We start from the raw sequence: 1,099,929 nt of genomic DNA, 5'->3' as shown, positions 1-1,099,929 counted from the left end.
TTTCTACCTTTCTATAAAGTTAGGTTTGAATTAATAGGGCTGAGAGCCAGGGATTGTTACTATTGCGTAGGAAATACAACAGGCTTACCTTGAAAACTACCTTCTAGGGTCCCCTGATTGAAAGAACATATCAAAGTATACATGTTTTACACATAATTTGAAATTTTCATTGCACTGCAATCTTCTCAACCAGTGGAGAACATTCTAGTCGTCTGCTTACTTTGGGTTGCAAATTCACTCTTGATAGACTATATAGACCATAAAGAGTGAATTGGCAACACTGCTTCCCACTAAACAAAGTCAGTCACATCTGAATCCATTTAAATGTCACGAATATCATTTGTTCTAAAAGGATCATGAAAACTTTAATAAGTCTATAAATCAAATGTAAAATAATGTACAATTGATGAGAAATAATAAATTAAGATAGCCTTTAATTAAACAATATATTTCTATGGGAATTAGACAGTAAATTTTAAGTGATTTATAGAATTCACACCTACTTTACCAAGTACCCGACTTGCTATATTAATAACATAAGTCTCAACAGTTGTTTTCTGTACGCTTTTAGATAAAAAAACTTGTAATTTAATTTAACTAGGCTTTTAAGTTGAACTTTGACTTTACCAATATTTGAAAAATTGTATAACAATAAACAATTGAATTGAATTGTTCTTTTCAAAAGGTAAGATTTACCCAACGAATAAGACTATCAGAAATCTTTTTCAAAAATAGGTTATGTAGGAGCTTAGAAAACGATTAATTGAAATCAAAGTACAGTAGATGAACTTGTCCTTTCACTCAGTAAGCTGGTATTGAAAAAAAAACATGAAATATACACACATAAAACAACTACTACCGAACACTGGTAGACACCGAATGGTGGGGTTTTTATGACACGCTTGCCTTCACAGGCAAGTGTTCAATTTCATCATCAAATTACCAAATTCAATAAAAAAAAACACTCCGAAGCGCCCAAGGTGTTTAAAAAACTTGTGAAAGCCGCTTTTTAGCGTCACAAACATTTTTTTTCATAAAGTAGCAGTGATGTATATGCTGGTAGTTGAGCATATGATTGGGGGAGACCACACCAATTAAAAAGGATGACTGAATCCGTCGCCAGGAAGTGGGAATCATTGGTGGAATGAATGGATATATGTAAATTTTCAAATTGTATGTTTGAATGAGGATCTATTGTGGGGTATTGTATGACAACATTTTAGCAAAAATGTAAAAAAGTTGGCTTTTCTTTTTTCATACTTTGTAGAATGTTCCGGCAATAAAAATCTGATTTGATTCAACTTTCTTAGGCAATTTATTAGTTTGAGGAACTCTCTTGGTAATTTATACAGAAAGTTTGAAGGAAGGTCCTGCTGCACAGAGTGTAGATGGCGGAACTTGTTTTCTCGTCTTGCAATTATATCGAATAATTCCCCAAAATTTATGGCCTAAAGGAGTTGTGATTAAATTTGACATAGTTACTAGAAAACATGGGTCACGCGCAATTGTGGCACATCAGTTGTGTTGGAGGCGCATCGACAACGGTTACTCAATACTAATTACTTTTTTCTCTTATACTTAATTTCTATGATATCAACTAATTAGTATTACAATAGTGCCTTTTTTAGTGTACTAATATGTTCATTGTAGCTTTATAAAATCAATTATAATAAGAAGTAATTGTTTAATTTACATTGTTATAGGAAATCACTTAAGAATAATGTGATAAATCTTCATACTACTGTAATGGGGGTTTGAGGGCAGATGAAAATGGCTTGTTCCATTAACATCGCAATTCTCTAACTTCGCATCTGCCTTGTAACACTCTACCATATATTCTAGTAACCCCAAAGGAAGGTTAACTCCTATGCTTTATACAGAGTGTTCCGTAAGTTCAACCATTACTATTTCAAAGTGTGATAGGGCAGCTGGATGACTATGCCAAATAACAAAAAATGACTTAGTAAAAGTTACTTAGTTTACCGACATACCAATGCTTTTTTATAAATCATAATTACTACTTTAGATTTTTTATGTATTAATGCAGCCTACTGCTACAAAACTGGATGTTTTGTTAGTTTTTTTCTTTGAAATAAAGTCACAATAACGGGAAATCTGTGCAAATTAAATAATATAAAGAAGAAGAAAAATAGGAAAGTCCCATGCCTATATCAGAGCTGGTGGACGACAGTTTAAATTTCTTTTTTAAGTTTCAGGTAAAACCTTTCAGTTTTGAAAATCTTACACCTTTTTCCTCAGATTAACATTTTCTAAATCAATTTTGTAATAAATAGAATGAGTCTTATTTCTAAAGTGGACAATCTTGTATTATTCAATTTTAAAAATTCCCCTCACAAAATGTACTTTTTTCAAATCAAAATGACACTTTACCAATGTATTTTTCTTTAAAGTATGAATTTTTTTTATCACAATAACTATTTACATCAAATAAATATTTTAAAATTATCTCCCCTTGAAATTTACTATTATTGGCTCTATGGTAAGGACCCTGTGTATCAATAATGGTAAGAGATTGGTATACCTAAAGAAAAATTTATGATTTCTTCAGGGACTCCACTACTGAAAAGTTTCTGATTGGACTTTTGGAACTCCCGAAGATGAGGGACCACTTATCAAGATGATCATTTCATTGAAGTGGATGAATGAAATCACTCAGGATATGAAGTGGGCCTACTCCCAGCTCGCTTTCGCCAAGTAAGACTGCTGACTATGATCCTCTGCAGGTGAAGTGATAATAATACAATCACTACATACATACAGTTCTCTGTAGAAGGGTCATTCTATATCAAATCACCAACAAAAATAGGATTTGTCACCCATTCACTTAAAAAATCAAATCTAAAAACCATTTGATGTTATTCTAAAGAAAAAAATTTTTATAAGTAGATAATCATTTATCTGTTTATTTTTTTCTTCTATGAGATGAGTTTTATTTCTTTTGAACATTTTATCTAGATAAAAGATCTGAAAGGCAGTTTACTCCTGTTTGGTTATCTCTATTATCCATACTTGATAATGTATGTGGATAAATAAAGGTCATCAGGTCTCGTTTACTATGAAACAGTTTGGGAATTGTCCCAATCCATCACAACCACAATTTTTTTTGCGGCTAGCCTAGACTTACATCATGTTCACACTTTTGGTACTATTTTTCAAGTATACAAGTACTGTGTTAGGCTTCACTGTGACTTGGTATACTTTTTGTGATTGTTGGTGTCTACTTGATTCAACTATAATTGGGTTTGCCAATATCTTGGAAATCAAAAAAAATAAAACTGGGTAAAGACATTTTGCATTATCGCCTAAGTTTCTGAGTCTAAAATCTTACACTGTCATCGATAAAACCATCTTTAAAACTCATATGAAATTAAGTTCCAAAACACACACAACTGAAAGCAATATCTCATGATGAAATTGTTGTCCAGTTGTCAACTGAAACATGAAAACCATCTGCAATAAGATTATAAACAGTTGTCATTACCTAATGAAATGAGTGGTTCTGGGACATGAGCGTTGGTGCAGGTGTGGGAGACCCCAGACTACATCTGGCACAGTCCCTGTCGCAAGCTGTCCGTGGCATGTCCTGGCCGTCTGCAACCCCTTGCTACAGAACGGTTTGGGTGATGACGTCCGACCCCCTGGTCACACCTCCAGACCTACCTCAACGCAGCAACGTCACTCTCAGCTGAACTCTTCCCCACTGGTCTCGTACCTTTTGTAATTACCATTAGGAGATTAATTATTAAGCACATGTTGAACGTGTAATGAAACTTTATTAAATAATTTTTAATAAAATAAAAACGTTTGTTATTTAATTAATGGACAGTGTATTCTTTAATAACACAGGTAGCTTTTTCAGCGTGGTGATAATTAGTTAAGACATATATGGCATTTTTTTACATATGATGATATATTTGTCCATGTTTCAAAGCTGTCAACTACCATCCATAAAAACTGGAGAGGAATTTTTTTAAACTATTAGTTTCTCTAAAGTATTCATGTCAGAAGAAGACAGAGGATTCATTATAGTTGTTGTATTGAGCTGTACAGATAACATTGGAAAACATCTATCAGAAACTTTAAATTGTACCCTTTGTAAATTTAATAAACAATCTTATATGTAGTTATACATTATGTATAAAGTGTTATATATCATTTTCTTGTTAAGAATCAGAGAATAAGGCTAAATAATTTTGAAGTAAATCGTTTAAAAAAATATATATTTTGTATTTATTATTTCACATGTGAAAGAATAATTACATTAAGTATCCACATTATAATAAAACAACAATGTTACTAAAAAATTCAATGTAGCCAAATTGGTAGGAAATTTAGTTGCGAAACTCATAAGATATATAGTGTTATTGGGGTTCAGAAATAAAAATGGTAATAATTTTTATATTTGCAGAGATAAGCACTAAATGGCAAATTTTTTACCTATGTTCAGTTAAGCAACTCAATGAAATAAGGAAATAATAAAATTTTTTTACTCTTGCAACTTTTAATGTGTTTTTTTCTAACCTTTCTATTTAAGTTAGGTTTGAATTAATAGGGCTGCTGAGAGCCAGGGATTGCTTACTATTGCGTAGGAAATTCAACAGACTTACCTTGAAAACTACCTTCTAGGGTTCCCCTGATTGAAAAGGAACATATCAAAGTATACATGTTTTACACATAATGTTGAAATTTTCACATTGCACTGCAATCTTCTCAACCAGTGGAGAAACATTCTAGTCGTCTGCTTACTTTGTTAGGGTTGCAAATTCACTCTTGATAGACTATATAGACCATAAAGAGTGAATTGGCAACACTGCTTCCCACTAAACAAAGTCAGTCACATCTGAATCCATTTATAATGGTCACGCAATATCATTTGTTCTAAAAGGATCATGAAAACTTTAATAAGTCTATAAATCAAATGGTAAAATAATGTACAATTGATGAGAAATAATAAATTAAGATAGCCTTTAATTAAACAGTATATTTCTATGGAAATAGTAGACAGTAAATTTTAATCAGTGATTTTATAGAATTCACACCTACTTTACCAAGTACCCGACTTGCTTATATTGAATAGCGTAAGTCTCAACAGTTCGTTTTTCTGTACGCTTTTAGATAAAAAACTTGTAATTTAATTTAACATAGGCTTTTAAGTAGTTGAACTTTGAACTTTGCCAATATTTGAAAAATTGTATAACAATAAACAATTGAATTGAATTGTTCTTTTCAAAAGGTAAGATTTACCCAACGAATAAGACTATCAGAAATCTTTTTCAAAAATAGGTTATGTAGGAGCTTAGAAAACGATTAATTGAAATCAAAGTACAGTAGATGAACTTGTCCTTTCACTCTGTAACAATACCAGCTTCTGCTGGTATTGAAAAAAAAACATGAAATATACACACATAAAACACTTTCTGCGTGGATAATAAACACATGAATACTATAAACCTCACAGGTTCAGCGTATTTTTATGTTTCTCTTAATGGCAGACTTGACAGTGTTAATTGATTTTAGAGTTCTCAATTTTATCTCTCGTCTGCCTTTTAACAAAAAATTGATATACATAAATAAAATAATCTAAAATTTAGAACAAAGCAGTCACATCATTTATTACAGTCATCAATAACGTTAGTTGGAACCAAGGGAGAATGTTCCTGAAATTGGTTAACATATATGAGAATTTTCAGAAGTTCGTTAGTTTAACCTTTTGGTTCTTCTTTAACTATACCTAGAATGCTTTGTAGTTATCCATAACTGTAGACTGGTCATGTTTTATGATCAGAATGGTTCTGCACAATGTGATCTAGTTAGTATATTATCCCTCATAGTTGCAAAAATCACCAAGTTAAAAGCATTGGCTGCATTATAAGGGAATGGAGCATATCAATCGAGCTAATAATCATCAGATGGATAGTGCTATTCCAATACAGGAGAATATTTTAGCTAACACCTTGAACGTAGATCTCCAGAGAAGGATGACTCCGTCTTTCCTAACCAGTGCAACAGCACTAGGGACAGAAGTGACTGGATCGTAGTAATGAAGATGAGGTTCGGAACATTTCGACTTGGGTGAAATTCAGACAGGTTCATAATTCTACAAATATTAAAAGATAAAACATTGCAGCATTGGAATATAAAAACTACATCCAGTAGATTCAAAATTTCTTTATTGCTTTTTAATGTTTTTACATGCATAGCGTTGTCAGGTATATAAATTTCTTATTGATTTTACATACAGGGTGTACATAAAGTCCTGCACGGGTATAATATTTTCTGAACGATAACAGATAAAGAAACAAGATTTGGTACATCAATACTACACCTAAAAAATCTACTTTTTGAAGAAACTATCAGTTTTCTGTAATATCATGGGGACGTCCCGCAAGGAGTCAGAAGGAAATCTTAAATAGGAGCATAGGTCAATATGGACATCATTTTAAAGGGCTTATCTAGCAGAGTTTAATGCCGCAAACCGCACTCAAAAAGATTGATCCAGTACAAAATGGCGGCTGTTCAAAGATTTTACTTGGTTACATTTTAATAGTAGCCATAACCCCAGTAAAGCAAAACTGCAACCAAACGAATACTGCAGCTAACTACTACATTATGCTTGTCAGTTGTACAGAAGTGAATTATGACATTAGTTATCCTCAAGGGTTACAAATTTGGTCCTAATATATTGATAACGGGGAAAACCTGATAACAGTAACAATTAGATATCTCTTATCTTTGGGTCGCAGTTAGGACTTTCCTATTAGCCAGTCTATTCATAGTAGGCTATTCTAGTTTTCTTGTTTTAGTAGTGCTGTCCATCCATTTTATCAGTGCGCTTTAGTACAAAAGAGTTTGTCGTATTGCTTGTAGTTCTTCAACTACACTATGTCGCTTGACGAACGTGAACGTATAACACTTCTTATGATGGTTGGGGAAATAACAGACGATCACACGAGGAAGCATGCTATTTATTTAATGACTACTTTCACGAGAGGCAGCCAATTTCTAGAACAAATGTAGGGAGAACTGTTCAACACTTTATTAAAACAGGAAGTGTTTCCGATCGTCATAGTTCGCTGAGATTTCTAACTGTTACTGTTATCAGGTTTTCCCCGTTATCAATATATTAGGACCAAATTTGTAACCCTTGAGGATAACTAATGTCATAATTCACTTCTGTACAACTGACAAGCATAATGTAGTAGTTAGCTGCAGTATTCGTTTGGTTGCAGTTTTGCTTTACTGGGGTTATGGCTACTAATAAAATGTAACCAAGTAAAATCTTTGAACAGCCGCCATTTTGTACTGGATCAATCTTTTTGAGTGCGGTTTGCGGCATTAAACTCTGCTAGATAAGCCCTTTAAAATGATGTCCATATTGACCTATGCTCCTATTTAAGATTTCCTTCTGACTCCTTGCGGGACGTCCCCATGATATTACAGAAAACTGATAGTTTCTTCAAAAAGTTGATTTTTTAGGTGTAGTATTGATGTACCAAATCTTGTTTCTTTATCTGTTATCGTTCAGAAAATATTATACCCGTGCAGGACTTTATGTAGTATAAAAAAATATATCTACACATACAGACAAACAGCCAAATATCTTTTGTCTTATTTATAACAATAAAGTTTTAATATAGTACAAACAAAAACTTAAGTACTGATCAAAATTTTTACTACACGGTAGGCACAAAAAAGGGGAGATTGAACAGTTGGATATAAAATAAATGAAGATGCTAACTCTATTAAAAACATTTGGATGTCCGATGAAGTCCACTTCCACTTAATGGATGTGAACGAGCTAGTCCTTTCTCTTTCTAGATGCAGACGGTTCCACTCTAACCGTAATGTTATCATTAAGTTGACGTGCTGGTGACATTTTTGGATTAAAGGCTCCTGTTATTCCAAATATTGATATTTAGTACACCTGGTTTCAACACGATGGCACTACCTCATACTAAGTTCAACAGTGAGAAGATTGGGGGTTAATTTCAAGGAATGTTAATATCGCTTGGCTACTCCAGATGGAGATATTTCAAGAGTGTTGTGTACCAGAGTAGGCTAGCAAACCTTGCCGAGCTCAAGACACAAATTGAACAACACCAATATCCTGGAGAATACATTGTGCCGCACAATGGTAAAAAATTTATAAGAATAAACGAATGAGTAAGGTGCAAGAAACAGCACTTAACTGACAATTTTTTAAAGTTGAATTGTGATTTCTGGTGAAACATTCACTTTTTTATAATCATTTTTGCAGCACTAATTTCAATTTTTACTTTACGTTTCTTTTTTATAATTATCTCAAATTGTCCCGTTTTTTCGGTGCCACATTATATTAACTGTAAAGTTGAACACTTTCAAAATTTGTTTAAATCGCTAGATTTAATTTAAAAATCATTTATCAGAGATATTTTTATAATTATTTTTACTCTTTATTACATACACACACTTAATTGCATACATGGTTTAACAATAAATTGTTTAAAAAAAACAACTTATACACAGTATAGTCACCTATCTTCTCAACTACAATAATCTTTTACTAAATTAGCTATAAATTAAATACTTGTTCCCCCAAATTTACATATGTAGATAAATTAAATAACAGCAAGTTGGGCCTAGATTTATAAATTAGTTAAACACCATCCATACTACAACTAAGCATTTATTTATAAACTATGAAGACAATTTTGTATTAACATTAGACAAATTTATTTTTTTAATAGAAGTTAAGTAGCACTCATCTCGTTCATAACCCATAGCACATCAGTCATCCATCATCAAGATATTACATTTTGTAGAACCTCTTTTCCCCATCAATGTTTCAAATTAAATGTTAAGGACAGAGGTCTATAGACATACGAGGTATGGCTATTAAATAACGGGACTGAAAAAAATTTATTTTCATTTTAAACATAATTACTTATTATCGCCTTCAATATACACCCCTTCTCTATCCCTGCAACGCTCCATGCGAATTTTCCATTGTTGGAAACAATGCTGAAAGTCATCTTCTGTCAACTCTTTCAGGAGTCTTGCCGCTTTTTCTTGAACAGCTTCTACGGATTCAAATCTCGTACCTTTCAATGCAGATTTCACCTTAGGGAAAAGATAAAAGTCGCATGGTGCTAGGTCTGGCGAGTAAGGTGGATGTTCTAACACTGGGATGCTGTACTTGGTCAGGAACCGCTTGACAGATAACGCGGAATGAGCTGGCGCATTGTCTTGGTGCAAAATCCATGATTTGTCCTTCCACATTTCGGGTCGTTTTTTTCTTACTCTTTCACGTAGATTATTAAGTACCTCAAGATAGTAATGTTGATTAATTGTTTGACCTTCAGGAACCCAGTGAAGGTACACAATCCCACGAATGTCGAAAAAAACAATCATCATTGCTTTAAATTTTGACAAGCTCATTCTTGCTTTTTTGGCTCTTGGTGAAGTTGAGGTCTTCCAATGCATGGATTGGCACTTCGTTTCCGGATCATAAGTAAAAAACCACGATTCATTACATGTTATTATTCTTTCCAATAAATTTGGGTAATTTTCAATGGCATTCAAAGTGTCAGTACAAACATTTTTACGAGCTGCTTGTTGATCAATTGTAAGAATTTTTGGTACCATTTTTGCACACACTTTTCGCATGTTCAAATTGTCATGTAAAATTTTCTGTACACATTCTTTATCAATGCCTACAGATTCAGCAACTGCACGAATGCTTAATCGTCGGTCAGACCGAATCAAATTAGCAACTTTTTCGACATTGTCTTCCGTTTTTGATGTTGAAGGACGACCTGGCCGCGAATCATCTTCCACGTCTAGTCGACTATCTTGAAAACGCTTAAACCATTCAAAAACACGAGTCCGCGATAAACATTCACTGACATACACTTCTTTTAGTAAATTATAGGTTTCGGTAGCGGTTTTTCCTAGTTTAACGTGAAATTTAATAACAATTCGTTGGTCTATTATTACGCTAACCATTTTTCCGGCAAAACAAAATAACAACACTTACATAAATGAAGGTTATGACACAACGATGTTGTTTACAGAAACGAGACTAACTGCATTCTGAAGAGGAAGTCTCAAACTACACAGCTGTTGGTCATTGTTGGTTGGCGCATGCGCACTTGTTCCACTGCAGCGTCAGTCCCGTTATTTAATAGCCATACCTCGTATGTTTGGGGAGAGTGAAAAATCTGATTCTAGGGATATGGAATACCCTAGGCAGTACAACAGGGAGTCTGATATACCCCCGGAAAATTCTTTTAGCTGCAAACATCTGTGACTGCTCTAAACTGAAGTGTAGCAATCCAGGAATATTTGCCAATACTAGAGCATGTTACATTGCTGTTTGCCGGAGGCCAGAGATACACAAAAAGCTATTTTCATCCTGTGATGGGGGCCTGCCACCCACCAATGCGATAGTAGCTGACAACTTGCTGAACTGGCACAATCTCTTTATCTGTCTCCTCTCTCATTCCACACTTGACAGTGATGCCTGTGACTATTGTTATACTGTAGGCGCAAAAGTTATATACCTTGAGTTTTAATGACGTTTTCAGCCAAACTTATGGTTTATTCAATTCTAGTCATGTTACTATTTACGAGGGGTATTAGAAAAATAAGGTTCCCTATGCCGCCGAGACAGAATGCAATATGTTGGAAGAAATCTGGCAACACGGTCTTACTCATCAGCTATCCCTCTCCCTATCCATACCACTCGCGCCTGGCTACGTCCAACAGTACCGGCCTAGCTGCCTTCGAAGATGAAGCTCCCTATCGTTGTTACCGCCAGATGCGAAATTCGTGCTGTGATACGTTTTTTAAATGCAAAACAGATTTAACCTATTGAAATTAATCGTCAGTTAATCGAAGTTTATGGGGAAAACATGGGCGTTTCACTTTACCCCCGAAACCAAGCAGCAATCACGTGATTGGCGTCACTCAACTTCGCCTAAAACCGAAGAAGTTCAAGCAAACAAATTGTGCTGGGAAAGTCATGACAACCATCTTTTGGGACAGGAAGGGCCTGCTTCTGATCGACTTTTTTCCTCATGGAACAACAGTAAACTCCGACAGATATTGCAACACATTAAGAAAACCGAGACGCGCGATCCAGAACCGCCGTAGAGGAAGATTGTCCAGTGGTGTGAGGCTTCTCCATGGCAAGGCTCGACCTCATGTCTCACATCAAACTCAAGAACTGCTGACAAATTTTGGCTGGACTATTGTGCCCCATCCCCCCTACAGCCCAGACCTAGCCCTAAGTGATTATCACTTATTCCCAAAATTAAAGGAACACTAGGATGGCCAACGCTTCAGTACCGATGATGAAGTCAAGGAAGAGGTTACTCAATTCCTCAAAGGATTGGCGGCAGAATTCTACAACATGGGGTAAAAAAGTTGGAGCATCGTCTACAAAAGTGTTTGGACAGAAACGGTGATTATGTGGAAAAATAGCTTAACTTTTGAGGTTTAAATTGATGTATAACACTAAGTAGAAATATAGAGCTGTCTATTTTAAAAAATCATGGGAACCTTATTTTTCTAATACCCCTCGTATCTTGTCTAAGTTTATTTTACTTTACATAAGTTTAAATTTTTTTAATTTTCTTCTCCAGTTTTAATTGCAACTGGAATAGAAAAGGTACAGCTATTTTAGTTATTAGTGTGCATCAACTTTAAACTTTTATCCTCTAAAATTCGCAATCAGATCATACTCCAATTTTAATATAAGATTAACTTTGGAGTTTAGAAATTGTTGAGTTTAATCTCTTCAAGAATCACAATTATTTTAAATTTTTTAATAGAACATTTTCTTGGTTTTGTGTAATTTTAAAATGCTTCTTTTCTCATTGTTGTAATCATGGTGTAATTTTAAGTTACTTATCATCATTATAAACATTATTTATGAATTCAGTATTGTAATATATATATATATATATATATATATATATATATATTTAAATTTGAAAATGTATAACTAGGATAACATTAGTAAATGTTGAAAAGTTATATATAAAAAAAAAAAATAGAACAAGAGGTGTAACCTAATACCACCTCGTTGCTCGCATACGACTTTGAAGACATCAGGTTGATTTTGACTAGGAACTCCACTAGTTTAAAAACAAAAACCAGAATCTGCTTAAGGCTAATAGATCCGAATAACCTTCACAGTCACACTGAAATCCTTTCATAACAATGCCAATTTAAATACAAAACAAATCATATTCACATGAAATAGACCATCGTAGGCAGTGTCAATATCTGTTCCTTCCTTTCCTTGTTACCTGTGTTCTATTACAACTTAACATCAACAATATAGGGTATTATTCATTGCCATGATTATCATATATAAAAATATGCATTAACTTTTAATTAAGTGTATTTAGTTTACATTTTCTTCTTTTCATTGTAGGATGTTAAAATTTCACAAAAGTTGCTGATTTAATCATGTTTAATCACCTGAAGAATTGATCAATTGCAAAACAAATCTGAGGTCAATGCTTTAGCTAATGTTATTAATCTTATTTGACAAATGTTAAATTATTGGAGGCACTTAATGGTAACTGAGTTAAATGGCAATAAAACTATAAAATTAGTATATGCCAGTACTTACTGAAGTTACTTCTGGAATGTAACTTGAAAAATATCAATAGAATCAATATATAATCTGTTCAAATAACCAATCATATTAAATAATAATTATATATATATATATATATATATATATATATATATATATATATATATTATGCTTATAATCTATTACAACTAATAATATCTATTTTGAGCTATTGGTTAAATGAAGGCTGTCTGTAAGGTAACCTTTTTTTGTTTTAATATTTGAAGTGGTGAGGGTTACAAACAATGGCCCCTTTGTAGCTGTCTCAATACTAATACGAATCAAGAATGTCATTTGACTGATTCAGCAATATTACTTATTAAAATGATCACAGTTGTTGAAAACTTTTTATTTTTTTCTGATCGTAAACAATTGAAAGTTTATGACATTTATTGTTATATTTAAGTACAAAAATATTATAAACACGACAATTTTGTCCATTACTATGTTTATACATGTTAGTGATGATACTGTTGAAAAGGTGAAAAGATACAAGCAAGTTACTGGAGCAATATAATATTTTTCAAAAATATTGTGAACAGTTTTGCAAGTTATCGTAACTGGACGTCTTGGTTATTGAAAAATTTTGATTACTACGAGTTCCAAAAGTCTTACTAAACGGCTTTAAAGCAAGGAATTGGGATCAATTATAGAGCTTTATACTAAATCTTTTGTATTTTTTATAATTAGGTTACTTTCCAGATAACCCTCATTTATACAAGGTGTGGCTAGAAACCAGTTTAAAGATGAAAAATTTGAATTTATTACTATCTACAAATTTTATACTATTCCCTCCAAAATATCCTTCTCATCTTAATCCCAACCCCACTCCATGTGAGTTTTCCTTTGTGCAATACAGTGTTACAATTCACTTTTTGTTAAGGACGTTCATAAATCCAACTGTTTACACTAATGCTTCTGCTCAAACTGACTCAATTCATATATTTATCAGAGCTGACTTGACTTAAACAAAAAAGTCACAGGAAGATGAGTTGGGTGACCCAAGACAAGAATATATTGGTAATTAATCATATACCAAACAAAATGGATGTATTGACAGACTCAACACTGTAAACCAACCAAAGCATTGTCCCAGTAAAGATCATGAATGTTGTTAAAAACTGTGCTGTTTTCCAATATCCACTTATGTACAGTTGTTAAAATGCCACTGTGATTTTCACTGATTTTTAGTGATTTTGTTTCACTGTTTATATACACACACTGTTTTGATGATCAAAAGGCAATCTTCCTCCATGATTCTAACACATTGCATGCAACAGAAAATTACACTGATCTTCACAAAGTTCGGAAAATTATTCTATGCTGAAAGAACATTCCTTATGGTCAAATACAGGAAGGAGGGTCAAAGTTGTTTTTGGTTTTATTTTTTGGAGGAACAGTGATGTAACAGGATTCCATCCTAATGGAGCCACCGACATATCATACTATCCCATATATACAGTTAAAACCGGTTATTTGGAGTCCCCCACTGCTGATTTTGTACTGTTGGAAGCCCAAAATTAGAATGAAATATTTCAAGTTTTTCTTTTAAGTCACAAATCTTGGTCAGCATATAGTGATCTAATTTAGTTCTAAACGTTGTATATACACCCCACCCTTGTTTGAGTTTTTAATTTGTTATAAATATTTTTTTAATACACTGACACTTCACTTACACCACTCACAAAAAAGAAGATTTGAATGGGCTCCAATTGGAGTCAGGCCATACTATGGAAACACAGACCAGAATGAACACAATGTTATAATGTGGTTACAACAAAAATGTGACACAAGTTCATCCATCTACTGTATGAACAGATCCGCCAGCCCCAATTAGGGCTACCACACCCAATATTTTAATTACTTTTCTAAACTATTTTCTTTGTAGTTGGTCTATAATAGCATACAACATGATACTAAAGGGTAAGATAGCCCACATCACCAAGACCTTGAGGATCTATTGTGGCAGAACACTGCAATCTAGGCAAATAAGGTTATCTTGAGGGAAACTATTGATACCTCAAGAGTCCCCAGGAAATAATACTACCTCAGCAAGGTTTTAGGAATGTCTCTGTAATAACATAGGTCATCGTCAATTTTTTTCAAGATAACTTTTAAACCATCAAATACTTTAATACCTCCACTGCCACACAAGTAATGTACCAACTTTAGGAGAGGTGGATATGCATCCACCGCTATCAATGTGTTAAACCAGCACTAATAACAGGCTGATTGAACTGGGAATAAAAAACTCAATTAAAACATAAGGAAAACAGAATCATCCCATTCTCACCCTTATTGTATTTGGTCACCCACTGCGACATGGAAATCTGGTTAATTTAGAGCCACACCTTGTATCACCCCTGTACAGATTCTAGTTGCCTCACTGTTAATTATTCTACATCATTAATTTCTTTTTGCTCATTTACATCCAGTCCAGTTACTCGAAAATTATTGTCATCCACTATGTGAAATATGGCATCTCTATAGTTTTTCAAGTTGGTTTCTCGAAAACCAGCAGTTACATCATAGATTTTGTACACAACTGGTGGAAACTGTTCAAATTTGGCAATGTTGGCCAATCCTTCCATGTAAGATCTCATTCCAATCTTCATTTCGTGGTATTTCCTGAGAGGAATTCCTTTTTTTTGCTTGGTAACCATTTCTTGTTCCAACTCCGCAAACATGTCTTCCTGTGTTGGCAGTTCCACTTCTCCGGTCAGTGTTTTCAAATAATACCGGACCTTTAACATTATAGTGGTTATGACATTTTACAACTATCTTAAGAGTATAACTACTTTAGAAACCACAATGTAAACAAACAAAATAAAATGACAATATTTAGTAATCCCTGTTCTATACAAATGTTATATTTGTTCTTTTACAAATTTACATGTTCTTGGATGCAAAAACTTCTTGTTCATAACAGATGAATAATAGGAAAGTCAGAATCTGTGTTAATGTTACCATTAAAATCTTGCTCAATTTAAAAGAACATTATTTAATAGACTGTAAATACGATGTGTGTTTCTTAAGTAAATAGTTTTGAAATTCCACCATTGCAAAGCTGCGGTCTGTGTTCCACACTTATGCATTCTCTACCTTCTTCTGTGAACAGGCCAGACACAATTACGGCAAAATGAATGTTTTTACATCTGTTAATGCATGTTTAGAAGTCAATTGAAAGTCTCGCTGACTGTGACGTACATGCTGTTATTTGTATTTTTGGCTCTAAAGGCATGAAAGCAGTTGAAATTCACCATCAGAATTGTGAAGTGTATGGACAAAAGATATGTTAAGAAATGGCATTCAAATGGGTAAGAGCTTTAAAAGGTGGTCAAAAGAATGTTCGTGATAAGAAACAGAGTGGACGACCTTGTATAATCAATTACCAATGATTTCAATATCACAGGAGTTTTTCCATATAACTCTTATTGAATGTTTAAACTATCGAGAAACATGTTTTGCTGTATGGCAATGTTTGTCTATATGCGGCAAAATGAACTCAAGATCTTATCACAGCATTTTGCTAGGAACAATTTGATAAATCTCCCAAACAGCCCCATTTTAGTGGCCAGTGACTACTATTTTTTTGTTATCTATAGAAACATCTTGAAGGTCAGAATCACAATGACTACAACAGTGTCAAAATTACTGTGTTGCAGTCGCTGTTAAATCAAATGGCAATCTTCTTTGACGACAGTATACAAAAGGTTGTTTTTTAGATATAAGTGCTTTAATATTAATGGCAATTATGTAGATCAAAGTGTATGTTATATATACAAATAAAATTGTTACAAACAGTTTACATAATTTTTTTATATATCAAAACGGTATTTACTTAAAAAAAATGTGTCAAATGTTTTCCTAAGCACTCACATATGCACCCACAGTTCTAAAAGTTGGTCTGCCCTTTTAATCATTGACTTTGTTCCCAATACGTTGAATCAATTTTATTCAATCTTATTAAATGTTACAGTATTACATATGTGCCTACAATTCTTGAGAGGCCATAGTTTTTCAGACAGACTATAAGCTATATGAGAAATTATAGAATGTAACAAACACAACAGTGTAACATTTAGTTACTTTTTACTATTTTGATGGATAAATGTGTCTGACATAAATAACATGTGTACACCACCATTGTACTTGCAGCCAATATTCAAATACCATAGAAATGATTTGACTTTGTTTGAATAAATTTCGAACAATATTGTTATCTAATACATTAAAAAAGCCGGCAATATTTAATTGTAAATAACTATAATTAGAATGTTTTTGTGTTAGATTGTTGATGTATTTCAAACCAATAATTTGATATCCTGATTTGATTGTGATGGTGGCCGCTTACTATACTGCATATGAAACTTAAACATAGAAACTTATCTCAACTGAAATAATAAAATTTATATTACCTGGTAATCAAACAAAGGAAGCACCAATGCTCTGAAGGGGATTCCAATGAAACCCATTGTAGGATAATTTATATTTACAATGTGCTTGTACAAAGGCTGAATAACCTTTCCCTCTGCAATTTTAATTCCACATTCCGGTGCCAGAAACGGTAATGCATACTTGTATCCTTAAACAAACCATTATACAATTGTAGATATAAATAATAAATACTACAGTATTATTTCAGAGGTTGAAGATAAAATAATATGTTTAGATTATCTGTTGGTTGAGAAGTTTCCTGATCAAACGGTACTTATTGTTACGGATTGGTTACCAGGCTGTTCCTTAAAATTTAAGGAAGCACTGTGTCATTTCTTTGACCATTATAATCTACCTCGATATTGCATCTTTGTTGTTCTCTGTTGTACAAATCTGAATTTTGATCGTCAAGAAAGTAACCAGGAAAAAATTTGGGGGGGGGGGTCCAAAAAATTGATATTTTTGGGAGTGTCTGGACTCCTTTGCTAGCCACGTCCTTGTTTATCGTTAATAGCTCTGCAATTGCAAAACAAAATTAGAGCAGATGATGTAAGATTTCAGTTTGCAAGAGTAAAAGGAACAGAATGTGACTACAATACTGGAAAACATAATTAGAGCAGATAGTGATGTTTTCAATCCGCAAGAGTAGAGGGAAGAGAGTGTGACTAAAATACTGGAAAACATAATTAGAGCAGATAGTGATGTTTTCAGTCTGCAAGAGTAGAGGGAAGAGAGTGTGACTACAATACTGGAAAACATAATTAGAGCAGATAGTGATGTTTTCAGTCTGCAAGAGTAGAGGGAAGAGAGTGTGACTACAATACTGGAAATCATAATTAGAGCAGATAGTGATGTTTTCAATCCGCAAGAGTAGAGGGAAGAGAGTGTGACTACAATACTGGAAAACATAATTAGAGCAGATAGTGATGTTTTCAATCCGCAAGAGTAGAGGGAAGAGAGTGTGACTACAATACTGGAAAACATAATTAGAGCAGATAGTGATGTTTTCAGTCTGCAAGAGTAGAGGGAAGAGAGTGTGACTACAATACTGGAAAACATAATTAGAGCAGATAGTGATGTTTTCAGTTTGCAAGAGTAGAGGGAAGAGAGTGTGACTACAATACTGGAAAACATAATTAGAGCAGATAGTGATGTTTTCAGTCTGCAAGAGTAGAGGGGAGTGTGACTACAATACTGGAAATCATAATTAGAGCAGATAATGATGTTCTCAATTTGCAAGAGTAGAGGGAAGAGAGTGTGACTACAATACTGGAAAACATAATTAGAGCAGATAGTGATGTTTTCAGTCTGCAAGTGTAGAGGGAAGAGAGTGTGACTAGAATACTGTAAAACATAATTAATTAGAGTAGATAGTGATGTTTTCAGTCTGCAAGAGGAGAGGAAAGAGAGTGTGACTACAGTACTGGAAAACATAATTAGAGCAGATAGTGATGTTTTCAATCTGCAAGAGTAGAGGGAAGAGAAGTGAGTACAATACTTACAGCCTCATAGAACAAATGCAATGCCACTTTTGGATGCTTTATCTATCAATAATCAAAAGTTTTACTAAAACTTATCACTTTATTTAATTCCTTAAACAAACCTGTACACATTAGGATGACATCAATATATCCAGACTTTGTTCCATCCTCAAAGATCACATGATCCTCTTTAACGGCTTTAACTACTGGTACTTGCTCCACATTTTTTGGAAATTCATTCCGTTTCACTTGAGGGATCCTGTGACTGAAGTAAACCTGAAACATGCTGCTTATAGGTGAGAAAATATTTTAGTAATTAATCGTAAATTGTTAACAACATTTTGAAGTACTACTGTTGGGAATAGAATCAAAATGTATTGACATTCAAGTATCTTAATATAACAGTTTGATATGCACTGGTTCAATTAATCATTGAACATATTTTGATGTTTCAAAAACCACAATGTACTAGGATTGTATAAAGAGGAATTTTGATTTGACATCACATTCAAGTATGTTAAGTACGTTTGATAATTCTCTTAGTACTGCATCACAACGTAAATGCTTCATATGATCTGACATACCTTTTTTCTAGATTTCTGTGGTAACGGATTTTCACTAACATGTAATGCTTCTTGTATTTATCTGGAAAAGTGAATTCAAAATTACTGTAACTATCTATGCCACTTATAAGTGTAAAACAAAAAAGACAAAGAACACATTATATGACTATTCTACTTTTATAACACAAGGCAGTTACAAACCTTTGAGGCGCAGTTGGCCAAGTCATAGGTGATATCTATGCCGGACGGTCCCGCCCCACATATTAACACAGTTTTGTTCGAGAATTTTTCTGGAGTTCTGTACGAATGACTGTGCATAACTTCACCTTTAAAGTCGGCTACACCTGGGAAATTTCCCATGTAAGGTTCATTGTGGTGACTGTAAATATAAATAAATAGTTACAATTAATTTACCAATGCTAAATTTTAGAAGAACTATTGATCTTAAATCTGTTCAAAAACTAATTTTATCAATGAAAGAAGATGCTTATTTAAAATGTTGTATAGTAAAAATGTTATTTATATAATTTAATTGGGTGATATCATTGGAACAAATTCCCCAACATTAACTCTAAATTACACAACCAATTACATCATGTCATTTGTTTGTTAAAAAATTCAAGAAATATCATACTGTACAATGTGTGGTCTTATCTTGGTTAATTTTTGCAATTAATTGTATGTGGCTGAAAATTTGTATAATGGCTCAAAGTGCCACATTCAATTTTGGCACAGTCAATACAGTTAGGCTATTAATGTCTGTTTATGAAAAATTTGCAGGAAGACATCACTTCCAGTTTCAAAAATGGAATTAAAAATTGTATAAAAACAGACAATACATCAGCTAATAAATGCCAATAAATACAAAAAGTTCAATAAAAGGCAAACAGATTAAAATATTTTTTGTAGAATTAGTTGTAAATCAATGAGGAATGTAGTTTTAGTGTCCTTGTTAAATTAAATAAACTGTAATAATACTATGTTTATATACATAGCTCAAACTCATTTTCTCAGTTATTTATATCCGACCTTAAAAATTAGGTAACCATCCATTTATTATAAGGTTGTTTTTATGTTTCTTAGATTTTATTTATATCCTTCTGTAATGTTTTTATATATCAATTAATAGACTTTAGTATCACTAACAACGTTGAGTTAGGTTGACATAACCTGATCAGCTGTTAAGATATATTGCGAGATCCAACAAGTGGGATATTTGGACTGCAGAACAGATGAATAAATTGTTGTTTGAAATTATATATTACACACATACAAACGGATCAACAGATGGAAAATTAATCAAGATATAAACATACATTATATAACTATTCATTAAAACAAGTGTCAGAATTCTAAATCAGCCACACCTAAAAAAATACAATTTTTTTAAGAGATTTCCAAAAGAAACTTTAAATACATATCAGTAATAAAGTTCATACTGGCTTTCTGTTGTGATGACTCCTTGTATTGTAATTGTAGTAATTTAAGTGTTAATTACATGTGTTCAGTCTAGTTGAAACTTTTATCAATAATTAAATATTAGATATAGTTTTGATTGTTATTGATTCTCATGAGACTACTGTTATTAGATTAACAAAACGTAATTTGCTGTCTTATTTGGTAAGTAATATTATCTATTGCATTATAATGCTTAGTGATAATAATAAGATGTTAAATCTTAAATCTTGAAGACATGATAAAAACTAACGATTATGGAAAATAAGACAATGATTCAACATCTTATCTGCCTGTGTTGTTGCAAGCAAGCCCAGCATCTTAATATGCTATTAAATAAAGATTTATGTGAAGAGATAAGACTTTAACTTCCTTAGTTTTGTGTTGTAATAGCTCAGTTAGTATACTGGTAACATTTTATTACTTATCAAGTACTACAGGGTCTCCATGAATTACTCTCACACACTCCACCATGTCATTTATTAGGTCAAAATAAGTCAGAAATGTTACATAATGCCTAGTCCTATGTTGCTTACTCTACTGTCTGTCTGTGTTTGTGTTTTTAGGAAAGAATTATATCTTTAAATTGAATAAAGGTTATAAAAATTCGTTCCTTGCAAAATGCTAAGTCAAATGAAAACTAGTTTTTTTTTAAGTTTTAGAAAAATATCATACCTAGTTTTAAAATGGTGGCCGTACTTAATCTTCAAACTACAATAACTAAAAATCGGGTGAATTTATGAAAAAATGTGTGGAAATGTAGGTCCTTTTTAGATGAAGATTTTGATACCATGTTATTACAATAAATAATCGAGTAGGAAGGGTTTTACAGAATACCATCCCCATTTAACCCTTTAGATACCAACGTCTAAGGCTGTCGCCTGACCCGACACCCCCAGCGCCCGAACCAACTGTACTAGCCAAAACTGCCAACCTTGTTTTGATGTTTTTGCAACAAATTAAGCTTTGCTCTGTATTATCCTTAGTTTTTATGTAAACTGAATGTTTTTTTTTTATTTTATAGCAGATTATATGCGCTATTGAATGGTGTTAATATGAATAGCACTTTGTATAGAACAATTTTGTTTATGACATGATAATGCCTAACCAAAACATTTGTTTGCACAACAAGTATACTTCTGGCCAACATAGAGGTAGAAAAATATTATTTTATTCAATACAGATATTATATCTAAAACTTTAATTTGAAAAATAGTTTCACAACAAATATTTTTAGTTAGTGTTGAAAAAAATGTAATGTTACTAGAATTACTTTTACAGTAGGAAATAAGTTTTGGAAATACTTACATAGTATTAAAATGAAAGCATTTTCTCACTAACATAAGTCTATATTATAGTTTCCTCCATAACGTAAGAAAAATCTTGTGTTAAAAAAATATAAAAAATGATTTACAAATGTGTGTTGTTTTGTTTACGTCAGTTATAATGTGTGTTTAGGAAGACAATGGGTGGACACATTTATTGGAATTTTATTAAAATATCTTGTTTTTCTGTTATTTTGTCTACTTCTCAAAGCACATGTTCAAAATTTTTTAGCAAAAATAGACAAACACTATAGAGTAACACTATTGGATAGCAACCGAAAAACAAACAGCTGTGTCAAGGTCATTAGTACTACCAACTTTACAGTTGACTACAGATAGTCTTATTTACTTCAAAAAACAGTAAAAAAAAAATTTTTCAAGTTCACAGATAACTTTTACAGATTTCTTCCCGAACGGTTGATCAATTGGACATTGGCGTGTTTTGACTAAACTTCAACGGTCCGTTCAATCGGACGTTGGGGTACAAATGGTTTAAATAGATGAATCAAGTTAATAATGTGATTTAACTGCTAATTAATGAGCTGACTCTTGCACTTCATAGATGACATTACAAGCTCATTGTTGTCATTTTGTACACAAAATTTGTTTGGAGTGCAGTACCTGTTATCCTCTTCCTGGCAATTGTTATTCTTCAACAGCATTATTCCTACAACTCTGTCTACTTACAATTTTCCAAATTTAAAAAGGTGCATTTATATAATATTACTGCAGTTTCATAAATTAAAAACCAAAGTCATATTTGCACAATTATTCATGTTATCTCAAAGAAATGATTGGGCCCTCTTGTTCCTACTGGCCTTAAATGTTAGACCTTCAATGATTCAGAAGAGATTTCAGGCATTGTAATATCTTTCAATAACAGCCCCTTAGCTCAGAAATGCTTGGGATGGTGTACTGCAGAGAAATGCTTGCATTGCTCCGATCGTCACCATGGTACCTCAAAATATATTGTTCTCAAATAAAATATTAATGTTAATATTAATGGCTACTTACCCATTGCATATAATGACAGCATCAAATTCTTCTGTACTTTCCTTGTTTTCAGGAAGATTTATTGAAGTTATCTGCCACTTATCATCTTTAGGAAGTACGTGAGTGACATGATGGAGGAACTAAAGCAAATATTGGAAAAAGTTTTTAGCATTCCTTAATAAATCATCACAAATAAAACAATGGAATAGTATTTTACTGCAAAACTAATTTTTACTTCATGAGCCACATTTAAGTATTTTATAAATTAGTTAAACCCTTTAGCTGGCAACTGTATACGAGGGTCAGTCAAATATAAACAGGACTTTTATTACTATACCCAACGTCCAGGTTGTAGCAGGTAGCCATGTTGCAGTAGTGGTAGGGGGCAGCCTGGGGGAGGGGGAAAGCTGCAACAATGCACTCTCAGTGCTGTTTTGTTTGTAATTGTAGCTATGTCTGAACAAGAGGTTGTACCTGCAGTTGCGCAACGAATTATTAAGTTCTTGACAAACGAAGGTGTTAAACCAAGTGACATTTTTGTTAGACTGACAACTCAGTTTGGGGATAAGACTTTATCACGTTCTCAAGTGTACGATTGGGTTAAAAAGTTCAAAGGCGGACGTGAAACAGTTGAAAATGAAAGTCACAATAGGCGTCCAAGGACCAGTTTAACTAATGAGAACATTTGTGCTGTTCGTGAACTTCTTGAAAATGATCGACGCTTAACGATAGATGAAATTGCCAGTGAAGTGGAAATTAGTCATGGTAGTGTGCATTCCATCGTCACAGAGCATCTGGGTTTTCGGAAAATTTGTGCAAGATGGGTCCCTCGGCTTCTGACTCTCGATCAAAAACAAACCCGGAGAGACATTTGCCAAAGGCTTTTGAATCGGCTTGAGAGAGAGGGGAATGGTTTTTTAAATCGCATAATAACCTGTGATGAAACGTGGGTCCATCACTACACTCCTGAATCCAAAATGGCGTCAATGGAGTGGCGAAGGAAAGACGAAACTCGCCCTGTGAAAGCCAAAACACGGTTGTCTGCTGGGAAAAGTTCTTGCCACCATCTTTTTTGACTGCAAAGGCGTTTTGCTTATTGACTTTTTACACGAACGTCGTACTGTGAACGCTGCTTATTATTGACTTTTTACACGAACGTCGTACTGTGAACGCTGCTTATTACTGTCAACTCTGCAAAAGCAGCCTTTCGGAACAAAAGGCGTAATCAGAGATGTCATTTTGCTTCATGACAATGCTAGGCCTCACACAGCTGCCTTGACCCAAGAGAAATTACGCCAAATTCATTGGGAAACATTGGAACATCCTCCCTACAGCCCAGATTTGTCTCCATGTGACTTTCACCTCTTTGGTCCTCTCAAAGAAGCACTTGGTGGAAACCGTTTTGAAAGTGATGAGGAAGTACAGGAATTTGTGTGCAATTGGTTCAAGACACAACCTCAAATCTTTTATGAAGAAGGGATCCATAAGCTATCTTCACGCTGGGAAAAGTGTGTGAGAGTTGAGGGAGACTATGTAGAAAAGCAGTAACATGTAATCATTGTATTGTTTAGCTTTAATAAACGTATAAGTTAAAAGTCTTGTTTATATTTGACTGACCCTCGTACAACAGTTAGGCCACTCACGTATACTGGCACTACCGAATATGTTTTGGTTTAAAACCAAATATCAATCGATGGCAGAATAATATCAATTGAGGTATGTTATTACTCAATAAATCAAACTTTACTCCTCTTTGTATGGTTAGGTGAAAGTCTGGTAGGTACAAGCAACTGTTTAACTGTGACCAGCTGACCGGGCCGACTGGTTTATAAGTTACATCTGCTGTTGTTGTGTTTTGTTGTAGGTCTAATTGATTTATTTTTAATTTATGTTTTGTCTTAGTTATTAGTAATAAGGCTGATGAAGTCAAAATTAATTTTAGGAACGAATCAAGTGATTTGAGAGGACTATTAGCTGAATTGGTACCAGCAGGCTTATCCAAGGTTAAATTTTTTGTGAATAAAAAACTATAGCAACAATAATAAGCAAGTATTATTATTCCTTTAGTTTTCCTGGAAACAATTTTATATATATATAAAGTCATATATAGGTTAAATTTCACTGTTGTAAAGCAATTGTACAAGAATGCTGAAAATACAATGTTAGTGGATTTTGCGCTAACATTCAAAAGTTGTTAAAAAAGTAAACTTTTTTAAAATAAAAGCACTAAAACTATATATATTTTTAGTAAGTATAAAACTGTGTTTCTTTCATATGATTTGGAATTTATATAAACCTTCCACACATATATGATAAGATGTGCAAAATTATAAAAAAATGAAAAAACTCTTATCAAGAATATTCAAATAATGACATTCTTTTAACCCTAGAACTGGCAATGGTGTCACTCTGTACTGGCGGCTCTATTTTAACAGCCTCGCAGACGTTTCTTGTAATGTATCACATTTCATAACTGTTAGTCCAAATATAAACTATTATATGTCAATGTATTCACAACTATATGGAGAGCATTATAATAACAATATCTTATTGTTTCCGTGGAAACATATTTTTGTTTTTTTTACAAAATGTAAGAAAAATGTTTTTTGGACATTATTTTTGTAAATATTCTGTTGTGTAACTGCTTAGCAACAAGCTTTACATAAAAACTGTAAATGTATAACTTATTCCAAATTTTGCCCTGATTCCAAAAATATATAATTATTGTAACTTTTACCTCAAAACGTATGTGTTACAGGGCTTTGTATAAAAAAGCACGCGTATTTATTTATTTTCAAAAATGCGTAGTTTTCTAAATAAATATTATTGTTTGTGGGTAAACATAATCTCATGACTGCATTTATACTTATACAAGTATGACAGATAAAACAAAAATAAAATAAAATAATAAATTTTAATCTTACCTTATTTACATATGTACAAAATATACAAAGTTTCATTTTTCACTCAGCGTCACTAGATCTCTAAAGTTTGCACCCATACTGAACAACTAAAACTATAACCTAAGTAAGCTAAAAAAACAATAATAACAACACTAAAACACTATAAAATACAATTTCCACAAATACTATTGGATTCGTAACCTCAAAAACACAAAACGCGGCATTTGTTTACAGTTTCACAACAATGTGGTTGACCCTCTACGTTCACGTCAGCTGTCCATTAGAGAACGATGTTTTACGGTAAACAAAGAAGACAATAATCGAAGTAAGAACAGTAAATCGGTACTATAGTTAATGCTCTTCCAGAATATATCAAATAAAAATCATTTATATGACCTTAATTGCCTAAAATTTCAATAACTGTACATGTCTACTTTGGCGACGAAAATTCGTTTCATACCAGCTGGAGGGTTAAAGTAAGAAAATGTTAATGAAGATAATTTATTATTATTATTATTATTATTTGGAATATTCTGATATCAATGATATCTAATAAGCCATATATAGGTTGAGTTTCCAGTGTTGTAAAGCAATTGTACAAGAATGCTGAAAATACAATGTTAGTGGATTTTGCGCTTAAGTTTAAATATTGCTAAAAGACAAATTTTGTAGTAAAAGCACTAAAACTATATATATTTTTAATAAGTATAAAATTATATTTCTTTTTTATGATTTGGAATTTATATAAACCTTTCACATATATATGATGATAGTGCTAAGTTATAAATTTTTGTAAATATTCTTATCAAAAATTCTTTTGTAAAAGTTCTTATCAAGAATATTTAAACATCGAAATCTTTTTTGAAAATAAGAAAATATTAATGAATATAATTTATTATTATTTGGAATATTCTGAAAATAATTATATATAATAAGTTGTATATATGAAGAATTTTGAGAGGTATATAACAGTTTAAATGTAATTCTTTCAAACTGCTAAAAATAGGGTTCCAGTACACCACCAGTTTGAGGGCTAAAATTATAAAAGGTCTTGAAAATTGCTTTAAAACTTAGTCCAGATCTGAAATACTCTGTTCCAGTGTAATCCAAACTTGCTCCAGTTCTATTTCCAGGACAAATACAATGAGTTGAAATCTAATCTATAAACTAAAGATTATTTTACTATAATAGTCTATAACTGTAGTACTTTAACTTTACACAATTGTTTTACTATATACATAACAGGCCTATAATTATTTCAAGGAAAAGATTTAATATCTTCTAAATTATACTGTCATTGAACAAGGTTCTATACAAAACAGTGAATATTTGCCACTTGAAATTAAAACTGAGGTGAATACAAATAATTTAAATCCAAATTACGATCACTTTCAATAGAAAATCCTCTTTATTTATTTGATGAATATTTTTTAACCTATCAAAGTCTTTGTTTTAAAACTGATAGTTAAATAGTCTTTATTTTAATTAGTATTAATATGATTCTTACTAAGTCATGACAATATTAATTAGTATATAGGGTTGTTTGCAAATACTGCTTTATAGATATTTTGGGAAAATTTATTAATTGTATGCTAAACTTTGATAATTTGGAAAAAATAATTCTGTTTCATTAAATACCTTGATATTTTTCTTCAAATTATAATTGTTGGCAAAGTCTTCAAGATACTGCCGAACTTCAGCAGCTGTTACAAACGACTTGGAATTCACGAAAGGAAACCCAGGGAATTCCATATTTTCTTTTCCCAAATTGGTTCTGAAAATGAAATACAACAATTTTATTTTTAATTCCTTGACATGTTTAATATTTCAAGTACACTGATTTGAAATTTGATTATAAAAAATAATTCTTGTCATTATACACCAACAATTATTTTTTAATATTTCTTTACATGTGTTTTATCATCATACCCCCATCATCATACCCTATTATTTATTAACAGTAAAATAATTTAACAAAAAAATTGAAAACTCTAAAATATTGCTACTTCCAGACTCAACACTACCTCTCTTTTGTAGGGCAATTTGCAACCCAATGCTTCCTCATCTACAAATTGAAATATTGTAAAATAACACAAAATTAGTTTGAGAACCTAATCTGCATACTTGATTTATATTCATGAATGGATATAAACTATTTATGTTAGATTATATTTTGTAAGTATATTTTGGTACTTTGTTATTATCCGTAGACCACTACTTTTGAAAAGGTTTTCTTACCGGGGACCTAAAAAAAAACTACATTATTAGAAAGAACAGATTTTATTTGACTTGTTGTAAAAATTACTTGTCATAATGACGATCGGTTCTTGTTTTCTGCTTCCCGAAAGGAAGCGATGTCGGCAAGGACGCCACTCTGTCCATATCTACTATATGTTATTAGGCTGTATAAGTTGATAAATACATAAACATGTATTATAAATATAAAAAGTTAACGGAATGCTCACACGATCTGAGCTTGAATTTAGGTACTATATTGAGGAATGTTTTTTTGTTTTAGCCAGAAGTGCGGGTTGGTGCTGAAGCCCACACTGATGGCGAGGGACATTTCCAATCGGTACTTTCCCAACCTCAGATCATATCATATAGAAGTTATGGAATGCCCTTCCAGAGGACCTGAAGAAGACCAGCATGCTGCAGTTTGGACAACTCCTGAAGTGCTGGCTACAAGAACATTCCTTTCTACCAACTTGATGAATTTTATCAATGGACTGACAATGCCTAACCACTGAATTTTAACACGTATTTTTATGACCCTTGTTCTTATCTAGCTATGATAATGTACAAAAGAATGTCAATAAACAATAAAATAAACAATATCCCAGAGCATCCAACTTTTCTGACATCAGATTCAAAATTTTGTTAGTTACACTTTATTTAATTTTTCAAACAAAAGTTGATAAAAATTTGGGTATTTTTGTATTATCCAGAGGCCACTATTCTGGACGACTTTTCCTTACCGGAGACAAAAATAAATTATAGTATTAAAAAAAGAACATACTTTATTTAACCTATTGTGAAATTTACAAGTTATTACAATCATTACAACGAACAGTTATCGTACTCTACCTCCCAAAAGAAAGTCATGTCAGCGAAAATTGAGTTGAATGCATCACCACCTGTCGTTCCTACTCATGTATTCTGCCAATAAATAACTTTCCTCTTCAGTACAAGGTAAATTCCAGAGAGGAAGATAATTATTCATGATGAAATTATAAATTAATCAAGCACACGACAATCAATAAAATAAAAACAAAAACTAAAAGAAAACAAATAATTATTTGGAAGTGACAGGTGATTTGTGCGTCTAGGCCTACTAAAAGCGTCGCTTGTCTAGGCCTATTGGGAGGTGACTTGACGACAAGAAGTATGACTCATCAGGTATTTTTCGATTCATTATGAATCAAGGAAAGTACTTGTAACATATTATGAACTTTATTTTGGTCCCCGATAAAGAAAACTCGTCAGGCACTCTAGAGGCTAAGGCGCGTTAATCCCAGTTCATAACAGCCCTGTTCCATATTGCCACTGCCAGCCTCTCTTGACACTGCTTGTCTGCCTCGGAAGGCAGTGACTAGACGTCAGTCATTTAGTGTCGTCCTTCTATCACAAATCTGTGCTGAGCACATTAACTGTAAAGTTGACCTTCTTCTTCTTCTATGGGGCGGCCTACTGCCATGCACTTAAGCCTCAAGGGCCTTTTACACACACCATGAGGCCTACCAGTCTATGATTTCAGCAGTTCCACAAATGCCGAAAACAACCTATCAAGCCCTCCTGGGAAAATTCACCACCCTTGTCCAAACTACCAAAGATGGCATACCGCTCCCTTGTTATTGTAGGATAATCAAAGAGCCATTACTAGATTCAATTGAACTGATACGAAAAGTGCAACTGATTACACAAGCTGACAGCTGATGGCTATGGTTAGTCATGGGACTTGAGTCTAATCTAATAACCTGAAGTCGGCCAAATATGAGGCCTAACCTCCTCTCCACACCCGCCTAAACGCTGTGCCTGAACAAACGAAAAAAAGACACATTGTTGTGATTTAAATGATTGATGTTTTGCGTTGTGCAGGAAAATCTTACTTTTTTCAAAAGGACTTGCCGAATGAGCAAGCGTCTAGAACTATAGGATGCCGGATAAATGGAATTTTACTGTACCCGACTTTTCTAGTAATACTCATGTTATTTGGAAAAGGCACACACACACACACACACACACATAAAACATGACAATGGTAGAGTAATCAAACCTTGTCACCTAAAAATTCACAAATATACTTGTTATAGAACTAGGGTAGTACAAGGATTATAGATACTAAGTACTATACAAAAACTGACTTTACACTTACCGGAGGTTTTTTATACATAGAAGAACAGATAGGTAACCCGTACTCATCTTTTCCTGTATTCTCTGTATAAACCCATGTACCACCAACTGAGTTTGTCTGCTCAAAGACAACACATGTAAAACCACTGTTGTCTGCAGATAGGTATCTTGCTGCGCAGAGCCCAGCTGCCCCTGCCCCTATCACTGCTACGTGCATATTCCTAAACATAAACACAATACACTATATAAGTTTTGCAATTGTAAATAAAAAGAAAGGCACAAGCAACTAACTCCCTGGTGTGTAATTTGATTAAGAAGATATATTTGACAGTTGAAATAACAACCTTTTACCAGAGTTACTTAAAATAATTTACGACGATTGCATTATAGTAAGTGGCCACCACCATAATAGAATCTGAAACTGAGATCGGGATCGATTAGAAATACCTTAAAACTATTGAATATAAAAAACATTCTAGTTATAGTTGCTACTACAAATTACTTATTGCGGGCTCTTTTTAATGTAATATTAATATTGCCTAGTCAAATTAATTCAAACAAAGCAAAATTATGTGTTTGGTATTTGAGTAATGGCTGCAGGTACAATGGTAACACATGTTATTTGTGTCAAAAACTGTCAGACATGTTTATCTTTCAAAATAGTAAAAAGTAACTAAATGTTACACTGTTTCTATTTGTTACATTTTATAAAATACACATAGCTGAGAAAGCTTTTTATTCACCATCACTATTACTCTTTCACATATAAAATGAGCTGAACTATACTTGGGGGTGGGGGGGGGGGTGGGGGGGGGGGGGGGTGGGGGGGGGGGGGGGTGGGGGGGGGGGGGGGTGGGGGGGGGGGGGGGTGGGGGGGGGGGGGGGTGAAATCAATTTATTCTGCTATTTTCTTGTTCTCATTACGGTTATCCGTAAAATCAGTGTAAAAATATTCGCTAACTCTCAGCCAAATCTCATTTAGTGACATACACCATAATCAAAATCAGTCTTGCTTATATATAAATAAATATTCACGCAAAGTTACAAGTCTGTACGTGATTTCGCTTAAACCTCAGACAATTAATGCCCATTTCAAAACGATACTATATGGTAAAATAGCTGGTCTCGTTTAAAGACCAACTTAATTATTTTAATTATACAGTTATTTTTATGTTTTACATAGATAAAAACAAATGTTTATAGTATTTTCATTTTAATTTTGTTTCAATTAGAGAATTTGTTGATTGGCATAATCCTACAAATGTTTGTATGTTTAAGGTTATATTGTAAATTAATTCTCCACAAGTATATTCATTCGAATATTCTGAATGAGTTCGAAAATCGGGAAAAAAACTACTAAACAGTTATTTCCGAGTACGAATTTTTGCAATATATCTCATTTGGGTTTGTTTTATAGCTCTAATGATTTATCGAGTACAGTATTTGAGTCTAAATGACGAAGTAATCGCCAATCATCACTTCAGAGCAAGCTCTAAGCAGACTTTATTAGAAACGGTCGCCTAGTCGTTATTCCCAATTGATCCCAATTGGTGTAAATTGCAATTCTCACTTTAACAGAGAAATTATTTCATTTTAATTTATAACCTTAATTTTCGTTTGTTACCTTTGTGGAAATACATTTTCATTTTCACAGCGAGTCATCGCTTGAGACCATTTTAAGCACCTATGTAAACAATAACATTAATTTACGAAAACTTAACTTGTTAGAACATATTTTTGGTTAATATACATTTTTTTAATTTGAAAATATTTGTGTTGTTTATCAATATTTTGCCATTATGTTCCATGCTATAACTTTTTAAGTATCACATGCTTGTGCTTCGGGGTTGTTTTGGAAGGTTGTGTTCAAAAGCATGCTTCTGCGATTTCATTAGTCAGTGATGGGGTCGGTGGGGCTGGGGTATTTTGATTAGAGCGAATGATGTAAAGACATCCTATACGGTATAAAATACCAAAGTGCATTTAGAGTAAAAGACACAGACCTCCTAAACGTAATAATCAACTCAGAAAAAATTAGAACGGGGATATACTGTCTAATATCTAGTAGTGAGGGTGCACAAGAACGAGCATACATCAACCTGTTCAATATTGTAAAGTGGTAATATAAAAATTATTTATATTATATACTCTTACAGACAGTTAAAACTGCACACTTCTCTTGTGGTTCAAAAACACTATTTTTTAACCTACCCAAATTTGAGAAATCCGTGAGCGAATCATCTCTCTCCTCCCCCATTTGGATGAAGCACTGATCGAGAAAACACTTTTTACCCCAACCAATGAAGGAATTCTCCTCTAATGAATGTCCGATATTGAAAAACACTGAAAGTTAATTGTTCAATTTATTCTAAACTGCACGAATTGCGTCATTATCTTGTCAAACTTCACAGGTTAATCTTGCACAGAAGTGATTTCTCTGTTGACTGTCAAACAAAACAACAAAATAATCATAAAGTTCAAATCTATTTTAAACTGTTACAGATTTATGGAAAACTTACATTTTAGGAATGCTGAGCTTGGGTGGACTGCAAGAGAACACATTGCATTGATTGTGCCGCAGGATAGAGATACGTGTAAACATTGATCTATACATATTTTAAACTATTATAAATACAAAATTACAATAAATAAGTGGCTGACAATACATCAATTATATCTTCCTGCGGATTTACTTGTTATGTATTTAAAATTTGGCGGATTCCTCCCTGTCTTTGGCTATACTTTAGAAAAACAAATCAATTGTTGGGAGATAATTTCGAGTTTATTATCTAAAATATTATACAGTCACGTTATTGATCACGTAGTTTTTGCAATAATTAGGAGCAAAAATACCAATTTTTTGTACAATAAATAAATCCGTAGCCCCATAAAGTGTAGTTAAATCTAGACAGGTTTCCCTACAAAGCTACAAGAATTTAGACTTTACGTATCCAAATGAATTTTCCAGCCAAAAGGTACATTATTTGAAAACTTAATTTGGCACTTTGGCATTATCCAGAAGCCACTATTTTTAACAGTTTTTTTTTACCGGGGACCTAACAAAATTACAACAATAGAAAGAAACAGACTTTATTTGACTTACCTTATAAAATGAAATGACATGATGATCGGTTCTTGTGTCCTGCCTCCCAAAAGGAAGCAATGGCGAGAAGTAGGTCATGATGTCCCTATCTAATACGTATTATTACACGATATCAGGAGGAAACAAGATTTTCCGGAAATTTGCCATCATGCAGTGATATAAAAATCAGTAACACTACGGTTTTAGATTTGCAATCTGATCTCTTCTTCAGGTAAATAACTATCCCAATAATACATAATTAATTACAAACTATGGAAAAATAAACCAATCATACCAGAACGTTGTGACACGCGTAAGTCAGGAATCACAACCACCACGACTGTGGTAAAAATGCAGACGTATTGTGACCTGTTTTCTGTAGTTCAGTTTTAATAATTAGTGTTGTTTTGTATTAAGTAGCTAGCGATGTTTAAGAATTCGTGAAGTTGATACAACGTGGTGGTTGTGATTCTTGTCTTATGCGTGTCATAACGCTCTGGTATGATTTTTTTTATTTTAACCTAGTTTTGTAATTATGTGTTAAGTTAGTTATTTGCCTGAAGAAGAGGTCAGGTTGCAGATCTCGAAACGTAGTGTTACTGGTTTTTTGAATCACTCAACGATGGCAAATGTCCGGAAATCTTGTTTCTTTCACAATCCTGCCATCGTCAAAAATAAACTTCAAACAATGGATATGAGGGAGGTTAAGATCAGGTTATCGTAAATATGTTACTAGTGGTACCAAAGTTTAAGATAACTTTTATTGGAGCTTACGTAATCTAAGTCTCAATTCGGGTACTATCTTGAGGGATGTGTTTTATTTTTGCCAGAAGTGCAGGGTGTCGCCCGAGGCGCCACTGAAGCCCGCGCTATTGGCCAGGGACATTTCCGATCGGTGCATTCCCGACCTTAGATCACGTCCCAGATTATCCAACCTTTCCGACGACAGATCACGTTGGACGATCTGGAACGTGTGCTAAGGTCGGGAAAGTACCGATCGGCAATGCCCCTGGCCATCAGTGCGGGCTTCGATCGTCTTTTCGGTAAGCAGAAACCAGAACCGATCGTCATAATGACATGCAAATTTCTCAGTAAGTCAAATACAGTCTGTTCTTTCTAATAATGTAGTTTGTGCAGATCCTTTGTAACAAAAAACTGTTAAAACAATAGTGGCCACTGGATAATACCAAAGTACCCTTAATTTCACCTTGAGCTTTTGCTAGTCCAGACGAGAACTGACCAAGCCCTCAGTCACGCCTCTTAGCGGGTTTAGCCGGAGATAGAGATTACTCTGTCAATGCCTGCTGGACTCAAACGGAGCGTGACATTTAATCCGATTTGTGCATATCGATATATCGTTTTTACGAATAGAGTTGTCATCTTATCCGCGTGGCGTTTATCAGAAACCGGTCCACAGTTTGGAGAAATTTCAAGGCTAATTGGTCTGTATCTGAAAGCTTCCATACTGGGTTTATTAACACAGGCGAGGCGTGCGTCTGGAATATTAACTCAGCTGATTTACTGTGTTGCTTTCAGCCCGAGTTTGGGCGCGAAATTGCCTAATGTCTGCTAACTGTTCTGGAGCGTTAATTTACACTAAATTAGTAATCACATTGTATGTTTGGCTCGTTCTACATTTTGGGCTAAAATAAGTTCGAACCGTGTAATTAAAAGCACGTTTTATTTTGTTCATTAAAAGGATTTGAGTTTTAAATGTGATTTATAACGTTATTATTATTTACGTATCTCGTACTTTGAGGTAGTTAACAGGTAATTCTTATAGCTAGTAAAAATCAGATCCGAGTGATAGAATTAATGTTTAGTTAACCGATTACATATAAGTGTTTTAAATCTGCAAATTATAATGTCAATGAGTTGAAATAACGGCAACATAATAGATATTTCCATTTATTGATAGGAAAATTTTATTAAATAACACTGGCATATTGGTGTGTTTAGTGAATTAATCTAGACTGCTACCTTAATTCTATTCTTCATTTTCTATTTGCACAATTTATTTAAATGTATTATAGATAACACAGCCAAACTATATGTTGTCTGTGATGGACGAGACTCAGTCAATAATCTATAGATTATTAGGGATCAGTTATCCTGTCCTACGAAACCGTTCACGACATCAGTGGATGATAGTCAAATAAAATGAATACTACGAAGATTTCATTCAAGCATTCAACTATATTATTAGTATTCAAATATTTGTAATTAACTAATTAGCTAACATGATATACGAGAATATGAAAAGCTTTTTGTAAGGAAATATAATAATTAACCTAACTTAAAGTCATAGGCTATACGCATTGAATAATCTTTTCAAACAAAAACATATTTATAGTGGTGAAAAACCAATTAGTATCACTCTTACTTTTGAAATAGTATGCAGTAATGCAAATGGGTATGCAGTAATGTTATGGAATATAAGTAGCTTGACCCTGGAAGAATTGGTACCATGGAGATCGTGGTCAAATTGTTTCTCCTTCTTAAAGAATAACTGTAATCATTACTATGTAAGAAAAAAGAATTCTATAATATGAAATGATCTAATAGTAGTGACAGCATGCTGTCTGGGTGCAGCTAAATAAACCTGGATCTATTATAGGTGACAGTCCTATCCTTACTTTTGGTTATTTGGAAACGGAAAACGAATTGGATTTTGATATTTCCGTGGTCTTGTGGAAGAACTTACATTATAAAAGGTGAGCAGTACTAAGCTCAGTATATACTTACTCAGTAGTAAGCAGTAAGAAGACTATCAAAGTACAGTAAGCTAAGAAGAAAAATGACATTCTAGCTTTATAGTTATAAATGTATAACATTGCCGATCAATTTTAGACCGAAACTTCGGTTGAGGTCCACCATCAACTTCAAATACGCAATTTGAGGTAAATCATCGAACTCAGTCTCAGCATCTACTACATCTATTAGCGTGGCATGTGTTAAATGTGGATGCAACAGTTAATCTGTTCAATCTGTTTAGTTGTAAGACAGCTATCACACGCTTTTATATTACCTAAAAAGTGCAAAAAAGAACTTTGTAAAAATACTTCAGTTTCAAATTCATCGAAAGACATTAAGGTTGGGGACACCTCTAAAATGTGAGATATAAAGAAAGTAGAAATGTAATATGAACTAAGATCAACCCTAGAGGAACTCCACATTAAACAAATACTTCCTTTCCTCAGAGTCGAGGAACATCATTCACATCATATTTATGGTTAAGACTTGTAGCGAAATACCGGATAAGAAATATAAAAGTACGGCATGAATGATAAATCTCCAGAGAATAAAAAATGATGAAGTCAGAGCTATTTAAATGTCAGTCAAACCTGGCAAGGCTAAACGCCTGGGCGCAGTGAGTTGGACTGTGTGGTCTGACACGGCGTCTATCATCGCCCATATCCATTCCAGTCTCCATGTATTATTCATAAAGAACAATTCGCGGAATGGAAATTAACATAAACAAAGCCGCAATAATGTACATACTTGCATTAGTAACTTTTCGTAAACTGATCTGCGGTAAAATCTTTGATTTTTTCAAATCTTTTATTGCTCGTAACAATTGCACATTGTATGGCAAACGTCATAATTTATTCGAAACTGCAAGCACTCACACCACATTACTACCACATCTAAACGTACAATATTGTTCTTACATTCAAGTCTCGTTCATCCTTCGCCAACTTCAACCCACTTCTTGCGTTGGAGTCAGTCATCGAATTGGGCGGTCTCCCGGTTGAAACACCAGAAACTCGTCAACGCTGTAGAATGCATTTGACACCAGAAAGCGTTTCAAACGAGTTTTTGACGCTTTGGGTATTTTTCATAGAATTGGTCAATCTGTTGTCGCATCTGCCTGCGAAGGCAACTGCTCATAAACCACTGTTCTGTGGCTTCACTGGAACACACGCCGTCTTCACCGTACAAACGGTAGTTATTTCTGTCTGGAGTCTCATACCCATGTATGTCGCATCTCCTGGTTAGGGCACATTTAGACACGCAGAACAAAGTTGTATGTAGAGCCTGGGCAAAGTCAACAGTTGCACATTTTTTAATGCTGTCCTTGCGTGACTCTCTGAAATTCCACTTTACACGATTCGCTTGTTTTGCAATTTGGACACGCTCAAGAAATGATTGCTTGCACATGCTCCCCACAACACCACTCCACAGGAAAGGTGGGTGTGAATTAGCCCATAATATGCCTTAATCAGTACCTGACTAGAGTAACATCGGGTCAAGGACCTCAAACCATATATTCTGAGGACAGTTTGGCGCACATATGGTGAATGTGATTATTCCATGTCAACCCCAATGTCGAGGAGTATTCCAAAGAATTTTGAGGAGTAGATTTCCTCCAATATGGAATCTGCCAACATGACAGTAGACCCACATTGAGAGTCCACTGGGCGCAGTGCAAAATTCAGCATGTTGGATTTCAAAGAGTTTGTTTGAAGCTTGAGGCTGTTTAAGTATTGAACACAATTGAGATCGACAAATGCCTGTTGCTCCAAACTTTCTTGTGAGTTATCTCTGACACAGGGAGTCGTGTTATCAGCATCACGGACGATTGTACGTTGTTGACGTATAACAGGAAAAAGATTGGACTGAGTACTGAGCTCTGAGGAGCTTAATTTTAAACAAATAACAAATAAAACCATCCGAAGTAATCACCGCAACGCATACAATATTTCTTCATTTTGATTTGCAAACCCAATGTTTGCACCTTTCTAACCCTTCCCAATCCAGCCCTCTTTGTCGGGAATCTGGAATTTCTGTCTCGAACTGCTAGACCAGTTATTTATGTTTTACCTTCTCAAACGTATGTGAGCAGGTTCAAATGTAGGAAATTCAGCAGCCAAGATACAGCCTGATCACGTCCACAATATCAGCATTCTCAAATGAGACCGCCCATGAGCTGTTCGCTCTGATTGGACTATTTAATTGATCCTGTAACTGGTAAATAAATGCCTTGGTATCCGCCAACTGCTTACCATTTCCTGTTTATTTTGACCGCCGTCATAACTAATATCTATTGGTCGGTCAATTTACGACAATTTTGGCCCAGGATTCATCTCGGCATTTGTAACTCGAGGTCTTGCTAAACGTGTTCACTACGTGATTAGGGTTCAATCTGGAGTTGGCACCGCGTTAAGTCTTTGCAGTTGTTTGAAGAATTGCACAAGACCACTTCAGTGAGAGTGACCTATTGAACCTTGTTATTATAACGTCCTTTAAAATTTATTATGTAACCGTTATTTCATTGTATTACATATTCCGTCAAACTTTTAAAATTCTGTTTAAACCTACAGCTAAAGTTTATAAGAATGCACATGTAGATTGGCATGGAATCAATGCTGCCAAATTGGATAATTTTATGTTACTTCTAACTTCAACGCGATTAGTATCAATTAACTCATAAATACCAAATCGCTCTCGTAAGGCGTGAGATCACACAAAATGCAGCAGTTGGAGACAGAAAATCTAGCCCCCAACAAAGAGGGGCTTGATTAGGGGGGGGGGGGTTCAAAAGTGTAAAATTGGGTTTGAAAAGCTAAGTGAAGGAATACTGTATGAGTTGTGGTGATTACTTCGGATGGTAGTAATTGATATTTGTTTAAAGTTAGTTATTGGCGATGAAAGGTTTGAAATGATAATAGGATTTTGGACATTTGTATAACAAAGTGTAAAACACACAATGTTATAAGTAGTTTTGATTTGATTTTAGGCCTACGCGAAAAAGGAGATAAGAGATTACTTCTATTCCATGATCCCCTCTAACACTACAAAAATAAAACCTAACACAGACCTCTAGTTCAGGGCAACAATCTTCTCCCAGATGGGTAGCAAGAGAAAAAAGCCGGCTCCTTCAAGGTCTTCTGGACGAAATGCTATGCAAAGATACTATGAGGTGGACAATCATTATATAGCCTACATGGATGGTATATTATGGTGTAATTTTACATCAGGGATATCTCGATCCAAACTGTGGTCTTTTGAAGGAAACAGGATTTTTCCGGACATTTGCCATCGTTAAGTGAAACAAGAAAACAGTAACACTACGTTTCGAGATCTGCAATCTGATCTCTTCTTCAGGTAAAGAACTAACCTAATACATAATTACAAACTAGGTTAAAATAAACAAATCTTACTAAAGCGTTGTGGCACGCCTGAGTCAGGAATCACAACCTACATGTTGTATGTCAACTTCACTAACACTAAAGACATGCACTTAATAAAAAAAAAAAAAAAAAAAAAAAAAACTATACAAAACACCAATCATTAAACTAAACTACGGAATACAGGTCACAATATGTCTTCACTCGTCTACTAACCATTTACGACTGCGGTCTGTGGTCTTTATTAGAGGTTAGGGCTATCAAGCACTATACAGATCGTTGGACAAAAATACAGTTGTTACAAATGTTCTTTGATGACAAGCAATGAATAACTGTGGATTAATGGTGAATTTAAATAGTACTATTTCATGGCACAGTATTTAGTATTCACTGATTGGATATACTTTTTTAGATAGTTATCAAAGGCCAATGTATGATTATCTAATGAAAGTTTTAAGTTAGATTGTAATTTTTAGAAAGGAACTGTGATAACATTCATCGTGAGACGTGTTAAAATTCAAACAAAAATAAAGAAACTAATATCTGCATTACAATGGCAGTAAACTAGAGAGGATGTGACTGTGGGTGTTGGTTCTCATTCACAAATGACAACACACGACGACTATAGAAAAGTCAGTAAACAACAGGACTAGTTAGAACATGCAGTTTATCACAATGCCAGTGAAACACTGTCGTAGAATAATAGGACAGCTGTTTCTATTATTTCGAGCGGCTCCGTCTGGACTGCATATAACTCACTCCTTAACTGTCCTAGTTGACCGGGTGTGAACTAGATTCGCCTAGATGTTGGCAAAATAAGCTTAGCTTCAATGTGAAAATGTTCTTTCTCGCTAAAAATTGCGTTTTCAGAGAGCCATTGTATCTCTTTTATAAAATAATTGTTGTAAGTAGTTTACACAAAGTGGAATAATAACAAATGACTCCCAGGGGTTCATTGTAGTGATCTTCTAAAATAAGCCTTTTCCTGTGAACGTGTGTCTGAAAATGCTTGGTTTCGGAATTACATGGCATTAAAAGTTATTAGCTTATTACAAAAATATACTTTTTTACTGCAACCAAACATTCCATTTAATTTAGTTTCATTTTATTTCCAACGGTATACCATTTTACAATGAGAGAAAAAAGGAAGAAAAAGTTCTTACAAGATAGCTACTAATAGTTTTAAAGTTCATGCAGTCTTCACATTAACAGCGTGAATGTCTTACAAATTAGAAAAAAAACACCATAATTTTATCCAAACTATAGAATAGAAATATATAACTATAACATGTGTATGTGTAATATACAGGCACAAAAAAGGTAAAAACGAGCAAAAAGAATCGAATTATATCTGAGAGGAGGATTGATGGTACAGGTTGCACCAGAAACAAAAACATCGGAGAAATAGAGTCAAGACAACACAAACACGTACGTTTGGTTATGTTTACGTTTGCATCAGTAGGAAAAATCTTTTTTCAGTGATCCAGATTAGCTGCTAGGTATTGCTGGGTGATCTTAATTAATCACAAATCAAAGATTTGGCGTTTACTTGTCAAATAATGTAAAAATGTCACATTCTTATCTTCAACTCCTCTAAATTTGCTTCAAATGTCTACCAATCTTTCTTTGTGGAATAGTAAAAATGTTCCATCTTTTGTCTTTAGGAAAAGCGTCTTTTAAAAGGCTATGATCAAACTTTTGCTTAAAAATTAACAAACTGTTCCAACCAAAAATTGGTTGCAGCAAAAAGTGATTGTCAAATGATGGAGGTGGGAAGTAGTGATATAAACGCAGAACGTAGCAGCTTCCGTAAGATAACATTGTGAAAGTATTTTATCGCGGCGACTGAGTAACGCTCCCATTCGAGTTCGCCGAATACCAAATTTGACTGTATCTCTTTATTTTATTTCTTTTTTACTTAAGCAGCCGTTGTCCTGATTTTTAAAGCTTGCCCGTTCAAACCATCAGTATTTCGGTATCTGTGGAGATCCATCAGTCAACTGTTAGGTCAATACTGACAGGATCAGTAATACAGTTCCGCAGGTAAGGGAATGGGTGGAGCTATATCGTGATTGGCCGAGGCTTAACCAATCACCGATCAGTCTGATCAAGGAGCTATCAATATGTCACAGCTTCTTTATCACAGCTGCCAGGTTTGCGATACCTGACGCTACCTTTATTGTTGAAGTTTGTCAACGCTAAATTGCCCTTCATACTCAATATCCTAGTATGGCAGTACATTTGTTGAAATATTACATTGCCAGCAAAGCCACTCTCACATCCTTCGAGTCCAGTATTTCATCATATCTTATAGTATCTTCGTGGAAGGTCTTTAATTACAAATTTGATTCCTTAAAGAACGGCTTGTAATAGGAATTCACATCAAATTTAATTATTTCGTTTACTTTCACCATGAGTCTGAGAATGAGAAAATAACATTTCTCTTACTGTAGTAGAAGTTTTTCCTTTAATCAAAACCACCACGGAAGAGAAATCACAGATTTATATTGTCAACATTTGTTTTTTTACATTAAAATACCCTCAGTTATATATTTTGTAATTCCAATATGATATAGTGCAATATTTTTATGCATAAAGACAACGATGTTGTGTAATAAATAATTTACACGTGCAATAATATTGAGGGTTGTTAACTTTATATGAATAAAGCTATTAAAAATAGATTTGCAAACTCATACTATTACACAGTCAATAAATGAATTCCACAATAATTCAATATAGAAGAGACAAAAACACATGATGAATGTGGACATTTTGTGTTCGTAAAATTCTGTATTTCAATTTTCATTGTATAATGAATTTTACCAAGACCTCTTTGACTGTACGAGAGACTTTTTTTAAGGCAGTTTAACACAAATTTTATTTTAATGGTCCTTGCGGTTATAAAACTGACTATAAGCTTTTATTGTGTTTGTTACACTAGAGATAACTCATCCAATGCTAAAAGAAAAGGCACAGCTAAAGTTAGCGCTTGTTGCACTCTTTGGAGTGAGCAACTCAGGAAGCTTGTTGTAAATATTTGAACGGCAACAATCAAAGTCACGTGCTGCAGCCCTAGCGTCGAACTTCGGAACTAACCCCTCGTCCTTATGAATTACGTAAATAACACAATAAAGCCATAAGGGCTAAAATGCTTATCTTATTTTAATTCTTTAGATTTTTTAGAATTATTCCAACTTTAAAAAATACGGTAAAAATACGTTTTTAACCTTATACATTACAAAATACATCGTAAAAGCCTATTTCATATATTATCGGCACTAGTTGTTATAAACTAGTACTGTAGTAAAATGTTCCAAATTGTGCAAGTATAACTTTATACGCGTAATATAAAAGTACATTTATTTATCTTACACAACACACGCCCGCGTGTGCATGGGTTCTGTCTTCGTTTTATTTATTCTTACATATTATATTTCTTTCAATATTGTTTTTTGTATTTAGTTCTGTAATAAGATAGTTGGCCTATAAAAAGATGAAATTAAATATAGAAAAACACTTGTTTTACGTTGGACGATGTGCTTAGTTTTGATTTCATAAGTTAAGCCGTAACCAAAATAACACTAAATGGCTTATATAATGAATTTTAAATATAAATCGTTCTCCCCGTCTTAAATTAGTATCACTAGTATGTACCATCTAATTAAGAAACTGACTAATTTACTTCCATGTCATATTCAAAGATGGTAAGTAAATTTTATAATTAACTGATAATTTGACTACGGAGCATAGGTTAAACTGTTTCAAACCTAATTCAATGTGAAAATATGGTAAAAATAGTAAAAAATAAGTGTAAAAAACACTTTGCTAAACATGTGTTCAAATGTTATTCACAATCTTCAAAATGTATAATATCTTATTTTGAGAGGTCCAACGTCCACCAAAATATTCGAACAAAGTTATGAATAACAATAAATTCACGTGGGCAGTTGTGGTTAACCAGTTTAGAGTACCATGAATTACCACAACATGACACTTTGAGTGTCTGACCGCAGTCTGGAGATATATCACTTCCACCCACACAACAAACTCACTTCCACTCCGCGACCGCAAACTGTCCACAGACAATCCGATCCTCTAACTAACATCGTCTCGTGGTTACCAGAATTATTAACTTTGCATTCATTAAAATTGATTTTTTTTTTAAATACGATAAGACTATTCGTGACTTCTAAGAGGTGGGAGCACAATAAATAATATAACATATGCCCGGCAGTTTAGTGCCAAAATAAATTAATTAATATTATCTGCTTCTTGTATACATATACAATTACTAGCATATACCCGTGGCTTCGCCCGCAACTTCTAAGCAACATTCCAAAGTTCATAGCTTTCTTAGTAAAAGCACTTGTGATGTAATATGATAGAGTCCTATGACATAAAAAAATGAAATTAGTCATATATAATGAAACAGGTACCCATTTCATTGCCCATAATTAAGAGGACCAGAGGTTAAGTAAAATATTACGAGTAATTCTTATGTCAGGTTTTGCACTTCTAGTTCAAATTAATTATATTTCCAATGAAAAATTAGAGTTTGCTATTTGGCACTGAGTAACTATATAAATAGGCCTTCATATAATTTTGTAAATGGGTTGGATTCAAAACATTACAGTTTACTAAATTGTATAGATATAGATATTGATATTGAAAATGAGCAACTAGAAATAACATCAATAATACTAACACATTTCAATACTTACATTATGACAGTTGTAATCCATATATACAGACGATACATGATACAGTAAAGTACATGTTTTTGCTTCCCCATTCATGTTCGAAATATCATACTATTTCCTGGGTACAGTCTAGGAATTATAACAGTATTTATTATATACCTAATAAGTATCGTATATCTCATCAGTAAGAAATGGTGTGATGATCCCTTGACAATTTTCTGTCATAAATATTGCAATAGTGTTTCGTGTATTGCTTTGTGACTTCACTTGCTATAATCACAGGCTCAATGCACTCGCTTGTTTTCTCAATTGCAACGTTTTCCTACTTTCCTCAAACGGTTACTATGTTTTTTTGTAGTCGACTTCACTAAATTAAAGCTGTTCTCGAACTAGATTTATACGCATGATCTGAAGTTTGAACCCAGAACCGAACTTTACTTTATTTCCGATAAGGCTGAGATGCATATTTGTTACCATATGAAAATAATGTGCCCAAAATAGGATTCTAACCCAGACCTTTGGGGTGATAAGCTGTGACCGACCTTTAAAATCCAGAATTAACGTCCTGTTAATCAGGTATTTCACGATTTCGCTCGCTGTTTATCGTTTGCTCGATGTCGTTGCAACGAGTAAACGATTCTTGGTCACGTAATGAGAAATTTCAAACATTAATCGAGACATATCAGCAATTAGAAACCCATGGACTACCTGAACAGACGAACTCGAGTATGGTTTTACCATAACACATACACAATACTCGCTAACGGCGCAGTGTAGCGAGTACAGTGTAACCGAGCCAAGCATCTTCGAGCGTAGCTGTTCCTTGGATGGGTGACCGCTGAGCGATCCTGTCTCTCCAAGCAACCTGCCTGTCCGGCTTTTTGTGGTTCAGCATTAGTCCCTAGGTTAGTGTCAGGGAAGGCTTGTTAGCCCTGGCTTAGCCTGATGAAATAAGACATCCTTTACCTCTTACCTTTACATATCATTCACATTAAAAAAATAAATTAATCCATAAATTCGGTCAAACAAAACGTCAGTCACCATATAAAACAAATAAATAAAAAAACTAGAGTAGTATTATAAACATACAACACGATTCCTAAGGAATAGGAATTTCATTGGGCCTGTGGGTCTTGCTGTAAACTAAGTTAAATATGGATGAGATACCTTTAAATAAACTGCTATAGTTATTATTTTATACTGTTTAGTTTATTTAACCATAATTACTATAGGTTTCAAAATGAATCTGGTGAATTACTGTACCTACTTGTATCTAGTTGTTTGTTGTTATTACAAATAATGTTGTGGAAAATAAAACATCAATGGTAACAAAAAAGTTTTTAACAGGAAAACAGTACAGAGGTATATTAAGTCTATAACCGAAATAAATATTAAAGTTTAAGAATTCACAATCAGCGACTAATACATTAAGAATATTGGGCGCGACGTCAATAATTTTTACTTCAGTCAAATTTACAGTATTAAATTAGACATAAAATAACCATAAAAGTTATGACCCTGAATTATTTAGTATCAACTCTGACTCACTTGCAAGACAGTTTTGCATATGTAATGCGAGAGTCAAGGTGCTCCGATTCAAGTGAGTGAGTCACGGCCTGAAGTGGCGGTGAAGTATGTGACACTCTAGCTGATTGTCTGTCATCGTCAGTTAGTTGTATAAGATTGATATCTTCCAGATTGGCTGGATTTGTTTCTAGTTCGGCGTTGGTTACAAAAGCCGCAAGTGTTATAATCAAATTACTCCACTCACGTAGAGTATATGAGTGTTAGTGATTTCAACACTCACTTGACACGTGATTTTGTACACGTAATGGATGATAACATTACATCTTTACAAATTAATACTCAGCCGTACTAGTAACGTAACCAAAGACCACGAACCATCCCCTCCTGCTGAGGTACTGTCTGCGGATAAACAAATTAACCAAAGGTTTAGCAATCAAACATAACCTAACCTAAACAGTGGCCAGTCAGCTGATTTGTACTTGGCACGATTCATAATCGTGATTCTCTGTGATACTCCTGTTGTTATTTCAATGTTATTTATTCTGTTAATTAAAATATATTTCTTACTATGTTATGATATTTATTAATTGACTAATGTAGTTCTGGTCAATATCGGTCATAATGTGTAACGTATTATACATTGTCGCATTGTAGGCATACCCGTACATATTCTGCATACCCGTGGGACTATTTTTTTATCTAATTACTCCACAATTGTCACACAATCTGAGACTGTCGTTTTATTAATTTTATTGCAATTCTTCTTATTAATATTATCTTCCTTTTAGGTATTATACGTTGCATATTTTCGTAGATATTGAAAAAGTTCTAGTACACTATTTGTATTGTGCATGTATGGTTTGATGTATACTACAATATATGCATGAAAATTTCGTTCAGCCCACGAACTTAGGTTAGGTTGTGCTGGGTAGGATAAAATTCACGTGCTCATCTACTCATTATGTACAACTATGGTGAAAAATACATTTGATGTTATTACTATTTGTGCTTGTGAATGAACTCCTGGTAACACGCCTCTTTGAAAATGCTGGCTACGGCCCTGTGTTCTACGGGAGGCCCCTAGATAACCTAAGGTCGAGGGAGGCGAGGGGTGGCCACATTGCAAAGCATCCGTGTTTTCCATATAGAACGAGTATTTAAACAGCGAATGTTGCTAAAAGATTATTCGACCCCATGTGTCCTAATGGATTGTCTGATCTTCAAAACCGCCTTCCATTGCAGAGTGTACGCTTTCCAGTTACAGCGGAGAAGCTGAAAACACTAAATTGTGAGGTTTTCTAATAACCCCACTTATTACTATTGCAAATCAAGGACAGGCACGCTTTTTCGATTTATAAATTTGAAATCAAATTTTGTTCAAAATTTTTGCAACTGCGTTCGGTAATTCATAAAGAAATACTAATAGGAGAATTTTTTATGTATGGTTTGGTATTTACTAGTTGTTAACTGGGACGTAGTAGACTTTGTATGGACTAGGCCCTCAGTAACATACATTTCCGATTTACATGATTACGGGTGTATTTAAAAAAGAAATTGAAGTACTTGTTTTTCCCTCATACTTTTTTTTTAACTTTTGTTCAGCCTCCGTCTGAAATGCTAAGTAATGAAGTGAAAATAATATTTTAGATTTTGTACGACGACGGAGCTTCTGCCTAAAATAACCCACTTGTTCTCGGTTTCTTCTGCGTTATAGACTGTACAAGACTAAATTATTAACAAAAATATAGATTTTGCGATCTCGAATGTATGTAACCTCTAGCTACTCTTTGCTGGCGGTTTATCCAAATTAACTTTTTTAACGTTTCTTGATTATTACAACATCCTTACAAATATTACTTTTACCCAATTTTTATGTAAAAAATGTGTAAATTAGATACGATTTTGGTGGAACTGTATTACATTCCAAGTAAAAATCAATAAATAAATTATTTAATAACATGATCTACTTTTAGTTTTTCGACAAATGTGAACAAAATTGACGCGGTCGGCGTTCAGTTTAGTGAGATTTGAACCGGTTTCGTTAAAACGTGCCCGATTTTGATTGGGCCTGATCAAAGATTTCGTTAGGTTTTTGGTTATGATCATTCCAAAACACCTAAGTGAAACAATTAAATAGCTTCAAATTTACATTAGTAATTTACAAACAAGTGTAGTGTGAGGAATTTATGGAACGAGTCATCTAATTCTTATTTATTACTATACCAGGTTTGTTGGCCCAAAATGTCATTACATTTTGTTGAATTATGTTTGGTATCTTGCAGTACCGGTTTTCGCTGTTAATCTATAATTTTTTATCAGTTTGTGCTTTAGCGTACACCTGCACATAATTAATTGCTAACCAATTAAAAAGTCAGAGACAGGTTATGGTCCCGCCTGTAGCAATCTTTTGGAGAAGACTAACGACCAACAGGCCGAGGCTGACCCGAGTACTGCACAACGGCGTCATAGTTGGCGGCAAACTTGTTATTCCGTCCCGAGTGTAATGCGTTTCGCGGTCATATAAATCCATCTGTAGCAGGGCCCCGGGTCGACCGGTCCAGTTCCTCCGTTCCCGTGCCGCTCGCACTGGTAATTGTCCGTTTGTTCCGTTAATAGGCCAGCTGATCGGTATCGCGTATCGTATTGCTCGCAGCTGACCAGGCCCACTCACAAACCACAGTGCGCCTAATCGTTACCAGCTACAACGACCAAGCACATGTCTCTCTTGTTCTAGTAAATTATACTTATACATTTTAATGGGTACTGGTTTAGTTCTACACCATTCTATTAGCTCTTGGGGCTTGTCTGTCTAGCCCTCCCACAGTCCCACAGCAGCAACCCAGGTTATACACAGGCCAGCTATTCTAGAAAGGGTCTTCTAATAGGATGATTGAGGTTATTTTTAGTAAAACGTTCGGTTGAACGAACATTTCGGCTTTTACGGTTAAACTATGTTGTGGTAAGCAAAAACACCAATGTAGTACACATTTTGCAGTTTTGTTTTCTGGATTGACATTCCATGTATTGATTGATTGCCATCTACAAGGGACTTCCTGTGTGGGTAACGAATTTCCAGTTAGTCATATCAGAGAGACTTTTTAGGACTTTATTGAATGGACAATGAAATTATCGTACACAAATCCAAATAGAATAGTTCAGACATTTATTGGTTTGATTAAAAGAAAGTGATATGAGTAGTCCAACCCGAAAAAAAAACAGAGTTACAATACGATGGTTTGGCTATTGCTTATTCATATGAATGCTATTATACTGGATTCACCTAGTGTTGAGGGTAACACGCAACACCCCAGCCGTGGGCATTCTGGTTCACTTGCGGTCAACAGCAGCACCAACTCAATTGCGTGTGCCCTTATATTGTTATAAAATGTTTCATCACTATTTCCACTCTATAAAGAAGAAAATGTTTGATACCTAATCAAATGATAATTATATTTAAGCCTTTTTTGTGAGATCTAGGTTACCCAAAATGCATAACCGACAATATTGTATTTATTTATTTCAATGGCCAACACCAATTTCCACAGATAATGTATAAAACACATTCCAAAAATTATACATAAATCTATTTGGAGGTAATTAAAAACTAATGTTTTTAGATGCAAGTTGTCTCTTTTACTTCCAAAAACAGTTTTATAAATACACCGTTGCTCAGCCCATTTTCTTCATGTGAAAACATATTTGTACTGTTTTTACAGATTTTGTTTACTTATATCCATTACTGATCCATTTGATCCATTATTAGTCTTACAAAAGACATTTAGCAAATACATAGGGAAAATAAGCTGAACCACGGTTTATTATTTATGGTTTGAAAATGAATAAAAACAAAACTACGTTTGAATCTAAAAATTATTTTCTTAAAGCTTTAAAATTATGTGCAACATACCATAGCTATTTTATAACATTATTTGCACAAAAATACGAATTTTTCAAACAGTTTAAATAGGTATATGTTAGACATTTTGTTGGAACATTTTATTTCACTCTAAATTATTAATGTCCATTGGTTTTTTTTACTCTTTGTGAAAAAAGAAAGAGTATTTTTTAGCTTTAACCTTTAAATCACATATCTGAAAAATTACATTTAATGTATACTTTTATCTTTGCCAATAGGCTATGTAACGTAACAAGCTTTATAAGGGTGAAGTAGAATATTGCTATGTTTACATTTGAAGTTTTATAAATTTATGGTGAATCCGGTATTGCAGATATTTTTACTGCATTTATGCACATAGGCGTATCTAGGATGACCTAATGGGGGAGAGGAGGTTACCAATACTGGGAAATCTTGGAAGTCAGCTACCTCCCAGTTAATTAAGCTGTGGCCCCAGGGTACTCCTCTGGAATATGTTTTAAGTGCTATAATATTCAAAATTGCAACTTCACCAGCTTTCAAAGAGCATATTACTATTATTTTGTGTCCCACATAATGGTTATAACTTAAGTAAAAATAGTTGAAAATAGACATAGATAAGATATAAAAATAAAAAAAGGAAGTTAGTTTAAGGGGATTTACAGAGGGTCTTGAAAGTTGCTGTATCCTAAAGAACTACAAGTCACATCCTCTTTTTAACCATGTGTTTATAGACTATATTGGACTTCCTGAATATATGTAATTTACATGAGAATGGGGTTGTATTTTTACTATTTAAATAATATGTACTGTACTACAATGTATTACAATTTCAAACCATGCCATCCATGATAAAAAAGGATTGGCATTTAAGCCAATATAAATAGCCTGATTTACCATTTAATGTTATTTTTTGTTAGGTGTAATACGTGTTTTATATTGATATCTTATCTTGTTATCTGGTTTAAAAAAATTAATATTAATATTTAATTTATATTTATATTATTATAATTACTATATATACATATATATATATATATATATATATATATATATATATATTATATATTTAAAATTAATATTTAATTTTAGCGTTTTTGACCATTACAGTAAATTTATTGTATATAAGGTATATTATTGTAATTGGACCTTTGTCGTAATGTAACATGTCAACAGCAATAAAAGATAAATAACTTATTGATTGATAGATATATTTTATAACACATAAAATAGGTAATCGTGTTTTTTTTTTAATAACCGAGCGGTTGACGTCCAAGTAAAGACGCGTCAAACCCGCAACGCGGGCGGTGATGATCGAACATAGGCATGAAATATACAAACTTCTATTTAAATATTTACAAAGCACGATATTTTTTACTTTGGTTATTTAATTTCAGGACTTTCATACACAAAATACGGCACAAACACATGCCAGTGATCGGAAAATAAATTTTGTTACAATGAACGAATTCAGGGTACACAAATATAAATGTACAAAAATCAATCTATTTTGTTTGGAGATTTTCATGTTTTATTACTTCTCACAACAAAGAATCTAATACCATATTAGACCAACTATTACAGGCATCAAACTGAGATCTGGCAGAGGAGGCACGTTATTGATATAATTTTTGAAAACATCTTTCATATAATAAATTTTTTAACTCTCCAATCTCACATGTCGGACCATGAATCCTTTTTATATAGCGGTTTCTGAGTAGCAAGTATGCTGAACCTAAATTGTTTTTATTAAGAAAACCAAATAAAGATTTCGGAAAATATTGGAACAAGAATACTGGAAAAGTGTTTTCAATAAAAGAGGCGTTGAAAAAACATTTCAACAGAGTAGGGCCTATTCCCTTTAATTTACAAAAACATATTAGTTTATAACAAGAAAAATTTGTTAAATTATACAATTTCAAATAATAGACAAAAATTTAAATATTTTACAGACAAATCGCCCACGATAATTGAAGAATAATCATAAATTAAAGAAGTTTGAACATAAAAACTTGTTGCCAGAATAAAATCCGAACATGCCACGGATTCGATTGTTGCCAATCACAAAACTTTGAGGATAACCTAGAAAATTATCAAAAGTTAAAAATTACCATCTTTGTCATCTAAACATGAATTGAACCAATGGGATATCATACACAATCTGTAAATGTGGATTCATTTCTCTAAAACATAGTATTACGACTAATTCTTTACTTGTCTTCTTTACTCGTCGAAGAATATGATTTGACTTTCTTGTTTAACTCCTCTATAACTCAAGAATGTTTTCACAACAGAGTTTAAGATTATTAAAGCTATCCCCATTCTAAAAACATATACATTTTAATCCTGATAGCTTCAGTATAATATCGAGTACTTAAACTTTTTTAAAAAGATTTCATAAACTGGCATATTCTTGCATAACGTATAATATAATGTGCATTATTACGTTACAGTATTCTATTTTAGTTCATTATTGAACTACACTTTTTTCTCGTACCCGATCATATAACAAGCCCATCTCAATTTGGTTTTCATCATCTCCCCACAACTTACGATGTTTCTTTATTTATCGAAAAGCTGTGGCATCCGTCAAATGAGTCAAAAAAGTTTAAATGAGCAAAATTTGAGTTTCTTTTTTTAAGGAAATAAAGCTTTTAATGTTGTTGACCACGGCCTTACAGGATTTATTAAGATGGCACATCATATTTGAGTGAAGACTGAGATATGGTATTTGTTTTCCTCGGAATTTCAAAAGAACGTTTGTTGTCCATGGTCTTTCGGAGAGTTTGGGTTCTTGGACAACGAAAGAGTTGTAGAGGATTGTTTTCGGCCAGATAGTGTATTAATACTCCGAATCACAGTTAGATCATTTTGGTAGAAATATATCGAGAAGTGTGACAGTAACAGCGAATGAAATACGATTTTTAAATAATACAATCCCAAAACTAGAGGAGTACTTTTATTTTCCCGTTACTACCAACATTGTCGGCACTAGTTATTAACAAAAGTCACTAATGCACTACTACCGTCAACAACAACAACAGAAATAAGCATGATGTTAGGGACCCGGAACGCCTATCTTCGTAATGTTAATATAAGGAACATTTTCTCAAAAACTGTATGTAGTACAGACTTGAATTTTTTATCACTGATTAAGTAACTCTTGATACATATGTTGAGTTTTTTGTAGGTGTGTATGTGCTAGCATAACTGAGAAAAAATTATTTCATAATATCGCTTTTGAAAATTACTTTTTTTGTATTATATTTTTTGAAATACACAAATATTAACTATATCCAGTGAAAAAAACTCAGTATATGTATCATAGCAACCTACACATTGTGTAAAAATTTTAAATTAATATCTGCAATAGTTTATGAGATAATGTTCCTTTTATGTAAAAAAATTAAATTTTCGGAAAACGGCAATAAACTGAAAATACGTATTTTATTCATTACCTTAATACATTCCAGTCATATAAGCTGGTGTTTCTTCTTCATCTTGTCCAAGTTTTCTTTTATTTAGCTTGTTCTTCCTTCTAGCTTGCCTAACAAAGTCTGACACTGCTTTTTCAGCACTTCGGATACGTTCAGAGTCCAATAATTTCAACGCGGTTATTGTGCGAATACCTGGTTGAAGACCCATTTCATGTAGGACTCTGCATTTTGTAATGGTCCATCATTGTAACTGGAAACTGCTTCATACACTCCAAATTCAAGAGTTTTTAGAGTAAAAACATTATTTTTTTGAATCCTAGCCCATATGACACTATTGACACTCTCGTTGACATTTTGCGTCTTACCATGTAAACATTTTTTTAGTAGGTTTTGGTCTACGAGTGCCCTGAAGGTTAGCTTTATTGCAGCCATTGTAGCCTCTGGTATAGCAGTATGCCATTAATGTTTATTATTAAGCATTATTAATAGTGTACACAGGCAATAATTTGAAGCGCACCCTTATATTTGAGCAAAACGTCTTGTGCAAACATATTTTAACTAATTATTGTGAGGTAAATATGTTATTATAATTAGAAGTATTATATATCAATGAACTCAGAATGAGCCATATTTTAATAAAAAAATATAAAATAACAATTGAAAAAAAAAATCATTTTTTTGGGTTTCCGGGTCCCCTTATTTCAAATTAGCCGCTCAAAGCGAAGATCGTAGGCGTTCATTACCATTACTCGCCGTTTCTCCCGCTCAAAGCGCGTGAAGTGTGCGAATGGGGCTCTTCTATTGTATTTCTCAACTCCTACTACCTGCAAATGGACTGATTATTCCGAAAAAATCCTAGGTGCAAGTTTTGTGTTGCACTACCTGTCAGTTGTTATAGATAAAACAACAAAACAAACAAAAACGAAACTGAACTATTAGCATGGTTCGACTACGAGTATACTTTCAGATTAACACAAGTTAAAATGAACCTCGAATATTTTAATCAATGGCCCCCCTCCATTAATAAAAATACAACCCCGAAGCACCCCCTGCATACTCCTATGTTTACGCATGATTGGGGAAAGTATAGGCTAAATGTATAAAATCGTTTCCCCTCAAACTACTCGTATCGTGCCCACAATCAATTTGAGATACCTCATGTGAAAACCAGGTGACCTATGACCTCACCCACATCTGGCACACCCACTGCGGGGGTACGTCACGCACAGAATCCATTTACAATGCATGAGACACGCCGAGACTTGCCCTGGACCCGGTAATGTTATGCGCGGTGCGATGCACTGTTGGGCTGCATGCATGATTACTGTGCTGTGCTGTGTAGATCAGATATCGCCTTGGATACTGTCACTGCCTCTGGTATTTCGGCCAAAAACTCGGATCGGAATGCTGTAGGTCATTGGGTGTCACATGAATGTCTATGGCGAGTTAAGTGCTTGCTATTTCAAACGTCTTAACTGGCAGCTCATCGTAGACTTGAGCATCAGTTTACCACAGTGGAATGCCAAGATGGGTGGTTCGTACTCGTATCATTAATAACTGGAGGACACCCCTGTTCAATTCGTGGGTCAGTCCCGGTTCAAGAACACAACAAACAATTTGAATGTATCATGTGCACAATTGAGGAAATGAGAATACCTCTTCACCTAGATTACATTATATTTTGTAATTTAGGTGCCCCTGACGTCGAAACAACGTAAATAGTTTATTTTATCTTCGTCGTAGACATTTTTTTGGATCTCTTCAGATCTCTAGATTTCAGGAGTCGTCTGTGACAGCGTCAGATTCCAGATGCTACACTAAGAAGAAGGTGAGCTGGAGCTAAACTCAATATTCTCATAGAATCAACATTCCCACCATAGCTTGTGTAGATAACAAGAAACTTGCAAGGTACATGATCGGTTAACTCACGTACAGAGACCGTGTCAAAGGATTTTCCTTCTTGTAGTTTTAGAGGGGCTAGTTCGGTTACTCCACATCCACAACTACTGTTTCTGTTGCATCTTTTTTTCTTCATGAGCATCTGAACTTTTAAGTCGTCACTCCATTTTCGTTTGACTTTGGTTAAATACTACCAGCCTTAGAGTTCGTGGTCTTTGCATTGACATTTAACGTGTACTTTCCTACTTGTCTATTGTTTTGTTTACGCTATGATAAGTAGTGTAAGTTACATGCAAAGTCTTCAAAAGACAACACTAGAAGTCTGCACATACCATGGCCAACCTGAGAAAAAGATCAGTTTGTAGGTCTCAAGTGTTTGTCCACTTTGTTATTGATGTACTGTACATAAAATGGCAAAAGTTCACAAAGTTCTATGTTGTCCCCATTGTCACTATACAATAATCTTTGAATAGCCTTTGAGACTCAGTCGGAAGAAGTAGGGAGATTTTGTGACAACTGAAATATTATACATTTATTCCCATGGGATTTTACATGTAATTAATATCTCAAAACCGTCAGATATACAATAAAAGTTTTTTTTTAAGTTTAGGAAATGTTATCATTCCAAAACAGTTTTTGTTTTTTCTCTGTTTATAAATAACGGACTTGTGAATTTTGATAGAGTTTTAACGGCCGCCAAATTGAAACGAAATTACGTATCAAGCTGACCAACGAATATTTAATTGTTGAGAACTGATTGATCTTATAATATTTAATTATAAGATCAATTTTTGTGAAAAGTTTGAGCCTTTTTTAGGGACAGTCATCGATTATATATAAACTTTCTATATATAAATTGTATTAACAAAATACCACCTTGACCTGATAAAAATACAACATATTAAAATAAAGCACTTGGAGCAAGCTCATCAAATTATGTTGAAGACAAAAAGTCCTGTTGAACTAAATTTAAGATAATATTGTAAATAGTTTTTATAGATCCAAAATTTTTCAAAAATTACTAGTATCATTCCATCCTTTACAAAAATCTATTCCACCAAGATTTATTAGAAACAAACAAAATAACATTAGCTGGACTTTATCAAATGTTATGCACTGTGTTTACGTTTGTGTTTTCTTGATTCTTGTTTACTTTTTATTATTTTGTTCTAACGTGTTAATTTATTTTTTAACTCCTTATGACGGGGTTCTTAAATCCCCCGAAATATAGAAGTGAAACATTTTCTATTCTTCTATTACAAACAGTGATTACTATGTACATAAACTTTTGTACGATGGGGTGGTTTTGGACTACGGGGATCATGCTCGGTAAAGTTACGCAGACATTTTCGAGAAGTGCTATCATAAGAATAATATTGTAATAGGATGATTTTGTATACATCTGCCTAAAAAGAAGAACCCATTTGATGTTTTTTTTGTCCTGCATTCAATAACTCGTTTATTCAACTAAAGTAACACATTTACATGCATTCGTCATGTCAGATAACTACTAACAACAGATTACAATTTTCAATAAAATAACTAAAACAACTTGAATTCTTAAGATATTAAAAACTACCAGATTGTCCAATTAGCCGCCAGTCAGAAATTTACGGACGCTGTAAAATTATTTTTTCAAGGAAAAATAACTTAAGCCTTTTTCTAAATTTTAAGTGGTTTGACTCTGTTTTGAGGTGCATAGGGAGTTTGTTAAAAACTTATTAAATACTAATTGCATTGTAACGGAGATTTTTTATGGAAGAAAGCTGTGTGATGTGCAGGGACTTGAAGGTTGTTAGAAATTCTTAAATTATACTGATGGTTACGAGGAATTTTGAAATGTTCAATGTATTGAGTTAGAAAAGATAAAGTTTCGTACATATAAAGACATGGAAAAGTAAAAGTATTGAAAGACTTAAAAATCGGTTTTCAAGATTGACGTCTGTTAATTGAAAAAATTACTCTGATTGCTCTTTTTTGTAGGCGGAACAGAAACAGTGTTCTTTTGTTCTCACACCACCATATGGGCAGAGCATAGATGAGATGCGGGTAAATGAGTTCGTAATATGCAGAAAGAAGAACATCAGAGTTAGATGATTTTGCTAAGGTGCGAATGGTAAATATTCCTGAGCTCACTTTGTTGGATACATTTTCAATATTTGAATCGTTATATATTTTTACATGTACGGTTTTTGTGATTACTAATGACTACAAATTGTGTGCTTTCTCATGGTCCCTGTCAATCAGCTCACTGGACTATTTCAGACTATGGCAAGTGTGGGGAGCGGGGTAACCCTGAACACGGAAGGATGAGGGTGATTCTGCAGCGACCTGCCGGTATTATGGCGGGGTACACCTGCGAGCCAGACTACCTCCGTGTGGGCAGTGTTTACAGCTTCTGTATACAAGGCACTTGGACAACCCCTCTGCCCAAGTGCGTCAAGAGACCCACAGGTAAGGGTAGAGGGGCTGTAACACTGTATTACATTATATTAAAGTATCATGGAAACAAGGCAGAATTAGAATGTTACTCACTCGTAAGTTCAGCTCCAGTTCACCTTCCTCTTATTGCAGCGCCTTAAGTCTAACGCAGTGACAGATTTGACTCCTGGAGCCTGAAATCAACATCCATCTGAAGAAAACCAATACAGTCGACGACGAAGAAGCTCAAAACGAACTCTCTACATCGTTTCGACATCAGAGACATCTGGACTACAAATAAATGTAATCAAGATGAAGTGGTGTTCTCGTTGTCTCATCAGGTAGACTACACAATTGAGCGCACTACGATGTTGACTGAGACAATCCAAAACACGGTGGAACAACCGAATCTTTTACAGTTCCTTTCGAGCTTCTCCGTCGCCGACTGTATTGGTTTTCTTCAGATGGATGTTAATTTCCGAATCCAGGAGTCAAATCTGTCACAGCGTTAGACTTTCAGTCGCTGCACCAAGTGGAAGGTGAACTGGAGCTAAACTTAACATTCATTGAATCAACGTAAAAAAAACACAAGGAAAAAACATTGAGTTGCCAACTGCATGTATATTTTGTTTAATGTATTGCATTATATTGTAATAATAAGTCACACGTGCTTCCAAGCACCTGACTCTGTAAATTTATGTAAATTTTTGAAATAAAGGTTTTTGTAAACTCTCTGTTGTAAACCTTTCCCACAATTGCTCTACGTTATGTGAAGGCTGAATTTCCATAAAAGTTTAATCCTGAAAGTACCTTACTGTTCAAAAATACACCTATATAACATTTTAACTCTAAGATCAAGAACCTCAAATTGTCTAGTATTAGGCTTTGTTACTCTTGCCAATCTGAAGGGTTTAGTATAATTAATTGCTTGTTATATATTAATGCAGATAAGGATTTAAAACGTTTGGCACGTTTGGACAGGTGCCGGTGCACGAGAGGTAAATGATGAGGCAGATCAGAACCCAGGCGTGCTGGTCAGGTAAGTTCGTTATCACAACCGCTGTGGCTCATTTTATGTAATCAATTCCTTACAGTCGTAAATTTTACTAGATTATTTTTTATTACTTATAAACCCATAGAAATACACACTAATACTATGGAAATTATTTATTATGGGTTGGAATTGACAATTCTGTAGGCGAGTCACGAGATGACGCCTGGCATAGTGCACGGTTCAGCTGTGCATTGTGGTGGTATCACCTTATTTTGCAGGCACTTAAGTCAGTAATTACGCCTGCAACATTAGTGCACACGATTATGGTTAGAATCTCAAGAGAGGTAATTAGCGCTTTGAATTTTCCGGTATGCAGAGACCGTGGATCGTCTCGGGACTCGCCTACAGTAGGCTAATATTCGTAACAAATAAAAAAAATGTTATACGATAGTTCGCTTGTAGTTAGTTTATAAAATATCTTTATTAACAACAACATGAAATTATTTAAATGCGTTACTAATCACGAAACTTTATGATTCTTGTCATTTAGTCTTGAAGAATTGCCCTCAACACAACGAAGTGAAATAGTTGAAAGGACTATTAAAAACAAGCAAGTGAGAAAGAAGAAAAAGCGAAAGAGGAAAAGGAAATAAAAAGAGGAAGAACTCATTAACTGGTGCAAGTAAGTTGCATGATTATTTTTTTAAATTCAAATCCCCTGCAAGCAGGAAAATAAAACATTACTACTGTGCTTTAAAAATGTCTTCTGTTCTTGAACGATTTTTTTCGGAATACGATCTTGTTTTTTAACATATTCGTGATGCATTCAACAGTCTTATTTGAATTAGTGGAATGTATTTATGAAAAATTCAAATATATAAGAAGTTGGTTTATATTTTAGTAATAACTTTGAAAAACTGTACTGTTCTTTATTGTATAATAAATAATGGGTAACGCAACGACTAACGAATTATATGTAACGAAAATAATCACATTTGAGATACGGTATGCATTTATGATATAAACATCACATAACAATCAGTATAATGAAACGTCCTCTTAAGATTATGGTTATCTGATACTTATCAGCATGATGTACCTATACTTTCAGTGGCGTATTCAAGGTGGGAGATCCCACACCCCAAAACCTCACGAAAAAAAATAAAAAAAATCTCAAACACTGATGTGCTTTTACTAATAGCTTTAGCATTAAACAAATTGGCGCATTTAATATTTTTTTTAGCTTTAAGAACTAAAATTAAACTAATATTTATTTATGAGTGATGAATTTGCAATAGGTACAATGTACACAGCCTTAAAATCAGAACTAAATTCCGATTGGTTTAGAGTCGTGGTACGGCGGGGGATGGGGGGCACCTCAAATAGGTAAAATTATAGAAGTTAAAGGTCTTCAGGGTATCCGCTGTTACGAATATCGTAGAAATAAAACTTACACAGGCATTATTTTACTTGCTTGCTTAATCTGTACACACGTTAAAGTTAAGAAATTTACAGGCCTGCAGCTCGAACAATTCCGGAACTGTTCCTATCGAAAACCGACACGTCTTGTATAAAACGAGTATGTTAGTGCGGTACCAAAGAGCCAGTTTAGGCTCTAAAACACACAACCTAATTTTTATACAAATAAGCAGAGAAATTTGATTTACCGATATTATGGGAGGTTATCAAAAAGGTTAAACAATATGAAAAAGTAATTAAGTATAAAGTTTCTATTTGTGTACTAAAATCCATGTATCAGTTTCTTCCAAACTTGCATCTGCATTCCATTGAATAGAACAATAGTTATTACGAATCATTAATACAATTTATATTTCAGCTTGCTATTATACAATCTTATATGTAAATAAAACTTCAAAAAGAGAAATTTGATGGGAGAATATTTTGATAGATATTTATACCCAATATATAACCTCCAATGTTAACAAATAATTTGGTCCTCTGTCAACAGGAAGTGTTGCAACAGTCAGCCAAAATTGGGATATGTCCTGTTTACTCAACTCTTCTACAGAGGACCCGAAGTATGTTAGACCTCCTCAAGTTCCAAACTCTATGGGACCAAAGTTTGTAAGGTGAGACTCTAAACGAAGTTTCAAGGTTTTTAGTCTTATAACTACTATAATTTTGGAAGTGGTCTCAAGAAACTTTGGAGCTTGGTATTGGGAGAGAAGGATATAACCCTTCCTTGATGTAATAGTTTGAAAAGTAAATAACCTCTAGGCTCCAGCGGTTAGTCCGTTTACTGTGACCCAATTTTTGAAATTTTGCAGGTGTGTTCCTATGCTCAATAGTAAATATTAAATTCTTTTTTATCTCCTGTCCTCCTACTTTGAGAGGTATCATGACCCTCCTTTTTATAAAAAATCAACCACCCAATTTACTTCAGGAGGGTCTGACAAAGTTTTGGTGAGTGTTCTGGAAAGTAGACATTGAAACACACGCCTTAGAAACAAATTACGTATATAAGAGAAGTTGCCTCCCCTAACCAAAAGAGGGAGTGTGGGGGGGGGGGGTTATATATATTAGGCATAAAAACACACCTATACAATTAAAAAAAAAGAATCTGGTAAATGGACTAACCGCCAGAGGCTATTGGTTACTGCTGATAATTTTTAACATGTCTACATAAGTTTTTTAATTAAATTTTACAATGTTACTATTCTAACTATTCAACCTTTTCAAAACTGTTGTTTCGTTCAATAGTCTGTATAATCCGCAGTAGGCCTTGTAACGACTTTTCGCAACCGTAACCGTAACTGACCCAGAAAGTCTCAGTCGTGAAATGGGGTAAAGCTCGTATTCCAGGGGTCGGGAGAAGGTAGTTAGAATGGGGAACCCAAAGGCTCAGATTGAGAGCAGACTCAACCTAAGTGGACTCAATACGAACGCTTGGTAGCCAAGGCTCCAAGTATGGTGTGAGGAGGAGTATGGACAGTAGTAATTTGGAAACAAAAGCGTTGGGAAAGAGTCTAGCAAAAGAACTAAGGTTCCGCTCGGATTTCTCTAGTGGGGACAGAGAAAGAGGCGCTTGGATTTCTCTAGCGCAGGGCGAAAGGTTCCGCTTGGATTGCTCTAGCGGGCGAGGGGATAGAGGCGCTCGGATTTCTCTAGGGCAGGACGAAAGGTTCTGTTTGGATTGCTCTAGCGGGGAAAGACGAAGAGGCGCTTGGATTGCACTAGCGCAGGGCGATTTTCTTACCTGAGAGTTGCGAAGCGTGGTCTGTCTGTCAGCAGAGTATCTCAAATGGCTGCACTACCTGGGGTGGTCTCCCAGGAACGAAAGAGCGCTGTATCCGTGGTGAACTCCTAGGAACGAATGAGAGCTGTACTTGTGATGGTCTCCCTTATATAGCAGCCAGGTTGGCGCATGCGCTGAACCCCCAATATTGTCAGTCTGCTCTTAGCTGTGGTGCCAGCAATATCTCTCCGTAGCGTTATATGGTCTGCTTGTTCCAACCTGTTTGAAATGGCGACGCTGCTGTTTCTGAATACTCTACCGTATTCTTTATTGCAGGGATGGGGTCGTTAGGGGTCCGTCGGCATAAGGAAAAATGTGCCGACTTGTGTAAAGAGGCCCTGCAGGACGTATGGGGTGTAGGAATTAGGTGGGCGTGTAGGAGTGTTTAGGACAGGGTAAGGTTTATGGGGAAATTCGCGGAAGGCGATAAGGTAACGGGAAGTTTCATCGGCGGCGCAGGGTAGGGTCAAGTGACGGAGGAGCCGGACCCGGACGTGGGAAATTAGGACAGGGCTTATTGTAACGTCGGAAAGCGAAGGACATAGGAATTGTAAGAGGAAGTGTGTATAGGACGACGCCGACTGCCTGAAGGTGACGCCCAAAACGGATTAGTAGGACACAAGGACGGGAAATGTATAATGGTAAGTGGAAACATGGCTAACCGCTAGGGCGCTAGGAACGTGAAACTAGGACACGACGCAGGGGAAATTAGGACGACGCTGGTTGTTTACGGATAGGAGGGGAGTATAGGAGATGTTTTAGGTGTAGCGGAAATAAGGATTTATTGACGGAAAGAAAACGAAGGGTGTAGGTCTAGACGTAGGGCCGTGGGAGGAGACGCTAAGATAAGATAAGTTAGGATCAACAGGAAGTCGGTAATAGCGGAAGGCGGAAAATAAAAAGGTCAAGGGCAATAAGGAAATCTGCACTCTGGTAAACAGGGTTTCTATTAGAAAGGGTGAGGATTAAGGACGGGGACTAATAAGGGTCGTTACAGCCTTCGACTACACAAATTTGATTACATTACATATCATTTTGTAGTTGAAGAACTGCTAATTACATATAAAAATTAAGATTTTAATATTTATCTGATATAATTCAATCTATTCCATGCAGTTACGTTTCCATAAACTGTCTTACCAAAATAATGCTATAGGTCTCTGAGGGTCAGATTTTGGAGCACTAGTAATATATTGTACTCCTTATTAGCTTTGTTCCTTGTTCATACCTGCTAATAAAAGTATCAAAATAATCTGTATTTTTAAATGTTAGTGTTTAGATAAAACGTTTGTCTATACACCTTGTTTCAATATTATAACAGAATGTTACATTTTTTAAAGTATACAAAGAAACTCTTTCTCTGAAAACATCTCTGGAAATGTGATTACAAATAGGCCCCATTGGGACTTTGAATAATGCCTAACTGACCTTGACTCATCAACAAATGGAATATTCAAGGCAACTCTAAAACATAGGGAACTTTTATATATCCATCTAAAGAAAACCCAGTTACTTATTTCAATTTTAATGCAGAAATTTCAATTCTTCATTTTCATTATTTTTGATATTTTCTCTATTTTTTCGTTCCTCTAGAGTTTGTCACCCTAGGATGTTCAGTTTTCTTAATGAATGACCTCAAAATAAAATATTCTACATTTTCATCTAAAAAACCTACAAACAGATGAGCTAAAGTATAAATCGCAGCAATCTTAAAAATTCTCAAAAGTTAAAAATAATAGTAAGAAGAATACACTTTTCACAAACAAGGGACCACAGTATACATAAATTAAATTTGTAAAACCTTTAAAATAATAGAGTTTTTCCACAAAAATTCATTTTACACTGTATACTCACAAGAGAAGTATTTTAACATTTAAGGTGCACAAAAACCTATTCATGTTTATATTGTAAAGTAAATATTGCAGCCTCATCAATAAGTCCTAGAAGATTTTAATTTCAATTAATTATTTTTTATTATTTTAAATTAATTTAAAATCAGCAACCTTCACATGCTAAACTATATAAGGAGGTTTTTAATGTTGTAATTGGTTGGAATTTGGAGCAGGAATGTTATTCACACAATAACACTGAGGGAAAAATGATATAAACACTAAATGCAAATAGTTGTATAACCAAAGGTATAAAAAATAACAATATTGTAGAGATTGATATTGTATTATACTCATAACTGCAACACTTTTCAACAATAGTGTAGCAGGAAAAAACAGAGATAGTTTTATCAAGAATTTATTTGCTGGAAAATTGATCACAGATAATGGATCTAGGCTGCTGAAGTTCATGTTCCCTTAGCTGTACTTTGTATTACTGAATTTTTGTTGTACTAGAATCCACTAATAAAGGTTTATCAACATTATAATATAATAATATATAATGGGATCAAATGAGAAACTTATAAAATTAATTTTGCTACAGTTTTACAGAAGAGCTATAACTAGTAGATGTGAATGTCAAGTTAGCTCCAGTTCACCTTTCTATTGGTGCAGCTTCTGGAATCTGACACTGCCCCAGACTTGACTTCTGGAATGTTCGTCTGAAGAGATCCAAAAAATGTTGGTCACAAAAAAGCTCAAAATAAACTTTTTACATTGTTTCAACATCAGGCCGGACTCCCAGACTAAAACATCTTAGTGCACTGAATTATCCACCTGGTGAGACAATGGGAATATATTTTTACCTAGACTTTGTAGTCTTTGTGTCTCTGATGTCTAAATGATGTAAAGTGTTTATTTTGAGCTTCTTCGTCATCAACATAGTTTTGATATTTTCAGACAAACAAAACTCCAGATTCCAGGAGTTACGTCTGTTATAGCGTCAGATTCCAAGAGTCAAAAGTCTGTGACAGCATCAGATTCTGGAAGCTGCACAAAGAAGAATGTGAACTGGAGCTAATAACACCTTTCTACAATAGCTATGTTATAAACCAGTAGGCGTTAGACTGAAAATTCTGAAAATGTACATAAGAGATAATAGTAGATAGCATTTTAATGACAAAAAACTATGCATTGTGAAACATTGATCATAAAATAAACTCAGTTTTAAATTGACTTAGAACTTGACCAATTTTTATATCTAGTATATGAACTGGAGTGTTTCATTTATCTAATTATACTGCAACCTAATTATAGTGAATTGTTGTAGAACTTGTTCATACTGTCTATTAATATTTTATAACGAATATGTTCTATTTTACAGGTAAGAAAGGTGTGTATTTATTGAAATTACAACTTTTATACTTATAAAATATAACTATCTGAGTAAGTTGGATGAAAATGAAGATTGTTTTTACTGATAAGTAAGTAAAATTTATATACAGTTAAATTATGTAAATATATATTGATACAATAAGGTGATATACTTAAAATACCTTTGTAAATGTTGCTTTAAGTACTATAATTTCAGCAATACTTCATCAAATATAAAAATGCATTTCTTTAACGCAATACTGTAAATGTCACCACATTGTCATAACTCTAAGTAGCGTTTCTAAGTACTGTGTTATGTTATGATTAACCTGTGATAAGGTTCATATAATTTTAATCCAAAAATTCCTAATAAACTTGTATAACTAATTTTGTAAAATATTTATTGAAATCCGAGGAAGGTTTTAAGAAGAGGCTGATTGGAATAGTTTCCTGGAATATTTTAGAATTGAGTGGGGAATCAATCACTCCCTCACCAAAAATTGTATTTTTTCTTATGTGTTCTTTTGTTGTAGTTGTCAAATACAACTAAAACAATTAAAATTTCTAGAAATATACAGTATATTACTATTATATGGCTCATTCAATAGAAAGCAACCAAGAATAAAATAATAATATTATTATTATTTATTATAAAGTATAATCTAATACATAATTTCACAACATATTTTTATGTTTATGAATTTAAATAAAAGGTTATGACCTTTTTTATATAAAGTAAACTATAGACTATTAAATATTTGTATTAAGTACATTGCATGGTATTAAAAATTATCCTTTTTAGGAGAAAAACAGAAAAGCAGAAGTATCTTATAGCAATTTACCGTTGCATACCTGGGTACAAGTTGCATAGTCCTCGTAGTCGAACATTGGGGTGCCAGAATGAAAAATGGGTAGGTAGGCTACCCATCTGCTTACCCAGAAAAAGTAAGTAATTACATTCCAAATTGGTATTAATTTCTATTGAGCGCATTTCAGTTCTGCATGACTGTCAGTGCAGCTTTTGAAAAGAATTGATTTTAAGTAGACTGTCCTCAACTAACATTTATCTTTTTTAGTTTTAGTCTTTCCCTTACGGTGTGCGTTTTTGATCTATCATAATAAAAAAGACCATAACTTACTAATATTCCTATTTTTATTTTTAGAAAAATATGGTTGCATTAATGCTGGGTGTGAACATGACTGCAGAGAAGTGAATGGTAAACCTCAATGTTTTTGCTTCAAAGGATTCAATCAGAATGGAAAATCATGTATAGGTAATGTATTTAAAAGTTTTACTTATCAGAAAGTCTGCTAGATGTTATATTCATGTTAATTTTAACTGTCTCAATTTTTTAATTATAATAATTAGGTGTTCATTACATTTTACATTTATTTGAATATGAAAATCAAAAGAAAAACAAACTGGAAAGTTGGATTATATTACTAATATGCACTTTTCTTATTGAAATTAAAAAAATTAAGTGACTTTATTATGACTTATTTATTAATTATTTTGTTGTATGAAGAAAGCAAGTCTTATTGATACAATTGCTAGAGCAGCCCACACCAAAACAGTTAGTTGACATTTGAGACGGAGTTGCCATATCATTAACACCAGCTGATTCCACTGTGACATGGCTATTATAGCCATATAGTGACTGCTGGATTAAGTTGTCTGCAAAACATGGGTTAGTAATTTTCCATACACGTAAAACTGGTAACAGTGTTGGGCACGGGATGTAGAGGGGAGAAGATTCAGATGCACCAGCAAATCAGCACGAATATGAAAATGTACTTACAAACCTGTAATACAGTCAGATGTGTTGAAAGCCATTTGCCATATCGGCAGTAATGCTCAAGGGTCTGATGGCATAAAAATCTTGATTAATAAAAAACATTCTTTTTTAAACTCTCCCAATAATTACATATATTTTCAACATGCCACTGAGACAAAGTATTTTATCTTCACTTTGGAAGTATGCTAAAGTCCACCTCAGTTCCAACATCTTGCCAAGACTTCAGACCAATTAGTTAGTATTCTGTGTGCTCTGTCTAAAGAATTGTTACTGATTATTTAACTCGCAATAATGTTCTAAATAATTAAAAAGCAGGAATTCGAACAGGGACTGAAACTGCTTTACTGAGTCACTGACAATATACAATTCACAATGGACCAAAAACTAAGCACAATACTGAAAATTTTTGATTTTTCAAAGGCTTTTCACTGTGTAAACTACAGATTACTATTGGAAAAATTGGGAAACATTGGTTTTTCAGAAAATGTCCTGCAATGGCTGAGGTCTTATCTGTCTGGTAAAAGGCAGTGTGTACGGGTAGGTGGCATAACATCCAAATGGTTGAGTGTGGTGTTTCTCAGGGTTCTATATTTAGTCCTCTGTTCTTTATGTTATACGTTAATGACAAGCACAATACTTGTACACTGCAAGTCCCACATTTATGTTGATGATTTCCAGATATATATATCCACGTTAATACACCTGATCGATGATGGCATTACCATGATCAGCACTGTCATTAACAGTGTGCTGGACTAGACAAAAGTAACCATGGACTTAAACTAATTCACGAAAAAGCTAAACCGATTGTGATATCTCATTACCACTCTCTATCTTTGATCGATTTTACATCTATATGTAAGGTTTACTGTACGTGGAACTGTGCTACCATAATATAATAAAGTTAAAATCTTCGGACAGACAATATACTGTATTCTCAGCTAGACTGATGCAGTAACAGACTTTTTAGAAAGTCTTTATACCTTTTTATCATTATAAGATTTTTAGCTTATATTCTCCAGTAAAGTTATATTTTTAGTACTTTTAGTTGTTAATATTTTTAAAATGTCTACAGTAAAATATTTATAGTTTTATTATTATTTTAAAATAAGAATGTTTTGTTTTAGTCTCTATATGAGATGAAATGTAAGAAAGGGCTGTGAGATCCTAGTTTCATCTCAAGCAATGAAATATTTAATTTGACCAGCCACAATTGGACTATTTCCATGCAGAATATTTCCATTGCTATGGTTGATAATTTTTATGCATTTGTTTGTATCAATAATATAAAAAAATAGAGGCCAATAATTCACAAGTGTATCAGTTAGGAGATTCCAGCGTCTGTCTGGTCCTTTTTACCAGGTATGCTTTTTGCTTTCAAGTCATTCTCATGTTCACAAAGAGTGTCAGACACCTAATCTTTCGCAGGTCCTCATGCTTGTTATGTAGATGCAACCGCTCTTCAACTTGTTCACATTCTCATTCCCACACTACATTTCAGTCTGTGATCCCATTTATGGTACTAAAGTAGAATTAGAGCGCATGCCACTGGAAGTGGAAAACGTTGAAATTCTGTCAAAAAATGACACAAATTGCACAAAGTCAATGTACCAGGAATTATCCATGGGCACAGAATAATAAAAAACTTTTAAGAATAATAATTTTAATTATCTTTCTTTCTTCAGTTACTATAAGTTTACTAATAGCTATTTTACACTTTGTTGACAATTTCAGCTTTGCTTCTCAGGAAGAACAATATTCAGGATTTGTTTCTGCGTAAAAATATTATGAGGTTTTGACAACTCTGCAAAATATAACTCCTGGGTACCTTCAAAAATTGTTTCTGCAACCTTTGAATTCTCATAGTTCCACCGTATGTCATAAACTCCAAGAAGAAATGTATTCAATATACACTTGACATAAATAATCAATGTCATAATTACTATGTGTACCTTTGTAACTAAAACGTATTTAATATTTTTAGACAAAAATGAATGCAGTAAGAACAACGGAGGATGTCAAAATACATGTCACAATACCCCTGGCTCATTCTACTGCAGTTGTGAGACAGGGTACAGACTGGCAGATGACCGCACCACATGTGTAGGTAATATTTTAGGCCTACTTGTATTTTACCTTGATGTTACATCAACAACAGATTTCTCATTCATTTTCTTTGTACAACTTTACTGTTGCTGTCATGTAGTTAAAACATCTTAATAGCTCATTTGGGATTTAAAAAAATTATCTTTTTTTTATGGAACCTTTGTTAATTCTTTTTTACTGCTAACGCTGTTTGGGATGATGTGAATAAAACGAAGTAGTCTCCTATTTGGGTATTTATTATTTCTATTGCTTTCAAATGAATAAGACAGCTAACAATTTCTTGGCTCAAGATTTCCGCTACTGAAGAAACTGCTTATAAAATGAAGTAAATAATGTTGTTGCTTTACATTTTGAGCAATCACTCAGTAAAAAATAAGTAAGTCTGGGAGTCACATTTAAATCTATCTGTTATTTTTCAGATTTTAAGTGAATTGGATTTTTTAGGGTCAGTTGATGAATATTTTGGAAGAAAAACTATTGTACAGATATAATTATCTTTTCCTAAAAACTCTTAAAGCGTACACACACAGTGACAATGACATGAGCAAATTCACAAAAAAAAACAAGTAATATCTAAGAGAAGCAGTCGATCAATACATTTTCACATCTTATGCCAACCATTGAACTGTTGTATCATTAGTCAGGCATTTTTTTATTCACCGTAAATAAAAAGTTTATAAGAGTATTTTCATACACACAGGATCTAATGTTTCATATAAGTAACTTATATTGGCACTTTATTGTTTACCCAGATATTTTATCTTTATAATTACAGTAAATATTGTTATAAGCTTAAATCATTTTATTTTTTGTATATTGAATATCAAATAGTACTAAGCAACTCAAAATTTGAGTTGGAATTATTTTTAATTTTAATTCTATTTGGTAGTAAGGTGTAAGGTTACATTTTACAATAATTGATAACTTCTAACAAAGTATTAAGTCAGACTGGTCTGCATAAAAAGTACGGAATAATTTTATCTAGACAATGGTATGAAGGGAGTTTTACTAGAAGATATATTTAGTGAGAAAAGTCTGAGAGATGTGTTACAGAAAAATCAATAGGTCAGTAATTTAACAGTAAAATAAGTCTTTTAAGATATAAAAAGGGGCATTCTTCCCAACATGCAGAATTATAAAATATGTATTGTAATAAAATAATAAAGAAAGATGAAAAACTCCAATGTATTACTTAATGTAGTTTGGTGGTTTTCATCATGCATGTTTTTTTATTCTTAAAAACAAAAATTAAATTTTATTTTCCACATTATTTGTATGTCATGACAATTACTTCACAGCAACTTCATAACAACCTCTTACGAAGTAAAAATGTCTATAGCATAATGAAATTTATTATTTTTTCTAAATTTATACTTCACTGTCTTCAATAGCATTTTATTTTTTTGCTCACTCAGTTGAAGGATCTACAGGATCTCTTTGTGTACAGATATAAATGAGTGCTTGTTACGGAACGGACATGGACCGTGCCAGGGACAGTGTGACAATGTGGAGGGTGGCTACCAATGCTCCTGTGAGGGCGTACCTGGCACTCGGCTAGCTGAGGACAACACCAGCTGTGAGGACATAGATGAGTGCAGTGATCAAGGCCACCTCCTAGGCTGCTCACATTCATGCATCAACACGCTTGGCTCTGCCTTCTGTCTCTGTCCGACGGGATACCAGCTGGACTCTGACTGGAAGACTTGTAAAGGTAAATTTCTAGCTTCTTCATTGACGTAAGGAAGGTTTTACACAGGATGAATTGCAATAGCCTTTTGTAATAGCCGGCTATAGTGAAACGATCTAAAATTTTATCCTGTAAGAATAATTTAACATCTTATTTTTGGTTGAAGAGTTATGGGTGATTACTCAATTTATAGATATCATAAATATTTATTATGATAAATATGATATTTAAGTAATAGACAAAGTTATAGAAATCAATCATGATATCAAAAACTAAAAATTGCTTAGATTAGAATGAATGATATTTTTAAAATAATGCACCACCATTAGTTCCATGCAAAAAAATATTGTTAATTTTATCATTGTTCCTAAGAGGTTAAAATCAATATGACTTCAGCACATTCAGCTCTTATTTGAAGAAATAAAGATTTTCAAGGTTGTGAAAATGGACATTTTGGCTATTTCTAGTGGAATTATTTGAAACCCAAAATATATTTTTCTGAGTGAGTATTTAATGCTTTATATTACTTAACAAAACTTTAAATTATTTTTTTCTTCTTTTTATCACAAGAAAATATGACGATCAGTTTATTCTTGCTAGAACATTCAACAGTTCGGCAGGTGTGAAAACTTTCCTAGTCAAAAGGAGAGTTATTATTTATTATATAGTTTGAATTTTCTTAAATACTACAGTATGGCGTGTTGCAACAATGTTAATTAATTTGTTGGTTGAACAGACATAAACGAATGTGAGGAACAAAATCATCTGTGTGAAACAAATTGCATCAATACTCCAGGATCTTTTCATTGTGGACAAGGCTGTGGTGATGGGTACCATAGTGTACAAGGAACATGTGAGGGTAAGTTTGATCACATTGTTTTTCTGTCCAAAATAAAAGGACGATTGATGATTTTGCTAGTATACTCCTACTGGATGTCAGAAATCCTACTATCCTTTCAAACCAATTATTGTCAATAACAAACATTAAATAAAGAAGGGCCATTAAGGTGATTTTTCCCAAAAGGCAATGGGAACAAATTCTGAATTTGTGGCCTCTATTTGTCTAACTGTTTTAAATAGTTAAATAAAATGATAAAACTGTTTACAGAAGAATAAAGAGTAGTTGAGGTATTATAATTTAAAACCAATTAATCTGTTCATGTTTTAGATATGAGGAGCAAATTAATAATTTGTTACAGAAATCAAGGACAATTATTTGGACAAATTTAACTAAACAATCAAAATTTAACTGAAATTAAACAGCTGTTGACTCTTTCAGTTGAAGCTTGACAAATTTAAAGAAACATTTGTTTTTAATTTTAGAACTGTGCTTGATTGGTAGTATAATGCAGATAGCAAATCTAAAGTTATATCTAACTTTCACTCCAGATTGCACCAGTGACGAATTAAAAACATCTAATGTATTGTAAATGTTATTTAAACACTGTTATTGCCCAGCCTTAATGAGCAAAGCTGTGAATGTTTTTACATATTTTACTTTAAACTTGTGGGCTTTTTGGTATTTTAGGTGGGGAGATATGGCATTTTCACTATGGCTTAAGGAAAAGCAAAGAAATGAACACTATCATGCCTCAACGATTTGTTCTTTCCCAGACACAGTCTAAAAAATTGTTGATTGGTTGAACAATTATAAATCTTCAGCCTTGGATATTTTGCTCCCTTATTGACTTTACAGGCATTCAGTCTTTGGTTTCATGCAAGTTTTGTGCTGATTATTTTTAAATGCCTTAACTTAAAACAATTATAAAACTCAATCATGAAAAACTATTCAAATTAAAAAAAAACTTCAATGGCATTTGGATTTGTAGGTATACAAAATGCTCTTATAAGATTGGACATTGTTCTTATAGGGTAAAACTCAAGAAGGATTATACAGGGTGATTCATGAAGTTCTCCCCCCACTTCTACAGCACATTGTACTAGTAAAAATAATGAAAAAATGTTATATAAACATAGGTCCGCTTCGTTAGCGAGTTACAGCTAGCGAAAGATTTCGCTTTTTGAATTCCTGGGTAAAGAGTAAAATAAAGCCATACTGAACTTTTGGAAAGGTTAATTAAGTAAGAAATATCGTGGATTCTTATGTATTTTTACCTGAATAAAGCTAATAAAATAGGTTTCAGAACTGTACTGTAGTAGTTTTTGAGGGATTCAGGGTTAAATGCAAAAAATTGGGGGCACGAAACAATGTTTTTTTAAGTTTGATGTACAATAACTTTGTTAAATTGGTTAATAAATACATAAAATCAACGAACATTAATTGTAGAGAATTTAATTCTGAGAAAATTTATATAATCAAAGTCTAAAATAAAACAGAAATATAAGTACCAAAAAATCGATTTTATTCAGTATAATACATTACTAGCTGTAAAGAAATACCGTACGGTATTTAGTTAAAATAAAATAAAAACAAAATTTTTGTTCCTTAATGATGAGATAAATTGAGAAAAACAAGAATTAACTGTTAAATAAATTTGTTTGTAAATAAAAATATCATGTTCTATTACGTTGTATTTTTTTTTTAAATAAAAATTTACATCAAATGTTCGAAAATAAATTAAGCAAACATTTTCCCATTATTGTTTACTAATCATCAAAACGCAGTTTTTTGTTTTATTAATTTCTAAGTTGGTAACGCACGAATAACAGCTGATCAACAATGGTATTCTGTACTGTTACGTTAGAACTGTGTGTTAGTGGTGTTTTGCAAGCTACAGCAGGAGATCGGGTTCTGTGAATCGTGTTATTAAATGCAATTTTTCTGTGAGTTATAATTCGATTGTTTATTCAGCGAAAAAATGCCTTACTTATTTACATCAGAGGAATATGCTGATATGGTTTTTATTTTGGGTTACTGTAATGGTAATGCTAGAGCTGCTGTAGAAGAATATGAACTACGTTACCCTAATAGGAGGATTCCAGATACCAAAACAATTTCAGGAACTTTTCGTACTCTTCGGGAAACAGGATCACTACCAAGTACTAGAACCAATTATGAACGATCTGTCCAACTTGATGATGATATTGTTATTTAATGCTGTTCATCGCAGTCCAGGTGTAAGTACACGACGTATTTCTAGGCGGATAGGAGTTTCGCAGTCAACGGTGTGGAGGGTCACTTAATCGAAACAAATTTTTAATCCGTTTCATAAACAAAAGGTTCAACATCTACAGCTAGGGATGGTCCACTTCGCTTGGAGTTTTGCAACTTTTTGCATATTAATAATCAACTATACAAGCGTATTTTGTTTACGGATGAGGCACAATTCACTCGGGATGGTGTCAATAACTTGCACAATGAACACTCATGGGCAGAAGAAAATCCACATGAGGTAGTGGAACAGAACTTTCAACACCGATTAGCGTCAATGTCTGGTGTGGCCTTTTGCACAATCGGCTGATTGGACCTTTCATATTACCTGAACGCCTAAATGCTGAGTTCTATTTGCATTTCCTTCAAGAAGAGTTTGCCGCAGCTGTTAGAGAATGTTCCTTTACATCTCAGACAAAATTTGTACTTCCACATGACGGAGCAACCTCCCCACTTTTCACGCGCCGTTTCTGCTTACTTAAATCATCAATTTCCTGGACACTGGATTGGTCGTGGAGGGTCTCACCCTTGGCCACCAAGATCACCAGATCTATCTCCATTGGATTATTGCATCTGGGGATGGATGAAAGACATTGTATACAAGACAAAAGTGAATTCTCGTGATGAATTAATTGCCCGTATTATGGATTCGGCTGTGCAGATACAGGGAAGTCCCGAAAAATTAAGAAACACAACAAAAGCAATACACAAACGTGCTGCAAAATGTATTGATAATGATGGCCCTCATTTTCGAACATCTATTATAAAAAGGTGCGTACGGTTGGCCCAACCTGATTAATTTTGCTTAAAACTAGTAATGTAATATACTGAATAAAATCGATTTTTTGGTACTTATTTCTGTTTTATTTTAAACTTTGATTATATCAATTTTCTCAGAATTAAATTCTCTACAATTAATGTTCGTTGATTTTATGTATTTATTACCAATTTAACAAAGTTATTGTACATCAAACTTAAAAAATCATTGTTTCGTGCCCCAATTTTTTGCATTTAACCCCTGAATCCCTCAAAAACTACTACAGGTACAGTTCTGAAACAATAGGTTTTATTAGCTTTATCAGGTAAAAATACATAAGAATCCACGATATTTCTTACTTTAATTAACCTTTCCAAAAGTTCAGTATGGCTTTATTTTACTCTTTACCCAGGAATTCAGGCGAAATCTTTCGCTAGCTGTAACTCTCGCTAACGAAGCGTTTTTCGGACCTATGTTTATATAACATTTTTTCATTATTTTTACTAGTACAATGTGCTGTAGAAGTGGGGGGAGAACTTCATGAATCACCCTGTATATAGCCAGCTCTTGAATTATTTTTGTTCTAAATTTTAAAACAAGAGATAATGAAGGAAATGTCCAATCTTATAGACATTGTTCTTAAAGAGTAAACCCAAGGACGATTAACTAGAGCCAGCTGTTGTACTATTTTTGTTCTAAAGTTTAGAAACAGACTTTCCTTGAATAAGAACTCATTTTTTAATTTGTTATTTTTTAGCTAATAATTTTCTTTCCAAAAATGCTTTTATTTATTTTATATGTTTGATTATTTAAAAGATTTTTATATAAAATCTATTAAATTCTAAAAAAATAATTAGAATTGGACAATTTTGAAATCAATGCATGTATTGTATAAGCTAGGCACATTCATTTTTGTTTTTATTTATTCCTACATTTCTCGGAAGTATGATGAGTTTATTCTGTGTATATAAATACAGCAATAAAAATATTGTTATATTTGTAAGCAAAAAGTTGCTAAACTAAATTGTTTATTCAGTTTTGTGCAAATTTGAGAGTAACATATTTGTCTTTTTTCTAGATGTTGATGAATGTGCTACTAACGCGACTCAATGCTCCCATGGATGTACAAATACACTAGGGTCCTACACATGCTCCTGTCTACCAGGTTTCATGCTGGACAGTGATGACAGAACATGCATAGACATAGATGAGTGCTTGGAATATGCGGACAGTTACTTGTGTTCCCATGTTTGCGAAAACACAATCGGCAGTTACAAATGTGTCTGCCCAGGAGATCATGAACTCTCCAATGATCACAGGACATGCCATCCTAAAGAGGATGAGTGCCAAAAAAAGAGTTGCTCTCAAGATTGCATATTTGAAAACGGAGAAGCCATTTGTACTTGTGATGAAGGATACGTCTTGGAAAATGGAACAACATGTGTGGACATTGATGAATGTGAACAAGGGATTTCAGGATGCTCTCACAATTGCATAAATGAAGAGGGATCATACATATGCTCTTGCCCTTCAGGATTATCTTTACTGTCTGACAGAAAAACATGTGTTGAAAAAAATAAGCACGCTTGCCCAAAAGGTTATGAGATGATAGATTCCAACTGTGAAGATGTAAATGAGTGTACAAAGAATCCTTGCTCTCAAATATGTGAAAATAATATTGGTAGTTATGAATGTCACTGTAATACAGGATTTTATATTAGTGAAGATCAGACAACATGTGTAGATATTGATGAATGTGACCAAGAAAATGACTGCGCTGTTGGCCTATGTATCAACAATGAAGGAAGCTACTCATGTAAGTGTTCCCCAGGATATAATACAAATAACGTTACCGGAAAATGTGAAGATATCGATGAATGCAGCTTTACTGTTGATGAGGAGTCAACTATTTGTTCTCACTCTTGTGTTAATTCATTGGGTAGTTTTCACTGTGAATGTCCAATAGGATTTGTACTTGGGGGAGATTCAAGAACTTGTGAAGATATTGATGAATGCCTGGAAAACAATGAGATCAATTCAAGATGCTCCCATGATTGCATTAATGATATTGGGAGTTATCACTGTGGATGCCCCCCAGGCCATATCTTGAAGGAGGACAATCATTTATGCTTTGAAGTTCAAATGTGTGACCTTAATAATGGAGGATGTTCTCATATTTGTATTCAAGATGGTGGATATTCCTTTTGTGAATGTCCAGAGCATTTTACTCTATCCAGTGATAATGTAACGTGTTTGGCATTGCACTGTTCAGAGAACAATGGCGGTTGTTCACAGGTCTGTAATCAAACCACTGGTCTTTGTTCTTGTCACAGGGGATTTACTTTGGAGTCAAATTCAAAACAATGTATCGATACAAATGAATGTTTGTACGATAATGGCCATTGTTCCCAACAATGTGTGAATACTGAAGGTTCCTATCATTGTGTCTGTGATCCTGGATATGAAATGGACATTGTATCTCAGAATTGCAATGATATAAATGAATGCACAAAAAATACCTCAGTTTGTGATCAATTGTGTGTAAATTCAGAAGGTTCTTTTAGTTGTGGGTGTTTTAAAGGTTATGTGTTGGCCGATGATAAAATTAGCTGCTCAGATGTCAATGAATGTTTGGAAGAGTCTAAGTGCAGCCAACTTTGCATGAATACAGAAGGAAGCTTCAAGTGTGGATGCAAGCAAGGATTCAGTCTATCTTCTGACATGAAATCTTGTGAAGATATTGATGAATGTTTCCTGAATATGTCTGACTGCAATCAAATTTGTAAGAACTCTGAAGGAGGATATTCTTGTGAGTGCAGAAAAGGGTTTAAGCTGATCAATGAATCATATTGCATTGAAGACTTAAAGGACACAATCAAACAAGAGGGATGTGAACACGGATATAAAGTTTTGGGGGACAGCAACAACACGTGTTGTTGCAAGAGTGGATTTGTTCTCTTTAATGAATTCCAATGTGTGAGAGTCGAAGATTGTATAACAACCGATGGATGCAGTGTAAGTACACTTGGATTGCACCTTTGCCACTCTTCAGAACAGACATCTTATGAGACAAAAAATGTCAGTAAGTATTTGCTATACTGATAGTTTTGTTTAGGAATATAATTTTGCTATTTGGTATAAGGCACCCCTAGAAATATCGTTGGTAATATGTAGTATCTTATTGAGCCTCAGGAGATTTAACTTCTGGTTGGTTCATGCCTGTCAGTAGAACCTGTACGGAGTACAGGGAAACCCAATGTGTCACTTAAATCTGGGCAAGCCTATAGATGTCCAGTAGCAATACATCACTAACTGTAAATGTCCAGATATTGGGGTAAAAAAGGCTGGTTGAAAGGTCTAGTTTACTACATAGGATGAATGTTAGAATGACAGGAGCTCCCTTAATGAGAAAGATTTTTCCAAACTTATCCATGAGCGAATATTGTCTCCCCTGAAACAGAGCTGGCCTCCCCTTCTGCAGAAATTTGTGTGGAAATAAACAGTTCTGCACAGTGATTTTTAGACAGTGCAACCATGCTAAAACTCTTAAGAGTTGCAATCTATTAGAATTTTCTAGTACCTAATTACCTCGTTCTAATGAATTATATTGGATATTTTATGTTGTAGTCAGATTGTTTACTCATAATATTTTTTAATATTTGTTTAATATTTTTCTATAGTGTACTAATAAACAATCATTCTTTCTGTTGTATGCTACTATATAATGTGCAACTATTTTAAGTGGCAGATTTTAGTACCGAATGATCTTCTCATACATTGTTATATCTTCAATGGCTGCATAATGGATAGCAAGATTTTTGTAAGGAATGTGTCCTTGGTGATTTGGAAATTTACTGGTGATTTTTGCAGCATCACGAGGATGTAAGCCATTTTCTCAGAACGAAAGAACACTGAAGACTGATTGCGAGTCTACAACTGAACTGTACCCTGAGGGCACAAGATGCCACATCAGCTGTAGAGCTGGCTATGTGCTTGTGGGGTCCAACACCAGAGTCTGCCTAGACAACGGTTCGTGGTCAGGTCAAACTACTCATTGTCAAGGTATGATTGATTAAATATCACAAATAATTTTGAAAGAACACTATGCCTTTCAACAGGCCCTCTAGGAGTTATTAGCCTATAGTAGCTTCCAATGTCTAGCAATAGCAAGCCTCTGAGAGTTCTCTGATTCTATAAATTTCTAGCAAATAGGAACTCTGTGTTCCAGTTCAATATATTTCAGCATCTGGACACTTTCAAGTTGCAGGAGCTCCTAGTCCTGGAAGCCTTTAGCTATCAGACACTTTCAGCTTGTATAATCCTTGTGAAAGTTCAGGGCTGTTCCTGGCCTATGGAAGCTAATGACTTCTAATAGCTCTCAGCCTCTAGTTTCTTCACAACCTCTGGAAGATATTATCTGGGACCTCCTGACCTCTAGAAACTTCTTTTCTCTAGAGGCTATTGACCTATGCAGCTCTCGTATTTTTGGAAGGTCTGAGCCACTGAAAGATCTCTGAAATTGTTGAGATCTCTGGAATTTTTGGTATATGAGAGCCCAAGAAGAAGAAATATAGTATAGTAGGCTAACCTTAGTAAACAAAAAAAATCCCTTTCAACAGCTATAAACATATATTTTAGGATGAGACAGGATTTAAAATTTTCATGATTTTATAAATTCATAAAGTTTGTCCACGACTATTTCTACAAAGTTATAAGGTTACAGAATTTTTTAATATTTAAATAAGCGTTAATACTCTATGTTTATGAATTTTATACATATGTAATTTTTTACAGCTCAAATTCGACCATACATAAATTGCCCTACTCCTCTTAGAGTAAACCTGCCTCTTGGTCAAAATAGTACATTCGTAAAAATAATCAAGCCAAGATCCAACATGGATTGGGACAAGTAAGTAGCCTATGATACGTTTTATATAACTAGAACTTCAACTTATAAATCGCTAGAGATTTGAATTCGGAGTAGGTAATAATTACATCTTGTGCCTGTAAAGTATTTTGTGTTGAAATCTGTTTTGATGCAATTTTATTGTAATGCAATATTTATTACTATGAGAAAGATTAACTGGAGACAGCAAGATACAATCAAAACTATAAAACACAGCATTAATCTTTTCTAAAAGTTGTTTATGTTCTATAAAAATAGTCACTTGGATATTTTCGTCAGACACAAGAACTAAATTATACCTACATTCTTGACAACTTTATCAGACAAAATAATGTACTATCATCAGTTTGACAGTGATTGTATCGCAGAATTGCACTGAAAGTACATAATAAAATTCCTGAAAATGGCATAACAGAAGTTTGGAGTTGTTTTTGCCTATAGTTACTTTCCTTGAATCTCCCAATTATTAATTTAATTGTATCTTTCAACTCCAATTGATATGAAAATGACACATTATATTTAGAAATAGCTTTATTTGAACATTTTGGAAAATTTAAAACTGCCATTTTGAGCCAGAACAAGTCTTCAGTTGAGACCACATCTTAAATTAGTATCTAATTAACAAGTTTTACTAAACACTGTAAAATTGTATAAAACCCTTGATGATCAATGAAGGGTCTAAATGTTGATTTAAAGGCAGATACTAAATAGTGAAATAGAACTAAAATGGTGACAGTATAATCGTTGTATATTATATTGTATTTAATAATTTTGCAAAGTTATATATTGTTCACAAGCTGTGTAAATAGTGACTCAATAATAGTTGGTATTTTAATACTGTTAAATAATATAATTCAACATTTATTTTTAGGCACATAAGTTCTGTTCCTGGCTGGGGGAAACAGCTACAAGCCTTGCTTCAGTTTGGAACTACCACAGTTCAGTTCACAGCCAGCAGTCCTACATCCCCTTATATTGCTAGGTGCAATGTCTCCGTTTATGTCAGAGGTATTTACCAACAATCAATTTATAAAATGAATAGAGAATTAAATCAAAATTGTCAGTAGCCTATTTAGTTACTATGTGGTATAGTTCTAATCAGGGTTCAACATTGGAAAAATACTATTTTATCAAATATTTTCGCCCCAAAACTGAAACTTCAGTATACTTATACAATCTACCCATAGTACTTCAACTACAGTAACAGTAAAAAATAAATCCAAGGTGTTTTTTTCCAGATGCAGAGAAGCCCCAAATCAAGTACTGCCCTGATGACATTGAGGTAATACAATTGCCTCATCAAAAGAAAACTCCAGTGACATGGGTAGAACCTTTAATAACAGACAACGTTCATGTGGCACATGTTTTTCAATCAGAGGTATAATATTTACTTATTATGACTACTTCAATACCACTTATAGATTGTGAATTTCTTTATTAGCTATTGCAATGAAATAATTAAAATTGATTCTAATGTAAAGTTGACTTATATTTTTCTTTATTAATTATTTAAATCTTAAATGTAATGAGGCATTTGTAATACACGATTTTATTATTTACACTTACCGATCTTGTCGCAAACTATTTGAAAATTCAATTAAATTATACTAATCTGTTACTCACTTAGTCAGAGAGATTGTTAGTAGCATTTCTTGCCACTAATATTCAGCCATATTGGTATATAACATGAGAGGATAAGAAGAGGCTTGCCTATATCAAATTGGAAGGTTATTACCGTTTTCTTCAGATAGAGATATTGAGTTGAACACAACAATCAGCTAGCCACAATATCACCTCAGTCCATAACTCTTTCGGTTGAGGAAATAATTAGTCTTACCAGTGGGTAACCTATGAGAGGCACGTAACCTAATCATAATTTCCTTTTTATCTGTGCAACAGTATGTTTTTTTAGATTTTATTTTTTATTTCAGAAAGCAATAAACATATGTTTATGTACTTAAACCTAATACCAGTTATTAAACATTTTTCAGATATTTGATATTAAACTAGCTAGTACAGTTAATCCTTTAAGTTGAGTTTTTAACAATATTGTTATCTGCTACTGCCGGGTTTACTTGCCACGCTCAGAGCTGTTCCACAGTCAGCACACATGTAGCGCATTTCTTGTTCACCGTGATAAACTTTAGTGATATCTTCCATTCACAAAACTACCATCAGAATTTCCTGATTCGTCATGTAACATCAGGTTGTGGTTGATAAATTGGAAACAATTTGTCAAAACTAGGTAACAATGACGTTCTGTTTTTAATGTTCAGTTAAAATTTCACCAAGTTTTTTTGTTATAGTTGACTGTCAAGAATGTAGTAGCAGTTAAACAGCACTGCTGTGGTGTTGTATGAGTTAAAATAAACACTACTAGAGGCCAATGTGAATTATCTTATGTGCCAGGTGTCGTGTAATGAAGCAGCTGTTTGAAACGTGTTAACAAGAACGTGGCAGTCAAAGAAATGTAATAATCAGCTGAAAATATAAGTATTCAATATTTCCAGATCACTACAACTACAATCTCATGGTGATATTAATACTTTGTTTTATTTCAGAAACCTGGAGTTTTTCTGAGAAAAGGGTCACATGTTATAAACTACATAGCTGCTGATTCTTCTGGCAACATTGCTTCCTGTCAGTTTACAATTACGGTGACAGGTAAAATTAAAGATTAACTAAAAACTTTTAATATTCTACATCTGAATGATATATTTGACCTTCCAGAGAACAGACCTTGTATCCAGATGGCGATTGTGTGGCAGAAATTGTTTTCAGTGAAGACAATTCTGTTCTTTAAAGTATAGATAGCGCTACTTTACTAAATCTTTTGTTCAGAGTTTTAACACCTTTAGTAATTATCTCATTTTTATGAATTAAATTTAAAACGTTGAAGTTGATACATAATCAAAGATAATATGTAAGGAAGCAGAGCATAACAGAAACATCTGGCCAGTCAAGATATATCACATAACATAAATAGGAATATAAACTTTATTTTAAATTCATGTTCTCATTTCTCTGACTTATTTATATCAAATGACATAACTATTTTGCTTGAAAAAGAAAATAATAAATATTTCATTTTTGTTTATAGGTATTTGATGTACAGTTAAACTATGTTTGATATAATCCGATATATTTCAATAACGATTTTCATGTCTAATTGCAAGGTGTATTCCTAAAGTAAGGGCTTATAACAAAGTAGTTATTTAGATTCAGTAGTTTGGCAGCTGGTGACCGCAGTCCATGACAATAATATCTTCTACTTGTTGTGAAGTACATTTGTGTGCACAATGATCTTCAGCAGCTGAAATCCATTAGGAATAGTACGAAGTGTAGAATTCAAACGCAGTTAAAGTTCACTCAAACCAAAAATGTTCAAGTAATCACAGTAATAAAAAAACTGATGCCTTATTTTGGTATGTATTTGTTACTGTTACTGCAAATACTTTCCAAACATCTTTCCTGGGATAATGAAAAAGCGGGTAACTGTCAACAAGTCTTATCCTCTTTCACGAGAATATATGTCATAACATTAACTTTGACTTCCTCTTCTTGCATTTGAAAAAGTGGCTTTGTGAAAAATGTTTTGGAAACAACAAGGATGTCAACTGCCATCGACTACCTAATTCACAGACCACAACTTCTTTGCAGGTATTGAAGAAGTGTTAAGGTGAAGTGTTTAGTATTAAATGCAGACTAGATGGAAAAGCGAGATATTAGTAAATTAATACTTATTAATAACTAGTTCATATTTTTAACATAACCAATTAACCTTTAGTTTACGAATATACCTTCAAATAATAAGGTCATGTTGCGATCAAAATTTACTTCCTAATTATTTTTTTCCAGGTGCGAATGAAATAGAAAATGAACCATGAAAACAATTCGAGTCTGCTAAAAACTGATCTTCAAATATAACACTGCCTTCTTCATGTAATGAATGAGCAAATGTTTACTAATTAAAATTATTTAATTTTTACGTCTTCTTTCTTTCCTCCATGAAAATCTTAATCCTTTCAGGAGTACTTGCATCTGCTACTAAACAGTATTGTTGTTTCAGAACGATATTTCCTCATTTACATAGAAATAAGAGTGACATTCTTGAACGTTGGATTTTTTTAAAGAATAAATTAGGAGAGAATATCGCCAAGATATGAAATGTTCTCCCATCCCCCCCACCACACAAGACATTTCCATTAAGCAGTGGCTTAATAAGGGCCCTTTTTCTTTCTATTGTTGACGAATTATCTCAAATTTTTTTTGTTTGCTTAAACAACAATGGCTACCAATTTGAACATTTAATTTGAAGTTCACAAAAGATTTACAACAATATTCAGTGAGTAATTTTATTGTTATTAATGTATATTATACTCTTCCAAGTAGTTCATTAATTTTCGAGTTCCCAGGAACCTTCATCAGAAACATACTGATTTAATGTAACAAACAAACAGAAACCAGACCAAAAATTTAAAACATAACTAAAAAATAAAAATCATGATATATATATATATACATTAATTAAATTTGTATAAATGGCAATAGCCGAATTTTTTTCAATAAACATTGAATCACAAAAAGTACTTGCTCTGCCGGAACTCGAACCTGGATCTCTCACTTGCCGAGTGAATGTGCTACCATTACACCACAGAGCCCTTAATTTTTACGATTCAATTTTTTGTATTTGGCCGAATCTGTCACATATGCTTTTAAATAACCAAACTAACATTTGATATATATTTGGCCTACGATATTGTACATAAGTTTTCATGTCTGAATTAATTGTAATTATGTGTTTGTCTCATTTTACAAGGGCTATTCGGAAAGTTGATTACGTTTTGCGCTGTGGCCGCTAGGGGCGGGACTAGCGTGGTGTCAGGACGTCCCACCCCTCAGTGGCTATCCAGCCGTGCTAGCGGGAAGTTTGTGTTGTAACTCATCTAGTCACAGTGCCTGTTTGAAATGTCTGCCGCAATTGAAAATCCCGCCAACTGTGAGGTGCACGCAGTAATTAGGTTTTTGACTGCCAAAAACTGTAATCCTATAGAAATTTATCGGCAGTTGTGTGAAGTTTATGGGAACAACATTATCACTGAAGGTGGAGTGCGACAATGGGTCAATAAGTTTAAAAATGGCCGAACAAAAGTTCATGAAGAAGAGCGAAGTGGAAGACCCAGCATAGTGACTGACGAACTTGTTGAGAAAGTTGACGCAAATGTCCGAGGAAATCGATGGTTAACCATAACGGAACTTTAGCTTAGTTTCCCTCAAATTTCACGAACTTTGTTATACGAAATCGTCACTGATAAACTTGGCTTCAACAAGTTTTGTGCAAGATGGGTACCGAAAATCCTGACCGACGTCCACAAAAACCAGCGCATGGCTGCAGCGTTAACAATTGTGGATGCTTACGACAAAGAGGGTGAATCACTACTCGATCGCATCGTAACTGGCGATGAAACATGTTAACTGCGAGACCAAATTGCAGTCAATGGAGTGGGGACACACAAGTTCCCCTCACAAACCAAGAAAATGTTTGCAAACGATGTCGGCAAGAAAGGTTATGGTGACCGTTTTTTGGGACAAGAAAGGTGTAATTCTTGTTGATTTCCTGGAACGAGGCACTACAATCAACTCAGAAAGGTATTGCCAAACGTTAAACAACCTCAGAAGAGCGATCCAAAACAAGCGTAGGGGAAAGTTGAGCTCGAAAATTCTATTAATTCACGATAACGCTCGACCTCACACGACAAATCGCACGCGTGAAGTTCTCGAATCATTCCAGTGGGAGTTGTTTCCTCATCCACCAGACAGCCCGGATCTTGCACCAAGTGACTACCACTTGTTCCCAACAATGAAGAAGTGGCTGGCAACGCAGCGCTTTGACGACGACGCAGAGCTGCAGCAAGAATTGACAAACTGGTTGAAGACACAGGCAGCAGAATTTTATGAGGAAGGCATTGTCAAGCTCATCCATCGATATGATAAGTGCCTAAATTTGAATGGCGACTCTGTTGAAAAGTAGTATTTAAGTGTGGCTTTCAAATGTATATAATAAAAATGTTTTCCTATACTTTGTTAATTTTTAATTCCAAAACGTAATCTACTTTCCGAATAGCCCTCGTAAATAGCTATTAAATGTTTTTGTTGATGTAAATTATATTTTAGTATTAGTATTTTAATCTAAAATCACACTATTACAAGCGTTATTTATTGATCAAATTTTATAATATATTTTAATTAGGCCATTCTTATTTGTTAATCTCATTGTCTTGTTAATTTATGATTATATTGTCTGTTGAACAATATATAATTGTCATTGTTCAGTAAATATTAAAAAAATTATTATAAGCCTTTGACTTTGTGAATTACACTGTTGGTGTTTAAAGACAATAAAAACTTGATTCTACCTTCAGGCATACAAATATGCTATTTGGTACCTTCTATATAAAGACTTGATCAGACCTTTTGTAAAGAAGGGCTCTAAAATAAACAAAGGGGTAAATGAAAAACTATAACTAGGTAATCTTTCACATTTCAAAAGTAAAATGTTACTTAATAAGTACAATTTTATTTGTTAAAGGTAACACACTAAAAATAGGCACTAAGATTGTTGCAGCACAGCAAAGTATAGAAATATTGTCAAATATGTTAGTATCAAATATTAAATGGAACAGTAAAAGCTTGAATATAATTGAAAGGATGAGGCACAAAAGTAAACAAAAGTTTGTTTTATAATGTAATTACCACGATACTTTATGTACAGTTATCACAGTGTACTTAACGGAAAATAAACAACATAAATAATTGTACAACACAGAGGCTGGTATTGTGATTGGAAGTCAGCAAAAATATGTCCACTACTGGATTGTATAAAAATGACACAAATAAAATACTTTTAAGTTATTGACAATTCAATTTTACTAACGTGATGATTATTACAACAAACGTCATAATAACTGACATATATTTGACTAACATTCAAAATGCTTTGTCTGTGTTTACTTCTTCCAGTCGTTCTTCTCGTAGTCCCAGTGAGATGAAATGCCCTCCACAGGGTTCACAGAGATGTCGATCATCCTCTGCAACTGGGCTTGTTGTCGCTCCTCTGAGAATGTGGGTGGGAGCTCCTTGGGGTACACTGTGCAGAAGACATTATTGTCAGTAAATTTCACTTTTTGCAAGATAGAGACCCTGAATTTCATGCACTTCAACGTATGATGAATGGGTGGAACTTGGTTTAATGAGTGGTAAATGAACATTACACGAATGTAACTATGCAACACACTACATTTGAAACAAACTTTGTAACAAATTACAAACATAACATTATATTATCATATATGTAACATCATCAAACTCGATCTTGGCTATGTATGTATAGAAACTAAGTTTCATATCAAATTTAGACTATAGTTCAATTTGTTCTTAAGACAAATAACTAGTGGTGATAGGAGCACAACCAAGTACGAGGGCTATCTAGAAAGTAACAGACATTTTTGAATGGTGTGGCAGTGGGCGGGGCTACAGCCCCTCACTAGATTAAACTAAATTAACTACACTAGACTAGACTAGACTTAGTAACTGAAGATTTGATGTTGAAAATCAATGAAAAAGTTTGTGAAAATCGCTGTTTCACAATGACCGAACTTTTGCAACATTTCCCACAAATTTCACAAAGTTTATTTCATGAAATTGTTGTAGGAAAGCTTGGATACGACAAATTTTGTGCCAGGTGGGTTCCAAAAATCCTTACGGAAGATCACGAAAAACAAAGACTTGCTCATCGTTAACTTTCCTTGATGAATACGAAAAACATTGTAACGAACTTCTCGATCATATCATTACTGGCGATGAAACATGGGTGAAGCATGTCAATTGTGAAACAAAAATATAGTCTATGGAATGGGGGCACACACATTCTCCAAAAAGCAATAAAATGTTTCCAAACTCTGTTAGCAAGAAAGATAATGGTAACTGTTTATTTTTGGATGCTAAGGGTGTGACTCTGGTTGATTTCCTTAAACGAGGATCAACAATCAATGAAGGGAGGTACTGTGAAACATTGCAGAAGCTACAGCGAGCAATACAAAGAAGTGTAGGGGAAAATTTAGCTCAAAATTTTTTTCACCAGAATGCATGCCTCCATACAGCTTATACACGACAAGTCTTGGACGATTTTGATGAGTTTGATCATCCGCTTTATGGCCCAGATTTGTTACCAAGCACTACCACCTCTTTCCAGTGATGAAGACCTGACTCGCAACACAGCGCTTCGACAGTGACGTTGAACTTCACACTGGTGTTAATCGGTGGTTAAAATCTCAGGCAGAAGATTTCTACAAAGCTGGAATCGAAAAACTTGTGTCATGTTATGATTAATGTCTCAATTTGAACGGGGATTACGTAAAAAATTAGCCTAAGAGCGTAGCTTTTAAATGTATATAATAAATTGCTCTTATTTCAGTTGGTTAATTTTTTATTTAAAAATGTCTGTTACTTTCTGGATAGCTTTCTTATAAATGGACTGATACGTTTTCAATTTTTTTTTTTTTGATACAGTGATAGCTCCAATCTTTATAATTTCATATCAACTGTATGTCAAAATAGTAATAGAAGCTTGTATATAAATATTTGCTTAACCAAATACAAATAAACTGATAGATGTTTGAAAAGGCGTGGTTTTAGGATTTAAAATTCATAATTGATACAAACAATTAAAAACCCCAAAGATAAAAAGACATTGTCGAGAAATGGTGACATCTAAATTAAACTGTATTTCAGTTGGCAGAGCTTCTGATGAAACTCAGCTAAAAAACGTACAGTTAAATTGGAATTGGAAAAAAAATTGTAGGACTATTGTGTTGAACTTACCAAACAACTTCATTCCCATGAAAACCCATAACGCTAACGACATAAAGAAGAGGGTGCATCCAGTTATTGTTTTCCACTCTCCGGTGGGAGCATCCATCTCAGCAAATGTCTGGCAGAAGCTGGCACGATACAATTGTTTCTTCTCTTCCAGAGTCAGTTTCTTCCAGTCACCCTTCTCCTTTTCACGCAGAGCCTACAAGCACACAAATTCTTGTAAAGTATGCAATATAACAAAATGATACAAAATTAATTCAACTATGTTAACTAAATTAAAAGTCTATATAATCCTTTCCATTAAAATGATAAACATGGGTGATTATTTTTATTCTAATGCAACAATCAATGCCTTTTTTGTTAGGACAACAACATTTCAAAATAAATAGCAATTGATTACAAGTGTAATAGTAAGTTACCGAGCTTAGAAAACTTTTACAATCTACTGTAGTTATCCTATGAATGAATGTACATAGAAGTTACATCGATTTATATAGAACTAATAGGATATTCGACTAAACAATAGAACAAAACTAAAGTGACACAAATTGGTGTTAGTTTTAGGTTTGCCAAGATGAATTTAGGTAACGCTGTGACGCTAATGAATACTATTGTAGAAATTTTATTTTTCTAACACTAATGAATACTGTACATAACTGGATCAGTACAGACAATATCCTGTATTAACAACATCATTAAGATATGTTACAGTGACATACAGTTGGTGGAGTTAATTGTAAAGTAACCACGTTGTATGGTGTAGCTAAGGTCATCATTCCATGAGAGAACTTGTCCAGCGTGTAGAAAGCTTGTCTCATAGCCAACACAAAAAAAAACTAATGAGTTGAAATACAAACACCGAGGAAAGATGTTTGGCATTATCAGATAGTAATGGGAACATGTACTTCTCAGATATTCAAGATGGTGTATCAGGCTACTGGAAAGGACCTCAGCATGACATTTAGAACAAATCCTTTGAAAAGGAATCTTTGACAAAAACAACTGAAAAGACAAAATGTTGTCAGCGTGTCAATGATTTATAGTAACACTGATTTATATTATTGGTAAGCAGTGGGCAATTAAAGTGGACTGGTTGGAAGCTGAGCCTCAACTAGGAACAGTGCAAACAAGAAATTGCTTCTTAAGCATTTATGAAGTGACCCTATATGATCAGCCATATTATAGGCTTTATCAACCCTAAGATTAATTGTACCATATTTCATTCTAGAAAATATTATATATATATACACACCACACACTGTTTCATAACAATCTTCGCTGAAGTTTAATACAAAATGTCAATAAAAAGTTTATTTCATGCTTGACAGAAAAGGAATTTTAACATCTCTACTGGGATACAAAAGAGAAATTGTGCAAGCCAACTGAATGGTAAATTTCGATGATGCTCAGCAAAATCCCATAGAATGATATTCATCACAATCAAATTCAATGTAGAGAAATGAAGCTTTAAACAAACTTTCAAGTCTATAGGTCAGTTCGTTCTTGAAATAAATTGGGAACAAACAGACAGATGTGAAACCTTTCTAACCCCTCAAGTAATAGGCTTTGCTAATGCTCAGGATACATGATTGAGTAGTCAGCCAGTGATTATCATTATAATATATTGTTTGCATATAATTTTTATTTCATTTCTGAATATTATTTCAGTTTTGTAACATTTTTTATAACAATTTTCTGATTTTAACTGTATTAACACGGACCACAATCGGCAAACTGAAGAGAAAAATTTAAAACTAAAACCTTTAAAATTCACAAATACTTTGGCTGTATGATTTTACTTTTTTATTTTGAATTGGAGTACACTTTGAACAAATTAAAGATGTTATTTGGTTAGAAATGCATTTTGGAGTTTGAATACAAAAGACTCTTCAATGGGTTTAGTTATAATCTTTAAGATTAGTTTTAATAACTGATATGTACAAAAACTGTAGATGTTTTATTCTGTACAGAAACATTTGAAGCCCAGGTCATTCAATGTAACTAAGAAATAGATTTGTCTTTTACTTTGGAATTCCTCCTGTTTTGCTCGGTAATGGAACACAGTATGTAACACTTTAACACATTTTCAATATTATTGAGTCCTAGCAGTTGTGTTTACTAGTTCAACACATTTTTGAATGTAGTACATTTTGTTACTCTTTGACCAGCACAAACATTTGAATGACAAAACCGTTGAACATAACAAAGTTTAAAACATAAGAAGTAGACACAATTGGGCCAAAGAAATAACGACTGTCTTAAAAGACAACTATAATGGGTTTTAAACAGTCTTTAAATTTATAGTAAAAGTTACATAGTGGTTTTGTCTTTTAAATCTGCATTACAGTACTGACCAAGCACTGAATATTTAACATATGTTAAAATGTACAGTTAATAGTATATTTGAACTAAAACTTGTAATTTTCTCGTCTGAATATTTTCTTATTCTGCTCAACAGTGGTTGCAGTAAAGGTTGAAATAAGAAGCATTGTTACTATCAAGCTTACTCTATACTTTCACACTATAACTTTAACCCTTTGCGCTCGAAAGGCCAGCAGCACTGGTCACACCAAGGTTGCAGACAGCTTGCGTTAGTTTTTCCGTAGTTTGTCCTCGCAACTCGTATAGCCAGTATCGATGGCCGCGCTACTTTCATGACAGCTCGGCGGCCATATTTGTTGTCTGCCTCCCCAGATTGGAATTATTTTTCAAATTCCTCCGCGTTATTTGCATAGTAATTTAAAATGTTTAAAGAAGAAATTAAAAATAATTTAAATTTTACTTATAATGAATATTTTTAATACAAAGATAACCATACATTTGGGAAATTTAACTCTTATACTTATATTGTTAAAAAGATATGTAGTAAAATGTGATAATGTAGGCTTTTACATGTTAAGTTATACTCTAAGACATGAACTATTTTACATTTTTCTCAGTTTATATTTTTTTACGGAATAAAGCTTTAAAAAAATACATACCTATGAGTAGTCAAGAATAGTTAGCACACATCTTCTAGTAAAATTTTTCAAGTTTCTATCCCTTCTTTCACTTCAGTGTTACTCCCCCACTACATGTCATTTGTCTTATTTGCACAGTCAATGTTTAGAGAAGAATTATAGATAGGCTAATTTAAAATTTACTGCTTTACTATAAATTACTTCAAAATAAAGCTGCTCGATGAAACCCATTCATCACACCATTCGTAATAAAACAAAGAGAATATTGAGAAATAACTGCTATGTTTAGTGGCTAGTGGTGCTGGCCTTACGAGCTGAGATAACAATACGGCAAAAATTAATCTGTGCTTCCGACAAAATGGCAGCGGCCAGTAGAGCTGGCCATACAAGTTCCAAGGACAAATTATAAATACTGCCTTTGAGTGCATAGGGTTAAACAAATTGAAAACAGTGGTTAATTTAATTACACATGTGGTTGTGCTATCATAAAACAATGCTTAGACAGAACACTTAATTAAATTTAACAGGCTCTTCAATCAATAACATTTTATTGTTGTAATGCTATAGACCAGTGGAGCGTAGCTCGGAGAAATTTTCCAAATAATAATATGCCTATATGTTAACCAGGGACCCTAAGAATATCCATGTAAAATTTCTGTAAAGTTGGTTGAATAGTTTACTGGTGAAAGTGTAACAAACTCACTTTGGCATTTATGATAGTGATTGGATTTGTGTTTTCAGTTATTTGTACACAAAAATTCTTAATTGTGAAACAAGTTAATAAATCTGACATGAACTGTACATTCAAAAATGTAAGCATACTAAACAGGTAGTAAATGATTGTTGTTTTTTACTTTTTGAATAGGGAAAATAGACTTTTCAAGTTATAATTTAAAAATATATTAAAATTTAATACATTTTACCATCATTCATGTTTAATTTAATATGTTACTTCATATAATACAATACCAGTGGCATGTATTGATAACATTAAAAATACACAAGCCACTATGTGGTTTATCTGTTATCACTGCCTAGCTGAATCACCTGACCACTGAACACACCTTAGTGCATGACAACAGAATTACAACTATCCACAATCCATGTATAGAGCTGGAAAATAAAATGATTCAAATATATTTTGTTCTTCATTACAATTGATGTCCTAGCAGCCTCTTCTCAACCACGTTGGGACTGGACATAATACAGACAATCTAAGAGTTAAACTGAAAATGTAAAAAATCACAATTTTCAAGTGTTATTAAATCCTAAAATAATTTCAGTACCTTATTCTTTATATACCCTTGAGAAAACTATCTGTGTTTTTTACTACAGATTTTAATTTCAATTATTGTTTGTTTATCTCCAGTATATTTTTACTATTGCACTTAAATGTATTTGTAATGTAAATGAATTTTTAAATATAGTCAACTTTACAATTAATTAAAAAGATCTCTATAATTAGGTTTAGTAATTATTTTTATTTTTTCCTTTGTAAAATATGCTGTACGTTACATCTAAACCTGTCTGTCACGAATAACTGTGGATCTTTTATTTTAATTTATTTGAATATTATACAAGGAGAAAATAATAAGTAGCCTATGTTCTAAAAAGAAATGTTCAATTAAATTCTTATAGTAGTATGCATGAATTTGGCAGTTAATTTATTTAAGAATTATTTTGTAGCAGTGACATATTTGGGAATGTGGCTGAAACAAATATTCTGGATAAATTCTTGGTCTTAAGCATTCACATCAGATCTCTAACCCCGATTGTTATTTCATCAAAAAGTATGTTCATACCAGTTTTATGCTATCTGGACAATACTTTGCTTACAATAAAGTCTATATGAGTTAATTAATTAATCTTAAACTTTGCGTTTTTGGTCTCTTTCGTTAAACTTTACTATGTAAACCTTATACACAGATTTCTTGGAAATAACTGAACATGTTATAAAATTGGTTGATATTATGGTGGAACATAAACAGCTAGCTATATAATGGGTAGTAGAATATGCTACAGTGATAGAGTGAAAGCTCATCAGTTTGAGAGTTACATTTTATAACACAGTTTATAACAGAATTTACTGTACTAATTTATGGTGCTAGAGATAATGAGAGAAACATACTAATAAAGCTAATGGAATTCAAACATTGCCTTACCACTTGTGTGAAGTAGGAAGAAAGGAGTGAGGAGAGGAATTAAATGGACTTAAGTGTACCACATCTCAAAACCTGTAAGTAAAGTTATTCTTTACATCACAGTGTTGTGTAACAGTTGTAAAATAGGTTAGACTATGATGTAAATAAATGACAAATAATGATAACTTTTGATCAACAATTAAGTCCACTCTCTGTAGGCTATAACTTATGTTTGTTTTCTTAAACAGGTTTTCATGTTCTTTTTTGTTTATGATATTGCATAGTGCATAGTGTAGAACGGCAGCCCCAAAAAGTTAGCTGTCCCCAGTACACACAGCAGGGTACCCTAGAGATAATGTCATTTCCTCTATTGCATAGAGTTGAAGAGTTATGTCTTGTATTGAGTGTTATCCAGTCAACCAGTAGAAATTAAAACATTTATTAGTTTTTTATTTTTGGTTCAATGAATGTTATGAAATATTTTCTTGCAGTCAATGTGTTAAGAGGAGGTTTTATCTCACCATCTAAGTTGATAACAAGACATATGGGAAATTATATAATAATTACAGCTCAATCAAATCTTAACTTTTGAGAACTGGGCTGAAAACTTAATTTTGTTTGTGCCAAAACATAACACTGGATAATTTACTTTTGCATGTGTTTGGAAAACACCTGTGAGTTGTTAAAAAATATTTTGTTGAATGTTTTTAACCCTTTGAGTGCCACGGGTATTTTCCGAAGACATATGCATAAAGTGCCAATGCTGTTTTTAGCATATTTGTAAGCTTTTGGGAAAAAAGCTGTTGTAAAATAACTACCAAACAGATTTCCATCATTTTGTTGTTGTTTTTTTTTCTTATTAAATGCAGAAAATGATACATATCGTTAAAAATAAAATTTGATTTATAAAAGTATACAAAATTTCAGTATTTATAAAAATTTTTTTTTACTTTTTTATAAAAAGTTGTTTCGACCTAATTTGAGTGTATACAGTATTTTTAAGATTTTTTTTCTTTATACCATGATGAAGGCCATATAATTCTAAATGAAACCCATATATAATATCTTATGCTATAATTTTAAAAAGATGGCATGATATGTATTAACAAAATGCTGCCCGGTACCGGCATTTTATAAACTGTACTTAATTTGACAGAGTTTAGAAACGACTTAGTAATGATGTAGTCTTCCCAATAAATCTAATAAAACATCAATATAACACAAATAAATATGATTAGGAAATGTAGAAACAAATACTTGGTAACATATTTACAAAAAAGTTTACATTTACTAAATAATAACCTTAATAATATTTACACTGAAAATTCACGTTTTTCGCTTGGACACAACTCAAATCACTACATCATTTTTGTAAAGAAATACAGTAAAATACTGTATAAGTTAATATTTTATTTTGTATTTACTCAAATGCTTGGTTATCGGCACATAAACAACAAGAAAGGTCGTTATGCAACGTGGTACACGTCCGCTATGTCGTGTGACTGGAGACAGAATCATCGCACAGGTACTTCGGTATTATCACAGCCCACTATTTTTAGACGAGTTTTCCTTATCAGAGATAAAAATAAACTTCATTATGCGTTCCTTCTTCCATAATGAATCGAAAAATACTCATGAGTCATACTTCCTATCTCCAAATAGACACACGAATGACCTGACATTTTCAAATATTTAATGAAATGTTGTTCTTATAGTTTTGATTTTATTGATTGTCGTAATAACGTGTAAATTCCAAAATACGTAGGCAAATCAAATATAAACGGCAATTTTCAAAATTATATTTATTGAACAATATTATACAGAAACTATACCTTCAACATTTTTCAATGTAGTCTCCTGCATTATCTACACACTTCTGCCACCGATTTGGAAGCTTGAATATTCCCTGTTCATAAAAAGATTGAGGGTGAGTTGTTAACCAATTGCGCATGTGCTTTTCGAAGTCTTCATTGTTTTCAAATCGTTTTCCTCCAAGTGATTCTTTCAGGGGCGCAAACAAAAAATAGTAACAAGGGGACAGGTCTGGACTGTAAGGATGGTGTTCGAGAGTTTCCCAGCCCATTTCTTCTAATTTATCCCTTGTCAACAATGCAGTGTGAGGCCTTGCGTTGTCATGGAGAAGGATGACATCTCTAATGGGCACACCTCGTCTTTTGTTCCGGTAACTGGTTTTTGCTGACTGTAGCACCTGGCAGTAGTAAGCTGCATTCACTGTTCGTTGATCGTGAATAAAATCAATGAGTAGAACTCCCCCTTGAGTCAACAAAAATTGTTGCAAGAACTTTTTCCGGCTGAGAGACGAGTTTTGGCTTTCACTGGGCAGCCTTCATCCTTCCTTCGCCACTCCTTACTTGCCATTTTCGATTCGGGAGTGTAATAGTGGACCCACGTCTCATAACATGTGACGATGCGCCTCAAAAAATCCTCACCTTCTTCTTGAAATCGTTGCAGAAGTCTCCCAGCAATCTCTGACCTGACCTGTTTTTGATTTCCGGTCAACAACCTCGGAACCCAGCGAGCACTAATTTTTCTGAAGCCAAGGTGGTCTGAGATTGCAGATTGAACACTCCCGTAGCTAATACCAATTTCCGACGAGATTTCTTGAACAGTTAACCGGCGATCACCTTCAATAAGCTGTCGAACCGCACTAATGTTGTCATCTGTAAGACTTGACCTTGGGCGTCGACCGTGACTTTTGTTTTCAACACGTTCTCGGCCATCCCTAAATTCTCTGGCCCACGTATACACTCGATTTTGAGACAGAGTAGTGTCCCCAAACTGTGCCTGCAAACGAGTAAAAATTTCCGAAGGCTTAACACCTTCATTTGTTCAAAATTTTATGACGATGCGTTGCGCAACAGATGGATGTACCTCTCGCTCGGTCATGGCTGTACTGAAGGCAGAACACAACGCTAGTGTGAAGCAAGCAGTTCCCCCCACTCCTATTAAGCAAAACGACAATTGCCCACAGCCGCATCACGTCCGAACGTGTTTGGTACAGTCAACAGTAAAATTACCGTTTATATTTGATTTGCCCTCGTAGGTTAAATAAATTCAGTTTTTTTAAAATATGTACTGTAATTCATTTTGTCCCAATAAGGAAAACTCGTCCAAAAATAGTGGCTTCTTGATAAGTACCCAAACAACGAAAGTTTCACAGATAAAATAGTAGAGAAACTACATAAAACTCGTATTTATTGCTAGTTTGGAACCTATTGAATACAGCTGTCTGGTTATTTGGCCAAAATAATCTTGTACTATATAAAATATTATCGAAATACAAAACGTCAAAATTAGCGACGCTGTGGCACTCAAAGGGTTAATACACTGTATGTATTAGGAATAAATACTTCGATTCACAAATGAAAATACTAAAAATAATAAAAAAATGAGGCTATTTATTGACTATGTAAATTATACATTAAAACTGAACTAACTAAAATATAAAAGATAGGATTTAAAATATGTTTGGAAAAGATTTTGGAAACACAAGCTAAAGTAATATAACTTTCTTTACAAACTATTCTTTTCGTACAAAATAAGTATGTGACAATTATTTTAATATACAACTTCCATACAAAAATCATTAAAATGTGAGAGACAAAGGACCAGATAATTGGTTGATTTGAGAGGAAAATGACTAAAGAATCATTTTAGAATATATCAAAACCGAAGAAATTAAAACATGACATTTAAATAATTATTAAATATTTAGAGAATACTAGTACATTTACATACCTGGATGTCTGGAGTAACAGTCTTGAATCTGATTGCTGGCAAAGGGAAGTCAGCTCTGTCTACGTAGTTGGCTGCACCATTAAAACCGAATCCAACCACCTCCCTGTTGCCTATAGGTGACGGCTCTTTATGTGCCGGTGCATGAGAAGCATATGAGGCTGCAGGGTTTAATGCTGACACTCTCTGTAGAACTCTCGATGATCGAAGTAAGAGACTCATGGCTGATCTGATAAAAATGAGTTTTAGTGCCTAACTAGTTCTGTAGTATTAGTAAAGACAAGTTTAGTTCTGAAATACTTCAAGGTGGGTGAAACAGTTTTTAAAAGTACAATACTGAACTATTATGCTAACATTATAGCCTGGTTCTGTAAGATTTAAAAAAAATAAGACTGATTATTTAACCTGACGAAAAATAAAATTTAAGGAAAACTAGGAAAATAAATTAAGCCGATATTCACATGAGGTGTTATGAGCTTTAGGATTGTTGAACGTAGTAATACATTTTTTATTAGTTTTTTCACTATTTTTGGTAAATTAATAAAGCACTCCCTGACAAAAACCACAATATCAATGCAAGAAGTTAAACATTTTTTTCAAGGTATAGCCTAGTGTCAAATATTTAAAAAACAAGTGCTTAGCATAGGTGCTGAAATTGTGGGGATGAGACCATGAAGAGAGCTAGTGATCCCTTATCCAACAGTTTTTCAGGCGGAGGTCGCAGCCATTATAGAATATGCTCATGAGAATCTTGTCTGCAATATAGTAGGACAGGATACGCAAAAGACCCTTGAGGCTTAAGTGCATGGCAATAGGCCGCCCCATAGAAGAAGAAGAAGACGATCAATATTTTCACAGATAGTCAGGCAGCACTGATGGCTCTGGACTCTAGTGTGTTCAAATCCAAACTTGTCTGGGATTGCTATCAAGTAATTTTTTCTCTTGTCAGAATCAACATGTGATTGTTTGTTGGGTTCCTGGTCAAGAGGGGATCACTGGGGGGTAGGGTACGATAAGCGGACCCGGTTTTTTATATCGAAATTGGCAAACGATATTACTTAATCATAACCATCAATATAATCAATCGATACTGATTAATTATTTTGAACAATTAACAAATAATCTATATCAACAACTATAAACACTTTCAAATAATACACGTAGGGTAATTTTTCAATTTTACATAAGTAACATTTGATTATTAAAAATGGCAGTCAATTTAAAAAAACTACACGGCATTGCTTTGAAAGATTATAGGCCTAAGACATGTTTTTCATGGCTTCAACATGTTGGACTCGTAACGAAAAATCCAGTATGTGAATATTATGGGAAAGAAACAACTGTAACTGTGAGAGGAGCAAATATGGTTGTCTTCAGTTTTCCTAATTTTAGTTATAATAATTTGTTTGATCACTGTAAATATTAAATTCATATTTTAATTTTAAACATATGATTATTATTGAGGACAATAGATACTTTTAAGTCGATTTATAGTCTAGGATTTTATATGTGAATATTAGGTATCGATGGTTAAATTCTTCGATATAAAAAACCGGGTCCGCTTATCGTACCCTACCCTCACTGGGAATAAAAGTCTATGCCCTGGCCAACCGGGGCTCATTATGACAAGTCCTCAACCATTCTGCAGTATTCCATGTACTGCATTCCATGGTGTGAATCCTTTGGGGCTGTCTCGAAATGGATTCATGCTGAACATGACAGAAAGTAGAGGTTGCATCTGGGTATAAGAATGAGCAGAATGTTACTACAGTCTCCTTCCTCTAGGGTGGCGTCTAACCTCTCTAACTAAGTAGATCAATGTCTTCTCGGGTTATTGGTCTCATCACAGGACATTGTCACCTGAGGAAGCATTTTCACAGAGTCGGAATCCTTCGGGAGGATCCATTCTGAAGAATGTGTGTGTTAGAATTTAATGCCAATCCCAAAGGGTTAATAATTTGTTTAACCCTTTGCACTCCGACGTCCGAAATATCGGACATCGTTATTTAGGCCAAAACCTCGGACGTCCGAAATGTTGGACGTTTGGTAAATCCTTTATACTGGCTTTATAAATTATCCAAATGCGGTTAATTTGCGATATACGCAAGCTGGATAGTTGTTGGATGTAAAAACGTAGTAAACCTTTATACACTATGGCGGTGATTTTGCAGTTTTACATTGTGTTGTAGAGGTTTGTCAACTTCACCATTTTTGTCAGCTGATTTGATCCCAACTTCAACAGCTGATATCTTCATTGTTTTGTTTAGTCTGATAAGTTATTTCAGTCAATAAGGTTATGTTGACAATCTGAGTGATATTTTTGTCAGTAACATATCAGATTTGGAATCATCTGACGATGCCAAAAGTGAAAGTAAGGGAGGTATTACGGTATTTTGGTATTATACCGACCACACGCAGACATGAATCGTTATTTGACACTTCGCTTCTACTGATTACTAGATTAGCGTAGAACAATATTTCGTCAATATAAAACAGGAATTGTCTTATCGCAAACCCCTCCCCATCCTCAGACAGAGGTCAAAGTCGAGCGGTCTAGTAGATAACGTGATTGCAGAGTCTCGCCGCCCGTTCAGCTGGTGCTTCGCTTTGTTGTACTTCCGTGTTTTACCGCTACATTTCTCCAAACACAAAAATTCAACAAAAACAAACATTACCAAACAAAAACTAAGCTCTTTATGGAAAAAAAACACACAAAACTTGTTTTTATTCTTGATCACACTCCGCCACCCAAAATGCGAGTGTACTGCCGAAGCCCGCGCTGATGTCAACGAAAGAAAAACACCCGTCAAGATAATACCTATCAGTAAAATATCAAATTCTAGAGGGGCTGATCAGAAATATAAATTGAATTGTAATGGAAAGGCAATTATGTACTGTGCAAAAAACTTAAATAATCATGTGATGCCGCGCGGCCTGCCGTAATCGGGATTCTCGAGAAAGATAACAGCGACAACAATACCGATCACAGTACCTGGAAATGCTTGTTGATTGATGGAATGTTAGTTCTGTTACTCAACTACATCGTTTTATAACGTTCTAAGTTCATTGAAAAAGGTTTAAGCGTTGGGGGCATATAACGGAATCTGACCCCATTGATAATCGTTGTAAGTTTGTAATTTTGTAATTAAAGATATTTTTTCGTTCTATCATGTTTGTTTCTTCATACTGGTGTGGTCGGTATAATCCCAAAGTACCGGTATTACGGTCATAAAAAGGTATAAAAAGTAAATATTCAATCATTTGACAAATAACTCACTATTTGGGAAAATTGTCGGAAATTACAAAACTGCCTACAACATTTTTGTTTATAGAGGTACGTTTATGAAATTTTATGTGCATATTTACAATTATGTAAGGAACCTAGAAATAATAATAGTTTATATAATGCCAATGCAATTTTTTTAACAGCTAAAAGTTAACTTTTGTAAAAGTTTTTGCAAAATTTTTATTTTTTATAAGTGAAAAAAGGTATTAAAAATAAGGTAATTACAAATATATACTTTTTAACAATGTAGAATTTTATGACAAATAAAACAAAACCAAAATTATAACTATCTGCTAAAATAAAAAATTTACAACTTTTTAACAAAACTTTTACAAAATTGATAAAAAGGGCTCCGAGGTTTTCGCCAGTGCTTGTTCAATAGAGGCCCGAGTTTTTGGTAGTGACCAAAAATTTTACTCTTGAGTGCAAAGGATTAAGAGTTTTTTCGGTACTTTGGGATTATACCGACCACACCAGTATGAAGAACAAAAAAATATAAATTTATAGAAACAAACATGATAGAACGAAAAAACAACTCTTTAATTACAAAATTACAAGCATTTCCAGGTATTGTGATCGGTATTGTTGTCGCTGTTATCTTATCTTTCTCGAGAATCCCGATTACGGCAGGCCGCGCGGCATCACATGATTTGCACGGTACATAATTGCCTTTCCATTACAATTCAATTTATATTTCTGATCAGCCCCTCTAGAATTTGATATTTTACTGATAGGTACTATCTCGAGGGATGTTTTTCTTTCGTTGACATCAGCGCGGGGCAGCACCGAAGGACCTACTAGACTGCTCGACTGAGGATCGGGAGGGGTTTGCGATAAGACAATTCCTGTTTTATATTGATGAAATATTGTTCTACGCTAATCTAGTAATCAGTAGAAGCAAAATTTCAAATAACGATTCATGTCTGGGTGTGGTCGGTATAATCCCATAGTACCGTTTTTTCTTTATTTTGTTCATCTATATTTAAAAAACTCCTCCATCCAACAAGCAAGAACCAATAGAACCAATTTATTCATTTGAAATAATTTCCTGATGCAACGCTTTGTTCACTTATGGAGAATATAACAGTTTATTTGTATTCTGAGAAATTTAAAAATAGATTTTGACAAATAGAATGGCAATGATCAAAACCTTTAATGTACCCAAAAGGAAAATAAAATCCGTATCTCTTCTTCTGCTATCTAGAGACAACATTAAAGTAACAGGAACTTCAAAAGTTGAATCCCAGCAAAATTGCTAATAACGTGATACAGATGTGTCTATTTATTTATTCACATTACACACAACACCCAGTAGTATTTATATGTTTACAATGTGTTATTATACAACAGATAATAATGTACAAGGTGGCAATACATAATGAAATCTTATAAAATTTAAGAAAAAAGTATATTGTTCCCTCTTAAGAATATCAGAATGCTTTTGATAACGGAATCAAATAACAGATGCATAGGCCTAAGCCTACTCAGGAGGTATTGGCACAAGTGACAAGAATAAAAAATATGTTTAGTGCATCAAAAGACAGCCTATCTAAAGATATTCTTATGATAAATCCCAAGATTGTTTTGTTGGAGATGTACAGTATCTGTAACACATTTCACCCTTATAGGATGTCCTAATACATAGACTAGCTTTGACCGCTTGAGTAGGCAATACCTCTTTAGGACAAGCTAGGAGGTATTAAACTCAGTGCTTTAAATTACAATATTTAAAGGAATCTTTTATCAAAATTTTAATCTTCAACAGCATACTTTTACATCATAATCAGCGAACTATTTGGTTCTTTGACAAGTACAAAATTTACATAATTAGCTCTAATTTAGTTAACTAAAAGCTGCTAAATCATTTTGCCATGCTCAATATTAGATCACCATGGTTGTAAAAATACTTAAAATTTGTTCTTTTATGACAGTAATAATCCCAGGCCTAGGCCTATTTCAATGAAGGTGAACTAGGTCTACATTGAGAGACTTGATTCTATACAAGTGGGTTTGAAAGTACGTGTGCAAAACTTTTCGAAAACGGGAGTAAAAACACCAATGGCACCTATTCATGGTTTAACCTTAATATAATGTTCACTTGAAATTTTAAGTTAGGTAACCCTAGTCATATTTGGAATAAATGTTTCGATTAACAAGTGAAAATACGAAAAAAAAGCGAGGCTATGTATTGACTATTTAAATTACACAGTAAAAATGAATTAACTAAAAAATAAAAGATATGATCTAATATATTATAAAACTATTATAACTCTCTCCTTACCTTTACCTAATCTTTCCCAAATCGGTACAATGGCAGACACCAGACGAAGGGTTGCGATCAAAGGAAGAATCAAAGTCAAAGTCAAAAACAAGTTTAATAGTTTAGATTTGCTTTTAAAATAACACAACTCAGACGTAAATTTAGGTTTAGCACTGATTTCAGTAAAATTTGTACAATTGTGATATGAAATACTTTGAAATATACAATAAACGTATTATTAATTTACTTTATTGTGAAATGTGAGTTAGCTTGATGATAGTAGTAGAGTTTTTTTTGCAGTACCAAGTACCAATTTCATAGATGATCTTTTTTCAGTTGAAATCGGCTGTCGTAGTGAATAATACGATTCGTATAATATACAAATATATGATATTAGCTTTTATCCGCGGCTTCGCTCGCATTTAAGCTATTAAATATGTATCGGAGATCATTACTATATACTCGAATTAATATGATGACTATATATTATTGCTTAGCTAGGATGATCTCCACGGGGAGTTCGATCAGCATGAATGACAGCTTTGTAATATTATCTGAAGGCCAGTAAAGTTGTCTCTTGCACTTTTAAAGATCTTCAACAAAACATTGTGACTGTGTGTAACATTCGTTGAATTTTCAATACTGTTTCTCTTCTACTCATTCGATATACTATTCGATATTCTACTCATTCATGGCAACGACGGTTTACAGAACAATCCTTAGGCATAAAATTTCGACGGCACGTGGTCTACATTTCTGCATTGTGAATTCTTCTCTAGCTTGTCTTTCTGGACGAATTTGTGTCTGAAGAGGCGTCTTGGCTACTCTCAAAACACTTTGTCGCTGTGCTTGTTGTCTTCTCAGCTCTGCGTGAACCGCAGATTCTTGATTCCGTGCAAATTTTGCTCCACAGGCCCTCGAGGAATTTTTAGATAGACCAGATTTGCTCTTCCGAGGTATTTTGGAAGAGGAATGGAATAAAAATTGGAGTCAGTGAATGAGATTTAAAATAATGAAATGGCATCCAACCATAAAAATGACACTTAACCTAAAAAATTCAAATAGTTTTACACTACATGTAGTAATGACAGAAGAAAATAACATTAAATATAGAAGAATTCCAAACAGCTGAAATGATAATCAATTGGATGGATGGATTGAATTTGATTATATGTTAACGTGACCATCGATAATACAGTGTGACGATATTACGGTACTCAGGGTTGGAACTTCATTACTGGAATTCTAGATGGCGTTGAAGTAGCTAGATTTTGAGATTATTTGACATTATTTTTATTTTTCGTGAAAAATATTGTTTATTAATAAAAAGTATCATAATTATGTTACTTTTAATACCTCCAAGAATATGTGTACACAGTTTCATGATGATCGGTTTAATAGTTTTCACGTGAACGCGTAACAAACAAACTTACATTCGCATTTATAATATTAGTAGGCATAATCAAGGACAATACCCTTGGCTATGTATGGCTAATGCATTATATTTAAAAAAAAATGTACAAATAGTCTGGTTGATTTACTTCGTTTCTTAATTGGCTATCAAATATTCTATTAATAAAATATTATCATTTTCAGGAAAGAAAAACCAATAATTAAAGTCCTATGAACGTGGTTCTAATGAGAACATAGGTACCGGTACTGTATATGTACATGCTAAAAGCAGCCCTGGTCTCATATCACAGTACTACATTTGACTGTCATATAAAAAGGTGCTACTATTTCTTGGCAGCGAATTTGTAGTCACGAATTCAAGACAGTAAAACAACCTGATTTCTGCCTCCTCCAATTCAAATTTTATTTCAATAGAGCCGGTAAGGATGCATTGCTGTCATCAGATATGAGAATACTCTACTGACTAGAAGGATCGTGCATGCACTAAAATGAATGCCAGTTTTACTGATATCTACCAATCTCTTAAAGATAAACTAAAAGATTGTAGTAAATATAATTTCTTTAATTTTCATGATAAAAATATCTCCAAAATATGCTTGAAGTATCTATTCTTTTCTTGTAAAAAGGTCTGCTCGAAATTACTCTCCCATAAATACCATGTTCTTATTGCACATCTTTGAGTTTCAATACCACCACTCTACGTATTATCAAGTTTTAAATTACTACTAAAGACATAAAAAGGTTTTTAAAGAACTTATTATTATTAACAGCAATGTTTACATTGGTGCTGTTCAGGGCCTTACGCTTCTTTCCATAAGGAAGGGAGGTGATCGGATTTGTGTTAATCTTTTGTATTACATGAGAATGCTACTAGATTTCATTACATTACATCGTTAAGTAGCTACCAAAGACGGCTTGGTTGTTATATCAAACATGTAATTTTACCATTAGAGAAAAATCAAAAGAAAAAAAAAAGAAATTGAAAATGGTAAAAGTTACAGTAAATATTTTATTATAAGTACACGACCGGTATCACAACTATCTTTACACAACGTTTCGATACTATTCCAGATGTTCTGTATTAAATAAGAGATGTATAACTGAAACTAGAGGTATGAGAGATGCGCACCTGTTTATAAAGATGAACAGATACCTGTGCGTAAGGGTGGGGAGGAGCAATTCGGTGTCTTCACCTCAACCAATGTGCGTTCACTATGACTCTTAGGTCGTGTTAGTTTGTGATGATATATTCTAATACTATATTTATTATTGAACTTGTATTATTTCGTTATTATTTCCAGAGGGGCTCTTATTATTCATAAATAATAATAAGGAATTTCAGTCAATACTTTCGTTTTCTTGAATTATATTGCATGTTTGGTTTCTTATCTGTATTCTGCTATGGCAGATTTTCTCGTATCCTGATACTTCTGTGTGCTTAATAATGTAGAAATGAAATGTGTAAGATATTAACAGTTTTGTTTCCTTTATCTAGACTGAACCATGGCTTTAATTATGTATCAATATAAGAAAAGATATCTAATGCTAAAACATTCTAATAACTTTTGTTTACTATTTACAACTATTCAATAAAATATCAACAATAATTAGATATGATAACTAAACAAACAATCGTTGATTAGCGTCCAAAGAGCTTATCCTACATGAACAATTTTAAAGCGAACACTTAAATCAAGGAGGGCATTTAGAAATACAAAATCCTTTGTTAGTCGTTCACGATCTCTAATATGCTAGGGGATTTAATAGCTTCTTTTTGGTTGTCAGACCATTAGTCCAATGTCTCTGGCCTATATTATTATCATCATCATCTTGTCTTGGTGGTTAACTCACACGTGGTGATCGGGTCCATGACTTATATCTTCTTCTCCGTTTATGGGTACTATTATTACACCGAGAGGAGCTCTAGCCATAGGTACCTAGTTTCTGATTGGCTGAGAGTTTATACTGCAGCATTAATAATTAATATAAATATATCAGCTGGCATTATACATTCATGTGGTTATTCATTATTTACGTTCTTTACAATTCTTGCGTTTGAATTACACCGGTTAGCATGGTTTATCCACATTACCATTTATTCATGATTAATTTAATTGACTTAAAACTGTGTTTGTGATATTCTCAGACTCAGAATTCTTAATTCTTGTAACTTATTTTTTATATTGTATTGCAATTAATGTATACTTTAGATATTTACAATGTATTACATTCTAAAATAATCCAGCAATTTGAGCAAAATATTTCCAAACTAAAGTCGACAAATTACCAGTTTTTGGTAGTATCAATATCGTAGTAATAAATTTGAAATTGCCACTATGTGTAGAGTACTGAAAACTAGGGTCTCCAGTTTCCTTTGATCTAGGGCGCGTACTACAACACGAGAGTGTGTTGAAATTTAATATTTGAAACGCTTAACTTTTCACTCTGTTATTTTTCTGTTTTATTTTATGGTTTATAGGTCTAGCTGACTTTTAAAACCTCCTTACCAACTGCAGCGATTAAAGCCAATATATGTATGATCAAAAAAACTATTTGGGAGTGCCGATGGCAAGTGGTCTAAGACATCGAATTTTGCATCTAAGTTAGAGATAGCGTAGATTCAAATCATGTGACTGTTGCATTTTTATCAGTACTATCGATCTTGTATCACCCCCTTATTCTGTATAATAGGATCTTCCCACAGACCAGTGGTACATGAGGACGGGCAGAACGAGGCGTAAAAAAGGACTGGCCTCTCCTTATAAAACATATATTTACAACCTAAATGGTATGATTTATTAATAATCTTAATTAAATTATATGAAAGTCCAAATTGACATCAAGTTACAGGGCACTAACAAACCTACTGGGACACTAACAACCTAATGCAGAGATTTATGAGTATATATCAGGATGCTCAGAAAAAATAGTGTTTTAATGTTTATGAATCATTCAATTTAAAAGTGGACGAATTTTGTAATGTGTTGTTTTGATATCTGCTAATTATGTTATTTTTTCTTAAACACATTAAAAAGCGTATACTTTTAACTATTCCAACTAGAATTATTGTTTTTTTTTTTACTTCAAGTAGTAATTAAAAATGATGTTTTAAAATATTTTACAGCTTAAATTTAGGTTTAAACTCCTTTATAACTTTGGCTCCAAAACTTTTCATACCATTTCCTATGTAACTTTAACTTGAGATAGTGTTATCACATAGCAGATAAAAATTGTACTGGGTCTATTAACGGATGCCCAGAGTCATGTAACCATAATTTTCTGAAAAAGAATTCCTAAAACAGACATCGAAATCTAACCAAATTTTAAAACTTTTAAAGAGCATTATAAAATGTATATACAAATCTTCATTCCATCTTCATTCTGACAACATATTTTATTACTTTACGACACTGTAATCAACATTCTTAATGTTTTATGTATAAAAATCTTTCTTGGAAGGATTGCTCAAGTCCGAACTCTAAGATCGTGTTTCAGGGCACAAATAAATAAAAATTTAATATCTTTTTATTTTATCAGATATTCCCTTGGATGGTAGGTTCTATATTTTTGTTTGGATCTAATTGTTGTATATTCCTATACCCAACTTTCATAATTTTTAAAGGCTTTCATTGATGTGTGTTGTTATATGTATAATCTTAATGCATACTTCTGTAATGTCTTGTATGGTGTAGTGTCTGTGTCTTACACTGTTATCCTTTCTTAGATGATTAGATTACAACATAAATAATTAAAAGTTTTCAATACTCAACTGGATAATGCTAGGATTGAGGCGGTTTGTTGTAGGCTATGTTGGTTTCCTGTATACAGCATGTTCTCTGCTCTTGTCCATATTTTCATATCATCGCATCTAAAAATTATAAATGCCTAATGCTTCGAACTTCAACGTAAATTTGATATTTAGATGCATACCATTTATATGACGTATAATTTATTTATCTAAACTGTCTTTGAAGGGATGAAATGATTGGACATAAATTTGTTAAAGATCAGTTAATATGAGTTTTGAGTGTGAAGTACGAGATTTATCAAAACGATTTACTTGCGATTAAATCGATTCACGAAAATTGAATAAAATTAATTTAGTTATGGATATATTACATTTTGCGTAAAATGTTCAAATAAAGATTTATTTTTCAACTCATGAATCACTTTTCTGATATGCATTCTTAGAAAAATTCAAAGAACAAAGTGATTGGGAACCTTCACTTTTAGTACCTGATAATCCCATTGAACACTGTATTGTTACCTACTATCTTAAATCTGTCAAGAGTACTGTAGTGGAAGAGAATATTAAAACGATAAAATAAAAATTATAACTAAAAGAGTTAATTCTAGTTTTGGTTGAACTTAATTTAAGGTTGGTTTTTATTATAATATTAGTATTTTATCATTGCAACAGTCTCTTTTACAATGTTTGTAAATCTGTCAAACGTTTTTACAATAAAGATATTTTATCTTTATCATTACGCTCATCCTTCCAAGGCTCTTTAAAAACTAAACATAATTTAAGGGAAACATTAATCGCTAAACACACAAAAAAAAAAAAAAAAAAAAAAAAAAAAAAAAAAAAAACATAATATATGTCCTCCTCCGTAGACTAATGGTTATAGTCTCGGCTCTCTAACCGAGAGATCACGGGTTCAAATCCCGGGGAGGTCCAATCATGTGCTTTGTACTTTAATAAAAAAATACCAGTGCACTTCGAAGCCGGCATAGCTGGCGCTGAGGCTTAAATGAGATAAAAAACATAATTACTAAATTAGTATGCAGTCCATTTATTGAAACAAAATAAAGTTAAGAACTAATGTACATGGTTAGTTGAGAGCTACGTAATTGCATTGCTCAGAAGGTATTTGTAAAATATACTGTATTGCTGGAAACAATATAACACTTGGTACTAAGAACTGAAACATGACACGGCTATTTAATGATACATAGTAAAACAACAGACTTTAGAAAAATGGTGAAAAAGTCACAGAACACGTTAAACACTTGTAATAGTAAACAATAATCAGCTCAGGTGTCAGCCTGGGCCGTGCGTTTTCGTGATCTAATCTGCTGAATGGCATCTATCTTGTTGTCAATCAAATCTATTTTGTAGTTTACTTCGGTGATGTTGTCTTCTAAGACTCGAATACGAGCCATGAGCGTTTCTCCTAACCTATAACATGGAATGTTGACATTAGTAAATATACATTACTAGTATAAATAAATCGGGAACATTTGTATGGCAATTCTTAACCAGGTAATATGACCCAAACGTTTAATCACAATCACAAGAGATTTTTAAAAGTAACCTTTGTGTTTTTGGACAAAAGCACAATTGCTTAGACAAGAACCATAATTTATTGGGTTTGAGAAACCATGAAAATATTTGGAAATTAACAGTGTTTTTGTAGATATTTACAACCTAGACTTCCATGTTGAACATAATAAAAATCAGAGTCATGCTTTAGTTTTAACAGTTTACAAAATAATTCAAATGAAATATTTTATAACTTTTAAATGGAAATGTTTAGAGGTTCCTAGATTGAGGAATCATGATAAGAGTCAAATGGGAAATAAAATGCATACAAGCAGGGTCGTATTCAGCTTTGGTGGGCCCCGGAAAAGATATTCAGTCATGTCCCTCAGCCTCTTCAGTTAGGGGCAGACTAGGTAGATGGACCCTTGACATTGGCAGAAGAACGCATGAGTATTTTTTTAATAGAGGGTTTGAAAAGTATAATGTCTCCCCCTCTGTACAGAGCCACTAGAGACTGGTTTCCACCACTTGGTTTCAGTGACTAGTGTTACCAGGCTGAAGCAGCAAATGAACCAACCAATTGCACATCTTTTTTGGAGACGCACTCAATTTTCGTCTTTCCTTTGCTAGAGAAGAGCAGAGCTGTTGTCCAACTGATGAATGCAAGCACGAATAATCTCCACGATGAATTGATCTGGATGAAAATTGCAGGCAGGCAATCAAATTCACCACTACCATTTTTTTGGAAGACATTATCCACAGTAGAGCAATACTCATTTAGAACAACCAATAAAAATAAATTCTCTCCAATTATAATGACATTTTAATAGGAATTGCTTTTGTTGAATGCTCTCCCTACAATAGTGCAGTCTGCATCTTCTGTAACTCTGTTTGTAATCTCTGGTTTTTTAATTTAAAACAAAGGAAGTTGGTCAGGCATCACTTCACTGCTTGGTATCGTTAGATAATTTGTCCTTAGACACCTTGACCAATGTGACTGTTCAAATATTGTGTCACAACATGACACTGCATACCGACATAAGCACTGTGTAGTTTTTGTGTTGCTTGCAACCCCGTCCCAGGTGGCCATCAAGCACAACTGCTCAATCATCAAGTCTTTGTATAGGCCTGACCACAATTATTTGTCTGTAGGTGCATCACAACCACCTTTCAGTTGTTATGTTAAGAGCTGTTATGAGGTAATATAAATAAAATCTTTAGATGTTCAAAAATGTAAAATTTATTATATAATAATAAAAACTAATATAAAATAAAGTTGACATAGTTAAACCTTTTTACAATTGCTAACCTATGTATGCAAATCATCGTGCTTTATTAAAAAACAATTATTTCTTAAAAGCCTTCTTTTTTAAAATAACAACATAACTATTAGGTCTACAGACCATTTTGTGTGTAAGTTAAGGTAAATAACTACATTACAACTTTATTCCTATGATGTTTCTCGAAAAACGAGTATTTTAGTCAATATCTTACCGTAAAGATGAAAAATAGCCAATTTTTGAAATCACTGTATTTTGAACTCATTCTACAATACTGTAGCTGAAATTTATAAAACTTTTAAAATCTACTTTAATAATGAAAAAGTAGATTTTTCTGTAGATGCAGCTTTTAGGAGTGACAAGCTAAAAATTGAACAAAGTCAAATAATTGTGAAGTTTTTGATCACCATGCAGAGAGAAAAAGTCTTTCAAAGCTGCAAACTTGGTTATATACTATGGTATGAATCGTACCAACAAGACCAAAATTTAAACAAGTGATTTTATGCAAACCTGGATGATGGAGTAGCTGTCTTGATACTGTACCATGATTAATTTTACTTGTATTGAATATGCTGCAAGTTACCCCTGAACATTCCTTCAAACATAATGTAGAATAATAAAATGTAACAATTTATTGTAATATGTTATCTGAGCTTGTTTTAAATTAACTTGAGCCAAAGCTCTGAGTTACTTTAGAAGTACTTACTCGTCTCTTTCTTGACCTTCAGGAACAGCTTGTGGTTTTCCTGCTAAATAATAAAATGGTTGATAATAATAATATATATGTCCACTAATTATTTTATCACTAAATAAAAATATTTTATCACCGCGAGGGTTAAAAATACATTCCTTACGGTAAGTCAAACTACAGTACAGTAATTTGTTATGAAATTTCTCCTTTGAATAATTTTAGATATTCAATTTATGTTATTAATAATATATTAATACATTATATATTAATAATTTTTTGTTACATGGTACATGTTTTTTGTTACATTTTGATATTCATAGCAAAATACATAACTTTTCAATATTTAAGTAAAGTCTATATAAAATGATAAAAAATTATGAGTAGTTTTATTTGAATCAAACAATATATTCAAGAATTTGTTATATGCACCAAAGTAAGAGAAATGTTTTGTACTCTGAAAATCAATTGATTGTGCACAATTAGTTAGGTAACAGATTATTATGAACAGAATTAAAGGTTCAAAAAATGTAAATGTTTCAAAAAGTTTATATGACACATCTCTTCACTAACCTGCATCTGATTGTAAATTGGTCAGAAGTTTGTTCCGCATTTCCTCTTGTGTTATTGCTTTGTCTCGAGGAATGTCAAATTTTGCAAAAAAGAGATCAATTTCCATTTCAGTAAAGCCACATCTGTAGGTTAAACAAAGAAAATAGAATCCCATTTATCTGTAATATTTAGCCTACCTACCTACCTATTATATAAATAAATCTTTACAAGCGAATTTTTAAATCTTTGACACTTTACCACTCTTGTGCACTTCCTCTAAGTGTGCAATTTTTGTAAGATGTAACAGTGACAGATTTTACGTCATGAATCATGAGCATTCCCATTTTACTAGAAACTCTTCTCTGCTACAACACCTTATTCACAAAACTAGTTTTAAAGAAAATCTTTCCTTATTGTGCAATAAAGATGACTTATGACTTAGTGGCTGCTACAGGTAAACAATGATAGTTTAGGTGTTATAATCAATAGCAAATAGAATAAACGGAGTAGAAAAATGAGATGCTAGTTGAAAGATTGTTTAATAAATAAACAATATTAAATATGATTCCTTGTTTCAGATTTACTCTTTAACACCAAAAACAATGTAATTTCTAACTTTTGTATTAATTTGATTGATTTTGTATGTTGAAAGTAAACATTAGTCTATGAATGGTTTTAAAAAAACAGACAAAAGTGTTCAGAGAAAGAGCAAAGTCTTATTTTAGAACACTCTCCTTTGAAAATATTACAATATTACCCCATAAACTCCTGTAAAGTTCTCATAGGTTTAAAAATACACTGTAAGAGGAAAATAACCTGCGTAAGAAGTTCTGAAGGTCCTCAGTGGGAGATGGACCTGTGCCAGTGGTAGGAGGCTCATCGTACTTGGCTATAAGTCTGCCACAACCACAGTTCTGTAACAAGGTTCTAAACCATCTCCCAAGTATATCTCCGGTGTGCAGCTCCTTCGTCTGATCTCTGATACTAGTCCGCACTTCCGAGTATGTGTCAATTATGATCGCCAAGAACATATTCTGAACAAAGCAATTCTTGATCAATACACATTTTTCTAATTATAGTTGTTTTGTAAAACAAAGTCTATTATTCATGGTTCAAAAAAAAGTAACTGAATTGCCAGCCAGAGATTATTATAAGTAAGCCTTAGAGAAAGAGATTACAATAGAACAGACAATATAAGTAGATCTAAAAAATTACTATATTAAACAATTCAAATTTGAAACACTGTTAAATGATTGCTGCAAATGTTTCCTTAGTAATCATTTTGAAGACATTACAAATCCGATGATTTTCAGCTCAATGTTATTAATTTTATTGAAGAAAATTCAAAATACACTTACAACGAGTATGAAGTAAATGAAGAATATATACGCAAAGAAGTATACTGGTCCAAGGAAGTGATTGACATTTTCAATTTTATGATAGTCGAAGTCTCCTACAGCTGTTCGTAGAAGAGCAAACACTGATGTCACAAACGATCTAAAGTCTTGAACCTAAAACAGTAAAAAAATTGTATACTAAGGAAAATAAATGAATGCGATTATATTTTTACTATTTAAGAAATAATTGGTTTTATTACTAAATAAAGTACTTTTGTTTTTGAATTTGATGTCTTTGAGAGTCAAAGAAAGTCTCAATAAAATACAGTATGTTACACATATTCAACAGACCAACAACTTACTTACTCATTGTTGTTAGCTTTGTCTCCAGAAAAGATATTCAGCGAGACCCGTCATGTCCCCCCACCGCCCAATTTAATTTGTGCTGTTTTGTTAAGAGGAACTACTAGTTAGCAACCATCCGCACATCTGAGGCTCCACTTTTAAATTGTGTTTTAGTGTTTAAATTGTGTTATACTTGTAATTATGAACTCGTCTAAGTCTATAAAAGTTTCACTTTAGAAAATTAGATGGTAATATCTTAATGCTAATGAATAGTTAAAGACATGATTATTTGTCATGAATAATTGTTTATAATTTATATTCAATATACATTTCCCCATAATAAACTCTATTTTGAATATAAATGATCAAACCTGGCTTCCAAACAGTAAATGTCCAAGCTGAGCAAAGGTTATGAACACAATGAAGAAGATTACAGAGAAACAGGCAATGTCCTTGGTTGCCTAAAACACAATGAGACATTGTATATTACAAGACATTAAAAGTCAAAATACATTAAAGGTATCAGTTAAAACATTCTAGAACATCAATTAGAATACTAACTGAGTGAGAAATCCTATGTCATTCCACTCTCCATTTTATTATTTTTTTTTTTATGTTCTAATATTACACATAATATTAAAAGTATTTTGATTTGCAACAATAATTTAGACCTTTTGATCAATATGATGATTTCATTATGATGAAACCTCTCACATTGTCCTCCAAACAGAGTTTAAATTATTTAAGAGAAATTTTCAGAAAAAAAGTTATGAAACTGTATACAAATTTCTGAGAGACAGGCTGGTTCATGCTGTTATAACTGACTCACACTCAACTACACAACTACTGACTAACTACTGAGTATTTGTCAATACTCATAAGTATTGGTTGTTCACTACACTATTATGCTCGCAGTTTGTTCTGAGCATGTTTTGACACTGGTTCTAAATTCATTACTCACAGTTGCTGTTGTATTTTTAAATTTTTGACTTACTGAAAAATATCTCTCAAATAAATAAATCTTTTAACTAAAGCGTTTAGATTTAGTGTGACAATTTTAAATACTATATATACAGTTTTAATTATTGAATTTTGTATAAATTTCCTTACTACGTAGTTTTTAAAATATATTCTGAAAAAAGTGAAAACATCTTTGACTTAGCAGCAAGCTATCTAGGCCATCCCTACAGTTGTTGGTCCCCTGTACAAGCGTAGCTTTGGTGTCCCCCTTCCCACCAACATAAATATAAAAATTAAATATACATAATTATCTGTGGTTTAGAATATAATTTTCACAAGTATTTTTGTATAATTCCATATTATAATACAAGTAAGCGTATACTGGCTTTGTTACTGTCATGCTTCCTGCCTCACCCTGAACTGTGGCATATCAAACGTGACAAATGAAATAAAACTTTTGCAGTTTCCATACATTATTTTTAAAATTCTTTAAATTATGTGTGCTTTTTAATAACCATCACACAAAATCATTGTATAAGAGATACCTTTGGGGATCATATGTAAATGCTTCTTCAGTCTTCAGCAAAAACTCTTCTTATCGTGTTTGAATCCAACCGATAAGATCAGTGACTAGCTTCATTCTGCTACATGAGAAGGAAAATGACATTCAGAACAATTTGTTGACCAAGAGATACCTTTGGGGATCATATGTAAATGCTTCTTCAGTCTTCAGCAAAAACTCTTCTTATCGTGTTTGAATCCAACCGATAAGATCAGTGACTAGCTTCATTCTGCTACATGAGAAGGAAAATGACATTCAGAACAATTTGTTGACCTTCGGCCTCTGCTCATCCAGGGTGACCAGTGACATTGTGCAACGCAGGATGATAACATTTGTGTGTCAATTTTTAAGTTATTGTAATTACAAGTCAACAACATCCTTGACACATATCTACAGGTTTTTTTTAATAAAGATATTGGTGATTCAGTGAGATATCTGGCTTTGGAAGTGTTGATAACCTTGAGACTACACCACCAATTAATTACGTCTTGTGATAAACATACAAAAGAATATGCCATTTCTCCCTGAGTATTGCAACTGTTCTCTCATTGTAAATCAGTATTTTTTAAATTCTTCAGACTCGTGCATTTTTATTAATGAATCATCTAATTTGTTTATTGTAAACATTACAATAAAATGTTTTTATTCAAAACAGTTATTTGTACCATCACCTATAGTATGAGGCATATCATTGTAAGTCGAGGTTTTGGAAAATAAATTGTTGTTTAAGGCACTTAGGTCTGAAATATATTCTTTAAACTTGTATCAATATACGGTACAAGATTAGTTTCTTTCGATAATACAGCATTAGAATTCTTAATTGAGATCTCTTACTAATACTAATATATTTCAACTGCTTGGAATTAAATGTACAATTTGATGGAATACATATCACATTAAAGAACTTGAGGATTTTAGAGTGTCATTAATATTTTTGTGTAGAGGGACCTCTATAAGTTTTATGGTATATATAAAGCCATACACACACTGCACAATATTTTCTTTTTATTAAAATTACCAAACATTGTCAAAAAAGAAGGTAATATAAATATTTGAAAAAATAAACTAAATAGATATCTTATTAAAGTTATCCTTTTTATAGGACTGATGAATTTTTATGTGCACAGTTAAATTGAGGTGTGCGCTTAGTCATGTTTCAATATCTAGCTAAAAATAGTAATATCTTACTATCTAATATATTTATCTAATATAGTTATAGTTATACTTAATATAGTTATAACTATATATCTAATATAGTTATAGCTTATTGTTTTGATGTAATAATTGGCTTATATTGACGCTATTCCTGTAAAAATGTATAAAAATCGGAATGTATAAAGATATATGGAATTGAATACATTGGTGGAAATGCTATTGTAAACAAATTCACACCCATTATAATAACAAGTACCGTCTACTTACTCTGGAAAGAGTGGTCTGCATTTGGTGCATTGAATGGTTAAAGTTCATGTACTTTAGCACTTTGATGGCAGCGAAAAAGAACAAAATCGCAAGATATGTAACGTACGAGTTTAGTGCATTGTTCACATTGTCAAAACAAGCATGATTATCAGTAATCTTGATCAGTTTAGGAATTTCATCTTCAATCACCATAAATGAGTATATAAAATAGCCCAGGGTTATATAGCTCAACTGAAAATGAAACATATTCATTAAACCACATATATTATAATATTTGTTATACCACTCAAGAGTTCAAGTATTAAAACTTAAGCATGACCAAATTTTTGTTTAATTCTATAACATTATACTATAGGCAATGAGTGCTGTACAAGCTTATAGTCATAGTCAACTTGTGGATATAGAAAGTAAAGCTCTTGATAGACCTAGTGAAGAGCCAACCTCTTGATGGAATACGTTGGTTATTTAGTTATTATCAATTGGCTATTTAATTTTAGTAATTCTGATCATAATAACTAAAACTAAAACCTTAAGAGATGGCTGTAGTGGAGACCATCTTGATTTTAACCTCATTAAAACAAAGAATGAACGAATTATTTTATTTCCATCAGATTTACAAACAATACTTACAAGAACAGAAAAGATACAGTAATAATTATTATTAATCAGAAGGAACAAATAAAATTAATTAAACAGGTTTCTTATAATAAATTGTTGTCTTATCTGCCTGAGGAAAGTTTGCTCTAAGGAAACCTCAAACGTTGAGGAACTGGCAAACCTTGTGCGCTTTGATGACCTAGATGTCTCATGTTAATGATTTAATTCACATCCAAATGTTTTTTTACATTAAAAAAATTTTCATTAGTTATTTATACTTTATATTTTAAATACTAAAAAGTATACAATTTATACAAAAAATTATATGATTGAAGTAATAATAATAATCTTTAACAAGAGTACAATCATCTCCCATATCACTACAATGAAAAGTACGGATGTGAAAGTGCACGAGGTTTAACACTGTTCTTATGGTAGAAAACTCAGGTCTTTTCACTACAGCTGGTTCTTAATCAACTGGCACTCAGAGAGTTAACTCCAGAAGTAAACATGTAGCATCAATGGCCTCATCTCAGATTCAAGAGTTAATACATTTTTAACTCCTGAACTGTAAACCCTAGTATACAGGGGTGAATCCTTTTTGTATATTATGACTGCCATGCTCGTGTCAATACATTTCCTACAGTAGCTACTGATTATGTATTGCCTGAGTTCTGTAAACAGATAAACTAGAGACCCTAATAATATTTGTACTATTTGATTGCTACTGCACTCTAACAGATAACTATGAAACTATTACCAAAATCATATGGTGAGTGTAGAATGCAACTATTAAGCTATTTTGAATGAGATTATTTTAATGGTGTGATGTAAATAAGATATAGAAGATCCTATAGCTAACCAAGCTTGTAATATGAATCATCTTATTCTACATACTTCTATTGAGTATGCGATAAAAAATGTTAATTTTATTAAAACATTTTCAATTAGAAAAATATAGCTACATAATGTGATGGCCTAATTTATGCAATACACTAATTATGCCAAAATCAAAATAAAATAAAATGTCTTACGTTATTAGATTAAATACTTGTAAATTATATAATCGAAAAATAACTTACGATCAATGTTAGCATCTGGCCCTTACTCTTAGTTGTTGAAATTTTAGTGTTTTATACAATATGTACTATTGTATGTAAAATACTTACTTATTTTTTTGTATAATACTTATATACAGAGTGATTTTTACGAACATTACTTACTATTAAAATCACAAGATCCAGAAAGTTCCAAAAAGAACTCAGATAATACCATTTGAAGTAAAGAAATTCAAAGACCTCTTCCACTGTATACATGATCACGAATAACACAAACAGCCCTGTAAACCCAAGTAAGACGAAGTCCCACATGTCTCTTCTCAAAAATTTTCCAACATGTATTTTATAATAGGGCAAAACCCCTCCAGTTGGGGGCAACTCCAACAGCAATCTAAAAATACATAGATTCCTTTAGCATGATTTATTTGCTTATATTCACTATTGTAATTGAAAACAGTTACACATGTGTGACATCTATAATACATCTTCTAAACCACTCTATTCTGTATCAAGACTATACAACGGTTTGCCAAAACAAATAAAAGACGATCAAAACTATAAAAGCTTAAACAGTTTTAAAGAACCACTTTATAGACCAGATATACTGTTCTGTTAGTGAGTACTTCAAGTAAAATTCAGTAACAGTACCTGTTTATTTTTATGATGTTTTATATTAGAACAAAATAGTGTCCGTACATTGTATTTTTATTACTTGTCTACGGCCCGTACTGAAAGGAGATTTATCAATGACAAACCAAACGTCTACTTCAACGCTACTGTAAATCGTTGTAAACCAATTCGATAATAAACAAATTTTATTTTGAACCTGAAGAAACTAAAACAATGCTGTTGTTTATTTCAATAGATATTGTATTTCTCTCACAAAACTGAATAGAATTATTAATTTTCGTTTAAGTAAATATGTCACAATATTTGGAAGGAATCCGTACCAAAATTTACAAATATTGGGTAATTAAATGTAATTTTTTTCAGATTAGATCACAATTATTATTTTTCTAAATTGTTGAATGGCATTACAAGTGTAATTGCTAGAACTTAAGGATGAACTAAATTTTAAATCCATGCCATACACGGAGAAATTTTATTTCAAAGGCTATATTTGAATTGAACATTAATAACACTTGACTCTGAAGAACAGTTCTCCCTAATAAATTAGATTGTAATCAATAATAATCTAATTGAACTTATAAGAAAATAAAACAAACATGTTACATATTTATAAGAAGACCATAAGTTGGAAGTGCCAGTTACTACATATAGGCTTTGGGTTACTTTGAAACCAAACTAATGACTAATATTCATCTCTGTCGATTAAAAAGTATAACTCTTGTATGCTATTCTACAGTAACCGCCAGCTGTCATTGGGTGTAATTCAGCATGTGGTCTTTGACATTTTCATTCACCCTCTGAAGATTAGTATACTGTTTTAGTTAGACTGTAACTCAGCACATTAAATCAACAATTGTCTTATAAACAGGGCTTGATATGACGCATAATGCCTGAAGCAGTGTTCTGCTATGTCTTTCTTAAAAGATAAGCACTTTTGGTTTGCATTGGAAACTTTCTATTAATTGTTAAAAATTAATAACATTGTAATGACACTGTTTTGAAATCTCGTATTATCAAAATTTTCAGTTATAAATGTTCAAAGATGCAGTTTGGTTAAAAAGTGCCTTACGTACCTTTTTTAGTCATTTTCAACACAAAAACTGGAAGTTATTATTTGCTTTATATTTCTGAAGATAGAAGTAAGCTACATTTTAATGTGATTTCCGTTATTGTAGCTCTACTGGTTAGTTGTATTACTGTACGATTGTACCCAACATGTAGATTACTAAATATAGAACAGTTAAAACATTAATATCACAAATGATATAATTTGTAAATATATCTTTTACTAATTTGTAAATGTAACAAGGAAGCTACTTACTGCAAAGTGAAGAAGATATTCTCATTGGTGTTGTATGTGGTGAACTGTAAGATCAAAGCTCTTGATCCCCTGTCCAACCAAAGATTTTGGAACAATTCCCTGATTGTGTTATTGGTAGTCTCCAAGGTATCAGAAAAGTCCAAAGAAAATCCACCGCCACCATATGTTGATATTTCTCCAGTTATAGGAAGTGACTTTAGTTTACTTGCACTTTCGAATGACCATCTACAAAACCCAAAGGAATAAATGAACAAAAATACAACACTAGACCAGTTTCTATATTTCACAGAATATACTTTATTCTACATGGAGTATAATTTATTTTAGGGTTGGAAAATATTTTAAAGTAAACTCTTAGTTTTTTAAGATCTTTCATGAATGCAGAAAAAGTAGAAAAATGTTTGACTACTCTATGTGAAATTACACACATTTAAAGCAGGTAATTTAGGCAACTTTGTAATCGTTCTCAAATAAAAACGGCTGAAGATAAAGATGTGTATTTGTTACAGTACGTATATAAGTGATAGCTTTAGAGAGTGACACTGAGGGAGTCCCACCCTTTTCAGCCTCCATTCTCCACCCTTTTAGTTTGGGTTATATTTGGGTGGAGTTAACAAAAAAAAAAGAAAAGCAGAGCCCAATTGGGGTACTTTTATTAATACTGTTCATAGTGTTTTAAAATTTACTAAGTTTTTATAGTGTTCAGAATAAAGCAGGTATAATTTTTTTTCAGTCTGTGCTAGACAATTTTATATAGTCATGTTTTAAAATTACATAAGCATTTGTGCCGTGTTATTTGTGACATAAGAAAGATAATATACAGCAATCTTCAGATTTAATTCTGTATGATTTAAACATGATAAAGAAACTAAATTACACTTTTACTGTTTTATCATATATGTAGAAAATACAATTACTTATTTAAAGAGTAGGAATAACAAAACACTCCTTGGTACTTATACTCAACATTTAAAGTTTCAGTTAGCTATGTGTTGTGTCAGTAAGACCATATAATGGTGTTTGTGTGAATTTTGCGTGGTTTAACACTTGTGCTTATTTGGTGTGTCCACGTGTGAAATGTGTAATATACTATTACTATACACTTTAAATAAATGGTTAAACTTAATTTGTATTCTGATGGTTATAGCTAGAAATAATAAATAACTCAGTATGATACAAATGTGAACTTTAATGATGATAAATTAATTGACATATAGGTTTGAATTTTGAAACAAGATGGAGGATACAATAATGGTAAATCTTTTAAAATACAGTTCTTAAATTTTAGGGCAGGGTGGTCGTGCTGGCTTAATGAAATAGAAATATTAGGTATTGTTTTTAATGAAAGATATTGTAATTTGAAAAATAATTTTGATAAATTTTAATTATATTAATTTTGAATTGTTAGCCAAATCAAATGTTCCTGGGTTTTATGTTCTTCCAATGGATCACTGTTAAATTTAAAAGGAATTTTCTCACCCAATGTCTGTCTTCTGCTTCTCTGTACTTCAGTGATAATATGAATTTAATAAATTAACCTTTCTTTTTAACCAAATACTGCTGAATAAAATGTAACCAGTTTCTTTATTTAAAATAATAATCTTGCTTCACTTCTTCTATATCCCTCTCTCCTCTCAACTTTTAAACCTCTGCTCTCTTCTCTCAACAATCATCCCTGCACACTGTATCACTGACTTTAGTTTACTTTATAACTTTTGAGTTTTATATGTAATAAGGTGAATTTTTATATGTTTAATTTAGTATTTATTATTGTTTGTATTAAAACTTGAGACAATTTATAATTAATTATTCCTTAATTATTTAATTATTATTACTAATAAATTTCTAAATTAAATTAAATACCGTATTGAAATGAATGTGATATGGATGTATGAAATGAGTCATTACAAATGGAACCTTTGGAAGGTGAGATCCTAGTCATTCTATATTACATGAATGCATGTATATTAACTTGCAATCACTGTCTAGCTATAATAAGTGTAGTCAACACTTAGCTGCAGGTCTTCACTAAGTGACCCTATTTATACTTACAGAACAGCATGGACTATTCACTTGCAATAAACTCTAAGAATATTGTTAACGGATTAGTGTAGCCAGAACAAAATTTTGGGGGATACAAAGCGGACAGAAAGTAAGGCCCCATTTTGTTCCTTAAAAAGTTCTTGACTCGTATATATGTTCTTGATCAGAACTATTTTTCAACAGTACATGTCAGTAATACTAAATTATTTAAATAATTATAATCGTTTACTATAAAAGTAATTGAAACCATTGAAAAGTGGGGGGGTCCAGACCCTTGGAAGTCATGTCAACTTCAAAAAATTCTTTAAAAAACTATCAGAATAATTGCAAAACTGCAACTTAGAGAGTCATATAGACCAGCATTAAAAATATGAAACAGTTGACATTACACTGCCTCTATATTTTAGAGACGTCTCTTTTATTAAGACAAAGTGCAATCCTATAAGAGGTAGTGACATACACTCTTACGAAACTAGAGGCAGGGATAGCTACCAAACTGGGAGACACAAAAATGTAGCTTTTGAACATTTTTGAATATTTCTCAGATGAATGTATTACATTAAACTTTAATTGCAATAAATGTATATTCTGTTTAAAAAAAGTTAAAGCAAATAAGGGGTTGACTATTATAGCAACTAGATTGGGAGCAATTTTGAATTAATCTTGCTCACAACAATACTTTAACCATAAATACGATGAACAATTCTTGTATAACAGTATATAGTTGAAGTATAGTGTTTTTCTTGTGGCGGCTATATAGTCTGAAAGCCGTGTCATAGGATAGACCACTGAAATCTGTGATCAACACTTACTTGAGGAGATTCAGACACAGAGTACTAGCGTAAGACCAATTTTGTATCTTCTTACAGGTATTTTATTCAGAGTAATTCATTTTGTAGTATTACATTTACAAGTTGAACCATACTGCATTAGTGGAATATGTCTTCTTTGCCATGCATAACCTTGAATAACTGATCTGGCACAAGAAAAACACTGTATTTCAAATAACACTGGTATGTCCCAGAGAATTGAGATCATGTTCAAACACCTTAGTGCACTTAATTGTGCACCTGATTAGACAATGTCAACACCACAACATCTAGTACACACTAGATGGCTGTCTAGCTCTACTAGACAGATCTCTCTTGTAGACCGGGTGTCTCAGATGTTGAAACAATGCAATACATTTGAATGAATAGGGAATTCTAATAAAGTCCAAACTGTTCAGCCAACAGATGTTAAACTGAAACAACCAATAATAAGCAGTCATCTGTACAAGTGAGCAGAGCTTATCATGACTGGCTGAAGCTTAACCAATCACTAACCAGTTATGATAAATATAGCTTCTGTATCACTGGATGTCAGCTTTTGGACAATTGCACACTATCTTCTTTGTTGATGCTATTTTTGTTCTTGATTATTTCTAAAGTTTCCCTTATTATTTTCGGATAATATTAATGAATTTGCACAAGTACTTTTGTTTTGTTGCATTATATTGCATGTTTGGTTTTAAAACTGTGTTCTGTTATGGCTGAATTTTTTTCCATATCTTGGCCTTTTTTGTGTCTATGTCAAGGAAACTCATTCATGAAGATATTAAATATTCTATATACCAAATGTAAAATTTTTAATATGAGTGATACTATAACTCCTGCACCTAACCCTAGCAGTAGTTTAAACCACATTTTAGTAAGCAAGCCCTCAGGTTCTTCTGAACAAACTAGAAATACTTCTGACTTGAATGTGTGTGTTATGCAGTTGAATATTCAGTCAATAAGAAACAAATTAAATGAATTAGCTGTAGTTTTAGATGAAGCCAACTGTAACATTGTTCTTATTAGTGAGCATTGGTTGCATCAAATGGAAGCCTCTTTGTATGTTCCAATAGGTTTTAAATTAGCTGCATCTTTCTGCAGAGAGAGAATGGTTATGGGCGTGCTTCTATTCTTGTAAATAATCATATTCCTTTTGAGGTTATTGATATATCTCATTTGACCCATTTAGGCTCCCTTGAAGCTGTTTGTATATTTGTAAATATTTATAATGTAATTTTTATATCTGTATATAGGACACCCAGCTCTATTTGCACAACATTTCTTACATACCTTGACGATTTACTAAGCTATCTACAAAAGAAAAAAACCTACTTGTAAAATTATACTAGGAGGAGACTTTAACATTGACATTTTAAACAGTACTGATAATGATACAATAATGTTCATTAATAATCTAAAATCATTCAATCTGTACTGTGTAAACAAACTACCAACTAGAAATAAAAATGTATATACAACATAGCTACTGATTTAAATAAGCATTTGTACAGCAGTTGCATATGGAAGGTGAGAATTTCAGATCACTCTATAATTCACCTTAAATTTACTGTTGTGGGTACTAGTCCTCAATTTAAAAATATTTCATACAGAAAATTAAGTGATGAAACTTTGAATAGGTTCGTAGACACAAGCACTTCATTGAATTGGCATTTGTTGTATGATATGGAGGATATAAATAGTGCATACAAATATTTTGTAAACAGGCTGTCAATTGTATTAAATCATAGCTGCCCAAGGAAAACTAAAAACGTTCAACAAAGAAAACAAAACAAGCATAATTCTCTCTGGTTTGATGATAGCTTAAGAAAGTTGAGGAATACATTAATTCTGCTACAAGATCTGTTAAGAATACCAAACTATAAAAATAACATGTTTCTAAAAAAACTGCTACATAGCTAAAAGAAAATCGTATCGATACAAAATTAAAGAAGCAAAGGTCAAGTACAATGAAAGCATAATACAGAATTAAAAAAATAAATGTTCGGCTGCAAGCATGTAATTAAATCAGAGGCCTATAACTACTATAAACGAGAAAATCCGATTCCACCCATTACAGCTGAAGAACTTAATAACCATTATATAAGTATTGGGGAAAAGGTAGTCCGTAGTGCAAGAACATTAAATAATACCAATTTAAGTTATATGTCCTACTTGAGGAAAGTTGAAAGGCCTTCAGAAACTTTTCACTTGAAGTGTGTTAGTGAGTTTGAGGTTCTTAATATTATGAGATCCTTAAAGTCTTCCAGGAGTGAGGATGTTTTTGGTTTTAGTAACACCGTGATTAAACACATTGCTAATTGTATTGTTAGGCCCTTAACATTTTTAATTAATCTTTCTTTTCGCTGTTCTACTTTCCCAAACTGCTTAAAAAATTCCAAGAGTATACAACTTTTTAAAAAAGGTAATAGAGCCAATATAGATAATTATCGAACAAATTGTAGAGTTTGAGTGTTTTCCAAAATAATGGAGACATGTGTTAAAAACCAAGTTTTAAAATTTTTGGATAAACATAATATTTTAAGTAATAGTCAGTTTGGATTCCGCCCTAGTCGATGCACAACAGAAGCTTTGAATGAAGTTGTAAATAGTATTTTAAGTGGTTTTGAGAAATGTGAGTATGCTAATATGACTCTTGTGGACCTAAGCAAGGCCTTTGATAGTATTTCCCATCACACTCTTCTCAGTAAGCTGAAATTTTATGGTATTATCGATGAACCATTGCACTTTTTTGAAACTTATCTTTGTGGCAGAATGCACAGTCTCGGTTGCTGGTACAGAGTCCACATTTCGAGAGGTCCTTGCTGGGGTTCCACAGGGATCTGGGTTCGCTTTTGTTTATTATATACATTAACGATCTGCTTTTCAATGTTCCATGTAAGACTACTCTTTATGCCGATGACACTTCATTTATAGTTACTGGTGAATTACTTAATGAGGTAAAAACTCATAGTGATGGAGTAATGGAGGTTGCTTATTCTTGGTTTACTAGTAATAATCTAGAAGTCAATACTGATAAAACAGAATCAATTTGCTTCACATTGAAAACGTAAAAAAAGAACGTAAAAGAAAATAGTTCTAAACCAGTTAAGTTTCTTGGAGTGGTTTTTGACCAGAAGCTTTCTTGGGAGGCCTACACCAACACAGTAATTTCAAAACTGTCTAGATCCTGTTTTCTACTTAGAAAATTAAAATCTTGTATTGGTGGAGATATGATGCTTATCTCCTACTTTAGTGAATTTCACTCTCACTTGCTATATGCAATGCTGTGGGGAAATAGTAAGGGTGCTAGCCAGGTTTTCACATGGCAAAGAAAGGCAGTGAGAATGTTGGCCAATTTAGCTTATCAGGATGATTGTAAGCAATGTTTTATTGATTTTAATATAATGACAGTTCCTTCCATTTTTATATTTCAAAATTTAATACATGTCAAGAAAAACCAAAACGAATTTGTTTGTTTTAATGAGGTCCATGACTATTATACTCGAAGGGCACAGGATATTATTATACCTTCTTCCAGGCTACAGAAGACTATAGCTAGTCATAGACATTTGCAAATTAAGTGTTTTAACAAACTACCAAAAGAGTTCAGAAGTTTAGTACTTCAACCATATTCATGTAAATTGTCACGTTGGCTTATAAGTAAGGCCTTTTATTCACTTGAGGAATTTTTTACAACAAATATTACTTTACCTTAGAATAGGTGGATGTGTGGCAGTTTCTCTCTGAAGATGGCTTTTTCTGTTTGCACTGACCTGAATCTATTATAGTATTCTTTCTGTGTTTTGTATAAGCACTTAAATGTGTCTGGATGGTGCCTTTGGGCAGTGTGGACTTTACTTTAGTCTCATGATCATGTTTAGACTAATTATATTATTATGTATTTTAAATTAACATAACGTATAGTATAATATATATAGTTTTGTATAGTATAATGTATTATACATTTTATTTCTTGACATTGTCTATAGCAATCTAAAATTGACAAATGACCATAAATAAAAATGAAAAAGTAAATTGAGCCACAGCTATATCAAATTTTGTAGAATCCCAGTGTACACAGTGGAATCTTGACTCACTGGTCTGGAAACATTTCTTCAACTTTTGAGCTGGCTTGAATACAATTTTGACATTGTAACTCTAATATCCTCCCTATCTTATCGGTTATCAACTGAATGCAAGAAAGATAAGCAAGATCAAAACATTCTTCATTTTGACTTTGATCTAACTGTGGCACATTTTTAAGAGTAACTTTCATAGTTTCTTTTTACTGCTCTCCTCAGTGAGACGAATATTTTAAGAAGTCAACTGTGGAAGCAGTGTTTGATGCAGTGTGAAACAACACACTGAAGTTAAATTGTTATAAGATTAAAATGGATTTTAACACTCATTTACTTACTTTCGTTATTTGCAATAAACTAGACCTTCAAGGGACATAACGTTCCAAGACAACGGATTAGCGTCCATTAGTGAATTCCATCAGCAGTAGATTCATGAAAATCTACTTTAACAGCTTGAAATCAAAGTCAGCTTTACCTTTCAAGACTAAGTGTAATAAAACATAGCTTTAGCTGTTTATTATAAAAGAATCATTTGTAATAATATAAGGTACTCCTCGTACCTGTACAAACAGCCTAACATTTAGTAATATAAATAAATCAAACAATAATTAAGCCAAAGCCCTAGTTCCCACCTCACTACTGCTCTTGTTTTGAACACTGACAAAGATAAAGTTTGATAAAGCATTCCAAGATCTTAAGGAACTTGGAGAGCTAGTGAAGACCTCTGATCTAGAGAGAATACTCAGAGATGCAAGATCTTAAGATCTAGTAAGAGATAATGTGTTTTTATTCTTTTCTTTACCTCTGCACTTTCTACCAGTGCCGTACTCTACTTACTCTAAAATGCTCCTTCTTATCTTCTTACCACTCAATAATTCTCTGCAGAAACCGATGAAGTTTGGGGTTTGGTTAGAGTAAGAGATGAATACAGTTATTTTGTTAAAACTACCAATTTAAAAAGTAATTTTTTCAGAGTGATTTTTCATCAGTTAATAGGCAATATTCAAAACTCACACTGATCTGTTTGCTGGGCCGTATGTGTCTGTACTCTCTGAACTACTCGAGTACTCAGCATAGCAGTTGGCAAACATGAGTTTGAAGTCTTCTGGCACTGTGCAGGAGTCATTTCTCACTCTCAACTGAAAGCAAATTCACTTTACAGTTGATCTTCATAGAAGAGCAAATTATAATGCAAACAAAATTAAAGAAATAAGTATTATATAAGAAAAAGATATAAGAATTTTGGGAGTGATTTTACAGCAATATTTCACATTCAAAATAACGTTTTCTTGTAACCCTTTCTGACTACCCAGCAGGGATCACTTCTGGCTGGTTTATACCTTCCAGTTGAACCACCACTGGGCACAGTAAAAACCAATGTTTTACTCATATCTGGGCAACCTTATGTATGTCCAAGAGCGGCACATCACTAATCGCATATGTCGAGATTCTGGGGTTCAAGGGCAATTCGATAGGTCTAGTCTACTGCGGGAGATGACTGTTGGAGTTGATGGGTTTTTTTCCTTAACCTCAGAGTGTCTTGCTAGCCTCAACAAGGGTGTGCCAACCCCTGCCTACTTTGACTGGAGAGGCTGGTTCAGAGCTGGCCTCCCCTTCTTCCAGGGAGACATGACTTTGAGTTTCTTGATTAAATTAGAGCAAATAAACCTCTTTGAAAAATTTATTAAAGTATTTCCTTGCCTGATGTTAATATCCAGCCAGTTTTATGCAATCAAATTCTGATAAAAAAAGTATAATATTTGATTAAATATGGGGATTTCAGATCAAAATTGACAAAATGTAACAAAATTCTCAAACTTGATTAGCCATAATTGAATAACTACCTATATCTCATTAATTTTTTTATATTCATGAATGAACTAAATTTTATCAAACTACGTAATATACCACTTCATAACACTCTTCATAACACCAATCAAAATACAAAAAAAATGAGTATAATAATTATGTAATTGTGATTTCAATTTATATTTAACCAACTACATTCTTTTGGACAAATCTTGTTTCCTATTTGTTTCGACTACAGCACAAGTATCATTGCAAGCCTGGCAGTTTTAACATTATTATTAATTAATATTGTAAGAGATCTCAATCATGTTAATGCTAGTTTTATCTATGCTGATGTAAAGTTACAAAATATTTATTAAACAAGAGTTTATTTGCCACAACCCGGGCTTACAATGATTATATCTCGCACTATAGTATGAAACACTATGCTGTCTATGATAAATACTGGGGAATATACCTGTCTCAGCCTTGGCCTTACTATGAGTTATTTGCCACAACCCAGCCTTGCGATGATATGTCTCACACTAAAGTATGAAACACTATGATGTCTATGATAAATACTGGGGAATATACCTGTCTCAGCCTTGGCCTTCACATGAGTTATTTGCCACAACCCAGGCTTGCGATGATATGTCTCACACTAAAGTATGAAACACTATGATGTCTATGATAAATACTGGAGAACATACCTGTTTCAGCCTTGGCCTTCCCATGAGTTATTTGCCACAACCCAGGCTTGCGATGATATGTCTCACACTAAAGTATGAAACACTATGATGTCTATGATAAATACTGGAGAACATACCTGTCTCATGAAACACTATACTGTATATGATAAATACTGGAGATTTTACCTGTCTCAGCCTTGGCCTTCCCATGAGTTTATTTTCATAAAATATTCCTCTATCTTCGTCATAAACTGGGAAAAATCTGTCTGTATAACTGTACCAGTAATCCCAGTAGGTATTGGTCAAATAGTAGTTAAAATACTGAAACATACAGATATAACGATGTAATAGGTGAATACATTACTGTGTATAATTTAACTAACATTGTCAGTAACTTGAAACAAAGTAGATGTAGATGGTGAAGAAAATTAATTATAGGATGGGTACTAATACTAAGGTCCTGCTGTGGAGATATAGATCTAACTCAAATAAACGTAGGCCCTAATTCAAATGGCCTAACTCTGCTCTAACCCTGTATCAGACCTAATCGTGAAAAAAAGGTTTTGATGATTTATATGTCCTATGGAGTGCTTGATTTAATGAAGACACACTGGAACTACGTTTAGGAATCTCTCTAAAAAAGCAGTTTGGTATGTGCGGGAAACCTTTCTCTGCACCTAAGATATACCTCTTTCTTCTGTATGTATTTTATACTCGCAACTCTAGTTGAAGTGTAGTGCTGGTCTTTTGTATGTATTATACAATATTTTTTAATTTATTATTTTTGAGCAACTCATAGTAAGTAATTTAAATTCATATTTGTTCCATTTTATTTAATAGAAGCAATTTCATTTTTCAAAAATATTTGGAATATCCCAATAATTTATTTTTAGTGATGCGTAAGATCATTTTCAAAGTTGTGAATTGCTATAAACAAAGAAAAAACAAGAAAAGTTTTATTTCAATGGATAAGAGTTTGAGTTAACAATATACCCCTGCTGGGGACTGGTGCCCTTAGACATCAGTGACATAACAAGGATTTCCAAAATTGAGTTTTTACTAGCTGTTTTTACAAACAGAGAAAGAACACACAAAGCAAAACCCCACGATTGTGTGAGTATGAAGTAAGTTGGTTGGAAATTGTCCAACCATAGTATGGATTATTTTTCCCAGTGCTTTTTCTCCCTAATATCATTTGAGGCCCACATGGGACACCTCATATGGGAAATGTAATCCCCATAACCCTGTGGTTACACCACTGGTGCTAGGCAATGATTGTGTATTGCAGAGATTGTTACCTCCCAAGTCTGCTCTAAGGTATTAATGTCATTGTAGCTTATTATCTCCGATGTTGACAGTGTTTTGAACTTGGTCTCCACAAACAGTTTTGTCATCACCCTCGACAAGTAATACTCGCTCTTGCTGCGATGTCCCGCCGCCACTGTAATATTGCATAGTTTTATATTGTGTACCAAAAGGAATGTTTCAACACAACATTTATATATTAATTACGTTTAGTTAGGTAGTTTGTGATTTAAACTATTAAAACACATCAGATGTTGATTAAAAGACTATGTAATAAATTGAATGTAAATGCAGTTCAATGAGTTCAGATTCGTTTAATAAATCAAGATAGATAACAAAATCCATAATCTTTTAAAACTTTTGATTAGATTAAAAATAAAACTGATTTGAAAAATATCTGCATAGAAAATGTTTGAAACTGAAAGAAGCATCAGTTTGTGCTTCTATTCAGTTTGTGGTAACTATGAATACCATTTACAGACCATTCATTGTAAAAGCTGAATCATTCCCTAGGTTACTAAAATGTAAAATTACTTGACTTTATCGATTATATTAAATCAGTAAATATGTCTGGTGTTTGTTAAAAAGGATGTTCAGCATATAATAACAATTTATGTTGTTTTAAATTACAGTTTCAACTGATATCATGTAATTTAACAATATAATGTTGCAATGATAACAGTGAAGCCTCTGAAAATTTTACTAAGAGACACTGAAGCACATTATTATTATTTGTTATTACAAATTTTTGACGTGACAACGTCTTAAATTAGGTTGCGGCTCGGAGTCACTCATGAAAAAGTGTAACGCCCGGTAACGTTACGATGCCCGTCCAGTGGGTCCGCCGCACGGGATCCGCACGGGATAAAGCAGATAACTGTGGGTCCGCCGCACGGGATAAAGCAGATAACATGTTTATTCGTGAAAATGTGGAGTGCTTAGATTCGTCATTTACAACAACTACAACAATAAAGGTAAATAATTGTACACTGATATTTCATTATCGTAAACTATGATTGATTGATTAATTGTTAGATTGACACAAAAGTTGAGAAACTGAGTTTATAGGTTATGTCATACTATTGACAAATGTTGATAGTGTTAAGTAAATTATTAGTTTAAATCACTCTGCAATCAATCGTAATTCAGTCGATTGAGAAGAAACAGCGCGTATTGCTAGTCAAACATTTAAAATAACAAATTATAACCTCTAACCTGTCATAACAGTGCGACCAAACAAACGAACTAAACCGACCAATCACCACGCACGGAGTTAGAATTTAACTGTGTTTAGCAAGAATTTCAAATTTCAATTTTAGTAATGTTTTATTCAACTTTACCATTTACAATAACAAATTTTAATTAATTTCAAATTATGTACAATGTTTTAGTAAACAAAATATATTTCTATAGTTAAAATTTGTGCAATTCTTATTTTCATTCAATTCCTTGTTCCTATTGTGCAATTTAATAATATTCATATCAATAAATATTCTACCGAGAAAAAGACGTTGTCACGTAAAATCTTCGCCCGTAAAACCGACTTTACAGGCAACCATAATGTTTTTATTTTATTATTTTTATTGAGCAATGTGATAACAGTTGTACAATACCTAGTATTAAGGGAAGTCTTACAACTGATAAGATGTTGAGTTTAACATATGTTTAACAAATATTTGTTCAAAGATAACAACTAGTTCAATACATGTATTTTTATCACATTAATATTAGAAAAGAAGATAAGAAGAAATGACTGAAAACAGTAAAAATGAGATGAAAAATGGAATAATTATGGGAATCAAAACAAAAAACTAAATTGAAACAACTAGGTTGTAGTCTAACTGTGAATGAAATAATCAATGGTAAATGTAAACAGAAAAAATGTGGTCACATAAGATTTCACTTCAGGTAGTTGATCTCTGATTTTAAACCAAACACAGTCATCCTATACTATAGCATCGATAATGACATTACAGTAAGGTAGGGAGTAATATTAATAAATACAGAATAGTACTATAATAATAGTAACTATGGAATAAAACATAGTGTGCCAGCACACAATACATACATTTTAGCTACACTGTTAAAATGCTCAACTAAACTACTTCTTTATGTACTAGCAGACATTTTCAAAATTAAAAGAATTAAAATAATGGGTTACAGTCCGTTTTTGAAAATCTGTAAAAATCATAACACAATAAAATAGAACTATGTATAAAAGACAATCATTTACAAAGTTGGATTGCACACTGGTATTGTGATTACATAATTATGTCCAATTAACAAAAAAAATAATTTTGATATTCTAAAATTTAAAATCGTGTGGAAATCAATCAGTGTTTTAAATATATAGAGAAAACGCTCATTAGAATAGTACCAAAACAGGAGAGTAGAATATGACTGAAAATACAAATAGAAACCAAGACAAGAAAAACAATAAGCTTTTTTGTAATCAACAGAATACTTGGTAAAAAAAATGGTTGTTGTGTTCAACTTAAGCAAGTATCCCAAAAAAACTTATTTCAGGAATAAACAAAATAGTACGACTTTCTTCAGTATACTTACACAAAGCCACAACGAATATAAATATGAAATATATCAACATTTCTCTTATACAGAGAACAAGGTACTCCTCCCTTGGTAAATACCGCTTTCCAATTTCCCTTGTGGTAAAGATTTCTGCAAAGGGACATTAAACACATAAATTAGAAAAATATTTTTGAATACGATCATTAAAAATAAAATAATAATACAGTATAGAGATTGTAACTGAGAATCGGATACTAACATAGCTTATTACATTGTCCCTTATCTTATTGTAATAGTGTTCCAGAAATAAAGCTTTCTGCATTAGTACCCTAGAAGCATTGCTTTATTGCAACAGTGTTCTAGAAATATATAGCTTATTGCAATAAGGTCTCAGAAACGGGTTGAAAAAGTGTATTTCATTAGTGTAACAGAGACATAGCTTATTGCATCAGTATCGCATAAAAATAATTTGTTGCCAAAATGTTTTATATATAATTTATTTCAACAGTGTACCAAAGACATATCTTGTTGCATAAGTAAAATAATCTGTTGCTACAAACGTTCTTATTAGAACACAACTTATTAGAAAAAATCACCCTGAAAATTTAGTTGCTGCTACAATGTTCCACAAACATAATTTAATGTAACAGTGACCTAGTTTCCATCTTGGCTAAAGAGGACTTTAGGCATACGTCAGTCTCAGTGCAATTTGTTACATTACTACCAAACATTAACCTGTTTCTATTACTGAAAATATAAAGGGTATATTTAAGTGTCTTCAGTTTCCAACAAAATCCAATGGCCTTAAGAAAAAAAATCAACCAATATAGAAATGCTAAGTTTTTAATATCAAACATTATTCACATATCGAGTGTTTGAAAACTCTACGGAAATAATTAGGAATTTTCGATTACCACAATGTACCCAGCAAAAGACACTGTTGACATTGATGCCATGGTATTATTGTGAGGTTCATTTTCAAACAGTAGTCCGACATACATTCATATAAATTGTGTCTTACATTACAACCAGGGTCTATGCTGGCTCAGTTAATGCGTAATAAGTCCGCCTCTCTTACATGTTAAAGTCGGGTAGGTTGAACAGAGAAGTATTATTGGCAAAAGACCCCTTTTATTTCCTTTCTTATTTATATTAATCCATATTTGCATTTATGTTGTGGAAAATGTTACAAAAATATATGGCATGAAAAATAAAACAAGGGCAACAGTTGAAAGTGGCTAGAATGTCATTATGTTATCACTCCTTGATTGCAGACCCATATGGATAAAACTGACTTCAGTATTGTCCAAGAATCTGCATACAACTGCATTTACCAGCAGTATGTAAAACTTTCTGGCAGGATTTTGTATAGCAGGAATCAAATTATTTAAAAGATGGACAATTAATTTTAAACCACTTTTGAGTTGAATATAGCAACCAAGGTGTTAATAGTGTGAACATTTTAAATTATGGTTATATCTCTTTTTCTTCAGTAACATCGTTTGAGCTTGTTTGGACTTGCTTTGGGACCATCTGCGCTATCAGTGTGTTCTTGCTGCCCATAATATTAATTAACTTGACTAACTTGGTTTTCATATAACTGACTGGTGGAGGGAAAAAAATCGGCGATTCTTTCCCAACCAAGGAGAAGACTGTTCTGGTATACGTGTAACACAATTGTTTTCCTGCGTTTATAAGTTTATCTGTTTGTATAAAAATTTGGCCTTTTATTTGGATCACAAGTTTTCGAGTTAAGAAATTTCAAGGTTGCAATTTAGTTAAAAAACGCAAGAAACAGTAATTTTTCGTTTTTATCGACTGAAAATCGTTATTTGTAAATGGTTTATATGTCTAAACACAGAAATAAACAAACTACATTTTAATATAATCCCGTTATTTCAGCTCTACTAGTTAGTTTGAGGTTAACTTTGAAACTCGGATATCTGTACTTTTTATTCCGAGAGTAGACTTTATCCCGCGCCTCTCCATCATGGGCAGTGTTGTTTGAAGCTCCCTCTTCCAAACACCAAACAAGAGAAGATCGTGATAAAATGCTGAAGAGCGGGCCGTTTGCTTTTAATCTCAAAGCCTTCATAATCGGGCACGGCTCTTAAGAGACCATCAACAAGGAAAACAAAATCATCCTATCTTACATATGGTAGTAGGGACCTGTCCCTTGCCTCTTCAAATACTGCTCATAGAATTTTGTCACGTACTCTAAAAAGCCTATTTGATACTGCTAAACCAGTAAAAACTGTGATAGTGGCAATGTGGCTCACACTGTGCAAAGTCTCCGTGGTGTAAAAACGTCTGTAGGTAATCTCTTTGCAAAACAAGCCTTTTTTAACTATGAACAATTTGTTAACATTGAATAAAAATTGGGCGTATTTAATTTTTAACCAAATTGTTGCCTCACCCTTTATATCCACATATTTTATTTGCAGTATCTGTATGAAAAACTCATACATTCTGTGAAATACGACGTACAATTAACATACAGTTTCTCAATCTCATCTGATCACGAAACTTATACAATTTCGTTTTCGCTTCCGAAAAGACAATATTCAAGACTTAGGCGTTCTCAACAAAGCTAACCTCAAAGCAGTGTTGATGCAATTAGTCGCCATTCTGATATTATTTATTGTTATGTTAATACACTGTAATGCATTCCTGACATTTCGATATCACTTGACCAATATACATTGTATCGTAATATAGTAATATTTATTCACAACCATTTAAAACATTTACGGACTTAAAGTTTCGTACAGACTTTTTCTTTGATGCAATTCAAGAATTAATTTAACAAAATCTATTTTCATCGAATTGTTGAGTTGTATCCAGGGCATAACGATTAATGAATAATTAATAAAACGATAGTTAAAGAAATTAATATTAATATTTTAGAAATTTATATAAATGTAGAATTACATCTTAAAAACAAGTCCACCGTATTCATTTAAAGTGTATTCCGGTGTATATGCATTTATAAACCTGAGAAAATATTTAACTATATTAAAAATGATTCAATGACAGTGTTATTATCACTTACAAAGAATTTCTAATTTGTACAGAGAGTATAAGGAGACAAAGAGTATTGTGGTGTGATTCAGGTTTAAGAGGTGGCTGTAGTGACCGCTATATTAATTTTAACACCATAAGAACAATACTAAACTTCATTACTCAAGAACTTATTTTTAGTCATAGATTTATGGAACATGTCTAATTTTAAAGATAAAATGAATACGTATCCAAACGCCTTTTTAGTTAAAAACAAATTGTTTATTATTATTTCTGAAACTTTTTTTGTTCATCATTGACATATGAAGAAAGTATAAACCTTACGAGAAAAACTAAAAAGATTTTTGATGCGTGTTAATCACTCCTCCAAAATGAGACATCTCCCACAAGGCTTCGGTCGAAAATAAAAGCGTTTAAGTGTATGAGGTTTAACATTAGTGTTATGGTAGATATGGCTCTTAAGAGTCTGCTATTCGTACGTTAAGAGTATTTTTAGCTATTAAATTGAATGAAATAATTTAAGTCAATAAAAAAACATCACAGCAAAAATGGTTTTAAATAAAGTAGTTACAAAAATACGAATTGCATTCATGTGCCTAGGGGTAATGCACTAACTACCATGCCTAGGCGCAATCGAGAGAGACAGATTGAATCAAATGTTTTTATTGAGGAAAACAGACTGGTCATCAGTTCATTTACCTGAAGAAGATATCAGATTGCATGTCTCGAAACGTAGTGTTACTGATTGTATTGTATCACTGAACGATGGCAAATGTCCGGAACAATCCTGTTTCATTCACAATCCTTCCATCGTCAAAAACAAACTTCAAACAAAGAAGTAGTCAATAAAAAAAGCTAGAAGTACACTACAATAATTTTCTGCAACTTAATTTCTATCAGGTGAACTCTTTGCTAGAATTTAGTCCGTTTACAGTATAACCGTCTTTACGTATCTTTACCCTAGTGGCCAACAACTCGTTGTACCCTTAGTGGCCCTGAGAACAGGGCCGTACAGACGGAAAACCCAAGTTACAGTATATAAGCGGACAGAACCTTGCCACAGGCTTGCAGATGCCAGGACAAAACACACCTCTAAGGAATGGGTTGCTACGATAGAGAAAATTAAACTCGGAGCAGCGTACTCGACTTGTATCATGTAACAGTCTATGAGAAGATATTTCATCTAATGTTAAAACCTGTTTCGCCCTGAAACTCTTTGATTTTTCTCTCTTAGGACTAGGAATTTAGTAATTGTACATAGTCATATAAGGCGCTGTGTCCGGAGTGGCAGGATATTATGAATGGGTAAGGTTTAGGATAGGCGCCAACTCCTGTCGAGATCCACGAGGAAGAATTTAGGGCACTAGTTTCAAGTCATGTCCCCTCGGAAGAAGGGAGAGCCAGCTCTGATCCAGCCTCTCCAATCAAAGCAGGCAGGGGGTGGCGCGCCCTTACTATGTCTAGACTAGTAGCCTAAGAACCATTAACTCTTAGTGAACGAACCCCACCAACTCCAAAAGTCATCTTCCGCAGTAGACTAGACCTATCGAATTACCCTTGCACCCCAGATTATCGACATATGCGGTTAGTGATGTGCCGCTCCTGGATACCGGCTGTGCCGAGTATGGGTTCAACTTGAAGGTATAACCAGCCGGAAATGAAACGTTTGAAATGAACTTGAGGGTAGAAACGTTGTGTCTGCAAGCTGTCTAGCGGCAAACAAAAGCTTTGAATTTTCAGAGAATTTGCCTTGCACCCATGTAGGAATTGTGTGGCAGACATTTTGTTCTTTAAAGCATAGATAGTGATACTAGACTATACCTACTAAATCTTATGTTCAAAGCTTTATCTCATGTAATCTTATAGTAATTACCTCATTTTTATGAAGAACATTCAAAATGTAGAGTTTTTTATTGTTATCAAAATGTATTCGGTATAAAATGTGTTTAATAGTTTCCTGTAATATATTTATAATCACTGTTTTCTTCGTTTGCCGCTAGATGGCACAATTCTACAAGGTTTCAACTATAACAAATTTTAGCATTAGGTCCAATATCTTCTCATATAGACTGCTACATAATGAAAGACAAAAGGAATAGTTATTAAAATGCAATACATAAAAACTATTAAGAACATAAGAAAATGTTAAACCCCCAGCACTTTTAAGACCACATTTTTTATGGAAGGTGTCTTATTTTAATGAATAAGCATCAAAATTCTTTTTAGATTTTAAATATTTTTATTGGAATATTTTTCATAAAGGTGAACTCAACATGTTTTTCTTCATAGTTTGAAAATTCAAAAAGCATAAACTACAGAAAAGATACAAATGTTTGAATGGGTATTGATATTTTTAAATGAGTCGTTTTCCAACATTATTCTACAGCTGATAATTAAGGGTGTAAAAGTGATTTGAGGTTAAAAATTGCTCACGTCGTGCAAGGAATCTTATACTTTAATTTCTGACTTTGCCCTGCCTCTAGATATTTGAAGTGATCATTTACTGCAGATCAAAGTACATTTTTGTCCTTGGGGGGAGGGGGAGGAGGGACATATACATGAGAAAAGAGACAGGGACAACTATCGAGCCCAACATCACAGACTGATGCTGTCGCAGCATCTACCACAAGTTGGTGTTAGATTGATCAATAAGCTCCTGGAAAGTATAAAGAACTCCAGCAATCAAAACCAATTCAAAACTCGTATAAAACACCTATTGGTGTCTATATAGTGCGTTCTACTCTGTCGATGAGTTTCATGGTGAGCCGCTGGGATTTATGAGATGCATAGGATCTGGGGCCAGTGAGAGTGTGCTTGAGTGAATGTGTGGAAGAGGAAGTTTGGGTGCGTGTGTGAATGAATAACTATTTAAAAATAATGATTACACTTTTGCGATGCAATGTAAAATTGTAAAAACACAAAAAAATATGATTTTATTTTATTTGCTCTGATGGAATAAATCCCAGAGCAATTTTACCAGATCCTGTTCTTAAGTTAACTCTGGTATTTAAAAAATATCTAAAATTTTAATTTTAATTACTAAAACTGAGATAATTACTAGACGAATCAAATGGATTACAGTTTTAAACAAAGATTTAGCACGAATTTATCTACTCATACGAATATCTGACTTAAATGATCTATTCTAAGCCAGGTTTTGTTCGTATAGTTATGTGCCAACGTGCGTGAACACTAACCAATGCGGGATTCGAACCCGGATCCTTAGGGGAGAGGATGAGACATTAACCACTCAGTTAAAAATGTCCCGTAAAAATCAAACAAATAAAAAGCATTATACATACAAAATTATCAGTAGATGTTCCTATCGGAAACCAAATCGTCACTTCGAAATAACTAATCTTACAAGTAAAACTTACTTGGGGCTTTTTTTGGTTCCGTTGGTTTGTTTTCCTCAGGTACTTCGTCCTTATCGATCATCTCGAAGTCCTCATTTTTATCCCCCTTCTTCCGCTTCCTCACAGAGGCCTCTCCAGAAGTTCCAGGTCCATCTGAATCTGGACCCTTCTTTACCTTTGCCATATTTATGAACCAGTTTTAGTGCTCACTCGTAAATAAGAATTGTCGTCCTGAAAAATTGTAATAAATTACAATATGTTAACAAAAACTATATCCTCCAGACATGTTTATTCCCCTTATTAAACGCCGTGGTTTTCAACAATAGTCAAATACAAATGGGTTATTGAATGAGATGATTGTAAAAGATACATCTCAAGGGATGTGTTTCTTTTATCACCATAAGTTTGGCGCCACCGAAACTATCACTGGTATCCAGGGGCATTTCCAATCTGTACTTCCCCGACCTCAGATCACATCCCAGATCTTACAACTGTTCCGACGTCAGATCTCGTTGGACAATCTGGCACTTGATCTCAGGTCGGGAAAGATCCGATCGGAAATGCCCCTGGCCATCAGTGCGGGCTTCGGTTGTGCCTTTGGCGCCACTCCGCACTTCTGGTAAAAAAGAAAAGCAATCTCTGGAGATAGTACCCAATTCAAGCTCGGTTCACGTGAGTGCTCGTAAAGGTTAACATTAACTTAAAGGTACAACTAGTAACATATTTATGATAACCTAATCTAAACCTACTTAGGCTATATCGCGTAATAACAAGTAGATAGAGACATGGTGGCCTATGGATAATATCAAAGTAACAAATGAAGAATGATTCAAAAGCCTTTTCACTAATTATTCAAGCAAAGCAGTTAAATATTGATTTGATAATAGTGAAAACTATCGGTGGGAGAGCCTGCTTTAGCAGCTCTCCATCACAAGTTAACCAACAATAACGCAAAAAAGTAAAGATTAACCATTAAAACACAAGTTCCTAATTTCTTAACAGTTGATATTTCTATTTGACTCAGAATGTCTAAAACAGAGCTACGTAATAATTGTAATAATGACTCACCCACGAACAGATAAAGTTGAAGAATAAACCGAGTTTACGTAGCAGTATAAGGTCGTATCAGTGTGTCACTGCTAACACAGATGTTAAGAAACAGAAGTAACAATGGCAATATGTTTTAACGTCAAAAAGTAATAAATTATTAATACTACCAGAAGTCATAGAAATATGCAGTAAAACAAAACAGGTGTAGTTAGAAGCTTTATTGGTGATGGTTGAACTCACGTACTACTCTATGGCTCATGAAAAACATTACGATGCAAAACGCACGGTGGTTAATTGAAAATTCAGACGACATTAATGAATTACTTATAACATTGTAAATGAATAGTATTTTGTTAAAACTACTTTGTATTTGTGAGTGTTAAGTTGAGCTCCTGTTCATCTTCCTCTAAGGGCAGAGTCTGTAATGACTGTCACAGATTCGACTCCTGTATATGGAGTCATCTACGATTGAATAGATTCAAAAAATGACTATGAAATTACCTCTTCACCTAGATTACACTATGTCAAAAGTGCCGCAAAGAATTTATTTGAGCTTCATCGATGTTTTCGGATATCTTCAGACGAACATGACTCCGTATTCTAGGAGTCAAGTCTGCCCTTAGATGAAGTTGAATACTTATGCACCTTCACTTAGTTCATTACCATGCCATAAAGCCTTCCACATTCAGCCAAGCTGCTCACGAGACCTATTACCTTGTTAGAGTTGAGTAACAAGACACTTTCAAAATCAAAAGCTCTTCTGCCATCCTCCTACTGAAGACCCCACCCATTGGGTGTCTGCAACTCAATCAAGACAATAAAACATAGACTACTTTACATATCGTTCTCAAATGGTTTAAGAATTATGTACGTTCTGATTAAAATGGTAATGTAAATTCAAAAGCTGTTAAATGTGAACTGAACCTAAGAAAGCGTTGTCTACCCGACGGTCAGGTTAAAACACTGCAGTCGCTTGGCGGATAGGCATTGTTTTTACTCGCACACGCGTTCCGTTGATAATTGCTTGTGGTGAGTTCTTATTATTATCTTCTTACAAGCCTCACAATTACATTTTCTTATACGGGTAATTGGTGTATTGAGAGCAACGAACTGATGTATTATTCAGGAATTTTGTTGGGATAACTCATGATCATTGGTCATATCAGGTACAACTTTATAAATATCGAAGTAGCGTTTTGGTTCACCAGATAATATGTTCAAAATGGGTTCATTTATTGCAAGACAGCCCTAATTTCTAAGTAAGTTTTTATCACAACTAGATGTGGGACTGAAATTGGCCACTTCAAGAATCTGTTTAGCTGGTTAGCTGATGCTGATTCTACATTTATTTGAGTGTCTGACATTCAAAGTAAGAAAATATGAACGGAGGAAAAATGATCATTTAATATTTTCCGACCTCCACCAAGCATAACGGGGCTGACAGTAGATTTCATAGCGAACATTTCCATACCAATTTCAATAAACCAGGTTGTGTACTTAAACAATGCAACTTGGTTCTCGTCTCCTGTACTATAATTATTAAAACTGCTAACACAGTAAGCTGGTATTCATTCCTAGAATATTAAAGCAACTGTTAAGCTTATCATCACGATTATTTACATTTGAATGTTTATACATTTTTTATAAATTAAAATCGGATATAATTATTAATAAGATAATTTTAACTGTACTTTGCAATTGGGTAAACGAGTTTAAACGTGGTCGTTCATATACAAATAATGAATATCGATTGGGACGTCCAGGGGAAATGAGTCTACTCCCGAAATGCGTGAAAAACGCCCAAGAAATGATTTTGAATGATCAACAAACTAAGGTGATTGAGAGTTGAGGCTACAGGTATATCACAAGGTGCAGTCACTTCAATTTTGCATGAAAGATTGTTAGTCAAAAGCATTTTCGCGAGATGGGTGCCGCGTTTGTTAACCGAGAACAATAAGAACAATCGTGTGGTCGACGGCCAAAATAGCAGAATAAATTGAAGTTCGAAACGTTGCGTCATCACCGTATTCGCTAAATTTGGGTCCCAATGACCTTTTCCTGTGTCAGGATTTGAAAAAGAGGCTTGTCGGACGGCGCTTCAATTCAAACGAGGAGATTATTGATCAAACAAAAGCTTATTTTGAAGAACTTCCAAAATCGTATTTTTGGCTTAAAAATTTTGAAAAAAAGATTGGAAAAATGTGTAGAGCTAAAAGAAGATTGTGTTGATAAACGAAAAAATTGCAGAAAAATAGTTTTTCTATCTTTTTCTAAGAACTTATTCAACGACCCTCGTATGTAAGTCGTTGATAGTTCTGTTAACTATTTTCTATACGTAGTGTTGTAATACCGATACGATAAGCAAGGGAAATGTTAAGTTTTACTACATTTTCTAGTATATGCGAATTGTAACTAAGAGTATGCACGTCGGGTGGCGTCGCAGTTTGGTGTCGATATCTTTTCGTTGACACTCCATAAAACAGGGAACACCTAATGCAAATATAAGAATATTAATATTGTTACTATGGGGAATGGTGAAGTATGTGGAACATCAGAAACGAACCTAAACTCAGCCATTAACCCTACACGGAGTTATTCAACTTCTCTACGTCTCCAGCCATCTATTCTTAAAAGTACGGAAACCAAGAAATGTTTCCCACCATGTTTGAATGCACAAACTTGCACTACGCCAGAAGGTACATACGAGACGCTGAGTATGAACCCAGATGGAAAAGACCTACAAAATTCGACTGTTAAATAAAACCAGACGTCAGGTGTTAAGCCCACTGAATTACGCCACTCGCAATGAGTAAAACGTCCAGTGATTAAAATGGGCTTGTAAAAACGGTAAATTATTTTATGGAAACGAAGTGTCAATCGTGGAAGCATTGTTATAATTAAATCTATTATTATTCTATAGAAATGAATGCTATGATTGGTTGGGTTAATCATATGATTGTTAAAGCCAACGTGTTAGTAAACATTGAACAAAGAATAATATTACAGATTTGCATTATATTTCTTGCATTATTTAATAAGGTATGCATTATATTTCTTTATTTAATAGTAAATAATTATTGTGAATTGTCACAACAGTAGTATTTTAAAATAGTAGTAATTAAAAATTGTTTTAGGAGAAAAAAATTAAATATATAAAAAAGGTAGTTTTAATGATAAATTAGAAACCACATTAATGAACATTTGAGAAGGAATTATTCTTGTTCAATGTAATACATAACATTTTCGGACCCGTATATTGTATTCTATCAAATAAAATCAGTCAGTATTTCTATGTATGTGTCTATCAGTAATGTTTTGTATATAGAACGCGTAACGATTTAGGGTGTTTATAATTAAATAATTGATAACAGTACACAAAGTAAGCAAGGCCCTAGACATACTCGATTCTAACTGTTCCTTTATACTGCTCTTGGACGTGTTTGCATATCCCCCTGCCTGCCACTGGGTCACGCAAGATATTTACTGGCCAATTAACGGCATACATCGTCCCATTCCGCCAAGAATGGGCTGGCTGCAGAACCACTTAAGTGCATAACTGAACAGAGCGCTAGACCTACTCGACTCTTAACAGTCCCTTGTCCTTATATTGCACTTATACTGGGTTTGCATATCCACCTGCCAGCCATTGGGTCACGCAAGATATTTACTGGCCAATTAACGGCATACATCGTCCCATTCCACCAAGAATGGGCTGGCTGCAGAACCACTTAAGTTCATAACTGAAACAGAGCGCTAGACCTACTCGACTCTTAACAGTCCCTTGTCCTTATATTGCACTTAGACTGGGTTTGCATATCCACCTGTCAGCCACTGGGTCACGCAAGATATTACTGGCCAATTAGCGGCATACATCGTCCCATTCCGCCAAGAATGGGCTGGCTCCAGAACCACTTAAGTGCATAACTGAACAGAGCGCTAGACCTACTCGACTGTTAACAGTCCCCTTGTCTCCTTATATTGCACTTAGACTGGGTTTGCATATCCACCTGTCAGCCACTGGGTCACGCAAGATATTTACTGGCCAATTAGCGGCATACATCGTCCCATTCCGCCAAGAATGGGCTGGCTGCAGAACCACTTAAGTGCATAACTGAACAGAGTGCTAGACCTACTCGACTCTTAACAGTCCCCTTGTCCTTATATTGCACTTAGACTGGGTTTGCATATCCACCTGTCAGCCACTGGGTCACGCAAGATATTTACTGGCCAATTAGCGGCATACATCGTTCCCATTCCGCCAAGAATGGGCTGGCTCCAGAACCACTTAAGTGCATAACTGAACAGAGCGCTAGACCTACTCGACTCTTAACAGTCCCTTGTCCTTATATTGCACTTAGACTGGGTTTGCATATCCACCTGTCAGCCACTGGGTCACGCAAGATATTTACTGACTGGCCAATTAGCGGCATACATCGTCCCATTCCGCCAAGAATGGGGCTGGCTCCCAGAACCACTTAAGTGCATAACTGAACAGAGCGCTAGACCTACTCGACTCTTAACAGTCCCTTGTCCTTATATTGCACTTAGACTGGTTTGCATATCCACCTGTCAGCCACTGGGTCACGCACGCAAGATATTTACTGGCCAATTTAGCGGCATACATCGTCCCATTCCGCCAAGAATGGGCTGGCTCCAGAACCACTTAAGTGCATAACTGAACAGAGCGCTAGACCTACTCGACTCTTAACAGTCCCTTGTCCTTATATTGCACTTAGACTGGGTTTGCATATCCACCTGTCTGCCACTGGGTCACGCAAGATATTTACTGGCCAATTAGCGGCATACATCGTCCCATTCCGCCAAGAATGGGCTGCATGCAGAACCACTTAAGTGCAATAACTGAACAGAGCGCTAGACCTACTCGACTCTTAACAGTCCCTTGTCCTTATATTGCACTTAGACCAGGTTTGCATATCCACCTGTCTGCCACTGGGTCACGCAAGATATTTACTGGCCAATTAGCGGCATACATCGTCCCATTCCGCCAAGAATGGGCTGCATGCAGAACCACTTAAGTGCATAACTGAACAGAGCGCGCTAGACCTACTCGACTCTAACAGTCACTTGTCCTTATATTGCACTTAGACCAGTTTGCATATCCACCTGTCTGCCATTGGGTCACGCAAGATATTTACTGGCCAATTAACGGCATACATCGTCCCATTCCGCCAAGAATGGCTGGCTGCAGAACCACTTAAGTGCATAACTGAACAGAGCGCTAGACCTACTCGACTCTAACAGTCCACCTTGTCCTTATGTTGCACTTAGACTGGGTTTGCATATCCACCTGTCTGCCACTGGGTCACGCAAGATATTTACTGGCCAATTAGCGGCATACATCGTCCCATTCCGCCAAGAATGGGCTGCATGCAGAACCACTTAAGTTCATAACTGAACAGAGCGCTAGACCTACTCGACTCTTAACAGTCCCTTGTCCTTATATTGCACTTAGACCAGGTTTGCATATCCACCTGTCTGCCACTGGGTCACGCAAGATATTTACTGGCCAATTAGCGGCATACATCGTCCCCATTCCGCCAAGAATGGGCTGCATGCAGAACCACTTAAGTGCATAACTGAACAGAGCGCTAGACCTACTCGACTCTAACAGTCACTTGTCCTTATATTGCACTTAGACCAGGTTTGCATATCCACCTGTCTGCCATTGGGTCACGCAAGATATTTACTGGCCAATTAACGGCATACATCGTCCCATTCCGCCAAGAATGGGCTGCTGCTGCAGAACCACTTAAGTGCATAACTGAACAGAGCGCTAGACCTACTCGACTCTAACAGTCCCCTTGTCCTTATGTTGCACTTAGACTGGGTTTTGCATATCCACCTGTCAGCCACTGGTCTCACGCAAGATATTTACTGGCCAATTAGCGGCATACATCGTCCCATTCCGCCAAGAATGGGCTGCATGCAGAACCACTTAAGTGCATAACTGAACAGAGCGCTAGACCTACTCGACTCTAACAGTCCCTTGTCCTTATATTGCACTTAGACCAGGTTTGCATATCCGCCTGTCAGCCACTGGGTCATCCAAGAGATTTACTGGTCAATTGACGGCATACATCGTCCCATTCCACCAAGAATGAGCTGGCTGCAGAACCACTTAAGTGCATAACTGATCAGAGCGCTAGACCTACTTGATTCTTATTGTCTCATCAAATACACAATTGACTGGCTTCTTCGTCACCGATTGTTTTGGATTTTTTCAGATGAATGTTGATTCCAGATTCCAGGAGTCAAATCTGTCACAGCGCTATACTTCAGACGTTACACTAAGTGGAAGGTGAACTGGAGGTGAAGTAACATTCTTATTGATTCAACCCTTTCCATCATTGTTCTGCGTTTTTGCTCACCCTGTTCTTGTCTACCAAATAAGTTCCGCGTTCTCTCTAATAACATTGCTCCCCATGTTCTTATCTTCCATATTATGTTCCAAGTTCCATCTAGTAATATTGCTCCATATTTTCTTATCTTCCATATTGTGTTAACAGTGCTCCCTGTGTCCTTATCTACCATATTATATTCCACGTTCCCTCCAGTAACATTGCTCCCTATTTACTTATCTTCCATATTGTGTAAACATTGCTCCCTGTGTCCCTTATCTACCATATTATATTCCACGTTCCCTCCAGTAACATTGCTCAATATTTTCTTATCTTCCATATTGTGTAAACATTGCTCCCCATGTTCTTATCTACCAAATTAAGTTCCGCGTTCTATCTAGTAACATTGCTCCCTATGTTCTTATCTTTCATATTATGTTGCATGTTCTCTGTAGCAACTGCGTTCTGTACAACGTTCCCACTAAATATATTATGTTCTACGTTCCCTCTAGCAACAATGTTCTGTCCCATATTCTCTTCATCCACATTGGGTTACACTTTTCCTACCAGCAACACGGCGTACCATTTTCCTATTATTAAATATTGCATTCCCTATGTTGTGTTCCATGTTCCCACTGGAAACGTATGTCCCCATCAGTTGTACCGAGCTTCATATTCCACCACCAACAATGCTTCCCATCGTTCCCATAGCAACATTGCAACTAATTTTTTATTGCCTTCGTTGTGTTGAATATTTACGCAAACTATATTCCATTTTATGTTCCTATAAGTTGCGATAAGAGTATGTAAATAGTTGTAATTAGTAGCTGAATAGGAGTTTGAATATTAGATATAAATTAATAGGCTAATTGATTTGATTGATTTTCTGCAATGATAATTTCTTTGGAAAATGAAACATTACTATTTAAAATTGTGGCATATTAATTCAGATTTGTTAAGCTTTAAGCCCAAAGAAACACATTTAATTTGTCTGTACCCTTGACTACTAGATAAACTAATATAAAACAGATATCAGATATATTTGTTTGTCAACGGGTCCCTTTTTCATAATGTAACCTTACAGATAAATAAAAGTCCAAAGCGGATAAAATAAAAAATGTAATGTTCTATTTTATTTCAGTAAAGTTTGGTTGATTATAAATGTAATAATTTGTATTCTGGCTTGAAAATTAATTATACTGTATAAGAAGGGGTAGCCTTTAATAAAAATTAATTTCAACGTAACCTTATTTTTTTGTATAGTGATAATTAACAGAAATATACGATTTATCTGTAGTTGGTTTTTATATTTAAATCTTAGTAGTTTAGATTTGCATAGGTTTTATACGTTTTATAAGGAAAATATAATGTTTTACCTTCTTTACTGATTTTAGTTCTTGTGTCACGTTAATGGAATGTGGTTATTTTCTGTTTTTAGTGTTCTATTTTAACATAAAAATTACTTCCATGTTCAGTTCAAATAGTTGTGGTTTGAAAGAGTTTACTGTTAAACAACAACAAAAATAGTTTTGTAAACAGGATATTTTGTGTACCGCGACGGATTTGTTTTTTGTTCTTTCATTTGACGTGTCACAACATAGGTGTTGTCTAATGAGAAGATGTTTTTGTCTCCTTCCTCTACACCATTATCCGGATAAAATATTGTTTAATCAACTTAAAAATACCTGATGAACATTACACAAAATGTATTAATTATTGTTTAGTTTTTGGAAAGGTTGTGTGAGATGTATCTTATTTCCTTTAGAATCCAAAACATCTTCCAATAATTCCAATAATACACCTAGCATTACATTAGGGAAGTTTGTTGCTCTTATAAAATTTAAAGTCACCAGCCTTTTCAGGAAGGTGTAAAATATACTGTTCTCACTATTGTGATCTCCTCTACTGGAGTGACTCCAGTCTTGTAAAAAACTCCCGTCTCATTTATGGCGCGCATCTGCGTGACAATAACGGCTTCAAAAGAATATAAAACATATCCTGGAAGTGGGCTTTATAACTCAATAAAAACTTCTCCTTTTCTCGACTGGAAGGGTATTTTATTTCACAGCTCTATAAATACGCTTTAGTGTCACTGCTGGTCCACGGTAACCTCCTAATTCCTCGAGTCGGCCAGGGAGTAATAAAATCAGTTGCGATAACGGGAAGTTTTACTACCCGAGCGGATCTGTCTGGCGACTGGTGGCCCGGTGACTGTGACCCATTGACCCGCGCGCTCGGCGGACTTGGGCTCGGGATCAATAAAACAAGAGTCGAGCTGAGCGACTGGACTGGACCTACTACTGCACTCCTAGGATGGTCAATATGCCCCGACCCTCCTTCCTCCTCCGGGTTGCTAATTGCGATCCGGAAGCCCCTCTTGTATGTTCGGTCCACTTCTGGGCTTACCGTTCCAAGAGCCACTCCTCCCGACGACGCTGTTACTGGCCAGGATATCCTTTCCGACTGCCATCGAAGTTTACTCCAGAGTGGGGTAGAAGGACTAAGTAAGTATTCCCTAGACTTCAATATGACGTCACGGAATTACTCAATAATCTCATAATTAATGGTTAATTGTTGAATAGTAATAAATATAATGTCTCTGATTTATACTCAGGCGATACTTTTTACATTGTCAGCAACACACTAAAAGAGGAAGAATTGATATGGATAACATGAAAAGGATTAAAGAAAGGAGACATAACGTAGCACATATCATTATATAATAATTTATTCCATCAATCATATATAAAGTATAATTCACAGTAACTTCTTTGGCATTTACTGACCACTATCACCAGTAGTGTGGCCAGTGATACAATTTAATAATAATAAAATTAAGATACTTAATCTAGAGTCCAGAAACTTAAATAATTATATAAAATTGAGCCTCCATATTGTGGTGCTTTCTTTTTTTTTAATTTAAATATTATTAACGTAAACCAGAACTAATAGGTTTGTATGAATATCCAAATATTGTTGAATAACGCCGGCTAACAGTGTTTTTATTTTCATTGGTTGCCCAACCTGTTCAGAGAGCAAAGTTCAGTTTTGCCTTTGGTCAGCGGTTCGTCCAAACTGTGCCGGACTCAGTCGTGCATTAGCCGGTATAATTCAGGATACACAGAAAGACAATTCATCAGAAATAATTATTAAACTAACCATTTACAATTTGCTATCCTATCCACATTGTTTTCCTATATTTTGTTGAAACTGCCACAAGTGGCTGTGTTGAGAAAACTATTAATTGTCATAGTGTTGTGGAAAATAATACAAGTCATGTAACTATTGTGTTGTGTGTTAACAATAACTAACCTCTAACTGGTTAAGCTAATCCATATATAACTTTTCCTTCCTTCTTGTTGCTGAGTGCACTAACTTATTTTACTGTTGATCATGTACAATATATATGTCGGTATTCATTATAATAATAACTCTTCCTAGAACACCATCCCCTACTCTCACTCAATCGGGTAGAACCACAATCACCGAATCATAACAACACACTCTTAAATAAACTTGGATGATACGTGTACATTGAGGGAGAAGAACCTGACTTCATCACTCGGCCATTAACATCATTATAAATTATGATCTGTGAAAGGTTGTCAATGTAGACTTTTTACATCGGTGTAGTTTGTCGCCTTCGTTATCAATTCCCAAACAAATTCAGTACACTCATTATGCAAGTTCAGAATTTCAAACACATCTAGGAGAGAGCTATGCTAAGTGTCTGAGTCCATTATCAGCCCACCGCTAAAACGTGGGACTGGCAGTCTATCTTTTCTTCTACCGGTTCTTTGTTCAACCATATGGTTCAGCTTTGCCCATACCTTGAATCTGGATTGGTATGACCAATACAAAAATTCTACCCCAATTTTAATCAAATTATAATTACTGAAGAAGCGGACCATCCTGCTTTGAACTTTTTGAGCATTGCATTTGAACATTTAGTGATATTGGTCTAAAAGGCAAAATTATTTTAAAAGGTCTTCGTGAAACAAAACCAAAGACACCGTGGAAATTTTAATAATCTACTCAAAATGGATACTGCTAGAAAAAATAAAATTTTAACTTGATAGGATATTCAATATAGTGAACGTACGAGAAATCTTTGACAATTCTTCTTTCATCGACCTTCACAAAGCGGCTTCACAATCAGTTTCGAACGATTTTCGATTTGAATGAAATCCAATTTGTCAAAATAGAAATACCCATTCTATCGACACCCAACCTATCATGATTGTGAATAATTCGATTAAATTGCCTCGCATTTTTACTTCAGCCACCCATGACTAGTACCTGCTATTGAATATTATATAGAAGATACTAGCTGTTACCCGCGGATTCGCACGCAAGTTTTAGAACCGAAGTCCTTATAAAAAGCAATTAGGATGTAATATGATGGGAGTCCTACAAACATTTTAAAACGTAAGTAGGCATACAACAGGTAGATATTATTAAGTTCATGGTAAATAGTATCAGAGTTTAACTTAATTATTATATCATGTTTGGCACGTGAAGGAGCATTAAATTTCTGGTTCTAATTAATTATATACATAACGTCACAGCTGAATCTGCCTTGTAATCCCGATCAAGGAAACACAAATCTCGGATCACACAGGTTTCGGAAACTTACTTTGGTCAAAAAGCGTGTATTTTCAGTCCTTGTCATATATTTCAGGTCTAAGATATTTTCAGTACCATAGTAGAGTTTGCCTTGTTGTTCTGACGAAGAAAAAATATATATACTTACATAGCACCGAGATGCCTACTTCGGTTAAAAAGTGCCTACTTAAGACCGTTTAAATTCACTTACTTACTATGTCACAGGTTACACAGGTTAGCTTGCCATATTGCCTTAATTAAAATACTATATACGTTCGATTATATAGTTCTCGGAAATCTATTTTGGTCAAAATCGTGTTGGCATAGTTGAGTTTGCTAGGACTGAAAAGCCTATTACGACCTAGGGAGAAGTCCTACCTACTTCTTATGTACTTCCGGTATAAGGGGGAAATCCTTATTAAGGTTATGCAACATTCTAAAATAATCGTTATTAAAGTTTAGCGTTACACTTGTTTTTTGGACAGTAGCCAGGGAAAGAATGAATCGTTAAGGTATGTTAGTATTCATTTCTCTGTTTTTTCCGTAAGCCATTGTTAAAATGTAATATCATAATGTCAAGGAAGCCCATCAGTTTAAAGTAACTTATGTGAAAACATTTATAACTTTGTTCATTAAGGTTAGTTTTATAACAATATTTAATGCATTAGATGATTTTAATTCGTCATTGGCGCAATCTGGAGTAAAAGTTATATATTAGTGTTTTATTTACTATCTGCATTACACTACCGACCAAGTACTGTTTACTTATTATTGATACAATTTAAATGTAAACAGATGTTTCAGAAAGTTTGTCGAATTATAGCTGTCAACAGCTGTTTAGTGCCAGTTTAATTTGAATTATGAAACGTTATTACGTTTCGTTCTTATCATAACATTCGAATGTAAACAAACTAATTTTTCAATTTGAATTCGACTTTATTTGGTGAAATGAATGTGTTATGGGTGGTAAAAAGCACTCTAAATGTTAATTCGACCAAAAGCTATACCTGTTCCAAATTTCAGCACAATCCGTATAGCAGTTCCAGCGTGATTCGAGGACAAACCTCCAAACATCTAAACATACAAACATCCAAACATTCAAACTTTCGCATTTATAACATTAGTGGGATTTCAATCCTTGCAAAAAAGACACATGACTATATATGATTTTTTTGACAGTTATAATCTCTATTCTAGAACCCGCAGTTTGCAACGCTTGCCAATGGTTTGTAATATAAAAAGAATAATTACATACATTGCTCATCAAAATTTTCAACAATTCTCCTCAAGGCACGATTCTGCAAATTTCAATTTAACCCCTCCTACCTTCTATTTCGACCTCCGCCATCTAAAAAAGATTTATAAATCAACTTATTCAAGAAAGATTCCCAACATCTTACTTAAGCCGAGATATGATATTTTATAATTATATCGACTCTTCCAATCCTCCACCTCAGGTCGTTTTTAACAAACTCGATTTGCTTCCAAACAAAAACCTGTCAAAATTTGTTAGAAATTATAAAAATGATATTATTAGAAAATGCATAAACATTTAAAAATGCATAAACATTTAAAACTACGAAAACTTAAAATATTGGTAGATTATGCCTGAAAAATCTACAATTTTAACTTTTTATGACCAACAAAGGTATCATACAGTATTATACAGTAATCACGTTTAGACACACCTCCATGTCTGGAGACCAGCAGAGGAGAGGGAAGATAAGGAGGCCGTGAGGTTGTAAAAGAGCAGCTTGTCACCGGTACGTGCCGTCCAGTCACTGCACTCTACAGTATTATACAGTAATCATGTTTAGACACACCTCCATGTCTGGAGACCAGCAGAGGAGAGGGAAGATAAGGAGGCCGTGAGGTTGTAAAAGAGCAGCTTGTCACCGGTACGTGCCGTCCAGTCACTGCACTCTACAGTATTATACAGTAATCATGTTTAGACACACCTCCATGTCTGGAGACCAGCAGAGGAGAGGGAAGATAAGGAGGCCGTGAGGTCGTAAAAGAGCAGATTGTCACCGGTACGTGCCGTCCAGTCACTGCACTCTACAGTATTATACAGTAATCATGTTTAGACACACCTCCATGTCTGGAGACCAGCAGAGGAGAGGGAAGATAAGGAGGCCGTGAGGTTGTAAAAGAGCAGCTTGTCACCGGTACGTGCCGTCCAGTCACTGCACTCTACAGTATTATGCAGTAATCATGTTTAGACACACCTCCATGTCTGGAGACCAGCAGAGGAGAGGGAAGATAAGGAGGCCGTGAGGTTGTAAAAGAGCAGCTTGTCACCGGTACGTGCCGTCCAGTCACTGCACTCTACAGTATTATGCATTAATCATGTTTAGACACATCTCCATGTCTGGAGACCAGCAGAGGAGAGGGAAGATAAGGAGGCCGTGAGGTTGTAACAGAGTAGCTTGTAACCGGTACGTGCCGTCCAGTCACTGCACTCTACAGTATTATACAGTAATCATGTTTAGACACATCTCCATGTCTGGAGACCAGCAGAGGAGAGGGAAGATAAGGAGGCCGTGAGGTTGTAACAGAGTAGCTTGTCACCGGTACGTGCCGTCCAGTCACTGCACTCTACAGTATTATGCAGTAATCATGTTTAGACACACCTCCATGTCTGGAGACCAGCAGAGGAGAGGGAAGATAAGGAGGCCGTGAGGTTGTAACAGAGTAGCTTGTCACCGGTACGTGCCGTCCAGTCACTGCACTCTACAGTATTATACAGTAATCATGTTTAGACACACCTCCATGTCTGGAGACCAGCAGAGGAGAGGGAAGATAAGGAGGCCGTGAGGTTGTAACAGAGTAGCTTGTCACCGGTACGTGCCGTCCAGTCACTGCACTCTACAGTATTATGCAGTAATCATGTTTAGACACACCTCCATGTCTGGAGACCAGCAGAGGAGAGGGAAGATAAGGAGGCCGTGAGGTTGTAAAAGAGCAGATTGTCACCGGTACGTGCCGTCCAGTCACTGCACTCTACAGTATTATACAGTAATCATGTTTAGACACACCTCCATGTCTGGAGACCAGCAGAGGAGAGGGAAGATAAGGAGGCCGTGAGGTTGTAACAGAGTAGCTTGTCACCGGTACGTGCCGTCCAGTCACTGCACTCTACAGTATTATACAGTAATCATGTTTAGACACACCTCCATGTCTGGAGACCAGCAGAGGAGAGGGAAGATAAGGAGGCCGTGAGGTTGTAACAGAGTAGCTTGTCACCGGTACGTGCCGTCCAGTCACATTCCACGTTGTCGAGCGGTACCATACACGTAGCGACTTATGCCGTGCGCATAGCACATACGTGCGGGATGACATGGCTATTACTGCCATCACCTGTTTTTCTCTGTTCGTGATATCTACTTTAGAACTCGGCACCTTTGGTGTGTACATTCGTATTAATTGCTTGCATTTTCCAATTTGGAAGTAATTTTCAAATTCTGATTAGCAGGTAAGGGGCAATTTGTACTTTATACGATTACAACTGGGGTTTCTTTATTGGGTAAAGGGGCCTTTAAAATGAAAACACTTTAAAGGACTTTTCTAAATAGGTGGGTATCAAAAGGGTTAAACATATGAAATGATAATGTTTCATTTTCATTTTTCAAAACTTAAAAACTCATCTCCAGACATATCAATAATAGTTATATCTTCTTCAGACAACTAGGTAATGTGACTGAAATTAGCTTTATATAGTTAGCTGTTGTTGATTTACATTTATTTACATGTGTGAATGCTTGTTTTAAGTATATCGTGCTAACAAAATTATGATTTGAGAAATATGCACTCATCGCTTCACATTTTTAACAATTTTGATACATTATAATTTCGACTTCTAATAAAACTAGCGCGGGTCAAATTCTTTCTTAGAGATAAATTCTTTATCAATCTCAAGAAAAATTAAGTAAAGCGGCTATGGTGGGAAGGGCTGTTCGACGTGAATGATGAATTTAGCTCCAGTTAACCTTCCTCTTACGTGCAGCATTTGAAATGTGATGCTGTTGCAGTCTTGACTCCTGAAATCTGGAGTCATGTTCGTCTGAAGGGATCCAACAATAGTCAGTTACGAACAAGAAAGACAATCATAACGGACACCCAGACTACAACAAGCCCCACCTTAGCTACGTCATGTGTACAAAGATCAGTTGTTCTTAGACATCGTGTCTAAAACACGTAGTGAACTCAATTGGACACTTGATATGACAATGAGAATACCTATTCACCTAAGTTAAACTATATTTTGTATTCTAGGTGTATCTGATGTCGAAACGATGTAAATGACGCTGTTCATTTAGAACTTCTTCGACGCCAACAGTTTTTGAATCTCTTCAGACGAACATGACTCCAGACTCTGCACCAAGAGGAAGGTGAACAGGAGCTAAACTCAACATTCACATTAAATCAACCCTTCCCACCTAGCTACGTTAATGTGCTCACTTTTGTGGTCATGATCGTAACGAAATAGGCACAACTTCAAATCGTAGTGCGGAAAAAATCCAATGTTCCAGGCCGAAGAGAAAGGGGTCAAGATAGGAGAGGTGTGTGACTCTCCCAACACAGTTTAACCAGGATATACTACACTACACAGATCTCGGTGATGTATTCCAGGCGTGCAGCGGCATGGCGCGTGAAACCAAATCCTGGCTGGCACCGGCGAGCTCGGCCAGATTTATGCGCGAGTGTTCGGAATACCTGCAGAACACTCCCGAGCGGCAGCGACCTTCTCCAACTGCTATTCACTGTGTCAACTTTGCATGCTACGAGTAATCACCGGAGAACAAGATTAATTGTTGGGGGCTTGGGAAACTATTTGATCTTGTTGCAGATTTACATAATTACGGGACTAGAAGATCCAAATATGATGTGATACCTGCAGAACACTCCCGTACGGCAGCGACCTTCTCCAACTGCTATTCACTGTGTCAACTTTGCATGCTACGAGTAATCACCGGAGAACAAGACTAATTGTTGGGGGCTTGGGAAACTATTTGATCTTGTTGCAGATTTACATAATTACGGGACTAGAAGATCCAAATATGATGTGATACCTGCAGAACACTCCCGTACGGCAGCGACCTTCTCCAACTGCTATTCACTGTGTCAACTTTGCATGCTACGAGTAATCACCGGAGAACAAGACTAATTGTTGGGGGCTTGGGAAACTATTTGATCTTGTTGCAGATTTACATAATTACGGGACTAGAAGATCCAAATATGATGTGATACCTGCAGAACACTCCCGTACGGCAGCGACCTTCTCCAACTGCTATTCACTGTGTCAACTTTGCATGCTACGAGTAATCACCGGAGAACAAGACTAATTGTTGGGGGCTTGGGAAACTATTTGATCTTGTTGCAGATTTACATAATTACGGGACTAGAAGATCCAAATATGATGTGATACCTGCAGAACACTCCCGTACGGCAGCGACCTTTTCCAACTGCTATTCACTGTGTCAACTTTGCATGCTACGAGTAATCACCGCGAACAAGATTAATTGTTGAGGGCTTGGGAAACTATTTGATCTTGTTGCAGATTTACATAATTACGGGACTAGAAGATCCAAATATGATATAATACCTGCAGAACACTCCCGAGCGGCAGCGACCTTCTCCAACTGCTATTCACTGTGTCAACTTTGCATGCTACGAGTAATCTCCGCGAACAAGATTAATTGCTGAGGGCTTGGGAAACTATTTGATCTTGTTGCAGATTTATATAATTAAGGGGACTAGAAGATCCAAATATGATATAATACCTGCAGAACACTCCCGAGCGGCAGCGACCTTCTCCAACTGCTATTCACTGTGTCAACTTTGCATGCTACGAGTAATCACCGCGAACAAGATTAATTGCTGAGGGCTTGGGAAACTATTTGATCTTGTAGCAGATTTACATAATTACGGGACTAGAAGATCCAAATATGATATAATATCTGCAGAACACTCCCGAGCGGCAGCGACCTTCTCCAACTGCTATTCACTGTGTCAACTTTGCATGCTACGAGTAATCACCGCGAACAAGATTTGCTGAGGGCTTGGGAAACTATTTGCTCGTGTTGGAGATTTACATAATTACGGGAATAGGTAACCCAGATATGATATAAAATTTAAAATTTGGTTGTTTCCATTCTTCAGCCAACTTCTTACACGTTTTCAATTTGCAAAATGAAAGAGACTCTACGGCTGGTACTCTAGTTAGCTTTATCCTCTTTGCCGTACAACGTATTTAAATTGTAACGAACGTGCTGCTTAATTTCACCAGTGAAAAGTGAACAGTATTTCAAACTTAAGCAGTGTACTGAGAGGCGTGCAGAAATAGTTTAAAATGACTGAAGGTATTAATGTTACCCACCTATACACTATTTGAAAACTTTTTAATATGGGCCTATCTCTTTCTTAAGAGATATACTGGTGTCACCTTCAAATATCTCAGGACACTCTGGCTGTAGGTCGCCTACATGAAGCGTTTGTTTAATGAAATAAAAAAGGAAAGTTAAAATTCAAAGACATATGTTGACGAATGAATATCGAATACTACTATAACCTTTTTCATAATAAAAACGATGAGATATATTTCCTGACTTAAAATATGCTGCTCAATAGTTTCAAATTTGTTAGTAATCGGTTACAGTACTAAAAATGTTATCCAACAGTGAGTGAGTTAGGCCACAATAAAATAATTCAATCACGTATAATTGTTCCTGATTGCCAATCCACCAGTTGTGGACTACAGTACCGAAAATTTTCGTTCATCTAACAATGAGTGAGCCAGGTCACATTAAAACAATTCAATCACGTATAATTGTTCCTGATTGCCAAACCATCAGTTGTGAACTTCAGTACCGAAAATTTTCGTTCATCTAACAATGAGTGAGCCAGGTTACATTAAAACAATTCAATCACGTATAATTGTTCCTGATTGCCAAACCATCAGTTGTGAACTTCAGTACCGAAAATTTTCGTTCATCTAACAATGAGTGAGCCAGGTTACATTAAAACAATTCAATCACGTATAATTGTTCCTGATTGCCAAACCATCAGTTGTGAACTTCAGTACCGAAAATTTTCGTTCATCTAACAATGAGTGAGCCAGGTTACATTAAAATAATTCAATCACGTATAATTGTTCCTGATTGCCAAACCATCAGTTGTGGACTACAGTACCGAAAATTTTCGTTCATCTAACAATGAGTGAGCCAGGTCACATTAAAACAATTCAATCACGTATAATTGTTCCTGATTGCCAAACCACCAGTTGTGAACTTCAGTACCGAAAATTTTCGTTCATCTAACAATGAGTGAGCCAGGTCACATTAAAACAATTCAATCACGTACAATTGTTCCTGATTGCCAAACCATCAGTTGTGAACTTCAGTACCGAAAATTTTCGTTCATCTAACAATGAGTGAGCCAGGTCACATTAAAACAATTCAATCACGTACAATTGTTCCTGATTGCCAAACCATCAGTTGCCGACTGCAGTACCGACAATTGCGACCCTGATCTATCGACTGCGAGTCCGGTCAGACCCGACTGACCGTGCCATAAATTACTCGCTAATCAAGAGAGTAGCCGCCTCATCTGGCCCACATTTCGCTCCTGTCTCGCATGCTAATTGGATTTCTCCTTCCAGCCTATATATTTTTATTGGACAAGAGTGAAAGCCTTTGTAACAGCCGCGCAAACTCGGTGTTCTAGCCGGAGGGGAGGTTGTGTGCCAACCATATTCTTGAAAATACATGTACAGATTGATGAAACACGACTTAATGGCCAATTACCACACGAAAAATATCTTAATTCAACGTAGAAAATAACTTAAATCTACATATGGCAGCCAAATAAATATTATAACATCTGAGGAGGATCAAAATACCACTAGAAAATACCCAATCTCATCGTAGAAATCGACCAGCTTATGCCAAAATTATGAAAGAATTTGCATGAATGGGCTAAGCGAGAAGAAAAATGTTAAATCTTGAATAATTAAGGTAATTAATTTGTATTTTGTATAATTTGATAAGGCAAAAATACTGAGTTATTTATTAATATCATCTTGATCCTTATGTTTGTTTATCTAATTTTTCATTATATCAGCTAACCTTTCCTTTGATCACAAATACAGTATCATCGTTTCTCCTATGTAAACAAGTTTCCACCATAATATTGTTCTTGGTTTCTTGCTTCTCTTTGTTCGTATTGCCAGGTAAGTAAATTAGACATAACCTAGCTAGTTGTATATAGATATTTAAGTATACAGTTGCAAAAGTATAATTAGTAGCTATAATGAAACATTTCTTTCATTAGTATTGAAAAAGTTCTCAAATTGATTTGATCTTCATAAAAGTAATGGTAATAATGCCATTTTCAATGAAAACCATTACTTAGATTTTCTTTTAATAGTCAATGTTCTTGTCTTTCCAAGCACATAAAAATTTAGAATCACAACTTTGCAGTCTGAACATATGTGTTTCGAATACAACACATGGTTGAAAATTTAAACAATCAATACTTGGTAAGGGCATCTCCAAAGGAAAAATTATCACTCACAATAGAATAGTTCTAAGGTTTACTTTTTCCCCTGGGTCGGTTTACTCCTGGTTGATTTATGTCATAGACTTGACTATAAGCAGCCAACAGATAGAATGTATGTTGGTTGTTTGGAAATCCGGTTTTGTTACTTATACCTGGGAAATCCAGTGGATTTCCAGGACCAATACCTCACTAACCGCAAATGTCAAGGTATTGGAGTAAGGGGTAACGTTCAAAACGTTTAGTTCGCAGCGTAGGATGACTGTTAGAATCGATGGACATGCGAGCGCACGTATGTGTGTGCGTGTGTTCGGAGTTTTGTAAAATGCATAATATTATTGTGTACCTAACATTTCCCGCCCAACGACGTGCAATTTACTTGCGTATCGATTTTTATATAAAATACTAACTTAAATAATATTTCATTAAGATTCAAAATGTATTTTGGTTTTTTGCCTTTCAACTTTTCCAATCAACACTAAAATTCTAACAACGTTAATTTTTTTTAGAGCCACCTGATTAGAAGAGATGTAGTAATTTAAGTTTACATTCATAAAATTGATTTTGATATATCTATGAGAATTGACCTTATATAGAGCGTTCTGTTGTGCGAAAACTCCAATTCGATGGAAAATGATGTAACCCTTTAAAAATCAAAGCTCTGTGAATATTTTGGCTGTAAAATGTCCCTCTTCTTCCTTTCTTAGGAGAAACTGCCTTATCGATTTAAAGAAAACCTGGTTGTGCGCCTATAGAATACAAGTTGGCTCTCACCCCCTGGAGTAAAACCGTAACATAAAACTAGTTAGCTAGCTAGTCGTAAAATAGCGTGTTTTGATGACTAGCTACAAAGGTTTCTTTGTGTACGACAGCTGTCTAGCCACCGCAAGTTGGAGTTTCACCTCCTAGAAGATCTGAGCTGTAATTGCAGAATCCTGCAGGCGATAGCGACCACTAGTTACTGTAAAATTCATCATTATGTCGACTCGTGAAAGTAAAAACTCAGTTACAAAATACCATTTCACAGGCGTTTTGCTTTCTACCACTTAGAATAGACCGGATAGAATCGAGCGAGCGTATGCCGGGTCAGGCCGAGGAGAGGTCTGCACAATCAAGGTCAGTAGGAAAGCGACAACAATAGGGCCTCCGGCTTCGTACCGAGCCGGCAGATTCAATTTGCATAACCCTCCTTGTTCCGCTGCCAGCCGCACAGTTTCGCCCGCTAACAGATTCGACCGGCCCGTATTTAGCCCGTGTTTAATGTGATTTCCACCGCCGTAAACGATCGTTTTCTCTAGTCCGCTCGTAGACGAGAGAGTCCTTTTTGCAGCGTACCGCACCGTAAACTTCTTGCGCGCCAGTTGATTTCACAGTCATCAACTTGAAGTTCATCACTATACTTGTATCACTATAACCTGTCACGTATGCTTTAAATGGCAAAAAAATCCATTTCTGTGAGCTTGCAAAAAAGAAAAAAAAGGCCTCATCTTGTTTTGTTACAAATTCAAGAGAGACATTTTGTTTATTTCGATATCTATCAGATATAAAACAAAGCATGGAACATTTTGAGTTTGGAAACTTTCTTTGTTTACGTATACGTTTTGTAGCTATAAGATGGTTTTGAATCTCATTATATGTTTTAATTCATATAATGAAAAACAAAGTGCGCAATTTGGTTGGGAGGGAATTTTCGAACCCGCGTGATAAAACCGCGTTTGAATTAGTTTCGACCATACAAGTGCTCCCTAGGCTTCAGTTTACTAATCTACTAGTTGACAACCCGTAAATTAAATTACGGAGAAATCTCAATCAATAAACTACATACATTTTCGCAGGTTTTGCTTTTCTTCTAACTAGAACACGGCTTTGTCCAATGACATATGAAGCGTTGTTGCCACATTCGCTGCTGATCACCTACTGTTTTCGCTATGGCGTGGCTATGTTCACATACTGTACGTCTCCTTGATTTACATGCAGTATCCAAGAAATTAAATACATGTATATCTGTTTGTGGGGACAGATCATGCTGTTTTTGTATAGCAACAAATTTTGAGATGGAACAGTAAACTTCCGTAGACGTAAAATTGGCAACAGTGTTGACGCGCATGTAGAGGCGGGATTTAGACGCACCAGCCACCGTCGGAATATTTTCGTGCAGGCTACTGTAGTGAACTGGTCATGCTAATAAGGCAATATATTTGATTGACTTATTCTTATTCATAACCCCATGTAGTACATCGTACTCCGAGGATAAATGTTATAGAAGTGCGCAGTTGTCTGTTTTAGAATATACTTTTCTTATGCAGAAAAGAGAACAGACGAAATCTTTTCTTATGCACCAGTAATATTTTTCATTTATCTGCGCCTATTTACTGTAAGGTCAGCATTCTTTTTACGAGCAGAGATATCTGTCGTTTTATTGATAGATACTATTTATGGTTTTCCGTGGGCAATACTTTTGAACAATGTTTGTACAGATTTGAGTGTTTAAAACCTTTTCGTACTTTTTGTAATTTAAAAAAGCATTGAATATGTTGAGATGTTTTGCTAGTTGAAATGAACTTCAGTTAATCTTGAAATTAGAACTTTGACCAAACTAAGGTTTCTTCTAGGAGAGCAAATATACACGTGATGGGAAAGGTTATCATTGAATGCATTAAACGTGTATTTCAGCTTGCTTTATGAACTTGTTTGAAGAAAATTCCAAAATGTATATATCATTTAAATTTTGAGATTGCATATTTCTTCTCGTTGTGGCTAGAAGAGGCTCCTTCCGTCAGCAAGCCCTGAGTTTTCAACTATAAATAAGCTCCATGTCAAGGGAAGTGAAAGAAGGGTGCACCAGCCAGCTACCCATTCTTGGCTGTCCAAAAACTGAGCAATGCTCTCTATATTTTGATGGTAGAAAAGTGCAGAGGTTTCTATGCAAAACACTGCTCAATTCCCTCGGTCTTCTTCGGCGGAGATGTGAGGTCTATCCAAAGCACAAACTCCATGTGAATCCATCCAGTGAACCTTCCAATACCAAGAAACAGTCGTTGACGGTAGAGTGTCTAGGTACATTCCAGAAGCTGTGAAAACAGTTAAGTCATTAAATGTCTACCGTATTCTCAGTCGCGGTGAAGTGCTCATATAGCTGGAAGGCATGCCGGAAACGCAGCAAGATAAATTAGAGCAGCTAGAATTAGAGGGCAGTAAATAAATTAATGTATCCAAATATGGGAATAAAGTTAATGGACCGAGGTCATTAAAATGTGTATGATCACACTTGGAATTTAAGTACAAGAATTGCAAAAATGAAGTTTTATACTGCAATAAAGTTACAATAAATTTTACATTAACTATTTAATGTTTCATAAGTCTGATCTGACCGTATAATTTAATAGACGCAATTTTAATGTCATTATAATCGGGCGTCTGTGAAAATGAACGATGATTTGTCAAATATAAAATTTAATGAAGCGTCTCGCAACTCATAAACACTGGTGTCGTTGGACAGAATGCAATAATAATACTATGATGGTTTGAAGTTTTTACTTCTCCTGAATGTGCGATTAATAAAATATCTAATGGCCTCTAACCACCAGAGTCGGAGACCACAGGAGGTTAATTTTTTAAGAGGTCCTTACTGCAGGTTTTTGTTGACCTGCCCGGGAATCGAACCCGTGATCACTCGGGTAGATAGACAGATTTATACCTTGCCCGTGGTGGAGATCAAGGTCTTAATAAACACAGCTTTGATGTAGCATCAATAAATGTGACGTCGTGTATTTGAATAATTTGTGGTGTTTCAGTTGTTGTAGCAAATGTAACTTTTAATGAGCTCTTTAAGTACATAATTTTCATTACGAAACTCTTAATTTCAGCATAAATTTGTTATTGTGCAGAAATTTTATTCTAAACTGTACATTTAAGCGACAAAGTGTTGAATGTCGTGGTTATTTTAGCATTTTTATAATCTTTTCATTAAAGCAATTATGTATTTTTGAGTTTAAATATAAAACATTTCGATAGTCATTTAAAGTTGAAGAGCATTTAAGGAATCAAGCAATGCTTTTATCCCAACCCAAATGTTAAAGGAACAGTAATTAAAACTATTCTTATCGCGTTGGAATCACAAAAAAGTTTTCAAACCAAAAACTAAGTCCGGCAAGCTGATAAGAATTATAATTCGTGCTGAAATACATTGAAGTTGCTGCAATCAATGAATATTTTTATTACACATGTTAAGTGCTTAATATTTAATGGTTCTTAGTTATAATGTATACATTCTTACTATTGGAAATACTTGATATACTTACCTAGAATGCATTTGTACAGGTTTGTTGCTATAGTCAGAATGGTTTGAATTACTATTATTATATTTTTGGCGTTTAACTTTTTTATATATCACCCATAAGATGTGTTATATTGTTGGCATGTATTGTCGTAGGTTTTGTTTATTAAAATCGAAATCCTCATCAGAAATATACGTTTTACAACAAAGTAAGCTAAAATCACATCAACTACGTGTGCGTTAAGTAACCAAAAACCACTAGAATGGGAAAGGCTTCGTTGGGTTTATATAATTTTTAGAATACTTTACACTCATTTATCAGAATTGCTGAACACAACATACATTTTCTGCATCATATCTTTTCCCGGGTTATTGCAGGTGTGAAGTAAATAAAATATTGCGAAATTTCCTTCATCCAATTTACGAGTATTTTTACTTTGAGGGATTTACAATTTTGTCGAGTAATAACAGCTTGAGTTTAGTCGAATATATTGAGGCCGTAGGAAGGCTTTCAACATTTATATGTGATTTGTGGAGTTCTTCATTCTTTATTGATATACCGGATGTTTCGTTAACGGTTGGCAACACTTCACAAAAAACAAGCAAAAATGTTCTTATGAACATATGTTCTCTCGCCTCGTTTAATATGTGTACTTTACACAAAAAAACACAACTCGAAAACAGGTAATGCGCAAAATTCGAAACTTGGCAGCTATGCTAAGCGAATAAAGAGATATTAATAAAAATAAATATAAGATATTATTTCCCGTATCAAAATGATGCATTTAAAGGTGTTCAATTAAAATTGTTTTTTAATTGTTTGTCTCGCAACATTTTTGTAAAAATAGTGTACTTTATATGCAATGAAATATCTAACGACAACGTATTCAAATTCTTTGCAAAATAAAAGTTACGGCTTCTTTACTGGTTGGGTGACTATTATTTATTAAGGATAGAAAGTGTACTCTTGGATTCAACTAACGGTTTTAGCATTATTAACAGCTGTTTTAGTTAAAATTTAAAATAAAATTATGTCTATCAACACTAAAATACTTTTTTTTAAGCAACAACTAGAATAGCCGTTACGTTTTTGGTTTTAGACATTTAAACTGTTAAGAATAGTAATAACAACAAACTATTATTCATGCAAAATTGTTGCAACGCTAACGGTTTTCAAGATAATTAATTTTGAAAATTTTTTCGTTCTACCATTTGGAATGGAAAGTGATGTTATGTATTTAATTTTGCTCTAATGTCTCTTTATTTAGTTTAATATCACTTCCAAGTTTTTAGATGTTCGCATTAACCATTTTTGATATGTGTATTGGTAGATAAAAATCACATATGGACAGACAGACACTAAAAGAAGCGACATATGTTTTGCTTGTTTTTATGTTTATTACCATTGAAAAATTGATTGATTGAAATTGTGCCAATTTGTTGTGACACACCCTGTATAACAATTTGATGGTAAGTCAAATACTAGAAAAGGTAACAACCAAAACTGTATTGTGACGTCTGCCTTCACAGATGTTCTTCTCGTTTGAAGTATCTATATCTGAGACGATAAAAAAGAGAGAAGAAAGTATGACTGATGCATTGCCTGACAGCGGTGTTTGGTGTCCAAATTGATACCGGTTATATTTGGTCACCCACGAGCACACCGCAAACAATCAATCGGATGAACCATAAACAATCAAGATATCGACATTGTGACAATGTGATGTGAACAGTCAGAGCGGCACGCACGGAACACCCATCACCGGGACCTTGGACCGTGCATGAAGCGACATGCAGGCAGAGATTTATTGTGAATCCCACAAATGGGAATAAGATCAGTGTGCCGAGTGTAGCACCACCCACTAACGGGGCGCATTCCGACCGCATTGTGTTTGTGTGCTGCGGTCCACTTTCTAGACGTTCACTGCGCCGCCGCCACTACCGCACATCAGTTGGCGCAGGCGCAGTTACAACGCATGCGCAGTGGACAAACTCCTCTCTCGGCCCTCGGACTGTGGCGTGTTGTTTATGTGATAGTTGAGAGGCAAAGAGGGAGCAGTACTCTTCCAAGATATTAGGTTTAGCTCTTTGTACTAAATGTTAATTTCTAACGGTCGTCCTGACCATATTTTTTTATCAGATACTTATAATGTTTATATTATTGTAATCGTCAAAGAGTTAAAAAATGAATAAGAGATCACCTTTCCAAAACAATTAGCAGATAAATATTTAGTGTAGCTTTTGTGGGGTCCAAAAGATGTCGGCAACGACGAAGACGTTCAAAACGAATTCTCTGCATCCATAAAAGAGATATGTCTGGTTTAACCAGCAGATATACAATGCAATCTAGATGAAGGTGGATAATTGAGTGCACTAAATGTTTTAGACGCGATCACAAAGCACGGTGAAACAATCTACATTTTTTACATATAACATCAGTTGTCCTACTCCAGATTCCAGGAACCAAGTCTGTTACAGTGTCAGATTTCAGACACTAAACTAAGCGAAAAGTGAAATAAAATGGAGCTAAACTCAGCATTTGCAAATACGTTTTAATGTATCACGTGCAAGATATTTTGATGAAAAGTATTTCATCTGTAGACTTTTGCATGAAAATTCATTTCTACGTAAACAAGATTGAGTTCTTGGTCCATGACCAATCATGAAATTAGGCTGAACGTCATTGAAGGCTGATTATTATTTTGCCTGCCGGGGAGATGTAAAAGTTTCTTTCTGTAAGATCGTCTGTATGCCTGTCAGTCCTCAGGACATCTCGAGAATAAAATTAGCTATAGATTTGAAATTTGAAGCCTGTTACGCACACGTGGTTGTAGCATAGGCCTACTCCTACTTTGTTGTTAGGTTAGTTATCCACCTGAAGATCAGATTCCAGATCTTGCAATGTTAGTATTCTTAAACAGAACTCTTGAAGTCTTTATTGATTCCTGTTAACACTGAACGATGAGAAATGTCCGGAAAATCCTGTTTCCTCAACATTATGTTGATTCGAGATACTTCTTCAGCGCCCTTTGAGCCGAGATGGTGGAGTTTTAGAGCCTACCCAACGTATAAATGCACTGATTTGATAAAAATAGGTAGAACGTTGTATATAAGAAAATTTAACCGAAAACAGTTCGTGAGGTCCTTCAGCGCCTAAACCATATCCTACACAAATCCTGCGAGTTCTAAAAATCAAACCATAAACAAAAGTAGCATGGACATTTCGCATAGAAGCATGTTTTAAGGATCTGTCCATAAATAAATTTAAGCCTAGCGTCAATGAGGATATTTTATAAAAGTGGTATTGTCAAAGGATTCTGCGTATCACTAATGATGGTGTCCAGACTGGAGATTAAAGCAAGTAGCTACAAACGTGTCCCTGTAGCTGAGAATAATAAAACAGTTAATAATCCGGAGATTTGGTCGGGTGGAATTTTTTAGGGTGTTTCTGTAATAACCATAAATTTGAGGCTTTTGGTAGTAGAATCGGATTAAATATGGTTTTTAGTCATAAGCTAAAGTAACCATGGTCTATTGACCATAAACGATGTGATATGTTTATCCTTGATATATTTGATAGATACTAGCACAAGTAGTGTTACTCTTCCGAAAAATGACCCAGTCTCCTTCAATATAAGTAAACAGCTCATCTCTTATTTAGACCAACAAGTTATTTTGATTTAGCTACTTCCCAAACTTTCCTACGATATACTACTAAGGGTTATACAAAGTTACTAATACTATAATTCAGCTAATACTAAAATATACGAGTAAGACAACCTTAATAACATAGATATTGTTATAAAAAATTTAGAAAAACGTAATTTGGAAAACAAAAAATAAATTATTTTAAAAATGTAACAAGTCATGAAATTAATTAGCTTGATCTCAACAAAAAAATCACTAGTATTATGTTTTAATCTAAAAAGCTGACAACAGTTTACACTGCAATCATCATTAACATTGAATATAATGAAAAATTGAAAGTTTTCTCGTAGAAATTGAGTTTAAGAAACTAATACAAAATCTTACACAAGAATATGCCAAAATTACCATTTCAGCAATATGTTAGTTGGACTAAAATACTATTCTGTAGAAATGAAGCAAATATTTTAAATAAATTTATAATTTGATTTTTAACAATACTGAAAAATAATAGTTTCAAAGTAAATAATATTTAATTGAATAAACAATTAATGGGCTTTTATAAAAGGGTTTTGATGTAAGTCATTTACACTTTGATGTTTTGCTTTGGTACTAGATCACTGTTCATGACAGTGCACATCATGTTGAACACAACTACACACGAGTGGACAAAGCACTCACTGTTGAGGAGCGTACACTAATAACATTGGCCCAAATATCTAGTGACTATGACAGAATTCCATCACTGTAGGTGTATACAATGAATTTAATTAATTATACAGTTCGGTTATTGTAGTTGATTCTGAGCTTGATGATGGGTAATATCACTTCATGAGATTTGGCTGAGCGTTAACGATATTTGCATTGGTCATATCGTAATCAGCCACGATGGCAAAGAGAGTTTAAGAAACTAATACAAAATCATACACAAGAATATGCAAAGATTACCATTTCAGCAATATCTAAATGTAAATTAATAGCAAAAAATGACCAATGCCTGTTAAAAGTTATGAACCTCCAAACCCAGTTTACGAGGACAAGCAAAAACGCACAAAAACAATATCCCAGTTGGACTAATAATTGATTATTAAAATTCGCCCAGCTACAAAATTACAACAAAATAAAACATAACATTGTATTAAAAAGATTAGGAATATATTTGATTAAATTGAACAAATTAGAAGTCAAAATTATTCATGAAGTCAACGCTTTTATAAACAAGATAATAAAACGTTCGATAAGATAAGATACGTTGATGATGATATACGCTCATTCAACAACCTATCGTGAAGCCAATCAGGTTCTAGATTACTTGAACTGTCTTTTTTATAGAAGCAAATTTACAGTAGAAATTAAAAATGAAAAAAATAAATTTTTGATATCTAATTATTTCAAAAGAAAACGGAAAGTACACATTCAAAATTCATAGAGAGTCTATTCAAACTGATCCATCACCAAATTTCAAATCGTGGCAACAAAAATTTGCTGCATTTCATTCAACAACATAAAGGCTAATTAATGTTTCTATGAAAGACGAAACTTCAATGAAGAAAAACAAATAATAAAACACTTGGTAACATAAAAGGATACAATTCTCAAATAATTAACTCATTCATAAAAAGAGAAATCAAAGCGAAAGTAACAAATAATTATAATTAGGACAAGGAAATCAAGGAGTAATTTGTATCCCATTCAACACAACACCATACAAACCAATCCAAAAAACATTCAATATATCAACAATTAAAATTGAGCCAAAAAACTAAAAACAACAGTTCAAAATTAATTAAAAAATTTACAAAATATCAAAATTTAAAACAGTAATTGAACAAATAAAAAACAGGTTTCTACAAATATAAGTGTGGTGTGTGATAAATATTACATAGATAAAACCGGTTGAAATACTAAATAGAAATTTAGAGAGCATATTCAAGATCTAAAAATCAAACAATCACACTAGTATGAAATCAAATTTTACTGAACATTTAGTAACATCAAACCATACTTATTAAGAACTAGAAAAAACTTTCAAAAACGGTTAAAACAGAAGAGATACACATTTTAATTAACTATGAAAGAACCTCAAAATTAAAAAAATACAGTGCATCAATACTAAAAACCATATGTTAGAAAATCATGTATTTAAACAAAGCCCACATAAAATTCTCTTTACCGAATTCCTTTGTTTCATCTAAAATATCTTTATTATTATTATTTTGTTTATTATATACAGGCTTTTTTAGGTTATTACTACTGTGATCATGTGCTCATTCTCAAAACTAGGCAGTAATAAAATATAAAATGTATAAATGATACTGCAGTTTATTAAATGTAATTTATAATACATACATTTTCGGATTATGGTGATCTTGGGTTCTGGGGGCCATGATTCTGGAAAAATACATAAACCGCCCGAAATTTCGTGATACGTTAAATTACTGCAATAGGTAGATTTCATAGATGTATACAAACTAAAATCGTATCTGCAATCTGCTTTATACGGCTTTTCCATGATTTTTTATAATGCGACTTAAAAAAAAATACTGGCCACGTATAGTTCCAATCCTCGTAACACCAAAATGAAATCGTCGGGAAATTTATAAAATGTAATACAACGGTTCTTATATATATCGACAGGTTTAGTAATTCCGAAATGATTATTGAACAAACAAAAACACAGAAACGTGTCAAATGGAGAAAAAAGTCAGTTAAACGCGAATAATTCAGTACCAACTAATAACGGGGGTCTTTTCCGTTTAAGGGCCAGCACAAAAGACCCTAGCTTGCCTATTCAAAACTCAGATCACGCGATGCTTGCCCGCTGCGCAGCGCTTTGCGCTGCTTGCTCTTTTAGAAAAAAAAATTAACTCGAGCTTGCAAAGTCCAAGCCCAGATCAACTCACCACGCTTTACACACAAAACTCAGACAAAACTAACGCAGGTTGCATTACAGGCAAAAGATAAGCGGCGCGCGTTATCACTGATAAGATAAGACGAGTTTATACTAGAAGTAGTACCTGGAATACTGCCCTACGAACTAATAACACCAAAAAAAAAAAAAAAAAAACGATTAAATGCACTGTCAGTCAGGTATAGTATGTTTGTAAGGTGCTGGCCCTTAAACGAAAAAGACCCAATAACGGTTCTTGTTAATTTATGACCCATAGAGCTTTTTGTAGTATCCAAGTATCTGTCGCCTGAGCACCTTGAGTAACATTTCAATTAAGGACATTGAGATTAAACTGGCAAAACACGAGATTAGACGATTAAAACCAGTGGCAAGAGACAAATCTCAATCACAGAGAAAGGTTTAACGACGTCTCCATACCCAATTACATTAGGCAGCAGAACGAAAGATAATGGCAGACCATCCGGAGCACGCAGTCGCAGCGCAGGTGCGCATTATCTTTGTGGGGCAGAAGCACACTTGACTACCGTACAGTACCTGCGCAGTGCACTGCTGTCATACTCTAGTCTGCCGTCAATTACCGAGTCTCGTCTGTTTTTGCCCACTCTCCACAGTACACTAAAAGTCGAGCTCTTGCTGTCTTGAATATAGGCATTTTCTACTAAGCACTATTTCCCTTGGTTAGGTTGGTACTAATTGTTTTCATAGGTAACTCTTACTTACATTTTTAGGTTAGTTATTCACTATTTTGACTTTTTTACTAGTGCAAATATTTGATAACATTGTAGCCTATTCCGTTCCTATTTATAGAAAATTTCCTCCTTCTTTAACTAATTTTGCAGTTAATAATTGCTTGATTTATTTAGTAATCAATATAATCTGTAAAATTATATTACAAAAGGGGTATATTAATGCATCATTAAGAGAACAATTTGCTTGGGAGATATTTCTACTCGATAATAGTTTATTGCATTTTCACCAATGTATTAACATTGTTTTGTCAGGTTTTAAACGTTCTAATCTAATAGCTCCATCCCTTCATACTTACGCATACTGGCACAGTCAAGTAATTACTCACCGAAACCTTGTTGATCTCAAGGCAATAGCAATCAGTTGTCCCAGTCACATTCGCTTCACAACGCTTCAATGAAGCTAGAAGGTGATTTGGGATTTGCGTTTATTTGATGAACTCAGCAGTGCAGTAGTTAGCTAAACATCAACTTGAGATCGTAAACGTGCAAAAGCTGCCCAGCTGCTTGTGTCACACTGGTGGATGTCTCAGCTTTGAACGAAAGTACACTTGACCAGCAATACAAATCTACTTCAACAGCACATAATGACAAGATAAAGTTAGCTGCTTTAGTTCTCTAAACGCGTTCATACAGGACTCTTTTAAATGTAGTTTGAGTATTACTAGAGTTGCCTTATAGTAAACAACGTAGACTTAATCAAAACATAGAGAGCGGGCCCTGGCTCTCCCGATCATCCATTCGGACTACTCCTCCCCCGGATTGATTAGAACCAGATCCCATCCATTATCTAGTCTTTGTAGAATCTGCGTGAACGAACTGCTGTGCTTGATGACGGGTTTGGTCGGTGAAATGAGTATACGGATGAGATGAAGTAAAGATTCACATTCAGGAAGTTCTTAAACGGTTAACTCTGGGGGTGTTGCTTTTAATGGTGATTTAGAAGACGATTGAAAGACAGGAAGATGTTCATTTTTAACCGGCACCTTATTGAGATCATCCCTGGGCGGACTCTTGATCCGATCAAGGATGTCCGACCTACTGGTTGTTACTGAGCATTAGCTGAGATAGCAAAGCTGGACTGTGGTTGTTGGTATAGTGGATGACGCACCTTCTTCTCTATTTTCTATACAACGTAGCTATGGTGGGAGGGGTTGATTCTATGTGGATATTGAGTTTAGGTCCGGTTCACCTTCCTCTTAGTGCGACGTCTGGAATCTGATCTGACTCTGTTAGAGAATTGACTACTGCATCTGTATTTTTTTGGATCTCATTAGAAAAACATGACTCCAAATTCCGGAAGTCAAGTCTGTGACAGTGTCATATTCCAGATTCTACACTAATAGGAAGGTGGACTGGAGATAAAACCAATATTCTCTCTTGTTTATACGATGATCTTTTTATTTTGATCTTGGGATTTAACAGCCATCAGGTGGACGTCATCTCCATCAGTGTCACTTAAATGCAGATGCATGTATAAGGATTGCTATTGGTTGTTTGTTACCGACAGTACAGGTATCCAATAAAACATGAATGGCACGCCAAAGGTGTTACTATTCCCTTGCTAACCTTTCAAGTAAAAATATTGAGGCTATTGAATTATGCATGAATCGAGGTTAAGGAAATAAATAAAAATAAAAATATAGGGGCATTGTTGTAAGGAAAATACTGTTTAATTTTTTCAGAAAAATTTTTCTTTAACTGTGGCTCCTTAAGGATGGGTTTGCGGCTCACTTTTGTCCAGACATCGAATAGCGTCACAGACGGTCTTTTAGGAGCCACGAAGGAGTGGATTATGCTTACTGTATCATAGGATTAGATGATTGTGCTGAGGTTCTGGCTATTGAGATCCCTTTCTTGTCCGCTCCTGGATTTTATAGAGTAGCTCTAGGCTGAGGAATGCAGTTCCATCATATTACTTTGCCTCGCTCGTGACTTTGAGATTTGCCTTGAAAACCGTTTATCTAGTAGAGTAACCTTCATTACCATAAATCCTCTGTTAACCCATTCGACTTTTAATTCACCATCATTACCTATTTGTTTGGTGACTGCATGTGACTTTGGAGATGAACTGTTTGGTAGCAGATGATCAATTTGACATGTACCAATGTTGGTTTACGTTGGTTATCTTGTTTGCTGAGTCACAGATTGATTCTGAGACAGTTCTAATCGGCGTTGGCGGCCAAGTTGGTTAAATTGTTTTTGTCTCGTCTCGTCAGGAAGTTAAAAAGACAAGTAGTTACAGGCAACATTCACTTTGGGAGAAGTAAATTTAATCTTTAGATGTTTGCTTCTGGAAATGGTTTTATCTCATTGTGGACTTCAAAGTCGAAACGTGACAAAAAACATGAGAAGAAGATATTCACTCTATAGAATAAAGAAGGCTCTTTTAAAAACCCATACTATTACAACAGAATTATTGTTGAATTTATACCCAACTCCCAGCCTACGTAGAGTTCTCCGATGCAGCTACGTGAACGAAAAATATAGATGAAATTTAGGGACCACCAGAACTACAGGGAACTACAGGCAACCCGTCTGACATGTGGGATTTGAATGAGCTAAATATGAGTCAATGTACATACCAAAGCTGATCTAATCATTCATTTTCTAATTATATCTTGTATCCCTCATTTTTATTTATAATATTAGCACTGGAAAGAACATAAATACACGTAGATTTCGTGATTTTTTAAATCTTGCATACAAGAAGAAGTAGCTCCACAAATGATTTGTCTATTCCAAACTCAAGACAACATGACAGAACATTTTGATGGACAATCATCAAAACAAAACAAATAGTTTGTAAAGCCCACGAGCTATATGACATTTTTACTTTAACGTATGTATGTTAAATATTTTTGGGCTTTAAAGATACGGTTATTTTTAATAGACTGAAAATTATATGTAGTGTAATATAGAAATTAAATGAGAAAAACTTTACCTCCCCTTAAGCCTTATTCTGCCCGTCCTCATGGGTCACTAAGCTGTGCGAGGATCTCGATACAGTATCAGATAGACAGAATCTGATAAAAAGTGCTACAGTCAGATACAGACTTTGAACCTATCCATCTCTAACTCAGATGTGAAAACCGATCAACGTGACCGCTCGACTGTCGCCTCTTCCGTTTTGCTCGTCATTATTTAAATTTAAGATTTAATATGCAATTGTTACTCTCAAATGTCTAACAAAAAAAGTTTCCGTCGATTGATACCAAAACCAAGAAAACGGTTCGGCCATTTACTTTATTTTCTGATCAGACACTGGCTAATATACGATTGACAATGTTGAAGGCCACAGGAAATCTGTTTGTACTTCAATATAGTTCATAAATTTTTAAACAGTCGGGTATGTTTGATTTCCTTTTATATAAACGAGCCAATAAAAGGTGTTAATGCTAAAAATATACTTTTTCCTTCAGTTTTAACACGTTATCTTTTGTCGGCGTGTCTTATAGGAAACCTATTACTCATGTAGCTAGAAAAATATCATTCCTGTCTGTTTCTTGGCTGTGCACACAATATCTCAAAAAAGGGCTGACCTACAGACTTGAAAGTTTGCATGAACCTTTATTTTTATACATATAGGCAACGATGAGTTTGATGAAAGTACTTGTAACCCAATGGGATTTGGTTTATCGTTTGGTTTTCTTTGTGTTATGGGTAAACATGATGGCAACAAGAAAATAACAGAATGAATACATTTGTAATCAAACTGACTGCAGTCGTATGACATATTCAAAGCAAAGTTCGTATGTAAAGTTGGTGACTTGAATTCAGCACACAGTTATAGTTCTGTACATTCTCTAGCTCACTGGAACTTTCATTATGTGAACACTATTGAACCTAACTCGATGAACCAAATTTGAATAAATCATGTGGAAAGATACCCTGAGAAAGCCTTAATCAGATGAATTTAAATTTTGTATGAAACTTTTCCTCATACAATAGAATGACTTGTATGGTATTGTATGTCCAACTATGTAATTTGGCTGAGCGTCATTGACGCCTATCACTCGGTAGGCAGAAACCGTTTCTCTTTAGTTTTCCGGGAATGCAAACTTTTCTTTTCTGTATGATTGTCTGACTGTCTATCTGCCCGTAGAACATCTCGGGAATGAAATAAGCTTTAGATTTGAACTTTTTCAAGCCACCTCAGCGAGGTCTGTTACGCGACACTGTGGAATATGAATAGGAATTATGAATTCAGTGAGGCAGTTGTATAAATTGATGAGAAGAATAGAAATCTATAAGACGTTCTCCCTGTAAGAACATCTACAGGGAACTCATATTAAGTCATGAGTCATATTAAGTCACTTAAGTGTTAAGTTTTATCATATTACGTGGCGTAAGTCGGTTATTGATAGCCAATACTGTAAGAACAGTATTGGCTATGATCTCGGACGAGCCGAGTGACCTGGTCCCGGCGTTCAAGTCTCTGCAGACTGCAGACTGCAACTGCTGCAGCCCAACCGTCCAGTCTCGACATTAAACCGAGCTTTGTGGCGGGAGCAGAAAGAGGTCGTGCGGCCCAGGACACAATGAGACGTTTCTGTGATAAAGAAAACATTGCCAAATGTGAGAAGCGGGTCACGATCACTAATTGCACTTCAATGTTGCTCCCGCATTTTCTCCGCTTTCTATGCGTGTGGAGATGCAGGCGGGAGCCGGCTACTGCCGACTCATGCTTTCCCACTTTCCTGATCCCACATGGCCCCAGCAACGGGTCCAGCCGCTCGGCCAGACCTTGTCACTTTCTCACACGATCGGTTATTGATAATCGCAAATCGATTCTATTGGTGAAAGTCATCATGCATCCATGTCACGGACAGAGATATACGTCATACTGTCACGTAAAATTTATTGTTTGAGTGTTTTCATTGGGGAAACATTCAAATAAAAAAATTTATTTTGATATCCTTAGCGAACATAACCAATACAAATCTTGTGTTTTGAGATCCTTTAACATTGTCTTTGTTCAATGAATTTTGATAACTTAACAATATTGTTAACAATTTTTGCAAGCAGTACTCGTATTTAGGAACAGACAATCCAGATAGTTTAATCTATTTAGATCTGTCTTAAATATTTATTTTATGTTTTTAAGTATAAACAGAAAATGAGATGATAAAACGGAGAATGGAGCACACTGGAATGGTAAAGGGAACTGCCACGCACAATATTGGGCGTTTTTGAATTGACTCAACTCGTACGTGTACTGTTCCCCTTACTCTGTGGATAGGGAAGAGTAAGAAGTGTAATAAAGTGCAAAACCTGCAGCTCTGCTGGTAATATCGTTCCGTCTATTAACAGTCGTATAGTTGCGCTAGACGTTAATCTCCCAATTAGCTAAAATGCATTAACGCGCTCAGATGCGGTCAGATCTCACACTGCATGTTTATAAATTGGGAGCAAACAATGTAAGATGTACTTTAACATTGAGACAGGTGTAAATAACTGGTCGCTGAATGGTGGAAAAGAAAAATTATGTTAGTAAACATGATAGTAGCTTTTAATGATTTATATTGTAAGTATGCTAATTATATTACAAAGTATAGTAAAGTGTTTTCTATACTAAAATCTTCAATAAAATATCGGTTTTATTTTAAAGTATAGATTAATGGTTTGTGCCCGCACATGATGGATATATATATATATATATATATATATATATATATATATATATATATATCCTCAAGTAATAATTGTTTGCCTTTAGAGACTAAAAAGTGCTTAAAAACAAATTTCGACAGGACATACAAACATATTTTTTAAGGAGTGCCGACCTCCTTGAAACTCTTGCTCTGCCACTCCTTTTGACCCACTGTACTGTGCGATGATCTTATCAAAGAGAATAAGGGCGAAAGTCAATAAACTGCAAGGTTAGTGGTTCTGATAAAAAGCTCTATAGTCATAGACAGGAATTGAACGTAGACTATCATTCTGTAGTTTAGATCCAAAGTCCGACGTCTTAGACCGCTCGGCATCAGCATTACAGATGTAGGCTAATTAATTATTAAGATTACGGCACACTACGGAAAATTATCTTTACTCTCAAGATTATCCACCAAATCCTCTGAAAAACATGGAAAGATGCGAATGGCTTAAAAAAGCCATTTTAGGTCTCGTATTAATGAGTAGACCTTAATAAGAAACTTAATAGACCTTAATTAGTTCTTAATAAAGAAACTGAAAAAATGACTGAACAAAATTATTAATCCACCCCTTAGATTTATAGGCGCTTTAGATTGTAAACACGAATTTAACAAATCAAGAAGTATTAACAACGTATCAAATACAATACATAATTTATTAAATACATTTGGTTTGATACACACAGTTTTATCAGAGTAATTTACAACCAAAACTGTTATAAAAACTGATCAATGGTTACAAAACTGAACAATGGTAAATATAAAGTATTTTAATGATAGCAAACAAGGCTAATTGTTAAATAGCAAGTGCATTATATACGGCATATTGGCGCAACAGTAAATCAAGTTACGTCTACATCAATCATTCAAGAATATTTAAAACCCCGACTGTTTATAAAGTCTAATGAGCTATAGTGCATGTCTGGAGTACCGGTGAAACGCTTTAAATTATGGCTCCTGCGCACAATTTAGTACAATATTTGTATAATTGTATAAAATAAGAGCAGTGTTTGGGTTTTGCTTTATTTAATGGTTGGTTGACGACCCGCAGATACTGTTACTGGCTAACGTGTATCGCGTTATTTACGAGATAGGAGTGCGCCACACCACTTGTCGTTATACACCACAGTCTTCTATAGCTCACTTCATTGTTGACTTATGGCTCCTGCGCACAATTTAGTACAATATTTGTATAATTGTATAAAATAAGAGCAGTGTTTGGGTCTTGCTTTATTTAATGGTTGGTTGACGACCCGCAGGTACTGTTACTGGCTAACGTGTATCGCGTTATTTACGAGATAGGAGTGCGCCACACCACTTGTCGTTATACACCACAGTCTTCTATAGCTCACTTCATTGTTGACTTATGGCTCCTACACACAATTTAGTACAATATTTGTATAATTGTATAAAATAAGAGCAGTGTTTGGGTTTTGCTTTATTTAATGGTTGGTTGACGACCCGCAGGTACTGTTACTGGCTAACGTGTATCGCGTTATTTACGAGATAGGAGTGCGCCACACCACTTGTCGTTATACACCACAGTCTTCTATAGCTCACTTCATTGTTGACTTATGGCTCCTACACACAATTTAGTACAATATTTGTATAATTGTATAAAATAAGAGCAGTGTTTGGGTTTTGCTTTATTTAATGGTTGGTTGACGACCCGCAGGTACTGTTACTGGCTAACGTGTATCGCGTTATTTACGAGATAGGAGTGCGCCACACACCACTTGTCGTTATACACCACAGTCTTCTATAGCTCACTTCATTGTTGACTTATGGCTCCTACACACAATTTAGTACAATATTTGTATAATTGTATAAAATAAGAGCAGTGTTTGGGTTTTGCTTTATTTAATGGTTGGTTGACGACCCGCAGGTACTGTTACTGGCTAACGTTATCGCGTTTACGAGGAGTGCGCACCCGCACCACAGTCTTCTATAGCTCACTTCATTGTTGACTTATGGCTCCTACACACAATTTAGTACAATATTTGTATAATTGTATAAAATAAGAGCAGTGTTTGGGTTTTGCTTTATTTAATGGTTGGTTGACGACCCGCAGGTACTGTTACTGGCTAACGTGTATCGCGTTATTTACGAGATAGGAGTGCGCCACACCACTTGTCGTTATACACCACAGTCTTCTATAGCTCACTTCATTGTTGACTTATGGCTCCTACACACAATTTAGTACAATATTTGTATAATTGTATAAAATAAGAGCAGTGTTTGGGTTTTGCTTTATTTAATGGTTGGTTGACGACCCGCAGGTACTGTTACTGGCTAACGTGTATCGCGTTATTTACGAGATAGGAGTGCGCCACACCACTTGTCGTTATACACCACAGTCTTCTATAGCTCACTTCATTGTTGACTTATGGCTCCTACACACAATTTAGTACAATATTTGTATAATTGTATAAAATAAGAGCAGTGTTTGGGTTTTGCTTTATTTAATGGTTGGTTGACGACCCGCAGGTACTGTTACTGGCTAACGTGTATCGCGTTATTTACGAGATAGGAGTGCGCCACACCACTTGTCGTTATACACCACAGTCTTCTATAGCTCACTTCATTGTTGACTTATGGCTCCTACACACAATTTAGTACAATATTTGTATAATTGTATAAAATAAGAGCAGTGTTTGGGTTTTGCTTTATTTAATGGTTGGTTGACGACCCGCAGGTACTGTTACTGGCTAACGTGTATCGCGTTATTTACGAGATAGGAGTGCGCCACACCACTTGTCGTTATACACCACAGTCTTCTATAGCTCACTTCATTGTTGACTTATGGCTCCTACACACAATTTAGTACAATATTTGTATAATTGTATAAAATAAGAGCAGTGTTTGGGTTTTGCTTTATTTAATGGTTGGTTGACGACCCGCAGGTACTGTTACTGGCTAACGTGTATCGCGTTATTTACGAGATAGGAGTGCGCCACACCACTTGTCGTTATACACCACAGTCTTCTATAGCTCACTTCATTGTTGACTTACAGAACGATACACAATCATGCGTTAAACATGTTTTACATCCTGGGCAAACTAAAGGGAAATTGTGTCAGCCTATTGAACGATGCTTAGCCAAGTCCTATGGTTGGAAATACATCATAGAACACATAATTTTAAGCTTACACATGAAATATTTATCGAGATATCTTGGCTCATTTTACATTTACATTTATATTTATTAAATTGGGTTTCATGTCAGTGTTTAAATAATAACAATTCCGGTGAGACAGGGAGGGTACAACAGCACAAGATTATGCTGAAATTAAATCATGTTACCATTAAATTATGTTGGACTTGGTGTGGTAGTTAGGTTACATGTTTAATACTATGTCACATGTATATATCTTTTATTAATGTATTGTGTTTAATAATTTTTTAACACATAATAATTTTTAATGGTTTAATAATTTACCATTGTTACCCATAGAGCAATACATTTTCGCTAACGCTCAGCCAGATCATATGGAGTGGACATGCACTATAATCGAACTCAGTATGCCTCGTATAGAAGTGAAGCGTCGTACACAATTTCCAGCCTATAGATTTTCGAGATATCATGCGGACAGACCGACAGAAATAGAAATTTTCTCAGAAATTGTACATTAATAAATGAAGTGTGAATTTTGTAAAGGCCGTCATATTAGATCAAACAGTGTACTAAGCTGGCCAATGACTATAGCCAAAATATTTATAGGTCAATATTCTTACCTAATTTGAACTAGTTTAAGAATTTCTTTCTCCAGGCCTTGGCGATATGTAATCGATATCCATTAGAGATACAAGCAAATTTGTAATAACATGGAGTATAGGAAATGTCTTATTCTTATATTTATAATATCAATGTTTGTACCAAGTTTCAACTCCTGTTGGCTTTTTTGGGAGCAGTTATCGTTTTTACAAGCCGCGTTATTTAGAATATTTATACAATTTGGAACGGGTAGTAGTTTTCTGCTCTGGGAGTCATGTTCGATGAAGCTAAGTGGACATTTTGTGCCACCATGAGGACAATTCGGCTGTTGCAATAGGCAAAACAAAAGGTTTTTAATGGTTGGCTCACTGGATTTGGAAGCATTACTGGACCTTAATATACAACTGTGAGTTACGTCGACCTTTTCTGGAAGGCGAGGACTTACACTGCCGGGACCTATAGGCAGCAGGGCAGTCGGCTTTGAAGAACCAAAACTACATCTCTCTGTCCACTGGATAACCAAAGGACGTCTTTATTCGGCGCTGGTTACAAGACGAAGCTAAAACCTCTTACAGAATAAACTTGGCAAAGCAACACGTAAAGAGTAGTCCAGTAGTCCAAACAGCTGCAACTAGCAAAGAGGTTAGCAATCGCAGACATGCTTAGCTGTGGCCGAGAATAGAAAAAAGTCCCGATTACCGGCCAACAAAAATAAAAGTCGCAGACGCCACATCCTCCCGCTCTACCCCGGGGAGTGAAAGAAAAAAAATACTCTCTCAACAGGTTAAGGCATAAGGAAAGGAAGGAGAGAATGTAAACGACAAAAAACGTATCGCTGGTTCAAAACACCGTCGTCAAAAAAAGCTAGAAGTCATAACAGTATGGATCTCCTGCACGGCTGCGAATAGCTCAAGAAGCGTAACGGCTAGCATCCGTTCCGACTGACCACTCCAATCAAGAAGATAAAAATCTATTTAAAGAGGAGGAAGGAGAAACCTAGTGGTGGTAAGTTAAACGAACAGGAGTTTTGTACTCTGTGTGATAGCTACCATTATTTAATAAGGTCTAAAGTGTTGAAAATAGGATGGGTTTATTCCTTCTCACAAGTACCCAATACGATTGGTGGTCAAGGCCTAAATAGAAGGTGTTCAGTAAGGTTGGGAAGAATAATAAGTGCGCACACCCACTGGCATTTCCTAAGTCACTACCAATCGAGTATTTTCACTCGGAACCCAAGGGCCACTTAGGCACCAAAATGGAACCCTGAATTGTTGAGTGGAACGCCTTAAATCAACCAGGAGACTAATATTACGAATATATATTCTTTCTTTTTTTTTAGATAGGATGAATAGTAAGGATAAAAAAAACCATCCCTAAGCGAAATTCTAAAACCGAACACTTGACATCCATCATAATATAAAAAAGGCCTAATCTTGAATTAAAAAGAGAACAAAGGTAAAACCTTTGTACTGGCAAAAATAGCAACAAATTACCACTACTCTGCTCCCCTGCCTTCCACTGAGAAAAAATTTGTGGCTAGTGGGATAAGTGTACATAACGTTTAAATCTTAACTTTCTCTATTGATCCATACTAAATTAAACTTAAACTTAAGAAAATTAATTGTTGGTTTGAGATCTCAAAAGACATTAATAAAGCGCAAAATATTGTATAAAATTAGCAGAGAAAGGAAATTATTTGGCCGTTGAATGATACAAAGGAACACTAGAATGGTTAACACTTTCCTAAACAAATTTGGCCAGGTTCAGCTAAAAACCTGAAGCCGGTAGAAACCTTAGAGGACCAAAGTTAAAACAGAAGAGAACTAGGAAAATAACAACAATTACGCTTCTAACGAGACAAAAAAGATAACCTATTCAAGAGCAAAACACAACAATAAATATCTAAAATAATGAAGAATACAATAAGAACAAAATATAAGAGCCGAAAAAACTTACAGCTTACGAGACAGTATTCAGTCTTCAAGACGCAATGAGATAACAAAAAAAAACTGACTATAGAAATATAGTCAGGAAGCCAACCTACATAAATCATTCAACAACTAAAGCTAAACATAGATCCCAACGAAAGCTTAAAACTTGCTATTAATCCACGTACTGCCTTCAGACTGACCTAATTGTAAAAGAAAAAAGGGAAAAGGAAAAAAAGACAAACTTGTGTTGTAAGGTGTATTGGGTAGAGCAGACCAAAGAAAGTAGGCCGTGCAGCTGCTTTTGGGAATGCTAAAAAAAATAAAAAAAATAAAGTCCACTCCCAAGTGGACATTTATGTCTTACACAATGTATCAATGTTCCGCTCGTCCAATGTACTGGAGACAGTCTATTATGGCCTAGTACATCCACATTTGGCCTACGGTTTGGGACTATGGAGCAGCTGTTCCAAATACAAATTTGATAGAGTATTTATAACTCATAAGAAAGTTGTTATATTAATTTCGAAATTAAAACCCATAGTAGTGTAAAATTGCCTTCGGGGAGCTCGGATTGTTGGTTGGCCTTACCCAGGCTCTATATTCTCGATGTCACCCTGTCTGTACTGCTGATTCAAATAGTCAGGGCAGGGGCGTCCACCAGTACGAGACCAGAGGCAGAAATAACCAGAAATGATCAGCATAGAATGGCTATATTTGAAGAACACTTGCCGCAGTCATGATACCAATAAGCTCCCCGAAGATCTCAAATGAATCAATGAACCCAAACAATTCAAGTCTCAATTAAGACACTTTTTGTTGCCAAAGGCATTTAACTGTGTTGATGAGTTTACGATGGGCCAGTGGGATAAAAATTAGCAATTTATTATTATTTTATTTCTCCTTTTCTGGTACTTATGTGAAACGTGCAAAGTACTAATATATTGTTAGGTTCACACATTAATATGCGGCATTGACTGTGTCAGTGATAACTTAAGATAGGATTAGTTTAGTTAATCAATATTATAAAATGACGTTTGTAGTACAATTTTGTAAATTTTTTAATGTAATAAAAATTATTATTATACATGCATAGTTCTAGTTACTATGGAGCTCAGCAACATATGAAGGTCTTTCTCTATTGAACTACTTGGAAACAATGGCACAGTTACAATTAACTTCAACTGCAAAAAAAAAAAAAAACTGCAATAGCGAGGAAGCCCGATCCACACAAATTGACCAACTACAAAAAATTGCATGCGTTTGTTCTTCTGAATCCGTTTTTACAATTACAAACCAATTTGCGGACGTACTGGGAGTGCAATAGGGGCATCGAACGTGCCTGGATGGAAAGGTAAGCGACCAAAGCGACCAACCAGTGAGCACTTTTTTCCCGTCTCCTAGTTAAGCGGTGGCGGCGAGTAGAGCGGTGTGTCAGTCTCTCGCGCGCCGGGCACAGAGATGCATGCTCCCGCTCATCCTATCAGTGTCGTTGTGGTGGTCCTCCTCGGCGTCCTAGCGACCTCCATCTTCTTCGATGGTCAGTAATATTTAGGAAATAATGTCACCTTACAGGTAGCCAATCAAATAAATATTCTTCGTGAAATAATTTTCCACAAAAGTATTTTTAATCCATGATATTTGCAAAACATTCTTTAAATAAATACTAAATACATTCATAACAATTTAAGATTGAATTCGTTTTTGATCAAATGAAGAGTTGAGAAAGATTAATAATAATAATAAGTATTTTATTGCGTAAACAATGTACAAAATTGTACTGCTATTGTCAGTGTTATGTGTCAACTAAAATTTACCATTCATTCACGACAATTGGACTCATTCATACATACATTAGTTTCCATTTTTAATCTCGTTCATTTGAATTTGTTCACTATAGCCGCAGTGTCAGTCAGCCAATTCAGCGGTCTCCCAATCGTGTGTTAAAAATTCGTCTGTATTATAAAATGCTGCTCGGATTAAGGCTGATTTCAGACGAGCTTTAAATGCCTTGGGCATATTTGAACTTTTAATGGAATTTGGCAATCTGTTGAGAAATTGAGCGCCTGCCTGTGAAGGCGTTCATGAACTACCACCCTGTGTCTCGTAGTGCGGTAATTGTCCCTGTCTCTGGTTTCACAAGAGTGTAAATTACTACTTCTTAAATGTTCGCATTTGTACTTAAAAAAGAGACAAACTTCCAAAAAGTAGAGGCAGGGAAGTGTCAACAGCTGCACATTTTTAAATACTAGCCTACACGACTCTCTCCATTGCAATCTTGCAATTATTCTGCTTTTTTTAATGGAAAACAATCTGGAAAAGTTCGTGTTTGTGCAACCTCCCCACAAAACTAATCCATAGAAAAGGTATGGGTAGAATACTGATAACCTCAAGCAATTAGGCGCATCTTCAAAGTTGCTCGAAAAGCGTTTTTAGATGAAGATGAATCGAGGCGGGACGCTCCAACACCAAAGACATTTCGCAAGACATTCCCAAAGGATCAATGTCAAAAGTTACAGTGACATCATTAGCATAAGCCGATCTCGCGTCTAGATAATTATGAAGAGTGGGTTTATTTGATTTTTCCGCTTCGACTACAAATTTAAATACGCGTCCAAAAGAATTGAATAAGCTCACGTTATATTGCAATTCTACAAAATGTCCGAGAAGAAAAGTTCGTTGGAAACTGGAGAGGGAAACGTGACTATAAATCCTTAGAAATGTAGAAGGCAAAATTTGTAAAATCTTTGTTAAGGTTATTGTGTCAGCTTTGATATTTTCCAACTCAAGAAGTCATATCTTATTTTTCATAGTACCTTTTAAAAGAACAAGAATTTAAATTTTAAGCTTACTACAGTATTCCAAAATATCAATTTTATGTAGACTATTTAAAATAGTTTGCGTTTTGGCAATTGATTGATTTTTATAAAACGTAAAAATACAAGAGGAATTTGCGTAAGAATTTATTGTGCATCGAAAAATAAATTATTTTGCACTTTTTCCATTTATGAGTAACGATTTGTCTCTTATTGAAAATACTTGAATTAGAGTTATCGATGTAAACACTCTTGTATGCTTACAGTATTTGTTGGCACACACTCCAAGGTTGAAAACGTCAATTTTTGTCTGTATATCCGCAAGATACTCGAAAACGACGTGATCTTTACACTTTAAATTATGCACTATGCGTTAGCGAACATTTTTACATTTGTCTTATGAACGCGAAAATCACAGAATATATTTTAACATGTGATATTATTGGTGGATTAGTTAGGAAGACTTTCGTTACACCTTGTCAGGTCCGTCGATATTCTGTTGAATCAGTTTACTTCTATTCAATTGAATAATTTTTTTATTGTCATTAATTTAACAATTTTTTAGGTTGTATGACATACGTCATTAACCTTATTTTTCTGCCAATAAGCTTCGTCATGTATAAAGCATTTCAAGTTACACAAAAATAGGTAAAAAACTAAAAGATAAAAGTACAAAAATATGAAATGTATTCAATAAATTTTAACAATGATACACACATATTTTAAAATCTTTCACATCCACACAACGTCGCACACCGTTCACCTCCCCACATCTTTTGCCTTTGACAATGTCGGTTGATATGTTCCAGGATCTTACCCACGTAATAAAATGCGTTTGTCATTAAATATTCTTCCAACCTACTTTTTAATTTTGAATGATTTGTGTTGGATTTAATTTTTTGTAAATAGACAAGATAAGAGTTTAGTGACAATGCATGTCCATCTATGGGGTTTGATTGAGATAACATAACTCAGGGTCGGTATTTCTAAAATGAATTGATGTATAAATTTCAAAATTTCAATTTTTTTTTTTTAACCATCACTGAAGGTTCTGGAAAAATTACTCTTCTGTCTTTTCTGTCAGTCTACCTGTGTTCCTGCTGATCTATGAAGTTGAAATTTAGCAAATTCAGCGAAGCATGTTACGTGACATGTGGTACTAAGTACCTTGTAATATTTGCACTATTTATTTTATTCAACCTCACACGGTAGTGCTGTATATAGAGTATTAAAATAACAAGTTCAGTGTTTATCACATATACATGGTATTTATTAGGTTTTGGTATACCATTTTGGCATTTTACCTGATCATGATTCCCTCTATCTAAAACTACTACGATCCGGATATATATTTGTATTTATGTATAGGCCTATACAGTGTGTTTGAAAAGTCCCGGAACAGTTTAGTAACTTTTAGCCATTTCTTGTAAAGCAATGAGGATTTGGTATATCAATATTACCTATAAAAATCCAACTTGTATGCGATTGTCAGGTCTGTATCTCATCAGGGGGAGAATCCGCAAGGTGTCAGAAGAGAAACTTAAACTAGAGCATAGGTCGAGATGAACATCAAATTGTCGCTCTAGTTGAAGATTTTCTTCTGACTCCTTGCGGGCCGTCCCTATATGAGATAAAAACCTGGAAATTGTATAACAAATTAGATTTTAATGGGTAATATTGATATACTGTCTCATTGCTTTACGATAAACGGTTAAACAATTAATTATTAACCGTCCCGGGACTTTTAAAGCACACTGTATATATTGGCTGATGCAATATAACGCAAATATGTAAAAACGATAACTGCCGTAATTTTTAAAATACCCCAATTAAACTTAGCAAAAGGTGGTTAATTGCAATAGCTCGGGTGAGTTCATTAGTCAGTCTTAATCGATAAAAAACTTGAAGATGGCGGTCATTCGCGTTAGAGCAAAAATTGTAACTCAACTAATTCCCAAGATCGACAAAAATACATACAAATTAGGTGATTATAAATAATGTCTATTCTTTAACTTTTGTTGATACCTCCTAAAGCTTTAATATAGCGGTCATTCAAAGTTTGGTAAAGAAATTGTTGTATAAGTTATTATGCATAATAGCGCGCAACATATGAGTGTTTAGAATTCTCAAGTCATTTACAATCGTGTCTGTCCTTACTTGTCTTTAGATAACCCGTTAGATTTCCAGGTAGAAGACGCACAGTGTGTTAATTAGTATGCAAACATTGCGGTAATAATTAATTGAGAACACGATGATCACCGTAGTTCTTAATAGATTAATACTAGACGGTACAGAGACAGTATTTATATATAGCGTGATTGGGTTCGTTATCCAGCCTTAACCAATAGAATGGTTGAATATGGCGGCCAATATCATTTACGCAACATTTTTATCCTGGGCGTTTCATATCATAGGTCAAAATATGGCATTTTAATCAAAATTTATTCCCATTTATTTTATTTTTCTTTTTTTTTGAAAACTCCTTAAGGTTTCCATATGATAGCCTTTTAAAGTTATAGAAATATTCATTTGAACCGTTATAAAGTTAAGTTTGCAAACATAATTTCAGATTAGTTGTAACTAAATCAATTCCCCGTTTTTACAAAGAAATGTGTATAGTTAAAACAATTTTGGTCTTGTAAGGTTTCAAGATTATGGAGTTTCTAAATGTTGGAAAGTGTTAAGATTATATTAACAAGTCAACATTGAGAGCTATTGTCCCATCAGTGTTGTGCAAATTAAACATCTAAATTATTAATGTTTCTTCAGTGCCGACATTTAGACATGGCGGCCACACGTGAAATTTACCCTTCTTCCTACTGAGACGGGTGGGACATGTTTATTCATTACGAGTATCTGATAGGTACTACTCAAGGGATGTTGCCCATTCGTAGGGTTGACCACAGTGCGCGGTAACGCCAAAGCTAATGTCGCAGCTCTGAAAGCTAATGCCGCAGCAACACCGAAGCTAATGTTGCAGCTCTGAAAGCTAATGCCGTAGCAACACCGAAGCTACTGTTGCGGCTCGCACTGATGTCGATGGCATTCGTACAGATCCTCTACAGTTTTTATAAGTTACCTTCTCGTAATTTTAATTAGTACCACGCAAAAATTCGTGGTGATATTGAGATCTATACCGTTAAGAATATTCGTTTGTAAAAATGGTCTTTGATCACTGTCGATTCACCCTTATTCCCCTTGTTCGTTATAATCAGGTGGGCATTTTGTTCAATTCAGATTTCATTCCTAATATTTTGGGATTCATAATAATTTCCGGGCTAGAGTACGTGGTGCTAATCGCTATTTACAATATTTACCAGGAATATTTTGGAGGTCGATTTAGAGTGTTATCGGAGGTCACACAAAACCCAATATTTTCACCCTTTTTTAATATTGTTTCAATAATATAATAATGGTTTAAAAATATATTGCAGTGAACTGCAAGCTCGTTTTCTCTAAGAATGGTAATTTACTCACCAACATTGTATGATACCATTGTTCTAATCCATCAGCGTCCTCACGCTCAGTAAAGCTAGCGAATTCTTAAACGTCAAATAAAAAGTTGCTAAAAGTTTATTATTTCATACTAAGGCGTACTAGCCGATGCACTTGATGCTGTATCCTTGTGGTATACGAGGGAAACAGTATTTCAGTATTTATCGTATCGATTTCTACTGATAACTATGGATACTATGGATAAGTCAATCCGGTTCATTAATTTTGGCTGTTATTAGTGCGTTGTGAGAGATTCAAATTCACATGTATATGATGGATATGGAGAAACCAACGAATTATACTGTACATTCGTTGGGTGAAACATTTATTATTTATTTACGGTATACACCATTTTACAAACAAATGTTTAATACATGCTAAGCTATGACTATCACAGTACAAGAAAGAAACTTAGTATGTTTAATTTTACCAAAGAAGCCAAAAATTACTAATATTAGCAACATGTATATATATATAAAAATTAAATTATGTTAGACAAAAAAATAATAACAAAAATAACGAGCAAAAATAGTATATATCACTCAAACAAAGTATTATTATAGCAATCAGCGAACAATTTAAAAAGTGATAATATAAACTATTAAAAAACAAATTAGTCATCACGACAAAATGTTAGTGCCAAATTCGGTTTAAATTAGAGAATCTAGAGGCAATTAAATTTTGACAGGAAGATCTCGTGGTCATTACAGCAGTGTTTTGTTGTTTTTTTTGTATGTGTTTTTTTTCTGAATTCGTTTTCGTTTCAAGGCGGGTGCAGACTGGCATTTCCGGATGTGTCTCACATACGCTCTAGTTCGATGGACGAATCTTGTAAATGTTGTTGTATTCAATCAATTTCTTCTCTACTTACAAATATGAATAATGGAATGTTGAATTTATTTTTTACATACCCAGAAAATACATAGAAGTGGACATATAGGCCCATACACAACATAACGTAAATAAACGTATTGCTACTCTTTGAACCTAAGCTTATAAGTTGTCCAGGTTTTTTCATTTAAGCAGTGTGATTTCTTTAATGATTTTTATGATTCCTTTCAAGATTATTAAGAACGTTTCCATCGAGAATGTGGTAACCCTCAGGTATGGGACGTTCAACTTCACACCGTACCAATACCGGTAAAACCGGTTGTCCCATAAATCCCATTAGCGCATCAGAGATAATTTTAATAATTAATTAATATAATTAATACCACCGTGTGGTTGGTCTTGATGAATTTCAAACTAATTTTCATCCTAAAATGTGGTGTGGAGCTCAACTAAAATGTTTTAAAATTAGTACAAATTGAGTAAAACTTCAAATTAAATGTCTTCAACGACACTAAGAAATACATTAACTTCTGCCTAATGTATCCGCAAAGAAGAATGAGATTGAAGACATGTAAAATTCCAACTACAATCGGACGCTGAATTGGGTGGAATCAACGTATAGAAGATATTTATTTCTACCAATCTTCGTTTATTGAAAAATTGATTTAATTTAAGAGAGATTTAAAACAGAAACCACAATAGAATTACTGCGAAAAGTTCGTCACTTCCCTCAAAAAAGTAGAATGTTGTAGGTGTGTTGTAGTATTGTAATGTTATAGATATATAACACGTATTTTTATTTCATACTTATTATAAATAAATTATTTATAAAATTGTCGATTCACTGAGTTAAATTTGAGTCTACAAAAATTTCTTTCGCAATTCGAATATGGCTTTCATTTTTAGAAATTCGATACATTTGTGAGCGGCAAAATATAAAAGAGTTGTTCTATTGAATCTTAATGTGGAAGTTTACAGAAGTTTCAGCTACTAAATTAGAATTATCATTAGGAATTTTCAACCTATTTATAAAGTGATTAAAGCTTAGTCTCAGACATTGAAATATAGGGTTTTCTTTAGTGAAACGTAAATATTGTCGTACTGGATTGTGTGCTCACCATGTTGGCTGCACATATGATATTTTACACTCTGAATAATTAGAGGTGTAAAAGGTGGCGTCTTGTCTGACAGTAAATTAAGGGTTGGCTTACGTCATCAAGCCTCGTAAAGATGTCCAGTTCTCATTTCGGTGGTGAAGCGGTGTAGATTGGCAATGGAAACTGCACTCTGGCAATTTAACAATTGACAATATTTTTGTGATTTGAATCAGTGTAACACTTGTAGGACTCCTCTAGTTGTCATCAATGGTAATTGGCCTATAAATTGTTACCATTGGCTTATAAAGCCGTCGTTGAACTTATCTTATGGTATAGGTCCACATTGTCACCCGATACAATCGCCCTCCCTGTAAATTCACTTCTGGAAATTTTTGCCTTAAATTGAAAATGTTTCCTTATAAATTTATTAAAGTGAAGATATAAATAAGAAGGGCCTAAACATGGAGATTATTTCAACATACATAGCCTGTTTTCATTCACAATAAAACGTTATGTAGACAAGCTTTGAAATGTGCAAATAAACTAGACTATTTGCAACTAACATGGAAATATATCGTTATTTGCCAATGCATACTGTTACATAAAATAGTTTCTTAGCATTGTTGTTTGTTTGTGCTATTTTACAGTAATTAACAATGTAATGTTAAATTGTAAATAATCATGAGGTACAGAATTTCACCTAATTAGACCATCTCTAATGTAGGGAACTGTTTACAGCAACCGGATAGAAAATGTAATCCCACTATAAAATGAATAGAGGGTGGTGTCACTACTTCAAGTAAATGGAAGTACTAAAAGAGGAAAGGTGGATAGTTCAGGGAACTAACAGGCTATAAACGGACGCCATCCGCATCAGTAGCCATGGTTGCAAAAAGATTTCACCAACAGCAATCAATGAGTTCTTTTTCAATGCCGTGTCGCTCTCCACATCCGGTCTGGGTGGTCAGAGGAATGCCTCGCTTTCCTCTTTGGGAAGCCAAGAGCATTCGAAAGCATGATGCCAAATAGCTAGCCTGGTTGCCAAAACCTTACCTACCATTTATAGCGATCTATCCTCTTGTTATAAAGTACGAGTCATCTGGTTATGTTTATAAAGATAATAAAGCAATCCTTATAGAGTGTGTCAAAACATGAAATTAAAATTCCAGAACGAAGGATAATAAAGAATACTGTGCCTAGCTTTGAATATTATATTAAAACGTCCCAGCACTGGTTTAATAATATCGTCCCACTGGAATTATTTATATTGATTCTTACAAATGTTTAAATTCATCTAAATAACCTAAGGAAATTATTTATATTGATTCTTACAAATGTTTAAATTTATCTAAATAACCTAAGGAAATTATTTATATTGATTCTTACAAATGTTTAAATTCATCTAAATAACCAAACCTAACTTAACCTGACCTAGTCTAGCCTAGCCTAACCTAACCTTACATAACGTAACATAACCTAACCTAACCTAACCTAACCTAATCTAACCTAACCTAACCTAACCTACGAAATTGTAATGTTTTACGTCTGAGAATACCCATTCCACCTTAGTATAAAACGTAAATATTTGCGTCTTAATGTTTTTCCGTCTTACCTAGAGCATATAAAAATGTATTTTAAGTTCCAAAATGTCTTATATATCAGGAGGTGTGGTGTTTCAGAATTTCCAAGGCCAGTACAAATAATTGCCAAGAAATGATGATATAATTTGTCAACTTAGAGTGGAAGTAAGTACTGCTAAGTGTGAATGTTACGTCAGTATTATAGTTACATAAATGTAATATTACTTAATACTATTAGTGTCTTTTAATTGAAGTTTGTTTTTGACGATGAAAGGATTGGGAAGAAAGCAGGATTTTCCGAACATTGGCCATTGTTCAGTGATACAACACAATCAGTAACACTACATTTCGAGATCTGCTATCTGAACTCTTCTTCAGGTAAATGGCTAAACTAATGCATGATTAAAATCTAGGATAAAGTAAACAAAACGTACCAGAGCGTTACGATCCGCATAAGCCAGGACAACAACGGTCATGTTGTATGTCTATTCCATGCACACTAACTCTAAAACATGCACTTAATAAAAACTAAACTGTACTTATTAAAACTGAAATAAAGAGTACAGGTCACAACAGGTCTGCACTCATCGGCTAACCAAATAGACACACAACATGACTGCTGTAAACTTAATAAAAACTAAACTGTACTTATTAAAACTTAAATAAAGACTACAGGTCACAACAGGTCTGCAATCATCGGCTAACCAAATAGACACACAACATGACTACTGTTGTTCCTGACTTATGCGTGTCACAACGCTCTGGTACGTTTTATTTACTTTAACATAGATTTTAGTCATATATTAGTTTACCCATTTATATGAAGAGCAGTAGAGACATTGTTGGCGAGGTCAAAAATCATCTGGGTTTCGAGTGGCCACAGGAGTAAGTAAGTATTTATATGAAGAAGAGATCGGATTTCAGATCTCGAAACAGTGTTGCTGATTATATTATATCACTGAACGATGGCAAATGTCCGGAAAACCCCCTGTTTCCTTCACTATTAGTGTATTGTTCAATAAGCATATATTAAAGGGGACTTGTTTTACCAAAACGCAACTAATAACATCTAAACATTTGTATAGTTGTAAAAATAACGGATTTATTTTCGTGGAATGCACCAGGTGCAATGTACAAATCCACGTTCTATTTTGACAGTAATAAACGAACACTGAATCATAATAACTCTGTCAATTAAAAAAGAGTTACCTCACTTCAGTTGGCTCTAAATTAATTTTCAACTTAACTTATTTTACAAATAGCGTAGTTTATTCCTCAGTCGACCCAAAGAAGTTTTATTTTCTTAATAGTACATTTTTGCATCACAAGATTATTTGAATACATTATATTGAAATCAGAAATACTTACTGCACTTAACAAGTCTCATAAATAATTAAATTTTAACAATTAATTAGAAACTTTTTAAACTTTTTATGTTTTGCTGTAGTGTGCGATGCTTCATAGGAATTTCTATAACTAACGTAGATTACACTCACGGTCGACTCAGAAATTCTTGTAGTAATAAAATTGTAATCAGTGTAAATATAGTTTTATTTGTACCAGTTCATTAATGGTTTCATAAAGGCTGCGTTTTATTTTTCATAAAACCTAGAAACGTATTAAACACAGACAAAAAATACTTGCTTGGCAAGGAGAATTACATGCAATATTAATTAATACGAGCCAATTCGAACATGAATTATGTGGCACTACGATGCGGGAATTGTGTACTTTTACTTTGGACCATTGCCCTACGAAATACTATACTCTCGTAAAATCTACCATAAAACCTGAGGGTAATATAGGTTTGATGGCATGTAATAAACTGCGAGATAGTGATTTATGTTGAGCTAAGAACAGGCAACTCGGTTTAACACTTAATTCGAGCCATTCAGATATCTGATCATATGAGTTGTATTGGAACGGTAGATTGCACAAGCGCAGTAGAGCTAATGGCTAATGGCTCACTCACTCTAATGCGATCGAGAGCACGATATGTTCAATCTCCCATTGTGCACTAACGCGAAGTCCCTACCTTTCGGCCAGGAAGCATCACTTGCTTGTGAACATGAACATGGGAAGTGTAGTTTCACTTATCACATTATATTCAACAAAAAAGTAAAAGCTATTAGTATTTATCTAATGGTTTTCATAACTGTTACTATGGTAAATGTACTAGTTAGTTATCATATTATATAATAAATGTTATATTTCGCAGTAGTAGTTATTCTTACGCAAGTGGACATTTTCTAAAGAAAAACGTAGTATCTCGTACGAAATAAAATGTATGAACAATTTGTTCTAGGAATGTGCAATGTTATTGACCCAAATTGCTGAAGGCTCTACTAAAGATGCTGTTTAGATGTTTCTCAACATGTTTAAATTAGTGTTTAAACTAAAGCCCATACGTACCATCAGTCAACAGTAACATCCGCCAACTATAGTTTCTAGGTTTGGCCGTAAGCAAGAACGTAGCCAGAAAAATGTTGTGGGGTCCAGACGCCGTATTTTCCCGTAGTGGACATAGGTAAATCCCCATTTTGTTCCTTACAAAGTTCTTGACTCGTTTTGTTGTTGTTGTTTTTGTTTCAGAAGTACATGTCAGTAATACTGAATTAATTAAACAATAATAATCGTTTACTAAAAAAATAATTGAAAAAATTTTAAAATTTTGGGGGTGGTCTGCACCCCTTGGACCCCCTCGTTGGCTACGTCCTTGGCTGTAAGGTGGTACTGTGAAGAGTGTGAGATTTCTGTGATGTACCTATTCTGTAGTTTAAATGTTTCTTTCAATGATCGTCACTTCCCGAAACGAAGTTCGAATCACTTATTGTTGGAATATTAATGAAACATTCCCAAGACACATTGTCGCTATCGGTTTGGATGACGCCTATCGTTATCAGTGGCCGATCTATGCAAATTGCGCCTAATGGTTGCCAGATTCCCACGTGTCTATGGGGAAGTGGGCCAATAGAATCGCTCGCGGCGTGGCTTCAGTTCACACACACAGTCAGCCTGCACTTTCTACCCAACCGACCGCTTAGCGGCGCAGCTCAGTCACCGGCTTCCTTCATTAGAGCGCGCTTCTGCGGTTAGTTAGCCTCTTTACTGACAGTCCGCAGATGTGTCCGGCGACTACACGGTGGTCTCTTGGGGTCAAAGTCCATTTTTAGTATCCGCGACTGTACCGGACACGTGCTTACATCAACTCTAGCCTTTCTGTAAGGTTGTTAACACCTTGGCTGCTACAACAGAATCAAGACGTACAGTTATGTAGGAAGCAATGCCATAAGTATATAAACGATATACCGGTGATATGCAAGTACTGATCACCCCGAGTTGACTAGTATCTCGCCAGTAGCTTCTGTCAGGGATGGAGAAGGTGCAGCCAGTGGTCATGATCGCCCACCAATGTGATTATGAAGGCGATGCACCTTGCAACTTCCAACGCACTCCTTCTCGGGGAAACCAGGGCATCTTGTATGATGACATGAGACTCTCGTTGCATCTGGTTTATCAAGGGAGTCTAGGGTAAGGTTATGGCTCTCCAAACGAGAGGTCGTAGGTTCGATTCCCCGGAAGGTAAAGATACATATCGGGCCGTTCTACCTTAAAAAAAATTTTCGTAGATTCAATTAAAAATTGTATAAATAGCAGAACAATATCCTAATCATGTCTATTAAAGGTTTAAGTACAATTTGAAAGTTTAGCATTATTAATATTGTTCCTAAGTTTAAAGTTTTTGGCCTTCTTAAGAATAAGTAAAATTTCATTAAAACCAAAGTAAAAGTAAAATGCCTTCAATATAAATAAACCATAACCTGTTAAACATAAATCGTCTAGTATTATGTGTTTACAATATAACTATAAATAAAGAAAAACATTATAAACTTTATAAACCTTATTTATGAATCACCTCAAAATGAATTACTTTGAAATTGTAATGTATATAATCACTAAAAAGATTTTGTCATTGTTTAATATGATTGTTATAAGAAACAAGGTAAGTTTAGTATGTTTTAAAAGATTTAGCTACTAGGAGGATATTCTTTACCTACTTTTAGTTCTATATTAGTTTTTTTTATTGTACACACACATTTTAAAACGTCGGAACTATAGAAAACATTGTATTTATGTTTATTATTTGTTTTTGTGTCACAATGTGATAAGTATTTAACCCAACTTGCAAAACTATGACTGAAATAGTTTTAGAGTTATTATTTTTAAATGAAAACACAAACACTCGTAATACGATTTGAGGTAACAGATCATAGGAACGTTTTAGTTTATTTCAACACACTTTGTCATATATTTAGGCCTTTTAGTATATTTTTCCAATATCCTTAATATTCAAAAACTCAAATAATAAAGATGCTTGATTATTTGGAAGATTTTAAAGTGATTGGTTATCTCAAAAATTCTCACTTTATCCACTTTGTTATTCGTTGTCAATGATCATAGACAGTGCCATAGAAATCTTCGCCTTGGTTGAAAAGAACACGTCAATCGGATCAACATTATAGTCGAGAGTCGAAATTGTCAATAATTCGGAACAATCGGATCAATTTCTTTGTGGTTTGAAATAAATATTTTATTGCAGATCCGTTGGTGCTCCGAGTATACTAGAGGTATGTAGAGTCTACGACATCTATCCACGAGTAGTTTGTGGCTACCAACAAACAGTGACGTACATAGGAAATAATTTTGAGGGGTTGACACACTGGGTTGTTCAGGAGGGGGCTTTTTAGCCCCCCCCCCCTTATATACGCCAATACAAACAAATTATGACGAGAGCGATTGATGAATCTCTCTGGTACTTGCCAGTGCAAGAGATGATGGTCACTCTGTCCGGGCAACAACATAACCTTGACGTTGCCGGAAACTCTCGCCCATCGGGTTGCCAGAGCGTACTTCCTTCACACTCCTTCGTCATGCGTGGGCGTGTAGTCCACGTTCTTCCCACGCAATGTTCCTTCGAACAATTAACAAAAATTATACCTTTCCATTTCATCCAACTCCAACCAAAGCGCTACTACTCCATCTCTACATTCCATATACTCGCGTGTACCTAATACGCGTACGTTACTCGAAAGAGTAATGGAATCACGGAAAAGAGCATAAATTAGAGCGATATAATTTATGAATCGAATCTGATTCTTTTCGGTGATAGCTGGCATAGAGTCGATGGTTGCGCGATAGTAAAAAAGAAAGACTAAATCGAACGCAGGCAGGTTTGAAATGGCGGTGTACAAAATTGATACCCAGAATAATTACATGAGATCGATTGTGCTGTCCAATTAAGGCTCATTTACAAAATCGTCGATCGCCACCCGTGGCTATGAAAGTTCTGTTTACTTTGAGAAGGAGCCGCTGCCGCCGGCAACTCGCCTCGCGCCGAGGATAATGAAGTGGCGAGGGAAGTCATATCCTCATCCGACATCCGTGTCAATCGGAAGCAAGGCTACTCGTCGTACCCGTCCTTACCCGTAGAGAAGGTAAAGGGGACACCGTCTCGCGGATGTTAACTGTACCTCACATAAAACCGGCCATTAACTAGCGATCTAATCTCGACACAATGCGCGGCCTCTCCGCCCGGTCCCGGTCTTGTGTGTGGTCGCGGTCCAGTCAGTGTTACGTCACGGTCACGGTCACGGTCCGGCTCCCGGTCACGACACTGGACATAGGCTAAACGAGCGTTTGATGCGCACCTCCAAAAAACGAATAGTTCCTGTGTGATATGGGTGACCTTTCGGTTGGCCCGATTGGACGGTTGTGAACGACTTCAGGTGCTAAGGCAAACAAAGCTATAAAGGAAGAGAAAACCATGAAGTGCGAACGATAAGGAAATAAACGACTGGGACTTTATGGTACAAATAACCACGTATCTTGATCAACCCACTCCAGATCGGTAACTGGATCTTAGTAGGTGTAAGCTCTATCGTTTAGGCGTACTATTCTACAAAATCCCGTGATAGATGATCATATATTATACATATTGGACTATTTTGTACAAGAATAGTACAATTAGTACTATGCTATGAGATTTTATTTTTAATAAGTTTCAATATGATGACAGGCATTTATTGTTCAGTTTGAAGTTGTAACTTTTACTATGAGGTTAGTGAATCAACGGAATATGCGCAGGAAAGGTGAGGTAATTTGGGAAGGAGGCGGGTTACAACATTCTGCCAAAGACAACATAAATATTAAAATAAAAGGAACTCTCTTTAAATAAGCCTAACATGCGTGAGTTTCAATGAACATTTTAAATGATAATTAACTGGATTGGTCGTTCCTATAGTGACACTTATTATTTTCTTGTCTGCATCCCTTTACTGCTTGAAGGAACTGAAAAAAGACTTGTTAGGGCGGCCAACGCTCAGATGAATTAACTGCTGAGTGTGGCGGACTATTTATTGTTTTGACCGCGCCTGCACTTGTTCTTTTTTGTGCAATTTTATCTAACCAGTTTCTTTACTCACCTCACCTCACAGGCAGTACAGTCTGACTAGAGAGCCAATTAGCATTGCACACGCACACAATCTGGTTGTTCTTGAAGTCGATAGAGAACTATTTATTGCGCAAGTACAAATGGCAAGTAGAATGGCGCTCGAAATGGGAGGACATGAAAAGGGTTAATTAAAATTGTAAACTATATTTTTCTAGCTACATAAATAAATAATAGTAATATCACCGTGAGTCAAGATAAACTGTATTTGATTCACCTTTCAGAGCATGTATTTGATTAGTTGATTAGCTTTAACATTTTTAAATGTGCCAGACGATTGGTTTTAGATGGTGTAATTAGTCTAATTACACTGGCTGGTATCAATGTATCTAAATCGGTTAAGGTGATCTTTTGTTTTTTACTTATATAATAAAACTTTTTATGGTACAACTTAATTCAAATTAAAGAACAAGGATGCCTCTTTTACATCGATTTCTCTCTTAGAGTAAATTTCTCTATCGATTTAAAGGAAAACAGGTTGTGCGCTTATACAATTTTAATTGGCTCGGATCCCCGACTAGTAGAGTTAAGAATGTATGATGCAACATCATCCCAATCCTCATATGCTAACAGTTTTGTCAATATAACGAACAGTTTTAGTACTACTATAAATAAGCTCATACCAGACACTAATTAAAACCGGTTGTTATCAATGTATCTAAATCGGTTAAGGTGATCTTTTGTTTTTTACTTATATAATAAAACTTTTTATGGTACAACTTAATTCAAATTAAAGAACAAGGATACCTCTTTTACATGCCTATTAAAGAACATCTGCCATCACCTTCTAATTTATTTAAGATATGTGTACTTATCTAAATAGTTTTGATTTGTCCGTAGAAAGCTGACAAACAAAAGACACCTCTGTGATTGACCTTTACTTTGAAGATGCATGTAATCGCAAGCCTATTTTTGGATGCAAAAGTGAAGGCCTGTGAAAGAAACAACTGCAGAGAAAGTACAGGTCGGGAAGGTGTCATTGCAGAACAAGACAGTTATAGAAGGATGTTACTAGAGAGTAAAGTGTTCCTACAGGGATATCGGAGGTCGGAGGTTAATTTCACCAATTGTTCTGGAGAAAGAAAGTTGACTTTTGTCTTTCTGATTGCTTTCTAACACTTCACCACTCCGTAATTGTTCGGTAATTACTATTGCTAACATTTGGAATCTCTTAGCTGCCATTTTGATAATTGCTATAGTTTTCCTTGAAAGTGAATATTATCATCAGACTCAGAATAGATGATCTCTATGGTCACTGGGTTTACATTAATTGACCTTATTAATTTTGACTGATTTGACCTGATTGGCTTGATTAGTTCTGTCATTGAGATGTTGATAAGACAACACCAGGTGGAAATACTCATCTCACATTTCAGCGTCTTATGAAACGTATACATATCTCCCCCAGGGTTGCAGCTTACACTCGATTCACCCCGGCGAGGTCTAAGAGGATTTCCGCCGCTGAAATCTTAGAATGCCGCGCGCGCCACAAGTATCTCTCTTGACCGAGGTGTACTTACAAGGTCTCCCGGGTCGGCTTGGCGGGTCACTAATCCATATCGATGTGGTAACATCTGTGTCCACGTTACAGTTATGTGCGCCGCCTAGCGGGAGTGTTGCGAGTTGGCGGGAACCACAACCGCTGACAGAAGGAATGTGGGAGACAATGGCAGCGATGTCAGTCCGGGATTTACTGTAACTAATTGTCTCGGTTGCGAAGTGAACCGGTTAAATGCAGGCACAGAACCGCTCTCGGTTGGCGCAAGTCCAAGATCGCGGGGCCAGGCTCGGCAGGGGTCGCCTTGTTATACAGTCCGATCTGTTACGTGCCACTTCGACTTGCAAACGTACAACGTGATTTCTGTGAATAATTCCCAGAATACCACCATGCATGCCTTGCCGTTATTTATGGCTTGTCTTATTTTAACGGCGAGCAAATATTTTCACCGTTCCCAAGAAACGCAAGGTGTGAATTTTCAGTATTGCAGGTGGCGTTCTTCACCATCTCAATCAAAATTCTGTAACAGTTTGAGAGGTACGGTTTCAGGAATGGTAAAGTGACGTAACCTTTGCACACCCGAAGGCCTCATCGTCTATGATTTATGACTTTAGATTGTAGGAAACAGGATTTTCCGGACATTTGCCATCGTTCAGTGAAACAAAAAATCAGTAACTTTACGTTTCGAGATCTGCAATCTGATCTCTTCTTCAGGAAAATAAATAAAGTAACACATAATTACAAATTAGGTTAAAATAAATAAATCATACCAGAGTGCTGTGACACGCCTAAGTCAGGATCCAAACATATACTGTGACACGCTCTGAGTCTAACTTAGGTTTGTTTAGTTATTTTCCTGAAGAAGAGATTAGATTGCAGATCTCGAAACGCAAAGGTACTGTGTTTCGTTTCACTGAACGATGGCAAATGTCCGGAAAGATCCTGTTTCCTTCACAATCCTTCCATCATCAAAAATAAACTTCAAACAAAGAATTTAGATTTCAGTTAGAGATTTTGATCAAATTCTGTTTGTAACCTTTAAATAATTTTATTAATACTTACAGTGCAGTGGTCCACGAGGAGGGACCACCTAAACCCCTAAAACCTAAAAAGGTGATTAGTCTCGAGTAGCACTGTTTTCCTAAACAGTCCCCACCGTAACGTTTTGGAGAAACGTGTAAAATAGTATTTTCGTAAACAGCATTAGGGCTAAACTCCAGGGCAACTGTTTTCTCACTTGACTCGGCCCCACTTAATGCACACGCACATGGCTATGTAAACAAGGTTGACAGGAGCGGCCCGAAGCCCTATTTGGAGACGCGTGAATGTGGATAAAAACTGAGAGGTTGACAAGCCTCGAATAAACTACAACACACGTGTCACACCATTCGTTAACGCGATCTCCCCCGCCAATGACTTTGACTCTTGTGGAATGTGGATACTTGGTACTCAGTTTATGAAAGAATTATCTGAAGACAGCCTACTTTTCCCTCAAGTCTGATATTGATATTTGTAGTCTTGTCATGGTACATGTTGAGATAACGTGATCTCCCCCGCCAATGACTTTGACTCGTGTGGATTGTGGATACTTAGTACTCAGTTTATGAAAGAATTATCTGGAGACAGCCTACTTTCCCCTCAGGTCTGATATTGATATTTGTAGTCTTGTCATGGTACATGTTGAGATAACGTGATCTCCCCCGCCAATGACTTTGACTTGTGTGGAATGTGGATACTTGGTACTCAGTTTATGAAAGAATTATCTGAAGACAGCCTACTTTTCCCTCAAGTCTGATATTGATATTTGGAGTCTTGTCATAGTACATGTTGGGATAACGTGATCTCCCCCGCCAATGACTTTGACTCGTGTGGATTGTGGATACTTAGTACTCAGTTTATGAAAGAATTATCTGGAGACAGCCTACTTTTCCCTCAGGTCTGATATTGATATTTGTAGTCTTGTCATGGTACATGTTGAGATAACGTGATCTCCCCCGCCAATGACTTTGACTTGTGTGGAATGTGGATACTTGGTACTCAGTTTATGAAAGAATTATCTGAAGACAGCCTACTTTTCCCTCAGGTCTGATATTGATATTTGTAGTCTTGTCATGGTACATGTTGAGATAACGTGATCTCCCCCGCCAATGACTTTGACTTGTGTGGAATGTAGATGCTTGATACTCAGTTTATGAAAGAATTATCTGAAGACAGCCTACTTTTCCCTTGATATTTGTAGTCTTGTCATGGTACAGGTTGAGATAACGTGATCTCCCCCGCCAATGACTTTGACTTGTGTGGAATGTGGATACTTGGTACTCAGTTTATGAAAGAATTATCTGAAGACAGCCTACTTTTCCCTCAAGTCTGATATTGATATTTGGAGTCTTGTCATAGTACATGTTGGGATAACGTGATCTCCCCCGCCAATGACTTTGACTCGTGTGGATTGTGGATACTTAGTACTCAGTTTATGAAAGAATTATCTGGAGAAAGCCAACTTTTCCCTCAAGTCTGATATTGATATTTGGAGTCTTGTCATAGTACATGTTGGGATAACGTGATCTCCCCCGCCAATGACTTTGACTCGTGTGGATTGTGGATACTTGGTACTCAGTTTATGAAATAATTATCTGGAAACAGCCTAATTTTCCCTCAGGTCTGATATTGTTATTTGTAATCTTGTTATAGTGCATGTTGGAATAACGTGATCTCCGCCGCCAATGACCGACTCTTGTGGAATGTGGATGATTGATACTCGGTTTATGAAAGAATTATCTGAAGACAGCCTACTTTCCCCTCAGGTCTGATATTGATATTTGTAGTCTTGTCATAGTACATGTTGGGATAACTGATCGACACCTCATTTAGATTGTCAGACAGGGCGTTAGATAAGATGACGTTACAGGATGTTTGACAGTGATATCGTCCTGTAAGAGATAGAGTTGGATTGACTTGACATATTGACCTTATAGTTTGTGTTCTCGTGTGATCCAAGATTGACTCTAGTAGTAGTTTCGAATAGTAACTCTTTAACTTTCCACGGAGTTCATTTTTCCTGCAGTATTGGTCCCCTTTGGGGAACCTGTAGTCATGATATTCTCATAGATCACAGTGCGAGTTTGATAGGGAGAACGTTCCAAGTAGTTCTTAGGGTAACTAGGAAGGCACAGATTTTACGATCCTCGTGAGGTGGTGAGACTATTATGAGGTCGTACCTAGAGTCGAAGGCAAAGGTTAAGAGGGGATTCGCGCTGGGAAATTTGAGTGAACGGAGAGAATTTAGCATAGTTAAGGCGAGGCGATGGTGAGCGATCCGACAGCTTTCACGAGCACTGTGACCTGCATACGACACGGCATGGTGAGAAAATTGACATTTAATGAGGGAATAACTCGACTTCCGGCTCTATTATGGTCCCATTAACCACCGAGGTTCACGCCGGGCCGGCCGAGGCCGCAGTCTGAGGAGTTAGGACTAATTGGTGTGTCCGACCTTCCTACACTCTCTCTTCTCTCACCATCGCTCATTTTTTAATTTCTCTTTCTCTGCCCTAGTAAAGAACTCGTTTCAATAGCCACGAGCTTTGGTGAATTTACAGTTCTAATTAAGAGAAAATCCCCGGAGCATTTGTCATCGAAGGCGTGGATTCGATTATGCCTATCAAGTTCTGCTAGCTCCTGTTCCAGTTCTGGTCTGGCTTACATTTGTCTAATAAATTGGCACTGCAAAAAGCTGCTATAAAAAGCGGAGTAAAAGGTTTAAAAAGTTCACATAAAGGTTTAGAAAAATAAATAACGTATTTGGTGGACTTTGATTTGTTATTCTTTCAGAAGTTTACGAGAGAAATACGTGTGCAGGACATTTAATATCCCCTCAAATATTTACCAAGGCGATGTTAAAAAAATGCTTAATTTTGCATATAACTCGCTTCTCTACAAAACATAGTTTTCTGTAAGTAGAATCATTCAAAATGCAAAGACTTCAGTTATAAAATGAAAGTAAAGTAAAGTAGTCTTATTTTACCAGGCGAAGTTAAGGCTAAGAAGCCCTCTCTAACACTTAACCTGAGGACCAACGGTTTAAAGGTGACTTCCGAACCACCACCAATGAATGGCCGGGCAGGCGGGCTGCTTGCAAGGATCGCTCAGCGGTCACCCATCCAAACAGCAGCAACGCTCGACGTTGCTTGATCCGGTTATCTTGCTATAACCGTTGTTCCAGCTACACTACGCCTTTGGTAATAATATTATATAATATTTAATTATTTTTTACTTTTTTGTTATAATATTGGTTTAGAGTCTATTAGTTGTTATCAAACCCCAACTAATAATTTCATTACACAGCTAAATTGGTTACTTTTTGTTTAAATATATTTATATATTAAATGTATTTTATTAGGAGTACGTTAAACTGCTATCGGATCGTTCTGAATTCTAAATCTTTAGAATATGAATTGAAATATTTTCAATGCAAAACTTAAATTTTTGTTATATCTACAGTAAAAATGTATACACAAACATCTTTGAATAGCCCAGAATTTAGTTCAAGCCCTGCTAAAACTGTAGAGAGTAAGTATACATAGAGGCTACTGCCCGCCAAATCGACATTGTGATGAACCTCACGTGGCGGTCGACCTTGCACCCAGCTCTAGCAGTTCACCTTGCCCCACCACGCCCTCCCCGCCGGCCTGTAATTTTAGCCGATCTGTAGTAGAGAGTATCATCACATGTGATGAATTTGTGATTACGTCTTACACAATCAAAACATAATCAATCTGCAATTCAGGCAGTTTTAGCCGATCTGTAGTATAGAGTGTCATCACATTTGATGAATTTGTGATTACGTCTTACACAATCAAAACACAATCAATCTGCAATTCAGGCAGTTTTAGCAGATCTGTAGTAGAGAGTGTCATCACATGTGATGCATTTGTGATTACGTCTTACACAATCAAAACATAATCAATCTGCAATTCAGCAGTTTTAGCCGATCTGTAGTATAGAGTGTCATCACATGTGATGCATTTGTGATTACGTCTTACACAATCAAAACATAATTAATTTGCAACTCAGGCAGTTTTAGCCGATCTGTAGTATAGAGCGCCATCACATTTGATGAATTTGTGAATACGTCTTATACAATCAAAACATAATCAATTTACAACTCAGTTAGTTTTTGGAATTTCAAACATTAATTAATGCATACAGAGACAAAAATATACAATAACACCTGTTTAATTAAAATGAACTGAAACATTGAAATTTGGATCTTCAGTATTATATAGTAAATCAGCTAATCAGGAGATTTATTGGTCATGCAAACTGGTACTAGCGAGACCGTCGAAGAAAAATACAACAAGTAGTATTGCATTTGCAAATACGAATAGTTTTTAATTTTCATCAGTACAAAATCCGAACTCGTGTCCCAATATCTTTCATGGACCAAGAGGACCGTATACCAAGTTTCAAGTCTCTAGGACCAGTGAGATCAAGATTACTTAGATATCAGGAGTATCAAATAGGCGGACAGACAGACGGCACGAATCTTTGAAGGACCTGTCGGGTCCTTTATATTTACGACAAACACGTTAAAATGTTTACATCATTTTGTGCATTAATTTCAATTTGCACAAGATAAACTCTCGGGCCCTATACTTTTTACATCATAATTTTGATAATTTGGCAAACTACACAATTTACTCTACTCACTATGTAAGGTACAAATTTTACTAGGCCTTGTGCTTACTATTTAAGGTAGAGTTTTACTAGTCCTGGTGCTCACTACGTAAGGTACAAATTTACTACTCCTGGTGCTCACTATGTAAGGTACAAATTTACTACTCCTGGTGCTCACTATGTAAGGTACAAATTTACTACTCCTGGTGCTCACTATGTAAGGTACGAATTTACTACTCCTGATGCTCACTATGTAAGGTACAAATTGTACTAGGCCTTGTGCTTACTATTTAAGGTAGAGTTTTACTAGTCCTGGTGCTCACTACGTAAGGTACAAATTTACTACTCCTGGTGCTCACTATGTAAGGTACAAATTTTACTAGGCCTTGTGCTCACTATGTAAGGTACGAATTTTACTAGTCCTTGTGCTCACTACGTAAGATACACATATATCAGTTTAGTTACTATCGTACATTACGGCAGGATTTGTTGGCCGGTTCCAGCATTCTTCGATGTATCCTTTACAATATCCTTCAATAGTGACGATCTACTGAACTCGACTGGTTAACTACCACAAGATGACTTGCAGGACTTCTCACACGTTGCCACAATAATGCGCTTCTCGCAGGACGTGGCGAGGAAGGGAGCTAATAACACGTCTGTGGTGTCAACAATGCATTCATTTTTACTCCTGTATCATTTTGTTAGATATTACCAGTACGATGCACAGTTATCGTGTAATAGTGATAAATATAATGTGACTGGAAAAGTGAATATAAAAAGGAGGCATTAAGTATATGTCAAATCATGTGAACCAAATTCAGTGTTCTAGCTAGTCTAATGTGACTGGTAAAGTAAATATGAAAGGAGTAATTTGGTATAAATCGTAATGTGAACCAAGATAAGTGTTCTAGCTAGTCTAATGTGACTGATAAAGTGAATATGGAAGGAGGCATTTGGTATACATCAAGTCATATGAACCAAGATCAGTGTTCTAGCTAGTCTGATGTGACTGGTAAAGTAAATATGGAAGGAAGCATTTGGTGGACGTCAAATCATGTGATCCAAGATCAATGTTCTAGCTAGTCTAATGTGACTGACAAAGTGAATATGGAAGGAGGCATTTGATGAAAGTCTAATCATGTGATCCAAGATCAATGTTCTAGCTAGTCTAATGTGACTGACAAAGTGAATATTGAAAGGAGGCATCTGATGGAAGTCTAATTATGTGATCCAAGATCAATGTTCTAGCTGGTCTAATGTGATTGACAAAGTGAATATGGAAGGAGGCATTTGATAAAAGTCTAATCATGTGATCCAAGATCAATGTTCTAGCTAGTCTAATGTGACTGACAAAGTGAATATGGAAGGAGGCATTTGATGAAAGTCAAATCATGTGATCCAAGATCAATGTTCTAGCTAGTCTAATGTGACTGACAAAGTGAATATGGAAGGAGGCATTTGATGAAAGTCTAATCATGTGATCCAAGATCAATGTTCTAGCTAGTCTAATGTGACTGACAAAGTGAATATGGAAGGAGGCATTTGATGAAAGTCTAATCATGTGATCCAAGATCAATGTTCTAGCTAGTCTAATGTGACTGACAAAGTGAATATGGAAGGAGGCATTTGATGAAAGTCTAATCATGTGATCCAAGATCAATGTTCTAGCTAGTCTAATGTGACTGACAAAGTGAATATGGAAGGAGGCATTTGATGAAAGTCTAATCATGTGATCCAAGATCAATGTTCTAGCTAGTCTAATGTGACTGACAAAGTGAATATGGAAGGAGGCATTTGATGAAAGTCTAATCATGTGATCCAAGATCAATGTTTTAGCTAGTCTAATGTGACTGACAAAGTGAATATTGAAGGAGGCATTTGATGAAAGTCAAATCATGTGATCCAAGATCAATGTTTTAGCTAGTCTAATGTGACTGACAAAGTGAATATTGAAGGAGGCATTTGGTGGATGTCAAATCATGTGATCCAAGATCAATGTTTTAGCTAGTCTAATGTGACTGACAAAGTGAATATTGAAGGAGGCATTTGGTGGATGTCAAATCATGTGATCCAAGATCAATGTTTTAGCTAGTCTAATGTGACTGACAAAGTGAATATTGAAGGAGGCATTTGGTGGATGTCAAATCATGTGATCCAAGATCAATGTTTTAGCTAGTCTAATGTGACTGACAAAGTGAATATTGAAGGAGACATTTGGTGGACGGTCAAGTCATGTGAACAAAATTCAATGTTCTAGCTGGTGTAATGTGACTGACAAAGTGATATAGAAGGAGGCATTTGGTGGAGGTCAAATCATGTGATCCAAGATCAATGTTCAAGCTTGTCTAATATGACCGACAAAGTGAATATAGAAGGAGGCATTTGGTGGAGGTCAAATCATGTGATCCAAGATCAATGTTCTAGCTAGTCTGAATGTGACTGACAAAGAGTATATCGAAGGAGGCATTTGGTGGAGGTCAAATCATGTGATCCAAGATCAATGTTCTAGCTGGTGTAATGTGACTGACAGAGTATATCGAAGGAGGCATTTGGTGGAGTTCAAATCATGTGATCCAAGATCAATGTAGATTGATTCTGGTTACTCGAATACTCCTTGGCTCTCGTTACGTAGCCAAGGTCACTCTTAGAGATACCGAGGCTATCGTTTAGAATTATTCTTTGCATTTACAAACCTGCAATTATCAAAATAAAGGTCGGAATTTAGGTCGTGACGTTTACTTGAGAGCTAAATGGAACATGGTACAAAAAAAAAAAAAAATGTGGTGAACCGGCTAAGACATGTCATCCTCAATTAATTCCTATCCGACAACTTGTTTATTATGTACTGTTTGCTGCTCGTCTATCGGATTATTGCAGTTTGCATTTGCAATGCAGATCTGCCCACACCTGTCACCATCAATGCATGTATAATTTCCTGGCCGCGCAGCATATATCGTATAATGGAACAGTCCTACTTGGAAGTATTAATGGGCTGTTGCACTCGGACTGGGATCATATTTATTCCAATAGTAATAAATCTTTAGAGGACGAAACGCGAATGACTCATTCTGATTTAACATATTGGCAATAATACGGAATGTATCGATACAAGTGCAGGATACATTTTGTTTGACAACGCCACCAGGCAAATCGCAGAACCACATGAAGGGTGTTGATATAGAAACCAGTAGGAATCAGTATCTGAAGTGTACTTCCTACTTGGTACATTCTAAAGTACATCAAGAATTGTCAGCATTGCCATACAATTAATAAATATATAACAAAAGTCAACGTATATAATATAACATGATATATTAACATATATACTGAAACGTGCACACAGTACCATATCAAAATTAAACAATGTTGACTTAAAATTAACAATGTTAAATATAAAATTTATCAATACTAATCTTATAAATAAAAATGAATGGCTAAATGTGTTGGTAAGCGCTAATCTCGATATCGGCTGGACAAATTTGGATAATTCTTTTTGTAAAAATGTCCATTGGAAATCTGAAGAAGGTTTTTATGAAGAAAAAGTTAAGAAAAGTTACCTGAAATATTTTGTTAATTCAGAAAAAAAATTGTAGTTTTTTACGTTTCCTCTTCAAATTGTAACTCTCAAATTAACACTAAACAGCTGTTGACAGCTATAGTTCGACAAACTTTCTGAAACATCTTTTTACATTTAAATTTTATCAAATAATAAGTAAACAGTAAAATGCTTGATCGGTAGTGTAATGCGATAGTAAATAAAACATTAATATATAAGTTTGCTCCAGATTGCGCCAGTGATGAAATTAAAATCATCTAATGCATTAAATACTGTATAAAACTAACCTTATTGAACAAAATTATGAATGTTTTCACATAAGTTTACCTTAAACTGGTGGGCTTCCTTGACATTATGATATTACATTTTAACAATGGCTTACGGAAAAACAGAGAAATAAATACTAAACATGCATCAACGATTCATTCTTTTCCTGGCTACAGTCCAAAAAAAAACAAGTGTTAACGCAAAACTTTAATAACGGTTATTTTGGAATGTTGCAAAACCTTAATAAAGAATTTCTCCTTTATACCGAAAGTAACATAGTAAGTAGGTAGGACTTCCCCCTAGGCTTTTCAGTCCTACTTTTGGGAGTATTTTCTTCATCAGGTTCAAGGCAAACTGAACTTTGTCAACACGATTTTGACCAAAATAGATTTACGAGAACTAGATAATCGACGCATATAGTATTTTGATATGGCAAGCTATACTGTGACATAGTAAGGTAAGTGAATTTAAACGGTCTAAAGTAGGCACTTTTTAACCGAAGTAGACATCTTGGTCCTACGTAAGTATAAATATTTTTTCTTCGTCAGAACAACAAGGCAAACTCTACTATGGTACTGGAACTATCTTAGACCTGAAATATATGACAAGAAACTGGAAATATATGCTTTTTGATCGAAGTAAGTTCCCGAGACCTGTGTGATCGGAGATTTGTGTTGTCTTGATCGGGATGACAAGGTAAATTCATCTGTGACGTTATGTATATAATTAATTAGAAAAAAAAATGCTACTACAAGTGGCAAACATGATATAAGGATTAAGTTAAACTCTGTTACTATTTACCATGACCTTAAATAATATATACCTGAATGAATCCCTACTTACGTTTTAAAAATTTTTATAGGACTCCCATCATATTATATCATAATTGCTTTTACTAAGTAATATAAGGACTTGGGTTCTAAAGATTGCGTGCGAAGCCGCAGGTAACAGCTAGTTGATATATACAATCCAAACTTCTTTATTTGCCTAATTAGGTACTGTATTCTAGACGACATTGAGTTGGTTCACCTACATCATTCTGAAATATCTGTTTTATTTCTTCTGATTAATGATTCTTAACATTGAAATAGCAAATGTACTTCTAAAATTATATTTATAATTTTAAAAGTTATACAAAAAAGCAATCGTACAGATTTTGTGGTTTGCTATAAAATATTTGCTAGTGCTATTTACAGGTTCTAAACAAAATAATATATTTTTATTTTAAAAATCAAACTTACAGAAATCAAAGACAAATGCGCTGAAATGATTATTATTAATAAGTGTGAGGAAGATCACGTTTCCCTAACTTGGAACGTGAGCAAAAAATTGTTACGTTAAGTCTACTACGGGGATCTCAGCAAATTTCTGTACGATAATTATGTTCGAAAAAACACATGCAATATAATTAAATAAAACAAAAGTACAAACATGTATTACTATTATTAAAGACAGTGACAAAGTTTTGTAAAGCTACAACCTCTGTTTCAGAAGTTATAAAGATGATTTACTGTTAAATTGTTCAAGCTGCTATTGTCCAAACTGGTTGATCATTGGTTTAGTTTCAGCCAATCACGATGAAGCTCTGCCTCTATACAGATGGATGCGTATTATCGGTAGTTTCTGTTGACTAAAAGTAATTCTGCAGAGTGACCATGAAAATAAATATTACAAGGATTTAATTGTAATAAGAATAATCAATGTTTCGATGCACTGTTAACAGGAAAGACTAGAAATATTCAGTCTATCCCGTTATCTCCAGTTAGGCTGGTATTATTATAGTAACTGTACAAAAGTTTCATTCCTTAACTTGCAACTTGAAACCCAAATGCTTACGTTAAAAGCCGCCTGTAGTAAGATAATATTTTTATTGCTTACTTCAAAAAGTGTCTCAAAATAAGGGCGTACAAGTGCATTTTATTTATGACGTTATTCTTAGGGAAAAACTCAAGGTCATTTTACAACAGACGGCCCTTACACCTCGACTACCTCTGAGGCCCTCAGCAAATATCTGCACTACAAAAACAATGTGAACAGTAATTGTATATAATAAAAAATTAATACTGATTCGTTTGTTCACTGACTCACTTCATCGACTAAACGTATGAGACAGCTGCGATGAAATAAAACACTCATTTTTAAATTTTAACTTATCACACTGAAGTATACATTTAACTTAGGGTAGCAATTAAGATTGACATCTGAAATTTGTTTCTTAAAAAAAAAATCAGTTCTAGTTTTACAACAATATGGCATTAGTGTAAATGTTGAGTTTTCTTCTTTGCTTGAAGTTTATTTTTGACGATGGAAGGATTGTGAAGGAAACAGGATTTTCCGGGCATTTGCCATCGTTCAGTGAAACAAAAAATCAGTAACACTACGTTTCGAGATCTGCAATCTGATCTCTTCTTCAGGTAAATAACTAACCTAACACTTAATTACAAATTAGGTTATAATAAACAAATCGTACCAGAGCGTTATGACACGTCTGTCAGAATCACAACCACCATGTTGTGTGTCAACTTCACTTACTCTAGAACATGCACTTTAAAGACTAGTTTAACTGTTTAGTGTTTAAGTGTTTAGTTTTTTTATCAAGTGCGTGTTTTACAGTTAGTGAGGTTGACACACAACATGGTGGTTGTGATTCTGACAGGCGTGTCACAACGCTCTGGTACGATTTGTTTATTTTAACCTAGTTTGTAATTATGTGTAAGGTTTGTTATTTACCTGAAGAAGAGATCAGATTCCAGATTTCGAGTTTATTCACAATCCTCTTAGTTTCCTAGTCCTAGTTTCGACTTCCTGCGTCTACAATCCGATGCTGTCACAGACTCCTGGACTCTGGAGGTATGTTTTCGTCTAAATACACCACAAAACAGTTGGTGACAAAGAATCTTTACATCGTTTCGACATCAGAGACTTAGATACAGTTTTTAAAATATGCGTCGAATGTCCACTCTCGATTAGAGATATCTTGAATACGCCATAACTCACAAGTTCCAGAGATGGATGGATTTGATGGAGAACAGCCATGCTCGACTGCTTGACACATGGACACAGCTGCTCGGTCGGCTCTGGGCAACCATTAGCCATTAGCAGCAGCCAGCTGTGCCTTGCCGGCCGCGCCACTCCTCTACGTAAATGATCGTCTTCCTCGCCTATAAACCGTACCCGTTTAATTATTATTGCTTGTTCAAACCAGTTGTTTTAACCCCATCAAAGAAATCTAACTGAAACCTATAAAACCCAGACTTTATGTGCGTTTGACGGCTAAGAACAATAATTTATTTTACGGTCATGCAGATTGGTGTCGAATTTAAAAGAAATGCACTTTTATATTACGATCCTTTTAAAAGAACAATGGTTTGTGGAGTCAAGTAAAAGAAAGTCGAGGATTCGCTTTAATTTATTTTTTTCTTCCAGTCGGTAAATTTAATTTCAGAACATCAATTTTGTTTTTAGAATATTGTTTAGAACCATACTCCCTACTCTACACTGTGAACCGAGCTTTAGTTTGCTTGTTAATTGAGTTAAGAAATAATCATTTTATCAATTCACCAGCAGTTACCAACGGCTCCGCAAGAATTTCCCAATCAGTGTAGCCGAGTCAATAACTTTTGAGACGGTATTTGAAGAAGTTAAGTAAACAATATTTGAAAATATTTCCATCTCCGGGATAACCTCCAAATCATTGAAAATATGGCCAATAAATCTTAAGATCGCTGGGCTGGAGGTCAAGTTGGAGAAGTCAGAAGGTATAGCTATTTCATAGTAAGCACGCATGAATATTTACACAAAAATTCATGTTATTTGTTTAAAGTTGATAATGGATTTCAGAAAAGGTTGTTGAAATTTTCAAAGCCAGTGAGTTAGAGAGAAAAGGTGTTCTTTACTAAGTGCGCGCGAGTATATCTATAAAAATGTCACTAGATCTGTTTGATTAATTCCTGAAATTCCTAGTTTAAGTGGGTGAAAACTCATCTTGCGTGGAAAAACAAATTTGTTGTGGTAGGTACTCATACTGATAGTGCATACCAAATTAAAAGATTCTGTAAGGTTTCCGGTGCATTGTTGACTCCAAAAGTTAAAAGTGCTTAGTTGTATCTATGTTCTAAAAACTTGATGTCAGCTTCAAAGCCTGCGTTAACAGAGGCAAAACGTGAATTCCCCATCCTTTCTCAGCAGACCTCGTATTCAACGATTCGGAAATTATTCCAAATTCGGAAAACCTTCAAATGACTGTTCGTTAAAAAGGTTTATTTCGGGAAATTTAAAACGTCACATTCAACTGTACAAGAACTTCCACCACGACCAGACACTACTACTGCCTTGTGAAAGATTCTTTTCCCTGTCAGAGGTGTAGTCTTTTACGCTACTAAGATATGAAATGTTTGAATAAACAAATATCTTAGATGATCCTCTTTTGAAGACGTAAACACTGTTTATATATCCGGAACATCGATGAAAACTGTAATTTACGTGACACTGTCGTCCACTTTTCGAATTCAGGCTAGAAAAGGTTGAAGAATGAGTTACTTGGAATGTTGGAGAGAAAAAACGCGCGGAGTTGAAAGGTGAGCCCAGAAGTAACCCAGATGCTGTGACACGCAGTCCATCAGTAGCTCAGGCCGAAGCGGGTGGAAGGTGGAAGGGAAAGTCTGTCTGTCTGTCTGCGTCCTTGTTCCCGACACCGTTACTCACGAGTCTGCACACTTGCACACCTGCCCTCGCCCTCAGTGCTCTCTTCTCCTCATCTCATTAGAGCCACTGCCGCGTCGCTCGCACCGAACCTCCAAATTAGTATTGGTTCACCTGGAAAAGCACAGGAGAGTACGCCCCGTCGCGTACCTCGACCCACAATCAGTCCCAGACCTCCTTGCCATAACGAGATGATATGATTACAGCCAGTGTTTCATTTCTGGCATAACTACATGATTCGGCAGTATCGGCGAGATCACGATCATCTCCTCGCCGCGGCGTTTCGTCCTCGTAGAAGCCACTGTATTCTTACAGCATTGCAGATTATTGAGATTGTATAGACTACACACACACAGTTTTGGGCATTGAAACCCAATCATGTGTCTCTTGATTAAAAAAATATCAGTAAAAAGAAAAATGAGGTCACTAAGTTGTTTCTAACCAACATGTTCAAGGTGTTCAAATCAAAATTAGAAAGGTAGTTTTCTAAAAAAATGCTACCAATATTGGGGGAGCAGGCAAGAATCGTTTTCTATGTGTCGTTAGTTTTGTCTCATCAAGACTTTTATGCAGTAACGCTCGATGGGCCATGCCAATGCCACCATTTTGGATGAAAGAGAGGTAATTTTGAAATCTATCTCAAACGTCCTAAGGTGACGTTATTGCATTTATCTAGAGGGGATATGAAAATCCTCAACCATTCAAAAGTTAAGGCGAGGGTAAGCGTTTTGGGATAGCCTGTATTTTTGGGCACTGAAATTAGTGTGCAAAACGTTCTTTGCTTAACGTAACTGTTAAAAAAATTCCTGCTTAAATTTTTGTCTTTGACTATCCATAATTCTGTTATTAGCACTGAAAACTTCAGTGGTTTATTCAATGCTCAATTGGAAAAATAGAAAAGTATGAATCTGTGCTCCTTCAATAATATATTACATACATTATGTATAATCTTCGAATATTTAAATTCTTCAGATGATTTCCTATCAAATACATAGATAAAATGTATGTTGTTAACTTAACAAGGCTATCAACAATACAGAACAAGGATTAAAATACATAAATTGCTTCCCATACTGGACTGTCCAAGAAGTCTGAAGGTCTGGCAGTCAGCAGCAGGAAAGGTCACTGACACCGCAGCTGCAGGACCGAGTCATTACTGGTAATGTATAAACAAATCGCCAGGAAAGGTCAAACGTGTCCTTCATTCATAACGAAGCGGGGCCGGGGCCGGTTTGTTCTCATTGTACGTCGAAGCCGCTCCTTCGACTTACTAGTAAGAATTTCGTCTCTCAGTCACATGTTCAGGCAGTTCTATTCTTAGACATCGCGTGCGCTGCGTTCCTGTCCTTCGTGTAATTGTGAACGGCACCCTGCTGCTTCTGAACCTGCTTCTATATTCTGCAATTAGGCTCGCTACAGTCACCTTACATCCTTGCGTTTGTTGACCTTTCTAGTAAAGTCTTGTAAAGAGAAAAGAGGGCACGAAACGTAAATACAGTACTGTAATTTTTTAATCCATTTTATAAAAGGCTCCGTATATTATCTGACGTCACATTGCATTGTAGACGGGTAACAAATTGACAATACGAGAAGTCACAATATTAATTTGATCTATTGATACAATTTATAACAATAATGTCATAAAACTCATTCTAGTGATTATCGACAAATTTCGTTTGTACCTTTAATGTCAAAAGTCTATTAAACAGCAGTGCACAAATCTATTTGTTATTTAGAAAAAAAATATTTGTATTTGAAAATCAATGTGTTTTTAAAACATACGAATATCCTTCGATATCAGAGGCATTTTGTTTACTCGACCAATAAACAAGGGAATAAACGTGATAGAAGTACTTTATTTTACATCAGTATTTAGAGCACAACATACAATATTACTTTCTGCTTCCGATACTACATACATGATTTTGAGTACCACACAACAAAGAACGTGCTTTATATCATAATGAAATGCTTAACGAGGTGTATCATTCAGATGATATAAAATTAAATTAAAATAAAAGATTTTGTTGTTTTTAAATTGTTTAGAACTTAATTTTGGAGATAAGCCTGCACTGTTTCTGTACCTTACTGCCCGTTTTTAAAGGTTACTAAACGTTGATTTAATAGCAATAATTCCTCATGTTTATCTCTTTCTTAAGCTAATTTAAAATCACGCATTTTAGAAAGAACAACTAACATTATGCTCATAACGAACATACCAAATGTATAACGAGTCTAAAAAAAAAACACAAACCTAAAAAGCTTTCCCCCAAAACTATATTTAAATTTTTGTCAGTCAAATACAGAAATAAATATATTTATTTCAACGGGCAACAGACAAAAACAATAATGTCGGCATGACTTAACAACACTACATCAGTTTAGCCATGTTATAAACTCTAAGGGCACATTCACGGAAAGAAAAGGACAACAGAAGATTCTCCGCACATATTTTGTTATATATTCAGAAATCATGAAACCCAAAAGTAAAATAAAGCACACGGTTTATATATATATATATATATATATATATATATATATATATATATATATATATATACAATTAGAAATAAACGACCCGCGCTGAATAACCAGATCCAGCACTCCTCAGACCCTGTCTGGGCACACCGCCCAGTCGATCATTCACCTTACCAGCGCCATGAAAACTTTAGCAACCACCAGGCCATGATGATTGGCCAAAAACATTGGATATATATATATATATATTATATATACATCCCTTTATAACTCTTAAAAATGACTAAGCAAATCCACCACTCCTTAGATCCTGTCTGGGCACACCGCCCATTGACCCTACCACCACCATGGAAACTTTAGCAACCACCAGGTCATGATGATTGGCCAAATTCATATACGAGATCCCCTTATAACTCTTAGCAATGACTAATCAGATCGAGCACTCCTCAGACCCTGTCTGGGCACACCGCCCAGTAGACCGTTGACCCTACCAGCACCATGTTAAAACTTTATGCATCCACCAGGCCATGATCCCCCTATAACCCTTAGCAATGACTAAGCAGATCCACCACTCCTCAGACCCTGTCTGGGCGCACCGCTCAGCAGACAGCTGACCTAGCCAGAGAGCCGTTAACACACTTCACGCCTGGATCTCACTTCACTTCACGCTCCTTCCCTCATTCCCACGTAATTGCTAGACACCGACATTTTTGGCAGTTCAATTTTACAATCCTGGTATTTATGCTCTCTTGCTTTGCTTTCATTTCTTTTAGGGCAAAGATAAATTAAAATATAGCATGGTTTAAATGCAAAATTAATCGTACTTTTTTATTGAGCGAAGGCTGCTATTAACTGGGTTTTCTAATGCTGGTCTGTTTTCATTTTTTAAATTAGCGAATTTTCCCTTAAAACTTAATAGGGGTAAATTAATCTTCAATTATTCAGCGACCTGTTTTTGAGGGATGCTGTTTGTTCTTTAAGACTATCTTGTTATAGATTCCTCAACTATACTATCCAATTGCAGATTTTTACAATATTAGGACATACCATCATCATATTGTTTGTGTGACAATTTCCCCCTCAATTTACCCTAACTTTAGTATGTACCATTCTTCGCAAAATTATTGTTCTAATCGGTACATAAGATCATGAACCGAGCATCTCAATAATTGGGGTTGTTTCATAATTCGTTATTTATTATCAAGGATTTTGCTTTTGACTTCTTATTTACAATGAATAAAAAAATTGTGAATTTACAATTTATCGATAAAATGGAGATACATTGCATCCATGATTCAGATTGTTTTGTTTCTAGTACTTTTGAGATACGACAGGAATAGTTAAAGCCAAGTTCCCAACGACCAGGATTACGATGACGATGGTGCAACGTGGATAACTACGTGATGCAACAGAATGAGTTCAGGCTGTCATATAATTATGGCTATCAAACAAAATGAAATGAAGACTAACAAGAGTAGCTAAAGACAAAGCTCCACACGCGCTACTCACGTTCCGTCGATAATAATGGCTGGAAACTAGTTCGTTCACCATCAGCTTCTCTCACATTTTAATAAGCGGCACTGCAGTATTAGCTGACTGTATAAGCGTGAGCAGGATTTCAATAGTGTGGTGCCTAGAATGGGTTTTGGATAATTTGGAGGGTGTCTAATTCCAAGAGGGGTTTCCGAGAATTTTAAACAATTATTTAAACAAGTTGGTAGTCTCCTGTTAGGCTCTTTAACGGAGCCAAGTATCTAATGTAAGTCATAAAACAATCCTGGGGCTTATCATCATAAATTACTCACGTTATTAATTTCACGCGAAACGAAGTTCCATGTGTACAACTGACGTTCTCGCCCTTGCCCCGATGTTTATTCAATCTCGATACGGATTATCTTTTATGCCTCTAAACGCCACTGCAAATTTTCTTATTGCTCCTATTTCCCAAGCCTTTTTATCAGTGATTCCTCGAAAGTCCATACATGCAAGTTACAAAAAAATAAACAAATCATACCAGAGCGTTGGAAAAATGATCTCCATGTTGTGTGTCAACTTCATTAACTCTAAAACATGTACTTAATAATAAACTAAACACAACAATAATTATCAAAACCGAACTACAGAATACAGGTCACAATAAGTCTGTATTCGTCAACCAACCACCCACGACTGACCAGAGGCCAATAGCAAATGGCGATCATCACGGCAGAACCAAGATAGCGGCAAAAAAGTTTCCAACGCTCTGGTATGATTTTTTTAACCTAGTTTGTAATTATGTCTTAGGTTAGTTATTTACCTGAAGTAGAGATCAGATTGCAGATTTTGAAACGTAGTGTTTCCGTTTTTTGTATCACTGAACAATGGCAAATGTCCGGAAACCTGTTTCCTTCACTATCCTTCCATCAACAAAAACAAACTTCAAACAAAGATTGTAAGTTACATTCTCCTCCTTGCCTCCGACTGAAAAGTAGCTTGACCTTTAACACCTGATCCTTCGCTGTTGTTATTTACACTTAATTCAGAGTGTGACTGGTTCCACTCCCCAGGCTCCGGTTTACTTATCGCCTGCTCTACCCGGGACTTGTCCATACATGCAATGCACGTTCTCGTCCTTGCCCTCCTGATTATCCAGACTGGAAACTGGTTTGTCTCTTAACAGCTAGTCCTCCGCCTCAAGCCACTAGCTTGTGTTGAATGCCTCTACTTCCGGAACTCTCGTACCGATGTCGTTGGCTGTCAACTGTTTTGCTACACTTCATGGCCATTGCAGCGTTATTTATATAAATCTCTTGCCGAGAATGTAAGAGAAAACGACTTCTGGCAGAAACCGGATGACTTCTAAGCAGGTTAAGTGCCGAGAGGTTTCTACAAGGAACTCAATGAAAATAGCATGAGGACGATCTATATACAACGTATTTCTTATTAGCCATTAAATTTGAAAAGAGGTTTAGTATAAATGTGATATTCCGGTTTAAGCTGAGGAGTGCCGGTTCAGACAACATTTTCAAGGTAGACTGCAATTTATATTTATATCTTTAACTATCAAACAAGGATAACGAAATAAATATTAATAGTTCTAAATAATCAATTTTTCACGTCACATTATTTTTTAGATTGATGTAATAATAAACAATGGTTATATGAGTGTTGGTCAACGAGATAGAGAACGTGCAAATTAGTTTTAAGTCACCAATTTTATAGATCAAGTCCTCTTATACAAAATAAGTTGGCTTTCGTCTTCCGGATTTAACTATAACTACACTTTACTGTTGTACGATGTGCACTATTTCTGCACGCACCTACTCGTATATGGCGGGAAGGGTTAATTCAAACCGAATGTTCAGTTCGTTTCCATTTCACCTGCCGCACGGCGGAGCAAACGAGTTTTCTACACACCGTAGGCTACCCGCTGTGCTCTGGGATCACATCTAAAACATCAAAATGTATTAAATTGTGCACCTGATGAGAAAATGAGAATACCTATTCATCTAAATTGTACTCGATTTTGTAGTCTAGATGTCTCTGATGTCGACACGATGCAATGAGTTCGTTTTGAGATTCTTTGACACCAACATTTTTGGATCCCTTCAGACGGACGTTGGCTCTATATTCCAGGAGTCAAATTTGTAACGTCAGGTTTCAGACGCTGCGATAAGCGGAAGATGTAATGGAGCTGAAGTCAACATCTGCATGCACTATTTAACAACGCTCTTTTTTCTGCTTGCAGTTAATATTTTGAAACTTGATCTATTGATTATCAGATTATTAATAGATTTTTCTTTTATTATTTTAGTTTATTTATTCTCAAAAAATGTTTTGTTCTATATAGACATTTTGGTCAAAGTGTGGTAGATAAAATGTTCACAATAGTGAACAATGTCTTTTAAATTATTTAAATTTGTGGTTGATCTATTATGACAATTACCTAGCCCGGTATAACTTGTCAGTCCGCAACTGGCAAGTTCAGTAATTTAAAAAACTTCATATATAAAAGATTCAAAGTGCTGGATGGTAGATCTCGAATGCGCCAAGCCAGGAGTCAACAACCTATCGTGTAAGGCTCAGAGAATGCTATAAAATGTCTTCTCCCTCGAGAAGAGTATAAAAACTACGAGATAAATGGGTGGAATGAGGGTAAACTAGAATGTGAGAACAGGTAGACAACGTTGTAGACTGCCTAGACGTGACCCAGACACTGGAAGATTGTTTGTAGGGCTGCCTCCAATCACTTTGTTATGTAATCATCTCTTGTTTATAAATAAACTCATCCGGACTTGTTTACTTTCTAGATACTGATCTATGATACCGCAGTGAGTCGCGATATCTACGGAAATAGATTTGTTTTGTTGTGTTTACTTCTTATCATTACAACTCGGTTTTCAAACGTTTTTTTAGGACGAAGCCAAATTAAAAATGACTGTGTAATATGTATTTTTCTGCCTATCTACTCTTTCTTCTCTGTTTAACCAATGTATACAACTCATTCCCATTTATGAAGGGTTAACGTTTTGTTGCTTAGTTACAATACCAACGTACATAAGCCCATCCTTCCCTTCCAAAGATAATAATATTCCATGGATATTTCATCGTTGAATAAAAACCCAAACTTAGTAGAAGCCATTGCGCTCCTCGCAGAGGGCACATCTGAAAGAAGACTATATTTGTATAAAAATCTTCATATTTTCATCTGCATTGTATCAACTTGTCTTAAAATTGTGAATTCTTTACCAACGCCAATTTAAGAAGTTGAAAGTGGTGGGTAGATATAACGTAGCTAAGAATATGTTTCATAAAATAGTTGCTTTATTAAAACACCCAAATGAATTATTCGAATGAGGACTAAAAATCGATAAACATCTTTTCATGATACTTCATAAATGACAGCTGTTTTAATACATAAACCTTACAGTACGACTTTTTGAGTTTGTAAGACACAAGAAAATAAAATGTTTAGGCCTAGGTTTTAATTTTGTTTTCCATGTGATAAAAAAGTGGTTTATTACTCGGAACAAACGTGTCTAATAAAGGGGACGAAGTACTGCTAGTGATAGGCCCCATCGAATTGCCCTCTAGTCATCACACAGAGTCTAGAGTTTTGGTGGTTAGGCCCTAATTGTATTTTCATTTTCTGCTCCGCCCCGCCTGTAAAACATGACTACGCACCAAAAACATCCAGTTCTACTGATTAACTCCTGTTATCTGTGATAAATATTATCATAATTTACAACTGTTAAATCTCTGTTTTACTTTTATCATCATATTTGTTGCTTTGGAGCAGTGAAACGGGTAAAACAGTGAAAGAAAGGTCACATCTTAATACATTCGTATAACCAATAATTCCCTACAGTTATATGTATTTTTTTAGTTTTTCATCGAGATCAGAAATGCTGAAAATCACTGACAGGTACAAAAAATTCTAATCTACCTAAAAAGTGGAAGGAAGATGACATCTTAATACATTCATATAACCAATAATTCACCACAATTCTTTGTATTTTTTAGTTTGTCATCGAGATCAGAAATGTTTAAATTTACTGACAGAGCTACTGTGAAACATTCTATGTGTACGCTCTACCCAGCTCAAGCGGTTACCGATATATCGTGCTGCAGACATGATTTTTTACTGCTACCTGAAAGAGTGGACGAGCGTGAGCGAAACAATAAAAAAATGTTAATATTAGGCCTTTCAAAACCTTTACCTGACATAGGTACGAAAACAGCTGGAAATCCTTAATTAGATCCGACCGTCAAGGGAAAATATAAATCAAGGGACTTGATCTAAAATTTAAATTAATGAGGATACTCGTGTTTGTGTAGTAATTTAAAGCGGGCGAAGCCGATTAAAGTGCAAATTAAAGATCAGAATTTGTGAGGTAACCCGGCAGGAGCGAGGCGTCCCGTCATATTACTCTTTTCTACAGTCTTTTCTTTTGTTTTTATAATCCGGTCTCTTTTCTAAACCTGTTTCCTTCCTTCTCTGTCTGACTTGGCACAACCAGACAGCCCTCCACGTTATCTCCTTAGAGACGTTTTATATATTATCATTGACGTCTACGGATCTGTGTCTTCGTCAGACAGGACTTGGAATGCGATGGATTCTTCAAGAGAGGAAACGGAATGGAACTTTGCGGAATAAGGTCCGTCCAACAGCTAATGTTCAATCACTGTACCGCTACAGTGGCATCCTCTAGTTATTGTCATCACTAATACTGCTATCCATCGTGTTCAAATTGTGTTATTAAATCACAGACCTGACATGTTATTGTCCAAGCACGGTGACGCTACAGTGACATCCTCTAGCAATTTCTATCACTAACACTACTATCCGCTCTGTTCCACTTGCGTTATTGAATCAGAGTCCTGAGATTGTATTGTCCAAGCACGGTGCCGCTATAGTGACACCCTCTAGCTATTGCTATCACCAATACTGTTACCTGTCCTGTTCCAATTGTATTTTTTAAGCAGAGTCTTGATATTTTAAATGATTAATTCACGGAATGACTTTTTGTGATCACAAACTCACTATTACACTTTTACTTCGATCAGCAAAGCTGTTGTTTAGAAGTAAAATCAGTGAAATACCTACTGTATGTCTGAACGCGACCGAGAACAGTTACGTTTTTGATTAAGGGAAACTGAAGGTAATGATGAAAGAGCTTTGGGGGTTGAAGATCTGGACGAAATTGAAAACGATAAAATACAGACATTCTTCAAAAAGAAGAGTGATACGAAATCAATGTTTTTTGGAAGAAGAAATGTATTAGTTATCTTCAGTAACCACACTTCAGGAACCTTCTGTTCCTTTACCTCCAGGTTGTCCGGTAGGTCGGAAGTTTGTGAATCTAGAATTCTACATAGAGTATTCAAAGAGAAATTTAAGAAGATGGCCAATAACAATCTTTTTCCATCGTCTGAACGTGGAGTAGTCAATGCAATTGAAATTTACAGAGCCAATTACAGCAACGACATTATCCGAAGCGATAATTTAACGACATAAGTGGCTATAGGTTTGACTAGACGCAGGTGTAGCGTACCCCAGCAGGTCTAGGGTATTGAGCAGCGCATCTATATGACCACAATTCCAAAAGAAGTAAGATTAGAGAAAAGCTGATGTTCAAACAGAATAAAGAAGTTGAACATCAGCCAAGAGGATAAAAGGACCGATGTTTCATCTGCCTAATAACGAGGGACAAAACAAAACGTACTCGTATATCGTGTGAAATTGCAATAACTGGGTTTGCCTCGACCACCAGAAACTGATTGTAATAAATTATAATGAATGTTTCACTCTAACTTCAGTTTTAAATTAATCTGTATACCAGATACTCTGTTAAATTCATTTAATTATTTTACAAACTGAAATTGATGTGAAAATCTAAGTTAATTGTGTAAATTAAATTTTAGATTGACTAAATCGTGTCAGATCCTTTATTGTTTTCAGTAGCATAGGTGAAAAATAATAAACTAAATTCCCCCACGCAATTACTAACGAAAAAATGTAAGCGCTACCACTGGACTGTTAAAAAAACTGCACAGCATCTACGATAAGTTATATAAAAGGAAGTTAATATCTTATGATATGTAGGAATGCTCTTTGTGTCATTGACATATACCTCTGTGTCTTGGTCGAACAGGACTTGATTACGATCAGAAGGGGTAGTAGAGTAGCCAGAGACAACAAATAGAGCTTGTATCTACACCGTGACAGAGGCACTAACTGAGACAGCCCATCCGTCTTCCGCGTCTACCGCTCGTCGAGTCTCTACCGCTGTCCTTATCTTTGCACCACGCAACACCATGTCTACAGTCTAGACTGCATAAATAATGGCCTTCCACTTCTACTGTGCTCATATTTATGTTTTATTATCTCCATCACGATTACTTCTCTAGACGTATGGTTTGAGCTTTCAAAGTCACTATATTAACCGTCTGCTTACCAAAGCCGCATGGTAGAGTCCAATTGGACCAGAAGAGATTTTGGCTTGAACGAGCGCAAGAGAGTGTTGGTGAAGCAGATCAGCTCAGTTCAGAGAGGTCACTGAGAGGTCAATCATTGGCGGATACAGGTTAGGACAAGTGCTCAATTAGCTCTGATTAGTGTATGTCCCCTCTTAGTTGATGATGTACACCCGTCTCCCACTCACGGTGTAGCGGATATCTATCCAGTTCCAACAAGAAAAATATAACAGTACAAGCGAAAAATAGTTGATTGCTGCAGTGTAAAAACGAGATACCAGCAAGTCACTGCTGATAAAAAGGTGGATTGAAGTACCATTTTAAAGTAAAGAGAGAACATCTCTAGTCGTTTTGCAGGTCAACTGTTGAGTGATTGCTTTGGCACCTTGAGGTAACAATGAACGTATAATACAAGAGCTGAGAAGGAATTTGCGCTTCATAAGCACACAACTTGGTTTTCTTGAAATCGGTAGAGGGATTTTTCCTAAGGAAGAAGTCAATCGTAAGCCACACTAGTTTTGGTGGTGGCCGGAATGGGAAAATATCGAAAAGGTTAAAAATATGATACGGTAACATTTTCTCTACATGATATTTTTCTTAGATTGAGACGCTTAAAACCGACCGTCTGCCACGTAAATAATAAGTATATTACCATAAAATGACTTGATAAAGACGTGATAATAGCATTTCGGTCGTTTGCCATCATTGTACGAGTATGTTAGAAAATGTATATAACAATACGTTTCGAGGATTGAAACCTACCTTCTTCTTCCTCAAGTGTAGGTTGAATTTCCACACCTTGAGGAAGAGGTTAAATGTCAATCCTTATATTCAATTTACTTATGTGATGTTTTATGTGTAACAGGCTAAAAATATATGATCTAAGAAAACAAAATTATTTAATATTTTTGATACTCTCTCATTTCTACTTCCAACAAAATTAGCGCGGCTTGCGATTAACCTCTTTTTACAGGGAATATTATTTTTTTATCTATTTTAAGGAATTGTATCTCATACAATGCAAACTGTTCCAAACGGTTCCTGGACCAGTAAAAGTGTGCATGAAAGCAAGTTTTGTAGTTATTAACTAAATTTATTTCACGTATTCTTGAATTAGCCCTTAATATGTTTTATGTATTAAAGGATGTACATCCTGATAAATCAGGATACACACCGAAATGATTAATGTAACCATTAGACACGCCTGTGAGGATTCAGACGGCAAGGAACCTACCTTTTAGAGATACTTCACGTTGGCATGAATAAAGTATTGCTACATAAACCCTAAGATTCTGTTCAGAGTTTCTAGTTTAAGCTATGGAACTTGGCAGCTACCGGGCTAGCCAGTCTGGAACACGGCATCTACAAAAGTGTTGTATATAATGAAAAGCCCGTATAAGTTCATGGGGTAGAGAAAAACTCCTCCCCCCCTCCCCTCGCGTAACCTCAACTGTCATTCAAAAATGTGTTCGTATCTTAAGTGGTAGATATAATCTGTAGATAACAATTCAATTATTCAACAAATACGTTAAAACCAGTTTACCACCGACATTACGCCTACCTTCCATCCCTTCGCTTTTGAAAACAACATATTCGACCATTGTTGTTGAATGTCCTATATATGTCAGCGCCTCACAATCCTTTCACAATGTAGGCGTTTAAAGTAATATCTAAGGGGCCTTATATTAATACCCAAAGGCAGTTGGTTGCATACATAAGGCAAAGATAATGATGACTATTTTTCAGTGTGGTATTAAAGGTCACCTCCTAAAATCTGACTTGTTTTTAAAATCATGGAATCTCCTTAATTAATATTTTATTAAAAACGTGTAATTTTGCATGTTATTTCATTACAATAATGTTATTCTCTTAAGCCTCGTCAATAATATGGCACTCTCTGAAGCCATACCTCATGAACATACTGTAAAAATAAATTTGTATCTTCATACTCTCTTTGGGACGCCCGATTATAAAAAATTCCCAAAAGTTCTACTTTAAATGCCCGTGTTCGTAGCGGAGCAAACAAATTATTAAATACGATTTTTTAGGAAAGCTTTAAAAGCTTGTGGTTTTGAAATTTTAAACACGTCGCCCATCCAAAATTCGATTGAATGAATTCGTTTGATTTAATTGATTATTTTTATTGAATATTAATATTTTTAAACGCTCAGGAGAGTCTTCAGGCGACCACCTTTTTACCTATACCTCTTATCTACATATTCTCACCCTAGGATGTTTAGATCCTTCACTGAAATACAGTAATCATGTGCAGTTTTGATGTTGCATCTTAAGAGGAAAACCAAGAGCTCGTGACAGCTGTTTCTATTGCTGGTGACATCGGTTTCTCTCGAGGTGGTGAAGGAGCAATGCTGTAAAATCGCACATGTTTTATGAATATTGGATTTAGAAAGCTGTCCAGTCATTGCAGCTATGTATGGATTCTCATATTCAGAACCTGTCACTACTCTTCACATTATAATGAGCTTGATATAATGAGGAGAGATAGAGAGAATGATACAGCACTCCTGCTCCTTATGCATAACCAGTTTGAAGAATACTTTTAGCAGTATCAACAGAGCAGTAGTCTTGTCATGTTGACTTTGCTGCTGATTAATTATTCTAACTGGAAAAATATTTGATTTCTTAAATGGTAGAGGGTTCAAAAGGGAAAGTTGAGGGGATTCTTGCCCTAGGGCAAAATAAACTTGTACAATTTTAACTCTTTGGTGTTTTTTGAACAAAAAAAGTTAAGTATATTGATTGCTATGTTACTCTATCAAAAACTTACATTGGGTAGATTCTAACCTCTTTTTATCTGGTACATCTTGCCGTTTAGTGCAGGACTGGTATCGGCAACACTGTAAAGCGATAGCAACGCTCTACTATCTTATCGCGGGTTCGTAGATGCACGTCCTACATTCTTTCACAAACTTTATTTTTCTTCCTCCTACGACAGTTTTTAATGTTTTATTATCACCGCAAGAGTCACCTCAACTCTTGCCCTAGGGCAAAAGAAACTTGTACAAATCTGATGAGTTTTGAACAATACAAGTGATATATACTGCTATGTTAATCTATAACAGACTTACATTAGGTAGATTCTAACCTGTTTTATCTGGCACATCTGCCGTTTAGTGCGGAACTGGTATCGGCAACACTACAGCGGTAGGAGCGCTCTTCTGTCTCATCGCGGGTTCATAGTTGCACGTCCTACATTCTTTCAAAGTCACAAACTTTATTTTTCTTCCTCCTACGACAGTTGTTTTTAATGTTTATTATCACGGCAAGAGTCACCTCAACTCTTGCCCTAGGGCAAAAGAAACTTGTACAACTCTCTCATGTGTTTTGAACAATACAAGTGATATATACTGCTATGTTAATCTATAAAAGACACATTAGGTACATTCTAACCTCTTTTTATCTGGTACATCTGCCGTTTATTGCAGGACTGGTATCGGCAACACTGTAAAGCGATAGAAGCGCTCTTCTGTCTTGTCGCGGGTTCGCAGGTGCACGTCCTACATTCTTTCAAAGCCACAAACTTTATTTTTCTTCCCCCTACAACAGGTTTAATGTTTATTATCACGACGTTATTAATAACCTTGTTTGAATTATAACAAATATGTAAAAATAATTCATATCAGACAAAAGTATTATTTTTACTTTTAACTGTTACTATTTTTCAAGACCATTTCTTGTTCGATTAAAAATATTTTTAGTTATTCATACTCATGTAAAATACTCTTTAATATGAGCATTTTTATTAAGTTATAATTACGATTTGTAAACAGTGTACTTTTTGGAAAAATCCTAGTTATGAGTCATCGACAGACACGTGTGGAAAGCAGGACAAGATAGCGAGCCCCCTGCGTTGTCAAACTGTGCAAACCCCAAGTGAAAAGTGAAAATGCACAGATTTCTCCTTTAGAGCAAGACCGAGAAAGGATTTCTGAGCCTTCCGCTGGGAGTTTCACATTTTTTGGAACGGGTTTCCTTTTAGGGGTTTCATAGCTTAAAATGCCTTAACAATCCTAAAGGCACATGACCTGCCGCTGCTGAATCTTGATCTTCACTCTTGTTTGAAACAAATGGCCATCCAGGACTGGAGTGAATTACAGTGTGGAGTCGCCATATTTATGAACACCACCCACGTGTGTGGCAGGTACAGCACACGCACACGCACTCGTGTGTCGTGTGACGTGAGAGGACATTAGCTGGATATAACAAGCGCCAGCCGCTAGCAAACCGGCACAGCGTGGTAACAATGCACTTCCTGCTCGGGATTTATTCACGACCGGGGCCGCTTAACTGAACCAGGTCACTAGGCACACGACTGGGTCTGGGTCTGCAGACGGTCTGTGACCCTTCACCCTGGCATTGCGGAGAGCGAACCCGACATGTATGGGCTAGCTATTCACGTGCTATTCAAGTAGTTCTCTAACACTAAGAAGACGAATAGTGATTACCAGGGATTACCAGGAGTGTGTGCAGTGACGTATCTACGGGGGGGGGGGGAGTAACCCCCTCAAGAGTCCTAAAAATAAATAAAATATTCCTATAACAACATTCCAACTTGTGTGAAATACAGCGGTTAAACCTTTTACTTTCAATTAGGCCTATTAAATTTATTAGATGTCTTTTAAAAAAATTTGAAAATCGATGAACTAATCTTCAATCATTGAGTGCTCAATACTAGGCCTAGCTGATGGTGGTAACAACAACAGTTCAAGGAAACATTTTTTTAGGAAATGTAGTAATGTCTTTAACATAATATAAAGGAGTGTCATCCCCCTGCAAATGCCCCTAGCTCAGGACTTACGCTAAAATGCGCAATCAGCAATTAATAAACTCTGTGACGAGCTGAAACCGAATATTCTTCTGGCCGAACATGGTTTTGGTGACAGAAATATCGTTCTGTTTGAAATAGAAAACTACAAACTTGCCAATAGGTTTAATGTATGCAGACGACAAATTCGACGAGATAGACCACTGTCTATCTGTGGAGGTCAGAGTTTGAAGAACGACGCACAAAGATAATATCCGCTCTTTTGAAAAAATATTACATTTTAGTGGACAATTTAGTGATCTTCAATAACTTTCTCGGAAGAACAGAATTTTAACCCACTTACCCATGTGTAATATTGTTATATTCGATAACACCATAACTGTAAACATTTTAATTTTAGGAAAAAGCACAATAAACTACCTAAATGAGCTCTTCACGATTCTATTTTGAATAATTGATGCTTAAAATTCAATTCTCTGTTCATAATTAATTATTGTAGAGAGACAAGTCAATATTTCATCTTCATCTACCGTATCGCGTAGTTTCGAAAATTTTGCTTTACTAATTAACATCGATCTACTTTTACTAATAATATGACCAATATAAGTTTTGATGTATGTATGACATGACACATCTTATGACCACGGATAACCATAATACGAATAAGGACCTCTGTTCTCAAGGAAAGATATTTATTTGCGCCAGGTATGGACAGGTGGACTGTGTATATCCATAGTTGTCACAACACAACGTTCTATTGTTTGTGGGACAATGTGTAGAAGTTTGCACCAGTCAATTTCATCACGCACGAATGTTCCAGGTGTGGAAGGGGCCCGAGACTCGTCATGTCCGAGGATATGCCCTCAGGGAGGAGGCGGCGAGCCTGTCTGCGGTTCGGATGGCATCATCTACCGAAATCTTTGCGAGCTCAAGAAGAAAACCTGCGGCAGAGGTATAATAGTGAATAATTTACTTCGTAGATTTGGGTAGTCATTTAAAGTAATTACCGTCTTTGTCATGATCCATAGATGGGACTAACCTTAAAAGATTTTGTAAATTACACCCTGTCTTAATTTATGGCAAATTCCAAAACCAAATAACCACAAATTGAATTGGTTTTGATGAGTATGACGTGTATTATGGTCTCCCTGTTGAAAATTAAAGTCCAATATGCCTAGTTAAACATAGGAATGCCTGATTTCTAATATGATAGCACACTTTTTACCAATATTTTAAGTGTTATAAAGGATCGCGATACCACTCCCAGCTTCTACACACTCCTGGATACAATACTGACATTCGACCACCATCAAGGACGTACCAGCGAGGGGTCCAAGGGTCCGGACCCTAAAATTTTAATTTTTTCTTTATACTTTTTTAGCAAACAATTATTAATATGTAAATAATTCAGTATTACTGACATGTACTGCTGAAAGATCGTTCTCAACATTTAAACGGGTCAAGAACTTTTTAAGGAACAAAATGGTGAATGAGCGGTTGAATGCACTTGCCTTATTTTCTGTTAACTACCGGAAAATATAAGTTTTTCCAGAGCAAATATCTAGATACGATGGCTCAGAGTAAAGAAATTTTACTTTTATGAAACTCTTTCACATATCATTTCTCAATGTGGATTTTTATACTATGTACTGTGTTTTGCAGAAAATAAATTGCACCTTTCTTGTAATTACATTTACTACATAAATCTAATCAATTTCAGTTATTAATCCTCCACATCCTAATAAAAAGCAGTGCAATTATAAATATGAAGCGTCAATACAACTTGTTCAAAGGCGTAAATATCTTGTGCAAAATTTAATATTTTGCTTCTTAAATTTGAGAGTTTAAAAAATTTGAAATTGGAAGCCCCCCCAATTTCGTCTTAACCCTCCAAATTTCTTTCCTGACTACGGCCCTGACGAGACTATACCAGTACAATAACTAGTAAGGTAGTGCTAACTAGTGATAAACCACAATCGTCTCTTTTAATCTTTATGCTTAGCTTAAAACTAACAAGTTAGGCTAAATCATAAAACAATGCAACAAATGTAATGTGCAAAATAATAGCATAAGACTAATAAAAAATATGAGTAGTTTAGTAACAGATACCGTACTTGTTAATACAAATTTTATTGTTCATATAATAATGTTGATTCCTTATATAATGTTGATTCCTTATATAATGTTGAACACAACAAAACTTCATTTTGTAAACTGTGAAGGTTAATGACAATTAATTATTGGTTGATATATTTTTGCAGAATGTATTGGGGGAAAAACTCATTCCTTATAATAATGTTAGGTTTTTTTTATTTAAAAGTGTGTGATTTATCATGAAGTCTTCACATATTCACCACATTTACATCTAGTAAGACATTGTTATTACAACTATAAATTCTTACTTAGACGATATTTTATAATTTCTGGTACACAGCTTCATCACAGGTTTTAAATTATACACATTCAATAGCAAGTTTCAAACTCTACAGAGTAATACACATTAATGTGACTGATCCGTTACACATCAGTAGAGGTAAAAGAATAAAATAAAATACACATTTCCTTGTTCCGTGAATTTATTTTCTGACTATTTTTTTATTTCCTGTATGTACAGCCAAAAAGGTGTAGGATGGTGTAAAAATAATCTTTTTGTTGTTTAGTTTTTTAAGGATTTACTGTAATAAAAACTACTCTGATTTATCTAGTGACTGTAATGTAACTACAGTTGTTTGGAGGTGGTATTTTCTATTTTGCAGGCGCTCCCATCACAATGACATGTTTACAATTTATAGAAGGCACGTAGTTGATCGCGTCACCTGATCAGACCACAGTTGTACAGTCATGCGTAAAAACATCTGTCTGTGTATAATCACAAACAAGCGGGGAAGATATGCGGGGCAGTACCTGGACTATGTTTACAGAACTCACGCATTTTCCGGCCTGCCATACTTATTAAGTGTAAAACTTTATTATGAAATGAAATGAAAAATGACTTTATTAGAGGCGAAGTTAGGACTATAAAGTAGTCTCTACCACTTAACCTATTATGGAGATATCCTACAGCTTTATGTTCTCATTTTATGAATCTAACTGTTACCTAATTGAAGAAATACTTTAAAATCTTTCAAAATTATAAATTGAATACAAATTTAATACTAATAATTCAATATTTTATTATAAAATAAATATTACAGAAGTGCACAAAGCAATAACAGTTGCCTTATCATATACTACTTTAAATTAAATAACACAAATAAGAGCAGTAATAAAATAGGAATTACACAAGTGTTTTATTAAAATATATTATGCATTAATGCAAACATCATAAGCAATAAATATTTTATCACAAATAAATTTTAAAAATATATATCCCAGAAAGTGACAATGCTTTGATAAATCTATTAATATTATACGCCCTTCTATTTGTCATACAAACATGGCAGATTTCTCATTTGAAAGATACCATTAATACCCATCCAAATGTATTATTTATTTTTCATTAATCTTTAATGTTTTTCAGAAAAAATTTCAAACTTGCATGTACTTTATAATTTAAATACAAGAATAATATGAGTTTTACATGAAAAACTGTCAAACACATTCAGCTGCATATTAATAATATTTTTATAAATATCAACACTCATCATTCATATCCCTTCTCTGCTAATGTACTATAATACCTAGTAGACTGCTACAATCACACACAGCAGGATATCACTCTCAGCTTGAGATCCTGCTAAGTTTGATTATAATAGTGGACTATTATCAGACTTGGCAGTAAAAGGGTTTCATGTTAACACCACACTGTTAAAGTACCATATCCTTTCACTGATAGTATCCAATGTAAAATCCTGTGACCTAGGATCAAAGTTGAAGACTTGGTGATGAATGGTTAAATGAATGAATGAGTGAATGAAGGAATTCTTTATTTTCCAGACAAAGTTAATTATTTGTCAAAAATTGTCATTATATTTCATTAATTTAAGTTAATTTTTAATTTAAACATAAATTATATAATACAATAGTAGTTTTCTAATCTAATATATAGACTAATACAAAAAATGAAGTACTGTACTTAAATTAAATAATATAAAATGAAAGAAAAAAAAGGTCTCTACTCCCATTAAAACATTCACTCTACCTGCATTTAACCAAGCCTAGCAGCCCTAGGCACTATAGCCAAGAGCAGTAACAGATGAAGCAATCTGATCCTGATTCCCGGCTGACCAAACATTTTAAGGACACTGGGAGGGAATTCCGCGTATCAATGGCCAGCAAACTACAAATGATTTGCTAAAAAACAGTTGTTCTGTCATGAGGAATTCGTAGCATTAATGAATCAGTACAAGTGAACACCCACCCTTGCTCCCACTTTGTCAGAAATAAATTTAAAATTGTAAAAAAATATCTTTGAAATCAAGGTGTAGAATGGTAAAAGCAAAGTGAAGATTTAAAAGCTCTTAGATCTTCAATCTTTATGTTCATATCACCTTAAATTGTACAAAACAAATGTAAACAATAATTCTGAACTTGTTGCAATATATTTTTCAGGTTAATGTCACCACAGCATGTAAGGAAAGTGTATATTAATCCATTATTAATTAAATTCATTTCTCCCTTCCATTTATAAAGACAGTATAGGGTTTTTTCCTCCTTTGAAAAACCATATACTGTCACTATCGATAGAAGGGAGAAATAAATTAAAAAGGAGGCCTACCCTACAAAAGGAATTCTGAAGTTTTACAGTTTACACAGATGGTTCACACCTTGACTCTAGGGCGGGATACAGAATATACTGACCAGAAGTTAACATAGCAGTGCCTCTGGGGAAACATGTCACGGTCTTCCAAGCGGAAGTCATGGCATTAGAATCATGCTCCAGAAGATTCATACATATGAGGACAAAGGAGCAAAATACTTGATACTATCTGATAGCCAGGATGTACTAAAGGCACATGATACCTGTTCGTTTGACTCGAAAGCAGTCTGAGAATTTAAGAATGCTCTAGCTGAGCTGGCTACAAATAACAGAGTAACAGAGTAACACTCAGTTGGGTACCAGGCCATGAGGGCATTCATGGAAATGAAAAAGCAGATATCCTCGCCAAGAAGGGAGAGGAGTCCATAATGGTGGGGCCTGGAGGGTGCGGGATAGCTTTCTCGAACAGCAAAGGTCTTGTAAAAAATAGGGAAAAGAGCATAAGAAACATTACTTGGAGAAGAGGCTCAGGATTAAGACTATCCAAAATGTTTATCTCTCCTTACGCTAAAGGGTGGGCAGCTCTCCTTGATCAGAGTAAGTAGGATATAAGACTAATATTAGGGATGTTGACAGAACATGGCCCCCTAAGGAAACATCTTATAAGGGTGGGTCTTAGTCAGATTGACAAATGTAGACTCTGCGGAGAAGAGAAGGAATCAGCAGAGCATATTTGGTTAAATTGTCCTGCCATTTAAAAAATTTGGAAAGGATTCCTGGGAGCACATCTCCTCAGCCCCAAGGATATCAGAGAACAGGAGCCCTCAAATCTGATAGGTTTCTGTAAAAGCCTCAGATTCTGAGGACACAAGTATAAGTTTGGGAGGTGCAAAGGTCCTTTTTAGGACTAAGCGCGGGGGCAAACCGTCCTTTTCCCTCAGGATAAAAAAAGGAAAGTGTGGAGAAACAAGTGATTTAACTGGTAATAGCTTTATGTGGAGGGAAGAATCGTTGCATTCTCTTTAGAGATTAGTCAGTCTAATCTATGTGTCTGTAGTAGTTAGTCCTAAACACTTCACGTTACTACAGTATGGTACAACTGACCTGTCTACATTTTGTTGGAGATTATTATATTAAAGTCAACTGTGTTCAACAATCAAAAATTCCAAATTCTAATAGGTTTTTGATTTGTCTGGATTAAGTTTTAGTCCGTGCTTTTCAGTCCAATGTGATATCTGTTGGATGTCCATGTTAATGTTTTTTATAGTTTGGTTTATATTATTAACATTACAGTGAGCACATATCTGAAGATGATCCTCATAAGAATGAACTTTGTTCTGTCACTGCAGTTGGTATACAGTTGATGTAAAATGAAAATAGTAAAGGGTCAAGAATGGATCCCTGGGGAATCCCACAGGTTTCCAGTCAGATCTAGTGTTATGAATGCTGTTCTCCACTTAGGTAAGATCCCATCCAAATAAGCACTTGAAGAGAAAATCTTACTTACTTTAAATTTGCAATTATCAAAGTGTGATTGACAGTCAAGAGCTTTTGAAAAGTTAAATTGTACTAGCTCAGTGCATTACCTTTGATCCATGGCAAACTAGATATTGTCCGTTATTCTCAGTAAGGTAGTTTCAGTTCTGTGACACTGTTGAAATCCAAACTGATAGATATTAAGAATATTTTCTGTAAAAAGTAAGTATTCAGGCAATGCACTATTCCCTTGAAAACTTTAACAGTGAGGGGGATACATTACAAATCTATTACTAATTATAATTTAATTAATAAAGTAATTTAGGCTTTAAATTTTAAATTACAAGTTTATTAATGATAACATTATGGGATACTGTATAATAAGGTTGATTTCATTTATATGGTTTTTGGATTTCAACACTAAAAAGCTGGAGCCTGTGTGAGATACAGATGGCAGGGCTTACCTCAACCGCTGTATTTTGCAGATATAACAGTTACCAGCAATGGCTGTCAAAGACCTCAGGGAGCAAAGTGTGAACATCGCTGCGGTAAAGAACTGGAGCCTGTGTGTGGAACAGATGGCAGGACTTACCTCAACCGCTGTATGTTGCAGGTATAACAGTTACCAGCAATGGCTGTCAAAGGGCTCAGGGAGCAAAGTGTGAACATCACTGCGGTAAAAGAACTGGAGCCTGTGTGTGGAACAGATGGCAGGGCTTACCTCAACCGCTGTATGTTGCAGATATAACAGTTACCAGCAATGGCTGTCAAAGGGCTCAGGGAGCAAAGTGTGAACATCGCTGCGGTAAAGAACTGGAGCCTGTGTGTGGAACAGATGGCAGCACTTACCTCAACCGCTGTATGTTGCAGGTATAACAGTTACCAGCAATGGCTGTCAAAGGGCTCAGGGAGCAAAGTGTAAACATCGCTTCGGTAAAGAACTAGAGCCTGTGTGTGGAATAGATGGCAGGGCTTAACTCAACCGCTGTATGTTGCAGGCATAACAGTTACCAGCAATGGCTGTCAAAGGGCTCAGGGAGCAAAGTGTGAACATCGCTGTGGTAAAGAACTAGAGCCTGTGTGTGGAACAGACGGCAGGACCTACCTCAACCGCTGTATGTTGCAGGTAGAAATCTGTAGGTAAGCCATTATTACAGAAGATGATATAGTGACTTTTAAGTCACTAGTTAATGTGATAAATGGGTTTATAATATAATTACTAATGGTACATATCTACGATTTTTAATATATATGCAACAAACAATACTACCAGACAAACAAGGTAAAATTAAAGTTATAATATCAAAACATATAAAATTTTAATTGTTAAAACTTATAAACCATATAAACTTATGGTCAGTTTAGCAATATACCAATACCCAGGTATATTTATTTCTCTAATATGCCCATGATGGAATGATAATATGTTGGATGGCACAAAAAGAGACTCACCACAGACAGGTCTACTCAGACATGTATAATGATATTTGATATGGCTTCAAAAACTGTGTGATAAGCATTGAATAACATCTGTTTCCACTAATAAAAATGATTTTTCACCTTTTATTTCCTTTATTTTACTACTGTAATTTTCACAGGTTTATAAAGTTGGTTTATTTTTATTTTTAAAATTGTACTGTACTAAATCAATAGAGGAATTTCTCAAGTTGTGATCTTGTCAGTTGTGAAAATTTTGATGGGTGTAGAAATGTGAGGGTATGAAAAGGGTTAAAGTAATTATAATTTTTTTCTAATATTTTAATTCTTTTAACTTGACACATTTAAAACTAACAATTACACATTTAAAACAAACATTTCAAGTAATAGTTTTACCATGGGGAGCAAACATGATATAGTTGTCATTTTCGTTCATTGTCTGAAAGTTTCCTAATATAAGAAAATAACTGTTTGACATTTTTAATTCTTTCGATACTCCCTCTGTCTCTCTCTTAATTACAAAAACTATAGATTCAAATTCTCTATAGATTTCACAAAAAACAATGTTTTGTGTTTGTATAATACAAATTGGCTTTCAGCATTTGCACAAAAATGTTATGAGGATTTAAGATATGTTTCATCTGATTATAAATATAATCCCACAATTAATGATGTTCTCCCTGTAGATAATTAGACAACAATAACTAAACATTATTACAATCTTGCATTTTTTCTCCTGAGGTTCAACTTATAATAATGTTGTATTCTAAACAAGAAGTGCTTACAGGCATTCCAAAACTCAGATAGTTAACAATAAAACTTTTTCAGGATAGGAATTGGCCTGTCTCACTTGGGCTCTTGCAACAACATCTCAGCTCACAGAGAGAACTGTCCTGTGGCTTGTGATCAAGCTCCTATGGATGGACCTATCTGCGGCTCGGATGGCAACGTCTACCCCAACACTTGCCAGATGAAGCTGCTAACTTGTGGGTCGGTAACACAATACTAACCATTCTGATATTGCTCAAGTCATGAATGAACTGTTTCCATCCATTTTACTATTTGTCATCAGGCAAGGTGTGGTGAGGACTTCTAAGAAGCACTGCCAGACAACTCGTCACTGTCGAGAGTCCTGTTGGAGGGTCTCCAAGCCCACCTGCGGCTCCGATGGGAACATCTATTCCAACTCCTGTAGGATGAAGGCCAAAAACTGCGGGTAATGGTACAAGTCAGTAAGGCTTGTTGAGGGAATCAATTTTACTTGCACATAAGAACAGTTTCAGGTATCGTTAAAACCAGTAATACAGTGTTACGTATTTCATGTTTTCTTTTGAAAAGTGTCCATATAACATGGACACCTATGCTATGCTATGTTAAGGACGGCAACATCTAACATAAACATTTCATTATAGACTTATTTAAAATTTTCAACAGCTATTGTGGTCTAAGAGAAACAAGTCATATTAAAATCTAAAATCATCCTACGTTTCTCATAGCTCATCTCTGAATACTTATATGACAATCCATACTTCCTACAATACTACATTTAAAAGTTCTATAAGATTTGGTGATATAAAAACAAATCTTAATCTCATGTTTCGTTGTTTCATTAAAAATATTGAATTTGTTTAATAGGTTTTCAAAAGATGTAGATACGTTTTATTTTTTTATTTGAGTTGCACAATTAATTTTAAATAATTACACAACTTCGTGAGGGAAACTTGAAACTAAACACATATGGAACTCCTAATAAGGACAACTCTACAAAATACTTTTGAAATGTTGTAAAACCCTGATAAGTTAGATACACTTTGAGTAAACATATAAATAAACAACAATCCCTACATTTTCTTCTTGCAAAAACATTGGAATATTGGTGTAGCTGATGGTTAGTGCAGAGAATACATGATTACAATACCGTAGGTAACTGGAAGAGAAGGTGTAATGATGTCATGTTATTATGTAATATTACATAGAAACAATTCCAATATATCATCTCTGAAGGCCAAACTACTCTCAAGGCTAGGAAGTCTGCCTCATCTTTGTTTTGCAATCTATAATTTGCAAAAAGGTGAATTTATTGTTGTTAAGTTGTAGGGCCCTGTTGTTAATACCCTTTCATCAGTACAAGCAAGGCCTTGGTAAATTATGATTTACAGTTCATTTCCTTTAATTTGACTATTTCTTTCAGTGTTCTAGTTTTTTAAAGCTAATATCTCCATATAATTGTTACCAGTGACTAATTGAGAAGGTTTGTAAAGACAACGAGCAATGAAACTTAACCTAGATTTTTTATCATGTCTAGTCATTACTGCCTTGAGTCAGAGAGCTTGGCTATATTCCAAAGACTTTTTCAAGATCTTCAATCAATTACAAATAGTATCCTCAATTTCCACCATGAAATAAAGCACCTATGTAGTAAGCGTAATGGAAGATGTTATAGGGACTTGCACCCCTCACCGTTTATTGTATTGTATTTTTTATTATGTTCACTTCTCAATTGTAACAATATACACAACATCAATCTGAAACATATTTTGATTGTAAGGCTACATTATGTGACTGCTGCCACATATTGCAGATCTTGTACATTAGACTCTTGTTCCATTTTGAGCACTAGCAGATTGTTGCAGGAAGCATGTATTCGAGGTGCCAATGGCTTTCTGCATGAGCCAGGAGCGTCACCAAGGAGCTGCTGCGGCCTGTCCGACGTCCTGTCAGAATGAGCGGGAACGCCTTACCTGTGGCTCAGACGGCAACATCTACCGCAGTGAATGTGAGCTGAAGATGCTCAACTGTGGGTGAGTTTAAGATTATAATACTGTAGTCCATAACACTTTATAAGCTATAAATTAGAATCACCTTTAGAAATAAGGAAGTAATTTTGGAAGATATTGCTCTGATATCCGTTAGCTAATTTATCATGGATTTCAATGTTTGAGTTGCCCATAAATGTTTGAAAGTCCTGAAATGTATCTTTAAATTTTGATGAAGTAAATTTGGTGGAAAGTTATAATAAGTTGTGCTGTCTTTCACAATCTTGAAACATTTGATGACAGATAAATAAAATTTAAAAATATATAGTCCTCCTAATGATGCAGTAACAACAGTAAAATATGATTCAAGTACACTTGAAGTAAGTCGATACACTTGCAGTTCAAAGTACATTGTGAACGGTATATGTAACTTCATAGTTGGAAGTTCTACTCTTCCAAAGTATTCTATCAGTAACCTGTCACTCACTAAGATCTCCAAAGAAACATGATGAAATCTCAACAAAAGGTTTCCATGAGTCAGTTGAAAAAAAATGTTAACTCACACTAATTATTTTAAACCATGAATTAAAGTTCCTAAACAGCATATTGTTGTTTTTGTAATTAACTGTACTGTGCAGTAGATGCTGGAACAGTAAATAGGCTAATAATTCTATCTGCATGATGAAAAATATCGTTAGTTAATAATCCTTTCTAATGACTTTGGCATCAGGAACATTAGACTATAAATTCCAATTTTTCTTTAGATTTTCCTGGTCATTTAGATAGCTAAATCCGTGAATGTTAAGTATAGATTTTAACAATCAGTAAGAAGTTATAGTAACTAAGAGAGGTTTAAGCCAATCGATTAACCAGAAAAATGTTGGTTAAAGACTTAGCCATCTACGTGATTGAAGAGAAGTATTCATAGCTACAAGCTACATAATCCAATAGAGTATACAGAAGAAATAGAGTAATGATTGATGAGATATTTCAGCCATTAGTCTGTTGTGGAAGTGTTACCATTGAATGTACAAAGCCATTCACCACAAACCATTATATTATAGGATTTAGCCATTACGGAGGATTTAGCAGTTAATTAGCAGAGAATTATTTTTATATAGAAGGGAATTGGAAGCACATTCTCTGTTGGCTGTTCTTCATCTTTCTTTTGTATAAAACAACATAAATAATATTGAACTAAATTGTTATTATCTATGAAAAATTGTAATGTTTGTTTTATGTTTATAGATTAATATCCAAACGTGCTGTGAAGAAAGTAGACATTGAAAAATGTCGTAACAAGCTCATAAAATGCAGCAAACACTCGTGTCCCGACAATCCTGTGGATCCTGTCTGTGGCAGTGATGCAAAAACCTACAATAGCATGTGCCATCTTCAAGCTGCTACTTGCATGTGAGTGTGATTTTTGCTTTACAACTTTTACAGCAGTCGATTAAAGCAAATTCAGTGTTTCAAGACATGAATCCATGTATGGGAAAGTTTGAAATGATTCAGGTTATAATATTGAGGTTATTATTGTTTTAGAATAAATAAAACAAAATTACCAAAACATATGAGGTTTTGCAAGTTCATGTTCAAATGTTACTGTTATTAGGAAGGGTATCCAGCTGGCTCACATGGGCAAGTGCGTTCCTCTACTAGCACCTGACAACTGCCCTGAGGAATGTGATGCTGACGAAGTCTCGCCCACTTGTGGATCGGATGGAAATGTTTACAGGTATGTGTAGAACTAAATTGACTTAATGCATCAATGCTGTTTACACGTGCATTATTCACATGTAATATTCAAGGGACAAGAGCCAATGTGCACGGTTTAAAAACAAAATCTAGTCTATTGTGAAAAAGATTGAGCAATTTGGCTACAGTATAGTGAGCGGCCACAACCACAATCAAATCAGGGTACCATTTGTTGATTAGCAATACTTGAATTATCGAATAAAACAATGTTGTAATTATAGTTATTTACAATTAATTATTGCCAGCTCTTTTTAATGCACTGAATAACAATATTGTTCCATCAAATTGATTCAAATAAAGTAAAATCATTTGTATGGTATTTTAGTAATGGCCACACATACATTGACAATGTACAATGTGTCACAAGCTGTCAGACACACTTATTCATCAAAATAGTAAAATGAAACTTAATATTACACTGTTTTGTTTGCTACATTTTATAATTACATGTAGCCTACTTAGTTTTTTATTCATTATACAATTATGATATATGTATATTTATGTACATATACATATATAAGTAATAATTTACTAATTATTTATTATTAAATCATTACTATTAAAGGTGTGATCATATATATGAAAATAGCTATACTACTGTAACTTAAAATACCTATATTTTATTATTCAATTTTATATCATTTCATATCATGCGATAAAATAACTATTAGACTGAAGTGTCATATAATCTTAATTAATGTCATTAGTGAATAATTAAGTACATTTTCTGTATGTATGAGGATATTTTGATTAACAAAACATTTTAAGGAGAAAAAATAGTGCCAGATCATGACAGATAAGACATATAGCAAACTTTTAATCAACATTTATAACAATTGAAAATCAAAATGTAAATAGTTTTTGATTTCTGTAAATCTAATTTTGTGATCTCAGCTGTACAAAACACCATATTGCAGAATGACATTTCTTGTCACATCCAGTAGGATGCATTATAAATATACATCTTTCAATTAATTCTATAACTTTGTTTAATTTCCTAAAGACAGTTTGAACCGAAATATAGAAATCGTTTGTTAATATTTTCTTATTTATTATTTTGAAGTTCAATATATATATATATATATATATACTTAAAAATTATGATTACATTTTTTGTTATAACCCATAATAACAAAAATATATTATGGGTTATAACAAAAAATGTAATCATAATTTTTAAGTTTTAAATCTACCGAATAACCTATTTCATACATCTCTCTGGTTATTGCAAACTTTAAGAAGATACTGAAATACCTCTGGCTGCAGGTCATTGTGTGAGCTGAAGAAAGCTACTTGTGGTCAGAGAGTGGTGGATGTTCCTCTACATCACTGTGCCACAACGGCTGCCTGTAACCAGGTGTGTGGTACGGAGCGTAACTTCGTGTGTGGGTCCGACAACAAGTTTTACAGGAACGAGTGTGAAATGAAACGTGACAATTGTGGGTGAGTACAAATTAGCCAATTATTTGTTTGCGACTATTATAAGCAACAAATTTATGGAGGAAATGTTCTTGTTAGACTTGGAAAACCTTAGCTGAGGAAAGCTGAGTCTTGTACAATTGAACTGCAAAATTTCAATCACCACACAAAAAATGGTAGAGGGGGTGGTGTTTTCTTTTCAAATTTTTGTCTTTTATTCTTTTTAACTGTAATTTGGCACTAATACACTTATGTGAACAATAAAACCTCCAACATTCTTAGGTTTAAGTTCAGTTTTTTTCTACAATTTATTTTAGATATCGTAGATAAAGGGACTTTGATGTATTAATTTAATTAGGGTATGTTTGGAGACTGTATACTGGGTGTCCCAAAATTACAGGACCAAACTTCACCAAATTGTTCAGGAGGTCAAACTGAACGAAAAATGTTATATAATGTATAGTCCTATCTTGCTTCGTTTACCTTAGATCGGCCATTTTGTTTTTTTTACATATAATTAATTTTATTTTTAATACGGGTTTACCGATTTTTGTTGAAACTTGGCATACATATTATAAACATGAACATAAGTTGTAAAAAAAATATTTTTTTTTAAAATCTTGTGTTTATTTTCAAAATGGCGGCCATTAAAAAACGGTTGGTTTTCAAGTTATTTAGGTTTTAATCTTTTAAATGGCCGCCATAATATGAATAATATATACCTAGTGTTTTATATAATTTGGTAATCTTTCTAACAATAACCAAAGCCATCCACATTTCATTTAATGTGGGCCCTCCTATAATATTGGTGACCCTTAAACCATAACATTGTTTCTTTTGTTTCAGAAAACACGTATTTGTGGTGCCCATGAAAAGATGTTTACAAGGGTTCCAGTTCAAGGGTTGCAACCGGATCTGTCCTACCATTTACGATCCTATTTGCGGAACGGATAACAAGACCTACTCCAACGACTGTTTTCTGCAAATGGAAAACTGCAGATCTAGATCATTGGTCGGGAAACAACACCATGGTATCTGTGGAGAGCCAGTTGAAGAACCCAAAAACTACCTTTATTGACACCCCATTAAATAATAATAAATCTCATATTTTGCCATTTGCAATAAATAAAGCAACATCTTTTGATAGTAAATGGAAGTTTGCTTGGATTTAGAAAATGTTGGGGGTTGTTGACTGACAGTGTTACAAGGTCAGCCACTCTGTATTGAAAGTAAGTTTTGCAATATTCAGTTTTAATGTCATTGTTATTTATATTGTGTTCAAACTATATACTGATTTTGATATTACATTTCACATTTGCAAACTTTTATTGTAATTTCTTTCAATAGAGATGTATTTACTTTTTCTATGCCATCCTAAATAATAATCCTGCTTTATTATTAGAAGTCTGGTTTGTGTAAAAGGTATCAATGATTTTCTTAAATCATTCAGATTATTCCTTTACTCTGTTCTCAAATGGTAAATTATAAAAGCTGGACTCAGTTGTAACCAGTTTGTCATGTAAGAGTTCCAAAACAACTTTAAAATATAAATACTTATAGTTCAACCAAACAACTAAGTATATTATTTATACTAAGTTTATTTATTGTAATATTAATAAAAATGTGTGAGTCAAAGTATGAATGTTTTAGTGTATAATATAGTGTTAATAATAATATGTAAGTACTTTGAAATTAGATTTATGATATAATTTAACTCCTTGAGTGTGCCAATAATTACGTGTGATTGTGTCCTGTGAAATCTTTTCAAAATACTATAATTATAAATGTTATTATCAATTATAGAGGCATTTTCTGAAAAATTTTGAGAAATTCAGAAAATCTCTGGTTTTGTTGAATTTTTTCAAACGATTTTTAAAGTTTCTAAAACAAACATAAGACTGAAACCTGTTGTCTATTTTTGTCATGAACGTAATATGATATAAGAATAATCTTAAGAAATATTATTGAAATAAAATAATTTAGAAATATTCATGTTCTTGAATACAATCACATAAATTTCCTACATTCTCAGTAAATTTTAGATATTCATGCTGATTTTGCATGATTTGTAAGTTCAGATTGAATTGTGTTCATAATTATTAATTAATATTTATTTCATATTTAATTTAGGATTTTAGATTTAGTTAGGATTATTTCCAGTCATGTAGATTAAGCTCTTTTTATATTCACAATACAATTTAATGTCTTTTTACAACCTAGGTAATGTTTTATGACGATGAAGCAAAGCAGTTCATTTTCAAGTGATACAGCCTAATTTGCCTGTGGTAACCCACTATATTTTATGCAATAAAACATGTTTTAATACAAAATTTCCATTTTTATATTGCCTGTTTGATTTTTAACCACTACCCACTGTCTGTAGATGTACAAAACTAAAATCAGTCTGTTTTTGAACCACAGTGTCTCAAACAAAGACAGCTATTGGCTTATAAATACTAAGATTGATTTGTTTTCATCTAGATATCTTAATCATTAATAAAAAATAAACAATTAAATAAAAGGTCCCAAAACATGTGATTTTATAAAAGTTTTTTCCGATTAAATTCTATAGATAACTGAACTGATTTTGTATACAACATTTATGTTTGATCATTATTGGCATTCACAGGTCTTCTAGTGGAAGTAAAGAATTTTTTTCACATTCCTTGAATGTTTGACTGACAGACTTGACAAATATTTAATAAAAAAATTGTCATAGTGGATGCATTATGAAAAATTTGTTTTTTTAAAGTCACTACTTTAATATTAACGGTTTGAACAAAACCCACCTACACACAAAATGTCTGGAGGATTTTTTAAGGTCATTTGTCCTTCAGTTGCTTGTTAAATTCCCTACAACATTGATAGGCACAACCCAAATGATCACTGATGATATAAATTCGAATATTTCTAACATAACAGTCTCTGCTATCAATACAGCAATTTCTGACCACTATAGCCAAGAGGTTATAATTAGTGGAACTCAGATTCAAAGGCAGCCCCCCCCACAAAAAAAAAAAAAAAAAAAAAATCTATAAGAGACACAAGGTCAGAAAACACTGCTCTCCTCAACCTATACTTTTCAATAAAAAAGTGAAATTTTCTAAATTTTAATTTCTACAAATACTGCCCTCAAAGTTTGGCACAAAGTAACAAAAAACAAATGGCTCACAAAAGAAATTCTGATACTGAGAGACACTAAAGTTTTACTTAGAAATTAACAAAAAAAAAAAAAAAAAAAAAAAACTACAAATTACCTATTAAAAATTTGTTTCTGAAATTAAAAGAAAACTTATAGAAAAGGAATCCAAGCTGCAAATACTCTGATGTCTCTAAATCTATTTTATCCTCTAAAAATCTTTCACAAACCAATAAAAGTCAAAACTGATAATAGACTGTGGCCAATGCAGCAGTGGTTAACTAATGAGTTTAATAGATTCTTTGCATCTGTTGCTTGTGAGCAAGGCCCACAACGCAGTCCTCAGTTTGATTTAAAATGATTCAAATGAAGATTGATTCCAGTAGTCTCTGCAACTGGTGGTAGAGGAAGAACTCAAACAAATTATTCAGCAGCTTTCAGCCAAAAAAATTGAACAACCTCAATTTATATGGCTTATCAAAAAATGTTCAAAGCATATTGTGAGTCCTTTAACAAAATGTCTTTTCATACAGGAGTTTTTCCCTTTCTCCTAAAAGTTTACAAAATAACACCAATTAAAAAAATGACAATTTTTGCCCTATTTCTATCTTGCCAATCTTAAACAAGATATTTGAAAATTTTTTGAAAAGAATGCTTCGATTTCTAAATAAAAACTACTACCTCTGATTCAGAATGGGTAAATCTACTGTGGACTAAGTGTTGAGTCAGATAGATATGATTGTAGAGATATTAGAATGTCGGAATCCCACGTTGTGTGTTTCTCAAGTTATCGAAAGCATTCAAGTGTGTGTGTGATCATCGTATGCTGTTATACAAATTGGAATTCTCATGGCATTCGAGGAGTTCGCTCACAAGTGGCAGAGATCATTTTTTTTTTTAAACGCAAAAAGTTCAATTTTTAAACCAATTGTCATATTCAATTAAATCTGAGTCATGGAGTCGCTGACAAGGTATCTATTCTCAACCCAGTTCACTTTTTGATTTATGTCAATTTCATACAATCATTATATATTCAGTAGAGATGAAATTTGTATAGTATGCTGACTAAAACAAAACTCTGGTGATTCAGTATAAAGACAGAAGTCAAATTTGAACTTCAAATACTTAACAATCTAAAAATTGTGCCAAAAATTTTCAACAAATCAATCTTGTAAAAAAATTAAAAAAAATCTGTTGTAAATTTTATCCTTTGTCCCTTTAGACTCACCTATGAGTAGCACCACTATAATCGTAAGAAAAACACTTTTTTGGAAGAAGTCTATACAAACCAAATTCCTTGGAATACACTTAGATAAGGGAATGATTACACTGATTTTGCATGTGGCCTTAATCTCGGGCATGTTATATCTTGAGGTCTTTAGCAAAAATAGATACTGCCCGGACTAAGGTCCTGATGATGGGATATTTTGGCTTAATTAACCCCACATGTCTCCTACGGAAATTCATGTCTTTAAGAGAGCATATGAAACAAATACAGACCACAAGGGGCCTTTCAGACTCCAGAAGAAAACTGTTAGGAAATCATTGCAATATTGGAAATCCAGAGGAGTCATGTTATTAGTAAAGAGGCTTTCAAAACACTTGCAAACTGTTGACGCTCCCCAGTCTATATACTTGGGAAACAACAATGTTCTTTATGTCTAATGTGCCTTAACAAGAGGCCTAAGACCACATGCACAGGTTCGATATAGGGGCAGCATAAAGTACGAACTGTGAGGACAGAATGGTGGTTTATGAAACACTTTCCCTCACAGGCGGGGTATTCCACTTTTCAAGAGATGTCCAGGCCTCATTCAAGAGATGCAATAATGGTACCCTTTTGATTTTGGATAACCTAGACTTTTACAACATGGTGTAAATCTAGGTGAAGAGGTATTCTCATTATCTTATTGTGGTGCACAATTGAGTGCTACTGGAGCTAAACCCAACATTAACATTGTTTTATTACTGTTGTTTTGATGCTGTCTTTGTAAAATTGTCAGGCATTTGTACAGATACAGAGTTACAGATACAGATAGTACTTTATATTCATGATCATTAAGAACAGAATATGTGTGTCAAATCAAATGTACAGAGAATTAAATAAAACATATAAAATACAAGTCCAAGCATCGGTATTTTGTCTTCTTGCAGCTTTCAAAGTACTCCTGAGGTTGTAGAAAGGATTTCGTTCAAGCCACTGTTGAAGCTGGTGTTTCAGGGTCCTTCCTCTAAGACTTCGAATAGTCTTGGTAGGGAGTTTGAATAGTTGACGTCCAATGTAAGATGGTTTTTTATTGTATAGAGTGTGGTGGTTGCGGTGGGTTGGCAGATAGTAGTTTCTTGCTTGTCGAGTACTGTAGCTATGGATGGCATTCAACATACTAGGTAGATCAAAGGTTGTCAACATGAAGAGTAAAACAGCCTTCAATGTATAATGCCACCCACCTGTCCGTCATTGTTGAGAGCTTTAAATGCTTCACGGGCAGCTCTCTCACTTGGTGTAGATTAGCCAGGATTTCACGTTATGGCTCTTTTTTGTAATACTAAAACCTCCTTTTGAGGTTTCCTTCAGTCGATGTGCCCTCCCCATAGGACGTAGACCATATCGGAATGTGGGCTTGCAACTAGTGCATAGTAGGGCTGTTCTAGCGATGTTCAGGCCTGCCCAACATTTGCATACGGTTCTGACTAGTATATCCCTGTCCCAATCTGGCTACAACAAAGTTTGTTGATGTGACTTGTCCCAAGCTAGATCAGAGTCTATTGTCATTCCTAATAGTCGTGCCTTCCTGTTCCAATTTTATGTTGGGTACATGTGGTACAGGTTCTGTCCTACGGCTAAAAATTTAATTGTATGGACTTTTTTAGGATTTATTTTTAGGTAATTTTGTCAGCATATTCAATTGCTTGTTTTAAGGGTTATGTTTATGTCCATCAGAAAGGTTTGAGATAGTTTATTTTTTCACTATTACAGTAGTTATCGTCAGGCATACATGGACACATTTGTTTTCTCAGTGCTGTCATTGTATGAATTTAGGAAAGTCATTAGTTTTTAACAGGAGGATTGATATGACAGACTGGGACCAAGGAATTGATCCTTGAGGTACACCCTTTTGGATCTGGCAGTGGCTTTGATGTAACTGAGCTTTTTATGTTGTTTTGAAATGTGCTGTTACTTCCACTCTTTGAGTCCGGCCTATTAAATAGGTTCTTAAACCAATCCAATTCTCTGTGTGCACTCCAAGAGATTCCGAGCTTCTGTGAGTATTAAACTCATGTCCAAGGCAGTCAAATGCTTTCGAATAGTCGAGGAGAATTGCTGTGATACATAATTTGAGTCTTCTAGTCTGGTCAATAATATATTCAGTTATATCTGTGTTAAGGCAGTGAGTGATTGTAGACCTACACCTCAAGGAAACCGTTGCTGATTGTTGGTTAATGAGACTGTGGTTTTTAAGATGAGACATCAGCTGAGAAAGTACTATTTTTTCAAATATTTTTGCAAAAAAGTTGAGATGTTTGATATTGGTCTGAAGGTGGCAAATATCTGTCTTGGATCCTGGATTTATGCTTTGGAAAGATTCTTGAATTGTTTTAGGGATGAAGGGAAATTTTCCCTGTACTAAAGATTTAATTTATTAGTAGTGTCAGCGGCACAACAAGTTCAGGCACAGTGTTTACAAATTTAGCTGGAATTTTCATCTATTCCAAGGATAGTGATGGTTTCAAGGGTAATGTATTACATCTATAACTGTTTGTAGGTGTGATTTCGGTAAAATGAAACTTCAAAGTATGTTGACTGAGGAGGAGTTTTTTAGGTGATATGAGGTTTTCGAGCTTTGAGGTTTTTTTTTTGTAGATCCTATTAAACATTTTAAAAACATTACCAATATTTATCATATTTGTAGAACACTAAAAAGGTGAGGATTAAATAATAACCATATAGAAAGCTTGTACTTGTCAACTATTACTTTTTGCACTGTCTTCAGTTTATTTATTGTTCTTCACACAACACCACAAGCATTCACAACACTTCTTCATCCTTACACTTCACTAGAGCATGTTCACTCCACAGTCTCACTGATACTGTACCAGTGTGACATGGTCTACTTTTGACATATACTTCTTTCAGGGGAACTGGCGTTCAACACGAGTATCACAACAGGTTCAGTGTGGTGGGCTGCTTTAATTTTAGCCTAGGAGCCGGGGAAAAACTAATTTGAATTGTGTAAGTACAACAGCCTCATGTTTCTTAGAATTAATTATTATTTTTTTCTAGGGAAAAAAATTAATCACCCTTCCATCACATTTTGATGGAGTGAAGTGGGAGGGTATCAAAATGGCTAAGAATATTGAACAAATAATTTTGTCTTGATATTATAAAATTACTATTAGAGACATAATAAATAATTGTTGTTAGGGAATCAGATAAAGAGACTAAAATTCCACCACACTTTACGGATCTGTACATGATTAGGTAGTTATGCTGATTCCATCCATTTATTATTTAAGTGTCTGAAAGTTGCTTTCTATATTTGTTATGCTAAGTAAATATGATCTGAGAAGAAACGATTTTGTATTTTTTAACCCTTTTTTGATTGATACGCTCTAATTCACCTTCCTCTTATTACAGTGACTGGTATCTGACGCTGTCACAGACTTGACTCCTGAAATCTGATTACATGTTCGTCTGAAGAGATCCATATGAAAATTCGGTTGCTTCACTGTGCTTAGAGATCGTGTCTATTCACATAGTGTACACTCAATTGTGTACCTGATGAGACAATGAGATTTGTGGCACCTATTTACCTATATCATCACTATCTATTTGTGATCTAGGAGTCTTGATGTTAAAATGATTGCAATGAGTTCATGTTGAGCTAATTCTTCACCGACTCTTTTTGGATCTCTTGGAACATGACTCGACATATTTCAAAAGTCAAGTATATAACAGTGTCAGATCCCAAATGCTCGACAATAAGAGGATAAGGTGAATTAGCAGACTTAACTCAACCCATATTATAAGAGAGATCTGGTAGGGAATATCTCATTGTATGGTACATTAATTTTAACCATTATAGTATTTGCTTTCACTGTACATTTACTGGGGGTGTGAAATAATGCATTTTATGGTTAGTTCCAAATATAGGTGGGCCGCCATTTAACTCAAAATTTAAAAGCCCAATTAACATCTCATGTTTTAAACATTTGATCTTACCATACCCTCTCATCACCAATATGGAAAATGGCAAAAGAGATTATTTTGACAGCCACCAAAAAATCACTTAAAAATAACTCATCAAATTTAATTACAACAATGAATAAAGCAAACTCTTTTAATACCTAAGTTAGTACTCTATAAAATGGTATCTCAGCAACAAGTAGAAAAAGACAAGGATACAGTTTGTAATATATCATACGTAAACATATTTGAATTAAACAAATGTTTACATGAAAGCTTATAAAATTTAACCTCTGGGATAAACAAAACACATTTATGATTCTTAATGCATAATTCACTAAAAGTTAAACGTTTTTCAAAAGGTTAAGGGAAGAATGAAAAATCCCTTATTATACCTGATGGTTTTATTAGTATTTACTTCATTATATTCTAAAACCTATTTAAATTTAAATGAGTGTATATTTTTGGTAAAACTTGATTGGAGTAAGTTTTTCATTATGATAAACGCTCCCAAATCAAGAATGACAAGTGCACAGAGAACTGGGTCGGGGGATTCGGAAGGGTTCACTTTGATCTGCCTACTTCTTGTTATAAATTATTATCTTGTATTGTATCTTTAAAAATATTTTACAGTATTATTTTCATAATCTCAATTATTAAAGAATGTTTATGTATTTGGACTTTCATGGATAATGTACTCAACCATAGTTTTCCTGCATTATTGAACCATAATCCAGGATATTACTGATATAATTTCAGGAGGAGCATTTTTTCCTCAGTTTTAAGACAGAACAACATCACATATCCATCGATTTCATGAATGGATGAAAGGAACTACTAATGAAATAAGTTTTATTATTAATTACATTTTTGGAGCACCACTGAAGTTCTTCACTGAATGGTACTGTATGAATAAGCACAAATTCAATTGGAGAAATGGTAAGACTGGCAAAAACAATTCCAACAATCCATGGGTTAGAAACTATCACTTAAAAATTTATGCCATTGGCCCACGAAATTGGTGGATATGTGGTGTAGTCCAATTTGTCCAAGTGCTGAAGTTCAGGAATTTACTTCCTCAGTGAGATGAATAAACAGGAGGATAGATTCTAAAGAAGCACCACACATAATTTATAGTTTTATTTTGTATTTTACATGATTCTCAAATGATATATTTGTTTCGGGAGGGGTTAGAACAGGAGGGGGCTCAATGCACACAGTTTATTGACATAAGGTTTGGTATCATATATACACATAACCAATATTAGTTCCTACACACCAATTTCACATTTTGTAGCTTTTGTTTTAAAACCTCCTACAATGTTAAAAAGCAGCAATACATAACAGCAAAATTAAACTTCAAAATACAACACGCTTTCAACATTTTAAACTATGTTTAAAAAAAACACATTTTCTCTTTAGTAGGCCATTTTGATTATTTCTAGAGTAAGACATTAGCTAATCTTACTCACTGTATTTATCATACATACAGGTTCATAGGAGCACAGTAGTATCCTACCATGCCAGTTGACTTCAGCAAAATTCAGATCTAATCGCAAAAGTAGAGATAAACGAAATACTCAAAACGTGTATAGAATTAAAATTCTCTCTTTCCATGATGATTTTCTCAAAATTTAAGTACAAGTTTCAAATAATTTTCTATGGGTTACACATTTTTAAATTGTGGCTGACTACATTTTTCGTAACAAAAGTGTATAAAAGCCACAAAATATTTTTGTTCTGATAATAAATGTTTATTATCATCTATATTTTATATTTATTTACCCTGATTACTCACAACAATTCAGTTACTCATATTTAATTGAAAATAACAATATCCCGCTGTTACATCGCCCATTATGAAATGAACAAGACTAGTAGGTCAAAATTATAAAGAACTAATTTTGAAAAAAACTAGCACATTAATTTGTTCAAAATTGAATTGGCGTTACATTTAGTGTCTGTCGCCATGATTAATAATTGTGAAGTGATTACTTTGATAGAACAATAAATATGATATATTCCATTAATTACGATACAATTTCCTTATTTCTGGAAGCAATTTTTTAAAAATATAAAAGTATTCACAATGAAAAATAGTCAAATAATATCTATCAATTTATCGAACTGTTATCTTTTTACCACATAGTTATATGATAGTATTGTTATAAAATATACTAGATATTATAAAAGATTACCATTATTATTAAATGAAACATCGAATGTGTATTGTAGTAAAAAGTAATCAAACTTTTTAATGTAGAAAAATTCGAGAACTCAAAGACAGTTATAGGCACAGGAGTGAAGTTTATTGATATATCATATTGGAAGTCTCCACAAATATTAGAATAAGACTTACAATGTTAATTACGAGGAAAAGAGATGTTTTGTAGTATTACATACTATTATTAAACAAATTAAACACCAAGTTTTTCCACCTAAAGCTCAAGGGTTACGTTTGGAATCTAAAACGTTTCTTTTTAAACTGTCAGGTGTGAAATAATATTCCGATGAGATCCCCTCTCAGTCTACACTGTCTGTGATATGTCTATCTATAATATTATTATCAATATCTGAACAAAATCCAGTGTTTCGTAATCTTTTAAATTTAAAGTTATTCTTAAAACGAACAAGAACTAAACAATGAATGTGTTAAATCTAGTTGTATAACATTCGCTAGTTAATATAAACTCGTAATTTCACGTAGTTGTGTACAGTTTGAATAGTATGATGTTAGCACACTAATACTCAAACACTTCCTCAAATTAAAAATGTGTAAAAAATAAATTAATATTCTAGACTAAGAACTTAAAAATACTGCTGTTGTTACAATATTCGAATTAATTTTAGTAAATATTAAATAAGTTACCATGTTCAATCCCTGTCTTAGATATGGTGTTTTGTGTACAATATGGAAATAAAATTCTTTTATAATGAAATGATAATAATAAAAGAATAGGAGCTAAATATCTTTTAATGTAAAATTACCAAATTCCACACTCTTTAATTATATTTCAAACCATACAACCAAGGGTCTATTACTATTTCAATCTCTGAGAGCATATAAACCAATAACACATGTAACAGTGTGACATTAATCCTTCACGGCCGAATGAGTTCTTTTTAAGTAGACTTGGAAGAACCAGAAAAAGTGGCCCTCACCATTCTGTTTGTCAGCTTGCCAATACTGGTAGCTTCACAATACTACATATCTGAGAGAACACTTTTTACATATAAAGAAGACAAGCTACAGGGAGAAGGGAACATTGCTGGAATAGTTGCTGGAGTGAAATTTACCAGCTGGTGGTTCATGGTCTCAATTATCCAAAATTGGACTATTGATTTTACACAAGACGGTCACAAATATTTCCCCCAACATTGAAAATAATGATTAACTGAATCAAGCTGTGTGATGATCTAATGGGAATTACTTTTTTTAAATTACTTTTTGAGTAAAATGTAATATAACAAATGTCTGAAATATCTTACTGACTTTTATCATTATCTGTATTATAATGTTTAGCAGTATGGTCATAGGTATTTCTTTCTCTCTATCACATTTAAAATCTTTGCCTGCACAGGTATAAATATGCTTTATAGATATGATTATTAAATGATTCAACACAAATTATTCTTGAATGTGAGTGAAAAAAATATATCTGAAGGGAAACAAAGATGACAGGTCTTATTTCAGAATGTTAACAACTTATTAGGACAAACTCTTGATTTCCCATTTCCCAACCAAAGGGTATACTACAACGCATGTTCTTCCACCCTCCCTCATTTTAGTTAGCTCCAAAGTTGATTCTTTTAATCGACCCATCATAGAGACAATAGTAATCATCTTTGTCTTTATCTTAGACATCTAGAGTTGATATCTTCTATCTCACTCGCTCGTTCTTCAAATGATCTTCATATTATGTTCACTAAAACAGTTCTGTTAGTAACTCAGTCTCCATAGGATAAAGCTAGTGTTCAATTTGTATCTTGCTGGATATCATTAAAGTACTCTCTTAATACAAATTCCTTTTTCTCTTGCGTAACCTTCACTTATAGCTCAGTTAGCAAACTATTATTGGCTAACGATATTGTAACGAAGTAGTCTCTTGGTAGTGTAGTAATCTCTGCATTGACAAATGAACTATCTCAAGACAAAAATAGCTGACTTCCCATTACTTATGGTGTGACCTTTAAGAACAAAAAAGTAAAAATATTGTTTCAAACTGGGTATAGAACCAGAACCATGGGTCACATAGAACCATGGATTCAACCATTTGATAATTTATTAAGCTTAATAAAATTGATATTTTACTTTTATTTTTTTTGCAAATTAAGGGGATCACAAATCTTTATTGATTTCATTTCAGGACAATTTCTTAAAAAGAAGAAACAGAGAGAGAATGATCTAAAAAGAGCCTAGTGAATGTTCATTTCCTAAGTAAACAATGAAATACAGGACATTTTTATTACAAAAGTAATTTATGCATCTTTGGAACTTTTCTATGTTGAAAAGTTTCCAGTTGGGAGATCTAAATTTTCTCTATTTTCTTTACAGTCAGGTCATCCTTTTTCTGGACATTCCTTCTTGGACTGTTTTACTTCCACTAGAAGAACTAGATGAAATGTATTTAAGATGAAGGGACACCTTATGCTTGGCAGAAGTATGTTATATGGTCTAGGGGGGTGGTTATGAGTTGACCTTTGAGGTCCCATATGGAGTCTCCAAAATATACTAAAAAAAGTATTGAAAAAATTGTTACGTTGATCAAAATTTTGCCAACTTTTGCTGATTTACATTAGGCATTTCTCACAACTATGTATAAGACAACTGGTAAACACCAAGTTTAATATTTGAATGTTGTCAACTGAGTAAATGGTGGGTGACCAAGGGCTGAAAATAATTATAAATAAATGGAACCATGGTTCTTCTGCATTGTTGATACATGATGTTGAATTTCTGGATTAAACTTGTTACAACATGTATGTCTCCTATTATGATTTAAATTTAACTTGGCATTGTATCATTCTCCTTTTTTCCAGATTTACCATTCTGAGAATATAATATTTTCCTTCAACTGAAGAAATTGCTGGGGAAAATGGTTATAATTTTTAGTGTTCATTAGACAATTTTGTTAACTTGGTTCAGTTTACAATACTTCAGCTAATTTGGATATTCTTGCTTCCATGTTCAGTCATATTAGAGGTTAGAAAATACCAATCATCACTCTGCAATCTTCAAACTCCAAAAAAATAGAATACCGTATTGAACTGCTCGTATTAAGAAAGTGATGACAAATTGAACTAAAAAAGTAATATTAGGTTAATTCAGGGTATTTGCACACCATTAAACATTTTGTAACTATCATCATTACTGATTCCTTCAAATGATCTTATTGTGCTGTTAGCAGGAAACACTGGAGGTAAATTTATCTTTTGGATTAGTTCACACATATAAGTGATTAGGTACTGAAACTAACGTTTTTGTTGTAAGAACTTTTGAGTTGTTAATGAAAAAAACCAGTCTGTATAGTGTAATATTAGATTTTTAGTGAAAAGAGATTGAAATTCCAAACTCTGCATTTGTTTTAAAATAAAAAATGGACTCTTCATTTGTATGTGTGCTCTCACAATCACAAAATAACAACAAATATGATTATAAAAGCACATAACTAATAACACATCCACTGTAGTAGACAAAGCCATTGAGTTTCTAATAAATAACTATCAACAAAAATGTTAGATAACAAATCAATACATTTGTAGCAAACATAACACTAACAAAATAGTCAGAAATTTGTACTTATATTAATTACTAAACATTTACAACAAAACTAAAAGCAAAAAGCAAGTCGGATTCCAATGCCACCAGTACACATGGAATAAACTATTTTTGTAATTTCATTTTGAAAACGTATTTTTTCTAGCTTGAAATGAATACTAACAAATTAAAGCTTCAGACACAATATGTGATACAAAATTGATTTTGAAAATAATACTTGATCAAATACTGGATTTTGAAAATCCAATTTAGCAAGTAGATTATAAATTTAAACTAAGAAACAAAGTCAAATCAAGTACTAATATAGTTATTTAAATTTGTAAAAGATACAGCTCCTACAATGATATGCAATAAACAAACCAATCATAGATGAAGTAGGAGGTACAATAATTGTTCGAATACAAGGTCTTTGTTAAGAAAAGCATTTAAGCCATTTTAAACTATTCTTGAGAGTCATGGAAAATTTGGAAATTCAGTATATCAAAGAGTTAAAACTGCATACATTCCAAGCTAGATATAAAATTTATTTCCAAAACACCACAGTTTAATTGAACATGCTTCATCTTCCTCTCACAATACTTACTGTAAATAGAATATATTCTACAACTAAACAAAACATTATGAAAATTAAATATTTATTTTTATTTAAAACATTTTATATATATTTATATAATGAATAAACATCAGTACGGCCAGCGTCCTGTCTAAATCCATCAAATAATAATAACGAACTAGATATTTCAGTCCCAACTTCAAAACCGAACTTTTTCATGCTACAAAGCTCTAGTATACATTTAGGAAAATACTTACTAATTCAAGTATCATCTCGGCTGGACAACCCAAATGAATTCTACACACAACATCAGAACACGAGATCTAAGAGTAACTCACACAATGATTAACTTAATGTAAAATCAATTAAGCTTCATACGAATACTTCTGCACAATCTTTTCTCAAATTCAATACACAATTCTGATGCAAGAAATTTTAAGTGTTTAAATAAAACATTAGCACTAAACAGATAGTTTCGAAACATTCTTAACCCTACAGTACTTTTATAAATTTACAAACCTAACTTTAACTTAACCCTATCGAAACGTTTTAATTAGGAAACTTACTGTATGTAAACTTGTATGCACTTAAACTATTATGACAGAACCAGCTATCATTTCATTGCAAAGTGTTACATACACTTTTAGGTGCAACTAAATCACATTATATTCTATACAGTATAACAACCACAGACATACACTATTATTTTAACTGTAGCATGAAAAGGTCAGATTTTTCTTTTCTCCGTTTTTACATTCTTAAGCTAAATGTATTTATATATTGCTACAAATGACTTATCCACTTTTAATGAAAAATAAATCATAAAAACGATGGAAGGCCTTACATAATAAGACTTCTGTCGATATTAAAAAATAAAAGCAAGCTATAATAACTCAAGCACACGATCATGTTTTTGTTGACCAAGCTTGTAGATTTCGTCAAGACCGATAGCGATACAGGCATGTTTACTGCCTTCCGTTGAAACTTATAAATTCTGTCCCCACTTGAATGTAATCTAAATTAATTATTTCAGATATAAAATTTTGAAGTTCAACTCAAAAACGTAAACCGTCTTTGGATTTAAATCAGCACCATTGACGTGAACTTGCAGACAAGATGAGCTACTGTTTATACATACATATGTACATGTTTTGTAAAATAATACAACGTAAATCATGTACTTTCCTTTAAAATTATCGATATAAATACATAAATGTCAATTTATTTTACATTGCTTAATTTATGGTTATTAAAAATATAACTTACTACTGGTTTGGTAGCAGGTACAGTCTGTGAAGATGTTAAAAATTGACTTTAACTAATTATTATTCAACCCTCCAAACTGAAAAAACATAACATCTTAGAAGATTATCCAACGACCGATTAGCACGAGATAGGTTACTGTAGTCTTACTGGGTAGCTTGGGCGAAAGTGTATGTTGTGCCAGTTCCTGTATATAAGTGTACACACAGTTTGATGAAGTGTGAAATGTAGTGGCTTTTAAAATATTTTTTTAAATAAATCACAAAATATAAGTGCATCTAACTCTAAAAACTGGATGGACTACTCCGACAACAAGTTTTTTTTAAACGCAAGTATCAAATTGCCGCTTAATTATATCAACAAAAATATTGGTGTTAAAAAAGGTGTTTGGTTTTCTTCTATCTAGGCACTGATAAAAATAACTATAAATCAGCTAGCGAATTAATCTTCTTACTCTTACTGAAGATGCTACACCCTCACAACAGTTAGTTTTCACAAAAATTTAAACTATTTGTTATAAAACTTATTTGATTTAAACATTAAACGCTTCTTAATCAATGTACCAAAATAGTTTGAAACTTGATGTTAGTTTAAATATATATGTTTGATTCCAAAATTATTACATTACTATATAAATACCACTGCTTAATACTTCAAATGTGAAAACTTTTAACGAATATTTGTATCACATTGTATCTTGATCACACTAAATAGATGTCCGCAAAGAAAAAAAATATTTTTGTAAGCAAAACAGTGTGTTTTGTAAATTTTTTTCTCTCTACCTCATCTTAAGAGTGAGTGGTATTAAACCCTGAAGTTTTGATGGATTTCAAATGATCCCACCGGCCACCTCTCCCAAAATAGAAACAACCCAAAATTAAAGTCTTGAATGATCTATTGAGTTACCATTTGAGGTTTTCATTATAAACAATTTATGATGCTGGTAAACCATATTCTCAATTATTCTATATCTCAAAGCAGTTTTGTTCTTTAGTTAAAGAGAGGAGTGCATTGAAACCCTATTAGTATTCATTATTGTGTACACCTTAAATTTGACTTGATAAAAAAAGACCAACAAAATCTAAAATCACCTTTTACAATTATTCTATCATATTTATAGTGTAATTATTCATACCAATACTGAAAATATTTTAATACTTTAAAATAGTTACTTAGATAAGATTCTTAGTAATCAGGTTTTTTGATTGGTGTAATTGGTTTTTCCTCATCAAGACTTTTCAATAACTGAAGTACGTGTGATGATTAATTTTATTACATAACATATCTTTAGATTCTCCATATCCCTTAACCCTTATCCCTTCAGAGAATAAATCTATTACATTTTTTGATGGAATAACGGGAAATTTGTTTTAGTATAATATAATAAAAAATATATATTATTTTGTAAAATTAATTTTTGAAACCCTGTTTCAAGTGTTTGATTTGTTCCACTCTCAAAACCAATTTCATTTTGAAGTCCATCAAAATCAACTCAGGTATTGTTATGTATCCATAGAGGAAAATGTATAAATGGTCAAAATATTATAATTTGAGAAAGGAAGGGATACTAAAACCAAGTGGTAAGAACAATGTTCACATTCCACTACTCAAAACATTAAATAAGTTTTTAAAAAGTTAGATTTCAGGGAAATATTTTCAAATTTACCAAACAAAGCAATATATTTTACTTTTAAATATTTTATATGTTATGTTTAATTTTACTCAAAATTTTATTGTAAGTCACACTCACAGTTTTGTTTTTCTGTTTGGCCTGATTAGTTTTTAAAAGATAAAACAACTCTTACAAACCCAACGATCTGAGAGAACGAATACTATTGAGTTAGTTATAACTCATTAATACGTACCAGGTTTACAGAAGCATATCAAGTGTCCCAATCAAAAACTATATTCTATTAAGGGACAGAAACTGCAAACTCTTCTGCAACGCTTCTAAGAAAATCTGTGTCCATAAAACATTTTGGTAGATAACAAATTTATGAAGTATCCTGAAATGAGTACTTATAGTTTCTTGTTTAATACCACATAATATTCACAATTGCTATTATTTTACAATTTTAAAAAAATCTGAAGCTCTTTTAAGTCATAAAGTTTTTAAATGTGATTAGTTTATAAATATTTATGATGTTATTCAAAACGTAAATGAAATAATATCAAGTTATGTTTTAGAGTAAACTCAATCCACACAAAGATAATAATTATACTGCCAACACTTAAAATGTGTTTATGTAATGCAATTAGCATTCTGAAGATGTAATTAACGTAGACTCATCATTTATTGGTGTAAGAAAACTAAGTAAGAAACCATCAATTCCGATTACTCCTTCAGAACATAAATTAAAAAATATGTATAACACCAAATTATGGCAATTAATTATTTTAATGAAATTACAAAAATTATCAGATTAGTTTTCAAGTCATTTTAATTCCACTTTGATATAGTTAACAGAATGTAATAAATCTTTACAGTAATAAAAAATCTATATAATTCACAAGCGACTAAGAAATTACTTTCTGCAAAACCAAATACGCAAAAATTTCCAGTTGCAGTTTCTTTGCAAAGTTATATTGCCGTTGAAAACGTAAATCTACAAACAATAAGATGGTAACGAAGCTGGCAACAAAGAACATGACTTGGCAGCTGAGCACTACAGTAAGCTATCTTAGGCTGCTCCTCGCGTGTACATGTACCCTGATGAACTTCAACTGTGCAAGTCCGCGCCGCTCGACCACCACAGCGTCATCTTCTCGGTGAGTTTCTTACAGAGTCCCACCAGTTTCCGTCACATCCCTCCTGCTGACTCCGTCTCCTCACCTTCCCCTTCCTCTAATGTCACTTGGAAACGTATCTGCCCTCCCCCCGCATCCCCCTCACCACCTTCTTGGCTGGCCTCAGCCTCCTGCGACTCAGATGGTGGTGGACTGGGTGGAATCATACCTGTCATCACGAAGGCGTATTATTTCACAATACCTCCCATCAGTGTATACAGTGCCTTTTTTAATGCAGATTTTGTAATGATTTTTTTTGTATTACCCAATATCAATGTGTCCTGTTGCATAGACATATGAGTGGATGGACTTTAATCCTTCAAAACTCAAATCCTGGGTACACCATTGTGATAGATGACAGGATCGTTAACAATATTCAGCATTAATAAAAAAAATATTATATTGATATTTTGAAAAGTGTAATCTGGTCCTTTTTCAGAGAGACAACATTTAATGTTACCAGATTTAAGAAATACAGCTGTGTATCAGAATCATCATATTAAACCAAAACAGACATTAGAGAGAAAATTAAGTTATTAGAAATAACTGACAGATTCCTACATGGCGGATCAGGAAGAACAGAGAATTAAGAGAAATATACCAAGATCCCAATGTTATGTTATGCACTGATCAGGAGTAAAAGAATGAGATGGATGGGCCATGTTGCCCGTAGGGGAGAAGATAAAATGATAAAGAAGGTGTGGCGAGGGGAACCAGAGGGAGTGAGGCCATTGGGCAGACCTAGGATGCGATGGAGAGATCAGGTGGAGAAGGATTTAAGAACGATTGGCGCTACACTGGAAGTGGCTCAAGATAGAGGAAGTTGGAGAGACATTGTTGGCGAGGTCAAAAATCATCTGGGTTTCGAGTGGCCACAGGAGTAAGAGTAAGTAGAGTAAGTAAGAAATAACTGACAAATACAAATAAAAAAACTACTACATTCTTATACAGTGAGCATATAATTAAGAGTCAGTGAGGCTACTCACAGAAGTCTTTATATAAATAAACAAGGTGAGACTAAGAAGGTTTTGAATATAAGTTGGATGGTACTACTGACAATTTATGTATTTTTTGTTGACCTCAAGGATTTTTTATGTGTCCACTGCTAATAAATTGAGATTTGTGTTTTACTTTAAAAATCAAACTCCGAGGGAATCTCAAGAAAAGCTCAAGAAATGTGAGAAAAGTTTAACGCACAATATACTAGCCAAAGTCAGTCATTAATTCTACGTTCAACTTATAGCCCATTGTATGTTAATGGATTATTTTACACTTTGAGATGACTTTTCTGACAATTATTCTATAAGAGAATTAAAACAAATCTTGGCTTCACAGATTTAATGTGCTCCTTTTAAAATTACTGTGAAATACATACATTCTTTTAAATATTTGGACACTGAATTAATTCACAATGAGGAGTATTTGTATTGTACATGTTTACAACAAGATTAACATTCTGACTGGTTATTATGCTCTTTTATTTCTGCCAGGGCGTCAACAACACTCAGTGAGTGATTTACAGATGAGTGAAAAATGAACTTACTTTGGTACCAGTCTCTGTTTTCTTCCAGCATGTCCAGAATATCCTGGGCATCTGGGTGCACCAGGTCTGCCCATGTCTCCCAGAGAGGGTGAACGATGTAGTCGATAAATCCAACCTACATACATGGACAACACAAGCTTGAGTTAGTCATGTTGTAACATTATGATTATTAATCACAACAGAATACATCTTGTGTGAGACTGCAAGAAGTATAATACATGGCAAAAAGTTGAAAAAAATTTAAATATGGACCAGAAAAGTTACTCAGAATGTGCGTATGGTTTTGATATTTGTTCAATCTCTAAGCACTATTCATTATTTTAATTTACTTATATTAAATCAATGTAAATGTAATAGTCTTTTTTTAAAAACTATGGCCTTATATTCAGTGTGTCATTGAAATTTCATAAGCATAAAGAGTGCCTGGTTATTTAAGTAGAAACTTACTTGTTGCCAATATGACACAAGGAACAGGCAATAATTTCAGGTACTGATATGGTTTCAGTAGTAGAATTGGTTACCAGGAAACAAGCAACAGATTTCCCATGCACATCTAAAGTTTGGTTGAATTTGTAAATATGCACTTCCTTTTTTGGTTTATCTAAATACAAAGTATGTTGAAAAAGTAACCCGTATATCCATAAACCCATTTTTGTCACATGTTCTGGCACATTTTAGTAATTCAGCAACTTTCTTGACTTCATTTATGAACTACCTACTTAAGAACTTGCTGGATTTCATTTGGGAACAAATTTTGATGCAACACGTTTCATACCCAAAACATTTGAAAACATTTCTTGGCATGAGCTAATTGATATGCCAACATCATCAGCAATTTCTCTGATTGTAATAAAGTCATCGTTCATAACCATTTCTTCTACTTTTTCACGTTTTTATCAGTTGTAGATTTGCTGGAGCGTCCAGAGTATTTGTCATTTTCAATGTCTTCACGGCCATTTTTGAACCATTTACATCACTCATAAAACCTTGTTTTGCTCATATCAGATTCATTTCTCACTCAAAACAACACAAATTCTTTGATCCTTTTTTCAACAGTAAAAAAATTGCTGAGTTTATAAAACAAATGTAACCTTAGCAGCTGCCTCCGAAAAAGTAAACAATGAATACAACTGAAAATTTTATTATACTTAAGGAGTATGAGTACTAATATAATACAAAAAATCTTCACAATCTGACTCTCTAAAACACGTGAAACTTAAAAATTCCCGTTACATTTTGAATACACCTTGTACAACCAGAGAGAACTGCTATGTCTCCGTACTGGTTGTGTCATACTACTCCTTATGGGAAAAGGTTGAAATGAATGAGTAACCGTTTACTTATTCAGCAACCAAACAATAGCTTACTACCACAGTGCAGCACGAGTAACCTGTTACTCATGAAAAGATACCCATTTTTATCAATCTTTTATAAACATTAGCTTTGTAGGAATACAACTTTTATTTCAGTGAAACAAGAAATTAAAGAAATATAAGTAAAGATAATGATTTTGTAAACTTTGCATATTATTTAAATACGACAAAACAAAGCAGTTACTCGTGACGCACTAACATTTTCACATGCATTTCTGCTCAGTTCTCAATAAATAAAACTTCAAGGTAATATAGTACCATAATGTGTAAATGTACCACTTGGCTTTTAAAGAATTCATTTAAATAAATAATCAGTTGAAGTTTGTTCAACCTTGAGATTGGTCCAAAGAAAGTTTGCAATATCCTTTATTTTGTCTTGTAAATGTAAACATAAAATAAAAAACTGTAAAATAGTACTTTTCTGATAAAGTTTGAAACTGATTTGTTGCCTATACAAATTGAATGTGGATTGAGAACACTATGGATGAAATATGTAGTGCTGTGTTGTGTTTTGTGGTTAAGATAATATTACAAAGCATTTGGGATTAGCGATTCTTTCTCCACATATAAAGACCATCATGTATTAGTATCGGTATTTAGATTTACCTAAAGATTTCAAAAGGAATTAAAATTTATCTTATCTTGATTCAAGTTATGGGGAGCTAAACACACATGTAAGCAGAATATTTTGGTACAAATCAGATTTTTTTTTTCTTAGGACAAGAAGCTTATAAATTGCACTTAGTCCTGTTAGAACCTTTGCGCTGCTTCCGGAGTGACAGGATATTCAGGATGGGTAAGGTTAGGGAGTAGGTGCCGCCTCCTATCGAGATCCATGAGGAAGAATTAGGGCACTACATCTCAAAGTCGTCCCGGAAGAAGGGGAGGCCAGCTCTGAACCAGCCTCTCCAGTCAAAGTAGGGAGGGGGGTGGCACACTCTTGTTGAGGTTAACAAGAACCTCTGAGGTAAGGGAACAAACCCCACCAACTCCAACAGTCATCTTCCACAGTAGACTAAACCTATCGAATTGCCCATGAACCCCAGAATCTCAACATTTGCGGTTAGTGATGTGCCGCTACTGGACATCCATAAGGTTGCCCAGATTGAAGTGGCACATCGGTTTTTGCTGTGCCCAGTGGTGGGTTCAACTGGTAGGTATAAACCAGCCAGAAGTGATCCCTGCTGGGTAATCAGTTGATATTAGAGCATGTTAATTTCAATGATTGGCAAAGTTGAATAATTCCGTACCTGAGATTTCTCAATAGTGGCATTGTGTCGATCACACATGGGGCTGATATCCATATTAGCTTCTCTCTCCTTGTCTCCTTGCTGGAAGAACTCCTCCATGAGTAAAGCTACCCATTTCTTGTACTGCCAAAGTGGCTTTGTGGGATTGCTGAGGTCCGCGCAGTGCACCAGGTTCTCCAGTACCTTTGCACAAAATCATTAGTAATCAGTAATAAAGTACAAGACCATCCAACAAATTCACTGTATTCTTACAAGGTGAATATACAAAATAACAAATAAAATCTGGAGAAGATAAGACAACTCACAATTATAAAAGATTTTCAGTAAGAAAAGAAATATTTTTATTTTTATACGACAAGATGATACAACTGGTTTTTGGTTAGGTTATTTTTTAATCTCATGGAAACAACCCTCAAAACACTTCAAATATATTTATGGTCTTATATTATATTATGGAAGATATGTCTCATTTTAAAGATAAGATTAATATGTATCTAAATGCTTCTTAGTCTTTTAAAAAGTGTTTTTTTTTAATATTTAAACATTGAAATAGAAAAAATTTAGATTTTTCTTCTGAACCACATATAAAAAAGAATTTGGACGTGTATGAATTATTTAAGCATCTTTAAACTCTAAAATTATTTTATGACTAAAAGTAAAGTTATAAAAGTTTTTAAAGTTTATCATTAATTTTATGGAGCTAAACTAAAGGTAGATGCCAGTATCGTTGACTTTAAGATAACTTTTAAAAAGGCATTTAAAGCGTTTATAGTTGGAATTTTGGGCAATTTTGTAACTATGTAAAGGTTTACTTTGTTTACATGAAGTATGAAATATATAAAGGAATGATATTTACTTGAATAACATAATAATTAAGTAAATACAAATTTTTATATGTATTAAAAATCATTACCTTCAATTATTATTCATGTAAATACTGTAAAAAATTATATCCTTATATTCAGCCATTTTCTTTGAACACTTCACAATACCTCTAATTAATATTTTAGATGCATACATATTTAGGATTGATACAGTATGTTCTAGTTTTTCCTGATTTCAGGAAAGTATTTTAAGACTATGACTATATTTGTTTAATTCAACAAAATGACCTCAATAAACATTGATAGCATAAAGAAAAGAAATGAATACATGATTTTTAATTTTAGTTATATTGTAGCTAGCTGATATTTAATCTCCTGGAACACAACTCACCTGAATCCTGTCTGTGTAGTTATCGAGCAGAAGGACTCCTGATCCTGCCACCTTCTTTGTTTCCACCATGGTCTTTAGATCGGCCAATAGACTCATGTGTTTTGACATGTCAGTTGATAATACCTAAAAGTACAAATGCAGAAATTTAAAAGTGTAGTAATAATACCCTTTCTTTTGTAGCCTAAATTCTTAGACTCACATGATCATGACTTAAATTATGAACAGGTATTGACTAATTGTGTGTGATCATATAACTGGACAGTAATAAATATGTAGTTTAGTTGGCACCCATTGTAAAATATTGTCTGCAGATTAATTGAATTTACTGTTTATCATAATTTATTTAATCATAACATTTTTTATACATAAATATTACTTGTTATTGAAATAAGTACTCTGGTTTGAAAATAGATCAGAACAATTGAATCAAATAGAAATTGTATTACTTAAAAACAAAGTTGTTGAGGTTTTTTAATGTATATAAATTGGCAACTCTAGGTGCACCATTCAATAAATTATAAATAAATGTATTTGGAGAATCGTATTTTTAAGATTCTGTTTAAAATAAGTGAGAGGCATTTTAAGTACAATAACAGTAGAATTTTCGATATTTAAAGAAGAAGTACTTAAAATATGTAATAATATGAACATATATATAACCTAAGTCAATTTTACTGTTGCCCAATTTAATTTACAATATAGAAATATAATCCGTAAGGTAGCTTCATAAAAGAATTGAACATGCAATTTTGGAGAATGTCTGGATGGATAAACATGGTATGATTGTTTTAACAAGAGAAGAGTTGGAGATATGTAATGTGTATTATTGTTGCACCAATTAAAACCAATCCTAAGAGAAAAGTGTCCATGAATGGCAATGGAATATTATGAGCGGCATATGGGGATCAACCTTCCCTAAAATTCTGTTTTACCTTATACCTGTAAGAGTTTTTCAGTCCTAAATAGAATTAAACCATTCCAAATTCAAACATATTCCATTCTTGTACATATTAACACGTGCGTTTTCACATATTCTTAATATTTTGTACTTTCTTTTATTCTTAACAGAGTATGCTCTTAGCTCCTAAATTATCCACCTCTAAAATAAATTACGGAGTATGCTTCTGACATCTGGCTCACAAAAATTCTCTTACCTATCACATAAACACCATTTACCGTTTTGCAGCTTGTTCCTTTTAAGTATGTCGCAAAATTAAGGAAAGTGAGTTTGTTCATATATAAATCCATGTTTTAATAACCACAGAACTGTAATTATAGATAAATATATGATACTTTACCTTGTCAACACCTCCAAAAATAGTTTTTATAGAATTATTACTGTATTTTTTGGTACGAAATTCCCATCGTCAGTTGTATAAAAACGCAGAAGATAAAAGCATGTAAAAATAGCACATAACAGAACACACAGATTCAATAAATAAGATATATATAAGATAATTATTTGAGTGTCTGCGCTACCAGCTGGCATTTTCAGAGCCGGAGTTGAATGTGTGTGATAGGCCTACTATCTAAGCTTACCATACACTATTTATAATGTATATGTCTTATTTATTGAATCTGCGTTTATTATGTGTTTTTTATATGCATGATAATGAGACTTTCATCCTGAAACATGTAGTATAATAATTCTACAAAAACGAATTTTGGAACTGTTGAAAAGGTAAACTATCATATTAATTTGTCAATTCAGTTTTCATCATATATTTTCCACTACTCCCTGGATTTTGGTTTCTCAATTGTTTATCTTCCAATATAAAAATTGCTGGTGAGAGTAGCAACTGTCAAAGCATTTTAAAGGTTCCTAGTGTATCCTATCCTTGGTGTTCTCCCAGAAAAAAAAAAGGAATGTGTTCATATTACTCTTCAACTGTATGATGTTAATATATGGACTAAAATCTATTAGATACCTGTAACGTCACCATACTGTTGTACAACTTACCATGTCTATAACCATTTTTCTAAGTGTTTGTCTTTGTTTTTTGCTAAGATTCACAAAAATATCACATCCGTCATTTTGTAAAAGTTTAAAAGCAACGGCTAAATGGTGATTCTCAAGGACCGACTCATCATTGTACATCAATGCTAATTCGGAACCTGAAACAAACAATAATTTTTTAAACATGTTTTCATAACTTTTAAAATAAAGAAAGTTTATTTGTAACTGTATTTGTTATATGAAAGTTATTCAGAAATCAAGACCCTATTTCTTTTAAAAACTAAATTATAAAATTTTTCAATAAACTTGTTTATTTATGTTTTTACTCCTTTCTGTATTTTTATACAGTTTCTATTTCTAAATCATATACTTCATTCCATATTTAGTGATTTTATATTCACTAATAACAGTCATATATTTAATGACAACAAATTGAATTGTATCTATGATGTCTATTGATAATAAGTGAATTGACAACCAAACAGAATACAACAATGCTCCACTCTAATTCTGACTGCAACAAAAAATTACCATTATTCTCAGAACAGTTATTCTATGCTATTTAAATACGATTAAACTACAACATAATGGATCAGTATCTCTGGACTACATACATATATCCTGAAGTAATAAAATGGCAAATTCAATGTTTAATAAAGAATGTAGATGCCGTTAGATTCTAAAACATAGAAATCCTTACTTGAATTTACAAGGAACTGGTTTGTTAATCCTGGGTGATCAACGTCGTGAACCGTAGCTGCAAATAATGCTGCCATAATTTCTAAAGGAGTGAACACAGACTGCAACAGAACACAAATACATCCTTTCTTATGGGAATTATATCTAGATTTGACTCTTTGACACTTGATAATGCAATAAACAACGGATACTAAGAACATTACTAAGAAGAATATACTACTAGTAAAGAATGCATAATGAACACATATTGCTTTAACCCTTTGCAAAATAGGCCTTTAAATGCACATTAATCACTAATTAACTGTTGCACAATAAAACGTTATTTCACTAGTATCATAGGTTACATGCAGAATAGTTCAGGTAAAAGGCCACTAGCTTTTCTACCACTCTTACTGCCACATGTGATCAGCCCAGAATCGTTTGTTCTTCAACTTTAGGATTTATTTGACAGAAATGGAAGAACAGCGATTTGATGTATTGTGGTGTTCTTGGCTCTATGAGTGAGAGTTTGATAATTTTTCTCATCTGAACAGAAGAGAAGTGTGAGGTACATTGTTAATCCTGCATTAGACACACTTGGTTTGAGACATCATTGAAACATCTACAGAGAGCAAAATATAACAAATAATAATTTGTGCACATAAAAAATATTACAAGAAATTAACCCTTTGAGTGCCAATATTCAATTTTACCGCATGTCAAAAGTTGGCCGAAAAGTGCCAACGTCCGATTTAACGGACGTCTGGAAAAAATCATTAACAATAAAAATGTATATTTTTAAACTAATAGGTATATTAAATTGTTCATGAAAACTGTTCTTTTCAAAATAAATTGTTATAGTACTTCTGATCAATTGACTTTAACGAAAATCAATCTAGAACTCACATATAAGAATTTTTGGTTGACATGGCTACCAGAAACAATGTGACATTAGTTTCTTAAAAGTTGTACAACTCACTCATTATTGAAGATAATGATACACATTTTTCAAGATTTATAGATAATTCAATACCCTTTCAAGTGATATGGACAAAGAAAAGGATATGATTTTTCGGTAATGATAAGTTGGTTAAAAAAAAAATTGAAATAAATTCTGCAATTTGTGGTATTGCTAAATTTTATTGAATGGTAACTTTGTTATTTTATGTGAATTAGGCAGAGTTTTCAGAGAAAAATAAAATAATTGTGTTGATACCAAACAAACCATATCAAACTGTGAATTTTTTACTGAAACCTTGCAAAATGCATTCAAAAGGACTGAAAATTTTAGGTACACCCACTAGAAAAATACCTGGCACTTTTCAGTACATCCACTCAATAAATACTTGGCACTCAAAGGGTTAACTACAAAATGTGTCAAATTTATCAATATGAAAGAAACAATATTTTTATAGATCTTAAAATATTGTATAATGGTTATAAATTTGAGTCATAAACAAACTTACAAAACAGCCAAACACACTCACTGCTGGTCTGTACTGAATAAGACCTAACAGACATCTTAGTCTCTGCGCTACAAGCACGTTTTGCGTGCTGCAGTCAAATACTGACAAACTAAAACAATACTTCCCAATAGCTAAAGTAAACATTGCTTAAAATCTTAGTTCTTAGGCCTTTGCGGTTTATGTCATAATTAACATCTCAAGTGTTCTTGTTCACACAACGTTCAAACATTTCTTACGCATTTCAATTCTTCACTTTCAGTTTGACTAACATTTGGCTTCTACAGCAAGGTCAAAATATTTCCAGACTTGAGTTGTGTAAGCAATGTTTTCTGTTGTGAACCTGTTAGATGTTGACTGCTTAAAATGTTCAATATTAAAAAAATAAAGATAACAGTAGGACCCCATTATAACAGGGATTAGGGTTCTGTAAGCCAGCTAGACAAAATGATAGAACAGACTGACCTCTCTTAAAACACTTGTATCAACATTTCACAACATTTAGAGTTGTAAAAAAATGTGCAGGTGTAAAGTTATAGAATGCACAAGTTACAAGGAGTTAATGAGTTTAAATTACTAAATATTGATCTGTTTGTCTTTTAAAATGAGATTTTGATAAATTTAATTAAGACAATTTTGTAAGGGTTGGTGGAATGATTTATAAAAGTCTTCTAGGTAGTAATTAAGATACTCTTTAATCATACAACATTTTACGTTAATACAATAGTGGTATTTATTATTTATGAAATAGGTAGTAAATGGTATTACAGTCACCTTCCTCCAAGGTGGCTTCGGACCTTCTCTCATTAAACAGATCAATGTCTTCTAAAGTCATTGGTCTCATTACGGTTTGATGGCATTACGGCATGGTCACCTGAGGAAGCATCTTCACAGAGTTGGCATCCTTCAGGAGGATCCGCTCTGTGGAAGGTGTAATGAGCAGGAGGAGACTGCTGAGCACCTGCTCTTTGATTGCCCTGCAATAGCAAGAGAGCGGTATGCCATCTTTGGTATTTTGGACAGGGGTGGTGAATTTTCTCAGGAGGACTTGATAGGTTGTTTTCGGCAGTTTGTTGAACTGCTGAAGTTGTAGACTGGTGGGCCTCATGGTGTGTTTCCGGGGTGCGCAAAAAGCCCTTGAGGCTTAAGTGCATGGCATTAGGCCGCCCCAAGGGGGAAAAAAACATACATCTCATTTGAGTGTGTAAATTTGTTGAGTAATCCTAGCTCATCTCATAGTTTTGCTGAATGAGTATTGTAAAGGTAACAAACAACATTGCACAGGGATGTTCTCTACTGACCTCTAATGCGGGGGAGTTGAGCAGAACGTTGGTGGACTGAGTGACGTCAGCTGCATGTGTGCTGTTGTGGAACGGATTGTCCTTAACATAGTGGTCTTCTAGGGTCATCATGAATTGGATGAAAGTTCTTGCAGGAATCATAAATGTTTTTAATAACTCCCGATTCTGTAAGCAAAAATATATTAAAATTATTGTTAGCGAGATACAAGTTGCACATAAGTAAAGAAATCATACTGCAGCTAATAATATTTTATGCCATTGTTATATTTTATGAAAATAGAACAATGCATTTCAAGGATTGAAATATACTATTTTCGTAACTGTGAAACTCCTAATACAAAACTCTAAACGTAGGTGTAAGAGATTTTTGACTCCTGAGGAAGAGGGTATATTCCAATATTTAAAACATAATGTTCTATTTTTGTTATATATAATTATGACAAATGTCCAAAATCTTACAATCCTTTAAAAACATCCATTATTACTAACAAACTTAAAAAAAAAATTGTTTTAAGGATATTAGCAGTACCAAATATAAACCACAAATTATCGTGTGATTTCAACACTGTTTTTAATACAAAAAATAATCATCTAGCACTTTTGATTATGCACGAGATGACTGTGATATCAAATGAACTACTACCATAAAAAATCCAAAATCATAAAGTCAACTTAATTGTCAATTAAAATATGTTTTTAACTGAAATTACTCATTTACAAAATAAGTAAATGAGAATATAGAGAATATACTCAATTTGGTATATAGAGAATGTTTCTGCTCAGCAGAGTGATGTCGAGAAGAACATTAGTTTAAATTGAGTGCTTTAGACATAGTATTAAAATATTTGCTGTGTACCTAAATTTCAATTCAGCAAATTGGTGCAATCTTTTGAACAACACAATAAAAACTCCTCATTTTACTTTGTAGGTGGCAGTGGTATAACTAGGATATGGTTTTGGAAGAAAGAGGTGAATATGAATGAAAAGCACATATACCAAACATGAGGTTATGGAATAAATCTAAATTTAAATAAATTAGAAAAGTATAATTCAAATTTAAACATTTAACTGAAGAAAACAGGCTTTTATCCAGACATTTGCCATTGTTTAAAAATTCAGTAACACTATTTTCGAGATCAACATTCTGATCTCTTCCTCGGGTGAATAACTAACCAAACACATAATTACAATCAAGGCTAAAATAAGCAAATTATACCAGAGCCTTGTGACACGGGTAAGTGAGGAATCTGAACAAACATGTTGTATGTCATCTCCGTGAACACTAACTCTAAAACATGCACTTAACTAAAATAAAACATTAATTATTAAAACTGAACTAAAGAATACAGGTAACAAAAGGTCTGCATTCACCAACCAATCACAGAGAACTGACTAGAGGCCAATAGTAAATGGCAGAAAAAAGATGGTGGCAAAAAGGAGGAAATTCTCTGTGGTCGGCCAGTGAGTTCAGACCTATTGTGATTTATATTCTTTAGTTTACTTGTTTATTTATCAACGGCAGTAGCCAATTTACACATAATAAAATATATGGTAAAAAGAATACATGCAGTTCACAAAGCAAGGTACAGATTAACAAAGAACGAGCAATAGTGAATAAAAACTCATAAGAAAAAAGTACCTAAAGCTAAAGGGATTGAATCACAATCAAATATAAAGAATAAACAATTCCTTAATCCAAAAACGGTAAATCCACCACTTATTAACTTATTAAGAACATTATTAATAAATTAATTTAATACATTTAGAACTTTAATATAATATTAAATAATAATTTAAGAACAATTACCACTTGTCCTGAAAGCAAACATGCATTTTACATAGGCTAATAAGTTACAAAATAAACAGTAGGTACACAATACATGTTAGGGTATAGTACATTAATAATAAATAATTAGAGTAAAAATAATTATCAATAAATAATACGAATAACAGTGAAACGGTGAGTAATAAATAGTAGAGCATATTACAACAAACAATAATAAATAATATGACTATCAACAGGATAAACAAAATAAATAATAAGAATTACAGAAAAAAGTATAAAATAAATAGTAAAAGATAACAATAAACAATCAGTAATAGATAATACTTAATTCAAAGCAATATATCCAACAATCCTAGTCTGAAAAGACTTCAAAGGCTCGTCTTCTGATTTGGCGGAGGCTGTCGCAGAAGAAATCACAATGTGCAATGTGGGGCAAGCTGATTTTCCAGATAGACAAATCTCGCTAAGGGACTATTAAGTCAAAGTTTGTGGAGTGATGCTTACGACATAGTAGATCACAAGATATGATGTTTATTGGTACTCTGAAGTCTAATTTAGTCAGGAGATACGAGCATTGAATGAGCCCATTTATAATCTTCCAAAGAAAGAGTACATCAGCCACATCGAGTCTTAAGGCAAGAGATGGAAGATTTAGTTCTTCTGAAAGGATTTCCAGAGCAACCTCCATTAATCTGTAGCCAAGTCTGACTGCAACTAAACGGATGAAGCGCTGCTGCAGGACCTATAATCTCAACTTCACACCAATTGCACATTTGGACCATACTGGGCTGGCATACCACACAATCTGTCTCACCAGGGGGCAGTAGAGATCATGTACATCAATATAATTGTTGATACCTCTAGAAAATCTCATTATAAAGCCAAGCATTGTGTTAGCATGTTTACAAATGTCTTCTACATGCCCAGAAATCCCATATCCTTGCCGAAACGAACTCCCAAATCGTTTATGCTATGGAGTCTTAGAATCTGAGAGTTGGAGATGAAGTAAGATTTTAGGTTTGACAATCTGATTTTATGAAAAGTGATTGTAGAGTATTTGCTGGGGTTCACCGAAATATTGTTTCTCTTACACCATTCCTCTACTACAAATAAGCTATCCTGAAGCTTTTGAGAGTTTTCAGGTGTAAAGAGTTGTACAAGTTATAAATTGTAAAGAGTTGACACTAACTACCTCCAGGAGATAATTCACAAAGATATTAAAGAGATATGAACCCAATAAAGAGCCCTGAGGTACTCTTAAAGACGGTGCAGACAGAAGAGTCAATTTTAACATATAGAGATCAATCAAAGAGATAGCTGGATATCCAAGACAACAGGGGCGGTTTCAGGGAAGGGGCCATGGGGGCCATGGCCCCCCCCGAAATACTAGGAAAGCTTAGTGTAATATTTTCTATAATCTATAAGTTCTAACAAAATTCATCTTTCAACTTCTGTAAATATTGCTTGTATCCGAAATACAGTAGGGATAATGAAATCAGTAGTGTCGTTTTTCAATGTGTCGGCCAAGAGAAATCAAGTTTTATAAAATTAACACTAGGGCGTCAGTTAAGTAGTTTGTGTGAAACTAGATGGGTAGAGCGACATGAAGGAGTAATTCAGTTCAGATCTGGGATTCGTCAGATAGTTGAAGCACTCACATCTATTCTCGTCATGGCAAGATCGCACAACTTCGTCAGTTTGCAGTGACTTTGCTCAACTCTTTATGCACGGCTGAGTTTTTTAATATCAATGATGTCATTGATTGACGTTCTAAAAGTCTCATTGCCGCTCAGTCGACTTCTACAAACACCATCACTTGACACTAAACCGGGCATCTACCGCAGTCACCAACACCATGGCAACATTAAAAGAAAGAAGGATTAAATGTGATGATATATTCAAACAAATATTTTTTGAAACCAAAGCGCTAGCAGAGGAGCTGGATGTTGAATTGAAGTTACCAAGACGTACGGGCAGTCAAACTAAGAGATCAAATCACCCAGGAGACGTAGAAGAGTACTACAGACGATCTATTTATATACCTCTTCTTGATAATGTTTGTGCTGACTTAACATCCAGGTTAAGTTATAGCTCACACTGGAATGTTTTGGCCTACGAGGAATAATTCCCACCAATATAGTTGAGGATGCCAGAGAAAAAAATGATCTCATTGTCAATTTAAAAAAAAGGTTTCGAACAGTTTGCACCTATTATCGGTGATGGAGATACCCTAAGTAATGAAATTCAGTTTGAAGGTGAAGTGGACCTGTGGAAAAATCACTGGAAGATGAAGAAGGAGAAAAGAGCAAAATGTAAAACTCCCTGAAGATATATTGAAAGTGTTAGACTCCTGTGACCCAAATATATTTCCAATTTATCCATGATGTTCTCAAAATCTTGGCCACACTTCCAGGTACGTAAATTAATAAATAAAATTAGTCATATAGGTATGGGCTGGCTGGGTGACTTTACATACTTTAGATATGTGGGTTTAAATGGAAAAAAGCACACAGAATGGGTACTGTATTACCTGAAGAGTATACTATAAGAACTAACCTAAGAATAAAATTGTTTTCCAAGTTTAACTTAAATAAATATAAATGTAACACACAAGCAAGTAATAGTAATTTTTTCATTCATGAAACACAACATAAGTAAATTCATTAAAATTAATATGTAGTCTATATATTTTATAATAACTATTTCAGTTCCATGAGTGATTTTATTATTTTATTTTCCAGTCAGTGTGGGCTTCGGCAGAAAAGGACTTTCTCCACTTTAAGAAGAGTAAAGACTTGGCTGAGATCAAGAATGGGAGAAACACGTCTCACGGGCCTTTGCATGCTTCACGTTCACAGGCATCTTCAAGTGGACACAGATAAAATAATAGAACGATTTGCAAAGAAAGGTGCAAGAAGGCTTGAGTTTGTGTTATAAGTTTTGTATTTTGAACCAGAATTTGTTTTAAAAGCCATCTTGTACACAATAAACTTGTTGTCAGTAAACAGTAGCAGTTTCTCTGTAACCATCCAATTTACGTTAGAATATTAAATCTCTTTGACTTTAAATTGCTTAAAATTACTATTTTAAAATGTTAGAATTAAACATTTTTCAAGTTTTTTCTTGATTTACAAGGACTTTTGACATAGCGAAAATTTCTCTGTGAATTAAAATTGTGGTTACAGCAATACAGCATAAAAGAGGACTTTTCAATGACCAATGAGCTACATAAAAACAAGATAGCCCCCCCTGAAAATCAGCCCTGGAACCGCCCCTGCAAGACAATAAGGGATTGGTTACCCTGTAGCCTTTTAATTTGGACAAGAGGATGGAGTGGCTCACTTTGTCTAAGGCCTTTACCATGTCTATGTAAATCTGGTCCACTTTGTTGAAGGCCTGTGCCATGTCTATGTAAATGCATCAACTTGCTTGTTTTTCCGAAAGGCAGCCAACACGTACTCTAGGAATATCAGGAGATTAGATACAGTGGATTTTTCACAAAACAAAGCCATGTTGAGAAAGATGAGTTATGACTTAATATCTTCAGTTTAAACAGGTAGTATTTTGCTTTTTTTTAAAATATATTTTTAGAATTAGTGTGGCTGGAGCTGGTACACAACATAAGTCCTGACTTATGTCAGTGTGTCACAACACATAATTATGATTTGTTTATTTCCTAGATTGTAGTTATGTGATACATCAGTTATCTACCTGATGAAGAGATCAGCATGCAGATCTTGAACTGTAGTGCATAGTGGTACTGACTTCTTGCACCACTGAACAATGGCAAACACTTTAACTTACAAACTAAAGCAACTTACTTGAAATGCTGTGTATGCAACCGCTGTTAGAGGTCGGTTATTTGACAGTTCTGCTATCCTAAAGATGTCTATTCCCCATTTTTCTATTTCACCTAAGGTCTGAAAAATTAAGAAAAGTTATAAACATATAAATATAAATAAAGTTTAACAAGACAAACCAACGCTGCTACATTTTTTTTATTTATAAAAATAAACATTACTGCTTAGGTATCATGCAGTTTATAAAATAAAAGTAGAATGTTAAATTACCAATTGGATTATTTTTTCGTTGAATTATTTTAAGTGTGTGTGGTATGATATATTAAACAATTATTTTCTGTTTGATAGTTATATAAGCTAAACAAATTATCTTCTCAACCAAACCAACAATCCAAACAGTGTTCAATATGTAATTATGTAACCCTATCTTTTTAATATTGAGAAATAATGATATATTTCCATCAAAGCTTAAAGATTCTTTTAGAAAAAAAAAAATTACCTAGTTAAAGATTAATGCTAAAATAAAAGGTAAGTTATAATGTTATGCCAAAACTTAAAAATTTCCTAGGTAGAAGATCCTTGATCTTCAGACATTGAATCCTTTTTAAAAACATTGAAAATGTTTTTAAAACAAACGTATACCAAAATAAACACAACTAGGTAATTGAGAAAAGCAGTATTTGAAAATGTCACAGCAGGACTAAAGTGGCACAGGGAGTCAAGCGGAGACATAAAAGCTTAGAAGAGTGGACTACATCAGTAAGTGGTCCGGAGTGTTTTTATATATTTTCTATATTGAGAACTGGAGAACAAGGGAATTCATTTACACTGAGTGTTGCTCAGCATGGAGTGGTTTGGTTTAGTGAACCAATACCAATACTCATAATACTCGTATAAAGGTCACGTGGATCATGTGGCACTAGTGCAGCCAATATTGTTTGACCTTTGAGTGCGAGTATTTTATTACAATTAAATTGGATTATACCCAATTTTGTGTTATACTAAACTTTGTTTAATGTTCAATTTGAACAGTCCGTTTTTGATCCCTGAAAGCTTAAGAGATTCTTTTCTATTACCGTATTCTCTTTCATTGTAATTGCAGATATTAATGATTCTGTTTGTAAAATTAGGGTATTGTTTGTAATTAAATTTTCATGGTTATTATTGTAATCAGCGAGTTTTCATCAATACAAGATGAATCTGATAAAAAGAGGAAACTTATTCACAGTAGTTTTTATGGAAATGTTGAGAGTGCATTACAAGAGTTTTTTTAAATATTCTCCAAAGAATATCCGTTGTTTAAAAATAAAACATCAAAAGAATGTACACAACAAGAAATTTCTTTTATTACTCTCAGGCGTTGTATTAAAGAAAATAATTCTTTAGCAACTCCTAGAATTATAACTTTCCCAAATGAGATTCAGCTCATGCAATATTATTTTATATCTTGTAGCAATGTTAAAATATAAAGGGATATATTACCTTTCCTAATTCTTCTTCATAAGGTGTTTCTACTCCATATTTGGGTGCTTTTTCACCCGTAAAACTATTAGTGTGAGTAAGTGGCCTCTTGACTCCGGATATGTGTGACATGGGTGTCACTCTGCCAGCCCGATCCTTCTTTTTGGTCGTGGTCCCTCGAGCAGCCGCGATAGCGTCCACCCCTGAGCCTTCCTCCACCCTCAGTGAGGGTAGGTCCAACTCCTGCTGCTTGTCTGGAGAAAACAAAATTACATGAAAATACCACATTGATCTTTGACTGTAAAACAGGCATATTTTGAAAAGTGTTAATGAGAATTACAATTTTATCATCATGTTTATTTACAATATATATTTGACATGATTTGAGATTAGTGCCATAAACTTTTCCTCATGCATCTCGGCAGGAGGTGGCCCCTACTCTCATCCAAAATATCCTGTCATTCCGGAAGTAGTGCAAAGGTCCTTATAGGACTAAATGCAACTTTCTAAGCTTCTTGTCCTAAGGGGAAAAAATATGTTAACATATTGGTATCTTATTTAGACCTGGACATGTTTAAAGGATTGTTTGATCCATAGAGTGAGAGCTGATAGATGACCAAGTGGGTTAGGATGTCAGTCATACATGCCCGTGGCCAATAAGGACAGGAAGAGCAAGGCTAAAAAGGGGATTGTCCTATATTTACTAAAAAAGGTAAGTGAACTATTACTATAGTTTATAAAAAACAACTGAAAGTAAGTAATTTATTCCACTGCACATGTTTAAAACTGATAAAAACCCTCAGGAATACGTACTGTAATATCGTCTTTAAATAAACAATAAATGAAATGAAATGTTTGAGTTAATGTTAGTTGTGTTTGCAAAACACAAAAGCACAATAAATATGCAATACAAAGAGTTTTAGATGTGCTTATTTATGGAAGATATTTCTATAAACGAATTTATTTTCTTGTGTATTCAAACATGAAGTTGGAAAATCAGTTAGAACTTTAAATGTGAAGTTGATGAAAAGAGCTTTTGAAGTTTCACATCCACTTTGACACCTATTGAAAAGCTTATGAGTTCATTTATTGTCAACAAAAACCTCAGAAGATTATTCTCTGCAAAGAGCTATAGAAAATAGAAGCCTGAATATTGAATGTGAACCTGCATTGAATGCAAAAATCAATGGAAGGTCAAGGATAGCTCCTGTTCACAGGCTTGAAAAGCTCTTTGAAGCAATATCCAGTGCTTTTACCAGAATCCACATACACTTTACAGTCTACATTTGGATTTGGTTGATGTTTTGTGTTTAAATTTACTTGTTTGACAGGTTTAAATTATTTACTTAATGATGATTATTGTTGATGAAAACTTTTAATTTTATGATTTATGAATTCCACAAAACATACTTTATAGTATAGAATAAAAAAAACGTGTAGAATACGAATAAGTTTTGACTTCACTCACTAATTACAACAATTTACTGGGGAATTAATAAAACTATTTTTACTCAGCTTTGATTGAAAAATGTTTTACTGAAAATTTGTAGATGTAGCTAAAAATAAACTTATATTGCACTTGAGATAACATACCAAGGAAGGTGGAACAGATGTACTCTGATATTTGATTGCCCGATTTACTAGACTCAGAGAAGTGGCTCAGCTCTTTATTCAGCATCCTCTTGAACTGAAAGCAGAAGAAGAATGTTATCTCAGTTTAAAAAGAAATATTATAACACATAATCTCTTGAAAGAAAACTGTTCCTAATTTCAAACATGGTTAAAAAATAAGTCTAAATAAACTATCTGATATTGGATCTAATCCTTTACAAGAACTTACACAAACCTGATATAAGACAAGAAGGAATATGAAGATGACATCAATACCCAGGCTGAGGAAAGAGAAGCCACCCCACCAGATGACATCGTCACTCAAGAAATTCTCCATGGCACAAAATTTGAAAAATTTAAAATATTTCTTATATTTAACACTAGAATTGTTTAAATTGTTACACTGTATAATAATAAATTGTAAAAAAAGTTTAAATGGATTAAAAAGTAATTTAGAATTTTGATCACTAGTCTACGAAGTTGATGATTATAAAAGTCAGTGACAACAGAAGTCCACCATGGCCACCTCCCAGTGGCGGACCAGTCTCCTGGAGGCGGACGTCGGGTCGAAACGGGTTATGGTGGTCGATTCTCTGTGTTCCTTCAGAGTCGTCGTACCTCGCCACTCAAGCCTCTGGCGGTTCTGGGACCGCCACTTATCTCCGGGCTTCAGTCTCAAGTGAGCCGTTTTTGTTTTCGTTTTTTACCCACAGCAAGAAATTATCGTCCCTTTTTCGTTATTAATTACTGTGGTTCACTAACTGTTGTACACATCCAGAATAAGGTTTGCAAAGCAAACTCCTAAAATAAACTTTAAATTAGCTTCTTTCAAATTTGTCTGAGTTGAAGAGACTCATTTGAATAAGATGAATGACTGGTGCCTATGTGTTGTCCAATGCTGTTTTCCTAACCAAAGCCTCTTTTGTTAAATCATAAAAACCTACATTAAATAGTACATTTTAGAAATTTAAATTTTTCTTAATCTTTACAGACACAATCTTACACTGTAAAAATACAAGCAATCGTGTTTCATTTAGCCCTATAAATTAAGTTTGATATAAAATTGCAAGTGAAGATGATAACAAGATTTTTGTGGTTTAATAACACACAAATTTTGTAAAAAATTAATTTTTCATTTTTCTTTAATCATCCAAATGCATAATAGAAAAAGTCGTAAGTAACCATTATAATACCATACACATGTATTCTTACACAAATGTATGCAATTACAAATATGTAAATGTACTGTATGATGGTTTAAAGAAATGGTACTAGTTAACCCTGATATATACATATCCATTTTTATTTTATGTTTAAGAAATTATAAATATGAATCTAATAATAAATAAATTTTAGATATAAAAGAATTTTGAGCAGTAACAATGAAATCACTTATTACTGGAGCAGAAGCAACACTGAACAACAAAACTCAAGCTCGGATGAACTACTACTGGTTCTAGCGTTTACTTGTTTTTGCAGTTTTCAATTGACCCCAATTATACACCACTTAAATCGTCCGACCCCTCAATTAGAAATAATGGTGTATTGTCGTGCCTACAGAATATTTGCCTAAATAGATGTTTGTATGTGCCTTGTTAATAATAACAAATTTGTTGTCCCGAATTCTTTCATCAACCTTTAATCTAAATAAATTACAAGACGAATTCAAGTTTTCTACAGTTATTTCAGAAATACTTATTTTTATAGAACTCAATGATGCCTTGAAAATAATATTCTCAACAAAATAATGCCCAGTTTAATGATAATTTTGATTCTTGGACTGGGAGTTTTTTGCTAGTTCTTTTACAGTCAAATTCAGAGTAAATTACTATTACATTAAAAAATACTCAATATTTGAATGGCTTTAATCAGTAAGAGACGTTAAGATCCTTTCAGAAAAAATATGTCATCTTACACTGTCTTGTTAAGTATTCTACCACTAAGGAAAAGTAAAAAAATGTACAAAATAAAATTTTGTTAAGACTTCACCCCCAAACCTGATATTTTTTACCCTAACAAAATTAATAATAATAAAATAAGGTGTTATATCCTGATCCAAATTTAACTAGGTTTAGGTTTAACTTTATCAACATTTTTCTAGGACACAGAATGATTAAAAAGTTTATCTAATTTCTTATCACATCCTTAGTTAAAGTTTCATGGGAATACTATTTGTAAAGATATGGTGGTGTACAAAACACAAGGATGTTTTGATATAAGGATATTACAGCACAACTTACAAACAGAGGGTACAAACAGACTTGGTACTAAGGGAAGAACAAACCTTTGAATGTAAAACTGTTATTTTAAAGTCAACAATATTGGCATTATCTTGTCAGTGATGTTAGTAAGGATTTGTGTCTGATGTTAAGATATTAAAGGATGGTGTATAGCCCATCTGTAGCATATATAAGGGTTATTAGAGACAAATCTTTATTAACATCACTGAAAACATAAAATCAATATTGCTAACTGTAAAGATACAATTCAACAACCAAAGGTCGGTTCTTTGCTTATTTACGCTCAAACTTGTACCTGTAAGCAAGGTTTTCAGTGTGGTTGATATGGATGTAAAACCCCATTTTAGAAGAAATAGATGGATAGTTCATGAATAAAATAAAAGTATAAAAATGGGTTCATTATTATTAAAATACTAAGTTTTGTATGGATAGACTTGGAGGTTAAAACTTTACATATATCACTACGTATCTCAAATTCCATCTGCTAATTCAACATTACATCAATATCAGTTCTGATATTGATGATGTAAAGGCAATCAGATCAATGAGATATCTTAACCTGAATTTCAAAGGACATCTGACAAGCTGAGCAGGTAGTTATACAAGCATATAGATCAACTTCATGTGCTTCAGGACCCACACGTATACCAGGTACATCCATTTATGTAAATTAACAATCATGAGACACTGTTTACTGATAAAATTATGCATTTTGAAATCAATTGCTATCAGAATTACAAACAAATGTTACATACATTATTTTTATAGGTGTAATTAACTCATAATCTTCATTGTTATGCACTATGTAATGTAATCAATGCCTTTCTTTGGCATGAGAATCATATGATCATTGACAAAATCAAATATTACAGTTGAGAAGCAAGTCAAACATTAAATACTGAATCAAACCATTATAAGAATATAATTCAAACAACAAATATTACGCATATCTTCCCTCAACACGCTTCATGATTAATCTTAAGGGAATATGTCACTTTTCTTAAAAATGCGTTGTAAACTATACTTATGATAGATGAATTTGTAAAGGCCAGTTATGACACTGTTTTCTTTTTTTTAAATAATTAATATATACCTTATATATATATATATATATATATATATAAAAATAAAAATAATTAATTACTTAATGTAGTGTAAGAACCAAGAACCAATTGCATTGTATAACACACAATACAACCTGTTTTTTTAATTGACAGAAGAATGTTTTTTTTTATGAAAAAATCTGTTGTCAGTAATGCTAGGTTTGGATGTTAAAACAATTTTTTTTGTGAAATAATACTTTATTTATATTTTTGCTTTATTAAAGCTGAAGAGTCACACAATGTGGGTTCCATTTTGTAAATCTGCAGTCCCTCAATTTGGGAAAACACAATGTACACAAACACAAATTTAAAGAACTCAAATAATTGCAAATTCTATAATAAGACTAGTAATATAGGTTGATAATGCATTAATGGACTAACGGGTTTAATTAAATATAAGTTTGAACAAATTCCTACACATTTTTAAAGGAATACATATATGACCTTGAACAAAAAAAAAGAAGTAAACTGCAATCCATTTGTAAAAGGATATAATTAAAATAATTATTAACTTACATCTACTTGTAGCATTGCTTTATTTGTTTAAAACATTGTAGCAGTTACATTTTAAAATAAATCTATGAAATAAATTGAAAGTGCCATGTATACTTACTGCATAAGTGTTTAAATAATAAATTTCTAGTAACAAAAGCTATAAATGACTATATGTATATTTATTGCTTTATAAAGTGTCTGATTTCCCTGTAAATCAATGGGGATGAAAAATACATTTTGAGAATCTCTGAAGAACAATAAACCAGTAAATTGTTTGAATTATTATATAACTTCTGAAACAAACAATTTCCTAAAAGTTGTAGATAATGTTTATGAAAAAAAACTTCATTTAGAAAACAAATTTTGGACTCTAGAAGAACTGTTATGGTAATAGAATAAATCCAAAACAAGAATTAAACAACTTTTTTGGATTGTTTTTGGTTATAACCCAGATATAACACCTAAATTGTTTAACTGAAGTAAAATATATAGACATAAAAGATTGTTGAATATGGTGCATAAAAACAGATAATGGACTTACTCATATAATTAACACCTTCACACGAGTGGGTACACGCGATCTTTCACAACTGTCGTTGTGCAATTCTTAATTGTATTTCCTTATTGCAATTTAATAGCTTGCATGTATTGGTGGTTTGTAAAATATAATCCTGCGCTTAAATACCTCAGACTATCGTGTACCCCATCATCGGGCTCACAATTGATTAATTTTTAAGGTAAATTCATTTTTTTTGGGTACCCAAGGGTACATTGAGAAAAATTAAAAAAACATGTTGAAATAATGTTTTCGTGCAAAATTGTGAAGCCTACATACTTTCCTTGTTATACTTAGATGTTAAAAAAAATTATGGTTTTTGCCATAATCATTGAAAAATTCAACGGCAAATAAAAGTCAGGAAAAAAGCCATTGTCGTGAACGTGTTGATACAAATTTAAGTTTGTAATGAATACTCATTTTAACGGTAATACATTTAATACTTACAGAATCATTAGTTAATGAAAATGAAAATAACAGCGATTTCCCCATTTTTACCACTCAGTTTTTATAAATCGTGAATTAAGAGTTCAAAGAAGTCATTTAGAACCATATAGAGAAAACAGCAGAGTTTGCTTAACAGGCAGCTTGATCTGATATGCGTTATTAATAAAGCGAAGCACAGGATATCTACATCATCAGGATAAACAAGCAGGATACTCTCCCTCCCCTCTATTCCCCCCTTAATACCATGAAGAGTACTTCACCTTCTAGAGGTGGGTGGCGCAATGATATTTTCAACGTATTTTGTAAAAATTAAAAACTGCTAAACCTACGTGACCTTGATGGCCTCATAGGATTAAAATATACAGTTAAACTGCAATTCCATTAATACAGCCTAGATTTTAAAATGAGACAAGACATCATTTTATTATTTTATAGTGCTTTAATATGTTATGATAAATTATACTTATAATCCATCATAAATACGCATATATTAAAAGTTGGTTAGTGGATTGAGAATAACTGACAGTGTGTTTTTAGTAATCAGCTGTTTTAACTAACCAAAAATACTCTTACAAGATTAACATTGGAAGCTCGAGGGACAATGCCCCTCTAGAGTATAAGAGCTTTCAAATGATACCAAATACGAGTTCATACCCGTACATATAAAAAATTATAATTTTATATACCTAAAATCGCCGTTCAAAAGTCAATAAATTCTTTTAATAATATAGATATTTATTTGTTAAAACTGTGGTACATAAATAAATTCTTTTAATAATGTACCACATACTTGGTATACTTGGTAGTGTACATAAAACAAAACTTTATATTCTGCTTTTGTTAGTTAGGATTATTTACATGGGTAGTAGCTTTATTATTTTGCTTTATTATTTCAAAACAATGTGAGAAGACAACTTTACTACAATATTAATCATCAGAGCGTGAAAATACTATACCGGTTTTTACATCTGCCCTATGGTACATTTAGAGTTTTTGTACCATTTTCTGCTCCATTTCCTTGTCTTAAATTTTTTCCTGTTCCAAATTTTTAAATTTTCCACTGAAACTTTTTATTCTGCCCTACTCTTCAGATTAAGTCTATGTTCAATTAAAAGAATACCCAGATTGTAAGAATGTATGCTAATCTTTGGACTGCAAAAACTTGCATCAATGATTTAATATTTTTTATCATACATAAGCCCATGGGCATTTTAAGGATACATCATTTTATTATTGACTGAAAGTTAGTGAAGTCTGTTAACCGAGGGGCTGGAGAAATTTCATTCTGTCTATCTGCACTATATTTCAAGAACAAACTGACTTGTAACGAACTTAAATTTTCCATGAAGCGTCATTTCTATATACTCCTGCCTTGTTTATTAACCAGTTATGGTTATAAAAATGAAAATCGTATTTATATTTGTGACTAGAGGCACTAAATTTTGACCTTTAAGCAACTTGTATCCTACAAGACCAAAAAATAGTTTTTTTTTAATTTTTAAGGAAGATTTTTTTATATTATCTATTACACATTTATGTCAACTCAAATGACAAAACAAGATTGTGTAGTATATAAATTGGTTTCAATTGCCTCAAGCCTTACAATTTCTTAAGTTTAGTTGTGTACGGTCTGTAACATTTTTATAATATTTGGATGACTTACTCTGGCCATAATTTTATTACATTGTTATGTTTAGGTAAATAAAAATGTTATTGGCATTATTAGTAGAAGAATAGTAAATTTTCCTAACACATCAAATTACATGATTTACATCCCATGTAATAACTTGTTACCATGTATTGGGAGGAATGGTGCAACAAGATTATGAAAGTATTCAGCCTTCTACATTGATTAACTGTATTCAATTTAGCTTGTTAATTTTAAGTGGGTTTTGAATGCGTCAATTGAACTACAATTTTTAAAGTTTATTAATAAAATTTAAGTAATTTACTTACGTTATGTAGTGCACTGATGGGGTTGATTGTCAAGTTTTTGTATGTGTTGCCATGGTGAATAAAATAACAATAATTTCAGAATGTACATAAACACAGACTTTCAAATAAATCTGTTTTAATACCAGCTGAATGTTAGGTAGCACAATGTATATAAAGTACAATCCAAATTCTTCTACCAAGAAATTTGGAATAATTTTATTCTATAAAAAATCCAAATGCATATTTTTATAAGATCAAATACTAGCTGACTGCAATAAAGAATAACTTATAAGATACTAGCTGTATCCCGCGGCTTCGCACGCTATACGTAAGCCTTGGCCATGTATTTGCACTTCTGGTTCAAGTGCATTATATTTCTAACACCAATGTAGAGTTTGCCTTGTTGTCACGATCAAGAAAATCTGTGTATGCTTATTATATAGCCATTATACACGTACATGTATTTTATTATAAAGCGGTCTAACAGTCAAGGTTTAAGTTCAACCATATATTTATCATAAAGACAAACATATATTCTAACTTAGTGCCTTCAAATAGTCTTTGGCAAATTAATATACGTAACTGTCTCGTAATTGCAGTTTATAATGTGCAGACGCTTTGAAAACTTTTATATTTTGCAGCGACCTCGTGGTGAGTTTTATAAATGAGTATAGCATATAAACCTTCTCCGTCGAAAAGTACATATACATTAAAATTTTCATAATGATCGGTCAAATAGTGTACGATTCCATAAAGGACAAACACACAAACATTCATTTATATATATATACTAGCGGGCCCGGCGCGCGCTTTGCTGCGCATTTCAATAATTTTTTGCAAAAGTTGCCCGCGGCTTCGCACGCAATTTCCCGTTGAAAACAGTACACTATATTCACTTATTCTTTTTCTATCACATTCTAAACATTGCTGAGATAAATTGATCGTTCCATCGTGAGCCTCTTGGGCGTATTATGAAGGTATGTACCATATTCCTGCCTCTATCTAGCTGTTACCCACGGCTTCGCACGCAAATCTTAAGAACCGAAGTCCTTATATTACTTAGTAAATTTTTTTTTTTACTATAATAAATTTTAGATTAAATTAGTTATATCTCCGATGCCACGATTGAGCTTGCTTTGTTGTCTCGATCGAGAGAATATGTACACACGGAGTTTTGAGAACCATACTTCTGTCAAAAAAAACAACTAAGGTTGATTTTATAACATTCTTTATATTTGTAGCCAACGTAAGATAGTAATTATGATATCTGCATTACTCTTCTGATCAAGCATGAGCATGGTTTATATTAAATAAATATTGCAGTTAAAGGTGAATTTTTACGTCAAATTTGAATTGTATTATCTGGATAGTAAAGTCTATGTTTAACAGTGATTGCAAAAACAGTTTTAAACAAAATTTGTCGTTTCTCTTAAGCTTACTCTATGCTTTAAAACTATAAGTGTAATATATGTTTACAAAGAACAGCTGATTAAAAATTTGAAAAGACGTTAACATATGTTTGCTGCAATGCATTTCTTATGGGTATTTCTGTAACCAGTGGGGCGGAATCCTGAATCGGGAAAGGGATGGGCATAGCTTATAAACCTTCTCCGTGGAAAAATACATATACATACAAATTTTCGTAATGATCGTTCAAATAGTTCATGATTCCATAAAGGACAAACATACAAACATTCATTTTTATATATATAGATAACTCAGAATGAGTTTGTAGACTACTCCAAACATACAGTGACTTTTAAATTGTATGATGTTAAGTTTGATTTTTAGCAATAATAATACTAAATTTTTGCCACTTGGAAGCTGAGAAATTCAACAACCAAACTGCTTTCACCAATATTGTTCAAGTGAGGGTTTTCAGTGACATCTCTATTGGAGTCCATAAGTATCTGAGTTTAATGAGTTCAACAACCAAACTGCTTTCACCAATATTGTTCAAGTCAGGGTTTTCAGTAACATCTCTATTGGAGTCCATAAGTATCTGAGTTTAATGAGTTCAACAACCAAACTGCTTTCACCAATATTGTTCAAGTGAGGGTTTTCAGTGACATATCTCTATTGGAGTCCATAAGTATCTGAGTTTAATGAGTTCAACAACCAAACTGCTTTCACCAATATTGTTCAAGTGAGGGTTTTCAGTGACATCTCTATTGGAGTCCATAAGTATCTGAGTGTAATGCAGATAGATCAGATAGAGTGTGCAAGGGAATTTCATCCAATGACTCTCTAAATTGGAGATGCCTGGGAATACCTCTTTGCACAGGTAATGCTGGCCCAACAGTTCATGTCCCTGTTGGAGTCCACAAACTATTTGGGCCTATTGAAGACTGATGGGATGGGGTGTGCAAGGGAATTTCATCCAATGACTCTCTAAATTTAAAATGCCTGGGAATACCTCTTTGCACAGGTAATGCTGGCCCAACAGTTCATGTCCATGTTGGAGTCCACAAACTATCTGGGCCTATTGAAGAAAGATGGGATGGAAGATGCCAGGGAATTTCATCCAACGATTCTCTAAATTGGAGATGTCTGGGAATACCTTTTTGCACAAGTAATGCTGGCTCAGCAATTGATGTCCCACTTGCCATGGGTTTGACAGGTGCAAAGATTGGGGCCACATGGGTAATATTATAAATATGTTAAGGAATAACTCTTTCTCCGTGTGAAGATGCCCAATGTTACCACTTGTTTGTAATCACCTCATAATGAGGTGGGAGGTAGTGTAAAAATGGAAATTTCTCTTGAAGCCCATCACTGATGAGAAGTAAATAAATAGTAAAGTCTACACTCCAAATCACTATAGAATGATATTGTACATGTTGGGATAGTTCAGGTGCGAGTGTTTATATGTCACATTTAAACAACCAAGTGAGGTGACTGCTGAGATGCAGCAGGCAGATACACTAATCAGTTTTGGAATTTAGACAAACATTCTTTGGGATTGAACATGCCATTTTTATGGAATAAATACTACTTTGAATTGAAAAACAGCAAAATCTCAATCAATGCTACTTTGATAAATAAGAAAATTTAAAATCTAGACTATTAGAACATGAAAAAAATGTTGAAAGTTGCCACAAATGGTCTTTAAACAGCCCTGATTTTATATTTATTTATGTGTCCGACGGTCAGTTTAAAGCGGTTCAAGCTAAGAGAATATGATCTTTTCATATTTTATAACCTTTTTTGTACCTGCCAAATTAAACATATAAAAATCAGCATAACAGATAATAAATTTCTTTCTTAGACACATTCATCTATAGATTTTAAGAAAGAAACAAGGATGTGCACTTATAAAATGCAAATTGACTCTCAACTGCTAGGCTGTCATTTAAATCCATCACTGTAGACTTGACCTATTGGTTTGAGTGCGACATCACAAACACAAGAGACCCCGTGATCAGCTGATCGTCCTGTGACAGTGATGGAGTCTGTCCGGCTGACTAACAATTGACAGTGAGACAGTTCATCTGTCACAGTGTGGCAGTGCTATGGCCGCTGGGGGAGTCCGCAGTACTCTACCATACCAACCAGGTTTCTAGCAGTTACCGTGATAATATTCTACACATGTTATCTCCAATCAGTATTCTACACACAGTTGAATTAAAATGGACAAGAGTATTAAGATAATATATCCAAACATATTAATTTTCACTCCGATGTCATATTAATAAACTTACAAATGAATGTGATTAAGAAAGTATTAATCTCCATGAAAAAAATAAAAGCCATAAAAAATAATTTTTACAAAAACGTACTAGGCCTAATAGTAACTAATAAATAGCTAGGTATTTTATTATTACAAATAAATATTCAAGTAATGGAGTTTTAAGTGAAAGAACCTGAAGTAATGTTAAAAGGACATAAATATTTAAATACAAAAATATTGTAAAAGGAAAAAGTAATCCGCAAGGGAAATAAAGGGCGAGAGAGATCGCCAAAGGATATTTTACCTTGCCCTTGTCAAGTAGTGTTATTATTGCTGGAGCTGGAGCAATAAGCGTCTTCTTTCTTTCTATTCAATATTATACGCAATACAATAGCGCAAAATATTTCTTCCAATTTTATACAGAAATTATAAAAAAATTTAGTTGCTAGACTAAGAAAAAAAATGCTTCAATCTAATTAGTTAGTAAATAATAAGTGGGATAATTATATGTTTAAAAACAAGGAACGTAAATAAAAAATTGTGTAGTTTATATATAAAAAGTTATGTCTATTAAAAAACAATTTAGAAAATTTTAATTATATTCCTATTCTGCCTGATACCTCAAAATATAAAAATACCCTGATATCTCAAATTATTGACAAACTAAAATCACAATCTTCTAATTACATAGTAGAAGTACGTCACACCACGTTTTGTAACAGGCTTCGCTGAGATTTCACACAAAATTCCAAATCTACAGTTTATTTCATTCTAGAGATGCCCTGCCAACAGATAGACAGACAAACAATCATACAAAAAAAGAAGTTGAAAAAAAATAATGCATCATAGAACGCATTCTTGTAGAAGTTGTGTTTCATGTAAAATTTGAAGGCTAAAAATGAAATCTTTCTCGACATATCTTAAATAGCAAAGTCTACACTCCAAGTCACTATAAAATTATGTGTGTGTTGGTATGGTTAGGGCGCAAGTGTTTGTATGTCACATGTTTCAATCTCTTATGAGTGTATGGAGTTTGTCTACAAATTTATTTACTCACTATTTTTTGATACCATCATGGTTACCCAAAAGACTAATGTTAAAATATTTGCTAAGTCAAATCCTATGGAGTAACATGCACCGCCATTGAACTCAGCAATGTTCCTCACATAGGAATGAAGCTTCATGTTAAATTTCAAGTCTATAGGTCAGATCGATTTCGAGATATTATACGGGTCAGAAATCAAATTTTTCCAATTCCATGAGTGATGAATTTTACTAAAGTTCAACCAATTAATAGGATTAAGAATAATAGTTTTTTGATAAAAATTAGTAAAATTTTAATGATAAAATAAACTAAAACATTAAATTTGAGCTTTTTAATATTGTTGTAATTATAATTAAAAAATACTAGCCTTATTTATTTACTAATAACAAGCATATTTGCAATTCGTATTAGATTAATTGTTTTGCAACATATATTAATTGTAAGTATATATTATTAAAGCCATTCATAATTTAGTAATGTGATAGCTGGTTTATATCTGAAGCAATATTCAGGTCTATTGGATGAAATAGCTTTTTAATAAATAATTAGAATAATATTTAAAGGACACCTATTATATGTATGCCTATTAGGCTATATGGAAAGATTTTCACTTATTGAAGAAATGTATTATAATATTCAACTGATTTAAAATCCCAGCATACTTAACAATAATTGTTTAGAAGAGTTATAAAACTTGAATAAATAGCAAGGAACTCTATAAATGTAATATTACAATTAATTATAAGTGGTGAAAAATAAAATAAACAAAACAAAAACACAGGAAAAGCTCTCTCTTAAAATATTGAATTTATACAGATAAAACATTCTATGTTTAACTACATAATTTATATTTTAAACTTTGAAAACACGTAGAAACAATTATATTCTGTTAGTAAAAAGAATAATCTAAAAAAAACAAATAAATGAAGAATGTTTTAAACTTTGTATCAGATTAACCAATTATAAAAGTCTTATTAAAAAAACTGATTTGATTGTTACTTGAAATCAACAGAAAACTCTATATGTATAAACACTGAAAATATATAAAGCAATTTAAGAAGACCTTATGTAAAAAAGGCAATATTACTAAATTATTCACATTTAAGGGATTTCACATACACAATAATGGCGCCTGTATAACTTTCTCTACAATATGTGCAAAACAGCTCAGTATTCATATTGCGTTCTGTAAATGAAGGCGTGAGACATTTGTTACGTGTTGGCTACACAATTTTAGTATTCCGTAACAATATTAAAATTAACCAATACAACTCAACTCAAAATCTTACATATTTAGAAAGTGATACAGTAAACAAATCCCAATCAACCACCAACTACCACTGACCACCACCCACCAACCCACCAACTGATAGACTGAGGTGGGATATTTTATGGCATAATGAAATCAAATCGAAAAATTGATTAAGAACCGATCTAAGTTTTAATATTCAAACCTAATTAATACTATTCATAATTTATTATTTAAATACCAATGTAGATTGAATAAATTTACTAACTTATAGAGTAATGATTATATTCAGGCATGTCTCGGTAACTGACAAATGTTTGCTCCAACATTTAAATTTCAAGTTTATTTTCAATTGTATCTGTTCTTATTGTGACAGATTTGGTTATACCATTTTATATAATGTATAATAAGCATGTTTTGTAGAAAACGATGTTTCATGTGCTTTGGTTTCTAATACTGTTTAATATTTTAGTTTAGAAAATCTAATAAGTCGATTTTGTAAAAACGTTCTACGACAGTTTATACAGTACATAAACACAATGGTGTTTTAATATGTAAATCAAGATTTTGTATTGTGTTTACAAATTTTAACAAGGGTAACGTCTAGTGATTTTATAATTTCTGAGAATTATAATATTTTTAATACAAATAGTTTCATATTTGAGCCAAATGGTTGTTATATCGCTACAAATATAGTACAATACATTCAGAACTATAAATACTAGTAATGTTCAGCCTACAGTGATGTTATTCTTTTCATATACATTCACTGTGAATACATACTCCTATTTTTAATATAGTCTATGTAATACCTAATATGTAATTTAATTTCGTTTATTCAACTTCTTCTTTTGTTGACACAAATTTACAGGTTGAAAAAAGTCTTTCTGGTTGACCGTTAACGAAGCCTATCACTTAGGGAGCTGGCAAAATTTAAATTTTTGCTGCCTATTTGTCCAAACGAATTGAGTTATATAGGTACCTGAAATTTTGCTTGAAGCTTCATTTTTATATGGAAAACATCTAGTTTGACGTTGGCGTATGTCCCTCCGTGGGATTTGGCTGAGCGTTAGCGAAGCCTAACTGTTTGCAGGACATTTTGAGAACGAAATGAGTTGCAGACGAAATGTTGCATGGAACTTTAGCGAAGCCTATATGCGGCACGTGATTGACGTATTGTATAGTGAATTCCGAATTATATTTCTAAGTTATTTATTTTTAGCCCATTATTTTTAGGTGACGCTCTCTACACCGATTCTCTTGTTGGCCATTAGTCCCCAACCAGCAGACCTCTCGAAAAAATCAAAATTCCGAAACAGCCCTTAGACTTTTCGCTGAGTGAAAAAATAAAACAGTTACATCTCATATGGAGATTACACGTTCTTTAGAAACTTGACATAACTAAAAAAATCGAAACATATAAAGTAATAAAATGGTTTGTAGTTTATAAATTTAATTACAGGATCACATACTTGAAATGAGTAAAATATAATTTATAAAAAAAGGAACATCTGAGACTTATCATTGTTCTCGGGAAACCAATAATCCTTGGACCACTAAATTTTAGAATTTATAGATAAAACTAGAAACAACAGGTGTAATAGATAATAGTTAAAGTACCTTGAGGGAGGCCATGTCCGAGACAGAGCGGTGGGTCTGGATAGTTTCCAGCTGGTCTAGACACCAGTCCAACTCCTCCATCGTCTCGACCGACAGTTTCATGTAAGCGTCATCTGCAAACACACATGCATTCATTGCTTTGCTTACAAATCTGTTATACATTCTATCCTACATTTTATGCAGAGTAAACAGGAACCTTCTGAAAGTTTTTCACTTATTTTGTAATTTATCTGTCCAAGAAGAATATATCTTTTATAATTTGACAAATTGCTATGTAAAATATGTAAGTGATTCAAAATATCATTTTGTTAAACATACACAGTACAGTCCAATCTTGATAATCCGACATTTGCCAGTCCGACACGCTCGAAAAAGGCTATCGGCAGTCGGCGCTGGCCGCTCAGGCCACTGTAGTACTGTACAAGTGTACAGAATCTTGAAGAAAGAAGAAGCAAAAAACTGTTTTTGATTTTTGTATTTGATAGTGTAAAGATGGTATTTTAAGAGTTTTCACTTATGTATTATGTATGCACAGTTTGTTCATTATACTATACGTACAATACACACGTACAATTAGGTACGTACAATAAAAAAGTGTGTTCTTACAGTAGTCTATAGTGTTTGCTCATTTTCACGTTTCTCACTGATTATAGGTTATTTATCCATTGTGAAAATGGCACCCTTGGTAATCCGGACTCCTTGGTAATCCGACAGTGTGCTGGTCCCATAACTGTCGGATTATAAAGATTGAACTGTATTGTTTTTAGGAAAGTTTGCACTTTTGTATTTTTTCAGTTAAAATTTGGAATGAAGTATATCGGTGGCTAGCCGGTGGTAGAAAACCTGTGCGGCTTTATTCACTCACCGGATCGTTGTACATCCGTGCTGTCTTTGTCAGCAAGTGTATTTCCAGGCACTTGGTAGAACCACCAATTAATTTTTCAAATCATTGCACACTAAAAGTGTTCAGATGTTTAATTACGAAGTATAAATCTCTTCGATTACGGCTCGGCCACAACCACACAACAACACTGAGCTGAATAACCAGGGAACTGTTTTACTGTAAAATCAGCCTGAGGTTCATTTTCATTTCTACTAATTGAAATCGATTTATTGATTTAGCATATAGTACAAACAATATTGGAAACAGGATTTTCCGGACATTCACCAGTGTTCAGTGATACAAAAAATCAGTAACACTACGTTCGAGATTGCAATCTGATCTCTTCTTCAGGTATATAACTAACCTAAGACATAATTACAATCTAGGTTAAAACAAACAAATCATACTAGAGTGTTGTGACCCTCAAAAGTCAAGAATCACAACCACCATGTTGTGTTTCAACTTCACTAACTCTAAAACATGCACTTACTAAAAACAAAACGCAATACTAATTATCAAAACTGAAATACATAGTTCAGGTCAAAATAGGTCTGCATTCGCAGACCAACCACCTACGACTGATATATCTTCATACAATAAGTTTTAGATCAGTAATATAAACAAATTAATATATTACATACTACACTAAATGAGCAAGTGGCTAGTTAATAATGTCTTCTGCAGTAAACTGGGATTCCACTTATTACGTTCAATACTTCAGAGCCAAGTCGCAAGTTATTGGGAACCACCAGAAGACTAGCCGATCAGTCCTTTTGGGTGGCTGATCAGTTCACGAGACTGGCTGATAAGTTCATAAGACTAACAGATCAGTCCTTGGTCCAGATCAGTTCACGAGACTGGCTGACTAGTCCTCAAGACTGGCGGATCAGTTCATGGGAGTAGCTGATCACTCCTCGAGGTTGGCTGATCAGGGTACGAGATTAACTGATCAATTACGAGAGTGGTTGACCAGTACACAAGCCTAACTGTGAGCTCATGAGACTAGCTTAGCAGTACTTAAGGATGGCTTATCACTTCTTGAGACTGGTCTTTGTGGTTTAATGATCAGTCCTTAAGGATAGCTGATAAATCCTTGAGGTGGTGCAATTGGGTGTTGGTTGAAATATTTTAATATTGTTTAAAGAAAAGTTTGGTCAGCCCTTAAGATACATTTTTGAAGATAGGCAAAATGGAACTCCTTTACGATTAATTCACGTGGAGTGTAAGGACTTGAAGCAGAATTTCAGATCAACTCATAATCAGGCATAAGGAAATATGGTTGTAGATAACTTGTGTATCACTTTTTTATATCATATATATTAAATATGGCTGAAGGGAATCATGTATTTTTTATTGATTAAAAAAACAATTTCCTTAAGAAAACTTCTATTAAAAACCATACAAAATTATTTGATTATAATTAACGAAAACATACGATTTCTTTAAGTAGTAATTAATTAAAAACGATGTACTATCTAAAGCTATAACTCATCTATGTCTAGTAAACATTTCGCATTTTTATCTTCAGCATTTTTTATTTGGACCTGTTAAAAGTCCAAATTACTAAACAGACAAAACACACCACCACAAAATTAATTGTATTAACTATCATTATTACGTATGTCATAATTTGTTAATTCAACCTTCTTTCTTTCTCTTATTAGAAAGAAGGTTGATTTATTTAATAATCTACCTTTAATGAATTCTTAATTTACTTTATCACTCATATTTATGCATACTGAATAATCAATATCAAATTAAAATTTAATTGAATTTTATTCTTAACTTTGTCTCTTACAATGATAAATTAAGTTATTGTTAAGTTATCTTGTGTACTTCCTACTTTATGCCTGTAATTCCAATTGGTGATACAAACTTGTTCTTCTGTCTATCTTCAGAAAGGTTATCTTATAGGTCTCTGAATGTTAAATAAAAGAATTGACCCAACAAAAATTCAATTACATCACCTTAAAGTTTGGCTGACCCGTCCATAAGGGCGTGCATGTTTTACTACAATGCAGTGGGTGTGAATCTTGTGAAGCAGATATGGTTGAGAGTGTAAACGGTAGAGGAAAAGTTTTAAACAACAATCTCCCTTGCTATTTAAATAATACATACAAGTATAATTTTCCGATTTTATTCTATAGATAATAATATAGGTATTCTATAGTAATATATTTAGAACAGAAAGCGAGATCTACCCACGTACAACTACTCTCACATCCAACGTTTTCAACATTTTTTATGTTTATTTTTTTAAAATTTCACTTTAAAAGAATAGTTACAAAAAAGTAGAAACCGGCTTTTTCAAGATCGGCCATCGATTAGTAGGAAAGCCTTTGGATGAGGCCTGGAGCCTGAGTAATGTCCCCTTTCGAGTAAGATAAGCCATTAGCTCAGTAATCTGGGATAGTAAGTGAAAGTAGAATAGCGTTAATGATGCAATCAATCCTGGAAAGCAGTTGAAGGACTTTTTCTCTTAACCTTTTCACTTTACCAAGAGGTTGCCATCGGCTAATTGAAGTTAGCCAGGATTCCGCTAAATAACTTCACTGAAGTTTGACTACAGTATTTTAATATGCAGACTGTAAAATGAAGCAAACCATAAAGGAACTGATTCACTCTTGAAATTACCGCACTAAAGAGACCTCTACTGAGTCAAAACAAATATAAAAACTTACCAATTACTTCTGGTGGTGTGCCAAACGTATACTTATGATTCTTGTAAAATGTTACCACTGGGACTAAGTGATATATAAACTTTGTAAAATAATACACTCCAAAGTAATTTAATAAAATTATTCTTCAACACAGCCTGTGTTTGTGTTTTTATACACAAACGCACTTTCTTCTTGTCAAAAATAGTGTTTTCATTTTTTTTGGCTGAAAAATTGCGATCTTTCAGAAATTATGGTGACTCATTAAAGCCTGGCTTGATAATATACTTTCAAAAATGTAAACGCTCAATCACCTAGAAATCCTACCAAACTTTCATAATTATAAGCATAGTAGTGGTTTCTAAAAATGTTGAATTTTAAAACTTTTGTCATATACGGGCTCATAGCACAGATAAAATTGTTGTATGAAAGCTAAAGTTTACTGTTTCTGGTACCTTAAATCACTGGTTACCATCGTGAACTAGCTGAGCAGAAACTTTCCGCGAATTAATATTTTATACAATATTTTGAAATTTTTAACTGAATATTGAGATTATAACAACCACAAGAGACCATCATATTGAGATGATTGGTACAATTATGGCAAGTTTGGTTTCAATCAATCATAAATGTGTATTCACTTGAATTACATCGGTGTTATTGTATATTTATTTAAACGTGTTAGGACCAGCGTTTGGAAACCTTAAAGAATTATAAAAAACAACATTTTTAAATTATAAAGGAATGTCCACGCCCTTTGCCGTCTTTGCTTAAGGAAGCCTTATAACTCAGATAAAACTGTACAGAAATAATAAGTAAACATGACAGTTATTTGGAATTGCTATAAGTTTCTAGAAAAAGAATGAATTTTGGACTATGGTTGTGAAATAGTAGAAACAAACAGTTTGCAGAAAGGTAAACTTTCGCTATTATATGAGCAAATTTTTATTGGATGAGATTGGGTAAGAAAGAGTAACCAAAGCGGGTGTAAGTACTATTTCCATACTAAGATTAGTTAAAATTATTTAGAAGTTATAATAGTTATTGTGTTTGAAAGCTCGCGTTATATTAGATAAGCCTATAAATAGATACATTTTCCAACGAACGGTGACAATAGGTAGATTTCTATACCAATTAAATACCTTGTTTAAATGTGTAGGCTATAATTGGTATTACAGTTAAGAACGGATATAGAGCAATGTTTAGAAGTGATCATTTTGTAAGATATTAATCTTAAATCTTGTACATACTTTCTCTAGCTACAATCCGAAAGTAGTTTAAAAAATTTTAAAAAAATAGGCAAATATAAAGTGGACGGTAAAAGAGTAATAGAACAACTAAATTGAAATAAAGTAAGAACATGAACTGAAAAAAATACAAACTTGACACAATATTACAATTCTTTGCTATAGAGTGTTAATTTAATTACATTTATATGTTCGAATGGAAAAAATAATTGTTGTTTGTTGCTGATGTAAATTTTTCAAAGTTCGATTCATTGTAGGTTTTAAATTTGCAGTTCAGATAGAATAAATTTTATAGTGCAGAATATTCATTTGTGTTGCCAGAACATTTCCAGGTTTTCAAGGAATTCCAGAAATGTTAGACACTGAAGCGCAAGTGGCATATGGCAGACTTTTGTAATATTCACCCTCCCCTCCTCCACCCAAGTGGCTACTTTCCCTTTCAACTGCGGGACTCATCAACACCCTCGTTCCTGAAAAGAGCCGTTAATGATTAGCGAGTAGTGGAAACCTCTCGAGATTCCGCTCAAGGATGTCCTTTTCTAGGAAGCGTTATTCTACTTCTCAGTAAGTATATGTTCTACTAGTTTGTTTGTATAATTATTATGGAAACAAATATGGCGTCCGAATTTATTTTGTTGAAAACCAGAATGATGGATAGAACTCAGTGACATATATTTTGTTTGTTATTCTTCGTATTCAGTTATGATGATGGCGGTTATATCTACGATCCTTGGTCCATAACTAGAATTGGCTGGTGCCCTTAAATTAGGTGCTTTACTAATTCATGTTTCACTTCTATTCTAAACATAAAAAGAACTTGGATGCAATTTTACTTTTTTAATACCTTTGATCAATGGCAAAAGCCGTGATTTATAATTTCTGTCCTATTAATATAAATATAAATATATATATATATATATATATATATATATATATATATATATATTGACAGAAACAGGTTATTCTCTTCTTAATAAATAAACCACGGTATATTGGTTTGAAAACGTTTATAAATTTTCGTGTATCTAGGTACACTTCTTCAGATAAATATACATGTATAAATATTTACATAAACTGTGGCAAAAAATTAGGTAAGAACTCAAACAAGAAAAAGAAACATTATCATTATGTTTGTTTTTCTTGTTTGAGTTCTTACCTAATTTTTTCCCATACACATACACAATACACATATATATATGTATGTATGTAATGTATGTATAAACTTTGTAGAAAAGAGAGGGAATTAAAAAAACCAAATAAAATTATATCATATTTCAAAAGTACCTTTGGTTCGTCTCTTTTAAATTTCTGTAAACTCAGAGAGTAAGCAGAATCAAAAGGTATGTAATATGTAAGTCTTTTTGGGTACCTAAAATTAACAAAACCGCTAAGACTAGAATTATAAAAATTTGGTTATGCAGTCTTGCCCAGTGTTATCATTTTTGGAATAATATTGGCTCGAAAATTCTCCATAATTTTTAAAAGCAGCAAGAAAATCACGAAGGATCAGAATACATCTATAAAACATGTTGCATCTTTAAGCTTGGGTGGAGTTTATATATTTAAATAAAAATATAGTGGTAGTTGAATTATACGATATAATCGTATAGTCAAATAAGTTGAAATTAATTAACCACAGCAGATAAACCGAAAAGATCTTTAGAAATAATTACTTAATAAAGGCGCACGTTAGAATTTACAAGTTGTGACGTAAAAGTTGGGACGGAACTTGTCACGACAAGTTTAGGAAGCCCTGTCGGCATCCTCAGGAAAGTTGACAAGAATGGTCAGGTCCGTTGGCAGGTGTCTGAGATGATTAGGTTGGATTTATATCTGTGAAGGCTTAATTTGTCAGAGTATATATCAACGATTTATAAATTTCAACAATAATATGCTTCGGTATCAATCATAAAGCTTTAAATTTCCTTTTTATAATAATGTCCCTAGTGTTACAATGGCTCTAATCATCGATACCTCTCTGTTAGACAAGATTAGCAACAATGTCCAAACTATAATGGCTGCCTACAATAGTTATAATGGCTCTAATCATCGATAAATCTCTTAGACAAATTTAGCAACAATGTCCCTACTGTTATAATGGCTCTAATCATCGATAAATCTCTCAGACAAATTTAGCAACAATGACCCTATTTATAATGGCTCTAATCATCGATACCTCTCTTTTAGACAAATTTAGCAGCAGTGTTCTTACCGTTATAATGACTCTAATCATCGATAACTCTCTTTTAGACAAGAGTAGCAACAATGTCCCTACTGATATAATGGCTCTAATAATCGATAACTCTCTTTAAGATAAGAGTAGCAACAATGTCCCTACTATTATAATGGCTCTAATCATCGATAACTCTCTTTTAGACAAGATTTAGCAACAATGTCCCTACTGATATAATGGCTCTAATAATCGATAACTCTCTTTAAGATAAGAGTAGCAACAATGTCCCTACTGTTATAATGGCTCTAATCATCGATAAGTCTCTCAGACAAATTTAGCAACAATGTCCCTACTGATATAATGGCTCTAATAATCGATAACTCTCTTTAAGACAAGAGTAGCAACAATGTCCCTACTGTTATAATGGATCTAATCATCGATAAGTCTCTCAGACAAATTTAGCAACAATGTCCCTACTGATATAATGGCTCTAATAATCGATAACTCTCTTTAAGACAAGAGTAGCAACAATGTCCCTACTGATATAATGGCTCTAATAATCGATAACTCTCTTTAAGACAAGAGTAGCAACAATGTCCCTACTGTTATAATGGCTCTAATGATCGATAACTCTCTCAGACAAGATGAGCTACGATGCCCCTACTGTTATAATGGCTCTAATCATCGATACCTCTCTCAGGCGAGATTAGCAACAACAGATATATTTAGGACAAACGATTGGTTAGCGTAGGATCGCGGTTCACAAATACGTAGCTGGTCAACGACTGAAGGAAAGCCTCCCGAAATAGTAACAACAAAAGGTCTGCGAAATGTCAGTGAAATAAACTTCTGCGTAGTTGTGGCGTCCGCCTACTGCCTTTGTTCAACTTTTCTGTACTTGGTTGAATGACAAAGTTCGTTTTGAATTTTTCATCCGGCTTGATTAATGACATCTTCCACTCTCCGCTTTCAGGCCCGTTGTCGGTAAACTGAAAAACCGCAGCTGTATATTTAACAAGTTGTTTGTGACGCAGTCTCTAAAGTGGCGCTTTCCTAGCTCATTTAAAAATGCCGACATAATCTGTTTAGACGTATCTGCTCTTTGTAATGAAATGGAAATGTTAGATTGTGTCGTCAGGAATAAAGATCTATTTTCTTCCGGCGAATCTAGGTAATCATTATGATTTATATCTACGTAATATTGGGTGTGGTGTTATTCACGACTAGTTAAACAGAAATTGCATTAGTAGTATATATGTACAGGGTGACTTAGAAGTCAAGACATGGTTAAATATAGTTTTAATTGTTTAGACTGGAAAAATGTAACTCTGTACATAAGGGAAAATCCAATAACACTTCGTATGTTCGATTGTTTACCATCTTAGAGGTTCGATTTGTGTAGAATCGGGAGATCGGCAAGGTCAAAATGTGTATAATTTAAAATTAATTATGAATACATAGTAATCTTGTTTAGGAACTGACAGACCCTTCCTAAAATCGTGACATTGTCCGTCTGTATGCACGAGAACTCGGATTAGAAAGTCCCTAAAGACTTGAAACTCTATTAAAAAGTCATAAAACAAAAGTTACATGAGATAGGTTACTATCACGGGGTAAAAAAGTATCAGTCAGATCGGTAAAGACTTTAGTTACTATCCGCCACTTCGAACTCCATTGTTTCTTTGTTATTGAGATCTCTTATTAATGAATTGCACTCAACAACGTAATCACTGACTATCCAATCATTAATTGGTTACGTTTCACTCAGCCAATTATTAGTTGGTAATCCTTAGTGTTAATCCTTTACCTATTTTTAAGTACCGTGATGTTAGAAAAAAACGCCAATCGTGCACTTTTACAAGAAGAATATAGTTATATACACTTATGGTTGGAAAAGTTATAAACATATAAAAAATGGGTTAAAAACATAGCACAACAGATAGGTGGAAATAAATCGAAAATAGATAACTACAACTTACACGTTTTATCTAATTTGTATTATATAGTACTCAACATAGTAACTCAACTCTCAAGTTTACTATAGAAAACAACTATGTTTTTTTACATATACCTCTATTAAATTGATACATTAGCAAAGTTTGGGGTTATCACACTAAAAAAGTTGAATTATATGCCAGCTAATTTTTTAAGGTAACGAAAAATTCATTTTTTGGACCAACTCTAGTACATAATACAACTGTTCGTGCAGTATGATAAAAAAGAGCATTTCCATGTATGTTTTAAAATATGTTGTAAAAATCGTGTTATTTTTTAATGAAATCCCGAGAAACTACTTAGCATATTTAAGTTTTATAAGAACATATAAGCAGTCTTGAAGAAATCTTTAATATAACTAAGACGCTTTTGCACTGTTAGAAGGAAATTACAAGTACTTACTGTCAGTACTAAAAATAGTAGAGTTGTTTCTAATGAAAAAGTACGTAATACAATTCTGACATGGCAATACTGAGCATTGAGCGAACTAATTAATTGGATGAGACATGTTTGTGAAGTGCGATTGTTTGAGAACTAAGTTTCCTGTTTTGATTATTTCCAATAGTGAATAGATTGTTACCAATTTCAAATGTAGATAGTTCATTTTGGGTTATTTGGCTTACATTAAGAAACCGGCGTATTATATCTAGCAAATATATTTGTTTCATGTTCATTAAAACACCTTTGAAAACACAGTGAATGAACCGGTTTGGTGTAGTTTGGGAATTATCTCTCAAGTTGTACTCAATAACATATATTTTGGAGCTTAGCAGATAAGCTTATGTATAAGTTATATTTCCGTTATTGTAAAACCTTTCGTGAAAAAACGGCCGATAAGTGCTTAATGTCCTAAAACATAAATGTTGAAGCGCAAACCGTAATAGATTTGCGTTTCATTTTTATACAACAATTCTAATAATAAGAAAAAAGGATTGCCTGATATTTAGATAGGCTTACACTACGGGGTCGTTGTATTAAAGTAGATTCCGAACCATACACCAATAGGGTTGATTGACAGTACTGATCAGATCAACTAATTAGTGGTGCAAGTATTGGCTGGAAAAGCCGTGCAGTTTTATGGCCAAATAATTTCAATTTGGGCTTAAATATATAAAAAAACGAAAATATTAGTCCCGAGTGAGAACTAAGGGAAAACCGAAATGAAAAATAGGTCATTCAAAAACCATATTAGGTAACAAGAGGTGTTTATGTGTTTTTAAATGTACGTTATAAAAGTCGTGCTGTTGTTTATTTAGAAATTTAAAAATTCATTTAAAACATTTGCTTTTTATTACGCGTTTGAATACTTGATTTTTGTTGTTAAAACGATTATAATTGAATCCTAGATTTATAGAGCAAATTAGTACATGTCATAAACCATTTCACAACTATGCTATTTAATGGCATCATCACGAAATTACTCATTAAAAAAAACATAGGGCAATGATAACAGATGAATATTTATTCAAATTCAATAGATAATGATAATTTATTCACTAAAGAACACTGAATATTAATAATTAAGCATGATAAACACTTGTTCGTGCATTTTACATCGTTATATGCCACAGTCGGCTACAGTAACTTGTGACATAAACTGTTACAGTCGTAGTACGGTACTACAACTATATTATAGTTTCCAGTAGTAATGTTGTTTGCAGCAAGAAACTACAACAACATTTCCGTTGCTGATGTAACAAAAGAAAATGTTTCAAAACTTAGTTGGGAATGGCAGACAAGTTAGGAATTTGGAGAACAGATGTCGAAGAAGCTTGTAGTCTGTTAGTTAACTTTTTGTTGAGCAACATTTACTTGCTAAGTCTGAGTGAAATAAAAGCAGGATGGATGTACTCTCAAATGTACACTTTTGTCTGTTGGAGTGTTTCGATATCAATGCTAGGTCCAGTGATATGCAATACTCATTTGACAGCAGTATTCGCACGTCAGTTATAAGTGTTTAATAATAGTACCAGAACAGCAATTTTTATGTTCCTGTTTTTCTATTGTTTGCTGTAAAATATCGATAATAATAATAATAATAATAATAACAAATTCTTTATTGCATTTGTTACAATTTTACAATTGTGTTGCAAGCGTCATATTCTTCCTAGCCATTCATACACATTGAAGCTCACTCAAACATACATACATCTCTCAACAATCATGCAAACAATCACACTCTCAACACCAGAATATCGGGTAGGGGGGTTACTAATTGTCCCAGCGGTATTGAAAAAACTCCTCAATCGTGTAAAAGGCACTAGACACCAAAAGATGCTTTAAACGAGTCTTGAAAAGATTCAGGTTTTGATTTTTGATGCATTCAGAAAGGCAATTGATTACTTTGACACCAACTTGAGATGGCAGCCGTTCAAAGGCTGTACTTCTGTGTGGTTGAATTCTGTAGTTGTCCCTACCTCTAGTATCATATGATTGAACATCCCTGCCTTGAGTCAAAGTGCACCTTGACCTGCAGTACAGAGCGACCTCCAAGATATAGAGGGAGGGTAAAGTCAATAATCTAAGCTCCCTAAATGCTTCTCTACACGACTCTCTTGTTTTCAATTTCAAGATGGTTCTGACAGCTCTTTTCTGAAGTCTAAATACCCTTTCCAGCTTGTATTTAGAGCAGCTACCCCAAAGTCTGATTCCGTACTCGAAGTGAGTATGGACCAAGCCAAAATAGGCTGTTCTTAAGAGTTCAAGGGAGCAGAATTGTGCTAGGTTACGCAAAGCATAAATGCCTGAATTAACTCTAGAGCAAACGCTGTCAATGTGACCGTTCCAAGTCAACTCCTTGTCAAGATGTATTCCAAGGAACTTTGTGGAAGATGTTTCTTCAATGAGTTCATCATCCACCATCACAGTGATTTTGTTTTGTTCATTGCGCTGCTAAAAAACAAAATTTGATGAAATTTGACTTTGAATTGTTTGTTTGCAAGTTCATTTCATTGAAATGTTGAATGCAAAGATTTAGATCAAGAAATGATTTGAGTTCTAATTCAGCAGCTGATTTTGCCTTTACACAAATAGTCGTGTCATCAGCGTACTGAATCACTTTACCATGCTGGATAGATGATTTCAGTCCGTTGACATAGAGATTAAAAAGAACTGGGCCAAGAATTGATCCCTGGGGAACACCTTGGGTTACTTGTGTTTTGTCTGACAGGACATTCTCGATCTGTACACACTGGACCCTGTCACTGAGATAAGACATGACCCATTTGTGCGGCAAACCTCGAATGCCGCATTCCTCTAACTGGTGCAGCAGTGTCGCATGGTGCACGCAGTCAAAGGCTTTGGAGAGGTCAAGAAATATGCTGAGCACATGTTCTCTTCTCTCCAACCCATCGACAACGAGTTCAACAAGGTTTGTGACTGCATCGACTGTTGATCTGTTTTTTCTGAATCCATATTGTTCTGGATCGAGAATTTCAAATCTTGAGAGGAAAGTTTCCAGTCGTGCCAAAAATATTTTTTCAAAGACTTTACTGATGGCAGGCAACACAGAAATTGGACTATACTATCGATACTAGCGGCCATCTTGATGTTGGCCCTATCACAAATAAATACTTTACACCTTTATTTTTATTAGTCGTAAATAACGAGATATGTCCATTTTAAAGATTAATTACGCATACAACAGATTTCGACATATTTTTTCCTTATTCAGGAAAACATGTCTAAACATTTTCCTGTTACATAGTTGGAATATTAAATACATCTACAATTTGCAAGAGAAATTGAAAAGCGATGAATGCCTATTAATTATGTATTGAAAATAAAACTTTCCATATGATTATATATATATATATATATATATATATATATATATATATATATATATATATATATATATATATGACCAAAAATTAGGGTCGTGAAGTATTTGAAGTTTAAACCTGTTACTATGAGGACAAAACTCAAGATTTTTTACTACAACCAACTCTTAAGGTTATTTGGAAAGGAAGAGTGGGGAGTTTTAGTTCTGATAATGATATATATGGAACGTACAGTCATGAAAGCTACAATAAATGTAAAAGAGCTCTTCACAATATGGATCTTTTGATGTGGTAATGGAAGAAATTGTTGCATTTTGATGGTTCGTGGCCGCTGCACTCTTTGTGATCCCATTCCAAAATGTGACGTAGCCATAAAAACTAAGCTGAACATGTGCTGTCCCTAGTAACCGGATGGTTACCGTCTCGGTTTATCACCACAGAGACCCGGGTTCGAGTCTCAGTTTGGGCACAACATTTTCTCGACAACAAAGAAATAATCATCTTACTAATCTAAAGAAATTTGATGAACAGTCCTGGAATAGTGCTTCAGATCGTAAAAACGGCTGAGCACAAGGATTGTGTGCTAAAATATACTTCATAAAAAAAACTATGTATGCAACAATTTATTACAAAATACCTGTCAGTGTTACAACTTTTACGTTTCGTTACCCAACTATATTGTGACACCAACGAAGCTAAGTGCGTATTTAAGGTGATCGTTAAAAAAGAATGACTGTACGGGGATTGTATTGTTAAAGATTCAACTGTTCCTTCTTTACATTCTGTCACTGTGTTTGTCAATGCCGTAACAGCTATTAGAAATGTCCTTGAAACTAGACACGTAATACACAAATACCACATCAAGGGTTTGTTGTTTGTTCTTGTGCTGTTCCTCTTGATTCAAGGAAGAACTCTATTGATTTATGGATCAACAGTTTAAAATTAAAGGTAAAAATAAAATACGTTTTTTTGTATTAGTATTACGATGATGACGATAAGAAAGTCGCAGAATAAACAAATTTGTATCGAAACAGAGTAGAATCGTATGACAATGACAGTGAATTACATGAAGGTGAGATGGAGTTACTTTGTTGGAGTGGTCGTTAAACCTCGCGTGTTGTTCTATCGGGTCCTTGAATAATCCATTGTATCGCTCTATTATTAGACAAGATACACCACTCTGTAATGAGTGGTTTAATTGTAAACAGCTCAAACAGAAATGGCAATCTAAGATTTAACATGGGGTCGGAACCAGGTTTCTTATCTCGGCTACATGCAGGCGTCACTACTTTAACTTTACATCACTAAAAGGCAAAAGAAACAAGAATGTTGTTTAAGCATGTTCCTGATTATCTTTTCTTGCATGTTGCTAGTTATATATTGTTACTTTTGCATTTGTCAAATTTTTTATCACTAAGTTGTTATTTAGTTCTTTATCGTACACCACACATTTATTACTGTTGCTAGTTTTTATATTTAACTATTTATTATTGTCTTTATTTTTTACCTTTTTGTTGATTATTTGTTAACTTACTTATATTTATTACTAATTCGCTGTTTTTTGATTATTTATTTTAACACTGTTTGTTATTTAATTATATATATATATATATATATATATATATATATATATATATATATATATATATATATATATATAATATACATTATGCTATTAATCATTTATACTCTTTTTAACTTATTACGTGTACTACTGGTGTAATTCCGTTGGAAGAATAAATAAATGAAGAATCACTAACACTAAGTTTGAGATCTGAAATCCTGGGTTAAAATAAATCACACTACCATTGGGACAGGCATACGTCAGGAATCTCTAAAATCATTTATCAAACAATAAAAATTTCTAATAAACCAATGCGAGGTCACAGTATGATTTTAAAGTTCATCCAGAATGAACTAATAATAAAAAGCTCAATCTTGTTTATGATTTGCCGCCATCTTGTTTCTGCCATGCGATCGCGATTTACTATTGGCCTCTTGACAGTTTTCTGTGGTTGGTTAGTACAGATCTATTGTAATATATATTCTGGTTTAGTTCCAATAATTAGTGCTTTATTTTTATAAGTGATAGCGTGTAAGGAGTTGACCCGGAACATGTTTGTTGTATATAGTTATGCGTGTCACAAGCTCTGGTATGATTTGTTTATTTTATCCTAGATTGTAGTTGTGTGTCAAGTTAATCATCCACCTGAGGAAGATATCAGGTTGCAGATCTCGAAACGTAGTGGTGCTGATTTTTTTTACCGCCGAACAATGGCAAATGTCCGGAAAAAATCCTCTATCCAACACAATTCTTCAATCGCCAAAACAGATTTTAAACAAATAACACAATACCTTATAAACAGGTATAGAAACTTACATTTCATTCTACAACGACGAAATATCTCATCTTTCCATTACTGAAACTAGTATTTGATTTCGTTTTAGTTGGATGTAAAATTATCCAAACAAGGGAACCCATCAAACTGATGAGATCCTTCGCAGAACTGAGGAGGACAGGTAACTCCAAAAGACTTTTATCTTTTGTATGTATTCTGCAGTTACTATGGCATTAATAATATGCGTTCCTCGTGAAAGTGAGCGTCGATCGTTGCCCAGGTCGTATGTAATCTGCACAAGTGGGCTTTACTACTTTTTATCTTAGTTGCACCCTCTCCAAGATGGCTACTTTCCTTTCAGTTCAGCTCACGTCCCCTACACTCTGATAAAGCACAGTTAATGATCCCAAGAGTGGGAAAATCCTCTGGAAAACTGCCCTCTAACCCCTTTCACTCTTACGTACTTCTTCCTCTGTCACGGAGGGAATATAATACATATATGGAATCAAAAGTTTATATAAAGAAAACACACACACAAACACACACACACACATCCCAAAATATTTAAGATATTAAAGCAAGGAGATTAACTGTTAAGAAATTTGTTCGGGAACGCCATAACACTGTATAAAGAAGCCAAATACTGTATAAATTGTTATCTTTACAGTGTCTTTGGAGAAAATATTTTAATAATACATATCCTTATCCATTTAAATGGTGTGGCTGTTTATAAATGTTGAATGGAAATGTCTTAATACATTTAGTTCTTACTTTTGCCTATTTTAATAAATTTAGGTTACCAATTGCAAAGCCAACGGTATCCAGTTAAAAAGAAGCGAATGAAAAACAACTAAAATAACGTAAATTTAGTGTAGATGATGTCGTATTCTGATGGTCTATGCAAAATATTTAATTATCCATAAACTAAATATCTGCTTAAATATTAAATGTAGTAGAAAAGCTTCAACTAAAAATAGTTATTAAAAAAAAACACATAAGTTAAACTTTTTGGATGTCAAACATGCATGTACCCCCCCCCCCTACAACATCTTGGGGTTAATTGTGTACTATTGTTTTGTCTTGGTTTCTTTGAAATTTACATCAAAGTGGTTTTGTTTTGTTGTACGTGATGTGTTTGATTAAATTTCAAGTAATATTTGGTATGTTATAAGACGTTATGCATTGCTCTCCAAGCACCAACTTCTTTCACTCTGATAAATAAACAAATGAAAGAGCTTAGTTTTATTTTGATCACTTTTAACAGTGAGTTACTTAAACATCAAAGCAGATGTTCACAATTTGCGACCCGAGCAGCCGTCTCCAACTTTTACTTTAATTAAATGCCGCATTTGGGAAACTTGGAGATTAACTCTTATTTGGTTTGAAAGTAGCTCTGTCTTTTAAAAAAATGTTTATTTCGCCTTCAAAGGGCTTCCTTGATTTGTCTGATGGAATTTTCCACTTGAGTTTTTATTTCCCGACGTAGAGTGTTATAGGTTTTATGAATATGAATGTTAATGGTCAGCGGTAACAGACGATATTAAAGTTCACGCGATGCGAAAGCTTAGTCAGAAACATTAGCTAAGTGTTCGGTCGTTAAAAACCGTTTAGTGGCCTTACAAGGGAAGTGTGGAGCAGTTATATCTGGGTACTTGTTACTAACACTCGAAACTGTTATTTTATTCAGCCCACCTTTGCTCACATAGTGTAAAACAGTGTTTCTACATTCTTTACACAATAAACGAACAATAATTGAGAAAGAAATAGAAATAGAAATGTAAAGGATTGGATGGGATTGTATTGGTAGTCAAAATATCGAGTCATTTAAAATAAACTGACCCCGAACAGTTCCTGAAGCTCTGATGTTAATTGTATTAATTTTTAAAAGTTTATATGGCTGCTTAGGAAAATATAAATAATATTCCTATAAATAGCTGAGAAGTCAGGCCACAATAATGATATCACTCTACTAGCCATAGATTCAATGGAATACCGAAGGTACAGTGTCATTTATTCAAGGAATTCTTCTGGAAACGGCCAGAATAAGAATGCAAACAATCAAAATTTCTTTAATTTAATCGACAAATGTTATACACAAAAGAAGATCTTCAAGTTTTGAGAGAAACTGAACCAGAGCCAAGAGATCGTGCATGACGATATGAGAACATTATCTCAATCCACTTTTAGACAGAAACAAACTTGATAACCAATTATTTCGAGCTTCACTCAATGTAGTTACTTGCTACAGGCATCTACTTATTTAAACAGAGCATATTTCACAGACTGTATATTTGAATCTATTATTTCCCGAAAGATTGGTCAATTTAAGTACATTCATCGTCAGACTGTACCGTTAGAAGTTGCAATTCGTCCAGTTTAATTAAACTGAAACGATACCGTGTTTCTCTAAAACATTACGACGAGCTGAGTATGTACAACACTGGTAAGTATGTACAACACTGGTAAGTATGTACAACACTGGTAAGTATGTACAACACTGGTAAGTATGTACAACACTGGTAAGTAGATGTCCATAATTTCAACTTATGCCTACTATATTACAGTACTTTAATAGACTTGCACGTGCTTAACAAATTCTGTGCTGATTTTTACTCACGAATGGGGACTGATTGAAATAATTTGTCAACTTGTTGCACTGTCAGTTCATAGATCTAGTGTTGATTTCTAAAAAAAACCCTATGTTTGTGTTTTGAGAAGCACAAACCTTCTACCCTGTGTTTTCTATGTTTTGTGTAGTCATATAACAAAACAATAAATTAACAAAATACATTACTGTAAGTTGTTTACGGACGAAGACATGAATTATTAATTGATAACGATATATATGGGGTATATATGAGTTGAAAGGTTTAATAATGAATACGTGCAGAGAGACAATGGTGACTGATACGGAAGCGGTGGCTTCACGGTCCAAGGCGTCGGACTAGAGCCTGAAAAACGGAGAGCGCAGGTTCAATTCCTGAATGAGGCTATAGAACTTTTTATAAGTATTGTCCACCTTGTACAATACAACTCCCCCTCATCCTTTTGATAAGATCCCCGAACAGTCCTAGGGTCTAAGAGACCGAACAGAATAGAGCATTATAAAGATTAGCCTGTACTAAACAAAAAGGATGTGACATCCGTTTGAAAATGTTCTATAACTTTAAAATTATCTTGACACCTAAAGTTACGTTTATTGCAATTTTATCATTATTTGTTTTTATTTAATAAGATTAAATTAAGTATACTAAAAGAATTAAAATTAAAGATTCATATTTAGTTGGATTAACAACTGTGTCCAATCAAATATATACTCTGGTCGTTTAGATGATGATTCAGCAATAATATCAATATTGTGAAGTCTGCTTTATCTCCGATTTGTATAACACATTAAAGAAAACTTTGCAAACGGGCTTTACAGTGGCTTAGGTGGAGAAAAGCGAACGCCGAATAACATAGTTCCATTAAGATGTCGTATGTTGTTACGGAACTTGCTTACTTTTATCACGTAATTACAAGGGTTTTGCCATACAATAAGTGAGTTATTAAATTAATCTCTGCGATCTCAATAACGGATAATCTCACTCTCTATATAAAATTCAAATCTCATATTAAAGGGTAATAACCTATAATATGCACACGTTTTTTCAACAAATACTACCGAAATAAAGCTTTCACAGCTAAATCTGGCTTTCCTTAAAGATAGTCATCTTCAAACCGTTGGTTCCCAGGTTAAGTGTTAGAGAGAGCTTCTTAGCCCTTACTTCGCCTGCTAAAATAAGACATCTTTACTTCACTTTTACTGTTAGCTTTGTAGCAAGGAATGCCGACGAAATTTTATTCTTACAACCAACGAGTTAGGAAGTTAAGAAAGTTACGTTGCAAAAAGGAAAAGTTGGGAATTTGGTAAACAAATGTCTCAAGACACTTTTCATTATTACTCAGAATATTTACTTTTTTGTGTCTAGTAATATTTTATTATTAATTAAATCTTGTTTTATATTAAAACAATTACTTTGGAAAGAGTGAAACATGACTATTTATCAGTAGTTTTCTAAATAAAACGAAGTGTTTGGCGATCAGTATACTTTGATGTGGAGTTTTACGAACTCCACAGATTTTATCGTAAGTTTAAGAATTGCAAGAACTCCTGAGCTGTAATAAAAATAACTTATTACAACATTCGACTGAATAAATTATAACAGGAACAAACTACGACACATATCACACATTCTACATGTTCGCAAGCTGTTTTAAAATATTACGACAATAGTCTGCTAGTATCTTTTACATCATAAATGAAAAAGTCGTAAAGTATAATTTAATGAAAATAGGGGAACGATTCAAAATATGAAATTCGTAGAATAAGTTTGATATTTAAAAGACAGATAATGTGTAGTGACGTTACATTTGCCAACGACGAATTCCAAGAAAATTAACACAGACAGAGGTGACCCTATATCAGTCGGGACCACTGATCGTTGGCATCTGGCAAACAACCAAACGTCTGGGGATATGGGGCGGGATTTATGTCCAACTTGAAGTGAAGAATGAACTTCCAAGCGTACATGGGGCTGTGGGCAATAACCTCTGATATCAGAAATAACAAATAAATTCAAGTGTTTACTGACTTAACCAAGAACCTCAGTTTTCAAACCACACGTTTCTCTTAAATGACATTTCATTTTACATTCACATAAGTCTAGCTATTTTACTGTAAAATACGTGTTTCATAATTGTATAATCCAATTAAAAATATTGTTCGGATAAGGTAAGGACAATCTTTAAAAGTTATATTTCACGTGCCGATTTGACCCGGTACAGTCCTAAACTAAGTGAAAGTGGGTGAGCAACGCAGAGAGGGCAAATTTATCGCAGAAAAACAAAGTTGTTTGTCTCGGAAAGGCAATAAATTTCGTAAATATCCTTCAACGTTTATGCCGTCTCAAACGTGTCTTCATAGACATTTATAGTAGGGAAATATAGCTTGGTAACTTTTGAGTGAAAATTGGAACTAAAGTAGTTAGATTAGTAAACAGAACGACTAAAGAAAATAGCCTAATTACAACTACCAAGATTGAAAGTAAAACAATTTTAATTTGATGTGATAAAAACATAATAATAATATTATTGGTGGCATCACTCCTTAAAATGTGGATATTGCTGTTGTGGATTTCTCAACTGTCTCTTCCGGCACAAAAAGTAACATTTTACATGTGGCCGTCATATTGAAATTTATGTGAAAATGTATTAATTTTTATTCTGAATGCAATTTTGTATACGTCAACTCCGTGACGATTGTTAATGTTCCACTTCTGAAATTCTGGAAGCTCCGCCATTTTGCAACTTCACACGAAATAAATACTTATAACTACAAGAAATGTTTCCAAAAACGTAGACAAAAGTATTATTTCCTTCATACGCCATGTGTTTATGTGAACATTTTATAAAAGTACGTTGATTAATCTTAAGGAAAATTGTAATTTATTAAAACACGATTGTCATGCATTTGATAGAATAAAAATGTTTAAGAGCTTAAAACACATATTTTTAATACTTGCAAGTATCTACGCACTCAAAACAATACCTGATAAAAAGTTGTTTACATAATTTAACTTTCAGAAAACTTCTGCCCATTATTAGGGTCTTAGCATTTTTTAAGCAGTATTAAAACATCCCAAACATTTGCTTTATTTTACTACAGGCGGAACATCAATTAATAAACATAAAGAATACAGTATTGCCATTACTTACGGAATTAAAACGTAAAGGAATGTTTAAGAAAACTCCATGATATATGGAATTTTCACATTTTATATTGCACATTTTCCTCGTATGTGTACTCGCTAATTTTATATACACAATTTTGAAGCGAAGGGGCTTTGGGGGATATTTTATACTTTCTAAACCACCCGTGAATCAGCTCCTCGACAAATTTGTTACATACGCGCCTTACGCATGTCGATAAACAAATACTGTCCACACTTAAAAACGTCTAATGCTATAATACGTTATAATATACGCTAATAAGGAAATCAAAATTCTATAAATAGAGTAATACATAAAAAGAAGTTTTTCAATCCTATCAAAAAAATTGATAAACATCGCAAACCCAGCTCGTAATATAGTCACGTATGATGGCTCCTGGGCCATAAAAACGCTGTAAATCCAAAGTTTCATCAGCGCGGAGCCCGTCATTCTTCATAAATTCCTCTCTGTTTCCAGTTTTATTTTACAAACAAAGCAGCTCAGATCACCAACCAAACTCTTTTTAAAGTTGGAATAGGTTAATTCTTCTTTCAATATCTATATAACTAATACGTGTATTCCCTGTTTGTAATAAAATTGCTGTTGGCTTCAGAAATTACAGACCTGCTTATATTTAATTACAATGACGTGATTGTGAAAATGTATTTCGTCAACCAAATCAATGACATTATAACAAAACTTGACATGATATAAGTAGAAAGAAAAAGTTTTGAAAAATGTAAGCGATCTATAGATAAATTTCACTCGAAATCATACCACTATATAAAATGTGTGATTTTTATGTATGAATTTTCACGTAAAGCACTGCCGAAAATTAAAAAGTTAGTAGGCAATTTGAGCACACGCGATGATGGTGCATGTAGTGACTGAATTGTCCAGCACTGAATGGGTTAAAAACTGTCATAGAGAATAGAAACACCAAACCGTGCGCGCGCGTGTGTGATCACTTTAATAAGTGCTGTTCCTATTTTAAAACATAATTAATGTCACATTCCCAAATCAGTAGTTCATGACATTTTAAACACCCATACAAGCCTCCACATTTATAATATTAATAGGATTGAATATCTCTATAGTTATTTTTTTTGTTTAAATTAACCAATGACAACCCCTTTTTGAATAATTCATATACACACAGTGAAACAGTACAATTTTACCTAAAAAAATGACTAGACTAAAAAAATGCAAAAATACAAGAGATTTCTCACATTCATGAACCATAGATAAAGAATTTGTAAAGAGCCTACCAAAGAAAAAAATAAAATAAATTATGGATAGATAACAAAAGTCCAATGTTTATTTATGACGGTTATAACCAAATGTTTAAAATAAACAGAAAATTTGCGATTTTCCAATGATGAAAACTTGAGTGAAGAGTTACTAGTTACTATTACTAGTTCATAACGTATTATTTATATGTATATTTACTATGTATTGTGTATACATAAAGTAAATATTGTGATAACGTTTAAAATCTTTAGAACTATTGAACGTATCAGTATTTTAATTAACATTAACACCCAGGTACATTGAATGTTCTGAGTATACATTAATTATGTATATTTACAACTTCACATAACACAGTTGTATAATATCAATAATGAGAAAATGAGATAAAACTCAATAAAGTTGATGTGGACAGATTGCAAAGACACGGGGAGACAGGTGACTGGGAAGACAGTGACTTATTTAGGTACCACTTGGGGTAAAGTTAGCCTACAAGCACATGGCGCGGGTGGCGAGGGTGGGAGGGGGTTCTGGCAGGGGTCCAAGGGGTCGGCGCCCCACACCCCAGCCCAACTAGGCCATGTCAATACCGCTACCCCTTATAATCCAGGTTTTAGACCAGGTGTACACGGACTGATCACTCTACTAACTACTCATTTTTCAGAATACACAATTAAGATAATTTACTAATTTTGCTTCGTCGTACAATAATGATCGATGATATTTTATTACCATATATACTTAGAAAAATACATTAAACTCCAGTTATATTGCAAAATAAAAACATCTTAATTCACTCAGTTGTGTACGTAATGAGACAATAAGAATACTTCTTCATCAACATGGATCCAGATTCCATGAGTCAAGTCTGTGATAGTGTCAGAGTTCAGACGCTACATTAAGAGGAAGGTGAACTGGAGCTAAACTTAACATTCATATTAGACCTATCGATCAACCACTTACCCAATATCTGGACGAATTTGCGGTTAAAGATGTGCCACAGACAAGCACGGAGTTTGCTCTACTCTGTGTAAGTTCTACAGGCAATTACATACCATATATATATATATATATATATATATATATATATATATATATATATATATATATATTTATATATTTGTGTGTGTATGTGTACATGAATGTTTGTCTGTATATCCTTTATAAAATCGTTAACTATTTGACCAGTTATTATGAAAATCTGAATATATATTTATTTTTTCACGAAGAAAGTTTATATGCTATGCCCATTGAGACCATTCGCCACCAGGCGGCGTTGCAGAAGATGAAAGTTTCAAAAACGCCTACAAATTAGAAACTGCAATTAAGAAAAAGTTACGTATTTTTAATTGCCAAACACTATTTGAAGGCGCTAAGTTATGATGTATATTTGTTTTTTAAATAAGTTTCTGATTGAACTCAAAGCTTGAGAGTTAGACCACTTTATAATAAAGTACATTTACGTGTACAATGGTTATAAAGATACACTTTTCTTGCTCGTGGCAACAAGACAAACTCTATAAGGATATTGGAAATATAGTTTACTCGAACCAGAAGTGCTCATATACGGGCAAAGCTTACGGAAAGCGTGCGAAGCCGAGGGAAACAGCTATTATGATAAAAAAATGTGATTATGTTTTAATAATCCAACATTTTCTTTCCATTATAGATATTTTAGTATGAAATTAAGTTAATTTATAGATATGTTAGTTCAGTTTAATTCAGAGCCTCATATGAGAGTACATTGTATGTCCAACATGCAGTGTCCAAACAGATAAACCAATTTCTATTGGCACATTCCGAAATGCGATTTAAAGCGTCATTTTCAAACATTTAAGCTGTTTTAATGTTTCCAATTACCATATCCGGAAGGGGCGACACACACGGGGTGGTTCTATTATGAGTACATAGGTGGACCGCTTTGAGATGAAAGACATTTGAAATTTACATGTGAGGGTCCAATTCCGCGCGGTAACTCGATGTGATTTGCAGCCCGACAGATTGAGCGGATTGCGGCACAAACCACGTTACCCGGGGGCTACAATCGGTTCTAATTGGCCGAAGTGGACAATTGGTTCACCTAAAGTAGGTATGGTGTCGACTGCAATGAACTCGATGTGACTATTGTTATATCGGTTCTAACTGGCCGAAGTGGACAATTGTTCACCTAATAGGTATCTATGTTTATATTCAGTGTCGATATAAAACTGCAATTCCGCGCGGTAACTCGATGTGATTTGCAGCCCGACAGATTGAGCGGATTGCGGCACAAACCACGTTACCCGGGGGCTACAAATCGGTTCTAACTGGCCGAAGTGACGCCGAAGTGGACAATTGGTTCACCTAAGGTGTCGGTCGAGGTATCTATGTTTATATTCAGTGTCGATATAAAACTGCAATTCCGCGCGGTAACTCGATGTGATTTGCAGCCCGACAGATTGAGCGGATTGCGGCACAAACCACGTTTACCCGGGGGCTACAATCGGTTCTAACTGGCCGAAGTGGACAATTGGTTCACCTAAGGTGTCGGTCGAGGTATCTATGTTTATATTCAGTGTCGATATAAAACTGCAATTCCGCGCGGTAACTCGATGTGATTTGCAGCCCGACAGATTGAGCGGATTGCGGCACAAACCACGTTACCCGGGGCTACAATCGGTTCTAACTGGCCGAAGTGGACAATTGGTTCACCTAAGGTGTCGGTCGAGGTATCTATGTTTATATTCAGTGTCGATATAAAACTGCAATTCCGCGCGGTAACTCGATGTGATTTGCAGCCCGACAGATTGAGCGGATTGCGGCACAAACCACGTTACCCGGGGCTACAATCGGTTCTAACTGGCCGAAGTGGACAATTGGTTCACCTAAAGTGTCGGTCGAGGTATCTATGTTTATATTCAGTGTCGATATAAAACTGCAATTCCGCGCGGTAACTCGATGTGATTTGCAGCCCGACAGATTGAGCGGATTGCGGCACAAACCACGTTACCCGGGGGCTACAATCGGTTCTAACTGGCCGAAGTGGACAATTGGTTCACCTAAAGTGTCGGTCGAGGTATCTATGTTTATATTCAGTGTCGATATAAAACTGCTATTCTGTGTTGGTACTCGTGAACACAATTAATTAGACAGAAGAGGGAATAATTATGCAAAGAGAGATTTACATACTGAGCAATAGCGGCTTTCCATTGCAAATATGTATTTACAATACTTATTATCCCTGGTTCACATATTACTCTAACATACTTTACCAGATGATTTATCGAGTTGAAAACATAGGAAATGTTAGTTTATAAGAAAACAAAATATAGTTCTAGATTGCTTATTTTACGGTTTGTCTGTCTGTAACCCATCATTTTAAAGATTAAATCTACTACTGACGTTTCAGAAAGGGACCTTTTTGCTTTATACTTTTTATGGTAAATTTAACAAAAACCGATGTGATAACAATGACCAAATGACTTTAAAACTATCTTATAAGAAAAACCGTTTCATACTTGATTGTTTTGTGACAGAATAATGCAACACAAGCAACTGTACTGTTGGACTAGGGGTAAATTAAGTTAAATTTTTGTCAAAATGTTAGCACAAAGTAAATATTGCGTTTTATTACGTAATACCTTAGAAAAATCGCAAAAGAAATTCATTGAAGCAATGCCGTGTTAAAGCTTTAACGAAATTTTGCAAACCCCGGTATTAGAAAAAAATAAAATTGACAAAGACTTTAAAAACTTATTCACAACAATACAAAACTAAAACTTAAACTAATTTATTATTAATATCTGTAAAGTTGGAAAGCCAATGTCAAGAGTATGGTGATGTATATTCATGCTGTCATTGAGGGGTTGGTGGGGGTAGAGGTGGACGTATCTCAGCAGTGCGGCGTCTCAGACAAAATATCTCTCGTTTTTTGTCTACATTGTGGTATACATTACGTTGGTGCACCATATAGTCTCTCACATAGTTTTGAGATGTAGAATGATGAACACTGCCAAGTTCATTGTTAGAATATCTGTAAAGTTGGAAAGCTAATGTCAAGAGTATGGTGATGTGTATTCATGTTGTCAGTGAGGAGTTGTGGGGGGAAGAATAGGGGCGGATGTATCTGGGCAGCGCGGCGTCTCAGACAAAATATCTCTCGTGTTTTTTTCTTTACGTTATACCATATTAGTCTCTCACATAGTTTTGGGATAGAATGATGAACACTGCCAAGTTCATTGTTAGAATATCTGTAAAGTTGGAAAGCTAATGTCAAGGAGTATGGTGATGTGTATTCATGTTGTCAGTGAGGGGTTGTGGGGGGAGGAATAGGGGCGGATGAATCTGGGCAGCGCGGCGTCTCAGACAAAATATCTCTCGTTTTTTTCTTTACATTGTGGTATAAATTACATTCGGTGTACCATATAGTCTCTCAATTACTTACTTTTGGGACGTAGAATGATGAACACTGCCAAGTTCATTGTTAGAATATCTGTAAAGTTGGAAAGCTAATGTCAAGAGTATGGTGATATATATTCATGTTGTCTGTGAGGGGTTGGGGGGGGGGGTAGAGGCGGATGTATCTGGGCAGCGCGGCGTCTTTAATAATATAAGATTTATCGTTTTTTGTCTACATTTTAGTAGCCTATACGATAAGTTGGTGTACCATATATGGAAAAACACGGTAGTACCTGTTATAACAGCGAAGCATCTTCAAGTCACTGTTGCAGCACTTTACAGTGCTAGTTTTGACCTAGGATTGGTGGGAGAAAGAGGGTTTTGAAGATGTGATGATATTTATGATCATGATATTTTCGAATACAGATTTATCTAGACTACTCTAAATACCCCAAAATAGAGCTCTAGATCGCCCAAAATATCACATGGCATTTACTGTCAGGGCGTGGTCAAAATAACAACATAATGCCAAATAATTTTTACAGGTAAATTTCTGGGAGATTTTTTTTTATTTATTTATTAATATAGATCTTCATAGCAATAATATATCAAATTATAATTAATTAGTAACAAAAATAACATTATGTAACCATTAAATAACCAATACAATGATGAAAAGTAAGACAAGCTCTGGAATAATTATGAAAACATTAAATTGTAACTCTTTCGTATCCCTGACCAGATTTACGCTTTTCTGCATCAGAATAAGCCGATCTTAAGTAAGGCTATACATGGCTGTCACACTCATTCTATCAGTTGATGACCCTTATAAATATCATAGACTGCTATTAGTAAAAAGAACGTTGTGCTAAGAATTTCGTGTTACCTAATTTCAACTCTAATAATAATTGGTATTTAGAAAACATATACCATGGTGATAAGTATATTGGTATTGTAAAAAAAATCAAAATTTTGAAATATACTTATATTGCAATTTTCTTTATATTTATTAAACAATTGCCTAAATACATTGGAAGACGAAAGAGAATCAAATGATTGAAGAATAAAAATAGAGTAGAGAGAATGTTTAACAACTATTGAACTACATTGGAAGTATATGCTAAAAACAAGAAAGCCTCAGTGCGATCATTAAATACGTTTTTAATGAATTGCTAAAAACAAGAACGCCTCAGTGCGATCATTAAATACGTTTTTAATGAATTGCTAAAAACAAGAACACCTCAGTGCGATCATTAAATACGTTTTTAATAATAATAATAATAATAATAATATTCTTTATTGCGTGAAACAATTAAAATATTGCATGGCATGCGTCAACGTAACTATATAAAGTAGATAAGTACATCAGATAAATGATATTGGTCAAGGTAAATACATACAATGCAATACGATTCTTGTATGTATCAGAACAGGGGATTTCGTGGTTGTTAATTTCAAAAAATTTTCATCCCAGCGGCCCATCATGAACTCATCAGTTGAGTAAAATTGCCTTTGACATAAGAAAATGTTTTAGTCGAGTTTTGAATTTTTTTGTTTCATTGAGTTGTTTGATGCCTTCAGGGAGCCTATTGATTTAGTCCGACTCCAACTTGAGATGGTAAGTTTTCGAAAGCTGTTCGTAAACAAGAACACCTCAGTGCGATCATTAAATACGTTTTTAATGAATTGTTAAAAACAAGAACACCTCAGTGCGATCATTAAATACGTTTTTAATGAATTGTTAAAAACAAGAACACCTCAGTGCGATGGTTAAATACGTTTTTAATGAATTGCTAAAAGCAAGAACACCTCAGTGCGATCATTAAATACGTTTTTAATGAATTCCTAAAATCAAGAACACCTCATTGCGATCATTAAATAAGTTTTTAATGAATGTATAAAAGCAAGAACACTTCAGTGCGATCATTAAATACGTTTTTAATGAAATGCTAAAAACAAGAACACCTCAGTGCGATCATTAAATACGTTTTTAATGAATTGTTAAAAACAAGAACACCTCAGTGCGATGGTTAAATACGTTTTTAATGAATTGCTAAAAGCAAGAACACCTCAGTGCGATCATTAAATACGTTTTTAATGAATTCCTAAAATCAAGAACACCTCATTGCGATCATTAAATAAGTTTTTTAATGAATGTATAAAAGCAAGAACACTTCAGTGCGATCATTAAATACGTTTTTAATGAAATGCTAAACAAGAACACCTCAGTGCGATCATTAAATACGTTTTTAATGAATTGTTAAAAACAAGAACACCTCAGTGCGATCATTAAATACGTTTTTAATGAATTGTTAAAAACAAGAACACCTCAGTGCGATCATTAAATACGTTTTTAATGAATTGCTAAACAAGAACACCTCAGTGCGATCATTAAATAAGTTTTTAATGAATTGCTAAAATCAAGAACACCTCAGTGCGATCATTAAATACGTTTTTAATGAATGTATAAAAGCAAGAACACTTCAGTGCGATCATTAAATACGTTTTTAATGAAATGCTAAACAAGAACACCTCAGTGCGATCATTAAAATACGTTTTTAATGAATTGCTAAAAACAAGAACACCTCAGTACGATCATTAAATACGTTTTTAATGAATTGCTAAAAACAAGAACACCTCCGTGTGATCACTAAATACGTTTTTAATGAAATGCTAGAAACAAGAACGCCTCAGTGCGATCATTAAATACGTTTTAATGAAATGGAACAACTCCTAGCTTAAGAGAGGGCTCGGCCATACGCATACCTCTTATTTGAACGTTCATAATTTAATGTACAGTACTTTAGCAACGTCATTGAGAAGGAAAGTATTTTCGTTTAATTAATTTCTCTGAGACAGAAATGAATTGGAATGGAATTTCTTAAAAGCCTAACCAATCTATTTTCCATTAAGCTCCAACGGCATTATCTGCAGAACCGTGCCGTACCTTACTAAGCACGACCGAGTCATAAATCTACCACATATGTATGTAAATTGAACTTACAAAACTTTAAATTGAAAAAGTATTATCTTGTCTAACTTATAACATATTGTTGGATTTGGTTCAGTATATAATATGTATAATATTTGATATATTTGCCAGATCATTTCAAGTTTCGGTTTAAATGTAGTCCCTAACTAAACATACATGAAAAACACAAATATATGTGAAATTCTAACCCAATTAATATGCAAAGAAGCTATTTAATTATTCCATAAACAAGGATCAAAGATGTACTTAACTTTCTGAGAGGTAAAGCAACTATTTTTATTCATACGACGTAAAACGAAATAGTTGTTTTACTATTAAAACCATAGGCAAATTGCTAGCAATAACAAATACATAAGCTATGAGTTTTGTGGAATAAATTAGTCTAATTTACAACGGATACCTGCTCGAGATGAAATGTAAAATTTGCAGTTATTTATTAAAATTGTAGAGTGCAATTTATTTGACGCACAAATTATTATTTGAAGCCGTATATGTTGGAGTTATGACGTTATATATTCTAACCCATTGTCTAATCATATTACAACTTGCAAATGACATAGAGTTAGACTCCGGACTACAGCATAGGATAGTACTGTGGGAAGGGATAATTTATTCAATGTGCATGTCGAGTTTAGCTCCATTTCACTTCCGCTCGTGAAGCGCCTGTAAAGGAGGTGAAAAGGAGTTAAACTCAACATTCGCACACTCCGGACTACACATAGGATAGGCACTGTGGGAAGGGATAATTCAATGTGCATGTCGAGTTTAGCTCCATTTCACTTCCGCTCGTGAAGCGTCTGTAAAGGAGGTGAAAAGGAGTTAAACTCAACATTCGCACACTCCGGACTACACATAGGATAGGCACTGTGGGAAGGGATAATTCAATGTGCATGTCGAGTTTAGCTCCATTTCACTTCCGCTCGTGAAGCGCCTGTAAAGGAGGTGAAAAGGAGTTAAACCCAACATTCGCACACTCCGGACTACACATAGGATAGACATTGTGTGAAGGGATAATTCAATGTGCATGTTGAGTTTAGCTCCATTTCACTTCCGCTCGTGAAGCGCCTGTAAAGGAGGTGAAAAGGAGTTAAACTCAACATTCGCACACTCCGGACTACACATAGGATAGGCACTGTGGGAAGGGATAATTCAATGTGCATGTCGAGTTTAGCTCCATTTCACTTCCGCTCGTGAAGCGTCTGTAAAGGAGGTGAAAAGGAGTTAAACTCAACATTCGCACACTCCGGACTACACATAGGATAGGCACTGTGGGAAGGGATAATTCAATGTGCATGTCGAGTTTAGCTCCATTTGACTTCCGCTCGTGAAGCGCCTGTAAAGGAGGTGAAAAGAAGTTAAACTCAGTATTCGCATACTCCGGAATAAGCACCGTGGAGCATGTGCAGCTTTACCATGGATGCCAAATCAATGGATTTTTAGTGTACTGACCAAAATGTTATACAGGCACGGTAGCTTTCCTTAGTCATGCATACAATCTGTAGTTTAAGTTAGTTTCAACAGAATTAATCTATTTATAAAAACATTAAAAGTAGTTGAACTTGAGGCATTTAGTGCAGTAATTTTGATACATTGAAACTGGGTATTTTCGAATTAACATCACTGTAATGGTTTAACTGACAATGAGAAAAATACTGTAATGATGTATAGAGTATTGATATGAAATCGCAGCATTAAAATGGATTTAAACCCCTCTACATTCACTAGGCTCCTAAGAAACCCCCGACAGTTGACAGGCTCCTACAAAACCCCCGACAATCGCTAGGCTCCAACATAACCCCCGACAGTCACTAGGCTCTTTCTAAAGTCCAGACAATCACTAGGCTAAACACCCAACAGTCGCTAGACTCCTGCTAAACTCCCGACAGTCGCTAGACTCCTGCTAAACTCCTAACAGTCGCTAGACTCCTGCTAAACTCCCGAGAGTCGCTAGACTCCTGCTAAACTCCTAACAGTCGCTAGACTCCTGCTAAACTCCCGACAGTCGCTAGACTCCTGCTAAACTCCTAACAGTCGCTAGACTCCTGCTAAACTCCCGAGAGTCGCTAGACTCCTGCTAAACTCCCGACTGTCGCTAGTCTTGTAATTGACTCCCGGCAGTCACTAGGATCCCACTAAACCCTCAACAGTCACTAAACTCCTTCCTACTATAAATCCGGCAGTCGCTGGGCTCCTACTTAACCCCCGACAGTGGCTAGGTTCCTACAAACCCGTCAACAGTCGCTAGGTTCCTATTATAACTCCAAACCGCCGAAAGTCACTAGGCGCCTAAATGCTCGACAGTGGCTAGGCTTCTATTAAACCAAACTCTACTTTTCGATTCTGTACGAAAAACCCGAATCGAACTGACTTCTGCCGCGCCGCCTTTCGGCCAACTAGTGAATCAGACTTAAGGTTTACTCTAGAAGGATAATGCTGAACCTATTGGACCTTTTGACAACTTTTACGTTCTTTTCTAGTCGTAAACATATATGAGAAGTCATCTAAAAACCACCCAAATGCTTTAGACGTGTTATTGTAATAGTGTACATTTTAAGAGTTTAATTTTTTTATTGCCAATAACAATATCGGAAACAATTAAACAATGTTTGGATACCAAACATCATTTATTTAAAACGAGACATTGTCCATAAATGGTCGAGGACAACTTTGCTTAATTGGGATAAAATCACGTTGGCCGTCAGTAATGGAAGGTGTTAAACCAAACTCGGTGAAAGATTATAAGACATTTTACTCTTACAGTTACATAATAAAAGACAACATCTAAAAAGTACTTCAAACTACACTGGAACCAAATCAGATATCTACTACAAGAAAATGGCAGAGAATTGTGTACGATAGGAAGTGTAAACAAAAGCGCCCTCCCTCCTCAAGACCACGGCTTGAGAGTGTGTTGGAGAGCCCTTCTGTCCTACCTCCACCGTACACAGGGAGTCTATCTTCTCTTTCATGTGCAACAGCACGTCTATAGTCTGTACGCGTAACTGTCACACCACCATACCTCGACAGAGTCTAGTTCAAAATCCAAAACCTAAAAAAATGTGTAATAACCAGTGTAATAAAAGCGGAAAAGTTTCCAAACTAATTTAGACTATTTTGAAAACGTTGTTTTCCTCAGCACAAATAGAAAAATTTTAAAATTCCGGTTTAAAATGTCTTTAGTAGTTATGAGCAAGAATCTCATTAAAATGAAATAGAACAAAAACTAAACTAATCTGGATAAGAAAAAGAGTAATCAATTTTGTAAGGTGGTATTTATGTGATTATGACGTTCAATGCCCAGGTTATCCTTGGTTTATATAACGTACAATTAATTAACTTTTCAATATATTCAAATAATAACCATTGACAAGAATACGGAATGATAAACTCCACACAAGTTTTACTTTGGGAAGTATTATTTTAATTTTTCAGTTCCTAAAACTAAATATATGCCGCAATTTAAGAATAGATTTAACTAATTAATTGTGTTTAAGTAAAAGGTAAGTCCATTATTTGCTTTAACCATCGCTAGCTTCCAAAATAGAATAGAATTTATGTCTGTTTTGCAGAAAGTTTTTTTAAAATGTAAATAACATAATTTATTTTTGACAGATAAGTAATACCTCTATTATATGTATGCATATAACATAAAAGGCCTTTTATAACATAAAGGATAACGGAACATATAAACCAATACCTGTTAAATTAAAATTACCGCACAAAATAAAATGTCAGAGGAAGATAGATGTATGTGTAAGGTCAATCAGACCAATTTGTCATTTATAAAACTCTCATGCGTTTGGAAATATATACAGTACATGGGCGGCCACCAGGGAAAATATTACATTGGACAGGTGCAATACATATTCATAAATCTCTTGAATTCCTCCATTACTTTATATTGGGATTAGTATTCATGCATTTTAAAATAAACTAATTCGTTCGATTCGTGACAGGAAAATAATCGTATTTGTAGGACAATTTGATGCATAAAAAGGACGTGATAACAGAAAAGTTTTATGGGCGTCAAATTATATATTGCTAAGCATGACTTTGGTGTAGACATCACAATATTTTGTTAATTGTAGATTTCTTTGCACACTTATTCGAACGTCATAGTTTGTATTGTTTTTTTTTACCCATAGGGGTTTACTTCTGGCTGGTTTATTCTTTCCAGTTGAACCCACACTGGGTACAGCAAAAACCGATGTGTCACTTAAATGTGGGCAACCTTATGGATGTCCAGTAGTGGCATATCACTAACCGCAAGATTCTGGGGTGTAAGGGTAGTTCGATAGGTCTAGTGTGGGAGATGACGGTTGGAGTTGGTGGGGTTCGTTTCCTAATAAGACTTTCCCTAAGGTTCTTGATAGCCTAGACATATGGGTGTGCCACTTCCTGCCTACTTTACTGGAGAGGCTAGTTTAGAGCTCGCTGCCCCTACCCCCTACCTTGTCCATCCAGAATATCCTGTCATTCCGGAAACAGCGCATACGACTAGGTTAATTTTTTAAGCTTCTTACCTTAAGAGAACAAAAAACCGAATGTCTTAGGCTCTGAAGAAGAGAGCAGATATGTTATCAAAATTTCGTGTACAGTTTTTTTAATTCATAAAGGTGATTAATTTTCTGCTATAATTTCCATGATCACTTATGAGCTTAAGACAGGGATCAAATTAGTCGATGAAGTCCATTCTCAATTATTTCTACCCAATTTGTTCTTGTTTCCTGGAGAATAAAACAGTAACAAATTTCTATGACGGTCATGTAAAACTTATTCAAGCTAAAAAGTCTCTAAACATTGATATGAAGTGTAGATTTAAGGTAAAGTAAAAACTTTACTCCCTATTCTAAAAGAGATCTTCCAATTCTCTTTGCAAAACTATAAACGTATGTGTGGTGAAATAATTGTTGGATGTTGGAAAGCTCAATCAGTACGTCTGTACAAACAGCTCAAAGGCAGGGATGTTGAAAGAATCGCAGCCCTGATCAATAGTGAGCTGATTACAGGAGCAGAGCCGGATGTCGACCGGTAACTGGGCATTACCGAGGAAAGTATTTTACTGCTGTTGACTATTTATCTTGAAGGCAACCAAGTCATCTTGAAAAATGGACAACATTTTATTTTTATAATGCTGCAATCGTTTTATAAATGATGTTACATTTTAAGTAAAGTTTATAAATACACAAAAATCGTGGGTGCGGTTCTGTCAGTTGCTGGTTAAGCTTGTTTTTGGTCTTCTAAGGAGCGACCTGAGGTCGCTATGAAAGGAAGTACTTTACAGTTTCAACAGTCCTTAAGGACGATGAAATCAACAGATCATGTCTTTCTGAGGGATTGCCATCCAAAGGTGCAAAATTCTTAATTGGCAAAACGGTTGCCTGATATCACAGGACAGTCAAAGGAAACCCTGCACAATGAATTATTAGATATACCCAATACGTGAAGTTGTTTTAGACATTCATATGTACGCATGTGAAAGTCCTACTAAGATTTTATATAAAATAGGCGTTAAGCAAAAAAATAAACTAAAATGAGACGTGGTTTCCTAACAATTGAAAAGATTAATTATTTTTCAGTCGTTCACACAAAATGTTGTTCACCTATAAAATAAGGATTTGTTACACATTTGCTTTTAACAATACAATTATAATTACTTTGTTAATAAATAAGGATACGTAAATAATTGAATCAGAATTAGCGAAGGAATTAATGAAAACTCGTATCTTTCTATTTGTATGAATGTCTAACTGCAAAATATCTGTTGGAGTTAGGGCAGTTTTAGAATTTTAACTAAGATTTTAGCGTGCATAATTTTTGTTTTATACAAAAACTCAGGCCCATTACGTCGTACTTAAGTTGGTGTAACTGATTTGTTTTGCTAAAAATATATAGTTATGTTAATTTTATAGCTCTTTAAGGTAACTTCCTAGAATAGGAAAAAAACAAAAGTTTCTTTGGTCACTTAAATTAAAGTTACAGGGATTTAAAGTATGAAGTGTATGCATTTTACGATCAAGACCACGGCTGAAGATAAAAATAAACTTTTTCAGAATGAAGAAATGTTTAGCATTTTTATTTTCAGCAAGTGTTATTTAGGCCTAAAAATTGTATAAAATCTAGAACATTTATTTCACATGGAATGATCACAAATTACGTTTATATCTTTTCTGTATTCAGAAAAGTTATTTAAGAAGCTATAAACTTAAATATTTTCCAAGCCCAAAATCGATAACATTGATTTGGGTCTATAAGTTGTCATTGAAAGAACTAAACCTAATATGACGATCTACAGCCTCCGATAAAATACACGATTGTGAAAGATAACCTTCCACGATTCCTTTGCAGCTGCATCAATATTAGATGCGGCAACAGAGGAGATAAGAACGTAATCAAACGCTTACACAAGTGCAGGGCAGATAAGATGTTGATCGGTTAAAGAAGTAATGCCGTGGTGGAACGCTTTGTGAACGGGTCGCTGCAAGGGAACTTCATTAATCGATTCTGATAAGCACATATAGTTTTTTATCTTGTTGCTTGGGGATGAACCTATGCGATGTCGCGGTTGCCACAGAAACTACAACTCAAGTGATGAATGTTAAAGGTATGACGAAACAACAAAATCCAACACAAATTAAATTTAAACTACCCTAGCAAAAATTATAGCTATTCCATTTTCACGTCAATTTAAGTTGTACTGTTCTGACTAATTTAAAAATATTTTTTGTCCGCCATCTTATGATAATACAAACTGATATGAAACACACGGTAAAATCGTTATCTAAATATCTCGGATTGTAAACATAAATACTGTTTTGTTGCGATTTGGAAAATGCGCTGGGAAGACCTTAAGATTTGTTATTTATTTTATTTTACTGTATATGTTAATTATTTTAAGGGTATGAAGCCACAAGGTTTGCTCTTTTATCAGAAGTCCACTCTCCGAATGAGGTTTAAAACCGCATTTAGTTAATCGTTTTACTATACTAATTAATTTCATAATTTTCGTTTATGTAAATTGTTTTTGGTTTCAAGATAGCGCCTATACAAACTTGCATTAAACATATAAAACATTCATCCAATACTGACAGTATATAATAAATGATTCGAAATATATGTTTATAAATCAGCCTTATTGGCGTATTGTATTGCCAATGGCGTAGCGTAGCGGGTACAATGGTTATAGCAAGATAACCGGATCAAGCAAAGTCGAGCGTGGCTGCTGCTTGGATGGGTGACCGCTGAGCTATCCTGTCCTTGCAAGCAGCCCGCTTGCCCGGCCGTTGGTGGTGGTTCGGAAGTCACCTTTAAGCCGTTGGTCCCCAGGTTAAGTGCTAGATAGTGATTCTTAGCCTTAACTTCACCTGGTAAAATAAGAAATCTTTACTTTACTTCTCTTTTATTTAATCAAAGTTTTTCATATAGTAGCTGTTTTCTTTCTTCATTTTGTTTTGATTCGTGATACATCATAGGGCTATTTAGATTCGTGTTTATTTTTGCCTCGTTCTTTAAGTCCTCAAGAGCAAAACGAGTCCTGTGTTGGGACCAACACGTGCTGGAGTGGAGTGGAGTGGGAGAGTTTCAGTGCGAGTACGAGAGGTCGACAGTATTAATGCAAGAACTACGGTCACAGACGGGGTTCGAACTCGGATCAACAATCGCACGTTCACGTGGCTACACAGAAAAGAACAGTGCAAAAAGAAGTTAAATGTTTATATTGGTATCCCAAAAATTTAGTCCGCCAGGACAACATCTATGAATTTAAACTTTTGAAACTCTAAAAACAGTTATTGTATATAAAAAAATAAGATAGTAGCTATATCCAATCTATTTCTCATCCAATCATGCCAAAAGTATTTCTCGAGGTCGACTATAAGGAAAGTTTAACTGAGATAGTAGTGGCCTTACACAACCCAGAAGAGCCATCACTAACCCGCCTGGACGTTTCTTTGTAGCCGACATTCAGGTGTGCACAATTGGCTCCTCCCTTTGAGCTACCGACAATAGAATGGAAATTGAGCCACGTGCTCTCGTTACTGAGATTTCGTTATTGTTTTTTGTTGTAGTTGTATAACAAGTTTTAAAAATAGTTGTGTTCGTGTTCAAATTTGTTTTCAGTGTATAATCCAAGTTGAATGTTAATGTAAGGTCAAATTTTGAAATAACTATGTAATTGTAACACGGGTTTCGCTAACAATATTTAAATTGTCTCTTCATTTTTACAAGTTCGACATTAGATCATAAAGTCTAGTGTTTTGAATACTCCATACATTGAAGCAGCCATCTTGTCGAATCCTCTGGCCTCTGAATAAACAAACCCTGGAAGTTTGGGAAAAGTGGGAGTTTCACGCTGTGTATCTAACTTTTACAGCCTTAAAAATAAATAGAGTTGTACGTAAAGATATTGGTTTAAGTTAAACTCTCTTGTATTTATAATTTACATTACAGTTTAAGGCGTGTGCTTTTAGAGGAGTGTCATGTACAAGACTTTGTACACAGAAAACATAGATACTTCACAGGCAGGAGGGAAAAAAAACCATAATTTTTAACAAAAATAATATAAAACACATTTTTTGAATGTATATACTTATTTATAATAAGCTATAAATAAATATACTTCCATTAATTATTAATCATAATATTTATTTCGAACAGTGCAAATGGTAGGAATAAAATTAGCGATATCAACGTAGAGACAGTCTGTTCCCTCGTCGAGATACAGCTTATTCAGTAGCTCCAGGCTTGGTACAACAATACTCTGTGAGAAGCGGGTATGGAAATTTTGTTCAAATACCTCAGAGCTGCTCCAGGACATCTCATCTTTCAGGTAAGGATGATGCAATAATAAAGACTACAATGCTTTGATGCAAAGATGAACGTAGGAGTATCAAGTAGAAATACCTCCAAATATCAACTAATTATACCAGGAAAGGATATTTCATTATCCAAATAAGGATTCCTGATAATTCTACGTTACTGATATCAGGAATACTTTCGACGTCTTTTTGGATAAGAATCACTGATGGTGCTCCTATAATGATCTCAGGACGGCTTAGGACGACTATTTTGATAAGAATTACCGATGTGCTCTGTTACTAATCTCAGGACTGCAGGCTTAGGACGCCTTTTTGGATAAGGATTACTAATGGTGCTCCGTTGCTAATCTTAGGAATACTTAGGACTACTTTTTGGATAAGGATTACTAATAGTGCTCCGTTAATAATCTTAGGATTGCTTAGGCCTACTTTTTGGATAAGGATTACTGATGGTGCTCAGTTACTAATCTTAGGAATATTTAGGACCACTTTTTGATAAGGATTACTAATGGTGCTCCGTTGCTAATCTTAGGAATACTTAGGACTACTTTTTGGATAAGGATTACTAATAGTGCTCCGTTACTAATCTTAGGAATGCTTGGGACTCCTTTTTGGATAAGGACTACTAATGGTGTTCCGTTACTAATCTTAGGAATGCTTAGGACTACTTTTTGGATAAGGATTACTGATGTTGCTCAGTTACTGATCCCAGGACTACTTAGAATGCCTATTTGGATAAGAATTCTTGAGAAGAAGAATTCCTAGGACATCACGGGGATGCCTAGAACATATAATTTGCTGAATTAAGATTCCTGATAGTTCTCTATTTGGAGAAAACTGATCTGGGATCTATGCCGATAAGGTGGAATATTTTGTGGAGATACGGATTTACCATATTTTCCATCATTGATCAGAAGAGTACTTGGAGGAAAAACCGCCTTCTGGATAAAGTTTCCCGGTGATATCCTCATTGCTGGCCACAATGCGTAATAAAAAAGGACCAAATTTAGGCCTACTAACATTCAATGTATAATCAATGATATAACACCATGTAGAGATGTTTAGTGCTAGGTATAGATTATATACATCGCAAAGTAGGTTCAACGAAGAAGAAATAGTTTCAGGTCATACCTGTTGGAATGAAACCTTAAACTTGGTCACTTTATGTAAAGGGCTCGTAACTACCAAAAAAACCCAAGACATTGCTGGTGATTTGCATTTTTCATTATTGTATTATGTAACTGATAAAAGTTGTTTGAATTCGCGGCTCTCCATCTTTGGGCCCGGTTAAGTTAAACAAAAACTGAAATTTCATATTTATAAGAGATCAGTTAGTGCTAAATTGACAAAAATCGAAAACACTACGATCTCTGAAATGATTAAATACAACGATTTTGATATTTTGTGCCGAGTGGTCGAAGACGTTCGACGTTCGACTTTAGATCTGAGATAGACATAACGCAGGTTAAAACCCTGACTGTGACCGTTGCACTTTTTATGAGTACCATCAACTGTATCGACTCTGATAACATACTTGCACAGACTAATGGCCCATAAAATGGGAAAATAAGACTTAAAAGGGCCTCTCATTAAAAAATAATACGCCAAACAACAGGTAACAACTGGTAGAACAATGTTTCACAGAAAATAACAGTAATACCGACATTGTTTATAAATTATACAGCTCCAAACGAGTAACTGTTTTTGGCAATAGTTGAAAGCGTGGTAATGAATACACAGCAGTATTCCATGGATCGAGTATGCCCTTTTACAGTCGTAATCCAACGTTTACAACAAACAATCTACGCTATAAAAGACTGGGGCTAAAACAAATGGTAAACAATAAAAACAAACGTGAATTCCGTTTATTGGATTACACCACAACAGAGCTGCTCCAGCGTTTGTGGCCCTCACTGTTGTGATAGGTGTCCATTTGAAGTACGGCATGATTTGTGATACATATTTGTCAAGTTTATAATATGTTACTGAACGTAAAATATAAATATTTGAGATTAACTAAATTGTGTGCTTGTAAAGAGTTTTATTTAGTTCTAAGCACATACTTTTGTGAGGCAGCACATACTTCTTCCTATGAAGTCATCCCAGGTAGATTTTTAAAGATTGAATACTTTTTTAAAGATTGTATTTTTTAACTAGCAATTTTAGAAAGTATTAGGCTGTGTTATAAATATTAGGATATTGCAACTAAAGGAGAGCTGATCTTACACGCTACTTCAATGGTCTAAATTTTGATGCATTAAAACCAGTTCTTTAGTCTTTTTACAGCTTGAAAAATAAAAACTCACTAGGAACAATTGTAAGAGAAGAATTCAAGGCAATATTTGAAATAACCTTGAAGTGTCCTGCTTTCTCCTTGCAGTGTGATAGTTTTACCAAGAAGGAAAATACCAATAAATCGAAAACTACCACACGTTCCTAAAAATCTTAGTTTTTAATAATAATAAAAAAAAACAGAACAGACAAATATGTCTATATGACATTAAAACAAACAACTAATAAACCATCTCGTTCTAGATAAACTTTGTGTAACTCAGCACAAATTAAAAAAAGAGATGGATTTTAAAACCACCCAGTATAACTGTATGCAAATTTAAAATTTACTTTAAACTCACTAACGCTTTTAAAAGGTCTTAGAATAAAAATAGAATCACGCTATAGCATTTTTTAACTACAATACATTTAACTCTCAGTTCAGATAGTCAGCTAAAACTATGTGTTGTGATTATTATTTATGGTTAATAGGTTGAGGTTTTGAGAACGCAAAGGAATTTTAATTCAGTTTCATTAATTGAATTATTAAGTAATTCTAAACAAGGACTTTCTTTGCTGATTGAATTTTAAATGAAATACAAGAACGAGTCCCCGGCAAACTCCTGTTATTACTGATTCCCTCAAAGTATTTAAGCAGATTCAAATATTTGATTTGTTATAATTTCCAATTCAATTTTAATATTGTTATTTAAAGATGACCTTTGGTTTGTTCCAGATTTAACGTAGTTAGAACATGTATATTTTATTTTTACATGAGTAACACAATTATACTTCATGAAGCTATTGGAATAGTTCGTAATAAAAATATTTGAAACTCTGTAATAACAATATTATTGTTTGACTAGTTGGAATATAAGAGAGGTTAGTTATTTACCTGAAGAAGAGATCAGATTGCAGATCTCGAAACGTAGATCTGATTTTTTGTTTCACTGAACGATTGCACATGTCCGGAAAAATCCCGTTGCCTTCATAATCCTTCCATTGTCAAAAATAAACTTCAAACAAAGAATAGTATATGAGATCATGATAATTTTTATCCACGTGTCTTACAGTAAATTACTCTTTTATCTGTTAAGAGGAGAACTAATAAACATTCACAGTTGTTGACAGTACTTATTTGTATAAGAGTCGGGTTTATGTAAATAATAACTGTAAGCACTTCTACAAGTAGATCCTTATTAACTAATTTTAACAGGAAAAAGCTCTCTTGTAATTCACACACTAACAAACAATATAATGAATTAAAATTAGGTTAAAAAAAAACAAATTCAAAGCTTTTACATTGTTACATAGAACGTGCAAACCAAATAAACCTTTGCTGTGGGTAAATTCCATTTAAGCCTTTTCCTGTATAACGGACGACAAAGAGTTGTGACATTGTGAACATGACATATTCGATTTCCTGACCAGGAGTAAAATGAATATTTACCGTGAAATTGTTAGTTTATGCTCTCACATTAAAACCATTTTAAAACAATACATTTCTTGAACTATCTATGCATCTTATTTCAACAATGCAATGAGTATGTAACATTATTTAAAATGAGAACAAGAATAAAAAGCTCATACGATTTGACTAGTTTTTAATATAGTCTTAACTTTCAAGTATTCACGGTACACTATATGAACTTAGAAACTTGTTTAATTTTGATTAGTGAGCTTTAACTTGGTACGGACAGTTATTTTTTAAGTTGGAGTAGGATTAAAAATTTAAACATTATTTAGTCACAGCCTTATATATATATATATATATATATATATATATATATATATATATATATATATATTACCAGGACAGGACAATCAAACAAATATCGTAGTTATTCGTAGTTATCGTAGTTATGAGAAATTGTAGTTATTCCATAGACAGGCCCGGAGAAAATGGATTTGTATTATTTTTGAGTACAGCATGAACTTAAATTATAACTGGGTAGAATGACTAATATTTATCTATTGAGAATTTAAATTTCCTTAACTTTTATTTGAAATGAAACATGTAATTTCTTTTTAAATTCAATGAATTCAAAACTGAATTATGTAAATAATAAATCATTATACAACATGAAACACCATGAAGGTATAACTTATGGGCATCTCCGAAAGTTCAAATATTTATCTTTAACAGTTTTATTTTTATTAAGACCTGAGTCCAAAATTTACCAAATTATACTACTTGGAATGCTTGTCATACCTGGTTGAGTGATCAAAAAAACTTTTATTTTCTCTTAAACTACTGAGTTTTTTAAGCCAAAATATTCTAAAAAATCAATGGCACCACGTCAATGCCAAACTGCATCAACTTTCAGCTTATCTTAATTTAATCAGTAGCTAGTGGATTCATTAAGAACAGACATCACAGATTCAAACGGAACATTCATCGTTTGGAACGCCATCGAAATCGAAAAGCCTGGGGATTTAACTGATTTAAAACGAGCGCTGCCTCAGCGATCCAGGCCTGATTGCACGGGGACGGTAAACAAACTGCGCTTTGAGAGTACAAGGTCAATTAACGCGATGTGGACTCGTGGAAACTCATACAAGGGCGTCGAAGCGTACGCGTTATTGGCTCGACATTACACAACCGTACAGTAAAGTACGAGTACAAAGTAAATTAACGTGATGTGGACTCGTGCAAACTCATACAAGGGCGTCGAAGCGTAGGCGTTATTGGCTCGACATTACACAACCGTACAGTCAAGTACAAGTACAAAGTAAATTAACGTGATGTTGACTCGTGCAAACTCATACAAGGGCGTCGAAGCGTACGCGTTATTTGGCTCGACATTACACAACCGTACAGTAAAGTACGAGTACAAAGTAAATTAACGTGGTATGGACTCGTGCAAACTCATACAAGGGCGTCGAAGCGTACGCGTTATTGGCTCGACATTACACAACCGTACAGTAAAGTACGAGTACAAAGTAAATTAACGTGATATGGACTCGTGCAAACTCATAAAAGGGCGTCGAGGCGTACGCGTTATTGAATCCACATTACACAATTGTACAGTCAAGTACGAGTACAAAGTAAATTAACGTGATATGGACTCGTGCAAACTCATAAAAGGGCGTCGAAGCGTACGCGTTATTGAATCCACATTACACAACCGTAGAGTCAATTACGAGTACAAAGTAAATTAACGTGATATGGACTCGTGCAAACTCATAAAAGGGTGTCGAAGCGTACGCGTTATTGAATCCACATTACACAACCGTACAGTCAATTACGAGTACAAAGTAAATTAACGTGATATGGACTCGTGCAAACTCATAAAAGGGCGTCGAAGCGTACGCGTTATTGGCTCCACATCGCACAACCGTACAGTAAAGTACGAGTACAAAGTAAATTAACGTGATATGGACTCGTGCAAACTCATAAAAGGGCGTCGAAGCGTACACGTTATTGGCTCCACATCGCACAACCGTACAGTAAAGTACGAGTACAAAGTAAATTAACGTGATATGGACTCGTGCAAACTCATAAAAGGGCGTCGAAGCGTACGCGTTATTGGCTCCACATCGCACAACCGTACAGCCAACTACGAATACAAGGTAAATTAACGTGATATGGACTCGTGGAAACTCATAAAAGGGCGTCGAAGCGTACACGTTATTGGCTCCACATCGCACAACCGTACAGTTAAGTACGAGTACAACGATGAGGTTACGTGAAATTGTGTACATGAATAGAGTAAGCGAATATTAGTCGTTACTACACTTACCCCCAGGCGTCAGGACTCGGGTCTGTGGTGTGACACCTCCCGCCGCGCCGGAGGATCTGCGGGATCTGGAAACAAATATTAGGGTTGACAACAACAATATTAGGAAGAACGTCTTAAAGACTCAATAAAAATCATGTTCTAAAAGCTGTAAAAATATTTCTTAGACTATAACACTGCTACAACTTAAATAAAAATTGTATATCATAATGACCTAACGTATCGACCGTTTTAAAAAGTATTTAATACAGTTTGACGATATTATGATTAGCACAACATGGAAATTATCTACTTACATAATGCGACAATTATAAACTATTGAGAGATTCTGAACTGTTAAACCTCTTCCAATGCTTTCAAATGGCTTTTTGTCGGATTTTCGAAAAATACGGTTTATTACAAATAACATTTAGTTTAGGTAATGTTTTGCACTTACAACTTTTCACTCTGATACTTGAGACAGTTACTGTTATTATAGCTCTGTCTAAGCCTAGGAATAATAATGAACAGGTCTCAGAATCCAAGGAGCACCTACAGTGAAACTATCTTGCACCATATTTTTCTAGGAGATTTTATAGTGAATAATCTCTTTTATTTATTACATAAAATAAGATTGAGCTCTTCCAAAAAATGAATTAAAAATAGTTCTTCGTTCAACCTGTAACTTGATTTGTAAGGCAAATACCTAGTACTACTCACAACCGGTGTCCTAGGGGCCAACGACAGGATTAGCATTTAACTGTACAAATATAACATGATTTGTAGAGCATACAGCTAGTATTAGACACAACTAGCCTCTTAAAGGCTAACGACTGGATTAGCATTTAACTGTACAAATATAACATGATTTGTAGAGCATACAGCTAGTATTAGACACAACTAGCCTCTTAAAGGCCAACGACTGGATTCGCATTTAACTGTACAAATATAACATGATTTGTAGAGCGTACAGCTAGTATTAGACACAACTAGCCTCTTAAAGGCGAACGACTGGATTCGCATTTAACTGTACAAATATAACATGATTTGTAGAGCATACAGCTAATATTAGACACAACTAGCCTCTTAAGGCCAACGACTGGATTCGCATTTAACTGTACAAATATAACATGATTTGTAGAGCACAAAGCTAGTATTAGACACAACTAGCCTCTTAAAGGCCAACGACTGGATTAGCATTTAACTGTACAAATATAACATGATTTGTAGAGCATACAGCTAGTATTAGACACAACTAGCCTCTTAAAGGCCAACGACTGGATTAGCATTTAACTGTACAAATATAACATGATTTGTAGAGCATACAGCTAGTATTAGACACAACTAGCCTCTTAAAGGCCAACGACTGGATTAGCATTTAACTGTACAAATATAACATGATTTGTAGAGCATACAGCTAGTATTAGACACAACTAGCCTCTTAAAGGCCAACGACTGGATTCGCATTTAACTGTACAAATATAACATGATTTGTAGAGCATACAGCTAGTATTAGACACAACTAGCCTCTTAAGGCCAACGACTGGATTCGCATTTAACTGTACAAATATAACATGATTTGTAGAGCATACAGCTAGTATTAGACACAACTAGCCTCTTAAAGGCCAACGACTGGATTCGCATTTAACTGTACAAATATAACATGATTTGTAGAGCATACAGCTAGTATTAGACACAACTAGCCTCTTAAAGGCCAACGACTGGATTAGCATTTAACTGTACAAATATAACATGATTTGTAGAGCATACAGCTAATATTAGACACAACTAGCCTCTTAAAGGCCAACGACTGGATTAGCATTTAACTGTACACATATAACATGATTTGTAGAGCATAAAGCTAATATTAGACACAACTAGCCTCTTAAAGGCCAACGACTGGATTCGCATTTAACTGTACAAATATAACATGATTTGTAGAGCATACAGCTAGTATTAGACACAACTAGCCTCTTAAAGGCCAACGACTCGATTAGCATTTAACTGTACACATATAACATGATTTGTAGAGCATACAGCTAGTATTAGACACAACTAGCCTCTTAAAGGCCAACGACTGGATTAGCACTGAACTGTACAAATATAACATGATTTGTAGAGCATACAGCTAGTATTAGACACAACTAGCCTCTTAAAGGCCAACGACTGGATTAGCATTTAACTGTACATATATAACATGATTTGTAGAGCATACAGCTAGTATTAGACACAACTAGTCTCTTAAAGGCCAACGACTGGTTTCGCATTTAACTGTACAAATATAACATGATTTGTAGAGCATACAGCTAGTATTAGACACAACTAGCCTCTTAAAGGCCAACGACTGGATTCGCATTTAACTGTACAAATATAACATGATTTGTAGAGCATACAGCTAGTATTAGACACAACTAGCCTCTTAAAGGCCAACGACTGGATTAGCATTTAACTGTACAAATATAACATGATTTGTAGAGCATACAGCTAATATTAGACACAACTAGCCTCTTAAGGCCAACGACTGGATTAGCATTTAACTGTACAAATATAACATGATTTGTAGAGCATACAGCTAATATTAGACACAACTAGCCTCTTAAGGCCAACGACTGGATTAGCATTTAACTGTACAAATATAACATGATTTGTAGAGCATACAGCTAGTATTAGACACAACTAGCCTCTTAAAGGCCAACGACTGGATTAGCATTTAACTGTACAAATATAACATGATTTGTAGAGCATACAGCTAATATTAGACACAACTAGCCTCTTAAAGGCCAACGACTGGATTCGCATTTAACTGTACAAATATAACATGATTTGTAGAGCATACAGCTAATATTAGACACAACTAGCCTCTTAAAGGCCAACGACTGGATTCGCATTTAACTGTACAAATATAACATGATTTGTAGAGCACAAAGCTAGTATTAGACACAACTAGCCTCTTAAAGGCCAACGACTGGATTAGCATTTAACTGTACAAATATAACATGATTTGTAGAGCATACAGCTAATATTAGACACAACTAGCCTCTTAAAGGCCAACGACTGGATTAGCATTTAACTGTACAAATATAACATGATTTGTAGAGCATACAGCTAATATTAGACACAACTAGCCTCTTAAGGCCAACGACTGGATTAGCATTTAACTGTACAAATATAACATGATTTGTAGAGCACAAAGCTATTATTAGACACAACTAGCCTCTTAAGACCAACGACTGGATTAGCATTTAACTGTAGAAATGTAACATGATTAGTAGAGCATACAGCTAATATTAGACACAACTAGCCTCTTAAGGCCAACGACTGGATTAGCATTTAACTGTAGAAATATAACATGATTTGTAGAGCATACAGCTAGTATTAGACACAACTAGCCTCTTAAAGGCCAACGACTGGATTAGCATTTAACTGTACAAATATAACATGATTTGTAGAGCATACAGCTAATATTAGACACAACTAGCCTCTTAAAGGCCAACGACTGGATTCGCATTTAACTGTACAAATATAACATGATTTGTAGAGCGTACAGCTAGTATTAGACACAACTAGCCTCTTAAAGGCGAACGACTGGATTCGCATTTAACTGTACAAATATAACATGATTTGTAGAGCATACAGCTAATATTAGACACAACTAGCCTCTTAAGGCCAACGACTGGATTAGCATTTAACTGTACAAATATAACATGATTTGTAGAGAGTAAAGCTAGTATTAGACACAACTAGCCTCTTAAGACCAACGACTGGATTAGCATTTAACTGTAGAAATATAACATGATTTGTAGAGCATACAGCTAATATTAGACACAACTAGCCTCTTAAGGCCAACGACTGGATTAGCATTTAACTGTACAAATATAACATGATTTGTAGAGCATACAGCTAATATTAGACACAACTAGCCTTTTAAAGGCTAACGACTGGATTAGCATTTAACTGTACACATATAACATGATTTGTAGTGCACAAAGGTAGTATTAGACACAACTAGCCTCTTAAGGCCAACGACTGGATTAGCATTTAACTGTACAAATATAACATAATTTGTAGAGCATAAAGCTAATATTAGACCCAACTAGCGTTTTAAAGGCTAACGACTGGATTAGCATTTAACTGTACCAATATAACGTTATCTACAAACAATAAATTTTATGTTATATAACTAAAAATGTTTGAATTTGTAATATTACAAGACATTGTGCCACTTGTAACGCCAGTATGTAAATTTGAATAGTACAGAAAGTAATAGATAGTCTTATAACTTTGAGGTTAGGTTTTGACCGATCTAGACCGAGAGTATCAAAGTAGATCAATGAAAAGGACTGAATTACGTCTAAATTGTTATTTTACTTCGTTTATACTTTCCTTTTCAAGTTACTTTTGGCTTTTATACGACCCTTAACTTGACTCACAAAGAAGAGGTGGCTTTTACGAACCCTCTGACTACTTTATGTGCTCACCTGCTTTGTACATGCTTTCTTTAAAAAATGTGTATCTGAGATCAAACGCCTCATAAAAATAAAATAGAAAATATTGAAGACGACTCAGTAGATAAGACGATACTCAATCATTTTCCGTATGCAAAGTGAACGTCATGTGAACTATGTAAGAAGCAAACAATATAGGTGAAATGTTTTCTACAGAATTCCTACCATTAAAATTTAGTTCCATACGAATAAACCAATAACCACGAGAAAAACACGTAAATTAGGAGAAATTCTGATACTGCTACAGACTTTTAACTGATGTACTGTTGGGTCATGGATAAAAATTAAGGAGCCATCTAAATATTCAATATTTCACGATATTATACATGTACTCGTTTTTCAAGCTAGCATTTCAAAACCTTTCGATTTATTCTAACTGGAGAATAAACTGCACATAACGTAGCTATGGTGGAAAAGGTTGATCCCAAAGTGAAGCAACAGAGCTACGAGGAGATGACTCAGTTAGGTGCACTATTTGTGTGAGACATCGTAGTGTACCCGATGAGACAATGAGAATACCTATTAATCTAGATTATACTACATTTTGTACTCTAGGTGTCTGTTATGTCTAAACGATGTAGGGCTTTTTTGAACTTTTTCGTCGCCGACCTTTTTTCATCTCTTCAGATGGTCGTTAACTCCAGATTCCAGGCGCCAAGTTTGTGATATCAGATTTCAGACGCTGCACTAAGTGGAAAGTGAAAAGGAACGGAACTCAACATACGCATATTTAAACTATTGAAATAGTTTAAACTAGTTTGTTTGTTTTATGATAATCCACATCGGTTTACTCTGAAGTGTAGGCATAATGTGAGATCCATTTGCCTATCAGACGTCTAAGTCTATGTATACATAACGTGATATCCATCTGCCTATCAGACGTCTATTCTGGAGTCTATGTATACATAACGTGATATCCATCTGCCTATCAGACGTCTATTCTGAAGTTTATTTATACATAACGTGATATCCATCTGCATATCAGACGTCTATTCTGAAGTCTCTGTATACATAATGTGATATCCATCTGCATATCAGACGTCTATTCTGTAGATTATGTATACATAACGTGATATCCATCTGTCCTATCAGACGTCTATTCTGGAGTCTATGTATACATAACGTGATATCCATCTGTCTATCAGACGTCTATTCTGAAGTCTCTGTAGACATAATGTGAGATCCATCTGCATATCAGACGTCTATTCTGTAGATTATGTATACATAACGTGATATCCATCTGTCTATCAGACTTCTATTCTGGAGTCTATGTATACATAACGTGATATCCATCTGCCTATCAGACGTCTATTCTGAAGTTTATTTATACATAACGTGATATCCATCTGCATATCAGACGTCTATTCTGAAGTCTATTTATACATAACGTGATATCCATCTGCCTATCAGACGTCTATTCTGGAGTCTATGTATACATAACGTGATATCCATCTGATCAGACGTCTATTCTGAAGTCTCTGTAGACATAATGTGAGATCCATCTGCATATCAGACGTCTATTCTGTAGATGATGTATACATAACGTGATATCCATATGTCTATCAGACGTCTATTCTGGAAGTCTATGTATACATAATGTGAGATCCATCTGCACCTATCAGACGTCTATTCTGAAGTCTCTGTATACATAACGTGATATCCATATGTCTATCAGACGTGTATTCTGGAGTCTATGTATACATAACGTGATATCCATCTGCATATCAGACGTCTATTCTGAAGTCTCTGTAGACATAATGTGAGATCCATCTGCCTATCAGACGTCTATTCTGAAGACTCTGTAGACATAATGTGAGATCCATCTGCCTATCAGACATCCTTTGTAACGATCTCTCAATGGCTGTAGCGAGACGTCATGCCACTCAACTTAGTGTGCTCTCCAGTTTTACGCTTTGCAGTCCCTGTTGATGTCTATGACCACTCAACAACTTGAACTCCGAACTGAGACTTTTGTATTCCCTCACCGAGGAGTTCTCAAAGTTTCTACTGGGACCGAGAATGTTCAAAGTTTAACTAACCCATTTCTAAACTCTTCATAACCATGTATGAGTACGCCATACTAAGTATCGCATAACATGTTTCGCTGACGTTGCATGCAAATTGCAAATCTATAGCCCATTTAATTCTCGAGAGGTCCTGCAGATGGATAAAAAGTGGATGTGATTTTATATATACTATGAATACTTTAAATCGTACTCATTCTTTGTTCAATAACCAAATTTTGTTTGGTTGAAGTTTATTACGGCTCAAGTGTGCACTGAAATCGAACCTCGTCACCAACTTTTTAATATTGACTTTATTAATTTTTCTATTTTCAGAGCGAATAATCTGCATGCGTTAATATGTTACATGTTAAAACCTCATATGATTGAACTGAACCTGTTTATAAATATATCGTCGCCATCATTGTTACCCATAATAGCGATGTAAATGTTTTTGATAATATCCAGCCAAATAATATGGAGTGACATGCACCATCATTGAACTCTGTGTTGATAAAATAGAAATGAAGCTTCGTACAGAATTTCAAGTCTATAGGTCAGTTAGTTTTTGAGATATCGTTTGAGCAGACAGACAGATAGATAGACAGACGGACAGACAGACAGACAGGAATTAAGTTTTTCCAGTCCCTCGAATGATAGACTTCACCGATGTTCAGGCAAACCAAATAAAACCCTCTATATGGTTCCTCTGAGGAGAAGCAGGTAAATCATTAGCGTTCACATGGGTAGAGTAATTCTTTTCGTAAAATTTTAAATATTTTATACATGGCCTCATTTAAACAAATTATACGTAGATGTCAGTAAGTTAATTAGGGAATCAAAACTAGTGAAACAATAAATGTGATTATCATTTTGGGTGATAATTTCTGAGGGGGAATTAAATAGTTGTGGTCGAGTCATATTCTCTACATTTGTCATGCAACTGGCTGCGCTACCACTGCAATCTCCAGAGATGAATATATTTACATATTACATTTTCTCTATATATTCATACAACTCAACCCAATTTCACAATTAAAACTTTCGAGTGCTTATACGTTTTCGGACCCTTGGTTTTCTACATACCACATAATAAAATAATTTCCTTATGTAATTAATCACCAAACTTTCAAAATTACAGGGTATAAAAACAAATTTATACGCCATCAGTGTCTTTCCATGTTCTCAGGGGAAGGCCACTATGAAGATTACATAATCATACATTTAATGCAATCAATTTGCATATTAAAGGTTTGTAAATAACATCAAGACCATAACGTGAAGAACAAGAATGTTAATGAGATTCAACAAACAGCAGGCATAAGATTTTGCATAATGTATGCAGAATAATTTCTATAATGTTGTAGTACTTAAGGTTGCCAAATAACTGACTATTAGCATTACTGCAGAATGAATAATCTCATAAATGGCTTTTTAATACTGAAATCCAAAAGTTGAAATGATACTTTTAAAATTTGTTATAAATGGCCCAAAACACAGCTCAGGTTTAATGAACACTTTATGCGCCTCTAATCAGGTGTCCCTTACAACTTATGTTTACAAAGTTTTAAAAACCCAAAAGGTAATAAAGTATTTCCAAACAAAGAAATGTGATGTATTTTAAATGCTATAAGCAAGCCATTCCGTTTAGTGAATCTAAACAAAGACTATGGTGTGTGTTAAATTTTATAAACAAACCTGCCTCTACAGTTTGTCCAAACAAAGGATATGGCTTATATTAAATTCTACAAGCAAGCTAGTCTGTTTAGTGTATCCAAACAAAGAATATGGCGTGTGTTTAATTATAGAAGCAAGCCAACCTTAAAAGTGTGTCCAAACAAAGGATATGGCTTATGATAAATTCTACAAGCAAGCTAGTCCGTTTAGTGTATCCAAACAAAGAATATGGGGTGTGTTAAATTATAGAAGCAAGCCAACCTTAAAAGTGTGTCCAAACAAAGGATATGGTTTATGTTAAATTCTACAAGCAAGCTACTCCGTTTAGTGTATCCAAACAAAGAATATGGCGTGTGTTAAATTATAGAAGCAAGCCAACCTTAACAGAATAAATAAATTTGTAAGCAGACTGAATAGTCACAAGAAATTTTAACATGTGACATCACAAGTAGCCCAACCATCACAATTAAATGAGCTACATATTTGAAATTTTGTGGAAATTCAACGAAAACTTTTAAGAAACAAGGGGTGTAGCAAACTCCTATATTGCTGTGTAAATAGTAAAAAGTTAAGATATTGTAGGGAGTAGAGTGTTAAAGATTGGATCAAGAGGGTTGGTGGGGCCTAACTTTTTAATTTACACAGCGGTTGTGTAGTAACTAATTTCGACTTTAAAATGTTTTGGGAAATAAGATTTAGTATTAGAAACGTAGTTGCCAAGTTGTAGTTAGTTAGTGTTGTTGTAGTTGGGTGACTCGATCACTTCAAAATGTTCACGTGATATTTTATCGAAACAATATCCATGCACACTAACTACGACAATATTGGAATATAACAATAAGAACGAGAGTGACTGTTTCATCTGAGAATGGTGAACGAAGCATTATTCAGTTCTCCAGGTTATATTAAAATCTGACTGGGGATCGATCTGTCTTGTTGTGAGTGCCCAGCTGCACCTCGCCGACACTGGAATATTGGCCGTTCTGAGCCCAGGGATTTCGCACTAGGCACTCAGACTAATTTATATCTGATCAATAGTGGCTTGATAAATTGCTCGTGGCTCTGAGTTAATATCGAGTGACAGATTTGATAAGTGTAAGACCTTTCAACAATATCTGTTTCTGGCAGCTGTATAATAAATATAACTATTGATTTCTATTTGATTTTATATCGTAAGATATTCATCAGAAGCTTGCTGCAAAGCTTGTGTACTTTTTAAATTTGTTGTCCATCTGAATAATGGAATTATGCAAGGAAAAAAGGTAAAAATGTTATATAGAAATGAAATAATAGAATTTGCCGAACGTCATAATTTATATAAATCCAAAATCTAATCAAACTTATCCACATGAAAAGTAGAAGGATCAAGTAGAAGCTGCAGCTCAAGTAATTATATTATTATAAAGTATTGTATTATATTAGTTTACTTGGCTGACTTCGAGAACCAAAACCAAGATTAGCTAAAGAAGCTTTAAGAGACGTTCTTGACGAAAGGACCGTACAGGTATTTCTGGTTTTAATATGATATGTTTATCTGAAAATCTGTACAGTTTAATAGCGCCCTATTACTCAAAACAAAATTTAATTTGTGTCAGTTGAAAGCTCTCTAGTTCATAACTTTCATGAATTTAATCCTTTTTTTTAGCAAACTGGCCTATCAATCTATAAATTGGTAACACATACATAACCTATACAGCGAATATGAATAAAGTATCGTAGTAGATGTATGAGCTGTTGCTTTATGTTTTAACTAGGATAAAGTCTGTTTTTGCGTGCGATAGCAATTAATGTCATATAACCGAGAGAGTTAATGATGGATCATGGACTGCTGGTTTCCGAGTGGTCTAAGACATCGGACTTTGGATCTTAGTTTGAAATACCGTAGCTCAAGTCCTGTTTATGACCGTAGCACTTTTCTTCAGTTCCATCGACCTTGTACTGTGATATCTATTTGATAAAATCCTCGTAGAGAACAGTGGGACACGGGGACGGGTGGATAAAAGGATTGATAAGAGATAGGCCTCTCCTTTACTAGTAAATTTCATGCTTTCACGTGGATTCCGAACCATGAACATCCTCAACAATACTGAAAGGGGAAAAAATTCACCTTCCTACGCCTTCATCCTGTAACACTTTAAGAATGATCAGCGTATAGGAAAATTAAACTCAAATTTCGAAGTTCTCTATGTCGTCGCCTCTAATAGTTTAATAATGATCAGTGTACAGGATTCTTAACGTATCAGTGTGGGCATTATGTGACTCTAGAAACACGACTTGAAAATAACCTAAACTCAAATTTCGAAGTTCTCTATGTAGTCCCCAAAATCCGATCTCTAAGTAACAATCTAGGTTCAAATAACCAGTAACAGTTTGAACAGTTTCAACATTTTTTATCGGGAAACAAGTTTAAATTTCTCCACGATATAAAATGGTCATTATACTATATAATGTGTACTAATACTAAATGTACCTTCTGAATCAGTTATCTGCCTTTTGATTAAAAACTGTATATGGACCTCTGGGAAATGTGAAAGGATCGTGGATTGATCTCTATTCCCCAAATTCAATTCCTCCCTCATAACAGTGGGACTACGGTACTAAACCCTGAGTAGAAATAACACTGTAGGGCGACCCTTACTGTATTGCTATGCCGCCTCATGTTTATTTTATAGATTCTTACGTTCGAGTGTTTTGTATAAAAAAGTATTGTGATAAATCTACAGGTGTTCTGGTAGTTTAATAAGTATTCAGAAATACGTGGTATGTTGTATTTAGTTTCACAGTGGAAACATAAACAGTCCACGTTCACTTAGATAAATATAAATATATAATTTAGTTCTTAAATACCTCTTAAAAAGTATTAAAATCCGACAGCCAATTTGCATTGTATAAGCACACAACCTGATTATTCTTGAAATCGGTAAAATAATTTTCCGTTAGAAAGGGATCGAACGTCAGCTGCGGTAGTTTTGGTGAACGTCAAAATGGGACGGCATCAACAGGTTTACAAATGTTAAACAATTATTCTTTCGATTATATTTTTCTTAGCATGTCACACGTCAGACCAAAAGTCAGACACGTAATTAAATGTAAAAACCGCATTAGCTAACTATATACAGACCATTAGGCCAATGGCGCAGTGTAGCGGGTAAATAACCGAAATAAGCAACGCCGGGCGAGGCTGCTGCTTGGATGACCGCTAAGCGATCCTGTCCTTGCAAGCAGCCCGCCTGCCCGGCCATTGGTGGTGGTTCGGAAGGCTTCTTAGTCCTAACATCACCTGGTAAAATAAGACATATTTTTTTTACTTTGTTACTTAACCATTAAAATGTTGGCTTTCAGTATCTTAATCTTTGAAGATGAAATAACTATTATTTATGTCTCTGACAGTCGGTTTTAAACGTATCAAACCAGTGAAAAATCATCCTGAGAACAAATTACCCTCCTGTTTTGATCTTCGCAAAATAACCGCGGCTGGCGATCTATATTTTACTTAGGGAAGATTTTTTGATCGGTTATAAGAAAAACAAAGTTATGTACTGGCTCTCGGCTCCTACAATATTATTATAATATAAGTTCCAACATTATATTACAAGATCTCATCCACATTACAACATACCTGTTGAAGACTGTCAATGTTTTGCTTGTAAAGCAAACATCAAACTCAGATTCAGAGACTTTGCTGTTTACTTTCCAAGCAGAAGGTTGACTGAGACGAATCAGGATGAAACTTTGACATCTAACGCACAAAGTGGCATCTGAAACCCTACTGCAGATTGTTTCCACATTGCCACTCCTTAGCTATTGTATTCAGATTCTGGGTGCTTCTAAACGTCATACATTATTACATTTCCCAATAACAGTATAGAAAAAAACAATCGAAGCGACTGTGAAGCTACAAAATATCACTGATTCTGTTAGATGCCGATAAACACAGAATAATGGAAAACGAACCTCACTTTGTGTGACAAAACGCCGGTGTTGGAGAAACCCCGACTTTCGCGGGAAATTGATGACGCTTCTAAGAAGCCGGAGGGGATTCAATAGGGGCTCACGTTGTGGGGCAATCATACAAGTTACATGCCCTACTTGGGAATTCAAAAGGAATACACGTGAAGCCGCGATAGACGCGCTGTAGTGTATTGATCGACATTGAAGACATTTAGTGTCACTCTAGGTTTACAACAGACGTACTTCGCAACACTCTGAGCAACATTGACTTCTCAGACGTAACATTAAGGCCTATTAGGCTGGCTTTATGGTATTACATATTTTTATTCTATACTCAAGGTGAAGCTATAAACATCCAAATATAAATTAAACATGCAACTCAAATTATAATACGTGCCAAATAAGGCGAAATATTATTATTCTGTATTAGAACGATCGACAAAGTATCACAACTATGTAGGCGCTAGCGATTTATTTTAATACGGCATGTTTTATTCTAAACTCATAGCCTTTATAATAAGTTCCCTGACGTAGTACACCTGTTTGACCAATCCACGAGGAGTTTAGGCATTTCAATTAGAAAATTTTAGTAATTTTGCAATCAAGCCCAAATAAAAACGAATGAAGATTAAAATTGAGTTTTTTACAATATTTAAGTGAGATACAGCTTTTTATATACCTGTGGCTTAAGGAATTATATTATTTAATTAAATATAATTTAAGACAAATTCAAGTTTTTTTTATCATATTTGTTTTATAAACAAGAAACATATCTCTCCCGTCAGTTCTCGTTTGTGTAGATTTTGTAAAAACTGCATATCTTTACCTTAACCGCCTTTTGGGGCTGATTATATGGTGGCCTTAGATTCTATTTCAAATGAACATCTTTCCTCGTTGAATAATGCATTGTTTATATTTATCCTGTATTCAGAAACAGTATATTAAAGAGCCGCGACCTATCAAAAACGAATTCTACAAAAAAAACCAATTCCACCATTTAAGATTCAAGACACTTTAAGGCTTTCGTATTATATTCAGGGCGAAACAAATAAATAGAATAGTTTACTCTTTAGATTAACTTAAACTGTAATCATTCAATACACTTTCGTACATAAGAAACTTTGGATTGTACTGAATTACTAAGGGTAAGCAAGCCTTTCCTAGATTTATGAGCTTTATCTGGATGTTTATCCACGTGTATATAATAATGGCCGAAGAGATTGGACTTCAACGTTTGCAAATTTGGTTAACAACGATGCCTCTATTTGCACAAGGAAATCACCAATCACAATTTAGATTTTTTCTAATACACTTGCTTGCTAAGGCAATATTTACGGTAGCGACACCACTTATTTCTATATACTTCACTATTAGTATTCAGATTTAATTGAAGTAAAAGGTTTTAAATTTTAATGGTACGAATGTTTTACTTCTACAGAATGACTTTTCGTCACTTCCTAACCTTAATTTATGTAACGATCGTTGCGCATGTATAAACACTATCATTATGTGGCACTCAAGAATGTTGTAAGTAACTTGAGGTCCAATATTTTAGGGATAATTTTAAAATCCTTGATAGAGAGATGGTCGGATAATGTGAGATATAACACTTTTTTTTACAATAAAACTTCTAAATGTTGCATCGCTTTAGAGAATTGGTCAGGTGTACGAATTAAGACATCCTACGGAAGTTGTATTTATAAGGTAGTAATGCTAAATAACGATTAAATGTTTCTAAATGGTGCATTGAGTTGAGCTTAAAAGTTCTCTTGTGGCTCCTACATTTTTTGCAGAAAACATCAACAAAAACCCAGTCAATTTAGATGTTAAATTTCGACATGCATTATAAATCATGCAGGGAAATTATATGTTAATTTATAGGAAGAAGAAAACCCGATTATCTACTCGAAAATACCCCAATTAAGTGTGATTCATTTAATTAAATTTGTTGGGTTAAGATGCTTATATTGTATTCAATAGCAATGATCTTCTAAATGACATGATTTAAATAAACACCCATCATTTATTGTATCCATTTAAAACAGAGCGCAATTATAAATGTACTTAATATTTATAAATAACGATCTAAAAAAAAAAAATAACCAAACCTTTTACATGTTGATTTATAACGTTACAAGCGAATTTAAAATTAAGTCTCAAAATTGGTAAACTAATTTGATTCACAACAAATAATTTGCAATAGAAGTTTTGGAATTTATTATTTAGCACTTAAACAAGTACTCATACTAAACAATATTACTCGTACAAAAAAAAAAAACACCTAAGATCTCTTGTCCAAAATATCTGTAAGCCATAAGAAAGGTAATCTCAAAATGTATTTTAGTTAGAAAAACTTTTCTGGCTTTAACAAAACATTATTTTAAAAGTATTTTTTAAAGTAGTTCTGAGCGTTTAACAGCTATACGATATGGTGAAGTCCATCTACCTAGGTACATGTTGCTTGGGCCGTATATAATGGAGTAGGGTGGATCCCACGCCTTCTGTCAACTCGTGACTGGACTCTCAAGTGGAAGACAGAAATATTCTTGCACAGTCTTTACATCTGTCTAGGTACATGTGGCTTGAGCTGTATATAATGGGGAATAGTGGATCCCACGCCTTCTGTCAACTCGTGACTGGACTCTCAGGTGGAAGACAGAAATATTCTTGCATAGTTTTTACATCTGCCTAGGTACATGTGGCTTGAGCTGTATATAATGGGGAAGGGTGGATCCCACGCCTTCTGTCAACTCGTGACTGGACTCTCAAGTGGAAGACAGAAATATTCTTGCACAGTCTTTAAATCTGCCTAGGTACATGTGGCTTGAGCTGTATATAATGGGGAAGGGTGGATCCCACGCCTTCTGTCAACTCGTGACTGGACTCTCAAGTGGAAGACAGAAATATTCTTGCACAGTTTTTACATCTGTCTAGGTACATGTGGCTTGAGCTGTATATAATGGGGAATAGTGGATCCCACGCCTTCTGTCAACTCGTGACTGGACTCTCAAGTGGAAGACAGAAATATTCTTGCATAGTTTTTTACATCTGTCTAGGTACATGTGGCTTGAGCTGTATATAATGGGGAAGGGTGGATCCCACGCCTTCTGTCAACTCGTGACTGGACTCTCAAGTGGAAGACAGAAATATTCTTGCACAGTCTTTAAATCTGCCTAGGTACATGTGGCTTGAGCTGTATATAATGGGGAAGGGTGGATCCCACGCCTTCTGTCTACTCGTGACTGGACTCTCAAGTGGAAGACAGAAATATTCTTGCACAGTCTTTAAATCTGCCTAGGTACATGTTGCTTGAGCTGTATATAATGGGGTAGGGTGGATCCCACTCCTTCTGTCAACTCGTGACTGGACTCTCAAGTGGAAGACAGAAATATTCTTGCACAGTCTTTACATCTGCCTAGGTACATGTGGCTTGAGCTGTATATAATGGGGAATAGTGGATCCCACGCCTTCTGTCAACTCGTGACTGGACTCTCAAGTGGAAGACAGAAATATTCTTGCACAGTTTTTATATCTGTCTAGGTACATGTGGCTTGAGCCATATATTAATTGGGGTAGGGTGGATCCCACGCCTTCTGTCAACTCGTGACTGGACTCTCAAGTGGAGGACAGAAATATTCTTGCACAGTTTTTATATCTGCGCCACCTCTACTTGGAAGCCCCCTCACGTCTGTCGTGTGCCGGTGTACGGCACTGCGAGTCTTTCGGACTCGCTTGTATTTGATATCGGACTTTAAACTAGATAGTATATCAACTGTTTAAAATACATAATACAGTATATTAAGTTTTAAATATGGAGTGATACAAGACTGCTTGTTTAAATATTCTAGGTTTATATGTAATAACCCTGGCTCGATCGGAAGAAGCAGGTAGTTGTGACGACTAAATTAATAATTTATTCCCATGAGATTGACATTTAATCAATATCTCGAAAATAGTTCGAGATACAAAAATTATCTATATAACAAGAAGTTTAGGAAATATTATAAGCATTTAAGAATACTTATTCTTTTTATAGACCTATCTATATTTTTAGATATTTTAGATTATCTGTGTCAGATTTCAAACATTACACTAAGCGCAAGGCATCGTAATTTAAATTGACACATAAAATTACACTTTTTAACAATAAGAATCGACTGCAAGTAGCTTTTAGGTATGTTTGAATCACTTCTTTCCCTTTTTTCTTCTTTCTGTTATTTGTTTTTGTATGTATTAATACCTCCCCCACCTGACGAAGAGGATAGATTCCAATCGTCGAAACATTGTGTTATACCTTTTGTAACATATAACGGTGGCAAATGTCCGAAATCTAGTTGTCCGTTCAAACCTTCCATCGCCAATAAGAAACTTTAAACAAAGAATCGATATTAGGAACTAACGGACACGGGAGCGAGGCCAGTGTCAACAACGTGATTGGCTTTGTAGGCCAGGAGCTGGCTTCATGATTTATGCATGCCCGACTCATAATGAAATGTCACTCCTGTATTAGACTTCGGTTCTGACCTTTGCTGCTCTAACATGACCGCCATTTAATTGCTTTTCAACCAAACCGCGACCGGTTTTAGTTTTTACTTTCAGAGGCTACTTATACCACAGCTGAAAAGGAGTGCATTTTTGTTTTTGCATAGTCCGTATTACAAAATGATAAGAAATGATAAACATGAATTATTTTTGATAATAAAAATTTGTTCTACTAAATATTAAAATAACTACAATTGTTAACAATACTAACAATGATACCAATTTTAATGCACCAACTTTGAAAATTTAAAACTATACCCAACACTCCTGTATTTACTTGTATGGTATTTTGTAATCTTTTTTAATAATATAACAAATAATTTTTCATCCGTAAAATTTATTATTACGATTCAACATTTTATTCCAGTGTGATTTTTCTTCTAGTCATTTTGTACGTGCTCGCGTGGTAAGTTTCAAAAAAGTTACAAACTTTTTTTGTAACTTTTATAGGAGAGTGAAAACAGAACGATTTCAAATTTAATTTTTAGTTAGTAAATGCGGTTTAAATATCTTAGTTTCATTTCGTATTTATAAATACTGTAAGTTTCAAATGCAAAACACCAAATACCTATAGTACCTGATTATGACTGTTACTGTATAGATGCCAATATTCAATATTGAGTAACAGATAATTTAACAATTTTACCTTTGAATGAAAGGGATTGTTGAAAGTGAGATAATTAGCATAATAGGTGATTTGGATGTATACAGTGTGAAAGTGACACCCAACACAAGGTAACCCGAGGCACGTGAAAACACAAAGTGAGCTAAAGTCAGCTGTTCTCTTATAACATAGTCGTCGGCACAGCTGCGGTTGTCTTTGGATTCACGTTGCCAGAAGGTTATACAAGTACTACAGGCGTCACAAATACACGCTTTGTTCTCACACCTACCCAGTTTATATTCTTCGCGGAGAGCCTTTGATAAAGGGAACAGTTATTGTGACAGTTCACGCAGTCGCTCAAACACTTTTCTGCGAAAACACCTCTCGACAAAGGGAATATCTTTTATTAAATCTTCCCTGAATACGACGTAATTCGCGAGTCGTATTCCAATCTGGTCTGCACCATATTTAATCTCCTATACTTATTTATATATATTCCTAATTATAAACACATTGTATCTCCAATATTTTTAAAAGAAGTTTGCGGTTCCCATATGAATGAAAAAATATGATTGATCCTACATTTTAACTTTTTTTGTCAGTGATATAGGTACAAAAATGCCGTAATTTTCAATACATCAGCTGTCGTACTTTTATTTATATTGAATATTTGTTGATCGTATTATGGTTTCAAGAACGCGTTATAAACTTTTGGAATGATTACTTTTAATCTGTGTATGGTCTGTAAGTGGAGTTGAAAAAGGAAGGGGAGTACGGGTGGTTTGGAAAGTTCCACAACATTGTATACGAAGGAGTAGCGGAGTAACTGAAGGAGTACAGTATACGAATGTTAAAAACCTGATAGTTGTTTAATGCCGTTGTCTACCCGCCCCTATGTGTGATAACTTTTTATATAAGAGTCCTAAGGGCTTGAAGATTGGTACATAGGTTATTTATAGTCTAAGAAAAAAAACAAAGGGCAGTCCATCTGTATGTCTGCCTGTCTGTGCGATAACCTTTGATATAATTGTCGTAGGGACTTGAAAATTGGTACTTAGGTTATTTATAGTCTAAGAAAAAAACAAAGGCCAGTCCATCTGTAATTAATGTCTGCCTGTCTGTGCGATAACCTTTGATATAAAGGTCCTAGGGACTTGAAAATTGGTACTTAGGTTATTCATAGTCTAAGAAAAAAAAAAAACAAAGGGCAGTCCATCTGTATGTCTGCCTGTCTGTGCGATAACCTTTGATATAAATGTCGTAGGGACTTGAAAATTGGTACTTAGGTTATTCATAGTCTAAGAAAAAAAGGGCAGCCAATCTGTATGTCTGCCTGTCTGTGCGATAACCTTTGATATAAATGTCGTAGGGACTTGAAAATTGGTACTTAGGTTATTCATAGTCTAAGAAAAAAAAGGGCAGCCAATCTGTATGTCTGCCTGTCTGTGCGATAACCTTTGATATAAATGTCGTAGGGACTTGAAAATTGGTACTTAGGTTATTCATAGTCTAAGAAAAAAAAGGGCAGCCAATCTGTATGTCTGCCTGTCTGTGCGATAACCTTTGACATTAAGGTCCTAGGGACTTGAAAATTGGTACTTAGGTTATTCATAGTGTAAGAAAAAAAAACAAAGGGCAGTCCATCTGTATGTCTGCCTGTCTGTGCGATAACCTTTGATATAAATGTCGTAGGGACTTGAAAATTGGTACTTAGATTATTCATAGTCTAAGAAAAAAAAGGGCAGCCAATCTGTATGTCTGCCTGTCTGTGCGATAACCTTTAATATTAAGGTCCAAGGGACTTGAAAATTGGTACTTAGGTTATTCATAGTATAAGAAAAAAAAACAAAGGGCAGTCCATCTGTATGTCTGCCTGTCTGTGCGATAACCTTTGATATAAATGTCGTAGGGACTTGAAAATTGGTACTTAGGTTATTCATAGTCTAAGAAAAAAAAAACAAAGGGCAGCCAATCTGTATGTCTGCCTGCCTGTGCGATAACCTTTGATACAAATGTCGTAGCGACTTGAAAATTGGTTCTTAGATTATTCATAGTCTAAGAAAAAAACACAAAGGGCAGTCAATCTGTATGTCTGCCTGTCTGTGCGATAACTAGATAAAAAGACCCTAGAGCCATAAAAATTTGTACACACGTTCCTTTACATCACAAAGAAATTATTTTTGTTGCAATATATGTTATAGTCAGTTCGATATATAGTTCACGAGTTAAGCCCTTCGATGGCCTGTTGTATCTGTTTATTTATAAAGTAAGCACTACATCCCAGCTAGGCTTGAATACACGAAGAGAGATTCATACACGTGTCGAATTCCATAGTTCATTTTGGATTTTTCATAGCTAGTGTTTTGTTTGAACGAATAAACGACAACTCATGAACTAATCATAGCTACATATCGTTAAATTATATCGTGATCGTAAATGTACATTTTATATTGGCAATAGAATAGAACTTAAGATTACTCAATAGCACACCACCTTGTGGAAAGATTGGAAGATTGCAATTGCAATAATGTAAGAATAAAGCTCTTTACATAACGTAGCAATGGTGAGAAGGGTTGATTCAATGTGAATGTTGAGTTTAGCTCCAGTTCACTTCCTCTTAGTGTAGCCTCTTCACTCATGTAATCTGCACTAAGAGGAAGGTGAACTGGAGCTAAACTCAACATTCACATTGAATCAACCCTTCTCACCATTGCTACGTTATGTAAAGAAAACGCGGTGGCTCCACATTGCTTAGAGTTTTGCATCCTAAATTTCAGCATGCCTATAGTTAATAACAATTTAAATAAACTTTTGTTTGTTAATTGTTAAACTTTATTGTTTCGCTTCGAAAACGGTATATATTATTAGTTCCCTTCTCCACAATAGACTGTGTAATTTAAGACATAAATAATTTTGTAGAAATATGAATACAGCAACATAAGGATATTGATCCCTATGTTGCTGTATTGTGTTATTGTTGGTTGTTGTGTAAGTATAGTAATTTTATTGTACTACACTTTCACTGTCTTCAAGTAAAAGTATTTAAACATATTTGAAACGAGTGATAATAAGTACAAGTTTAGTGAATTTGGTGTCGAGATGAACAAAAAACTATGTATAGTTTCTATTTTATTCCCTGACACATTAATTATATTATTTTATATAATTTGTTTTTGCCGATGGAAATATTGTAAAGGAAATAGAATTTCTTTCCTAACATTTACCCTCGTTCAGTGACTTCAGAAATCAGTAACACTACGTTTCGGGATCTGATATCTGATCTCTTCCTCAGGTGACAAATTAAACTAACACATAACTACTTTATAGTTTAAAATAAACAAATCATGCCAGATCGTGTCACAATAGAAGTTATGTGTAAGGTTAATTATCCACCTGAGGAAGAGTTATGATTGCGGATCTCGAAACGTAGTTTTACTAATTTCTTGTATCACTGAACGGAAAAAATCGTTGTTTCCTTAATTAATTATATGTTTGCAAAACTGTAAAAAGTGAAGTTGTTTTGTGTAATTTAAGACATAAATAATTTGTACAAATCTAAATACTGCAATATAAGGATCGATTACTATACTATCATTATCTTCTAGTTAAAGTATTGAAATATATTTGAAACGAGAGATAAGTACAAGTTTAGTAAATTTGGCGATGAGATAAACAAAAGTACGTAGATATTTTCTATTTTCTCTCCTGAAAACATTAATTATATTATTTTATAAAATTTGATTTTGATTGTGAAGGAAATATAATTTTTTTCTAAATATTTGCCCTCGTTCAGTGACTTCAGAAATCAGTAAACACTACGTTTCGAGATCTGCTATCTGATCTCTTCCTCAGGAGGAAAATTAAACTAACACATAACTACTTTATAGCTTCAAATAAACAAATCATGCCAGATCGTGTTACAACACAAGTTATGTGTTAGTTTAGTTATCCACCTGAGTTATCATTAACGAAAAAAATCCTTGTTTCCTTAATTAATTATATGTTTGCAAAACTGTAAAAAGTGAAGTTTTTCTTTCTTTTTTTTATATTTGGAAACTGAAAATTGCGGGAAATATAGCTGTTGTGGGAGTATGTAATTAGTAAGAAGTAATAAATAGGTTTAACTGCGTACAATAGCGTTGATTTGTATTCAACTGTTAATTAATACCTCATACGGCAATGAATAATTGACCGGGCAATGCGGAATATACGTGTTTGGCCCGACGTTATGAAAATCTGTTGACAGGTGATTATAGAGTGGGAATTGGAATTGAACTCTCGTGTAACGGTGGAAACCAATCACGCTCCGCGGTTGTGCAGGATGTGGGTTCCCATTCTTTATTTCGTTGTCAACCGGTCTATTTCGGATCATAGTTGCACTTGTTCGATTTAGTTAACAAACCAGAAATAGATTTTAGAATTTCTAATTTAATTAATATATACAGTAGTGTCAGTGCAGACACTGAAATATGACACAAAACAAGCATAATTGAGAACCTACAAGTTGTCATTAACTCTGTTTGCTTAAAAAAATATAGAAATAGAGACAAAATTATTTTTAAATATTGAACTTGCACATGTTACATCTTCTGCACAATTATTAGTATTAAAATATTTGGAGGTATTTATATGTGGTCGGTGAGTTTTCATTTATTAAAGGTACAATTCATAAAGAGCTCTACTCGTGATCTGTCATTAGATGAAGGCGTAGAGTGTGGACACTATATAAAGAGTAAGGTCGATGGGCGTATGCCTACAAGGATTATTAACTCACATTATCATACTCGTACCCAGGGCCGTACTCAGCTTTGGCGGGCCCCCGTCATGCCCCATCCACCAACCATCCATTGACAACATCTTATTGTTTTATTAATGATATTAAGATTAAAGATACGTTGCTAAAATAAGTACGGAAATACTTATTACTTGGACCATTTTAAGCATGGTTTTTAATTTATTTAGTGAACTCTAAACATGTATACATAATAAGTCTATTAGTTGTCCGATTGAAATTAGTTTTTAGATATTAATGTTTTTAAAAATATCTTTAAAAGGCGTTAATTGTAATTTTATTTAACTTTAAGATAATTGCAGCTCTCATAGTCTTCTCCTATGTAACCAAACAAATCTTTAGTCTCTTTTTCATAAATTACTAAAAACATAAACAATTAATAATTTTCGTTTTAGAATATTTATACATTTATTTTTCAAGCAATTCTATTTCTTTTTTATTGTAACTAAGCTACAATAAAATATTAAATAACAGTGCGGTATATTACAGGAAACTCATTCCAACATACACATTTTTACTTATTTTGGGAATTAATTTCCAAGTATTATTTTATAAAGTTTTACAGCCAACCTATTGTTATACCTGTTGTTACATAGCAGTTTATTGTAGTATATTGTATTACATCTAAGGAAACGTATATGAACTAGATGTACATGCTTTTTGTTAGAAGTAATGAATACTTTTTGACTTTGTCTTGACTAATTCGTCTTTTGTATCGACATTCCAGTTATGATTCATCGGGTCAGACCGAACGTAAGTGTTGAGGTATTGGTTATTTCATCGGAGGAACTATTATTGACTTTTCCGCTTGAATGCAAAATGTAAATAAACACGATCGAGATTGTTAAATCATAAGTAAGACTGTTACTTTAAAAGGAATAATTATAGTTTCTTCGATATAGTATGAACGATATTTAAAATTGAGCCTTTAATAGCGTTACCGTTATTATGTTGAGCGATCTCGTCCGTTGACACTGTCCCTTAAAATAGATGTGTGGCGGAGCCCTTGAGAGCTCGGGTCCTGATAACATTATAAAAAGAAACCGGTTTGAGTACGGGCTTGCTGGTACCTATGTAGAACACATGTTTTCTGCATTTTAATAATACTCATAATGCATAATGAGTTGATCAAGACCGTAATGCGACTGTAGATGAGGTACTGACAAAAGAATTACTATGAATTAATCTAATTTATTAAAATACCTCAAATTGACTCCTAACAAAGTTCAAAAACTAAATACATTCAATAAGAGAATATCATAAAAATATTATTTTTAAATATAAAACGATACAGATAGCTAATGCTGGTAACAATTTCTTTAAAACGTTGGAGTTCAACCAGCTTATCTCACTGGAAAGCACACATTTTTTAAAACGTTGGATTTCAACCCGCTTATCTCACTGGAAAGTAAAAATGTTTTTAAAACGTTGCAGTTCAACCCGCTTATCGCACTGTAAAGCAAAAATTTGTTAAGACGTTGGAGTTCAACCCGCTTATCTCACTGTAAAGCAAAAATTTGTTAAGACGATGGAGTTCAACCCGCTTATCTCACTGGAAAGTAAATATGTTTTTAAAACGCTGCAGTTCAACCCGCTTATCGCACTGTAAAGAAAAAATTTGTTAAGACGTTGGAGTTCAACCAGCTTATCTCACTGTAAAGCAACAATTTGTTAAGACGATGGAGTTCAACCCGCTTATCTCACTGGAAAGTAAAAATGTTTTTAAAACGTTGCAGTTCGACCCGCTTATCGCACTGTAAAGCAAAAATTTGTTAAGACGTTGGAGTTCAACCCGCTTATCTCACTGGAAAGTAAGAATGTGTTTAAAACGTTGCAGTTCAACCCGCTTATCGCACTGTAAAGCAAAAATTTGCTAAGACGTTGGAGTTTAACCCGCTTATCTCACTAGAAAGTAATTTTTTTTTAAAACGTTGGAGTTCAACCCGCTTATCTCACTGGAAAGTACAAAATGTTTAAAAACGTTTGAGTTCAACCCGCTTATCTCACTGTAAAGCAGAAATTTGTTAAAAACGTTGGCGTTCAACGCGCTTATCTCACTGGAAAATTGCAAGCCAGCGTAAAATGACGGCGATGGCAGCCAACCAACCACAAGTCACAGTCTGCTAGAGCTCTGATTATTAATTCCATGAAATTCGCATAAAGCCGAGTACACAATACAGAATATCAGTGCTAAATGTTTGAAAACTTTTCAAAACTATTCATCACATTTACATTATTTTCCTATAAGTCTTTGGCTATCGCGTGATGTAGTTATTGATTTACCATATTTTGGCTTCAGAAAGGAAAAATACTTTAATTAATTATTTATATTTATTTTTCACCTACACGTGGAATAGGCTATCTCTGTTGTAGTTGGATCTCAACTTGCTGAAAAAAGGCCTCTCTGACAAACTGGTAAAGTTCAGAAATTCCAAGTAGTTAACAAGGGTCTGGGGATTCTCAGGCTCGCGTTTATCGTATAACTAACGTCGTTAACGATCTTACTTTGAGCGCGTCTCAGGCTGCGCTATGCGATGAGGCTTATGAGCAGTGATAATGAAGTCTTGTTAACTACACTGAAATATTCATTTTCCACATTTATAAACAGGTAATATTTTAAATATACAACCATACATCTTTCAAAGCTGGTAATAATGTAAACAGTGTACACTTTACACACACATTAAACACACATAATAGTGTTAGTATTATATTCTTATTTTCATTTTTATATTGAAAAAAACACACGTGCACAAAACGGAAACTATTCATGGTTACAATAATAATAATTATTATTATCTAATTATTAAATGATCTATTTGATAATTACAAAATGTGAAATAATTAATTAATTTACCTAATACCGAGCAATGTGATTTTAACCGGTCTTAAGTAAAATGGACTATGGGGATCCATAAATAGGCCGAAATAAACATGAATCAAATATTTTGTACACTACTTAAGCGACCAACTGCTCAAATAAAAATGAAGGGACAAAGGAGGAAGTGAAAGCCTTTCAAGTAGATAATATATAGATAAAACCATAAACGTTCTGGTTCCACTTCAGTGATTAAAAGGTATTTATATATAGAGTGTGTAAATTAAGTCCTGATACACCTGGATATAATCGAAACGGATTGAGATTTCGATCTTCATGATATTTATTAAAATATATTTTTTGACTTTTTGAAGGATATAAATATCCCTCCTCTTTTTCAAAAGGGATAGCGTGGGCCGCTTTAAATTTTCAAACCGCAACCCATATCTTGTGGCATTTCATGTGAAAGGTAAATTTAAAAGAAACACAATTACGTGAATAAAACATCTCTATGAAAATTCTAGCAAAAGTTATGGGCAAACAACCCCTTACATCTAAGTGTGAAAATAAGTTCTGATACGCCTGTGTATATTCCAAACGGATTGAGATATGAATTTATGTACAACCTTTACTATATTTTTTACTTAATTTGGATTTACTTACTGAATGATTTTTTGGATTTTTTGATGGTACAAAAATTATCCCTTCTTTTGAGAGGGGTAGGGGAGGGTAAAAGGGAGTAACTTTAAATTTTGAAATTGCAACCCCTATTTTGTGATATGTCATATTAAAGGTCTTCATCTAATGAATTCATCTTTAATATGACATGTACCAAGCAAGATATGGGTTGCAATTTGAATATTTAAAGTGACCCCCCTCTATTCCCTTGGAAAAAGGTAGAATATATATACCGTTGTAATAGGCGTAATGTATATACACGATCAAACTTTGAATGGTCTTTTCGTATTCCATGGTTTCTTTGGTAACTTAATATTTCATCACCGTCAATCCTTTTATATAAATAATTCAGAGCAATAGATTTGAAACAAAGGCTATCAAGTAAATGTGATTATGGAGTGTTTTATGATGGGCGGGTCTTTGTAACACCCTCCTGATGTGTCATGGCATCTCACTTTACTACTTAACTTATGAGACAGGGTGATAATGTTACTTTCTAAAGGTTAGTCAACAATCCCCAGCTGGACAGTGACAGGCTTATATCATCTTCCGCTTTAAGCTTTAAAATACTTTGAATGATCTCCGCCCAATTGCCTAAATGCACACTGAAAATAAGTTAATTGAAAAGTAACTAATCTGAAATAGTCAATGATGACAAATAAATAATACTGGATTGTCAAAATGTACTAGAGAAAGTGTACAGTCAACAGAATTAAATTGAAATACGTACAGCACGTACCAAAAGAGGATTATAGTACGAGAATATGCAATATTAGGATATGAATGTAGAATTGAGAATTTACTACTGTTCATAAAACATTACACATTTAGGATTCTTTCACTAGTTAATGTGGCTTTATCTTATCTACAAACTATGAAACATGCAGCATTAGCTGATGGAGACATTGATGATATTTTGTTAATGTATATCGGTAATGTTACAAGGTGTTTAAACATATTTATACAAACTTTGGTAACAGGCTGCTGACATGTAGAGAATAAAAATGCATACACACATAATATGTTTAAAAATCCTTCGTTTTCGAGATATCAGGAAAGGGATTTTAAAATGTTTTCAAGCACTATCCAAAAACTTATCTTCTTTAGCACCAATACTTAGCGCAGTGCAGTGCTTCTGTATGGCGCAGTGTAGCTGCTACAACGTTTATCGCAAGATAACCTGATAAAGCAACGTCGAGCGTGGCTGCTGCTTTGATGGGTGACCGCTGAGCGATCCTGACCTTGCAAGCAGTCCGCCTGCCTGGCCATTTGTGGTGGTTCGGAAGTCACCTTTAAGCCGTTGGTTCCCAGGTAAAGTGTTACAGAGGGCTTCATAGCCCTTCGCCTGGTAAAATAAGACCTTTTACTTAATTTTTCTTTTGATTAGAAGGCTTCGAATCATTGAAGTAGATTGCCGTATTGTAGGTTAGGCAGCCTCTGGCTTACAAGAAGATGTGCCCTTTACAAATAAGAAGAAATGGTTAATGATGGAGATCCAGAAAAATTTAGTTTCCTTGTTCGAGATACTCAGTAATGACCGATGGATTGATAGAGGACGGCGTTTTTTCTGGCCTGAACGTATCTTTAGGCCTCAATACAGGATTTTGATCTCTGGTGCCACCATTCATTAGACAAGCAGAATCGTTAAACTTCATCCAGATGTTATGGGAAACTATTTTAAACCATTATGGGTATATGAAAGGGTGCAAAAGCCAAGTTCACGCTTGTTTAGAAGCAAGAAGAGAACATATCCAGTATTTTATATGCATTGATACCGTGATGAACTCTAACAATTTAACTGCAAACTTTGATTAGTTACTCGAAAATAAAAGATCGTCGGATATACATCTCTGTAACGTTTTTTAAAAGTAAGAAACCTGTTACAACAATTTGTAAAAGTAATTTTGAAACACCCTGTATACAATTTTAGCAAGCTTGAGATAAATATTTATGATAAGAATGATTTCTTACAAAACACTGATGAGCACCTGCATGATGACGTTTATTCCAGAAGTACTCCCACCTAATTGATCGCTTAGGGAGAATACATTACCTAATTATTGCCATCAATCAAATACTGCTTTAACAGGGGTACTCGCGATAATTACTCTGACTCCTACACACACGTTTGAATCTGTCCTCTGCATACATGAATGGTTACACATTTTTCGGGCCAGATGAAACGTTTTCATAGAACAGTAATGATTGGAGATCCTAGGAAGTTTCACAGGCCTCTCGCCGTACTTAATTTCCCCAGCGACCGCGTCATATGTTGTTACCCTGGATATTAACACAGTAACTAGAATCACATCCCAACGTATGTATGTGTTACATAAGCTGATTGTATCGTTCTAAATCTGAAATTGAAATCTATTCCTACTACTGAAGTGAAATATTGCCTACACAATTCTTATCCGCTGAGGACTAAAATCATTGAATGACGTGATTCATCCTACGATTCCAATGGTAAATTTATACGGCAGTCTGTAAGATAACAAAATAATTAGTTATAACAAGGGAGCAATCATTGTATTAGAGGGTGGTGAAGCCTAGTAGTACAAAAGCCGAAAAGCTTGCACTGTACAAGCACATAAGCTAGTTGTTCGTGAAATTAATAGATTAATTTTCCCAAGAAACAAATCCATCGCCACCCACATTAATTCGGGGAAGGGGTTCGAAAAGGGAAGGTATTAAAAGGATTAGAAGTATAAAATACAAATATTTCTTCATGTAGTATTTTTCTATTTAGCTAGAAACATTTGAAACTAAGAAATCAAAAGTTAAATCATATTCAGCCATCCCTATGAATACATACTTTTTGGTTGAAAGTGGTGGGTTTTAGCATTTTTTTTAGTGGTCTGATACTCATGTAGCTATTATTTATACGCCTGAAGGCTAATTTCCTGTTTATCAAGATAAAAAAATGTGATCTAATGATTTTTTGAAATGTTGAACCTCTTTGATACCCTCCTATTTCAACCCCCGTCAAAATTAACGCAGCAATTGTTTTGTTTCTCATGAGAAATGTGTCCATCGATTTCAGGAAAATCATGATGTGTGCTTATACGATGCAAGTTGGCTCTGGGCTGCTGGACTATAAATAATACCATATCCACTTTCAGCGTAACGGGCTTAGGAACTGACCTACCTCATTATAGTGAGCCGATTTGTTAAAAAGTTTTAATTTATAATATTTATCTTCCATTTGTGGGAAGACTACGCGCACTCCTAGTAAGACAACGTCCATATGGATGAGACAAAAGAAAAGATAAAGTACAGGAGAAATTGGAAGTGACTTCAAACGACTAGTTCCTGAATCAGGAAGCCATAATCAATCCATCACCAGCATCATACCCAGGTGCGGCATCTTATTAAGCCGCTAACAAGGTGCGCGTCACACATCAGCCGCTCAAGGTCAGGCGTGGGAGGGTGTCAGGTGTGGTTTCATCTCTCCGGTGCGGCGTTTCGTCACCTACCCACCCACGTTAGTACCTCACTTACCTATCTTGTTACCACTAACAGACGTGCTTTTTGGCAATATGGGTTACCAGACCCCTCTGCCTTCAGTAGTCATTTGCCTTTAAGGTCAAGGTCTATCTAATACCAATCTAATACCAAGAATCACGTCAGAGTCAGAGTAGATTTGGAGTTTACAGTAACAGCAATCATTGATGTTCAACTTTTTTTAGTTGAATTTATAATCGTGAGAACGAGTATATTACGAGGTATGATATAAGTTAAAAGACGTGGAACTGAATTTTAAATATCTTAATTACGGTGAATATCAAATTCGAATTTATTTATTTATACTTCCAACAGAATTACATCAGTTAGCCAAATTAAATAAGTCAAAAAAAGAGTATGGATTACGATTAATTACACTAATAATATTTAATTACATAATTAAGTAATAAATAATCAACAAAACAATAAATAAGTAAGAAATATAAGTTAGTTAACAAAAAATCAAGAAAAAGATAAAAAAGGTAAAGATAATAATAGATAGTTAAATATAAAAATGAGCAAGTGTAAAACTTTGTGATGTGTGATAAGAAACAAATAACAACAATGTAATACAAAAATGCAAAAATAGAATATATATATCATACTAGAACTCTATCATTAACAGTTAAGAAGATTTAAATACGTGTATATAAATATAAGTATTTATATTGATTATAATTACATATATATAAATATTAATTTATATAATATCAAATATTTATATATATATCAATATTATATATATATAATATATATATATATATATATATATATATATATATATATATATAATATTAAATCTTCTTAACTGTTAATGAGAGAGTTTTTAACATTGGGCATTCAAAATAAAAGATTAGAGAAATAATATTTAAAAAATGCTTTATGTGTATGGGTGATATTTATAAAATTGGTTGATTTTATATACTTAAGTAGCATTATTAGATTAGTCTCCCAAGAGGCTGGAAAAACTTTTTTTGTACGTCTGTCTACCTATATCTATGCCCGTACGTGTGATAATAGTTTTGTGTCAAACTTCATTTCTATTTAGTAACATCGAGTTAAACTTAGTTCAATCGTTTAACATTTTAACATATTGCATAGTAGTAAATGTAGCCAAAGTATCAGAAAGAAAATAGCTATAAGAATACTTTTCTTGTTGGTGAAAATCAAACAAGGAGTTAAAAGTAAAGGATTGAATGATAAATGTGAGACGCTGGAATGGAATACTTGAATCTGCAGAAAGTAATCGGTTTCGGAGAAACCAGTGATGAGATTCACGTGGCAAAAGTATCTGTATTATAGTATCAGAAATGTACGAGACTAAAAGTAAACCTCGATGTATTCTAAGAAAAATGTCTTTAAATGGATTCTAATTTGATCTATCGTATTGGTATAAATGTTGACTTTAACTCCAGTTCACCCTCCTCTTACTGCAGCGTCTACGATCTGACGCTGTCACAGACTCGACTCCCGGAATCTGGAGTCATGTTCATCTAAAGAGGTAAAACGGAGGATACGAGCTGAAATGCTTTACATCATTTCGATATCAGAGAACACGGAGAACAAAATATTGTAATATAGGTGAGAATGTATTCTCTTTGCCTCATCAGATGTATAATTGAGTGTACTGCGTTGTTTAAGACACGATCTCTACCCACGGTGGAGCAACAGAGTTTTCTACACATAACGTAGCTATGGTGGGAAAGTTTGATTCATTGTGAATGTTTAGTTTAGCTCCAGTCCACCTTCCTCTTAGTGCAGCGTCTAGAATGTAACGCTGTTCCAGACTTGACTCCTGGAGTCATGTCATCGGAAGATATCATGATGAGATAATAAGAATAACACTCTTCACCTATATTTTCTACTCTGTCTCTGATGTCGAAAAAGTAAATAGTTTATTTTAAGCATCTTCGTCGCTGACTTTTTTAATCCCTATTTATTGATTTAAAAACTACTTTGATTAAAACACCGCTTATTACCAGCTACTATGGTCTACTTTAGGACTATTACATTTCTAGCGCTATGGACGAGTTTGTCTCATTGTCCAGACGAAGGAAATACATTTACCTACATAAGGCTGAGAAACCTACTTCGGTCAAAAAGCGTTAACTTCCGGTTTAAGACATTTCCAGTGCCATATTAGAACTCCTCACGTTATCTTGATATATAGAGTATACATAAACAAGTATAACCGAGAAGCCTACTTCAGCCAAAAACCGAAATGCGTCTTCTTCAGGCTTTTAACGGTCAATTTAGTTTAAATTTACCGACCAAGAAAATATTTAAATATCTCGATCTCAGGAAACTACTTCTGCAATATTCGTTTGTTCAGATATTGCCATAGTTGTTGATTTTGCCTTGTTGTCACGATGAATAAAATATAAATATATCTTAGGACTAAGAACAGGAGTTTAGCACCTGTTAAAGTTTGATTATGAAATATAAATACTACAATTAAAATAGTGATTAAATTAAATAAAAATATTGTCGTGCCATCATAATAAAATGTTTACACAGAACAGTTAATTACATTTGACAGGATCATTCAATACATATTCATAATTTGGACACCAAGATGGGATTTTTCGCTACTTCAAAAACCAGTGGGGCGTAGCCCGTAGGGAATTTTGAAATAATAATAGGCCTATATTCATCCCATGAATCGTAAGAACACTCTTGTAAAAATTTAGTACTATCGGTTGAGTAGTTTACGCGTGAGAAAAAAAAACCAAGGCACTTTCGCATTTATAATAATATTAGGATTAAATATCGCTGAACACACATGATTAAATTAATTTTCTTTAAAAAAATTAACAAAAACTAATCGCATTCCTCATATTCGCCGTTTTTTAAAAGTAATATTTAGATTCCGGTCATAAACAATGACGAGATAAAACTACTTTTAAGAGTAAAATGTACTTTATTCTCTGGAGGATAGTATGTGTAGCCGCTGGGAGGAATAATTTCATTTACTAATTCTGCTATTTGGTAAGCTTTGCATGAAAAACGTACTCGTAATGTTGTGTATGAGAGCATGGAAACTTGATATAACTTATTTATTATGACAGGCTTCGCTGAGGTTGCATGTCATATTTCAAGTTCACAGCATTAGTTCATTAGTTACTTGATTTACTACGAGCGATTATATAATGACATTTTATTTCACTAATTTTGTGTAAATATATTTTTATTCTTTGATTTTCTCGTCTAACAGAATGACATACAGACAGAAATAAAAATATCCACCCCCAAAAGTGATAGGCTTCACAAATGCTTCACAAATTTTATCCTCATACACACGTTTACATATTATTAAACTGTCTGTATTTTTTATGTTTTGCTCCCTCATTTGGAAACCAATAATGAGTATGTTAGCAAAGAATGTCTAGAGAGAACTAGCATAAGAATTTTACTACATAAATGCACCGTAAAAACATGGAATTTATGGTTATGGCAGTTATCGAGATAAAAACTTATTAAGTTACAAGACACGAAGTATGAACATAATTCTCAAGCGAGCTCTGTAAGGGTTCTCTACAACAACCTCTTGGCTCTCCTTTCATCGTCACTCCATTGCCTGCTTTTCCTTTATTGTACCTCAACTTGTCTTCCATTCACAATCAACTTCTTATAAATAAAGAGCACCTCAATTTACATTAGAAGACTCTGCTATATTTGTAGTAAATATGACTAAGAGGAAACGTCTAGTTTTTATAATCGACTGAGCTGGGTAGGCCAATTTGCAAGAAAAAGTTATGCTATACTTAATAAATGAACCTGGGACATTTCGTCGACATTTCGATCGTGGTGTTTGGCGATCGGTTGAACTGGGCAATTAATTGCCTCTTTTCAATAGGATACTATACTATATATGTAATAAATAGAAATGGGAGACGGGGTTTTCATTAAGTTTGACATCTGGAAGAACTGGACAATTAATTGCCAATTTGCACTAGGAGGCTATGCTATATCTGTAATAAATAGAAATAGGAGATGAGGATTTCATGGGATTTGACAACTGGAAGAACTGGACAATTAATTGCCAATTTGCACTAGGAGGCTATGCTATATCCGTAATAAATAGAAATAGGAGATGAGGATTTCATGGGATTTGACAACTGGCAGAACTGGACAATTAATTGCCAATTTGCACTAGGAGGCTATGCTATATCTGTAATAAATAGAACTAGGAGACAAGGTCTTCATGGTGTTTGATAATCGACCTATTGGGAAACTGCCAATTAATTTGCACTATGAGGCTATGCTATATCTGTAATAAATAGAACTGGGAGACAAGGTCTTCATGGTGTTTGATAATCGACCTACTGGGCAATTGCCAATTTGCACTATGAGGCTATGCTATATCTGCAATAAATAGAACTGGGAGACAATGTCTTAATGGTGTTTGATAATCGACCTACTGGGCAATTACCAATTGCCAATTCACTATGAGGCTATGCTATATCTGCAATAAATAGAACTGGGAGACAAGGTCTTCATGGTGTTTGTTAATCGACCTACTGGGCAATTACCAATTTTCACTAGGAGGCTATGCTATATCTGTAATAAATAGAACTGGAGACAAGGTCTTCATGGTGTTTGATAATCGACCTACTGGGCAATTGCCAATTTGCACTATGAGGCTATGCTATATCTGTATTAAATAGAACTAGGAGACAAGGTCTTCATGGTGTTTGTTAATCGACCTACTGGGCAATTACCAATTTTCACTATGAGGCTATGCTATATCTGTATTACATAGAACTAGGAGACAAGGTCTTCATGGTGTTTGATAATCGACCTACTGGGCAATTGCCAATTTGCACTATGAGGCTATGCTATGCTATATCTGTATTACATAGAACTAGGGAGACAAGGTCTTCATGGTGTTTGTTAATCGACCTACTGGGCAATTACCAATTTTCACTAGGAGGCTATGCTATATCTGTATTACATAAATAGAACTAGGAGACAAGGTCTTCATGGTGTTTGTTAATCGACCTACTGGGCAATTACCAATTTTCACTATGAGGCTATGCTATATCTGTATTACATAGAACTAGGAGACAAGGTCTTCATGGTGTTTGATTAATCGACCTACTGGGCAATTACCAATTTTCACTAGAGGCTATGCTATATCTGTAATAAATAGAACTAGGAGACAAGGTCTTCATGGTGTTTGATAATCGACCTACTGGGCAATTGCCAATTTGCACTATGAGGCTATGCTATATCTGTATTAAATAGAACTAGGAGACAAGGTCTTCATGGTGTTTGATAATCGACCTACTAGGTAATTGCCAATTTGCACTAAGAGGCTATGCTATATCTGTCATAAATAGAACTGGGAGACAAGGTCTTCATGGTGTTTGATAATCGACCTACTGGGCAATTGCCAATTTGCCACTGTGGTGCAGCGCGTCGGCCGATTACTGTGTATCATTAGGCAATTACTATAATCGATCAGTGAGTATCGCATGGCCTCATTGGCACTAGCGGTGTAATAACTACACTCCTCTCCAACAACCCGCTGTTACAAATTTTACTTTCACCAAACCCTACCTAATCACTGGAGTGCTGGAGATCACCATGTTCACTTAGAGGGATAATGTCCAGTGTGGGACGTTGGCTCATAATCGGTATCAGATACTGCGTACAGTATGACTAGTTAAACTCGTAGCGCCACATGAATGATTATTTTGAAACAAAAATATTAACTGTTGTTAAACATTAAAAACATCATTCAGAAAATTAAAAACTATTAGATTATTAACAGTAAAAAATAAATACGCGCCTAGATACTAAATATCCAGTTTTACAGTTCACCTTCAACCTCGGCCGTCCATGCACTAGTTGTTTAAATTCCTGTGGTGCCATTACATTACTGATGGGAATGCTGATTTTTAAGATAAGCTGCTTCCGATAATTTTAAGATCTAGGATCCCACTGGCTACCAGAGGCCGTCAGGTCACAGTTGCCTTGTATTTCCAGAGCGCCTTCTTAGACGAGAAATTAAATTAGGTCACTAGGCGTAGAAGACTTTCAGAGGTCGAGGCCCACCACATTTGGTCTATCAGAGACCAGATAATAAAGATAACCGATAGCTCCTAGAGCAGTCGTAAGATAAAGTGGTTCCAGTAAGCAGGAACTAGTATAGGCCTGGAATATTTACATGCTAAGTATTCCTAAAAACTAGAATCTTTTGCCACTCCCAGAGATTCTCTAAGGCTAGATTAACCCACATCTCCAGACACTTGAGGTGATACAAGATAGAACCTTCGATTTGGCAGCCCAACTTTAAACGCAGGTTCTTTGAATATTCTTATCTATGAAGTATATTGCATTCACCTTAATTATTTGAGACTATCCTTTTTGGGTTATTATTTATATTTGTTTTAGCAGAATGATAATACAATTTTCATATGAAAAGTAGAATAAAATAATATTATTTAAAACGAAAAAAATATAAACAAGTGAATAAGTGCATGGGTAGAATAGTCAAAACATGCAGTTAATATATTATTTTAATTATTCATTTTGTCTATATACGATGCCACACTAATACCACAAGTTATTTACCATCTGATTATCCAAATTCAAGAGTTGGACGCCATACATATAACTATAAATATTAACTTAATGTCGTTTTATTTCTTCGTTCGTTTGTGTTAAGTGTTTCAATTTTCGGTTTTATAAAGAGTTGTTAAGATGTTGGTAAAACATATTGTCAGAGGACTAATAGTTCATAGGGAGTCACCTGTTAGAGACTCAATCCCTAATAATAGATCAAAGAATTAATCGAGGCTAAAAAAGCCCTTAAATAAGTGCGTAATTAATAATTAACTTTTAAGAGTTATAGAGTAAAAATATACTCTTGAACTTCACCTGATAATACAAGGTGGAGGGGTTGGTGTCCATAAAAGCAGTTTTTGTGAATTTGAATATCCTCAAAAAGGCACAAAAACGTTTGAATTTTTTTGATTTAGTGTTTGCAGTCAGCTAAAACTGCAACAGCACAAATTCGTTTACATATTTTACTGACGGCAAGCCAGGAGGTGAACTCGTTTTAAAAAATAAATTCTTGTAAACTTTCCGCAACTTTAATTATGCTTGTCTGAGTTGTTCATGATCAAAGTGGAGGTACCCCTGCAATGCGGGAGATACCTTACACAATACATCCGTAACGGAGCTGGCCTATCTTCTCCTGTCTCGCCGACAGTAGGATGTAGAGTAGATTCAAACGGTGTAACTTATGACGGCATGTGTTAAACAAATCTGCTCTAGTTATAACAATCTTCCCACACAAAGTTTCTAGGACCGTGTGCAGTGTACATGTACAGTAATGAACTACGTCGCTGGTGAAGGCAACAAGGAGATATTACAGCCATAATCTGTTATCGTGCTCATCCCGACACGCGGTATCGCGGCAGAAGATGGATCACCGACCGAAGATAGCAGCCGCGACCGCAGCTCCGGGCCACGACAATCCCGTGTAATCCAGAAATTATCCACGGTTATAACGTTATAGCAGCTTGCCAGAATACACATGTTATTACAAACAGGAAAAAATTGAAATTTTTTGAGTCATATAACAGTTTTTGGAAATACATTAAATAATATTTACGTTCCAATTAATTATATTCGATATCGTCTATGCTACTTTAACCGATAACACTCACGTCGTCAATAATAATAAGAAAAGTCATCTTTTAATCTAGGATTTAAGTTTCTTTCCCAAATACCATTGTCTTTCCCTGGGCGGTAAATATTTACAAATTAGTATCCATTTATTGTAATTACATGTGTCTTATTCGTGGGCTGCCAGTTCTCATCCATCCATTTTTACCTAGATAACGAGTGTTTAATGAATATTGTATGACTTTATCAAAGTATTAAGGAAATGATGAAGTAATACCAAATTAAATTCTAAAAATTCCCTTAGGGGATCGACCATTGTCTCAAAAAAATTCAACTAAATTTGGTAAGATAAGCCAGAATAAAAATTATAAAAAGTACCCGATTCCGGGAGAAAAACTATTTACGTTAATTTGATGTATTATGCATTTGTATAACAGTGTACAGGTATAATATAATATAAGTATGTACAGGTATAACCTTGTATACTCTCTTTCACAAAAATATTGATATGGTTTGCTCAGAAAACTCAATATTCTTTCTCAAAATATTAACCTTGTTAGAAAATGTTCCCGAAACATCAATTATGCAGTGAATAATGCAACGCCAAAACCAAGGCAACTAGCGAGCTGCATAGTCAGTATTAAAATAATTTATTAGTTTATATCTCAAATATATCTGATATTAATAGTATTTTGCTATGTTATTTTGTCTTAATAGTATATATATAAAATATTTAAGAAACATGTTTCATTCAATATTAAAAAATAATTATAGGCCGACTGTTTATTTTTTTATGTGTAATAAAAAATGTACAGAAGGACATTATAAACAAGCACAAGTACGAAGTATTAATATAATAATTTATTAATTTCTGAGTAAACACTAAATCTTTTGATAAGTATAGAAATAATAACGATATAAATAATTATATAAATAGTAAATAAATATACTTTTGCAACATAAATACGTAGAAATATAATAAATTAAAACTTTTACAATGCGTTAAGAAATTAAAAACGTAATACTGGGTCTCATGCATCATCCTTTACATGTATGCTTATGTAGATGTAACTACCCATTTAAATGATTAAAATGTTTACTACTAAAAAAATATCGTATTATTTTGTTGAAGTTAGCAAAGAAAACTAAAATGATTCTATGAATTAAAAAACAAAGTTTATAATTCAGTTTAATTACTTTAAACAAGTGTCACGAATTGGGTTCATTTATTAAGCACCAAACTGTATCAGCAATGCGTGGGAGGTACTCTTGTATTTGAACTTGAGTCTACATCTTCGATTGATAAGTTCAGTGGGGTCATTCCGAAAATATCGTAAGAACACGATTTCAAGAGTACGATTGGAATTTCTTGGCACATTATTCAAACAATTCCAAAAATAGAGAGTTGGCAGAACAACAGTCATGTATACGGCCAGGAATAACCAATACAGAGCAACGTCAGTTTTAGTGATGGCGTTGGTGAAAGTTCCTCATCATTATAAACAACGGAACCAATTTAATCCAAACGTTAAATCGTGATTGACAAATAGAACCCGCACTGCAGGCAGAGAACGCCTCTCAGTTTCGAAGCGCTTCCATCGCAGAATGTTTAACATTTTGAACGAAAACAGTTTGCTCTTGATTGTAACAATAAACTTTGTTTTTATCTCATTCTTTCCTTCAAGACTTTCCGAAAGCCCCGGTGGAAAGTTAACGACGTGTATTTTAGTTTAATGGCAAGTACTAACGTAAAGCCGACTCTAACTCAAACAACCCACGGGAGTTCTAAGTGGCCATTATCATGCTATCACGACCCCTACCATCAATTTCTTGTTTGTTCTCTCTAGATAAGCGACTTAAACAACAAAATATAGGTAAATGTGGGTGGATCTATAGGGAAAGACCTACAAATATTATGTTTTTCATACAACATGTTATAAAGCTGATATTTAAAATGAATCTAAGAAAGTTCTTAAGTTTAGGGTCTTAAGTTCTGATGTCTAAGTTCGACTGCCAATTCACCTCGATTGCCAATCCATACATGAAGTGTCTCACAAACAATCGCCTGGAAACTTTCCAAACCTAATGTTACAGACCATTCACACAATTGGCAATAATAAATAAATAATGTGGATTGAACAATGTTAGTGTTGTAAGTTAACTGGGCGTTTCTGATAAATGAATCCACATCCAAATTAAATCTTGTCTGTAGTAAAATTGATTTGAGTTTTTATAATTACTAGATTTAATAAGAGAGTAAATATCCACTACATAATCACTAAATACGGTGAATCAACTCTTTCAAATAATATGGAAATGGGTAAACGTAATAGGAAATAAATAATATTTATGAAACGTTCAACGTGGACTATAAATGGATTAACTAGGGTTTTATTAAGAATGTTACAGTATATTCATGCTTGCTGTTAGTGTGGATTTTAGATTGTAAAATTTGTATTTATACTTCCATGGGCTCACTTCTACATGAGTAAACTTGTAATTTTACATCGATTCAACATTGGAGTATATTCACACAACTTGTTTTGCACACATGAAATAAATAGATACGATATAAGCTTTGTAAACTCATTAAGCTTTTTGTTGAGAGTATGTTTACTAAGCCCATTACGAGTGAACGAACGCATTCAGATTTAAACTGTTTATGTGATAAAATATGTAATGTAAATAATAACAAAAGTAGTTCAGATCTACCCGGAAATATTGGAAACCTGAAATGAAACTAGAACTAATTAGCATTATATCTACCATAAACAGGTCACAGATAAATGTTCAAGATAAATATTTAATAATGCAGGTGATTTCAGAGATTTTTTATTCAAAAAGGGTTCTTTTTGCAACAGATCTCAGAGTTTAAAACCAAAAGCAAATAAATCTGCACTTAAGAAACATAAGAGGAAAGTGGGAGCGTTATCCACTCAAATATTTCTTTCAACCTTCAAAGATCACGTGGTCGTGATAAATTGTATTCCGTAAGTGGGGGAATCACAACAAGGCCAAGTTAAGGGAACCTATATTAGAAAGAAAACAACTCTATAACAAGTCTATTTATAACGTATCAATCTAAAGAATGTATTCTACATTTAATGACAACTCAGAATGATTTACATGTAAATCTAGCATATTATCAAAGATTTTTATTATAATGAATATTATTTATACTAGTATAAGGATTTACCTATGGACTAATTCCTGCTTATTTCCCAAGATTCAGCAATGCAAAGTTCATTCATCTTTCACCTTTATTTGTTCTCTTAGGGCAATAAGCTTATAAATTGCACTTAGTCCTATAAGAACCTTAGCGCTGCTTCCGGAGTGACAATATACTCAAAATGGGTAAGGTTAGGGGTTTGGGGCCGCTTCCTATCGAGATCCATGAGGGACAATTAGGACACTAATCTCAAAGTCATTTCTCCCCGGAAGAAGGGGAGGCCATCTCTGAACCAGCCTCTGCAGTTAAAACAGGCAGGGGGTGCACACCCTTGTTGAGGCTAGCAAGAACCTCTGATACTTAAGGAACGAATCCCACCAACTCCAACAGTCATCTCCCGCAGTACCTATTGAATTATCCTTGCATCCCAGAATCTCGACATTTGCGGTTACTGATGTGCCGCTCCTGGACATAAGATTGGCCAAATTTAAGTGACACATCGGTTTTTGCTGTGCCCACTGGTAGGTTCAACTGGAAGGTGTAAACTAGCCAGAAGTGATCCCTGCTGGGTATCTTTTAACTTGCATTGATAAAGAACAATATTACAATATCTGATATTTAATGAATTGCAGATAGGTAACAAGTAGACTAAAGTAAAACCTTCGTAAATTGGCTCATGACTAATTTTTAACTCAGAGAATGTATGCTTCTCTCAACTACAATTGGGTCTATCCTCCTTATTGTTTCACTAAAATATGAGCGCAAAACGTCAAACCAACGGGTGATTATGATATCAGTACATTTCTGGAGTGATACAAAGGTAACGTCTACTCAAGAGATTTGTTGAAAAGAGATCTGGCTGATAATAATATACCTCAAGACAGGGCTAAAGGTCAAGTCCAATTTGTGAGGATAGGTGTGGCTGCGTTATCGGTGTATAGTTGGACAGTTCCAAAGATAAGGTTAACCTAGGATATCTGGTCTGGTTAAGATAACAGTATACAATGGGAAAAATCCAAAGATAATATATAACTGAAGAAATCAGGTGTTGCTAGCATATCAGTGTATCGCTGAAAAGTTGAAAATCTTGAGATACGTCTAACCTAACCCTCAAGACCAGCCATGCCCAGGAGAGTAGTATCCTAATGACACGTCTAATGCAAGAATGCTAGAATAGTGAACTACCCTCTCCAGACGTTTCCTGAGTGAACTAATCAATCAAATACTTACTATATTTTATTAGGCCATAGACTAAAATACATGAATGTGTATTGGTGCACTTACTTCTGCTGGGGCACGTTGGTGAGGCTGAGGAAATTGTTACGGACTGAACGTAGACTGGCCAGGATCTGGGCGAAGGGCGTGACGATGAGATCCTCGCCATGGCTGTAACAAACACAACAAACGTTAAAATCACACACAACAGAACATACCATACTGTATAGTAATACAATTCAAAGAGGAGACTACAACAACATATTCAGTAACAGAAGAGGTTCAAAATCGTTGAGGGTTCGGATACCACACGGTTCGTGGAGTGGTCAGCATCTTGGTCAATCATTTACTCAGTTCATTGTGCTTCATTAAATGAAATGTGTTTAATATTTCATTCTGTTCATTGGTACGTTATTAAGCCGCCAGTAACACTCATTCCTGGAACTGTATATTTTATCTCAGAAGTTAGAAAATATAAGGAGTAAACTTAAAAAAATTAAAAGTAACTGTCTCTTGAAATAACAGTTAATAAGTAAGGTAGCATGTGTTTTTATTCTTATACATGATATTGTGTTTATTTAATAACAGTAAAACAGGAAAACAACATTTATTAGTTGAATATTCTGATATATTACGTTTGCAGAACTTCATACAATTTTTTTTATATAGTTCTGAAATTAGCGCTAAACCGTTATTCAAACTCTGGTTATAAGAAAAGTTGTTTCAATAAAATAATCGTATTATATACAGTTCAAGCTACCATGAAAAGCTTTGAATTAATTCTCGGCTTTCCAAGAATGAAATTGATGTTGATTTATGTTTTTGTTTTCGTCTTTCCCATACTTAATGAATAAATGTAATACGTATGGAAGCTAATTTTTATTAGGTGTACTTTGGTAAATTAATTTGCAAATTAATTAATTATGCTTTGTTTTGTCAACAGTTTTCAACATTACGAAGGCAAAGGATGTTAGCAAAATATAAATAGGAAGGGAATCAATTATAGAATAGGAATTAATTCGGCTTTCCAAGAATGAAATTGATGTTGATTTCTGTTTTTGTTTTCGTCTTTCCCATACTTAATGAATAAATGTACGTGTGGAAGCTAATTTTTATTAGGTGTACTTTGGTAAATTAATTTGCAAATTAATTAATTATGCTTTGTTTTGTCAACAGTTTTCAACATTACGAAGGAAAAGGATGTTAGCAAAATATAAATAGGAAGGGAATCAATTATAGAATAGCCGGTGAATTCACTTTCACAAGGGTAATATTTATCACTGATTAATTCACCCTACTTATACATGCCAAGGACCTCTACGGAGAAACTGACTTTTTCAGACTCTGTAGCAGAAGTGTTGGTCATCTTACTGGGAGTGCCGATGACCGAGCGAACTAAGCCGATTTTAGATCTGAGAGATAGCGCAGGTTCAAATCCTGTCTGCGTCCGTAACACTTTTCATCTATACCATCGACCTTGTACTGTATCGACTCTCCCTCTTATCCTGTCTGATAAGATCCTCGCACAGCCCAGTGGCCCATGAGGATGATCAAAATAACCTTAAAAGGATCGTCTCTCCTTCAAAAAAGAAAATACATGTAATAATAAATAAATAAATAAATGTATTCTGATTGCCTTTAATAACATTTATCATTATTTCCTTAAGTTAGAACTGGACTTAGGAAGAATTCCGGCCTCTGAGGCAATCAAATTAAGGGACCATGCACGTCGTCAAACCGATGCTATTAGCATAAATATTATTCCTTAGAGATAAAGCCAGTCTCAAAAAGTTGTTATCTCAACACCCTCGTTGGGTACGTACCACTTAACACTAGACCACAGCGTTAACAACATTCTTGTCACTACTACTGTACTCGGCCGCATACTTATGTACTATAGTCCAACCAGAATTAAGTACACCCGAAGTTGCCGTATCGTAACAGCATCATGACGTCTCGTCCGACTATTCGTGTCTTTTCACAACGGTTCAAAAATTATAATTCCAGATGAATTAGTGAATGGAATGTGGAAAGGTCAGCTGGTTGTATAATGCGTCATCCACCTTGAACTATTCGACAATCGAAAACATCTTGAGCCGATTTCGTCATTGCCGCTTTGGTATGTGTGGCATCTCCACGAATATGCTTTACTCCAAAAATACCATTGGAAGGTTTCAGTCTTGACGTAAAAGAAATAATATTTTTGTATAGTATTCATTTAGCCTTTTGTACTGACGTCACTGCAAGTCAGTACCTACTTACTAAAATTAAGTAAGGTCTGCAAAAGGTTAATATAAAAAGTCGATTACTGTTTTTTCCACATTATAGTATCTGAATTATTAGAGGTATTAATATTTGGGTCTTTTTCGTTTAAGGGCCAGCACCTTACAAACATACTATACTTGACTGACAGTGCATTTAATCATTTTTTTGGTGTTATTAGTTCGTAGGGAAGTAGTCCAGGTACTACTTCTAGTATAAACTCGTCTTATCTTATCAGTGATAAACGCGCGCCGCTTATCTTTTGACTGTAATGAAACCTGCGTTAGTTCTGTCTGAGTTTTGTGTGAGTTGATCTGGGCTTGGACTTTGCAAGCTCGAGTTAATTTTTTTTCTAAAAGAGCAAGCAGCGCAAAGCGCTGCGCAGCGGGCAAGCAGCGCGTGATCTGAGTTTTGAATAGGCAAGCTAGGGTCTTTTGTGCTGGCTCTTAAACGAAAAAGACTCGAAAAAGACCCTAATATTTTTTTTTAGTATCATATTTTTAGTTTTACTGAAAGAATCGTTTTACCTTCGAAAGGCGGATTAAAGTGCTTAAATTGCCAATAAAATGTTACAACTTCACTTAAAATTTAAAAATTTTTCCGTGTTATTCGAGGTTGCCTTATGTGACAAGTAATGCTAAAGTTCAAAGAGTCACAAAAGATTTTGGTGAATACTTTTGTGTTATTTTGGAAAAAAATAAATTTTCACCTCTAATAGTGGCAGTAGTGGTTCTTTGGAAAAGATTTGAAATGAATTAAAGTCGCTATTTACTAAACATTGTAATACGAGTGTATTGAAAAAACTGCATTAGAATTACCTTGAAGATTACTCTAGTTGTGTACCCAACGGAAAAATAAAGAAACGCTGTTGAATCTTCGACTTTCTCCGGATAATTTGAGTATGAACAAGGGTAGAATTCACTTGTGTTACTTGACGGAAACTGCCAGGTGAACTAAGATATAGAAATTACGAAATTACGTTTATGTAGAACTTATATTTCGAAAATATCGTATTTGAGAGGTTTTAAGTGCTACACGACCGAAATTTTTGGTATTTGCGATGCTCTTTTATAAGAAAACTTGTACAATAAAACAGTGCAGTTTATATGAATTTGAGTACTAATCAAATATCTATTGAGACGTGTTGAGAATTTGATAAGATTTCGATGGTTAAAACAGCTGACGAAGAGAGAGAATGTCGCTTCAGAAACGAAGTCAACAATATTTAAATTAATCGTAAAACGAAAGAGCAGTGTAAGACGTTTGACTTTGAGTCTGAGTTAGAGATAGCGCAGGTTCTGATACTGTCTGTGACCATCGACCGTGTCCTGTATCTAATCTCCCCCTTATTCTGTTTGATAAGATCCTCGCACAGGCCAGTGGTCTATGAGCGTAGTTATTCTAGGCTTAAAAAGGGATGGCCTCTCTTTAAAAAATCTTCATTAATAATAAAATTTAATGATTTATTAGCTGCCTATACAAAGAACCATGCCATAAATATGGCACCATAATATAAATATCAATTGCATTTTTCACCTTGTTTCCATACATTTTATTTCAAACATTACATATTTTATGAGAAAGAGGGATGAGCAATCAAAAGTTGAAGTCGGACGTTACTCATTAAACGCGGGGGATTGGAAAAGTTCGAATGGAATTGTGACCTGGCTCACACAACTGTCAGTTTCCCAAATCTAGTTATGTAGACGAAAGGGATATCCACATCAAACTTCCATCTCCAATAATGCATTCTAGGTTATAATAGAAGAAAAGTTTGATCTAATTAATCATTCTGTCTGCCTATGCATATTATTAGAAAAGACTATATTGTCAAGAACAGTTTTTCATTACATAGTGTTTTACAATAACTGTGATCCCTAAAACTTAATAATAACAAATTATTTTAACAATTAGAAATTTTTCACACGACAAACTGTTTTATAGCTTTTGATCTCAGTAATAAAGTATTAATCCGTTCAACTCTATTTACTTTTACTTATTTTAGTAACAATATACCTGTGAAATAATATTATTTAACCAAAATTAAACAGGTTGTTAATATTTTATTGTTTTATGTAATAAAATTTAATATAACAACTACAAATATGCTTTAACATAACCGCATGTATGTAATTTTTACTTTATATATATATATATATATATATATATATATATATATATATCTTATATATATAAAAATCTTGAGTCACGATGTATGTTGCCAATAAACTCCAAAACGACTGAACCAATTTCAATCAAATTTCACATGTATCCGTAATTTAGTCTAACTTAGAAGATAGGATAGTTATTATCTGAATTATTCGCTTATGTCGTGAATATAAACGAATAAAATGAAGAAAAGTTTTCAAAGCGCCTGCACATTATAACCTGCAATTACGAGATAGATACGTATATTAAACAGTGAAACACTATTTGAAGGCGCTAAGTTATGATGTATAATTGTCTAAACTAAATTTTTGGTTGAACTTAAAGGTTGAGTGGTAGACCACTTTGTAATAAAATACATTATGCATGTACAATACATTTTTGACATATTTTCTTGATCGTGACATCAAGGTAAAATCTACATCGGGGTTGGAAATATAATTTACTTCAACCAGAAATGCTCATACGCGGGCAAAACTTACGAAAAGCGTGCGAAGCCGCGGGGAAACAGCTAGTATATATATATATATATATATATATATATATATTTATATATATATATATATATATATATATATATATATATATATACTATTTATCCTGTCTTTTCTATCTACTTCTGCTCATTTTAGAGGGAGTAAAAGTGTAAGATAACAAATATTATTCGAGCAACATTTACACAGTTTGTTAATGTTCAGTTATTACATATTTATATAGGTACAACAATGACAAACATTATTCGGCAGATTAAGTCGTACTAATGGTAAGGCAAATGTATCTTTAAATAGCTCTGTTAAGAACAAGAAAATGCATAATTCACTTTAGCTAGAAGTTACAAGGTTTACGATATCAGCGCGGCGGTGATAGAAATTGTGTTAAAATCTATAACTTACAATAGGCTTTTACTGCTTAAAATTCTCTTCGGGTAGATCGTTTAGCAAAACACTGACCACTTTTAGTGCGGGTCTTGTCATATTTACCTGCCTGAAAGACTGAGTTGACCACTTTTAGTGCGAGCAGTGTCATATTTACTTTCCTGAAAGACTGAGTTGACCACTTTTAGTGCGAGCAGTGTCATATTTACTTTCCTGAAAGACTGAGTTGACCACTTTTAGTGCGAGCCGTGTCATATTTACTTTCCTGAAAGACTGAGTTGACCACTTTTAGTGCGAGCCGTGTCATATTTACTTTCCTGAAAGACTGAGTTGACCACTTTTAGTGCGAGCAGTGTCATATTTACTTTCCTGAAAGACTGAGTTGGCCACTTTTAGTGCGAGCCGTGTCATATTTACTTTCCTGAAAGACTGAGTTGGCCACTTTTAGTGCGAGCCGTGTCATATTTACTTTCCTGAAAGACTGAGTTGGCCACTTTTAGTGCGAGCCGTGTCATATTTACTTTCCTGAAAGACTGAGTTGGCCACTTTTAGTGCGGGCCGTGTCATATTTACATCCCTGAAAGACGGCTAGGAGTCAACCCCTGCGGATCCGCTCATGAGAAAAGATCATTAAATAAAGTGGCGCGGCCGAGACTGGTAGAGCAAGGAGAGATACCGGCGAGACACTCAACAAGCTAGGAGATCGAGTAAACAAGCAGCTGTTTATTTGATATCGACTCGAAAGTATTTGCTCTCATCTCTCCGGCGTGACGTCACCAGATGATTGCTGATCGGATCAAGAAGCAGCGCGATGTGACGTCATCAGAGCGTCTATTATTCGGTGCGGCAAAAAGTCTAGAAAAATTCGCTTTCTTCAAGTCAAGTTCATTTCCTCTTTCAATATTAATTCGTAATTTAATTTCCAAACAACAATTAAAAATAACTCAGCTGTGAGTCCATTATTCCATTATCTACCATTCCAAATGTAAGACATGTTCTTGAATTACGTAACACCCAGAAAGGAACAACATCAAGTTCTGTATTTCTTGGAAGATTACTACATATTACGGCTGTGTGCAGGGAGCCAATGTCAACACTTCCTTCAATGGCTGCTCGATCATCAACAAGCCATGATGCTATCAATAATTTATTGCCTCGGTTCGAATCGATAACCTCTCACTTTCTGAAGCCAACCGTTGGCTCTTATTTCTCCAACGTTACGATTACATTTTAACGTATAATTAGTGTAATATGATAATCTTCTTACCACACTTTCTTTTACAGTTTGTACGATAATAATAAGAATAAAAAGTAACTAATGAATTGAGGCGATAGAGACTATATGAAAGATGAGTAATAAAAATGACACAATGAAATTCGTAAAGTGAGTTACGCATTCACTTTCAAATCCGTGTTCGTATGTTTATTTTTGAAATGTCCATTTTATATAAACAATAAAAAGCTTATCAACATGTTGAAAATTAACAATAACCAATATTTAAAACTTTTTACTGTGTAAGGTCTTAGATGTACAAAAAGCGAGGTACAAAAATAAATACAAAAAGTAAATGTTCTATCAATATATCTCTGATACTTCTACCTATCTCTTATACTTCACCCAGCTACTGATCATCAAAGACTTACAGAGAAATGTTCATAGCTGTTTTTACAGTAATACCTTCTAGTACAAGAGAAACTATTCCAAAGCTGAACGTTACAAAGAGTATTCCAAACACGGTTCGGTTACAAAGCAGTAACTCAATCCAAGCCCTTACCGCTTATATGCTGATTATAATTGGTATTTGTTATTCGAAAGACTTAAACAAACCTCTATGCAGATGCTATGCAGATAAAATGGTCATTCGCAATTGTATTCTATCGGTGATTGTCTTTTGAATGATTTCAATGAATATTATTCAGAAAGTCGAGTCACGTTAACTACAGCGTTTTTTTTAACATATATCTTTATCTCCTGGCTCTGTAACACGAAGAAGACGATTATACCTAGATAGAGACAGAGTAAGACAGAATGGAAGTGGCCATTGTGATATAATTGGACTTGTCATCACCATGTACCGCGCTGTGGATGACATGCAAGACAGGATGAGAGCAAACTACAGAGTTTTCTAATAAATCTCTTTACCTCCTGACTCTGTAACCCGGAGAAGACGATTATACCTAGATAGAGACAGAGTAAGACGCAATGGAAGTGGCCATTGTGATATAATTGGACTTTTCATCAACATGTACCGCGCTGTGTATGACTTGCAAAACAGAATGAAAGCAAACTACAGAGTTTTCTAATATATCTCTTTACCTCCTGGCTCTGTAACCCGGAGAAGATGATTATACCTAGATAGAGACAGAGTAAGACACAATGGAAGTGGCCATTGTGATATAATTGGACTTGTCATCAACATGTACCGCGCTGTGGATGACATGCAAGTCAGGATGAGAGCAAACTACAGAGTTTTCTAATAAATCTCTTTACCTCCTGGCTCTGTAACACGGAGAAGATGATTATACCTAGATAGAGACAGAGTAAGACACAATGGAAGTGGCCATTGTGATATAATTGGACTTGTCATCAACATGTACCGCGCTGTGGATGACTTGCAAAACAGAATGAAAGCAAACTACAGAGTTTTCTAATATATCTCTTTACCTCCTGGCTCTGTAACCCGGAGAAGACGATTATACCTAGATAGAGACAGAGTAAGACTCAATGGAAGTGGCCATTGTGATATAATTGGACTTTTCATCAACATGTACCGCGCTGTGGATGACATGCAAGACAGGATGAGAGCAAACTACAGAGTTTTCTAATAAATCTCTTTACCTCCTGACTCTGTAACCCGGAGAAGACGATTATACCTAGATAGAGACAGAGTAAGACACAATGGAAGTGGCCATTGTGATATAATTGGACTTTTCATCACCATGTACCGCGCTGTGGATGACATGCAAGACAGGATGAGAGCAAACTACAGAGTTTTCTAATAAATCTCTTTACCTCCTGACTCTGTAACCCGGAGAAGACGATTATACCTAGATAGAGACAGAGTAAGACACAATGGAAGTGGCCATTGTGATATAATTGGACTTGTCATCACCATGTACCGCGCTGTGGATGACATGCAAGACAGGATGAGAGCAAACTACAGAGTTGATTAACTCAGTAACAGTGACTATGTACACTGACAACATACTTTTCACGTTTTACAAATCACCGTGAATTGCTGATGATATTCGGCATAATTTTGTTTTCTTTTTGTGTTTTTGGCATTTTCCTATTATCCATTTGCAGAAAACATTCGGTTATGACATTTAATTTTCCATTAGTTAGGAATTTATTAGTAACTTAATTTTTAATTATTACATAAATTTAGACCTGACATTGAGTATGTGTAGGTCTACTTAGTTTACATCACGTGACCTCGTCTAAGCAGTGATAGTGCTTCTGATATGAGTTGGCTCTTTCTGATTAGAAAGCATACATAAGGTTATGTAGATAAATAACTAGATAGGGCAAAGTTTCAATACATTATTTGTTATACTCTATATAAGTTGTTTTAATATTTGAGCAATAAAATATTTTAAACGCTTCTTAATGTGATTGAATTGTAAATTAACAAGTTATATATGGTTGTTAAGGGAAACCACTTGATTTGTATAAATGTATAATTTTACAATATACCTACACTTATTGCCAAATTAATTTTTACCAAATTCAAAAATAGAATTCTGCAATTTTATCTAAACCATTTACATAGTCTTTTGATTTTTTCACAACCTGCAGTGTCACTTGACACCCAAACATAGTTTTAACGCAAGCAATAAAGTTTACGCTGTTTTTATAAGGAGCGGTAAACTGAATAAAACCAATAAAGCTAACGACCCTAATTCAAAAATATTGCGTGTACTATAAACTAAAGCAATATAAACCAATATGCGTACTTAGTCTAGCAAGTCGGAGACTTGAAGTCTGAGGTCGAATGAGGTAATTAACCTCGATTTCTGTTCTATATACCTTGCATTTCGTTTGCTAGCCATGGAATTGCACTAGCTGAAATATTAAATTCGTTGCTCACGCTATATCAGAAACGTAAATATATTGTATTACAAATTATGTTTATTGAAACTAGCCTTTTATACATTTAATCGTCAAAAGTTACATGTTTCGGAACTCACCTTATGATTACATGAGACTGTAAATACTACTGTAACCATGAACGTTAGCCCCAATACATTAAATTAATAAAAAAAAACATGCCAAGATTAGTGTTAGAAAAATGTAACAATTTGCTGATAAACTGCTAAGTCAACTTTATAGTGGCTGCCAATACCTGGAAGAGTTTTAGCATTCAAAGAAAACCTGGCTACTAAAATTAGAAAAAAACAATGTTTTTCAGATCAAGACCTAACTCTCAAGGATGAAATTGTCTGCCCTTTTATTACAACTGACAAAACACTTTTGTTTCAGGTGACGTGCTGCATTACCGCAGGAAGTACCCATATTGATTTATCTCCGGTCTATCACCTTCTCTGGCACAGGGTATATGTATCCTGACCACTCTGGTATATCAGGCATGACATGTAACGTAATCTGTTGTTAACTTAGACTTTGACGAGTTCATCGCATTCATTGATAGACAAGTTTTTAATTTTTGGTGCATCGTTAATTGAATACAGAAGGGGTCTTATAACACCTAAAGAAGAAGATAGATTGCAGTCTTCGAAATTAGTGTTTTCCAATATATATTTGGTAAATGTCCGAAAATTTGTAACCCTTCCAAATCAGCTAATGGCAATAATAAACTTCAAGCAAGGGAGGCTATTGAGTTTTTATAAATATAATTTATAATAGTTTTTTGTTTAGTAAAGTTACGAAAATTTTATAAGTACATATTTTTTTGATGTTTCATATACTGTATGTACGAAAACAGTTTTGCAATTATAAAACTCACTTGATAGGTATTCTAGAGCATCAGATTTCACCTTTCAGGGCATCCAACAAAATAACAGAATAATATTTAATAAAATACGATATTTAATATCTGATATAAGACCTCACCGACAAGGTTTTTCACGTCTACAGTTTATAACTATTTATAACGAATTGAATTCCTTCAAGAGAAAAACCCATCGATAAATCTAGTATATTTCATGACCTATACGGACGAGTGGGAAGTAATAAATCAGTATTTGATACGCTTAAAACTATCGGTCTCGCTCAATAATATCAAGTGAGTGCCAATACCTCTAGGTTTCGTGCTTCAACCTGGCCACAAAGGATTGTGTCTAAGCTTCTTTTCTATCAAAAATAACCTTTCTCTACAATCCTTATAGGTGAGCTTAGGTACTCAACACCGGCTTGATCCTTGTCTGCAATAACTGCTGAAGTAACGCTTCATGTCGTTCTTATATCTTTAGTACCATAAATATTTATACCTCTACAATATCAATTTAATGTTTTTTAATGGATGCAAATGTACAATTTACCTAAATATGGACAAAAATAATCATAGGGTTGTGAAAATAACGTTGAAAATTGACCATAAGCTGCATTATAGGACAACAAAGAACTTGATAACCAGACAAACATTAGAGATAGGCTGACAGCAGGTCGTGTACAGAGCGGAGCTCCGCAAATGTCAGAGGTTACGTTACCCTAACCGTTGCCACGACGACGTGCACGGCCTAGCCATTCAGGAGGGCTTATCACTCACCTGTTATCACACAACTTCATTCATCCGCATATTTGATTAACCGCCTGCGGACCTCATTCCATTCACACCGTATACTGCATTGAGCCTTGTTTCACTCTTCCATTCAGACCCCGCGAACACAAATAATGGTGTACAATTTTGTAGCCCGTTTTGTTTTTAAAGGTTAGGAAAGGCTATGTAAAACATTAGTAATACACAAACAAATACAGAAACACAAATAGAATATATCTCGGAGTCTAGTGACAAACATTATTGATAAGCTAACTTACAGAGCTTTGTAAAAAATACAGTATATAGGAATGATACTTAGTTCTCGTTAGCATAAAACCTTTACGTGTTTTAACAGTGTAAATGTACAACATTTGAAGTATATGTAGGTTGGCTTCAAAGTTAACTTTTATATTGAATGAGGTAATGGCTTTAATATGTTACTGTGGGAAGAACTAATTTAACAGTAAGTCCGGTAGAATGTGTTAGAAATTAGACTGCATAGATGCTGTGCGTACATAACAGCACATATTCACGTTGGAACCACATCGCTTTCATACCCGCTTACATCGTGTACAATGAATGCTTTGGAGCACTGTATTCTAAAATCTTAATTTTTTAATAGATTTGTGCAGAAGGTTATAAAAATATCTTGTTACCATTGTAGCTTCAGCGGATATATTCATAAAGTTATGTCTCTTATTAACAAAAATAAATGTGTTAAATATGACGGTGTGGGTTTCCAAAGGTTTAGATGATAAAATTTACCTGTACATAAAATTGTTTCGGTAAAATTACAGAATTAAATAAGATTTTTTAATGATAGACTCTAATGACAGCGTCATGTACTGTATTAGTTGTAACAGACATGAACTATAACTTATATTAATATAATATATATATATATATATATATATATATATATATATATTAATATAATATATATATATATATATATATATATATATATATATATATATATATATATATAGCCTGCGAGTTAATAATGTTTCATGGACCTAGCTGTCATTATAAATCTTCATACTTTTCACAACTGTTGGCAGACCGATTCGACAAAGTTGTTGCAACTTTTACAGTCCTTACACTTGTCTGAAATAAATAAACTGTTACGTTTTCTAGTCTATTTCACATAAAAATGATGAAATACCTGCCGTTCTATAACAGCTTGTAAAGATTCTATTATAATCACGATTAATACTACTGCACCTAGTTCTGATAATACAGAAGTCCGACTCTGATCTCCGGATCAGTCCAAAGAGACCAGTGTACGGAAGGGTACAAGCTCATCAGACAAATGCGTTTTGGTGTGTGGAGATTCAGACAGAGATTTATGACTGGTCCCTGACGGAGACAAATCGGTGCAGTCCCTGTACCACCTCCGTCAGCGCTTTAAATAAATGAATAACCTACATCTGCAGTTATAAAACTGCATTTGGATAAACCATATTATTTTTTATATATCAACACTTGATATTGTTTCGAATGTTGTAACTCCATAGTAATCATTTCTGAAACGAAAGAGAACTACTGAAACAAGGTGCTTGCAATATAAAAAATAGTTCCGTAATCAGTGCTTAGTTTGGATCATTATCTTTATTTTACGTTGAGAAGAGATAAAAAGATCCTACTTACAAAACGAAACAATATTTTAGGTAGTATACCACCTAAATAATAACATTAAAGAGCATGGATCCATGCTGATATCACGATGTTCTTGACTGAAGAGACCTTCTTTAATAATAAGCTCAAATTGAGATACGGTTCACCTATTTCCAAGTCAGGGAACATTGAAGAAGTAACTAACTACAGACCAATATCTATCCATACTAAGTATTTTTTAGACTGATTCATATTTTAGTGAACAGTTTAATAACCCCAGAACGACCTGGTTTAAGGGTTAAATATATATGGTTAAACAAATTTACTAATATTATCAAGTAGATTATATTTTCTGGAACTCTTCAAATGCTTTGATCGAGTGAATCGCTCCTTTATTGCTCCTGTCAAAACGATAGGGTCCTCCAAAATCGTTGTAAGAGAACCTATTCATACTACCATTCATGAGGTTAAGTGGTAGAGAGGACTTTATAGTCCTAACTTCGCCTCTAATAAAGTCATTTTTCATTTCATTTCATTTCATATTTTTCGTCGTATATTCATATGTTATTTTTTGAATTCACTAGTTGCTACTATTTTTATAATTTAGTTATGAAAATCCTTGATTATTTTTGAGTAAAGTAATTCGTTCTATGTTAAAATTTATACAAAAGATATTCATTTAGCTAATAATATAATAATTTTAAATTTACCTGATTTACTTAAATTGATATTGTTATATTTAACTATTTTACTGTATTTGATTACTGCAACTTGACTACTTCATTGCTATTAATTAATTCCAGATCGTTAAATGTTAATATTTGAGTCTACTCGTTATTTGTAGGTTATTAGTTTAGTTATTTAGATATTCATAAAATTGTTTCTTAATCTATGTTCTAGTTACAGGTTATAGAAGTTCCTTTGTTGTGATCTACTAACAAAGTTATACAAACTTACACATTCTTATTAATTAAGGGTCATACTGTTAGAATTGAGACACATAATTGTAATTAAGTGTCAGATTTGGAAATCGGTGAGCAAATAAATAATTATTACAAATATAGTTTGAAGACCTGGGGAACAGTTTAGGCTAATAATTATGCAAATCCTGTGGTACAGCCTATATTACGCTCTAATCGTGGTGAGGGGCAGACACAATTTAGTGTAACTAATAAACTGAACGCGAATAAAATTCTGAGAAACTCTTTAGATACAAAATTTACTTAGGGAAATAACGGTGTTTACCGAGAATAATTTAGCACAATTAGTTTGCTGCGGTGGCGAGATTGGGTGAATAGCCGCCAATCTGTGATCAGCAACCCCGTCCACCCTTCTCTCCGCCCAGAGCCGACCCACATTAACCGATCATTATTGTCCAATATGTGACAGCTAGTTGTCACTGTTGGTTGCCGGAGATAGCGTAGGCCATGACCACCATGTCTATTAGACCTGAGCACAGCGCAGTTTATACCACACCATGCAAACAGCTCAGGGCTTCAGGATACATTAAGGACAAATGATGATTTGTTTTATTTCCACCTCCTATATCCTTACAGTATTATCCGATTACGGGTGGATATATTTAGTCGAGGGAACCTTGCCTGAATGTTGGCCCAATTCCAAACCCAGTACGCTAACACAGTTTTCGAATAAAACTATTGTTACCTCTTTCATTAGAAATCTTATGGATATAAAGAGACTCCGAGATGAAAATCATATTAATTGAATAATTATATCGACTTGACAGGTACTTATTAAAATAGTTTACTTTGCGTAAATGTGTAGTAATTTATGATAAAAAGGTCCTAGACACTGAAACAGTATATACGTTTTCTTTTGGTCTAAGGAAGAACCCTATTGTTTTTGGTGTCAAAAGTCAAAGACAGTCCAAATAGCCGATCGTCCATATGTCCATGTGAGCATAATTCTTCACTGAAAGGTTCTAGACACTGAAACAGTAAATAGGTTTCTGTTAGACTAAGGAACCCTATTGATTTTGGTGTCAAATGTCAAAGACAGTCCCAATAGCCGATCGTCTATATGTCCATGTATGCATAATTATTCATTAAAAGGTCCTAGACACGGAAACTGTAAATAGGTTTCTGTTAGACTAAGGAACCCTATTGATTTTGGTGTCATAGACAGTCCCAATAGCCGATCGTCTATATGTCCATGTATGCATAATTATTCATTAAAAGGTCCTAGACACTGAAACTGTAAATAGGTTTCTGTTAGACTAAGGAAGAACCCTATTGATTTTGGTGTCAAATGTCAAAGACAGTCCCAATAGCCGATCGTCCATATGTCCATGTATGCATAATTATTCATTAAAAGGTCCTAGACACTGACATAGTAAATAGGTTTCTGTTGATGTAAGGAAGAACCCTATTGATTTTGGTGTCAAATGTCAAAGACAGTCCAAATAGCCGATCGTCCTCTGTTAATGTATGCATAATTATTCATTAAAAGGTCCTAGACACTGACATAGTAAATAGGTTTCTGTTGATGTAAGGAAGAACCCTATTGATTTTGGTGTCAAAAGGTCAAAGGCAGTCCGTCCGTATATGTAGGCCCTCTTCATTGAAAGATCCCATAGAATAGAAACATAACATATGTTCTATTGGTCTAAGGAAGAATTCTAATGACTTTGGTATTTAATATTTAAAGGGCATCCCGTCCGTCTGATTGTCGATTACTCTTTTGTTACGTTCCATCGGATCCTTGAGTACTCCGTTGTTTTAGTTTATTAGTTTATACAGTAAAACAAACACTAAAAATAGTTCTAAAAATACCTTGCAGTTATACTAAAATAATTTCTCATGAAAGTTCAAGAGCACTCACACTGCTTCACTACAGATCTACAGTTTTTGACAAATCTTCCATAGTGATTACCCGTAATTAGTGGTATTTCCTTGCTGTCACCACTATATCCATTAGAAGCCGTCAACGGTTTGTGGCTAGACTCAAGTTGTATATTATGGAATGGATGGACACTGTTCGTACTGGACTGTAATACTGATCTGTTCATGTATTAATGATTGTATAAGGTGTTATATTTTCGGAGGTAATACCTTTTATTACAAAAAAGCCGTGATATGAAATGTTATACCTATTGTCACATCAATCTATATATTTTAAACTACAAAATATTATTAAAGAACTTAATAACCTATGAAATTACAACATTGGTTACATATAAATAAGCAGGACTCTTCTTATTAAACGTTATTTATTACATAGAATTTTTCCGTTTGCGAAATTTGAAATTAGAATATTTTAGATATATTTGTATTATAAAAATTCTACAGATAATTAAATTTTAAAATTTTTAATTTTTTTCTCGATTTTAAAATGCTGTTTAGAAGGTATATTGAAATATTGAGCGATTTCCTAAGAATTTTCATGTATAAAGTACACAGTGGCAAAGACACATCGAGAAAAAAGTATGGACACCCTCAAATAATCAAGTGGCGTCCTTTGTTTATTCTTTTTATTATAAAAAGAGAGGCCAACCCACTTTTAAGCCTTATTCTGCCAGTCCCTTATAGGCCACGGGCCTGTGCGAGGATCTTATAAAACAGAAGACGTGGCAGAGTCGATACAGTACAAAATTAATAGTAATGATAAAAAGCTCACAATTTTCACTGAAACATTTTTACAAAATATAAAAAAGCGGACCATATACTAGATGGAATGAAGAATGTAGCAATACCCGCTCGTTTTTTAATACTATACAGCGAGGACTAATTTTTTTTATAATTTTGACAATCAATTTGCAAAAAAGAGGCCATCAGAGTGTTTCTATTTGTAGCTGTAAAGGTGTGACCAAAGCCCAGTTGTGTCAAATCACTGTTTTAGTGATCTATATGTAAAATCCAATCAACAGATTAGTCTCTATACCACAACGGGCCGGAAATAGACCTGGCCGTGACGTAGTACTTAATCACCATGCACTAGGTTACCGCTGACTTCGTTCTGGGCAATTGGGTCAGTAATCGCTCTGCCTGACTGTGGTCGAGAAAACACTTGCCGGTAGGTATAATTGGAATTGGGGGGGGGGGAGGGAGTACCCAGTTCTTTAATTAATGTTTACGTCCTTGCAAGTATTAATGAGTAAAAGGTCTTTTGATCCAGATTACAATAAAAGGTATTCGTATCGTCGTAAGTGAAGACTGGATATGTTTTACGTAATGTATACACACCTGTAGATTTTGACCTGACAGTTAATCATGTAATTAAATTTAAATTATTGGTTTAAATTTAAGACAACCTTTGTGTCTCTTCCACAAATAACTTTCCTCAAATCAAAGTATGTTCAAAGATGCATTGCAACGGCAGGAAGTTAAATTTGTTTAAATGAACGTAAGTTAAATAAACAAAGTATTTTGCAAATATTGGATCTTTCAAAAGGTTTGGGTGATGTATACGTAGTGATCAGTATCAATCATTTATGTACTATTGAAATACATCAATAACATCAATAGTGTAATTTTAATTAGAGGTTAAACAAATTTATACATCAATAGATCGATTATTGCTAGCTATAGACACTGCGTATGACTAACTATTTAATGGTTAAATCTAAGAATACACTATGGAAATAATTCCAATAAATGAAACGAAGCAAAGGTTTGAATGTTTCAAAATACGACACATCTCAAGGTCAAACAAGTCATACTTACCTACTAATTCATTTCATTTGGCACTGGTTCTATAATGTTTAGGGACATTAAATGTCGTTGCCATATTATATCCATAACGTATGATTTGTTGAATGGCCACCGTAATAATGGATTCCACAATGCGGCTACAGAAAATAATCTAAGGTCGATAGAATAGAACGTGTGAATTGTTACGATTATCTCAGGTACTCAGTTATATGGAGTTGTACTTAAATGTATGGTAATAATAAAATGATGATGTTTTAGATTTAAAACATTAAATGCTTATAGTAGCTATTCCCCCAAACATACCCAATAATTTTTTCGAGTTGACGCTAATTAGGAATAGCCGACCAAGTAGATAAATTCACTTTAAGGATTTTTGATACGACGATTTTCATAGTAATTATGTCTTAAAAAGAAATTAATTGTATTTGGCAACCGTGTAAAATAGTAGGCTCTAAAACAGCTCAGAGAGAAACGAAATGCGACAAAATGAATATTCTCCGAGTATTCTATATAAATTTTACGACACATTTAGTCTGTGACTGTATCAGATTTCAGTCGCTGCATTAAGAGGAAGATCAACTTGAGCTAAACTCTACGTTCGCATTGTTTCAACCCTTCCCACCATACCCTTTTTAAGGAGAGGCCTATCGTCAATTCTTATCGTTAATTCTTTAGAGCCTTATTTTGACCAACATCTTGAGTCACTGGCCTGTGCGAGGATCTCATGAAACAGTAACAGGGGGAGAGTCAGGTTTAATGTTTATACTTATGGTTTGATGAGCTTTTGAAAGATAAATTTTCCTTGCAGTTGGATGAAATCATACATTTCTGTTATAACTAGTGTGATATAATTGGGCAGCAGGAAACCGTGTTTCACTATCCTAATATAGTAATGAAACGAGCAGTTTTTAGATTAGCGAACATTATATTGAATTGGCAAACCTGCAACGGTTCTAATAAAAAATCGGCAACGGAAATGCTCTATATGGTTTTGTTGTAATGTTAGGTAAAACCAGCAACAAACTAAATTTCATTGATTTGTTTTAAAGACTAATGTTGTATATCGTAATAAAAATACAATATATTGGAAAGAACATTGTAAGGCACTTTTGATATCATCACCGGCTGCAGTTGTACTCAAATAAAATGTCCCTTGTGAATCATGGGGAACGAGTGAACGCAATGCAAACTCTATCTAGTGTGAAATGTCAGGGCGACAGATATATCGGAAACTATAATGCAACGATATCTAGCGCGTTTTGTCAAGTGCACACTTCATGGGCCATTGGTTCCGTCTGCCGACAGTTTTCAGTTGTGACGGAGACAAAAGTGAACACATTTCCACTCGAAAACTCTTTATTCGCGCTCTCGTGATTACACATTATTGGTTACAACTTGCAATAAGTGATACATTAAAGGTGCATGGCGGGGATACATTAAAAGTGCAAAAATATGTTATAACACAAACATACTGTCACGAATTGGAATGTAATAAAAATTGGGTGATGTTTACAGAATACATTTGTAGAGGTATTAAATTTAACGACCGTTTCCTCAAACAATCGTATAGGAGTGGAATGATATATTTCGAATTCTAATGTGAATTTTATTGTTTAATGAACAATTTTATACTGCTCGGATGCCAAGCAGTTCTCGAGTATTTCAATTCCTTCTCTTTTTCTTCATTTGTTATACATTTTATTAGTGGCAGTTCATTCTCGCACGTTCTAACTTCTATGTGCTAACTGTCTCCTCACCTGACGAAGAGTTCTGATTTCAATTTTCGAAACGTTGTGGTATATATTTCGTAATATATAAAGATGGCAAATTTCCGAAATAGTATTATCCTCTTAAACCTTCCATCGTCAATAACAATCTTTAAACAAAGAATTTTACTGTTTAATTATAATGCAATAAACAATTCAAATCAAGTTAAAATACAAATTCCACAAATGGGCTGGATTACGACTGAATAATATTCTCAATGAATAATTCAGTGATATATATTGTATTCAATCAATATTCTATCCTTGTATGAATATGAAGTGTGGCATGGTATTTCTTGAACTGATTTCGAATACAATTTCTGCATCTAGATTAGTATTTGTGTTCTTAAAACTTAAAGGCATTTGCGGCCATTTTTAAAACTTTAAATATCAGATTAAAAGGAAACTTCATAATTAGAGTTTCAGTAGTACTTAAAGAGTATGTAGTTTAAATGAAAAATTCTACACTGTACAGATTTTACAGTTTTTTTTTCAATAAAACGATCAATAATTATTACATTTCAACTAGTTTTGTAAAATTATGTGAATTATACGCCATCTCAGAATTAAGTAATTACAATAATAGAAAAAAATTGTAAAAAATTGATCAGAAAATGTTCGAACAGCAGAATAAATGTAATAATGTATACATGTTGAATAATTGAATAATGAATTAATGATAATACAATTCACTAGAGTCTATTACTACTCAATGTTTCAATCAATAACAATAACCTCCACAATCAACAGTCAATATAATTTAGTTTTCAGCTGATGGTATTTTACATACATTATGTTATAACGTTTGACCTCTGAAATGTCCAGAGGTGTTTATCCACTATACGTATCTTTACTGATTCTAAATCCGTACATTTCAGTTTAATTCAATTTTGACCTTATAATTTGGACAGTTAAAATGTTGAACATAATGAGTAAGAAAAGCGTTAGCAAATCTAAGTAAAAAATTATATTGAAATGTTCAAGTGGTTGTTATTAAGGTGTGTCATGATTTGGAAGAACAGACTGCCGAGCGGTCAAAGGCCTCGGACTCAGACCTCGGAGTCAGAGCGCCGGTTCAAATCTTGTCTGCGACAGTTGCAGTTTTTTTCAGTACCATTGACCTTTGTACTGTACCAACTCTCTCCCTTATTCTGTTTGACGAGATACTCGCCAGGCCAGAGGCCAATGAGGACGGCAGAATAACGTTCATAAGGAGATTTATCTCTCCTTCTTTAAAATCTCTGGTCTTTGTAGAAATGACTGCGTTTTAGGTAACAATGATTATCTCATCCAAACATGGTACATACTTTAGAAGTAGGCTATGTTTCGATTTATTCTTCTAAAACATATATGTCATTTGTATGTATTACCAGTTGGAGCACATCATCTTCCTACAAAAAATTGGTTCAATGTTTTTGAAAGGTCTTGGACTAGATAGTTCTGACAACGATTTCTTGAGATGTAGTTCTGTGTTCCAGGTAGACCATGTGTGTCTGAGTAGTTTAGAAGATTGGTCAAACGTTGAGCCAAACGGGGTTATATTGAGCCCACAAAAGGATTTCGGTCCACCAAAACCGTGGGTGCAACTCCTAGGACAGGTGAGTTGGATGAAATGATCTGGCAACAGGACTAGCATGTAATATGGAGTACCACAAAGGATCTTAGAAATGTTATGGACCTCTAATTTGAACGATTATATCATTTTAACATTTCTGTTTTACTTGTAAATAGTTAATTCGTTTCAGAAGATACTGATCTCAATATTTTACCTTATCAGTCCATACTCGTGAAACACAGTCCTTTGCGAGGACTTCATAAAAACAAGGAGAGTCCATACATGATGAGGTGGAGATTATTGATAAAAATACTGTGATATAGGAAATATTTGATTGTACCTTTCCTTGAACACATAATATTTATGTAAATTCTGACACCTCAGACTGTGTAGTCACCAGATCTCCTAAATTGTATACCCATGGGAAAAAAGGAATTTAATCTTAATAGTTTTTAATGATTTTCAGATTTCTATGCATTTAAAGATATAGCTGAATTAGTTTTTGTTAACGTTCAAACTCAGTTTTAGATAATATATCATTAACTAAAATAGAATAATGTTCAGTTAGACGTTAGAAGCATTATCTTGGCATGCCAAGGTCTTACACGTTATATAACATTAGTATAAATATTTCCATCGCAATGCTCATGACAGACGTAGGAATGACAGACACGTGTGCTCATCTTGGCTCAAGTTATTCACGTGGGATATTGCCGAGGGAGCTCCCACGGCGGCGGCACCTTCTCTTGCGACATAGACCTCTTACAACGTTCTGTACATACATGTGCTCTTTCATAAACATATGGCAGTGGGACCACTGTTGCCAACTTATGCTGAAAACTAAGATTTGGTTCGCAAAGAAAACTATTGATTGTGGCTAATTGTTCAGCTTCGCCAACAGATATACAGAGGATGTCCCAGAATTCTCCACTAACCTTTTAAGGTATTGTACCTGAACTGAAGACAAACCAAAATATTAAATTAAAACTTTTGAAACCTAATAATTACCCGAACAGCCACAATCTTGTTTTCTAAGTTATCTATTTTTGAATTTGAGGACGGCTTGTTGTAATGAAACCAAGGTCCAAACTAAAAGCCTAAATACTGAAAAAATTATTTTCAAAATGGCGGCTTATTAAAAACTGAGCGTACATTAATATCTTAAAATCAACACATGATGAAGCAGTTATAGCTATTACATTACCTAAACAATTTAATTACAAATTTAACTCTACCAAGTTTAAGATAATCTAAAATTTATTACAATCCGTTTTCAGGTTGAAAATAGATAAGTAAAAAATGGCGGCTGCTCGGAATTTTATTAAAAATTTGAAAGTTTGAATATGCTATTTAGGTTTATCTGTGGTCCAGGAATACTACCTGAATGGTTGGTAGATATTTCTGGGACACCCTTTAGTTTTGAAATAAATAATGATTACAAGAAATCAATTGCAATAGTTGAGCTCTATCTTCAGCATTAGATGTAGTTTGTTGAGGCCTATGTCAGACCCTAATTATAGTGATCTCCTAATAACAATTGCAAAGTTACCATTGAAATTAAAGCGGTTGTTTAAAATCTATTGTTGTACTTACAAGTATCAGGTGATTATTTTATTGAGGATTGTTTATTAGAACAAACTAGCGAACCGAAATTACTTTCTTACTGTAATTATAAATAGTATTTGAGTGGTTGTACACATCAGACTTTTGCTTAATTGAGACGTTTTACTGAAAGAGTGAATATAAATACGGTAGTTAAAAATGTAACAAATTGATTGCTGTTTGAAGCGCAAGTAAATATTAATCTCTTTAGAAGTTGTAAAGCATGAAAACAGAATGGAGCTTTGGGCAAAAAAGTTACGGATCTTTATGATATAAATACGTTCTACAAACAGGAAAAAGTTTGAAATTAAGTTGCAGTTATTTAAACCAATAGCACAGGTCGATCACTTTGGATAATCTTAATGAAACGAATGGAATTGAATCTGCAGTTTTCAGTGTACGTAACGAAAATACTAAATTTAAAGCGAATGATTCTGGGAAAAAAGAGAAGAATCCAGTATTACACAGTAGGCTGCTTTACACTTTCGGGACAAACAAACCGAGAAAGAGAAAAAGCCTTTTACGACTCAATGTCCATAACTAATTCTAAAAGTGTGCTTTTGAACCCTGGAGGAGAGTTCATTGATAACGGTAAACGACGAAAAGGTAGTTAGTTAAAAGTAACTTGTGTTTACTGATTCGGCAGTGCTGATGTTGGTCAGTTTACCTGTACGTAAGCAGACAACGTGTGAACAAATACGTATTTATTATTGACTGCAGGAGTTGAGTGCCAATTTTTACTGAATAACCACACAACACAGTTTTAGTGAAATTAGGAGAGGAATTTATTTTATAAATAAATCGATATCGGTCTCGGTTTATTAGTTGTGGGGAGTTTGACATGGGAAATCAGAAATCAGAAATTATTTATTGTCAGACAGAATAACACTGCAAAATAGCGTCAACAATAATATGTAATAGTTAATTACATTAAGTGATTTTCAGAGTAGCCTTATTAAATTAAATATAAAAAACGTCAGATCAATTAAAATAGCACTATAGGTTTTGTTAATGCTAAAATAAAATAAACTAAAGCTTACATAGGTGGCTAGTCTTAACATAAAGCTCAATATAAGCTAGTCTGACCAGAGCACTCGACAAAGTCCCTGACACTGTAATAAGCCCGCTGTATCAAATGCCGTTTGACCTCTCTCTCAAAAAAAGGACTTGTTTTTGTTTTCATCGAGTTTGTGAGAGCATTAGAAGGAAGGAAGCGAACTGTTGATCGTATAATCACATTTTAATACATTAATTTTAGTTCCACGCACTTCTAACTAACCATTAGACATTAAGTAATTATATTAGTGGAAAGTTAAACATATAATCTGTGGAAATTGTATCTCTTTGTATTTTTAACCCTTTCAGTACCCTCCTATATCAACCCCCACCAAAACAGGTTGTGTGCTTATATACTGCAACATGACCCTCGCTTCACGGAGTTCGTTGTTCATTTTATTTTGATATTTGATAGAAATCATAAACTATGTAATATTATTAGATTTGGTAAACATCTTGACTAAAAGCAGCACTTACACAGGTGTTCTTTGTTTAATTTATGTTATAGACAATAAATGGTTTAGCAGTAAAATAGGATTTCGGATATTATCCATAGTTATAAAGCTACAAAAATAGAACACAAAGTTTCAAGGATTGAAATCTACTCCCTTCCTCAAGTGTTAAGAAATCCTAGTACATAGGGCTAAAAAGAAAGGGCATAAGAAACTTATAAGTGTGATAATGAATTTGCCATATATACAAAATAAATAAATTAGCACTTTTTAGTTGTTATCATGTTTAGCCTTAGGTATCAGGGTTTATTGGCACCTGAAGTGGGTAAATTGCAATGTTCGTAACGTAATGGTCTATTTCTGTAACACGTGATGATGGCAAATTGGTGCATTGGCTATTAACCAAAATACTTAAACATGTCTGCTGATCCGTTGAAGACTATCAGATCTACGGATCCGGATACCTAGCGCTGATACAGGCTTACGGAACGTCAGCAATGTTCTCCAACATCCTACATTTACTTACTTAAAGTTCAACATCCAGCGAAAGTATTACCTATAATGTCAGATGAGATACGTGTACTTTATTTCAATTCAGACGCAAAAACAAACCTCAGTGAATCACGACTGAAGATAGTTTAGTGACTCAGAGGGCAAAGTAAACAAAAGAGTGCTAGGTATAAAGACTTGATATATGTGACACGTTGTTGTGAGCACGTCCAAACACATAAATTTTACTTACTTTAATTGACATCACGTAGTGGACTGTATGACCTACAGTGAAGGCCCGCGTGGGCGTCGCTACGTGAATCTACTACGTCTGTTCTTAAGTGATTCATTTTGTTTCCTTGTTCGTTGAGTCTTCAGAATTTATTACCGGGCAGTTGTGTGCATTTAATTATCAGATGATGTAATACAATACAACGATAAGAATTTTGAATTTTCAACACTTCTACACATTTTTGAGATAAAATGATTGTTTACAGAGATTTATTTGTAGCAAAAATCTTTGTAACTGAGTTATATTTTTTAATTAAGAACGGAATTTTTTTACTGTAACTGGTAATTTATACGTTACACAGGCAACTTATAAAGTCCAATTAATGAATAAAAATAAAAACAATATTTAAAATAAAATAAAAAAAACATTTTTTATTACACCGTTATTTAACTAATTAATATTAATTAAACTATTTAGAATACTTATTGATTTAACTAACATCATTCTTGATACGTCTAAGATCTGTTCATATTTTATTCGTAATTAAAAGAGTGCTATATTAAAATTAAATATAACTCCTTAGCTTCCAACATAACATACGAAAAGTACAATTTCGCAAAAAAATATAATAGAAATTTCAAAATGATTTTTAATGGATTTCCTGCTGGAATGAAACAAATAAAAATAAAAAACAAAAAAGAGATACCAAACATTTGTAATAAATATTGAAACCCTGAAAAAATCAAACAAGAATTATAACGTTATAATTTTTTATCCATTAATACATTTATAAAGTATATAATGACTCAAATGAGGTCGTATTTTTTTTTGAAGAACCCAAATGTATACCAAAGCCTTATTGTTTTTATTAAAGACACTGTATTTTATTAAGCATGTTTTAGTGCTCGTTATTTGCTTGAAATATTTATGAATAATACTGTTCGCTGAAGTAACACCTCAGGTTTGAATCCGGGTTTGGGCATCTATTTTCACACGATAACAAAGAACCGTTTGTTCCCAGCTTCATTTATATAAATCGCTTGCTTGAATTCATGACAAAACTGTATTTAATGAATAAGGAAAAATAAACAGTACAACTTCATCATTTTTGGAAAAACTAAATTTTATAAAAACCTTAAATAATTATAATTGAAGCTATTATTTTCTTACAAACAGTTTCTATATTCGTGAGGTAACAAATTCGCGAAGTTAAAAACAATTTCAAAGGAGATGAATAATTTAAAACTGCGCTACTTAATAGCATAATAGCTTTTGAATTAAAGGGAATTAATTGTTTTATATTGTACAAATTGAAATGTATAAGAAGATTAGTGTAATGAACACGTCCCTAATCTGATTATATTGGAATGGCTTCACTACCATAACATACGGAAAATGGACGGTTAACAGAAAATAGAGGACACACCTGCTCGCTTAACAAGCCAGCCCAACCTGGTAGTTGAAAATTGGCCTTATTAATTTACCCGCCTTTTAATGTGGCAACGCGAGGAAAATGTGTGTTTAAATTGCCATACTAACTAATCTTAGCACCAGGATTTCTTCAGTCTAACATTTACAGTGAATTCACGAATATTTATTTAGAGTTGTACGATTAGTAGGTTCCTAGCGCAATTTTAAAACATAGATAAATGTTTGGCGGTGAAATTGTTTTATTTTTTAAAAAATTTTATGAAATAAACGATTAAATTGATGTTGAAACACTTTAGGGGTAAAAAGAACCTACGGTATGCATCAATGTACATTTTATGGTTATTGATTTCCTAAAAATTGAATTTTCATTTCATTACATGTATTGTTTATGTAGAAATATATTCTTTTTATAGTACCAATTTTTAAATCTTATTTCTCCATGGATTCGAACCCGTGTCATTCTGGTAGAGAGCCACACCCTTACTTAGGTGAAGGCTGGCCTGATTGTAAAGTTGTTATTATAAGCGTTATACATTTGTCAAATCTAATGTAGTGTTGACAATTTTACACTAGATTAGTAATATAACCATAGTAATAAATTAATAAAAATTGAATATCCATTTTATAATTGTTTGTACAAAATTAAATAAAATCTTCCAGTTAAAAATATAATTTGAAAAATCATGATATAATCAGAATAACCACCTTGAAAAACAAATAAAAATCCAAAAAAACGAATTAAAAATTTAAATAATACTATGATTACAAAAAGAGTTTCAAATTATAATTTTAAGCTTTGCAAGCAAGTTATAAAAAGTACGTTAGTTTCTTGACTCATTTACGGTACATACAATCTTGTGAAGCCAGTCATTTATTTGCTTAATCAAAATTTGACCTCTATACGGATTAATTAATGTTATTATTACGTTATTCCCTGATCCTTTTGACAAAACAGTATAAACACTAAGAATTTTGGTCTGAGGATATAAATGTAATGATAATTGATATTTGTTACCTATTACCCACGATATGACAGGTGCTTTTATGGCAGCGATATTGCAAACAGAAACGAGAAAGTATTTTCCAATTTGTACATTTATAAACGTGGTAAACAGTTTTATTTATACAAGATAAAACATTTTAGGATGTAAAAGTAGTATTAGTTTCAGTATAAAATGGTAATATTTAACTAAAAACTAATTCCTGAATCCAAAGAATGCTTTTAACAATTGAAAGACACGGCGCGGCGGCGAGAACTTCGTGTTACCGTTGTACTTCAGGTGAAAGAATGGTAAAGAGAAATCTCGAATCCTGTGAGGCGTGCATATCCTGTTCACTGTCTCTAGCGATTACATCTCTTGCGATTATATCTCTTGCGATTATATCTCTCGCGTTTCACGTGAAAACAATTATAATCCATTCCGGTGCAGAGTACGGTCCAGTTCAAACTGAATATTTTACACAGACCGCTTTTCACAGCGAAATCCTATTTGCACGAATGCCGATTTCACTATTTTACTTTGCAGCATCGTTTTATCAAACCACAACGTGTAACCCACGTAATGCGATTTTAATTGGGAAATTCTGTTTGCACGAATTCCGATTGCACTATTTTACTTTGCAGCAACACTTTATCAAACCACAACGTGTAACCCACGTAATGCGATTTTCACAGGGCAATTCCGTTTGCACGAATTCCGATTGCACTAATTTACTTTGCAGCAACACTTTATCAAACCACAACGTGTAACCCACGTAATGTGATTTTCACAGGGCAATTCTGTTTGCACGAATTCCGATTGCACTAATTTACTTTGCAGCAACACTTTATCAAACCACAACGTGTAACCCACGTAATGCGATTTTCACAGGGCAATTCTGTTTGCACGAATTCCGATTGCACTAATTTTACTTTGCAGCAACACTTTATCAAACCACAACGTGTAACCCACGTAATGCGATTTTCACAGGGCAATTCTGTTTGCACGAATTCTGATTGCACTATTTTACTTTGCAGCAACACTTTATCAAACCACAACGTGTAACCCACGTAATGCGATTTTCACAGGGCAATTCCGTTTGCACGAATTCCGATTGCACTAATTTACTTTGCAGCAACACTTTATCAAACCACAACGTGTAACCCACGTAATGCGATTTTCAAAGGAAAATCCTGTTTGCACGAACGCCGATAACACTATTTTACTTTGCAGCGATACTTTATCAAACCACAACGTACGAGTATAATCCTCGTAGTGTGATTTAATAATGAAAAGAGTGTCCCATAAACTCATACTGAGGTTAAACGAATGAGTATTGGTGTTGACACGCCATTCCGCTGAATGTATTGGAGCCCACATCTAACCAATTCCGAGACCAATTTAACGCGATGGAATTTATTGATTCTACAGATTAAATTGTTTTAATTGCCAGTATGGTTTGGTTTTAATACACTGAAACTGTGGCGATCCATTAGGAAAATTAATAGTAAAATCAGTTTTAGAAATTACTTATTTAATACCATTCTGTTTATCTTTTGTGGCAAAGAAAAACAAGTTTTTGGAATAACAGGATTGCAAACTATGACAGTATTAACTGATATTATATTTACTGACAGTGTAAAGTTTTCAATAAAAATGTCTGTTGTTCAATTCCAGTAATGAAATTTCAATTTTGAATTCATCAAGTGCGAGAACTGTAATAGCTAAAGAATACGAATTCGTCATGGATGTACGTTATTAGTCACGGGGATACCTCAACTGATGTGCAGCTTATTCGTACGTAAGGAATGATCCACAAAGAACTTAATATAAGCATAAGTAAACGTAAATAATTAATTTGGCAGTTCAAAACATTTTAAACATCAAGCATCATAAAAATAACCCCTACTTGAAAGTTGAACATAATTATTCTTCTGCCTACTAAGTGCCACGTTATACTGAACTTTGGAAGTACAAGGTTTTTGTTGTAATGAAAATATTTATATAATTTCGTATTGATTATAGATAATAACTTACACGGTCATTATCATATAAAAATATTTAAAATAAAGAATGAAATGAATTTTAATACAGATATTAATGAGACGCAAGTTATAACAATAACATTTTTATTAGTTACAGAAATATTGCAGTAATGGGTTTTTATTTCTGCACAAATCTAAAAAAAAAACTTTAAGATATGTAAGTTTAAATATAAAACTATTTAGATATATTGACAAGCAATAAAATTACTAAATTATTCATATACTAAACTAAGATTTTCAATACGATTCAGTCACCTTTATATCCTACTGAGTTGTAATCATCTAAAACATGTAATTCAATATCAGACTGACTTTTACTATAGAGGTTTGCTATGGAACTCCAGTTGCATAAGAAAAAACCAGATACGAGTAAAAAGTCCAGTCCATTACGGGAAGAATGAGTGCATAAATATTGTGTAAATATATTTCACAGAAACGCATAAAGAATTATTTATGGGTTACAATAATTGAAATACACGTTACCGTTAAACAAGGAGGAAATGTTGAATGCAAACACATGCTACGATAAGTGAACCAGACACTGAGCGCTCCCATGTGTACCATAAACTCGGAGATATGTCTTATGTTGTTCCAGTCCCAGCGCTCGCTGTGTCTAGTCTGTTATTGGTAATAAAGGTTGTATACTCTGTAAATACGTTCCACAGAAACACATAGAGGATACTTTGAATGATTTATTATTTACAATAGTTGAGATCCACGTTACTGTTAAACAAGGAGGGAATGTTGGCCGTAAACACATGCTACAAGTGAACCAGACACTGAGCGCTCCCATGTGTACCATAAACTCGGAGATATGTCTTATGTTGTTCCAGTCCCAGCGCTCGCTGTGTCTAGTCTGTTATTGGTAATAAAGGTTGTATACTCTGTAAATACGTTCCACAGAAACACATAGAGGATACTTTGAATTATTTATTATTTACAATAGTTGAGATCCACGTTACTGTTAAACAAGGAGGGAATGTTGGCCGTAAACACATGCTACAAGTGAACCAGACACTGAGCGCTCCCATGTGTACCATAAACTCGGAGATATGTCTTATGTTGTTCCAGTCCCAGCGCTCGCTGTGTCTAGTTTGTTATTGGTAATAAAGGCTTAATAGTCTGTAAATACGTTCCACAGAAACACATAGAGGATACTTTGAATTATTTATTATTTACAATAGTTGAGATCCACGTTACTGTTAAACAAGGAGGGAATGTTGGCCGTAAACACATGCTACAAGTGAACCAGACACTGAGCGCTCCCATGTGTACCATAAACTCGGAGATATGTCTTATGTTGTTCCAGTCCCAGCGCTCGCTGTGTCTAGTTTGTTATTGGTAATAAAGGCTTAATAGTCTGTAAATACGTTCCACAGAAACACATAGAGGATACTTTGAATTATTTATTATTTACAATAGTTGAGATCCACGTTACTGTTAAACAAGGAGGGAATGTTGGCCGTAAACACATGCTACAAGTGAACCAGACACTGAGCGCTCCCATGTGTACCATAAACTCGGAGATATGTCTTATGTTGTTCCAGTCCCAGCGCTCGCTGTGTCTAGTTTGTTATTGGTAATAAAGGCTTAATAGTCTGTAAATACGTTCCACAGAAACACATAGAGGATACTTTGAATTATTTATTATTTACAATAGTTGAGATCCACGTTACTGTTAAACAAGGAGGGAATGTTGGCCGTAAACACATGCTACAAGTGAACCAGACACTGAGCGCTCCCATGTGTACCATAAACTCGGAGATATGTCTTATGTTGTTCCAGTCCCAGCGCTCGCTGTGTCTAGTCTGTTATTGGTAATAAAGGCTTAATAGTCTGTAAATACGTTCCACAGAAACACATAGAGGATACTTTGAATTATTTATTATTTACAATAGTTGAGATCCACGTTACTGTTAAACAAGGAGGGAATGTTGGCCGTAAACACATGCTACAAGTGAACCAGACACTGAGCGCTCCCATGTGTACCATAAACTCGGAGATATGTCTTATGTTGTTTCAGTCCCAGCGCTCGCTGTGTCTAGTCTGTTATTGGTAATAAAGGTTGTATACTCTGTAAATACGTTCCACAGAAACACATAGAGGATACTTTGAATTATTTATTATTTACAATAGTTGAGATCCACGTTACTGTTAAACAAGGAGGGAATGTTGGCCGTAAACACATGCTACAAGTGAACCAGACACTGAGCGCTCCCATGTGTACCATAAACTCGGAGATATGTCTTATGTTGTTTCAGTCCCAGCGCTCGCTGTGTCTAGTCTGTTATTGGTAATAAAGGCTTAATAGTCTGTAAATACGTTCCACAGAAACACATAGAGGATACTTTGAATTATTTATTATTTACAATAGTTGAGATCCACGTTACTGTTAAACAAGGAGGGAATGTTGGCCGTAAACACATGCTACAAGTGAACCAGACACTGAGCGCTCCCATGTGTACCATAAACTCGGAGATATGTCTTATGTTGTTCCAGTCCCAGCGCTCGCTGTGTCTAGTCTGTTATTGGTAATAAAGGTTGTATACTCTGTAAATACGTTTTACATAAACACATAAAGGATTCTTTAGATTATTAACGAGTTACAATCATTGAGATACATATTACCGTTAAAAAAGAGGAAATGTTGGCCATATACACTTGATACGAGAAGTGAACCAAACGTTTATTAAAATAAAATGTACTTGATTATAGTGAAATTACATTCTACTCGACTCATCATAGAGGTCTGTACTGAACTGTAATTTATTTGACTGTCTGTATTCTATCTTATAGCCAAATTACTATTTTATCGACAGAAAATGCTCTATGTATAAGCATAAAAAGCCGTTTTGCTTGAAATCAATAGAACAGTTATTCGCAAAAAAGAAACCATGTTAGATTTGGTGGCAGTATAAATAGGATTGTACCAAAAGGGTTAAAAATATGAAAAAATACATTTTTATCTAGGATCATACTTACAAGATGATTTGTTACTATTTAGCTATCGACGTTTTATAGTTATTTACGTATTTACATGCGGTAATGTTTCAAGTAGGAGAAACATGACCTGAAAGAAATGGTCGTTTCATATTTTTACTCGTTTTGATATCCTCCCGTATATACCTTAACCAAAACTAGCGCAGCTGATAATCAGTTTCTATCTTAGGCAAATTCTTCTATTCGCTATCGGGGAATTTGTTATGTTGATCTGGTCCGAACACAAATTAGCGCTTCGCCACATCATAAGGTCAATGTCTCAATAAGGGTGGTTTGTTGTTGTGATTGTATGAAATCAAATTAAGGTTGTTATTTTGGTGTGGGTGGATGATTTATCCGACCAAGCTTCATCACTTATTATTACATTTTACGTATGGGACTGTGTAAATGTCTGTAATGAAGCAAAGTGTGTATAATGACAAAATCCGAATGACAGTACATGTAAATTAGTTTAAAAACGTGCTAATCAATAACCGTGTCAATTACTAACGGAGAATATTGAGATACCTATAAATGAAATACTCAGATTGCACAATAATTTCACAACAGGCAACCCAAAAAAATATTCTGTGTTGTGACAATTACTTCAGATACAAACGGATAAATTTTATACTTACATCATCGAAGGTAAAAGAACAGATGATAGGGTTTTCATCGTAGAACAAAAATTTTAATAAATTAAGTGAAATTTCTACCCATTTATATTTTGTGCCGATTATGATACCCAAGTGTGAAACTTTTCGTTTAAACTTCTCTTTTGTGCACAAAGAGGATTGCAGTTTAGTTTTACAACGGAAATTCTCGTAACAGTCCATGTAAAAAGGTTCAATTAAAGTTTAATCAATAAAGGTAATTACGCTTGAGGACATTGTAGGGGGATGGGTGATAGTGGTGGGAGGGAGGGGATAGCGTATCGTTAGGTCTCGCAGGCTGTGATATAGAACCCTATCTCCTTGTTTCGTTTAATCTTCATTTGATCTTCATCAAATAGTGGCCTAAAGGCTAAAATTTTCATCTCAATTTTGATTCAATAAAACATAAACAAGGTACAACTTTGTAGAAAAGTCACACTTTATATACTATATTGTTAACACAGTGCTTTAGAAAATATTTTTTAAATACAATTACATTACTCGTACAACCATTGGTGTAGATCCAGCTAAAGGTTACTGCCTCGAAAAACATAATTTTTCTTGATCCTTGTGAACCAATAGCTACGTATATTTCTGTTAGTCTGTATTTTAGAACACGTACTAGTAAATATCAATATTATGACTTTGATTCTTTTGTAATGCAATAATGTGTTCTATAATTACGATTTTTATTTTGTAATACAGTTCCATATTTATAACATTTCATGTATTCCATTAATCTTGCTTTACACATGCACTGATGATACAAAGTCGTCTAACAAAATAAAAACAGTAACCTAATTGTTATTCATAATTTCAGCTTTTGATGGTGAACATATATTTTGATAGTCCAATAAAATATAAAAATGATTTCTAAAGATAACGTTAAAAACTATATAAAGTTTGGACACATTTTATATGAAGTTACCTACTCCACTATTGAAGAATGGTAATCATATCTAAGACGTGATTACTCTGAAAAGGTTTGTGATGGACTTCTATCCCATCGTTTTTGGTACAGCTGATTAAAGCAGGCTAAATAAATACATGACTATTAAAGAGATAGTAGTAAAATGATTAGTATTAAAAATGAAAAATGTTAATAAATAATTGATCTTGGCTGCCTCACGAAACGTAGAAAACGTTTTTGTAGTAGCAATGATTTTCTTCCCACATTCTTTTTTTTATCGTTAAATTCAATCAATATCACCAATAATACTTATATAATGTCAATAAAAAAGTGATTCTGACCTTTAATTGTTTATCTAATTGATATGTTTTACAGACAAGGTAGTCTACAGTGTATGTTCATTAACCCAAGAAGTGGTGAGGGGAAGTCGAGTTTTTTCCTGTCTTTCCTGTTCCTTCATGTGTTAACACTACTCTTGTCCTTTACACGTTTCTTCATCTATTTTGGTACATTATATTGCGGTTTCCTTTATCAGGAAAATTACGATAAAAATACTTGAAAAAAAAAAACACTTGAAAAAATGTGATTGAATTGGGGAGGGCGGAAAAGGAAAAACATGGAAATTACAGAAGGTTTGAAAATAACTGACGTAAACTAAAAATGAGTAGAATAAAAAAAAAATACGAGAGGAAAATGTTTAGTTAAATACGTTAAATTAACACTGATTCTTGAAAACTGAAACAAACGAAATGAATATTACATGCAGTGATGTAGCTATGCGAATGAAAAATACTTAAGATGATTAGATTAAATTCATGCGTACTTACACAAAGGAATATTTACATGAATGAGTTCTATTTATATCATTTACAGAGACATTTCTCCAAGAAAACGGATCAATTTAGGCATTACGCCTGGAACAATCTTGTCTGCCAGTTATAGAGGACTGGTAAGTAGCTTACCCACAGCCCTCAGTCTGCAGTATTGTTAGGGAGAATATCTGAGGGGTCCAAGATAGATCTTGAACTCTCCAGTAAGTTTACAGTTTTGTCAAATACAGGCATTTTCAAAGTCGTAACCGCTATAAATTCATATAATTACATTTAACAGTTAGAGTTTTAAAATAATTCAGCCTTTCCGAGATCCGTCATCTTCAGTAAAAAGATGTTAAACCGAAACTGTCATAGTCAGTAACATATGGCGCGGGCAAAGAGTGTCGAGATTGAAGGTAACACAATGTCAACAATATCTGACACTATCCTCTTTATTGTCAAATAGACAAAAAGCTGACAGCCCGTGATAAAAGCCCATATATGTTTCTGTTTTGTGTTGCTGATTGGTTTACAATGTTTTATACCGTCATGGGCAAACAAAGTACATACATTGGTCCTGGATTCACATACTGGCTGAGTTTTAACTGAACGAAATTTAAGTTGTGGAAAACTCGTACTGAAACCTCAGCACAGTGATATCCGAAACACGATGTGAAAGATTTCACCACCATTATATAACAAAGGAATAATCCAAGAAAGTGCGTGAGTGTGTGCAATTCCAAATCCGGCTGGCCAGTTCCAAGGATATCAGATTGCAAGGATATCTTCGAACCTTTGGGTTCGCATTATTCTCCGTAAGTTTTTGGAATACTCCGTAAGGTTTGCGTTGAGTGGAGATACCCAGTGGATTCACAACTCGAGAATGGTTGGCTGCAACTCTAATAGAAGCTTTTGACAGCCCAACGGGGGATTTTGAAGGCGGCATATAACTAGAGCTTTTACTGTGATAGGCAGTCCTTCGAATTATCCGGTTGATATGGAAAGTTCAAGGGCACTGGGAGAGAACCCTCATTGCTGGTGGTGAGGACCTTTTGGAAGCATGGCTGATGAGAGCATCATTCGGTGATAGTTCACCTGTCCTTTCGCCGTAGCCCCAATTTGTAGCAACAGTCATTACTTATTTACAAATTGAGGATTGGAGTTCCATTTTGTGACTGAACAAGGGTAGATATTGGAAAAGGCATTTGATCTTATATACCGATCCTTTTATTGATCTACAATCGAACATTGGTGATGAAACTGTGGTAAAATAAATAGCTATTAGTGCTAACGACAAACATACAAAAACCTTTTTGTCTATTTTGTAAGTTTAAATAATATCAGGATATTCAGAGGCAAACCCTTAAACTTTGTAGGAAAGTAGTTGTGGTGACAAATGGTGTCATAAGCGTAACCAGACTATGTCATATATCCGGGTAATGAGCTCATCTGCGTGTGAGGGAAGCCCGCGCTCCACCCATCAGTCAACCGCTTCTATCACCTCGTTTTGATTTACAAGGCAATAGCCTGTAACAATCTACGTGAAGTGGAGACGGTATATCATTCACACCTTTGCTTAGATATGTTAGTCTAGGAGCCGACTACCAATTTTCTCTGTATAAGCATAAAACCTGGTTCATATTGAAATCGGTAGAGAAACATTTCCTAGAAAAGAAATTGATCTTCAGCCGCGTTAATTTTGGCGGAAGTAGAAATGGGAGTGCGCTGTTAGAGTCAAAGATAAAGAAATGTTTCTCATATTATATATTTCGTAGTTTGGTACAATTAAAAGCATACAAATAAAAGTTATATCACAGTTATCTGATTACATGAAGAGACTGGAAGTAGTCACTTTATGCTTATTTACAGTACTATTCTTTGTTTGAAGTTTGTTTTTGACGATGAAAGGAATGCGGAGAAAACATTATTTTCCGGACGTTTACCATCGTTCAGTGATAAAAAAAAAAACAGTTGCACTACGTTTTATGATCTGGAATCTGATCGTTTCCTCAGGTAAATAACTAACCTAACACGTAACTACAATCTAGGTTGAAATAAAAAAATCATATTAGAGCGTTTTGACATTATACATATAATCCACGGAATCACAACAACCATTATTATATGTGTCAAGATCATGCACACTTACTCTAAAAGATGAAATTAATAAAAACAAAGCAATAACTAATTATAAAATCTGAACCACTGTTCTCTGTGGTTGGTCGGTGAGTGCAGACCTATAGTGACCTCTATTGTCTAGTTTAGTTACATGGAGTTGACCCAAAACATGTATTTGTGATTCCTGACTTACGCGTGTCATAACGCTATGGAAAATAAATGTTTTATTTACTAAGCCTAGGTTATAGTTATGTATTAGGTTAATTATCCACCTGGAAAAAGGTCTGATTGCAGATCTTGAAACGAAGTGTTAATGAGTTTTCGGATCACTAACCCGTGGCTTAATGAAAACTCTCGTTTTCTTCATGTAATTAATTTATATACTCAACAACAACAAACGTATATCCGTTTGCATTAGCTTGCATCAGGCTGATAACCGGTTGTACACAGTATAGGCGCAGCCGTACAGGCGTAGTTACAATTGTCCTGGCAGCCTACACGGGTCATCATCTGCTTGTCATTGTGACGTAAACTGGCAGATAATAACAATCGACCGATCATCCGTTTGTTGTTGTTGACAGTTTGTGTTAGGCTGATGACCGGTTGTACACAGTATATGCGCAGCCGTACAAGTGTAGTTACAATTGTCCTGGCAGCCTACACGGGTCATCATCTGCTTGTCATTATGACGTAAACTGGCAGATAATAACAATCGACCGATCATCCGTTTGTTGTTGTTGACAGTTTGTGTCAGGCTGATAACCGGTTGTACACAGTAATGCGAGCCGTTCAGGGCGTAGGTTGCCTCATTGGTTTCCTGGCAGCCTACACGGGTCATATATAAACATCAACATAAGTATTCATGGAACTGGAAAGAAATGCATCTGCGCTGGAAATCATGGATTTCTAGACGATTATAATTGCCTAGTGACATGTTTAATGGACTTCAACAATTGGTTCATCTTTATATCTGAATTTGCATGTCGCTTTAAATAAACCAGTAGAGTAAAAAAAATTGCACCAAAACATGTTACGTGGATTACTCGCGGTATTTTAACTTCCAGGAAAATAAAAAAAAATAAAAAAAGAAAAAAAAAAAAATATGAAATAAAAAAAAGAGATAAATATAAAAAAAAAAAGAAAAAGGAAAAAAAAAAAAAAAAAAAAAAAATAAAACATAAAGGAAAAGATATAAAAGAAATAAAAATAAAAAAAAGAAAAAAAAAAAAAAAAAAAAAATAAAGAAAAAAAAATAAAAAAAAAAAAAAAACAAAACGAAGAAAAATATAAAAAAAAAAAAGATAAGAAAAAAAAGAATAATAAAAAAAAAGAAAAAAAATAAAAAAAAAATATAGAAAAAATAAATAAAAAAAAAAAAGACAAAAATAAAAAAAAAAAAAAAAAACAAAAAAGATAAAAATTTTTATCATTCAATTTTTATAACAACAAAAAAATGAGGGGAATTTAAAATCTTTTTTAGAAATTATAAAAGAATTTACCTAATAATAAGTATTAAGAGCAGGACTTAATAGCCTATCGAAAATAGATAAAAATTTAAGGATACATGTGACAATTTTTCACAAAAACGGATATTGGAAAATATTAACTGAAATCCGCCATACTAAAGGTCCACAATAAAAGTTTAAATGTACACGGAAATTGTTAATGAAGATAAAAATCTTTACACAGCGAACATATAGACGAATGAGTTTAGTTGCCTATTTCTCTTCGGTGTCTTCTTGCTTCGTTTATGTGGGAGGTCCGGGCCGGCTGCCGGTAAGGGTCAGGAAATCCGGAACCGCTGGAATCCATGGTCGTTCTGACCCTGTTGACGAGTCTAGTTGAACGGTGATCCGGCAAGCAATTTCATTCAGAGGGGGGGGGGGATGATTGATAATCAAAAAATGTCGACGACATAAAATGGTGTCTCAGCGTGTGGTTGGCTCATGTTATGCTTTCAGCATATATGACACCACAAAACCAATATTATATTAAATTTTCTTTCTCATTCTAGCTCTTTCCCTCATTTTTAAAGACTGCTAAATTAACAACGATCTTTAAGTAGGGTTGATTCACATGGCTAATGAGCAACATTCCGGCCGATTTCAATCACTGCCGGTATTCAGTATAAGTTTTTGATGGCCTGCCTTAAATGATTCGGCTAAATGCTTTTTCTAGAGAGTTTTGAGATTTTGAGTCCAAATCAGTTTTAGGATTCAGAAAAACAAATCCACCATATCGATGCAATTTCGAAACATTCTGGATAATGTTTTCGGATCGGGTGGAGAGGCGACGAACATGTGATCAGCATATTTCTAGACTTTCCAAAGCGTCTTGACTGCGTGAATAATGTGACACTCGATGAACCCAGTTAGTGCTTTGTGGCATTTCGGGGTCTCCCTCAATAAATGGATCTCGTTTCTGTTCATCAGGGACGTTACCCAGTGTGGGCAGATCTCGGGGTGTCATGTCGGAGGAGTATTACAATGTTCATGGAGTCCAACAGGGATATATTCTTGCGGCCGGTTTTTTTCGTCTATATGTAAAATCGAATAATGGAATTAATCCAAAATGGAAAGATAATTCAATATGCCGATGATACAGACTCTCTGCATAAAAATCATCTTCGAAAGATAATCATTGAAATTGAATCCTTCCATTGCTAGTCTTTTTGCTGCATTCAAAATTTTTCTGAGATCAACTTAAGAAACACAAACTGTACAATAATCTTATGTCATTCAACTTTTGTCTCCGACAAAATGAAGGATGTATGCAACCCGGCAGTTTTGTAGAGACATGTGCTATTGGAGGAATACTAACTACTACAAACGTTCACTTGGGGTTGTACCGGTCTCTCGACATAAGGTTCTATCACTGGAACAATCAATGTGAGAATATATCTGTGCTCGAGTTACTTAAGGTATCTACGCCTGCTCGTTACCTTGCATATCTTTATTGTTCACAAAAAAGTCCTAAGAATGCTTATTTTGGACTGATTTTTACATTACCTGACTATATGGTTTAAGGGACTTTGGGGCAGACTGTGCCAAATACTATTAGTAAGAGTATTCAGACTACATAAAAATGAGCTTGTTCAGAATATTTTTACCTTATTTATAAATCAGAGTGTAGTGCAGGGATTGCTTTCAGGGAGATCGATTGACTGACTCTTGCCCTGCCTCTATTATATTGGAGGTTGCCACTGTATTGTCAGAGCGAAAATGTGTTCTTATTCGGTGGTAGTGAACATTCACTCTTACGAAACTAGAGGCAGGTGAGTTTACCGTGCAGTAACAGGCATAGGACACGATGGCTTTCGAACGCTTGAGGTCACAGGCTGGAGTCGCAAAATTCTCAATCGGCCTCCATGACGGGTTCTGATTTCAATCGGATATTTAAAACCAGTTTCAAAGCCTCACTTCTGAAGCGCCTACTGGTGTCGAATTGCGTTTTATTCTGTCTCGAAGAGTTCATTGGCTGGCTGCTGGGAGAATTAGAATCAAAGATTTTACATGAATCAAAATTTATCATATAATTAATTAGTAGGAGCCCCACGATTCTCTTGTTGAATGAATGTTGGCGTGAAAAGGACAAGAGTTGTATGTTTGAATGAGTTTTGTAAGTATGAATGTGTTTAGTAGGGATTTTTTAACAAATACTTAAACTGCACTTTGTGTATGCAATGTATTATTGCACAAATGCAATAAAAAGATTTATTATTTTTATTATTATATTATTATTATTATTATCATTTGATTGTCATTAGGACGTAAAATGGCAGATAATAACATCGAACGATCTATCAACGTTTGTTCGTTGTTGACAGTTTGTGTGTAGGCTGATGACCCGGTTGTACAACCAGTATATTGCACAGCCGTACAAGTGTAGTTACTATTGTCCTGGCAGCCTACACGGGTCATCATCTGCTTGTCATTATGACGTAAACTGGCAGATAATAACAATCGACCGATCATCCGTTTGTTGTTGTTGACAGTTTGTGTTAGGCTGATGACCGGTTGTACACAGTATATGCGTAGCCGTACAGGCGTAGTTACAATTGTCCTGGCAGCCTACACGGGTCATCATCTGCTTGTCATTATGACGTAAACTGGCAGATAATAACAATCGACCGATCATCCGTTTGTTGTTGTTGACAGTTTGTGTTAGGCTGATAACCGGTTGTACACAGTATATGCGCAGCCGTACAGGCGTAGTTACAATTGTCCCGGCAGCCTACACGGGTCATCATCTGCTTGTCATTATGACGTAAATTGGCAGATAATAACAATCGACCGATCATCCGTTTGTTGTTGTTGACAGTTTGTGTTAGGCTGATGACCGGTTGTACACAGTATATGCGCAGCCGTACAGGCGTAGTTACAATTGTCCCGGCGGCCTACACGGGTCATCATCTGCTTGTCATTATGACGTAAACTGGCAGATAATAACAATCGACCGATCATCCGTTTGTTGTTGTTGACAGTTTGTGTTAGGCTGATGACCGGTTGTACACAGTATATGCGCAGCCGTACAGGCGTAGTTACAATTGTCCTGGCAGCCTACACGGGTCATCATCTGCTTGTCATTATGACGTAAACTGGCAGATAATAACAATCGACCGATCATCCGTTTGTTGTTGTTGACAGTTTGTGTCAGGCTGATGACCGGTTGTACACAGTATATGCGCAGCCGTACAGGCGTAGTTACAATTGTCCTGGCAGCCTACACGGGTCATCATCTGCTTGTCATTGTGACGTAAACTGGCAGATAATAACAATCGACCGATCATCCGTTTGTTGTTGTTGACAGTTTGTGTTAGGCTGATGACCGGTTGTACACAGTATATGCGTAGCCGTACAGGCGTAGTTACAATTGTCCTGGCAGCCTACACGGGTCATCATCTGCTTGTCATTGTGACGTAAACTGGCAGATAATAACAATCGACCGATCATCCTTTTGTTGTTGTTGACAGTTTGTGTTAGGCTGATGACCGGTTGTACACAGTATATGCGCAGCCGTACAGGCGTAGTTACAATTGTCCTGGCAGCCTACACGGGTCATCATCTGCTTGTCATTGTGACGTAAACTGGCAGATAATAACAATCGACCGATCATCCGTTTGTTGTTGTTGACAGTTTGTGTTAGGCTGATGAACCGGTTGTACACAGTATATGCGCAGCCGTACAGGCGTAGTTACAATTGTCCTGGCAGCCTACACGGGTCATCATCTGCTTGTCATTGTGACGTAAACTGGCAGATAATAACAATCGACCGATCATCCGTTTGTTGTTGTTGACAGTTTGTGTTAGGCTGATGAACCGGTTGTACACAGTATATGCGCAGCCGTACAGGCGTAGTTACAATTGTCCTGGCAGCCTACACGGGTCATCATCTGCTTGTCATTGTGACGTAAACTGGCAGATAATAACAATCGACCGATCATCCGTTTGTTGTTGTTGACAGTTTGTGTTAGGCTGATGAACCGGTTGTACACAGTATATGCGCAGCCGTACAGGCGTAGTTACAATTGTCCTGGCAGCCTACACGGGTCATCATCTGCTTGTCATTGTGACGTAAACTGGCAGATAATAACAATCGACCGATCATCCGTTTGTTGTTGTTGACAGTTTGTGTTAGGCTGATGAACCGGTTGTACACAGTATAGGCGCAGCCGTACAGGCGTAGTTACAATTGTCCTGGCAGCCTACACGGGTCATCATCTGCTTGTCATTGTGACGTAAACTGGCAGATAATAACAATCGACCGATCATCCGTTTGTTGTTGTTGACAGTTTGTGTCAGGCTGATGACCGGTTGTACACAGTATATGCGCAGCCGTACAGGCGTAGTTACAATTGTCCTGGCAGCCTACACGGGTCATCATCTGCTTGTCATTGTGACGTAAACTGGCAGATAATAACAATCGACCGATCATCCGTTTGTTGTTGTTGACAGTTTGTGTCAGGCTGATAACCGGTTGTACACAGTATATGCGCAGCCGTACAGGCGTAGTTACAATTGTCCTGGCAGCCTACACGGGTCATCATCTGCTTGTCATTGTGACGTAAACTGGCAGATAATAACAATCGACCGATCATCCGTTTGTTGTTGTTGACAGTTTGTGTCAGGCTGATGAACCGTTGCATAGATAAGAGCTGCCTACAATAGGCAGTCAGTATTTGAAATGCCAAATCACAGAACACTCAAACGGAGATTGCCATCAGCATTTTACGATCTACATTTGGTGTTATCTCCTTTTCGTAATATGTTATGTTATGTCAAGTTCAACAAAGAAAATTAAAAAAAAATGAGAACGGTGAAAACTATTTTAATTGCTTTCAACAATTGGATTGTAACTTCCACTCAATCCCTCTTGTAACTGCTATCTGAGCAAGACATACTTTTGATGTTTTTTATTTTGACAGAACAGTTGGAGTTGGGGAATTAATTCCCTGGAATCCTTCTTAACTGTGTAGAACGGTAAGTAGATTATTCACGGCTCAGAGTATCACGGTGAACAGAAGTTAGTATCTAAGGATAAATAACGGTACAGTGGTCAAACGGGCACCGAGAGACGGCTTGCCCTGTCCTACACAAGGGGAGGGAGTGTAAGATGATTATCTAGAAGGAGATTGGCTACTGAATAGCTGGTTCTATCTATAATGTGGTTATATAATGTCTCTGACTACTATCCCCAAGCGGCTAAATACCATAGCAGAAAACTCAAGCCAAATAATCTAAATTACTCTGCTTAAATTGTGTTTCTATTATGAAGGTTAAAAGGGTTTTTTTTAGGCAATTGTTATCTTTCAATGATAAAAAAATCATAGTAACTACTACATTTCGCGATCTATATCTGATCTCTTTTTCAAATTAACTACGATACCTGACAACTATAACTAAACTCTTGGTTAAAATTTAAAAAAAAACTTGATGTACATAAAGGTCCAAATCTAGAAACACAAAAAACTTATTGTGTGGTAACTCAATGCAATAGTATTATGTCTAGAAAAAACACAAGAACTAATCTTTATTAGTTCAAATAATAAATACTGATAAATATCGTCTATTCGTGATAACCAACCACTGACAACTACCGACCAGTTGCCAATAGTAGATGGCAATCGTCACGGCGTAACAAGATGGCGACACATTAGAGAAAGCGGGTGGCCCTTTATTCTGATTCATTCTGGATAAAATTCCTAAAACTAAACCGAAACTCCATATTGATTTATTTGAAATCAGTTTTCCGTTCGATTCTTTATGTTTCCTTTTTCGTCCGCTCACTTAATGCATGAAGCCTCGATTAATACCTTTAAAAGAAATGAGATTTCCGATGTATTATACCTGTTAGCCTACATCTAGTCCATACGACGATATTCAGACTAACAATGATAAGTAAATATTGAATTTTCTTTTAGCTGTTTTCTCGTATTTTCTTTGTTCGAAAACTGTACAATGCATAAACTGAACAAAGTACATGTTCAATGTTCGTAGTAGACCGAATAATACATGATAGACTAAACCAGTACCAGTAATTATTAAAACTGCTAGAATTATGCAATGAATGTAATTATTTTCATTAAACAATCAGATGGAGAGGTTTAACAGCCAACAAAAACAATAGAAACCCATCCATCTTTCAGTCACGCCGAATGAATACTCTAAAAATACTTTTCCTTCTCTTTACACTCTGCGTTGGTAGACATTGAAATGAATCCATTCATCACTTGTTAAGAGTTATAAAAATAGATACTTAACTTAAATTTCAACGATATTTTATAGTTTCAATGATTATTTAGTAAAACCTAAGTAATAAATCATAGAGTTTTCAGTCATTAATGAATGTAAATTGTGAATATTTTGTGAAAGTCGCTAAGGTTACAAGAAACATTACCTTGTAAATTTATACTCGTATACATTTAATTTAGGTGAAAATCATGAGTTATTGTTTCAAAGCACCTTAAAAATGATAATATATAAAAATTCTAATTATTTATATATGTAGAAATAGAATACTTATAAAAATGATGTATATATATATATATATATATGTATGTATAATCTTTTCTATTAATTTAATACAGTATATTAAGAATCAATCTGTAAACTGCCGAATAGTAATTTCTACACAAACGCATTTTGTGAATCTATATCTGTAGGGAGTAAAGCTTTAACAAACACTGGTAGAGCAACATTCTAGAATATTTTGTTTCTTTCATCATAAGCGAAGTTTCTTTGCTAAGAAGTACTTTGTCTATACTTAGAACCGTCCTTGTGCAGACAAACTGTATACGTAATCATACAGACGGCCATGCCTCGTGCGATTCAAGAACCAGTGTGGCCATTGAAAAACAAAATTTATTTTTTATTTACATTAAATTAATACTTATATTACGTATCAAAGATATAATAAATTCGGGAAACATTTTTAATGGACGATTATAACGTTATGTTCAATATTCTTTATTTGCTAGTAATGATTTTGGAGTTACTGAACGTTTTCTTGGCAAATTAATATAAAAGTTTCAAATAATCAGAATTAAAGGTACAATGAGAATCATGCATACATCACCTAAACACTTGCATTGTTTATGCGTACAATATAACTTTTTAAACTGCTCAACAATGTTAAACTACAGACGAAAATTAATTAAAGCATACATTAGTGAAGAGCTATGATAAATATTCCTACAAATAAGAACTAAACTAAGAAATTTTGTCCTTTGATGTGGGTAACATTAGGGTAACAGTGGGGGTAACATTATTGATCACTTATATGCAAATGTTATCCTGTAAATATTCTGTATAAGAGATTCCACATTCAAGTTTCGACCACCCATACGAATTTTTTTGGTAGATTAAACCAATTTAATTGATATAAAAATAAATAAATGAATTTGAAATGTATGATAATTCATAATTAATTATTATATTTTGAAAAAACTGACAATAATAAACAGAGAAAACATTGTATGAGACGTTTTACTCAGAGATTATAATCTCATGATGTCTGACTTGTATGTTCTGTAAAGCAGGTAGTTGGCTGTCGATGTGCAACACTAAAGTAGTCTTGCCAGATGTTTGTGACCTAATTAGATTCGCCTACTAATGGTCTAATTGGCAACACCATGTCGACAAAACCGTTAGCTTTATTAACATTGCAACGGAATATGCAACGAAGTTATGCATTAATTGGTTGAAATTGTTAATTTATACTATATATACATATATTTTTCCAATCCTGATAATCGTTGATGGTTACCAATATTTTGTTCCGATGTTGTAAATAAATTCTTTGGGGAATAATAATTTAATTCGCATGCATACTAATATAATCCTATTCAACTTCGTAGACTTCAACCTGCCTACTGGGAAGGACATCGCCTTTTCCTTAAGTAAAATTAATATTTTTAGTATCATGAATTAGTTCTTTCATGCAAAACGTCTATTTTAAATGTATTATAAAGCAAATATGTAAATAGTGAAGTAAATGACCAGTGATGGCCTTTTATTTGCCAGATTCGAATGGATAAAATGTGATGTCCTTCTGGCGAGACCACGTTGCCGTGATTTTAAGTTGTCTCGATAAATGGCCAATCCCGTCGCGATTTTGTTTTAGGCGAGTTCAAGTCCGACTCTATTCACTTTGATTCAGTTCGACTTCGGTTCTTGTTTCTTCTCTCTTCGATTCTTTTGGGACTACGAACTGTTCAGCCAAGTCTGCCGACTTCGTAGTTTGTCAATCAACGTCTTCCTTTAAGGAAAGTCAGATCTAAGTTTCGTAGGCAGTATTGTAAATAACACTGGACCCATTAGGCTCATACCCAGATAACATTTGAGTATATTTGTGGTCTATTTTGGGAGCAAGATGGCAAATTTATAGTTTTTATTAAAGAACTAGAAGAGGTGAGAGTAAGTTTCTTACCACAACTTTGCATGTAAACTTTGAAATTTCTTGTATTTATTACTGCGACCTCAGATATCTCCACCCCACGTGTTTTATCCAGTCGGTACAAAATATAAAACTCCTTATGGAAGATGAATATGAGAAATAAAGACAACCAGAGGAGGTTCCCGTGTTTCATAAAAACGTATGGAATGTTCCTTACAAAGACATGAAGAATGGTCATGTTATACAATTATTTTGGTAAAGGATGTACCAATTAAAATTACATTAAAATTCACAATTTCAATCACAAAACATATGAATCTTACATGTTTCGGTTATTGTAAATGAAAAAAAATATGGGTTAATTTGTAATTTTAGCTGCAGAGCCAGACTCTTTATTTACATGTAAAACAGTTAAATTTAATCAGAGTAGAGTCTGCAGTGTCAGAGACAAACAGTGTTCAGGCCACAATGCATGTCGAGATCTGTGCATAGAGAACTATTGTCCACGAGAGCTCTCAAATATCAAACTAGTTGATTGGCATCAGATAGAGGGAAGGCGGGTTTAGTTCGATTTGGATAGTATTATGAGGAACATTTAGCGAACTGAATCATAGAATCACGAGTGAATTTGTGATTATAGAAAAGGATGACAGATAGTGGTGTGTCTGCAAACGCAAATTTGTCGTGGAAACTTCTGTAAAAAGTTAACAAATTTTAAATATTCTCCTCCAGTGTGCGACTTTCGTGAAGTATTTCTGAAAATCTCAGTCGAAGGCTTCTCTAAGGTGGCATGTAAAATGATGCAGTATAGAATGGTTAAGTATCCCCTTCACTCTCTAAGAACTAAAAACCGATAATATATAAAAAAAAAAACTTTTGTTAGATCGGATGACCACGGCTGCCGAGACGGGCGAAACGACTGACTGAGTGAATGGGTTTTAAAAAATATTTTAGTTTGTTATGTAATACAAGTCATTATGCAAAGTAATATTTAGTTTTAGTTTTTATTTAAATGTTTAATGATTTTAAAACAGTAGGAAGATTTAAGTTTATTATTTGAATACTAACTTTTTGATTGGTAGCTCTAATTTCCCATTTGTACTAATGTAAAAATAAAGAAATTATTAATTCTGTCATGTACATTTACAACCAAAAACATTGAAATTCTTCGGAAAGAGCTCCATTGATTGCGTTACTTCAACTATAAAAGAATAAAGTGTTAAATTTTTCATTGTACTAACAGATGACTATAACAATAAACATTGACGGGTAAACGAGCAAATTTTAATCTGCGTAACACATTTGACGTAGAACGAAGAGCGGGATGTTTTAACGACAATTCACAGCTGCTTCTATCTGAGATTCGCAATCCGTAATGTTAGTCCCCATTTTACAACACAAGAATTAGCGATTCAGATTCCTTACATCACATCGTGGAGTTGAGAGCTTAATTATTCTGATTTAATTATTCCCCCAGTAATTTCGAGAGTTAACGAAGTTATAAACTTGGCCGAAGTGATCCGTAGTAGAACTGTATAAATTGGTTCAGTTTGTCGTCTAAGTGAAATAATAGTGGTCCTTAAATTAAATAACACTGAAAGAAATATTTCCAGATAATATTCTAAAATAAAACAGTCACAGTGGTTCCTTTTGCGTCTTATGAAATATTATCATTGTATGATATAAATACAGAAAGAAATAATTCCTGATGCTTCTCTAAAATAGTTCATTGAATATTAGACTGCATAAAAATTGCAACTAAATAATAATCTAAAACAATTCAGTCAAAACGTAGGGTAATAAAGTTTAACCCCAAAGTTATAATAATTCAACAATCGGACTATCAATATGTATTAGAGATAGAGAGCGAAATTCAGATCGTATCTGTGACCGTGTAGCACTTTCGATCAGTACCATCAACCTGATCGACTCTCCCTCTTATCTGTTTGATAAGATCCTGGCAGAGGCGCCAGTGGCCCATGAGAACTGGCAAAATAAGACTTAAAAGGATATCGGCCTGTCCTTCACAAATACTTTCAAATATACTCACATGAGTACTTAATAGTGTTGTGGAATAATTATAAAATATAAATATAGATTAATTGTTTTATCAGCAACTAAACTAAGCTCTCACAATGAACTGAACTGCTGCTCCTTGTTTATTGATATTTACTGTATCTTAAAATACGTTAACTCGATAAGAATTGGCTTGTGACGTCTAAAGGTTAAAACGAACTTTGTTATTTTCCTCTCAAGGATGAAAACGAAAACTGGCGAGACAGTAATTAGGCTATTGCTTTGTCTTGTCTCATATTCCTCACTGTATCGTTCTTGGGTTTCAAAATATCGGGGAAATAAACAAGAAAAACAGAGAAAATGTAAATGGTGATGGTAAACTTTTGTAATTAAAAGATTATTACCTCCTATCGCAATAAAATATAAATGTTGTCAAAAATTTACGTTAATTCTTTAAATAGAACCTTTTTATACAGACCTTACCACTGAAATTTACAAATAATTTGTGCATTGATTAAATGACAACATACAGATAGACATAAATATGTTCAAGTAATTCCTGAGTTACCAGGGAGCACATGTATGTTGTCAACTGATTTTTTACAAATAATGGCCAATAGTAGATTTTCTATTTTTATACTGCAACTTCTGAAAGAGGATTTTACGAAATACCTTTCACATTTCACACTACGGTGTCATCTTTCAAGCTTCTTGTGTAACCTTGCAAAAATATTGAAAAGAAGGTACATCTCTTACTTGACAGTATTGTATAATGTAAGACCAAGCTACTATTGCTATAGTGCTATACTAGATGCAGGCCATTAAGCTATTATCTCAATTTTGTTGCTTAAAATAAATCTTACAAGCATCAACACTGTATGTAAATAAGCAATAAAAACGAAAATAAATCACCTGTTATTGCAACATTTAATGGATTTTGAAATTACTAGTTTAACGTAAGATGTACATCAAGTCCAAAGCTCAACCTAAAAATAAGAACTTTCTATTATAATAAACAACCTCTTTATAATGGTGCACATCTGGAACAATGCTGAAATGTTTTGCCAAACACTTTGCAGACCATCCTTAACTGTATGTGAAGAATCACAAATTACCTTAAAACAAAAAAAACCTAAAATTACCTTATTTAAGTCCAGAATTCATTTACTGAGTTTAACTTTAACAACTGGAGCCAAGACAAGAATTATATATTATTAAATCATATAGAACAGGATCTACGTCGTCAAAGTTTAAAACAGCGTAATTTTTTAAAGAGTGAATCTTTTGAATCTGGATTTGCGGCATTTTACTCTAGTAAAAATTTTTAATTTGATGTCTACTCGACCTATGCTCTTATTTAAAATTTCCTTAAAGCCATCCCCCTGACATGACAAACAATGTTTGTTACTTCAAAAAGTAGATTTATAGGTGCAGTAATGATGTACCAAGTTTTATTGGTTTACCTGTAATCGTTCGGAAGTTACCAAGCCCGAAGGGCTTTTTTTAACACCCGGTATATTTCGTTACTATAATGATTTTTACCTGAATGAGCAAGAGCGGAATATAGTAAGCCTAAATAGTCAGCAGCGTAGTCCCTGATGTGCAACTTGAACTAAGCGTTTCCGCTTAGAGAGCCTGAGGTCAACAAAGCCAGGCCTGTGCTGAGCTATTCTTGGCCGGATCTCTCTTATCGAGCATCACTGTTAATGGCCTAACAGTCTTGAAGTGGCGGCTATAAAGTGAATAACAACAGCACTCAAAACTGAAACAGTTCCTGCACGTGTTGTAATTATACGAGCGTTTGCAATAAAGTTCAAACATTTGTTGGAATATTAAAATGAACTATACTCGTAAGCTTGACGAGATCTAACTCCAAAACGAGATACTGCATGTTTATAGGTTGCAGATATAGCCTGTTATTAATTTTCCTTATTAAATATTGTGTTTTGTGAAAAACTTTTCAAGTTTGGGATAACGTTTTGCATGCCAACTTGTCGATTACCAAAATACAATTTTCGGTGTAGTCGAAGTCAAGATTTATTTAAGATGATGCAATCGAATTACTTGCTTTTGAATATTTAAAAACATTCATAGCTCTTAGAGGTACCTTTCTCGAGAACGGACTTCGAAAGGTAACAAAAAATTGATTCAATCGTTTTTGATCCACGGTTAACAGATAAATGAAATCATTGGTGCCCTTTCTAATAAAATTCAGCGTGCATGTACTGTACTTATTGTATTCGGTCCATCTTCAGCTTGCGGCGTGATGATCAAGTATCTCCTTATTTTGAGCAATTATACTATTTATACCTGTTAAAATCCAAAGAACAATAATAATTTTCACAGTGGCTGTCCAAGTGGGAGTCCCGATGGCCGAGCGATCTAAGATGTCGGATTGAGAAGAAACAGAAGATTGCGCAGGTTCAAATCCTGTCTGTAACCTTAGCAATTTTTATCAGTAATATCGATCTTGTACTGAATCTACTCTCCTCCCCCTTATTCTGTTTTATAAAACACTCGCACAGGCCAGTGGCCCATGAGAAAGAGTAGAATAAGGCTTAGTTATTTGACTGTTCAAAGTCAGGGTCACCGCAGACTCGGAGGGTGCAACGGTCAGTGGTTCTTGTGGTCGCACTTGGGATAACTGCGTGTAAGTTGAGTGAATGGAGAATGGAAAGCTGATAAGGATTGAAATTAGTTAACTATTTTTACTAAGAAAGAATACTGAGTTTAATGGATATACACAATTTAATAGATTATTTCAATGTAACCCTATTTGACGCACAAAGACATTTATTTTTAGATGTAATTTTAGTTCTACATGCCTGATTAATTTTGTACAAGAAATAATTATATTTTCTTTTTTATGTTTGTGTTTAGTGGATGAGACAGTGGCAGAGAAGTCTTTTGAACAATACCCTCACCTCTATAATAGAGCGTTTTTCATTTCATTAAAACTGAGATACAAATATTTTCATTTCTAAACATTAACGGCTGCAATATTAAAGCCATAAGAGGCATCGAAAAATGAGCAAGAAACTGATTAATATTTCCAAAATAAGGACATCCGCAAGTTAGATGTAGAAGCGAAATTATAAATATATTGATGAAAAATTATTATTTAAAAGTTCTATATTATGAAATTGTAGTAAACACAATACATAAAGCATCCATCGCATTGAAAAACTTAGTAACCAATCCACCCACATGTGTAGGATTAATTTAAAAATAGAACAGTCTGTAAATTTACTTTGTTGTTGTAAAGTACTTTACCAACCAAAGATATTTAATAAAAAATATCATTAATTAACTGCCTATTCCATATACAGCAAAACTAGTTGAAGTAAAATAAGTTTAACAAGATTGAAACTTTTAGTAGAATTGTATTAGGTTGTTGGAAGGTAGAGTAAAACGCTCAAAGCTCGACAAGAAAAAGAATTTGCGGAGGGGAGGGGTGGTTTGGAGGAGGGGAGGTAGCTTCCCGGGCGAGTCAGCTGAACCAGGGCTCATCATTCAACAGTTGCTGATCGTTCATTAGTGCGTATGGTATTTCACTGTTTACTGTAGTGGTAATAAGCTTCTATTCATAAAATCTGCCTATACTATGAAACGCTGCATTCTAAGATCAATATCATTATACTGACACACACTTCAAAATCATTTCTATTAAGCATTGTTTGAAAATTAAACTATCTAGTCTATTCATTATTTTTAGTATCGATATGTATAGATGTGTGAGTTGTAAGCTCAATTGATCAATGTGATGGAATTTATTATTTTGTTCTAGTTCACTTTTCTCTTTGTCCAGCGTCTTAAATCTGGCGCTGTCACAGACTTCACTCCTTGAATCTGGAGTCATGTTCGTTTGACAAGATTCAAAAAAGTAGGCAACGAAGAAGCTCAAAATGAACTTTTTACCTCGTTTCAACACCAAAGACATCGAGACTATAAAATATAGTGTAATCTACATGAGTTGGAGCTAAACCTAACATTTACATAGAACCAATCCTTCCCTCATTACCCACGTTATGTGTGTGGGAAGCTCCATTTATTCATATCGGAGTAATATATGGATTTGACCACTCGATAAGATGTAACGTCCAAGCTAATTGGCCGAGATACGGAATTAGATCTGGTAATGAAGCCAAGAGTGCTGGCCAGGTAGGAAGTGCTACTGTGTGGGCAGCTCAGTCGACATCATAGTGATCGTCAGATACTTATCAGAGCACCAGATTTGCCATACATTTGGCAAAACACCAATATTCCTTATCATAGAGCAAGTAATGTTGAATTTTATGGATGAACTATTTTTCTTATTACTGCCAACTTAGAAATCTTGGCTCTTCTCAAAACGAATCCAGGAAAAGGTCTCCTAAACGGAAAAGTTACAGCTTTTGCTGCATCATACCTTTTATAACAGGTTTATATCCGCTGGCCAGGTAGGAAGTGCTACCGTGCGGGCAGCTCAGTCGACATCATAGTGATAGTCAGATAAGTCATCAGAGCACCAGATTTTCCATACATTTGGCAAAACACCAATATTCCTTATCATAGAGCAAGTAATGTTGAATTTTATGGATGAACTATTTTTCTTATTACTGCCAACTTAGAAATCTTGGCTCTTCTCAAAACGATTCCAGGAAAAGTTCTCCTAAACGGAAAAGTTACAGCTTTTGTTCCATCATACCCCTTGTAACAGGTTTATATCCTTGTTATAACAACCTCGTTTAAAGATCCAATTAATCGTTCAAGTTAAAGATTATTACTCCCACACTGTCTCGGTGCTCTAGCCACGCGACTAATTAAAATCGGATTACGGTTCGAATACTCACCACCAAGACAATTAAGCCAGTTAAAAGACAACCTATTTCAATTTATCCTGGAAAACTAGTTCCACACTAATATTATTTTGTAACTGGTACAAAAAGAAACATTTTAGGTTATTTTATATATGATAGAACATTTGATTAATAACAATATCGAGATAGTTTGAGCTGGTTTGCTGTAACTTTTAATTGAATAACTAGGTATTTACTATATTAATGAGGTAAGTTATTCAAATACTGTTCGCATTTAGAAGTTTTTTTGCATAACTGAACACAATCTACAAGCTAGGCCTTTTACTCGATAATATTAAATTAAACTGTAAAAGCGGACTGTATTACTGATATTGTAAAGTAAAGATACAATAAACCTCTTCGTATGTTAATACCTGGCTGAGATATTAACTAATTAATGATAATACCAGATTGTGTTTTACAACATTCGGTTCCTCATAAATATTCTCTGGATTAACGGGTGAAAGATGTGATATCAATTTACAGTAAAGTTCTTTTATATTAATAAACGAAAATGTCTCGAACATTTCAATTTTCACAGATTTGCTGAAGTTATTATCTCATGTTTTAATTTAAACAACGTGTATTGTGTACGACATAGGTTAAAGACATTTGCATAATTCTCGTCATTGTTTCTAGAAAATATCTTGACAAATTTAGCCTCATGCACACTACAGCCACAAGCTGTAAATTGGGTCTCAGTTTTTTTATAAGCTTTGCCAGAGGAGACCGAACAATTATGGTTTAATTAATTATTTTTTTTACTACTACACTGTTGTATATACAGTATACTATAGTAACTCTACCAAACGAAGAACGACAAGGCAGATTTTAATATAGCATTCGACCATGTAAGTAATCTAAAATAATCGTGTCTGTGTGAAAGTTTCTACTACTTTTATTATATTTTTATTATACTTTATTAATAGTTTAGCGTAATGCTTCCACGTAAAGGAGCTCAGAAAAAAGTGTTTAAGATTGTATGACAGATGAGGCAGATTTAAATCTCATAGGATTCCCAATATATACTGATTTGGGTATACACTTTACGTACAAACTTATGATAAAAACATTTTACTGATCCACTATTTGTAACCAATAATAAAAATCATATAATAAATATAGTTATATATTACATTTCATTGTAGTAGTAACTAATGGAGGCTTGTCCAACAAAATTTTGAAATATACTAAAATACTAGCACCGTCCTACTTTATTTTGAAACACGAATATAAATTATATTTGTCTTGAGGTACACCGAGATATTGATCAAGTCCCATGGCCTCCTCGTTATCAACATTTGACCACTGATTGAAACACTAATTACTACCCCGGGACAGGGACGGAATCAATTGAACACCCACAGCTCCCTGACTTTGTACCAGGAGTCGGATGACGTCACCTTCAGCAATTCTCGTCGCTGACATTGATTACTCACCTTACTGTCGTCAACAACTAACTTACTATGTACGAATCATCTGTAGAAAACAATTATTTTACATCAAAGTTACTGACAGGCTAAGCTACTATTGAGAAGTGTTTCAGGATGTTACAAATCTATTTATTCGAACGAGTGTTTTGCTATCCATGAGCGATATTACAGTCAAATTTGGATAGTTCTAAGACGTCTAATTCTATATTTTGAATAATTTTAAGATTTCTCCGAGTCCTTTAACATTCTTACTTACTAAAAAAGCAGAGAAGCTTTTAGGGAGCTGGGGTTACTGACTTTGCCCTTTCTCTATATTCTCGAGGTGATCCTTTACTCCAGATCAAAGTGCGCTTTGGTTCGAAGCGGAGATGTTCATCATCATGAGACTAGAGGCAGGGACAACCTTCGAGTTCAACAACACAGAACAAAGGCTTTCAGAAAGTTGCCTTCTTAAGTTGGTGTCAGACTAATCAACAGTCTCCCTGAGGGGTTTAAGCAACAAAATGAAAAAAAAAAAAAAATTAAAAGCTCAGTTGAAAATCATTTTGGTGTCAAAGGCATTTTATTTTGTTGAAGAGTTTATGATGAATCGCTGGGACAATTAAGAGCACAAAGATTCACAACATCGTATTGCCGGACATGTAAACTGTAAGAGAGAAGTTTGAATGAGGTCGTGTATGTTTGAGTGGGTCATTGTCAGCAAGAATGGTTAGGTTAGATTTAGGACGGTTATGATACAATGTTTATATCGTCTTTTCACAATAAACGATATTATTATTATTATAAAGTCTGCAAACTTCGTAATTTTGGATTGATCGAACACTTTGTATCTCTTCAGTTTAGAATGACCTAAGTTCTACTATATGCTTGTTACTAATATTTTATTATAAACAATACAATTATTCTCAGGAGTAATAAAACCTCTGTTACTCCAGTATTATGAAGACTAATCGCCAACATTTTACTAAGTCAAAGGAGTCGAATAAATTTCAGACGGATATTCACATGTTCAGACTAGCCAAGAGCTCCGCGATTTGAAACGACTCCGGAGTCGTCAAGCGTAGCGGGAAGATGACGTTGATCAGCTGAGACAGAGACTACCTCAATGTCAGGTTATATTCATTTAAAGTCTCTTTCACAGTATGAAAATCTTTTACCAAGGAACTCTGAGTGTCAAAGACATGGGTCGCCACCTCTTTTGCAGACTATATCAGGCTTGCAGTGACTTTTCTTTTAAGGGGGTTCTTAAAACACCAAACTTTTGTAAGGAAAGACGGTCCTAACTAATTTGAAAATTTAAATTGACCTCCTCGGGAATCGAACCCGTGACTTCTTAGTTAGAGAGCCACAGCTTTACCCCTACGCTGCGGTGAAGGTCATTTGACATACTTCTGTGTCTACTCCTGTGCCACCTCCCAACCAACGTAACACGAAGCCAAAGGCACATAGTCGCTTACCGAGTCGTGACGTACGTGACACTCCTGCGACATTCTCTGGCACAAGGCAATCGGCTTAGCATGACGCTGGTCATCCGACGGCCTTCGTACTCGTTATTATCGTTTGTATACAGTTCATTTGAAAGTTGACGAACAGAAGACAACACTTTCAAAGGTCCCGAGATTAGCTGAGTTTATATACATATATATATATATATATATATATATATATATATCTTATATGAATCTGTAGTAACAATCGGCTTCAATACACTTCTAAGTACTTTAAAGTTTGCACAAAAACAGAATAATCAGTGCTCATGTTTAATTTTCGAATTCACAGAACCCTTCATCAGAACCACACTGAATTAAAAACATACAAACAGAACTCAAACCAAGAACAAAAGACATAACCAAAATAAAATTTTAACAAATAAATACCATAAACAACAAGATTACAATCAGCTGTGTGTAGAATGTTTGTAAATGTTGACATATAACTAAAAATTTTGTTATAAGAAGGAAAAGAGAATCATCTTAGGTTCAACCCATCTGGTTGCCATGATTTTAAAATCAACTGATGTGCGATTTCAACATTTCTTAAATTTATCAGATTAGTATTTTGATTGGGAATTTGGCTCTAAATGGTAAATTCCTTTTAGGCTGAAGCAATTTTCTAATTTATTTTTATTGTGTTAAATCGCATGAGCAGATAAATGGTCTCTCATAATTTTGATGAACAACATCAAATCGATGATTGGTCATACTCACTCTTAATGGAGTGATGGTTTTTCCAATATAGTCTTTGGGACAGAATTTACAGGTTAGTTGGTAAATTATGTTTTTTGTAGTGCAATCAATGTTACCTTTATTAGGATATTCTTTTTCAGTGTGTACTTTTAAACGATTTAGAATTTATTAACATCTTACAAATGCCGCATCTTGGCTTGTTACAAGGATTGCACACATTACATTTGATGGATTTCATGGTATCTGGAAATAAGGCTCTCAGAGAAATTTTAAGATTTATCTCTGGATATAGACACATATACACAATCAGGGCAATCGTAATATTTCGTGTCTCACAAATATTCGCTGATAACATACTGGTATTTGCTACACTGCTTAGTGCACTTCCTATTGGGGTGCTTCAGATACGAGATAAATTAAGAAAAATAATAAAAAGTAAAATTTGTTGATGTTTTTACTCAAATTAGAGTTAGGCCTACCCATACCATTGAACACAAGTTTCCTTATTTAGTAAATTTATTTGTTAAGCATTAGCGATATCACTTAGGGGTCTGAAAAATATCTCACCTGTCTGTTTGCTGGATATTTCGAGAACGAGCTATGTCACAAATTTGAAATTTTGCATGAATCCTTCTTTAGACTTAGATAAGAGTGAGTTCACTTATAGTGCATGATTCTCAATGGGATATCTCTCATCTGGTCAGTTTGTCATCAAGAGTATCCAGGGAAGTAACAATCCTCTGGAACGATTAAAGGACCACATTTAGTACTTTTGTCATTACAATTGTGTTGAAAGCTTTCTTACAATGCAATGAACCCACGAGGATACCGTCTAAACACCCACTGGCCTCAAAACTGAACTTATCGAAATCTGTTGTTACGCGACACGTACTCCAGTATATTCCTACCCTGTAGATACTTGTTATACTGGAAACCTGAAATTCACGCACTTACTGGATGTGAAAATTTGAAGGAAAAAACCAGTGAGATTGCCAAGTTAATAAATTGTGATATGACTAAGTATATTTAAAATTAGCTATAGCCAGTGTTGGAAGCTTCAGTTAATGACACGATGCTCTTAATTTATAACTGATTTTAGTGTAAAATATCGGTTATGTCAGTAAGAACATTTAGAAGGTGAGGCACCACGTAATGTACTTAAGTCAGTATGACTTCAAACGGTTGATTCCATTAAAGGGTCGACCCCACAGAGCTGGCCTTAGATTGAGGTTAAGAGATTAAGTGAACAGTACTCGTATAATCAAACTTACTCAACTGCTCTTTTGACTGGCCAATTACCTTTAGCTAATAACTAGCCTTTATGTGAGGATTTGGGTACGGCCAAGTTAAATCATATCTCACTGGGTTGGTACGTTTCAATGATTTCGTGACGCTTTCAGACGAACAGCCTTAATTCTTGTTTTAGTTTACTGTTTTGGAGGGACGTGGTGGGCGGTCTTCATATTCCAGTTCGTACATGTTCCTTTTAGTACAGACTGATTCTACATAACTGAGCGGAAAATGTCCTCAACCAATTTTAAATCTATAATTAGACGTCAGAAAAATCAACATTATTAATTTTTTTTTTTTTTTATAAGTTTTAAATCACAAATTAGCTGATAATTGCTTTAAAAAAACCTAATGTGATAAATTATTAACTGCTAAATTAAACTATTTTAGGATTATATATAGCAAAAATAATGCTTAAATAGTAAAATAAAACGGGTCTTAAGGTCGTAATTGTTAATAAAATACCTATACCGATCGTAATTGAGTCACATACAATAATTGTTCTACAGTTGACCATGGTAAAGGTGTAGCCCAAAAATTGAATACCAAAAATATGTTTACTACAGCTAAAAAATAATTCTCCCATTCTTTTGCTACTAATTGAAAGGAATTTTCACACCAATAATTGATATTTCCTAATACTGAATAACTTTTGCAGCATTACTGAGATCTAGAGGATTTCACTTGAGCTAATTCCACACACCTTACTTCCAAAAGGTAAAAAATATCTGATGAATATCTCGATATTGTTCTACAACATAGCCACTGTGTGGTATGTATATAATAGGCGAAGATTACAAAGTTTTACAAAGCAAGCTGACAAGTGTGTCACAAGACAATGTGTTACAAGACACACAAGACAGTGTGTTACAAGGGAAACACACCCGTTAGACGCAGACTTCACACAAATACATCCTTTATCAACAAACCAGGAACTGTGGAGCTGTTGACTTCTGGACTGACTTAACGCATTATCACGGCATAAATTACTCGTTGAAGGTGTATAAACACTGCTGCGTACAACTTGATTATGTACGCCATCATGGTACTAAATTATCAGCGGTGCTTTCTGACCCTTATTGATAAGGGAACACCATGTAAATAGGTTACCTCACACAAGCGAACTGTAACTATTTTACTATGTTTTGGTAAAATGGTCAGAGATCATCCCAGTTCTTACACTATTTAAGATATCTAATAAAAGGAGAAGAAATCATTATAGTACCACTGTATAAGTGGTATACACGGTTTGGATGTTTTTTTAATCCCACTTGTAAACAAGTAGTTGTAACTGGTTACAGTCACATTCCTCAAAGTTCAAATCTGTTACGCAACACCTTATCAGGTTATCATACACGCTGTTTGTGGCCATTCGATGTGTAAATAATTTCCATAAAAGGCGAGACAGTGTGTGACTCATGTCGAACTGTTAACAGTTAAGACCATAGGTATTTTAATATTTTGGCAATTTCTTCAGCTAACCTAATGGCCGACGTAATGACGCTGGCGTATGAAATGGTTTGTGCAGAAGCTACTGATAAGGCCATAACATAGTGTAAAAAAGTACTGGACCTAAAATATATCCCTAGCGGACTCCACATACAATGGGTACCGTAAGTTATTTACTATGTTAAACATACCAATTTATAACTGGAGTTACCACATTTAATCTACATTTACATTTCAGCCCAACTTAATAATGTGCGAGATTTAAGATGTGTTACAACCATGTTGACTCTTGGTATCTTTTAGAATAGAAATAAAAAAATATGGAAAATTAAAAAATTTTTCTCTTTCATAACGAAAGCTTATACATTCTTGAAAACGAATCCAGTTTGTCTCTATTCCTCATGCTATTCCTCAAGCTATTCCTGAACAGTCAGAGCTTTTTGATTATAGTGACATATATTTTCAAATAGAAGCTTTGAAATTAATATTTCAAAGTAAAATACCAAATCATGTTCATTGTTAAAAATTTAACAAAACGGCTTGTTAAAAATTCAACAATACTTATGTTTCTGCCTATCGAGTATTTAAATTGGCTTCTTTGTCGTATGGGGGACGAATATTTATAAAACTTGAGTATAACTTAAGATTTCTAGGTAATTGTACCTAGTTTTACACAGCGGCTCTTTAGTAGGAAACAAACGTCAACATGTTAAACAAAAATGTAGACATTTTTGCGATTGCAGATGCCAACCACCTCATCAAATAAATTAGATGTTTAAAATCACGATTTGAGATGAAATATCAGGCCCAGACAGAGCGTCAATACTTGTTCACTGTTGTACAAAGGTGACTTTGCTGGTGTTCTGGGTTTGATCTGGGATTGGTTAAAGGTTTAAACAACCTTTGAATGTTCATTGCGGGTTTCTTGACTTTACACCTTTCCACACTAGATCTTAATTTATCTAAATATGAGAACAAATATTATATTTTAAAATTCCATATTTATGTGTATCAAAAATTATTTGTTAGGCCTACAACTCTTGGACCGTGAACAATGGTCAAAGGACTACTGATATTGGTATATTAAATATAATTTTTAATATTATAAGGTACTGTATATAAAATTAAAAATAATGTCATTTTTGGAGGCATCAGATTTGAGTTGAATACTTAAATGAAAACATTATAAAAGTTTCAAAGTGCTGTTTTTATGTGGTTTTACGACCACACAGTACCTTTCGTCACTATCACCAGAAACGTATTAGTTGAATAGGTGGAAAGATCTAGCTGAGGTTCATCACTTGTAATCAAATGGTTGTAAAACTTTATGAAAGTGTGAAAATGCACAATACTCTCAAAAGATCCCATATTTTACTCAGGCTTAATAAATGTTAAAAGTAAAACTTATGTAAATCGTAATTCAAATTCTTCGTTGCTGTAAAAGTTTTGTTTGCTTTCATTTGTGTTTAGAAAAATTGGGGAAGATGCCGAAAGCTTCCGTCCTCTGATTTTCTTCCTAAACAGTGATTCCACCCGTATGCCATAAAGTACTAATTATGTTTGTTCCTAAATCACTTTGGTAATGAGGCTATAGCCTGTGCTACTGTTTTTTAAAAGCATTTAACAATATTGGGTTAGTAGTATTGGGTTAGCGAAATGTGTAGTAGTCTATACACTTCGCTGCCCTGTCTCATATAAGTGTTGATAGTTTAAGTTTTCTGAGGCTAACTTCTATTCCGCAAAATAAAATCGTTTTATTGTATTACGTCAAATTATCATTTGCATAAACACATCACGGAATAATTTCCATAATATATATCTCACTTAATAAATTCCTAACGTGCCATTTTAAATAGTTTTCATAGAGAATTGTTCTTTATTATTTATTAATAAACTCAGCCTTCTATCAAAATACGTACTGAACGATCGTGTTAGGAGCTACTGATAATGTAGAAAGAGTAGAAAAGTACTGAACATAAATAGGGTCCCTGTAGGACCACTGATTTGAATGAAAAAATTACCTAAAACTATTCCCGGAACTGAACTTGATTAAGCAGGTACGATTTTGAAACAAGTAGCGGTTTCTGTGTACTAAATAAATCTTGATATCAGAATTTGGTGGTCTAAGCTGTGAAGACCTATGGAAAGTCTAAAATTCACGATTATTGGTTTTCCCCTGCTTAATGATGAAAATCATAACAACTCAGAATGTATCACCAAAGTGATTTATAAAGGTTATAGACTCAATAAACGGTAAATAGTATTATGAAATGCCTTCTTCATTTAAAGGAATTAATAAAACAAATGTATCTGTTATAGTCACTGTTGTGTATAATATATTTTTAATCAAGGGAAGCATTTATATTTTACACTTCCACTGAAGGCGGTTTTATTGCCTGATGATATATATATATATATATATATATATATATATATATATATATATATATATATATATATATATATATTATTGAAAAACAAGCACAAAGTTCAAGCTTAATTACTGCTTGTATATAATTTATATTTAAATATTCAGGATGCAAAACAGTTCATATGGCCGTCTGGGCAAAGAAGAGTAAAGTCTAATTGGGTCACTTCAATTGAACTGAAGCGTGGGAACCGTCGCGCTGCAACTTAACAGACAAATATTGTATTCATTAGGTCTAATTAACTAATAAGGCTAGTGCCTAATTAGAGACTCCAAAGAGTTTTACGTATACTGTGAATTATTTTTATAGTATAATATAGTATAGTTTTAGAAGATTACTAGATTTTTAGATTGACAGGAAAGTACAGAATAATTGTGGGATTCTGCAATATACATCTATATAAACGTAGTACTGTTATAGAACAGTTTTGCAACTATTGTATTAGCTGAATGAGAGGTAATTTTAGATGGAAAGTAATTATAATTATACACTGTAACATACGTTTAACTGTTATAAGGCATTACCGTTAAATGTACTAATATGATTCATATTTCTTAAACTTTTATACACTCTAGAATTAGAATTAGAATTAATAGGCATTTTGCAAATTATTCATAACAGTTCTTTTTAATGAAGAGGTAAAATTTTTAAGTATATAACAAGAATTGCCAATATTAAACACAGTTGTACATTTTCGTACATAAGAAGTTTGCATAAGTGATTTTTTATTTAAAGGAGGCCAATTCCCTTTTGAGTCTTATTCTGCCCGTCCTCATGAGCCACTGGCCTGTGCGAGGATCTTATCAGACAGAATAACGAGGAGAGCCGATACAGTACAAGGTCGATCGATGGTGCTGATAAAAAGTGCAACAGTCACAGATAGAATTTGAACCAGCGCTATCACTAACTCAGATCCAAAGTCCAACGTCTTAGACCGCCATCGACACTTATAAACAGTATTATCTACTGATAAAAAATTCAGCGGATGGAATTAAAACATGCTTATTTACATAGATGACAATTTTTAAAGAAGTAACTTTTATATTTAACATATTTTTTTATACTTACTATTACTCTGGGACTAATTTAATTTAAGTAGAAAATGCTGACAATTGAAGTTAATTATTATACACCAAGAACATCGTGATCTGAGCTCCAAGACTAATTGAAGTTGTGAGCTCTCCGCCGGGCCAGAGTGGGCGGAACACGATCGCAAGATTAAATGGGTACACGTTTAATCGTAGCCTTTCTTGACTTGCAAGTTCTACACCAGTGGTAACAGGAGTCACGTCTTTGCCTTTTCGTACTTATTTGTTCTGGATTTTGCGACTTTACTTAACAGAATCGATTTTACAGAGTCGTGTTTTCTTTCGTATGGTACGTGTTACGAGTGTCACTTCGTATATCACGACATTCTTCTTGGTCACGGTTGTGCAGACAAACCTGAGCACGGCAATTCATAAAGATAAGATCCTAATAGGAATATAAGTATGAAAGTTATAAACGAAAAATGCAAAGTTAAACATAACAGCACGACATTTCAAACAGATTTCATATATTAATGGGATTTATTGGTAGTTGTTGTTTTGAATCGATAAATTTGGGCAAAAAATGAAGTGTTTTCACATTTCAAAATAAATTTATAACGTATTCATAAGTAGATTAGTCGCCTTACTTTAATGATTACTTCCCGGTATTACTCATTCTGTGAAGTCCCCTATCCCACCACTTCTTTGGTATATACTTTTCAGATAGGCGTTCTTCATGATCATGATGATCATGACTAAAGTGAATGTCTTCACCGAATTGTTGTATCTCAAAGTGACCTTGAAGATCACTCTAAGGTAATGTCATTTTTCAGAAGCAGAAACTTAGCATATAATCACAATCTTCCCCAAAATGAATTTGTAAATGTGAACAGCTCTGATCTCCGGCTATTTGCCAGACAGGTCCAATGATAAAATACTGCAATTAACCAGTTGAAGAGAAAAAGCTGCACTGACGCTACTTGTTCTTTTCAGAATTGTCTGATCATCCCACTTGACTTGAAAACAAAGTACGATCCTAAGTTAATGCAAAATAATTGACCGTATGGCTCTCAATTTAAACAAATTCCCAGAAAATAACTCATAAATTAGCAATAGTGCGGAAATAACAACATCGAAAACGATTTATCGATAATTGCCGAGAAGTGTCCTAAATGATAAAATCTCGACCTCTAACCTGCCTCTTCATACAATGTATCTCTTTATAATAATAAAATATGTAACCACTCAGTCCTTTAAAGCAAAACGAGTGTTTTTTCAATTCAATCTGTTCAATAGTTGTTGGGAGTGCCGATGGCTGATCCGGTCTAAGACCTTGAACTTGGGTCTATGTTAGAGATAGCGCAGGTTCAAACAAGTTTAACTTTTTATCAGTATTATCGACCTTGTACTGTATCGCATCTCCCCCTTATTCTGTTTGATAAGATCCTCGTACAGGCCATTGGCCTATGAGGACGGACAGGATAAGATATAAAAGGGGATCTGCTTCTCCTTAAAAAAAATTAATAATTATAAATACGGTCTTGTGTGGCTTAGGGTATGTTTGGGAACTTGCTCTCAACTCGTCAGCAATACTGAGAGACTGATGTGGAGTAGAGAATTGAATCATCGAGGGAGCGCTTCTATAAATATTTTGAACACCTGCCTTGGTTTAAAGTTTCGAGAAAAACACGGAGCGTTTCAACAGTGGAACCTGATCTTTTATAAATAAACATACACCTATAAATAACAGTTGGCCACATAAACAAGTCTTGTGTTAACCAAACAGTTACACTTCAGGCTCTAAAACAAATTATTCACAGTTACGGTGTCTGTCAAATAAATGGACAAAAAATGTTATATGGAGTAACAAATAGTCAGATACAATTTACAATATAATGTAATATCTGACCGAATATTCTTTATGTTAAAGAAAGTTGTTAAAATAGAATGGTTCACTGTGGAAGTAGTGAACCACAACAACACTATTGCTTAGATGTGATGTCATGACAACACTGTAACAACTCACAAGACACAATTTCTTTACGAGTCTATCTAAACTGTTATAAAATACCAATAGATACACGCCTGAGACGCCAAGAATTAAGGTGTGAGCCTTCGTGTCTTTGTTCTCAACACACGGGTATTCGTTTCATACGCCGGAAATATTTTGTATTAATCACATTTTAATAGATTCATCTAAGTCTAAGTTTGAGTTTAAATACTTAGAAATACTTGACACATGTTTATTTGAAATATATAAATAGAACGAACTATTGAAGTTTCAAAATTTATATATTAGATGATATTTGACTATTTTCCTAACACATTTTTATATTCCTACAATAATTCCAAGTAAAGGACACAACGTAATCTGTATCGATGGTCAAGAGTTTTACTTTGGATCTGAGTTACAGATAGCTCAGGTGCAGATCCTGTCTGTGACCTTAGCACTTTTTATCAGTAACATGGAATTTGTACTGTATCGACCATTCTCCTTACTCTGATCCTCGGTCAGGCCAGTGTCCCATGAGGAAGGACAGAGTAAGGCTAAAAAGGGGATCGGCCTCTCCTCACAAAGATGCATATATGTTGATTTTGGAACCTGAATACTGACACTTTCGCGGATATGAACTGTTCGGGGGTCATTGTGGAGACAGAGATAAAAGTAATCAAACAAGATTTTGTTCAATCAACCTGCATAAGAGGCAGAAGCAAGAAACAAAGACATAAAACTTTATTCGAGATCTTGGAGATCTAAAGGTGTCTTTCAAAATTGATTAATTGCCATATATTAATTTTACGATCTTTTCAGTCTTAATCTTTTTAAGAAGAGTTAAGTTAAGGAGTTAAAGAGTCAAGCGTAGCAGGAATCACCGTTTCAGTTAATTCTTTCTCTTGGCTCTTCCAAGTTCTTCAGATCACGAGGCATCTTGTTGAAGTATTTTGCTCCAGCATAAGATGAATTATTCTAAACGGAGCCATAGGATGATGAGGGAAGTTGAACTATAAAGAGCAGTCCTTGTGCTGCAATTGTGGAGATCTTTATCACGAGGGAAAGTCCTAGATTATACTAGAATATTTACTTACTGAATATGCATGCTACCTACTGCGAGAGTCTTTCCTTCCGATGAAATTGCTCGCCATAACAAAAACTACTCGTGCGGAGTTTTACTACAGAATCAATATTTGCTCCAGGTAGGTGTAAGCCGTAGAACACTAGATAACAATACCATACCAGAGATTGGCTCTCAAAGAGAGCGTGGTTGGTAACCAGAGTAGACTGTCGAGTACTGGTGGCTTATACTCTGTACAACCAAACACGGAGCTGCAGAGTCCAAGATTAAAGATACCAATACCAAGATGATTGCCCAGCAATTTAGGTACATGTGACACATGATTGTTCCTCTCTAGAATCGTCTGTTCCGTCTTGGACACATTGAAGATAATTTCAACAGTACCAAGAGCTACATATAACTGGACTTTCTGAACTTCGACTAAACTGCTTGCGTTTCGTGGACTGCATCATCTGAATGTAGGACTGTGATAGTGAGGTTAAAGAAAATCAGGTAAATAATTATAAATAAGATGAGAAGAATCGAACCTAGAACCAAACCATACGGTACTGCTCTGTTCATTGAACGAATACGAGATCTTAAGTTCATCTCAATCCGTTTACTCTGTCCTAGTTCTACCAACTGTTAACTCTACAACAGCTACCTGTATGCTGTTTCGTACATTCAAAGATAAAGAAAGCTTCTCTACACTTATGTCATGGCCATATTATTACTGTAAAACGCCTTGATCAAATCCAGAAAGATATGTTTGAGATGTTACGAACGCAATTCTCGGTATTCCCCAATAATGCTGTCGACGTTAATCGCTTGCTCAAAAACGCGTACTGGCGTTCAAATAGAAGATTTTGTAGAAATATATAGCAAACTCTCTTAAGAATAAACTATATAGCTTCTAAATAGCTAACTAAATAGCTTCTTCAGTATTTTTTAGAAATGATAAATTTTAAGGAAATCGGCCTCAATTTTTGAGCACCACTCTTTCGCCCTTCATTATGTAAGGTGAAGACAGTAGAAATATTTAAACTACCTTAGAAAATCGCTAATTTGCGAGTGCTTCAGAATATTGGATGAAATTTCCTCCAGTCCAGCTGAGGGTTTTACATTCAATTTGTCAGCAATAACTTTTAGTTCTAGTACATATGGAGGATACCCTGAACCCTTTTTAATTTCAAGTAGAAAACAGATCGAGTTACAATAAAAGTATGCTAAAGCAACAAAAATGGTTAAAGATTAGAAAAAGGATGTTTATAAAAGACAGAAAATCATCCGAACCTATAATATGTCCTGCGCACAGAAGCGGCTAGTGTCACACTACATTCAGTAAACGGTAGCGTCTATATTTGGCAGTAGAATCGCACAGCGAACCATGCCAAAGTGTTCTTACTGGTTAGCCGTGTACCATCTACTATTTACTGGAAAGTATTTTTGTTCCTTTTGAGAGAGAATTAATCAGTAATATAAACGACGGTCGCTAACGGAAATAATTGCTTGAGTAAAGTTCGAAGAAGTTTGAAGTGGCTATTGGGTTACTTCAGACACGAAACTTTAGATATTCGGGTTCGGCACGGTCTAGTAATTGCTGTCTGTTAATAAATAAGGTGATTAATAGTTGTGGGAAAGTTTGAGGGAACTATAAAGTTATTTATTTTACAAAAAGTGTTAAAACAATCGCTTATATTTCCATAACAATCACTTGATTCGAATAAACTAGACCTACAAAGCTTTACAGCTGATGAACGAAGAAGTCGTGCGTTTATTATAGCTCTGCAAAGTTTTTATTGGGATGTTTTTAATGTATTCACTTTGAAAGCAAACGTAACAGTTTTCAATATTTAAAAGGATATAACAACTGAAGCATTTTAGTAAAACTGAACAAACGTCTTATTGATCTTATTGGCTATCGTTAACAGCTTGAAGTACCGTCAAACGAGGTCGTAGGCGGCCAAGTTATTGTTTGTGAGATGGAAGAGGGTGGGTGTGTCAGTGCAAGTGAGAGAGAATATAGTATTGTCAATTGACGAGAATGTAAAAGCGAGAAATTTAGCGAGTCGGTTCGTGTTCCTTCAATTGCCACATAATTAGTGGACGGCAACTACCGTAGTACGCAGTAACAGACCCTCGTCTGTTTGTTCTTGTTTAGGTGAACTGTTGGAACCGGTTCGACTTGTTGAGACACAATAGCTTTGTTACTCTGTAACAAACCAAAAGCTCGTTAAGGGTAGCTTTAATTATACGCAGTCACACTTTCAAAAACACTCTGAACAGTTTTATGATGCTTTAATGAGCATTTCTTTTCCGTTCTGTAAAACGTAACGGATAAATTGGAAATGGAATATAAAGTGGTAGTTAATATCAATATACCTTTATAATTCTAAATTTACGTAGTTTAGTTAGAGTTTTTTAATTGTATCATTACAAAAATAGTTGAATACAATTTCAAGTCACACATTTATAAAAATTACATCTCATAAAAAAAGAAAAATGCCATTATTCCAAAATAAGTTATTTGGAATCATCTTTAAAAATGTATCAGAATTCTGAAGTGGAATTTGGGAATGAAAAAAATCTTTTAAGGTTGAATTTTTAGGGTTTTCAAGGGATTTAAAGGCTTTTTTCAAAGAGTTACCTTCAGAAAATGGTTAATATAGTTAACATCTAAATAATATGTTTTAAGATCCTACCTATATAGGATCATGTTACATTAGTGATAAATATTACACTATTTTTACACGGCCAGACCATGTTAATTTATAGTGCTTTTTTGTAAAATCATTTCTACTTCTTTTCTTAATTTTTACTGATATAATGTGTATGTTAGTAAGTCATGCATAAGTTTAATCCGAACGTAAATACCGGAAAGTTGATTTTAAAGTTTTTCTAAACCAAATTTTACGTAATTTAAGATCAATTTATGTTAGTGATGAAATTTTGGACCATTATTTTCGTAAGCTTGTACAAAAAGTTTTTTCGAAATATAATATTTATGTTTCTTAACCTTAACAAAACATGAATAAAATAGTCGACTTTATGATATAATAATAGTAGGTTGGTGGTTTGTTGGATAACAATCGTTCTGTTACTTGAATGCAATAGTAGTTTGAATTGCAATTAAAGTTATTCGTAATTTGGTAGAAGAATAACAACCTGTAGTAAAGTGATCCGACGACGATGCAGACACTAAGGCTTGTTTACACGAAGCCGTCGTCACGGATAGTTTGTTTACTGTATTGATCCTTGTTCGGCTTCTCAGGGGGTATTCGTGTCTGGGTGTATCCTATCTGCCAGAACACGTGTTGGTTTACAATACCAACCCTTTATACATTCCCTACTTTATGCAAATGATACCTTTTATTCTTTCATATAAAAAAGGACAAATCATCTATAATTCTAATTGCTAATTGTTCTTTTTAGTTTCGCTTAGTGCAACGTTACTTTTGGCGTAGTTCTTTGCACTAATATTTGTTATATACTTCTGTATTTTGATACGCCCTCGTTACAGTAATAAATAAAACACAGATACTATGGAATATCCAAATACCCAACAGACTATAACGAAAGTATTACCAATGTATCCAACAGAATATCTTTGTCACATGTTAAGATAATATGATTGTGCTAGATTTGTTTTTAAATTTGCATATTCTCTAATGTTTTCGTTGTTATCTTGGTCACTCTCCTGTGGAAAAATGTTTGACAAAAGGTGCAGACGCTAAGGCGTGTAAACAAACAAAGCCTTCGTCACGGATATTTTGTTTACCGTATTGATCCTTGTTCGGCTTCTCAGGGGATCTTCGTGACTGGGTGTATCCTATCCTGCCGGAACACGTGTTGGTTTACACTACCAACAATCATTCCCTAATTTATATCTCATAATTTTTAATTATTCGTATACAAAAGAATAAACCATCAATAGTATGATGGCATGTTTAACATTTCTTTCCTTTAGTGCCAATCAGACAACGCCAAATTTAGCGCAGCACTTAGAACTAATTTTTTAATTATTTATTTGGCTTTATTCAAAGTAGAAACTCGACAGTACGTAACGAAGGTCTTACCAACAGAGAAACGTCATCACATATGTTACTATTTTACATGTTAAAATGCTATATATGAAATTCTACTTGATTTATTTACAAAGTTAACTGCATGTGTAAAAATATTAAATTTTATTTTTACCTTTCATCTTGGTGCTTTTATCCTAAAAAGTAATAAACTTCCTTGAACCTAGATGAATTTAAGCAACGAGTTTCAAGGCTCTTGCAGTATTACACAAGGGCGGACAGAGAGACGGACATTGGTACTGCCGGGACTGAGGAATTAAAAATATTGGTACTCAAGCTCACTGTAATTATTCAGTTAAATGTGTACATTTTGTTAAGAATAGGAAATGGATTTGAAATAAAAGACTGACCAATGATGAAAATTATATGTAACGTATTTATGTGAAATCCTGAGTGCTGCAACATTTCTCTCAAAGGTTCAGGTCAACGATCAGACTGAATCGCTTTCTGAATTTTGTCGACTTTTATCCTGTTAAATGACGTCGCGTCGCATCAGAGAGAAAAGCCGCTCAAAAAGTTGGCCCTTCACTCCCCCTATAAAGACATTGATCAACTCGGTTGAAGCCGGATTTTCAGTTATACAGCTGACACATATTTATATATACGTGCAATCAATTCCTGTCACCCCTGTTTAAAGTTTCAGTTAAAAACGTGCAATGTTTGATAACGAATGGGGCATATCAATTGGTTAATCACAGCATAACATATAATGCTTGATAACAAATGGGGTATATCATTAGGTTAATCACAGCATAACGTGTAATGCTTGATAAAGAATGGGGTATATCAAATGGTTAATCACAGCGTAACGTGTAATGCTTGATAACGAATGGGGTAAACCAAAAGTAAATCACAGCATAACGTGTAATGCTTGATAAAGAATGGGGCATATCAATGGATTTATCAGAGCATAACGTGTAATGCTTGATAAAGAATGAGAAATATCAATTGATTAATCACAGCATTGCACTGCACAGCAAAACTTGTTAATCAAAGTTAAGTGTTTATTTTGGCAATGAAATAGGAAAAACCAACAATTAATTTACTGTCACTATGAAAATAAATAATTTATGTTAACCTGTAAATAAAGCTTTACAGTTTGTAAAACACGAATTATCTATTTAGTTTTGTATAATTAACTGATTTAAATGTTAAAGAAATGTTTCTCGTGCAATCACATTCATTACGGAATTTCCGTAAAGTTTTTCTAATGACGGCTCCATGAAAACGAAACCATCATAATCCGAATATTTGTATGTATGTATATACATATATATACAGCACAACGAAAAGAAATTATCCGATAATTGGTAAAATGACTTGTGAATCCAGCAATGTAATTTACCAATTGTCATGTAAAGACTGTCCGAAGGACTACATTGGCCAGACCATAACTCCATTGCACATTAGAATGAACAAAAATCGCAGCGATACAAATCTTGAAATTAAATCAAATCCTATTTCGGCCCATGCAATGGAGCATAACAAAAAATTCGATGAATGCTTTTCTCTAAAAAGTATTAACAAAATTCAGAACCCCCATAAACTTAAAATAAATTATTTAGAAATAGCTCATCAGAGGGTGCTACAAACTAAACATCCGGATGGTCTAAATTTAAGATACGGATAGCAGTATGTATAAATTACACGTTACAATTTTAATCTATAACATTACACATTTAACTACAATTTTAATTTATAACTTTATATTCCTTGTAATAAGCAAAATTATTTACTCTTTGTACGTAATTCAAAATTAGTTTTATTAACATATGATGTTTCTTTTGTTTATTATTTTTTGTTGATATATTTACTTACTTACCTACTGTATATCTCTTGAAAATGTCTTAAGACGAAATATAGAGAATTTTTATGTTCTTTTCTTCTATTCTTATTGAAGATATATATATATATATATATATATATATATATATACATGTATATATTGTATACATATAAACATACTTGAGATTATGAAATGCAACGTGAGTTTAGAACGTGGAAGGAACGGAATGAATCTTCAGAAAAGCTTAAAAATATCCAGCAATCTGTATAAAAAAATAGATCTTAAAGTTCCAAAATTGTAGCTGTTTTTTTAATTTTTATCATTACACGTCGACAAGATAACTTCGATCATATTGTAATCAACTATATCTCAATTAATTGTATGTTACTTACATATGATTTGGAGTTCCTTAGTCAATATCAATATGTAGAAATATGAATGATGGAGGCCTTTTAAAACTTTAATTAATATCAAAAAGGATTAAACACAATACATTCTTTAAATTTGAATAGCTTTTAACTAAATTTTATATTAGTTTGTACTTGTCTTGCAGTATCAACTAATAAAAATGTTCAATATGGTGGTCATATGCTTTTGTAAAAATTTGACCATAGACCATAAATAAAAACATAGACAAAAAAGTAAGCAGTTTTAAAAAATACGAACTTTAACCTACTATTTCCACTGGATATTATTTTTATTTTAAGGTTTCAAAATTTTGTAAGGAATAGTGATATCTCAGTATTACACACTGTTAAAAATACATTACTGTGTGAATTTAACCTAAGCACAGAATGAGTTTTTAAGTTTTGCAATTCGAGCTCCTAATCTACAACGCTTATTAAAGTGGTAGGGACGTCATAAGCTCTCCGGGGAAGGAGAAGAGTGGGCGGGACACGAAGCAACATTAAATGGGAACACGTTTAATTGTAGTCTTTCTCGAGTTGCAAATTCTGTATAAGTAGTAACAGGAGTCACGTCTGTTTGCCGCCTCGTCGTTATTGGTTCTCGTATTTTGCGAAACGTCTTTTATATTGGCGTCTTTTATAACGTCGTTCGTTGGTGCTTCTCAGTTTGAGGGTCTTGGCTGTCCAAGGTTTACACTGAAACTGGTGCAAAGGTTTACCTGAAACTTACTAACGTATTTTATTTTAGTTTTAATTAAGTGTTTGTTTATAAACATTTTACGTTGTCTGAAATACCGTTTCTGATTCACCAATTACAGTTTTTCTAGTAACTAATATTCACAATAAAATACATAATTAAGTTTTCCAAAAATATAACAAGCGTCTGATGCACTAAAAGTTCAAACTACTAATTAGTTCAAGTCAAAATCTATCCGACCGTATCAACTTAGCGGTTCAACAGTTAGTTAACTTTGAAAATAAACGACAAGAAACTTCCGAGAAACAAACTTGACAAACGCTATCACCTTATTTTTCTTCTAAAGGTCACTTTACGGATGGATAATCAATATTCTGATTGGCTATCGTTAACAGTTTACAAACGAGTGGCAGGCGACAAAGTTATTGTTTGTGAGACGGATGAGGGTGGGCGTGTCAGTAGAAGAGAGAGAGAGTGAGAGAGAGAATATAGTATTGCCAATTGACGAGAATGTAAAAGCGAGAAATTTAGCGAGTCGGCTCGTGTTCCTTTACTTGCCACATCGTTAGTGGATGGCAATAATTACGCAGTGCCAGACCGTTGTCGGTTAGTTTTGGTAAACAGTTGGAACTAGTTTCGTCTTGACAAAAGAACTTTGGCGCCGTAACTTATCCATGCAGAGTAATATATTGTTAGAGGGCTACCTTTAGTATCGTACTCTCTTCTCAAAATATCTTGACACTAAGAAAAAGTAATATTATATTGTTTAATGATAGTTTATATTCTATATCACTGAATGAAATAAAACAACAAAGAAATATTGGAGCAGGCATAATTATTAATATCATTTTAATAGTTTTGCGATTGTAAGTAGAATATGATGTTGGGAAATACAGCCTACGGAGTGATTCTTAAATTGGGTCTCAAACTTCGGGAAATACTTAAACACATTAAAATAAATAAGAATGTTTCTATAAATAAATAAACCACAATTAGTTATTGACGTACTTGCTACCCTTAAAACTAAATGCGAAGAAGTAAGTATGTTGAAATATACTATTCTACAGAAACGTATAACTGAAAAAAAGAAAATTGTTTTTTTTATTCACAAAGTTTCACGATGGATCATAAAGTTTATTTTTTTACTATAATCTCTTCTTTTTTTAAAACTTCACATTATACAAATATTGAGAATAAAAATCTTCATTTCAATCAGATCTAATGGTGGTTATAAGGCTGAACTTGCAATTAAAATATGCTTTTAATTCAAAATAAAACTTTTGAAATGTAACGTCATTGTTAATAGATTGTCTGAAGCACCGGGTCTAATTGATTTCCTTTATACTTAGTTGACGTATAAATGTAAATTTAAAAAATATAAAAAAGTTGAAAAATTAATTTAATTTTGACACTATTCGTACGACTAAAATGAATTTACAATATCCCAAACAGATTTATTAATTTATTCCTTTATGATGTTTAGAATTTATTTGAAAACAATTTTCATGTATAGTCATAGTTAATTATTTAAACAAACTAAAAATAAGTTTTGCACCTATTTTACCATTACTTTAAAATTTTTAACGTTGTTGTTACAGGTAATTTGTGAATCCCGATATTACTGCATAAGAGAGATAGTAAAACAAACTAGTTTGTAATTTGCATTATAGAAAAACAATTAATTTTTTTCTGTAAAATTGTACACATTGGAACGTATTTTCGTTTTATAACTAATTAGATCAAGCTTTAGCTAAAAGTAAAATTGCAGTTTTCGTATCATTTTGGATTCTTGTGGCGTATGGCTTTAAACTGTCATAAAAATACTTCTGTCGTGAATATTGCTCGAAATTATTCCTTAATATGAAACACAAAGTAAAGTTATATTAAAATCTGTCTATACACGATATAAGAATAAAGTTTATAATAAAAAACAAAATTCTCATTGTTCTGTAACAAAACAAGAAATAAGAGACATGGCGTGTTAAGCCATTCGGTTTTCAAAGTCTACATTTCCAAAAAAATATCAAGTTAAACTTACATTGAGCAAGGTATAACGTGTGTTACATTGAGCAAGGGATAACGTGTGTTACATTGAGCAAGGGATAACGTGTGTTACGTGAAACACTGGCCACTGTAACACTCCCATGAAAGTTTCAGGTCAACAGTCACTTTGAATCGTTTTTGTCGACTTCTATCCTGTTAACCCGGCGTCGCCTCGGATCAAGAGTGAAAGCTGCTCAAAAAGTTCGTCCCTTCTTTCACCACAGAATACTTTTAGTGGTCAGCTCGACTCAGATCAGGCTGGCAAGACCTGCGAATGTCGTGGAATTTCCACTCGTTTTAAATTCGCTCGACTCAGATCAGACTGGCAAGACCTGCGAATGTCGTAGAATTTCCACTCGTTTTGAATTCGTCGGTGACTTAGCATTACAGGGCAAAGTCAGTTCGTTGTACAGATATTTGTATCACAGATATCCGCCGAGAAAGGAATTATTACAGGTAAATCCAGTTGGAGGTAAATACAAATGGAAGTCAGCGGAAAGAGAGTTTTAAAGTTTACAACAAACAGATGGTAGCTTCTCGCGCAAACATTGAACGATGACTTCATAAACAATTTATTATTTTGCAGAGTTGCCAGGAAACATCCTCCATTTCTGCCTTCCATACTTTACGTAAGCCGGGAAGTTGAATGTGTTTGTGTATTGAACCGACTACAATGGCATTTAGCGCGGATGTTCATGTTCGTTATAATACAAAAGTGCCAGAATGGAAGTGCCAAACTAAAAGTGCCTAAGACAGCAAGTGCCACAAACCTTAAATGCCACTTAATAAAAATTCAAATAATAAAATATGCCAAAAACATACAATGACATTATTTTTTATTTGATATAACTTTTTACGCACAAAAATGTTGTAATTTGCTACCATATTAAAAATCAACTTGAAACCCTTCAGCTTGTACGCTCCGGAGGACGCACGACTTTTCATGCTCGTTAGTAACAGAAGAGCTTGAAATTTCTCTGGACTTGGAGCATGATTGTTGTATGATGAATGTTTGATATAATCCATCAAACGCATATATATATATATATATATATATATATATATATATATATATATATATCCATTTTAACGCAAATATGAAGTTTATCCTGTAATTATAAGTTGCGCCATAATATAAAAATTTAAGTAAAACCAGATCGAAATTTGTATACAACAAATAATTATTTAAGGTTTTAATGGTAACATTTTGTACGACCGGTACTTCATAATTTTGGCAGTTATTGAAATTATTAGTTATTAGAAATTATTAGGCAGAACAGATTATTAGTTTTGGCATTTTTGTGATTGGCACTTTTGTACCCTAATCAACATGAACGATTGTTCAAAGATACATACACATATGGCTATAAGATTTCCTACTATTGACTTTTGAAAAATCTAATACACTAATAACACTATGAGCTCCCACAAGATCAATGATTTTATAACTTTATTAAACAATTATAAAAAGTTCAAGGGTAGAACAGATTTGGTGATTAGATAAGTAATGATGGGGAAAGAGTTCAGTCGTTGACCTCTCAGACCTCTGCATGTTGCATCACGCCGGGAGGATGTTATCATTTCATATCGCTGCTACAGGACTCGAGGCCAATGAGGAAGTGGCGAGTTTATACATGAGAATACCAAGTAGCTGACCTTTTTGCTTCTACGCAATCAGAGTTAAAATAAATGCTAATATTAGGAAAAAATTTAAAAATTTATCGTTTCGTCTAATACGTACAAATAAATAAATATTTTGAGCCAATCAGTTGATTTACCATGTAACTAATATAAATGAGAAAGTATTGCATTATTTTCCAAGCTAACTGTACAAAATAATTAGTTAAATCTGGAGGTATATCAATTGAGATCTCAATATGAAGACAGATTCCTAGCAATGGAAATGCACATTTCCTTCGTTGGATTGATCCTTAAAAAATGTTTCTTGAATTCAGTGTCAGTTAAACTAATAATAAATCCATCATGTCTAGGTTGGCCGAGATAGAAATAAAGCATAAATAACATGCGAATTATGTGATACTATTGATGAATGTTATTGGCTGACCGTAAGCGAAGCCTATAGCTTGAGGAGATGAAAACCCCATTTCTGTCTGTCTGCACAATACATCTAAAACGAATATAGACTTAAAATGTTTGCACGAAGCTTCATTTCTGTACAGGAAACACTCAGTTTGGTGCATGACACACTCTATGGGATTCGGCTAAGCGTTAGCAAATATTTTTACATTTGTGTAATCATGGTGGAAACGAGAGCATAATGGATTCAATAAATTTGTAAAAGGCCGAGTCCAATCATGTGAGATTTATTTAACTGTGTCGACTTTTATTCAAATTGTAGAAATAAAATATAATAGAGTGTAAAGTCGAAGTAAAAATTTGATGACAAAACAATATTTGATTGCAGCGTAGTCTTACGTTTTAGTAGCTTTACTGGCTCACCTGAACGTTTATTATCTAAACACTGCTATGAAATATAACTTAAGATGTGAATGTAGATATCTGGAGAAAGATTTCGTCTGCAGATTTTAAATTGTGCATGAAACTTCATTTCTACAACAAGAATGATGATGCATGCCCAGCTATTGAATCCGGTTGAGCAACATTGAAGGTCGAGATAAAAATACTTGAAATTTTGCTGGAAACTTCCGCGAAACTTGTTACGCGACACGCGATGTTGGCGTACTTCTACACTGCAGCCTACGCACAACTGTGAGTAGATACGCTGAAACCAACAAAGTACATAACAAAACAATGCTCAACTAATAAAAGGTACAGTTAGTTTCCAGTTCTAGTTGTCAAATCAGAGTTGCCTGAATATGCTGTAATTGGAGTTTATGATAATAATTCTAGCCTTGGTACTTTGCGGAATGGAATGGAAGATGGCGGATTCGCTGCCGGGCTGAAAGGAATAATGACTGTGGACAGACAGACAGACAGTTCTGGTATAATTGTACCCTGTTAGCGCGAGTAAGGCACAATACTGGTGACAACTGGGGGGGGGGGGGAGAGGGTAGGCGGGGAGATCCGATGTGAATACAGGTTGTATTCATCCCGGCAAGAACTTCACAAAACCTATGTTTGACGTGTAGTGCACATTGTAGAGTGTCAAGATGGAAAATGTGTGCTTCAGTTGAAAAAAGAGACTGTCTCAGTTTAAAACTAACAAATTTTTGTGGAAATCTGACTAAACTAGTTCCAGCAATAGTGTAACAATAATGCAGACGATGTATCCCAACATAAACGTTGTTAAGAATATGATGTTATTGAAATAACTTTTGTACAAAAACCAATTATTGCTAACTAATATATAGCTTTATTTTCCAAAAAGAGGAAGTGAGGTGTTCGATTGACCACTTAAAAATTATTGCAGACAGATAAAGTGAATCTTTTCTTCTGTTATCACGCAGTTAGTCAAAAATAAGTATTTGATCTCGTATTTTAAGACTGGATAATACTTTACTGGATAATACCGGATAATTTTTATCCGTTCTGTCTTAAAACGGATTTTCAAACATATAGTGCTCTGAATACAGTGTTTCTTCCAATTTGTTGACTCTAGAACACGATATAATTAATTAAAATAAACTTTTAGTACATAATTTTAATTTTGATGATAAATTGGTTTCAAAACTAATTTTCATACAACGATATGCCTGGTTGCAAAATCCTCCAACTTAATTCGCAAAGAAGGTTAAAAAAATCTATTCAAAACTTTGTAGTACATTCACTCATACAAACTCACATAATGAACCGAGTTTTTGAAAATCCACTAATGGATTGAAGGAACTTGATTCCAAGCCTACTATCGGAGCACACCCTCATGGCTAACACACTAACTTGATATCGATACGAATGCTTAGAGCAGCGTCTGGAATCTGGTATATATCACAAACTTGAGTTCTGGAATCTTGAGTCCATGGCCGTCTGAGGAGATAAACCAAGGCGCAAAAAAGTTTAAAAGTTTCTCTGCTTCAATTCGTCATTAGAGATACCTACAACACTATGTGCCTAGACAGATAAATATTTTCTAAATCAACCCTTCTTACCTAGCTACGTTATGTGTAGCTTCACATAATTAAGGAAATTGCCAAATAAACAGCTACTGGATAAAATTTCGGCATAACCAAGCTAGACTGTCACTGTCAATACAGCACGTCGTCTCATCGGCACGAAGATTGATGCAATCTCCACTCCCTAGGGCCTAGCTAGGTAACTGAGCTCCATCACCCCAGCCACCGCTTGTCGCTCATACACACCACACATGATACATCTTTAATACTTGTATAATATATGTTATCCTTTTTGAAGATATATCTGCATTAATTATGTCATCACAAAGATTACGATGGGAATGAGATCAGCTTAAATATTTCATCGGATAGATCTTTTATAGTTCATCATAGAAAGGTGGCAAAAACATCCACACAACGATTGGTTATTTAGACGTTCCTAAGCTGTTTCAGAAATTTATTTTTACTATAAATTAACTATATATAATTTAGACACTGGCTGTAATAAAAGGGTACATTGTTTATGTAGGGCTTCTGGACTTGGAAATGTAAAATTGAAGTCACGTATCAGAATTGGAAATGGGCAAGTCCTTCAAAGGAACTTTACACATATATTTCATGGCCACAAAACCAAATATTTTGACACTGTAAGACAAAATCAATGGGTTTCATAAAAAAAGATTTGGTTATGTAATGGTATAGTAACATCGTCGTTAATAACTTCGGAGATCCTACGACGTTGCTGCGTTTCGTTTTTTTCCTGTGAAGTGAGTATCAATCCGATTGATTCTCAATGGCTCGGAAAATTAATTAATGATACACAAATACGTATATACGCACATACACACCTCACCCCCCCCCCCTTCGCAAGCACACCCCCCACACACACATAAATCGTTGCTATGATTATTGCCATATTTTCTAATTGTTAATATAGTTGGTGTTATTTATTTATTGCTTGTTATCTTTAAATATATTATTGCTTGTTATACTGTATTATAAGATAATTTATTTCTTGTTGAATCGGTTTTAAAATTTGTTGTAAAATGGTATATGCCGTAGGCCTATATAAATAAAAAATAAAAAATAAAAATCGAGAAACACTTGTGTTGTTCAGCCAAAACGCAGAAAAAAATCAAAGTAAATCCCCTTATCAAAGCAAACTTTAATTCCCTGCACATACTTTACAGAATGATTAATACTGATATTGGAGATAACACAAAATGGCCATCCACTATAAATAACCATGGTTTTACTCGAATAAAAACGAACAGAAATAAGCGCAACGCAGTTTTACCAACTTTAACCACGACAGTCCAGGAACTAAACAATGTAACTAATGAAGCCAATGAACAAAGGTCACAGTTGATAAGCTCAGGGCTACAATGGATCAGAGAAGCAGTTTAAAGTTACGAGAAACAAAATGGGCTCCTCAGTGACTCTATACTCCTCTGTTCATTAGTTTTTGAAATTCTCAGTTACTATACACATTGCAGGAATAGATATTCGTCAGTAACATTTTTGGAGATAAATACATACGTACGATGGTTTTCATACTTCATAGCATATAAATATAACCTATATTCGGGGGGTATATTTTAGTCTGCAGAGTGCCGAGGGAACTACAATTGATCAATCAATGTCGGGACCTGTAGTTGTCAATCAACCCGATGACATTGTTCATAAATCATGTTTGAACTTCAAAGTATAAAGAGAAGAGGGAATTTCAAACTTGTATTTTCCTGCATAATACATGACCTTAGATCAAGGAATGCAGGTAGTGCGGTGCTTCTTCCTTCGTAAGATTCAAATCTGATAATATGCAATCAGGTGCTATCGGGAATATTTTTATATTATTTATGATTGCGAAGAATTAATATTCTTTAACTGTACTGTAACACCAGCAAAATGGATTTCAGAATCCAGACATTGGATTTTTGTCATTATTAATTCTTCATAATTAAAAGTCGATCTGAGCAACTGCTTTCACCAGGAAAACTCTTGTATTCATTAATAACTTAGTGTTATCCACGTCCTCGCACGCAATTTTGTTGGCTTTGCACTCGTATGAGCACTTCTGAATCGAGTGAATTATATTTCCAACGCCAATGGTGAATTTGCCTTGTTGCTACGATCAAGAAAACATGTCGAAATGTGTATATTATAATTTACTCCGGTCTTAATATTGTTTGTGTCAAAGTCGATTTTGCCTTATTTCTCGAATCAAAAACAATTATTGCAGAGGTCTCAGAAGGCTACTGTTGTGAAAAAACCATTAAGATGAATTTAATATAAGTTTTAAAGTTTCTAGTAAAAGTTAGGTAGTATATCTGTCTTTGATATCTGCATTACAGAACTGACCAAGCGCTGTATCCTTAATATTTGTTAAAATGTACAGTTAAAAGGATATTTTTACTAAAACTTTTAATTGTAGTATCTGGAAAATGTTTTTTCAACAGCGGTTGCAGAAAAGGTTAAAATAATAAGTGATGGACCTATTATTTTATGCTTTAAAGACTATAAATGTAAACAAATTGAAAATAGTTGTTAAATAAATTAAACCTACGTTTGTGCTGTCATAAAACAATACTTACTCAGAATAATTGTTTACATTTAACAGGCTCCTTCAATTAATATAATTTGCTGTAATGCAACTTTAGAGACCATTGGGGCGTAGCAGGAGGGGTGTTCGAAAATTGTATTCCTACATGTTAACCAGGAACCCCAAAAATGTTCATTCACATTTTCAGTACATTAGTTTGTTGTATAATAATAAAGATTAAATATAAAATTGTCAAACTATCAATAATAATTGTCATTTCTATTAGCTTATTGTTGAATATAAGAATATCTTATTGTTTTTTCCATGTACTAATGGTGTTACCGTAAATAAATAAATAAATAATAAATAAATAAACTGTTGTACTACTTGGTTTAGTAAAAATCTGATTTGCCTGTAATATTATATTCAGAATTTGGTCTTAGGCAATCTATAGATTTTATTTAGCCTTTAGAATAAGAGTTTTGGGTTCAAAATATTAAAATGGTTAAATGCTTTAAATTGCAGGAATATTCTTGTTACATAAAAAACTATGTTATGAAAAAAAGTTATTGCCGTATTCGTTTGTCAGAGAAAACTCTTATTTACTGAGCATACGTAGGTTAACATTGTACCTTATACTTAAATACCAAATAGGGATTAACATATTTTTATTAAAAATAATTGTCCTTAAATTCCTTATTTTAATATTATTTAGGCATATTTGAATATTTCAACTGCAAATGCCAGCCATCAATGACAGAATTTTAAGAATTCATGTTTTTTAAAGTGTCACTCCTTGCACATTACTTTTGCAGGAGCATATAATTCGCTCTGACACACGTTCTTCAGAATTTGACATTTTGTTATGACAGGCGCCACAACTGTACTTCTCCACTATATGACAATAAATGTCATTGTTTCCTTTCATATACATTCAATCAATATAAAGATGATAATATTATATTTAATTATTGATATTCTTAGTTGGGAAAACTTTATAGTAGAAGGAAGATAAGCAAGAAATTATATTTTTGTTTCGAGAATAATTATGGCTGTTCCGTGGCTACAAACACGTTTGCACAGACACTACCAAATGATTCAAAGTAAGTTTCAATAGTTACGGCTGTGCCGGGGCAAGAAACTGGACTGCACGGACATTGACGATGATTTAATGTCACCTTCAAGAGTTGTTACGGCTATTCCGGGGCAAGAAACTGGACTGCGCGGACATTGGCGATGATTTATTGTCAGGTTCAAGAGTTTTTATGTCTCTTCCGGGGCAAGAAACTCGTCTGTACGGACATTGTCGATGATTTAATGTCACCTACAAGTGTTGTTATGTCTGCTCCGGGGCAAGAAACTGGACTGCACGGATATTGGCGATGATTTAATGTCACCTTCAAGAGTTTTTATGTCTCTTCCGGGGCAAGAAACTCGTCTGTACGGACGTAGTCGATGATTCAAAGTCAACTACAAGAGTTGTTACGACTGTTCCGGGGCAAGAAACTGGACTGCGCGGACATTGGCGATGATTTATTGTCAGGTTCAAGAGCTTATTATAATGATACGATCATGTAAGAATAAAGTGAAACCTTAAATATATTTACGAGTTTAATTTTAATTGTAGAATTGTGGGATTTATTGAAGTTTTAAAATATTAATAATTTACACACAACTGCTTTTGAATTATGTTAATCCAAAGTGTATTATTTAAACGTCGAGGAAAGATTAAAATATTTGTATAAATAACCAATGCTTACATCGAATGACTGAAAAGGGTTCGGATAGGTATTTATCACATGATTAAAATTAGGCGCGTTCCATGATTTTGACCAAAAGTAAAAACGTTAAGTTAAGATTTAACAATGTCATTAAGGTGTTGAATTAGGAGAACAAACCCGTACAACCAGCTCTTAATTCGTAGCTCTCCAGAATGTGTTAGCTTGTACTAACTCACAAGTTTGCATGGAAACGGACTACCTTTTTAACTTCCGGAATAGTATTTCCTAATATGTCGGTCACATTTATAGCTGAATTGAATCAGCATACTTCATTAAAAGCTTACTTAACAATTCACTATACCCTCATATTTATATTTATCCTTTCAAATTCTTTCGATTTCGATTCGTGCGTACAAAAATATTAACATAACCTCAAAATCAAAATAAACAATTGCATATCACATGTGAACAAAAGTGTTTGTTGATAAATCGGTGTTTTTGATTGGAAGGAAACTGTAAATAGACCGCAGAGCCATGATCGAATATTTATTTACAAAATTAATGCTGTGATTAAACTTTTATCAGTGGTGGCCGATAAGAAGGTCTGCGTCATTGCTGCGCTTAGATAACGACTGTGACCGTGCTACTTCCCAATCCTAAGAAACAGTTAGTTACAGCTGCATGCAACACAGCGATTGGGAATTTTCAAATCCCCTTGTGGATTTGTAATAGATGTGGGAGAAACCTAAAACATTCTAATTGGTAATATATAATTGGATAAATCTATGAGGCCTTGAGAAGACATAACTAACGCCACCAAGAAAGCCAATATCTGACCCCTTCATCCAAGGTCTTCACAAAGGACGGTTTGAACAAAGGCACAAATTCTACCTTTAATTGGACGCTGTGTGGAATGGAGGCAACGTAGAGAGATCTATAATTGTCACTATTATATTTTTGGATCTTTAATTGACGTGTTTACTGTTAAAAAATACCCCTCTTCAATAAGTGGGGATAGGTAAGGGTAAGTAGGAGATTCTTAACAGTAAACCCATCGTATGAAACCTCTTCACACGATGCAGGTAAACTATTCTCTTTTAAACGTATCAATAAAAGAAGAAAAATGTGAGAACTAGAGGTTAAACTTCTTAGTCTCCAATTGAAGATAAATGTACTATTGGTACAATTTTACCTGTTTTGCAAAAAGTGGCGAGTTATTGATTTTCTGTGTCATTAATTTCGTGCCATTAAGACCTTTAATTTGAGATATTTCTGAACGAATCTTTGCATCAACATTTTTTAGTTACCCCAAGCCCCATTACAAAAACGAAATTTCTAAAAAGGTTGTGATAATTTAATTTTTAAATCCATCATAGACGTCCCAAATTGACGTTACTAAATATTCCTAAGACATTCGCAAAATCTCAACTATTTAAAAGATTAAGTGACGGAGTAGGACTTTTTTGGTAGTCACCGATTTAGGTAAATAAAGCAGTCTACCAAGTTTTCAAGTCATTTAAACTAGGGATCTGCCCGAAGCTCCGGTTCTACACATTGTTGTATATAAATACTATTTTAAGTTACACATTAATATAAATAAGGTGCGTAATAAATGTGTCTCTCAGTGTTTGTTTAACTGTAAATGCGGTAAAACGCGACGTGACAGGATTTAGTCTCTGAAATACGGCTGTTGTACTGTATCATACTGCACGTCGTTAACATCAACTCGTAACGTCGTATACCGCTTACTCTTAATGCTAGTTTAACTTTGAATGTGGCAGAACGCGACGTGACAGGATCTTATCTCTGAAATACGGCTGCTGTACTGTATCATGCTGCACGTCGTTAACATCAACTCGTAACGTCGTATAACGCTTACTCCTAATGCTAGTTTAACTTTGAATGTGGCAAAACGCGACGTGACAGGATCTCATCTCTAAAATACGGCTGTTGTACTGTATCATGCTGCAATCGTTAGCATTAACTCGTAACGTCGTATACGGCTTACACTTAATGCTAGTTCAACTTTGAATGTGGCAGAACGCGACGTGACAGGATCTCATCTCTAAAATACGGCTGTTGTACTGTATCATGCTGCAATCGTTAGCATTAACTCGTAACGTCGTATACCGCTTACTCTTAATGCTAGTTCAACTTTGAATGTGGCAGAACGCGACGTGACAGGATCTCATCTCTAAAATACGGCTGTTGTACTGTATCATGCTGCAATCGTTAGAATTAACTCGTAACGTCGTATACCGCTTACTCTTAATGCTAGTTTAACTTTGAATGTGGCAGAACGCGACGTGACAGGATCTAGTCTCTGAAAATACGGCTGTTGTACTGTATCATACTGCACGTCGTTAACATCAACTCGTAACGTCGTATACCGCTTACTCTAAATGCTGGTTTAACTATGAATGTGGCTGAACGCGACTTGACAGGATCTCATCTCTAAAATACGGCTGTTGTACTGTATCATGCTGCAATAGTTAGCATTAACTCGTAACGTCGTATACTGCTTACTCTTAATGCTAGTTTAACTTTGAATGTGGCAGAACGCGACGTGACAGGATCTAGTCTCTGAAATACGGCTGTTGTACTGTATCATACAGCACGTCGTTAACATCAACTCGTAACGTCGTATACCGCTTACTCCTAATGCTAGTTTAACTTTGAATGAGGCAGAACGCGACGTGACAGGATCTAGTCTCTGAAATCTAGTCTCTGCTGTACTGTATAATGCTGCACGTCGTTAACATCAACTCGTAACGTCGTATAACGCTTACTCTTAATGCTAGTTTAACTTTGAATGAGGCAGAACGCGACGTGACAGGATCTAGTGTCTGAAATACAGCTTTTGTACTATGTCATACAGCACGTCGTTAACATCAACTCGTAACGTCGTATACCGCTTACTCTTAATGCTAGTTTTACTGTGAATGTGGCAGAAAGCGACGAGACAGGATATCGTCTCTGAAATACGGCTGTTGTACTGTATCATGCTGCAATCGTTAGCATTAACTCGTAACGTCGTATACCGCTTACTCTTAATGCTAGTTCAACTTTGAATGTGGCAGAACGCGACGTGACAGGATCTCATCTCTAAAATACGGCTGTTGTACTGTATCATGCTGCAATCGTTAGCATTAACTCGTAACGTCGTATACCGCTTACTCTTAATGCTAGTTTAACTTTGAATGTGGCAGAACGCGACGTGACAGGATCTAGTCTCTGAAATACGGCTGTTGTACTGTATCATACTGCACGTCGTTAACATCAACTCGTAACGTCGTATACCGCTTACTCTAAATGCTGGTTTAACTATGAATGTGGCTGAACGCGACTTGACAGGATCTCATCTCTAAAATACGGCTGTTGTACTGTATCATGCTGCAATCGTTAGCATTAACTCGTAACGTCGTATACCGCTTACTCTTAATGCTAGTTTAACTTTGAATGTGGCAGAACGCGACGTGACAGGATCTTATCTCTGAAATACGGCTGCTGTACTGTATCATGCTGCACGTCGTTAACATCAACTCGTAACGTCGTATACCGCTTACTCTTAATGCTAGTTTAACTTTGAATGTGGCAGAACGCGACGTGACAGGATCTTATCTCTGAAATACGGCTGCTGTACTGTATCATGCTGCACGTCGTTAACATCAACTCGTAACGTCGTATAACGCTTACTCTTAATGCTAGTTTAACTTTGAATGTGGCAGAATGCGACGTGACAGCATCTCGTGTCTGAAATACGGCTGCTGTACTGTATCATGCTGCAATAGTTAGCATTAACTCGTAACGTCGTATACTGCTTACTCTTAATGCTAGTTTAACTTTGAATGTGGCAGAACGCGACGTGACAGGATCTCGTCTCTGAAATACGGCTGTTGTACTGTATCATACAGCACGTCGTTAACATCAACTCGTAACGTCGTATACCGCTTACTCCTAATGCTAGTTTAACTTTGAATGAGGCATAACGCGACGTGACAGGATCTAGTGTCTGAAATACGGCTGTTGTACTGTATCATACAGCACGTCGTTAACATCAACTCGTAACGTCGTATACCGCTTACTCCTAATGCTAGTTTAACTTTGAATGAGGCAGAACACGACGTGACAGGATCTAGTGTCTGAAATACGGCTGTTGTACTGTATCATGCTGCAAGTCGTTAACATCAACTCGTAACGTCGTATACCGCTTACTCCTAATGCTAGTTTAACTTTGAATGAGGCTGAACGCGACTTGACAGGATCTCATCTCTGAAATACGGCTGCTGTACTGTATCATGCTGCACGTCGTTAACATCAACTCGTAACGTCGTATACCGCTTACTCTTAATGCTAGTTTAACTTTGAATGTGGCAGAACGCGACGTGACAGGATCTTATCTCTGAAATACGGCTGTTGTACTGTATCATACTGCACGTCGTTAACATCAACTCGTAACGTCGTATACCGCTTACTCTAAATGCTAGTTTAACTTTGAATGTGGCAGAACGCGACGTGACAGGATCTCGTCTCTGAAATACGGCTGCTGTACTGTATCATGCTGCAATAGTTAGCATTAACTCGTAACGTCGTATACCGCTTACTCTTAATGCTAGTTTAACTTTGAATGAGGCAGAACGCGACGTGACAGGATCTAGTGTCTGAAATACAGCTTTTGTACTGTATCATACAGCACGTCGTTAACATCAACTCGTAACGTCGTATACCGCTTACTCTTAATGCTAGTTTAACTGTGAATGTGGCAGAAAGCGACGTGACAGGATATCGTCTCTGAAATACGGCTGTTGTACTGTATCATGCTGCAATAGTTAGCATTAACTCGTAACGTCGTATACCGCTTACTCATAATGCTAGTTTAACTTTGAATGTAGCAGAACGCGACGTGACAGGATCTCATCTCTGAAATACGGCTGCTGTACTGTATCATGCTGCAATCGTTAGCATTAAATCGTAACGTCGTATACGGCTTACTCTTAATGCTAGTTTAACTTTGAATGTGGCAGACCGCGACGTGACAGGATCTAGTCTCTGAAATACGGCTGTTGTACTGTATCATACTGCACGTCGTTAACATCAACTCGTAACGTCGTATACCGCTTACTCTAAATGCTGGTTTAACTATGAATGTGGCTGAACGCGACTTGACAGGATCTCATCTCTAAAATACGGCTGTTGTACTGTATCATGCTGCAATCGTTAGCATTAAATCGTAACGTCGTATACGGCTTACTCTTAATGCTAGTTTAACTTTGAATGTGGCAGAACATGACGTGACAGGATCTCATCTCTGAAATACGGTTGTTGTACTGTAGCATACTGCACGTCGTTAACATCAACTCGTAACGTCGTATACCGCTTACTCTAAATGCTGGTTTAACTATGAATGTGGCTGAACGCGACTTGACAGGATCTCATCTCTGAAATACGGCTGCTGTACTGTATCATGCTGCACGTCGTTAACATCAACTCGTAACGTCGTATAACGCTTACTCCTAATGCTAGTTTAACTTTGAATGTGGCAGAATGCGACGTGACAGCATCTCGTGTCTGAAATACGGCTGCTGTACTGTATCATGCTGCAATAGTTACCATCAACTCGTAACGTCGTATACCGCTTACTCTTAATGCTAGTTTAACTTTGAATGTGGCAGAACACGACGTGACAGGATCTCATCTCTGAAATACGGCTGTTGTACTGTATCATGCTGCACGTCGTTAACATCAACTCGTAACGTCGTATACCGCTTACTCTTAATGCTAGTTTAACTTTGAATGTGGCAGAACACGACGTGACAGGATCTCATCTCTGAAATACGGCTGTTGTACTGTATCATACAGCACGTCGTTAACATCAACTCGTAACGTCGTATACCGCTTACTCCTAATGCTAGTTTAACTTTGAATGAGGCAGAACGCGACGTGACAGGATCTAGTGTCTGAAATACGGCTGTTGTACTGTATCATGCTGCAAGTCGTTAACATCAACTCGTAACGTCGTATACCGCTTACTCCTAATGCTAGTTTAACTTTGAATGAGGCTGAACGCGACTTGACAGGATCTCATCTCTGAAATACGGCTGTTGTACTGTATCATGCTGCAAGTCCTTAACATCAACTCGTAACGTCGTATACAGCTTACTCTTAATGCTAGTTTAACTTTGAATGAGGCACAACGCGACGTGACAGGATCTAGTGTCTGAAATACAGCTTTTGTACTATGTCATACTGCACGTCGTTAACATCAACTCGTAACGTCGTATACCGCTTACTCTTAATGCTAGTTTTACTGTGAATGTGGCAGAACGCGACGAGACAGGATATCGTCTCTGAAATACCGCCTTTGTACTATGTCATGCTGCATGCCGTTAAAGTCAACTCGTAATTTTGTGTTCGCTTACACTTAAAGCTAGTTAAACTTTGAATGCGGCAAAACGCGACGTGGCAGGATCTCGGCTCTGAAATGCCGCTGTTGTACTGTGTCATGCTGCATTGCCTGCAGAGTTGCCGGTCGTAAAACACGTCGTTAACGGAGTCATCAACTCATAATGTCGTGTACCGCTTTCTCTAAGACGAGACTCTCCACTTAAAGTCACTTTATAACAAACTGTCTCTTGTGCGTTTAATAGAGACTGCTACAGGCGTAAAAACTGTGACTACTTCATCACTGAATGTAGAAGTTGAATTTCGTGTAGATAAGTACGGTGCTTTTAATATGTCAATCTATAACTAAATTTATTTTATTATTATAAGTATATTTTGTACATCCTACATCACTAAAACATCACGTGGATGGATAAAGAAAGAGTAAGTGATTAGGTATTATCAAAAAGGATACAAAGATACCCGTATCATTCATCCAAACTCACAACATAAATCCCCCTCCTGTAGTACCTGAAGTTCTGACAGTTGTTTCCTTTTCTTATCTATCAGAAAAAAGCGTAAAGCCTAAGAACTATCAAAGATAGTTGTGTCGACAATCAACAAATTAATGGTTTAATTATATTAGTGTGAATGTTAAGTATAGCTCCAGTTCACATTCCTCTTAGTGCCGCATCTGGAATCTGACCATGTCACAAACTTGAATCCTGTAATCTGGAGTCATGTTCATCTTAGGTGAGCCAAAAAAGTCGTTGCGAAAAGACGTTAAAAATGAACTCTTTGCATAGTCGCTACATCAGAGACACCTGAGGTGCACCTGACTAGAAAATAAGAATACCTCTTCACCTAGAGTTTGCTTTATTGCGTAGTCTGGGTATCTCTGATCTCGAAACTATGCAAAGAGTTCATTTTGAGCTTCTTCGTCGCCGCCTTTTTTGGATTTTGACTGCGTCAGGTTCCAGATATTGCACTGAGAGGAAGTGGAGCTAAACTCATTCGCATTGAATCAACCCTTCCCACCATAGTTATACTCTTACGTTATTGCCTTCCTCTCTAATCTCATGTATATACTAGTCTAGTTCACTTACAAAATGACCTTGAAGTGCATGTCGTGCTGAACTAAACGTATGTGAGAAGGACTCATGGACAATAGCGCGTTATTAGCTGTCGCTTCTGTTATTCAAATCTTAACAGTATACCTACTGAATTATAATGACGGTTTTGATCAATTATGGCATATTTGTGTTGGTCAAGAAGTACGTGAAATAGTAGTCTACTTATTAGACGTTAAAGGTGCATGCAGATGTGGGGGAAACATTTAGTTACTATTTGAGTACATGAACGTCGAACTACAAAATTAAAACACAATAATACTCACTAATCTCTGCGTGAGCGATCCTGCCAGAACTTATCCCAGAAGGAGGTGCGATGTTTGATCCTTAGAACACTGGTGCTGAGTGTGCGGGGGAGTTTGACCCCAGGGGCGGCCGAGGTAGGGGACCCAGACCCTTGCCCCCCCTCAGACATGCCGGACACTGAGGCCGAACTGGAGATACTGAGGAGGCCGTAGGGATGGCTGAGGAACCCCCGGCCCCCGCCCCCCTCTCCTTCGTCTCCTGAAGACTCGGCCATCACCCCGCCATCACTATCACTGTCACTATCACTGAATCACTATCACTACCACTAATTTAGTCGTGATTCTTGAAATCCGTTTCACAGCATAGCGTCGTAAATCTGTGACCTGCAATCGGCGCGCGACTTTATCATTAAATTGCGTTGTTCAAAGATTTTGATGTTACAATCTTTTTATAAATAATACAATTGAAAATCCAAACTACTCTACTTTAATGGGTACTTACATAATGCCTGTTTAACATAGTCAAACATAAATTTAAAATATCTACAGTGTAGGTTTGTTTATTGTAAGAACGACAATACTTGTTGAACATACTTCATCTATATATTTTCTACTGGTGCTATCGAACCACCCTTGCTTGTTGGTATTCAGACCACTAGTGAAATAGAAAGAAATGAAGGTTTTGGTAAGCTAATGACCTTCCATAGTCGACCATAGAAAGAAATGAAAGTTAATAACAAAAAGGTTAATCTACTTCTCATATACTACAACGTAAACATGACAGTGAGTCATACATACCAAGTCACAAAAGTAGACATTTCATGAATACGTCACGACGCAAACGTGCTTCATCTATTTAAGATAAAATAACCCAGACACTGATAACATACCGAAACTAAAGGAGTGAAAAATAAAAGCCGCGTACTTAAAATATGGAATGGAAAGTTTTGTGAGGTAAACTAGGTACGGTATAAATTCAATGAGACAATGTTATCAGCGTGTACACACTAGTCAGAGGAGGCTAAATTATTCGTTCATTTGTTTAAGTCGCACGTTACTACGTCTGTAAATTTGATCATCTCGGTATCTCTGTGGTAGTGATGTAATCCTACTACGAGAGCGTGGGATTTTGGAAGGATTGTATTCTACGTCACTAGAAACAGCAAATATATAGTCACTCCGATCAATGCATGGTAGCGTATTTATAACAATGCGTACTTTATAACAATTTTCATATATTTCTCTTTGACTTTTGGCATGGAATATTTGTACAAGTAATCGCTGGCAAGTTTACGTAGTAAATACAGTTTTAAATAAAATTCCTACAGTTAAAGGATAACATGTTGAATTATCCCGATTGTTCACTTGTCCCTTTTCCAGGTATTTCAATATCCGAGATAAAACCCTCGAGGCTACAGCATCTAATGGAGCTTAATAACTGTAAACTGACACGAAGTTATTCAGCGTGAAAGCTTCATTTTCAATTGAAATTAGAGTCCAGTCAGACCATTCTTTATACAGCGGTGTTTTATCGTTTAAAAGAAAAACACTCCCAGATGTAACACTGCATTTAAGAGTTTACTTAAGAGTTATGTCTCGTATAAGTAAAGGACATTTGCTTACTTTATAGACTTTCAATTATTAAATCCTAAGCCAGTCTTTGGCTGTCAAATAAATGTACAGCAGTAATTCTAATATTTTTTTTCAAGTACTCACTTACTTAATAAGACTTTTGCATTAACAATAACTGTAAAAAAGCACTTCTTTGTTCCCACAGTGTATATGTAATATATTGAAAATCCTAATAATTACCAAATTTACAGTTAATATTTAGCACGTGTTTTACAAATTAATGTACATCTACTATGTGTACAGTTTTGGGTTTTTGCACACGGTGAAATAATTGTGAAGAAAAGATTATTTTTTTACAAACATACAGGGTGATTCATGAAGTTCTCCCCCCACTTCTACAGCACATTGTACTAGTAAAAATAATGAAAAAATGTTATATAAACATAGGTCCGAAAACGCTTCGTTAGCGAGTTACAGCTAGCGAAAGATTTCGCCTGAATTCCTGGGTAAAGAGTAAAATAAAGCCATACTGAACTTTTGGAAAGGTTAATTAAGTAAGAAATATCGTGGATTCTTATGTATTTTTACCTGATAAAGCTAATAAAATAGGTTTCAGAACTTTACCTGTAGTAGTTTTTGAGGGATTCAGGGTTAAATGCAAAAAATTGGGGCACGAAACAATGTGTTTTTAAGTTTTGATGTACAATAACTTTGTTAAATTGGTAATAAATACATAAAATCAACAAACATTAATTGTAGAGAATTGAATTCTGAGAAAATTGATATAATCAAAGTCTAAAATAAAACAGAAATAAGTACCAAAAAATCGACTTTATTCAGTATAATACATTACTAGTTTTAAGCAAAATTAATCAGGTTGGGCCAACCGTAACGCACCTTTTTATAATAGATGTTCGAAAATGAGGCCATCATTATCAATACATTTTGCAGCACGTTTTGTGTATTGCTTTTGTTGCGTTTCTTAATTTTTCAGGACTTCCCTGTATCTGCACAGCCGAATCCATAATACGGGCAAATTAAATTCATCACGAGAATTCACTTTGTCTTGTATACAATGTTTTTCATCCATCCCCAGATGCAATAATCCAATGGAGATAGATCTGGTGATCTTGGTGGCCAAGGGTGAGGCCCTCCACGACCAATCCAGTGTCCCAGGAAATTGAATGATTTAAGTAAGCAGAAACGGCACGTGAAAAGTGGGGAGGTGCTCCGTCATGCTGGAAGTACAAATTTTGTCTGAGATGTAAAGGAACATTCTCTAACAGCTGCGGCAACTCGTCTTGAAGGAAATGCAAATAGAACTCAGCATTTAGGCGTTCTCCAGGTAATATGAAAGGTCCAATCAGCCGATTGTGCAAAAGGCCACACCAGACATTGACGCTAAATCGGTGTTGAAAGTTCTGTTCCACTACCTCATGTGGATTTTCTTCTGCCCATGAGTGTTCATTGTGCAAGTTATTGACACCATCCCGAGTGAATTGTGCCTCATCCGTAAACAAAATACGCTTGTAGAGTTGATTATTAATATTCAAAAAGTTGCAAAACTCCCAGCGAAGCGGACCATCCCCTAGCTGTAGATGTTGAACCTTTTGTTTATGAAACGGATAAAATTTGTTTTCGATTAAGTGACCTCCACACCGTTGACTGCGAAACTCCTATCCGCCTAGAAATACGTCGTGTTACTTATACCTGGACTGCGATGAACAGCATTAATAACAATATCATCATCAAGTTGGACAGCTCGTTCATAATTGGTTCTAGTACTTGGTAGTGATCCTGTTGTTTCCCGAAGAGTACGAAAAGTTCCTGAAATTGTTTTGGTATCTGGAATCCTCCTATTAGGGTAACGTAGTTCATATTCTTCTACAGCAGCTCTAGCATTACCATTACAGTAACCCAAAATAAAAAAAACCATATCAGCGTATTCCTCTGATGTAAATAAGTAAGGCATTTTTTTTCGCTGAATAAACAATCGAATTATAACTCACAGAAAAATTGCATTTAATAACACGATTCACAGAACCCGATTCTCCTGCTGTAGCTTGCAAAACACCACTAATACACAGTTCTAACGTAACAGTACAGAATACCATTGTTGATCAGCTGTTATTCGTGCGTTACCAACTTAGAAATTAATAAAAAACAAAAAACTGCATTTCGATGATTAGTAAACAATAATGGGAAAATGTTTGCTTCATTTATTTTCGAACACATTTGATATAAATTTTTATTTAAAAAAAATACAACGTAATAAAACATGATATTTTTTATTTACAAACAAATTTATTTAACAGTTAATCTTGTTTTCTCAATTTATCTCATCATTAAGGAACAAACATTTTGTTTTTGTTTTATTTTAACTAAATACCGTACGGTATTTTCTTTACAGCTAGTAATGTATTATACTGAATAAAGTCGATTTTTTGGTACTTATTTCTATTTTATTTTAGACTTTGATTATATCAATTTTCTCAGAATTCAATTCTCTACAATTAATGTTTGTTGATTTTATGTATTTATTACCAATTTAACAAAGTTATTGTACATCAAACTTAAAAAAACATTGTTTCGTGCCCCAATTTTTTTGCATTTAAACCCTGAATCCCTCAAAAACTACTACAGGTAAAGTCCTGAAACCTATTTTATTAGCTTTTATCAGGTAAAAATACATAAGAATCCACGATATTTCTTACTTAATTAACCTTTCCAAAAGTTCAGTATGGCTTTATTTTACTCTTTACCCAGGAATTCAGGCGAAATCTTTCGCTAGCTGTAACTTGCTAACGAAGCGTTTTCGGACCTATGTTTATATAACATTTTTTCATTATTTTTTACTAGTACATATGTGCTGTAGAAGTGGGGGAGAACTTCATGAATCACCCTGTATGCCATCTTCCAGTGATAAAAAATCAGTAACAACGTTTCGAGATCTGCAAACTGATCTCTTTCTCAGGTAAATAACCACTCTAACACACAACTACAATCTAGGTTAAAATAGACCAACTATACCATAGGGTTGTGACACGCATAAGTTTGGAATCACAACAAACTTGATTGATGACACATTTGTGTAACCTTGCTATATAAAGGTGTATACGTGTCTCCTACGTCACCGGACCAATCTTGGATGTCACAGACCTTTTTAAATACGTCCACCTCAGTTTTGGGTGGTGAAGGGATGATTTTGGACTATAAAAATTGATTTTACAATACCAAAAAGTTAGTATGGCTTGAAATGCCTATATCGTTTTTAACTCATCGATAGAAGGGATTATTCCATCAATTAAAATCACTGTCTTTGTACTATCGTAGCATACAATAGCGTCAAACATAACTGTAAAAGAATTACATTATAACAATTTATATTATTATAATATATTTATAACAATTTTATAAAATTAATTAAAAATTGAAGAAAAATAGTAGTTAAGATTGCAGCGTAGATATTGATCAAGAATAATTCATCTGGTAATTGGACTACTAATTAAAGACAAAGGAGACAATCGATCTTGGCCACTAACAAGGCAGCATCACACCCGCCCTTATACATTCCTATTTGCCTTCCAGTGCGTAACTGAGATTGTAAAGGTCACAAGTCAATCTGTGGCAATTTGCAATATGTAGCTGTGGTAATGAAGTAAAAATAAATATGGAGATTAAAAAAATAAAAGGATTATTTTATAAATGATTTCAGACTTTTAGTTGTAAATGATTGTAAAAAGCCAATTCCATAGAAGAAAAAAGATTTTGTAACAGGTATAATTACAAATTTCAGTGTTACTAAATTTTATGCGTACTTTTCGAGCCTTCTATAACTACATACGGTTAACTGTCACAAAAACGTGATGAAACCACGTACTAATGAATATTCTAGTTTAAATTACAATTAATTGTGGGTAAAATAATTGTATAACACATCGTATCCATAGTAATGTATGAGTGGTTCTGTTTAAATATTTAATGCGAAATAAGTGTTAAAAGTAAAATTCGTAGGAATGTTCTGCCATAACCAGTTCACAATTTGTCAGATCGTCGGAATCTGTTTATCTAACACAGTGCGGTTCATTTTTTTCGTATTGCTGTTTTTTAATATTGTAGTGAACAACCACTTGAAGACAGGTTTAGTAGAAAACGTCATTGATCACCCCATAAAGAAATTTACGACTTTTAAGTAATAATTTTCTAAAGTTTCAATCTGGCCGACACAAAAACGGCTGGAGGCACTACTGTGAATTGTGTATAGTTTGTATGTAAATTATGGTTAAAAGCAATTATCTGGATTTTTATGAATTAGGATTTTAAAATTATATTTATATAAAATAAAAAAAATATTAAGAAAACTTCAAGTATCAATTAAATACTGTTTAAGTAAGCTATAATTGTATTACGCCTTTTGCATCATCTGAAAAGGCTCGCAAGCCTTGGAGGTCTACCTAAAACTTATGTACGTAAGTTTTTTTACCCGTCACCATGCGTCACCGAATATTATCACCGGTATTGTGTATGACGTTGGAACGTGTATACTCAGATGAAAAAATCAGGAGTTTCTATCGTTTTCGAAATAAATGTAAAGAATATATCGTACAAGGAGAGCAGTTGCTCTAAAACTTTCTGGTACTCCGTCAATTCTGGTGGATTATCAAATGAATGTTAGGATTAACCTGCACTAATTGGGAAACCATAGGGCTAGTGAAAAAGTACGTAACCTTAAAGTTTTGTATTATTTTCCCGACTAAGTGGAAAGAAAACAGTTCACTTCTCTGAGGACGGAGGCCAGAAATATCCGCGGGATACACTCAGTAGTACATGTGACGTAGACAGGCTTTACGCGAAATGACACATACGTGTGGACATGCATGTAGTCGACACGTAGCGGCCCAGCCCACATGTCACATGAAGACTATAATTATGACTGCCCATGTGATCGCGGCTCTACGTCACAGACCGCACAGTCCCGTCTGGTTAGAGGTTTTAATGGACTTCCCGGAACCGTCCACATCAGGCCGTTTAAAATTAGCGCGACAAGGAGACAACTTTGTTCAGGCACGCGGCTGTGTTCCGGCAAAAACATCGGGTTTGCCAAGTACATAGAAAATTAGTCCGAGAACTCTTTGTCAAATTTCCAACCATTGGGAAGTCCAAGAATTGTTGAAGTTGCCAAATGATGAAACGAGAGATTAGAATTACAAAGACACATACGCAATAGTTTAGTCATAGTTACATATACACCTTTAGAACTGCACAGTTAATACAATTTGTTAAGCCGGGAGTCGTGGGTCAAGTTTCACTATAAAAGCACACAGCCTAGTTTGTCTTTAATTCGATAGAGGGATATTCCCTACTCAAAGATAGAGCAACGTCCCTTAAAGATAGAGTAATGTCCCTTAAAAAAGAGTAATGGTCCATAAAATAGAGAAAAGTCCCTTAAGATAAAGAATGTCCCATAAGATAGAGAAAAGTCCCTTAAGATAAGCAATGTCCCATAAGATAGAGGAATATCTTATAAGATAGAGGAATGGCCCATAAGATAAGGAATGTCCCCTATCATAGAGGAATGTCATCTAAGATAAAGGAAGGTCCCCTAAGATAGAATGTGCCTGTAAATCATAGGGAACAATCGTAAGAGTTTGTTTTGAATTATCTCGGTACCCTCTTATTTTAACCTCTACAGTGCCTTAAAATCAACTTCATTTTAGAGGCAATTTCTCTATCAATATCACGAAAACCTAGGTAGTTTAGTTACTTAGACAGGGCAAACTAGTTCTCTACTATCGCACTACAAAATAATAAAGTGATACCCCTTAACATTGTTTAGTACACCTTGTGATGATAAACTCTAATAAGCTAATAATAAAACTAATGCGTTGAATAAATTTGCTATTTTATTTTCATCAACATTTGTAATGTTTAGTATATTGCATGAAAATCTATAAATTTTTTTAGTATAAAAAAAGTCGTTGGTGAATGTAATGCCTTGTGTAGTCTTGTTACGATATAAGATGGGCCTAAAGTTAGAAAGGCATGTTAGTAAATAATCAAAGTAAATAATCAATTACCAAACCATTAAATAAACACAAGAAATAACTTATCAATAAATTCGTTGTACAACCATCAGTAAATATTAGGTTACCACTGCTTACGTAAATGCAATCATTAAGTTATCATGTTTAAAATCTTTAAATTATTTAATTAGAGGGCATAGTCCGGTACCAGAATGCTACGGACACACCCTAGTCAAGCATTAAAAATTACTAGACTGTGAAATATCGTGCGTAATTAAAAACTGTACGTTATTTAACAAGAAAAGATAGTTTATTCCGGTGGAAACGGCTTTGATCCCAGAGTTATCCCAGATCCATTTATTGATCTGTAACGTTCAATATTTTTCTCAGTGTCTCCAATGACTCCAAACTGCTATAAAACACTTAAAACTTTATTTAAATTGTTATTTTTTTGTCTGACGGGGGAGGATTTTTAAACGTCAACGGCAATTTCATATTGACCAGCGTTTTAAGGGAAAACATTGCAAACTCTGACAAATTCTTGATGCCCTACAGAAATTTAACCCAAGACCTCTTGTTTATATTTTAATTATATTTATTTATTAGTAATGGTAAATCCATTACAATTACATTTTTAATTTATAAAACACAAATAAAATAAAAAATTATTATTTTGTAGATTAGAGTTTTGGGTATAATCATAGTCAATTTAGCATAAACATTAAAATTTCACAAATCAACCAAGTAACCATCTCATGAATATTAACATTTGTTATTTTAAAGAAGTAACGAATAAAGTATTGTCGTTGTTTTTGATTATTAAAATAAACGACTTAATGACTTTTCGGATTCCATACTTAACAAAATAATGAAAGAGATTCTAGAAAAAGTTTACAGATAAGTAACAAAAGAATTGGAATGGAACTAACGTCGATGGGTTTCAACCCTTAATCTGTTTTTAAGATAAGGTTCCTTCTCAACTCGTGTTCCGCTGGGATCGCAGCAGAGACATTGCTCTGACACTTCAAGGTACTTCGTCGCCTCGACAAATGTTGGCAAGGTGTTAAAGATAGTAAAGTTGAGGAAGATGTATCGAGTTTGAAGACCCATTCTTTCTTTTTAGAAATGCTTCGGCTCCAGCTTCCGACTCTTGACTTTTAAACAGACACCTCTATCTACAGGACGCTGTCGCAACTTTGGAATCTGGTACAGAGAATTAGGTCATAATTCATCCTTATACGTAGAGACTTTATAACTGATAAGATGGTGTGAAATAATAAGTGTTGACACATATAAGGTCTACATATACATATTTACATTATTAAACAGTAAATCTACTTTTACTGAAAAATGCGATAGAACACTCAGAATGTCGAAATTAAGTAGTAAAAATTTCATACCAATTATATTCTGCAATAATTATTGACAGAGCTTGAGCGAAACTTCCCACATAGACCAAGAGAAAAAAAAGCACCTGCATATTACGTTTTTTCATAAATTCACACGATTATGGCCTAAAAGATTAAGCTACAATTTATAATTTTGAAAGATTAATGGCCGAGCTTTTAAGAATCTGACCTTTCGTGGGGCTGGAAAATAAGTATTTCTTTTTTATGTCTGCCTGGCCACACAATATCTCAAAAATTTACTGCACTATAGACTTGAAATTGTGTATGAGGTTTCATTTCTATATGAGGAACACTGAGTTAGATGATGGTGCATGTCACTCAATGCAATGCAGCTAAGCGTTAATGAATATTTTATATTGTTCTTATAGGCAGAAATAGCAGAATAAATAAATTTGTAAACAAAATCAATACGCTCATAAGAGCTTCAAACGTGTGACTTATTAACACATGTGGCCTAACTACTTTAACATATTTTATAGTTACTTGTTGTATAGATTCTTACTATTTGAACATATGTACTCTCATACGATGTAATAATGAACAAGAATATTAGTGTATCATGTAGCAATACATGTAGAGGGAGATTTCACATACATCATATAAATTTTGAATGAAACTTCAATTTTATAAAAATGAGGTCTATGATGTGTCATTTAGTGTCAACTTTTTTTGTATGATTGTGTGGCTGTCTGGCCGCAGGAAATATAGAAAGACTGTTTCTACTCCTACCTTGTCTCTATTGACAAAAGGAACATTACAATTGATTTTTGTGGTTGCAGCCTCAAAAGGACCTTATTTGACCAAAGCCAATCTGGAACAGTGAATGTGAAAAATAGAAAAGTCGAAATGTGTAAAAACTATTATCGGAATTTACAGTATGGAAATATCACTACTTGTTTCTATTTTTGTAATTATGATCGTTGGTGTTGAGCACACATTTGATCAAAATAATAGTAAATAATAACTTTTAATATAAGTAAACAAATATGTTGTGCGGCATATAACGAAAGTGAAAAATTAGTACGATGTACTTCCTAAAAGGATAATGCCAGCCTTAGTAAATGTTTACTACTTATATTACCAACAACAAGGGTTGGAATACGAATTTAGAAATGTATACAAAATCTAAAATTGTCATTATTTTTGTGAATGTGATACCACACGCTGAGCGTAGAGCTAAGTTAAGTCCGAATTATGAATGTCTTTAAATTTTGTTTAATGCATTTAAAATGCAAGGAAATTTGTGTTTTTATAGAACCCTTCTATTAATGGTGCAGAAATGTTATAAGTAGGTGGTTTGTTTTCCAACGTTGTGAAGGTTACAATTTATCCGTTACACAATTTATTGTACACTTCAATGTTACGTCACGTAAATCCTGAAAATGTCTCACCTAAACAGTGCGATAGAGAACTAATAAATGCGTAAAATATATTTTAATATAACGTTATTCATAAGAATTCATCTTATGTTTCGCGTAATTTAAATATGGAAATTTAACAGTAGGTGCCAGAAAATAGGTTCTGAATTCTTAACCGACGTCAAATAATTCAGAAAGTTATATTAAAGATAAACTAACGGGTATTAAACTATTAAATTAGAAGCTACAGTCTATGCGAACGTACAGGGATGCGTGGCAAAAAATAAGTCGCCGGTGAATACATTCCTGACTCTTTCTGGACAAGCCACAACATAATTTATGAATAGAAGGGTCGTAAAGGGTTTGAGTAAGTTTCTGACTGAGAATAAACAAACCGCGAAGCTGGGATTTACTTCACTCAAGTCTTACTTTAAATTTACGTCGTAATTTATTTATATTTTGAACAAAAAATTTAAAAATATCAATATACGTAGTATAAATTAAATTCGCTCTTAGTGTTGGTCTGTTTGGGCATCGGTATTTTCAAAACTCCTAAACGGATTTTGATGCGGTTTTCACTGTCGGCTTCGACACGAACTAGGGCAAGTTCTGACGTATGATACATCAATATTTTAATCACAGAAATTAGAGAAAAGATGCATAATGCGAAAATTCATATTTTTGAGAATCGGGAGAATAATTATATTTACAAAATGTAATTTAAAATTAATTAACACAAACAACAATTTTGCACTTTTAGCTGAGGTTCACCAAATAGGAAATAACATTTATTTACATTTAAATTTTAGAATATATTAAATATACAGTGCTTGATCATTACTGTAACGCTTATTCCAACGAAAAAGTTATTATTTAATTTTTAATACATATCGAACCAGTGATTAATTTAAACCATCTAATTCATTGGAATTACTACTTAAATACTGTTATAAAACCCACATTAATGAACAAAGCTGTGAATGTTTGCACATGCACATATGGTACTTGAAACTGGTTGGCTTTCTTGACATTGTGGATGACGTTTTTGCTGTAGCTTAAAGAAAACACAATCAACGGAAGTAGGGGTCTATATGCTTTCGAACTTTTTAAGCTTATGTATGCATACACCTTCTTTACCGACGATATATGTTATAAGTTATGTACTTATATTGTTACAATATCATAGGCCTCCATCACATTACATCATGACTGCTTTCACTAAATAATCTAAGTACTTCGATTTTGAAAATTACGCCTAAAGCCATGGGTAACTGCTAGGTTTTATTAGAGATTTAGTAAAAGCTAAATGTATTTTTCGGACATCTGTTAACATGTTAAATAATTGAACTATCTATACATTTTTATAGCACGTTGTCTCTTTAAGATAAACGTTATTTCTGGCAACGAAACAAATTTGCTTCGATAAATTCTGGGCGAGTTGATTTAAACGCGAACGCGCTGACTCAAGTGTTTGAATAACACGAAATGTCAATTGAAATTCAAACAACACGTTGCAGAGATATTTATTCAGACTAAATTTATTCTTTTCATTTTTAACGCTTCATGCTCGAATATAAATACCATTAAACCTGTGTGAATGAATAAAAGTACTACCAAATTATGTATATTGTATTACATTTTTATCAATTAAAAAAGTAACTATAATAAATCTTCATCAATTACAAATTTAAATAAAATAGCTTCCTGACTTCTTAAGTAATATTTTGCGAGTTCTTCAATACATTACTTGTCCTGTTCATTCGGTATCGACAACATCCTAAATTATTGTTTACGTATTCAATGAATAACAACATTAACGATTGAGAATCGTGCATAGCAGAATGACTGCTGAGACAAACTAAGATTCAATACATTTTAGTATCATATTAGATCAATTTAATTAGATAAACGAAAAACAATGAATAAATAAATACATTAGAGTAATCTAATTCGTACTTATTCCCCACTGAGAAATTTTGTATTGTCAAAAAACATGCATTAATTATATTTTAGTTTCATATTGCTGCACATGATAGTGAATCTTGTTGCAAGTCAAAAACAGACAAGTAAAATATGTAATTCAATTACGACAGATCAAATAATCGTATGTACTGACGCGTGGTCGTGACAATCACTCGACTATATTCTGATTCAAAGAACGTTTTAATAGATGTAGTATTTCACGTTTATGTTTTATTAGTTTAATAACAAAAACATAAGGGATAACATTTGCTTCTATCAAATATGTTGGAATTGTTAATCCACGAGCTACAAGTAGAAACAGAGAAGAGACAATATTCTACCCAAACAAAATATACTAATGTAAATGTTCTATGTACGATCTTAGTTTTTCATTTTACATTAATTGGCAGTTGCAACGCAATTTAATGTCGAATAGGCTTACTTGTGAAAAGAGAAATAATTTAAGTAATGTCACATTTTATTAGCGAAACAGCCAAACACAGCACAAGAGGAGCAACTCACTCGCGCGTCCGCGGTCATATGTACACAGCGACTGAGGGTTTTATGGGATTTGGGCGCGAAACCATGTGATTGGAGGGGGCGAGTTGCGCAGACCCCACGCGCAGGTCCATCCATGCATTCATCTCCTCTCGCGTGTCCCGGCCGCCGCGATCAGACCCTGTCCTTGCACAATCGTTTGTCCTCACCAGCTCTCATCAATGAAATAGAACTTCCTCCCTCAGGGGAGACAGAACAGCCGAGTGGCGCATCTGTTTACGAGTTTAATTAAAACTCTGCTGTAGTGCTGGTGGGTCGAGCGTCACTAGTGCTCGACAATTAATTACCCTGGATGAGCTTTAAGTGATTGTCCAGTCATGAAAACATATATCCGTCCTTTAAAAGGCTTCTAGGAATTGTGTTGGGCATAAATTAAATTGTTTACAGACCGGGGTATATTAAGAAAACATGAATTAAGCAGCTTTTAGAATAGGATCGATATAAAAAAAACTTACAATAACTACCATAAAGTAATCACAATAGACTAACAATAAAATTATCATTTGCCCTACGAACTTAAGACCCATATACGAATGAAAGTCGAACAAAATTGGATGGACAAAGTTATACTATGATAAAGTTTAGAATCTTATAAAAAGACTCAGTTAAACGAATTTTTGAAATAGTTATTTAATTAGTTTAAAAGGCTAAAAATCATTGCTAATTTGTTGTCCAGTATAATTCTCAGCAGACAAGTGGTATTCAGGGTTCGAATTCCAGCGGAGTACGTGAATTGATCATTATTCAAATTAATATGTTCAGACAGAATCTGTTCAATTAATACGAAGTGTGGAGAGAACAGTAAATATTGTATATTATAATACACACCTGCCATTGAAATAGTATTATATCAAAGTGTTAACAAATCAAGTTGTTTTCCTTATCGAAAAAAATGCAAAATATTTTTGTTTGATTCTAGCAACAAATTTTAATTTAAACATTCCTTGTGTCGGTCGGAAGAAAGATGGATTTCATTTGTTGCTGTTATTTTAAAATATAAAATTGAAGATAAAGTAATAATTCTGGGCCTAATTTATACAAAAATGTTGAAATGGCAACTCTTTAATGGCTGTTTTGTTCATTTATTGCCTTCTGGTACATTCTATGCGGTGAAATAATCGAGAAATCTGTATTGATATAAGCGGCCGACATTATGAAACGTTTAATTGATTTAATAGTAGTTACAAACCTGTTCATGGGGTATTAAATACAATTGTTCTAGGTTCGGGAGCAATCAGTTCGAGATGATGGTAATAATTTATTATATTTGTTGCTGTTTTTTATTGTATTTCAGTTTTAGTTTTACAATAATTTTAAAACCATTTACTTTTTCTTTTCAATACTTAATTGCAGATATATAACTAACTAATCATTTTTAAATAGGTCCAGTAGAAATGAAGAAATTTTGATTTATAACTAAAAAAATACATTCAATTAAAGACAAAATATGTAAAAAGGAGCAAAAGTAAAATTTGTTTCATATATTTTATAACTGAAAGAATGGCTTTGGTTCAAAAGGTAGGAAGACGCTACGCTCATGTTGCGTAGCAAGCTTTGCTGACATTGCGTACAAAATGTCAAGTCTATAACTCATTTCATTCGCAAGATGTCCTTGTGGACAGACAGGCAATCAGGAAAAGGACATTTTTCTGTAGCCACAGGCAGGCAGAAAAGAAAATCTGGCAGCCCACTGAATGTAAGATTTCAGTGAGCCGTTGTCAAATTCCATGGATAGACATGGACCTTCATCAAACCTATTCTTGTCTATGTATAAATGAAGTTTAACGCAAAATTATAAATTGTAAATCTACAAATAAAATGGTTATGGCTCGGCCAAATGCCATACAGGAATACGTCCATCATAAAATAAACTAAATTTCAGATTCACGGCTTAAATTAGTTTCGAGAGATACTCCGAGTTATAAACAGGCTATGCTAACGCCTAGCCAAGTACCGGTGCTGCACTATCATCGAACTTTACCTTCTTTATATACTTTATATATAATTTGATACAACAGAATATCGAAGGCTCTGATAGAGTGTAAAACGAAAGTCTTATAAGCCAATTGAACAAATATCGCAAAAACGTGCCTTGAAATCTTTTTACAAGTTTGTTTATTCTATGATTCTCTAGTTCCGACCATGGTTACAAATAAGAGTACTATTAAAATGTTCACTAACCCTCAGCTAAATCCCTCGGAGTGACGTGCACCATAATCGAACTCACTGTTCCCATATAGAAATGAAGCTTCATGCATAATTTCAAGTATATAGGTCAGCTCGATTTGGAAATATCATGCGGGACAGACAGACTTAACATTTTTTCTCCCCCAGAATGATAGGCTTCGCTAACGCTCAGCCAAGAATGATCGAGTTTAACGTAGTGGATGGATGCGAATGGCTGTCACCTTAAAGATTTTTATTGTATGAAACAATCCAACAAATTTCAACAAAGCGTCTATATAGTAATCGTTAAAAAATTCATAAATATAGTGAAGAAATGTAAACATACGTGTGTGTTGAAACCAGAACACCAGATTGAACTTATTAAGGAATTGAACAACATGACAACATGAATATAATATTGTTTTACAACAAAAAATAAAATCATAGAGCAAACAATTCTAAATTATAAGAGAAAATAAAACTATAAAAATTCTGGTGTTAATCTAATAAGATGTGCGAACTTCAAATTCAGTCATATGATATACCTGAAGAACTGACTGGTAATTAGTTTAATAAACGGAATAAATATCCCTATCCTGACCTACATTGTGAAAAAGAAAAAGTTTTATACATTACCAGGCATGGGCGTATATAATGGTGTGGGGGGGGGGGTGGTCGGGTGGCTGAAACCTTCTCCGAAATTTTGAAAGAAATACATTAAAATTGACGACTAGTGTTTTTTTTAAGCTGGAACACATTTCTGAGGTCTTAAAGCTTAAAAATCTCTAATGGAAATATTTCTGAGCCTCTATTTTTGGAGGATATTTTATACTTCAGCCACCCTGTGAATCACCCCCTCTGAAATAATTTCCTAACTACGCTACTGTTAACAATGAAATAAAATCGTGATAGATAAACCATCGGAAAGTGTTAATAGAAAGGACATTTAATAACAAACATACAAGCGATAATCTGTTAAATAAACAATTATATTGCTAGTTCCTATCGTCCATGCTGATACGACAACAGGGTGGTGGGGGGGGGGGGGGGTTACACAACCTGCCGTCACCTGTTACTGCCTCGTTACATTGATACCTATGCGTCACGTAAAGTTTAATCCTACAGAAAACTGTGTGTTTTATTTTAAGTACAACAATTTCCAAACTTTATTCAGTCCAAACTTGTTACACACACTACACTTTGACATGTTCGCCAGCTATATTAATTCGATAAGAAATTTTATGGCAGCCTTTCGCATTTGTAGAAACCTTTTATCTCAAAATCTGATCTTTGTTATCGAGTATAAATCTCAATTTTATAAATACTAAGCTATTTTAAAAACTGTTATTATTCCTTATCTTTCGGTTTTTATTAGGGTAACCGTTAAAATATTTAAAAGGTGATAGTTGTATCTCATTCATTCAAAAAATTCAAATAAACAAAATTCTAAGGTTATGGTGTTCAATATCTTGTGAGGTTTTAAGAAAGCAGCCGTACAGAGTTTTAAAAACACTAATAAAATAACATTCCAGCTACACTACCGAATGAACTACCGTAAGTTTAATTAACTTAATCTAAACTTGGAGCAAAATTACTACTTATAGTAGCCTTGGAGAACAATACTGGACTCTTCCATGTAGTAAAAAGTTTTAAGATGGCGAATCTCGGTATATATGGAAAACTTTAACCTTAGCTATTACACAGTATAATAAAAGTGAAATAATAATAATAAAAACATTCAAGTTGCGTGCCAAAGATTTCCAACTAGATAACAAGCTATTAGAGTAGGCATTTTAAACGAATAATGCTATAAAAATGATTTATGCATTTCGTGACCACCATAAATCGGAACAATGGAAATGAACATAAGGGAAACATAAAAACTGTGCAATATTTGTTTTATTCTACTATAAACGCCCCTAATTAGAATGCAAATTGTTAAGAGAATACATGAATAAACATGATTGATTCCAATCCCCCGAAAAAAACTACAATATTAAATTTTACCAAGAAACTAAGAAGCGCCTTGAAAGTAATTTCCCGAGCTATAACTAATGAATATTAAATTAAGCTAAATGTCATATTCTCGTTTTTGACGACTTAATGCAAATACCGTGTTAACGTTGAAGGCCAAACAATTTATCTTTTAAAAAATCTATTCCAAGAAAGTACATTGATTACGATAACCTTTCAGAGACAATATACCTTGAAATTGTATTCAGCTGATATTAACATAGTGGAAACAATTTATCCTGCTATGATAAATAGACTAATTTGTATAGTACATGTAATTCCTATGTTATTTGTAACATCTTCAATTATTTTCCATCCTTAAAAGATGTTTCCTCCGAAAGTAAAAGAGTTTGAAAGTAATAAAAAATTATGAGTCTTTAACTTATAATAAAATGTTTACTTACCCATGTCCTTGTATCCTTTAAACAATACATTTGCAATTTAAATTTTATAATGTAATGGCGTACATGAAATTAAGTATAAAATCTTAATCATTAGATAGAAGTATGAGATTTATGTCCAAGTATGGCAAAGGAACGTTGGAAATAGTGGGGTCCGTACCTTAAATACATCTAATATAAAGAGCTTTCAGTGAAACATAATGATTTAAAAATCAGACTTTTAAACATTGTAACTGCTATTTTATATAACTAAATAGGTTTCCGTAAAAAGAGTAATACAAATAATTAAAATAAGCTTTTTTAGCAAAGAGACAATTAAACATAGCATTGCATGCGTCGACAGAATAAAATTAGGCACAATTTAAATAATATAAAATTTAAAATATAATATATATAAACATAACAATTTATATATATATATATATATATATATATATATATATATATATATATAAACGAACAATTCTTGCCATATATAAGAATCGGTGGTTTCATTGTTGCTCAATGTTCCCAAACATTTTAAGAATTTTCATACCAGTGGCTCATTATGAATTCATCACCAGAATAAAACGCCTGTGACACTTCCTTGACTTTGATCTTCAATTTTTTTTTATCGTTGAGTTGTTTGATACCATCAGGAAGCCTATTGATTAGTCTGACACCAACTTGAGACTCAAGCGTTCAAAAGCTGTCGTTCTGTATATCTCGGTTCGAAAATTGTTCTTGCCTCTTGTTCTGGGCTGAGGACATCTCTGTCCTGAACCACCTCACATTTGTGTTTCCGGAATTTTATAAACATTCTTAAGATAACAAGGAATTATACAGTTTGTTTTGATCTAATTCAAAATCGAAAAATGTCCTTCCATAGAAACTTTAATTCCGTCTCTACATCTAGTAGAAGAACAAATACGTTTCAATTTCTTTTTAATCGTAACAAAAAACTTTTAATATCTGAAGTGTATTCTCTAGAAATGCGACACGAATCACAAAGTAATCACATTTACTCGTTGAATGCGCAAAGGTATTCCATAAAAATCGCAACATCTTCTACAGTAATCTTGAAAGGAAGGTTCAGTTTCATTACAAGTGCTTCGTTTTTCAAACATTTTTAACACCATATATATATATATATATATACATACATACATACATATATATATATATATATATATATATATATATATATATATATATATATATATATATATATATTGTGGCTCCATTTGTTCAAGCTATTCGAAGATTGACTGCCGAGCAAGCAAGTTTTCCGCCACGCACTCGTTTCAAAGAAAACTAAATCACTAATAATATAAAGGAGGTAACTGTACTCAAAACCACTGAAGTGAGTACCATGCTTCTCTGAGGGTACATGTAAAATATCATATTTAGCTCATTTCATTCTTGACATATCCTCCACACAGAAAGACAGACAGACAAGAATAAAAAAGTACATTTTCATTCCATAGACAGCCAAAATAAAATTACGCTCAGCTAAATGCTCTTGATGGACATACACTACGTAGAATGTTATGTTCATGCAAAATTTAAAATCTAAAGATGAAATCTCTCTCTACATATCTTGCGGTTAGCTTGTGGTTAGACTGCATGAGTTATGTCACATCTTAAAATGTCGTATGATGTTACTCCGTTTGTTTACAAATGTATTTATTTGTGCTATGTTTTTCATTGCCATAACGGTTACCCATACGACCAATCTAAAAATGTTCGGTATATGTACCCTTATATGTTCGTAACTCTTGATTTTCCCGTCTTAATAATGTGTTACTACAACTTTTGAATTTTTTCTACCGAGCGAAGTACAGTATACTTGATTCGCCATAACGAATACCCAGTCAACGCGAATAGGTGAGCAATATACACTAAGTAATTAGATAATATAATATACTTTCCAAATTTTATTACTATTTTAAAACTATTAATTCCTTTAACAAATAAGTCTGTTTTACAAAACTACGTTGTTTACAGGCGTTTTAGTTCAAATTCCGTTAAAAACCAAAGGTGCTGCCACGGCCTGCTAATGAAAAACATTCCTCCAGAACTATTATTTTATTAAACAACAAAATATAATTCAAGATAGGCTGATCATAAGTACTAAGAGCGCTATCAAATATAAACTCTTAGTATTTCAAAGAAACTGGTTCAAAGCCCGGCTGACCGATTACAAGTCCGTTATCTTTATAGCGATAAGACGTTATAGTTTCAGTGATAACGGCCTAAGACTGGTTCTTAGTAATCCTTAACCAATGTAGAATAATACATGACATTGTTTTACGTCGTTATTTGTCTACAGAAAACTGAAAAAGGGATATAGCGGCTCTTCCATATAAATTATCTGGCCAAATTGAAGGCACCTGCAACCTGCTCTTGTCGATGCTTCAATATAACAAGGATATGAGAGGATGTTTATATATATGACATTGATAGACTCGAAAACTATGATCGAGTCTATATTTGATCGATCATTATGAAACTTGGTATGTTTATGTATTTCTTCCCCAGAGAAGGTTTATATGCTATGCCCACTGACGTAACGTCACTAGGCAGCTGCAAAAGATTTCAAAGCACCTGCAAATTATAAACTGCAATTACGAAACAGTTACGTATATTAAATAGCCAAACCCTATTCTGAGGCGCAAAATTATGTTTATTTGTCGTTAAAATAAATTTCTGGTTGAACTTTAAAGCTAAAGTGTTACATTGCTTTATAATAAAATGCATGCACGTGTACAATAGCTATAAACATAGCTTTTTACAGATTTCTTGTTCGTGGGAACAAGGCAAACTCTACATCGGGGTTAGAAATATAATTCACTCGAACCACAAGTGCTCATTCACGGGTAAAGCCGACGAAAGGTGTGTGAAACCGCGGGAAACAGCTAGTAATATATATATAATTATTCGCTAAACAATATATACGTTTAATTTAAATTGTCAAGAAAATAGTTGTTCTCCTAAATTTAATCAAAAATAATTTAAACTAAGTTATATATGATACAAAAAAGTAACCTTATGTAGTTACGGATTTTACACCCACTCGTTCGTTCTTGTTGTTAAATGTTTTGCAATTTCACTAACGAAAAACTGCAAATTCGTTTAGAGCTCTTTGTCAATACTAATACCAATGTCATTCTCAGTTATCAGTTTACATGATTGTGCACCAGTTCTACATCACGAAGTCCTCTTCACAGATATAGTGATCGCATTTGTAACCAACGCCGCGCCGCGCTGTAGAACACGCTAGTTATCGTGTCAAGAGAAGTGTGAATTTTACAACATTGCTTCTCGTTTCACATAATATTAAAGCATCGCGAATTACGAGTACATTTCAGAATGTACTCAATTCAGTTGTCATGTACTCATTCCAGCAGACAGTCAGTTGTCTGCTATTTACCATCGGCTGCCTACAGGTATAACGTTCCTACAACAGACGCTAAATTAACTTTATAACAATAAAGCGAAACTAGTAAAGTTAGGTGATAACAATATAAAAAGTATAAAATCACTTGATTAAGAACTTTATTAATTAAAATGTATTCATAACCATCCGGTTGAAATGTATTTTACATATAAAGGCAGCATACGCTATGATTACTGAAAAAGCTGAATCGTATGCCAGTCTCCTTAATGTAGCTGCGGAAAATCATTATAATTAAAGAATCGAACCTGAAAATAGGAAGCATTGTACACTTTTTCAGTTAACTGTCATAAATTCCGAAAATATCGATCATCTGCGCCAGTTTCTATATCTAGTGTCTATTTTTCATATCTTTTTTGAAATTACACCTGATATATTTTAAACGATAGCCCTTTTTATAATAAATTATTTCACAATAGTGTATTGAAAAGAAACCGATTTGGAGCTAAGCATATTGCAGGAAAACATAAAAGCAGAGAGAGACAAAAGAAATCATCGCCAGAGACTCACGTTCAGGCCGTCGAACTTCCGAGTTTTAGTTACGTCGGTGTAGTTTCATATCACGTCGACGCAATAAAAAAACGATGTTTTTACTTTGTAATTTTATTTAAAAAATCTTATTAAATTATATTAATAGTTTTATAGCTAATACTTTTTGACAATTTGGAGGTTACAGAAAAAAAATCTCCAATCTTTATATACAAGGGTATATAAAGAATCGTTTAACGGCCGGAATTTCCGGCTGGGTTGTCCGTTTGAAATAAGTTTGCAGCATTGTTCTCTACTAATATCAATCTTTTATTTTATGTGCATATACATTTGCTTTATGCTTACATTTAAAAATGTCTTCTGTCTTTTTGTGGGTCGTGCTCCTAAGTAAGACGTATTGGGTCACTGGGTATGTGTTACATTAGGTTTTTAGTACAGCAAGTCTGAACCAAGTTTTGCAGCTCTATTTTGAATCGTTTCAGAAATATTTAGTCATCCCGGGACTATTTGGACACATTATATAATTAATTCACTGAAGAGGAAAAAATAATAATTGATTTATTCTTAGAAACGTCACACTACTATTGTAACGGTCGGTTATAAACTATCACACCATTTGTTTCATTGATAAGAAATATTCTAGAGTAGTATATTTAATATCAGACGTTATTTATAAGCAACAAGAGAGATGAATAAGTTATCGTTTTACGTTTATTGAATACGTGATATTCAATATCCAAGTTGCTCTCCAGCCTTCCACCCACGAAATGGTTTTCTTCACGTGACTTTAAATATGAGCGACATCTGTACTTAGAAGATATGTGACAAAAATTCGTTTTTGTAATGTCAAATTAAATTAAATGGTTTTAAAACTATAGTAAACTTTCAAGTTTTGTCGTATATGTAATGTAAAATGGAATTTTAAAGACGAATAATAAAAATTAATATAACTATATTGTACCATGAAGGTGCCATTCATCCTGAGTATGTATAATTGTAGTTCATAGTATTAAGAGAGCTTCTTTCTATATGTGAGGTTTAAATAGTATAACAAATAACACCGCCGTAATGTAGAAACAAGTTATTCCACTATCGATATAAAAATTATAATATTGACAAGAAATACACACTTTTAATTTATGTCCAAAACTATCTATAGAGACGTAAGGGAAACGGAGTTGAAAGTTTCTTGACTCATTACAAGACGAGAGTAGGGATTCTGCAAGTGTAAAATTGCATTAAGGCCAATTTGCGCTCAGTATTACACTGTTGTGGAAATAAGCAGATCTTGCAGATCTTACAGCCACGAGGAACGCTGTGCACCAGTAAATCAGCTTACAGCAATCCAATAGTAGTTGAGTTATTTTACAGCTCACATCATACTTTCTATTCGTTTGCTCTTACAGTGACGTGATGAAGGTTCACAATCTTTGTGCACGACGTTTTTTGGGCTTTCCGATTGAAAAAGTCTTTAAAGTCATGAATGGTTTTGTATATTTAAGGTTAAGGACGGCAGGATAAGTGTTTAATTTTTATTTCTATTCGTACAAAAATAATTAAGTTATAAATTAGGTGCTGTGACATTTTAACATCTTCATATAATTGTCCTAAAAGAGCATTTATTATTTTGTAATGTGAAGTCAGAGCTTTGAAGCTCTCTCTAACACTTAATTTTGAACCTCACTGCATATTGGTGAGTTGTCAAAAAAAAAAAAAAAAAAAAAAAAAAAAAAAAATGAACTGCTTAATGTAGATCTTGGAGCAGATTACTTAATCGTCTTAATTATACTCTCTGTGGCAATAAACCAGGTAGTTGCCAGGAAAGCAGAAACATGTTTTAATATATTTAAAAAGTTGTTATTGCATTTATATATTAATTAATATTATATTTGATGCACATAAAAATAAGCGTGACATAAAAATAATTGGTTTAACGTCACAGAGTTATTACAAAATAACGATCAATTTTTGTAATATTTAATGTGTTATACTACGTTCAAATTTCTATAGCTCCTAACCGATCCTGTTCACTAATAAAACTACGGCAAATATGGTTAGAAAAAACGGATAGTTTCCTTTTAATTTCAAAACTATACAATATGATATATGCAAATATATGGATATTTTAGTGTTTTGGGGCTTTAACATTGTGATAACTTATTATGAACAAAGCAAGCAAATAACTTCAACTTGTATCTCGTTAAAATATGTTTTAAAACGTTAGAATGTTTTCAAAAACACATTTGCGTTTTAGTAATTCAAAATCGCATTATAAATTTTCTTAGAATTTAGTTTCTAGTAAGAACATAACTGCGTTAAGGCTAAACTAATAATTTGGTCCTATACTCGAGTAAATTTAAACAATGTTTTATACCATGAAACATATATATATATATATATATATATATATATATATATATATATATATATATATATATATTCACTTCGAGTGTATAAAAGCAGAATTGCTCTGTTATATCAATTATTAAACTTCTTGATACAAAGTTCCTTTAATATTTCGGCTTTTTTGCCGTTTTCAAAAAAGGTATAATACAAAATAACATACAGCAACAAAATTTACAAAAGTAAATAAATAAAAACTGACATAAATAAATAAACAAGAATTTTTGAACATGTGGTAACACCAAAGAGAAATAAATAATATCATGAACAGAGAATGAATTTAGAAAAATAATCTAGAAAAAATAATATATAATAAAAACAATTGATCATTTCATCTTTTATTCAGACCAAAGGGTACTTTTGATTTTAATATTAACTGATGTGCCTGTTCTAAATTTTCTAAGTCAATTTTGTTTCTATCTTCGGGTACTTTGCAAATACCTGTCAGTGCATAACATTGTTCAAAATTTTGTTGGTGGCCTAATGCGTGTTGTGAAACCAATTTTTCATCCTGTTTTTTAGACGAACAACGATGATTATTCATTCTTATGTGCAATGGATTTGTTGTCAATCCAACATAATCCATTGCACAATTTTTACATGTTAATTGGTAAATTACATTTTTACTTTTGCAATTAATTTCTCCTCTAATAGGGTAAGTTTTCTTTGTATTACTACTGGTGAAAAAATTGGACGATTTTATAATTTTGCAAGTATTACATCGTTTGTCTTTACAGGGTTGACACTTAAAAATTTTTCTTCTTTTCTGAATTTTGAATGTCAGTAGGTGGCAATTTGGGCCGTACCAGAAGATTTTTTAGGTTAGTATTTCTACGAAACACTAGCCTGGGTGGTTTTGAAAATAAGTTTTTTAGTAATTGGTGAAGATTCCAGAATTTTGTGTGCCGTTCTTAGAATATTGTTTGTTTTATATAAACCAGGAAAATATTTTGTTATAAATTTTACGTCATCATTCTTTTGGGTTTTATTAACATTAGAGTGTTTAATTTGATTATTTATAAATTTTGAAGGATATTTTCTTTTTACAAATGCATTTCCAAGTTTTTCTAGATAATTTTGAAAATCTGCACTATCAGTACATAATTTTTTGGCCCTAACTGACAAACCCTTTGGTACTGATTTTTTGACATGTACAGGATGGCAGCTGTTGAAATGTAGATAATCCATTGTGTTACTGTCTTTAATATGAATTTTTGTTTTGAGAAATCCAGATTTAATAAAAACATCTACATCCAAGAATGTTATGATTTCTTTAGAAAATTTCCAGGTAAATTTCAAAATCGAGAATTTGTTTAGATTTTCCAAAAATTCTTTTAAATTTTCAAAGCTATTATTCCAAATCATAAAAATATCGTCAATGAATCTCAACCATACAAGAGGTTTGTAGGATTGAGAATTCAAAAAATCTTCTTCTAATTTTGCCATAAATAGATTAGCATACGCAGGTGCCATCCTGGTGCCCATAGCTGTTCCATTAATTTGGAGGTAATTTTTATCTTGAAATTTAAAGTTGTTCATAGTTAAAATAAAATTAAGTAATGTCATTATAAATTTTGTGCTGGGACTGGCTTGCTTAGGTCTAGTGGTTAAAAAACTATGTATTGCTTCTTCGCCCAAACTGTGAGGAATGTTTGTGTATAGAGACTGTGTGCTTGGTATATATATATATTTATATACAAGTATGTAAATATATATATATACATACTTGAATCAGGATTCTAATTATAGGATCAAATGCCAGAATAAATATGCGTGATCTGCAGAGAGGAAATACAAAATCTCCGAGGGGTTTCATGGTATAAAACATTTTATTCAATTTAATCGATTGTTTAATTGATTAATATAGGGAATATTCTTGTATTTGTAGGTCTTGGCAACTACATACATACATTACGAAATGTAACATTTTATATGACCGTTTATACATTGGATTCATAATATGTTTAATTGTATGTTTTCAAATTAAACAAAAAATTAAACTTACTGTACATACTATATGTAACAATGGGAGAAAGTCATGGTACTATTAGGATAACTATTTCATAATTATTATCTTGGATTGGCAAATACAGACACAATACAATTACATCTTATTAAAAGTATATACATTTTCTCAGATTGCAAACCGTAAAATATTCTCAACAATCACGATTTATTCTTACACAATAAGACACCCGGAAAAGTCTAGCAGTTGGTTAACCAACAATTTTGTCCAGTTAACCAACATTTTCCCAAAACATGCAGCTGTATCTAAAATTTTACGTATTCCAGAGAGACAGGAAATAGACGTAATACATTGTACTTTTACACGTATTTGTACACCAATGTTATATAACTCAATTTTGACGGGAATAAACTTAATTTCCAATTTACATTCCAGAACGTTGGTTTCATTTCAAAAATCAATAACAAATCAACAATTACCACTTTACCAAACCATGTAACAAAACGTTAATATTTATCACCCTTGCTAATGATAATATTCAAGTTTTCCGAATGAGCGAGTACATCGTTAGCGAGCCGCAACGACTGGAAACAGATTAGATACGTCAACAAAATGCAGTGTTTTGCGCAACCCTCATTCTGCACCGTGAGTTTGTGCTAATAATAATACTCAAGTTTTACAATTGAGCGAGTACATCATTAGCGAGCCGCAACTACTGCACACAGACTAGCAACGTCAACAACACGTCGTTTTAACCCTCATATCTGCACCGTGAGCTGTTGCTAATAATGATACTCAAGTTTTACGAATGAGCGAGTACATCATTAGCGAGCCGCAACGACTGCACACAGACTAGCAACGTCAACAACACGTCGTTTTAACCCTCATATCTGCACCGTGAGCTGTTGCTAATAATAATACTCAAGTTTTACGAATGAGCGAGTACATCATTAGCGAGCCGCAACGACTGCAAACAGACTAGCAACGTCTACAACAAATATACATACATATATATATATATATATATATATATATATATATATATATATATATTGTAACTTTTTATAATTTTGAATGTACAGCAATAACAAACATAGAGCTTACAACTACTCAAAAAATAGAAAATTTACTGAAGATTAAAATACATTTTAGTGATTCATGCAGGTGTCCATAAATCGTGTGTCCATTCATGCTAAAAACCATGTAAAAACTTAATCCAATTCTTTAATTTAAGCAACTACTACATACCTTTGCCTAAAATTGTATAGCATACAATTTTATTCTGTACGGTTTACGCAGGCTGGGTACATATTCGAGTATCCAAAGTTACATATTTTCCTACTGCATCTATACGTGTCATTCTAAGAAGTCGTGGAAGTCAGTGCATATGTTAGATGTAATTAAATAAAAAAAATTCATGAATGAAGTGAAAATGGAACTGCAACAAAAGAGGTTTCTTGTAACTAATGTACCTAACAAACAAACGACTGTTATTCAACATAATTCAAATTTGTCTTAGAAATTTGTAGATGTTACACGGGTGACACATGGTGTCACTACTAAACACGTCCCACCCTGCAAATAGAAAGATGAGTAAGGTACTCACTATGGAAAAATACATGTGTTACGCGAGTAACAATTAGACAAACAGCTAAACAAGACAACATTAAGACAATAAGGTGCAGAACGACAGAGACTAGCTTATACAGTGGGGTATAGTACGTCATGCACAGTGTTAGGGAGTATAGTACAGACACAAGCATCTAGAGAACGCCTAGGTACATACGGTCGTTCTATGACTGGCTCCGCCTCCTTTAATCTGAAATACAACGGACAGAGTAGTAAGAATTGCCACATCCATAGCACATTGACTACACCATACTATAGTACTGTATATACATGGAGCTGTACAGTCCAGGACTGGAGAAACTCTGCAAAGCGCAAAACAATTCTTGTATGATTCTACGTAGATATAGTACAATTTAAACTCAACAAACATCCATTTCAGTAGAATATGAAAACCTCTTTTGGAATTATAGAGTCCAGAGTTCAAGAAAGGTCGATGGTAAATCTTAAGCACAGGTCAAATAGCATAATATGGTACCTAAAAGGTGATAAGGAAAAAATATTAGATATGAAAATGAAGTTTTTTAAATGCATAAAAATACTGCTCATTAAAGAAACATAGTTTGAATTCAAATCTGTAATATTATTTTGTTAGAAAGATTGACGAAAATCTAAAGATTTGCAAAGCGTAAAACAATTATTTTATGATTCTACGTAGATAAAGTACAATTTAAACTCAACATACATCCATTTCAGTAGAATCTGCAAACCTCTTTTGGAGTTATGAAGTTCAGGGTTCAAGAAAGGTCGATGATAAATCTTAAACACAGGTCAACTTCCATATGCTACCTAAAAGGTGATTAAGGGAAAACATCAGATATGAAAATGAAGTTTTTGTAAATGCATAGAAATATTGTTTATTAAAGAAACATAGTTTGAATTCAAATGTGTAATATTATTTTACTACTGAGATTGATAAAAATAGCTGGAAGTTAATTACCACAGTAAGATCTAAATACAGATCAAGTGCGGTTTCGAAGAATTATTTCCTCTCGTTTAGCTTTGTTTCTTGATAATTAAACCTCTTTAATGAAATAATAATTGGTTGTTAAGAAATAAGGAATTGAAATTTAAGAGGTAAAATATCTGAGGATTTTGCAAAAACCTATTACAGATGTATTAATTGTTTATTGCTTGAAAACTAGTCAATTGATGAATTTAAGAGAACTTAGTTCAGCAAAAAATCTGAAGGTTCTGAGCATTTTTAGTTTGTCAGGTTTATTCACGAATCTTCTTCAGTATTTAATTGGGATTGTTGAAACACAACTAATTGTAATTGAGTAATTTGTATTAAGTAAATAGTTGCAATAAAATGTAAACGCAATGTTAACAATAGTTATAACAATAATATTATATGTATAGGATGTAATTATAAAAATACTTAAAAATGAAATCACTCTCCAAATTCATCCATTTAAAACAGCATAAAAAAATAAATTGGAGTAAAATACTATTTATAACCTTTTTTTGAAATAAAAAGGAATAAAACCAATCATAGAGAAGAATACGACTTCTGCGAAGCTATAAGTTCACCAATTATGTAATGTATGCTACAGACGGGCCAAGAGATCTAGGCACGCGGACTGACCGGCCGCCTGATGGGTGGGCGGGGGAGAGGGGCGTCTTTTCAAAGAACATTGGGCTTTCCCTTAGAGCCCATCCTTCAATATTCTCGTAACCCAAGGGGCAAGAACTGGGATATTATTTACTGATTTATTCAGCCATCTCGTGGTTATATTAAAATAAATTATGTTCTGATAGTTCAGTTCTTTTAAACCAATCACAGAAAGACAGCGATTTGGTGAGGTCAATGTTTCGTGGATGGTTAGTAGAGCCTCTGTCGCGCGCTCAGATCCCTTGGCCTATTACGCAATAAGCACTGCTCTCATTTGCTACGTATATCTACAGGATATATACAATTAGATAACGAGAGCATTAGAATCCAACACGTGATGTGATCATTTAATCGATATTTGTGTTGAAGAAATATATATTTTAATTAAGGTCTACTTCTGGATGGAAATTAATAATAGTGACATTGTAAGAATGTAAAAATTCACCCTCTGCGGTTATACCTCGAATCAAATTTTGTACTGTACCAGTCTCAGTGTGAGGTCTTCAATGTATTCAAAACGTATTGTCGGTGTTCTGTGCCGAGTATGAAGTCTTAGCGACAGAGGCCATTATGTAGAACTGCTTGCTTGTGTGAAATAAATGTGTCATTTATACTATTGAGAGATTTACACATTTAACATGAAGTACTCAAGCACATTTGATGTAATGTCAAGTGTATCTTGTTATTGCTATCAGTACACGGTTGAACTTTTTCGGATCAAAGTATCACTTAAAATTAAGTAAAATATTGGACTTTTACAAGATTCAAACAAGTGTTTTTCCAGATCAACTAATGGTGAAAATGAATTTTGGGTTTTACTTAACTGATACTAAACGAGAGAGTTTATGTAAACGACCTGATATGTGTTAGTATGTGTAGACGATGGTAACTTCTTAGCACATGTGCTTCTTAAGGAGCCCTGATACCCAAAGCAAACACCCCGAACTTCTGGAGTAGTGTATATAGGGGTGGGGTGTGGGGATTGCGATAAAAAAATAATATTTCTAGCTACAGGAATATCTGAGACATACTGCTATATCATTTAGGTTGAGATCGTTTTTGAGGCCAAAAACTTCCAGATAATGCTTAGAATGAAACGTGAGGACCTTAATATCATAAATAGCTGCAGAGATACTCCAAAACATGATCTCCTGATTACAGATGCCTTAATATGACGCCCCTGTTGGAAGCAAGAATTGGTACCCCCAGTTCTGTTGAATGAGATAAAATTTATGTAGATAGGGGTTTGACCTTACAACCCTAAATTTAAAAAGATTCGAAAACGTAAACTGATGCTTCTTTGTACACAGGAAAAGATGAAACTAATATCATACACAGAATTGCTTCTTTTGACAAGGAACTTATTGCCTTCAAGATCCTTTCATTAAAGTTTGGTGGTTTTGTAATATTGTACTACTTTCATTTCCTAATTTTTGGTTGTGTAGTATTAAACAATAATAATATAATAATAATAATAATAATATTAGAAAAATAATTGCAATAATTAAAATACATCGTGTTAAATGCAGAATTGTTTTTAGCATTCTTAAAATTTAAACAATTTGAACCTTTTGTAAACATAGTATAGCCTTAAACAAGTAAAGACAAATAATAATTATTTACTTAATTTTAACAATTAAAGGTCGAAATTCCATTTCTCTTATATATCGAAATTGGGAAGATAAATTCCTATTTATATTAAATGTAAGTGGGAATCTTTTGAATATTCATTAATATATTTATTTGTATGTAAGTTCTAAATTTTGTTCTTAACTTCTAAATAAATAACACTGTCAACATAAGCAATTGTTCTACTCAATCCTTTCATAAAGAAAATCAAATTGAATTTGTGTAATTTATATGTTAATTGGTTTAGCACTAAGTACGATAGAATATACCTTTCTCGTAAGAACTTTATTATCATCAAACGAAAATTGCAGAAAGATTAAATAAGTACTCTAAAAATATTAATCAAATAATTACAGAAAAGGCATTGGAAAACATAAATGAACTAAAACAGTATCCATAATCACTGTACTGCTATACAAATTACATTGTGTAAATTTATCTATATTAAAAAATACAGTAAAAGTTAAATAAAAAATCTAAAGAGAAATGCGATATTGTAGAACAAATCTAAGGAATGAATTGTATTTGCGTTGCTGTATTTCTTACTCGGAGGTCGCCAAGTTGGGAGGATTCCTTACGGATGGAATATTGGAAGATAGAGTTGGTCCGTGATCCTGCAGCCAGATCCAAGCTGATAACTCCAATATACAAGATTTGTATCTTGACATCTTATCTTATCTCTGTATAGATCTTCTTTTACAAGTTTTGTTTCATTTAGAGATAGAGGAGGTCTGGCCACGTTCTTTAGTTCATCATTTCTACACACATATTTTGTAAATAATATATTTTTAGAAGTATTGATATGATTTGAAGTTTTTATCACAAACAGCGTAAAATCACTAAGTTGGCAGTATAGCTTTAACAGTACCATGTGTATATTATGAGATGTTAATTTCTTGTTAAAAGGATAAAAAGGCGATAATTTTGCACTTATTCTTTTTTTTCACTGTATACACACGCGAACCAGTGATCTGTTCGAAATCTTTGTCAAGGAGTAAACAAAATATCTTTGAACAGTACTGAGTAGGAACGTGAATATAGAATACTGTACCTTAATACCTTGACTTTTAATCACATATTGAAAACATTTCATGAAGCTGAAGTAATTTAAACCAACCCCATTTTAATTTATTGTACCTTAAAAAGCAACCTTTGTTAGTATGGTTCCAAAATGTTTATAGTGTATAGCAAAACAAAAATTGCAAAAGGAATTGAATAAAAAATTAATTTTAATTTTATTATTGGAAAAACCAACATGTGGCGTTCACCAGTTATTTAATTTAGGATTGGAACCACGGAGAACGCGCATAAATCACATTTCCGCTAGGTGTGTCGTCAGGTGTGTTGAGGGGGTGGGTGGGGAGGGGATAAAAGCTCTTCACAAAGTTTGGATCCACCTGAAAGTTGGGGCTAATGTATTTTACATGTGAATTTGATAACGGTAAAATAGTTTCTTCCTTTAATATCTCTACTTATTTATGTAAAAGGTTTGCTTAATCCGTGTTGTTTTTTGTTCATTTTAGTAACACTTCTAAAAATTCTAAAAAGTAAAGTTTCAACATAATTAATCTTTTTCTGCGAGTGTATATTAATTATAAGAATAAAAACCACTTTGTTACCACTTTCGATACGTGCTAATTTCGACTGATCGGTTGGTTCGATTCTAAACACTGTTTTTACTGGATAAGATGTAGTTTTACAGTGAACAGGCCTACACATGAAAAGATCATTTAAACTTTAGTATAAACGAGCACAAAGGAAGCACAAGAAATGGGCGAACAGTACAAACTTGCAAAGTATGGTTGGCCCGTAAGAACTGAGATGAAGCCAACCAATATAATATACCGGAAACATATTTTCTTTAAAATAAAAATAAATCATGGCCTAATACATTAAATTAGTGGACCAACCAATCAGTCAACCAACGGTTAAAACTAGCCCGTTTTATAATTTAGCGTATAACTTTAGTAGTAATGAATACAAGACCAATGATCAATACATCTTTGTTTGGAAACACATACGATTACGCCGGTGCTAAATACTATAACCAATTGCAAATGAGTAAAAAAAATTGCACCAGTTGTAGAATTTTTTAAATAAAGTTTTGATTATTTTCCTTGGAAGATATTGATTTTTTTAATAGCTTTCTCAGTTAAAATGTGTATATGTGTGTACACAACGTATTGCGCTTTTATTATACTATTTTTCGGTTTTAATCTTTAATTTTACCTTTATACTTATTTAAAAAAATGTTATTGCACATATAGTTTGGTTCAAGTTTTCAAATCCAGGTTCAAAAATTAATATTTATTTTCTATTTATATCCTGATATTTAAGAAAGAGACTAGCAAAATTTTATCTCCTCAATTGAGTTTTTTGCGTATTGAGTTAGTTCCTTATTAAGTTTATTTCCTTATATTAAGATATCATGACTATTTATTACATTTTTAATTGGAATGTAAACACAGATGGCACAGTTCAGCAGACAGTTATCTATGTAAAACTGTAGGCTAGACTCAATTTTCTTTTTTGTTATAGTTACAAGTAAGTTTAGTTACACTGCCACAGTAATGGAAATAGGGGCAGGTTTTAATTTCTAATACGATGTGTTTCATTATATTTCTATATTTCCTGAATGTAAAACATTGATTATTCATTATCTCCATGATTTGATAATGAGCTTGTTTCCATCATGGTGAAAGAAGAAAAAGGTGTAATGCATACTTCTAGCAGATGAATGTGTGAAAATACATCATTCCTATTGTTTATCGAGTTACTGGTTAAGTAACTAAGTCTAAGTCCTGGCCGAGTATTCCTTAGACAACGTCAGTTAGGATTGTCGGATTTGATATTTGAAACCGACAACGCAGATAGACCTTATTCTTAAGTAACATAGAAGCTTAGAGCTTTGTAATTTACTAATAACTTAAGAGACATAATACCAATTTAAAACACCATAAAGCTACTGTTTGCATAAGTAATCCATTGGCTAGTTGTTATCTTGGAAGCTGCCAAGGCATACATGAAACTCATTATTGGCAGCCAGGCAGGTCAATTGGCAAACCTAGCCGGTGGCGTAACATTCATTGTTAGTCCATTGGCACACTGACTTACTACAATCACAATTGTTTACTTGTCCAAGACTTCAACTTTTGTGCATCATATCCGGAGTTTGAGCAATGGTCCACAAGGAAGATGGAATTAACAAATTTCTGGCCTCCTAACCCATTAATCTAACATCTATTTCATGTTTTTGTTAAGTCAATATGCTTTATTCCTGATTAACAACAGACTACAGATTACAGAAGACAACAGATTATGAATGAATTGTCATGCAGCTGCTTGGACATGACCAAGTTGCTTAGGGCAGGGTTAGATTTCGCAGCAAAGGAAGTCGCAACAATGTGTGGCAATGCGGGTTTCGAGGGTGGATGCTGCTATGATTGAAATGGAGCGATAGGAATACAGTTTTAGATGGAAATTAGATGAGATCATTAAGGGATTTCCGTTGCAGATAGTTGCCCGTTCTCAATTTTTTGTACTTTTTGAGTGCCATTTGGGTGCATTTGTTTAACAACGAGGAAACGACTAGGGAAGATAGCAATCAAACGTTCAGTTCCGTGCCGAAGAGGTCACTAAGTATTGAAGACGAAATCTTGTGAACATAAAATAATAAGTTGCCACATATTATGTTCAGATTAGTGCTCATGTTACACTAGGATGAATTGTGCAATGTGGATGCACACGGCTTCCTCACTGCAGGCTACAACGTGGAGCGTGTCAGTGCATTAGGCAGCGGACCAGCGTGACCGGCCCGGATTAGACTGGACCGGACCACTCCGGCCTTTCTACAACCACTGTGACCGGCCCAGACCAAACTGGCTCTGACCACTCCGGCCTCATGTTCGCTTTACAAATGCAGCGGTTAGCTACCAAGTATACCATATCGGCTGAATATAGTCCACAGGAATACGGTGGCATCAGTGGCAACGTACTGATAGTTACCACCTCTCTTGGTCACTCTTTATAAACAGTGTTATGGCACAATTTAGAACAAACACGCTGGCAACGCTGTCTCAGTTACAGGTGTTACAGGTGCACACCACTGCATCGGTCCATCCAAGTGTCTTGTTTTATAATTAGTCCTAGAATTTCACCCTTTCAACGTATGGTAAGGGTTTTCAGTCTACAGTTATTTTCGGTGTATTTTGTAGGTCAATGGAGTTTGCAAGTCGTTGATGACAGAAAATCAATATTTGGGTTTTGTTCTGGATAAGATTAAGTCCATTTTTAAAGCCCGTTGAACAAGTTGTTGTATGTCTTCATTCGTCCACTTCACAGTTTGGTCTATGTTGATAATGTTAAGGTGTAAGTAGTAAATCATGACATGTTTGTAAATCATCAGCAAAAGAGTGAAATTTGCAATGTCGCAGTACAGCGTTAATGTAATTTATGTACACATTGAAAAGTAATGGGCCAAGAATTGATCCTTGCGGAACTCCGCAGGTTACAGTTTTGAATTCAGACTTTGAGTTGTCACTGCACACACACTGTTGTCTTTTCCTTGGTTAGCGTTCTGTAGCGTTACGACAGAATTCAGAATAAACACACTGGAAACCTTGTCTCACTGACCTCATGTTAGCAGTACAAATACAGCGTTTAGCCACCGAGATTATCTCTGTATTGTATTATACACAGGAATACAGTGACTTCAGTAACGTCATGAAAAAACCAGTCCTTTTGGGCTCTCTACGTAAATAGCGTTAAGACAAAATTTAGAATAAACACACTGGCGACCTTGTCTCACTGACCTCATGTTAGCAGTACAAATACAGCGGTTAGCCACCAAGATTATCTCGACAGTGTATAATCCACAGGAATACAGTGGCTTCAGTATAAACGTCATGAAAAACCCAGTTCTCTTGGGCTCTCTACGTAAATAGCGTTAAGAAAAAAATAAGAATAAACACACTGGCAACCTTGTCTCACTGACCTCATGTTAGCAGTACAAATACAGCGGATATCCAACAAGATTATCTCTGCATTGTATTATCCACAGGAATACAGTGGCTTCAGTAGAAACGTCATGAAAAACCCAGTTCTCTTGGGCTCTCTACGTAAATAGCGTTAAGACAAAATTTAGAATAAACACACTGGCGACCTTGTCTCACTGACCTCATGTTAGCAGTACAAATACAGCGGTTATCCAACAAGATTATCTCTGCATTGTATTATACACAGGAATACAGTGGCTTCAGTATAAACGTCATGAAAAAACCCAGTCCTCTTGGGTTCTCTACGTAAATAGCGTTAAGACAAAATTTAGAATAAACACACTGGCGACCTTGTCTCACTGACCTTATGTTAGCAGTACAAATACAGCGGTTATTCAACAAGATTATCTCTGAATTGTATTATCCACAGGAATACAGTGGTTTAATTGGAACGCCTTATTATGTACTCCGATAGGTAACAGAACAAAAGGCGGTTCTGACAGCCTCTCCGGGGTTTCTTTTATCTACCAGCCGTTTGGAAGTATATAACTTTTTGTTATTACATCCTCATAAATGGAATGATAGCATAGCTAACTAAATTTTTCTGTTTGGATTTAAACATTTGGCAAATTTAATGATTTATTACAGGTATTTTATATGGATGAGAATATATTTATGATTATTTAACCACATATATTATTAATATAATATTGTATAATATATTGTTTTGTAAAATTGTATGACAATTAAAAACAATCTCAGACAACTTCTGACATTAGTGGGATATTGCATTCATTCCGACGCACACATGCCGAATGACGAATGAAAAAGGTGCTAATTATTGGAATAGAGAGTTTTTATTTCCTGGAATCAGTTAGCATTTTTTGTGTAGTATTCAGATATAACGGGCATATACCATATTTCACACGGATGGATCCTAAAAATAACCTTATTGGAAGTTTTATTGGATTGTAACACAAAATTTAAAAGTTTCGTTTATTTATAGACTTAAAGCTGAACATTTTATCAAAGTTGTTAAATTAATTTTAAATTGATACAATGTCCTCAATAAAAAAATAAAACGTAAATGAAGGATAACCCGTATAAACTTTGGAGATGTTTGGGGAAGAACATAATACCTAATGAAATTAACTTAGGGTATCACTAATGAAACACTTCGCAATGTTCTATCAATGACAATAAATGACAATGTAGTAAATTGGGTCTTTTTCGTTTAAGGGCCAGCACAAAAGACCCTAGCTTACCTATTCAAAACTCAGATCACGCGATGCTTGCCCGCTGCGCAGCGCTTCGCGCTGCTTGCTCTTTTAGAAATAAATTAACTCGAGCTTGCAAAGTCCAAGCCCAGATCAACTCACCACGCTTTATTGAACAAGAAAAACTAAGTATAAATCACAGAACTAACGCAGGTTTCATTACAGGCAAAAGATAAGCGGCGCGCGTTTATCACTGATAAGATAAGACGAGTTTATACTAGAAGTAGTACCTGGACTACTGCCCTACGAACTAATAACACAAAAAAAAGATTAAATGCACTGTCAGTCAGGTATAGTATGTTTGTAAGGTGCTGGCCCTTAAACGAAAAAGACCCAATAAATTTAATAGAGGTTTAGCTTTGCTGAAATATATTATTTAATTGCAATATTATATTTCTGTTTTATTGTCAATAACTACAGTACGTTAGTTACTGTTATTGGTGAGCTACTATCGCAGGAACTGGCTCATGCTGAGCGTACGCTATGTTATGGACAAAATTAACTGCAATTCAAATTTATTTTAATTTGTTAATGGCCATCATGTCACCATGTTTAGTATTATAATATTGTTTTTTTAAATACAAAAAGTACGACGTGAGTAGATGTGTACAGTTATGATTTGTGCACAACATTTAGTCAATACAAGTAAATGTTGCGTACTTAGAGAAATAAAAGTTTAGTGAGAATACTACCTTTTACAAACTATCTTGCTATTGCATGAATAGAATGAACACGACGGGCTATTCTTTTAGAAAATCGTGCATGTAATTTATGTAAAAACAAATTTTGGTTGACAAGTAATGATGGTTATGCGTTTTACAATACAATGCTATATAACTCAATCATATTGTTATTATTACCAACTCAATAACATTTTTGATGTGTCAACGAGGGAGTAAAAACATGTTCAGTTTGATAGTACAATAGTTGATTGTACACTCTTAAAATACTTATTGACCGCCTCAACACTAACTTTACTCAATATCAGTGGATCAATGAGCGCGATTCCCGACACCTGCACAATCTGGTGGCAAACACCAGCAACTACAAGGCGCTACGTTCTCTGTATAGGATGATAAGATTTAATCCTTTTTTGAGATTAATCCTGAGTCCAATTATTTTTAAAATAATTATTCATGATTTATTATGCCATTATTCCCCTTGTTACTAGCTGAATATTCTCTATAGATTTCAATATTTCGTTGTAATTTTATCAGATATTCTACACGGTCTGCTATAGTACTGATATAGTCCGTACTTGAATGTTTCTTCCAGATAAAACTTTAAGAGAGGAGGAAGGTCCAGAACTGTAGTAAGAAGTTTTCGAAAAATGTTGGGTACTGTTTTCTTGTTTAGAAACGCTTCTAAGTATTGTACTTTGTATTCTATGAAATTAGCCCTACAAAAATATGGTTCGAAGTAACCCATTAAGTATATGGATATAGTGGTTCTTTTACTTATAATATAATGTATTAGTCATCCTTGCTAGGTTATGTAAAAGATCTTCAAGTTCTACAGATATCAACCAAAAAAGAAAAATGGTGTAAATCTAAAAACTAATTTCGCATTTTTTTCGCACAAAAAAAAATTAAGTGAGCATTTTCTTCAGGATGGATACGACAGTAACTTCAATTGCAATAGTACAAACTCCTCTACAAAATTTTATAAACTGCCTAAGACAAAACTATAATAGCATTTTCGAAATGGCTAAGCAACACAAAGAAAAGGCCTACCTTTCGCTGGCGATGGAGGAATTCCTGGACATGGACTTTGGCGACATCTCGAAGTCTGAGTCCGAACGATAGAGGAAGGACTCGCGCCGCTGGGGCAGGTTCTGCAGCACGAGTCCTGCTGAGGGCGAGGCCCCGCCGTCCAGGGGCGACCTGCCGGGCGACGCGCCATTCTCCACATCGAAACTGAAACACAACACACAAGGTTAGTGCTGGTTAACTGTCAAAACTTGGAGTGATATGGAAGATGAAGCAGCTCTCTTCAGATTGTCCTTGTACATTTAATATTCAGTTCAGTAAAATCAAAAGAAAGTAAATCCATGTACGGCTGCTGTTGGAAAATTATTGGTGAACATGACTAACATACCAAATTGAAATTGATTAATCCAATATGCATCAAAATGTTCATATAATATCACAGGTATTATTGTATTATCTACGAGTATGCTCATTCTTCCTGTATAAGATATACAGGGTGTTCATTTGAAAACTTCATACTCGTATTAAAAGACATAGCCCAATTCTTTGTTTAAAGTTTATTTTTGACGATGGAAGGATTGCGAAGGAAACAGGATTTTTCCGGACATTTGCCATCGTACAGTGAAACAAAATATCAGTAACACCACGTTCTACATTAGGTAGGTGGTTCATTGACGCATGCAGACGTACTGTGACCTGTATTCTGTAGTTCATTTTTAATAATTTAGTGATAATTAGTGTTTAGTTTTTTTTATTAAGTGCATGTTTTAGCGTTAGTGAAGTTGACACACAACATGGTGGTTGTGATACCTGGCTTAGGTGAGTCACAACGCTCTGGTATGATTTGTTTACTTTAACCTAGTTTGTAATTATGTTTTAGGTTAGTTATTTACCTGAAGAAGAGATCAGATTGCAGATCTCGAAACTTAGTGTTATTTTTGTTGCACTGAACGATGGCGAATGTCTGGAAAAATCCTGTTTCCTTATAGCCCAAGTATCAGAATTCTGTAAACGGGAGTGTATAGTACTAACTGGGGGAACAAACAAATATATTTTCAAAACAGGGGTGCTCGCCCCCATTCCCCCCAAAATTTTGAAATGGCAACTAATACCTTGTGACAACTCAAATTGAAGCTCATAAAAAAGCTTTATTTTGGTAAAAACAAATTGAAATCGGCCAATCCGTTTGGTGTCAGCAGCCAATAATGTAATTTCTTACACAATAATTATCAGTCTGCAAACTACTGTACTACTGCTAATAACAACAAAACTACTATACTATTTGAATTGGTAGCAGTTGTTGTTAAAGCAAAAAATAACCTATTCTCAAATTCTTGCCTAAACTTTCTAAAAGTTTCTCTGGTTAAGCGTCTGCACTCAGCAGTGATCCTGTTTTTCAAGTCTTGGACACCAGTGGGATGTGTTTTAAAAACCATTATAATCTGTGTAACTATGTTAATATGGAGCTTTTATAGCTCCAATGGAACTACAACAGCTGACTAAGAACAGACAGGTGATTGCAGACGTTATCTGACCTAGTACCTTGTCTCTGATTGGTCGGAGATACGCTATGTTTTGGACGGGAAATGTCCCGGTCCGTCTACAAAAATAGGTTGGTACTGCGGCTGGTAGCATCCCCTACTGCCGACCGGTTGGTACTGCTGCTGGTAGCATCCCCTACTGCCGACAGGTTGGTACTGCGGCTGGTAGCATCCCCTACTGCCGACAGGTTGGTACTGCGGCTGGTAGCATCCCCTACTGCCGACCGGTTGGTACTGCGGCTGGTAGCATCCCCTACTGCCGACCGGTTGGTACTGCGGCTGGTAGCATCCCCTACTGCCGACCGGTTGGTACTGCGGCTGGTAGCATCCCCTACTGCCGACAGGTTGGTACTGCGGCTGGTAGCATCCCCTACTGCCGACCGGTTGGTACTGCGGCTGGTAGCATCCCCTACTGCCGACCGGTTGGTACTGCGGCTGGTAGCATCCCCTACTGCCGACCGGTTGGTACTGCGGCTGGTAGCATCCCCTACTGCCGACCGGTTGGTACTGCGGCTGGTAGCATCCCCTACTGCCGACCGGTTTTTCCCTTGAGCTTCTCTCTCGTGCTGATAGTCTGACCTCTTTATCGTTGTATGTACTTTGGTTTACCCCATTTTTAATTGTGTTTACTCGTTTGGTGAAAGGAAGCCTCGTTTAGTTGCGTTGTAATAGGGGGGGATTCTCGTTTCAACCCACCCTTGTGTACTTTTTGCTGTTTACCCTGTTGGACTGGTATAGTAGCAAGACCTATAATTGTTCCGAGGCAGTTCCGGACGAAACAGTGTTGTGTTGTATTACCGGAGGCCAAAGCCGTCATTACCGCCAATCACACAGTATGTATTCGTCTTATTTTCACTATCCACAAACCCAATTTCATAATCATCCAATCCAGCCCTCTTTGTTCAATATTTACAAAGTTTTAATCAACGTATATTTGCTCCTAAGGAGGGTCTTTATACTGCCTTGTAATGCTTGTATATTGTTTGCACGTACATCTGAGCCTAAAATCATTTATTAATTTACCTATACGATAATAACTTCCTGTAAAAGGCTTCGTTGTGATAAATAATTCGTTGTGACGATTTCTACGCAGGCCTGCGGAGTTGTCACAACCCGAAAGACATGTGTGGCTGATTCATCAGAATAGGATCTTACGCCTTGGAAATGTAGCTGCCCCTCATTTGGACTTTTTGCAGCAAATCTCAACGCATTATATAAAAACATAAAATTGTTTTCATTTGTAACCACGTGAGGGTAGTTCTGTATAATCTTACAAAATATACAATGACAGAGCATAAAATGATATACTTAAGAATATTTAAAATCAAATTGAATTCAAGGCAATCTTGAGTTTGGGTTTTTAAAACCTGTGTCAAAAGTAAACACTTCTTCCTCTTTATTTGCCGTAGATTTCTTGGAGATATACAATTTTAAAGATTGATTAGCACACATTTAATCGCCTTTTATTTCCTTAGTTCTTATTTTTAATGCCACTGTTTAGTAGTTTTATTCATTTATTGGTTAACTATTAAAACGATATTCAAACCCTATTTCAAGAATAATTGACAAATGGTTTAATGTGTGTCAATCATGTATTTGCAATGAATAATCTATCATGAAGACTGACAATGTTTTGTATTCTGACAACGTTCTTGTAGGGTAAACATAAGGTTGTGTCAAGAAACACCAGGCAGCAGCACTGTTAGTCACTGCGCGTGTTTTTACCAAGTGAGAGGAGCTGCGCGCACAACCTGGCGGGAGAACACCGAACTTGTTGTACCTAAGCTTGAACAGATCTCTACTAGAGCGCACACCTAGCAGTGCGATCAATACAGGAAATGTAACAGCTGAGCTGCTGTAGTACTACACAGTAGAAAAACGTAACCCCATAGTATCAGGCGGAGTTTTATTTCTAGCCAGCAACTTTTTTATTAATAATATTATTTTATAAAATACGAATTTATATATAAAGTTTCTAAAAATTTTATACACATTTACAACACTTTTTGTGTACACTGTTTTTATTTTACAATAAGGAATTTAGATGCAATATTCTTCCTTTTACAGTATAAGCTTGTTATATGTATAATAACGCTGTAAATTAATTGTATTAATTGGATGATAAATATACCTTTAGAAATCGGTCAAATGTCACCTCTAAGACAAGGTATAGTGTTAGGCAAGATAAATGTATTGGGTGCGGTTCAATCATGCATGAATTAGCATTAGTTCAGTAAATTCAGTCATCCATGTTAATTGACCATTACTTTAAATTGTACTTACATTTTCGAAACCAGTAAGTTACTAACAATATTATTTTTCCACGCTTGCTACTACACCATTCACAAAACCTCTGTATCGATAGCACAAATAATAAGAATTATTTACAATTTTTTACTTTTAAAACTGAAATATTTCTTTTAAATACCCCTGTCACAGTTACTTTCTGCGGTATTTATCTGAGGATATTATAAAGTCTATATCACCACAGCAACATTTTCATTATCTGTAGAGGTTTTTCTTTGCTCATATCGCTTCATGTTCATATTCTTCAGTGCTAAGTACACTTCAAACTCACCTTACATTTATGAAATTTCTACTTTGTCGGTGGTTATGTTCAAAATTTTGATTGCCAACATGTTTTTTACTAAGAATTTTAATATTCTCCCTGTAACACTTGAAAACCAAATTACATCGACCCAAAGACAACTAAATTGAGCTAAGCCATCCATCCAAATTAAATTACGGAAATGGTAACGATTAGTTTATGAGTTACCGTAAGAAAAAGGTTTTAAATTATTATTAAAGCAGGCTTTAAAACTGCTTATAAAAATTTCAAATTTGTATATTAGTTCAAGTTTATTGGACACTTTTATTACAAAACATTACTACCCTTCTTTCAGTAATTACTAACCATAAGCAGTTACTACCGTAAATAAATTATTTAAATGAGTAATTTCGTTAAGCGTAAAGTGATGAAGTAATATACAATAAACAAAGTGGTACTGTTTATATTTATATCGTGAATTAGTTTTAATTTATATCGATTGCTGGTTGTTGAATGTAACAAATTCTACCCATTTCTGCTAAACCCACTGCCCCGTATGCAGTTGGTGGAGAGGTGGCTGTAAAGCAAGTAATTGCAACACAGGTTAAGTAAGGGTCAATAAAACTACCAGACTTCCACCGCAAGCCACCGTGTATTGATGCACAGTAGTTGCATCAAATCAGTAATCATTGACTACTTCGGTTAATGGATGTCGGCATGGTTTAACGAACCGAACCAATGGATCGTAACCAATGGAACGTAAAAACTAATGGAATACGTTGACATACGGCTGACATAATATTACAGAAAATGGTCTTGCTTCACCAGTTCTGGTACTAACAATAAGCCGTTTTAACGGAACCCAGGTGAAAAATGCTTGTCGAGAGTTGCATGATCTACAATGATAGTCACCAGATATAAACTGGGGTAATGGGATGAAAAGACACCATTGACTTGTCTAAGGATAACAATTGATATTCTAGTACAGTGAGTTCCTTCTAGTAGATGTTTAGTTTCATTACAGTAAACAAAGCACAATTGTCACAATAGATTGACAGTATAAATATAAATTTATTACTACTTCCGGGTCTTTTATAAAAACTTAAACTCAATAATGTAAAACATAAAAAGTGCGTAATAGCAATTCTGAAAAGATTTTAGTGTAATGCAAATTTTACATTACTAACGTTTTTATTGACCGTACTATATTTAGTCAGTAAATAAAACACATTTATATTTGACTATCTACACCAATTTAATTCTTTTAATCACAACATGTTCTTTACTACGTTTTGTCTCATACCTGAGTTATACGTCTGTATAAGCAAAGATTTAAAAATCTCCAGTGGTACAGGAAAAAAGTTCAACAGTTGGAGTTTCCCAGAGTGTTTACCTTGGACCTTTGTTGTTACGAGGTATTTATAACATGTCTGATCTGGAGAACGTTTTGTTTCCTCCATGGATGTGACTATGATTACTATTTGATACTGTTATCCATGTTTAGAAGCAGACTGCAAACATCAGTCATGCTTTGTCAAATGAATAGAGGAAGTTAGATAAAGATGTACTTAAAGAAAGTATGCTTAAATATACTGATTTAAATCTGAGAGTTCCCAGTATAGACATATAACTGGGCGATTATCTTACTTTCCAAAGCGTTCCTCCTTTGTCTCTCAGTTAAGTGGTTGGAATTTCATGTGTTGAAATAGATTACGAGAATTTTCCATTAATAGAAATTGTTTACCATCAGGTACTTTGTAGATGAAAAGTGTTCAAACTCTTAATTTGTATTTACCAGACAAGACAAGGTCGGATATTATTGAAGTTTTAATTCTTGTGATATGTTACAGTCTTCCTGCTTTTAGAAATACTCCAACCAAAAACAGAACACTTTTAGTGAAGTTACAGAATAAATCTGTTGGATGTCTGTAGAGTTGATTCATATGTCCCTTTTAATATGACAAACCTTTATGAACAGGAGAATTCAGTCTGTCACATTTGTCCATTATGTACTTTAACCAGAAATGCTTGGTCGGATCCATACAGTGTCGTATGAGAACAGGATGCAGATTATTAAATCTTAGAACACTTAAAACACAGTTCAAGACATAATAATAGACTATTTAGATAAGCTGACAACCACAAATACTTGTAGTCAACAGCTATTTTGCAGCATATGTTCGTTTTATGGACACAAGTTATTTTGTAAAACAGAAATGTTGTAACTCATTCAAAACTAAAACCATTGGTAATTTATTTAGCCTAATGCACCTACTTCACGTTAATAAAACCTTATACGACGTGAATGTGACGTCATACGTGAGTCATAACGTATCACATGAATGGATTATGCAGTATGAAGAGTACATTTTAGAGATGATAAGATAAAGGAGTAATATGTCACATGAAAAAAACTAGAGAAAACTCTGAAAATATCAAGAGTTATGTTATAACAGAAAATACTTAAAGACTAAGATATAAAGTCAGTGTGAGCAAACAGATGAGGCAGAGGCACCATGATGATGAAAACAATGTGATGTAATCTAACTCTCCTTTACCATCAACTACATATTTCAACAAATAAACGTATTAAAATATGATGAACTGACAGAAATGGTAAGATCATTTCAATGTTATCTTTGCTGCTGTACTTAACTTATGAGCTATTACCGTAGAAGATAATAGTCCTCGCTTGTATCATATGTGTGTCTGTTCGTCTGTCCGCACGGTATGTTGTGACCAATACTGTATACATTCTGTCTTTATCGTAGGACGGTCTTTGGTTACTGCTCTTTAATATACCTTTAATTTACCTGAAGGTATAACAAATATACTTGATCACACATGGGCATTGCTCAGTATACGGATCGCAATCTAAGTATTACCTTATCGCAGTGATAACTCTAAGTGGGGGAAGGGTTAGGGAGCTTAAGCCCTTTTCGGGTGTAAACATTATAGACTACTTGACTGAAACGTTAAATAACCGCACTTAAAAGAAACAGTTGTGTCGAGTTTTAATGCGTTCTTCTTCAGTTTTAGAGTGTTCAGTAGCGTTTATGGATGCTATTGTAAATAAGTATGATTTAAAATTCCAAGATTAGTCTTAGATGTTTGATATTGTGGATTACAAAATATATTTGTTCAATTGAAGCATGAACGTGTTGTAATGAAGGTGCTTATATACAAATATTTCATCAGACATACTACACGTTGAAAATGTTGTCATACCCCAGTTTTCGACTGACGGATAATTTAAAAAAATGCAGTATATAGAAAAAATTCTAAATTAATCAATTGAAATTTAATTGTAAGAAAACAAATGTTTATTGAGTTTATTTACATCAATTTTCTCATCATTAAATTATTTACAATTTATGTTCATGGATTTTATGCACTTGATGTCCATTTAATGAAATTTTAGCGCATCAAACGTATTTTACATTAAAGTTTTTTGTCGTTTTAAGCAACCTATTTCACAAACGTTATAATGGTTTTAGTCCAGTTTCATTTAATCCTCGGATTGGAAATGTAGGCGAAATATTTCGCTAGCCTTATCTCGTTAATGAAGCATTTCCAGACATATGTTTATAAGAACTTTTTGTCATGTTTTTAAGCCTAAAATCACCTGATAAAATGTTTTCCTTCCACCTAGACCACCCTGTATATTGTTAAATCAGCTAAATTAGATTGATAAAAAAAAATAAAACGATAAATTGAAAGTTTCGCGTTTGTTATTTGATTGAGTTTAGTAAATTCTTTACTAAGTCAGTAATAAAACCCGGAGAGGATAATGGAATGCTCGCAGTCTCTCTGAAATAGCTCAACGACAATAGATTTATCCTTCAAGCATCTTCTATTGGAAAAGGTCAGCCATGAAAAGATTCTGAACTCAGTTTGAGAAGTGTTAAAATATTCAAGGAGTTTTATAATTTGCAGTAATTTTATTAATCTAATTATAGATTCGTTGTCCGGAGTGCTGACTGTAGCTCCACCTTTAGAATAACCGTTAACCAATTTTTGTATAGCATTTGCAGTTTATCTTTCATTGAATAGAACCATTATTTGAAAATATTATTCCATTCATAAACATGAAAAGTGAAGAAGCTACTATGAAATTTAGATCACAGATATTATAAAACATACAAAGTCTTGCTAGAAATGTATTAGTAAATTATCCATGGGGCTATTTCTACTTTTGAGTTTTAAATATGTGTCGAAAAAATTATCCCTTACATAGCCTTGTGTTGCAAAAACTAAATAAGATGTTAGGATTCATTGTAAGCCTATCTTTAATCATGCAGTAATGAGCAATAATTCCTCTATGGTTTTAATATAGTGAATCCCACCAACAGGGAATTAGACGTCATTGATCATACACGTGGCATCTTAAGATACAATACTAAGAATACATCGGGAATTCCCATCTTCGAATAAGTGAAAGACGTAACATACTATTAAACTCTTGAATACTACATTGTTCAATATAATTCCTTGTAAAGCCTGAACCCAGAGCCTGCGTCATTCAAATCAATTCCCCTGAAACTAATATTGGCCATTCAATTACATTCAACTCTGTACTGTATAATATTCTGTATTCAACTGTACTCGTATAACATTCCTGCAGCATGACTGTAGGTTATTTGAACCCAATTGGGTTCTGGTACTTATTAAATTGTAATCTTATGTATGTACTTCGAAATAACACTCCTTTTCTAATTGTAAATTTGATTTCATATTTCCATAAGGTATATCACTATTAGGTTCACAATCTTATTTATTTATTAAAAAAGTAATGAGTAGGTCTACGAGTAGTTTCAGTTTGGCTCTGCTATTACTTACTAAATTGCGATTACAGAGCAGAAGTAAAATATTCTCCTGATAGTTCAGAAAGAGTTTTGATTATCTTTTAGGATAATGAATTTATAGGCCAGGTGTAATCCTTTATCATAGGAAGAGTTCAATTATTAAGTGAGAAGATAAAATAAATATTATAAATTATTAACATCAGCACTTATTTGTAACCATGCTGGGAATGAGGAAAGCACGGAAGAATCAAGCAAGCAAAGAAACAGGCTGGTTTATAATCTTATGTTGTGATTATTTAACAGTGAGCTCAGTGCTAATGGCGTAGTGTAGCGGGTATGGCGGTTATCGCAAGATAACCGAATCAAGCAACGTCGACCGTGGCTACTGCTTGGATGGATGACCGCTGAGCGACCCTGTCCTTGCAAGCGGTTCCTGCCCTGCCCGGCCATTGGTTACACCACCATTAGGTAGCCAAGTCACCTCCTAATGTCACTTCTTATCCCTAACTTCGCTTGGTAAAATAAGACAATCTTTGAATTTTTTAAGTACCAAACATTTGCACTGGATTGGTTAATATGGCTGGGAACTCGGATTACGATTAACAGTATTACAGCAACAGCAGCGCATCGGTGATCTAAACTCCCATTAGAATACTGAGTGCAGGTTATCTTCGCAAACACGTCCGTTTTTCACGTCCGAATCAACTGACCTTCTTCAAAAGTACGCCAAACGTCATGGGAACAATCTGTCACATGAGAAAACAAAGCCAGGATTGTTTCAAGTTCACTAAATGGAAACACAGAAGGTTCACTGGAACAACTGTTAGAAGCAATCCAAGGTCCAGTCCTAGTACTACAATTATTGGCATAAAGTATCACCAGGAGCTCTTATTGACTGGTTCTGAATGTCTCTAACTGTCTGTAATAGTCATGGGCATGAGTTTGTTGTAAGTCACCCAAAAATTAAGATATTCTAGGAATAGTACCGGTTCCTCTAATGACGAATTGAATTATGTCCGATGAAATAAGGAATTGCTCTCTGAACTCGAAGGTTGTGATGGTGTACTAAAGAAGCAGTATTTACGTAATTGACTTTCAAATTGTAAACATGACAACTTTCTGTTAAAAAAATACCGGTAAGAGTTGTGCGAATATTGCAAAGAATAAAATCATACAGAATTACTAAACAATTTAAAATTGTTTCACATTTTGTAGTATTGTCATATTAAAAGTAGCAATATGTGTTAACAATTCTTAACATTTCGTGATTTATCTCATACAAATAAATATAATATTCCAATCAAACGTAACGTATCATAGCTAAAAACAAATAATATAATACCAAATTACAATAAAGTAAAATAAGTAAAACAAAATAAAACCAATAATTAGTTTCAAGAACATGTTTTTATAGATTAATAGAATATTTGAAAAATGAAGAAGAAATTAAATTATCGGAGAAAAATTAAATGTTGGCCATGGGTGTTGTAAGACAGTTTATACTATTTACACTTCTAAATTATTTTATTAATTTATTGTATTGTTATTGGCTGAGTGATCTAGCCACTCAATGGGCTGGAAACTTTTCATTTCTGTCTGCATGAATATTCGAACGGTATTTAAAGCACGATATTTGATGTACATGTTGAGCTCATCTCCCAGTTCACCTTTTCTTAGTGCAGCGTTTGGAATCAAACCTTCCCACTTTAGCTACGTTATGCGTAGAACATTATCCTTAGTATTCACATATTATAATGACAGCAATAATATTTGCTTGAAATTCTATACTTTACATGATTTATCTATCACATGCAGATAAATATAATTTTCCAAATAAAGTAATATTAGCCATAGGATAAAACATGTAAAGTAAATAATAAAAATATTATAAAATTTTAAAATAAAAATATATAGGCAGGAAAATTATGAAAGAGGAAAAGTGTGAAAAACTCCATACAGTAAAATAATTTTGAATCAAAAATGTTTTTATTAATAACAGGAATATTTTAAAAAACGAAGGAGAACCTAAATTATTAAGTAAACCGCGTATAATTAAAATTAACATGAATGTTGTAAGAAAGTTTATAGTAGGCATTACAAATATAAATTTTGATATTTATTGTGATATTAGAGGCCGAGCGTTGGCCGAATCTTATCAATCGAAAGACTGGACAAATTTTATTTCGGTCTGTCTTCCTAATTATATCGAGAATATACTGATCCATAGACTTGAAGTTTTGCACAAGCCTTCTGATCTATGTAAGTAAAATAAAGTTTTATTACGGTGCGCGTCTCTCCATGGGATTCGGCTGAGCGTCAGCGAACGTTTTTTTACATTGATCTTATTGGTAACCGTGATTGCAACTAGAAACTCACACAATATCTAAATTTGTAAATAAACTGAGTACAATAATAACATTTTATCAAATGATGTAGCATAATGAAATAATCAGTAATTTAAAGTTTTGCATGCAACCTTAGTGAAGCCTTTTACGCAACACATGGTGTGGCCTACTCCTACTTATTTATTCAGGCAAATTAACCTGTTTCTTTATTATAGTATCGAGACCTCGGCTCTGTGATTTCCATGTCATGAATATGGGCAGAGAACGGAAATAATACGTTGCTACGTGCATTACTAGGGCCTGAAGGATGTTGCGCAATGAATAGATTATAAGCAGTGTATCAACTGAACCTTTTAACAATACCTTATCAAACGTAATATTTTAAAGGCTAACATTAATTAAATAAGGAAGTTCGTGAACCGTTGGGTGTACAAATATGAAAGCTATTAAATCAAACTTGGTTGGAATGGTGGTGGTGGGGGGGGGCTCTAATTAATTACCGGGTGAATATTGAGTGCCACAGAGGAATGTTGTGAAGTGGTCACAAACGACTGTGGCCCCTCTGTCTCCGCGACACGACACGGGGGTGGAGCGACTGTTTATAGCCGTTTGCTAGATTACCCAGCACCGCACCTCGGCTCTAATGAAACGTTTTTGTTCATAAACCCCAGTAATTGTGTGCAATACCTCCCCCACCTCGCCATTCCTACCCGTTACTACATTATACTCATTCTTCTTACTTCCGTTCTGCAATTTTGTCTGTTGAATTTGTTATTGTTCTACGCTCGGCAAAGGGTAAGAGAATTCGACACTGCTTAAGTTCGACACGTCCTAATTACGTAATTAGCGTTCTAGCTGTCATAACGTGTAACGAGTGGCCACCAACATCATTGTACAATTATCGTTAGCATTAACAGATAACGTCATGGGGTCACGTAAATTAGCTCGCGTTTCTGTCTAACTTTTGGTAATTTACCTATCTTCTGAACGATGTATTTGATCACACATACTGACCGTACTCTAGCATCGGTATATTATGTTCCAAACATATTCAAGGTAATTGGCCGAAAAGGATTAAATAAAAAAAATAATTCTTTAACAATCTGAACGCTGTAAAATAATTTTAATGTTAAGTAATTGGAACCTCCAAACTGGCCAAGTGCCATGGAGGCCCTAAATGTTCTTTTCTACTATATACAAACTCAGTATATTTACAAGTTTTTATAATAGTTAAATATGTAAGGGGACTGAAAGAAGTTGCATTAAGTAACTTTTTAAGTTACATTATGTTATTATTTAAATCTAAATACAAGTCTTCATTTAGTTCTTTTAGTCAGCCTTGGGAAGTGTAATATTACATTGTTTGTGATTCTTAATTTGATGTTTGTTTTGTAGCAGCATGAGAAAATAAATACATCTACACATTTTATATCTTTGGCGAAGTAAGAGAAATGCAGTTCAAGAACTTTTTATGAGACTTGCATACTTTTTATAAGATCACCCGAAACATACAAGTGATGTATAGTTCCCCATTAATAAAGTAAGGGGTAATTACCTCACACATGTGATATGAATTTTTTCTATTACTTATTAACAAAATAATTCTATACATCCATTCCTCAGTGCATATTCTAAGCTGCCACAGTAACAGATCAAAATCTCTATTAACTTATACAATTAAAAAAAGTTTATTCTGAAACATTTACAATGCGTTTTATAGAATTCCGAGCGTTGAGAAATGGACTTCGATGAGTATAATCCAATGTAAAACGCAACATTTAATACACGCTGTTGAAGGTCATGTTACACTTTTAACTACGGATATTTTAAATTATGAAAGATATTCAGCAATTTTAATTTTGTAAAATATTCTTTAAAATCCAAGGAAGATTTATATAAAAGGCCTAAAAAGTAACCAGGAATCAGGAAAAATTGAAATATTTACGTTTCATAATCCAAATTTACTGACAGTTATCAAAGTTATCAAAAAAGCTTGATCGGTTGTGATGCGGAATGCAAATATTATAGTTAGAATCTAACTTTCACTCCATAATACAACAGTCTAATGCGTTGTAAATTCTATTCAAACACTGATATAAAACCGATGTTAATAGCAAAGCTGTGTGTGTGTGTGTGTGTGTGTGTGTGTGTGTGTGTGTGTGTGTGTGTGTGTGTGTGTGTGTGTGTGTTTTCACTTAAGTTACTCGAAACTAGTGGGCTTCCTTTTACTTTCTGATGTTATTTTAACAGTGGATCAAGGGAAAAAAGAGAAATGAACACTAACATACCTCAACGATACATTCTTTCATAGACTACAGTCCGAAAATCAAGACTTATATAACGCAAAACTTTATAAACGATGATTTTGAAACGTTACATGAACTATAGTAAAGAGGAATAATTAGATAAGGGTTTCCCATAGACCGTAATATGCTTACTAGTTCTTCGCATGTATGTATGTTGTGTTCATCGGGACATCAAGGCAAACTCAACTATCGCACCTGAAATATAGCTCGAAAGTAAAACTAGAACAGGAAGTAGATGCTTTTGGCAGAAGTATATTTCAGAGAACTACATACGTATACAGTTTTTGATCGGGACAATAAGGTAAACTGTAATTTAATGTAAACAAGAAAAACTCAACTATCGCATCGGAAATCTCTTAGACCCGAGTACATGACTAGGATTAGAAGTAAACCGAAATAGGCTCTCGAAACCTATGTATTTTGCCTTGATCGTGAAATAAGGACAACTCAGATATGTCGTTGAAAGTATTGTGTAATTAATAGGAATCATAAATACTTTTATATGTGCAAAGCATATATTAGAGTCAGATTAAACTAAGGTTCTCTTAAGCATGAATAAGTTGTATATGGACTTGAAAGCCGTGGGTAACCGCTGGTTAAATAATAAATATGTTATGTCAGAATAGTAAATAAATATGATAGCTCATTATTATTTTTATATACACCAGTAGCTTACTTCAAAAATATACCTTATACAAAGCCATATTTCAATGGCGTAGTTTGGTTTTATTGATTAAACAAATCATCATGCAAAGAGTATCACAAAAACTAACTCACAAAGTTTTCACTTGGACCATTTATTAGGGAATTAATATTTTAAAAAGTAAACCAAAGAAACCAATAAACAATTATTCCGAAGCCGTGATTGCTGAAACTCCATTATTGTGTACTTCACAGCTTCCGTAGGCTATTCACTGGTATATTTAATTGTCTCTTTTATTGTAGTTATAAATATTTAGTAACGAGGTGCATTTATGATAAAAACGTAATTTATATGGTTAATCATTGTTGGATGAAATTATTCCAAAATTCGAGTACCCAAAAATAATAAGCTTGGTAAACTGTGATACTCATGTAAACCCAACATTGACCGTATGGGTGGCATCCCACTAAGGTAAAACTATAATCATATGATTGTACTTAGCTATTTATAAGAGTTTAATTTAGTACAATATGACGTAGCTATGGTGATGATGGATGACGTCAATGTGAATGTTGAATTTCGTTCCAGTCCACCTTCTACTTAGTGCAGTGTATGGAATCTAACGCTGCCACAGACTTCACTCCTGGAATCTGGAGTCATGTTCGTTTGAGGAGATCCAAAAAAGTCGGTGACGAAGAAGCTCAAAATGAACTTCTTATATCGTTTCTACATCAGAGACACCTAAACTAAATTTTTTTAATTATCAGGTGCACATTTGATGATACAGCGAGAAAACTTCTTCAGCTAGATTTTACTATATTTTGTAGTTATTACTTTACTTGAAAATGATTTATTATAAATTTATTTTATTAAATAGTACTAGGTATATACACGGGGAATCTGATAATTCTGATACGCTCTGATAGTTTCACAGAATCCAAGTCACAAGTTAATGTAAGAGCTGTCCTAGGCTATATCTCAATTTTAATCTATTATCTTTGTCTTTTATTATTACATTTATTTGTTTTTGTTATAATATATCTAAAACCCGGTTACATTTCTGTTACTAACAATAAAATATGCAATTATAAACGTAGTTATGTAATGGAAATAGACAGATATTTCATTTCAAATTTCCGAGTCAAACGTCACGTCGTATTGTTGCAAAGACAATGTACTTGCACCTGGCCAGCCGAGCTTAGAACAATGCTATTACAGGTACGTAAAACTACGAGTACGCCATATGTTCATAAGTATGAAATATATGAAAAACTTAATGATGGAAAAATATACCAGACAAGAATTTGTACGTGTTCATAGAATAAAAAGCTAATGTTAGTTTGGATACATTCGAATTTTGGTGGTCATATTGAAACTACCATTATGGATTTGGTTTCATTTGGTTGGCAGAGTCAACTATCATATAATTTTTAGTCGTGTCTAAGTGTATTGGTTCAAACAATTTTTGAATATTTAAACCCATTAAGTTTATGTTCAGAAGGATAAAATTTTTATATGTGGTTCTTAATATCCAGAGTTGAACTGCTTCTGTAATTGACGTAATTTGTCTATGGAACAACTGGTTACGCAATTCAGCCAATAAAAACTAAGCAATTACTGTAAACTCACAAAACACATCCGTAAAATCTTAAACCAAAGTCCGGGTTAGTAGATTGAAAATTGCTGCTTAAATTCAAAAGACCTTAAACTAAAATAATTTGTTAATTTATAAGTACATATTATAAACTAACGGCCAATATTATCATAGTTGCACTTTTTCATATATTCCACATAAGGAGGCACTGTAGTATCATGCCATTAATATGACTTCAAGCGTATTACTGTACATTTCAGTACTTAAATTGTTACTTCTTACTTTAAACTAATATGCATTTTTGTGTAAATCACACGTTAGCTTCAAATATTAAATTACAGCACAAGGAGGGTATTTATATTCGAAGACATTGATTGAATACGTAAACTTTGACCATCGTATTATTCACTCAGAAAGGAAAAAGGGGGTTCAAACCCTACCGGATTGGTTGTAAAATCTGTAGATACACTGTACAAATACTATTATCAAGGATAAAATTCAGACTGTTCCCTCAAACCCGAGCATCCTTCAACAGAAACCCGCGAAAATTACCGAATATAATAGGTTTATCACTTGTAGGCGGCCATTCAAAACAAACGGAGCCAATTAAAATAATTAGGAGGAACAAAGGATGAAAGGACGGTTGATCATTAAAAGAGGACTGTAATTACTCAGGCTCAAGCGGTGTCCGAGGATGAAAGGATGAATGACTCCGCTCTCTGTGAGCACAGCACACTTGTGTCCTCGCGATAACCAACGCTAGTTATCTCTCTTCACACATAACTGAGATGTACCCATTAGTGTGCTGTACGGTATTGTACGTAGTCATAATGTGACAACCACGTCTCGTTAAGTCAACTTCACAGTTATCCATACATTTCTATAAAAACGATATTTCTGTTTACTTTGAATAAGAGGTATCTCCAGCTCAACTGCAGTGAAAACCGTATGATGTTGAATGATAAGTGTGCTTCTACAGGGTAAATAAAAAGTCTGGACCCTCTCCCTCTATTTTTTCTAAAGTTTATATAAGGAGATATCCTTTGTATGTTGGTGCAATGTGGAAAGAAAGTTAAATTTTATGATTTTTTAACATTTTTTGCATCCCCCCAAAACGCGGGATTTAAAAAAAAATTTCAAATGTAAACCCCTCTCAAGTGACCCCTCATTTCGAAGAGTATAAACAAACTTAAAGAATAATGAAAATCAGAGATCGCTATCTCTTTCCCATCCAAAACAATAGGTCGTCAAACATTTTAAGAAGTCTTTATACATACATTCTTTTGTAGTGAACCATAGTTCGAACCGGAATAAACCCAATCACTAACTGCAAATACACTTTTTATGAGTGTACTATATAATCCATTGGGTTCTTCGTCCATTACATGCCTAATTGATTCAGAGCATAAGACCAATAAATCGGTTTCCACGCAGACATCAACTTTATACAAGAAAATTAATGTAAGTGTAGAGACTTCATTAACCTATTATTTTGGATGGGAGAGAGATAGCGATCTGTAATTTTCATTATTTTTTAAGTTTCTTCATTCTGTTCAAAATGAGGGGTGACTTGAGGGTTTAAATTCGAAATTTCTAGTTACCTCCAAAATCCCGCATTTTTTGGAGGACACAAAATATGTTTAATATCACCAAATGAAACTTAATTTCCACATTGCAGCACTACCCAAAGAATATCTCCTAATAAAAACTTAGAGAAAAAAATACAGGGGGAGATCCTGACTTTTGATTTAAACTTTAGAATTTTTAGTTAGTAAGTTGAGAACCACTTTGTGTAAGAACACACAGCTGTGTTTCTCCTCAACTATATAGAGTTTTTCTCTAAAATAAAGTTGACCCTTATCTGCACAAGTTTTGCTGATGGTTAAAACTTCAGGGATGGAAATGGTCCAAAACAGCAAATAATAATTTCGTCCAGTGGTCAGATCTTTACCTTGGAAAACTTTAAACCCAACCGTTGGACTTAAAAATAGTTAAGTCAGCGTTAGTTAACATGATAAATAATCTGAAAATTATTTAATCAGCCAACTTTAATAATCTATAATTTATTCGCTGGCGGTGTTATGAGTGTTATTACTTATTTGATTAATTCTTAAAGCGTGGGAAACAAAGAAGTTTATCCTCAGCAAAAGTTTATTATTTGGAATTTTTAACCCTTTCGCTACCATCCAATTCGAGCTACAAAGAAACTAGCACGACTGATGATCAACTATCTCGAGGGAAATTTCTCTTTCAATTTGACGTAAAACGTTAGTGAAATATAGCAATAAGAATTAATAGTTGCAGCCCTCGACCCACGAACTGCGATGTATTGCAGCACACACATTATTCATACCTTAATATGACTGTTACTGCTGCTGAGTTGAAAGGTACTTTGTTTGCAGGAGTAAAAGCAGATTCAGCTCTTTCTTAATACTGATACTTAGTATCATGCGATCTGTTTCATTGTAGCTGCGAGACTACCATCACCGTGAGATTAGTGCGATTACTATTGCTACGAGACTATTATTAATTTGAGATTACAATTACTGTGCAGTAACAGCCTAGTATTATAAGGAAAAAATAACATTACAACAGTTTTTTTTAGTTATTCGTTTTCTCATTATAATTGATACTGTAGTTATAACATAAATTAATGAATGACGAATCTAAACAAAAACCACTGAACTTTTGTACCCACGACTGAATGGAAAGGAACTGCTAAGAGTTATAAACATTACGATGAGATATACCTTAGAGTATGGGACAGCAAATTTTGAAAGTCAAAAGTTTAACATTTTCTATTGAGCTCGAGAGCCACATAGTCAGGAAATGAACAATTAAATCATTCTTTAAGAAAATTAAAAAATATTAATTTAATAGAACAGAATTACAAATTCAAATATTAAACACAGTATTATTGGGACTAATATGTTCTACACTATGAATTAAAGTTGTTCTTTCCTTAACAAATAATCAATACACTGAGTTAAAATTGTAGTTGTATGAGGTTAAATCGATAAAAACCATTTCGGTAATTTGAAAATGATTATTTTGGAGCATTACTACAATTTTTCGTCAAGTGGAGGCTGCAAAAAACCTTCCTTACTTTGACAACCTCTGCCTTAGGGCGTATTGTCTGAAATGAGTAATGTTTACTAATCAATTACTACTCCTAACGCAGACAAAATTAAACATAAAAAATTTCACACAGGTACATCTGTTTTAGCAAAATATTCGCAGTACAAGTACAACTGTACTTTATTGCGTAAAACATTGTTAACTACAAATGTATGATAAGTACATATATAGTGTCACTTGAAACAGGGGTTTATCTAATCGTTTCTGAAGAGGCATAAAAGAGGCTCCCTGTCTGTTATCATCTGTAGTTCGTAGTTTAAATATCAAGCATTATATATAAAGCTTTGGACAGGATTGTCTAAATGAAAACTATAATATTCATACCTGACTCGGAATGAATTAGTTCAGTTTTGACTGTTTTGGTTTTATTTACTAAACGAATCAATGTCATCATAGTACAGAGTAAAATATTAATTTCGATTACCTTTTAAATGAGAGTCATAATTAAACTGTAAAATTTTTTGACAAAGATAAGACTCTTTTAAAGTTTAGGCTATAAGTCTTGTTATATTGTTGACATTATTTAAAAACCTGTTTATCTTAAAAATGTAAATAGGTACTATAAAGATTCAAAATCTTGGCGAACGTTGCTCATTAAGTGGCATAAAAACCTGATATCCGTAACGTAGCGACATAATTGTTCCAGACCCACACACATCACGAGAACCTGGCCCTGGAACCTTTCGTTCTCACTTGTGTTGATACGGTAGTTACCTTAGAAACTTGATAGTATTGAGTCTGATTATTGAACATATTAAATTGGTTGTTTCTAAACAAGTACAACACTTCTTACTTACTTGAACAGTAGCCTACGCTTTGAATTCAAAAAAATGTTGTTGTAGTATTCATAATTCTTAAATAGCGAGCGCTCGGATCCATGTATAATAATCGTCTCATTACATAAGGCTTACCCTTCTTATTACAATCCGGCATTTATTTCAATGAACTATCATTAATGGTTCCTAACCTTGGTGCTGACATACCAGGACTCATTCCACTGCAGTCCCATTACATGAAGTCTAATCCTAGTACCGATATACCGGGACTCAATCCCCTGCAGTCTTATCCATGGAGTCTAATCCTAGTACTGACATACTGTGACCCATTCCCCTGCAGTCTCATTCCATGGAACCTAATCCTAGTACTGACATACCAGGACTCATTCCACTGCAGTCCCATTACATGAAGTCTAATCCTAGTACCGATATACCGGGACTCAATCCCCTGCAGTCTTATCCATGGAGTCTAATCCTAGTACTGACATACTGTGACCCATTCCCCTGCAGTCTCATTCCATGGAACCTAATCCTAGTACTGACATACCAGGACTCATTACACTGCAGGCTCATTACATGAAGTCTAATCCTAGCACTGTCATACCAGAACTCATTACACTGCAGTCTCATTACATGAAGTCTAATCCTAGCACTGTCATACCAGGACTCATTACACTGCAGTCTCATTCCATGAAACCTAATCCTAGTACTGTCATACCAGGACTCATTACACTGCAGTCTCATTCCATGGAACCTAATCCTAGTACTGACATACCAGGACTCATTACACTGCAGTCTCATTCCATGGAACCTAATCCTAGTACTGTCATACCAGGACTCATTACACTGCAGTCTCATACCATGGAATCTAATCCTAGTACTGACATACCAGGACTCATTACACTGCAGTATCATTCCATGGAACATAATCCTAGTACTGTCATACCAGGACTCATTACACTGCAGTCTCATTCCATGGAACCTAATCCTAGTACTGACATACCAGGACTCATTACACTGCAGTCTCATTCCATGGAACCTAATCCTAGTACTGTCATACCAGGACTCATTACACTGCAGTCTCATTCCATGGAACCTAATACTAGTACTGACATACCAGGACTCATTACACTGCAGTCTAATTACATGAAGTCTAATCCCAGCACTGTCATACCAGAACTCATTACACTGCAGTCTCATTACATGAAGTCTAATCCTAGCACTGTCATACCAGAACTCATTACACTGCAGGCTCATTACATGAAGTCTAATCCCAGTACTGACATACTCATTCCCATGAAGTCTCATTCCATAGAGCCTAGTCCTAGTACTCATAACATACCGAAACTCATTAGCTTCCCGCTGAATATTTGGCTAACAACGACTCAGAAAAAGACCTGTTATTCCTTACCGAGAGAGCTACATACATTCATCACACGCGGTAAAAAAAACTTGATTGACAAAAGCAGTAATTGCACCTGTCGCAATAAACAAAGGGCACGTATTAATGCTGTTTCAAACCCCGCTTTGTGTGGCATATGAGTTCACAGTGAATCGGTGAGCCTTAGGTTTCCAAATCAAAGTTGGAGATAACAAATCGACACGAGAGGGGAAGGCATGTACAATGAGTATCGACTTCTACTTTACATCTTGTTTACCGTTTTGGTCGGTAGGGTCCAAATGTTTGCGTATTCATAACAAAAAACGCATTCAGATTCAAGGACGGAATATCTTCAATTTTTTCTTCCCATTATGTTTATGTAAGTTTCGTAATTTTGTAATAGGACATAGTTTAAGAATTATTTTAAATGTATACAAGGAAATATTGTATTTTTAAGAGTTTTTACTCTTTACCACCGTTTTTAATTTAACCATTCGAAACTCAATAGACTGTGTTTTTGTACATTTTTAAATTTTGTGTTAATATGTTTTCATGTTCGTTTACCTAAGGGGAGTAATACAAACATTTTTACCATCGAACTATCCCCTAAATGAATCCATTATAATGTTGGTATTTCATATTTTCATATACTAGTTTGTTACTGTGATAATTTATTCTAAGATTTTAAGTAATTTCATTTGTCACCTTTTAAAATAATAAGACTTACTGAAAGTTACTGAGTTTTGAACATTTTGCCTGTACCATATAAAGAAATAGACGGTGATATGGTACGAAGTTTAGTACTTAAAAACTTTGCAATCATTGAAATTAAACCAAAACATATTAGAAGACAATGCTCCCTAAGTTCCTGATTAATTAATATAGAAAGATGTCGGTAGACCAGCGTCAGGTAACTGAACCAAAGTTCAGTTCCATTGTATGTAGTTTAGTGTTGCAGTTAATGGGGCAGGATACGAGTGAGGACATAAACAGTAACCCTCCGGATAGAACGCCCGATTATTTTGCTGTTTACTCGTGGATAAGAGTACTAGATTGCGAATGTAGAGTTCAGTTCTAATTAACCTTCCGCTTAGTGCAGATTCTGACATTCAACATTGGCATAGAAACAACCATTCCCACCATAAGCACGATACGTGTAGTACTAGGTTGCTCCACATGTTTGCACTATGACTTAAGCAGGCGTTCTTTATAATCAAGAAACTAGTACGAGCGATTTGTGTATCACTGAACGCATCAAATTCACTAAATAGTATTGTCAAGGTACTCTACTCTTTTGTTCTTGCTGAATTTATTCAGAAGGATGTGAACTCCGGATTCAATGAGTCAAGTCTGAGAGATTGCAGATTACAGATGCTGTACTAAGGGAAGAGTGAAATGGAGCTAAACTCAAAATTCACACATACAAAATACATGTGCGCCTCCGTAAGACAAGCCCTTACAAGGGCGGACTATGCAATGTCTGAGGGAACATTACAGAGCGCTGTTACAAATTAAAACACGACGCAACGAGTCTTAATTTTGTTCATCAGTCTTTTCTAATGACCACCTGTACCCAGCTCTAAGTAGAACACGTTTTATTAATGGTTTTCCTGAGGAAAATAATAATTAAAGGTTTTGAAGAAGGCTCTAAGTGTTTTTAACTCAAACTTGATTGTTAAATATGTATCTGTATTTTATAACAGTAAAAAAACCAAAAGTTACTTTTGGATTATGATTATTGTAAATAATATTTATTTGATTTCTTCATAATCATCTTAGAGTTCTAAATGAGTTGATTTATTACATTATAGACATTTTCATTAATATATTTAATTTTCTATGTAATATATTCACATTTAAACACTAAACAATGCAGCTAGCTTGTACTGTTTAACTTGCCTGCAAGCAATTATCTTAATCAAATTTACAATGTAACATAGTTAATTCACATTTTACACAGGTAATTGTAAAATACTCACAACAGTACGCACAGTGTTACTGACACCATCCTCTCGCAAAGTCACCATTCGACTTTGTATTTTAACAAATGCAATTTTAACGTGTAACAAAATGTTTAATTTGCCATGGAACTACATTTATTCGCGTACAGTTTTAAATAATGCCTGATTCTGAGAACCAGCTACTCTATACAAAGCTAAAGTGGTTATTTGGGTGAGTACAATACTTTATCAGCGGTCCTACCAGACTGAGATAAGATGATAAGATACTCCAAGGTCTTATCTTATACCTTATCATATTCGATGAGGATTAAGCATGTTTTATCGCTAAGAAAAATACTCTTAATAAATACATCTAAATACGTCTCCAGTGCCGTAACCAAGGAAAAGTTTAGGGGGGTTACTACCACTCTCCCTCCGACGTGTCCAATATAGGTTTCCCGACTTAAGGGATAGAATTATCAGACAAGAGTGGCTTATAGAAGTGAAAAGGTAACTCATCAGTTAAATTGGGTTTGATTATATTAGTATATAATACCAGTTTAACCCACAATTTCCTACTAATATAAAGGTATGACAAATAGGCCTGCTTCCTTACTTGCCTTTAATCCTCGTACTAGCAATGCTCAAGAGGTAAATATGATAACCCCATTGGTACCTATTATCCCAGCAAGCGAATGGTTTGACTAATGGGGTTAGTATTTAAAACTGATACAATATTCTACATCCTTTATTCTTACATTTCTGTTAGTTGTCCTTATCGTTATTAAGATATAAGATCTCTTAAATAGGTAATTATCTAAAATAAACTTCTTGATACACACCTTTTACGATATTTCTTTGTCCATCCCCCATATCTTTATTCCACAGCACATTTGTCAAACAGAAAATTCTTAAAAATAAAATTAACTTCAACTTAAAGACAGGCTACGTTAGAAAGTATAACGCATAAATAAGAAACATCTATAACAGATTGGTGTGTATAAATGCGATATCTCCAAACAGTAAATTGAACTTGGACTTTCTGTGGGGGAAGGTGAGGCGTACCGACTCAGCTATCGGGTTCAATCAGACTGGTATTTAAATTTTTGACTTAGCACATGAACAACGTGTTTTACAAAACATGCTGAACTGTAAAATGTTTTATGTTGTGCAAAATATTGTAGCTCGTGGCGCAAAATACACTGCTAGAGGCGTTATCTATTGTATAACAGATAATATATTATCAGGCAAACACAATCCGGACACTCTGCACAAGTGACGTGCGCGACTCGCTTTACGGCCTCTTTCGTTATCAGGACTGATAAGCCTGAACTTTCGTCTCATAAATAAGGACGTAAGTGTGGAGCGTGTAGCAGTACGAATATACTTACTTAAATTGCATGTTATACAACATCTTGTGTTTACACTAAGTAGAAGGTAGGTGCACGCCAACAAGGAAGGTGTTGTATAACAGGTTTCGTTGATGTTGTTCGCAACATTTCAAACCTAAAATTTCATTGTTGAGATGTCCAACGGAGAGATACAGAGCAGACAATCATATACAAAATGAAATTTTACATCCTTCCTGGTAGATAAAAGAGAAATTATGTCAGCCTTCTGAGTGAGTATGTAAACTTTCAATAAGGCTTAGCCAAATTCCATGGTTAAATATGCACCATCATAGAATTCATTATGTCTATGTAGAATAAAGTTTCATACAAACTCTAAAGCCTTCGGATGAAATTTTCTCCGAATCTTGAGACGTGATACTTTAAAATTACTGTCCATTAAGTTATATTTCTTAGCAATATTCAAATAAAAAGTTCTGTTTAGCTAGAGAAGGTGCTAAAACCACAATATTTTCAATGGCTTTTAACATTGATTTTCCACTCTATTATTTTTCTTTACAATAATGTCTATGAAAAAATGTCACTTGGTAAAATGTCATTTTACTGTACTCAGCGTTTTTACATGAATTTGTTCTGCTTTTTTTAAGACATGATGGTTACCCATAAGACCAATGCAACAAGAACCCACACCACCTGTTTACGTTATCCCAGACAATATAACTGGTAACTCAAATCATTAAGTTTCGATATTTGCTAACTGTCCGTCAAATACATGCTCCAACCATTATCGAATTCAGTGTTGCCGGTACAAAACTCTTTAGTCTATACTCCAGTTCGTTTTCGTTGAAATATCCGGAAATGAACATTTTCAGCCTCTCCAGTGACAAGCGACACTAACGTTCAGAAATAGATTCAGTGAGTCATAGACGACAAATCCGTGCCATGACGGATACAGCCAGAGGTGAATGCCTGCAGGTCAAACACTGACGGACGCACGAATGACGTTGTGCCGGGCATGTAAACACAGAAGTCATGTTAGTAAATCACCGCTAATAACGTTCGTTACAGAGTGCGAAGCAACGCCACCGACTTCAGGAACTCGTGAGTGCGGAGTCGTCAACTAAAAATAACTCCTACATTAACTGTCCTTAGTTTCTAACCGAGTCATGGTGACGCAATTTTCTTTGTATTTTATCATGCCGTGATAAATATGAAATGAATAAAATATTGTTGGTTTATGTGTTCTAGAAATATTTCGAAGATAAACTTGTGAACTAACTGTGTTGAAAAATCTAGATAACATTCATTCTTAACCCTAACATTGCAAACTGAAATGTTTGAGCACACAGGGATATGAAATTATCGACCATTAGCGTTTAGGTAAATTGACAAATTTGACTGTTTCAGTATAACAGTTTCTTCAAAACAAAATCAACAGATCAAAAATCGATATTGGCAATTCAAGATTCACTACTTTATTTCAAGCCACGGTTACTTACAATGAGTTATTCCAAAAACGGATGGCTTTCAACTATATCATACAAGCAAATTGTTACAAATTTAAGCTGTTTGAGTATAAAAGTCTGTATAAACTATCGATCAATCTTGATAACATTGACAATTCGAGATTATTACGTTGTTTGAACACAGATGGAGTAGTTGTTCAGTTTACAATAACAAGCTTGTGTTCGATATCAATTATACCTAATTTTAAACTATTGGCAGTTTGAGTATAAAATTCATGAAAAAAATGTTGAAACCCATCTTGAACATTGGGAATTCAAGACTATTATTGTATATGCCATCAATATTTTTCATAGGATGGAGTAAAGAAAGAAATATAAAACTTTCGACCAATATCGTATGTGGTAATATTTTAAAAATTCGTTGTTTGAGTGGAATGCTCTTGAAAATAAACCGACCAATAGTCATAATACCTGTAAATCGTCACAACTACGTTTGACACCAAAGTTACTCACAAGATGGAGTAGTTGTTCCAGAAGTAAGAGACCTCGGCTCCGGCTGACACGGGGAGTGGGGAGTCGCACTCTGACCGGTGCCGTAGACGGATGGCCATTGGACCGGAGTTCCGCTTCTTGAGACGTCGACTCAGCAGCGAGGAGTTCATTGTTGTGTATTAACGGCACTAGACACTTCACCACACTATCGCTGATAACACAATACACTGAGATATCTTCTCAGTCTTCCCGCACTTTATACGTGGTTATTCAAATTTTAGTTGTGCATTCCGATTATATCATACACGAGTTCCAAGTTATTTACCAACTTTGTAATGAAGACAGCTTATAGGAAATGTTTCACATGTTTTATTCATGATCTGAGATACATCAGATTAGTTTCTCACACTGAAATCTGAAATGAGTTTGGGTTCTAATTGAAATTATGATAAGTTTAATATTATGTACCGAAGTTTCCTTAGCTAAACACACTGTGTCACAGAAACTTTCAAAGATTTAGAATTTGACCAAAAATGAAATAAAACTTGTGAATATAACGACTAGTTTTCTTCTATAAGCGCTCATGTTTCAAATATCTCTGAATCGCCCAAATGGTTGCGTTGAACACAAAACACTTTCGCACCTACACTTTGGAATCGATTCATTTTAAAATAAATATACAACAGTATGTTGAACGTTTAAATTCAGAACCTGAAATCCAGACCAACCAGGCATAACACGATGTTTGAACGAAGCAGTGGTTAACCAAACAACCAACAATGGTGCATTCAATATGGTGGTCAACTGGAATGGAGAACGGAACATATAAACTCCCAATGCCTTGCGGCAGAGCAAATAAAGGCTACAGGTTTTTGAAAAGGCCACAAATCGGCAGAAAACTCTGAAAGTTTTATTATAGATATTACGTTTTGCTAGAGTTGCACTCAAAATGCTCATGCATGTTTGTAAAACGTTACAATATAAACTTAATTTACTGTACAATGTGATTTAGAATAAAACAATTGTTTCCTTATAATAAAATTTAACCATCCTGTGACGCCCTTTTCAGGATTTCCGTTGTTTCAGACAAGGAATAGTGGAATTTATATAGCAAGCCGTCTTAAGTTATCTAACCTGAATTTTAAAGACTACACTAATTGTTAGATATACATTTGCAACACAACTATATAAATTTGTGTTTTAGTTCCCAAACAATACATCTCGATATTTAACGTGTATATTAAATCCTGAAGAAAGGGACATGGACCAGTTAACAAAATGTAGTGTTTAGTTTTATTTAACTCTTAACTCTGGAAAGTGGCCGAGATTTTTTGAATCCCGCGAGAATAAAACATACATTACAAAAATATGTTGATTCACAAGGAAAGCTGACTCAGCACTATTTGAAATTCTGCTCCAAATGATCGTCTATAATAAAATGTTGCGCGGACAAGCTAACAGAGGCTTAATCTAGTGGAAATCTATAAAATCAAGACATGAATAATACTGTCTTGGCACATATAATCTTATGAGTTTCAATTTCAGGCAAGCAAATCGTAAAGTTATACAAAATACGCCATGTTCAACGGCGAGCACAGAAATAACGTTATTTCTGACTTTTTTCCGAATGTTTCTAGTATAGAATATTTTAATATGAAGTAATTGCCTTAAATATTTTGATATTGATGTCCATTTAACGGAAGCACAGTGTAAGGTATTCGAATCTTACTATGGCTGACAACGTTTATGCCCTTAAAAGGTAATGATGTGCACTTTTAGGTAGATTGAATAAAAATCTGCCTATTTAATTTCAAAATTAAGAAGCAACAACAATAAAAAAATATGGTGAACTAACTTTTTAAACTTTGCAGGGTAATAAATATTGAATCCTGGTCTTAGATAAGTTGAAGAGAAAAATGAACAAAAGAAAGAACATCTTTTTAAGTTAATAAACGGTTTGCACTGAATTTTAGGTGAACGAATGCATAAAGATTCTGACTGATTGCGTAACAAATTGTCTTGTTGAGGGCCATATTAAAAATGTTTACTGTAGGATATATTTTAACAATCGTAGTAAAGTAATTTATTTTAAAAAGGGGTTACCAACTACAGTTGTGAATGTATTGATCATGTGAGAGTAAAACCCCAAACGACATCTCCCGGCGGCGGCTGGGGACTGATTGGCCAATTGTCGTGATTGCCGTCAGTAGGCGGTCTGATGTATGCTCGCTTAGAACGTGTTGCGTGACGCTAATACTAAGCGTTTGTAACGCAATCGTTTACTTTAGTCGGGAAGTTACCGCTATCTTGCTTTATTACTAGACCTCAAGGACCATCGTCGACTCTGACCAAATTCACATGATCGCCTACGAAGGGACGTGAGAATAAAACCCCAAACAACTCCCGTTGGCTGGGCAATGATTGGCCAATTGTCATGATTGCTGTTAGTAGGTTACCTACTGTATGCTCGTGTAGAATTTTATATTGAAATAAATGTTGTGCCTGAAGCTTCTTTCATATACATACACTTTGGCTGTTATAAAACTATTTTTTCATGTTAAGAGCTGGCTGTAGTAAAACGAACGAGTTTTTCATAATAAAAACAACTTTAAACCTTATACGTCCATACTATTTTTTGAGGTGTCACTTTAAAGATATATTAATTCTTTGTAAAGCGTACTTTCTTTGAATATATAGAAGTGAAAACAAGTTTGATATTTTCTATTATTGATATCCAATAATTTTATTTTTTCACACGATGCCTTTCAAATTGAATCAAATTCCTGATTCACACTTGACGGATGGCATCTTTGTATGGCATGTCGAAAGGCCTCGTGTGAAATGATTGGATAATTGTGAGTATTCTTTTATCAAATAATAGAAAATAGTTTTTCCAATAATAAGTGCTCCTCCTTCAATGAAGTTGTGCTAGTTATATTTTATAAATAACTAGTAAAATATGTATAAATTAAACAGCGTTTGGATGCGTATTAATTACGTCTTTCATATAGCACATCCTCGCTATCTACTGCTAACATTAAGACCGTAAAAGAGCGCAGACTTTAACATGGTTCTTAAGATGGTTCTTCATGGGCACTATCAAGATGGCTGCCACTATAGCAGGCTCTCAAGCGGACTTAGTAACACTCTTTACTAAAGGTTTAATGTGTACTATACACGAGTAAATTGGTTTAGGTGTATACTTTATGTGCACTAGACTTTTAAGATCGTAACCAACGAAGGAGATGACATTACCTGAGTGACAAGAGGTACCCAAACATCACTGAAGTGAATGATCTTCATAAAGAACCCATGGATCCCAACTCTTGCATTACAGGAAGCCCTCCTCAGAAGAAGCTAAAGAATCTCCAATCGCGATCGAAATCAATGCTTTTAAGATACCAGTGGGGGGGCTTTATCAGAAATTCTTATCTAAATAATGAAAAGCATTAAAATGCCACCGCAATCAGTAATGGTTACTAGGGAAATTTTCTATCACTAATTATTGTTTGTTTCATCGAATCGAGGTCGAATGACGGTGATCCCAGCAGGATCTCCCCATTCTTGCTTGTTAACTGTGCTGGAGCGACACATTTACCAAGCGATCTATCTCTACCTGTTCACATTTCTATTTAAACAGCATTTAAGGGGAGCACTTCGCCCTATCTTCGTAATGTTAACATAGGTACACTTATCTCAAGAACTACTTGAGGTATCTTCATAATTCTTTTTTTCATTTAAAGAGGGATTCTAGGGGAACACGTGGAACCAAAAAAAAAATTTTTTTTGGCATATACCCTAAAAGTTATATATTTTTGTTTTAACGCTTGGTCAAAAACCTATATAAATATGTGTATATGTATGTATATAAATATTGAACTCAGTGAAATGTGATGTTTTTTAGTGGTTCCACATATGTAAAAACAGTGCTACAAACATACAAAAAAAATTTCATATTCCTACCATTTGTAGTTTTTGAGAAAAATGTACTTTTGTATTGAAAAACCGCAACTTTCGGAAAAACACAAAAAACGGAAAAAAAATACTGCTTTATTACCTTTTTCAGTACATTCCAGGTGCATAGGCTGGCTGATCTCCTTCCTGCTCCTCATATTCATCCTCCAGACTTCTTTTTAGTAAGTTTTTCTTCTGTCTAATTTTTTTCTCTATATCTTCTTGAGAGCTTTCTCTGCCTTCCAAATTCGCCGCCGGTCAAGCTTTTTCATTGCTGTAATAAAATGCTGCCCTGGTGACACTCCTATTTCTTGAAATACTTTGCATTTGCCAATGTAGCCATCATTAAAAGCTGTAACAGCTTCATATATGCCAAATTTCAAAGTTTTAATCTCCACAAATGTTCTTTTAGGTATGTAGGTCCAAATGACATTGTTGAGGGACTCATTGGGATTTTGAGTTTTTCCCTTAGTAACATTTGCCCAGTAGAGTTGGATTGGCTAGATCTTGAAAAATAGGTTTAATAAATGTCATTAGGTTTTCAGGCAAGTGAAAATGGCTGCCATGATCATAGTTTTCATTGGATTTTACGGCTTTTGCGGTACTTACACCAGGTTTCTTCATCATCTGGACATAAATCCATGTTGAGGCCTTTCATTAGAAGACATCACATGGAAAAAACTCTGCCCAAATGGCTTTTTTCATGTCTTCAACAGAGTTTGTGTTGCGTCTAATTGCCAATCCGTAGTATTTTTGGAGCTGAATAATGGCACAGAATCTGTTAGCTTGTTCTTGCCGCCAAGTCGTGAGCCGTCAGGGAGTGTTTTTAGTCTTAGCTTTTAGATTTTTTAATCTCGATCCCATCCGTTTCTGGACATGGCCTATGCATTCTATCTTTGTTATGGCAGTATCACCATAGGGCTTGGCTTCGCATACACTGGAGTACGCCTTGCTGTCTCCATCACCAAGGTATTCAAGGTAACGAGCCTCATACAATGCCTGCGAGCGCTGAAAAATTGCGACTGCTCCAGCAACTTCCATGGCTCCACTAGAACCTTCAAAGTTTGCGATACAGCCATCACCATGCGTGTTGTTTAGTCTATTAGTGCATCTGCAATATTTAGATAAAATCTCGATGTCTAGGACCTTACCGGTTGATAAAGATGTCACTGATACCACTCATTTAGTGAAAGGTTGACCCCGCTTTCTGCCATGAGCCATCAGCAGCTATAGCGAGGTCTCTGCAACCATCATTATATCCGATACAGCTTCTTGCACAGCACTTTTGCATTGACTTCTTACACACTAACTCAGCAATTGAACCCAAGTAATGCTCATGTTCATGATATCTCAAAGGCGGAGGTGTAAGATTCATAAAAGCGCAAATTTTCTCCGCAGCCACTCTACCTTTGCCTATGTTACGCATAGCATAAACCAAACGAAGATTTAGGTCATAAAATGTGTTAGGCCTATCAGACTTTGCTTCATTCTGATTAGTGTTAGGCCTGACTAATTCAGAGTTTGTCACAGTAATAGTGTTTTCACAATCAGAACAGCTGACTATAATTTTTGATGCTAGGCCTACAATGTGTTTTACTTTGTAAACAAGTTGGCCATGGCAATTTTTACACACTGAAACGTTACTAAAGAGCCTCATTCAACAATCCTATATTAACTATACAGTTTTCAGACTCATCATTTTCATTCAATTGGTACTGTTTCAAAAAAGGACTGACCTTCTTAGAAGATGCACTATTGAGGTCTTGGCCTATCCACATTTGGAGTATTGGTACCTCGATTGTTACTTGATCCTGAGAAACTAGGCCTAGGGACTAGTTGGAGGGTTATGTTGATTTCCTTTGAAAACGCGTTTCTTGAAAGCAGGCTTTGAACGTGGCATTATAAAATTCACTACACTTATAACAAAAAAATACTCAGAAACTCTCCACTAAACTCACAAAAAACCATAATCATTTTACGTAATTTTCACTCTCTCTAAAACAGAAATGTCAGTAACCAAAACATGTATGCTACCTAGGTTATAAGCAATGGTTATATAAAACAGATGTTTTGTTGGTTAGTGTAAGTTGTTGACATAACAAACTGTCACTGCCAACCAAATCAATGAACATGACTGCAACGAGTTAGTACTATAACAGCACCATTCAAAGTGTGACTGCTACAGGCCCGAAACTGCCTGCAGGGCCTATTTAAAAAAAAAATATTTCGGACACTTCTAGTCATCATAAAAAAAATTTAATACCACCATTGTTATCGGGAAATTCCAAACTTTAATAAAAAAAAAAAAAAAATTTGTAATTTTTTGAGATTTTTTACGAAGTGCTCCCCTTAAAAAGTTTCATGACTTAATGAGGTGTTAAGAGAATCATGCAAAATTATACAATTCCATCATTATACAATTGCTACTATTGTAATTCCATCCACTATTATTATTATTATTATTAATAGTTTCGAAGATCTCTGCAGGAATTTATTTAATGTGCATGATAGATTGATATAAATTGAGCTGTAATTAAGTACCTCCACGTATATACTACGATATAAGCTTTGGTTGTTATATAAGGTTGATTCCTATTATTTACATTTAGGTGCTTTCGATATTTATTTCCATGTAAATTGTAACTATTTTTATATATTTATTACGACGTAAGGTTTGGTTATTATGTAATTCTGTTTTCCTATTATTTATAATTTTAGTGATTTTTATATTTATTTGGATGTTTTATTAATTATTATGCATCGTTGCTTTCTTATTTATTAAGTATTATATCAATGAAATAATCTAGTTATTTTATTCTTAGTTCTTAATAGCTGGCACACCATCTGTTACTTAGATATATACGAAATGGATTACCGTTGATCCAATAATTAAATAAATAAATACCACCAATCATCTGTTTAATGTGGGATCACGGTGCTTCCTAGTGTTGATCATCGTGTACGTCAAGTGACATGTAATGCACAAGACGGTCCAACGTATGAATAGTAAACGGCATCGTGTACAATATCCAAATAAAAATTTAACCATCGAGATGCTTCCAAACAAAATTATACGATCCGATCACAATTTAACATGACACTCTATGATTAATTAAACTACACTCATTGCCTAAGCACGGTAATACAATACTAGCTACTCCTTCAGCCAAGTGCTCATGTTTTGAATGAAGGTAAGCATACGTGGAGTAAAATTTGATAGATGTTCGAGGTAAAAGACCGTTTCTTGGAACAGTTACATCAAGCACCGTAAAACATGCATGATAATATCTTTCAGTAGATTTTCGTTACATTCTGTAATGGTTCTGCTGATTTCAATACTTCTCCTGATCACATCTTTAGTCTTGAATACTAACGAGACGCACCATAAATAACAGTTTGTGAACTCTTACTCAGAGATGAAATAAAATATTTAACTAACAAAAGACTCAGCTTTGAAGAATTATTTAGAGACACACTTCCTGATGTAGGATAATCAAAACCTTTCAAACAAGTCTAGTTTTTATTCACTTCACTAAATGGAAATAGATCAGATACTGTTTAAAAATACCACGCAGTTGAATCCTTTTATTTTCTAGCTTTAAACTAAGTCTAACTCTCACAGAAGTTCGATTACTTAATGAAATTCATAAAAACCTTTTTTAGGAAGAATTCACTGGAACAAAGATTTGTTTAGAGCATTTATTGGATTCAAAATAAAAACCTGTTATAATTTAATTTGTCTTCCAACTTTTATTTTACTATTTTTGTAGTCCAAGTTGTATACAAAAATGTTTAATTATTTGTTCGTTGTTTTTAAAAATTATTTAAAATGATTAAGAAAATATTCATAATAAACATTTATAAAGATGTCTTACACTTTTACACTTTACACAAATACTTATATTTATACATATACATACATTTATACTTATTCGGAAGAATGCATTTAACACTTCATATATTAGAAATACAAACGCAAAAGGTCTGATTATGAAGCTTTAAAAATAGTAAATACCCACCTATTATTTATTAATTTTAAATTATAATTCAACTTTCAATTAATATTAATGTATATTACGTAATTTAAAATATTAGAATGAAAAAGTTATATGAAGGTAGGCCTCATTAAATTTTGTTTGCTACAAACATTACATTTATTACATCTTTCTGAAGAACATCGTACATTCCCGAAGTATATACTTCTTAGAACCTCTCAAAACAAAATAAACATATGAAGATCTACAGGAATGGAACAAATGATAAGGAAGTATATTGATTTTATTATTCCCCTGACACACTTTGACGCCTAAGGTTTATAACTATTAAACAACAAACTGAATTACAAAAATCAATAACTTCAAACTTACTAAACTCATCATTTTATGAATCCGGTTTGAGAATATGAGACAGAGGGAGAAAAAAGTAAATAGCGCAGTTAATATTTAATATCTAGCTTCATTTTATACGACGAGTTACAACGCTGGCCTTCTAGAGACTGACATCTTAGGAGCTTAAAATCCCGAAAGGATATCGCTCCGAAAGCTTCCCATAAACCAAACTTCAAATAATACCTTCATTAAAAGTAAGATTGTTCACATAATTACATTAATTATTAATATACATTTCCAAAATCCAATAATTGGCAATGAATTTCGTACTTATATAGTGTTGAAATTTAGCCCAAGAGCAGAATTCATTACCTTGAAATAATAACGATAAATTTTGTATACAAAAAATTGTTTTCATGTACATTAACGCATATAATTTTGTTTAATAAACACACATTCAGAAATTATGACTTGATTCATTGTTAAATACATTATTAAGGATATATAGACAGATATGGTCTAAGCAGGTATATGTATGGGGTGATTAAAAAAGTGATACTAATTATTTACTCTCCTCAGAAAGAAAATAACACAGAATATTTGAAAAATATGTGACAATTTAATATTTCTTGTGAGTATTAAGGGATATGAAAGTGCAATTAAATAATACTTAATTCTTACACCTTTTGATATACCTCTGGAAGTATAAATGTATGTCAATTCGTTTTACAAGTTGTCCAAACTAATTTGATTAAACTTAAAAGTAACTAATAAAAACAACTTAACTATGCTGGGAAGGGCTGATTCAATGTAAATGTTGAGTTTAGCTCCAGTTCACCTTCATATTAGTGCAACGTCTGGAATCTGACCTAGGTGTCAAAACGGCGTAAATGATTCGTTTTGATCTTTGTTGCCAATTTGTTTTGGATCTCTTCAGACGAGCTTGACTCCAAATTTCAGAAGTGATGTCTTTGACTTTTTCAGATTTCAGGCGCTACACCAAGAGGAAGGTAAAACTGGAGCTACATTCAACATTCACAAATAACTGATGTTTGTGCATTTAAATATTTGATACCTAGTTTTATATTAATGTATGATTTGACATATTGGGAAAATAAAAAACAACAATAACGCAAATGCACATACCAAATACTGGGAGTGACCAGTTGGCTCTGATCTGATCTTGGCAAACAGTTTGGCAAAACATGGCACAGGGCAGAGATCCACTAGCCGTTACACTGGCTACACAAACAATATAATAGCTCCTCAGTTACTGCTAAACGGCCTGTACACCGATAAATCTGCCTCTATTACTCTAAATGCTGTTTGGCCAGTTGACAGGGATTCCCGATGTCTTTTTATTTATGTTTCTTAAGGTTCAAGCGCAGATAATTAGAGCAAAGTAAAGCAAAAGGAGATTGGCGCCTCCCTTTCTTTATAGAAAAACAAGAGTTTGGGCCACTAAAATTTGGATTTTATTTCTATATGGATTAGTTTCTTACCGTCCAAGGGTGATAAGGAAGAAATCAAAAAGTAAAAAGTCACCGAGGGTTCAGTGAAGACGTCATGTGTCACAGAAAACCGCCACCAACATATCTAACTCATGTCATTCTCAAAATACGAACTCAGACTTTTATGTTTAACTAGAACAACAAACAGTCTACCGTATATTGAAATATATGATACAATCATAGTTCAAGGACACTTCGCTATGACAGTCTGTGCTGTTTTATGCCACGTGGTGAAGTGTAGGAAAGTTTTATTTCACGTTTATATTTCAAACAATCACAGCCAAGGTCGACGAGATGCTATCAGACAACTTCATGTCTGAGCAACCGTGATGAAACGCTCTCATGATTACTTTGACAACACACGCGGAAGTTTACTACTTGCTCGGTAAACCTTACCATTTTACAATAACAAATGCACGAAGAGCATTTATTAAAATGGTTAGGTAAAATACTGTTTATAATTTGTTAAAATTGTTGCCAGTATAATCTTGATGTCTGTCTACATTAAAAAAGTACAATGGTAACTCTTAACTTTCCAACTTCGCTAACACTCAGCCATGACTCGAGGGACTGTAAACGTTAATTTGTCATTGGTATTACACCATGATCGTAACGAAAAAATCACAGAATAAACAAATTTATAAAAAAATAAGGATAACGATATACCACTTAGCCATCATAAAATGAAAAAATTATATTTCAAATGTTACAATTTCAGCGACGCTTTTACGCCTCACGCGGTGTCATTTAGAAACTAAATGAAACTGAATCAAATATTTCATAAGTACTAATTTTATTGTTTATCTCATGAACTCTTCGTTAAAGTGAAATTATCGCCTGCCTTTGTTGTGGCCGACTCTCTGCCAGCTGACACTTTTACATATTCAAACGGCAGCAAGAGGAAACACGGTACCAGCGCAAAGCCTTGCTAATGAAGAAATATGCATGCCTAATTATCATAGTTATGAGATACAGGTCCAACTCTCCACATCGACCGACTTGTTGCATAAACAAAGGTAGCGGAAATTGGATTGAGGCACTGTATAATTTTCGAATTACGATTTCTTCTATGAATACCACCTTGAGTGAAACAAAATCAGAAGTGCTGTAGCTCTATTCTGATAATGTCATCATAACGTTACTAAACAATGTATGTTTCAAGATCTAAAATGAAAAATAGTTAGAATTTCGGCTAAAAAATTGAAAAATGAAAATAATGCAAAACAAAAATGAAAAAAAGTAAAATGCAAAATTTTGAATGACGAATAATTGGAACGCTGTATTTGTGACGAAGAGGTATCAATAAACCGAAAGCTAACTAATCCAGATTCAACAGGTAAAAACCAAATTCTGAATTGTTCTGAATATATTGTAACAGCCAGGACCATTTTAGTAGCATTACTAAAATGATAACGTTATAAATTACTTAACATAAAGTAGCTTTAATTTCAACTCGCTTACCTCACAAGTCTTTACAACTCTACCAACAAAACAATATGAAAAGCAGAATACACATAAATAATCAAAATTTCTCTCTATAGCTTTTAATTTTTGAAGTCAACTGCACTCTTCAATTAGTTGTCAAACCGTATTTAAAATATCAGTTAGTGCATGTAATTTTGCAGCATTCCTTTCAAGTTCATAAATATTTTTAAAGTGATATGTGGGTCATCCATATTATATGCTGGTGACAACTGACACAAAAAGTGATGAAACGTTTCTGGTCGGCCAAGTCATACATCAAACAAGTTGACCGCCTGGGCCAGAACAGTTCACCTTTGTACCGCGGCCGGTCACTGCCAACCATACGTTAACTATGGCGCTGTGCGTGATTTATGGATTACCTACAGCCCACGTAACAAGCGCCAACGCTGCCGCGTTGGAATTTTGGCTATCATTGTTAGCACTAGTTGGAACGCTACTGGAAATACTTCGTGTTTCTTATTCGTGGGATATCATTTGTAAAGGAAATAGGATTTTTCCATTTTGGCTATAATTGTTAGCACTAGTTGGAACGCTACTGGAAATACTTCGTGTTTCTTATTCGTGGGATATCATTTGTAAAGGAAATAGGATTTTTCCGTACATTTGCTATTTTTGAGTGGTACAAAAAATCAGTCAACCATCAGCCGAGATAATGACGATTTTTAAAAATAAACTAAAAATATAACCAAAAGTATCAAACAAATTAGGTAATAAACCAATGTGGAGCCACAGTATGGTTTTAAGAAGTTCATCTAGAATGAAGAAATAATTAAAACCCGTTCCCTCATTTTAAGTTACCCTTGTTTCTGCCGTGACAATTGCCATTTACTATTTATTGGCCTCTGGTCAGTTGTAGGTACTTGGTCGACGGAGTCATACCTATTGTAACCTATATTCTGCAGTTCAGTTTTAGTAATTAATGTTGTGTTTGTTTTTATTAAGTGCCTGATTAGAGTTATTGAAGTTGACACTCAACATTGTGGTTGTATTCCTGACTGCGTGTCACAACGCTCTGGTATGATTTGTTATTGTAAACTAGATTGTAATTATGTTTTAGGTTAGTTACTTAATTGAAGAAGAGATTAAATTTTAGATTTCGAAATAAAGCATTACTGATTTTCTATATCATTGAACGATGGGAAATGTCAGGAAAGATCCTGTTTCCTTTACAATAAATCAATTGTTATAAACAAATTAATATATATATATATATATATATATATATATATATATATATATATATATATATATATATATATTAGAGAACTGTGAGACGCATTTTATAGAATTTAGTAAAAACTCAGAGTTGGGTCATGCTCTGACATTGAGTTTTCATTCGTCATGCCATGAAGCAGGAGGATGTTTCAAAAACGAATTAACCTAAGATTAGGTTGACGTTTCTATACAGCAAAAATGTAAAATGATTATAGAACATATTATTCTTTATTTGATCTTGGTCGCCAAGGATACGTCTTTAGACTCCAACTAGCTCGGGAGGGGTTGAGGGAGGCAGCTGTCTCCTTGGAATGATTACAGGGCTACTTTTAGTATATTTGGTGGTGACTTTTCGTTGATGTAATTTACTACATTCTACTGTGATGACGTCAAAAACTTGAAACTTAATAAACCCTGTTACGATGTCCTGCCATATTCCTGCCTTGTTATCTCGATACTCATGAAGGACATCGTAATTCGAAGAGGCAGACTATGTTAACTGAGTGGCTTGCACACTGACAGATATGTTACGTACGGAGAACATCATTACCATTCCTGTTACAGTACGGTGTCTCAGTCATACAAATTGTGTCCTAGATAAATCTCAATTTTCTTGAAGACGTCCCTGACGCAGTGCAGACTATATTAGGTGAAATATGAGGGCCATCACATCCTCTCCTGGCTGAAATATGACGTAATTTTGTATGAATACTGCTACTTTATTTCTTCCGATCCAATACCATTATACTTTCCCCTCGAGTCCCTTTACAATGCAATAATGTTGTGTTGTTAGCAACGGAAGAACAGAGGAACTATTTAGTACGTACTACACACGATAACAAACAGCTACGTGGGCTAATGAGAGCGTTAAGTGAAATATAGTAAATCAATAGCAACATGGCCGGCCAAGTTAACGGCGTTGTGACAAATAACGTAAGTTCTTTATGGTCCCACTATGTAAACAAGCGGATTATGTCCCCGCTCTCGGAATGTGCTTTTCTCCACAATTACCATACCTAATAGGAATGGATATGGAAGGATTATAGTAATTCAGAAATTTGCAATCTTTGTGTTACAAAACGTATTATACAACGTTTTGAGGATTGAAATCCGTTCTCTTCGTCAAGGGAGAAGATAATTTAAACGTAAAAACTAGAATGTATAGCAATGGACTACCAGTAAAAGAAGAAAAGAAAGACAGAGAAAATATTAAACGTACCCGAGCACTCCTTGGATTCCAAACAAAAGAATATAAACACAGACGTTGTCACTGCACAGAATACAAGTTACAAGCACGTTTTCAGGTATGTTAATTTTTTTCTTTTATTTTCCTTTCTATTTTATAGGCTGTCCATAACTTCTAGTTCTAATTTGTATGTACTAATTATCTTGTCACCTGATGAAGAGGATAGATTTCAATCCTCGAAACATTGTGTTATACATTTTTTTAACATATACCGAAGGCAAAATTCCAAAATCCTGTTGTCCTTTCAAACCTTTCATCGCCAATAACAAGCCTTAAACGAAGAAGGTTATCACTGTTAGTGTGACAAACTGCTGTGTATGAGTGCAAAATTAAAACATCTGAAAATGAGTAACAAAACTAATAATTTTAAAACAGAAAATAGTAGCTACAGTAAAATTAAATTTGTATATAACTCTTAACTTTAGATATCCTACCTTATAAAGTTGCAATAAAGAATGGTGCATCACAAAAAATTTTAACACAATTTATATCTCGTCTAACACTTAAGGTGTATAATTATATTTAAATCCCCCCAGATCGCCTGTAATAATGGTCCAGGAGACAATATTCAATGTATAAAAACGCACCTAGTTCTTCTTGGAATTGATAGAGATATTTACTCGAAGAAATAAATCGATAGTCTCCGGGGAGTAAAAATGGGTGGTTCAAAAGAGATCACATTTGTCTTATAACCCATATAATTAACCGTAAAGCAAACAAATAAGTCTTAAATACCAGCTAACTACAACATACTTTTTTGAACCTCCTCGAGTGTACAAAGAAATGACAATAATCAAGAGTTTTAATTGAAGGAGCCAAATTTGACTTATTAAAAAACATAAAGATGTGTTGGGAAATACGCACCTAAACAGGGTTGACTTTGTATGTGGCTTTGATGAATTTAAACCTTTCTCATCCATGATTACAAAAGTTGCAATTACCTTATTAGGGTATTACAATTTCACTTCAGTTATCTTCAAAAGTTGCTTAGCGAGCCAAATATTTTTAACTGGAAGCGGTAGAAATGTTCTGTCTGTCTGTGTATTTATCTGTATTTCCGTACAATTAAATCATATTCTACTATTTATATTTTTTTAGTTGTCAATATATTTATCTACAAGTCAATAGGAATTTAAATAGGAATCGAGTTTGATTATGGTGCACGTCACTCTATAGAATTTGGCAATATTTTTTACATTGTTCTTATGGTTCACGAAAAGTTTTAGTGGTAAAACTATGACTAATAAAATTACAGGAGCAGGAAGAGATTAAATAATTTGTCCAATATTCTCACACGTGGAGTTAATGTGAATAAATAATACGGGTGTGATAACTTTCCTACTTTTATATGGTGTTTCTGTACTTTTCTGTTTATGACATAGTCCGCTTACCTTGCTGGCAACATGAAACAGGAAATAATTCAGAAAAGACTTAAAGTGCATCTATAAGCAGCATGAAGAAGGCAACAACTTTCCAACAGAAACACATTAAGGAATCGGGGTTATAAATTCAATAACTGTAAAATAAATGGCAATACGCTTACATAAGCCTGAAAGTACAGGATTAAAGTATGCTCGTTTTTAGAAACTTATGACATGATCCTTGGAGATTGAATTCTGCTCAAGAAAAGTGCAAAGTTAAGCTAATGGCTGTGGGTAAACGTGGTTAACTTACTTGGTAAAAGGGCTTGAAACCTACTTACATAACTTAGACTTGATATCTTATTCCATGTCTTGAGCCTGATGTATTCCAAAATCATTATGACAATGGAAATTATGTGGTACAATAATAAATACAATATTGATAAATACGCGTACATAAGTGAGGAAATACGACCGAAGTATAACACAAGAGCAACCACTTACATAGTGTTTTTATCAACTGTACAAATAACTGTTTTTGATACATTAAGTAAGTCCACGAAGTGAATGTTTCGTGTAACCTCGTAATAAGTATCTGAAACAATCATCTTGCGCACAATTCAATTTTTTCACTACACTAATTTTGTTTTTGCACTAGTAGATATAATTGAACAAAACGTATAATAGTTTTGAAACGTAAAATGGACAGTATAATAAAAATTAACTGAAACGTGAATAAGTTTTAAATTTTGTTTCCGGTATGTTGGTACACGTTGTTCATCATACGCAATATAAAAGTGTTCCGGCGCGTTGTCGTATTCTGAGATCGGCTTCGCCTCGCTCGAAAAGTAGGCCTACGTTTGTGCAATGAAAACACTAATTTTGTTTCTAGTAATGAAAACCACGATTTTATGGCTGGAATGACTTTCAGTAGATATTTAATTCGTGTGATTATAACTTTTGTATCACCACGACGGATTTCTACGGAGAACCTGTCTATAGAGAAAAGGAAAATATGTAACACCACATAATATTAACCAAAATCATAAAATGAAATCATCAACAGAAAAAAATCATTGGGTAAAACAGTTGCTTATTCATATGTCGTTCTATTCTAACGACCGTATTTTTAGGGCGAGAGATGAATAAAATTCCCATAGATATACCCACATGAAACATTAACCAACATGATTATAAAGTTTTCACTACAGAACGTTTGCTATTTATAGTGTCCTATTTTCAGTTAGCGGACTGTAGGATGCTGACAGCTGTGCAATAATCGGCTCTAGTGGGTGTTAGTTGCTGGGAATTAGCCGGACAAAGTACAAGTGGAACGGCCATGTTGGGTACGAACCATTACACTACGCTGTTTTGCAGATTTATGCTCTAATGTTCTAATAATATTAAATAACGCTATACAGACTTCCAGCGTTTTATTGTGTTTCGAGTAGCCAAAGTAACAATACAAGAGGCAAAATGTAATATAAAGTATCATAAAAATGTAACAAAGCCAATTAAAAAAAATTCAAATAATATAATAAAGTTATTAAAATATAGCACTGAAGCTCCATGCAGTTAAATATTTTTAATGTTTAATTATTTGTACTCTGTTTAAATGCTACAGAGATTAGGTTTTGAAACACAAGTGGGCAATTTTCATCAGTGAATGATGTGAAACGAAACCAGAAATAAACCCATTCACAGCTTTATGCTGACCGAACGTAACAAGCTTGTTTTGCTTAAGAGTTGTTAGAGTAAAAAGCTAACGTGTGTCTGTTTTTCTGTTCGTTTATTCCACGACTCATAGAAGTTTCAAAACACGGACCACTAATCGTATCCATTACATTTCCAAAAATTATTGACAGTAAATTGTTAAAATAAGATAGGTGTATGTGTTTTAAATAATATTTTGAAGTTTACTTGCATTAAAACAATTATAAAACAACTTTTATAAAATGTGTGTTAAATTACTGGGTATGAAAACCATTATGTAAATTAAAAAACTGAAGTGGAAAGTCGATGTTAAAAATTGATTTTGACTCCCACACACGTTTTTATTTTGACTACCTTATATTAAAAAACCACGATAGTCCTTGATTCCGGAACCAAATACGAGGTATTTCTAAAACCTCTATTTATTTATTATTTCGAACTAGAAATTTATATTTCGATTTTAGAACTTAGTACCCTCATTTATGCTAATTGTAACATTTATTGATATGTTAAATTTATTTTATGCTAAATAAGTAAATTGTTAAAATGAATATATAATACTATGTAAAACGTAGTTATAAAATTCATGAAATTATTATGACAATCGAATAACCATCAAATTTAAAGGCAGTGAACTATTGGTTGGATCAAAATAGTTTTTAGTAATTTTATTGAAAATGTATTAAAAAAGATTTTTGGTTACTTTTTATTTAATTTTTGAATAAAATATGCACTTCGACATTTGGAATTAAAAAAAAAACAAACATTTAATATACATTTTAAATATCAATAAGTAAAACTGACAACAGGGATAAGTATATGGAAAAATAGTATAATCGAAATTGTAATTAAAAACCAATTATAACGTTACTAACTTACAATTAATGCTATATATTTAACTGAAAGGCACGATTTATATTAATATACTTTGTATGTCTGGACAAAAACTACGACGAGCAAACTTGCATACATGACCTCCTAGATAAATACAACGGCTCCTCCGTGAACTGAATTGGAAGAGAGATCCTTCTATTGTAGATGCAACTTCTATTAGGGTCTCTATTCTTGGAAAGTAAGTGTGATATTTTCCAGGAAAGGTCGGTAAAATGTATCTAGATCATATAAAATATGATCTAGATTTACTAGAAACAAAATAGTCTGCTGGTGGTTGTTGCGTTTAAATCCTCCCTCTGCACCCCGCACTGAACACTGTTTCCAGTTTTACATGTATAAAAAAACTGATCCGTCTGAAAATTAGGGAACAGTTGGTGGTGAGCAGCGATATGGCAACCCCGCCTCAAATGTTATCAGGCTCTTTTAGTACCGGCTTCTCTAGCTGACGATCCGCAAGCGTAATGAAGGCCACCGTCTAGCTCATACAGATTAAAAATAAATCTCTACGCTTCCTTGCTTATTTTAGAAATAATAAAATATTTTCTTCATTGACTGTAATGGATAACCCATCTTTGATCTAAAACTACACATAAGCTCACATAAAAAACTCCAATAGTATTCATAATTTCCGACTTTCTGAATACATAATAAATGTATAAAATACAAACACGTTTTAATGTAACGTATACGATTATTTGCTTAAAAAAAGCTTTCTATAGCTTTCAAAGGGCACTTGTAAGGGGAGGGGGAGTGCAAAAGCCCGAATGCATCTATAGATTGTATTAACCAACATATTATGTTGCATCACTGATGGATTTGATATATATATGTTTTATATATATATATATAATAACATTTATGATGTATTTATGATTGATTTATGAGTATACTGTATATATTGTAAGATAGATGGGATGATTTATACCACACATATATGAATTTTAAATTCCAACTGTACAAAAGCATTTCTGAAGAACTATAAGATATATCCCAACATACTACCCAGTAGGTGTAGAACTATTTGAAACGGATTAAAACCCCGTTTTAGGAATGCAACATAAATATACTACTACAGCTGAATTGCAAGTTTATTATAAATATTTGATGTAGAATGAATGTGCTGTTCTGCAAACGTTTGTTGTGATCAACTGATTTGAAAGATAAGACCCATCAGAGATGTTGGATAAATACCGATATGATATCCTGGCCGTGCACTGGAATGATTGAAGCATTTTATGTTCGGTATTTCAATTGTGAATATGCCACTAATTGTTTACGTAACTTTTATTAATTCCAATATTCTTTTTGTAAAAATATAACTTCGGAAATGTTTTATATAATTCGTTGGATCCCATATAAAAACCTTGTAACCAAATAAATACTTAGCTTTGGAAAACATAGATCACATCTGTAAAGTCAACAACTAAAAAAAAAAACTCAAAGAAAAACCATCTGGAAATTGTGAGAATATTTTGGTAATGATCCCCAGGCAGTTGGTTCTTCATTTAAAGAACTAACTTTGGCATAAATGGGACACTTTTGTCTACTGGAAGAACAGCGAGTTCCAAATGAGGTCAATACGATAGTTTGAGATTTAATATTAACTATGAACCGTAGTATAGTTATTAACTCTGTATTATTAACTCTTTCTTCTAGTATTATAAGTTGGAAATGGAATAAAATTAATACTTTTCCATTATCCCGGTACACGATAAATTCAATTAAATATCGTTGCATGTTTGTAAAGTAACCTATTTAAACAGTAAATCATTTCAGACAGATCAGTCATAGTAAGATTAGTCCTGTAAATTGAACAATTTCATATTACGAGGTCGAATACACCAAATATTGTAGTTGATATTTAGTTTTATTTCATTAAACGTATTCATTATTTAACACTGATTTATAAAGAGCCTAGCCTGTAATTTATAAGATATAACGGTATTAATTACGTCTTCTATTTACAACACCATAGCTTCTACGTATTCTTACAAAAGGAAAACGACTGGAAAACAAATAGCGAAAACAAGGTTTTTTATTACTAATCCTCTTTATCTATTCGTTTAGTTCCATACCCTACTCACATTTCCACCTAAGAGAAATATTTCAACCCTCAAATTCGGCTCATTTCATAAGATGGCCATGGTTCTATTTTAATGATATAATTATTACTTATTTATTGTTTAGCATCAATGGAACCTTCAAAGGTGTTTTCGTTTTTTAGAATATGGTACGCTTAACTTAGCGTCGAGTGGCTTTGGTGTGAAAGATTGGTCGAAATGATACGGATTGGAAAACTTAATACGATACGATTCGTAAAACATTTTTCCTGTACCTGGCTATATTAATAATACTACATATTTATTGATTTTTATTATGTATTATGAATGTATTGTTCGTATACAGGCCAGTGTAGAAAAATTCAGGAAGAGCAACACGATTTTAATTTCAACACAATACTTAACTCCTATTAATGATGCACACAAAATGATAATTTAAATATATCCTTAGTGATTTATTTTAATAATCTGGAATAAATTGTATACAACGCTTAATGTATATATATACTAAAATGATGGCTATGGACACTTAGATAAAATTCAATTTATTTTGAGATTCGATATCTAACACGTGAGTTAGGGTATATGGCTTTTGAAATAGAACACTCATAATGTTTTATGGACTTGGATATATAACCTCTGTTTACTACTCTGCTGTTTACAAATTCTTGGCCATCTGTGTTATTTGGGTTGGTAATTCGGTTATCTAGCGTCCTGAATTCGTAAATAACATTGTCACTATATGGCAAGAATAACAATTACAACGAAATCACTCTTGTTAGTGAACCAGGGATAATGAGGAGTTGTTGTTAACCTTACGGTAACATCCAATTACGGAAGGGTGAATTATAAACAGATCACAAACACATTACATATGCTGTCTGTTAATACTAGTACTTTGAATACTATAGTCTGGGGAGACTGTGTATTTGTATAGAACCTTTACATATTATAATATTCGAAAATAACTTTGAAAGCGTCCTTGATCATTAATTATCTTTAATGTTATAAATGACCGACAACATATAATTAAAAACAGTTACTCTGGAATTCCTAACCAGTTTCTTAATTATAATTTTTGTTCAATATATTATTTCATAACGCAATATAGAAATTATTAACATAGAAACCTGTTTTAAATTTATTACAGATATTTCAAGCAATATTTCTCAATTACCACTGATTTGAGTTTTTAATTTGACAGAATTGACATAAACGTTTCAATTAAACGTAAATATATCGTTTAAACGTTTGAGATGTACATTAATTCACAAACTGTTTTTGAAACTGTACAAAGTATTCCTAAGAAATTCAGTCTTATTATTGAGTTTATAGTCAATTGGTATAACAATAACAAAGGTTTGGTCAATGAAAATTGTTTGGCGTTAATCAGAGAAAAATATTTAGGTTTGGAAACTAGAGTTATAAGAATTTGCGATTAGAAATCTCTTAAATTACTCTTGCAAATGTGAAACAAACTTTGCACACAATTTTTATTATATGTTAAAGGCTCACTAATTATATTCTAAGGGCTCCTAACCTAGCATATCACATGCTACGTTCACTCAAGTCAAATGCGCACTTCGAAAGTGGTTTTGGCCATTGTGAAGATATCTAAAGGCGCAGTCGTATTTCTGAAATACTTTAGTAACCATTCAGAAACGTATTACCAGCGACGTAAGATTGTTGTACTGTGGAGCGTGTAATGCCGAGAGTAACAACTAGTCGAGTAATTTATGTATTTGAGGATTAACGTCAATAATAGGAGAGCTCTAATATGAGAGAATAACTTATTAATACCCTATAAAACATTCTATTACTTTGTAAGTCTTATTTCGTTCCACGAGTATTCAACGGACCACTTCACTTATCCTCCTAAAGGAATTCACTAAGAGAAAGAATAGTGGTCACAAAGGTGAACCCTGAATGAGCCCAAGAAAGCCAAAAGCACTCTGCCCATCGTTTACGGAGCAATGTGTTCCTGTACATAGACGGGGAATGGAGGTGTAACACGCCATGACCTTTCTATGTCCATATTGTTCAGCTAAATAATAAAAAAATATGCTAATATAGTTTTTTACCACAATTTAAAGTAACAGATCATACACTGCAATGCTTATATTAGTCACAAAACGTTATTGAGCTAATTTAAGTTGCTACATGTTTTGACTTCAAACATAAATTTCCTATATTTCTTTATACTGTGTTTCTTACACCAAAATAAAGATCTGCGTGGTTAGTTGTACAATGCCCTTGGACTTTTAATAAATATTGTATTATTGATTTAGATGATAATTGGTATTAAACTATTAAATACGGCTGAAGTATAATACGCCGCCACTAACACAACTGGACCATCGGCATCAATGATTACATAAACTAACGAAACCAAAAACGAACACAGCGTTCATAACTAGAATTCTTCTAGAAAAATTGTGCAAAGGTTATGTCGTTTCTTTCGAAATCTAAACATCACGCATAACTGTGAAGCTGAAACAACCCCGCCCTCACTCCAACATCGATATAGATATTTACGCTAAAAATACTATTACTTCTTCAGATGGAGGGACGTTTTAAACATTTAGTTTCAGATTATGTATAGTCTTGTAACAATTGTAAACTGAAGCATGGGTGAAACGTTCAATCAAGTCAAATGCGCACTTCCAAACGTGTCTGCTGCAAGTCTTTTATCAGTCTGTATTTTCATACATCATTTGAAATTATACATGTTCAGTGTTATAATACCATTTCTATGAGTTATAATCTAAATGACATTCAAATGTTTGGTATACACACTGGATAAAATAATCACTCAGTGCCGTTTATCGAGTTTTTAGTGGTTTTATGCAATGATAAAAGAATTATAATTGAAGTGCTAAGCAATATCGTAAGAATCCGACAGAGGTATTGACGGAGTAATTATTTAATGAGTGTCTGTTATACATATAATATAATCTAACTCTAACTATAATATATAATATGCAGTGTGACATAGTCATCTCTACAACCAAAGAATATATGTTTAATACGCTTAAAAGTAAAGTCACATTTCAATGAAAAGTATAGTAATTAATTATTTACGGTTTTATAGTATTGATATGCAACGTATTTCTTTATTTGTATGCATTTATGAGACATTGGTATAAAATATACGTACTAGATAAAGATTTGATTACATAAAGAGAAAACTATTGGCATCTAAAGTAATTTGCAGAGTAAGTTTTCCTAGATAGATAACAATTGTTTTGAAAACAGAAACGTTTGAGCGTAACTAATGGTATTGAGCTTATAAATACAAACTTTTTAAATAACCATTCTCTGCAAACTTTATAACGGCAAGAAGTTCAACATAACCTTTCAATTAGTAAACATTACATAGGGCACAATAACAATGCCGGGGTATAGAGGACTAATTTAACTTGATCTGGATCTTGGAGACATGCATTTAATTTGGTTTGAACCAGGCGCTGTTATAACCTCTTCCTGATATAACCAAGACCAATGTATTCAAACTTAGCATACACCTAGTTATGGGTCATTGCGAAGTATGAACAGTACAGTTGGATTATACATTATAAAATAATTTTCTATTTAAAACAAGTAAAATTCGTTTTGTACTCTAGGCTACATATTAAAAATGTTGTATAAACAATAAAAGGTATAAACGAACCAACCGGCGTGTAGAACGTAAATAAACTATTTTCTGCAATTTAATTTGAACATATACGAATATGATTCTGCATGTTAAAATATTCAAAATATTTTAAAGTTTTGCTGAAACAAGTTAGTTACTGTATTATACTTTCAGGGTTGAATTCTGTTATATACTCTCCGATTTAAAACAAGTTTATACAGTACATTATACTACATTAGCGACTACTAATGCTCGGAACCCACTGTGCGACCGGCCCAGCCCGGCCCGGTGTATCCTTAGTCGACTGTGCCGATACCCCGTGGGCCGGGCCTGTCGTAACGGGCGAAGTGTCCACTTAATCACATGCATTTTGGCAGTGTATAGAAGGCCAGGCCGGACCGGTCGCAGTGGGCGCATGTCCGTTTAATTGCATATATTTCGACCACGAAAAGGCCGGGCCGGTCGCAATGGGCGCGTGTCCGCTTGATTACGTATATTTCGACCACAAAAAAGCCGGGCCGGTCACAATGGGCGCGTGACCGTTTGATTACGTATATTTCGACCACAAAAAGCCGGGCCGGTCACAATGGGCGCGTGTCCGCTTGTTTACGTATATTTCGACCACAAAAAAGCCGGGCCGGTCATAATGGGCGCGTGTCCGCTTGATTACGTATATTTCGACCACAAAAAGGCCGCGACGGTCCGGGCTGGGCTGGACTGGAGCAGTCGTAGTTGGCACCGTGCTTAACATGGTGTTTCATGGCGTTATTAGTGAAAATATTCGACACACTTCTTATCGCTATAAAGATAAAGGACTTACGACTGTTCGCCAAGGCTTGGAACTTCAATTATTTCGAATAGAACAAATCTATTCAAATGAGTTTTTGACAACTGGTAAACAGGCTAGGAACTTCAAATCTTTCGTATAGAATAGATCTATGCAAATGAGTACTTGATAGCTCTCAGGAATTTTTAATCAGACCGTCTAGAATTTCATTTTGTGACGTTATAGGCACTGCTCGAGCTATGTTTGTCATTCTTGCCATCCAATGTCAGATTGTTCGGAAACCAGAAATACTTTCTTATCTTCTGTCAAACTATTATAAGTACTTGGATTTTATTTGAATTTATATTTCACTCAGGTTTAGAGTAGTTAGGTTTTTTTTATATATTTGATTATAAAAGCACAATAGTTTATGAAATATCAGTTCTTTCCTTTTTAATTTCGTGTCACAGCCTTATCTTGAAAAGGGAAACATGTAGTTTTTTCATTATTATTAAAGTAGTAAATTGACCATCTTTAAAAAATTGACGTTGAAGATTAAGTATAAAGGACAAAAGGAAAGAACATGCAATTTAAGGATAAAACCACGAAATAACATAAATTAAAAAATCATAGTTTCCTGAAGGTATACATGAATAAGTATGTATTTACTTTAATTTCCTTAAAGCCGTATGTCCTAACACCTGGCTACACAAGTAGGACCTAACATGACTCCAAATAATTACTCGAGGAAAGAAATGAAACCTTTTCTTTATTTCTGTTTATTGTCAAAAGATATCTTACAAAGCTTTGACAGTTAAATTTAAAATATTAACCTAACCAAAGTATGGTCACGCTATTTCTTTCTAGCAACGGATAAAATCTGCAATAATTTACTTCTTGCTGACCTTTCACGTTTCATATAATGTTGGATATACTTCTTTGTTTAAAGGTTATTTTTGACGATGGAAGGATTGTGAAGGAAACAGGATTTTTCCGGACATTTGCCATCGTTCAGTGAAACAAGAAAACAGTAACACTACGTTTCGAGATCTGCAATCTGATCTCTTCTTCAGGTAAAGAACTAACCTAATACATAATTACAAACTAAGTTAAAATAAACAAATCTTACTAAATGATTAGTGTTTTGTATAGTTTTGTATTAAGTGCATGTCTTTAGTGTTAGTGAAGTTGACAACAACATGTAGGTTGTGATTCCTGACTTAGGCGTGCCACAACGCTTTAGTAAGATTTGTTTATTTTAACTTAGTTTGTAATTATGTATTAGGTTAGTTCTTTACCTGAAGAAGAGATCAGATTGCAGATCTCGAAACGTAGTGTTACTGTTTTCTTGTTTCACTGAACGATGGCAAATGTCCGGAAAAATCCTGTTTCCTTCATGTTGGATATACTTAGGTCTACTTCTTCAGACCATGGTTGTTCGTGAACAATTATTCGCATTGTTTACATTAACGATAAATAATCGTATAAGTAAAATGGAAAAAATAAACTGTATGGGAGCTTCTGTAGAGATATTGTTAGTTAGCTAAAGTTAAGAAATGCTAAATAACGAGCCGCATATGATACTTAGTGAGATTTTAAATGTTTTGCAGATGTTTATAACATTAAAAATATCACTAAAATATAAATAGTCTTGTGAGTATCTCTTAAAAGGTTCAATGTGATAAATGTAAAATTTTTAAGTTTATGCAATGAATCTTTGTTGGAATATTTTCAAAAATTTCTGATAAATTCTTTTAAAGATAATTTTCTTGTGGGCAGAACTATAAAAACATGAGGATTTAGAGACGTTTTGAAGTACTTAGGCAAGGAAAAACTGCTGAAGATAAGGATGTAATGTTCGTACATTATGAATACGAGTTATACAAAAAATCAGTAACACTACGTTTCGAGATCTGCACTCTGATCTCTTCCCCAGGTTAATAACTACCTAACAAATAATTATATAGTTATTCACTTGAGGAAAAGATTAGACTGCAGATCTCGAAACGTAGTGTTACAAATGTTTTATATCACTGAACGATGGACAATGTGCGAAAAACTCCTGTTTCCTTCACATTCCTTCCGTCATTAAAAACTAATTTAAAACGTAGTATACAAGTTGGTGTTTCAGAGTGATTTTGCTTTAAAGTTTATTAAAAGAGAATACACTTTTAATGTAATGTAAGTTTTTGATTTTTAATAAAACACACCTTAAGGAATTAAATACTTTATGCGTAAAAAGGATGTCACTCCATTTGTGCCACATATTGTAACAATTTAATATTCTTATCTTAAGCCATATTTCTGTGAGCCTGATTACACGAAGCTCCAATCTCTCGTCTTTGGGAAAGGATTTCAGAGACTATGATATTTTTAAAATGTAAAAAGAAATTGATTGAACCGAACACCGATTGCACCACACCTGATTGTACATATGGATTCCGCAAACAACAAAAATCATGTATTTATGTAGTAAAATTCAAATAAGTACTTTAAAAGGCATTCTAAAACAGTTAATCAACCTGTGTGGGAAATTATATTTAAAATTCTAGATTGGAAGCAAAATAACATTTGAATAGGACAAAATATACGTCTAAACTATAGATATTTTATGTAGTTAGGTATAATCCATGCTACATTAGGCCTTATTGATTCAGCACTGTTAAGTAGTAACTGAGATAAACTCTGAATGATTATAAATGTATTGTACATAACCATAGCGTTTCAATTTATAGCTACAGTTAAGAATAATAATGCAAATATCCATGACTACGTTACTCTTGGCCAAGTTTAAGCTTACTAATTCACAAATAACATATTTCAAGTCTGAAATAAATTTGTTACATAAAAAGATAAAGTTGTACTTCCCCGGATATTTGTAAAGCGATTAACGCTGTATTCTTTATGACTTTTTAACTTGAATCCAGCCTTTACCAGATGATACTCAAAGAAATCCTGCCTTAATGATCTTCTTCTGTTGCCAACACCTTACTTCACTTCTGACGTTTACTCGCCATAAAATTGTTCCGCTCTTGGTTAAAGGCCAGGTAAGTAAAACATCGCAGAATTGAAACAAAGTCCAACGAAATCCTTTTTAAATATATTATTTATATTTAATTTAAAATATAAATAAATTATCATTAAATTTTCTACAGTAAACAAAATGTTGTGTTTTCATCTACGACAGGAGTTGTTTTAATTATACTTTTGCAAAGAATTGTATTGCGACATAATTGTTAACATATAAGTTCTTTCTAATGCATGTTCTCTTTCGATCAATAGAGCAAATAACATTTTACCTAGAAAATACCTAGGAATGATTGTTAATATGTATGTTTTGACTCTGTATTGAAATGATTAAGCAGAAACACATGTAGTGGTCATGTGACATTATTTGAATTTAATTGGACACCGCACTCTAACAACTCTCATCACCTCACCTCTGGACTAATTTTACCCTTTCCGTGAAAATACCCTGCTTACGTTGTACAAGTTTATGAATGATCATATTTTACAACAGCCCTGAATAAAACCAGCACAAGCGTAGATAGTACAAAAAGTGAGAGATTCGTTTTTTACGCAACCAAATGAAATATCGATTGTGTCGCCAACTAAGTAACATCGGAAACATTGCTACAATATGGAATAAAACTCAGTTATAGTTATCTTTAATGGTGGTTATAAAAGTGTAAGTTTCAAGTAATGGAAACATTTCTTAATCGTTGTTACCTTACAGTAAGTTAGATCTTAGTCCAATATTGTTTTCACCATTGAGAAAAACAGTAAACACTTCTATTTGACTAAAGATTAAAGAAATATTCAAATTGAAATGAATTACTACTACAACCGATTAGACTACTATCTCAAGTAATAATTTTGGGGTTTGCCATTATTTCCGGATTTATAGCAGGCAAGTTAAGTATTACAGTTATTAACAAGTAAGAATCAATATGGGAACGTCTACATGGTTCTTAGACTTATTAAGTACACTTTGAAATCCGCTGTGACACAGATAATTGGCAAAGCTATTTAAATTGAGCTGGTAACGAGCTGAATCATTTTTAATTAATTTTAAACATTTGCTAAAGTGCTTACAGAATAGTTTATTCTAACACGATCTTACGTCCTGTGAAAGTGAACGATCACACAACGAGTGCACGACACTGAGATATCTCAACACGATAACCCGTTATCACTGTTATCACTCCCCCACTCGTGGCACACTTGACCCCGGGTGATGTCACACGTCTCCCGCCGCGAGTCACACTGCTGACTGACTCGGCACTCCGCACTCCACACTCCACACTCCGCACTCCGGTCGCCCGCTGAAGCGACGCCCGCGCCCTCTCTCCACATTCATTGTCTCTGCGTGCTAACACCTGTTTGTTTGTTTGCCGTCTTGTTATCAGGCGCCTCTTGACTTGAGACCGACGGAGGGGGAACTGGAATTGCCTTAGGTACCTCCTTCCACCGGTGGAAGAAACAACCTGACAGTCAGTTATAACGTTGTTAAAATGTTATGGCATCTAATCGCTATATGACTATTAATATTTGTTTTATTTAACACTGCGAATAGTTGTGTCAAAACTGCAATATGAAGCAAATCGAATTATTTTATATTATAAAAGAAATCTTTTATAAAAGAAAACTCACAATTATCCAATAATTTAATTTTTCATACGAGGCATTTTGACACCAAAGATGCCATCGTGAGGTGTGAATCAACAATTTGATTCCGATAAGTTTTCCAAAAAGAAGAGCTCATCCTTCAATAAATAATCGAATTATGTTTTCATTCAGTTATGCAATACTAACAAATAAAACTGCTAACATTCAATAAAAAATGCAGTAGAACATATGACAGGCTACACATTTGGTAATTTTACTCTACTGGTTTTCTTTTAAGTAAATCCGACATTACACTTAATGAACTTACCCCTCGTATTTATCTCATTTTAACAGTAATATGGAATAAATATGAAATCAAAGAGATAAGGATTGATTTTAGATAGCATAATGTATAAAGAAGATGGATAGTTATTTTATTTAAAGTAATGAATAAATTAAATTTGTCATCTTAAAAAACCTGATTAAATGGAATAGTCAAAATTGAATAAACTAAGCTTCAAGCCAGTATTTACGGGACAGAACATTTACTAATAAACGTTATCTTGAAAGTAATTCTTAGTGTAATGGAACTAAGGACTTGTCACTGAGCAACGGTTGGTACCAACAACACATAAAGTGTATTTACACTGTACATGCAGACAATGGTTTAGCAAATGTAACAATGTAAAATGCAAAAGTACGCAATCTATTTCGTTTACGAGCTTTGAAATAGTCCAGTAGTAAATTGCAAAATTTCACAAATGACTGACCTTCACGTTATTGGTGACGTTGCATCTTCGACTTGGAAAATAACACATTAATTTGTAGTAGATATTAGTTTTTTTCTTTCAGTTGTTGGCTCAGTGTTACCAAAGTATATCATTCGAGGACTGGAAAATACCATTCCAGTCTGTCTGTCTGTCCGCACGATATATTAAAAACGAACAGACCTCTGACTGAATGTATTGCACGAAACTCCATTTCTATGCAGGGACTGTCGAGTTCGATGATATTCCATGGGAGTAGGTTGAGTTTTAGCGAACACAATGGTTATTACGGTTAACCGTGGTGGGAATGAGAATATCATAGAATAAACAAATTTATAAACAGACTGAGCTCATTCATATGAGTTTTTAACGCGTAATATTTTCGGGACTAGTTGATAAATCTTTCGTTACATTCCATCAAGCCCTTCGAAACTCCAATGTAGCGGGCTTTTTATACAGACAAGAAAGAGTGCGATGATTGTTTAAGTCCCTGCATGGGATTTGGCTGAGTGGCAGCGAAGTGAGCTTCTGTGAGCTTTCCCCTTATGTAAGTAAGTAACGGGCTTCTGTGAGCTTCAGCCTTCTGTAAGTAACGGGCTTCTGTAAGCTCCTAGCTTCTGTGAGCTTCCGCATTCTGTAAGTAACGGGCTTCTGTAAGCTCCTAGCTTCTGTGAGCTTCCGCCTTCTGTAAGTAACGGGCTTCTGTAAGCTCCTAGCTTCTGTGAGCTTCCACCTTCTGTAAGTAACGGGCTTCTGTAAGCTCCTAGCTTCTGTGAGCTTCCGCATTCTGTAAGTAACGGGCTTCTGTAAGCTCCTAGCTTCTGTGAGCTTCCGCCTTCTGTAAGTAACTTCTGTGAGCTTCCGCCTTCTGTAAGTAACAGGTCTTCTGTAAGCTCCTAGCTTCTGTGAGCTTCCGCATTCTGTAAGTAAAGGGGCTTCTGTAAGCTCCAGCGTCTGTGAGCTTCCAGCTTCTGAAAGCTTCCAGCTTCTGTAAGTTCCCGGTGGTTTCTGTAAACGCTCGTCATTCTGTAAGCTTCTGGCTTCTGTAAGCTTTCGGCTTCTGCAAGTTTCAAACTTCTGAAAACTTTCGTCTTCTATGAACTCTTCCATCTACTATTTTAGCATCGATGTAACTTCCGAAAGAGGATATCATAAAGCTTTAATTTTCAATCAACAGTGTAAAATAATTGTGTTAACTTATTTACAGACAAGAAAATAGCAAAAAAATCTTTTGGAACACAAATAAAATTCTGGTGCTCCAAAAATAAACAATTACTTATAAGCTACCACAAACATGACGTTTAAATCCTATACTCAATTATTGTGTTCAATCAAGCGGAGATGTTACAAAAGACAATATTGAACTGGATTAATATTTTTAAAACAAAGGAACATTGTCTACCTTTATATCAAAGCAGCATTTTAATTCAATTGTATCCTTTGAATGGCCGTTCGCTGGACGCTGAAATAGCTTTATATATTGTTTCAGCTGAATGGCCATCATATTGTTGTTACATTATAAGTAACTGTAAATACGTGAGGAAATACATGGCCTTAATTTGGAATTCTTTTTGAAAACTAAGCTAAAAAGAAGAAACATTGTTGATAATCTTTAAGTACAAGCTAGAGAGCTCCTCTAAAGTACAGGAAACATCATAAGCATTACGGCAGTACAAATGGCAAGGAGCAGACAATGTGCTTAGGAATTCATAGTCTCTGGGACTAAAAGGGATGTCCCAGGAGAGTACCATTGCCTGTGGCCTCAAGAATATAACATGTTTGTCAACAGGATACGGTTATTTTCCTTGGGTATTTTAAACTTCAGTGAGTGTTCATTAAGTGTGCCTTTTTGATACTTGGACAGAATATAAAGTCCCGAAAATGTTTGATTACAGCTTTACCCGAAATTAATTCTATTGTGAAGACCATAGATTTAACCCTATTCTGAATACCATAGATTTAACCTCCGGCAGTGAAATACGAGCTAGAAGACATGCCTTGTACACAAAAACTGCACCGTTCAAGAAATAAGACAAATCCGCTTTGCTGGCAAGTTTCTCACGTAATCTGTCTCTTTGGAAGTTTTGTCATACAAAGGAAACTTTGCTGTCTCATGTATTCGTAGATGTTATACTCCAACTACACCCATGACGTTTATTATAGTGATTGCCACATGTAAATATGTATTCATATGTCCATGTTTTAGAAATACAAATAAATACGTTCAGTACAGGAGAAAATACCCACTTTGCATTGTATAAGTACTGATCTTGGTTTTCTTAATCAATATAAAAATTGCTGCTAAGCATGAAACCAAAAATTAGCCACGGTAATTACGGTGGAGGTCGAAATGGTGAGTATTAGAAGGTTTAAACATATGAAATGAAATTCTTTCTCAGATCATACTTTTTTAGTATGACACACTGAAAACCATTCGTCAGGCACATAAATAATGTTATGCGATTTTATGACTCCTTATCTTGTTCTCTGCGGTGATATAACTACTATTTATACGTCTGCTGCTGAGTTCTTAGTGAAGATCGATTCATTTCTTATGACCACTGTCGAGAAAAATAGGTTGTGTGCTTATAAAGTTCAGATTGAATCTCAGCTCCTCAACTATTAGTTTCTTTATTGTCATCAGTGTGGCCTGGAGATGTTGTAACAGTTCCATCCGCTAGAGAATAAGAATCATTTGACATCAGCATAAAGCTAAACCAACTAATTTGATATATCAGCAACTCTTCACTTATTCCAGGAAAGGATCCATGAAGAGCTTGTAGTCAGTCCTGTCGCATTAGGTCAAGATATTTTTCATTTTATGACACGGTCAGTCCTGAAAAATGACGGTTATTTACAGTTCTTGCATAATGAACTAAATGGTTAGAAAAGTAACTTACCGGTGTTGAAACAGTAACTTATTGGTGTTGGAACAGTAACTTACTGTTGTTAGAGCGGTAACGCATTGTTGTTAGAACGGTAAGTTACTGTTGTTAGAACGGTAACTTACTGTTGTTAGAAAGGTAACTTACTGTTGTTAGAACGGTAACTTTATGGTATTAGAAAAGTAACTTACTGGTGTTAGAACGGTAAGTTACTGTTCTTAGAACGGTAACTTACTGTTGTTAGAACGGTAACTTACTGTTGTTAGAAAGGTAACTTACTGTTGTTAGAACGGTAACTTTTTGGTATTAGAAAAGTAACTTACTGTTGTTAGAACAGTAAATTACTGGTGTTAGAACGGTAACTTACTGTTGTTAGAACGGTAACTTACTGTTGTTAGAACGGTAAGTTACTGTTCTTAGAACGGTAACTTACTGTTGTTAGAACGGTAACTTACTGTTGTTAGAAAGGTAACTTACTGTTGTTAGAACGGTAACTTTATGGTATTATAAAAGTAACTTACTGGTGTTAGAACAGTAAATTACTGGTGTTAGAACAATTGTATGGTTAACTGAGCATTAACATCAATATCCAATGTATCACACTGATAAAAGAGTAACAGATGAAATGCTGAACATTTTAGAAACAAAAACCTTAGCGTGGAAAACCATTAGTTTATATTAAAAATCCAAGAACGAAACCATAAATGCTAAAGCTGCCATGATGTTTTATCGAATCATCTATTGGATCATCCGGTTGTATTGTAAAATTCCAAATATGTATAAGTGTGTGTGTTTGTGTGTAGGAAATAATATATTAGCACAATCAAATAAACTTAGCTTAAGTTTAGAACTTACTAATGTGTAGATTAACTTAGTTCAGATCATTCCGCCAAATGGAACTCACCTGCAACAAAAAAGCATGTTATGATAGAGTCATAAAAATGTGATATAGCTACTACGTAGTTAAAATGATATCTTTCTGTTTTCTTCTGTAACCACTCCACATTCCGTATATCTAAAACAGTTGGTGTGGATACTATATTTTATATCCATGTATGTCTTTTCCGATGAACAAATTCAAAGAATGACAAGTTTTTGGATAATTTAATACCAGAAACTTGTGCTTATAAAATTAAATGTCTTTGTAAGCAAAACCACTTTTAGTGTAAGAAAAATAACATTTTCATTATCTAGAGAATAATGAAAGTCACTCAGAGTTGTCGAGTATAAGGTTACAAGTTATACGACCAGCTAACGTTTGCCACCTGGGAGAGCAGTAATTCTTTCCAAGCAGCAAGGATTTGCCGTTCCGGACGTTCAACAAAAGATGAGAAGGATTAGAGATACTAGCAGATGTGAGGACTTCTATTATACGGGATTTCATCAAATGACACGAAACGCAGTCGCTGAGACTTTACATAAAAAGAGTCCTTAGTATTTAATACCTAGAGAAGAACATTCCCTGTTAGCTTAAAACTATATATTCCTTAAATATATTTAATTCCGATTTCATTTTAAAATAATGATTTCATAACGCTTATATCTTTTATAAACTAATATCTTGAAAGTTAATTATGTAAATTTTATAAGCTGAACAAAAAATAATCACTGCACCATAGAAAGGAATTCTAACAACTAGCACTACTGAAACGCATAATTCAAATTCAAATTCAAATTCAAATTCAAATGACTTTATTTGTATTATATATACAAAAGGGCGAGGGCGAATTTAGGGCCATAAGGCCCTGTCTTACAATTAACCCTAATATAATAATATAGAACTTAAGTCAAATAAAACTACTACTGTACATTTAAAATAAAACAAAATTATATAATAAAGGTATCTTTAAGAAACCTGAATAAATAAATAATCAACCTGAAGCGGCGCTGATTTTAATAAAGTTCATAGCATTCAAAATTGAGCGTCTTTACAATTTAGATTATCCAACCCTGCTGTCTCGATTGAGGAGTAATGCCTTTATTTAGTTTAGATAAAGCCTTGATTTTACATAAGTAAAATAATAGTTATGTTTTCAATTTAGGGTATGTGTGTGCTAAAGCGACTGGAAAGGTTATACTGTTATTATATGCAGGAATAATTTGGTGACTATTGATCTTTATTCTTGAAGTTTAATGGATTCACTCACATAAATACATTCCACTGCAAGCAATCAGAAGATGGGTTATTAAATAAATATTTGTGGAATGAAAATATAGAAACCAGCTGAGTTTGGCCTTGAGCTTGAACCCATAAGACTAATTTTAGACACTACTTTAGACACACGTTACTATCTACTATATTGTCGTATAATTATGAGAATTGTCTCGTTTTGTTATTTTTTTAATGTAAACTTTAAAAACTGTTAAGAAAAATTTATATGTTACAAAGTTTTAAATACAAAAAGTAAAAAATCGAAAAATCTACATAACAATCATTTGTTGCTTATTAATAAATAATTATATCTTTAGAGTGAGACAAATATACAACCAAAAATAAGACGTACAAGTGTTTAAGTTTAGCCTCGTTTTTAAGGGACTAAAATCAAGGTGATAATTAGTAGAGCCGAATCTTCTGGTGGAAATTTGCAGAAAACACTGGTGGCTAATTACAAAATTAATAAAAATTCTTTCTTCCAACTTGTTAGTTTAACTTGAGTAGTTAAAAATAGTAAAATAATAAATGTATTGACTGAAAGGAATGATACGATTTATAAAAAAATATATTCTATATAATAAGAATCATGCAAGTTATATTGTGTTATTTGCATGTAATTACAATTTTAACTTCTCTTAACAGGTTCCCTTATACATGACAAACTCTATGACGTAGATGTGTGGGAGAATAATGCAGTGTGCTATCACCAGTGAAAAGGGTGCGAAGTGGCTCAGAGGTTTACACTAAAGGCACTCTAGTTAAACGAAAACACGTGGGAGCCACAAACCGTGTTATCTTCCAATAAGGGAATCAATTTGTTGAATATTGATCGCAGAACAAAATTAACTTTGGGGTATTATTTCAGTTGTCGTGGAGCATTCATAAAAAAGCTTTTGTCAACTATTTTTGATAATTTTGGAAATGATTTCAATCGCTTATACCAGACAGTTCCAAAGAACAATACAATTTTATGTCATACTAGAAGAAGAATTATTTTTCGGGTGTTTGAATAAAAGTGACTAAAATGGTTCAATCAGTCCTCCGTTAAAAATTCTTAAATATAATATATTCGGTTACCTTGAGCTGGCCACGTAAGAATAATGTTAAACCTGATGAACTTTTACATTTTTCGCAGTGCTATGGGAAATAACTTATTTTAAATATATAACTGAAACACACACATCATTTTTTGTAAAATGAATACACTCTTTAAATATGTAAATGATGACTTATAAACAAGTTGGAGATTTTTCCTATGTAAACAATAAAAATGCAAAAACTAGAAAAAGTAAAAATGATACATTTAAAAATAACAAATATCTAAGACTAGCAAATAGGTTGTAAAAGTGTAAGAGGTTTAACATTGTTGTTATGGGGTTACAACAAAAATAGCTGCCAGTAAAGCCTGTTCTTAAGATTGAAACGTATTGTGAGTAAGAAAACAGTGTTCAAGGAAGTAACTGTCACCACAGATGATCGAGCAACAAAACAGGAAATGTCATCATTTTATTCAATATGCCTAGCAACAGAAGCCTCAACAAATACAGCAGTTATTCAAATGGCATGGAGTATTATTGCGTAGCCACTAATGTTACATAATAGAGTTTACCAAGTGTTCTCTTCGATTTTAGGATTCCACCGCTATGTTGTTTAATTTCGCTCGAATGATATCTATTTCTGAGTAGTAATACGAAGTATTTTTAAAATTTGCTTAATCTTAAGATTTCGCTAGCCTCGTTAGTGAAAGGGTCATATGCAGTAAAGGTTGGTAGCAGGTGATGTGTTATTTCTCCAGACAAATTATTAGATTAGAAGTCTTCTCAAACACATCTCTAATGGGGGCCAACAGCTTATTAAAGGTGACTTCCGAACCACCACCAATAGCCGGGCAGGCGGACTGCTTGCAAGAGACAGGATCGCTCAGCGGTCACCCATCCAAGCAGCAGTCACGCTCTTCGTTGCTTGACTCTGTTATCTTGCGATAACTACCATACTCGCTACACTGTTAAGGTTACATGGTAAAATTCAGTTTTCAGTTTAAGTCCGGTGAAAATTGTAAAGACAAAGCTGAAAAATAAGCCGTTACTATTTAAGTTCATATAGACCTATTTAGTCCAAAATCCATTTACTGATATTTGGCGCTACTTTTTCTCTTTTTCGCTGTGAAGATCTTAAACAGACTGCACAAACGAGCATACAATTCCAGCATTTAGACATGATTAATGTGGTGGAAACCTTGAGTTCTGTATATAGACGAGGCAATATTGTTCCACTTACAACATGGGATAAGTGTTGAAGAAGTAGGAGAGGCCAGCGCCGGCTGACTTGGGCGAGTCACCGTCACTCCGTTGCCGGATCCTCACCGCCATTGTGCCCGAGTTGCGCTTCTGCAGGCGGCGGTTCAGGAGGGAAGGAAGGCTGGAAGAGGACATGTTGTCTTCTGTTGGTCACTGTTTTCTCGCTCTGTTCACTGCTCTCACCATACACTTCATCTCTTGCTTCAACCGGGTTATGGTAAAATTGTATTCTCACTGTCGTTAGTGTCAATAAGACAAAGAGTGTTCATCACCACAGAAAACGAGTCTATCCTTCTAGAGCAAAGGTCGCTTTGAGGAGCTATTAAAATTAATTAGAAATAATAAGTATAAGTAATATGACCCAATTATTGTGTGTATGATACCCAAACCTTTGGTCCGCTGCATAAATGGCTGGACAGGATATCGATCATTTGTACAGCAATGGCGGCCATTATAATATCATTGTATCACGCAATACAGCCCTCCTTCCGATAATAACCTACACAATTTATTCAGTGAAATTTCATTTAATACTTGGTAAAGGTGATATAATAAAACATAAAAAAATCCTTACAGAATAAAAGGTGTGGAGGTAGTGGGTGAAAAACGTATGAAGAAAAGACACTGGTGCAATTTCAATGAGAAAAGTTTGATGATTAAAGATTTATTTATAACAAATTTCTCCAGTCTAAAAAAGACATTGCATCTAGTTTAAATAAAAAATTAAAGTTGTAATAAATAATAGGCCCTACCTTGATTACAACATCTAGCTTTTTCAAAGAATTCAATGTTTCATTCAGAATTTATAAATATTTTATTAGAAAGTGCATTGTACATGTAATTCAGAAAAATATTTATGAAATAAGTTATCAATATAATGCTTTATACTCGTATGTCACATAAATGTTAAAATATAGCAATACTAAATTACTGAGAATGTACGGTGGCTAAGAAAATATAATAGTTGATGGTTAATTAGCGTGACAGAAACTAGATAAGACTTCACATTATTCAGGGACCTTAACAAAAACAGAAATTATTGATCACATATTACGAATATTGTAAATAAAAGTATTCCTGCTATTGAGTAGTGGCCATGGGTTGGTAAAAACGTGTTCAGGATTCTTTTGTGGAATAGTTACAAATGTTCTAATTGGAGAATATTTTGATAACTGAAATTTGTGATCCAGTTTATTACCTCTATAAGGAACTAATAGTTATAATAATCTCTAAGCTAACTTTGGCTTCATCTCTAAAAATACATTTAGAATATTATACTAATTACTTAAAATTTTAACATACTGAAATAGTTAATAAGTGCATACAGCTTGCAGACATATTAAATACGTATAACTTTTGATTCCACGTGAAATGCGATAATACGTCACAATAATGTTGGCCAAACCGAGAACAAAGTTGTTACGTATTGGAGTTTGTCGAGTTGGGAATTCCCTAGGAACCATAGTTTCTCACATCAAAGCCAACACGAACATTATATTTGGAAACTGGTTCCACTTTTAGTTGTGATTACAAAGTTTGACCATTATTAATCTACAATCTTTTTGTAATTAAAACGAAATTACTTTATAATAATCAAGTTTACTTGCTCAGATAAAGATATTTATGCACGAAAACTCATAATAGAATATAACCATGATTAAACCGTCTAGATCGATGGTTAATAACATGAATAATAACAAAGTTTAGTCTTAAGTATGATTTTTAATATTGAAATAGATATAATTTAATATTCTAACTAGATAACTTCTATTTATTTAAAATTATAATATTTTACTTATGCTTGATATATATTGTATATAACAGAGTAGGAGTAGGAGTATGCCACACAACGCCTTACGTAACATGAACTGCTGAGATTGCGTCCAAAATTTCAACTTTATAGATCATTTCATTAGATGTGTTAGTATACCATATGTTACAATGTCTTATGATTGTAATCAGTCTGTTTACAAGTTAATTTATTCTGCATTTTCTCGTTGCCATCGTGGTTACCCATAAGACCAATGTAAATATTTTTGCTAACGATCAGCCACATTCTATTGAGTGACATGCTCCATCATCGAATACATTGCTGCATATACGAGTAAATGAGGCTTAATACAAAATTTCAAGTTTATAGGTAAATTAGTTTTCGATATATCGTGCGAATAGCTAGGCAGCCCCTTCATTAACGCTCTAACAATGAGCTATCACATCTAAGGTAATGGTTCTATTCATGGAGTTAGAAAGTGAAAGATGATCCCATTATGCACAAAAAATAACATTAAATATTAAAGGAACTTGCAAAAGCAAAATATTTTTAAAATAGAAAGGTAAAATTTATTCAACTCTGACGCTTGCTTCAGTAAACCTGTCTAAGTTGTCTTAAGTATTAGGATTTACGTCAGGATTTCTTATTTCAGATCTATCTGTCCCTTTAAATATCTTGTCTCACAAGATATAATGCTCTGCCTCTTCGCAGCGTTATGGAAACTCGAGTTTAATGTTGCTTAACGATATCGATTTAGCTGCGACATTAGGCTAATATCTTATCTGTCTTTCGTAAATACAAAATATTGTAATTTAACTCGTAACTGTATAAAATGGATATTATCTTTTATATTTGCAATAAGACATAATGAGAAATAAACACGATTAGTTTTGGTTGTAAAATTATCAGTATAATCAGCACTTATAGCACAACTAAATACATTTAGTTTTCTTGGAAATTAAATTAAATGTTAGAGATAACCAAATATGTTCATTATTTTAATTTTTATTTGATTATTAAATTTTATTGGTTCAGCTATTAGTAGCTTATTATCGTTTGTTGAATTTAGTAAAAAGATGTACTGCCTTGTACGAAAAGTGTACTAATTCTGTTATAACTAGTATATGGTTAAAACAAATAAGGAAATAACACATAATTCATTAATTGATTTGAAAAAATAACGTCTTCATCCAATCCCATTTTATAACAAGTGTACCAACTGTCTGGAATGTGCAGGTAATTCGGGCCATTAGTTGCAACAATAAGCTGATTGTTATTATTCGCCAGTTAAACACAATTAATGACTCGATTAATGTATGTTAAATAGGTAGTAACACTAAGTAAACGTTTAATATTCCGTTTTTATTTGTCTTAACTTGTGTAAAAAACACTTTTGTAGTTAAAAAAACAGAGATATATTTTCCTAAAACTTTTTAAGGTCTTAATTAGACTAAAAATTTTACAAAGTGTGAACTTTATACCTTTATTTAGTTTATATACATAATTTTTCTACGAAACACAAACATACGGTAAACTACGCAAGATAATGTCTAATTTTTATGCGACACTTCTTACTTATTTTGACCTGATAAATCAAATGGTGAAGTTTGATAGAGTGATTTGTGGACATCCTGTATAATGGTACAGATTGAATGAATACTGTCTCTATAGTAAATAATTTAAAGCTTAGTAAACTGTCCGAATTACTCTATAACGTAAATATAATAATGCCTCCACCAACAATAATACTACTCAGAATAGGTTTTTAATAAACGTACCTTATTACGTACCAACATATCACCTGTAAACGGATTAGCTCTTTCGCAAGGAGTGTGTAAAAGTGTATAGATGGTTTCTAACGGATTTTTCATATAGTTTTGTTGTGAGAAATACATGTTTTACTCATAAACGCTTACTACTGCAGAAAATACACGAATCGAATATCACAGTCTTGGTAACGTAAGCTACTTTATACTGTATATGCACACATCCTGGTTTTAAGCGAAATCGTTAGATGAATTTTTCCTAAGGAAGAGATCTGTCGTCAACCACGGAGGTCGAAATGGGACGGTGTCGAAATGGTTAACATATGAAACGATAATTTTCTCACAGTTCATATTTTTTGCTAGATTGATACACTTTGGCGCCATACACATGAATAATAATTACATCCCCATTAAAAAACTAAATAATAGGGGGTTGAAAGCTAAAAATGTGATTTGAGAAAAAATTATAGTTTCATGTTTTTAACCCTTAAGGTACCCTCCCATTTTGACTTCGCAGAAACGAGTGCGGCTGACGATCAGTTCTTTGTGTAAATATGTCTATCGATTTCAAGAGAACAGATCAGGTATGCATTTGTGTGCTTATACGATGTAAATTAGTTCTTGGTTCTCGGCTCCACGAATATTGGTAATGTTTGTGTTCTCGGAAAAACACTTTTCTATAACGACTTTCAAGTCCTTATCAAAATATCAATGCTAATACATGTCCGATTTCGTAATGCTTTATGAGTATGTAAATTCAGCAAATTATTAACTTTCCATCTAATAAACTTTGTAACAATATATTTGCTAAAACAGCTAAAACGCATTTTACTAAGTAAGCTTACTCGAGAAATATAAACTTGTACAAAGTAAGGTACGCCGCATAACGGGATAGTTGTGTACCGTATATAACAATCGTTGTGTTTATACGTCTTTATAAACCTAATTTATTTTTTCAATGACGTTACAGTTTAAAAAGTTTTGAATGAAACAATAATTTAAGGCAGATGGTGGTGTGTCTTTGTTACTTAGAGCAGATTTAAAGACCATATTACAAGGTCATGTTATTCTCAGAAAAGCAAGAGTTAGTTCACGCATAATGTTCTATTTGCAGTTATTACAACCATACGTTATAGTTGCATAATATCTGAACATTACAACTTGAAGCGCATATTCCTCAAGAAATGCATATGACAGACATGCAATATTATAGCCATCTCCCAAGGCCATAATCTGTATGACATTAATGTCACCTTTTACAAGTATGGCCCATAAGATATTGAATTTATTTACTTGCTTTGTTTAACAAGATTATAATTTTGTTTAAATAGATATTACAATCTTAAACGTAGGTCCATACATCGTAATTTAATATAATTTCGAATCCTCAAATTTCATTAAAAACCCGTACAGTGCTTAAAGAAAAAGGTTTAATACATTTGGGAGTACATATTAATAACATTAGAAATACTAAAACTATAATTTTTATATACTGTATATAATTTAATCACCATGATTTTATGTGCCACTGTAATTGTAAACCCAATTAGACTAAACTAAGTACTATTGAAATAATGTTTAATTTAAATGGAAAACACAATTCATGCTCCTCAAGTTTTACTACCCGCCAATTTGCAGCAATGAACAATAAAACAACATTCCCATTAAAAGTAAATTGAATAGGATAGGGTAGAATGTATATCCATCGAGAGAGTTAATTAGATTGAGTAATTAAAGTGGTCTGTAACAATCCATTTATGACAATTTATTGGTTAGCTGTTAGTAAAGTCATCCTAAGGGATCAACACATTACGTCAAAATGCTTACATGGCATTCCGGTACCTATATTACCGACATAATTGTCTTTACCATATTGAAATTATTAATGTTTGAAACAGATTTGCGTCTTTTGGCAGTAGTATCCATTCAGAACCTCGTATAACGCTCAGTTTTGACGTGACAACGTCTTAAATTAGGTTGCGGCTCGGAGTCACTCATGAAAAAGTGTAACGCCCGGTAACGTTACGATGCCCGTCCAGTGGGTCCGCCGCACGCGATCCGCACGGGATAAAGCAGATAACTGTGGGTCCGCCGCACGGGATAAAGCAGATAACTATGTTTATTCGTGAAAATGTGGAGTGCTTAGATTCGTCATTTACAACAACTACAACAATAAAGGTAAATAATTGTACACTGATATTTCATTATCGTAAACTATGATTGATTGATTAATTGTTAGATTGACACAAAAGTTGAGAAACTGAGTTTATAGGTTATGTCATACTATTGACAAATGTTGATAGTGTTAAGTAAATTATTAGTTTAAATCACTCTGCAATCAATCGTAATTCAGTCGATTGAGAAGAAACAGCGCGTATTGCTAGTCAAACATTTAAAATAACAAATTATAACCTCTAACCTGTCATAACAGTGCGACCAAACAAACGAACTAAACCGACCAATCACCACGCGCGGAGTTAGAATTTAACTGTGTTTAGCAAGAATTTCAAATTCCAATTTTAGTAAATGTTTTATTCAACTTTACCATTTACAATAACAAATTTTAATTAATTTCAAATTATGTACAATGTTTTAGTAAACAAAATATATTTCTATAGTTAAAATTTGTGCAATTCTTATTTTCATTCAATTTCTTGTTCCTATTGTGCAATTTAATAATATTCATATCAATAAATATTCTACCGAGAAAAAGACGTTGTCACGTAAAATCTTCGCCCGTAAAACCGACTTTACAGGCAACCATAATTTTTTTACGTTAAGTATGGACGTATTCTTGGTCTAATTCAATGTGTTGCAAATGATACATCTGATAATACTGTGAATGAAAGTATAATTCTAGAAATCGTATGGATTACAAGATTTTGAAACTTTTATTACGTCTCCAAGCAAAAGAGACGATGGTCGATGATTTTGGGAGTGCTGATGGCGAGAGGTCTAAGACGCCTGACTTTGAACATGTGCTATATATAGTGCAAGTTCAAATCCTGTATGAGAGCGTAGCACTTCTTATTAGTACCATCGGTCTTGTAATATATCGAATCTCCCCCTTATTATGTTCGATAAGATCCTCTCATAAACAAATGACCCATGAGGACGAGCAGAATTAGGAATGGAAAATGCCTTTCCTTAAAACAGAACAACAACGTATTGAAAATGCTTAGGTAAAACTAGAAAAATATGGAATCTTTATGAATTTTATAAACATGCTGTTTTTATTTTAATTACAAGGTTTCAAATTTGTGTACATTAGATGTTAAAGTTTATTTCAATGAATCATATTTTAAATCTGCTATCAGTGGTCGAGGAACCTTCACCATGAATTATTAGTATGAGTTTGTATTAAAGAAAGCAATCGTGTAAAAGTAAAAAACGTTCATGTGCTGACATGGAATATAATATTTTACATATTTCAAAATAAAAAAAATACTTGTGATTATTAATTTTAATTCTTTACTACAATACTTCTCGATAATTTATGGTTTTTTCAGACATCCACATATTCGTTTCTTTCCCGGTGTCTCTCCTTTTATACAGGTTATAGCAGAGAGAAAGAAAAGGGAATCAATTTTATTCTTTAGATAAACGCCAAATCTTCATTAGGTCTGAGTTTCTATTATGGTTTACCACATATTTCGAATCAGTATGGATAGTAATATTTACTCAGGCTGTTCTGTAATATGTTACTAGAAATCCCCAACCACACTATTGCTGTACAAATGTCCGAGGGATTAAGTTAATCGAGAAATACGAGTAGCGTCTACTTTTAACCGCGAGTAAACTACCCTCCACCAATCAATTACGATACCCAACCCCCTTCCTTCGTTAACACTGCCTCTGTAATTAAAAAGATAAAGATTGTCTCATACCTAAAGTAATTTAACGGATTTGGCCAGATGTGGCCTCTTCCACGAATACAGCCTTCATATTCCAGGAAGCTATATGATTATTTTATTTTAATATAATGAAATAAAATATGTATTATATGTAAAAAAATCAAGCTGTATTAATAAATAATTTTTAAAGGGTGCATTAACGTGAACAAAATATTTTGTTAATGTAAAAATACTCAATCTACAGAGTATTATCGTCTTATCAATCGTTATGTATATTTTAACCATTAATGTATACATCGTTCTGTACACACATGAATATTTTAATGTTTTTTCCTCTATCAACTTCCTTTATACACTACAGAACGCATAGCTTTGCTCTTTCTCAATAAAGATAATCACATATAGCACTGTCACATGTAACTCGTCTCCACGTCATATGCACACTCTCTCTATACGCGACGAAACCGTATACAACCGATCGCGATCCACAGCACACAAATGATTCACTCAGCAACACGATCACAGAGACACGCGAGTCACTCCCCGTCCACGCGAGTCAAGGCGTTGCGCCACACTGAATATACGAAGTGCCGCTTGCCGTACCGACAGTAACGCCCTCTGCGTCTTTAAACACCTCATTCTTAGCCAGCACATCCTCCTGTCTGTCTTAAGTGAATAAATTATATTGAACTTTAAACTTCAATTAAAGTTGTAGTTTGTGTTTGCCAATCTGGAGTCAAATATATTTTAAGCGCTTCTAGGCGACATCTTGCCATTAATCAATTATAATATTATGTTACCATTATTCTCTCGAGCCCTATACAATATTATAATAAATTTAACGGTATTAAGGTAGTCTCATAAAATAGTATTAATATTATAAAATATATAAAATGTATTAAAAATAATATATTAAAGTTATAAAAAAAATATTATTTCGGTGTTTTATTTATTAGGGTTTATTAATCCCTAATAGAGGACAGATTCCAATTTACGAAACGGAGTGCTATACTTTATGTAACATAACGATGGCTTATGCCCCAATTCCTGTTATCCTTCAAGTCATCATCCATCGTAATATCAAACTTTAATTAAAGAAGTATGAATACATATAAAAAATTGTGAAGTAAATGTATTCAGTAGTTTTTACTTTGATAGATCTGCATGTAGTTAATCTTCAAAGCCCTAGTAGTAAAACTACTGTGAACAGCAACAGAAGTGAGAGATATATTTACGTGCTTAACATCAGCATTAATTTAAAACTTACTTCTTCAATTTCGATATTACGATTATGCTAATAATAAGAATATTCGGCCATTCATTGTAACACAGAATACCAAAACGTGTTCATAGTATTCCCATAAAAATAGTGTAATACCCATAAACAGTTCATGTGACGCAAAAAAGAGATGAAACGTAGACAGATAGTATGTTCTGTGCCCCAAAATCTGAACCAAAGATCTCTTGACACAATACACAAACACTCCAAGTAAGATCTCAAGTAATCTAGATAATCAAGTAAGACTCTCGCTAACTATATTGCTGGTCAGCAAGAAATTGCTTGTCGAGACTTGTGAAGATGCCCCAAACTATGAACCTGAGATCTCTTGTCACAGTATACAAACATCCTCAGGTAAATTCAATTGAGACTCCCGCTGACTATAATTGCTAGTCAGCAAGAAATGGCCAGACTAGACTTGTGGAGATGTCCCCAAGCTTTGAACCTGAGATCTCTTGTCACAGTATACAAACATCCTCAGGTAAATTCAATTGAGACTCCCGCTGACTATAATTGCTAGTCAGCAAGAAATGGCCAGAGATTTCTTATCACAGTATACAAACATCCTCAGGTAAATTCAATTGAGACTCCCGCTGACTACAACTGCTAATCAGCAAGAAATTGCTAGTCTGACTTGTGGAGATGCCTCCAAACTATAAACCTGAGATCTCTTCTCACAGAACACAAACACCCCAGCTAAATTCAATTGATACTCCCGCTGACTACAACTGCTAATCAGCAAGAAATTGCTAGTCTAGACTTGTGGAGATGCCCCAAACTATAAACCTGAGATCTCTTCTCACAGAACACAAACACACCAGCTAAATTCAATTGAAACTCCCACTGACTACAGCGATAAGGTTGAAAGAACCTTATAAGTAGCTTAACAGAGCTGAGGTTCTCAGATTGAATGTTGTAACGGTAGGTCGCTACAGCGCTAGCGCTACAGGGGTACCCTGCAATCGTTACGGATTACGACTAAATCAGAGCTGGAAATAAACCCAATCTGTGGATGTATCAGTAACTAGACATTGTCTGCATTTATTTTAAGACAACTATACTTTAACGGAAATATACATGTATTGTTCTAATTAGTCTAAACTAACAGAGTGTTAGAAGACTTTATATTTGAATCTATATAACAGGATCGACGTTTACAATTGTTTAAATGAGGCTTATTCAGCTTTTTTCTTTTTGTAAAATGTTTGTTACTACATGGTATTTAAAATAACTAGGATTTTACTGTTAATACAGTACAATCTAAAATAGGATTTCGAAAATATTCCATGGTTATTTCTTACAAAATGTTTTCTAGATTATGTAACATATAACGGATATTAAATGTCAGAAATCCTATTAAATTATAAAAATATACATCTTATAATTAAAAAATGGATCTTAAAGTAAATTGTTATTCGCTAATATAAAAAACGGCTAGACCGATTCGTCCGATTCTTTTTTATAACTATTCTTGAAACCAAGGAAAGTATATAAGGAGAAAAAGATAAACAAATTTACCTGGAATATTTTGGAATTATGAAAAAATGGTAGTATTTATGTTTTATAATCCAAATTTAACTGACATTAAACTACACTGGTAAAAATAGATTCCAGATTACGTTTAAATTTTATACAACATTAATTGTACAGTGCTTGATTAGTAATGTAATGCAGAAAGCGAATACAAAGCTAATATTTAACTATCACTCCAAAATGTACCAATAATGAATTTAAATCATTCAATGCAGTGAAAATATTATTTAAAAACTAATATACACTTAATAACAAAAATGTGAAGGTTTCAACGTACGGTACTCCAAACCGGTGGGCTTCCTTGAGATTGTGATATTGGATTTAACAGTGGCTTAAGGAAAAACAGAGAAATGAGTACTAACATGCCTCAACTATCTATTTTTTTCCAGTCCGAAAAACAAAAACGACTTCACTAAGTAAAAAATTTGTTGAACAGATTATTTTAGGACAGTAACATTAACTTAACAAGAATATTTTCTCCTTGTGCCACAATAGGGCTTTTCAGTCGTACATATGTATGTAATTTTAAACCTTTTTCATCGGTAGAAAAAAGGCAAACTCAACTATGGCATTCGAAATACCATAATTAGCCTACATTGACAGTAGATTAGAAGAGCCATAAGTAGTTACTTTTGATCTAAGAAGATTTCCGACACCTATGTATCTGTATTCTTAATCGGAGCAACAAAGCAGGCTCTGCTGTGGAGTTTGAAATATAATTAACTCGAACCAGAAATGCTCCTTTGTACACGTGCAAAACATGATATAAGAGTCAGGATCAACACTGATACTCTTAACTCTTAAGCATAAACACTGAAATAATACCTTCCTGGTGTATGCCTACTTACGTTTAACAGTAATTTTATAGGACTCCATCATATTACATCATAAGTGTCTTTACTAAGAATTATAAAATCTTTGATTTTGAAAACTTGGTGTGAAACCGCGGGTAACAGCTAGTCGATTATAAATATTTGAAAAGTGCGTGCCAAAAAGATTCATGTTCATTGAAAATTCAAACATAATTATGGGACAAAAATTTAATATCGAGCGTAAAAGGAAAACACATTTCTAATGAACGCTGCTCTCACTTAAAGAACAACAAATTTTCCTCAAAATTAATAAAAGCATCAAAGGAAGAGCTTAGAAATAAGATTATATACCTGGACCAGCTTCTCAGTGCTGTTCTATCCAAACAAGGAAAATATCTGTCCTTTGGTACACTCTTTAAAAGGAGATATAACAAGGCTCTCTAGTTTATTTACAAAATGAACAAATTAATGTGTTAACAATTTACTATACTATTCAATGAATTACAAATAGAATTTAATTTTCTAAACCTAATTTTTAACTGTAGGGATATAAAAAGCGGAAGGTCGTGTGAATAGCGGAAAAAACAAAAGATTTACCATCCCTACAACACATGCACATACGTACACACACGCGTGCGCGCCCGCGCACACATGTTTTATACATTTGCTGTTTCTTGTATGTAATTTTGTTATTGTTTGTAATTTAAAGTACATTATATTTCATAATTGTTTATTGTAACAACTATATAGTTTCAAATGTGTTATTTTTTGTCGTTAATATATTCTATTTCTTGTTGTTTTAATTCAGCTATTTTGTTGTTGTTATTTTTAGTAATTTGCTTGTTGTTACCTTTGTGGAAATGTGTTGTTGTTAGGTTCAGCTGTTGGTAATCGTGAAATTGTTGACAACGTGTGTTCAGTTAAATGCGTGCTCAGACCACTATCCAGCTCTATTAGCTGTTGGAATTTATTGAATTTTAAGTAATTTTGATGGTTATTTATATTTATACTTATTTATTCGTCTATTCGTATATTTAAATATCCTATTAGCTAGTGACTATTATCGTATATAATATTTTATTTTCATATTGAATAATATTGTTGTTTATATTAGCCGGTTTCTTTGTTATTTTATGCTATTTGTTATTACGTACTTGTTACAATTCTGTAAACAGAAATTTAAGAACATCTGTAAATTGTACTAGCTTTAGAGAACAATAGTTGCATAGCATAAATCCCATGCCAACAGATTATTCCACAAACTGTAATTATAACGAATATTCCGCGTGGAATATGTCTTATTTTATTTATTTCTAGAAAATAAACGTGTTTGAACTTGTACACACGCTCCCCCCCTTATACCGGGCACTTCAACCTTTAATTAAACAGTTGTATTATTTGTTACATGTTTGTCACAGCGATCACGTGGGCGACTGGATTCCAGCCTTTTCATCAAATCCTGTCTATTGTCCGAAGTAATATTGTCATATTTTTAGAGACAAACAAATTCATTAATTGAATATATTCTGGAGAAATATTGTATATAAGGTTTGATTGTATGTTTCATTATCTGTATTGATACGAATATTTTCAATTTAGTTTAATTGATTCAGGAAGTACGGCGAAGCACGCTCATGTTTTCATGTAATTGAATCTGGGACTTCTTGTTGAAAGTCTTAGTTTAGAGTCCCTTTTCAGGTAACTTTTCTCCAATCCTGTATCTTAAATGATGGGCACTACTATTTTAATATAGCGTTTGGTCACATATCATTGCGATTGTGGGGTATATTAAAAGCCATGATACAACTGTCATCTGACTGAAAATATGTATATTAACAAATACTGATTTAATATTGCTCATTGTTACCTATTATTCTTGTAGTTTAACATGTCACGAAGATGAGTCTATAATTAGTGTGACAAGTTTCTTTATCAAATCTTCTCAAACATATACAATTTGTAATTCCATTCCCTTATTTAACAGTAGATAGTGTTAACCCTAGAAATGGCATGCAATCCAGTTGAATCGAACAGCGGGTATCTTATGTGAGCTATCTGCACGTTCAAGACATCTAGTCAGTATAGCTGTGCGGTCTAAGACGCTACTCTCTGTCTATACTAAGGTCTATAATGTTTTTTTTTTTATTTATTTTTTTGCTCTCTTAGGACAAGAAGCTTATAAATTGCACTTAGTCCTGTAAGGACCTTTGCGCTGCTTCCGGAGTGATAGGATATTCAGGATTGGTAAGGTTAGGGAGTAGGGGCCGCCTCCTATCGAGATCCATGAGGAAGAATTAGGGCACTACATCTCAAAGTCATCCCGGAAGAAGGGAGGCCAGCTGTGAACCAGCCTCTTCAATCAAAGTAGGCAGGGGGTGCCTCACCCTTGTTGAGGTTAACAAGAGCCTCTGAGGTAAGGGAACAAACCCCACCAACTCCAACAGCCATCCTCCACAGTAGGCTAGACCTATCGAATTGCCCATGAATCCCAGAATCTCAACATTTGCGGTTAGTGATGTGCCGCTACTGGACATCCATAAGGTTGCATAAGTTGCACATCGGTTTTTGCTGTGCCCAGTAGTGGGTAAACTGGTAGGTATAAACCAGCCAGAAGTGATCCCTGCTGGGTGTCCTCTATAATGTTTAGTGTACACTTATGAGAATCACTGGCCTGTGTTAAAGGTTGGCAGGAGGGCTCATCTTAAATTAACGGTGGTTCGTTTGGATGGAATTTGACGGGATCAGTATTCCCTTTTATAAGTGTATACCTGCTTTGCATTTTTGTCTTCACTATTAAAAAATGTATTATGTTTATTTTATGTTCTAAGAGCCATTATTATCGAATCATGACCATAATATTACCTTTCAAGAGCCATTTACACTACAATAACACCCAAATGTACAGCATGAGTCGTAAATAACGTCTTTACCAGCTCTGGGGTTAAAAACTGATGTCACTTTTATATAGATCATTTCTCGAAACCCTCAAAGTATTAAATTACAATAAATTCATTAACTTATTTTATGCTATTTTAAATTATGTTTACAATGTGGTTGTGTCACTAATGCCAGGAGGCTATTGGTAATCTCAGATTCAAGGGTTTGCAAGGAAATCATTCTAAACTAACAATTGTAGGGTAAATAAAGCTAACTAAAATTAGATGCAGTTTCTTATAAGAGTATACTTCGCAACCCATTTAGTTCATATCACGAAATATGTGAGATCACAAAATTGATAACGGTCCTATGACAACAATCTATCTTTGAAATTGAATACTTCATATCAATTGGTTCTTGGAAGTAGATCAAGCAAACAAGGATTTAATCGGCTTAGCTGAAATTAATAGAAAGCTCTGCTAGAAAAGTAGAACAGGCGTAAATCCTCAGCGAGTTTTAATCCAAAGTTTATCCTAATCCTTCCAGTCTTCCAGCCATGCCACTTAAAGAAAAAAGATACACATAATCATATGAAACACCACGAAGAATTGAATGTATGAATATATACAACATGATTTGGATTAATAAGATATTTGTGATAGGAATCTAAACAAAGTCATCAATAGAATTTATACATAGTTTATTCCCTATAATTAGGCGGGGTGAAATTCAACTGAGTTAATCGAATCTTTGCCATTCTATAAGAGGAATAAAAGGTCTAAAAGTAACCATTCATTTCAAAAATAAAAGAATTTTGTATTAAAAAAATGTATTTGAAACTGTATTTAATATGATCCAATGTGAATATAGGCACAATACAGTGTAGAAGGCCCACAGTACTTTGCTTGAAACTTCTCAATCCCCAAGTCTCCTTTACCTGTAAATTTTGTTTTCAGTCACTCACTACCTTTTAGACTATCCTCTCTCCTCTCACTCAATTAAAATTCCTGCTGTGGATCCGTCGATCTCTGATCACCCTCATGCAGTCTTTAGGATTCCATCAAGATCCTCCCCTATTTGGATATCTTCTTGGTCTACATAGCTTATTTTGAGCCAAATTGTTTTTGTACGTACAAAACCTGAGTTTTCATGAAAACTATAGAGAAATTTCATTTATGAGTGAAGTGAACCACCAGCCACGCTAGTTTACGCAGGTGTCGCATATATACATTTGTTAAATACATACTATAAGAGTAATCAAATTTTTATGTTGTCCTTTTAAGGTGACCATAATGGAAAAAGAAAAAATACAATATAATAAAATGGTAAACATATAAAATGTTGTGAAAGTTAATCTTATGGCATGTTTTAATAAGTTTCATACACATTTGATTGACGAACAACTTTCTTAGATGAGTTGGTTTTATATAAACGGTGGTGCCCATTTAATTTAACCTGCAATGTCGTCATCATTTTTATCAACCCGGTTATCTATTATGTTAAATCTTAAACTTTTTTAACCGATTTTAAACTTCGCGAAAAAACTGGATATTTGACTTTTAGCACAGAAGAATCGTAACAGGAAGACAAAACAAAAATGTTCTACATAGTTTGCGTATAAACAGCATATATAATAGTATTCTTTTTTATTAATTTATCACAATCAATCTTATATAATAGTGTAAATAAGCTTCGCACACAAACTCTAGGGAAGGATATCGTTTCTTCGGTGAAATGAAGAAAAAATCCAATGCAACCATTGATCTATCTCTTTCCGTTCACCTACAGTCTGTCTGTCTGTGTTTTTATTTAAAAAATCATATTTTAAAAAGTAATCAACCAACTTTAAACAAAATCTTATGATAACAGGATTCATCAATAAAACAATTTTGTTGAATTTACAAATAAATTAATTTTTAGGAGTTTTTTTTTTTTAAATGGCGTTCATTTAAAATATTTAAACTGAAATATCTTAAAAGTACTAATTTTACAACTAAGTGATAAACACCACTTTTTGTAAAAAAGTTATAAAACTATCCATTGACACTTTGAATGTTGACATTGGAAAATAAATAATTAACTTATTGCATGTTTAGTCTAACCATGCAGGTGTAATATCAAATTTACTTTATATGAATAAAGTGGATCAACAGTAGACAGTAGAACAGATAAAATATTATTCTTAATGTTTTAGTATCGTTACACTGTTTCATTGTAGCGAATCAATTACTGAAATGTTAGGTTGTGTTTTAGTGTAGACGTAAATGCAAAACTGAATCCTTTAACACCTTGCTTCCTGGAACTTGTATAAAGCGATACCGTGTAAAAAGCCAAGGTTGATTGTTAGGAAGCAGGAATAAGATGGATGGAGGTCCAAGATTGATGAAGTGTTTGACTTTGTGTAGGGGACGCTGTCAACTTCTGTAATTTGCTGCTGGTTAGGAATTATTTACCGTGTTAAGCTGTAATGTCCAGGTTCACAAAGTTAATCAGCAAGTAGTGTCTAATGCATTGTTCCATTAAACTTTGGAGCATTTACTGTCAGCTCCGGCACTAGCCTAACTGACCAGGTGGATATGGAAACAAGAAATCTTAACACGCCAAGGTTAGTCATTTATGTATTGAATGTACAAAGTAAGTGTTTAATTTTAATGTTCAGAAAATATAATAACATACACATCTTATTTATTATATTTTATTTTTTCATCTAATAAAATTAAATTTATCAAAAAATCTATAAACTCCGGGTACATTTTACATATTTATATAAACAAAATTCTTATAATTTGAGATTATTGCATATTTTGTTGTTTTTTTATGTTGTTCACACAGTTCAAAAATCCCTTATTTCCCATAAATTGACAAAAAAGTACATGTGTGTTGTTCTTACCTTGTTATTAATACCAGCTGTTTAAAGTTATACTTTAATGGTGCTTTAGTCTTTTGATTTTCTTTAATAATAAATAACCTTATTGTTGTTAGAGCTGCTTTATAGGGTAAGTTTATGTCTAATTGTGCCATGATGCCTTTTGGAAATTTGGTATTATTGCGTGTGTTACAGAAATGATGGCGATCTTTGGTATAAAAAAACGATAGACAAAACATAGTGGGATGAGCGTTACCGAAGCCTGTCACTCGGGGCTGGAAAATTAGATCATCAATGGCTGCATAGAAATTAGATCAATATAATTTGTAGAACGAAATATAATCCGGACAACCAAAACAAAAACCAAAATAATAGAAACATTTTCCGGGTAATGCAGTATACTTGTTTTAAAATTTATTAAAAAACTTAGTGAGAAAATGATTTTCCTAAATATAAGCTACAAAGATGTATGAATAGACGACGTTGGATTTGATAAAAAAATTTAAATGTATTAGTAAAAGTTCTGATTCTACTGATTAGTTTACAACAAAAACTAATTGTGTTTATATTTCATTCTTTTTATGATAAATGTAAAGGATATCAGGCATTTATTTAGTTAAGAGTTAAATTACAATACTAACTCCTAAACAAGGAAATGGAACAAAGGAGCAATTTATTGTTATTACGATAGGAAGAGATGATATTAGTGTAATATCACAGCTAAATCGATATTGTTATGCAACATTAAACTCGAGTTTCCATAACGCTGTGAAAAAGCAGAGTATTATATCTTGTTTGACAAGATATTTCAAAGGACAGATAGATTTGAAAGAAGAAATCCTGATATGAATTCTAAATACTTAAGACGACTTAGACAGGTTTACTGCAGCAGGCGACTGGGTTGAATAAATTTCACCCTTATATTCTAGAAAATGTCTGGGTAACTAACTTTGTTTATTGGATCTTGCAGGAACATTTAATATAAACGTTTGTTCTTATTCCAAATGGGATCATATTGAAATACTTAAATTTTATAACCCCATGATTACAACAATTAACTTAGATGTGATAACTCATTGGCCGAGCATTAGTGAAGGGGCTGGAAAATTTTCATTTCTGTCTGTCTGTCCACAGGGTATCTCAAAAACGAAATGAGCTATAGGGTTTAAATTTTACAAGGACCTTTATATCCATATAGGATGATCGTTAGCGAATATTGCTACATTGCTCTTACGGAGTGTTAGTTACAATACAGCGAGAAACAGCGAAAATAATATTTTTAAGCATACTAAGTACAGTAATATAAGATTTTAAAATTTAAATAATGTCACATGTAGCACAAGTACCCAAAGACACACAGTAGAACATGATATTTTGGTTGCTTGGTGTGTATGATTTACACAATGCCATGAAGCCTAACGTAATGACCCAAAATGTGAATGTATCAAGTATCAAGAGAAAGATTACACATGTAGATTTTAAATTTAGTCTGAATCTTTATTTAAATGGACAAGAAGGAGTGCAATGTAATGGTGAATTTCCAACCGCAATGCAATAAGATTCAGTAGGCTAGAACTTTGTCGCAAGAAAAGTGTAAAAATCTCTCTCTCTTTCTCTCTCTGTCCCTCCACCTCTCTATCTCCCTCTCTCTCCCCCCTCCCCCTCTCCCTCCGTCTCTTTCTCCCTCTCACTCCCACCCTCCCTCCTCTGACTCTCTCTTCCTCCCTGTGGCTGGATTTCCTTAATTGAATTTGGAATTTTAGAAGTTTATTATTTGTTATCAATATTGATATTTGTTGTTTGTCATTATTTTGTATTAAATTATTTCTAAATCTTAGTTACTATCTGTTATATATTTGGATGTTTATTAGTAGTTATTGTTGATCAGGTTGTTGTTATTTATTTCTTACTCAATTATTCCTCATCTACGTGCACTCTCATAGGAGAGCCTACATGGTCTGGAAGTATCTTTTAGTACAAAGTTGTTGTTGCATAGTTGTACAGTATACAGTATTTTTTAGATTTAAATTGCTATTGTTATTATTAATGGTTCTAAACATTAATTTAATTGTAGAGTGGGTTTGCTTCAGGCATAACGGAGGAGGAATATTAGATTGTTTAGTGGCCATATGAAAATAATTAAAAAATTGTATTAGTAATGCAAGTATTTTTAATCTCGCACGTGACATTGGAGACTCATGGGATCATGTATATAATTACAAATTGTTGATAAATAATCCTATATGAACTTTGAGCTGTGTTTCAATCATATGAGTTTAAACTGATTTAAATCTGTCCAATAAATGACACAGGATTTTTCAAGTGTGCAAAGCCAGTGAAACCTGGACGATAGCATTATTGGATTCATAGGAATTTATGAGAGATATTCAATTCGTGTTCGTGAAACAAAAGGATTAGGTAAAATGTTGAAGTGAAGACGAAACTGCAGTTATTAAAGATCTGCTGGTAAGACAAACCATATTATACTTGGGGATGAGTTTTGTAATTGGAACTGGAAGCTCCTTAATTTAGAAGTTCCAAAATGTTCTTTAAGTAAACTCTACAAACTGAGGCAGACCTGTGTTCTCAACACAGGTGGAATAGTCCAAGTTCCAGCGTTAATCTTAACTTGACGTTTCAGTGTTTCTTGAGTTTAGGTTAAAACTTTTAGGGAAAGTTTATTTGATGCTTGTTTCAAACACGTTTATTGTGGAAGTTCTCTTAGTTTTATTAACTCCTTTACATTTGCATGTTGAAATGTTCACGAAACGTGAATTTTACAACTATAAAGTTTTAACTTACTACGTCACTGCCATTTAAACAAAACAGAAGTGGACATGTAAATTTTATTGCAATTACGACTTCAATAATTTCTGCACTTATGAATTTACCTAACTTTACATAAAAAAGGACAGACTTTTTATATAAAGATGAGTAAATGTTCTCAATCCTGCAGCTTCTACAGTCTTTAGATGTAACAATGTTATGAAATTTCGTCTGCAAATAAATATCGTTTGGTTGAGCGAGCTTGAGGTTCTGGTGGCTTTGAGATACAAAACAGACAACGCATATGTGCCCCGTAAGCAAAGAAATACTATAAATTAAATTCGACTTTATTGCTGATATATAAAGTTCTGAACCTACGGCCGGACTAGGCGGCCAGGATGCTGTGACTTGGTGTCTTTGACAGAGAAAAAGGTGAAAAGCCTTTCATAAAATGAACGCGGATAAAAAAGGCAACCTGCGACCTGCAACAGAAAATCGAAGACCTCTAGCAGCGTTTCTGATAGCAGCAACAAAAATGCTCCCCGGCCAAATCTGGCAACAGTTCGCTCAACATGTTACTCCTCATCCTCTTTGCTTCACCTAACTCCTTGCTGTTTCATATATTTGTTCCGAGTGCAAATACTAGTTGCTCGGCTTTTATAGAAACATGTGAAAAGAAAGAAGATCTATAGTGATATATTTATCAACGAGATAAGTGTGCGTAGATTTTCTGGAATATTACTCCAACTGCACTGTCCATACACACATAACGTAGCTACGGTGGAAGGATCTATTCAATAGAAATATTGAGTTAAGCCTCTTTTACCTACCGCTTTTTATGGATGTCTAGACAGACGTGGGCTCTAGATGCCAGAAGTCTATCTGTACAGTGTCAGATTTTAAACACTACACTAAGGGGAAAGTGCTTATCTCAATATGTTGTTATTAAACAACTGTGACACACTCATTGCCATTATCACTGACAAAACTTTACTACTGGTGCCAAAATGTTCTTGAATCAAACGAACCATTAAATGTAACTAAACTCCAAGTCCACATTTTTACTTTCCTTTAAAGACAAATCGTATTACTATTCAACCATTAGAAATGTTTTCATCACTTGTATGAACCATCTTAATAACTAAAACACTACACATATCACCAAGTGCTGCTTTACCCCATGAAGTGAAAAAAGGTCGCAGCGACCAAATCGCATAGTGGACGTGGTCAAACATAAAGTTAAGAAAACGATAAAAAATATTGAACTTTTATAGGCAAAATTTTGTTATATTAATCATAAAATCACAACGACTCGTGCTTTTTTATAAAACTAATCTTATACATTATAAATTTACCGTAATATGATTTGGTAGCAGCATAAAGGTTACATTATGTATAATGCAACATGGGCATGTGTTCAGAACAGCCGACCCGTAAAAGCTGAATATCCTACGAAGTTTCGTTGGCGTGTGAATATGGGTTTTAAAAGGAAATTTCGTATGAGTAATCGTTATCTGCAGCTATCAATCCCAAACTTCCGCAGGGTGTAAGTGATGCCTGCCACCACATCCTCTAGTTCCTGGGAAAAGATGAAAGTGCTTCCTCTGATTTATCTGGCTTATCGTGTGCTATTCAACCCGTTTACAAGCGGTCACAGTTACCAAACTTATTTTATTCCTGTAACTAATATTATATCATAACTATGGAGGGCATAAATGGCTACTATAGAAAATTATTTGGGGGAAGAGGCTGACTATGGGTTTAGGATGTATAAAGTATTCTCCAAAAATAGGGGCCCGGGAGTCTTCTCCCGGAGAGTTCTTGTGCTTCAAGACCTTATAAATACGTTCTTGTCTAAGAAAACCACTAAATAATCTTTTATTTTTTCCTCCAAAATACAGGAGGAGGCTTGAGCCCCATGAGCTATGTCAGGTAATTATCAGATTACAACATTTAAATTGTCACTTAATTTTTAAATGTATTTTAACGTATTAAATTATAATTTTTTAATACATTATAAGTAAAATATGTTTAATAGATTCAACTTTAAATTTTCTTTGAAAATTAAACCTATACTTTTTATTGATACACATTAAGGTTTGTCGCAGTTTGGTTAAATTGTGATTAGGCCTAAATAAGAAATTAAAACTTTGCAAATAAAAATCTACAGACAGACAGACAAAGGCCCAATAAAAATATATAGATTATTGATTGCATTTTGTTTTTACGTCCTCTTGGTCAATGGAACAATATAGATGTCCGATCTCACGTGTACTGTGATTGAAGTCTCAAACGCGACTTGGCGTATTGTACAGCAGAAGATAGCTTGCATTTTAGAATTCTCCCGATTTTACTCCAGAATCTTTGAATATTGAACCCTTGCGATGTTAATGCAAATTTAAGACTAAGCAGAACATATATATGTGATATAATATATGTGATAAAAGGCAATCGAAATGGATTTTCATAATATAAGTTATAGTTAAAATGGTCGGATGATGAGTTTTAAGTGATCATCACAACAATCTTTAGCCTCTTTGTAAAATTGCTGAAGAGTTTTACATTGACATTTAGTTTCTCTGGCAATATTTACGGCAAGATGGCCTACTCGCCAGGTTAGTTTCCTTGCCATCATTATCTGGAGGAGATGGAATAGGTAGTTGTCGGAAATAACAGCGCTTCCCGATGCAAAATATAGTGTACTATACATAATGTAATGAAGTATTCATTTTCAAGACCAGAATATTCTAATTTTCATTTAAAGTCTGCAATTAAAAAAAACAGATTTGATATTTTAATTTTCTGTATAACTCCGTTCAATACATCCTGGATGACATGTTACAAATTTTGTTACGAAATGATTCATAAACAATTGTGGAATTCCTAGAGACATTTCCTTCCAATAGTGTTAAACTTTATTTATAAAAATATTACAGACTTCATGTAGTTTTGAAATGGAAAAGTAAGTACAGCCTTATTAAAATGGGTATATAGAGAATATACTCAGGTGGTAGAGTATAAAGGAATACTTTACTGACATTGTTTCTGAAAAATATACGTAATCCTGTATTGTCAGAATTTAGTTTGTGCATTTACTCGTGAAGTAGCTAACTGTGGTTGTGAGATTTAGTTAGGAAGATCACTGAAATGAAAATGCAAACTATGTTAGAACGGTATTATTTTCATCACTTCACCAAGCTTTTTGTATAATGATTCAACAATAATAAGCACTTTGGGTTCTGTACTGTATTATTATAAGTCCTTCACGATAAAACATAATTAACGCTGACATATTATTTTAAAATTATGCTTACTAAATAAAAAAAAAAATGCGGGCACGTGATCTAAGAATCTTACCTTTTTTTAATGACGCCTCAAAAACAAATTTAAAATTGGTTTATTTATCATTTGGTACGAAAACTGGTAAACGTTAGACGTCAATAAAGTTATAACATTTATCTTAGTATTATATAAAAACTAATATGTCTTAAATTGAATATTGAGTATTTATTATGATACATTTTCGAATAGTAAGGTTTGTTAAAATAAACCAAAATTTAAGTTTTTAGCATAATTAGCAGCATAAATGGAAATTAAATAAGTTAAATTTGTTTCGTTTCCTTTAGTCTTTGATATCATAAGTAGCTGGGCATCATTATAATTAATAGGTACACGAAAAAATGTATAGATTAAAATAGTTTTACATTTATCCCACCGCTAAATGATTATTTTATCACGTTTTACTACAAGTGACATTTATATGATTTAAGAGTATTAAAAAACCAGGCCAATGTAAAAATTGGTAAATTTACTTAATTTCTACCCTTACTTCGCAAATGTAATAGAGGAAATATAACTGGAAAATCAAAACTAAACATAACCTACTTTTTTCTTTTCATATGCCGTCAAAACATTGCTAACACAAATTCTTCAAAATATTGCGGTTTCGCTATGCAGAGTAAATCTTTAATCAGTAGGTGTTAAACTGCCAATAATACATACCTATTTATACAGATGGCGGAGCTGTTTTGGTCGATTATTGGCCGTAAGTGCGACCACTCAGCGATCTGTATAGATTCTTCATCGGATGTTGCCAGTTATTTGATAATTTAGCAGTTTTCTTAGTTGGAGTTATTTAATTTATTCATTAATTCTCAGATTTCTCTTATTCGCTTTGGTTAAACATTCCGTAATGTAACGTTTCATTTGTCTTCATAAAACTATAATACATTTAATAATAATATTTTGTCACAAAGCTCTACTGGTTTAGGTAAACTACTTCGATTGGGAAGGCAAGTAACCTCTTTGAATGGTTTATTGAATAGAATGGTTTAAAGCAAATGGGTTGGCAGTGAATCATAATAAAACTGAATATTTAACATTATCTCTACACAATCATACTAAATACAGTAATGATTCTGTTAAGTTATTGGGTGTTATCCTAGATAGTAAATTAAGCTGGCAACATCATGTTAATTATTTATGTACTAAACTATCTAGAGTTATATACCTATTATGTAAACTAAGGAATACTGTTACTCAAGAGATGTTGATAACCGCTTCTCATGCATTTTTTCCACTCACACTTGAGGTATGGTGTGACTCTTTGGGGAAACAGTTCCAGTGCCAAAAAAATATTTTTATGGCAAAAAAAAGCTATTAGGATTTAAAAAAAATGTTTCTAAACAAGAATCTTGTTCACCTTTTTTCAAAGAACTTCAAATTATGACCTTGCCAAGTTTATACATCTACTGCTCATTACTTGATGTAAAAGAAAATTTGAATAGTTTCATAAATAGACAAGATGTTCATACACACTGCACAAGAAAAAAAGTATTTACTCGATCTACCCCCAGTCAGACTCGAAAAGACCAAAAACAGCCAGATATTTTTCAGTATAAAATTATTTAATAAATTACCAGAGAAGGCATGGAATGTTACACTTAATAATTTTAAAGTTACCATTGCAAAGTGGCTGAAAAATAAAGCTTTTTACACTGTTAAAGATTACCTAGCCTGTGATATTAGCTCATTAAGTTTTTAATCCATTGTTAATTTAAGATTAGGATTGTTAGCACATATTGTATAGATTTTTAAAATTATTTAATTGTAATTTTATTGTTTTTTATTCACATTTATATTATTGTTATTTAGTTCTAGCTGGCAATACTGTATTTTGTCCTATAACTGTGCCTAGACTAAAGATTAGATTAAAGTAGGCTATATAATATGTTGACTTTGTCTATTGCATAATATGTATTGTGCTTAATGACAATAAAATATCTTGAATCTTGAATCTTTCAGAAACCCAAAGCTATACTTTGTGTTATTTCCGTATTTTTAAAGGAGACGCCGATCCTCTTTTAAGCCATATTTTTCTCTTCCTCATGAACCACAGACCTTTACGACGATCTTAAGGAGGAGTGTCGATACAGTACAAGTTCTATGGTACTGTTACAAATTGTTACGGTCACAGACAAGATTAGAACCTGCGCTATCTTTAACTCCGATTCAGTCCAACGTCACATAAAGGAAACATACTATATAACAGTAGTTGGTTCACTCTTTTAGTTCCAGTCGACTGGGTTTCCCATAGCACAAGTTATTGTCAGCCAACACATGTGCTGGCCATCAGTGGCGGTCTGGTAATAACACGAGTGATGCGATAGATAACAAAGAATACATTCTCAAAGCCGAAGTTCTAGATCGTGAGTGGTTTAGGAACGTAAAGATTGTATAAGTCTATTGGATACCAATAAATAACCTTATATGTAATATAGACTGCGACTTGGACTACTTAATAATGTTTTAATAATATATCATTTGGGTTATTTGTACGTGCTTATGGAATACATAATAACAGTATTTCTTAAGTTAAAAAGCCAGTTAGTTGTTAAAAATCTTTAAAACTTAGAAATTATTTGTTTGAGAGGTTTATAAATTGTTCACTGAAGATGGATTAGTGCCGAAAAAGCTGTTTAAAATACTAAATGTTTATAAGGGAGTTCTAGTTTCTGATTAAAAAAAAATTAATTATAAAGATGGCGCTGCATTGTGGAATTAATACAAGTCTTAAATTTAATAATTGTTCTAGAAAACAGTTTTGTAGGATAAAATTTAAACTTTAAGTACAGCCAATATTTTAGAAGTGATGTACTGCCCTACGTCTAAGTCAACGCGCCAGGTACCGTTTTAATGGAACACTCTGTATCCGTTCTATTATATATGTGGCACTGTTAACTTTGTTTGTTGATTTATACTAGAATTTCATTTAAATCCCAGAGAGGCCCTGGCTAGGGAAGGGTAGGTTTTAAAGTGTACGTGTTTCATAGCGTTATTGTGTTGCATATGTGGGATAGATAATATGACTATGTGGTGACGATAAAAGAAAAGAGAATGAAAATTCGCAAACCTTACGAAAAGTGGATAGGTTGCACTTTTAATATAGTTTAAACAGGCTCTAACAAACTGTATAAGTTATAAGATGGACCAGGAAGCATAAAATAGTGATGAAGTGACCGAAAAACCTTTTTATTGAACCTCCGAAGGCGTTACAACCAATAATATTACTGTTCATTTCGTGGTTTGATTGTTCATCAATAGGAACAAGTATTGGTTACTAAAAGGATACTAGGGATACGTCAAGTATCGAGAGTCTAGCTATCATCAAGTTCCCTTGCCAATTTTAAGATACAAATACTTTGGCATGCATAGTTTATTGGCAATTGCACAACATAAAAATAAAGAACTCTTTCACATGCTCTTGTCCTATGTGTGACCCCTTAACTTTTCGTAAATAAACCATTAAAATTTTAAATAAGTAGTTAACACAATTTTAAACCTCGTAGCAGCTTAGTGTAGCAATATGGACACAGTGCTTGTACAGTATGTGTGACCTGATTAAACATCTGGGTATTAAGGGTTAAACTAGGTAATATAAAAAAAAAAAAAAAATTATTTAGAGACCTAGTGAGGTCCGCTTATTTTGACACTCATTCCTTTACTGTAAAAAAATAACAGCCGTATTGATCACCAAAACAGATATATCAGGACAATGCCCAGGACACCTATGCAAACCTAAGAGGGTCATGGGTAAGTAAAAAACCCCAAGATATATAAACAAATAGAACTTTAAAACACCACATATAAAAGAGGACGATTTTCCATGAATACGGAACTTGTCACATTTACTCTGGCAAGAAAGTTTGTGGCATCATTTCTAGAAACATTGGTTACACAAGAAATTGTAGATCTCTTCTCCAAAACAGTTTCAATTTTGAAATTTCATCATTTCATATATTACAAATTACTCTGGTAAACATTAAATAGCATGCCAAACCTATAATACCTCTAGATAAGGTACTATACAATTTTCTATTACGTTAATATTAGAAAAAATCGAATCTAATCTAATAAGCGAATTACTTAGGAAGCATGTACAAGGGTTGAAGTCATTTTATACTTAACAAATATTAAGAAACACAAGTTACAATTTAATGTAATGTTTATTTTATTAAAATAGTTGTAAAGATTTTAAGTATTTTCATGAAAATATATTAACAAAGTCTTGTAATAAATTTATTCATTATTTGGATTTAACTGCATTGTGTGTCTTCCAAGCGAAGCATTTAATTGAACTATAACATTTGTTTCGGGGATTACCGTAGAGATAAGTTCCTGTAAGTGGTTTTTTAATTAATTATTGTAAGAATTTAAATGTACTATAACACTTTGATATAAACATTGCTTAGTGAAACGTGATATAACGAATTTATGGGTTTAGCGATAGAAACTGTTTGCGCGATTTCCTTGTATATGCAAAAATTTATTGATAACTAAAGCATAAGATGCTTCATTTGGGTTTAGATATCACTTATATTATGTAATATTCAAACTTTTATTGTAAGCAAGTTCCCAGAAACATATGTAATAGTTCGTTAAACACTGATAGAATGTCTCTAACTTTTAATCTATGAATAGGGAACGTACCTTTATATTTCCGGCCTCACATGTTCACTTGTTATTTCCATTATCATTTTAAGGTTTCAATGAAAATTATGAGTTAAGATGTATTACATACATCTGTCAAAAGGAGTTTAAGTTTAAGGTCACTATTTTATTAGTTCGTTGGTAACTAAATAACAAAACTTGAAGTAGTTAAGTCAGTAATTTTTGAATGTAACACCACAACGTACTAACTATTTGGTTGTATTAATTCAAATCAGACACATCAAGATTTGTTTATCTAGGTAGTTAATTTGTTTTATGATTAGTAGCCATCTTAAAATATGTTTCAACGATTAAAAAATATGATTAGAAGTAGACTATTTGAAAGTCATTGAGCGAGTGCATTTTAGCCCTACTGCGTGTTTTAAACGATTCCTGGCATATAAATGATTTTGCTCTTAAAGTCTTTCATTTCATTCCTTTCTCTTTTTCTGAAACAAGAGAAAATGAAATACATTTGAAATTTTTAAATCGTATCTGATTATGTAATTTAATTAAATATCTATAAAAAAACCAAAATTTATGAAAGTTGTAAGTTCACGTGAGACACCTTAAAGATATGAAATGTTTAATAAAACTGGCACCTATAATAGTAGGGAAATTAGATACTTACTTTGAATAATGTGTTACAGTATGAAAAAAATTCATAATCTTCTAATCTGGAAGAGTGATCTCACACTCAGTAATATTTTAGAAGGATCTAAAATGACAGTCTACTAGAAACGTTCAAGAAAGCTATCGATGATTAACTTATGGGAGTGCCACTACCACACCATCGATCGGAAGACTATTCATCAAGATCATTCATCGTTGTTCTATTGTTCTATGTATAGATGTAGTATGGTTATATAAACTGTATGAAACTATTTATGTAAGGAATCGATAAAAAAGGCAGCTTATTTTTGATTTCTGTATAGACATAATATAATTGAATGTGCTTTTCCTTATATCAGGTACTTATTTTTTAAATTATGATCAAATATATATATATATATATATATATATATACTTTTTCAAGAAAATATAAGGGAAGCACAACAAAAATATTATAATACCCTCTAAATGAGTTTATAAAATAATTGAATTAAACTCTAATGGCAATCTTCTAAAATAAAAATTAAACTTCCATTCTAAATAGTTTATAAGAAAACCCAAATAAAGAATTTAGAGCTCTATTTAATTTCAATGCATTTCTTACCATTATAAGATATACAATTTATAAATTATGCTTTTTAAATGTAGTATGTTTAACAATAATACTTTTAGGTTGCCATTGAAGTTAATTAAGTACGTACGATCATTACCAAACAAGTTTAACAAGATCACTAATTAAGGTTTGATAAACCTGCACGTGCTTCAGTAGTTTAAAACTATTCGAGGATTCAACGTAAGTCAAATCACTGAAACATCAACTTGAGTAATAATTCATAATTTTTAAATTTTGTTTCCCAGTGATTTATTTTATTTTATGATATTATACTGTAATAAAGCAAATGAAAACTCAAGACGAATGTTGAGACAATGAGAATACCTATTAATGTAGGTTGCACTTGATTGTGTGGTATAGGTGTCTCTGATGTCGAAACGATAGAAAGCATTTGTTTTAATATTGTTCGTTGCCGAATTTTTCGGGATCTTTTCAGACTGACATTGAATCCAGATGTCATCATTTTCAGACTCTGAACTAAGCGGAAGGTGAAACGGAGCTGAACTAGACATTTACATTAAATAAAACCTTTAACCCATAGATCCGTAGGATCTGTAGAGAACTGAAGAGTTTTAATAGCTGTATTTCTTTCGGGTATTTTCAAATTTTTATCTTCTTGTTATGCTTTACGTTTTATCAAAATTATTAAAAATATTATGTATTCCTATATTTACAAATTAAGTTTTATTCGAATCCTACACAGACGTTCTCAAGACATGGTAGAAGTCTCTGATGGCACAACACGTTTTTTATACACTTTATTGATAGATACAGTTAATAATTTATAAGAAATATTATTTAGTTTTTAGTATTATTTTCGGAAATTTTTAAATTAGGCATCTTGATACTAAAAAACTTCATATGGCTGCAATTTCTAAACGTATAATGCTTTTGAAATCGGGTTAGTAACATATCAATCTCTGTTCTTATTTAACACTTTCTTATAAATTCTTGCAGGCCTTCCGCGAAGAGCGATAAATATTTTATAATGGCTAAATAAAGTACATTTTAAGTATACTATAAATTTGGTAGGTATTATTTCTTTATCTACTATGCTTATAAAAGCATAGAACCGTCCTGTTCTTTTTTTAGCACTCTGTTTATATATGATACATATATATTATTTGTAATATTTTTGAACTTTTATTTCTAAAATTATGTTTCTGATTTTAAAGTATGACTTTGCATTAATGAATAAACTTCTTTTGATACTGAGCGAAAAACCCCACCCTAATTATTATTTATTACAAATAAGTTAATTCACACTAAACATACAATTTATACATAAATACATCCACATTATGTATTAGGTATATTTATTATGTATTATATGTATATGTAATGTATTTATTATACATATTAAAATACCAATATTTTTTTTAATGTATTGTTATTAGTAAACTCATTGAGGACACCAATAATATAAGTTTAAAAATATACCATTGTTCAATGGTTAGTGCTTATTTTAGAAAAACAAATTGTAGGTTTAATTTAGTATAACATTTTATTTTAGTCATAAATAATATTTGAAAAGTTTGTAGGATTTTCCTTGATGTTTTAAACAATTTAAGGCGTATTATGGATGAACATAGGATGATATTTAGGAATCCCATTAAATTGTGAATAAACATTTAGATGACATTTTAGGTGTAAATATTAACCTTAGTAGGTTATAAATGGAATACATTAGATACATGGGAGCTATCACAGGGGTGCTATTAGTGGAAGAAGAGTTGATATAGTGCATTCCAGTTAATGAAGCATTTTTAATGAAAACCATATTTTATGAACGATCTGCACAAGACAGTCAGGAGCCGTTATTTAGCACTCTAAGGGTTAGTGTTATTTGTTTCTCGGTGCCGTTATCGAGTTTGAAGGCTCAATGTGCAACGTTCTCGCCCGGGAAATGGCTTTGTTATTGCCCTAGTAAGGTGAGGAGGGTATTTGTACAAAGTCTCGTGGACTGGTTGTAGGGCCATCTAGAAGATGTAAGTTTCAGCTTGATAAGGGATATTTACTTGGGATGGTTTAAGTAGTATTAAAAAAAAAATTATGGTTGCCTGTAAAGTCGGTTTTACGGGCGAAGATTTTACGTGACAACGTCTTTTTCTCGGTAGAATATTTATTGATATGAATATTATTAAATTGCACAATAGGAACAAGGAATTGAATGAAAATAAGAATTGCACAAATTTTAACTATAGAAATATATTTTGTTTACTAAAACATTGTACATAATTTGAAATTAATTAAAATTTGTTATTGTAAATGGTAAAGTTGAATAAAACATTTACTAAAATTGGAATTTGAAATTCTTGCTAAACACAGTTAAATTCTAACTCCGCGCGTGGTGATTGGTCGGTTTAGTTCGTTTGTTTGGTCGCACTGTTATGACAGGTTAGAGGTTATAATTTGTTATTTTAAATGTTTGACTAGCAATACGCGCTGTTTCTTCTCAATCGACTGAATTACGATTGATTGCAGAGTGATTTAAACTAATAATTTACTTAACACTATCAACATTTGTCAATAGTATGACATAACCTATAAACTCAGTTTCTCTACTTTTGTGTCAATCTAACAATTAATCAATCAATCATAGTTTACGATAATGAAATATCAGTGTACAATTATTTACCTTTATTGTTGTAGTTGTTGTAAATGACGAATCTAAGCACTCCACATTTTCACGAATAAACATAGTTATCTGCTTTATCCCGTGCGGCGGACCCACAGTTATCTGCTTTATCCCGTGCGGATCGCGTGCGGCGGACCCACTGGACGGGCATCGTAACGTTACCGGGCGTTACACTTTTTCATGAGTGACTCCGAGCCGCAACCTAATTTAAGACGTTGTCACGTCAAAAATTCAAACGTTGAACCAATTTTTTTGAAAAATATTATTTGGCAAAAAGTTATGATTTTCATCCCTGTAATTATAAGTATAAAATTTTAAATCATGTTCTAGGTTATCCTGTATATTTAAGTTCAAAATATAATACTGTAATACCTACTTTATTATTACTGGTATTTATATTTTATTCCGCTTATATCCTTGAATGCTAGGATAGAAATTATTCAATTGTAAGATTTGTAACTAATTTTGGAAAGATTATATTAATATTTCTTACCTTTGATTATGTAATTTAAGTTTTAATTTGCAACGACTTTAATACATGTACAATTTTAATTCAAAAATATTAATTGCCTGTGCGTTAGCGAAATCTGTCACTTGTAGAGCTGAAAAATGTAATTTCTGTCTTTATATCTTTATGTCTTTCCGCACGATCTCTCTGGAATGAACAGACCTATAGACTTCAAAATTGCACGAAGCTTCGTTTCTACATAGGCAACATGGAGTTCATCTAAGTTACTGTCACAAAAAATACCAGTTACATAATATGAATAGTAAAGTTAGTTCTAAGGAAAATAAGTAAAGAAAAATATCACTGTAATACCACAGGAATAAGCAAATGGAGTAGTAACTTTCATGTTAGAATCTGCTAAAGGTAGAATCGTGTTATGTAGTAACCAAGAAAACAAACATAGTGAATCATTATCGATGAAAGGATATCGAAAACTTACAACTTGTTGTGTTTGAAGTTGTTCCAGAAGTAAGACATCTCTGCTCCGGCAGATACAGGGGTGGGGGAGTTGTCATCCTGGCGGTACTGGATGGTGATGGCCATGGGTCCTCCATCTCGCTGCTTGTGACGTCGGCTCAGCAGAGCGGACATTGTGTCGCGGAACTAGCACTACACTACATCAGCAATATAACTCCACACCAGCACTTTAGGTGGTTTTTACACTGCGGCAACGATTTTTACACGAACTTTTACACCGAATCAATAATTTTTACACAATATTTTAGACTGTGCTGCACTGGCATTATAGGTAGTTTTTACACTGCATAAACGATTTTTACACAGACTTTTACACGGAATCAATAGTTTTTACATACTATTTTACACTGTACTAACGATTTTACACTGAAATTTTACACATTATCGATGTTCACATTTTGTGATTTCAGGGCGTATCATTAACATTGAACGTCATCACAACTAAAATCAATGTTTTACCCTCGTTCTTTTACACTCCATTAGTGATGTTTTTTACAAGGTTTCAGTCTGCGTTAACGATGCGATGTATTATATTAGTTTCTCAAAGTACATAATTTATGTCAAGTATTTATGCTTTTGTACTTAAATAACCGATAGAGACCTGTCTATTTCTCACGTAATACTACTGGGTATGCGGTCACATTTGTACTTTAGCACTACACCTGAAACACTTCTATTTTCTACCACACAACCATGATATAAAATTTCATAGCACGCAATACCTTTTAACTGTTATTCGTTAATCTCACTTTATTTTAATGGCATCACTAGGATTTATGAGATTGCGCTGATCATTAGTATTTCGTAACCATTCCACCACCATGGTAAAGATATAGCAATAATATTTTATGCGTCCTAAGACCTGAATTTCAGATTCAAACTAAACAATTTAGTTTTGTAAAATAGAGAACGAAAAATGATATTTGCATGAAACTTACAAAGGTATTAAACACATCTCCGTTATAATTGATTTATGATTCGAATATTTATATATTTTTTAATAGTATTTGGAATTCATACAATTTTAATATTTACTGTGAATTCTTTTTCATTCTGCGAACAAAGTGCAAACATGTTTTATTTATGTTATGTTAATCCAGCTTCAATACTTCAAAAGTTTATTTTGTATGGAGATCTTGAATGTTATCGAAATTGCATTGCTACAGTTTTATTTACATAGAACGTTTTTTAATTCTCCCAATATTTATTTTATTTAACACTTTATTCCAGCCTTTGTTTATTGTTTATAAATTATTTTGTTAAATAATTAATGTATATAGTTTGCAGTATTATAGTGAAACTAGAACATGTAGAGTGAAATTCTGTGTTGCCCATTACGGAACACGAATGTGACTGGGGAATAACCGTAACTAACGTAACTGACTTCCGAGAATAACCATTCCCCAAACTACCAAGAGCACATTACACGCCAAGTTATGTCAATTACGCTTGTTCAAAGCTACGTAAAGTCGCGTACCTAGTTGTGTCAGCTACTGTGCTGCAGTTTGCTATTATCCGGGATTGTGATTTACTGCTTGTCAGTGGTTTGGGCGAGTTGAGATACAAACTTGGTATCAATTTGACGAATTTATAAACCTAAGCTGTTTAGTTTGTTTATGTTACGCACTGCACCTAACTTAGTAATGTCTTTAATAAATTGTATTAGTTACTCAAGAGATACTAATCCAATGCTATAAATGGAGTAAAGGTTAGGTAGCAAATATTTAAACGGTAACAATCATAGAGATAAGTGTTGTGGTCCTAGCGTCGTAACTCAGTGCTAACTGAAATTATTTGGCGTAATCGTAAATTATACTTGCAATTTAAACATTCCCTCGTCTGTATCAATGAAACAAAATAATGTTTTGAAATATTGGAATGTATGAAAGTACTGTATTTACCAACAGGTTTTAAAAATGTTTTATAACTATTTGTTATGACAATTTCCTAAATAGATTTATAATATTAATAATTCGATCAATATCAACACGACACCTGTTTCGGAATTATGCCATCTTAACAGTGTTGGTATATAAACCTCTTTATTTATTTATTATTTAAATAACGTTTCTATTTAGGTACTCGTATTTATATATTAAAAACATAGTTAAAAGCCATTTTTTAAGAAATGAAATTAAAAAAAATATCAACTCAAATCCTTTTCACTAAAAAAATTAAAAATATAAATTAAATTATTTATAATTACAAGTAATATAATATGTCAATATCAATAAATATTTATTTGCTATTGTTCTGATTCCTCTGTTTTAAGTTTTATTTTGACAATGGAAGGATTGTGAAGGAAATAGGAATTTCCCGGACATCGTTCAGTGATTCAATACAATGTAATCAGTAACACAAGGTTTCGAGATTAGCAATCTGGTTTCTTCTTTAGGTAATTATTTTTCTCAATAGTTAATTCGATTTTAGTGGTATTTTAAATCTCAAGTAGCAAGAAAGTATCTCAAACTCTTTAACGAATTAACATCATCAAAGTTACAAAAATTTAAAACGTCCTAAAACCAATTAGTGATAACTTTTGAATCACTTAGCATTCAGTGATTGATTCAAGGTCATTTTGTAAAATATAAATCTATGTTCTTGTTGTGTTTACTCAGTGTAATGTTTAGTACAATCAACTAACCGTGCTACTGGACTATTTCAGAATAAAGAATTAATTCTAGAAATTTACGTAATAAATTATTGTTGCAATCGTGTTTAACGATTATGTACTTGAAATCAAAAAGGATATGCGGGATTTTAATTCCAACTTTTCCTCAAGGAATGATCACGCTTCTACGAGCTTCATTGTTGTTTTTTTTTCAAAATAACGTGTTATGCGCTTCTACGCTAATAGGGGGAAATTAATTCTCCAGTTCATTCGTTTCACAAGAATCAAAGATAAATATTCAAAATTCGGGATAGTTAATATTTAGCCATTACTATCAGTTTATCAGCCATTATTATGTAGTTAACAGCCCAGCGTGCAATAATAACAATATGAGAAATGAACAATGATTAGTTATTAAATATCAGTATCTTTTCTTTAGGCAAAATTCATACTTGTAGTTGCAAAAATAGACAAGCTTTGAGAGCCTAACCTTGCTTTGCAAGCGAGAAGTCGAAGGCTAATGGCTGTCATTTCGACGTTGTCATTAAGATAATGAGGAGTGTCATGGTCAACTTCTACTTTATGATACATGAGCGAACATCATGTCTGAAATAAACTGCTTGAATTTCATTGAAGACATGTATCTTTGTTAATAATAGATATACATGAACAGTGTAAATACAAATCAGAACAATTTAAATACTAAAAATATTAAATAAAAAAATATTAATTATTCAATGATTCTTTATTTGCCATTTATTGTAGCACCTTGTGATAAACCATTTTTTGTTTTTTTTATTAGGCGCGAAAAAAAATAACGCGGAAGGTCTTCTGACCTGTGAACATGCCACATATAATGGACCATGGGAAAAAAAACATGGATGTTCGAGATTAAGACCACAAACTTTTAACGATTGGCCTTGTGACTTATTTACAGTCATGGCGAATGCAAGACGGATCAGAAATTGAAGTCGTTTTAAATTGAAATGGCATGTCGGTTGGTATCATCGGGATACTCGGAATGACAACTTCCTCACCTTTGAATTTTCCTTTGAGTATTGTGGCATAAATAAAATTGTTCATCAATTTACTTACCACCAAATGTGTTTCCGTTGCACAGTTTTGGCTGGGTTTAAGTTTTTAAGCATGATTACAACAACCAAACTTTAGTTGTAAAATTTGTGCTGTGGTAAGCCAGGTACATCCAAGGAGTTTAAAAATTCAATTGGATAGTTGGTGGCATCACCTTCATTTGCTACACAGTCAATAGATTTGATAGATAGAATGCAGTGTACCAATGATCTCATTCTGAATTATGTAGTTTTAAGTCATCTACATCTTTATTCTTAGCTACCAAAATTGCTCGCTCACTCAACCATTCATTATTTTTGAGGTTAGTAATGATGTTTGGAATACTTTGTTAATGAGTTCGTCTTTCGATGAGACCAAAGTTATAGAAAATTCGGAGGAAATGAAATCAATCCGCTCGATTCGTCGACAGGTACTCGGACGATTACCGATAGTCAGCAATTGCTCAGAGAAAATCTTCAGCAGATGTATCGTTCAACAATGCAACTCTCATGTTTGTTGTCAGCTGAAGTTTCTTAACATAGATTCGATGATTTGAGGCAAGCGTTTATCTCGTCGGCAGCAGTCGATCTGGGAATTTACTGGCAATGTTTGGCGGAAATCGCCAGGCAGTAAAATCATTGAGCCTCCAAAACATCTCGAGTCATTACGTAGATCTTGCAATGTTCGGTAGAGTGCTTCCAATGCACGTTTGTGCGCGATTGTGCATTCGTCCCAGATGATGATCTTCGATTCTGATAAAACTTTGGCCATAGCGGAGTGCCATATTGCATGTTGGTTTTTCAATATATTCAGATTTAACGGCAATTTTTAATGCAGAATGTGTCGTACGACATCCTTTTAGTAATGTGGCTGCTATTCCAGAAGAAGCAACTGCAACCGCAGTGTTGGATCTTGCACGAACAGTGGCTAAAATTACTGACATGAGGAATGTCTTACCAGTTCCACCAGGGGCATCCAGGAAATAGAAACCACCATTTCCATCATCAGTTGCCTTCATTAATGTATCATAAACTTCCATTTGTTGGGGATTCATCAGGGGTACATTCGTTTGAACTTCTAAAATCTAATTCCTGGTGATCATATTTACGTTTCCGTTCCAATTCTCGATTAAATGCGTCAATCATTTCACAATTTGGCACTGGCATTCCTAACCTGACTAATAAACTACCGCATATGAGATAGCACATGTCTTCAATCAAAAGCAAGGCCCTATTATGTATCTCCTAATTCATTTCAAGATTGGGATTTCTTGAATTGACACGAATTTGATGTAAAATATCTTCTGCCATATTATCCTTGTATTTGTGCCACAGGTTAGATGGGTTCGATGGAAAGCATGTCGAAATGATGATAGCAAATAATGTAATCTGACTTGGAGATGCAGAGATAATAAATTGCTTTCAATTGAAAAAAATTAAATTTGAAATTGTATTATCTGGATAGTAAAGTCTATGTGATTGCAGAAACAGTTGAAACAAAATTTGCTGTTTCTGCTTACTCTATACTTTCAAAACTATAAGTGTAAAGAAATGTAAAATAGTAATTAAATGATATAAACATATGTTTCTTTTGTCGCATTATACATGTTTACAAAGAACAGCTGATTAAATTTGAAAAGGCTCTTTCACTTAATAACATATGTTTGCTGCAATGCATTTCTTACGGGTATTTCTGTAACTTTTAGAGACCAGTGGGGCGGAATCCTGAATCGGGAACGGGATAAAAAAGCTATCCTATGTTCTTATCCCAGTTCTTAGCTACCTCCCTACCAATTTTCAGCCAAATCGGATCAGGCGTTCTTGACTTATAAATAGTGTAACTAACACGACTTTCTTTTATATATATAGATTTACGACTTAAGATTACGACTATTTAAGATTAAGGTAACGAAATCGTTTCACGTGAAATCTTATAAATCTATAAAAATGTATATTTATACTCTATCGTTTTTTGGGACTAAAATTAAAAATGTTCTTCCTAAATTGAACTGTCTCAAAATTAGAACATCAAACGCTAAGCCAAAAACTTAGGCCTCTTTGGTTACACGCATTAAAAGCAACAGTTATATTTGATACCTTGACAAATCAGAAAAAAACATTGCATTTTAAAATGTAATCATTGCAATGTTGAAAATGAAATTTGTATTTGTTCCACAAACGAACTTGTACTGGAGATATAGCGGACTTACTGCCATGCTGTGTCAATTTAACATAAATTCTTTATGTCAAAGCACACTTCACTAACTCTTAGTTGCATCTGATTTACGCTCTGTTGTAGTTACATTACTACTTTTAAGTCTATTCTGTGCTGTTCACTAGGATATAAATCACAATATTTGATTCTGTAATATTTTGGTAATTTGCTGATAGCCAGTTTTATATTTTTTGCTAAAATCTACAGGAATCATTGTAAAATAATATAGAATTGTGTTAAAAAATACCGATAATCTAATCCACGAAATAAAAATACGAGTATAACTCAATTTAAGACAATTTTAATGATATTTATCTACTCTATATGTAGTTTTAGGTTCACTGACTGTTCCTGATACCAAAAAGTTGAATGCTACAAACCAAAGTGTTAATCCACTATTTTTGTGTAATTGACTATTTAAAGTCAGTTAGTGAGACTAACAAGAAGGGTCAGGACGTGTAACAGGTTTACAATTGCAAGGGTTGTCAACCTTTGTATAATTAGACGCCACCATTTAGGGTATAAATGGCTCTTAATTGTTCCATTATTTCTCATACATTATACAAGTACTACACACTGTATACATCATTCAGTACATTTGTACCATGATATTGAAATAATAAATAGACGTAGAGTATTTAGAATTTCACATTCTATAATTTACTCATGTCTTTCCAAAATATGCCAATTTATTCTTTTTCATTGTTTGCTCTTTTAAGAACGATAGTCTTTAATCGTTTTGTTACAGGCTTCGCTGAGGTTGCATGCAAAATTTTAAATATATGGCTCATTTCATTCTGTCCTTCAGATAGATACACAAACAGACGATCATAAAAAATAGAGGTTGAACCAAAAATTATGCACCGTAGAACCCATACCTTTATAGCTGAGGTTTCATGCAAACTTTAAAGTCAACATAAGAAATATTTCTCGATTTGCCTTGTTACATGGTACATTTAAATTTCTGTTAATTAAGTTGGGCTTCATATCTGTGTTTAAATAGTAAAAGACTACAAAACAAGCCATTATAAAATGACATTGTACGAGTTGGGATAGTTAGGCTACATGTGTAAGTTTGCCAACTGTTGTTTTGCAAAATGTAATTATTCTGCTATTTTCACGTTCCTATCATGGTTACCCATAATACCAATGTAAAATATTCGCAAACACTTAGCCAAATCTCATACATTATAATGCATTATTGAGTAACATGCATTATCATCAAAATCAGTGTCCCTCTTATAGAAATGAAGCTTCATGCAGAATTTCAAGTCTATAAGTCAGTTCATTTTTGAGATATGCAGACAGACAGAAATAAAGGTTTTCCAGCCCTACGAGTGATTGGCTTCGCTAAAGCTCAGCCAATAAACTACCTCTTCTATTATTAATAAAACGACATAAGGATTAAAAATAATTGTTCATCTCGTTAAGCTGAAAGCAAGTTATTTGTGTTCTTATTTTTTTAAATTATTTTCCCTATCACAGCTTTCTTTATTGACGAGTGAGATATACATATTACATCCATAAATGCTGACTGTGTAAAACCGTATCTGTAGAATGGACGATGTAAATGGATGAGTACCAGGACAACGTCGTTTTACACACGAACGTCACACCGGCAGTAGAGAACAGCTGATATACATCAAGTCCACGGTAAATCGAAACAGCTGACAAAAACAAACTGCACCGCGTCACAGCTGACACAGACATAGACAGACCGCTGTCGTACCCGCCCAATCTGTCCTCCCCCCTCCTCTACCTCCTACTTCACCACTACAGTGACATACATGCCTTACAAAACATGTTCTTGAGATGGTATTGGACATAGGCAATACAACGCTCGGAAACTTGTTATTATAATATTTTCGAAAACAGATAGAAACTAAGTAAATGTGAAAACATTGTTTCGAATAACCGTATACTTAACAATTTTATAAACTCAAATTCATACAGAGCCATATTAGATTTAATATTATACACCAGGAAAAAGGATTATGGTATGGGAAAAAATTGCCGTGAACGTAAAATATATACTAGATCTCCTTTATAACCTATTACAAACAGTCACGGTCACCATGGGTTAATTTCTAGCTAAGCTCATAGAAGTTAAAAAAGCTATTTTAGTATTTAGTTAAGAACCCGACGTGTATTGAAATCAATACTGTGGTGAGATTTTATTTATTTATTTCACATTATATTTTAATACAATAATATGTATGTACATAATAAGGTAACGAAATAGGCAAAATAAAATCTATTCACAAATAAGCTAATATCATTGTACTTACTCTACTGCAAAAAGGAAATTATAATAAACACGAATAACTTACAAGTATAAGTAATTGGTGTATAACCTAAAGAATATTCTAGATTACATTGAAAAAATCACGAGATAAGTAGTCTCAATATTTTCAATTGTATCGTCTGACAACCGTCACGGTTATTATAGTTGAACGTTCCCTTTTTAAACACCAACACCAAAAAAAAAAAAAAATACAAGCTAGAATACAATGACTCCACTAGACAGGATTTTTGACATTTTCCACAGCTCTATTTAAAGAATATATAGAATAGGGCTAAAAACCTGTTATCCTTTCAATTTGTCCATCGTCAGTAATAAACTACTTATTGTTTTATATAAAGATAAAATAAAACTAGTTGGCCTGGGATATATAGTTGTTGGAATATTTTTTGTTCGTTGTAATTATTTTAGTAATTTTTACTTTGTCCTTTTCGCTAAATGGATAGAGCCTACGTTAACATATAAATTTAACACAGTATAGTATATTATGAAAAACCTTGCTATAGGAATATGAAGAAACGAAGAATATTGTGATATCGAAATTGAGGAGCCGTAATAAAGGAGTTGATGCGAGTATAAAATAACGGAAAAGGGCCAACGAAGGAATCAGGTGATTTATCCTGTCCAAGGAAAGGACGACAAAGACCAGGACCTCTTTTGTTACCGTGCAGTTCCGATCTGGGCCGGCCGAGACGTTGTAAAAACTGAGTGAGAAAATTTATGTTCCTGATTCATGAGCTTACGGCTTCTTTGATTTATTTGCTGGTACCAAAGAACTGTTTATGATTGCCAAGTTATTTATTATTTATTACAGGTGCTGCTTCGTTTCTGGTAGCTTCTGTTGCGTTTTGAGGTAGAGGTATTTCCTGCTATTGGACCCAAAATAGCAGAGAACCTGCATTATAGTTATATAGATAAATGTCCGAATGTTTAACACCTTACTTTGAAAAACACAGTGAGTGTGTCAAAAAATTAGAATATAAATAGCTAGGATGTATATAAGTAGGCATAAAGGCTATTTATAGTTCGTGAAATACAGAACACACACACACACACACACACACACACACACACACACACACACACACACACACACACACACACACACACGCACGCACGCACGCACGCACGCACGCACGCACATCATACAAGATGCCACAATAAACGACACAAAAATTCTCAAAACCATAAAAAATTACCACAAAATGTAAACAGACGTTTTGCTTTACTTTTTCCACCGAGAACATTCGTTGGTTAACAGTGTACACCAATATTATCAGAAAGTCTGTCTCGCAAAATTTATGATGATTTTGGAAACAGTTATCCGTCTACTCTGAATCTGTAGAATGATTATATTCTACTATTGGTTTTTTCTCCTCACTATATCGGTAATCTTCTTAAATGTTATTTATAAAAACGAAGAATAATTGTACCCGGTAGTTGATGTGTATCTATTACTTTAGCTTATCTATCTCAACAAATAAAGAACAAGTTACATTTCTTATACCGATAGGTCGAGATTTAAAGACACTCGGACACCGGTAGACTTGCAAGTTAAGTTTTAATCTTAGCATAAACGATAATAAGGATCTGAAGGACGGAATATTGAAATTACAAAAATGATAGGAAAGATACTAATATCTCCTGTTAGAGGACATGAGTAGGAGTAGCAGATCGACAAATTACTGACCATGCATATTCCTTAAAGTTCTAGACCTAGTCCTATAACGTCTATTGTATATGGTTGTCTCAGATAAATAAAATCATGTTTCTTTTGAAAATTCAAAACCTGAGATCTATTTTACCTCAGAACGTTTTAGATTCCCGATCTCATTGTGAACCAAAGAGATGCAATCACTTCACAGTTTTTTTAGGCCAAAAATGGCGTACGATTATTGTTATTATATTGCTCATATGTTTTCATATAAAAATAAAATTCGTGGATTAGTTACATATTTAGCTCAATAATTATATTGCGATAGTACAATATGAAGTGTCAAACATATGATTTAAATATAGGATATGTCTACAACATTTTATTTTGATCCACTTTTATTACCTCGCTATATACATTATAGACTCCCGAGCGAGACAGTAGTTTATCCAAACTGACAGCTCCTTCAATTTGCCAAAGGCGCAGCTTAGACGATACAGCGGTTATCGCAAGATAACTAAATCAAGCAACATCGAACGTGGCTGCTGCTTGGATGGGTGACCGCTGAGCAATCCTATCCTTACAAGCAGCCCGCCTGCCCGGCTTTTAGTGGCGGGTCGAAAGTCACTTCCCCAGATTGTGTTAAAGATTAGCTACTTGTTAGCCTAACTTCACCTGGTAAAATAATAAATTGCTAGTGTACTTAATTACTGCTCCTTCAACTGACTAAATTTTAGAGACATTGTCTTCATAATATTGACCTAATTAAAACAAAGTATGCTATCATTTTATTTCAGGTAACATCATTTATTTATTTATAATTGAATTACAAAAGGGAATTTGTAAGTATGTTTGTAAAATCATTCATACAGTCTTCAAAATATTTGATCTATTTTTAGTGATTACGTGAATAGGCTTATTTTGTAAGTAAATAAATTTAGAGATATACAAAAATAGAATGATATATTTGAAGTTAGATAAAACATTGTTTGCCAAAAGGAGAATAATAATAAAGCATTCTAGAGACAATACGCTTTTTTAAGCACTTGGAAGTAATAATGATCTCTCTTTATAATTTAAATAGCATCTGATACGGTTACCCAAAATGGAAAAAAAATTTCAACATATTTTTGGCCCTTTAGTACAACAGAATTATACGGAAGTTTTTAAATACATTGCTATAAAGAATAATTTTTTAAATATACAAAAATAATTATTATAATTTTTACCAAAAGTGTATATTAAAATGTAACTTTAGATTTACTCAACTTTAATTTAATAAATGTCACGATCATATTTTTACCAACGATTATAAAAAGGTGAGTAGTAGGATTGGAAAGTCTATGGTGAAAGTATTTTCGTTACAACGTATTACTTTAGAAAAAATCTAGCTGTAAGATAGAAGTCAGTCTGTTCTCGGAGCTTCTCGGGCCAGAAATAGCCGAAGTGGATAGATAAGAGGAAGGTAATAGTCCAGTGATGCTACGGCACTGTAGCGGCAGCTGAACACACCACATCTGCAACACAGTACGTGCTGCTGCAACGGCTATGCGTACTTTAACACTTGATATGTAAGTGGCTAAGAGGAGAGATAAGAGGATGCTTGTAGTCCAGTGATGCTACGGCACTGCAGAGGCAGCTGCACACACCACATCTGCAACACAGTGCGTGCTGCTGCAACGGCTATGTGTACTTTAACACTTGATATGTAAGTGGCAAAGTGGAGAGATAAGAGGAGGCTTGTAGTCCAGTGATGCTACGGCACTGCAGCGGCAGCTGCACACACCATATCCGCAACACAGTGCGTGCTGCTGCAACGGCTATGTGTACTTTAGCACTTGATGAGTAAGTGGCAAAGTAGAGAGATAAGAGGAGGCTTGTAGTCCAGTGATGCTACGGCACTGCAGCGGCAGCTGCACACACCACATCCGCAACACAGTGCGTGCTGCTGCAACGGCTATGTGTACTTTAGCACTTGATATGTAAGTGGCAAAGTAGAGAGATAAGAGGAGGCTTGTAGTCCAGTGATGCTACGGCACTGCAGCGGCAGCTGCACACAACATATCCGCAACACAGTGCGTGCTGCTGCAACGGCTATGTGTACTTTAGCACTTGATGAGTAAGTGGCAAAGTAGAGAGATAAGAGGAGGCTTGTAGTCCAGTGATGCTACGGCACTGCAGCGGCAGCTGCACACACCACATCTGCAACACAGTGCGTGCTGCTGCAACGGCTATGTGTACTTTAGCACTTGATATGTAAGTGGCAAAGTGGAGAGATAAGAGGAGGCTTGTAGTCCAGTGACGCTACGGCACTGCAGCGGCAGCTGCACACACCACATCTGCAACACAGTACGTGCTGCTGCAACGGCTATGCGTACTTTAGCACTTGATATGTAAGTGGCAAAGTGGAGAGATAAGAGGAGGCTTGTAGTCCAGTGACGCTACGGCACTGCAGCGGCAGCTGCACACACCACATCTGCAACACAGTGCGTGCTGCTGCAACGGCTATGCGTACTTTAGCACTTGATATGTAAGTGGCAAAGTGGAGAGATAAGAGGAGGCTTGTAGTCCAGTGACGCTACGGCACTGCAGCGGCAGCTGCACACACCACATCTGCAACACAGTGTGTGCTGCTGCAACGGCTATGCGTACTTTAGCACTTGATATGTAAGTGGCAAAGTGGAGAGATAAGAGGAGGCTTGTAGTCCAGTGACGCTACGGCACTGCAGCGGCAGCTGCACACACCACATCTGCAACACAGTACGTGCTGCTGCAACGGCTATGCGTACTTTAGCACTTGATATGTAAGTGGAAAAGTGGAGAGATAAGAGGAGGCTTGTAGTCCAGTGACGCTACGGCACTGCAGCGGCAGCTGCACACACCACATCTGCAACACAGTACGTGCTGCTGCAACGGCTATGCGTACTTTAGCACTTGATATGTAAGTGGAAAAGTGGAGAGATAAGAGGAGGCTTGTAGTCCAGTGACGCTACGGCACTGCAGCGGCAGCTGCACACACCACATCTGCAACACAGTACGTGCTGCTGCAACGGCTATGCGTACTTTAGCACTTGATATGTAAGTGGCTAAGAGGAGAGATAAGAGGATGCTTGTAGTCCAGTGATGCTACGGCAGCTGCAAACACCATAGCAGCAAAGGCAGTTACACAGTGCGTGCTGCTACAACGGCTTTTGGTACTGTACCATGTCCTGTGTAAATGTCGAAGTGTAGAGACAAGGGGGAGGGTTAATTCAGCTTTGTAGCAGCTTTCATAAATACTCGTATATCCAAACAGAAAAAGTTTTAATTTTATATATAAAGAAATCCTTTCAACTTTTTGCATTATTTCAGAGATACGTTCAGAGTAATAAACTAAAAGTAATTTATTGACAATTAAAACTGAAGTTCTATCTTGGGAGAAGTTAGTTAATCAATCCTAGTTTCTGAACAAGCCGAGGGGGTGCTAATAGATTATCGAGAGATATACGTATTTGGTAATGAACGTTACATAGTTTAACATCATAACTACCATGGCGAATAAAATAATTTATCTTCTTAATGAACCCAGCATTTTTATATTAGGAACACACTTTGCCAAATTTACCTATACATATAAAGTGTACAAATTTAGTTTGAGATGACAGTAATACAACATTTATCTTTTATTGAAGTAGCTAAAGCCTTGTGTGCCCTGTTTTCGGAGGGAGTAACCGGGGATGAGGTGGATACACATAGGAATTTACTTGATTTAAAGGATTTGGCAGAATCCGCGGACCTTACATCGTGAAATTGGAACTGACTAGGGCTGTAGGTTCCAGAGAAACAGAATCACTTTCTATTACGGCGAAGTTCCCAACAATGTGTGACTGGCAATTATAATTGGATCAGAAGCCAATTACAAACTTCCAAACACATTTAATAATTGTTTAATTGAAGGTAAAGTTTATTTCGCTGTTAATAATAATTTCGGTTAGTAGTAAAATATTGTCCATTATATTAATTCGTACTTTTCAATACAAAAATTCAAAGGCTATGTTTTTTACAGTTGTTAGAACACTGATTATCTGAAAAAAAAAACGTTATCGGCATTGCCAACGACTTTGCAATCATATGACTGCTATAATAATAGTAATTATCGTTACCGATACAACGACTATAATGTATAATCAACCGTCCAAGTACCCTGGTGTATAAAAAGTGAATTGATTTGATCAATGTTTGACCCAGGTACATTCTACCAGATAGAAGTAATAATTATCATAAAAATCCCCACTTAAAAGTCAAGAATTTATTAAATACTTCTGTGAATAGCGTGGTTTACTTATCACATTGAACTCTTGTTATTATTTCATTTAGCCTCTTGTAAACCATGATGTCGAATTTAGAAAATTTAAATAAAATATTTTAAAGTAAATTAATTTAATTAAATAATAAATATTTCTCAAGAAAACCGTTCCAAAAACATTAACAAAAAATATCTGTTAAAAAAATGCATATGAACAATTAAAAACAAATAGCACGCTATTTTTAAAACCAAAATTCAATGTTTAATATATTTAATGAAAAATAAAGTTAATTACAGTTATTGATTCAGCGAAAGAAGCTTTTGACATTCAAATACGACATATTTTAATGCTAATGGAGCCTCTTAAACATCCTTTAATTTGAGACAATACGATGATTCCAACTCAGCAAATAATTTCTTTTCAAAATTATGTTTATGAACTTTGTAACAAAGGAAAGGATTAAATTAGCATTTATCTAAGAATTCGATACTGAGTTATATCAGTTTTCTTTAACGGAGTTCACGGATTCTGATGAGGTTTTAAAATACTGCAACTTTATCAATACACGAAAAAAGACTATTAATTAACAAATTTAATTGATTAATTTTCTTAATAGTACTTTGTATACGTATACGGACATTAAATTAAGTGCCATTATACGGTAACATTATCAATACATCTGTTTTCAGCGGTTTTATGAAAAGCTCATGCGAGTCCCTTGGTAAAACACTAATTATGTGGAAACTTCAAATCTACATTGAGTTTAAAAATTGAAGAATACTATGATCAAGATAAAATTTGTTGATCTTAACCCTTATGTTCCTTGCTGGCTCACAAAAGTTAATTATGTAGTGCAATATTGCATAAAATGTTCATTAATTATGAGCAATGAATTACACATCCTAGCTGTGCATTGCAGAAGTCGTGACATAAATGTCCTAAATATTTCTGAAAGGGGGTACTTGGGCTCTTCAAAAAACAAATGCGAGAAACGAATACTAAAATTGACACCCATATACCACAAAAGCTTTTTTCCATTTGAAGAAGTGTTTATACCCTTAAATATATATCATTAAAAAATCTACAAAATAGTGATTTCGTGAGAATTTGAAACTTTTAAAAGTAACAACGTATCATATTTATGAATGAAGTTTTGTTCTTATACACCTCACAATTGATTTAACAAAAAGGAATCCAAACAGCATACCCCGGTATTTCTATGAATACAAATACTATGAGAACAAATACCTTTTAATTGTGAAATACCAACAGTAAAATAAAAATTCTCAACTATTTTTAGTTATCAAACATCGAGAATATTAAAGCCTAAGTAACGACTTAGGCTCACGAGACTTTACCACACAAAGTTCGATTGTTACTAATTAACAAAACAAAACGTGACCAGCGTTGTTGCTATTGGCACAATGTTGAACCCTCGGATGAGCGACGCCATTTCAAGCAGCACTTACACATCTGGTAAGCAAACGGGATGACTGGTGTTCTAACAATATTGAACGGCTGAACGTCTGCCAGGACCGCTGGTAGGTGGAATACTGTCCGCAGCCTTCTGCCTGGGAGAGGACAGATTACTGGAGCATATAGGGTAGAAATGTTTCGGTGGTAAAAGTACTATAATACTATACTATACTCTATAGCATTCTATCGGAGAGAAGATATATAATGGAAGTATATAGGGTAGAAATATTTCGGTGGTAAAAGTACTATAATACTATACTATACTCTATAGCATTCTATCGGAGAGAAGATATATATAATGGAAGTATATAGGGTAGAAATATTTCGGTGGTAAAAGTACTATAATACTATACTATACTCTATAGCCTCCTATCGGAGAGAAGATAATATATAATGGAAGTATATAGGGTAGAAATATTTCGGTGTTAAAAGTACTACAGTACTATACTATGCGCTATAGCCTTCTGTTTGGGAGAGAACGGATAATAGTAGCATATAGGCTAGAAAAGTTTTGGTGGTAAAAGTACTATATTACTATACTAAGCGGTATAGTCTTCTGTAGGGAAGAGGACGGATAATGGTAGTATATAGAGTAGAACAGTTTCGGTGGTAAAAGTACTATAGTACTATATATGCCCTGTAGCCTTCTCTCGGGGAGCGACAGATAATGCAAGTATATAGGGCAGAAAGGTTTCAGTGATAAAAGTACTATAGTATAATACCATGCACTTTAGCCTTCTGTCGGGGAGAGGCCAGATAACAGAAGTATATGGGTAGAAATGTTTCGGTGGTAAAATTACTATAGTACTATATATGCCCTGTAGCCTTCTCTCGGGGAGCGACAGATAATGCAAGTATATAGGGCAGAAAGGTTTCAGTGATAAAAGTACTATAGTATAATACCATGCACTTTAGCCTTCTGTCGGGGAGAGGCCAGATAACAGAAGTATATGGGTAGAAATGTTTCGGTGGTAAAATTACTATAGTACTATATATGCCCTGTAGCCTTCTCTCGGGGAGCGACAGATAATGCAAGTATATAGGGCAGAAAGGTTTCAGTGATAAAAGTACTATAGTATAATACCATGCACTTTAGCCTTCTGTCGGGGAGAGGCCAGATAACAGAAGTATATGGGTAGAAATGTTTCGGTGGTAAAATTACTATAGTACTATATATGCCCTGTAGCCTTCTCTCGGGGAGCGACAGATAATGCAAGTATATAGGGCAGAAAGGTTTCAGTGATAAAAGTACTATAGTATAATACCATGCACTTTAGCCTTCTGTCGGGGAGAGGCCAGATAACAGAAGTATATGGGTAGAAATGTTTCGGTGGTAAAATTACTATAGTACTATATATGCCCTGTAGCCTTCTCTCGGGGAGCGACAGATAATGCAAGTATATAGGGCAGAAAGGTTTCAGTGATAAAAGTACTATAGTATAATACCATGCACTTTAGCCTTCTGTCGGGGAGAGGCCAGATAACAGAAGTATATGGGTAGAAATGTTTCGGTGGTAAAATTACTATAGTACTATACTATGCGCATTAGATTGAATTTTCAGTTTCACATTTTAAAGTCTCAGTTGTCACCACATAAATAATTTGTTAATCCTTAAAAATTTTACAAAGACTTCTAACGCGTTTGTTAATTTTTTCGGACACCCTGAAAGAAGTCGTATCAACATCTTGTATCAGTGATACTCTGATGGTGATACAAAAGTAACCGTTATTTCACAGCCCGATTTGACAGTTTCTATCCATCGTGTATTGTGACTGCGTGACTGCCTCAGACATTCTTTCATTTCCTCAGACACATTTCCAATTGACATTTATCCAATACTGATTTGCAGTTCAAGGGCTGTAGTTCAATCGAAGAAGTACTGATTTAAGCGACGATTTAAGTGATTTAAGTTCATAACGGAAATTAACGGATAAAAGGTGCTCCAATGTAAAATACATATATCTATTCATAATAAGGTTTAATGATAATGAACTAAGTTAGAAAGGTAACAGAAATATTTATTTTGGTTGCAACTGTTCAGAAGATATTTTTATTAATTTAATTTAATTAATTAAAATTTGGAATGAAATATTTAGGAATCCCCTTTTTTGATTGAGTTTGGTTATAACACTCTTTAGGTATGTTCAAGTGTTTATTTTAAGATTAGATCAGATTATAAAATTAGTTCAATACCGAGTTTCCTTGTGTACGAGCCCTCTACAAAACGTTTTCTATTAATTTTATCACTCGAACTTCAGAACTGGTGTTACGCAATTTAACATTGCTGTAATTGTTTACGTGTATTTTAATAAAAAACCATACTATCGCTCTTTTTCTTTTAATGTTTCTATCAGCATTATTGTTGAATTATAATATAATAATAGCTGTAACATTTCATTTAAAGCCCTTTATTACGTTTACATTAAAAGTTAATTTTTGGTTACCCAAAATATACAAAATTACGAGCAAGTTATCAAATTTAAATTTAAAATTGCATTATATTTTACTTTTTTATATGTAAAACCTAAATCGATTCTCACAATTATAACAAAATTTTCACTTTGAGATAGCTGTTACAATATAAGCTTATTAAAAATCTCAAATATAAGATCAAGCATGAAAGATACTTTAAACATGTAAAATACAGAGCGTTGTTTACTTTTATGATATTTCTGGGATTAGAAACCTATTTTAATTAGATGATAGACTTTTGCATATATTTTTTATAAACTTTAAGAGTTAATCTATTTATTAGATGAGCATACGCCTTCTAATGACTTTAATTCATTATCTTTACCAGTAATGTATGGTAGTTACTTAAAATCCACCACTCGAAAAAAACACCACCTCTTAAAATATAGTACATAACGAAAAAACAATGTTATAATCAAAACACGGGACACACACAAACACACAGTGACACACACGCGGTACTGCACGCAGCGGGGACGTGTTACTCCATCGGTGCCGCACCAGATACTGTTGTGACTGGCAGCACACATCTACGCTCAGCTGTTGACACCGGTCACCAGCTGATTGTCATTTAATTGTTGACCGACCAGGTGTGAACGAACTCTTCATAAATAATCACCAGTTACAGTTCATTTTACTGATGACTTTTATGACAAATTAAGTGTCGTGGGTGGCCCATAATCAGTATAATTATGTGTTACTTCGGTTTGAAATAATTTTTACATTCACCCTGTAACAATTTTTGTAAGTAAAAACAATTTGTTGAATATTTTTTAAACGAAGAATTTCTACACAGAGAAAATCAGCACATCAACTCTTGTATGAAGCTGAATTTGATATACATTCGGTCTCAGTTCTCCGGTTACACGTTCGGTATCTTGTATATCATCAAACTTTTTTCGGTTCACTCGACGCACAAAAAAAGTTAAAACAATAACATTCTTTAAATACTCTCCAGAGATTGCGCTTAACTTCTTTCTGCTACTGAATATGGCTCTCCACAGTAAGGTTGAAATATTTAAAGAATTTAACTGTGAAAAAACGGTGTAAACAGCAAAAACTAAATCGATAGTCATTTTATTTAACGTCTTTTTTTAAGTTTAATATCTGAAAACCAGCCGAATAGTCTAGAAAACTCATGTCGAGATGATGGTTGATTTAAAATTCCAAAATTTAATTTAATGTTAAAACCATTTTCAAAAATCAACAACTGTATAAAAAAAATATGAAATTTTAATGAGATTTTATAATGTTCTCTGGTCTATTATAAACAGTTAAAAAGTATATTATTGTATCCTACACAAGTTTCTCAAAACAAAATATTTCAGTGGTAGTCTTAATAAAAGTATTATGATGTAAAATTAATGCCATTGAGTTCTATTTAAATATAAATGTTTAGTTATACAATGTATAAAACAGTTGGTTTTCGGAGCACATACAAATATATTAAAAATATAAATCTTTAGTAGTAGTATTATACTTTATTTCTTCTTCTTTTAAAAAGTCATGTATATCTTCATAATTATTCATGGAAATTACGCAATAAATGTAATGCGCGATTATAAAAACAAAACTAATAACTATAAAACCGTTTTGTAATATTTTAAAAGCTAAGCAATAAAACTTTGACTATGGAGCGGAATATTATTTAATCTTACCACTACAAATTAATTAATTTCAAAACAATTGTGTTAATGCTGACCTAATCAGCTTATAGAATATTGTTATACATTATTAAAGTAGTTTTGGAGAATACGAGTTTAGTTACGAATAAAATAAGAAGACAATATCTTCGAACTCCGGTACAATAAAAGACAAACAATAGAACAATCAAAGTTATTTTTGTCGCGTTGAAGGCTGAGACACATCACTTGGACCGACCGTCATTACCATAGTGACAAACGTACAATGGTTTCCCCAGACAAATTCTGGCAAAGACGGTTCACTGAAATTATTTCTGTTCTACTTTACATACCATTCATTGCCATAAAGAGTGTCCGTCTTTATTGGATCTATTTATAGAGTACATTTTTACTGAAATGATTTTAACGAAAATGAAACATTTTGGAGATAGCTGCTCAAATTAACTGATCATTTTAACATCACGTAATAGAAATTTTTTATAGTGAGAATCTTTTTCGTTTAACTAAAGCAGATAGAATGAACAAAAGGTTAAACTGATGCGTATACATAAAACAAATTCAAACTTGTAAATATACCATAAACAAATGCTACAATCATCATTCCATCATTTAAACAATAAAATACTATTAACTAAAATGATAAAACATCCAAAGTTTGTCTCCATTTACAAAAGTAGTTTCTTGAAAAAGTAAAGAAAGCGTTTTTTATATACTACACAGCTCGTTTGTTTCAAAATGGTATGAAATGATATGATCCTTTTTTAAACTTTGTGTGGTGGTTACTTTAAAGAGTAAACACACACACAGACGCACGCACGCACACACGTATATAATGACATCAAGACTTCAACGTTAAACTTCCAGTAGCATCATATAGATTATAGAGTATTATATGGCAGCCCTTACCACAATATTTTTTTATAAAAGGATAATAATATTGTTTTAGAATAAATTCTAATCAATCTTTTATTCCAATAAAATTATCCCTTTTCAAACCGGGTTGGAATACTCTGAAATAAATAGTAAACGATACATAGATCTCTCATGGACTTTTTAAAAGGAAAGGACGATCCGCTTTTTAAGACTTACTCTGCCCGTTCCCATGGAGCATAAGGCTGCGCAGAGATCTTATCACAGAATAAAGACGAGCTCGACGATACTGATAAAAGGTGCAAAGATCACAGACAGGATTTGAACCTGCGCTATCTCTAACTCATATCCTAAGTCCGACGTCTTAGACCGCTCGGCCATTAGCTGGTAGTTTTAGTAGTAGTGTGTTTAAAAAATTATGTTCTAGACGTTTGCTAAGAGTAAAGATAAACATTCATAATTTTCAGTGTAGTCTTGAATGTTTAGTGTAATGTTTAGTGTTATTATTTAATTTGTAAATAAATCTTAGGCTTCAAATTAAAATCTTGAATATTAATTGGCAGATAGTTACGCTATAGGTCGTTCCGTAAAAGACTTTTAGGTTTCTTTATCATTAAATTATTTAATCTATTTAAATTTAGAAATTTTTGACACGTAGCTTCACTTAATCATCATTGTGCCTTAATTGGCGTTAATTAAAGACCTCTTAATATGCAACGAGTATCAAACAAATCTCTTCTGGGAACTGAATGCGTGCACAAGACTGAACCAGTGAGCTCATGGTATAAGTGTTAGAATATGAATACTGTACGGATAAATCCTGACTAACCATCTGCATAACTTTATCGCTTCCAACTACACAACAATATTATTTAATCTCCATTTTATTCTTCTTTATATAAAATAATAGCAGAGTCTTTTAGCCAATGAAAAGTAATAATGAAAAACAGGAGACCTCCTTGGGTAAAAACACTACATCTCACCTATCTAGCATGAGTAAATCTGTACAACCATGACTGGAGACTAAAATATGAGGTAGAAGTATACCACACCACCTTCCTGAGATCAATGGAACATTTCAAGTCTAAAGCTAATTTAATTATTTCACGAATTTAACTACAGAAATTCATAGGGTATAGTACATTTCATTGACATAGGGTATAGTCTCGAAAATGACCTATTGCGGGTAAATTTCAAAACAAGTGGTAACCGATATTTTTCATTGCGATGCATAAAAAGACATAAAATCTTTTCAAAAATTATCTGACATTTCATAGTCTAGTGACTAATATTCCATAAGGACACGTTACACATTTGGTGTTAAAATTAGCTGTTTGAACATAAAACAGTAAATTAAACACAAAGTACTGCTATTTTCTTCACCATCTTAAACAAAAGTTATTAGTACTCCTATTGGGCTAACCAAGAAATTAAATTGTTTGCACAGGAAAAAGGATGTTTATACACAGAGAAAGAATTTTTTTACTTTTGAAAAAGACATTTTTACATCCCCCGGCAATAAAAAAAAAACAAAAGGGAAATTACTTCAGCCTACTAAATGACAAATTTCAATGTCGCTCAGCCAAATTCCTTAATTGGACATGCACCATCATAGAATTCTTTCTTCTCTATGGAGAAATGATGTCTTACACAAAGTTTCAAGTCTACAGATGAAATATTTCTCAGGATTCTTGCCACAAGATACTTCAAAATTTTTTATCATAAAATTAGGTTTCATATCAGTGTCTAAAAATAAAAGGATAAACACCAAATCACTATAAAATGGTGGGATGCATCAGTTACATATACAACATACTGTATGGGTGTATGTGTCCTATGAGTGTACAAAGTTAAATCAATATCTTTAGTGCTATTTTATCATTGTAATAATGGTTTCCCATAAGACCAATGTAAAAATAATCCAAATCCCATAGAGTGATATTCCCCATAATCGACCTCAATGTTTCTCGTACAGCCATGAATAATTCAGTATTTCAAATATATAGGTCAGGTCGTTTTCGCCATATCGTATGGACAGGCAGAGAGACAGACAGACTGATAGAAATGAAGATATGTCAGCCCCTCGAGTGATAGGATTCGCTAACGCTCATGCAATGATTTACGCGAGCCAAGCCAGAACCCAGGATCAAGATACGCCGCTCACATTGCGATGGTCAGTGTCCGGAGAACCCGTCCGTACAGCTCCATCTTAGTCCGTCACTGCCTCAGCAAGAAACTTGTCCTTCTTCAGAGCGCTAATGGCTTCAATTCCGATTAAAAGTATTTTTTCCCACCTTTTTTCCCGCTTCTTGTCATTCCTGAGTTGAAGAAACCTAGATGCCGTTGAAGCGGACATTTCATCAACTAATTACTGTATGTGATTAATTGCTCTTTGAAGTGGAAATTTTCCCGTTAGTGATCATAGTTCTAACCTAGTTTCAACATAGATTTTCTTTTATCAACTCATAGTTTATACCGGTACACAAATTTATTACGGAACTGACATTTTAGGAGGGCTCTGTTGTACTATTTAACCCATTGTTAAATTTGTCATATTTCGGTATAATTTACTTAAAACCTACGATATCCAGCCAGCTACAACAAATTTCATTAATGTCGGTCATGGTACTTTAACTAACTGTTAAATCTAAACGTAAGTGTACATTCAAGGTTTTGTTTTACGAGTGTATGTATATGTAAAAAAATAATATTAAACAATTTGATTATGTTTTAACCTTACATTTTTAACAGCTATTATACAGTTAATGCATTTTTAACATGTAAAGAAAGTTGAATGTGGTGAAAATTTCAAGAAAACAAGTTAATAATTTTTCGAAGCGCGTGTACTTTTTTGAAGTTGAACAGTTTTTGTGAAATCAAGCCGGTAGAGAATATATTGCCTTATTCGGCAAAAGAATGAATTGAAGAACCATAAAACTCTTATTCTCTAATTCCTTTCACGTTACTCTTCTTAATTCTTGATGCTGCTCTGGCTCTTTGGTCACCTCCTCAACGGTTCATCTACCGCCTTTTACGAAGTGGTATCTATCGCATTTCATCAAGCGCCTTTAGCCCAAGTACGCAGTTTTCACCAGCCTCACCAAAGAGTTCTTACAATACATTTACTGAGTAAACAGAGTTTTAAGTTACTATAGAATCCCAAACGCCTATTCTGAGTGCTTAACGTCAAAAAAGTCTCATTTTTGTACCTGTGGTTATATATGTAATAAACTCTCATTCGGATGTAAAGTCTACCATACAAGTTGTTCTGTAGTAGAGTTTTGTCAGACAAATATCTGTAGATAGTCTTGATTTTGTTCATAACTATCAAAGGGAGTGAGAGAAGTCTATTTAACATAAACTATAAAGCAACAAATCAATATTCCAAAAAGTTATATAGTTATAGATAAAAATAGAAAAATCAAGATTGTTTAAGGAGAAGCCGATCCCCTTTTAAGCCGCTGGCCTGAGTAAGAATCTGGACCAAACAAAACAAGAGGAAGAGTGTATACAGTACAATGCCGATGGTACTGATAAAAAGTGCAAAATTCTAAAACGGAATTTGAACCTGCGTTATCTCTAATTCAGACTCAAAAGCCAAAATATGACGTATTAAAATTTATTTTAGTGGTTTAGTCCAGTGAGATATATCTGTATTATGTATAAAAATATTCGGAAAATAATAAAAACCTATATAATAATAAAACAATAATAAAGAAAACAGACGCCATACTCCCTATGTGAATGATTTGGAACACTGATACAAAGTTCTTTGCCACAATAGATTATGTCAAATTAAGATAAAAACAAAACAAAAAGCGATACAAGATATTTGTTATGTGGATTGCGCCTGAAAGTGGATTCTATCCCGACCCGGGTACCTGGGGGATAAGATGAGACATAATACATTCGGATACCATGGGAGAATGGATATTAGACGTAAGAATACTAGATACGTGAGTCTGTATCTAACTAAATCTTTAAACGTTCATGACCTACATTACTGTATGTTCATATTATACTCCTTACACTACGTGTACCTATGGTACTATAAGTACTATCGTGGTATACGTTTATCATATTTATAATATTATTATATTATATTTCAGGCTTTACAATTTTGTCATTGTTCGTCCCCCTATTGTATTTGCGATAACTTTTACTGGGAAAGTCCAAGTCTTGACACTTAAAAGATTATCACCTCTTGGTTCAAAGAAGAGCGCTAGTGATTTGGGTTACAACGTCAAACCACAGTCCATCCAACCACCCGTATGTATAAAAACTCTTGATTGAAAGGTCCGTCAGTTGAAACTTGGAGTATAGTTTCTTTCTCTTGATCCACGAAAAAAACTAAATTGATTTTGCGGTCCAAAAGTCTGTGCGATTACTCAATGATTAATTTAGGTCTAGTTCTTCGATACTCAGTTAAATAGGTTTATTTTTAAAATAGCGCATGTAAGTAATCGGTATTTGGAAATAAATCCAATGCATGTAATTGACTTAAACTCATAATTTAATACCCGTAAAAGAATGTAAATTTTCATTAAACCGTATACAAAGTGTGAACTATGTTGAATAAACGAATTATTCACTTAAATGTTCTTCAATTGAAGAGTTTTCAGTTGGAAGTAAATGAGAAAGTTTACGGAACTCTAAAAACTGTTTAGCAGAATTCTAACTTAACGAGTTTCGGACTGAATATTTAACGACACTTAACAGCAGGATGGCAAGGGTGTCTGTAACTAAAACTGCTGAAATGTATTCCTATCAAATTTATATGATGCAGTATTTTAATTTTTTAAATGTTCTCTTTTGAAATTTAATAAATACAAACGTTTAAATTATGTAAAATATAATCATTATTTTATTAATTATAACAAACTTCTGAATGGCCTAGGCTTTAAATCAAGTACAATTTTGATAATATACTTCTCATAGCGCTTTTAGAATAAAACGGCATGACAGTTTTATTTTCTTCCAAGGTTGTTTTTTTACATAAAATAACCTGTGACTTTAACTAACAATTACTGGGAATTTATTAAAATGTTCATTTGTCAGATATAGTAGGTACTGCTTTCTAAACTTTTATCTCAACTAAAAATCTTCCTACTACCCAAAAAAGGTCTTATCATTCATGATTTGTTTCTTTAAATTTACTCTTAAATTATCTTTCTTTCGAAGTGAAATTGTCTTAATTTAATGTACATACTCACCATGTTAATCCTTAGTACCTTTTATTTACCTGTCACTAATGTTTTTTTCGAAATTGTTAAAATATTAAGATACTTTTGCCATTTATACAGGGCCTAAATGTACGAGTTGTAAATTTATGATTTTTAATTTTGGTTCTTCCTCAGATCCCGCAGTAGTGACTCAGTCGTTGTCATCTCGTGCAAGAGAACCTGACCTTTATTCTGACATTAAGGCCACTTAAACTTCAATCTCACGACTAGAGCTTTGCCAATGGCGCAGTGTAGCGGGTACAGCGGTTATCACGAGGTAACCAAATCAAACAAAGTCGAGCTGCTTGGATGGGTGACCGCTGAGCGATCCTATCTTTGAAAGTAACCCGCCTTCTCGGGCGTAATGATGGTTCGGAAGTCACCTTTTGGTATCTAGGTTAAGTGCTAGAGAGAGCTTCTAAGCCCTAACTTCATCTGGTAAAATAAGACATTACTTTTATTTAATTAAAAATTTCAAAAATAACCACAAAAGCAATAGGTTTCAGGAATTAAAGCACATCTGTTACTACGTCCAAAAGCAGAAGTGCAACCAGAATTTAATTTGTCGGTTATCAATGTAAAATATACATTTATATTGTTAACCAATATTCCTAAATTTCAAAATTAGTAGGGAGCTATATTTTACATATTTATTTAGTTTAATTTATCTATTGTTTATTTATTTATAGTTTTATCTTCCTCAGTTATAATATTTCTCTATTATGATATACCTCATTTATCATTGTAATGAAAAAGTTCATTCCTATTCATGCCACATACTTGAATGTTCTTTGTCTCATTAATGTTCGGTAGAAAGTAATAAATTTTAATATTATTGAAATATTTTACACTATTTTTGGCACGAACATTAGGTATGTACAGAATGTACAGTTTTAATACGATTTTAATTGCTTTACAACTTGTCAAAATTTAGCTAAAATAATTAGTTTAAAATACAAGTAGTGTAACTGGGAATGTAGTGTTCATGTTTTGTTATTAAAGTATGTGGGTAAATTTTAATAAGCTTATAATTTTCACGGGTACATAGTTTGTCATTTCCAATATTTTGTATAGTCTCCTTGCAGTTCTTGTAACAATGAGGAAAATAAGATATTATCAGATTTTTACCATACAAATTAAATTTTATGTTTACCATATTTCTCTGATAACAAACAACACAAGTAAACAACTGACTACACAACCGTTGTTTACTAAATGAGCTTGTCATTCGTTACAAACACTGACAAGCAATTTAAAAGCTATTACAACAATTCTATTCCTCTGAACACAAAGCTTTCCAATATAATTTTGCATAAGTAGATAATGTATTTTGCCTAATAGTTTTTCCTAATTAGCTTTTACTTCTTTATATGATTTATAATAGTCTATACAGCATAAAAATAATAAGTTGCTCATTCCATAAAATCTTGAAGCTTTGAAAATTTCTGAATTACGAAGCACAATCCGTTTACAAATACGTCACCAAAACCAGTCAGTTTTCAAATGAGTTACGGGTATTTGTTATTGAATATTCAGCTGATGATATGATTCCTGTAAATTTCATCATATTAGCGTTTAAATTTCATGATGATACACCATTAATAGTTTAGAAAGATATTTTGTACATTGAGAACCCAAGAAGACTTTTACTGTATTACTGTATTTTATTTATATTTTATAAACACTTCATATGTTTTCTTTATATTTGTTCATAGTGACATTATTATAAAACAAGTAACTATGGTATGGCTAACTTATTGGTAAATTTTATAAAAACTATATATATATATATATATATATATAATATATTTATATAAGTATATTATATATATATATATATATAATATATATTTAATATAAGTATAAAGTTTAAATTATAAGAAGAGAAAGTTTTTTTAAATTTTCCTCTTCGATTCTGGAATAAATAAGTTAAACTAGAACATTTCTAACGGTTGCCATACCAAAACATCAGGAGACACAACTAATGTATAACGTATGTATTTAATTGTTCGGGGCTTCTAACAACCAATTACAATTAATGAAATCAACTAGTTAAATACAGTAACTTCACCGAAGGTGTTAATTAAACTTAAGGTGAAAAATGTCATATTATCAAGCTCGGAATATAACCTTTTTTACTGATTTGGTTATTTAGCTATTCTCTTATCGTCATTCTGGTTAGTTATAAGACAAGGTACTTCCACATCACATACCATGTCACGTAACAGGCTTCACTGAGGTTGCAAGCAAAATATGAAGTCTATAGCTCATTACATGCTTGCAATGTCCCACAGATAGACCGAGAACGACACAGAAAAGACTTTACGAAGCAAAATATGAAGTCTATAGCTCATTACATGCTTGCAATGTCCCTCAGATAGACCGACAACGACACAGAAAGACTTTACGAAGCAAAATATGAAGTCTATAGCTCATTACATGCTTGCAATGTCCCTCAGATAGACCGACAACGACACAGAAAAGACTTTACGAAGCGAAATATGAAGTCTATAGCTCATTACATGCTTGCAATGTCCCTCAGATAGACCGACAACGACACAGAAAAGACTTTACGAAGCAAAATATGAAGTCTATAGCTCATTACATGCTTGCAATGTCCCTCAGATAGACGACAACGACACAGAAAAGACTTTACGAAGCGAAATATGAAGTCTATAGCTCATTACATGCTTGCAATGTCCCTCAGATAGACCGACAACGACACAGAAAGAAAAAGACTTTACGAAAGCAAGATATAAAGTCTATAGCTCATTACATGCTTGAAATGTCCCTCAGATAGACCGACAACGACACAGAAAAGACTTTACGAAGCAAAATATGAAGTCTATAGCTCATTACATGCTTGCAATGTCCCTCAGATAGACCGACAACGACACAGAAAAAACTTTACGAAGCAAAATATGAAGTCTATAGCTCATTACATGCTTGCAATGTCCCTTAGATAGACCGACAAACGACACAGAAAAGACTTTACGAAGCAAAATATGAAGTCTATAGCTCATTACATGCTTGCAATGTCCCTCAGATAGACCGACAACGACACAGAAAAGACTTTACGAAGCGCGAAATATGAAGTCTATAGCTCATTACATGCTTGAAATGTCCCTCAGATAGACCGACAACGACACAGAAAAGACTTTTACGAAGCAAAATATGAAGTCTATAGCTCATTATACATGCTTGCAATGTCCCTCAGATAGACCGACAACGACACAGAAAAGACTTTACGAAGCAAAATATATGAAGTCTAATAGCTCATTACATGCTTGCAATGTCCCTCAGATAGACCGACAAACGACACAGAAAAGACTTTACGAAGCGAAATATGAAGTCTATAGCTCATTACATGCTTGCAATGTCCCTCAGATAGACCGACAACGACACAGAAAAGACTTTACGAAGCAAGATATAAAGTCTTATAGCTCATTACATGCTTGAAATGTCCCTCAGATAGACCGACAACGACACAGAAAAGACTTTACGAAGCAAAATATGAAGTCTATAGCTCATTACATGCTTGCAATGTCCCTCAGATAGACCGACAACGACACAGAAAAAAACTTTACGAAGCAAAATATGAAGTCTATAGCTCATTACATGCTTGCAATGTCCCTTAGATAGACCGACAACGACACAGAAAAGACTTTACGAAGCAAAATATGAAGTCTATAGCTCATTACATGCTTGCAATGTCCCTCAGATAGACCGACAACGACACAGAAAAGACTTTATGAAGCGAAATATGAAGTCTATAGCTCATTACATGCTTGAAATGTCCCTCAGATAGACCGACAACGACACAGAAAAGACTTTACGAAGCAAAATATGAAGTTCTATAGCTCATTACATGCTTGCAATGTCCCTCAGATAGACCGACAACGACACAGAAAAGACTTTACGAAGCGAAATATGAAGTCTATAGCTCATTACATGCTTGCAATGTCCCTCAGATAGACCGACAAACGACACAGAAAAAAAGACTTTACGAAGCAAAATATGAAAGTCTATAGCTCATTACATGCTTGCAATGTCCCTCAGATAGACCGACAAACGACACAGAAAAAACTTTACGAAGCAAAATATGAAGTCTATAGCTCATTACATGCTTGCAATGTCCCTCAGATAGACCGACAACGACACAGAAAAGACTTTACGAAGCAAAAATATGAAGTCTATAGCTCATTACATGCTTGAAAATGTCCTCAGATAGACCGACAACGACACAGAAAAGACTTTACGAAGCGAAATTATGAAGTCTATAGCTCATTACATGCTTGCAATGTCCTCAGATAGACCGACAACGACACAGAAAAGACTTTACGAAGCAAAATATGAAGTCTATAGCTCATTACATGCTTGAAATGTCCCTCAGATAGACCGACAACGACACAGAAAAAGACTTTACGAAGCAAAATATGAAGTCTATAGCTTCATTACATGCTTGAAATGTCCCTCAGATAGACCGACAACGACACAGAAAAGACTTTACGAAGCTAAATATGAAGTCTATAGCTCATTACATGCTTGAAATGTCCCTCAGATAGACCGACAACGACACAGAAAAAGACTTTACGAAGCAAAAATATGAAGTCTATAGCTCATTACATGTTTGAAATGTCCCTCAGATAGACCGACAACGACCCAGAAAAAGACTTTACGAAGCAAAATATGAAGTCTATAGCTCATTACATGCTTGCAATGTCCCTCAGATAGACCGACAAACGACACAGAAAAGACTTTACGAAGCGAAATATGAAGTCTATAGCTCATTACATGCTTGAAATGTCCCTCAGATAGACCGACAACGACACAGAAAAAACTTTCCTTCCCTCCTTCTCTTTAGAAATGAAGTTTCATGCCAAAAGATATTTTACTTAACATTATGCTACGTGTAATGGTCACATGTTAACATGCCCTATAGTTTCACTCAATTTGTTTAACAATTTATTTATTCTGCAATTTTTAAGTTGCCGTCATGGTTACCCATAAGGTCAATGAAACAATGTTCGCTTAAACTCAGCAAAATCCCATAGTTATTATAGACGACATGCATCGTCATCTAACTAGAAGTCGTCAATAAAGAAATGAAGACCATGTAAAATTTCAAGTGTATGACAATTCATTCTCGACAGACAGACAGAAAGGAATTGTTAGACTTCAAATGATAGGCTTCACTAACGCTTACACTAGTAATGTCTTGAATTAAGAAGCAGATTACCCGCAGTCCTATTGAAATACATGGACGTCATAGCCATATTCTTTTTAAATGGAATATAAAACATCTGAAAAAAGTGATGATTACTGGAAGATATTCCAATCCCCTTATCCAATATAGTATAATTGGACTTTATATAAATACATAGCAGACCTTAGAAAACTCTTCTTCGTTCATCGAAAAGCTTATGCTACCCGGATATTGTAATCTAATTCTGGTCTAAGTTATTACCAGTCCAGTAGCAGCGTTTGCATTGTTGTCTTGATCAAGAAAATATATACATATATAAGGTATGTAAAGTTTTCTTTGATCAACATAAAATGTTGGCTATTATAATCTATTTCCGGTCTAAAATACTAGCGTTTGAATTGTTTCCCCGAATAAAAATATAAAGGCTGATCGAAAAAGTCTATTTTGGTTAAGTAGCTACTACTTCCGGTTATTGTCATTTACTTTTGGCCTAAGGTATTTCCGGTGCAATAATATCGATTGTATTGTTACCCCTATAACGAAATCGTACACACATAGTTATGTAAAGTCTACTTCGATCAGAAAGCGTACTTCCGCCATTGTAATCCACTTCCTGTCTAAGGTGTTCCGGTGGCTGTAGCCTTTTAAGAGCACAATGCATATTTGTGTCATATTTCACTTTTATATTACAGTGAAAAGTCGTAAAAACTGTTGAAAAATAGAATTATAGTTCTTTCAGGGTTTGCTAAATATACCTTATGAGTGATTGGTCCACATGAAAAATATTTTCTATTTTTGTTGAAAGTATTAGGCACATTTGTGTCAAATGTTATTGTTTTAGGACATTAGAATGTAGGGGCATTTGCTAGGATAATAATATAGGTCTTCTAAGGGCTTCGACCCCATTTAAACCCCTATAGGTAGTCGATCTTCATGAAAAATGTTTCGTCTGAGATCAACAGACATGAATATATAAGATTTAATGTTTCTAAGGCATCGATAATTTGAAAACAGAATATAGTCAAAATGAGATTGCAGGAGAATGCTTTAGTTTTTATAATGAAATTGTGAGGCAAACGTGTGCCAAAAATCCACTTTCTAAAATATAGGGAATTTGGCGAATTACTGATGAATAAGTAAGGGTTTTCCCTTTTATATGTAGAGATTCTAGGCTTAAATAATATGGATTCAATAATTTGTGTATGGAGAAAATAAAAATAAATTCTAAATATTAATTATATTAAAATTATATAACTTTTATAAATATATAGGTCAAATTCGCAAGGCTCGCATCACCTCCGTCATATAGCATTAAAAATATGTTAATTTAATGTAAGGAGTGAGTAAATTATGTGGACGCTACCAAAAAAAGAGTGTGTTCAGTTCCAAACCCAGCTCACCATTTGAAAATCTGTTATCTTTATAGTAAATAAGGCGTTTTAACGGCTTACTGTAAAACGTTTGTTTTACTGACACTGTTAGTAGTAATTAAAAATGAAGAATAATATATTAAACTACATATGATTTTAAAATATGAATTTGCAGTTAAATAATAGTATTAAAATGATTTCTGAGACATTTCAAGGTATTTGAAATGGCATATTTAAATCGTAATGACAACTCGACAACAGTTAACAACAGACAAAAAAGTTTTTGTATTAAAAATATAAATTTGCCGAATATAGCTTAGGAGAGAATTTTAAAATAAATGATACACTCGAATAATATTACACTCTTTATCCACGAAATGTTACAAATATTAATCTAAGCACGTAAATTGTGAATCATTAATTTTAACGGGAAACATCAGTGGATTTGGTTTATTTCAGATAGCTTGGAGGGGTAACTCAGTTTAAGAAGACGACGCCATCTTGGGGGCGATTGCTAAGATAACAAGATTACCAAGGGACGATAAACGAAATCCTTCCGAGATGGAAAGCACATCCAGCTCCATGCCTCATCGTGGTTCTAGATATGTAACCATTCCATGAAACATGAAACATCACAGTAAAACATAGTATAGTAAATTAATTCAACATAATACAATTAATGACATTACTGTGACAGAATGTATAGTTATCAGTGTTTCGTATTTATTCACTAATGTTGGAATTTAAAAATAACAGTTTAAACAAAGGCAGTAAGTTAAATATTCTGAAAGAATATTAAACCAGTGCTGTGTTAAATTAAGGACAAAAGCACACAACCAGAACTGTTGCCATGCATTCCACTGCGGGAGGAATGTGTGGAACGTTGAGGGAATTCTCAGAATGCACAACCGTAAAACTTAGTGCGTGGGGGAACTTCAAAACATTGTTGTTTCCTCCACACAAATAAAACATTTTTCCATGTTCAATGCATATGCTGTTATTTTTGCAGTTTCCGAATAAAAAACCCAAGATATGCGCGATATACAACAAGTAACAAGTAGCAACTTCATCGTTTCATTAAGGCTTACTTGTAGCATTTGCGAACATTATATATATATATATATATATATATATATATATATATATATATATAATTATATATAAGGAGAGGCCGATCCCCTTTTAAGCCTTATTCTGTCCGTCCTCATGGGCCACTGGCCTGTGCGAGGATCTTATCAAACAGAATACAGGGGAGAGTCGATACAGTACGAGGTTGATTGTACTGATAAAAAGTGCTACGGTCACAGACAGGATTTGAACCTGCGCTATCTCTAACTCAGACCCTAAGTCCAATGACTTAGACCATCGGCACTCCCACCTATCTAATTAATAGTAAAAATCATGGAAAATCCATTTCTATAATTAGAATTCAATTAAAAAAAAAAAACAAAATGTAATAAAAATAAAAGTTATATTAATAATAAAAAAGTGTATACACATTTATTCCAAGTAGTGATCTACGGATAGTTAAATTTGATATGAGAGGTTAACTTAATCAGTTTTCAATTTGTATAATGTATATTACCTTCTCATTTCACCCTAGCTTCCGGACATAGACCACCTTGAAGCGTTATGTAATAGTGGTTTACGGAACTATTACATCATAAGTGAGATCTAATGAAGGTCGTTACGCGACTGATGAGATAGGGTGGTTATCATTTGAAGTTTGATAACCACTTTAAGATGGACCATCTTGACGTGAAAACATAAATTAATGACACCATTTTACGTAAAAATGTAACAAGTATCCCTTCCGTATAAATTGTTGGAATCTTCAGAATCTGTCAGTGTTGAACTTTTTCAACTCGTCCGTTCATAATATTACACTTGAAAACTTCAATATTAGATTAGGTGGAAACTGCATAGTTGTAATACTAGTGATAAAATGTAATTACACTAAACTCACATAGTTTATAAGTTTAGGTGCAGTTAATAAATTTGTTCTCACTTAGTTTAAAGTCAAGTAAGATTACAGTGATTGTAAAAGAATTTATACATTTCAAAGCGTAATTCATTGATGTTACTAATTTTGAACCACTGTTAAAATAATCTTTCAACTTCCTCTGAACAATCACAGATTAAGATGTTCCTCATGTTGAAAAGAAAATACAGGACGTAGTTAACAGAAGGTATATCGAGGTTACATTTGTATTAAGCGTTATTTGCTAGTAAGGTGTTCAGATTACAGGTTTTAAAGCAACGTAAATGTAGATGGAGGAAATATTATATGTGACCGTTGAGAAAATTGCTTTAATCAGTCCCACTCTGTGAGGCCAATCTTCTCTTCTGTCAAATGGACTTTTTTCCTCCCTTCACGTATAAATAAACATCATTTTATTTATTTCGTTTTAGACTTGATAGTATCCTGAAGGAATCAAATGAATTGTCCAGTTTTAGTAAGCGTTTTAGTTAAAAATATATATTTTTCATTACTTGAGATGTTATAAATTCTAAATGGATGTTATAAATTCTAAATGGAATTCAATCATCAAGAATGATGGTATATTCTATACAGACTATTTAGTTACATCCAAATACGAAACATGTATAAAATGTTTCTCTTTGTATATGTAAATTTGTTTTAAATGTTTATTTTAGTTAACAACCGTATCAGCAGCTTCGAATATTACGATCAATGATGTAAATAAAATATGTAACGTAAATCATATTTTTATAATCATACAGTGGCACTTATGGGCAAATTAGAAGTAATAAACAATGTTGTTTCCTCCACCTGGTATACAAATTAGCAGTTTTCACGCTAATAAAATAGAGCAAAGGTTTTTATAGACACAAGGTGTTAACAGTGTCAGGTGTCTTTACGTGATACAGATGTTTAATGGTGCAAATGCTCCCATATGTTTTGAGATCCCATATGTCAATACTACCACAGGGTGAGGTTCCAAGAAAATTGAACATTTCCGCTTCAGCTTTCCAGAGATTAAATGCTCCGAATGGTCAGCAGTTCGCGGAGGAGCTTATAGAGTTGCTATAGATCAAGAACTGTCACATTTTAAATCTTCTGAGCTCCCAAAGATCAGAATCCCTGTTAGATGGAAGCTCTTTGGAGCTACAAACACGTTGGTACTATAAGCTTCTACATTTTGAGAAATCTCTGAGGATAAGTGCATCCTGAGTACTGGTGCTCTCAAAGCGTGAAACCTTCTAAAGATCGAGAGCTTCTAGCCTCGCAATTTGGAAAGTTAAAAAATCTCTTAGAGGCTATGAATTTCTAACGACTTAAGCTTTTCGATGTTGGGAGTACCCCATATAATTCTCAGATTTCTATTCAGCCATGTGATATAGAATTACACCTGCGTTACGTTTATTACACAAATTTGTTTCAAAATAATACAACATGTGGTATTGTTTTGGTTTATTTTTTGATACAATTTTATTACATTTATGTTTATGTTTTAATAATTTAAACACTGTAAATGTGAACGAATTCATTGGCCAATATTGACATTTTTATAACAACCCTTACTCACTGTTCATGGAGTATTTATTCGCTTAAAGTTTCATTTCTTAGGATCTTTCGATCTAGAAAATTTTAACGTCTTAGTATGACTGGATAGTACGATTAGACGCAGGTAGTCAGTAAAAGTTGACCGACCTTTTGATTTTTACCGGCCATCTGCTGCCTGCTATGCTTGTAAAAACAATATGAAAGAACTGATGAAAGTTTTATTGGTTTAATTTAAATATCAAAGAGGGGTTAATGATGTTCCTATTGAAATGGACTTTCTATAATTCAGTGTACGCCGTACCCGTTTTCTACAATTGTTATACCTTCCGTAATTTTATAATAATAGCTCCTGTAAAATTATTTTGTGCAGTATTTATTTGACCTTTAGCGAATCTGTGTATGTCAGTCCTTCTGTCTATCGACATGAGTCATGAGAGATACTAACGTATACATTTGAAACTTTGCAAGAAGCTTCTTTTCTACAACATTATCGAGTTCGATGATGGTGCATGTCACTAATGAGATTTGGCTGAGCAGGGTGAACATTATCACATTGGTCTTATGGATGACAATGATGGCATATTGAAAATCGCAGAAAAAGTAAATTTATGACAATGATATGACATTTTAACATGTGTTTTAGTGATACAAGTAGCCTAATGAAATAAGCTATAAACCTGAAAATTTGCACGAGACATTACCGAAGCCTGTTACGCAACAAGTAGTATGGAGTATTCCTACCTTGTAATAGGAATAAATCACAATAACTGTAAATGATCACTGTTACGTATCTAAGAAGAAAACTAGTTTTTTGTTCTGTATTTAAAATAACTTGTAAAGAATACTCGTATTATCAAACATACTTGCCTCATGTAACATTTAATATTTTATTTGAGTGCGCCAGGAAAATAAAGTTTTCTGTTTTTCATTGATTGTGCTACATGATCTTCACTACGGCTGGACTTAGTCAACTTAATATTATAGAAGGTGCCTCCTCCCCCCAGCTAAGTCTTTTTCGCCGTCAGTCCCTGTTCCTTTCATCGCTTCGCCAACTGCTGGTTCAGGAAGCTGCTGGCTCCCAGTCCATTGTTTATTTACGTGCCATCAAAGAACACGATGTACTGTAATCTCCTTTCATTTAAACTACAGTAAAACTTCATGCCATTTTCTCATCTTGTGGTACCAGTGCACTGTATATGTCCGTGCTGAACAGTTAATATGATATTTTCATTGACGATTCCTAAGAGAATGTTGAAGACGTAAAATCCCTACGATTCACTCTCTCAGGACTATTTATTTAACATTTAACCGTCATCATGTAGATAATTGTAAAAACACAGAGTTACTTGTTTGGAAAATTTTTATAAGATGTAATTCAGCGCAAAAATTAGTTCAAATGGTAGAAATCAAATATTTGCTGTATAAAATTACCGTCGTTAATGTTAGTTAATTGATAACTACACGATTAAAGTTAATTTTCAATTCAAGTCACTGTCATCCCGTGAACCTACTGCGTGAAACCGTTTAAGCTCTCAGTGCGCGAATAACGCATTCCGTATTCCTGCAGCGTCGCCACCACGTGATGAGAGTTGAGCGGCGGACAAAAAGTATCCCCTATCTAATCAATATAGTTAGCCACATAGCTTGGGGAATGTTATAATTCAATGGCAACATAAAGTACAAACCGGCATCACTTCAGGACACTGGGCACATTATTGGCAGTCCGTGACTGAATTTATATTGAAATGGTCGTGCATTTTCTCAAAATCCTCAACATATGGCTTGTTTACTGTCTGAAACCGATGTGTAAAAGTCAAATATTAAGATATACCGAAAATAATCGAACCGATAATATTAAAATTTTATTTAAATAACGTCTTAAGTCTTTATTTATATTTCAACTAATTATCAATAATGGTCCATAAAATAATAAAAATTAGAAAATCTGAAAATTTTTGGAGCTATACTTATTCAAAAAGGTAAGTGCTGATTTCATTATAAACTGGACAAATTCAGTACTAAGATTGCATGGACACATGTGAAAAAACAAATATTCAGCAATTTACAAAAAAACGTGTGATTGGTCGTTGATCAACAGACCGATCTCCGCTACAAGCAAATGGAGTCGTTTGATCTGGCTAAAACAGTTTCGTGTCTGATCAAACTGACAGCATTCCGTAAAGTGAAACAGACGTCAGCTGCACTAACATAGCAGTTGCATTGATTAGACATGATTCACATGTTTTTCTGTAGCTATAATCAACCTCAGTATTTCAGTCAAATAACGTTTCTAATAAGAAACATGAAAATATACAGCCGAATATTTAGAAAACTTGATTACTTATTAAATTTTCTCCACTCAAAGAAGGGCAAAGTGTAGAATTCAGCGATTCTGATATTACTAGGGAGTTCAATAAGGAAATTAAGTATTGTGGTTACGCTTGTGATACAACTGAAGGAATGCGAATGATATTTATACTGATCTTAACCCCATAAATCCGTTTTGTATGATCATAAAAAAAATTGAACTTATTATCCATAAGACCGGGTTGATGAACCAAGTATCTTCAATTTCAGCTATATTCTTTTGTAAATTAGCTTAATTTGCATTCATTCACCTGCATAATTGAACTGGAAGTCCGGTAGGCGAGAGTCAATTTGTCATTTACAAGCTCAACACTTTCCCAGTTAGGACAAGAAACTGAGAAACCCCCTATTGCACTTAGTCATAAAAGAAACTCTGCGCTTGCTGAGTGACAGGATATTTACGGTGGGTAATGTTGTAATGTGGGCCGATTTTGGGTACTAATCTCAGTCATGTCTCAATGGAAGAAGGGAAGGCCAGTACCAACATCTCCAGTTAAAACAGACACGGGTGGTGCGCCATTATATCTAGGCTAATAACTGCCTTTAAAATTTAGGAAGCTCCACCAACTCCAGCATCCCACTGCACTAGACTTATCGCTCTACCCTTGCACCCAAGACATCTTGACATTTGCGTTTAGTGATGTGCCGCCCCTGAACATCCATAGGGTGGCCCAGATTTACGTGCACATATCGGTTTAGTGGCTGTTTCCTGTGGAGTTCCCTCGAGGAGGATTAGTGGCCACCATCATCTATTTCACCTTGCAAAAATGGGAGGCTAGCTTTGTTTCAACATCTTTAAATCAAACCGGGCAACAGGTGACACCTCTCCCTGGTGTACAGGCCAGCAAATGCCAACAGACATCCTCCAGTAGTACTAGACCTATCGCTCTACCCTTGCACTCCAACATCTTGACATTTGCGTACAGTGATGAACATGGGCCCCTGAATATCCATAGGGTGGCCGATATTTAAGTGACACGTTGGTTTAGTGGTTGTTTCTTGTGGAGTTCCCTTGAGAAGGAATAGTGGCTACTATCAGTTACTTCACCTTAGAAGTGGAGGCTAGCTCTGTTTCAACATCTTCACCAGCTCTCCCTGGTATATAGGCCAGCAACAGCCAACAGTCAACCTCCAGTAGTAGTAAACCTATAGATCCACCCTTTTACCTCAACATATCGAAATTTACGGACTGTGGTGTACCACTCTTGAACATCCATAGGTTTGCCCAGATATAAGTGGCACACCGGTTTTTGCTTTACCCAGTGTAGGTTCAACTGGAAGATATAAACCACCCGGTAGTGAACCCTTCTTCTGAGGAAAGCACTCAACTTATTATTACGTGAAATGAATAAGGGAATTCCCTCTAAGAAAGACATCGACCGTCAGCTTTGCTAGTTAAAGTGAATTTCGAAATAGGAGGTTATTAAAAGGGTAAAAAATTCAAAATTTCAAGTGTTTAATACGTTATACTTTTTTGGCTTTATACATTTATAGCCAAACTAACCATAATTTAGCCAACGAGGGATGTTGCCATTTAAAATCAAATAAGGGACCTTAATTTTGATGGTTATTGCCAATTTTATTTTATTAATGTCTGACGGTTGATGTTATGAGTGATTAAGACAAAAGACTATGACAGTTAGTAAATTTATTGTCTGATAATTGTAACCCTTTAGATATCCTCTCATGTCAACCAAAACAAAAAAGGATTGCTGGAGATCGAACTCTCTTAGGAGACATTCATATACCGATTTCTCCTACTCATACTCAGTTGTTTGCTTGTATGATGCAAGTTGGCCCAACGAATTTATTCTGTATCCCGCTAATCATACAGCAATAAGTGATATCCATTGTGTTAGACTATAATGTATTCATCTGATTAAAAATTTTTACTCTTTTTAAAATAGGAGTTTTTCCTTCGAAGTGCTTCGGGATTAATCTGTATTTGTGGATTGACTCTAAACACTTTTGTTTCTTTGGGGGCGCCAATTTATGGTTTTACTAGCTGTTTCCCCGCGGCTTCGCACGCTTTTGGTAAACTTTGCCCATGTATTGCTTTGCCTTCAAATAGTGTTTGGCTATTTAATATACTTAACCGTCTCGTAATTGCAGTTTATAATATGCACCTATAATAAACCTTCTATTTATTTGTGGAAAATTACAAATAAATACCAATTTTCATAGTGATCGGTCCAATAGTTACTGAATCTATAAAGGACAAACACACAATGATAATTCCTCTCGCAAATCCATACTAAGTGAGAAATTGTCAGCCACGCAGTTCTACATTGGATGACATCGAAAGGGTTATTGTAATAACACAATTCCATCACGAGACTCAAAATACATTTTTACCACCAGGAAGACTCTTATTCTCAATGTAATAATTACTGGAACGAAACAACTAATGACCGAACGGACAGAAACACTCGTCCATAAATTGTGATAATTCCTCTCGCAAATCCATCTATACCGTTAATCATTACGAAATGTGCAATAAATCACAGCCTTGATTACCTGGATCGAAGACCTAAACGAGCGCTGTGAGAATAACGATGATACAGATTCGAACTGCATTCCGTTTGTTTTTCATTGGTACATCTCTGTAGAAATATACAACTCAATTATTGTTAACTTGAAATATTTAAAACTGTAAAGTTGATATAATGATAAGTATATAATTGAAATATGATTATAAGTATATCTATAGTTTGATACGAATGTTTTAAGGAGTGCATGGGGTAGATTAGTGGATGGGGAGTATTGAGATAATTTGAATTAGGATACTATCTTTATATAATTACCAGAGAAAAATTATTCCTCATTTGTTGATCCTTTCCAATTAGTTTCCGTAGAATTCTGCAACGTTGTTATAACACCCGAAGCTCCTAAAACTAATCGTGAAATTTCGAATCAAATTGAGCTGTAAGACAACCAGGTCAATTTCTAAATTGGACTGAACTTAACAAATTCGAATCCTTAATTTGAAAATATAAAACGGGTGCGTTCTTTTAAGTTCCATTAGTATTGGCAGAAACTATGATAAAACATTCCTATATAGATTTATACTTGTATGAACGAAAATATAACACACAGAAACAAATCTTAAAACCTCAGCCAAATCAATCTAAACAGAATAACTGTAACAACCGAAAATGAAAATGCAGACAAAAGCAAGTATTTGGCTGAGCTTTAGCGAAGCCTGTCAAACTTGCAGATGGAAAAACGTAATTTTTGTCTGTATGTCTACCTATCTATTTATCTGTCTGTTTGTCCGCTCGATATCTCGAAGAATTACTGACCTATAGACTTGAAATTTGGAATAAAGCTTCATTCATACATGAGGAACGGTGAGTGAGACTTATACTCCGACAATAAAAACCCAAATATTGTGAATGTTTATTGTAAATAAATTACTTGATTCTTGAAAAAATATAACATACTGGAGCCAATGTTAAAAATCTGTTCCAATATTTGACTACAGCGCACTCTTACGTCATAGTACCCCGCTAGCTTACCGGAGTATTTATATAAAAACTGCCATTACACATAAACTATTTAAAAATACTGAACTGAATTTAAAAAACTGAAAAAATATTTTAATGTATTATGTGGCAAATAGGCTGCATGTTCAATAACGGAATCTGGCTGAAGAATATTGATGCCTATCACTCAGGAGCCAAACACAATAATTTATCTTTTGCATGCTGTGGAGATGTCAACATTTATTTCTTGTATGATTGTATGTATCTTTATATATTTGACCCAAAAATATAGAAAATAAAATGAGCCATAGATTTGAAATCTTGCACGTAACCTTAGAGAAACCAGTTACGACACGTGTTGCGGTGTACTTCTACACTGATTATATTTATACCTGTTCTTGTTAGTGATTGGAAAATTCCTCAAAGGGTAATTTGCTAGAAAGGACTTATCATTTGCTAAATACGAGTATGAACAAGTATTTTGAGCAAGCCTTAGGTACGTAATCGTATATCGAACACCCATATGGACTAGAACGATCTATCAAGATGGGGTGGTTAAAATAGTTATTTTTATTATATATTATTAATAATTATTTAATAAAAAGGTTAATCATATTTGCACCATCCAACTATGATACTAACTGTATACGAATTAAATGTTACATAATTCACTGATGAAATACGAAAATACGTTCGTGACCGAAAATATTTAATGCTACTTGATGTGATTTAAGCCACCATACAAAATTACTTTTTTTCCAAATCAGTACACTGCAACCTTTTCCCATACACGTACAGTACAGATAAGTCATAAGTGTCATATTTATGTGTAAATAAAAAAAGTGAATCATACAATACCCAGGCTTTAGAATTCTGAGTATATAATATAATTTTAAGAAAGCATATGTAACTATCATTGTAAACAGAAAGGTTTTGTTATCGTATACTTTGTAAAATAAATATGTATAGCACTTTCAGATTTTGCAAAATATGTATGATATAATAAAGTAAATCTGATCTGCTCCAAATTAAATTTGATTTCTTCACGTTTCCAAGGTTCTGATAATACCGAGGCGTAAGCCTGATTGACATTGAGGGGGTTGGCATTACAGGCTTACCGATAACCTTGCGGCTCAACGGTACAATCTCCGTGCATTGACTCTACTCTGGCACATTGTTAACAATATTTCAATGCTATAGTACTGTAATAAAATAGCACGAAGTTCTATACAAATAGTCACTTTAACTAGGGATCGTACGTGTAGCTTAATAAACACGATGTTTAAGGTCGATTTTCAACTAAATGATTTGTGAAATAAGACTGTAAATATTTAATAACGGAATACCTCGGTCACAGAACGTTTTTTACACATGTTTAAATTATTTACACTTATAAACGTAATATTTTACACAATTAAAGCCAGCAATTTTCGTTGCATCCTTAACAATATTTGTTAATAAAATAAGTTTTAATTCAAAATTAAATACAGCAATTTATAATACTTTTATGTTGATATTTTCAAATAGACAGAAGACATACATCCCCTTAGTTATATAAAAATCCCCTCAGTTATATAACATTGAACCTATGTTTCTGAAATAATAAATTATTATGTTTAGCTTCATATGATTCCGTATAAGGTGTTTCGGTAAAGATATTCTAAATTAACTTACCACCTTGGCTTAGTGAATAGTGAAGTCGACCATTTCAAGGTAGGGGATTCTTACCTGAAACAAACAAAATGAATAGTAAAAGGAATTTGATGACAGTGGTTGGCGTTTGAATAAATAGTTATGATGGTACAGCAACAGTCTGTTATTGTCACTAATCCAATATAATCTATAGTGAATTTATAGTAACAAGTTAGTGTCAGATTAACAAATACACATTTACAATAAACATATACAATATATTTAAAACTAGTTTTACACGCAGGCTGGTTTCCAAAGCGTTTTACTCAGTTCATGATAAGCTGCTGGGATATATGACATACGGAAAAGCTGGATCTGAGGTCAGTGCAAATGTATTTGAGCGAAAGTGTGACATTGCTTGACTGTGAGTTCATGTTAAAGAACATCTAAACATTGATGATTGCGAAACAATGTAAATTTTGAATAAAGTGCAAGTAAGAGATTATTGTTATTAATTGCCCACTATTTAGTATAGTAGTAAGAATGCATAATCGATATTAGGTGTTAGAAATTAATATTTCTCTTAATAACACTACACAAATAACATTTGTTTTCTATACATAATTTGGTCCATAAAGCGATTGCTTTTTGTTACCTTATAACAGAGATCTGAAAATCAGCTGGCGGGCAATTCCAATTCTTCAGTGCCCTAGCCTCAAACATTGTTATTGTTTCAGTGGAGTTAATTCATAAAAGACATCTGTATATGTAAACTTGACAGTATCACTATGTTGAGTTTTTATTTAATAACAATTAAATAAAAAGGGATAAGTTTGAATTTTGTTTCCTCAATAATGAAAACTGTGACACCACACGGAGAAAAGACGTTTTAGCATCGTAATTGCAACCTTGACTCCGTAAATAAAAAAAAAACACTATTTCACACTCTTTTGCTACTTGCTGGTGATGAAAACTACAAATTGAAAGTGAATTAGAGTATCTCATCTGATTACAGCGCCTGAAATCTTAGAATCTTAGAAATGTAGAAATTTGTGAACTGGTTTTGTCACCACCCCACCACAATGTTTACTAAAAATAAAACGATAAAACTTCTTCTCACTGTTTACTACAAAAATAATAAAAATAATTGTCTGTAACAATTTAACTATAAGCGTTTTTTGCATATAACAAAAACAATTACTAGCATGTATGCCTCAAAATATCTATTTTATTCTAAATATCTCCAATGGAATGTCCTAGACAATACGAAAAGATAAGGTATAGATATATAAAAGTAAAGGTAATAAGGTAAAGAATGTCTTATTTCAACAGACAAATTCATGACTAAGAAGAAGCCTTTCTATGGTCTGTAGAAGACATTGCTTAGTTTAATTAGGTATACTTGCTATTTCTAGAAATTAAAGCATAAAGCACATATTGGCTTGTTGGCGGCAAAAACATCAGGGCGTCATAATAGGCACTGCACTAAAGGAAAACTTCTCTTAAGCAGCTTAAGATGATGTTTTATATAAATACAGTTATATCCTTCACGTGAACACATTGTTTCTATCTTATTGTGCTTTGGAATTACGCAATAAATCATTTAAAAAAACAGCAAGCTGGATCCTTTATGTTAGGTTAATGCTGTGGAATTGATGAATGTGAATGTAAATTTGGCTCAGAAAACTCGCAGTAGTTTAGGGACAACATTTGCATGGGATAAGCCCACCTCAACTCAAACTCACAAACTCTCACCGGAGTTATGTTCACGAGTTACGTGTCATTTTGACAGTTGCTGGACTAACGTAAAGTTGCATTAATATTTATATTTTTTATACTTTTCTATGAGTATTTTTTGCAATGGTATAAACATTACGTAACTTACTGGTATAGAAAGCTAAATATATCAACTTCAAAAAGTTATTGAAAAAGAATAAGAAGTAAGTAAAACAGTGAGGACGAGATCTAATTACCATTTGGTAGTTGTTTTCCTACAGGAAATTAAAGTTTTACTGTGGTAGCAAACTTCTATCTCGCAATGTCATATATTATATATGAGTTTTTATTTAATAACAATTAAATAAAAGGGATAAGTTTGAATTTTGTTTCCTCAATGATATTATATACTGTATAAAAAACACTACTGTATATGTTATATGAACTCCACATTATAGGGTTATCTTTATGTTAGAATAATAAATCGGAAACTAAAACCCTTTTACAATTCTTTTATTTCAGACACGTGTTTCGGTATAAACCATCTTCAGTGTGAACATTAACCTCTAACTAAATAATAAACAAAACAAATAAATATACACCTGTCGACTATTTAAAACAGATGTAAAATTTATATGACACAGTTGTAATTTTGATTAGTATTCTGTGTTTAATATTTTTTCAAAGATAGGATTTGTTTTATTTTTTAAATTGCTATTTGTTTTCAAAGCTTTCAATTTTTAAATAGACATGTTATTTGTTTTCAAAACTTGAATACGTGTCTACAATAAAATCAATAAATGGCAATTTAAAAAATAAAACAAATCCTATCTTTGAAAAATATTAAACATACGCGATTATTATTCTAATACTGTATATGATATATACAGAGGATCTAAAATTAAATAAACAAATTCGTGTATCCAAATTTAAATTGAGTCAAACAATAAATACATAATAAATAAAAACAGATTATAATACATTTTTTACAATTCAGTCACTAAAATACCAATTTGTTAACAATCGTCATAGTCATTTTCTTTAACGATGTCAGGAAATACACAGACTGTAATTCGTATATAAATTCCAAGAATGTACGTACTTTTTATCAAAAACAGGAATATTACATAAAATAATTTGTTTCGTGTTCGAATCTTTTTACAAAAAACTTCTTATTTAAAAGCTAACATTCTGAGAAGGGCAGCCTGTAACAGAATTAGGATATATATTCATATGATTGGTCTTACGCGAATCAAAATGTGGCCATCAATTCATTACAATTATTTATCATAATAGGCCTAGTAAACTTTCGGCAACCCACCCAGTCGTTGGCCAGCTGCGTGGGTAATGTTGCCAACATTGTAACGGGATAACAAATGTCCCTCGTGAATGAAAAGTCCCTATAGCATAACTGGTGAAGTGCATTGTTTGTTTTACCAGTAATGGATTGCTTGCTATTATATATTTTAATGGATTTTTCTTTCCTTGCATAGATGGTTGTTTATGAATAGTAATTCATTGTGGTTGGTTACATAATGGCCACAAGTGCCACAGTGTAGTAACGTTTTATTATGTACATAACACACATGGATGCATAATATACTAGGCTTTATAGCATTCAGTTACAATGTTAGTTGTAATAGGACCACTGGCTGTAAATGTACGAGTATTACTAACACTAGAGCCTTGCGTACTTATCTGAAACAGGTTGTTCATGAGCGCCTGCAATATTTGCAAATTCGTCTACTGTTGTACCGTTGTGCACTGCGGTTATTGAAGTGTTTTTATTAAGGCGTTACGGTAATTGAATTTCTATCCTGTGGCAATAATGAATTTTTTCTAATATTTCACTATTAAGAATAATAATGATCGTCGAATTAATATTCCACTGAAACACGTCAACTCTTGTTCATATTCAACTGCAAAATCCGCAAAGTTTTTAAATAGTTTAGGTTTTGAGACTGTTTAGGTTGCTGCTTAATATTGCAATTCCGTATTTTAAGAAAAATCTGAATTAGTATTATATATGCGACAAAAATAAACACCATTAGTTCAAAAAAGATCTATATAAAGTTGTTTTTAAGTCACAAAATAAAATTTACTATAAATGTATCGTAAATAATTTTACATACAGAAAAAATTGCCATTGCTTGCATATTTATAGCAACATTAACTTTTTATTACAACCGATAAAAGCCTACAACTACATTATGTCCTGACCGATTTTCATGATCGAGATGTCAAAATGTTTGACAGATTGAACAACGTTCATTATTTTTTAAAAAGCATTATACTCTTATTATTTATTATATTATTAAGCTTTACAAACATTCATCTTTATGCAACCTTGAAACGTGATATAATAAAATAATATAATTATATCTCTGAAAATGACACTGCATAAAAAGTAATTGTACCAAATTAGAATGAAACATTGCCTTTTTTTAAACAATAATAATAAAAAGAAGAAACACTCACATATAGACGAACGATAAACTAGGCATTTCTGACCCATGTTTACATTACATTTATGTTTGTCTTGAAGAAGAACAAATTTCCAAAATATTTCTATACAATTCGTAAACACCACATTTAAAAATCTAATGGTGCTTCTCTGTCTGTTCGTGTGTGTGTTTTACTCAACTGCGTATGTACTACTGGACCGAATGTTTAGGAATGTTACATAGACACTCATATTATCCCTGGTGAACATATAGGCCTTGAAAATACATTTGGGTACGCCCTGAGTTGAAAATTCCCTTTTTGGAGTAATGAATAAATAGTAAATTTGTTTTTGTAATCAACTGTTTTTTGTGAACATCATAATTCGACAAAACAGTCGTATTTTAAATTAATTTAGAGACCATTTTAATTGTGTTTTTACAGTTATAGTATTGAACGTTTAGAGTAAGCTTAATAATACAACAACACTTATTTTAACCTTCTCTCCAATCACTGATAAGCACAAAGGTTACCCGAAATAATAACGTAGGAAGTTTTAGTAAAGATATATTTTTAACTGTATCGTTTAACAAATATGAAGTATGCAGTGCTTGATCATTAGTGCAATGAAGACATCAAAGACAAAGTTACTGTATAAGCGTTGTTACATATTTAAAAACTGTTGTAAACAATCTTAGTTGTTTTTTTTTAATAAAGTAGACCTTTATACTGTGGCACCAGAAATATCTTAGACTAAACTACAAGGTCCATTGGTATAGCCTATACGGTTTGAAATAGGGTTCTCAGACTTGCGTAAGTGTATATATTCTTGATCCGATACTCCACGAAAAAGCAACTTCCGTTTTAAAATGATTATTATTTCTTATTATTCATGACATCATGAGTCTGTAATACTAATGAAGTCTGAAAAGCTAAGAAGTTAGACTTAAGGGTTCCTCCACGATGGCCTAAAATAGTTTAATTGTTAATGAAATCGTTATCATGAAATAGTGTAGAGAAATTCTAGTTATTTTACGGTACTTATAACCAATCTTCCAATCTCCATTTCAATGTAATCGAAGTTTCAAAACATAGATATCGCTATTTTTATACTCATATACTTTGAGTCCTTACTCAGCAAAATAAGGCTATATTCACAATGACTACGAAATCTGATAAAGTTGCAGGTCATCAGAGCTACGGATATTTAAATAAATAAACTATAAAGGTGGAGGAATAAAGTGGAATAATACGAAATCTTAGTTTACTGCGTGAAATCGGAAGATAAGTATTGAGAAAATATTTTGTTGTTGCACTCTGTATATTGTAGTATTAAAACTTTAACAAGTTTTTCAGCTCGAAGAGGAGAAATTAATTAATGAAGACAGTAAAATGCCGGAGGGCGAGAGCCTGCTGCTCAGTTTCAGCTCGGTGAAGGACCTTTAAAGAGGCACATTGTTGGCGACGTCGAGTGCGTGGTTTTATTCATTACTCTTAAATAAAAACTTTAACAAAACAAAACGCAGTTTCGTAAACCAATATTTTTTACCTTTACCGTCTCGCTTCTTTAAAACGGCAAACGGTATGTTTTAAAACTTATGTCGCATCTTACAATCGTAGTTGGAGTAAACTTTTTATTTTAAACAAAACTAGATGTCGCCTTCGATTCTAATCTCCCAGCAATGTAACGGGAGTGTTATTCTTTTTTTAAGGTTTGTTTATGACGATGGACGATTGTGAAGGTAACCCTAGCTTTCGGGATATGTGATCTGATATCTTCCTCAAGTGAGTAACTAACCTAACTCATAACTGTTTTCTGGGCTAGAGAATGTCAAGTACATAATTTAGTTAATGTGACTATTAAGATTTTTCACACAATTGCCATCGTTCAGAGGCACAAAAAAGCCACCCTAGCTTTCAGGATCTGCAATCTGATATCTTCTTCAGGTGGGTAACTAACCTAACACATAACTGTTTTCTGGGATAGAGAATGCCAAGTTCATAATTTAGTTAGTGTGACTATTACGATTTTTCAGACAATTGCCATCGTTCAGAGACACAATAAAGTCATTCAGCTTTCAGGATCTGTAATCTGATATCTTCCTCAGGTGGGTAACTAACCCACGTTCAATTTCCTTAGTGTGACTATTACGATCGGGACGAAATGCAATTTTTATCCCCTTACTGATCAGGATTAGAAGAAAATTATAAACACAATACGAAATGTAATACTGTTTAAATTTTGAATTTGCGTTTTGTTTTAACAATGTTTCCTATGTTATATTTGGAATATTAGATTTGTGGGTTAACCTGAACCCTGAATAGTTCGAAACCTTAGTGTTGATTTTATTTATTGATGTTCAGGTTATTGAAGGAAGTGCAGTAATGGAAAATGTATTTCTACGGATATTACAACTTTTGATAGGAAGTGCAGGAAACTGAAAGTCGAAGTTATAGAAGGCGACTCCTGTTCCTGCCGACATGAATCCTCCCTGAATCTATATTATTGCCAGATCTGTATTTGTAACCAGCCAAAGGAAATAACGGTTATCCTGCTGGAGTATATATCACAGGAGAATACTTTGTGGCGTATTGAGTCAAGAAAGCATTACCTCATTATTATCTCATGTAGTTGCCAGATCACTCGTTGGGCTTTGGTTTTCTTCGTTAAATCGATTATTGACATAATTATTGTTTACATCATTCGATTTGTCTTTTAAAACAACGCTTTAAGGGCATACAATATGTTAAAAATTAACCATTCATAGAATAATAACTTGATTCTGTTCATACAAGTTTTGGGAAGCATTTTGATCAAGGAAGAGCCATCCTTTAAAACCATCAGGAAATACTAGTGGAAGATACCCAAATTGAAACAGATACACAAACAGATATACTAACAGAGAGACAGAAATCAAGTCATCTTGTCCAGTGATGGCCTTCTCTAACTCTCAATCAATTGAAATGTTTTAACCAAAGTCGTATAAAAATGTACTTTAACTATCGATAGCAAAGATTTTTTTAAATATTTTGTTATATCATAAGGAAGAGTGCACTTCAGACATTATTTACAAGTTTTCTAGTCAACAGCATACAAAAGAGTGCACTTGAGATATTAATTAAAAGTTTGCTAGTCAACATTATAAGTAAAGTGCGATCAGATATTAATTAAAAAATTGTTGTCAAGTGTGATTTCAACTACAAAATAATTAATAATGTGAAAGTCATCGAAGAGGATACTAAAAAGTCTACAGAAATAAATTGTACATTTTAATATAAAAAAAATTCAAAATAGACCTTTGGTACTGAACGAGATTTCGCATACACGAAAATATTGTGTAATTATCAGACTAACTTACTGAAAGTTCCAAAAATTTACTATAGGCTGTTTGTGTTAAACATAACATGGATTGAAGAGTGAATAAAATATTTAATGGAAAAACTTTTAGGACTTTGTACATAGAATTATGAATATAGGTTTACAAAGTGAAACATTTATATATTTCAAAAGTTTATCTTCTAAATGTCTAAAATGAATGGACCAAAATAGCGTTTTTGATTATTAATTTTCTTACAGAAAAAAAGAAAATAATCTTAGAAAACGAACAGTATTGATTAAACATAGTTTTGGCTATGCTATGTATACCTATAAATGTTTTAATATTACCAAAGTAATGTGAAGACTCTGAAAGAGGTCGATTACCACAAAACCGATGCCATATGGTTCCGAAGGATATTGTAAACTAAAGAATACTAATTCAACTGCTCTACCAGAAGCTTCTTCACACTGTACAGAGCGTCCCAAGTCCGTAAATCTGTTATATCCCAAATGCTCTATATAACAAGGGATAACTACTGCAATCTGACTATATCTTACACAGCTTCACTATGGCAAGCTACGATACTCATTAAAAGGAACTGGTTCTAAGAATAAGAGGTCATTAGTTCGTGAAGTACAGCTGCGTGAGATAGGAAACGAAGACGGGCTTACATCTATTTTGAGTTAAAAATATAATATGTAACACGTCATATCAATGCTAATAAAAATAACTAAAAATAAATCTAGGTTTTTGTTTGGAAAATATTAGATGTTTCAATAAATTTAGGGGGAATAATACTAATTAAATTAATAAAATGGCAGTAACATTGGGTAAGATACAATATAAGTTTCTTAGGAGGTGGGTGACCACAATATTTGAAGAACATACCACTTACCAGAAGACCTGATACAACTAGAGTGGTTGAAAAAGAGAGAATTGCTGTACTAGACACGGTGTAATGACAGTCACATTGGGAAAGACACAGAGTGTGTTATGAGGTGGGTGACCTGAACTCAATATTTGAAGAACATACCACTTACCAGAAGACCTGATACAACTAGAGTGGTTGAAAATGAGAGAATTGCTGTACTAGACACGGTGTAATGACAGTCAACATTGGGAAAGACACAGAGTGTGTTATGAGGTGGGTGACCTGAACTCAATATTTGAAGAACATACCACTATACCAGAAGACCTGATATAACTAGAGTGGTTGAAAAAGAGAGAATTGCTGTACTAGACACGGTGTAATGACAGTCACATTGGGAAAGACACAGAGTGTGTTATGAGGTGGGTGACCTGAACTCAATATTTGAAGAACATACCACTTACCAGAAGACCTGATACAACTAGAGTGGTTGAAAAAGAGAGAATTGCTGTACTAGACACGGTGTAATGACAGTCACATTGGGAAAGACACAGAGTGTGTTATGAGGTGGGTGACCTGAACTCAATATTTGAAGAACATACCACTTACCAGAAGACCTGATACAACTAGAGTGGTTGAAAATGAGAGAATTGCTGTACTAGACACGGTGTAATAACAGTAACATTGGGAAAGACACAGAGTGTGTTATGAGGTGGGTGACCTGAACACAATATTTGAAGAACATACCACTTACCAGAAGACCTGATACAACTAGAGTGGTTGAAAAAGAGAGAATCGCTGTACTAGACACGGTGTAATGACAGTAACATTGGGAAAGACACAGAGTGTGTTATGAGGTGGGTGACCTGAACACAATATTTGAAGAACATACCACTTACCAGAAGATCTGATACAACTAGAGTGGTTGAAAAAGAGAGAATCGCTGTACTAGACACGGTGTAATGACAGTAACATTGGGAAAGACACAGAGTGTGTTATGAGTTGGGTGACCTGAACACAATATTTGAAGAACATACCACTTACCAGAAGACCTGATACAACTAGAGTGGTTGAAAAAGAGAGAATCGCTGTACTAGACACGGTGTAATGACAGTAACATTGGGAAAGACACAGAGTGTGTTATGAGGTGGGTGACCTGAACACAATATTTGAAGAACATACCACTTACCAGAAGACCTGATACAACTAGAGTGGTTGAAAAAGAGAGAATCGCTGTACTAGACACGGTGTAATGACAGTAACATTGGGAAAGACACAGAGTGTGTTATGAGGTGGGTGACCTGAACACAATATTTGAAGAACATACCACTTACCAGAAGACCTGGTACAACTAGAGTGGTTGAAAAAGAGAAAATCGCTGTACTAGACACGGTGTAATGACAGTAACATTGGGAAAGACACAGAGTGTGTTATGAGGTGGGTGACCTGAACACAATATTTGAAGAACATACCACTTACCAGAAGACCTGGTACAACTAGAGTGGTTGAAAAAGAGAAAATCGCTGTACTAGACACGGTGTAATGACAGTAACATTGGGAAAGACACAGAGTGTGTTATGAGGTGGGTGACCTGAACACAATATTTGAAGAACATACCACTTACCAGAAGGCCTGATACATACTAGAGTGGTTGAAAAAAGAGAGAATTGCTGTACTAGACACGGTGTAATAACAATAACATTGGGAAAGACACAGAGTGTGTTTATGAGGTGGGTGACCTGAACACAATATTTGATGAACATACTACTTACCAGAAAACTTGATACAACTTAGAGTGGTTGAAAAAAGAGAGAATTGCTGTACTAGACACGGTGTAATAACAATAACATTGGGAAAGACACAGAGTGTGTTATGAGGTGGGTGACTGAACACAATATTTGATGAACATACTACTTACCAGAAAACTTGATACATCTAGAGTGGTTGAAAAATGAGAGAATCGCTGTACTAGACACGGTGTAATGACAGTAACATTGGAAAGACACAGAGTGTGTTATGAGGTGGGTGACCTGAACACAATATTTGATGAACATACTACTTACCAGAAAACTTGATACATCTAGAGTGGTTGAAAAAGAGAGAATCGCTGTACTAGACACGGTGTAATGACAGTAACATTGGGAAAGACACAGAGTGTGTTATGAGTGTGGGTGACCTGAACACAATATTTGATGAACATACCATATACCAGAAGACGTGATACAACTAGTGTGGTTGAAAAAGAGAGAATCGCTGTACTAGACACGGTTGTAATGACAGTAACATTGGGAAAGACACAGAGTGTGTTATGTGGTGGGTTGACCTGAACACAATATTTGATGAACATACCATATACCAGAAGACGTGATACAACTAGTGTGGTTGAAAAAGAGAGAATCGCTGTACTAGACACGGTGTGTAATGACAGTAACATTGGGAAAGACACAGAGTGTGTTATGAGGTGGGTGGACCTGAACACAATATTTGATGAACATACCATATACCAGAAGACGTGATACAACTAGTGGTGGTTGAAAAAGAGAGAATCGCTGTACTAGACACGGTTGTTGTAATGACAGTAACATTGGGAAAGACACAGAGTGTGTTATGAGGTGGGTGACCCTGAACACAATATTTGATGAACATACCATATACCAGAAGACCTGATACATCTAGAGTGGTTGAAAAAGAGAGAATCGCTGTACTAGACACGGGTGTAATGACAGTAACATTGGGAAAGACACAGAGTGTGTTATGAGGTGGGTGACCTGAACACAATATTTGATGAACATACCATATACCAGAAGACGTGATACAACTAGTGTGGTTGAAAAAGAGAGAAAATCGCTGTACTAGACACGGTGTAATGACAGTAACATTGGGAAAGACACAGAGTGTGTTATGAGGTTGGGTGACCTGAACACAATATTTGATGAACATACTACTTTACCAGAAACTTTGATACATCTAGAGTGGTTGAAAATGAGAGAATCGCTGTGTACTAGACACGGTGTAATGACAGTAACATTGGGAAAAGACACAGAGTGTGTTATGAGGTGGGTGACCTGAACACAATATTTGATGAAACATACTACTTACCAGAAAACTTGATACATCTAGAGTGGTTGAAAAAGAGAGAAATCGCTGTACTAGACACGGTGTAATGACAGTAACATTGGGAAAGACACAGAGTGTGTTATGAGGTGGGTGACCTGAACACAATTATTTGATGAACATACCATATACCAGAAGACGTGATACAACTAGTGTGGTTGAAAAGAGAGAATCGCTGTACTAGACACGGTGTAATGACAGTAACATTGGGAAAGACACAGAGTGTGGTTATGAGGTGGGTGACCTGAACACAATATTTGATGAAACATACCATATACCAGAAGACGTGATACAACTAGTGTGGTTGAAAAAAGAGAGAATCGCTGTACTAGACACGGTGGGGGGGGGGGGGTGTAATGACAGAGTAACATTGGGAAAGACACAGAGTGTGTTATGAGGTGGGTGACCTGAACACAATATTTGATGAACATACCTTATATCCAGAAGACGTGATACAACTAGTGTGGTTGAAAAAGAGAGAATCGCTGTACTAGACACGGTGTAATGACAGTAACATTGGGAAAGACACAGAGTGTGTTTATGAGGTGGGTGACCTGAAACACATTATTTGATGAACATACCATATACCAGAAGACCTGATACATCTAGAGTGGTTGAAAAAGAGAGAGAATCGCTGTACTAGACACGGTGTAATGACAGTAACATTGGGAAAGACACAGAGTGTGTTATGAGGTGGGTGACCTGAACACAATATTTGATGAACATACCATATACCAGAAGACGTGATACAACTAGTGTGGTTGAAAAAGAGAGAATCGCTGTACTAGACACGGTGTAATGACAGTAACATTGGGAAAGACACAGAGTGTGTTATGAGGTGGGTGACCTGAACACCAATATTTGATGAACATACCACTTACCAGAAAAACTTGATACATCTAGAGTGGTTGAAAAAGAGAGAATTGCTGTACTAGACACGGTGTAAATGACAGTAACATTGGGAAGCCACAGAGTGTGTTATGAGGTGGGTGACCTGAACACAATATTTGATGAACATACCACTTACCAGAAAACTTGATACATCTAGAGTGGTTGAAAAGATGTGTAACAAATGAGATTTCCTGCAGTAAAACTTGGCCCGTATTTAATTTACGTAAGTGCTTGAAAGAACGTCTGGTGTTAAATCAGGGAGGGGTGAGTGAAACTGAAACCACACGAAGTTTTTGGTTAAATTAACATTTTTCGATTATGAAAGACACCACAATAAAAAATATAAATATTAACAATATCCATCTGACATGGTGGAGTGTGTTCTGTAAGATGTATTGAATATTCGCAAATCTTCAATAAATATATATTATAATGTTTGGTTTAATTTATAATAAAACGTAAATATTCGCCTAACTTATTTGAAAACTTTAAGGACTTAGGTGACAATTTGCATATGTTAAGTACAATTTCATTCACATATACTCAGTATAATTTACTTCATTAAAACTTGAAATTCATAAAAATACACCCACACGATTACTCTTCTCAAATCAGAAAATAAAATGTTTTATTTACTAAATTGCCGTATATAATAATTTAAAAACTAAAATTTGAATAATTTATAATGTATATAATTTATTTTAATACACGATACATAGTCGTGTTATAAACTGTGTGTGTGAAGGAAAACTAAAGGAAAAAAACAATCATGACCTGGTGAAAATATGAATTAGTAATCAAGATTAACGGTAAATTAAAAGGATCACTCTGACATTATAAAGTTTTAGGTCCAAATGGTGCACACTGGATGCACGACTATATAAAATAAATTATAGATGTGCAGAGCATTTTTTCAAATATTTGATTTATTTATATACAAAACATTGCATTTAATATATTTTACGTAAGGTTTATAAATGGTCTGGCTAAAAACTTTAAACAGAACTGAGAATTTAGTGGGTTTTAATAATGGATCATCTAATGTATCTTTAGTGGGATGCTTTAGGATTAGTTTAACGGCAATCCTGCGGAGGTAGTGTTAATAGATAGGATGACGTCATGGATCCAGAACGATCAGAGAGCATCAGCAGTGTCTGCCTCCTGTCTCTACGTCTCTACAGAGCAGCTCCATTTCCAGGACAAGGTTCTGTCATTTCCGCCCCTTACTGGTTGTCTCCAAATGTAGAGATAAGGAACGTCGGTTCAGAAATACACTGTTTACGGCCGATTTGTGACTTGAACACAGGGAAATACAATGGAAATTATGCAATTTATAAGAAAACACAAGAGGACAAATTGTAGTAACTAGGTAGATAAAAATATTGTTATCAAATACCACCTCTAAAACTTTTATTATTATATATTTAAATTTAGGATTGAGTGAACTCGTCATTAGGTAAATTAGTTCATTAAAGTGAATATGAGATGGAATAAAACCAATCCGTTACAAATACATATGTGGATAGACATATATAATTGATGTGTGATTAGTTTACACCACTTAAAAGTGTATAAAATAATTTTATTTTTGAAAAAAAAACATTTTTTATATTATGTCAGGTAAAACTTTTGTACTTTTTTGCATTATAAATGTTTTAAAACTGACATTACGTAACTTATCTTGAAATATGTAAAATTTCGAGATGGTTTTCAATATTAGCGTGTGTAAGTCCAGTATTATTTAAACTATTAAAAATATTTTTGATACCGTTTTTAAGGTTTTTATATGCCCATTAAATGTAATTTTTATTGATAGGCCAGTTTGTCTAATATAGTGTTTTGAAAAAAATATCGTTGTAAGAAAAAATATAACTATAGATACTACTGCTTTGGAAACAACACTCATTGATAATGGATGCAACATATTGCGATTACATACTTCAATTCAGTTCTGCAATAAGGAGTAATAAAGCAATAGTTTGCAAAAGTCTATTTATGTGGTTGTCTTTCTTATGAAACAGGAATTAAGTTCTATATTTTATTTATAATAAACAAATATCAATGAAACGTTCTATTAAGAGCGTATAATTTTGAAAAAGGGATGAAAAATTGTCATTCCTGTACAATAAGAATTTATAAATGTTCTCATTAGTTACTACAGTACTCGTTAAATTACAGCAAGTAGAAAACAAGAAAGAAATCCTTGACGCGCGCCTCGCGTCATAATGACGTCTTCATGATATATCTATTATGATGCATGCATCACTTGATACTGCGGTAGGTTGGTGTTGCATAATAATGCTTTTTTATTTCTGCTACGTTTGACTCGGATGGTGGTTCAAAAGAATATCCATTTGTTTTTGGACCCATAACTTTTCTGTCTCAACTTTGATTTTGTATGTTTGGAACTATTTGTTTAATATCTCTGTTGTGTTTTTAACCTTATACATTAAATTTTTAAACTGAAAGACGAGAACATATGTTAATCTTGTAAAGTCGTCTTTTTGTTTTTGAAAAACATTAAGATATAAAAGGCCACATTGGCATCCTTACACATCCTTACACTTGCTGCTAACGCTTCAAAACTTGATCCACTGTCTTGAAATTTTGAAAACGTATTTGTAGATAATATGAGGTATACAATTTATTAGTTAAATAATTTTTAAGCTTATAAGTTTACTATTTACTCGCGGCTTAGCACCCATTTAATAGGTTTTACACCTGTATGAGCACTTCTGTTTTGAGTGAATTATATTTCCGGCACCAATGTTGAGTTTCCCATGTTAAAACGTTTGAGAAAATACTTCAAAAATGTTATAATAATGGATATTGTAATTTACTTCGTTAGTATGTTTTTCCATACTTGATTACGCCTTGATAATAATAATAATAATAATAATAATTCTTTATTGCAGTAAGACAATTGACAAAATTGTAATGCAAGCGTCATTTCGTAATATGGATTAAAAATGTATAAGCGAAACCTATCTTACGTTATCATAGGCACAGTCAATTCCCCATATTAATGCGTGAACCTAACAATATATTGCATTTTGCATGTTTTGGATATCAGAACAAGGAGAAATGGAATAATAATATTTTTCCGGATCAAGAAAATATATCACAGATCAGAGAAGCATACTTCTGTCAATAATGAACTAAGATGGGTTTTAAGTAAGTTTTTACATTTATAGTGAAAAGTAATATAGTAACTATAGTATGTCTTTCGGCATTTTGTAAGACGGATGAGTTCTTATCTAATCGCTGAAATCTAACTCTCTCTAAAACTCACTATAAATCTAAAGAAATAATAAATAATTTTTACAACTAACAGTTGATTACACACAATATTTCACAAGTTAGAGACCAAGATGGCATTTTTCGATACTTGAAAGGCTAGTGGGGCATAGCTTAGAAGAAGTTTTAAATAAAAACTAAGTAAACCACCAAGTGTCTCATCACTGGTTTCGTTAAGGTAGGTGTCTTGGGCTTTTTTTGCCTTACTGAAAGTACCCTGCTACCGAATTTTATTTGTTTGGTTTGTTCCCTTGATTACTTTTATGGTATAGTAATCCTAACTTTTTTTAATCGTCTGCAACCTTCCCCCCACTCTTAAACTTCTCTTAACTTCACATTTAATTTAGCGAACTTAGTCTTTACCTTTATGATATATTGCTGGGCATAATCTGAATTTCTTTCAAAAATTAAATTTAATATTGATTGTATTTATCTCTTACTAATTATTAGGCAACTTTAGTAATAAAATAGTTGTCCTCAAGTGGAATCTAACGTCTGTTGGTTTAAATAATAGCACATCAGTCTTTCAATCAGATGTGCTGAAAGGATTCATTTCTCATCTGGAAATCCATTAGTGGCATCTCCCTTGCGACACATTGTGGAAACCACGTTCAGTTATAATAATGGTGAAATCATCTCGGTCTCTTCTTCACTTTCTGTCGCTTTATCTTCATTGAGTCTTCAGGGAAATCCAAATGGATTTAAATTTCAACGACACTTAAAATATTTTTAACGATTGGGAATGATAATGTTTCTTTTTTGATTGTGGAATTTCGGTAAGTTATTTGGGGAATATATTTAAAAGTATTTTCTGTCAAATGTTGTTAGTTTGCTTACTATGCTTAATTAGTTTCACTAAAAATAAAACAGTTTATGAATACTTTGAGTCTGTAATACTAAAAGTATTTAGTTTTAAATTATACTTATTTTTCAACATTATAATTTCATGTAACATGAAAATAAATGACGACTGCTACCCTTTCACGTATGTAAAACCTTTTACATACCCATTTCACTACTTTTATTTAATATTTTACCAACATTAGGGTGTAAATAACATTATATGTTTGAAGTATGTAGATCGACACATTTGATAAATCAGTGATATATGCTAGGTATTACTTGAAACGCAGTTAAGAAGCAACAAAGCTGTTGTAACCGCGACTCTGAAAAAAAGACTCAACTGTAAAAAATAAAAAAAATAATCCATTTATTTAGTATTTATGTTAATATTTCTTCATCTTTAAAATTAAATTATTAATAACTTATATAGACAGTGTGTGAGTGACAAAACATTTTGGCCAGAACTGGTTAATACTTAGATAGATATAAAGTTAATTAAGTTTGTAAAACATAAGAATGTGTGTATAGACTTTAGCTAAGATTAGTTCAGGCTGTCTTGTACATTTGCAGGCTAGTATGGAAGAGGTATGAAAGTGAACGAGTGAACGAGGGCATTTCAGTACTACCCAGTAACTAACCATCGCCCTCTAATGTGAAGCTCTCAACGAGGTATCCAAGAAAAATCTAACTAAAATTAGTTCTACATGGCTCAAGAGCTGTGGTACAAGAATAAAGTAATCTTAATTATAAATTATAAATACTAGCGTAACTTAATTTATTTCGGCGCGCTATTAATTTGGTATTAAAGTGAGTACCTTAAAGTTTAGAGATCTAAAACTGAAGTGGTGATAAGTTAAGGTAATTGAAAAGTTACTCAAATCAAACAGTAAACTTGAAAATATTTCAACTTTTTATTATTTATAATTTAATTACTTAATTTTTCTCACATGATAAAACCATTATTTTACTTTGCTACCATTACATTTTAGAATAGAATAGAAACATTTTTTATTTCCAAAAACATATACACCAAGATTAGATTTATTTACATTTGATAAATAGTAAATTACCCTTTTACTATACTTACAAAGTGGCGATAAAATAAAACAATTTATTTTAAGTACAGTAGTTGGATAAATATTATTTATACAATTTAAGTAAACTATATATTACATATTAACTTATATTCTACAATGGAAATTAGCCTACATGGGCAAGCAGGCTGTGCGTAGGCTATAATAGTCTTACTATAATATAGTAAAGCAGTAATGAATTATTTCAATTTATTATAATATTAATATATCAACAATGTATCCTCATATGAACCATAATCGGAAAATCGGATCTTAGTTCATATCGTGTGAGAAATGCAGAAATTATGTAGTAAAAAGTACTAGTCATAATATATTTACAGCTTTTTCCTATGATTGCTATGGGATGGTATGCTACAATTATGTGAAAGGCAATGAAATTGGACTAGTTACTCTAATTTTTCACCAACTTACGCAAACAAAATAAATTATAATTGACTGTCAACTTATTGATCTCTTAGTTAAATCTGCTTACATTTCTAGGCTTGTATGGAATTTGCATAACATATGATGCAATAAGATTTTATGTTTCTAAGAACATTGTTTATAACCTAAATAATCACTAATCAAACAAATTACTTTAAAAAAGACTGTTAAAGTTATACTAACTATGCAAAATAAATCCACGGTTTTCTAATGATGAGATTAGGGTTCGATTCTTATAGAGATAAAACATATAAAGTTGGCAAAGTTTTTTTACATATGTGCAGTTTATTCTTTAAAAACCTTTTTCATTGCATAAAGCAAATTTATGTAGGAAGATAGCTCGTTGAAAAATACTATTATTCCTGTGTTCATAAAATAACTTTAATATCTACATTTACAATAAAGGGAACTTGGCTGATAGTACCACATCAGTTAGAGTGTATAGCTACAGTAAATATTACCTGTACTAAATAGGTTAATGACGTTTAAAGGGTTATATCATTTTAATTCTCATACAAAACGCGTATCATTTTGTGATGGAAGGCAATGAGATTTACATCGAAATGAGTTTCCAATGTTTTAGCATTCTCCAATTTCCCCCTCGCTGGTTTAAAAAGCGCATTTAATGTTATGAAATAGTACTAATATATTTAAATGTAATTAATCGAAATTTCGCAACACAGTCATGTTATAACGTTTTTATTTATTTTGATTAATTTTCAATACACATAAAAGGAACTCTGAATATTTTTAATTATAAAAGCGACAATAAAGTTATTAACTAGATTTATCATTGCTACTCTGTCCATGATACACACACACACACACACACACACACGCGCGCGCGCGCGCACACACACACACACACACACACACACACACACACACACACACACACACACACACACACACACACACACACACACACACGCACGCACGCACGCACGCACGCACGCACGCACGCGCGCGCGCACACACACACACACACACACACATGACACATACATGCAAATGTCACCAACTACTGCCTCATAACCTACACGTGTGCCGGATTAGTTGCAGATAACAACCGTAACTCATAACATTGTACACTATAATTAATTCTGTTTTTGTTAAGCTAATACTAGAGTTACGTTCATTGTGTCAGTAAAAGGCTAATTACTCGTATTACGTTAGGTGAGAACAGCATTGTTAATAAAAGTAGATTATTGTAGGTTTGTTACAACTCCATTTCCAAGTGAATGAAGTCTGATACGTCACACTCTACGTGTCGCTTAACATAACTCTCCAAGGAGGGTTCACGTCAAATTCCATGTCTCTAGCTACATATGTGATTATATCACATGTTAAAAGTCATATAGTTCATTAAAAAAAAATGTATTTATTATGTGATTTTCATGTTATAATGATAGTTACCCATATAAACAATGTAAAAACGTTCATTAACGCTCTGCAAAATCCTTTAATCCATCAACAAAACCATTGCTTATGTAGAAATCAAGTTTCATGCAAAGTTTCAAGTCCGTAGATTAGTTAGTTTCCACGATAACGTCTACAGACAGATAGACACACAGATAGAAATGACATTTTCCCAGCCCCTCGAGGGATAGGCTGCTAAAGGTATGACCTAGATAATTACAAAATAAAATTTGTATTTTATAGGTGGCCAAAACATTATAGAAGGTGAGGTATAAGTTCCATTAACAAGATTAAAAATAATAATCATGCATAACAAAATGATCACTCTTAATTTATGTCTTTTCTCAAAAACTTTGCGTAGGTTTTTGTTGAGGTGGTTAATCTTTGAGATACATTGTAATTGTTACATTTATTTGTTCTGCAGCAAGAGACAATACCAAAATCATGGCCGTAATAGCCATATATTCAGTATTTGTACTTAAGTGAGTTAAAAAAAATTCATTTCTGCTTCCCTTACTGTCTCGCTTCGCAAAAACTCAAAGTTAGAAGCTTCAAAAAAGGCTAAATTGGGCACTATAAAGGTGAATACGGATATTACAAAGTTTCGTGAGATCAATGCTAGTTGAAAACTTGTATACAACTGCACACATTTTGCCTCGCTATATCCAAACAGGAAGCTTGAACATAACTCGGGTAATCAGGAATATATACCAGGCTGTTATACATGGACCAACGTGTTCCGTTCTTTATAAGGGCAGTATTAGGGAATCTGAGATATCCATACATCAAACTAACGTGGATAAATGAGACTCAAAAGGTAACAGCAATTTTCCAGACATTTTCCATCGTCTATTGATATAAATAATCAGTATCACTACGTTTCAAGATATACATTCTGATCCCTTCATCAGGTAAATAAATAAACTAACAAGCAACAACGAGCTAATAATTCTGAATTATGCGTATCGAAGTGTTGTTCTATAATGTAGGTTAGAAAATGGAACATAGATGGTAATTCTGTGTTTCTCAAATATTTCTAATTGTTTATGGAAAGAAAAAAATGCCACCTTCGTAGGCTTAAAAGATTCTGGATTCCACCCTGAATGTCTTCAGACATTTTCGTATTGAAGGCAAGGTTTATTCCAATATTAATGATATCAGTTATATCCATAACAGGAATCTTCATCTCACAACTCATTCCACTACTCTGCACTAGAACTAGAATGTTGGGGTCTCTAAAATGGGACTAAAAATTTTTGAAGTACTGATTAGATTATCAGGGTCCTTGAAGAACATACTGGTAAGCTAAGTAGTATAATACAGCCGATTTAATGCTGGTAGTACTGAACGTAACAGATGTTATTACGTAATAGTAGAATGTTAACATTAATTTCTATTTACGACTGAATGCATTTAAGTGGCAGCCATTTTGTTGATTGGCATGTTAAATCTTCAAAAATTTTGGAAATTCTTCAAAGACCTAAAATGTTATGAACGGTGATCGTCACAATTTGATAACTCTTGATTTGTTTTTATTCCATAGACTGTAAATATTCGTAAAGTGATATACAACGTGACCTGTTCTCTGTACACTTTCAAAAGTTGAATGTAAATCACTTTTGTTTAGCAAAGAACTAAGCGTCTGTATTTCATATGATTTTCAAAAGTTGAATGTAAATCACTTTTGTTCAGCAAAGAACTAAGCGGCTGTATATCATACAATTGTCAACAAGTGTGTTTACAAATTGGTGTTATGTTCAAAGTTACACTCTTGAGATGTTAAGGTGATTCAGAATAGATTAAGAATTTCTTTGTTAGTACTTAACTAAAAATAAAGCAACTATAAAATTTTAAACTGAAAAACTCGTATAAATAAGATAGAAATCAATTTGTATACTAATTATGAAGATATAAGTAGTATGGAAACTGCTGATTCGTACATATTGTTGTTAATGGAGCTATCTTGGAGATATTTTTCAAGATTTTGACAATGGTAGAACTCTCTTTTTTAATTTTAATTTATTTACAGTTGGTAATCGGTTACTCGTTTACCTAAATTTTTATATTTAAAATACATTTTTGGTCAAAAACCCACAATTGTATGCAACCTAAGTAAAATAAAATAAATGTGACATAGAGAACTAGCTTATAACTGTGATTTTATAAACTAATTTCTCTGTAAGAATCATTTTGAGGATAAAGTCCATTGGTAGCAAATAATATCATCACGCATCAATTAGATTATTGTTGTACAATATGACACTATCAAGGTCGTGATATTATATATGATTATGTATCTATTAGATTATAGGAATAATACTTTTATCTGGAGCCTAGAAATTAAACTCGTTTTATTACTTACATTTGAAAACGGAACAAATTTACTTTTAAAAATTGAGTGATTAATGATTTGTGAGTTTACATTAAATCATACAATTCCCAGGAAGAATTACAGATTTTCATAATATATTCACTAGCGTCATGGACTTAAGTCTACCTTAATTAATACCCAATACTTCTATATGATAACATTAGTTTAATTATTCCTGAATGCTTATCATAATTATGTTATAGATGTTCATTTTATTATTTAAATAAAACTCCAGGTCAATTATGCTTCATTTATGGATTGGCCATGCTAGGGTCATTTGGGTCATATCTTTCTAATCGTTTTATAACATTGACGACCAACAACCTACGCTGTTGGATGCAGAACTATTGTGACCTATATTATGTAGTTCAGTTTTAATAATTAGTTGTTTTTATAACTGCATTTTTTAGAGTTAGTGAAGTTGGCAAACAATATGGTGGTTGTGATTCCTGACTTACGCTTGTCACAACGCTCTGGTACGATTTATTTATTTTAACCTAAATTTTAATCATGTGTTAGGTTAGTTATTTACCTGAAGAAGAGATCAGATTGCAGATCTCGAAACATTGGGTTACTGATTTTTTTCACTGAACTCTGACAGTTGTCCGGAAATATTTCTGTTTTCATCATAATCCTTCCCTCGTCAAAAACAAACAATAAACAACGGACATTTTTGGTCTTGAAAATGTCTTAAAACTGCAGATTTTTCCATACCTTTACGTTTTGTGTGTCTGATTGTCAACTCTTATTGTGTGGGCATTAGAAATTTTATCTTCAGAGTATAGACTGAACCAAAACTAAAAGGGCTTCCGACTCTCGGTGTACACAGTAGAATCTTGTCTCAAGTTCTTATAATTTTTAGCTGGCTTTTTACAGTTAAAAAAATGGTACTCTTTATTGGCTAGCTTTGAGCGTTCCCTTTTTTCGTGGCTACAATTCTTCTGTTATAACTGGATGAGCTCAGTTGTTTTGCAATTTATTGCGTGTTGTGTTACATTAATATAATAGTGATGTTCTGATTGTGTTTTTTTTCGGTGAATTATCTGTTACGTTTCTTTAGGTTTTATGACATACTAGATACAGGTTCTGGTGGAACCTACTTTTGTCACTGCAAGTGCATCATAAGGATTGTAGAGTAGCTTCGGAAGGCTGTCTCGCGCCCCCACGGCCACCCCGACGTCCCGGTACAGGCCGTGTCACCGTGCTCGGCGCCTCGTTTGAGCATGCGCACTTCTGTCCTTCCCCCACTAGCAGTCACGGTACAGTCTCACTGGAAAGCGACCACTCCAGCTAGGCTCAATGTTGTAATTATTGTATATAATAAATATTGTTTTGTGAGTATGTAAAATATGTAAATAACTTTTAATGCGGCCTCCGGCAGTCTCAAGCCTGCAATCGAGTATTGAAACTCTGAACGCAGAGAGAAAGTTATTTGTAACCATCAGAGGGAAATACCTTATCACAATAATTATGTCATGGATTTAAAGAAATATTATTTAAACATTTCTATGAAATCAATTTAAGGAAATATTTTGGTTCATACTGTTTAATATAAATGTGTTTCCTCCATTGATAAAATAACGAAGATATTTTAATTTGTTGTGGAAGACACGAGGGCCAGAGGGACCTGCTAGAGTTGACTGTACTGAGTAAAAGTAGGGGAGGTAGAGTGGGAGCATTGGCGTTGTCTCTCAGGCCACCCTCCCCTACGCGCCGAGCACGGTGACACTACCTGTAGTACCAGGCCACAACCCCACCAACTTGAATATCCCTAGGGATGGACTTCCGCTGCTATTGACGGTGCGCTAAGTTGGAAACCAGAGACAAGGTTGCACATAGTCTTCAAACATTTTTTTCAACATCGGAAAAGAATCTACGTGAAGTGAAAATGGGACCTCTAGATAATGTAACCTAGTTGGTACCAAACAAACAGAAACTATCTATGGAGCCTGGTTCTGTGTAAAGTTATTGCCTTATGTTTAAGTTGTATGCAGTATGTTTTTATGAGATAGGGTCATCAACCTTTCAGTTTAACGTTTCAATTAGGAGCTGCTCAGGTCGCATCTGGCTCGAGCGGAATTGGATTCCTATGTGGTTACTTGTGACCTTACTCGTGACGCATGCTGTATAAAATCGTAAACCCAACAGTTAAACTCTGTCTTCTCACCAAAATTTTATAACTTATAGTATTTATCATTGTAACCTAAGTGTAAGTCCGGACTTAAGTGTATTTATTTATGTGTTGTTATTGTTGATTTAAGTTACTTTGTTTTTTCTTCTTCATTTCACAATAGCTGCATTATGTTAAAAAAATTAATGTTATACTTCTTTTTCATGAAATAGTTACATCTTTTGTCTCTTGGCGCTGGAGGGGGTTATTACACGTATATTATATAGTAATGTCTATTTTGTAATTAGTTAGTTTTTCGGCTAATCTAGCCTACATATGTTTTGGCTACACATTTTTAAACATAAATATCCTGGTAAGTATATTTTTCTATTGGCTATAAAAAATTATTGTTATTAGGCTAAAATTGTAATAATTTGGCAAGGTTTTCTTAAGAAAGGGTAATGTACAAGTGCATAAATTTAAAGTTGAAATTAAGCACTCTTTTAAACCGCTGTGTGGACTTAAAACATAAAAGATTAATTATGTAAAACTACTTCGTCATTCAATTTTGGCATGTATTTAAAACAAAACTTATTTTTTCTCACCCAACCAGAGTAACATGGAAAAAATGAGGAAATTATTGTATATATTTTATTTTATTTTTAACTTCGAATAACCCCCCCCCTCTCTCTCCCTCTTTGGGTGCAGCTTCGCCTTTACTACTATCTGCTGAGAAAGGGCTTTCACTTAATTTCCACGTTGATCTAAATGTGGCGCGTTGTGACAAGTAACTTACATAATTTGTCTGAATTATTTAGGTGCATAATATTGTAACATTTCTCCTTCAATGTCTTGTAAAATGCCCTCTACTTCAAATATCTTTATCTGATATGTAGATCGTCCGATTGGTTAAGTATTCAATGCTACTGGGCTTGTTCAGATATCGATTGGTGACATACAAAACACGGTCAATTCGAATTAACTGAAGATGACTCTATCTCTAGGACGAAATATTTCAAGAAGTCATTGTGTAAACAATGTTTTGAAGCTATGTGAACCGGAAAACTATGTATTTATCTGAATAAGGGTTGTGTATGGGATGGAAACATAAATCTTTTTACACGGTTATAATGAGTCATATGAGGTATTTGAGTCTCAGGAATAGTTTTAAAGCTAAGCACGAATTTATAATAATAATCTCTTCTTTTGTGTGTTGTGTAATCTATTTATTATTCCGTTATCTGTTTACTATCCCAGATTGACATATCTAATTTTAGTAAAATTTATGAGCTTTAACCGAGAAACTAGTCAATATCACGTCATAAACCCGGGTCATAAATCACCGGGGAAGGTTATGTCAGACGCGGCAACATGGCTTAGTCTACATCCGGGATTCATTCAGGATATCCAGCAAGTGTGTGTGAGCCATTCTTTAACCAAGAAAGATCTGTAGGTGCCACAAGTCATAAACCTGGGCCATAAATCACCGGGGATGGTTATGTCAGACGCGGCAACATGGCTTAGTCTACATCCGGGATTCATTCAGGATATCCAGCAAGTGTGTGTGAGCCATTCTTTAACCAAGAAAGATCTGTAGGTGCCACAAGTCATAAACCTGGGCCATAAATCACCGGGGATGGTTATGTCAGACGCGGCAACATGGCTTAGTCTACATCCGGGATTCATTCAGGATATCCAGCAAGTGTGTGTGAGCCATTCTTTAACCAAGAAAGATCTGTAGGTGCCACAAGTCATAAACCTGGGCCATAAATCACCGGGGAAGGTTATGTCAGACGCGGCAACATGGCTTAGTCTACATCCGGGATTCATTCAGGATATCCAGCAAGTGTGTGTGAGCCATTCTTTAACCAAGAAAGATCTGTAGGTGCCACAAGTCATAAACCTGGGCCATAAATCACCGGGGAAGATTATGTCAGTAGGGGTAACATACGAGGCTTAGTCTACATCCGCTATTCATTCAGGATATCCGGTAAGTGTGTGGGGCTCAAATCAGGGTTTCCTAGTAATATTATGCAAATTTCAAACAATTTAAATGTATTTGCTGCTAAAACTACAAAAGCTTACTTAACATTTTAATATATATTATTATACACAACATTTTAATTTTCAATATAAGCTATAAAATGATACGGATTGAATATCTAGTTTATACTATAATAGTTTAAACTAAATAGGTTACGTCAATAAATTTGCTAAAAAAGTAGGGTTTTTAACAAAAGTATTTGTTATAAATATTAATGTTATACAAACACCCTAATAAGGTTAAATTCTTTAAATATTTTAATCGACCCCAAATTTCAAAAATAACTCAATACAAGCAATGAATGATGTACATATAATTTCAGAATGTACAGTCCATTTATTTATTTCCATAAAAAGTGATATCTCTAAAATATACTAGCCGTATAAAAAGGTTATCATTGAGGGTGTGTGAAGAACTAACGATATTAAAATTGGTCAAAATAAATGTAAAAACAAAAAAATAAAGGAAAAATGTTAAACCTACTTACCTTAGCCATACTATTGACGAATTTATAAACTTTTTAATACCCTTCCATGTAGTCCTTCACCGATCAATTTCATTATTGAGAAAAACCTTTAAGTTAAATAAAAACCAGGTTGTGTAGTTAAACATCACAAAATTGGTTCTTGGCTTCTTAAATATGATCCTCGAATCTAGTCGCAAAAAACTGTTTTATTGATAAATAAGTGCAGTAAAAATTGCGTAATTTATGTTTCCGCAAAATAAAAAACATTTCAATGTATAAGCTAAAAATATATTATTATAACGGTATGAAAAGATAAAATGAACTATCCGTGTAGGAAATTCATTTTATAATGACGGCTTAAAAGATTGTCATAAGCCTGCAAAAGGAAGGTTTGAAGACTTTAGATGTGCCTTTATTGCTATTGAGTCATTGTTACGTGATATCGCAACTATGTTTAATCATCTAATATCGCCTTTAATAATGGCGGCATGGAAGATTGTGACAAGCCTGTAACAAGTAGGGTTGAAGAATTGAGATAAGCCTTTTGTTTACGTGATATCACAACTATGTTCGATCGTTTAACATCGCTTTTTATAATGACAGATTGTGATAAGTCTGTACTGAGTGGGGTTGAAGAGTTGAGATATGCTCCTATTGATATTGGTCCAATTTTAATTTTATCATTAATATTTCATCTCAATCGTATAACTACAGTTAATAATCAAAATATTGATTTGGAATGTGTAATAAAAATGAATGTTCGAAGCCCGTTCTGATATAAGTAATTAATAACTATACAGTGTATAGTTACGTGTGGTCATGTTTATTGTAGCCTAACCAAAAGCTTAATATCTTTAGGTTCTTGTAGCTTTGCCCAATGTCCTATAATGATAGTTATGCTAATGTCAGAGGTTTGATAATACAACAGGTTTTACTAATATTTGTAATACTCTCGCTTCTTCATCGCTGAATTTGCATGGTACATTTCAAAAATATAGCTCATAATGTGTTACTTATCGTAGGTTAAAATGTATAATGATTGTGCTCAGTTTATTTACAAATTTATTTATTCTGAACTTCTCTCGTTGTCATCAAGGCTACCCATAAGAAAATCAATGTAAAATGTTTACTAACGTACAGTTAAATCAAATGAAGTGACATACACCATCATCAAACTTGATGAGGCTTACAAATAAATGAAGTTTTATGACGAATTTAATGTATATAGGTCAACTTGTTCTTGAGATATCGTGCTGGTAGATCGATAGACAGATATAAAAAAATTCTAGGCCCTCGAGTGATAGGCTTCACTAACGCTCCGCCAAATTGAGAAATCACGCTGTCGCAGGCCCTCAAAGAGGGTAGAGTGGTATCCTTTTGAATTTAAAATGAGGATAATGATTGTTCAATTGTAATAATTAATTAGCCAATCGGCTGAATTTGTCAGCGTTAATAATAATATTAATTATTCGCCTCGTTAAGCCATTAACACATCAAATGCTGTTCGGTAACTCTAATCAATATTTCAATGTGTCCATTAACTGAACCACTTTGAATTTTCATTTCAAACGAAAGGATAAAACTTATAATTACAACACATTCTCTATAACTATTCGAACCCTGTATTTACAGCTATCTGGAACAAACTACGTGTTGGTTTGAAATTGACAAATAATATAATATATTATATATGATGACCAAGTATTTGCAACTGATAAATCTGTTGTAATTGTTGTTTAAAATATGCAACACTACGAAAAACACTGTTTGAAATGACATAAATATTTTCTTAGAAATGCCTGAGTTCCTACTATTGTTGGAAGGTAAGTTATTGCGGTAAGAAAGGTAGGCATATTTCCCCAAAGAGCGTTTCAAATGACTTCTCGTACATGTTTTAAGTTTCATCAAAAGTGCGTACAGCTGACGTGTTTGCCGAAAAGTCGGCAAGGTTTATCCGTTTTCTGATAAGTTCTTTTCTAAAGTATGCTTTTGGAATGTAACATGTGTAAAACGTGTAAAATCAATTTATTTCTTGTATTTAAAATGGAAATGTGTTCTTTAATATACGAATTGTTATCCTAGTTAGGGAAATATTACACTCATATTATAACATAAATATCGAAAATAAAAAACAAACACGAACATATAAGACTACTTTTGAAATGCGGGTAAAACAGCAAATGTCGATATTCTGGGGCGCAAGGGTAATTCTTTAGGTACAGTCCACTGCGGGGAATGACTGTTAGAGTTGGTGGGGTTTGTTCCCTAAGAGTCAAAGGTTCTTGCCAGCCTAGACACAAGGGTGTGCCACCCCCTTCCTGCTTTGACTGGGGAGGCTGGGTGTCTTTATTTAGGAATCTTGACCGGGGGCGGAATATCTATTCAGAATATCCTGTCACTCTAGAAGCAGCGCAAAGGGCCTTATAGGACTAGGTGCAATTTTCTAAGTTCTTGTTCAAAGGGAACAAAAATCTCTAGTCCCGCAAAAAAGTTTTGTGCAGTCTTACGGTTTGTGTTTTTTCTAACCGATATCAATCTCAGGTATACGCTTGAATATTTTTAACATTTGTTACACTTTTAACTTAGGTGAATTCATACTCATATATTTATTTGCTTGACCTTTCTAGGCCTGAAGGAAAATGATAATTGCAATCCTTGAAACGTAGTATTGTATTTGTCTAGTATAAAAAGGTGGACATGTAAATTTATAATAGATCTGTGTTTGCCATGAGATTTCATTAATTGTATTGCTGATTAGCTATCCGTTAAGCTATCCATACCATTATGTACACACTATTATATTACGTAAGCAATTAAGCACAGTGTAGCGGGCACAGCGCGGCTTTTATCGCAAGATAACCGAATCAAGCAACGTCGAGCGTAGGAAGTTGACAAATGCCCTTCACTGACCTTCCCGCTGCTTAAGAGTAGTTTACCTTAGTGCAAGTACCTAATATGATGCCCTTCGGCTTTGCCGCCTACTAGGCAATGTGTGTTTTATGCCTAACATTTTAGAAATAGAAAATATACCTAAATAAACTAAACAATGCCTTTCAGGGTATGATTTTATCTGCTTCACGTCTCTCAATAACGCAGTGTAGCGGGTATTGCGGTTATCACAAGATAACGACCGCTGGGTGACCGCTGAGCGATTCCGCCCTTGCAAGCAGCCCGCCTGCATGCCCATTGGTGTTGGTTCGGAAGTTACCTTTAAACCGTTGGCCCCAAGTTGTGTTAGAGAAGGCTTATTGACCCTAAGTTCACTTGATAAAATAAGACATTGTTTGCTTTGTCTTTTTAAGTATTTATTATACGGCTTTTTGAAATCCATTGGTCCAATGTTTTTAGTTAAGAACCAACAGCACAAACCATCAAGATCCCAAGATCTGGGCAAGAAGCCAATTTTAATTATTAATGAACAGCGATAAAACTTAAAAAATCAACCATGTGTTTCAAATTTTTATTTTTGTAGCACATACAAAAGTAAGTTTTAACATTTATTCGTAAAAAAAGTCACTGAACAAGTTATTAAATCAGTTAAAAATGCAGTGTCATGTAATTCATAACATTTGCAAGGCAAAAGTACATTTCATAGGGGCGGAGTAAAAGTAGTCACTTACAGTTTATAAACTGTCTTTAGAAATGGTCTTTGACATCGTTAATGCAAAAATACTTTTGATTAAATTATATGAAAAATTAATTTGTATACAAATAACAGGTTTACAAAGGAGGTTACGTTCCCTATTGAGAACCAGTTATCGAATTGAACACTGCAAGTAATTAATTTAATATCCCGCCCATTGCTTTATTAACAGATTGAATGTTTTAAGACTGATATTTGAAGAATAATTCAATAAAAGTCAAGTTAATACATCGTAAATAAATAATGTAGAATAATTTATTGTTCTTGTTGATCTTCCACAGACCACCGTTACACATTACCTCGTAAAAAGTTTATTCTTCTTCGACTCCATGGCTGAAATACGATGGTAGGATAAAATATGTTCGTCAGAACTATATCTTTCCTATATGTAATAAACGTTTTGACCATAGGGCGTTTTGTGTTAACCGTTAATAAAAAGATAAAAAGCAATTTATAGCTTTATTGTAGCAAATTTAGTTTATTTAAAATAAGATTGGTGTCTCAAAAATACGGCGTTAAAACTAAAGATTGGTAATAAAATTCCGCTATTATGATTTTTATTTTTTAGATGAAAATGAAAAATTCCTGAATTTCAAAACTGCGTCTAAGATGATTCGGCCTAAGCTATTATGCCAAATCAGCAATTTTTAGTATTCGAGGTACTGCATTTATATTCATATATTATATAAGTAGTAACAATCTGTCCATATCTAGAAGAAAGTAAGTACCTCCCTGATTCGCAAAGAGCAACGAAATAACGTCATTGCTTTTTTTGTGTTCTCAACATCGGTAACTACTAAACACTGAGCAGTGAAAGATATACTATGATATACGCAGCAAAATACTGGTCAATTAAAATTGTTTGTTATAATAGATGACATACATCTGGTTATCATATAGTTTTGCGTAAATGGAGCTAGAATAGAATAGGTAAGATTTAGAGAGGCGTAAAATATATCAGTATTGATTTGAAAGAAAGTAATATTTTGAGAGTACTTTAGACGCGGCTGTAATGGCGGAAAACATAGGAAGCTGTGCCAAACAAACCTACCTGCGCTTGCATTCACCGTGCTTTTGAATGGAAAAAGGTTGTGAAACAAGATGTCATTATCGCAGAGGAGTATCCACATCAGCTGTCTTTAGTATAGTGTCACATTCCTGTAAAGTTTTCGAGAGAAAGTGGGTGTACCAGGGAGGAGTGGATACTCACACCGCAACTCCCGAGTATCCACCATAGAAGACAAGGAAGAACGATGCCGCAAGACAAATAGAGATTGGCGGCTGCCATGTTGATGAAGAGATCTGCGAGAGAATACACCAACCACACTTTTATTTACTAAAAGTATAAAAGAAAGAGAGCTCAAGAAAGTTATTCGCTTACTGTTGTCAAACTCTATCGTCCGGAAGGTGGGGTCTAACAGCAGATTTTTATTAGTGTCCTTTTATAATTTTAGGCTGCCATAAACGAAAGAAGGCGAAGCAAATGTTGTGACAGTGGCTTTACAATAACTTATAGTAGTGGAATTCTGACCATCGGATAAGTATTCTCATGAAATAATGCTGAAAACGCTTTGGCTATAAAAAATATATAGACTCCAGTGGATGAGTTTTGCAATACGTTCTTAAGTTCAAGGATAGTGAAAAGTTATATGAAAACCAGAATCTATTATTCCAAAATAATTGTATTATTAACGATTTACCTTCTCTGTAGAATTAATTCTTGCTCATTCCATTTGGTAGTAACTAGATAAAGTTTTATAACTAAATCTTACTCAAAAAAAGGGGGGGGGGGCAAATGATACAAAATGTTTTGATTTTATTGCCAAAATGATTTTCAATTGAGCATACGGCATATGATTTTATGACAAGTAACAAGTAAAAAAAAAATAACGATTATCAATACAAAGGCTTAATACCCATTCGACCTCTAAGTACACCTGATCTTAGTATAGAAAAAACGATTTTCTTCAGTTTAGAAGGTTATAGCATCTAGAAGAGGGATTTTATTTACAGGAACATTTTTTAAGACGATCGTTTATTTTGATTCCTAGACAACTGTTTTGACAAGACATGCCTCAAAGAACAATGTATGACAGTTAAAAAAGTAATATTAATTGTGTTTTTCTAACTTCTCTTACTGTCAGTTACATATACAGGGTGTTTCAGAACTCTTGGCAGATATTTTAGGAGATTTTTCCCATGGTAAAAACATAGTTTAGTACTTAAAGGTTTGTTGTTAAATGTTTGTGCTTTTGAGTTTTTTTTTTCTTATCACTCCCGGGGTAGAGGGGGAGGATGTGGCGTTTGCCACTTTATTTTGTTGGCCGTTGGACGGGCCGGGAGCTGTTTCCCTACAGCTGGTCGAGTCGTCTGTTTTTTCCAGATGGTTTATCTCTATTTCTAGATGTTTCTGTGGAATTCTGCCTGTTTGATTGGTTCTAGTTTTCAGGTTTTCTAGATATCTGGAATTATGTTTCTTGCTCTCTTCTCTTCTGGCTTCCGTAGGGCGAGGACATCTTAGAGTTTCTGTGGTCGGAGTTTTATGATCAAAGCTGGCTGCCCGCTCCCTCGACGAACCGGCACGGTGTTTTGGTGTTAATATCGTGGGGCCTACCTTCCAATCAACGTTTCACGACCTCGTTTAATATTTAGGACCCAGTCGTTCCAAATTCAGTGTACGAATTTCGTCGCAAAAACATAGTTTGATACTTAAATGTTTTTTATTCTATCTGTGTGTATGTGTTTTTTTTTATCACAAAATATTTTTCTTTAAAACTATTAAATTAAAAATAATTAAATTTTTCATAGATGATTTATTCTGTTTAAAACATGTATAGTGAATATCTTACACCCAAATCAAGATATCGGCTATTAAAGGTTTTTTTAAATTAAATTAATTCAAATCACAAGCATTGTGCAAATGTTTTATCGAAGGAATCAAATTAGAATAATACAACAACACATCTTTATTTAAATTAAGTAAAAAATAACCGAAATATTACAACTTTAGTACAGGTAGTGCGTATAGTTCTTGAGGCAATTAAAATTATTTGGGTGATAAGACGTTTATTAACTATCAAATTTAGGCAAGGAGCAGTATTGCATATCACATTTGAATGCATATTTTAAATATACATTTAAATCTCTCGAAATAATATAAAAAATACCTTGAATTTATCGTCGGACCATCTAAACGATCGCCAAAAATATCCGATCATCTGAAATATACATTTATTTCACCCGTAGTAATGTCGATGAACACGATCAGAATATTTCAATCTAATATTTTACCATTTAACGCTTAAAGTAGGTAATTTACAATGTTGTTTTTCATTGGAAATGCTTTAAAAACTGAATTTTACAAAATTGCTTGTTATATTTGCTATATTTAACGCGAAACACTTTGTAACAAAATTGAGTTACTTATTTAATAAAGATAAAGAAAATTGGAAATATACATCGCACTTTTATCTCTGTATTATGGAGACTACTAAGTTAGATTGAAGATTGTTTTCTTAGTGTCACAAAGGATGCAGCTTATGGTGTAAGCCACAGATATTGCACAGACAGCTACAAGCGATGCAATTGACTTTACTCTTCTTCTATCAAGAAGAAGAACAATTTCATTGTCGCCGAGATGAGAATTGATCAAATGATACGCAAATGGGATCTCTATTGTTTTAAAAAACGATTAGAAAAATGCACGCTTATTCAGCTATGCGGATTTCAGTTTGTAACCTTTGACAAGTATTCGTAAAGTTTTAAGTGCAAAATTATGATACGTTTTTAGCGTTTCTTTTTTTGAAAATCATATAAAACCAGGCAGGCCTTGCTCCTTGTATATTTTTTTCATAATCATTACCATCCTACGATGAAACAGCATAAAATCACTTCTTAGTTTTTAGTGGAAACATTCGTTTTGAAGTACCCTGAACCTTAAAGTAACTGAAGGTTGTAAAACAATCCTGCCGTGTGTCAGATAAAGCGCCTTTGATGGAACTATAAAAGCTGAACTAGATCTGATATATTTACAAAAGTCATCTAAACTTGAGTGTTTAACTTAAAAGATAGAACCGTATGAACAGCTGTTCTTTACATATCTACTTACTGTATCTACATGAAATCGATCAATTCCGAAGGATGGTACACTTAAGTGTGTAGAAAAACAGATCTTAGTCTATACAAAACGTTTCAAACAATAACACTAATATCTGTAGATACATTTAGATTTTATCTTCTACATAAATTAACTTTCTACAGCCGTTTTACGGCCTTTATAAAAGCAATGTTACCATTTATATGAAAATTTTAAAAACTGAATAGAGAATAAAATAACATTGCATTTAGGAACACTGTTTTGAGTATTTTATAAATCAAATAAACTATATCACCTGAGAAATAAGAGTCTTGAAAAATGAAATTTAAGAGTTTGATTTTAAAGTTATTACAGAGATCACTTTAAATACGTTCGTATGATTTAGTCTAGTCATTAGGTAGTTCTATAAAAAATAGAAAAAGGATAAAAGGTTTTTAATAGAAATTTAAATCTTATCCTACGAATAAGTACATTTCGGTACATTAAGTAAGTTAATCCAAACTTGATTTCCAATAGTAGAATAATATATCTATTTTTATTCTTCCAGCGTCCCACCAACTAATTCGAAAGCAAGAATCCGAGGTTTAGTGGTTGTTATGATGTGCAACGCCGTCGTAAAGCTCCGTAGTGTAGAACTGCCAGCGATGCCTTTACATTATTAATGTCCCCTAAAGGCTACTGAGACAGAGGAATTGTCCTCAGGATCAGTGCATGTCGCCAGATTCTGAGGTCTGAGTGGTTGGTATGATGTGTAAAGCTGTCCCACAGCTGCTAAGTATAGAACTGCTGGCGATGCATTTACATTATTAATGTCACTTCAAGGCTAACGAGACAGAGGAATTGTCTCAGGATCAGTGCATGACGCAAGTTTCTGAAGTCCGAGTGGTTGGTATGACGTGTAAAGACGCTCACAGCTGCTAAGTATAGAACTGCTGACGATACAATTACATTATTAATGTCACCTCAAGGCTACTGAGACAGAGGAATTGTCTCAGGATCAGTGCATGACGCAAGATTCTGAGGCCTGAGTGGTTGGTATGATGTGTAAAGACGCCCACAGCTGCTAAGTATAGAACTGCTGGCGATACCATTACATTATTAATGTGACCTCAAGGCTACTGAGACAGAGGAATTGTCTCAGGATCAGTGCATGACGCAAGATTCTGAGGTCTGAGTGGTTGGTATGATGTGTAAAGCTGTCTCACAGATGCTAAGTATAGAACTGCTGGCGATACCATTACATTATTAATGTCCCCTCAAGGCTACTGAGACAGAGGAATTGTCTCAGGATCAGTGCATGACGCAAGATTCTGAGGTCTGAGTGGTTGGTATGATGTGTAAAGCTGTCCCACAGCTGCTAAGTATAGAACTGCTGGCGATACCATTACATTATTAATGTCACCTCAAGGCTACTGAGACAGAGGAATTGTCCCCGGATCAGTGCATGACGCAAGATTCTGAGGTCCTGAGTGGTTGGTATGATGTGTAAAGACGCTCACAGCTGCTAAGTATAGAACTGCTGACGATACCATTACATTATTAATGTCACCTCAAGGCTACTGAGACAGAGGAATTGTCTCAGGATCAGTGCATGTCGCAAGATTCTGAGGTCTGAGTGGTTGGTATGATGTGTAAAGCTGCCCACAGCTGCTAAGTATAGAACTGCTGGCGATGCCTTTACATTATTAATGTCCCCTAAAGGCTACTGAGACAGAGGAATTGTCTCAGAATCAGTGCATGACGCAAGATTCTGAGGTCTGAGTTGTTGGTATGATGTGTAAAGCTGTCCCACAGCTGCTAAGTATAGAACTGCTGGCGATGCCATTTACATTATTAATGTCACTTCAAGGCTAATGAGGCAGAGGAATTGTCTCAGGATCAGTGCATGACGCAAGATTCAGAGGTCTGAGTTGTTGGTATGATGTGTAAAGCTGTCCCACAGCTGCTAAGTATAGAACTGCTGGCGATACCATTACATTATTAATGTCACCTCAAGGCAACTGAGACAGAGGAATTGTCCCCGGATCAGTGCATGACGCAAGATTCTGAGGTCTGAGTTGTTGGTATGATGTGTAAAGCTGTCCCACAGCTGCTAAGTATAGAACTGCTGGCGATACCATTACATTATTAATGTGACCTCAAGGCTACTGAGACAGAGGAATTGTTCCCAGGATCAGTGCATGACGCAAGATTCTGAGGTCCTGAGTGGTTGGTATGATGTGTAAAGACGCTCACAGCTGCTAAGTATAGAACTGCTGACGATACAATTACATTATTAATGTCACCTCAAGGCTACTGAGACAGAGGAATTGTCTCAGGATCAGTGCATGACGCAAGATTCTGAGGCCTGAGTGGTTGGTATGATGTGTAAAGCTGTCTCACAGCTGCTAAGTATAGAACTGCTGGCGATACCATTACATTATTAATGTGACACCTCAAGGCTACTGAGACAGAGGAATTGTCTCAGGATCAGTGCATGACGCAAGATTCTGAGGTCTGAGTGGTTGGTATGATGTGTAAAGCTGTCTCACAGATGCTAAGTATAGAACTGCTGGCGATACCATTACATTATTAATGTCCCCTCAAGGCTACTGAGACAGAGGAATCACAAGATCAGTGCATGACGCATAGATTCTGAGGTCTGAGTTGTTTATGATGTGTAAAGCTGTCCCACAGCTGCTAAGTATAGAACTGCTTACCATTACATTATTAATGTCACCTCAAGGCTCTGAGACAGAGGAATTGTCTCAGGATCAGTGCATGACGCAAGAACAGTTTCTATCCTGTCAAGCTAGAGAAAATATTGATCAGTATAAATTTGTGATTAAAAACTTTTTCTGATTATCGGGAGTTTAGATTTACTCGTTTCAACCAATTATTAATACCTAATATTTTGTCTTGTTGACAAAATATTAGGTATTATTAATTGGTTAATTTAATTTCAATAAATAATATATATGAAATTTGTTAGGTTACTAATCTAAATGACTAAATAACTATTAGTAATTCTATAAATTTTAAAATGTAAGTTTACCTTGAGTAGGTAAACTTATAAACTTAGAACTATTTTTAATAACAGTAAAAAAGCTTCAAAAGTACGCTACCAAAATCTTTTTTAATATATAATTGAAGTTCATACTAAAAAAACATTGTTACTCTAGTACTATTCCATAATAACCTACAATAAATATAAATGTTTAAATATATTTTATAATGCTAAATCATTGTTACATCTTATAGTACTTCTACATTATTATTACATGGGAAATCAATAAACACATCGAATGACCCCACCCGAATTTAAGAAAAGTTTTACCAACGAATCCAATAAAGAAAATTTCTTCCACGTGTGAGTAACTGAAAAAAAAAAAATTATGGTTGCCTGTAAAGTCGGTTTTACGGGCGAAGATTTTACGTGACAACGTCTTTTTCTCGGTAGAATATTTATTGATATGAATATTATTAAATTGCACAATAGGAACAAGGAATTGAATGAAAATAAGAATTGCACAAATTTTAACTATAGAAATATGTTTTGTTTACTAAAACATTGTACATAATTTGAAATTAATTAAAATTTTTTATTGTAAATGGTAAAGTTGAATAAAACATTTACTAAAATTGGAATTTGAAATTCTTGCTAAACACAGTTAAATTCTAACTCCGCGCGTGGTGATTGGTCGGTTTAGTTCGTTTGTTTGGTCGCAGTTATGACAGGTTAGAGGTTATAATTTGTTATTTTAAATGTTTGACTAGCAATACGCGCTGTTTCTTCTCAATCGACTGAATTACGATTGATTGCAGAGTGATTTAAACTAACAATTTACTTAACACCATCAACATTTGTCAATAGTATGACATAACCTATAAACTCAGTTTCTCAACTTTTGTGTCAATCTAACAATTAATTAATCAATCATAGTTTACGATAATGAAATATCAGTGTACAATTATTTACCTTTATTGTTGTAGTTGTTGTAAATGACGAATCTAAGCACTCCACATTTTCACGAATAAACATAGTTATCTGCTTTATCCCGTGCGGCGGACCCACAGTTATCTGCTTTATCTTGTGCGGATCCCGTGCGGCGGACCCACTGGACGGGCATCGTAACGTTACCGGGCGTTACACTTTTTCATGAGTGACTCCGAGCCGCAACCTAATTTAAGACGTTGTCACGTCAAAAAGGTTATTATACAAATTAGTTTAGTCGTTACTATCATGGATACTAATAAAATAATGTAATAAAATTTGTTTTAAACTTTGACCTTTTGACCTTAAACCAACAGACTTCTTCTTTGAACCAAGAGAAGCCTATGATTCAGGTTGGTCACCTCTATTAAGAGTTATCACACGGACGGACATCACAGTTCTACGGCACAGTCGGGTCCTCGTAAAACATGGATCATTGTAGTTTTATCAATTGTTATATTTACATATTGATAAATTATAGTGTGTTTGGTTCATTAATTTAAATAGAAATATACGTCTTCTAGATAGATGATGAATGACGGTTTTTAGTATCAGTAACATGAACAATCCAAATCATAAGTACATGGAGTTTGTAAGTGGAGTTTGGCCATTCCAAACTCCTAGCATCAATACAGTAAAGGCTATCTGTTAACAACGCCTATAAAGTTGACCCTGGACGGAAATAATTCACAGCTGAACTTTTATTATGACATATAATGTTAATAACTTATGATTTCCCATAAGAGCAATGTAGTTTAGCTCGTTAATTATGATGCTGTTCATCAGAGGAACGCGACGAGGCTGTGCGTGAGGGAACTATGGAACGGAACTGACATGTTTACTGGCCTGATCTGACATGTGTATCTAGAGTTACGCTTGAGTGATAACAGCACTTTGCACAAGCCTTTCACTAAATGGAAATACGTTATTAACGGCTACAGATATTCACAGCATAGCATTGTGTGTTTTACATTATTTTTCATCTTATTGAGTTTGTCAACAACCGTAATAGAACATGTTTATGGGGCAGTGTAACGTTTGCAGACACTTTTTGAAATACATTTCTTTAAAATAATATTTAGTATAATATTGTTAATGATATTTGCAATTTTCGGAGAGCGCGTTTTTAAGCTACACCAAGCGAATAGGTTCAGCCAAACCATTTTGAGTTCATCAACATCAAATCAGTGACAACAAGCTATCTAGAGATCTTGGCTGACACTTTGAGAAACAAACGTTATCTGTGTCGGCTTAACTTCAATGACCCTGCAGAGAGCGCCTCACTCTTAAGAGTAATCTTGTCGAGAAACTGTCGAATAGCGTCCACATCACTTTGTATCTTAAGATGTGTCAGAGGCGATGTAAGGTTTAACCTCGCTGTCTTGGACTGAGTCATGAGTGTTACAAATAGGTTTCAATAAAACGTCACAGATATTTTAGTCGAGGGCATTGCATTATAAATTGAATTGTAATTGTAGTTGCATTGCAGTTAATTTTCATGATATAAGAAAAACATATTTCCATGCAATAGATTAAGAAATTTCTCCCAAGAAAATTCTAGATCAGAATGAAATTCAGATTTAAAAAATATATTATCGAGCCACTATAACTTTCTTGCCAGTCAAAATTGAACGAATTGAAAAATAAAACAATGCTTTCCTCACACTGTATGTTTGATATCTTACCTCTTCATAAACCACCAGTAAGCTCTAAAATAATAACAATATTATTTATTGTCAGCCAACAAGCTAAAGAGAAGTTGTAATTTTCAGCCAAATAGTCGGTCTTCATTTGGTTGGCTCCAGCATTCATCAACTCATGTAACTTTTACCTCACGGTGTAACTGTTTTTAATGTGCTAAAAATATGGTCTGAGAAAAAATATGGTTTGACATTTTGACCCTTTTGAAACTCTCCTCACGACTACCAAAACTAGTTATGGATTTCTTTCTTAAAGACAATTCCTCTAAAATTAGCTTGTGTGCTTAAAGGATGCAAATCGGCTCTAGGCCCCTAGATTATTTATAAATATGGTTTAACGCTGTTATACGCATTGGTGAGAATTGAGCGAGATTACGAAATTACATAAATGGAACAAAGCACAAAACTGGTGATGAAGAATTTTTTAAGATGTTGTTTTGAGAAACCTGAATTAAAATTTAGGCCTTCAGATTGAAAGCCAGTAAATGCTTTGAGTTTTTCTGGCAATATTCTGTTATTTTCTGAGTTGAAGTAGAATATTTCTACTGAAAGGTACATAGTGCATTAGAACAGGATGGAGATGGTAAGAAAATACTTTTACCACAGATATGTTTCCTTGTATTAATCAGACTCGCATTAGATTGCTGGGGGCTTCGCTTCAAGACCTCAATCGAGGAACTCGTTATTATTTTAAATTCAGTCACCTCAATTTGGAGATACTAGGCCAAAATCGTAGGATAACCATGTTTGGCAACTGACTAATATAAGGAATGATAGGAAGGATTTGACGGAATAAAAAATTATTCTCATGGAAATAATAGTGACTGGAGAAGTGGGATAGAATCACAAGAAGAATATAAATAGCTTATTAAAATAATAGTTGTTTAGAGAGATAAAAAGGGATGTAAAACTGCAGTAATAATTGTTTACTGTTCTGTTGCTTGAGTATTATTCGACCATACATGTATAAATGTAGCCAAGATTTAAATTTATTTCTGAACATAGCATTTTATGAAGTAAAATGTTCAACGTGAAAACATAAAAAGTATCTAATACCTCGATAATAGCAAAACAAAAATATGGAAAAATAAAAGAGCAAGTAATTTAAGGTCATCACATTTTAATATACTTTAAATATAATTTAAAATATATTACTTTTGAACATTTGTTTTTCTATAGCTTGAAGAAGAAGAAGCATGCAGTAATACATTATTTATTTTTCTTGAGTGCACAAAGAGACACACCCAAAGCAGTTCGCGTGATCCCTGTCGTTTACAAGGAGGGTAAAGGACAACAAATGCTTGTTAGTAGAGATTAGTACACGCACTAATGCTTAGTCACGCTGATTAGACACCATGGAATGTTTAAACTTTAGGAGTGTAATCACGGAGATTCTTATTAGAGAGTGCAGTAATCATGGGCAAGTCCATCAACAATTTTGAATCTCATAACACCGTAACAGAAATGTACATAACTGAAAATTAAATATATTAATTTATAATAAAGCTATATTTTTCACAAATTGAAAAGAAATATATCTTTAACTATTATTTTCAGGGTAACAACAGTGCCTATGTTAAAAATATGAATGATGAAATTATTCTATTCCACTATTAGTATTGCAGTGTTTCTAATTAGTAGTTTTAGAATTGACCTCAATGTTATCACAATAAATGTCACTTGGCCAACCACGACTGGCCAATTAAATTAAAATTAAATACACAGTACAAAGCCATTGGACGCGTAATCGTATTAACTTACATAGGTGGTTGCTATTTGTTCATTCCTCTGGGTTGACTTTTATGATCCAGTATGGATATATATATATATATATATATATATATATATATATATATATATATATATATATATAGTCTCTTAGAGCAGTTTCAAAAGAAAACTACAATTTTTTAATGTACAATTTTTCGTTGTAATTAACAACTTTGTCAAGTACACTTATAAACATACACAGAATAAAAAAAACATAATATATATATAATGTTTTTAAGTGTATATATAAATAAATATACTAATAATATACAGAATGTGCAGAAAAATTTTAGTAAACATTTTTATCTGATTTTTCAACTGAAACTAATGATCTTTCCCATAAATAAAACGTACTTTGCTTAGAGAGGATCTCGGGACAAAAGGATCACACTTTTATTAATATAGTTATAAAGGTTTTTCAAAACTCTGTATTATAATGAATGCAATATAATACTGCAATGTAGGGTGTCCCAAAGCAATAACTTCAAGAGTTTACCAACAATAAGATTTTATAATATAGACTGTTTTATAAAGGAGCGTAACTAAACAAATGAATATTATACCAGATATAATTAGTATTTAATATAGTGAGCTATTAATAGTTACCTGCCATATTCTTAGATTTATTTTCATTCTACTTATTTAATTTATTATAATACGGTATAAACATAATACATAGTTTATAAACTATTGGACTTTTTACTCGTTAGATTTTTTTAATTAGTTTAATTATATTTCTTAGGTCGTCATGATTGTTTGTTTTATTATTATAAGTGTTAAAATAAATAGGTAATTAAATAACCATGATTCTATAACATTTATTTTTAATTTATGTGATACTCTAACCATTCAGTGAAGATTAAACCTAGTAATTAAAAAACACTAAACGACATTTCAGTAATAATGTTTTATATGACGATATTATGGAAATGTACCAAATATTGAAGCCTCATATTGAAAAACTTGCACTAAAAGCTAAAAACTAAAAAGTAACAATTTTATTTTATTTTTCAAAAATGAGAAATGGTATTAAACCAAAACAACACCAAATTTATAAACGGTACTAATTTTTAAGAGATATATGTATTAAAAAATAATGTATTTGATAACTACACATTATAAATATTCTCCCCTTATTTGAGATGTTTCATAAGTAACGAAAGGAAACTTTTAGATTTATAAACTGTAATAATAGTATTTGATATTAGTTAGTTAAATATAATATTAGTTGAAAGATATGTTGCATTGACATGTTCATTGAATGTACTATATACATAATAATAATAATAATAATAATAATAATAATAATAATAATACTAAATATATAAGAAGAATTACATATATAAATATATATGAAGTATTACACTCTATGAAAATGAACCATAAATATAGGTATTCCATCTGTTAAATACTAAATCTTTTTAAATTGTTTTACATAACCGCGTTCTATATTCAAATTCCATAATTGGGTATCACATAAATACTTTTTTGTATATTTGATAGTTGGTAACGCCTTTAAACATGTTGCAGTATGTTGCTTTGAGTAACTTTCATTTTGTAAAATAAAAATTATATTCTACTTTTTAGTTTTATGATTTTAGTACAAGTATTAGTTAGTTTAATTTTTATAAAAAATTATTTTTTGTAGTGATTAGTGTAATGTATTCTCTCCTGTAATAGGAATGCAGATGAAGATTTTAGTGCTAAAAGTAACATTTGATAATTCCATTTAGCTAACTTAGTAGTAGATATCTTATTGTGTAGGAGAATCTGCCGATTCATAATGGGACATTTAACCAAGGCTAAGAACCTTGTCATTCCGTGGTGTTGTACTAAAACATTTCTTGGCATCCATGAGGTAAATGTTCGTAATAGCTAGAAAAGTACATCTCGGCAACATATTGCAACTCGTTGCTCTTTGTCATCTTTCAAGGGCCTCTTGGAGTAGTAGAAGTATTTCCCAAGTGTCTGTGTGGTAAGTTATGTTTATTTGAAAAGCTTACTTTCTGGGCCCTCTCCTATCTTACTGGTCTAAGACATTAAACATTGTTTCCAATATAAATGTCACTAATACGATTAGAATATATGAACGAGGGTATATTCATTCACCTAGCATGTGTGATTTAAGTTATGGTCTTCAAAAGATATACTCAGCAACTTATTCTTTCTCGTTACCCTGTGCCATGATTCAAAGGAACTTTAGAGAACGTCATTGAATCCTGATGTAACATGAGAAGTTTCTTGCGGAAACTCTGACATATCAAATTGTGATTTGAAAAATTGCAATCTCAGCACCCAACCCTCTTTCATTGTTCCAGACGGATTCAACATTAGCTTTAACAGGGACGAGACTCGGACCGTTACTTTGAACAAAGTGAACAAAGATAAGCTGCCTTGCGTTGTGAGGCTATAATATATGGTAACTGGAAGAAATTATATCTCCGAAACTCTTTTCATCTTTTATTAAGAACTCCACCATTATCTGAAAAAGTAATGTAAACTAGGCAGCTTCTTTCAGAACAACTCTGAGGTAACATATGGTGATTTAATAAAGTAAAGGGTGATTTTTTTATTGGTGTGGTTTTTAAGTTGGCACCACTATTAAACACAACAATTAAATTTGAATAAAACAGCTGATCTTTGTTTATTACCTTATGTCATTTCGATATTTGTATTGTCTAGTGCGTATTATTGTGTAGTAACCATGAATAGACAAAAGAAGAGCGTTTGCGAATAGTGCAAATTTATTTTGAAAACCGCAGTTCAGTTCGGGCAACTTACCGAGCTCTTCGTCCGATATACGGACCTCATAATCGTCCACCAGAGTCAGGTATTCGAGCTTTGGTTAATCGTTTTCGTAATACCCACACTCTTGTTGACAAGCATCGGCAGAGACGCCGCACAGTAAGGACCGAAGAGGCTGTTGATGCTGTTGCTCATAGTGTTGAAGAGGATCCAAGTGTGTCGATTCGTCATCGTGCGCAGCAATTAGCGATCTGCTACTCAACTCTATGGAATATTTTACGGAAGGATCTACGCCTATATCCATACAAGATTCAGTTGGTGCAAGAACTGAAACGATTAGACTATCGCAAGCGTATTGATTTCGTTGAATGGGCTCAACATAAGATAACACGTGACCCAGCTTTCGCAGGCAAGATTTGTTTCAGTGATAAGGCTCATTTCTGGTTATGCGGCTTTGTCAACAAACAGAATTGTCGGATTTGGAGTGATGAAAACCCAAAAGAATTTGTTGGTATGCCCCTTCATCCACAAAAACTTACCGTTTGGTGCGCCATTTGAGCAGGTGGTGTTATTGGCCCTTATTTTTTTAAAGACAATGCTGGCCAGACTGTATCGGTAAATGGTCAACGCTATCGGGCAATGTTACGGGACCTTTTCTTTCCTCAGCTAAACGAACTTGAAGTGGATTTAGAAAATGTCTGGTTCCAACTAGACGGCGCGACGTACTACACGGCAAACGACACAATTGGCCTCTTGGCAGAAACATTTGGCGAACGTATCATCTCATTTAGAGGTAGTGTCAACTAGCCCCCACGGTCGTGTGATATCACGCCAACAGACTACTTTCTGTGGGGATATGTTAAGTCTCAAGTATACGCTGACAAGCCACAAACTTTAAATGACTTGGAAGCTAGCATTCGTCGAGTTATTAGCGGAATTCAACCACAGCTGCTGGAAAGAGTATTCGAAAATTGGACTTCTCCATTGGGCTTTCTACGCGAACGAAATGGAGCCCATATGCCAGAAATCATTTTTAAACGTTAATGTCATGACACTGTAGTTCAAATAAATGCATTTTTATGTCAATGCAGGTTGTTTTTCATTTTTTTATTTAGTTTTAAAAACCGCACCAATAAAAAAATCACCCTTTACAATCTTCGAACTTGCTGTAACAGGAACGATATATTATGCCCAAGAAGGACGTAATTAGGAGCATTACTATGAATAATGGTATTCTCCCAAGAATCTATGAGGTAAGTTATAGCTATTAAAAGAAAACTTCATCCATGCATCTTATTCTTTCTTATTACATGTCGCGTTCATAATGTAGTAACAATTTTTTCCTTAAATGCAGAATTTTTATTCTTAGTTTTTGCTGGAATTTACGTTCACAGATTTCCACCCTCCATCTATTTTATTAAAGTTTATAGGTTTGTTCAATACCTATCCCTAAATTTTATTAACATTAGCCCAGCTGATGGAAGTGCAACAAACCTTTCACATAAACCTGTTACCTTTTGATCTAAATTAATCCATGGCTTGATCTTGTAAAATTTTATTTAATATATATATATATATCTACTATTATTATGATGTCTATGTTTTGCATAAAAAATATCGTGTTTCGTTGGAGCTTTATCTAATTTATTTATACCAGGATATCCCCATTTTTGTTTTTTTAAGTTTTGTTTCAGGTCAGAGATACTGGTAGGCTGGTACGTGGAATTCAAATGGTAAATTGTTAATAAAATCGCTAAAAGTCCACTACCTTCTATTAAATTTGATGAAATTATATCATATACATTCTCTTTAAATAGTTAACTAGTATTAATAGTGTCAGGTTGTTCTAACACTTCATTACTTTTTCCGATATAAATCCTTGATTGCTTTCGTTTCATAAAAAAAAACTTTTTCTCGTGTTTTCTTGAGCATAAAAATAAAATAATAATAATGCTATCGAGTTTTGTGAATTATCCAAAGTATCTTTAAAAAAATTTCTATTCCAAATTTTTTTCTTCCAGATCTTCCGACTTGGTTTTAAATATCTCAAATAAATTTTATTAAATTCAAAATTTTACCTCTTCTTGGTTTTGCTTTTTAGTTAATGGATTATTGTTATTTATATACAGGGTGATTCATGAAGTTCTCCCCCCACTTCTACAGCACATTGTACTAGTAAAAATAATGAAAAAATGTTATATAAACATAGGTCCGAAAACGCTTCGTTAGCGAGTTACAGCTAGCGAAAGATTTCGCCTGAATTCCTGGGTAAAGAGTAAAATAAAGCCATACTGAACTTTTGGAAAGGTTAATTAAGTAAGAAATATCGTGGATTCTTATGTATTTTTACCTAATAAAGCTAATAAAATAGGTTTCAGAACTGTACCTGTAGCAGTTTTTGAGGGATTCAGGGTTAAATGCAAAAAATTGGGGCACGAAACAATGTTTTTTTTAAGTTTGATGTACAATAACTTTGTTAAATTGGTAATAAATACATAAAATCAACAAACATTAATTGTAGAGAATTTAATTCTGAGAAAATTGATATAATCAAAGTCTAAAATAAAACAGAAATAAGTACCAAAAAATCGATTTTATTCAGTATAATACATTACTAGCTGTAAAGAAATACCGTACGGTATTTAGTTAAAATAAAACAAAAACAAAATGTTTGTTCCTTAATGATGAGATAAATTGAGAAAACAAGATTAACTGTTAAATAAATTTGTTTGTAAATAAAAATATCATGTTTTATTACGTTGTATTTTTTTTAAATAAAAATTTACATCAAATGTTCGAAAATAAAATGAAGCAAACATTTTCCCATTATTGTTTACTAATCATCGAAATGCAGTTTTTTGTTTTATTAATTTCTAAGTTGGTAACGCACGAATAACAGCTGATCAACAATGGTATTCTGTACTGTTACATTAGAACTGTGTATTAGTGGTGTTTTGCAAGCTACAGCAAGAGATCGGGTTCTGTGAATCGTGTTATTAAATGCAATTTTTCTGTGAGTTATAATTCGATTGTTTATTCAGCGAAAAAAATGCCTTACTTATTTACATCAGAGGAATACGCTGATATGGTTTTTATTTTGGGTACTGTAATGGTAATGCTAGAGCTGCTGTAGAAGAATATGAACTACGTTACCCTAATAGGAGGATTCCAGATACCAAAACAATTTCAGGAACTTTTCGTACTCTTCGGGAAACAGGATCACTACCAAGTACTAGAACCAATTATGAACGAGCTCTCCAACTTGATGATGATATTGTTATTAATGCTGTTCATCGCAGTCCAGGTGTAAGTACAAGACGTATTTCTAGGCGGATAGGAGTTTCACAGTCAACGGTGTGGAGGTCACTTAATCGAAACAAATTTTATCTGTTTCATAAACAAAAGGTTCAACATCTACAGCTAGGGGTTGGTCCGCTTCGCTTGGAGTTTTGCAACTTTTTGAATATTAATAATCAACTCTACAAGTGTATTTTGTTTACGGATGAGGCACAATTCACTCGGGATGGTGTCAATAACTTGCACAATGAACACTCATGGGCAGAAGAAAATCCACATGAGGTAGTGGAACAGAACTTTCAACACCGATTTAGCGTCAATGTCTGGCCTTTTGCACAATCGGCTGATTGGACCTTTCATATTACCTGGACGCCTAAATGCTGAGTTCTATTTGCATTTCCTTCAAGAAGAGTTGCCGCAGCTGTTAGAGAATGTTCCTTTACATCTCAGACAAAATTTGTACTTCCAGCATGACGGAGCACCTCCCCACTTTTCACGTGCCGTTTCTGCTTACTTAAATCATCAATTTCCTGGACACTGGATTGGTCGTGGAGGGCCTCACCCTTGGCAACCAAGATCACCAGATCTATCTCCATTGGATTATTGCATCTGGGGATGGATGAAAGACATTGTATACAAGACAAAAGTGAATTCTCGTGATGAATTTGCCCGTATTATGGATTCGGCTGTGCAGAAACAGGGAAGTCCTGAAAAATTAAGAAACGCAACAAAAGCAATACACAAACGTGCTGAAAAATGTATTGATAATGATGGCCTCATTTTCGAACATCTATTATAAAAAGGTGCGTACGGTTGGCCCAACCTGATTAATTTTGCTTAAAACTAGTAATGTATTATACTGAATAAAATAGATTTTTTGGTACTTATTTCTGTTTTATTTTAGACTTTGATTATATCAATTTTCTCAGAATTAAATTCTCTACAATTAATGTTTGTTGATTTTATGTATTTATTACCAATTTAACAAAGTTATTGTACATCAAACTTAAAAAAACATTGTTTCGTGCCCCAATTTTTTGCATTTAACCCTGAATCCCTCAAAAACTACTACAGGTACAGTTCTGAAACCTATTTTATTAGCTTTATCAGGTAAAAATACATAAGAATCCACGATATTTCTTACTTAATTAACCTTTCCAAAAGTTCAGTATGGCTTTATTTTACTCTTTACCCAGGAATTCAGGCGAAATCTTTCGCTAGCTGTAACTCGCTAACGAAGCGTTTTCGGACCTATGTTTATATAACATTTTTTCATTATTTTTACTAGTACAATGTGCTGTAGAAGTGGGGGGAGAACTTCATGAATCACCCTGTATATTCAACCAGATTTTCGCGAAATGTCAGTATACTTTAGTTTAAATTTAATAATCGAGAATATAAATAATATTTATCTTTATAAATTTAAATTTTTTAAACCTCTTTCAGTCATTAAAACTTGTTTTTCTTTTTTCTAATTTAAAAATTGATTTTCATTTCCCCAATGTTCTAACGACTAAATTCGTGATGTAATAATTTCTTATTTTCCACGTGAATTTTAGAACTGTAATGTCTATGATAACGTATCCTTAATAGTTCTTTATTGCAAAGTCGATAATACATTTTTTCATTCGCCATTTTTTTAATTTAGCAATTTTAGTGGTAGAAATATATGAGTGTTCTTCTTTAAGTGTTATGTGATTATGGCTAGGATTACTCTTCAGGAACTATGGAATGTATCTGACTACATAAATATTTTTGTTTTGTTGTTTGGTTGGCAATGCAATAATTCGATTTTTCACTGCTCATCTCAACTTTTTATCCTGTTTCTACTGTTGAGTTGAAAAATATGTTGACACTAACGCTTTTATTATCGATTCTGTCGTGTATCCGCCATTTTAGTCACCCACCCAGAATAACTGTTAGAGTACAGTATTCAGTATTCCTTTTAAAAACTATCATTGATAAAAAAGAGATACTGCTTTAAACATTATTGGTAATTTTTACTTGCATCCATTCTTTGAGAATTTGTATGTACGAAAACAAAATTCCATCAAGATTAAGTAGGACGTAAATCCTTTCAGATCTGTTGACAGTAATTCAACTAAAATTAATTCGACTAAAATTCATTATTCACCTCAATTCTTCCCGCCGTAAAGAACGGCTAATGAGTAAATCCTATTAGCAGCATCCCCCCTTCCTTGCTTTCATTAATTACATCTTCACTCTTTATTCGACTGCAATACAAATTCTTCTTCATCGCACCTTTTTTACGGACAAGACTTACTTTCCATTGAAGGGCAATTAAGTACAAATAGAGTTCTGAAAGCACTTGAAAAATGATTTTTTTTTATCCGTGAATGCATATTATTCGGTTCAATGTAATTTTTCATATGACTAATAGCCTACACCCAGAGGTGGAAAAGTAAATTTGAAAATAATATAAGTTTCCATTTATTTCAACACGGTTTATTGATAATTAATATCTAATTATTTATTATAACTATAAATTATATCAACGTACCTAAATAATCTTCAGAGATTATATTCGTAATTATTTAAACAAAAAAGTACTTCTAAGCAGTCTAATGAGAACTGAAATTTTAAAAAAAGTTTCGATTTACCCTACAACACGCAAATGGTGAAAAATCACGAAATATACTATTTACTTGGTATATTTTAAAATTTTAACACGATTCGAAAATGTAAACTCCACATAAGTTTCCTTGTCTATAAGGTAGGGTTACACCAGCTCACGTTTTGTGTAATAGGCTTCATTAGGGTTGCATGCAAAATTTTAAGCCTATAACTCATTTCATTGGACTGAATGTGTTACTGTCACATTTTACAATTTCGTATGAGTTTATTCATTTTGTTTTATAAACCCAACAGTTTTGCGATTTTTGTTGCCACAGTTGTCACCAATAAAACCAATTAAATGTTTTGACCAAACTTCTGTCAAACTCTAAATATGCTAAATCGTATAAAAGTAGATCATAATATGCCGCTTTAAGGACACTTTTGAAACTAATAGAGAATCAATTTTAAAATTAGAAAATATTTGTGTTCAAATCTGCGCTACTTGAGTGTAAAAAGCCAAGAATTTTAATGTTAAATTTGATAATAATGTCATAAAACGTGCCAATATTATTCAATCAGGTAATATTGCTCAAGTTATTTTCGATGAATGAAATTTGTTAGTATGTTATCATTATTCGATGTATTTTATTGAAATTCTATCACTTTTAGTTATAAAACATATACGGATGAAACCTTTCTTAAGAGATTCTGCCATTTTATACATTCACTGTTTGTATATTAAATTGAATTTTATAAGAATATTTAAATATAATAGTCTAGGCATCAAGTAACCAAAACATGATGTTGCTCGTGCTGGGATAGCTATAATACACATCGTGTTGTCACAATTTTAAAATTTCATATGATTATATTCAGTTGTTTAATATATTTACCATCCTACGATTTTCTCGTTGGCATCATAAAAGCAATGGAGTAATGTTCGCTAACACACAGCCAAATTCCATGAATTGACATGCAACAATATTGAACTCGCCGTTGTTTACAAGGAAATGAAATGTCAAGTAAAATTTCAAGTCTATGGGTCAGTTCGTTTACAAGACAGTTTATGCGGACAGACAAAGATAAATACAATTTTTCAAGCACTGATGATAAGCTCGTTAACGCTCAGCCAACAAAAGACAAATTCTGGAACCAATAATGTTAAAGTATACCAAAGTAATATCTACGGGAGTAACAACACCGGCAGCAAGGCGTACGATCCATCATCGTACAATGAATAGACAGCAAGCGGTTACACGGTCACAGATTGACAGCAACTCACAAACTGAGACAGATCGGGTTGTCTTCTCATCTAGACACCACCCAAGCATTTGGAAGGTGCATTGCATTTAAGCGGTGTAAAGAGAGAGAGAAAGATAACTGAGTAGATAAGTATTAATTGAGTTGTCGAAAAGTTTATGAAAAGCAAATTGTACTACCATTATTATCAGACGTAACTAGACAAAAATATGTTCAGCCGCAATAGTCTAGTACCCAATAGCCAATTTCATATGCGTACAGCCTTGTTTTTGGAAAAGTATATGGAAAAATTTCCTCTAATAAAAGAATTCCATCGTCAGCCAATGTAGTTTTGATAGAAGCGTACCGAAAGGATTAAAACTATGGAAACTAATGTTACTACCTGATCAAATTTATTTGCTAAAATACACTTAAATACTAGCTTTAAAAAAATGAAAATTGGAGTTGATTCGGCGTTAGCCTACCTTATAAGGGCATCTTTGTGGCTAAAAGGAGCGGCATAAGTCTCTCTACTTCGTTAGCTGATTTAATGTGTATTCATGTATTTGTAGGTTGAGTTATCTAGCTAAATAAAATACAGTCCGAGAACAATGTTTAATATTTCAACCCTTTGATACCCTTCCATGTTAGGCCCTATGAAAACTATCGTGACTAACAATCAGTTTCTTTCTTAGGGCATCCTCCATATCTTAGATATAGATATAGGCTCTCGATTCTTAGAATATAAAGGAATATAATTATGCTTTTACCATTTATAACAATCGTGTAATTGGAATAATTTGGAAAAATTTACAGATCTAAAATATCATCTAATGTATTCTAAAGGCGGTTTTCTGCTGACGTATTCCGAAGTTCTTTGCCATCACTTGAATGAATAAATGTAGATTCACTTGCATAACTCTGGAGAGCGGTTTTAATCAATAGGTCGCCATAGTAATGACTGTACAACAATGCAAAGACAACATATTCAACCAAGGAAGTCTTGTCACTAAAAGTGTCAAAGAGTTCTTACCTCCCAAGTCGAATGGGCACTGTAGTTGACAATACTGAATTCAACTACAGTCGGATGTCCTTGCACTGTACTGGACTAACGATCTGTCTGAGTACTTTCAAGTTTCATGTTCCAAAACCGATGATGAGGTGACGGAGAATATAGATGAAATGGTGGAAGTGTCAAAGAGTTCTTACCTCCCAAGTCGAATGGGCACTGTAGTTGACAATACTGAATTCAACTACAGTCGGATGTCCTTGCACTGTACTGGACTAACGATCTGTCTGAGTACTTTCAAGTTTCATGTTCCAAAACCGATGATGAGGTGACGGAGAATATAGATGAAATGGTGGACGGGTCAGCAGAAGCCAAGTGAGTGACCACTTATGTATACATTCAACCTAAAGGAATTAGTGTATGCAAAATGTTACAAGTTCAATCGAAATGGAGTTTATACATAACAATGTTCATTCGAGTGCACAAGAGGTTGCAGTAACTCGTCATTTCTTGGTGTATCTATAAGATCATTTCTAAGTTTAAAACACAGAACCTTCATCTTCTTGATTTTTTAACAAGAATGAAGGAGGCGAGCGGAGTTCCAACTTAGCAAAACATATAACCTACTGTGAGTTTCCAGTGATGTCTTTGATATGAAAAATGACAGGTCGGGAATATAGTTTGCTATTGGCGAATAAAAACTTTATATTTGCATCATTCAAAGAGTAATATAAAATAAGTTAGAAAAATTAAGTTAGTTAGATCCTAGTTAAAATAATCCCAATTTTTAGCGCTAAATCTTACCTCTATAAATTTGCTCAGACTTTTTTTGAGATGAAGGTCTAAACCGAAACTATTTATCACATTACTTCAAACTATGCTCGAACTGTGGCTCAACCCGGATTCGAACACCTGTGTATAGGGTGGTAAACTGAAACGTTAACCCCTCCGCTTCCACGAAAAGCTGAGCACATATTAAACTACCCCCATATATTAGATAATGCGAGGTATTTCATTGCACGTGAAGTTGGGGGGTGGGTCGACACAACACGGAATCAATAAGGACCACATTGCCAGGCTTGGCAAATTGCGGATCAGTTCTATCTAATTAAACCCCAACAAACAATCTACAACTGATCTCGTCTCTTCACGTTTGTTCTCATTAGTGCGATGTTAGTGTGGCTTTACATTTGCTTTACATCGTAACACCCAAGAAGCATTTTGCCAGTGTTTACAAATAAATATGATGGCTCTATCTGAGACGTTTCCTCATAGTACAGTTTAATACAAAAGGTGAATGTTTAATTATGATAGAATTAATATTTTGACGAATACGGTTTGCCCTCTGTATTCTACTTTTTTATGTAATTCTTATCATGTAGATAGTTTCTTAGCATTTTTTGTACAGATTTCTAAAAAAATTTATGTAACTTAGATTCTGTTTGAAGTTTATTTTTGACGATGGAAGAATTGTGAAGGAATCAGTTTCTTTTCCGGACATTTAGCATCGTTTGTGAAAAAAAAAAAAAATCAGTAACACTAAGTTTCGAGATCTGTTATCTGATATCTTCTTCAGGTAAATAACTAACCTAACACATAATTACAAACTAGGTTAATATAAACAAATCATACCAGAGCGTTGTGAGAAGCCTAATACAACCACCGTGTTGTGTGTCAACTTCACTAACTCTAAATGTGCACTTAATAGAAATGCTGAAACACAACACTAATAGTTACAACTGAACTGCAGAATACAGGTTACAGTACGTCTGCATTCGTTGACCAACCACCGACGATCAGATTGCAGATCTCGAAACGTAGTGTTGCTGATTTTTTGTTTCACTTAACGATGGCGAATGTCCGGAAAAATCCTCTTTCCTTCATAGATTTTTTATTCATAATTTCATAAGTAATATCACTGCAAGTTGCGTGTTTCGGTGTATTGCATTTATATATTAATTAATTAAACAAAATAGTTATTAATTTCTGTAATATTATTATCGTATAATTATTGCCTGAGCTTCAGCGAAGCCTCACTTGATGGGCTGGAAAAATTTAATTTCTGGCCGTCTCTCTGTAAGTACGGTATTTTGAAAACAAGCTGACTTATGAATTTGCATGAAGCTTCATTGCTACGTCAGGACCATGGAGTTCGATATATGTGACTCCATGGGATTTGGCTGAGCGTTAGTAAACATCCCTTACATTATTCCTATCCCTACATTATATCACGATAGAAGGAGAAAAACTTAATAAATAAATTTACAATCCTATGAGATTTTGACATATAGTAACGCATGGAGCCTAACTATCCATAGGATATGGTGAGAAAGATTATATCTGCAGATTTTAAATGTTCCATGCCAATTTCCATTGTGTTGAGACGAGAATGAGTTTGATGGTGGTACATGTCCGTCTACATTTGGCTGAGCGTCCTTGAAACATATCACTCAAAAGGCTGGCACATTATCTTTTTTCTCACCGGGGAGGTGTAAAATATTCTTTTCTTCTTGATTGCTTGTCTGTTTGTCCGCAGAACATTTTAAGAATAAAATGTGCTACAGAACTGATATTTCGCTTGCTACCTTAGTAAAGTCAGTAATTACGGGACATGTGCACTCTCTCCTTGTATAATAATTATTACTTAAATTTATTAAAAAGAATAATGAATATATTTTCAGTAAAATACTGTATTAAGGTACTGAAGACATTCACGTAACAAGTCACACATTTAAATAAATTTAGGATTCCATAAAAAAATTATAAATACTATAGAAGAATATTAACATGTTTACCACCAGAACCTATTGGTTACTCCCTATTATTATTAATTTACTCCCTTCTTACACAAAATCTACTCACATTGCTATTGCAAAATCACATACCTAGTCTAGGGAAATTGTAAGTTTAATTCTAAACATAATTTTAATAGCAAGGTGATAAACGTAGAATAAATAAATTTACAATCCTATGACATTTTTACATATAGTAACGCATGGAGCCTAACTATCCATGGAATATCTTGTCGTAGGTGGTTGGTCGACGAATGCAGACGTATTGTGTTATCTGTATTCTGTATTTTAGTTTTAATAATTAGTGTTGTGTTTAGTTTTTATTGAGTGCATGTTTTAGAGTTAGTGAAGTAGACGCACAACATGGTGGTTGTGATTCCTGACTTAGGCGTGGCATAACGCTCTGGTATGATTTGTTTATTTTAAATTAGTATGTAATTATGTGTTAGGTTAGATATTTACCTGAAGAATAGATCAGATTGCAGATCTCGAAACGTAGTGTTACTGATTTTTTTCTCTGAACGAAGGCAAATGTCCGGAAAAATCCTGTTTCCTTCACAATCCTTTCATCGTCAAAAATAAACTTCAAACAAAAAATTTTTATTTGTTGGAATAAATGTGAAGGTAGCAATATTTCACATCAAATCAGGCTAGGATTATTCTTTCTAACCTTCCATACATCTGGTTTAAAAATAAGGACCATCATGTGATATTTAAGAACTAAAAGTTCTAAGTAATTGACAGTATTGTAGCTGGAGGGAGGTTTTCATTACACTGATGTCTACAATTATTGTTTGCGAAGCGAATGCGTGCTGCAGGAAATATGTATAATGTAGGACTAAATCATATAAAAGGAGAGTGAAATGAAACCCTCTGGTGAATGTAAAGAACTCTCAAGCTTATAAAGACTAGGATCAATCGGAAAAGCTGCAGCTCCGCCCGAGGGCCAAGGCCGGACTAATGAGAGATCCTCTTTGTTCGGGCAGCGGCTGAAGGCGGATTAAGGCTTGAGATATCCCGGAACTAAGCCAGCCAGCACTGTTTGTTCCGGCTACCATGAGAGCGCATGTACTCGGTGCAGCTGTTGTAGTGCATTTAGAGCGAGTAATACCATTATAATTTGGATACCAAAGTGTGTATCAAACTATGCACTGATAAAAAACTAAAGACTTTAAGAAGCCAAATTGTTTTCAGATTTTGTCAATATTCGTTTAAGATTTTACTTTGTTGCTCTATTAAAACTTAAAAGGCTGTACCTATTTCTATGGCTCTTGCAATACAGATAACAAAGATGACAGGTACTGTTGAAAACAGCCATTTAAACAGCTATTCATGCAAAAAAGTACTATCGTAGAATGATTTAATATTATGAAAATTAATCTTACATGTTTTGTAAAATTTCTTATAAGTAGTTAGTTATTATATCAATAAAAACATTTTTCATTGGTCTATATGATGACTTAGTTTCAGTTTCTTGTTAAGTTGCTAGTTAAATGAGAAAATAAGAATTTGTCAATGAACAGACTTTTACGTTGAACATTTCGGTACAATGATTTATACCCAATCCTTTCATATTTTTTTGATTAACTGCCAGTGTTTAAAGTTAGTAAAAAACAGTTTCTAGAGGTGTTACGGTGCAATTAGTGTTCGTTAAAAATAATGATTTTTTTACATTTCTTTAAAACTTTTCTACTTTCTTTAAAATATTTTTTCTTCAAGACAGAAACATAAGCAAAGATTTTTTTATTTGAAAGATTAAGCAAAGATTCAATGAGGTGTTGAATGCATTTAGAGCGTAATATTGGATATAACGTGAATATAAATATAATGTTTTTTGCATAATGAATACGAAAGATGACTGAAAGGAAAAGGAAGGTTTAGTATAGCAAATATTTATTTTCTGAAACCATGTTTTATTAAAAACTAACAATTTTCTTAAGCTATATTTCATTACGAAATGTCATTAAACGTTTTTATCTGAGGGTGGTTAAAAATTACCAACTTTCCGCTTTAAATGTCTATAAGTTATCGTAGAGAGATGAGCTCTTTAAAAATATTGTATCTGTGTCATGGGAGGTACTAGCTTGGAAATTAAAACTATTATTTTAAATGAAAATCGAAATTTGACTAACTTCACGGCCTTTGACTTTTTAAGAATGACATGATGGGCATGACAGTAAATAGGTAAGAGATAAAGGAGTCATTGTAGCAGCTACAATTTGTGATGCATGCGAGTTTTATAAACTGGATAGTAATTATATTGTGAAAAATAATTAAATGTTTTTATTTTGCGTATTACTTCATACTTACAAATGTGATAAACCATTCAGTCTATGCGTTGGGCGTTAGTACATTTTATGGCCTTACCTGAAAAATACAAATCTGAATTAGTGCTACAAAATACACAACTGTTCAAAGGATAAATTGAAAGTTTTAGAAATTTTTCCAACCTGATATATAAAGTTACAATTATATTCATTATTCTTATTCAACAAACGATACGGGATTTTTATCCCATGTGGAGTACATTAAACAAATATTTTAATGCTTTGGAAGATGAATATCAGCTGGTAGCAAAATGAAACTTTTGTGGGCTATTCATTGGTAGAAACTCTAGTTGTAGAAATAATATAATAACAATGTAGATTCATACAGGATGCTGACCTAAATATTTCCCGTTTGCTTTACAATCTTCCAAGTTTAGATTAGAAACTAAAATTAATGAAATCAGGAATGATAGTAATCTTGTAATATAGAAGAATAAATTTAAAACTTTATAAATGAAGTTTCACAAAAATCTTTAAATCATGATTTTACCTCATAATTAATTCCAACAACATTTATTATGTTTTAACGGGGGAGCATAACTGAAAATCCGGAAAAAAGTGCGAATGTTTTCCTGTTTTATTTTTATTTTCGACTTCAGCTACCAAAATCTATGAGCCTTGCGCAGTTGATATTGTGTTTTTTTTTAATTTACGGAACTACTCCGGCTCACTTCTTTTCTTGGATGCAGGATAGAGAAAATAAACATTAGAATGTCAACTTGTTTATTCGGGTTCTACGTATAGCGTGTACATTGTTGGGAGAACAGATGTGGCATTGAACAGGAGAACAGTGGTGTCATGCTTAAAGTGTCGAACTTTGAATTTGAGTTACAGATAACTGAGGTTCAAATTCTGCGACTAACTGTAGAATTGTTTATTAGTTCTGGCCATCTTGCACTAGACATTTTCCACTTATTCTGATGAAATGATCGTCGCACAGGCCAATGGCCCACGATGATGGGCATAATAAAGCAACCCGAGGATGGGTCTTGCATTTTTATAAATTAATATCGTGTCCTTACCAGTGTCAAAAAAGTGGTGAGTTGATGTATTAAAGCCGGATTTCGCAGTCAGTTTTGTATGAAACTGACTGCGGAATGAACTTCAGTGGAATGAAAATTTCTGGTGTTATTTCTTCTGGTGGAGGCTATTAGTTCATGAAATATGTGCCATTTTTACAAATCTGTCATTTCTGTATGAACAGAAGATTGACTTATTTTGACACCTAATATTTAAGTATGTTTTAAAATCCTTATATTTTCCAAAATATCGAGGGAGTTTGGTTTTTTTACATTACAGGTTACGTAAAAAATTTAATTAATAGAACAAATTTAAAAAAATTGAATGGTGTTTAAATGCAAGTGAATAAAATTTTAGAATCGACATTCCACTCCAAAAAGAATCAAAATAGTTTTTTTATTTTTAAGTATAAATATCATATAAAACTAATACAGTAAAAGCCGAACATTCTTATTTAAAAAAATTGTAAAGACCATTATGGCCATTTATTATTCATAGTATTCATATTACCAAGTAATAATTTTATTTTATTTAAACACCAGAATGTTTTGAAAGATTTCTAGTGATGAGTTTAGCTCCAATACACCTCCTCTTAGTGCAGCGTCTGGAACTTGACGCGATCACGGACTGGAGCCCAAAACCTGTATCACTGTATCAAAATGTTTGATATGGTCATGTGCTAATAATATTGTTGGAGCGCTGGTACCTTTCGAAACTTTAAGGGCATACGCATGTTTTGTGTTTATATTATTTATAGTGTTAGAGGGTTTTATTAATTTAACAAATGTGTAGTCGAGTATATAATATTGCGATTGAAGGTTTAAATGTATCTCGCTAGTCACTTCCAGAGTACCATTACGAAAATTGTATCCCTCAACCTCTAAAAGTTAAATAATACTAAATGATCGTCACATTTGATACCTTATTGACTTATAATGCTTTAAAACACTTTGTAAGTAAAATCGCCATAGCAGGTTTGTTTTTTTACAGGGAGTTTATTTATAAATCTTAATTAAACTTGTTTCGGGAGCTTTAAAGAAAAGGTATGAAGCCAGATATCTGAGCAAGACATGTATTAATCCCTCTAAGATATTAATCTGAGAAAAAAGGTCGAAGTTGTAACGCCATCTTATTACTGGATATTTCGACCTTCTTTTATATTTAAACGCTCTCGGTGTTTTCTAGACAATGATATTGTTATTTCCTCTGCTATATAATATACACTCAATTACGATAAATCTTACAAACAATACCGAAAGGTATAATGAGAAATATTTTAAAGAAATGAATAGAAAACGGATTCTTGGATCATACAATATGAACTGAACTAAGAAAACCATTGTGTGTAGTACAATAGACTTCTGAAGTCATATTTCTTTGCTGCACTATATCAGTTCTTCAACAAATCCCTTTACTAGGAAAACAAATAGTAAATTTAATCACTTTTCTGCAATGAGCTAGCCTATAATAGTTTTAATTAAATAAACGAAAATACAAAAAAGCCTTTACTCAAGGTATTATGAACTATTGTTATCCCACGTTTTCAGAATTTCAAAATGTCAAGGATAATTTGCATTATTTTATTGATTATAAAATAATGCAAACGAATAATTATAAGACTCGACTTATACCATCCAATTATAAAATACTATTAAAAACACAATATATACTATTATATGAAAATATAATTGCAAGACATGTATTAATCCCTCTAGGATATTAATCTGAGAAAAAAGGTCGAAGTTGTAACGCCATCTTATTACTGGATATCTCGACTTTCTTTTATATTTAAACGCTCTCGGTGTTGTCTAGACAATGGTATTGTTATTTCCTCTGCTATATAATATACACTCAATTACGATAAATCTCACAAACAATACCGAAAGGTATAATGAGAAATATTTTAAAGAAATGAATAGAAAACGGATTCTTGGATCATACAATATGAACTGAACTAAGAAAACCATTGTGTGTAGTACAATAGACTTCTGAAGTCATATTTCTTTGCTGCACTATATCAGTTCTTCAACAAATCCCTTTACTAGGAAAACAAATAGTAAATTTAATCACTTTTCTGCAATGAGCTAGCCTATAATAGTTTTAATTAAATAAACGAAAATACAAAAAAGCCTTTACTCAAGGTATTATGAACTATTGTTATCCCACGTTTTCAGAATTTCAAAATGTCAAGGATAATTTGCATTATTTTATTGATTATAAAATAATGCAAACGAATAATTATAAGACTCGACTTATACCATCCAATTATAAAATACTATTAAAAACACAATATATACTATTATATGAAAATATAATTGCAAGACATGTATTAATCCCTCTAGGACATTAATCTGAGAAAAAAGGTCGAAGTTGTAACGCCATCTTATTACTGGATATCTCGACTTTCTTTTATATTTAAACGCTCTCGGTGTTGTCTAGACAATGGTATTGTTATTTCCTCTGCTATATAATATACACTCAATTACGATAAATCTTACAAACAATACCGAAAGGTCTAATGAGAAATATTTTAAAGAAATGAATAGAAAACGGATTCTTGGATCATACAATATGAACTGAACTAAGAAAACCATTGTGTGTAGTACAATAGACTTCTGAAGTCATATTTCTTTGCTGCACTATATCAGTTCTTCAACAAATCCCTTTACTAGAAAATACCTATGAAACAAATAGTAATTTCAATCACTGTTATGCACTGAACTATAATAATTTTAATTAAATGAACGAAAATACAAAAAAGCCTTTACTCAAGGTATTATGAACTATTATAACCGCACGTATTCTGAATTTAAAAATGTCAAGGATAATTTGCATTATTTTATTAATTATAAGATAATGCAAACGAATAATTATTGTATCCTTATAGGACTCGACTAATACCATCCAATTATAAAATACTATTAAATACACAATATATACTAATTATATGAAAATATAATTGTGTTAGTTTGTGTGTTCGTGTTTGTGTTTGTTACTCAATCACATAAAAAACCACTGGACCGATAGTATTGCAATTGTACATGGACATTCTTATAGTCCCCGGTTAACACATAGCCCTATTCCTATTAAGAAAATGGAGTCCCATTATTCATCATATCATGTAAAGTGTTAACTGTAAAGCTTAAATCTTCAGGATTCCTTCACGTGGTTAGTTGAATTGTTACTGAATTATCATGAAGTATTGGAGATAAATTGGAGTTATTTCTCGGTGCTTAGAAAAACTTTCACTTTACGACGCAAAGACTTTATAATACTACTTTTTAAATTGAAATACAAAATGGATCAGGATATTGGAATATCTTCCAGTGAATATGACTTATATATAGATTTTTTTAATTCCATGTAAGAAAATATACCCTTGTGGTTCCATTTTTTTCGTGCAAAGCCACGAGTACTTCCTAGTAGAACAATAAAGAGTAGCCTACTAATGTTAAAAATTCTGTATTTTCGCACGCCAGCTTTCATGGCCACAACTTTTATCGAAGTTTTTTTTTTTTTAATTTAAAATACATAGCAAATAACTTTACATATAAATTACCTTTTTATGATATTTTAATCAACAACTAAACAAGTTAAACAGCAATATAAACGTGATTACTAAAAGGAATGGTATTATGTCACCTAACTAGCTATACAAAATATGTGTGCCAAGGCAATTGCAAAATAAGTAAATTGTAAGTAAGCTAAGAATCTCAGTACTAACAATTGTTTCCGGTCTGAAGAGCATAAAATATTAGGAAAAGTTATTTATATAGTTATTCTATTAATAAACAAGAAATTTATTTTCATTCATGTGAAATATACTATAAAAATTGTAATTACAGTATTGTTATTAATTGTAAATAATAAAAATTTTAATTGTTTTTATAAAATTGTAAAATATTTTCCGTCAGTAACTTTTAGAAAAACTACAAAAAAAATTACGGACTTGAATGATTTTTTCAATTGATTAAGAAAATAAATAAAAGACAGATAATTGTTTATAAATTGATTAGTTTGCTATAAATTTCAAGATATTCAGCATTATCATTAAGAAAAAAATATTCTAAAGCTTAGTTCACAATAATGTTAGAAAGATAAATTATTTGTAATAACCGTTGTAAAGATAGAAATATATTTTTATCGCGTTTTATATTAAAAAATATATTCTGTGAACGTCTGTATGGTTTGGCGACGAGACCATGCAGATATATTTGACGTTTGTATAGTGGACGTTAGTATTGGCAGGGATACATGATTAAAACCTCTCAAAGTGTTAATAAATAGTAATATACATTTTATTTATTTTTTTCATTTAGTTCATCTATAATTACCACAGGTATGTTAGAAACTGAGATACTATTTCTTGCAAATAATTCAAAACAGGAATGAGAAACGTTCGTGGTAAGTCTGCGCGCCGTGGTGTATTTCATCCTACAGCATTATTGTGGGCGGGTATGGAAGCAATAACAGTAAAGATAAAGCCGAGACAAACGATATCGTTCTGTCACCCGAAGTGATGCTATTACTTGGACTTTGAAATTGACCTGTGGTAAACTGAGGTGGTCAGAAATAGGTAACATTAATGTAATTAGCCCATTACTGATAAGTATGGAATGTACTGTAAAATCAGGAATATATTGAGGTAATAAATATTTTTCATGCGGTTGGCTACTAGGAATAAGCTCATTAATTCTACGGATTACCCTTAGAAGATAAAGCTTAAATAAGAACACATAAGCAACTATACAAAACTTACCTTAAATAAATTTATAATACTATCGAATTACTTGTTTGTCTAATGTAATGGTAGTAATTTCTAATAAGTAATTGTTATTTTAAACTGGCCCCAAAAATCCCACTTTAAAGAAAGGGTTCACTTTTTCATTAACGAAGCCTATAAGGAACGAAGGGTCCTGAGTTTCATTTTTCTATCTATGTCCATAGAAAGTTGAGCGGGATCCATTCATGCTTTTAATTCAATGCTTAATTCATTTCAATGAGCTGCCATTTTGTACTGGGTTGAGATAGCAAGCTCTAGTTTCCACTGCTATTCTTCTTTTATAAAGACATTTCAAATGAGTGTCACCTAATAGGTGACATTAAAAAGAATTGCTTACACATTTTTAGTTGCTCCCCCAAAATCCCATTTAGGCAAATGTGCAAAGTTGTAACAGTGACTATAAAGTTTACTTCTTTTTTCTAGAAAGATCTCCCGAGTTCCATCCATCCATCTTTATCCATAAAAAACTAAACAGAGTTTATCCTTACTTTTAATTCACACTGTATCTGACAAATGGTTTGAGAAAATTTGTCTCTATCACTGGAACAGCTATGAGAATATTTAAATCATTACAGATTCTACCTTGTCTGCAGCAAAAGCTAAACTGTGGATACAATTTGCACGTCGTTTCAAACTTCCAGGCAGTAATGCCTCCTGCAACGCGTGAGGTAAGAAGGGCAATTCTCAGAGATATGTAAATGAACTTCATTGACTAAAGGTACATTCGATTATACAAAACAAGCTGTCTTAGTGATAAACGATGCCACCTCTACAATAGCTTCTCTTTCCTGTCTACCTAAGGGTACTCTGCCTATTTTATCAATGATTCATCACTGGACACTGGTAGTATTACCATTGTATTTATAAATGAGTATTACCATTGTGACTGAAATCACAAGTAAACAAACTTGAAATGAAACCGGTCCAGGAAAATGTAACAATGGAATCAGTGTTTGTTAATTCCTCAATAACCGAGCATTGCAGAGTAATTATTGAATTGCTTGACAATGTGAATGAAAGTGGCCAGATACTAGTATTACCTGACCTGTGTTCTGATGTAATTTTGTGTCGTAATGTTTTGTTTCACTATGTGAATCTAAAACTGGCAGATTCAATTGGTGAAACAAACCTCCGTTAGCTAACTGTGATCAAACTGCTGCCAATGTTTAAACCAGCCTGTTTGTTTAATCACTTGGCTCCTGATTGTAAGCCAACCAGTATATAGTCACATTATATTTACTGACACTGAAATCCAAAGTCTTCTCAAAGAAGATATAATAGAACGTAGTAGTTCACAATGCTGAGCCTAAGTCTCAGTGACTCGCAGTGCAAACCACATAGGTCGGTCGCATGATGGTTGACTACTCTACAACAATAATCCAATTACCTGGATATAAGATGGTTAAAAATGTCACCTATTGCAGTGTATTTAGTGCTGTATATTTAAGAATTGCATGTCATATAGTAATGCTCATAATAATCTAAATAAGGAACTGCAAACATGTTGTGAACACCTATCATGCTCGTGTTGTATCAACATAGAACACTGTTCAGTAGGCAGTTTACCATATTATTATATTTACCATATTTCGGTAAATAAATTATGACTGTGGACAAATCTACCAATTTAAAGGAATTACGTTTGGAGTTGCTGCTTTCGAAACAATTAAAGATAACTTTATTAGGATAGAAGGACTCAATATACGTTTACTTAATTAGATGATATCATAATCAAAATGGTTATGATTATAATCTTAATCGGTGTAAAGAGCAGTAAATTGTAATTTAGTGCCCAGAACGACCTCTAAAAATACGTACTCCAAATGATGCAAAGTCTTTACGGACTTTGGAGTTGTTTACCACTACTTCAAGTACCTACATAATGAATATTTTTGAGAAAATATACCCATTACTTTATTGTAGTTACCTACTAAATTCTTCTAAAATTGCTAAAATTTCTTCTAGAGATGCTCCGTTTACTGCTGAGCATATGCTTCAAATTTTGTCAAAACGATAACTTTATCTTACTGTGGTCACCCTTTTAAATCTTTTTCGAAACCACACCTTTAATCTGAAAGCGTCATTCCTATTCTGAGTAAGACCCCAAAAATTGAGACATTATATTTTTGCAAAACCTTTGAAACTAATAACCAAACAAAGGCCTGTGCACTCATATTGGGAAATGATGCTACTGGGAAGAGAAAAATTACAGAACAGAAATATAACTTTTTCAATTACGAAATTGTGTGCAGGCCTTCTGGAGACTACTATGCACACAATGAACTTAAAAAAACTTGTTGTAGCAAATGCTTTCTCAATGGTTCACCCTGTTTTAGTCAATGGAAATGTATGATTTAAGATGATTGCGTGACTCTTTTTTTCACAGACGTTAACAGAATCATTAAGTGGACTGGAGCAATCGACAATATTGTTTCCTCTCGAGTTAATGGTGAAGTTAAATATAGATTCTAAATATAGTAATATACTCTAATAAGGGCTACATCTCCATTAAAAAGGTTAAATGTACATATTAAAGTTTCTATGCTACCATATTCTAAATATAAATACATTTTGACAATTGCGGATGAATACAATTGTTTTCCATGCCCATGTCAGAAAATATTAAGCAAAACTATTGTTGCTAAATTAACACATATTTTCATGACAATTGAAAAGCCTTGCATTCATTCATCCCGATTGCTTTATAATTCTCTTATGTTTCTTAAATTATAATCTTTCTTACATCCCTTGGTATAACTTTAGATAGGACCTCACCATATAACCCGAAATATAATGGCCAACCTGAACTTTACAATGTATACCATATAGGAAACTATTCAATTTGCCCTGAAAACTCATTGTTTGCCCATCAAAAATACCTAACGATCTACACAATTCTACTTTGTTCTAAGGCTATTGTAAATCCTCAGGAGCGTATATTTTTATGACGGTTTAAAACATTTGGTTCTTCAAATGTTTGGCTGATATCAAAGATTTTGGATCTAATTTAAACGTTCAAAAACTAGGATTTTATCGTTAACCAATATAGACTGAAACTTAATATTTAAAATATTCACAGTAAGATTTGTAGAGTTTTATATACAGTATTGTGAAAATTGACTATCAACACAGTTATACAAATAGTGAATTCATTGTAAATAATTGCAGAATGGTAGAGTAGGTTTGATATGCATAACTTACATTGCAATATTTAGAGTAATCCAGTTTGAGGAATATCGTTAGAATATTCTAGAGCCAATGAGTTAATGCCAGCAGAGCCAGCTCAGAGCTTCCAGTATGCATGATCTCATGACAGGAAGATTAGGAATTCATGACTGCGTGACAGAATATGAGCGCTTTGGCATTGTTAAAAGTGCTGTTTTTGGCAGACGAGTTATTTGCCACTTTGAGAGTAATATGTTGTATTGACAAGTCAATCTCAAGGAATTCATAATTACAATACTGAAATAATATCCTATTTTTGCTAATTAATTAATTATTATTAATTAATTTATAATTATATTATAATAATATTTATTAATTATTAAATAAGACCCATTATTTTGTACCTAAAGTATACAAATAATTTTTAATAAGCATATTAAACCTATACACGAGTACGATCTTATGTGCCAGTTTTGTGCGATTGGATGGCTTTCACTGAAAATTACTGGAACGTAAACACCGTATTGTGATGTGATATAGGTGCCGCTAATAAGTCGTTTGGGCACTTGTTAACGCGATCCAATATTACTGATTACTCGAAACTTGGTGTAAGCTGCTCAACAAAGTTGGTTTTGAAGCTGTTTAAGCGTGTTTGCTGACAAGTTTGTGTAATTGGGTTACAAATTTGTTTCTGAAAAGAAATCTTAAACGTAAACAAACTTTGTTTCCTTTTGGGAATGACGAATTATAACTCTGTCGGAAAAACTGTGACTCTGGGCAATTCTTGGATTAAAATTTATCATTGACGAAGAAATATTTGAAAGAATTATAGGATTGTGGATATTTGCCATCGGTATATGTTACAAAAAGTATACCACCATGTTTCAAGGGTATAAAATATATTCTCCTCATGAGGTAGAAAGGCAATTAGTACATACAAATTTACTTAGAGTTGCACTAAAGAAGAAAGAAAAAAAGGGAAAGAATTAATTTATTTTCTTTATATTTTCTTTCTTATTAATGCAAGTTCACTGGAAAGTTGTAACTTTCTAAGTGCATGTATGTGTAATAATAGTCTTTACGTCTAAAGAAGAGGATATATTTATATCCTCGAATTTTTGTTTTACACATTTTGTAACACATAACAATGGCAAACGTCCGAAACCCTATTATGGAGAAGGTGCAACAATTAAAAACAACACTATTTAGGCCTATGAAATATCAGTAATAATTTTGAAGTCGTTTGTACCATACGTTTTATACGTGGTCAGGCATTTTTTTCCGTTGGTGATTTCGCTCTTCACTGTGAATTTAAATACTATTTTCTAAGACATTTAGCTCTTATTATTGAACTGCAAATTGCATTACACATACAGCTAGCTGTAGGGGCAGGGAAATAAAAATTGAAGTATCGTTCGTGCGAGTACCGGAAGTCCCTTTAAGTCAAGTGCAGACCCTCTGTTGTTGACTGTACAAAGGGGGTTTCGATGTAGACTTCCTTTCCCTCTTCAAACTGCCTACTGAACAGTGTTCTATGTTGATACAACACGAGCATGATAGGTGTTCACAACATGTTTGCAGTTCCTTATTTAGATTATTATGAGCATTAAAATGTCCAAAGATAACATTAAGAATTTCAAACAATGCAAACCTTGTATGCCGACAACTATATGAAAGGCAGAGGATAATAAATTGTCCATCGTAAGGTATACCTTTTTTAATATGCCTTCAACAGACATTATCGCATTTAGGGTTCATTACATATAGCAAAAGAGTGTGTGAAAAACTTTACCATGGCTATTGGGTTAGCGTTAGGCGTGGCTGATAAGTTTATAGTGCTTGAAAAGCCTCAATGAGTGGATTTTAAAGTGTCAGACAGTATGAGACACTTGACTTTCGCTTCAAATATTTTATAACTTATAATTGTAACAAAGAGGTATGTGTTGTCCCAAACTGGATTGTTTTTTTTTATTTTATAAAAATGTGAGATCCGTGGAAAGCTATTTGCGGACCTTGGATGAATGTACATTTGGAGAATGGACTTCGAGGTAAAAATCATTTAATTACAATTACAATTCAATTACGGTAAATTTAAATCTTAATCCCTAATCGTATAAATCAGGGTTGTGATTGGTGGAATTAGATATGTTCTGTTGGATATTTTTGGCTTTGTTCCTGCAAACTGGCCCTTATCATGCTATTGTAAACGACGGTAGAATGCATGCACCATATTCAATTGTGGCTTTCATTATTGATTGGTTTCTAGCAAACATGGATTAAGCTATAAGTTTAGATACCTAATTATAACACGGTAGAAAGTTCACGTCCTGGAGGGGGTGGGAGGGGGTATAGAAACGAATAACCTGGTTACAGAATGCACTTTACTAGTTTAGACGGAGAATACCATTATGTATCTGTGCTGGACCAGAGCAATTAGCTCAATCAGTGGGTTTAAGTTACTTTAGTTGATACCTTTGTGACCCTTCAAGATGGTTTGACGGACTATTCACGTCAGTGGCGGTTTAACAGATGATTTATTGAGAATCAGGGTAGAGTGAAAGCCTAAGTGAGCTGTCCATAACATCAAGCCAGGATGGCTGCGTGCTTTAAGGCGCTACTCTCGGACGCTGGAGTTGGCCTTGGAGTCGCAGGTTCGATTCCTTCACCTGACGTCAGGGATTTTTCCGGTTTTAGGGAAAAGCTGGCGGGAGGGCCCACCATTATCGGTGGCTGGCTTGGGTGGCAGTTGACTAGATCAGTATATTCCTGTTTACCAGATAAAAAACATCAGGTTTGGCTTCCTTTGTGTTTGCTATTAAAAATCCCTCTCGATTTATTTATCTTATTTTTATGCAAGTCATTTATTGGTAAATCGTGATCATAATACATTTTAACGATTAAAACCCATTGAAATCTTAATTAAACCAAACCATGAGTACCCTTTTGATAAAACTGTCGCATTAAAGGATTTAAACTCCAGGAAGCCTATAATGGATTATGTTTGCCTCTTCTAAGTTCAAACCATCTGTTTGTTTACAACAATTAAAACCTTAGAGGAATACTGCAACCAGACGCCCAAAGCATTAGCTTCCATTTGTTAGAAACTGTCATGCACTGTTGAATTGCCCCAGAGAACACGGCGATCCCTCTAAACATCAGGCCTTTTACAGGAAGTAAAATCGCATCTATTGTAAATTGTACTCTACATCTGTAACAGTTTAATATTTTTGTATCTCATTAAAGAATACCATGTACGTTAAGAAGGAACCAACATTGCTTAGTTGTGGAACCATACAGTGCATTCACCTCTGGAGAGGATGCCTGGAAAGTGCGAGTGAGTGCCACTGTCCGGGAATGATGACGTCAGGTGCTCCAGATATTGATTGTGGGCTGTTTGCGTCTTTCTGACACGTCAGCCCGAGATAACACCCTTTCACCTGTTATCAGTGTCATGGCCATGTGTGTTTCATTACCTCATATATAGTGAATAAAACATTCACATACTGTAGGTAGTTTGATTTGATCGCTTTCAAAGTATAAATGTAGGAGAACGATGGTTAGTCCTGGTCAGTTAAGTGCGTCATGGTCAACTCAAATGGCGACGAGAAAAGTTTCCTTAGTTATCGAAAGGTTTAAAGAGTAATTACTTATTAGTAAGATACAGCAATTTTATTTAAATGTATTTGTCATATATAGGAATTTATTAAACATAAAAAGGTATTCCTGAGGAAAACAACAAAACTTTAATTCCTTATCAGCATAGTATTAATTATTCCCTGTTATATGCTAGTATTTATTTCCTGTTGCATATATGAGTCCCATGTTACTCAGAGTAAAATAGTTAACTACAAAAAAACACGGCGGAGGGGTGGTTCAAATACAGTGCAACAGCGTTCTTTCATCGTCTATTAGGTCAGTAGATATACCAGTTAAATTGAAGTTTGGCGCTTTTTCCGTTTGCTAGAAGGGTGGGTGGGTATGACTGAGTGCTACAGCGTGCTTTCTACCGTGCTTCTAGGAAGGAGGGTGACTCTGACTGAGTGCTACTGCGTGTTTCTGCCGTTTGCTAGGAGGCTGGGTGGCTCTGACTGAGTGCCACAGCGTGCTTTTTGCCGTTTGCTAGGATGCTGGGTGGCTCTGACTGAGTGCTACTGCGTGTTTCTGCCGTCTTCTAGGAAGGAGGTGGCTCTGACTGAGTGCTACTGCGTGTTTCTACCGTCTTCTAGGAAGGAGGGTGGCTCTGACTGAGTGCTACTGCGTGTTTCTATCGACTGCTTGGAGGCTAGGTGGCTCTGACTGAGTGCCACTGCGTCTTTTTGCCGTTTGCTAGGAGGCTGGATGGCTCTGACTGAGTGCTACTGCGTGTTTCTATCGACTGCTTGGAGGCTTGGTGGCTCTGACTGAGTGCCACTGCGTCTTTTTTTCGTTTGCTAGGAGGCTGTATGGCTCTGACTGAGTGCTACTTCGTGTTTCTACCGTCCTGCTAGGAAGAAGGGTGGCTCTGACTGAGTGCTACTGCGTGTTTCTATCGACTGCTTGGAGGCTGGGTGGCTCTGACTGAGTGCCACTGCGTGCTTTTGCCGTTTGCTAGGAGGCTGGATGGCTCTGACTGAGTGCTACTTCGTGTTTCTACCGTCTGCTAGGAAGGAGGGTGGCTCTGACTGAGTGCCACTGCGCGCTTTTGCCGTTTGCTAGGAGGCTGGATGGCTTTGACTGAGTGCTACTTCGTGTTTCTACCGTCTGTTAGGAAGGAGGATGGCTCTGACTGAGTGCAACAGCGTTATTTCATCGTCTATTAGGTCAGTAGATAGACTAGTTTAATTGAAGTTTTGTGCTTTTACCGTTTGCTAGGAAGGAGGGTGAGTATAACAGAGTGCAAGTGCGTGCTTCTGGAAGGTAGATGGGTCTAACTGAGCGAAACTACATGCTTCCGCCATGAATCTGAGTATGTATTTTAGGCGACACAATCTGATAGTTATTATCTATTCACACAACTATTTATTAATACTTTAAAAGTTATGTATTTATAACTGTAGAAGATTCTGTAAGTAGTTTGCAGAATTGACAACATTTCTCGTCTTGTGTTATCTACCTCGTTTCCAGTCCAACCGTCAATAATTTAATTGGAAACCAGTCAAATGCATAAGAAAGATAAAACAATGTGTTAATAGTCAGCACACCATCCACACTCATATTTCACTTCCATTGTACTTAGGACTTCAATACTGATAAGTATACGTTTGACTATATGTGCCACGTTCAGTGTTATCTGTCTTGTTTCCAGTCCAACGGTTAATAATGTGAACGAGAACCAATCAATTCTAGGTGGCAGCACACCACACCCATCTTTCACTTTCATTACACTTGGGTTTGCGATAGTGAGAAGTACACAATATACTAAACACTTTGTCATATAAATATGCCCCGCCCCAAGAGATTTAAAAGTTCATAATATACTAATAACAATCACTACATACCTTCGTCAAACAATCCAAACTGTAGTCACACACTACTATAGTTTCGAATTTTAAAAAGTCATCTCCTGGTGTCGGTGTCAATAAATATTAGAAACGAGGATTATCCATCTGGAGTCGTATTAATTTATAATTCACAAACACAGTACAAACAACGAATAAATAAACAAATTAGTAAATAAACAAAATATTTAATAGGCCTATCACACGCGAAATATTAAACGTAATAGAACATATCAAGGAGACAGGACAACTGACACTAGGTGATTCCAGTTCCCGGTGCATCGACGTTATCAGCTGATCGGTCGGTTGGTGAGACGCTCTTGCGATGGAGTAATGTTTGAACATATAAAGGGAACTGAATTTTACCTCTCATTTAACATGAATTCATCTATAAATAATAAACTCTTTTTAGAATGATTATATATGTCATATTCTTAAAGCGTGTTTAATTTTCTACCTTTGCGACAATCATGTAACACCTCCATATTTTCAATAATTCTGTTTATTGTGTGGTTCTCATCCATCAAGTGTTAAGCGCATAATTAAGTCTGTTTATATAATTTATGTTTCGGGCTTACTCTTTACATCTTTGGCTAAAAGACCTGCCAGTCCGTCCGATGTAAAAACTATAGCAATCGGAACAAGTCAGTTTATAAACGACTGAACGTTTTTGTCCAAGTTCTTAGATTTACATCTCAAAATATGTGGTTAGTTGTTTTAGAAACTGGGTCTAAGTAATGGGATTTAAGGTCTTTATTAATGCATTGCAGTATAATCGGGCTTTTAATTTTCCTTATTATTACCGAGTAATATTTTCTTCTTATCTTTCTTTACTATTTAATGCTAAAAGACAACCTAGATAGGTCCTCAAATGAATAGTAAAAATAAAAAACGAATACTTCTTGGAGGTACAGCCTTGAAATGTTTTGTGGTTTCTTCTAGAACTCTTCCTACTTCTGCGTTACTATCCTAAAAATAGTGTCACTGAAATTTTAAAAGCACTATATTAATAATATTTAATTACTGACAAAGACATTAAGTCTATTTGGTTACGTTTAAAATACGGATATATATGTTGCGAAACAAATAATTAATTCTAGTTTTGATTCTTTTACATGTCACAAAAGAACGTGACTAAGGAAAGACTCGCTGAGGAAAAAAAATACATTAAAAACGTGAATTATACAAAATGAAGGCTATGAGTAAAGCAGCGACATTCTCAGCGATGAAGCAGGTGCTCGAGGTATTGATTGAACAGTGGAATGTTTCCTTCACTCTTTGAATGTCTGTTAAGGAAATATTTCCACCTGCTTCATATTCAACGCAATTTCTCCACAGAGTAAAGCTGAAATGGCCACACCGGGACTGATCTCTCTGTCACCCGGACGGAATACAACTTTGGTGTGTAGTGTCAAATTTCGGTGGAAATGAATATTTCAGCAGCCTGCCTGTCCAGGATTGTGCTGATGGAGAAAGTGTGTCGGCGTCAATCACGCCGCCTAATTGTGTTACACTGCTGTCACCAGTGTTCTAGCCCGGTCGAATATTTATGGGACAACCACCCCCGTTTTCTTTCCTTTTAGAATAAGGAAGCAGGTGAGGTGATTTGAATTTTACTCAACGCGTAATAAAGCAAAATTTATAATCCATACAAACTGATTTATAAATAAAATTATGTTTCATTTTGAAAATATGTCACCAAATGATTCATTGAATCTCTCCCTAGAGTTATTTATGTACCATACTTAAATTGCAGGTCTTATTTAAACAAGAATAACACATGAGTTAGATAGACGTAACCTAATAGAATATACAAAAAAAACATTATTTTTAAGTCGCCACTGCGAGCACAAGTGATCGGATATAAAGAACTCATTTAAGGATAAATTCCATCAGATCCTCCCAAATCTTAAACTTTTCTTAGACACTTTAACTATGTAATGTAAATTAAGAAAACTGTTATTGCTTAAAAAATATTAGAAAGTACTAGAAAGACCTGTAGGTCTGAAACTAACAGCTCCTAAGCTCCAGCTCGATCAATTTGGGGCAGCTCCAAAGACAATAATCGAAAAACTTATCATGAGTAGCGTCTATTACTTTAAAATACTAGATAGTCTGAATAAGCATAAGTACAATCACTGTTTGCTCTTGATACCCACTTCAAGGTCAGACAGACCACACTGAAAACTTTCTTTGCGACATCTAAGGATGTTATCGTAAAGCTCAAGCAACGTCAATCGCGTACTTAATATATTACTTGGGAAATAGCGATCTCCACCGCTGACGTCATCTAAGCAACGCTGATGCAAATCTATTATATTCCGTTACCAAAACTGCTGAGCCAATCACTCCGTTCTTGCTGATATGATTGAAGTAATTGGTAAATATTAAACTAGCTGATCTTTTCCAACAATGAAAGTAGATTGAAAAAGTTTCTAAAATCCATCCATCAGGCGTATAGACAGACGGAAGGACTAAAAATTATGGTTGCCTGTAAAGTCGGTTTTACGGGCGAAGATTTTACGTGACAACGTCTTTTTCTCGGTAGAATATTTATTGATATGAATATTATTAAATTGCACAATAGGAACAAGGAATTGAATGAAAATAAGAATTGCACAAATTTTAACTATAGAAATATATTTTGTTTACTAAAACATTGTACATAATTTTGAAATTAATTAAAATTTGTTATTGTAAATGGTAAAGTTGAATAAAACATTTACTAAAATTGGAATTTGAAATTCTTGCTAAACACAGTTAAATTCTAACTCCGCGCGTGGTGATTGGTCGGTTTAGTTCGTTTGTTTGGTCGCACTGTTATGACAGGTTAGAGGTTATAATTAGTTATTTTAAATGTTTGACTAGCAATACGCGCTGTTTCTTCTCAATCGACTGAATTACGATTGATTGCAGAGTGATTTAAACTAATAATTAAACTTAACACTATCAACATTTGTCAATAGTATGACATAACCTATAAACTCAGTTTCTCAACTTTTGTGTCAATCTAACAATTAATCAATCAATCATAGTTTACGATAATGAAATATCAGTGTACAATTATTTACCTTTATTGTTGTAGTTGTTGTAAATGACGAATCTAAGCACTCCACATTTTCACGAATAAACATAGTTATCTGCTTTATCCCGTGCGGCGGACCCACAGTTATCTGCTTTATCCCGTGCGGATCCCGTGCAGCGGACCCACTGGACGGGCATCGTAACGTTACCGGGCGTTACACTTTTTCATGAGTGACTCCGAGCCGCAACCTAATTTAAGACGTTGTCACGTCAAAATTGTGACGTGATTGTGACTAGAACAGGTGATTGGTTGATTGCTTAAGCGTAACGCCAAATTGGTATTTAAAACATGCGATAATTTGTACGTTACATTGTTCTTTGCCTTAATATACATACATATATATATATATATATATATATATATATTTATTTATTTATATTTCCTTTGACAATTATTACTAGAAGGTAGGCAAAACTTTATGTTAATTTAGGCAAAACTGGAGGTAACTTCTCCAATTCCAGCGGACAGATAGACGTGCATTAAACACACAGTAACAAAATTGAAAAAAGCTCAGCAGAAAAAAGAGGAAATGTGTCAGCCTACTGAGAGATCGGCTTCACTAACGCTCAGCCAACAAACGTAAACGATTAAAATATCACCCTTTATGTCATTATTACACCTTGCAAAGGTCTTGAGATTAGATTGAATACAATAATAGCCGTAAAGGCTTTTAAATCGGCCATCGAAAAAGCGAGTCAGAAACAAATGAACTTTGGGCCATTTTACGATATTGTAATTTTATCACGCGTAAAAGCGCACAAATCAAGCCGCACCAATGAAATTTTGTTTTATAGAAATTAAAAACTGTTAAAGGGGATTAGAAGCCAATTTGAATAACTCATACTGCAGCGATTAAATAATGTATGATGAAATGTTCATATGGATTCGCCCTCATGCTCTGCTGATTACTCGGTAATGCTACTGTACGTTAAGCTCTCTGGGACAGATTATATAGATCTGTCGCTCTTTGATAATTTAGTGACGAACGTCACTCGTACGTCAAAATAGTGCTCCATTACGGTCTAATAACTAGCTTCTGACCAGTTACTGCCGCAGATGCTGAATTAAAATCTCGTCGTAGATTCAGATGATTAAGAGACCCATTATTCAACTGAAATGACTCTAGCGTGGATCAAGACTACAAGACTACGACCTAATGTAGCTCTTAACGTGCCTAAAATGTTTAAAGCGTACGTAATTGACAAATTCATAAAAATAATTTTTGAATCTTCCATTGTCACACTTCCAACAGTTTAATGGTAAAAGATAGTACACAGTTCAAGTTTAGCTTGAACCTGAGTAATTAAATTTGTTATGTTTTCCCGGAGAGAAATAAATCTTGACAGCTTGTTTTGCTTCAACGCCGAGGCTGCAAAGAGACATTTTTAAAGCCGTACAATTCAAATTAAATTGCGTGCAATGTATTAGTACATTCTCCACTTTCTATAAGTGTGTTCATATAGAACAGATTAAAACATTTTGTATACTAACTAGTTTATATAAATATTTTAATTTAAAAATAAAATATTAAGATATTTAGAGTATTTTTTGTATAAATTAATAAACATGGTAAATGAAACTGTTTCCAAATGAAATAAAACTGTGGGCAATGGAATTAATTTGTGTCAAACCCATTGGAGTATTTTTTACATTCAATTATTACGTAACGGAAAAGAGATTAAACCGTATTACTCTTTGAAATATTTAATTTAATCAGCAATTTAGCCAATAAGTTATTGTGTTCGTTGGTATATAAATCTATATATAGATTTATATATGCATTATTATTAAACCGTCATATATTATCATTCCACGTTGTTAGTCTGTAATACAATACAATCGATTACATTTGTTTATAATTAAATTGTACATAAAGCCATGAAATGTGTGAAACGATAATATATTTTAAACATGAAAAGATAGTTTAAAAATTGTTGATGGCACTGGAGAATGAAAATGACTGTATGATCTGCAATATTATTATATATAATAAATAATATGGCGTCTAAAACATAGTGTTTCGTACATAAAAGAAACATATAACACGTTTGCTCCATTTGCAGCCCTTGAGCACAAGTGAATAGTATAAGAACCTCTATGCGATGATTATGGCAGTACTGTCTGTAATAAAACCATGAGAAGTGAAATACTTATACCTGTAGCTACAAGATAGTTCCTTTGATAACAGTGCATAACAACAGTGCTGAAAATTAAATATAAATTTAATATTTTTAGTTAGTATATAAAATTTAATTTATTTTGGAAACCACTTAGAAAAAATTGGATTTTCAAAAGGCTCTCATCATTTAAAGATTTTATTACGCTCTCCGACATGTTTTTACAACTCATAATAATAAAATATATATTCATAAATGCTAGAATAGATATTTATAATAGAAATTCCATCTCGTAATTATAACCTAATTGAAGGAATATAATAACATGTTACACATTTTCAAATTATACGATAGATTTTTAGGATTTAGCTCCTTGCTACTAATTAAAAATGTAAGTAGAAGCAACTCTGCAGTACTAAAGTTAAATTTAAGTTAAAGCCTACTAATGGTGTCATTTTCACTATGAACGAGGTTAAAAAATTTTACGGTTTTACAAATATTATTTTTTTATGTTAAAGTTAAGCGCTTCATAATTTATATTATGGGCAAACAGAATATTTTTGTTTTACAACTTTCTTCAAATTCTTTAAAACATACTTTTGAAAAAAATTATTTAAAAATGTTTTTGTGCAAGCTCACGGGATTGAAATTGTTTATGTGTATCTGTCTGTTCGTCGATACCTCTAAAACTAACATATATACCGACTTTCCTCGGTACATGAAAAATATTGGTATATTTTTATATTGGTCTTATGAATAACCATGATGGCAACGAAATAAACTAAAGAATCTATATATATATGTTTGTCTATATATCATTTATACTATCGTATACTATAACTATTTTACCGATCATTAAGAAAATTTTATGTATTTTCCACAGAGAAGGTTTATAAGCTGTGCCCATTGATGTAATTTTCCACCTGGCGGTACTGCAATGATAAAACTTTTCAAGGCGCCTGCACACTATAAACTGCAATTAGGAGAAAATTAGGTATATTAAATAGTCAAACACTATTTGAAGGCGCTAAGTTATGATTTATTGTCCTTAAGATGGATTTCTGGTTTAACTTAAAGCTTGAGTGTTAGAACACTTTATAATAAAGTACATGTACGTTATATCCAATGGAATACAATGGATATAAACATATACAGATTTTCTTTATCGGAGCTACATCGGCGTTGCAAATACAATTCACTTGAACCAGAAGTGCACATACACGGGCAAAACTTACGAAAAGCATGCGAAGCCGAGGGAAACAGCGAGTAAAATACATTTGAAAACAGTATGAATTATGCCATAACAGTATGCCATTATCTATGGCATTATAGAATGTGACACACATAGCTCAATGAAATGAGCTATATATTTGTAATTTTGCATGGAACCTCCATGTAGCAAAGCTCGTTACGTGACTCGTAATGTAACGTACTGTGTTATTGTTAGAAGACATATACAGTAAACCATTACTAGCATTTATAACGCATCAAAACAAAGAAAAAGCTTGAAAAATACAAAATGACAATCGTTCCCATCCAGAGTTGTATAGGCACATGAGCTACTGGGAGAACGTTAATAAACGCGACACTTTGACATGAATACTTCATAATGCGGAATTTGCATATAAGCTCTACAAGGGAATCTTGCTGACGGCCTGTATTGCTGTCATCCCGGAACCGTTCCTGCTTTGCATAAAATCACGACCAAGATCTTTAGGCGTGGCTTTCATCTTAGATTTCATTTGGGATCGTAAGTGGCAGAGAATATTTCTCCGTGCCCTTACATAATTTAACTTGCTGATGTAGGATTAGGAAAGCTGTTTTTGTAATATAAACAAATTTATATTAGTGACGAGACATATATTAGTCTCTGACGTTGAAACGATACATACAGTTTATTTTTTAGACTTAGGTGTCTCTGAATTGATACAAAAAGTCATTTTGGACTTCTTCGTCGTGGAATGTTTTTCGATATTTTCAGACGAACATCACTTCAGGTTCCAGGAGTCAAGTGTATGATAGTATAAAATGTAAGGAGCTGCACCAAGAGGAAGGTTAACTGGAGCTAAACTTCAACATTCATAGTTTCTGTTAATTTGAATGTTTGATTGGTCTTTCCAACATTTGGACTCAGCCTGTAACTGTTCAAACCAACCTGAGAGATAATATATTGCATTTGCTTCTAAAATGTCTCTGGCGCTGACAAATCAAGAATAAAATACATGAATTTTCTAAATTTACTACTTTACTCAGTCTTGGGTATAAAACTCTTAACAATATTAAAATAAAGTTGATTGTCTTACAGTCCCGTCGGTATTTGATTTTGAGTTAGAGATTAGCGCTGGTTGAAACCCTGACGATGGTCGAATAACTTTTAATCAGTATTTCCGACTTTGTGCTGAACCGACCATCACCTTCAATCTGTTTAACCAGACTCGCAAAAAGCCACTGAGGATGTGCAGTATAAGACTATAAAGCGCTTTTCCTTTTTTGTAAACAATAAAGTAAAAGATCAATTTTAGTTTGCAATAAATAAAGAACACTTTGTAGTTTTCCCAGTCACCCACCAGTAGCCTACAATTCCTCAGCCGGGCTCCCCTCATGGTAACATGTTACTACTGTAAACCTGAGGAGGAAGAGTTTAAACAATAGGATGGAATGTAAACAAAAGCTGATGAGCACGCTCAGCTGAAGGACTGCTGTAGAGCTTAGACAAGAGCAAATGAATTAAACAAGTCTTTGTCCTTTAATGGTGAAACTCCTGTTTTGTCCGTTACAACTTTTACTTACATTATGCCATCAGAGATAAATAAAAAACTGTTAATCCTTTTTATTCGCTACCAAGTACTTTTTAGATTACCAATAGAGATTGCAGACCTTAATACATGCTCTAGTTTATTACATTATTCATATGTAATGTTGATCTTAGCTCCAGTTCACCTTCACATTATTGCAGCATCTGGTAACTGACGCTGGCTCAGACTTGACTCCTGGAATCTGGAGTCATGCTCGTCTGAAGGGATTAAAAAAAGTCGGTGACGAGAAGCTCAAGACGGATCTATACATCGTTTCGATACCTGGACAAGAAAATACAATAATAAACCCTTCCTACCATGGCCAATGGCGAAGAGTAGCAGGTACAACGGTTATCGCAAGATAACCGGATCAAGCAACGACGGTGGCTGTTGCTTGGATGGGTGACCGCTGAGCGATCCTGTCCTTGCAAGCAGCCCGCCTGCCCGGCCATTGGTGGTGGTTCGGAAGTCAACTGTAAGCCGTTGGTCCCCAGATTAAGTGTTAGAGGGGGCTTCTTACCTCTGATTTCGCCTGGTAAAATAAGACATCTTTATTTTAATTTACTTTACCATAGCTATATTATGTGTAGAAACCCGGTTGCTCCGCCTTGCTTAGAGACCGTGTCAGAAACTGCAGCGCACTCATTCACCTAGATTACACTGTACCCTGATGTCGAAATGAACATGACTCAAGACTCCAGGAGTCAAGTCTGAGACAGCGGCAGATACTAGATGCTTCAATAAGAGGAATGTGAACTGGAGCTAAACTCAACATTCAAATTTGAATCAACATTCTCAGCCATTTTACATTATTCATATTTTGCACCTTTTTAAATAATTTTAACAAATAAGCAACTATGAAGAATAATAATACTTTTTAAGAAATAAAAAAGCCTCTTTTAATACTTGTTATATCTGTAAAAATAAAAACATAACATATCAATCACACATAAAACATGTACGTTAAACAGGCCATTATATGGAATCTGTTGTGTTGCCAGATGTTGCCTTTGTGAGAAAGAGATGCGAGTTTCTGTTGCCACGACTTTATTGCACTAGTAAGAATTCAACTTCATTCGCACCTTGTGAATAGCTTCAATGTTGTATGCATGATATGAACGGTTTGGATCGGTATATGTACGTATTATGCAGCTAGGTTACACCAAAATACAACCATATATTTAAAAAATTATTAAATCTTTAAAAAAAATGTATAAATTGAATAATTACCTACCTTAGTAGAATACGGCGACTATTTAACCGAAATTTCATGTTTTAATTCTTTGGGGCGGTCACGAAACATAAGAGGTTAAGAAAAGGTAGAAAGAAGTATGTCACAGCACGCATTGAGGTTGGATGCAAACTTAAAAATTTATCTATAGTTAATTTCATTCTCGAGAGGTCCTGTGGGCAAATAGAAACAGGAACAATCATAAAGACATCCTTTCATTCCCCTCGGCAGGCAAAAGAGAAACTTCGCAATAACATTATTTTTTTATTTGTTTCCTGGAGAATTAACAAAGTTATTGTTGCCAAAAGATGAAACAATATGTTTCCTCTCCGTTTTTTTTTATTCGACACTGATTATATCAATAAAATGCTTAGCATATAATTCTGGGATCTATTTTATCCAACTTATCATGTAAAAACCATAAGAAACGATTAAATTTGTTCCTTAATCAACCATACCAGAATTTCAGGAAGACCCCGATTTACATGATGAGCTGAAATCCGGTCGAAATCTTTTGCTAGCCGTAACTCATTAACAAAGCATTTCCGGACCTATGTTTATATAAACTTTTTTCACTATTTTTACTTGTAGAATGAGCTCCGACTGTTACTGCTATATTCCCGAATCACGTTGTATATGTAATTGTAGGATATTCAACCAACTCTTTTTACTGTTAACTTTTATGTAGCCTATAAGTTATGTGGTACCTATGCTTTTTTATATTTTATTTTTATGCAGTATTCAGACCGTGTATAATGTAAGTACTTAATCTGTCACAGAATCACTAATATACACAAATGAGTGTTTAAAAACACCAGTTATTAATATAATACTTGTATTAGAATACGTTCCAGAGAGTTGCGTTATTAATACATCTGCATTTATGCTGTATCGTTAAACAAATTGTACCATTGGTAATAATCAAATCACAGTTTGATATATTTTAGCAAGATAAAATACGTATTTGCAGACCGGAAATTTTTTTTATGATTTTATTAATAACTCACTTTTATTACATGTAGTGTTGATTAATATTCAGATAGACGACACTAATAAATAATAAGAAAATGTTTTAGTTGAATAAACGTATATACCATAAAGTAACGAAACACTATTTATACGGACTAGTTTATTTTCTTTGAATTAAAAAAAATGCTAACTTCTTTTGATTTAAAAATTTTAGTAAGAAATTAATTAAGGAACTGTATTTAAAATGACATAAATTAAAAAATTCAAACACTTAGTTGTGTTTTTCTTAACCAAAAACTACATTATGTTTTAAAGACGAAATAGTACTTACACTGTATAACAAAATATTTATAATTTATCGAAATTATTTAATGTAAAAAAGACCAAACTACTTAGAATAACAAACAATATAGGGCTCACAGGAAATTTGAATACTATTATATCGAAATATGGAAAAATATGCGAGGAAAGCCATTGACAGTGTCGAAAAGAACTATATTCGCAAACGACACACAAATTCATAAAATGGTAACAGATTTAAATAACTGTTGATTTTATGGGTAATATTTAACAGTAACAATAAATTGATTAATATTTAAAATATATAAAATTGGGAACAATGAAAAGAAGACCAGAGGTAAAATATTTAAACTAATTACCAATACATTCAGTTTATTTAATTACATTTCATCATCATTCGAGTAGCTTACAAGGTGACCATTCATTTAATACAAAAGTTGGTATAAACAACATGAAAAAACGTGCTGAATTTGAATAGACGTAGAGACTCGATTGCAATACGATCTGCTGTATTTATTGCTAATCCGATTGCTGAAGCCTTATCGCCAAACAATCAATCAGTAAAATGGATTATACGTCTACAGAGGGTTGATAGAAGAAGTGCTGATCGTCAATCTATCAGCTCACCTATCTAGGCCGAATACACCTTACTCAAAGCACTAAGCGATCTATCAGATTTGGAATTAAATTAAATTAAGCGCTGAAAATTGGGTTGGAATTTTACTGGTAACTCCTAAATATAATAATAATTTTCGCAATGCACGTTAAATATCAACAGAGTTTTTTTCTAAATTTTTGATGTTTTTTTAATAAGCGTACTAACTAGTCAATTGATGTATCATCTTGCATAGACCAATTGACTCGTCCCTGAGGAACTGTTCTCAAGTCTTTTGTACTATTATTACCATACAATTTTTGTTCTCTCTGTTTTATTTTGTATGGTAAAATAGAGAATTTGGAGACTTTAATCAATGAATATGTTATAATTAAAGGGAGTAAAATGTAGCACAGAGTTGACTGACAAATATCACCAATGGTAAGTAAGTCAAACGTAATTAAATATTTCGAAATATACTTCGTGGTTGGGGTTCTTTACGACACAGATTTTGATCAAATTCTACTTCTAGTTGATGGTGTGGTTTATTACAGAGTTTATGTAGACAGGGAGCTTATTTCATCAGCAAAATCTTCCCTCTGCTTGAAGATTTGCATAAGCAATCTCCAGGAGTAAATCAGAGTAATTCCTCGCACAGCTTCTTTACATACGGAGACCATCACAATCGTGACATTTCATCTACTATGGTGCATACTGTAGAGTTTATTCAAAAAAGGACTTGCTTCATCAGTGCACTTTTCCAATTATTGTACTTAGGAATAAACATAACTTCTCTACATGTTAATAAAATAAAATCTAGTCATACCATCCATAATCCAGAGCTAAGAATTAAGACTTATGTCATCAACACATTCTTCCATTTTCTTGAAACTTCCATGAGTAATAAATACATCCAGGAGAAATTTACGTAGAGAGTAAAGAGATTATGTACATTTGGATACGATACAAATCTTGGCGCTTTTATCTAATCTGGAATTTATGACGGAGTTAAACTTAACAAGAAAATTGACCTATCAGAAAACATTATCTGCTTGAGGGTTTTCAAAAGCAACATTCTTGCACGCGCTGCTAAAAAGAGATCTTGACGTTTCATCCATTAACGCTTTAGACAAAAATTCTATAGGATTTTTTGTAGTTTAAAGTCAACTGGAAATACTTTAGTTTTTATTTGCTTTGAAGTGTGAAAAGTTATATGAATTACAGTTTGAGATGTGTAATAGTTTTTAAGATTAAAATAAAAATGTGTAAACCTTTATTTAAAAGGTGTTATATACTATATAAAAAAGATAGATGATGAGATGAGTTCAAGTCCCAGCGGAGCAAGTACTTTTTATCTTTCAATGTTTATTGAAATTAAATTCGGCTATTTGAATATATATATATATATATATATATATATATATATATATATATATATATATATATTCAAACAGTTTTAAAATGTAATAGATAGTGCAACTTTTAGTTTATTTCTTAAAAACATATTACTATCATATCACAAATTTATGAATAATTTAATATAATATTTACTAAAACGAGTTGAACATTTTCTAAAATTATTTAAAACAGAATGATTGCAGGTTTCTGTTACATAAATGCATCAAAAAGTTAACTTACGTATATTAACGCCAAACTTACTATTATAAAACCTAAGCGAAGTACCAGGGTATTGGGAGAGACAAGCTGGAAGTGGACAATGGCTGGGAAGATTGGGCTCCGGTCTTTTTGTGGAACTTCTTTGAACTTGCCGGATCCTGCACGGCCCTCTTGCTAAGTCTGTAGTCTAGACGCGGCTTACAGCAAACCTTTCATGTTAAAACCTTTTACTGGACGTCGTACTTTTCTAATCATCTTCGATCCATCCTATAGAAATCTCAGTTTTATGTTACTTTTTTTTAATATCAAAGTTATTGACAATGAATACATTTACTTTATACAGTGACTTGAGCAGGAGCTAGTAGCTGAGTAGTAGACTAATTTACTGGCAGTAAGTATATTGAATGTCCCTACTTGGTATTTGCTATCCCTTCTTTGGCTTCAAAAAGGGGTTTTCATATCCGAAATAGCTTTTTAATACTACAATCGCAGACTATTATAGTCTCTTTGTGGATATATTTAATTAGCATAAGTATAATTGATATTAAAGGATCTTAACGTACATTAATGATGAGTCAAATTCAAACGAGACTTTATTTATAAAAATGTTCCCATAGTCGAAACAAACTATAAATCGTAATAATATAACTTTATGACTTCAAGATTATGAAGGAAAATTGATCAAATATAGCTAGCTTGAATATAGATGGAAAAGGAAACGTAAAGATAAAACCTCCTATTTTAAACTTTACGATTTAAGCAACACTTTTTCATTATGTTCAATTCCTTGAACAATTTTGTGAGAAATTTACTGTGTTATAATACTGATTATTCATTGGATCATAAAGCATTTTTATTGAAATAGGGCTTTTGTTCAAAATACGTTTAGCGGTGCTAAAGTTACAGAGGAAAGTGATTTATTATTTTAAAAGAGAGTTCCCCGATTACATGACCAACCAGAGTATGTTTTTTTAAATACATTTTTACATATCTTATATTTTTTGTTATATTAAGTTATTAAATTAATAACTGTCAGTGTTTATGTCTGTTTGCATGATATATCGAATAAATCGACCTGACGAAAACTTGCGTGAAGCTTCGTTTGTATATAAGAACCACCAAGTTCGATGACAGTGTATATCGCTGAATCGGGTTTGGGAGAGCCCTAGAGAAAATGTTTACATTGATCGCAAGGGTTATCATGTGACAGGGAAAATGGGCAAGGAAATAAATGTATAAAAAACGAGTACAGTTATATATTTTTTCATTTAATATAGTAACACATGTAGCCTAAGCGAAGGTTGTTGCGCGTCGCGTTGTTTTTAACTAAAAAAAATAAATAAAAATAAAATCTATAAATATTTATCAGTAATCTTAACACCGAGTAGCTTTTTTTATTAAGCTTGGCCTAAAAAATTAAAACTTTATATATAATTTTCATATGGGATGTTTCTTTTATATTTTTGGGTAAAAATACATATTTTAACCCTTATCTTCATATTTAAGTTAAGTGTAACCTAAAACATTGTAGTAGGAGACAATTTTTACTCTACCTCTGTTATTACAGACAGTTATTGTAAAGATGGATAGTCCTACAGTTTGCACACGAGCCTGTACGTTTATTATTTATTATATAACAATGATACTTCTTGGTTTATAATGTATATGAATATATAACGTTAATATAGTTCGTTAACACTTACATCAGAGGGACTAACTTTACTTCTACACTACTTTGACAAAAAACAGCCCGAGAAAAGGAAAGAAGTACGCAATCCATTAGTAAGTCTGTTCAGTCAGTGGTCCCGGCCACCGTGTACTGTACAGTACTCAGTGTTGTCTCCGTGAAAGCCGACCACCGGGGACCAATACTGCTCAAGCCTTTTGTTGTCTTATCCTTGCACAAGGCAAATACTCTCATTTGTTATGAGGGCTCAGAAATTCATTAATCCTTCCTTACACGGTTTTCTTTCTCAAACAATATTAATTATTCCCAAGATAGTTAATCATTTTAAATTTATTGTGGTTTTTAACGATGAAAACTACACAAGAATGTAGTACGCCACATCACGTGTGTGTAAGAACATTCGATTACGTTCTAGTAGAATTCTATAGCCACATATGTTACATGCTGAAATGACAAATGATACTGTTCAAATTGAGAAACAAAAAAAATAATTATTTCTCAATGTTAACGTTCTCATCATTCAGTGATCCATAAGACCAATATACAAATTTTCACCAAAACTCCATTTCCATGAAATAATATGCACAATCATCGAACTCAATGTTGCCTATTTAAAAGCATTTATACTTGCCAGCTATTACAATCAAATCGTAATTACAATGTACCATGTAACATTAAAATTTGTAAAACACGGGAAGAAGTACAGGTATTAGGTGGAAAGGTGGTAGAGGTATAAGTACGTTTTAATCTATGGTATGGCCAACAACAGGCTTCCTTACTAACAAAACTATGCAATTTTGACATTAATTTGAAAATCAATAAGCTGGAAATTCACGAAAAGTGCCCTAAGGTATATCATACAGAAAGACAGATAGATAGACAAAATAAATTCTTTTCTATCCCCCTGAGTATGGGCTTTGCTAACGCCCAGCCAATAAAACAAGGTAGAAGTACGCCACACCGCTTGTCGCGTAACACGGATTATTTAGGTGCACGTAAAATTTCGAATCGATAACCCGTTTTATTAGGCTGCATGTGTTACCATGTCATATGCCGAAGTGTCATATCATTGTACTGACCTACTTTTGAATTAACTTTCCACTCTGTTAGTTTCCTTTTAATGTTATGATTAAACATTTTCACAAGATAAAATTCCATAAGAGTGTACTCAATTGCTGCAATTATACAAAAATATATGTGTGCTGTTATTTTCTAATTGGCATCGTGGTTACCCATAAGAAAAATGTTAAATCATTAACGCTAATTCAATAAGGTTATGAATGTATTATGATGTAGATTATCTGTTGCAATTCTTGCAACATTGAATTTTAATGAATTTGGTCATAAATAAAATCATACATTTAGATGTTGTGACTTTTTGGGTTATATTCCCATTTCACTAAAGATTGATAATTGTCTTCAACTAATACCACAGTAAAATTTATGCGGATGAACAAAAAATTTCAAAAGAACCATTAACAAATTGGTTATATATTCATGCCATAGTTTAAAGTTGTGTATTTTTGTACCAAATCAATTTTCATGCTTTAGGGACTGTAGGGTAGCAAGATATAAACGTTAGAAATATGTACAAATAATCATGTGTAAGCCTTACACAAACTATTTTATACTTGTTACTTAATACCTATATGCAGTGTTATTTAAGGTTTATACATTAAAGCATTAATTTAATTATTAAAATTGCAAATCTACTTAAATCACAACAAAAATATAGTTGAAAACTGGAAGGGCTAAAGGAACTAAGTGCTTAAAACATACAATTTTCAGAAGTAATAAAAAATCACATTAATTCTGAAAATAGTATATATATTTTACTGATTTGCTTAATCCCTGAAATTCAAAAGTATGCAATTAGTTACAAGTTTTTAAAGTTGTAAAAAGCTTGCTTATTTCATAGCTTAGTAATGCAACTGTGAAGTGGGTCATATTGCAGAAAGATCCAAGGCCAACACCTTAGTCAAAGCTAACAGACCTAAGTGCCATGACATATCAATTACATTGCTGGGGGTGATTTAGTGGAAAGGGCACTTAGGTCTGTTAGCACTGCTAGACCTCTGGACTTACACCAAGCGCACTCTGTTAGAGACTGTAGAATCTTTATTAACCACTTCTGACACATAGATCTCTTAGCACTGTACTGGACATAGAATATTTAGTAGTGAAAAAATATTTTAAATGGCACTTAGTACCTTTAGCTTTTCCAGTTTTCAATTATGGGATTGCGTTTACATCAACCGGTCATTAACTAATTAAATTGTAACAATAAACAATGGCTCATTTAGATACAAAAATGTTTGAAGATCATATTGGTTAAACAAATAGATTTTAAGGATAGGTTTGACACATTTATCAGGGAAAGTACCCGCAGTGGACGCCACGTCACGGAAAGACTGGCAGGCAGCCATATCGTTAATGAAGCAATACACTGCAGTGGTACGCAATTGTTCCATTTTCTGCTCGTTAATAACAACAGGCATACAGAATGCAAGTAAGTACCAGTGTTATATATTCTAGTGTGCTATTACAGAATTGATGGACATTGTATTGCTAGAGGTTTGACAATATTGGAATAACTGGATATTAATTAATTAATTGTTTTCGTAACTGTTGTATTGCAGAATACTAAAGGAAAGATACAATATTAATGAGATACTCGCGAAGTTTTATTACAAATATTTCCTTAGATGTAGTGACATACATACGAGATGGAATCGGAATCCTTCAACATATAAAATACAAATTGAAATTACAAACTAAGACACTTGGAACACTTCAGCTCTCTATAGTTCTATTTCAGCCCTCTAACATATTTGGAATAAAATTTTAAAATAATTAGCATGTTATTTTGCTTTAAAACTATTATTAGCTAATTGCTTTTCAAATTATGTCAAAATGGTGTAGTTTTGTTAGTAAGGTAGGTAGAAAGCCTAGTATAAAGCTTGTTGTTGGTTATGCCGTAGATTAAAACGTACTTCTACCTTTACCACTGTTTCACGCTAATATACTTTTCCCCGTATTTTAAAAATTGTAATGTTAAATTAAATACAGGCATCGATTTGATGAAAATAGCCGGCAAGTAGAAATGCTTTAAAAATATTTAGATAAATTATATTCCATGTTACAGTTCACAATTGTACTTAAGAACCCATATAAAATGCATTTTTTGGATCTCACCTTACTCCTAAGCTGGAATACAATATTTACATATCTTTAGACCAGATCATACTTTCCATGTCTTTCTACCCATATTCGTAGAAACTTTCCACCTACAATTACATGGTTCATCGTCTTTTAAACGTACCGTTAAGTCCCAGGAACAATAATAGAGGAATGGTGAAATAAATGCTATGAAACATATTGCCACATCTAATGGATACACAATTTAGCTGACATAATTATTTTAAATAAAATATGAAATAAAGATACTCACAAGGAAGTTAATAGAATGTACAACTAAAAAAACTATTATTTTAAGTGTAGAAGACCATACAACATGGGCTGAGAGAAACATTGAAAGATTCAGATATACATGTGTCATTTAAAACAAATAACAGAGTACGTAACATCCAAAACCGGAATGGGAACAACCACGACGAGCCAAACAATGGAACTGGTGTCTGTGTTAAAGTTAAAATGTAGTGACTGTTACAGAATATACATTGGGCAAACTGGACGGACTTTGAAAACCACATTTAAGGAACATCGTCCCATCCCGTTATTTCCAATGGCGCAGTGTAGCGGGTACGGCGGTTATCGCAAGATAACAGGATCAAGCAACGTCGAGCGTGGCTGCTGCTTGGATTTGTGGCCGCTGAGCGATCCTGTCCTTCCAAGCAGCCCGCCTGTCCAGCCCATTGGTGGTGGTTTGGATGTCACCTTTAAGCCGTTGGGCTCCATGTTGTGTTAGAGAGGGCTTATTAACCCTAACTTCGCCTGGTAAATAAGACATCTTTACATTACTTTACTTTAAATAAACAAAAGTCGTCTTTTGACCATTATATTGTTGAAAACAGTCTCGACATGGGGGCAATTAATGACAATTTAGAAATTTAACATAAATGCAAGAAAGTTCGTTAACTCGATACTCTCGATGATTATTTAATAAAATACACACTTTAAATACTTAGACAAAAAAAGTTTGCGAATTACCAATGAACTTATAAAAGTTTACCGTTGAAGATTACCATAGATCTTGATGAGAGTTTGATTTGTCGTGTCAATGCGTTAAGTGATGATACAGCTAGTCAAGACCAGTCAGTAATGATAGACTGTTAGCGGAGGCATTCTAAATGAGTTATTGTTAGACAATTATTGTACATCAGATTAATACAGTTAGTAATAATTTTTGATATCCACATGAAAAATGTTAAACTCGTGAGGTAAATCTTAACTTAAACAAAGGCCCAACTGCTTATAAATTTAAAAATTCTGATGATTAGACAGTGGTAGAATTCTGTAAAATTGATGTAGATGAAAAACTTTTATAAAAAAGCTTAGAACCCCTATTCAAAGCAATAATTTAGGATACCAATTGAAATGAAGCTTTAAAGACAACAGCAACAGCAACATGACTACATTTAAGATAATCTCACTAGTCCTTCATATCTTTTTACTCTCACTAATCTAAATTCATTTGTTAATTCTAATGCTTTCAAATACTTTTACTCTGAGAGAATTGGATATTCCCACATCCAAGCAACTCAACTGATCTCAATCTAAGATTGCTTTCGATTGAGAACGTCGAATATATCACTACTAGAGTGCTCTGTGTTTACTGGTAGATTGGCCTTCTTATCTTCAATTCGCTTATATCTACACCTCTCATATTCAATATTATTCTTCGTGACTTTATCTAGATCCTCCATATAAAAAAAGAAAACATTAAAACTATTTTCAAACGCAAAGTAACAGGATCGTATCTTTAAAGTTTTAGTGCTACTGATCCTGCCAAAGTACTTACCTACTCAACGTACTGGGGATTTTGATAGATACTGTTGCAGGACACGAAGGTTTACATTAATTAGTAGGTAAAGTATGCCGTAAGAGATGGATCGCTGTCGAACTTATCAATAGAACGATGATGTTTGAGACGAGTGATACTACTAACATATTAGTTTTCATAAAGATTTGTGTGTTTTACGAAAATCAAATTAATTATAAATTAATTTGATCAAGTAAAAATCAACACTTATAGAAATACGGTGTCAGTGTCATGGGAACTTGAGTTATTACCTAATAAAAAGAACTAACCTAATATATAATAATTACAAACTAGGTTTTGTTATTAGGTTAGTTCTTTACCTGAAGAAGAGATCAGATTGCAGATCTCGAAATGTAGTGTTACTGATTTCTAGTTTCACTGAACGATGGCAAATGTCCGGAAAAATCCTGTTTCCGTTACAATCCTTCCATCGTCAAAAATAACCTTCAAAGAAATAATATTATTCTTCTTCTTCGACTTCTATTTCTTCAAATGTTTACCTATTGTTTGTAATAATTTCTTTGATGACAGAAGTTTTATTTACATATATAATTTTTCATCATAATATGGCAAAAATATTAAACTTTAATCCTCTTAATTTCACATGTCCGTTTTGTAAATTTGTTTTAAAATGTACCGTCTTGTATTACGTTATCCATCTATGATATTCTCAATGTTCGTCTGCAATATGACATTAGATTTTCTGTATCTTATGGATTTTAAATTGAATACACGTTCACTAAATTTCTTATTTTACAATCATTTACAGTGAATACTACTGAATCAGTATGTGTTTAAACACGGATAATCATTATATAAACTACGACAGAACTAAAAAGGCAAAGGCTTGCGTAAAAAGTAATTTAGTAGTTGTGGCAACGCAACGCAAGATAACACTGTCGGCCTTATCTCTGCTGATAATACCTCTTTATCAGTTATCAGTTAGGCGCGTGCCTCAGTTGGTGTTCACTCATACCAAGTTTTGCATAAGGTTCGGATGAAACTTTACTCTCGAAATTTTATTCTTTGTATTCAGTTTTACTTTTAACTATTTCTTTAACAATTATTAAAATCTATTGATTTATTTTACAATAAAGCACAGTGCACATTGCTTGGAAATAATCACTGACAGACCAACTTAATGAATCAATATTATTGTCAATTAGCCCACACATTTTTGGTCATAATTGGCTGAGCGTTCACGAAGTTCCTCAATACAGGGGCTGCAACAATTTCAATTCTATATGTCTATTTATATCTTTCTGTCTGGACGATATAATGAAGACTGAAGAATTGAAATTTTAGCATAACTGTCCATTTCTATATAAGCAACATCGAATCTAATGATGGTGCATGTCACTCCATAGGATTTGGTTGACCGTTAGTGAATAATTTTACATTGATTTAACCAAGATCGCAACGAGAAAAACCAGAATAAAACATTTGTAAATAACAGTACAATCGTAGTAACATGAGACATAGTAGCACGTGCCTTTAAGTTTCAATGTATATGGCATGAGTTGTAGAACATCTAGGCAACAAATTATAGTCCTAGACAAACAATCGGATTTATAACATACAATAACATTTTTGTACGATCATCGTCTGTTATTGCCAAAAAGGTTAGTAATTATTAGTCAAGCATTTGCCTATAACTGTAGACATATTTTAGGAATAATTTCTTAATGGCATAAATACCGTCAGTTGTATGGACACATACCATTTCTAGAGGTTTAACATCCTTTTTACAAAGAAAATTCTTGGGAGAAATAGTGACAAGAATAAAATTTTCTATAAAGGATTGCCTTGTTAATTTATTAATAAGTGTATAAATGCTATGCAATATTCACGCTAATAGGTTTTACAGAGACGTACGTGTATAGAGATACACCCAGTTTCTATACAATGACAGATGAATCCATGAGGTTCATAAAAAGTCCCTCAACCGCAACATCTTTTTGTCGGACGAGCATTTTCAAATTTTCTTTGGAAATATGTACTAACAAATACCTGTTAAATGTCTTATGGATTCAAACCTACTCTCTCTTTTCCACAGTGCAGATTGTAGGAATAAGCTAAAATTGTAAATGTTATGTTTTAAAAGTGATAGGTTACATGACATTAAAAGCTCTGGTTAGTAAAAAATAATTAAACCAAAAAAGCCAAACTCTCCAGGTATCTAAACAAGTACGGTTTGAACATTGGCAAAATTATAAATTCAATTTGAAGTTGAATGTTTCAATCATAGTTTACAATTTTCTCCACTACTCTTCTTTTTTCAATATCTGTAAAACGAGTTATGGTGCATGTGTAACACTGAGGTATTATCGAGAGGTAGTAAAAGCTTTTTAATAACCTACTATTTTACCCCCTCACTTTAAAACTGCTTGAAGAAAATATGATAAAAATATGGATGACTAAGTCAAGCCCATTTACCAATGCTTGAAAGAAAATATGATAAAAATATGGATGACTAAGTCAAACCCATCCAATTGAAGTTGATATATTTTTACCACTACACTATTTTACCCCCTCATTCTAAAACTGCTTGAAGAAAATATGATAAAAATATGGATGACTAAGTCAAACCCATCCAATTGAAGTTGATATTTTTACCACTAAAACTGCTTGAAGAAAATATGATAAAAATATGGATGACTAAGTCAAACCCATCCAATTGAAGTTGATATTTTTACCACTACACTACTATTTTACCCCCTCATTCTAAAACTGCTTGAAGAAAATATGATAAAAATATGGATGACTAAGTCAAACCCATCCAATTGAAGTTGATATTTTTACCACTACACTACTATTTTACCCCCTCATTCTAAAACTGCTTGAAGAAAATATGATAAAAATATGGATGACTAAGTCAAACCCATCCAATTGAAGTTGATATTTTTACCACTACACTACTATTTTACCCCCTCATTCTAAAACTGCTTGAAGAAAATATGATAAAAATATGGATGACTAAGTCAAACCCATCCAATTGAAGTTGATATTTTTACCACTACACTACTATTTTTACACTACTATTTTACCCCCTCATTCTAAAACTGCTTGAAGAAAATATGATAAAAATATGGATGACTAAGTCAAACCCATCCAATTGAAGTTGATATTTTTACCACTACACTACTATTTTTACACTACTATTTTACCCCCTCATTCTAAAACTGCTTGAAGAAAATATGTTAAAAATATGGATGACTAAGTCAAACCCATCCAATTGAAGTTGATATTTTTACCACTACACTACTATTTTACCCCCTCATTCTAAAACTGCTTGAAGAAAATATGTTAAAAATATGGATGACTAAGTCAAACCCATCCAATTGAAGTTGATATTTTTACCACTACACTACTATTTTTACACTACTATTTTACCCCCTCATTCTAAAACTGCTTGAAGAAAATATGATAAAAATATGGATGACTAAGTCAAACCCATCCAATTGAAGTTGAAATTTTTCTGTTGCGTTTTTCTTACAAATAAGTTTAATCTAAAAGTTTATTGCATTAAAAATCTTGAGTTGTCCCTGAACCCAACACTTTTATAAAAAGGGGTAATTTTGAAATCCCTAAATAACGTCCCTCAGGTATTACTCCCTTATAGCCAAAGAACATTTCAAAAATTGAAGTTTGGGACACCCTGTAACAGTTTGACATTAAGTAATCATTTTATAAGGAAATTTATATATCGTACTTTAATCATCCTTTGCTTGAGTGATATAATTATCATTGTCCAAATCTGGTAGATGCTGGCCCATCAAACATTTATCCTCAGCTCGCTGATAGATTATTATTAATTAAATGAATCTCAGCGAAGCGAAGTATAAATCCGACAGGTCACGAGGATTATTTATCACCAACCGCATGACGTCACTTGTCATTTGGCCATGCCGAGGTAAATCCCCGACTCAGCTTTGACGTAACGTCATGTACGCTGTCAAGCGCGTTTGCTCTCCGTCATGATCTTTATAATCTGTCCCAGTTTACTATCATTACTAAGTTCAACAAAACAAATGAAGTAAACTCACCAAGTACAGTGGACTTCAGTAAAGCAGCCGCAAGAATATTTTCACTCACCTGGAAACACAAAAATAGTATCAAACTATGCCACTTATAATAACAATAGGGTTACATCTACTTTCCGTTACAAAGTTTGAAAATGGCAGTTGATTTTTACATTGTAAATGAGCAAACCCAAACAATACTTTTAAGGACACAGCAACATGAACAATGCAGGATGTGGACTGGAGAGTGGAGAGTCCTGTATTCAGGACATATAATACCACTCTTCAAGCAATTTGGGTTAACGAAATGCAGCATATCCCTCTACAACCGGGATTCATAATACATGAGCCGTCCAGTGTACACATCCTCAAGGGACAATATACCATGTGTGCATACATGTATATTTTATTATTTTGCAAGCCACTAAAGCTTTCGATGTATAAAAGTTTATGTAAAACAAGAAGTTTTATAATTGTCCTTGCTATATTATCTATTCGAATTATTTTTATTAAATTGTGTTTGATATTAATGCTATTAAAAAAGTTTTGACCTAGGGTTGTTTAGGGATATATGCGTGTTTTTAATTAAAATTAACAGACATAGACAACATGAAAATTGTGTTTTAGATTGTATAGTAAAGATATCTTAGTTTACCAAGCGAAGTTAGGGCTAAGAAGCTCTAACACTTAACCTGGGGACCAACGGCTTAAAGGTGACTTCTGAACCTACCACCAACGGCCGGGCAGGCGGGCTGCTTGCGAGGACAGGATCGCTCAGCGGTCACCCATCCAAGCAGCAGCCACGCTCGACGTTGCTTGATCCTGTTATTATGCGATAACCGTTGTACCCGCCACACTGCGCCGTTGCCATTGTTAGTTTCCGTATATAGTTTTTTTCTAAAATGTATTATTTATTGTGCTTTAATTAAATCATTTGCTGTTAACCGAGGCTTCTGCAGAACAACAAGAGCATTGTATTAATTTTACAATTGAATACCAAAAACTCCATTAGAACTATGTAATTGTGGTTTTGGGATGAAAGAAGGTTGCAACTTTACAATTCCTTCTTCTAACAGTAGCAGTTATTTTAAATAACCATGACACGTGGCGATTATGAATATAGTAATCCTAAAAACAACCCAATAGTAGACAATTAAGTTTGAACAATAACAAAGAATAGAAAATGTAATGCAACTGTTAAATATAATGCATATACAAATACAATATTATAAATCATTGCAGAGGGAAAAACAGTTTGATGGATGCTAACGATTAGCTTTCCTTTTATAAAAAATATCTGACTGCGCCAATGTTTATAATATAATACATCGTAAGACATTTTAAAGATATATGCATTATAATTCTGATATAAAAATTCAAAATGTAACTGGTATTTCTCTGCACAGTGAGTACTGCATTTGAATATAAATTCAGAGCGCAAGATTAAATTTAAAATTAAAAAATATTTCTATACTTTTAAAAATATTTAAAAATACTCGTATAGTATATTGAATAAAGTTCCTATTTTATTGAACCCAAATATCTGTTAATTCACAAGGTTTGCACAAATAAAATATGTATCAGGCATTACTAAGTCCAAAGTTGCATATATTAAAGAATCAAATATCAATAAATACTCCAAAAAACCAGAGAATTATCAAAAAACTTAAAAACATTATTTGTACGCATCATGCTTAAAGTTTATATGTTCTAAGATCCGACAAGAAAGGTTAAGGATAAGAAAACGAAATTAGCTGCAGTTTTACATTAAAAAAGGCAGTAATTTCCGCTAGATATCAGTAAACTTCTAAAAAAAATAATAATTTTACAAACTTAATCATTGTTAAATTTCCAATCTGTAATATACTAATTTAAAGGGTTGGATAATACATAGTACTGTACAATAATACAATAACATGTTCTAATTACTGCTAGTTACGATAGAATAACTGTGAAAAGAATCAATTCGCTATTAAGTTGCTTCAATATTCGCCGGACGACTGAATATGAAAGCTTCTCATTTCTAAGCGCCAGTTACAGATACAGCATTAAACTGTTTTGAATATTAAAATAAATTACTTTCAACCAACATTTACTTTTATCTCCGCTCTTTTCAGATTAATTTTTTTATATTTTCAGGATTACACTGGATTGGTTGAAACAGTTTCAGGTTAAGGCATGTGAATTAATTAAGTTACGGGTTAATATCCCCGAAATCGACCTTATTTGCGTTTACACAAGATAGTAAAAGTTGAAAGCCTACTGGATTTCCCTTTGAATACAAACTTATTGATTGATATTTAGGTAAATTCATTGAACCTAGAAATTCAAGGGTACATTTGTTAGTATTTAAATATCTGTTAACAAAGTATTACAAATTGAGTTTTTACCGTGTACCGGTCTTAATCAGAGAGTTAAATATTTAGTCCCTTTATCGCTTAAGCATTTTATAATTCGAAATAAACGGGAGGCTAGGATTTCTTTGTCTGTATTCTCTTTAAGGCATAAGAATTATATGTTTTAATATATTTTTTTTAATTAGTTTGGTAATAACAGTGATTGCAAATGATCCGCTTCATATAATACTTGAACCAGTGACTATAGAAGACACATTATAAGCACTAAACACACACTCGCCCGTGTCCTCGTGCATGCGCTGCTTGTTAGCCAAGGCTTTAATGAAATATCCTCGCTATATTCCTCCATTTCTTAGTATGAATTTAATGATGAAGCATGAATGTGCTGTGCAAAAATTATAATTCAATAAAGAGAAAGCTAGAAATTTTCCTCTTCTTAAGGAGTACTCATGACAAAGGTTCCGTCTGCAAAATCTCATAATATAATCCAACTATGTGGTTTTTTAAATTCCTTATTGACACAATTTATGGTGAAAATAAGCTTGAATAATGACTTGAACAAGAGGAATACTTCAAATCTGTACGTTGAATATTTTACTTCGAAAATATAAAATCGTAGGTATTAGCTTGTAAATAATTGACTGAGTCAGACAATAACTGGGTTTTTAATTTTAAGTACTAGACACATTAAAAAATACAGCAAGCAAAGCTAGTTACAATTTCTTAAACCGATTTAGACAATGATATTCATATTTTATAATCTGATACTTTACTAATATCCTATTCTTAACTGAAAAAATGTATGACAAATCTTAAATTTAAAATAAAATAATACGTATTTTTGAATATGTATTAAATTCGATTTACTGGTATTTAAACAATACCAGTAAACTACCACATAGTTATCATATGCAAAAGTAAAATCTAATTAAGAACATAATGCCAAATAACAATAAGAGTAATGCAAAGTAACTTCCTTAGTTATTTTATTAACACTAGTAAATGATTACACATTTTTTAATATTAATGTTATGTTTGCGAGGCCTTACAGAATCGAAGATTTGTAAAGTTGCCTAGTGATGGAATTATCTTTCCAATGCTCCAATATTCTTTATTCCTTAGTTATGATATTGTTTTTGCCTATAATGACAATGTCAATAATATTTAACAATCACAAGTCAAGTGTAAAAAGGGCTTATTATCCCTAACATCAACTGATGAAATTAGGCATTTTTTACTTTTATAAATTCCTTTTAGAAACCTCCTGATACATATCTCTTCACGGTTACGGTGCTGTTTCCAATTGTGATATAGAGTACACTAAAAGTATTTAGTGTATATTTGGAAATTTTACTTTCCAACTCAAATGGTAACGAGAGTATGAGCTGTTATTAAGAGATTTTTTTCGTTAAATTTCTTGTCTTTTAAGTTACTTCTTTCTTGGTCTCCCATTTAGCCTCTGGACAATTTTGCGACCTTCTAATGAAAAGATTAGGTGACGTTATTTGTTCTGGAGTTACACTAAAGAACGATTTAGCGAGAAACTTGGGAACGTTTTTCACAAATATCACTGATCACAAATAATATTCGCAATAATAGTATCGCAGTGGATATGCCAATTAATCGTGGAAACTATTGAGCTTCTACTCTGGTAAACACAATTTACAGGAAATAAATAATTAGTATTCGTATTATAGTGCCGTACTAATCCCAACGGTTCATGCAGGTAAACAGATAAAAACAATATACGTGGTTTTAATTCTATCCGCAAAACTTCTGCATATCACTCAACTATTACATCTAAATATCCTTTACTTATGGAATGCATATTTTAATTAAGCAATTAAAATAAGCATACTTGATATACTGAGCGTTTTACACCCAATTAGGTTACGAATCTTTTAGTACAGAATATTTAGTTATCAAACCTGTGATAGTTAATATACGTGTATAACAAATATAATGAATTGCAAATAAAATTGGGCTATAATATAGAAGATTGGCAAGTGAAATGGGACACTGAAAACATGTATTGTATTTATTACTACATACTGGTTTGTTATTCAGTTCAACACTTTGCTATCGAATGTATCAAAGCCAAACAATTCCTTCTAGAAAGTGATATGAACGGCAGATTTTATACGTAGTTGCAGTTTTGAAAATTAAATAATGTACTATTAGTTTCGCAATATTTCACAATTTATAATTGGCTAAAACATATTTATGCAATTAAATAGCTCGTAAACAAAGTGTCTTATGACATAGGTATATAAATATATATAAGCACGCAAGTAGTTTCTATATGTTTATGAGTAAAATATGACTTGATCTATGTGATGTGAAAAAACGCACATACAAATCTGTATAAAGGATAACAGGATTTCGGACATTTTCCATTGTTCCAGGTTATAAAAGGTATAACACAAAGTTTCGAGGATTAGAATCTATCCTCCTCGTCAAGTAGAACCGGTATTTATACATACAAAAATAAAGAACAGAAATAAGTAAAGAAGGAAAAGAAAAGGATTCAAGCATACACAAAAGCTGCTTTGGAGTCCAGTCCAGGCGTTGTCACTGCACAGGATATAACTCCGGAGCACAAATCACAAGTATGAGGATCACAATTGCACATCACACTAGCACAGGCTACAGTGGGATACTAACCCCAACCCCTAAAAAAATCTGTATTTATGAGTACGTATTTAATAGTGTATTTTGTAAAGTAAGCGAGGACTATGTTTTCAGATTAGGACTATTAGGAATGTTTAGAAACTTTCAGTGGAGTGGGGATAGCCTCCGACCTTGTACATGGGAAATCAAAAACAACCATGTCAGAAAATACACGTGTCTTTTGTTCCTACAAGATCATAAACTTAACTACGTAGCAAGGTCACTACGTAGTCAAAGGTTATCTATTAGGACAAGTCAAAAGAGCTCGCTAAATTTAGCTAGTTCCCGTCGCGTCGGTGGTAAAACAGGTTTTAGTGTAAATTATTTGTTTTATCTTTCCTTTGCTCCTTTGATTTTTAATTGGTCACACAAAACTAAAATATACAAATTAAAATTTAAGTTTTAATTAAGTCATTGACGTTAAGTAAAGTTGTATAGTAGCAGAGCCATTAGAAGTAAACCCCGTGTATATTACATTATTATATGGAAATGGCCAAGAAAGAAAATAAACTTTTAAATTAAGAATAATGAACTGTTCATACAGTATAACTAGTAATATGTCACTAATTTGATGTATCAAAAGTTGCTTAAACTGGTGATCTTGCGATCTGATGATCTTGAGAACTGGTTATCCGCTACACTGCACCGTTGGTATTAATGCAAACTTCTTGGGATATTTGTGATGTTAAGTACACGCTCGGCTGCCTTACTAAGTTTCTGAGTAAAGGTTAGTAATATTTTATATTACCTGAAAACTTTGACAACAATATTTTATTTAATATAATTTTCAAGTGAGCAATTTCGTGGAAGAACTTTTATAAAGATTTATTAAAGAAAGGTTACATTGTGTTCTATTAAGTACAATTTTCTGCACTCCTGCTCCCTCACATGCGGTAAATACTTAACGTTGTCAGGAAGCTTTCTACTCTGAGAAACACCAAACTAAGTTAGCTCACTTTGTAAGTTTTAGGTCACTATCGTGTCACTTATTACGTTTGACGTTTTCCTTGCTTCTCAAGATTTATACGTAACGTTGTTTCGAGAAAACGGTACCGTTCAAATATTGGAAGGAGAAATATAGAAATGTATAAAGAATATGTTTATGAGCAATTTTGTATTAATGTGTATAATGTATTGTATATATAATATAATACATAAGAATATAATATAATATAATATTCTTTCATAATGCGAAAGCTTTAGGTCGATTGTGTTAAAATTTTGTACGAACCTACTCTTGCGTACAATTGAGCATATTTATTTTTATACTTTACTACAAGGATCAAACTACACTTGCATTAAAATGTAATGTCATCTCTAAATTTATAGAGATGTATAAAATGGTGAGAGGTGCTAAAGTAATAGTATATTACTTTACTTTTAAATCTTCAAAGTAATTGTACTTGTTGTTTCAAAACACTCCGTAATTATTTTAATCCGGCATGTGTGGCAGATTAGCTTTAATATATTAGTGGGAAGTTTAGCTTTAATTACAGTTTAAAAACTATTATAAAGTGAATGATTTGGGGTCTATTTCGAACCACATTAACAAACGTAAAGTAAAGATATACACATTATTTTTACATCAGTTTTAAATAACGAGTTTTTATTCTTTTCAAGTCACTCCTTTTTATTTTTTAATAATTATCACAGCAGGAAAAATTGTGTATGAAAGCAAGCAGGCAAATGTGAATGTTGAGTTTAGCACTTCTCCATCGTCTTAGTACAGCGTCTGGAACCTGACGCTGTCACAGACTTGACTCCTGGATTCTAGAGTCATGTTCGTCTGAAGAGATTCAACAATATTAGGCAATGAAGAAGCTCAAAATTGCTCTGTAAATCTTTTCGACATCAAAGACATCTATACTATCAAATTTAGTGCAATCTGGGTGAAGACTTATTCTTATTGTCTCATCAGGTCCACAACAGACTTCACTACAGAGTTTTAGATACGATCTCTTATCATGGTGGAGCAACCGAGTCTTCATAACGTGTATACATGAGTTTACATATAACGTAACTATAATAGGATGAGTTCATTCAATAGGAATGTTTAGCTCGAGTTCATCTTCCTGTTAGAGGAGCTCCATTGGTCTAAATAACTAAAAAGCTACTGAAGTCATAGAAACCATTCAAAATACATAAGCTGAACAGTCACTTAAACAAATATGTAATTTTGTAAAGTGCTGCTCACAGAAGCTGTCTCAGTGCCCAACTTTGACACAGTTTCCTTTAAACCTGAATTCCAATTACTTTATATTAGATCCAGAGTTGGAATATTCCCAATAACTATCTCAGAAGTGCTTATTACGATACCTTACAAGGAATATTCCTATAAAGTCCTTTTTAAACCACCTTACAAAATGTATTAATAAATATAACTATACAAATTTCAGTATACTGCGTTTGAACTTGTGATCTGTTTCCATTTCGCTTTACAATACTTAGTATAACTACTTCTTTTCAAACCGTTTAACTATTTTTTTCTAATTTAAAACTTTGTGTGAATATAAGTTACTCACCACCCACACTTCACAAACACAGTATTTACAGTACGGCAAATATCCGAAATGCAAATGTTGTACTAATGACAAAATACTTTCTTCAAGTATTATGTAATTTTATTCACTGATTTCGCATGCAAAAGTTCCAAGACGGCAGCTCTTTTCACAATCGAGATGATCTGTGAACAGTCAAACAAATTGCCGATCAAAGAGAAAATATATTTTAACATCAACCGATAGACAAAAAAGGCTTTTCCAGCCAACTTAGCGATATGATTCAATGACACCCATGGATAAACATGAGCCATCATACTATTTATTTTTGCCTATGAAGAGGTAACGTTTAATTCAAAATTTAAAATCTGCAAATTATATCTTTCTTGATTTATCTTGTTAATAGTTTTGTTACATATACTAAGATTTTACAATAAAACATCATTTTATCGTATTCGGTTTGTTTATACATTTTATTGTTCTGATATTTTCTCGTTGCCATCATTGTTACCAATAAGGGTAATGTAAAAATATTCACTAACGCTCTGCCAAATCCAAAGGAGTGACATGCACCATGATCGTATTTGATATTGCCTGTGTAGAAATTAAGCTTCTAGCAAAATTTCAAGTCTGTAGGTCACCTCGTAGGGTATTGTACGGAAGACAGATAGACAGATGGACAGACAAACAGAAATTAAATATTCATGCCCTTCCTATGATAACAGTGATAAGTTTCGCTAACAATTACGTAATGGACCAGCGGTTTTATCTTAACGGATAGCTTATTATTATTCCCGTATCACGTTTGGATTGAATGAGTCGGAAATTACGATTTTCTCATGTTTACACGCTAGTGCTGTAATGAAACATTGTTTTATGGGGCGATGTATGGACTGGCGAGCGTATACAAAATCCTTGAAATGTCCTGGCATGAGGATAATTCCAAAAAGCACATTAACCCATTTTAAACGTTTATTTTTTGTACGTTTATATACTTGATAGGGTATTCATGACAGCACCACAGGATGGTAGCTTCAATGATTATTAAACACGTTTAATATCAGAATTGTACACGTATACCGAACTCATAACGGACCTTTGTGTTCTAATACAATTTAATTGCATTCCCGAGTCAGGTCAGCGTGCGGGCTTCAACTTGACTTCAAAATTATCTTTAAAAATATCTTTGTACCTTGTAAATGTGAGGATAAAAATTAGCTTCAGAATTTTTATGCAGTATTATGATGGTGATATATCTATTGTTTATTCGTCTAACTAAGTAGATTTTAAGTGTGGCAAGCTAAGAAAATGTAATATTCTAAAAAAATGGTTTTGTATTTAATGAATGTTTGATAGCCTCTCATTCCGATCTCCATTCCAACTAGGTCTCAAACTATATTTTGAGTAAGTCTGAAAATAACTTCTACACATTTAAAGCTTAAAAAATATTATTTTCTATAACAATAATGCACAAGCCGTGGGAATATTATATTTTTATTCGTGTGTTTAGAAATACCCTTATTCCGATCTCCATCCCGACTAGATCTCAAACTATTTCTTGAATAAGTCTGGATACAACTTTTACACATTTAACGCTTCAAAATGATTACGCTTTATAACAATACTTAAGGCCATACTACAGGCCATAAGAATATTTTGTCTTGTGTGATTACAAATACTGCATAATAATGCGAATAATTTAACAAACATATCAATAATTTATACATTCCTTGGACACCACTTGTTATAATTAGTACAACTCCCTTTCAGCTTTAGTTACTAGAATGATTGTTGTATTCCTTGTGTATACAGTTATGAAAGCAAAATTTCAATCTTACAGCCTACCTGTTTAGTTTAATCTGTTAGACCACTACTGTACCTAGTAAATATGGGACGAAGAGGCAGATGCGGGTTTTTACGAGAACTTGCGAATAAGTTTTCGCTTGCGCTCACCCAGTAAAGTTATCATAATGGCTTTTATTAATTTTTTAGACTATTGTTTTAATATGAGATATGCAGTTTCAAGTCTATTAGGAAAATTAGAAAGCACAAAAAGGTAAAGTCAAATGGTTATGAAATCATCCTTTGCACACTCGTAATTGATCGAATAGAATTATATTCTTGTAATTTGTACACGATTCCCAACTAGCCCATCTATCCATATTTATGACCTGCAAATGGATCGACCGCCGGGGCCAGTTATTCCTGCGTCACGAATAATTGAAGTGAAACAAAGAATCGATCAATGGCGAACGTAATGGCCGGTATTTTAAAAGCTTCCATTACTCGACTCGCCACAGAACGGGCTTACATGCAGTGTTTTACCACCCCACACTTTATTGCACCACTATGCCGTTATATGTACCCAGAAACACCGTGTTGTCGTTATCTGAAAGCCAACTGATAAGATTTCGGCCACTATCTGTGCGCATAAAGCACGATATTGTGCTGAAACCGCCCGACTGAACAGTGTTGCCAATAATTAACCACACGCACATCGTTTTACCTGTCTTTACGCACTTGGTGGGATTAAAAATACCCTTGCATTAAAACACCAAACTTTAAGAATGTGGCGAAAGCGGATGGAAAACTCGTCGATAGAATACGTTATATACAATTGGGCGGAAACTGTCCTTCATATATCGCTGGCTACGACATATGTGGCAGTGTATCTTTCACGGCAGACTTGCTTTGGAGACCGGAAGGAACCACCAACTGGCGCCATCATTTTTGGGTCACTGCCTCCTCCTACTAATTCTGACAACAATTCCATATAGAAGCTATTTAGAAGAATATATTTGCAGTTATTTGAAATTATATCGTTCTTAGTAAGCTCAGCTTTTAATAATATCTATCACTATAAATGAAACGGGAAGGAAAATAATATAGACGTGTTATTTCACACATCAAATCAAAAGATTAACGTTTTAAATGTTGTACTGTACTTAGGCAGATTACAACTTAATTATTCCATTTAACATTAATTTGAGTGACTTCCCTTAAACACTGACACGCACTTTTATTATTTTGGAAGCAATATATTTATCTAATAACCATATACAAAGCACTATACAAATTTCTTGGAAATGTGACTGACTTCAAAAATAATATTATTATTTATTGTTCCAAGTACTTGAAACGTATAATCATGTTTATTTCTTATTTGAATGTAACTTTAAGTATAGAAAGTATTTTGTTATAGTGTAATTAGTTATCTCAAATAAATAATAAATTGATAATTAATACAGGAAATTTCACGTGTTGTATATACACAGCTAAGTTCATACAAGGAAATTGTTACAAAACAAACATATTATGGGTTACGTTGTCTTCACTAATCCTATGAGAACATTGGATTTATGGCTAATTTGGTTTTTTAACGAAACCTTGGAAATAACTATGATATTAGAGCTAAAAGAGTCATGTCGAGAGTTGCAGATGGGAACTTAATCTATTAAATCCTTTTAAATACAATTATATTATTTCGTCCCAGACGAAAATATAAAATAGCAAAGAGTATTCATACATAGAGAACAACGTAATGTAAGTCCCTTGCCCAATCATTTCGGTCCATATTTATTTTAACATTAAAACTGTCACTGATTATAAAATAATTACCTGAATAGAAAGCAATCAAATTTTATACAAAACAAAACTTCACTCACAATTGTATCAAGAGCATAATAGAGAGTTGAGGAAATAATTAAAGACAATAGTAATGGTACCTATCCGAAAAGGTCATGTCCATAAAATAATAAATTAAACAAGGTTGTTTTTAAACTCACACCCATTCAAAACAAATATAAAAAAGTCTCTCATCAACTATATTAGGTTATATTCATCAACAAAGATATTATAGGTTAACATAAGTATTTGTTCAGGTGGTATGTAAGGTCTCTACAAATAATATAAAGAGTTATATTACTAAACGTTGAAATAGGTTACGGTAAGAATATAACAGTGTAGTGGACTTAGTGGAAGTAACCCAGGTGCTTCGTGGGAGAGGCTGGGGGGTGACAGGGGCAGAAATTGTCAGATGTCATTTAGGATTACCTGCGTCCATCTGTCTCAGGTGCTCATTACCACGGCAGGAGACCGGCACTGGTCCAGTTTGCCCAATATTTCAGAACTCCTCGCACTATGACAACTTTGCACTGTGTCGTCCTGTCTCAGGTGCTCATTACCACGGCGGAGACCGGCACTGGTCCAGTTTGCCCAATATTTCAGAACTCCTCGCACTATGACAACTATGTATGTCAAGTTAGATTTAATATACCTTGCATTATGATGCTAAGTTTGCCCCATATTTCAGAACTCCTCGCACTATGACAACTATGTATTCAAGTTAGATTTAATATACCTTGCATTATCTGTGTCGGTCTGTCCTCAGGTGCTCATTACCACGGCAGGAGACCGGCACTGGTCCAGTTTGCCCAATATTTCAGAACTCCTCGCACTATGACAACTAAGTATGTTAAGTTTAGATTAATATACCTTGCATTATCTGTGTCGGTCTGTCTCAGGTGCTCATTACCACGGCAGGAGACCGGCCACTGGTCCAGTTTAGCCCAATATTTCAGAACTCCTCGCTCTATGACAACTATGTATGTTTAAGTTAGATTAATATACCTTGCATTTATCTGTGTCGGTCTGTCTCAGGTGCTCATTACCACGGCAGGAGACCGGCACTGGTCCAGTTTTTGCCCAATATTTTCAGAACTCCTCGCACTAATGACAACTATGTATGTTAAGTTAGATTAATATACCTTGCATTATCTGTGTCGGTCTGTCTCAGGTGCTCATTACCACGGCAGGAGACCGGCACTGGTCCAGTTTGCCCAATATTTCAGAACTCCTCGCTCTATGACAACTATGTATGTTAAGTTAGATTAATATACCTTGCATTATCTGTGTCGGTCTGTCTCAGGTGCTCATTACCACGGCAGGAGACCGGCACTGGTCCAGTTTGCCCAATATTTTCAGAACTCCTCGCACTATGACAACTATGTATGTTAAGTTAGATTAATATACCTTGCATTATCTGTGTCGGTCTGTCTCAGGTGCTCATTACCACGGCAGGAGACCGGCACTGGTCCAGTTTGCCCAATATTTCAGAACTCCTCGCACTATGACAACTATGTATGTTAAGTTAGATTAATTATACCTTGCATTATCTGTGTCGGTCTGTCCTCAGGTGCTCATTACCACGGCAGGAGACCGGCACTGGTCCAGTTTTGCCCAATATTTCAGAACTCCTCGCACTATGACAACTATGTATTTCAAGTTAGATTAATATACCTTGCATTAGGTATGTCGGTCTGTCTCAGGTTCTCATTACCACGGCAGGAGACTGGCGCTGGTCCAGTTTTGCCCAATATTTCAGAACTCCTCACGCTATGACAACTATGTATGTCTAAGTTAGATTAATATACCTTGCATTATCTGTGTCGGTCTGTCTCAGTGCTTCATTACCACGGCAGGAGACCGGCACTGGTCTCCAGTTTTGCCCAATATTTCAGAACTCCTCGCACTATGACAACTATGTATGTCAAGTTAGATTAATATACCTTGCATTATCTGTGTCGGTCTGTCTCAGGTGCTCATTACCACGGCAGGAGACCGGCACTGGTCCAGTTTGCCCAATATTTCAGAACTCCTCGCACTAAATGACAACTATGTATGTCAAGTTAGATTAATATACCTTGCATTATCTGTGTCGGTCTGTCTCAGGTGCTCGTTACCACGGTAGGAGACCGGCACTGGTCCAGTTTGCCCAATATTTCAGAACTCCTCGCACTATGACAACTATGTATGTCAAGTTAGATTAATATACCTTGCATTATCTGTTATGTCGGTCTGTCTCAGGTTCTCATTACCACGGCAGGAAGACCGGCACTGGTTCAGTTTGCCCAATATTCAGAACTCCTCGCACTATGACAACTATGTATGTCAAGTTAGATTAATATACCTTGCATTATCTGTGTCGGTCTGTCTCAGGTGCTCATTACCACGGTAGGAGACCGGCACTGGTCCAGTTTTTGCCCAATATTTCAGAACTCCTCGCACTATGACAACTATGTATGTTCAAGTTTAGATTAATATACCTTGCATTATCTGTGTCGGTCTGTCTCAGGTGCTCGTTACCACGGCAGGGGACCGGCACTGGTCCAGTTTGCCCCAATATTTCAGAACTCTCGCTCTATGACAACTATGTATGTTAAGTTAGATTAATATACCTTGCATTATCTGTGTCGGTCTGTCTCAGGTGCTCATTACCACGGCAGGAGACCGGCACTGGTCCAGTTTGCCCAATATTTCAGAACTCCTCGCAGGTTGATAATCATGAAATTACTATGCATTTATACCAATCAATTCTACTTTAGCTCATTGGCATTCTAGACAATTTTCAGAATTTAATTTCAAAGTATTATACTTATTAAATATACACACGTGTACACACATATTTCAGTGAAAATATGGATGAAGTATATTGATGATAACGTGTAAATAAGAATAGTTTGTTTATCATCCAATGTCGATTGGTTTTATCTTATGTCGTTAAGCAGTAGTCGAACATAAAATACTAACCAAGGAGATTCTCAGTTTTATGTGGATTATTTTGAGCAATGAGCGATCTGGTATTTGTTAGGCTGTACTGATAAGATGCCGAATACTAACATCACTCCAAACTCCTTTAAAATCCAAGGACCTTTTGGAGTTACCAACGCCCCAAAGGAGTTAAAGGGTTGTTGTAGTCCGTTAGACCTGAACCAATTTGAATTTCATGAGAATACGGTCTCGATTGTTTACTTAAAAATAGAAGATTCATTGACTATTATTCTTACAAAAAAAAGTTAAAACAATAATTTTTGTTTGATTTTTCTGTTATTAACACATAGGATTAATACAAAATATGATTGAGAAACATATTTTAAAAAGAGGATATTTTATCTCTTTTAGGTTCCTGCACCAACAACAGCTATTGTTGCCTGTTAGGGTAGAATAGCGTGAACTGCTCGTGTATTCGAACGTGTGCGACTAATACCTCTATCTGCCAGACCGTTCTGGGATACGTTGGTCATGTAAATCGCAGTTCCATTTTATCTACATATGGAACGGGACACACATGATGATGGAAGAGGGATTTTTGCTTTATTAGAAATCGTCCGTCACAAAAACTCACAAGATTAATTGTTAACCGTTATTGGCAGAATCTAGTTCAAAATAACAATCTGAAAGATAGAGTGAGAAATATAAAGAGACTATAAATAATTCGTTTGTATTCAATTATTCTATTTATTTATTTTTCCAATGGAATGACAGCAGTAGTATACCTAAACGAGGCGGAACAATTATTTTAGTAGTGAGTACAATATTTCTTAATTTAATATAATAACTAAATTTTCAACCATAACGAAACATTGCAGGTATATGTATGCTATACACATATTTAATATTAAGTATGAGCATTATTTGTTACAATGCAGTAACACCCTGCACTATGTGTTACACACCAGAATGGCTTTACTATACCGTGCCCAACACCGCATTGTGCTATTGTGTCGTTACTGCCTTTACAGTGATAAACAGTGACAATGAAAATAACTATATGAGCATAATAAGTATATGACGCAACTACCAGTGAAATATGTTGTAGAGAAAACCAACGGTCATATTCAAGATCTTCAAAGGTAAATAAACTGTTCATGCTATTTTTTTGAAGGTTGCTATAATTTAAACGTTACATTTTCATAATCCCATGCCAACAGTCAATGAAGTAGTGAGATTATCAAATCAATTAATGATAATGCAGATAAATAACTGCAGCATGATCGTCATCGTTATGACACCACAAAATGCTCGTTATTACAGATTAATCACTAAGATGTGGCGGTGGTTCTTGGGTCATCGGATGGTCTTGTTTGTGTCTGCAAAGCACAGACATAGTAATAACAAGATCGATGCTGGGGCAGATGTTTGTGGGGAAAAGAGCTTGTTTACCCTACCCTTTGCCAAACTGGGACTGGATACGAGAAAATACTGCAGTCGTCTCCATATATGTCGTATAGGTTTATATACTGGTATACAGGTAACCCAGATAGCGTTTTCCAGATGATCTCTCTTGAAATGGGGTTATGAATAACAAGCATGAAAATGTAATTTAGTTTTTTTAAGATAGCTGAATGTATTAATTACGGCAATTTGTATTTATTGGTTTGTTAGGATTTTTGCACAATTAGAAATGAAAGACCTCGTATGTTCATATTTTTCCACTGAACGTAGACTGTTTGATTTTCCGTTTTATAAAACATTTCTATAAAAGAAAAGAACCGTTTTCGATTGGTCAATATTTGTTGAAAATCCATTATCTTCCACTTTAAAAGACTTAATGAGATTTGAATTTGTGAAATCTACGTGGTGATTAACGTTTACAGTTTGGAAACATTTTCTATCGCAGTAAAATCACTCTAAAACTTATCAATAGTGCCTCTTTCGTAGCATAACTCAGACTTTAACCCGCAAACCTACGGTTCGTTTAAACCCTCACCGCTTAAACTTACTAAGAATTATATATCGTCGTAAACGTACTCGTACTTTCTAAAAAAGTTTAATCGATGAAATATAAATTGCTGTAAGCTACGTTGAGTATTATTGCTTAAGTCATGGTAATACTTGGGTAAATATAAATTATATTACTGTTTTGCCGTTTAAGGAATAATTCTATAAGTCAAATATATATTTATTTTGTTTACGTTCGATACATGATGATTTTTAAGTGATATCTTGAGGTTTTCCGTGGAGGAAAATAAATTATAAATGAACATAAACACGACACAATGTCTACTTATGCTTATGAGAATACCTCTTGGCTCTACGTTGCGCGATGGGCAAGCGGATGCGGTAGTGTCGTGCATGAGTCTTGCTGGAGGACCTGCGTCGATGGTGTCCTATGGTCTCTTCCGAGGTCATGGTGGTCGTGCTGGTGCTGGTGCGATGAGAGTGACTACCTGAGGAGCTCTTGATTCTCTTCAGCACGGGCTTGGGGGGAGGCTTATAGAGCCATCGGTGCAGCACCGACCACAGCAGCAGGGCGACGGTGAGCATGGTGGTATGGGGAGGGGGAGGGGAGGGGTCGGGGACGGAGGTCTGCTCACGTGGTCTCGTCATAAGGACTGTCACTTAGCACTGGTTACTTGTACAGTTAATGTCCCACTCTTGAAAATTTGAAAGGAATATGAGTTTTCCCTAAATGAACACGGCTTATACCATCAGTAATCTACTTGCACACATATCGTATTTAAGGTTTGTACAGGTAAAGGATGAGCTCAAAGGATGAATAAGGTGAAGCCTTGTTACTAATTGCGAGTGATTATTTAATCATAACCAAATAACCAGTGGATTAAATCGAATGTGGAGTCAGAACAATACGGATATCTCTATTATTTACTGTGGCAGACCAATAAATCATGCTTTTCATATTGTAATCCACCACTTCGTGGCTTATCCGTAATAACGTTTTATCTCATATATGTTTTACGTCACTATTTTTGAATACAATTACGTGGTATAATTTATTTGTAACATAACATTCATATAAAAAAATTAAAGAAGCAAAGTGTACGTTGATTTCAGTAGACTCAGAAATCCACTATGAAGAAGTTTACCGCCGGTTTTAGGATTTACAACTACCGTAATGACAATGGTTGCAGGGAAATAGTCCAATATAACCCCATTTGGCTCGGGATCGGACACAGCCAAAGTTAACTTGCAATGTTCAGGGATAAGTACCACTTAACAGGGGTATTATTTCATGTGCCATAGCCGGGGTAGTCGAACACCCACATGAGCCAAACGGCCTGATGGTTTAATTGAGGTCAATGTGATACATCGCAAACATCAAAAAAATGAAGAGGCACCGAGCCACAATCAGTGATACATATTTTAGGTACCTCAGCCGGGGTAGGCGCACGGCTACTAGTAAGCCGGACGCCTGATAGTTCTATCGGGGTCAAGGTGATCAGCGGAATCATAAACACAGTGAAGAAGCACAGATCACAACGAGTGATACGTATTTTATGTGCCTCAGCTTTGGTAGGCGCACGGCTACTGGTAGTGTAAGCCGGACGCCTGATAATTCGATCCGGGTCAATGTGATCAGCGGAAACATAAACACAGTGAAGAAGCACAGATCACAACGAGTGATACGTATTTTATGTGCCTCAGCTTTGGTAGGCGCACGGCTACTGGTAGTGTAAGCCGGACGCCTGATAATTCGATCCGGGTCAATGTGATCAGCGGAAACATAAACACAGTGAAGAAGGACAGATCACAATGAGTAATACGTATTTTATGTGCCTCAGCTTTGGTAGGCGAACGGCTACTGGTAGTGTAAGCCGGACGCCTGATTATTCGATCGGGGTCAATGTGATTCAGCGCAAACATAAACACAGTCAAGAGGCACCGAGCCACAAACAGTGATATGGTTCAATTGTGTCGGATGTGTACCCGCGTGTGCTTGACATTTAGATAATAATGTGACAGAGAAGACGCAATCACACAGGGCATTGTTCTATCATTTATTCAACGCAGAACTGTAATTTCCCCCCAAATGTGTATTGTGAATGTGTCCCTAGATACGGCTTGTGTGATGTTTAATGACATATCGTTTTGTTCTATGTAGATTTAAAATGATAAACTGGAGAGGACTTACAGATAACATCTACCAGTTTAGGCCTCTAAACTGATGACAGTTAATTAATTAAGCTCCCAGTACAGGGTAGAACCGTATTAAAAAATAGGGAAACAATCCAATCATTCATACAATTCTTTTTCTTTTTTAAATGAACATATTATGGATTTTTTAAATGTAATAATGAAACACAACTTATAATACACAATCATGACACGCGCAGTATTTCTTCATCCCATTTATAAAGAAACCCAAAAGTTTCAAAATTCTTAACGCATGTCTTTTTTTATATCTATGTTTTTACGTGCTAAAATGTTTAAATTCTAGCCGACTTGAATTCGTAAAGATCACTAGATTAGTATAAAAATAAATTAAACATTGGCTTTTTAATTATGAGGGAACATTAAAACTCATGCACATCATGAGTTAGTCTAATTTATTATAGTTATTGATTGTTAATAAGTTTTAAATAGTTATTTTGAGTACTATTAGAAGTATGTATAATATGGTATAGGCGATGTTGTTCTTGTTTAACTTTGTTAAAATATTAGTTTTATTATAGTTTTAGCTGATTATGTGTAATTCTTTTGTAAAGTTTTACGTCACACCCATATTTATTAAGAATGAAATTTTGCCTTTTGTTTAATACCTATTATTCTTTGGTATGTTATTTATTGGCTTGGAACATGTACATACTGTTTTAGAGAACTTGTTCCACAGCCAAGTCGCACTATTTATTATTTTATTAAGGTAGGCTCTAAGCTCGGTATTTTTATGTATTGCTAAACCATAGCAAATGGTTAAATACGGTTTAGTATTTTAAAATAAATATTTTTAAATTTCATTGTAAATATTTACTGAGACATAAATGATTATATAATTATTCATACTAAATTGATTGTGCAGGGAAAGAAAATAATGTAAATGTTAATTGTGTAGTTTTGTACTAAAGCTGAACCCCTTGATCATGAATGCATGGAATGACAGTTAGCAAAGTTCAATTACCTAACTGTAACTTTCTAGAAAAACTAAAATTTTGGGTGGTGGTAAAGGTGTGAAACGACAACAATAAATTATAAATGTTAGGGAAATGTAACTGAATTTTTAACTACGGACCAATGATACTATCGCTGGATCTGGGAGATAATGGACGAAGTAAATTTGAAAATAGGAGGGAATAAAGTTGACAGACATTCAATTACACTGGATATCTCAACATAACATCGGATAAACCGGCAACTTATATTGTTCCAGACCATCAATTTATCCATGAAACTACTTATCAATATACCTGGAATAATCTCCTCCTTCATTTACAAATATACAGTACATACAGTAGTATTAAGGTGGAATTGAGATTGAATGTAATTTTTCAAATAGACAAAACGTTTTGTATTACTGTTGAATTTAATAGATTTCTGAATCAGAAAATGTTAAGTACGATAAAGGAAAAAGTAATGTGAAAAACACTAAAAGTTTAACAAAGAGAGATTATTTCACTCATAAACAAGAATATAATGTTTTACAAAACTTGATAAAAGTCATACTATGATGGCATATATGGAATTAACCACCTGTTGTCACACCACATAAAATAGATATTTTCGTACCTGATTAGGTAGGACATCAATGCATTATAAATTTTGTACAGTGAATAATGTTCAATAAACTATTTTTAAAATAGAGACAACGGAAATAGTCGGACAAAAATCTATGGCGTTTAACATGTTCTACGTCCATATGCCCACATTGCTTAAAACATTTTTAACAATTTACAAGTATGAACAATATGTTTCCGGATGTAATCATTGAAGTAACGGCAGCTAAAAACACTTTGATCAGAGCTGATGAAATCCATATGATGTAAATATGTAAACTAGAATGTGTTAAACCTTCAAGTCAACTGACTATGCATAGGTCGTTTTAGAAAATTTAACCGTATTCATTATATTTCAACATTATATATCACCCAACAGTTCAATGTTTTCACTCATATGGTCAAAAGTTAAGTAATAAATAAATAATTTTATATATACTCATGGGCTGCTAATTTTTATAAAAGTTAATGTCGTTTAACACTTTGGCTACCAAACGGCTCAGTTTCAGATTCTACAAGTTTTGTCACACTCCGTTATTTTATTATTCGGTAATGAATGTGCTAAATTCTGATCTTAAAATTTGAAAGTGACAAAGTGTTCTCTAGAACTAAATTGTTAAAAGTTGTACCATGCTACCAAATTTTGCAAAAACCTGCTTTGTTTATGTAAAAAACTATTTTACTAAATAAATAGTCTAATCGTTATATATATTCAGAATGTCTCAGTTGTAATGTAGAAAATTTAACTGGTAATTTTGGGAATAGAATAGTTGTCGTAATTTGTTCAGGTATTAAACTAAGCATTTTGATGGATCTTTAGACTTTTATTTATATTGAAAATTGATAGAATAAACGTTATGGACCCATTACCCACGCTAAATTAATAACATCAGTGCCTAGTTATTAATTTATACTTTCATGCATAAATTTTCAATATCGAGAGTATTGAACTAGTAACAAAAAGTATTTAACTTAATAAATTTTAATAAATATATCAGATATGAGGTGTAAATTTTCGCAAGGATAGTGAGCTAATACATTATCTTCGTCCTCTAAGCCTGAGACTGAAGTTTACCTTTCACTGTTTTTCAGCTTTTCAGGTAGTCTAAGAAATATTTATTTAGTCTCCTTATACGGTAAAATGAAATGCCCATATTTTTTAACTCAACGATCACTTTAAGTACAATTCTGTGGTATTTACGCAGCTTTTGTAACAAAACAACTTGAACGATTCAAAGAGTTGTTCTGTTGCATTGTTCCGAAATGCAATTAATATGATCAAAGATAACATACCGACATAATTTAATAAAATCAATCGTATGTTTCATGAATCTTTCCTTCATGAAATTTAGCATTATTGGTCAGATCAAACTGTAAACATAAAATGCCCTATAAAGTACACAATAATTCAAAGCGGGTTGCATCAGAAATTATAGTAGGATATGTTACCTAAAAGTATTTATTTTAAAGAATTTCACTAAACTAAAATTTATTTCATTATTTATTGCTACTGATTTCTGACTAAAAATTCATGTTCAATACATATGACAGAAGCGCGTTATTTTAACAAACATGTGAAGCGCTGTTACAGCCGACACAAAGCCTACAATAAACATGATATGTGCTATCAGTTATCGGTAAAGGTTTTGGTTGTCGGTGATGGAAAGCTTTCAGAATGTTGACGGAACGGAGAGCTGTTACATTTAGGAACAAAGTTACATGGGACAAAGTACCGAACAAACACACAGTCTGAACATGTTACATCAGGCACTACACTGGTATTTTATTGCACCTATTGACAAAATGTTAAAACCGTTTGACAACGTGTGAACTTATAATTATACCTCTGTAATCATTGACATGTTTACATAACTGTACAGCTGTTTATGTTCGCTATATTCAAGATTTCCGTACAGTACTATTCGTTAAAGTACTGTTTGGAGTATGCTTTGGAGTGATCAAAGTGATCAATTACTTAAGTTACAGGGAACAAAGTACCGAACAAGCACTCGGTCTGTATATGTTACAAAGGCACTACACGGGTATTTGATTCCTCCTATTGGCAAAATGTTACATCCATTTGGCAACGTTTGAGCATTTAACTATGTATTCGTAATTATTGACATGTTTATACATATGTACAGCTGTTTATGTTGGCTATATTCAGAATTTACGTAAAGCCACGCTTCGTCAAAGTACCGTTAGAAGTATTTTTTGGAGTTACCAATTACTTTACGCGTAAAAATTTCCACTTTGTTTTTTAAAATCGTGAAATAAGTTTAGTGAGTTTTACCAGCGAGCCTGTTATGCTAAACGAACGGGCTTTGATTGTCCTATGGGCTGTTATATCAGTCCCTACACACAGCGACGTTGTAATTAGGAAGAGACTCATTCAGCTGACGTCCGAGCGTCCGGATCTGGACGTGGGTCTGTCAGTCTTTGACAGAGTGTATACAGACTCGTTTCAGCACAGGTTTTCCTCTTACACTGATGAGAGGTAAATTTAAACTTTGTTTTTTAAAATCGTGAAATCATTTTAGTGTGTTTTACCACTGAGTCTGTTATGCTAAACGAACGGGCTTTGATTGTCCTATGGGCTGTTATATCAGTCCCTATGCACAGCGACGTTGTAATTAGGAAGAGACTCATTGAGCTGACGTCCGAGCGAGCGTCCGGATCTAGACGTGGGTCTGTCAGTCTTTGATAGAGTGTATATAGACTCGTTTCAGCACAGGTTTTCCTCTTACACTGATGAGAGGTAAATTTAAACTTTGTTTTTTAAAATCGTGAAATCTTTTTAGTGTGTTTTACCACCGAGTCTGTTATGCTAAACGAACGGGCTTTGATTGTCCTATGGGCTGTTATATCAGTCCCTACACACAGCGACGTTGTAATTAGGAAGAGACTCATTCAGCTGACGTCCGAGCGTCCGCATCTGGACGTGGGTCTGTCAGTCTTTGACAGAGTGTATACAGACTCGTTTCAGCACAGGTTTTCCTCTTACACTGATGAGAGGTAAATTTAAACTTTGTTTTTTAAAATCGTGAAATCATTTTAGTGTGTTTTACCACCGAGTCTGTTATGCTAAACGAACGGGCTTTGATTGTCCTATGGGCTGTTATATCAGTCCCTACACACAGCGACGTTGTAATTAGGAAGAGACTCATTCAGCTGACGTCCGAGCGTCCGGATCTGGACGTGGGTCTGTCAGTCTTTGACAGAGTGTATACAGACTCGTTTCAGCACAGGGTTTCCTCTTACACTGATGAGAGGTAAATTTAAACTTTGTTTTTTAAAATCGTGAAATCATTTTAGTGTGTTTTACCACCGAGTCTGTTATGCTAAACGAACGGGCTTTGATTGTCCTATGGGCTGTTATATCAGTCCCTACACACAGCGACGTTGTAATTAGGAAGAGACTCATTGAGCTGACGTCCGAGCGTCCGGATCTAGACGTGGGTCTGTCAGTCTTTGATAGAGTGTATATAGACTCGTTTCAGCACAGGTTTTCCTCTTACACTGATGAGAGGTAAATTTAAACTTTGTTTTTTAAAATCATTGAAATCTTTTTAGTGTGTTTTACCACCGAGTCTGTTATGCTAAACGAACGGGCTTTGATTGTCCTATGGGCTGTTATATCAGTCCCTACACACAGCGACGTTGTAATTAGGAAGAGACTCATTCAGCTGACGTCCGAGCGTCCGCATCTGGACGTGGGTCTGTCAGTCTTTGACAGAGTGTATACAGACTCGTTTCAGCACAGGTTTTCCTCTTACACTGATGAGAGGTAAATTTAAACTTTGTTTTTTAAAATCGTGAAATCATTTTAGTGTGTTTTACCAGCGAGTCTGTTATGCTAAACGAACGGGCTTTGATTGTCCTATGGGCTGTTATATCAGTCCCTACACACAGCGACGTTGTAATTAGGAAGAGACTCATTCAGCTGACGTCCGAGCGTCCGCATCTGGACGTGGGTCGGTCAGTCTTTGACAAAGTGTTATACAGACTAGTTTCAGCACAGGTTTTCCCTGACACTGATGAGAGGTTTTCGTTAAAGGTTAAAGGTCCTGGTATCGACGAATATGAGAGTGGATTACGCTATCATTAATTGGATGTTTAGATTTCAACTAGTTTATTGTCGATGCAGCCCAATTGGTGCATTTTCTGACAGTAGCGTACTACGGTTTTATTTGTTGATTATCAAAGATAATTTGTTTATTTTATTCCTGCCATAACTGACATTGCAATTAGTATTAAAAGTACTTCTTAACATTTAACACAGCATAATGACACGTTCTCATTACACATCTACTTTGGTTATATTTTAGTAAAACGCAATCGTAAATATTGTATTAGAATACATTTTATGCTGTTGAAAATGTTTGTTAAGCAACAATAATAATATTTAAGTAAGTTGCGAACATTATTTCATTAATTGCAATGTCAAGTTGGTATGATACCCCAGCTTAGTTTAAACAAAGATTTGAATGCTGTATAGTAAAGTACAGTATTTGTTGCATCATGCATCAAAAACGTTTGCCCAATCACAACATTAAGTACGCAGTTTTATAAAAAAACTTCATAACTTATAATGTTCCGGTTTTGGATGGCTTATAAAAATGCAACTAGTATATAGTTTTTTAAAGCTGATAAACCGTAATTAGAGAATTAACTGGAATTTCTGTTTATTTTATATTCTCTTGAAATATTACGGAAGAGATGAAACAGTGTTTTTCTGGCGCATTTCCTGTTATAACAGTAAAAACATATACTAAATAAAGTGTAAGCGAGAAAATAATTCATTTCATTAATTTTTTAAATAACATACTAAATAAATATTCGAAATTTTTGCCCATATGGTGTAATCAGCCCATCTCCGAAGGTCATTATACTTTAAAAGACAATTACATTAATTAACTCTAAATTCAAATTAAGTACGTTTTTCCTTATACAAGAAACTTTCAACACTGCAACAAACTTAATAAATGGAAAAAGTCCGAATTAGTTGGCAACAAAAAGGACCCCAGAGTCGAAGTAAAAGTAATCAGAAGACCAAGTTAGCGAATTAAAGTGGCGATTGGTATCCATTCCCAGAGGCTTGGCAACCAACATAAGCGGTGCTGATCCACCATTTGACTGACGAGTGGTGTGAAGTACATGAATTTGTTTCCCATGAAAAGATTCTGGGTTCCTCTATTACCTTTTTATTATGATAACACCTAAGTACACAAATAAATTAACTCTAATTATAAACAACTTATCTGTCACCGACAAAAGTTAAGAGATTTGATAAATTCAAACGGCCAATAATACGTACAGCGTTCTGTATGCACATGGAAAATGAGTCCCTTCTTTGAATAATGGCACGTGGTGTTGTTAAATTTTAATAAAGAAAACACATTTTAGGTGCTTATAAGAGAATAGCCGTACCCAGGCTTTTGACGCATTTCAAAAACAGTCACAGTCTTCCTTTTAAACTACATTATAAACACTACTGAGATGAGTCATAGTCACACAAATATATCCCAAACTCGTGATTAGTTTTAGGTTTAAGTTTAAGTTTAAGGACAGTGTTATGGGATCCTGAAGTCGGAGAGTGAAACAAGTTTTATAAGGGACCTTGAAATAACTCGAATTTCTCTTCAACCTTCCATGGTATTTGATGGAATTACTCCCGTGATTTCGGTAAAAATAAAAATATTTTAGGCCAGTTTGGTCCTAGGTCCTCAGCTGTCCAGTAATTAATGATAGTGCTCAATGTAGATTGTATATGGAAGTAAGCATTTATTAGGTTCATATTATAGCAGTCCTTATGATTAACAGCTTCAATGTTAAGGGAATTTAAAAGGGGTTTATTTTACGTGTGTATTTCTGTCGAATTAATTATATTTTCGACGCTATGATTTGTCTCATTTTCATGCGAATTTACTTTCAATCTTAGATATTTCTAGTAGCACATTTAAGTTTACGTGCTTTTAATCGAGAAGTTTTATAAGAACCTAGATCTCTATTTCTGTAAAAAATTAACTAAATAGGATTTTTACAGTGTTAAATCTGTTGTAAAAACTAGATTATAATTTACTTTTTATATGAGCATTACAGTATTGATTTTTCACACTTTATACTTAATATTTGCAAACATTTACAGTTAGGATTAAATTAAAAATCAAACCTTCAATTTTATTGTCAGCGCATTTTTTTAACTCTGTGCTCAACAGTGGTTGCAGAACAGGTTCAAATACGAACTTGCTATTACTATTAAGCTTATTTGACGATTTCAAAAATAAATTACAAGAACTTTAAAATGGTGGTTAAATTAATTAAACGTATAGTTGTGCTTTCATGTACCGTATTGCAATGTTTATACAGAACAGATTATTACATTTAACAGAGTATTTCTAATAATAACATGTGTTTCCAGGAATGTATTTCTTATGGGAATTTCCGCAACTTCAATCTTTTGTTATTATTAACCGATGTTTATTTAAATAGCCATAGTTTATTTAGTAAATTACTCAAGAGAGATGGGATTGAACCTTTTCAAACACTTCCACTACTTTAATAACAATAACAATTTTCTAGCTGTTTTATGTGCAGATGTAATTTTCACCCACCTCCTAAGAGAAGAAGTTTTTATCATAAAAACTCCTGGTATAATACAATTGAAATGCTGAAGTAAAAATACTCCTTGTAAGTCCGCCCTACAACAAATAATTGTGCAGCGAAAGGCTCTTAAACTTTTCTGAAAGCCTACTTCACAACTTAAAAACTTTGCAAAGTTGATTCTTGCTTCAATTTTACACTGTAGCACTACGAATGTACGTTATTCAACGTTTCACCAATAAAATATTGTAACACGTTGCTAATTATCTCCTTAGCATATACTGATTTTAAATTATTTCAAAATTGAATCAACTTAGTAAATAAATGGTAATTACTATGAAACTATCCAAACTAACTTAAAAGGTCATAACGAAGTCCCTTTCAAATTGGTGTATCATTTTAAATATTTGTAACATGTAACTTAAAAGTAATTTTATTGCAATAAACAAACACTTCTAATAAAATTTACTGTGCAATATTAAAAAATGTTGATAAACATATATTTACATTTTAATTTCTCAATTTTGATATTAATAAGTCATTTCATCTATTTTTTTTGTTCGTGGGCTTGTTTAATTGTAGTATTTTGGGGTTTAAAATATATTTTTAAATGATTTGGTAATTTTGAATATTTTCTAACCACACCATACATTATGATTAATAAATATAGGTACCACTTAAATTAATTGACTGACATGTCATTGTTGACTCAAGCTAATATTACAGCGTTTTTTACTAAATTCTTCTCAAGAAACTGTAATAAGTGCGAAGGGTATGAAGGCAAAATATAAGATAAATTATTTAGTAATATCAATAAAAATTACTAAAATATATCTATAGATCTACTATATATTGGTATTAGTATTTCTTTACTTGATATCATTGCATTGTACTTATGCCCTCTATATAGTATTCTTAGGAGTGCAGAATTTATAAATTAAATTGTAGAAATAGTTAAAGCTCTCGTTTGAATTAATACTCGTTAAAAATACATATAAAACTGAAACCTAACGGTTGTCAATGGAATAAGCCGTGTTCAACTAGGCAGAGTAAAAAGGGTACTCAATTTTAACCTTACTGTAATCACATTATTTATATCACTGTTACACTTAATTAACACAATCGTCGCTTGGCATCTTAATCTGTGACGGAACGGCACTCACTTCTCTGTACACTTCAAGTATTGCGTAAACAAAGGTTACTCTGCGAAATTAAGGTTATATTGTCTTACAGTTTTATTTAAACAGACAAAGTACGTTCCCCGCCGAACTGCAACGGCATATTGAGCGACACGTGATGTTGAAAATCGCCATTACTATTTCACGTTCGGGTAGTAAACAACCAGAACCGGTACGTAAACAAACCGTGAGGAAGGGAATCACCGTTCAACTCACGTGTAGCCAAAGCTAACAATAGCGCGACACTGACGCCGTAGCGGCAGCGGCAGAGCTCGGAACAACTACCGTAGGTTGCCCGTGAGACCGCTGTCATCTGCGACGCATGCGCACTCACGTAAAGATGATACCGCATTACCACAATTGCTGCTAGTTACACTTATTTCTTATCGATTTGTAAGTGATGCTTTTGACCATTTTCTTGGTGTTTTCTTTAAAATTACAACACTAACTTCATTCAAAATTGTTCTTGTAAGGTATTAAGATAACGAAAATTTTTAAGAATTGATCACGGATAGTTGCAAATGTCTTTGAATTGGCCAATTACTGTAGCGATAACCTCAAAGTTATGAAAGTGCTGGCTGAGAATTGTAATTAGACTAAACTCTGAATTTAGTAGTTTCATCTTCCTTACTACCATTCCTAATGAAGGAAATCAGTAACATTACGTTCTACACATTGCTGTGTTTAATTTTTCCATTAACTGCATGTTTTAGAGTTAGTGAAGTTGAAACTGGTGGTTGTGATTACTGACATAGGCGTGTCACAACGCTCTGGTATGATTTGTTTATTTTGTCCTAGTTTGAAATTATGTGTTAGGTTAGTTATTTACCTGAAGAAGAGATCAAACTGCAGAAGTCGAAACGTATTGTAACTGATTTTTTGTTTCACTTAACGATGGCAAATGTTTGGAACAATCCTGTTTCCTTCACAATCCTTCCATCGTCAAAAACAAACAATAACTAATATTTCTGGAATTTGCGTCTTTATACTTTGGGATTTAACGTTTAACATATTATACGACGGATATAAAAATAGTACTTTAGTGGGGGCGTATTAGCTACGGACAACTCATGTAAAAATATGTATTCAACTGATATAATAGCGAATTCAAACCTGTCAGTTTTAAGTTCAGCCTAGAAACATACAATATATTTCATCAATATTATTCATACTACTGGGGTTAGTGTAGTGAATATGGACTTTACTTCCATACGCTGCGTTCAGAGGAAGGTGAAATGAATTTTAACTCAACATTTCCATTTAATAAATGCGCCCACCATAGTGCGTTATGTGTAAAAAAAAAACTCGGGTGCTCCACCGTCATTTGGGATCGTGTCTAAAACATCATAGAGCATCTGGTGACATAATGAGAACATCCCTCCATCTGGATTATACTGGATGGCTGCCAGGGAAACAGAAAGACTTCTTTTGTAGTCTAAGTGTCTCTGATGACGAAACCATGCGAAGAGTCCTTTTTGAGCTTTGCCGTTGCGTAATTTTTTGTATTTCTTCAGACTGGACTTCAGATTCCAGGAGTCAAGTATGAGAAAGTGTCTGATTTTCGACGCTGCACTAAGTAGAAGATTAAGTGGATTTGAACTAAAAATACGCTTTTATCCCATCCAAGGTTCATAATCGATTTGCTAACCGATGTGCCATAGGACACGTCTGTCTTGGAGAATAATCCAACAGAGATAAGATAAAGCTGTGTTTGCACTGATTAGATAAGATAGGAAGAGCCTGTTTATTCTCCGCTGTTAAAGCGGTGACGTGTAGAGAGGCTTATAAATAAAGTCTCATTCTTTCATGATCGATGCAACATGGAAGGAATGACAATGATAGTAATTGACGTCAATGTTGTAAACCTTGGATTCGCACATGGAATTGAATCTATGTAAATTATCAGGTAAATATATCAAATGATAAACGACGTCTTGGAGAAGCCGACAATTGCTGCCAGGTATGTAAATGGGATGATAAGGCGCAACATGTTTACCTCATTGCTGACGACTTGTTGCTTACCATTACAGCCCGCGACGTAGAGAGCAGCATTGAAATAGAAAAGACATTTTATGAAATCTTGTATATTTCATAAAGCTTTGAAACGTATGGAGATAATAGAACAAACAAATTTTGTGAAGATATTGTTTACAGTAGACTGAATGTTTGTCTATTATGTAGGATGTTTTATGAATTATCCAAAATTAAGATAGCTATTGTTTAGCGTATATTTATACATACGAACGTACACACGCGTTATGATACTTTCCACAGATCATAACATCGGGATATATTGGTGAAAGGAATAAATTAGTCCTAAAATAGGAGTTTTTATGACATTTTTATGACCTGTAACGCATTTCTAGAAATTCACTTTTTCTACGAAACGCCATAATTTTAAAACATTAACATAAACATTTACTTTTTCTCTATTATTTGAGAAAAGAAAAGTCACACTTATCTTATAATTATATTTTTACACACGAAGCCTTTCGACATAAAAATTTACCCTTTCTTTAAAATATAACTAAATTCTTTTTGACTCAAACTTTCATACACATATTAATATTAATAGTTATTTTATTTTTTAATTTTAACTAATAAAATCTTGTATTAAGCTTTATTCAGTTGATTATATTGTTTTAAAATTTAAAATAATTATATTATTTCAAATTTTTGAATCGCACCTGACGATGGCATCTTCGATGTCAAAAGGCCTCGTGTGACAAAAATAAAAGTATTCGATAATTGTGACTTTTATTTTATCAAATAATATAAAATAGTGTTTTCCAATAAGAAGAGCTCCTCCTTCAATGAAAATTGAAGGTGCTAAGTACTAGAAACCATCGAAAATACCCAGTAAGATTATTGGCTGAGCGTTAGCGAAGCCTGTTACTCGTAGGGCTGGAAAAACGTCATTTCTGTCTATCTGCTTATCTATCCGTACAATCTCTCGAAAACTAACCGACCCATAGAATAGAAATTTTGCATGAAGCTTCATTTATATATTGGCAAGACTGAAGTTCGGTGATTGCACGTCACTCCATGGGATTTGGCTGAACGTTAGCAAATATTTTTATATCGATTTTATGGGTAACAATGATAGCAGCAAGAAAATAAGAAAGTAAGTAAATTTGTAAACAAACTGAGTACAATCATATAGGGTATTAACATGTCACATATTACATGCGTATTTATAAAGTAAAATGAAAAGATAATACAGTGAAATTCAATATTAAAGGTTGATTAAAAGAATGGTTTCAGGGCACTCTTGCGTTGTAATTTTACTATTTAAAAATTATGGTTGCCTGTAAAGTCGGTTTTACGGGCGAAGATTTTACGTGACAACGTCTTTTTCTCGGTAGAATATTTATTGATATGAATATTATTAAATTGCACAATAGGAACAAGGAATTGAATGAAAATAAGAATTGCACAAATTTTAACTATAGAAATATATTTTGTTTACTAAAACATTGTACATAATTTGAAATTAATTAAAATTTGTTATTGTAAATGGTAAAGTTGAATAAAACATTTACTAAAATTGGAATTTGAAATTCTTGCTAAACACAGTTAAATTCTAACTCCGCGCGTGGTGATTGGTCGGTTTAGTTCGTTTGTTTGGTCGCACTGTTCTGACAGGTTAGAGGTTATAATTTGTTATTTTAAATGTTTGACTAGCAATACGCGCTGTTTCTTCTCAATCGACTGAATTACGATTGATTGCAGAGTGATTTAAACTAATAATTTACTTAACACTATCAACATTTGTCAATAGTATGACATAACCTATAAACTCAGTTTCTCAACTTTTGTGTCAATCTAACAATTAATCAATCAATCATAGTTTACGATAATGAAATATCAGTGTACAATTATTTACCTTTATTGTTGTAGTTGTTGTAAATGACGAATCTAAGCACTCCACATTTTCATGAATAAACATAGTTATCTGCTTTATCCCGTGCGGCGGACACACAGTTATCTGCTTTATCCCGTGCGGATCCCGTGCGGCGGACCCACTGGACGGGCATCGTAACGTTACCGGGCGTTACACTTTTTCATGAGTGACTCCGAGCCGCAACCAAATTTAAGACGTTGTCACGTCAAAAAGTTATATGAAACCAAACTTAACGAACAACAATGTGAATGTATAATATGGCAACATATCTCTAGCACACTTTCTTCTGTACACATTAAAATAATTGTACATGAAAGTTTATTTTTACGTAGACAAGAATGCGTTCTTCGATGGTGTATGTTAAATTACGGAATTATGATGAGCCTCATTGATGCAGATCACTAGTAGGCTAACACAATTCCTCTTTGTCTGCCGAGAGGGTGTAAACATTTCTTTTCTGTATGATTTAATGTGTATGTATCTGTCCGCAGGATATTTAGATAATTTAAAGAGCTATATTGATTGGAAATTTTCCCAGCAACCTGATCGAATCCTATTACGCAACTTTTACTGTGGCGTTTTCTTACCTTAAATTTTGATATCTTAAAAACATACTAAATTTATGAAAGTGTTTGAATTATTTAAAAATAAGAACAATTAAAGAGTCGTCATGAGATTTTGCATCAGTGTTGTTAAGCTGCATGGACAAATAATTCTTCGTACGTTATTTATTTAATTAAAAATTGATTTTCTTAAAGTTTAGGTATAATTTTTATTGGCTTATTTTACATCATTATCTTAAGAAATTAATTCTTTACAAGTTTTGTTAAAGAATGTTACGTGTTTGTTACACATTAAACAAAGTTAATCTACTTGAAACCTAAATGAAACTTGTTTTTGGACACCGAATTTTGCGTATTTCTTCAGATATCTTAAAAAATTACTGCAGCTAGAGGTCTGGTACCAATATTATTCAATTGTTCAGTTCAATTTGCATAATATACATTAAATTTTACGTCCTGGGTAACGCCCAAAATAATTTAATAGGGCTCCCTTTTAACGGTGGCACTGAAATCTGGGCGATATCTTTCACCCTATGTAGCTCGCTAACTAAGCGTTTCTGGACCTATGTGTATATGAACTTTTTTCATTATTTTCACCGTAAGAACAAGTCCTGACAGTTTCTCCGTTTCTTCATGGGACACCCTGTATAATAGCACATGTTCGGTAGATGATCAGAGATGGCAGCCACACATGAAAACTAACTTTTAAATTTGTACCATAAGTGACATTTTAGATTAGGTAGGATTAATTCTCTTTCTGTCTTATCAAGAAATGTACAGCGTATTGATTTATTATTAACCTTGATTCCTTACATTATATAGAAGTAAAGCATCAGGACAAAGCTGCTATACTCCTAATACAAACCTTTCTGTTTCGTCGAATTGCTAAAGTTCTAGGAATCTCGGATGGTTGTATCAGCAGAATTGAATTGTATTTATCTTATTCATACAACGTGCAGTAAATTTCCACGAACACGTGCGACGCGGGTTGAATACCTCCCTCGCATGGAGTTCCACAATGATCTTTATCGCTATTCAACACAATTTTCTTTGCATTCATTCATGAACAATCACACCAACTCTTCTGCTAGTATGTAAAGAATACATCTAAGTATCTTCGTCATTGCTGATAGACTATCATTACTTTTAAAAATTTAGTCATCCATACAATTACTCGCTGGGCTCATTACACATGGAATACAAGTCTTCGAGAGTAACACTCCTTCATCCAGACTTGAGATTGACCAAATAAAAAACAATCTAACTAAGATTAAACATTATAATCTAAAGTTTTATTATACTGTAGCCAATTGTTATTGGTCCATTTCTTTAAGATTGACACCCTTGTTTATTGACAATCGAGATAGAATTCTAATTGCTTGTACTTTTTCAAAAAATTCATATTGGTTGGCTACCTCAGAATTAAAGCAACTGAAATTTATAAACAAGAGTGGAATTTTGAGTAATTTTCGTTTTTTGTACTATCTCAATATATAATTTAATGTAATCCAATGTATCCCCTAAATTGTCCTATAATCACTCGTAAACTACTTTTTGGTACTCAAAGTTGAGAGTGATTGCTCTTTATTACTCCTCTCTTGGTAAATATTGTCTCGTTACGAGAAAAAGAATAAAGTATAATATCAACATTTTATGATCTGGAGACCCATGCTTAGGTGTATTAGCTTTAGTTCCGTTTTAATCTGCCTGTGAACAGTAAAAAAAGTTTTACTGTTGAGTCTTTATGTTTTAATTATTGTAATAGTAAACCTAAATAAGTTGAATTGTTGAAAAATCTTGTACTATATTTTAAACTTGACGTATTTATGATGTAGGCTATAAAAACAAAGCCATTACTAAAGCCTGCGACACTTCACTGGATCGTATAAAAAGGCATGATGCATCTATATTTAAGATCTTCACTAAAATTACGATTTGCTGTGTTCTTTATGAATCACCTGTAGCTAGAAATCTGTCCGTATAATATTTATTGTTACATTATACAATATTTAACCGCCTCATATACAAGTCCAAGGTAATATACTGCTATTATATGTTAATTTATTACTATTTTAAAATAAAAAGCAATGCGGTTTTCTCGTAAATTCCTCACACATACTATCCTACGCTATTCCGGGATAAATTATGACATTATGAATCTTTGTATTTTTTTCGTACATGATATAAATGTTTAACGTATAAATCTTGACGTAAATATTATTACATTCTACAATATTAAACCGTCTACTATATAAATCTAAGGTAATATACTTCTATTAAAATTTAATTTATTATAATTTTAAAATAAAAAAGCAATACAGGTTTTCTCGAGAATCATCACACATACTTTCCTAAGCTATTCCGTAATACATTATAAAATTATTCATTTTTCATGGGATTATCCATGTAACAACTCTAATTTGTTAATTGATTTAAAAGCAAACACTCCAATAATAATAATAATAGTTTTTATTTGTGAAAGGCCTATCGTTTTCATTGAAACATCTTTAGACCCACATAACTACCCACATACCCCACATAATTCTGAATAAAAAATGTTAAAAGTGTTCAAACTGTGATGGTTGTTTAGAACTGTGGAATGGTATGTAAATAAAGCAGTTACAGTAATAATTTATTTTGGCTTTTATTTTTTTAGTATAGTTTTATAGTTATAAAATACTTTAATGTTGCCATATTTTTTCGTTATAGTAATTTCTGTAGTTAGAATGCTGTAGAAATACATCCTTTTACAAGTTCGTTATTTTTATTTGATAATGAGTTGTTCAAGAATTTAAGTTCTTTTTACTTTTTACTACATTCCAGACATCGTTGAACTCAATGTTGCTTAAATAGGAATAGGTCAGTTTGTTTTCGAGAAATAGAGGGAACAGAAATTATAAAAAGACATTTTTTTCTAATTCCATGAGTGCTTCCTTCGCTAACGCTCAGCCAATACATTCTTTAGTTTTGTTTATTGTTACTTACATACGTTTTGTATGATTTGCTGATTTTGACTTATATTGTAGTTATATAATAATTATCTAACTGAGGAGGAGATCAGATTGCAGATCTCGAAACGCAGTATTACTAATTTCTTTTATCACTGGACAGAGGCAAATTTCCACCAGTCACATCGCTTAAAAAAAAGAGACAAATAGAAAATATATGACATTTACGAACCTATTTACCTATTTAGTTAACTTTTTTTTATAAAAAGTTTGTCTTTGTAAACGTTTTCCATTACAATTATTTTGGGAACATTACACATGTGATTTTTTCCAGCAGCAATACGAGACACAAACTTTTTCATTAAACCTCACACTGTGTGCTCCGTTGATAAAATCTTCAAAATTATTTTTACAATTTCCCGAAATGTTATTATTTAATATATAAGACGTACGATTCCGCAGTACCATTTCCATACAGTCTGAAAACCAGTATTTGATGCCAAGGTTTTATACGCCAAGCACTGATAAAACTGGATGGTGGAATATGTAAGTTAATATGTCTGGTTTTATATCAGAGTTCATCGTAAACACAGAAAATATTCTAGTTATAAAAAGGGAGCGTCGTAAACGGTTTAGGGTATGATGAATAATGGGGGAATATGTTCCCTGTAATTACTAAAACTCTCCACTCGTCATCTGATTGTGAAATTCACTTTTACGATTGTGTACTCAACTCAAAGTTAATTTAGTTTAATTTACTGGCACACCGAATGTTTGTTAAGATTTAACATTTTTAAATCCTGTTTCTAAATTCTACACGAAGTGTTGGTACTGGTGTATTTCTACAATTAATAAAATGTCCTTAGGTCGTTATTTAAACATTTGGAGGTAGTTGCGCTTCGAATTTCATACTTTTATCATAGAGAATTCTTGCTAGTTTTTAGTTCATAGCCAAGTTTGTCGGTTGGTACGCTGTTATGTAACTTTTCCTTTCACTTTTCTCGATTTAATATTCTTCTTATCTTTTATTTTTCTATATTAATGTTATTAATAAAATTTTTTTGCGACCAAAACATATCTTGTATTTTAAAACAATGGATTAGAGTTAGCCAGGGAAGAATGTAAACAAAATTTCATTTGAAAAGCTCATGAGAAATGAATAACATTTTTGTTTTTTCTAACAACATATACCAGACTGGAAATCGTGCAAAGAAGTATCGGCAGCTTTGTTTAATAAAAATAGGAAGATATGTGATAGACAGAGCTTAATAAATAACATTAATTTTTATTTCCAATTTTTGTTTGGAACAGTTTTGATAACGATGAGGATTGTCGAGGAACGTATCATGAAGTTGTTTACAGGTACTTATAAATATAAATTTAATAATATATTAATTTCCAATGTTTAGTACTTTTTGTTCCTGGTAATAAAAATCAATTATAATTCTGTAGACCTAATGTAATAGAGCGATAACCCTGAAATTCGTAACACCTGTAAAATTACTACAGTTAGTAGTAGTTATTTTGCGGTATTTATATATGAAGTTATACATCCATTGACCTGATAGTATACAGTGATAATCTTGTAACCCGTAACACCTGCACAATTACTACAATCAGTACCAATTATGTGACCGGTAAATTAAGGATGCATTCATACCTCCGTAGTCCTGATGTTGGAGAGTGATAATTGCGAAATCCGTAACACCTGCATAATTACTACAATCAGTACTAATTATGTGACCGGTAAATTAAGGATGCATTCATACCTCCGTAGTCCTGATGTTGTAGAGTGATAATTGCGAAATCCGTAACACCTGCACAATTACTACAATCAGTACCAATTATGTGACCGGTAAATTAAGGATGCATTCATACCTCCGTAGTCCTGATGTTGTAGAGTGATAATTGCGAAATCCGTAACACCTGCACAATTGCTACAATCAGTACCAATTATGTGACCGGTAAATTAAGGATGCATTCATACTTCCGTAGTCCTGATGTTGTAGAGTGATAATTGCGAAATCCGTAACACCTGCACAATTACTACAATCAGTACCAATTATGTGACCGGTAATTAAGGATGCATTCATACCTCCGTAGATTTAATCTTATATACAGTGACAATCTTGAAACTCGTAAGACCTGCACAATCACTATAATCATTAGCGTATATGTGACAAGATTTAAGTATTCAGTCATTCTTCCGTAGACCTGGTGTTATAGAGCGACTATCGTGAAATTCGTAATGACTGGACTGTCACTACAATCAATAACAGTTTAGTTTCCCGTAATAAAGTATACAATTATACATCTGTATAACCGTGAAACTCGTTACGTTCATACTGTCACTACAATCAGTAAAAGTTTTATATCTGGTAATTAAGTGTGCAGCTATACACCTGATGTTATAGAGCGATAATCTTAAAACTCGTAACACCTGCGCAATCACTTCAAACAGTTGACTGTTTTGGATGGGTCGTAAACGTGACTTGTGTTGGAAACATTTATAACAATTATTATAGCCTATAAATTCTCAATAATTTTGACGTGATTGTATCAAGTGATAGGCTTACCTTTGCTGACACGTAAAATAAACATTAGTTAATAATAAGCAAGGACTATTTCATTCACAAAATAGACACACATGCAATTAAAAAAGAAAAATTTACATTTCATGCGATCGGTTAGGGCAATTGATAGTTTGAGATTGTTATGTATAAAGAAATTCAAATTCAGAAAGAAAATAAAAAAAGAAAAGAAAATATAATTAATACTTCAAGAGAGCAATAATTAGGTATTGAAAAGGAAGTTCTCATAATAAGCGTTCTTTGGGAAGACATACATACAGTAGGATTATTATTACAATATGTAGATTATATCATAGGGAATATAATATCCCTAGGGGACCACAGTGAGCCCTAAGAAAAAAAGAGTTTGGACTCTAAGAGTTTTTTGAAGTTATATGAATTAAAACATAAGCGCTCCATTTAGCAAATTACATAAAAATACTATATTAATTGAAAAAATTACTTGCTACGGTTATATAGATATATCGTTTTTATGATCACGTGCACCCCGCATCATTTCACTTACATTAATTGTTACATAAGAGATTAAATTTAATATTTTGCTTAATGACTTACGATTTATTTTGATTGAGTATGTAAAAATATATTTATTAATTATTCCTTAACCGATCCTAAAATTCGATTAATAGTTTTAACTAGTATAGATTTCTGAAACAATTACAGCAAAGTTTATAAACATGCACATTTTTTTTCGTTTACTTGTTTACCTTTATTATCTTTGTCAGTACTCACAAGAGAAATCACTATTATAAAAAGAGGGTTAATAAACTGATATGTATACAGTATGTTATCTCAGCCAGCAAAGATGCATTTACGTTACAGTATCTAATACCAACAGACAAGCTACCAATACTCTAATAATTCCAGGTTAAGTGTTAGAGAGGGCTTCTTAGCCATAACTTCGCCTGGTAAAATAAGACATTCTTTACTTTTTTTACAAGCTGAAAAATTCAAATGATGGTATTCTATTCAGTCACTCAGTAGTAACTTATTTTGGGATATTATTACGTAAAGTAATATAATTAAAGAGTAAATGCCTAAAATTTTTTTCGATTGTCAAAATCAATTTGTTAGAAAATATCTATAAAGCCTTCTTAATTGAATTGGTCGGCCTTAAAAATCATAAAGTTTTTGCCAGTAACAAGTGAGAATTACTGTTATTTTTCATAATATCGGATTCCTGATATACTACTTTATATCTAGCTGAGAAACCGAAATAGTTTTTATGCATTTCCAGCTACATAACCAGAAATGATACACTGGGATATGATATCTACAATAGCGGTCTTTTTTCACCCGATACACAAATGTGGAGAGATGGAGGGGTTTTCTGATCTATTTGTTAGTTCTAGTTGAAATTTAATTCATTCTCTTGAACATCATATGGCGTCTACCATTGTTTACTACACATAACTTTTTGGCGAGTTACAGAAACAAGGCTGACAAGGCAGAAACAAGGTTTAATTTCCCCCATACTTACCCAATTTTGGATAAACAAAACCACGCCAACTGCTCTGGTGCATAATACCAAGTATGAAGCATGGGATAACACTACCGCCTGTGATGCAGGATTTGATGTCACCGACTGTTGTAATTATCTTTGAGTCAAGTGAGTGGGTATCTTAGACTGTTGGAAAAAAGCGTGGAATTGGACGTATAAAGCATACTTTCATCGAGTCGTGCAAATCTTTTTCAGAAGCACTAGATCCACAAGTGAGGAAATTAAAGATAATCAAGAATATGGAGTTCATTTATTTTTAAAGCTATTTCAAACCTGTTCACGATTGATGCTGGCACCGAGCACCCCTTTTCTTTTACGTTTGTCAATATCTAGCAGTTACCCTAGTTTCGCATAAAATCCCGTAGGCTTTACAAGTGTGTGAGCACTTCTGATTCGAGCGAATTATATTTTAATGTTGAGTTTGCCTTGTTGCCACGATCAAGAAAATATACCGTATATGCATACACGGATCTAGGTTGCCTATTTGTGCCAATGGGTCCAGTCTTTAAACTATTGAAAAAGTTAGATAGTAACCATACCTTTGATATCTGCATTACAATACTGACTAAACACTTCAAACTTAATATTTGCTAAATCGTACAGTTAAGTATATATTTACTACAACTTTTAATTTTACTATCTGGATATTTCTTAATTCTGTGCTCAACAGCAATGGGAGAAAACGAGAAAGCAAGAAATTTTGTTACTGTTGAGCATATTCTATGTTTCTAAAACTATAAATTTATTGAATAGATAATAGTGGTTAAATTTATTAAACATAGAGTTGTGCTGTCGTAAAACAATACGAACAGTAAAGTAGATTACATTTAACAGGCGCTTTCAATTTTATAAATAGGAATAAACCTATATATATATATATATATATATATATATATATATATATATATATATATATATATATATATATATATATATATATACCAATACTACCATACCTATTGCAATGTAAAATATCAGTATAACCAGTTCCGGAGTCTTTACGTTACTGAGTAAAACACACACACGCGAATAAAGTTTCATTCATGCTATGTTCCAAAAAGGTCAAAGGTCTCTATTCTCGATAGATTCCGAGAAATAAAATGTCATTTATCTTTTATTAAATTGCCCATCTTCTACCAACATGCGTCTCATAATACCTAGTTTAGAAGAAATTTAATATGAAAATATGAAAAAAGTTACATTTTTTAACTATACGTAGCATAACATTGTTTACTATTATTTACTTGTTATTGTTACGGATACTACAATATTAACTTGAAATTTAAATGCACTTACTGTGTAAACAAAACTGTTGATAACAAAAATATATTCCCATAAAACACATACAGGTGGAAAACAACTTACTTTTAGCATATAGTCCAATTAGTGTATTCTTTGGTTAGATGCACTGAAACAATTTCCGAAATAATAGCCACCCCAATCGGTGACGTTATTTTCTAACCTAATCTTTCAACAGTATAATTGTTAGTAGTAAATGAGGAATCACTAGAAATCAAAAGAATTTTCTTTTTTGTAATTACAAATACTACGAAGTAAAGATTTGCATTATGAGTATATTTCACACCTACCATGCCTGATAGTTGCTGTAACAGTTTGCATGTTTTCGTGTCACGAGAACGTCATTTGTTTCTAATGAGTCTGGACAATTCAATAGCATCGATAAATCTATAGACAACGTGTAGTTTATAACTGCTTTCTCGTGTTAGCTTTGTGTTACAAAAAGTATAAGAGCTTGCATATTAGGTGTAACATTATAGTAAAAGGAAAATCAATATGTCTGAATGAGCACTCATGTGTACGCCCTTGTGCACTCGTGTGGACATAGTGCTTAACATTCTCCGTGCTTTTATACACTTAAGATCCACCTCGCCGGTACCTCGATAATGTTTTGTGTTTATACAATACCTCAAGTCAATTTTTTCATAGAGCTATATATTAAAACACACATGGTAAATTGGATTGTAATATGCAACAGATCCTAAATATTTCATGACAACTCTTTATATGATTGGCACTTGGTGTATTGAAATTTATATAACAATATCTACTACCTGCGGCTTTACAAGCAAGTTTTAAATAGCCTCTTTAATAATCCTTAGCCTATTTGGAAAAAGTACCTACACTGTAATATGATGCTGTATTATTATATTGTTAAACGTAAGCAATCATCAGATAAATATTATTTCAGTATTCATAGTTAAGACGAACATCGGTTAAGAATCTGACTCTCATATCATGTTTAGAGAATATAGAAGCAACTCAGTACCGAATGATTTATATTTCTAAAGCAAAAGCTGAGTTTGCTTTTTGTCCCGATCAACAAAATATAAACATAAGTTTCACAAACCAACTTCCGTAAAACACGTTTATTTCTAGTCCTTTTAATCTACTTCCGGTCTAATATATTATCAGTGCCGTATTTGAATTTGCCTTGGTGTCTTGATGAAGAAATGAAACATGTACTTATGTTGGACTGATAAGCCTAGTTTGGTCAGAAAGCGTCAGCGGTTTTAATTCACTTCTAGACTAATTTATTTACGGCATCTCCTTTTCTCTTGAGTTTGCCTTATGATCACGATCAAGACAATATACCTCAGAAACCTACTTTAGCCAAAAACGGTCTACTTCCGGCTCTTGCAAACTTCTTACGGTTTAACATATGTCCGGCGCCATAGTTGAGTTTGCTTTATTGTCCCGTTGAAGGACATATACATATACTTAGGAATTAGAACCCTACTTCGGTCCAAAAACATTTACCCATACTCTCGTTGTAAGGAGGAAATACTTTCATTTCCAAGTATAAAAATTTTCAAATAATCTCTGTCTTGCTGTTTTTCGAACCTACAGTCTTGAAAAGAATGGCTCGTTGAGGCATATTAGTTTGTGTTCATTCCTCTATTTTTCTTTAACCACCTGTAAAAATGTCATATACAATATCAAGGAAGCCGACCAGTTTTGATTACTTACGTGCAAACATTCACAGCTTTGTTCTTTATAGTGTTTTAATAATATAAAAAACTTTAAACAAAGTATTTTCAAAGCATAAGATGTATTTGATTCATCCTTGACGTAATCTTGAATGAAGATTACAGGGTAACTTTATCTCTGTTATCTGCGTTCTACTACTGATCGAGCACTGTGTACTTACTATTTAATAAAATTAAAATGTTAATAAACATTTAAGCGTTTTTGATGAATTTCAGCTGAAACGTCAAAGAGGGTTTACAAGTGTCAACAGCTGTTTATGCTATTTTCTCTCTGTAAGAACCTTCCTCAGGTTTCTACGAACTATTTATAAAAGGAATTAGCCAATTTGGTCCAACTTTTCTTGAAATTATTGCTTAGAAACATATTTAGTGATTCATCTTGTAAGAATAGTAAAAGAATATCTTCTGATGATATAAAATTTAAATTTAAAAATGTAAGTACACTAAAAAAAAATTAAATTTACTATAAAGAGTAAGATAACCTCACCCGGAAAAAAATCAAAGATAGTAGGGGACGCACAACTTTTGTAATGGGTTAGAGTTTTATGAATCAGAGATAAAGACTCAGGTTTGAAATCATTATAGTGCTCTTGACAAAGATGTAAAACATGGGAAAAGAAAGCTTAAATTAAACAAGTGATCTTTTTTTTAAATCTACCATGCTTCTTTTAACAGAATTACAATTAAAATTTTATATTCACTAGAACTAGAAACACTTGCTATTATTTTCTTTTTGTTTAGCGTATTTTTCCAATGTCTGTATCAATGAAGAAACGTGTTTATTTACTTTTTTGATAAATACAGGTTTTTATCAGAAAACGGGTTTCTTTACGTACATTTTATTTTGTAATCGGCACATTAAAAAGTACCTAAATAGCTTTTTGGGAAGTGTGTTGAATGTAAGAATGTATACATCTTAGCTTAGTATTTATTGGGCATATCTTTAAAAGATGAATTAGTTTATAATCCCTGAGTCAAATATGAACTACTTTGTTTGTATGCAAACACTTCCAGATTGGTGTTGGCACTCCCCACCTACTATTTTACTGTTGCCTTGGAAATATCTATGGGTAAGTAGAAAGTTCGTCTAACCTCTATAGACTTCAAACAAAAGCCTTTACCTAAACAGTACGTAATCCAACGGTACTTGGGCAACCACAATCAGTGGGAGTATGTTCCCATTTCACGTTTGACTTCATCAGAACAGTAAGTTTGAAACATAGTTCTGTCTTAGTTTATTGTAGTGTGATTACTATTATATCATATTGACTAGTAAAATATTTAATGCATACATAGTGCAACATAAATACCTAAAAAGTCGTATATTTAGTTCAACTTCAGCTAAACAAAGCATTAAATATTACATCAAAGATGGCAAATAGGTAAATCTCAACGAATACTTCAACTTCTTTTTAAAGAGACCCAAATGTAGTTTTCCCAATGTAAATACAGTACGAACTGTGTATTCCTTGCTTAGAAATTAAATCCGATATAAGTTTGAAAATCATGGTTTTTTCCTTTAGCCATTATTTTTATCAATCATGCGGATAAAGTGTCTAAATTCATCGATGAACTTTAGCCATTTCCCCAAAAAATTTAATAATCACAAAAATAGTTTTGGACTGTTTCGGACTTAGGGTCTGATTTAAAAATAGTGAAGTTTTTATTTTTCATCAGACAGTATTGACTTACTATCAGTACTGTCAACCACGTATAGACCAAATCCCCTTACTTGATCGTTTCACTGCACAGAATCAAGGGCACTGCAAAATACAGTAACGTTCACTGGGGAAGGTAGAAGACTGATGAAAATGAGCCTAAGAGATGACACAGCACAGAATCAAGAGCGCTGCTAAACTCAGTAACACTCACCAGTGTTGGTGGATAACTAGTGAGAATGGACCTAATGGATATCAATACACAGAACCAAGAGCTCTACACAACACAGTAACACTCACCAGTGTTGGTGGATAACTAGTGAGAATGGACCTAATGGATATCAATACACAGAACCGAGAGGTCTGCACAACACAGTCACACTCACCAGTGTTGGTGGATAACTAGTGAGAATGGACCTAATGGATATCAATACACAGAACCGAGAGCTCTGCACAACACAGTCACACTCACCAATGATGGCGGAAGACTGGTGCTAATGAGCTTAAGGTATGTTACTGCTCGGCTGCAAAACACAGTCACACTCACCAATGATGGTGGAAGACTGTGGGAGTGAGCCTAAGAGACGTTACTGCTCAACTGTACAACACAGTCACACTCACCAATGATGGCGGAAGACTGGTGGGTATGAGCCTAAGAGGCGTTAATGCTCAACTGTATAACACAGTCACACTCACCAATGATGGCGAAAGACTGGTGGGAATGAGCCAAAGAGACGTTACTGCTCAGAACCAAGAGCTCTGCACAACACAGTCACACTCTCCAATGATGGCGGAAGACTGGTGGGAAGGAGCCTAATTGATGTTATTGCTCAACTGCTCAACACAGTCACACTCACCAATGATGGTGGAAGACTGCGGGAGTGAGCCTAAGAGACGTTAATGCTCAACTGTATAACACAGTCACACTCACCAATGATGGCGAAAGACTGGTGGGAATGAGCCAAAGAGACGTTACTGCTCTGAACCAAGAGCTCTGCACAACACAGTCACACTCTCCAATGATGGCGGAAGACTGGTGGGAAGGAGCCTAATGGATGTTATTGCTCAGCTGCACAACACAGTCACACTCACCAATGATGGCAGAAGACTGGTGGGTATGAGCCTAAGAGGCGTTAATGCTCAGAACCAAGAGCTCTGCACAACACAGTTACACTCACCAATGATGGCGGAAGACTGGTGGGAATGTGCCTAAGAGGCGTTAATGCTCAGAACCAAGAGCTCTGCACAACACAGTTACACTCACCAATGATGGCGGAAGACTGGTGGGTGTGAGCCTAAGAGGCGTTAATGCTCAGAACCAAGAGCTCTGCACAACACAGTTACACTCACCAATGATGGCGGAAGACTGGTGGGAATGTGCCTAAGGGATGTTACTGCTTAGAATCAAGAATACTGCCCGTCACTGTCACACTCACCTGTTATTGAGGAAGACTGGATGTTCGACGTATAACATATTATGTTGTAAAATTTATTTTAGTGTATATACAAGTCCGCCACCGAGGTTTTTACGATATTTTGGCACATTTTTAACCTATGCCTGTAGGTTTTCTGACACCCGAGAAGAGAGTAAATTTCAATCCACTAAAGTAGTGATTTATTTTTGTAACTTACAACAGTAATTCATGACCGATATCCTATTGACATTCCAAAAATCTGTTCTCTACTATACGAGGAATCTTAAGGTAAAGTAATAGTAAGTTTAGAAAATTTCGTAATTTTAATGGCTTGCAACTTATAGAAGTAATATAAAGGTATGGTGCACAGTTTTCATATATAGTTCTATATTTTAATATTTTAAAGGACTATGAGGACCATTTTATTTTTTCTTTTCACGGTATGACTATCCAATACTAACAATAAATTTTGGGATTACGTTACGGAACAATCACTGGTAGAGTTAGATTGCTTTGAAAAGTACAAGCATTTTAAATATAATTTCTTTTCATAACAGTAAGCCTTTCACACTGGTGCTGGGTGTTAATGGGATAGTTTGTAAGGAAATATTGTGGAGAGTCAACAATAGTTTGAGTGACGTCACGATAAGTAGATCATCTGCCGGTGACGTATGTCAAGACTTACAGTATTGACGTCTCGACTGTCACTGGCTCGGCAGCGTAGCCAACTCCACTTCTCGTTAGAGAGATGTGCCAACTGAAAATAATAATTGGGACCTTGCATACGATAGAATTCGCTTCACAAGGATATGACTGATACATATTACACAGTAGGAGACTTCAGTGTAAGTCCTTCGTTGACAGACCGAGAGGTTACAGGTTAAATTCCCGAGAAGATTAATACAAATGTGCATATTAGTTTGGACCATTTTCCGTCAAAACATAAACTGTAGTCAATAGAAATTCCAAAACGTAAATTTAACTCGTACAACGAATAAATCATTTTATGCACATAATTACGGTCACAGCAATACAGTATGGATAAAATAAACCACAATGCAAATAATTTTCATACTAGCACAAAATGTGTTAGATAATTACAACCCTACAATATCCAATGAAATAATAAATGAAATGAATAAAACCATTTATAAAAAATAGATTTGTTACCATATGAATAAAATCCATTAACCAAGCGCAAGAAGTCTTGGTGATTTTTATTGGTGGTATTCTTCAGGATCGTTTCTCCTTCTGAGCTTTTTCTTTTTCAATTTAAAAATTAAAAATGTTTAAGCGCGCGCAAAATGTTTGTCTGGTACTTCAAACTGAATTTTTCCTAGTGGCTTCAAAAATGTCACTCTGTACAAAATGTATGGTTCTTAGGAAAATCTTTATTTTATACTACATTTATCAGATTAAAAATAAGAAGTGTAAAATTGTTATTAATACTAATTTTTGTGCTGTTTAGAGAGTCCTTTTTAATACGTTTTAAGGGTCCTTTTTGCCAATGTCACAGCTTTGCGCAGCGGTGGTTATCGCGAGATAACAAAATCAAGCGATATCGAGCGTGGCTGCTGCTTGGATGGATGACTGCTGAGCGATTATGTCCTTGCAAGCAGTCCGTCTGTCCGGCCATTGATGGTGGTTCGGAAGTCACCGTTAAGCCGTTGGTCCCAATGTTTAGTGTTAGGAAACGTTTCTTCTCAGCCCTAACTTCACCAGGTAAAAATAAACATTACGTCACTTTATGTTAACGTATGCATTTGTTGCGGTATTCTTGTTCATTTTGTTTCATTTTGTTACATAGATCACTTGCGAATAAAAATGAAACTAATATATTTGTACTTAATAAATAAATATGTGTCAAAACATTTTGATATTAAATTTGGCTTATATTAAATATTATGAGGCTTAGTAACACCTTCAGAATCTCACATTACAAGATTTCAAAATTTCAATTTTACATTTATAGTATCTGTTACTTGCGGGGTTTCACGCAATCCCCTGCATTCCCCAGTAAGCCTACACGTGTAATAAGTAATGGATGTTCGAACATATTGTGTCCGAAACCATTTTATAACAAACTAGGATAATATTTTTGTATCTTATGTGTCATAGTAATGCACAATTATGGAATGGACAGGACTATTTCGCTACAGTGTTACCTCGAACTGTAAGCTCGGAGAGGATAATTGACTGTTCTTAGTATAATACCGTTAGTGTGCTTTGCGTGAATTCCCTTCTCCCCTGTGTGTTCTTTCAGTACTGCAAACATGCTAACATGTCAGGGAAGCCAATTTTCAGTACGTGCACTATTATCTTTAAAGTCCGCCAGTGACTGAATTAGTATTTGAAATCTTACTCAATAGTAAAGTAAAATAAATAAATGTGTCACAAAAATCCATAAAACGCCTGTAAGTTACAAGTATTATGAAACTTACGATCCTAGTAATGCCTTTTTCTCAAAACAGTTTAATTAAAGATTCATTGCATCATAAGATTGAAAAGCTAAATGGACATAAAGTGCCTTCTTTGTACTCTGTTTTAGCTCCAAAAAAACACTTTTGAGCAACTCAACAAGAAATCGGGTTTCAAAGAGGGTTTAGTGGTAAATCATTCACATATTGTGGCTGTATAACTAAAAAAGTATGCGGTATTGTCTCTGTATTGTATTGTACTAATGCATAATCTGTTAAAAGCATCTCTCTGTTCAGTATAATCTGTTACGGGTTTACCTTGTTACCTTTACACCCGTATATATATATATATATATATATATATATATATATATATATATATATATATATATATATATATATATTTAAAAATGCATCTCATACAGTCCTATTAGTGTTTCTTTTTTACTGCCTCCTGCATATGGCAATAGTATCTCAAGAGGTGACACTGAGCGAATACAAACACTCCAGAACAGTGCTATGCGATCCATTTTCAATCTTGGATGATTCGTCCACGTGTCTGGTTTCGGAGAGGCCTTAATGTGCTGCTTGTGGCAGTCATATGCTGGATACTTACTACCTGTATGATCTACATGGATCTTTCCCTCAGTATCTGAGTGAGAGACTAACATGCCGGGAGGATGTCTCACAGCGAAGCACTCGCCATGATTTGGAACTTCACTTTCCTAGAATGACAAGGGAGATTGGAAGACGTTTCTCGTTTTTCAGCCTCACGGTATACAATTTCCTCCCTGCATACCTCAAAGAGGACATATCTCACGTTAAAAAAAATATTAAGAAGATTTATCTTTTTTCTCTGTAGTTTTTAATTAGGAATTAAAATTTGACGTATGTGTTGATATATTTATTGTTATTTATTAATCTCTCGTTTAGTTTAGTTAAATACTTTTTTGACTGATTGTCGTTATAGTTTATTTAAATGTAAAATTTTTAATATCCAAACGTGGTATGAGTTGCTCTGAAAATCAGTGTGTCTGAGAAACGCTTGAATGAATAAAGGCATTTTTATTTGTTTATTATTATTGTTATGTTTTAGCTGAAACCTGTTCTCTTCAGTCTTCTCGGCCTCTAACAAGCTACATGGCGAGATTTATTGTACCAATTTGTTGATTTTGTTGTTAATGGCGCCCTGTATCTACAAAATTTGGCCAATGAACGTTGATCGACATTTTTGTCTCCAAAATATCCTTAGTAGTACATTAGTAGTACAAAATAGAATTTAAGTGTTATCGGTGATAAAATTTCATTCCCCTTTTAAAGTTTGTTATTGGCGATGGAAGGTTTAAAGGAAGAATAATAGGATTTCGGAAATTTTCCATCGTTATAGACATGTTACAAAATGTGTTTCAGAGGTTACAATCTATACTATTCGTCAAGTGTGGAGCGGATAGACAGATCCCAGATAGATGTTACAAACACATCTAATTTAATTTCAGTACTATTACATCAGTTACATACCAAACTTGTGGTTGTAACGAAAGTAAATAAGCATCAAGAACGAACGACCTTAACGAATAACGATGCCTAATTGTCATGATAACTACGCAGTCAGACACCGACATGACAGTTAGATAACTATTATCAGTGCAGTGACCTCCAGCTGTTCCCTGCCTCCTACATCGCGTTATCCTGCTGTCACACCGTTATCATGACCTTCCTGCCAGTCTACCGACCAGCTGCAGTCGTAGAATTCCTACATGTACTCCTAACTTTCACTGTTCCCACATAGCGTATATAAGCTAACAAATATATAAGCGTATAAAGTGGTTTAACAAATAACATGTACGATATTTTTTTTTTTTTTAATTTTATGCATACAGTTTTCTTCAGATGAACTAATAATACCAATTAAGAATAAAAAAACACACACACACACACACACACACACACACACACACACATATATATATATATATATATATATATATATATATATATATATATATATATATATATTAAAATTTGTACAAGCAAATTTGCAATCTGTGATGTCAGATTTTTTAAACGATTCATTATAATCAAAAGATTACATGACACAAGCACAAGAAGACAAATACAAAATTTATGAAGGGAGAAGGATTTTTCCAATAATTTGCCACCGAAAAATGATACAATAAATCAGTTAAATTACGTTCTGATCCCTTCCTCAGGTGTATAAAAAACCTAAACCAAGTTACTAATGAGTTTTGTTACTAATGTAGAATATGAATAAAATTAGTCTGAAGACATTTTTGTAGTGTTTATATCCTAACTTAGGTGGTGAAGTAAGAGTGCGTTGAGCATTTACTTATGTAGTTAAAAGTTCTTTTAGTAATTTGCTGTCAAATCTACAGTACATTAACAATGATTAATACTATCCACAAATTCAAAAAGACAAAATTAAATTAGTTTAAACAAATTTATTAGTGATTTTATAAATCAAATCTAAAGCCACAAAAATAAACAAAAGTTATGTATGTTTTTAACTTAACGCTGAAGAATTACATCCAACAAGAGAAGAAAGTATACAAATTAAATACTAATCTCCTGTAATATTTATGACCATCAATCATATTTTAAAACTAAGTTGGGGGTTACAATTTTCAGTTTACTAATTGATTACAACTTTTAAAATTCCTAATATTTTTTCGTCATTATCACATTTACCTGTTCAGCCTACGTAAATATATAAAGAATCATCTCTTTATCATTACTTAAAAACTAGCGTATCCTAAGTAAAACTAACTAAATAAAAGTATCATGCCAATTCAGATCTGAGACACAATAATTCTCATTTTTATGGAATTCTCATTGGTCCAAACAAAATCTTTGTATATAATTTACTCCAAACACCATGATTTGGCAACTTCGATCTCTCTATCTCTCTATACCACCATTTCTCACTAGGAATGGACTTAGATTAATGTATAGGATGAGATTAACGTATAAATGGGTTACTTCCAGTCCTTTACTGTTGTTTTAAGTTGGACTAACGACACAACAAGGAAGATCTGTGTTCAGGCAGCATGGATGGTTTTGTTCCTAGGTCGGCATCAGAATAGGTCTTTTCAAATATATCAGTTTTAATTTAAAATATCACCTTCTTTCTTCCTGATATTATCTCCGAATAGGATACGTGGGCATAATTAGTTACGTATGTTGCAAAAACCAAATTCAAACCAGTTTTTTTAAGGAAGAAAAATAAGAAGAAAGTTTATCTGAAATATTAGTAATTTACCTAACAACAAAACTAAATTTTACCACGACTCCATCTTTTTTCATTGTTATGTTTTGTTCCAAGTGAGTAATAATATATAAATATTTAATTGACTATTCACATTTTATTTTTCATCACTAATCGCATACTACAAAAGTATTATTTTATAAAATAATATTACCCAGTACAAATACCCGTTCTTTATGCATCGATTAGTAGAAACATGTCATAAAGACGTGCAATAAAACGCTAAAAACTCTTGGTCACCTTTTTGAGTATCTAAGAATTTTCAGATCTTCGTCCCTTGAGGCCAACTCTATGTTTGCCTGGTCAGGCCTCACTTTGAATATTTTTGTGTGGTATTTCAGAATAAACTTTTTTCAATATGCCCCTTAAAAATGCCGTTCTTGATGCATAGATTAGTAGAAACATGTCATGAACACGTGGAATAAAGCCCTTAAAACTCTTCGTCACCTCTTTAGATTGACTATGGGTATTTCAGACCTTCGTCCCTTGAGGCCACTCTATGTTTGCCTGTTAGGCTTCGCTGGGAATATTGTTGTGTGGATTCAGAATAAACATTCCATAAAAATGGAGTGCCTATTAAAAGTGGAGTTTTTGATGCATCGAGTGGCAGTTCAATAAAAACTCTTAACATGAATTAATGTTGATATTAGTCTTGAATTCTAAGTTCTTGTGACGGAATAAATAAATCTAAAAATAAAATTAATAAGTGTAGTAAAATGTAATATCTTTCTCTAGAGTTCCATGACTATTCAAATAAAATGTTGTATGCAAGACTTTATTTAAAAACCGTTGCAATGCAAAAGACGAAGAAACAAACAAGTACAGAGAGCAGCGTTCTCCTTGTAATTAATGCCGTGTGGAATAGATAACGAGGAGTTTTGAGTTCTTCTTTCTATTTTAAATATCTTCAAATAGGAATTTCATAATTATTTTAATTTAATTGGTCCAGTTCTCATTGAACAAAACTTAGTACTCCTTATTTCAGTATATATTTATCTACAGCTATATTTTGAAAAACCAGGAAAACGCTCACAACTATAACTGTTATTACCTTTTAGAAACATCATATCACGTATCTTATGATTAGAAAAATGGTTTATTAATAACATATATGATCATAGTTTATATCGGTTTTGAATATTTATCTATTTTTGGAACTAGAGATTCGCTCTTATAGCTAGAAAACTGTTATGATAGGTATAACACTTGATTTGGAGTTTTAGCAAGCTATCGCTTCAAACACAAGCACAGATTATGAATGCCCAAGTCATATACAATACTGTGAAGTGCAGTTTAGTTACTGATAATTCCTGTATGCTGTATTACGAGGTTTCGGGCAAATATCACAGTGGATCAATGGAATCAAACTGTAGAAATAAAGTATTGTCAGTGGCAGGGACTGAAGCTGTTTGCGGATCAGACGAAGAGTAAACATCCAAACGCAATCAGATTGTTGGCCATTGCAGCACACAAATAATGTATGATGTAGGAGCTAGTTTCACAAAGTTTATAGAAGTTTAAAGGGTTATCAGACTTTCATATGAAGTTCGGACTGTCAAAAACGATATCTTCGCGTAAATATATTAAAATCGGATGGAACAGAACAATTAAATGTTTATGCATCCGTTAGAGATATCAATCATCACAACCCGCCTCCTCTACTGAAGCCTGGAAACGGACACGGGATGGAGTCTTAGAAATGGCATATCCCCCTTATGCAGATCTAAAAATGCAACAAAATAATACCCTCTAAAGCTCCGGATAAAAACATTTAGTGAGCATGTACCAATGTATGGAAGGGCTTATAGATGCAGATTTGTAAAGTCCAGAATAAGTGATATCAGAGATGGTTGAGAAGTTTCTATCTTTGGTCATTTAAACTTGTATTGTCATGAAGATAAGGATGCCTATCAGATGAGAATTTACCTAACGTCCATGAAAGAATGGTAGTAGTCGGAAACATGGCATCTTCGATGTTGTCATTGATAATTTGCGTGAAAATCAGGGTGCCTGACAGATGAGATTCTACGTAACGTCCATGAAAGAATGGTAGTAGTCGGAAACATGGCATCTTCGATGTTGTCATTGATAATTTGCGTGAAAATCAGGGTGCCTGACAGATGAGATTCTACGTAACGTCCATTGAAGAATGGTTAGTAGTCGGAAACATGGCATCTTCGATGTTGTCATTGATAATTTGCGTGAAAATCAGGGTGCCTGACAGATGAGATTCTACGTAACGTCCATGAAAGAATGGTAGTAGTCGGAAACATGGCATCTTCGATGTTGTCATTGATAATTTGCGTGAAAATCAGGGTGCCTGACAGATGAGATTCTACGTAACGTCCATGAAAGAATGGTAGTAGTCGGAAACATGGCATCTTCGATGTTGTCATTGATAATTTGCGTGAAAATCAGGGTGCCTGACAGATGAGATTCTACGTAACGTCCATGAAAGAATGGTAGTAGTCGGAAACATGGCATCTTCGATGTTGTCATTGATAATTTGCGTGAAAATCAGGGTGCCTGACAGATGAGATTCTACGTAACGTCCATGAAAGAATGGTAGTAGTCGGAAACATGGCATCTTCGATGTTGTCATTGATAATTTGCGTGAAAATCAGGGTGCCTGACAGATGAGATTCTACGTAACGTCCATTGAAGAATGGTTAGTAGTCGGAAACATGGCATCTTCGATGTTGTCATTGATAATTTGCGTGAAAATCAGGGTGCCTGACAGATGAGATTCTACGTAACGTCCATGAAAGAATGGTAGTAGTCGGAAACATGGCATCTTCGATGTTGTCATTGATAATTTGCGTGAAAATCAGGGTGCCTGACAGATGAGATTCTACGTAACGTCCATGAAAGAATGGTAGTAGTCGGAAACATGGCATCTTCGATGTTGTCATTGATAATTTGCGTGAAAATCAGGGTGCCTGACAGATGAGATTCTACGTAACGTCCATGAAAGAATGGTAGTAGTCGGAAACATGGCATCTTCGATGTTGTCATTGATAATTTGCGTGAAAATCAGGGTGCCTGACAGATGAGATTCTACGTAACGTCCATGAAAGAATGGTAGTAGTCGGAAACATGGCATCTTCGATGTTGTCATTGATAATTTGCGTGAAAATCAGGGTGCCTGACAGATGAGATTCTACGTAACGTCCATTGAAGAATGGTTAGTAGTCGGAAAGATGGCATCTTCGATGTTGTTATTGATAATTTGCGTGAAAATGAGGGTGCCTGACAGATGAGATTCTACGTAACGTCCATGAAAGAATGGTAGTAGTCGGAAACATGGCATCTTCGATGTTGTCATTGATAATTTGCGTGAAAATCAGGGTGCCTGACAGATGAGATTCTACGTAACGTCCATGAAAGAATGGTAGTAGTCGGAAACATGGCATCTTCGATGTTGTCATTGATAATTTGCGTGAAAATCAGGGTGCCTGACAGATGAGATTCTACGTAACGTCCATTGAAGAATGGTTAGTAGTCGGAAAGATGGCATCTTCGATGTTGTTATTGATAATTTGCGTGAAAATGAGGGTGCCTGACAGATGAGATTCTACGTAACGTCCATGAAAGAATGGTAGTAGTCGGAAACATGGCATCTTCGATGTTGTCATTGATAATTTGCGTGAAAATCAGGATGCCTGACAGATGAGATTCTACGTAACGTCCATTGAAGAATGGTAGTAGTCGGAAAGATGGCATCTTAGATGATGTCATAGATAATTTGCGTGAAAGTGAGGGTGCCTGACAGATGAGATTCTACGTAACGTCCATGAAAGAATGGTAGTAGTCGGAAACATGGCATCTTCGATGTTGTCATTGATAATTTGCGTGAAAATCAGGATGCCTGACAGATGAGATTCTACGTAACGTCCATTGAAGAATGGTAGTAGTCGGAAAGATGGCATCTTCGATGTTGTTATTGATAATTTGCGTGAAAATGAGGGTGCCTGACAGATGAGATTCTACGTAACGTCCATGAAAGAATGGTAGTAGTCGGAAACATGGCATCTTCGATGTTGTCATTGATAATTTGCGTGAAAATCAGGATGCCTGACAGATGAGATTCTACGTAACGTCCATTGAAGAATGGTAGTAGTCGGAAAGATGGCATCTTAGATGATGTCATAGATAATTTGCGTGAAAATCAGGATGCCTGACAGATGAGATTCTACGTAACGTCCATTGAAGAATGGTAGTAGTCGGAAAGATGGCATCTTCGATGTTGTCATTGATAATTTGCGTGAAAATCAGGATGCCTGACAGATGAGATTCTACGTAACGTCCATTGAAGAATGGTTAGTAGTCGGAAACATGGCATCTTCGATGTTGTCATTGATAATTTGCGTGAAAATCAGGGTGCCTGACAGATGAGATTCTACGTAACGTCCATGAAAGAATGGTAGTAGTCGGAAACATGGCATCTTCGATGTTGTCATTGATAATTTGCGTGAAAATCAGGATGCCTGACAGATGAGATTCTACGTAACGTCCATTGAAGAATGGTAGTAGTCGGAAAGATGGCATCTTAGATGATGTCATAGATAATTTGCGTGAAAGTGAGGGTGCCTGAGGTTTCGTTTTAAGCTTCTTAATCGTCTTTTGTAGTTTAGGATTATGCAATGTCAAAACGTCGCAGAGTACGTTTTAAGCTTCTTTATCGCCGATTATTTATGGATCTCTTCAGACTAACATGGCTCCATGTTCAAGGAGTCAAGTCTGCGACAGTGTCAGGTTTCAGACACTGCACTAAGAGGATGTTCAGTTGGAGCGCAACTCGACATTCACATTGAATCAACCCTTTCCACCACAGCGACGTTATTATGATATCAAATGAGATGAATTAATCAATATAGTTTATCAAATTTTTTTATTCTACTCGTATATTATAATTATTCTTAACCATAAAACGCTTAGAAAGTAACACACAGAGAAATATTTGTAACCTTTGGGAAAAATATTGAGGCTTCAACCATAAAACTTTGTTTAAATGTTATAAATTTGTGTTCACTGAGAAGAATCTCAACAATTCATCTATTTACCTACTTTCATTTTAATTTATTTTTTGACCAAATTTGGAAACACAAATATATAAATGTGTCGGCCTGAAACGATGGTTCTGGCCAAACATACATGTGTGTTACGATCATTCGTATGGTGTCGAAAAACTAGAGAGGTATTAATATACGCGATAAATAATTAGCGGTATTAAAATTTTTTAGATCAAGAACAGACCCAAATAATGTATTATATCAAAGGTTTAATTACGAAAAGTTGACCACTTGAATGAAGACTTTTCTTTCGATTCTATCTGAAAGTGTGCAAAGGTAATAGTTATTCCCGTATTATATGATAATATTCACGATTATACAAATGTGCTGATAGTACCTACAAAATTATATTTTTAACTTGACATATTTAACTATTGGTATTTATGGACATTTATGGAGTTTGGTTATTGCAAACGTTTCTGGTTTCCCCCCATTTTAAACTGTAATCTTTTTGTAGAAATCCTCCTAGAATTCCGAGTTGGGTAACCCCCATAATTTTAAATATAGCCAAATATATTGCCACAATTTTCGTAGAGGAAATTGTCTTTGTAACTAAGCTAATCAAACATATATTACGTTGTTGCTGTCTACCTGCCAGTGCCATATGTTATCACGCAATACTCATGAAATGTGCCAGTGAGGTCTGTTGTCTAGACAAATACAGCAATCACCCTAAATTATACAATATCTGGCAAGACATTTTGTAGACAATCAATGGTAAAATTATCAATTTAATGTTAAAAACTACCCAAATTGTAATACGGTCTCGTCACTGCTCGAGGATTCTAATGGAAACTTGATAATACCTATACAATCATATAATTTAGATAAGGCCTATAAGTGTTCTACACTTTAATACCTATTGATTAGACGACAGTACGAAAATAAAATATGGGAAATCGTAGAAATGGGTTATTAATGCTTTAAAATCATTTAAAATTAAAATAATATATATTACAATTTAAGATTAATCTGCACATTCCTTAACCTTTAGATGGAACAATAACGAAATAATCAAATCTTTTTAGTGTGTTTATATACATTAAAAAATGTATACATAATCTTAACCTTATATCCCTCGTAAGAAGCTCATTCATGTACAATGTAATAAATGTGTTATCCATTTAAGTATTTGGCTGCAGAGAGATTTTATCGATTATAAGAAATTTTGGATGACGAAACCATATTAAAATTAGTTGAGCTTTTTGTAATTTTACTGCAAAACATTGACTACGTCAAAAGTTTTTTTGTATTCATATTTATGTTTTGAATTATTTAACTTATAACATCAATTTTCAAAACTATTTAGCGCTAATGGACCTCACTTTTAAACTCGAGTAAAAATAATGTCTACTTAAATTTCCTAGTTTGTTTCCTTTTAGTTAAAGAAAAATCAACTTTTGAAACCTCACTTATCTCATAAGTTAAAAATATCTTAGGCCAACCATTGTAGGTTAACTTTATTTAGGCCTATTTTTTCACTTTAAGCTATACCTGTTTTCCTGTTGATAACATATATGACTTGAAAACCCCCAATTAAATAAAAATGTAAGTATGATCCAAGTTATTTTGGATGCACTACAATTTGTCAATAATAAAAAATATACATTAGTAAAGACAATTAGACAACAATCCAAATTATGAAATTAAGTAACAGGCTGAAAAATGTATAAGTACACAATTTATTATTATAGAAATTATTATTTACTTTGCTTCCAAAACTTACACTCATGGAGAGTCTAAGGAGACTATCTCATTAAAAAACATATCTATTAATCACAACGATGAATAATTTTTAATTAACACGCTATTCAACATAACAAAAGATTTGAGGATTGTTATAAACACAAAGCTATAAGCGAAATTACACCTTGTGAAAATAGCTCTCCTCATGATTTAAATTTAAGGAATAATGAATTGGCACACCAACTTATATTACAATCGAAACAACCATATTTGTTTTCCACTTGAATCCTTAGATTCTGATATACAAATTTACCTAAATTCAAAATTATATTATATTATGTTATTATTTTGTAATTAACTACTAATCAAAACTTGTTTACATGTCAAAATTGTATTTATATTTAGAAAGTTTACTATCAGGTGTTTCTTCTTTTGTTTGCTTATTTAATTCTGTGTATGTTTTACAAGTGTACTTGACACAGTTGTAATTACAACGAAATATTGTACATTAAACAATAGTAGTTTTTTTTTGAAACTGCTCTAAGAGACTATATATATATATATATATATATATATATATATATATATATATATATATATATACACATTTAGTAAGAAAGAAATGGGTAACTGAAATATTAAAAAGGGAACATTCTCAGCTCATAGCAAGCCTTAAACATGTAGATATGTTTCATATTTTTTATAAATAAGTAGGTCTATTAAGGGTGTTCACCTTAAATTATTTATGTTCCTTATAATAACAATTCTACATTTTATTAATGCTTACCATATTGTAAAGCATTTCCATGACTATCTACAAATTGGACACAATAATAGAATACGTGATGTAAAATGTGTTTAACGAACTATGTATAAAAATTAAACAATAGAAATACAGGTACACGAATTTAATTCATTCAATGTAAAACAGTTTCATGATATTACTAGTACTAGGCAATGATATAACTTGCAACTAGTGATGAGTTACTTTACTAGTTTGTTTTCAGAAGCTAGCAAATATTTGGCAAGAGAAATAACGCTAAATATCAAAATTAATTAGAGGTTGTTAAACACCTACAATAACCCTTAAACAGACAAAAAATTTATACTAGCTACTTTATACGTTTTTAAATAAAATATGCAGAAGCGGTGTCTTGAGAGCGCATTTCGAGCTGTAGGCTCAATCTAATGAGGAAATGCTGAACTAACTTGGCAGTCAATCGATACCAGGAAGCGATGCTACAGCTTGTTTGCTGTAGGAAGAACATTGCTCGTGCTGTTCCATGCCATTGCATGTTTAATAAATAAAGTATGTTACAAAAATCCATATAGTAGAAAACCAATAATAACTGTACTTAACCTTAACATAAATAAGTCAAGCTATTTAATGAATTCAAAGATAAAAAAGAACACAATTTAAAATTTTATTTCATAATCATTGAAGGCTTTATATTTTTCCTCTGCTTAACCCAACCCTAAACTTCAACCTATTCTAAAATCAACTTCAAGTTCAATGTCTTTGATGCACGGTTCAGCTAATTTCCAAGTTTATTGGTCGCCATTTTTTTGAATTTCTAAAGCTCTGGTTACTGGTACTCAAGTTGCTTAGTCTCATATGCTCAACAACTGAATTCACAACAATAAACAATCCTTGGGTTTTTAATCCACTATATTAATGCTACTCGCTATAGCTAGTGTTTCCAACTCTTTAGAGTTTGAAACAGATTTACTCAACATTACTATAGCTTGAATACCTACATCATCGGATTCTTGCTATCCTCAATTTATCATATCACAAGTTTGTGTATTCCAATCTGTAAATATCCCATGGATGTAAATTTCAAGGGTTCATATTCCTGTGCCTTAATTTACTATGTGCCCAGGTCTCTTATGGCCTCTACGTCCAATTTGTTGCATTATGTATACCTAGCTTTTAAGAGTTACTGCAATCCTGCATCATAGCTACTCACTTTACAAATGCTCTCCCTCACAGATACCACACTTGCAACACGAATTTAACCACGAATTGAACTTAGCTTGCCATACATGTGAAATTCCGTTATTTCTTTGCCTTACGATTTCTCGAAATACCTAAGAATTGTGGATAACCCTTCTTTATTATTTCAAGATGTAATACCTAAGATTTCCCTACCACGGAGTCTCATCTAAGCACCGAAGTTTAGGTTCCTACCTTGTTTCCCTTACTACCTGTAGGTCTTGGCGTTTGAAATATATTCTATATACTCCGCCAAAGACCCGTATATTTTTAAATATAGGATATTTTTGCGATGTCTGGCAAATCTACTAAATAAAAAGACTGTCTAGTGCGACCATGAATTTAATCATGTTTGATTGTGTTGATTGATTAATTCAGTCATCACTATATCTGCCGGATTATCAATGACTCTGGAACTGACGTATGATGCTTACTTACAACACAACCTGAAAATGAGATTGTGGTCTGTTATTGGTATTCAGGTGAATCAAATGTAATCAAAGTGACAAATTAGAATTCAATCATACTGGGTTTTCTTATTTTTAGAAGTTAGTACGATTGGATAGGCGTGCACGAAATGTGTTAATCTATGAACCATATCAATATTCACGTTATTTCTCACTGCATCCTCCTAAATCTGGACTAGCGTATAAACTAGTTAACCAAAGCTTAAAATAATGTCACTCCAGTTTACGGATGATCGTCAAAATAACTCCAAATCCAAGTCATATTGGTATTGGTCTAAAATCTTATTTAGAACACGAATACCAGGGAAGCAATTTCTAAGACATCGACAGATATAATTGTTTATTTATAGGAATTACTCTAGTTTATTAAACGATATGGTAGTTGAAGAACAGCAACGTTATTTACAACAGTGACCGGAGTAGAAATAAACACTGAAGTAGGTGAATGTGAGTAATCCTAAAGCCATCTTACTGCGTTCCTACGATCACGAACAATCGATAGAATTGAACCAACAAACGTACTTGCTATATACTTAATTTGGAGGGGTTGATCAGAAATGGTTTCGATGTACACTGATGTACAGATAAATGATTATATTTAGGTATAAGTTTTCCCACTCATTCATAACAACTGGCCTCAAATGATGCGCGACGGCTGATATCGAGGTTTAATCCCAGGTTTCAGCCACTGAATTTGAGGGTCAAATACAATTAATTTCTGTAAAAAGTGCAAAAAAACTATTTATAAATAATGTTTAAGCTGTAGTAAGGTGAACCATGAAACAAGCAAAATAGTAAAGAATTAAATCAAACATTGTCAAGTTTGATTTATTTTTAATTGATTGTGTCATCCTTGATAATTTTGAACAGAACATCCACAGTTCGTAAAGGCTAAAATCTCTTACTTATTTCTGAAGAAAATGAAGGAGTACAGTATTATATAGGCCTCAAAGTATTTAAACTTTTTTGTTTTTTACAAGGGACTTCAGCAGTGTACATAAGTTACGTATTGATTCCTAGAGATACATTATATCATTTACATTAAATTATAAAAACACATTAGTTAACTGGTTGCATACTGATATCAAGATATATATTAAATATTGTGTTACGTTAATTGCAAACAGAAATTTGTCAATTTCAACAAAGATGCCGTTTCTTGAAAACAATCGTTAGGTATAATCAACTGATAGAACACTTTCTCAACTTACACTACTGTTCTTATAAAACACACAAATTGATAATATTATGATATTACGAATACAGTACCGTTGTACGCTGCGAAGGTTGGGGCTGCAAGGGCAGCAAGTGCTCCCATCACGCTTCCGCTTCCGGCGAATGCACCAATCCTGCCCCATCCCGCCACATTTGTCCCTTCATGCAGAGGTGATGACGACATCGATCACGTGACATGGAGTCTTCATCACGAGCACATTGGGGCACAAGGCATGGGACTACTACTGCAGTTCTACCGAGCACTTCGGGACATTGAGTCTCCCGACCCCGGGGACCCTCGAGCTCAAGCTTTCAGTGTTCGGGCTACAAGTGAATGCGTCGCATATTGGGATCACTGTGTGGGGTTCATCTAAATCTAGGCATGAATAAAATATGTATTTTAGTCTTGCCAATATAATTTGGAATCCTACCATTCTAGACAGAGTTTTAGTTTTGAGTTAAAACCCAGATCACTAGAAAACCCAAATTATTAAAAAAATATTCTTTGCATATATATAGTATATTATTTATGTATTTTACTAGAACATAATTTAGCTATAAAATTAATTATCGTTAAAGGATCAAACTAATAGAACATATGTTTACAAATGAATGGAACGAGTGCATAGGTTTGTACAACCCGTCTGATTTGAGGTTAAGAATGCCGGAAGTGTCCTGGATAGGGATAACAAAAACGAGAATAAGAGGTCACGGCCAAGTGTACTAGGAATAGTTCCTGAAGAGTTCATAAAAGGGTTTTGAGCATCGCGCAATTTTGTTGAAAGTCGATTACAAATAACTTACGTGTCTTTAAAATAGTATTAAAATAATCATTATATTTTGGTTTCAAAAATAATAACACTGGAAATACAAATACCAGCATGATAAAAATATGTTGTTTATATTTATTTAAAAATAGATCACGAAAGTTTACCTTTTAAAATTATTTTTACCAGAAGTTTGGTATAAAGAAAGCCCCTGCAATGATAATTAATTGAGGTGTTACAGATGATTTGATGCTAATTGATCTTTTAATCAGGGATCAAATATATCCCGGACATTTATTGAACAGTAATCCTAGATGAGAGAGAATGGACTGGAACGTAATTATTTTCAACGCATTAAATACTAAATAATGTTGAATAATTATATGATCCAGCTCGAGTGTCATGAATCGATAATTATGAATAATCCTGGTGCGATTCGAGGGCGTATTTATCAAGTAATAAAATGCACAGCAACAGCAACATAAACACTACAATCAGATCGGCAATACCAACCTCACACACAGAAATCCCTGCTCGCCACCACTCACTCTGCCCTTTTAAATAATCAATAGACTAAATATGACACGTCTCACTCACTAAACAGAAATTTAAACTAGGATTTCACATAAAAATTGCATTGAACCGAAGTATAACCCCTATTTTGCTTGAGTTCGCCCGGGAGGTGGTGTTCAGCGCGGCCTAGCGCCCGTGGCCGGCACTACGTTGATGCTACACCCGCCATCTTGGATGCTGTCGAGGGGTGTGGGGGTGGTGACTATGACGTAAGAGCGATGTCAGCTTCTTTGCTAAGCCTCTCAACCCCCTTTTTCATTAAAAATATGCGGTCTAGTCAGTAGAACCAGCCGGCGGGTGAGAACGAGATGTGCGGTGAGGTCGATACAACACGTACTCACACACGCACTCACACACGCACTCACACACACCTCTCCCTGCCCTCGCCGACTCTTGGTGACCTACAATGTGTCTGACTGACACTGGGCACCACTCGTGACGTCATCACGCTCCTACTCTGACACGTACTTACACCGGCCATTATTTCCGAGAAAAGTGTTTTGTGAAATAATTGCAACGTTAGGCACACCTCAATTTTAAGCACGTACAAAGTCAAGAATAAGTTACGTACAAATAACAAAATTCTGTACCATTTATGAAACAGTTAAAACATATTACACACTAATTCAATGCCAATTAACACATAAACTATGTAAACCACCTGCCTGTTAGAGGGAGATTAAACTTTGGGAGTTAGAAGAATTCCCAAAAAAGAATTAGATTTCCCTTAGTGACATTATTGTTTTAAGCAGTCAACTGTTAAGTCAACGATGAAAATTTATTATAAATTAAAGAAATATCAAGTTAACAGTAAACTATACAAAGTGTTGCGTAACAGACTTGCACCCATATTTTCTCGTCTATTGGTCATTTTACTAGGGTACGTTTGTTACTATGTCACATATAAATACCATATTATGATTGTATACAGTTTGTAAATTTATTTAATCTGAGATTGTTTAGTTTCCATCATGGTTACGCATAATATCAGTATCAAAAATATACGCTAAAGCTCAGCCAAACTAGATATTACTTATATACAATTTAAGTTTCAATATAAACTCAGGCCTGTAGGTAAATTTGTTCTAAAGACATCGTGCGGAAAGATATACAGAAATAAATTTTCCTAGCCCCTTCAACGACAGACTTCGCTTGCACTCAGCTAATGATACGTATATGATAAATCCTCCCACGTTATAAATATGCCGTTATAAACATATATTATGGAAAATTTCAAAGTTAGGTTATGTTAAAAACTACAAATAGTTTATTCTATTCAACATTCTTAAAACAAATAGTAAGTTAAACCAAAAATAAAGATTATTATTTTACATTGCTCGAACTGCACGTAATATTTAAGAGGAATTTAAAGCAAGAGATGCAAGATTAACGACGAGCTGACGAGCAGCTGAGTTTGATATGCTGACGACTCATCGTTAACCGTAGTTGTGACAACAAGTTCAGTGATTGATGGCTTCACATTTACTCAAGAAACTACGCGTCCCCCGCTCAGATACCAGTTCACACTACGCTAATTATACATTCTGTACCTTATCTTAGTAATGTAAAGCAAGAGGATGCAAGATATACGACGAGCTGACAAGCAGCTGAGTCTGAGATGCAGACGACCCATTTTTAACGTACTTGTGACAACAAGTTCAATGATTCATGGCTTGACATTTACTACAGAAACTACGCGTCCTCCGCTGAGATACCAGTTCATACTACGCTAATAATACATTCTGTACCTTATCTAAGTAATGTAAAGCCAGAGGATGCAAGATTAACGACATGCCGACGAGCAGCTGAGTCTGAGATGTTGACGACTCTTAGTTAACCGTAGTTGTGACAAGTGCAATAATTGATGGCTTCTCATTTACTCAAGAAACTGCGCGCCCTCCGCTTAGATACTAGTTTATAGTATGCTAGTTATTTATTCTGTACCTATCTTAGTAATTTAAAGCCAGAGGATGCAAGGTATATGACGAGCTGACGAGCAGCTGAGTTTGAGATGTTGCATGACTCAAGGTTAACCGTAGTTGTGACATAAAATTCAGTGATTGATGGCTTCACATTTACTCAAGAAACTGCGCGTCCTCCGCTTAGATACCAGTTTATAGTATGCAAATTATTTATTCTGTACCTATCTTAGTAATGTAAAGCCAGAGGATGCAAGATATATGACGAGCTGACGAGCAGCTGAGTTTGAGATGTTGCATGACTCAAGGTTAACCGTAGTTGTGACATAAAATTCAGTGATTGATGGCTTCACATTTACTCAAGAAACTGCGCGTCCTCCGCTTAGATACCAGTTTATAGTAGGCAAATTATTTATTCTGTACCTATCTTAGTAATGTAAAGCCAGAGGATGCAAGATATATGACGAGCTGACGAGCAGCTGAGTTTGAGATGTTGCATGACTCAAGGTTAACCGTAGTTGTGACATAAAATTCAGTGATTGATGGCTTCACATTTTCTCAAGAAACTACGCGTCCTCCGCTGAGATACCAGTTCACACTATGGTAATTATACATTCCGTACCTTATCTTAGTAATGTAAGGCCAGAGGATGCAAGACCAACGACGAGCTAACAACCAGCTGAGTCTGAGATGCAGACGACTCATTTTAACGTACTTGTGACAACAAGTTCAGTGATTGATGGCTTCAAATTCAAATTTAAATGACTTTATTTGTATTATATATACAAAAGGGCATATATAATATAATTACTAAAAATGCTTGACATTTACTACAGAAACTACGCGGCCCCCGCTGAGATACCAGTTCATGCTACGCTAATTATACATTCTGTACCTTATCTAAGTAATGTAAAGCCAGAGGATGCAAGATATACGACGAGCTGACGAGCAGCTGAGTTTGAGATGTTGAACAACTCAAGGTTAACCGTAGTTAAGACAAAAAGTTTAGTGATTGATGGCTTCACATTTCGTCCAGACACTACGCATAGCCCACAAAGATACCAGTTATTACTATGCTAATTATATATACAGTAGCTTGGTTTAATAAATTGTACCGTGATGGGACCGTAGGCTAAAGAGTTGGACTATTTTGTAAGGGTCCGCTACTATAAATAGCAGGTTTTTCAATCTTTAGTCTCTTTATGGATTTATTGTATTTTTCACTTTGAGAATTGCTTGAAGCCGAAATATAGGGCAGGATGACTTTATAAATTATCTCATGAATATCAGTGATAATTTCAAATTACAAGCATACAATAAGGAAAGATAAATTGATTGCATGCATTTGTAATCATTGTGATAAAAACACAATGCAACATTTGGAAATGGGTATCTGGTATCTTTTTCCTTTATCACGTACCTTTTTGTTGCCAATTTCGACTTTATTATGTTCATAAACTTTTTTGAAGGTTTTAAATTTTTACTTGCTTATAATGAATTTTTAGAATTGAATACATAAAGAAGAGGGGAGATAAGCAACTCACATGTGTTTGCTGTTGTAGTATATAAGTATAACACGTGTCCTTCATAATCCTGTTGTTTGTTCAAAGCTAATATTGATGTTACATTGAGAGCATAAAACAAAAAAGAGAATTAAAGCAAATAAATTAATAAATTAAATTCAATGTAATGTTATAAATTTGTATGTTATGTTTTAACTGAAGCCTAAAACAGATTGCGGGAGTTATTTTAGGTTAGGATCGTTGAACTGTTCATTTAAGCTCCTCTCACCTTAAAAAGAATATCTTTGTATTATTTTTAAAGTTTTGTAAGTACTATCACAAAACACCAACTAGACATTATGCCTCAGATGTATTTAATTATGGGGCTCATTTTATTACGAACAACTCAATCTAAATGATTAAAGTTCTTTTGTAAAACTTAACAAACAGAATGACGTCTTTTCAGTGATTTGATTCTTATTGTCCCAAGCAAAATTTTAAAAAGAGATATCACTCTTAAGTTCCTCATGGTTGTGTCCTAAAATATTATTTTGTATCAAATCATAACAATAATCTCGCTTATTCTGCTGAGAAATGCTGTTAAAATGTAAGAAGTAACAAATACAGTATATACATGTACAGAAGTATATACATGATCACAAATAAAAATCAGTATAACATCTGCTCATGATGCTCGCATACGGTTGATATCATGTTTCATATAATTTTGCATAAGGATCAATATTTTCTGTAGCGCTATCGTTCAAATCTCTAGCACTGAAATATAATACCAGGTGTCTTAAAATTCCCCCACACCTCCCCCCATATTAACTTATGAATAAAGATGGAGTGATTCACTTTGGGGAATGTTTATATAACCAACTAAAGTTACGCATCTATTATATTTACGTATTAAATATAATAGATATTAAACCACATTCACACCTCTGTGGTAATTTTATAAAATGTACACACACTTTTGTAATGTTGAATTGGTGCCTCATTCCTTAAATATTGTAATGTGGTGGACGTTAGGATCTCTTTACGATTTATTTTATATTTTAAGGGGTTTATTTCTATGACATTGTTATTTAATTAACGATATTAAACATCTTTAAGGGAAAACGGTCCAAACCCGTTTACAAATATTTATCTTCCTCTCCGGGAATCGAACTAATGACATCTCGGCCAGAGAGCCGCAGCCACTACGCTACGGTGAAGGTCGTACACAAATTCCACTTAAAGGAGAAAAATGAATATTTTCAAAGTATATAAACAATGAAAAAAATGTTATTATAATACTTTTTCCTCATTCCTTTCATAAGCGTAGTAGAGCAAAACTGGAATGTGTGCGAGAATTTCAGTTTATGGAAAAATCCATTTTTAACCCTAGAACCGGAAAATTTGTAATTTACGACTCATTTTTCCCCATCGTGAGTTTCATATAACATGCATCCTGAACTTGCATATTAAAATTTGAGTGTTGTTGTAGTATAACTTGTTTGTTAACTCTTAAACTCTATTATTATAGCCATCATGCAATAATAAATGCCTTGTAGAGGATAAAATAAACATAAATCGAGTGTGTTTTTAAATAGCAAAGACAAAAGATGCAAAGCGTGTTTTGGGCCTGGTACACTTATATAAGAAAATCACTTGCCCCTGTCAATTACCACCCAAGCAAACCATCGTTAATTTAAGGTGGGTCTACCCTTTGGTTTTACTAGTGAATCTCATAAGGGTACACCAGACCCGAAAATCTCTAACGTCAGGCGCGGGAATCGAACCCGCGATTCCAAGACTAACTCCCGCGTTCGAGGGTAGCACCTTACGGTGAACGGACTATAGGTCTACGTCGTAAAACTGTCGAGGCAATTTCTTATCTACTTCTTAAGAAGCGGAAACTTTGCCCAAGGGCTCAGTCTGGGACCCACTGTCCAACTCACGGGTTTCTTTTGACGAGGGGTTGGCAAGGGATCGTACTCATGCGGATGTTTCTAGATCTAAAAGTGTGAGAGGGAATAATAATAATCAAATACCTGTAAGCAGAAATGTCAAATTCAGTACTGTACCAGAATAATGCACATGTTGTGCTTCAATAGTTAATATACAACCCTTCTCCATACAAGACGTTAAAGATATCCACTTCTTCAATCAGAACTACACGCACTTTATTTTAAATACTAGATACTAATATACTACTTATTATGAAATCTATATTATACGCAATGTATAAATTACAAATTGTACAGTAGACTACCGCCTTTTTACTAAAATGATTGTCAGGATCCATTGTTAGTACGGCTGAACAATTTCTATGACTTACAATTTTGTCAACACTCGTGGCTGTAAAGTGCCAATACAATTATAAAATTGTAATTTAATTGTACCTATAACAAATCTTACTATGTTTAATTTGACAATTCTAATATTCAGTTTTTTCCAAAAACACAAAATTGAAAATATTAATTATTGGTTTGGGTTTGTAATAATTGGCTAATATTATTAATATTATTATGCAGTAAACTCTTGTTTGATTAGTTCTAACAAAACAAAACAAATAACATTTTGAACAAACACTCTATAGCTCTTAAACTAATAGGCTAATACAAATATACAATCTATTGTTCAAAAAAGCATGGTCTAAACTGAGACAAAATTGTAATTCAACATATTTAGAATTTTTGTTGTTTAATACGATTTCTGAATCGCATGTGGTTTATATCATATTTCATATAACTTTTAATAAGGATCCAACATTTTCTGCAGCACTATCGTTCAAATTTATAGCACTGAACTATGTAATACCAGGTGTATTTAAAGTTACTTTTCTCTCCCCCCCCTATTAATTTTCTTATTAATAATAAAGATGGAGTGATTCATTTCGGAGAATGTTTATATGACCAACTAGGAGTTTTTGATGTATGAAAATTGTCCACTGCCCTTACCGAAATTGGGGGTATTTTGGGGATAAGTCATCATTTTTAAATAGCAAGTGATATCTCATTTTAACGATATTATGTGAAGAAGAAGACTGGCGCAAAATTGAGTTCTCTAATGTTACCCTATCAAATTTTGTAGCCAATTCAAGTTCGAATTATTTTATAAGACCCCGACAGTTTAAAGTTACAATTAAAGTTATTGTAAAGCAGATAAAACATTCAATTACTAGTTATTTTGAGAACTTACAACATGAAATCATCAACAACCATGATTAATATAGCATATATTAGGGTTTGTTTAGTCTAACTAAAGCTCGTTAGGAAGTTCTGGGAATAGGATAGCTGGTTTTGCTATGCCATTTCTTATTGGTTAACAGTTAATATGTGAGAGACATTCAGTCCTGGTACTGTGTCAATGTATACCTAATACTCAAAAATGTAATGTAAATACAAAATTTTAGGTACAAATATTACAATAAAAATTGTTAATATTGCGGTTTTGTAATTTTAATAAACATAGTGATAATTAGCTAATTTGTGGAAATAAATTTTTGCCTTTTCGCCCAAGCGCCACTATTTATGGTAATAAAATAGATTAGTTTTGTAGAAGTAACTATTAAAATAATTTGATACAAATATAAATGTGACATATAAGATGTAAACTAAATGATTGCATGGATAGCAATAAAATAATAAATTATCCATTGCAGGTACGTTCAAGGATTGAAATCTATCCTTTTCGTCAGTAGGGGGGAGGTATTAATAAGATGGATCTCAATCCTCTAAACGTTGTGTTAAGGATAGATTTCCCAATCCTAATACCTTAAATAGTGGCACTTGGCCTACGAACCAAAAATAAACGAAACTTATCTATCAACAGAGACATACTTAGCTTATATATTCCGAGTACAAGCGTATATTAGTACTACAATGTCTTTTAAGGGTAAAATTATATTACAAATTTAGTTTGTAATAGAAATATAATACAATTAGAGAAATATTATAATTAATGTTATTGACAACCATCCCTATGTTCATTGAAATAAAAAAAAACTTGCAGTATAAACATTTTCAAATAGTTATAAAAACTAATGATGATATCATATTAGAAATTCTTATATTTTCATTTAAATGGACGATTAATTATAATTTATGGACTAAAATTTAACTGTATAGAAACACTACAATAACCTAAAAGTAAAGACTTCACGTTTAGCGCAGTTTGGAAGAGAATATATTTTTCCGCCGATATTTTTATTAATTGAGGGAATTGCAGTTTATAGAAATTTGATAAATGTGTATAATTGTGTTCTAGCACCGAAAGTCAACATAGGCGAAGTAAATAAAGGGATTAAAATCAATTAAATATTTATAACCTAAAATGGCGTTAAACACCATTAGTAATATATAAACTATTTTGTATTGGATCAATATTAGGTGCTAGATAATTGTATAATTACGCTGCAGTAAATTTTATATTCCCATTCAAAGATGAACTTTAATTCATAATCTTAGAAACCTCACTATTCAGAGATGAAAATAAATACCTGTAAACCTTATACTATACAAAGCTTCTGTGTAAGATACTGTGTAATTGATGTCCGCGATTTTGCTATGACATGTTTAATAATCCTGTTCTAATCTAAGTGTAAATGTCGAGTTAAGCTCTATTTTAACTTTCACTTAGTGCAGGGTCTGAAATCTTGTTTTTGGAGTTTATGTGTCAAAGCGATGTAAAGATTCAAGGTTTTTTTCAGACAGATGTGGGCTCCAGATTCCAGGAATAAAGTCTGTGACTGTGGTCATATTTCCGATGCTGGACTAAGGGAAGGTGAAATGGAACTGAACTTAACATCAGCATTGAATAAACCCTTTCCACAATAGCTACTCCAATCAAAGTAGCAAACCATAACAGTTAATAAAATTCGAAGTTAATAAATGGCTACACGAAACTAATTACATATTTCACAAAATGTACGATCTAAAAATATGTATCAATATATTATAAGTAAAAAGCACAATATTTAAATGCACTAGAATAATTACTTTTTAGTGAACGATGCTTTGATATGCTCACTTTAATATTACGTGGTGTGTTATATGAGTGCATTCATTTATAATAATGAGGGAAATCTAAATAAAGGATTTACTCAGAAAACGATGCCCTTTTATATTCATTATTACAACACTACTAACAAGTATGTATACGGCACAGAAGTAAGGAATAAGTTAGGTAATAAAATAATACATAATGAACAATAATTGATCTTGTCGTATGTAGCGTTTTTAAAGCTACATTGATTTATTTTTTTTATTAAAACTTAAATTAAAAAAAAATTTTGGGATCGAAATATTGGGACTTAATTTTAGATTAGATTGTGAAATGTCAGAGTAAAAACGAACACGTAATCCTTTGGCAAGTTAGTACTGGTAGTTTTAAATTGTTAGGAAGGCAGGTTGACTCCCTTGAATTGATTAGAACTTGTCTTGTTGCGAGTATTGTTCTCTTGGTTTGATACAGCTGGACCAATGAAAGAGCACCACGGATGTCCTGCAAAGTTGATTGGAAAGGGAAGTATTTAAGCGCCCGCTCATAATTTTCGCTCTTCTTTTGGTTTTTTCGTGAGTAAAGTTAATTGCAGTGCGCCGTATTTCTTAAAATTTTTCGCGAGTCGTTTTGAGGTAAGCACCAAATTTATTGTACGTTTTATTGAAATAGTCATCCTGATCTGATTTTAAATTAAAACTGAACTACAGAATACAGATCACAATACGTCTGCATAATCAACCACCTACTTAGGTTAGTTATTTACCTGAAGAAGAGATTAGATTGCAGATCTCGAAACGTAGTGTTACTGATTTGTTTGTTTAACTTAAAGATGGAAAATGTCCGGAAAAACTCATGTTTCCTTCACAATCCTTCAATCGTCAAAAATAAATTTCAAACAAAGAACCCTTATATATGTAATAATTTATGTAATATTAATAATACTTTTAGTTGAAAATAATGATGTTTCACCTGACCAACGAAAATCTGTTTCTTTTTACTTCGTGGAAAAGTGTAAGGGTTTCTAATCTACATTACTTATTTCTGAAAAGTAAATAATGTTTTTAGATAGCGTACGGACGTGATGATAATATTATGATAATGCTAGATTGGACTTCCTCCTTATTTAGGTATAGAATAACAGTTTTATATTTTCAACTTTAACTAATTTCGCATCCTTCAAGTATACAAGAGTTAATAGACGACGTGATTTTCAATCCTATAATATACGAGCCGTAAATGTTCCTTACAAAAATAAATATTTGCGCACGATATGAGTTAAAGATACTTATTATCTTAAGGAAATCTGGGCCATTAATCTTGGAATACAGGTCGCACGTAGGCTGAATCTTTTCCTTCTATTCCAAGCCAATATCTTATATATTTTATATTACATACCGTATTGAGTTTGAGTTCACCCTCATAGGCTGTTTTGGATTCTATGATCATACTTCCAATATAATTAAATGCACATATATTGATACCGGTTTTCGTCCATCCAATACTTTACAGAAGATAGAATGATTAAAAATTTGTAACACAAGAAAATATCTGTGCTGATTCTTTGTTATCATCGAATATAATAATTTAATCTTCTTGAATATACTTTTGGCCCCATAGTTATGAATGGTAGTTACTAGACTCTCATCATTTAGTTTTTTAATCAAGTAAGACAATTTTAGGAATGTTCAATTAAATATATAAGTTTTTAATTGTTAATGTACATGTTTATAATATTAATACCTTCATATGATTGGACAATTTATAAAGATATACAAATGGTACATTAAATTGCATGTTATGTAATACTATTCTTGTGTTCACACCAATGTCTGATGCAGATAGAGGTAACTATTTAGTAACACAAAAATTATAAAGATTCCAATACTGACTTATAGTAAACTTAAGTTATAATTTGAGTACAAATATGTTGTATCATTGATTATTTCTCTAATACTAGAATGTTACTCGTTAAGAATTATGGAAAGAACAAAAGGACAGCAAAATTAAATAAGGAATATGTTTAAGTAACAAGAAACAAGTTTATTTTAATGTGACTGTAAACTGAGATATTCTACTATACGTCTTTCCTATACATATTACAAGTTATTATTTTTATTTCACTGCTTTCTATTCGAAAAGGGACAGTTGAGACATTAGTGTATAATTATTTCGATGATTAAGAAATATAACAGTAATTTATATATTCAGACATTTTGTCAATTGAAGGTTATAAAAGTCGTGTTTGGTGCTTCCGGCTTGTGGAAGAATACTTTTAAAGTGACCGTGCTCGCTTAAGGGGTGCGAAAAGTACCGTTGGAATAGTAATAAATTTAGAAAAATACTTGGTATCATGTAAATTGTTTATTACAAATAATTGTTTTTTTTATTACATTCGAAGAGATCAATAAAAGCCACTGTTTTAATATGACATCTAATTATACTATAATATTCCTGAGATTTCCTCTTATCCAGCAAAACTTATGCGACAAGTTTAGTATAGTTTTAATAGTTCTAAATAATATACCACAATCAAAAACACAAAATAACGGCTAGTAACTAAACGACAAATTTCACGACTATGTTTTAAAATAGTATTTAGTAAGACATGATGAGTATTATCAGCCACAATTTTTTAATACACCGTTTACAAAACAATCTACATACAGACGTGGTACTGCTGGTAACACTGGACGTAAGGAACGCCTTTAACTCGGCCAGTTGGGCTGACATGCTCGGTGCACTACAGTCCACGTTTTTCATTCCATCGTATCTCTTGAGGCTGCTAAATAACTACCTTAGGGATCGGAAACTGGTCTTTGGAACGTTGGACGGACCTCGTAGTAGGGAAGTGACGGCAGGTGCTGCCCAAGGCTCGATTCTTGGCCCAGACCTGTGGAACATCATGTACGACGGGGTTCTTCGTATGGAGATGACGCACGACACCTTCCTCGTTGGTTATGCAGATGACATTGCCGTAGTCATAACCGCGAGAGAGTTGGATGAGGCCCAGAGATTGCTAAGTCTAGCTCTGAGGCGAATACTCTGTTGGATGGGTGAGCATGGACTGTCTTTGGCCACCGAGAAGACAGAGATCGTGCTTCTCACCAGGAGGAGGATAGATCCCGTCGTGCAGCTAAACGTCAACACGGAACTCATCGATACCAAACGCTGCGTCAAGTATCTAGGAGTGAGAATGGATTCCCGTATGACATTCTGGGACCACATCGCCTGTGCGGCCGAGAAAGCTGAAAAGATTGTGGCCAATCTGAGTAGGCGCATGACCAACGTCGGTGGACCCGCAGAGACTAAGCGGCGAGTCCTCATGTCCGTGACGAACTCGGTTATCCTCTACGGTTGCGAGATATGGGCGGAAGCCTTGCGGCAGAAGCGTTACAGGAAGAAGGTCGTGGCGGTGCAGAGGAGAGGAGCTCTCCGGATTTCATCTGCCTATCGTACCGTTTCGGAGCCGGCCGTCCTTGTGATTGCGGGGGTAATTCCCATCGATCTTCTTGCTCTTGAGCGGAAGCGTGTATACGATGGGAATGGCACTGTCAGCCGTGCTACTGCCCGTTCGCACACAATGGATGAGTGGCAAACTCGATGGGAGACGGAGAGTCGAGGACGTTGGTCTTTTAGGCTCATAGGTGATCTGAGGGGATGGACCGAAAGAGAGCATGGAGAGGTAGACTTCTACCTTACCCAGCTTCTCACTGGACACGGTTGTTTCGGCTTCTACCTTAACAGAATGGGGAAGATCCCGAGTCCGGAATGCCAGTACGGGGATTCGGATGCGGACGATGCCCTGCACACCTTCTTCAAATGTAGAAGGTGGGAAACGGAGAGAAGGGAGCTGGAGGCAGCTATCGGGCATGTTTCGCCGGAGACTCTTATAGAAGAGATGTTGTCCAGTCCCGAATCGTGGAACGCTGTCGCTGCGTTCTGCAAGAGGGTGCTAAGGCAAAAAAGAAGAGAGCAGCTATAAAGCACCAGAATAGCTCATGCTGGTGGATTTTAGAATGAAGTAATGCCCATTGGGCGAACGATGGCACCCTCTTGAAGTAAATGCAGAGATGCGTTCCCGAGAGGGTTTCCAATGCCTGGACCGGTAGGCTTTTAGTGGGTGAGAGTCCCACACACCAGGGCGAACACCTGTCCCTGACGGTGCATAATGCATTTTCCTATCGTAAAAAAACAAAAAAAAAAACAAAAACATACAGACGTACACTAAGAAAATTCTAAGTAGCTATCCTAAAATAAAACAAATTATTTTACAATGACAATAATTCACGTGGCATATCAATATATACTATCGATACTATAGATATACTGACCTTCTGCTTGCTTACGATACAAATACTGTATTATCTATGTGACAAGGTATGATGTACAAGACAGTGTCGGATGTAAAACCAGCGAACCGATATGAGCTCTGCAGACCGTATATGAGAAAATATCGATACTAAGTTATAGGCCTACCATAAACAAAGCGGCTCCCTACATGCGTATAGTACAAAACATAAAATAATAAGTTATAAACATGACAAGGTATGATATACGAGGCAGTGTCTTACTTACTTAGTTATACGATAGAAATAGCGGCCTCCTACATGCGTACAGTACAAACCGTAAATATTTGGTTATCTGTATGACAAGGTATGATATACGACGCAGTGTCCGATATGTAACCAGTGACCCGATATGAGCTCTGTTAACCGTTCATGTGGAATATCGATACTTAGTTATACGATAGGAATAGCGGCCTCCTATATATGTACAGTACAACCGAAAATATTGAGTTATCTGTATGACAAGGTATGATATACAAGGCAGTGTCATATATGTAACCGGTGACCCGATATGAGCTCTCTCAACCGTTTACTTGCAATATCGTTCCTTAGTTATACGATAGAAATAGCGGCCTCCTACATGCGTACAGTACAAACCGTACAAAATATTGAGTTATCTGTATGACAAGGTATGATATACAAGGCAGTGTCCGATATGTAACCAGTGACCCGATATGAGCTCTCAACCGTTTACGTGGAATATCGTTACTTAGTTATACGATAGAAATAGCGGCCTCCTACATGCGTACAGTGCAAAACCGTAAATATTGAGTTATCTGTATGACAAGGTATGATATACGAGGCAGTGTCCGATATGTAACCAGTGACCCGATATGAGCTCTCAACCGTTTACGTGGAATATCGTTACTTAGTTATACGATAGAAATAGCGGCCTCCTACATGCGTACAGTGCAAAACTACAAAATATTGAGTTATCTGTATGACAAGGTATGATATACAAGGCAGTGTCCGATATGTAACCAGTGACCCGATATGAGCTCTCAACCGTTCATGTGGAATATCGATACTTACTTAGTTATACGATAGAAATAGCGGCCTCCTACATGCGTACAGTGTACAAACCGTAAATATTGAGTTATCTGTATGACAAGGTATGATATATACAAGGCAGTGTCAGATATGTAACCAGTGACCCGATATGAGCTCTCTCAACCGTTCATGTGGAATATCGATACTTAGTTATACGATAGAAATAGCGGCCTCCTACATGCGTACAGTACAAAACCTGAAAATATTGAGTTATCTGTATGACAAGGTATGATATACAAGGCAGTGTCAGATATGTAACCAGTGACCCGATATGAGCTCTCTCAACCGTTTACGTGGAATATCGATACTTAGTTATACGATAGAAATAGCGGCCTCCTACATGCGTACAGTACAAACCGTAAATATTGAGTTATCTGTATGACAAGGTATGATATACGAGGTAGTGTCAGATATGTAACCAGTGACCTGATATGAGCTCTCTCAACCGTTTACGTGGAATATCGATACTTAGTTATACGATAGAAATAGCGGCCTCCTACATGCGTACAGTACAAACCGTACAAAATATTGAGTTATCTGTATGACAAGGTATGATATACGAGGCAGTGTCCGATATGTAACCAGTGACCCGATATGAGCTCTCTCAACCGTTTACGTGGAATATCGATACTTAGTTATACGATAGAAATAGCGGCCTCCTACATGCGTACAGTACAAACCGTAAATATTGAGTTATCTGTATGACAAGGTATGATATACGAGGCAGTGTCAGATATGTAACCAGTGACCCGATATGAGCTCTGTCAACCGTTCATGTGGAATATCGATACTTAGTTATACGATAGAAATAGCGGCCTCCTACATGCGTACAGTACAAACCGTAAATCTACATGCGTACTGTACAAACCGTAAATATTGAGTTATCTGTATGACAAGGTATGATATACAAGGCAGTGTCCGATATGTAACCAGTGACCCGGTATGAGCTCTCTCAACCGTTTACGTGGAATATCGATACTTAGTTATACGATAGAAATAGCGGCCTCCTACATGCGTACAGTACAAACCGTAAATATTGAGTTATCTGTATGACAAGGTATGATATACAAGGCAGTGTCCGATATGTAACCAGTGACCCGGTATGATCTCTCTCAACCGTTCATGTGGAATATCGATACTTAGTTATACGATAGAAATAGCGGCCTCCTACATGCGTACAGTACAAACCGTAAATATTGAGTTATCTGTATGACAAGGTATGATATACGACGCAGTGTCCGATATGTAACCAGTGACCCGATATGAGCTCTGTTAACCGTTCATGTGGAATATCGATACTTAGTTATACGATAGAAATAGCGGCCTCCTACATGCGTACAGTGCAAAACTACAAAATATTGAGTTATCTGTATGACAAGGTATGATATACAAGGCAGTGTCCGATATGTAACCAGTGACCCGATATGAGCTCTCAACCGTTTACGTGGAATATCGTTACTTAGTTATACGATAGAAATAGCGGCCTCCTACATGCGTACAGTACAAACCGTAAATATTGAGTTATCTGTATGACAAGGTATGATATACGAGGCAGTGTCTTACTTACTTAGTTATACGATAGAAATAGCGGCCTCCTACATGCGTACAGTGCAAAACTACAAAATATTGAGTTATCTGTATGACAAGGTATGATATACAAGGCAGTGTCCGATATGTAACCAGTGACCCGATATGAGCTCTCAACCGTTTACGTGGAATATCGTTACTTAGTTATACGATAGAAATAGCGGCCTCCTACATGCGTACAGTACAAACCGTAAATATTGAGTTATCTGTATGACAAGGTATGATATACGAGGCAGTGTCTTACTTACTTAGTTATACGATAGAAATAGCGGCATCCTACATGCGTACAGTACAAACCGGAAATATTGAGTTATCTGTATGACAAGGTATGATATACGAGGCAGTGTCTTACTTACTTAGTTATACGATAGAAATAGCGGCCTCCTACATGCGTACAGTGCAAAACTACAAAATATTGAGTTATCTGTATGACAAGGTATGATATACAAGGCAGTATCCGATATGTAACCAGTGACCCGATATGAGCTCTCAACCGTTTACGTGGAATATCGTTACTTAGTTATACGATAGAAATAGCGGCCTCCTACATGCGTACTGTACAAACCGTAAATATTGAGTTATCTGTATGACAAGGTATGATATACAAGGCAGTGTCCGATATGTAACCAGTGACCCGGTATGATCTCTCTCAACCGTTCATGTGGAATATCGATACTTAGTTATACGATAGAAATAGCGGCCTCCTACATGCGTACAGTACAAACCGTAAATATTGAGTTATCTGTATGACAAGGTATGATATACAGGGCAGTGTCTTACTTACTTAGTTATACGATAGAAATAGCGGCCTCCTACTTGCGTACAGTACAAACCGTAAATATTGAGTTATCTGTATGAGAAGGTATGATATACGAGGCAGTGTCTTACTTACTTAGTTATACGATAGAAATAGCGGCCTCCTACATGCGTACAGTACAAACCGTAAATATTGAGTTATCTGTATGACAAGGTATGATATACAGGGCAGTGTCTTACTTACTTAGTTATACGATAGAAATAGCGGCCTCCTACATGCGTACAGTACAAACCGTAAATATTGAGTTATCTGTATGACAAGGTATGATATACGAGGCAGTGTCTTACTTACTTAGTTATACGATAGAAATAGCGGCCTCCTACATGCGTACAGTACAAACCGTAAATATTGAGTTATCTGTATGACAAGGTATGATATACGAGGCAATGTCTTACTTACTTAGTTATACGATAGAAATAGCGGCCTCCTACATGCGTACAGTACAAACCGTAAATATTGAGTTATCTGTATGACAAGGTATGATATACAGGGCAGTGTCTTACTTACTTAGTTATACGATAGAAATAGCGGCCTCCTACATGCGTACAGTACAAACCGTAAATATTGAGTTATCTGTATGACAAGGTATGATATACGAGGCAGTGTCTTACTTACTTAGTTATACGATAGAAATAGCGGCCTCCTACATGCGTACAGTACAAACCGTAAATATTGAGTTATCTGTATGACAAGGTATGATATACGAGGCAGTGTCTTACTTACTTAGTTATACGATAGAAATAGCGGCCTCCTACATGCGTACAGTACAAACCGTAAATATTGAGTTATCTGTATGACAAGGTATGATATACGACGCAGTGTCCGATATGTAACCAGTGACCCGATATGAGCTCTGTTAACCGTTCATGTGGAATATCGATACTTAGTTATTCGTAATAAATAGCGGCCTCCTACATGCGTACATTACAAAACCTAAATATTGAGTTATTTGTATAACAAGGTATGATATACGAGGTTGTGTTGGATATATAGCCAGCGATTCGAGATGGGCTCTACCGACTGTTAATGTGGAATATCGGAGTAAAATATGGAGTATCGATACTTATTTAAACCATAGACTTTATCATGCTGATTGTGATATAATAGAAATATTGTTTAATCTTTATAACAATGTGTTATATACTAAGTATCGACTATGGTATAAGTATCATAGTCCTTGGTTGATCGTATCATTCTTATATTCTTTAAATGGTGATATACGATTATATACTAGGGAGTGTACAGTGTATAGCTAGTGATTCAAGTAGAACTCTTTTGATTATCCTTGATATTATTGTCACTTATGTATACAATATCTATGCATCATAAATCTCGTTATGTATTATAATGTTTAGATCTATGAAATAGTCCATGTGTATTTTTAAAGAATTAGTTTGTTTATATATTGAGACATATACAGTGGATAGTAACTTCGTATCAATATTTTTAGTATTTTCTACCTGTTCTAAAGACTTGATTGTGTTCAAAACCTAGATAGACATTTGGTCTGTTTTAAAAGTCATATCACGAATATGAAAACAAGATACTAATGTGTTATTTATATTCATTATTTAAACAAATATTGAAATCTCTTTATTTGAGATTCGGTATTGATTTTACCGATTGTATTTGTAACAAAAGTCTACTCTCGGTTTAAATTCATATATTCACACGCAATCACATATTACAAAAAATACGTTTTTATGATATTGTTACGTTATGCATCTAACATACAAAAATATACTGTTCAAAATTAGGAAAGTGATTTGTTAAGTTACAGTATTCTCTTAATAACATATATTTCAGAAACATATTCTTAATTTGTTGTATTATATCATATTATATCAACTGTAAGACTGTCTGTATGTCAACAAGACGTCTAAATAATGAAATGAGCTAAAATTTGAAATGATTCCTCAGCGAAGCCGGTTGCTCGATTCGTGCTGTGACGTCTTACAAATATTATTACTAACATAAATAATAATAATAATTTTGAATAAGAAATGTGTTCTTAATATATAAAAATTTAATAACAGCAATGATAGTTTGTGATAATAAATAAGAAAAAGTTTAATTGTAATTTACCCCTTGAACAATTATAGCCTGCCACTGACCTTATTGTTAGCTTATTGCAGTTTTATTTGCTAGTTGAGTTAGAAAGCTAGATTTGCTAAAAAGGTTAAAGAGGCGGGTTTTAAGAAAAATATCAACATGATTAAATTATGATTACAAAAGTTTAGTACAAAAAAAATGTTCGATGTGGTATTATTTAAAAATAATATGCGCTATAAAAATAGTATAAGATTAAAAGAAATATGTCAGAAATAAAGGTTACAAAATATAGTTTTCCAAACCAATCCCTAATGACAATTTATTTTCTTACGAGCCAAAACAGGATTTAATTAAATATGATTTAGATTATTTATGAGTCACTTTATGACAATTTAAAAAAAGTGCCTTACAAAGAATTAACTCTAATAATATCACAAAAATTAATATTGAGATGAAGTGTAAATGTTTCAGTTATAGTCTTATAAATGACTTAAAATCAAAATGGTAAATTAACCAAATAAACGGTTTATAGTATTAGTTCACACAATTTTTAATTTAACGTAGTAAAATCAAGTAGTACAATTTTTACATTTACAAATTAATACAGAGCATAAAAAACAACATTCTGCATTTACCAACATATACTTTGAACCCCTAAAGCGCTATGAAGTGTATAGCCCCGCGACCTAGCGGCATTGCTTCAAACTACCACGTGCCGTATTGATCTTTCGGCCAGTACTACTTATTGCAGTTGGCAGCAGTAGTTTACACTCTCTCTGGCAGATAGCAGCACATGCTAGCACACTTTCTAGTGTTAATTTGTGGTACTGTTCATATTATAGCACTAAATCTTAAAGACATGTTGCATGCGTCTCGTAAAATCTATTAGTAATTACAAAAAATTTTATACGAAAAATATGATTGAATATGCATAATATTATAAATACAACATTTTAACCTGGTTAGTAAACGTGTTTCCTAGTGATATTCTTTTGAATGTTATTATCTTCGCTAACAGTTATTTCAGTATCACAAACGTATTGTAGAGACACAATACAGTATTGCCCAGTGAAACCCCAGGTGTGCGTGATACGTTTATTTCTACGCGTTTTATGTTGAACCAACCTGGCGTGTACTCTGCGAGACAGAGTTGTAAATATTGGAACTGTTCATATCCAATAGTGCACATGAGTTTATACGCACAAAGCGTTACATTCTATTGAAGCTTCGCATGTGTTTACGATTTGTTTCATGTACATTCCATGTATTGTATGGCATGTTTTTTGTGAAAAGAAGCAAAAATAATCTGTTAGTGATTATTTTGACGATCTCTTCCACAGGAATTTTTGTACTCGATAATATTACATAATAAACCAAAAAACCCCTCCCAAGCAAAACTATTGCTAAACAAATTATTATTCTGATTAATTTTACTATAGAAGTTTATGAATAATTTTGAACATAGAACTTTAGCAGGCATATTTTATATTTTAATATAACGTAATTCACTTTGTATTCATGTTTCGTTGAAACCCACCATATTTTACCGTATAAAACAGCTAATGTATAAAATCTTAAAATATTTGTTCACATGCATGAGTTAAAAAAAATAAATGCACACAAACAATTATCATTATTATAATTATTGTAACTGCATTATGTGTAAAAATAATAATAATAATAATAATAATAATAATAATATATATATATATATATATATATATATATATATATATATATATATTATAATCTAAAATTCTGATATCATGGTAATGAAATCCTGTTGTGTACACTTTTCACACCAAGAATAAATAGTACAGTCTAGAGAATTATGGGTTTTTTGTCGTTTCAAAATACGTAGAGAACGTATATAGATATATAATTACATCTTAGGGTTGTCAAAGTAAAATATTTCTTAATTTACCAGACAAAGTTAGGATTAGTAAGGCCTCTCTAACACAACGGGGGGACCAACATCTTAAAAACTAACTTCCGAACCAATGACCGAGCAGGCGGGCTGCTTGCAAGGACACGATCGCTCAGTGGTCATCTATCCAAGCAGCAGCCTCGCTGGACATTGCTTGATTTAGTTATCTTTCCATGTATCACTACACCATTGACAATTAGGGTTGTCCAGTTTTATTAGTACAGCCATTGGGTAAAACATATATGTATATATACTCACGCACAATGGTGTGTTATTATTGAATCACTCACCTGTAACAAAATCATTTAGGTTAGATCAGTTTTACTTGACATTATCACGTTATTTATGTTAAATACAAGGTAGGACTACGCCACACAATATGTGCTGTACCACATATCATACTGAGGTTCCATGCAGAATTTCAATACGTAAGCTACATGAGCTACTATGACACAAATTGCCATATGATTGTGTTCAGTGTGTCAACCAATTTATTGATGTTTAAATTTTCTCATTGCCATCATGGTTACTCATAAGGCCAATGCCAAAGTATTAGCTAACGCTCAGCCAAATCCAACATTGTCATTCTCACTCGTCGAACTTAAAGTAGCTTCTATAGAAATAAACTTTAATTTTTATTAGTTTTACGAACAAAAGAAACAAACTTTTGTTACAGAATATAATTCGTTATTAATTGTATGTCTTATACACGTGCCGTAGCTATGTTGGAAAGGGTTGATTCAATGTGAATGTTGAGTTTACCTCCAGTAAACATTTTTCTTAGTCGTGGAATCTGACGCTGTCACAGACTTGAGCTAAACTGAACATTCAAATTCTGTTGTAATAAATATATTAGTAAAGTTTAATGGGAATTCCTTCAGAAGTGCTGTTTTAAACGTTGCGGATAACAATTATTGTTGATGATATTTTGAGTGCAAAGGTAACGTTTACCAACCCACAGGAGGATTCACTTATGGTGGATTCACGGTGGTGTTAGTACAACCTATACTGGACACATAACAATCCGATGTGTAGCTGAAATGTACGTAACCCAATGGATGGATGTACAGGAGTGGCACATCACTAATGGAAATTGACGAGATATTGTGGTAAAAATGGTTGCTAGATAAGTGTACCTTACTGTGTATGATGACTGTTGGAGTGAGAATTGGTTGACATACTGTTAACGCCCTTTAAAGCCTAAACATGGAGGAATAACGTGTTTACCGACCTCTCCTTCCCGCTTTGACTAAAGAACAGTGGTGTACCTACAGGGTTGGAGGAGTGGCCCCAGCCATGGGAGCAAGAGTAAGGGGGGGGACAAATTTAGAAGGCCGGCAACGACTACGCGACAGAGTGCCGCACCGCCTTTTGAAATCCAAAAATTTGAAAGATAATACTACTGCTAATTTATTCTAAATGTCTTGGCAGTGCTTAGCCAATACATATTACACAAGCTGAAACCCCTTATTCCGTGAACGTTTTTATCAAAGCACGACGAGCACATAACCTTGGAAACCCGTTTTGACATCGTCATGTTCTTGCAAATGCCAAAAGTACTACTGTGGTCAGATCCAGTTGACATATTTCTTAAATAAACATATACTGTGTATCCATGATAAGTAAATAATATTTGATTGTTATATTCGCTTATGGCAACAGTTGCGAAATATTACATTAATAAAATACCCTAAAAGTCATATTAGAACTATTTCATAATAATGATCATACAGGCATATAAACAAGATTCCTTGTTATAATATTACTTGTTTTCTCAATTTTGCTATGGTAATTGCCATATCAAATATTTTTACCTTGTCCTTTTATCTCCACTAAATCAACAACTTATTAGCTGGTACATATAAGTGATTTGAAACTGTCAATAAAAATAATCACTGAATTAATAGCTCGAATATAATTGACCCCCTGACAACATGGATGAATTAAAAATTGAGTAATCACTAAGTTACTTCCATTTCGACACAAATCCTGTCGACCGTGAGGACAACTGTCCCTCAAATGCTTGCCGAAGCTGCTTTCACTGTTACACAGCTCTGCCAAGTCCATCTGTGGCTGTGTCACAAGAGGAAGCACACGGTCGTACATCGAGGAAGATGAGCCATGTGTTCGGTAATAGCGATATGTTTCCTGTGCTCATACTCATGGCTCATAAGCAGCTACGATTTTATCATCTTTGAATGTAACTCTTATTTTGTTATATCAAGCAGTGAAACATTTTCCCTGTTATTCTCCCCGTATAATCGCACTATTTATGTTTTTACGCTTCTTACGTATATCTGCTTTATTCAAGGACCGGTTTTTCGCAGTCAAATTTTTTTTGAAATGTGTAGCAGTAAGTAAAACTACATTATAACAGTACATACAAATCAAAATCTGTTGAAAGTCACGCATATGTCACTACAAGTTCCAATCGACGTAGGTGTTGCCAAAAGCGTCCCTTGGGAAGGTACTAAAAGTTTCAGTTTTATGTTTAACAAGAACATAAAAAACCAGAGTTTAAAATTTTGATTATTCAAAATAATATGAACTCATTCGTCTACAATACCATTCATACATTTTTTCCTCATAAGTACATTTAATATACTGAAATAATAAATATGAACTACTCGTGTTTGATAATTGTAGCATCTTTATGGTTTAAATCAGGACCATTTGATATTCTATCTTGGGGAATTGGCTGTTTGCCATATTGTTTATAACAGTCGTACGAGTTAAAATTAACACATAAGATTTAAAAGTATTAAAGATGAAATCAGTTGTTGTATCTAAATGTCATCACAATCGATAAATATCAAAGTGACACAAATTTTATGATAATATCAAATGAAAGTTTTTGATAAAAGCAATCAGTGTTAAAGAAGAACTTTGATGTAGATGCTAAGTAGAAGCGAGATATGTATGAATTAGCTTCAGTTGTTGCAATATATTGATAGTATCTCGGAATCTTTCCACTATACTAATATTGTGGTAATATTCTGCTGTTTTTCCACATGAGATACGAAGTGTTCCTTCTTGCATTCCACTGAGGCTCTCCGAGTTAATAAAATCCGGCAGAATTTTCTTGCTTTTCTCAAAGCGTTGTATGGAATACAGAACACAGAACGATAAATTTAACTTTCTTTAAAACAGAGATAAGGGGTGAAGTGTGAAAAATGGTACATGTTTCTTTTTCTCTCTCTTATACTTATTACTTATATCCTTAAGACTTCGATGATACATTCACATATTTTTATGAACGTAAAGCTGGTACTACCAGGTGAGAACCATAGTTTCTGGTCCATTCACACTGGTAACAATGAAACATCCAGGTTAATAACGGCCATTATTGTATAAAAAGTGTTAATATCAGACGTTGAATTGCAAAGTCTCCTTTGTATATTTCATCTTTGATTGAAAGTGTCCTTCTAACGCCCACTCTCCTTTTAATATCAGATCTACGTGCATTGCGCATTCCAGATTCACTGAAAGTGACGATACCTCACTAGTCTAATTTGAATTCTCTAAAAGAACCTGAGCACTTCAGTTATATCTGGTCGCAACATGTTCCTCGATAAACATTTTATCTCTCTATGGAATTTTCTTTAAAACAAATATGGTAACTCTAAATTCTCTAGTTCTTCCATCGTTAGTATTTTATACTCTATAGAAACATTAAAAAATATTAAAAAGTTACGTATTTATTGTCACGTTATTTCTCATCTACTTCTTCATTGTTTCTTACCTTAATATTTGACATTCAGAGCAAATCAAAGAGTCGATGGTTTGCATATTTTGAAATATATCTAACTACATACCTCCACTATTTAAACTAGATATACATAGATATATCTATATATCTATGGTCCTCGATAAAGGAAGTTTACGAATGACTCAATACAAGGAAAAAATACTTGCTGCGTAAATCTAAGTGTTAAATTAAAAGGAAAACTTCGCTGAAAGAGCATACCCATCCAAAATTATAAGAATCTGGAAACGGCGTGAAATTTTAAAAATAACATTAATAATCCTGGTCTAAATACGGAATGAAATCTCAACACTTTATTTTACAATCTCAAAATTTTTTTATGTAAGGAAAGCTAAAGTAACAAAGATTACCTGAAAAAAGTACAGATTGAACTGAAATAAATCTTTCAAGCTTTCCCTGTAGCAATGATTTACAAAATACAATTTATTCTTCATTGTAACTGTATCATATGTTTATTAAAACCCATTTTATCGTTGCTAATTTGGTGCACATCATCTTGGAAAGGATAGAAGAGCTTGTAAAAATCGTGCGACACTTCAAATTATAGTGCAGCAACAATTTCCAATTACTTTTGATAGTAAAACTCACACTAGACAATATCGAAACATCAAAATAATTTCAAATTCTAAATTTGTGAAAGTAATGAAACTAATCTAGATGCATTGATATACACTGCTGGTGCGGGGTAAAATTAATTCAATCTAATGTTTCTGATTTTAGATTTGTACGTTAGTAGAAAAGGACAAAACAATCAATTAACACATAAAATGAATGGACACAATAAATTTTGCAAAATAATTGAACACTATTTTTATAAAACGAACAATGACAAGAACTAAAAATATCATAAATATTTAAAGTAAAAACCCGTTTTATGGTTTAAATTTAGTAGTTCTCAACTGAGAATGTGAACCTTTAGAGAATAAAATACAAATAAAGATGTATATACATAAACTAACAGAAAATCTTTTTTTCTAACATTGGTACAATAATCTTAGTTAAGAGGCTTGTTCGGTCGGCGCCATAACTTAAAATGTTTCGGCCTCGACAGCTCCACTCAGTCAATATATGTTTAAAGGAACTTTCCACAGTTTGTTTCCGAAGCTCTCCACTGTGAGGTCGAAATAGTTCAAGAAGTTAATTGTGTAAGACATGTTTTGACGTGGTGTGAACTGGGAGGTTTTATGGTAACAATTACAATCAAACTTTTTGTTTTATGAACGTTTATAATCGGTTCTTTACACATTAGAAATATGTACACATACGAATGGCAAAGGAGTCTTGCAAGATATCTCCTTAAACAAGGATTCTCCATCATTCCATTGTTAAAACCATGAGGTTCTGGGTTCATTGCAGTGTTAAGGGTACGGCTGTTATTGATAATTTGCCTTAATAACTGTCGCCGATATAAAATATAATTCTTGACCTTAGTTGGTAGCATCACTGAATACAGGAAAGTATTTCTATATAAGTCAAAGTCAAACTTGATGACTTCGTAGGAGATTTACCATTTCAATGATAAGTGGCTGGGTATAGGGAACGGAGATTCTTCCACTGACCATCGATACTGGTTTGTACCCAACGAACTTTCTTCAGTAACACAGGATGATACCTCATCTAACTAGAAAGACTATTTAGACCTTATTTCCTGGAATTAATACCTTGCAGGTCCAGCACGTTCAGACCTAGACTATAATTAGTCTAGGTAAACCATACTAATAGTTTGCTATGGTGCAGATTTCTCACAATGGTAATCAGTAACTGATTGGAATTAATTCTGGATGTTAAACTTTGATTTTGCAGCAAGACTCTGTTTCAGTGCTCTAGAATATTTTTATACCATCAAAGAGACGATTTTTTTTTAGGTGGAGAAATCAGCATTTCAAATCACATCGCCTTCAAGAATGCTATAAAACATTTTGTATCCCAAGGGATTTCCTCTACCTGGACCCTGGATTTTACGTCATGTGCAAATCATGCAGATAAATGTAATGTCCAGGAATAATGAAGGTTCACAATGATAGTCCATTTAAAGACTAAGATCCTGTCCAGCTACGGAATGGGGAGCACTTATAATGATGGGAAGTTTTTAGATATACAGTTGTATCATATACAGATTTCAGTGACATCTTTCAACAATCAGGAGGTCAGACGAAATTTGTGGACCTGCTCTATAAAAATAACACTGCAATTTATAATTGATAACTGCAATGCACTTTGATCTATAACTAATTTTATTATGTCGTCATCAAATATGTGCATTTAAATGAGAGCAAGCGTTCATTTATCATCTGATACTGCATATATATGTTTAACCGTACTTAGAAACTAAACCAATTTGGTAAATCTTGTTCATAGCATATACAAATCATACAAAACGCATGCTCCGATTTAAAATTGTTACGATTTTAGTTGTAGTAACAGTTTGATAAACTCACAAGGATTACGTCTGTTTGTAAAAGTTTTATTGTTTTAGGTAACAGTATGAACTTTACAAATAGACTATGATGATCAACTGTTTTGCTCTGTCAATGTGCTGTGTTGTTAGATGAGTCCTTGACCTACCTCATGTTTAGGTTCTCAGTGGCTGGGCTGAGAGCCGATATTGTAGCTACCATAATCTATCTAACGGATCGTTCCTACCCTTTCTTCTTTGCCAAGGAAATCGTGTTAATGTATGGACGTGCTCATATCCTACTAGAATTATTTGTTAAAAGTAATAAGGATAACCTTCACCGTAGCGTAGGGGTAAGGATGCGGTTCTAATATCTAAAGATCATGGGTTCGATTCCCGAGGAGGTCAATAACAATTAACAATTTGATAATCGGTTTGGAACGTATTACATTAAAACTTTCTATACATTCTATGACAATGAGGTTGGCATTTATAGAACCACACAAAAAATAATAATAGCCATAAAAATGTAAAGTATTACATTTTACCATATAGAAATATTGAAAAGTTAATAACCCACATCAAAGAGCTAATGGTGGTGGTACTATGAAAAATTGTTTAGTAATTATTATATGTAATCTTTTTTTAATTGATACGTAAACGTGGATTGGATATCAATACATATTTGTTATACAGTTATGCGCCTCGTTTTGGTACTAATTTAACTTTATGAAATACACATCTAATTTCATATAATACAAATACTGTAATGTATTTGTGTTATTCGATTATAAAACAAAGTCGTAGAGAGTTATCAGGTATCCAGTAAGTAAGAGGTTTTATATTGTAAATCAGAGTCACTCTTTCATTTTTTAGGCAAACAAATATCAAATATATACAATATCCGCTACCCATATTTACTTCGAGTTTTATTTTCTTAACAGTTGACATTGCAGATAAAATTATTAAGCTATTCATTAACCCAACTGTACATAGAATAACCTACGCTCTGATGTTTCTCCTGCAAAGTCAAGTAGGTTTAACCTTCTAAATAAGCATACTAATCATGATTGTTTTAATAAATTTCTGAAAATTATAAATGAATAAATTTGTTCATTGTTATATAATGTTACATTTTTGTATAATCTGTAATCGTTATATTTTTTCTATTATCGATAGTTTATTGTTAATTATTTTCACTGTTCAGTATACTCTCTTTATTAATAAAATAGTTTATTTCATGATTTTCCTGTCATAAAAAAGTGTTATCCATATCGACGGAATATTTTTACTATACATCTTTCAATTTATCCCGCCACTTTGCTTATGAGGCATAAAAGTTTTATAGATATTAAGACGACACCCTTCTGCCTAATGAAAAGAACCTTTATCTGGAGTTTTCTTATATTGGATTAATATCACCTTATAGTGCAGAGTAAGACTTAAAATAAACCGGAAATTAATTTATTATTTCAAGATAATTTTATTTGAGATATGAAATGTTCAAAAGATAGTTCCCTGAAAGCTGCATAAAAGATGAATAAGCTCCGTATGAGATCATGTATTCGATATAAAAGCACAACTCTTCCCCCTTCTTGGTTTAAGTTTCGCAGATAGCATTCAGAGAGGAATTACAAAGGGGTTTTATCACTGTGTCTGAAGGACTAGAAAATTAAACAGGAGATGAAAAGTATTTGAATCGTAATCATTTCAGCAAGAAAATATGAATACGGGATTTAATTAAGGTGGTGCAATAAATTTGGGGTTGGTAAATAATGTTTGTGTTATATTCATAGCTCTTTAAATTAACTTTCCTGAATACAGAAATAAATAGAATTTTTTTATCAATCAGCATGAAATTAAAAGCATACAAGTTATTTTGTTATCAAGGCCAAATAAAAACGGCTGAAGATAAAGTTTTGAAAATTTTTCTGTTTATATCACTTAGCTTTAGGGAGTGACATGTTTTTTATTAAAACAAACTTTGTACTTCGATAACACATGCGATTTTCATAAATATTATTTAATAATAAATATCATTACTTGGAGTCATCCTAAACGAATAAAACATTTTACTCCCTAAAGCTGTAACTCCTTTACTTACTTCTATCTTCATCTTCGACAGTTTTATTTTGGCCTCATTCTCAAATGTCAAAACTTCATACTTTGTTTTCTTCTGTATTCAGAGAAGTTACCTTTACAAGCTTTGGTAATAAATATTAAATTTAAAAAATTCTCTAACCCAACATTTATTCACCACCCTTATGTCTTTTCTCTGTTAATGACTAATGATAAAATTCATCTCTCTAGTCTAGTAACACTACGATTAAACATGTAAACTTAATTTTATTTTATTTAACTTTATTTTTATAACTTTACGTCAAAGAACTAAACTATAAAATGAAATTTAAGATATCCAACAACTAACTAACAAAAATAATAGCAGTGTATTGTCAAATTATGGAATGAAATAAATACTAAGTGGAAGTTTGTTTAAACTGAAATGTTGCCTACCTTTAGTACAATTCAAAACTGTGCGTTCAAAACACGTTTTAATTAAGTAATTAGGAGCAGCATAACAAATATGTTTTAAAACATCCAACAAGTTTTTTGTATAATAACTGTACAGTTTTTATAACAATGCACCGTACATTTCTAGAAGCAGTGTATAACCTCAACGATAGAGGAATAGACTTCAGTGTAACCCACATAGCTGCAATAACAGGAAGTTGTAACTTCTGTAATTAGTATTGTATCACATAGTGTAAGCGATTTATTACCTTGTAATATTATCTTGTAAGCATACGTGATACAACATTTTACATTTGCACGTCGGTTATGTATTGGTTATTCTTATAAAACGTTGCAAAAAATTCTAATGGTGGTTAACTTGTTACGTAGAAACTAAAAGATCCCTCTAATCAGTCGAGGAATAACCTTTTTATATTTAAATTTTTAAGCGCTTGAATATATAAATAAAATATATTTATTTTCATTTATTATTCTATTAATTCGATATTTATGAATGAGAAATTCCATTAAATTTTGAGATTACATTAAAAATGTATAGTTTTTTTTTCAAAAAGTTTGTGTTATATTAAAAGTAAGAGGGCACCATACCACGTGTCGCATAACGGGCTTAGCTGAGGTTGCATGCAAAATGTCATGTCAATAGCTCATTTTATTATTCTACAAGCGTGGCATGTTAAAATTTTATATGATTGTTACATATTTTTGTAATTATGTGATTATTACATACTCAACAAAGGTATACAAATGTATGAATTTTTAAGTGCAATTATGGTCACCCATAAGAAAAAGGTATAGGTTTTCCCTAATTCTAAGTGAAGTATTATGGAGTACATGCGCCATTATCAGACTTGTTTTTCTCAATATAGAAATAGCTTTATGCAAAATTTCAATTCTATAGGTCGGTTTGCTCTAGAAAGATATATTTGCTAACTCTCAACGCATTATTGTTAATAAAGCACGTAAATACGTGCAAATGTTTGGTCCTTTAGAAAATTATGGTTTAAATTTGGTATATATATATATATATATATATATATACATAAAAAATAATGATCCATAAAAAAGACACACACTGTGTGTGTGTGTGTGTGTGTGTGTGTGTGTGTGTGTGTGTGTGTGTGTGTGTGCGTGCGTGTGTGTGTGTGTGTGTGTGTGTGAGGTGATGGTTCAATAGAGCTTGAAGAAGAGTGATTTCTCCATTATTGAATATGGAGAGACAGTTGAAAATATGTTCATCAAAATCTATGTACAGGGTATTCTAAAATCAAGAGTTGAATGTACCAACATAAAATATATTAGATGAAAGCATAGGCTAAATAATTTACAGTTTTAACTCTTATCAAAAGAAACTCATTGTTTTTAAGTCACTAAACCGTTCTCCCGCTATACATACTGCACGAATGGTGTGCCTCATTCGGTATTTTTACTTTTTCTGATAAATAAGATTTATTAAATTCAACCGGATTGTTGAAATTTAAACAATGTCCGGATTATTCCGTTACCTGCAACTTGATCTTTAATATGAATCAGTCTTTCATGGAAAGAAAAAACATTCGATAGTGTCAAGAAATTTACAGGAAACTCATTTTGAACTCTGTTAACCACCCGAGTGTAAAAAACAGTCGGACACCACCACATTCTAGAATGATCGTTTTCAGGTACGACCAGTTTCGAATTATGAATCATCTCTAACCGAGAAGCAGTAAAACGTCGATTCAATCAAGTTAATGAATATACTCTTAGTCACGATACGGACGAGTCCAATTCATCTCCGAAGGCGTCTACTCTCCAGATTGCTGTGAGCAGAGATTGTATATTCAGCAAGATGATCCTTACGTTTTATATGGGAATACTAAAGTAAAGATTTATAAAAACAAGTCTAATGACTATAACCATATAAAACTAAATTAAATATCAATATACCTAATTATAGTTGTATGTTTGATCATCTACAAATGTAAATGAAAATGTTTAAAAAGTTTTCATAATTGTAGGTTGTTTTGAGAGTGTGGAATGAAGTCATAATTCTCTTTTAACCATGGCTTCATAAAAAAGTAAATGGTGTATCAAAGCATAACCTCTCATAGCCATATCCTGTCTAAGTGACACATCATGAACTCCTGAGCTAAGCGATTGGTATTAAAAGAGTTTTCGTTTATAAAAAGGAGAGGCCGATCTCCTTTAAAGCCTTATTCTGTCCGTCTTCATGGGCACGTGGCAAGAAATCTCTAGACAGGTTTTATACGCACATTTTGAATTTTACATGAAAGTAAATTTCAAAAAGGGTGTAAACTTTTATTTTTTGCATGATTGTGCAGATGTCACCTGTCCACACGACATCTAGAGAATAAAATGAGCCATATAGATTTTACATTTTCTCTGGACTTGTTAGGGGATATTAGGTGTGACTTACTCTTACTTTGCGTTTTAGGTAATTAAAAAAGCAGCTACATACTTTTCAAAACAAACAAATTTACAAGTCTAGAATATAAGTAATACTATTTATGTAGGTTGCAAAATTCTTGTGTGACGCGGATCAGTAGTATAACGAATTAAAGTGCTACGTAAATTGTTGTAAAAGTTACAACAAACATAAAAAGGTTCATAGTAAATTACAATGCGGCAAATATTAATATTAATATCACTCGATAATTGGAGTGGATTATACTCATATTGTAGTAACCCAACTATCACAGGATTACTAGCTTAGTACACCATCATTATATAATCTTACTCTGTTCCATTTTTAGAGATACAATGGACGTTTTAATTATTAAATATTCAATCATGTTCAATCGTCAACCTAATACCGAACCCCAAATAATGTGACACATACGTTTTTCTGATATACAGTCGCTTACCTATTCTCACACATTTTTCAATATAAAAAGACTTTTTTAACAACCCCGTAAAAATTTCTTTTATACATTTAAAATTTAGAATTTAACAAAATTACGCCATTATCTATTTACTTCAGCGAGTAATTTGATATCACCCAAGGTGATTTTATTACATGGCCATTCTCAAGTTTTACAATTCTCAACTGTCCTAAAATAGAGAAGGGCGTGTGAATTTAGATAAATCTCTATGTATTAACTTACACGATATTAAGATTTAAGCCAAATTAGTTTACGTTTGTTATTTGTAATAAATATGTTCTTACTAACAATCGTTTTAAGATTATCACACACACACACACACACACACACACACGCACACACGCACGCACGCACGCACGCACGCACGCACGCACGCACGCACGCACGCGCGCACGCGCGCGCGCACACACACACACACACACACACACACACACACACACACGCACGCACGCACGCACACACGCACGCACGCACGCACGCACGCACGCACGCACGCACGCACACACACACACACACACACATATATATATATATATATAATCCATGTATAATAAATAGACTGTCAAAAGATAAATATGATGAGTTTGATAACAGTCATTAAATTTATAGTAAAAGTTATAAGTACAGTTGCTTTGTCATCTAATATTTAACATTGCTAAATATATACAGTTTAAAGTACATTAACAATCAAGTGTTTGTTTCTTCAGAAACTAAAAAATATATTTTAATAAATTTAGAGCAAATATTGGTACATTAATTCAAAAGCACAGTGCAGCAAATTGTCTTCTAGCATAGGGTTTGTCGCCAAAGGGAGTTTTCGGACTCAAATTCTTACTATATTATATTAGGTTTTAGGATATTTTCGAACTACTTACCTTATCGCTTAAATTTTTAAACGGCGTGAAACAAAATTTACATACTATAAATATAACAGATTGAAAATAGTGGTTAACTTAATCAAATATGTGGTTGTGCTGTCATAAAACAATGCTTACACAGATCAGTAGATCAAATATAACAGGCTCTTTCAATTTACTAATTCACAAATTTAGAGACCAAATTGAGATTTTTCGCTACAGAAAGAGTTAGGCGTAGCCAGGAGTTATTTTTTAAATATATATAGGCAAACATTCATCCAAGGAACCATTAGAATGTCTATGTAAAATTTCAATATAATTGGTTAAATAGTTTACGCGTGAAGCTAAAGAAACAAATAAAGGCACTTTTTGCACTTATAATATTATTAGGATAATCAATAAGAATAGCAATAATGTTATGCACGATTTCCATCGTTAAGATTATATATTTAAGTGTTTCAATTTCTAATTATTCAATACAAATGTTAAGCATTTGAATTGCAATCTTAAACTTTTAAGTAGTTAGTCTTTGCACCTTAGTTTCCAATGCATTACAAAAATACCTAGTAGAGTTTTATCTAATATACTGCATATTCAAAAAAAATTAATGCATTTTTACAGTGTTCATTATTAACTTTCATTCCATCTATAATGTGTTTATACTTTAAGGATATTGCTATATATAACATAAATGTCAAGACACGGCCATGAGTTTATAGATGTTCACCTTATATATGCAATATATATACTTATTATGATTGAACTTAAATTATTAACTCATCTTTATCAGAAAAATGTTTATAAATACTCTGGGTTATATTAATGTAATGTTTAACGGTGGGTGGAACCATATTCTAGGGATTGGGACAAGCTTGATTACTAACGCCTACATACATTAAACTGGCTAAAATGTACAGGTAATTTTACTCGACAATAATTATAAAACGTACGTAATGATTGGAAGGTACTCTACTCTGGTATACCAGAGAAGCAAAGGCACAGTCGACAAAGCTTGTACACGGTAAACTCCCACCTACAAGATTACAAGCAGGTGATAGTTAATGACACAAGATAAAAGCTGCAACAGACAGTTACTCGAAACTCTTCTCTCAGTAATGCGATAGGGTGGCTCGGCTCTTTTTTTAATTGTCCACTTTTTATTTAAAACGGCTAGATGGTGGATGGTAAATAAGTGTAAGTAGATAATTAGAAAACCTGATTGGCTTGGGCGAGAAATAGAATAAGACTAAGAATAAGGATATTTAGATTTATTTTTTTAAGTACTGGTTTAAAAAAATACACGAATAAAAGTTTATAGAAACTTTACCAACAATTTATTTGCATCGCCTAATAATGAGAAAAAAATTATGTTGCTATATTAATAATTAATATGAAGAAACTTCTACGAAATTAACTTGTTAAGAAATAAACGAAGTTATTTGTTACACACTTGAATTCTTAAAATGTCATATTATTTGTTGATAACTTGTACTTGATATTTATGTGACTGCTTTGTAAAATTAGTAATTTCCAAGATGATAGGCTATAGTTTAGATATTTTGTAAATATTATATTTTTTATATTTAATTTATAAACTCCACTAACATATTTTTACTATTTATATGTCCCCATTCGTATAAAGCATTTACTATAATTTGGTTAAATTTCGTTAAAGAGATATATTAATATGAATTTTAGATAAAAACACATATAGGCAAACAGACAGTAAATGAAAAGAAATGGACCAACCTTTGGATATATTTATTTTTGTCTTCTTTTGGTCCATGGGATAAAATCCAAACTTTGTGAAAAGAGTTTTGTTACAGTATAAAGAATAGTCTAAAAATTGTTTAATTTTACTTATTCTTTAAATTTTGAGCTAGAATGTAATTGATTCCGTTTTCATGATCAAAAGGTTCAAATTGTAGCATAAGCACGAGTAAATGTTTTTATAAACTATTAAAAATGGCTAGTGAAATTTAATAATTATATTTCAATCATAAAAGTTTTTTGGTAACAACATGTTGAATTTAATATTAATGGTTAAACACTTTCCATGACACCGACACTTGTTTAATAGCCAAGTCTGGCCTATGTGGCTGGCTCTTCATGTTTAATGGCTAACACTGTTCATGTTTAATAGCTTACACTGTTTGTAGGCTCTTAATATATAAGTGGATGGCAACCATTAAGTAGTTGGCTGAGGGTTAAGCGGATTGATGCGAGATACATGATTACTAACATTTCGGAAATTGTTTTTGTCATATTTTCCTCTAGAAATGTCATCACCAAGTTTAATATTAACATATGAAAACAAATAAGGTAAGTAGAGGACGTTGGTTCTTTAAATATGGTTTATAACAGAAACTATTAATGCAGAATTCTTAAAACAGAAAATATTGGATAGTTATTTTTTGCGTGCTGCAGTAATAAAAAACAAACAGAAGTTTTCTTTTACTTTACCACGTTTTAGGTACAGAAGTACATGATTCCACTTTATAGGTGATTCGGTACACCTAGATGTTTACAAGAATAAATTTCATTTATTATAAAATATTTAATGTATTATACAAATCAATTCAAAGTAAGAGGTTGATTGATAAAAGTTAGAGGAAACATTCAAATTTCATTAATTTTGCCCAGCGATGTCATGTGAACATAGATACAATAATCTATACGATAGTTTTGAATACAAAGATAATTGTCAAAGAAACAATTATTTATTGGAGTGAATCAGTATTTAAGGATCACTTATGGTTACTATGTTTTTCAGTGATCTCGAAGTTAATATTATAAAAATCAAACAATGATTAGCATTTAATGCTGTTTAATATCAAACTACTCAATGAACTGTATTCTGACTGCAGATGCGATAAACGTGAAACTTCTATCAGCTAGACTGATTTTTATTTTTATTTGTTCCCCACACACAAAGAAACACAAAAGTCACAACAAAAAATATAAGCCAACAGAGAAATTGAGATACGCGCGTGCGCGCACGCGCGCACACACACACACACACACACACACACACACACACACGCGCGCGCGCGCGCGTAGTTTTGACTTTTAACTTGTTCCTAGTTGACACTGACTTTATTCTGATCGTCACAATTATCTGATTAGTTTACTTTCTTAACATCTGATGAAGAGGGCAGACACTATTTTTTGAAACGTCGTGTTTATATTGTTGTTACACTTGACGCTGCAAAATATCTCAACCTTTTTGTCCTTTGCTTATTATTCCAAACATTATGTTTCCAAAAAAAAATCCTGTTAAAGCGTAATGGAATTTTACTTCGTGAAAAAATGAAGTGGAATCGATAAAGAACCATTTAATATTCTAACCAAAATTTTAAATATTATTATATTATACTATTGTGGAGTTGTTATGGTGGAGTTGTTATGAAAGGGTACAGTAGAATGTGAAATACGTACATGGAAAGTGTTTGTACAATATTTTGCTTCGATTTATTATTTTTAAACTAATCTCGTTTTACGATTATTAATTCAGATTTTATCGGATTGCTTGGCCAAAGGCAGGATAGAACAGTAAGGCAAAAACGGCCACTCCAAAGGCTAAAACAGTCAATAATGTTAGATTTGATAACATATATGGACTGACCACTCAATAAGAAGATAGACAAAATCACAAGTAAGCTTTACGCGACGATTAGTAAGCTTAATACACTGAGAAGCCGTTGTGTAACCCAATCTTGTAATGATAGAAAGCCACAACTTAACCCACAAAGTTAGCTGTCGATAATTAACAAAGTTAGTACTGCCGCCGATAACGTAGAGCCCAAGTTGTTGCCAATATATCGCAGAGCCGTTCTACCTTGGCCAAAAAAGACTATGATATACCGTTTATTCATGTTGTTACACCATACGATATTGTTACTCGTATACCCTTTTATATTAATCGTATCGAAATTATATGGATATTTTTAAAAAGATGTCTGGATTTTACAAAAAAAAATAATTACAACTTGTAATCAGTCTTAGACAAGGAGTTAATTCCAATAATTTATCATTTATTTGTATTAAACTACTGAATTCTCGACCGTTCAAACTAAAAGACGCTGGCGTAGCCTACACATACCGAATTTCACAAATCAGACAATGCAAAAAAAAACACAGATTCGTTTCTGACAATTCGATTTATAGATTCAAATATACTTCTTACACGTTATATGATTTATACGTTTATTTAGAAATGCAAAAAATACAACATTGGTCGGTAGCTCATTTGAAGTTATTCTAATTTGTCAGCAATAAAGAATCACTAAGAGTTGGATAAACTTCAAATTTATCTACAATTTATTGAACTATTGCTACAAAATACCGCTTTAATTCGTGGTTTTATTTTCATAAAATAAATTGTGCGGATCATAAATATTTATTCAGGAAATTTAGGACAACGGATTAAATTAATAAGATACATCCGTTTTTTTATACCATTTATGTGTTTGAATTATGTTTGAATGCACAAACAATATATAGTATAGTTATAATATATTATAATATAACTATACTGTTTTAGAAAATAGTATCGACACACTATTTAGTACCAGCAATTATAGATTAATATTGTTTATAAAGCTATTTCTTTTACTGTACGTGGCTATGAGGCTTCTGTAGTCGCATTTAAAATTTAAAATGTATCTATTATGTGATTTAGCTATCTCAAATTGTCCCTTAAAGTACAATATCACCATTTGATATTAGTATGTTAGTTTAATAAAATATTTAAAATTTAGTGTTATATTATATCTAAATTGGTTACATGTATAATGGATTCCAAAATCCATATTATAATCCTGCCTGTGTTTGATACTTTAGGTTCCCTTGTTAGTTAATTTTTATAATTGGTAATCAAAGAGAACTAATGGTTTGACTGATCGATTGGTTCACTAATTTATTGGATTACGCCTTGATTAATTTCCTTTAAAGGAAATGAGGTTCTCGATGAAAGGATTAAAGATTTATAATAAACAATTTAAGAGTCATAATTTGAGAAGTACAAATAAAGTAAACCAATAATTAAAATGGTCCACTCCCGTTTCCTGACTTTGTACCGTAATTGAGATCCTACTTCCGTTTACGTAATTTTGTATCAGTAATCACAGTGAACAAACTATATCAAATAACCATTTAATAGCTGAAATTGCAGTTTAAGATGAAATGTTTAAGTTTTTTTATGAAACCAACTAATCTAATTAAGTTACTTCATCAAATAAGGTGGTTAATTACTAAGAATTGGTCAATTGATTGACCTTCACCTTTTTGTGAGCATTTTTGGTTATCTAAAAGACTAATCTCACCACGCTTTAATCATTTACATGGAGGAATCGATAGTCCCAACAATGTTCACTAAAATTGTATTTTGTTGGTGATAGAGGAGGACTTTCAATGAATTTTAACACTTAAATCATATCGTGATATAATTATCATGCATGTACAGAGAAAAATCTAATTATATAAATAAATAAATAAAATTTATATATTATAAGTGCACACATAATATATATTATAAGTTACACACATAATATAATATGTGTGTGTGTGTGTGTGTATATGTATATATATATATTAATGTAATGAAATAATGAAAATATAAATATATAGTATATATATATATATATATATATATATATATATACATATATGACATACTATATGACACAAATACTATCAGGACACGGTTGCTTCCGAGCATATCTCTATCGCTTTAAGCACGATAATTCGCCGGAGTGTCCGTCCTGTCCTGGAGTCTCCGAAGATGCAGAACACGTATTCTTTATGTGCCCTAGATTCAGTTTGCAGCGTGACAACCTGTAAACTATTCTTAACCGGACACTGTATCCAGAAACACTAGTAGAAGCTATGCTGTCATAGAAAGCTACATGGGGCGCCACCAGCACATTCGCCATGGAGGTGCTGAAAGAACTAAGGTCTATTGAAAAGGCAGAGGTACAAACTCCGCAATAACTAGACGAGAAGAAATGACTTCAACCACCTGATGAAAGAGCAGAAATGCTAGATTCTCTCCCTGCGATGTAATGCCTAACGGCGGTTTCCACAGGGATTCAGAGACTGGAGTCTAGGGGAAGTTTTTTAGTCGGTATTAGCATTGGCTACAGTCACCAGCCAATGTTCGAGTCCGACATACCCAGGCAAAACACCTAAGCCTGGCATGCGGAAATGCATTTTTTTCACAACCCCTAAAAAAAAAAAAAAAAAACATATATATATATATAGGTTATAGGTACTCCCGAGAGTCTTTGCTAAGTGGTCATTCAGTCATAATTGTCCAAATACAATAACTCACTTGCATTGTTATGAATAATAAAATTTTTAGTAGATAAGAATGTTTACGTACTGATATATATATCAAAACGTTGTTCTTTTTTTAACTTATATACAAATTTACTATCCATACTTCTATGTAAGTGCAAATTTTTTGTGAAGTGCCTGATGATAGAATCATTGATTCCGAAAGGCCTCGCAATAAAAAAATATTGGAAAATTTGTATTTATTTACCAGTGATAGTAAATCAAACAATGCTCCAAGATTCTTCATAGTGTATGAATATTAAAAAAATGGCGCGGAGTATTCATAATAACTTCAATATTTTGGTTTGAAATTCTGTTTTATTTTTAAACTCTCAGTGGCTAGTTGACGGGGCTATTCTTGGAGTGCAGTGTCTAAACCAGGCGAGATTGATGCGGCTATCCATCAAGGTGCAGCTTCATTGTGGTTGTTGCTGCGAGCGCGGGGGTCGCACAGCCCACCGCTGCGTCACTCCAGTTTTGCTTTGCAAATGTGTCAACCACGACTCAGAACTGATGTTAAAGTGGACTGGTGGTACTAAGCTGACACGTCAGGCTTAGTAATCCTATAATAACGGTAATGGAAGTGAATATTCTAAACGATGATAAAATATTCAATGTTAAGTAGTTTTATTCAATCCGAATTTCAGCAGTTTTGGTCTTATACTCCTCAGACTTAGTTCCTATATCCTACTGTTTGCGATAAATCAGAGCAATAGGCTACACAACATAGTATACAGTCAATTTACTAATAGTCCTGAAGGACACCCTATTTTAATATTATTTAAACGTTTATGAACGTTATGACATTAAATAGGTGTTAAAAATTATCCAACATTGCCAATGGCGCAGTCTAGCGGGTACAGCTGTTATCGCAAGATAACCATATAAAGTAACGTCGAGCGTGGCTGCTGCTTGGATGGGTGACCGCTGAGCGATCCTGTCCTTGCAAACGGTCCGCCTGCCCAGCAATTGGTGGTGGTTCGGAAGTCACCTTTAAGCCGTTGTTCCCCAGGTTAAGTGTTAGAGAGGGCTTCTTAGCCCTCATTTTACATGGTAAAATAAGGCATCTTTACTTTACTTACTTTACATTGAACTGCACTCCCTGTTTTATAGAAAAAATAATATTCTCAGTTTCCACATTGTCTACCATTTAATCGGATCTTTGAGTCAGTGATGATTTACATACAGAAGACAAAATTGTACTGGTTTTCCTACTCTCAAAAGAGGGTTTTATAGTTACCGGTACCCTACTGCAATAACAAAAAAAGTTAAATGATTTATGTTTTAGTTAACTAAAACTGATAACACTTGTAAACCATCTTGTTCAAACAACGAACTATAACGAACACTTTTCATATTTTAGCAACTGTGTTTGAACGTACATAATATCAAATTCAAAGGAATTAAAATCCACCTTTTATTAAATCGGTATGAAAGTCTTCTACGAGTTAAAGTTAAAATTAATTTAAATACATGTTTATGGAATCCATATGTTAGGTATATTCAGCTCAAGCGTTCAAAAATCCGGCCATTGTTTTCTGATTGTCCTCATATTGTTAAAAAACACGCAAGACCTTCATAACTATCCCTTTGTACTCACATCACGGAGCCATCACAGTCCTGTCAAATATTGTTTGATCAAAAACCCTGATATCGTACAAAGACTATAAATAAACAAGACGTCAAGTATGACAAGATATCATCCTCAGATAATGTTTCATACAGTTTGTCAGACAGAGTTCAGTAGGTCCTGGTGGTTGAGGGGGTGGTACGCGTGCGGGGGGAGGGGGTGATATGCTAGTGACGTCACACAACGCTACCACCTGTTGCTATAGTACCTCATGACCTCGTCGCGGGACAGAGTCCGCTATATTGAACACATTGCGTGGAAAATAATCACAACTGTATTCAGCAGTCAGAGATACTTGGTTTATCCATGTTAACACTGGCTTGTACATATAGCTCAGCTGCAGGGCCGTTCTATGAGGAGAGTTACGAGTCTATTGATTGTGTCAGTTACTCTTATAAACACCTTCTTGGAAATTAATTTAAAAACAAACACTCCAATAATAATAACACTTGATTTTATGTGAGGCCTTTAGTTTTCAATGAAAAAATAGTCAGAACCACATAACTGAAATCTAAAAGGTCACAATAAAAATGTAAACAATTTAGTACTTAATAAACACACGTAATTAAAAACGCTCATGTAATTAAAAAAACATAAGGAGTCAAAATTAAAAGCCAGGGAAGTATGTATAGTATAAATATGAAAAATTAAATAAATATTTAATTAGATCCAAAAACAGTACCAGTGAATTTGAAAATACACTGACGAAACAAAATTTCTTTAAAAAAGGAGAGTTATAAAATACAACATCACCTTAAAAAATTTAAAACATCACCTAGAAGAAAGGTAGGCCATGGAAAGACATTCAAACTGGACACTGTTTTAAAACGCAACATTTTTTTGAGAAATCCAAAATAAAATCCTCGATATTTATGAGATGATTTTATACAGAAGAAACAAACAAATTTAGTAAATAATTAGGCCCGAGTCTTTCCAAAATGTACCGTTAAAAGTCCAGTGTTGATAATGGAACACCCGAGCTGATTTAGGGGGAAAAGGCCAAAGAAACTCTAGATTTAATATGGCGTAATCTTATATGTCCGGAAGTTATTGCAGTTATGTTACCGCTTTAGACCTGCAGGGAACCAAAATAAATGTAAATTTATAAAACAGCTTAAAAAATGTATTATTATGTTTAAAAAACTTGCTGCTTTCTAGACTGTAGCTTGATTTTTACAGTTACTACTTATATGATATTTTAATATATATAATTTTAGGTTTTTACGTAAAATATAAAAAGAAATTAACCTCTTTTTCTCACTAAGAAAAATATTTCTGGATTTGAAATTATAACTTAAACATTTCTTGTAACATATCTGATGGCACGTAAACTGTTGTTCACTTTTAATTAATATATCTGGTTCAGTGTATATCATTTAAATTTTTCTTGAAATAACTAAATCAGGCTAATATGTTGTTGTTCACTCTTAATTAATACATCTAGTTCAGTTTATATCACTTACATTTTTCTTGAAACAACTAAATCACACTAATATGTCTTTAATTTAGATTAATTTAGTTAGCTGTGTCATCAAACCTGATAACTGAATTTCCAACGTGGTGAATATTGCTTATGCAAGTCTCACCAAACTAATTAATTTTAAGAAAGCAATGTAATTGTGGAAGGGAAATTTTCTAATTTATTTATTACTTTAGGTGTTACTCTCCGAAAATATATATTGAAAGATTTTGATTGTGTAATTATTATTCCACTGTTCTTTTTTACTATTGTATCATTTAGATTGGTTGTACAAATTTAAATAACTATAATTAACAATTTACATTTTTATAAGGATAGAGAGATTTTCTACAGTACTATTAGGTATAGCTGTGTACACTATGTAGCTAGGTAAACTATACCTAAGTTATGTAATCACGAAGGCAGTTTAGTGTTTGTAACCAGTGGTTATCAACAGACGAATACCTAGGTTCATAGTTCAGAGACAACACAAATTTAGTTCCAGCAGTTATATAAGTAGTATGATATTATTAATAACAATTCTTTTGAGAAACTGATGGAGTGACGTTTTAATTTTGTACGATTATACTTTAATGACGTGTTTATTCCATGAACAATGTGCCATAAATCCACGTTATTTGCATCGAATATCTTTTCATTCTCACACTTATGAAACACCACGGTGTGGTTTGAAAATCATGAAATTTTTAAAAATACCAATAATTAGTGTGTGGCTGGGATAAAAGTTATTCACATCCCGTAAACTAATACTGATAGAATGAGATAAAGGAAAAATACGACTTAATTGGAAATGCTTCAAAACACAAATATAGGTTTTATATTAAATAAATAAAAGTAATGTTACAAGAATTACATTATTTCTGTTCGTCCAGGCAAAAGACTTAATGATTTGATCAAAAGGATTTAAACATTTATATTATTATTAGTTGTAATATGTATTTATACTTTCTTCTTTTAAGTGTAGAACTTCATTTATCTGCAGGAAATCTGGTTTCCGTACCTGTCATAAAAAGTTTTAAAATTCGATTTTATATATATATATATATATATATATATAAAATCGAATATATATATATATATATATATATATCGTATATATAATGTTTCTTACAGCACTTTAAAACATTAAAGGATTAATTGAAAATAATATACTACTACAGATAAATAAAAAAAATAGTTATAAATTACTTGTTACAAGATTGGTAAAACGTATTAGGATTTACTATAGTGTTGTATTTTAAAAAATACATTCGTAATTGATTGGATATATCATATTGTTCCTTAATTTTTCCTCCATCAATAAATAGTCTAAGTAGTATTCTGAAAGGTATATCCTTATTTAATTGGAACAAACATTTACAGAATTACAGCCGGTTAATGTTGTAATCAATAGAGAGTGTAGAGGTTGCCATTTGTGGCAATTCCCAGAACTGATATAGAGCAGTAATCTCAAAACTCTCCCAAAGACACTTGAAAACAACAGCAATACAGCAGGTAGTGTCCTAAATGATAGAGAGTTCGGGGAGTGTCGTGTGTGTGGCAATTCCCGGAACTGATATAGAGCAGTAATTATCAAACCTCTCCCCAGACACCTCTTCATTTACTTGAAACAACAGTTACAGCAATACAGCAGGTTAGTGTCCTAATGGATATAGTCTGGGGAGTGAGTGACGTGTGTGGCAATTCCCAGAAATGATATAGAGCAGTAATCTCAAAACTCTCCCCAGACACCTCCTCATTTACTTGAAACAACAGTTACAGCAAAACAGCAGGTAAGTGTTCTAAATGATAGAGAGTTCAAGGAGTGTCGTGTGTGGCAATTCCCAGAACTGATATAGAGCAGTAATCTCAAAACTCTCCCCAGACACCTCCTCATTTACTTGAAACAACAGTTACAGCAATACAGCAGGTAAGTGTCCTAAATGATAGAGAGTTCGGGGAGTGTCGTGTGTGGCAATTCCCAGAACTGATATAGAGCAGTAATCTCAAAACTCTCCGCAGACACCTCCTCATTTACTTGAAACAACAGTTACAGCAATACAGCAGGTAAGTGTCCTAAATGATAGAGAGTTCGGAGAGTGTCGTGTGTGGCAATTCCCAGAGCTGATATAGAGCAGTAATTATCAAAACTCTCCCCAGACACCTCCTCATTTACTTGAAACAACAGTTACAGCAATACAGCAGGTAAGTGTCCTAATGGATAGAGTCTGGGGAGTGACGTGTGTGGCAATTCCCAGAAATGATATAGAGCTGTAATCTCAAAGCTCTCCCCAGACACTTCCTTATTTACTGGCAAAAGAAATTACAGCAACACAGCAGGTAGATGTCTCATATAACGATAGAGAAAACGTTTTTAAAATAGTTATTATTATATTATAATATCATTACATTCTTGTGGATTTTTATTTTTTTCCCGCTGGCATAATATTTTAGAATTAAAGTTAATATACCTTCTTTAATTTACCTATACAGTAGATTAAATATCATATTTAAATATTTTCTGCAAATTAAAGTAAATTTCATATAGGCTATTAATGGAGGACCAGATGTGTAAAGAATGGACTACAGCGTATATTGGACAAAAGGGGAAAGTTCATGACGTGTATCAATAGCAATATGTAAGGACCAAGCAAAAATATAGCAAACCAAAGCTTTCAGTGCTCCATAAAATGCACAATTAGTTAAGGGATAATTTGATATAGGTATGATTGGTTTAAAAGATTTAATTTTCAAAATATTAATAACAAATTAATGAGAGAAAGACATTATCTCCAACACTTACACCTAATTTGTAAACTTATCAGCTGAATTGGATGAACTAGATCAAGTCTAACAAAAATTCACTGTTTGGATTTGTTTTCTACATAATTGAGGGAATACTAAATATCACACTTTTAGGATTTACCCTGTCTAAAAACCGTTATGAATAAGCAATTTCTTAGATGTAATTTACGATAGGAGCGTTGAGCTTTGAAAGTAATATTAATGGCTTCTAGTTCAAGTAGCCTTTAACCGTATAAACAGCGAAACGAAACGAGATATGGAGGTTATGAATTAAAAAATGTGAATATCGAGGTTCTGTAGCAAAAAGATTCGTTGAAACTTGCATTATTTAAACTGAACTCTGTTTTCATCATCAGGGTACTCTCAATATGGCTCTCTCAATGCTACCATAGTCCATGCTAAGTACTCCACGGTTTAATTTTATTGAATTAAAAGCCCATATTTAAGTCTTTAAATGAAATTACTCTGCCCTCAAACATCTTCGATCCAAAGCCATACAGGGGTTTTTGTCCGGAAAGTAATAGAACTGGCGTTCGATTAAAAAACCATTTATTGAGCAAATCGTTACAATTCTTTAAAAAACTTTCAAAATATGCTCCTTCTGCGTCGAGTGCCAGTACTGGCCAGCGCGATTGTCCGAGCAGTTGAAGGCGTTACCGATGGCATTTTCTCCGGAAATAGCGTTGGAGAGTCCGCGGTGGCAAGCTGACTTGGTCCCCTCTATCGTCTCAAAATGATTGCACTTTTTCAGGTGGAGGTAAACAAGAAACAAGTCTGGGGGGTCCGGCGGCACATCTGGGCTATATAGGGCGGCTGTGGAAGAGTTGGGATGGCCTGCCTTGGTCAGGTAGCTGTTGCACAAGAAAGGCGGTGGGTTGTGTGCCGCAATTTTATGGTCCGCCAGTGAACCACTTTTCGGGACGCATCTTCGTACACAGCTTTGCGCATGTTCAAATGATCAGTCACAATTTCAGTGTAGCCACAGATTCTCGGTAAATGCTCACATCTGGACAATTAAACGAAAACTTAGTCGACGGTTCCGAGTTCAATACTGTGCGCATTCAGAGTAACATTGTACGGCCGTTTGTGTCGATGTCGAAGGTCTTCTATTACGCGACCTCTTCCCGGCCCTCCCAAAAAGGCCTGGTGCTTCGCCAACCGAAACACACCACCTTCCTTGCTAAAACAACCATCTGGGGTAAGCATGCTTTGGATTATATCAAGATGTCTCTGTCGCAGACTTTGCCGAGAGTTTCACACATGAATCCCTAATTGTGTACCTCTTCTATAAACGCTGAATTTTCGGTTTGCACACCACTCTCACAGAAACACTCACAGGTGGAATATGCCTGTCCTGAGCTCTTACAGGTGCTCCGGGAGACAACTGACGTACCAGCAGCCAAGCCCGCATGTTCGTTAGACTAGGAAACGTTCCTCTACCGAATCCAGGTCGGTGCGCGGCAAGCTACCCGAAGTGTATGAATCCTCGGCGAAAAGAAACTCAGTCCTAATTAACTTACGGACAAACCCTGTATCTAACTATATTTTATACAGGTACTATAAGAACCTTCTCTGATGGCATCTGGACCTTAGTTCTTCCTAAGTTTTATAATCATTATTACCTACCCTTTCAAGCGTATTGTAGGCAACTAAGGAAATGTTTCCATAACTCAAACGTCTCCTGTTATGACGTATAAATATCTGAGGACCAATATGTGATAATAAACTAGATATTGTTCGACCTTTCTCCGCTGAAAAAAAACTGTTTTATTTATCCCAGTCTTATACATTATAAATATACCGATTTTTTAAACTCATCATTTGACGTAGATATAGTGGGAGTGGTTACTTTAATGTGAATGTTGAGTTTAGCTCCAGTTCACCTTCCTCCTAGTGCAACATTTGAAAGACCGCATCTGACCTAAAGATTATGTCCAAACCTTCGTAGAGAACTCAGTCGTGCACATAATGAGACAATGAGAATATATTCTTCACTTATATTCAATTGAGTGCACTACATTGTTTAGCACATCATCCCAAAGCACGTCGAATTAGCCGAATTTTCTTCATATAACGAGCTATGGTGGGAAGGGTTGATTTAATGCGAATTATGAGTACAGCTCCTAAATAATATATTAATATTCTAAGGTCAATAGCAAAAATTCTGAAGGCTAAGAAAAAATTACTTACAAAACAGTTAAAACGCGGCATTGAATTCCATTTAGCCTTGACATCCATCCAAATATTGATAATCGTTTCAAACAAAGTTAATTTCTCATATCCAATTTTTCCTCATAAAGACAACAAATTTTTAATTTTGATTGAAAATTGTGTGATATGATTCTGCATTTATTCTAGTAGTGCGTATAGCTTCCATTCAAAGTGGGTACAATTGTCATTAAACTTCTGAAATCTTTGGTCAAAATTATATTTGCAACTTTGTTATTTGTTACTGCTTTGTATCAGTTTTCTCCGATGGTTCTTGAACTAAATTCTTGGCGGAATAACAAACTAATTTGTACGCGTAGTAATGTTTTTTCTTGAGCTTTGTAGCCGTTCGACAGATCACCGGTTACCACGTCGCCTTGTTCGTAAGTAAAATGTGCATTTTTGTAGTACATTTAACCTTTCATGCGATACTACTTATTTTTAATGTATTAAAAAGTAAATTTATAAATAGTTAAGTTACCTATGACGTTTTACTTGCGAGATTAATATAGATATTAGTTGTGGCGATGGCCTTCTGATGAGACCACGTTTTGGTGATTATAAGTTATCTCGATAAATACCATCGCGACTTGCTTTCATGCTAGACCAATTACTTTGAGCCCAGTACATCATCGAGTTTTTGAGTCATAGAATGATTCTTCTTTGAGGACTATTTAGATCTATTCTTCTTTTTAGTGACTACAGCTACAATATTGTGCCAAGACGTTTTCTCCGAGGTGTTTGAGTCGACATAAACGTGAAGAAAAGTCATTTTAAAGTTCCAATAAGTGGTTTAATTAATTGGAAAAAGTTTTTAATGGAATTTGGAACCACAAGACCCACCCTAAAATTGTAATTTTCGTAACTTATTACTCTTTTATAAAGTAACTGGCAAGTCATAATTTTATTTTACAACACAAAGTGGTGCTTGTAGGTTTCATTTCAAATAATTAGGCTTATAAGTAGACTATGCAATTACGAGTATTTGTTACTAGGACCCCCCAACCCTATGTGTTTTGTTTAATCGGTACATGCTTTTAGGTAAAAAGCTGCAAAACCGAAGGTGTGTTGCATTACGCAAGAATGATCGCGCTTGGATCTGAAAGGCGGTCCAGTAACACGAGTCGCAACAGTTAAACATTCATGTTAAATCCCTCTGTTTAACAGTCTGGCTATGTTACTGAGAATCAGGCTGCGCCACGGGCCGCGATAATCGATAGTGCAGTCTAGTCCCAACAGTTAAAGATGCATGTTAAATCCTTCTGTGTAACAGTGTGGCTGTGTTACTGAGAATCAGGCTCCGCCACGGGCCGCGATAATCGATAGTGCAGTCTAGTCCCAACAGTTAAAGATGCATGTTAAATCCTTCTGTGTAACTGTGTGGCTGTGTTACTGAGAATCAGGCTCCGTCACGGGCCGCGATAATCGATAGTGCAGTCTAGTCGCAACAGTTAAAGATGCATGTTAAATCCTTCTGTGTAACAGTGTGGCTGTGTTACTGAGAATCAGGCTGCGCCACGGGCCGCGATAATCGATAGTGCAGTCTAGTCCCAACAGTTAAAGATGCATGTTAAATCCTTCTGTGTAACAGTCTGGCTGTGTTACTGAGAATCAGGCTCCGCCACGGGCCGCGATAATCGATAGTGCAGTCTAGTCGCAACAGTTAAAGATGCATGTTAAATCCTTCTGTGTAACAGTGTGGCTGTGTTACTGAGAATCAGGCTGCGCCACGGGCCGCGATAATCGATAGTGCAGTCTAGTCGCAACAGTTAAAGATGCATGTTAAATCCTTCTGTGTAACTGTGTGGCTGTGTTACTGAGAATCAGGCTTCGTCACGGGCCGCGATAATCGATAGTGCAGTCTAGTCGCAACAGTTAAAGATGCATGTTAAATCCTTCTGTGTAACAGTGTGGCTATGTTACTGAGAATCAGGCTCCGTCACGGGCCGCGATAATCGATAGTGCAGTCTAGTCGCAACAGTTAAAGATGCATGTTAAATCCTTCTGTGTAACAGTGTGGCTGTGTTACTGAGAATCAGGCTCCGTCACGGGCCGCGATAATCGATAGTGCAGTCTAGTCGCAACAGTTAAAGATGCATGTTAAATCCTTCTGTGTAACAGTCTGGCTATGTTACTGAGAATCAGGCTTCGCCACGGGCCGCGATAATCGATAGTGCAGTCTAGTCCCAACAGTTAAAGATGCATGTTAAATCCTTCTGTGTAACTGTGTGGCTGTGTTACTGAGAATCAGGCTGCGCCACGGGCCGCGATAATCGATAGTGCAGTCTAGTCGCAACAGTTAAAGATGCATGTTAAATCCTTCTGTGTAACAGTGTGGCTGTGTTACTGAGAATCAGGCTGCGCCACGGGCCGCGATAATCGATAGTGCAGTCTAGTCGCAACAGTTAAAGATGCATGTTAAATCCTTCTGTGTAACTGTGTGGCTGTGTTACTGAGAATCAGGCTGCGCCACGGGCCGCGATAATCGATAGTGCAGTCTAGTCGCAACAGTTAAAGATGCATGTTAAATCCTTCTGTGTAACAGTGTGGCTGTGTTACTGAGAATCAGGCTGCGCCACGGGCCGCGATACTCGATAGTGCAGTCTAGTCGCAACAGTTAAAGATGCATGTTAAATCCTTCTGTGTAACAGTGTGGCTATGTTACTGAGAATCAGGCTTCGTCACGGGCCGCGATAATCGATAGTGCAATCTAGTCGCAACAGTTAAAGATGCATGTTAAATCCTTCTGTGTAACAGTGTGGCTATGTTACTGAGAATCAGGCTGCGCCACGGGCCGCTATAATCGATAGTGCAGTCTAGTCGCAACAGTTAAAGATGCATGTTAAATCCTTCTGTGTAACAGTCTGGCTATGTTACTGAGAATCAGGCTGCGCCACGGGCCGCGATACTCGATAGTGCAGTCTAGTCACAACAGTTAAAGATGCATGTTAAATCCTTCTGTGTAACTGTGTGGCTGTGTTACTGAGAATCAGGCTGCGCCACGGGCCGCGATACTCGATAGTGCAGTCTAGTCGCAACAGTTAAAGATGCATGTTAAATCCTTCTGTGTAACAGTGTGGCTATGTTTCTGAGAATCAGGCTTCGTCACCCGCCGTGATGATCGATAGTGCAATCTAGTCACAACAGTTAAACATTCATGTTAAATCCCTCTGTGTAACAGTGTGGCTGTGTTACTGAGAATCAGGCTGCGCCACGCGCCGCTATAATCGATAGTGCAGTCTAGCCGCAACAATTGGCGACAAACATAGCTGCGAGTAATTACACAAGTCAGCAGCTGCACCTAGGTATAACACAAGTAATTACAGACACTATCGCACACTAATTGGAAAATAAAAGGTAGTGAAACGTCCTAAATTAACAAAATGTCACGTAGTGAACGAAATCAAATACATATTTTACATGATTATTGGGATTGAAATATGATAGTACAAAAATCATCAGCGAATTCCCACAATGCATTATTACGTCACACCACGTGTCGTGACAGGCTGACGATGTACGCAAACATTCAAATCTATAGCTCATTTCATCCTCGAGATTTCTTACGGATAGACAGACAGACAGACAGAGATACAAAAAAGAGGTTGATATGAAAATGACACATATTAGAACTCATTCTTGTAAGTCATTATGAAATATATATAATATAATATAAAATGTAATGTTTTTAGGAACCAGTAATAAAATACATCATAGTGCATGTCACCTTAAGGAATACATGACCCTCTAATTTACATTTACATTTTTCTTCTTTCAACAGAGACGATATCCACTGAAGAATTACAACTTTTTGTTCTTAAATATCCTACTAGCTCCAATGGTTCAGGTATGAGGTTAATGGTATCAGTTACCATATCCCTGATAACCTCAATGCTACAGGCATCAAATTCTGTTACAACACCACTGTTTTATAGTCTAGGAGCCTGGAGCCAGTTAATACTTTTTTTAATCGATATAGAAAAGTTTCCTAAGAAAGAAATTCATCGTCAGCCACGTTAGTTTTGGTGGGTTTAAAACATATGAAGGTATCAAAAGCGTAAAACATAGTCACAAGTCACGACAGTAACACATGCTACATGAAATGTCTCTGTGTAGCGTAGCCGGCTGTTGCACACATAGTCAAAACAGTAAACATGCTACAAGAAATCTCTCTGTCTAGCGTTGCCGGCCGTTTCACACACATAGAGTCACAAGCCACAACAGGTCACATGAAAACCCTCTGTCTAGCGTTGCCGGCTGTTTCACACATACAGTCACAAGTCACAACAGTAATCATGTCACATGAAATATCTCTGTCTAGCGTAGCCGCCTGTCTCACACATAGAGTCAAAAGTCACAACAGTAACATGCCACATGAAAACCCTCTGTCTAGCGTAGCCGGTCGTTTCACACATAAAGTCACAAGTCACAATAGTTAAACATGCCACATGATATCCTTCTGTGTAGCGTAGCCGGTCGTTTCACACATAAAGTCACAAGTCACAACAGGTCACATGAAAACCCTCTGTCTAGCATAGCCGGCTGTTTCACACATAAAGTCACAAGCCACAACAGGTCACATGAAAACCCTCTGTCTAGCGTAGCCGGCTGTTTCACACATAAAGTCACAAGCCACAACATGCCACATGAAAACCCTCTGTCTAGCGTAGCCGGTCGTTTCACACATAAAGTCACAAGTCACAATAGTTAAACATGCCACATGATATCCCTCTGTCTAGCGTAGCCGGTCGTTTCACACATAAAGTCACAAGTCACAATAGTTAAACATGCCACATGATATCCCTCTGTGTAGCGTAGCCGGTCGTTTCACACATAAAGTCACAAGTCACAATAGTTAAACATGCCACATGATATCCCTCTGTGTAGCGTAGCCGGTCGTTTCACACATAAAGTCACAAGTCACAATAGTTAAACATGCCACATGATATCCCTCTGTGTAGCGTAGCCGGTCGTTTCACACATAAAGTCACAAGTCACAATAGTTAAACATGCCACATGATATCCCTCTGTGTAGCGTAGCCGGTCGTTTCACACATAAAGTCACAAGTCACAATAGTTAAACATGCCACATGATATCCCTCTGTCTAGCGTAGCCGCCTGTCTCACAAATAAAGTCACAAGTCACAACAGTTAACATGCCACATGAAAACCCTCTGTCTAGCGTAGCCCGTTGTTTCACACATAAAGTCACAAGTCACAATAGTTAAACATGCCACATGATATCCCTCTGTGTAGCGTAGCCGGTCGTTTCACACATAAAGTCACAAGTCACAATAGTTAAACATGCCACATGATATCCCTCTGTGTAGCGTAGCCGGTCGTTTCACACATAAAGTCACAAGTCACAAATAGTTAAACATGCCACATGAAATCTCTCTGTGTAGAGTTCTTGGCTGTTTCACACAGTGTAGCGCTACGCTGCGCTGATTGCATTGTTAAGCACAATAATCAATAGTTCAGTCTAGTTGGCGATAAACTGTAAATCTGTACTATCGAGTAATTAAACTGGCTAGCTGCAGCAATAAACTTTAAAACAATTAATTTCAAACACTAACTAGTTTCCCAACTGTTATTAGAATACTGGATGTAATTGAAAGTTCAAGCTGTTACGAATACGTTGCGACATCATCCACAATCGCAAAATGTAACATACTGGCTCGATAAAAGCTAACATTTTTAAAGTTTAATGGAATAAATTATAATATCAAGGTTATTTTCAGAGAACTTCAATAAGGATTATTGTTTTCACCTTTGTATGAACACTCCAGACAGAAAGGTAAAAATGTCTATAATCCTGGATGTGTGGGTCCATGGACCGCAAACGCTATATTTTAAACAAAATTTTTTCGAGGTAAAAGTAAAATTCTGTATTTATCATAGGCAAATGAGTTGTATACATAATTTATAATAAAGTCTAAGGTAGCCATATATTACTGGTGAGCCACTAAGATTATATCTAAAAGGATATATTCAACAAAAGGGCTAAAATATCCAATTATTACAGATTCGTACATCTAGGACAAGTTTGTAAACCCGTCGTGGGAATGATAGCTTTCATTCACAATACTAATTTTAGAGGATTATATTTTGGTTTTGAATAGTTTATTTTCAATCATCCAGAGAGAGAAGAAACCGTTTCGTGTAATAAATAAATAACTTTTTATTACACGATACCAGAATACTATGAAATTAAAATATTACAATTATATCATACATAAAATAATTGTCTTAAAATATGCAATTCAATCATTCAATACCATCATTAAAATGTGAATAAATTCACAATATTTAGCACAGATATTCTCAGTTAATATAGCAATATTATGTAATCAGTATTATAATATGGACAACCTTTTGAAATCAGTTGCAACACTTTTGATTTGGTAATGAATTCCGCAATGTGTTTTTTATCTCATTGAGGTAACGCACAATCTCTAGTGCGTGCTCAGTACCTCTGTATTGTGCAGTGGCATGGATTGTGCTTATTCTAACCACTCTAGCCGCACTTACAGCTTGTCCATTGTCACCATGCTATGATTAGTTTCAAAATGAGTGTATACTTAATCTTATGCGTGTCACAACACTCATGTGTGATTTGATTTTGTATTAGATACCCGTATTTTAACCTAGATTGTTGTTATGTGTGTAGGTATTCACCTGAAGAAGAGGTCAGATTGCAGTTCTGGAAACGTGGCGTTACTGTTTTGTTTTGGTTAGTTTTTTTTGTAACATTAAACAATGGCAAATGTCTGGAAAACTCACGAACAGTGGCAAATGAAGGCAGAAATGTATAATGTTAAATAGTTTATATATTTATTTTATACATATTTTCATGAAAAAGTGCACATTTGACAATTTTCCTAATTGCAGTAGTTATATAACACATTGATACAACAATGTTCTTAGTCTTTTGCTATCAAAACATTATATATTTTTCACATAAAAATCAGAGAATTCATATTCATTACTATCTAATTTTATATTATATATATATATATATATATATATATATATATATATATATATATATATATATATATATGAGACAGCTTCTAAAAGTATACTTTGGAGAAAATAAACAGAAAAATTTTACAAAAAATATTATAAGATATTGAAATATAGCACAAAGAGTCACAATAACACACACACAAAACAATTAGTAACTATATAACTACGAATCGATAACTATATAGCAAAGAAAACAGCACAAAATACAGTGTAAATGGTGAGATTTACACTTTCGTATCTAAACAACAACAAACAAGGCATATACGCTTCACTGGAAATAACAGCTGATGAAAACGATGTAGACTAATGTTCAATACAGACTACGAGAAATCCAAAGACCACTAAACACAAAGTAAAATTCACCGTCTTTCGAACTGTATAGGTTATACGGCGATTTGACCGGTATTAGCGTCGTAAAATGAATTAAAGAGATGAATGTTCATAGTCGAAATTTTCGAGAATGACGTTTAGTGAAAGTCCGAGTCGTCGAAAATATCGACGATGGACGCTTTGAGGGTTGGGTCTTTTAAAACCTGTTCTTCTTACCCTCAATTTACTTTTAAATTTATGTTATTTCCTAATAAGCCATATCCGCTGTGATATCACACCTTAAAGTCCTTGCATATTTTGGTCAAAACGACGTGATGAAGTGGAGAAATTATGATTTCCCAAACAACCGTCACAGGCCAATCATCAACAAAGTGATGGTGATGACTAATAAGAAATATACGGTTTATGGAGTATAAACCATTAACCATTTGTTAGGAATATTGGTTCTCGATGAAAAATATTTGGAGGTGGAGTGGTAGACATCGTGGTGGAAGGAAAAGTAAGTAAAAGTGATTGCAGAAGGAAGTGAATTTGCAATGTAGTACATTACCTTACCCAATGTATTACATTATAGGAGAGATCTAAAAGTTATCTAAAAATTACATCTGACTCTTAAGTACGTTTGGAAAAAATGTATACGTTATTTGGAAGGATAATTAAATTATTGAGAGTACAATCATTAATGGATATGAATTATGAGTGATAAGATTTTATTTTTAATGTAACTACTCGTATAAATGGTGAATTTAAAATTTACATGTGTATTTTTGGGTATTAAATTAAGGGATGCAGGTATATACTACAAAATTGTATTGTTTTATCTGAATGAAGATAAAATTAAAAATTATTAATAGATTACGATGTTGGTTAGAACAAAAATAAAAACCCAATATTAAAATAAGACTTCACTGACTTCCAGCAACCAACGATAATATTTAATGAAATATAGAGATTGACCATAGCCGAGCGGTCTAAGCCATCTCACTTTAAATCTGAATTAGACATAGCGCAGGTCCAAATCCTGTCTTTGACTGTACCAGTTTTTATCAATCCCATACTGTTTGATAAGATCTTCACACACAGGCCAGTTGCCTATGAGAACAGGCAGAATAAAACTTAAAGGGGATAGGCCTCTATGTAAAAAATTACACCCTTGTAAAAGTGATGTGGCCTAATCAATAAAAAAAACAAGAATACGAAAACTTATTGAATGAGTAATGATAAATTGATTAATGAATGGTTATATGTTAAAATAATTTGTCGAAGAGTCGTCTAGATTTCGTAGCTAAAACGAATAAAATTTAAGTATCATATTATACAGAGGCAGGCTTTTAAATCTGGAAGATAACTCTTTTGTGACGAATCTTGGCTTCATTAAAAATGCCACTGTCAACATTGTTATAGAGTCTTCCACTTTTAACATTTTAATTGCAGTGTTATTAAATCTTAAGAAACCTTACTTTGTGTTCCATTACTTTCTGATTGCAGAGGTAAACTGCAGCTTTCATGTTGTGAGAATCTAATTTAAAATACATTTAGGAATATTTACTATAAACAAGACATGAATATTTAATTTTAGTAATGTAGCTCAAAGTGTTTATCGTGAGTAAGAAAAATACACCTTTTAACATTTTTGTAGTTTTTATTTCTTCCATGTATCTTAACCTATAGTACCTGAAGACGGATTGTTTTAATCCGAAATGTACATGGTAAAAAACTAGAAATATGTTAAAATGTGTATTCTTCTTACTTAATATTTAATGGGTGTAACCAACCATTTAAATATTATTTTAAATATGTATGTGTCCGTTTCTTTACGCGTGGTTTTTTCCACTCCGGTTATTTTAATAAGTAATAAGAAATTCAAATTATAAAAAACAAAAAAACTATAATCAACATATTTGTCACAACTCCGTACTCCATACAATATTATATTATTAGGAAAAAGGAAAAAAGATCTATGATTGCGCAAAAGTCTGTTGCCTGTTATGTACTCTGTTCCAAAGTATTTTTACGTTGTTTGGCCATTTACTGTGTATAACGTATTATTGTCTGTGTAAATAAAATTATATTTTTATTTTTTTTATTTTAATGTTTTTACTCGATTCGCAAAAATGAATTGGACCACTCTGATCCCCGCTAAAAACCATGAACGGCTCTAAGTAGCAATACAGTTAAGTAGTGTTAAAATTTAACACTAAGCATTGCTTGGCCTAAATGAGTTATGCGATGACACAACTTCTGTGGTTTAGTAATACAAGGTTCACCACAAACTCTGTGGTGAACAAATGGTTAACGTAAATGGTCCGAGGTACAGCGTGTTATTTAAGGGCTGGTGAATAAATGACGGGGCTATCAGACAACACTGCTGTAATTTAGCGGTCTCACAGGCCGAGTACAGCCAGTTGAACTACGTTGTAGCGTGCAGTGAGTGTTTGTAAATGGTCAAAGTAAATGGCCGAATGTGCAGCGTGTTATTTAAGGGCTGGTGAATAAATGACGGGGCTATCAGACAACACTGCCGTAATTTAGCGGTCTCACAGGCCGAGTACAGCCAGTTGAACTACGTTGTAGCGTGCAGTGAGTGTTTGTAAATGGTCAAAGTAAATGGCCGAATGTGCAGCGTGTTATTTAAGGGCTGGTGAATAAATGACGGGGCTATCAGACAACACTGCCGTAATTTAGCGGTCTCACAGGCCGAGTACAGCCAGTTGAACTACGTTGTAGCGTGCAGTGAGTGTTTGTAAATGGTCAAAGTAAATGGCCGAATGTGCAGCGTGTTATTTAAGGGCTGGTGAATAAATGACGGGGCTATCAGACAACACTGCTGTAATTTAGCGGTCTCACAGGCCGAGTACAGCCAGTTGAACTACGTTGTAGCGTGCAGTGAGTGTTTGTAAATGGTCAAAGTAAATGGCCGAATGTGCAGCGTGTTATTTAAGGGCTGGTGAATAAATGACGGGGCTATCAGACAACACTGCTGTAATTTAGCGGTCTCACAGGCCGAGTACAGCCAGTTAAACTACGTTGTAGCGTGCAGTGAGTGTTTGTAAATGGTCAAAGTAAATGGCCGAATGTGCAGCGTGTTATTTAAGGGCTGGTGAATAAATGACGGGGCTATCAGACAACACTGCCGTAATGTAGCGGTCTCACAGGCCGAGTACAGCCAGTTGAACTACGTTGTAGCGTGCAGTGAGTGTTTGTAAATGGTCAAAGTAAATGGCCGAATGTGCAGCGTGTTATTTAAGGGCTGGCGAATAAATGACGGGGCTATCAGACAACACTGCCGTAATTTAGCGGTCTAACCGGCCGAGTTCAGCCAGTTAAACTACGTTGTAGCGTGCAGTGAGTGTCTTAAAATAAAAGTAATTTTAATTTAATTAAATCAATAAGGTTCTTGAATAAAGAAAATGACAATAGGTAATAAATATCTTTTTAATTTGTGGCCAAAATTACTTTCTCAGTGAGAATGGTGTTACTTTTTACTTTAATTTCAAAACCTTTTCATTAAGTCCATAAATGCGGTAGTTAAATATAACCCAATAACTACAGACAAATTCTAAAAGTTATTAACATATGTTTCACTTGTCTCAATTTTATAAGACTACCGAATTATATGTGAACTATTTATGATATATTATTAGCTCTTCGACCGTTTAAAGCTTTTGGAGAAACGTTTATTGCAAAAGTACACTTAACGAGTGAACATCTATTTATTTTTTTCCTCATTTAATATTATAAAAATAGGATATTTATTTTACAGTACTTAAAACTTAAATACTTCCCTAGAATTTTACAGTGTTTAAACTTGTACAAGATTACGACGTGCAAGGTTATCTTTTTAATCTGGATACAACAGGTTAACAGTGGTCCTAATGGCACTTTACGAGTGATGCAGTTTTTTTCATTCTCACTGAAGCCTATCTTATGCAAATGCATGCATACAACTACCTATAGAAAATGATGAAATATAATTGTAGTATATAATTAGTTTAAATGTTTTATATTGAAAATAAATACAATACGGCACAGCTACAGATAATTTATTCACTTGTTCGTGAGGTTTAATACTGGTGAACCTACTTGCTTCTTAAAATTCTATCGCTTTACCTTGTATACAGCTTGTATCTTGTTATAGAGATCGGTTGCTGAACACCTTACACACCAATTCTCTATAACCTGCATAACAGATCTGGTGTTTTAATGAGAAAGAGTTTCTATTGGAGGTTTGGAAGGTCTGGTTCTTACTTCGAACAGGTTGTAAGTGAATGAGATCATAAAGTTCGTAAGATCGTAGAGTTAGTATCAACAGTAGGTGACCATGCCTTTGCTGTAGACCACTTCTGAAATAATTAGTCTGAAGTTATGTAGGACTTACAGAAGTTAAGCGTAGTTTTAACCTATGTGGTTGATTGGAATTAACTTTGAAATGGTTAAACTCAATTTGAATACCACTATAAAGTCCAACGTATCCTAGTTAATTGGATGGGTGATTCGAAAAGGAATAGGAAATCAACTTGTGTGTTTGCCTGTACAACCACACGAAGTTGTTTCGATTGAATATTAAGTATATTTTGTACATAAAATTTACTTACAATGATATATTATTACGCTCAAAAATATCTTTGTAATACCCTCATATAAATTAATTAGGCAAAATGGAAACCAACATTCAACTAAAATATTTAATAAAACCTTTTACAACACGCATTTTTAGCCTCAGAAGTCGAATAATCCGATAATTTAAAAAAAAGTCGTATATCTTAAAGGGCGGGGTATTGAATTTTTAAATAACCAATAACATTACAAATGAGATAACGCTGAGGAAAGACATTAGTAAACCAACAGTAAAATGTGGAACTTAACGATAGTGTAATATCTTTCATTAAGGTAAAATAACAACCAATTGAGTATTTTATGAAATTAGTTTAAACGAGCTTGAACGTTTTAATTTAACTGACGAAATCAACTTCCTAGCAAATGTAAACAGCGAAGGAATCGGAAACGATTTTAACTGTTGATTTTTGACTGAGATTACTGCGAGTTAGTTCGAGCAATCGATTAAAACTTGAAATTTAATTTATAAAAGATCTAGTTCAATTATGGTGAATATGTTCTTTGCATTTAGCTGTGTGAAGGGGATGTAAATCTATCTGCCATCTGTTAGTCAGTCTGTTCATTCGCATGATACTTCGGGAACTTATATACTCACAATTTTGCAATTTAGTTCTACAAAGATGCATGTGTATAGGATGCTTTACATCTTAAGTGAAAACTATTAGGCTATATAGTCTGCAGTATTTCTATCTGTTTTAAACTATATGTGAACGACAAAAGTGTTTCCGTATTTTTTACGAGGTCATTATTACAGTGAAAATGAAAGATATTATGTGCTTTGGTTGTTGTTGTTCGAAGATAACTCACTGCTGAAGCTCATGGGGTTTTTCAGCACTTTCGGTGCATTGGTGGACTTGAAAATCCCTCTTTGTCTTTCGTAATGCCTAGCTTGAAATGTTGTGAAGCCTTATTTGGATAGTTTGACCAAGTGAATGCTTGAACTCTGGATACAAGTACTCGTGACAGTGGGGACTAGCTACTGGAGTGGAAGATTCCATGATTCACCAGATGGTTTTAGAGGGATGGTCATTTTTAGGGATAGTCTGAATGATCACTGCTTTACTGCGTGGGTGGCCACGCTTTCCCTGAAATACCTATGATCCCTGATCGGATCATGTTCAGGTTGCTTACAAAAGGAAGATAACACAAGGCATAGGATGTTCACTGCCAATACTATTGTGTTGTCTTAGAGCCGGCCAATCACTAACATGGAGCTCATGGAAATCTTATCAACTCAATGATGCTATGTGAGACGAAGGCTCCAGGAACCGTATCTCGGGCTGAAAGTACATAATACACAAGCAATTATTCATAACTGAAAGATAGTCCTTTGGAGTTCTTCTGATCAGTTGCTTGCATGCTGGAAAAGTTTGCAGGAAACCAGTCAATAAAATTGGCTTCATCTTAGACGTACAATGTTGCGTCAATAAACATAATATTACCAACAGAGAAGTATCTGTAGATTAGAGATAAATATAAGATTTAGGTAAGGATCTGAGACTAAGATATTTTTATCATACAGTCATGAGAGTTTACCGTTTCAGATCGTGGCTTTCTTAATGAGATTAGACCTAGCACCTCTTGCTGAGGGAATTTGAATTAAATTCCTCCGAGAGAACAGTATGAACATCATTATGTAGAATATGACCGACTAAGCTGAAACGACTCTGCGGGTTCAGGTAATCCGGCCATCTCTCCCATGAGGTATGAGTCGAATGAATTAACTTCCAGTCATTGTAGGTCCCAGAGCACATCTATCACTTCTTCTCTATGTATATCCTTCCGCGTCTTCTTTTCCATGTACATGATTCTCAATGTAAACAAACTTTACTCGAAAAAATATTAAAAATTAGAAAACAACTAAGATTGATGTAAGAGGTTATGGTGTAGGCCTTATGTTTCTTATTATAATAGTTTAAATTCCAAAGTAATTGGTGGCATAAATATTTAAAATTTATGAAAAATAAAGTAAGAAAAATAATGTGCGTTGAAGATAAAATTATAGCTGTATAATTTAAAGTTAGGTCTAATTTATTAAACAAAACACGGGACACAGCCACATAAATCGAATGTGTCCATAATATACACGCAAAGGTTACTTTTCATGTACTCATGTAGTTCTTGGACTATTATTAATTGTGTGTATTCAAATTGTTCAGTTATTAATTTTATTCATAAAATAGTTTGTACTTCCTATCGATGTTTTTTATTTATCTAGCCTGATTTAATTTCAAACATTTAAAGCTAGATTTAGATTAATGATCGTTATAATAACAAGTAAATGTATTACCTAAACCATTATTTTATCTATCTTGAAATAAATATATATGTATTACATTAAAGTGTGTTTAAAAAACTTTGAACTTAGTAATTTTCTTAATATTTTATTTATTATTATTCATTTATTAGCCAATCCTCTCTATTCATTCTTATCAATAGATGCAATAATATAAGATACAAATACTAATTCAAGATGTTTAAGACCTGCTCATTCAATTTATTATTTACTCGCAAGCTAGCTCGCTCAGAGTATGTTTGGATTAGTATGTTTAATTAGAATCAGAACTAGAATCAAAGCTATAAGTTCAATCAGAATAAAAAGGATCTATGTAACAAACTCTAATCTTTCGTCCTGGAAATTGGTAAAATCCCAGGATTGACTCGGGAAGCTCCAGACTGCAGTATCGATTACTGCAGTTCTCCAGCTGGCCTATACAACACGTGCTGTAGGGGTGGCTGGCACTGCGGAAAGGTTCGTTTCAACTTCGACTTTTGTACGTTAGTGCAAGATTGCATACATTGCAAGGATTTCGTTCCCATGAAAAATAAATGTTTAGCCATTTTCGAACATATGTACATTAAATAGAAGAGTTATAAAACAACGTATTTGGATTAAAACAATGTTATTACTATTTACATATAGCTTCAAACGCTCTACTTATATCAACACGTGTGTTTTGAGCGCTCTTTTGTTTTGTTTGACAATATTTTTCGCGAATTTCTCCCTGAGTTTCTGAATTAAAACAATTAACATGGCTTTTATGGGCAGTAACGGAAAATAAATAATAGTTAAATATCTAAATCTGGTGCGAAATAATAAGCAACAGAAATAAATGTATTGTCTCAAAAAATAGAATCGACTCATTAGATTATTTATCTATTTATGTGAATTACCATGATAGGAATGATAATCAGACCAAACTAGATTGAATATTGTACGAATGCGTTAATTAGTTTCGTTAGCAGGAGTCGTTCAGGAAAGATACTCAATACGAGGAATGTTAACGTTTAATGAATAATTGCTTCCAACGGATTGAACATTTCCAAGAAAATTCAATACGGGAAGTCAAAGTACTACGATTTAGTAAAATATTAGCAGGTATCTACATTTGTCAAAGCAATCCAATATTTTGCCTCCATAATCTTACAAAATAAAAGTTTACTCAGGGTCAGTGAAATTAAAATTTTGTTATTACAAAATATTTTTGTATGTTAAAGACAGTTGTCTCCTAGGATTTGCTTTAACACAAATGTCCTTGTTGTCACAAAGAAGACCGTAGCGAAGAAACTAAAAATAATCATCGATGTATTTTGATTTCCAATGGCCTCAATGTCGCAAAATAAATAAATCCAGTAAACTAACGAGGATTTATATTCTACTGGTGATTGACCTTAGCAAACTAACCGATCCTGCCCTTGGAATCAGCCCACCTGCCTTTGGTGGTTCGGAAGTAAAATAATCCTTTGAAGCTTAGATGCCCAAAAATATCTTACAACAAACGTCTTAAATATCAAATCATTTCTGATCCAAACAGAATCAAAACTCTAGTTTCTATTTAGATAGAAGTTTTTGTAAAAATGTCATAACTAAATATAGTTCTACTAATCATATGTTTATGAGTAAAGCCTTTTTCCAAATATCTTAGTTTTTGTACCTTAGAGTTTGCTGGGTAAAACAGGTTCATTAAAAAAACTACGTTAGTGGTAGAAACACGTGTTTACTTCTAAATCTGGTATGTATCACTTAACTACGTTGTGAGAGTAGTATGGGATTCCAATAAAGAGGTGCAGGCTATTTTCAGTTCTAGCTTTTTAGTGGTAGGGTAGAGCTAGTAGTAAAGCTAGTACATTTAAATAACATATTGGCGGTAGTGTAACAGCTTTGATGCAGTTCCGGCTTTTGTAATACCATCTTGGAGATAGGAACATGGTTTTTGGCAAAGCTGGTGTATTTCCAACATTACATTGTTTACAATAACATGAGTATTTGCAGTAAGGCCGGTGTATCCCAATACTATGGCTTGTAGGTGAATCCGAATTTCTAGTGTATGGAATGCATGTACTGCCTAAAGGTAAATGCTATTTTAAAAATTAAAGTGTACTTAGAAGCCAATACATTATTAATACCGTTATAAACCTGGTGATAACAGACTTTTTATATAATTTCGTAAAATATATTTTGATATGAGTTACCTTAAGTCTGATACAAAGTTGAATCTTTGGCAAAGGGAATGTATTCCTGGCGATGATTTAAGACTAACAAGATGTGCTAAACACTTTTATTTGTGTGATGTTCGAAAGGCCAAATAATTTTCAAAGTATATAGTTACATTGGTATATAAATCGGGATACGTTTTATGGATTTAAATAATACTCACTGTTTTAAAGGTCCAAAAAATATGTCCATACTTTTAATTCCCTGATTTTATGCAGCGAAGTATTTATTATTATTGTTCTGTGCTGTGGAAGCTGAACGCTCCAAGTGCTATTGAATCGCTCTATCTGAGAGATCTGATACAAAGGCCCTGCTCGATTGCTCAATGACCCAAAGCATTTTATAAATAGACACGACCTTTTAGGGTGACTAATCAATACATTTTCATACTTCGTGGAGGATTAAAACTAGAAGTTATTGTTTACTAACTCAACTTTCAATAGTATCTATTTAAAAGCTATAACTAAGGTGTGAAATACATTTTCATAAGTAGTTTTTTGAGCGTCAAAACGTTTAATGAACAGTGTTGTTTTATTTTATGATATAAAACGTAGACAATTCCAGTTAGAAAAAAGGTTAAAGTGATTATACTATTACTCCTTGTGGAAAATTTCAAGAATTGATGAAAGAAAAAAATGTGTTTGAAATGTCGACATATTCAACGTTATTAAAAATCCCTAGCCTTATAAATATAACGCTTTCCTGGGGTAAATAGGATGGATGGGGGATGAGGCGCTGCTTTATAAAATTAAATCTTTTGTCAAAGAGTTAATTGCCATCGTAATATGAATGGTATAACGTTTCTTCACAAAAATATTCTTCCTCGGATATGTCGAAATGAATTTTAATGCAATGAGCATTAGAAACTTTACTATTAGAATACCACTGTAAGATCTCAAAAGTATTATAATAAAGTTTTAAGACATTGCAGGTGCTATTAGTAAGGGATGTTTCCAATAAATTTTAAAGTGAGTGTTTTCGTCATAATATTATTCCATGAATATCTATTAAGGTGTCAAGCTGGTGGCCAACTTTGGAGGAATACTGGCCATATACTGTATATCAGTTATTAAGCATTATAGCGAACCATAAACACATTTGTAATTATATGGTCAATGATAATAATGTTTGCTGTAACTTATTTTTGATAGATATCTCGTAAGATTTTCAGATAGCGGAAGTATAAGGTGTTAAGTAGTATACAACATTGTGGAAACAATCGTAAACACCGTAGTTAAGTACCGTAGTTCTTAATACATTCATATTTGTATATAGCGTAGATATGTTCGTTATACCAATAACAACTTCAAGATGGCGTTAATTCACATTCCATTCGTTTTTTAGCGTTATGTATGTAACTATAGGTGTTCCAAACTGACTATCGTAAATTTCATGACATAATGAACCACTAAGATACCACCTATATCAGTTGACATCCTCATCGTGGTTCTAACAATTACAAATTTGTGTAACAAGTTAAATTTTGTGTTATATATATATATATATATATATATATATATATATATATATATATATATATATATATATATATATATATAATGTAGTAATTTGAGGCAAAATAATGTAAATGTCTAAAATAAACTGAAGCTGAAATATTCATATTATACTCGCTTTTCCCTTGATAATTGAAATTTTCTATAAAGAAAACGTCAATCATTACATACGTAATTAGTAAGTAATTAAAGCAACACATGTACTTAGTTAATAGGTTGGAACACTTTAAATCTACATTATTGAATTACATAATTCATTTAGGAAATAGTTTGTTAATGTACAAAAGAATAAAACAATAAAGGCAAAGAATATTGTATTAAATTATATACCTTTACCTTATTAGGATATAACGAAAATAATTGCACTACATGCAATACTAAGTAAGTTTACGTAATTTCAATGATTCGTTTCATTTACTATATTCATAATACATGTGTCTCGTAGACTTATTTTGAAAAAGTGAATAGTAGAGATATGTTGTATTTATTAATGTTAATTTTTAAATTATTCTCTACCTATATGTAACGGGTTACATGCAAATATTAAATATATAATAAATAGCAACTTGGTATCGAAAATTATTTTCATAATTCACATAAAAAATAATTGAACGAACAAACATTTATGATAATATAGAATGATTCACATTATTTAACGTAGAATTGTGTTTACAATGTGTATGAAGTGAAAATTTGTCCAGCTTAACTTTAGCCATTTAAATAAATTAAGCATTTTCATTCTTGCCCTTCGTTATCACGAATAATACTTTTTATTTCCAGAGATTACTTAAAAAGTTACATCAAATTAATATTCATTGGTTAATTGACATAAACAGTCCACTATATGCCACTAAATATATTGTAATTTACAAATAAAGAAGCACCAACTGCCTTTGTAGGCACACTACCTGATAAGTGATGGAACTTTGATGTATTAGAAATTGAATGCTAACACTTAAACCCATTCCCTAACATAGTAGGCATCCATAACAGAAAGTGTTTATGGAATAGGGAAGCGCAGTTCGCGATGAATAAATAAACATCCCTCCTGAGCCACTTTTGCTCTTTCAGTCTCTTTTAATCAAACCGATCAACACGGCGAATTGATCACACAAACATCGCGAGGCTATTCATAGAGTGGTTGATGTTATTTGATTATCAAACGCGCGGCGACTTTTCGTACGCGGGTTTCTGGAAATCGTTCCGATGCAACAGTTGATGCAGTTTTCAAAGGTTACAGCAGTAAAGCGTGCCAAAATTGATTGGCCAAGCGTTAGCGAAGCTTCCTACTCGAGGACTGGAACATTTCTTTTCACACTATAAGTTATGTCAAGGACAAACTGATCCATATACTTCAATTTTTTCATAAAGCCTCATATTTATATGAGCAACATTGAGTTTGATGATGGTGCATGTCACTCCGAGGAATTTGTCTGAGCGTCAGCACACGTTTTTACATTGGTCTTAAGGGTAATAATGTCGGCAACTACCAAAATTGCGGAATAAATACATATGTCAATAAACTGAGCACGATGATATGCCATATTTGCATGTGTCATTGTAACACCTGTAGACTAATGAGTTGAGTTAAAGACTTGGCATACAATGTCATCGAAATCTGTTACGTGACATTTGTATGGCGTGCTCCTCCCTCGTACTATATCAGATAATTAGAAGCTAAAACATCGCTTTGATTTACTCAATATCAACTATTCTTACACATAAACTTGGCATATTCGAAATTTATCTATCATGAATTTAGAATACATTTAATAGTCCAAAAGACAGCTTTGGTATATCTATTAAAATATTACACACAATAACTGTAGTTCCACACTGGCCTAATTATTACATCCAAAGAGTCCGAAAGACATTCAAAATTTATACTTTACGTTAAAGAATAATAATTAAATAACAATCCTGACGAAAGTACAAAGTGATTTAGTCGCTTTCATTATGATCGCAGAGCTAAACAATATCCATAGTCAGGATAGCAATTACAGAGATGGCGATCAAGGATGTCTTGGATACAACTCCAATAAGAACCAAAAACATGTAAGAGTTTGACCGTATTCTCATTGTAATTTTAAATATATTACGACCGTTCATAATATTCTGTAAATTATATGATATAAATGTAATTAAAGATAAAACTTTCTGGATATTTAAAAGCGGAGAAAAGTATTGAAGGTAATTTCTTCATTAAATTCTTGGAAAATAAACACATTTTATTGACTTATCGGCTCAATTCATGCCATGTTTCATTACAAATCGAACAGAGAGTAGATTATTAACAACATATAAATACTTTGCTTGGAGCACAGTTGATTTAAATAAGAGCATTATGTTACTGGGTCAGTGGAAGCAAACAAAAAAGGTGGTATGAACTTTTCCAGTCTGAATTCTCATCACATCACATTTACTTAGTAGTTATTAAACTTTAAATTGCTCTCCCTCTCTCTCTCTCTCTCTTTAGTTATATTTCTGTTCATATTTGAATTACTACTTTAAATCGTTTTAATAATTTTATTTCACTTATATGACCTAGATTAAGTAGATGCATGTAACAGAATTTCTCATATCAATAGTCATTACAAAAGTGTTTCTAATGCCATGTATCTCTTAAAAATGGTTTTCTCTAATAATATTACTATTAATAATAGTAATTGAACTACATAAAATAAAGTCTACACAGGTTTAATATTAAATGTAAAAATAAGTAAGCTTCACTTAATCTATAAGAAAGCAATGGACTGAACATTAGTGAAGGAGATAGGAAAAATATTTCTGTCTGACTGTCTGTAAGATATCTCGAGAAAAAACAAACTTATGGACTTAAAATTTTGCATGTAGCTTCTATTGTACATAAAAAATATTGAGTTCAATGATTGGGATTTGGCTGAGCGTTAGGAAACCTTTTTACATTGGTCTTATGGGTAACCAGAATTGAATAGAAACAATCGAAAAAAATTAATTTTTAAACAAACCTATTATAATCATTTGAAACAGTAACACATGTGGCCTAATGAAATGAGCTTAAGACTTAAAATGATTACGCCCAACATCAGCGAAGCATGTTATGCGTCACGCGTGGCTCACACTTTCTTTGTAGTTATATCAACAAGCAACTCATCCTAAACTCTAATGTTAAGGATTCAACCAAAATCGTATGCAAATCGTACAATTTATGTGTCTTTGTGTAGAGTATGGTGTGAGAAGAGAGTAGACCCAAAGTTGAGGGTGTTTAAATATAAGGTTTAAATTTAATGCGTAGACGACTTTTATGTTTTCGCCTTTGTCGGGTGATTTACCTTAAGTTTCCCTCCAGGTATGAATACTAAGCGGATGTTGAGTCTCGAGTTCCGGCGTCCAGTTTGTGTAAGTCCATGTGTGATCATAAAATTTGTGTCATTTTGACGCTATGTTTTAGCCACTCGGCAAATGACTCTTATTATATTGTGACCTACATTGTTTAGATTATTTTAGCAAAGAAAAAGTTGACGCAACAGTTGAGTAATACAAAATTCCAATTATGGAGCACTAAGTAGCTGTGTTAGGTTACTTTAAAATAAAAAAAAATGTCTCTTCTCTCCCACCTCAAACGAAAGGTGGCGGATGAATTACAAGAAAAATGTACGATGATAAACGGCGCTAGTGCAGGTGTACTGCAACTAGACGCCTTCCTGGCTGGAATCTTTATCGATTCTAGGAAACAACGTCTTCAACTTTGAAGCAACCTGATACTGTAAACTTATCTTTGCTAAAGACCTGGTCACCAGAGGTAACAAATTCTTATCACAATATTGTAACGATTCGTCTAATAACTTCGCCTCTAATAAAGTCATTTTTCATTTCATTTCATTCGTCTTGTATTTTGATGCGAAAGAGTTTTCAATCAAAAAAAAATTTAATTTTGTAAATTTTTAAAGCTTACATAGATGGAATTTTGTATGGATATTTGTTTCGCAAATACTTTTGAAGTATTAAGTTGAAATTTTATATGACCGTAGTTTAAAAACTGGAATAACGCGTATATCTATTCACTTACTAAAGTTAATATTATTAAATTACTTTAGTGATCCTCCCTGATGGTATTTTAATATCCAGTTTCATTGAATGAAAAGGTTAAATATAATTAGAAAATTTGAAACGAAAGACCTATTCCTTTTAGAATAAACTTTTGCATGGATAGAATTATTATGCATTTAAATAGAATTATTTAAATTATAGTATATTAAAAACTACAGGTAATCAGTATTTTTTTACCGACACATAACTAAGATTAAAAACAGTAAGCGACGAAGGTGTTCAAAGCAAACACCTTGTATTACTTTGACATCAGAGACACAGTAGGTAAAAGAGGTCTCTGATTTGCCCAATAAACATACAGTGTAATATAGATGAAAAGATGCACAATTGAACCATAAAACATTGTATTTCAACTGTGCACGAGTAACCCACGAATGTCTCAACGCTTTATTATGATTTTTATGACGTTTTAGTTATGAGTGGTTCCTTTTACAACTAAGGAAGAGTTCATATTGCAGATTTAAAAGATTAGTGTTAGTGATTTTGAAATATCAATTATTAGGAAACTAATCTTTCACCATTAAAATTGGTTACAAAGCCATATATTATTTTTGAAATATCGTACTGTCGAATGTTTCTGAAAAAGTTTAACTCAAATATTGCAAGCACTCTGATGGAAAAATTCTCAGTAAAAGTAGAGCCGTATGTTATGCTCATGATGCGGTTTGTGATGTTGAGTCACAACAGTAAAGGTCGCCTCAACGACAGGTTTTGTTTAGTGAACCTGGAATGGATTTACTTATCAAGCTTTGTGTTCGGTCCAACGCTCGCTGCAATGTTTTCAGTTAGATTTTTCTTCTCCAACAAAATCCAACACCAATCTGACCTTGTTTTCGGGTTAAAAAGTTTTGTACAACTTAAATATAATTATTTCCGTCACGGTAAATATTTTAAAATTACAAAATTCTGTAATAACTGCACAGTTTTATGAAAGAGAAATGTTACATTTACAGTTCAATTTTATTGAACGTAAACTATGTAGGCGCGTGATATAAATAACAGTAGTCAAAGATACATGTAGGCTAATCCTATGATGTAATAGGATTAAAAAGTATACATGATTCTATGTTTATAGTTTTATGTAATGAGCCACCTAATATTAATACGTCATAGGGAATACATAACTGTTTTATAACTCGATTACGTCAGTTTTTAATATTGTTAGATACTGAAATGTAAATGGACCTCTTCCCAGACTGTATTAGATTAACTATTACAGGGACGTAAATATGCATTATGTATACACCAATGTCAGTATAATGGAACATAAAAACTTATAAGAGCACCTCTGATCACATTTATTTTACGAGTTAAAAATACTTTGTTTGACGAAGGAAAAATGTTATGGTAGTTACAAAATCAGAGTAAACCATTAATATGCCAGTACATCAATCTAAATGAAACGTTTTCCTGTTGGTATGAAAACATTTTGGAACTACATATCATACAAATTTTGTAATACGTAGTGATTGTAAAATGTTATGCAAAACGTGGTTTTAAACGTTGCAAGTAAATAATATCACTAATGTAATATTAATTGACACAGGACTGTTGGTCTTCTTTTACAGACCACTCAGAGGGATAGTCATTAGGGGGTAATTACAATAGTCTAATCTATTAAAAGCAGATCTCTAAGTTTATACCCCTTTTTATGCATACGTAGCTGACAATAAAATGAATTGGAGGTGAAATGACAGGCCAATACCTCAGCTCGAACTTCTGCGTTAGCGTCCGATCATTATCAACGTATTTAATAGCTATACTAAAGAACTTAAGAGTGCTTGCAAGTATAAGTTAAAGAGAGCCATACAATTAAGTTAAACCAGTGAGTAATCTTAAGTCAACCTCGCACAGGCTATTATAATAAATGGCTTAAAAGGAATTTAAAGATAAGTAATGTTTGTAAATTTCTTTAATGGACTTGTAAGTTGTAACAAGTTATTGATATTTATGTAATAACTATGGGAACATATACAGGTTGGTCAATTCAGAGTAGCCACCATTGGGATCTTAGAAACTATTAATTTTACATTAAAATTTAAGTTGGGAACTGTAATTTATTTTTTATCCTTATTACACTTATGATTATGTAATTCAGTCCCCATATTCCACTATGACAGTCAAGTTGGGAATGGCTGATCGGCACGAAAAACGAAAAGTTTTTACTGTTGAGAGAATAAGGCGCATATTTGTTTAAATTCTATAGTAGGAGGACACCGGGAAGTTGGTTAAAAAAAACTATAGTTATTTTATGGGTTGTAACCCTATTGAAATCCCTTTGGGTAATCATGACTAGTTGAAAAAGAGTCTAGAACTTTCCAGCGACTAAAGTATATGAAAATTGTACCAAGAATAAAAAGTCATAGAATTACATTTTGAAACAAAGCGCGTCAGAAAAATATGACTTTCCATAGGAAATTTTAAAATTTATCGCTATATTTCAATGGTGACCGTATTTTATAATTTAAACTAGGTAATTGTAAAAAGAAAAAATAAGGTAAAACTTCACCATTAAAGTTTGCTGTAAAGTTACAAATTTTGAGATACTAATAGTAGCCATCTTGAATTCATCACCTACATACACTACATGTCCGAGGCTTTTGAAGAAATAGCAATCTATTTCTCCAAATGAATCTTATGAATAATCATTGAACTTAAAATTATACAACAAAATTGGGCTGTATTTCATTTCTTTCATACTTTGTCTCCATAAAATAAGTAATGACTCTTTGAAAACAAAATTAAACATTGCTCATAGTTTATTTGCCAAGTAATGCATTCCCCGTTCTAGATTGCCTTGGTCCACTGTATTTCTTTAACATTAGTCCAAGTTATAGACGTTATAGCTGCAAGGAATGTTACAGACCTTATGTTGAATTCGATTGTGTCAGGATTACACATTGGATAAAACAAAATATTTCCTTATCCAATAGTATATCTTGTATTTAACTGTTAATGTCTCCCTTGTCAATTATCTTTATAATGGAACAGTGGGGCAAGAGAAAATTAGAAGTTATAATTAGTATTTAACAAATAGTAATCACCGATTATTCATAAATAAATAATGATATTTGTATTGTTTTGAGTGCCTTCTCAAATATTTATATCATTAGTAGAAATGTATAGTAAGGCTTTATTTTAAGAGGAATGTGGTCGAATCGCAATATGGAGAGTAGTTTGATGGCTTCATCTGTATTGATGAGAAATGTAACCCTTCTGCGATATGCTTTGCCCTTGTCAAAACAGGAACGTTTCCTTCTGCCTTGTTAATTTATTTGTATTCCTTTTTTACAGTCATTGTCAACATTCGGTTTTTTCACTTTAGAAACATATGAAGTTTTACAGATAGTCTAAACATTGGAATTTGAAGTTTTAGCCCCAACATTGTTCATTTTCCCCCTAACATCCAAACTTTTAGATTATAAAAGAACGCAGGGAATGCATTTTCTGAATAAAAACGGCTTTTTTATTAAGTTTGACGATAAATTTTAGTAAAAAATGAGTAATTGAAAATGGATGTCGTAACAACAGCTCAATATAACTGGAGAAAATGTGTCTAAAAATAAAAGGAATTATTGCATAAACCGTACCACCAAAATAGCTCTCTGTCGCAATTAATATAATAAAGATGGTATTTCGGCCTAGTAATACGTAATTCGTTTTGTAAATATTTGTAGTATTTGTAGTATATCTAAAAACTAAACACGAAGTTTCTGAAAATATGATCTGTCCTCTTATTCCGGTGTAAAAATCTATGACACAAGCTATCATAAAGACCAGCCTGATGTAAATTGTTTTTACGTTGTGAAGTTAAGTTAAGTATTCATGCAAGCTGTTAGGTTATAAAAGAACTTAGACAAAGCATTTGCTTACATACAAACTTTAATATATTCAACTTTAATTATTACTTATATCGAAAGGTCGCTGGAATAGGCTACTAACACATATATAAAACTATGTTGTCAAGACTGACACAAGTTCATAGGCATATGTTGCTTATTGTGCAGATAATTTTGATAATTGAATTGGTATTGCTCAATTTTTACGTTTTTACAATAGAAGAAGAGTGTAAAAGTCATTGAACCTGTGTATAAGACACAAGTGCAAAATTCTATTATCCTTTTACATTTTTCATAATCAACAATAATAAGTTACAATGTTTCATTATTATTTACGATATTCAATATTTTACATATAATTAATTAATTATTATTTCAATAATATTTTAATAAAAACAAATATTTTATAATTGTATGTTTAAAACATATTGAAAGTGAAAGCATTGTTGTTTAATTTTGACTCTTCATTGATTATTCAATGTCAAATATGTTCATAATCCAAAAGCAGACCTAGATAGAATCAACAATAGGTCTTACAATCTCTTGTTTTCAGAACCCTATGAATGACCGAGTTAAGACGGCCATTGATGAAATATTATAGTGGGATAGTTGCGGCCTAGTACGCTATTGTTGCAGCATTAGCACACCCGAATGCATCCTTCTGTAAAGGCCATTGTGTTAGATTAATTCAATATAACGTCTAACGCAAAGCATTTCACTATTATATGGACAACCACGATTAATGGTAGTATTCATTGTTATTATGATATTCATCCAATATTAATACTCATTTATGGAATTATTTGAGTATTACAATACGAAAAATTGAAAGCAACATGTATCCTAGTATATTGAGTTTTACTAACACTATCAAGAGTATTTAAATCTTTAAATAAAAAAAAAAACTTTTTATTAGTTTTTTATGAAACTGCAACATTATTGCGTGATAAAACAAATGTAGAGTTTGAATTGCGGTGATTTGAATTGAAATTTCAATAATGCTATTGCATGAAACTTCTGGTAACAGAGTTGAGAAACATTTATATTTTTATTTATTTCTTTCTCACGGGAGATCCTTAAAACAACACATTGTAACAATTAAGACAAGTGTGAGTACGCTACACCACGTGTCGCATAACAAGCTTCGCTGGGGTTTCATGACAATTATCAAGTCTACAGCTCATTCGATTAGGCTACATGTGTTACTATGTAACGTTATAATTGTCATACAATTGTTCTTACATTGTTTGGAATCATTACAATTATCAAGTCTACAGCTCATTCGATTAGGCTACATGTGTTACTATGTAACGTTATAATTGTCATACAATTGTTCTTACATTGTTTGGAATCATGACAATTATCAAGTCTAAAGCTCATTCGATTAGGCTACATGTGTTACTATGTAACGTTATAATTGTCATACAATTGTTCTTACATTGTTTGGAATCATGACAATTATCAAGTCTAAAGCTCATTCGATTAGGCTACATGTGTTACTATGTAACGTTATAATTGTCATACAATTGTTCTTACATTGTTTGGAATCATGACAATTATCAAGTCTACAGCTCATTCGATTAGGCTACATGTGTTACTATGTAACGTTATAATTGTCATACAATTGTTCTTACATTGTTTGGAATCATGACAATTATCAAGTCTACAGCTCATTCGATTAGGCTACATGTGTTACTATGTAACGTTATAATTGTCATACAATTGTTCTTACATTGTTTGGAATCATGACAATTATCAAGTCTACAGCTCATTCGATTAGGCTACATGTGTTACTATGTAACGTTATAATTGTCATACAATTGTTCTTACATTGTTTGGAATCATGACAATTATCAAGTCTAAAGCTCATTCGATTAGGCTACATGTGTTACTATGTAACGTTATAATTGTCATACAATTGTTCTTACATTGTTTGGAATCATGACAATTATCAAGTCTACAGCTCATTCGATTAGGCTACATGTGTCACTATGTAACGTTATAATTGTCATACAATTGTTCTTACATTGTTTGGAATCATGACAATTATCAAGTCTACAGCTCATTCGATTAGGCTACATGTGTTACTATGTAACGTTATAATTGTCATACAATTGTTCTTACATTGTTTGGAATCATGACAATTATCAAGTCTACAGCTCATTCGATTAGGCTACATGTGTTACTATGCAACGTTATAATTGTCATACAATTGTTCTTACATTGTTTGGAATCATGACAATTATCAAGTCTACAGCTCATTCGATTAGGCTACATGTGTTACTATGTAACGTTATAATTGTCATACAATTGTTCTTACATTGTTTGGCAATATTAATTATTCTGTCATTTTATCGTTTCCATTATGGTTATCTTTAAGACAAATATAAAAGTGTTCACTACCGCTCAGCCAAATCTAATCATCGCAATTGATGATGTCACACTGAAAATTGAGCTTCATTCAAAATTTAAAACCGTAGACCAATTCATTCTCGATATGTCCTATGAGCAGACAGACAGAAATGACATGGAAATCATGGTAATAATGGCCTCAGAGGGTTGTATACCTGGAGGGTAGTCTTTTTATGAATACGAAATGTTCAGGCCTACGGAAAAGGCCTCGAAAAATGCCATTAACGTTATAAGCAGTTTGTGTAAACACTATAGTTACAAAGTAAACTGTACGATTGTTAAAATATTTCTGATAATTTAATGTTAAGAAAAATTTTGAAGTTTATATTATTTAAACAGAGACACGGTTCAAATTTTATGAATTAAGATTTTAAGTGAATACCTTTCAGTTTGGAATTCAAATTACCTATCTAAAGTTGAGTACACATATTTAGAAAAAATATCTATTGTGTCACAGATTGTTTAAGAAGTTAAATCTGAAGGCTGACGTAGTTTTCAATAATTTGATTTACTGATGTAATTGGTATGGGTTGAAGTTAGATGGTAGCCTTTTTATCAACGTTATCGGGTTCAAATATTACTGGGACACTGAAAATGTTTCAAAAGCCCAAAGAAGTTGGAAAATGGTCTTTGGAAAATCATTGATAAGAGTAAAGTTAGGGTAGCCAGAATTTGAAATGCATGAAACGGGAAAAATGAGTACATATAATTAAGCTGTCGCTGTGATGGTGCAGATCTTTAGGAGTATTAATACTCATAGAAGTAGTTTAAGCAATTATTTTCAGAGATAAATATTAGAAAGGTATTTTCTATTATTTCACAACAGAAAACTCACAATTATCCAATAATTTGTGTATTTTTTCACGAGGCCTTTCGACATCGAAGATGCCATCATCAGGTGTGAATCAACAATTTAAAAACAAATATCAGCGGAGTAAAACTAACAAGATTTATATGGTTAAAAATTAAAATAAAATGATATAAATATTAGTATATGTATACAAGTTTGGGTCAAAAAAATTTAGTTAATATTTTAAAGGAATGGTGAATTTTGAATCGGTCCAAAATCATTGTTTAAAATTTTATCTTTGTGTTTTGTTATGTATAATGTTTCATATGCGTCGAGTTCTTCTTGTTTGTGGACTTGTTTTAATAATGTAAAGTTTTTTAAAGGTGTGGTTTGTTTCAAAAGCATGTTTGGCAATAGCAGATTTATCAGTTTGTCCATATTTATAATATCTTTCGTGTTCTTTAAAATCTTTTTTTAATGGTTCTTTTTGTTTGGCCAATATACATTTTATCACAATATTCACAGTTAATTTTGTAAATCCCACTTTTATTTTCATCTAAAATTTTATCTTTAGGATTTCCAATTAGGTTATTTATCTTATATGGTGTGTAAAATGTTATGTTCATGTCTTGATGTTTTCTAAATACTTTTTTAATTTCTTTATTAAGCCTCCCGCCTCGTGAAAAATACACAAATTATTGGATAATTGTGAGTTTTCTTTTGTGAAATAATAGAAAATTTATATTCCAATAAGAAGAGCTCCTCCTCCTTCATTGCAATGTTCGACCATCACATCTACAGAGCTCAACAGACTTCAGCAATTGAAACAGAAAAGTAAGGTTAATTTCTGATGACATTAGTTTTCTTAAAAATTGTAAAAGAAACAAAATATTTCCAAAATTTATAAAGATTAACATACCAATCAAAAATTTAGTAACTAGTCAAGTAATTTTTAACGCCAAAGTAAATTGGGTTAAATCTTGAAATTAAGTTTTTATATTCAAAACGAGCCAATTTAGAAACTTCAAGCCTATGAACAACACTTGCTAATTGTTAAAAAACTTAACTAATATTCAGTATCAAATTTTTGAAATTCAATATACACATATTCTTGAAGTTATTGATTTTAAACATGAACATAAATGTTCTAATCTTACCAAAAAGTTCAAAAACACATCAAGAAAATAAAGAGTCAACTGAATGCGTTCAGCAATAATGCATCTTCAGACAAGATTCTAGTTCAAAACTTATCATCTGAGGCATTCACAAATGATGAAATGAAACTTCTAGAAAAAGGTTTTAAATACAACCTGCCATCTAAAAACTACAAAGAGGATTTATTTGTTAATGTTGAAACCAGCATAAAATATCTAAACAATGACGATAAAAGTGCAATTAGATCAGAACTCTCCCAAATTTTGTCAAATCATAAATTTTCCAATGAGCAAAAAAAAGGCGAACTTTGAACATAAAATAATTAAAAGTTTAAGAAAAAAGGACGTTTTTCTATCTCAAAGCTGACAAAAGTAATACTGTAGTCATTATGAATAAAACAGATTATTACAGTCGAGCTCAAGATATGCTTTCAGAAGGTCCTTACGTTAAAACCAGTAAAAATCCTCTGAATACATTCGTTGAATTCGATGGTTACCAACTTTAAAAGAATGCCAATTGCTTATGAACAAAAGTATTTACGCAGAAGATTAACTGTTTCAAATCCATGTTTACCACGTTTATATTGCTTACCAAAGATCCATAAGCCAGGGAACAAAATGAGACCAATAGTATCATGTATAAACTCTCCCCACATACTTATTAGCTAAATGGTTAGTTCAACGATTTGAAAAAATTTCACAGCCTCTAAGTCTTACTGTTAAAGACAGAAATCAGTTTATGGGACATGACAAAATCTATTAAAATTACCAGTGAAGAATATTTAGTTTCATTTGACGTTACTTCTTTGTATCCCAATGTCCCTATGGAATGCACGTTTAAATATTATCAAGGAATGGTTAATATCAATAGATTTAACACAAGACGAAATTAAGGAATACATAATGTTAACTGATTTATGCATGTCCTCAAACCACTTTTCAATTCGAAAATCAGTTCTATCAACAAATTGAAAGGATCAGCAATGGGGAACCCTTTATCATGTTTTATTGCAAACATTTTCCTGGCAAAATTTGAATTAAAACGCGAAACAAAATATGACTTATTTCCCCAGAGTGTGGTTGCGTTATGTTGATGACATTTTCGCCATATTTAACAAAAACCAAGACCTTCAAAATTTTATTAATCAACTAAATACATTTTATCCAACTATTAAATTTACTTGTGAAATTGAAACTAATTCAACATTGCCATTTTTAGATGTATTAGTGAAAAGGAATAATGGCGACATAGAATATGACATTTACAGAAAACCCACTTGCAACAACAGATACATACCACACGATTCGAACCATCCACCATTCCAAAAAAGAAGCTGCTTTCCACACAATGATTAATAGATTACTTACAACACCTTTAAAACACGATGAATACATGAAGGAAATAAGAAACATAAAAAGTTATAGCAGCTTTCAATGGATACTCAACTAAATTAATTGACAGTTTATTAAAAAAACAAAAGAAGAATTTATCAAAAACATCGAGGAACAACTTTAAAAAGTGAACAAAAGAAAAACGAAACTGGCAATCCATGAGTTATGGTCCATTTTATAAAGAAATTAAAAAAGTATTTAGAAAACATCAAGACATGAACATAACATTTTTACACACCATATAAGATAAATAACCTAATTGGAAATCCTAAAGATAAAATTTTAGATGAAAAATAAAAGTGGCATTTACAAAATTAACTGTGAAGATTGTGATAAAATTTATATTGGCCAAACAAAAAGAACCATTAAAAAAAGATTTAAAGAACACGAAAGATATTATAAATATGGACAAACTGATAAATCTGCTATTGCCAAACATGCTTTTGAAACAAACCACACCTTTTAAAAAACTTTACATTATTAAAAACAAGTCCACAAACAAGAAGAACTCGACGCATATGAAACATTATACATAACAAAACACAAAGATAAAATTTTAAACAATGATTTTTGGACCGATTCAAAATTCACCATTCCTTTAAAATATAACTAAATTTTTTGACCCAAACTTTTATACATATACTAATATTTATATCATTTTATTTTAATTTTAACCATATAAATCTTGTTAGTTTTACTCAGCTGATATTTGTTTTTAAATTGTTGATTCACACCTGATGATGGCATCTTCGATGTCGAAAGGCCTCGTGAAAAATACCAAATTATTGGATAATTGTGAGTTTTCTTTTGTGAAATAATAGAAAAATTTATATTCCAATAAGAAGAGCTCTCCTCCTTCATTAGAAAGGTAGTTTCATAGAATTTCAATAGTTTGCTATTATGTCCAAACAATAAACCTGATCACCACGAAGCCTATTGAATTATATATAGTTTAAATAATGTAACAGTTAATCCATTAACAGATGTAACTGGTTTTATTGGCTTAGCACAATGTACATAATAGATGTTAATATAAATTTGCCGGTTGTAATAATTACTATCTAGCCTGAGGAGCCGAAGTAGCCCATATTTTACCGCTGTATCTGGTCTATTAATTGCTATTCAAATAGAGCTATAAACTATTGAATTATGTACGCTAGTAACATTTATGATTACACTATAAGCAAGTATCATGTATCTCACTCAATATAATAGTTCAAATTAACGTGTATACTTTTATACACAATAAAAATGGCAATACCGTACAGATGCAAAATATAGGTATTTACACAAAGATCATGTTTTGATTCTGCAATAGGTAAGGTTATTATGATAAAAATGCAACGATTTAATTTCATAATCAGCTTATTAGAGTAGCTAAAACTAAAACAGCTGATAGTTGTGGCTTATTAGTACTGTTGTCACGTCATAGCGGCAGTTGATATAGTTTAGCACTCTGCTTTAAAAATAGAATCATGTCCTTTTTTATCAACATATTAATTATTTCATAAACTTGAAATTATTAGATTTGTAATTTAATCAACGAACTAAAATATAATGTAATATTTTGCAACGTGTTGTTTTGTAAGATATTTATTTACACGTAAAATACTTAAGAAGCCACAATTTTTACATAAAGTTTATAAAAAGCGATATACTAAATTTTAACAAGCATTACTTAAATAAAAAATAGATAAGTGAAAAATTACGAAATGGTGGCTCTTTAATAATTATTGATGTTCGAATGTTAGAATATGCTATTTTAGTTTTGCTTTGCTCTAGGAATAATAAGTGAAAAGGTTGGTAGATAATTCTTGGAAACCCAGTATTTGTAATTGGATTGGCTTAAGAGAAATGAATGAGTGAAAGTGACTGCGTGATAAGATACCACACTAATGATGAGGTTAGTTAGAGAGAGAAAAATCATTGAATGGGTCCAGACCAGTTCAGATTTGGTTTCTTACCATTCATTTCTAGTACAATGGTTCAATTCATCTGAGAATGTTCATAGCGGCTATATAGATAATTTGTTACTTTAAGTTGAACATATACTAACATATACAGGTAGAAGTCCCCAACTGATCATTGCTTGCTGTAGGGGATATGCTTTAGTCTAAAGAGGTACTCAAACATCCATCAATAACCATAATAAAAGCTCCTTTAACCAGAACCCACTTCCCTAAGGCACCACGATCCTTAAATCATCCAGTAAATAAATAGTCTACACTTAGTAACCATTTTCAACATTCCACAGTGTTTTGAAATCTTTAAGTTCTCCACTAAAAACCTCTTACACCATGGATTCAAAGCTCCTAGGTCCAGAACTCACTTCCCTAAGGCACCACGATCCTTAAATCATCCAGTAAATAACTTTCAGAGAATATCTCCTCTATCGAGAAATTTCTATTTTTGTAAATAAATAATGAATAATTTATAATATAAAGTTTTTATAAGATTTTTGTTATAAATCTATTTTAACTAATACATAGATGAGTCGGGTTAAGTGAGAACTATTCTAAATATAGTGACTATTGGAATAAAGAGTTTATTAAATTATTCATGAGTAATCATGGTTTTTATTATAATTATTCTATATTATTTAAAACTAAATAAATTAGAAATTTCATTAACTGTATTTAAAGTATAAAGGTAACTTTAATGCATAGTATTTTATTACACATAATGCATTAGGGTGTTATATTATATTATTTAAATGTCACGGTTATAACGTAGATGCTACAACACATTATACTCTTTTACAGTCATTTCTGTATAACATATGATTTAACTATCTTGTACGCGAGCTATCATATAATATGAACATATATTTTACATTGTATATTAATATGAAATCTCTCACTTTGTTAAATGCCCCGACACGATTGTTTTTGTTAACTGACTGACGCATGTTTAATTACCTTTTAAAATGCATTTGTGTTTGTTTGTTCATCGTGAACTGACGCACTGTCGCTCCATGGTATATAATAAACAATATTAGCGAAACACAACTATTTTAAATTTACTTGTAAATAACCCTCACAAAAAGTAATTGTAAACCAGCAAAAAGTTGTTGCAAGTCCTGAAAGGTTTATGAATCAACTCAAATTTTTACACTTCTCTTCGACTTGTTGATACTTAAATAATTACAATATTTGTTAGATATTGTTAGAGTTGATTATCAAACTTTTTACGTAACATAATATTGTCACATGTAGCTGGTTATTTCGGCGAAATAAGATGTTATCGGTCGATTGTGTATGCTTACATAGTTGTACGTTAGTAAGTCTTGCTTTTATCTTAGTAGGATAATGCTTTACTTTAGGTACAACATTTTGAATAAAGATAAGTTAGATAAGAGAGTTTATCGGATATGGATTACGTTAGGTAGGCTATACTATTTTTAGTCTTAACAAGAAATATAGAAGATAGTTAAATTATGCTATAACCACTCATGGAATATGACAGAGTATTATTTACCATAACAATCCATTTTGCCCATATTTTCATAAACTCTCCTGTGGGTGGAGATTGGAAGACACCATTTTTAAACTATTAAAATATTCTTATTTTTCCCAGCTCGGAGATGTTCTATGAAAACTTTAGTTGGGTGGCAAGTTCAAACTTTAAATTTTGCATGGAAATCCATTTTTACATACACAAGAATGGGGCCTAGCATATCCTTCAATGAGGTTTGGGTAAGTCTCATTGAAGCAGGGTAAAATGCATTATTATAATTTACTCAGTTTACTACCTGTTTACAATACTACCTAATTGATTTCTCCTGGGATTTTTTTAATTGCCATCAGTGTTGCCCAATGTAGAAATGTTCTCTAGCTCTTAGCAAAATCCCATGAAGTGACACGCACCATCATTGAAGTAAGCGCGTTCTTGTTTACAAAAATAAATCTCTTACAAAAAATTCAATTCGTTTACGAGATATTCTGCGTATAGACTGAGAGACATAATTTAACATTTCCAGCCTTTTGCGTTAGGGCCAAGGTTATGCTGAGTTAATAACTGTTAGCTCTAGTTCGTGTGTTACCTCGTCTAAGCCGACATATTTGATTATAGCATTTAGTTATATATAAGTAGTGTAAAACACATTTTTACATAAGATATTGGTAGATAAGCAATACAAGCGTCTTAATATTTCAATTTTTTGTATACTCTACAATCTAACATTTTAATAAAGCATAGTTCAAAACGAAAGCTAAGCTAAGCTTTTCCATGAATAATACATTACCCAGGCAGCGTTTACCTCTTCTACTTGACAAATACCTGTCCGCGATGTGATGTGAAGAAATAATTGTTTTATAATACGATTAGTTTAACTTGGCAGCGTAATGTTAGAGCGTCAAAATTGGTTTCATAAACTTGGGAGTAACCTGATAGAATATTATATTACCTGCAAAAATTATAATTTATATATCATTAATTCAATTGAGTAAGAAGTAATCATTGTAGCAAGTTTTTATCAACGGAATTATTTTAAAATTAAAACTATTTTACACTAGTACTTACAATAAGAAACACATTGCTGTTATATCACAATTCAAAAAATATACTAACGACGTAAAATTCACAACTATTAAACTAAGTAAAGCAGTTTTATTTTTAATTTCATAATTAATAGTGTGTAATAAAGGTATAATTGCTTTGAAATTGATAATGTTTTACACTAGTGTTTAGAATAAGAAAACAACTGCTGTTATATCACAGTTCTGCAAATTCCATTATGATGTACAATTCACAACTATTAAACTAAGAAAAGTAGTTTTATATTGTGATACCTTACTGGACTTGCAAGATCGACTAGAAATCACCAACATACCTGAAACATACAAAAAAACTGTTTAGTGTCCAATTAAACTTCAGGGTTAGAGATACAGATGTTTGTGGTATTTACACAACACATACGTTTACAGGCGTCCATTATACGTTTTTAGGCAGTACTTATACAAAACAGAAGACGTTAATCGATATTTAATTATTATTAATTGTAAATGTAATACGTGTCGTGTAATATTGACATGTCTATACATAAATGTACTTAAGATGTCACATGTTAAAATGCAGTATGAATATATAAAGGGTGTTTACAAACTTATTTATTCTGCAATTTTCTCGTTGCCATTACGGCTACCTATAAAAATTTTTAAGATGTTCGCTAAAACTTAACCAAATACCGTGGAGAGACAAGCATCATAATACAAATATGTATAGCTTATAACAAAATAAAGCATTATGCAAAATTTCAACTCACTAGTCTGGTTGTTTTTGAGATATCATGCGAACAGACAAAGACACAGGTGGATAATGTTTTCCATCCTCAAGCTTCGCTAACGCTCAGTTCTTAAATAACAAGCGATTGTTGTAGCGATCATATATTTTCTTAAGAAACTGTTTTCGGAAGTCGAATAGAATCTTTAAGTAACAGGAATTTCTGAAAAGCCGTTCAAGATTTTTTAAACGGAAAATTACGTTTGTTTTTTTATTTAAAAAAAGTAAAATACACTGAACCACTTTAAACCAAAACTCTTATACCATACTTATATTTCAATGTTACTGCAAGGGCATTTTTGAAGACAATGGCTTTTAATATGTTATGCTAAACATTTTAAAGGAATCCATTAGCAAATTACTTCAACCTCCCAGAGAATTGAACCCGTGATGTTCGGCTACAGACCAGTAGCCTTACTCCCTTCGCTATGGTGAAGATTTATGTGTTCACATGTTACTTGAATTATTAACACTAGTTTTATACCCTATATATAGTATATAATGTTTAGAGAACCCGAATAATCGTGTTGCGTAGAAAACATGTGTAGTGTGTAGTGTGTTGTGATACATTTTCATTGTGATGAGTTTCAGAAGCGTCACGTCACGCATAGGGTGCGTGCAGCATGATCGAACGTTAACTCTTGCAATGCTGAATTATTTATTACTTGTACAACAATTTATCAGTTGAACCAATGATCACCTGTTTCACTTCCGTTTACAAGGCTTTCGTTATATTGTGTGGTCTTAGGTAGAGCACACATTTTAGGACTGTTTTAGATAAATAATACCAGACTAGGAGAAACGACTTTATTTGGGCTTAATAAATAAAAATGGTATATTCATGGCCGATAGTACAATTAACCCTAAAAGCGAATAAAGTTAAAAGCTTAGGCGGTAACCATCACAGTGTTTGCCGATTAGAGGAGGTTAATGGTATCTGACACGCTACCAAGTTTTGCAAGTTTCATCAGCTTGTCCCGTCAAGAGATGGCGTGCGTGTCTGGGATAAGGAGGAACCGTGCAGTCAGTGCATGTAAACCAGGCCTTGACGTTCCATCGCGATAAGTACCAGACGCATTGGGCACATTTGGTCTTTTTGTTAAGTACTTCTTTAAATAGTTAATTCTTTAGTTAATTTAGGTAGGGGCGGTTAGGGGTCGGGGCTGATTTTTTTAAAGAGAGGCCGATCCCATTTTAAGCCTTATTATGCCCGTCCTCGTGGGCAAATTTTCTGTGAGAGGCTCTTATCAAACAGGATAAGAGGGAGAGTCGATAAAGTACAAAGTACTGATAAAAGTGTAAAGGTTACAGATAGTATCTGAACCAGCGCTATCTAACTTAGACCCATGAATGCCAACGTCTTAGACCGCTCTGCAATCTAATACTCCCACCAATTCTTGGCTTTTATCGGTCGGCGACGGTTTTCCAAATTATTTCACCATAATTTAATTTTATATTTAACACAACAGGAATTGAAACGTAATGAGAGAAACACTGTGGATACAATTAATATTCATATTAAGACTAAGGTACATAAATAAAATTTGGTTACTATGAAATATTTTATTAATAATTGAAACAGTGTATCGTAGTACATGGTAATACAAAGGCAAAGCTGGCCGTGACAACGGGGTTGTCGTCTAGGCGGCCAATGCTTGGGTGAAACCACGACAATCTGGACATTAACTTAGCATGAATCACAATGAGATCGCCTACGCCTTAATTGGTAGCAGAAAAATCTCAATTAATACAAATTTGTTTCGTCCAAGTGTTGATTATCCGTCGTTGTCTTACTTCAAGGCAGTCACCAAGTTATTGCTATATCGCCGTCAATAGTTTGACGAAAATATTTGCAATACCAAATTTTTCCTACATTTATTATTTTAATTATTCAAATAATTACTGCTATACATCGATGAATTGTAATTTTTCTACTGTACTAAATTGAAATAAATCTTTCTTATAATAAAACAGCTGTAACATATTTTACCTTGATAGGCGCTTACTAAATCAAATAAATATTAAATGGGTTTCATTAGTAATTTGTGTACAGGCATTCCAGCACAAATTAATTACAGTAGTTTTCTTGGCTTTATAATTTGCTCACAATTTATATTAACTATCAGAAATCTTCAAGAAAACATAATTGTTCGAAAGTCATTTGTAAAAAGTTTCAAACGATGTCCCAGATAATTTCTTCGTTTATTTATTTTACCTGAACACAAATTATAATCAAAGTATGCAATTATTGCGACCCTCAGTGTGTCTTGGCCAGGTTTTTTTGTAATAATTAAAAGTATATAGTATTAAAATTATACTTACTCATTTTCGATTAACATTATGGGTTTCTATTATCTATTCAAATGCATGGGCTTAGCGATAAAACGCATTGGTTCCCTAAAATAAACCCGGGACCTATAGTTCATTTAATTAAATTTACTAAGGAAATGCAGTAATTAACTATTAGAAAAAGCAATGATCGGAAATTAAATATTTATCTAATAATGCATTTATATTTACGTACACTCCGGCCAGAGCTTGCCCCAACCTAGCATATTTTGATTCACTACAAAACTGTGTTATTAATCGCATTTATGATTATTCTGAACCGTGAAAACGGACGGTTACTTCAGCCTGGATCAAAACTTTACTCGTGGAACAGGCAAAACATCAGTTTAACACTTGAAAAATTTATAAGCAGCCTGGAGAGGGAAAAGAATTACTTGAAAGAGGTTCATTGAACTCCGGTAATCCCATTGTTACAGTCACACTACTACTAAGAAAGCAATGACAGAACAGGTGGAATAAGCAGTGCGTACTCAGTGGACTTGGCGGAAACTATTCAAGCGAGTGCCTCAGCACACATGTGTCTTCACAAAACGACACTCACTCCGTGTCTATCCAGCATTTGGTCGAGATATGGGATTACGCTCTAATCAAACATACAGGCAGACGTTAGAGCAGCCCGAACCAAAATAGGCCAATGACGTTTGAGGCGGTATTGCCATATTGCTGCTGTTTATCAGTTGTCCCTGATGTTGAGAAGGATTCGTATTTTTAATACAAGAAAAAAGTGGTAACAGTGTGGGGCGCGGGGTGGAGATGGGAGGATTACACTCAGCCACTATTTTGATGCGTGCTGCTCTAGTTAGAATTTTTTAATCTTCTCCTTAATAAGACAAAAAGTACAAAATCTTTTTCAAGTATCGTCTGAGTATCTTCTAGTTAAATTTAAAATGTCTAAACATACAGAATATCTAATTGGATTGGGGTATCACATATCACATTATCGTGTTCTTATTTCAATTTTTAAAACATCAAAGCATTAAGTATTTCCAAAGTGAAAAGGTTTCATGATTGTGGAATTAATTCATTTCAACCTGAATTAGTTTATTTAATTCAATGAATTAATTCAATATCAAATCAATTATGTAGAAACAGAGCCATATATAACGGCTCTATATCTATGGTTATAGATAACCAAGATGGTAAGAAACTAATGAAATCATCTTGTAATAATTTAATCACGTAAACTATGTAACGTTATTACATAAAATACTATACATATATATTAGTGTTCTAATAATTGCAACTTTTTAAAGAGATACAATTACTTCCAACGTATATACATAGTTCTATTAGAGCTTTTGTACAACGATGATATTTTATTTCAATTAAAATTATTACTTGATAACTAATTAAAATGTAGCTGCCCAGTGCGTGCACATATGGGAGGTTTCGTGTTTAGCTCTCAGATTACTTACTTTTAAATTCATTGCAATCAAGCTATTCGTTACATTCCTAATACAATATGCAAAATGTATGAATTATAATTAACTGATCTTTGTGGGCAAAGCATTCATTTGATACCTGTTTAAGAATAATAACTCTGTTCTAAAACACTTACAAACTGTCACCCATATTGAGGTCACGTAACATTGTATTTTACAAAAATCCTCTAAATTTACATACATCACAAAAAATGTCATACAAGATGCGTTAATTTATCGGACACAAAGTTGATCACCAATAAAATGTTTCAACTTTCAAATGTCGTAAAATGTATTAAGGACTTTTCCAAAATAATATGTTGAAGTTTGTAAATATCACTTATTATTGTGTAAGTGATAGTTAACATTATGTGTTTGGGGCGCTTTTTCACTATTTCAGATGTCAGAATGAAACTTATAACTTATGTATAATTCAAAAGTATAATTGTTATTTGCTGTAATAGTGAATGAAACCATTTTACGATTTGATTTGTTCATAGAAACTTAATTAATTTGTAGAGCGATTACAATAGGAAAGTAATCTTTTATATACATGGGGTCCATTATTTTATCAAATTAATATATGATATGTCAGATAAATTAAGTGTGAAATGTCACATTAATCATAGTTCTATCGCCTTTATTATATATTCTGCCCGTCTGTTTGTGTTTTCAAATAATACATCTTTAAAATTAAAAAAGTTATTAAGTTCAAACCTTTGAACATTCCACTATTAATTTTATACTAGTTTAAAAACAATAAAATCTTCTGTTTTTTAAGTAATTACAATTGGAGCATTTCGTATGGCAGTAATTCATTTTGAAAGTATACAAAATAATTTTAGATTTGTTACAATTGTATAGCAAACTTGTTAAAAAAAACAAAACAAAAATAAGTAGTATTTTATTTTCACTCATTATAAATATGTTTAGTTACGAGTATTTTCGATATGTATTTACCTTGTAGCTACAGTACCTGAAATTGGTCGGTGTAATGAAATATTACTGACCTGAACGGGATTTGTTAACAGGATATGGGGACAAACAGGAGAAACGTTTCTTACCATACCCCAGAATAGTATTTGCTTGTGGTCTTTCAAATACTTACAAGGCAGGATTATGCAATACCACGTGTCACGTAACATGCTTCGCTGAGATAGCGTGAAAAATGATAAAATCCGTAGATCATTCCATTATTGACAGATGGAACGACAGAAAATCGTATGACAATGACATATTTACTTCTCCTGGCAAACAGAAGATAAATTGTGTCAGTTTTTTTGAGTAATAGGCTTCTTTGAAGCTCAGCCAAATTCCATGGTTGAACCATCATAAAACTCATCCTTGTCTGTGTAGAAATAAATTTTCATGCAATATTTAAAGTATATGGATGGAATCTTTCTGGGTACATGATCTTACTACATTATATTCAAATGTTAATTTGGTCATCGTTAAATCAATTTTATAGTAGTGTTCAAATAATAACAGTTCCAGTGTCTTAGGAAGGTACTACAACGCAAGAGTGTGCTTGAATTAAAATTATCACCAACTTAAAACATAGATTTTTCACTCATTTATTTTTCTGTTAATGCTGTAAATAGTATAATAATTTAAATCTTACATGATTGTACTCAGTTTTCACATTTATTTATGTATGTATTTCTGTCAGTTTTTACAAATGTATTTATTCTGGTATTTCTCGTTGCCATCATGGATTCATCTAAGACCAGTGTATAAATATTCACTATCGCTCAGCCAAATTGCATTTTCTGTATAGAAATGAAGCTCATGCACACATTCAAGTTTGTTTGTCAGTTAATTTTCTCAATATCATGTGGACAAACAGTTAGACGGATATAAAAGAAATGTTTCTGCCCCTAGATTGATAGGCTTCGCTAACATTCAGCCAATTAATGCCAGAGTATAAAATATATTTGAGCAAAGAATTGGAAAGAATATTATAATGATATTGGCTCTAAAATTACGTACTTGCGCAAACAAATTCTGTACTGGACGAGCAGATTGTTGAAATAGGCTTCATTTTTAACGTCTAAGTTATCGTTCACATTAGCAAACCTCTAACAACATATGAACAACTTGGCTGTCATACGGAATGATTTGAAATATAGGAACACTGACAGTACAAAAGTTTTGAGGTAGGATGGAGAAGAGAGGCATTTAATAAAAAAATACGACATAAAAATAAAAAAGAAACCATGAAATAGTTTCTTTAAGGTATGACTTAAATGAAGGTTCTGGAAATTTGAGGTTAAAATATACTAAAGTAGTTCAAATACGATAGGTTAGGTTAAAAATGTATATGTTTAATTGTAATAAAATTTATATACATGTCTTTAATTCAAAATGGGAAAAATCGTTTTAAATTTTTAAGTTTAATTATACATTTTTGGAGGTGTTAGATCATTACAAAATGAAATGTAGTAACTCGTTTACTTGCAAAAATCAGTAAATTATCCAAGTTTTCGCCTTCACAGATCCAATCTACGTAAGATTAAGAATAACTGAAGATAAGTTCCCATCAGGGATGGCAATCTTGATCATGAAAATGAATGAAATAATAATACGAGTACTCGAATGGTCGACATACTCAGTGTACCAACTGCTTAATTATATAAGCCTTAAGAAGTACGATGCTAATCATTTTTCGAGAAAATTACATGTCTATTTTTATTTATTTACCATAGTACATGAAGAGAACAAAGTGCGAGCCTCATATTTGAGCTACAATACAATAAGAACTTAAAAATAAGAGACCGCGAAATAGAAATCGCATAGAATAAGATTTGGACGCACATTATTGAACATCACAGACATTTTTATCCAGGCCAATATATAGGAAAATACTAAGGCTGGAGATATCCATCCACCTATTCACTCTTTGAGCCAAGAAATCCTCTATTTTTACTATTTGAGTCAGCGGAATCGCTGAACCGGACGTTCACAGAGTTTCGTGGTGGAACTTCCTGTTTAGAGCTCGCTAGTAAAAAATACGTTTGTATCATCTTTGTGCTCTGTAAATAAATAATAGTTTTCTATTATTTTTCAGTTATATTTTTACATCATCGTAACTGTCAATGCATTTTATATAAAACTTTTCGGGTTTGACATTAAAAGATAGATCAGCAATCAAGTTAAGAATTAGTTATTATATTGACTGCGTCACATACCTGAAAGGTATTATTAACCATTGATAAGGTGACCTATATCCACATCCTTCATTGCACAAGCGCATGACATTCTTCATAAAATAGTTTGTTGTTTAAGTGTTGGAAAATAAATACGACACTTACAAAAGTATATCGAAATAATGAGGTATAACATAAAATGTATAATTTAGTAGTCTCATTGTAATATAAACACAAAATTTGAAGGTAACTAAAAAGTGATAAATTATCATTATCATGGTAACTGACAGTTAAAATGTGACTTTATCTAAATCACAAGTTAAATTAATTTCTTAAATAAATTCAGGATGTTTTCCTTTTTATGAATGTGTGTGGTACATTCCTTTCAGACTTAAGCTGTTAATCTTTTAACCCATTCTATAAAAAACGTAGAATGTTTATGATTTGCTCTCATTTCGGCTCTATTTAATTGGAATTATAGAAGGTAGTTTGTTTCCACTTGGTTGTTATTAATTTCTGTATAGCAGGACATTTTGTTTATTCGCTAGTTTTTATATTGAAATTTTGACGTTCAAATATTATATTTTTTAACGATATGCCCCAGTTTCAATTCTATATAAAAACAGATAACACATAACGAAACCTTTATTTTTACCATATAAATGTTTAGAACATAATTGCTTACTAAGTACAATAAAATATGTATTGAAGTAACAAAAACAAATATACATGAGACCGAAGTAGGTCATTAAGTATACTTCTGTTTATACTAACAGTTACCATGGGCGTCACACACAATTTCGTAGACTTTGCACATGTATGAGCAGTTCTGGTTGGAGTGAATTATATTTTCGACGCCAATGTTGAGCTTGTTTTGTTGCCGCAATCAAGAAAATATGTCAAAAAATTTATATTAATGGAAATTTTAACTTTCTCTTGTCTGGTATTTTCTGTGTCCTAGTTGATTTTGCTTTTCATTCCCGATGAAGGAAATACGAGGTCTAAAAAAGACAAATTCTCTCTAAAGACAAGGTAGGGATTTTTTAACATTAAGATTGTCCATGTAAATTTCAGTACAGTCGATCTAGTAGTTTTTATGTGATTCAGTAAAACACACACACATATACAGTACCATTAAGTGTTATACAATGGTATAGATTTACATAAATGAAATAAGATTATCCAAACACTCGTTTATAATTTTTGTATTTTGTTTATTGTCGAGTCTTTAACGTTGAATATTAGTAATTTTTCAACGCAGTCAAATATATAAAGTATAAGCGACAGTATATAATGAAACTGCTGAACTAAGTACATTAAGTATACATGGGTGGGGGAACCGGGGATAGAGTTTCACGTAAGCACTAAACAAGATGACATCTCAGGGATTATTGTGTCACGCGACTTTACACTCCTCACACTTTTGGAACGATTTAATACCATGAAAATCAAAGTACTTTTAATTGTTTTAAAATTGTTTGACAAAATTATCCACAAAAAATCAAATCAAATAACAATTATTTTATTAAATAAAGTCTAGGGTTTCCCTAGTGCTGTTATTGTGCTAGGGAGTGGATGAAGGATCCTTTGTATCTTTATTAATATAGCCCGCACGTATTGTATGATATTAATAATTACTCTCCAAGGATTAAAATAAATAACTTGCATATCCAACATGTAGTATACCTTTTTATCACCCAAAGACTTTGTTAGGTTTCATCTGTTTTTTTTTTTTTTTTACAAAAAAATATATTAACAATAAATTTGTAAATGTAGCTTTTCAGTCAACATTGAATACCATATAGAGGAGTACCAAAGAGTGTTAATGGTAGAGCGTATAATTTTGAGAAAACCTACCATGCAGTTTTGAATACAAAGGAGGGACGGAAAGAAAAGCTCATAAAATATTTCAGGAACATACTATACAAATGGTTGGAATATTGACGAGGAACTTGAGTAGTTCGGTCTATGAACCAAACAATTTGAATACTTTGGCAAATCATCGACTATTTCGCAGACATAGGATAATCATAATCATTTTGTCCAAAAAAGGGTTCAACACACATAATATGAATTAAGCAGGTATCTAGTCGTACCTGTAAGTCGCACATTATTTACAGGTAGACTTATGGAATGAGAAGAAGGCTCTGGAACATATCCTTGAGACAGTAAGACAAGACAAAATACTCGTTAACTACGGCCCGAGGCGACCTACGAAGCTTATTAAATCCGATGGAAACAAGCTAAGAATAGCCAAGCTTCAGTACAGGATTTTGAAAACTTAACGAACCCATGAGGTTGGTCTACGAAACAAGCTTGGTTTAAGAAAAGATTTTGCATATTTTTCCAGGACCCTAACATTCTAAAGACTATTGGTAGGCATTAAGCAGTTGAGTGTAGAAGAGGTACGCTGACATAAAACTGAATCAGATATATTTTTTTAATTTAATCATCCAACATGTTGAGACCGGTATAGTAAGTGTTCCTAATCGGGACCGTCCTTATAATCTATTATTTTCTTCTAACATCACGACAAACAACTGTCAACACAGTAAAAACTCTGAAATATTCCGGCTTCACTGTGATAACTACTTTCAATCAACATTTCAAAGTTATAAAATGTAGTAGGACAAGTAAATAACGTATACAAGTGAGTTAAGTAGGGACATATATCAAGGTTGGGTGAAGCTTAAACACTCACTTCTGATCAATCCTAACTATCAGGAATCAATATAGCTTCTCTATGATATGTTACCATGTGTTTGATAATAAGAGGCTCCTTTAAATGTAGAAGTTAACAAATTTTATACTATATCTATATTTTGAGCGCAGCAAGTGAAAGACGCAACAAAAAATCAACTTGTCCACATTATTTTGTTGGTCTTGTTATTACATACATTTGTCCTTTGAATCTTTGCTGCATCTCTTATAGTTTCCAAGTGCATAACATTTGGAAAAAACAGCATACTTCTTGTTGGACCACATACCTGTATGAATAGTAAAAATGGAATGAACCATGATATACAGTAGGAGAACACTATGTTTCACACCATATCCGGATAGGAGGAGTTAAGAGGCTCCACTTCTCGAAAACCAGATAAAAAATCAGAAGCAATCAGGAGTGCTGATTATTGGTAGAATTATTTATTATAATGGTAAATCGGAATGATGTACATCAAGCAGTATTTAAATTGCAGGAAAACCACTTAAAAAAAACAAAACCTTGTTCCATTAAATAAAACTAATATAAGTTTATGTTAATATTATGCTTTTAAAGATAGGAATATAACAATGTTCTATGTGAAGTCAACAAGGGTATATTTTCGAAACTGTTCAAATAATACATTACTCGAAAAATGTACTGAAGTTAAATCATTATTGATACAGAGATAAGAAATGTTTATTTTGAAATACCGGTAATAAGTAGCAGATATTGCGTAATTGATCTGGGAATTGATACACATTAAATTTCAATACTGTATAGAGGATTCAGGCAAAACGTTCCAATACAAACCAACAAAATTAATCCCACTGCTTGGATAAACTAAAATTCATTTCCCTAAACTGTTATTGAAAACCAGATAATACTAGCTGGATGAAAGTAGTAGAAGCTGGTGAATGAATGAAGCAGGTGTTTACTGGGCTGTAATTAGAGCGTTTTTTAATCACCACAGGGCGGCAGTGAGAGGCAACAAGCACGGCTAGTATGTCACGTTGTCGCACTCAGATAGTGAGTTATAGTTGGATGAAAGTAGTAGAAGATGGTGAATGAATGAAGCAGGTATTAATTGGGCTGTAATTAGAGCGTTGTTTAATCATCACAGGGCGGCAGTGAGAGGCAGCAAGCACGGCAAGCACGGCTAGTGTGTCATGTTGTCGTACTCAGATAAGTGTGATAGCTGGATGATAGTAACTGAAGCTGGTGAATTGATGAAGCAGGTGTTTACTGGGCTGTAATTAGAGCGTTGTTTAATCACCACAGGGCGGCAGTGATAGGCAGCAATCACGGCTGGTGTGTCACGTTATCGTACTCAGGTAGTGATAGCTGGGTGATAGTAACTGAAGCTGGTGAATTAATGAAACAGGTGTTTACTGGGCTGTGATTAGAGCGTTGTTTAATCACCGCAGGGCAGCAGTGAGAGGCAGCAAGCACGGCAAGCACGGCTAGTGTGTCATGTTGTCGTACTCAGATAAGTGTGATAGCTGGATGATAGTAACTGAAGCTGGTGAATTGATGAAGCAGGTGTTTACTGGGCTGTAATTAGAGCGTTGTTTAATCACCACAGGGCGGCAGTGATAGGCAGCAATCACGGCTGGTGTGTCACGTTATCGTACTCAGATAGTGAGTGATAGCTGGATGAAAGAAGTAGAAGCTGGTGAATGAATAAAGCTGGTATTAATTGGGCTGTAATTAGAGCGTTGTTTAATCACCGCAGGGCGGCAGTGAGAGGCAGCAAGCGCGACTAGTATGTCACGTTGTCGCACTCAGATAGTGAGTGATAGCTGGATGAAAGAAGTAGAAGCTGGTGAATGAATAAAGCTGGTATTAATTGGGCTGTAATTAGAGCGTTGTTTAATCACCGCAGGGCGGCAGTGAGAGGCAGCGAGCGCAACTAGTATGTCATGTTATCGTACTCAGGTAGTGATAGCTGGATGATAGTAACTGAAGCTGGTGAATTGATGAAGCAGGTGTTTACTGGGCTGTAATTAGAGCGTTGTTTAATCACCGCAGGGCAGCAGTGAGAGGCAGCGAGCGCAATGTGTCGTGTTGACAAGCTCTTGACCGTGCTATTGGAGAGTTGACAGAATTTCCTTTTTTTAGTAATCGTGTTTAACTAATGTATTGTTTTCTGAGTAGTACAAATAAATTTATAAATCTGTATTTAAATCGTTTGAAATAAATAAGTATAAAGAAAAAGTCAGTAGAATGGATTGGTTTTTTTAGTACAGCAATGTTTTTCGTTTATTTTTTATTATTAGTTTTAATTTGGTTATAGCAATACACTTATTTAACTTAGCAATACCACCAGTTAAATTTGGTGGTATATAATCAAAATTTTATGTCTGAATTTTAATAAGAAAGACATAACTGTAGTTCCTTTTCATTTTATGTTATACATAAAAATAAATAACAGTCTAAAACATCTATCTATAAAGCACTTTTTCAAGAAATCTACATAGAACGAATAAAGATTAGGTCAATCACATATCATTACATGCATTGAGTTACATGTGTAGATTGTGTACCTAGATAGCTTAGGTCATGAAACAATGGAATTTAATTGAAAATACAAAATAACAACAACAAAAACACGTGACAATTACATACATTTTTTAATAAACTCCTTGTTGTTTTATTAACTCTATTATTTAGTTTTCATACCAATTCAACTACTAAATCTATGTAAATAGATGACTTAAAAATTTTTTAACTTCAATTTAAAATTGTATTATACGATCACAGTTGAGTAAGACAACGTCTAGAGGGACTACTGTTTAAATCTACATGTACAACTTCACCTCATGTATATTAGGTAGTTTTATTTCATAAGGTTAATTAAAGATAAGTTTAAATAATCAAAAATAAATACTGCCGAGGTGCAATTTTTTTTTTTGCTGATGTTAAACACATTATTACTTATGTGACTTACTGCTACATATACATGTATATACTAAACTGACATTGTAGAAAAACACTTGTTACCTGATCCACTATAGTGTTTTTATAAATATTTCTTAAGCTGCTGGAATTCTATTAAGATGACTCTTCCTATATTAAATAAACTATATACCATGCTAAGACCGGATATAAATTTATGGAAGGGCTAGTTCGTGTGCTGCGCTACAATATGACTGAATATTTTAAATTCTACTAAATGTAAATAGTGGACATTTTCGTTGTAATCTTCAATTCTAGTGTTCTAGGAGAGGCCCATTTTAAGCCTAATTCTGTCTGTCCTCATGGGCCACTGGCCTTTGAGAGTATCTTGTCAAGGTATCTATGGTACTGATAACGCTCACACAAACAGGGTTTGATCTTGCGCTACCACTAACATCCAAAGTCCCACGTAATCAACAAAGTACAATACTAAAACCGATCTAAAATATTCATTTTTAATTCAAGGATGGGACCTCATTACAAACCCTGCTTTGGAGGCCCTGTATTTTTCTTAAAGAAAGTTAAACTTTATGTTATTACTATAAAATTCTATTATTGTTTATATTTTGTCACAACATAATATGTTATATTTTAAATATAACATATTTAAGATTATGTGTGTTTTGTCTTAGGGTCAGAGTAAGCACGAGAAAGTCTTTGTTATATTCTATTTTGTTCCCAACATCTTTGTTTAAATTTGAAAGGAATACTTTCAAGAGGATTATTTATGGTTTGACTGTCAAACAAGAAAAAAATCTGATATCTATTATTACTTTCTTTAAGAAATAAGTTTTTTTCTTTCTTGGACCGTGCGGCCATCTTAACAGAGTTGATAAGACCCAAGACTGTTATAAGCAAGAGCTGTACGTACTGCTACACACGAGTATAATGCTAAGGGAAAACTTTTATCAGCTATGCTGTACATTAATTTGTACTAACGTATTTAAAACCTTGATATCAACAGATATGGGACTAAATGGAATAATTAATTAGATACAAGTGAAAAGTTTCTTCATTAAAAGTTTTTAATTTACTCAAGAAAGCATTCTGAAAAAGTCGTTAAACTGGTACTTAAAAGATTCTCCATCTTAAATTCAAATATAGAGGATAAGAGCATTCCTAAATTTATTGAAACTTTTAATGCTGTAAATATAACATATTACACGGAATGCACAGAGAGAGTAAAAAAAAGAAAATATAATTTATAAGCAAAACAAGGGATTTAACCTAATCTTTTTGGTAAGTTCTATTACAATCATAGAATTTCAGGATGTTACATGTGTAAACACTATGTTTTGGATGTGGTAACTTACTAAAGATAGCTATCAAAAACATAAAACTATGCCCAAAATATATAAATTAGGGCTAAAAAACACTTTGTGAGGTCATTTGGTGAGTCATATTTATTAAAACCAAAAACTTAAATAATCAGTTAAGAATTTTACTGATTTACAGTACCTCAGTACATCTTCAATTTGGTTCAAATTAGCTTTTCCGTGTTCTTTTAGTCCGGCACAATAAATAAAAACCTCAACAATCGACACTGGATATAAGTAACAAGTGAGAGAAACTGTTATAAATCATGTGTAAATTGTTACTGGATCAGATTTTGTCTCATTGTGCTTTCTTATGTACTGCTGTACTTTTGAAATATTTCTATATTCCATTACCTCCAGACTAAAATCTTAACAATACCCAATTTATTCGCTTTGTTTACATAGAAAACTGTAAGTGTGATCCAGAACAAAAATGCTCTGATAACACCAGCTGGTTAACGCTGCATGTAACAATGTAATTCCCTCATCTGTTTCCAAATTTGTACCTTTTTCTTTTATGTAACGTGGACTGAGTTGAAATGGCAGAAATTAGGCATCGGTGAAGTCAGTTTACTAGCAGCAATAATAATTCAACTGTATAGCACCAGAATAAAACTATTCACACATCATCTTTCTACGTTCACTTATAAATTCACACCAAAACGAACATTGATAAAAAGCAAACATTGTTTGTAACAAGTAGACTGGAATAATGGCTGAATTTTTAAAAGTTTTTTGAGTCATTAAATCTTTATAAAATCAACAAAATCGTAGGATTCTTTTTATGATTTTAGGGTGAAACATTCAAGGCGTTATGTTTCGACTCGTTTTCATTATTGAGTACAAGACCACTGGAATCAGGTTATCAACAGTTCTGAATTTCAAAGGAGCCCATTTGCATAGGAAGGAATTAATTAATTAGTGATGGCTTGCAACTGTACGATTGATGTTTACACCGCCATTTACATCTTGCTTCCAACCTACTTCATAACCTTAGCTTAAGATCACGGCTTCCATGACAGGTAACTCAGAGAGAACTCAATCAAATGTGGATTTGGACATCGATAAGGACATTATGTATTATGTATTTGCCCTAATACATAACTGCTCGTTTCAGTTAAAAAACTAAAAAAATTACTTAAAACTACTTTATTACAGTGATGAATTATATCTTCCTACAGCACTGTTAAAGAAGTTTAAGAGTACAAGCTATTTCATCCTTTTGCGTCATTACTAATCTTTTACAGCACCAAGTGTAACACCACCATAACTTTCTGTCAACTCCTTGTCTACGTAGAGTGTGAAGTATTGTTAGGACAGAATATTTCAAAATAAATTATTAGGAAAATTAAATATATCGAAAACCTTAAATTGATTTCTTCCTCCCTATAGAGAACTTTTGAATTTTTCACTCATAAAGAAAATTAGTATATCTAAATGATTTCCTTTAGAAGAAATGAACTGTTAAAATAGCCATTTACATCTTGATTTTATTTAATTTTATAACCTTACCTTAAGACCATGGGTCGCATATCAGATAACTCATAGAAAATAATTTGTTTTGGGTGTTGACATTAGATTAGGAGCATTTCATGTGTCGTATAAGGAATTATTTGTTTTATAACAATATTGGCTTATCGTCATTAAGGAATAACTTTATATGGATATTGGTCTCCCCACATTATGAACGTTTTCCACATTGCCTATGCGTATCGTATATACATTTTATTTTTTCGTAACTGTATAAGCTATCACAAATCACAACAAATCATTATCTTTAAATAAATTGTGATAAGAGAAAAAGTGAGAACTGTTCGACTTGTTTGATCCAACTAGACAGCCTTATCCCTCGATCGTGCAACAAACGATGTACTAACGATGGCCCACCAGAGAAACGGAACAGAAACAACAACAAAGATTTAGGAGGGGCTGTGTGTCGCTAAACCGTTTATAGCAGGAACTGCTTGTGGTAACAAGATTAAGGCCTTCAACAAGACTGCTAGGAGGAGTTAATGCGACATAAAAGTCCATGCTGATAATTGTTATACTCACAGATCTTGGTGATGTTGATATTTAATAACGCGTCTTGTGACAAAACATACTCTCAACATAAGGAAAATAGTTTACCCTTAGCTAGAGCTATAACGTTGGTAGGATAAATTTGTTTCGTATATAATAGCCTTAATTTCTCCTCTTTCAAATGGAGAACAGTCTCTAAATTGTAAGTCGCACGTCATCAATACGCTCAGTTCACGAAGTCTATCCACTCTTAAGAGGTTTTGTACCATTAATTTTTATACACATACATAATTGGCTTTATTTATTAATGCCAAAATAAACGTTTTATTACATATATTTAAAAATGTTTTATTCTAACTTTTTAGAATATACCATTAAAACACAAAGTATATCATTTTGCTACATCAAACAATCTTTGATTGTGTTCATTTGTTACGCATTATGAAATCACCCACGTACAATAACACTTTGCATGTTAAATATAAAGAAATATCGTTTGGAAATAGAATAAATAATAAAGGTTCAAAATTACTACCTTATGGAACACCAGTTTTCTGCAGTTAACACACCACATTTATAACGTAAATCAGATGATAAATACTGCCATATACGCGTATTTTGGAAAATACTAATAAAATCGATAAAAAGTTCACTTTTTTGTTAAATAATATGATTAACTTTAGAGAAATCCGTATATTGTGACAAACTTGAACGCTTTTTTTTATAAAAATTGTGAAGTGAGATTTATACAATTCACTAAGTTACTACTGAGCGATCTGGCACAAATTCATGTTGTTTGCGAACTTATCAAAAGCTTCATATGAAACAAAACTGTATCATGAATATGATACTGACTCAAACACCTTACGATACTGGCCTATAATTCAAAATATCTAATGGATTTCTTGTTATTTGTCTTATCTCCGGAAATTGTCTTTTTCAAATATACAAATGAAATTTATGACAAAGTGGTTTTTAAATTATTTCAGGACATCCTTTAATTATGTAAACAGTTATGAGATTGGGTCCAACCTACAAAAACGGCAGCGGTAACCTGCTCCACAACAATATTGTTGTCACGGTGCTGAATACCCAACATCACCGCAGACCCAGCCACCGCTTCCGTATCGACACTCTCCGGTTCGTCGAACACCGACCCATGCTATCGCACAAACACCGACACTACACCCAAACCGTCAGAACTTTCAGCCCTCCCCCACAAAAAAAATCATCTTTTCGAGTTCAACTTGGCTGCTTCCTTTATCTAACAAACTGCCAGAATTTCTGAGGATCACATTTTAAAGATTCCTTAGTTCTCTACTGATAATTAGCTTAAGGTTCCTCAGCTAACATCTTTACTTATCTAAGTCACCGATATTTTTGGAAGAGTTGTAATTTCCATGACTTAAGGTATAATCTTCTAAATATGGCCTTTTCTTTAATTCATAATTTCAACATTACGCAACAGGAATGTTTAGACACTTGTTCTTCTATTTCCATATACATCCTAACACAAATAAAAAGGCGAATAACAACTTGTAACAGTATGATTAACATTATTAAAAAGCACTGTACTATCCCAGTTTATACTAACAATTGCTGCATAAAATATATTAAATCAGTACTTCATAAATTATATATAACATTATTAGGAGAGACCACACGCCACATGTCCCTTCTTCTGTCCCTTCTTCATACAGAAAGAAGGCAATACTGGATGGTATTACTCAACCTAAACGAGAACTTGATCAACGGGAACGCATCTACTCTTATTGGGAAGGTAGGAGCACAAATGAATATAGTTCGGGATTGGAGTTTTAATACGAGTTTTAAACACGCAATTTCGTAGCTTTTTCACTTCCACGAGTATCTCTGGTTCGAGTGAACTATATTTCCCATGCTAATGTTGCATTTACCTTCTTACCACGATGAAGAAACCACGTTAAAAGTGCTTTTTTGTGGCCATTATAATTTAATTTGTTAGAAACATTTTCTTTTTGTACTAATACTTAATAATTGATAAAAATGTACAGCTAGAAGTAAACTTGTTTGTTTCTTTACAGATTGAAAATATTGTTAATACTGTAAAACATTTAGACCTGGAATTGGTAAATTAGTTCAAAATCACAGTCTAGCGAACCTTCATCTAGCATAGTTCTTGTCGACCGCTTCAAAGGGAGTAAAAGAAATGAAAAGACGCATTCTACAGTACAAGCACTTAATTATAAAGTGGTCTAACACTCAAGCAGTAAGTTTGAACATTAAAGACAAATATACATCATAGCTAAGCACCTTCAAATCGTGTTTAGCTCTTTGATATACGGAACTGTCTCGTAATTGCAGTTTATAATGTGCGGCGCTTTGAAAACTTGTATCTTTTTTATTCTAAATTAAATTTAATGTAAGTGCTTAAATTTGTGAATCTAAACCATTCTTGAATTAACCTGAAGACGCCCAAAAATGATATTAACATCGGTCCAGCTGTTTAGGAGGAGTTCAGTGACATACATACGTACACATGACGAAAACTAGAAAGAAAAACCTATATGTGGACAAAAAAATTGATGTGAATCAAATACGCTGATGCATTCCTGGGCCATAATCGCTGAACCAAAGCAGAAAAACACGATTTGATCTAGGTGCAGTAAAGTAACTTTACAAATAAAGAAACTCTAGTAATGGTGGAGTTAATAAAATCCACCCCACTAATACTTTTTTAAAGATTGGAAATTATTCAGGAAATGCTCTGTAAGGTTTCATCAAAGCATTCGTTATCCGATTTACGTCGACTTTCCTCTCCCGGAGCCTATACTTCTGACCACAAGATAATGATACTTCTTAGAAGGGCACGGAAGGACAATACTCACTCTCTTCCAGATACCATTTAAGCTGAAGACTAATGAAAACCTGTGGCATATGCTATTACTCTGATAATTAATATTAATTTAATTAGTATTAATTTTGTTTGCCAGGACAAAGGCAAACGCTACACTTATCCGAATTACAGCAAGTCTTGGCGTTGGACCCATCTGGTCCACCTGAGTTGTTTAAAATCTCTAGTACAATACATTGGGAAAGATAATTTTAGTATCGATATTTGAGATGTAAAATAGGTTTGAAACAAGTTTGATGTCTTGCAAAAGCTAGTTTATTCCTAAAAAACTAGTTCACGGCTGTAAGAAATTATAAAAACATTACTTTACCGGAATAAGGAATAGGCATGTTGAATAAATGGTACCATGTAGGCTACACCCGAAGATATGTTGAATTAGTTTATACAAACAGTTCCCACTTTGTGGTAGCAACGTATTTATTATTATTGTTCTGTGCTGTAGAGGCTGAACGCTCCAAGTGCTATTGAATCGCTCTATCTGAGAGATCTGATACAAAGGCTCTGCTCGATTGCTCAATGACCCAAAGCATTTTATAAATAGACACGACCTTTTAGGCAGACTAATCAATACATTTTCATACTTAAAAATATCAAATCTAACAATGAATTGTTGTTGTGCATTTTAATTTTATATATTTTTTTTAAAATAAAACTCATTCATAAACGATACTTATGGAACTAAATGCAATTTATTAAGTAGTTTTCTTTGTCTTTAAATTAGCACATACATCACAATGTGGAACAACGTAATATATCTGTTATGGAGTAAACTTTAAGTACTGATCGGAAATTTAACTTAAAGATTTAAAACCATCCATGTTTGAGTTTTACAACTTCCACTAATTGATTTTTAGGCGTCAATAACTTAGAAAGTTGTTTAAGCAATGGTAAATATTACTGTTTAAAATGTCAACATGCAGTATGGTCTTAAAAAATTTGTAGCTCTATCAAAATGTCAAAGAATATTTTATTTTACCAGACAAAATTAGGGCTAGGCTAGGGACCAACGGTTTAGAGGTGACTTCCGAACCACCCTACTTATGGCCGGGCAGGCGGGCTGCTTGCAAGGACATGTTCGCTTAACTTACACCATTCCAAGTAGCAGCCACGCTCGGCTTTGCTTGATTCGGTTATATTTCGAAAACCTCCGTACCCGCTAAACTGTAAGTAATTGAAAGTGTAAGTATCTTTTCTTGGGGTAATTAGGATGAATGGGAGGGAAGACGAGGTTCTGCCTAAAAAAATTAAATCTTTATTCAAATGATTGTACATCATTGCTAAATGAGTGGCATGACATGGAAAAATAAATTTATTACTTCAAAAATAGCTAATTCATGACGTATATACTTTACTGTGAAATATAAGTGGTTACTGTTACAATAATTTGTATATAAACGTGGAATAGAACAATATCTGAGTAGTAAACATTGTTAATATTTATAAAAGATTATAAAATGCATCTGGATCACACATCAAAAAAAGTAAACCTCTTATACTTTCATCTCGAATTCTGTGTCTGAATGTATTTCGAAACAATATATATTATAATATGAATTGTCTGAGACGCAAGGGCAAACCATGTGTCACAAACCCGAACAATGCATTAAAACTATAGTGCCGCGCTTTGAAAGATTTCCTGGAATTTCATGCTGAAAACATTGTTACCTGCTATTAATATTTTTGTTAAATGCAACAACGTACAAACACATGCAACAAAAATATTCATGTTTGTTCTACATTGAACTACATAATATAAGTAGACATAAAGTGAATAAAAAACTTATAATATTAATTGGCGCAATAATTTTATGTTTTCGATGACTTACGCTGTGTGTCTACGCTGTGTACAAACTTTAGATATACTTAAGTGGTGCATTTTATAAGAATAGATAGTTTATGTTGTATCTATTCTGGAAAGTAACATTCACTATTTTTAAAACCTGTTTTAAAATTAACATCGGATGTAAACAAGACAAAATATTTAAATATATATAGAATTGCTATAGTAGATGATAGGAATGGTAAGGTAGTAGCCTACACTTTCGAATCATAACAATATTAGTGATTGAATTTTGACGTGACAACGTCTTAAATTAGGTTGCGGCTCGGAGTCACTCATGAAAAAGTGTAACGCCCGGTAACGTTACGATGATGCCCGTCCAGTGGGTTCCGCCGCACGGGATCCGCACGGGATAAAGCAGATAACTGTGGGTCCGCCGCACGGGATAAAGCAGATAACTATGTTTATTCGTGAAAATGTGGAGTGCTTAGATTCGTCATTTACAACAACTACAACAATAAAGGTAAATAATTGTACACTGATATTTCATTATCGTAAACTATGATTGATTGATTAATTGTTAGATTGACACAAAAGTTGAGAAACTGAGTTTATAGGTTATGTCATACTATTGACAAATGTTGATAGTGTTAAGTAAATTATTAGTTTAAATCACTCTGCAATCAATCGTAATTCAGTCGATTGAGAAGAAACAGCGCGTATTGCTAGTCAAACATTTAAAATAACAAATTATAACCTCTAACCTGTCATAACAGTGCGACCAAACAAACGAACTAAACCGACCAATCACCACGCGCGGAGTTAGAATTTAACTGTGTTTAGCAAGAATTTCAAATTCCAATTTTAGTAAATGTTTTATTCAACTTTACCATTTACAATAAAAAATTTTAATTAATTTCAAATTATGTACAATGTTTTAGTAAACAAAATATATTTCTATAGTTAAAATTTGTGAAATTCTTATTTTCATTCAATTCCTTGTTCCTATTGTGCAATTTAATAATATTCATATCAATAAATATTCTACCGAGAAAAAGACGTTGTCACGTAAAATCTTCGCCCGTAAAACCGACTTTACAGGCAACCATAATTTTTTTTTACACTTAAATCTACTCCTTATACAGTAGGCATCCATAACAGAAAGTGTTTATGGAATAGGGAAGCGCAGTTCGCGATGAATAAATAAACATTCCTCCTGAGCCACTTTTGCTCTTTCAGTCTCTTTTAATCAAACCGATCAACACGGCGAATTGATCACACAAACATCGCGAGGCTATTCATAGAGTGGTTGATGTTATTTGATTATCAAACGCGTGGCGACTTATCGTACGCGGGGTTTGAAATCATTACGATATTGATACGATATTGTTAGTTATTGTTACACACTTTAGAATAATTTTCATAGATATCAGTAGTAGACAGATAAAAAATAACATTGAGGCAAACAATTATATTTGGTCTTTAACGAGGTTTGGCATTTGCAGTAACTATTCATTAATACAATGTTGGTTTTTGAAAAAAAAAACACAATTTAACTAAATATACTTATATACATAGCTAAACGTTTGAAATATTTTGTTTTTTGTAAAAGGTCTGTGTCTATTTGGTGGATCACCCATGTAAAATTAGGGGATCAAATGATTTTCATGTACAAAATATCCAAGTAATAATAAGCTTTCTTCACCAACTTAGAACACATTCACTTTGTAATAAATAATTCAACTGTCAAATGTGTGCGTAAGAAATAAAAAAAACATAAATATAATCAGACAACATCACAACTTTGATTGTTATAACTTCTATAACGAGATCGGTTTTCATATTACCTATAAAAAATTTGAAATTACTAATTGGAATCGGAGATGGTTCATTGGAATAAAGGAACATATTTGTTATAAGTTGATCTTTATGTAATCACTGCCCGTAAGATACACAGGGGAATTCTACTTGAATATCGCAGAAACATTATAATATGTAACGATATCAAGAACATTACAAATTAGATACAATTAGATATTATTTACAATCTTTGCCAAATTTCATATCAAGTTGTGGATGTTTTTTTACAATCCATAGATATTTTATTACGTAAGTGTTTTGTGACAAAGGTTGATGTAGTTTGAATACATCAAAATTGTTTGGCTGAAAGTGCATGCAGATCTTACATGGATTATATAATATTGATAGTTCTTTAATTATCAAGTTTTGACGAACTTCTATAAACTTAAGGGAAAATTTAAGCACCCAGATTTGAGGTACATCAAAAAACGATTAACGTAATAACTACATATGTAGTAAAACCCATTGCTTGGGTGAACAGAAGCACAGTTGGATTAAAACGGAATTGTGTTTTACTGGGTCAGCTATAAAATATATGGAATGAGCTTCCAGTTAACAGTCTCACTGTATCACCTTTACTTAGTAGCTGAGGTATAACTTTCTCATTGCACGCTCTCTTTCCTTCGTTTTCAGTTCACATTTTTGTGATAATTATCTAGAATTTTTTAGGACTAAAAAAACACTGTACCTTGAAAGTTGTTGTAATTTACCATAATCACTCATTGCAAATGTTAATTTAACAATTATGCACTAATAAATACAATTTTACTAGTATTTCCTGTCTACTGAACAATTTACCAGTGCTCATCATTATCATCATCTTCTTCTTATCACTGCCCCTCCTCTACAAAAACTGCTCGCTCGTAGCCGACGATACCTTTTATAATCTTGACTCATGGCAGGAAAGATTGACCCAGAACCTTGGGATTTGCTGGTCCAAAACGCTCGAGAAAACGCTGGAGGTCTTCATTGCGAGCATTAGTTCTCATTGTGACGGTTGAAGAGAGGAAGGTGGACGAATGGGGAAAGTACACTTCACTAATAAGGGCCTAATATACTTTTTTTGAATGAAAGGTACTTCCGTTCAGATCCTTGATTATTACGTCACGATAAATACGGTGTTCATAAGTAATGAACTGCAAACAACTACGTCTTACTTTTATTTTTAGTTAACTTGTACTATAGGTGGAGTATACGACAAATTTAAACCTCTCAATCCATTAAATATGGCATTATTTAATCAATGTCTTTAAAATTCCATTGATCCAACGAACCTTTGAATGCGTGCACGTAAGGTATTGAATGGAACCTGCAAGATTTATTGGCTGGGTAAGTGAACATACCTGTAACCTCTTTTTTTGCTAGACACAACGAGCCATTCTCTCTAAGTCTGTATTCAGAGGAAACCAACAGTGTGCAGTGACTTCGAGTAGCAGTAATAAGATTATGATTATGGTTATATATAATTTATATGATTCATACGCTGAAATCCAAAGAAATAGCAGTGAGTAGGGACGTAAACTTTAATTTGCCAGGTTTTGAATGATCTAATACATGCTTTCTTTGCATCCGCAGTAAGTAGGCAATAATATTCTTTTGAGGATTATTTTAATGCTATTTATAGATGTGAAATATTAATGTCTCTATTTCTGACACAAAGGTTAATTGGGACGATTATGTTGGAAGTGTGGGTAACATTGTTTATTGTAAGTTAAAACGTTAAGGTAATAGTTTAATACATCAATTTGTATTTTAAAACTATAATTTTTTATCCTTCTGCTATAGTTTATATCGAATGGGATGGGGTTTTAAAACTTTAAAACTAAATTATTGGTTATATAAATGATGCATTATGAAATAATTTCTTTCTCAGAAGCAATGGCAATCCAAATAGCCAATTATTTGTAAGTGGCTGGGAAGATTGTCACATTGACTAAAGACTTTCCCTTATACCATGAGTGTTTGGTACATTAGATAAAGATATGTTTGTGGAGATTATGTTATGTAACGGGGAATTTCATTTGTATCCGCAGTTTACTGTAAATACTTAATGAAATAACGTACAAAGTCAACAAGTACTATTGTTTTATACCGTAGTTTGCGTAGCGAGGATACATTTTGTTTAAAAATATATAAATAAAGCCATATGGGAGAGAGTGTTTGGACTAATCAGGTAAAACTGCTGTTTAGATTAAAATTGCTTAGGCCTATATATGTCTAGTATTGTTTTCAACAATGGAAGTTATCCGAGAGCACATAAAATAAAATAACAAAGGCGATGAAACATTTTCTCAGAAATGAAAGGGCGAAACAAAACAAAGCCGTATGTTATGCACATGGAGTGGTTTGTGATATGGGTCCAGTCTCAGCAGTAAACGTCTCCCCAACGACAGGTTTTGTTTAGTAAAACCTGAAATGGCTTTACCTATCACCCTTTGTGGCCAGGCCAACGGGCAGTACAATATTTTCATTTTCATTCTATCGTCTAACAAAAATCATCCAAACATTGGACCTTTTCTCTAGGTTTGAATTAAACATTACAATCTTCTAAAACTCAACCAGTAAATGTGATTATTACGGATAAATATACAATTTTAAAGTATTAGGTACCTAAGTAATAATGGTAGTTTTTAATATGATTGGTTGAGATATGATGCTGAAAAAATATCTTTTCGTTTGTATGTCTGTCCGTATGTCCTCGTGCCTTATCGCTAGATGTCTCGAGAATAAATTGATATATAGACGCGAAATTCCCTATGAAACCTTTATTTTTAGTGCATGTACACTGATTTAGTACGCAATTAATGAGAAGGGTTTCTCTAGAACGAATTTTAGGTATTGGTATAAGATATACATACTAGTCGATTTGTACAAGAAAAGATTGAGTTTGATGCTGGTTTATGGATTAAAATGGGGTTGGGCCGTTTGTTACCAACGGCTAGTGTTTGCTTATAAATTAGCAAACAAATAGCTCTAGATAAAATCTTTTCACAGACCTTATTTTACATGAAAAATTAATTTTGAAATAAGCAAGGCAATATTTGGTAACAGCACATGGACATTCCATGGAATTCGGAACGAAGAAGGAAACTTTGGGATGAAAGAAAAATGTAGAAGAAAAAAATAAAAAGACAGTGAAACGACTTTTAGAAAACAGAGTTAATGTCTCCGTTGCTTACTGCCCAAATAATACTCTTTTGTTACGACATTATATTGGTCCACTGAATTTCTCTAGCATTCTTCAACGAGGGAGCGTTCGAGTTGAAAGGAACGTTACAGAAAGGTATGTTGAATAAAATTTATCTGGATCACACATCGAAAAAGGAAAAGCTATTTTACTTTCTTAACCTGAAAGGAACAAAAATAGTGATTTAACTAAGTTTAGATAAGTTATCAATCACAAATTAAATTAAAGTGATACCAGCTATATATTTTCGGATAAAATTACTTTATTAGTTTACCGGTAAAATAACGTTGTGACGAAATACAAAGATGTGTAGTGACATAGTTCAACTGGGTCCAGTAAATCATTAGATATCACGTGAAATAATATAGCGTTAACTCTATATTATTAAAAGTTTAAAAAATGAATAAATATTCTTAGAAAACATTTATCACGATATGTTTAGTATATTGTACTCGATTTTGTGGTGTACAGTATATTCTTTCCGGACAAAATAACTATGTAAATTTATGTTTATTTTAAGAATTACATATAATTTAAAAGAACCCATATGTTTTCCAAATAAAAAGTGTCGCAATACACGATCTGAGTTGTATTTGTTCTGATTGAAACTAACTACGAGTATATTACATGTTCGCGTCTCATTGGGAAATATTTTATGCCTTTATATACTTTACTTCCTACGCCAGTTTTGGTGAAATTTGATCTAAAGAGTAAACGATCAATCGACGCATGTTGTCTGGTACATTTTTCTTGTATTCGTGTAATAAATTCGATCCAGTAAAAATATTGTATAAAATTAGACTGAGCAATAAAACTACATTATAGGAACTAGTTAATTCTAGTTATTGCGATTTTAGTAAATACATGATTCATTTTTAATTTACGTATTAGACACCTTTAACGCAAGTTTTATGAGGCATTCTGTATAAATAGTATTTAATAGATTAAATATTGCTGTACACACTTACTAGTGCAATTCAAACATTGTTATTTTGTGACATTCTTATAGATTTTGAAAACTACATACCTCAATATACAAGTTTATACTATTGCATATATATATTTTGTTAGTTATAAAAATGTTGTTAATCTTAAAATAATAAATGTGAGGAGAATATATGAAAATTGTTGCCAGAATTTATAAATATGAAAGTATTATCTTTCAGACAGACAGACTGATACTATATTTTTACAGCCTCTCAAGTGATGCTTATTAGTTTATAATATTAACATTGATATTTTTTAACCTTTATTACATTAAGCTCAAAACGTCAAAAGTATCAGGTATTTAAACAGTTTCTTTTACAAAGAAAAGGAAAAGAAAATAGTTCAAGCATATTTATGTCATGACACATTCTGTAGGAAACAAATCAATAGCTTACTGGTCCGGTATCGTAACGCGATGTTAAAGATGATGAACTAATTGAGAGCTATAATATTTAATTAAAAATAGTGAATAAGTATTAATATTAAATTTATTTATATTTTTGAAAATGATATTAATTTAAATTAATGAGCAGTTTTAATGAAAATATAAACAGAAGTAGTACAATTATTTTACCTGTTTTTGTATTTCATGTTACCTGAAATCAACGAGAAGTGAAATTGGATAACTAACCACATGACGCAGTTTTTAATGATGAGGAATATAAACAGAAGTAGTTTTATTTTACCTGTTTTTGTATTTCATGTTACCTGAAATCATAAGATACATTTTAGTATGAGAACAACGACTGTGAATGCAGTCACCACGGTGGCTTTTTACTGGGGAAACTCACACTGCTCGACCAGTGCATTTTTATGAGTTCATAACGACTGTTCTGCCACTTATTCAGTCACCATGGTGGCTCCATTCATTAGCTGGGGAAACTCACACCTGCTCGATAGTTATACATTTTAGTATGAGTTGAACATATTTACGACTGTTCTCTGCCACTTATTCAGTCACCACGGTGGCTCCATTCATTAGCTGGGGAAACTCACACCTGCTCGATAGTTATACATTTTAGTATGAGTTGAACATATTTACGACTGTTCTGCCACTTATTCAGTCACCACGGTGGCTCCATTCATTAGCTGGGGAAACTCACACCTGCTCGATAGTTATACATTTTAGTATGAGTTGAACATATTTACGACTGTTCTGCCACTTATTCAGTCACCACGGTGGCTCCATTCATTAGCTGGGGAAACTCACACCTGCTCGATAGTTATACATTTTAGTATGAGTTGAACATATTTACGACTGTTCTGCCACTTATTCAGTCACCACGGTGGCTCCATTCATTAGCTGGGGAAACTCACACCTGCTCGATAGTTATACATTTTAGTATGAGTTGAACATCTTTACGACTGTTCTGCCACTTATGCAGTCACCACGGTGGCTCCATTCATTAGCTGGGGAAACTCAGATCCGCTCGATAGTAATACATTTTAGTATGAGTTTCAAAATATTACAAATTAAAGACACGAACTGCTTTATCGATTGTGGAAGGGAACAGAGTCTATCATCCTAAGAGGTCCCTGAGTGTCCATACATCCATAACTTGGTTCAAGCTCTTAGTCCGAGAGCACATTGCCCTCGGGCACTACAGGCTTTAACCCTGAACTGGCATCGTGTCAAAACATTGCACAACAAACATCATACGTCTGAGGGATACTATTAGGTATTAAAATCATTACATAACTCTAACACCAAATAAATGTAATCAGTTTTATTACCTTAAATTGCTAAGACTATATAATTTCAAATGTTTGAAGACAAAATATTTTGATTCAGTAAAAAATGAATTTTATTTACATAACATTGTACATGTTAAAAATTATTTTAAGTGAAACGTATAACTGTATAATATTTAAGGCTATGTGTATGGTATAAAATTATGTTGTTGTAGGTTATAAAGTAGACACTAAAAAAAGATAACCATATATCTATTAGGGCATTAGGTTTACAAAGCATGAGTTTTATTTCTCTTTATTTAAACACTTTCCACGAATCTGTTAGCACGTTACAGGCAAAAGGATGCCCTAATTGCTGACAAGAATATTTTGTCGCTTTTTTCAACTTTGAACGGGCAAGTTGAACATGTTGTTTCCAAGAACTCAGGTAAAGCTCTTTGCTGATCTTTATACAAAAGAAGATAGTCACGCAACAACCATCATAGGTCCCTGAGATTGAGAGCAGGCAAATATTCACTGCAAAAAGCAACTAATATCCGATTACGACACCATCGTGCCTAACACATAATTCCACTTGACTGAATGTTAGTGGGATAGACCTGTTACAAGGGGGTGGGTTTTTCGGGAGGGGTATTCGTTTTTGCGTCCACCTCCGAGATATATAATGCAAGTTAAGGGTTACTTTAGCGGTAGTAAATGGTGTAAATGTCTATTCCACAATTCAAATAATTTTTTCCAATAATCCCCGATAAGAGTATTACAAAAAAATATTTGTTCTATCTACAAGGATATATATGTTTCTCAAGTAAATAACGTGTTTTAGGAAGCCCTTATAAAAATGGAAATAATTGTTATGTTATTCTCTGGACTGTCCTTTCAGCTGTGTTTTTTATGTTTTTAAATTAAAATTTAAGTTTTGACCATAAGATATTGTCCTTTTCATTTCACCTTGTTAAATCATCGTGCAACTATATAATTTTATTTGGATTTGTAGCAGATTAACATCTTCATTTTGGAATGAAGCAACTCGATTCTTGTTTTAAAATTCTTTTCCTATGCACTTAATTTATAACGTATATTTATAATAACGTATCGAAGATCTTGGCGTTAATTTAATGTATTGCAAAATATGCTACTTAGCGCTAACATCGAGAACGGCTGACCAATTTGGCTAATTCCTTTTGTAAAACATTCGTTGAATTCAAGGAGGGATCAAATGCATAGAAATATTGGAAAGTTACCTCGATTATTTTTGAATAAAAACATGTAGTATCTTTGTTTCATAATACTAAATGACACTAAACAGCCGTTGACACCTTCAGCTAAAGGTAAAAAATTGGCCGAAGAATCTGTTTTCATTTAAATGTTATAAATGTTAATTATACAGTGAATTTGTATTTTATTGGTCACGTCAACAAGGCAGGCTTAGCTGTGGCGACGGAAATATAATTAATTAGAACCAGACATGCTTCAACACTTGCAAAAATATGATATAAGAGTTACGTTAAACTCTGATCCTCTTAAACGAGACTAATAAAATAATATTTACCTTATTTAAACCTCCACCAAAACAAACACAGAATTATTGCAGATTTTAATGTGAAAGTTATGTATCGATTCCATGAAAAACCAGGTTCTGTGCTTTCAAAGTGCAAGTTACCGCTTAAATCTACTGTATAGTACTCTAAGCTATTATAATTCATTGCAATCTCTGAGAACTACAACAAATCACTATTGGAATAAATAGTCAATATACGAGTATATGATATTAGAAAATAAATGGAGTAAGCATTTAAATAATCATTTTCGTAATCTGTTTAAATATTCAGTTTTAATGAAGAATAGTTCAAAACGAAAGCTAAGCTAAGCTTTTCCATGAATAATACATTACCCAGGCAGCGTTTACCTCTTCTACTTGACAAATACCTGTCCGCGATGTGATGTGAATAAGTAATTCTTTCCATAATACGGACGGTTTAGCTTGGCAGCGTGACGTCACATCAAGTCCGTTTCATAAAGTTGCGAATAACCTGCTCGCTTCGCTCAGAATAAACTTGGCTTGCAGGTGATTGCTTCGGTGTGCTCATAAGAGAACATTAAAATGATCTATTCCACATTAGTTAAATCATGGATTCAATCCTATATTTAAAAATAATGTAAAATTATGTGTCAGATACTTGCTTTCATTAAAAAAATGCTTTCGAGTAAAGTAAAATGAATATAATTTAAAAGTACAAATGAGATGACGTTATTCATTATTATGCTTTCTCAACCATTCTTAACTTTCAAATATGTTTCTAATACAGCAGTAAAAGTAAACGTTACCTATTAAAATATAATAAATATTAGTAATAAAAATCACTACTATTAAAGGTTTTGAAAAAGACAGTTTACCGTGATTTAAGGTATTAACCTTAGTGGACTTGATTTGTTGGGGAACACCAACATACCTGAAACATATAAAAACTGCTTAGTGCCTAGATAAAACTTTAGGTTTTAATATAAGGCATGCTTTAAGCGACCAAACAAAAATGGTAACACAAACCTCAGACAGTTGTACAGAGACTACGTTCCACTGCCAGTGTACTGTCTCTCAGACTTCATAAAATAATATATTGAAATTTGCGTGTATGTACTACGCTAAGGATGCATGCATATTTCATGAAGTTTGAACTGTCGTCGTACGTTGTTGGAATTTGTTTTAAGGTTACTGAGTGTATTAACAATCTGAACCAATATGTTTTACACTCACAATTCTAGTTTCTCCCCAAGTAATTACAATACTTATATAGATGGTGAAACATGTACCAAAACTTTCGGAACTTCAATAAAATGTATCTTATTAATCTATATCTAAACTAAAAAATACGTGTCACTATATGTGGCTAAAATTTGCTGAGACATGTAAAAATACTAAAAAAAACACTAGTTTTATTTCTTTTCTGTACATTAATTACCATTCATACATATTCATGATGAGTTTTTCCAAATTAATGGAAACATAACTGAAGTTTAAAAGCAACTACAAAATATAGACATTTAATGTTCTGTAGCAGGAAATAATAATACGAATATTGTAAGTTCAATTCGTTTAATTTTGTAATGTTAAACGTTATTTTAAAAATACATACATTTTAATTATCTCCTTCTTTTTTTAGAGTATATTTAAAATAAGATGTTTCCTCACCTAATACAATATTTATTATATATTTATTAATATATATTATTGATGAACACACATTTGGGAGACAGTTTTAATTCTATATGCTTCAACAACTATGCGCTGTATATGAGACAGATCCTGTGCTGACTGAACGGACAGATGGTCGAAAGAGCCCACATTTGTTACCTCCAAGTAATGTACACATTAGCAAAACCTCAAGCTATTGTTGTACAATCAACAATTTCACCTTCGCATTACCCCAGGGAAGATCGCGGGAAAGGACTATTGAGGAGTCAAAAATATCCTGACTTAGACTTTACTTTCAAAATTAATACAGATTACAACCTAGTAGATTTATAAATTTGAGAGTGCCTTTGATTGTTTGTTTGGCTTTTGTCGAAAATAACTCCCCACTGGTCACAAAAGCAGTGAAATATCTCATATTGTTCTCTAAAATTGTGAAATATTAATTTAGTGCGTCTTTCAAATTTAATAAACTGTTCTGTCTAAACAGGTTTTATTATTTTCAATTTGTTTACATTTTAATATGGAGTAAATTCTCTAATGAATAATAACTTTTTTACACCGTTTTAGACTCAATGAATAGGCAAGTAATCATCTACATTATAAAATGATCTAAAACATATGATGTTCAGAATTGGACAATGAAGACTCCCTTTGTAGTAGTCGGAAAGAACTGTGCTAGATGAAAGTTCTCTGGACTGTGCTTATGAACTAATATACCAATTCCAACTCTAAATGTTCAAAAATATTTAAAATATTTTTCATTGTATAAAGACAAAAATAGCGTAGTGTCCATTGATAATGCACTTTTAACCTTACATTTGATCAATTATTAAGTGTCCAAATCTAAATAACTTTTAAAGACTGATATAAAACCGATTTTAAATCACTTTAGACAGAAGTAGGCTTCTCTGATTTGCGATATATATTTTCTTGGTCAAAAATAAACGGAAAACTCAAGAATGTAACAGAACATACAAAGGACTAATTAAATTACAATGTCCATAATTATAATACTTTAGGTATTTTGTTAATCAGGGCAACGATACAAATTCTACATTGGCGTTGGATGTTTTTTCACTTGAACAAGTATGGGTCACACACGTGAAATTGTGAGCAAAGAAGCGGGTAACTGCTAGCAGTCTGGTTATAATAGAATGTAGTCTAACTTTTAGTTTAAATTCAAAGACCGTTATGAAAACTAACTTAGATGTCTTTTGACAAAAGAAAGCTTCTTAGAGCTGTGTTTGAATATATTTTTCTTAATAATGGGAACAAGGCAATTTCAACATCGGCGACGGAAATATAACTTTAATTTGAAACAGAAGTGCTCTTACACGTACAAAACGTACTAGATTGCGTTGCGAAGCTTCGGATAACTGCTACTCATTACATAATACGATCTCAACAACATTAAGCAAACTCATTAATTAAATAATACGCTCAAATGCAAAGTGAAAATCCAGCGCTTAATGATATTGGTAATCTAAGTACAAAACATTTTACAAAACAATGAGTATGTATCAGGATTCATCAATGGAGAAACAGGAGACACAATCGCGTAAGCACTAAATGACGTCATTCAAAGGATTACCAACTCACGTGAACATATAGTCGTCACGTTCCTGGAAGAATATCGTAAAATTACTTTTTTACTGTATTTAAGAAACTGCTTAGGTATAGTAAAATATTTCTTCAAAAGACGACCATAAAATAAAAATAAATTATTAAGATAAATCATGTTTGAAGTTCCTATCTCATTTAAATGTTATAGCTCATTGAAATACTCGAATGCCTCTATGAATACGATCCGTACATAATGAAATAAAGCCACTATTATGCTTTAGTATAGAGAATAAACAGTGTATACATATACAAAATATGTATACACTGTTTATTATACAGCGTCAAAACATTGCAACGTCCCAATACAGCGCATATTGTTTAAACTCTACCATCGTTTTGTTTTCATCGTTTGTATTTTCTCAAACACTAGTTGAATGAATTGGTGCAAAACTAATATTAAAGTCAGCATCAATAAATAACATCAAACGACCTCTGTTTCAGGGGTGTGTAAGATTTACTTTTCTCATATAGGTTGTTTACTGTTTTTAAAACATTAAATTAAAGCTATTTTCAAAATATATATTCTTATTAAAGATCTCCCTTGAGGTGTTACTATCAGTTTTCTGGATGGAAATTTTAAATTTTAAAGGATTTTGAGCCCTTTAAGGTACTTTTCATGAAGATAGGGAATATAAAACAGTTTTTAACCCCTCAACGAGAAGTTTTAGGCATTTGAAGAGGAATTTAATCCTAAAGGAAAATGGCAAACTCAAATGTATTGAATTATATAGTATGTATAGGTTTGAAGGAAATAAAACATTTTAACGATTATTTATAGGAAATTTTAAGTTTGTTAAAAAAAATTAAAAATATGATATATCTCACTTCATTTTATTACAAGTATTTATTTTCTTTAGTAATAAATAAATTTAATGTATATCATTCCGTAAAGCTTTAACTCATGTACGTGCTGCAAAAATATCACATGTTTATCTCAAGCTGTTTTACACATAGTGTAGTTATGGTGGAAACAACAGTGAAATTGTGATAAACGTAACATTCGGTCGTTATTATTTATAAAATAATAGCCCTGTAAGAAAGTTGGAGCTAAATTCCAACTTTAACTACAAGGAACACCTAGAATGATCAAATAAGCCTCTTCTGCTCTCCAGGGAAGTTATCTTAAAATGTTATGAATTAAAAATTAAAACCAATCAAAAGCCAGGGCCCAAATAGTCACCCAACCCAGCATCACCATGATTTTCACTTCTCGTACATACCATCCCCCTCTCTGACAATCATTGTAAGATCAGAACTGTCACGTTCACAGTTATTCGTCTAAGATATGTCTTAAAGTGTGTCAAAGTTTTTTATTAAAGTGTGTCATATTTTAATAAATTTTTATGTTTAATTAACTTTTCATTTAACCTATGCATTAAGACACGTAGAAAGATAAAAATGAGTTTCTACATCCACTTTAAATTCGTATATAAAGTGAAATAAAGGCATTAAAGTTACTAAAAATTTACTCAAACAATTTGAGAAAGACACGTTTTGAAAGTGAATATGATTAAGCTATCACACAGTATCGAAAAACGTTTTATGTCTTTGATTGTTATTTAAATTAGCACATTCGCAGCGACCGTATCTCAGGAATCTCACTGTAAAAGAGTTCATAGCGCAGTCCTACGGTCAGACCTAGGAACTAACAGTGGCGGAGACAGTGAATTATGTTCACTAATCCTAGTTATTCTAGTACTAGTTCTAGGATTGTGTTTGTTTCCATGTTTTTATTTGTAGTGACAGTCGAACATTTTGAAATACTGCTTAATTTCAAATTTTCCTCGAATATCATTCTCCCTACAAGGGAAACGCCAATTGGTCGTTGTGACTGAATTGAGAATGGCACTTACTCATGAAAAAATTAATTCGATAGTAAATGAATAATGTATATAGCTGCTTAAAACTTGCAGAGGTTTATGAATTTGACTGAGTTCCTGTTTTACGTGTTATACGTAAGTGTCTTACCGAGACATAGTGTTAGGACGACATTCGTAGGCAATACTTTAATAACAAAATTTACAGGAAAAGTAACTTAATTACTGATGTTGCACCCCATTAAAAATGTCAGTAATTTAAGAAATAAAAGTCTTCTTCTTAAATAAATTATTCACGTGTATTTAATAAAGTCATGAACCGTATATTTAGAAAAATTATAAAGAGTGAAGTTTAATATACAGTTACAAAAGTTATTTTTTTCCATGATTTAAAACCATTTTAATCTTGTAGGCCAATTCACTAATAGGAATTTATAAGTACGGGTTTTAAATACTTGAATTCGCAGTGCAGAACGTTGTAAAATCTTTTTGTAGATTTATTATAGTCGAATGTCAATTTTGGGTTAACATCGCCTGCGAAGGATATTGCGAAGATATAGAGTGACTGTGATAAATAAAATAAATAATTTTACTTCCGATTACAACTGATAACATAGAGTACATATCTGAGGATAACTACATTTTAGCTCGGTAAGTTGCACCACTAGATGTAGCTCCCACTGCCAGGTTGCGCCACCGGTAAGGACGTCTTAGTTTCACGATCTTTCAATGTGTTTAATTAAAACACTATATACGGCATAGCGTTCAGTCACAAATATCATAACGGTATTTGCACGCCTTGCAGCCATACCTCAAATGCTGAACCAACTGTTAAAGCGATTTAGCTTGTCGCGATGAGACACTTAGAATCAGGGTTTCTATTCAGCAATTAAATGACTAGACAATATTTGCATGATTTATAGGATCTAGAGCAACTCACACGAAAATAGTCCGATGGTCACTAGAGTGTCTCAATTTCCTTTTAAACCCTATCTCTAACACTGTTACCAGTTATAGATATATTAATTCCCTATATTACTCAATAGACAAACGCTTTTAGCTGTTACTATAAACGCATATACGAACATTTAATTTCATCAATCTATATATTAAAAATTAATACTTATTTAATTTTTCGATAAATGGATGAATTAAATCTAACTCACAATTACACTTATTTTATATTTTAAATGTAAGATTTTAAACACAGTTACCTTAATAAACATAAGGGCAGACTGATTTTGTTTGGAGAACGTTACCCGTTATGGCGTAATTGAAAGGAAAGGTTAAAACATTAAAGGATGCCTTAATTCACCACGTGAAGTTAGGGTCAAGAAACCCTCTCACACAGTTAACCTGGTGACCAACGGCTTAAAGGTGACTTCCGAAACACCAACAGTGATCGGGCAGGCGAGCTGCTTGCAAGGACAAAATCGCTGAGCGGTCAGCCATCCAAGCAGCAGAAACGTTCGACCTTACTTGATTCGGTTATCTTGCGATAACGGCGGTACCCGCTACACTGCGCCATTGGCAGTGAAGCAATGAGTGCATTAATGTTTTGGAAAAACTCTTTCTTACTCAGCAACGATTCAAACTGTGCCACTCTGAGTTAAATTTATTGGACAGTAATCAATTACTTAGTTATAAATCTAATGCATGGAATAATATACCAAAATTTCTGAATTACATACTTCAATAGTTTACGTATACAATTTTTTAGCCAATATCTATTATATGAATGTCTTTCTGAAAAAGTTGCTTTTATAATAATACGATTCATTTACAAATGTACAAACCAATAATGAAAACGTTTATGCTCATGCTTTTATATATTTATAAAGTTCGAGCGAACCAACACGTATGCTAATATGAACCTGTGTCTCGGTCATGTCAGCGTTGGAAGCTCATCCTCAAGCTGTTAATCCTGTACGTGGTTAACAGGAAGCTCTATCAGAGTACAACAATATTGGCGGTAAATACATTACACTGTGGCTCAGCGTAACCGGGAAACTTACTCAGTAACCTTCATTGTCGTTGTGCGCAGAGTAATCCACGTTTTACATTACATCATGTAAGGTCGTAGAATAGTGCTTCGGAACTGTGAATTTTAGTTGAGAATAGGACATGAGTGCATTTACCATGAGGCTTTTTGTAAGGTTAGTACTAATGTTATGCACTTATATATAACTCAATGTGTAAGGAAAAAGCAAACCGAGAGTCTAGGCACTTTATTAAAAGTTTTTTGTTAAATATTCTTATACATTAAAGGTTTTCTTGCTTGACCATAATAAGTTAAATCTGTTCTCTGGACGATTGCTTCCTATAAACTACACACTGATCCAGAGAAAATGTTCTCATAAACCCATATATTCTCGGCTGATTTGTAAAAATTACTAGAATCATTTTCTAGCCCTTATGTTCTTTAGTTGTAATACACACTAAAAAGGTGTTATTAAACACAAAATCAGATATAAAGACAATTTACAGAAAAATTAAATAAAATAAAATGTTGAGCGGTTTTAAAACTAAGATGTTATTTATTATTATTAAATATATCAATATCAATATATTTACTATTTTTCATAAATTAATGAAAATGTTGTTAATGCTTTACTTTGCAGTTGGTAAGGGAGACTGTACCAAGACTAAGTCCATGATACCAACTTAAATTCTAATATCTACAATAGTTATTGTAAACATTCATATTTCACAATTTTCTGGGTTTCTCTCACGCACTAACATTCCACATCTTTTACACACCCTTTTCAATCGCCGTTCATCACTAATACCATTTTTCTCAAACAAATTGGTTTTGAAGACACTGCTCCCGGATTCCTATGGTGAATTCCTGTGCTCTCCCATTGGTGAGTATATTTTTCTGTTGACTGCCACCTACTGTTTACAAATGTCTGTCTTGTTTCCCCTGTATTTGATGATGTTCAAATAGCTTTTTCTTTTTCAGAACTTCCAAGAACCTTGGCTCAATGTCTTTACACATTCTATTTCATCTTAGTAAAAGCTAACAGACTCTTTTTGGAATATAATGCTGCATGAGAATACAAAACTTAGCATTTAAAAATTATTTTCTCTTCGGACTGTTTCTCATGCTATAGACTGTTTCTACGGAAAGCAATAAACTCTGTAATTTCGTCCCCGTTCTTAAGCTATATTTCTTAAAAATTAAAAGTATCAATTTACAAAACTGGAAATGCCATTTCTTAAACTGACAGCACACAAGATATGACGATAAATAAGCCAGTCCGAGTCATAACCAACACCACAGAGACTATAAAAGTATCGTTACGTAATACGTTTTTGGGGCCCTGCATGCTGCTATAGGTCACGTGCCGTTTATTCTGTTATTTCGATTTCTCCTATTCTTGGTATTTTTTAGTAAGTATAAAATGGGACTGTACCAAATCCCATCACACCTAAAATCTTAGTACACATTCCAGGTACACTACTAAAGAATCAAATATGCATATAACAACAGCAACTTAAGACTAGAGGTTATTTTGGAATTTTTAACGTAAGTACGTAGGTTCTTTTTTATTTTAATGAAAGGAAACGTTATGTTTTATGATTTTTGCCCGGAAAAAGAGGGAAAACATCAGCTCTTGAAACTTAGTGTTACAGTTTTTGTAAGTTTAGAAGTCTCTAATACTCTGTTATTCCTTGAAATCAGTTATTATTAAGAAAATGTTACTGACATGTTTACTGTAGGAATACGCAAGAAAAGTTATTTGGTGACGACAGTAATGCCACTGGAATTATTAATTGTGGTAATAAATTTAAAAGCTTGCACCACTGATATAGATAGGTCAAAATTTAACAAAAACCTATGATTTATTTTATAATAATGTATGTACTTCTTATAATTCGAAATAGTTTTTATTATTCTAAAAGGGCATCAGAAGAATGGGTCAGATAGGTTTGCCAAGAGAAATTATGAAGTTCACAACCTCAGAAACAATTATTATTATTTAATATGTTTAAAACTTTCTGGTATAACATTCTTCAATATAGTAACGTAAAAAAACCTTACAATATGTGATAATAACATGCCAATATGTTTTCAAAAATATTTAAGTGGAGAATTTACAATGTGCAAGTTAAATTTTAATTTTGAAGGACTTAATAATTCTGTAAGCAAGGTCTCTTCACAGTTTGAACAGGAAAACTTACGGGATTTTGGTTACGGAATCGACCGCGTAAGACTATTAATATTTTCAATTAAGACTATTTGCATGTTGATTTTGTAAACATCGTACAATTTAACTAATTTTGGGAAGCAAATCGAATAGCCCTTTACAGAAAGCTAGCAAGTTTTGTATATCTGGAATGCAAGTCTACGAATGTGGAAAACTAGCGAATGTAAACAGTTGTGTATCAAACCCGTACTCGGTAGGTTCGTGGCCAGCCAATCAAGTCACGGGAAATGACATATCCGATCTGGAGGGAAGGTTATTCCTGTACTATGTTAAAAATAAGAGGATCGCGTGGTCTATAGATGTTCACTTACTGCTTCCTTTGGCTAGGATTTTGTGTTCACCAGACAAATGAATGCTGCAGGAGAAGTAGAGTAAAAACAATTTTTTATTAAGAATTATTTTGAAACCCAAGATTTTCGTTTCCAGTTTTTTGTATTCTTAGCTGTAACTTCTAAAATGTCTAGCTAAAATTTTACTCCACTTGTAAATCACGCTCAAATAAACAATTGCATTTGAATATTTACATCCTGGAGTTTACAAGTTCAGGAATGGGACTTGAGATGTTTGCAATTCGTACTATAAAATAGAGGATGACGTAATATAATTAAACTGCATCCTTACAAGTCCACATTAAAATTAAGGAATAAAATAAAATATAATACTAATAATAAATAATTTCCTGATTGACAAATAGAAAGTAGTATGTAAATAAAAATATATAATGAGCATTGTTCATATAGTACATGTTTTTATTGATAGAAAAAAAAATTATAAAATAAGAAGAAAGTTTAAGAAATACTTAAAACATGTTAAATCTAAATACTACATTTCAAGGTCGAAAGTATACTAATATAAGTTTTATATTTAAGTAATTTAACTTATTACAAGCAAATGAAATTCCAGATAATTCTTACTGGGTAATAATAGCTAAAGTTAGTGAATGCACGAAGCGAGTGTTTACTAGGCTGTAATTAGAAGGTTGTTTAATCACCGCAGGGTGCAGTGAGAGGAAGCGAGCACTGGTAGTATGTCATGTTATAGTACTCAGGTAGTGACAGCTGGATGATAGTAACTAAAGCTGGGGAATGGATGAAGCAGGTGTTTACTGGGCTATAATTAGAGCGTTTTTTAATCACCGCAGGGCGGCAGTGAGAGGCAGCAAGCGCGGCTAGTATGTCATTTTATCGTACTCAGGTAGTGATAGCTGGATGATAGTAACTGAAGCTGGGGAATGGGTGAAGCAGGTGTTTACTGGGCTGTAATTAGAGCGTTGTTTAATCACCACAGGGCGATAGTGAGAGGCAGCAAGCACGGCTAGTATGTCATGTTATCGTATTCAGGCAGTGATAGCCGGATGATAGTAACTGAAGCTGGTGAATGGATGAAACAGGTGTTTACTGGGCTGTAATTAGAGCGTTGTTTAATCACCGCAGGGCGGCCAGTGAGAGGCAGCAAGCACGGCTAGTATGGTCAATGTTATCGTATTCAGGCAGTGATAGCTGGATGATAGTAACAGAAGCTGGTGAATGGATGAAACAGGTGTTTACTGGGCTGTAATTAGAGCGTTGTTTAATCACCGCAGGGCGGCAGTGAGAGGCAGCAAGCACGGCTAGTATGTCATGTTATCGTACTCAGGTAGTGATAGCTGGATGATAGTAACTGAAGAAGCTGGTGAATGGATGAAACAGGTGTTTACTGGGCTGTAATTAGAGCGTTGTTTAATCACCGCAGGGCGATAGTGAGAGGCAGCAAGCACGGCTAGTATGGTCATGTTATCGTATTCAGGTAGTGATAGCTGGATGATAGTAACAGAAGCTGGTGAATGGATGAAACAGGTGTTTACTGGGCTGTAATTAGAACGTTGTTTAATCACCGCAGGGCGGCAGTGAGAGGCAGCAAGCGCGGCTAATGCGTCGTGTTGTCACGCTCTTGACCGTGTCATTGGACAGGCCGGCGACTTTTATCCTTGGTTTTTCGTTTTCTTATCATGTTCTTCTATAGTGAATATTACAATGTTGTACGAAATTTTGTATAAAATATAACTGAAATGAAATAATGGTATACTATATGCATTTATACATACATAAATTACAGAAAACATTAAATGTATGAGAATAGCTGGATTGCCTATCGATTTACTTTCCATTCCTTAAAAATTATTCAACGTAACTGGTGTAAATTAGTTAACAGCGTATTGGAAAATTTTCAACCTTTCTATTTATCCTTCAAATTCCTTCCAAATTCATACCCAACTCAATGTAAAGAATTTTCATTGAGGATATGAATAAGACCAATCAGAAACGGCCAAATAGTGTTATATATACTAACCAGCTAATATTTCCTTACTTGTTTTGCAATACGAAATGTCAGTAACATTATTTACACAGTGATCGCACTTACATATAACGTCCCAGTAAGTCTAAATACTTTAAACTTTAGTAGAACTACTAACTTAGTTATCTGACTTTCTTTAAATATTCCCAATAGTTTGAGTTGCCATTTTTGGAGTTTTAAAAACACCCCAAACAACTTCATACTTGGACTTTTTTGTAGTTTACAGATAATACACGTCCTAAACTAGGGGTAGAAGTAATAAGCGAAAGCACATCAACATATGTGGCGTCGCCTATTACTGCTATTAGAAAATATTATTACTATCCTTGGATTCCGTTTAAGGATAATATTGTACAATTTGCAGGTGCCATAAATATGGATTAGTTAAATTTATAAATTATGTGAAATATGGAACTAAATGGCATACATAATTAGATAGAAGTAAAAAGTTTCTTCATTGAAAGTTTTTAATTTACCAAAGGAAGCACTCAGCAAAAGTCGTTAAACGGTTCTTAAAATGGCTTCTCTCTTATTTTTGATACGCAGCGTTTATAAGCACGCCCTAACTTTTAAGAATTAAGAATTTTCATTCCTATACGAAACTCTTAACTGAAGATTATGTTATGTCTGGAGGTAGAACCAAATAATCGAGTGTTCCATAGTATACACTTGGTTCAATGTCATGATCGTAGTAGGGATTATAGATCTAATTTATTTTATTATTGGTATTGACACATGTTTTAAACCATCGTATATGAAAAAGCTCTCTAATGCCCAGTACATTCAAAATGCATCTATAAGAATGTTATCATGAAATTGTATACAAAATCATATCTAAATTATGTAAAACTTTATATCGTAATGTAAAGTTTACAGCTTAATTTTTATTTGGCTTTTCTTAAAAAAAATCCTTCTGATTTCAGAAATCCTTAATTCAGAATTAACTATTTTTAAAAATTTGATCTTATTCAATTTATTGATGGAATGTTCTTTTTCATTGACTTTGCATACTCAAATCTCTTTTGCGGCCTTGCATGAAAAACAATACGCTCATTAGTAAAACATTCGTAGGATATTAAACGAATATAGTACTTATGATATTTAGCAAGAATATTATAATGTAAGAAATACCAAGCAGATCCATTCGTTCTGCATTAATAAATTACTTTTTTGATCAATTATTCAGTTAAAAATATAAATTTGTCTTAAAATATCAATACAAAGCTCATGATACTTTTTTGCTAGCAAGATTCAACCAAAATAATGGTCTCTGAATGATGAAAACCGATGAGAAGTTCTTAATTTAAATAATGGCCAATCCTTATACAGTGTTGTAATTGTCAAAGTTATTTATGATGACTGTGATGAAACAATGAAATATGCTGAGACCTTAACAAAACTGTTGCCACTTGATGTTTTAATTACTGAAATATAAAATAATCCACTGATTTCATTATAAACTTAAGTTTTAAAGAAAATGGATCGTAATAACGACTTTCCATAAAAAACTTGTTTACTCCTTAGATGTGTTTTCTCCCGTTTCGTGAAACACGTGACACAATTTTTGGCACATACTGTTTTTGATTTGACTATACTAAATCAATTGTTGTGATTTTGTCTTTGATAAAATCATGTATTAAGTTTGAAGAACTATTTCGTCTCCAAATATTTATAAACTTATAAATTTATTATTTTAATTATTATACACTTTCATAAAGATTTAATAGATTATAATATTCTGCTTGAAATTTGCTTAATCCCAAAGTTTTTTTCACTATCAACTAACTGCCATGTAAAAGTAGTTTCGAAGTTCACACTGTTCTGTACAAAGACGTTGTATGTTAGTCGAACAATTAAACTGTGCCATATCATTTCTATACCTCATAGCGTAATCTAAGGACTCGGTAAATATATCAATTTTGTGTCTGGATGTTATTGTTTAGCAAACTGTTAATTTTCAGCATATAATATTTTACATTAATCAGTATTTAAATTTTAATATTAGTATATTCATGTATCTTCGGAATATGTTTTAGTGTTATTGCCAACATCAAGATGGAAACTTTGCCGACAGTTATATTTATTTTTATATTTTTTTAAAGAGATAAACCCTAAAGAAATTTATGAACGGAACTAAAATAATGTTTTATCTCTTTTTCTCTAATCGATGCTTACTCTTGTTTACACAAGGTACACCACACCTTGTCGCTTATCAGAGTTCTCTGAGGCTACATACAGAATTTCAAATTCATTACTCATTTAATTTTCCACGTGTTCTGCGGACACATGGACAGGTACACAATAAAAAACTTAAATCTTTACATCCTGTCATAAATAAAAAGAGAAATTTTATCAATCTACTGAGTAAAAGGCTTCGGATACGCTCAGCCAAACACATGAATAGACACGCACCGTCGTAGAAATCATTGTGGTCTTTGTAAAATAAAGTTACATATGATACGTTCACACTTCCCTTATTTCGGTTAACTAGCATTGCAATGCTTAATAAATAATAGTTCAAAGATGATCAATAATTCGATTATTATTCTCCCAATATGGAAATTACAGATACTATTTACAATCTTTGTTGGATTTAAACAAACCAATTCTTTTTTTATTTAGATTGATACTCAAAAATCTTATGATAGGATCGGTTTTCAATATTGAATACTGTGAAGTTCAATGGGAGGAGATTATTAGTGGCGCTGAATTTCAAAGGAGCCCACTTGTATAGGAAGGTATTAATTAGTGACGGCTGGCAACCCCACGGTTAATGTTTACATCGCCATTTACATCTTGCTTCCAACCAATTTCATAACCTTAGCTTAAGATCACGGCTCGCATGGCAGATAACTCAGAGAGAACTCAATCAAATGTGGGTTTGGACATCGATAAAGACTTCTATATGCTCTAATACAAAACTGTTCGTGTCAGGAAACTACTTTGTTAAAATATCTCCCTACATCATTGTTAGAGTTTAGGAGTAAAGGTCATTTCATCCTTGTGCGTTATTACTAACCTTTTACTGCTAAGTTTATCCCCATCATAACTTTCGTTTTACTTATTGCCTACATAGTGTGTGATGTTAGGCTAGGATATTTCAAAGCCTAATTATTAGAAAACTTAAATATATTTAAAACCTTATATTGATTTATTCCTCCCTATAGGGAACTTTTGAATTTTCCACATACCATCCAAATCAGTATATTACAATGCGTTCTTTAAAAAGAAACGAACTATTAACATTATCTTTAAATTGTATGTTACTTTGAAAGAATCGGAAGATCTTAATTTTTCATTTAACTTTAATACACACTTTTATTAAATAGCGAACTAACGATGCACTATTAGTGCACTGGAACAGAAATAACGACAAAGATTCCAGTGGGCTGTGTATCTCTAAACGGATTATGGCAGGAACTGCTTGTGGTAACAAGATTAAGGCCTTAAGCAAGACTTTGAGAGAAGATTTTGCGAAAGACAAGTCCAGGAATCTCATCCTGACAACCGATAAGCGTCTCAGAACCATTTTGAATATCATAATCTATATCTATACGGCTGTTTTTTTTGCTCATGAAACAAACAATTATACAAACTAGAAAAGTTTTGGAACACTCCTTACTATTTGTAATGTCACATTGTATAGTTTTCTTGCAAAGAGCTCTCAATGGATCCTTTCGTAGTATGCATAGAACAAGGAAATCATTATGATAAATAATTTAAAACCAGAAAGAGAGTGACCAATGTGACCAAAACATCATTACTTTCATAGATGATAATGTTAAATTGATTTGACCAGCTCGCATAAATTTTGAACATAATGTCGCTTTGTTTCCCTGCCATAGCTATTCAGAACAATAATCAATTATTTAACTGTAGCAAATGTGATACTACATGGCTGGCAAGTATCCGGTAGTTCAATATATGGAAATCTGCCAAGAATTGGACACCTTCTTCGTGAGTGAATTTTCTAGAGACACCTCAAACGTACACCAACTAAACTTAGTTTCGGCCTGGAGTTTTAAGAGAAGAAGAACCTAATGAGGTACTGAACACAGACAGACGTTGACTGAATGAAAAATATCTCTTTAAACTGTTACGTAGTTTTACATTCTAATTTAGTGAATATTTGTTCTACACCGTGAAGAGTAAAGCGGATCGTGTATTAGCAATTCGATTTCGCGATCATTCAAATCATAACACTGCTACTAAGAAATATGACAATCAGCATATTTTTAATACAAGGTAGACGTACGCCAGATCACGTGTCACGTAACAGGCTTCTCTGAGGTTTCAAGCTTAGTGTCAAATGTATAGATAATTTTATTAGTCTTTTACACTTTGTTTACAAATATGTTTATTCTGAGATTTTCTCAACTTCATCATAGTTGGTCATAAAACCAATGTAACACATTTTCATTGGGTTGAGTAAAAACCCATGGAGTGACGTGCACCATAATCAAACCCGATGTTGCTTAAGTTTGTACGTCAGGTCGCTCTTGACATATCGTGCGGATATAGCGGCGAGAGACAGACAGTCGGAAACGACATTTCTCCACAATTCGAGTGATAGGGTTTGCTAACGCTCAGCCAGTAATGTTTTACAATAGGAGTGTCTTTAAGCGAAAAAAGGGAGAACCTAGCTACTCATCACAATCATTAATGTGAAGTAGGCAGTCAAATCTTGTGTTACCACCGCAGAATTGAAGCACAATAGAAGGATGTAACGATTACAACTTATGAAATTTCACTGTGCTAAACAAACCAAGAAACAGTGGTCTATACCAATGGTGGAATAATTTCTCATAGCCATAAATCTTTTTTTAAGTGACAATCATTAAAAATTCTTTTTCGGATCAATGCAAACTTTTGGTTTTCCTCTCAGTATTTCTGTCACCGATACTCCTCAAAAGAACAATAACAGATAAAGTGAACTCTCCTCCAGTTACCTTTCAAGTTGATGATTGTATCCAACTATACATACTCGAGAGATATGTTACTATTCTGGGTTTTTTTAATTTTGTTGGCTGTGACAAAGACAAACGCTGCACTTAGCAGAATTAAAGCGAGTCTTGGCGTTGAAACCATTTGCTCCTCCTGATCAAGAGGTTTTTAAAGATAAGCAAGTGAAATATTATAGCTCTTATAGAATAAAACTTGGATTAAATCTGTTTATATAAGGGTGATAGGAGTCGGACGCAGGTTTTTTGTGTGCACAAAATGAATTTCAAATTAACGCTGTAATTAAATTACTTTTGACAATTTATAAATTGGTGGTGAAAAATAATTTATGAAAGTCTGATTACGTAACTTTGATGTATAATTTAGAATACATTATTTTTATACCAACCTAACAATTTGACGGGAACTTGAACAAAACTAGCAGGACATTTATAATACCGATATCTGTTTCTATTTTTTTCTGACTTTTTCAAGAGGAGAAGTAACGTGCATTATCCTTGTTAATAAATATAATAAACGTGCAAAACCAATATTATAAATAAACACCAATACTTATGTATTCATATACAAATAAACCTTGATATTAAACTTTTTGCCCAATATCGATATTAAATTAAGGCTGAAATTTATTTGTCATAACAAAGTATTATCTACGAAATATCAACTTTAGGCAGATAATTTAATAACCAAACATAAGTTGGGATGTTTTCAGTATTAAACTAATGAACATTACTTGTAATATCCACAATACTCTATTTCTTTATAATAGAGCAAAGTGCATCGGTTGTCATATTAAAATGTGTATTTTGCATTTATTATTACACGGTTAGTTAGTTATGTTTTTACTCAGTATTCCAAGAGTTAATGAAACATAAATAGAGTGCAAGTCAAATCTGCGTTACATTTTACTGTCCTCTAACCCAAATGCGGGTTTCTTCTAGTTTTAATAGCAGGTAATTAAGAGTGGGGGGGGGGGTCAAAGCCACATTTAATCAGACAGCTAAGGCTTGTCTGCTCAACTTGAACTGTTGTTTGGCTTAATTAGTAAAGTTTCCTCTGAGATAACTTAACAATGGAAAATATTAAGTAAACATTTGCCCACGTAGAACTTTTAACTGAATATATCATTTCATAATTTTCAATTTTACCAGAATATCTTTTTATTCCACGCGATTTATGTTAGCACTGTTATATGTAATACTAAAAGAGGTCAGCCAGAAGACTCCAGCGTGGTCATTTAATCTTTGAGGAATTGTAGATATAATGGTATTTACATTTAATACTGTATTTACGCATGTAAGCTAATAGAATCTAGTATAGTAGTAATTCTAACAGAACTTTCTTTTGTTACGCACTCGAAGGCAATAGGAAATAATAATTACAAATAATTAGTTACTTTGGAGATTAAATAGATTTTGATCCTGGTGTGAAGTTGTGAAGTAAATAAACAACATACTCCTATAAGAGGAGAAAGGTTTATTGGATTTGAATGTTGAATTCAGCTCCAGTCCACCTTCCTCTTAGTGCAGCGCCTGGAATCTAACGATGTAATAGACTTGAATTAATCTGGAGTTATATTAGTCTGAAGATCCAAAAAAAGTCATTGACGCAAAAGATTGCAAGGAGCTATTTACATCGCTTTGACATCAGAAACTTAGACGACAAAATATAGTGTAAGCTAGGTGAAGAGGATCTCTCAAGATATATTATTTATATTATATTATATAACTTAATTGTTTGCAATAAAAAAAGGCTACAGAGCAGATTGATGATTGAGCAAAATTTATTTAAAACTTTGTTATCAGATCTGGAACAAGTTTAAAACAATATTAAATCACTGTAATGTAACGTGTACTGAATAAAAACACACACACAGACACACACTTATTATTTGGATACGTGAAGGCTATGCTTCGGTGTCAAATGTTTGAAAATCAATCATAGAATGAATTTTACTCGTCAGAAATTGCGCAAATATAGTATTTTAGGGTAACGAGGAAAGCGAAATTGGTAAAAAATTCATCAGAATTGTTTTTGCTGCAAAATCAAAATCAAAAAATGTAGCTGCAATAGGGAATACATAGGCGAGACAGAAAGACCACTAAACGTAAGGATAAAAGAACACAAAGAAAACACGAGAAAGGGTTTCACAGAAAAGTCAAAAATTGCACACCATTGTTGGTCCGAAGACCATCATATGAATTGGGATGAAGCCCACATAATACATCGGGAACCACATTTCTTCAAAAGGAAATTAATTGAGGCAACATACATTAAATTGGCAGACCAACCAATCAGTCAACCATCAGTCGAGATTAGGCCGCTTTGGTTGCCAATTCTAAAAAATGAACTAAAGAAAAAAACCAAAAGTATCAAACGGATCGGATATTTGTAATAAACCAATGCGGAGTCACAATATGGTTTTAAGAAGTTCATCTCGCATGAACCAATAATAACGAAAGGGCCCATTCCTGTTCCCCTTCCCTTGTATTTCCGCCATCTTGTTTTAGCCAGCCGTCACGATTGCCATTGGCTAGTCCCTTTGGTCAGTCGTAGGTGGTTAGTAGACGAGTGAAGACGTATTGTGACCTGTATTCCGTGGTTTAGTTTTAATGATTAGTGTTTTGTATAGTTTTGTATTAAGTGCATGTCTTTAGTGTTAGTGAAGTTGACAACAACATGTAGGTTGTGATTCCTGACTTAGGCGTGCCACAACGCTTTAGTAAGATTTGTTTATTTTAACCTAGTTTGTAATTACGTATTAGGTTAGTTCTTTACCTGAAGAAGAGATCAGATTGCAGATCTCGAAACGTAGTGTTACTGTTTTCTTGTTTCACTGAACGATGGCAAATGTCCGGAAAAATCCTGTTTCCTTTACAGAATTGTTTGTTATAAAGGTGAATAATTAAAGGCTATGGTCAACTGAATAGCTCGTTACTGTTATAATCTCAAACATTTTCCTCTCAGTCATATTAAATCGAATAAATTAAGTAAGGGGAGAGATGTATAGCCATTTTATGTAATTCAGTGAAAGCTTTTTGAAAGTTGATGTTTCAAATTTGTAAATTTTATACGCTGTACCAATATAATCCACATTTTACAAAATATTTAAACAAATACGTTAAATGATTAAATTTTACAACTACTTCGTCAATACTTGTATTTTTGTGGTATTTTATTTATATTTAAGACATATTTGTGTATTTCGAAGTTATCATTCTACTGTCATCCCCATTCCACGTTTGAGTTGAACTGTAAAATTTACAGTGATCATTGGAATAAAAAACTCTCTATTTAAAGAGTTTTGGAAATTACATCTTGTACGATCCTTAACTCTGACCGTTGAAAATATGTATCTGATAAATTACATATAGGGTCTAACATAGGTGAGAAGAGTTGATTCAATGTGACTTCTGAGTTAGCTGCACTTCACCTTCCTTAAGTGCAGCGTCTGAAATCTGACACTGTGAGACTTGGCTGATAGAATCGGGAGTCATGTTCATCTGAAGAGATAAAAAATTCAGTTACAAAGAAACTCAAAACAAAATCTTCACATCTTTTAGACACCAGAGACACCTAGATTACTCTACTGTAATGAGTAATAGTGTAATCTAGGTGAGTAGGTATTCTCACTGTCTCATAAGATGCACAATTGAGTGTACTAGGATATTTTAGGCACGATCTCCATGCATCTCTAACCGAGTTTTCTACACACAGACTGCAAGTCTGTGACAGCGTCAAAGTCCAGATTATTAAGTAAAAGGTATGTGAACTGAAGCTAAAATCAAAATAAATAATAAATTAAGTCGTCCAATTTGGAAACTAAATAATATACTACCACGTAAATTGGTATTGTTAAAAAGACCATTGAATGCTACATATTACAGACACTCATTTGGATAGACACTACATAAGCATGTCTTAGTCACGTGCAGCATTTCGTAAGGTATGTGCGTAAGTATTTAAATCCATTTTGTAGAACAATGGGTAAGCTGTTTACTTGTAGGAAATAATTCATTAATTGCTTTTCTTTATTTATTTGTTAGTCTTGACTTATGGCTAATTAGTTCTGGATGTGTTTAAGGCTGTTTTGATGAACCCGGTTCGTAACAGTATCATTTCGTTTTTGCCTACTCGACCATCGTCGTTGAACAAAGTCTCACAGTATGGTAAATGAGTATCCAGTATACAACAGGGGGTGGAATAATATACTTAGGGAAGGTTTTAAGTGAAAGTGTTTAAGGCTAGGCTAAATTCATAACTTGAAGAAGTAATGATTATTCCAGGACACACAATAAACACGTATAAACTTAGTGTGTTGTAATAAAATTTATCATAAACTCCGTAAAGGCTAATCGTTTATTTATTTGTGTAACACTTCCTTAAAATACAATTTAAATTATAATTTTTTATTCTTATTCAACATACTTTCACAAACATACTAATACTTCAAATAAATTCGTGGGCGTCAATTAAAAACATAGTCCATATTAAATGTTTTTCAGATTTGAAATTTCAGTATAAAAAAATACATATAATAAAATAATTATATAATACAATACTTGAAACTATCTCTAATACATAGTAATCAACAAGCAAAGCATTAAATAATGTTAAAAACAACAAAGCTAGATTATAGTTTGCAAATTTTGACAATAGTTCGCTGCTCAGAAGCCTGCAATATACACGTCAGAATGAAAGGATAGGAATTAATTATAAATGATCCAATATAATCTAATTGGCAATTACACCATGGATTCCGATTAATTATTAATACTAGAAACCGGTGTAACGTATTGATACTTCAATACTATAAATTATTATGTATGTTTTAATATTACTACATATAAGCTATAAAATAATAAATAAAAAGTATTGATAATTTTAGTTGTATTTAAAGTTCGCATATTTGAATATAAAAATATTGCTTAATCTTAGTATGGCAATGTTTAAAAGAAATCAACAACAATAATAACAAAATAGAGCAAAGAAACAATGCTTTAATAGTGTCTAATAAACAATGTTGTAGTAATAACCTGTGGTATATAAAGCACAGAAACAATGAAGTCATGAAGTTTAGTAATAAACTGTATCCAACTTTGATATATAAATATCGCTTAAGCTATGTACGACAATGTTTGAAACAAAACTACTAACAATAATAAGAACAGAGAGAGAATAAACAATGCTTTATTAGTAATAAACAATGTTGTAGTAATAAGCTGTGGTATATAAAGCACAGAAACTATGAAGTCATGAAGTTTAGTAATAAACTGTATCCAACTTTGATATATAAATATCGCTTAAGCTATGTACGACAATGTTTGAAACAAAACTACTAACAATAATAAGAACAGAGAGAGAATAAACAATGCTTTATTAGTAATAAACAATGTTGTAGTAATAAGCTGTGGTATATAAAGCACAGAAACTATGAAGTCATGAAGTTTAGTAATAAACTGTATCCAACTTTGATATATAAATATCGCTTAAGCTATGTACGACAATGTTTGAAACAAAACTACTAACAATAATAAGAACAGAGAGAGAATAAACAATGCTTTATTAGTAATAAACAATGTTGTAGTAATAAGCTGTATTATATGCAGCACAGAAACAACGAAGTCAAGAAATCTAGTAAGAAACCGTATCCAAGTTTTATTAAAATACACATTACATAGCTCCTTTTAACCTTCTGTTTAGCGCAGTGTCTGAATAATTCATTGGAATATTTATACGTATTGTAAGTAAAAGTGGTTGTTTACCATTAACAAGAAATGTAAAAACAGTACGTAACAAAAGGTACTGAACAACATAGCTTACATAATTGTGAGATATAGCAATTAAATAAATAATAATATTATTTATTGATGGTTCATATCAGTTTACAAAACAGCTTCAGGATTAACAAAGACTGTATCTAGTAGCATATTTATTTATTAAGCTGTGAATTGTTACTGTTGTTGTTTCTGGAAGATCTCACGCAGAATAATTTATGGCACCACACTCTCTCCAAAACCGTTCTCAAGCAAGGAGGTTATTTCCTGAGCGTTGCTGATGAACGAAATGCACTTTTGTCTATTTGTACGCACAATAACCGAAGTATCGAGTCGATAGTGTTAAATTTAACTCCTCTTATCTATACCTCGGTATTTGAATGTCAAAAATTTGTTCATAGAGAATCCCGATTTCTCACTGACAAGGAAGTGATCCCTTTGTTCCATTGGTTTTATAATAAGGCTGGCGACGAGAAAGAGATAAAATATACTAATTAATAAGCGAATCGCATTATGAAGGTTGATCATGTGATATTAAATATAGTCGTTAGTTTTATTATTATTATTACTTTTATAAAAGCTTTAGCATTTTAGCCTAACTTGCCATTTCATACGTATATTAAGATCAACGATGCTGGTATTACTGATGAAAATCGCGAGGAGGGACATAATTCAAAGTTCAAACGTTGCTGTTAATTTATTTTCTTGCTACAGTGTTATGCCCGACTTTCCACAGGAAATACCGATGAATAATTTTGAACTCTAGCACATGGTAGTCTATACTTGAATTTTAAATTTTGCTATCATTGGCTAAGAATTGGTGGTATTCATCTTCTGTCTATCTATCTATACGTCTGTCTATCTGTTTTACGTAAAATATCTCGATACAAAATTGCGTTTTAGGACTGGAATTTTGAGCGCATGCTTATTGCACATTTGCAGTATTGCTATTGATAATGGTACATGAATCTTGCCTAGGTTTTGCATAGCCTAACTGTCCACAAAATATGTATGAAAATATTTTACCTATAGATTTGAAAATATTGCATGAAATTTCATTTCTATATGGTGAAGATCAAGTTCAATAAAAGTGAAGGTCTCTCCGCTCCCTGCCTGAGCGTTAGCATAAACTATAATTCCTATAATAATAAAGAAGTCATAAATAATTTTGTTCTGTTGTATGTCGTTATGAAATCTGTATTCAGTGTTCATAATGTATAGGGCAGTTGAAATTAAAATTTTCTGGAGCTAACAACAAGTTTAAGAATTAAAAACTAGCAAACGCGGCAAGTTTAATCTAAAATCCAATATACGTTCAAATAGATAACAAAATATTAATAAAACACTGCATATTGAAATGAACGTCTGAATTCTTACGTTTTACTCCACTTCATTCTTCATTCTTCTGAACGCGTTGGTTTAGCTTTAAAAGACTGGTTTAAGAGCATTGTCTTATCTTGATTTGAGGAGATGGATACATGCAGATGAATGCTCTCGCAGAGTAAATAACTGGAGAACTGCTGAGTCTAAACCCGTGAAACAACCAAGAAGAGTTTGAGGAGGAGGGGGAGTAACTTTAGGATAAAGAAAAGTGTCATTTGCGGCAAACGGTCTCTTACAAATGCTTCCTTGTCTCTCTTTGTGTACTCTTATTTCAAAGAAAAGTTTGGCGCAAAGCTGAGTATTTATAACTTCCCATCCCTTCAATCATCGTTATAAAGCAATATAATTATTCTTTCATTTTCAAAATATATAACAGTTTTTAAGAAAATGAACAAACGTCCATTGATTCCTCAACATTTCAACGGTTTTAAACTCACATTTTGAAATGCTCTTTATTTAAAATAAATTATTATGCTGAAAGGTTTGATAGCAGTACAAACTACTGTATTGCTTTATATATTTTAACTTTGAATTTCTCAAAACGTCATGTACGCAATAACTTTTCACACGAACACAACCTTTATATAAATTTAAAATGCTGTGGCCTATTTGTAAATAATTCTAGGAAAATAATTTATACATTTCTGTTATTTTTATAATTTATTAATTACGCCTTGCTATTATTTTACCGTTTCTAAGAGGTAGACAGACATTAAATAGCAGTCATGGTTTAGCTAACGTAAACAATGATAATTATAAAAAAATAGAAACCTATCAATTATAATTTATAAATATAAATGACGTGCTGTATAACAATTAAAATATATAGTTTTTGCACAATTTTCGTGCTTGGTCTTAAGTTTCTCTTCAATATAAAAGAAACCTAATAAAGCCACAGAGGATTGAAATATTATTTGATACTGTAATTTCAAAATTGATGAGTTTTAGTAACTTACAGAAAGCTGATATCCCGGAAAAGTTTTAATTTTAATTTTACTGTACCTTATTAGATTTGCCTAAATTGTATCACGAACTAAACAATAAGGATTTTTGTCACATTCACCAAAAAGCTCAATGGTATTTCTTTTAAAAACTAATATAAAACTTACCATTTCTCAACAGAAATATGTTTAGGTTTCTGTTTTGTCAGATTTTTGCATCTACATTTTAACGTAATATTGCTATTTAAAAGTCTCATATTATTTGTAAGCTTTAGATGGAAGACTTTAATTGTTCTCCCTCCCACTTAATACTATTTTTTTCATATATTACAGTTAATAGTAAATATTTTTTGTTTCATTTTCACATTTTTGGTCACCATAGTGGAATTAAAAAAATAAAATGTCTTATATGTAAATGTTGTTAAATATTCTTTTGCACTGACCACGAGGCACAATACGTTTTTAAACATATTTAATACTTCTGATATATTCCTACTTTTAAGAATAATAACGGCAAAAAAGTTTACTATAAGTGAAAAATGAAATAAAAATAAGTATAACTTATTAACTGATTAGTTTTAGTTGAGTAGTTTTAGTTAAAGTATTCTCCGACCTTTTAAAAGTAGAATGTCCTTACATGTAGTACATGTCCTTACATATGGAGAGCATGTATGTAATTACGTGGAATTTTTCGTTATTTTTGTACTAACAACATTTTTAACGAGTCGGTTAGTTCACGACTATCCAATGTAAGTTATTGGAAATATGTTTTTACAGTGTAGTGTTTTATCTTGTAATATCTTCGATAACTGATAAGCGGTGTGCACATCTGAAGACACTTTATCCAAAGAGACATAACTGTGATAGAGTTTGCTCACTATCCCCTCTCTTGGGAACTTGAAAGGAGACGGCTCCTATTATCAACCTTACCCATCCTTAATATCCTGTTCTTCCGGAAGCAAGCACAAAGGTCATTTCAGGACCTAGTGCATTGAGAGAGTTCTCGACTCTTGGTGCAAAATGAAAAAAAAAAGTTTTTACTTTATAAATCGGATTTTGTGTAAAAATCTAGTGGTAATAAATTAATGGATAAGATTCATTGTATGTCTTTTGAAAACTTATAAATGGTTTTAAATTAACTATTCTAATGATAAATATATGTAATCATAAAGCATTCCTATCTCAAAAATAAATAAATAAATACATTGAAGAAATTATGTCATCGTTTTCATTATAAGAAATAAATTGAAACAATGCATCACAACACTAATTTTACATTGTAAAATGTTATGTAACTTAATATATCAAATCCAAGACGGCGGCCGTAAATATGAACTTAATCAGAAGTAAGTAGTGCCTACTTAAAATTGGTAAGTAATAATCCAGGATTAATATCTGAAGAAACGTAGAAATAGTCAGGAGGTGGTGACATTTCAAATTTATCCTCTGTACCGCTCATTCCCTTTACAATAAATAGCTAGCATTGAATATGAATGGTATTTTATCAATTATTCCTAAAAACCTAGATTAAATTTCGTCTTCTTTCTTTTAAGTTGTAGTATATTTCAACAAATATTTATAAAAACATTCGCTGTACAACTGCTGGAACTCGAGTACAGGTTACTCACTTACCAAACAAGTAAGGATTTGAAGAATCCTTAGTTCTTCACAAAACTTTATTCTGTATTTGGTTCGTTCAGTAAAGAATAATCGTATGATTAAATAATTATGTAACTACTTCTTTAGCAATTGATTAAATGAAAAATGTATATTAATATTGTTGAACCATTCGAAATTTTTTTCTTTTTTTTTTACCTACAATAATTGAGCAATAACCTGTGCATTGTGTTTTTATGGAGGATATAATTTCTACGACAAAGCCATCGTCCATATTTTACGCAGAACAATCGACTGTTAGTGAAATGGGATCGTTTTATTTGAGTCAACAAATAGTCCATCAAGGGTGGAACACAATGGTGTTTATATCGAAGATTTCAGGAGCCACTATCAGCACTCGTTATGAGGAATAAAGGCGTATTGTGCACTAAATCGCTGGACTCTTGCGCCCCTTCCTCTTCGTTCACTTTGCATTATTTTCCTTTTACAACCACAGTTTCTCTTTTATATCAAGTTAAAAAAATACAAGAATCTTTTACTCTACAATAATTATATGTTTCGTATTAAAACTATACAATATTCTTTTAAAATTACTACAGTACATATCTCTCACTGAAATTGTTTAAAATAAGTATTATTCATTTCCGTAAATTTGGTACAAAATTAACCTAATGATTATACATTAGCATAGTAATGTGGTTAAATTTTTAATTATAATCTAAAGGCATGCATTTTTAAACTTGCTTTAACATTTAAAGAATCGAAAATTATGAATAAATAGTTGTATGACTATAAAAAAACAATGAACATTTTAAATGCTACATCGATTAAGTATTTCAAAATAAATTTCACACGTTTTGCTTAAATGTATTCCAGGTTTAGCAATATTTCTCTAAACTTAAAGTAAAGTGTTGCTTGTGAGAATTACGCTGCAGATGTAGATAGAGTGCTAAGCTTGTAAAGGTTATCATCTTTTAATTTAGAATGGATCTGAGCGGTGGATAGCAATATTTTACCCCGGATATTTGAAACCCAGGCAACAAAGAATACATGTTAAAGTAGTTGTCTTACAGCAGAATTTTCTAGGTGGAGAGCCTATGATAACCTTGTACATTACTCATAATAAAGCGATTCCCTCATCAACCTTTGAAAAGTTTGAGGGTCTTGTAACATCAACCATGCAAAATACTGATGCGAACTCTTGTTATAAAAAAACAATACTTTTTTAAAGAGAGTTTTTTCTGCTGTAGAGTGACATAGTTAGGGTTTTCATAATTTGCTCATTATGCCGTTGGTAAATCAGTAAGGTAACATGATAATTTTTGAGGCTTTGTCCATTGATGCACTTTTTTGGAGTGTACGGGCATTTTTATGAACCTGCATCTTCAAACACTTCAAGAAGTGGATAGATTAGGATAGAAATCCTCTAAATAGGGTTATAATTTTTTTTAGCACAGATGACAAATGCTATCATGCTTTAAAACTATTCGTCTTCAGTAACAAATACGATCACTCTGTACCGATTTTATCGTTAACTGTCTAACTCATAAACAGTTATTAGTTTCAGTTTACCCTTAGAAATGATACTCATATAAATAACATTAGTAGCTTATGAAGTGAATAAAGTCGAATCATTGACGGTTTCGATGTCAGCGACATTATAAAGTTCCTGCCTCAATTGCATATTGGTTAGCAATCTCTTAAAATTGCAAATCGAGGTTATTTTCAGTTTTTACAAATTAAAAACCCAATATTTTACCTCCCAACACACTATGTATACAAGTGAAAGTCGGTGTTGTAGAGATGTATTGTATTGTGCCAGTTACCATGCTTGTAAACTGTTGTGTTACGTAACATAAAGCAGCAACAGAACACAGGTCTACAGAAGATGGTGTATACTAGTATTTGATGTGACACAATAGCGGCGGCTTTACCCGATGTTACCTAGCTGTGACACAGAAGCAACTGATGTAGGAGAGACAAGGTAGGGAGTATCAGATCTGCATTGACTTCTTTACACGCTTCAAAGGTTTTAGCGTCCGTACAATAGGTCTTGGAGACTGTGTTTCAGAAATACAATAATGTTGCTAATTAGCCGATACGAAGTATCGAAGAATAAGACAAAGGGTAGAGAAACAGGCTTACGGACGGACAAACTTTTGACCTTTTACCCCAAAATCAATGCAGGTCCTCCTTAGACTAAGACAAACCTATACACAAAGTTTCAAAACTATGATATTTCTATAAAAAATTACTGCACATGCACATGTGAGCAGACAGATGGACGGATGTATTGTCTTTTAACGATTTAACCCCAAAATAGATACAGCTCTTCCAGGACAATGAAAACCATATAAATCATCCCAACCATCTTCAGATCACAGGTTATTGCATAGACAGACGGACATACAACTCTTTGATAACTCCAAAATCGATAGCGTTTTCAATGGACGAAGAAGGACTTATGTACTGAGATTCAAATCTCTATGATCTTCTTACCAAGGGTTGTCGCAGAGACGGATAAAAAGACGGACATATAGTCGTATAAAATGCCCTTTGTGGTTTTCACCCTAAAATAAATACCGTTTGGCATGGACTAAGAGAAACCTATATACCAAATTATGAAACCTTACAATCTGTCTACAAGAGCCAAGCAATGGAGAGAAAAAACAGACCGACGGTCTAAATTTTGTACTGTAGGGCTCTAGGTATGGAATTTAACCTAGAGAGGTTAAAATCCAAACCTTTCTACCTGAGAGCAGTAGAAAGGTTTGGATTTTTGGCTCGCTTTTCTCGTATGTTTACATCTTAACATAAGAATTTGTCAAGGCAGTTATATGATTTTTGTTAAGTTACAGTTTTTAACCACCAGAGATGTTGAAACCTAGAAGGGTCAGGTGGTCTGTGAGCTGAGTAATATAAATAAGGCACTATTAGGAGAACCCGTGCCCTGTTACAACTCCTTTCCTACAGTTTCTTTTCCGTATTAGTGACAAAACTATAAAGTGAGCTGTATTGCGTGGTGAAGAAGTAAACTCCAACAGGAACTTGTTCCTCTTCTAAATTCAGCTTTAACCACCAACGTGGAAAATCAATTTCTTTCGCTATAAGCTTTCCAATCTCACTTTGTTGGAGAGTTAGAGTTACTCGACTAGTGAAATAGCTTGTAGTGTTAAAAGTTGCAATCATTGCTAAATGTTAGTATTTAAATATTCGTTAGTTATGCACTATTTTAGTAAATAAAATGCGAATTCTTTACGAATAAAAATTACTTTGTTAAAATGGTTAGAAAAGAGTCTCACTAATCTTAATAATGGATGTAGTGCTTTATTAGGTTTTGAATACAGTGGAGGATATTTTATTTACACTTTGAAATATTTAAGCGGAGACATTACTATGTAATTTGTTCGTTTCTTTGCTTTATCTCTCTGTGAATTAATAACAGTTTAATATAAAAACAGAGTTGAACATATGATTTTTGTTTTTTTTATAGCTTTTTTTTAAATCTAAATTTATTGTTGTTGACATATATAAATTCATTATTATGAAAAAATTTAATACACAGTGTACACATAAATATGTTATTTTTATAATATTTATTGTGGACTAAGAACGATCGTATTCAAAAGGATGGGTAAGGACCAGTCCATAGTGATAAAATATGACGTTTTATTTACAGAATACATTTTTTACTTCTATAACCGTGCTTTACTCACAATCGATCAAATTGTTACCGACACTTGTATTATGCAATAATAAGCAATCTTAATCTACACATGATTAACATATAAAACCCTAATACAATTTTAAGTACGTGTTTACATGTGATTAAACAAAATATATAATTTCTTTGGTATTTTTTTAAGTAACGGGACACAATACGCTGTGTAGTAAAGACTAAAATAATGTAGAAAACGAATAATAGTAAGTATATCTTTGTATGTGAGTGAATACGATTACATAAACTCTCTCACGTCCTCTACTATAGTAAAATATGTTTAAAGAGTTTATCTGAAACTGTCGTACAGATTAGTTTGAAGCCGTGATATTTTTAGCAATGACGAGGTAGAACAATTGTGCTGGGAATGCCAGGTACGTATGACGTAATCAAGATCGACATACGTATACGTATAAAATGTTTTTATTTAATTAGTTTAGTTTAGGCTTTTGAAAAAGTATGTTTCCTTGGTGATAAATTATATAGGCTCGTTATGGACTTTATTAATATAGTTGAAAGTTACTAATTGCAGGAGCAGAACAAAACAACCCATACATACATAAACAGTAGCAGTCGTGGGACTGCCGATAGAAGTGAAAACGGAACTATTAAGTTGAGAGTAATTAACAATACGTTATAGTAGCAGTACATCTGTAATTGTAAATGTGACGCGTTTTTAATTTTCCAATTTTAAAATCCACAAAAAAATATTATCAAATAACTAGAAATCTATTTTACCACGCTAGTAAGATAAATCTTATACCGTAATAATACTCATTTCATGATGAAGAGGTTAAATATTAAAAAACATAATTAAAATGAATAATGCTAAATTTTAAATACAAATATTCGTACAAATACTAAAAAATGTTTAAAAATATATTCGTTGTTTTCATTATTCATTTATAAGTGAGTAAACACCAAGTGAACAACAGTGAGTTGAACACCGTTGTAAATAATACAGTTATTGCTACGGATAAAGTATATAATTGCAATAACAATTAAACCCACAATATTTTTAAAACTAATAAATTAGTTAAATTAACTTGGTTCTTTCGTAAAGGTATTTTTATTGCACAATAAACTAATTTATTGAGTTAATACGGTATCAGTGAGCCAATGCGCCAACTACAGTTCCGGCAGAAACGTTCACTCATCACTTCATACGCTACTACAGGCTAAACTAAACTTCCAATAAAAAAATGATAAATTACAAAAAAAATATTCATCTATTTTCACACAACTTTCTCTCTGACAAATTTTGTCTGACCAAAAAATAAAAAAAATCCTCGCTTACTACTTTTTTCTTGTCATTGTAAACGCTATGTAAAATGTAAACAATAATCAAAATTATTTAGAAATTTTTTTTAATATTTAAAAATGTAACCAATGATTGCCAATATTAAGAGCTTTAATTTGACGCATCTTACAGAATTGTACGACATTGGCTTCAATTTTAAATCGCGAGAGGAAGCCGTAAAGGTCACTGATTTTCGCAGTCTGTTTTTCATACTCCGCCGGGACAGTTTTAACACAGCGAGACTGACTTTTTCATGCAGGTTAGTAGTCCGCGGCCAAGTCTAGGGTTAAAAAACACAGCGAGACTGACTTTTTCATGCAGGTTAGTATCATTAGCATGTCGGTGACGCGAACCGAGGATTTTACCCTCTACCAAAACGTTCAACGCGCCTAAAGAAGTTTTCACTTCAAAAAAACCGAAGGATTGGATTTACATCATTTCAATGCCTGCAGACTGCACTAAACCACAAAAAACTCTAATAATTCTTTTGTTTAAGAATTCCAAGACATTATTTGATATTGAACAACGTATAAGGGAGGAAAACATTATTTTAACACTATTTAAATAAGAAAAGTTTCTAATTTTAAAGCTTAAAATACTTTTATTTAAGAGTTAATATTTAGTTTAATAGTTAATAGTTTTTCTATTCTATTACCAACGCGTTATATTAAGAGACTATTATTACGATTGCCCACCTATTGATATTCAAACCCTAATATTTAAAAAGTATATGTTCTTTTGTAACTTTGCAGTCGTATGCGCTTGGATTTCCCTAGTTATTCAACAATTTTATAATTACAAGTAACTAAGACTCGATAACTCAAGGTGTATTACTTGAGACACGATGGTTTTTATTGTGTCTCAAGATTTATTTATTGTGTATAAAGTTGATGATTATCATTGATAAATCTTACAAAATATCATATTTTTAATTTTAATTGGAATAAGAATAATATTGTGGTTTATCCTATTAAATTTGAAGTTACTCTCCCGATGATAGATTTACTATGACATATAGATTGTGCTTCCTGTGTATGAAATGTATATTTCTATTATATTTATTGATTAGAAATATTAACAAACAAGAATTTGAATAAGTACTTAACTATTTTCTTCACTGTCATAGACAGTGTTAATGAAATGTATTTACCTTTAAGGAAGTGGATGTGTATTTCAGGGCAGTGAATGACAAAACCATTCATTAATTAATATCAGAGAAACAAAACAAAGAGGACTCATTAGTTGCGTGTCTGCTTATCGGGCGTGTACCTGTCGTTTATACCCTGGAGCTCTGAAACCATCTAGATATCTCATTGGAGCATTGTAACCTCATTATTTGTTCATGCTCCATGTAGGAAAGTGCAGCAATTTCTGATAGATTAGTTTCTGATTTTAGATTCTGAAAACTAAGTTTAGTGTAGTGTACCAACACAGTTTTGAATTCCGTAGGATGCTCGAACTTTTATGAATGATCCTTTTTAAAACTATTACCTAATGGAACTTAACGAGAATATACTTGTAACCTCATTATTTTTTTACATTACTCATCTCATATACGCCTTTAGCTTGGGTTCACGCGTCTTAAGGAATAATCTTTTACAAAATAAATGTGGTTTTATTTTCTTAAATTAAATTTAGTTAACGTTCTCTTATATGCCTCTTACTTATTTATAGCTTAAAATGTAAATGAAGCGTGTACCCAAATCTTAGCCCATAGATCTTACAGGTACGGTTTAGTGAAATTTTTAAATAATCCCCTAGTGAATTATAACTAAAAAAAGTGCCAAACATTTTTTTAAAGAAAGTATTGTTTTACATAAAGTACTTCTAAAGTATTGCTTGTTACACATAACCTAGCAATAAGTGGAATGTGAATGCATATATATATATATATATATATATATTGAACATAATATATTGAATCAAACCTTCCTATTATATAGCTATAAGGAGAACACACGGTTGCTTCGCCGTGCCTAGAGATCGTGTGCACTCCAGAAAAAGTTTAGTGCACTACATTGTACACCTGATGAGACAGTGATACTGCCACTTCATCTAGATTATACTATACTATCATATTTTGTAGTCTAGGTGTCTCTCATGTCGAAAAGATGTAAAAGTTCGTTTTTAGCTTCTTCGTCGCCGATATTATTTTATATCTTCAGATGAACATGATTCAGGGAGACAATTTTGAGACAGTGTCAGATACCTGGCGTTGCAATAATATAAAAGCGAACAGGACCTAAACTGAACATTAATAATGCTTGTTATGTGTTAGGAAATTAGGAAAAGTTCTTCTAAGTTTTACAATAAAAACAAAAACCATCGTGTCTCAAGTAATAAACCTTGAGTTATCGAGTCTGAGTTACTTGTAGTTAGAACATTGTTGAATAACTACGGAAATCCAAGCGCATACAACTGCAAAGTCATCATACACTAAGAATAAACTTAGTGTGGGTTCCAAAACGTTTTGGTGTAAGTTGAACTGGTTTTGTAATGTGTGGTTTCAATATAAATAAATCTTTGACATTTAATTCACATATCCAATTCTGAATTTTCAAGTAGATTGAAGATCCAAAGCTATAAAGTAAATATGGTAATGCTATATTTCTCAATGACAATTGTAATAATAGTTTGTATTTCTGTTGACAAATGGTAGTTTGACCGGCAAAACTATATTAGCCCTGACAGCGCCGGCTGCTATAGAAACATTACAGATGATCCAGACTGAAATGATCGTTTCAGTTTGTAATCTTCACAGTATTATGAAACTACCCTACAACAGTTACTATCTCTATTACAAGTTTCACAATATTTAACTCATTTATTTCAGTTTTTAAAAGGGAAGCTATGTATTTTCCTTTAACATTAGAACTGGTGTACCGTACAATCGTTAAAATCAACACATACTCGAAATTTTTATACATAAAACAATGTAGGCTTCGTTACCCTAATTATAACTCAAGAATTGCTGTACAATTATAATGATTTCTGATTTGTCGGATTTATATCTACCTCGAATAAGGGAATTGATATTTTACAATTAAAATACTGTAAAAGTTTAATAAAAAAATCAGATGAACAGAAATATAAGATTTTTATATAATAGTACAGATTATAAGAGCCTGTTAAATGTAATGAACTGTTCGGTGTAAACATTTTTTGTGCACAACCATAGTATTAATTAATTTAACTACTATTTAAAAGGTGCTGCCATTTATAGTTTTGTAAGCTTACTCTAAGATTAATAGTAACAACACTTTTTATTTAAACCTTTTCTGCAACCGCTGTTCAGCACAGAATAGAAAATAATATCATGATAAAAATTAAAAGTTTTAGTAAAAATATACTTTTAATTTTACCAAATATAAAGTATGCAATGCTTGGTCAGTACTATAACGCAGATACCAATGAAAAAGTTACTAATTTGTAATTAAATTTATTACAAATAAAGTCTGTTGAAAAATCAAACACAGTTGTCTTTCGTCAGAAATTAGGGTTCTCAGATCAGTGTATGAAATTTCCATGATCGAGGAAACAAGGCAAAGTCAACTATAGCACAAAAAGTACTAGGGCCGTAATAAACAAAATTGCCATAAATATACACTTTTTGACAATTATTTTATTAATCATAAAAAAAAAACTATGATTAATATTAAACGAGACAAAATCAACATTGGCTATGAAAATATAATTCACTCCAACCAGGAATGCTCATACATGCGCAAAACGCTACGAAATTTCTTGTGAAGACACGGTAAACAGCTAGTTTAAGTATAATAATTATCTGTGACTATCTAGTTAGAACGCGTAAGACACTTTCCAATTGTGTGTTTTTCGCCCGTAGGATAACACAGAAAGTAACGAGTAAGAAAGGAACGAAAATAATTAATATAATGAAATCTTGTTATGTGTGAGAGAAGTAGATTGCCTGATACCGTAAAATCCTTGCAGGACTGGTGGTCTTATTCTTATTCTAGCTAAATGTCATTTAGCTTAAAATGGTTAATATAGGATCCCAGTTTTGATTTTCATAAGAAGCATAAAGTTAAGAGCTTTGTCCTTAGAGAGGTTCAAATCCCATGCCGAGTTATAATGCACAGAGCGTGTTAAGAAGTAGTTAACAGATAATGTTCAAGTTTGACTGAGCAGATGGCTACAGTCAGCTGTTCTATGACAACAGCATTTCAACTCCTTAACTTTCGTCTTTGGTGAATCTACAACAGTACAGTAATAAACAGCAAAGTCTTTGACAATAATAAAAAGATTTATTTCGATTATTGTTGCGAATATTAGTGAGCTAATATATACAGCATGTTATGCATGCACACCAAGGGCTTCAAACCTAACTTTTACAATCAATTTCTTAGAACTATATTGGTTTATATGTGTACATAAATTATTCTTTAGTAGGAGAAGTAACAATAAGTAACGTTTTATTACAATATTTATTACTTTGTCATTAAAATTAAAAAAATAAAGGCAGTCTCGAGTCTGACCGACTGAAGTAACTACCTCTTATAACAGTTCGCTGGATAATTATTAAATGTAATTTTTTATATTTAATATTAATTATGCGATACTGTATTCTTTAACATAAAATATCTATATTTTCTATTAATTTCATACACATTTCTGAAGTGTGTTTTACATTTCATGTATTACAATGATCACTGAATTCTAAATATTAAAGTAATAAAAAATTATATATTTTTATTATTATAATTTATATTTTTTATGATTTGGTCAGTAGCATTTTGACTAAAATCTTGTATCTCCGATATAATTGATTTATTTCCATTTTAATTAAATTCTAAAAATGAACTTATGGATTTATAATAACTGTAATAAGAAATTAAGATTCTGGAATAAAATCTTATTAAATATCTTGTTTTTTCCGTATCTCGTTGGACTTGTCTTTTAATATTTTGACATTTTAAAATTTTAATTTATCTGTTAAAAGTCAGTTAATAGTTTTGACGTTTCTTCAGTAACATTTGTATTAAAATCTGTTTTTACGTAATTTATTCGTTAAGTGAATGCAAGGTAAGGCCCAATGTAATTGAATAAAGATTATAATAATAATTAGTTGAAAGACTAATTTTCTTCAGGCATTAAATTACATTACGGCTTTTTAGCTAGAAAATATATAATACATTTATTTTTGGTCCTTCTTAAAATCTCATCAGGACGAAACTAATAGTGAACTGGAATAGGAATAATATTAAACGTGCTGAAATTCAATTTAGAATCCAATGAGCTTCAAATACTGCTATTAATTTATGCAGTAAGTTAATAAATTTTACGGTGGATTCATTAATAAATAAATTAGTAGTTCGTAGATTTATTTAAACTAGCATTTTACCATATATTTTAGGCTGTGTTTGATTTTATTGAAAGCTCGTTATAAGAAGTATTTATGTACTTCTGTTGGTCAGTCCCGCTACTGCGTTTCCATTACCCCCCTTCACACTTCTGCAAAAACATACATCCCTAGGCCCCCCCCCCCCCCAAACAGCTCGTCACTTCAAACAGGAGCGGCAGTAATCTTTCACTAGCACACTTGGCTAGCCACTGAACTGAACTGAGAAATGCTCTGATATCAAAATGGCCGCGATAAGAGTCATGCCTAGTGGCTACAGAGCAAACAAGCTTGAGGTGACGGTCCGTGACGCGAAGTGAAAGTTTTTCCCCGTGCAAAACATAAATTCATAGCCCGCAAAAAGAAGTAGTTGCTTTTGAAGCATAGGATATTTTATATATATATATATATATATATATATATATATATATATATTTTTTATTAAGTTCAAACTAAGTTTATCTAAAAACAACATGCGTCTTAATGAATTTTCTAAAGGACATCTTAGAAGTTTGAAGTGTATTCTTCACATTAGTTTGAGACTCACTACATACATTTTATGATAATAATCATTTTATACAGTAAAGTGGTATGCCACCTGCGCTTAAAACTGGTTTTGGGATTATACCGTTGAAATTAAATCAAGATACGTCAACGTAGATAATAAGGTAAAGCTAGATATTAAACACATTTAAAAAACAGATAAAGTGTTTCTAATAACGGAAACGAGACGCAGTTCACTGAACAGCATACTGGGGGTGATGGTAAGCACGTCATAGTCTGCCGGTTATCTGACTGACACGTCAATTATCCTTCCATGATTAAAGTGAACAAAGTTTGTTGTAAAAAAATAATTACAGGCAGATCAGCAGGGGTTACTATTGATTGTTATATTCGATCTTTAGACTATAACACACACTTTTTGTTAAGCGTCAGCGAAGGTGTTGGAAACATTTTAATCTGTATATCCGTCTATCTGTTTGCAGATTATCTCTTAAACGAACTTTACCACAGACTCTTTGCATGTTGCTTTACTTTGAATAAAGTTATTCAATAATTACATAAAAATAATTACGTTTATTTTTATGTAAGCAACATAGAAACAGATAATGACAACGTAAACATTTTAGAGTTAATACATTTTGAATCATTCATTTGTTGTCAAGAGTCAATGCCTTGAGGTTCTTTTTTAGTAACCCATAATAAAGTCAAATGTCCGAAATTCTGTTATTTGTTCAATATAGTTTGCAAACCATATGGGTTAATAACATAACTGTGGTTAATGTTATATGTAATTCTACATAAGTATAAAACTGTTTTCTTAAAATTTTATTACAAGTAATGTAATCACTGTGCTCCAATGAGGTATCGAGGTCGTATCAAAGATTCAGGATATAAAATAGAGGCACAAATACGATAAACAGAGACGTTTTAAATGATTCCTCGTTTGTTTAGTTTTTCTTGATAACAATTAATTAATAGTTTTGTCATTCACTGCTCTGTAGTATAGATCTACTTACTTAATGGTAAATATGTTTCATTAATACTGTCAAAGATAGTAGAAATGTATGAATTTCATATAAACCCCGTTTGCTAAAATTTATAACCACTGCTATGATTTTGATAATCTAAAATACATAACAATGCTTATAGAGTTATATTCACGGTTTACGAAATACTAATAATTAAATTTTAACAATCAGAAGTGTCTAGTGTAACTATGCAATTATGTATTAACAAATCGATGATATTCAATTTGCTAGGCGTAAATTATTCAAATACATGTAATGAATGCAACCGTATACAAGGTTTAATACTCGTATCAACACGTTTCCACGCTAATATTAATTTGTAATATGGTTTTTCAGAAACAGTCTGGAAATCAACTAACTGTAGCCTAATTAGTTACTAGAAATCCCTTAAAGAAGCGTATTTTGTTTCATGTCTTTCATATGTTCTTATTGTTTGTTTGAATATACTAATTGTATTTACAAGAAATAATGATCACGACGAAATTACAATGTTTGTTAAATGTATCAAAATAGGTATTAAAAGTAGGATTTCGTAAATGAGTGATCTAATAAACCTTTATAATGAGAACAAGGGAACTATTTAGTATTTGTAAAAGTGTTATATTAATTGGGATTTAATGCGACCAATTATTAGAAACTGAAATTTCTATTAAACAGCCAGTAACCAAACAGTCGATAATACGGACAAAAGCAGCCAAACGATGAAAAGACTCATCATTCTAGTTTTCTACCCGTAGAGTGGGAAAGTTTTGATTCCCTGTGATTGTTTAGTTTAGCTTCAGTTCTAGTTTTAATGATTAAGAGTTGCAATTTGAAAAATTCTCTGTTTCAAATAACATATGTTCCAGTTTCATCTTTCCCTGAAACGATTTATTGACGAGCATATGTTTACTTTTAAAAGCTCTTGTCGTGTCTCAGTACACATAAAATATTTATAGAAAGTATGTTACAAATAAAAAATGAACACTTAAAGATAACTTATAGCTTAGATACGGATTGCTAGTCAACAGGTAATTAAACAAATCTCAATAAAATAAATAAGGCAACATAGGAAAAAATATTTAAATAGTATATTTAAAAATTAATACAAATATACAATAAAGAATTACTAATTAATTTCATAACAACAAAATTGACACAGAAGCTTCCTATATTACGTGATCAGTTTTTAATAAAATGTGTATTAATTTATATTTTCTAAATAAGCATAACATTTTCAAACATAAAAATACACGTAATATAGGTACATGTAAATAAGAATTTCTAATTTTTGGAAAATGCATAGGTTTTCATCAAGCAGTGCGGAAACCATCACATGGAGACTGTATATAAATTGTAGTTTCTTGAAAATATGCCGTAAATTAATTTAGATTTTAAGAAAACGTTTCCTTATCATTCAAACATTGAACGTGGTATGGAAAAAGAAATGAGTGTTCTTGCCATAATAATGAGTTTGAAACTAGACATTCTTCTTTTTTATAACTTTATATATAAATGAACCTTACATTTTTTTCTAAACCCTGGTTTAGAATAGATTTCTCGTTTATTAAAATCATCCTGTTGTGTAAAACTAATAACAAAGAAAAGTACCAAAACAGTTTTGATAGCAAAAACGTTTCTTAAATAGACTACTAATGAACTATTGCTTGTTATTTGTTTTAATAAATTAGGGAAATAACTTCTACGTGTTATGCCCAAAACAATTATCATCATGTCTCACTAAAAGCAATACACTTTCAGTGATTGAGTTTGAGTAACCTTTAGCTTGCATATTGTTGAGTAGCTAAGGAAATTAAACAACTGCAAGTATTAATACACTGTGCTCATCTTATTGTGAGTTTTGAATCATTTTGGTTTAAGTTGGACTGATTTTGTAATGTGCGATTCCAATATATTCTGTATGTAATCTTTAGTCTGATATCTGATAATATATCCAACACCGAATTTTCAAGTGGGCTGAAGTTCCAAAACTATTAAGTTAATACGGTTATGCTATATTTATCCATGGTAATTATAATAATAGTTTACATTACTATTGACAAATAGTTCTTTTATGGACAAAAGTATGTTATCCCTGACAGTTAAAGATATATAATATTATCAGTACTATAAAACTACCAAGCAGCACATTCTATCTTAATTACAAGATACATTTAATCCATTGGTTTCAGTTCAAAAAGGTAGAAACTGTGTATTTTCATTTCTAATTAGAACAGTTTCAACGGAATTCTAATTGTTTTAAAGGTTTAATATGAAAGAAAATGTATAATAGCACGAACTCTTGTTACGTGTGGGAGAAGTGGGTAACATGATACCGTGCAACCTGATACCGTGCAAACTTTACATGACTGGTTGTATTCTTATTCTAGCTAAACGTCGTTTGGCTTAAAACGGTTAATAAAGGAATCCAGTTTTGATTCTCATAAGAAGTTAAAATATTAAGAGCTTTGTGCTTTGACAAGTTCAAATCCCACGCCAAGTTATAATGCACAGAGCGAGTAGTTAAGGAGTAGTTAACAGATAATGTTAAAGTTTGACTGAGCAGATGGCTACAGTCAGCTGTTCTATGAAAACAGCATTTAAATTACTTAAATTTTATCTTTGGTGATACTACAACAAAACGGTAGAAAAAAATAAAACTATTTAACAATATGATTAACACTTATGTCAATCATTGGTGTGTGAGCTGAATTTTGCTTATTGTATGGATTTATAAAAAAGTCTGTTCTATTAAAATTGTTGTAAATAAGAGCTCGCCGTCACGCATAGGCCTCGGCCCATGTGACGGTATTTTCATAGTAATAATCATGTAATTGTAATTATTGTATATTTGAAAATAAAGAGTAATTTGATTTGATTTGATTTGAACTATTAGTTGGCTAATGTAAACAACTATGAATTATTATTTATTTTCTTGGTTTTTTGTCAAGTTACGGACGTTCACCTCGGGCTTTAAACATAACTTTTAATATTACCTACTTTAAATAAATGCTCGACTGGCTTACACGATATACAAACAAATTATTCAAAAATGGAAAGAGAAAATAAGTTCACGGTTAGTTTTAATACTTATTATTTTGTAATTATAATAAAATCAGGATGTACATTGTTTATTAAATTCAAACAAAGTTTTCTATTATAACTACACGCGTGTTTGTGAATTTCCTGACCGGCACCTTACATGTATGAAGTCTATTCTTCACAGTTACGTAAGGTAGAGGACATCAATTATATCATAATCAATATCAATTATATCAGTATTAATCATTTTATACAGTGAAGTGGGTTTTATACTGCGCTCAAAACAGCTTTTAATTTATAATAAGAAATAAGCGTGTAAAAGTGTCATGAAAGCTTGTGTTAAGCTAGATAATGAAGTATTTCTAATGACGAGAACGGGATGCAGTTCACTGAACAGTAGACTGAAGGCACGTGGTAGACGTGGTGAGCACGTCATAGTCTGCTGGTTATCTGACTGACACGTCAATTAATTATCCTTCCGTGACTAAAGTGAACTGACTTTTTTTGTTATAAAAAAATAATTACAGGCAGATCGGTAAGGGTTGCTATTGATTGTTATATTCAATCTTCAGTCTTTAACATACATTTTTGGCTGAACGATAGACAAGGGGTTTGAAGAATTTGAATTCTATGTATTCTATAGAATAATTCTATCTGCTCGCTCAATACCTCGAAAACAAACTTTTCTAATAACTTTTTGTATGTAGCTATATTTTTGTAGGCAAAATCGACACTGATAACGGTGCATTTCTCCATGGGTTTTTGGTTAAGCGAACATTTCAACATTGTTCTAATTGATAACCATGATGACAACGAAAACACTTCGGAGTAAATCAATGCTACATCATTTAGTTGTTGTCAATGATCTTAAGGTTATGCATTAAGATTTTGACACTTGATGAAGATTCCCATCTTTGAAACCAAGTGTAATGTATTTTTGTAGCCCATGACAAAGGCAAATGTCCGAAGTACTGTAATTTTGTTCAAAATTGTTTGTAAAACTTAGGGAATACTTTATAATATACTATCAAATTCTATATAGTACAAGTATCGTATGAAACTACTCAGATTGTACGTATTGTTTTAGTATAACTCCCAGAGAAGTATAGACTGTCTTCATTGATGTCTATAATTTTAGTCATATACTAACAAAGGAAGTTGTTCTATTCCTTTTATTATTACCAAAAAGTTTATGTAAATCTTTTAATTTGTGCTCAACACTAAATCTAATATTAATAGTAGGCTATTTTGTCTCACATGTAAGTTTGAGATATTCTTATTTCAATTTAATGAGTCTCTTTTTCTTAAATGTATCATGGGAGTTACGGTGATTGTAATTGTAATAGATTGAACTTTTTAAATTTACAAATGAAAATTTATTGTTCGTTTCCTCCATTTCCTCGCCACTCGTCTGTTTCCATGTAAAGGTGAAGAAACACAACGTGAGGGTCAGCCAAAACCGATTTATCAGAACAGGTAAAAGCTTCGCCTACTCATTCAACCAAACACAACACAAAACTGGCTTTGTTTCCGGTTTATAAGGTGTGAAACATGCCATTCAGTTTTGTACACAAACACGACCAGACGTAACTTAGCCGATTGCTGTGGGATGCCAAGCCAAGACTCATCGAGCTCTTTTGGCTCCACTCCGAAATAGTTGCTTTCGGGTTATTGTTACTCTAGTTCATAGTTGTAGATTCGTGTCTCATTTGACAATATGTTTTTCTAGATACTACAGCATCTTCACATGTATTTTTCACAAATTATTAACGAACAAATCTTTTATTATCTTAATATTTTAGAATTTACACAGTTTCTATCAAATATAATTGCTTTTCTTGCATCATATCCTAAATAATATTCTACATAATATCAGACAGCGTCAGATACCAGACGCTGCAATAAAATAAAGGTGAACTGGAGCTAAACTCAAAATTCAATCTAAGGTATCGATTTTGTTAGGACTTTTTGTTTACTTTCTTATTGACTGACCATCCGAATCTTACCTAAAACTGTCCTCTAGATGTAAACTGTCCTGTAAAATATGTCTTCTATTTGTGACATATTTTCTTTTCTAATCTATGAATGTCCTAAATGTACTGCAACATGACGAGATATTTAAAAAGTAATCATATGCTTGTCAAGAAGTTGTTTACATGGAAACCTGAAACTGACTATTGTATTATTTAAAATAGAGAATTGTTTAATTGCAAATCTTCATAATTATAACTATAAATAGAGCTAAAATAAACAATTTACGTGAATCAACCCTTCCCACTATAGCTACGCTATGCTTAGAAAACTAGAATGCCCTTTTTTCTGTATCTATGATTATGTTAAAGAACGTAAGGAATGATAAAAAGGTTTTGACTGTTTTTCGTCTATATTATGAACTATTTGGTCTCTGGCTATTTACTAGAAATTTCAGTTTCTATAAGTAGCCTCATTAACTCCAAAATAATATAATACGTTAGCAATCCATAATAGATCTCTTAGTGTAATAAAGAGATTTGTTAGGTAAATCAAATATGAAATCCATTTCTTAACACCTATTTTGATCAATGTAACACACTTTTCAATTTCGTCATATTAATTATTTCTAATAAAAACAATTGTATTCAAATACAATAAGAACATGTAACAGATATACAACGATTATTTAGGAATTGTCAATAACTAATTACAGTTAGTTAATTGCTATTGTGAACAGCAAAATTGAAATTACTACTAGCGTGGAAATGTTTACAGATTAATCCTGATATACAGCTGCATTTATTACAGGTATTTCAATGTCTATACCTAATAAATCGAATATAATTGATAATTTAATTTGTCGATACATTGCATAGCTACATTAGACGTTTTTCGTCGTTACAATTTAATTAATAGTGTTTTGTAAACAGTGGGTAGATCTCTATGAGCACTGTTATGCCAATGGCGCAGTGTAGCGGGTACATCGGTTATCGTAAGATAACCGGATCAAGCAACGTCGAGCTCGGCTGCTGCTGCTTGGATTGGTGACCGCTGAGCGATCTGTCCTTGCAAGCAGCCCGCCCCAGGTTAAATGTTAGAGAGGGCTTCTTTGCCCTAACTTCGCCTGGTGCAACAAGACATCTTTACTGTATGTACTATGTTATGTATGATATGTAATGTAGCAGATATGTACCAAATTTTTATATAACAGAAAGTATTATTTAACGGTTTCTATTAAAGACACACCCATATGACATAGTGCGATACATATAAACTAAGAGCGGTAATGTCAGATAAGGCAGGCACACATATGTGAACATGTCAGTTTGGCCGAGCACCACTTTGATCATATTTAGCTCCGGTCTACAGCTGACGACAGGTGGGCCTCGGGGCCTATGCGTATTGGACCTAACATAGTACTAATATATATGACATAATACGATATATAAGTTGAGAGCGGTAATGTCTGATATAACAGGCACAGATATATTGAACATGTCAGTTTGGCCGAACTCCACTTTGTTAGCTCCAGTCTACAGCTGACAACAGGTGGGCCTCGGGGCCTATGCGTACCGATACAAATCCTTTCTGGCGTTAACTTGAGGAGTATGTAACAATTTACTTATTCGATAATCTAAATAAAACTTAGTTTTTACTGAAAAAAATAACAATAATCTTCTTTTATTAAGAGGAGTTCTACTTGACGAACTCAAGTAATTTAGTTAGATTTAGATAATTTAGATTATATTATAAGTTGAGTAATGACAACCAAGAAAATGTATGTAGAGTAACTGAAAGCATAATTAATGCGGCAAATTTCAAACTAATACATAATCGTAAGAATTATTTAAAGAACAAACAGCTTTGGTTTGATTATCAATGTTTAAAATTAAGCAAAAAGCGTTTTTAATTAACTTAATATCTTTCGCAGAATAAACTCTTGCAGCATCAGAATGAAATATTTGAAGCAAATAAACTTTAGCACATAAAAATTATGTGTGGTGACAAAAAAATCGGATATTCGTTAAAGTTGTTCAAAATCTAAACCAAGTCCAAGATACAAGGAACTATTGGCGGGCGATCAATCATGTTAAAACACATTCTAATAAGCATATAGGAAATATTACACCTGAAGAGTGTATAAATCACTTCGAAAATTTATTGAACCCTCCACTACTAGCCAGTGGTGTCAGCTATGCAGAGCCGACAGTTGCAGATTATTATTTGGACGCGGAATTCTCTGAAATTGAATTAATAACTGTATTATTAAAAGCTAAGTGCGATAAAGCCCCAGGCTTTGACAGAGTTCCCTATGAGTTTTTAAAAAATGCACCAAATTCCTTAATTACCACATTAATAACAATTTATAATAAAAATTAATGGCATTATACCAGAAAGTATAAAAATAAGGGCATTTTACCTGTTATATAAAAAAGAAAGCCCAAATGTGGCAACAAATTACCGTGGCCTCTCGTTTATCGATTGTATTGCTATATTGTTTACTGATATGTTGAGTAACAGGTTATATCATTGGATTGAGGAAAAAAAAGATGATTACCGAATTTCAAGCTGATTTTAAAAAGGATTATTCCACAATTGACAATTGACAACATATTTTATTTAACATGTATGATATACTTGTTTATCGATGGATTCAGGAAAGTTTGTATGGTTTTTTTTGTAGACTTTACCTCAGCTTTCGATTTTATCGACAGAAAATCGTTAATATACAAGTTATCGTGTTTATGGGAATATCGACGCGGATGTTACAGACATCACCTGAACAATGACACGTCTGCTAGTGTGTGGTGCAGGTAGGGGGTGACCCGTAGTTTTGCCACACAGATGGTCCTCAGACAGTGCTGCATTTTGAGTCCGTTATTATTTTATCTTTTTATTAATGATTTACCGGATGCTTTGGGAGGAGGATCCAGCACATGATCAACGTATTGGAAATTTATTGCGAAAATTGGAATTTACAGGGAAATTTGAATAAATCAAAAGTTGTTGTTTTTAGGAAAGGGGGGCAAACTGGGAGCCAATGACAAAGAGGTATACAAAGTTAAAAGGTGGAGGTGGTGAATGACTATAAATATTTGGGAATTAGTCTTAATACAACTTTATCCTGGAAATTACATTTCAAAGAAAAATCAAAATCGTCAAAGTTCGCAATCAGTTCAATTCGGGGGGATCTATTAAAAAATAACAATGTTCCATTGAGTGGTAAATACACGTGGTACAATAAAATAATACGTTTATTTTGTGTTATGGCGCTCAGTGTGGGGATGCTTCGAAAATGAGAAGGTTGAGTAGGTTAAAAATATTTCATTAAAACATTATTCTCTCCCTACTAATACGCTAAATTATGTTTTGTATTTAGAAACTAAATTAGAAAAGTTGTTATTTTATATATAAACTATAATCTTTATTATATTCCTAAACCTTTTCATTTGCTCAAGATCGGCTACCTGTAATTCTCGCGAAGGAAGTAATCAATAAACGCATTTAATGGCACCGGGAATGGGTAAAGTTGGGCTGCAAGTGTGGTAGCACTGTAGACCTGCGAACCGCGTGGCGCGCTGATTGTGTTGGCAGAGCGAGCACCTCTCTGTACCACTCGCAGTACCTGACCCTCAACATCGACCTTGGCAACAGGTCAATCCTCACTGATAACACAGATTTGATATTAACATTATATCTTAGGCAATAATGACCAAAGCCGAACTTGTTGACCTCAACTACAAGCCATGGTCGCGGGAAGGAAACTTTGCTTGTTCATTGTGCAACATGCATGTAAATGAGAATGAGTTTTCACTACGTTGCGCATGCCCGATTTTATCGCATATTAGAAAATATTATCTCGAAAAATTTACATTAACTAAAAATGAATATGAATGCTATTTAATCGGAATGGATTGGCAAAGTTTAGGGAATAATTTTTAATAAATTTTCAGTTTCCATGGAATTTGTTTATATTTTATTTATTGACTTTTTTATTTAGTTATTTTTATATAACATTATATTAATTACTACATAGAAAACACACGTGTCTACAACAAAATTTGTCTAAATTTGCAAATATTCCAATTATTTTTTGTTAATTATTTAATTTTTACTGTCACTATCACCATATTTGCTTACTTATAAGTATGCATGTAAATATACACGATGGAAAGTTAATTTTACACACAGTTGATTTAGTTGTGCTTTATTTTTATGTACATTACTGTTATTTTTATTTCTTTTTAAGTTTGAATAATACATAAGTGTATAGCTGATTTTTGTTTGTTTGTTGTGCTTTTGTTAAATATGCTTGTTATAAAAGCCGAATAAATGTAGAAAATGTAAATGTATATTCAAATGTACCGACCAACCAAACATAAAGTTTAATGCCATTTTTTATTATGCAAAGATTACCAGATGAATACCATGTTACGCTATTGTAATCGTTGAAATGAAGCACTTTTCTTCTTCTTCTTCTTCTTCTTCTAATTTAGATACAAAACATACCTAATTTAGGTACTTAATACTTCAGGAAAAATATTATAAATTCATAGATGATTCAGGATATAAAATAGTAGAATTATTTTTTGTAGTCTTTTAGAGCAGACAAATTTTATGCATGATTAAAAAACATTCATCAGTCTCTATATAATGGTGGGTCCTAAGCAAAGCGTAGGTTGTCTCTTTCCCTTCTCCCTGAGTCGAACCCTTTGATCCTTTTGCCTAAATAAAACCAGTTACAAACCAATACTCTTTAATTCCTTCCTTTTGAAAGTAGATGTGCCTGTATGACCAATATCAAATCGCTGTGACATACTAACAACGCTAAAAATGGAATATAAATACAATTATATAAAAACTCAGAAGAAGTACGCCATACCATTAACGATAACAAACTTTGCTGAGGTTGCATGCACAAATTCAAATGTATAGCTCATTTCATTCTAGAGATTTCCGGCGGAAAAATAGACAATGAGAAAATCATACAAAAAAAGTTAATATGAAAATAACGTACCATATACCTTATTATTGTAGAAATGAAGATTCATCCCTAACTTAAAGTACACATGTGAATTATTTTTTTGTTTTATGTCAGTGTTTGATAACACATAATAATTCACTGTAAATTAATGCATGTGTAGGGCCTAGTTAGGTTTCATGTGTTAATATGTCACATCTTTAAATCTCTTTTTGATGTACTGAATTACCTATAAATTTATTTATTCCGTTATTTTATCGTTGCCATAATGGTTATCTATAAGAGCAATGTATACATATTAGCTAACGCTCAGCCAAAAATCCCATGTAGTGTCATGCATCGTAATCAGACTCAGTGTTCCTCATATAGAAATGAAGGTTTATGCACAATTTCAAGTCTATATGTTGGTTTTTTTTAGATTTTGCGCGAATATAAACAGACAGAGAAATAGAGAGATAGAAATTGAAATGTTTTCCAGTCCTACGAATGATATGCTTAGTTAAATATCTGTCAGTAACAAATAATATATAAAAGAATGTCTTAGTATTTTTCGAATAACTATGACAATAATTTTTAACTTTATTTAACGGATACTCATTAGGCTACAAATTTATTACAATTTTAACTTCTTTTCTTAAAATAAAAACAAACGGACACAAATAGATAGACAGACAGAAAATATATTATATTGCATTTCTTGATGAAATTTGATAGAGAAATTTATTGATTCCTTCTATTCCTGCTTACTTAAATACTACGTAATAAAATAATGTTTTGTGATATACTGCCAATGGTGCAAAAAGAAAATATTATTACATTTGAGTATGTTTAGCAAAGTAATATGTTCTTAATTTATATATTTTAAAATTCAAGTAATATTTACCATTTAATTGTTTATTATATGCATATCATACTTAGCATCATTTTAAAAGAGTGTGACTTTTGACAGTATTCATCATACCATGAAAAGGGATTAATGTTAAAATATTGACACGATTTCTCAGAAGACGTACTCTCTGTACGCGTACTAGGACGTTTCACGGTCGTAATAAAACGATAAATCTCTAAGAGAGCAGGCCAAAAATATATCGTTTGGATCAAATCCGTACTAAAGTATTTTGTCTTTTGATCTTGGAAACTGTGATTATGCATTCAAATGTAATCAAGCATAGCGAAATGAGTCATGCATAATACATCAAAAGAACAGCCAGTACAGAAAAAAAAACTTTACATAACGAATAAGAGTACAAATAAGTCAAATAAAAAACTCACGACTTTTTCATTGTTGGATGGATAAATAATTAATATTAAATAATGCTTCTTTACTATGACAATGAGACAGTTTTAGGTTTCAAAATAAATATGTAAGTATATATTAGAATAAAATATGAATATAGAATTGAGATGCAATTCACTTTCCTGTTAGTGCAGTGTCTAAAATTTGACTTGACTCCTGGAATCTGGAGTCATGATCGCTTGAAGAGTTAAAATAAAATTGGTGACAAAAATGTTAAGATGAACTCCTTATATCGTTTATACATCTGAGGCACCCACACTAAAAACATTTTAATCAAGACGAAGAGGTATTCTCATTGTCTCATTACTTGCAAAATTCAGTGCACTGCGATTTTTTAGACGCACTTTTGAAAAGCCAAGTTGATTACACATAACGAACCTGTACTAGGAAGGATTTAATAGTGCATGGCCTCAAGAAATAATTCTAGCATTTACAATTCCCGCTATAGCTACGCTATGTCTTGATAAAAAGAGTTTTAATTTATCTTATGATAATATTTTTTACCTAATAACTGTTTTAAGTATATATGTCAAATATGAGGGCCTACAGCCTATCCAAGTTCCAAGTTCATTAAAAGACGTTATAATATAACATATCTAATAACCGTTGTTTGATTCATTTTAAACGTTATAAAATGGTGAATAATGATTTTTCTTAATGGACTGTTAGTATCATGCTCTACGTTTCAAAATAAAATCTAATGTAATTCATGAATTCCCAACATGATTATTACATTATTGAAATTTTATATTACTAAATAATGTCAACACGGCCGATTACCAAGACATTTATACTTTTAAATCATTACATATAGTTAATGCAAAACATAGGTATTCTACATAAAAAGCTATCTAAAGGTTTGGTTAGAGGTATTGTTATCTTAATAACTTTAATTTTATATACTACTAGGCTTATAGAGTTTCCCTTTTATTTCTTAGCGGTCGTTCCCTGATAAGTTGAAAAATAAAATATGTGTATAAAAAAGATCATAAAGATCATAATAATCGATTTGGAATTTTTCAGTTCAAACGTCAACACCGTTACACTACACACAGCAGAAATTTTATAACTCCGAACGAATGTGACGAATTTTAACCATCAGCAAATAACGAACTAAACAAAAAGATTGAAATGGGGAGAAAGCAATAGAGTGAACAAATGTGGGAGTGGAGCAGAGATTTTGAATAAATAATAAGCAATTTGATGATAGGCAACGAAGCAGCGAGAGCCAGTTCCAGCGGCTCTCTGAATGTATCTAATGAGCCGTGGCTGTAACGCTACAATAGCGGTCTCGGGAGCCACTGTAGTCTATCGTCACTGGCATTTGGCTTTTTACAGTTTAATGCTTTGTGAAATGATTTAGTTGATTATGATATTCTTGTAAAATCATGTCATACTCATAATTTTACGATGTTATTAAGTTATTAAATAGAAATAAAGCATTGTGCGAAATTTCAAGTCTATATTTAGCCTACGTCCGAATATTGAGATATGGTGTGGACTGACACACGTAGAGTAAGATATAAAATGTTCCAGTCCCTTGTGGTAGGCGTCGATATCGCCAAGACAACTAACTTATTAATTATAATGTAATTAATCAAACCATCTTTAAGCAAAATTAAATTTTATTATGGTGCATATAATTCAATGGGATTTTGTTAAGGACATTGAAGGATAAAAACATCTGAAAGCAAACTGAGTACAATCGTAAAAAAATTTAACATACCACATACTCACACAACTAGCTAAAGGGTTGACATTTTTAATGCTGCCTCAGCGAACACTGTTACGCGGCATGTATTGTGGCTTATTCTTACGTTGTTAAGTTAAACGAGACTTAAAACTCACAAGAAACTTCACGAAACTTTTACAATTAGCCAATCCTGTCAGGTAAATTTCACCAGACTCCAACTTCAGAGCCTATCCAATTAAGTTATGAAATGAAGTATTTATTTATTTTTGACGTGGATTCACGGCTGGTTTAGCCCTCTGTTTCAAGATTACATGCAAAACTATATACAATACTAAGTACACTCCCTTTTAATTAGAGAATATGAAATATATGTAAGTGTTATTACTAAAAATAATAATAATAATAATAATCATACATACAAGTATACGAGTTCAAGCTGCCCTCTCACTTCATATAAACTTGTATTGTTACTCTTCTTTTTGTAAGTAACCAAAGCAATGGTTAAATATTTTACGAAATCGTGGGCTGATTTCCTCAAATTAAAATTACATTTTTGCTTATAAAAGTAATCCCAATTAGTCCTTTGCACAATATACAAGCGTACTTTGGGGAGACTGAGAGATCTGTATAGGTTTAGAAGTTTGCTTCCAGAAACCGCAAAACTTCATTTAGTACAGTCACTGATACTTTCATTATGGCTTCCTTGCATAGTATTTCTAGGAAGGACATGGATCGTGTTCAGAGGCTCCAATACTCAGCCATTTGCTTTATGTTTTGCTTGAGAAAGATCGAATATGTATCTCAGTACCGGAAAACAGCATATGCTGCCCGTAGATGCTGTATGCAGATGATTTTAACTTGCTGCATGACACATAGGTTTTGACGATCCAGGAGCCCGACTACCTTTACAAGAGGCTCCCGTATCATTTCGATTCAGTAAAAACTATAAACACCAAAATAGTTGCCCGTTATAAACAGACTTGTATGGGATGGATAAGTCATTCGGGTAACAGGCCAAAAAGCCGCCTGAAAATTTAATTTTTATTCAGCTAACAAGAGAAAGTTTTCACCAAAAGCCAATATGTTATCATAAAGATACGCTGTTTCAGTATTTCCAGTTGCATCCAGATTCAAAACTGCTGCATCTTGAAAAATCTGTACCAAACTTCGCCACACAATGTTATTGTACCTAGTATATATTCAGGAATTATCTAAGTAATTGTCACCTCATGAGGCATTAGAACGTCTCTCCGTCTTGATTACAGTTGATTTTTATAGTTTAAAAGTGTCTGTTTTCGAAACAAAGTAGAGTTTATCTTGAACTTCTTCTTAGCCGATTTTTTTAATCTCTTCTGGACGGACCGGATCCCAGATTGTAAGAGTCAACGACTACATTTTAAATTGAATTAAAGTTTCCAACTATATCTACGTTATGTGTAGATATCAGTAAGATGTTGATTTCACAGTGTGATTCTGGCCTTGCCTTACCAGCTGAGCGTACTCCTAATGAAACCATTCCCGATTTGAGCCTTACTAAGACCAAATATCCTCCTGTAGATGCAGTCGTTAACAATTATCACTAAAATCGATCTTTATTGTTTCCAATTACTGGTGATTTGGATATTAACATTTTCAAAATTGTGGGGATTTAACAGTATATGGCATGGAATAATTTTTAGAAGAAGCAAATGGTAAAGGTCTATCCTGGTAAATGGAAAAAATCTCAAAATAACTTTTCGTTCCACCATGAAGTATTGGGATATCATGGGAGATGGTCTGGTATCCACGAGAAAGGGTTCAGTATATATTGTCTCTAACATTGTAACATTTGGAATTCTAGATAGTAGTCATAAGAACTATGCAGGAAGTATATAGATAGTTGCCTACTCTAGAGATTGTTCTGCTATACTAGCAAGGTCAGCAAAGATAACATTGAGCAGCTGTGTTTATCTTAAGATTGGATAGTTTTATTTTCACTCATAGATCAATAAAAAAAAAAAAAAAAAAAAAAAAAAAAACACTACTAATTTTTCGATTTCATAATGAGGTCCTCACTCACTCCATTTTCAGATATGGAAGCACAGACTGTCAGAAGAAATAGTGCTAATTTCTATCCTGTAAAGTTAATTACTGTTAAAAATATACTTCTTAACTTTCCTACCTAAAATATACTTTAATGTTGTAACCAGTAAGCCAAACGTTCTGATTTTATATATGTAGTAACTCAATTTTTCTAAATCTACGACCACACACTTTTAAATTAATACAGATACTTACGTTTTTATGGAGTGAAAATAACAACATACACTAACATCCTTTGAAAAAACGTTCTACGGTCTGGTCTGAGATGGGCTACAATATTTTAAATGAAGTATATTAAATATAACTATTTGTATTAAACAGTATATTAAATTAACTGTAAAGAAAATATGCGTAGTATACCTGATAGCAATTAACGAGTTACATGTACACCCCTCTTACCTGAAACAAGAAACAATTGTCAGTCGAATAACAAATTTATTTAGTTACCGGACACTCAGGATAGTAGGTTACCTAATAGCTATTAACAAGTTATGGAAACACCCCTCTTACCTTAAACACGGACACCACTGTCAGTCAAATAACAAATTTATTTACAGTTATCGGACACTCAGGATAGTAGGTTACCTAATAGCTATTATATTAACAAGTTATGGAAACACCCCTCTTACCTTAAACACGGACACCACTGTCAGTCGAAATAACAAATTTATTTACAGTTATCGGACACTCAGGATAGTAGGTTACCGAATAGCTATTAACAAGTTATGGAAAAACCCCACTTACTTAAAACACGGACACTACTGTCAGTCAAATAAAAATGGTATTTACAGATATTGATAAGGTTTCAAAAGTGTTGTTACATCATATTAGTACAATAACTTGAGGATATGGTGGCCAGGTTATCAACCTTAGTTTTCAATATGATGAGGAGATAGGCAATTGTGGCTACAGAAGAATATGTTTCATACCTATAATCCACTGGTAGTGCAGTCACGTTTCCAGCTCCAGTGTACAACATCTGACCACTTAAACGTGCTGCGTTAAGCGTTACCCTATTTCGTACAAATGTACCTATTTCAGTAAATGCTTGAAATTAGTTGTGTGTGTAAGCCACTTCTTCAAAAGATGTATTTATTTTGTAATTACAAAATAAATAATATAAATATTTCAAAGGATTTAACAAATGTATTCAAAACCAAAGAAACATTGCTTTCCTATTAAGAGAAAAAGTTCTCTAAACTTCAAATACCATTTTATAAAATATACGATTCACTTAGATTTGAAAGAGTGTTGCCATACACTTGTATCTTGATCGGATAACGAAGTTCCCTTTGAAATCCTTACACCGCTTGATATATTTTCTCTCCATTTTATATGCCAATCCTTAACACTTCTTTTGCTGAATAAGGAACGTGAAAATATACTTTGCTGATCTACTCTCACCATGCTACTGCACGTAGATAGCTACGGTTGCCAAAAGTGTAACTTTATGTCATTTCCATCCTAAAAGCACCGAAGCAGCGAGTATTGAGAGTTTTCTTTTGTCCAGTAACGTCGATAATGGAATCATCCGCATCACAACACAAGAACCAATAATTTTTCTAGGAGAAGGTGATCTCCTTTTAAGTCTCATTCTGTCCCTGCATGGGCTAATATCCAATATCAAACAGTATGAGAAGAGTCGATACGGTACAAAGTTGATGGTAAGAATTCTAAGAATTTTGCCGTACACTTTTTTATCACCAATGAACGGAGACATTACAATTTATGGATCTGCTCAGAGGAATTAAAGAAGCGTTCGAACATCGGAGCTGCAATAGGGAAAGAAAGAGTCATTTTACCCAATAAACTCCTTGTACGAGCACCAATAATTAAACTTTTATAGAAAAAATTTGATTTAAAAAACTTTATATATTTAAAAACCTGTTGAAATATTTGTACAGAGTGTTTACGTTTACACGCTTTATAAATTGCTCTAAACGCAGCAACGAGTTATTTATTACTCGGTGAGGCTGGCGTTAAAGATTATAGGATTCTCTTAGGTAAACCTGGGACAGAGAAACAAATGATGTCATTTTGAAGAAAGCTTTATTTTCTTTCTCGTGCAATCTATTTAAGAACCAATAATGTACTCGTATTTATATTCCTTTCTAAAGTTATAGCTTAAGTATTTAAAATAATAATAGTATTTAAACCCGTATATAATATCTTACAATTATTCCCTAAACAACTTATTGGTGCTTGTGCTTAGACAGTTTGTTGTGGGTCATGGAAACCAATAATATAGATAATATATATATATATATATATATATATATATATATATAGGTAATATTTTAGTTTTACATTAATGCTTTGTAGTTTTATTCTTAGCAACAAATAGTATGAATCATTTTTCGCAATGGTTACCAAAGTATATATATATAAATCTATACGAACATAATATAGCAATTAATAGATTTTCATAGATTTAAAATATGAATAATCAGAAATACATAATTCAGTTTTTTAATTCATTACTTGCAGTTTGAAATAAATAAAAAATGACGCTTCATACAAGAAGAGGAATAACGTAAAATAGTTGAAAGTCAGTGATGTAATTAATTGCTTTCGTCCGGTAATGTGTTTTCACGATATGAGCAATATGAATGTCAGCCTGATACCTCTGAGGACAATTGAATCAAAGGAGAAAGAACCATTTCAAAACTAGGAATTAGAGAATTCTGTAGAGGTCGTTAAATAGAATTTGACTTGATAACTTTCTTGGCTCTCGACGTATGCGAGACCGTGCAGTGCTCTTGTTACAAACGTGGGTTGACGTTCATGAGTACAATAACAGAGCGTGGGATGCGGTTTATACCCGCGTAACGCAGACTCAAGGATACAGGTTCTGTTATCTGCTAAACAATGTCCGATTAGATCTGAGTGTTGGAAATATGAAACCACTATTTAATATAAAGCTATATCACCTACTGGTGCAAGGACCCTACTTCTCTCATGGTGAGTTTGCGGATCATGAACATTAATAAATTGTTGAGTTAGGGGTGCCGTCATAAAAAATTTTTACCTAGCAAATACACTTTACTTAAACTTAATTATCTGATAATTTGATTTGTTTTCACATAGTTAAAATGTTTTCTCAATTTAACGTATGCATAAACAATTGTAAACTGCCTACGGTAATAAAGCAGCCAATTTGAATATGTATAACCACGATGAATATAACTAACTACACTCCTGCAACAATTATCCCACAATACCTGATTTTCTATTGAACTATTGCTTTGATATCAAAACACTGTTAAATCAAAGCTTATACTTTTAATATGGATTAAATATGAAAAAATAAAAAAAAGAATATATAGGAAAAATCAACATTACTTCACACCTGCGGAACAGATGATTAGGGAATTTAAATTTAAGTAACAATTTTCACAACATCGAAAATCATTACAACGCACTTCAGTACATTGGTAATTGATGGATTGTCCTCTTAGTCTTTATTATTTATTGCCTCCTCTTGCATTTATAACTGCTTCGATACGTCTTTCCATTCCTTCGACGAGATGTTGGGGGTACACACTTCAAATCTTGCAATGTCAAATAACGATGTTCTTGAGCAAACCGATGACTATTAGAGCAGGTCAGTAGCATGTCTAATACTTCTTTATGGAATTCGAGAAGATGGCCTTATATTGTACGGGTAGACCTCTTGATGTTGCAAAGAGCCCTGGCCATTCACTGTACCTGAGAGCTTATGACAGTCCGATTCTATAAAGCACTAAGTCTCAAATACTAATCCATCTCCTTGGTTTCTTGCTCTACGTCGGCCTTGCCCACGCCTTCTACGACGAGATCCAGTCTCGCGGAAACTAAAGATAGCCCTACTAACTGTGGTGGATGTACAGCCGTCTAGAAATTGCACTGTAAAGTCCACTAGAGCCCTAGATCTTACTGTATCGAGTTTGGTCAAAATACGATGTCAATCAACAATCAAATAAAAAAACACTCTACACGAAAGTTGAATGGCCATCACTAAATATCTTCCCCTATTCAATCCAAAACAAAGAACAGATAAGCTGGGCAAAGGTAAACTTGATAAGGGTAACATTTTATAGTTACTGATAATGACCATATTGAAAGAAATAATGTATTTTTCTTGCATAGGTGTAGGCCTACTTGCAAATTAAAATAAACAGCTAATAGCAAAATAATACTAAAATGTTGTATTAAAAGAAATAATAAGGCCTCCGATTATTTTGAACAGTATTAAACAACTGAAATTCTACTTTTCCACTTGGGAACGGTTTAATTAAGATTTTATAATAATAGGGTTTGACCTTACATGTGAATTTGTGCAGATTATTTATTACAAAGATAATACTTACGTTGGATGTATTAATAAAGGTTTGTAATTTAATTCCGCTTAACACTCACAGACCCCTAGTGGAGTGAATGCCTGTAGAGTGTACATTAGTGCTGTAGAGTGTACATTAGTGCTGTAGAGTGTACATTAGTGCTGTAGTGTGTACAGTGTTTATTAGCCGGTGGAAAGTTGTAAAGCTTTAGCCTAACAGTTGGGGGTTAATGAGGGCCCTTTGGCTACAATTTCGACACAAGAAACAGGCGCTACTCATTATCTGTACTTTGTTTTCGCAACGTGTTAGGAGACAAGCAATAGTTGATTTAAAGCGAAACAAATATATAAGCTTAGTTAGTAATTTTTAGTAGCATTAAACAGTCTTTTCATGGTAATCGTTTTAAAATTATTTAATCTTAAGATGTTGACGATTACTTTGATAAGTTACTTTATGGTCTTGAATTCTAGATGGTTATTTAGTAGGGTAAATTGTAGATCTCAATGTTGTTTGGGTTTTGAGTATATTTTGATGCAAAACAGCCATTCTTACTTAAACATTTCACTGTTTCAATTTTTATTTAAGCAATATTTGCAAAACAGTTTGAAAATATTGTAATATCTTTATAAGGAAAGCTTGGCATGAAAAATACAATATTTTAGTAAAAGAATCCAAATTGATCACAAAATGACTAAAGAGTTAATGGAAAACTGGACTGAATATAATTCAAATTCGTGTGAATATTAATTGAAATAAGTTTAGAGAAGCAATAAGTGAAACCTTTTAAAAAATTAAGCAAATATAAAAATTTTATATTGCTTAGTTGCTGTAACATTTGCTGCGTAATTTTGTATGTGAACTTACAATCCATTCATAATTGTATTGTAAAAATCTACTTGAAAATGAACACATTTTATTTGTATTTTTGTAAGATTTTGTGGATTATTATCCTCCATTTCTTGCACTGCCAACAACGTGACAATGAAACACAAACAACATTGTAGAACCAATAGTAATAAATTAGAAGTGATTAATAAAGAAAGCAGTGTCACAAAGAGACCTTAATGCCAATAATTTCCCATCTAGTTCGCTTCCACTGATTACAATTAAAGAGAATATACCACATCCATAGTTCCAGTCTTTTTATTGCTCTCCAACTGGTTAATGTGATCTTCTATCCCAACTAATCTGTCCCTACTAATCATATTTGAGGGAACGAATCATAACGTTCCAGAGCCTTTTCTTATTATCTAATTAGTTAACATGATCATCTATCCCAACTAGTCTACTCCTAATGATCAAATTGGAGAGAATGGACCACAACGCTCCTGAACCTGTTTACTTTGATTTAATTAATTAAAATGTTCCTCTCCCTACTGTTTTAATGTTTAGACTAAAATTTTAGCTGTAAATGTTAAAGAAAACGACATAAAATGCACTTTTATCAAAGTGGCATTGCATACGCGTAAGCTGACTCGTGCAACTAGAATTTAACAATCATTCTAAGAGAATTGATGTCCTTCATAGTCCTCTGTTATTACTATGAATACACTGTCGTGTTGCTGAATATATCTTGGATACAAAATGTTTGTAACTGTGTCAAGTTGTTGGGCCAAGTAACTTATAAATGATAAAAGTTTGCTTGTGCCTGGAGGTGAAATGCTGGCAACATCCGGCTGACTTTCCTTAAATTATGGACTTTTAAGTAACTGTGAATTTAAACTAATTTCAATCCACTTAGCAGATTGGAAGTAAATTTTCTATAAGTGATAATTTGATTAGCTAATATGTATAACCTCAAGATAATCCCACGGATGTATTTGTATCTGTTGTTTATAAGATCACAACATGTCTAAGTTGTGTTCTCATTTTCAGAAATAGAATTATAAATGGTATAGGTTTATTTCTGAGCAGTAATTAATATAGTTTAATATATTCTTAATAGTCAAACATTATAAGTTTCTTTATGTATTTTCTATACTTACGTGATGTAGCAAATCATCCAGTTATTTTAATAAGAAAACCTAATTAAACATAGATAAACTTTAATCTCAAAAGAAAAACAAAAAATCCAAACCCTACTATTAATTAATTAAGAATAACAACAATCTTATTTACAGTATAATGTTATTTCTCGACCTTGTGGTTTTTAACAGAGCAGATTATGCACAGATTGCAATATTCAACGACCAAAAAGTCTAGTTTAGAACTCAACAGCTTTTTTTTGTTTGATAGACAGGGAAAAATACTTTCTTGATTAAATTTCCTTTATGCAAATACATGTCCATGCCATACAAAGTAATTTATTTATTATGATATATTTACAGTAAAATATTCAATATAATACATTATTTATATTTGAATAATACATATAAAATATAGCTTGATCAAATTTGCTTTCCTTTGGGAACAAAATTCATTTTAAATGAGTTGGTATCGAATAAAACTAAATTAAAATCATATTTTTGTTCATAATCTGAAATTAGATGATGTTTGAAAATGTCCATAAACCAATTAGCTAATCTAAGGCTCACGTGTTGGTATCGTGAGAATATAAATGCCCCGGTGTGTTACGAGCTACCCGCCAGTATTAACGAAGGCAAGGGTTAGAATCCGGTGATATGAGAATGGAGGATAAGCTTCGTTGATATCTCTGCCGTCATCAGCTTTCTGCCGCGTCAGCATCATGGTCTCAGCGTCTGACTCGTATTGCATAATCATGACGATTGATTAGTTGTTCACTCTAACTTGGACAACATTTTTCACACACTGGGCATAAGCTTAAAAACTAATTTGTTCATTAGGACGGTGTATTATCGACTGTGCATGAACTGAAAGAACAGGTGAGGAGATTTTCTTCGTTATTCGTTAAAAAAAGAAAATACAACGTTACAAAAACTGGCCCCGTCTGTTATAGATAAAAGGTTCTAAAAATAAGATGAAGAACATAAGAAAATCATAAAACTCTGTTTAAAACACATTCATGGCAAATCGATGTGTTCAAAGTCATAAATATTTGGAAAAATATAGCTTTACGCTGGTTTTTTCATTTTTAAAATATTAAAACCTAATATAATATAGATAGAAAAGTATTTATACATAGAATTGTAATGAATATTCACAATATGTTCGACAAGGCTTTTCGACGTATAAACGATGAGTTTGAAACAAATATATAATGGAAACAGATTTAAGGTGCTAGGCATTAGCAAAGCCTATAACTTGAGAAGCTGAGATGCATGTATATTTATTTATATATGGACCATATGGATGTAGATGAGCTATCCACAGGATTTGCTTGAGCGTTAGTGAACAGTCGTATACTTATCTTTTGGGTAACCATGATGAAAAATCGTATGAAATTAGAACAGACGACACAGTAAAACACTAGCTATAAACTTGGAATTTTTCGTGCAGCTTCAGTGAAGCCAATTTTGTAAAAGTGCGAAGTTTTTTTTTTAAGGAGAGACCGATCCCCTATTAAGCCTTATTCTGTCCGTCCTCACGGGCCACTGGCCTGTGCGAGGATCTTATCAAACAGAATAAGGGGGAGAGTCGACACAGTACGATATACTTACTAATACATTTTTACCCGATAATAACAATCCGTATTTATAATTTTGTATTCCTTCAAAGTGTTTCATATATTACAAATTCCTTTTATTGCATAACCCATTACTAATGTTATAGTAATCCTGAACTATGGAGATCATTTTTGTCAGGTAACTGTACAGGTGTAGTAATTGCACACAGAGCGGTTACACTGCGAAAGGAAACAGTGTACCTCAGGCAGCTAAACATACTACCTGTTCCTGCACACTAATCAACGCAGAGCTCAGGTCGTCCTGATGTATTTAAATAGTGACAGTAAGTTCTTGTGCGTTATGTTTAGCAAATACTAATTACTGTGGTGTAATATAAAAGGATGAGGGTGTATTGTCCGTGAACTTTCTTTTCTACCTAATACTACATCATGTTATAATTATTTTTTGTTTCGACTGGTTGACTATGGCCACAATACTGCATCTTGTCATTAAATGTGATCTTAGGGTTTCATGGCCGGTGTCATGACTACCATTCTTTACTGTTTTACCTACTCAATCATTCATATTCCTCGATATGGTTTATATGAAACTTCAGTAGTGGTTATCATAAGTAGAGACAGTAAGGCAAAAACTAACCAATAATTTTGCGATTTGTCAGTTCCAATCGCCAGGCATAGTCAATTAGCAGTGAACTGTTACTTTCAAGAACTAAATTCGATTAAATTTAATAATTTCATCACATTCACGTGAAGAGGAGGATACTCTTGCTGATGTTACTTCTTTTAATCATTATAAATTAGGTCACATTCGTTAAAAAATGGTGTTTTATCCTAGTAAAAAATAAAAATGTAATGCATGCTTGATCAAAGGTGCATTATGATGCAGGTTATGATGAATCATTAATGACAGGAACGGGATGCAGTTCACTGAACAGTAGACTGAAGGCGGTGGTGAGCACGTCATAGTCTGCTGGTTATCTGACTGACACGTCAATTATCCTTCCGTCACTTAAGTGAACAAAGTTTGTCGAACGAGTGTAAAAATTATTACAGGCAGATCGCCAAGGCTTGGTTTTTAATTGAGTGTTCTTTCTAAAATAATCAATGTACGTGTTTATGAAAAGAACGTTATCTATGAACATTGCCTAAATTTTTTTAGTACAGTTATTAGTTTTCATAACGGTTTTTTATGATAAAAACGAGTTATTTCGTTTTTTAAGGAGAGGAATATCACCTTAAAAGCCACATATCCCGTCCATACTCATGAGTCACTGGCATGTTCGAGGATTGTCAAACAGAATAAGGAAGAGATGATACAATACAAGGTCGATGGTACCGATACAAATTTCGACGTCTTAAACTACATGTCCATCATCAGTCCCAGTTATCTAGCTATTAAGCTCTAATTCTAGATGCATTAGTACCGTATAAAATATAATGAAGGTGTACAGACTTATACCTGGTTGTGATAGTAATTAATCCAGTCTATGTAGTTAAAATTCCACGGGAATATAACAACAAGAACTTTAAGCCAGGCTTAGTCCGATGTCTTAGACCTTGTGACCACAGGCTCTCCCTAACCAAAACCTTATTTCCTAGAGCCTGTTTATCCTTTCTTATGAGGTTTAAGTTTGGTGGTTTTGGGTTAAAAGTGGAATTATAAGTTGTTTTAATTACCTTTCCTAAGGTTGAGTAATAAAAACTTTCAACTATTCTAAGTACTGTTTTGTAGTGTAAAATATAAAATTTGCTTTACAAGTTTATTAACAGAAAAAATTGCTTTTCTTTTATGTATAATAGATTGTCTCTAGAAAGCCGATCAGAGTTCTAATTACATTTCAAACAACCTACTTGCACACGGACATTCTGTATTAGACTTTCTCTGTCCGATGGGACAGCGTTAAGCTTCTAACACAGTATATACCGGCTCGTCTTAATTAAATGACATTTTGAATCATTTAAATATCTCGTGGTTTTGATTGCACCAGTCCTTACAAATTATAATTAAAAGCTAGAATCGTTAGAAGTGTACACTACTTCCATGGTGATGTGTCGGAACATTTGAACCTATTATATTCCTATATATCGTAAAAATAAAATTAATTTCAATATAGGAAAATATTATAATAACTGTAGACTATTTTACTATCGGAGACATTTTACATTTTTAACATTATTCAGAAATAAAAGGCCAAAACTGTACCACTAGAGCACACGTGAGTCTATCTGTGTGCTATCAAGTTAAGAACACCATTATTCCCTTAGGATATTTATAAAGAATGTTTTTGGAATAACCGGGAAAGTTTAAACTAATAGTTTTATGTTAAGCAATATTAACATCTAGTATACTACATAAAATTAATTAATCACGAAATATCATACACAGAATCGTTGAAACTCTTGGTTTAAATGTGAAACTTTAATGGTTTGAATTTGTCACCGACGTCAATTGTAATTCAAATTATATAAAACTTCCACAAAGTGACAGCTCATCATCTACAGTGATTCAAAATAAAATAAGGCATATTTGTACCAAAATTAGAAGCATCTTTACTTAAAAAATAAATACATTTATTACTCATAATACTCGTATTAATATAAAGAAGTTATTATATCTATTACGGACACGTTAGATAATAATTATGCTTATCCACATTTAATAAGTTCTTTTTTCCTCAATAGATAATCGAGGTACAATTCTAAAACTGATTCTTCTTTTGTAAAGAGTGACATTTTTGACAGTTAAGAATAAATTGATGGTTGTTGTCATGTGCACACGTAGGGAAATCCACAAGTCCCATTTGTGGGTTAAGCTGCCGTATACGCTTCGTTTATTTATGGTACCAGACACGAATGGTACCAGAACACAATTGTGTCCGGCTTATAAGGTGAGGAACATTAAGGTTTGTACATAAACATAACCAAACAAATAGTAGCCAACTGCTATGGAACACTGAGCCAAGATTCATCCAGAGCTTTTGGCTCGAGTCCGAAATAGTTGCTTTCGGGTTATTATTACGCTCTAGTTCATAGTTGTAGATTCGTATTCCGTTCGACCAGAAGTTTGAAGGTATCAAATCATTTATAAACTATTTACTTATTACATAATTTTACGTGCACTATACATTACACTCTGACATATACTATATATGTTATATTATTACATACACTATACATTTATTTTTATTTACCACCATCATTTTTTAAAGCTCACCATCAAAAACAGCTGAAAAAACCATTCTAAATATTTTATTCATTATGTATTTTACACGTTAGATAAATGCCTTTTAAATAGCATTTCGAAGGATAATTATTTATTCTATTATTGTATGTATCAGGTAAAGAATTATTCAAAAGAATAAATTAAGGTTTTAAGATTTACATTTATCCTACTCCCTTAAAGAAATTAACCTTTGAGAGAAATATTTTATATCTAAGGTAGCAGTACACCACACCACGTGTCTCGTAACCAGCTGCGCTAGATTGCATTTAGAGTTTAAAGGGTATACCTCAATTCAAACTTGATATGTACAACAGATGGATATACAGGCAGACAATCGTACAAAAAAGAAAATTTTACATTCCCCACAGTCAAAGAGAAATTGTGTCAGCCTACTGAGTTTTTGGCTTCAACGATAGTCAGCTATATTCCATTTTTAGACTTGCAAAATCTTATTTAACTCATCCTTATTTAAGTGGAAATGAAGTATCATTTTCAAGTCTGCAGATGAATATTTTCCGAGATATTTGGCTACATGTTACGTTCATTTTTTTCTACTAAATTGCGTTCAAAGTATTATCAGACCGTTTGACTCCAATCAGTATAGACCAACATTGAAGCTGTTACGTAATTAAAGTCAACACAGCAAGTCACCAAAGTTTTCTTTAATTGGGTTGTTAGGCTACATATGCTAATATGTTACTCGTTAAACTCCTATATACTTGCACTTCGTTTGTTTGAAATTTTTTCTTTTCCCTTGTTCAATATTTTATTCCCTCATGGTTGGCCATAAGAGCAATATAAAATTATTCACTATTGTTCAGCAAAATCTCATGAGTGACTGGGACTATCATGGAGCTCAACTTTACTTACGTAGAATAGGTCAGTAATTATTTTAAGATATCTCATCAAACAGACAGTCATAATTGCAATTGTTTTGATCGTTTGAAAAATGGGCTTCGCTAATGCTCAGCCAATCATAAAAATATTGATGTATATCGTTGTCAAAAAATTATGCATATTGCAAATTAGTTTTATTAAATTATAATATAATTTTCATTGAAGCAAAAGCGGTTTATTAAGACATTGAATAAGATCATCCAGCGTAATCCTCAAGATACCAAGTTTCGTAACTAGGAGCAATTGAATTTTAAAAGAAATTTCGTGGTTTACAGGTGAAACGAAGCCATAAATTAGGTTAAACTTTGAAGAAACGTTTCCGTTTCAAGTTGAAAATAACTTTGAATGCAAATAAAATAATTGTAGCTATTTACTGGCTTAGAGAATAAATACTGTTTCTAATTCTCAGTCGTTACATTATATGACAGCTAATTAGAGGTCTTTGTGGTATTCGAAGTACCGCAGGCAAAGTACTTAATAAATTAATTACAATTTATTGTTTATGTGCTTAGTATTAAAAATGCACTTATTTTTAGATACAGTTCACAGAATTTTGCTTATTAAAAATAACCTTAATATTTAAATTTATAGAATACATCTTCCCCAATAATGACCAAATCCAATCTGAATATATTCTAACACAATTGTAATATTTCACAAACAGTTGTTTTAAAATTGAAAAATAATTATCTGAGCTTTAGAAAAGCCTATCACTCGTGAGGCTAGAAAAATTTAATTTCTGTATCTCTCTGTCTGTCTATCTGCATGATGTGTCAAAAACGAATTAACCTTTAGTCTTATAGTTTTGCATCAAAACTTCATTTTTATACATACACATCATTTCAGTTTATTTATCGTGCAATATCACTCAATGAGCTTTAGCTGATCGTTAGCGAATATTTTTCCATTGGTTATTTTTCTGGAACCATCATGGAAATTGCTGAAAAAATAAATTTGTTATCAAAATGTGTACCTTCATAAGAAATGTTTAAAAGTGATACTTTATTTATAGAGTTAAAAAACATAACGTACTGGAGGCAGTGTCAACTGTCGGTGACAATATTTGACTTTAGCGCACCGTGAGGTTGTAGTACTCTCGCTAACTTACCGGAACTTCATTTGAACACTGCTATAAAAGCTAAATTAAGTTAAAAAGGGAATTTTTCTGTGGCAAGATATTTCAAAAAAGAATTCATATGCACACTTTTAGCTTTGCATGAAAATTAATTTCTGTAGACACAAGAAAGAGACTATGATGGTGCAAGTCTGTCCATGGAATTTGGCTTAGCGCCATTGATGCTAATCACTTCTCAGGCTCAATTAATTTCTTTTTTGTATGCCGGATGATGTAAACATTTCTTTTCTGTGTAATTGTGTAAGGATTGGCAGAACATTTATAGACGATATAGGATTTAAATTTAGCATCCAACCTTAGAGAAGCTTGTTAGGCGACACGCGTCGTACCTTTTACTTTTACAATTCTTTAAAAAAACATCATGGTAAAAAACTTTGTTTATTTATCCTTCACAACTATAATTAATTGTTTTCCTGTACATTGTACCGAAAAGAATACTTTAATTAAATATTAATAGCAACTATCCACTAACTATAATCTGTTAAATTTCTTACAGTTTGCTAGATTATGTATTAAAATACATATTTAATTAATATATTGTGATTACATTAACTTATTATTTTGCGTGTATTTAGAGGTTAGAAGGATTAATAGAAACGTCCTGCCTTAATTTTAGCTAAGTTTTCTAGTAATAAACTGCAGTTTTAGCTGTAGAGCTGCTAATAATGTTGTACATACATTGACTAGAAACTGTACTCTATATTGACACGTAATATCTTACACTATCAGATGGGTACCATAATTTTAGCTGTAGAGCTGCTAATAATGTTGTACATATTTTGACTAGAAACTGTACTCTATATTGACACGTAATATCTTACACTATCAGATGGGTATCACAATTTTAGCTGTAGAGCTGCTAATAATGTTGTACATATTTTGACTAGAAACTGTACTCTATATTGACACGTAATATCTTACACTATCAGATGGGTATCAAAATTTTAGCTGTAGAGCTGCTAATAATGCCGTACATACATTGCCAAGAATCTGTACCCGATATTGACATGCAATATCCTGTACACTATCAGATAGTACTCATCTCAAAATATAATTTTCATTCCAGACTTTTAAATAAATATTAAATCAGCTTAGTAGTTTTACATCGAAAACATGACGTAATGATGTTCGCTATTTTTCAGAAAAACACATTGAAGCACAAAAAGAAATTCTTTATCAGAAGAGCAGCGAGCTGTGCAATATTAATTTGAATTACATTTCGAAATATCCTTGCTGAATATTTGTATGTATCTCATTATGATCTATTTCATCTTGCATGATTATCATACATAATCTCATGCTTGCTTTCGAAATTTGAATACCGTCCAAAACAGAGCAATAGAATGTAGAACGTTTGTGATTTGATAACCGATCCATAATATTAAAGGAGAGCGTGTGTTTCAAACCTAAAGCTGTGCTATATAGACGTCATAAACATTCAAAACACTTCCATTTCACGACCAAACTTGCATAATGGGCGATAACTTGTCCACCTAGAATATGTGTTATTTAACATTTGTAACGTTTTTATCAGTGAAGATTTGTAGATTAACATCTTTTGTGAGTTATACAAAGCTTGGACGTTTGACACTTTCAAATGTCACTACTCATCTGTGAAAAAAGAATAATACGTTAATGATGATCTCTGTTTCAATGGCATACGTGCCGAATTCCAAGAAACATGTTTTATATCACACAATCAAACATTCGCAAAAAGTTTTTAAAACTTTAAAGTTCTAGTACATATTTTAGTCCTATACAATAGACGTGATTTCATGTTATTCCGTTATGAGGTATTTATTCACATACTATAGGCAGGCACAGATATATGTAACATGTCAGTTTGGCCGAGCTCCACTCCGGTCATATTTAGCTCCAGTCTACAGCTGACGACAGGTGGGCCTATGCGTACTGGACCTAACATAATACTAATATATATGACATAATACGATATATAAGTTGAGAGCTGTAATGTCTGATATAACAGGCACAGATATATTGAACATGTCAGTTTGGCCGAGCTCCACTCTGGTCATATTTAGCTCCAGTCTACAGCTGACGACAGGTGGGCCTATGCGTACTGGACCTAACATAATACTAATATATATGATATAATACGATATATAAGTTGAGAGCGGTAATGTCTGATATAACAGGCACAGATATATTGAACATGTCAGTTTGGCCGAGCTCCACTCTGGTCATATTTAGCTCCAGTCTACAGCTGACGACAGGTGGGCCTATGCGTACTGGACCTAACATAATACTAATATATATGATATAATACGATATATAAGTTGAGAGCGGTAATGTCTGATATAACAGGCACAGATATATTGAACATGTCAGTTTGGCCGAGCTCCACTCTGGTCATATTTAGCTCCAGTCTACAGCTGACGACAGGTGGCCCTTGGGGCCTATGCGTACTGGACCTAACATAATACTAATATATATGACATAATACGATATATAAGTTGAGAGCCGTAATGTCTGATATAACAGGCACAGATATATTGAACATGTCAGTTTGGCCGAGCTCCACTCTGGTCATATTTAGCTCCAGTCTACAGCTGACGACAGGTGGGCCTCGGGTCTATGCATACTATAACTAAACCTTCCTTATACATTATATTACCTAATGGATAAACTAATAATTACTTTTTTGAAATAAGTAAGTTCAAAGTTATTTTATTAAGTGGGATTCTATTCGTCAAACCCAAGTAGTCTAGGTACAGTCCTCAATAGTTAAGGAAGAAAGTATTGTAAATTTAGAAATGATTCAGAAACTGAAGTACTAATCTTGTTGTAACCTTTTTGAGGAAACAAACCTAATGCGTGATCAAAAAACTTTCACCAGCCAGTATATAAAGGTAGGGCTTAAGCAAAGCGTAGGTTGTCTCTTTCCCTTCTCGCTGGGTTGAACCCTTTGATCTGTCTACCTAAATAAAACCTGGTTGAAACCACCACACTTTAATTCTCTTCTTTTGAAACCGGATATGTACAATTTACCTGTTCGGCCAAAATGAAATTCTACAGAAATTGCAATCACATATAGTAGTAAAAACTGTTTAAAGAACATAACATTCAAAACCTTTTAATTTATATTTAACCTACATTAATATATTCAACTTCCTAGGGTTATTTTAAAAAAAAATCCATAAATAGTGCCATATCCTTTGTCATATTCTCGTATATAATTTTATAAAACACTTCATTCGCTTAGTTAAATGTGTCTTTATACATTATATAAACATCATATTTTTTAAATTGTAACCAATTTAAAAAATATGATACATTGTATACATTGTTGATTATATTATTTAAATTGCGTACGGAAATGCTAATAAATAATCAAATGTTACAATAAATCTTTCCGGTTGGCACTCCAGAGACTGTAATACTCCAGTTTACTAATTTTACTTTATTAATTGTAAAATATTAAAAATATCATTTACTACGTTGTATTAATTGTTGAATACCAATATTTCATGCCACTACAGGAATGTATAAGAAATCTAATAATTTTATGAAAACATTAAAACGTGTTGTTGAAGAAGAAATCCCCTCTGGTTTACCATAGTGATGGTACATGTATTTCATGATCATAAAACCAGTAACTATTTAAGAAATCTTGTAAACATTACTTCATGTGGAAAAGCTCTATGTGAGCTCTACACAATATCAATTCGGACAATGACATCCAAGATTTAAAGGTAATCAAGAAATGCAATTGAATTATTTTGCTTTTTTGTGTTAGAAGTGCGAAAATCCATTTTTTTTAATCGGTATTTTTATACGCAATGATATATCATACTACAAAAAGAATTTATTCAGTGTGTTTAGTGGTTCTTAAATAATATTATATGTTTTAAATTGTTGCGTCTTGTACATTACATAATATAAATTAGCCAGAACACAAGCTTTTTAATATGGGTTCATAATTAGATATATAAATATTAATTTATATCTTGTGGCATTTATAGTTCCATAAAGCTAGCTTAAGAGTAAAACATTTTAAATATGTTAAAATAGTTTTCAAGATTATTTAAAAACATATTCGAAAGGTACAGTAGTAGTATTACACTGTCATCTAATAAAAACAAATTTTAAAGCTAACCATGAATAGTAAATTTAAGAGGCCAAAACTATTCAGAGAGGTAATGTTAATATTGACAAGTAAAAAGACAAATAGTGTAATAATAATAATATCAGAATCGTAGATTATTAAAAGAGCACTAGCATCGCAATATTTTACCACTGTTTACAAAGAGATTTGATAAATATTTGTATTAGACTCAGTATTACTTTCTCATACGGTATATGTGAATCTTTCATTATACATTACACATAAATAATATTTTTCCTTTCATTCATGTATCTACCATAAAACGTAAAAGGTAATTTCATATTCCGTTTTCCTACTTTCAAGTCAGCAATACCGGTATTAAAATATAGGATTACTTAATAGTTTATCAGTTTATCGAATTGATTGAATATCGACTCCATAAAATACCAAGCTTAATACAAAGGATTAGAGAAGCAACAGACTAAACTAATGTGGGAAGAAGGAGAGATTTTGAATAAATAATAACCAATTTGATGATAGGCAACGGAGCAGCGAGAGCCAGTTCCAGCGGCTCTCTGAATGTATCTAATGAGCCGTGGCTGTAACGCTACAATAGCGGTCTCGGGAGCCACTGTAGTCTATCGTCACTGGCATTTGGCTTTTTACAGTTTACTGCTTTGTGAAATGATTTTGCTGATCAGGATGTTCTTGTAAAATAATTCCATATCAAAATTACTATACACTTTGAAGTGTCTACTTAACATTTGGTTCTGTTATCAAACTGACTTAGGTGAGCTTATAATTGTTAGTTTCCATTTTTTATTTACACTTGTGTAAGCTTATACATCATGATTTAGTGACAGCTGAAGAAACGATTATATTTCTTTTCTCTAAACATCCTTTCAAATTTTAGTACTTTCATTATCAACAATAAATATCCTACAAACTACTGTAGTATTATTACTCTGAAAACACTACTTAATTATATGTATCATATTTGCTATTTCGTGCGTTTAATTACAAAAAACAATAGTCACTTTTAAAAATTACATCATCAAAGAAAAACCTTAGACAAAATTTAGTTAATGATTAAAACTGATTTATCTTTAACAATTCTGTACTGTAGACTAATATATTGTTTTTTAATGGGTTGAGTAGGGAGCGCAATCACTGTTTGCATGTACCATAAACGCGTTTATAACATAATATCACTGAGGACGAATACATGAGAAGCAATATAATTTGAGAATCCTCTCTCAAGAGCCAGAATCCATAATTCCATATTCCTTCTTAATGAATATTAGAAGAGGAGTCAGACCTCGTAAACCTCACCCTAACATAGGCGGTGAGATGACCGTCCTCAGACCTCGAGCTGGTGTGGAGAGATAACCCCAGACCCTTTCACATCTTATTTCATCTGAGCTCGAGACAACTCGTGGTAAGATAAAACAAAAAATATCATCGAGTTAAGCAAGTGGAATGAGTTACTCATTCCCGCCCCCACACTCCCTTGCTGCGTCAGAGCACATCGGACGTGAACTACAGACGTACAGTTTTATGAAATTTTCTCATACGTAAAAAAATTCCCGTTATTAGTAATAGAGTTTGAAGATTTTCAGCTCTCTCACTCCAATTAAAATTTTACAATAACAAAAGAGTAACATCTGGAAACATTTCTTTAATAATTACTTGTACCATAATTTTGTATTATAATTAATTACTACATTGCAAAAGTACGATATAAAATCCATTCTATATAAGTCCTATAATACTTCTGAACTAATATTTTTACGCTTTTCCAGGAATGCCCTTTAAAACAAAACGCTTTTATCTATACTATTGCACTTTGGTTAGCTATGTCTATTATTATAAATGTACGTACTCTGCCTATTAACAATTAAATATTTATTATTTCCACGTTGTAACTATTTTATAATAAATGTAAACATAAAGACATGTAATCGGTGTAGTCTGACTAATTTTATACTGTTTATTTGTCTACATGATAGAGATAATTATATATTTAGATCTCAGTGTTATAATTTCAAGCATTTTAGCCTAGAATTATCGATATTAGTTATTATTTGCAGGAATAAATATGCCAGATGTGAAACGTTTAACTGACAGCTTGGATATTTTACGTGCAGGTAGGTACTATCAAAAGTTGAGAGCTTCTAGTGGTTCAAAATCTCCATAATTTGTGAGCTCCTACTTTACAGCCTGATATATTCTAAAAGTGTAAATCTTCCTGAAAATCTTCCAGACACAATCATTTCTAAAGGTTACAAAACCAATGACTAGAAGCTACCATTGGCGAAAGTGCAAAGAGCCTGGTAGAACGTCTCTACAAGCCGGAACTTCACAAAAGATGGTATACTCAAGAGGCTGCAATATTTCAGATCTGAACGAATACTGAAAATTCCTAAAATCCGAGATATTATAAACTATGAAATATTCCAGAGGTTGCGATTACATTATAGTCTAGGAACTCTAAGATACAATACCTTTTTAAAGGCTGTAAAATTTTACATGAATAGAAGAGCCAGTCGGTGAATCCTTAGTAGATTTCTGAAAAGTCTACAGATTTCTAGATCTATTTAGATTTTTGGGAGATTTGGTATATTAGATCTCAGAGGCCACGAATTATTAGAGCCAAATAGCACCCGAAGATCACAAGCTTCCACGGACAGGAAACTCCCGGAACCCTAAAAGCTCCACGATCAAGAGTTATATCTATATTCTTATATAATACCAGTATATCCCTGATCTTGTTATATACTAGAAACTTCTACTGCCAAAATATTAAGTAGGATATATATTTTGACCCATTTTCCATAGGTAGAGATCAAGAAGATACCACGATAATCAACACACAATTAGAAGATTTGTAGTCTCTAAATGTGGCAAATACACAGGTAATAAAAATAAGCAGTGTACATCCTAGAAATTATATTTTCCAAAAGGGGTAAGTATTGTACGTGTTAGAGACTTAGAGGATCCAGAAACATCAGTGATTCAGACATTTACCTCGATCTTATGGTTCTAATATTTTCACAAAAGCTATGGTTTTTATATAATGCATCTTATTTCATTTTAAAACTGCCTATTTATTGAAACTAGGTCTACATATTATGAAGTTAGAAACATAATGATCTTTCATCACGCATTTATCAAGGGGTGCAAGAAAAACCATACACTTACACTTTTTAATTATAGCCAACTGTTTTTTACTACTGGTATCGCCCGTTTCGAAATTGTCTATTGTATGTTAGTGTACTGACGTTTGGTTACCTTAATTGAAATAAAATATTTTGTTCAAAATCTCACCTGACAGCTACTGGAAAGTGATTGGAACTTACCTGAAACAACGAAACCAATTCCATCAGACAAGAAACTTTTATTTACAGACACAAATTGTAAGCAAAGTCAACTTAGTAACCAAAACCATATCAATTTTGTTAGAACAATACCCTAAGAGTTGGGTGGCCAATATTATCAACCCTTGAGTTTAATAGGAAGAGCAAATGAGCAATCATGGATATCGAAGGTCACGTAGGTGTGTGCTTAAGGGCTATACTCTGCTAACTGCTGACTACGGATATTGCATTACAGTCACGTCCTGTGCTTCTGTACACAACACCTGACCACTTAAATGTGCTGTGCTAAGCGTTATACCAAGCCATTTAGGTATAAAATGAACATAGTCCATACTCAAAACTCGTATTCACATTGTAATGATGGATACAAATGTAGCTAGATTATTAGTAGCAACACTCAAAAAACATTATTTTACATTTAATTCATTCTGTTATATAGAATAAGTCTAATAGTGTTACATAAAAGATATAATGCAATAAGAGTAAAAATACACTTCAAAACAAACTTAAGTTGGTGCTCAGAGTGGTGCCATTCACTTGTATCTTTATCGGATAACGAAGTTTCCTTTGAAGTCCCAACACCCTTTGAGATATTTTCACTCCTTTATATTTTCCTTCGTTACCGTGGTTTTGTGCTTTGTAAAATAATGTGAAAATTGAGATTGCTGTATACCTCTGATCGGCAAATATATATATATATATATATATATAGATGGCTATGGCTTTTATAAAATGTGCTTTACAATGCTATAGTGCGTGGCCGTAGACTAGGTGACTTTACGTATTGCGTACAATAGAACCGAATCTGCCAGTACCGAAGAGTATAATCGTCCAATATGACCGAAATATTTACAGGAAGTTATGAAGAGTCACAATAACAAATCTGGACGTATAATATTATCGCAATAAAGCACTAAATCGATAAAAAGGTCGAGAATAACGTCTCAGGTTCCTCAGAGAAGTTTTTGAAAAGCTGAACGAGACCTACTTCGGGTAAAATTGTCAGTTCTCATCGAACCTTTCCTTTCTATTTTCCATATTTTTCCAGTTCTTTGGTTTCATTTTTGTTGCCAATTATATTAAAGTATAATAGATAATCTTACTAGAAACAATAAAAATTTATTTTAAACATTTAACAGGAAATCGGTTTATACTGGTACAAAACATTCTATAGTTAAAATAACTATATGAAAGTTTTACATATTGCAATTTCTTGCTTCAGGGAAGAACTGCAGTATTTATTACTGACGCTGAGGCTGACGTCAAGGATTATAGGATTCTCTTAGGTAAAGCTGGGACAGGAAAACAAATGATGTCATTTTAACGAAAGCCTTATTTTCTTTCTCACGCAATCTTCTTAAGAACTCACAATGTGTTATTTTTCTTCCCAAATCCAAATATGTCAATAATATCTAAAATAAAACATTTGGAGAGTGTTGTAATAATTCGGAATGCGCCTCATTGACTGACACGTATAAATCACAAACGAAGATAAGGATCATAAATATTAATAATACTAATAATAACTCATCATCAAACGCTTTTTAGCTGTTCTAAATAAGTAAGTTTTGTATTTTCAGCAGGTGAAGACAAGACTAGAAGCTTTCTCTAACACTCAACACACTGGGGACCAACGGCTTAAGTGTGACTTCCTAAACCACCACCAACGGCTGGGCCAGGAGGCCTGCTTGCAAGGACAGTATCACTCAGCGGTCACCCATCCAAGCAGCAGCCACACTCTACGAAGTAGATTATTTATTAATTATTGTGTTAATAAAACATGACCACGTTTGCATTTTTCTTTTATTCAATACACGCCTTGTGCAATAATGCAATAAACCACACTCACCATCTCGAATATTTATCATCCTCTCCACAGAATAGTTCAATAGATTCCAGTCCTCGTAAAAGTAGTGTTCTCTCCTTTTAATGCATAATTCGATAGTATCCATTAAGTAAATATGTTAGAACAAATTGCATCTTTTTTTTCTTAAAATCGGTTCGTTTCACCATTATCTGCTATAAGCCATAGTAAGTTCGTAATTTCAAAAGTATAATTACATTATATACTTTTAAAAGTATAATATACATAATACATACATCTACACTATAAAATATTTCATTACTTTAATGCTAAGCAAATATCAACTATTAGTAAATTAAAAATTTATTATTATCGTTATTTAATATTAATTGTTACGTAATGAAATTCATGATTTATTTTAAAATTATAACATCAGTTAATACTACCTGACAAAACGAGCACTATAACGATTTATGCATATAATTTCATCTACATTATGATGTCACGCCATTGAAACATACCTGGAAACTATTATATGTTCATAAACATATAAAATCACATCCTAATCGTTTCGTGTTGCAAAAGATACATCATAAGTAACACGCAGAGTAGAACGTAATATAGTACTAAACCACAGCATCGAATCGCCAATCCAAATTTGAGTCATATTTATTTTTCAGAATATTAAGTAAACATCTGTGTCTTCAGAGACATTTTGAACAATCAGTAGAAATTTCATTTAATCTGTTGAAAATAAGGACATCACTTCAATATTTGAAAGCCAGTGTTGAATCGTTGTTTTGGCGCACTGGAACCACTTTTGATAATGATAGAAGTATTTCCGTTCCAAATCTAACTACATACCAAATACAATTTTTTATCAGCAATAATTTATTGTGCTTTAATCATAGTTAGAATACCTTAATTATTATTGCACTGATATCTAAAGTCAGGATAGAAGATGAATTGGTCTCTGTATTACGCGAACTATATCATCTACAACCATGAAAGTCAATGTAGGTCATTTTTGAAATGAGAAACTTTATTTCACACACAGTAAGCATTATATACGTACATATTTGTAAGTGAAATATGTTCCCAGCAAAGGTACATGCCTGTGTGCTGGGAACTAGCTCTAAAAGTCCACTAAACAAATATAGCAACCATAAAGTATAAATATAAATAAGACAGTAGAATTAATTCAAAGAAACAAAAAATTAACTCTTGTAATCAATTTATGAATAGGTTTAACATAACTTAAATTAGCGAATTATAAATAGATAAGAAAAAAAGGTAATACAATTTGAGACTACTTATTCGATAAGCTAATTACAATTACCTAACTTGTAAAATTATGTATTACTGTAAAAATCTTGGCATCTTTTCGTCCTGCATGTGAAACTATAAAAAAATACAAGACGAATCAGCATTTTCTCTCTCTATCTCTTTCTCACTCTCTCCTTTCAGTCAATTGAAGCAACCGTGAATCTTTTATTATGTTTTTAGGATAGTTGAAAATATTATGACTTAAAGCATTAAACTGAGTAGATATAGAATTTTAATTAATGTTGAAAGGAAACAAATGATGAAAGGAAAAAGAATTAGTAAACAAACCAGACTCACAATAAGGTCTCTAACGCCAAGAATTCAGTCCAATTGGCCTACTCCCAGTGATCAGAATTGGAGAGATCGTCCTGAGCCCACCCATACACCTCAGTCTGTTTATTCTCATTAACACAACTCGTGTATTAATCGGTCAAAACTATTTACCTTTAATATCTTTAATCATAAAAATGTCGATGGCATTACTAAAACATTTGAAGAATATTGTCTTTAATTACACTCATAACATTAGGGTAATAAATATTTCCCTAAAGTGTCACTTAGACACTTGTTAATATAGTGTAATATTACATAAAGCGTGTTCTTGAATTCCATACCAAACCTTTCATGCATTATTGGTGGCCCATAGAAAACCAAAATGCCATATTGAAACTTTCATATACTTGGTAGTGATAAAATAAAATGGCGGCCGTTTGAATAATTTTTTATTGATAGAAGTTTGATTTTGTTTTTTGATTTCACTATGGTCCAGGAATAAAACCTGAAAATGTTGGTAGAGAGTTCGGGAATGTCCTGCACACATGAACACAGTATGCTAACAGTTACAGGATATAAAATACTTGTCACCGTTTAAAGTTCTTTGCCAAGTAACTTATAAATGATAAAAGTTTGCTTGTGCCTGGAGGTGAATGCTGGCAACATCCGGCTGACTGCCCGGACTTTTAAGTAACTGTGAATTTGAACAAGCTACAATCTACTTCAAAACTCGAAGTGAATTTAATATAATTTGATATATTAATATTGATATGTAGACATGGTCTGATAAAGTTTTGAAAACCCTTTAAAGTTTTTAAACCGTAGAAGATATTTAAACAATTTACACACTATTATATGGTTACCTCTACTAATTTTGTTCACACCTTCATAGACCTAAATTGGGGGAGGAAGGGGAGACGGGCCGTGTGAATTGTTTTGGAAATTTTAACAAAAGCATTTGTCAATATACAAACAATTTAAAGGTATGAACTACCATAAACCACACCGTAAAATAAAACTGGAACGTTTTACGAATCACTCTAACAAAAATAGATCACTTTCATTACGTGAGAAAATAAAATATTTTATTATTAAATAAGATTATAGCATTATCGTCGTCTACTCCTTTGTTAAACTGTTAGTTAACAGCTCACTTTGTTGTTTATTTTGTTCTTCTATGTATGCAAAGAGTTAACAACTTTTAGAATAAATAATAAACACTCCTGAGCATTAAAGGTAACGAAGTGAATATATCACTCAAAGGTATGCAAAGTTACAATTCTCGCTGTTATTTCAAACTGAGAAGATAGCTTACCTGTTCTCATCAAACGGGTAAGCTAGCAAGATGAATTTTCCTTCCCAAAGTACGTGATGACTCAGCAAGTTTGTCAGTCAATAGTGATGCGTGTACGAAATTGTTGTTGCATGTCTGATGCGGAACACTTACGCTTAAATATTGATCGATTTATGTTCCCAAATCGTACTATACACATACAAGTATTGATTATTAACCGTGGAAAGTCTTTTTATACGAAGAATGTAAGTGTGTTCAATTTAAACAAAATCTTTATTAGGAACTTTCATAAACAAAGCGATTTAATTTCATATAATGAGAATATTGTTTTAATGTGCCATCATGCGGCATTTGGCACTGTAATTCTTACTGTAGTAGATTTTTAATGGAAAACTTTCCTTCTTTTTTAGACGCTTCAAAATGTGAATTTTATCTTTTAAAAACTGTGATCATTGTTCAATATAGCTGCCCACTTTGGTTTCTCTTATGATCTTGTATTGTATTAAATCTTGTATTAAATTATTATTTTAAAATGCAGAAGCAATGATTTATTCTTAGTAATCTTTTATATTTTCCTTAGTAACGGATATATGCGATATCAAAGTGTTTAGCATTCAGAAAACACATTTTTTAAAGGGGTCGATTTGAATACTATAAACAGTAAGTAAACCTTAACATCTGAAATTTGTTCATATTTCCTGCTTTTTAAGATATGTTATACAGTTGTATTCAAACATTAGATTTTTACAAAATCAACCGTTTACTAACTGTAAAGGTTTACAAAGAAATAAAGTTTTACCTTTTCGAACGAAGTGTATTTATCTATCTATATACTTTAACCGAACAATAACGCTTTTTAGATTAAGACGTAAAATTTGACAGTTTAGAGCATTCTAATAGACACCTGTTTTAATAGATTTTCAAAAACTAAAATATTAATAAAAACGGACTTTCGATAGGAAGAAAACAAAGTTGACCGCCATATTGAAAGCGAAGTTTCCTTATTTAAAGTTTGCTGCCATATCTATAAATCCCAAGTTCGCAATTGTGTATTCTTATCTCTATAATTTAATAAGATAAGCTAAATCATATAAATTAAATTTAAAACAGATAACTTAAACTTTTGAATTTAAATAATAAACAAATTAAAACTTCAACAAACAATGCATCACAACGACTTCTTTTAGTAATATATTTAATCCGTCATATAGACCACAAGTTATTTCCGTGGTTAAATTTACCCGTTGTAAATAATTTTATTTGTTGAATTAATTAATTAACTCGTATGAATTTAAAAAAAATAGTAACGCCATTTTTGCTAAATTTTTTACATCGGCGGTGCTTCAAACAGTCTGTAAACCAGATACCTAGTCAAACTTTTACGTGTTGGTATCGTGAGAATATAAATGCCCCGGTGTGTTATGAGCTACCCGCCAGTATTAACGAAGGCAAGGGGTTAGAATCCGGTGATATAAGAATGGAGGATAAGCTTCGTTGATATCTCTGCCGTCATCAGCTTTCTGCCGCGTCAGCATCATGGTCTCATCGTCTGACTCGTATTGCATGATCATGGTGATTTATTAGTTGTTCACTATGGCTTATATGAAATTGTTCACAACCCAAATTTCACACTGCACACAAACTTTAAAGTTAGTTATCGAATATGGTTGTATTAAAGTTAAAGCCGGGACGTTATTGCGGTAATATATGAGTCAATGGAAAGAACTGATGTTTCAATAACACCGGCTTCTTTACTTTTATTTGGGTTTAAAATCCTAAAACTGAGCTTTAGCATGCAAATGTGTAGACAAATGAAAGATATGCCCTGTTTATGGACAAGTGTATAACTTGTTAGTTGTTGCTATTAATAAAAAATATTTTTTTCATTCGTATTACTTCCTAACGCTAAATAATTTTACACTTGATTATATTGGTATACATGTGAACTTCCAAAAAAATGTATGACATGGAACCTAGAGTGATAAGGAAGAAAGGGGATTTTTTGAGTCTGATAAAAATTGGATACTAAAAGTAAATATTGGGGAGTAAACTTTTATATTCCCAAACCACTTCTGTGTCATCAATTATAATTGATTACTCAGCGTTAATTTAAATAGTTTTCCACGCATAACTCCTACGATTATATTTGGAATTAGAAATCCAACAGATCGAGTCATAATAAATGTTGAGAGGAATGAACAGGGTTAAAAAAATCTCAATTTAATTTAAAAAATGTATTAACTTTCATTAAATTTGAAGTTACGGATTTTTACACGAATATGATGAGTTAAGGAGACACGTTTGTCGTTAGACACAATATATTTTGTGTAGTTATTGTAGTGTAGAGTGGGTACGCTTACAAGAGAACAGAGAACTACCCAGGGCTGATAAACAAGGCTGCCTGGGCCTATGCACACAAATCAACGCACAGCTGCTGAGGTATTTATACAGACATGGCATGATTGTGTGCGGTATGTCCAGCAGACAATGATTGCCCTAGTAAAGTACAGAATTAAAATGTTTCTTATAGAGGAAAATTATTTTTACTTATCATTGTCAGAAATATAAAAATGAAAAATAGCCAAAACTGATTTCTTACTGAGAAAAACATTCACTATATTTTTGAAAAAAAAGAATACATCATTGTGTAGGCTTAACTTCTTAAGCTGACACCAAAAACGTTAATTCTAAACTGTTACTATTTCTTTCCAAAACTTATGACATGTTTAGTTATAGTTACAGTGATATTTATAAGTGTCTATCTTTACTGTGACACGAATTCTTCTGCAGCGTCTTGTATGTGGCAGCGTCAGATTCCAGATGCTTTACAAAGAGGAAGGTGAATTGGAGTCAAACTCAACATTCGCAGTGTATTTCTTTAATGATATAAATATTGCTGCACTCCAAGTTCAGTTTACACTCGAAGTATTATTTCAAACTTAGGCTGTATAAAGTTACGAATCTAAATCAAATAAAAGGCATACATATGAGGGTAACTCATTATTAAAGGAAGTCAGTTTTATAGGGCACATGTTTATAAGTCATTACAAATAATAACAAATTTAAATATGAAATATAATGTAAGCTTTAAAGAGAAAAGACAGAATCTCCATTACAGAAGTTGGATTACATAACTGCGGGGGGCACAATTGACGAATACAATCTGATATATTGACAGTTGTGTCCATTTCCTGGACTTTTATTACTGTTCGAACAAAGCCATAAACTTAAAGGATATTCCCATTTACGGATGACATGTTAATCGAAGCCTACCCACGATTGTTTTAACTTCTCGATTGTTAAAAAAGAACACAGATACATTTCGAGAAATGTATTATTTAACTTAAAATTTATTATTATTATACTGTTTTAGATTTCAATAATAAGATAACATTGCCTGCAGTGATTGCGTACTTTTCTTAAATGGTTTTATGATTACTTTCTTGTATTTTGACTAATTGCTAAGACTTCAAATATCAATAACTGGTACTTAAATTGTTGATTAAATATCATAGCCTCGTAATGTGCGTCATCAAGGACCGATATTGTAAGCTGTGGTGAGAACCATTATGTCAATGGTATAATATAGAATAAATATGCCTTATACCTTATTGGCAGACAAGCTAGAATAAAGTCAACCAAGTGGTTCATTCTTACTCAAATGGTTGCTCTTATTGAAGTTATTATCAAGATACAGTTAAATTAAATTTTAAAGTTATACATATCTTTAATGATGCAAATCTATTCTTTACAAACCATACAAATACTATGCATCAACTAAATCAACATACTTCCTCTAAAGCAATACAATCTTAGCCTGCTGATAAAGAATTAATTCGTGATTTAAACTTTGTTTATGGAGATAAATTACACTAAAATACATCAAATTGTTGTTAACATTTGACATCTTTTAATGTATAAAATAAAGTAAATCAAAGTGCTAAGTGGTTAGTAACATTTTAAATTGTGCATCTTGAAACAGATGATTCATAATTCTTCTATATTAACAAATTTAGTACCGTCCAATTTCAGTACCACATTCTAAGATTACATCCTATAGGTGAAATACAAAATACCAAATCGTGTTCACATGAGATGAAAATAGGAGATAAGACTTACTAAAATGCATTGTTCGGTTTTTTACGATATCAGCCGCTGATGAGCATTTGTAATAAAAAGCAAAGCATTCGCAAGAATTCGTTTTCATTTTTTAAAAATGATCTATACACATTTTTTATATATTGGCTCACTTTTCCTACGAAACACCCAGTATAATTAACATTTTTTATTGGAAAAATAATTTAAGACCTTAATATTTATAGCAAAATTCTATAACTTCCTTACTTAAGGAGATATGAGAGCTTAGAGTGTTTTACATCGAGTAAATACATTAAAAAGGATCCATTTAAATAATCTAAATTATAAACATAATATTTTAAATTTTGAAAGATTTTCTAGTTTTTAGGTATTTTAAAAATGTATACTAAAACATTTTCTTGACAAAAAGAACCTTTTAGTGTGTCTGAAAGTTTAAAGTAAATAAAACTCGTTTTGATCAAAGCGTCATGTTCTGTTCGCACAATTTGATAATGCTCTTAACGTGAATAAACACAGTTATAAAATATATTGATACAGGGTAAGCTCTAAGTTTTAGATGTTAAATTTATATATTCGAGTATTCAAAAATATTTACAATATATTCTTCCAATAACAAATATTGATAAAATACAGGGTTTTAGACAAGAAGAAATAAAGTTGACCGCCAAATTGAAAAATGTCTTGTAAAATGTTTAACACACAAGAGCTAAATACCTACTGTGCGTTAACAAGGGACTGCAAGGAAAGCATCAAGTTATGACAGAAATAGCTTCCATGCTCTCATTTAACGAAAGTCACAAGGTAAAGTGACAGTAAAGGTGTACAAGATTAGTGTTTGGGCTGGCTACGGCCCAGTGCGAGCGCAGGTCATATTTAGCCTCATGTCCAGATCCGGCTGTCCACAACCGGATACGTCATATATGACTACCTAATGACCTCTTCACTGGATTTCGTGTGTAGCATGCGTCATATATTTGACTAATGGTGCTCTCAGTTATCACGGTCCTCATTATATATGTAGTTAAATTCGCAGTCAATATTTTACAAACTGGCAAAATATAAATAGCAAACAAAAAAACATCTTAGTAAACTTTATTGAAGTTTTCTTAAACGGAAGTAATGAAGTTTTAATGGGCATATTTTACGTCTCGCTAAGTTTAACATCCCTCTCCGTAATTTCACTGCAAAAATACACAGTTTGAGTTTAAACTTTTTCATGTAGTGTATTTATGTACTTTAATAAGATTTAGATAACTAAACACACACACACAATGCTAGAGTCGTAAAATGACGAATACTTTTTCAGATTAAAAAAAAATTTTGTATTAGGCATTTTGCAACTGTAACGTAAAATACCACTATAATCGTTGCATCCCACCTGGTGAAACACAATGTGTGACGACTTTTTTAAATGGATTCTCAAATGTAATAAAGAAATAAAATTCCGCTTTCCATAAACTTTACTATTCTTTTAAATGTTGTTCTAACATACAAGAAACAACTTTATCAGATACTTTCATCAAATTATAACAAATGGGCTCCCTACCAAAGTAAAAACCTATGTAACATCATACAAATTGCCATTTTTGGAACCCCTATTAGGTATTTTTCTAACCTCCGATCTCACGGTATGACGGCCAGACACGTGGCCGATCCGCATTGCGCATCTTCAATGCTACATTTGTCACTGCCGAGTTCAAATAGACGGGCTGAAGTGCGGTCACATATACATGGCCTCCTCCATTAATTCTCCCACCAAGTGAAAATTAATGAGTGTAATTCGTTGCCTTTAAGGAGAAGGGAGTAGTTCACCAGAAACCCATTGGAAAATGTGCTGTGTTTAAGGAGAAAACATTATGAATAGTGGTGTTGTGCGTGAAAAGCGGCAAAATTTTAAACATGGCCGATTGTCCAACTCAGGATCAATTCGAGAAATGTCAAACCTTTCTACACCACTCACGTACATAGTGATTCATTCTAGTGATTGATTCACCTGTCATAACGTTTTCTCCGTAAGCACGACAAATTCTGCTTCACTATTCAATTCTGCTTAGGAGAAAATGAATAAAACTCCTTATTTCACATTTGGCGCGAGAAATAGGGGGCTACCATGTTTAGCGACTGTAGCTAAGCGCAAACAAGCTGCTTGAACTCGGCGGTGAAAATGTTGTAGCGGGGAATAAGCGCGATCGACTACTGCGCATACCGTGGACCTGCCACGTGTCTGCCCGTCTTGGCGTGAGATAGGAGGTTGAAAAATACGGCCCTAGTAGTTTTATGAGTTTTAAGTTTTAAGAACACTAAGTTAGCTCTTTCTGCATCGGATTTTGGAAAAACTCAAAACCAACAATTCAAAACTGTATACATCATGGGATGTATAAAAATTGTAAACATGCAAATTATATAAGGAGTCTACGTTGTAATTAAATTAAGAATGACTGTATTTAAACACAAATATACCCTAAATAAAACTAAATAGGGTGTAATTTTTATTAGAAAAAGGTTTTTTTTATATTTTTACCATAAAATAAATATTCCAGAGTCCACAAATAGTTTGTAAACAGATAAAACCATGTATAATATCAACATTTTCTGTTTTGCATTTCTTTAAAAAAAACTAAAATCTTGGTATTTTTTGGTACTTCTGTTAAGACTCATCTTTAGTGAACAGGTAATGAAATAACTTCATGTGGTTTAAGCAAGACAACTTAAATAACAGTAACGAAAGTGATCGAGTACCGTTGAAGAATCAAGATACCGATCACTCAGCCGTAAGTAATTCTCCCACTTGCTTGATCTAGTGATGTATCGCATGTAACAATCATGTAAATGTTGCACTATCGTACAGTATTTATAAATTATTTCTCATGTGTAAAATACGAGCGGGGATTCTCGTATATTTCGCAAACAATTATTTTAATCCACTTAGCATATGAATTCGTTTACATTTCTTGTCACTGATGTACTAAGACAACACTAGAGAAACAAAGGAGTAAACAAAAACAGTATAATTAAATATCCTACTTTGGTCCACAGACAATATTAAATCATTGAAAATTATTACTCTTTAACGAGGGAATATCACGCATTTTATTTTACGTTACAAACAAAACATTTCCCCCTCTTCCGGTCTGCGATCGACGTGCTTTGATCTTAGCTAAATACACTCAAAGCAAGGGATTTCAGAGTGTCTTTGACATTCAATTTAAATCCATTAAACAACACTGCTATAGAGCAAAAATATCCCTCATAGGAAAAAATGCCTTTACAGTTGACAATATTAGTTTTGAGGGGACTCTATAATATCCAGTCAGCCAAACTAAAGGATCTCAAGGATTGTACGTATTTGAAATGATATATTCACGTAGGTTAACATTGTAATACTTAAATTGTGTTATTTAATGAATGGTTATATACTATATTGTAATGTGTAATCGTATATTCTTCGCACGTGTTAGGAAAAGCTTGTGAGTATTCAGGTGTAGTAAAAATTTATATCACTTAATCCCTTTTGGTTCCTAATATTTTTGTACATCACGTGGTGTTTTAATAGGTGTCCTTAAATTCACAACGTACTCTCAAATGCTTTTTTTACAGTTTGTCATGATTTCTAGGAAGAATGTCCTTCATAAATTGGTCTCCCGAAAGATAATTATATATGTACAACGACGGATAACTCTAATATTCATACATACCGAAATATTTGGATCGATTAGAAAGTTTTGTACATAAAATTTTCTCTTAAATATACATGATTAGTTCCGTGTTGCACACATACAAATGGTGCCTGGCTAGTATAAATTCACAATATTTATATTTATGAGCAAGGTTTCCTATTTCGGTATAGTTTTGATATATTTTACAAGTTCAGTTTTCAAAAATAACGTGAAAGATTAAATAAAAACGATGAGTTTTACTCTGGCAGGAAAATGAAATAGTATGGTACATTTGCAATTAACATTTCCTCAAGGCGGGAGGCAATCTTGTTGAAAGTGTAATTGAATTCACCTGTTAGATATTCATTACCGCAGCTTCGTCGTTACGCAACGTTAAAGGTTTTAATTTAGGTAATATTTACATACTGCTTAAGTAATGCTATAAATAAAACTACTTGTAATAGATTTTTTTTAGGACGGTGATGCTTATAAACTCCTGAATAAATCTTAGTTTATTTTTTCTATTAAAGAAGCGGACTAGAGGAAATATTGGAAATTACTAAAATAAGTTCAAGTAAACTTATTTGTGATTTCATGCAAAGAGAAAAAAATACCTGGCTTACCATACACTAGATTACCGTGACCTTCATATCCGTTGAAGTTAACTTAAAAGTCCTGCCATCTAGAAACTACCGGACACATGGGTACTTAGTCCTTAAAATCTATAGATTTCTTAGCGTGTAAAATATCTCTGGATCAACGTAATTGTTGGGAATACCCATATTGAACGACCTACTTTACATACTACTTATTACAATATCTCACATATTGCTCCATTTGGTTTTGAAAAACACTATCCTGCATCAAAATCTTATGTTTTGCTTAATCTTTGTTTGTTGTTAAGTAAAAGTCCAAGAAATTCAGCACATTTGGCAGTTATTGGCTGAGCTTTAGAGGAACTTATCACTCGAAGGATACAGACACGTCACTTGCTGCTGTCTGTTTGTACTTATCACTTGGAGGACAGACAAACGTCACTTGCTGCTGACTGTCTGTTTGTACTTATCACTCGGAGGATAGACAAACGTCACTTGCTGCTGTCTGTTTGTACTTATTACTCGGAGGATAGGCAAACGTCACTTGCAGCTGTCTGTTTGTACTTATCACTCGGAGGATAGACAAACGTCACTTGCTGCTGTCTGTTTGTGTCACTTGCTGCTGACTGTCTGTACTTATCACTCGGAGGATACACAAACGTCACTTGTCACTTGCTGCTGTCTGTTTGTGCACATCACTCGGAGGATAGAGAAACGTCACTTGCTGCTGTCTGTTTGTGCACATCACTCGGAGGATAGAGAAACGTCACTTGCTGCTGTCTGTTTGTGCACATCACTCGGAGGATAGAGAAACGTCACTTGCTGCTGTCTGTTTGTGCACATCACTCGGAGGATAGAGAAACGTCACTTGCTGCTGTCTGTTTGTGCACATTACTCGGAGGATAGAGAAACGTCACTTGCTGCTGTCTGTTTGTGCACATCACTCGGAGGATAGAGAAACGTCACTTGCTGCTGACTGTCTGTACTTATCACTAGGAGGATAGACAAACTTCACTTGCTGCTGACTGTCTGTTTGTACATATCACTCAGAGGATAGAGCAACGGTGCTAACTGTCTTATAGATTTGAAATTTCCCATGGATCTTCATTTTTATACATGTAACATTAAGCTGGAAGTCAGTTTATCGACCTCCATTAGATTTTGTTACATCATAATTTATTTTTAAACACAAACAGAAGACACCCATTTATCCGTGTGGTATTTCGTGAACGGAATATATTGTAGACTTAAAAATTGATATGCAGCTTAATTTATAAGAACCAGTTAAAAGATGGTGAATGTTGATCTATGGGGATTTGGTTGAGGGTTGCCGAAGGTTATCACTTAGGGGATATCTATAGATCAAACTAGCTCAGCATGCATAGACAAGGTCTACCTCAATTATAGTACATATTCGGATTAAATTTATAATATTAAAGTTAGTGAAGCCTGTTACTCAGAGAGATATTTCGAGTTAGAATTTAGTGTAAATACGGATGACAATTTATTACTAGATAGGTAGGATCAGGTTTGATGACGTTACATTACTTTTTATAAAACTTCACTTAGATTGCTCGAAGTGGAATAACTGTTGAGATGAGGATATGGATATGGAGTTAGAATGAAACAACATTTCTATATGGAAAAATTGATTCTGATTATGGTACATTTCCTTTTATTGAATGTTTCTCATTTCACCAAAATATCATCAAGGACACTCAGATTGCCTTAAAATACCGGAAGGTTTGGGGCGACAGCAATTCCGGAACGGTTACAGGAAACGTTTAGTATGTACTCTGATATTTAGGTTCTAAGCTTGAATTTAAATTGTTGTACACATTACCAGCAACAAATCGTAGGTATTTTATTTAGAACGGTTAACCATTTATGAATAAATAGAAAAGAGAAAGAAGTGAGTATGTAAAATGTAAATCACGTGCAGTATACCGAAAGACTATCGTGAAGTTGAATAAATGTAAGCAATCAGAGATGGGCAACGATGAAGCAAGAGGCAGTAGCAGTGGCTCTCTGAACGTATCTAATGGGGCGTGGCCGGTACGCTACAGTAGCTTGCTCCCAGACCTATCTTTGTCTATAGTCAGTGACATTTAGATTTATTACTAGTTCATAATCAAAGTACCCACGTTTTATGTAGCCACAAACTGTTGGATGTAAATTGCTGCTTTAAATTATAGTCTTTTTGTTGCCGAGACCTGATTAATTTAGGCATTATATAAATGTGATTTTAGTCGGTGGACCAAGACAAAATTCGAAAATTCTGTAGTTATGTGAGAATAACAATTTTAAATAAATGCTACTAAATCAATGGTGTTTACAAAAAAACTATAGAAAAATTTGTCTTGCGCTGTGTAAGGTTGCCTACTTATACTGAATTATGTGACCGGGTGGTGTTAACCGTGACAGTAGCAACGATCAGATGACTATGACTATGAACAGTGCTTCAGTAGTGGCAATCGTATTTACGATGATGACGTTTGATCGTTACCTTCATTATATTCGAGATATAAAGTTTATAATGAACTTCAAAGCAATGAAAAGATGTGATTATAACCATTTAGTTCCACGTGTAATGATAATTATAATTATACTGGGTTAAAATATTAATTAAAGAGGTGTTTAACTATCAAAACTAAAGGTTCTATTTGTTTAATGTTTGTTATTGATGATTTAATTTTGACAGGATAACAATATTTCGGACATTTGCTATCGTGATATGTTACAAAATGTATATAACACAGCATGTCGAGTATTGGAATGTAACCTCTTCGTCAGGTGGGAAGGGGTATTAATACATACCCAAATAAAGAGTATAAAGAAGACATGAAAGGAAAGAAAAGCTGCTGATGATGCTGTTATGGCTATTGTTATGTCACTAAATAAATGTATTAGAATTTGTTCTCACTGTCTATTATTGATTCTATTGTTATTTGTTGTCTATCATTGTTGCCTGTTCGTATATTATATTAATTAATTGTTATGGTTTTCCCTTTAAGTACTTCAGCTAATCTTGATTGTTGCTAGTTTAATTATTATTGTTTTCCTGTTTTGTTTAGTTATTATTATTATTATTTTATTAATTTTTTTTACAACTATCTATCCTTCATCTATTGTTGTCTGTATTATGATTATTTATTGTATGTTTGTCACTATATTATTACCAACTTTCTGCCATGAGAAATTTTAAGGTTTATAATGTAAATGGTGTAGACCATTAAATATATAAATAAACAAGTTCAAACACACCCGAAAGCTGCTTAGAGTCCACTACAGATGTTGTCACTGCACAGGAAACAAGTCACGAGTACGAGAATTCAACAGCACAATCACACGTCAAAAAAGTGTGATACTGATAAAGGTTCTCATTAATAAATAAACAGTCATGTCAACGAAATAAATAAATTATAAATTGAGTTATTTTATTTAATGTTAATGTAATTATCATTCCTCTTCCAATGACTGAAATAAAGAAGAAAAGTTAGGGATATGATCAATTATCATAACAATAAATAAATCTGCCTTTTCTCAAATAAATCAGTATTTCGAAAAGGGAGGTATTCTAAATAAATTACGATTACTTTTAAAAGTGCCTCTTGAAAAACTTTGGTTATTCAGATTTATTGAATAGGAAAAGTTCCCACCAATCTTTTAATTGGGAGGATTGTTATGAATTATAACTGCAATTAAATTTACACCTGAAATATTGAACTGGGAATTATTCGTATTGTGAAAACTTATTACTGTTATTAAACTGTATAGTGTTAAAATACGTTAACATTATTCCTTAGAAATTAAAAATAATATAATAAATTTCTGTGCTACAATTTTATCAAATCGAACCAGTAAGACATTGGTGTTCTGGGAAGTATTATTTATGATATAGTATATCATTTATAATATGATCAGGTAATGTCTATATATTCCTGTTGTCTTTTATTCAAAGGAGCACTTATTTCTTATTGCAAACCAATAAGGTTATCTATTGGCAACCGCGTCACGTACGGGTTGTTAAAAAATTGACAACCCCAACGTACGTACACAACAAAATTAATTTTACATCCCCTCCAAGAGAAATTTTCTCTTAAGTAAATGTTTCTTTAAGTTAACCTAAATTGATTTTATGTATGTGTGCGTTTTAATATAACCTATCCGTGGTAGACGCATTACCCAAGGAAATCCACTCTTTAGTATCATACTACAAGTAGTATTCTTTTAAATAAAATAACATATATATCTTCAGTCCTAAAATTCCATCTGGTTATAATTTTTTTCTTATGAATGCATTACTTTAAAAACACTCAATGACATTTATAACAATGGATTTTCCCTGCCCAAATTAAGGGATAGGCCAACCATGTATGTATAGGCTAATTGCGTAAGAAGTTTACAAATGTTTACAGACATTCGCAGTGGGAACTTTTGATTACCTAGAGCGTAACACATGTAATCCCTGGTGAGGTGTGTGAAGCAGAAGCTAAATTGAGATGTGTGGAGAGGAGTTCCTCTAAGGTGTAAGGCTGGATTGATTAATTCTGTACATCATTTCTCCGTCAAGGTAGGCTTCGTTCCGTGTAACACGTAGCCTTACAGCATACTGAGAAGTCGGTATTAAAATAAAACGTGTAATGGTATTAATCAAAGCAATGGAGTTAGCCATTACAACAATTGTTACCACGTACCCGCTCCTTTTATTTCGCTTATAACATGCCTTTCAATTTGTTTTTAAAGAGCTTCTTCAAAATAGTATTTTTTATTAGTTTTATTTAGTTTGATAGACACAAAAAACATGTATGCGTGTTAATAAATAATAAATAAAAAAGGTTTATCTAACATCGCATAAGGTTTAAAAGCTGCTCAACATTGTGTGAAGTTTTCAGTTTTAACAATTCAATTTGATACAATAAGGAGGGTTGATTTGTATAAATTATATTACATTCTTAGTGGCATTGAGGGTTTTCTGGTATTACTCCGTGTTTAACAAGTAAAGTAACAGAAAACCGCTTTTTATAAATTCCATACATTTAATGTACGTAATAATTGTATCCTACATGTTGTATTACACAAACGAACAAAACAAAGTTTTAAATGATGATAAAACGTTCAGATGTAAAAGAGATTTTAACCTTTGACAATTAGCTAATTTCAACTGGAGATCTTAATTTTTAATACTGCTTCCTTGTTAAGAGCAGTCGAAAGCCTAAATGTGTCATTGAAGATCAGCTGTGTTGATAACTGTGATTGAATTGACTTCGGTCCAAATGAATGAACTGCTGATAAAATCTATGCTGTAAATGACCGTAATTTTACAACTAAAAAAACTGTAGCATCTTGTAATAATTAAGTTCGTTATCGTAAAATGTAAAATTTTAATTCAAACACAAATAGGTCCATCACGCATTTTCAGATACCGTGGTGAAAATTCGATGTAAAGAGGAAGGTTCGTGATATTTTAGTGACAGTTCTATTAGAACGGGATAAAGGATAGAAATAGGGGAATATCAGAAAGGGATTTAGTATCCTTAATACTGACTCCTTTTATTAAAGCCAACTGCAACGCATTTGATACATTACTATATTACAATGCCTCGGATCATCTAATCCATCTTTCATCTTATCTTTGTTGGGCCATGCCCCACATAGCTCCTAAAACATACGTCATAGGTTAGATAATTTGATACATGTTGAAGACTATTGGGTGCTTTCAGTAGGGTGGCTGCCAAAGTCATATCAAGAATTTTTCAGACTTATTAAAAGCCCTAGGGTTTGTTCCGTTTAGGCATAATGACTGAACTATGGAAAAAAAGCATAACAAAATTATATTTGAGATTGTATAAGACATATTTGAAATATTAAACTAAATCAAAGATGGAATACTTAAAATGGACGCACAAACTCAATAGAAACCAAACTAAACGTAACCTTTATTTTATGAACATATACTAAAAGTTATCCTGTATTTTAAGTAATTTTAACGTTTTTATTTTTTAAATTGAAAGAGATAAGACGCTTCCAAATAGAAATATTAATTGTCGCTCACAATATACTTTTTTTCACCATGACACGATTCTTATTAAGTTAACTATAGAGAAATAGCAAGGGTATCCCGAGTTTTGATCACATTAGTATTAGAAAAAAGCAAGAATTCCTTTTACTGAAGTAGATAATGTCCTTAATCAAGGTTGCGCTTACTTTACATGAAACATCTTGTTTTGGACGGTATTATGATGTAATATTTTATTCTGTAGTAAATACAAATTCCAATTAGTATCAATAATAATTAATAATGAATTAGTGTCCGATATAAAGATGTCTATTATGGATTTGTTAATCAGCTTTTCTGAATTATGGTATTCCTTATAAGTTTTTCATATATTTTATCCTACTTCATATGTTTGGTTCTTTTTCAAGTCCTTGAACAAGATTTCTTTTTATTTATCGGTAATACAGATATATTTATAACACAAATCCAATATACTTTCCCAAGCTATTGGTGTTGTAACTAAATAATGTAAGCCTTAGACTAATCGAAGATCTTTTTATCTAGTAGGCTATGTTAAAGCGAAGAGCAATAAAAAGTCTACTACATGCGCCAACAAATTTAACTTTGAACACGATAGATAGCAGCAGAAAGTTCTTACTGATGTAGAACAATATAAAACATTAATTTTTAAAAGTTTGCTGCCCAGCTTTATTCATTTATGTATGGGCTGCAGTTTCCATTTGTGGAATAATTGTATCTCCGCTACTGAACAATTAGATATGACATCAAATGTGTTAACACATTATTTATGCAATAAACATCTTGCATGCTTATATACTTTATATATCCTAATATGTTTTATGAGGTATTGTATGTCTTCGGAAAAAGTTTAGGACGGGAATGTATTGATAGTATATGACTTTATAAGCCAGAAACTAAAATAATTCAACTGTTTTGACATGATTCGAATTACATTTCATGAAACATTTTTTAAACAATACCTCAACATATTTTAGGATGTATCTAGTTGATATATTTGAAAGGCATACGATAACATTGCCAAGTAAATTATATATAACAATTAGAAATAATCATTTCTTATATCCTACAAAACTAAAATCATTTCTTAATATACAGGGTGTCAGTATATGTAATATATATATATATATGTAATATATATATGTAAATATATATATATATATATGTGTAAATATATATTACATGTACTATACATGTCCCGGCGGAGCAAATGCTTTTTTGTGATTCAATGTTTATTGAAAAATTATATATATATATATATATATATATATATATATATATATATATATATATATATATATATATATATATATATATATACCTACACACACACACACACACACACACACACACACACACACATATATATATATATATTTCATTGAAATATATATAAATGTATTTATGTATGTATAAGCAAGTTAAAGATATTAAAGATATTTTTATTATATCAACGTTGTTCAAAATAATGCGATTATTCGAAATTATTAAAGTCTTAAATTAGATGTTTTTAGATTATACCTACAAATAACTTAACTTTAACTTGTATGTTGTAGCTTATAGGTCAATGTTTGCATACGATGTGTTTAGACAATGAAAAATATCTTTATCGAATATTTAGTAGTTAAGTACCGTAATGTTACAACCAGTATTATACATACTGTAAATTATAACCTGCAGGCAATATTTCATTAAATATTTAGAATATTTCAAGAAATCCAAGTAGTATAAGAAGATCTTGTTAAGAGGTGTATTGTTGTATAAATTAATATTATCACCTGAGGCAGTTTAACAACAAGAGCTGTTTGGTTCCTGCAGGACCTGTGTACTCAGCACTTGAGAGTAATATTGCCTAGCTAACACCCTGCAGCGCCCTACTTTTATTCTGTGAAAATTAAACAGAATAATTACCTTTTTATTAATTAATCCTTCTGAGAAGGTTTGACTTTAAATTACTGATTCTTAATTTTGATTGTTGAAAAATAATATGTTTGAATAAACCTCATTATTTGAACATTTCTCCCAAGCGTGAAGATTGTTTTAATTTATTTCTCCTAATCCACCAACTGAAAACATTTGGCAAAAGATCTTTGGTTTCTTTTATGTGAACACTCCGGGTACTAAACCTGAAAATAATAATAAATCTTTACAACTTCAACTAATATTAATTAAATTTTACAATTACATTAGTTCTTGTTAATAATAAGCTCACAAATCTTACACGAAATCTAATTTAATAACTGTTTATTTTTTTATACAAATAATATTAGTACTATAACTAAAACAAATAATATATAAATAATATGGAACTAGCATAGGTATGGACATATTATTTGATTAAAAGAAACTTAAGATTAGAGGAATAACGCACCCAAGTAACAATATTCTTAGAATTTTTTAGCTGACCTCTAGTTTTTAATTATGATAATAGAAGATTTTTCATTAAGTCAAACACGATTATATGAATGTCATTTATTTTAATATAATTATTGGCAAAGGATAACTTGTAACAATAAACTGATTTTGTTATTGTTGTACTGGAACAACCGTAAAACACTACGTTTCAAGAACTGGAATATTATGTGTGATTGTTCAAGTGTCAAATAAGAAATTTAAGATGATTTTAAGTGGGATTGAACAAGAAGATATGGCAAAATACACTACAAATTCATAATTTAAATCATACAATTTGTACGGTATACATCATTTCTGAAGTAAAGACAGTCAAAAATAAAACACGACTATAAAATACAGATGCAACATATAATAGACATATCTCAAAATGGAAGTGTAGACTATCTTATAATACTAAATTTTTACAACGAATAAAAAATGTATAATACGTAATTGGAACATTTTACAGTATTAATTTCAGTGTAAGTGATTTTAACAATAATTATGTAGATTTCAATGTGTTGCGGGCATAATATTTATTATTTTATATAACTTATAAACACATATTTTCAGACCTTTCTCTAGCTTAAAGTATTGAACTTATTCAACAGTTTGTTATATAAAAAAGTTAATCTTTCAAGATAAAATGTTCATCGTGGGAGATGATCCCGATGTTAAAAGTTTTTATTTCCTCATTCCTCCCACTGAATGGTGGGTGTTATTAACTATTTAATTGAGAAATATTTCATTTCCGCAAGTAAACTATTTTACAACAAAGCACACAAAGTAAATATGGTAGAAAGGTCTGATTCAATGCGCATGATGGATGGGTTCAGCTCCAATTCACCTTCCACTTAGTGCAGCGTCCGAAATTCTACACAGTCACAGAGTTAACTTTTGGAATATGGTGTTAACGTCTTTCTAAAGAGATCCAAAAGATACGACCCTAATGAATTGGAGCTTAAATCATAATTGGCATTGAATAAAACCTTCCCACCATAGCTACTTGATGTGCCTGAAATTCAGTTGGTCACCCGTTCTTTAGGATAGTGTCTAAAACATCGTAGTCCACGCAATTGTGCAGCTGATAATTATAAAATACATACTCTTCTAATTCTAATTACTTTTCTCATAGATGCTTATTACATTTGACTTTATAGTCCGGGTGTATTTAATATTGAAACGATGCAAAGAGTTCGTTTTGAGCTTCTTCGTCACCGACCTTTTGGATCTCTTCAGACGGATGATGATTGCAGATTCCAGGAGTCGCGTCAGACGTTAGATTGAACTAGAACTATGTATTTAGTGGGAGGTGAATGGGGGCTAAACTTTATCATTCGAATACATACAAACAAGTTTGTTTATTTCGACCACGTGACATTAGTCCCTCATATTACAACTCTTGCCAGTCTTTGGTATATGCCAATGGTTAGTGTTATCCAAAATAATAACCAGCAAGTATAGTAATGCTCTCAGAGACGTTTCTGCCGATGAACTGCTGCCCATCGCAACTCATGGTAGTATTAAATATTTTACTAAAAAAAGAAGCCATCTATCAAAGCAACCTCCCCCCTAGTTTAGTTCATTAACGAATTTAACCAAAGTTTTAGCCTAAAGAAATATAAACTACATTTTAACGTTATAAAATTATGTCTATCTCGTGTTAGTTCAGAAAATGTTTTATGTTATTACTACAACTCAATTTAGGAATCAAGCTAGGTTTTCAATGAGGAATCATATGACCTTGAATATAGATATAAGGTGATGGGAGAGCTGTATAAGGTGAGATGGGTCGCACTATCATATAATACTGTCACTTATCCCATGACAGATTGTTGTCAATACTAAAAGGTGTTAATTTTGTGGGTGTCTAATAAAATGTATATCAAATATCAAGGACCAATCAGTTTTTTTATATACGCATAGTAGCAAAGACTAGTGAAAAATGTTATACATTAACATATCTTATTTACATTACAAAGCAGATCATTAAAGTGATAAACACATGTTTTATTTTAAATTATGTTTATGCACAACACTCAAATTTATCAACAACTTTGTCATTTTAGATATATATCGAACACAGTTAAGTCAATAAATACGTATGTTTTAAAGGCATATGTACTATTTAACATGTTAGTAACAAATATTATATAGGAACTTCATGAATTAGAAATAAGCTAATTGGAGTTCCTAACTGAAGTTAGATTCTAGAACTTTCCCTCTATGTTCACGTTTAGAGCTGAAGATATTCATTCACTTATAAAACTGTTAGATTTTCATCACTGTATACGATGACTGCTTGAAGTAAATTTAAATTAATTTACATCTATTACTTTTCTAATAGATACTTATTACATTTGATTTTATACTCTGGGTGTATTTGATATTGAAACGATGTAAAGAGTTTGTTTTGAGCTCTTCGTCTATAGCTAAACGTTTCTAAAATAACAGTTTTACCCAAGCTTCTGGTTTCATTCGCACAAAAATAATTGTATGGTTAAAAACATTGAACACACTGATTAAAAACTACCACCTCTACATTTTTATCAATTTCGATCGAACATTTTATTTGCGCTGTATCAAAGTGATAAAAGTCTAACTTTATAATACAGTTGGGAACTAAAACTTTTATTTTGCGAATATATATTTTCTATATAAATTTTAATTTAGTATATGTATGCTGAATAAAAACCATCTTAAATGTAGCTTGAAAATAAGTGAGGTACAAAACTTTACTTTGGTTAGTCTGCAAAGCATCTAATATTCGTGGTGACGTTATTTACAGCATGTGAAATGAAATGAGACATGTCTTCATTAGTGGCGAAGTTAGGACTATAAATTTCTCTCTACCATTTAACCTCACACAAAATTAAACTAAAATATTTGCTTACATAACTAAACATAAATCATTTATTAAAAATTCACATTTCCATGTATATTCTGAGATGTTTTTGGATATAAACATTACCCGGAAGGATTAGGTCGAAAGTTTTACAGAAATATTAATCCATTCGACATATGTCACTGTTATAGAGAATAAAAATGCTATTTAAGTCAAATATTAAAATAACATCTTGTGTGAAGTAAAATAACTGATAAAATTACTTTTATTAATTTAATTATAAGTTGCCCACATCACCCAAGCATTAGTTAATTCTTTTAAAGTTTAAATTCACTTTTTATTTTTCGTGTTCCTCTTAATTTCAAAACTTTAATTACCATCTAAATGTTTCTGTAAGGAAACCGCAACTAACATGTTTTTAAATGAGAAAGGAAAAACCTATTGTTTATCATAAAGAAAATATGTTTCCTCATCGAAATACATATTCATGGTTAGAGAATATTCGCGGAGTCGGCTTAAATCAACACACATGCAAACATCACGATGTGTTTCGGTCATGTCAGAGATGGAAGCAGATCTTAAGCTGATAATACTCTTCACACTTAACATGAAGTTCTACTAGAATACTATAATCTCGGTAATTAATGCATTGCACTATGACGCAGCAAAACCTGACAAAATGTTCAGTAGCCTATTTTTTAACAAATAAAATGATTTATCTAACATATATCTGAATCTTTTTTAACATACTCGAAGTATACACATAAAAAATATGAGTAATTGTACATTTAAATTTGAATTAAATCTTTTTGTACGTACCAAATCTGAGTAACGATTTATGTTAGCGAAATTTTATTTATTTTTAATATTTATACCTAGTATGGTAAATACAATGATTATCTTAAAGTAAATTCTTTGCATATTTTAAAATCTATATTTTTTATATTATTAAAAAGTAAGAATTTTATTGGCTAATTGATAAATGTACTACACCACAAATGATGATAAACACTCGTATGTACATGGTGTTACATTTGAGCCGAATCTAATCGAGTATAAAAGATCAAATTAACTTACAAAAGTAAAATAAAATGTTTTCCACATAATAACATTTTGACGAACAGTGTGTGCTAAAATTTGTAGATCTTCCATTCAATTCTCATTGGTTTAAAGTAAACAAGTAGCGTTGTACATACGCTTAAAAGTATTTGTAACTCAAAAACGTTGGTTTGAAAAAAGTTATCTTCTATTCATTTCAAAACTGCGACTGAAAAACTTTTAAATGTAAGACAATATATTATACCGTAATGCTTTGTTTAAAGTTTAAAATTTACGATAGTAGGTTTAAAAGGATAACAGGATTGTGGACATTTTCCATCGTTATATGTTAAAAAGGTATAACCTATATGCATCGTTATGGTTAAAAACGTTCATTTTATAATTTATTTCACAGTAAAATCAGATTTTTTTTTGTTTTCACAAGATCGTTTTACCAAAGACGTATTTTTGGGGCCTAACCCTAAATAAAGAAAATAATTGTATTATAAACATATTTTCAAATGCTAAAATATATATATATGGCTTCGTATACTGGTAAATAATTTATTTGTCTTTTTAAACTATATTGGGTTTTTATTTCAAATTATTTATAACTATATCAGTATTTATGATGGAAAAAGGAATATTTTTTAATATTAGTTTGAATTTTTTCAGTTTTATAATGAAAATTTTAAAACAGTGGAGTTTTAATTAATTTATATAAATTATTTCAAAACCAAGGTAAAGGGAATTCTATAAAACCAACAATAAATCTTACATTATTTTACGCTCAATTTAATTATCGTAGTAAAAATTTGATTGTATGATTTAATCACTGTTATTACACATATATTAAACGCTAATTTGATTTTTGCTAGTTAGGCCTGTTTCAGGTAGACTTTTTATAAATATATTTTTTATTTCGAACGGAGATCAACATAAAGATTACATGTAAATATCATAAGAATTTTTCCATCCCCAATTGCTGAAATAAGTTCAAACTTGTTCAATCCTATAAATAACTTGTCCAAATACATTAACTAGTTTGTTAAGCCATTTGGCTCCATTATGATAGCTGTTAAAATTGACAAAAAAGCAAAACTTTATTATTAAAGGCATTATAGTAAAAATAAAAATTGTACTGGAATTTTAATGACATTTACTAAATTTCTTGCCATAAGCAATGTATCTCAAAATCTACCTACGTCTTCCGATGGTAATCTACCGGAATGGTAATCATTTGTTTCAATGAAATGAGCTGTTCGAATAGCTGTAACAGTTACATTTCCTCATGATTGTTCGAGAAGCGTTATTCGATTAATCAACAGACATTCAACACATTTTCATTGTTGCAGTTCAATTCACCGTTTAATTTACTGATGTGCAATGATCTGTTACCACACAATCGACTTCAGACACCCTAAATAATGATTATATCTTTGCCATGGGGCGAGGAAGGGGTTGAGAGTGTTAATTTAATAAAAATGTAATATTTGTTCTATTGCATCTAAACAAACCTCTAGCACAGTATGATAAAATAAGCTATAAACACGGCCGACTTCAGACCAATGCAGCAAGCTTATAATGCGTTATATAGCGTTTGAAGCGTCTATTCGTGGAACATACAACAGTGACAGGAACATTCGGCCCTGAAGCTCTGCCTGCATGTTTTATAGACTTTCAATATTTAATACGACGCAGTTGATTGCTTTTTATTCCGAATCATTGTGTTGCCGTTATTCAGGTTAGATTACCTAAAACGTTAATTATATATATATATATATATATATATATATATATATATATATATATATATATATAAATTATATATATATATATATATATATATATACAAATTTTGTTATGAAAAATATTTATGCTTTAGATTATGAAGCTGTGTACTAAAAGTTTCTAGTGCGTACGTCATATCAATACTTGTTATAAAGTGTCCACCTAATTGTACCTATATTTTTACAATATTTAATTTAATTTTGAAGTAAACACACAACAAACACAGTTTTTTAGTTGGAATTCATCCTGAGCAATTAGAGCTTAGAGTAAATAAATCCCATGCTTACGTATTTTTGCCACTTTTAGTACAAAACTACCTAATAAATGTAGACCATTAGAATTATAACCAGATTGGAAAGGAATTTTACACTAGTACTTTAATAAATCCTCAAAGTGTTACTTCTGATATATTACTAACTACAATAATATATGGTTGAAACATTTCACACACAAAAACTTTTTTCTGAACTTAACGTTCAAACGTTTTTATCAAATTTTCGTAGGGCATAAAACATGACTTCAATTTTTCTAAAATAAAGTCATAATTGTTGATAATTGAATACATCAATTTATAAATCAAATTGATTGATTTATACATTTTTGGTGTAAATTTATGTAATATTACACGATGTCTTAGCCTGTTTAGCTTAGTCTAATTTTCCTGTCGTGACCGACAGTTTATACAAATCGAATTTCCCAACAGTTGCTGAAGAAGTTTTGATTACGCAAATAATGTAAGCATTTAAGTTTGTGTCGGAGGTTTATCTTTTAACAGCCAAATATCTAAATTTATACAATAATCCGTTATAAAATTAACAATATTTATTTAAAATATACAAAATCGTGGCTGTTCGGACAATGTGTCGAAAGTTTTAATACGACATATTGGATTTGTCGGTTGATGAACAATAGCTGAAAAGGTTGATAGAGTTCCTGGGACACTCTGTATACTACAAGATGAGGTGGAAGAAAGTTAGTACGTACGATGGTTAGTTTTCTATGGTTTTAAAATATTTCTTGAGCTTGCTATTATAGGGCTAAAATCAATTAGTATCACAGCCCATTATAGTAGAAGTTTCATTCTAGGCGAAATTTTAATGTTCTCTTTCTTGATTTTTTAAAATTCTTTAAACAGTTTGTAGGATAAAATTCTAATAATATTATGATAACTTTGCAAAAGGTTATAAAGTGGTTCCAGCATTTACAAATAAGGAATGAAGGCCTTAGAACAAGTGAATCAAGAGCCTAATAGAGAATGTAACAACGCCGTGTCACAAAAAAAGTATACATTACAAATTATAGAGAGCCGATGGCTGAGCTATCTACAGGTAAAAAGTTGGACTTTGAATCCGAGTAAGAGATGACGCAGGTTCAAATCCGGTATGTTTACCACTTTTTAACGGTAGAATCAACCTTGTACGAGTACTGATCTTCATCTCCTCCTTATTCTGTTTGCTAAGAACCTTGCACGGCATGTGGGCCATAATAACGGGTGGAATAAAACGTTACACTTATTTAGAGTTCTTCAATACTGAATGCATAAAAAACAAACAATAAATGATTAATGTTAACAATTAAGAGAGTTGAAAACAATTACAAATGAAAAAGTGATGAAAGGGTACTCACCCAGAAAAGGCATCATCAACTCCAGGTAAAACAAGCTTGGGGAGAACTACCGCCTTCTTCCGCCTGGTCTTCAGGGTTTGTGTGGAGAACTGCCACATCTCTGAAGTGCTGTACGATGTGCCTGGAGTAGGGAGCTGCTGCATCATTGGACTGTGAGGGGAGAGTATAGTTAGCCGACGGTCCACGAACTGAGGTGGCATAAGAGATAGATGAGATGGCACAGCCGCTCTACCGGACGCGAACAATCCTCTTTTCTTTTCAGCAGGTGCTGTGATCTCACCACTAACCTCTTCGCCAGATACTGCTCTTCTGTATCGGTTACCCATCAGTCTTATTTCTTTCTCAAGACTTTCAAGAGACCTGGCCTCAACAGAACTAGAAACAACACGGCGGACGTCTTTTTCGGAACTGGTTATGAAACTCGCTCTGTGCTCTCGAAGACTTTCCATCGATCTACTGTTAACGTTGGCCGCTCCCGTGTCAGCCGTGAGCCACTGTTGTCTGTTCTCTTGTCCGGTTGACGATCGCAACAATAAACCCTTTGTGCCAGATACTTCAGCGGACTCTTCTTCCAAAATACCTCCCTTCAGTACTTGCTTCTTTCCAGAAACCGTCAAATTTTCCATAGATTTTTGCTCCATCATGTTTAGCTTAGTCTCGTCCAAACTACCATGACTTCTGCTTAAGGCTTGGAAAGCACTGTGTGACACGTTTCGCTCCTCAGCAACTAAAAATCCTTTTGGGATGTCTTCCTGGCTAGATTTAGTCAAGTCATCTGAATTAGGATTGGATTCTTCACTTCGATCCATAGATCCGTCCTTGGTATCGTCAGGTTCTGTAACTATGACGTTATCTTGGCCTTCCTCTTTGATTGAGTCAGTAGTAAGGGACGATGACTGACGCTGCAGTGGTTTTCCGAAGTCCAACATTGCAGTTGTTCTATAAACCTTCTTGTCTGCACCACCTTTTCCCAGTTCTTGAATAGTGACCTCATCTTTACGGTCCGGGGACATCTGAGGACTTCTATTAATGGATGAGGCCGACATGGATCTCGGCTCGAAAGCGATACCTTTAGTGCTTACAGGGCTTCCCTCATCAAGACTGGAAGTGAACCTCTTGGACAGGTTGGAGGCTAGCACTTCCCGCACGTTGGATGTAGAGCTCGATGTCCTCACCGTAGTTCTTACCACTCGCGTAGTTCTCACTTGACCTGTTTGAAAGCTCTGTTGTGTCTGTTGAACTTGTTCACTATAGTTTGTTTTCGACAGTTCTTCTTCCTCTGTCTCCTCCATTCTGTATGGATGCGCTTCACGAAGTGCTGAGAGTGTCACAACATTGATATCACAGTCAAGTATTTCTTATATTTTAACACACCATCTGAAAACAATTGTAGATCTCATTAAAACAACAATCCACAAATCTACGTTGACACAAGTAACCACTTGCATTCTTAAGGAATGGTTATTTAATAGATTTTCATTATTTGCAAATCGATTACGTGTACCACGGAAACTAACTCGTCAAAAACCAAAAGTAATGGATGTACTCATACAACAATTTACAATAAGTGTATACTATAAACATTAATGAATAAACACAATTAGTAAAATAATTGGTAACAAACGAAACGTATCAGGAATATTAAGCTCACTCGCTTCCATTATTTTTAAAAGCAAGTATATAACGGATTCAGTAGCCTATCCAAAGCGTGTTGTCATTACGGTAAGTGGATTACAGAAATCCCCTCCATATGATGCAACGGACGACATTACCCAGGATTCCCGATATATCCACTACACACTGTTTACGAATTTAAACAACCCTCTGTACAGATAAAATTCCATAATTGAACAACAAACGATCTACATAAAAGACGTTTTAAAATACCAATAACACCTTTAGTTTCAATGTTCATATTTGAAAGACGATTTTTTTTATAAACACTTTTTTGAAACGTATTTTTACTACCATAGGACTTTGCCTCTTAACGTGATATATTTTACAGGACGATTAGTAAGAGGATTTAATGGTTTCACGATATTTCCATTTACAACATACCATGAATTAAAATATGACATAATTTTTAGAGGTTTAACACTGTGTTTATTTATTTTCCTGCTGTTCATTTATTTAATTCGTAATTAAATTCTTAAGTAAATACAACCAATTGCATTTTTATGTTGCATATTATAAATTAAACATGTATCTGAAGTAGAAAATCCTAAAAACTTTCATACTTTGTTTGGAGGTAGTTTTTTGACGATTGAGGGATTGTGTAGGTAATAGGACTTTTCCGGACTTTGTTCATTGTTCAATTATACAAAAAACCGGTAGCACCTGATATGTCACAAATTTTTTATTGATATAAATTTAAATATAACAATTATATAAATGTTTAAACAAATGTAGTCAAATAATTTACCAGTTTAAAGAAAGCTGCAAGGGCTCCATATAGAAATTTAATATTTATTATGTTTAAGAAACAATTTGGCCTAAATACTAAAAAACTCATTGAAAAACTATTTAATTTTATAAATTAAATGAAAACGTAACGAATTACCTGATCGGGCAAAATGTCTGTGCCCACTGCCTGAGATTCACGTGTTATAAATCAATAATAGAGTAAAAGTTAGGCAGAGCGAACATGTAAGTAAGTATTTCATTAAGCTAGCTTATTCTTGACAGTAAATAGCTTCAACATATTAATTGTATAAAATTAATCGATTTATTACTACATTCTCTTTGAAGATTGATTCACAAACCCAACGTTGACTTAATTGTTACAACTCTAATTATTTATTTTAATAATGATGGCACTGTTATAGCAGAGAGCTTACAAATTACGATCACAATACTTTGTTATAAAGTGAGCCATGCAAATTAGCGTGAGCATACTCCAGACAGATATCAGGATCAGACACTTAACGTATGTTTGTATCTCACGCAATGCCTAGTAATGTCACAACTCAGGATATACTACTAGGCCCAACTTACATACTGTATAATTGTAGAGGAGGTATATCGCAATAAAAGTAGAATTTATTAGTGTGTTTTTCTGTTAAATAGTAATTAAAAACTATTTACTAACAAATATAAATTTACGCAAGAGAATTTGGCTGCTGACCTAGCATAACCTAACATAACCTAATCTAATCTAACCTAACATAACCTAATCTAACCTAACATAACCTAACCTAATCAACAACGAAAAATAGATTACTAGTTAACGTGTATGGGTGCATACTTTAAAATGCTAAAGCAATTAAAAGTCCGTTTTGGAGATGTTAGATAATCAGAATGCTTTATAATTTGATAACCCTGTGATAGGGACACAAGTCATACGCCTTTCATTATGATGGCCGTACCCAAGTACGTAAATGCGGAAAAAGACCATTAGAAGTAAAAAAAGCACCAACCTCTACAAGTAAAATTTATTTACAGATTGTCTGACGGTGTAAATCTCAGAATAAAATTAAGTTTTCATATTTTTACCTCCCCTCATTTCGCTCTCCACCAAATTACCATCGCTGACGATCTTTTTCGTACTAAGGTAAAATACTTCAACTGGTTTCAAGAAAACCCGGGCTGTGTGCTTATACACTCTCGGACTATCTATCATTAAGTTATGCATTGGTCAAATGTCAACATTAAGAGATGAGATTCTTTGAATTTTAAATACAAGAGTTTTCAGAATAACATCAGTTCCTCTGTTACAATAATTTATGCAGGCATCACAGATATGTGATTACCGCATAGTTTTAACTACATTATTATTGTTATGTTAATCTCGCAACTCACTCTACTTGTGTCTTGTTATGTACGCACAATATAACCTCTGCTATTCTACTGTTGTGTTTTAATCACGTCACATGTTGTTGTGAGCCCGCATTAATTAATTTTCGTTGTAAACAGCCTCTGCGTGCCTCTGATACTAAGTCATAACCGAAACTGACTTTGCTTTCCGTATCTCCTGCGGATTTCAACACCACGTTTGTAGTGACGAACAATATTTTACTTGCTACAATATTATCCAACTGACATTATCAAGTGACGATGTACAATCTTTGAACGATATTGTTTCCACGTCATAAAATAAATATTTACTTGCGTATGTGTTAATGTTTTTATATAAACACACATTTGAGCTTAACAAAATATGTAATGTATTCCACCTGTATTATTTAATACCATGGCCATTTAATAATTAACCTCAGAAATCAATAAATGTCACTATGAAAAATAAAATATCTCAACTCACGCATATTAAACTGTGCTCAATTAAAGTATTAAAATGTAAATAAGTCGTTACTTTTTATTATGTACCAAGTTATCACATTATAAAAAATAAGGTATATTTAATCATACCTGTTAATTGAGAGCACAGATTTTTACTTGTGCACAAAGCTTTAATTTTGAAGTTGAAATTAATTCATCTAATTAACTCTAAGAATGATAATTTAGTCCAGAATATGGTTTTAATAGATATATTTGAATCTGTACTTGATAAATAACATGTCTGTCTAAGTACTGCGGATGTGAATCATACTGATTAGAAAATATTGTTGTACGAGTGAAAACAAACTGGGTATTTACGGCTTGATTAGTTACTGAATTGTTTAACAGCTTTCGGACAGAGAACAAGCACAGTATGTGAAAGCCATTTTGTATTCTCTACAGTTCTGTATTACCAGTTCTGTATCTACTGGATTTAAAATATCAATTTAATATTACTTTTACAACTGCATTACGGTTTGTTCTTTTACTCTTAAACTCTACAGTGCAGTAAATATGCATTTTAGGTATAGAAATGTTTGTTATTTGTAAGAAATGTTCTCGAAACAGTAGTGAGGGTTGCGAAAGGAATTATCTGGAGGTAGAAAAGAACTAAGGCTATACATCTTGTGCCGTGGCTACACTCTGACAGAGTGCTTAGCCAAACACCTGAGCTTTGGTTTTTGAATGGTACAACTTACACAGTTCATCATCCTTTATTGCTAGGGCGTTATTTTAGGAAATGTTACATGAAATTATTTGTAACCATAAACTATGATGCCTTGCAAGAAAATTTAATTTATATTCGTTATTAAGTGGTGTATATACTAAGTATAGTGAGAACTCTACTAGTACTAAGTAACGTATAAATTATACTATTTTGAAGCATGATACTGTTATGGTGGCAAATCGTGGATTCTATTCTTTCATAGAAATTAGTTTTAGTTAAAAAATGTTATTTATCTCTTTGGATAAGCAAATTATATTATATTTAGTGTTTATAAATGAATTATTGTAATATATATATTTTTTTTTTTTTTCTTAAGTGATTAATTTTAGTGTATACACTAGCCATTTGGTTGACCGAAACCCGACTAACCGCATTTCTCAGGTAACCAAATCTAAAAGGCTTTTTGCCCACAAATAATGATAAAATGATAAAATAGGACAAAAAACAAATATCAAGGTATTTGAAATGTACTATCATGGATATGCAGTGGTTACCTTTATTTTCTGGTACTCCTATTCTTTCTCAATGTTAGTGTATAAAGGTATATACATTTTACAACATTAAAGTTACTTACATATGCATTTAAGAGAAGTTGTTACAAATAAAGTATATTTATATATATATATATAGTTTATTAAAAATCGCCTTATCTCAGTCTCATCTAGGTCGTCCGAATAAGGTACAAGTACCAACCACCGCTTTAGTCTTTGTTGTATCGATGAATTCTACTTCAATTTGAATTCCGTTTCCGATTAATACTCTGTTCTAACAAGCTGCATTTACTAACTTCTTCTATCCAAGCTTACAAATAAGCACAAGAGAAGGCGGTTTCAGTATGACAAGCGCTGCTCCAGTTCCTATGTGTCAGTTAAAGCTGTGCATATGAAGTGAACAACGTAACACAAAGTCGCCACAGAACGTATGCTGGTTGTGTTAAGCATAATAATGTGGTGTGCACCACCGTAGCTGAGGCTTTCCTCGACTCTAGTGTGACTGTGGCACAAGAACGTTCCACACTGATACGTTTTACTGGCTGAGCTTTAGCGAAGCCTGACACTCATGAGGATGGACAAATTTAATTACTCTCTCCCTGGATGTCCGGCCCTCTTTTTCCACACGATATCTCGAAAACGAAGTATCCAATGTATGTGAAATTGTATATAAGGCTGCATTTATATATGAAGACCGCTGAGTTTCGTGATGGAGCATGTCACTCCGTAGGATTTGGCAGAGCGTTAGCGAATATTTTTATATTAGTTTTATAGGTAATCATGAAGGGAATGAGAAAATAGCATAATAAATAAATTTGCAAACAGACTTAATATGATATTGTAGACCCAACAGAGATTTTAACATGTGACATATTAACACATGTGGCCTAACTAACATACATGTATGTGTATCCCTACAAATACAGAATTTTATAGTGACATGTGTATTATTTAAACACATATATAAAACCCGATTAAATGAGAAAACAAATCTGAATTTATCGAGTAGAAACATACGTTAAGAAAGATTTGATATCTATACATAACATTTTTATGAATATTTCTACAATAATGTGTTAGTTGTATTTGTAATAACAAAATGATGGGTAATTTTCGTGTCGACTTCTTTTTATATGATAGTCTGTCTATCTGTCCGCAGGACAACTCGAAAATTAATTGCGCTACGGATATGAAATACTTTATCCAATCTCAGCGAAATCTGTTACGACGTGTTTAGTGGCGTTCTTCGCCCTGGTATTGTTGGTACATACAGTATCTTTTACCATGTTCTGTACGATCAATGATGTTCATGTATACCGCATTGAAACTCTTGATGTAAGTCATTCAATGCTTCGAGAACCATATTGCCAGATTTAACAACACTATTCTTTAGACATACACAATCTATCTATAGTAAAAAAAAACAAGTTTGTTCAGAGGAAATAATACTCTGAGACAATATACGCACGTGAAAAAGATCCACACATTTCTGTTTAAGTAATCCCATCCCGTAGAACTTATCTTATAAAAAAGTAATTTATGGTTACTGGCGTTATAAAAGTACATATGTATAATTATGTTTATGCACAAGATGCATCATTAACGAAGTGAAGTAAAAAAAGTCTAATTTGTACATAAAGGTGCATTTACATTTTAGCAAGATCGAGTTCTATAAGGGACTATGTCATTCCGTGGAGTTTATCTAAACGTTTCTGAACATATTTTACATAGATATTTTGAGAAACTATGATGGGAACAAGAAAATTACAGAATTGAAAGAATTGCAAACGAACTGGGTACAATCATACAACGTCACATAGTAACATATGTAGCCTAATGAAACGAGCGTTAGGTTTTTGAAGCTAAATCTTTTATTCTCAGCCAAGCCTGCTACGCTGATCTTTACGTATCATACTCCTAGCTTGGTACGTATAGCGGTATAATATGGCAGTACCAAATGGTACCAGTACGGTATGAGAACATTTGTAACCAGTCGATGAGAGATGAAACTGGCCTGAAATAATTAGGAATATATTACTGCACGCTTACTACAGTGTGGGAGTACCAGAGCCAGGTGCCATTTTATAAAGATATCAGTTCCAGTTATCACTTATAATATAATAATAATTTGTATTCTTACGACTTACAGAGTATAAAATAAAACAGTGATAAATGGAAATAAGCATTGCATTTCCATTAGAGAGACAGTTTCCACACACTAATGAGTCCTACTTTGGGTCTTAGATATACTGCGGGTTTAGATTCTCCTAGTGACCTAAGCACATTTTATCAGTACCACAGACCTCGTACTGTATCGAATCTCCCCCTTGTTCTCTTTGATAAGATGATTGCAAAAGGCCAGTGGCCCATGAGGTCTGTCAGAAAAATGCATAACAGGGATCGGGCTCTCCTTTAATCATACAAAAATCTATTGTAAGTATTGTAAAGTATGGTTTCATTTATTGTATACATATCAACGGGATTCTGATCATACAATTTGTAATTCGTGGATATATGTCTGATTTACCCTGGTAATATAATCTTTGTGTATGAGAAGACTGTGTAATATGTAATTTTCTACAAAAACTAACAAACCACAGCAGTATTATACAACTAAATTCCCAATTAATATACATGTTTTATACGGATTTCACCCGAATGAGGCTAAGACGCAATTTAGTTCCTAAACCTTCTCTTGATTAAAATCTGCTCTACATGCATCGCCTGTTTTATACCGGTCACACAGCAGATAGGAGGCAAATCGTCCGTAATCGCTTGGAATCGATTTCCCCATCAGCAAGGGCAGTAATTGGATTGCAATGCTGGTCCTAAAATAATAGCTTTATCAATACCTGCGATGGATTGGACAACAAAATCATATACTCAATATTCAGATTAATCCTATTTATAAAACATTTGTTTTATACAACGCGTGACTTAAAAACGTTGGTTTAAAATGGAGAAGTCGAATTCAAAATTTAATTTGTGATAGTTATTGTATATCTGAATTACTGTTGGATGTATTCTATGTTTTGTTTATTACAAAAAAATTTATTATACAGAATGGTGTACGTCGAAAGATTAAGTGAAATCTGTCAACACAAATAACTACAGTATACTTTTAGCAATCTTAAACAGCAGTTTGCGTTTTTTAGGTTGTATGAAAGGAAGGAAAAATATACATATGGGTCATAGAAATTTGTTATATTTATTAAAACTGTAAGTTTGCTAATATATATATATATATATATATATATATATATATATAAAGTTGTAAATGATATGTAATACCGAAAATTGTGTATTTTGAAGTAACTGTGTCACATAGAATAACATATCCCAAAGTGAAAAATGTTTTACTTTAGATTTTGAGGCACATACTCGTTCCAGACATTGGTTATTGTTGAAAAATTATGTTAGGTAGTTATATATTATTTCTTGGTACCACTCAATTTTCGGCATAAGATTGACATTTGGGAAATATTCCTTTCTATTTCAAATAAAATGATTGTGCACATAATGACTGGTGGTTTGATTGAATTCCTTCAAATAGATTTTCCTCTTTGCATAGTTCTGATAAACACTTACACTGTAGGAGCAAAGAGCCAATTTGCTGTATAAGTACAAAACCTGAGTTTCCTTCAATATCGATTTCAGGTTGTCTGCTGATAGAACGCAAATTGGCTCTCTGCTACTACACTACTATGTCCGAACTATTACATCCTGTTATTGGCATCTCTTTACAGTTGTCAGTTGTCAGTATTTCTCCATTTCTTGTATAAAATCATATTTATGCATTATTCTGTAAGACTGTTATACTTTTAACTTGTTTTTTCCTACAATAATACAAACGTGATTCATACATAATGTAATCCACTCATTGGAGTAAAATATGTTACATTAACATGCCAAGGATCTGCAATGCTGGGATTGATTTGTATGTTACAAAATTGTATAGTAGAAATATGATAGTATTTATTACTTTATTATTATTTAAGTACATTTGTGGTAATGTTTTATAATGGTGATGCCGTGGCTTGACAAATACGGTACATAGACATTATAATTTATATTTTAACCATCGTTATTTGGTAGAAGTTTTATTTGTATCGTTACAATCATCGTTATATCACAGATACTTTAACTGCAAAGAGTTATTCAAAGAAATTGGAATTATGTTAAAAATATATACATGTATAAAATTAAATTTGCCAATATATTTACTTAACTTTTAACCAAAACTTGTATTTACTAATCTTATCGTAAAACAATAGTGATAGTAATTCAATTTTAAACAAGCACTCCTCAAATGTACTGTTATTTGTGTACAATATCAACTTATTGTTTGAAACTAAATTCTGCAAGTGAGCTCTTTTACATAAAAAGCTGCAGGTAACTGCTAGTATTTACTCAAAATAATTACTCATTTCTTAGGTTATAACATTTTGTAACATACCTAAAATCATTAAAGCATTACGGATTCTTTGTGCATGTATATGCAACATACCGTACTACGTTGGTACTACCACAGTAAGTGAATAACACTATTTTCCACTACCTGGATAACCCCGGCTACCTGTTCCAGCCTTGCTTCCCGGAACACACACAACCCCCAGCCTGAAGCAGCCAATCCTGTGTTCCTGGTTTGTTTGCCTAATCCAGGATACTGTGATCACTCGTTTGTCAACATCCAGCCTCACAAATGATGCATACATACTATCGGCTACTAATAATTTATTTATATTTTTAGAATTCAAAAAGAGAGTCGCCTCATGTTTTTAATATACAGGGTTATTCAGATAAGCTCTCATGAATATATAAAGGGAGAGTGATCAGAGCTGGTAAGCAACGATATAGGTATCATCTTTGTATGATGTACAGAATGTCCATTAAAAATTGGACCTTATCCAAAAATGATAAGTTTAGGATGTGACAAAATGGAAAGTCCTATGTTTAAATCTCAAACATTGCAAGTTATAACATTAGGTTATGAATATTTTTATTATTTTATATTATTTCACTTTAAGCCGTAGTATCTACAACTGTAGGCGTTTTTACATCCCCATATGATATTTTAACTCAATCAATGAGTACCATAATTGATAAAACATTCTACTATACTCATAAAAAGTCGTAGTAAGGTTTGACAACAAGAAACACGATAAGATGTTTCGAGAACTGTTAACTGTCAATTCCTTATATAAGTGTCAAGTCCTTGATAGACGACTCTTTTATCGCCTAGTAGGATATTGACATCACCATTTGTTTGAATTGCTAATTTTATGTATCCTTAATTTACATTTTAGGATTTTAAAACTGAGGAAAAGAGCAGATACGCAGTTTTCTTTATGTTGTAACACGTAACGATCGCCAAACTGTTGTCATCGTATTTTTCCTTCCGACCATTCATCGTCAATAATGAACTTTAAACCAAGCGTATTACTCCTATAAACCTTTTTTAGAATTTTATGAATTTTTACATATCCCATGTACAATTTCGTACGTTCAAAAAATTTTGTTTTTCGTCTCCAGAAGATTACAACATGAAGTTTAGAAGCCCAAAATCAAGTGGCTTTTGGTTTTGTGTGTGTCAGTAATTTAATTTTTAATCTTGGCTGAATAAAACATATTTTAAATACTACACATTAATATTTTCCCCCTTAAACGTTACGTTAAAACGAGGCAAGGGTGATTTCTACAATGCTTTTGGTGATTTTAGTTCACAGTCCTCCTACATATCACATTGAAAGATTTAGCTCGTTGGACCATCGTTTACAATCCGGATTAGAGAATGTACCAGTGAGTGCACGGCTGCGCATTTCTAGACTTATATTGGAGAACTAGTGAGACCTTATTAAAGTGATACTTAAATGAAAATAAGTATAGAGTATTGCTGACAGAATTCATAAATAGTGTACACACCTATTAAGTAAAAAGGATATTGTACCTAGAAAGTCATATGTGATTAATAAACAAAACTGCATTATACTTTAGGATTGTAATTTTTTCACGTTATAAATTCATATATATATATATATATGCGTTTAAATAAGCAAACTAACATATGATAAGAAGACCAAATACCTGTCAAATTACTTTTATTTACATTAAATTGTATAAATGGCAATTCAATGTTTATTGAAATTAAAAAAGGCAATTGCCATTTATACAATTTAATGTAAATAAAAGTCATTTGACAGGTATTTGGTCTTCCGATCATATGTTAGTTTGCTTATTTAAACGCATATGTGAGAGGTACGGCCAAATGCAAAATAATTGAATCGGAAAAAGTAAGCGCTCTGTGGTGTAATGGTAGCACATTCACCCGGGAAGTAAGAGATCCGGGTTCGACTCCCGGCGGAGCAAATACTTTTTGCGATTCAATGTTTATTGAAATTAAATAAGGCAATTGCCATTTATACAATTTAATGTATATATATATATATATATATATATATATATATATATATTTAAAATATAAACATGCCAAATATAATTACAGTGTTTACAGTTATAATATGCTACATATGTATCGAAAAATAAAATGTTTGTATGAAAGGAAAATCTGCTGCAATAATCTTAAAGACATACCAAAGGAAAAGCAGATACAAAAATCCGCTTTGTGGCACGTCTTGTTATACACAACCTCAGCGTTGTGCGATAAGATGGTATGGCTCAAGTTCTCTTGACACTGGAAGAGGAATATTTTTGTAGATCTCTGGGGATCATATCGTGTACCCTCAGAATAAACATCCATCCCCACTACACGTCTTGTTGTACACAACCACGACGTTATGTGATAAGATGGTACGATTCAAGTTCTCTTGACATTGGATGAGGAATATTTTTGTAGATCTCTGGGGATCATATCGTGTACCCTCAGAATAAACATCCATCCCCACTACACGTCTTGTTGTACACAACCACGACGTTATGTGATAAGATGGTATGGCTCAAGTTCTCTTGACATTGGATGAGGAATATTTTTGTAGATCTCTGGGGATCATATCGTGTACCCTCAGAATAAACATCCATCCCCACTACACGTTTTTTGTACACATCCACGACGTTATGTGATAGAATGATACTAATCAAGTTCTCTTGACATTGGATGAGGAATATTTTACTAGATCTCTGGGGATCATATCGTGTACGCTCAGGATAAACATTCATCCCCCCTGTACGTATTTTTGTACACATCCACGACGTTATGTGATAAGATGGTAAGATTCAAGTTCTCTTGACACTGGATGAGGAATATTTTTGTAGATCTCTGGGGATCATATCGTGTACACTCAGAATAAACATCCATCCCCACTGCACGTCTCGTTGTACAGAACCACAACGTTATGTGATAAGATGGTACGACTCAAGTTCTCTTGACATTGGATGAGGAATATTTTTGTAGATCTCTGGGGATCATATCGTGTACCCTCAGAATAAACATCCATCCCCACTACACGTCTTGTTGTACACAACCACGACGTTATGTGATAAGATGGTACGATTCAAGTTCTCTTGACATTGGATGAGGAATATTTTTGTAGATCTCTGGGGATCATATCGTGTACCCTCAGAATCCCCACGTAACATACCAAAGGAAAAGTAGATACAAAAATCCGCTTTGTGGCACGTCTTGTTATACTCAACCTCAGCGTTGTGTGATAAGATGGTATGGCTCAAGTTCTCTTGACACTGGAAGAGGAATATTTTTGTAGATCTCTGGGGATCATATCGTGTACCCTCAGAATAAACATCCATCCCCACTATACGTCTTGTTGTACACAACCACGACGTTATGTGATAAGATGGTACGATTCAAGTTCTCTTGACATTGGATGAGGAATATTTTTGTAGATCTCTGGGGATCATATCGTGTACCCTCAGAATAAACATCCATCCCCACTACACGTTTTTTGTACACATCCACGACGTTATGTGATAGAATGATACTAATCAAAGTTCTCTTGACATTGGATGAGGAATATTTTACTAGATCTCTGGGGATCATATCGTGTACGCTCAGGATAAACATCCATCCCCCCTGTACGTATTTTTGTACACATCCACGACGTTATGTGATAAGATGGTACGATTCAAGTTCTCTTGACATTGGATGAGGAATATTTTTGTAGATCTCTGGGGATCATATCGTGTACACTCAGAATAAACATCCATCCCCACTGCACGTCTTGTTGTACAGAACCACAACGTTATGTGATAAGATGGTACGATTCAAGTTCTCTTGACATTGGATGAGGAATATTTTTTTAGATCTCTGGGGATCATATCGTGTACGCTCAGAATAAACAACCATCCCCACTATATGTCTAATTCTTTCACTACATTCCACATCTAAACTCATAGTAAAATAGGAAATTTATACATACAATTGTTTTGTTTTGAACGACTTAAAGTATACTATACTATAATTAAAGTAGAATTCTCTTTCACTAAATAAGAATTTTTTTTAATTTTAAATATTCCTACCTCAATACGATACATTTAGTTCTAACCATTTTAAAAATATCTCAGAAATTGTCTTTATATGTTATCATACAAAATATGTTCACTTTACTTTGTAGATTATAACTCGTAAACCAGATTTTTAATGCTATGTTGTTTGTTTAATTTCAATGTCAGTTAGTGACTATTAATATAACTTACCTGCCAAAACTACCCTTTATATCAGTTTTTCAAAGAAAATTTTATCCTTTTTGAGTTATTATAGATTATAAGCATAGCATTGTATAGCAGTAACTTCTCTTTTAACACAGATGTTCTTCAATATGAATGTATATTGAATTATTTATTTATTTAGAGGGTAGAACAAGTTTTGTACATTTGGTAATGATGCACATGATTTATAAGAAGATTCATCAAAAAATTATTTTCTAGTTTTATAACAATTTAATTACCATTTATGAATTTGTTATTTTAAAAGTTAATTAATAACTTAATGATATTTTACTACTTTTAAAAATAAACTTTTGTCATACCGTTAGTTTTAGTGTTTAAAAACTATATGTAGGATTTACATAAATAAATTTCGAACCCAAAAATAGGAGCTCTAGTTTTTGCGTACCCATTACATAACATAAGTTGGATCTATTATAAAAGGATCTATTGAACCTGAGTTTGAACATAGTATATATAATTCAATGTATGTCCTACATTTAAGCTATATTCTAAGAATATTGAAAACATATAGACCAGTATATAGCGTAAGTAAACACGCAACAAACTGTCTTTTTTACGTCGTTGTAATGTACGAATATTGAATTTTATTTATAAAATATTATATTTATTCAAAAGAATAGTTCACTTTTACCATATGGAAAAGTAGTTTGTAACCTGAACACTTCTACGGATTCGAGACTCCAGAAAAAGTTCAACACAACAACGTGACCAATGTCAAGTGTGACCGTGTGTGTTTTGGTTTGCCCTGAATACTGCAGTGTTGTACAGTAGAGAGTTTGTAGGATAACCGCTAATAAAAATTTTTGACTACTGGGACAGTCCAACACATCATTGTGACCACGTACGTCAAGTGTCAATATGTGTTTTTTTTGTCCCTGAACACTTTTGTGTTGTACGGCAAAGAATTTGTAGGTTAAACACTACCATGACCCAAGGGAGAGTCTAACACACCAACGTGACTATTGTAATACGTGACCATTGTAATAGCATTGTGTAATATGTGACCATTGTCAAGTGTTACCGTGTGTGTTTTGGTTGTCCCTCAACACCGCTGTGTTGTACGGCAGAGAATTTGTAGGTTGAACACTACCATGATCCAGGGGAGAGTCTAACACACACCAACGTGACCATTTTAATACGTGTCCAATGTAATAGCATTGTGTAATATGTGACCATTGTCAAGTTTTACCGTGTGTGATTTGGTTGACCTTGAACACTGGTTTTTTGTACGGCAGAGAATTTGTAGTTTAAACACTACCATGACCCAGAGGAGAGTGTAACACACGAACGTGACTATTTGTAATACGTGACCATTGTAATAGCATTGTGTAATAAATGCCCATTGTCAAGTGTGAATGTGTGTGTTTCGGCTTACCCTGAACCCTGGTCTTTTGTGCAGTACAAAGTTTGTAGGTTAAACACAACCACCCATTGGTGACCCAAAGAAGAGTCCAACACAACAACGTGACCATTGTCAAGTGTTACCGTGTGTGTTTTGGCTGGCCCTGAACACTGCTGTGTTGTTCTAACAATAACTGTCCATCCAAGTATACTCCTTCTTGACTGTAATAAGCACTACAATTTTGTAGACAATACGAATGGTTTATAATCTCCAACTTTTTAATAAGTATATTATAATACATTAACTATTTTTTATCTACAGGAATTATAATAATATGTATGAAACATATTCTAGAGATTTGGTGTATTTTTCCAAACACATTAGTTATAATATGACTAAAAACATTGGGTTTTCTTTATTTTATCACAAATGAGTAGTAATTTCACTGTGTAATACGTTCCGTAATATATACAGGTATAAAACAATGAATGCTATTAATAAATAAAAGAAGATATGAAGTTACGTACAGAATAGTAGAGTTATAACGATTGTACCAATCAGCAAAATAATTAGAGCGCAAATTTCTTTTCATAACTCATAATATTTCATGAAATAAGTAAAACGAACTGCAATATTTCTTTTATATCGGTAAATATGTTGGTGTAAAACTGTGAAATCTCCTCTTTGGTTTCAAAGTGAGTGACAAATATAATACAATTTTTCACAGTTAATGTAAGTATAAACTAGGCTCTGAAAAATATCAGTATTAATTATGGTAGAGTATACTGAGGTTTTTTTGTTGTACTGTGCTACATTTCTTTTTGATACTTGGATGTAGTTTTATAACCTGTTAATTTGAATTTCGTTCAAACTCAGTTTTTCTTTTCACACAACAGCGCGCAATAGGTGTTATTTAATTTCCTCATAATTTCCCAACGCAAGTTTCAGAGTTAGTTCTGTCATCATAATGGATTACTAATTAAATCTGAACTTTCATATTAACAGGAGTGCACTTAAAATTTTAGGTTCAAATCAAGTAATATTACGAGTAAGTTAATATGACTGATTAATATTGCAACTGATTAAGTCACAAGACCAATCAGTGAGGTCCTTGCAATAAACAATCTGATTATCACAGTCCACATATTTTCACCGGAAGCTTTTCAGGTGCTTAAAATCAATCAGGACTCACCACGATATGAAAATCACCAAAGGTGAAATTCTAATAGCTTTTACGATTTTAATATACTATACACGTTGGGTTATTCCCTTCAGCCGTTTAATATGTCATATAATAATGTAAATGAATGGATTAATAGATTTTAAAGGTATACCTTCGGAGACCTTCCAGTTATATATCAACTACAGGATGATTGCTTCCGATCCTGCCTAAAAATGAATCTAACCTCTTGATAAAACATAATTTATATAGCATATAAATTTAATATGAAATAATAAAAAAATTGGATAAACTGTCCATGTGAAATATATTCATTAGAGCAGTAAGACCGTATATTGTCATGTTTGTCACATTTCACATTTATTGCTATATTACTCTGCCAAGCAGTTTTTAACAATCATCATTTTTAACTCTAACTTGAAAAAAACTTCTTGGTTAACGATGTTCATGTCATTATCTCTCCATCTAGTTTTAGCATAATTATTTTATTTCCTTAATGCAAGGGTTAAATCAGCAGGAATGATGCATTGCTGGAAGAATATATACAGATATCCATTGGATCTTCCTATAAACACTTAATAAAAAATGTATTTGATACTCTCAATAGTCAGTCTGAAGTGGATGGCTTACAGTTTATTTATAGTGATCTGTCAAAAGGGTCAGGGTTAGGATACAGTCCCTAGAGTAGCGTGGAGAAGAGCGGGTTATCTCAGAACTGTCTGAGCGCAACCATTTGCTTCATAGCTTTGGTAGGGGAGTCCCAAGACGCTTTACTTAATAATACAACACAACTCGATTGTATTCGGTACAGTTATTTCACAGCCAACAAATTTATTTTAAATTTGATACAAATGTTTTAAGATACGATTATATTAATAGTATTCTTAACTAAAACAAATAATGATACCACTATTTAACAATTTAAAGATTTATGACTTGAAAATGTAGTATTCATCACCTAAATTTTGAAGTAATATTTTTTCCTAGATCCAGTTAGTATTAAAATGTATTTTTAAATATTGGTAACACAGTTCATTGTCTGTACAAGATTCTGTAATGATAGTCAGATTTATAATACAATTTTTGTAGTAGTTTATAACGTTATACAGCTTACATGTATTCAGTAACTTCTTTAAACATAGAGGATTGTTAATAATATATTTAGATATCACAGTCCGAATTAAGATGCATTGTAAATTTCCAAATTTACGAATTTTGCAATAGGTATGAGTTATGTACAATAACGTGACGCAATTGTATCAAGTATCGTCTGATATCTACTACTAGAGTAACTAGAGTTGTTACCTAACAGTTTAAAATTAAGTATTTTTCGTATTAGAAATACAAAGTTTACCACCCTATTTTCCGTTTATTAATGACCTATAATCTATTTATTGACTCTAAGAGATAACATTGCTCTCAATAATATTCTATTAAATTAGCTCCTCAACGCAATCACAGAATTATTATAACGTTTGAGATACAAAACAGTTGATATAATTGAATTTACATTCTTGTATATAGATTTAAATTCTCAGTCAAGTGAATTTTACTTAAAATTTACGGAACTACCATTGGTATCCCTCTAAAATCTAGGGTACATTGCATTGGTTAAATGTAATTAATTTATGACCTACTACAAAGGACGGCAAAGTGCCACTCACGGTCAATATGCAGACAGCATTTAGCCATACATCTATCCATTAAATCATCCATCCATCCATCGAAACCACGTATCCATCCAGGGCCGAGGTCGTAATATTGTTTGTTCGCAGACTGCTCAGGACGCCTCGCGTAAGCTTTGTCACCTAATGTAATTGTTTCCGAGACCCTGACAATGTAGCAGTAGTTGTTTCTTCAGCGTTATTTTACCCGGGTGTTGGTTTATATATGAAGGTCAAACTAGAAAGTCGTTTTATGCAAACTCATTCCAGCTAATTTGTAGCCTGTAGCTAGGTAATATATATTAGATACTAGATTTTATTAAAAAACAGAAAGGTACAAGCACCTTTAAAGTACCTTGTTTTCACATAAAATTTAGCTAACATATAACGAATTTTTTCATGTCATTTTACAATAAATATCATTCCGGTGTAATTGATTAAATAAGGAATCTGTAGCTAATAATAGAAGAAAAAGTTGTTTTAGCTCTATAAGGCTATAATTGTGATCCGACATTAAAGGTAAAGATAAAATAATTTTGTAAGTGAAACATGCAGGGTCCTTTTTATTCCTAACTCATTCTTTGTCTTTTGATTCCTTAATCATTGAATAATTCATCCTACAGAACAACGTATCGTGAGTGAAGCAATCTTTTGATTGATACTTGGCGATACTGTAATTAGATTAGACTATTTAATCTTTAATTCAATTTGTAATACATAAAATTCAATATATATATATATTGGTTGAGGTGCAAGTGAGACACATAATGCAGCATGATTAAACAAGTTAATATGTTACTGGGTATTCAATTTATCAAGGTGTATCAATTTAAGCTGACATTTTAATTGCGTATTTTTTGAATTAAAAAATTACATTTCAGTTCTCACGTTGTTTTAATTTTTATACAAGAATAACTAAACAACGGCGTAACAGAGAGAGTGACAAAGAAAACAAAGTTATTACTGAGTCTGTTTCGAAGAAGGAATACGAAATGACTCAGACGGATCCCCGAGGAGTCAGCCGGCGCTAAAACTCGGTTACAATCTGGGACTTTATCTTATAAAGAACATGGTCAATTGTTATATCCACATTCTTGAAACATCTTTTGAGCGCCATCTCTTCCAACACCAAACAAATAAAAGACGTTATATTGCCTTTATACGTAACACTACTGTATCTTTGTTATTTTACTCATCCAAATACAAATACCTTACTATTCAGATTTCACTAATGGTTTCTTTACCGATATAATAAGTAAAAAATATTTTTTGCAATCTATAATGATCGCTTTTAGGTATATACTGAAACTAACATCTCTATTTGTCACAGATTCATCGGGGTAATTACAGTTGAGAGAACATTTAGAGACTCCAAACCGACTCTAAGGTTCAGACACTGGTGACTAGTATAGTAGAGAATTTATAGCATGACCGGTGACTTCGAGATGCGCCGTAGGCAAAGACGGAACTAAAGTGGTGGGGGGTGGAGAGGCTCAGTCTCTTGCCGTATTTAGCCTTGTGAACTTCGGTCTCCAGTCTTCTATACATGCCGCCCAAAAAACATTCGCTTGTGCCAATTCACGAGTTGTAATACAATTTGTGAATTAATTGCGTTGTGCTCATAACGTTTTAAGTAAAGAGTTTGAGATGGATCATAATGTAAAAAGTAAAATTGGAGGTAGAAAGGTTATACACGGCCAAGCAATAGAAGTGCTTCCCATTTTATGAAAGGGGAAGCAGAAACCAACACACTTCTAAATTTGAAGAAAGTTCAACAGCGTGTCGTAGAGGCAACTGGAATTTCTAAAAGTACGCTGAGACGAATTTTGAAGGAGAAAAAAAAATAAGTCCAATTGGCAATTCTTTTAGTACGCCCAACAAAGTAAGAAAACGCAAACATACTAAACTTAATCTGGACAATCTTGATTTGGGTGTAGTTCGAAGAACAATAAATAATTTTCATCGACAACGGGGTTTTGTTATGTTAACTATTGCGTGTGGATCGTTGGCGTTATTGTTATTTTAAGTATACATCATTAAATTAACTTGATACAAGTTAGTAGATAAAACTGAGTTTTTTTCTTATTCTACTGTGTATATTGACAAATTAATTTAACCAGTTTTATATTAATTTTTAATTTAGCAGCTAGGCTATGTCAGTTGAAAATTTTGTAGTGTATAATTGTATTTACTATCGTAAATCCTGAAGCTTACACGGTTAGTATATGATAAATTGAATTTTAATGGCTAACAAAGCGTAACAATTACAATTCTGAACTGTTGTCGTCGTTGGAGATCAAGAATAATATAAATTCCTACCCTTTCCCAATTTATGAGAACCCTTTCTTACCACCAGGTACCTCTAATGCGAACTCATTAAGAAGGGTGAGCTATGAACACAATTGAATAGCACAAACACTAGTGAATAGTACGATAAATGAAAGTTGGAGGGAAATTTAATGGCAATAAAACTATTCTGTACGGCACAAACACTAGTGAATAGTACGATAAATGAAAGTTGGGAGGACATTTACTGGACAATAAAACAATTCTGTAGCTCAGACACTAGTGACAAGTACGATAGATGAAAGTTGGGAGGACATTTACTGGACAATAATACTATTACGTGGCACAGACACTGGTCACAAGTACGAGACATGAAATTTGGGAGGTCATTTACAAGACAATAATACTATTACGTGGCACAGACACTGGTCACAAGTACGAGACATGAAATTTGGGAGGTTATTTACTGGACAATAATACTATTACGTGGTACAGACACTGGTCACAAGTACGAGACATGAAATTTGGGAGGTTATTTACTGGACAGTAATACTATTACGTGGTACAGACACTGGTCACAAGTACGAGACATGAAATTTGGGAGGGCATTTACTGAAATAAACCGACCCCATGGCACAGACTCTGGTGACTAGTAGGAGCGACTAAATATAATTTATTAAAATCCAAACTGAATCTGTTGCCTAGATAGAATTGACTTGTTATGCAGATCAAGGGCGGAAGGTGTTTTTTAAAATCAAATTTGACATTTGAAACAGTAATTATCCAGGTTGACCTTGAGATTTATTGCGTGGTTTTAAAATAACCTGTTGTATTATAGTGAATCACCAGCTGTTTTGTTTAGTTTATAATTAATTAACATAAAAGTGTTGTTAAGCTTATTATTTATGTTTCATGGTCCCCCTTATTTGTTAAGAGTTATAAAAATCTATTTAACTAATAATAAACTCCGTAGCCTAATTCAAACACAGAGCGATAAGTCTATAAAAAGTATTTCTACATGATTTCCACTGTGGTGATTTATCAAGTACTTGTGTTGAATATTCTTAATTTTGAATTCCAATTTTGTGGTCGTGAGCCTAGCTTGGGATGCATATCAAGGCTTTGTCCATCCATCATGGTGACGTATCCGTGCATGTGGTTGCGGCTGAATCCCCTTTGTTCCCCAATGTGGCGCATTAAGCAGTGACACCCACTGTAATTAATGTGGTGCACTGTTCCCATAGTCTAGTGCTTTGATTTCGCACTAAATTGTGCGCTTAAAGAGTAAAGATATTAAGAAATAAAAGCAATAAACCAAAAAAATTTTAAAAATAAAATATTAATAGTTATTTTATAAAGATCATATAAGTTATAAATAAAAAGGGTAACGTAGAGAACGAAATTAACAATTAACATTATCTTTGAACTAAATTACGAATAGACTCATTTTAACCCCTCGGATAAAGAAAATTGTTCATTACATTCATTAATCCCTCTAGAAATTGATATGGATGGAGTCTCTAGAATAAATAAAATAATATAAAGTTAAAAACTATGAACATAAGACGAATGCTTGGCAGCACGTCTCTTTGTGTCTTTGAGCAATGACCAATTAACGTAACTGCGAGTATCACCAAAATGTGATATTGTTCCTATAAAGCGAGTTTACACACTAACAGGAAAATTAAGCGCCAGACATTAAACACAAGTAGTTAGTAAAATTGAAGAGCTGGTCTGCCTCTGAGTAGTGGTGCTATTAATACTACAAACCAGGTCCAGGCCAAAACACACACTATTATTGCTCTAACAATAAACACACTTTCACCATGACTCACTGCACTGTCTTTATATACTTCATCGTGTTTGTTGTCCCAAGTGAGTCCTTAAGAGCACACTATGTTCAGATTAATACACAGGCATTGAATTTATACGCGTTTTCGGGCATTTTCCGTCGTTGTATGTTACAAAAATAAAATACTACGTTTTGAAAATTTATCGTGTTCTTGAAGTGAGAAAAACTTTGAGTCAAAAGAAGGTTAAACGTACAAGAACATGTAAAACTCTCAATTTATATTAATGACACCGTCATTCTTTTATAATTAAGTGCAAATTCATCTTCAAAATGAATCAAACTCCAAAAAACGAAGACAAGGAAAAATTTAGATTGTACTCAGAAAATATAACATTGTAACCGAAATAGAATTTAAAACACCCTCAGGCAGTCCCGTAAAGCCCCAACCATCGGCACGTACTATTTAAAAACTGTATTTACACAGTATTTAAATACAACTGTATTTATGTACTTATTATAGTGGAAAGCTTTCCGCTATAATAATAAAGAATATGTAGGAGACAAAATACCAATAAATGTGAGGATTGAATAACATAAGGAAACACAAGAACAGGGCTAGCGGAAAGCCTTAAGTTGTTCAACATTCTGAAAATAATCTAAATGGGCTGAATCCAACATTCCACAGTGAAGAGAATTTGTCAAAGAGATAATTTATTAAGGCTTTGTACATAAAATTAGGAGATTTAACACTAAGACAGCATTCTGTCGATAAGGTTAGGCCACTTTAGTAAATAAAATACTAATAATTATAAAAAATTAGAATCTTAGTGAACCTTTAAAAAAGGAATGTGATTTTATTATCAAGAATAAGGGTGAAGAAGTCTTCCATTTAACCCTTCCAAAATATATCCAAAACATGATATTATCTTGTTTCAGACTATGTGCCGTGTAGTTAGCAAATACCCTTATCGATTTTTCGTCAAACTCTCGTGTTTTCTAATGTGTGCATTGTGTGTTGTTTTCCTCGCCAGTTTTGCTCAGTGATAATGTTTGTGTTCAGATAACCACCGGGGGTTTTCGGTAAGGTTTTCATTCTTTCTTAACATGCGACTTGTTCTGTTGTTAACTTTGCCTCAGCTCAGTTAATCACCACACATTCATTTGGTTTAGTATTTCCATACATCATAAACTAATTATTCTAACTTAAAGTATTCTAACTTACAGAGGAGAACAGATTTAATCAAAACGCAGCTTTTCAGTTTCCTAACGTAAAACGTTCGAAATGTCTGAGTCTGTTATATATTATTATCATCCATCATAAGTAAATTTCAAAGAAACACAGCTACTTTTATAAAGAGGAGACCGTGTTTTCCAAAGAACAAAAGATAATATTTTCATAGACATAACTTCAGTTAGTATTTTAAACAAAGTAACTTTCCCAGTTTGTGGACATATACATATTGTGGACATTGCGAGAGAATAAAAAAATGAAATACTATCTTCAGCATAAATAGGCAAAACTCCTCATATTGATGTCTATTTGTGGAAGTATGATCAGCAATGATGTAAATGGCACATAGTATAAAAATAGTCTAAAGTACAGGGATCTAAGATTTTCTTGATATATCGCTTAATAAATTCACTGTTCTGAGACGTTGGGAAGTTATAAGATGCATGGATTACATGGGCTGAGGTATAGCATACCTGTTATGTACCTGTAGGGATTATACTAAGACATGTCTCGAGATCCATAAAACCCTAGTACTATTGATAAAGTAACTTTTATAAGTACTAACTATATTGAATGACAAATTAAATTTTGAGTTTTGATTCATAAACACTATATACTTTTCCACTGTATTTCTGGTAATAACGCCTACTGCAAGCACTTTTTGACACGTTCTTGAGCAGTACAGCACTCCCGTAAGATTGCCTCTGAAAATCAGTCAACAACACGTAGACTCCTCCTCAAACACAATCTATCTAAAAGCAGACATGTAGCCTACTGAACTGATACTCCGTGCACTCTGCATGCAAATGTACTCATCAAGCTGTTCAACATGTCTCTTTATTTACAATTATAATGAACAAAATGGTGCTTTTCAAGTGTTGACACCTACCTTAATGTTATTACTAAGCTAATGCACATATAGCAGTACATGACATCTATATAATAGGTAATCAAACGGTAGAGGATATTGAGCGTTTAACTAACCATGACGATCTTCTTCTAAACATTTGTACACAACAACATGGTAGATATAATAGGACATTTTTGCATTCATCCCAAATTACATAGAAACACTATTTCCGTTAATTTACGTTAATGAATAGTAACTTTTTGCAAATACTTAAACATTTTTTAATAAAATATTTGTTCAACGAAAACAAATTTAGGATTTTCATTGAAAAAGTGTTTGACTTTGAGCCACTGAGTGAAATATGTAGCATTATATTGTTAATGTTTATACATAAATTACAAAACTAAAAAGCTATAAATAGAGTTTTGTACACTTTCGGTTTTACAATTTTCAGTTTATGATTTACTGTATAGAAGGCAGAACTACACATAACCAAGTGACACGTACAATGGTTCTGTACATTCTGTGTCCACGTAAGTTTTTTCGACGGCATCCTTTCCGAAAAACTGCCGCCAACAATTACGAAATGCGCTGTAATTGTGCTAGGCTGCTGCCCGTACTGTAGAACGCTTTTCAGCTATCATTTACGTATCCTTGATGGAGTCATTATGAAGGACATCACGTGCAGGAATATCATATTGTCTATGTAAAAATAAAGTTTCTTAGAAGGACTTTTGATTTTGTTACATAATGTATTTAATTTTATAAAATGTATGGTCAGGATAGTTCGGTTATTCTTATATATATATATATATATATATATATATATATACTGTATATATATAGCATTATGATCCTGATTGGAAGCTTAAATGTTTAATATCTAATGACTGTATTTATTTTGCTTATTCATATACCATGAACTGGTATGGTTTTTGAAATCGTGATACTGATTAATGGACCATTTATTTCATAAAATTAACCGTTTATCCTTACATCTTTAAAAACCTCATCAGTCATAGTATACAATTTGGTGTTATGAATTTATGTATTAATTAAATTGTTTTAACACTACTCTAAATTTTATATTCAACAAGTACAATTCTATAAACGCTGGCACCTACTTGCTAAAAAACAACACCTTAAATAATTAAAGATCTTTTAATAAATTTTAACTTTCTAATACTGCCTACGTTTGGTTCTTGCTGTGGAATGTTTAAAAATCAACACTAATATTAAATGCAAATAACTAGCAATCTTTATAATATATATCACTATAAATAAATATTGTAAAACTTTTTACATTCCTGTGACGTATTTTAAATATTAACATATAGGTGAAACTAAAGCGTTTTCGATTTCCGCTACATGCAGCCTATGTAAAGTAAAGCCTAAAGTATTTTTCTTAATAATTAAGAGCATTATAAAATAAGAACTGGGAATCCATTTTTCGTTTTACACTATACAATTCAATGTATGTGAACTTAAGGATAACAGAACGAAGCAATTTAATAAACAAATATTTAATTAAATGCCATGCGGAGCGGACACAAAAGTGAGCGACCAAAAGAGGTCCACAATGTTGAAAACGTTGTTCAGACGTCTGACAATCATTTTATTTTCCACTCTTTACTAGATTGAATACACAAGTAAATTTACAAAGGTAATACTTGACAATAGTATTCCTGTTATTTTCTCTTTCGCGGAACAACTAATTACATGTGTGTAAAATATCTTTAACAGTCAACGTAGGAGATAATATAAAAATACAGCATTCACGTAAATGAACAATAAACTTTGATTAATAGCTAATATTGAACATTGCAACCTTATGGATTACATCAGCTTTGTTTATGTCATAAGGAAAATATTTAGTTTTTGTAGTTTTTTTATTGGAACGTGTTTATATTTCACAAAACGTGTGGGAATTTCCACTTCTCACCCATTTAAAGACTTCGGAGAGTATGGAAAGAAATCGGGCACAAATGTAATAAGATAGGACTGGACATTAACTAAACCCATGGTTATTGACATTTAACCTTTCTTTTAGAGCAACGCGCGTAATCTGACGCTGTCACAGACTTGACTCCCGTGTTCCGGAGTCATGTTTATGAAAACAGATCCAAAAAATTCGGCAACGAAGAAGCTTAAATGAACTTTTTTCATCGCTTTGACATCAGGCATCAGGTATCCTTATTGTCTTATCAGGTGCAAAATTGTACACCTCTTTACCAATAATATATTTTTTAGTCTAGGTGTCTCTGAAAGTGTCAAATTTCAGACACTGTACTAAGATGAAGGTGAACTCGAGCTAAAATCAACATTCATATTGAATCAGTCTTTCCAACCACAGCTACGTCTCTATATTCGTTCAACCAGTTCTCCTTCATGGGCTTTTCCGTTGCTTGAACCTCGCTTTTCATGGTTGTACGCAACTTTCACATCACGACTTTGCTGTACATCCTGTGTGCGATAATCTGTTTTCTTCTAATAATCTAGGAGTCTAAATGTAATTTGCACTGTAGAAACACACAACTTTTAGCACTAATATTATTAGCATTTAGGAATAGAGAAAGTTCAAGAAAGAAACCGACCATTAGCCGCACTAAGTTTGGTAGAGTTCGAAATGGGAAGGTTTCGAAAGGATTAAACAACATTTGTTTAGCTACTATATATCTTATCTTGATAAACCTCTAATCCGATCCGATCCCGATCCCATTTAAGCCTTACTCTGCTCGTCCTCATGGGCCACTGGCCTGTGCGAGGATCTTAGCAAACAGAATAAAGGGGAGAGTCGATACAGTATAAGGTTGATGGTACAGATAAAAAGTGGCACAGACAGGATTCGAACCTGCACTATCTATAACTCAGACTCAAAGTCCAAAGTCTTAGACCGCTCGGCCATCGGCACTCCCAATCGACCATCAGATAATAAGTATTAGCTAACCATAAACGGATGAAATATGTGGTTGAAAGTGGTCTCATTATCTAATTAAGGAATTTGACCTCTATAAATTTGAAAAACAAGGTACTGTGCTTGTACAATGCAAATTGGCCCTGCATTATGGCCAATTCCTGGACTATCCTGGACTATGGCGCATAATCTTTGATGACGCGTGATCTTTCATTTAGATAACAGTTTTCTTGGTGTCCTAAAATGTAACATCTTTGTATCCGGGTTGTACAGACAATCTTCAATTTCATTCTCTGCCCTACATTAAAAATGTTCCAAGGATATTTAGACAATAAAATTGAATTCACTCTACATACACTTCTCGATTGAAAACTATTATGCTCTAATTCTATATCTCCATTCTTTGATCGTTCTAAGCTTAAAAATCTTTATCTAGTAGCACTATAAATAATTTGCTTCACTAAAATGTGGAACCCCAATCAACGTTGTTTTATATTATATAACTTTTAATCTTTTTGTCACAGCGCATTGGCCAAATGATTAACCTTGTCCGAGTACTTACGCTGTTAATAACGAATACAGAGGTAATTAAGATTACCAAGAGGTTTAGGTAATACTAGGTTTAAGAGTGAAGATAAATTGACCACAAGATTACGTAAGATGAGATACAGAGGGTTAGGACAGACTAGAGAGTTGAGATAAGTAAGAGATAAAATGACCAGCTGATTAATAAACGCAGAGAATCGTATTTATCAGTGAATTAATATTATGATAAAATAGTTGTATAGGAGAGATATAAGGTAACAAGTAGGTTAACTAGCCTGAGAGATTGCCTCAACGTGAAATGAAACTCTTCGTAACTTAAATTGCATATTATTCACATTGCATACTTTGGATTACAATACTAACGTCAAGACATTGTTACAGAAATAGAAAACAATTAAAGTCAAGACTTAACTTTATCAATTTCATTCAAGATTGTCAGGTATGATGTATTAGACATTAAATTACCATGTAAATTACAGATTCTACTTGAATTGTGTGTGTTATGCTCAAATTGTACATTTTTCATGTAGAGTTTTAGGTGAATTTTTAATTCAAAATCAGACAGTTGCAATTTTAACCTGATGGTAGCAATACTTATCAAAGAAAATAGTCTTCTGATTTAAAAAAAAAATTATGAGTGAATATAACATCATAAACTGCGGTGACATATCTGATACATGATGTATATGATGAGCTTATTTAAGGCGTGAATTTTGAAAGGAATGTATATATTATCATCATAAATCAACTGATATGAATGTTTACACAGGAAAATTTCAACTCTTGGGTGAACAACTTGGAAATAAATATCAAACTCTTGAAGTGCGATATGTTAAACCTATTTAAAATATATTTAAGATATTTTTAAGCGGAGAATTTCTCCGAGCACAGGTCAATCAATTTATAATGACAAAACATATAACAAAAATTGTAGATATTGTTGAATGTGAGGCACATTGTGTAGCATTGAATTGCATATATATCTAAGAGCAATTCATATTACAATTCATAGATGGTCCGCTTGATAATTATTCTGCAAAGTTAGGCTCTTTGAGTTGTGTTTAGTTCGAAAGCTTAATAGTTTAAATGTCCATTAATTATTCAAGCTTGTTAGCAAACTCTACTTAGTTTACCCATGTTTAGAAAACATATCAATCATTCCACATTTGAAGTACGTTATTGAAAATAAAACTCGTATGTCAAGAAGTATATTGTATTTTTATGATATTTCATTAACATGTTGAAATATTACATTTACTATTACCATTAAATCATACTACCAAAAGATATATTTCTGTTGGAACATGCATAGTTTTAAGCAGCTCGGCTTAATATTGAGTTTTAACAATGAAGTGTTGAAGGTACATTCCGTGAGACAATTCATGACTTAGCTATTCGCTTTACTGATAATCGTAGCGAGGAAACAAATTTAGATTATTTGTCGTCAGATAATGCTTTGTCAGCGTACTCAAGATGTCAGGAGTTAACCTAATAATTAGTTGTTAAAATGTCAAGGTTCAAATAAGTGCAATGAGTGTAATTTTCCCAAAATAACTTAATAGTGACATGTATTCCGGGAGCTATTACGTCATGAAAGTAAACATTTTATTAACTGTAGTTGGAAGCTAACGATTCCGTGTAAAGAATGAGTTATATAACAAGTTCTGACGTAGCCTATATCTAAACATTCTTTTACTGTCCTGATAGTTTAAAAGCTTAGTTAAGACTCAAGTATTAAGGGAATAAAACATATATTTTGGACGAGTTATTTTAATAACTCAAATATGCATATATTCTCCTTCTCTATAATGCTTAAGAGTCTGGCTCAATAGTTTGTAGAACTGTTGTAACAAAAGTTTAATTCACAATTATTAAGATTAATTGAATAAAGCTACATGTGTCTACTGATTTAAAATTACTATTATAAAAATACTAATTAACGAGTTATAAAAAACAGTTATTAGGAGGCTTTATTTAGTGTTGACTCCTTTGAATGTTCAATTGAAATCGAGTAGTGAACTCATACAAATTTGAAGAACACTAAAGCCTAAAGGCGGCTATGTTCTTATAAGAATAAATGCTTATTTCTATAGTAGGCGATAGTGTCCCAAAAGACAACCCTGAATTTTATTTACTATTTACAAATACTGAAAACTCAGAAAATTACTGTATCTACCAAATGCCTTGAAAAGTGACAAAGCCATTCAAGTTATATCAGGTGTTACCTGGGAACATTGTTCACACTTCTACTTCATACATTCCCTTCTCTGACCTGAGAGGTTTTATAAGCTATGTAAATCTCAGAAAATTCTTAACCAAATGCCTTGAAATGTGACAAAGCCAGTCAAGTTATATCAGGTGTTACCTGGGAACATTGTTCACACTTCTACTTCATACATTCCCTTCTCTGACCTGAGAGGTTTTATAAGCTATGTAAATCTCAGAAAATTCTTAACCAAATGCCTTGAAATGTGACAAAGCCAGTCAAGTTATATCAGGTGTTACCTGGGAACATTGTTCACACTTCCACTTCATACATTTCCTTCTCTGACCTGAGAGGTTTTTTAAGCTACATAAATCTCAGAAAATTCTTAACCAAATGCCTTGAAATTTGTCAAAGCCAGTCAAGTTATATCAGGTGTTACCTGGGAACATTGTTCACACTTCTACTTCATACATTCCCTTCTCTGACCTGAGAGGTTTTATAAGCTATGTAAATCTCAGAAAATTCTTAACCAAATGCCTTGAAATGTGACAAAGCCAGTCAAGTTATATCAGGTGTTACATGGGAACATTGTTCACACTTCCACTTCAGAGCTTTCGTTCTCTAGGCTTAAGAGGCATGGTGGTAACTGTGGGAGCCACAGAAACTATAATACTTGCCATGATATCTTTCCCGGAAAATTTTTCATTGGCACTCCTTACAAAACATCCACCCTATAACGCTGTAGTAATAATTACTACCTTACATCAGAAATTATTAATTATTGTTAGAATTTATGCAGAGACATTGATTGTATTTCATACTTATTTCATCACGTTGGATTTCGTCTTCAACAAACAATAAGGATTTAAGGGATCAAACAATATGCTAATAAGCCAAATCGTCCTTACAGATATATAACTAACAGCTAATGTAGATGTCACTTTAAATGTAGTGTGACAGTAGACGTTCAAGTTTGATAAACGTTGTAGATGATTGACAGCCTGTTTTATGGACAGCTTATAAACGAAGTATCTTTAACTGAGAGGTGTCATTTATACAAAGAGGTATAGCGGGATTAAAGCGACCTGAGTGGAGTGGGACAACACACTAATCCCTACAGGTCAGCTGTGATGGATTGCTATCGTATACGATTTGACATCACGATATGCTATGTAGAGCACCAAAGACAGGATGAATACCAAGAAAATTCCTGATCAAAAGTCCTACGTACTACAGGCACGACACGCATGATACTGTTTGTATGTATTTATCTTCTTACTAATACAGAATAGAATATTCATGATAAAGAGGAAATCGCTTTAAAGCTTTAAGTAAAAAACTGTTTCATTCCATTAAACTGACAGCATTAATATGTATATGAAATATTGACATTACTAAATTAAAATTTGTCACGAGATTTCAGTGTACCGTAGTCGTAATTATTTATGCTGAATCGCGGTAGGAAGTAGGCTCTTTGTTAACTAGACGCGGTGCGTGGACATTGTTTGTTGGTTCGAGACCGGTCAATCAGCTGATCGTGTTATCTACGGTGATACGTTCCGAACCGGTTGGGTGGAGAGAGGGAGCGCAGTCTTGAAGCCACAACGAGAAGGTGCAGACGTCAGTAGAGAAGCAGTATTTCTTCCTCTAATCCTATAGTTTGGGATCTAGAGTAATTCCTTTAATCGGGTGTAAATTTAAATCAAGTTTTAAGTTTCTTTAGTGCGTTTTTAGTTTCCTATCAGCCTCCATAGTCTTCAAAGTAGTAAGTCCTGTACCAGCGTTTAGTTAATATCTTTTATTTTATACTTTTGTGATATAATTAGTAAAATTTCCCATATTTCAGAGTCTGAGAATTAATTCAATTTTTGAAGTATTGTGAATTAAATTTTGGTCGTAAAGTTAATATTAAGTTTTGTGTTATATTGATTTTGAATATTTTGAGAAGAGAACTTTTTATTTTATTTTGTTAATTTAAACAATTTTTGGAGAAGTATACATTTTTAGTTTCATTTAAATTTTAATTCTTTTTTGATCAGACTCTTAATTAGATTTGATCGATTGTGAGAAGTTTTTGAAGAAAATCAAATCTAAAGTTTGAAACTTTGTTCAAATTTTGGGTGAACTTTATTTCGGAATAAATCAAGTATTTCCGAAAAGTTGTTTTGATTTATTAAGTATTAGCTCCAAATTAATATAATATAGGTACTATAATAACGGTACATCAGTTGAATAAAAAACACGCCAAGTGTACGCCACACCACATCAGGCATCGCTTAGGTTCCTTGCACAACTTCAAATCTCTAGATCATTGCATTCTGGAGATTTCCTGCTGACAGATAGACAGATATAGTTGATATATACAGAAAAAAGTTTACATTCCCGGGCAGACGCTCAGCCAAATCTATGATGCACTTCCATCATTTCGTTGTTCTCTATATAAAACAAAACGTAATGCTGTTTCAAGTCTATGGTACAGTTCGTTTTCGAGATATCGTGTGGATAGACAGACAGACATACATACAGGCATGACATTTTTCTAGCTGCAACACTAATAGAATTCGCTAACACTCAGCAAAGTATTATCTGTAATTAATGTGGAAAAATACAATATACCTGATTACATAACAAACTAAAAATGTATACAAGTTTTTTATTTACAAACCTCCATTCTATTATTTAAACCCAAAAATCTCTGATTCAATTCTAAACTATTCAATGCTTATGAAAACTGGGGAACCCTGAAGGATTAGGAAATAGCATTTTTCTTGTAAGAAGCTTAGACATATTTGAAAGGGCAAAGTTTGCAGTGCTCTTTACAACTCCGCCGCTTCAAATATTGCATTCGTACGGTTACAAACCTCTTCAAGGTTGTATCTTAGTGTTTATTCATATTTTATTCACAATTAAGAATCAGATGAACCAAAAATTAAACATATATGTCCAATAATATTTATTTAAACTGGTAAAATAAAAGCTTAATTCTGTTCTACATATTTAAAATAGCCCACTGTTGGGAATAATATGTTAATTTTGAATGTGAATTACTTATTAAAAGTTTTAGCTTAACAAATACTGTCAATCACGATCATTTGAATGATAAGAATGAATTATTAACGCGATATTACAGATTCATACGAGATAGAATGACTATCGATATGGAAATCGAAGAGTGAGTTATGTATATATTCAGAGTAAAAGCATCAGGGCATGGCTTTAGCTGCAAATGTGATCGTTATATATTAAAATACTCGGCACCCCAGCAATAACGAGCAGTGATATGCGACGGGAAATGCTCCCCGATAGTGGAATCCACCAGTCCTTCCATCACTACCCTCGCGGACTTTATGTAAAATCTCCTTTTTCTGCTGAAATAGAGCAGCGATTCTATTCACCTTTCATGGTTCATGTATGACTGTACTTTATATGACAGTAAAAATGTTACAATAAAACGAAAATCTTGAGGAAATGGGCATCATTTTGTTAAAGTTACAAAAATATTTTTGTCTTTCCTTTAACAAATTTAATGATATATATGTTATATGAAAGTTAAAACATATAAAATGAAGATAATTTGCATATTCTATGTTAAATTTCAGTTTTTGCCTACTATATGTGGTATACAATCTGTACTGTATCACATGCGTGGTAAATCCTATAAAAATACAAATCTGTATCTCCTGCTTCTATAGAAGCTGTAGCCGACCTACAGACACAAGGACAACCCGGATCTGTGAAGTAATTCTTACACGGCTGTTTGAAAGACGTAAATAATACGAAACAAGTGAAACCCAACTATGATCGAGGTTAATTAAAATTAATGTTTAGGTCTGAAACCTTAAACGTTCGACCTGTCGATGTTGTCATCACATACAGTATTTTGAATAAGGCTGAGCAGAAGTTCTTAGGCTTAAACTGAAGTTAAAACCTGTATATAACTATTTTATGACCCTGTATAACATCTGTAAACTGCTGAAGAAGAAAACCATGGATCGACAATTGAAGATAGAAAAGGTGTTTGATCTTGGCATATTTTAAATAATGTAAGTAAAGTTGTTGCTATTATTGGCTCCAGTGTATGACTTTTTCGTAATTTTTTCTGGAATACACATAATCACTGGTTATCTAAAAAATTTGTATCACCTAAAATGTTTCCTATATCTTCAAAAACAGTTTTCATATTATAAAAACAATTAAACTGTAGTTTTCTTTGATATCTTGCATTTGATGATGCTAATTTTTAATCCTATACAAGAACATTGTAAAAATTATTATCTGAGATAATGGGTTATTAATCCAGCCAAAGGCTGTAAAGGCATAGCCTACATCTCCTTTCGAACAAATTATGTAAGAATGCTACTTATATCATATGGAAAAAAGTGAAAAACAAAGGCCCTATTCCAATGAATTATTTGGTAAATGGTGTTATTATGAACGATTTAAAAGTTGATTATGTAAACTTTCATGTATTGGTATACTGTATGTTCCGTGTACACCATACTCCTCTGCAATTAAATTGAATATTTTGTAATAATTTTACAGCTGTGAATGAACTTTGAAAATGTGATCGTCAATATTTGTAACGAGTGAGATGGGACACAGATACGGGCTTTGTAACAACTCAAATACAATCCCACTCTCTCTTACTATATTTGTTGTTGGAAATTCGTGCAATAATACAGGTGTGATTTTCCCCATACAGAGACAATTGCTATATTAAGTGTCCCAGATAGCGTATCGAATTCTAAAACAAATGAAATGCCAACAAATTAAAATAAGCTACGAAAATACTTATACAATACTTTCAACTAGTAAATATATGTCTGAAACGGAATAAGGAACGGAATATATATGCCCCTGAAAGGAAAGCTAAATATTTTGGACCAGTAATGTTGAAATAAAAACTCACGATTTAACCACGATTAAAACTGAAAATTATTGAGTCATAAAAATGTGACATTAAGTAGGCCTATATTATATTTTTCTGTTTATATATATATATATATATATATACATAAAATAAATAGTGAATACTAATAGTGCACTCATTCTGTACAGTAAAAGGATCATTATATCAAGAATATAAATATGAATAGCAAATAAGACATTCCACTAGAAAAATTAAAAACATGAATATACTATAAGAATTCGTCTGTAATATAACCAAAACATATTTCAATGTAAAAATCCGTAACATAAAAATGCATCAACTGTGCTTTATCTATGCTATGTACTTAATGCATACCTTAGACTCTCAGCTAGGCGCGATAACTGAGCAGTCTGCACTCTAGAGTTATCTTGAAAACCTTTCCAGAAGGAAAGAACCTGTCACGATTTGAAAGAAAACACGCCACCTTAAAACGCCAGAACCACAGCTATAATACTCAGAGAAGGTGAAAGTGCTGTTTAAGATTAGGATTAATATTAAATGAAAGATTCTTGGTGCAATTGGGCAATTTTAAATTCATACTCACAATAATTGTTTATCTAAAAATAATCACTCAGTTTTAAAAGTTACGCACGAAATACATATTATACATTGGAGACTGTGTTCTTATTATTAGCTACATGGAATTTTATCATATTGTTTTTTAAGATATTTTAATACACTGTTCTTGGACTGTTAGGATCTGTACGGGCGATAAGCCATTTTAGTTGAATGATTTGTTAATAGAGCCTGCTGGATTGGTAATAGAACATAAAGAGATAGTTTAATTACTATTCTGTTTTATAGTTCTCTTAATAAAAAATAAACACACACAGCTGCGGTAACATTTAATTGTATCACGTGTAACTATTAGGAACGTCCGTTCTGATCACAGTTACCTGTCCTTGTCTCTGTACAAATAATGATGATTACCATGTGATTGAAATCGATTATATAATATTTACATTTCCTGTGATGAACTGTGACGCAGATCGCTACGTGAACCGTCTTTATTTGTGTTTTTAATATACATTCTTCGAAAATAAAACTATTTCCTGTGTTTTATTATGATCGTAAAATGTTTTACTCTTTACGTATCATACGTAACAATCACTAGAATTTACTCTTGAGTAATTCGATGTATATATTTATGCAAAAACCTTTTTTTGTCCTAGCCTTTTCAAATCGTTGGTGGAGGCTAGTCTTTCGTTGTATCAAATCGTAGTTACTTCCTGAATGTCTCCTAACACTGTTGTAGTACTCTAAAATAATGTATATATGCCATAACGTTATGATAGTGAAATATAAAACTTTTTGTGGAACAGAACGCCTCATTAGAACTTTACTATTCCACGTGAAAAAGAAATGTGATTTTTTACCTTTGGCAGTATTATTTTGGGTGATCAAAAGAAAAATAGCAGAGTTTCATCATTTAGCAATGAAGGGACAGCGAAACGTGGCGCCTAAACAGCATTGGGAATCCAGCGTAATCGAGGGCTTTTCAGAGCAGCGCTATAGGATTTGCATTTTTACGTGATCAACCACCACAGTTCATTAATTAGCGGGGAAACAAAGACCACAGTTCATGTTTATTGGCCGCGTAAACTCCAGCAAGCGAAGTGAAGCAGCGTCTTTCAGTGGCGTTAACACCTGTTCTATCATTTGTTCATATTTACCTAGCTGCGCAGCCACACCTATATAGCGCCCCTCTCCACCGCAACGCGACCTTATCTGGCACGACATTCTCCACAAAGCGAGCAGTTATAGCAGATAACGTAGGAAATTGTATACACGAAGTCTCTTTCATAAAGGTGCTATTGGATGTAGTTACAAGCAACGACTGAAACAAGTGTAAATCTTTACCGTTCGTAAATCCCTGGAAAGTTTTTCTCGTGCTAGCTGGAAATTTATTACCGCCGTCCGGCGATACGCTTAAATATTCATACGCCCCAGGAGTTTTCACAAATAAACTGGTTGGTTGTACTTGACACTTACGGAATAAAAATTGCTATTTCAAAAGTGTACTATTTGTAAAAATGTTTCTTATATTTTATATATTTCTTTATTTATATTAAGTTTAACTTATTATTATAAGTTGAAAATTAAGTCATATTAACAGTTTCATATATTTTAATTTTGATTATTTTTCATTCCAATAATAACGTTTTAGTGCAGTTCAACGAACGTTAATAATAATAAAAAAATAAAAATGCAAGTGGCTACTCTCGCAGAGGGTGTTTTGTGTGGCTGGAACGTCCAGACTTACCAAACTTGAACACAACACACTGAAACAACCGAACAGAACACTGAAGTGCACAGAACTGAACAACTACACCATGGCACAGGCGAGGCGAGCTACGCGAGAGGCGCGCGGCACCAAGTCCGAGATGATACTGACTCTGAGGCTCGGTGCGGGCCATGCGCGGCACGGGTCGGCACAACACGTCCTTCCGAGCTCAGCAATCGATCTCGCTTACCCGACCTAAGCTATAAACTCATCATTATCTGTAATTGTCATAAACATCATAGCCAAGTAACGTTGGTTAAGTTTCATAAAGTTCGAGGGGAGGAATTCGAGGCGCGAGGTGAGTTGACCCGACGCGTCTTAACGAACATTGCGACCCTTTGATCTCGCCCGGAATATGTGGCCGAGGTAGGGTTAACTCGGCCTGTGATAATAGTGGGTGGGAATACACGAGTCTTTCTCCCCCCTCCCCCGACCTTATTCTTTGTAAACGCTAATTATGCTAATTGCATTCGGTAACCTTTCTTTGAGAGACATACAATTGTTTTTAAATTTTCAGATTTAGTTCAGATATAATTTAATCCCATGTGTTAGTATTTTATTTCACTTCTAAAATTAAGAGAAACCAATCCTTTAACCAAAACTAATAAAATAATATTCAAGTTCGTTTATTTTTATAGTAATTGGATTTGATATAATAAACCCTTCATAAATAGGTGTTGATAAATTTGTATTTTAACTGCATAGTAGTATTGAACTGGCTAAATCTTACCTAAATTAGTTTACAATAACGGTTTGTACAGTAAACGAAAAATAGTGATACATAATATTATACATAATATTATATTATTATATTATAATTATTATAATATAATCTATGTCCAAAGTGATCAGTAACTAAAAAAAAACGGATTGCACCTAGGACAGGTTATGAATGGTTAAAACACACGTACCAAGCTATGGTAAAATATGTAATAATACCCACACAATATAAGGAAATTAATATTATATAACAACTTACTTTATCAATAGGATGTTCTACATCATCATTTAGAAGTAATTTTGAACTTACCTGTAACAAAAGGAAACACTCTTAGACATACAAACATAAATATAGAAACAATAATATAAAATTAATTTGTAATTTTTTTAGCTGTATAAACTTAAGATATTAAACTGAAATAATGTAATAACGACTGTATTAAATTGAATGGTGTAAATTAAAATAGTGTTATTACTAAGGATAATATAATACAAGAATAACCTCAGTGTGGGTTATTAAGGTAAGGCAATTTGGTTTAAATAAATTATATGAATGAGAATAAAGATTAAACATATTGAAGATATTCATTTAGAAATTAGGTGCAATGTACAATAAGTCAAGTTATATATGTTACTTAAAGTAAAATAACACCATGCAGGTCACACATATAAAACAATAGCAGATTTTATTACCAAATACATGAGTAAACCTATAACCTTAAAAGTTTGAAATCCACTACTAAAAATCTAGGTGGTACTCCGCAAGGGTACTATAGCTAGCTATTTCTCGAATATATTTTGTTCATCCTATGAAGGAAGTGCCTAGATTTAATTTCAAACAATATTTGACATCATAGTACCTACATCAAACCTTTAAATTAGATCACTCACAATAAGATATTCCACGTACTCGTATATATAGTTGAAAATAAAGCGAAGCGTCTGTTTTAATTTGACATATTGTCTAAAAAGAATAAAGGAAAGTAATGTTTTATTTTACTACGCGAAGTTAGGGCTAAGACCTCTCTATCAATTATCCTGGGCACCAATGGCTTAAAGTTGTCTTCGACAGGCGGACGCTCGGCGGTCACCTGTCCAAGCAGCAGCCACGCTCGACGTTGCTTGGTTCGGTTATCTCGCGATAACCGCTGTACCACTGCGCCATTACATAAGCGTAAACATATAAAACTCCTAGCTCAATGCAGCAAGTATCGAAAGAAATATAATGATCGTGACAACAATATATATATATATATATATATATATATATATATATATATATATATATATATATATATGACAAAGTCATCGAAACCATATGGGAGGCGATCATAGAAACCGTTACACGGATATCAAGAAATGTCAAAAATTTTGAGATCTATGCTAGCTGACAAAATAAATCTGAATATTTAACTTTATACATTCTAGATTCCCTGCCCTGGAATATTCATCCCCAATAAAAGGGCTGTCTATAAGATATTTTGTAAACATTAGTGATGATGATGTTCACTATAATAATAGCCATCACTGTATTAAGAGCACAGCTTGTGTAATATTTTCCACTCTTAATACAATGTTTTTATACTGAAAAAGATGATGGATTCAAATCCGTAAAACACACAATCCGTGTTGGACTTTCGTAACATGTTACGATGCTAGTGTTTGAAATCCTCTAAGTACAAATTTCTAAGAATTTCTGTTACTAGGGTATTGTTGGAATGTTTACTAACATTCTGTATCAACGAGATAACTCGATGTGTGGTATGCTTGTTTATATGATTTCTCATTAGTTTCTTGTATGTTTATAATCTTTCTAATGTATCAAATAATATTAGATATAAGTTTATCTTGTTAAAAACTATTAATTCATAAAATGTATAGAATTAGTTCTGTTCCTATGTGATTTATATCAGGCTTCCCCAACTCAAAAGTAAACGTGTCTTGAACATTTGTAGGTAAGAAGGTTATACTTAACGACATTCTCAGCCAATGCTAGCCGGTATTGACAATATAGTCGTATGGCTCATGACAGCTGTTATTCCTAACAAATGATAGGTGCCACCTCAGAATAGATTGAGGTTGTAAATAAACCTGCCTCTAACTGTCAAACTCCAGCATAAATAGAACTTGAAATAGCAATGCTGTCGTTTTCATATGGCAGTCCAATTTCGTGAAACATTCTTATGGGTGTTTGCATTATTATTAAAAACTGTAAAATTATACACATCTCTGTTAGATTTGTGACTTTATTTTCATTCACCATCTCCGAACTTGCAAGATATTGCGAATAAAAGTGAATGTTATATTATTGAAAACTTACTGTAACCATCGTAGGGACTTCATAAACGCTCGGACGATAATAAGAACATTTTAAACGTGATTAGGGCAGAAAATAAATAAATTATTGTATGAATAAAAATGAAGTTAATTTCTTTCATAGGAACATTGATTATGGTGTTGCTTGTGGATGATGCATAGATCTGTGCAAAATTTTAGTCTGTAGGTCAATTGATTTTCGAGATATCCCAAGGACAGCCAAACAGGTATACAAACAGAGAGAAGTTAAATTTTTCCAGCCCTTTGAGGTTTTGGGTTTTCTGACGCTTGGCCAATAATATTAAACAGTGTCCTATTTCTATAAAAGTATTGATTGTCTACTGAGTGCTTATATTGATAACATAGATAAATATTGCACCATAAATGGTTTGAAATTTGGTATTTTGTAGAAAATAGTACTTGTCAATAGTTTTAGCGATTTTCTTACAGTCGGTTTCATTATTACTGGAATTATTATTACGTTAGCATAATGATATCTTCATTATGCGTAGTTATAGGTCTAAATTACGTGAGTAAAATGCTACAGTTACGTTATCGGAGAAAGTTAATTTAAATTTAGCATTCTTCATAAATAATGCTATTTTACGTGTTATACCAGAGGTAGCTGTACGTCTATATTATGAAGCTATCACGCTGTTTCAAATAAGTAATATCAAACTGTGAAATTGTTATATGTTGTATATCGTATATATGAATGTAAATATTATTTTCACAGGTTATAATTATCGATACCTATATGCATATATGTGTGTAGGCTATTTTTGGAGGGCTCTACAGATTTCTAATCAATATTCTGAATTACTTCATACGATTGAAGGCATAAAACATTAGATTTAAAATCCCCCCCCCGTCCCCTGTAGATTTTCTAAAGTCGGTTATAAATCTCAACGTATTTGTCGTAAGTTGTGTTAGATCTTCACTATGCTTACAAAAGCTTTTTCATAACATACTTTTGTCAAAATGAAAAACATTTCATTTTATAAATTTCGTTTTGTGATTATATTAAATCTATTCTGTTTTTAAAATTACTAAGACTACAAATATAAAATTTTCCTGAATAAAGATAATTTAACTATTATTTAGATTTTTATAGGCTATATTTATGCAAAAAGTAAGTAAATTAAAGTAAATTTATTAAATTATTAATACACAAAAATGGCTGCTATAGGTCCATTTTATGTGGCTAACAATTCCTTTTTTATACCCAATACATTTATGAAACAAGAAAAGTAAAAGACTTTTAAACACTATTTTTTAAATAATCAACAACGGGAAATTCTTTTAAATGTAAACAATAAGAAAGGTTGTAAATACCTGATGGAGTTCCCATTAATTATATACAATACAACCAATTATATCGGGTGTTACCATTGTAAACTTAGCCAGTTTAGACCATAAAGTAATTGGTATGCCAAAGAATGTAATTTCCAAGAACCTTTTTTAGGAGTCTAAAATAAAGGGTTTTTAAAAATAATCAAGTACAAACACACTCCTTATTATACCTTATGGTCGTAAAGACATGAAAATTATTTCTTACAGGTAACTACGCAGTAATTGGACACATACATTTCACAAAAATAAGGAAGGTAGACACATGAGCATCTGCTTCGTAAAACATTACGCAATCTGAAGAGCGTCACCACTGTTGACTTATTCACTTCAGTTTCCGCCATGTTATATATTTTCTGACGTGGATAGAAACCCTCCAGTCTGTTTATAAATGGATTACCAAGTTTGATTCCTAGTGCTAGGATTTTCTTCAGTTCTTTTGAAATAAGTTTTTTGGAACATATTCATTTTCTAAATAAAAAAAAAACCATTAGGTCTTAAAAAACATAAGTGTTTGGGTAGACTTTAATAAGCGACCTAAACTCGTTATTTGGATGTTTTTTTGTCAAATGTTTCGATAGAATTTTTGAAATGAATAATTTGACAATATAGTAGATTATAATTATATTAAAAGTAAACAATAAATAAGAAATAACTAATTTTTGGAGAATTCGAAAATGGTAAATAACTGGTTTTTGGCGAGCGGTAAGAAATCTAAGAAATCTAATTAAAGTTGGGTTTATTATTATTAATGTTATTGTTAAATTAATTTTGTTATAGTATTTATATTTTTATTGTATTGTAAATCTTATTATTGTATAACATCGAAGATGGGTAATATATTAGATTGTTCGAAAATAACAGACAAAAACGAGCGTGTGTCACTCATTAAAGTCTCACCAGTTGTTTTACTATAACCCGTATACTGTTACTGAGTTTATAAAAAAATCACTCGGAAACATATGAACCTAAGACAAAATTATTCCTTAGTTAAGTTTAGATTACTCAACCTCTTTGAATTGACTAAGGAGGTAGCCTATACAAGTATGGAACAAGTTGAAAAGCGAAATGTACAACTGGTAAAGTTAACATGTTTCATCCAAGGGAATTAAATAAAAAAAATAATAATTTATGGATACTACAACTTTTATAGTTTTTTTTTTTAAATATAGATCATGAAAAGCCATAAAAAAGAAATTCAAACGTACTTCTGTGAGTGGAAAAATTTTAATATTCTAAATTTAGATTAAATCAAACCTTCCTAATTAGGATTACTAAATTTAGTAATCATTCTTTCGTGGCCAGTACCATGCACGAATAATCATTTTTGTTCAAAATTGAGGCCAAAATGTTTAACACAATTCACAAATTTACGGTCTCTCAGTTTCTCTAGTGCATGCGACAGTGCTTATGTAGTGCGTGGTTCTATGCAGTTGTATATTATTTGGATTTAGTCTCAAAGTCTGGAATTACAGATATGATTGTTTCTGTAACGTAAACTACCACCCCTGTCAAGTTTGATTGCGGTGAGTTGATTACCATATTTTATTAATTTAGGAACCTTTTTTTTTGTTTTTCGTGTACGATTAAATTTCTTTTGGAATATTTGACAAGTGAGACAGGGGGAAAATAAACATGTGTTATACACGATGTAAAAACAAAGTAACGATTGGAAATATTGATATTTTTGTAAGTATTTAATATTAAATAAATATAAAATCTGTATATAATGTTAATGCAGTTTATCATAAGTTTTACTGAACCTGGACTGAATTAATCATCTTAAAAAAATGTCTTACCTTCATAAGATATCAGTCCTGTGTGATGCAAACAAAATCTACGTTTTGGCACGATTAGGTCATCATCACAATTGTAGAAAAAATGTTTTGAACATAAATAGCTGAAGCTTCGTCAGAAGAATTAAAAAAATATTAAAACTACACACACTATCACACCAAGAACACAATTCCACTTAAATTAATACAACTATAATTAATGTTCCTGTGATACATAAAAATTCGACAAAAGTATTGGTTTTTCTTGGAAATAATGAACTCGTTTCTTATAATAACTTAAAGGTAGGTACTTTAGGTGTCACACAAAATACCAGAGAGAGGAGGTCACACAGTTAAATCGTCATGTTAAAGATAAAATTTTCATTAAAAGGAAACAATGGTTTTTCCATAACTTCTCGTATGAGTTTCATTATTATTTCAATAATTTCTAGCAGCAAACTAGAATTATTAAACAGCGTAAAAATGTAAGAACTAAAATAAAACATTACGTTGTTACATTTTAAAATTTATGTTTAAAGTCATTGAATTGTCATGCATAGCTTTTTATAACCATGATACTTTATATTTATAGTGAATCACAATAATGGAAGAAGAATAATAATTAATAATAAACAGAATTATTCTGTTTGTGTCTGCACTTACTAAAACTATTATAATTGCGATAGTGCCTTTTAAATCTTGTTTTCACGCACAAGATATTTAACCAATTATACTGAAATATTACATGGATATTAATAGGTTCCATGGGATTAATACAGGCGTATTCTTATTTTGAAAATTCCTCTGGGCTACACCCGGAATGCTGGTCTTTGATGCACCATAAGATCCCATATTGGTCTGAAAAGTTATGTAATATAAAATTAAAGAGCCTGCATTCGACACTATGTTTCTTTACTTTAACCACTATTTAAATTATAATATTTATCTATAATAATAAAAATGTAACTGTCACTTAACTCCTGTTTTCAGCCCTAAAGATGTGTGTGTGTGTGTGTATTTTTTCATCATAACAACAAGCAAACTTAACTATGGTTCTAGAAATATATAGAACAAAAGAAGACGTGCAAGAGACGTAAGTGTAACCTTTTTGATAAAAGTAGTTTTCTGAGATCTACACATGTGTATATTTTCTAGGTCAGGACAGTTAAAATAAACTAAAATTTGACATAAGCATTTATGCATTTAGGCCTAATGCATATTAGGCCGATTAAACTACCTAAGTGCTCTTTAGTTTTTCGGTGAAGTATGCTTCTCAGTGCTGCGTGTTTACATGTATACTGACGTGGGAAATTCTACGAGCAATATGGCACTTGAATAATATCTCACAGACTCATATACATATTTCAATTTCTCATAGAGTAAATAAGGCAAACTCAACTGTAGCACTGTAAATACTGTACATTAGACATAGAGTGCATTAAAACGCCCGGACACGCCCGTTTGTACACACTACTTTACCGAAGTAAGCTTCTCAGTCCTAAGGAGGTAAATATAGATTCTTCGTCGGGACAACGGAAAAAACTCATCTATACAGCTGGAAATATATTAGACTGGAGGTACAGTTGTTGGAAATAAGCGGTTTTTGAGACTTATGATTATATTGTCATAATGAGGGCTACAAGGCAAACTCAGTTGTGATTCGAAAACATAATTAATTTCAACCAGGAATGAACGCCTAACTTGGTATGAGTTAGACCCTCAACACCTGATCGTCTAACCATGAACACTGAAATAATATGAACCTAATCGTATACTACTTACGTGTAAAATATATCATAGAAGACCACCATCATCATAAGTGCTTTTAAAAAATAGGCTACGGCCTCTGATTTAAAAAGACCGCTTGCAAAGCCACAGGTAACGGCTAGTACAAATATAAATATAAAATTGTTAACCCCTGGACTGATTGAGCCTAAAGGATAGAAAAAATTTAATAAAGGTAATTAGAGCGTAAAAAGCCGATGATCCAGATCTAAAGATTCTGATGTCATTAATTAGAGAAAGTAGATGTAGGTATAAATGCACAATGTGAAGACATGTATGAAAAAAAGAAACAATTCAAATGAAAAACCTTTGGAATACACTTGAAACCGCTTTGTTTTAATGATGGAATTGGTTTGGAACAAGGGCTTGTCTATATATATCCAAGGGGTGGTGGATATCCTGTTGTGGAGCTTACCTAATATCCATACACTTTACATAGTGCACTAAGAAAAAATATTCCGTTTCAAACTAAATATAACAGAATTATACAGCATTTTATTTGCATGGTAAAACTGGTGATAAAATTATAAGATTACAGTTTGTTTACTAAGTTTCCTCCAGTTCCTCGAATGAAAGCTACAGCTCCTTTATACCCTACTTGTAACTCAAGCAGCGGCTTTACAGATTACATTTCCCTCTTCTTTAGAGACGTTTTTGTAATAGTATGAGTCACGTCTCCCTTATTTTCAAACGATAATTTAAATATTTTTTAAATACGTAAATATTCTGTTTTCATAACATTTCGATCTGACCAGTACGCTTGCTGTGTGTTCTATCCTAGTTAAGTCGATTGCATTTAATCAAGCCAATTGCTAACAAGAATTCTTAATTTTCCACCACTCTAAAAGTTAGAGAATTTCAGCCAAAACTATTCAGCAGAAATACGGTACATACGAGTCCCACTCACGAGCAGAATACGCTGACGGTGCATTAGCTATTTACCCATTGTATCAAAGTTTAGTCTTAACTTTGTTATTGAGTAATGCGAGATGTCTCGTTTTATAGTTATGATTAATCATTTAAACGCTTTTTATTTGATGTCAATACCGGTGATTCTAAATATATCATTACTGGTGATTTTAATTAACCTCTGATTTTGTTCCATTAGTGAGTGCCTATAAAAAATGGAATGCAAGGACAAAAGAATGTAATGGACTATTGGGAGAGAGTTTAGGATGAACTGGAAAGCCTGGGGGTAAAATTTTGTTAACACTTATACCAACAACAAAACTATGGAAATCGTCCGGGTAACGGGACAAAGGTAAAACATATCTTTGATTCCATTTATACACAAAATTATTTACAGGATACCCCAAATTTAAGTCGGATAAAAATATACATTCCAGCTATGCACGAGTAACTATAATGTAACATGTAATTTTTACAGGGGGCTTAAATAAGGCATTTTTCAATTTTTTTTCAGAGGAGAATATTTTTAGTTTTTTAATGACATGTTAAAATATTTATTTCTTCCATCAACATTTATACTCCAGTAGCTCAATACCATCGCGGAAGACGTCAACTGGCGGGGTCCGGCTCGACCGGGTAAGATACGGAGTTTCAGGATAAATCCGCCGGAGTTCGCTTCAAGGGGTTGAAGCGCCTTACAGCGGACGGCTCAGGTACTACAGCATGTAAGTACGCTGTGCCTGGCTGGCTCGCTCTCTCGGCCGGAGTCTCTCAGTCGGAGTGGTCGTCGAGTCGGAGTCGGAGTCACCGCCCCCACATTCGATACGATAAGGTGCAAGTAAGTCCTAGCCGTAATAAATAAATCAGTACGAATAGGATTAGATTCTATTACTAGTAACGAGGAGTTTGAATTTAGCTTTTATTTAGTTTATCGTTTTGTTTCGAGGCCGCTGGGTTGCTTGACGTACGTTGCCAACAGCGTTCTTGAGCTTCGGGTTAGGCGTGATTCAGTTTAGTTTTACTCAGATTATCGTTTCCTTTCGAGGCCGCTGGGTTGCTTGACGTACGTTGGCCCAGCGTTCCTTAGTTTCGAGCTCTAGTCGAGCTAGGCGCGATTTCGAGCGAACTAGTGTTCGCATTTAATTTTTATTTAGCTTATCCTTTCTTTTCGAGGCCGCTGGGTCGCTTGGCGTAAGTTGGCTCCAGCGTTCCTCGTTTTCGAGCTTCAGTTGAACTAGCAACTGTCGTATTAGGGAACGTTTAGGTAGTGTAACAGTTATCCTAAAGCAAATGCTGATGCCTTCCTTTTATTTCCTTTCGTTTCCGAGTCGGCGATGATGAAAGCCTGTTGATCCGTTGATCATCGGTGCTGTATTTGTTTCATCTTTTGGTTTTACATTAATTCGGGTCTGAGCTGAACTTGGAAACTACCTCTCCCTCTCGAACCCTGGATTTTACCCCTCTCGACTGGTCTATCCGGTGTCTTAGGGTTATATATTTTTATAAACTATCCCTGACCCGATTATACGTTATAATAATACTTGCTACAATACCTCTCTACAATCAAAATTCTATGACTACGCTATCTGTGCTAATGATTTTTAACTCAATAAATCCATATTTGCTAAAAAGAACGTATATATCTAAAGATTAACATAATTGAATACGACATCAATATGAACAAAATGTTGTATAGCAACGCATCATAGTCATCAAATTGCAACATGGACTAAACAAAACAGCATTTAATAATAAGTCTATATAAAATATTTATTTGACAGAAACAGCCACATAAAAAAATAATTGAATCTTATAATGTAAGAGCTGTATAATGTAGTGGTAGCGCACTTACCCGGCAAGTGGGAGATCCAGATCGAGTTCTGGAGGAGCAAGTCATTTTAGTGATTCAATGTTTATTGAAATTAAATATATACATAGAGAGAGAGATAAATAAATGAGGATCTGGACAAAGGGAAACCTAGGCTAAACGAAGCATATGTAAATTATAATTCGTGAACGTTTATGAAAAGATACGGATGCAATTTATTCCTTTCAAGGGCTGGATTTAATGCGGCCATTCATCAGGTTTTAAATACTTACGTCAGTTGCAGTAGGAACCCTCTTGAAGTAACGCTGAAAGCAGTCCCTAGAAAGAGTTAAGCCTGGGTCGTTGGGATTCTAGTACATACGAGTCCCACTCATGAGTAGAATACGCTGACGGTGCATTAGCTATTTACCCATTGTATCAAAGTTTAGTCTTAACTTTGTTATTGAATAATGCGAGATGTCTCGTTTTATAGTTATGATTAATCATTTAAACGCTTTTTATTTGATGTCAATACCGGTGATTCTAAATATATCATTACTGGTGATTTTAATTAACCTCTGATTTTGTTCCATTAGTGAGTGCCTATAAAAAATGGAATGCAAGGACGAAAGAATGTAATGGACTATTGGGAGAGGGTTTAGGATGAACTGGAAAGCCTGGGGGTAAAATTTTGTTAACACTTATACAAACAACAAAACTATGGAAATCGTCCGGGTAACGGGACAAAGGTAAAACATATCTTTGATTCCATTTATACACAAAATTATTTACAGGATACCCCAAATTTAAGTCGGATAAAGATTGCCGGAAATAATCCAATTCAATAGAAATACTAGGTATTACTTTTTTATGTTTACTGTTAAATTTGTAATGAATACATCCATGATAGTTAAGTAATATAATATAATGCGAACAGCATAAAATGTGGAATACGCCAGTGATATATGTACTAAGAAAAATATATGAACCATGTAATAGAAGATACATCCGCTACACACTTGCTTTGTTGTACAGCGGTCTCATATACTACATATACGCCTCCTTATAGTTGGTCTCTGTACAAAAGTACATCCTTCATGTCGCATTATGAATTTAATAAGGACGAACTTCCTCCTCTCCATTTTTACACATGGCACTCTTCCTTGTTATACTTAGTTTCCTTATGTTTATGATCTCCCCCACAGTTAATTATTCATATAGCTACGGTGAAAGCAGCTATAAATAATTCATTACGAATCTCAACATTTACTTCCTTATTGGATTTAATCGGCCTCTTAAATTAGTTTATTTAGGCTTTACAAGTAAAAGATAGTGCAACACCTTATAAACAAAGGTGTTGTATATAGTTACAAACTACTAGGTTGTTATAAAGAGATAATTCTTTTCCACATAGATGTTTTGAAAGGTATAAATAACAATAACACACACACACACACACACACACACACACACACGCGCGCGCGCGCGCACACACAAAATTATAAAATACGACAGACAAATAACACCACAGCTACAACACTTTGAACTGTTTTTGATGAGGTTCAGTACCATATTTTTAAACATTATGTAACTGTTGACTGCAAATTGTCATTCTCTTTCCCATTGATACTCTTCAATATACGTGTTATGTCATGCTGAAAGAACTATAATTTTGTTATTTGCGCTCATCACTGCACTGTAAATACTATCGACTGTCCAAAGTATCGACTCTCCTATGTGTACACCATCGTCCTACTAAGCCCAGCATACAGAGGTGGGCACCTCCTCTTAACCCCTTTGAGTACTCGCTTGGAATGACAACCATCGGTGAGTTGGTTAGTAACGCTTTCCTTTGTCTCTGATATATTGCGCTTTACACGTGTTTATTTTCTCCCCTGTACACATCTCTCAGTTTTCCTACGTTTAACGTCTTTGCTTTAAAGTTTTTACTGGAAAATCAATAACTCAGTTAGTTCCTTCGTTTTAATGGAATTGTTATTTTTCTTTCTATTGATTACCCACTGGTTGCCATTTAAAGCTTCTACATTAATTGCATGTAATGCTCGTAACTCACAACGCCAATGCACAAACTATATAATGCATGATTCACTCACACCATTCAAAATGTACACGCGTTATTTCTTTTTTCACATAATGTTACTATGGTGGAAAGGTTAATTCAGTGTGTATGTTGAGTTAAGCTCCAGTTCACTTTCCACTTAAAAGTAAAGATGTCTTATTTTATCAAGCGAAGTTAGGGCGAAGAAGCCCTCTCTAACACTTAACCTGGGGACCAACGGCGTAAAGGTGACTTCCGAACCACCACCAATGGCCGGGCAGAAAGCCTGCTTGCAAGGACAGGATCGCTTAGCGGTCACCCATCCAAGCACTAGCCACGATCGACGTTGCTTTATCTGTTTGTCTTGCGATAACCATTGTACCCGCTACACTACGCCATTGGCAAGTGCACACCTTAGTGCAGCGTCTGGAATCTGTCACTTTTTAAGACTTGACTCCTGGAATCTGGAGTCATGTTCGTCTGTACGAAGAGATAAAAAAAGCAACGAAGAAGATCAAAACGAACTCTTATCATCATTTCGAAAACACTGTCTTACATTGTATGTAACTGTTTAGTCTATTCTAGGGTTAATAATAATCCTACCATTTTCAAATACTATAGAGATGGGATTGATAATAAAGCATTGGCATCTCTTGATAAACACATAACTGTTTCTCATTGTCATGGTGCTATCAAAACTTTCTGTTTATTACCTCGTATGACTTTTATTTTTAGTTATTTAAAATATATCAAGGGAGTAAAATCGGGAAAGAAGACGATGGCATTTATCATGGTGGACCGCCCTGTGCATTATAACAGACTGCCTGTATAACCTTCTCTTTGAACTAATGATTTCCAATTAGTTACAACCTTTACAATTAATAATAGAGGTGGCAGAATCCCTGATTATTTATAATTTACGAATTATCCCACATAAGACAATGGAATTGATATAAATAATGTTTTTTCTTTCTTATGTCACATGCGAGATTTTTTACAATTTCTTTATACTCCTTCGGTCTAGATCTAACGATGTAAGTCTGTGCCAAGTAGTCATCCTCACCAATTAAAAAGAATTGATTCTTCTGTAATTCCATATAACAACGCCACAAAAGAACAACTCAATGACATTATAGTTATAATTGAATGAAACAATTCAGTTGTTTTTTATTTATATTTTCAAGTCTCGAGGACCTTTCTATCAATTCTATAACAAAGATGGGTAACCGAACAGATAGATTTAGAGACGGATTGCGAGTTTTCCTAAAATCAATAGAGTTCCTAGCCCAAGATAAACTTATGTTCCTAGTTTCAAGTGTGTAGGAATTTTTCTATCAAAAGTTACCACATAGTTGGGAAAACAATGTTTGGGGACAAAAAGACGGACGGCCCTTTCATTTTTGATCTGTGATAACTTCCTTGAATCAACAAGAATCTAGAAGAAGTTACAATTTTTTCTGTGGGATTTCCTATCAAGAGTCATCTCATAGATAGGAGGAAGGACAGACATAAGGACAGCCCTAAAAATCGATAGTGGTCTTCCTTGGACTAAAATGTATCTATGTACCTAGTTTTAAATCTATTTGGCTTTCCTGTCAAGAGTTGGACGGACATACGGACGGATGGCTCTTTCATTTTTTATCTGAAAATTAATAGTGATCTTCCTTGGGCCAAGAAGAAACTATGTTCCTAGTTTCATGTTTGTAAGAATTTTCTATTAAAAGTTACCACATACTAGAAAGGAAGACGGGCGGCCCTTTAATTTTCTATCTGAAAATCAATAGCGGTCTTCCTTGAATCAACAAGGATCTATCTAAGATACAAATTTGGTCTGTGAGGTTTCCTATAAAGAGTTATCGCATAGACGTGTAGGCGGCCAGACAGACGGAGGGTTTTACATTTTCTGTCTCAAAATCAATAGGGGTCTTACACGGACCATAAGAACTTATGTATCAAGTTTTAAGTCTTTAGGATTTGCCCCTCAAGAGTTATCACATTGACGGGTAGACATACAGACAGTGACTCTATTTTAATACAGTTCTGTCGGACCCTAATTGAAAACCAAGCACACAGTTATAATTTAAAAATTGAGGATGCTGTATGTTATTCATAAAAAGGTTCGAGATTCTTCATTTATGGCAAAACAGTTTACTGACCGTAAAGACCCTTGGTTATTGTTACGTAAGACTCAACCTTCAAACACAGGAAGGCTGTTACCTCACTGTGGCCGTAAGTGGCTATCCACAGGCAAGTACCTCGGCTGTCTCTGAAACTTGAACTACCACTATAAGGGTTCAATTGCACAGCTTTCATGTGTCACATAAACTCTGTCAATTTCCAGTATAAACAGAAGGTACATTATAGACTCTATTGCCTACTGTCCTAACAAGTAGCCGTCAGAATTTTTGTTATTTTTAGAGTTTATTACACTGTTAATAGTTTAATTCATCTTAACACGATTCTATAATCTTTGCGTACCAATGCTTACATAGGTCTTGAAGTTTTATTTTACTCATCTAACACACAATGTCCCGAATACAGATGAAACTTAAATATGTTATATCTGTACGTGTACCTACAGAAGTTTTGTCCAAATTTACAGTCAAAAGACGTAGTAATATGCATTCCAGTAGGTTTCACTTGCATAAACATTTCCATAACTTATTTGAATGTTTAGTTATGTAAATGTAAGTTCAGGTGATATAATTTTGTTTTGTTGTGGTCTCTTTTTTATTTCATGGTCAGAACCAATGTGATAGCAATAAAATGGAAAATATGTTTACCATATTAGAAAAATATTGTTTAATTAGAATAATTTGAGTCACCATAGATTCAGGCACACTTTAAACTGGTTGGGGATAAAAATAGTACTTGTTAGTTAAAAGTTGTAATTTACAAACATAATAGCCTATTTCCATGGAAAAACGTGTCGTTTTCTCGTCAAAATTTAGTTTCAAGTTCTTAATAGTGTATTGTGTATATATCTATAGTGTATTAATGTTTAATCTGACACACGTTCAGATATAAATTAAAAATAAAAAAAAAATACATATGTCAGAAGTTATGTTATGGGCAAAGCGAGAACACCGCTTTGAATCATTAAATAAAGAGCTCTTTTGGTTGGTTGTCAGTTTTAGCGCAATATAAACCTTTTTTTTGTAAAGACATGCGTAAAATTTAAGGATGTTCTTTGATGGTGAGTAGTTTAATTAAATCCAACAACAAAGACTTATTACTAGCAACAAACTGTGTTAATTTCAAATTAATCTGCTAGTAAAATAATTTATAGGCACATATCACGTTTAAATGTAAACACTTATAAGTAATATTTTAGAGTATGTAGTATGGATATTAACGGTTAGTTAGTAATGTCAATTTTCTCTTAATAATATACATATTTAATTAGCCTAGGTTATCAGCTTTAGCTTAACATAAACTTAAATTTTTTCTAATATATGCGTATTATTTAAGGATATACTTTGATCATGAGTAGTCTTTATAATTACAAAATCATCAAGTCATGCCATCATTTATAGTCACCAATCACGTTTAAATATAAAGGTTTTGTAAATAATATTGTAGAATATATAGTATGGATACTACCAGCTAGTTAGGAATTTAAATTTTGACTTAAATATATATATATATATATATATACATATAAAGCCACAATTCATTATATATATATATATATATATATATATATATATATATATACATATACACACAATTCATTGTATATATTTATATTTCTATATATTATACATACACACACACACACACACACACACACATATATATATATATATATATATATATATATATATAAATTTTTTATGTTTAGGTGTCTCTAATGTCGAAACGATGCTAAGGGTTTGTTTTCGTTCTTTATCTTTTTATTCATTCAGGCGGACGTGGACTCCAAATTCTCGGAGTCAAGTCTGTGATAGAGTCAGATTTCACACACTACACTAAGCGGAAGGTAAAGTGGAGGTAAACGACATTCGAATTGAATGCACTCTTACCACTATATATATATATATATATATATATATATATATATATATATATATATATATATATATATATAAAGTTCGTTGCTCTTTACGTATATTAAAAAAATGATATACGTGCAATGTTGCAAAACACATTAAACTGTGATTTGTCTTAAATGAAAATATATTGTCTAGATTAAATCAAACTCTCTTGTCTTGATTAAATTGTAGTAATGCATTTCACTAGTTAAAATATTAATAAAGCCAGGACTAAAACACTCTCAGAACCTATAACAAGTTTTTAATGTTGACTTACATATAATACATCTATTACACCTATTTACAATTTCGAGTTTTACAAAGACTGTTATTCAGTTGAATGAGCGGTTTGTAAAAAATATTTAATAATATCTCTTTTTTAGTGATTTTAGTTGATGTTTGAGCACCTGTATGCCTTATGTTCATTGCTTTAGTCTTTACAAAATTTTTATCAAGGGGTGGTCTTTTGTGACACATGTCGATTGGTTTTGTTCTAGACATCTAAGTACACAGTTCTACTATTAGGAAATAATTAAACTAAAATAAAAATATCCTCAGTAACAATATGTGATTTTCTTGGACGCAGAACAATCTTATTATCATAAGAGCAAAAATCTTACTTCAATAGACACAGAAGGGATTCTCATTTTACAAAATACAAAACTAATTCTATGAAACATAAAAGGAAGGACAATTAAAAATGTAACATAAACATGGGTGAGAAATACATAGTTTATCGTTTGTCCGTATGTATTTTTCATTAACTTTTTTGTAAAAACGCTTCAAATAAGTCTACGATGGAACACACCTCATTGCCAGTCTTCATCAGCCTAGGTATAGCGCTATAAGGATGATTTAAAAAAAAGTGAAACGTGAAGTAAGCTAAGGCAAAAACGTGAAAATATGTAAATACCATGTAAAATCAAAACCAATCGCTAACATTTCGTGCAACTCTGAATAGATAAATGTGAAACCTTTATATACAAACTGAATAGCATCGTTAATTACAATGTGCTGCATATTATCGATGATTGAAATTATCACATATAACCTAATTTCATATCGAACTTGTGGTCCAATAAATTGGAATTGCCTTGAGGTATAAATTGGTGATTATGACTATTATTAGAGTTACTCGTGTGTAATAATAGGTTGTCAGTATTTACACTACACATTCTTGGTAGGCCAATTATGGTTCAGCGTATTTAATTAAATGTATTGATTTTGCATGCGTGTATGTTAAACAATAGTATGACTCCACCTGTCAGGGCTGTTATTCACTTATTAAAAGGGGAACACTAACGTTTGTCAATGCTAGCTAGGCAATCAGAACATAAATATAATTGTTTGTAACACAATCCTAATACATACTTTTGTTTAAATGTTCCAATTTAGTAAAGCACACACAAAGGTTAACATGCATGATATCTGTAGGGGAAACGACGATATCTCTAAAAATACACATCTTCCATGTTTTATTAACGGCCTTCTGTCTCCATTAAACTAAAAATAAAACATTTGGCATTGGCCACGGGCAAATATGTTTTACGACATTTAGCTAGATGTCTAGTTTTATTAGGGAAGCAAAAGCTGGAATTTTAATTGACCGCATCAGCAAAGGTTGGAGCGTATACATATAAATACAGTACAATTCCATAACGAGCTCTAAAAGTATAGCCTATTATGAGAACTATTATCAGAGCTATTAGGAAGAAAAATGCAGTATTCCTAATTACATAATTTCAAATTGATTCACCAGGTTTTATGTAATGAATGCGACACAACTGGAGGTCTGAGATATCATTCAAAAGATTCAAGGAATGCCTTTGATATTGATAAATGGTAATAAAGCAATAGTCAAAAGAAGTAGTTTTCTGTAGAAACTTTTTCGAAAGTATGGGCAGCAAGATATAATAATAACTTTTACAGTATACTCATGTCGTTTTAAGGAATATTCTTGATATCAGATGAAGAATTTCGTGAATTCCGTAATTTATTATTAAATATAGAGAAAATACTGAGAATGTTGAAAGCACTACGATTTTTAAAAATCTTTTATACAATTATTTCAAGGTATTGAAAAGTAGTCTATTAATTTTTTTATTACTTTAAAGTATTTAGGAAAATAACAATTATGTTTTTATTATCTATCTGTATAATAGTATAGAACAAGATAAGTACTACACATTCACCCACTGAAAACCCTGCAGGCAATTAAAAGAATAGTATTTGTTAATAAACATATTTTATGGCTTTTGGTGTGAGGGTTGCTAACAATGAAACTCTGCATCCTCAAAAGCCATAACCTTTTTTATTTTTCTGGTACTCGTTTAATGATCAGCTGGTTTTGGGTACTTCCGGGGAAGTTACGTACAAGACCGTTCAGGGGTAAAACCTGATAAACTTATAGAAAAACACAAAGATAGTTACTTTTTTAATTGATCCTAACCTATCTTTATACGAAAAACAGTTTATAAAAATGCTTTTACTACAAAGATGATATTAGGGTTATCAGGCTCTGTTTATCTCTCAAACTCATGTTACATGCGAGAAATAAAAAAAAGAAGTTAAATTATATATCATTCTTTTGAATAAAAATTAACAAAATTGTTACTCTTTTATGGTTATATAATTTTTTTCCATATCGATGTATAGAAATAAGTTCAGTGAAACTTAATAATGCAAAAAAGAACAAAAATACACTCATTAACTCTAACATGTTACCTAACCAGATTCACGCCACAAGCACCACCGCCCGTCATACCCACACCTGGCTATACGTGTGTAAGTTTGAAACTAATACGTATCAACAAATACGTTACTCTGTATTAGAATTGGTCAAGTAATCTGCTTCATATGGAAAACTACTTATCTATAAAACTTTATAAATATTTGTAGTAGTAACGTTATCATAATGTTGCTCTGTATTACATAGCACATAATTCTCTCTAGTTGATAAAATAATTGAAGCACCTTCTAAAAGTTAGTGTTTATTAATTTTATTGGTAGTTCGGGGTCTTACAATTTGTTCTAATCATGCCAAGCTTTTAAAATACTTAACATTAGTTTACGACTACAAAAAGCTACATATTTCACCCTTCTGTATTGAGTTTCTTCAAAAATATCCATGCGATAACTTTAAATCGATTAAGAAAGATTTACTATTTCTTTCTTGTATTCACCACAGGGCTAGTGCTCTGATCGTTATATAACTTTACATATTGTTACAAAACGTTTACGATTAGCAGTTTAACACCAGATTTCAAGATTCGTTCTAACTAAATTTATCAGTAAAAAATTGTTGGAAAAATCACAATACATTCTACCTAAATTTATTTAAGTAATCTAAGCATATTTTAGTTTCCTTATCTTGATACAAAAATGCATTCCTTGACTTAAAAACTTTTTATAGCTTTCAGAATTCTAAAATTAATAGTAGGTAGTAAAAGATACACTTTATAGAAAATTGTTATCTCGCCAAATATAAAGCAGATTTAGTCTATGGGATCTAGCAAAGGAATAAAGTGTACCTCAGTATTAAATAAATAGCTTGCTGTAGAACGTATAATAAAGCTAATATATTATTTTATCATACAGGCATACAAATTTAATCGATACATATTCAAGTTAAGCTGCAATATAATAATTACATTATGTTATAATTATTTCATACGAGCATATGAAATTAACACATTGGCTGCGGCAGACGCCCTTAGGGTGTGCTACATGATGAGATAACTCAAGATTACTCAGTATAGAGCCGAAGTGAAGGGATTTACATAGATCATAGCTTAACATTTATTACACTGTAGTTTAACCTCTATTTATCTGATAAAGTAAAATTCCTATAGTATATTTTTAGTGCAATTTATCATTAAATTAGACATGAAAACGTGTGTGGTTAACAACATTAAACGTTATGTGATTTGCTCATTGTTATTGTTATGTATTTCGTTTAATATTTAGCATTAAAACAAATTTTTGCGCTTCTTAAAAATAAAAACATTACCATTAAATATTACCAATTTACAAACATTACCTATTAATATCCTAAATTTAACAATGGTAAAAATACTAATTTATGTACATCTTTGAATTGTGAACAATAAGCTATGCTGATATTTTGAGTTTACATCAATTTGTTTCCAAACTGATATAACGTGGCCTTTTCCGGCTATAGATAGATAAAGACTGATATAAACTGATGGTTTATGTACTGTTTTACGTTTAATACCCAGGAAAGGAAGACTATTATTATTTACAAGGTAGGAATACACATGTAACAAAACAGGCTTTGCTCAAGTTGCTTTCAAACTATCAAGATCCATTATAACGATCAAGTCCATTTCATAATCGTGATGTCCTATGGATAGAAGTTTTACTCTCCCCGACAGATAAAATAAAACTTTTTGTCAGCCTACTACGCTTCTATGACGCTCAGCCTAATTTCAATTTTACATCATTTTTCATTCTTTGACACGTACCATCATAGAACTTATTCTTCTATATGTGGAAGATTAATGCAACATTTAACGATTACAGATAAATTTCTCGCAATATCTCCACAAGATATATTGAGTTATATAGCAGTGATTTTATATAGGGAGGGTACTACAAAACCCAGAGTGTGCTAAGATAAAATCTTGCCACTGAATTTAAAATTTACTTTCCAATCTATTAATTATCATGGTATTGTATGAATAAGCTGCTCATGTTAATATATCACATGTTAAAATCACGTAATTGTACAAATTTAATTATTTAGCTACTTTCTCGCTGCCATCGTGGTTACTCATAAAACCAAAGTAAAACAAATTTGCTAACACTCAATCATATCTCATATTGTGGCATGTACCATTTATAATTAACTTTTGTCCATACAAAAATGAAGGTTTGTGACAAATTTTATGTTAGTTTTCGAGTTATAGTGCGGATAGACAGATATACATTCTTCAAACTCATCAAGTAATAGACTTCGCTAACGTTTAGCTAACGATATAAAATACATACTGTGTAAAATTATAAAAAAAAACTACAAACAAAGTTTGACATGCTTGATATCTTCTTTGAAAATCTTGTAAGTTCATATATATATATATATATATATATATATATATATATATATATATATATATATATATATATATATATAATAATATTATATCCACATATAAAACATATTTTAGTAGCGCAGATAACGATTAGTTTATGTTAGATTGAGGAAGATTATGGAGCCCAGCATAACATCTTATGCACTCTTTCAAAAGGCAAGCTAGTGTATTACCAGATCACATTTTAATTCCCAAAATGTAACAACGTGCCACGTCATCACATCCAACAAATGTGATATAGGTGATACGAGAGCCGGAATTTGTAAGGTTAGGGAACCAAAAAACGTTTGTTACCTCACTAGCCATGCTTTCAAACAGATTTGCTCACCATTAATCCTAAAGGCACTTTTAAAGGCTGTGACGTCATCTAAATCTTACCATGCTGAGAAAACACTTATCCAGCCTCCTTATAACAACCTGTGTTGGTCTCTGTGATATTAAGCACTGAAGTCTTGAGTCCACTGGGCATCTCTACTCACCAAAGAATATAACAGATCTTACAAAGTATGTCAAATTATCCTTAGAAAGTCTGAAAGGGAGCCAAGTAGAGAGTGAATTTTGCTAAACCAGGATAGCTTTAAACTACCTAACACTGAAGTAACAATTTATAATTGCTGTATTCGGTTTACTGTACTTAGTGATTGTCGCCTGCTCAGAACAAATCAGACAGGATTGGGAAATGTGATGGGTGTATTAAAGGTTACAGATATACAAACCTGTATGCAGCATAAAATATCTTGAAATTTTGTGAAGAATGAGGGTAAAGAACTTCTCTGATGACTCACGACCAAAAAGGCTTAGCCCACCTCCAAAGTATTCAAATAATATAGGTATAATCTAGACAACAAACTTTTTAAGCGAAAATTTCCTAGTTGTCAAGTTGAAAGCTAAATAAATATTTTTATTCCAACATACATAGGATTTATATAGACCGTTTTAGAAAACCAAACAGGAATATCTTGGCTATAGGTATATGCTTGACTGATAACCTCTTCATGAATTGTAATCATTAAACAGTCTAGTTGCTGATAAAAAACCTAATAAGGTTTTGCTCGCTGTAAAACGGACAGAAATGTAATACCTGAGAGCAACTTGGAGAGTCGAGCAAACAACGGCGAAGAGCTTTGTGTTGTGTTGTTTGGTTGGAGATAAAACACAAGCTGTCATTGAGTTGCTGCAGGGGTATAACATTTTTATTGAACTTAAATTAGTTCTTATCGAATCAGACTGCAGGATCTCATCTTAAAATTGAGTTTACGACTGCGACAGAAACGCCCATATTACACATGAATAATACGTTGTACGAAAATTATTATAACCAATCGTAGCACAGACTAAACAACAAATGCATTGTTTAAACGTAAATATGTTATTGAAAAACATCTATTACACCCTATTCCTTCAAAATCAATATTTATGTATGGGTGTATTACTTTACATAAAACTACTAACTACCAAAAAAAACCTTTCCTTATTTATTTAATGACTGTGATTTTTCCAATTACTTACACACATTGTCGTTTTTTTTGCCATAGTCATAGTCATTTTATTTGACACAATAGAACAGTACAGTTTTCTGTGCACGTCTTAAGACATTTTATTACATTGCTATTATTCTACTAACAATACCGTATATTAAAATATTATGTTACTACGCAATAGTTTTTAGATTGTACAACTAAATCTAGTCCTGTTTACTGATAATATCACCAATCCTTCCTGTTAACGGTCACCCATAAAGTAAAACTCTCGCAAGATCAAGAGTCAAGAAACAACCCTGAGGTCTAATTATGTGCCACTAGAAAAAATTAGATCTTAACACTTACCAAAATAAAATAATCGTAATTGTTAACATTTCTTATTAGCAATGTATGATTTAAAAAGAAAACTGGATTTCGGACATTTGTCATCGATTTATAAGCACCATATAAAGATTATCCAAATTCATTAATTGGAACTGACAACTATGTTAAATGACTAAGGTCAGGGAAAAAATTATATACGTATGTACATATTAAGGTAACACCAAAACTCTTTTATGATTTTTTACCCGTCTTCATGGGTCAGTGTCCTTCACTATCAAACAAACCTCGAAGGAGTAGAGTGGATACAGTATTATTTGAATCAACGGCTGTCTTGGACCACTCATCAAAGGGTATCAAAAAGCATTGTTAAGACAATTGTAATCAAAATAATGCATCACCTCATTCAAAGTGATTACAGGATTAGTAAGCCCAACGCTGGAATTTAATGCCAGCAGCTAACTGTAGCATTAGTTCTGTTTGACTCGTGATTGACAGATTAACAAGGCAACCACAATGAAGCGGCCCTTAGCCACATAAATCTAGCCCTATTTAGACACTTCAAGAATAGCCCCGTCAACTAACGTGGTCGTGATGTGCCCGCGATCCATAGCCAAAACCACAATGAAGCTGCACCTTGATGAATGGTTGCATCATTCTTGCCCTATTTAGACACTGCACTCCAAGAATAGCCCCGTCAACTAACGTAGTAGGTCGTGAGACGCCCACGCTCTATAGCCAAAACTACAATGTAGCTGCACCTTGATGGAGAGCCGCACCAATTTTGCCATATTTAGACACCACTCCAAGAATAGCCCCGTCAACTAACGACCAGTAGTGAATCGTGAGAAGCCCGCGCTCCATAAGCACAACCACAGTGAAGCTGTACCTTCATAGATAGCCACATCAATCTTGCCCTATTTAGACACTGCACTCCAAAAATAGCCCCGTCAACTAACCTCCAGTAGAGGGCCGTGCCACACCCGCGCTCGCAGCAACAACCACATTGAAGCTGCACCTTGATGGATAGCCGCATCAATCTTTCCCGATTTATACTCTGCGCTCTAAGAATAGCCCCGTCAACTAACCATCAGTAGTGAATCGTGAGAAGCCCGCGCTCCATAATCACAACCACAATGAAGCTGTACCTTCATAGATATCCGCATCAATGTTCCCCTATTTAGACACTGCACTCCAAGAATAGCCCCGTCAACTAACCACCAGTAGTGAATCGTGAGAAGCCCGCGCTCCATAAGCACAACCACAATGAAGCTGTACCTTCATAGATAGCCGCATCAATCTTCCCCTATTTAGACACTGCACTCCAAGAATAGCCCCGTCAACTAACCACCAGTAGTGAATCGTGAGAAGCCCGCGCTCCATAAGCACAACCACAATGAAGCTGTACCTTCATAGATAGCCGCATCAATCTTCCCCTATTTAGACACTGCACTCCAAGAATAGCCCCGTCAACTAACCACCAGTAGTGAGTCGTGAGAAGCCCGCGCTCCATAAGCACAACCACAATGAAGCTGTACCTTCATAGATAGCCGCATCAATCTTCCCCTATTTAGACACTGCATTCCAAGAATAGCCCCGTCAACTAACCACCAGTAGTGAATTGTGAGAAGCCCGCGCTCCATAAGCACAACCACAATGAAGCTGTACCTTCATAGATAGCCGCATCAATCTTCCCCTATTTAGACACTGCACTCCAAGAATAGCCCCGTCAACTAACCACCAGTAGTGAATCGTGAGAAGCCCGCGCTCCATAAGCACAACCACAATGAAGCTGTACCTTCATAGATAGCCAAATCAATCTTGCCCTATTTAGACACTGCACTCCAAGAATAGCCCCGTCAACTAACCTCCAGTAGAGGGCCGTGCCACACCCGCGCTCGCAGCAACAACCACATTGAAGCTGCACCTTGATGGATAGCCGCATCAATCTTTCCCGATTTAGACTCTGCGCTCTAAGAATAGCCCCGTCTACTTACCACTAAGTGTTTAAAACAAATCCGCCGTCTAAACCAAATTATTTAAATTAATATGGATATTTTTTCTTAGTTTGTTATGAGTAAGCACCTAAAAATATTGGTCGCTTGTTTATCTTATTTATAAGCCCGACATAATCCATTTCAAAACAAATTACTAGTGGTTGTCAAGTAAAATACGGTAGAGTACATCACAAGAAAATAATAGATTTCAAAATTTTGCATACGATTGTGGGCTTAAATTTCTAAATTTTTTACCTATTATCATCATCCTATTAATCATTTTGCACTTTTTACATGGTTAATTAATACAATTCTTAAATTTTAATTTTCTTACTTTTATAGATATATTTCTTTGTTAGTTGAAACTAATACCCTCAGCTTAACCACAAATTTAATTTGACCGCTGATTCCAATTAGTTCTTTATGCATACATTGTATGTGTAAATATTATTTGACATGGTCAATCTGTCTTACGTAAGGAGGAAGAAATGATTAATCCTAATATTGTACAAAAAATACTATAAATAATTGTCAAACATTTTCAAAAATTGTATAAATGCCCAAAAAAGATATGAAATTATTAGAATACCGATTATAGTTGCTATATCAATAAGACAGGTATTACAAAAATATGAAAAAGAGTGCGTTTCAAAGCAACACAAACATCAAAACATAATAAACCCTACGTTGTATTATAAACAATATATTAGTTAATAGAACATCATGGCAAGTTAGGCGTAACATGACAGTTCTCATTTAATTCGTATAAATCTGAACTTGAACACGAACATTGACACTACAACACGTTGTAGTATTGGATAGTATCTAAATTATGCCGACATTGGACACATATGCGCTAATTAACTGGGCTACAGCTTCACTGGAAGTGCCGCGTAAATTTATTATGGTTATAGTTGAACCAGCCAGTTATCTCTAATTGGCTGATAAATAGAATATCTTCATCAGCCTTTTATCAGATATGCTGTTATTCTTTCAAAGATACTAAAAAGTGCAACATGATGGATCACTTCACTCTTTGCTTGTGTTTTAATCAAACCGTAAAGCAATAACACTGTTAAAATTAGACTGTTGTGAACCATCTAAATAGGCACATAAACAATCTTGATAGAGGCTATTTACTTACAGACCCTAATAAAGCCCACATAACGTCTTGTTATGAAACTTATATAGAACCTTTGCGGAGTATACGACTTAATCTTGATGTTACTGTAGACGTGGTATTCAGGCAAGTTGTGTTCACTAAGTTACCTCTGTAGATAAAGACATTAGTGATAATTTAATGGTTGGTTGAGTGGTTAATGTAGCCTATCATTCGAGGAGCTGAATAAATTTAATTTTTGTCTGACTGTCTATCCACACGTTATCTTGAATACTAACTGACCCATAGAAGAGAAATTTTACATGCAGCTTCATTTTTAGATGGCCAACACTGGATTCGATGGTGGTGCATGTCACTCTATCGGATTTGGGTAAGCATTACCCAAGCATGACGAGCCGCTGGGAGGTCTAAAATTTGCACTGTATTTTAAATAATCAGGTAGTATGTGTTTGCTCTCGATCTGGAGTCGGTATGTGTATGTTTGCTTTGGATCTGGAGTCAGTTTGAATGTGTCTGAGCGAATGTATGAATTTTAAGTGTGAATGTGTATGAAGGTATAGTTAGGACTATTTATTTTTGCTTACAGTATGACGATTGCGATACAATGTTATATTGTTTAAAAAATGCAATAAAGAGATTATTATTATTATTAGCTAAATCTTGACATTGGTCTTAGGGTTAACCATGATGGCAACGAGAATAGTGCAATAAATAAATTTGTGAATGTACTGAGTACGATCTTATGAAATATTTGCATATGAAATATTAACACATTTAGATAATTCATACACCAAAAAAAAAAATTAATAGAGAGAAAAGTGAATGTTTGTAGTTGGTGACAAGATTAGAGGCCTATTACTCAGTATGTTTACACAATTTCTATTTTGTCAACCAGATGGACGTAAACTTTGTATAAAATTAGCTATTTACTTAAAATCGGGAAGCAGCCTCAGAGGAACCTTAACCAGCGGATTTTAACATTTAACGCGAGCTGAATGATACGCTTCTGAGATGTTTTCGTTTTGATTAAAGTAACTATAACTGGAAACTTGCATTTTTAACTCTAAACCGAATGGAAATTCAATGATAAATCGTCTAAATTTGTTTCACAGGAGGGTATAATTATTTTCTACATATACCTTTAATATTTTTATTGAAATTCATGATTATAACAGTAACATCAACATCCCATCAAACGAAAGAAACAGTTTTTATGTAAGGAAATGTCACTTGATCGGAGCAGTAAATCGACAGTGGTAAAAAGTTAGAGACGTCGTAAACCAGAACAGATAAAACTTAAGTAGGCTTGCAATAATTTTGCCTTCGTGTTTCTTTTGTTGGAATGAAACTTGACATCTTGGATTTTCTTTATAAATGAGATAAAAATATACTGTTATCTTTGTGGCTCTCAAAATAATAGATTAACTGACCCAGTTCACAAGCAGATACTTGGTGTTGTTAGGAATCATGACAGGGATTAAAATTATGTTAGGTGGCTACAAAATGGTTATGGTTATGGTCTAGGGATAAGGATCGGTGCTAGATAAGTCTAGGGGTAGCATTCTAGTTAAAAATAATCTTACAGCCATAAGGCTGAGAGGAGACGACTAAAACGCACTGGTTCTCAGAGATGAAAATAGCCCTTATGCGAAAGAGATAACAATGGTTAGGTGATTCTGGAGCTTCTATCAAGAGGAAGTTTTAGAGATCTGGCAGTCCTATGATTTTTACCCGACTTTACAGACTGGTGAGATATTTATCAAAGGATGTTTATTTGTTGTACTCTACCTTTGAAGAACACTGGTTATTCCTTAATTCAAACATTCCCTTAGACCGGAATCCCCAATTTCACGGCCACGAATAGAATCCACGTAGTCTCAGAGTCGGAATATATCTTGACGTAAAGTTGTTTTGTTCAACTGTACACAAGAAACTGAGATCCCTCTAAATTCACTTATCCCTAAAATAAAGATGTCAAATTTCACTTATTCCGGACAATTTTCAGAATATTCTGGTTGAGGAAGGTTGCATGCAGATCCGCCTCCTGTCAATATCCATGGAGGAGGAATAGCGAGAACATTATATTTCACTCATGTTCCCCTAAAATAGGGGAGTAAGCTTTCTCTTTCAGCCTCTCCAGTCAAAAGACGTAAGTTTTTCGTGTCTAGACTAGTGTATCAGCCTTTAACATTAATGGAGTTCCACCCACTTCAAGTCCCGCTCCGAAAATCCATAAAGTTCCTCAGATAAATGTGGCACATCGGGGTTTGCTTTACAAGACGTGCAGGTTAAACTTGAAGGTATAAGCCAGCCCGAAGCGATATAGCCTTAGACTTCAGTAACGTAATCCATCACTAAACACTCATGAAGTAAGAGAACGTACTTGCAATAGGTCGATGACCTCAGAACTCATGTTAGTAAAATAGAGTTACGTGCTCCGGCATCAATATGGGCTACATTTGGAGTTACGACAATGCAAATAAACCAGTAGACTGATGTACGGAGTTAATATTGTTAAAACTACACACCGCAGTTAGTACAATATCACAACTAGAGTTAATAAGCTAAATGTAAAACTATATTGAATACTACTTTAAAATATCTTACCGCTTACGGAAATAGTTTCAGTTTGATAAGATGTAAGGCGAAATATAATATGAATTTTCTTATAAATTAAATAGTCACACTACTGCTCGTGTGAAGTTGCCTGTGTTTAAAAAATTCCTTTTTTTGACTTCCGCAGTGAAGCACAAACGTCGGGAACGAGTGCAAAAACGTGCACAAACGATACACAAACGATTGGAACCGGTTTCGTTCAAAAATTTTGAAGTTGCACTGCTCGTGTGAAGTTGGCAGTGCTTCAAAAATTCCTTTTTTGACTTCCGCAGTGAAGCACAAACGTCGGGAATGAGTGCTCAACGATGCACAAACAATTGGCACCGGTTCGTTCAAACATTTTGAAGTTGCACTGCTCGTGTGAAGTTGGCAGTGCTTCAAAAATTCCTTTTTTGACTTCCGCAGTGAAGCACAAACGTCGGGAATGAGTGCTCAACGATGCACAAACAATTGGCACCGGTTCGTTCAAACATTTTGAAGTTGCACTGCTCGTGTGAAGTTGGCAGTGCTTCAAAAATTCCTTTTTTGACTTCCGCAGTGAAGCACAAACGTCGGGAATGAGTGCTCAACGATGCACAAACAATTGGCACCGGTTGGTTCAAACATTTTGAAGTTGCACTGCTCGTGTGAAGTTGGCAGTGCTTCAAAAATTCCTTTTTTGACTTCCGCAGTGAAGCACAAACGTCGGGAATGAGTGCTCAACGATGCACAAACAATTGGCACCGGTTCGTTCAAACATTTTGAAGTTGCACTGCTCGTGTGAAGTTGGCTGTGCTTTTGAAAATTATTTTTTGATGGGGATTGCATCGAGCACAAACGTCAATATTGCGTGCACAAACGTTTGGTACAGGTTCTATAACAATACTTTGAAGTTGCACTGCCAACTTCACAGACATGTCTACCAGGACTTTTTATTACCAGGATATGTTGTATAACAGGCTGTAATCAATACTAGAGTTTTTGAATTCATAAGAAATTGAAATCCACACTCACTCATACAAATCATCATTCATACAAACTTCTCTCATTTGCCGATTGTCGTACTTTCAGCGCCGGAATCAATCTCAATATACGTTTTCATGCAGTGTTTGCTATATTGTAAACAGTCTGATTAAAAGGTTTAACCGAGGATTTACTTTAAAAAAATTCAAAATATTGCTACGAAGTATTTAGGTATGGTGATCAAGTTTCATTATTCTAATCGAACGTCCTATATCACATTTCGATTCAAAATACCATTGTAACACTTTTTATACTTGGGTATATTTTTAGAAAATCTAATATTTTAGCGACTATAAGGATTAGAATTTTGGGATTCACCTTTTAAAGTGCTGCTGCAAGCAGGATATTTTCCAAAGATCCAATCTTTCTATGTAGATGAAAATTAAAATAGGTAAAGTCTGAAATGAGTGAATTCTAATGTAGTGTAATCCCTTAAACGAATCTGTGTTGAGTCCTTCTCTCTTGCGCACGTCTAAGACACTGTTGGCAAAGCACAAAAGACACCGGAAACGATCGTATAAAGCAAAGCAGTATAGTTCTGTTCTCCATATCGATTTCAGATTAAAAAATAACATATGTTTCTGCAAGAGTTCGAAAAAAAATACCAAAAATCATGAGCAAGAAGGTATACACTACGCAAACGGTAGGTAAGTAATCATACCAAAGCACAAGACTGAAGAGCACCTCAGAGTATTCTTACTGGATTCGCGAAGTTAAGCGCCCACGCTGTGCAAAATTATGTGACGCGTGATTGGCGTCTATAAATTATTTCCGATTTTGTTCGCGTAGTTGCCTGTTTGTTAAAATGAATTATATTTCTGGTGCCATATTTGGGTTTGCCTTGTTGTTCAGACCAATAAAACATACACATATCTATGTCTCAGAAACCTACATTCTGTCGTAAACCTCCGTACCTTGTAATCTTTGTAGCCTAATTGGAAAAATCGCAAATTCCCGTTGTGCCTTAATATTTATTCGACCATCTTTTCTCCTAATTATGTCAAACCGTTCTCGAGCATATGTGGGGGCATACCAACATATGGAGACTAAGACCTTTTCGGACCGTCCCGTGTTCGGTCCTCTTAGTCAATCGATTATTTAAAAAAGTTGAAGCAGCAGACGATTCAGAGAAACAACTGGAAACAATGCTAAAATAAATTCGTTTACTTTATAAAGATGTGCAGGAATTAAATTAGTTCTTCTTTTTACCTGCATTACTTGTTACAGAAACTACATGAGCATATATGTGGTGCGCAGTAAACTCAAGCCCCCCTCCTGAAGTTTTGAAATTTAAGCGTTAAATATTCATAAGGTTAAGGTAACACATTTATAAGGTCTTTAAGCGACAATTCCCTGGAAGACGATTCATGAGCCCGTATTTTTTAAGCTATGTTATACTTGAACAACCCAGTATGTTAGTCCCCCTTCCCCCCCGGAAATCTGTTTTATTTACCTCACTTGGCAGCATTATATTTTCATTATAGACCAACAAAATATACGAGAGAGCACCAAAAGACAAACCCAGCCTACTGCGGGGAACAGGTGTTCTTTAATACCATTAATAGTTTATTGTTATTGGTGTATATCTTTCGACTAAAATAACTTCCGCAGTTTGGTTACTAACCTTGAGGATACTGCGTGTGTTTATAGAATATGACTATTAGTGTACTTGCCAACACTACGCTTGAGGTGTGTTAAGAGCCGCTCTATAAAGCCAGTCGCTGAGGTATTAAATTGCTTTATAGCCACTTACGTTGTAAATTGCTCAACTCGGCCATAAAAATAAAATGCTCCTGTAAATGTATAGTTACTTCTGGCCATTTAGTGTTTTGCTGTCACTTATTTTAGAGTTAGAAAGTTCTGTGCGTAAAATGGCACACTGAACATTATATTCATTATAAATCATTTAGCCTACAAAGTTTTTACCATTAAATATAAAAATATACCAAAAGTAATAAATAGCTTAGTCTGAATGTTTATTTGTTATTGGCTGAGCGTTAGCATGGGGCTGGAAAAATTTCTGTCCATCTGTCCACAAGAACAAGAACTGACCTACAGACTTCATTTATTATAATTACAAGAAGCACTGAGATGGATAATGGAGTATATCAGTCCATGCTGGCTGAGCGTTAGCGAATATTTTTACATTGGTCTTAGTAATGTTCATTATAGCAATGATAAACCAGCAGAATAAATTAATTTGCAAACAAACCCTGCACACTCATAAGAGATTTTAACAATTGACACAGGATCTGATTTCAACGCTCTCTTGTATTACTCACCCAACCTCACCGACATTTTTTTAAACACTGCTATGAAATTTAACTTAATAAACGAAATGTGAATGTATCATGTTGCAAGTATATTGATAAAGATAATCTGCAGTCGTACCATAAAACCTTTCTAAGTAATCAACAATCAAAGTATATAATGGTTTATGTACGAGTATAACCATGGAGTTTTTGTGAACATCATTAAAACCTATCACACAATAGGCTGACATGATTTAATTTTTTCTAAAAGATGTAAAAATTACTTTTTTGTGTGATGTCGGCCTGTCTATCTAACCGCAGTACAGCTGTAGGCTTGAAATTAGCATTCAAGATTCGCGAAGCCAGTATCATTGTGCAGCATACTTCTACCTTGCTTATTAACAAATAAGTGTATATTTATTTTTAAATGGTCTGCTTATTTACTCAGAAATATAAGTTATGTAGTAAAGTCACTGAGATTTTACTTATGTAACTAGGTTACTATTTAGTCAAGTAAAACAGTAGTCTGTAATGTTCTAAGTGTTTAGCGCCATTTAAATTATAGTTTCGTTCTTCTTTACACACATATTTTGGAATTGTAAGAGAAACAAACCAAAGGCCAAAGTAATTTTGAAGTATTTCAGCTTCACAGATATTACACAGGTCTAAAACCACAAATACGTTCAAAACAATCTCTACTAAGGATATTCATCTATGTGTTTTCCCTTTTTTAATAATTCCAGATTTGACTATTAGCTATAGGTACGTGGAAAGAATAATCAGCTACTAGATTACAATTTTGGTTGGGTAACCTCAACTAACTTCAATAATGATATGCATTCTTGTTGAATGAAGAATCGAAGGATATTAAAATACCAATATCCTCAGTAGTAACAACCTTAGATGTGTCTATGAATTATTATCGTCAATATTAGATCTTTTATTTTCTTACAAAAATTTTAACTGGAGATTATAAGTGTTAAAGTTGGTGTGGTAAGTAAGGCTGACATAGCTCCAACACGCATAATAGGTTTTTTTTTTAAGGAGAAGCCGATCCCATTTTAAGCCTTATTCTGTCCGTTCTCATGGGCCACTGGCCTGTGCGAGGATCTTATCAAACAGAATAAGGGGGAGAGTAGATACAGTACGAGGTGGATGGTACTGATAAAAAGTACATCGGTCACAAACAGTATTTAAAACCTGCGCTCTCTCTAACTCAGATCCAAAGTCGAACGACTTAGACTACTCGGCCATCGCCACTCCCTATAGGTAAATAAACTACAGAAACTCACTGTAGATCTTATATGAATTGGTTTTAGAATTTAGGAGCCTCATACATACCAAAGTATAACCTTGACAAAAAATAAAATAAATAACTTTATCAGCTGTTCATGTGGCTTCGAACTCTGACACGGTCCTCACTCAGTCCGAACAGTTGAGGAGTTAGGCGTTAAATAACTCAAGACATTCTGAGCTGCATAAATCTGAAATATAATAATGAATTAAATAACAGTGTCACAAGTTTACATATTGATATTTAAATGAAATTACTGACCATTTTAAAGAAAATTAGATTAAAAGTATGACTCACAGAATAATGCGGCATTCAAAAGTTATAATTTAAAAGTATGAATTTACATGATTGAAATCAATGGTTGAACAGTTCGTTATTTTTAAATAAAGGAAATAATTTTCCTGTTGAATTTTATAATCCGTAGTGAAGAATTACCTCGCATAGAATGTTGGAAACCAGATTGTCAGATCGATGTTCCGATATTCGGAAAGCTTTCCTGGAGTTAAAGATTATGCAAATTGATTCCGCAAAACACTCTGTTTGCCAAATAAGGATTTAATAATTTCACTTTGGTAAAATTTACATTATCACGTTTCTACTATCTGAAAATGCTTAATCTTTACGCTAAAGAAAAAATGTACTTGTAGAGAACTTGTGACGAAGCTACGTTCCAATATACCTTCTCTAGAAAGTCAATACAGCATGTTTTAAAATTTTCATGAAGCAACTAATCCAACAAAGTAGTTTCATCACATTTGTTCATCATTTGCTGAACGATGTAACCAATACATGACTAGGGATCAGGCTGTTCGCTAATTTAATTATATCGGATTTTCTCCTTTACACCATGATTATTTATAAGCCCAATGTAACAATATCATAATTTTCTTTATTAAATATTAGTAAAATATAAGAGTGATACTGAATCATAGAAAATATGATATGAAAAAAATAATCATTTCATGTTTTTAACCCTATGAGTGCTCCCCTCCCCCCATTTCGAGCACCTCTGCGACTAGCGCATCTAACGATACATTATTCATTAAGAGAAATTTCTTAAGCAGGCAGACCAGAATTTCTTAACTATTTTAGTAAAATTCCTACCGACGAATTTCAAGACAAATCTGGTCGAATTACTTGCTATTAGACTATCGGGTATAAGGACGTTATTTTTCTATTTTTATGTATTCCTTCTCTCATCTGGAGCTCAATTTCAAAAGTAGTTGTCATTGATTGTTTATAAAAGTATTTTTCTAGCGGAGAATTCACTCAAGATAAGAATAGTCAAAACAATCTATGACCGCCTATATAATGACTAGTTATTTCAAATTACGATTGGCTGAGCTTTAGTGCAGTATATAACTAGAAGGGGTCAGAAAATTTATTTCTGTCTGTCTGTCCATACGATATTTTGAAAATAGACTGACCTATAGTCTCGAAATTGTGAAAAGAGCTTCATTTCTATATGAGGAACACTAAATTCGATAATCATACACACCTTTTGTAAAATTTTTGCTAAGTTTTAGTGAATATTTTTATATTGGTGTTATAGGTGACAACGATAAAATACCAGAATAAGTTAGATTGTAAACAAACTGAGTAAAATCATAAGAAATTTAAACATATGACAATAACACATGTAGCCTAACTATCCCGAAATAAATTTCTATTTCTAAATAGACAAGAATTTTAATGATAATGCATGATCAACCATTGAATTGTGCGGAGTATCATTGAAGCCCATCGCTCAGTATGCTGCCAAAATTGTTTTCTGATTCACATGGATATAAAAGCCTCTCCATAGTATAGTTATTTATTTGTATGCAGTAGAACTTAAGATTAAATGGGGTAAAGTTTTGAAAGATTGCAAGTCCCCTCAACAAAGCCTATTACGCAACACATTATATGGCGTATCTTAGTAATAATTCATCGAAAGAACGTAAGATATAGTCGTTTGTAATTAAAACTGTTAAAACAAGATGTTGAAATACAGACAATTCTTTAATACAAGATGCAATTTTCTTTGTTGTAGGATGAGTAGAATCTCCACGAACTTCAAAATATATTGATCTCCTCGAACCAGTACTGACACTGATGAAGTGTGGAGCCATATGCTGAGTTATCGTGGACTATTGGACGGATAATGATTAGCCGAGATGTCGCTGTCATGGCAACCATTATATTTACGGGATCTGCGTGTAAGCAGCATATGCACGTCAGTGTGTATTATTAGCTGCCACCAGCCGTGTTTGTAATGTACAGTGATTTCACAATCTGCACGTGTTGTCAACACACTCATTTACAAGATATACGTGTAAGCAGCATATGCACGTCAGTGTGTATTATTAGCAGCCACCAGCCGTGTGTGTGTAATGTACAATGATTACCCATTCTGCACGTGTTGTCAACACGCTCATTTACAAGATATACGTGTAAGCAGCATATGCACGTCAGTGCGTGTTGTTAGCTGCTACCAGCCGTGAGTGTAATGTACAATGATTACCCATTCTGCACGTGTTGTCAACACGCTCGTTTAGAAGATATACGTCTAAGCAGCATATGCACGTCAGTGTGTATTATTAGCAGCCACCAGCCGTGTGTGTAATGTACAACGATTTCACAATTTGCACGTGTTGTCAACACGCTCATTTACAAGATATACGTGTAAGCAGCATATGCACGTCAGTGCGTGTTGTTAGCTGCTACCAGCCGTGAGTGTAATGTACAATGATTACCCATTCTGCACGTGTTGTCAACACGCTCGTTTAGAAGATATACGTCCAAGCAGCATATGCACGTCAGTGCGTGTTGTTAGCTGCTACCAGCCGTGAGTGTAATGTACAATGATTACCCATTCTGCACGTGTTGTCAATACGCTCATTTACAAGATATACGTGTAAGCAGCATATGCACGTCAGTGTGTATTATTAGATGCCACCAGCCTTGTGTATAATGTGCAATGATTTCACAATCTGCACGTGTTGTCAACACGCTCATTTACAAGATATACGTGTAAGCAGCATATGCACGTCAGTGTGTATTATTAGCTGCCACCAGCCGTGTGTGTAATGTACAATGATTTCACAATCTGCACGTGTTGCCAACACGCTCATTTACAAGATATACGTGTAAGCAGCATATGCACGTCAGTGTGTATTATTAGATGCCACCAGCCTTGTGTGTAATGTACAATGATTTCACAATCTGCACGTGTTGTAAACACACTCATTTACAATAGCAGCATATGTACGTCAGCGTGTGTTATTAGCTGTCCCCAGCTGTGTGTGTAATGTACAATGATTTCCCAATCAGAACGATGTAACATGGCGCTCATGAAAATATATCCAATTTGTTGGAAACGTGATTTGATTTTATATTAGTAATTATTTGCTTCGACATCCTCTCTGATGACGTCCTGTTCGATTCATAAAATTAATAATGTTCGGTAGGCACATCGATAACCCTATCGTAACAACCCGTTGTAACTCATTATATTGCTGTATATAATCTTTTACGATGAAATCAAAACCGAAAATAGCTAAAGAAGTTTATTTTTATAAGATGGAATGTGTAATTGATCGAGTAAAGTTACATTCTAGTTTGTTTTATCTTGTAGCAATGTATTTGATAAATGTATTACTCCTTTCTAAAGAGAGTAAGAACTGAATTGACATAAAAGTTTAGAAGTTAATAAAGCATAAACATCGTTATGTATTGTTGCAATGGGGATAAAGGATCGTATATCAAGAGCGAAGGATTATTAAAATTAATTAAGCTGTCACAGAACAATTTTTTGTTTCAAATTCATAAACTTCGCGTTTTAACTGCAAGCTATAGTTATGATGGATGAAGTCAAACTTTACGGAAC

At 33.6% G+C, this 1,099,929-nt stretch overlaps 6 protein-coding genes across 19 annotated transcripts; 2 read left to right on the top strand and 4 right to left on the bottom strand.

Annotated features, from left to right (window-relative positions):
* Window positions 1-14,664: 14,664 nt before the first annotated feature.
* On the bottom strand, window positions 14,665-30,483 carry LOC124357968 (senecionine N-oxygenase-like). The gene is made up of 7 exons (XM_046810142.1): window positions 30,182-30,483; window positions 27,445-27,580; window positions 22,925-23,043; window positions 19,332-19,509; window positions 18,690-18,843; window positions 17,068-17,234; window positions 14,665-15,393 (listed from the first exon to the last, which is right to left on the bottom strand). The coding sequence occupies exons 1-7, from the start codon at window positions 30,226-30,228 to the stop codon at window positions 15,043-15,045; spliced, it is 1,152 nt and encodes a 383-aa protein (XP_046666098.1). The 5' UTR covers window positions 30,229-30,483; the 3' UTR covers window positions 14,665-15,042.
* A 28,297-nt stretch (window positions 30,484-58,780) lies between these two features.
* On the top strand, window positions 58,781-83,038 carry LOC124357950 (fibrillin-1-like). 4 transcript variants are annotated; one of them, XM_046810114.1, is made up of 14 exons: window positions 58,781-58,909; window positions 60,197-60,317; window positions 65,489-65,631; window positions 65,850-65,960; window positions 68,467-68,589; window positions 70,036-70,299; window positions 71,012-71,128; window positions 75,223-77,226; window positions 78,015-78,206; window positions 78,939-79,053; window positions 79,922-80,058; window positions 80,289-80,428; window positions 81,612-81,714; window positions 82,909-83,038. In XM_046810114.1, exons 2-14 carry the CDS (start codon window positions 60,229-60,231, stop codon window positions 82,935-82,937), a joined length of 3,567 nt encoding a protein of 1,188 aa, XP_046666070.1. In that variant the 5' UTR covers window positions 58,781-58,909; window positions 60,197-60,228; the 3' UTR covers window positions 82,938-83,038. The 4 variants fall into 4 exon arrangements, with proteins under 4 accessions (XP_046666070.1, XP_046666060.1, XP_046666079.1 ...); XM_046810104.1 differs by having other exon boundaries at window positions 71,012-71,134; XM_046810123.1 differs by lacking the exon at window positions 71,012-71,128.
* Window positions 83,039-85,782: 2,744 nt separating this feature from the next.
* LOC124357946 lies at window positions 85,783-102,506 on the bottom strand. Its single transcript, XM_046810091.1, has 4 exons — window positions 102,349-102,506; window positions 96,785-97,010; window positions 87,931-88,123; window positions 85,783-86,197 (listed from the first exon to the last, which is right to left on the bottom strand). The coding sequence occupies exons 2-4, from the start codon at window positions 97,001-97,003 to the stop codon at window positions 86,058-86,060; spliced, it is 552 nt and encodes a 183-aa protein (XP_046666047.1). The 5' UTR covers window positions 97,004-97,010; window positions 102,349-102,506; the 3' UTR covers window positions 85,783-86,057.
* Window positions 102,507-108,516: 6,010 nt separating this feature from the next.
* Window positions 108,517-140,538, bottom strand: LOC124357937 (polycystic kidney disease 2-like 1 protein). 2 transcript variants are annotated; one of them, XM_046810066.1, is made up of 15 exons: window positions 140,452-140,538; window positions 139,405-139,614; window positions 133,043-133,156; window positions 130,471-130,613; window positions 129,359-129,493; window positions 127,710-127,834; window positions 119,759-119,983; window positions 117,973-118,198; window positions 116,153-116,383; window positions 113,580-113,669; window positions 112,885-113,037; window positions 112,343-112,560; window positions 111,548-111,669; window positions 110,993-111,035; window positions 108,517-108,922 (listed from the first exon to the last, which is right to left on the bottom strand). In XM_046810066.1, the coding sequence occupies exons 2-15, from the start codon at window positions 139,565-139,567 to the stop codon at window positions 108,778-108,780; spliced, it is 2,133 nt and encodes a 710-aa protein (XP_046666022.1). In that variant the 5' UTR covers window positions 139,568-139,614; window positions 140,452-140,538; the 3' UTR covers window positions 108,517-108,777. The 2 variants fall into 2 exon arrangements, with proteins under 2 accessions (XP_046666022.1, XP_046666032.1); XM_046810076.1 differs by having other exon boundaries at window positions 110,993-111,032.
* A 43,707-nt stretch (window positions 140,539-184,245) lies between these two features.
* Window positions 184,246-245,963, top strand: LOC124357928 (serine protease inhibitor dipetalogastin). The gene is made up of 10 exons (XM_046810055.1): window positions 184,246-184,368; window positions 230,897-231,028; window positions 237,250-237,391; window positions 238,517-238,678; window positions 238,761-238,904; window positions 240,322-240,489; window positions 241,693-241,857; window positions 242,060-242,182; window positions 243,469-243,645; window positions 244,468-245,963. The coding sequence occupies exons 1-10, from the start codon at window positions 184,290-184,292 to the stop codon at window positions 244,697-244,699; spliced, it is 1,524 nt and encodes a 507-aa protein (XP_046666011.1). The 5' UTR covers window positions 184,246-184,289; the 3' UTR covers window positions 244,700-245,963.
* A 7,107-nt stretch (window positions 245,964-253,070) lies between these two features.
* Window positions 253,071-1,062,165, bottom strand: LOC124357879 (cAMP-specific 3',5'-cyclic phosphodiesterase). Of its 10 annotated transcripts, none has more exons than XM_046809970.1 (17): window positions 1,062,092-1,062,165; window positions 1,024,695-1,026,071; window positions 511,173-511,355; window positions 500,085-500,117; window positions 381,541-381,642; window positions 340,400-340,464; window positions 296,126-296,238; window positions 281,748-281,841; window positions 280,176-280,408; window positions 278,715-278,813; window positions 273,108-273,272; window positions 270,366-270,465; window positions 269,669-269,823; window positions 267,709-267,831; window positions 266,494-266,676; window positions 263,871-263,985; window positions 253,071-262,496 (listed from the first exon to the last, which is right to left on the bottom strand). In XM_046809970.1, the coding sequence occupies exons 2-17, from the start codon at window positions 1,025,984-1,025,986 to the stop codon at window positions 262,342-262,344; spliced, it is 3,210 nt and encodes a 1,069-aa protein (XP_046665926.1). In that variant the 5' UTR covers window positions 1,025,987-1,026,071; window positions 1,062,092-1,062,165; the 3' UTR covers window positions 253,071-262,341. The 10 variants fall into 10 exon arrangements, with proteins under 10 accessions (XP_046665926.1, XP_046665953.1, XP_046665933.1 ...); XM_046809997.1 differs by lacking the exons at window positions 1,024,695-1,026,071; window positions 1,062,092-1,062,165 and adding exons at window positions 574,332-574,670; window positions 582,054-582,269; XM_046809977.1 differs by lacking the exon at window positions 500,085-500,117.
* Window positions 1,062,166-1,099,929: the final 37,764 nt, after the last annotated feature.

Source organism: Homalodisca vitripennis, chromosome 1, assembly GCF_021130785.1.
Source record: "Homalodisca vitripennis isolate AUS2020 chromosome 1, UT_GWSS_2.1, whole genome shotgun sequence".
Lineage (NCBI taxonomy): Eukaryota > Metazoa > Arthropoda > Insecta > Hemiptera > Cicadellidae > Homalodisca > Homalodisca vitripennis.
Note: the sequence above shows the minus strand (reverse complement) of the source record. Positions and strands in the feature narration are given on the sequence as shown.

Bases quoted from the DNA above. Each gene is read 5' to 3' on its own strand.
- LOC124357879 (XM_046809970.1), bottom strand. From the start codon at position 1,025,986: ATGGAGGAGACAGAGGAAGAAGAACTGTCGAAAACAAACTATAGTGAA. The intron at 267,832-269,668 runs GTAAGTTGTACA...TTGTACTTTTAG, and splicing joins GAAAAATGGTTATAGACATG to GTATTATCAACTGACATGTC. The intron at 263,986-266,493 runs GTACGGAATTAT...CCATGTATGTAG, and splicing joins CCACTATTGAGAAATCTCAG to GTTGGATTTATCGACTACAT.
- LOC124357946 (XM_046810091.1), bottom strand. From the start codon at position 97,003: ATGAGTCTCTTACTTCGATCATCGAGAGTTCTACAGAGAGTGTCAGCA. The intron at 88,124-96,784 runs GTATGTAAATGT...GTGTGCTTGTAG, and splicing joins CTGTTACTCCAGACATCCAG to GCTCTGCGTGAAAAGGAGAA. The intron at 86,198-87,930 runs GTAAGTTCAACA...TCTTCTGCACAG, and splicing joins CATGGGAATGAAGTTGTTTG to TGTACCCCAAGGAGCTCCCA.
- LOC124357968 (XM_046810142.1), bottom strand. From the start codon at position 30,228: ATGAGTACGGGTTACCTATCTGTTCTTCTATGTATAAAAAACCTCCG. The intron at 27,581-30,181 runs GTAAGTGTAAAG...TTTCATTTTCAG, and splicing joins CTATGTATAAAAAACCTCCG to AACCAATTTGGGAAAAGAAA. The intron at 23,044-27,444 runs GTATTTAATGAA...TATTTGCTTTAG, and splicing joins ATTTGAAGAAAAATATCAAG to TTCCTCCATCATGTCACTCA.
- LOC124357950 (XM_046810104.1), top strand. From the start codon at position 60,229: ATGTCCTGTTTACTCAACTCTTCTACAGAGGACCCGAAGTATGTTAGA. The intron at 68,590-70,035 runs GTAATATTTTAG...CTTTGTGTACAG, and splicing joins TGACCGCACCACATGTGTAG to ATATAAATGAGTGCTTGTTA. The intron at 80,059-80,288 runs GTATTTACCAAC...GTTTTTTTCCAG, and splicing joins TGTCTCCGTTTATGTCAGAG to ATGCAGAGAAGCCCCAAATC.
- LOC124357928 (XM_046810055.1), top strand. From the start codon at position 184,290: ATGCATGCTCCCGCTCATCCTATCAGTGTCGTTGTGGTGGTCCTCCTC. The intron at 184,369-230,896 runs GTCAGTAATATT...CGAATGTTCCAG, and splicing joins GACCTCCATCTTCTTCGATG to GTGTGGAAGGGGCCCGAGAC. The intron at 238,905-240,321 runs GTAATGGTACAA...AGATTGTTGCAG, and splicing joins ATGAAGGCCAAAAACTGCGG to GAAGCATGTATTCGAGGTGC.
- LOC124357937 (XM_046810066.1), bottom strand. From the start codon at position 139,567: ATGGCAAAGGTAAAGAAGGGTCCAGATTCAGATGGACCTGGAACTTCT. The intron at 130,614-133,042 runs GTAAGTATACTG...GCAATATTACAG, and splicing joins TATATTCGTTGTGGCTTTGT to TGGCGGCGGGACATCGCAGC. The intron at 116,384-117,972 runs GTAAGTAATGTT...TTTCATTTTCAG, and splicing joins TGGATCTTGTGATTTTAATA to TTGAGCTATATAACCCTGGG.